Genomic DNA, 1,153,433 nt, shown 5'->3' on the forward strand with positions numbered 1-1,153,433 from the left:
TTTTACAGACGGTCGCACAAACGTTATGCGTACCAATCCGTCACTCACAATGTTCTCACCAAACACTTCACTAATCTGTCGAAGAATTTAAATAGCTTTCACACCTTTAGCACTTAAAAATTGTATTACAGCGTGCACTTCACAGTCGGCGGCAGTATCAATTGGCGACATCATTTTGAATGCTCGAAACCAGATGTAAACACGTCCGATTGTTGCCGAATTTCCGGCGCAGGCTTGCCAATAGATGCACATACACAGCACAAAGGTCGAAAATGACAATAGAAGCGCTGGAATGGTGAAATTTAAAAACGGTACTTACTTAAAAAAACATGCCTTGTATATAAACTTATGTATCACAAATTGACAATATATGAGTTAACTTCTTAGATGTATATATTACACTTTTCATCTCAAAATCACACCAAACCTACCAGGAGGTATGTAGGTATTTCGGATTGTCAAATAACTCATTGACATCGATAGCAAATTTGAGCAGCGACATGAGATGGGAGAAACTTAAAACACTATTTTTCTTCTAGTTAATTTTCCTTACAAAAAGTATCTCTGCCAGAAAACATTTACATATGTTCATCTTATAAACAGAACATTTACACATGTGACTAGGTGGTGCTGCAGTCATGACTTTTTGTCACACATACGTACACGGGCCTGTACAAAACGACGGTCTCCCGGACCTCTTGAGCGTTACTTCCATCGTAGACTTGGCCTAGAAGAAACTCCGGCCCGATGTACATTCCTCCTTCTACATGCTCACAGGCCACATCTGTAGACATGAGGTAGTGAATTGGTGACAGTAAAATAAACATGTACTGTACGTGTATATATTTGTGTATGTATATGTAGAATATATTGTTAAAGATTAACAATAAATCTCCTTTTCATTACTCTTTATTCGAAAATAGCCCATTTTCATACGGCTGAGCTCTTTGAAAATCGTCAATTTCCATACACGAAAAACAAATAGTTATCAGCTGACTTTTCCTGACATAAACATTAATTTCGCTACACAAACCATTGCCTGACATCAACAAAGTTACAACTTAAGTTCCTGGTTAGCTCAAAAGGAGTGATGAAGTAGTTTTTTAATCGATATAAAAAGTATCGTTCAATACTCGACACGAAAGTCCCATTTCGGGGCTCGATAGTGTATCCCATGCTCGTAATGACTAGTAGTGAAATATACTATTTAATAATTGGCGTTATTTGACTTATAACTTTGGCAAACATTAAGAACAAACTATGTTGGGGGATAAATGAAACTAGGCTGTTTTCCATTTGAAACTCACCTTCAACTTGTATATTGGAATAAAATTTCTACTTGATTATTTTTTTGTCCTAGGACGCTAGGCGCGGGTCTGAGATTGTTTTTCACATTACTTAAGGCTAGACCTAAGGTTGCGGAATTATCACTTAGATCAAATCCATTGGTGATTTGGCAGGATTAGAAACCTGGACTTCGGGAACCGAAGTCCCACGCCCTAACCCCTTGATAGTACTTGAATGTAATGCATAAAAATATCAATTCCTGTTTGATATTCATAATGAAAAAATATCATATTTATAGAGTCATTATTTTGTAAAAGATGGATTTTAATAAAATCCTAAGCAAATCCTGTAAATCAACTGGTTATATTTTAAATTGAAAGACTTTTTTATTCGGTGAAAATAACATAAATACCAAGATTTTGAAAAAATCATATCATGACAAACATAATTAAATAAGCAAAAGTGCACAGTATCCTCATAGATTTTTGTAGTTCTAGAAATAAACCAGTCAATGCTTGTGCAAAGTAGATTTACCGTAATGTATCGTCGGTTGTGTCGCGTTGGGGATTCTGAACGGAACGGTGGCAACTGTGATGGGGTAGTGCATGTGGAGATCGTCACCAGACTTCTCAAACTCTAAATTGACCTGAAAAACATGAATATGTCTTAAAAGAACAGTGAAATAAACATAGCAGAAAAATATACAAAATATACATACAACCATTTGGCTATCGATAATAAATCTTGGTGATGTCTTCAAATCCAGTAAAGATTTTTATACAACTATCGTTGACAATATTCTTATCTTCAATTGGTTTTTTATGTAGATATACCTGTATTTAATTTTTTAATTTTGATCATGAAAACCATTCAATAAAGAGTATTTTGATATTAAATTGGTTGAAAATGACCAATACCACACATATCTTCGAAGCAAATTACAGTAGTAACTTTTTAATAATTCAGAAAGTAATGTTCCAAAGCTGAAAGAACCTATAAGTTAGTATATGTCTGAGCCAAATCTCATTAAAATAAACTTAAAATAATCGTTAATTTTTTTCCTGCACCATTTAAATTCTATAATTTGTTTGTAAGAGGCCGGACAAAACACAGGTTCCTCTAGTCCCTGGACTATCTAACTTCGGTTTTCTGTCCAAAGTATCATCTGCTAGCGACCAATGACTATTAGTCATTGGGCTAGTCATCATTGGGATTAGTCATTGACTAATCCCATCTTGGTCCAAAATCGGCCCGGAATTAGACCGAACCAATAACCTTCATATTTGAAGGCGAGCACCATAACCACACAGTTACACATACAACTGCATCGAAAACATTCTTCAAATTAATTGTAAGTACTCATAGTCTTAACATTTTTAATTTACATCATTCAATAATATGTGAACAGATCACGGTTTACCTTGAGCACATAGTAAATCTGCATGAGCCGGCAGATGCCTACTAGTGACGGTGGCATGACAGGCACCACTAGACTCTGGGCTGAGTCCCACTTGTGCCTCGTGTTGGGCTTGACCGAGTCTCCTTTATACTCCAGGACGAGGTGTTGTAGTTCCTTGGTCACTCCCAGAACTCCTCTGTCTATGAAATACTCCACGTACTGGAATGTGTAAAAAGTAGATTAGCTCCTTAAATACAATACAATTTTAGAAATTAAACTTTTCATACAGTCAATTTGTACTTGTGTCTTCATTTTTCCTTCGATATCGTTTTCAACTAAACAAAAGTATATCTGAGTAAATTCAGTTTCAAAAAATGCGTCTTATTATTATTTACGGTTCCCAAAATAGTATAGGTTGGATGGAGCATCGACCATCAGAAGATTTTTATGAATCTGGACGACTATGAACTAGTCCAGATGTTAGACGAAACTTACCAACAAAGTTAAATGAGATGAGATGAGAAAGGAAGGGAATCTGCCATAAGGATTTGTGGTTAACAAGAAAGTAAGCAACAGAATCAGGTCGTTCAATATCGAAGTCAGGATACAAGCATTGTGTTATAATGTAGCAGGGAAGAGATTGAGTTTCGTAAATGTTTTCGTACGAATTGAAAAGATGATGAATGTTATACAGATGAACAATGGGTGCTGGAAGAGACAAATCAAGCAAGTAATATGTTCAGAGTAATGGTTTCTGATTTATATTGACCTTATCACCAAACGGTTGTTTTTAATCGAGCCACATGATTTTGTTTAATCTATGACTATATTTTTATTGTTAGGCTTAAAGTTGGTGAAGAATATAAATTAGCTCTGGTAACCTAATTGTTTTATCTTTATTTATTTATTCATAGTAGAAGGCATATGCATTCCTTTTCCACGAAATCACTGTAGCTATATTTAGAATCAAAATGGACATACGATGTTGTCTTAGTCACTAAGTGTGCTGATATAAATTACTGAGTTCTGTCAAAAAAAAAGCTAAATTTAAAAGCACATCTGCACTGTAGTATCTCATATTATATGGAACATAGCCTATTTATCAAAGTTTTAACGAATAAAGGAAAACACATTTTCACATTAGCACACTCTATAATGAATTCAACTATGATCTAAAGTAAACAATTGGTTAAAGCTAGTTTGACCAATGGGATGGATGTTTACTTCAGGATCCAGGAGTGTATTAGTAGTATCGTAGAAAAAAATACTCCCTTAGTAGTTTCCCATCTTTATGGAACAGATGAAGCCAATTTGATTGTTAGTTCTGTCTGGTGTACTGTAGATGTCGTGATTTGTTTACACTTTTTTCTTTTGTTTTTAGGGTTAGTTTCTTATTTTTTATGTCTAACTGTTTGGTTATATAGCTAGTGAACAAGTTATTGTTTATGATTAGATAGTTTTATTTGGTTAAATGAGGTTTTAAATGACTGAAATAACAAGAAACAAATGGTAACTACAGTACACCGGACAGAACTAAAAATTAAAATTGGCTTCTGCTGTTCCATAAGGATGGGAAATCTACTAAGGGAGTATTTTATATCTATGGTAGTATATAATTTTTACATTTATGAACTCATTTTTACATTTATCGTAATTTATTTAATATTTTACCTGTATTAACCTAACTTTGAGCCGCACCTCCTCTTCGCCCTGGTTGTCCACGTTGGCCCTCAGTTTTATCGACTCCCCACAACAATAAGCAGACCTCTCCAGCTGTGTCCGCAGCGTTACTGGACCCTTCTTACAGCACATGCAGCAGATGGTCTTCTTGTCTTGGCCGATTATTGGTTTCTGAACAAATATTTCAATTAAATACATGTACTCAACCATAAAACTATTCCTTGAATATTCCATGATTTTTCTTTTGTTGATCCATTTGTGAAAAAGCCGATGACACAAAAAACTACGCTTAAAGGGTTTAAAGTTGAGGCAACGAAAATGTGATTTTATTAAGAACTAGTGAGGTCATGTATATTGTTGAAGGGGATTTGATTTTCTACAACCCCAAGACTGGCATTTATTTTGTGGGCCAACAGTATAGGAGTTACCTTGTCAGAAAGAACCAAAGCAAGAGAAAAAATGTATTATTCCTAATTTACAAACTTATTATAGTAAATAACATGAAAACTATAAAATATTTTAAGAATTTATACAGTACAAAAAATGTTTTAAGTTTAATAAGCTTTCATTATGTACACAATAACCTGTCATGTACGCATGGTATCCGAGATTTAAGAAAAATTGACACTTTCAAGCACCCTCCCTAACGATTCAAGGAGCATTGGAAGGGCCATTTAGTATATTCCCCTCCCAACTATACTGTATTGGTATAGTAGTACAAGGTTAAAAAATCGGAAATGGTGTTCCGATTATTTCCCTCTATACCTTTTTTGATCATTGGTTGTCTGGACTACTAAAAAAGTCAGCTATGGTTTTGTAACCTATCCTCATTCATACGATCTGTTAGGAATGACATTTTGAAGATGTTGAGCCCCAACAGTATTTTATTCTGTATAAAGTTACCATTATAAATCTGTGGTAAGTAAATGGTATATTTAATCTTTCATTAGCACAATGTGGCCTTGCGACAAAGTAATACAAGTCATAACTTAAAATGATAAAATGATTCTTTTCGAAACAGTCTTAATCTTCAGATACCAAAACATTCAACCACCTTTTTTTAAAAAAAAACATCTTTATTATAACGGTATACTGCTTTTCAATGCATTGCCAACCCATCTAAAAATTGAGTCAAACCCTGTTATTTTTAAAAATCACTTCGAAAATTACTGGTGTCCAAGTGTTACTACCGTGTCCGTGATTTTATTGCTGATGGGTAGTCATGGGCATATGGTATGCTTGGTTCATGAATTGATTACATGTAAATATTGTTTATTTTAGTAGTTATTTTATAGTTTATAAGACAATCTATATTTTTTTAAATGTATATTGACTTAGCCAATGCATTAATGTAAATCTGGACAAATAAATGACTTATGACTTATGATCCAATCAAAAGCAAAGCTCACCAGGTACTGTTCGTCCATGCAGTCTATGTGAGGACCAATCACAGTGAAGTATTTCATACCCTGGGGAGGAGACGCGTACGGAATGTCCACTGTTACCTAAGAAACAACATGCTATGTTTGTAAATTGACTACTTTAAGTTAATAAGTTAATCAAACAATGCGCTGTAAAATTGTAATTACCATTTTTGGATCACGTGGTTCAAGGTACCTTAACTAAAGCTCCTGCAAATGTTAAATAATAACTATAATAACCATGACTTTGTGGTTCCTTCATTTGATCTACTGAGGGATAGACTTTCTTTGTACCCTTTTTTTTATTGTTTCCTATTAAAAGCATAGCTATAATACATTTGATATATTTGATAATACATTTGGATAATACATTATAATAACATTTGGAGACACATTTTTACTTTAAACGTCATACAGATTACATAAAAATTTATTCAATACATATTACCATCGTAGTTTATTTATTTTTACTGGAGAATAACGTACGTTAATCTCGCCATAAGGATACAGGTGAAAAACATTTTTAGTATTCTGCTATTAATTATTTTCCGTAAGTAGTTGAAGATAATGAGTGTATTTAAAAAATAATTAAGTAAATGTTTAAACAGATTCAGGTATTAGCACGTCATCAGAAATACAATTTTAAAATTATTTCCTACACATCCCATAGTTAACATTGGTTCATTTCTGTGAACCGGAAGTCTGAGAGCATGACTTATCTCTAACACAAATTTCTCTAAAGAGGATTTTAAAATAAGGCTAAGTTTATTCACCTATTTAAACACTACTTATATTCTAAATTGAAACCTGAGTTCCTTTTAAGAATCAACCTACTCTTTTAGGTGTTCCCAAGAGTTTACCTTAATGTAATATCTTATGAAGCCAGGTTTGCTCTCGAAAGAGCACGGTAGACTACTTTCGGGCAGTTGAAATCTGAAGGGAAACTGGTGCAATCCACGAGGCAAGATAGGGATATTTCCATCTGGTTTGTCTGCAAAAACATGGATCAGTTTCAAAAATCCTGAAATTGAGAAGCCCAATAAAAATGTTTTTAGACATGAATTTTACCCATAAAGGTTGAGTTGGGTGCTCGGTTTTACAGCGTCAAAACTGGGAAATCGACACAGTGATGTCTTGGGTTCAAATCCTGATGTCAAAATTAAAGGTTTTTATTAAATTAATTCTTTTTACTTTACCAGTTCAATACCATGCCTGGTCCGTTCCATGCACAGGAGTTTGAGGCCCATTCAGTGGCAAATGCATGTTGACGAGGATGTCAACAGTTTATAGAAAATTTAATTGGGTGATTATTTACACTAAATGTAAATACAGATATTTTGAATTTTTGTATAGGTAAACATCTTAATTTTTATGTTTTGGGATAGATAATCTTATCACTTTTAGATGAGAAAGTACCAAAAGTCTAGCACGAATAGTACACATCTTGTCTGATCTGTGCCTACGCCAAAACGTACATGCGGGGAAGAGAGAATCTTTAGTAATGGGCGAATATTTGAAGATTTGGATACAAATTTTGAAAGTAAAGCAGTTAACATGCAATTATCTGAGTGGTCTTTGCTCACTGAAAATCTAGGATCCATTGACTGAATTTGAGGTAATGGTTTGAAAATGCTATACTTTAGGATTTCTTGTTAAGAATATGCATGTGTTGTATTTTTTACTCCACAGGGTAGCATTTGAACAGTATAATTGTTTCATGTTTCATAACAGCTCAGGAATGTAAGTGGAAGTAGGGAGCCGTATATTGAAGGTTTGACGATTTAAAAAATCTTATACCGGCCATCATGCAAGAAGCTACGTGCAATCATAGACAAAAGAATTAAGTGCAATTAGTTTCCGCAGTGTAAGATAAGAATAAAGGTTATTAATTTGAATTTGTATTCTTCCATTATTCAAACTAGGCGTTATTATACGTTAAAAAAAGTGTCGATACAAAGGATAATTACTTATAAGTTATTTGAGATGGGGACGACACCTATGTGCGTATTTCAACCCAAATATGAAAGGATGAGGGTAGAATGGTGTGAGATTATCTGTGTAGCTTTGTCGCCGACTAAGATCAGCTGTTTCATTAGCCAGGATCATTTATTTAAAGCCCAATGACTATTTAAGTTCAATATACATAAGGGACACCTATTTAGTCAATATGGCGGTCCATGAAACATAATTATTCGACATGTATTGTTGGGATCGATATTAATGCTCTTGATTTAACGCATAAATAAACTGAATTAATTGTTTTTATAAAAACATAATTGATGAAATGAGATTATCATTAATATCATCCTCTATTGGAAAACCTGGTTAAAGCATCAAAAATTGGATTACTTGTTTCATATTTCCCCTCAGGGATTACTCGCATGGTTGTCGTAAATCAAATCATCGCAAAATATGTTTTTAATTAAGAAACATCTTTAAACAAATATATTTGATGTAACATTAATTTATTATTTTAATAAGATGGATATAATAGTATGTCTGTTCTTTACACATTACTATTTATTGGATAGCATTACCGTGCAACTGTAACACTGCTGTGCGTGTAACTGTAACTGGATTGGTGATATTTAAAAATAGACTACTTAACGCATTCATTCGTTAATATTTCCATATACTTATACTCCTATGTATTTATACTATAAAATCGCAATAAAATTTACATTCATCACTAGCGCAAAATCTCCGCCCTTAAGTGTTTCAATTTAAGTCTATATTTCGTTTACACATTAGTTCTTACAACTATTAACTTTCGGAAGAAACACTAATCATTGAGAAATAAATACCTATTAAATTTTGGGGACAATCAACGTCATCAAAAAGATTCCATAATTTATGGCAAGCTTTTCACTTAAGTCAGCTAGATTGAAAAATCTGAACTAAAATCACTAATTAACAGCACACTATCGTTGGCTTTTAACTTAATAAATTTTCATCTAAAAAATCAAGTACTAACTAAATAGACTATTTAAAAAGGTTTTCTGCATAATGGGTAATTTTAACTATGTGTAGCCACCTGGAAACCATGTTGTAAAATGTGCTAGATCAGACTCAAGGTAAAATGTCAATAGGCTTCGGATTTGCCGAACATCTGTCCATTTCAAAGTTAATTAAAGGCAGACAAATGTAAATGGCTGTACCTTTTCCCCAGATTATGGCCCGGTCGTCGATGAAGTACTGGTCGTCTCTCACGGTTCTTCTGTCTCCGCTCACAACCACCTTCCACTCCGCGTGTGCCTTGCCTCTCAAGACAACCCTTACAGCTGGAACAAAACAATGTGTTAGAGTCTTTCTGGATGAAAGCATCAAATATCTAAAACTAGACATTTGAAATGTGTTAAATATGCTATAATACCTCCTGCTATTTTATCCTACTTGTTATATCCTGTCATATCTTAGGAATGGGACAATGTTTTAAAATCTCATCCTACCTTTAGAACTGTTATTGTTGTTAACAGAACAATATTTTCTTATCCTTCAAATCCTCCTGACAATATCTATACTATTTTTGCTACATCACCGAAGCAGTTGGATGTTTTTACAGCGGTTTGTGATACCACCTGATGATTTCCACCTGCTATTTCCTGATACTTATTACCTGTTATTACCTTAATTAATATTCAACCCAGCACACTAGTACTCTCTGGTGAGGTGGTCCTGAACTTATTTCCTTTGCTCGAAATTTTTACATTCCATGGGAAGTCTATTCTGTGTATAGTCAATGCTTATACTAACTGATTCCTTACATTTTCTTTCATAAACTATAAAGGGCTAGAGGACAAGGAACTATTGTATATTGATTCCAGCTATACACAAGAGTCATACATCTATAAGTGAACATGTTTAGTTTGTTTCAAGAATAGTAATCAGGGTATAAAGACATTAACCACTTACATAATGGTCAATATCACGTCACCGTTTAGTGAGGTCTAATTATGCAACATAGTATTGATTTGTGTATGTATAATCTTCCATACAACGCACGTTCCAGTACAGTTGATACTAGTCAAACAGTGCTGTATCACGATTACGAGACCTGTGCATGATTGATGGTTCTTGTAGTTATAGCAAACATCAACACGTACAATTGTTATACTAATAAACTGGAATCAATTGTAATCAAATAAGGAATTAATTGAGTTTGATTAAACCATCATTGTCCTTTAGTATTTATTTTAAGGTTTAAAGCTATAACAACTGTTTTGTATGTGTGTTTATGTTATTCCTTATAAATCTAAGTAATATAAAATTGGATGAGCGGTGGCTGAGTAGTTAGCGTATACCACCACTAGTTAGCTATATGAAAATATAGTTTATTATTTTGTTAAAATAAAATATACACTGTACAATATCGGCCGAGAATATAAAACACAATATTATTATTGTGAATTAACAATTAAAATACCCCCGCCGCAGCAAACCTGCAGACTAAGCGGATTTCCATTTGACTGATTGGATTTACACTGAAATGTCTACTTAAAAATATAACACTTATTCCCAATTTAAATAGAATTAGTTTTACAAGTACTTAGGTTTGCTGCATCAGGGAGGGTAAAACAGTTTTTTTTTTTTTTTTTTGTAAAATGTTAATAGTTAGTAAGAAATAAAAACATTTTCCAAATTTGATCAAAACATGTTCATAAACAAGCAAACTACAACAGTTTACTTATTCTCCACGAGAATATAACATGGGAATTTTAAATTTACAATTTTTTGGAATTTTCTCCGTAACCATTAGGCACATAATACCGCTTCAATATACTAAATTATTTGTTTTTTTGAGCTCCACAAAATGGTTTGGAAAGAAATTGCTAAATTTTATGTTTTTTGGGTCAAAAATGGGAAAACCTATTTTTACCCCATAAAACCCCCCGTAAACCCCCGTTCCCATGGTCCGATCATGTTGGTTCGCGAACTCGTTCGAATAAACGCAGGTTTACACGTTTGTACAAAATTTTATCAAAATTGCATCATTTTTGCTCGAGTTATTGTGCTAATGGACACACACACACATATATATATATATATATATATAAATATATAAATTTAAATATATATATATATATGTATGTATGTATGAATTTGAACGGATGGTGTTTTTGGCCTCTAGGGACCACAAAACTAAAAAAATCGGTCCCGCGTCCAGGTCTTACCATGAGTACTACGGTAATAGCTTGTTCCCTATATGGGAAATTCACTATAAGGGGAATTAACCATAAAATGTTTCATGGTCTATGCATAGACATTTATAATAATTTAAACGAAATATGTATTGATCGGTTGTTAACTTTATATGCATTTTACTATGGTCTATAAACTGTTAAAAGTGATTCAGAAGAAAATATTTAGATATAAACTATCAAATTACTCTGACCTTGGTAGGTAGGGTGTATATCTGGTAAATATAAGATTCATAGATCTACAATAAAATTGTTTGGTTACCGACAACACTGGAAACATAGTACAAGGTTTAAAAAATGAATAACGAAATATTTTATGGTTAATACTCTTTTAGAACATATAAATTATGTAATTATATAATCATATATATATATATATATATATATATACATGCATTAAAAAATCTTATACAATCATAAAGACATTCACAAAGCACACTTCATGTTTACTATTTTGTTGTTTTTAAACTATTTGACATTCTAGAAATTATTAAAATATCAAACATAGAAGAAAAGGGTAGTTATTGCAGGGTAATACAAAATAAATATACAGGGTAATATAAAACACTGTTGAAGATTGTATCCTTAATGACAGTACAAATGTTTACCCTTTAACTTCTTAATATTTTTAGTAAGCTAAAATATAAAAGTCGTGCTGTCAAGTTGGCATTGCTTCCGGATTGCGGAGACTCGAAACATGAATATTCAGAAGGTAACACTTCATCCGACACTTCGTTCCCGTCAAGTTTCTGTCATGTCTTCATTTACATTCTAAGTTTGAAGAGTTTTCAGAATGCCATATTGACCAGCCTTTTTTCTTGTATTGGTGAGTCAACTTAAGATATTGAACTTGTTATATTTCCTACAGTTAGCTATAAAACGACAATTTTTACACTTATATTTAGACACAAAATATTTAATTTTTCCACCCCTTACTTTCCTGTACAGTGTTTCAATCCTCAAACATAGTACAGTAAGAATGTACATCCAATCGTAAGTCGTGAAACACGTGTAAACAAGTTGGCAGCACTGGTTGTACGTATTGCACCTACAACGTAATTTTAACTTTTTCAATAAGCCAAAATGTTTATAAAAATGTATTGTTATTTGTTTATTGATAAAAGTATGTATGATTAAATCAATCCTTTGCAAATAATAATACTTGTGAAAGCAATTATAATACAAATACACCGAGAGAGTTGATGGAAATAGTCAACGGTTTCATGTAACCATCCGGTAAATCAATAAAAAATATAGATAGATCTGTGAACTATCTTATTATTGATTTTTAAGCAGGACAGTTAAATAAAAATTTAACTGTTGGTAATATTGATATTGTAACGAGGAACTAATGATTAATTAGCTTACTAAGAAATTATTATCAGTTAGTTCTCTAGAATGCATCAACATGCTATTTACTTTACAAAAATAAGTACTAGTTAAACAGTTCCAATAAAAGACATTTTTTCTACTACCACTCATGCATTAATTTGTTTAAGAAGTAAACAAAAAAAATCTTATCGATGGACAACGTTACATTAGCACACATGTCAATGGCTCACCAACACAGTAGACGGAACAGTTGGTGGTTACAATAATTGGCACGAATTATTCTCTCTAATCCTCATAACCACTAAGCCCCAATGATATTCCGGATCCCCCGTATGTGTGTGTGTGTGTGTTTATCAGAATGGCTAAACAATTAGCATTTTTCATATATCTTTGTTGGAAATTCGACCGTAAGTAGTTTGTTTTCTCATTCCTAATAATCAGTTATTTCAATAATACATGAAATGTTGCGTTCGTTGACAATAACAAATAGAAAAAAAGCAGTTTTTACGATATAAAGGTTATCATAGTTTGCCATCGTTACATGTTAGCTTTACTAATCAATTTCCTCCATGTCTAGTTTAGAACTTAGATCCGGAAACTTTGATCTTTAGGGATATATAAAATAATTAGAAGAATATACAATTAAAAACTTTGTTCCTAAAGGAAACTTTCAAAATAAGATTTCTTAAGTTACGTAAAAATTTACCCGAACCTTTTTTACCTCCCGAACCGTAGTTTTGTATAAAAATAAGACAGTTTTGGCGATGTTCTGTCTGTGAAATACAGGTGAATGTTGACGGCCGTCTGATATGACCTGATTCCAAATCAAAAATCCGTCTCAATATTACATCAAAGAACCAGATATTGGTCCAGGTTTGAAAAGAAGGGTGAATCCAATCATAGGAATGAGCAGGTTGTATTTTTTACCACTTAATTGGATTTGACTACCTTTGACATAACCTTTAAAAAAGATAACATAAAAAAATCTTTTGTAATATATAATATTAATTAAAAATACTTAGAACAGATAGATTTTAAATACAAGAACCTTTATAAAAGTTAGATATGTAATTAAACCCGAATGTTTTTTGTTAAATAGATAAAGGATTGCAAATACATTTCAAGTAGCGAATGGCATTCTATACTCCTGGGACAAGAGTATTCTTTACCCAGAACTACAACTAACCACTAGCCAACTATTTTTAATTAATTAGTATTTCCTATTTTTATTTATGTTTAAGTCAACATGTTAAGAATTTAATAAAAATTCATAGATTAACAGTTTACACTTTGGTTTGTTATCTTGTGTTTGTCCAATATTCATTAAACACATCAAAAGCCACACAGGTTAAAAACCTGAAGCATAACAAATCGTATACTGAATAGACTTTCTCCTCTTTGTAGGGATGAACAATGCGTTGAAACCTGACTTAAAATAGTTATATTTTCTTTATTATTTAACAAACTAAACACAAGATTTAGTTTTAAAAATCAATACAACACCCAAGCCAATAATACAAACGGCCACTATTAGCCAAATGAGATCTTTCGGAGTAAAGTATTGCAGTCGTTACATCAGCGTTGTGAGAGCCTAGTGAAGCTAAGAGGAGAACTGTAAATCACCTCACGTGATTGAAGACCAATTTCGGTCATCCTTTCCTTCTCACAGGATGTTTTGGAAAGAAATGTGTCGGACTATACTTTATAACGTAATGAAGTGAAACAGAGCCCCTTAGTAGTAACACTGCTGCAAATTTTAACTAACAAAAGTTTTTCTTTTGACGTCTATAGATGCCTCAACTGAATCGATCAATAGCCGATATTGACAGATTCGTATTGAACTTTTAAAAATGAATCATGGGCAGGTTAAATACCTTTACAGCAACCAAGGTTTCGAACCTAAAGGTTCATTTTCAATCTGTCAACCAAATATGTCATGACTCATCTTCTGCCGGTTACACCCATCGAAGTATATTATGGTTACACCATGCAGCCGCTATCAGTATTACCAGAGAGCACATTACCATTTATAGTACAAGTTGGCAGAATTTTTTTATAAACAGTATAAAAACTCACCTGATTCAAAAGATTGGTCGCTGACTAAAACCCGTTTCACTAACTACAGGTATTTAACCTTTTCTTTGAAGAACTATGTGCTACATATAGGGAAAATTAATTCAGTTACAAATCAAAGTTGTATAGCTTAAAAGCAATGATTTAAAACAACGAAATCAAGCTTGCAATGCTGCTCGGGTACGTTTGCTGTAGAGAATGTGTTAATTACACAAAGCGTTCCATTGTGTAAAACATCAACAATAAGCTGCAGTCAGCTGTGTAAAGGTCGCTGCGCATCGACGTTGAACTCCCCGAGATTTTCCTTCAATACTTGATTATATTAATTTTAAGGATCCAATCATTCATCAATTTGTATAATATATAAACTGTTTAGCCTGAATTACACTCAATAGCCACTTAAGTAACAACTCGTTTAATTTTGTCTGTGCTAGATACTAGCGAGTTATTTTTATGTGCAATTCATTCAAGAGTTTCGAAACTTCTCATATCCTCACATCTGTCCACGTGGGCCTTAAAACTGTGCGTTGCATATCTGAAACCAGGCAATTGGTAATTGTTTGCAGAACAAGAACAAACTGTAAAGACGAATTTCAAGTAACCGCCTTGGTTTGTCTAAAACTAACCTAGACTTAGCCTTTTCATAATACGTGTTTTCAGATATTATCCGAACTAAGGAATCCCAAGTAGAGATTTAGGCCCCTAAGATTGTGTAACATTTCTGAATCTTAAGAAAATTCTTACATACCTATCTTTAAAGGTCAGATACCTATAAATTGTTGCGTAATGTTGTTAAATAAACGAAAGTGTAAAAATTTTCAACTGTATAGATTTGTGTGTATAGATTACTTGCAGAGGCTAGACTTATGCATGGATAACACCCTGAGTTATAATAACATTTGATAATTGGTTGCTTATGTTATTGAGATAACAAGTGGTATAAAGTGCTATTTAAATGTAAGTGTCTTTTTCAAAAATACTGTTAGGTACGATTCAAAGGCCCCAGGCATGTGTGAATGGGCAATGCAAGGTTAATATCAAAATCAGAACCAGAATAAATATATATATATATATATATATTATTTTTTTTAGATATAGGTGTCTTTTCTTGTTTGTTTAAGAAAGAAAGAAAGTTGTTCTTCTATTATTGCTTCTGATGCCTCATTCGATTAGCCTGGTCGAAATGTATTGTAACTGAAACATCCTCAAAAAGTGTTAAAGATGTTTTTGATCATATGTGTATTATATGTATACACGGAAAATACAAAAAGTTTTATTTTAGTTAAATGAGGTACTAAAATGAGGCAGAAGAAAATCATAATTAGTTTTGATTCTCCATTTAGTAGTATTTTCATAAATTCTACAACAAAAAACCTTTGAATTTCTGAATGTAGCTCATTAGATGTAGTGCAGTTTCAAATTAAAACATAAATGTATAGTAATAAACAAACAAAAAATTTTTTATAAACTATTTAAAATTTCACAATTTTTAAATGTAGCTAATATGCATTTAATTACACTCTCTTTCTTCTATTACCATGAAAACTTTGAAGGATCTACCCTTGAAAGGATGTTAAATAGATCTAGAAACTTACTTCCCCCAAATTCCGTCACCTGCCACATGTGATTCACCGGAAAGAAGCTATTCATCTTGATAGAGACCAGATGTTATCAATCATCTAAACAGTATATTCTCAGAATATATTCATCGTGTTTATTGATACTTCAAATATTACATCATAATTGTTTGGATAATGTAGTTACGAAAATACATGACTACAAGCTGCTATACCCGTGCTTTGCAACGGGGAGAAAATGTGATCTAGAGAGCTATTGAAGTTAGTAGTGCTGATGCGTGTTTTAAAATACAACAACTCTATGATTTAGTTTGAAAATATAAACTGATATAAAGTGTAAACCTATTTACTTTCAAACACCTACTTTTAATGTTAATATAGATCCAAAAAAATATGACAATACCTTAGTGTAGCAATAGCATCATTTGCTTTATATTGATGCTTCATGTTTGACCATAATCCTTCAATTTTGGTCAAGCCTTTTTACATGTAGCTTACAATATAAATTACAAATTGAAACTTTGAGCAATACTTTACAAAACGTATACAACCTTTCTTTAAAACCAAAAATAACCCTCCTAAAACTACATAAAGCATCACAAACAAATTTTTCGAGTAAATAAACAAACACCACTTCATTGTACTGACCAGCTGTTTCATTAACTAAATTGAATTAAATCATTTAATCTTTGGAAGCATGCCAGGCTAGCCCTTTGGAAATCAGCCTGTGGGGCAGAGCCCTTAGGAAATTTGTCCTTATCAATACCTTTCGGCAAATCTACACACTCCAAGCTTCATTTTGATGTGCCATATGCCTAAATTTTTATTTGGTAAATGGCCTTAACCGTTTACATAAAATTTGATTGTATCACTTTAATAATATAATAGATATGTTATCCAACGGAATTGAGTTTCTTCATCCTACCCGCCCTTACTGGGAAAGCTACTGTAACAGGAATTTAGGTTATACAGTAATACTTATTTAATGTTCAATATTTCTGGAAATAATGTATTACATTTATAAGGAATCACGCTGTTAGATAAGTGAATAAATCTTCATATTTTTTTTTATAGTGTCTGTTTATGTCTGTTTAAAGTAGAGTCATAATTTTTAAGATTTTTCACAGTTTTTTTCAACAACTAGAATTATCTATTCAATTATCTAGGAAAATGTAAATAAACGAAAACAAATTTAAATTTATTTTGATATATAGCGAGTAATCTAATAACTGCTGCATTAAAATAGGATAAATATTACATTGCATGTTAAATTGAGTATTTGTACTAACAAAACCAAAACGTATTGAACTAAGCACTTGTTTGTGATCAAATACAGATCTGATTGAATTATTTCTTTCTACGTAATACTGTCTACTGATCCATTCCATTGGGTGTTCAGCCGAACGTGATTTAACAAAGAATGTTGTATCACTAATTAATAAAAGGACTTTAAACGAATGCAAAAACATTGTCACCATTTTTTACGTTGTAATGATTTTGTTTGTGACTTTTTTCTTAATGTAAAACTGGTTTTAAATTAAATTTAAAAAAACATAAGTTTTATACCGTATGTAATAATTTGGTAGTGTTTGGAGAAAATAACATTTTGATTACGAATTATGAGTTGAATGGTCAACTATCACGTTTAATTATTTATTTTCCGTTATTATTACATAAATAGTCATATTTTGTAACTTAATGGGAGAGTTCATGAGAAACCGATTTTTTAAAATTATATTTTGATATTATTATTTGAATTATAAAATAAATTATATTTGTGGCTCTACATTAAATTCTATATATAAAAAACATCAAATATAAGAACGTACAATTTTTTACTCTCCTTGAAAAAAATAGTAAAAGTTAATTATGCATGGCGATTTTTTTCTTGAGTATTTTAGTAGTATCTATTTTACTTTATTACAATGTAAGTTTTACATTCACTGTAATTTATTAACCAAACATTTAAAATTTAAAGACATTTTCTCCACCTCCCTACTTAGATTCCATTGTTGTAAATTGGGGATTTTGGTGTCTTGGTTTTATGAATACTGTAGTTAAAAATCCATGTAAAAAATAGAAAAGTTCCTATGTTTTTAATAAACACTTTGCCGTAGTTATGTTTGAAGCGGCCAGTCAAAGGTTAGTACAGTACCTATTCAATATTCTGGGCGAAATTTTCTCATAAAATATTTCCGGAAACTAGAAGCACCTTGTCGTCAGAGTCAATGATTAAAGTAATGGGCATTGAAACCCTTCCTTTATAAACATCTGGCCTTTACAGTGTACTTATAAAACATTGAGTAATTTATAAATTATTATCACTGCAACACTAATATTTAGTCTTAAGTTAAATCAAAATACCACAAAATATAACACAGTACATCTTCCCACGATTTGCTTAAACTAAGATATTCCAGTCATAAATCAAAGTTCAGACTTGTCTTGAAGCGTTGTGTGCAACTTGAATAAGAAATAAAAGTAATAAATACATCTCAAGTTTGTTATGTGCCAGGTTCAACTGAAGACTTGGGTTATATGAGCAACACGATCCGTCCAACTTGTATATTGCTATATGTACCTCTATCAGTGTAATTTATAACTGTGTTTTTTTACGGGAGTAATTGTTATTAAGATTAGCTGTGAAGGAAAAGCCCACACTATGTCCTTGGTGCTATGAATCGCCTAACTGTAAGAAAGTCTGATTGATTAATAGTCCAATGACAAATTACATCTGGGTTTGGTAACGACTTTGCTTGGAATAGAATGTTTACGTATTACAATCAGAGTATTTACATCAATATTGGTACTGTATAACTTGTAAACGGTTTTACGTATTTCGACTTGCATAACATTTACACATTACCATTATAAATATCGCGGACAGCGCAACACTTATAAAAACCGTATGTTCCTTTTTCAGAATAATATTTTAGCCACATTGCACACAGCTAGTTTGCTTGTTTTACTCTTACTTGATATTGTAAAAACAATAAGCCATTATCACAAAGTCTCCACGTTTTCTCCTGTACAAAAGAGCATCTGTTTTGTTTGATCAGACAACACAAAAGCACGCTAAACGCTGATACAGGAACTTCAGACTAAGGACACTAGACAATGAAGGAAGGAGGAGAGGTAATTGATAAAACCGTGGAGGGGAGGTAGAGGTGGCACAGTTTAGTGGTAGTTTGTAACTAATTATTGGTCGTCGTTCGCCACCAACTAAATTGACTGTGATAGAAAATGACACCTACTCTCTCCCTCCAGCCTTCCAGTGCAAAATATAATTAAGTTACAATATATTTATACACAAGTTTTTATATATTTTAATTTAATGGGTAAGAGGTTGAATATTTTCAAAAACTTTGCATTAAAAGTCTCATTGTGTCGGTTGAATGTATTTATTAGTTTTACAAGCTTTGTAGATTTCTGTTTACTCGTTACAATTCTAAAAGGTTGACAGAGAATACGGTTTTAACCCAAATATTTTATAAACTATACCTTTGAACATCATAGCGATTTAATTTAATTGAAAACCCCAATATTTTTACCAATATGACAATGTTAAAAGTAACAATCTGCCCGTTACGTTTTATAAAACTCTTGTAGAATTATTATTGAAACATCCATGTGTTCAAACTTTAGGAGAAAACTAACTACTCTAGTAAATCACCATGGTTAGAAAAGGACAAAAATCCGCCCTTTTATTTTACGAACTGTTATTTTAAGATAAATATTATATGAGCAATGTGCTTAATTTGTATCGTAAAAAAATCACAATAATCATGAGTAGGGGTACTCTCAGAACAGAGAACTAATATTGATTTGTATAGAGCATTGCTTAAGTTAGGTCAAAACCACAATCCAAATAAAGTAGATTTCAAATTGGAGCAGAGAGCTAAATATGTCTAAAATATGAAAATTTACTAATTTGCTTATCAATAAAAATTATCAAATAAAGTCTTGCAAATTGAGTTTAAAGAAGTAATGTTGTTTTAAAATATACAGGCTACTTGTTCACACATATTTTAAATTACAAAAGATTTTACAAAAAAAATCAAACGTTAAGTAAACCATCAGGTGTACTTAAATAAAACTGAAACGCTTGATGTTTATGTGAAAATTAAAAAAATCCCAACATATTTTTAAGATCATTATGTTTTTAGCTGTACAAAGTCAACTTTAACCACGCAATTCATAAATGTTGAGTGACAAAAGACTGAAATTACCTCAAACCCATTTCAACCAACTAAACCAAGATTCGTCAGGACATACAATAAAGGAGTACAATCAACGTGTCTTAGCTTTAATCTAAGCTTTAGTTATTTCAACAGATAACATACACTTTGAAATTCGTTGTATATTTTACATGCATTTGAAAAAAGTTAAAAAATTAAATAGTTTCAACGAAACAGTCATTAATTGATAGGTATCACATTATTGACAAGATAAAACTATTTACGATGGTTCCTATTTATGAGGAAATTCATAATATAAAAATCCTCCACTCTGTATAAATTGTTACAAAAGTGTTTCAGTCAATAATTTACAACAAAAGGTTTCCCAGGGACTCGTTATCATATTTATGCAATTAGACTTGTAAATGTCCCCAACAGGTTTCACGGGGTGTTTAATTTCCAGTATATTTGAAAATTGTAAAACAATTATTATATTTATAATTAAGCTAGTTCATTACCGGTACTGGCTCTTTCGATTATGCACAATGTTACTTTACGTTTTTTATTGCTCTTTCAATTTTTTATTACTAAAATTACTTTATAATTTGGTTAAAATTTTATTTTTTAAGTCTGACTTCAAACCATTTTCGTATCATCAGCAGGTCCAGATCAATCATCAGATGGGTTGTTCTAGGGGTTTCGCCTGCCCTTTTAAGTAGTCAAGTACTAATAGAGCTCTTCTTGCCATCTGAATTTAAATGAAGTTCACAAGTATTCTAAATTTATCAAAAGGTCTCGCTTGAGCTACCATCTTGTGCTTGTCCATTGAGTTGAGATGTCCTATATTATTACTGATCTGTGTTTCCTTTCAGAATTTATTGTTTCTTGTTTTTACTTCTGACCCGTGTTTGGCTACTGTATTGTATCACGGTTCTCTGGGTGGATTTTTCGTCACTTTGGTTGGGTTTGTGTACTTCTCTTGTTGTGTTTTAGTAGGTATTTAGTCGTTTGGACGTAATCAGACCCTAGATCCAGTGTAACTAATTTTCCCCGTCCATCATGATGGATGATTCCCACTATATTCTATGTATAATAATAAAAGGCATCAAACCTCAAGCTAAATCAAATAAAATGTTTTTAATATAATCCTTCGAAAATGTGTTCATGACATTGCAGTATCTCAATTAATTTTAGTTAATATGTGTACCCCTTTTATTTATATATTTAATTGTGAATTAGATCTATAATTGAAAATGTCAAAATCACACTGACACATAACAACTAATTTTAACAGACTTGATTCTGGGAGTTCCTTAACTAGACACAGAACATAACATTTGTTCTTTCCGAGTTCTTTTCCTCTCCTAACTTAATGGAACAACTTTTATCCCCCGGCCTTATCGTGTTTCAACATCTTTATCCTCTACAAATCTAAACTTTTCTATTTCTGAAAGCTTACAACAATGTCGAAAGTGAGGGACTTTATCAATTGTCGTAAATAAATTTCCATGTAAGAGCATCGTTCGAGATTTTTATAAGCCTTTATTAAGTCATTAATTGAGAATCGTATGCTAATTATTAGAGTGTCTCAAAGTTTTACTTAAAACTCTTACACACGAAATATGTTTATTCGAGAATGAAAATCCTGTATTTCTAGCTTTACAGACCTATTGTCATCAACAATGACGTAATAGCAATTAAACGGATTTTATAAGTTTATTTTAAATTCCATGAAAATAAATAATATATGCAGACTGCTATTGTTTTATATGTAAATTAATATTTTGCTGCATTTTTCTATGTTATATTATATAATGTGAAACATGTCACCGTTATCTTCATAGCACGAAATCACAGTTCAACAGCATTAAGTTTAGTCATTATCGCTACAAAAATATTAGTAATTGCATAACGTCTTGGACCGAATCGGACACACGCAGCTACACTTAACTAGTTCAAGTATATGTTAACCAATCTTGTTTTACAAATTAATTCCCAGGATAGCAGCTTGAAATTCTTATAGTCTGCAGGTTTTATGGTACAAGAATTTGTATACTTGTCCCAGCTAAGGTTTTATAGTAAAACATTTCTCAACTCTATGGTCCTTTTGTTCTTGGTATACAAAAGATTTTTTTGTTATTGTTAGTTGAAATCTGTATTTATAAGTTTGTTCTTCTAACTGCATTTTGCTATGCAAATTATGTTAGGCTATAGAGAACAGACGCATTGAGATCTGGATAAAACGGAGTGATGTGATTATATTATATAGTATGTATCATTAGCCAACTGTATTGTAGTCAAATAAGAAGATTTCACAGAAACCCACCCAGTGAGACTGCGGTGATAGGGTCAAAGACCTCACTGCGGTGAAGTAGCATTGGACTCATGTATGTGATTGTGACGAAATAAACACGGAGCTAGGAAATTTGACTTGTATATTTGCAACCGTGAGTAATATATGAGGCAAGCAATATAGTAATAGATTATTATGGTAGTTGAAGTATTGATTTAAATTTGAATTACAGAAACTTCTTAAGAAATTGTACAATTTAACATATGCCTACGTGTGTTTTCATACTCCAGGTTATATTTTAGCTGGTCAATGATTATACATCCTTGCAAAACTAACATGTAAAATCTATTAAAATGCTATTAAAGCTATTATAACCTCTTATTGGTTCCTATCATCTACAAATTTGTACAGCTTGAACAAAATGACAGCTTTTAATAAAATATGTTTTAACATAATCTGGAATGAAGCAGACATTAAATACCCATGTGCAATACAGTGACATGTACTCAAGTATACAGTAACAAGATTTTACTTCTTGCCACATTTCCTCCTCAATGAAATTTATCGTATTTTTAACTTATTTAAATATTTTTATTTAATTTGTTATCGTAATTTGTGTGCCTGAAGTATACTGTGTTGTTATTTTCCTCCCCTTAATCAATTCTAGATTAGTTTGTAGCTGTCAAATACTCTCCTATATATACTTTCATAGTTTTATTGAGGTTTGTGGTTAATTTTTCAAGAATATTATAGTTAATTTTATTAACTCAATTCACTAGTCAGTTAATATACCGTATGATTTTAATCAATAACAACCCTAACGCTCATTTTGAAGTTATAACATGTTCCATCCGGAGAATGGATTTTGCCGCTCTTTGAAAAATTTGTATTGTAAGTTAACAATAATAATAAAATGCTAAGCTCCTACCGTACCAACACTTGTAAATCATTAGAAACAAAAAAAATTGCTTAAGGTATATATTAAAAGTAATAATTTAGTAACATGAATTTAAAGATATACAAACCATCTAATCTGATTATTTAAGTGGAATTAAGTAAATAACCGTTCTAAAAAGAAAACACTTGCCTAAAAACGATGATGAGAAGCTTTCTTATGATATGGAATCCCCCTAGAGGCATACATGCAGGAATGCGTTTTGTGGTAAAATCTTTAGGAAAATAATCCAGGCGTTTATTAACTACTTAGAAATATTTTAAACAGCTTGAGTGGTATTTATATCAAAGCTTGATCTTAACTTAAAAAAGTCGTGTTTAATCCTCATAAAAAGGTTTTATGCGAATTTTTATCAGATTACTCATCATAACATAAATTGAGTTTACATGACATTCCCTTGGTAAAATTACGTTCGAAACATTTGACTAAGTGGAACTTCACCAGATTTGAGAGTTGGATTTATAAATGAAATAATTCTAAATCAGAGTAATCACTTGCCATTTCATTAGTATGCAGATAGACGTATCGGTGTATGGTCCCTGCAATATTTGAACATTTTCATTTAATTTACTTATTTTTTTTCGATTTTTTACCAATTTCTATAGCCTACTACCTTCGGGGAATTTATAGTGGGGAAGTGGGAGTTTTCCATTTATGTAAAAACTAGCAGAGTAGCTTCGTACGGGGTTGGCATATAAGTATAAAATGCTTATTGCAGTTATACTCGAGCTTCAAAATTATCTTGTACTGGTGTAAAACGTGTCAAGTGGCATTGTTAATAGTAGTATAGGTTGTCGCCGCCGTTTTTTGGGGTGCGGGGTTTTTGGGCCAACTCCCCGCCCATGCCTAATTGCTAGTACATCTAACATTCCCCTTTCTAGTTGATATGTTGATATGTTGTAGTCTATATTTCTGTCTTATCTATATATATTAGTTGTATGAGTTGTTTAATATTTTCATTTCTTTGTCTTTTGGGATATACCTCTTAAACTTACTCTTGGGCCTATACAAGCCTATATAAATGTACAACTCTATATCTATATTGTATAATTTCAAATCCATCTCCAACACCCATTCACATGTATATTCTCAAAATCATCAACTTGACAGTGCGAGGTTTGTACGCGAACTCGGCCGTGCTCCCGGCTCATGGCGCGCCCCTGGCTCACGGGCAAGCTCCTGCTTCTTGCTCCTTGTCCCTAGTGGTAGCTCTTGATTGAGTCCTGGGTGGGAAACCTCCTGTTGAAGTAATTTCTTAATTAAAAAAAAAAATTATAAATTTCAAAATGTTTAAAGTTAAATTTTGTAAATTAAAAATGTTAAAGTTAAATTTTATAAATTAAAATGTCTAAAGTTAAATTTTATAAATTAAAATGTCTAAAGTTAAATTTTATAAATTAAAATTTTCTAAATTTATAATTTTATAAATGAAAATTTTCTAAATTTATAATTTTATAAAAATTTGGAAATTTCCCAAAAGTCTATATATAGAGGTGGCATCAGCCCGAGACCTCATTCCTAAACATGAAGCCGTCATGTCAACACTGCTCCGTGTCGCTCTCCACCAAAAGCAACCTGATTCGTCACTATAAGGTAATGCATCAAATGAATGTGAAACTGTGCAAGGTTTGTGATTTAATCTGTGATAATAACTTGGCTCTAAAATCGCATATATTACAAAGTCACAAGAGTTGTAATTTTTGTAAGAAAAATGTTGTTGGACATTTTAGAAGACATGTCAATTCTTGTAACAAATGTCCATACACAATGATTAAATTTGTTGGTGAATCAATTAGAGCTGAACTTGAAAATACTCTCAAGTCTTGTCCTCTGCCAATAAAATGGACTTTAGTAAGGAGAATTAAATTTATAAAATATTCAATGGATCAAAATGGAAAATTAGTTAATGAGAAAGAATGTATAGCAGATTTTAGAAGTCTTACTACCTTAACTATTGAGAAGAGAGATTTAAAGCCTCAAATTGAAAATGCACTTTTAAGGATTGATGCTTCCATACACAAATATCAAGCCCAAGGCAGTGGATGGATATATGACCATACTAAATATTGGCAGTTGCATGTTTACAAGTATAAGCCCCTAACTCCAAAGTCATATATCCCCACACCAAAAAGTATTCAATCAAAACATGCTGTTTTAAATATAAAGAATTCTGACAATAAATGCTTTCTTTGGTCAATTTTAGCAGCTTTATACCCAAGGAACTTTAATGAACATGCTGAAAGGGTCTCAAACTATACACCCTATGAAAATCAGTTGAATATGACAAACATAAAGTATCCTGTGAAAATATCTGATATAGATAAATTTGAAATACAAAATAATATAAGTGTTAATGTATTTGGAGTTGAAGGCCAGAAATGTGTATATCCATTAAGAACAACCAAACTGAATAGTAATACCCACATCGATTTATTGTTATTACAAGAAGGTCGTAAATCACATTACTGTTTAATTCGTGATTTTGATAAGTTAATGCTGCGGTCTACAAAATATGACCATAAGAAACATTTTTGCAAGTTGTGTTTGCAACATTTTTACACTAACGATATATTAGAACGCCACACAATATATTGTAAAAACTTTGATGCCCAACGAGTGGAAATGTCTAAACAAGATACATTACAATTTAAAAATTATAAATATCAACTTAAAGCCCCATATGTAATTTATGCAGATTTTGAATGTTTTATAAACTCAAACAACCATATTCCATCGGGATTTGCATTTGTCATAGTAAAAGATTCGAAAATTATTTCTGAAGAGTTATATAGTGGTGCAAATGTTATGGATGTGTTTTTCGAAAGGTTGTTTGAGACTTATGATTATATTAAAAATCAAATGGCAATATATATTCCTCTTCAAATGACTCCTGAGCAAGAGGTATCTTTCCAAAACTCAACACATTGTCATATTTGTGAAAAGCCCCTATATTTTGATAGGGTGAGAGATCATTGTCATTCATCTGGGCAATACCGTGGAGCTGCCCACAATGATTGTAATTTAAACTATAAAGTAACAAAGAAAATCCCAGTATTCTTCCATAACTTGAAAAATTACGATGGGCATTTAATAATGCAACACTTGGGAAAGTTTAATCGTAAATTAAATTGCATAGCTAAAGATATGGAAAAATATATATCATTCTCTGTAGATGATTTAGTATTTTTAGATTCATACAACTTTCTGTCCCTTCCATTATATAAATTGGCTTCCAATTTAAACACATTTAGATTCATACAAAATCCACTACTACAACGTAAAGGTGTATTTCCCTATGAATATATGACGGGACCAGATAAGTTTGCAGAGTCTCTACCCCCAATTGAGACATTTTATAGTACTCTAACTAAAGAACATATCTCTCCCAATGAATATGAACATGCTAAAAATGTATGGACACATTTTAATATAAATAATTTACAAGAATATCATGATTTATATCTTAAAACAGATGTATTGCTACTGGCTGATGTCTTTGAGACTTTTAGAGACCTGTGCTTAAAAGATTACAAACTTGACCCCGTACATATGTATTCACTTCCTGGACTTACATGGGAGGCCTGTCTTAGAATGACTGGTATAAAATTACAATTATTTCAAGATATTGACATGCATTTGTTCATAGAAAGTGCGATTAGAGGAGGAGTCAGTATGATTTCTACACGTTACGCTAAAGCAAATAATAGATATATGGGTGAACACTATGATCCCAATCAAGAGAGTGTCTATTTAATATATTTAGACTGTAACTCACTATACTCTACAGCAATGTGCGAGCCACTGCCTGTGGATGGATTCCGTTGGACTAATGAGATAGACTACAAATACAATCAAAATGATGAGTTTGGATACATTTTAGAAGTTGATTTAAAATATGATAAAAGCTTACATGATTTACATAATGACTATCCATTAGCACCTGAGAAAATGAATGGCAAATTAATACCAAATTTAAATGACAAAACTAAATATATTTTACATTATAAAGCATTACAAAAATATGAGGAATTGGGTTTGATTGTTACAAAATACCATAGAATTTTAAAATTTAGACAGTCTAAATGGCTTGCGCCCTATATTAATTTTAATATTGAAAAACGCAAATGTGCTAAAACTGATTTCGAAAAAGACTTTTACAAATTGTTAAATAATAGTCTCTTTGGTCGAACAATTATGAATCAACGAAAGTTTCGTGATATATATCTCAAGGATGAGTCACTATTAACAAAATATGTCACTAATCCAAGGTTTGACTGTAGCAAAAAGTTTGATAACAATTTACATGCTATACATTTAAATAAATTAGTTGTAAAGTTTAATAAACCAATATATTTGGGAATGACCATTTTGGATATTAGTAAAGTAATAATGTATGATTTCCATTATAATTATATGTCAAAATTTAAGAACAAAAGATTTCTTATGACAGATACAGATTCTTTAATGTATTCTATAGTTACAGAGGACTTTTATAAGGAAATAGAATGTGACTTGCACTATTTTGATACCTCTGGATATAGTAAAGACCATTTATTATACTCTGATAAAAATAAAAAAGTCACAGGCAAGTTTAAAGACGAATTAGATGGTCATATTATGTATGAATATTGTGGTTTAAGACCAAAGTTATATTCTTATATTCCTCTAAAATGGTTATATGAAGAAGACAAGCAAGTTTTAGAGGTGAAGAAAGCTAAAGGAGCTGATGGTGCTACAGTTAAACATCTCCTCAGACATCAACATTATTTGAACTGTCTTGCAACTGGGCAAGATTACTATGAGAATGTGACAAGAATTAAATCTACAAATCATCATCTTCAAACTTTGACCATGAATAAGAAAGTACTATCCTTTGACGATGACAAGAGGTTCATTCTGGAAGATGGCATCAATACCCTTGCGCTTGGTCATTATAAAATTGATGTTTAAAATGTGTAGATATATAATAAATACAAATGTTAAAAAAAATCTTTCATTTATTTACCCTTACCATCCTCTTGATAGAATTGGTCAAACATAAATCTATATTTGCCATTATTCTTTGACCTTTCCTTGTCTATCACGAAAAAGCCATATTTAGTTTTATCCCAACATTGATGACAGAGATTTTTAAATTGGTCAAATGAAAAGTCATTACCAACATGATTGTGATATACATGTTTTAAATTTAAATCATCTTGTTTGAATAATATTAGAAAATTTACATTATCACGTAAATGTTTGTGTACTTTGCTGTAAGATTGACACAAGTAAAAACAGTTAATATTTTTATGTCGACCCATTGAGAAAAATTGTGTAATATTTGGACTATTTATGTCATCAAATACAACAACTGACTGTGATTTTACATCATTTGGTGTGATTTCACAGTCAGTAAACGTGTGTAATTTCACTTCATCACACAAACTAAATATTTCAATTATTTTTTTATATTTTTCTTGTTCTAAAGATTTAGATATTAAATATAAGTTTGTAAATTTTAATCCTTCCTTTCTTACAATTAAATTGTAAATTACAACCGTCTTCCCACTTCCACTTGGACCGCAAATAACACATCGAATATTGGTAGGAAATAGACCCAACTTCTTTGGTATATTTTCCTTAGTATGTACTATTTTAAATTTGTGTTTTTGTTGAATAAAAGACATTTTTTATATAATAAAAATGGTAAAAAATGTTAATAAGAAAACATGTAAAAAGGGCAAAGGTTTATTCCTAAAGCCTTACAGGGGTCGAGGGTTATTGAATACTCTTATAAATAACCTTCCATTTCCACTTCACATACCAACATATCATTACTGTGGACCTGGGACGAATGTACGTGAGAATATAGCTAAAAATGTACCTCCAAAAAATAAACTAGACTCTTATTGTAAAGAGCATGACATATTCTACATGAATAATCCCGATACTGCTGCTCGGAACAAAGCAGACATGAGATTAGCAGACTTAGCTTGGACTAGAGTAACGGCCAAGGACGCAAGTCTTGCCGAAAGAGCTGCTGCTTATGCTGTGACAAATTTGATGAAGGCAAAAGCAAAGATGGGAATGGGATTAAAATTTAATAAAAAAGATGGACAACTACCAGCTGTTAGAGGCCGCAAAAGACGTGCCTCACTTCAGGGGGGTGTACCTAAAAAACGAGCTAAAAAATCTAACACCAAGAGTAAAAGAGTGCGGAATAGTTAATTTAGATAGCTCATCTGGCACACATTGGACAGCTTATCGTAAAAATAAAGATATTGTAATTTATTTTGACCCATTTGGAATCCAACCTCCAAAAGAAGTAATTAAATATTTTGAGGGATATAAAATATTCTATACAACTGATCAAATACAAGATTTAAATAGTTCTATTTGTGGAATTTTATGTTTATCATTCATAAAAAATATTTCTTTATAAAAATGGATTCATTTACTATAACATTTTCGGGTACAGAGCCAGAGCTAAAGTCAGTATTCTTTCCTCCCATAGAATTAAATGATGATTATGTAATTGGATTGGTAGATTTTCAAAGTTATAATTCCATATTTAATGTTAAAAAACCACTAAATACTTTAACATATTACAAAGTAGAGAAAATGACATTACCAAAAGGAGAGATCTCAGTTGATGATTTAAACCAGTTATTAAATGGAAAACTTAAAGTTATAGTAGATAAAAATGGAGAAGCATTAATTAATACTAAATCCAAACTTTTATTCAAAGGGCTTATTCCAAAATTAAATCAACTTAAAGGCAACAAATTAACCATTAGAGAAGGTGATGATGTTTTCTATTATGACCACAATGCTCCAGTTACAATAGAAATTTCTGAAGGAACATATGAGGTGGTTGAGCTTGCAAAGGAAATTCAAAAGCAAATCCCAGACTTTTTCCTTACAGCTAATAATAAAACTATGAAAGCGACATTACTTTCTAGCCACGTGTTTGATTTTACAAAACCATGTTTAGGGTCTATTTTATTAGGATTTAAAGGTGTTTCTACTCCTGGTGTTCAGTTTGAATCTACAAATAAAATAAACATTAATAATGTAAATGTGATTAGAGTAAAATGTAATATTGCAAACGGGTCCTATTTAAATGGAAACAAATCACACACCATACATAGCTTTTATCCAGAAGCTCCTCCTGGCTACAAAATTATTGAAGTTCCAAGAAATATTATATATTTTCCTGTAAATAAGAGAAGTTTAGATGTTGTCAGTATTACATTTGCCGATCAACATGACAAGGCAATTGACTTTAACGGAGAAGAAACTACAATTACTTGTCATATAAAAAAGATATGAGAATTTATAAAAATTTATCTATAAGTGTACAAAATGCTAGGTTCCTAAAATCAATAGGACTAAAGTTAAAATTTTCTATTAATAAAAATGGAAGATTTTCTAGACGTTACAGGGAAATCCCAATTCGACGATAGTGTGGTTAAAATTACAAATCACTCCTATGTTCCCCACAACACTTTAGCAATAAATAATTCTGATGAAATTCGAATATGTATTAATAATCAAGATTTGCTAACTCTCCCATGTAGGAGTTATCTGTATATTAAGGGAGAAATTGAAAATCATGATAAAGGTCATTTTATAAATAATGCATTTGCATTCTTATTTGATGAAATTAGATACGAAGTTGCAGGTAAAGAAATAGACATTGTAAGAAACCCAGGAATTTCTAGTCTTATGAAAATATTGAGCTCTTACAATAAAACAACTAAATTGACAAATGTAGCATTTGATTCTGACACGAATTTAAAAGAGTTCCATAAAGGTGGCAAGTTTAGTACATGTTTGCCATTAGAGCTGTTAATGGGTGTATTCGAGGATTTTAATAAGGTATTAGTAAATGTCAAACAAGAATTGGTGTTGAAAAGATCCAAAAATGATTTGAATTGTATATTAACAACCGCTAGTGCTCCAGCCAGTGGCACTGCTGATTTGATTCCTAAAATTACACTTAACTCAATTCAATGGGTGATGCCACATGTGATACCATCAGATGGAGAGAAGTTACAATTACAAAAGATGTTATTGCAAAATAAAAATTTGCAAATTGCATTTAGAAGCTTAGAGCTGCATGAACTTCCATCATATCCCAATACCACAAGACATACATGGTCAGTAAAGACATCTTCAAGTTTGGAGAAGCCTAGATATATTATATTCGGTTTCCAAACAGCTAGGGATAATAGTGCACGAAAAAGAACTGATGAATTTGATCACTGTAAATTAAAAAATCTCAAAGTATTTTTAAACTCTGAATATTATCCTTATAGTGATTTAAATCTCGACTTTGAAAATGGAGATGTCTCTAAAGCTTATGAGATGTTTATGAGGTTTAGAGAGACTTACTATAATACTATCCCAGATCCTATGATTAGTAGGGCTGAGTTTATGAAGAAATATCCACTAATTGTAATAGACTGTTCTAGACAGAACGAAACCGTGAAGGAAGGAATTGTTGATATTAAATTAGAGATTGAAACTGCAGAAAATGTGCCAGCAAATACATCTGCATATTGTTTGATAATACATGATAAAGTGTTTGAGTACAATCCTTTGTCAAATGAGATAAATAAAATGTAAATAAAAGATGAAAAACATTCAACAAGAATTGGTTGACTCTGCAAATCAAATACGAGAGAAATATAGAGCTTTAAAACGTGGCAAGTTTCTAGAGGCTGAAGAGAGGTTCCAAACATTCCAACCTTTAATAGAGCCATTACAAGAATTAAAGAAAATCACATCTATTGGCAAAACAGAGAGTCCTCGAATGGAGATACTCCCAATGACTCCATCTAGAATATCAATGATACCAAGATTACAACCATTACAGCAATCCACTCCACAGAAATTAGATTTTGGTCTTTTAGCATCAGACTATTTAGGAAATTACCTCAGTAAAAGTAGTATGACAGACACTACATATGGTATTAGACGAGAAGCAAATAAATTTTTTATTGGAAATAAGGAAGTTGATATTGCCAATGATGATGTTACAGTTGCAAATAAAACCTACAAGGGGACAAAAGGTTTGTGGCAGTTGTTAACTTTAAAAGAACCTGAGGATTATACTCAGGCTGATTTGCAAAATTATAAAGAGATTTTGGAAGCTACAAATGGACATTTAAAGAGTTACAAAGATGGTGCACCAATTTCAAGTAATAGACATACTAAATATCTTAATATAATTAAACCTCTTTTTAAATCTGTTGGTGAAGGTTTGAGACAAGTGACTGGTAATAAAATAGACTATATTTATTGGGATGATCCTAATGAGCTTATAGATAGGTTAAGACTTCTTTGGCTAAGTCGCCAAGCCGGTAACTCAGGAGTGGATAATGAAATAGATTCCATTATTGAGGAATTGAGAGAAAGTGGAATTATTTATTAAATAAAAATATGTTTATAGATAAATTTTATCGTTTATATAATCCATATAATAAGCCTGCAGAACCCAGGGCTAGTAATGAACCTACTTTAAATTTACAAGACGATAGTTGGAATTGTTTAAACCGTAAAATTGGTAATGTTAAAGATGGGGAGTTTGTAGATGATGTATCAACTTTGGGTCAGACATTAACTAGAAAAGGTGATGTATTTTTACAAGGTAAAACTAAATATGAGTTTTTAGAATCTAAGAATAAAAATTGGAATGCTAAAAAACAGAAAATTACTAATGTGGAAAAGGGTGAAAGTTTAGATGATGTGCCCACTTTACAACAGACTTTAATACGCAAAGATGGCAAATTTGTACAAGACAATAATAATTTTGAATTTTTAGAATCAGAAAATGGTGTTTGGAATGCTAAGAAACGGAAAATTACTAATGTGGAAAAGGGTGAAAGTTTAGATGATGTGCCCACTTTACAACAGACTTTAATACGAAAAGAAAATGGTAAATTTGTACAAGACGATAATAATTATGAATTTTTAGAATCAGAGAATGGTGTTTGGAATGCTAAGAAACAGAAACTTAGCAATTTGATAGAAGGTACAGATAGTAAAGATGCTGTGAATGTTTCACAAGTTCCAAAAATGGAAGCAGGCTATTGGAGTTTTTATAATAAAAGGTTAGTACGTGTTAAACCTGCCATTGATGAAACTGACTGTGTTATAAAAGAACAGACTATAACTTTTGATAAAAAAGAAAAATATTGGGATGCCAAAAAACAATTTATAAGGAATCTACCAGAGGGAGAACATTCGGATGATATTTGTCTAATGTCACAAGCTATGCATTACGATGGATCAAAATTTGTATATGGAGAAAAAATTTTTAATTTGATGGAATATAATCCTGATTTATTAGTTGCTGACCCCACATCTTTGAGTGGATTTAAGTATATAGATAATAGACCATATATACCAGAAAACTATGTATTTAAAAGAATGGAAGATAATCTATTGATTGGGGCTAATGGTGATGTATTTAGAGTTACAGGAAAGGATGATGTTATAAAAAATGAATGAAATTGCATACGAACTTCATAAGCCTGCAAGAAAGAATTTCATTAGAAGGTCTTTTAAAGTATTGGGTATAAACGAAACCATACAAATAGATTTAATTGATATGCAAAACTATGCTAGAGAGAATTCTGGCAATAAATATATTTTAACTTTAATAGATACATTTTCTAAAAAAGCTTATGCTGCTCCACTAAAGAATAAGACAGGGTTGGTGGTTACAGAAGCCATTAAAACCATTCTACCAAAGGGGGTTAAAAACATTCAATCCGACAATGGAAAAGAATTTTTTAATCAATATTTTAGCAAACTAATGAAAAAATTAAATATTAATCACTATCACACATTTTCTACAACTAAGGCTGCAATTGTGGAGAGGTTTCAGAGAACTTTAAAGAATTGGTTATATAGAGAATTTAGTGCTCAGGGGAGTTATAAATGGTTGGATTTACTTCCAAAGTTAATTCGAAAATATAATAATAAAGTGCATAGATCTATAGGTATGAAGCCTAACCAAGTGAATATTAAGAACAGTAAATATGTGCATGAGAGGTTGACTTCTAAAGTAGTGCAAGTTAAAAAGCCAAGATATAAGGTAGGTGATAGCGTGAGAATTTCCAAATATAAACATGTTTTTAGTAAAGGATATACCCCGAATTGGACAGGGGAGCTATTTACAATAGCAGAAGTAAAGAATACAAAGCCTGTGACTTATATCTTGAAAGATGAAAATGGTAATATAATCAGGGGAGGCTTCTATACAGAGGAATTGTTAAAGACCAAATATAAAGACATGTATTTGATAGAAAAGGTTATTAGGAGAAAAGGTGATTTATTATATGTCAAATGGCTTGGGTTCCCAAGTAGCCAGAATTCATGGATTTCCACTAAGGATGTCCAAGGGAGCGCGCCATAAGCTGGGAGCACGCACGAGTTCGCGTACAAACCTCGCACTGTCAAGTTGATGATTTTGAGAATATACATGTGAATGGGTGTTGGAGATGGATTTGAAATTATACAATATAGATATAGAGTTGTACATTTATATAGGCTTGTATAGGCCCAAGAGTAAGTTTAAGAGGTATATCCCAAAAGACAAAGAAATGAAAATATTAAACAACTCATACAACTAATATAATATATAGATAAGACAGAAATATAGACTACAACATATCAACATATCAACTAGAAAGGGGAATGTTAGATGTACTAGCAATTAGGCATGGGCGGGGAGTTGGCCCAAAAACCCCGCACCCCAAAAAACGGCGGCGACAACCTATACTACTGTTAATTCGTCCTTAATTCATTTTCATCCTAAAATTATGCTATGGTTTATTTGTGAAGTAATATAATGATTACGCAAGATTATTCAGTTAGGTTAATTGAGCAGTTCCTAAGGTTCCTAAGAATCGGATGAAAGTAATAGGTGGTCACTTGTTTTGTTTACAAGATGATTTTTCCTATTAAAACTGCCAGAATGTTTCTTTGTGCGTGTAAACTAGCTGTTCTGAATTATATTCAGTTTTAATCGACTACTTGATTCCCATACGTAGGTCGGGTCAGCAGCTAGTATTTATTACAAAAATGACCACTATTATTAAAGGAAAATATCTTCGAGTGTAAAATCAGCTTTTAAAGAGAAACATCAATACTACTGAAAATCTTTCTGTAAAAACAATGTTTGTCAATAGAATACGTCAAGAAAATTTTGTAAATCACATTAGGATTATCTGCTGGTTCGTTTGACGTGCGTACACTACTGGCGTTTGTTTAAGAGATAAACTCTCTAGCTCACACTAGTCACAATACGACTGTTGACTTAAAGCTAAACCTGTTCACATCATTTTAAAGTAAAAAAAAATGAAGGGGTGACGTTTGAAACTTTACCTAAGATTCAAACTGCTGTTTTTCGTTGTTTTGTTAACTAAATAACCAATGTTGATGGTAACTGAGGTGTTAAAGTTGTTCTTAAAGGAATACGACTTGGATGAATGGCTCAGACTGCATGAGTTTATTTCTTATTATTTTTTTTTTAGTTTTTTTGTGAAAATGTGCACTATTTTATATGCCTACTGAAATCCTATATTTTGAATTTAATTTTGCACATCTATAACTTTGACATTGAACCATCTTTTGAAGTTGTAACAGGTGATGCAAATTTTTTTTTTAGAAAGTATAACAAGACTTTATACAATTGCTGTATAATATATATAATTATTTTACATTGCATATTTTATACTCGAATCATGAGATTAAATCTGGCAAGATTATTGTAAAATGTTGTTTAGATGGTTAACAAACTAAAATAAACAAAATAAAAATGCAATCACCATAATAAGAGGGTCTGGTAAGACTAATATAAATATCCTTAGACATTTGATATAATAAATTACTCATTAAAGTTTTGGCCAACCAGAAAAAAAAACCCTGAATCCCTTCAACAACAATTATTTTGATTTGGTGTTATTAGTACAAAATGGGTTATGCCAATATTATAGTTATGTACTGAATTTAAATATAACGTCATTTGCTGAAGTATTAGCGATATTATGATGCTGTTTCGTTATGAGTTTATCAAATAAATATATAGTTATATATTAACTTGTCACCAAATCACGCTTGTACACTCGGAAAATATAAACTAGCAATATTCAATACTTCAGAAAATCAGTCACACCGTTTTTACCACTATTGTAAGTTTGATTGTAAAAATGTATGGATTAAGTTATGTTATTTCAAATTACACACTGAAATGAAATATACAAACGATAATATGTGTAGGCCTACTTAATTGATCTTTTTCGTACGTGAGATAATATTTTCAACTAATAAAGAAAGACCGTTGGACGTATATCTACAGGTGGTCTACCTTTCTCAATAATCTCCCGCAGTTTTATGTTTTTCTTTTCATTTGGCAAAGCTCATTTGGTAAATCAATGACCTAGTTTGGTAGCTTTGAGATACTTAATTTACTATTAGGGACTACTAAAATGTCACTCATACTAAGTGTGTATTTCATAAATAAATCATGGATAAAGGGTTGAAGCCTTTTGATAAAAATGTGTACTAGTTATAACTAAAAAGATGAAAAATATAAATTCCAAATTTTGCTGTAAAATTAACTGTGTTATATGTGTGATGTAATGTGCACATTCAAGAACCTATGATACAAGAATCATGTCTTATGTTACCAGCTGTGCCCACCTCACCTCACTCTAAATCCTCCATATTTCATTGGTTGACAGTTTTGTTCCCAGTTACACGTATTAATTTGAGTATTATACGATTTTATTCATCATCATACAAATTGCGCAACCGAAATAAATGTCCACATTTAACACGTTTGACTGATCATATATTTACATCATTAATTTAAAATGTAAAATTTCATCTTACGTACCAAATATCTGTCAACGCAATTTTGTTGCACATTATAATCCAATATCTTTAAATGTGTTATCAGAGGGTACTATTTTCACGGCCAAAGGTGTGTTAAAAAGTTAACACTACATGGCGAGAATATTATTGGATTATCATCATAAAAATAACAATGTATAGAACACTTTTATAACGTATGTATATGCTCTATTGTGTATCAAATTGAAATGGTTGAATAAAATAAAAGCTTAGAATGAAAATGGTTATTTAAATTAGTTTGGAATGCGTCCAACTCCTAAGATTACTGGAGTTTTACCGATAAAGGAGAGACAACGCTTAAGTTAGATTGAATATTCAGAGGTTCACAGCTTTCAAGTGTGTTAACACTGTATGCCGAGGAAATCCTGCTAGCCTAGTGGTGCAGATTACAGACTTCCTTCCTATCGGGTGCCACTTTAAACTTTAATAAAATTCACTGAAAAATGTTTTTAGTTTTTATCCAAATAAAAAACTCAATTATTATTTATAATGTTTAATCAGTCTATACGGCAGTGATGTTTTTAATGAAGAATTTTTAGGTCTTTCAAAAATCGACACATTTTCTACCTGACGAGTGATAAAGGATGAGGAACATTAAAAGGTTTCATTTCAACAAATAATTATAAATAGGTTCCTAAATAAATTTAAAAATAGGAAAATTTTTAAGATTTATTTAAAAGCTTGATTATTATTTTAAATTTAATTCTTGAAGCCCAAGACTCCAGCCAATAGGCTAACAAAACGATCAAGTTTCAATGCGATATTAATTATAAAAATTATTACAAAAATATACAGAGTGATCAACTCAAGGAGGCCACCATTGGGATATCGGAAACGGTAAGAATTAGAGAAAACTTTAAATGGGGGACATTCCTTTATTTTTTGTGGCAGTTAAAAATATGATCTTATTTCTTCGAAATTCAGCCGCCATTTTCCAAAATGGCGGCCAACTTTGAAATTTCTTATGGAACACCCTATATTTTATCATGTTTTCGAATAGAACAGGCAATTTAAAAACTTTTTTAATCTTGACATTTTTTCGATAAACCCACTCGTTTAGGAGTTACAGCCTATGGAAAAATGACTTCCGGTGTACATTTTACATCATGTAGCTCCTAAACAAGTAGGTTTATAGCGAAAATGCGAAGAGTAAATAAGTCAAAGAAGTCTTAATATTGCATCCACATTCCATAAAGACCATAAAATACACAGTTTTCCACTTTTCAAGTTTGCCGCCATTTTGGAAAATGGCCGCCATTTTTGAAATAATAGAATTAATAGTTTTAACGAATTTTATGGTCTTTTTGGAATGTGGATGCAATTTTAGGACTTATTTGACTCATTTACTTTTCGCATTTTCGCTATAAACCTACTTGTTTAGGAGCTACATGATGTAAAATGTACACCGGAAGTCATTTTTCCATAGGCTGTAACTCCTAAATGAGTGGGTTTATCGAAAAAATGTCTAGAATAAAAAAGTTTTTAAATTGCCTGTTCTATCCGAAAACATGATAAAATATAGGGTGTTCCATAAGAAATTTCAAAGTTGGCCGCCATTTTGGAAAATGGCGGCTGAATTTCGAAAAAATAAAATCATATTTTTAATTGCCACATAAAATAAAGGAATGTCCTCCATTTAAAGTTTTCTCTAATTCTTACCGTTTCCGATATCCCAATGGTGGCCTCCTTGAGTTGATCACCCTGTATACTAAGTACACAAAAATGTACCCTTATTAAAACGAGTATACTGAGCTGGTTTACACGTTATTTTAACATTAGAGATGTACATACTACATATACTACCTTAGTGTAACATGAACACTATAACATGTCCAGATCATGTAACGTGTCCAGGTATTGATCACAGAACTGCCAAACATTCTATTGTATCATCTTGTATTGGACATGTATGTGTATCACCCTAGTCTCTAGATACAATACAACCTCGAATGACATTTACAATGTGTGAGACCATGTAATGTGTCCAGGTATTGATCACAGAACTGCCAAACATTCTATTGTATCATCTTGTATTGGACATGTATGTGTATCACCCTAGTATCTAGATACAATACAACCTCAAATGACATGTACAATGTGTCAGATCATGTAATGGGTCCATGTTTTGCTAGATGAGTTATAGAGTAACTACATTGTATTTTTAATCGTTCAACTTAAATATTTGTGTTATGATTGTATGCAGCTTCAAACCTTTCACTTCAACCACCTTCTTGCGTTTTTCTTATTTACAGCCCTTTTTATTCCCATGTAGTACAAGAGTTACTTTGTGTCAAAATTCCTACAAGAAATAAAAATGTTGTATAGTTTAAGTTTGTACCGTTTAAAATTGTGGTGCCAATCATAATGTTCAGTCACAAATTTATTAAAAATTAGGTTTTGGAACAAAATGTTTTGTCTCCAAAACAACATTGTACGTTGAATAAAATTATGAATATTCCCAAGTTTAAACCAGCAGTCTTCTAAGCCGGTGTGAATATCCTTCCTAAAATCCCAGCCTGGTGGCTGATCAAGCTTTCTCTGATCCATATGAATATTCATCACTAGGGAACGCTCGGTTGATGAATATTGTACGTTGAAACACACACGTACATAATGTGATGTGATCGACACACATAGTTTAGTAGAAGCATACACTAACCAATACAAGTAGACTGCTCATCCCAATTTAATTTTAAAGCTCATTTTTAGTATCTAGTTCATGTTGGTGATGCTAGATACTAACTATCATGTTGTGTTGGAACAAAACATACTACCATCGCTAGTGTTGACGAAATTTTGTTTCTAATATTTTAGGGATAGTTTGATTATCTATTCTTTACTGTTTGGTTAAATAACTAGGGAAAGTGATATTGTTTACGATTAGATCGTTTATTTGGTTAAACGAGGTTTTAAATTACTGAAATAATAATAAACAAATTGAAAACATAAAAAGGCCTTTGCAGACACAACTAAAAATAAAAATCTTCTTCAGATGATCCATAATGATGCGAAATCTACTAAGGGAGCATGTTTTTTTCAATGGTAAAGGGTATCGCTTTGTCTACATAATTTCTAAACAAGAATTTATGTATTGCACTCACTCTTTTTTAAATATAGTTCCCTCCCAATTAGATGTACAATACTGTAAATGTTGAATCTAGGTTGTACTTAAATGGTGGTAAAATGGATTGTTGTTTAATAAACAGAAAAAAGAGGATAATTGATTGTAAAAACGTGTCTGCGTAACAGACAACCGCCCACTCAATTTAGTTAAATTTTATTAATCGATTTTATTGTCGAATGACTCAAGGTCTCGCACAAATGAATTCTTTATTAATTTTTAATTTCAGCTATTAGCAGGTTGTTACTCAAATGCAAACACTTTTCTTGTGTGATGGAACCTAACGTGCGATTAGCATGCAAGACTTATGTCTCCACACTTCGGTTCACATTCCAAATTATTTTTACTTATTTCTTAACAGTATGTTAAGAATGTATACTAACTATACATTTTTGTATGATAAAAAAAACTTACGAATGCACCACAAAGGACATTTGAGTGTAGGCTTACCTAGAAAAATAAAATACATATTCTACACATGTAATAATATTTAATACTTATTTTACATATAAATATTTTATAAATATTTTATTCAAACATCATGATTGCATGAGGGCATCATTTGAAATACTAGGCTCTGATGTGACAACGTAATACTGTACATGTTTCTGAGCTTGGCTGTACAATCCTGTAGTGACATCACTACAATCTGACTGTACCATTGTGTAACTGCCGATATGGCACAGCAAAGATTATAATTGATTGTCAATGCGGCAATAATTCATTGGATAGCTGGAATCTTGATAATTACAATTTTGAATTGCAATATTGTTTAGTTGTATTTTACTAATGAATAAATTAGTAGCACTTAGATTTTATGAATGTAGGATCAGAAGATTTAACATGCACCTCTAAGCAATTAGAATATACTGTGTGTATTTGGCTAGTATTAGTTTAAATTATATATTTTTTATTTGTATGCATTTGTAGCTATTCATATATTTTTTTAAAAGCAATGGGTAGAGGAAAGTTAATTAACTATATCACAGTACATACAAGCAAATCTTTCAATACAATCAAGGATTTCCTAAAAAATATTACAGTTTTAAACAGTTTAGCAACAAAATATTTGTACTTTCATGAGAGTAAAAGGGCGCTTTCTAAACCCAAGTTGTATGTGAATTTTTATATCAAAACGGTAAAGTAGTAAATGGATGCAAACTCGGTGAAAAGGTCATTGGCCTTCGTCATTGTTGATAGTGTTTCAAATGGTTTTATTATCTTTCCTTTCCCACTTATTTTCTGCCTTTTCCATTAAAACACTAAAGTAATACCGAGTTTTTATAAGCGAATTATTTTGTTCCCCGTTAAAACAAAGTTGAACAAGTTGATATCGTCTGTAACGAAGGATTGAATAACAAATACTCAATTGAGAAATCTACGAGTCAGAAAGAAAATGTGTTTCTTAGAACACATGCGATGAATTGTTCAGTAAATACTCAAACACCCCTGTTTTACTAGATTGTGCTCTTCAAAAGTATTATAGACATGTTATAATTGAGATTGTAACAGTAGTGATGTTTACCTCTACAACCGAAAGGTTCACACCTACATAATATTGCACTTAATGAACAGTTGACTTTGTAAAAGGTACATCGCGAGTGAGGATAGAATAAAAGCGGCCTTTTTTATGACGAAATCATACTTAGAAAGCAATAGTAAACTTATAAAAGAGATAGTTATTATGTAAGAGAAAGGTTTAGTTTATGAAAACTAAATGTGTAAAAAGAAGTATTTGAAAATAGAGTGAACATTTCCTATGCTTTTTGTGCACTACAACGTGCACACAGTATGCAAAGATAAACACGAGAAACCCCTGACTCCCCGCTTATCGCAGTAATTTGTTGTTCCGACTCTTCTTTTCAACAACTGACATTTGTTAAAGTAGATTACTTTGAAGGTGTACAAAGCTTGACCAAACCTTTTTAATGTCGATGAGCAGCTGTAAAAAAATTATGAAACTGAATAACAATCGATTAAAAAGTTAATATAACCCTCAGTCCTGTATAAGTATCTATAATATTAAAACGGAACAGTGTTTTTTTATTTCACGATTCTGAATCAACCACTTGACGGATTTTCATGATTTTTGTGTTGAAAGAAAGATAATTTTGAGAACTAGGGAATGTCGAAGCCATAATTTTAGTTTAGGGCCCCAGTTTTTTAGAAATTAAATTTTAATTTTTAAAAAGTCTAGCAGCCGACGCTAAGATTCTAAACTAGCTTTTGGCATAAAATAATTTGCTTAACATAGCAGCTGTAAACATTCAGCTTTTGTGTCACAAATTCAGCATTTGGATAAAAATGTAAAGACATACTTAGGGTTGACTTATTTATACTATATGTAATGCTAATCATTGATACGTTCAATTTTTCGGTAAGAGGATTACAATATAATTAAATATACATAGTAAAATACTAGGATGTTCAAATTATTTTTTAAAACAATCATTGTAATCTTCGATTTGTTTTAGAGCGATATAATTTGTTTTAACTAACAGCTGGTTAAATATAAACTATGGAACTATTAGGATATTTTATTTACTTTTATTTTGTCATTGATTATAGGAAATAAGTAAGATTAGTAGAGATAAATAGACCACAGTTTAAACCACAGTTTTAACCAAAATTAATTAAACCACAGTACAAATCGAGGCTCTGTACACAAGTCTTAATAAAAAAGGATAAATGCAAATTATTTTACTGCTCCACTTTTCAAGGAAAGATTTAAAAAATAACAGTGTTTACATGTATTAATTCTTAATGGTAGCTTTATGTTTACAATTAATGTTTGTGTTTGTCTGCTTTAACTTACACTTCTCAATTGATAATTACTCTTTCTACTGTAGGCTGCAATAAAATTTGTCTTTATACGTGTAAACTAGCTGTTCTGAATTATAGGCCTACACAGTTTTAACTGACTACTCCCGTACATAGGACGGGCTAACACCTCGTTCTTATTTAATTTTTTCTCAACCAATCTACTATAAATCTACTATAACCAATCTAGTAGTGGTACCTTTTACTATTAAGTAAGAATAGAACTAAACAACACCTATTAAAATTGACCAATTAACTTTTTTAATAAGGCAAACGATTATATTAATTAAATAAGACTTTTCTAGGTGACATCCGCCAGAAACAGAGAACCGTGGTTAGTTATTGTCTAAACAGGAGTAGAGTGCTTGGATTTTATACTCTTCTGCCACTTCTCAGCATTGTTATGTTTGCATTGTACCTATAGACCAAGATACAGATAAATTGTTTTACTCGTATACTGTATTTATCTCGCACTATTCACGAAAAAAATTTTGTTGCTTTTTTTCTTTGTTACATATTGGAGATAAAGTATTTTAAATGCATCAGGCGTCAATCCCTTTCTCCGTTTTTTTATTAAACGATAACACATGATTTCATTCTCAAAATTACGAATTCAAAATTAACTAAAATTGAAAACATGTGGCTTAAAGACAACTTTTAATAGTTAAAACCACTATCGTGGAAAGGACTACAAAAATCACTCTGGCTGTAAAAGGTATTTAAACCTTGATGTTATTTACTAAAAGTGATTTAGAGACTAAAAATATAAAAATATTGTAAAACCTTTTCTAATTTCATTGCATCCTAATTTAAATGTATTGGATGTTTGGTATGTTTTTCGTTTATAAAAACATATTGGTTGCTTTAATTTGGAAACTTTAGATATGGATTAGAATCAACAATATTTCTACCTTATATTTATAATATATTCCAAACATGATAAGTAAAAGTATGAATCTATTTGAAAAGAAATACTATACTTTTAAATTAATCTTATAATTAAGTAATATAATACTTATTACTGTAAACGCCATATTTCATCATTTTTCCCGTTTGATTTTACCTAACAATCCAACTATTTTGGGTTTCCAACATTAATGTTGTCGAAGTAATCTACCAGTCAAGTTGGTTTTTAATTTCCTGAGGATAGTGTGAAGCAGTGTTTAAAGGTTTAAAGTGGGATCAAATACTCTGTCATTAAACCTTTATTTAACAAACTAAACTAAATCGGATTTCCCTGTTTAATTAATTTGTGGCATTCAAATTGACTCTTCTAATTTAGTGTTTTAACTACATTTAAATACGTCATATCAAATTATTTAACTGTTTACTGTAATATATATTATTAGCAGTTGAATTTTGTAAGCTGACCATAGTCTGTTGAAACCCCCGTTTTGGCTTAGGTACCTTTATCGCTTTTAACTTAAATGACGTATCCAAATGTGTTGATGACGTAAATATTTGATCAAAAAATCCATACCGATTGATGTAATTCGGTTGATTCTCTGCAAATGATCGAAATATCCAGTAAAGTGTTGGAGGATATCATTTAATAACATCCGACCCTTTAACGCCCACACCCAGTCAGGCGAGGGTGGGACTGTGAATGGTTCACTTTAAACCTCAACATGACACGGCTATTATATTTGTCTCGTTTGCATTATTTACTACTGGAAAACCTTTCTTTTGGTAGAGATCAATTACCAATTATTGTTCCGTTTTATTTGAATATATAATTTGAATTGGCTTTACAAATGTTGTGTATTATCTAAGTTTTAATACTTCATGATTTAACTATGGATTCTTAAATAAAATGTTCAATCGCGTATATTTTATTTTACCACTTTGTAAGCAGAAATCTTATTTGCACCATGGTGAATATATTTAAGGGTAGGAGCTGTATTTTGTTTAAAATTGTATTAAAAAGCACCAGACTTGTTACTCATTGCCAATATTTTATTCCGTAGAGTTTAATTTGGTTCTATAGGACGAAGGTTCCACTCCAGTCCAAAATATTATACAAAACAATATATTTAACGCATAAAGCACACATAAAGTAACACATTAAGTTTTTAATAATTAGTAGCATCATTAAAATGCTGTAAGATTTTCAAACTATATTGATAAACCATTACAAGAACACATGTTTGCCTTTTAATGGGATTCACCTTTAAGTTCCAACTACTAACTTTAGATTCCAACTACTAAATTTCACCTCTAATCTTTTGTATCAATCAGAAAGTATTTGAACAATTCACGTTTAAAACATAATTATCGTTGAACGCACATTTTACGAGCAAAAGTGAAACACAAGAAGGAAAAGAAAGAAGTGGTAATACCAGCCCATTAATAACAAATTTGTGCGACAAACTTTACAATCTCTCTCACATATTTAACCAACCTTACTTCTCAACCAAACTTTAAACCAGGGAGTATTAATTTAAAAACTCTATTTAGAAGTAAGGTAACCTACTCAGCCTGTTTTTTCTTCAACCTGTTAGTTGCCCACCCATATGGGGTTAAGACAGTCCAGCCCTTGGATCCGTATTCGTAATTTTGGGCTAACTGCAAAGTGCGTTGTGATAGCTAGTTGAGTTTACACATATTTATTACATTTACCTGTTATATTAAATTTAAAGCTGCAAGCTACAAACGTTTATTAACTAGGCACTTTTAAAACAGGCTTAAAGCATATTACCATAGTCAAACACACTTTTAAAAAGCCGTTCACAGCTTGGTAAAAATTGTAAAACCTTAATAAACTGCCATGAAGAGAGTTAAAACTTAAATTACCACCTACATCTTCTAATGGTAATGGTAAGTAGGTTGTGCTGAAATGCTACCAAAAACATATTCCAATTTAAAAAATAAAATTTTACTTATTACTGAAACATAATTTAATCTCTAAAAACATTTTTTTTCCGAGAGTTAACCACCACATAAAGAATGTCTAATACCATAACATAAGAAAATGAAGGTTTAAAGCGAGAGAATAAGGAAGAGAACAATAGTCCAATAATGTTCATGTTCAACGTCAACAAATTCCCTGCTGTCACACATATGTTGGTGTTCATATTTTTCTCACAAGTATATTTCAGAGAAGTGTTATAAGAAAATTGTATAACTTGGCATTATGATTTTATTTTCCAATTGAATATTAACAATTTATTACTAAAATTTTAATAGGATAACATAATTATAAATGGTATACAACTTGTTTACACAATATACACTTCAAGTAAGAAATAAAAGTAAGAAAAATCTCACAAACCTTGTAGTGTACAGAGTTTCTCAAGAGACATACATCATGTGACAAAATGGATACGTCTAAGTTGTATATCGCGATGTATCGCGGTCACGGTTGTATGTAAATAACAACTGGAGACTGCTGTTATAATTTTCTAGGGTCGGGTTACCTTTAAAGCATTACAGTGTCCCTTATTTGTCATAGATTCGATAAGAAAAACTGCTTACTATTGATGAATAAGTTAATTATGAAACTTAAAGTATTAATATAAGCTTCAAAGAGTTCAAACAGTATTTTTTAAACGTGCTTTAGTTTTACAGTTTAAAGAGGGTATTTTGTTACAGGGTGTCTCAACTAAAATAAACCAATAGCTAACTTTTTTACTATGGGATATAGAGTTAACTTCTTATGGGGCACTGCCCTTTATTTTGCAACTTATATGGCCAATATGGCCGGACACTTTTGTATTTCTTATGGAAAACAATACAGGGTGTTCTACAAAAGTACTATTTTTGAATTTCATGGTTTGTAAGAGGTGAAGCTTCCCAAATTGGTAAGTTGGAAGTAGTATACAGAGGATTAAATAACCAAAACACACAAATTTGTGGCTACATGGAATCCAGGTTACAAAGTTCCTGTTAACTTTCGGCTTGTTTAGTCTAACAACTCAGAGAATGCCTTGAGGTCGGTTTAGTTCGCCTCAATGGCTGGCTGAGTGGTAAAGTATTCATTTTCATTTCAATTGAAAGCCTCACTGCTCTAGATTCAGTTAAGAAAATTTTTTATATATATATTTGCTAAACCATCTTCTTTTTTTCTTCCTAAATTATAAACGTGTCCGTATGCATTTTTCGCAAGTAAGTAAATTTTTCTGTTAGGTTTACAATATTAATTGTGATTATTGTGAGTGGTTGTTAAGACAGTAAATTTATTAATATATTTTAGAGCAAAATTGGGCTAATTTAAAGGTATTTTTTTGTTTTAATGTATTCTTAGAAAATTTTATGGTAATTCAGATTGCAATATTTATTTTTTTTATACAATTAAATATATCGATTGGAATGCAAAGAATTTACTGAATATTGATTTCCAGGCCCTTATTGTATTATGATTTGTTTTTTTCCTTTTTAAGTATTTTAGTGCAAGTATATTTGAATATATTATCTTTTGATTAGCAATAGCTTAAACCCGTTTCGGATTTGTGCTTACGTGTTGTGTTTTTGTACAATCTCACCATTGTAAGCGGCGTAAATGCTGATATATTCATTTATAGATATTGACATACAGATCAATTTTACTAACTCGTTGGCCAGCAGAATAGTTTCGATGACGCGTCAGCATTGCTAAACGTGTTCAATATACACTCTAATCTAAATTAATTGTTTCTGTTACTGGAAGGGTAACTAACTGTGTAAGTGGCAAATGAAAATTCACAAATTTTACGAATATAAAAAACAATTGCTATCTTTGAACTTATTTTATATTTTTACTTATGATTATCACGTATGTCTGGAAACTTAAAGGACCCTAAGCGCAGTAAAAATAATAATATCGTATCAATTTAAGTTTTGTGACAGATATTGTGTACATAATTATACCACAATACTGCATACTATTTTATTTGCAACAATAAACAAACTTATTTTCTTTTGTCAAAAATAATAAACAGTTTATACAGGTTGGTTGGTTATAAATATTTTCAGTAAAAAGTAAAAGTTCGTTTAATAATCTGAAATCAGGAACTGACGGAGATTTGAGGAATTAGAGCTTACTTTCCAACATAATACTTCCTTAATTTAAACTCTCTCTTTCCCCTGATAGGATCACTAGGTAAACCAATTTCATTCCAAAACTACTAAATCTGTGGTTTATTCGTGGAATTAATTTGTTATACAAACTTTTAGATTTTCTTAGGTTATTCTATTTGTATACGAAATTCAAAAAGTTGGGTTTTTATGTCAATGTCAAAATCTACTAGTTTAAATTTATATTTATAGTGTTTTATGGTAATAAAATGATTTATCTCTTCCCAGCGACGACCCTGACCCTTGATTCGGCAAGGTTTTTATTGAATGCGGTTTGAAGTGCATCTTGCGTTTGGCAGCTATACGCACACACGTATTTTGTACATTAAAAACCTCCAAGCTCAAAAAAGCTCCAAAAAGCTCAATGGGTTGTTGGCCTTTGCAAACAGATATGAAGAAAAAACTCCTCTTTTGAAATGACGTCACATTCACACCCTCCGTAGAGTCTACTGATAGAGTAATTACGACATCCTAGCTAGCTCTGTGATGCTAGGAACAATGCATGGGATTGTGTTCAATTGTTGATGAGATTATATAAAGCTGCCGAGTGTAGAATAATACCTTATCTCAAGTTTGCGAAATCATTGTGAAAGTTAATTATGAATTTGAGGATATTAAACTCCTAATTTGACTTATATTTTGCAGAGTGTGTTTAAATTTTTTTCTAATGAGGCTTAGGCAAACCGGAACATTAGCAAACTTTAGTCTCAATCTGTATTTTAGGTTTTGGAAAGTCCGAAACGTTCTATTAACTTTTGCCAATTTTCTGAAGCATAAACAACTTTGGTAATAAGCCTTCTGGACATTACGACGTACGCTGTTTACTGTTTTATGTAATGTGTTTTGTTATAAAGTTTAATTACTTAAACCATCTGTGCACACTAATGACCATTTCATCAACTTGGAAAACGTAATGAACGAAGCAATGTTTTGTGATGCGAATTAAAATTGTACCTGTAAATCAAAAACACGTTCGATTGTTTCGGCCAACAGTTACAAAAAAAGTTCTACTTTCCTTTGAGTTAGTATGAAAATCCAATAAAATTTAAATTTGTTTACAGGAAATTCCTGTTTTCTGGAAACGCTTTTTACAAGCGTGACAGAGATTTGGCCCGCTGATTTGGCAAAAACCCAGCTCTATATACACTTCAAAATTGAATAAACTGTTAGAAAAATGCGTGTCAGATTGCGCAGAGCTTAAAGTAGATCATTAAAATGATCTTTTAGCACGGCTACAAACCAAGTTTGAATGTTGGAAATTAACGTAATCATGAGTAAGTGTCAAAATTATAGCAAGGTTACTCTCTAAAAGTGTTCTCAGTATTTTACTCTTGTTGCCTCAACATTTTCCGTAAATTATATTTAAAACAACCTGTTAACTCTTAGTATATCTTACTAAAATTTTGATATTCAAACATTAAGGACAGGGCTTTGGTCTCAGAGAGCAAAGAATAGTTTCCTTAACCACTTAACGACTGTTACTAGTTTATGGTATTGCTAACATGCTTGTAAAAAAATATTAATTAATATTATAAATACATATTCATAAAATTATTATAGGTATATTATACGAATTATACGATACAGATGCTACTTTTAATGTTACTTTAAATTAATTAATTTTACATATGATACGAACCACCCCAATACCTAGTGAATTAACAGTTATTAAAGATTTAATAAGAAATTAATAATGATGAGTGATTTTTGATCAAAGGAATTATTGATCTAAATTGATTAGTTTTTTTAAATAAAATTCACGCAAAAAGTGTGTACAAATATGTAGACATGGAAGGAATATGAAAGCCGTATACCCAACTTCACCACATTCAAAACTCTACTCCGCGTAGTTGCTTGAACCGACTGGGACGTAATAGGGCTGGTTTATAGAATGATATTCTCTTGCATTGATTTTTGACCCATTACTTTCTTTTGTCGAAGAAACCCTGCCTAAAAATAGTAAAACCCAAACAGCAGTATCAGAGGTGCCATACCTAAAGCGTTGATTTTGAATTGTGTATTTCATAAATGAGTTTAAATTTATCCCATTGTCCAAAAAAGATCCATTTATTTAAATATAGGCAAGTAAAATAAGAATGTTTCAATGAATTAATTCCTAGCAAGCTGGAATAGGTTTTAATACCTTCATTTGGTCCCAAATAATTGTAATCCGAGTTCGTACCGTCCCATGACTTATACTATGTATAAAAACCTCATGGGACGGTACGAACTCGGATTACAATTATTTGGGACCAAATGAAGGTATTAAAACCTATTCCAGCTTGCTAGGAATTAATTCCTTGAAACATTCTTATTTTACTTGCCTATATTTTATACATAGCTTATACTATGGCAGCCTAAAATAAACTAGGTGTGCAATGCAGTAGTATGCTTGCAATATTGAGCGGAGCTAGCATATTAATCCAATACTTTTCTAAAGTCAATTTTACATCTGTTCCTCGCAAATGAGATTAAATACTTGCAGATCCAATGTCAATGGGATATTTGGTTCACTTAAATGGAATGTCTATTCGCAGTATTCTAAGTCAATTGTAAGTCTGGTTCACGCAAATGAATTGTGTACTTGCAGGAACCAAAGTTTATGTTTAATCTGGTTCTCATATATTAAATGTCTAATTACACAGTATATCCAATACACCAATGATACATTTGGTTCGGATAAATAAAATGCCTATTTGCAATATCCAAAGTCAATGATACGTCGGGTTCACGTAAACGAATTTTTTACTTGGAGTATCCAAACTCAATGGTGCATTTGGTTCATGTAAATGAATTGTCTACAGGATCCAAAGCAGTGGTTCATTTGATTCACATAAATGGAGTGTCTATTTGCAGTATCCAAAGTCAATGGTACGCCTGGTTTACGCCAATGGAATGTCTACTTGCAGTATCCAAACTCAATTGAATTGTATGTAGGCCTAGATTTGGTTCACATAAACGGAATGGCTATTTGGATTATTTAAAGTCAATGGTGCATCAGCCTTATTCCTCCGACCATAATTATTGGTATTTCATTTTGTAGTAAATTATACTCAATGATATTAATCCGATTGTTCTTCCCTTTTTCTCTGTACGGTATTTGTAATATGCTATTTAGATGATTCGTTGACTAACATATGTTGCGAGTTGCGACTCTTGTTTACCTTTTTATTGTTATCTCGCAAATAATGTCATGGCAACCAATTAACCCATAAGGCCCATGTTAAATTTCCAAAAGTTTGAATTCATGTAGAGAAAAGCCCTGTGGTCCGATTTGTACCATTTCAGATTTATACCTTCCCATGGTCAGTTACTATGATTGTGCTAAATTTGGTGCAGATCGCTTCAGCCGTTCAGGAGGAGTATTTGTAAAACAAAAGCAGGAGTGTAGTATAAGAGCTTCGCTCGCTTCGCTTCGCTCCGCTCAATAAAACTTGAGCACTTTTTCTGTTTTTTTGCTCGTAGCTTTAATATTGGTTTACTTTGATTTGAATTTATATAGTTCGACGAAAAATGAAAATAATACGTTTAATAGACAAATCATAAAGGATTATAAGTACAGTAGTCTAAAAAAGATTTTTTGCCCTAGGACGCTAGGCATGAGCCCGGGGTTGTTTTTCACATTACTTCAGGCTAGACCAAGGGGTTGTGGCATTATCACTTAGATAAAATCCATTCGTTATTTGGCGGGATTTTAACCCGGTACATCAGGGACTGAAGTCTCGGGCTCTAACCACTTGACCAGCTCACTCCCCAGTCTAAACAAGATTACTATAAATGAGAGTATAGATTTGGTGGTGAGTAAAATTCACAGCTAGTTTGTTTTAGTAAATAGGTACAATATCCAATACTTTTAGTTGGTGACAGCTTGATTACAATTTTACATTAAAACCCTGAACTAAACAATCAAGAGGACGTGTTATAATACATTTACTGAAATAAGAAATAAACAATATGAACTGGCCACTACATTATAAAACGCCGATTAGCCTATCACTACCAACTATCGTCAACTGAGACTAGTAAAAGGACCATAAAATACATACAACAAACTTTTAATGACATAGTAAACAATTTTACTACATAAACTGTGGCTTACTGATATATCAATAACATACAAATGTATGTTGGATAAGAACTTGTTGATTCAACAATATAACTGAACTGTAAAAGAACCAATTCTTAAAAAGACAGACCGAGTTGTTTCGTTTAAACTCGGTTGAATGCCCAGAGTAGATCCAATTATCAGCCTGGCCTTGCGCAGAATCCCCTCTTTGCCAACTGCTTTGTTAGGGATCATCACTTACTATGACAAAACAACCAGGATGTGTTTAATGGTGGTGCTTGTCTCTCCATTCCTTTTCTAAATTTGCGTAAAGTACATAATATTATGTTTAAGGAGAACTAACGTATGTTGGTCAATCGTCATCAGAAACATGTGTAATCACCATGCTTATAGGGATTTAAATTACTTATTACGGGTTTCTTTTCTTTCGTCACTCATCCTACACTCATCTCCATTCATACTTGACTTAAAATACCTATCTTCGTATGGTCACCATTTCAATTTTAAAGTATAAAACCGTATTAAAAGTATGACATATCAAGACATTAATATTATGAGTTTTCTGATTCGATTATTTGTCTAAATATATGTTTTTTTTTTCTTTTTTTTATAGGGAAACAATTTTGTTTGTACAGTGTTGATTTCACTTGAATACGTGCAGTTAAATGGTTGAAGATGAGTATTTTATTAATAAGTTAAACTTTTTATCATATGGTTTAAGCAATATTTATAGACATAGTTATAAGATAGTGTTTATAACATAAAATCATCTACACAACGTTGGCGTTTCATATTCAGAATTTTCCACCATCGAGTAAAATAGGATGTATACGTTTAAAATAATACTTTCGTTCTTGATTTAATAGTTATTTGCGCAACTAGTGACCAAAGTGACACTGTTTTAAGCGAGACAAAATTGTTTTATCGAGTTTAAGAAATAGACTTGTAACAAGAACTGTACTGTTGGGCCAACAGTTTTTGGTATGGAAACTAAAATTTATTACATGCGCAAACAGCGTGCAACATTGTTAGGATGTTCTATGACTGAGCTGCATTGTTAACGCAACGGGATAAAATATGTCACTGTCAACATAAAAACTCGGCAAAAGAAAAATGCTCTCCGTTGCAAATACTGTTTATCTTTTTCGTCAATAATTACTTCTTTTTTACACCTCTAGTAGAGGTGTATAGTCAATGATTATATGTTTTTAAATGTGTATTACCATAGGTTAGTTTTAAATAGAAACAACATATCCACTCAGATATTATAGATTTTCTATATAATATTATTATATAGTTTGCCAAGAATGCAATGATAGTCTAAGTATTACATCTTTAGGTTCTAGTATTTATTACATCACAGTTTGTCTAGGACCATGTGCTTGTGTGGTGTGTCTGTGGTAGATCGTGATATACCACACATTTAACACTCTGCGGCTTAGTCAATTTCGCTGTCAAGAATGCAGAACATTTACGTCAAACTAACCAAAATAGGCCTAACACCCTTAGGCCTAATAAGAAAATAAGAATACCCTAGGAATCATTTGTATAAGGATTTTTATCTTACCTATTATTTTTTAAATAAAATATAAACACAAATAAATGCAATGTTTCTAAAACATTATTTCTTAAATATTTTTTACCCCTAGGTATGTATATTAATGTAAAACACAGATCAAACTCTAAATAATAAATTCAGTTAATGAACTGAATTGAAAGAAACTTTGTTACCTCTAAATTTTAATGTTTCTAAATAACAAATCCTAATTGTACAATTCAATCAGAAAACAGAAACACAGTTATGGGGGTTATATTGTTTGTCAAATTTTCGTTTTATAAAATGAAATAAGTGATAAAACATAAAATTAAAATCCGTATTTTCGTTAAAATACTAACCAAGTAAATCTGTGATTAAATACAATTTTCCTTATCTTATTAGACTGTTAAAAGCTACGGATTTAAATCAGCTCAAAGTAGTTAATTAGTCAACGGATTTCCAAGACATTTATCTTCAAAATAGCTGTCAGTTTAGAATCTCCAGGGTGTCCCATCGTATCGGATATTTTCTTTAACACTTTTTAGTAAAGCTCCTGTCTTATAAGGACGCGTAAAGTACTTGTAGTACATGTTTTAAAAGTATGTTCGTCTTATACAAATATTAACTTAGCTGTAGGGAAATTCTCGGATGTACGAACAAAACTTAACATGAAGTATGGTTAAGAAAATATAATATTAGATGTCTAATGAATACAAATAAAATATCCACATTAATCACAAACTGTACCCTAAAAAGTATTTATTGAACAGTTTTACATTTAGGAAAGAAAATCCAAATTGCTTACATTAATTGCCATTATAATGGATAGAGATTGTTTTATTCAAAGAAGGTTTCAATTGCATCAGGTCCAGTAAGACTTTCATTTGGAATGCAAATGAATTATTAAACACTGAGCGCAGTCATTGTTGCAAACTTAACTGACCTCAAGACATTCTCTAAATGGTTAGTTAGACTAAAGTTATCAAAAACTTTGTATCATGCATTCCACCACAATATGGAAACAGATGTTTTGTTATTGTAAAATAATTCCGCCCCATCAACTTGTTAAGGTTTATTCCATAAAAACTTAAATATTTGAAAAAAGTACGTATTTCAGTACAGTGAAAATCATGTATTATACATATTAGTTATATAATTTAGGCCTATACGTAATTTTTCCAACTAGGGGTGCTTTGTTATTGATTTAAAATTCCGCATTTCTATTAAAATAATTTATTACAAAATGTTACAACAGAACAAATTATGTTTTACTTTACCAAATTATTCAAAAAATATAAACTTCAGTGGCTGTAAGAAGAAAAGAAGGTAGAGGAAGTAGATTCAAAGATTTGCTGTGATTTGTCTTTTACATATTGTATGCACATTCAATCGAAAATATACTTAAATCATCTACGCTATGTTTCATTTGTTATGTATTACCATTGACTATATATATAGTCAATGGTATTACTGTACGTTATTAATTAATTTTCAAATGTAAGAGCAATCTATTTATATTATGGGTTCCAATTTATTATTTTTAAATTAAATCGAATATAATTAATTAATATAGTTATGTAATTAGTTAACCCTATCAAATCACGTTTCGGCACAGATTTATTTACAAACTGTACACAAACCTAGTTGTGTGTCTGTGATTTTTACTAAGCGTTTTACAAACGTTTTAGATGTAAATTGCAATTTAAGAGCACTTAAAAAAAATCATTGTTTATGCATAAGATAATGATCAAACGAGCCTATTGATATTATTTATTCTAACTATTTTTTATCTGTACCTTAGCAAAATTCAACCAGTAATAATTTGATTTAACGTGTTCTAATGTATAGGTCTTTGTTGTAAAACACTATACTTAGAGTTATGTTTTAGGGGGGACGGAATCCAAAATATAGCATCGAGTCGAGGTAAAAGACACTGTCAAAGATAAAATATTCATCGTTCAGAGGAGGCTGCCTTTAGAAGTCTTTGCAAGGGCTCTTCAGTCACCACAGAAAGGCTGAGGCTGCATTTGTCTCCAATTGTAGTGTTCGATTTAAAATACTTTTTATCTGACCTTTTTTTAGCGAAAGACATAATTTTTCATTCTTACGATGAAATTTAAAGGTTAACAAATTTACTTGTATTCATTCCTATTTCATATCCTATGAATTCTTTTTTGTTTTAAATGTCCCGAACAATTTATGTCATGGAATGTAATTATTGCAGTGTTTTTTATTTCTCTTAAGATTTGGAAATTGTCCGTCACAAAAGTGGCACAAAAATTTACATTTTAGTTGGGAGATGAACTTTCTTATTTAAAATAAATTCACTATACAGGGGAAATAAATTGTTTGTAAGTAACATTTGACAGCAAAAAAGACACATTAATAATTTTTTTATAATAAGTCTATTCTACTTATAAGGCTACTAAAGGACATCGACGATTGATCATAAATCAAAGATAATAGTTGTTATTGATTCTTTGTCACTTTAAAAATTTCAACGGTTCCGTTGATTTTTAGGAGCTACCAAAAACAAAAAACACATTCTTAAATGGGGTGAAACTAATAATGTTGTCCTTGTAATTATATTTGACTACGTCTAATGTAGTATTTATTATTCACGTGGTTATTTATATGAACAATGTAGTTCAGAACAAAAACGCCTATAACTAACCATTAGATAATTATTGATTGGTAACGCTATTTTAAAAATGTTTAGACAAAATTAATTAAATATTTAATCAGATCAATACACAGTTAAGATGGGCAACAAACACAATCTCTCAGTTAGCAGTATCCTTCTGTGATTCAAACCCATGCAACAGCAAATGTCACACAAGCATATTCCCCCGCAGTGAGAATATCAGGTCATTGATCCCTACGCCCTAGTCTCACAGTATGGGACCCTGAGCATATGTTTGATATTTCATGAGAATAATTATTGCGAAACAACTTTTTTTTATTTTGCCTATCTTTAAATTGAGCTTATTTCTAAAATGATATAATGTAAAGAAAACTTTATGTTCATTATTGTATTGTTTGGATTTTTAAAAACCAACATGACCCAGTGTATTTGAGAAATTATATTTAAATATTTTAACTCGTCTATAAACAAAAACCCGGAACTATAAGAGGTAATTTATGGCGGGTTTTAACTACAGAAAATTGTCTAGGAACTAGGAACAGACTGTTAATGTGTTTAGACATTAAAAAACTTATACATTTTACGTTTGTAGACAAGCAGATATAGTCTTTAATTTAGTTTTTAATGGAACTACCTGTATTAAAACAATACTATCAACTTGCTTTAGACCCTTAGTAAAATTAAAATTAGTTCAATATTATATCAGTATTTTAATGACAAGTAGATATACAAAAAAACTTTTGTAAACAAGTTTTCGCCATAGTTTAAACTATACCTAATACCTTCATATTTCATGCAACATAAATACGAAACAATGTTTAGTTTATTTATTTTTTCATTGAAATATCGTTTACTTACTAAACTACGTTTAAAATATTTAAAAATTTACATATCCATATATTAGATAAAATTCTAGTTGTTCCAACAGGAACTTAACATTCCGTAAAACCCGTAGGGATGCATTTACAAGTCAAATCGCATAACTAAGATAACGAGTTCTGGAAAGCTTTTTGCTGTAAATTGTTTATTGAACCACTTTTCTTGAGTGTTTATAAAGATGAAATGGGCTTTTAATTTGAAATATTTTCTTTTCAAAGTGATAACTTTGTCAGTGTTCTCTTTTTAAATGTAAGTGCTTGAAAGAAAATGCACAGTTAAGACTAAACAATTTCTCTGTTACATCTTTACTCAAACGTCCTACTAAACTAATGTTTACGATTGTGTCACTTCTCCCTCCCCTACGTGGCTTTATAAATTATCTCTCCTCCTTCCTTTACCGTCTAGTGTGCTTAGACTGAAGTTCCCGTACCAGCATTTAACGCACTTTTGTGTTATCTGACCTCAAAATAAAACCGAAGCTCCTTTTTCACAAATTTTGCTGTGAACCAAATGGTCATCTTTCCTTACAATAAACCACAACCGTTATATGGGGTAAGGTTCAAGTAAAACGAGGTTTTGAGAACAAAAATAAGTGATCATGTCAACAAGTGTGTCCCTCTGTCAAATAGTTGTTTTAGAGTGTACACAATATGTTGACTGATGTACACAATTGATTGTGAATATAAAAGGGGGTTTCAGTACCTTATATAGCTCGTGTAAATAAAAACTTTGTAAGTCACGACAGTTAAATACGCCAAAACCCCTTCAGATATTTACAAAACTTCTAGTACATTACATAAGAATCATTTGACTAAATTTTATCAAAAACTATCTTTGTCACCATATACAGCGAAATAAAAGACACTAATTTTGTCACATTATACAAGTCTGCTGAGGAACTCTGTAGTGTTTAAACTTCTCGAAATGTATTGTTACTTGTAGTTCTTACTCCAAGTACAGTACAGTGCTATTATATTGTTTTGAGATACAACTTTAATATATTTAGTTGTTTATATGCCCCAACTATTGAAAAAGAGGATAACAGTCCAATACGCTAACATCAAGGGCAACTGTAACTCATTGTATATCAAGTGAAAATATCTCACAAGCATCCACTAGGTCCTGATGACGACTGGCGTTACCAGACGAAATCTATAGCTATTGCGACAAGTTTCATGTATAGATATTTCTGCGTGAAAATTATTACTTTAAATGCTTGATTTCCATTATGCTTGTGTTTGACAAACTAACTGATTTGGATTCCTTATGTAAATTAGGATTTTAACAGAGTATTACTATTTTCTGGAACAAATCAGTGTATTTAACTAATTTACTGATATTTTATTTACCTTGTGAGAACATAACGATGGAAATCTCAAACCTAAACATTTCAGTCTGATTCCGATGCTTAATGTAAGCATTTTCAAATTAATTGGAACGGTGTGACTTGAGGTCCTTAACACGGACTTTGTTGGAGGCAGCGACCTCAATTTCTTTTTTACTACCACTACAGGTATTCAGTTTATAAAATAATAACGCAGTATAAACGTATAAACAACGTATAAACGTACAAACAGTACGAATACACCACAACACAAACCTACGATATCCTTACCATGGAATCTGGGAGCCATCAGTTTGCCAATACATTCTAATATCTACGACTTCCTTATCATTACAAAATTGGTTTACAAAAACAAATGACAATAGTAACTGCAGCCCTATACGATTTGTCACCTTAAATTAATTTTCAGTAAGGCTAGAGTAAGACTTAGAAAATACGAATCAAAATGCTGACGGAAACAAACTACTGTTAGTTCCATCCTCTTGCATTCCATTAACCAATGACATTGCTGGGTAAAATACGAAAGTTCAGAAGGATACCAATGAATATAAAAACTAGTTTTTGTATTCATTGAGGATACTAAATGTACAATGTAAAATTAGAAGTTATTTAATAAAAAGCAAGCAATATAAAGATGCATTTCCATTACAAAATGAGTTTGTTAAATTAATACGCTCTCTGGTTTAAAGTTTGATTAAGAAGTAAGGTTGTTTAAAGATGCTAGAAAGATTGAAAAGTTTGTCGCGAAATTATGTTTGAAATGGTATTAATACTTGTCTCTCTTTTCTTTTCATGTTTTCCTTTCCTACATAAAATATAAGAATAATTTTGTAGGAAAACGCCATTTTGATCATTTAAATAAATTTCAGAATAGTGCGATAAATAAGTAACTTAATTAAGTTGCAGCGATTATTGTTTACAAATGGATCCGGAACAAATAGAAATACACACAAATATTTCAAATGCTTATGACAATGTTTTGATTTTATTTTCTATGCAGTATGTGATATACAAAACATTGACTCTTACAATTTTATCTACAAGATATGGGTGAAAATGTAGACTTGGAGTATAAGGTAAATATCTAGTGCAAACAATCCTTCTTTAAGCCCTAGGTACTTGTAGAAAAGTAGGGTAAGGTTGATTAATAATGAAAACGATCTGTCTCTCAAACAGAAGACAAAATTAGGTATATATATGCAAATACAAGTCTTGCTTTTAACATATATACGGCGAGACTTAAAAAAATTGTAGTATACAATTGGTCATTTTTGAAAAAAAAAACTTTAATATAACAAAAATTACAAAAATACTAAAAAAAGATATTTAAAATCATTTGTTTATATTTAAAATATTTAGTATTACTTAGATAATACACAAAGTTAGTAAAGTGAATTTACCAATCACTAGCCGCTATACCGCTTAAAAAGCTTTCACTTCAGAGCTTTACTCAGCATTATGTTTGTGTAATTTGAGTTCAGTAGTTTTTGAGCTTTGCTCAGGAACACACACACAGACAGACACTACCTCTTCTTTATAATAGTATAGATGGATAGATTAAAATAAATATCTACCAAACGAAAGGCATTCGAGTAGTAAAAAATCCAAACGAGACAAATATAATAGCTGTGTCATGTTGAGGTTTAAAGTGAACCATTCACAGCCCCACCCTCGCCTGACTGGGTGTGGGTGTTAAAGGGTAGGATGTTATTAAATGGTATCCTCCAACCCTTACTGGATATTTCGATCCTTTGCAGTGAATCATTTAATAAAATCAATTTGTTTGGTTTTCATACATCAAATAGCCACGTTATCAACATAATTGGCTGCGTTCAAGATAAAAGTGGGAAAAGTGCAACCAAAGGCACGAGTTTTTTTCATTAGACTAAGATCGGATTTTAGATAAAACATATTACACCAGCTTTACAGTAAAAGAATTTTTTACAAGTATTGAAACTTAGATAAAACCTAAAATTGGCAGAGTCAATTTGAATGCCAGGAATTAATTAATTCAGGGCAGATCCGATTTAGTGCGGTTTGTTCAATAAAGGTCTAATGACCCAGAGTATTTAAACCCACTTTTAATTAAACCTTTTGAATCGATTTACTTTCTCCGAGAAAATAGCAAACGGGTAGTCTTTGAAACACAACAGTGCTATGTTGTTTTATCATATACACAAATTTAGTTTCAAGGGAAAATAATTTAAATTCATTTACATCGTTTTTCTCAAATCAGATATCAACCCGTTACTAAGTTATTTAGTAGCTAGTGAGCTTTAAATTGATTGTCTAGACTTAGTCGTCATAATTAAGAGTGAATGAGTTGATTAAGAAATACTGTCAAAATCTGAGAAGGTAGGTTTTTTTAAATTGTAAGTTATAGCTGACAATTGAACTTGATAAGGTAAAGATATCGTCGATGTGTAACAAATAAATTAGAAATGCAATGATGAAATAAACTCTAATGTTTAAACTCTTTTAATACTTAAAGCAGATCCAATTTAAGGCCCTGTCTTTGCCAACTGCTTTGTTAGTGTGTACGGCTTAATGGCGACAAAAAAACTATTATTTGTTTAATAAAACTGTTTGTTCTATACATCCACTGCAGCTAAATAAATGGACAAATAAATAGTATTGAGTTTACAATTAATTGAAAAATAATATATTTGTATTACATAATTATAAGATAAATAAAAGTAGACTTATCAAATGGTTTGCTTTATAACTTCACTTACCATGTTAGTAATTAGTAACAAATATAATGTTCAAAATATGCTCATTTTTGTGCCTCTTGATTCTTTCGCAATTAAAGCCTTTTTTTGCTTTTTTTCAGATAAAGTATGCATCATGAGCTAATACACTAAACACTCTCAGACTTTAAAAGGTTTTAGGCGATATTAGAATTTTATGTTAAAATTAGGGCCTACAGTACAACTTTATCGTGAAACTGGTCAAATAAATATGTGAGTAAAAAATTATGTTTCATCGACATATTTGCTAACAGGTTATGCAGAACAGTGATTGAACCAAAGATAAAACATGTTCGTCAATATAGTTCTTTCTCCTTTTGTGGTGAACAACAACTATAAAAGTCATAGTTAATAAAATAGTAATGTCAGCTTTGTTAAAATGAGAAAATTTGTCTTATTTTCTAAAACATTAAAGGAGGTTTTGCCCAAAGATTATGAATCAACAACTTGACGGATTTCCATGATTCTCCTTTTGAAGAAAAGAAATTTTGAAATGAAGAAAATGACAGGGCAATCGCTGACATTTTGAGTTATTTTAGTGCAATATAATTAATTATATTGCATAATATTGATATTATAAGGCCTTACCTTAGCAATCCTATTTTATTGTTGACAGTTTGATTAGGTTAAACTTAACATTTTTCTTTACTTTAAAAGACCATAGCTGATTAAGTCGCTTAAAGAGTGTAATACAGTCTAAATTCTGTTTTCTTCCTTAACTTTTGATACTTTGAAAGATCAGCTGTTTAGACAAAGATACTTTCGGTAAACCGTCTCTGAAATATTTACTTTATATGTTTGCAAAATATTGATCGTTGGTGTTACGATTGTACTAAAATTAGTTTTTTTTTTTTTTTTTGGTAACTTAAATGATTTTCGTGTTCAGGGCATTTTCAACTATACCCAACGTTTGCGTGTAATCAAGTTTTTTTTATGTAAATATATTCTGTATTTATAATTTGAATTAATATACCGGGTGTCCCATAAAACTCCCTAATGGTTAATTTTTGAACGGTTGCATATATTCAAACGAACTTCATACACGCTACTAGGGTAATGTAATGTACTTTTTTGTGGTATTTTGAAATTCACCTCCACCCCCAAATAAAGGGTTGCTGGGGGTAACTTAAGATTTTTTAAAGGCAACCCCTATCAAGTAGCACATCTATTTAATGGGCTTAAGCTTTAAAAAAGAAAATATTAATGCCGCAAATCCGCTATTTTAGTAAAACCACATTAGATAGCGTTTTATGCGTAATAATAATGAACACATAAACGTTCGCCGTTAAATATATAATTGATGTTCGTATTAAGGTTTCATTATACATTTCCAAGAAACTTCCGATCACCGTGTTTCACCAGTTAATATTTAAATGAGCTTAGATCCAATTAATTTGTTTATGAAAGCTGTACAGATTTAACGTCTTTACAGGAAATATGTAATCAAACATTCTTTTAAAATGTAAAGGTTAATGCACTATGATACACTATACACTATACAGCCTTTACAGAGTAATTACACGTCTAGATGTTGTTTCAGATTTGACTAAATGTAGCTACAACAACTAAATGTAGCTACATCATCCGTTTTCACTTAAAAATAATTACTCTTAGTAGTATTCTTTGTTGCTTTATTATTATATGTTTTATTATTTGCACAGATTTGAAGCTGAAATGTAAAAATGAATATTTAAAGGGTCTCTATAAATTTATTTTGTTTTTATTCATTCTAAAACCTTGACCTTTCCATGGCCTTTTTTGTCGTGCATTAGGAGAACACCTATTATATGTTTGAGTAAATGATACTTTTGTTACTATTCATTCAAAAATAATTGAATGATAGAAAATACATAGATTACATCGAAAAACTAAAACGATAGAAAATCAGGTATATTTCTGTTTGGATACACTATAAACAACTTTTATGAAATAATTTTAAAGTTTTGAAAAAAAAGTCTTTACATTTATTACAGTATAAGCTCACTTTTAAAAACAAAATAAATCTTTATCCCAAAACAGTAAAACAATAAATGAATGCAAATTGGCAGAAAAAGCCATTGGCTTTTATCTTTGTTGATGATGTTTCAAATGGCTTTATCGTTCTTCCTTTCCCATTCATGTTTTAACATTTCCATAAAAACAACAAAACAAAAATGTTGAATTTTCTGAAGTGAACTGTTGTTTATTTTATTATGATTAGAGTTTTCTTCCAACAAACGCTTTGATTATTGTCGAGGATTTTTTTATTGTGCAAAGTATATATACTCTCGCTGATAAATTATTTTATTTACAGTCAATTGTATGTGATAAATTGTCAAGGAAGTATTTTAAACACATTCATATATTCTGTACAGAAGTATTCTAAACATGGTCTAATTATGATTTATCAATAAGAGTATGTTTAACTCTCGTTCCAAAAGGAACAAACAACAATGTTATATTGAACACGCAAAACATTGTGATTTGTACAGTAATTGGTGCTTAAAAGAGAAAAGATAAGACGATTGTAGGCAATGCATTAACATTTACAAATAATTAAACATGCTATTGCTACTACGTTCTCTTTAAGACACATGCCCAACTTACAGTAGTATGTTTAAGGTTCCAGCCTAGAACCAATTTCCACGTTAATTCAGTTAGGCCTAGTAGGTGTTCACAACATTATTTGAATAAAATCCGTTTGTGATTGGCAGGGTTTAAACTAGACCGAAGTACTAAATATACTACTAAGACCAGCTTGTTCCCTAACATGCATTAGTATACTTTTATGCATTATAATATACTAAAAATTGAACGTATTTAAGAAAAATAACGTTGTAGAAATTAAAAATAAAAACAATTCTAGACTGTACATAGAATAATAATTAAAAATCAAACGCTAAAAATCAAGCAACCATTTCATATATCATCTCTACAAATGCTATGCGCATACAGTGTGCAAAAGATATAACGTGAGGACGCTCTGACTCCCCTGTTATTGCGGCAATTTGTTGTTTCTTTTCTTCTCTTCAACAACTGACTTTTGTCAAAGTGGAATACTTTGATTGTAAAAAGTTTGACCAAACCTTTATGATGTTGATTGTTATGTATGCAGCTGTACAAATATAAATATAGATAGCTTGAATGTTTATGTAACTCATAATTCATACAGATAATCTAATATTACACTTTTTTATAACCAAACTAGTTTTACAAACATCCATCCGTATTGATAGAACCACACGTAAATTTATAAATAATACACTAGCTGTCGGAACGTCTTTTTATATAGTATAACAACATCATTACGTATATAGTATCATATATTATAACAATGTGTACAATTTAAATAAACATTTTTGAAGAGCTGAAGAGAAACATTAACAGGATAAAGAAATATTCAGGCCGTTTTATTGTGGAAAAACTCTGCATATACTGTACAAATGTCACTGGGCTACTTATTTTTATTCGTAATATACTTTTTAAATAATATCAACACTGATCATAAGTATCTGTATGCCAACTTCCATTGTGTACCATTCATTTTAAAATTTTCATTGACAACAAATAACTAAACAGACAAGATAAACAAATAATTAATAGACAGATAATTATTAAACATAAATAAAAATGAACTATTACTATGTAAATCGCTACATAACCTACTTACCCCTCTACTAATCTTAATTAGACCTTAATTACTTACCTGCTCCTTTTTAAATATATTTGAACTGATGTGATTGAAAAACGGCTAAATTTTGGGTGGAAATTCATTTTTGAGAATAGTTTGCTACAGATAAGTCAAAACCTTCTACTGAAATTTTCCATTACTAGGTGCGTGTTACAGCGTACAATATTTGACTACCGATCCTTCCCTGGGGATGAATATTCATTTGAATAGATGAAGCTTTATCATTCACTAAGACTGGATTCTAGAAACGGGTTCTTTAAGGCCTTTATCGTATCGTTAACAGCCTGAAAATCTAAAAAGTCATCATAAACTATATTCATTTCTAAATATTTGTGGCGGACACCTTGCCTTCATATTATATTGTATGAAATGAAAATAAAGAACAAGTCTTGTATCTGCAAACCAGAGTAGAGCATGTACATGTCCAACGTTATACAATATGTCACAAAAGGATGTTTGGCAGTTCTGTGAACAATACCTGGACACATTACATGGTCTCACACATTGTACATGTCATTTGAGGTTCTATTGTATCTACAGACTAGGGTGGTACATGTACATGTCCATCGTTAAACAAAATGTCACAAAAGGATGTTTGGCTGTTCTTTGAACAATACCTGGACACATTACATGGTCTCACACATTGTACATGTAATTTGAGGTTCTATTGTATCTAGATACTAGGATGGTACATGTCCAACGTTATACAAGATGTCACAAAAGAATGTTTGGCTGTTCTGTGAACAATACCTGGACATATTACATGGTATCACACATTGTACATGTAATTCAAGGTTCTATTGTATCTACAGACTAGGGTGTGAATGTCCAATACAAGATGTCACAATAGGATGTCTGGCAGTTCTGTGAACAATACCTAGACACGTTACATGGTCTCACACATTATAAATGTCATTTGATGTTCTATCGTATCTACAGACTAGGGTGGTACATGAGCCAACGTTATACAAGATGTCACAAAAGGATGCTTTGCAGCTCTGTAAAATGCATGTAAGCTACATGTATTTTTCTAACGTTAACCAATGTTGAAAATAATTTACTATACCTTTTTATACTTAGTATACACATTAATATAATATTAAAACTTGTACGTTTTTTGTGTAGCGGTAGAAGGATTGGTTCTTGGTGCGAAGGTGACACGGTCGATTTTTGAAAGACCTAAAAATCTTCATTAAAAACATCACTGCCGTATAGACTGATTAAAAATTATAAATAATAATTGAGCATATTATGATTATTGTTTTTTATTTGGATAAAAACTCAAAACATTTTTCAATGCATTTTATTAAAGTTTAAAGTAATTTATCACTCGTCAGGAAGGAAGTCTGTAATCTGCACCACTAAGCAAAGGCTAGCAGGATTTCCTCGGCATACAGTGTTAACACACTTGAAAGCTGTGAACCTCTGAATATTCAATCTAACTTAAGCGTTGTCTCTCCTTTATCGCTAAAACTCCAGTAATCTTAGGAGTTGGACGCATTTCAAACTCATTTAACTAACCATTTTCATTCCAAGCTTTTTTTATTCAACCACTTCAATTTGATACACATTAGAGTATATACACACGTTATAAAAGTGTTCTATAGATTGTTATTTTTATGATAATAATCCAAGAATATTGTCACCATGTAGTGTTCACTTTTTTGACACACCTATGGAAGTGAAACAAGTAGCCTCTGTTAAATAACATATATATATAATTATATTAATGATGCTTAAAAAAATTGCCTCGAGATATATTTAGAACGTATGATGTTATTTAAAATTTTAAATGAATGATGTAAATATATGAGCAGTCAGATGTGTTATGTGAACATTTATTTCTAATTAATGATAAATACTGGACTTGTTTCGTATGTATAAATGTTATGGGAAATGCAAAGTCTATTTTTTTTCTATTTAAATAAAAAACAATGTAAACTATAGTAATCTTCGGAGTTAGACACATTTTAAACTCATTTAAATACGTAATTTGTGTTAAGGTATTATACAAACAATTCAATTTGCTTAGCTATAGAGCATTTATACACAGCTGTGTCGTCCTTATGCAACTATTTTTGTGTGGATCTTTTCGTTATTATAAGCCAAATTATTCTTATAGTGTAGGTTTTTAATCCCACTATGGCCATAAAACACGTATTCTATGACTCCATATTTAATGATGTTGGAATTTAATGAGACTTGATAAAATAGTCTTGACAGATATTGGGTACGTAACTTTTTTAAAGTCTAAACTAACGATGAACATCAATGAGCCGCTAAATGTGTTATATGTGAATAACGTGATGTAAAAATGTATTCTTACATTTGTGTTTAAATGATAAGTAAAATACAATTACTATTGTTTTTATAGTCTTCTAAAATCGAAAAAATCCGACATACCTCTTTTATACTGAAGAATGAGAGAGGAATATTTATATCTTGTATTTATGATTATTCTAACAATTCCCTCGGATGGTACGTTGAGGTTCATTTAAGTTGACTTTATATTAAAACTTAAGGTTATGCAGAAGTGTTTTACAAAAAAATCCAAGCCGATAACAATTTAGTTCTAGCTGTATGGTGTAACTTATTATATATTTTTTCTTCTTAAAAATTGACATTTTACTATTGTAAAACATAGCAATGACCTTTGGGCTGTTATGAACAAAACCTAGTAAACTACCCAGCCACAGAATGTTACATGAGTAGTATAATACTAACTACTACATTCATACCACAATACCAACATGGTGCTAGTCTACATCAAGCTATGTCTTGCTAGTTGCCTACTACTTCTAAGGAGTTCTTGGTTGTCTTGATTTGCACACACTTTGCTTACAAACTGTACAGATTAGATAAATAGATAGATAAATCAGGAATCTGGCTAAAAGTTATTTCAATTTAATTTTTATCCGTGTCATTGATTATTATTATAAATTTAAATTTTATGATTGTATACAACAGGTAAAGTTTAAGGATAGTTTTTTTTATCAAAATTTGGAAGAGTTTCCAATTAATGGTGTAAATTCAAAGGCACATAGTTTGTTGTATGAAGTACACCCATTCTATGATAGGTTGGAATACAAATGTGTACGAGGATATTTTAAAATTCGAAATAACTTCTTACCCAATTAGTATTTTATTGTAATGAAAATGTTCTAAAAATATAATTTAAAAGAATGTACTGTAATGTTAAGAAATATTTACAAGTGAATGTAGGAACGAAACCAGTACTAAGTTTACTAGTTTACTGGCAATTAATAACACTGTAATAACTGTAAATAGCTATTATTCTTATCCTAAGAGAATATTTAGAAGTGTCGTAATATAGATTAAAAGTGAATAAAATGCAGCTTCTACAAAAAATAAAGCTAAAAGACTAGTATGAATTGTGAAACTACTGAAGAAGGAATAGAACATCATTATAAAGTTTTGCCTTATTTACCCCAGAACTTGCTGTAAGTGCTTTTATTGTTGTTACGATTGTTCTATCCTTACTTTGCGCTTTTCTCCTTTTGATATATAATTTTAAAACACTATTTAATAGCACATGACTATTATTAAGTAAAAAGAGTGTTTTAAGATTGATCAGTCATTATTTTAGTGAATTTCCCATATAGGGAATAAGCTATTGATAATCTTAGGATGTAAAAGTGATAAAAAGAAGCTTTCAACACGATCTTAAAAAATAAATATTATCACTTAAGAGTCTTTAAAGATTAGCCGTGCAAATCATAAAACAATTACAAAACTACATTGTTAATTTATAATCTTATAACATTTCTGATCTTGTAGTGAAGAAGTTGAAATACAGATCTAATTATATTATATTAGATCTAATTATAGATCTAAGTTGAATTCTCAACTTAGATATTCAAATTACAATCACTTTGTTATTTGAAAAAACTAAATTTTGTGATGATAAATAACTCTTCAGCAGCTGTTTGCAATTAATTTAAGATGGCCAACAGATACCAAATGCTCTTAAAATAATAGTATATTCCTTTTTCATTGGCTATAAAAAAATTTTAATTTTAAAAACCTAAGTAGTACATCAATGACAGTTTTAGGTTAAAAAGCAATTATTTGGCGATAACATCACTAGGAATTTTTTTTGTGATATAAGCTGCAAAAGAAATAAGGTCAAATAAACCAAGAAAAGTAATTAAAAAATAATTACTGCTATCAAAAATGAATTGAACTGACACACCTTAGTGTCTTAAATTTAAGATCAAGTATAGCGTGCTGTGAAAGGAGGCAAGAAGGGCATGCTGAAATAAGAAGTCGTATTATTCCAGTAAAAATCCAATATAATGAAATAAAATTTTAAAACTAACAATTGTTCTGCATGATATTGACCTTAGAAAATTAACAAATTGATATCTTCACTTAACCAAAATAAACATTACAATCATTACTAACCCCCCCCCCCCCTTTATTTTGCCCTCCCCTTTCTTTGATCGATCAAACCTTATATATAAAAATCCCCCTAAAACTTCTTGTCCTCTCCAAAGTCCATACTTTCCTACTTTACAACTCAAATATAGGCCTAATCATAAAACTTGAAAATATTGATGTGTAACATGGTGAAGGGTACTCATCACTTCACGGATGCTGTCTTCAATCCTTGGTGGAGCTTCAGTGAGATGATCTGAGCCGGAGACAGTCTACTGGTGAGAAGACGTCCATGGTTTGCAAACAGATAGTTCCCAGATGGTTGTTAGGCCCCCAAGAAGGTGATACTGGTCCAGGCTCCTCCAGACAACAGATAGGCGATGGTGTACTCTCCGACGATGTTTAACTCTGGGACTTGAACCCTAGGACATGTTCCAAATTCGTACTATGGATCCCTTCTTTAATATCTTTATTTTAGTATAGTTACACATACTATAATGCAAAGCTAATTTTCCCACAAATCGTTTCTAAAGTCTAGTTTCCCCAATAAATTTTAACATAGAATACTAAAAATTCTCATTTTGTTCTCATTGACAAACATTTGAAATAACCCCTTTAAATAAAATCATTCGTAAGTACAAAACATAAACTATTTTAACATATTACCTTTTACTGAATTTACATAATAGTAAAATTGACCACAAAGTAATTTTTAATCAGCTGTCTCAAACATGTGTCTAATACATCTTGATTCTTTAACGAATTACTAAATTTGTATACTGTGACATTTTAATAAAACACAAATAACCTCAATTAAACATATCCTTCTTCCATGTTGAAATAAATAACTGTTTAGACAAATCCTTAATAACTACCCCAAATTAAAACAATATTAAAATCCTGTCGGTTCAACTAGAACATGACTCTGAAACCAACCTAATTTTACCTTAAAAAAAAACAAATTTAATCGAAATATTCTCTCTGAACAGTTACTGATAGTTATAAAAATCATTTAGATTGACACAATGCTCTTTAAGTTTAATCCCTTTTAAGATACAAAGCTAAAACAATTTTTTAACACTCGTTGAAACCTGAGCCAAAAACACGTGGTGTTCAATCTTCATATCTATCAAAATTTAAGTAAAAATTATTAATTGGTTTACCCAAAAATGCTTAGCTATATATTTACAAATTTAAGTTGTACTGATTTTTCCTGTAATAACCTTAAACATAAATTGCTTAATTATTTGCATTACATACCTCCAAATCGAGGGAACAAGTTGACTGTCGGCCACGACTACGCAAAATGAGATTGAAACAACGTGGTTCTCTTCCAAGCTATGAATCATCGCTACCCTAAGCCTCGTCTCGAACACTTGCCACCAGACTGCGCGTTTGCAGTTATCAATGCTGGCATCGACTTGAACTAAGAAAACCGGTTTCTTCTAGTTTTCCAGGATTTGTATTAACATTCAATTCTATTTCCTTATAACATATGAAAATAAAATATAATTTCTGTCACAATCGTGACAAATCTCCCCTTTCAAACAAAAAATATTGTTTTGCAAATCAAAATAAAACGCATTTTTTTGTTTTCTCCATTTTTTTTTTCTAGGTGTCATAATCCACACCCTGAACCCTTCAAACAACACGGTTCGACGACCTATAATCACAGACGTTGAAAAGTGAACAAACCTTTCCGCATGCATTATGTCTTATCAAACATCTGACCCAACTATCAAGGTCGCGTCCTCCGCCGCGCGCTTATTTCAGGTTGCTTACATCTCCTCCCCTTTCATTACTCATCATTTTACTCAATTATTTGATACAATTGTCACACTTCATTTTCAGTTCATTTAAAACTTCATGTTAGTAGCCTGGATTACATTGCTAATCTTACTATCTCATAACATGAATTGATGAAATACCAATATACGCATTACTTCCTTCTCATAGGTCTCAAAATTTCTTATTAACTAACACATATTTATTTACAATATAATACAAGAAACATTACATTTGTTTAAAACACATCACTGCAAACACAACATTTTTAAATAGGCGCCTATTTTATATACATTGTTATTCAAACATCAACATAGCATAAGAAATGTTATAATGTTAATTACATACGCTTAATTCTACCTTTTTCTAATAATTTTCCAAATTTGCATAATTATAAATACTACACACACATATTGGTCTTCTTTACACTGTTATGAAGAAAGAAACCTGGCCAAGTAACTTCCTTCTTACAGACTGTGCGTGAAGAAGAGATAAGACCTTTGTTGCATCATTCACTCGCGTCCGAGCGATAAGCAAATATTCCAATCGTATTGTAGTAAAATTCAATTGCATAATTTTATATTTTAGATGTATCCTTTCTTTCACTTTTACTGATTGCTAAAGTTTACTATCGGATTTCAGTCTATTCTGCGTTCCTAACAATAATCTCGTCATGCTTCGCTCTAAAGTGTCAAGCTTCGCGTTCCATATCAATTAATTAATTGAGTCATTAATTCAGGCTTCGCTGATAACCTTCCACTTAGGCGTTCAATACCACGTTATTATTCAGGCTTCACAACAAATATTCACAGAAATCTAATAAGTTACTATGTACATATAATCATTTCTTATCTCATGTCCTCATAATTGCCCTACTTAATTATACCATCTTTAATTGATCAAGGTGCGCTCTTTGAATGATTTTTAAATCTGATACCTTTTGCAATAATACGGTTACAGGTGTCAAGAAATGGATAATCCTAAGCTTTTCGGACCATTTGTATGCAAGTTTTGCTTGGAACTTGGCTGCCTTGTTACTAATATGGTGTAGCCTTACATACACTTCGTCAAACAACTTAAATGGATGTTTACTCCCTTCTTTTACTAATCTCCGTTCCTTGGTTTTAGCATGAGCAAGCCTTAGATTTCTTATCGCAGTACTAAACTTGGCCTTTATTCCTCCCTTATCAGTTGCATCGCCGAGTAACTCCTTTACCTTCCACAATGTCGACAAACTACAATTTGGCTCAAAGTTGTACATAAGTTCAAACGCCGTGTGTTTGGTTACATCATTTACAGCAGTATTTATTGCTAACTGTACATAATGCAAATTACTATCCCAGCTGTCATGACAATCGTGATGTAGAGCTACCATGCTACCCTTTACAGTTTTTATGTAGCGCTCGCTCTTATTCGACTTTGCATTATACGCCACAATCCTGTGTAATTTCACACCATATTTGAAACAGAAATTCTTAAACTCATTTCCTCTAAAGTAAGCAGCATTATCACAAACAATCATCTCAGGTGTTCCTACATGTTTAAAAACCTGTGTTTCCAATGCCTTAACAATATTGCGTGTTTTTGCATCTCTTAATGGAACTAACCAGACATACTTAGTGAAATCATCTACTACCACTAACAACATACTATTGCCTATCTTACTCCTCGGGAAACTACCTGCAATGTCAATATACAGTTTATTCATAGGTTTTGAAGCTTGGTAATCTACTATTTCTCCATGATACGTACGCTGACATTGTTTAGACCTAGAGCATTCCTCACACTTTCTTACATAATTTCTTATGTCATCTAACATCCTTTCCCAGAAAAATATATGCTTTATCTTATTCGCTGTTTTAGAAATACCTAAATGACACCCTGTGCTAACGCTGTTGTGAAAATAATGTAATACCATATCTTTCATTACTTCCGGAACTACAATCCGACCTTTTACTTTATTCGGTGGTTTGAATAATAACACTCCCTGACTCATCGTGTATGGTGACACCTTATCACCATTCTGTATCTGGTCTATTATCTTTGAAAGGCTCTCATCTTTTCGTTGGTGCTCACGTATGTCAGTAAAGGCTGCTGGATACTCCGTTAAGTTATTAATTACATTACTAAGGCTGACTTCCTTATTCATTACACAACTCAGGTTATTTACCAACTCATTTATCTTATCATCTGACATCTCACTTTCGACTTCAATATTGGGATATCCCTCAAACATCCTAGACAAGCAATCCGCAATCTTATTATCCTTACCTTTAATGTGCTTTACTTTGAAAGGTAACCCCAATATTAACTCTGTCCAGCGTCCCAATTTACCTAACTTATTGTGGTGTGATAAAACCCAAGATAAACTTTGATTGTCCGTCTCTAAATAGAATGGCATAACTTCCAGGTAACTCCTAAACTTTTGAATTGATAGCACAACTGCTAATGCTTCCTTTTCGTAAACAGTAAGGTTTAGTTCCTGCTTTGTAAACTTCTTAGAGTAATAATGTACTGGAAATCTAACACCATCGATCTCTTGCAATAACACTGACGCCAAACCTACTTGGCTCGCATCTGTTTGCAGTATAAAGGGCATGTCATAGTTTGGTAATCTTAACACGGGAGGGTTACTGATTAATTCCTTCAACTTTTGAAAATTAGCTTCACATTCATTTGTCCATATAAACTTAGCATTTTTCTTTCGTAACTCATTCAACGGGGCACATAATATTGCATAATTTTCAATGAACCTCGAGTAAAAATTAATCATTCCAATAAACCTGCTTAGGTTTTTCACAGATGTCGGACTCTTATACTCCCTAATAGCGTTTGTCCTATCTGGGTCAACTTTCAATGTGTTGTGGGAAACCCGGTGTCCTAGGAAACTTATTTCCTCCGCAGCAAACAGCACCTTACTTGGATTAACAGTCAAATTAGCTTTTGATAACCTATTTACAACTTCCGTTAAATGTTCCATATGTTCCTCTGGATCTTTGGAGAAAACCACTATATCGTCAACAAACGATATTACAGACTTGAATTTTAAGTCTCCAAAGACTCTATCTAGATAACTTGACAATAACCCAGATCCAAGGTGTAGTCCATAGGGACAACGGCGGTATTGGTAAAGTGAGTAAGGAGTGGAGAACGCAGTTAGGTGCCTACTTTTAGGATCTAAGGGCACCTGATAGTACGAATTGTTTAAATCTAGCACAGTGTAAATTGAAGCTCCGCTAAGATAGTTAAATGACCCTTGTAATTCTCCTATAGGGTGCACGATAGGCTCAATCTTTGAATTCAGTTCTTTATAATTTGTCACCAACCTATGACCTTTCCCCTCCCCTTTACTAACTAGGAAACTAGGTGATGAATAGTTTGACAAACTTGGTTCAATAATACCTTGCTTTAATAACGAATCTGTTATGTCTCGCATGATTTTCATGTTTGGCGGGGAAACAGGATAGGGTCTTATCTTTACTGGAGTAGTGTCCTTTAACTTTATTTCACATTCAAAATCTAAAGCCTTTCCTATTTCATTTGTAAAAACCTGTGGATTGCGTTCTACTAAACTTTCAATTCGGTCCTTGAGATTTAACCGCCCAATCTTTAACTCTAAACCACCACAACTGACAGCTTTCACCTTGTTACTTTCGTTTACATTCAAATTGAAAATATTGTCCATATCAAATGAAAAATAACCTTTATTTTCTCTTAGATTTAAAACTAGTCCAGTTTTCTCCATGAACCTAACTCCTAATATTACATCCCAGGTTATTTTCTCGGCAATAAAAAACTGCACGGACCATGACTTATTTTGGATTTTTACTTTCACAATGCATTTACCTAATAAGTTTACGGTTTCACTTGTAGCTGTTACACAGTTAACCTTATCGTTAGACCTGCTTATCACTAGCCTTTTAGATTCCAGCTTATCATAAACATTCTTACTTATAATGTTTATGGAACTCCCCGAATCTAACAATGCACACTGTACCATATTGTTACTAAAATGTACATTTACTACTGGCAAGTTATGAATACCTCTTTTAGTTTTGAACCAACGCCTATTCTTAATCTTTCTCTCTAATTTCTTTACCTGACTTTTCTCATTCTTAACATGTTTCTTAACATCTAAATTACACAAACTGTTATTGAATGTTTTCTTAAATTTCTTTTTATTAAAGTCCCCTGTTTTATGGAAGGCACTCTTCCCTTTCACTAGTTTCCCTGATTGTTGGTCCCTGTAGGCCTACTCCCAACGTCATCCCTGTTTGACCCGCCACTTGTGTGACCTCCCCTAGTGTAACCACCCCTAATGTCCCTACCTCGTTTCCAACAATCCCTTATGAAATGACCGGGTTTAGAACAGTAGTGACATAATCGTGGTTCCATCTGATTACTCCCGCCTTCTCTTCCATTAGTTGTATTTACATTATTTACATAACCACGACCAGAATTATTACCGCCAAACTGATTCCTTCTCCCTCTTATCTGTTCCCTTTCCCAGTCATTATACTCAACATTCTTAATTACCATACACATTTTTTCCAAATCTTGTAAACTTTTAGGAAATTCCTGGAAAACTAATTTATTTCTGTCCCTCGGGTTTATTCCTACGATAATTACGTCAATCAGTTCACGTTCTGAGTAATCACATTTTAATAACTCCGCGTTATTCCTTACCTCACACACATACATGGCAAGAGGTTCGTCTGGACCCTGGGGTCTATGTACCAGGTCACGTTTTAGCTTCTCATATAAACCCTGTGGAATGAAGTACCTTAGTAGGGCACTATGCACAGAGCTTACATTTGACCTACATTGGATGTGCGTATTTATTCTACCCAACAATGGTTCGCTTACATGACTAGCTACAACCTCTAACACCTGTGAATCATTAAGTTTACCACACTTTTTCAACTTATTTACTACATTGAGTAACGCTAATAACTTATTGTGGTCCAAGCCATTAACATTAGAAGGGATTTCACGTATGATTTTTTCAAGTGGATTTGTTAGCTTTGTAAACAACTCAGAAGTAGAAGATGTATGCAACCTCTTATCAATACCCAAATTGCTTATCTCGACATTAGACCCAGAAACATTGTTTTCTGTTTGGTTCTTATCCAAATTACCCATCGCTTGCGCATTTTCTGGCTCAAAAACATCCTTACTATAATCTATACTATCCGACACGATACCATTCTCCTCAACTTCATGTGTTTCACTTAACTTTCTCAAACTAGCTTCAACTACGGTCTGGTCTAACCTATCTAAACCTTTACGCAGTGCCTTTTCCCACTGATTGGACTCATTGACCCATTCTGAAACCTGGCTTCGCGATTGATCTGGCAAACGAATATTCCCGTTTTCGAGCAAATTACCCAAACGTCGCCTCAAATGACTGACTCGCTCTTTCAACCTATGAATACCGACCGCCTCCTTAATCTCTTCAACACTCGCGAGTAATTCCCGAAATTCTTCAACCTTCTCTCGACAATTGTCTAGTTCTATTGTTACCCTTAACACTGTTAAATTTTCCCATTTCGTCGGTACATTATCCTTCAAAGCCTTCCTAAGTTGTTTTCTCAAGATAGTTACCGTATTATTTACAGTAACAGGGAAACCCCGCCATTGCAACTCGTACAACAGCTCATCTTTGTGGAGCAGATCAACATTGAAACCCATGATTTATTTACTTGACTCAAAACCTTTAAAATCTCTATTTCATCATGCTTCTCTCTCCGCCTCTCACAAACACGAACTTGATTAGCAGAGTGGCGCATCTGACACACCTTAGTGTCTTAAATTTAAGATCAAGTATAGCGTGCTGTGAAAGGAGGCAAGAAGGGCATGCTGAAATAAGAAGTCGTATTATTCCAGTAAAAATCCAATATAATGAAATAAAATTTTAAAACTAACAATTGTTCTGCATGATTAGAAAATTAACCTTAAAATAACCTTAGAAAATTAACAAATTGATATCTTCACTTAACCAAAATAAACATTACAATCATTACTAACCCCCCCCCCTTTATTTTGCCCTCCCCTTTCTTTGATCGATCAAACCTTATATATAAAAATCCCCCTAAAACTTCTTGTCCTCTCCAAAGTCCATACTTTCCTACTTTACAACTCAAATATAGGCCTAATCATAAAACTTGAAAATATTGATGTGTAACATGGTGAAGGGTACTCATCACTTCACGGATGCTGTCTTCAATCCTTGGTGGAGCTTCAGTGAGATGATCTGAGCCGGAGACAGTCTACTGGTGAGAAGACGTCCATGGTTTGCAAACAGATAGTTCCCAGATGGTTGTTAGGCCCCCAAGAAGGTGATACTGGTCCAGGCTCCTCCAGACAACAGATAGGCGATGGTGTACTCTCCGACGATGTTTAACTCTGGGACTTGAACCCTAGGACATGTTCCAAATTCGTACTATGGATCCCTTCTTTAATATCTTTATTTTAGTATAGTTACACATACTATAATGCAAAGCTAATTTTCCCACAAATCGTTTCTAAAGTCTAGTTTCCCCAATAAATTTTAACATAGAATACTAAAAATTCTCATTTTGTTCTCATTGACAAACATTTGAAATAACCCCTTTAAATAAAATCATTCGTAAGTACAAAACATAAACTATTTTAACATATTACCTTTTACTGAATTTACATAATAGTAAAATTGACCACAAAGTAATTTTTAATCAGCTGTCTCAAACATGTGTCTAATACATCTTGATTCTTTAACGAATTTCTAAATTTGTATACTGTGACATTTTAATAAAACACAAATAACCTCAATTAAACATATCCTTCTTCCATGTTGAAATAAATAACTGTTTAGACAAATCCTTAATAACTACCCCAAATTAAAACAATATTAAAATCCTGTCGGTTCAACTAGAACATGACTCTGAAACCAACCTAATTTTACCTTAAAAAAAACAAATTTAATCGAAATATTCTCTCTGAACAGTTACTGATAGTTATAAAAATCATTTAGATTGACACAATGCTCTTTAAGTTTAATCCCTTTTAAGATACAAAGCTAAAACAATTTTTTAACACTCGTTGAAACCTGAGCCAAAAACACGTGGTGTTCAATCTTCATATCTATCAAAATTTAAGTAAAAATTATTAATTGGTTTACCCAAAAATGCTTAGCTATATATTTACAAATTTAAGTTGTACTGATTTTTCCTGGAATAACCTTAAACATAAATTGCTTAATTATTTGCATTACATACCTCCAAATCGAGGGAACAAGTTGACTGTCGGCCACGACTACGCAAAATGAGATTGAAACAACGTGGTTCTCTTCCAAGCTATGAATCATCGCTACCCTAAGCCTCGTCTCGAACACTTGCCACCAGACTGCGCGTTTGCAGTTATCAATGCTGGCATCGACTTGAACTAAGAAAACCGGTTTCTTCTAGTTTTCCAGGATTTGTATTAACATTCAATTCTATTTCCTTATAACACATGAAAATAAAATATAATTTCTGTCACAATCGTGACAGAACTATGAATTAATAGTACATCGCAGTAGAATCTGCATGTGAACAAAGACAAAACAACAATGGTAAACTAAAATGTGATGCAATTATTAGTTACAGCTAGTATCGTGATCGACTTTTAATTAAATCGTTTAATACCGAAACCTATATTCGCAGCTGGGAGCAAAACTGTCAACAAATGAAATATGGAGGATTTAGAGTAAGGTGGAAACAAGATCTGAAACCTAAGACTTGATTCATGTTTCATAATATGTTCTTGAACCCGTAAAATATAACACATACATTGTACAAACATATTGTATTGTTCAACATACTACATGTACCATACATTACGTGAAACAATTAAAATACAGTTTTTAGAACTTCACATCCTTGAGAAAAGAAAGTATAAGATAAAATTGTATGATTTTTTTAACTAGACCTTTTTGCATAACTCATTATTTAATCATAATCAACGATTGAAGACACACTTCTGTAAGTTGTGTATACAATTGGCATAGTTATAATTATTGCATTATTTTGGATCCCAGAACCCTTAAAAATTAACAAATAGATTCCTGAAGTTAACCACGAGGAAATAAATGGTTGCATAAAAATTATGTATTCATCAAGAAAGTATCAAACTACATGTACTAAGTACGTTCTTTATAAATTAGTGGTATACAATTGGTATTCAAGCTATATATCTAGAATGCAAGCTATGTAGTTTCCATATACTGAATTTTTAAATGACATAGCTTATCTTCAATAACAACAAACTTTCAAAAGATGAAATATTATTATTATTATATAAATATTATTATAATATTATTAGTTTTCTCAGATTCTAAAATTCTAACTCTTCCATCGATCTACATTCTTGAAACCCTCATCTTTGTCAAACAAAATCTTTCCCTATTCACTGAGTCAGGAAACCCCCGTATTCACACATATTCACTCCAAAATTCTCACAATTTACCAACCTATAAACATATTACATCTTTTTTCAAAAAACACTGCCTTTACAATGGAATTAATTTGTATAACAGCCTCCCCCTTTCTTTAAAATTAGAATCAGACCACTCAAAATTCAAACGATGCATAAAACAACATTTGCTTAAAATCTCGTGTTATAGCATCCAGGAGTTCTTGAACCACAGGAATTGGACTGTTGTAAACCCTGGTGTGTTGAGTGAGATGATGTATATATAATTAGTATTAAATATTGTTGTAAATATCTTAATCTTATCATTAGCTTAAAACGAGAAGGAAAGCTGTATTATTTATGTTTGACTTAGCTAATGCAATGTATTATCTACTTAGCTCAATAAAATGATTTGATTTGATTTGATTTGATTATTTTGAATGTATAATACAAATTGCTTATCAAATTTTTATCAAGTAAAGACTTGTAGCAAAAGGTGGCAGTTGTGAGTAATTAATTACTTATGTTGGGCGAAAAAAATGTGATAATGGATAACTAAAGAGATGTTCTAAATGAAAGAACATCTAGGAGTTGGAGATATTGAGGCGTAGACCTCCTGTATATATACTTCCAGACAACTTGCTTTATTAGTTTAGTATAATATCTGGTGTGAAAAAAGAAAATATATATGTACATTTATATAGTATTTATACGTGTACAATTTGAAATTACTTTATTTTACTTACAAATATTTCAATAACAATCCATAAATATTAGTAACTATGGATTAATTGAGTTTCCTAATTGTCTAATGCTACTAATTAGGATTTAATATCTCACGAATGTGAAAGATATAATTCTATATTGCATAAAATTATAAACAGAATCGCGTAATTATATCGTCATAACTTCCGCTGATTGAATTATTTATAAGTTATTGAAATAACAAATTATCTTTTTTTAGGATGTAATTTAAATAACCGTTGACATTGATAAGACCTGCGGTTTATTTATATTCTTGATTGGCAAAACTGAATTAGGCTACCGATGAAAGCGTCATAGGAAATTGATATTAGTTTTACCTTACCTTGGTTTGTTTTTCTGGCGATTGCAGAATATTGGCTTAAGTAATTGAGTGAATATTGTTATTAGGTTGAAAATAGATTATAAATAGGTTATATTCGTCAAGTAAATCAAATATAAATTATTAAATTATTCTCTGTCCATTATAAGTTAGAGGTATGAAGTTTTGGCAGTCAATGTGTCCACTTGTATCAGCTGGCAATATGGCTTTCAAAGATTTTTGAAATTACACTTTTTGATAGTTTTTTTTTAGCTAGAACAAAATTTATCAACACTATCGTTATTAAATTAAAAATCGTGGTAAATGGATTAATTAAAAGTTAAGTTTCAATTCTCACATGAAGTGTTTGAATTCGGTGTCATAAATGTGTTACATTTCGGCTTAAAATCAACAAGCGTAGGGTGAGCCAGAGTTTATCTCTTAAACAAACGCCCGCAGTGTAGGGACGTCAAACAAACCAACGCAATTCTTATACAATTTAAAAAATTTTCTAGAAGTGTTTATTTAAATTTTATAAAATATCATCAGTAGAATTTATGTTTCTTTAAAAACTGATTTCGTTTGGTTTATTTCTATTCTGAACGAATTACTATTATTCTATGGTGTGGTTTTTTAGCTCTTGGCGTGTATATAGTCGATTAAACACATGTACGTATTTCTTTATGCTATAACAATTAAAATTACAATTGTAGAAGTATATTTGTGTTGTAGGTCAAATAAGGAAACGATTTATCAGACAAATAGTATTTTCTAGCTTTCAATTTTAGTTCATTATAAGGAGACACTCCCTAAAGTCAATTACCAATCCAGTAACAGAAACAATTAATTTAGAGCAGAATGCAAATCGAGCACGTTTAACTTAGTAATGCTGAAACGTCATCGAAACTGTTCTGCTGACCATTGAAATGTGATTCATGTTTAGCTCAATTTATATTTCTATCGATATTTACCAATTTACGTAATATCAGCATTTATGACAGAAAGGGTGGTAAAAAAACGCTAGTTAAATCATTCTTATTAAATAAATGGTGAACGATAAATTACATAACTCCTTATAGTTATTGAATGCAAAATTAATACTTAAAATCGTATTACAGAAGATGAATTCAAAACAAATTAAATGCAAATATTCAAATATTGAAGGGACTGGGAATCAATATTTGCGTCTATCTGCACACTAATGGAATACCAAGGGATTTCTCTGATTGCAGAATGATTTCTTTTATAAATCTCCACAATAGGTTGAATTTACACATAATCAATTGTTTCTAAAGTAATTCCACTAATTGAACATCATGATTGGACTCTTCCAAATGGCTGATGGATGTCACAAATACCTTTTACGCCACACTACATTATTTTGACGAACTTCCCAAGCAAGGATTTAGTCCAGAAAACAGCTGTTTGCCGCTAGCTTATTCAAATGGGGTTTCATTGCGTAATACTGTTCTGCAATGAGTTTTACCGGACACCAATCAGCTGATTATACTGTATTTGCGTGGCAATGATTGGTTATAAACAAAAACATAACCTCTAGAGGTTATGACTAGTGATTTTTAGTCCTTTTGGTGGAAATATATGAGGATTTGTACAGATTAAGTAGTATGGCGTAAACTATCGTACGTAACTCGTCCAAAATGTGTTTACCGGACTCGTATGGTAATCCTGTACTCGACTTCGTCTCGCACGGGAACGACCTCACTCGTCCGGTAAACACTTATTTTCAGGACTAGTAACGTAATATACTATTACCTACGACCGTTTTTTAAAGTAGCCATTTCAGTCCAGTTCTTAGAATTGAAAAGTTTCACTTTACAGCTGTTTACTTTCATATCCGCATAGTTTCATTTCATATCCGCATAGTTTTCTCATATCCACACAGGTAACGGACCAATGAGGTTCAAGTATTGAGAGAAAAGAATTAAAATTGTAATGCTTCGAACGTCAACTAATCAGCTGATCAGCTGATCAGTTGACCAATTTAATTGTTGATCCGACTTGTTCATGTTGATACTCGCGTATTCTTAATTAAGTTGGTGGAAGTCCAAAAATAAATGAAATATTTGCCGAATTGTACCTGATACAATATTATTTATGATAAGAATGCTGCTAGCAATGTAATATTTAACGAAGTTTAACAAACACGTAATTACAGGAAATCAGCTGATTATACAACAAGTCGTTGCATCACTTTCAGTGGCAATGACAATACACGAAAACATAACCTCTCTAAAAAGTTATCATTAGTGATTGTTAGTAATTAAATCCAGATTGATAGTAATTAAAAAACGGTCGTAGGTAAAGTAGTGTACGCAACTCGCGTTAATAGTCTTTACGACACTCGTAGAAGTTTTTAAGGCACTCGCCAAGGCTCGTGCCTTAAATTTTCTACTCGTGTCGTAAAGACTCACTTAACGCAATCGTTGCGTAAACTACTATTACCTACGACCGTTTTTTAAAGTAGCCATTTCAGTTCAATTCTTAGAATTGAAAAGTTTCACTTAACAGCTGTTTACTTTCATATCAGCAAAGTTTCATTTCATATCAGCATAGTTTTTCTCATATCAATACGGGTAACGGACCAATGAGGTTCAAGGATTGAGAGAAAAGAAGTACAATTGTAATACTTCGAACGTCAACTAATCAGCTGATCAGTTGACAATTTTAATTGTTGATCCGGCTTGTTCCTGTTGATACTCGCGTATTCTTAACCTAAGTTGGTGGAAGTTAAATGAAGGTTGATTTTAAAATATCAGTTAGTGAAAGTGATTTTGACGAGATAAAAATGAGAGCACAAACTGTTTGTGCTAATTTTTTGCCACCAAAATCAAAACAAAGGTACCATATGCAATTACATACCAGCAATTCATTAAAAGGACGAAACAAAATAAGGTTAAATTGATAAATGAAAATGTTCTTCTGGTTTATTTTGAAAACCTCTTAACCACTTTTTCACCCAACTCGTTGTTGACCACATATTCGATGCTGAGATCTAACTGTAAATTAACTGTTTCACTATATTATTCAGTTGTCCAAAAATATATGCAATATTTCCCTAATTGTACCTGATACAGTATTTATGGTAAGACTGCTGCTAGCAGAACCTATTGCCTGAAAAAGTAACGTATTATTTAACAAAGTTTTACAAACACGTAATTACATGAAATCAGCTGATTATTCAATAAGTCGTTGCATCACTTTCAGTGACAATGACAAAAAACGAAAACATAACCTCTCTAGGAAGTTATGAGTAGTGATTGTTAGTAATAAAAACCAGATGTTTAGTAATTAAAAAACGGTCGTAGGTAAAGTAGTGTACGCAACTCGCGTTAATAGTCTTTACGACACTCGTAGAGGTTTTCTACTCGTGCCGTTATGACTAACTTAACGCAATCGTTGCGTAAACTACTAATTACTGGTTTAAAGTCTTAATTTAAATGTGTAATTAATTTTGTATTGAATTTTTATATAAATGCTTGTTAGGTTATCTTGTTCCAGCTTCCTAATTCTTAAGGATTATAACAATTTTCGAAGTAGTTAATAAACATTTCATGAAGATTTATATTTCAAAGGGATCTCTAGAGAGATTGCTTCTCATATGATGGTCTCTCAAACTCATTCGAAAAATAATGATTCTTATATGCTGTGTAAATAATCAAGATGGGTACTAATTAAACGTATTTGCAGTCTTGTGAATGAATTAACATATAAAGTACTAAGTGTGAAAACATAGTTGAGAACAAAGTAAAGAAATAGTAATTTATAGAAAGTACTAAATGAAATCCATTCGTGAAACCATTTAATAAATCCATCTAAACCTGACGAAAGGAACTATACTCTTTTATTTACAAGATCTAAGTTCATTAAAATTCGACAATATTTTGATATAAATTTTTTATATTCAAATGGCTTTTTATTCTTTAGCACAAATGAAATACAAATAAACTCATCAATAATCAGCGCCTAACTTACGCGAAAAACATTACCTCAAGGCATTCTCTAAAAAGTTATACCAAAAAATTGAATGTTTATAAAATTTCCCATTGATTGGATTACATTGAGCCACAAAATATGGAAACGCTTGAAATGTGTTATGTATAGTTAACTCCTGCATACTTCTATTGCAATAACATGCATTCATGTCATATGTAACTTACCCTAACATGCATTCAAACCATTGTATAATATCGTTATAGAATTATTTGAGGTGAAATTTATATTTTACTGTCCCTAAAAACTGTTGCATCTTTTAGTAAATTGTGTGTATTGTTTTGTGTTTTTCAGTAAAACACAACCAATATTGTCAGGTCTACCCTGATATGGCTAAAACTCTCTGGTTTTTCGACTTTCAGAAATCTCTTTTATATGGTTCTGGTGACTTTCTTTAAAAAAAAAAAACTGTTTGGAAAATACTGTTAAAATATTTAATAGTTGTTGTTTAAGAAGTATCAAAAACAACATGTTGCTCAAAGAGATATTCATTATTCAGAAAAAAGTTACCTTTAGCAGTTCTCTAAAGAGCACTTCGGCTTGCCACTTGCATGCTGAGTCAGCGATTATGTCCAATAGCTTGACATCCTTTCAAGCCAACATTTTTCTAACAATTTTTTTGGGGTAGATAATATTTTTTGAATTTTTTTAGTATCGCAGAAGTTAAAAAATTAATTAAAAAGGGAAATGCAATTTTAAAAATTTTCTTCTTTAAATCGTGGATGCATCAGAACAATTTAACGGTAATAATCATGCTTTTGCTAGTATTTTTAATTTAATTGGTAAGCACGAGTTTGAGGTATTTTGCTTTACTTGCCAGGATCAATTGTAAATAATTAAAATTTGTCAGTAAAATATCTTATAACATAAACATTAAGTAAATGATTCATGTTCCTATGAAATTACTCACAAATATATATGAAATTAAATTATGGGAGAAATTTGACAGTTATAAACCAAAATAAGAATTAATTATGAATAGGAATAGAACATAACATACACTAGTTACTATAATAAAGTAATTAAATACTCAAATAATTTAACCATAGGCAAAGTTTCAATACATAGAGAATATGGCACTCGACAAATTCGTATTAATAAGTTTATATTATAGTACGTAAATATTTTACGTAAGCTTCATACAAGATATTTATATATATGTAAAAATCTAAACGTCTTATAAAAGTAAAGAACCGAGGAGTAAAAAAATTTAAAGAACACAACTACCATTTTATACTGAGTATGAAAAATGTGTGAGAAATTGCGTCAAGTTTTCATAAAATTGATGATTTAGGTTAATTAACAAGTTGGTCATTTCTAAATATTATGATTTGCCAAGTTGCATTCGAAATCCACCTGTTTCTTGAGAAAGGTTTTGAACTTAATTTTAAATTAGTGATTATACTAAGAGCTTCAATAATATAGGTTTTTTCTATTATAATTACTATATCAAAATTAGTTAAAAATATTATCTATTACTTCACAGGTCATATATACAACAGTCATACTTCGTAGAAACTGTTTTATTTCGTCACAGTCACATACATGAGTCCAATGCTATTCTCCCGCAGTGAGGTCTTTGACCCTATCCTACACCGCAGTCTCACTGGGTCTCTACCCTATGTAATCTTCTTAATTGACTACAATACAGTTGACTAATGATACTACCGTATACATTCAGTTATATATCAGATTTCGATATTTCTGTTTTAATCATACATTCTTATATTCAGGATATTTATGGTTAAATGGCACTCACATAGCACATGACATTGTCAAACTGTTTAACTATATATCATTATAAACTGTCTAGCCTCTTAACTATGAATTGTAAGTACTAAAAATAATATAATTAATTTATTAAAGTTAATCAAATTGCTGAACAATTTAGATTGGCAAAATAAAAGTTAGTTCATACTTATGCACAACGTTAACACTAAACAGGGACAAAAATGTCAACACTAAAATGACATTTGTAAAACAATTACATCATAATGAAGCCCATGTCATAATCCTCGTACTAATAAGGCTAGAATAAGGATTAAACATATAAATGCAGGGCTTTCCAAACCAAACAAGCTTAGTTATATATTCGCCTTCAATTTTACAGGGTAACTGAAAATGTAGAAGCAAAAGTACAAACAAACACTTGATATTTGTGTTACCTTGTCCGTCCATGTTTAAAACCTGTGTTCATTAATTAAATATTGTCATTACAGTAGACGAGCTTTCGAAGATGATGTTGTTTGTGATTTAATACACAGTGTTTGTTGTTTGCCAAGTTGAAACCGGAAAGATAAATAGTAAACAATATGACTCAAGAAGAAATAATATTTGTTGAATAGATAATACCCCTATTTGTCAAAAAATAGAAATCAGTATAAACTTCAATAAGCTTCTAAAAAACGGATGTTTAAAATGTACGAATATCATCTTTAGTTTGCTATCACGTTTTTTCTAAGGAAGATATGAAATTTCTACCATACAATTTCATGATCCAAGTTATTGTAGGCAAATCAAGGTCGTATAACATTTTAAATGTACACCAAAAATTTTTTTTTATTCCACTTATCATGCATTTCTTCTTAGCAGCATAATATGATCGTTCATAAGTCTCTTCTAGTGTCATTTACTTAGTTTTTTTGAGAGTAGATGTCTCATATTGCAAAAACAAACATTTGGTTATGGCGTAGAATAAATATTCACTATTTATATATATTACTTCATCTATGGTTATGGTGTATGTTTTATGTCTAGTATTACTTGAGTTAGTTGAAACCGACTGATTTGAGCAACCACGTTTACTGATTATAGGGGATCTTACATGTTGTCCCCATGAATACAGTCTCTTACCAATGCTATGATGTTATTCAATCTAACCAGGAAGAAATTTTTTTAATACTTTCAAATCGTACATCAACGTACCAATATATTTTTTATGAAAGCTTTGCTAACACAAATTGTATTTCACTATAGTGAAACACTAGTCTTTCTTTAACATAAACTTAAAGCTTTTGCATATGAAATATATTCATAAGATTTACAATAAATTATGCAAAGTTTCTAAATTGACTTAAAAAAACGAATAAAGTTTTGAGAATTATAAAAGGACACACAGAATTAGTTAATTAGTTTTATAAATGTATACTATTTTATGCAATATATATGAAACAACTCCAATTACTAAAATCTAAATAAGTATAAAAGACCCAAAATAAAATTATTTACAGATAGCTACACATTCTCTGCGACATGAGTTAATTGAGGATTCTAAAAATAGAAATGTTGGAATCCAATAAAGCTGGAGATAAGAACGACATTTTATTGGTTATAGATCTTCGACAAGTGTTGGTTCAGACTATTTCTTTTGTCCTCCTCTCTATCATTATCCTTTACTACAAATAAGTTTTACTATAAAGTATATTCTCAGGCAAGTTCACTTAGCTAAGCAATTGTTTAGTTCTTATTTTATTTAGTTTATTTTAGTGGGGTATTTTGCACATACCTGTTCTGTTCTACCAATAATTTTACGTAAATTATTTTTTATTATTTTTATTGAAAATTAGGAAACATATTCCCATCCCAGAAATTTGCAGACGATATGAATTTAAGCTACTATTTTTAATATGTATACTATTTGTATTTGTAGAAACAAAGCCCGTTAAACTACTCTGAAACATATTACATAGTATAACATTAATAGTATAACCTAATAATAATAATAATAGTATTATTAGAGTTGTAAATAGTACCAGTGTATGATTTTAAGGATTCCAAACAAAGTGTTTAAAATCGACTCAAATGTGATTCCGTTATGCTTCGTGACAATAGGCATGTAACCCTAAGAATAGAGTGTCTTAATTTCGTAATAAAGAGGTAAAATTATTAAAAGCTTCGGAATAAAATATTTCAGGTACCATATTATTTTAATGGCATACTATTTTTAACAAATTACCAGATAATTCCTTATTAATAACTATTCCAATGTTGTTACTTTTAAACGGACATTCATTTATGACTATTGATAAAACAATTGTCCATTTTCTACTGTAAGCTGTCAGATCTTGACGAGTTTAGATTTGTAGAGGATAAAGATGTTGAAACAAGATAGGACCCGGGTATAAAAGTTGTTCCATTAAGTTAGGAGAAGAAAAGAACTGGAAAAGAACAAATGTTATGTTCTGGGTCAAGTTTAGACTCCCAGAATCAAGTCAATTACAATTATTTTGTTAAATGTCAGTGTGGCTTGGACATCTTCTGTTTTAGATTTTAACTACAATTAAATATAGAAACAAGAGGATTGATAAGCTATTGCAAATTTATGACAATAATATAATATGTTTTAGAAGTGTTTGCGAATATAAATTTTACTTTGAATAACTTTTATGTTATTCTTCTTAATTGTGGCAGTTTAACACCATTTAGTTTTATATCCAAGGGATTATTGTAGATTAGTCGTTTCATTATCTGAAATATGATCCACCCTTAACTAATTCTTAAAACACATTAGGATGGGTACGCAGAACCAGCTAAGGTTCTAAAAAGCATTACAGAGGACGGTGTAATATGTATATGTAGCAATTCCTGAATGAAAACAATGAAAAATCCTGACTGGAAACTACTACTAGTGCAAACTAGGAAGACGAATTAAAGGTCATGTTAGAACAAGATGGTAGTTCAATATATAGATTTTTATTAGTTTACAACACAAGAGCCCTTTATTGTGAGACCAAATAGCATGCATTAGTCCGAACCTAATAACAACTCGTGTAAGGTGCCCTTTTAAAATTTACCATTACATTATGAGTGAAAAAAATTGAAATCCTAAAAGTAATAAAAAGAGCAATGTAACATAATGCATTTTTTATGCTCTATATTTGAAAATATGTTGAGTGAATAGTATTACCAAATCTTTGAATCGTGAAAAAATGTATGAATGAATTTGAAGTGTAAATGTTTTGTAAATACTCTAAAAGGATTATGGTAGAGAATTTGCTTCATTTTCTATCACAGTCAATTTAGTTGGTGGTCGAACGACGACCAATAATTAATCACAAACTACCACTAAACTGTGCCACCTCTTCCTCCCCTCCACGGTTTTATCAATTATCTCTCCTCCTTCCTTCATTGTCTAGTGTCCTTAGTCTGGAGTTCCTGTATCAGCGTTTAGCGTGCTTTTGTGTTGTCTGATCAAACAAAACAGATGCTCTTTTGTGAGATAAACTGAATATTTCAATATGTGTAAATTTTGGCAAATATTTCGGTTGCCTTTTTTCGCAATTATGAGGGAGAGAAAACAATAAAACTTTGCAAATGTACTCTGTTTATGAATTTCGTGCTTTTCGAATCCTTGCTCATTACCAAGCATAACTATACATTGCTCACTCTTCCAAATGCGTAAAATGATACGGTTATCTGTTACGCTAATCAAAAACCATACATTGGTCTACAAGTTGTGTTAATCTCAAAACATACGGTGAAGAAGAAAATACTCTTAGTTATGTCCAAGCTACACTGATCGCGATGCTTATAGCAATATAAAAGTTTGGTAGACCATTTTTCTCTCATGATGTAGAGACTTGATGTATGTCTACAGTTAAACCTTGCACATAAAAACCCTAACAACATGTACGTACTACTTTCATATCTCATTCGAAGTGCATATCTTGCTTCAAGACAACTTTGTATTTTGATATATGACTTGAAAACCTCAATTTCGAGGATGTCATCGTAAGAAATATAGTGGTATATCTCGTACTTTCAACTTCTAACATTCAACAAATAGTTTATTTAGTTATAAATTGTCTTTAACTTTGCTAGATTTTCGTATTTAATAGTACAATCTGCTATATTATTATTCAATATTTTTGTGTTTATAAAGTACAATCCATATAGGAAAAGTTATAACTTCATTGAAAAGGTTTTATACTAGTGCCAATATAAACTATGTGTCATAAGTTATTTGTCTTCCAACAACTTATTAAAATTGAAAGTAATTACAGCTTGTACATGGTGAGTTTTTTTAAACACAATCCGAATTACAAATACCGTAAAACACTTTTAACGACAAAATAAGCTCACATTTTGGTATCCCTGTATTCTTTACTTTGTACCGCAAGTAAAGTAAACCAAGTAAACCATTGATGATTGGTTAGAGTGATTTGCTCTTCTTAACCAAACAACAAATTATATCATATACTGTATTTTATCCTAAGTGCTCATTTAATTTACTTTGTTTTAAAATGATGAAAATTAAAATATTTACATAGTAGTACAACTTCATTGCCAATCAACAGCCATTCCAGTTACCTATGAGTTTTAGTGTAATTGGAAATTTTTAATGAATAAGACTCTTCAGCTTAGGGTTTTCACAAGCTAATAGCAAGCAAGCAGCTAACAAGCAAGTAGGTTTTTTACATTTAAAGTAAATCATAGGTTTTATGCCAAGAAAGGTTTTAAATCTTGATTTTTCAACCTTATTTCTAAGATTTTTTTAGGTCATTATGGTTCCAGTACCTAAAAGATAAACTATTCTAGAAACTAGATATGTCTAGAGAACTTAAATACCCTAAACATACAATACATACTCTATTTGAGTAAAAAAGAAACTGTGTTGTCTTATTTAGAAGAAATCAACAAAAACACTAAACCGTGTCTATCTATTATTTTAACAATGCATGCTAGCTGATCGGTAATGAAGGAAAGTTAACAGCAGTACCATCATGTACATTAGAAGTGTCTCACGGTAGTTGTAATTATTTGGGTTTCGTAAAAAAACACTCTTTAATTGATAATATATGTTAATGAAGTATATATAACTTTATTCATCATTGCCTCCAGGGTTGAATGTTTGACAATATAAAATAGGTACATAGGTTACATACCTTAATTGCGTCATCAATCATAATTTTTAGTCTGGGTGACTAGTTTCGAAACCAGGGTTTCATCGTCAAGCCTATTGTTTTATAAAATCATTCTCACAATGTCGTCGTCAATATACAACTACTCAACACATTCATAGCTCACACAAACACAGATACGACCCCTTTCTGGGCATTTTAGAAATACAGTATATATATACAAATGGATATACTTTGTAAGTACATTGTAAAGGCCAGATGTTTACACAAGAAGGGTATCAATGCCCGTTACCTTTAACATTTACTCTGGCGACGAGGTGCTTCCACTTCCAAGAAATATTTAATGAGCAAATTTCACCCAGAATATTAAACACCCACCTTCAACGCACTGCTTTAAACATAGCTATTAGCCTGTGTTTATGAAAATGTTTGAGAAGCTTTTACTGTAGAATGTGTGCGTTTTAGGAATTACTTAAACGAGGGAAATTCTGTAATTTACCATGTTGTGATATTTGTTGCGAAACGAATAAGGAGAAGGAGATGATTGTCTTTACTGTCTAGTCAATACAGTCTTGTGAAGGTAATTAATAATAAAATCTTTTTCCCCATAAATTATAGCATAAAACCTTTAAATTGATTTTACGAGGGGATTGACTATTTTTAAGACGGTTGCTGATAAGTGTAATACACCAGATAATTGTTTACAAACGAAAAAAACACTCACTTTGGTTCACGCTAATTATTACTTTTTTTACAAATAAAGCTCAGAATTCTTAAATTGTAACATGGTTTTGTAAAGAATAAATGTTAAGAACTATCAACACTCCTTGCTGTATGAGTAGTCGATTTTTTCACAAGTAAAAATCACATCTTTATTACTACGGTTCACTAATCGGTAGTTAACTTTAATTTAAATTTTGCTGTGTCAACTGCCTTAGCAGGTCATGGTTGTTATTTTTAAAATCACCGTCACTTTAAAATGAAATATTAATATTTTAATGTATGATATTGCCTTTTATTTTATTATGAGGACAGATTTTCAAATGCTAAAAGTGGGGACTCCATCCCCCACTCTACTTTAGTGAAGCCATGAAAATGTAATTTTTCTACTAGCCACAAGAGAACAATTCCTATTCATATCAGGGTAAATTAAATTAATAATAACTGAAATGCACAATTATGATTAGCCCGTTAATTAGTACTTCTTAAGTATTATCGTGACACGTAAATGAAGCAAAAAAAATAGTACAGTTTAATTTTTAACAGCGTAAAGCATGGTAGACAACACGTTATACTCTGTTTAAAATCCTTTTACTCATTAGTGATACAAACCCTTTGTTTAATCACGTTTGGCAGAATGTTCAATAGTGTGAATCGAAGCATGACCAAACTCAGGTGTGTTTTATACATGAAAAATATATTAATTGAAATATATTTCAGTGTCAATTTTAACGTACAAATCTACCATACAATATAAGATTTGTCATATTGTATTACAGAAAACAGTTACTACATAATCAAATAGCTATAGCAACATCACAAATCATTCAATTAACAATAACAATCACTCTTTTAGTATAGAACTGAAGGATGAAAAACTGCCTTGAAACAGCATGTAGGATCCAACACTGCCATGTATTAAAGCTTTAATAGTAAAATATTATAGTTACATCATTACCAAAACACGTAGTATGATGTAACCTTTGGAAGTGTCAATAAACATGATATATTCTGAGAATATCTATAGATGATTGATAGCATCCGGTCTCTATCAAGATGAATAGCTTCTTTTCCGGCGAATCACATATGGCAGGTGACGGAATTTGGGGGGAAGTAAGTGTTTCTCGATTTATTTACCACCATTTCAAGGGTAGATCCCCTTGACACATTTACCGAAATCCTTTTAGATTCTATGTTTAAACATTTACTTTAAACGTTGAAGATAGCTGTAAAACATTATTTTAATAGTATGAACTATTTCCAATCATATAGTTTTAAAGCGTATCATGAAAATGTCTTTGTTCCAAAACTGAGAAAGTTGAAGTAAATACTAAGCTAGTAATGCTAAGAGCTGCACTTGGAGATGGAAGAACTTTTTTCTGGGTTTGTAAGGCCACAGATAGCAAAAACCTATAACATTTTAAATTATGTTTGTACGCACTATCTTATTCAAACTTTTTTTAGAATTAATACATCCAGGGTTCATCTACTAACAATGAATGAACGAATGGATAAATTCATAAGGGCTTTATTGTTCCTTTAACATTCCCAGATAGTGCACAGGGCATCTGCCAAACAAAACACTCAATGCATTGTCCGGAAGGGCCATCGGCCAGGTTGGCAATACAATTTACATAAAACAACCACAACAAGTTTAAATATACTTTTAAAATTACTACAGCATAATCAAAATCTACTAACAAATATTCTTCCTCTAACCAAAAATCAAAAATAAATTTATCTTGAAGAATTTTTATTTTTTGAGTATTGGCACTTCTAAACAAATATAAGAAAATACTTACCACTCATTCTGTTCACATCTAAAAGACCGCAAATGTAGGCTATAGGAAGGATGTTATAATAGTGATCGATTTATATCAGTAACGTCAGACTAAAGTTTTTTTTTTTTTTTGGAGATACTAAATGCATTTTAAAAAGCCTTCGCTGTCTTAACTTGATCTTTGGGGTGTTTTTATCCATGCAAGAGACTATTTTAATTTTTTTAGTACCAATAGACAAAAATACACTTTGTCATCTTCAAACTGATGTTTATTTTACTAACATTTATACACAACAACTTGTACCTCTCAGTCGATTTAAGAGATGCAACTATATACTTAAAACCAATAAATGTAACCTAATTTTGGTGAAAATGGCTGCTTGGGGATTCCTGAATTTAAATCATTGACTATATATACCTACAGGTATATATAGGTAGTCAATGATTTAAATCAAACTGGTAAGATTATGTTGGGTTAGGTTTCGTTATGTTTTTTTATATATATTTTGCATGTTATTTATATCTCTAACTGACATCATTTCACAGGTTACTAGTCTCTTAACTTATAGGCAACTTTCGTTAATCGTTAATAAAAATTACATATAGTCCTTTTTAACAAATTATGTTTAGCCATGACAAACTATTCACTGATCTAGTGGCAGAGTGCGGGATTTGGTACCTGAGGTCCCGGGTTCATTCCCGCTAAACCACCAATGGAGTTTATCTAAGTGATAATACCGCAACCCCTAGTTCTAGCCTGAAGTAATGTAAAAAACGATCCCGGGCTCGTGCCTAGCGTCTTATGACAAATTAAATTGACAATCTATTACTCTTACTTTTCTTTTTAAATTCAGAAAAAAATGTTTATCATAGAAATTGATAATCTCATGAGTATTTAATGCCTAATATTTTGATGAAATCAATATTGAAGGGAAATAAGGCGTCATTCAATTGCGATGTGCAGCGACCTTTACACGAATCACTGAAGCTTTTAGTTGATTCTCTGCACAACGAACCTTGGTACTTGACACATCCTCTCCAGCAAACCTACCCGCATTTCAAGCATGATTTTAATGTTATTAAACTTTTTGTGATTAGAAAATTGTTACTATTTAGATTTTGTGCTCAATTAAATGTGTTGTTCTATAATGTAATGCAGCTTATAACTCTTGGATACTAAGTTAGACATCTCATTTGTATGGGCTTGCTGAAGTGGATTTTAATTTGTATCTCTTTCATCTTCTACATGGCACATCTACTATCTATAACTACAGAGTTCTACTGTAAAAACTCGGTAGTTTTCTTTTTACTTGTGTGTTCTCTAAACATAACCAATAGAAATTACAAATTTAGGAGAGATTTAGATCAGGATTGCACCAACAAGATTTTGAAGCAAGCACTCCACTAATCACTTATTTAATACATTCACCAATACAATTTTATGTTTAATCATAATAGAATTTTTTACTAAATGTGAAACATTTTATCTCGAATGTAATGTCAACGTTTTCTTAGACGTCTTGAATGTACTGTATAGTTTCTGCCATCTGTTTAATTTATAATCGCACTGAATTGATTTCACGTTTGTTGAATCGATCTTAATCAAACTCGAATAGGAGCTCACACAAACAGGACAGAAGACTAGAAAATAAGAAATAAAACTTAAGTGTTATACGATTGTTTTTTTTTTTTTTTTTTTTTTTTCTCAAACTATGGATACAGTTTTTACAACTATTACACCCAGCCCTGTATAGTGTGTATAATATTTTAAAATGTATATGATTGTTGAATTTTTGATGTTTTAGTTTCATTGTTTATTATGGTTGGTCTGTAGTGTGATAAACTGCAAAACCAAATCAGTGATGACATTTGCGTTTGTTGTGCCTCCATATATTGTTTTCGGTACAGTGTGTTCTTGTAGGACACCAGCTCACACTTTACTATACCTGATACGTTCTATACAGATGACTAAAGTCTAGGTAGACAGTTACGAAGTTAAAAAAAGCCACCAACCTCTTAAACACGTTTGTTCTTTGAGTGCGTGTTTTATATATCTTGAACTAGGCTGAAAGATCTGCATAAATTGGATGAATAATCTCAAAGTTTCACTTCATTACGTTACAAAGTATAGGTCGACACATTTCTTTCCAAAGCATCCTGTGAGAAGGAAAGTATGACCGAAATTGGTCTTAAATCACGTGACGTAATTTACAGTTCTCCTCTTGGCTTCACTAGGCTCTCACAACGCTGATGTAACGACTGCAATACTTTACTTTGAAAGATCTCGTTTGGCTAATAGTGGCCGTTTGTATTACAGTATTAGTTTTAGTTGAATAATTATATTTGAATAAAATCCTTTTTGTTATTACTGTAATATAATAATGCAAAGATAATCGAATAATTTAAGTATATTCTCAAGTAACTTTTTACTAATACAAAGTGAAAACATTTAATTGGTACCTTATTTTTTTAACTTTTAAACTATGATATTTGGCAAACATAATGCTACGAACTAAAGTACAAAATTACCTATATTAAACTAGGCTGTCGTATTTTAGATTGTATCCGGTTCAAGTATAAGCTACTCTTGTTACATGAGTCACCTCGAGTAGCACCTTTGAGTAGCACCGAGTAGACTCAAATATTAAGGCTACTCTTGTCTTAACACTAGAGCTCAACTGTGCAAAATGCCAACTGCAAAGTATTTCCAAGTGATGGCCAGTTATCAAAAAACATGCCTGTCCTGTGCATTTCATTTAACAAAAAATGCAGCAGTTTAACAGTTTTCAATTAAGTACGATTAAGTTTCATTAAGAACGAATACGAAAAAAGGCTGTTAAGCTTGTATAGTAATTTTATGAATAGTACTAAATGTGCACGTTATGGATGTGAAATAGTATATTTCATACCGATCGAGAGGCGCAAAACCCTTTGGGCACGTGGCACGAAAACTATTTTTCACCACACTATAACGTATAAAAAGTATACATAATTGACAAAATGTATACAATAAATGTACATTAATAGGCAGCACAACTGAAACTTATTTGAAGAAATATTAAAGAAATCAGCAGAAATAATAATAAATAGTTGTTGGAACAGATCAACCCATTTAGAAAATTTAAATACTAAAAACCGCTACATTTAAGATAGGTGTGAAGCATTGAGTAAATATTCTACAGGGATGGCCATGCTTTAGAATAAAAGTCATAACGGCTTTTAGCGATAGGATGGCGGCCAAAAGAGTTTTATACAATATCTTCACCGTACTTTTCTGGCTTCTCCCATCCCATCACGACAGGTAATTGAAGCTCTCTCTTTACCTTTTCAACACTCTACTTAAATATCCTGTTTTAAAACCAATCATTAAATCTCTATGATGGTTAACTATTACAGTTTGTCATCGTATTAAATTAAATGGCTTGCTTTACATCCTGTCTCAGCTATATATTGGCATGAAACCATCTTATACTGTAGATTATACGAACAGTAGGCCTATTTATGAATCGTTTAATATTAATGATATATAGTTTTTAATGGAGCTTGACATGATTGATTACCTGATTATGGTGCAATTTTTAGCATGAATTATGTTTAAATCATTGATCTGCCAAAATGTATCTTACATTTCAACAAAATTATTTAAACTTTCGTAAAACTAATAACAATAAAAATGTTAATACTTAAAATAAACTAATTATTTACAAACAAAACTGAACTTCTCTAATACTATTATTAGCTGATCCATTATGATAGTAATTATAAAATTATCCCCTAAAGCCACCTAATTTAAAATTTTTTAATGATGGGTACGTAACAGCACTTTTTTGCACTGTTTTGTCTAAATTCATTCACAAAATTAAGCAGTTTGAGGGGAAGTTCTCCAAATTTTTTTTTGCTTTGTCTAAATTTTGCAGGTGATTGACTGGGCAATCCCCATCTGTTAAGCTACTGTTTTAAAGTAGAATCAAGTTGTCCCTAAAGTCACCTAGTATAAATTTTGTGAACGAAGAATAATGTTGTATGGTTTGTATCTAACTAATTGGTTAAAAATCACCAATAAGTTTATCTACTGGTAACAAACCAGTACCTTCTTAAAAGAAAGTTCTCAAACACATGCGATATTTAGTCTAATATTTCACTCACCAAAGAATCTATAATTATTATTACCATAAGCAGGACCATGTTTATAAAAGCTTGAAGATCAAGGGCAGTTGAGTTCAGTTTCAAACCATATAAAGTCAACTGACCTTTTATGCATAGAACCAGCAACCATTTGATCACCTTTCAACCACCCAGTTACTCTTGAGGGTAACAAACTCACCTGAAAACAAAATAAATATTTCAATATTTACGTATGATTCTGATATTCACAACAATTATAATCCAGTAGTTGGTAACAGAGTGTTTATAGTACACTCCTGCAAATAATTATGAAGGCTCCTTGTTTAATTCTGAGTGGGATCATTATTGGCAGTGATGTTTTCGAGTTGCTTCAGTGGCTACCGGAGCTGTTATAGGCCCTCTTCAGCTTTTAAAAAAGGTACAGATTTTTAAAGGCGCTGCGTGCTGTTCAAAATATACTGTGTATTATTACATGTTAGCGACCTGGCTCAACTTCTGGTTGAGATAGGGTTGGTTAGTTATTGAAGGCTGCAGATGTAGGGAGTTGCTTTTGTTACACACAAAACCTGATATTGTATTTGAAAATCTCATTGGGAGTATTTGAATTGCTCAATAACCCATTTACATTATGTGTATTGATGGTCTTGTGACAACTTTTACTGTTAAGATGATATTTATTATTAATAACTGGAAAGATGATAGAACAAAACGACGCTATTAAACACATCCTGGTCGTTTTGTCGCAGTAAGCGGTTATCTTAACGATAATCTTAACAAAGCGGTTGGTTGAGACTAGGCTGATAATTGGACCTGCTTTGTTTATTCAACCGAATGTAAAGAAAACAATTCCAAAAAGGTTACTTTTTAAAATGTATTATTCGTTAATTAACATGTTAGTAGGGCCTTTTTTATCACAACAAGGCCAAGCCGCATTAATTAGGAATAATAATTAAGGTAGGATAGTTTCAGTTGGGTATTGGAAAGGTTTTTACCAAAAACGTATATAGTTTTTTTTTTTTTTTTTTACGAAACACATTTTATAAATAATTAACTGTATTCTGGTAATAATTACACAATTATTTGGACAGAGCATTTTTTTATGTTAGGTTTTTTACTATTTTATATCAGGGTTTCTGTTTCAAATAGCAAAGTAAAGGATTTTAATTTCAAAACAAGAGGATCATTTTATAACCCTAATCTTTTACGCTTACAACAAATTGTAGCCCCTACGTCGGGTTAGAGCTACGAACTCTAATCCTCAAACCTTCTTGATTTTAATCAATTCGTCACAATACATATATATATATTTTATGTATTACGGGTTTTCATTTAATATATACCACGTTTCGTTTAGTATACGAGTCGTAATTAAATACTACCAAGTGAATTAAGCATATAGACATTGTAACACATTATGATTGTATGAGAAGTTATAAATTAATGTTATTTATTCTTAGCATTTAAGCATAAAATAATTGTATACCAATAAATGAATAGTAGGGGATCCCTCATTCGAGAAACCTGGCCTGACACCAGAGTAAAAATATTCCACATTTTACATTTCGTGTAACTGTGTTTGATAATTATTATTATTAAGCAAAAACTTTTTAACATTACTCTATGGCCAAAATGCCGAACTTCCTATTGAAATCTAGAAATAAATTATTACTAAATATCTAGAAAACAAATTGTGTTTGAGAATGTATTCCTAAAAGAATCTTATAAGGAATTTCGTTTTAGATTTTACCTGATTTTGTGCTGCAAAGTAAAACACGTTACACCAACACGAGTAAAATACTAATACCAGCCCATTATTAACAAACTTTCCTACAAACTTTACAATCTCTCTTGCATCTTTAAATAACTTGATTATCCAAACTTTAAAGCATACCTATTAACCTAACGCGTCCGCTATGGAAAATAACGTGCTGGTAAATTGTATAATTTTGCCACGCAAAAATTGTGTTCAAAATTTTTTTAGGACGTTTGTTTTTTAACCAGGACTGAACATTATTATTTTGTGTACTTAAATTATAGCTTACAATATTCTTGGACAAATGGATAGTATGCTACGATAGCAGTTGATATAATGATTTACAATGCGTAAACTGTATTATTCTAGCAGATATATAAGTTCAAAAACATTGTTTGACTGAATTTGTAATGATTTTTGTACATAGCAACCTATTCATTTTTATGGTTGATGAGAGAATGATGAAACCTCCAGTTTGCTCCAGTTTTGCCGTGGGTTCAATTTCAGTGCTTCCACAAAAAAAATTAAGATTACACGTATGCTTAAGCCACTCCTATTGGGTTGACAAAAAATATAAAGTTGAATAATAGCACAAACCTCAAAAAGGTGTAGGGGGCAAATTATAAAAACAATTTTAAGTCTTAAAAGTGTCATAGTAAGAGTTTACAATTGCAAAGCCTCTTTCAAAAACATTATCAATAAAAGTAATCATAATAAATCGTAAGGCATAGCTGTTACTTCATATTTACTGTTTTGGTTAAAAGACTGCGTGGTTTTATATCCGCTGTAGAATAATTTACCAATTATTGGTTTATATACATATTACATAATAACCGTGTAAGCATTAACACTTTAGCTAGTGTAGTGTGTTACTTGTTTAAATATTTACGCAAGATAATGTAAGGGATATGGGTAAAAAAATTAAATTTTGTAATTTAGCAAGAATGTTATCATTAGCTGATGGGGTTTTAAGGTATTAAAAGTAACTTTGTTAAAATCGTTTTAATTGTTTATGGTTGAGTTTATATTTAACATTTACACTTCGTTTCATCTTAATATGTTAACCATTTCCCGTTGCCGTTGAGATTCTCTGTTATACGTTCTTTTTTAATGGGTCGTAACAATCTTTTTGCGTCAACTTAAATTGTCCTAAGGGTTGTTCCTGTTGTGTCTCTTAGTTCTAAAGGCGATATAGAAATCAAGCTATTGACTCAATATACAAAATGTTCAATATTAGGTTTAAGTAGATTCGTCATAATTAATTGTTAAGTTTTTAAAAATATATTTTCAAATTTACCATGATAGGTGCATTTACTCAAATGGTTGACCTGCCAGTCTTTTTTTTTTTCAAAAAATGTATTTAAAAGTGTTTGATTGTATGTACTTTACTAATATTACCAAATTACGCAGAACAATACCCGGTTGTGAACTATGGGAAAGGAACTTTTAGTAATTGGAATATTATTACAAAACCTTGAATAAACATGTAGGTATATCTTCAAGAAGAACTAACTGGTAATATTAGAATTAATATTAATTTGAAATAACAACTTCACCAATATTTCTGAATTTTTGATTTTCATAAAAATTTTCTGTAAAAATTTCAGAAATATTGGTGAAGTTATTTCAAAATAATATGTAGGTATAGTTTAACATTGTAGTATACATCTATAACCAAGCTATTTGAATTTCATATAGTCCTATTATTATGATTGATGTGTTTAGTTGATCTCCTTTTGTGCTATCAATCCCATTCCAGGATGTGTTTCTAGTTGCAAATCTGAGTTGAATAAACTCTGTTGTATCATTATGTCTCTCGGGGAACCCTCGAAGTTAAACATAATTTTTAAAGGTACCTACACATTTCAAGCTAAATGATGTTGTCTACTAGATTACGAAGAAATTAAGGTTCAAAACGAGAGGGTGGAGAGGAGAACGAACATTCCAATAATGTCCATGTTTAACGTCAAGAGATTCCCAGCTGTCAAACAGATGTTTGTGTTCATTGTTTTCTCTCATGTTCTTAAGAACTTTTTAAAACGTAAGCGTTATAACTTAAGTTGGAAACGTTAGTGCAAATCTATTTTTTTTTTATGGTAGTCACATGATTTGTGTAAAGATTTCACTATTCTTTCTCATTTAGTTTTATTTTAGGTATACTACATGTTTTTCGGTGGTACTGCAATGATTTGTTACAAAATTATATTGTTTCATTTGTCAAAAAAGAGGTATTAAGTTATTCACCTCTATGTAGTTGATGTGAAATGCTATAATGGACTGGGATGTAACTCTATGTGTGGCCAGCTAAAAGAAATTTAAAATACCGTATTGGTACAAACACCAAGCAGATACGTTAAATGTGGTTCGGTAAACTAGTTTTGTGCAATATATGCTATATCTGATTACTAATCAAGGATGGATTGGTAATTTTTTATCAATTTAGACAGTTCTCATCTATCGTTCGAACAATGGTGTGACCTAGAAACACTAAACATCTGACACAAAAAGTTAGTTCTACATTCCGAAATGATGCATAGGCACTTTGCCATGTTACTAAGATAATAACCATTTACCAAAACTTTTATACTTACGTTTATATGCGCCATAAATTAAGTTGTTCATGGTAAAATATTACTTTCAACAATCTACGCGGAAGGAGTGATTGGTGAAAAGTAAAACTTGATAAGTACGATTTAAAAAAATAATGACCAGAGAATGTGATTTTATAAATGAATAAGTCTTTTCTATTTTTATTTTGTAATTTAAACGATTTTTTTTTTAAGGTATATGCAGTCAAAAGATAAAAATTGTCCTTGTATGCAAAATATAATATTTTCAGGCCTTTCTTTACGAATTCCAAACAAAGATTGTGGTAAAATAAAATATATTTAACTTTGTTGACCACTCTTAACCGTTTTTATTCAAACCTGTAGGTATCAATGTATATTTAAATTCTATTGAATTCCATTTTGTAGCCTCTGAACTGCGTAGTATAGACTAAACTATTACGCACCTCGACTTTCAGTTATACGAAACAAATGTACAGTACTAGACTTCAAACACTATATTTGAACTGCAAGACGAGGTAAGTAATAGCTTAGTTTAAATCAACGCGTGAAAAACATTTATTGTTGTACTAAAGAACATATATAATTTTTAATGACTTTTTGGGTCGAATTAAAAATTTTTTTTAACTGGTTTAATTATTTGAAAAGAGGTATCGACCTGGGTATTATGCGAAAGGAAAGTGATCTATTTCGCGCTTGTAAAAGGCTTTGCCAGAAAACGGAAAGTTGTAAACAAATTTAAGTTTTATAACATTTTACTTATTTTAATTCGCAAGAAAAGTAGGTAGATCTTCGTGGTTAGTACATGCCAATAGTTCCGTATCAAACTTTGTTATTTTAATTCAAATACACTATTTTAATTCATATTGATTTGTTTAATTTAACATTGCTAATTTAATGTTTTTAATTTAATGTTTATTTAATTTTATATTGCTATATTAATTCATAATCGCTTTGTTTGTTAAATTTTGAAATTATAAAACAAGCATTAGTGTAAGCAGATGGTATAAGCAATAAAAGTTTATATTAAGTCACCATAGGACTATAAACAGCGAACGCTGTATTGTTCAGAAAGTTAAATGCCAAAGTTTTTATGATTCAGAAATTCGGCAAAAAGCAATTAAACCTTTGAACGTTTCATAAAATACAAGGTTGCTGACGTGTTTTTCTAACTCTCTTAAAAATCAAAGGATGGTTTACATTGATTAGACCTACTCCTGAATCTTACTGAATCTTTTAATTTAGTTAACAAAATGTACTCTAAAGGATTTTGCAAACTATTTTGAAAGCTTGTAATAACGTAAGCTCCCAAATTGTTCCATTATTTGCAGCTTTGTAGAATCTCATCTACAATTGAACAGAATCACAGCATCACAGAGCTAGCAAGGAGGTCGTAATCCTGCTATCAGTACGCAGGGTGTGAATGTGACGTCATTACAAAGGAGCTATTTAATCTGCATATCCCTTTATATTGTCTGATAACCATGGGACTTAGTTGGAGGTTAACAACACGAAAATTAAGAGATACAATCCTAACTGCATTAAATAAAAACCTTAATGTATTAGGATTCAGGGTTAGACGTTAGGAGGGATTATGGGTTCAATTCTAAAATAAGACTATCTTTTTCAGTATCCAAAAACGATACTGACAGATATTTAAAAAGGGACTTGTTAAAATACTGTTGCACGGTCTTAACTAGTGTGTGTAAATATTGCATAACGTTTTCCTTTCATAACAACATTATACAAATATACATGGATGTCATTACCTAAAGGGTACGGTAGATGATAAAGACAATTAATAAGTAAACTAACTTAAAAAACTACCAACTGAAAAGTACTTTGTAAAAATAGGATGGCATACTTCAATTGATTGTTAATATTACAATTTAATTGACATTGCAATAAGTAAAAAGAATGGCAATTATTACGAAGGTGTATTGAGTTGCTGATAAATAGGTAAAGTAGATTATGTTTAGAGACTGTAGAGAAAATGGAACAATGATATTCAGCATTCTTAAGTCGAGGGGGTTTCTGCCAATGTTTCCTTTGCTTTCAAATCTTGAATATCAAATATGGCAAAGACGTTCTCCTTTTATTCACATTTCTCAGATATTAAACAAAAATAACAAAAAGTACCAGTATTAAATAAGTAATGAATTAGCAGCATAATAATAATGGTTCGGAGAAAAATTGGCATTTTTATTTACATTTATTGACGTGTTTAATATACGATAAGTAACTATAAAACTAAAATTTTGGTTTTCATCTGATTTTCTTTTATTTAAGTTTTCGTGTTGCAAATATCAGTTATCAATCATTGAGATGAGTACAGGTGCGTATTTTAACCCAAATGAGTGTAGAATGGAGTGAGATGATCTGTGTAGTTTTGTTACTGACTAAGATCAGCAGTTTCGTAAGGCAGGATCATTTAAAGCCCAATGATCAGGAACAGCTGGGTCCAGTTTCAAATCATCAAAAAGCTACTGACGTTTCTCAGGATCAAACCAGAAACCTTTTGACTTTAAAGCCTATTGTACGAACCATTTTAATGTTTTTATGTGGTTTGAATACGTAATAAGGAAGCAATTTTTGTTTGATAAGATGGTTTGACTAATATATTTATATATATATACATTTTCAAACCTGATAAATATGTAAATCTTGCATCTTTCGTTATAACTTGATTTATTTTAACCTAGCTTGAACGAAAAAACCAATTTGCTTCTATCCTTTGAACGTTACATTGAACGTAAGATAAATCAGCCGCGGGAATGAACATTCTTTAGAATAGACTCCATAACAACTTACTTAGCGATCGGATAACAGCCAAAAGAGTTGTGTACAATCTCTTCTCCAAGCCTTACTGGTTCCTCCCATTCCATCACAGCAGGTAAATGAATCTCTTGGTTTTTATCTCAACACTCATCTATCTTATGTTTAAGTACCAAACATGTATCTTGTTTTAAAAATCAGAATAAAAAATAAACGCCAAGTTTCTGCTTTATTTGGTATGACAACTTTTTATAGATGGTTTCAGCAGTATTTATGAGTTATAAAATATTTTTTAGTCATAAATACTTACACCTTTAAAATAAGTTTTTTGTCTCTTTTCCATTCAAAAACATAAAACATTTTTAACAGAAATTAGGATTGCATTTTTAACCATTCACTAACTTTAATAGATAGACGAAAGGGATTCATTTTGTACAAAAGTTAAAACCCTACATTTACTTTTATCTATTGGAACTACACAGTGGTGACAACAAAGGTTCCACCTAAACACATGCATCATTGTTTATTATTATTTTATTTATCAAAGAATAAATAAGATTGATAGTGCTACCGTGGTCTATATATTCACCTAAAACAAGATTGGCATTTTATTAGTTGAATTAATAACTTATCAGCTATAATAATTTATAATTTATCCATCGGTTTTAGCTTATAATTTATCGGTTTATAATTATCGGTCTTATAATTTATAAGACGGTTTTAGCAGGTGTGTGAGTAGCAATTATCGTCTGTAAATCCAAAGGTTACATGTTTCGTCCAGAGTTCGGTCATATTCTACAGAAATGTTTAGGGGGCTATTGACGATTAATAATATTCTTTTTATTTATAACTATGTGAAACGGTAAATAGAAATCTTAATAAAACCTCACTTATGTAATTTCAATAGAAGTTTACGTAGGCCTACTTATTTGATTTTTATAAATATTTAAAATAAATGTTTAACACAGTACATGTTTAAATGGGAAAACAGTAAACAATGGTATGACAAATCAAACAAGCTAAAACATGTATAAAAATATTTTATTATAATCAGAAGAATCTCAAACCCCTTTGTATATTTTGTCGTGATGATTTCAATCGTATACGTTCCATCGTCAAACGACAATGAGCCAGCTGTTTGTTTAACATTACAACCCATTAACCATACGGCTGTCAGACTTCAAATGGATTCATCATTGATCATGCGAAACAATAAATTAACAGTTTTTCTCTCAGAAATTAAAACAGTTCACATTTAGCGTTGCCATGACTTGCATTCGTCTGTATTTAAGTTTTCTATGGAGAAATAGCTTTTACCTCGGTCGTGGGTCGAATCCCGTCTTATGGGTAATTTGCCTGTATTCGTTATCCTATTCAAAATATTTTGTTGTTTGGTTCAATTTAAAAATGATTTGTAATATTTTTGCAATATAGATTGCCAATTTATAAATGTATTTTCATTGACATTTCCAAAACATATTTGATTGTTTTTCAAGGAGCGAACCTAAGTGGCTAGTACCATAGATAAAACATACTCCCTGTATGTTTTATCTAAGTTAGTACCTAGAACCTAGGTTAGTACTTAGGTTATATTTCCATACGTGTATCTTAAAATAGATTTGACTTTTCTTTAGGATGTGAGTCGGTAAAAGTTTTAAAGATCAACCTGTACCCCAATTATTTCGTTTCGATTAAAGCTTTAGTTAAAATCGTTACAAAAACTAAAGATTATAAAATAATATGTATATTTATGTGCTATTGTCCCGTTATCTATTTTAAAATAATTAAATAATAACTCAAATCCACTCAAAAGTACTTTTTATCTAATATTAAGCGGACGGGTCCCTTACCAACATCTTTAAGCGAAGAAAGTTCAATATAAGGACTTTTTCATTTAACCATAACAAATAAATAAAATCACGTATAACGATTTGAGTTATCATCCAAATATGCCCTGAAAGTAACAGTAACAAGTGCTTGATTATTCCTTACTTAAATGTTGAATAGAAACTTGTGAGCAAATATTTGTACAGTGTTTCCTCATCATAAATAATAATATAAAAAGTGTAGGCCTACACTAAAAAAATACCGTTATGACTATTTAATCAACTTCATATTTACCTCCTGAGAGAGAAATGCTGCGCAAAAAATCAACAAAATCCAGAAAAGTGTTTATTTTTTACCTCAACATCAGATTTTCACAAAACTTATTTAACTAATTTGTAAACCCTTAAACGAACTAAACGAAACAGAGTTATTAAAAATACATTTGAAATATTCAATATGTTCATTATGTTTTAAATATTTAAAAACCCTGGAACTGGAATGCAGTTTAGTTTGAGCCCCTTATGAATAAAACATGAGTTAGAATGGAAGACATTGTACTGTCTCTGGCTTCAAACCATCAATAAAATACACACACAGTCTTTGATATAAAATTGATTTTTTTATCAAGCCTTGTAATTTTAAATTCAAGTATGCGAAATACATTGAATAGTCTTTATGTCACAACGACGCCTAAACAGTCACTTGGAAACAATAGTTTTCAGGTTTGACAGTGAATGTTGGTGACACATATTCAATAGCAGATTGTTGCTAAGGCCGGTAATTCAGACCATACCACAAAATATTGGGTTACGTAAACCTTATCGCTACGTTAACCTCACATCAGTTTATTGAATTGGAATTCAAGTAGAAGTTTTTGGGGATTTGTATTTCGTTTTGAAAAAAATCTTATCGGTTAAACTTTACAATAGCCTACTAAAAATATGAATTAACTTTGTATTTAAATGTGGATTGTAGTTGTCAATCCATCGATACTATTATAAAATTGAGCTTGTGTCTGTCCGTATGTCTGTCTACTCTCTGTCTGGACAACTGTCACGACTAAAATACCTGAAATGCAGCCAAGATTAAGCACAAAGATGATTGTACACGTATCTAGGGACGTCTTAGGTTTATTCACTTCCCTGAGTGCATCTCGGGCTACGCCCCTTAGACATCCAAAGTTTTGAGGTGAGGTTTTCAAAAGTAAATATTGATTGGTTGCCATGGAAGCATGAGAAAACTCAGAATTTTTACCTTTGTAATGACATTTCAATGTAACCAATCAGAACTGCCGAACGCTTATTTTGCCATTTCAGACAGCTGATCCAAACAAATCTATATATCTAATTCCGTAAGCCCAAAATTTTACAATGAAATTGTGAGCGAACCGGAGGGCGTAGAAAGCTGGGAGGGGTCTCATTTTTAAGGTCTGAGCATGACATTTTGGGGAAAATTATTCATTTTTCTTAATCTGCACCAAAATTTTGTGACGGAATAAAATAATTCACATTTAAATAACATGGGAATCTAGGTCATGTCTGCTTTGTTTACATGAAAACATGTGGTTTAACTTTATGTAAAGCATATGGTAATACGTAATATGCACTGTAATATGTATACTAACCCTTAAGAGAGGTTGAACATACCAATTGACTATATAAATTTAATTGCACGATTTGGAATGCCACCACACAAATTAGTTTTAAAAGTTGGTTCAATAGTGATGCTCATTAGAAATATGAAGCTAGGGTCGGTCTGGATTAGTTAATGGAGTACGATTGGTTGTGTTAGGTATTACTGGAAAAAGTGTTAAGTTAGTAGTAATTACTGGAGTAGGCAAAGGGAACATATTTTCCATGCCAAAAATAAAACTAATATCCACAGATCCTAATATGCCGTTTAAGTTTACAAGGGAAATTTTCACAAAAATTGGCATGTATTTGAAAAATTTATCTCCATGTATTTTATCTAAGTGAATTTGTCTATTCAAAGAAATTTATATACATTTATTTAATAGTCATGAAGATTATCATTGAAAATTGTCCTTAGTTGTATTATGATTAGAAAGTTTATATTATAAACACACCGCACGAAAAATCCTTTGTAATTTTTATTTTTAACAGAGCAGACCTCAAATGCATTATGCAGGTATGTAATAACTATTATACATATTATAATATAACTTACAATAATGTTAAACGATAATCAAAGTAGGGTAACCCATGGGACTAATAATTTGTACAAAATAATTACTACAGTATATACATAGGGGCTACTGCCCCTACAAGCCACTAGTTAAATATAATCCTATTTAATATTAAATGTGAAAGTATGGATGTTTGAGTGCAACTCTGAAGTTCCATCACGTGCTTAATATTTTGTATAAATCTGGTAGCTTTTTGATAATACATTTTATAAACTACTAGAATTTGAAATTTTTGTACTCATGCCAATATCATTTCACGAGATCTATTTCAACCACAATGTATGATGTATTCACAATAATCATGATTTGTAATTTCTTCGGTAGTTTCTCAAGTTATTTAATTTATCTCTTCTTTCCAACAAATAACCAAAGCAGAACAATACAATTTAATTAGTTAGTTCCACTTAAACCATTAGACTAAAGAGTCTTGTGGAACTGAGCCAAAAAGCCTGTTTGCGGGGTTTACAACAAATACACAGATATTCCTGAAGCAATTTTGTTGCCATGGAAACGTTTTTTCAGTGGGTGATGCGTCTTGCGCCTTGTCCAGAATTGGTCAGTGGAAAAAATGTAGATTCGTAAATTGTCTTCGTCCAGCTTAAAATATGTCTAACATTTTTATAACTTTTTATGTGATGAGCTACCATTAGTTATGGCTTGGTTATATTTATAATTCTGCATAAGGCTTTGCGATATTTGCTTCGTAAGGGGGTTAAGAAGAAGTCAATTAAAACAATTATTTTGTTAGTACATAAATTGAAAATCTAATCAGGCAAAGGGAAATTCGCTTAGTCTGCAAGTTTGATGCGGTGGGGATATTTATGATATTAACTTATCTTGTTTAAAGAGAAATCTTCAGATAAAATGAAAGCCCAATGGGAATTTTAATCGTACTGCAGATTTGAAGAGAAATGTTTCGGAAAAGGAATCCGTAAACTAATTATCAACTTGAAGATAATTAGGAATCCATACAACTTTGAAAAGAGTAATTATGTAAGGAAAATTGTGTCTCAAGATAACAACTTTGAATTTAAGTATTTAAAAGCCGTGGAGAATTTAAATTTTTATGTTTTATTAGATTATGTTTATGACGTTACACCAACTTTTGAGGCTATTTATAATCTTTCTATCGGTGAATTGCTCTGTTATCATTTAAAAGGGACTAGGGTTCCTTAAATATTTTTTAATCAAATTTTATTTCGAAAAGACGTTTAGTATTTGAAGTCTGCAGGTGGATCGGAACAAAAATTATCCCGGTGCTTAAATTTTTTCATGTTTGCATTTAATTTTGTTTTGAATTAGATTTAAATGCACTAAAATAATTATTTGAGAACACGGTTTACATTTAACTTATTGGTCAGCAAAAAAGAGTTTTTTTACCAGTTCTACGTAACTACATTTTAAACATGGTCAATTCATTCCACATTCAATTATTTATTTCTGTTTCTATATCGGCAATTAGTCTTAAAATCTATTTACTGATGACTATTTAAATATAGCTTACAAATTTTTATTCAGTTTATTCAGTTATCCAGAAGTTTTATTCATTTTACTCACTAGACTAGAGTCTCAATCCCATTGTCACTTATGCCTATAGTTACTTGCTTACTTGTTTTGACACATTAATTCACAAGTAATTAACTTATCAATTTAAAACAGCCTTTCAAAACAAAATCAATTAAGATATAACTAAACTTTGTCACAGTCAGAGAACAACAATAGTCAAGTGTAGTTAATACTTAATATAGTACATAATGTATTGTATTTTTGTCAACAGCGTCTTACTATTTGAAGGGGATACGATAAAATAAAGACTGAATAGATCAGTTGTAGAGAATTTTCAAAATGGTGTTAGGAATTTCGTTTGACGTCCCTACACTGCCGGCGTTTGTTTAAGGGATAAAATACTCTGGCTCGACCTGTACTTGTTGACTTCATGGTGAAACATTGCAAACAGTACTTTGGTATTATACCGATCACACCTAAATTGGTTACCCTTAGGTTAGGTTATCTTCCGGTTATCTTAACCGAACCTAGGTATGGTAACCTAACCCAATCTAGCTTTGATACCAAAGTACCCAAATTTTTATTTAGAAACTCAAAAGATTCAAAGATTGAAATTACGATTACATTTGTATACTAATTGAAGAATCTTGTATTATCATTGCAATCGATCTGTTTTCTAATTTTCGTACTTTATCTGCTAATCAATGCAATGAATCTGCAGTTATTATACTAAAATTAAAATATGAATTTTTTAACGTTTAAACTAAAAGCTAAATGTAATGAATAAATGTATTTTGTATAAAAAAAAAACATTATGAAATAAAACTGCTACATAAAACATTGTATGAGTTGTTTGCTACGGTGCAGAGATGAATGCAAAAGATAATGCACAAGTACTGTTATTGAAGAGATTTGTTGTGTTTCTATTTATTTTAAAAAAAAACTGCATTTGTTGAATTGGAATACTTTGATAGAGTGAAACACGGACAAATATTAATTAACAAATAAAATAGGTATTCCTTAAATTTTCAAAGGCTAAAAATACATATTACAATATTTAATTGTAGTTTATTTCATCATAGATATTAATTTTAGTTTAGGTTTAATTCTTCTTGTTGTTTAATGTACGAGTTTCAAACTTATCGTCGTATTTTATGCTTTAAAAATCAATTATAAATCTAAAGAATTACTTAAAAAATATTGTTGTTAAGTAATCCTTATACCAGTTAGTGACATGTTTGTTCAATAGTTTTATTAAACTAAAATAACCTTAAAATCTTTCATTGCGGGATATACATGCAGACAAGAAATTATATTAAATTTGGAGACTTATTATTTTTTTCCAAATTGTAATTTTTCTCAACTTATATCTTGAGACTCCAACCACAGACTATAGAGTAAACTGTTATGTTTTGTGTTTTATTTTCAAACGCAAACTTGAAACAACCGTTCATATTTTGTTGCCGTTGCTATATGGAACACTAGGCCTTATCTTTGATCTTAACTTTGAAAACAGTATTATTGTGGACCGTAATTTTTATGCAACGGGGTTTACTGTGACATTATACTATGTATAAACAAAAAGTATACAAAAAGCGGCGCTACTAAACACATGCTGGTTGTTTTGTTAAACGAGAATCCGTAACAAAGCAGTTGGTCGAGACTAAGCTGATGATTGGACCTGCTTTGAGCATTCCACTGAGTTTATACGTTACAATTTATTCATTTCATCATTGAGTATACATAGATTTCATAGTTCTATTGTTGATTGTGACAGCAAAGTTTTATTTCACCGTGTATATTAAACTCATTAGCATGCATTTTAGGACACAGTTATGAAATGTTTAGTTGAAAAGTGTAAATAATGTTTGCTCCCTGTAATCCAAGGATTGTTTCATTCTTGTATCCCTGTAGTTATTGTTTTAGTATTATGCAAAACTAAGGCTGCCAGTTTGTGGAATCGGTTGTTGAAACTGTTTTACTTATCAATATCAGTTAAAACCGGTTTTCACACCGCAACAAAGCTACAATCTGTTCTTAGTATTTTTATTACTTATAACTCATGCGCTTTTTTAACTACGTATTTAATACAGTTTTCATTGAATGTCATTATTTAAAATAAAAGGGAATAAGATAAAGAGCTCAATAATATGTAATCTTGTTTTGTCCTATCCTATTTCGTGTTTTTAAGCTGAATTCCTTAATCAAATATCAAAGTAAAGGGTTTAAATTTCTATGAAAAGAATATCATTTTACACACCAACCCTTTTACGCCCCCAACTAATCCAAGCAACAACGCGGGGGTGGAATTGTGAATGTGGTGAAGTTTAAACCTCAACATGAAACTGCTATTATATTCCTCCCAAGTGTACATATTTTTACTCAAACCTGTTTCTGGCCAACATTTTCTTTGAAGATATAAACTAAAAACAATTAAACATGTCCGAGTTTAAATTCATTTTTAATACTTGCTTTGAATCGTATATCAAAATTGGTTGAATTTAGTGTATTTTTCGTTTAATCCCATTAGTATTTGTAGCACTGTGACAGGATCGAGTCACCCAACACCCAAACATACAACACCTAATCTTATAATGTAACATATTATAATTTCATAAAAAGCTATTTATGATTGCTGTTGTAATTTTGTTCATTTGTAATTGTTGTAATAATTTGTTATTGTGTTTGTAATAATTGTTTATAATTAAAAAAATAAATGATATACCTCACAAGGGACAGCCAGCCAAAAGATCATCACGGACACAAAGTAAGCTATAATTAGTCTCTTAATTATGGTTATTATGTGGCAAAGAAATTTAACTTTGTACTAAGTTACCAAGTAGCACACATCCAGTTGAGAAAGAAATAGTAAATATTTGGATAAAACAGGCTTCAAGAATTTATCCGTTTAAAAAATATAAAAAGTGTTTATATGATAGTTTACATCAATTTCGCACTGCAGATTTTAAGCTCTTTAATAACGCAACTTCACTAGAAACTTTTAAATCTCTCTTGCATCATTAAATAACCTTCTTTTCAAACTTTATAACGGAGGGTATTAATTTTACGCGTCTTCATATGGGCAACACCTACATTACACTACGCAAACACAGCATTTAGCTCCCCAACCATATCTGACATTGTTGGCGTTCATACTTAAATTTGAACTTGCTTTATTCTAGGACCAATGGAAAGTCTGTACGAATGCCCATTGGTCTAATGATAACAAATTTGAGACTATCAGTTTTCGAGGCTATCTACTTACAGAATCATTATGTATTCTGTGTGAGTGAAATTGTAATTGTTTTAAGCCATTGTAACTTAAAATACTTAAAATCGTAGAACGGTGGTTTTTTAAGATGCTACACTATTTCTACGATGTCATGATTCTGAATTTTGGTGGCTCTACAATAGTTTTATAATTAGGCCTACAGTTCATTCTTGAGCTTAGAAGACATGTACTTTGCCTTACGTATATTTAGTTGTCAAAAATAAGTTTACAGTACGGATACCTTAAAAGATGATAAAAAGTATATAAAACATTACAAATATGAAAAATAAACCGAATACAAATCCATAAAAAATCTTTATAAGAGTTGACATATGTAAAAAAATTTAAGCATTATGAATATAAGTAATCATGATACACTTTTGTGTCTTCATATTTACTGTTTGTTTTTGGAGAAAGACTACGTAATTTTTACATTCCCATGGAATGATTTACGATTTGTCAAATCATAAATCATTAAACGTTTTCTTGGATGTTACCAACGCTATCATAATTAAATTGCTTAAACTTGTAAATGGTGTAAAGAATAAGGGGTTGAAGATAAATTTAAGTTTGTCATTTGAAAAGAATCACTTTGAGGTAATGATAAATTTTTAGAAAGTAACTTTGTTACAAATCTTGATAATTGTTTATGATTACGTTTATATTCAACACTTAAACTTCGTTCGTTAGTAAGGACAATTTTGTAGATCTACTTTATTAACCCTTTTGTAGTATATGTTAACCATTCGCCGTTAAGATTCTCTGTTTTTCTTTATTTCGTCTAACGGTTGTACGTCTGAATTTATGTATTTTGTCATACAATAAGTATCACTTCCACGAATCACAATAAATGTCAACCTTAAAAAAGAGGTAAAAAACCATTATTAAAGGGGTCCGCCGTTTTGTTACTAAAAAACAAGGTTCAAAACGAGAGGGTGGAGAGGAGAATGAACAATCCAATAATGTTCATGTTCAACGTCGACAAATTCCCTGCTGCCACACATATGTTGGTGTTCATTGTTTTCTACCCAGAATCTACGTAAATTAAAAAGTTAGCATTATAATGATATTTCCAAAGTTGGTACTGATAAAGATTTGTTATGAAAACAAACCCACTCATAAATTGTTTCATAGTGAAGGTTTTTTAGTGTCACCTTACTTCTAGATAAAACAATACGAATTAAAAATATTAAGGTGCTTCTTCATCGTACGTATAGTTAGGAATTTTCCCTAATTACAGTTTCCATCCTAAATCATTGCAGTTATTCTTGTAATGTGCTGGTGAGGTTAACATGCCGGGACGTTTTATTGCTATAACTTAAGAGTTTCTTTATAAAGTTAAGAAATGTCACTACAAACATAAAGTATATTCATAGTATATTTCATCACTAGAGCCTGAAAAGATTCTTTTCGAACCGAGCTTAAGTTTTACGACCGAGGCGAAGTCGAGGTCAGAAAACAAGCGAGGGTTAAAAAGACACTTTTTTGCCCGTGTGATGAACTATATTTTCGTCATATTACACCATTATTTGAACCAACTGTGTTACAAAACTAAAACAGTTTTCATTTAAAACCTCTCAAAACAACTTATAACTTGCTTTAAATTTAATTTGCTGAGGGAAAAAGCAGCTGTTTAGTAAGTTATTCAATCGTTTCGTTTTGTACATTGTACTATCGATATGTCGAAGTATTCACTATAAGGCGATAATCAACTACAATTGATTAAGCAATCGATACACAGTTTCAATAAATGCAATTGTTTTCAATCGAAATTTACAACTGAGAGTATATTTTTACTCCCTAGGGGCTAAAAAGGTACTAAACCTGCTACTTTATTTCGCATCCGTTTGAGGCTGTTTTTACTGAAATATGACGAAAAATCTTAAAATATCGTCCATCAAACTGGATACAGTAATAGTATCTTTAAGACAGTAGTGAAATAGTGTAACGGACTCTGGATCCAAGGCAGCGTAGTCGTGGGAACGCATCTCGGCGTTGTTACTTCGAATTATCGGTATTATCAAAACAGTTATTTTAGTATCACTCCTTGCTTTGGTTCTTACCACAAACAATAGAGTGACCACAGATAATAGAGTACATTAATCTATTGTCTGTGTTCATAAGGTTCACACAAGATATTGAAGCACATACGGACGAACAAAGTTCAGAAGACACCAAACTCTTAAGACATAAGGAAAGTTTTGATAAATACAGACACTTCTAATCTTTTATTTTAAACAACGTCATGAGGAGTTAATTTACTAACCTAGTAAAACACCAAACTCACTGAAAATAGTAGTGCAACATCCAAGAATGATGCATAGGCACTTTTTTTATTTATTTATTTTTTTTTTTTTTTTTTCATGATGGGTTAGCCTCTGGATCGAAAATTGCAATATAAAATGGTTTAGGTTACCTTTTGCGTCGAACGATCCTTGTGTAGTAATTGATAACTACAGCTGTTTCATGCCGCTGGGGCACATCTTCAGGTTGTAGAGCGTCAAGATAAAATAGCTGTCATCCGTGGATGATTTTGTCGAAATAAATATTACACAGAAAACACAAATAATGAAACATTTAAATACACGAATTTAACAAACTTGGCCAAGTGACAAACTGACAAACACGCAAGACAGGCGCCGGTGAATGTTGCGTCATGACTGCGGGCGTGTGTCCAAGCATCAGCTGTTACCCCCTCCCCCCTACTCCTTTATCAGGACCTGTTTTGTTTTGGTCTAGTTGAATGGCAGTATTGTAAATAATGTTTGATCTGAATGAAGTTTGTTCATTTAATAGATGGTCAGGGTGTTCTTTGGATGCCTTGTAAATTTCGAATTCCTCTATTGTGTCCATATATCTGCCTTTATTGCATAAATGCATAATTTCCAAATTATTATGTATATCTGTGTAGTTGTGGTTTGAGTTAATAATGTGGTTGGCAAATGCTGATTTGGAGTTCTTTTTGGGTAGATGTTCTTTAAATCTAGTAGCGAACGAGCGAGCAGTTTGGCCGATGTAGAAGCTCGGGCAATCGTTGCATTTGAGTTTGTAAATGCCGGTGTTATTCACTTTATCAGAAGGAGTTTTTTTCCTTTCTCTGAGCATGCAAGATAATTTGTTGGATGTTTTGTATGCAACTTGTACATCGTTCCTAGACATTTCTTTTCTCAAGGTGTTATTAAGTACTACTCCAAATTCAGCGGAGACGTATTTTTTGTTTCTGGGTTCTGGGATGTCTTTTATTTGATTCTTCTGTTTTCTAATGAGTTTATCAATGAGTGAGCTTTCGTACCCGTTGGAAACTGCAATGTATTTCAAAATGTTTATTTCTTTGTTGTAATTTTCTGGGGTGAGTGGTATGGATAACAGTCTATGGACGAAACTATTGTAAGCAGCTGTCTTGTGGTTGAAAGGATGGTGTGATGATGAGTGGATGGTCTGGTCGGTTGTTGTGGGTTTTCTGTATATTTTATATTCCAGGTTGTGGTCATCTCTTGTGATTGTTACATCTAAAAAATTAATTGACTTGTTGGCTTCGGTTTCGAGAGTGAATTTTAATTTATGGTGGACTTTATTTAGGTAATTTCCGAGTATCTTGATTTGCCTTTCATTACCATTAAATAAAATTAATGTGTCATCCACCGGAAGACATCCATAAACCCGGAAGATCCATAAACCCGACACACCCATCAGACCATTAGTTAATTTCAGACCATCACCAACTTATAAAATTGCTCAAAAACTCGATAAAATAATCAGAAAAGAGACCGCCTTAGACAATGACCACAGTGTTAAAAACACAGTTGATTTAGTCAATCAACTCTGTAAAATCAAAATAAAAAGTTCTTACACTTTAGCATCATTTGATGTGGTGAACTTATTCACAAATGTGCCCATCGATGAAACCATTGACATACTGGAATCTAATTTAGATAAAAACTCGTCCTTATCAACAGAAGCCAAACATGAGTTAGTTAATCTCACCAAAAGCGTACTTAAACAAAATTATTTCACGTTTGAAAATAAGTATTACACACAACATGAAGGCCTAGCAATGGGTTCTCCGCTGTCCAGCGTCCTTTCAGAACTGTTTCTAAATAATATTGAAAATAATTTTTATGGTCAAATTCCAACAAACAAAAGGAAAAAATAGTTCACACAGCCGATATGTGGATGACACATTAATTTTATTTAATGGTAATGAAAGGCAAATCAAGATACTCGGAAATTACCTAAATAAAGTCCACCATAAATTAAAATTCACTCTCGAAACCGAAGCCAACAAGTCAATTAATTTTTTAGATGTAACAATCACAAGAGATGACCACAACCTGGAATATAAAATATACAGAAAACCCACAACAACCGACCAGACCATCCACTCATCATCACACCATCCTTTCAACCACAAGACAGCTGCTTACAATAGTTTCGTCCATAGACTGTTATCCATACCACTCACCCCAGAAAATTACAACAAAGAAATAAACATTTTGAAATACATTGCAGTTTCCAACGGGTACGAAAGCTCACTCATTGATAAACTCATTAGAAAACAGAAGAATCAAATAAAAGACATCCCAGAACCCAGAAACAAAAAATACGTCTCCGCTGAATTTGGAGTAGTACTTAATAACACCTTGAGAAAAGAAATGTCTAGGAACGATGTACAAGTTGCATACAAAACATCCAACAAATTATCTTGCATGCTCAGAGAAAGGAAAAAAACTCCTTCTGATAAAGTGAATAACACCGGCATTTACAAACTCAAATGCAACGATTGCCCGAGCTTCTACATCGGCCAAACTGCTCGCTCGTTCGCTACTAGATTTAAAGAACATCTACCCAAAAAGAACTCCAAATCAGCATTTGCCAACCACATTATTAACTCAAACCACAACTACACAGATATACATAATAATTTGGAAATTATGCATTTATGCAATAAAGGCAGATATATGGACACAATAGAGGAATTCGAAATTTACAAGGCATCCAAAGAACACCCTGACCATCTATTAAATGAACAAACTTCATTCAGATCAAACATTATTTACAATACTGCCATTCAACTAGACCAAAACAAAACAGGTCCTGATAAAGGAGTAGGGGGGAGGGGGTAACAGCTGATGCTTGGACACACGCCCGCAGTCATGACGCAACATTCACCGGCGCCTGTCTTGCGTGTTTGTCAGTTTGTCACTTGGCCAAGTTTGTTAAATTCGTGTATTTAAATGTTTCATTATTTGTGTTTTCTGTGTAATATTTATTTCGACAAAATCATCCACGGATGACAGCTATTTTATCTTGACGCTCTACAACCTGAAGATGTGCCCCAGCGGCATGAAACAGCTGTAGTTATCAATTACTACACAAGGATCGTTCGACGCAAAAGGTAACCTAAACTTTTTTTATGTTACTAAAACAATAACCATTTACCAAAACTTTTATACTTACGTTTATATGCGCCGTAAATTAAGTTGTTCAGGTGCATACATTACTTTTTACAATAAGCACTATTGAAGAGGCGAGAGCACTATTAAGAGAAGAACTCAAATAATACTTATAAAAAATAAACGTTGTGTGTGATTTTATGAATAAGTGTTTTAACTTGTTTTTAATGTGTTTTTCGTGTGATTCGTACAAGTCCATGCAGTATTCAAAGCGCAAAATATAATATTAACATATAAATATAAATATAATACAGTATTGTAAAATTTTTCTTTATTATTTTAAATAATAATATTTTCAGAATAATTTCAGAATAATTAATTGAATACAAATTACTTGACTTTATTGGCTACCCTTAAAATTTTTTAAGTTATTGAAATTGCAGTTTTATAGTCATCGTAATTGGCTAATAAAATGTAGCTAATACCACTGCTTGCATTATTGGATTATAAAATACATATATAATTTTCTATTGACCTACTATATAGTATTGACAAAAGTGTTTTTGACCCGTTTATTCATTTTATAAGTGGTACCGAGCTGGGTTCTCGCCAAAGCATCGTGCCAAATCGCTGTCGTGCTTGCAAAAAAACGTTGCCGAAAACAGGAATTTCCTGTAAATAGATTTGAGTTTTATTGAGTTTTACTTTTTAGCGAATTTGTCAAATAGGGGAATAAGCTATGTCCGTGAGTCCTATTGTGAATCTCGACTCGGGGGCCGATTTAATTTTCGTTATGATGTCCCTAGAGTCAAAGATTCATCCGTTCAAATTCATATGATATATATGATATATACGTATACGTGTACATCGAGGTTTATTACGAGTTCACCAACCAGCATGATTGGACTATGGGAACAGGGAATTTTACCTTATAAGAGGGGTTTCGTAAGGGGTCTTTCGGGATATCTAATTTCCATGCCATTTTATTGAACTTATAAAATGTACATGGAAGCATTTTTGTACGCTTGATTATTAAGGAAAAGGGCTAGCTGTAAATTTTCTATTATTATGTTATCTTATTGGGAATAAGCAACTTTAGTAGTTTGCTTGCTTAGGTTGGCAAATTGGTTTATTACACATTCAACTATTCTATTTTAATGACAAATATACTTTACTATCATACCTGAGGCAGCGAACCTAAGTATTCGTTAAACCTAATTGAATCCACACGGGGAATAAATTTAACATTTTAACGAATTATTTTTTGTGAAAACCTAAGTAGGTAAATGACCATTCGCTTAGTCCGCAGGTTTGCTGCGAAAGAGGGAATCTCTACATATTTTATAAAGTATTTAATTCCCTGTGGTAGGCCACAACATTCGAGTTGTTGTGTGTTACGTAGAAGTATGATTTATTTCACATGTTAATACATTGCTTTGTTTATAACGTTTACCAAACTGACGAAATGACATTATTGTGCACAGATGGTGTAAGCAATTAAAGTGTATAACTAATTACCTCCGAATAAGACTATAAACCGGGAATGTTTGATGAACAGAATGTTTATTACCAAAGTGTTTTTATATTTCGAAGATTTGACAAAAGGCAATCGAACCATAGGAACATTCTAAAATGTACCTACCATTTTTGGAACTATGTTTGTTAATTTTCCTGTTTACAGCATAACAAACTATTACTTTGAACAAGTCTTTTAGTTTTATTCCTAAATCTGAATTCGTTTTATAAAGAATTTAAGTTTTTCATTGTGATTTTGCAAACCTGTGATAAGAGAAGTTCGCTCATCAGCTTTGTAGAACCTCATCAACAACTGAATAGAAGCAAAGTATTGCTCACAGCATCACACAGAGCTCTTAGCAAGGACTCTTAAACCACTAATAGTAAGTAGGTTTTCAATGTGTAACTCTAATTACTGTTTCATCTGAATACTTAAGAGTGACACTTATTTGTGCCTTTTTGTCTGCATAAGGTTTGATAACCCCATGTCCTTTTGGGGGGATATCAAAAGACATCTATTTTCTAACTATTAAACGTGAGGTGCAATTCAAACTAGGGTAAATTAAATTAAGAACTTTGCTAGATCATGGGTTACGGCCGTACATTTAGAAGAGATAACTGGTTCAATTCAAGTTTCACACTACGGTTCTTAAGTATTCAAACACGAAATTGATTAAATATTTTACTTAAAAACGAATGCTGCAAAGTTTGCAATGCATGTGCACACTTATTTAACTTACTGTAATTAGCTTAATTAAACTTATTAGGCAAATAAGTGGGAAAACACCGCCATTCTTTTACTAAGGAGTACTTAGAAGAATATAAATAGGGGATTATGTTGAGAGTGCTGAAAAGAAAATGGAACAATTGCATTCAGTTAGTCGAGAGGTTTTATTGCCGTTTCCTTTGTTTTTAAACCTTGAATATTAAAGAAGCCAAAGGTATTATCCGGTTGATCGCATGTCGAAAACTGTAAAACAAATGGTAACTAGTTAACCATAGACTAACTAGAGAACTAGTTAACATAGCAGTAACTAGTTAACTGCTGGTATGTGTAAGATACTTATTTATATAAAATGACTATTTGACTTTTATAGTCCCCACGCTAATGGCATTATTAAGTAGAGAGTATAGTATGTAACCATAGTAATAAGGCAAAACTTTTAAGGGAAAGCACACTATATGTTTTATGAATATGCTGGAAATCGAAGCAGCCCTTCCAACCTTAAAGTCCGACGCTAACGACTGGATAGCAACATAGTTAATTACTGATTATTTAGTACTACTTTATTTCATTTACATATTTCCTATACAATAAATATAATCAAACTAGTATTTTGTTTTTACATTATTATCTTTTTGTTCAAAGTCTCCCGCTAACAAACTTAATTATCAAACTACATTCAAAAACCGACAATCTATACTTATTTAATACGCAAGCAGGTTTTTTGTGACAATTACTCCTCCGAAACTACTGAACCGATTGGCATGTTTTTAGGGTCATTGGAAAGAGCGTAACGTGAAGTTGTGCAGGAAACCTTCTTTTTAGGGAAATAATTAGAGAGTGAGGCATGGGGACCCTTTAAAGTTTCGTATTTCTCCATAAGATTATTATGGGAAAAACATTGTTTTGAAACTACAGCTGTTGTCATAAATGCTGTTCTGCTATTTAATTTAATTTGTTTACAAAGAGAATTGTTTCTTGGTGCCATGTGGTCAATGAATTATACTTTTGCATATATTTTAATTGCTATACACTATATAAAATGATAGTACTGTAATACATTAAGAGATCCTAATTTAAATAATCAATAAGCAGGATTGAGCTTTTGCCTATATGTTTCCTGGTAAGTGTGTTGTAACTGTTTCTCATATTATATTATAGTATCTTATAAGTAAAACCGAATTATTCTTTTCTGCATTCTCACCCCGTAGCGAAGCACGGGCAGATCAACTAGTATGTTTTTAATATCTTATTATTTATGTGGGGTTTATAGAGTACTACAGATATACTTAAGCTTTGTAAAATTCATAAACTACTTTTAAAACTGTGTTTGATGATGATTTTAAAACACAACCGTCTGTGTTCAAAAACATTAATTTAAAAAATGAACTTTAAAGTTTCAGTAAGGAAACCCCTAAATAGAAAAATAAATTTAAAAATATATAAAAAATGTATTTTTAATGGTATATCTGTAAATAAAATATGAATATCAATATAAAACATTCGAATACCTAACACGTTAATTTTCAAAACATGTATGAATCTTTGAGAAAAATTCCCTGCGGGGATGATTATGCTTTATAATAGACTTCTTAACGACTTTTAGCGATAGGATGGCAGCCAAAAAGAGTTTCATACAATATCTTCTCCACACTTTTCTGGCTTCTCCCATCCTATCACGGCAGGTAAATGAAGCTCTTTCTTTTCCTCTCAACACCCTACTTGTATATGCTTTTCTTAAAAAATAATTCATGTTAATTCAATTATTATCAATTACCAATTATTTAAGATGGTCATGTATTCAAACTCAAATATAAGTGAAGGGTGAGTATAGAATTTTGTCAGATGGCTTTGTAGCTATGTGGTCAGGATCATTTATTTTAAAGCCAGTGATTAAAATCTTATAGTATAAGATAAAGCTTATTGACCATCATAGGTTATATATTTTGGATTAAAACATACTATGGTATAATTATAAATTATAAAAAAATAAATACCATAAGTATTATATAAATTTATAGTATATAAATTTCACACCTGCACCTGCAAGATTTAAATTTCTATAGATTGAATCTATTAACCATAATTTGGTTTTAAATTACCCATTAAAACATCAAATACGTAGTGACAACCTTTAGTATTGCTTCTTTTTATTTAAAGAACGTTAATTAGAAGAAATAATTTAAAGGGTTGTCATGTGGTTTTGTAAGGCTGTCAAGGGTGATCATTATATTTCATCTTTATAGTTTTATGTCAGGAATATCATAAGAATGGAATGCATAAACACACCTAAAACAATAAACAGTGTCTATAATTATGAATATTGGTTTTTTTCCTATTCATGAAACACATACGTGTTCGGTATTAATTTCCTATAATTGCAGCTTGCCATAAAGCTATAATTATTAAAAAAGAAAAAAGAAAAGCAATGGATACACCTAAACACATGCGATACTAATCTATGATTTCACTTACCAAATAATATAAGTATACGACTACTAGTATTCTCGCAGTTCAAAACTCACCTGAAAAAAATTAATTATTTTATTACAGAGGATAACATTCTTAACTAGTTCATGATATATTTAAATGTTACAATCTAATTGGGTTAGTAGCACATTTCTTCAAATCAATACAAAGATTGCCTAAACTATTCTAAATGTACCAAGTTCTCTATCGTTATTCCTTATTGGACAATCAACTAAATGAGTTTCCCAAAACATAAGTCGATGTGAGTCTGTAAAAATACTATGAAATGAACCAAAACTATTTGTTTCAATTAAAATGGTTACTTTGAAAACTAAGTTTGTCTTATGATAATCAAATTTCATTTAATTAGTAGTTTATTTTTTTCTTTCAATAAAAATTATACTATACTAGCTGAACCCGGCAGACGTTGTCTTGCCTTTGACTATTTATAATTTAAGTACCGTAACGTTTAATTGTCTTATTGTATATGAAGTGCTTATAACTAAATTAAAATACGTACGACAACTAATGAAACACATATAGTACAAAGAATAACCGATTATTGATTATTGCTCTTATATTAATGCTAGGTTATGCTAGCTTAATTATTAATGGTTATTTTCATTTATGGTTATTAATGACAGTATTTTCAAGATGATCTCGTTCGCATGGCTCAATCACGTCATGGTTGAAGTTCGTTCGCTACGCTCACTCACCTTTAGGCTTGAGCTCGTTCGCTGCGCTCACTTGCCTTCAGGTTAGCTCGTTCGCACGCTCGGATCGTGACGTCATTTGTTCGTGTTTAACTGTTCTAATATCCGTGGAATACTCGTATATCCTTAATATATTTTGCCGTGATAATTTCAATCGAATGTGTTCCATCTCTAAACAATAATGAGCCAGCTGTTTGTTTAACATTACAACCCATTAACCATACGGCTGTCAAGCTTAAAATGGATTCATCATTGATCATGCGAAACAAAAATTTCTCATGAATAAATTTACCCCATTTTCTCTCAAAAACTTAAATATTCCAAAAAATGCTTTTAACAGAAGATAAATCATTATTTGCATCTAGCGTTGTTATGGCTTGTGAATGGCTTATGATCAGGAACTATGAGGAGTTTCCGGATTATAAAAAAACACCTTAAGTAAACGCTAAAATATTTCCCCACCTTGACCATCAATCCATATCCACCACCTAATAGTGCAATTCCGTGGGAATAGTAAAGAAAATCCTGATTTAATGGCTTTTCCCACATATTTAATATTAGGCTTTCACAAAACGTATTTTCATAATGCTCTAAACCGTTAACTGACAATAATAAATATTATGGGGTATAACCTTCCCGTAGTAGAAAAATATACATTTATAAATAGTCAGAATGCTTAATCTGTTTTGAATATTTTAAAATCGGCCTGAAATTTTGATTCCGTTTAGATTAAGCCAAATATGAATGAAACATGAGGTAGAGTGGGAGGATTCTCTTGTCTCTTGTAGCTTTGTGACTGACTTAGAACAACTAATAAAATATTACGTTGAGTCTTTGATGTAAAACTTAGCAAGTTTATTATGCCTTATGAGAAAATTAAATGTTTTTTTGCAACCCATCTAAACCATCACTTGGCAACTACAGTTTTCACGTACAAAGGTAAAAGTTTATTTTTATAATATCAATATTATTTTTCGAAGTTATTATAATGAGGAAGTTTTGTATGGTAATCTGTATTTTATTTTACAAATTCAGTTTACTTTTCGAGAAACCATGAATTTGTATTGATTTCCGTCCAATAACCAACCTGAAACAACTTAAGTTAATTAATAATGATCCAATGTAATTACTAAGTAAATTAAATAATTACCGTTACTATTTAAATTATTATAATGTTGTAATCAATTCTTCGGATATGATGGATCTATCTTTTCGTTTTTGATGTGTGGATCTATAGCATAAAGTGGCCTCCAAACCATGGGGTCACTGAACAATCATACAGTAACAGCAATCGAGTATAGGCAGAACGTGAATCTCAGCCTAAACAACCAAAGTCTCATGCTACTTACTTCATAATCGCAACCCCTGATGTTGAAACAAATATGTTTAAGTCAACAATTTTGATAAACCATTTGCAGCATTGGTAACAGCATTATGTTGAACCTTTAAATTTTGAAGGATTTTTAAAATGTGTTGTGCAGAGGGTGTAATGGGAGAAAGAGTGATGTGGCGAAGAGTGACCTAACAGGGGGGGGAATGGGAGGGGGAGATGAAAATTTCACAAATGTTCATGTTCAACTACATTCCTTTGTCACACATCTGTCCATCAATATTTCTTTCCTAATTATTAATCTTTCCTAATTACGGTTCTTGTGTTTCTCCCAAACATCAGCAAGTATGGAGATTGTCCTCTTACCGAATGGTGTGTCTTCCTTAGCTATTTCAGTATCGTGTTTATCTTATCCTCATTGTGAGGTAAATTTTATTCTATAACTAATTTAGCACAAAAGGTAAATATAAACAACAACAAACAATAATAATCATAATCTAATTATAAATACCCTTTAAATAGACTATCATTTGTGTCCATGATGTGCATCAATTGCAGAACTATTCAAAAACAATATTCATAATATGCAGCCAATACCTGTATAGTACATTTTATTTCGCAATACATTCCCTAGAATTCTAGATTCCTAATATACGTTTCCACCGAAATAAAAAAGCATAATAATTATTACTAGTGGTCATCCAGTGGTCAAAACTTTACTAAAAATATGTAATGTACAGGCTTCTCTATTTTCACCCCACGCTGTAAATAAAACATGTGATTGTAATTTCTTCCATTTGTCTTGATTTTCTGTTTATATTTTGTTGTTATTTCGTCACCAGCATGGCAACCCATGAGGCCCATGTTAATGTTTTTTTTTTTTTTAATTTAAAAATCTATTTTTTTCTTATTTTTTAAATATTTGAATTTTTAAAGGGGTTCTGCAAATATACAGGAATATATCTTACCAACAGTACATAAGTAAAGTTTCCCTGCGATGCACACGAGCTGAAAAAATACGTTAGAGAAATATGCTTCCCTATAAATATATAGATATAAATGTTATTGATAAGCCGATCAAATTTACTACCATGTATTACCACTTTATGAAGTTCATAGGTGGTTCATAAACCGAAAAACACTAGATCTATAAACGGATGAAAAGGTCAAACGTTTCAAACAGGATCAAACCCACGTGTTGTGTAGGCATTTCTCCTGAATAGCGCACCAAATATCAAAGCATATCCTTGCACAAGCATGCAATATATCGACAATGTTTCGTTACGAACAGAAATTAGTTGTTACAGTTAGAAATAATCCAATTAAACGTAAGCTTTTGATGGCTTTTACTAGAAAATTTTACTTTTAGATAAGCATTATTTACATGTAAGTGTTACCATACGGATATAATATTATACACATTCTACACACGCATATACTGTAAAATAAGGCAGGTAAATATACAGGGCTATGCAAAAATATGGACCCAATTTCATGACTTTGTATCTCAAAAAGTATAAGTCGGATAGACAACAAATTTTACACCATTAAAAAGATCAAATTTTCAAGATTTTTTGCCCAAAGTTCAGTAAACGACCGAAAACGTTATCGCAACAGTAGGCAGCCATTTTTTTACCACCTGTTGTTATTAAGATGTCTATCATGCAACACAAGATTTTCTGTTTGACAGAGTTTACAAAGACCGAGTCTCCTATTACAGTGCAGTGGGCTTTTGGCATCCACCAACTAGAAAAAGCAAAACTTGTTGGTTTAGACAATTTCATGAAATTGGTGACACAACGGATGTCTAGTGTGTGGGATGAATTCGGCTATCGCGATGGTTGCCGTGCAGAAAAAGGGAGACACATTGAGCAAATGCTGATTACAATTTGTAATCAATGTAAATAAAACTTTGAAACTTTCTCTTCCTAACGGTGTAAAACATATTTGTTTCCGATTTATACTTGTCGAGATACAAAGTCTCTAAAATGGGTCCATATTTTTGAATAAGGTCTTATATTTAAATAATGTGTATTCTTTCAGTCTAAGATCGACATGATGATGTCCGGTGTGACGGACAAATACTATTCCACATTGTCGTTTATATGTATTTAACGTCTTGTTGATGTTTACACTATTAGCTTGGCTGTTTTAAGAAGTTTTAGAAAAATTATATTATCATATTATTATATTATAATATAATTATATCCACAAAAGAGTGACAGATACACACAGTTTTTAATTAAACTACAACCAACCCTTCATTGTAATTGAGAAACATCTCACTGTATTCACAATAGCATCGCTACCTCTATGGAATCTTTCCACACTGAGCTTGCTTCATTATTGCTGACTTCATTGTTAGAGATGATGTTTGTACTTCAATATAAGAATAGTAACGGTTTATTATTATTCTCAATTTTAACACTTACTTATTAAAAACATAACTAGAGAATTATAATCTTAAGTGAATATATGAAGATGCTAATAGGATTGTTTTTCAGCTTGTGACAAGTCAAAATTCTCGTAATACATAAACTTGTTTTAATTTTCTAAAATAACATCGAACATAACCATCTTTGGTCTCAGAATGTTTACTACTCATAACCCTTCATAGTCATTGATTACAAAATGTGGCATCCTAATATGGTAAATCCTAGTACTAGTTCAACAGTTTGTAATTATTTTATTCATAAGTGTTTTTTTTCTAACCGCACTTCCAGTTGCATCATTAAATCGTTGATTATTTGAATATACCCTTATTTAAAAATATACTTTAACTCTCTAATCTATAGCAACTCTAGTCAAATTCTACAAAAAGGTTTGTATTAGTAAGGACACAGCCCATGACATTTAAGCTTTGAAATAATTTACTGAAAACAATTATGTCCATAACCAATTAGGCCTACGTGTAATGTACGTGTGGTGTAGTTTATTTATTCATTTCGTGTATTAATTGAATTGGAAATTTTAAATTACGTTTTGACCTATCATTTCACGCAGTGCTATTAACAATTAAAATAATAGTTGTCGTATTTGTCCAATTAGTCCAATCATCAAACGTTCAACTGATGTTTGCTAATTTGCATTAATTTTACTCTCATGGTACATTCCCATTGTTTTGATTGTATTAGTATCCCTGTTGCAGAAGAAGCTCTAGCAATTAACCATTAATTGAATCATTTATTTGTCTTCTTAAAAAAAAAATAGAAATAGACATTTTAGACATAGGCATAACTTGTTTATGTTTATTCTTACAGCATAATACATTTTTCTTGGATAAATTCTCCGGATTAATTTGATTACAAAAATTACTTTTAATATCTGCTTTAGATCAATTTGGAAATCATCGGGAACCAATTACGTTTTTAACTTTTTATTGCAGATGGAATTTTTTAGATTCAGAGGTAAAGAAAGAATCTCATTTACCTGTTACAATGGGGTGCATGCATCCAGGAATGTGTCAGAGGTATTATATAAAACTCTTTTGGCTGAAATGTTATCTTGGCAATCCACTCGTCGTCTCATTTTGTATTTGGGTTTTAATACGTTAACGGAATTTTAAAACCATAAGAGTATTTCCCATCTAGGCTATACAGTATAAAGTTTTAGAATATTAGTTATTTTTTAATTCGATTAAAACTGCTAGATATACATTTACACTATTGATCTAATATTTAAATTTATTAATTATTAGATTTTTTATATTCGAGATTAGAAAAGTTAAAGTATTTGTTTTTTCTAGTGACAAATTGATTAGACGTAGTGTTAATACTAGCACTAGACTTATTTAATGTACTAACCTCTCGATCGTCTTAGAGTATGTAAAAATAATAATAATTTATTCTTACGCAAACAAATTATTTTGCGTTTACTTTTAATGCACTTGTATTGAAATAGTGAAACCTTTCGCTGCTTTACAAAGTTGTAGTACCTGGGCAAATTCAAGGAGTACAGCATTTAACGTTGTTAAGGAGCCCAGGTATTTGTTTGGAGCTAATCTTAAGTTCTATGTCCATCAAGTAAAAAATATGAAGATCATTTAGCCAAGAAGAACGTTCACGTTAATAGAGTTCCCTCTTTACGTAAATGCGTTCAATGGTGAATAGGGCGATACATAATTTGCAGTCCTAAGTGTGTCATTTATGATTTTGTTTGAATAGTTTTAAAGTAGGCTACTTTTGTTTCCAAAATCCTGAAATCTGCATGTAAAATATTAAGGATACTCTTAAGAACTGACACTAAGTACAGCAAATAATTTTGGTTCGCTATAAAATTACCACCGTTAAAATCTTCAGGAATTAAAGACTTCAGGAATAATTCAAGAAAATGTAACGTAGGTAATTGTGTAATCAATATAAAAACAGTAGATTTTTTTCAGTAATTGAGGAATAGATTAGTAGTAGAGTTTTTAACATTACAACCTTACCTTATTCCATTTTATACAAACACTTGTAATTAACTTCTAAAGTAACATTCATTGGGTTAAATCTGTATGTATATTATTATTTCTTTAATTGTACGTTTTTTATAAAAGCTGTAACCCATAAGAGTTTCAAATTTAAGTTTTAAAATGCATTTATTTGTATTTTTAATCAAAAATTGTAGTTACAGGTACTAGTAAGTTATATTTCAGTCCGTTGATTCGTACTTGATTTTTAATTTATCTAATTGCAATCATTGTTGAAAAATAATTTTAACAGTACATTAATTAATTTTCGAGCCCATTTAGAACCTTGTGTAATTAATTAATCATAATGAATACCTCTCATACACACTCACGAGCATAAACCACATCCCTCAGCTGTTTCCCAACCCCTGCAACGCTATTGGCTGATTCAATAATTAATTTATTATGCGGAAGGATTAATTTCCATGTGTAACTGCGTTCTCTAACAGAACGAAAACTGTTATGAATTGTTCTGCACAAATTGTGTATGTGATTTGGACTGTTTAGTCCATTGTTACAAAGTGAAATATATCTTGTTTTGGGTTGGTGGTTCATTGTTTTGTAACGAGAAATCTTTAAGATAAGCCTATTTTTTTAAGTTGATGAATTATTTGATAAATTAGTTTCAATTTTATAATAATTTTATTTAGTACATTTTGCTGATTATGATATACAACAATGAGTACTAAATATCTCGAAACTTCCTCCATTGTAGATAAAGAGTGTTATCTTTAAAGAAATATTCTCTCATGTTGTAGTTCAGGAGAAAAAAAATAGTTACAAGAAATGTATATTGCCAGTTTGTGTACTAATTTGTATTCGAAGGTCAACACAAGTTTTATGGTTTTTCAACAAATTAAACAGTATATTAAGTATTTTATCTCAAAATAAACGTATTAATAAACCATTAAAAAATTTGAAAAAATCTTTATAAAAAATACGCCTAATTCCGTTATGACAAGGTGTTGGCCATTTTTTAATAATTAACATTAAAATAAAATCAAATGAACTTCTAATAGGTATTCTCGAATGTGTTTATTGCACAATATAAAGCTGACGGTTATTCTTACCACCCTTTTTCCACGAACAAAGCTAGGAATTTTTTACCTTAACATAATTAAACTTAAACAAAGGCATGAGCTCAGGACTTAAAATAACCCCCACCCCCAAAGTAACTGCTTTGTATTCTTCGCTATGTTGATAGGAAGCTTGGGAGTAAACAATTGTAGTTATTTCCTCATTCTAAACAGTGACAAAAGTAAACACTAAAACAGTTTTCTTCTTTAAATATAAGTACCTGGGGACCGAGCTTTGCTAGGGGAAAATCATTAGTTTACTCTGAAAGCAGTCTTAGTATTGCAGATACATAAATCCATTCCCAAACTCCACATTGCTCACCTTTACTACTTCCTTCAGCACTCCCTACGTCGTGGACCCGTTTCTCTCCCTTCCCATTGCATGTTAGGATTGCAGATACATAAATGTAATTGCCAAAGACAGTTCCCACACTCTGCACTTCTAGCCTTACTACTTCCTTCACCACTTCCTACGAAGCGGACCTGTTTCCTCCCTTCCCCTTGCATTTAAAGATTGCAGATACCTTAATCTAATCGTCATAGCAGATCCCACACTCCGCACTGCTAACTTAGCCTTTACTACAATGTATCGAGTAAGCTTCAGTATAATCATTGCTCAATAGTAACAAGTGATGTTTTTGCTTTTGTACTGTATTTTGTAATTTCTAGTATACTGTGGGTAGATGCCTTTATGAACACATGTGTTACAACTATAAGTCTTTTGTTTACTTTTTCCTTGTTATTAAATTCAACCAACATGGTTACTTAGCATCCCATAAGACTAATGTTAAAAAAATGTGACTTTCAGTTTTATTTTTCAACGTAATTAGATTTTTGTTGGCAGTTCTAACTGCAGTAAACTCGTTTTTATGGCAGGAATAAACTATTTACAACATTTGAAGAAAATCGTCGGAACCGTTTTCGAGATCTTTGTGCAAGCAAGCAAGCATACAAGCAAACATTGCTCATATTAGAATATAGGATTTCATCATTACCTTTTGAGTAGGTAAATCTTGTGCAAAAAATCAACACAAATCGGATTGAGAGATTTTCTTTTCTCACATCAATATTGGAATTTCATAGTACCTATTTTCCTAATACGTTAATCTGGAACTGTTAATACGAAATATTATGAGGTACAAGCGTCAAATAGGACACAAAAGTAAGTATTATATCTTATCCAATGTTTAACCTATTTTTAATATTTTTTAAATCTCTCTCCTACTATAGCGATGCAGCTTAGTTTAAGGCAAGTATGAATTAAACATAAGGGTAGAATGGGAGGTCTGCGATGCTTTTTATAGCTTAGTTACTGACTTTCTGTAAAATTTGTCTAACCCATAACTTGGCAGTAACCCATTTTATGGTTAATGCTCGTGACATATTTTCCATGGATCCAAGGCATGTGATTCAGACAATACCTACAAGTTACTGAGTATCGTCAACTTTAATGCTAGGTTTGCCTTACAACGTTTAATAAGATTGGAATTTATATACAAATTCGACATGATTTTACATTTTGTTAATAATTATCATAATGTGTATACGCTTGGTTTTATAGGTAAATGCAATCTTAAGTAGATAAGTAATTGTTACTAAAATTTTGTTTGCTACGATGCATTGAAATCCTCTGTTCTAACGAGCATCGCCCTTTTACAGTGGTTTCAGCTGTTTAAAAATCTGTATTTAATAACTGGAAGTAGCTTAATGTAGGTTTGCCTTGAAAACTAATTTGGAGATCGATTTAGCTACAACTTCTTATGCTTTAATAACATGCCTTTTACTTCACTATTTTAAAACATTAGGCAGGGACTTATAGGTACATAAACTGAGTATAGTATATAGGTCATTGATAAACTAAAAACACAAAAATTTATGAAATTGTTAAAGTTGAAATGTTTTATATAATTTAAATGTTATAAGGTATTTTCAATGGAGATTTATTAATTCTTAAGCCGACTAGTACATCTCACACTGGTTCAGGTATTTTTTTTTAATTTAATTTCTCTGTTTATTTACACAAATAACTAAGCTGAACTGAAATTAATTAGTTCCATTAGTCCCACTTAAGTTATGAGGTAAACAAAAGTGTTTTGGAGCCAAGCCAGAAGGCCTGTTGGTTTTTACAACAAATATATATCCCGGTTGCTATTGTGTTGTCATGGAAACGCCTAAGAGAAGTTGCTTTTACAGCGGGTGATACGTCTTGTTGGTCAGTGGTAAAAATGTTGAGTCGTAAATTGTCATCTTCCGGTATAAAACATGTCCGAAGTTTTTATAACCGTATGAATGATACACCATTGGAAATAGTTGGCGATATTTATGTGTCTGTGTTTATGTGTATTTATCTGTATTAAGTGTATTTATGTGTAAAGGGTGGCCCATAACAAATCATTTTTACACAAATGTCAATAAGAGAATTTTCATTGTTGTATTAAACAACAACAAATGTAATGCCATTTAAGTAATCATGGATGGACATTACATCACCGTGCCTTTTGCATCGAATCCTATTTTAATTATAAATGACATTATAAGGCGCCCCAGAAAGTTTTCTCCTTCAATCAGCTGAAAGAGTCTTTGACAATACATCACATGTCATCCAGGGTTACCTTGATTGAGCTTCAGTGCTCAAATATTTAAAATGTATTTAAATTTAAAAGAACAACCAAGCCAGGAAAAGTGTACACCAGCTAAACTAACACACAAATAAAAGTTGTAATTTATTGGAATGTTAAAAAATGAATAAAAGTCTTTCGCTACTATTCTCCCTAAGTTTTAGGAACTATAACTATTCCGATGATGATTTTTAGGACACCTCAAGTTTACTAGAGCAAGATCGAAACTATGAACATGTTAGCCATTCTTCAAACATATACTTATATGAATGTGCTACTCCTACATAACATAGCATAATTCCCATGCTATGCTATACCCACTTACTAAATAGTCACAGCCCTGAACGAACTGCAACCAATATGTTGAAGCTAACAATTGTTCAAAACCTTTTAACCATTGGTTCTTTTGGCATTTCAAAACTTAAAATGTTCATACAGCTATAAAAGTGTTGAGCAGGATTAACTGTGAGGTTTTAAAAAGAGGGAGATGTGGTGATGAGTGACCTATTGGAAGGGAGAATAATGGGAGTGTTAGGGAGATGAACATTCCAACAATATTCATGTTCACTACATTCGCTCTGTCACACATTTTGTTCCATTTCACTCTTTCATCTACGTTTTCCTTAATTCATCTACAAAATTTCATAAATTTAAACTATTGTTTTTATATCATTCATTGTTTTGTATGTTACTCATTTACTGTTTTCTTTTCCTTATTCGGACCTTCTTGAGCAATAATCAATTTTAATTTACTAATCACCCGCCCGTTTGAAAGCTTCCAGCATCTACATTAACTGGCTTATATGCATAACCGGGTTTCTGAAGAACTAGTTTACCACTATTAAAAAAGAACACAAAATTAAATTAAATATTAATGGTTTATGATTTAGATTTAGATCATTCCTCTGTATTTCCGAAATACTATTAAAACGAATGGTAAATATATATATATATATATATATATATATATATATATATATTAAAATGTAAAAGTATCGTTTCGTCATATTGGCATAAGAATAATATTATACCGGTTAGACAGGGCAAAATTTGTCACCTTTGTAACATATTTTAAATATATTTTCTTGTAAATACAATATGTACGAAATAACTGTAGACCAAAATGAATAACGGTAGATATTTAATCATGTTTCATATACACTCACCAATATGTAATTCACTGATTAAACAGCGTTCATATGTGGTTCATATCCAGAAACACTAGAGCTATAAACTGTTGAAAAGATTGAAAAGGTCAAATGTCATTTGCAGGATCAAGTCTACGTGTGTAGGAAGTTTTCTCCTACGTTAAGTACTCTATATCAAATCATTTCTATTTTTACGAGGTATAGTTAGTGTTTTATAAACAGAATACAGTTTTCGTACAGTATTTAAACATCATTTGAATTCCCCCTGTCAAATATCTAAAAAAATAATAAGTATAACAGTTAAATACTTACATCAAACTCGATTGTTCATAAATAGCCCCAAGGGCTGGATGAATGTTTCTTTGGAATATAAATTGATCTTGCAACTGCATAACAATGCTACACAGTTTTTAATTAAACGACAATTCTTCATTGTAATTGAGAAACATCTCACTGTATTCACAATTTCATCGCTACCTCTATGGAATCTTTCCACATTGAGCTTGCTTCATTATTGCAGACTTCATTGTTAGAGATTAAATTTATTCTTCAATACAGAAATAATAAAGCTATGCATCGTGGTCAATTTTCACACTTGCTTCTTTAACACCAATTTTTTTGTAAATGTGTTTTTTCTTGCTCTATTTTGACTATAACATTTTTATTAAGGGTTTATAAGCTACATTTATTATATTGAAGGTAGTTTTAAGGCAAGCTTAGTTTTGACAATTTAAGCTTACAAACGTTTATATATTTCAGCAATGTAACAAATATATCCACTATTAGTCATATAATGTTGTTTATCCTGATACTTTAAACAGCTTACAATAATAGTTTACAAAAGCTATTTATTGTACTACATTACCTTACTATAGACTACTTACTGCATTACTTGTAAATTCTCATAATCCTAACTACACAATGTGAATTATTTTGTTAATATTTGCAATATTTCAGAATAAAGTTCATGATTATTCTACTGTTTATTCGCTTCGAAATTGACATGAATTTCCAAATAATAAACAATTATATGTAATTTTGATTGAAGGTGTATATTCAAGCAAAATATAATCAAGTTTTGTAATTTTTTAAGAGGTTGGCTTTTAACCATGCATTTTCCCGTCCACATAGACTAATTTAACTGCCCGTGCGTGGAACGTATACAGCAAAGCAAGGGGTGAGCCGGTACCGTACAAAGGTGAACTGTACCACAGAAAACATACTACTAGTAGTATCACTAAAATCTATAATTTCCATAACCTATTACGTACGTACAATTTAAGTGCACGATTTCTTGATTTCATTTATTTATTCAAAAATTTACTGAAAAATGTTAACATACCGTAATTAACCATCGTTTTCTATCAACAACTAATATAACGTACGATTTGTTGTATATTTGTTTAAATATATAGCTGTATAACAACTAACTGTTACTAACAACTTATTTGCATTAATTTTACAATCTTGGTACATTCCGATGATTTTCATTTTACTAGTATCACTATTGCTACTAGCCCCAATATCTAATAATTTTTCTATAATATCATGTCTTGTCGATTAAAGCATAAATAAACATTTATAACTTTTGTATTTATTTTTATGGCATATTAGATTCTTGAATGAACTCCCCAATAAGAGTATAAGGGGTTTTTTAAATATCCGCTTTAATTCAATTTGGAAATGATTAAATAGTTGAGAAGACAAGAATATAAACGTGTTTTCAGTATGCTTGGATTTTTTTTGCAGATAACACTTTTTTGGATTCAGAGGTGAAGAAAGAATCTCATTTACCTGTTATAATGGGGTGCTGGGATCCGGGTATGTTAGAGATATATAAAACTCTTTTAGCTGACATTCTATCTTCGCAATCCACTCGTCGTCTCATTTTGAATTTAAATTTTGTATTTGTAAGGTATTTCAACATACATAAAAGTTTTTAATGAATCAGTAAATCCTGTTTTAATCTTTCAGAGTTTTATCATTTCGTTAGATTATTGTAACATCAACTTTCATTTTCATATTTAAAAAAATAATTCTGAAAAAAATATGAACATATTGTTTAGGAGTATAAAGTTTAAATATCATGTTGTTCCATCACACATTTTAGCTGTCCATCTCAAAGACATCAGAGATAGGTGCAAGGTATTATTTAAGGTAATATTAGTAACTGTACTCAATGGAAATTAAAATATTTTAAAAATATTTTAAAATGTTGTTTTCTGAATAATCGTATATAAACGAAGAAGTACACAACTCATCATTGAACTACTATAATATTATTCGTTAAAAACTAGTAGCTCGCTAGGTCAATACTTTTTAAAAAGTCAATATTTTATCGACTAAAGTTTCTAACCACTAGCCCACATGGGGACTTTTTATTCTACCTTAAGTTGGGATATATATCTAAAATAATCATTTTCTGTATGATTAGAAAGTATATTTATAAAGTTTTAAGTTTTATATAAAGATCATATTTTAATATTTTGGAATGTTTACAATACTTATTCTCAAGTTTTTTTGCCATTAATGGGTTTGCGAAAGATAATTTCATCTGTCGGAATAATAATTTGAGAAACAACCTACCCACTGTTATATTTCATTTTTACTATAAATATTGACATTTTCTTCTTTGATTGTAAATTCAATATATGATATTAAGATTGTTTACAGCTTGAAATACTTGTAGTAGTTAAAAGCAAAACTCATAACTAGCATTCATCACAAAATAGTTATTTTATGTTTAGCTTATAAACTTAACTTTTAGCTGTCATGATTCTGTAATAGCTACTTACAAACGTTAGCCAAATAAAAGGTAATTATACATTTCAAGTGGAAACCATTGACTTGTTTGTTGTACAGTAAACTCAAGGAAATATTGTAAAAAGGGTGACCCGTATATTTTATAGTAACACCTAAGATTCCCTACTGTAAATTGAATTAATATTGCATGTTTATTTTAGATTTGTAGTTTCAATAGTTTCAACTCATGAAAAAAAATTAAAGCTGAAAAAAACATTTATTCGTTTTTCTAATCAAATTAGTTCCTTGCCATGGTGGTTACAGCCACTAATGGTGTCTTAACTCTTTTAATCCTAAACTTTATGATTCATCGCTTTTCAATCATACTTGAAAAAAGTTCAGCAAATTAAACAATTATAGACCCATTTTTATAACTTTTGGGATCAATCATATTATAATGGTACTCTGTCATACACTCACACACAAGCATAAACCACATCCAACACAGCTGTCCCAATCCCTGCAACGCTATTGGCTGATTCAATAATTCATTTATTATGCGGAAGGATTAATTTCCATGTGTAACTGCGTTCTCTAACAGAACGGAAACTGTTATGAATTGTTCTGCACAAATTGTGTATGTGATTTGGACTGTTTAGACCATTGTTACAGTAAATTATATCGTTGTTTCGCGTTGTAGGTTTAATATTTGATAGTGAAAAGTCTTTGTAATTATTTTATTTCCAAAAGGTTTCTTAATTATATTAATAAAATTACTAACATTCATCACTTACAGCACATAATAAGCATATATAAATATTAGTTTGTAACTTTCCTCGGATGATCAATTTTAATAGCAATTCAGTGTGCAATGTTTTCCACGAGCGTAATAATAGTTCAAATATTTTTTTATAACCTTATATTGAGAATTGTCAAACCCAACCTTCAGACATTGATGGGTTTCGAACCACCGAGTCATGATTTTATAATGTTGCGATTTACAATTAGTTATTGTTGATATTTTATCCAGACCTTCAAAGCAGACATCTAGAGTTTTAACCACTAGAGAAAACCATTTCCAAACATTAATTTGGTTTAAATGCACAACATCTTAAAATCAGAAACAATAATTCTACCTACTACTTTTTTTCTAAATGAAGTTTGTCAGATTTCACAATAATGCTGCACTGCAATCACAGTCAGTGTAATGATTGCATTTCGACCTGGCGAAGTTCCGGATTTCTTTGTAAGCAGAATTTTCGCAAACAATAGAATGAAGAGCTCTCACTCAGCCTGGCGGCAGTAACAAGCATCTCTCCTGGCGCGCATTATGTTGCCTAGTGAGCTCTTTGCTCCTTACTTGTGAACTATTGATTGTGTAACTGTTTTACAATAGAACAGTGACGATGTGTGTATAAGGGTCAAATGTATATGAGCATAAGCCACAAATGGTTTGTCTGCACTAAAATTATTTTTACTTAGATATTATAAAAAGTTTACCAATTTGAACCAGGAGCAGCAGTTTCATAAGTCCATCACTGGTCCTCGAGAAATTAGTAAGTTACGTTTCGTTGTAGCTAGATGGATTCTTAGGAACTTGTATATTCTGCAAAGGTGTACTTAAGGCAAGATACCAGAAACAACCAAAATGGTAAAGGTCATAAAGGAAATTATACATTTCGCTATTTTACGATTTTTTTAAATAAAAACACAAACCTTACCTAAAAATTTAGTTTTGTTTAATTTTATTGTGAATTTGTCTTATTTTCTTGTTACCTACTCAGTATAGTATCAAGATAGTGCCTTTACCTTATAATCCGATTTCTTATTATTTCAATGGCGATCCAAAAAGTGCCTTATAAAACACTGAGAAAATGTTTAAAGTGGTTTCATTCGCTGAATCTCATGGTAATTAGAGTGATCAAATCAATAAAGTTTAAGTTAGATTTCATTGTACCCTATTTATCGAGTGTTAAATCAACTCAAAGGTGGGGGTTTCAATTTGTAGACTTATCATCTTTCTAGATGTGTACCTATTTTTAATTCACGTTGCAACGCCTTTTGAAGCAACATTTCCAAACTACTTACTTGGAGGAAATAGTTTGTCTCTTAATTTTTTTCATTTAAAATTACATTTGTAAATCTTAAACTCCTATTATTTTTGTGAAAAATTATATCTAATTGTAAACATAGAAAAACTTGTATGAACTAAAAATCAATATTGGACTCATAACTGTGTATCATAATTTAATTCAAAGAGCTGTTTGGCCTCCCGATTACTATGTTATACTTAAAATGGTTTACAATACCTGTATAGTAATCCTTTGTGGAAAAATTATTACTATAAGCAGGTATTGTAAACCATTTGAAGTATAATTTATTTGTGACGCATGGGACTCTCTTACTTCGTCGTTATTTCACTGCCGTGTGTGGTGACTTTGACGTCATCATTTCCTGTCATGTAGAGCTCAGTGGTTACAATATAAGCTGCTTACAGTCACCCACCCACGGTACAATTCAGTACCACAACTTGCTATCTATCGACGTCTATATCACACAAGGGGCAGATCTTCAAAAACTCAAATCACAAAATATAAATTTCCTATATAGTCATTGTATATTTTGTACATTTCGGAACGTAGCTATCTTCTTTACAGTTTGAAAATTATGTCATGTTAGTATCCTAATTGAATTAAATAACCCCTGTTGAACTTGGCATTCATAATTTATTTGTTGCAGAACCACTTTATAACCCGCTGCAAATTCCATATTTTATCTACGGACGGGCAATCCCTGGAGCAATATCAAATGAACGACAGTGGTTTATTATTCCTGACACATTTTCAATAGTAGCTCCTTTTGTTGAACTTTCCTCGCTACCCTTTTCTTGAATGCACACTTTTTACTTCTTTCACTTTCATTGAACGTGAGGTCGTTGAGTATTTAATCTCAGCTTGTACTAAAATATTGATTTTTAATTTGGAAACGACTAACACAGTTGTAGCTCAGTTGTATCTGTTTTATTACAAAACTATCCACATTTTGTAAAAACTCCTTCGGCTAGCATTTACAACCTACACACTTTGACTATTGATACAATATTGACTTCAGTATCACGTTACAACTCAGTACGCGTGTATTTCAAGTGTTTTTTTTTATCACACTTAGAAGCCATTGTCTTTCATCCCGTTTACTATGACCACGTAACGTATTGACGTAAACGTGGTCTGAACATAATATTTTTTCGTATACCATGACAATTTGTTCAGAACATATATATTTTCCCCAAACTATAAAGTTTAGTCGTATTTTTAAACCTAAAACTTTTATTGTTCAAGATTTTAATTCCAATTAGAGCAGCTGGGTTTCATTTTCGAATCACCGACGTAATTTGTTATGTTAAAAGATAACAAAAATTACCCCAAATATTTTTTTGTATTAGGAATTATGACATTTTTCCCATATCTTATATGTCATCCGGTTCTTAGGCTAACAGGATTTTGCTGTACATTAAATCTGTAAACTCTACTAATATTTTTATTTTTCGTTTATACCTAAAAACTAAGACGGTTTTGCTACTTTCATTAAAACAGAAAATATAATATTATTGTATTTAGATTTGTTTTCATCTAGAACAATGTCTCAGAATATTAAGGAGAGTCCTAAACTCCCAGGTATCCCAATTTATCAGACTTTTAATAAATAGCCCTAATTAAAGACACAGCTGCTCTTAGTCAGTAAAAACGCTACGTTGATCCTCTTACTCAATTCTACAATTGCTGCATTCATGTTTAGCCTAAATGAAATATTTAGGTCCATCGCTTTCTCAAGCTATAAATAACTTTCACGTGCGGTAGGCATATCTTCCCTTGCAAACCTACCATACTCCAGTAAAAGTTATTTGCCCGATTTTTACTACACCTAATTGCATAACAGATTTAGTTTTTTATGTATAAATCAATTATAGCACCGTCACACTAGGATGTGTTGTTCAAACTATTTTGAACTATACTCCAGTAAAGAAATTTGGCCGAATCTTACTACACCTAATTGCATAAAAGATTTAGTTTTTTATGTATAAATCAATTATAGCGCCATTACACTAGGTTGTGTTGTTTTAACTATTTTGTTTTGTATGAGAATAGATTTACTATAAAATATTGATGTGGTAGTTCTGGTATAACAACTAAGATTGACTAAGGGTAATTTTTAACATCCAATGACTACGGACGCTTACAAACCTGTAGGTTTTGGATTAACAAAAGAAAACAACTCTGTCAATGACTCAATGCATAACAGAAAACGATGTTTATACAAACGATGTTTACAAAACTTTGACGCTTTGAGTGAAAATTGCTTAGCATTTTCTAGGAGAAAAACTTGTAAGGTTGCCAAACTCGCTTTTATCCTCCAAAACTATACTTAGCCTTCGGCAAAATAGCCTGATTATAACACACTAATGAAATTAAACTGAGAGCCTCTTGTGGTTTCAATTACTGAATTACATTAATGAAAATACTTTTTTGCTTGGTAACACAGTTTTTCCTATCAGCAAAATAGAGCTGTTACGGTACTTTCTATTTCCCATTTTCCAACGTAGATGTAGCCTACTATAACTACTTTATCGCCAAACTGAAATGGGTTGTTGCATCACAATCAGTGGCAATGAGAGGTTATAAACTAAACATAACCTCTGGGGACCTCTGGTCTCTTAAAAGTTATAGTATCTCTTATAAGTTATGAGTAGTGATTGTTAAGATTTAGTGTTTTGGCGCACAGTTTTTACTTTGGTGCACAACAGTATTCCAACCAAACAACACAAAACACTGTGCTTTTATTATGCACGTAATCCGTGTACGCTTGAAAATAGGTTGGCAACACTTAAAGATATTACGACTACGATCAGCTGGTGCAGCGTTTCCCATTTTGTTCAATGTTTGGATTTAACCTATCCTAAAATTGTGTTGTACAGTTTTTGAAAGACTAATTATTTATATTATTTATTTTATATTAACTTTAGGAAAAAATTAATGAGTAACACGAGTGCAAACTGCCTTCACCCACTAGTTACACAAATAACTTTTTTTATAGTTAAATGTTACGTAAAAAAACATCACGTTGTTATTTATTGTTATTTTTAAAATAGCTGTCATTAGATTTTTACTGTTAGTAGTTATTTCCGTATAAATAGTTATCTGTTTTAATAAAATATTGGTTAGGTTATATTTTATTCTATTTTTTCAATCTTAAAATATAAGCGCCGCAATTGTAAACACACTATATGAGCTAATAAGTATAAACAACAATAGAAGTTCTGGAACACAAAGTAACATGTTACTGACGTAACTGTTATTTGAAAACATGTTGACTCTGTAAGCTGTTGTTTACATCGTTGGTATTCCTTCGAAAAACAAAAGGAGAATTTATTTTACATCAGCAATAATCCTGTAAGTAAAAATACAATTTTATTATGGTTATGTAGAACGATTCATGCTATAATCAACAGCGATACTAATGCATTTTCTTACTGAATGTATTTGTATTTATTCATATATTTAAGTTGAAAGTTCATTTCTGATAAAATCTGTTTAAAATATCACAGTGATATCGCTCGCGTGTTCACCAAAGGTAGAACACTTTGAGTCATGTTTTTCGATATATGGATTGAGTTTTAAATCTAGTAGTTAGAATAATAATTCAGTAAAAAAATGAAACTGTAAATATTTTATTGTTTTTCATCAAAGAAAATAAAATGTAATTATGTTGTTTTTTTATCAAATTTAACATGCAAATAAGTTTTTCTTGAAACCTACAAATTCAAAATTTGTTTGAATACGACCAGGAATGACCTAGATATTTTTACATGGTTATCATTGAGTCGTGGTTTAATATTACTTAACACTACAATAACAGTAAAATCATAAATAGTTTACAACTTTTAGGTGCAAGCGATTTTGAACCCTGGTTTTATTTTGGGACGCCACAGTCCTTTTATATATAAGCCTACATATACTGTATTTAATTTTCCATCTAGTATTACTGTCGATGAATAAATTAACTACATGCGTTCACGATTAACCTATAATAAATTAGGATTGTCATTGTAGGATTTAAAGATCCTTTGCAAAAACACCAACAAAGAACAAACGTGTACTTTATCACTCTACATTCAAAGATCTCGCCATTTTATGTTGCTCTTCCTTCTAGAACCTGAAAAATTGCCCCTCTGTGTATTCCATTACTTTCTCGAGAAATACCGAAGGGCAGTTTGTCTTCTTGTCAAACTGAATCTAGAATATTGTGTAAATAATGGCCTTCGTTTACCTCAAATGCAAAGTTTATTTTAATTGTGTGTGTTTTCATCGTGCTTCTAATCGTACACAACTCATTTTATTCTTTGTGCTTTTCTGTTTTCCAACCGCTTCTATACTAATTTCACTAAAAATCGTGTTAAAATATTTTACAAATGTCAGTTGTTTTTTATACAAAAATTTGTTATACAATCTCTACGAAGATCCTTATGAGTCATTTGTGTAATATTATCCAAGAAAAAGTTTTTAGATCCAAACTTAGATAATTGTGGTGTATTACAATGGAAATCAAATTAAATCAAAATTCCATCATTCTCGAACGCTTCTCAGTGTAATATTGGTTTAAAAAATAACTCACGTCACTAAAACTAAATATTTACAAGTCATATCTAAACAAAACTGAGTACATAAACAAATATACAACAATTACAAGCCATATTTACAATTACTTTTAGCCTTTTTAAATCTAACACCAAAGGCTTTTGAACAGATAGGGGAGGTCATTTTAAATTGCTGGGCCAAAATAGGAGTACCCCTCCTCCCTATTTACAAATTAACTTTTGGAAAGTGGAGGAGGGTGTCCTGCCTAGTGCCCCGTCAAGCAATTGCTCCACGTGTCACAAGTCTCTCCATCAAGTATTTTGGTTCTCTCTGAGAAACATTTTGGTACAGTGAGAAAACCACACAACATAATTCATTATATAAGTTACTTTATGACTGAAATTGAATTGAAGAGTAAAACTGTAGGTCTTTTTGTATTTTAACTACTTACACAATACAAAATAAAAAGTCACGATAAAATTTTTTTTACTATGATGTACAATATAAGCAAAGATTCCGAATAACAACTTTACGTTCCATTATCAAAATGAAAATCTGCTGTTGTTCAGTTTCAGCACCGTTACATAATAACTTTTGCACAGTTCCCTTATGCATCAGTGGTGTTCTTAATCAAAGAAGAAATACCGGTATTCTACTAGTATGATGATTTTAGGAGTTTTCTTGGATTTTTGTAAGTCAGTATCATAAATATTCTTACTGATTGACCTTAAATGGAAATAGTAAAACACTTCCAGTAACGCTATATTGTCAACAGTATAAAGTTTATTTCGTTTAAAATAAACAATTTTTAAATTTTACATAAACAATTTAAACTGCAATTGCTCAAATAGAAATAAACTAAATTATCCCCACATGGGAGAACCCCTGCGTGGGAGATAGTATAACTAAAGGTCAATAGCATGACGTATTACAAATCGCGTATTAATATCGACAAAGTGATGTGCCTAAAGAGTTTCCCATTTTAAGGTTTATGAGATTGTGTGGTACTTACGTATTATACGGAGGCCACCCTTACACAACGCGCTGCGGCGGTTAGGTTTGGTCATCATGAAGCTTTTATGACTTGTCTGGTTCGATTCATAACGAAAGTAGGAAAGTCCTACAAACATATTTATAATAGACCAACCTAACCTAACCACCGCAGCGCGCTGTAAAATAAGTGGCCTCCGTATAATACGTAAGTACCGATTATGTTGAGTAAATCTTTATTTTTCAAACAGATATACGTAATAAGACATGGAGAGATACATTGGGAACAAGGTTCAAAAAAGAAAGTATATATTTGCTTTCTGCAGTATATGTAGTATACATATATACTGCAGTATATATATATATATATATACTATCTGCAATTGTCTTTATTTGCAAGCGTTAGAAATTAGTCAACGAGCGAAGAGGTAACATATACTGTAGCTCTTCCCAAGATAAGGAATGTATTTTATCATGTAAATATAATTAGTACAATGTCCTAACTCATAATCTACACAGTCTAAACTATAATAGATAGATACTTTAAATTTTGGGAATGTATTCCAAACTTTGTGTAGTAGCCGTATAAAGCACCGTATAAACTGACCCAAAAATAAACAGTTTTTTTCAACGACCTCAGGGCTCTGCCACATTATCCTTCAAAGACTCCATGTTATTTTTAGAGATTAGAGATTAAATCTGTGTTTTTTCTATGGATAAATATTTTACATCTACAATATTTTAATTTATTACAACTTAGGAAGACAGGTGTGGATATTATATCATATATTATATTATATATTATATATATATAGTAGATATTAATCTACTAATTTTAAATCCACAACGATAGTGTAAATGTCTTATTTATCTGTGACAGTTTCAGTAAACTATTATACTATACAGTAAAACATCGAAATTAGTAAAAATTCATTATATTTAAAGACTTAAGGCCTGCCTAATTTTTCTTTAGTTTTATTCCTAATAAACTATTAAATAAATTTATTGAAACCTATTTCCCTAATATGATCGAGGTTTCTCAAAAGAAGAAAAGATGAAACAACAATTATATTTACTTGGTCCGCTTTTTTGTTTTCTTTTAGACGGAAAAGGCACTTTATTTCCCGTCGCCTAAAGACATTGTCGTCATGACGTTGTTTGAAATAAATTCTGACAAGCAGTATTGCTGAGACTACTTCAGGATGTTAACATTCCGGGGATAAAAACCTTGCGTCCTCTTACTGTGTATTGGTACAGAATGTGAGCGTTGTCTTGTGATCAATGTACTTTTGTGTTTATTCATGTTTAGATATATTTAGAGCGTCTCTGTAATACTTAGGAAGTATGCAAAATGTATGTGTGCTTACATAGTCTTTGATCTAATTTATATTTGGTTACAAATAAGTCTTCAGGGTTAAGTCTTTCAGGGGTCTTAAGGTTTCAGGGTTAAAATATTATGTTTAGCACGTTACAGACTCAAAAGACGTGTGAGTCTGTGATTAACTTTTGTAAATGTGATTTACATTTTTTTAGAATCGTTCGGTTAATCCCCTCTTACAGGTTTTATGTGTAAAAATAAAAAAAATACCAAATCTGTAACGACGTAACTTTGAACAAAGTGAATCTTTTCATCTTAAATACAGTACTAGTAACCAAATCCACGCTACGCTAATACTTAACGTACAAACATGATATCAGTATTTTTGCACAGAATTCACTTTGTCAACAGAAGAATAAACTCGATACTCCCTCTTACGTGACTACAATGTTTATGAACTCTCTGACAGTCTTTTGCCCGTGGTTGTGGTTCACAAAATGATTCCTACAGCTTAGTTTATAGATCCGCATTACATTGACAGTCGCAATTTATTTTTTATTTACATTCATCTTCAAATTGTTTTGGGTGGCCCTCCCTTTATAGTTAGTAGCTCCAGTTAGAGTATATTATAGCCTAGATCCCATATGAATAGGAAAGGATCAAACTAAAAAAGGTCTTCATGTTGTTAGCCTCCGGATATCTGGTATAGTAAATAAATAATGGTTGAAATACCGTATACTGTCAAAAACATTCCTAGTAGTTTGTAGGCTACTGCAGTTTCGTTCCCAAGGGGAACTCCTTCAGGCTGTATAGGATATTAATAAATTAAAATCTATCGAAACCACATTAACACAAATCACCCGATTTTTTGAAATACTCATTACATCACAAAGGTTTAATATTCACAGGATATTTTGCAGAACTAGTTTATGCGGATTTTGTGAATCTGAAATAGGTGAACTTCTACTGGGCTGAAAATAAAATGAGTAGGTTTGCTATACATAGTACATATATATATAAGGTTTCATTAATCATGACGAAGCAAACATTCTGAACATCGTCAACCTTCACCACACTACAGAGTTTGGAGCAATGTTTCACAATGTAACCAGGAAGTAGGGGAGAATTAATTGTAGTGCGGAACTTAACGTGGCCTACCTCTACAAAGTGAGCATTACGTGTAAGTAGGCCTACGGTAAGTACTCGTAATAAAGTTTACCCTGGAAAGTATTAAATTATCTTAAATTCTAACACACAAACTTATTCTGCTGTTTAAATATTTTAATGTAACATGTACCTTAACTGTAACCCTTTAGGCATTTGAATTATTGTATTACTAGTTAAGTTTTTTCCAAGAAAACTTGTTTGTCATAGTATTATTTATTTATTTTTACGAAAGGATTAATATGAAAAAATCTATTTCTTTACTGACCTGTATTTTATTTGCGACCAAAAAATGTGAATGGACATCTATTTTTTTAGATTAAAAATTAGTCATTCATAAAATTTTCGAACGACATGTGATCTTTGAAACGTGTGCATTGTATTAAAATAATTTATTTTCCTTAAGGGTGGGTGGGTCTTGACTAATTTAATGCTAACCATTTGCATAGGAATCAACTAAATGCGTAAATGTTTTGTTAGAATTAAAGTTCTTCTACTTCTACCCTGTATGTTAAGTTTGGGAATTAGCTTTAGTTTTTCTTTGAAAGTCTAATTCTACTAATAAGTCTTTTTCCCTCTAGGCTAAAATTAGCCTTACGCTATCAATACCGTTTGACTCATCGTGTTTAATGGAATCTCTTATGTATATACTGACCAACAATTAAATAAAATAAGTATATAGATTCTATTGTAACGTTAATAAGGCTTAAGTATACTTTCTAAAACCATTCTATAAAAGCGTTTCGTGCTGATTCCGCCTATGAATTTATTCCGTATCAATATTCCACTTGGATATAAATATTTAGATATTGAAGTACTTAACGAAATATTTTCAGGTTTGTGATGTAGAAATCTTTTAACCACGATACTCGAAATTTCAGGATTTATAGGATTGCACAAAATTTTTTCATCCAGTAATCATAAAACAGTTCATAAAATAAATAATTATAAAACAACGTACAATGATTTATCATGTTACACAAATTATTTAATTGCTAAAGGATATTGACCTAGCTTAAATATGATGGAAGGTTGATAATTTCCGCCGTTTAAGCGGTCGTAGAAAGTATAAAACGCAGAAGCTGCTTTAGACACAACGATTTAATATTTTAGCGGAAAATATCGCCAGGAAATCCCTCGAGCGGTATCAAATAAACGAGGAAGGTTTATTGCCCTTGACACATTTTCAATATCAGCTCTTTACTCTGCTATGGCGCTATCCACCCACGGTGGTCCGGACATTCGTTCATTTAGGTAATCACTGGATGGTTGATAGCTCGATTTCAGTAATTTACCAAAGTTTTCAGCTACGCTTTCCGTTCATTTAGTCAAGTTGATAGCTGGATATAAATAAGTTGCCATTATTTTCTGCTATTTCATACCTGTAGCTCAATACAGGTAATTTATCATAGTTTTCATATATGCTACTTATAAATAATGACTGGACGTTTTATAAAGAGTTAACCAAAATGTTCTTTTACACTGGAATTTTTTAGATTAGATTACTGGCATGGGTGGAGAAAGAAATACCAGTTAATTATTCATACAAAATAATGAATGGGGAAATTATGTAAATGAATACAGTGTTTTGGTAATTTATTTAATCGGTTATGATTTTTCATATAAACTAAGTACTTATAATTCAAACAGACCTTTTCTTGATTTATACAATTAGCTTACAATTTTATTTGCCTACATATAATTTCTTATATGTTAAAATGGTCAATCGCTATAAAAATAGGTCTACGTATTATTCATCCAATCAAGTAAAAATTTATTTCTCTACTTTTAGTGTTAAACGTTAGATCAATTATTAAGCCCAATCAGTATATTTCATATAAAATACTAACAAAAATATCATACAAAAAACATACTAAGACAAGAAAAGTGGAGAAAAAACGAATCAATGTTGAAGGTTTTCATTTCAGTTTAGCACATGGCAAAATTAGCATTAAAAACTATACATTTTAACAATTAGGTATACATTGCACATTGAGTACCTGTTTTATTACTTAAAAGGTTCAAATGGTGTTTTAAGTAATTTTCTGAAACACTAAACGATTAATAACAGCCTTTTATACATTTACTAAAGTAATTTTGAGTAGTAATAAACTGCAATCATTGGAAAGTAACCACTTACTTTTTTCTTAGTTTACCGAGAGAAGAATTTTCTATTTTAGTTCTGATTGTATAACTTGTACCAGTTTGAAGTTTCAAATGTTAACAAGAGTTGTTAAAGCTCATTAAAAGTAATACTGAATTTCATGCATTGCCACCAAATGATTATAAAGGCTAACCATGAAATTTGACTATAAATCTGTTTTAGGACTTTGGTTTTAAATATCAATAATTGTTACATCTTTATGTCCTCATACAGCGTAAAATAAAAAATTGCGCTCAGCTATATTTACACGTAATTATAAACTGATTACTCAATTTTGTGTCACTTAGATACACTACCCAATCCTGCTTAGTTAGCTGATGGAGGTTTTTTTGTCCTTTGACGCTAGGCACGAGTCAGGGATTGTTTTTCACATTACTTCAGCCTAGACCTAAGGGTTAAGGCATTATCAATTAGATAAAAACTATTGGTCATTTGGAAGGATTTGAACCCGGGTCCTCAGGGACTGAAGTCCCTGGCTCTAACCACTATACCAGCTCGCTCCCCGGTTGAGCGAGAATAGAAACATTTATATCTATGCAATTAAATGTTCTGAATCCAATAATAAATTTTTACATCCATTAAATAGCAATATGTTAATGGAGATTAAAGAGTTTACACAATTTGAATTGAGTTTCTGAGACGTAAAATTGGTGACGTAATTTAAATCCCCAATGACAAGTTCTAGTGACAGGGTAAAGCCCTTCACCAGCAGACTTCTGGTCCTGACATGTCTGATAGAAATAACACCTCTCACTCTACAGACTAAGCCTCTTCTGGGCAATGTTGTTTGGTCCGCTTACACTACAGTAATGTTACTTCTTTGAAAAAATACCATCGCATTCAATTAGAATTTTTAATTGATTTAATTGAAACAAGACTACCATTTGGACCCGAGAAGCGTTAAATACTGCACAGTAAGTATGAAATCATACTAAAACTAATTTTAAAATTAAAAAGGGTAGGGACTTGAAAAAGTACTAATAAAATGTTTTATTTGAGTGGGTAAGTCCTTCAAGTAGAATAAAGGTAATTTTTATTGACTTTTTTGTATACCATGTACTTGTTTTGTTATGCTTTTGCCTGGATTTTGTATTGTTTGGGTTTTTTTACCGGATAGAAATTGTGTGCATTATCCTCTAATAAATCCATGCGATGGATTTACCGTCCGTAAACGCATCTTAATTAGTGTGTTAAGCTCTGAGCCAATATGTTGGATCATCTCTTGCCAAGCTACGCTGGAGATGAAACCCCCTCCGGAATCAGGTAAAGACGACATATTGCTCACCTAATAATTGTACAACATATAATCAGAAACACGTTTACAAAACAAAAGTATATTAAGTATGCTTTATTACTAGAGAGCAAACCATGCATTGTAAAAATTATTCCTCAAACAAGAGAGAAACATTTAAACTTCAGATATACCATCAACCAGTTATTGAGCATACAAAATATAAAACGATTTTCATTTTTAATAAATTACGAAGTCTACATGCAGAATTTAAAATCAACTTGTCAAGCCACTATAAATCTACGTATACGTGTACCAAAACAGATTTGAAGTTAACAAAAGGTCCAGCAGTCTCTGAATATGTTTTAGATGGATCAACGTAAGATATTAAATCTTTAAACACGTTATGTACCGATATAATATTTAAAAATACTCTACTACAGTTTATGTTTGAAAACAGTAAATACTTAGCTTAAAGGTGAAGAAATAACTGTACCACACCGTCTGTACCCCACGATAAAATGTTTTCAAAAAAAAGAGAAGACTATGTAAAATCGTTGAATGCGCAAAGCATTGCCTACATTATTCCGGCTACTACAACCATTAAAGATCCGTTACTTGCTTTATCTTCAGCTTACGTCTAAGTAAGCTGTGTTTGATAGGCTAGGGATAACAGACTCTCCTAATTGTCTCTTAAGTGTTTATTTACACATACGTACAATCTGGTGTACCAAAACAAGCCTTTGAACAAATTCTCAAGTGACTAAAAAATGCAGTGTATATATTTTTCGTCATACAAAACGGTCGTTTTTAATGCATGCGTTGCGAGTATAAAGTAGTTTTTTTTACTCCCTAGGGAGTAAAAAGCCTTTTTAGTCCATAGGGAGTAAGAAGCATTTTTATTCCCCAGGGATGAAAAATCAGCAGTTTTTAACTCAGTTGTACACTTTGATTGAATCAATCACAATATGTATTGAAATTATATATCTATTGATTTGGTCAATTTTGTAGCTTATCGTTATGTTGCAATATGACAAAAAATATAGTTCATCACACAGGCATAAATTGTCTTTTCAACCCTCATTGATTTGGATTTTCCTACCTCGGCTTCGCCTCGATCGTAAAACTTAGCTCGAGTCGCGAAAAGAATTACTTTACGCCCTAATGGAGAAATATACTATACAGGGTGGCTGAAAAGTAACTTGCACCCCGTCTGAACTTTTCAACTAATGTGTTTGCGGAAACCTTCTTAGTTTTGAGGGGCTACAATAATGATGGCTTATTTTGAAAATTTTGCCCGAAGGGGGTAGCAGGGGAGGGAGTAGCTCAAATTTTTTAAACGGCAAGTATAGTCGAGTATGGTATCATTTTTCAGGTCTTGACAAAACTAAACAATTAACATAAAGAAAACCAAAATCAGACTACTAATAACAAAATGGCTCCCTAAAACGTTTCAAATCAAAATAACCATGTGGTTGGCTGAAAATAAACTTGCTCCCCCCTTAACTTTTAAGCTAATTTAAGATATTTGAAATCAGTTTTTGGCAACCTGATTCAATATGAAAGGCTACAATAATTATGGTTGATTTTGAAAATTTTGCTCTCAGGGGTAGTGGGGGTGGGGGGTAGCTCAAAATATTCAAATAGGAAGTATGGTCGATTTTGGTATCATTTTACAGGACTTGACAAAACTAAGCAATTAACATGAAGAAAATAGAAATCGGAAAACTAATAACAACATGGCAGCTTAAAACGATTGAGACGATGGTCATTAAAAGTAATTTTTAACTTTTTTTAATGCCAAGTAAGTAAGTAATTTGTAATGCCATCGTAATCTGAGAAAATTAAAATATCGATACAGCATCATTGCCATGGTTTTTTGCGCGATTTGAACAATAATACTAGTTGTAGTAGCCTACTCAACTGTTTTATATTATAGTGAGTTATCAGAAACCGAGTAATTTCGTGCAAGATATTAATTTGTGAACAACATTCTCTCACCATTCTTCATTTAGTTTTCATTCATTTTCAGCTTTATAAACACACATATGCATGGATGTGCGTCGTTGTTCTATAGAACTGTAATGGTAATTATAGAGTGTTATTTTTTACCTATCGTGAACAACATTGACAAGTTGTTTGATAAATAGTTATTTCAGGAGTGCATGTACAGAACAAAAATGTTTCCTGTTATTTATATATGTCTATTTGTAATTTCACCTGTCGGTAGAATTTTTTATAAAAACGCATTTTCTAATGTTAAAAATAATAATCACTGATCCTACCATCCATATTTCAACATCTAATAGTGGTGTTATCTAACAACCAGGATTTGGGCCGTTCCCTTGCAAAATTACGTAAAAATTCCAAACACAATTAAAAAATAATTTCCACTCAACTTCTCGTTCCCGTCGTGTTATCCCTGTCTATTAATTGTTAGTTGTTGCACGCTATTCTGTGCGTTTTGACAATAAACTCTTACTCACATCTTAGTTTGAAGTTCTCGACCGTATCCAAGAGTACATGGCCCGCCAAAACTTCTCCCGCGTAGTACATCTCCCGCTCCAACCGGATGTCAAACTCCCGGATATAGTCCATGGTTACGTCCATGCAGACGACACACGACTGGTGGGACGGCGGGAGTGTTACCACTCAGCGGATCAAAATATCCCTCAAGTTAGCGTGAAAATCCCGATTCATCCCGCAACGTAGTATATAAAGTCCCACACTATCCCAATGTTTCAATTTGGGCTCATTGAGTAAAGTGATAACAGAAAGTGTTAACAGACTACAGATATACCATTAGCTAGTAGGGTTAATTGTGGTTAATAGTCCAAGTGTAAATGTGTGGGTAGAAGAGTCGTTATAGTGCTCGCCTTCAAATCTAAAGGTCGCCGGTTAGATTCCAAGCCAAATAATGCAATTTGTCTATAAGCTGTCAATTAATGATGCTATCTAAAAAAAGGTAGACTTTGGATGATAACTAGACCAGGGTTTGGACCGTTCCCTTAGAAAACTAAAAATTCAGTTTCGAACCATACCTAATCGTAACTACTTTGTCAAATGTACGCCACTTGATCAAGATTAGACTGTCAATGAACTCATATAAATGTAACTAAATTAGGTATTACTTTGTTACGCCAACCTTGTTGCCATAGTTTGCTGTGAGTTATGGAAGAGTTTTGCATAATATATATAACAAATGTGATGACATGAATGTAGGGCCTTCATAGATAAAATAGTAAAACTTACAATCTATTTAAACCCCCAATGTTGAGGACAATGTGCAAGAACTATTTTAGGCGCATATGCGCCATGGTATTCTAGAATGAAGAGTAAACTGATTCAATTTCCAATACATTTCCCGGTCCCAGGGCCATACATCAGCAATAACGTGAAAAATATGCAATTTTATTCTGTTGTTGAAAAGCTTCAGAGTTTCAGAAAATGGGATGCCATGCTACTCAGGGATGGTTTCCATCAATTCCCTGCTCTATTTATTTACATACATGTGATGAACGAATAATTTGGGGACTATAGTGGTACAGTACCACCTTCACAACCATACGACTCTCATCAATGTCTGTCAATCAATCAATTCTGTGCGAACGCATTACGACCTTTGTCAACTCCGATGAGATTATATATGACGTGGAATGTTACATACATTGTTTCATTGTTGATATGCGGTCCCAGTTCACAATAAAAGGGGAAAAGATTTAGTTTTCAAATTACGAACCTTGCGAATCTGTTAGCTTAAAATTGGCAGTCCGGAAATAGTAATAAGGAGCTTAGGAGTTTTAGCGCAGTTAGGTGGCTGATTTGTTTGGACCACACAACCTAAAAACACCTTATGCTCAAACTCAAACTAAACGAATTTTCTTCTAAAACCTTAAATAATCAGACTAAATTTAGGAAGACTGATGTTACTTTTTCTTTCTTCGGTCTGATAAAAAAGAGTTTCAACATTTTTTTTTACTGGTATTCTTCATAACAAACTAAGTCAAATAAAGATGTAACTAATAACCGAAACTACGATTCTTGAAACTCTATAGTAAACGTTTAAGGTGATTTACTTAGCATAAAATAATTTAAATAATAAAATACTGTACTGCACGTGAAATTAAAACACTTAAAGGTTAATGTTTTCAAACTAAACAATTTTATTTGACTTGTAATTTCTAGTTTTTAAAATATTTAGCTATTTTAAAAACTTTCTGTAACTTTGCAACTCTTGACGTATACATCTAAAACCCCAATTCTATCCCATCTTTTTGAATAAATTTCCCGAATGATGGATAAAATCCCTCTGTAGAACGGCGTTACAGCGCAGGACCGGCCACCCTCCTCCCACAACCCTAGGCGACAGGCGCCATTCACTCCCAGGTTATCCCGGAGTTTGACATTAATGGGACAGCGAGAATCAAATCAGCTGGGATTTATTGGGTTCGTTTCATTCACTCAGTGATTCTGCGATTTCCTTTATTGCCGATCGAAGGTGTTTTCAGGTCGATGGGTTGAGTTACGACCACTAGAGCTAAATCTAAACTCAAAAACTCTCAGGATAACTAATACTTTTCAAATTAATCGTGGAAGTAAAAAATTACATTTGTTTCATTATCAATTGAGATGGGGACGCCACTTATGTGCGTATTTTAACCCAATAATAATAGTGTAGGATGAGTGTTGAATGGAGTGTGATGCCTTGTGTAGCTGTGTTACTGACTAAGATCAACCGTTTCATTACAGGACCATTTTATTGAAAGCCCAAAAACCCAAGAACAACTGTATCACCCTTCGAACCATAAAAATACCCCCGCCGCAGCAAACCTGCAGACTAAGCGAATTTCCATTTGCCTGATTGGATTTACACTAAAATGTCTCCTTAAAAATATCACTCCCTATTTAAATAGCATTGGTTTAACGAGTACTTAGGTTTGCTGCAACAGGGAGAGTAAAAAGGTTTTTTTTTGTAAAATATTAATAGTTTAGTAATAAATGAATGCATTTTCAAAATTTTATCAAAATATGTTCATAAACAAGCAAACTACAACAGTTTATTTATTCTCCATAAGAATAACATAAGAATTTTAAATTTACAGTTTTTTGGAATTTTCTCCGTAACCATTAGGCGCATAATAACGCTTCAATATACTAAATTATTTGTTTTTTTAAGCTCTACAAATTGGTTAGGAAAGAAATTGCAAACTTTTGTGTTTTTAGGGTCAAAAATGGGAAAACCCAATTTTTACCCCATAAAACTCTCCATAGACCCCTGTTCCCATAGTCCGATTACGCTGATTCGCGAACTCGTTAAAATAAACTTAGGTTTACACGTTTGTACCAAATTTCATCAAAATCGGATCATTTTTGCTCGAGTTATCGCGCTAACAGACACATATATAAATATATATATAAATATATATGATTTTGAACGGATGGTGTTTTTGGTCTCTAGGGACCTCAAAATGAAAAAGTAAATCGGTCCCGGGTCCAGGTCTTACCATGAGTACTATGGTAATAGCTTGTTCCCTATATGGGAAATTCGCTAAAAGTGTGTTTTTGAGTAAAATATTGATAGCTTAGTACAAAATAAATAAATTTGCCAAGTTTGATCAAAATATATCCATAAAAAAGCAAACTACAACATTTGACAATATTCTCCATAAGAATAACATGGGAATTTTAAATTTACAATTTTTTTAATTTTCTCCGTTACTAACAATCGAACAAAAATACTTTTATATACTAAATTATTTGTTTTTTTAAGCTCTTTAAAAAGGTTTAAAGAGAAATCGGGAAATTTTGTGTTTTGAGGGTCAAAAGTGAGAAAAACCAATTTTTACCCCATAAAACCCCCCGTAAAGCCCCGTTCCCATGGTCCGATCGTGCTGGTTCGCGAACTCATTCAAGTTTATCCCGCTTTACACCTTTAAACCAAATTTCATCAAAATCGGACAAAAATTACTCAAGTTATCGCGTTCACGGACGTATATATATATATATATATATATATATATATATATATAAGTATATATATATATATACATATATAAAAATTTGAACGAATGGTGTTTTTGGCCTCTGGGGACATCAAAATGAAAAAGTAAATCGGTCCCAGGTCTAGGTCTTATCGTGCCACCTACGGTAATAGCTACTTCCTATAGGGAAATTCGCTAAAAGCTACACACTTTTTTCAGGAGCGATGACCTTTTGATTACTAGAAGAGCAAATACCTGTTAAAGTGTGGATGGAAACACATATAAATGGAGGTTTTAACTTTCTTTAAGAAAACTTTGTCAAATTTGGTTGTTTTCATCACGTCATTTATGTAAAATGCACCATAAAGAACCATGAGCTGAATTAAAACCAAAGCAATGATAACCTACATATTCTACTGTAGAAAAAATATTTTGATGATATAATACACAAGAGTCAGGTTTTCTTAAACAATTGCTTTAGAAAAGAAATAAAATTGAATATTTGTAATATTCAGTTTACAGCTTGGAAACCCTCTCCTTAATTGTTTGTACAAAATTAAATTGGAAATGTTATTAGCTTATGTTTGTCGGTTCCAACAAAATATTATACAAATTGGACAGCTTTTCACTGGTGTACAGTTCGGCCAAAAATTCTGTGCGCGCGGACTAGCCGAACAAAATCTTACGGGTACACCAGTTATTGTCAGTGTTGGGGCACAGACAATGGAAACCCAGACGTATCACTGCGCGATGCGTAGGGCCCCGTCACATCCTGCCTCTAGCGGAGAATCGGGGAAACACGTAGTCTCGCGCTCGCGCTCGCCTCGCCACTGCCAGTCGCCGGCATGGTCGGCGGTCGCTGGCTTGCAATTAATTGCAGCACTAGCAGTTCAACTCAACTCAACGCCAAATTCTCGTCTATCATTCCTCCTCCACAACTCGCGCGGTTCACCGATACCGTACTCCCTACGACTACCCGTGCATCCATCTGCCTGCGGACAGCATTTATTTTCATTGTGTGATTATTTTAATCACATTTGCGACGAAGTTTCGCAATAAATTATACATGGTGTTCAAAAAAGGTGGGGGACATATTTTACCTAGTGATTCCTTGTGTAAAAATAAAGAGAAAATCAAGAATAATTCTTTCCAAAATTGCTTCGTTACCCAATTATCCGCCATTTTGTATTTTTGACATACACTTTTTTTATATTTTAATGTTTTTTTACAGATTTTTATGAAACTTGGTATGCATGTTCAGGTAGAAAAGACCCGTGGTAGAAAAAAAGTTCATCTAGATTCAACCTACAATTTCAAAATGATGGCCATTAAAACATTTAAGCTTAAATTACTCAAAACTGGCTGGTTTTTTGAAAATATTCCAAGTACAAATTTAATTATCTATTATTTTAATTAGTATTATTTTAATTATCCTTTAGCATTTTTAATTATCTATCAAACCAAGTTCAAAAAGATAAAAAAAAAACTTCTGAAATATTCTAATCTTTAGTTGTAAAAGGGGCAAACCTGACTATTCTGCATATATTCTACCCCATTTCAGCAATAAAAGTTTCAGCAATAAATTTTATTCAGTCTGTAGTACTGTAATAGAGAGGAGCGAAGCGAAGCTCGTTGGAATCGGCTTCAATACAAACTTCCATAGACACAAAACAAAAACACAAATCACTCAAAATGGCTTAACTTATTTTAGCCAAACTTTCCAAGATGTTTCCACAAATAGGAATTCGGAAGATTTAAGACCAAACAATTTAAATTTTTGATAATCTATATAAATAAAATTACAGTTTTGTCTGTACGATCATTTTGTACGATCATTTTGCGTAGAATCATGCAGTGTTTGGTTAATTTTACGCTTCATAGCCTAAGAAAGCCGAAACGAGTCTTCTCAATTTCTGTCTGTCTGTCTGTTTGTCTGTCATTGTGTCATTCTGTATGGACTCCAAAATGTTAGTTTTTACTATGAAAAAGATAAAACATTAAGTGAAAGATTTTTTTTTAACAAGCCATCATGAATTTTTAAAGCTTTACGTTGTTAACGTATCAATTTTTTGTGGCCTTTGTATTTATTTACTTATTTATATATTTTCCAACGGAATCACACGAATTTCACAGTTGGATTACAAGTTGTGAATTGCTCAATATTACTAAATAGCCTATAAATAAAACGAATATCAAAAGTAACAATAATAAGAATACAGTACATGCAAATACTTGGACAAATAAAGAACTAAGAGTAACGAGAAGTAAATACACAAGTTGGTTGAATAACAATAATAATGAAAATATGTATACAATAAATGTCACATTGACCAATCTAGGAAATAATCTATCTATACTATCATATAAAAATCTAATGGTGTCTGTCTGTATGTGTATTACTAATAGGTGCAAAAACTACTGAACCAACTGGGCTTAAATTTTACAAAAATATAGCTATCATACCAAGAACCATTATAGGACTATTCACATTTCGACAAGAGCACCTTTGTTAATGAAAATTTCAACCGGAATAAAGTGTGCATGGTGAGGTTGGGGTAGTATTTTAACTACTTATAACAGTGTGGAATGTATTTTAAATTATAGGCCTACCTTGAGGCAATTTTTTTATTATTGGATACAAAATATAGACTAACAGATAGGGTGACATTTAATTGCGAAGCATTCGTTTTGTAAACATTGTAAACCGTCAGATATTGTATTTGCGAAGGTTTATATGTATTCCTATAAAGTAATAGCACAGACCACGGAAACCTATTACAGTATTATATTGCCTGTGGTAATAGTTTTGTCAGCATATCTGGAAAATGCACACTAAATATGCAAACCAACTCCTGTTCTGAATTTAAAGGTTGAAGGTTTCAACTTACTAAAAGATCCCCGTACATAGAACGGGCACACACCTAATGCCTGTATAATTTTAAAGAAACTCAACGTTTTTAAATTTTAACATTGGCCTTATAGGTTGCCATGATGGTTATAAAATAACGACGTATATGTAAACAAAACAAAGAATTATAGCATATGTTTAAAATCAAGTTAAAATATGACCTAAACACAGTACAAAGGATAAACATTCTGATGATAGGTTGACAGGTGATGACCACTGATCAATTTGGTACGGACAGTCGTAAGTTTACATTTACGTCGCCATTTGGTAACTACCACTGATGGAATAGGTGCATTTTATGCATTTTAGCATTAAATGCATTTTTGCATTTATGCATTTTCAAAATGAGGGGTCACTCAATACGGGTTGCTATTTGAAAACAATAAGTTACCCCTACCCCCGCCTACCCTGTTAGGGGGGTTAACAATATTTTTGATTTAAAAAAATTGAACCTTTGTTAACATTCAATGCCACAAACATAATATTTTAATCTATTTCGGTTTAAAAAATACAGTTCTATTTCAAGACTTTATTTACACACTTTATATGAATTTGAACGGTTGGTGATTTTTGACTCTAGGGACCTCAAAACGAAAAATAAATCGGTCCCAGGTCCAGGTGTTACGATAAGTACTACAATAATAGCTTATTCTATGTATGGGAAATTCGCTAAAACACAGCAATTTTGAAACAGGATCATATTTTTTAATGATTATTTTTCCTTAAATACATTATGACGTATTAAAACTTTATACCAAGTTTCATAAAGATATCTTAAATAGTTTTCGAGAAATATCTCATTAAAAGCACGTTCATTCAAATTTAAATAGAATCCCACGGCGCCACTCGAGGAGGAAACGCTTCGCGTCTTCCGCTACAGTGGCGCGGCAATACAGCCGCATCATGAAACAGCGCCTAGCGCAGATCCAGCTGACCGTCTGCATTAAAGTATTATATTGTCTGTGGTTGGGGGTAGGGATGTGTGAGTAGTAAAACAGTTGGCCGAACTGAAACAATACGGACGTGTATATGTGGGGATTTGCGAACGTTACCCTCTGGAGAGCTCAGTGGCAGTTTTATAGGACCTTGTCACGCGGGGGGGGGGGGGGGGTTGGTGGTTTTCACACACCTACAAGAAAAGAGGTAGGTTCAGGTGGCCTCCTGTGGAATGGACATCTTGGTAATTTAAAGCCGTTTTGTGACTTTTTAAAGCTATTTTACCATCTTATGTTCTATATCCTATGCGGTCTGCTACTCCTGAAAGATACCGTAACCTTCACCGTTTTGAAATTAGGGAAAGCCACTAGCCAGCATAGCTATAATACTCGGAAGGCCCAAGGCCTCGATCTGCCGCGGTGTAGGCTTAGCCACTCCATCAAAAGCTACCCTTGTTCAGCAATCAAAATCGCTGCCAAAAAGAGTGAGAGAGTTGGACAGTGCGAAGTTCAGGACAATCTGGTAAATAGAGCCCTCTACTCATTAGAGGAATTGTAAAGGAAGTGCCACTGAAAGTTAGTTGAAAACAGCACTCCAGTAGGTTAGGAGTTTTCCAGTAGGTTAGGCAATCAAATTGCCACAACACAATAAATAAATAGGTTGTTTTTGCAAGAAGTTGGTAAATATTAGTTTTAAATAATATGTAAATAGTATGTAATGTGCCTCTGACGCAATCTATCCGACATCGTCGGTCATGGGTTAAGGACACAAGTAAGTATCAAGTAAGTAAGTAATAAAACCCCTTACCCTCTTCAGTCCCTACTTTTACGAACATATTTTTTTATATAAGTAAGAATAAGAATAAGAATATTTATTTTCCTTTTGCCAAGTACATGCATTTGGAAGCGTCAGTTAAGTAAAGCAGAATGAGATCACTCTCACAAACTCTACAAATTCAAATAACATGCTTCTACAAAGCGTACTTTAACTACCACAAGTATTGAGGATGTTTAATCAATGGCTCTAGTTTTGCCAGCATTACTTAGTTTGATTTTTATTTAACCTGAATCGGTAGGCTACCCATTCTAATTTCGAGGAAGTTCAGCCGACTATACTGAAAATATTAGTTGTTAATATTGAAGTTAGCCTAATAATGAAATATATTTCAAACAAACTATTATGTAGAAAACTATAAGAAACCCCTATTAAACATCACAATTGAATTCGACTTCATAGTTTCATGATCAACTTGCGGCCAATCAAAAAAAGGAAGAATGCGTTCTTGAGCGCATGCGTGTGATTGTCTCGCTCTCTTTGACTCTCGGCTTTTTAAATATTATCATAGATTAAACATACTCCCTAGGGAGTATGTTTAAGGTAAATGCACCAGTAGCTGACAGTGCTCCAGAAGCTGACAGTTTGAGTTTCTTTACATTATAATGTGGTCTCTTAAAAATATTTACACATGATTGCATTGTTAGAAGAACATATGTTTATTCTTGATTTGTTTACAAAAAAATGAGTGAAATTTAGCCCATACTCGCTGAATGGTGGTGGTTTGAATGCGACCCTGTCTGTACACATCACATTTAGTCGATTCCCTTAATGAAATTGTTAAGAAGGTAAGTTTAGTTTTTTGTCATTTCGCTAAATTTCTTAAATAGTATTAATGAATAGGCATATTATTTTTATCAATTACACCTTTGTTGACAATTTCATGATAAAATTGGGGTGTTAGGGGTTTTGGATTCAAAATTATATCAATGTCAGGCTTTGGTACACAAAAGCCATACAAGTTCCACTAGCTGACAGGGGATATTTGCTACTTGCACAACATTGAATTGGTTTTACCCATCGAAATTTGCATGCTATTTATAATTTATGTGATCTCAACCGCACCTTAAAATGTAATTATAATGAAGAAATAAGACCCCATAACATACATTTTAATTTTTTAATTAATAAGCCAAATTATCTTAAAAAAATTTATATTTTTTAAATATATATATTGTTTTAATGTAAATATTTTTTGTTTTAAAATATGTAAAATACATTTTTTTAATAACGTTTTACATGATTTTATAATTTAATTATTAAGTTAGATTTTATTCGTCTTATAAATTATAAAACCCTTAGGTTTAGCAGCTAGTACATTTATAGTTCCAGTGTCAGCTACTGGGACAACTGACTGTCAGCTACTGGTACAAGCAATTTTTTCACTGTCAGCCACTGGAACACGTACAAAGGTTGAATTAAGTTTAAAAATGTTATAAAATACATTTAAAAACCCCTTTTTGTATGACAAATTTGAAAACTACACTAAATTTGGAATCACATAAAATCCGTAATATCTCTTTAGTTCCTATTTATTCAAAACCACAGATTATTAAGTGCGTATAGTTTCTTATACTGTCAGCTACTGGTGCGTTTACCTTAATCTATGATATTATTAAAATATATGAATCAATCAGATTAGTCTCTGCCTAACCTGTAAGGTGAAGTTTCAAGTTTGATTTTGATAATAAGAAGAGAGGTGTAGTCATGTAACTACTCAGAAATCACTGCGAGTATCAACGAATACAGAGTATTAATAGTTGACAACCCCGGCTTTAAATCGCGAAACCTTCCATTAGTTTATCATTTATAAATGGTACTTTAATTCAACCAAAGCTAAATCTGTTTTATGTACCTTGATAATTTAAAATTATTGATAAATAAATACACCTCTCTAGATTTAGGAGCAGAGACACCTAGTGGTGACTAGACGAACTGTTGCGCGGCTTAGTTAGAGTGACACATGTTAGTAGCGCTAGTGTAGTTGTGGAGCACAAGCACAGTACGTTGTCGATGTTTACGCGAAACGGCTCGTAGACTAATAAACTGACTTATTAATAAAATTACAGGAATTTTATACAGGTAATTGAATTTTACGTTTGAATATTACTTGGTATATTTTCTCCATAACATAAAAATCCTCCAATTCAATAGTTGAGCTCTAAATATTTAATAATGAATGAAATACAGTTACCTTAGTAAAACACTATTAATCCATTGTTTTTAATTTTATGTAAAAAAACCTGTAATATTATTTTATTAGTGGTGTTACCATTACTTTTGAACTAAACAAATAATTATATCTATCTATATCTATACTATTATATAAAAATCTAGTGGTCTATTATATTAAATCTACTTTACATTCTATTAAGTTGTTAACCGTTCTGATCACATGAAGCCTTGTGCCATTAATGAGGCCCTTGATGTGTTAATATTCCTCATCAATAAAACCACTGCCCCCTTTTATTAGTCTAATCTGTGTCTTGGAAATCCACTGACCTCTATATTTAAAAACTCAGTTGGATTTTCTAGATGGGTGTTTTCGCCTTCGTCTGTTTTCGAGGACCCACTCTTATTTCCCTTGGCATACTGACAATTAATTACCTAACTTGTCAAGTTCATGTGGTAATTCATTAATACTGTTAGTTTATAAAAAAAATTAGATAAAAGTTACTTGGCTTGGTGCTTTCATAACTGCAAACTCAAAATACACCCACAAGTAAAAAAGAATCAAGTTATTGGTTAAAAAATAAAACTATGTTTGTGTAACAACATTATCCACATGAAGTAGATGATTTGTTTGAATTGTCGATCAGCTGTTTCGTTTCTAATGAATTAATAATGTCAAAGAATTGTGATTTTAAATACATAAATTATTATAGTAAAGTTTTCTAAATATATGGTAACTTATTCTCAACTAAATTTTACTATTCCCAGCATTAAAATAAAGTAGTAAGATCCATTAGAAGTAAACTTTAAGGAACACAATCCCTGATTGAAATGTATTATACATTAACAGTCATAACAAACAGCAATTATTATGTAGTAGACTTTTCAAGTAACAAACATATGTTTCTGTAAATAAAAATTATCTCCCATGTTATCCTTATGGAGAAATACGAAACTTTAAAGGGCCCCAGGGCCTCACTCTCTAATTATTTACCTAAAAAGAAAGTTTCCTGCACAACTTCACGTTACGATCTTTCCAATGACACCAAAAACATGTCAATCGGTTCAGTAGTTTAGGAGGAGTAATTGTCACAAAAATCCTGCTTGCGTATTAAATAAGTACGAGAGGTCGTCCAGTGGTCGAAACTCGACCAAAAATATGTAATGTGCGGTGGTGGGGGGTGTTACGATCGAGAGAGTCTCGTTGGTCTACACTGACGGCCAGTCCCAACAACCATAACGATAGTAGTTCTTTAACATCGTTGCTCCCAAGTTCCAACTTATCGCTCATCTGTTATTTATTTATAAGCCAATCGTCGGTCTCAATTAACAACAGAGAGAGACGCGATTCTCGGCTTTTCAAACAATGAATCTGATCATTATACTCATCATAATAATGTAAGATATGAGTTAAGCACGGTTGTCATGTGCTAGCTACTCATAAATCCCTGCGAGTGTCGGTGGATATAGAGGACTCATAGCAAAATACAGCTACTTTAAAATCGCAAAATTGTTGTTTAATTTATAAATAGTAGTTTTTTTGTAACCAAAGCTAAGTTTATTTATTGTAGCTTAATAATTTTATATTATATATGGATAAATAAGCTATCATCGATGTAGCAACCTGTTTTAGAGACATCTAGCGGTAAATAGGCGAACTGCAGCGCACACTGGTTTACGTGGCATCTAGCGGTAAATAGGCGAACTGCAGCGCACACTGGTTTAAGCGGCATCTAGCGGTGAAGAGGCGAACTGTTGCGAATCTTTATGTACGTGACATTCCTTGTTATTTTAATTCACATTTTTTAAATTTCTTAGAAAACATATACATTTAAACCACCGAAACATGCTATTTTACATAATGTTTGTTTAGTGTATATTGTTACATTTTACAAGTCGATAAATATTGTGTAGGTATTTTAGTTGACGTTATGAAAGAGTTTGATTTCAGAATGATCTTGTTATTTTGTTAGATACTTTTTGAAACTGAGATAAGAGGCGTACAGCATTATTTTTCAAATCAGATTCTATGAACATTTTAAAATTTGATAATCAGTATGATGTAAATGTTTTACAAAATAAATATATAGCAATTAGTCCAAAAAGTAAATTTTGTAATTTTTATTTGTTATACATGTTACAGTCCTTGCCTAACAATCTAAAAATACCGGTTTGATCCTATGAAAAGTCAGTAGGTAGCTTTTTGGTGGTTTCAAATTGAACCTAGCTGTTCCTGATCATTGGTAAAACAGCTGATCTTGGCTAGTAACAAAGTTACGCATGGCATCTCAATATTACGAATATCTTACTAATATTATAAATTTCAAAGTTTGTGTGTTTGTTTGTTTGAAGTTCAATCACGCATAAACCACTGGATGGATTGGGCTGAAATTTGGCATAACGATAGCTCACATTCCCGATTAACTTACCCGATTAAGTTTTTGTTATTATTTTAATGTTATTATTAGTTTTTTAGAGGTTAACTGTAAGAAAGGACTATGTGGTCCTAAGTTCGTCTCAATAAAGAAGCATTTTCATTTCATTTAATTTCATTAACATACATGAAAAAAAAATCATCAACTAATGGTTAATACGCCTCAATAAAGAAGCATTTTCATTTCATTTAATTTCATTAACATAATGTTAATGACATTGAATGAAATGAAAATACTTCTTTATTGAGGCGAACTTAGGACCACATAGTCCTTTCTTACAGTTAACCTCTAAAAAACATAGGCATATTCTTATCTCAAAAATCCTTTCGGGCTCCACCCCAGTGGCTCTGTAGTTCCCCATAATTTTATGAGTATTCATATTTAAAGGGAATTAAAGAATTTAGTCAGTTGTTTCAACTAAAAAGTTGGTTCCATGATATGCAAAAGCATTCAAAAGCTATAAGATTTACCAACAGCTAATTTGAACTAAAGCAGCAACTAAAAATGTTTTTGGCCTCTAAGGACATCAAAATGAAGAAAAAGTAAATCGGCCCCTTGTTACCGTGCCACCTTCGGTAACTACTCTCTTATAGGGAAATTCATTATTCATTAAAAATTGTTGACTGTATTGTTCACCCTGCACTAGTGAGGAGAACATTGATAAATTCTCCATTTACTAATCTCAATCTCGGAGAGTAAATTTCGATATAGTATAGACGATTATTATAAGCCAATTACCGGGTAACAGACCCAGTTCTCGGCTTTTCAAAGAGTTTTATAGCATATAATATAATATATTTTAATAAAAATTAATAATCAGTATGCTACGGTCAAGTGGTATAGTCAAATCGCTACTCAAAAATCACTGCGAGTACCAACAGATACAGAGGGATTATAGTAAACTATCCATGGCTTTAAATCGCAAAACTGTACTTTAGTGTAAAACTAGTAATATTTTTCGTAACTAAAGCTAAGTGTTTCTATTGTAGCTTATTAATATTATATCATTAATGAATAAATAAACTATAATTCATGTAGAAACCTGTTTTAGCGACATCTAGCGGTAAATAGGCGAACTGCAGCGCACACTGGTTTACATGGCATCTAGCGGTGAATAGGTGAACTGTTGCGAACCATGCTGGTGACACCTAGTGGCGTTTATTCGAAATAGCATAAGTGAAATTTATTGATTACTAGTTGTAACCCGCGGGCTTTGCCCCGTTTAACTTCTTAATTTTCAAGATTATCTCGTTCGCATGGCTCAATCACGTCCTGGTTGAAGTTTGTTCGCTACGCTCACTCACCTTTAGGTTGGAGCTCGTTCGCTACGCTCACTCACCTTAGGTTGGAGCTCGTTCGCTGCGCTCACTTGCCTTCAGGTTAGCTCGTTCGCTACGCTAACTCGCCTCCAGGTTGAAGTTCGTTCGCTACGCTCACTCACCTTTTGGTTGCAAATTAGCTGTTGTCATACATGTCAAAGAAATAATAGTGCTGCACCCTGTTGGTAATCCTTGTAACTTTAATGCTATTGAACATCATAGAACATAACCAACTTGTTTAATTGAAACAGTTGTTAAGATTCAATAATTCCATTTCTCATAAGGTTAACATGGGAAACTCCAGAGCCACTGGGGCGGAGCCCGAAAGGATTTTTGAAATAAGAATATGCCTATATGTTAATGGGGAATGTGAGCTATCATCATGCCAAATTTCAGCCCAATCCGACCAGTATTTTTCGCATTCACTTGTCACAAACATACATCCAAACTTTCTCATTTATAATATTAGTAGGATTTTGTCACTGCCATCAAACTACTGGAAAGTACAACAAAGTAATAAATAACACTTTTAACCAAATATCATCCCGAAATTCGGATACACACAGGGTTAAAATAATATTTTATACTCCACCAAACATTTGGTGTGAACATTTTTAAAAATAATGACTAAATTACTGAACTAATTTTAATCGATATTTTCCTTATGTTGTAAAGCACCTTTTCTGACTTCAAATGGTTTTCTATTATAGATACAAAATTCTTATAAAAAACAGGTTAACCTTTTTCAACTATAACATGTTTGTTGTGCATTAAAATGTAATCATTAGCTATCTCTGAAAACGATACCATACTATTAAAATTACTAGCTTAAGTTCAGAAGCCATAAATATTTATCAATATGATTTAAAACAATGCTAATAGTTTTTTAAACCCCGAATGGTTATTTAAACCCTTATCAAACATAACTCTTCGAATAAGAAATTTTAATAATGCAAAATTCTTAAGAATAGAGTAGCTTAGTATTTACTGTATATATTTATGTTTGAGATAAAAATAATGTGGTAATGAGAAATATTGATGACTAGGTGAAACCCTTCGAAATTGACGGATAAGTGTAAGTCCTGAAATTGACGACCCTGCATGACCCCACGAGTATTTCTGAGAGCTCCATTCATACTTGGCTTAAAATACCTACTTTGTATGGTCGCCATTTCATAGAACAGTATTAACAGTATTAACATGTCTATAACTTACAATGCAGTCTTCAATTTGTCAAATAACTCTTATACTTACAGTATGCATTTAAACAGTCCGTTTTACCAAATTTTTGGGGACGTTGGTTTAACCGGAAAAACAGACTGGCAACGGTCCCGAGGTGTCCGGATACATACGAGGGAGTTTACTGAAAGCATGTTTTGTTTTAAGGGTTACTAGGCCTACAATTAATAAAAATTTTGTCAAGCTTGAGAGGGATGACAGTAGAATCTTGGTCATTCTTAGGTCAGTTAAGTTACTTGAGTTAGTTTTAAACTAATCTTGCTTAAAAGATATTTCACTTTATACAGGGATGGGTTTAAAACAATAATTACAACCAAACACTATCACGATAGTACAGGTCTAAGAACTGTAGTAAAGGAAAAGAGATCCAATTTTCATTCAAGACATAGGCTGCTGTCAGCAAAACAAAGAACTAACTTAGGCCTATGACAATGAATGGCACTAAATAGCAAGCGTGCACGTATTATCATTTAGAATAATGTTGCACACTCTATTTTGATTTCCGTTTTCTTACGTTCATGGCGTTTAACAAATTTAAAGTATAGATCAATCAATCAATGCATAAACTAACCTCAAAAATGGATAACATAAAACGGCTTGTTGGCCTTGTTCAATATTCTCTTCTCGTTCTCGTTCAGTTCAGAGTTGTTCTCCTCCTCCTCCTCCTGCCTGACTCCTCTCCTCTCTTCTCTACTCCAAACAAACCAGCCGTCTCTAGTAATAAGGCCGCGGCGAGCGAAATCTGGCAACGTCGCATCAGAGGCATAGTCTAGCGGGCTCCCGCCATTAGTTTGCACTGCTACACGGCGCATCACAGGTGATTAACCTGTTTGTTTTACCAAATTAGGGACACTATGGTATCTGTAGTGACAGTATATTATGCCTCATAAGTGTGTCGTGCCGGGGTGCAATAGTAACCACCCAAAATCATTAAAAACTGAGGGGTATACACAGTTATTTCACTTCCCTCTAGAAGGTCCGCGTCGAGATGAGTGGGTTCGCGCTATACATCGAGCTGACTGGACACCAACAAACTATTCCTACGTATGTGTGAAACATTTCCACAGTGATGATTTGATTACAGTTGAGAAATATAAAGACAAAGATGGAAAACTGTGTGAATATACCAGAGACAGACCTGTTTTAAGTAGCGATGCAGTTCCAAGGATATTTCCAAATCTACCCGGCTACCTCACCCGGATGAGTTAAAAAGGATAGAAGAAAATGATAAGGTAGCTAATTTCAACTTATTTTCTGAACTTCTCCCTGCTAAAATAAAGGAGACTGACTATAAATATTTCTCTAACGCAAGTTGTTGTATTATATATAAAATTGATATTTCTGACACATTTTTGGTGTTTTTAAACACCAAAAATTACTCATAGCATTAAAGTAAATAATAATCTAACAATAGAGGTTCACGTCAATGGTGGATTGATCCCCAATTCTAGTATTGTTAATAAGCAAACTGGTAGACCTATTTTGTACAATTCAACACTGAATAAATGGAGTCAATTTAACGAGTTGGTAAACTATGTAATAACGTTTAATGAAGCAAAACATGACAAAGATACTTTTATAGGAATTATTAATGATGCGTGTGAAAAGTTAATAGGAATTCTGGAAAGTAATGAAATTGAAAACAGTAAACCTAATGAAGGAAGCGGAAGTTTGATAAATAAATTGAAGTTTTTAAGGGACCAGATTGTGCTATTGTTTATGCACAAGCCTAAGTACAATTTAGACACAATACTAAGGGCTTATTTGATATATATGCAATCAGTTAAGTGTTACTCAGCTATTAGGCTAAATAATATACTTACTTTACCTCACCCCAGATTCTTACAAAAATTATCGTCATCTTTTAATGTTTCTCCAAAAACTGAAGAGGAAAGTAGTCATTTTTTGAAACAACTAGACAAAGAACTAGATGATAATGAAAAAATTGTTAGTGTTCAAATAGATGAAATACATGTAAAGGAAAGTATATATTATAAAAACGGCACTTTTCTGGGGGTAGCTAGTAATGACTCCAAAGAAACGGCAAAAACAATTGTAGCATTTTTAGTGAATTCTTGTTTTTCTGGCTTCAAAGAAACTGTAAGGTTAATTCCAGTAAAACAGTTGACCGGTAAATATTTAGCCGAGCAGGCAAAAAATGTTATTGAGCAAATTTTGGACTGTGGCCTTACAATCCTTTGTATGGTTACTGATAACAATAGGGTTAATAGAGTTATGTTTAGAGAGTTAACAAAAACTTCAGACAGTCCATATTATTTCCAGGTAAATGGTAACCCGCATAAAATATTTGTTCTGTATGATACTGTTCATATTTTTAAGTGTGTCAGAAATAACTGGTTGAACTTAAAGGACGTTGACAAAACATTTAAAATACCTTTTTGGGCAGATTTGCCACTATCAGAATCTAAAATTGTAAAAGAGTCAGATGACTATAATGAAGTTACAGAAGCAAAGTTTTCAGCCATAAGAGACCTGTACAAAGCTGAATCTTCTATGTTAATACGTTCAGCCCCTAATTTGACAAACAAAACTGTATTTCCATCTTCTTTTGAGAGACAGAAGGTCAATTTGGTTGTGAATATATTTAATGAAATGACCGTTTCAGCTTTAGAGAAGTGTGGTTCACATAACACTGCATATTTTGTAAAAGTTATTTTTACATGGTGGACAATTGTTAATATTAATCGCCCTTTAAGTTATATTATTAAGAGGAATCCTTTGAAAGAACCATTTTCTAGTGTAATAGATGGCAGGTTTATTTTTTTTGAAAACTTTTTGGCTTGGCTAGAACAATGGAAACAGTTGTCCTCTAATGGTTCAGGGTTTTTGACTGTAGATACATTTAACTCACTATACCATACCACTTATGTAATTAAGGAAATAATTACTTATATTCTAGTAGAAATCCAAGCTCCTTACTTTTTAACTGCCAAGCTTCAAACAGACTGTTTAGAGTCGAGATTCGGACAATATAGACAGTTAGCGGGGGGTAACTACAACATTTCAGTGAGACAGGTTATGGAAGCTGAACATAAAATAAGAATTAAAAGCTTACTGGGCCTCCTTTCTCCGTTAATGTTTGTGAATCTATAATTGTTACACAAAGTAAGTCTAGCTCTTATTCCAACCCTAAAAGCAAGACACAGATGAACCAAAGACTTATGAGTGTATTAGATGATAACTATTTGGATAATGTTGATTTTGACAAATCAGGCCTACTGTATGTGTGTGGCTATATTAGCTTCAAAATAACGACTAACATTCAATGTAAAAGTTGTATTTCACTGGTTGTAAGCCCAATTAACACAGATGATGTTTATTTTCAAACTATTAACCGGGGTGGTTTATCTGTCCCTAGTGATTTTGTGGTTTGCATAGGTAAACATGTACTAGGTATTATCATTGACTATATACAGTATACCTACAGAAGACATCCCATAGCCATAGTGGACCTGTCGCCAGCAATTTGTTGGCTAGGAGCGCTAGAACAGCGCTAGCTTGTGGTGCGATCTATCTGTAAAGGTTAGAAACAGTCTCGACGCATGCGCAGACGAGTAGATGAGTACTGTACTGAGCAGTCGACCGCTCAGCGCTCAGCTCCTCCTGCTACGATCAGACGATAGCTGTGAGGCCGTGAGGGGGCGGGAGAGTGGAGTAGTGGAGAGAGTATACATACAATGCGTCGCTGTCACTACAACAATATCCAGAATGAAAGTCAATGAGCTGAGCAAAAACTACTCTCGATCAGCTGTGGTGACACGTCACTCGCACTACACTATGTGAATGTCTTCTCACCGCGTGCCTTGGCCCTACTTTCGTTTCATAAAAATGAATTCGTGCGTTAATGGTGTTTGATGGTTTGACTAGACCCAGGTTTCATACTCTTTACATTATGTTGAGACGCACACGATATTGTTAAACAACACTATATAAACCTACTATTGGTACAATTTTTTATTTTTTTAATTTGTATTCGAAGCTTACAATTGATTGAAGTTTGTGTAATTTGTTATTATGTTACCAGCGACTAATTACTCCTTACTTTATTCAAGAAGTAATAAACCATGACTTTTTATAAGAAGTTTTTATCCTACCAACTATGTTAAATTTGTGTTGCTAGATATTTTACATGCATTTTCAGTAAAATGTAATGAATAAGCAATAACGAGGATTTAAGACTTGAAGTATTAAATAATATGGGCCCATTTTGACTACTTACACATTATGTAGGTATATATAGTCAATGGTATTATGCAGACGTTAATATCAGAAGAGTTCGAAGAAACATTTTTACTGAGCAGTGATCACAGACGTGATCTAGTAACTTTAGCCGAAATCGGCATTCTTAATGACAACAGTATTTTAGTAGACTTAAGTAAATCTTGTGAATGTGGGCGGGCTTATGCAAAATTAGCATCAGATGTGATTTTTAAAATGTCAAATGTGCTTCTAAGTAACTACACAAAAAGGAAAAATGACAAACTAAATGTAAAATCCAGTAAAAGGAAAGTCACAATATTATCTTACGTTACTTCATATTCCTGATAATCTCTTTTTGAATAAAATATGTTTAAAATAAACCTTTCTTTTTCATTCAAACCGGCTACAATCTCTCTAGGCCTATTTTTAAGATTATTTTCTTTAATAAACTCATTAAGTTCCAAAGTGGATCAGTTTTTATTACTATGTATAGCGCTTGTGCATAATATTCAGGGTTTGGAATTAAGTGGTGAATATACGTATATATAAACATGTAGCCTATTAATTAGTATTTCGTAATACTATGTGTAACATTGTAAGCACCATTTCATGCTAAAAATGAATCTATTTAACTGGTTCCATTTTGATAGCTTTTAATGTGAATAAGCCCAGTTTTGGCGAAACGTTGCACGTTTTACCGCTGGCGGCAATACCCGGAGTTGGACCAGGGTGGGGATGAGTCGCGGCGTTGCCACATCGAAGGCCGCGGCCTTACCAAACCAAACCAACTCCACTCCGCACGATTTTTATTTCAGCTGCAGTTTTTTAATACGGACAAAATGAGAGTTTAAAAATTTAAAAAAATTATTTTAGGCCTAAAACTAAAAAAATATATATAATTAATTTTTTAATTAAACTGTCATAACCTAACCTAAGTAACCAAACTTTCTGATAATGACAAAATTGAATGAACAGAGCTATTTCTTCTATTAGTAAACACTAATAGAAGAAATAGCTCTGTTCATAAAATAAAACTATAAATGCCTCAAATTAAATTTTATATTTTTTAATTATAAAATTAAACCGTCATAACCTAACCAAACTAACCAAACTTGCTGATAATGAAAAAATTTAATGAAGGTTTACTAATCGAAAAAATAGTTCTGTTCATAAAATAAAACTATAAATATCTCAAATTCAATTTTATAAGGTTTTAATTATAAAATTTAACTGTTATAACCTAACAAAACTAACCAAACTTGCTGATAAGTAATGCAAAAATCTCAGATAAAAAGTTTGTGCTCCCGATGGGTCTCGAGCTCGGAACCTTAGGCTTCGTAGCCCAGCACGCTATATACTAGACCCCCGAGGCCGACGGCTTCGAACCGTTTCATTGCGCTTGACAAAAGATTAGTATGAAATAAACAAATACCCCCGCCGCAGCAAACCTGCAGATTAAGCGAATTTCAACTTGTCTGATTACATTTTTAATAAAATATTTCCATAAATAAGACATATTTATTCACAATTTGGTAAAGCTGAACTTATACTACTTATGTTATATTGAACTTTTTTGCCTTATCTACCAAAATTAGACTATTTTAAGCACTTTTTACCATTGGCACTTTTGGGGGAAACGCCTATTTCACCCTGAAAATCACGTTTGAAAATCAAGAAAAATGCTAGAAATCAATGATTTTTGGGGCTTGAAAATTTTCTTTTTAACTTAGGGTGGGTTTTTTTAATTATCAGTCCATTTTAAACACTTTTTTGGCAAATGCCGTTTTTACCCAGGAAACCAGGTTTGAAAAATCGTAAAAAAATAGTAAAGTACCAAAAATTACCCCATTTTTACCCCAAATTCCAGCCCAAGTATTTAACCTCATTGCTCTGTGGAATTTTAACGTTATTTAGGGTAACTGGAGGACACGTGTCTACTTGTTGTAAAGGTTGTATGGGCAGATTCACTCGGTAATACATGAGATAATTATGTAATACTCTAAGATACGAAAAAACTATAACTACATCCACGAATATTTAGAAGTACCTGGGGACCGAGCTTTGCTCGGAGAAAATCATTAGTTCACTCTGAAAGCAGGCTTAGTATCGGAGATACATAAATCTGTTCCCAAACTCCACACGGCTCGCCTTTACAACGTCCTACACCATTTCCTACGTCATGGACCTGTTTCCCTCCATTCCCATAGCACTTTAAGATTGTAGATACCTTAATCTAATCGTTATTAACAGTTCCCACACTCCGGACAGCTCGCCTTGACTACTTCCTTCACCACTTCCAACGTAGCGGACCTGTTTTTCTCCCTTCCCATAGCATTTCAGAATTGCAGATACGTTAATCTAATCGTCATAAACAGTTCCCACACTCCATACTAATCGCCTTTACTACTTCCTTTACCACTTCCTACGTCGCAAACATGTTTCCCTCCCTTCCCATTGCATTTAAAGATTGCAGATACATTAATCTAATCGTCATAAACAGTTCCCACACTAAGGACAGCTCGCCTTGACTACTTCCTTCACCACATCCTACGTCGCGGACCTGTTTCCCTCCCTTCCCATAGCATTTTAGGATAGCCCATACCCTTATCTAATCGTCATAAACAGTTCCCACACTCCGGACAGCTCGCCTTGACTACTTCCTTCACCACTTCCTACGTCACGGACCTGTTTCCCTCCCTTCCCATAGCATTTTAGGATTGCAGATACCCTAATCTTATCGTCATAAACAGTCCCCACACTCCGGACTGCTCGCATTTACTACTTCCTTCATCACTTCCTACGTCACGGACCTGTTTCCCTCTATTCCCATAGCATTTTATGATTGCCTTTACTACTTCCTTCACTACTTCCTACGTCACGGACCTGTTTCCTTCCCTTCCCATAGCATTTTAGGATTGCAGATACCTTAATGTATTCGTCATAAACAGATCCTAGACTTCGCACTGCTACCCTTGACTACAATGTCTCGAGTAATCTTAAGTATAATCAATCTTTGGTATAATCTTTGCTCAATATTAACAAGTGATGTTTTTCCTTTTGTACTGTATTTGTAATTTGCTAGTATACTGTGGGTAGTTGGTTTATTATGAACACGTGCTACAACTTCAAGTCTTTTGTTTACCATTTCCTTGTTATTTAATTCAACCAACATGGTTACTTAGCAACCCATAAGACTAATGTTAAAAAAATGTGACTTTCAGTTTCGTTTTTCTACGTAATTAGATTTTTGTTGGCAGTTCTAACTGCATGAAACTTGTTTTTAGGCCAAAAATAAACTATTTACAAGATTTGAAGAAAATCGTCGGAGCCGTTTTCGAGATCTTTCTGCAAGCAAGCAAGCAAGCATACATACAAGCAAACATTGCTCGTATTAGAGTATAGGATAGTACCTGGGGACCGAGCTTTGCTCGGGGAAAATAATTAGTCCACTCTGAAAAAGCAGTCTTAGTACTGTATTGGAGACACATAGATCCATTCCCAAACTCCACACGGCTCGCCTTTACTACGTCCTACACCAATTCCTACGTCATGGACCTGTTTCCCTCCATTTCCATAGCACTTAGGATTGTAGATACCTTAATCTAATCGTTATTAACAGTTCCCACACTCCGGACAGCTCGTCTTTACTACGTCCTACACCATTTCCTACGTCATTGACCTTTTTCCCTCCCTTCCCATAGCATTTCAGAATTGCAGATACCTTAATCTAATCGTCATAAACAGTTTCCACACTACGGACAGCTCGCCTTGACTACTTCCTTCGCCACTTCCTACGTCGCGGACCTGTTTTCCTCCCTTCCCATAGCATTTTAGGATTATAGATACCTTAATCTAATCGTCATAAACAGTTCCCACACTCCGGACAGCTCGCCTTTGACTACATCCTTCACCACTTCCTACGTCGCGGACCTGTTTTCCTCCCTTCCCATAGCATTTTAGGATTGTAGAAACCTTAATCTAATCGTCATAAACAGTTCCCACACTCCGGACTACTCGCCTTGACTACTTCCTTCACCACTTCCTACGTCGCGGACCTGTTTTCCTCCCTTTCCATAGCATTTTTGGATTGCAAATACTTTAATCTAATCATCATAAACAGTTCCAAAATTCCGGCTACTCGCCTTGACTACTTCCTTCACCACTTCCTACGTCGCCGACCTGTTTTCCTCCCTTTCCATAGCATTTTTGGATTGCAAATACCTTAATCCAATCATCATAAACAGTTCCCACGCTCCAGACAGCTCACCTTGACTACTTCCTTCACCACTTCCTTCGTCACGGACCTGTTTCCCTCCCTTCCCATAGCATTTTAGGATTGCCCATACCCTTATCTAATCGTCATAAACAGTTCCCACGCTCCGGACTACTCGCCTTGACTACTTCCTTCACCACTTCCTACGTTGCGGACCTGTTTTCCTCCCTTCCCATAGCATTTTAGGATTGTAGAAACCTTAATCTAATAGTCATAAACAGTTCCCACACTCCGGACAGCTCGCCTTGACTACTTCCTTCACCACTTCCTACGTCACGGACCTGTTTCCCTCCCTTCCCATAGCATTTTAGGATTGCCCATACCTTTATCTAATCGTCATAAACAGTTCCCACACTCTGGACAGCTCGCCTTGACTACTTCCTTAACACCTTCCTACGTCGTGGACCTGTTTTCCTTCCTTCCCATAGCATTTTAGGATTGCAGATACCTTAATCTAATCGTCATAAACAGTTCTCACACTCCGGACAGCTCGCCTTGACTACTTCCTTCACCACTTCCTGTTTCCCTCCCTTCCCATAGCATTTTAGGATTGCAGATACCCTGATCTTATCGTAATAAACAGTCCCCACACTCCGGACTGCTCGCCTTGACTACTTCCTTAACACCTTCCTTCGTCACGGACCTGTTTCCCTCCCTTCCCATAGCATTTTAGGATTGCCCATACCCTTATCTAATCGTCATGAACAGTTCCCACGCTCCGGACTACTCGCCTTGACTACTTCCTTCACCACTTCCTACGTCACGGACCTGATTCCCTCCCTTTCCATAGCATTTTAGGATTGCCCATACCCTTATCTAATCGTCATAAACAGATCCCAGACTTCTCACTGCTACCCTTGACTACAATGTATCGAGTAATCTTCAGTATGATCTTTGCTAAATGATGTTTTTTTTGTACTGTATTTGTAATTTGCTAGTATACTGTGGGTAGTTGGCTTATTATGAACACATGCTACAACTTCAAGTCTTTTGTTTACTTTTTCCTTGTTATTTAATTCAGCCAACAAGGTTACCTAGCAACCCATAAGACTAATGTTAAAAAAATGTCATTTTCAGTTTCATTTTTCTACGTAATTAGATTTTTGTTGGCAGTTCTAACTGCAGTAAACTCGTTTTTAGGCCAGAATTAAACTATTTACAACATTTGAAGAAAATCGTCGGAACCGTTTTCGAGATCTTTGTGCAAGCAAGCATACATACATACATACAAGCAAACATTGCTCGTATTAGAGTATAGGATATTAAAAGTCATGTTTTAATATTCGTGACAACATCCGAAGTTGTTATGCTTGTGAGGAGGGATTCTTTTCGGTGCTGTGTGGTCACTGGTCGGTTCAGTAAAATATGTACGTGATAGATTATCACAATCTTGTATACAAACAGACACTATTCGATTGTAGGCAGGGTGATTCTTATTTCTTATGGAATGACTGGTTATACGGTCTGGGTCTAGTGAGGAGTGACTACTCAGCGTCAGCGAGTTTTAACAATTATTTGTTTATAAGCCAATCATCGGTCTCAGGTAAGAGACGGGTCTGACTTAGGGGAGGTACGATTGAGGAATTAGTTCAAAATTCCTCCGTGAACAGCGCTGTAGTAGAGAGCACTTTGGCAATGAAGGATTACTAATCGCAAAAATAGTTCTGTTCATAAAATAAAATTATAAATGCCTCAAATTCAATTTTATTATTTTTTAATTAAAAAATTAAACTATCATAACCTAACCGAACTAACCAAACTTGCTGATAATGAAATAATATAACAAAAGTTTAGTAATAGACAAAATAATTCTGTTTATTAAATAAAACTAGAAATTGCTAAATCAAAATTTTATAATGACTTAATAATAAAATTAAACTGTCATAATCGAACCAAACCAACCAAACTTGCTAATAATAAAAAAATCTTGGACAAAAAGTTAAAGCTTCCTGCGGGATTCGAACCCGGGACCTTCAGCATATCAACCCGGCACGCTAACCACTAGCCCACCGAGGCCGATGGATCCTGATCGTTTTGCTACGGTAATGGCGTTCCCTCAGCTAATAAGAAGCCCACAGCTGTCATCGTAGCCTCTTCTATACCTCCCCTGCTGAGTAAATACCGGTAAGGCCAGGCGCACACAGGCGATTTTGAGTTGCGCAACAGTTGCCCGACTAATCGGGGGACTGTTGCGCGACTCAAAATCGCCTGTGTGCGCCTGGCCTAAGAGACACGACTCTCCGACTCTTTTCTCACTGCCTGTCCCCACGGTCCCCACCTGTCACCTGTCACCAACTGTCAGCCACCACTAAACTAACCTAACCTTTCTTCAAGTTTCAAGTTTCAAAAGTTTCAAAACGAAAACGCCGAAAACTGATTATCGATATATTGTACATATTTACACAGAAGAGTTTTGTCGAAATAGATCAAAAGTTCCAATCCTATTTTAAATTTTACACTCCGTTTAAAATTTCAATGGAAAATGTTTGAATGGGTGGAACAAGACTTGCGTCATATAAGAGACGGTGAGCCTAAACGTCCTGAAAGTTTAATTGAGGTTAGTAATTTTTAATAACTTTTATTATGACAATCCTATCCATTATTTATTTATCCATTTCTTGATAACTAAAATCTCTCGTAAACATAAGTGTATGTAACTTATTTCATTATTATACAAGCTATCCAAAAAGTTGCAACAATGCCCGCTAAGTTGTCCAACTTGCTGCGCTCATGATGTGTTTTGACTTGTTAAAGAAGGCTAATTATTTACTATGGATTCCTCCAAACGAATTTTTAATTTTGATATCTTACTTTATAGTTTGCTACCTCCTGAATCCAATTATACCATTATTTTTCACAGCTAAAGAATATTTATTTTATTTCCATTCCAATGGCCAAAGACCATTACAAAAATGATTGTTAACGATTGTTATAATCTTAAATTAATTAATAAATATACAGTTTTATATTACTGAAGATGGTATTTGTTTACTTTAGGGACTTCTAACGAATTTTGAAACAAATGTTTTTTTCTCATTATTTGGCCTATTTTGAACACTTTTTACATTTGACACTTTTGGGGCAAACACTATTTCACCCTGAAAATCGCGTTTGAAAATCGCGAACATTTTTCTGCAATTGCCATTTTTACTTAGAAAATCAGGTTTTTCCCCCCTTGCCTTTCTTTAAATGTGTTTTTATTATTGTAGTAATAAGCAGATGTATATTTAAACTAACCTAAACTAACCTAACCTAACCTTGGTTTAACTAAAAATCCGCTATTTTTGGCATATTGCTAACCTAAGCATTGTTTAGGTAGGGTTGGGTTAGGTTAGGTAGGATTGGGTTAGGTTAGGTTAGGTTAGTTTAAATATAGTTAGGTTAGTATACGTAAGGTTAAGTTAGGTTAGGTTAGGTTTGGTTGGATTTAAAATATTAAGGTGATTTTAGGCTAATTGGTTTAAATAATAACTTAATAACTAGCCATACTTTACCTAACCTTAACTAACCTAACCTAACCTAACCTAACGTAACCTAACCTTTGTTTAACTAATAATCCGCTATTTTCGGCATATTGCTAACCTAAGCATTGGTTAGGTACGGTTGGGTTAGGTTAGGTTAAGTTAGGTTAGGTTAGGTTAGGTTGGGTTAGATTAGATAAAGTTAGATTGGATTATATTTAGTTCTGTAGGTCCTTAGTAATAGTAAAAACACATTAACAGTAAAAAAACTACGCAAATTTTTAGCACTTTTTGCAATTTTCAAACGCGATTTTCAGGGTGAAATAGGCGTTTGCCCCAAAAGTGCCAATTGTAAAAAGTGTTCAAAATAGGCCAAATAATGAGAAAAAAACATTTTTTTCAAAATTCGTTAGAAGCCCCTAAAGTAAACAAATACCCTGAAGGTATACTAAGTTATGTGAGATAAGTTAACTTAGGTACTGAAGATATCGCTGTTTTAAAATATGTCTAACTTTTGAATAGGTAAACAATTAGGCCTAACTTAGCAAGGATGACATCTACAAGAGAAATAAACTGAGGCTAATTGCATGTAACCTAAACTTAGTTCTTAATTAGGCATATCAGGTTGGTGGGTCGGGCTTCAAGCGAATTCGGGGCTGTTTTAAGAGTTTTTAAGTTAGATTAGATTAGAAAGGTAAAGTTTAGGTTATAATGAATCGAGATGTTGGTTTGCCAACCTTAAGACTGTGTTTGTATAAATAAAACCCTGAAAAAAACTTCAAAATACTATTCCAGTTTTTTGGCGTGTTTTAATGAAAACTGTCTTTGGTTAAGTACTGTAACATAAACGACTCAATTCATTATAACCTAAACCTATATTATTTTTTGTTACCGTACTGACAAAGTTGATGGGTCATAACAGTTGCTATAGCTCTTAATAAGTCATTCCATAAGTTCGACTCCGTAAAACGCATCTTGTATTCGAGAGAAATTAGGTAGGTAGTCATTTAGATCAGCGCAATCTGTTGGTGTCTCACATCAACTAAGACGAATTTAATTAAAACTGGCGACAACTTTAACATACAGATGGAATGTCTAGCTGTGGAATGTTTTAGGCCTACTTGCACTAAAGGTACAGGCTTCTCTATTTTCACCTCATGCTGTAAATAAAACATGTGATTGTAATTTCTTCCATTTGTTTTGATTTTCTGTTTATAAGTATTTCGTTGTTATTTTGTCCCTAGCATGGCAACCCATAAAGCCCATGTTATTTTTTTTTTATTTCAAATTCATTTTTTGTACTCATATTTGAGCCTAATTTAATTTTTAAAGGGATTCTGCACATCTACAGAAAAATATCTTTCTAACAGTATGCGTAGAGTTTCCCTTCGATGCACACAAGCTGAGAAAAAAGGTTTTAAAGAAACATGCTTGCCTATTAATGTATAGATAGATAAGCTAACCTGATAAGGAATAATTATATATTCCTTTGATATTGATATGTGCCACTGATTTCATAATACAAAATTTCTAAGTGCATTAAAGCATAGATTTTTGAACAAAAAAATGTAAATTGTTTCATAAATTCGTCATTTTGTTGAAACTATAAACACACTTACCAATTAGGCCTACCATGCAGTGGGGAATCTAAAATCACTAAATATTGCCAACATTTTGATTTTTTACAGATTCACTAAATGCTTAAAACACATGACCTTTTAAATACAATTTAAATATTAACATCTGTTTCATTAAAAGATAGTGTAAAATTATCCATCTGGTTATAATGTAAACAAATCTGTACCAGCAAAAAAGCTAAAGGTCTAAGTTGTAATAATTTTGTTATATGTCATTAAATTCATTTTTTGTTTCAGATGCCTAGTATGGTTCCTGAAGTCCCTGAAGTTTCTCTTTGTTTCACTGGTACACAAGAGAAAAATCAATCTGACCCATACCTACGTTCCAATGTTGAATATAGGACTACTGCAGTTCCTTCAGACCATCGTCATCAAAGACCCCCCCAAAATGAAATGCTCCTAAGAAATAAAAATGAATCTTATAACACTTGGAAAGCAAAAAATGCTCAGACTTTACATGACATCACTGGTGGCCTGGATCGACCCAATGATTCCAAATCTTCCGTAACAAAGAAGTCTGCAGGCTTAGTGAGAAAGCAAAACAGCGGAAATGGTATGTATTCTCCATCGACAACTTCTGCAAAAGGTTATTCTGATCAGGCCAGTAATAATGGTTCCAGTACTGAATATAGGCCTGGAGTTAATGATCATCTGCGAATGACAGCATTAAAACAGTTTGGAAATGAGCGTTCAGCAGAACATCACCTCGCAGATTACACGTCACATACGCTTCCTTTCCATCAGCACCAAGCTCAGCAGTCTATTGATAATGTCAGAAACCCATCAAGTCCATCTTCTATTTTGCGAAACCAGCATAGTTGTAAAGACAGAATTGTTGGCAACATACCTTATCCTTATCAAACTAGAGAAAATTGTAATCCTGGTTTTTGTGCTCCTAATTATTGTAACCCGCTTCAATGTTCCTGTGTAAAGTGTAATGGACCCCAAGTGAATCCTATGAATCACTGTGCAAGTGATCAGGTTCAGGAGACAAGAACTAATATGCAGTTTGTTGATCCTACAAAGGTGTTTCCTTTAGATCCAGGGCTAATCAACAATCATTTGAGTAGTTTGTTCCATTTAATAAACATTCAAAACGAACAAATCTCTATGTTGTGTCAAGAAATGAGCAGTCAGAAGTCGGCTACATCTGCCTTACATGATGATGTTAAGAAAATATTCACCACTGTGTCTACAAATAAACAAAGTAACTGTGAAAAATCTCCAACCAGGGAGAAGTCCTGCCGATGCTGTAACTGTGAGGATCAGGTTGTCACAAATAAAATGTCTGATGAGAAAGAAAGCGGTCAACTGAAGTGTAATGTTCAATCAAATAACGAACAACCACCTGCGACCTCTGATAAAATAGAAAAACGATCAGTAGGTGTTATGACAAGTTCTATAGACAATGTTAATAAAGATGTTTCATGTGAGAGAAACAAACCTCAAGGAGTTAAAGAAAAATTTCCCAAAGAAAAAGCACCCAAAGGAAAGGAGAACGTACAGAAAGCAAGCAAACAACAAAAACCCAGAGTGGTCAATTCTTCATCCAACAAGCAAACTAATCAAAAGGAAGAAAAGAGGAAATCTCACGAGTCTGTAAAGAAACGGTAAATATTGATCAGTTCAGTCAGTGATTTATTTAGGCTACCTTCTTTTTTATTATGATCAGACATGTTTTGGTGTTGGCCTATTGCTAGCCTAGTGTTACTGCCTTAGGCCTATCACTTTATCTTGTATCCAAATACTTAAGGGGGTCGGTTACAAAACTGTTTTTTAATTCTGTGCCAAACTTATTCAAATTAAATAGTGCTGTTACATTTTTGGTATAAGATAGTTTAAAGATGATTTGATATGAAACCTATTATGCTAAATAACTTCTTGATCAGCGTTGTACGTGTTATTAAATTTACGGAAAGTAAATTAAAGATACGTCTTATAACACTTAAAACATACATTTACCTACGCTTATACTGTTACTCACAAGACGGTAAAAATACAAAAGCTCCGGAAATCCGCTTTGACCACTTACCATCTTTTTTGTATATTTACCGTCTTGTGAGTAACAGTATAAGCGTAAATATATGTTTTAAGTGTTATAAGACGTATCTTTCATTTACTTTCCGTACCTATTATGCCTACCAGATTTTTAGGTAATTTATTGGTTCTATACAGTGTAGCTTATCTATTTTTACAGTGTGCTGCTTAAAACAGTGAGAGTAGTTTAGCTTACTAATAATAATTGTATTGGCTTTTCTCAAATTCAAAGCTCAATTCTCAAAGTCTTAAGTCACTCTCTTGGTGAATTATCATCAAACTCAGGGTATGTCGGGTTGGTAAAAAATTGGCTCGAAACAGTGATGAGTTTCTTTATATTGACAATTTTCTTTACATTTAGTTTTAGTTATTTATGAAATGTGATCGAACCCAACATTACAGTTGACATTTACGTAGTTACGTCCAAGCTGCTGACTCGCTCTTTGTCCTAAATTACATAACTAACTCCAAGTACGTTACATTGCCAATATCAAGTAAACAATTAAGCTCCTCTTATTAAAAAGCTGTTGATGTTATATTAATTTCCCTCCACTTTAATAAATCGTTATCAAGATTGTCAGTATAGTACGATGAATAGTCTAATAGGCATTATCACATGGTAGACTTTTAGCTACCATTGCTTATAGGTAAAATCCTCAAAAAATAAAAAAAAAATCCTCCTAAAGGTGAAAGTGTTACACTGTCGCTGAAAGACAAGGAGGGCTGTAGAAAGCCCAGCCTGCCCAACTGGTTTTTAAAAACATTTTTTAAATTTATTATCACAGCAAAGTTAGGGCCACGTGGCCCTACACTCTAAGTTTCTGCAGAAAATGCTATATAACAAGTTAGTAAAATTGTTTTTTTTTCAGAAAATATTTGTATAGAAAGTCGTCAACTTTATTTTCTGCAGAAAAATGTTCCGTTCTTCTAACAGTAACGCTACAAAAAGTCATGCATTACACAAACAAAATACATTGACGTCGTAGGACGTCAATATTCGGTGCACCGATTGTGAGAAAGAATGCTTAGAATAACCTTATTACCAAAGCGATTCAATGTAACAGTAGACGTTTTTGAAACGATTTGAGCGTTTTAAAACTTATTTATTTCCAAATATTCATTTAAACTATCACACAAGCGGTTCATTTACACACAACCTGAACCACGTAAGCCCGGAGAAAACTTTTGGATTTTTTAAAGTCTGTTGCGCAAAGTTTGAAAATGTTCTGCTTTAGGGGGGGGGGGGGGGGATTTAAATATATCCTGGAAAAGTAGGTAGTACTTCTTACAAACAAAATACACCAATTACTGTAAACTTTAAATTATTGTAATTACTTTATTTAGAAACAGCAAAAAGGATGAATCTAACGATAGCTGCCAGAGTGAAGATTCATTTTCATTGGATGAAGCAGCCATTGGAATGAGGACGGAGACTGAACCAGGTGATGTTTCTCCTGATGTTTCCATCCACGTTAACATGCCAGATTATTCTGCTTCCTCGGCCGAAAGGTAACATACTGCACTGTAATGAGTTGTTGACTGTAGCTTAAAAATCGCTAGGCCTACTGCTGACTTAAGACAATGGCTTACGATTTTGAATAGGTTTAAAATTCAAACTATTACATTAGACAAATTAGCTGCATTGCTGATTTCTATGCTCACTCCAAATCTAAAGAGTTGATACTGGTAGCACAAACCACAATACAGTAGAACCCCTCTTTGGGATATACAACCTTGTGTCCGACCTTCTACGTTTTACCTGATAGACGATAGCGCCAAGCGTGTTTTGTTAACCGAAAGGCAAAAAACGAAAAATGGGTGTTGCCGTAATCGTAGTAGACGAATACCGGTTTTGTAGAAACTGCAGGACATTCAAACTAGTTTTGCTGTGATCAGGAGATGATTGCCGATGTCGCCGATAGCACGAGATATGGTCACAGGTGCTGGCGTGATCACAGCAGATGAATACCGGTGTCACCGAGACGTTTGACATTTGACAGCTAGGTTCAAATTTAGCCTAAAATTGCATAGCCTATTATCTTTGACTATTGATAATACAGTATCTACTGAATGGCTTATTACTGAATATATTACTATACTCTGTTCCCCAAATTTAGGCAGTTTTTGGGGAAGAAATCTATCCCCTCCAATTGGCCCAACCTTTAAAACAATAGCTCAACAGTGAATTTTTAACAAACATTTATTCAACCCATCAATCAGCTGTGCAACATACATTGAAAAAAATGGGGTAGGGAAAATTTCCCTCAAACCACCTAAACTTTGTAAACGGAGGGAGTATAGCTATGTTCTATTTGTCAATGGGCATAGAAAGATTATGCATTGAATAAAATCACTATATGCTCTTATATTGGCACAATTTAGTATAGTAATTTTATAACTTGGAAAATGCAACAAAAATCCATTGAAAATATTGTTTTTTCCACCAGTGAGACTTCAGATAGTTTTGACAGTGAAGAAGAAGGACAAATTTCAGACGGAGAGTCTTCAGACCCTCAGATTGGATGGACATTTTACGACAGAGTTGTTGTAAGTGAATGTTTTATCTCTAAATTAATCAGTGCTTGTATTGTGTTTACAGAGTTCCTATATTTGATATAGGCCTATGTCTTGTGTACTGAGAGGTTTTCTGAAACAAATTATAAAGATGTTTAACAAGTTTTGAAAGAATAAGAATATGTATATTTATTGAAATAGTAATGTCAGATTGCTTCAAAAATGAATCAGCACAATTAGGTAAAGGTAGGGTACCTTTTCAGTTTGATCATAAATTAACTAAACCTATATTTAATCAAAGTTGAAAAATGAGCAAGCTCCCGCTCTCACTCCCTTCGGTCCTCTGTGTCACTCATCCTTTTTATGTTTTGTGGGGATTGTGACCAGGAAAATGGTGTGTATCAGTTCGCAAGTTGTGTATTCGTTTCAGTCTATTCTATGGAATAGACACTACTGTCCTTTGGAATAGGCCTAGTCACTTCTATTCTTTCAACATCATGATGAACTATACTGCTCAATTCTATGTTCACTAATGCTGTAGCCTACAGGGCTTATAAGAGATAGCCGTGCTATCAACCTTATTTAAAACATCATGTTTATTGTCATGCGGGTTGCACCAACTGAAAACTGCAATGCAATCCAATATACCAACACTCGTACAGAAGTTAAAGGACATTTGAGTTATTTCTGTGGCTTTTTGCTCATCTAAGATTGATGGTGTATTTTGACTGAATGGCTTAAAATTTTGACTTTGGTATAGTCAAAGTTATTGTAAAAAAAAGTAAAGAAGGGGTAAAAATTAAAGCAGCATTTCAATTGTCCTGATGTTTAGTGCGGCTAATTGCAAAAACTTCTAATTTAAATTCTTGGCTTTGACTGGTTGTTCTCCACAGTGAATGAAGAACGGAGGAAACTCTTTTTTCTTTTACATTACAAGATTTTTCTAAAATTTCAATTTTGGACATCATGACAATTTTTTTATTCTCTTGCTTTTTTTTTTAATTTTAGATATGTTGTTACCTTTTTCATTAGGCCCAGTTGGTTTTGGCCATTATGATATTGATAATAAAAGACAGTACGGAACATTATAAATTAATATTCGATCCAATCTATTATGATATTTTAGGGGCAAGTAAACAACATGTTAAAGAAATCATCAGGGGATCCTAGACAAGAATACACTCGTTCTCAAAGAAAGAATGAAGGAAATGTCCTTTACCAATGCAATGGAGATTACGAAACTGAGAATAATTGGTCTAAAAGGTAAGTGGTTAATGAGTACAATATAATCAATATAATATTAATTTCCGCAACGATTGCGTAAAGATAGTACTAACAACACGAGTAGAAATTTAAGGTACAGGCCTTGGCAAGTGCCTTAAAAACTTCTACGACAGTCATTAAGACTATTTACGCTAGTTACTTTCACTACTTTACCTACGAATGTTTTTTAATTACTAACAATCACTACTCATAACTTGTAAGTGAGGTTATGTTTTTATTTATAACCTCTCATTGCCACTGACAGTGATGCAATGAATCATTTGTATACCAAACACTAATTGCACCACTCATTAACAATTAACAATTAAATTGGTACTCAACAGCTGATTAGTTGAAGTTCAAAGTATTACAATTTTACTTCTGGTCCATTACTCGTTTTGTTAGAACAATGTAAGTAAACAATACTGTTAGTTTAAATGAATCTTTTCAATTCTAAGAACTGAACTGAAACGGCTAGTTTAAAAAACAGTCTTAGGAAAAACAACAACTTTAATTTTTAAATTTCTTTTTAAAAATTACATTTGGCACAAATGTAATGCCAAAAGTGGGTTATTTTCTATAGAATTTCCTATTGAACCACATCCTTAATTTGTTTATGCTGATATTTTTTATTTTATTTACCCGCTGCTCAGATATCTATATATTAATAGGCAAGCATGTTTCTTTAAAACCTTTTTTCTCAGCTCGTGTTCATCGTAGGGAAAATCTACGCATACCGTTAGAAAACTATTTTCCTGTAGGTGTGCAGAATCCCTTTATAAATTTAAATAGGCTCAAAGATAAGCACAAAAAATGAGTTTAAAAATTTGAAAATATTAACATGGATCTTATGCGTTGCCATGCTGGTAACGAAAATAACAACGAAATATAAACAGAAAACCAAAACAAATGGAAGAAACTCAAATCACATGTTTTATTTACAGTGTGGGGTGAAAATAGATAAGTGAGTACATTACGTATTTTTGGTCGAGTTTCGACCACTGGACGACCTCTCGTATTTTTTAAATTAACAATCAAATTAAAGATAAAATGCCTTAAGAACCTGGAGCGTGAGCTAAAGAAATCAACGTAAATTAAATAAAATTAATGACAATTATTAGAGTCAATTATAGTGACAATTATTTCTTTTGGGATTTTTAAAATTTTTGTTTTAGAGGTTGAAAAATATGACAGTTTAAGTCAATATATTTATGTAGTTTGACAAAATAATTACAATTAAAATTAAAAAGTAGATATCAAATCATATCTGCGGTTTCAATAGAAAAAATGGGATATTGTATTTTGCAACTTTTTATCTTAATAAAAGATGCTGTAATATGCTTCAACCCTTAACATTGCCGTTATGGACAGAAAATCCAAGAGGGTCGGCGGTCCTGCAGACTCTTAAATTATTGACCTACTATGAGAGGTAAGACCAAAGTTTTATACTCCATAACAAATTTGTAATGTTCAAGGGTGACTTTTGACGGCCCACCGTTAGAAGACAGTGACAACAATGGCTTACACATGCCTCGATACCATCAGTTCAGGACCAATCAAGACTACAGAGTGCCTGGTAAGTATTTAGTTTGACTTGGAGCACAACTGAATGTTGATTCTGTATCAACTGCTAAACACGAGGCTTTGTGTCTATTCCTGTATTTAGGGATGACTGAGATTTCCTTGATCTTAATACTTAATATTAGTAGTGCACCTTTTGTACCTTTCAAGGGAATAGTGATTAACTTCTGATCCCTTATAAAAAAGAATCATATTTAACCGTCATACGCAAGCATTTACACAAGGCATCTTCAAATTAATTTTAAAATGCAGTTTGACAATTGTTTTCCAGACTATGAAGTTATGTTTAATATTTTCAGTAGTAAGTCATAGAACTTTCTAAGACCATGTTTTAATGCATATTTATAATGTCTGTGGTAGTTGCTGGCGGCCAAGACCTGTTGGTGTGTGACTACGCCAACGGAGGCAACAACCTGTCCCTAGTCAATGGCAGCACCAACCTGTCATTCGCTACGTACAGATACTACCAGCGACACCAGCTGCTGCCCCCACCACCTACCACTGGTGAGTTTGTTCTAGTGCATCCTGTAATCATATTGTGTAACTCAGGAGTAGTAACTGCTGAGTAAATAGTTAACCCTTATAGACAATAGACAATAGACAAAGCTTTATTGTACATAACGCCTGATACAATAATTACAAAAGTAATTCCCAAGCTGGTACATGGTCAATTTATATCTAATTTATATCTAGGTTCCTTAATCTAATTATACCCTGACAAGAGTAAAAACTATTACAATTTATCTTTAAAAAACGTCTGAATTTTGTAATACGCTTTTTGGCTTAAAGTCTCTTTCAGTTTATATGTAAAATTTGATTTTGATAAAGTTCTGTATGAATTTGGTAAATGATTGTAGATTTTTAATCCCATGTAAAGAGGCCCAGTTTCAAATTTTGTGTGCGAATGTTTGGGATATTGAAAAGTTTTGTTATTATTTCTCACTTGATAGTTATGATTTATCTTATATTTTTCAAAAAAGAAAGGATTTGCATGAACATACTTTGCTATTTCAAATATATAAAGAGAAGGTAATGTTAAAATGGAATGTTTTTTGAAAAAAGGTTTACAGCTTTTTTTAGACTTCTGGTGAAAAATAGTTCTGAGAATTGACTTTTGGCAAGTGAACACTTTCTTGGCCTCTGCAGAGTTACCCCATAAGCCAGCAAAGAATGAACATACGCATGATATACTGTCAAGCAGACTTCTAGCGGCGTGACCTTGGATAGTACACTTAGTGAAAACCTTGTTGACCTTAATTTTTTATTTAGATGATGAATGTGATCAGACCAACTTAATTTTGAGTCTAAATTTAGACCTAAAAACTTAACAATTTTTGTATTACTGATTGTGGTGTCTGTAACTCTGTTTCTGAGTTTAAATTGAAGAATGTTAGTTTTACATTCATTTAATTTCAGGCCACGGCTCTCAAACCATTCATTGATTTGTTTAATTGTGCTGTCAAAGGTTAATTTAAGTTCACTTAATGTTTTTCTTTTTAAAAGAGCAGTTGTGTCATCGGCATACAAAGTGAAAGCACAGGAATTTGTGGAAAGGTAATTAGGCAAGTCATTAATAAATATAATAAATAATAAAGGCCCAAGTATGGAACCTTGGGGAACACCATATGTAACGCTGGCCCAGTTAGAATAATATTTTATTGATTTTTTTATTACTATTGTGCGCTGCTTTCGATTGAATAGGTCTCGTAATAATTCTAGTGCCATTCCCTCCAAGCCAATATTCTTCAATTTGATCAGCAGCAACCTGTGGTCCACACAGTCAAAAGCCCTGGATAAGTCACAGAAAACTCCTGCAGTCAACTGTGACTGATCCAGAGCTTCAAGGACACTACTAATATAAGTAAAAAGAGCATTATGTGTGCTTAGATTTCTTCTAAAACCAAACTGCTCTTGACACAGTTTTGAGTTACATTCCAGGTAATTTGCAATTCTAAGATGAATAATTTTTTCAAAAATTTTAGATACATTACTGAGTAAAGAAATTGGTCTGTATTTTTGACTATTATTATGTGTGCCTTTTTTTTTATTGGTCTGATTTCAGACAATTTTAGCAAGTCTGGAAATTCACCCTCACTAAATGATTGATTGATGAGTCTAGCTATAATATCAGAAATAATGTCAGCAGTCAATTTCAATAATTTAGTGGGAATCTCATCCCAACCACAAGAATTACTATTACTTAAACTTAAGATAGCATTTTTAACTTCAAATTTGTTGGTAAAAGCCAAAAACTGTAATTTATTTGTATTGTCTGATTCTAAAGAGTTTTGACTGATGTACTTGTTATTGATGAAAGAGACATTTGGCACATTTAATATTTCCTCTATGTTGGAAAATTGAACATTAAGATATTCTGCAATTTCTTTGGGTTCATTTATCACCCTATCCCCAACATCAATTTTAGTACTAGTCTCCGTTTTTACTTGAATGCCCAGTTCTTTTTTAACAACTCCCCACATAGCTTAACTCTTGTTACAAGATTTAATAATAAAATTACTATTATGCAATCTCTTAGCCTGCAAAACTACCTTTTTATAAACACAGAATAATCGGTAGTTCCAAGTTTTCTGGATGAATGAATGAATTTGTCATATTAACTTACTGCTTATTCCGGGGCCTTCATAATTGTAGTCAATAATTAACAAGTGATAAGATACAGTACGGGACCGAGGCCAGTCCGGATAACGGGTTTTCCGGTTAAACCGACGTCCCCAAAAACTCATTAAAACGGACTGTTTACTGTGATATTCGACTTAAATTTAGGAGAGCATTGTATTTAGACACGTGATCACTGGTCTCAAATCTTTCCCACAAGAACAGTCGTTTCAGTACTGCCCACTTCCTGCCGATCTAGTCCGGTTAAACCAATGTGCTGATAAAAATTGTCCGGTTAAACAGATGTCATTTCCGCCGAGTGTAGTCCGGTTAATCCGATGTCCGGTTAAAAGGTATCCAGATAAGAGAGAGTCTACTGTAGAACTAAACTTGACATGAATACTTAAAATTTCCAACTAATGTTTGTTAATAATAGCGAGATTATACAGGCTATTTAAAGTATACCATTAGCAATGTGGAAGTTGGGAGCGAGCAAGTCTAGTTGTTAGAGTGCAGGACTTCGGTCCTGGGTAAGTGATAATGCCGCACCCCTTAGCGTTTAGTCTGAAGTAAGCTAATATAGAAAACAATCCCAAGCCCGTGCCTAGCGTCCTAGGACAAAAAAGTAATATGGGAGTGCCCCTGAATGCCAGGTAAAATACATTGATATGTTCAGAGGCATTCCTATATATTGCTAAGAGTTTAGTGCGGATACTACTACATGAGCTTATTGCAAGGCATGCCAGTGTTAGAGGCCGACTGTTTGAATACAACCAGAAAAAGTCTGGAAAGTTCCCTTCTATTCAAAACGAAACTGAAGCGTGACTTAATAAATCAGGCATTCGATTCGGTGGATGAGTTCACTGCACACCGTTGGAGTTAAGGGCCACAGTATTATATTCCCCAGGGGTTATGAGTTAAATATTTTAAGGTTTTATGTATTGATTAATTTGTTTAAAGTTAAATTTAATATAAAGTGTAATTTTATAAAATAACCCCTATGTAATTATAAATAATAGAATCACACAATGTAAAAATGCTACACAATGTAAAAATTGTAAAGAGCAATAAATAAATAAATAGAATGACAGCCAAAAACTCCTTGGTAAGTTGTACAGGAAATTAGGTCTGGATTAATATGGCTAATAATAACATTATTAATGTGTGTTTCAAGTTTCAACCTTTGTCTTTTTTCAGACCCAATGTTCTTCAAACAACCAATGAAAAAGAAGAAAGAATCTAAGAAAAAGGAGAAGACGCCCCCGTCACAGAAGAGTCAAAAGATGAGAAATGGAAGACCACCCTCTAAGATTTTGGACGTGTCCGCATTGAAACACCAACCTAAGTTGTTCTAATCAGACCATACTCTTAGTTGAGGAGTAGCCTAAATCCCACAGTTGGCTTATACATAACAAGGTTATCAATAAAGGTATATATAGGAGTACAGCTAGCTAATTTGAGAAAATTATAAAGATTTGAAATTAGATGCTAAATAGTGCTTAGAGATCTTTAACATGTTCACTGCTAATTGCAGGTATATGATATTTTTTAATTCACAATTTATAGGATTCAATTTATTTAATTTATATTAGCAATCCATAGTGATATTATCATCGTAGAAGAAGTCTTCTACGATGATATTATCACTGTTATGTTGTGGGACTCTATAAGCAGCCTGGACTAGGCTTACTTATTTTCTCAGGTAAACGAGCTGAGATTAATCCCCTTACGAAAACCTTAACCATAGCTTATGCAACTGGTTATGAATTTATGTAAATGCCAGCTTTGCTTTAAATACCAAAAACTATTTATATGTAAAACCATTGAATATACACCTACTAGAGTAGACTAATGGAGGCTACGACTATGGTTACCTGAACACAGTAGCTTCAGCGGTCTGAACTACTCCCCCTCGTGTATGTCGGTAATGCAGTTTGGTTGATTTTTTTAAATATTACGTTCATTGTAGGCTGTAAAATGTCATTTTTCTAAATGAAATTTGTTGGTTTGATATTGTAACAAACGATATTGGTAATTTTGTTGTTTTATAATGCATTTTATTTTAAATACTAAATTATTAAAGGGTCCTCATAGGCGCACTGCACTACCGACCGACTACCGCGACCCAAACGTCAGCGGCCCAAACTACGTCACCAAATTCGGTAACAAATATTAGCTTTATCTGTCCCTTCTTATACATGTATACTCAATGGTAAAACTGTAAGATAAACTGTAATAGCCTATAACTGAAAATGTGCCTCTTAAAGTAAATGTTTTATAGTCACTGACACAATTGATTTTAATCTCATCAAAATGAGACATGGTTTCTTTGCTATTTGATCGGCTGTGATTCAGTATTCTATCATAGAACATGACTTTTTAGGTTTCACTCATATGACTGCAACTAATGTTTGCAAAATAAAACATTGATTTATTTATTTGTAAAGCTATATTTAGTTGCTTTAATACAGTACACATTGTGTTCTACTTCTATAAAATAATTCTAGGAGTACCTGTAAAAGTTTGTAATTTGCACATTTGTAAGTTTATATTTAAATAAATATTGTATTTTCAAGTTCATAAATTTTATTCCATGCTGCATCCAAACCTTAAAAATTACATGATATAATACTCGCTTACGATAGCTCCAAGACTCAGGATTTTCCAAATTTAAGATTTTTACCACCGACCGTTTTTTTAAGTAGCCGTTTCAGTTCAGTTCTTAGAATTTTCTCATAACAGCATTGTTTACTCACATAACAGCATAGTTTTACATAACAACACTGGTAATGGACCAATGGGGTTCCAAGTTTGAGAGAGAAGAAGTAAAATTGTAATGCTTCAAACTTCAACTAATCAGCTGTTTACCAATTTAATTGTTAACATTGGTGCAATTATAGTGATTGGTACAATGAGTCGTTGCATCACTGTCAGTGGCAATGAGATGTTAAAAACGAAAACATAACCTCTCTTAGAAGTTTTGAGTGTGGTAATTAGTAATTAAAAACCGGTCGTGGGTAAAGTAGTATACTCAATTCGCATAAATAGTGTTAACGACAGTCGAGAAGTTTTTTCCTAGCTATTCTATACATACACACCCAGGGCCGTATTTCCGTAATGCCCCCTCACATGATATTTTTGCTTGATAAATGAATTCACTAATAAGATGTTAGGGTGTTAGATTTTCCAAGATGTGAAAATTCTTCAATTTATTGTACTTTATTCTTCCGATAGCCGGAAATGTCTGAGAGTGCACAATATAAATGTTGATTTCACGGCAACTGCAAGGACCCTTACGATTTAATTGAAACCAATGTTAATGTTTTTGTTGCGATTGCAATAGCCATTCAAATAGATTTTTCCAAAGCAATTCTTGATTTTGGCCCTAGATGTGAAGGTCAAAACTTTTACCCAACCAGAAATAAAAAGTCTGTTTTCATTAATCAAATTATAAGTTTATTTGCCGATTGTATCATAGAAAACTAAGGATTGAGTTGAAGATCGTACCACATGTAATCCCTAAATCCCTAAATCCCCTAAGCTACAGCCAGCCGGAGAATCAGAATTGGGTGTGTTGCTAGCCTGGTGGTTTAGCGTCTTGGCCTTTGTTGCGGGAGGGACGTGTTCAATTCCCGGCCCATTTACAAAACTTAAATGGGTTTGGACTGCTTTCCCTTTAAAGTATTTAAGCTTACTTTAATAAAAATTCCACTGGCGTAGAGCACACAATAAAAAAATAGAGGGCCTTTCAGGAGGAAGCTGCTACTTTTGAAATTCACACCAGTATTGTATCTCTGTCTCACAAATTAACATTAAAAAACTCTTCACTTCAGTAGGTATTAAAAATCTAAAAAAAAAACACGTAAAATAATTATTTTTTGTAAAAAAATTATTTACTAAATGAGGTAGGTACTTAGAAATCTACAAAAACATGTCCCGTAACAATATCAAACTTAAAAATTAAAGATAAAACTGACAACTATGATTTATTTTATTAGTTATGACTATTGAACTATTAACTAACAGAGAAGGCATAGAATAAACAACATATTTTCAAATAAAATATCTTTTTTATTTACTTAACACATCTATATACAAAGAGAAAATAAATATAAACAAATTATTTACATTCCCAATGCAGCTATAATAGCCTATATCACAGAACAAAATTCTATTAATTACTAGATTTGTATACAGAATCTTTAAGTGGTGAAGTTATAAAGAGAAACTCTCACCGCAGCCGCACGTTCCCTTTATGTTGGGGTTGTTAAAGACAAACTCAGCTGACAGTTTGTCCTCCACATAATCCATCTCTGTGCCTAGAAGAGTCAGCTGTGCTTTCTTGTCAATGATTACACGAACACCTATAACATTGGCATTATCAACACATCAGAGAAATGATAAAGCTACAAAAAGTACAGGAAGGCCGTAAAACACACAAACACACATAGTATTTTGTCCATGGAGAACGATGTTGAACTCTGTGAACTCTCAGTGAACACTTTTTGTCTACACTTGACAAAGTCCCCCAGGGTAGGAAACATTGTGTGTGATCTATTGGCCTACCTTTACTTCTTGTAAGGTAAGCAAAGCAACAAGCTGGCTAGTTGTTGGTTACTAAAGGCCCGTTTAATCGCTCCAATTCATCTGTGCAAATCTTATTTGCACAAAACATCATATTTCGTAACCTTTAGATGGCAGATTGGTACAATCAATTGGATTGGAGCGACGTTGGAAGGTTGGAACGGGAAAAAACCATTTATACAATTTTGCTCAAACCTAACCTAAAACCAGTGTTCCGTTTATATTATACCACTTATCTATATATATAATTCTGTAAGACCAAATCTTTACCAGAAAATTTTGGACGTCTGGTAAGTCGCAGAAAAGTGGAAAATTAAAGGTCTTGACCCCAGGGACTCGGGAAAAATAGCAGAATTCCCATAAAGTTACCAGAAAACGGGATAAAACGTTATATATCCACCATAAGAAATGCATGGGGACTGAAAAGCGTCTGCATTCTATCAGCTGTTACTTATTTATTTGCAATGTTTACATTTATTCCGAAAGTCAATGTTGGTAAATAATGTTTCGAAATGAATTGTGTTTATTTTTTTTGTTTTCCGTTTTTATAATGAGTGAAGTAACTAGACAGGGTAGGGGAAGACCTGCAAGACGTGGAAGAGCATCCAGGAATTCAACAGACTTAAGAAATGCAAACGAGAACGTCATGTAGAACTAACTGTGAATAAAATCCAGAAGCTGTTTTACAACCTGTCTTTAGAAGAACGCTGGGAAATGAGTTGAGTGTTGTTTCTCACTATCTAAGTCCTCTTTAAAGCACTTGCATGCATTGTGGCACATTTCACTTCGCAGAGGAGGCCGCAAATGGACATTTCAACGCATGTTGCCACAATGGACATTCCACAACCACAAGTAAATGACGAACTAAAAGAACTGTTTTTACACGATTCGAACTTCATAAAAACATACAACAGTGCAATGGCTTTTGCGTCGCTTTCCGCTACACAAAAAGAGGTTCCGGGGTTCCGTTTCAAAATAATTAATAATAATTTTAACCTTTACATTTGGTTCTCAAAATGGAAACTATAACAGAATTTGTAAGATTACAAAACAAATATTCAATTTTAAACTAGAAAATATGTACAATGTTTGGCTGTATGATTTCAGCTCTGATTCGTCGTTCTCCGGGCTCAGGCCAAACCGTGTGGACGTTTCCATTTGTTAATGTGTTGTGTTATTGATTTAAAGATTATTTTCCAATTGTATTTTTCATTGACACATCAGAAGCAACTAATATACGACTCCAACGGAAGGAAAACCAAGATATAAAACAAGAAACACTGTTAATTTTAAGTAACATAAAACTGATAATTTTAAAAACATATTTCGAATATTTGTATTTTTATATATGGGTTTTTATTGTAGTTAGGGGCTATGGCCCCTACAGGCCACTAGTAATCTATATAACCTCTGTACGTTTATGTGCTAATAAACATGATTTGATTTGATTTTTATTTGACTTAGGCCCGGTTTCCCCAGCTCATTTACATACACATCTTACTATTGGTAAGATGTGGGACCCCTCTTTTACTCCATACATCTTGGGCCTTACCATGTCACTGATGGTAATAGCTTCTTCCCAGTAGGGGTAAATTTGCTAAAACTAGAATTATAATACCATTTTAGGTGTAAAAAAAAAACTTTTAAAAAGGGTCTATAGCTTGATTTAAATATTACAAAGGAACAGTCGAAAGACTTTGTAGAAAACAAACAATGTTCAGATAACCACCCTAGTTGTATCTTGTGAACATACTAGGCTACTTAAAATTGACTAATTAAAATCAAATTAGTGGCATTGTCAAATTTGTAGCTGTACTTACCATCTTGCATCACCTCTTCATCGAATTTCCCCTTTTCCTCAACGTAATCAAGAGTGTAGCTAAGTCCATTGCATCCCCTTTGTTGCACGCCCACTTTTAAGCCAATCTGGAAACAGTAAAACATGTACAATAAGTGGTGTAAAACGTAAAACATTCATCTCCTATCTATTGAAAAATAATCTAAAAAGAATGTGTACGTACACTTATCGATCTACCATGCTCTCTTGGTAGGGGAGATGACAACATAGACCACTTTACCGTTGATCAGCCCTAACTTCATTTTGTGTTGTTTATTTTAAATCTCGTTGACAAAAACTGTAAAAAGGTTAAAAAATTAGTACTGCCTTGTGATCCTTCTGCTCCAATAAGACTCTGCACCCGTAATGTGCGCACTCGTTAATAAGTGCTTACAACTTTTAGTACTTTCGTGTTAAAGGAAACATTTATTATTGATGATTTATTTTAGATATACCGGTAACATATGGATATTTTATTTTTTGATCCGATATATCGATATTAACGAATTGAAACATATCAGCTGACAACTTCGATATATAAATATCGTTCAGTATCAACAAATAATTTAAAAAATATTATATTTAAACGGAACTGTTCTAAACTAACTTTACCTAACTAACCAAACTTTCTGTCACATTTTCAAAATTCTGCTTGTTATTCCCCACATGCCTTTTCTGTTATCACACTGAATTTTGAAATGGTACATCAAGTCACAGAAAACATACTACTATAACCCAGAATGCCAACCGCATGGTAAAAAGCATTAAGCGTTTTGAGAGAGCTTTGCCTGTCAATTCGTAGGCAGCGCCACCAGCGTTGTGCTATGCTGAGTGCATGGCAACGCTGGTGGCGCTGCCTACGGATTGACAGGCAAAGCTCTCTCAAAACGCTTAATGCTTTTTACCATGCGGTTGGCATTCTGGGTTATAGTAGTATGTTTTCTGTGATCAAGTTTGGCTAGTTATGTTAGGTTGGTTTAGAACAGTTTAATTTCTAAATTTGTAATTTATATGCGTTTTATGATATTAAAACAGAAGTAATATGGATTGTAAAGAAAAAGAAAAATATTGATATATCGAAAAGAAATCATCGATAATTATGAATGTTCCCTTTAATAGGAGAGTAACCAACTTTTCATCAGTGTCTTAATGTTAATTATTATGTGACCATCCTAATGATAGTTTTCATCGTTCAAAATTTTAAGGGCAGCTTGAAGATGAAATGTCAACATCTAAATGTGTAGTCCATTCTTGGAGTAGGAGAACAAGGCCTTACAAGGTATTTTAACCTTTTGCAATCAGGTCTACCACACTAATAACGCTGGTAAACCAAAAGCTTTTCAACAGTTGACAGCTCTGAAATCTGCGACCTCCTAGTGTTAAATCTAGCCCAAAATCCTGTTTTGGCTACGAGTGTATCATTAATTTACCATTATAAATATATCTATAATTAATTCAATTATAAATCAATCACAAAAACATTACAGACTTTATTTGTCTCAAAAGTAAAACAATTTGCTATTGGTGTTTGGCCCCTGGTTTACACCAAAAGCTATTAACTTAACGAATAATTTTTGTGGTGGCAAATGGTATATAAAAAATGTCAATGGCAGTGAAACATGCAAAGAAAAAATAGGAAAATCTTAGTTTATAAGTGACAACAATTAAATATAGGAATTATTTGGCTACTCACAAACTGAGGTTTTCCTTGAAGAATCTCCTTTATCTTTGACACTGCAGCTGGCGTCTGAAACAGTGAACAGTGAAACTCAATTCATTTGGTTTTTAGTTGTTACACTATTTAAACTATTTAAACAGATTTCCTAAAAGGTAAGTTTTCATCAATGCAAACATTTTTCACCGAGTTTTTTATAGCAATGTTTAACTTAAGCCTCGGTCACACTCTGTTTAGCAGCCGCTACTAGCCACTGGTAACATTGCTAACAAACAGCCTAAAAATCAGCTTTGGTCTCATGAAAGAAAGAAAGTCGGCATGATTTGTCTAGAAATGAACTTTACAACAAAAGAAGTCAAAGAAGAGTGGTGTAGGGGCAGGTGACGTCTACAACCTAGCGGCTATTTACTGGCGGCTAGTGGTTATAATGTGAACCCTATAGATTCGCTGGCTGGCAATATTTACCAGCGGCTGGTTAGTAGCGGCTGCTCAACAGCCTCGTGTGACCGAGGCTTTACAGTACCTATCCAGCTAGATGTCCAGCTGAAGTCAATTATAATTTAAGTCCTGTAGTGCCTGTTAGAAATGAGTTCTTGAAATAACCATTAAGTAGGCCTATCATTTTAATGAGAGAATGACGCACAGTAGCCTAGAAAATGAAAATCACACAGAAGGCAGGGACAACTAGGTGGCCGACACCCATTAGAAAGATGGATGAACCGGCTGCATAATAAACAATATAGCAGTGTCAGTCTTCACCATTAAAAGGATGTTTTGATGTAGACATGGTTGTGTTAGGTCTTGCTCAAAGTGGTAGTGACCAGTAGGGTAGTGATGCTTGATTGCGAGATGTGTAAGCAATTGAAATGTTCCTTCTTGAGATTTTCCGCTTATCGATTGCTTCAATTACTTATCGAGAGGATTGTACAATCAAAATGTTTCTCTTAATTGTGGCATTCATTTAAGCCAAAGCATCTGTCTGCAACCTGTCCACATTTCATGAGTTGTTATGCGGAAGTTATTTCTTATTCTAGATTTCTTATGGAATAGTATTATGTACAACATATACTGCTGACATAATTGAATAAATACTTAAGTCACTCCGTAGCGGGGGAGCGAGCTGGCGTAGTGGTTAGAGCGCCCGAGGTCCCGGGTTCGATCCCTGCCAAGTCACCAATGGATTTTATCCAAGTGATAATGCCGCAATCCCTAGGTCTAGCCTGAAGTAATGTGAAAAACAATTCCAGGCTCGTGCCTAGGGTTCAAGGACAAAAAAAAAAAAATCACTCCGTAGTGTCAACAGCAATAGAAAATTATTTTTAAGTACCTACCTAATAAATGTTAACATAACACTACGAGAACTTTCAGTCTTGCTATAAACATTTTGATTCACGTAGCCCACAAACATTTAGGTAGGCTAGTTTATAAAATATATTGTGAATAGTTTTTATTGCTTAAGCCAAATTTATTGTGGTATGTCACTATTCCGTGGATAAAGAAAGTAATATCCATAAACTTTCCTCGTGTTTTAAGTAAGAAAGATCCCTCATTGGGGTACAATCCCCGGCAGATACAATAGAAATTAGATGCTTATTGCCAATGCCGTACTAAACAAAACAATTGCCGTGAACATCTTGTTAAAAGTGTCTCGGTAAGGACTTTTCGGATCTCTTTTAGAAGAATACGAGAGAAATTAGACCTATATGCTCATGCTGTGCTGAACCGAAACAATCACCACATTTCGTTAGGTTAAAAAAATTAAAACCTCTCGGTAAGAACCTCTCCCTAAGCAAAAATACAATTGAAATGCCTCGAGCGGTATAAACAATCAAAATGTTCTAAATTAACAAAAACCTAACCAAACTTACTGTATGATTTCATGAATCGGTTTCATAAGAGAAAAGGCATAACTTATGGGGAGGCCAGGCTGGGTTTATGTGGATTCGTGACTAAATTAAGTCCTTTGAAGGTAGGTTAGGTTAAGTAGGTATAAGGTTAAGTGTAGGTTATAGGCGATCGGGTTGTTTATTGATGTTAAAGATCCATATTGTTTTTTGCTTACTAGTCTCTAGGCATATTAGGAAAGTTAGCAGAAAGTTTAGGTACAGTCCTAATCATCACTTTTCTTTATGTTTTTTGGGTCGCTGAACACGAATATGAGGTTTGCTGACAGATATTTTGCCCGGAACATTGGTTATTTTGTGAAAAACCTTAAAATTTGGGCACATTTTTTGGTTTTTAGGGCAAATCTCGGTAAGTATGGGTTTTTGAGAAAATCCTGCTTTGTAAAATTAAAGATGACAAAATTTACTACAAGTTTCCTACATAATGTTTGTTTCTACGACGAACCGTTTCGCCACTAGAGCACACTAAAAAAGGCCAAAAGTACAAAAAATTAAAAACATTGCTAAATGCTGCCGTTTTACATTACGTTTCCATGGAAACAACACATGTTACGATAATTTTAACTATTTATTCATGATAACAAACTGAAACACACTTAAAAATACCCCCGCCGCAGCAAACCTGCAGACTAAGCGAATTTCCATTTCCCTGATTGGATTTACACTAAAATGTCTCCTTAGAAATATCACATTTATTCCCTATTTAAATAAAAGTTTAACGAGTACTTAGGTTTGCTGCAACAGGGAGGGTAAAAAGGTGTTTTTTGTAAAATGTAATAATTTAGTATAAAATGAATGCATTTTCCAAATTTGATCAAAATATGTTCATAAACAAGCAAACTACAACAGTTTACTTAGTCTCCATAAGAATAACATGGGCATTTTAAATTTACTGATTTTTGGAATTTTCTCCGTAACCATTAGGCGCATAACAACGCTCTAATATACTAAATTATTTGTTTTTTTAAGCTCTACAAAATGGTATAGAAAGAAATTGCTAAATTTTAAGTTTATAGTTCATCTTGGGCCCATAAAAAAAAATTGATGGAATGCCAACCTTCAACCCGAAGAGAGTGAATTACATGATCCTACCAACCAACCAATTCATGAGATTATTAACATTATAAAAAGAAAGATTGTCTCCATTTTCCACAATTTAATCCTAAAAGACGGGTATTTCTTTCAGGTGGAGTTTTGTGGTCAGAAGACACTCTAGTTAGTTTATTACCTAGTGAATTTCCCCTATAGGGAATGAGCTATTATCGTAGTACTCATGGTACGACCTGGACCCGGGACCGATTTACTTTATCGTTTTGAGGCCCCTAGAGACCAAAAACACCATCCGTTCAAATTCATATATGTGTCCGTTAGGGCGAGAACGCGAGCAAAAATCATCCGATTTTGATGAAAATTGGGACAAACGTGTAAACCTACGTCTATTCGAACGAGTTCGCGAACCAGCATGATCGGACTATGGGAACAGGGATTTAAGGGGGGTTTTATGGGGTAAAAATAGGTTTTTCCCATTTTTGACCCTAAAAACACAAAAGTTTACAATTTCTTTCCAAACCATTTTGTGGAGCTTATATATTGAAGCGTTATTATGTGCCTAATGGTTACGGAGAAAATTCTAAAAATCAGTAAATTTAAAATGCCCATGTTATTCTTATGGAGACTAAGTAAACTGTTGTAGTTTGCTTGTTTATGAACATATTTTGATCAAATTTGGAAAATGCATTAATTTCATACAAAATTATTACATTTTACAAAAAAAATCTTTTTACCCTCCCTGTTGCAGCAAACCTAAGTACTCGTTAAACTTTTATTTAAATAGGGAATAAATGTGATATTTCTAAGGAGACATTTTAGTGTAAATCCAATCAGGGAAATGAAAATTCGCTTAGTCTGCAGGTTTGCTGCGGCGGGGGTATTTTTAAGTGTGTTTCAGTTTGTTATCATGAATAAATAGTTAAAATTATCGTAACATGAGTTGTTTCCATGGAAACGTAATAAAAAACGGCAGCATTTAGCAGTGTTTTTAATTTATTGCACTTCTGGCCTTTTTAGTGTGCTCTAGTGACGAAACGGTTCGTCGTAGAAACAAACATTATGTAGGAAACTTGTAGTAAATTTTGTCATCTATAATTTTACAAAGCAGAATTTTCTCAAAAACCCATACTTACAGAGATTTGCCCGAAAAACTAAAAAAAGTGCCCAAATTTTAAGGTTTTCACAAAATAACCAATGTTCTGGGCAAAATATCTGTCAGCAAACCTCATATTCGTGTTCAGCGACCCAAAAAACATAAAGAAAAGTGATGATTAGGACTGTACCTAAACTTTCCGCTAACTGTCACTTATATTCCTAATATGCCTAGCCTATACAAGCAATTTTTAAATTGTCTTTTAATTGTCATTTAATCAACTAAGTATTCCAAAAAATTAAAAACAATATGGATGATGTAACATCAATAAACAACCCGATCACCCATAATTAACCTACACATTACTTTCTTAATCCAACCTAACTTCAAAACACTTATTAATGCAACCACGAACCTACACAAACCCCGACCTGCCTTCCCCACATGCCTAAATAAGATCATTCATTGTTTCAGTTTTAACGGAAGTAGATCTGTATTATAGGTACCGGTACTTCACTTCTTGTTCCTAGGTGTGCGATGTGCTCCGCACCTTAAGAAAGTATACCGTATATTTTTGCAATTTTGGCGATTTCCGTGCCTTTAAAACATAATTTAAAGGTATTATTTTATGGTTTAACCCATTGGAGACTTGGTTTTGTGTTCAATAGCATAGCCTTTAGAATCCATTAAAAAATGGCTAATTTGCAGTGTTTCAGTAAAAAATTCATAAAAAATTTACTTTTTAACTTAAATAGATAAAAGTTGTATGTAAATTAATTAAAATTAAATTTCCTATTGTAATAAATATGTTTCAAGTAAAAAAATAACAATAATTTTTTTTATCTTTTAAAATGAAAAAAAAAATAAAAAAATTATATATATTTTTCAAAAGCAATGTCAAAGAATTTATTATAAATATTTTTTTTAACTATTTCATGCTTTTATTTCCTTACTTTATTTAATTCCCTACATAAAATTTTTTTATTTGTAATTATATCTACAATAGTCTATGTTTTACAGCTATTTATGTAAAACACTGTCTACCCTCTCATCACCACTAGGCCTACGCCGCCCGATTCGCCGTCACTTTCACTTTAATTTTCCCACTAAAGGCTGTCAATCTCACTCGAGAATATGCGATCAAATTAGTTTGTTGGCTTCCATTTATAAAACATAATAATAAACCCGTAACTAAGTTATAATGACTTATCACCACTGAAAGTACGAACACAAACAAACACAAAGGTCTGAAAATCAAGAATGTAAACAATCACGTCACATCTGATGCACCATATTGTCAACCATACAAATGAAAATAACATCCCTTGTCAGTTTCTAATATTACAGAGAGAGTAAGAAAACAATTTTATTGTAAAACTGTAGACTTAAAACGAATAAAACAAATCAGCTGTTACGTAATGACAACTTTCAATGACGTAATATTTTTACACTTTTTGTTACTTGTTTTCTACTTATTACTTTTAGTTTATTCTTAAATAATCATTTTTTATTTAAACTATAACTCTTGAGAAACATTTCAATACATAAAACTTAGTAACTACGCAACAATTAATTAAAAAATCAATAATAATGCTATGTCGTCATCACGAGATAGTCTCGTGATGAGGCTTTTGGGCCAACATAACCCATCACGAGACAGTCTCGTGCAAAGTCTCCAATGGGTTAAGAGGATCGTAGGAATGGTGTATGAAGGTTTTGAAAAGTTAGAAGATAGGCTAAGTTCAGAAATAAGTTACTAAATTAAATTTCAAATAATATGAAGATTGGCTTGGTCCTATTACAGTTTCAGCTGTGTACTGTCCTCCAAGGCATGTTATAACTTACAATCAATTTGAACAGTATTTCAACACTCTTGGTAATAGATTTATTGCAGGGGGTGATTTTAATGCAAAGCATCAAGAATGGGGGTCACGTTTGGCTACACCCAGAGGCAGACAGCTTTTAAGATTAATGAATGACAATCAGTTCACCCATTTTTCAACTGGTGAACCTACCTACTGGCCCACTGATATGCGAAAAATCCCTGATCTGTTAGACTTTTTTATTTCAAAAGGTATTAACCAAAATTACACTGAAGTAAAATCTTGTCTTGACCTATCTTCTGACCATTCACCAGTTATGTTAAATTTAAGTACCGAAATATTTCACAAAGAACCAGGGGACGTATTTTTCAATAAATACACGGACTGGAATCAATTTTGAAATTTTATAAATCACAACTTAAATTTACACATACAGCTACGTAGTCCTGAAAATGTAGAAGCTGCTGTTGATCACTTTGTTGACTGTATTCAAAATTCTGCCAAAGAATCCACACCTCTACCTAATCATGAAAAATCAGAGAAAATAGGCCTAGGCTACCCAATTCATATCAAGAAAAAGATAGCAGAAAAGAGACGACTCAGAAGAATTTGGCAAAACTCAAGAAACCCAAATGATAAGACCAACTTTAACCGAGCAGCACGGAATTTGAAAAGATTACTGTACGACACAAAAAACCGATGGTTTGAAGAGTATACTCAATCTTTGTCGGCTACGGAAGCTACGGATTACTCGTTATGGAAAGTAACAAAAAGGCTGAAGCAACCCCAAATTTCAATCCCGCCAATTCGTAAACCGGATGGAAGCTGGGCTAAGAGTGACATAGAAAAATCTGAAGCTTTCGGGGATTACTTTTCCAATGTATTCAAGCCAAATGTAGGTGTGGTCAATAATGAAGAAGAAATAATAGAATTCTTGGACTCTCCACTTCAACTTGACTTTCCTCTGGAAAAATTCAGACCTACAGAAATTAAGGCAACCATTGACAAATCGCTAAATCCGAAAAAATCTCCTGGTTACGATTCTATCACTGGGAAAATGTTAAAAGAACTGCCAAGGAAAGGAATGATTTTTATTGCATTTCTCTTTAATTCTATATTGAGACTAGACCACATACCAACTCAATTTAAGAAAGCCCAATTAATTGTTATACCAAAACCAGGAAAACCTCCTCATGAAATCACTTCCTACAGACCTATAAGTCTCTTGCCTATAGTGTCCAAGTTGTTTGAGAAATTGTTCCTCAAAAGACTACAAGCTCTTTTTGAAGAAGACGACGTCATTCCAGGACACCAATTCGGGTTTAGACGGAGACATGGCACCGTGGAGCAGGTCCATAGGGTTGTTCATACAATTCGAAACTGTTTGGAAAACAAACAATTTTGTTCTGCTGCTTTCCTTGATGTCAGTCAGGCATTTGACAAAGTATGGCACTCTGGCTTACTATTCAAAATTAAGAAGTTACTACCCCATTCAGTTTTTCCTATTTTAAAATCATATCTTACCAACAGAACTTTCCAAATTAAACATCAAAATTACTTAACTGACCTTTACCCTATAGAATCAGGAATCCCCCAAGGAAGCGTGCTTGGACCATACTTGTATATTCTCTATACATCGGACCTACCAGAAAGTGTAAACACTATGGTTGCTACATTTGCGGATGACACGGCGATTTTATCTGTCCACGACAATCCAGCTCAAGCTACAGCAAATTTACAGCTAAACTTGGATGAAATTTCTCATTGGTTTAAAACATGGAGGTTCAAAATTAATGAAAATAAATCAGCACACATTACTTTTACCTTAAATCAGGCTATTGGAAGGCACATATCTGGACTAAAAGGCAACAACTAAATTTAAAAACAACTAAACTTAATTGGCTTCTTGGATCTAAATCAAAACTCAGTACACAAAATAAATTGTTGCTGTACAAAACAGTTTTAAAACCAATTTGGACTTATGGTATTCAGCTTTGGGGATCAGCAAGTACCTCAAACATTGAAATTATTCAACGTTACCAATCAAAATTGTTACGTAAAATTGTCAACGCTCCTTGGTTTGTTACCAACAGAACACTTCACAATGATCTTCAAATTCGAACAGTAAAAGAAGAAATTACAAAATATAGTGAAAAATACATTATAAAATTGGAAAATCATTCAATTCATCTTGCACTTAATTTATTGGACAATCACAACACCATTTACAGACTGAAGCGACATACGATATTGGACCTACCATTCAGATTCGGCTAAGTGTTATCAAAATTCTCTTTGTTTGCTAGTGTTGACGGTGGTCAATCACTAGCTCATGTTCTTCAAGTTATTTTTGTATTACTATTTACATCATTTGCTTATTGTTCAACTTGAACAGATTGTAAATTAAATAAAGTTAAAAAAAAAAAAAAAAATTTGCAATAAAAATTAAGGAAAGCATCAGACGTTTTGGTAATATTACAGTTAGATTTTTTAAGTGTCAACAAATGTAACTACTAGCTCGGTGTCATTTACTCATCTATTACTGTACTTGCATTGAACTTGAGAACAACATGTAGGCCTAGCCTGTGACCTAAGTTTTCAATGGGCTTCAAATCAATTCAGGATGAGTTTTAGTAAGTTAGGTCCAACTAATGATCTCTTCTCCTAAAAATAATTAGGCCTAAGTTAATAAACGCAAAAACTCACCAAAACAAGAGCTGCTCTTGGAGGAAATTTCCTTTTCACAGCTCTGACAGTGGCTGAAGCAGCTAACCTTCCAACTGTAGAAGCCATATTGTTTCTTCAGCTGAAAATGTCAAAACTTTCTTTGATTACGTATTAACTCTTGTCAATTGGCCAAGTATTAGGGCCTATTATATCAAATTTCACTTTTTAAGCTCAAACTTTTAACATTTTAATTTTAACCTCAACATTTTAAGGTGACGATGGTTGATCAATACAAGCATCATAGCAGAAGCTAGATAGATAGAAAGTACCCTAGGTTAAGCATTCTACCTAGTTTAGGTTATTTTATACCTATCATATGCCTCGTAGTCGTAATCTGCTGATTTCTCTGTTAGTTTTATAGTTTAGTTGTCATTTTTTTAGCAGGCAACGCTGCTTTTTTCCGAACTTGGCTGTCTGTGGTCTGTTCAAGCTTAAATCATCTGTTTTACTTTACTGTTTAACAGCTGATTTCTCCCTCCCCGAATCAATGCTTCTTGCCGAAAACACCCGAAGAGAAACTTCGGCTGAAATGACGTCAGGTTCGTGGGTTATCGTAACAGGTCTAGCAGTTATTATGCTCCCAGAATTCCTCAATAGTACATGTCCGCCATAAGTGTTGGGTGGCTGTATGTCGGTTGGGGAGCTGTTACCTTCGAGACCAATTACGGCCTCATGCAGCAATCTCCTCCAGAGATTAAGGAAAAGTTACTGAAGGCACTCGACAGGGAATACAATGTAAGGTTTGATAATGCTTATAAATCACACGGTTACAGGTTTTTAGGAATGAAATTGTGACTACGTAGAAACACTCGTGAGTGGCGTGTACGTGTTGTTTAAGGTGTTATATTTAGTGTTTAAACAACAAATATATGCCATTATTTGACCTAAAATCCCTACAAAAGTTACCTGCAATATCATGAGAGTAGTTGGTAATCAAGTTTTTCATCACCCAAACGGAGAAGTGTTAAAATTTGTGTATTTAAGGCTATTGTACGGAGCTGTAGAAAGTGCTGCCTACCCTTGGCCCACCTCGCAGCCTCTCATACGCGGCACTGCGCTTGCGCACTGGTCTTTGCAACAGTTCCGGTCGGGAGTCGACCCATGATACTTATATTGCCAAATTTTGTATTTTACATTTACTCCTCACCTAGCCTCCTTAACTCTTCATAATGATTAAAAATTTGCTCATAGTAATTTATTTTATTTAGATTATTTTCCTACTGGTTGTATTATAGTTATACCTAGCCAAATATTCTAATGAGAAATAGGCTTAGGCCTCGACTAATCTGTCCATAAACTTATAAATTGTAGCTAACATAAATCACCCGTATCCAACAGAACCACATAAGTTTAATTAAAGATATCTACTTAACTTAAGTTAATCAGAAATGCCTTACTTAACTTATAAGCTGGACTAGGCTATCCATATTTTTAACGAGAATTTAGGGCCCTAATTAATTGCCTAATAATGTGAACTTCAAGACAAATGTAGGCCTTGGCCTAGCCTAAATTACCTGTGCTTTTATTTATTCTGACTTTTTTATTTGACAAGGTTAAGTTACTGATAGGGCCTATGGTCTAAACCAGGTAAACTTAAGTTTAAAATGGTACCTAAAGTCCCTTTCCGCAAGTCTTCCGTAATAGTCCCACGCGGACCTAAGTTAACTTAAGTTACATTACTTAATAATAATCTTAAAAAGTTAGCAAAAAAATCCTAATTTTTAAGGATTTTTAGACACTAAGAAGTTTGTTGTAGTGCGTTAAACATGATCAAAAATAAAGTTAGTGAAGTAAGTTAACTTAACCTAAGCCCTAGACCCACTTAACTCATGTGTATAAGAAAATAAATCACAGGTTTCAGTTCTTAGGCTAGGCCTGCGTAACTTACTTACAGTTCACTTAGCTTAACTTAGGCCTATACTTTTTCGCAATGAAATATTGAGTTTTCATTTTGGGCTAATTAAAGCTTATTTTACGTCTAACTTAAAAATTGTAATAGATTTACTTAATGTAAGTTACTTAGGCTACTTATGTAGCCTATTGTCTGAGTTAAGATATTAAGTTAACTTACGCCTGCTGCATTTTCATAGGAGATTTCAAGTTTATTGAGCAGTGTACGTAAGTTAGGGCCTACGCTATTAAAGCAAACGGTCCAAACCCATAACTCAAGTTGTGTTTTGTGGATGTGGCCAAAATCAAACCTGTAAGTTACTTCTCACTGAAGTTCGAGGCGCCAAGTTAACCTTAAAAGCAACATATGTTTATGAAGTTAGAAGGGTCCTGTAACCCTCCAAGTGTCCATGGTAATGTTCTTAATGTCCGCCCATTTATTGCGCAATCGCAGGGTTTTATTAAGATGTATCTTAGAAACTTAAAAACACTCTAAAGTATACTGTTTTATATATAATTTTGTTTGAAAAACTATGGGCTTTAATGTAATATATAAAACATTACAAAAAATCAACAATTTTTGTGGGGTTAAAATTTCTCAAAAATCATAAAAGAAATTAAAAAAATGTATGTTTGTGCTCAATAAATTTATACAGTCCACTCTTGGTAATTCAAACACTTGATAATTCAAAACTTTCGATAATTCAAAATGCAGGCTCAGTCCCTAGAGAATCTCTCAATATTTCAAATTTTTACCATGCATTTTGATACACTCGGTATTTCAAAGTCCAAATAGAGGGAAGGTCAATTTGTAACACGCAGTAATTCGAAGTTTAGACGGCAAAACACTCTATAATTCGAAGTGATCTCTTCCTGTTATAACAGGAAACTATACAGTACAGTACATCCTGTTCCCATGGTAGGCTATTTGATGGACGTTTTGATGTTTGTTTAGTTAGAGCAGTAGTCTGAGTTAGTTCGCTGACTTGTTTTTCTAAGTTGGCAATCCGATCTCTAGATTGTGCGACATCTCCTTGAGCACAAACGTAGTTGTCGACAGCTGACAGTTCAGCTATTGGCGAAATATATAGCGCTAAAAACAGATTTATTTGCAACTACAGTAACTGAAAAATAAGCCGTTGATTGTTTAAAAGTGTAATAAAATACGGTGTATGATGTTTTATTGTAACGTGCTGTACCTTTGTATGTATTAAACAAATGAACTCTCTGTAATTCGAATGGTTTATTTTTCTCCCGATAAATCGAACTCTTGATAATTCAAAATTCTTGATAATTCAAATTTATATGCTTGGCCCACCAATTTCGAATTATCAAGAGTCTACTGTAATAATTTTAGGTCTACAAATATTTCAAAATAGCCACTTTGTTCTATATTTTAGGAGGATTCCAAAAATATAATAGGCTAATACAATAAGTAGATTTGCAAATAAATAAGTTATGGGTGAAAAACAGATTTCGTACATTTAGCGATAGCTAAGAATGCATAGCCTAACCATAGCTAGGAATCTGGCAGATCATTTACATCAATATCACTACATACTTCTTTAGGAGCATAAACCAGCCCTTCAAAATCACTTAACACGTTCACTGCGGGCGTATCCGAACGGATACGGGCCAAGCGCTGTCCAGGTGAGGCCGTAACCGATCGGATACGCTCGGCAATGCCTTTCGTATATCATCGTTTTTGCTCTAGCGTCGGTCGAAGTCAGACCTATTCCACGTTAGCGAGTAGTGGGTGATTTGCTTTTTGTTGTGTTGTAGGTTGGTGGTAAAATTTTCCCATAAAATCCCCGTCTGGCAAACTTAAAAATCAACTTGTTGTCCCGTCTTTCTCCCTCCAATTGGCAATACGATGGGACCGGCTACGTTCCAAGCAGTGCTGCTATCTGTGAGTGTTTAGCAAACTACGTCGACTCTTGTTATAAAACAGGACATCACCGCACGTTATTTGCGATTCGTCATACCGAAATATGAGAGCCAATCACCCGGCAATCGGGTTTGTTCGACGCTGCGGGCTGCGCCGCACTGGGGTTACGCCTGCCATTTGATGGCCCGCAGCGAACGTGTTAAATGTTCTTATAATGCACCACGTATATCACTACTTTTTATTTTTAACACTAAAACAATGATAAACGTAATAAAACACATCGGTCATTGGTGTGAGGTTAACCAAGTTGTTTACAAATACGCACGCCATCTGTCTGCTACAATATTTTCGTAACTAAAATGAAAAGAGTCTAGAAACAGACATCAGGAGAAAGCTTAGAATCTGCCGAAAACAACGATAGCCTACCAATCTCGATCCAGTTCAATCTGATTCAGTCAGTCCCAGAGCCTTCGCCGTAAACGATGTTTGTGTGTCGCTTAAGCGACGCATAACACCACGGTGGGTGTGTTGTGCGTCGATTACGCGACGCTTAACACTCGGAGGGTACTTTCCTGTTAAAGGGAACATTCATTATTATCGATACAGTATTTTTGTTTACCGATCCATTACATATTGACAACTGATCTTGTTTAGGCTAAAATAGTCTATTACCTAGATATGGATTAAGAAATGAAACTGTTCTAAGCTAACCTAACATAAACAACCAAACTCGCTGTACTATTTAAAAATTACTTTTGATAACAGAAAAGGCAAGTTGAACATGGAATGTTACACAGCAAGTTTGGTTAGTTAGGCCTATGTTAGGTTATTTCTTTAGAACAGTTTGATTTCATTATTGTTTGTTGATACTGAACAATATTTATCGTAGTTGTCAGCTGATATGTTTCAATTTGTTAATATCGATATATTGAGAAAAAAATCATCGATAATAATGAATGTTCCCTTTAACAGGAAAGTACCAGTTTATGATATGAAAGTAGCCTAAGTTAGGCTAGGCCAACTTACATTTAACTTTAATCATCATTACATTTTTCACTCTTGTAAAATTAAAGACCATTAATTTAATTTAAGTAAGTTAGGCCTAACTTTTTTTTGATCAGGGCTTAAGTTAAATAGGCACTAAGTTTAAAGGACACTAAGTTAGGCTAACATAGGCTACTAAAGTTTTAGCCTCCCAGTAAATCCCAAGTAAACAAAATGAAGTACAGTAGACTCCCTCTTATCCGGATACCTTTTAGCCGGACATCGGTTTAACCGGACTACACTCGGCGTAAATGGCATCTCTTTAACCGGACAATTTTTATCAGCACATTGGTTTAACTGGACTAGATCGGCAGGAAGTGGGTGCTACTGAAACGACTATTCTCGTGGGAAAGATTTGAGACCAGTGATCACAAGTCTAAACACAATGCTCTTTTAAATTTAAGTCGAATATCACAGTTAACGGTTGTAACAAGTTTTTGGGGACATCATTTTAACCAGAAAAACCGTTATCCGGACTGGCCTTGGTCCCGAGGAGTCCGGATAGGAGGCAGTCTATTGTAACTAACTTAAATTTTCAGTTGGTTAAAGGTGGAAATTAGGTGGTTAAAAGATTCCTGGATTTTTTATTCAAAATTTAGCTCCCTCCGGTGGCAAAAAGTGAGTAGGCCTAGCCTACAACTGTGGGTAAGGCCTCCTCTTATTTTGTTGGTAGGCTTAAAACCTATCTCCTTTTTTTACTAAGGCTAAGTTAACTTATCCACTTAAAACAATTTAATTAAAGGCACTTGGGTAAAATAAGTTAAATGTCTGCATTCGTAAATATCGTTAATTAAGCTAGAAAAATACAACTCTTGTACTCTCTAGACCTTCTAAAGTTTTTTTATTCCTGCTTTCACTTTGGCTAGCAACGCCCTAATTTTATCATCTTATTTCATTGTTCCCACTTCTTCAATTTACGTTTTCCGGCCAGCCCAAAGAAATCAGAGTTTTGTCACCAATGAAGCTAAACTGCGTTTAGCAGAGAACGTTTTGTTTACGTTATTCGTTGTTTTTAGTGAGATGTAAGTTAGTTGGGGATTCAATTTTGCTAGCCCGTTAAAGGTGTTACCGGTAATCCATCAGTGGCCATACCTACCATATGGCAACCCTATTTAAAAGCTTTCTAGGTTTTAAGTTACATTGTTTTATTACGATCATCATTACTGTCATCCTTAAATCTACAGCTGTGTAAAATAACTTAAGTTAAAGCTACTTATTTAAAATAATTAAATTGACAGTTGATTTCTGACCTTTGTCTTCACAACAGATAAACTTGGTAAGTTAAGAGGGTTGGGTTGGGTTGAAAGCACTCAACTTTTTAAATTTACTGTCAGTTATTATCACAGTAAGTTTAAACTTACGCTACTTTGACTGATTTTGAAATGTTCATCACCAGCCTTGAACCGATTCCTTTTCTAGACACTGACGCTGTGCAATTTATGCCTTTGCTATATCGTAACTAAGTTTTTCTGTTTTGAACCCGTTTTCAAAAACATTCATAACTTAAAAGTAACTATAAACTTAGAAGCATGTCGTTGAAAAATAGGCCTAAGCAGGCCTACCTAACTTCTAATTAAAAATAACCTAGATGATACTGGGAGATGAGCGTACACAGATAATAACTAGTCCATGAAAAATATGTTATATATATAACATATTTGACTCGATTGATTGATTGATTGATTGATTGTTATACTAGTGTACATGTTGCTCGAATTCGAGCAATTGCAAAGTATTACAGGAGTTATTTCAAAACGAATAACAGTCATATTTACAATGAGTTTAAAAGAGTCAACTCAAAGATTACCGGTGTGTAACACAGATCATATTTATCTTCGTTATTGATAAACCTAAAGCATTCCGGCCGATTTTCTCCTTCTCAATGTGCCTCGTTGTACAGGCAATACAGGTCATTGATAGAGGGCGAATTGAGAACGAAAAGTCGTTTTGGGGTAGTGTTAGGGAGCATTTGTAACCTAGTTGAGATTGTCCAGGGTCAGGTGCTGACTGTGATGAGTTAAGCCTATATTAAGCTATGGTTCCACAGGATGCGGAATCTCCGAAAAATCTAGAGGGGTGGTTCTACAGACTGCGAAAATAACGTTGCGGAGATTCAGTTCTGTCCAAACTAGCGACTAGTATGGATAGAAAGAGGAAAGCCCTTTTGGCTTTGATGCTATATGATGCCATTGATGATGATATTGTCGGTCTTTTATCTTTGTTAGCGTCAAGTCACAGTGATCGAAGTGACATATTTAAGAATCGAGACAGTGAAGGGGCCTATTTTTGCTATTTATTTAACAAAACTTAAGGCGTTTCAATCACAAGATCCCGTTTAACACTTGATACCCAGACATCTCAGGATAATTGTTCGTCAGGTCTACCATTTTCGACAGTTTATGTTAAATGTATTAGGCCTATAATAATTTTTTTTAACAGTAAGTTTGTTGAAAATCGGTGTTGCGATTATATGTGTTACTTTATAATCGTTTGTCTATAACTCTTTTTACAGCACAAGACATACGGTAATGAAACTGCACGGCCACAATATTTGATGGATCTTCTCCGCTGGCGGAATCCGCACTGCTACTGCTCTCAGACCAGTATGATTTCTCCGCCATGCGGAACGGAAATTTCGGGATGCGGAATCGCAAGTCAGTGGAACCGCATACATGGGAACTCCATTAAACCAGTGTCGTTTTAATTCCGCAGCGGAAAAAATCGCACCGCACGGCGGAGATTCCGCATCCTGTGGAACCAGGCCTTTACCATCGATGTATAATAACTCCCTTTTACGCGCCACTGTTCTGTAGCTGCGGTCGTTATCACGATTACGCCTCTTGTCTATGTTTCGTTGTCGTCGCGTCGGAGGCATTTAAAAAGAAAAACAACAAATAAACAAATTATAGCTAGACAAAACAACGATAAATGCACAAATTTAAGTTACAATCATGCTAACTCGATCCATCATAGCGACACAAAACAACGATAAATACACAAATTTAAGATACAACCATACTAACGCGATCCGTCTTGGGGGTTATGTTTACACAAACTCAAATAGTAAAAAATGTACTCAATGCGTTTCATTGAATTGAAAAATAAATAACAGCAATGAAATTATACAGCTGATCAAAATGTAAACAATTATGTTCTTCATAAGGATAACATGGGAACTTTCAAAGCCACTGGGGCAGAGCCCAAGGGGCTTTTTCAAAAATATAAGGCCAGTTTGCAAATCTACGCGACACGCTCTTTCCAATGAGACGTCAATGGATAAAATCGGTTTAGAAATGGCGGAGGAGTTCAACCCCTAAGTTTCATGTAGCGTATTAATTATATAGATAGGTATTTGGTAGTGATAGTAAAAAAATATGACAACACCTTGAAAATGAAAAAGATTTTCACATTGTCCTTCTTAAATAAATTGTAGGCCTACAGTAGACTCCCTCTCATCCGGACACCTTATAACCGGACGTCAGTTTAACCGGACTACCCTTCGTGGAACATTTTTTATCAGCACTTTGGTTTAGACGGACTAGATCGGCAGGAAGTGGGCGGTACTGAAACGACTGTTCTCACGGGAAAGATTTGAGACCAGTGATCACGTGTCTAAATATGTACAATGCTCTCCTAAATTTAAGTCAAATATCACAGTAAACGAAAACCCATTATCCGGACTGGCCTCGGTCCCGAGGAGTCCGCATAAGAGGAAGTCTACTGTACTACAAAGATTATAACTCATAACTAAAGTAAAAAAATGTAAAAACAATTTTATTTATTATTTTATGGTTGTTGTCACTGACTGGAAAAGGTTATCTTTTAAACACAAATCCTATAGTTGTAGTATTGTAAGATTGGATTGGATTTATTTGTGTATATATTATAGTTGTAAATGTCAAAGAACTCAGGATGTTAGAGAAATAATAATACTTGCATGGTCATTGTAAACTTACACTACAAGCACATCAACTACAGTTACAGCTGCACACCACACCAACACTTTGAGAGTGATGTCCAAAGGGTGACCGCGCAGATGTCTGTGATCCTAGTAGCAACCGCAGTCAACCGTGACAGCTACCGCTCTCATGCTAACTCTAGTAACTCCAACCGCACGGGAGCCCCGGCAGTTGAAAGAAAATCTACAACTGTTGGGGTTGATTGGAAGTGGGCGGTTGCATGTGACCGGTCCCATTTTCTCCTTAGTACTTTGAACAGCTGCAGTTCCCGTGCAATAGCAACCGCGGCGGCTACCGCCCTCATGTGTACAGGACCTAATTGATTGATCCCGTGACATCCCACTCATGGAGACAATGAGCATAGGATTGATGAGAGAACTACTATGGAATTATGAAATAGGATTAAACTTAATGCCAGCTCTATCAAAAATCTCACTGATTTAGTGTTTATAGCTCTGTAAACTTAGCAATAGTTTTTTTTTTCTTTTTGTTCTGTATTTTTGTGTATGGAAAGATATTGATTAACTCTGTTCATCTATTAATTTATATAAATTCAAGGTAAAACCAATTTGCAATGTTACCGTAGTATTATTTAAATTCAGGCTGAACAAATTTTTAGCTGGATGGGAAGAATTTCTTGATTTAACGAGGTGATTACAGATTCGCTATTGATCCCTGAAGTTTTACCTTTGGATTTTATAGAATATTACTACTAAACCAACATTTAAGGTGGCCTAACATAGTATTATTATGCTATAGCCTAATTTTGTTTGTGTCGCAATCAGGTTGTGGACATGGCCACAGTGCTGGAGATTGTGTCTCTGCTGGAGAGGACACCTATCACAAAAGAAGCACTCGAGGTCAGTTGTTAGACGAGTAATTCCCATTGAAAAGTTTGAAATTTGAGTGTAAAATACCTAATCAAGATTATTCCTAATATTCGCCATTAACTTGGTAGGTATACTGAAGTAGACACCAGTATGAGCTAGCTGTAGCCAGTTTTTGCTCTACCAGAATTTTGAAATCCCTTATAATTTCCTCAGCAAACTCTGTCAATGGCTCAATTCAATTACGTACTCGCTTTTATCCTAAAACTGGCAAAAACATAGCATTTTACATAGAAATGTAGGTCTATGGTCAATATTTGAGTTGTTTAATCCATTAGGTATAAATTGTTGAAGAATGTCTTGTTATTTTATGACATGATGATGTTCAATCTGTACATAAACAATTACATTTAAAGAAATGCAAAACTTGTTCACAAAACCGGTCTTAATACAAGGGTTATCCATGAATCAAGGTTTTTATTGAGCTCCCGTGGCCAACGTTGTTTTTGCATTATCCACTACTATTCTACCTGGATTCCACCCCTATGTGACATCAATTAGTCTAGTTATAGTAGTAGAAAGCGATGAAGGAGGAAAATCTATGCTCCTACATTAATTAGATATACATGTTATAAGGTGTCATCCGCTATTGGAAGTTTAACATCAGTTGACAAATTAAATGGAGCTAAGTGATTGCACATAGACAATTTGCATGAGAGGTAGAGCGAGTTTGGATCTGGTCGTTAAAAATCGCATGATGTTGACGGTATTCCACTCAGTTTAAGGCTGTCTGCGTTCATAAATTTTGTTTGAGGCAGTAACAAAAGTTAAGGATGTATTACACAGATTGGGGTGTAAACGAATTAAGGATTGTCTAACTAATAGGGATGTCACTTCCACGGTCATGTATAAACCCCATCACCCCCTAAGACATCGATTAGCAAGCAAAGCTGCTTACCTCATTCGTTATGCGAATTTGCGCAGCATTATGAAAATTCCCTTTAGCGTCTATGCACAATTTCTCCGTCTACAAACCTTTGAGAATACAAATTTATGAACTGGCTACGGATTTCAACCGGTATGACTCCCTTCCTGATGGAGACGAAATATGAATCATGGAACGTGATTCGTACTTGACAGGGGTGTCGATTTTTCCTCCATCGCTTTTGGCTACTGTGATAAATTGTCAAATGTAGTTGGAATATAAGTTCTTAGCAAAGATATCAACGTTGGTTTCAGATTTAAACTCGCTCTTGGCTGGAGATTTAAGTTTTTACTTTTGTGCATGACATAAGCTCAGAGGAGTTTCATTGAAAAAAAAAAAACAAGAAAACATGTCCGATGAACTACATTGCATTACTTGAATATTTTTCTAGCTGCTGTACCCATGCTTCGCAACGGGAAGATGTACATTTTTTACCATAATTTAATTCATAATTGACTAACATGGTACCGGTACTACAATACCTACTCATATTTTAACAAAATTAAACTAATTGCCACAATTTCCAAATCACTGGGCATAGTTTAAAAGTCTGTTGTACTAACAACTAGCCTACTATCAAAATGTTTATCAGTAGATCTATAGTCAGATAAAACAATTGAACTGGACATACAACAGACTCATCAAGTTGGTCAAAATTTAGTATTATGTTTCTAAGAAATATAAATTACCATTACCGTTAATTAACCAGCCATTACCGTTTTATTATGTATTGGCAGGCGCCACCTAAATTAAGATTATTTCCACAGATGTAACAAAATTAAACTTGTAGATTGCACAGGTAAATAAGCAGCATGGGCTTCTCAGACAGCCCACATTTAAGCTGGGAAGAAAGAGTGCTTGCTAGCTCTGAGATGGAGTAGTTCCACCCACCTCCCCCTGTGCCCATGATAGGGACCGAGTGACAAAATATTTCACAGATAGACAAAATATTTACAGACAAAATATATCGATATCCACCACCTATAACTTTTGGGTTAATCACAACTTCATTTTGTTATTGTTTGTGTGTTTTTTTAGACACTGTTCACACGAGCGACTTATCTAGCTGACTAGTCTGTAACTAGGTAAGCAGGACTAGGTAGCAGACCAAAGATCAAATGGAGCCGTTCACACGAGCGTAAAACGACGGCGATCGAGCTTGCTGTCGCAAACCATCGCCAGGCCCCGTTCCCTAGCCCAGTGTCGCGACTAATCGCGGCATAGCAGTACACGTAGCCAAATGGGAGCGTTCAATCGTCGCTCTGCACCTTGCATGTTTACCTTTGTTTTCTTTGTACGCCAGTGATAGTTCCGAGTGGATGTTGATATTTTTATTGAATCGGTGAAGCAACGCCCGTGTCCTCGGAACACTTGTCTTTGGGAATAGCATGATAAAATTAAGAAGACAATGCAAGGAAGGAAGTTTGTCGTGTTTTGTACTCAGACTTATTGATTTGATCGTTGTTGATTGAAAGAATATAAGCAATGTTCTAAATTTCATAATAGTAAGCATCGTTACTGTCCAAGACATCAATGCTACAAAAACATCTTTAACTTACGATCACTGCAAAAAACATCAAATATTGATAACAAAAACATTGACTTATCAAAAACTTTGTTTATCGATGCACATTCATTTACGTCGCGCTTGCAATCTAGTCGGTGGACTCGTCGCTCGTGTGAACTGGTGTGTCGCCGGGTCGCTAGGAATGCTAGTCAATGTCAGTCAGCTAGATGTGTCACTCGAGTGAACCCTGCATCTATCTGTTGTATTCCAAGCTTGTGTTTTTCCCAAAGGACTTTTTTCTTGTTTAAAGATAAGTTGGTAAAAATATTAGCCTAACTAAATATTTTACTTTGGAACCTTAAGTTTTGTGGTAGTTAGAAAACAAGACAAGGTGACTTGTTGTTGAGGTTTTGCAATAACATTAACTAAGGGTAATAAATTCAAAGCTACTTCAAATTGATATTTTTTATCAATTGCCACTTGTTTTTCTTAATGTTGTAAGGAAGTATTATTTTTACTTAACATTTTCAATATGTAAAGTAGTTCTTTGAATAAAATAAAATTCAAAAACAGCAAGGAAAATAATTCATTATGTTTTACTTCAGAAGGAGCCTAAATTTAAGCTGTAACTTATTGTACCGGTATTTCAAAAATGTAAACCTAAAAAACATTCCAAATTGTTCTATGTTAAATTACTTACTTGTAATATCATAATGTAACTAATTGTTATGTTTTCAGACTACAAGGTTGGGGAAATACATCAATGAGCTTCGTAGAAAAACAAAAAACGATGCTTTGGCCAAAAGAGCCAAAGATTTGGTGCGGAGATGGCGTGACATGATTCTGCCACAAGCGGAAACGACGCCTCAGCATAATGGGTCGGCAAGACTACCAGCCTCCTCCAACAGTAGTAGTAGACCTCCCAGTAGCTCCACCCAGCCAAGGCCAGGCGTTATATCACCAGCAGTGTCCATCCCCAGCACCACTACCAGTCCTGCCCTCTCACAACCTAGCCGGGGCGAAGCAGTGCCTAAAACACACGCATCCAACAAGCGTCTGCGAAAAGACACTTCTCCGAGTGAAAAACCTCCTGCCAAAATGCCTAGACTCAACGGTTCGGCGTTCAGGCCGGACATCGGGGAATGTAGTCGCGATTCTAGTGACCGAGCTTCGGACGGCTGTGAAATCATTTCTGTGGTGACGAAAACTAACGATCGACCGCTCAGCGATAAAAAGAAAGGTCGTAAAAAGGGTTCCAAAAACCACTTAGGGAAGGAAATTAGTCAAGCTTCTAGTGATGATATAGTTAAGGAAAAAATAGCTTCAATCGCAAGGACTCCTAGAGTGAAAACTACCCAGGAGTTACTCGCTGACCTCAAGTCAAAGACTGACGGAACGTTACTTGTGGAAAACCGACCAGAGAACTGTGTGCTGCCAGGTGGGGATGAGCTGACTCGGAATAAAACCGAGCACATCGCCAAGTTCCTCAGATCGCAATCCGAGGTAGTTAACGACGATTCCATAGATGTTATTAAACAAGAAGAACTGAGGCCTGGTACAGAGTCACTTCCTTCCCACTCAACTGTCGGTCCCGCACAATCCTCCCGTGCCTCTTCGACAGTGCCTCCGTCTCCCGCGCCTGAGGAGTCTATCGAGCGGACCGTTGAGGAGATTTTATCTAGGTTACCTCCGTTGGACCCGGAAGCTATCCAGTGGGACGAGTGCCAGAGTCCCCCCTCCTCTCCCCCTCCTCCGTGTTCGGTAACTGAAGCAGACGTTCTCAGACTACATACCGAACAAATAGAGTGTTTAAACGGTTGTGCAGACCATTCTGGCCTAAAAACTAGTAAAGGTGATGAAGGCTTTAGTGAATGGCACGAAGTTGTATCTAGAACGTCTTACAATGGCGAATTATTACATATACTGCCTTACTGTGTAATTGACTAATAAAATGTTGTTATTATGTGATCGTGTTCCACAAAATTTGTTGAAAAGTGTTGTTGATTGTGTGTTTAAGGAAGGGTGGGGAATTTTAAAGTGCATTGGTTTTTTTGTATATTATGACCGTAAGTTGTATATTGGCATATGAAGAAGCAACAAATTATCTTTGGAAATATTGGGCTGACTCATCTTAATTGAGTAATATTTGTTAAAAACTGGCCATCTACATCATTGAAATTACCTGTTTCTCTTAGTCCAACATCTATTTAAACAGTATTTTTAACAAAGAAATTCTTATGTATATTGAGTTTTATAGAAGGCCATTTGTTGTGTTTTGTTTTTATGGCATATGAAGACCTTTTGTTACCATTTGCCCTATTTGTATATTAATGGTTATTAATATCGAGTGTAAACAATATACTCTGTACATTTTAATTGTTAGTACCTAATGTTAATGTTTATCTACATTTACTTATGTAATTTATTAATTTATTTTTCCACTTTTCTTGTTGTTAAATCTGTTATAAGGTTATGATTGTATATGTTTTCTTTTTACACTTCGTTTTTCTATTTGAAGGTCTCAACAAGTTTCTATTTTTATTTCGACAAGGTGTCAACATATCCTAAACAATAGAGTACTTCTAAAAGGAGAAATAAATCATTACAGTATTACCATGTTAACATGCCTAAAAAACTCAATTTATCAAAGCTTATGCCTATATGTATTAATTTAGGAACTGTGTAAATAGAAGGATGGTGAACAACCTAGATTGATTTTTTTTCCAGTTATAGCATAACGAATATTGATTCTGTTACATATTGCATAATGCTACTAAAAGTCTCATATCAAATGTACTTTTTTATTTTTTTTTTTCAAAAATAATAATTAACCTTACTAATTTCAAATTTGATATTTGAGAGTTTAGATCTAATGTTATCGCATTTTGATTTTAAAATATAAAGACTAGCTTATGAAACAATTATTCTAAAACATGACTAGTTAACAACCGCAAAAATTTTTTACTTATCTTTCTTAACTGAATAACCTTACTTTTTTGGAAGATTTCACTAAATTAGTTTTCAGAACAGTGGTATTATAAATACCACCGCCATAGCAAACCTGCAGACTGAGCTAATTTCCGTTGATGTCAGATTGATTCCCTAATTAAATAGCATTTTAACAAGTACTTTGGTTTGCTGCTACAGGGAAGGTAATTAAATGTTATTAAGAGGGTTTTTTTTATTAAAATACTAATAGTTTAGTATGAAATAATTTGATCAAAATATGTTCATAAACAAGCAAACTACTTACTGTTTTGCTTATTCTCCATAAAATCACATTTGAATTTTCCATTGCTCCCCAATGTTCCATATACAAAATTATTTGTTTTTTAAGCTCTACCTGGTGGTTTAAATAAGAATATCATATTAAACTGTTTTTTCTTTGATTCATTTTTGCCCATTTGTACTGGGAAATGGGCCTTTCTGTTTAGACTCAGTTCCATGATTGCTTTTGTGTAAGACTTAAGTGAAATACACATTCCATTTATTTAGCTAAGCCTACAGCAAAACATCTCTGTAGAACATTTTTTTATTACTCAATACAGAGACTAGCTATTTTCAATAACAGCTGATATCAAAGAAATTAAGTAATTGTTTCCCCCGAAAGTGAAATGCTATCAGCTGATTTTCCCCTGTTCTCAATCAGTTCCCAATTTTTCAACTATACACACTGGTGTTTTTTTTTTTTTTTGTTTATTTCAATTATTTTTATTGTTGAAACCAGCTGGTTTTGTTGTTTAGCAATACAAATGATTACTTAACAATGATTACTGCACAATGAACATAACCTTAAAAATAAAATTCATATTGTTATCTAGGTTTGCTATAACCTAAGATTCCTATATTAATATTGTTAGTTCTAAATTATTAATTTTACCGAGGTCTGTAATTCTTTATGTATTTTTGGGCAATAAGGATTTGACTTTGGTAAAAGTCAATGAGAATATTAATTAACAAAAGCTCATAAGTTAGATGGTTGTATGACTAGTTTCAAAAATGTAGACCATTTCAATTGTATTGTTGAAATTTAGTAGTGTTTATTTTTTATATATAGCTGGACCTGGCAGTCTATTGTGTTTTATTTAATATCTCTAATTTGTGAGTCTATGACAAAAAATGACAACTTAAGTTGTATCAGGATCTTTTGGTGTTTTTTTAAATTTTTTTGGAATCTGGAAAAAAAATATTTTTTACAGCTTTGAAATCATGTTAATTAATTGTAAGTGAAGATGTTATCAACCAAAAAGTATATAAATCTTTGTAAAGCTCCATTGTTTCATATCAAATAGTAGAGCCAATGATAAGAATCACCATTATATGTCATATACCTTTATTAAAATCAATTATTTTATATTAAACCTTTATTTGTATTCTATAAAAAAGATTACCCTGTATTGGTTATTCCATGATTGGAAGACTATGATTTTTTGTAGGAAGCAATGTTGTGCTTATTAACATTTGGGAATATCTTACCTAAGTAAACCTTCCCAATAAGAAATACCCCCGCCGCAGCAAACCTGCAGACTAAGCGAATTTCAACTTGTCTGATTAAATTTTTACTAAAATATTTCCATAAATAAGACATATTTATTCCCAATTTAAATAACTTTAGATTTAACGAGGGCTTAGGTTTGCTGCTACAAGGAAGGTAAAAAGTGTTTTTGACCATACGTCAACAGTATAGGATGAAATAAATAAATTTGCCAAATGTTATTAATATATCCATAAACAAGTAAACTACAACAGTTTTCATTCTCCATAAGAAAAACATGGTAATTTTAAATTACACTATTTTTGAATTTTCTCTATGACCGTTAGGCATACAACAGCGCTTCAATATACCATATTACTTTTTTGTAAGCTCTACAAAACGGTTTAGAAAGAAATTGCAATTTTTTTTGTTTTTAGGGTCAAAAATTGGAAAACCCCAGTTTTACCCCATAAACCCCCATTCCCATGGTACGATTATGCTCGTTCGCAAACTCATTAGAATAAATGTAGGTTAACACGTTTGTACCAAATTTCATCAAAATCTGAATATCTTTGCTTGAGTTATCGCGCTAACGGACATATATATATATATATATATATATATATATATATATATATATATATGAATTTGAACGGATGGTGTTTTTGGCCTCTAGGGATCTCAAAACAAAATTAAATTGGCCCTGGATCCAGGTATTACCATGAGTACTACGGTAATAGCTTCCTATATGGGAAATTTGCTAAAAAGTCATTATTAGTATTAGGAAAGACCAATAACTAATTTTGTACCCTTGAAATGGATAAAACTCTATAGACACTAATAATATTACAGAAATTCAATTTATATCCATCGGAGTGATTAACTAATGTCTTTTTATTCAATTTGGCTCTAACAAAGTAATTTTAAGTGTGGTAAACAACAACTAAATTGAAGTATATTTTAATCTGCTTGCATCTTTGAATGTTAAATAAAGTCGAGCCTTACAAAATATGTATTAGCATACAATTAATTATGATGATTGTTTTAAAATAATGATGCCAAGCCTCCCCATGTTACAAACCAGCTTTTCTTTGACAGCTTCTACAGATTTCCAATAAGTTAGTTTAAAACTCCATAAAATATTACAAATTGTAATTTCATCATCATTACAAAAATTATTATTACGCTACCTACCTTTGCTATAAAAATATGCAATTGCAATACTGTATTTCAAACTCTTAAAATAATATAAATGTAAAAAATGTCTGAAATAAGCTGTGTTGGCATACAATTTTTCTGAGGGCTACTTTTCTAATATAATTAGGGTATTGTTCCAAAAAACTAAGGTTTGTAAAATCCAATTATTAAGTAAATTTTTATTTAAAGTAAATAGTTGTTATTTGTGTTACTTGTTGATATAATCTACTTTTGAATTGCTAGTTTTGTTCTGTAAATCATATCCTTATTTATGTGTTTTGGGATAAAAACTTGTCAGTTTTTTTTTCAAAATCTGATACAGTAATAATTTTATTGTGCTAATTACCTATTTACTTACTGTCCTTGATTGATGAAACACATACTTAAAAATTATCTTTTCTGACAGTGTTATAGTATAGAATTTGAATATCCACCCCCCCCCCCCCAAATTTATTTTATTTATAGCAAATAGATAAAATCTTAAATTTTTGTAATTTCTACAGTAGGCTACCATAATCATTGTGCAATTCATAAGAGACTGTAAAAATGTATACACAACAAAATATACTTATTCAATAACACGGTCATAATTTTTAAGAAGAAATTTAAAGATAAAATAAACTTGAAATAATATTAGCCATTGATGCCTTTATTCCAAAAATATCTAGTCAGTAAGTTTTTTTTAATAAATATGCAAGCAAAATTTAAGCTGCTTTATATAAAACTGAGCAGTGTACTAAGAGTTGTGTTTTTTAAAATAATTTTCTAATTGGTCCAGGGAGTTATTGTTTGAATGAGTGTGTGTGGCTTAACAAATTTCTAGCCTTAGAGTAAAATACTGTAAGATAAGTCAGTATTTATATGTGCCAAAATCTAAATTATGTTCACATAATTTTATTTTGTAATATTTACTTTGGCTTATTGTTTATGTCATATATTTTTTCTCCTATATAATCTTGGTATATAATTTTATAAAAGCATAGCACTTTGTGTATTCATATTTTTTCCTATAGGGGTCAGCCCCTTGATTGTACAGCAGTCAAAGCTTATCAGTCAATATTCTAGTCTTGTTACTTCTTCATATAGCCGCTCGACACAAGTATCCCTGTGCCTTCTTCTTCCTCTCTGAGCAAGTGGCCTTCCACTTTCCGTATTTGTTATCGACTTTGTTAGTCTTTCCAAAGAAACATTAAGTTTGTTTATTCAGAATTCCTGCAATAAACCCCTACTTCGATGGAAAGCCTTGTCCTAATTTTAAGCTTATTTCTTGTACAAAGTTTTAATTTAATAATCGTTGAGTCAGAGAGGCCATCTGCTTCATTTTGGTTTTACATTGCGTCAAAATAGTGTGAATTTTGAGGCATGTTATAGTGCTAACTACATTTGTACATATACATTGATAATATAATTATATTTTATGATTTGTTTCATTTTGTACTGTATATTATGAACCATTGGTCTCATGTAAGATCCATGCAGACGATAAAATTATTATATCAATTTTAACTGTTGCTTGATTTCTACCTAATAACATGTTGGTAATATGTGGTCAAGCCGAAAAACTGTTTTAAATTAAAATTTTTATCTCACACTCTTTTACAAAAGTGTGTTTTGTACTGTACTCCTGGTTGCAAGTAGGCAACATATTGTTAAAAAAAAATTAAAGAGGAAATCAAAAGTGCCAGTAGTTCATAGCAGAATTTATTTGTATTTGTATGTAATAGAATGAAGCTACGTAAGGCATATTATTCAAAATTATCTAAATAACTCCGAAAATTAGAAAATATATTTACTTTTGTCATGGACAGCCTAAATAATTTCAAAACTTCAATTGAGAAAATATGTTTGACTCTTGAAAACTATCAAAATCAAAACTTTGATTACTAAGGTTATTAATCAAGTCCATACCTTCTCATTAATGTAATGCATTAATGGTCTTTCAGCCTCTCATACGAATAAATAAGGTGTTATGTTTAAGATGATTTATCACTTAGGCATAATAGTACAGGTAAAACTCACCTAAGAAAACATAAAAATTAGTCCATTCATGAAACTTGCAGGAAATTTAGTAATTACCATTAGGTTTTGAAATCTGAAGAGTCCCTAGTGATTGTGGGGGTGGAAGTACCATTTTATGGGGGTTAAAGTTTATGGGGGTAGTGATTTTGAGAAAATTTTTATTTATGGGATCCAAGCAAGTGAGGTATTGTTTTCTATGTTTCTTAGGATGCACAATGGATAAATAACAAAATAAAAGCAATACAACCAACAGTTTATTAGAAAAAGACTAATTTTTTATGACAAACTAAATATGTCAAATTAATTAAGGTAAAATAATCCAGTTAATATCAATTATTACAAAACTGGACATGAGTCTGTGTCACATGTTAAAGTTGTGAGAAAAAATAACCAAGAAACTGGTAGTTTCACCTCTTTAACCACCACGTGTCATATTGTTCATCAGCTACTGATGCATCTTCACCATCCATGGAATGGTGAGGGTCTCTAACTCGTTCTTCTCCATCGTCGTCTTGACTTGACACTGACAGCTAAGTGAGTATGGGTAGTAGAAAAATATTTCCGTTGTGGTGGTGATCCTGCGACTTAGGGCGAAGATAATATATGAGACCAAGAATGTAAAACCGCTCGGACCCCAATTTTTAAGGACCTTGGTCGCCCGTAGTGACGTCATCAATATGTTGCTCGTAAGAGGGTGCTGGGTCGCTATGAATTGGTTATACTGTAATACCAAAACGCCTAAACCGATTTTAATAAAATTTGGCTTTCAAGTGCTTGAATACGATATATAATCCCAGTTTGTCAATGGTCGAGTTTGATTAGGTCATTTCAAAATGGCGGCCGTTAATCACTAAAATAATTAAAAATTGTTTAGTGTTTTGTTTTATCAACTCTCTCCAGAAATCTGCAGCAATCTTTCATTTTCCTTGCAATCATAGGTTGTGATGGAAATCTCTGTATTTCCTGGAATAGGCAAAATACCCCCACTGCAACAAACCTGCAGATTAAATGAGTTTCCATTTGCCTGATTTGATTTTCAATTAAATATATTTTAATTGAATTTAATTAATACCTAGGTTTGCTGCTACGGAGAGGATAATAAAGTGTGTTTTTTTTTATTGAAATATTAATAGCCAAGGTCAAAATAAATAAATTTGCCAAGTTTTATCAAAATATATCCTTAAACGAGCAAACTACAACAGTTTACTTATTCTCCATAAGAATAAAATGAGAATGATAAATTTACAATTTTGGAATTTTCTCAGTAGGTAACCAATATTTGTACAAAAACACTTCAATAAACAAAATTATTGGTTTTTAAGGTATTCAAAATCATCATGGTATCCACAATTGTTTAGAGAGAAATTGGAAAATTTTATGTGTAGAGGGTTAATCATGACAAAACCCAATTTTGACCCCATAAATCCCCCCAAAAACCCCGTTCCCATTTTCTGATCATGCTGGATTGCGAACTCGTTAAAATCAATCTAAAGATTTTTTGTACTTTTCTATATGATATAACATCAAACTTTAACAGCGTTAATGACTGTAGACGTGTACTTTTTTAAGTATGTTAGCACGATAACTCAAGCAAAAATGACCCAATGTTGACGAAATTTGGTAAAAACGTGTAAACCTAAGTTTACTCGAACGGGTTTTCGAACCAGCATGATCGAACCATGAGAACAGGGTTTTCTGGGGGATTTATGGGGTAAAAATTGGGTTTTCTCATGTTTCCCCCTCTAAACGTAAAATTTTCGAATTTCTCCCTAAGCCATTTTGAATACCATGATTGGATATTTTGCTAGTTATTGGTTATATTTTGATAAAACTTGGAAAATTCATTTATTTTAACCTATTCATATTTTAATTAAAAAAACACACTTTATTACCCTCCCCGTTGCAGCAAACCTAGTTAACACTAATTAAACTTTAGGTTATTAAAATAGATTTAATTTAAAATCAAATCAGGCAAATGGAAACTCACTTAATCTGCAGGTTTTGCTGCGGTGGGGGTATTTTGCCTATTCCATGAAATGTAGAAACGGCATCACAACCTGTCATTGCAAGGAAAATGAAAGATTGCTGCAGATTTCTGGAGAGAGTTAATAAAACAAAACACTAAACAATTTTTTTAATTATTTTAGTGATTAACGGCCGCCATTTTGAAATGGCCTAATCAAACTCGACCATTGACAAACTGGGATTAGATATCGTATTCAAGCACTTGTGTGCCAAATTTCATTAAAATCGGTTCAGGCATTTATTAATTTATAGCGACCCAGCATCCTCTTACGATCACCATATTGATGACGTCATTACGGGCGACCAAGGTCCTTAAAATTGGGGTCTGAGCGGTTTTTACATTCTTGGTCTTATATATTATCTTCACCATAAGTTGCAGGATGACCGCCAGAACTGAAATATTTTTGCTACCCATACTTAGCCATCCGTTATAAGTCAAGACGACGATGGAGAAGAACGAGTTAGAGACCCTCACCATTCCATGGATGATGAAGGTGCATCAGTAGCTGATGAACAATATGACTTGTGGTGGTTAAAGAGGCGAAACTACCAGTTTCTTGGTTAATTTTTCTCACAACTTTAACATATGACACAGACTCATAGTCATTTTTTTAATACAGTAATTGATATTAACTGGATTATTTTACCTTAATTAATTTGTCATATTTAGTTTTTCATTAAAAAATTAGTCTTTTTCTAATAAACTGTTGGTTGTATTGCTTTTATTTTGTTATTTTTCAATTCTGCATCCTAAGAAACATAGAAAACGACACCTCACTTGCTTGGATCCCAAAAATAAAAATTTTCTTAAAATCACTACCCCTATAAACTTAAACCCCCATAAAATGGTACTTCCACCCCCACAATCACTAGGGACTCTTCAGATTTCAAAACCTAATGGTTATTACTAAGTTTCCTGCAAGTTTCATGAATGGACTAATTTTTATGTTTTCTACTGGATTTTTAGTATAATTTTACCTGTACTATAAATATTTACTCTAATGCAATTTGGGTTAAAATTTATTGATTTTACAAAGATGGTAAAAATTACCCAGCTGGGCTTAAAATATGGGCCTTGTTATCCTACTTCCTACTTATAATAATCCTACTAATATTATAAGTGAGAAAGTTTGGATGTATGTATGGGTTTGTGACGAGTAAACGCGAAAAATACTGGTCGGATTGGGCTGAAATTTGGTGTGACTACAGCTCACATTCCCGATTAACATATACAGTAGACACATTCTTATATCAAAAATCCTTTCGGGTTCTTCCCATTGGCTCTAAGAGTTTCCTATGCAGTGGCTGATGTAGAACAATCACAAGGAGGGGGTGAAACAAGGGGTTCCGGGGTACCCCCTTGAAAAATTTGTGCAAACAAAGTCTCCTAAATGTCAGTTTTATACCATTTCTTTGTCCAAAGTTAGTGTGACAAATTATTTTAAGCAATGTGTATGCACTACTGTATTATACACAATGTGGGGCAGTTCGCCCCCCTTCTGGATCCGCCACTGTTCCTGTTAACCTTATGAGTATTCATATTTAAAAGGATTAAAAGAGTTTTGTCAGCTATTTCAACCACACTTGTTCTATGCCATTAAATTAATTATTTTGCATTTATGACAACATCCAATTTGAACCAACTTGCAACAAAAAGTTGTGAAAAATAAGAATTTAGATTTTTTTTAATTGTTTAGGGGCAGTGGTAGAACACTACCCAGACAGCACACTTTCTCCTCAGGACATCCCACGGATATTGCGACAGGATATGCAAGATATCCCATAGTGGTCCTATGGTCAACCTGGGATATCACAGGATATCCACAGGAATGCGTAATGTCCCCGCCCGGGGATGTCCTACGGATAAGCTCACACGCATATCCGTGGGACATCCGAGGTCATCCCAGGGTAGTCCTCAGGACATTCTCAGGACATATGGGACTACTATGGGATGTCCCTGGGATAAAGTGTGGTCTGGGCCTGAACATAAAAAACACAAAATAATATAGATTTAGTATGAAAAGCTTAATTATAAGTTTAGTAAATTGATCAAATAGTTAATAAACACAAATTTTGAAGAAAAAAATGAGAAAAAAGTTTTTGGCCCAGACGGGATTCGAACTTGGTACCTTCGCCTTATGAGCCTCTTACCTTACCTCCTGAGCTATCTGCGCTTGATGATTATGGGTGTTTTCAAGTGGTGAAAGAGTAGCCGACAGTTGCAATGGTCGCAATACTTAAAATATTTTTGATACTACAGTATAGGCTATATATGCTTCTGTTTATCTGTTTAGGCCTCAAGTAGTTGAATTGTTTTTCTAGTAGTTGGAGAGGATACTGGTATTTGAATATAGATTATTTAATCACCATTAGATTAGCACTGATATAATTGATTGTCATATGATTAAAATTAGTTTTTGGTTGTTTTATTAATTTAAAGTTAGAATTAAATTCACATTTCCCACAATTATGATAGAACTCTAGTTTTCCTGAACTCAGTGGTAGTAATATGTCAGTAAAGTAAAGTCAACCCTTGCTAGCCATAGTATTAACAAGACATATTTTCAATCTGGGAAACCTTAAACTTTTAAAATAAATTATAAAACCTCAACATCTTAATGCGTGGGAATCTTATTTTTAGAAAAAAAAACAGACCAAAATTATTTGTTAAATAATGAAGACGGCCCAATTATAAATTCGGAATTACTGAAAATAATTACATCAAGAACAACACTGTAACATATCCAAAATTCAAAAGATTAATTTTTCTTATATTATTTTTTATTTTTCCAATATCCTTTAAATCATCTGTTTTAACTTTGTTTAAAATTAATTTATTAAGTAAAAATATTTACTTTTTGTACTAGTGTAAACACAGCCTGAAGATGGAAACCAAGTTTCTGAAAGCACTAGTGAAAAAAAAACAAATTATTATATATTGGCCTTGTTGAACATTTAAACTTAGATATACATTTCATCAGTGGTAGTATTTTTTTTCTTCAGTTTGTTACCGGGACATTACGGGACATTACAGGATATCCAGTGGATTTTGTACATGTCCCGGGATGTCATGGGACATTCTGGGATATCCTATGGCATTCGTACATATCCCGGGACTTTACAGGATATCCTGAGGTTAACTTACAAATCCCGGGACATTACGGTATATTGTAGGATATCCTGTGGATTTCGTACTCGTCCCGGGATTTTGCGGGATATCCTGAGGATAGCGTACATATCCCGAGACATTCTCAGGACATATGGGACTACTATGGGATGTCCCTGGGATAAAGTGTGCTGTCTGGGTATTGCTATGGTAGATGGGCTATACTATAGTACCGTAAATTGAAAGAACCAAATTTGCTAACGTGTCCTCTTCCATTGCAAACACAACACACCAATTATAACTGCAATAAGCATTTTATACTTACGCCAACCCCATACGAAGAACGGGTTACTTGCTAGTATTGTTATAAAAAGTGCCAAGGTCTACCAAGAAGGTAGGTAGGGTGTAATGCAAAATTGATATTTTTTGCACAATTTACAGAAATTTCCATAATTTTGGTTGCATGTTCTTTCATTATGACAATTATCAATTTTTTTTACTCTAATAAATTGTTTGATGATAAGTCAATAATAAATCCTTTTTCTTAAAAAGGAATTAAACTTCAAGCAAGTTCTGTTTTGGTGATATTTTACCCAAAGTTCCCAGCCTAATGCCATTTTACAGGGGTAGTAAAATTATTTTTTTAATGTTTTATTTCTGAATTGGATAGGTAGGGATCAGGGAAGGAAATCATATTACTGTAACTGAGTTTTCTTTGACTCAGTGATGACTTATCTTTTTGAAGGGCTCCAAACCTCTGAATCTCTTCTAATAGGCATTATCAAATTCTAAAATCAAATTATTTGAGAGGACACTCACTATAACTCTAGTGTTTATTTTATAAGGCCAGATGATTTTTGATCAGCCAGGGCCACTAATTAAACCAACAAGTCCAATGATCAAGAACAGCTCAGCCCAGCTTCAACAGTAATGGGTTTTTTTACGGAGAGGGGAAATGTTTTTACGCATACATGTAGCCTGCCTGTAATGTAACACCCTGAATTTATCATACTTACTCACTAAATATCCCTCTTCTCTGTTTGGCACAGACCTGGGATTGTTTGTCACATCAAGCCAGGCCCCCCTAAGCACTCACCCAGTGCTCGCACCGTTTCTGGCATTCAGTTCGTCTTGACCTAGCCTGCATCCTATGATCAGACTCGATCTTCTTTCGCATGGAGAATACCGTGGGCACAATATGACACACACAGTCCCAAGTGCATTCATCCCCCATTTTCGTCGGTTATCATCATGACCATGCCCATCATCAGAGTGATACATACTACTGAGCCTCCAGGTGGCAGGCACCTTTCCCAATGCGGGGAGTGGAAGAAAGTATATAATGCTCCGCGTCATCGAGAATGCCCAGGCAGTAGGTGCAATAGGTGACAGGGCTTTGCCCGTCCTAAACTGGTACGACCCGGGAAAAGCAGGGACCTGAGTCTGAGAAACCGGGAGGAATCCAATCCACCTCTCCGTACCACCTACAAAAACAAAGGTTGGACCTGCTGAATCAGTTGCCTGGTCCAGTTTCCCCATGTCTCCTGTTCCCAGCTCTCCTGATGGGAGAGCCAGTCGTTGCGGGCTCTTCTCCGCTACCAAAAGCTAGACGAGGATAACTTCAGTGACCACCAGGACGGTGGGTCCAGACACTATGGTAGGTAGGTGGTACCATGAGTGCTTCCTGACTCTGCACCATCCTGTACCTCCTTATTGAGCGCGTCTGCCCACATTTCCGCTTTGTACATGAGTACAGACTTGATCACAGACATCAACAGCCATCTGCAACTGGACCTCTGACCTTGATCTGTCTCCACCAGTTCTGTTTACCATGAGACCCCAAATATACTTAGCTGTGGAACGATGGTTCGGACTTCGCAACGTCCTCTATCCTCAATAATATTTGGTTCGGATTCCACGACAAACTGTAGGTCCCTTGTGCCATTGGATGTGTGGGCTATTAATTAACAGCTGTGTCTAAGCATTCAGGGCCAGGGATAGTAAGCTACTATCCCCGGCCCTGTAAGCATTGACGGTCTAAGTAAGGAACATGTCGGCCTTAGTCAATAGTCGCCAACAAGATGACTACAAGTACAAGATCGCGCCACTCACCCTACACTCGTCTCCATTAAAATACCTTGGCTTTTATTATTAGTTCGACACTTGGCTTAATACCTTTGAATGGTCGCTATTATAAGACTAAAGCATGGATAAAATATACTCCTTGAGGAGTATGGTTTATCTATGATCTAGCTTTTCACTGCTATAGGCCTACACATTGTAATTTTGAAAATATTTGACATATATTTGAAGTTGACGATTTAGTAATGATGATAAATATAGAATAGGGAATTTTTATTGAGTAATAACTTATTTTATATTTATAATTGATAACATTACTTACTTACTGATAACATTTAACTTGATACTCTTATTTTATGACAGACATTAATATATTCATTGAAAGATTATTAATATTGACTCTTTGTACGATTCGACATTTTCCTACTCCCTGTAAAACTGGCATACCTAACCTACTCTATGGTACTTGTTTTGTCAACAACAACAGTTTCAACCATGAACCAACTGTCATCATTGGACTTTTATTCGGTTCCGGTGCTTCCTTCCTCATCGGCTGCGGCTCTTTCTTTACGCGTTTCTATTACACGGCCACGTTTATTTTAACAGAATGGGTAAGTAACTTAGATGCAATTATTAAGATAGTAGATGGGTTTTCACATATACGTAACTTGACATGTACACCGAACACGTTATTGTTTAGGCGAGTAGTTTTTATTATCTCATTTCAGTAGGTTATTTGCGATCGTTTCCACATGCGTTAGTCCATAGCCCAGGCTGTATAGGCTAGGCCTAGGTCCATCTAGGCCTAAAGATTCCTGATGGGTTGACACTTTTCACCTGCCAAGTAGGGTACTGAAAACGGCGGGTAGACTTTATAGTTTACACCCCACATTCGCTATTACTTATATATTAGGCTAACTAGGCCCCTACCAGTTGTTTATGAAATGAAACTAGGCTAATCTAGTCTAACCTAAAGCACAGGTCACACTAGGCTAGCATCCGTGGCGAATTGAGAGAAGCCGCGGTACTTGAGTATTAAACGGAGGCCACCATTACAAAACGCGCCGCGGCACTTATAGAGGGTTAAATTGTTATAGATGTTGTAGTAGAACTACAGTAGAACGTCGATTATCCGAATTAATTGGGGATTGGGGTTGTTCGGATAACTGATTTTTCGGATAATCGGTCAATGACGGGAAAAATACGGGGAACAGGAAATGACGTGAAGGGGATAGCGGCCGGCGGCGATTTGCCGATTTCGCGTCTGTGGATACTGTACAATAATATAAATTTGACTAATTAATTATAGAGATGTGCGAGTACTTGAGATTTCAAATTCGAGTCGAGTAGCCTACGGCCTTGAAACTCGAGCATATTTTTTAACTCGGCAGTTTCGAGTCGAGTTTGGTTTAAATTAGTAAAAAATCAATATTTGTTAAAATGTAACTTGTGTTTACGTGAAATACTGGATAATATTTACCACTGTAGATTCTACAGTAGGCCTAATACAAACATTTTTCATTGTAGAAATAAGCAAGAGGTAGTTGTCCTAACCTATTTTTTTAGCTGCTACAACAGAATAGGTCAACTCAAAGCAGTCGCCGGCGACTGACTAGTAACTGGCTATGAAAAACAATAGAAGGGTGGGAGGGGTTGTGCAATGACCTCGAAGTGAGCGGGCGTAACACTGAATGAAGTAGCAGGGGTTTGGGGGGAAGGGGGAGGGTCAGACCTTTGAGCTATATTTAGACTTTCACCACTTAGCAGCCGTGCGGTGGCGTAGCGCTACGGCCAGTCGTGATTGGCGCGCGATTTTTGCTTCTTTCTTCCTTTTGGTTAACCGACGTTTCGGATGACCGGGCTTCGGATAATCGACGTTCTACTGTATTCTAGTATTGTTGTGAGTCGAGCGTTATCAGATGAGTCATGTGTCTACTCGCAGAATCCCCTCCAAGTAGGCCAAGGTCAGGGTCGTTGACCGGAGCGCGCGCCATTACCTGTCATCGCCTGTCACTGTGTCTGGTCAGCTATATCAGTTATAAAATTAAACTATCATAGCCTAACCTAACCAACCAAACTTGCTGATAGTGAAAACATCGAATGAAGGTTTACTAATAATCAGTATTATCATAGCTAAGTTAAGAAACTGTAGGTTAGGTGGCCTCCGTTTAATACTCAAGTACCGAAGCCTCTACTGTCAGCTTAATGTGACCACAGAATTTGCAGCTTGCACTGTCAGCCGACGAGTAAGTTATTTGTCAGCGGCTGGCGAAGTCGGACTTGTTCAACTAGTAGCGAGGCAGCAGCGACTTAGAGGTAACGTGGTCACTTGCTGACGCCAGCCACCAGTGTAGTCTGGCCACCTCTAGAAGTGTGCCATCGGCAACCACAAGTAATTTTCGACTTTATTTTACACAAGCAATGGGTTATGAGCCACCCATGGTGACAAGAACTGAGCTTTAAACTAAGCGACTAAAAGTAACTTAGTAATTTGTAGCACCGAAATGACTGAGCTGAAGTTGTCGTGGAAATAGGTAATTTATTTCTTAAATTTATTCCAAAACTAAACTTGTGGGTGCTTGTACAGTAACTTTAGGTTGTTCCTTCAAAGATGTAGGTAGGGAACGTCAGAGAATCAGCTCATAGCCAAGAGAGTTGTTGCAAAACCTTATCTTTCTTACACATCCTTACAGTTTATAATCACTTAAGATGGTTATGAGGTGCCACGGGCGCTGATCACTAGCAGCTGGTGAGCAGCTTAGTGTGTCCCGCGCTTAACCTAACATGCTGTATGTGAGTAAATGTGGGGTGTAGGCTAAATTAAAGTGTAGGCCTAGAAAAAAACTTCTGATCTGAGTGGAACTAATGGTTAATTTCTGATTAACTTCATTTCTAATTGGTTGTGGTTCTATTGTAATCTCATATTGGTGTGAATCTGGCAATAACTTAGCAACAAGTAGTGCGCACGCTTGTATAAAACTATTGTTGGCCATTTCACGGAGAAAAAAAAAACTGGTCACGCATCGTAATACCTAAATAGTCATATAATGAAGCACATAATGTTCACGCACACGACAGTACAATAGTCGCAGTTAGTCTGGGCGTGCGGACCCTTGTGTATTAACCACGCCCAAGCCATCAAGACAGCGCTGAGGTGCTAAGCAACCCCAGAGCCTGGCCGTGTGGGCCAGATGTTTTTGGAAATGAGCAATACATTAAACACTCCCCTCTACACCCCCCGCCATAGCGTGGCCGCGCGCCCAGACTAGCTGCGACTACTTTAGGCTACAGTATCTAGGTCGTAGTCTAAGTCATATTTTATACCAGGAACGAATTTTGGTCCTACAAAATTGGCATAAAATGATAAACCAATTTCTCATGTTAAAATCTATTGCTTGCAGTTTTGCGGGACAATACGGCCGCGTAGCGTATTACCCATATATAATCACAAGATAAAGGACACTTTCACACACACAATAGTATCAAGATCATATAGGTACCAGGAACGAATGTGGTCATTCAAAAGGGGCACATTCTTCTTCTTTCACGTGATTATTTAAGCTTTGTCCCGCGTGATATTTTTTGTTCAATCTCAAATATGTGACTTATCATGTTTGAATAGTTGAATTATGTTTTGCTGCAGTAATTAAATCAATATGGGATAGTTTTTTTTTTCTCTAATATTAAATTTAAATAATCAAACTTCAATTATCTCTGTTGATATAGGCCATCTGGATATACGTTTGCAGTAACTTAATGTCAATTAGTTAATTGGCCAAGTAAACCCATGATATTAGTGGTAGGAACACCATAAATGATTATTAGATAAGGTATGTATGTAAGTTGGCTCTATGTTTAAAAGATTTTTTACAAGCCATTGTAACTTGCAGGTAAGCCCCGTGGTTTGCGCACTGCACGTAAACACGTGAACCACCGACGTGAACAACGGTGGGCAGACAAGGACTACAAGAAGGCTCACTTGGGCACGAGATGGAAGGCTAACCCCTTCGGTGGAGCTTCACACGCCAAGGGAATCGTTCTTGAGAAAGTGTAAGTGTTTTTTTTTTTGAGGTTTTGAAAAAGCAGTCATCTAGACACCTAGAATTCTTGGTCCACCCTTATTCATAAATATTGAGTGATTAATCTGAATTGCTTGTTATACGTACTGTATGTTAATATGTAAAAAAGCAATTATTAATCGGCTGATCACTGTACGATTGATAGCCCCCCTATCCTTGTGAGGTGGCTTCACAAGAGTTGTCTAAGCGCTTGTATTTTTGTAAAAAAACCAAGTGTTTACTGAAGTCCTCGTATCTCTGAGAACCGACTTGACCTAATTTCATTCTACAAAATCCGTTGCGTTGGAAACTGTTCCCCATGTTTTGTTGGAATGTTGGGGTTGCTTAGCAAATCTGTGTTTCACCTCTTGTGACTCAGAGTTCCTGGTGTTATGTTCCGTAAACATATCATATCTCATGTTATTTTTTTGTTTTCTCTCATCACTTTACGTAGCCTACTTTTGATAGTCTAAGTAAGAAGGGTTTTGGTTTTTGTTTATTCCATCAGTCCAAATAGTATGTTTAAATTTAAGTTTTGCAAATCGATGTCACATGTGGATGCTTAACATAGATATTATGTTGATCACAGAAATATCACAGGAACATTTGCACTAAATAAAGGGTCAACTTTGTTATGAATACACCAACTATAAACCTAGTTCAGGTTACCAAATTGTTTGAATTAAAATTGAAAACAAAAAAGTACTATTTTTAGTCGTTAAATGCCATTTAGGCCTATTGCTTCTTCGATTACAACATCGCATTTGTCTTCCAAGATCATGGTGACACTGTGCTTTTTTCAATTTAATAACACAGGTTTAACTTTGTTTTCAATTTCAATAAATTTGTAATTTTTCCCCAACAAGTGGTTCAGATTAGTGGGACTCTTGGTGAATAGACTGATGGTTACATCTTTAAAATCTCCATATTTAATAGTTATAAATTTTCCTAAACACACTCACATTTTGCTGATTAAGATGGTTACATTTTTCTTCATTTTACCTTGAAGGAGACTTTGTTTCATTTACTCTCACAAGTACACATAACTATAAATAAAAAATAACACATTTAACATAAAAATATAAGTTTGAATCAACAATTATACGATTTTACCTTTAATCAATCAACTATTATCAATCCTTTGTCATGATTTTAGTGGAGTTGAAGCCAAGCAGCCTAACTCCGCTATCCGTAAGTGTGTGCGAGTGCAGCTCATCAAGAACGGAAAGAAGATTACGGCATTCGTCCCCAGAGACGGTTGCCTGAACTACATCGAGGAAAACGACGAGGTCTTGGTTGCAGGATTCGGTCGTAAGGGTCACGCCGTCGGTGACATTCCCGGTAAGAGAGTGTACAAGTCTTGCATCATATTGTTTATAGGCTAACAATTGTCGCATGTCATATCAACTAAAATCATCATACTATGTGTTAAGCTAATTACAAAATTGCAACTGAAACAATGCTACAAAAATAACCAACAGTTTTGCTTAACTGATGTCCATCCCACATTTTAAACTTGTATTCCTGGTTTTTGAAATCCAAAGCTGATTAATTGCACTACACCCATATGGCTCTACCAAGGTTACAGAAAACAAAGTTTGGTCGGAGCAGCAGTTTTCAAACTTGGGTCATCACTCACTAGCTTGGTTTAAAGTAAACAAACTTGTAAAATTCTATAAAAATGTATCCATAAACAAGGTAACTATAACAGTTTACTCAGAGAATGAAGTGTACAAATTTAAAATGATTTCTAAAATACTTTTCCCAATTTAGTAGGGTATGACAGCTGTTTTACAATTAGGCAATTTTTGTAGTATCCTTTTCTCACATGACGTTTACAGTTTAAACTAAAACATTTTACATGTGTATGTTACAGGCGTCCGATTCAAGGTCGTGAAGGTGGCCAACGTATCTCTTCTGGCTCTGTACAAAGAAAAGAAGGAAAGACCAAGATCATAAGTTTTTGTTACTTTTTAAAATATGAACCAATAAAAAAAGTAAAATTTTATTTTTGTTCTTATTTAAACCCTGAATACCTGGGGACCGAGCCATGGCTCGGTGTTGTTTATTTCCATTTTAAAAGCAATATAAAGGAAACTCATGATTTAGTTATAACTAATTTTGGCTTTTAGCGAATTTCCCTATAGGGAAGTAGCTATTACCGTAGGTCTCATGGTAAGACTTAGGCCCAGGACCGATTTACTTTTTCATTTTAATGTCCCCAGAGGCCAAAAACACCATTCGTTCAAATTTTTATATATGTATATATATATATATATATATATATATATATGTGTCCGTGAACACGATAACTTGAGTAATTTTTATCAGATTTTGATGAAATTTGGTTTGAAGGTGTAAGGCGGGATAAACTTGAATGAGTTCGCGATCCAGCATGATCGGTCCATGGGAACAGGGTTTTATGGGGGGTTTTATGGGGTAAAAATTGGTTTTTCTCACTTTTTACCCTCAAAACACAAAATTTCCCAATTTTTCTCTAAACCTTCTTGAAGAGCTTAAAAAAACAAACAATTCAGTATATCAAAGTGTTTTTGTACGGTTATTGGTTACGGAGAAAACTAAAAAAATGGTAAATTTAAAATTCCCATGTTATTCTTATGGAGAATATTGTAAAATGTTGTAGTTTGCTTGTTTATGGATATATTTTGATCAAACTTGGCAAATTTATTTATTTTATAGTAAGCTATCAATATTTTACTAAAAACACACTACTTTATTAGTTTCCTTGTAGCAGCAAACCTAGGTACTCGTTAAACCTAATGTTATTTAAATAGATCAATTGAAAATCAATTCGGCCAAATGGAAATTCGCTTAGACGGCAGGTTTGCTGCGGCGGGGGTATTTTTTTAAGTTTCAGTGGAATTTCAATTAACTATGATGGGAATTTTAACCCGGCAATTTACAACACATTAATTTATTTTACAGTTGATAGTAAAAATGACTTGTTTGTCCTATCAGGATTCACACTTTCTGGAAAGTCAGGGAATTAATTTTGGCTTTAAGCTTAAAAATAATACTGCAATGACAAAAAAAACTAAAGTGGAGTCTGTCCACTCAAAAAATCATCAAAAACCATAAAAAAAACTGTATACCGTACTTGTATATTTTTATGCAATTCTGTGAGGTTAAATTTCTAAGCAATGTGTTCTCAGTTTTGGCATCAAATTACCAATTTGCTGTCAGACAGTCTGCTGCGTGAGGGAAACCAGACATTTATTTAACACTAGCAGAGTACCCGTCCATCGTACGGATGTGGCAAATAAGAATAATACTTATTGCAGTTATACTCGATCTTTCCTTTTGCAATGTGAGAAGACACGGTTTAAGAAAATTAGCTGCCTCAAATTTACGGTATGCTATAGTATTATACATCTACCATAGCCATAATGTTCTACCACTTCACCTACACAATAGAGAAAGATAGATTATTAAAAATTCACAAATTATTCATGAAATTAAAAACATAACCATACTGTAAACAATCCTACTTTGACAGTTCTCATTGCGTATCACAGTGTTTTGTTGCTGCTTAGTTCGAATTAGCTGATTTCATAAAAAAATTAAAAAATAATAGTGCTGCACCTTGTTGGTGTATCTTATAAATTTTTAATTGCATATCATAGAACCAACTAGTTGAAATAGCTGGTTAAATTCTTTAATTCACTTTAAATATGAACTAGTTGAACCCCGTCGAAATCGACGGTTAATCTTGAGGTTTTATGTAAATTCAGCTAACTGCGTTGGATAGAGTGAAGTCATTAAAATCTTAGTTATATGAAGGGAGGATAAGCAATAATAAGCATGACGATTGTGTTCCCTAAAAAACGTGATTGATGAATTCGTTTAACACAATATTTCCTACCTTTCTTTTTATCGGCTTTAGGTTGCCCAAAAGGTTTTTTAGGAGTCTTATAATTGTTTGTTCATGAGTTTGTTTCATACCAAAGCCACTTTCACTATATGGGAGAATGAGTTCATATAATTAGTCTATCATGTTACGGAAAGAGTCAATATTTATTACTAACCACTAATTCTATCTGCTTTAGGAAAATCATTCAGATTGTATCCGGATTTATAAGTAAATCTTCATCTTTTTTTTTTTTTTTGATAAAAATATCTAATTCTCCAGAAAGCAGTAACATTCTTACTTCGATCTCAGCAATTTTAAATCCTTCTCTTGCCACATCGACCCATGTATTTAATCATCCTGTTCTTACTTGATAATTCATTAACTTAGGGGTAGTTTTGCCTTGACCATATAGATCACATAAAGCTGTGCATGTATTTCGTGGATTGGAATGAACCATAATTGTAGGAAGTTTTATCACAAATCTTGAACATTTGCGGAACCAAATCCATAGCCTAGTCCAGCATTGGTAACAAATTATGCAAATGCGATGAGATGTGATGACACTGTTGTGTTTCCGAATGTTTTGTATGTAGTGAGGTTTAGATGCGTTGTTCAACCTAGCATGTGTACATCAAAGTAAAAACTGTGTACACATTTTTTTTAAATACCTGAATTGGCATTAGTTCACCTACTTTGCCAAAACCATAGACTCCGTAGTTAGTCTATTCCAAAACTTGAACACAGCTCTCATCCTCAACGTACTCATCTATGACACAATTTTCAATTTGATTATCAAAAACTGTTATACCAATAAATGAATCTCAGGTGTTCTTTCTTGAATTTAAAAATAAATGGTGATTGAAAGTAGGAAAAAAAGGCAAGTGCCAACCTTACAATATGTATAAGCTAACCCAATAAGGAATAGTTATATGTTCCTTTGAAATTGATAAGTCACACTTATTTCATAATTTAAAATTTTCTAAGAGCAATAAAGCATAGATTTTTGAACAAAACATTTCAAACGTATCATAAATTCATCATTTTGTTGAAACTAAAAAAAACTTGCCATGCAGTGGAGAATCCATTTAAAATCATAAATAATAATGTAAACATTTAATTTTGACAGTTTCAGTAGACCTTTGAATACAATTTTAATATTAACAGCTGGTTCATTAAAAGTAGTGTAAAATTATCCATATGGTCGGAATGTAAACAATATTGCAGAGTGAACTTTAAAGGCCTCTGGGGCAGAGCCCCAAGGAAATTTACATCGTTTCTCTTTTGAGGGCTCACCTACAGACCAATACCTTTCTTTAGACACCCCTACCAAGTTTCTACGCCCAGCCGTTCTCTCAAATTAGCTGTGACAAAAACCTCGTTTTCCTCCATAAGAATAACATGGGATGGGAATTTAAAGGCCACTGGGGCAGAGCCCCGAGGGAATTCTCCATGTTTCTCTTTTGATGGCTCATCTACAGACCAGGACCTTTCTTTAGACACCTCTACTGAGTTTCTACGCCCAGCCGTTCTCTTAAAATAGCTGTCACAAAGAAAAACAGTTTCAAATTAATATATAGATACTCATAAGGTTAACATGGGGAACTGCAGAGCCACTGGGGCGGAGCCCGAAAGGATTTTTGAGATAAGGATATACCTATATGTTAATCGGGAATGTGAGCTATCATCATGCCAAATTTCAGCCTAATCCGACCAGTATTTTTCACGTTTACTTGTCACAAACATACATACATCCATACATCCAAACTTTCTCGGAGATACCACGGATTATTAGTGCCTACATACCAAATTTCATGCAAATCGGATCACTGGTGTGGTCTGTAGCTCCTGTACACATCCGCACATACAGCAATACTTTTCCCATATACTATGGTATTATAGGAGGAGAAAGTAAAAATTAATAATAGTGCTGCACCCTGTTGGTTGAGCTTGTAACTTTTTAATGCTATCATAGAACCAACATGTTGAGCTGAAAAAATCCTTTAATTCCTTTTAAATATGAATATTCATAAGAATAACACGGAAATGTTGAACCCCTCTGTATAAGCTATGCCACATTTCAATTAAAAGCATTATAAGCTGTGCCACATTTCTACGATTATAAGTTATGAAAAAAATTCCATTTCCCCTTATAGCCTAAGCTATGCCACATTTTCACGATTATTCAAGTTGAAAAAATTCTCAATTATAAGCTATGCCATTATAAGGTATGACACCCAAACGGAGTCAAAGTTCTCCATTATTGCTTGAAGCAATGAAACCCTTACACTGTAGTCATAATAAAACATACTCTGTGGTTGGTTAGTCTATGGGTAAAGTAAACCAGCATGAACATGAATAATGGAGTGAAGTGAAGTGAAGGAGGTAGGGAGGGAAGTGAAACATGAATTTGATTCAATGTTGATGCTGAAAAATATTCCCAATACAGGTAGCTAGCAAGTTAAGAGCACCAGAGAGACTTTACCTGATTAATTAGAGGTAAGATAAATTTATTATTTTGGAAACAGATCATAAAAGCATAGACTTGTAAGCTATCAGCAGTCTAACATGCCAAACTGTACAGGTTTGCTGATTGTAACATAGATGTGTTGTGAACTATAATTTATTCTGGCCTTGAGGCTTTTGGTTGCAATATCAATACAATTTACACTTTTTAAAGCATAGTATGAGTACATGACACACATACATACTGAACTCTGGTTTTATATTAGGTATTTTAATGAGTGAGTAGTATCAGATAAAATTGCATGCCAGTGCTTGCAAATAATGGGTTTGTGTTTGTAAGTTAAAGATTTGCCAAGGCATTCCTAAAGTCATCTGGAGGTAAGCTGGAAAGTGTTTTTCACAACACTATGATGTTTTTAGCTGTTTTACATACGTTAGTTAATTGGTGGCTGAAAGTTACGATTTGCTGGCCATTCCAGCTGTCATCTTTGGGGACCGAGCAGGTTTTTACATCCCTAGGGCCACAAAATCAGCTGCTCGCTTACTTTCTTAAAACATGAATGCATATTAAATACACAATCAGTATCCATAGCATTGCAATAGAATTGTGTTATTGTCACCGCAGTCTAACAACTATTTATTATTATTTTTGCTGATTCCTCACGTTATTTCTTCACACAACCTTAAAGTTTTAGTTGTGCTGACTGTTGTACATTATTATTGTGATGAATAGTGGTAATAGGGTATAGTGTGGTGAAAAATTGCATTTGTACCACGGACCGAAATGTTTTTGCAGCTCTCGGTCGTTTTAAGTTCTCGGAACTTAAAAAACTATCTCGAGCCGGCAAAACCTCATTTTCGGCCCTAGGTACGAAATATACTATTAGGACAGGCATTATTGTGCATTTTTTTGTCACCCCTCATATCACTCTCCCTATGTTGCTCTGATTTGTATTTCTAGATTGTAAATCCTGCAATAACTGTCAAAGTAGTTTGTTTATAATGTACCTGCTTGCTGCTAAATGTATAACTGTTATCTTCTCAATTGTAAAATGCCTGAACTAATTTAAGTCTATATTGTAAACTGGGTTATGCCGTTAATAAACGAATTGAATTGAATCAGCAATTTTAAGTAACAAGTGTTAGTCAGCTTTAATGCACCTTGCATGTAGTAATTTAAAGAAGACTCACAGGCTAGAGCAAGGCCACACTAAAAAATACCCCCGCCGCAGCAAACCTGCAGACTAAGCGAATTTCCATTTGACTGATTGGATTTACACTGAAATGTCTACTTAAAAATATAACATTTATTCCCGATTTCAATAGAATTAGTTTAACAAGTACTTAGGTTTGCTGCATCAGGGAGAGTAAAACTGTTTTTTTGTGTAAAATGTTAATAGTTAGTAAGAAATAAAAACATTTTCCAAATTTGATCAAAATATGTTCATAAACAAGCAAACTACAACAGTTTATTTATTCTCCATGAGAATAACATGGGAATTTTAAATTTACAATTTTTTGGAATTTTCTCTGTAACCATTAGGCCCATAATAACGCTTCAATATACTAAATTATTTGTTTTTTTAAGCTCTACAAAATGGTTTGGAAAGAAATTGCTAAATTTTATGATTTTTGCGTCAAAAATGGGAAAAACCTATTTTTACCCCATAAAACCCCCCGTAAACCCCCGTTCCCATGATCCGATCATGCTGGATCGCGAACTCGTTCGAATAAACGTAGGTTTACACGTTTGTACCAAATTTCATCAAAATCGGATAATTTTTGCTCGAGTTATCGTGCTGACGGACACATATATATATATACTAGCTGACCCGGCGAACTTCGTATCGCCTAAGTTATAGGTTTCCCCTGACAGACCGATGGAAAGAAAGTACCGTTACGTTTAATTTTCAAGATGATCTCGTTCGCATCGCTCAATCACGTCCTGGTTGAAGTTCGTTCGCTACGCTCACTCACCTTTGGGTTGGAGCTCGTTCGCTACGCTCACACACCTTTAAGTTGGAGCTCGTTCGCTGCGCTCACTTGCTTTCAGGTTAGCTCGTTCGCTACGCTCACTTGCCTCCAGGTTGAAGTTCGTTCGCTACGCTCACTCACCTTTTGGTTGCAAATTAGCTGTTGTCATAAATGTAAAAGAAATAATAGTGCTGCACCCTGTTGGTAATCCTTGTAACTTTAATGCTATTGAACATCATAGAACAGAACCAACTTGTTTAATTGAAACAGCTGTTAAGATTCATTAATTCCATTTCTCATAAGGTTAACATGGGAAACTCCAGAGCCACTGGGGCGGAGCCCTTTTAAGAATTTCGAAACGGGAAATAGTTTACGTCCGATTCGCATACCTACAGAATTTACACACCAAATTTCATAACGATCGGTGAAGTCGTTCCGGAGGAGTTTGCAGACAAACACTGTGACACGAGAATTTTATATATTAGATATATAAATATATAAAAATATATATATATATATATATATATATATATATGAATTTGAACGGATGGTGTTTTTGGCCTCTAGGGACCTCAAAACGAAAAAAAAAATCGGTCCCGCGTCCAGGTCTTACCATGAGTACTACGGTAATAGCTTATTCCCTATATGGGAAATTCGCCAACAGGCCGTAATGCTCGTCAAGCATGACGTCACGATAGAAGACGGCAATGACGTAATTAAGGTTATATTTTTGTTTTCGGTGAAAAGACTAAAACAAGCAGCTGATCACAAACGGCAAACATTACGTCATTGCTAGAGCCATAGACTAACCTCAAGTAGACATCTCATCCCATTTTAAATTTTGATACTCGTTTTTTGTGTCCGTTGGCACTGGGCGTTAGTGTTGACGAAATTTTGTTTTTATTATTTTAGGGTTAATTTCATGATTTGTGGTTTACTGTTTGGTTATATAATTAGGGTACGAGCTATTGTTTATGATTAGATCATTTTATTTTGTTAAACGAGGTTTTAAATGACTGAAATAACTGGAAACAAATTTTAAACAAAAAATGACCTCTATTGTGCACTGGACATAACTAACAATAAAATTGGCTTCAGCTGTTCCATAAAGATGAGAAATCTACTAAGGGAGTATGTTTTAGCGAATTTCCCATATAGGGAATAAGCTATTACCGTAGTACTCATGGTAAGACCTGGACGCGGGACCGATTTTTTTTTCGTTTTGAGGTCCCTAGAGGCCAAAAACACCATCCGTTCAAATTCATATATATATATATATATATATATTTATATATTTATATATTTATATATATATATATATATATATGTGTCCGTCAGCACGATAACTCGAGCAAAAATGATCCGATTTTGATGAAATTTGGTACAAACGTGTAAACCTACGTTTATTCGAACGAGTTCGCGATCCAGCATGATCGGACCATGGGAACGGGTGTTTACGGGGGGTTTTATGGGGTAAAAATAGGTTTGTCCCATTTTTGACCCAAAAAACATAAAATTTAGCAATTTATTTCCAAACCATTTTGTAGAGCTTCAAAAAACAAATAATTTAGTATATTGAAGCGTTATTATGCGCCTAATGGTTACGGAGAAAATTCCAAAAAATTGTAAATTTAAAATTCCCATGTTATTTTTATGGAGAATGAGTAAACTGTTGTAGTTTGCTTGTTTATGAACATATTTTGATCAAATTTGGAAAATGTTTTTATTTCTTACTAACTATTAAAATTTTACAAAAAAAAAACAGTTTTACCCTCCCTGATGCAGCAAACCTAAGTACTTGTTAAACTAATTCTATTTAAATCGGGAATAAATGTTATATTTTTAAGTAGACATTTCAGTGTAAATCCAATCAGTCAAATGGAAATTCGCTTAGTCTGCAGGTTTGCTGCGGCGGGGGTATTTTTTTTTTATCTGGGCTAGAGCCTTGTTAAACATCAAGTGAGCTCTAGCATGAAATTGCAGTCCTGCTAGATGAATTATGAGGTTTATCAACAAAATATAATTTATCGCAATGAAAACTTTACAAAAAAGAGTATAACAATCAGAATTCAACCATTAATTTTAAACTAAAAAACATTTGGAATACCAGCTCCATCTTCAAATTCCCTCGCTGACCGCTATTTCTTTCTTGTTAATCTCAGAAACATACTTTTTGCCCTTAAAACTGCACAAATTGTTCTTGATTGTATCTAAATTACCAAACTGTATGGTTTTTTTTCCATTTTCTGATAATTTTTCAGCCATAACCCTTAAAAACATTTGGAATTCATTCCCGAAATTCCATCAACACTTGGGACAAGAGTCGTTGAACATGCATGTCGTTCTCAAGCTTTTGTATACTTTCTTTTTTCATCTAACTTGTTGATGAGGGATAGAGACATAAGATGGAGCATCAGTGTCAACGAACCGAACTTGAGTTTTATAGCCTATGATGCATGAATAGTTTACAAGTCATATATTTTTTGAAAGTGAGTTTGTGATTGACATAGTTATTTTTGTTTCTTATTAGATGGAGTATATTTATTGTGATTTAGCCATTGAAGTGGCAAAATACCTCACACCAAAGGATATATCTACATGCTGTAGAGTTTCACTCCACTGGCGAGAAGTTTTTGGCAGTAATGAGGTAACTGTGTAATTTTGTGTTGTAATTTCTTTAAAATTTGTGTTTTGCTTGACGCACAAAACACCCCTGCTGCAGCAAACCTGCTGAGTAAGTGAATTACCTGGCTGGATTTGAACTAAAATATCCCCTTTTAAAATTGTCACGTTTATTCGGAAAAATATAAAATAACTAAATTTGAAGTATATATGGACTACTCATTGGATCAAGAGGAACAATTCCTCAACAAGTTGAGAAATTTTGGAAGAAATTCAATTTGGAAAATCAAGTGTTATATTTAATATCTTTAACAGCCATAAAATCTTCTATTAATATTATAAGAAACCACCTATATAACAATTATCATAATTAGGTTTAAATAAACTTGCAAAATTTAATGTCATATTATTCTTTGTTCTACAGCAGACTACAATGTGTAGTAAGATTTCAATTTTTAAAATAAATTTGAATTTATATGAGTGAAAATTTAAAAACGTACGTTTTCATGTCCCTGGCCTTTTACTTCGTAGATACTGGATTTGTAGTTTATTATTATGTGTTTTAATATTTTTTGGGACGGGGGCAACATGTTACACACATTTATTTTGTTTTAAATAGGTTCTAGGTATTTTTTTCATATTTTTAAAGTCTCGAAATTCACGACCATGACGTGTCCTTAGGGTACATTTTCCAACTTTCACGCTGTTTTTAGACTATTTATTCATGCCGAAATATATAAAGCCATATTTTTATGTCATCAATGGTTATTAAACTTACAAAAAAGGAGCATATTATAATTTTATTGTCATTACAAACTGACTACCATGACAAAATAAGTCTGTCCCTCGATTTGGCGTCACGACCATTTGGGAAAAAATTTCAACTTTGGAGCCTGACAGTGGCAAGCCTGGCGTCGATGGAGTCAGTTGGTTTTAGAGACTAGTTTGGGGTGTATGTCAGGATTGTAGTGCCAGTCGTTTCAAGTTGAAAGGAGGAATTGCAAGATTAATAAAGGAAAGATTGTGTTTTTTGTAATTTTGGTGTGTCCATGACCGTACGTAGTCATTCAATGAAGTAGACATGGTGTTAATTTTTGTTTATAAGATATTTCAATTGCTAGATTAACCTAGAAGTCCACTTTGTATCCTCGAACATGAGGTGCAGGGCTACCGCCAGAACAGAGCCAAATAACACGTAATTTCACGACCATCGCGGGTTTTTTCACGACCAATCCAGCCTTATGGATTGTAGTGTGTTTGGTCGTGACAATAACTTTAATATAATTGTAAATTGAACAGTTTAGTTCAATTGAAACACATATTTTTATTATAACTAACAGGATAATTGAAGGATTGTTTAGAAAGATTTAGATTATTCCAGACAATTCACGACCGTACAGCTTGTCCCTGACCATCACGTTTATGATTTCTATCATAAAAATTTCAAAAATTAAAATATCGTCATATTTCAACGTTTTATACACAAAAGAAGCACACCTCTATACAAACATAACGATTTTTCGGGTCTCAGGTAAGTTTTTTCGGAGTTATACAAACTTAAAAAGATTTTATTGGCTTTTTTTCAATTTTTTGAGTTTTTTTTTTAGCGAATTTCCCTATAGGGAAGTAGCTATTACCGTAGGTCTCATGGTAAGACTTAGGCCCGGGACCGATTTACTTTTTCATTTTAATGTCCCCAGAGGCCAAAAACACCATTCGTTCAAATTTTTATATATGTATATAAGTAGATATATTCATGTCACTTCTGGGCCAAAAAAGGAGCCACTCAAAAATTAAATGAATTTTCCTATTTTTTTATACAATATGCTATATTTTTTACCCTTTTAGGTCAATTTCTAACATATTCATATTTTTCGAGAAAAAGTATATAATTTTGATGAAATTTTCATGAATATGTCTATATTTTACATAAAATTGACTACAAACTGAAATGTTTTTAAAAACAAGTAAAATTTTAAAATTTAATAAGTAGTTTTTATACAAATTTAACTAAAACAGTTTCTTTATCTTTGAATGTTATAATTTCAGTAATAATTAAGTTTAAATCTTTTTTATTTAATTCTTTAATTGTTTTTTCATCAAATATATTAATAAATCTATGAGGTAAATGAACTTTACATTTTTCTAATTCAACAATAATTGTTGGTCCATATTTATCTTTAACTTTTTCAAATTTTTCTATTTTATATTTTGTATTCAATTCTAAACTTTTTATTGGTTTATATTCTTTGAATTTACATTCTCCAATATTATTAATCTCTTCTAATAGATCCATTTATTACAAAAAATAATTATAGAAATTTTAAACAGTTAATAATTGAAATATATGAAAAGAATTTTAAATATCACACAACAGTTTGTTAGAACTGTTGTGTGATATTTAAAATTATATTTTTTTTAATAATATCTGATGTATCACTTATGTTATCAGAAAAACCATTATGTTGATATATTATGCATGGATCATTTAAAGTTGATAGATGTTTTAAGAATTTTAAAAAAATATTATCAAATTCTGGTTTTATATAAAAATTTAATTCTAAAAGTTTAAAAATCATTGGTAATAGTTTTTTAAATGATATATTTCTTTTTGTAAAACTGAAATATGCATTAAAAATTACTGTAATATTTCTTTTATCTTCAAAATTTAATTCAAAATCAATATTGAATATTTTGTTTAAGAATTGATAGTAAAATATCCAGTTTGTATAATTTCTTTGTTTTAAGAATAATTTTATATTTTTAGGTGTTATTTCAAAACTATTGTCTAAAATACATAACGTATAGATTTCATTGATTAATTGTTGTGTGCGATATGGTTGAAAATGATTAAATTCTCTTAAAATATTTATAAGATGTTTGTTTTTATTTTTTCGTTTATTAATCTTTTTTTCAAAAATAATTTTTTTACATATATTACATCCTATATAATTTTTAGTAATTGTAAAGTTATTAAAATTACGACATTTATAACATATATCCATTTATATATAAAATGTTTATATCTAAATGGAAGAACTTATTCAGTGTCATAAATGTAAGAAGAAAACTAAAAATATTAATCCAGAAATTGTTGAAATGAAGAATGGTTTGTTTAGAATTGCTACTAAATGTTCAATTTGTAAAACAAATAAAAGTAAAATAATTAAAAAGGAAATTAAACCAATAATAAAAAAGGAATTAAATAAAAAAGATCAAATAATTGAAGCTAAAGAAATTCATGCTCTAATAAGAAAAAAATTTCGAAAAAGAAAAATAGTTACATTAGGTATTGATGATTTATGGGCAGCTGATTTAATCATTATGAAAAATTATGAAAAAGAAAATGATGGTTATAAATACATGTTGAATGTTATTGATACATTTTCTAAATATGTTTGGTCAAAACCATTGAAGAAAAAAGATGGAAAACATGTATCTATAGCATTTGAACAAATAATTAAAGATTCAATAAAAATTGGCCATAAACCACCAAACTTATTACATACAGACAAAGGATTAGAATTTGTAAATAAAGAATTTAATGGAATTTTAAAGAAATATAATATTAAAATGTATCATACAGAAAATGAAGAAAAATCAAGTATTATTGAAAGATATAATAGGACTCAAAATGAAAAAATGAAAGTTTTATTTGAAATTAATAAAAATTTTAGATGGATTGATATTCTTAAAGAAATAGTTAAAGAATATAATAATTCATATCATTCAACAATTAAAATGAAACCAATTGAGGTAAATAAAGAAAATGAAAATGATTTATTAAATACAGTTTTTAAATATATCCCACCAAAAATAATTACAAAATCTAAATTTAAAATAAATGATAGAGTTAGAATAGGAAACAAAAAATCAACTTTTTCAAATAAATATAAAAACAATTGGTCAAGAGAAATATTTGTTGTTTCCAGAATTAATAATACAAATCCTGTTACATATAGTATTAAAGACTTGAATGATGAAGATATACTTGGTAGTTTTTATGATTATGAATTGAAGAAAACTAATTTGTAAAATTTTATACTATATAAATGGAGAAGGAATGTTCAAAGTGTAAACAATTAAAAAATATTAATAATTTTTATAAAAATAAAAAATATAAAGATGGATTACTTTCATATTGTAAAGAATGTGATTTAATTTATAGAAAAAAGTTATATGATAATATTATAGTAGAAGAAAAAAGTGAAAAAGTATGTTTGAATTGTAAGGAAACAAAAGATATGGAAAATTTTCATAAACATTATTATAGTAAAGATAAAAAATTTGCAATTTGTATTGAATGTGTTAGAAAAATGATGAGAGTCACAACCCATTGTGAATGTGGTAGAGATTTAAAATGGCTTAGTTATCTTCAAAAACATTTACAAACTAAAATTCATAATAAAAACATAAATAAATTAGAAAATTCATAAAAATAATATTAATTTTTGAAAGTAGTATTTAAAAAAATTACTGGTTTTAAAAAAGTTTAAGTTTTATTTAAAATACTTTATAATTTTTAAATTAACACATAAATATTTCTCTTAATATTTATATTTTACAACAATAATTTTTTCAAATAAAATTATTCTTAATAAATCGTGCACATTTTTCTTCTAATAAATGGAGCGTACAAATAAAAATATATTATGCCCTTATTGTAATAAGAATATATTATCTAAAAATTATAATAGACATTATAATTCAAAGAAACATTTTGAAAATAAAACTAAATATGAAACTGAAGTTAATAACTTAAAACTTTGGTGTAAACAAAATAAAATAGTTGATTATCAAAACGAAAATTTAGATCAATTAAAAGAATTAAAGAAGTCATATGATCCAACAAATTATTCACTATTTAACAGTGAAAAATTAAAAGAAATTGCTAACAAATTATCTGTTAGAAATGTTGACAATTTAAATAGAGATGAACTAATTAAAAGATTAAATAATATCAAACAAAATCCTAATAATCTAAAATATAGATCATTACAATTTATTCAAAATCTATCAATTAAAAATGGTATTAAAATAAAAGATAAAACTAGAAAAGAATTGATTGGATTATTAACTGATCATTTAAAAAATAAACCAATTCCAAAGGAAAATGTAATAAATATTCAGGAAGTGTCATCATTAAAAGGTTATTTTCAAGAGTATTATTTAACAAATTCAAATGATGATTTAGATATATCTGAATATTTAGAATCACAAAGAAATGAAATTGAAAAATTGATTGAAAAACAAGAATTTAAAAATAAAAGAGGTCAGTTATCATTATCTTGTGAATATGAAAGACAATTAGTAAATGGTGATAGTCAAAAAACCCAAATGTATTATCCTTTAAGAAGTTCAGATATATTAAACACTGATGAATTTATTGATGATCAATTTAAAAAATTAATATTAAGAGAAAATTTAAATCAACCATCAAAAGGATCTGGTTGGTCATTAAAAAGATGTTTAGATTTAAATTTAAAACTAAGTAAACATAATTCATTAAATGGTGGTTCATATGTTGAATTACCAATTGAAATAAAAAATAAAAAGTGTTGTATAAATTTCAAAAATAAAGATGAATATTGTTTTATTTATGCAATTAGATGTGCTATTGATAAATATGAAGATAAAAAGTTTGATCATCCACATAGAGTAAAACAATATAAAAATTACTTGAATGATGAAATTTTTAAAGAATTTGATTATCCAATGAGTTTAAAAGATATAAAATTATTTGAAAAAAGATCATTTGATTCTAAATATAATTATCCATCCATGTCAATTAATGTATACAGATTTGATGAAGATAAAAAGATTGTTCCATTACAAATATCTGAAAATTACAATGCGAGATTAGATATTGATCTATTGTATATAAAAAATGATAATAATTCACATTATGTTTTGATAACAGATTTAAGTAAATTTGTTTCTACTCAATTAACAAAAAGTAACAGACATAAGAAATTCATTTGTAGAAGATGTTTAACACATTTTTACAAAAACAAAGATTTAAGTGAACATTTAATAATTTGTAAATCTCTTGAACCTTGTCGACCAATTTTGCCATTTCCTGGTGAAACTGTTAAATTTGAAAATTATTGTAAAAAACTTGAACATCCTTTTGTAATTTATATGGATTTTGAAAGCATTCTGAAAAAGATTAATACTTGTGAAAATAATCCAAACAACTCATATACAAATAAAATTCAGAAACATATACCTTATGGATTCACAATTTATTTAGTTTCTAGAGTGACTAATAAAATATATAAACCAATTTGTTATAGAGCAAAAACAGATGAAGAGATGAAAAATGTACCAAATAAATTATTTGAATACTTAGATGAGATTTCAAAGTATATAGCTAAAAAATATAATTCGAAAAACAAAAAGCCTATGAGTTTAACTAAAAATGAAGAAATTGAATATCATAAAGCAAGTGTTTGTCATATTTGTGAAACTAGTGGTTTTGATAATGATACAAGACGAAAGGTAAGAGATCACTGTCATTTAACAGGAAAATTTAGAGGTGCAGCACATTCAAGTTGTAATTTAAATCTAAAATTTCCACAAAATATACCTGTGTTTTGTCATAATAGTTCAAACTATGATACACATTTGTTTATCAAAGAATTAGCTAAAAAATATGGTAAAATTGATTTAATAGCAAATACTGATGAAAAATATATAAATTATTCAGTAAATTCAGGATATGGTTATGAATTTGAAGATGATAAACCTAGAAAATTTGTAAAATTCTCATTTGTAGATACGTTTAGATTTATGGCCTCATCAATTGATAAGTTAGCTAAAAATCTGAAAGAATTTAAACACTTGACTAAATTTATAAAAAACATTGATATAATTGAAAAAGATGATGAAACATTTGAAATATTATCTTCTAAAGGTATATTTCCTTATGAGTTTATAGATGATATTGAAAAATTAAATTATGATAAAATATTAGATAAAGAACAGTTTTATAGTTCTTTAACTGATGAAAATATTAGTGATGATGATTATAAATACTATCTAAAAGTTTGGAATAAATTAAAAGTTAAAACATTAGGAAATTATTCTGATTTGTACAATATTCAAGATGTGATGTTATTAGCTGATATATTTGAAAATTTTAGATCAGTTTGTTTAAAGAACTATCAATTAGATCCTGCACATTATTTAACATCACCATCATTAGCATGGGACTCTATGTTAAAATTAACAAAAATAGAATTAGAATTGATAAGCGATTATGATATGTATTTGATGATTGAAAAAGGTATAAGAGGTGGAATTTCTCAATGTGTTACAAGGTATTGTAAAGCAAATAACAAATATACCAAAAATTATGATCCTAATAAACCTGAAAATTACATGTTATATGTAGATGCAAACAATTTATATGGATGGGCCTTAAGTCAAAAACTACCATATAAAGATATTAAATGGATGAATCCAAATGTATATACAACTGATGAATGGAAAGAAACTATATTAGAATTAGATGAAAATGCTGATTATGGTTATATTTTAGATGTTGATTTAGAATATCCAAAGGAATTACATGATAATCACAAGGATTTACCATTAGCTCCTGAACATTATAATAATAAGCTTTGTACTACATTATTTAATAAAAAAGACTATGTGGTTCATTCAAGAAACTTAAAATATTACTTAAAAAAAGGATTAAAACTAAAAAGAGTCAATAGAGTGATTGCATTTGATCAAGACAATTATATGAAAAAATATATTCAATTGAATACAAAATTAAGAGCTCAATCAAAGTCAGATTTTGAAAAAGACTTCTTCAAATTAATGAATAATTCCGTATTTGGTAAGACAATGGAAAATGTTAGAAATAGATGTGATATAAAATTAGGTAATGAAGAATATTCATTAAAACTAGCTAAAAAACCAAACTTTAAAACATTTAAGATATTTGATACCGATTGTATTGCTTCTCACATGATTAAAGAAAAAGTAAAATTTGATAAACCAATTTATATAGGATTTTCAGTTTTAGAATTATCAAAGCTATTGATGTATGAATTTTATTATGAAAAATTGAAGAAATTTGATCCAAATATAAAACTATTATATATGGACACTGATAGTTACTTTGTGGAATTAAAGAAAGATCCTTATAAAATTATTAAAGAAAATATAAATGATTTCGATACAAGTGATTATAAGAAAGATCATGAATGTTTTAATGAAAAGAATAAAAAAGTAATTGGAAAATTTAAAGATGAATTAAATGGTGAAATTTTAGAAGAATATTGTGGATTAAGATCAAAGCTATACAGTTATGAGTTTGATAAGAAAAATCCAGTTAAATGTAAAGGAATCAAGAAAAGTGTTGTAAATAAGTCAATTAATATGAATGATTTTAAGAAATGTTTGTTTGATGATGTGGAACAATATAGAGAGATGACATGTATTAGAAGTTTTAAACATGAATTATACACAGTGAGAATTAACAAATTAGCTTTAAGTAATAAAGATAATAAAAGATTTGTATGTGAAAATAGAGTAGATACATTACCTTGGGGACATAAAAATATTACTAAATGAGCGATCAACCACATGCATTAATTATACCAAAAGAAGTTTTAAATATAAATGATAACCAAATAATATATTTATATCCAAATATGACTTATGGTAAAATATTTTTATTTAGATATAAAAATTATAATATATATCAGAATAAAGAAGATAAAAATTTAAAACCATATAGAACTAAAATTAAAGAATTTATTAAAAAATATTTTTAATAAATGGAAATAATAATTATACCAAAAGAATTAATAAATAGTAAAAATGATCAAAAATTATATTTATATAAAACAAAAATATCAAATAAACATTTAGTTTATCTTTTTAAGTACAACCAATATTATGTTTATCACTTAACATTTAATTTTTGTATTATGCCATTTTTACATATAGTTTTAAAATACGTTAAAGATAGTTTTAAAGAAAATGATCAAAATATAATTAATATGTAATATTTATAGTTGAATTATTACAATTTATAGGTATATTACTTTTTTCCAATTTATTAAATTCTTTCTCTTTTATTAAGTTGTTTTATATCATTTTTAATAGAACTATATAATTTACATTTATCATTTTTATAATTTATTTCTTCAAACTCTATATTATTTAGTTTTAAAACTTTTATAAACTTATATTTTTAATTATTTAAACAAGTCACAATATTAGTGACTTGATTATTTCTTAATAAATTCTATAAAATCTATTAGTTTATTTAATAATTAAACCTTAAATAAACCTTTACAAACTTGTTTTTTTAATCAATTAATCTACTTCAAGATTTTTATGATATAAAAAACTTTAATAATTTTGATAAAATTCATATTTTTTAATAGTTTATTTAATAATTAAACCTTTATAAACTCATTTTTAATCATTTATTCACGCGTCGCGATTTTTGCGACGCGTCAAATATTTAATAAATTTCATAAATTTAATAATTTATTTGATAATTAAACCTTAAATAAACCTTTACAAACTTGTTTTTTTAATCAATTAATCTACTTCAAGATTTTTATGATATAAAAAACTTTAATAATTTTGATAAATTTCATATTTTTTAATAGTTTATTTAATAATTAAACCTTTATAAACTCATTTTTAATCATTTATTCACGCGTCGCGATTTTTGCGACGCGTCAAATATTTAATAAATTCCATAAATTTAATAATTTATTTGATAATTAAACCTTAAATAAACCTTTACAAACTTGTTTTTTTAATCAATTAATCTACTTCAAGATTTTTATGGTATAAAAAAACTTTAATAATTCTAATAAATTTCATATTTTTTAATAGTTTATTTAATAATTAAACCTTTATAAACTCATTTTTAATCATTTATGAACGCGTCGCGATTTTTGCGACGCGTCAAATATTTAATAAATTCCATAAATTTAATAATTTATTTGATAATTAAACCTTAAATAAACCTTTACAAACTTGTTTTTTTAATCAATTAAACTGGTTGCAATTTTAGTGACTTACATCTTAATAAATTCCATAAATTCAATAGTTTATTTGATAATTAAACCTTTATAAACTTATATTTTTAATCATTTAAATCTAATTTTATATAGAAGATTCTTTTTTTAATTTTAAATACACAATCGATCTTACATTTTCATTATTCAATAAATTTCCTTCATTATCTTGAATAGTAATTTTAATATTTTGAATTTTATTTATATTTTTTAAAGGAACATAATTAATTTCATTTGGCTTTTCACTAATCTTTAAACCATATTCAATATTTGGAAAGAAAGAATATAAAATTTCAGATTCTCTATGTAAATGTAAATGATCTTTATGATTTTCAATGCTAGGTTCAACTAAATTACAATGGATTTCAATAACATCAAAAGGTCTTAATTTTGGTAATTTTATTCCTTTTATTAATACATTTGGTTCAATCATTTCATCTTTTAACCCTAATAGATCAATTATGAAAGCTGTGACTATAATTTTAACAGGTGATTTTATTACAATAAAAGGACCATTGTTTTCTAATAAAAATTCATTTTCATTAAATTTATCATATTTATTTTTAAATTCTGTTAAACTTTTTGTAAATAATTTTTTTATGTCTTCTAAGGTGTAATATCCTTTCTTTATATTAAAATATTGATCAATTGTTTTGTTTTGATCAATAATACTAAAACCATATATATTTTTATAATCATTTGGTACATTTAATATAAAATTATCTGAATAAAATCCACAAAGACCAATACTATAATTTCCATCTAAATGAATTGGATGTTCTAATCTTAGTTCAATCTTTGAAGAATTGCCTATAATTTTAAATAATTTCATCTTATTTAAATGGAAAAATTTTTAAAGGAAAAAAATAAGATAAAATTTGATACATATGATGAAAAAATCAAGAATAATCAACCAATTAGATTGTTAATAATAGGATCAAGTGGTTCTGGTAAAACAACATTACTATTAAATTTTATCTATAAAAGATTGATACCATACACAAATTTATATATTTTTAGTAAATCATTAGAGCAGCCTGCATATATAAAACTACAACATAGATTTAAAAATATTGAAATGAACATTAACAAAAAAGTTGCAAATTTCTTTGGTTCATGTGAAGATATAATTTCATTAAATGATTGTAAACCAAATTCATTAATTGTTTTTGATGATTGTATTTTAGAAAATCAAGATAAAATAAAAGAGTATTTTGTAATGGGTAGACATAAAAACATATCATGTATTTATCTTTCACAATGTTATTCAAAAGTTGACATTAAATTAATAAAGAATAATTTAAATATGTTATGTATTTTTAAGCAAAATAATCATTATGTAAAACAAATTTTTGATCATTTTGTAGGTTCTGATATGTCATTTAATGAATTTAAGGATATTTGTAATGATTGTTGGAAAGAAAATTATGGATTTTTAACTATGAATTTGATATTAAAAACAAATGAAGGAAAATATATGAATAAGTTTTCTAATATAAAATTTTCTTCTAAATAAATGTGGTGTATGCTTGATTTAATTGTTGATAAAATATTTGTTATAATAATATTTGCCTTATCTTTAGTGTTTATTTTTTTTATTAAATTTACAGAAAATAAAAAATGATGTGTTTGTGTTTAATTTTAGATTTACTTATTATTTTTGTTTTATTTATATTAATCATTAGTGTAGTGTTGATTGTGCTTAATCGACATAGTTTATGTTTATGTTAACATGGTTTATGTTTATGTTAACATCATTTATGTTTATGTTAACATATTTTTTCTTTTAATAAATGGATAACATAACTGTTGACAAAGCTAAAAAGTTAGATGAAATTGAAAAAAAATTAATAAAAGAATTTAAAAATCAGATTAAAATTGATGAAAATTATGAACAAATTAAACAAAAAGCATATGAACCAATAACATCTGCAATTGGTAAAGTAGAAAATAAAATTGGTGATGTTTTAAATGAAAATAAAAATTTAATGGATTTAGTACCTATTGTTAATCAATTTGCAAACATATCAATACCACAATCTGAAGAAGAATTTATGTTACCTTCAAGTACTCCATTTAGACCAATAAGAGAACAAATTATTGAAGAAGAATCAACATTTATAGATCCAAATATTGTTTCACCTCAAATATTAAATAAAATCATTGGTCCAATTGCACAAAAATATTTACCTAGAGCAAAAGATGATAAATTTGGTTTGTATTGGGATAAACATAAAAAATCATTTATGATTGGTGATAAAATAACAGTAATTGATAATGATGATTTACTTGTTAATGGTAAAACATATACTGGCACTCAAGGTCTATGGAGATTATTGACATATAAAGACAAACCAGATGATAATTTATATAGTCAAGATGATTTAAATAATTACTCAAAAATTTTATGGGAAACAGATTCAATTTATAAAAATAATGATCCAAGTACTAGAAAACCAAAATCAAGTAAAGGTAATAAATATATGAATTTGATTAAATTTATTTGGGATTCTAAAGGAAATATTGAAGGATCTGGTATAAGAAAATATTCAGAAAATAAAATTGAATACAGATATATTGATGATTTAAACAAATTAGAAAGTATAATCAATTATATATATGCTCAAGAAAAAGCTGGAAATAATAACTTTATCAATGAAAAAAGGGCTATTAAAGATTTTATTTCAAACAAATTAGATGAATTAATTGAAAAACCTGATGGTATAAAATATTTAAAAAGAATATTACCAACTATAACATCACCAATTATAGGTTCAGGATTATTAAATGATTTTATAAATAATTTACCATTTGAATTGCATGTACCTGGTTTTCAATATCTAGGACCTGGAACTAAGCTACAAAAAAGATTAAAAAGAGGTGATCCTGGAATAAATGATTTAGATAAAGCTGCTAAAGAACATGATATATTTTATAGAGATCATAAAGATACAGAATCTAGAAATGATATTGCTGATAAAATATTACAAGATAAAGCATGGGATATAGCAACATCTAGTGATCATGATATAGGTGAAAGATTAGTTGCTTTACCAACATCAGGTGCTATGTGGTTAAAAAGAAAATTTGGAATGGGATTAGAAATAGGATTAAAATTTTAACCTATATAAATGGAGAAAGTTAAGGTAAATTTAACTGATTATCAAAAATCTAAAATTAAATCTGCTTTTAAGAAAAATAAAAATTTGACTATACAATTTGAAATAGATCAATTTAAAAATGGTAATGATGTATTATTATTAACTAAAAGACAATTGAATAAATTAGAAAAACATAAAAAATTAAATACTGGATTAAGACTTGAATTTTCTTACAATCAACTTAAACAAATAAAAGATGGTGGTTTATTAAATGAAATATTAAATGTTGCTGATTATATTCCTGGCATAAATAGTTTAACACCAAAAGTTAGAAGAGGAGCTAAAGTAGTAAAAGACAATGTTATTCCAAAATTTAGAGAATTTATAAATTGGTTAGATCAAGAATTAGCTAATGTAAAAGGATCTGGATTAGATGAAAAAACATTAAAATATGTTAAGAAAAAAATTTCAACCCATTGACTTTAGCTGATTTAGAAAAATTATGTCAAAATATTAAGAATTTTAGAGGTGTTTTTATGAGAGATATGCTTCCAAAAACTGTTAATAAATTTGAATGTGGTGTAGTCAATTTAGATTCTTTTTCTGGTAATGGAACTCATTGGATATGTTATTATAAAAAAGATAAAATTAAATATTACTTTGATTCTTATGGAAAAATTGTTAATAAACCTTTTAAGGAAATTGTTAAATATTTAGGAAAAGACAATATATTTTTTAATGATTCACAAATTCAAAATTATAATGATCCACCTATATGTGGTCATTTGTGTGTTTTTGTATTAAATGAGTTGAATAAAAATATAAGATTTGATAACATAATCAATAAATTAATTCTTAATAAATATGGATTCATTAAATATATTTGATCTATTTGGTAGACAGAAAAAAGATTTAATTGAAGTAAAAAATGATTATATTAATTCAAAATTAAATTCCATTTTTAATGATATTAATAAGGATTTAAAAAACCATATTAAGAAAACTAATAATTTGGTTAATGCTATTAGTCTATCCAAAAATTATTTAAGTATTAATTCTAGAAGGATTGTTAATGTAAAACCAAGCATTAACGACTATGATGTTGTCATAAAATCTGAGTTAAATGAAGTTTTAAATTCTATTATTAAGGTTGGTAATGATCATTCAAAAACTAAACAGGATTTAAATGAATTGGTTAATTCATTATTTAATCTAAAAATGTATGTTGAAGATTTAGAAAAACAACTTGAAGATAAACTTGCTGAAAAAATAAGATTAGTAACTGCTGGATTAGCACAAATATTAGAAGATAAACTTAATACAGAAAACCAAGAAGATCAATAATTTTTACTATATAAATGGAGTTTATTTACTGTCTTAAATGTAAACAAAAAACCAATTCTAAAGACATTCAAGCAATAAAATTAAAAAATAAAAATATGATTAAAGCAAAATGTTGTATATGTAATTCAAAGAAAAGTTGTTTTGCAAAAATTTCTTCCTAATAAATGGCAAACTATAACTCATTTGATCTTTTTATTATCAGAAACCAATTTATGTTGACCAATGAAGATTGGAATATTATTTCAGAAAAATATGAATTGAATGAAGATATGATCAGATTGTTTCAAAATAAACTAAATTGGGAAAAAATTGCACAATATCAAACATTAAGTATACAATTTATTGATGAGTTTATTAATTATCAACTTAATGCTTATATTAATTTGGTTTGTAAGTATCAAAATTTAGATGAAGATTTTATTGATAAATATAAAAATGATTTGGATTGGGAAATAGTGTTACAATATCAAAATATATCAGCAAAATTCATCATAGATCATGCTCTGAATATTGAACAGTTTAAAGAAAAAATGGATTATGACGAGATTGATTAAATTATTCCAAAAAGATTTATAAAACTATTCTTTATTACAAAAATTTTACTGGTTTTAAAAAACCTTTTTCTTTCCATATTTTTTTCATAAATTTCTCCTTAATAAATGGCTAATACTTATGAAATTGAAAGAGCTGAATATAAAAATTTTTATCCTTTATCTAAACTACATTTGAATGAACCAAACAAAAAAACTGAATTTAATATTGATTTTGGTGATGGATTTTGTTCATCTAAGTTTCAATTTTATATTTCAGGATCATTAAAAAAATCTGATGATAAAGACTATAGTGCTACAGATAATGTAAAGTTGATTAATAATTTTATACCATTCTTATTTTCAAAAATTGAAATTAGAAAACATAATAAATTAATTGAGGAAATTGAATATCCTGGACAATTGAGTACAATAAAAGGTACTGTTACTTATTCAAAAACAGAAGCAGTATCCAACATTTGTAATGGATTTCAATCAGATTTCAAAAAAACATTTGAAGCTGTGGGTAATCTATCACATTTTGGATTAGGTTTCTTTGAAAATGTTAATGTTCCAATATACAAAGGAGGATTCAATATATGTTTTGTTAGATCTGAAGATAATGATGCTATTTTTAGATGGAAAACTAAAAAAGTTGATGGAACTTTCGATGATACTACATTACCAGGTGCTGGAAAAGTAATTATTGATGACTTTTTTATTAGAGTTCCAATAATTGAGTATAAAACTACAAGTAAAATTCAATATATTAATGAAATAACTAAAAAAGAAAAAATACTATTTCACTTTAATCATTGGCAATGTATTGAACAAAAGACAATAACTGGAAAAACAGTTAGTTTTGATATAACAAATATTTATCGAAACATCTATAATCCAAAATTTATAATAATTAGTTTTCAAAAAGGTAGAACTAATGATCAATTATATGACACTTCAAAATTTGATAGTATGTATATTAAAAATATTAGAGTAAAATTAAATGGTCACTATTATCCTGATGAATTAATAAATCTAGATATAAATAATGGAAAATTTAGAATTGTATATCAAATGTATCAAGATTATAAAAAGGTTTATTATAACAATAGTGAAATGTATTATGATCCAACAGAATTCATTGAAAATAGACCATTGTATGTGATTGATACTACAAAAACTCCTGTTAATATTTCTGGTTCAAAGAATGATATTATTATAAATATGGATTTTGATTATGATATAACTGTTGCTAGTAAAACTAATTGCTATGTGGTTGTTGTGTCTGAAAGATTATTAGAGTATAATGTGATTAAAAATGATATAACTGAAATCAAATAAAATTATTATAAAACCACCATTTACTTACTACTTTTTGACATATTTTTCAAAATATTATTATATTTTATGAATAATGAGACTACTATTGTTAATTTAAAATTTGTTTCATAAAAAAATATTAATAAATAAAAAATTTTTATTTTCAAGGTCACAAGAAATAAATATTTTAAATTTTATTATTTAATAAATTTGTACTTACCTTATAGATATATCATACCAAATTTCATGAAAATATCTTTAAAAACAAAGAAGTTATTAAGGTTTTTAGTTTAAGGGTAGTTCACCCTAAATTGGAAAATTTTAGTAAAAACATTGATTTTAAACATAATTTTTCATAATTTTTAAGTTTTAGAATTATTCAATAATTTTTTACATTTTTATAAATAAAATACAAAATAAGGGATGAAACTACCCTTAACATAAGTCAAAAACATTCTTTAATATTCAATGAGTGTATGTTTCAAATTTGGTTAAGATTGGTTTAAAAACACTCAAGTTATAACATACAATATATTTCAAATAATTTCATTCGATACTAACAATCGAATAATAAGTTGAAACATTCGATATAAACAGTTAAATTACTGAATAGGAATTCAAAATAACTCACACAAACATAAACAAATAATATTTACTGAACATTTCAGATTTATCAAAGCGTGCATTCAATGCACGCTTTCGTTGAACATCATTTGGTTTGGCAAAAAAAAAAAAAAACTGTCAAATAAAACAGCACAGTCACTTAAATTTTTCTACACAAAATATTTACTGTACAATTCAGATTTATCAAAGCGTGCTTTAGAAGCACACTGTCCTTGAATGTCATATGGTTTGGCAAAAAACTATCAAACAAAGCAGCAATCACTTGACCTTGAAAATTCTGATTGTTTTATAAACAAGTTATGATTGCAAACAATAAAAATAGTCTATAAATAGTTCAATAAATCACTTTTACTTATTAAAATATTAGTTAAAAACACTTGAACAATCCAAATATGGTGATGAACACTTCAAACACATTTCACTTCACAACACGATAGTTTCACGATTTTCATAGTTAATCTTCTTTATACTTCATCTTCAATCAATAAATAATAAACTTTTACCATCAATAAACTCTTATTTTAAATATTTCTTCATAAAACAAAATGAGAATATACATAGAAAATCAGCCAGTCGACAGAGCCACACCCATTATGATAGCTAATGACGAGATTTTTGCTAACTTGACACTTTTTTTTGTTCAATCGGCTAGTTTCATTAGCTAACTATTTAACCATTGATTATACATTTTAAGCATTAATTTTAAAATACTTTTCGATTAGTTTAGATAAATCAAAATAATTATTTTTATCCACACTGCAATTTACTAACATTCAACTGGTTATTATTTTATTCAATCACTTATTTTCATAAAAAGATCGACCAAACAAATTAGGCCATAGACTAATATTCCTTCAATAAGATTATATTTACAACACAATTTGTTTTTGTTGATTTTTACATTATCTTTAATCATACAGAAATGTATAATATATGAAATAGCACTAATTTTTAACAAGCTTTTCATTGGTGACATTTATTTTTAATTTAAATCAATACTTATCTTCTTATCTTAAGATTATCATTTTTGATAACATTTCATGTTTAAGTTTAAAATTATTTAAAATGAAATATGGACTTGTAATACATCAAATATCATTAGAATTTTCTGATAAATTCAATACTTTTAATAAATTTTGAATAACTCAAATAGGAAAAATATTATTTACAAAAACAATAATTTAAATAAAATATTTAGAATATTTAAATAAAAAATTTTAAAATTTTACTTGTTTTTAAAAACATTTCAGTTTGTAGTCAATTTTATGTAAAATATAGACATATTCATGAAAATTTCATCAAAATTATATACTTTTTCTAGAAAAATATGAATATGTTAGAAATTGACCTAAAAGGGTAAAAAATATAGCATATTGTATAAAAAAATAGGAAAATTCATTTAATTTTTGAGTGGCTCCTTTTTTGGCCCAGAAGTGACATGAATATATCTACTTATATATATATATATAGGTATATATATAGATTTATATATATATATATGTGTCCGTGAACACGATAACTTGAGTAATTTTTATCCGATTTTGATGACATTTGGTTTGAAGGTGTAAGGCGGGATAAACTTGAATGAGTTCGCGATCCAGCATGATCGGACCACGGGAACAGGGTTTTATGGGGGGTTTTATGGGGTAAAAATGGGTTTTTCTCACTTTTTACCCTCAAAACACAAAATTTCCCAATTTTTCTCTAAACCTTCTTAAAGAGCTTAAAAAAACAAACAATTCAGCATATCAAAGTGTTTTTGTACGGTTATTGGTTACGGAGAAAACTAAAAAAATGGTAAATTTAAAATTCCCATGTTATTCTTATGGAGAATATTGTAAAATGTTGTAGTTTGCTTGTTTATGGATATATTTTGATCAAAGTTGGCAAATTTATTTATTTTATAGTAAGCTATCAATATTTTACTAAAAACACACTACTTTATTAGTTTCCTTGTAGCAGCAAACCTAGGTACTCGTTAAACCTAATAATGTTATTTAAATAGATCAATTGAAAATCAATTCGGACAAATGGAAATTCGCTTAGACGGCAGGTTTGCTGCGGCGGGGGTATTCTAGAAAGACCAAATATACCAAAAGCTCAGTGACCTTTTTATTGTATAATGGTCATAAAAGTAAATAAGTTTATAGCAAAACATGGTTATAAAAATGATATTAACTATTTTTAATATTCATTTAAACGTCCGTTATGGTCGTGACAGGATTTTGTGTTTTTCCACTAAAGATGCTCTTTTAAAAAGAAACTACCAAAGATATTGCGTTACCATGGACATTTTATGAAACTTCAAATGTTAATGAAATAAAAATAATAATAAAAGTTTTGAAAAAAGAGGAAAAGAATTTGCAAAGTGCTTTTACTGAAAACGTACGTTTTTAAATTTTCACTCATATATTTAAATAGGTAACATTAATTGTATTGAATACTACTTACAGACGTAACTAGGAAGGGGTTACACTAAGGGGCCAGGAATACTCCCCAGGTAACGGGGGGAATCTAGGGGCCCTCCCCTGGGAAAAGTTTTTAAAATTATACCTGCTAACTCATGTTTTAATCACATTTATAATCTGGCTATTTATAATCATATTAAACATATTTTTATTATAGAAATAAAATTATTGTTGTAAAAAAAATAATTTTTAAAGGATAGATGGGAGTTTAAAACACATAACCCCCTCCCCCCCTCCCGGATACGCCACTGAATACTTGGGTTTGTTTAGTGCTACAGGGAAGGTTTTTTAAAATTACGGAAAGTAAATAAAAGAAACGTCTTATAACACTTAAAACATATATTTACGCTTATACTGATACTCACAAGACGGTAAATATACAAAAAAGATGGTAAGTGGTGATCGATTTCGATTGGACACTCCAATCATCATCAGACCCAATAGGCGAATGACAAGAATCTTTTAAAATTAAAATGTCGATAGCTTCCTTAGCATGAAAATGAATGAACAAGTTTGCCAAATGCAATCATGATATCCACAAATGAGCAAAATAGGTACAACAGTTTATTTTGTTAAATATATTCCCTAACTGACTGTAAATAGTTATAACACAGATGATACTTTGTTGTTATTATGTAGAAATATAATACTTTACCTACAACCGTTTTTTAAAGTAGCCGTTTCAGTTCAATTCTTAGAATTGAAAAGTTTCACATTACAGCATTGTTTACTTTCATAACAGCATAGTTTTACTCATAACAACACGGTAACAGACCAATGAGGTTCAAGGATTGAGAGTTAAGTAAAATTGTAATGATTTTAACTTCAACTAATCAGCTGTTCAGGCCAATTTAATTGTTGAGTGGTACTTGCATCACTGTCAGTAGCAATAAGAGATACAAGTGAAAACATAACCTCTATTAGAAGTTATGAGTAGTGATATTTAGTAATTAAAATACTGACGTAGGTAAAGTAGTGTACGCAACTGGCGTAAATAGTGTTAACAACACTTTTTGAAGTTTTTAAGGCACTCGCCAAGGCTCGTACCTTAAATTTTCTCTTGTTGTTAACACTATCTTTACGCAGTCGTTGCGTAAACTACTATTTAGTGGTTGAGAATAAACAATGGTATGGTCAATTGAATATACTTTGCTAAAAAAAGGTAAGTTCACCTCAAATTGTAAATATTAATAAGCAAATTTTTAATTTAGACTTTTTTTTAGCTTTACAAAACAGTTTGGATACTACTATACTATTATATATATACTATACTACTTACTTACCCTACTAGGGCCATCTATAGAAGATTCATAATTTTTTTCAGATGTTGAATGTTTTTTTCAAACTGCCTTCTTGAACATGGGGTTAGATTTAAGATCCTGCAACAATGTGAAACCTAGTCAATCAGGAGGCAATCATAAAGCAATGTCTTGGTTTAATTAGCTACAATGTACAAAGGTGTTTTCTTGTGAGGTAAATAGAAATCAATTACTTGTTTTCGACAGGTTTGGCAGCGTCTGTGCGACTCTGAGATAGAGGAGTACCTGAGGACAACTCCGTGTGTAGTGGAGCCAATATTTCAACTCCCTCAACATATTGGCACTTCACTACCTCCTCTGAGTCAATGGAAAGCCGCCTTTCTACGAGAACAACACTTGTGGACAAACTGGCAAAACCGGAACTTCAAAACTGTGGAATATGATTTGGGAAATGAGAAGAATTCTACAGAGAAATTTGTAACAAATGATTTGATAATGAGGTTTCTTCCCAATTCAGTGGAACTGTGGGACGTAAGAGCGGATCGTCCAGTTCTAAAGGACACCATATCATTCAACAAAACAAGATGGTACACTCCTACGGTTTTAGAGAACGGGTTTGTTACCCTCAAGGGCTATTACAATAATAATGGTAATGATCGCTATTTTACAGAAATTTTCAAGGTTAATCAAAATGAACGCTCTGTAACCCTAAAATGGTATATTGAACGAAATGGCAAAGAATTGTCTCTCAGACCGGGGTGCAGCGAGGAATCAGTTAAGAAAAGATTTTGTTCCGTAAAAGAATTGAATATAGTTATTACTCCAGGGGGGAAGTGCATCGGATACCTCAGCTACCCCTCCTCCAATCCCTCGTACCCTGGTGGTATCATGCACTCATTTTGTGTGTGGGATTTAGAAAATGGAGTAGAACTCAGAAAAGAATCCCTATTCCTACCAGATTGTTTTTTGATAATTGAAGGATGTAAATCTAGTGCAAATCAATGTGAAGATGTGGTAGTCATTTTACCTTACCCATTTAGCACCCCTGATAGATCAGGGCTTGCTTTTGGTACTTTAGAATTTCAAGTTTATAATGCAAATAATCTTAAATTCTTTCCGTTTAAGAAAAGGTGTACTTATATTGATCAGGTGGCAGAATCAGAATATGAATCAGATTATGAATCAGAATATGAATCAGAATATGAACCAGATTCAGAAAAAAAATGTAGGGAAGATCGAACTTTTTGGGTTATAACTGATGGGTTTTTGGCCCTTTCGGACTGTGGCCGTGAAGGCCGTGAAGCCAAAGAGTTCATAAGAATTTTCAACTACCAAACTGGTCACGAGCTGTACAAGTTGGAAACAAATGATTATAACACAGCAATTGAGGTGATTGGGGATACATTCCTATTCACGAAAAATATATCTTTACCATCAAGCTACACTCCGGGAACAATATGCGACGATTTATTTTTTGCAGGAGATGAAAAAGATAAGTTGCTCTTGTGCTCGGTTTCGCCTTCTGGAAGAGTTTGTGAAGATGTATTGGGTAGTAGATATATAGAAGAATTCTATGTCGTTGGAAGGACAGGGTTTATACAGGTTTTATATATCAGTGGTGTTACTAAAGTTTGGAGAGTTGATAGATTTTTCAATTTTCAATTTTCCTTTCCTGATGAAGGAGTTAATGGAGCTTGCACTAAAGTAATTACAACAACAGGTCCTCCAAACACATTGGGGATCTCATACTATTGGTAGTACAACAGGGTCGACAAGTGTTAGTAGATGTTGCAGAACTGACTTCTATTGAGAGTCTAAGGACACTTAAACGTTTTTGAAATAAACAGCATGGATAGTGAATAATGCTACTGTTTACTTAACATAGTCAACAAAGACAGAGATTACAGTCCCCTCAAGTTTGAATTCATGTGAAAAAAGTTATAGAAATTACGCATTAATTCTACTGTCATGGGTACTACATTATTGTTATCTCTGTAACTTTGTTCTTCGTCTAGTCTTTCCTAAGATTCTTTGTTCTGATTATTTCTTATCCATATATCAAATCATTCAACTACCTATTGAAATAATAATCAACACTATAATTATGAGGTATAACCTATAGTCAATACAGTGTTCTAAATGCTTAGTAAATCAATGCTGTGCCAGGCAAAAACAAAAAGGTTTGCATTCTGCAGTATTTATGCACCAAATCATACTATATAATTTTATAAATGCATGTGAAAGTTTGTGTGTTTGTTTATTTGTTTGTTTGAAGTTCAATCAACATTAACGACTGGTCGGATTGGGTTGAAATCTGGTATGATGATGGTTCACATTCTTGATCTCAAAAATCCTTTCGGTCCCTGTCCCAGTTAGAGTTCCCCATGTTAACCCTATGAATATTCATATTTAAAAGGAATTAAAGAATTTTGTCAGCTGTTTCAACTACACAAGTTGGTTCTATGATACTTTTTGGTTGGTTCTATGATATTCTATAGCATTAAAAAGTTACAAGGCTTACCAACAGGGTGCAGCACTATATTATTTTTTTTGCATTTATGAACCAAAAGCTGTGATACACAATGAGAACTTTACTTTTTTTATTGTTTAGGTGCAGTGGAAGAACATTATGGCTATTGTAGATGTGCTATACTACAGTATAGGGTAAATTAAAAGAACAACATTTTCATAAACCGTGTCCTCTCCCATTGCAAACGCAAAGCACGAGTATAACTGCAATAAGCATTTTATACTTATACGCCAACCCCGTACGAAGGACGGGTACTCTGCTAGCAAAATATTCTTTTTTTTTAACTATTCTTACAACCTCATTTTGTATTTACAATTTATAATAACATTGTACATTTAAATTTGCAATTACATTTATAATTACTATTTATTAAATCCTAATAAACCATGTCATAAATATCAACCACCCGCAAATACAATTTTATTCACCTTCAACCTATAAAGGTAACAATATAAATACAATAATATTTTTTGAACAATATGGATTCATCTGATAACAGTGGTTTTATATGGTACTAGCTGGCCCAACAGACGTTGTCCTGTCCTAATGTGGTTTTATGTCAAATGTTAGTTCATTTTCAGAGCTCGTTCGCATCGCTTAATCACGTCCTGGTTGAAGTTCGTTTGCTACGCTTACTCACCTTTAGGTTGGAGCTCGTTCGCTACGCTCACCCACCTTCTGGTTGCAAATTATAGCTATTGTCATAAATAAAAAAAAAATAATAGTGCTTCACCCTGTTGGTAAACCTAACTGTTAATATATATTGAACATCACAGAATCAAATTGTTTAGTTGAACCAGCTGTTAAGATTCTTTAATTCCATTAAATATAAGTACTCATAAGGTTAACATGGGAACAGGCAAGGCCACACTAAAAAAAACAGGCCGTAATGCTCATCAAGCATGACGTCACGATTAAAAATTACGTCATTGCCGTCTTCTATAGTGACGTCATGCTTGACGAGCATTACGGCCTGTTTTTTTAGTGTGGCCTTGGATGATGGGAAACTCCAGAGCCACAGGGGCGGAGGCCTTTGGCAGATCTGCACCAAACTTCACCCAAACCTTCCCGAGGGTGTTTATAACAACTTCCCAAATTTTCATCATGATCGGATGGCCAGTTTGGTAACGCATAAAGGACAAACAAACAGACAAGCATACATTGGATTTTATATACAGGGTGAATTTTAAATGAGTTCCCTCCCTACTTTTTTCTGCATTTCTTAAGATATCATCTCCGGACCACGTCAGATCATTGTTGAGTAGTAAGTACTTCATTTTGACTTGGTATACATTTTTGGCCGCCATCTTGGATCCGCCAAATTGGATACAAAGTTTTTTTTTTCCAAATGTAAAGGTAGGGTTGTGACCCATTATTTCAAACCAAAATTTTACGCTGATTACAATGCCGCAATTATTTAAAAAAAATCTTGATCCGTTCTAAAGTTATGAGGACTTTTTATAACTTTATTTTTAGCGCATTTTAACATTGTGCATTTACAAACTAAGGCCATAATCTCAAAATAGTGCTAGATAAAGATAAGTATACACCACCATTCATTGCCGACATATTTTCACTTGGTTATGACGGATGTAGTTTTTTCAGCCGCCATCTTGGATCATTTTGAAATGTGATCAATTAATTTAAATATGAAGGTGGTGTTGTGACCCATCATTTTGAACTACTTTTTTATACTGGACTCAATGCTGCAATCCGTTTTTGGTTATCAAGCTGTCTTGATGAAATATTAAAATAGTCTTATTTAAAATTTCAATATTTCAAAAACCAAAGATGCAAATGAAAAACGGATTGCGGCATTGAGTTAAGGGAGTATGTTTTATCTATGGTAATATTTTACTTATATAATTGATACCAGTGTGCCTGTTGCTCAAAATCAAGCAATTTTTAAGTACTGGTATTATACAGGAGTTATAAAAAAAAAAACAGTCATCTTCTATGCGTGCTCAAAATTGAGCAATTGACAAGAGTACCGTTATTATACAGGCGTTATTTAAAACTGCAGTAATAACAGTCATAATTTTCAATTTCGATAAGTTTATAAGACTAAGCTTATGTAACTAATTGAAACACTCACGCTAATAATAACGGGTTGAAATAATGAACACTTGTTGTAAAAATATTTTATCATTTTTTAGAAGCCGGCCTTATTTTTTAGTGTTTTATACAAATGTGTCCCGACTTATAGCTGTTACCAGTAAACATTTAGTGCAAGTATTCGTTTGATCTGACATTAGGTAGGTTTTATTTACAAGTGCAAGTGTTTTGCGAGATGAGAAGGTAGATAAACTTATCGATGAAGTGGAGGCACGGCCCCCTCTTTATAATCTTTGAAAGAGTATTTCGACATTATATTACCGTAAAGAAAAAGTTATGGGAAGACGGAAGAAGTATGTGAAGCTGTGGTGGACAACTGGGGTACACTGCAAACAAAGGAAAGACGAATTAAGGTAAGCTTTGATTAGTAATGTTGTTTATTATCAAACACTATTTACAAAGCAAATTACAATAAATCCATTATAAACGTCCAAAACTTCTTCGTGTAACAATATGCTTTACTGTGTGTTGTAGGGTATTTATGATGGATATTATAAACAACTGTTGTAATTGAAATGAAATGAAATGAAACTAAATGAAGATGATTTGCCCATTTAAACAGGCAAAGTTAGGAATTCAAATCGGTCACAATCAGTTACATGCACAACTCCAAACCTTGTTAATATGAACATTGAAGTGTACAGTTTTTTCAATGTCAGAGTACTTTGTGTAGTTTTTTTGTCCTAGTCACAAACCCGGAATTGTTTTTCACATTACTTCAGGCTAGACCTAGGGGGCCTAGGGGCATTATCACATAGATAAAATCCATTGGTGATTTGGCGGGATGTGAACCCGGGACCTCTGGATCCGAAGTCCCGCGCTCTAACCACTAGACCAGCTCGCTCCCCCTCTAGTACTTTGTGTAGTAGAATGGAATTATTTCCATGAATTTGCAACGGCATTGTTGTCGGTATTATCTGGCTGGGAGATATAATGGTTCGCTGTAGCGTTGCCAGCAGCGCGGTTTCTACCTTGACGGTAATGGGGTAGCGGATTTTTATCCCCCTGGAATTTTACCCCCTGGGCAAACGTGACGTCACAAACCAGGGGGTAAAATTCCGGCCGCGAACTTTTGAGTTTCGCGACATCAGCTCGATGGATTAAACGCGGAATTAAACATATATTTTCACGGTTGTGAGTTTAATTAGAACACATCAAATTATAAAAACCTAGAATGTACGGCCCGGATTTTTACCCCCGGAATTTTACCCCCCGGAATTTTACCCCCTGGCCAGATATAAATTAGTGAGAATGATTAATTATCGTCATTCAGTTTTAATTTAATGGTAAACATTTTATTATTAAGTAGCCTATCTTAATTTATATGTAACATTAACTAATCGGACAGGGTTTTAATATAAATTTTGAGATTCGAGTGTCAGGATTCGATCTTTGAAGCCAACTGTTGGTTAATATGATCAAAATAAAACAGCGAATTCTGTTTACTTAGTTGAGGTTACAAAATAAATAAATAAAGATAGGCTACTAAATAATGAAATGTTTACAATTAATTAAAAACAGAAATAAGAAAATCAATCATTCAATTTCTAAAATCAGCCAGGGGGTAAAATTCCGGGGGGTAAAATTCTGGGGGGTGAATTCCGGCCCGTACATCTTCAGTTGCCTAAACGCTAGTTATATGGACAGGGGGTAAAATTCCGGTTTTTATCGCTAATCTAATTAATCACGCTCTAATAAATAAATAAATAAAGATAGGCTACTAAATAATGACATGTTTACAATTAATTAAAAACAGAAATAAGAAAATCAATCATTCAATTTCTAAAATCAGCCAGGGGGTAAAATTCCGGGGGGTAAAATTCTGGGGGGTAAAATTCCGGGGGTAAAATTCCGGGGGGTAAAATTCCGGGGGTAAAAATCCGGCCCGTACATCTTCAGTTGCCTAAACGCTAGTTATATGGACAGGGGGTAAAATTCCGGTTTTTATCGCTAATCTAATTAATCACGCTCTGACAAATTTCATTAGACTTCCAAATCCGCGGGGGTAAAATTCCGGCCGCGAACAAACTTTTGGCCACTCAGGTTACTACGTCATAGTGACGTCAGCTTTGCCCAGGGGGTAAAATTCCAGGGGGATAAAATTCCGGCGACCCACGGTAATTACTACCTTTACAGAAAAATAAAAACGTCATTTTCGGATTCAGCGTAAAATTTAGGTCATTATGGAAAACAAATCTCACTTTTGCGACTAGTCATGACGTCGGAATAATTACCCAATCTGAGACTGAAAGACAATATAGTTCATACGTTTCAATCAACCCATCTTACAATATAGATTTTGTATCAAACCAAGGCCCACTAGAAAAAACAGGCCATGCTGCAGCATGGGCAGCGCAACACCACGTCACAGTGGTGGATAGTTGTACTAAACTCTTACCATTAAAATTCAAAACCTTACAAACAGCCAGCTTGTTTTTTATTTGGGTCGCCGGAATTTTATCCCCCTGGAATTGTACCCCTGGTCAAAGCTGACGTCACTATGACGTAGTAACCTCAGCGCTCAAAAGTTTGTTCGCCATGGTGGAAGGAAAAAACATAGGTGTGCTATTCCCACATATTCTGACGTCACTCGGATTGCAAACAAAAGATCACCTAATTGTAACTGTCAAATTCGTATATGTATTTGTTTTGATTTGGTTGTTATTGTTTTTATTATTATAAAAACAATAACAATCCAATCAAAACAAATACATACTAATTTGACAGTTACAATCAGGTGATCTTTTGTTTGCAATCCGAGTGACGTCAGAATATGTGGGAATAGCACACCTATGTTTTTTCCTTCCACCATGTTTGTTCGCGGGCGGAATTTTACCCCCGCTGATTCGGAAGTCTAATGAAAATAGACAGAGCGTGATTAATTTGACTATCAAAACCGGAATTTTACCCCCTGTCCATATAACTAGCGTTTAGACAACTGAAGATGTACGGGCTGGATTTTTACCCCCGGAATTTTACCCCCTGGCCCGATTTATCAATTATTAAGAATGATTGATTTTCTTATTTCTGTTTTTATTTGATTGTAAACATTTTATTATTAAGTATCCTACCATTATTTATTTATTTTGTAATCTTAACTTAGTAAACATAATTCGCTGTTTTTTTTTTTATGTTCGGGTTCGGGATTTGCGTTTGTGGCCAACTGTTGGTTAATAAGTACGAGAGGTCGTCCAGTGGTCGAAACTCGACCAAAAATATGTAATGTACTCGCTTTTCTATTTTCACCCCACACTGTAAATAAAACATGTGATTGGAGTTTCTTCCATTTGTTTTGATTTTCTGTTTATATTTCGTTGTTATTTCGTCACCAGCATGGCAACGCATAAGATCCATGTTAATTTCTCAAATTTTTAAACTCATTTTTTGTGCTTATCTTTGAGCCTATTTAAATTTATATAGGGATTCTGCACACCTACAGGAAAATTGCTTTCTAACGGTATGCGCAGATTTACCCCACGATGCACACAAGCTGAGAAAAAAGGTTTTAAAGAAACATGCTTGCCTGTTAATATATAGATAGATAGATGTAAAATAAACTGAGCTGCTCATTTAAATAACAATAGGGTGAACATTTTTCTTAAACGATTTTATTGTACCACCGTGAAAAACAATGTATTTCGTTTCTGTTGTACAATTACACAAAACAAAAACATCGTTTTACCATCCTACTAATATTATAAATGAGAAAGTTTGGATGTATGGATGGATGTATGGATGTATGGATGGATGTATGTTTGTGACAAGTGAACGCGAAAAATACTGGTCGGATTGGGCTGAAATTTGGCATGATGATAGCTCACATTCCCGATTAACATATAGGCATATTCTTATTTCAAAAATCCTTTCGGGCTCCGCCCCAGTGGCTCTGGAGTTTCCCATGTTAACCTTATTATTTTTTTTAACTTTATTTTATTTTACAATCTGTTCAGTACAACTGTGAACAATTAGTAAAAGGCATAATATAAGTAAATGACTTGACCAAGAATCTCCCCAGTGAAAGATTTTGGAAAAATAAATAGTCATATCATATGTAACTAAAACTATGCAAATCGGTATGGGAGTTCAAGAACTTTCACAATTTTTAGTCTGTTGGGAAATTCACCATTGTCCAGCAAGTTAACGGTTAAATTGTTCTGGTGGGTTTCGAGTTTTTCTTGATATTTCTTGCTAATTCTCGTTATTTCTTCAATCACTGTAGGTATTTTTAAATCTCCATGGATTGTTTGATTCGAGACAAACCACGGAGCATCAACTATTCTTCGCAGCGCCTTTGACTGAAATCTTTGAATAATTGCTAAGTTGGATTTGCTTGCCGTTCCCCAAAGCTGTATTCCGTACGTCCAAATAGGTTTGATCATAACTTTGTAAAGTGTGAGTTTATTGGTCAATGAAAGCTTTGATTTTTTGCCTAGAAGCCAGTTGAGTTTACGAACCTTCAAGTCCATTTGTTGTCTTTTACACCAAATATGTGTTTTCCAGGTTAATCTTTTATCCATGTGGAAACTCGTACGTAAACTAGACTTGTTTTAGTAAAACCATACAATTTTGACTTTGAGGGGGGGTAGGGGGGAAAGCACCGGGGGATTTTTCGAGACTTTTGGGGAAATGTATATCTAGTTGGGTACTAACGATTGGTATATAGTTTTGCCTGTCTCTAATTTGTTTCGACACAAAACCTTTATTGACTGGGCTAAAACGATCGGGAATATAAACTTTGGATCAAACGATTTTGGAACATTTTTGAAGATGGTAGCAACAACGTGGTGGTGGTGGCAACAATGACTGCGTGATTGGATTGGATTGGATTGAACATTGAAGTGAAATGTCAGTGGAGTGAGTGTGAGTGTGAGCGTGTCATCGTCTCATGTCTGTCAGCAGAACTGGCCCGTCTGCTTGGCTACTGTCACTCCTCAATCTTTGTCCCGTTTGATCTTAGGTTATCAACATTTTAAAGCTTTGCGTTGGCTAATTTTTTTTTACAGAAACAGAATAAATCCAAATATCTAAAAATTGTTCTTTAAAACCCAAGATTACCAAAAAATGTTGCTAATGGTTAGGCCGATTGTGTTTGTTTGTTTTAGAGGTTAAGTCCAATCCCCTCTTTAAAATGGAAACCCTATTTTCTAAATATGTGCACATCACATTAGTTGTTGCTTTATACTGGTAAGTTGTATCATACATTTTGTAAGCTTACCGCCAATAATAATTGTTGTGCGTTAATTCAAGGAACTAGGCTAACTTAGCCTAGGCCTATATAAGTTATTAACTTATTTGCAAAAAAAAAATTCTTATGGGTAGGCCTTATACTAATCAACATTAAATACAATCTCCCTAACTTGTAATTTCCAATTTAAAATTAAGTTACATAATACTTTATTAAAATAACTTAAGTTAAGTACAAGGGCCGTTTTTCATATAGCTCAGAAGTTTGCAAATAGGCCTAACTTAGGCCTACAAATTTGTGAATGGCAAAATTTGTGAACAGAATGACCCTATTTGCTGCTTTGTAGCTGACAAGTAAACTTATGCTTCCCTGTGTTTTTTTTTAATTTAAATTTTTGAATCCCCCGCACGTGTGGTGTTTTTGACCACACGAAACATATCCGATGCTGACATTCATCGCCAGACGGTTGAAGTTTATAACCCTAATGCAAAAATAGTGGGGAAAGTGTGGAAATAGGCTCTAGGGAGTTTAAAAATGGCCGTGAAAATGTTCATTTTAGAAAGAATTGTGTTATTCGTCGGTAACCAGTTTTTCAGAGGACCAGAAGGGAAAACGGATTTCACGGGCGTTTGCACTCCATGATCCATTTCCGGAAACCCTCACTCATTGCATTAGGACCCCTGCATTAGGAATATGATTTACCTCGGGTGATGAATATCTGTTATTTGTTGATGAATATCTTCATCCGATATCTTTTATACGTATGCCTAATCAAAAAAACATATTCACTGACCTTATCTTGCATGCAGCGGGAGATGTGATGGTGTACAAAATTTTAAAACACACAGCGAAGTGTATTTTGTCAGCTACAGAAATGCAAATGGTGTCATTCTGTTCACAAATGATGCAAGTTAGTGGTGATGAGCCTCATCGCAGCCTACAAGAGAACCACAGATTTATATACTCAAAAACAGCCTTTACTTAAAAAACCATCCTGATATAAACAATTATATATTTTCCTATTTAAAAATTTTTTGTTTTTATAGGCTGATTGTTACTTAAGGCAACTTAATTATTTTGAAGAGGTGTTATCATGTTCTCAAAAAAAAAAACTAGCCCATTTAATTTAATTTATTTATAATTCTATTCGTCTAACCACTTTACTATGAGCTGTAATATGAGAACACCATTCAACTCTCATTGGGACAACAATTTACAACTGATAAAAACTAAATTGCTCAACTTTTACCTAAACTTTTATTGCGTAGTGTGCAAACAATTTTAGGATGCGTTTAAGGAGCTGTTGAACAATCTTTTGAGACTAAATAGGCATAGGCATATTACTAGGCTAATTATTCTTATTTTACAGGGTTGTATCAATCTTTACTGTATTCATAAACAAAGCCTTGTTGAGTGGAGACGATGTGAAGTTAGAAGCACCGATTTTTATAGCATGGTTCCAGTGTGTCGTCTCAGCACTGATATGTTTTATTTTGGCTCGAATATCAAAGCGTTTTCCACATCAGTTCAGTTTCCCATCAGGAAACCCCTTTGATCTAGATGTGGCACGACAGGTAAGATTGTATAGTCTGAGATGACATGGTACATGTTAAGCAGTAGCCTATTACTGTAGACTGTAACTTTATAAACGAAACAAACAATTTATAGCTTCAAAATATTGACAGGTAGGCCTACTAGTTTTAGTGTGAATGTAACTTAACTGTCATAAACATTGTACCAGTACGGTATTCACTAATATGTTTGTAAAACTATTAGTTATCAACATTAATGTTTAAGAAGAGCATTAATCATCATGCTCTTTTAATCATTGCTTAAATATAAAGTACTGGACAGGTTTATTTTAAGAAAGAGCAGCAATTTTTTATGATTTGTTCCTGTATTGTTAATTTTTATCTGTAAGCCCACCCTGTGCTCAATTTATAAAAAAATTAGGTCCTGGAACTGAACCTATTTAATGTTATTTGTACCTATTTATTCTAAAATTTTTATCTTTCTGAAAGAGAGGTTCCGGAAATCCGTTCCTCCGCTTTCCCCCACAGATCGAGCACTGAGCCTACCTAATGATTAAATACAATTATTATAAAAACATAGGCTATTTTATATTTTACATTCAATATCTCATTTTTTAAACATTAAACTTAGGCATAACTTTATTCCAACAAATGATTGTACCCTAATTATTGTGAACACCGACTTTAGTTGTAAAAATGTTTCAAAACATTGCATAGCTGGATTTTATTGATCCAGTTGGAAGGAATTCATTTTTGTAGTTGCTGGAATATGGATTTAATTTTATAACATAGGGCTAAATGGTTTGAATCTGCCTTGAATGTTTTAAGCTTTTATTAGACCACAAACCTTTGGTTGGTTTCAGGTGATTCCTCTATCTTTGTTGTTTGCTGGAATGATCTGCTTCAACAATCTCTGTCTCAAATATGTTGGAGTGGCATTTTACTACGTAGGAAGATCGTTAACAACAGTGTTCAATGTACTTTTTACGTATTTAGTTTTACGTAAGTAATAGAACAAAAAATATTTATGAAGTTAGTTATCCTGTAAAAAAGAAGTAAAATATGTACTGTAATTTAAAATAATCTTAGTAAGGCTATGGCTATCTTGGTACGGCTATGGCTATCTTGGTAAGGCTATGGCCACACTTGGTGACTTGTTTGCTGTGACAAAAAAAGTGCGTAAAAGTGCGTACCGGTAACATTAAATTAGGTAGTACATGAAGACGGACTCTCTAAGAGACTCGTGACCCCTGGCAACACAAAAACAAATGCGTCCGGGAGCGTGTTTTTGTTGCGGCAACCAATACGCTTCACATGTTATCTTACAGCACGACTACAACACTTGGTGACAAGTCGCTCCTTCAATCACTCAGTTCCTGCACTGTTTTCATGTATATTGTTCAATTTTGGTCTGGCAGTGGTAAAATATAGAAGATATGCATCTAAAATACAAAAGTTTTCATCAACGAAATAACCCCCATGTAGCACAGATAGTTGGGCCAACGTTGGTAAATTGTGGAGCCACACAGTTGGCCATGGGTAGAAATGTCACCTCTTTAAACTGTTTTCCAACGAACCATTGTCCAACAATGGCCCAACCATCCAAAAATACTGATAGCCAACTAACTATAACACAACTGATATCCAACCAACCGTTTTATTTCACACAAAATAATAAATATTTAGTATGAAAAGTATAATTATTAGTTGAGTGAATTGATTAAATAGTTCATTGAAACAAATTTTGAAAAAAAAAGCTAGAATAAAATTTTTGAGCCTAGACGGGTCTCGAACCCGGGTCCTTCGACTTATGAGCCTCTTTACCTTACCACTGAGCTATCTGTGATTGTTGATATAGGGAGTTTTCAAGTGGTGAAAGCGTAGCCGACAGTTGCAATGGTCGCAATACTTAAAACATTTTTGATACTACACAGTATAATATGATTCTGTTTATCATTTAAGGCATCATAAGTAGTTATTATTATATATATATATTTTTTTTTTTTTTTTTTTTTTTTTTTTTTTGGTGGATCTAGAGAGGATAGGTACTGGGTTTGAATAAAGATTATTTAATTACCGTTAGATTATTAATGCTATTATAATTTACTGTTATGTGATTAATTACTCTTTCCCCATAAATTGTTGCAAATAAGTTAAAGAATATTAATTAAAAATATTATATTTGCATTATTATAATTATGTTGTGAAAGCTAGATCCAGAGAATGAAAGTCGTGTAAACTCAACTATGGACCATCGTTGGTCCAACAAAAGTATCTTTTGTTGGTCCAACGGAGTGAAAAACGGTTGGCTTGATGTATGATACCCAGCAATGAATATTAATGTATTTCATTAACAATGAACCAATGTTGGTCCACAGTTGTAAATATTGGTTGGCCTAACTATGAGATATACAGTTGGACAACGGTTGGTTGGTTGTGGAAGCTCCAACCAACCATCGACCAACTGTCCCACAGTTGGCCAACGTTGGCCCAGCCATCTGTGCTACATGGGCCTTGTGTATATGAGATGTGCTTAAGGATTATGTAGGCCTACCATAGCCTATATTCTCTTCTGATGCAATTGAAATCCAAAACCTTGTGTATTATTCACAACGTCATGTTTCATCTTCAATGTAATTTGCTCCTCGAAGCTATGGTCATCCAAAAATACTACACACAATTTATAATTTGAAAATCATTTTATTAGGGTGTGATGTTAAACTATTTTTCAGGGAATTTATTCCATATCTCCAGTTCCTCTTCCTTCTTAGATATTTAATAAATAGCAACAGGAAGTATTAGACAATTGTGACGTTCGCAGTTGGTTTCAGGAACAAGATTTAACTGTACCATTTATTTTTCTTCCTTTTAATTCCAATTATAAAGCCATACCGTAAATCACTGAACCTCCAGCGACAAAGTTGTTAATTGTGGCTGTAGTCTAAAAGGTTTACATAAAGATTATTCAGTAATTTAGACTAGAGGTCGTCCAGTGGTCGAAAACTCAACCAAAATATGTAATGTACAGAATTCTCTATTTTCACCCCAATCTGTAAATAAAACATGTGATTAGAATTTCTTCCATTTGTTTTGATTTTCTGTTTATATTTTATCGTTATTTTGTCACCAGCATGGCAACCCGTAGGCCTAAGGCCCATGTTAATTTTTTTAAATTTCAAATTCATTTCTTGTGTTTATTTTAGAGACTATTTTAACTTATTAAGCGATTCTACACATCTACAGCAAAATACCTTTCTAACAGTATGCGTAGATTTTACCTGTGATGAACACGAGCTGAGAGAAAAGGTTTTAAAGAAACATGCTTGCCTATTAATATATAGACTAGAGGTCGTCCAGTGGTCGAAACTCGACCAAAGATTTGTAATGTACAGACTTCTCTATTTTCACCCCATACTGTAAATAAAACATGTGATTGGAGTTTCTTCAATTTGTTTTGATTTTCTGTTTATATTTTGTTGTTATTTCGTCACCAGCATAGAAACCCATAAAGCCCATGTTAATTTTTTTCAAATTTCAAATTCATTTTTTGTGCTTATTTCTGAGCCTATTTTAATTTTTAAAGGGATTCTGCACACCTACGGAAAAATATCTTTCTAACAGTATGCGAAGATTTTTCCTGCGATGCACATGAGCTGAGAAAAAAGGTTTTAAAGAAACATGCTTGCCTATTAATATATAGATAGATGGTATGTTTTATTGTGTGTTACTTCATATTATGATGATCATAAAATCCAAATAATTTTAGAACAAGTTTTTGCTAGAGAGATACCCACACACGTAAAAGATTAGCAAACAGTAGCAAAATGACTGGTTTGAGATGTATCTTAAAAGTTATTCACCCATCCTGCCAAATCCTTCCAGGGTGTCCAATCTCAACTGGTGGACCTCTTCTCACTATACCTTCACTATACCTGACTGAATGGGATTCAAGTAACCCATAATCTATGGCTCTTTATTATCCAACTGGAGAGGCAAGGTTGAAACTGGACCCAGCTGTTCCTGATTATTGGACTTAAATAAATTATCCTCTGGCTAATGAAACAGCTGATCATAGTCAGGAACAAAGCTACACGAATCATCACACTTCATTCTACACTCATCATTCACTCATAATTGGGTTAAAATACGCACCTGAGTTGCGTTCCATCTCAAATGGTATCAATATTAATATAACTTTTTAAACTGCTCAGCCATTAATTAGAGCCAACAGTGAGCTAAAACACTCAGAGAGTTAAATAAAATTCATTAGTACTATAGTAGAGATAGTTATACACCATGGTATAGGATAAACACAAAAACTTATGGAAAATCAATGAAATTTAAATTTATATTTAATGGTTTTTTTACAGATGAAAAGACTTCAATACGATGCATCGTATGCTGTATCATAATCGTTGCGGGGTTTTTAATGGGGGTAAATGAAGAAAATGGATCAGGTAATAAATTTTTATCTTTATATCCTACATCAGTGGTCTCCAACCTACGGCTCACGGGCAAAGGTCTACTGAGAATATATTTTTATTTAATAGCATAAAAACCGATTATCATCTCCTGCCATCTCAGAACCACTCTTATATCCTACATTTTTGGCAATACTGCAATTGTCACACACAATCAAGGCAACACTCGTGAGCCTCTCTTGCGTGTGGTCTCTGTGAAACCGTGATTGTCACTTGCGATCACAAAGTTTTCTTAAGCATCTCTCACAGTCTCGGTGATACCGTGATCATCTCTGGTGAACATGATTTCCTTACTGCGTTGAAATTGAACCAATGGAACGTTGTCAATAAATTGTGGCTTATTGGCTATTGGCGATCATTCTGAAATCCCTTGTCCATACAGAACTCAGATATAATTACTCTGTTTGAAAATGAGTATAAGACACTTCTTTACTTACCATGTTTTTTCTCGATAAATAAAAATTAGTTGTAAACATGTCTACTTAGTGATCAAACTATCCGAATAAAGATCTCCCAAGTTAAATGGAATTTTACATCAATCCTAAAGGTCAAATCACCATCGCATTGTAAGCCTAATTTAACTGACATGTAAATGACAACTGCTATATTCTTGGTAAAAAATATCTGTAGTTTTTAATCAAATTGATTGAAATCAAAATATATTTTATTTCAAAAGATTTACATTTTATACACAAAATTAAAACAATAAAGTTAGTATTAGGCGGTACACTTTTTGTGTTATTTTTTGTTAAATTTTCTTATCATCATTTGCAGTATTTATTTTTTTAGAGGGGACTCATGTTGCTACACTAATATATCTTTGGCCTAGTCCGCCTAACCTAAAAAAAATGTACATTGTGAGACCCCTGACCTTCTTACATGCATTGAAGTTGGAAACTGCAAGTATACCTCTTATTATATGCTCAAGACTGAAGTCTCTTTTGATTTGTGTGTTTATAACCTGTTGTCTATCATTCAGAATGCTCATACATGATTGAATCTGTTAGAATTAATTATAATTAAATTGGTTAGTAATTTTTCAAATCTTGACGTTATTGTTTCAGGCACTTTGTCAGTGATGGGAGTTCTATATGGTGTGCTGGCCTCATTATGCGTGGCCCTTTATTCTATAAATACCAAGAAAGTTTTACCAGTTGTAAACAATCACATATGGTTGTTGTCGTTCTACAATAATGTTTATTCATCTGTGATATTCATACCATTTATCATCATTTACAAAGAAGTCCCTGTAATTATTAGTTATGAGAAGTTGGATTCTTTGTATTTCTGGACCCTTATGGTGGTCGGTGGTTTATGTGGCCTAGCAATAGGATACGTTACTTCGTTACAAATAAAGGTAAGATCTCAGATTTATTCGGAGGTACCTTTATGATTTATACTTGATTTCATTCATTGGGCTATACAGGTCTGAAATGGGATATATTCATGCTACCGAACATTAGTGGAAACGCCATGTTCATTGTCAGGAGGTTTGGTCAACTTGCCTCGTGACCATTGTGAAGGTGCTAAAGAACATTTTACATCATTTCAATACAGCCATGCTTTTCTAAGATAAATTGGTATTTCATACTCAAATAGTCAAATATTAATAAAAAAGCATGGTAAAATAAATAAAACTAAAGGAGGGTTAAATAATAAATATAATAATAATAAATAAAACTAATCCCCTCTATATGGACTAGCTGCTGCCAGGTTTTCATTCGAAAATAACATAGTTCTGTGAGCCAGTCATAGATTGCACTAGTGTCTAAAATTCTATTTTTGCACTTATTCTTTGTTACCGAGATAATTGAGGGGGCACAACAGATGCTATAGCTTACAAAAAGTCATCCTATAAGTTTGAATTGGTTGAAACACCTGCATATTCGTCAGAAATGAGTGGTCAATCTGTCAGTGTGGTTCACGTCAACTGGTCATCTACAACCATTTTGATTTAAAATCTGGCGATAATTCTTACATGGTGATGGAATATCTAGTTCTATCAATATAGTCTATGGTTTACCAGTCCTGGCTGTAGGCCTACTGTATTACTTGTGTTTTCAGGTGACATCGCCATTGACCCACAACATATCAGGGACGGCCAAGGCATGCGCACAGACGGTGCTGGCTACCTACTGGTACGACGAGAGCAAGACTCGACTTTGGTGGGTGTCCAACATGGTGGTGCTAGCTGGCAGCGCAGCGTACACTCGAGTGCGGCAACAAGAAGTCGAAGAGAGGTTCCGCCGGAGGCTAGTGGTCTGAGAGAAGACTTTCTGAATTGCACGGTTTTTATTGCACAAATATTTGACAAGGTGGTCGTTATGTGAACATTTTGTTTAATGCTCACAAATGGGTGTATACTAAATGATTGATGAACAAATAATCCTGACTGATCAAAATAGTGATGCAGCTTAGAGGAGTGGTACAGTAGGATTAAATCCAAGTGGGACAGTCTTAATGTTCCTGCGACAATGTATGTATATTTATTGCCATATCACACAAAAATAGTGTGGTAATAAAACACATATTAGCTTCAGTTTACACAATTTTTTGCAAGGAGGGTTGGATAACATGAGATTGAAAATCAGACTCTCTGTATTATGAATTAAAAGAGAGTTTGCAACGAGTGTAAAGAGATGTTTCTTTTGCAATAAAATTGTTAACAACCAAACAATTAAAGACAACCAATTCAAAACTGTTTTAATCATTCCTTAGAATCAAACTACAGTAACAACATTTTGTTATTTTGATAACTATTGGAAGCATGCTAAGTAGAAATAGTCCAGACAACAAGCAAGGAGTGTGTTATTTCCAGCAATCTAAATCAGTCTTTGACACTTTGCATTTATCCAAGCCAAAGAATATGTTAAACCATGTCATTATGTAAATTTTAAATTTAAAATTAAGTAATATAAGTTTTAAACTGTAAAAACTTTTCGTTTTCTGTTGTTGAATTTGCCATTTTTAGAATACGTTGTGTTTTGTAATACAGATTTGGTGATATTTATTAAAAGTTAGCTCATATTCTTTTGTGATTTATTCCCTGTGTTTTTTTTTTTTTCAATTAATAATTTTAATATTTGTAAATATTAAATTGGTTTTATTTTGTAATAATATCAGATAAATAACACATGTTATTTTGTGAATTAGTGCGTAGTATCATTGACTAATATATATAGTCAATGATAGTATGGGCAATGCCACGATTATCTTGTAATGTGACTCAGTGTTGTTTGAAGCCTTAATCTCTCTTACACACGATCCTATTTGACTCTAGCTCTAGTATTTAGGAACGCTCGTGCTCGTGAATCAAATACTTTTTTTTCATGTTATACTCATTTTTGTTACAGGAAAGAAGTTGGGTGCATTATTCAGAAAACACAAAGAAGACAAAGTAGTTTACTCATTTGTAAATAACATTTTTTTCTATTACACGCTTTTTTTCTATTTTAATTAAGCTTAAGTCTTGTTACATCGAAATACCTGTGGTTATATAAGTCACTGTTATATGTGCAGAACCTACCACGTGCAGCACGGTACCAGAGTCAACATTAATTTATTTAGATATATAGTTCAAAATAAACTGTAAAATTTTAAATGTTTGTTTTCATCAATAATTACTTCAAAATCAATTTAAACAATTTTTTCCAGGGAAAATTTTACCTAGATTTTATAGAGAGTGAGGGGGTTTAAAAATTGTGAAAATCGTGTACGGTACGTAATATCATAGTTAAAACGTACTCTGGGCCCTTAGGTAATATTATAGATGAAGCATAATCCTTAGTAGATTTCTAATTCTTATGGATCAGCTGTGGACAATTTTATTATTAGTTCTGTCCGGTGTTTTGTTTCAATTTGTTTCTCGTTATTTCAGTAATTTAAACCCTCGTTTAACCAAATAAAACGATCTAATCATGAACAATAACACGTCCCCTAGTTATATAAACAAAAGTAGAGCACAAATTAAAAAATTGAACCTAAAATAAAATAAACAAAATTTTGTCGGCCCTAGCAATCAGTGTCACCGGACATGAACTAAATACGGAAAACGAGCTTCAAAATTTACCATGGGATGAGATGTGTACTTGTGTTGGTTAGTCTATGGTAATATGTGGACGTCTTATAAATTTAATATTGGCGTTAAACGTGATAAAGATTACATAAACAGAAGACTTAATCCAATTTCCCTATTCAAAATGTCGTTTTATTGCAGTTAAGGCAATTAATGATTCATATCATCAATAGAAAAAAAGTATGTTACCAAATTTAAAAAGAGTTGTTGTATCCATTTATTTATTTATTTATTACAACAGTTTCTCAATGAATACAATTTTGGCTAAAGCTAGATTTACAAGATGGCAGAGGTTGAAAGTTCTAAATCCATATATAAATCCCAAAGTACCCATGAACTTTTGAGAAAACTAAATGTCACGCCCCCATAAACCATATACTTAAAATGTTTGTTGAAACCTTGCGGAAAACTATCCATTATTTCTATTTCAAAAATTTCCCTTTAACGTCATAATTCCTTTCTAAAGGGAACTTTCCATATACGTAATGTTGAAAATACCTCAGCTGTACTTATTTGTATGATATGTTCTTTCAATTTATTACCTTATTAAAATCAGGTGTGATTATTTGTTTTTTTTTTACAGTATTTATTTTTTTTTTTTACAGTCATAAGCGATGACAGATTTCAGTCATCCAAAGGCACTGGACGTGAAAACAAACAAACATCAAAATTGATGAGTCCGTCCACAATAATTTAAGAACAATGAATTTATTTCTGGTGCAATGATGACATTATTCACAGAAGTGTTAACAAAATAAATAAGAAATTAACAATAACTAGCTGTTACCCACGGGCTCCACCCCATTTTACTACATTAGTATTAATAAAACTATTGATTGGTTAAGTTAAGATGAAATAAACAAAGCAGAATACAAACAAATAATAACAGCTGAGGTATTTTTAACATTAGGTAAATGGAAAGTTCCCTTTGGAAAGCAATTACGGCCTTATAGGGCAACTTATGAAATAATGGATAATTTTGAGCAAGGTTTCTCGTCATGGCGAACATTTTAAGTATATGGTTTATGGGGGTGTGACTTGTAGTTTTCTCAAAAGTTCATGGGTACTTTTGGCTTTATATATAGACTAGCTGTTGTACCCGTGCTTTGCAACGGGAAGAGGACACAAAATAGAAACATTTTAATCATTATCTCTTGCATATAATAGTTACAGATCCGCCAACGCTTTTAGAAACAAAATTCAACTTTTATAGCCTTAATAGAAACATTTAAGTTATGATTTAAACATTTAAATCTGGTAAGTAGTGGATACCACCATTTTGGTTTTGATTAATTTTAAATCTTGTAGATGCTGATATGAGAAAAACTGACCAAATCTTCAAGTAAAACTTGAACATGATTTACCAGATTTACCTTCATCTCCCTTAGTTACAAATCTTTTAATTTATTATTGACATTTTAAATTTCAATTTTGAAGTTGCAAAAATACTAATTATTAAATTTAAATATCTTTATATTAAACCATAGATAAAACATACGTTGCTTAGTCTATGATTAAACTCTTATTTATATTAATTCACAAATCCTTTCATCTTCAGTTTTTTCACTCACAATAAATCATTAGCAAAACTAAGTCAGCTGTTATAAACTTTAGAATTATTGCTGTGCCTTATCAATACAGTCTTTTGAAATATTAAAGAAACTATATCCATAGGTACTATAAAAAATTTCAAACAAATAATTTAGCATTAATGACAGCAGACAAAACTAATATGATTATCAAAGCATCAAGGACTAAAAAATGTAATAGCAAATACAGCATATGTTTCATTGCATCTCTGATTCTACTATACAAAAATATCAACAAACAACTTAATATACACACCAGTTCTTTTAATCAGTTCCATCGTCCATTGCCTTTACATTTTCACACTTACCATTAGGAAAACATAGTAACAGATATTTCATTGATTTTAGAAACAAAAGAACACTGTGTACTGCTTAGTTTTATGATATTTTCCTTGGTTTAATTTAATCAGTGGTGTGGCAAAACACAAACAATAAATTTATCAAATAAAGTAAAATTTGAACTGAAAGCTATGTTAAGATAAAATAAGAATATTTTGTATTACCGCACATATACAATAGATTTTAGAAAACAAAAATCAAAGACAATTTAGTTATTGATGGTATTCTTTAGTTTAATTTAAGCATAGGATTAGCAAAACACAATAACTTAATTTACCTAAATATACATATAAAAAACAATGTGATGTGCAAATTATAGTTAATCTAACACATGTGAAGCAGTTTGAATTTATTTAAAGTAGCCTCCAAATTCATACAAAACATCTATACATTGTAATTTTCATACTGTTTCCATGAAAACATATCAATAACATTATTTTCACTTAAGATTATTAACTTAAGACGCTTTAAAAAATCCAAAGCAGAGCCGGAGTTGATACAGCAACGGTTATAAAATCTTTTTTTTCTATATTCATTGACATAGTTTTAGAATAAATAATCCATGATAAAATGTTAGATCAAAATAAACCTACCTCATATTTATGGAAAATATTATGTCTTTGTATCAGCTGTCTGAAATTGTGAAATATGCAGTTTAGCAGTTCTTCTTGTTTATATTTAAATGTCAAAGCAAATGTAAACAAACATTGTTAGTGTTCTCATCACAGCCATGGAGACCAATCAATATTTACTTTTAAAATGTTCACCTAAGAACTTTTAAAGCCAAAGGGGCAAAGCCTACGGCCAGTATCGAAATGTGAATAGTCCTATAATGGCCCTTGGTATGGTAACTATATTTTTGTAAAATTTAAGCCCAGTTAGTTCAGTAGTTTTTGCACCTATTAGTAATACACATACAGAAGGACACCATTAGATTTTTATATAATAGTATAGATATAGATATAGATTACTGCATTCTGTTTTGTTTATTTCAGCTTAACTTAACCACTCAATAGTTTTATTAATCTATCTATCTATATATTAATAGGCAAACATGTTTCTTTAAAACCTTTTTTCTCAGCTCGTGTTCATCGTAGGGAAAATCTGCGCATACCGTTAGTAAACTATTTTCCTGTAGGTGTGCAGAATCCCTTTATAAATTTAAATAGGCTCAAAGATAAGCACAAAAAATGAGTTTATAAATTTGAAAATATTAACATGGATCTTATGCGTTACCATGCTGGTAACGAAATAACAACGAAATATAAACAGAAAACCAAAACAAATGGAAGAAACTCAAATCACATGTTTTATTTACAGTGTGGGGTGAAAATAGATAAGTGAGTACATTACGTATTTTTGGTCGAGTTTCGACCACTGGACGACCTCTCGTACTTATAAAGTCAAACGAGCTTCCGGTAACAGCTGGTAAGTAATTCATGCTAATTCAAACTATGAACTATAACTAAATAAATAAGTAACTGTACTATTTTACCAAGAATTATGTGGATGGACTGTTTTATGTCATAACTCAAACCAAGGCCCCACTAGAAAAAAACAGGCCATGCTGCAGCGCGGGTAGCGCAGCACTACGTCACAGTGGTGGATAGTACTAAACTCTTACCATTAAAATCTTACATACAGCCAGCTTGTTTATTTACCTAAAACATATGGGAATGGTGATGGCAATGAATTTATCAATGCAATCTATCCACTAGTGTGACGTCATGGATCCTGCAGCATGGCCTGCTTTTTCTAGTGGGGCCTTGCTCAAACTCAACTAACTTTATGTACCTTTTTCAAACATAGAATAACAAATAAACATATGATTAAAATTAACAGAAATTAACCCTTTACTTCCCATACTATCCTTTTGGATACATATTATTTCTCATTTTTTACCTCTCTGTAGGTAGAGATTTGACACTGAGCTATAATTCTAACTGGAGGTAGCACTGAATGTCAAAGATGCGTGTCGCCAGCCGCCATGTTTGCGTGAGGTGGGTGTCCATAAGAAGCCATGTTATTGCTATGACAAAAAAACTCACTGCTATACAACCTAGTTATAAGAAGCCATGTTATTGCTATGGTAAGAAAACTTACTGCTATACTGTAGGATTATTGTTACCAGCTGAGTTATGAAGTATGAATCATCTGCTATTTGGTTTGTTTAGATTATTTGTTTAGTTTTTGTAAATAAATAGTTTTTGGTTGAGTTTACTTAAAATGAGTTTTAATAATTAATTATTCTATATTGGCGACGAGAAAATGCCGAGGAAAACAGACCAGTCTCAGTATAGGAGTGTAATTGACTGTAGTAACATGTCTTGCATACAAGATAGAATGAGCAGATTTTCATTTAAAGAGTATAATAGTGAACAATTGTGGGAAGACTACATAGCTCGTTTTGAGTTGACCTGCAGAGTTAAGGGACTGGGTGGTGCTAACACAGAAGAACAAGCGGCTCGGCGAGATCTTCTATTGGCAAATATCGGAGAGGAGCACATCAGGGCACTGTCGGACCAGATGTATCCAAGGGCCTGGGAGGAGTGCACCTATGACGAAGTCAAAGAGGAAGCCAACCGGTTGTTCAAGCCTACAAGGACCCTTTTTGCAACAAGGTTTGAGTTCGAAAGAGCTATAAGAAAAGATGGTGAGACATTTATTTTGTTTTATAACAGATTGAAGTCTTTAGCTAGAAGTTGTAAATATGGAGATAGCTTAGATGAACGAGTACGAGATAGGTTTGCAGTAGGAAGCAACTGCCCAGAATTTGAAGTCGAAGTCAGACAAAGATGGCCCGAGGGAGTTAATAACCGAGGTGAGCGTGTTAAGTCAACAGTAGTACTAGAGTTAGCCCAATCTATGGAACGAGCGAGAGATGAAGTTTCCAAACATTCGTGTAAAAATGAGATTTTTAAAGTAAGTGACAGTAAGGAAAAGAGGAAACCAGAGGTACAGAAATCTACTGGCTTCAATAGGTGTTATAGATGTGGGTTTACACATGACCCTAGTGAAGATAGGTGTCCTGCTATTTCTGCTGTGTGCAAGAAATGTTCAAGGAGAGGCCACTTCGCAAGAATGTGCAAAAGTAAACATAATTTTTTCAAGAGAACAGATGGTAATTTGAGAAAAGTAGATGATTCTTGTGATCAAACTTACGATGATGAGTGTAGTTCTGATATTGATGTTAGCGGAACACAAATTAGGTCTCTCAAGAGTAAGGTTCCCAGAGCTACGATAGATGTAGAATTGAACGGGTATAATGTTAGAATGGAGTTTGATTCAGGAGCTCGGGTAAGTGCTATAAGTTTGTCTCTTTGGGATAAGATCAATTCAAGTGGCGAATCTCTAAAAAAGACGTCTGATGTAATCACTGGCTATGGGAAAAATAAGCTAGAAGTTATGGGTAAGGCTTTTGTGGACGTTACTTTACGTAATCGTACTAAGCGATTGCCAGTTATTGTATTACTAGAAGATGATGTTCCATTATTTGGGTTGCCGTGGAGTGTAGCTTTCAATCTTAGTTTGCCTAGGGAAGTTAGGGTTAGGCGTATTGATAATGGAAAGACAAATAGTAAAGAGACAGGCAAGAATGAAGAAAGTTGTAGAAAAGAGTTACAAAAAGAAGTTGTGACATTAACTCAGGAGTTTTCTGATATCTTTCGTGATGAGCTAGGAACGATATCTGACTCTAATGAAGTTATCCATCTAAAAAGTGGAACAAAACCTGTATCTTACGGGGCACGACGAGTTCCATTCCCCTTAAGGGAGGCAGTGGAGAGAGAATTACGGCGATTAGTACAGGAAGGAGTTTTGGAAGCAGTGGATCCTTCCGAAACACCGATAGAATGGAGTACCCCAACTGTCAACGTAGACAAGGGTGGAGGTAGAGTCAGAATCTGTGGCGATTTTCGTACAACCTTGAATCCAAACATAGTTCCGGAGAGACACCTCTTGCCGACCTTTGATGACTTGACTTCCAAATTAACTGATGGAAAGATATTTTCAGTGATAGATCTTCGAGACGCGTACTTGCAAATGAAAGTACACCCTGAGTCACAAAAGTATCTTACAATAGCAACTCATGTAGGCTACTTTCGCTACAAAAGGTTGCCTTTTGGTCTTTCCTCAAGTCCAGCAAAATTTCAAAGGTACATGGAAAGTTTACTAAAAGGACTTAATGTTGGAGTTCTACTTGATGATATAATCATTTCTAGTAAGGATACGACCACCCATATAACCACTCTTAGAGAAGTTTTGAGGCGGCTAGAATCAAGTGGAATTAGAGCAAAACTGTCAAAATGTAAGTTCTTTCAGAAGTCTGTAAAGTATTTAGGTCATACAATAGATGGGAATGGTATTCATCCCTCCGAAGACAAAGTTGAAACCATAAGACACGCACCAAGGCCAAGAAACGTGAAAGAATTACGAGCTTTTCTAGGGGCACTAAATTTTTATGAAAGGTACATACCTAATCTTCATGCGATCGCTTCGAGCTTGCATAAGCTGACTGGTACGAAGACTAAATGGAAATGGACTGACACCGAACAAACTACGTTCGACAAGTTGAAGAATATCCTGTCATTAGAGAAGACATTAGTCCCATACGACATATCAAAGCCGATCATTGTTGAATGTGATGCTAGTGAACAAGGGGTGGGTTCAGTGCTGTTACATTTGATGCCGGATGGAACGGAAAGGCCAGTCATGTACGCCTCGAGGACACTAACGGAAGCAGAAAAAAGGTATGCTACAGTTGACAAGGAAGCACTGGCGTTAGTTTTTGCCGTGAAGAAGTTTAGACAATACCTCAGTGGAAGACATTTCAAGGTGAGGACGGACCACAAGCCACTTGAAAGAATATTTGGAATGCATCGAGATCTTACCAAAGTAGTAAACAACCGCTTGGTTCGTTGGGCTTTGTATTTAATGGAGTATGATTTTGAGATCCAGTACATCAAGGGACAGGATAATTGTGTGGCTGATTTTTTGTCTCGGTTTTCACTCAAGACACAAGAAGTATTAGATCCAGATGAGAGAGAGATTCGAGCATTGGTTCAGGAGAAAATTTACGTAGTTTATCAAAATCATGAACTTGTAAGAGAGTATAAGAAAGACCCAAATATGAAGAAACTTATAGACTACCTGGAGCATGGGTGGCCAAAAGATACAGAAAGCTTGCCATCATCTATGAAACCATATTGGAATAAGAGAGAAGAGCTGACATTAGAAAACGGCATAATCATGCGATTAGGAAGAATTGTGGTGCCACAGATTTTGAGAGAAAATGTATTGAAAGAACTCCACAAAGGACATCCTGGAATAGAGGCCATGAGATCCCTATCAAGGTATTATGTTTGGTGGCCTAATCTGAATAAGGATGTTGAGGTTTATGTCCGTAGATGCCACCCTTGCCAGAGTAACCGATCATTTGACACAGAAGTGCCTCTATATCCTTGGAATGTGCCAAGTGATCCTTGGGAAAGAATTCATCTCGACTTCGCAGGTCCATTTGACAACCGATTCTGGTTAGTAGGAATCGATGCTTACTCAAAATGGGTTGAGATCGAAGTTATGGACCGTACGACAACTGCTGCTCTTGTAAATAGATTAAGGACTTGGTTTTCGAGGTATGGTACTCCTAAAAAAATTGTATCCGATAATGGCACCCCATTCACGTCCCATGAGTTTAAGACTTTTTGTAAGAACAATAACATATGTCATGTCACATCAGCGCCGTATCATCCAAAAACCAATGGTTTAGTGGAGAGGATTATCAGAACCTTCAAGAGTCGATATAGTGCTTGCAAACAAGAAGGTCTCAGTTCATCACTTGCACTTTTACAAGTGTTGCTTGCGTATCGAAACACCCCACAAAAGACCACAGGACAACCACCATCAGTCCTTTTCTATGGTAGAAGATTACCAACAGCTTTGGATAGGTGGAGGTGTAATAGCAGAGAGAGAATAGAAAATCAAGTGTGGCGACAGAAGTACTACCACGACTTAAAATCCAAACCAAAGGAGTTTTCTGCCAAACAAGAAGTGTGGGTTCAAAATGAAACGAAGAAGGGCTGGAGACCAGGAACAGTACAAGAAAGGACGGGAGAGCTGTCGTACACAGTTGTAGTTGGGGGAGATGTAAAGAGAAAACACGCTGACCAGCTGAGAGCAAGAGAAGGTGCAACTGATCCACCTCAATGGAAAATGCAAATGGAAACTGAAAATGATGATGTACATAGTTTCGGAAACTCAGCCTAAATTGGGTGGGGAGAAATGTAGGATTATTGTTACCAGCTGAGTTATGAAGTATGAATCATCTGCTATTTGGTTTGTTTACATTATTTGTTTAGTTTTTGTAAATAAATAGTTTTTGGTTGAGTTTACTTAAAATGAGTTTTAATAATTAATTATTCTATATATACCAACCTAACAAAATCAGCGACTCGCTTTTGACAGACTTCTGCCATGGCAGTGCTACCTCCAGTTATAATTTTAGCTCAGTGAGATTTGAGTCTATACCTCTATGCATTTTGTTTCTAGGCTTATTAGAAAGGGTTTTTAATTTTCCTAGTGTTGGCAAGCCTGCGAAAAGAAGAAAAATATCATTTCAAAGTGATGCAAACCAGGTTTTTGACACATCATGAAATTTAAGATTATAAGATTTTTTATGTTTATAATTAGTTACGAAGCTGGGAAAAATTATATTTCACTTCATTGCACCTTTAGCTACTGAAATATACATAGAATTATAGTTTTCTGTTACTTACTTTTTATATATTTGGTATAAAATAACTGAATCCAAATGGATACTATGGGAACACAGAGTATGCTGACAATATTTAAAGAGTCCTCTTGTGTTCCCATAGTATCCTTTTGGATACAGGTTATTTTTAATAATAGCTATGGTGTGTCGTCGGAATGGGCACACGGAAGGGACTAAGGCTAAATGTGTAATGACGTCATATCTCTAGTGGTTATTGTCTTCTCTTGAGGCGACACGATTACCGTAACGAAACGATGTTATTTCAGCGGCGTTCGTGGCATAGTTGGTAGCGTTTCGGATTGCTGTTCAGGAGGTCCGGGGTTCGAAACCCGCTGGCAACATTAACTTTTTGTCAACAAATTTTTCATATCAGCAAGTTTGGTTGGTTAGGTTAGGTTATGACAGTTTAATTTTATAATATTAAATTTTAAAATTAATTTTATAATTAATTAATTAAAAATTATAAGTAATCATTAATTAGATTTTTATCTTATATAGTTTTTATATTATCAGCAAGTCTGGTTGGTTAGGTTATGTTATGACAGTTTAATTTTAAAAATTAAAAATTTATTTTATAACTTTAAAACAATATTTTATAATTAAAAAGTTAATTTTATAACAAAAAAATTAAAAATTAAAAATTAATTTAAATTTTTTCAACTTAGCAGTCCTAGCGGCGAATGCTGACACTACAAGATATGTTAGCCTTAGTCCCTCCCGTGTGCCCCACCGGTGTGTCGTCTGTGTTCCTATAGTACCCATATGGATACTGTTTTTCTTTTGTATTTTCTTCGATATAAGTCTGTTTTTTTAGTCTGCACAATGATAAATATAGGCCTATAAGTGTTGGAATGCTTGTTTCAGTCCGATATTAGAAATCATAAAATATAATCATGATGTGTTTTACAGATAAATGACGATGAAGAAATTGACGAGTGGCTTATGATGCCATCTAGTGATATTGTAGTAAAGTTTTTTACATAATAAATCTATTTGTACTCATTCTAAATTAATTTGTTTTAATTGATGAACAAGTAACTTATTTTTCAATTTGATAAAACTTTTAAGAAACTTGTATCCATATGGACACTATGGGAGTGTCAAAGAAAAATTAAAATTATTAACGTATGAAAATTAGCGAACAATGGTACTTTAGGTTTCCATGGTATCCATATGGATACATATTTCTAACTTTTAATTCTATTAGGGAAATTTGAAAAAAAAAACACATTTTCAGCCTTAAAATACAAAAAAAAAAGAAAATTCACAATAAAATTTTTTGTTATTAAATTTCATAATTCCGGGAAGTAAAGGGTTAACAGGTGTTATGAAATAAACTGTTCTCACGATAGTAACAATTAAGAAATCATTCAATAATAATAAATAATGAACTGACAATAAATATAGAATGGGACCTAAGAACTACAATAAATAACAACAAAGTAGACTGGCTATTAATAATGGTAGGTAACAAAAAACAAGTAACAAGCAGTAATGGTGGTAACTTTACAACAATAAAATAAGACCAACAAAAATAGACTATGATAACAACTATAAACTGTGTAAAATAATAATAAGAGACACCAAAAGATTACAAAAGTATTATCAGCAATTTGTGGGAGTGTGTGTGTGTGGACATGGAAAGGACACTGTGTCAACACCATACACCATGCTAAAAAGCACCAACTTTCATGTGTGGCCCTTTAAAGGTACCACACCTATATAGCTTGCAGCGCACTTCACTGAGGTAACACCAGCCTCAAAACAAACAGAACTAAGGTTGTGCCCTTTAAAGGCACCTCTCAAACAAGCACTACACATCACACGTCCCCATAGGAAGGCAGGGAAATGCTTTTAAGATGTCCCCTCGAGTAAATATCAAATATCTTGAAGCGTCCCTCTTGAATGAGGAAGAAGAAAGCCCGAAGAAGTCAATGTAAGTCGAAGCCTCTCCACCCGCCCTCAGCAACCTGGACACCCCTTGATGGTTGGAGTAGTTTCTTGCTTGGAACCCTCTAGCGAATAAAGTTTTGGATCTGGTTCTTCTAGGGACAGAGAATTCTATACTATTCAGCAAATATGTGCAGTCGATGAGATCATCGCATTCACGAGTTTGAAGAGAAACTGCAAGTCGTAACATCTTCTCACACTGAGTTGTTGCAAATCATAGTATTTCTCCAGTGTGATATTAGGGACATCCTGAAAGTGGTACTCCAGTCGGAGACCAATCAGTCTAATAAATCTTCTTTGTATCTTATCAAGCATGTTGATGTGCAAAGACTGACACGGGGCGTACCAAAGTCTTGTAAAGAAATTTAAGTGTGAGAGTGTTCTTAAAGTCCTTTGTTGATTGAAAAATTAAGCTAAGAAGTGATGCCGAAGCTCTTTTTGCTATTTGGTTGATATGCTCAAATAGGGACTGAGGGTAGGGGTAGTTATGACGCCCAAATCTCTGAATCCATCAACCACTTTCAGAATGGCACCATTTGTGCTGTAACTTAGTTGTAAGGGGGTGCACTACAATTTCATCACACCATTTACTGATTTTATCCAGAAATGACTGGAGTCATAGTCATAGTTCTTTATTCATTTTTTTGTACATAGTTTGTACAGTAAATAGCGTCATATATAATACAATACTAAATCTAATTAAAATCTACTATTTACAATTTTCCAAGCAAAAATGAAAAGTAATAACAAAAGTATTTATATCTACAGTAGGTTATATCTGGGAAGTGGAAAATTCTTCTATGGAGTAAGGGGCCAGTTGTATCAAATATTCTTTCAGCAATTTCCTGAACTTATTTAAATTATTTTCTCTTCTTATGTTTTCTGGAATATATTTAAGAAAAGTATATCCTATGTAGGTTGGTTTCTTTTCAAAAACCTTTAATCTATGTGGCAGGATAACCTCATTTCTCTTTCTAGTATTATACGAATGAGCTGGGGACTTAAAATTGATAGTTGTACAATTCTTTGCAATGAGAGTAGCTTCAGTTTCAATAATATATTGCCCGTAAACAGTTAAATTATTTAGATTTTTGAAATGTTCTTTTGCTGATGCATCATACTCTAACGGGAGTATGTTTTATCTATGCTCTATCTTAAGCATGATCATGATTGTTCGTTTTTGCTGTTTTAATATTTTTTTCCAAATTTAACTTTTTTGTTGAACCATACAGCGCTCAGAACAATATATGAGAGTGAACATGGGCAAAATAAATATTGTTTAATGTTTTCAGATCACAGTAATAAGACATTTTAGATAATGCGTGAATTCCTTAATTAATTTTGACCAACATTTTATGAACATGTTCGTCCCAATTCAGATTTTGATCTACTGTCAGACCCAAAAAATGTATACTTTTTTCGTGTTCAATGTTATGGTTGAGTAGGTCCTGGGAGTCTGCTGAGCATGTTACCTTCGCAAATACAATTGATATCATCAGCAAAAAGAAGAAAATTGGATGATATTGCCTTGCTTATGTCATTTATGAAAATATCAAACAGCAGAGGACCCAGGTGAGACCCCCCTGAGGCACCCCTGACGGAACAGGGAACAGATAAGAGAAGCCTCCATCACACTTAACAATGAGTTCTCGATCACTCAAATAAATTCTTAGCCACAGCAGTAGAGATCCACATATTTCGTAGCCTTCCAACTTTGCTAAAAAGTAGGTGATGTATCAAAGGCTTTGCTGAAGTCAAGATATATGCAGTCTACTTGGGAAAACTAAATGCTGACATAATGTGATTTTGAAAGACTCTAGGAGGTTTGTAGAGGACAAACGACCGCGTAGAAAACCATGTTTTTTTGTTCAGGGACGATAAAACTGTTCAGTTTGAAGAGTAAATAATAATCCAGGACAAGACTTTCATATACCGGTACTTTAGCTAAGCATGGTTGAATGGCAATTGGCCTGTAACTCACATCGTTGATACTACCAGACTTGAACATGGGCACAACCTGCACAACATAACTTTGCTTTAGCGTGGAAGGAAAAATTCCCTCATCCTCATCAAGAAGTTTTTTAAAGTAGATTGTAAGGTGTGGGAATGGGGCAGGGACTTGGGCACAATGTTGAAGAATTGCGGGTGGAATCCCATCAGGTCCAGCCCTCTTGTTAGTGTCAAGACCCTAATTCTTTTGGACATCAATCGCCGAAAAAATGCAGCCATTGATGGTATATGGTCCAGACCAAAGTCGAAGATAGGCACGTTGACGTCCATGTCACCATAAACACCGATGAAAAATACTATACAAAGAGATTACATTTTCCGTCAGCTTCGGTAGCGTTTGCTGATTCGAAGACCATCTTGAGGGAAAAGTAGGAGAGCTCTTTAGGTTTTTCACATATGTGACCAAAATGACTTTACATTGTGAGGTATGCCTTCCTCTACTGTACTGAGGTAATTGGAGAAGCAGACTGGTTAAAACCTTGCAGTCCATTGATTATCGTAGAATACGTTATAGCAATGATTGTAGATACCAGTTACGTTTAAGTGATAGGCCTAAAAGGTGTGTTGTTTTATTTTCAGAGCTTGATAGTCGATATATATATTTTTGGTACTTACGTATTATACGGAGGCCACTTATTTTACAGCGCGCTGCGGCGGTTGGGTTAAGTTGGGTTATCATAAATATGTTTGTAGAACTTTCCTAGTTTCGTTATGAATCGAACTATACGAGATGAGTCATAAAAACTTATGATAACCCAACCTAACCTAACCGCCACAGCGAGCTGTATAAGGGTGGCCTCCGTATAATACGTAAGTACCATATTTTTTTTAAAATTTAACCATGATTGTTTTCAAAGGAATGTACAGCAAATTATATAATACAGTATATAAAATGATATTTGCAGGAAACGGGGATGATTTATCAGAACCATTGAGTATACACGTACTTCTACATTATTATACACTAGTGTACATGTTGCTCGAATTCGAGCAATTGCAAAGTATTACAGGAGTTATTTCAAAACGAATAACAGTCATATTTACAATGAGTTGAAAAGAGTCAACTCAAAGATTACCGGTGTGTAACTCAGACCATGTTTATCTTTGTAATTGATAAACCTAAAGCATTCCGGCCGGTTTTCTCCTTCTCAAAATGCCTCGCTGTACAGGCAACACAGGTCATTGATAGAGGGCCAATGGGGAACGAAAAGTCGTTTTGGGGTAGTGTTAGGGCGCATTTGTAACCTAATACTTGAGATTGTCCAGGGTCAGGTGCTGACTGTGATGAGTTAAGCCTCCTGTAGCTGCGGTCGTTATCACGACTACGCCTCCTGTCTATGTTTCGTTGTCGTCGCGTCAGAGGCATTTAAAAGAAAAAAAACAACAAATAAACAAATTATAGCTACACAAAACAACGATAAATGCACAAATGTAAGTTTCGATCATGCTAACGCGATCCGTCATAGTGACACAAAACAACGATAAATACACAAATTTAAGATACAACCATACTAACACGATCCGTCTTGGGGGTTATGTGTACACAAACTCAAATAGTAAATAAATGTAGTCAATGCGTTTTGTTGAATTGAAAAATAAATAACAACAGCTGATCAAAATTTAAACAATTATGTTCTCCATAAGGATAACATGGGAACTTTCAAAGCCACTGGGGCATAGCCCGAAGCGCTTTTTCAAAAATGTAAGGCCAGTTTGCAAATCTACGTGACACGCTCTTTCCAATGAGACGTCAATGGATAAAATCGGTTAAGAAATGGCGGAGGAGTTCAACCGACAAAGTTTCATGTAGCGTATTAATTATATAGAAGATGCATAAATGTAGCGGTACGTATATACTCAATGGTTGGAACTTTGACGACTTCGACTGCAGGAAACGAGTCAGCTGACAAGAAGAATCAGCTGGTGCCTTACTAACAGTAGTACTAACTAACTATTCTAGATATCTTCTGCTACTATACAACTGTTGTGTTGTGTTTGTGTAGCTTGCTGTGCAGTGTGCGTCTGTTTTTCATTTTCTTTCATCTTTGGCTTGGCGTCGATTAGTAATCAGTATTAATTAATTGTAAGCTAATAAGAGTTTATGTCAATTTTTTTCGTCCAACAAGACAACCTGGACAGACAGTATTGTGTTGTGATTGTGATTTATGATTTGATTTATGTTAGATCTTAGATCTAAGTATCCAAATGGGTCAATAAACTTTCAAACGAATGAAACGTCAAAGGGTTTTAGTCATAATTTTGCAAATCTAAAGTAACGGGAATATTATATCCATGCAAAACAAGACTTTTTAGGCCCACTATTAATTACATTTTGAAGTTTTGAACATTATGGAACCAAGTTCTTATGAAATTCAGGAGCTCAGGAGTAAATTTTTTGAGAAGCTAGAAAATGAGTACGGTAATACTAAAGGTTTGTACAATTACATTGGGCTGCACTTTACTTGACGTCCTACACTCATTCAATTGTTTTTTCGATTCGATATTTTCATTCGATTGTTTCATTCGATATATCGTTTGGTTAGTTTTGTTAGGTTAACCTTACCTAACTAACCAAACGATATATCGAATGAAGCAATCGATTAATCGATATATCGATCGATATTTTCATTCGAATGAGTGTAGGACGTCAAGTAAAGTGCAGCCTTAGGCCTACATTGATTTAATGTAGACCTAGGTTACTTTTTGTGATAGAAATCCTAGTAGGCTAAGTTAAGCACCAAGAGGACTAAGTTAATATTTAATCGCACGCTGATTAATATTTAAGACTTTGGCTAAACACTTGGCATAGGCTATGCCTATTGGTTTTTTAGCATTACCACACCTCATAATATAGCCTAATCATTTTACTATTTTAGGCCTAAACTTAAGCTTTCAAAGTTGTAAGTTAAGTTAGGCCTATAAGTTAGCTTTTTTGATTATTAGGCTGAGATCTTGAGATATTTCAATATTGGCTAAGTTAACTTAGGCAATATTTAGTTAACTTAGGCTAATTAAAACGGTACAAAAACAAGTGGTGTGAACCTGGCAATAATGTAACTCAGCAATAAGTTAACTTAAGTAGTATGCGCGCCTTCTAAAATCTAAGTTATTGCTGGCCGTTTTGCGGAAAAATACGACCAGCAATAGATTTTAGAAGGCGCGCACACTACTTATTGTAACATATTGATAATGTCACCAGATAGAGGACACTTAAACGGACACGACAGTATCAATATCATGTAACCTGGGGAGTAAGTTAGTGAAGAAAAGGGGGGACGTGAAAGTCAGCAATAAGTAGTGCGCTCACCTTATAAAAAGTATTGCTGGCCGTTTTACGGAAAAATAGCATATTACCGATAATGTCACCGTTAGCTGCCTGGTGGCAATAAATAGAACTTCTTAGTTATGTCCACAGAAGTGGTTGCTCACAATGGAGACAGAGTACCGGTATCATTTTATTATTTTGTAATATGATTTAATAAAAGAAGATAAAAGTTGTAGGGATTATAGTTCCTGACTACTATAGTTTATAATTACAGCTCTCAATATTTTAAATAAAATATTAGGCCTAGAGTAAATTTGAAATATAAACTAGCCAAAACTATAAATGGTCACTGTCCACAGAAGTGACTTGTCACATTCCGTGGACAGATATTTTTGGAAAATTATTTGAAATGTTAACATATATGGACTTGACAAATAGGTAAATATTGATGCTAGGTAAATAATAATTTTACACTTTAAATGATTAAAAAATCGTTATTATTTTTTATATGCAGGTGACAGTGTTTCTGTCCTTATCTGGAGAATGGCCCATTTAATCCGATAATATATGTTTCATATTCTTTTGGGAACTGTAGCCAAATAGGTATCTTTTTACAATTAGGATATATGGAACCATACAATACTTTTAACATTTATATTAACATATATAACAAGAGTTAGGGAGCTGCCTGTTAATTCAATCAGATTCTTACATTTAATGGTCTTAGGGTGCTAAAAAGAAAGATTTACAGGGGTTCTCCCTGAAAATTGTTGAAATTGAAGTGTTATTAAAATTTTAATTAGGGTATTTATATTTTTTAGATCCAAACAAATAATGATTCTTTATCAAATAACATACCTACCTATTGTTAGAGAAATGCAAAACCATAGTATTACGATGTCTATGTCTGTAAAACAACACCTTAAGTTGAAGATAATATGAATTTTTACCGTCTGCATTTTTTAGCATATTTCCATCCAGCTGACCTAGCACGAGTTAGCAACTCGGACCACTGGCTCAAGAGATTTCTCGTCCATCACGACATGGACATGAAAGATGCTCTTACTATGCTTTGGGAAACTTGTGATTGGAGGAGAGAGAACAAAGTGAATGGTAAGTTAAATAGATCCTTGTAGGCTATAAGCAAATTTGATTTAATTTAAATAAATATCCAAGATGTATAATGCAAATCTTGGTTTTTGAGTCCTCAGTCAAACATGAATCTATTTACAGTTTGTATTATGAGGTTTAAAATGATATTATGGTAGGTTAAATGATAGTTATTCAATTCAGTTCATATAACTTAAGAAGTATGTATGCTATGATTCTTTTTTACACCTACGTTTTTATCTCGTAACCATCATAGAAACTCATAAGGCTAATGTTGAAAATGGAAAAGTTTTGTTAGTTTTAGCGAATTTCCCATATAAGGAATAAGCTATTACCGTAGTACTCATGGTAAGACCTGGACCAGGGACCGATTTACTTGTTCGTTTTGAGGTCCCTAGAGGCCAAAAACACCATCCGTTCAAATTCATATATATATATATATATTGAGTGAGTCGGCTTAGTCGGTAGCGTCGTGGACTTCGGGCCCAAGGCAGTAGTGTCGTGGGTTCGGATCCTGGTCACTGCCGATAACATTTTATCAGTTTACAGTTCACCTTTGTACTGTACCGGCTCACTCCTTGCTTTGCTGTAAACGATCCACGCACGGGCGCTTAGTCTATGTGGACGGGCAAATGCAAGGTTAAAAGAGGCCGCCAACCTCTTTTTTTTAAAGAAAAAAAAGAAGAAAAAATATATTTATATATATATAATGTGTCCGTTAGCACGATAACTCGAGCAAAAATGATCCGATTTTGATGAAATTTGGTATAAACGTGTAAACCTACATTTATTCAAACGAGTTCGCGAACCAGCATGATCGGACTATGGGAACGGGGGTTTATGGGGTAAAAATAGGTTTTCCCATTTTTTACCCTAAAAACACAAAATTTCACAATTTCTTTCCAAACCATTTTGTAGAGCTTAAAAAAACAAATAATTTAGTATATTGAAGCGTTGTTGTGCGCCTAATGGTTACGGAGAAAATTCCTAAAAACTGTAAATTTAAAATTCCCCTGTTATTCTTATGGAGAATAAGTCAACTGTTGTAGTTTGCTTGCTTATGAACATATTTTGATAGAATTGAATATGTAAAATACATTCATTTCTTACCAAACTATTTACATTTTACAACAAAAAACACCTTTTTACCCTCCCTGTTGCAGCAAACCCAAGTACTCATTAAACTAATTCTATTTAAATAGGGAATAAATGTGATATTTTTCAGGAGGCATTTTAGTGTAAATCCAATCAGGCAAATGGAAATTTGCTTAGTCTGCAGGTTTGCTGCAGCGGGGGTATTAAATTGTACAGGCATTATAAAATTGAAATTTGTTTGTTAAATACAAGCTCACTGTTTGTCAAAATATCCCTGGTAAGTTTGGCTTCAATTTGTTCAGCCGTCATTATGATTTAATTACACAAATGGCATTTCAAATTCAATCAATTATCAATTATCAATTATTTAAGATGGGGACGCCACTATGTGCGTATTTTAACCCAAATATGAGTGAAGGATGAGTGTAGGATGAGTATTATACGATCTTGTAGTCTTGTTAGTGACTAAGGCTGACATGTTCCTTAAACACAGCTGTTAATTAATAGCCCATAGGTACAGCTAATGGCAACTAAGGGACCTACAGTTTATTGTGGAATCCGAACCACATTTTTTCCTCGTAATTAACGAATGGGTCTAATTATTAGAATAGTACTGCGGATAGTCGTAGTACTCACTGGTGCGGACGTTAATCCACACCAGGGAGCATCGCATCCACAGTGCATCCCTATAATTATCCACAATTCGTGACCTCCTAGTAGCTGGATTACAGGACGACGCCACCCGTCCCAGTCCAAAAACACCAATGGCGGATTTTATGAGAAAATTCCAAGAACACTTATTTTTTTGCATTTACAATTTCCAATAAAACAAAAAAAGTTTAAAGATAAAATACCCTAATAAACAGCGGAAAAATCACAATTTTGCATCAGGTATCAGGCTAGTCACAATGAGGACAGGCTGTGAAGATGCAATTTGATTTTTTGTATTTTTATTAGTATTGATCTTATTATAATTTTTTATTGTTCAGTAATTTACAAAATAAATGTGACAAATTTTGCCAAAGATATTAGAAAACTGCCATAAAAATAACATATAGAAGTTAACACAACCCTTAAAACCGTTCCCTATAGTTTTGTACACACTAAAACCGTGTGGCCGTGGGTGGTTTTGTCACCTGTATTTAAGATTAGTGTAATTATTATCAATTCTGTAACTTACTCTTTATTTTTCAGACATAAATGAAAACAATGTGAACAAGGAATATCTTGAAGAGGGAAGTTTATTTCTGAAGAATCGAGATAAAGATGGGAAAAGTTTGCTCATACTGAAGTGCAAAAAACATGTAAAAGGCACAAAAGACTTTGAGGAGCTAAAACGAATGGTCATTTACTGGTTTGAAAGAGCTGAAAGGTAAGTAGTATTAACACGTAAGTGTATTAATATAAGATCTAGTTTTTAACCTTATATTTTTGTGCTCTATCCTTTAGCTGTGGACCAGTTTTATAACTGAGTTGGCCCTTAGCTCAATAATTACTGTTTTGCAAAATAAAAGCTGTCATTGGGTCCCATGAAAAAGAAGGTAGACCTATTCTACAGGGTGTGTACGAAATTGTATCACTGTGTTGGATGGCTACTATATTGTTCCAACATTGTACATGTTGTATCCAATGTAAACATCTCTTGCACATTGGTTCTAATAGGCTCTCTCTCGAATGACACATTTTGAACATGGACACTCAGTGTACCTACCTATCTTCCTTAAAAGAATGCTAGCCCCTTCATGACTCCAGTTATCAACCTCATGAGAATAAAACCTGGAGCGGGCTGGAATGTAACGCCAACAACAAGCTATTTAACGCAAATGTTTTAAAATAATTTTACCAGCAAGACCAACCCACTTGATTCAAATAATGGCTGACGTGTTTTGCTATTGTTTTAGAAAAGACAGGGGTGAACAAATCACAGTGTTCTTCGACATGGCAGAGACTGGACTGAACAACATTGAGATGGAGTATATCAAATATCTAATAAGTTTATTCAAGCATTACTATCCAGACTTTTTGAACTACATCCTGATCTTTGAAATACCCTGGATACTAAACGGTAACTAGGCCTACTTAAGATTTAGATACTATATGTATTTAAGCGAATAAAGTGTGTGAATACAAAATAAAAGTTGAGTGTAACCCGAAACTCAATGTTAAAACTTGAATGTTTAAATATGATTTTCGGAGCTTGGTAGCCTATTGGTTTGTTTGTCATTGGTACAAAAGAGATAACTTAAATATATGATGTCACGTGAATTTAATATATGACAGGGTTTGTTGAACCTCCTATGTGTTTTCGTACGATCTATCTAAAAAAGTGGTACGGTATACAAAGGAGTCATTGTTGTGAATGATAATGAACAAGAACTCATTGCTTTGCGTTTTGTGGATACAGTAAAGTATAATAGTAAAGTAATTGTTGTTTATTGCGAAAATAACAAAACAAAATCTTCTCCATTGATTTCCAAACCACTATGTAGCTTTGGGAACACAAGTGGGAAAGTGGAACCAGTTTTGAACTTAACACAAAACATTCATATAAATGAAAAACGATTGAGCGTAACAATCTCCTGCCTGATTGTTGGATTAGCTTACAAAACATTTTTAACCATAGAGGGAAAGTAAGGGATCATGATAAGACCAAAACACTAAACAGACTGTAGTAGTAGTGTTTTAATTCATATGGAACCAACAGTGGAAATATATATTCATAAATCTCTTTGTATCCATATTATTTTATATTTTTATTGATTTCAGCCACTTTTAAAATCATAAAGGGTTGGTTACCGACAAAAGCTGTCCAGAAAATCAAATTTGTGTCTAAGAACACATTGAAAGATTATGTTGAAGCGGACCAGGCTCTTACATGTTGGGGTGGACTTGATGACTACACTTATAAATTCATACCTGAAGTTTTGGACACACCAACAGTACGACTGGATGAATACAAGAAAAAAGTAAGTTTTAAATGGTTATCGGCTTGTTTGATTTGATTCCTAAGTGTTAAGTTGTCTGAGGGTTATTCTTTTTTATTCCAGCCATTTTTGTACATACTGTAATACAAATTACATTACACAATCCAGGGCTGTCAAATTTTCCCATCCTAGTTGCCCCACTTTATAAAGAAAAAATAAAGAAATTTAATTAAATATTGTTTTTACTTTTAATGGATTTCAAGATTCTTTTAAGATTGTCTTATATCGTAAATCATAAGTATTGGAATTTTTAAGTGACAGCCTATAAACATTTTTACTTGTTAGAACTAGGAAGTAGGCTACTACGGTAAAGATAACCTGCAGAATCTTGGTATTTGGAAGATGATGGTGTTATTAAATTTTTGGAAATACTTGCTTTTTTTAATGAGCTTCAGCAAACCATCCTAAAGACACAGTTCAATTTTACTCTGTGTGGTTGCTGAAACAACTCTTTACTCAGATAATTATAGCTTGCCCTGAAGATAAATATGACTACAACATTATTTTGCTGATTCAACGAGGCTTTTCATCTTCCAAAGACCCAGATCTGATTTCTAATCATTTGATTTACTTTTTACTATAGCATGTTTATTGTCTTAAAACAGGTGTTTATTTGTTTACCTAACCCGCCATGTTAAACTTCCCTATCCCAAGCGTGATGTAGACAACTTCTTTACTTCAATAGTGAAGTAAAGTTTCATAAACTCACTCGGCGAGGTAATGAAACCCATTTAAATAACATTGAGTATTCAACTTAAAAAAATATACCTCCCTGGAGCCAACGACGTTCAATGCTAGAAATTAGCTGTGGACTTGAATTTTATTGTTATGCTTTAAAGTATTTTCCTAACCTAGCTTTTGTTTGTAAAAGAAACTGTTAGAAGATGAGTGAAATGGTTAATGAAAAATATTGTACGTAACTATTGTATGTAACGTAAATATATTGTCGGGTCAGGTAAAATCTTGTATGTTACACTTTACGCAAGAGCGTGTTTACATCACTTAGGTGAATTATGCAACTCGCTTCCGCTTGTTGCACAACCTGCGTGATGTAAAAACGCTCTTACTACACTTATAAGGTAAATAGCTATTCATTCTATTGGATTTTTATTTTTCCTAAAATAAATTTGATTTACTTAGTTTAAATGTTTTCTTAACTATAAGGAGGAGAATCAATGCTATTTGGTATAATTTTGATTTGAATAGACAACTTAACACTGCCAAAAACGATCAATTATCAACATATTATCCATGCTTTTGAATTGAGCACTTTTGAACGCTCAAGATAGCTAAGGCCCAGAGCAAGTATTAATGTAGGACATGTCATAACCTTTATCTATACAGTTTACCTAGAGTGTTTGTGTAAGATAATGATACAGAGTTCAGTTTTGTGCCGTTCCCTTGGGTAGAATCGTTGATTTACTCCTCATTTTTATTTACTCTTGTCAATTATGTTTGTTTTCAGGATAATGGTGTTGTTACTTAATAAACTCTGTGGCTTTTAAAAACAAAATGTTAAATGTCATGTAAACTGGAACTTAATGCTTATTGATGAATTTTGTTTTTAAAATGTGTGAAAGTAATAAAGTGCAGGTACAACCACTGAAATTATTTTTTGTTTGAGTAGATTTTTACTTCTAGATTTAATTAATTTTTTTTGATAAATATTTTATGGATGCATTTTATAAAAGTAGGATTGTTGTGTTTTTTTTACTTTTTATAGTGCCATTACTTTGATACAAATCCCTTTTCTCTGTTTATTTTATTTGACTTGACAGTCTTAATCAACGTATCGAAACAAAAAGTCTGTATTTTAATGTTATTTACTTATCATTTTCTTATTTTTTACTTAATTTTTAGAAAATTACCTCAGTTTAAATATTTGTGTTTAATATAAGTTTGTGAGCTTTACGTAGTACAATTTCCAGAAGAAAACCCTCAAATATAAGTTTTATTTTTAGGCCACTATGGGACATAAAACCATTTAAATCATATAAGAGTCAAGCAAAAAATTGAATCTAGAAATTGGAAAAAATTAATGGAAATAAAATTATTTTAGTTTTTGAATGTAGAAAAGGGATCAAAGACTTCAGATAATTCAAATTGTAATATCTCAAGTGCAATGAGTACGTATTCTACAACATAGTTAACTTATTGTTCCACTGCTTGTGATTAAATAACAAGTTATAATCCCTGTTTTGTAGAAACTCGGTTGTTGACCTTTTCCAAACTTGGCACTAGTCAGACTGTGACATTTTTCCGTTATAGAGGTCAAACCGTAGTGGCACATTTGCAATTAACAATTAAACTTGCAACTTTCTTGTAGACAATATTCTTCGTTTGCTGATTAAACTTTTGCTAAATTTACCTGAAAAATTTTAAAATATGATTTGGTTAATTTTTTATCCAAGTACACCAAACAAATCTCTAAACTGAGGTTTAACAAAAGTAAACAAAATTCATTTTAATAAACATTTTCTATTCATTTTAAGTTGGTACTTGCCAACTTGAAATCATTCTATTTAAATCGTTCATAAATGTAGACAAATATTTATAAATGTTAGCAAATCACTTGTTCTAACTCTCATTTGCAAGTAGATTTCAAAGATAGAAATAGTTTGAATTTGGACTGAACATTTGCTGAAGTAGTTAATGTAACGTATACTAGAAGTTGAAGATCGATAATTTGTTTAATTATTTTGTACCTAGTTTGAGTACTCTATGAAATATATTTTACTGCTTGTTCACTTTTCATTACACAGTAAATTAATAGTATAGGTAAGGTATTTCATACCTAGGGCCGAAAATGAGGTTTTGCCGGTTCGAGATAGTTTTTAAATCGATTCAGAGCTGCTAAACCATTTCGGTCTGTGGTACGAACGCTATTTTTCACCACACTATACCACTATTCACCACAATAATAATGCACACTAATAGTTAACACAACTACAACCTTAAGGTTATGTGAAGAAATAATTTGAGGAATCAGCAAAAATAATTAAAAATAGTTGCTAGGCAGTGGTGACAGTAAAACAATTCTTCCAATGCTATGGATACTGATTGTGTATTTAATATGCATTAATGTTTCAAGAAAGGGTGCGGGCAACTGATTTTTGGCCCTAGGGATGTAAAAACCTGCTTCGTCCGCAAATGACAATGACAGCTAGCATCTTAATAATAATATGTCAATAGAAGGCTAAGTTTAGTAAGGATGCAAGCAATAATAAAGTAAAAAAAATATATTAATCATTGTTAAACATAAATCAAACAGCCAAACAGCCAGTTGCGTCCTCATCTTAATTCTGATAAAAGTAATCCAGGGACTGCTTAAATTGTATCATTCGATAGGGTAGAACCCCGTTTCTCTGTAACGTTAAAAGAGGGTCTCCCCGTTACACTGTTAAAAGAGGTTGATCCTGTTTAAAATCCTCATCATGAAATCAAGGCAACACTAATTAAACAGGCCGTAATACTACTCAGGCATGAAATCATAGTAGGCGACGGTAATGATGTATTGTTTGCCGTTTGTGGTCAGCTGCTTGTTTTAATCTTTTCTTGGATAACAAAAACAAAACTAAAAATGCCTGAGGAGCATTACGGCCTGTTTAATTAGTGTTGCCTTGATGAAATATTTACAAGACTATCAACATGAATTGAACACAAAAGACATGGTCTAAATTAAGCCACAAAAAACTTTTCCTATTTATCTTAGTGTGTTCTGTGTTGACCCGTGAATCAAATTCATAAAATATTTTATGTTTTTCTCACATTTTATGTTTGAAAACATTCTTCCTGATGTTAATGAACCATTTATTTTTATCACGTGGTCAATTTGACGAAGACCTAGTATCCTCTTTCTACTTTGGACTATTTGAATGTTTTATGTTTAGGTTCATTTTGCAGATGGATCCCCCATGGTTGAAGTTGCTCCATTTTCAGACATTGATCCTGACAATCCACCAGCATCGAGTAAGTTTTATTTACTAAATTTATCTAGTACGTATGGAAATTAGTGAAACTTTGACTGATGGTCACTCTTTTTAACTGCCAATCTCTTTTGTCAAAAAAATTTCCATTTTGATATTGCAACCTACTCCTCTTTATTAATGGATTTCATAAATATAAATTTACTTAAAATAGATAATAAAATTCCAATAAAGTTATAATAAGATGTATTTAGGTTCTATAGCTTATATTACATCAATCTCATGGGGCTATGACAGTTAAATTATATTTTGGTCTCTAGGTTTTTATAGATGGGCTAAGTTTTAGATAGGCCTAACAATTTTGATAGCAATGATCTTAATCTACGGGTTGGTTCGTGCCGGGTATGAAATTCTGATAGACTAATTAACTTAATTTATACTAATGTAGGCTAAATAATATGAGATAATAATGAGAGTCAAAAATTTAGGCTATAAGTTCTTAGTTTGAAACAATCACTTGAATTTTGTCTATTCACAATGGTGTGTGTGATGGTGGTTGGAAATTAATGGTGATTTTTTAATGTCTATTGAATTTGATACTACCAGTTTTTGTTGAATACTTATCTTCTTTCTTGATTTCTCTTTATAGGCTAATCGATATTTCTATATGATCTGAATGTTAATTTTATAGACTTTTGAATGTTTAATCACTGGAGACTTGGCTCCCACATCCATTTCCAACTATTTCACCAAAAGCACATTTCTTCCTTTGTTTTAGCTTTTTTCCAAAAATGCTATTTCACACCTGGACACTGGACAGAACATAAGAAATATTTCCTACCTAGACACCATTTCATTTTAGGATATTATTTTTGAATATAGTTTTTCTTCTTCACTAATTTATATTTAATTAAATTTAAATATTTTTTTGAAAATACAGTAACTAAAGTCGAATTAAAAGTAAAAGAGTACTGGCAGCGGGCACTGCCGAATATAGCCGAAGTGGCTCGGGTGAACTCGCCGCTGTCCGTCCAATCAGGATCGAGCCCTTACGCGTGGGAGGGGTTAGACTGGCTACAGCATTGCCACGTTTCAGCAACACTTCCAACGTCATTTTCGTACCTTCAATACAAACAGACTCCGTAAAGTGTTATTGACCGAGGTGTTTTATTGTGAGTTTTTTTTAAATAAACAGTCATCCGGTATTTTTACTGTTGTTAGTTTATCAGTTGTCGTCTGTATAATGGCTGAAAACACTACCCCAGTTATAAAAAAACGAGGTAGACCACGTATTCGTGCGAAAAGTGTTCCATACACTAAAGTCGGGAAGCAAGGAGTTCCTCTTAGAAGTCAATCTCGGGAGATGGTGTGTAGAGTGAGAGATTATTTTCAACAAGAAAAAATTAACAAAGGACCAATACTACCAGTTGAACAAGTTATAAATAGAACTGCGGCAGCGTTACAGGTTTACAAGAACACGGTGGTAAAAGTGTGTAACGAGAAAAAACGAAATGAAGAGAATGGGACTAAGCTAAGAACTCCCAATAAAAAAGTAGCTAAAACAAAAAGAGTGACCGGGCTAGACGCATTCCAAAAAGATGCCATCCGCAGACATGTTTACGGCTATTTATCAAGGAAAGAGTATCCTACGGTGAAAAAACTTCACGTAACTCTTGCTGAGTCTGGTCTCTTTGCAGGAAGCAAGTCTTCTGTCGCCACTGTTTTAAAGAGGCTAGGGTTTAAATACAAAAAGTTTGGCAACCGTAAAGTTTTAATGGAGAGAAGTGACATAGTTGCCTGGAGATGCAAATTTCTTCGAGAAATAAAAAATGAAGATTTTGACAACATAATTTGGCTGGACGAAACTTGGGTGAACGCTGGCCACTGTCAAAAGAAAGGTTGGACTGACGACTCTGTTGAGGGAACTTTCCCTGCCCCTGTTGGAAAAGGAGGAAGAATTATACTTCTGCACGCAGGATGCTCTCATGGTTTCATTCCGAATTGTTTATTATTGTTCACTTCCAAGAAGACAAATGAATACCATGAAGAAATGAATCATGGTGTGTTTTTGCAGTGTTTTCAAGAACCATTAATACCAAACTTGAGTGGACCATCTATTATCGTCATGGACAATGCCAAGTACCACTCAAAAATAGTTGATAAACCTCCTAATTCTAACTCAAGAAAGGAGGAAATAATTGCGTGGCTAAGAAATCATGATATTTCTGTAACAAATGACATGTTGAAAGCAGAATTACTGGAGTTAGTGAAAATTAACAAACCTCCAACACGATATGAAGTTGATGAAATGGCAAAGGAGCATGGCCATCGAGTTCTTCGTTTGCCACCGTACCATTGTCATTTTAACCCAATCGAGTTGATTTGGGCTCAAATAAAAGGCTATGTTGCTACGAACAACAAAAAGTTCACAATTACAGAAGTAGACCACTTAACTAAAGAAGCCATAGAGAATGTTAAAGGGTCTGACTGGAAGAAAGTAGTAGATCATACGAAGAACGTAATATTAGAAGCTTGGACGAATGAGGGGTTGATGGAAAATGCTGTTGAGCAAATGATAATAAACATCAATGGAGAAGATGATAGCTCGAGTGAAGAAGAGATCTGGAACAGTGACAATGAAGTTGATGGAATTAGTGAAGAAGAGAATCGGAACAATGTAAATGAAGTAGATGGAATTAGTGAAGAAGACAATTGGAACAATTTAAATGAAGTAGATGGAACCGACAGTGACTTTAGTGATGTTCTCCCCTTATCACCGATTGAAGAAAGAGTAATAGGCTTTGAGGAATACTAAAGTATTTGTATTACTTATCAAGAATGTTTCCCATATAAACTTTGTTATATAATGTAAATAGATTTTGTTTCATCCATGTATTACTTTATAGGCTAACATTAAAATTATTGTTCCACCATTTAATGTATATATTAATTTATCTCCCTAGCTGTAGCTGCAATAATAATAATAATACAGATTTTAAATCATGGTTTTGATGATGAGGAATACATATGTAATTACATTGAGCTAATTAGACTTGATTTAAAGTAACCTCAATTATATTTGTTGTATTTAAAAATATATTTTTTTAAATATTATAATAGCTGATCTTAACCCTGCTACACAACAGGGAGAAGGAAAAAATAGTGCTTCACTATGGTTATAAACAGTATAAGTAGTAAAAATATTAATTGGTTAAGTTGATCTGAAATAAACCAAACAGAATACAGTAATACTGTACAAACAAATTATGAAACATAATTTTTATAAGGTAATAAGTTGAAGGAATAACATACAAATAAGTACAGCTGAGGTATTTTTAACTTAGGTATATGGAAATTTTCCTTTGGAAAGCAATTACGACCTTAAAGGGCAATTTATGAACTAATGGATAGTTTTGCGCAAGGTTTCTCGTCATGACGAACATATTAAGTATATGGTTTATGGGGGTGAGACTTGTAGTTTACTCAAAAGTTCATGGATACTTTGGGCTTTATATATGGATTTTACCTTATTGTCCCATATTAAATTGATAAATTAATAATGTAAAAAATTGTAATATCTGTCACATCTCGAAACTCTTTCACCTGAGTAGTATAGCTCTCCATGTTAAGAAAGAAGTAAATTAAGACATCATCATGTTACGATGAGCCGCACAGTGTAATGCGGTGCTAGAGAGGCGAGGCAGTCGCAGAGTACGCAGACTGAACAACTTGGCAACACTGTAACTCAGAGTAGCCGACTCGTCCCGAGCGAACCCGAACACAGCCGAAGCACTGCTGTCTCAAATACTCTTTTACTTTTAATTCTACTATAATAAATATTGAAAGTAATTTAGTTAAAATTCACATTTGAATACATTCATGTTATATCTCAATATTTTAACCGTAGGTTGGGCTGCGGTTTTTTTTACAATTTACAGTATATGTATATATATTATGAGGTAATGTTCACTTTTAGGTCTACTGTTTTAGTGTTCATAGAAATAATTAACCATAGTACCCTTATTTTAAATATTTAAAAAAATATTTTAATAGACATTGTAAATCAAATTAAACTAAGTACTGTAATGTGTTATTTACGTGCTCACTGTTTATTTATTTCCAAAATCATTGTAAATTTTCCAAACTGTAGCAACTAATATAGCGATTTCTGTTATTGCTCTAAACATTTAACTGGCATAGTGCTAATCCAAGAATATACAGGTTTTACTGTGAGATTGGTTTGTGCAGATCTAAATCAAGCTCATTCTTGCCAGAACATTACAGCTTTACCGAACATTACCTCGTTTTGAAACCTCTTTGTTGTTGGATTTAAACATTTCCGGTGTTTTTTGTTCTTTGCAAATATTTAGAGTACAAAATTGACTTTGCTTGCATATGAATGTTTGTTGGTGAAAGAACAAGTAATCATCCTACAAAACATTTAGTGTAGAAATAGAACAGTTTAGTTTGACAGAGGTTATTTGTTTATGTCATTGTTCTGCACATTTACAGTGAGTAAACTGCGAGTAAGTCCAGCAGACACTGTTGTCTTCAGCCAGGACGGGGCCGATCTGACAGGAACCGTCAACCTCATGAACATAAGTGACAAGACGTTAACATACAAGGTACAGTTCCAAAGCTAAAAGAATATTCATCTTTACCTAGAAAAGGGTCAATTAATTATTTTGTTGTGAAAAGTTTTAACACAAACATCTAACATCCACATGTTTTAAATATAACTACTGGTGGTTAGCCATCAATCTGCGGTTTGGTGAGGGATATATCCTACGTTACCTCAGCTTGGAGGTAAACCGTATAGTTTTAAAGACAATTATGAGTCAAATTTTAACAGATATGACTGAAGAAAGAGAAAAAACTAAATGAATATTTTGTAAAGAACATTTCTTAGACTTTCTAGTACGCATAACTAGAGTGTGAGGTAAATTTCAAACTTTCCCTCCAGATAAAGACTACCTCGCCAGACAAGTTCCGGGTGCGGCCGAGCGCTGGAGTGCTTCACCCTAGCAACTCCACCACGGTGTGTGTGGTGCTACAGCCCGGCCACGCGCCGTACTCTCTACTCAAGGACAAGTTCTTGGTCATGAGCTTCGTACTGGAGGAAGCGCTCACGTCTACAACGGAACTAGCGGAGCTCTGGAAGGTAGGATTGGTGAATTCAATTTAGACTGTTGAAATCAGTTTGGGAACACTGCAATTATCTGGACTTCGATTATCACCTCAAGGATAAAAATAAATAAATGAAGCCAGAAAAATATGTTTGCCAGTTTGCTCTTTTGAAGCTATTATATATTATATTTGACTGTGTGCCAATCGTGTCCATCATGCAGCAGGTATATTTTAGTGTCAGTGACGTCAAACAATGAGTCTTTTTCTTATATAATTTTTCATGAAAAATGTAACCATCCCAATTTATCTGAAGTTCTATTGTACTGAAGTTTTTGTTTCAAAAGCTAGTTTTAAAAGTTATGTCTATACAGGTTTGAAATTTTTTTGTGTTAAGATTATATAGACATTAATTCTGATAAAATAATACGTATAATTGTAGATTTATTTTTTACTCTTGTAGTATATAAATGTACATAGTAAAGCCTTTCCCATCTTATAAATTAATTTTATTGTTTTTTACTAATCCCATTCTTTTTAGTATTCCAACAACCATTCAGTCCTATCAGTGTTAGATTGTTGATCAACAACTGTATTAAGGAATATATTCTGCAATCAATGATTAACTTTATATTTCTGATAGGCTGCAGATACCAAGATTGTGGATCAGCACAGACTTCGCTGTGCTCTGAGTGGACAAACAACCTCTCCGGCGCAGAACGGAACCGTCTACTCGTCCTTGGCACACGGCCCGCCTGGCGATAACGAACAAAAAATAAACCAGCTCCTTATAGGGGTAGGTTTCGAGGTAACAATATTAGCTATGGGTGTGGTTACATGTTCTAAAGATTTAAAATTCTCCTACAGTGTTAGCTTTGTGGTCAGTAAACCACCTTTCTACAAGAGTTTCAAAGTAAATTTTACTTATCAGTTCTAGTGTTTAACTTTGAGAAAATTGGTAACTGTGTTGATGAAAGTTAATAGAGAGGACTTGGGTAATAGACAGCTTGGGTGGAAATTACAGAATTATATTGGATGATTTATCTTTGATCAAGTTTCCCATATAAGTTAAAGTTTTTACTGTAGGTCTCATGGTAAGACCTTGACCTGGGACTGATTTTTAGCGAATTTCCCTATAGGGAAGTAGCTATTACCGTAGGTGGCACGGTAAGACCTAGACTCGGGACCGATTTACTTTTTCATTTTGATGTCCCCAGAGGCCAAAAACACCATTCGTTCAAATTTTTATATATGTATATATATATATATATATATATAGACATATATATATATATACGTCCGTGAACGCGATAACTTGAGTAATTTTTGTCCGATTTTGATGAAATTTGGTTTAAAGGTGTAAAGCGGGATAAACTTGAATGAGTTCGCGAACCAGCACCATCGGACCATGGGAACGGGGCTTTACGGGGGGTTTTATGGGGTAAAAATTGGTTTTTCTCACTTTTGACCCTCAAAACACAAAATTTCCCGATTTCTCTTTAGACCTTATTAAAGAGCTTAAAAAAACAAATAATTTAGTATATAAAAGTATTTTTGTTCGATTATTAGTAACGGTGAAAATTAAAAAAATTGTAAATTTAAAATTCCCATGTTATTCTTATGGAAAATATTGTCAAATGTTGTAGTTTGCTTGTTTGTGGATATATTTTGATCAAACTTGGCAAATTTATTTATTTTGTACTAAGCTATCAATATTTTACTCAAAAACACACTTTATTAGTTTCCTTGTAGCAGCAAACCTAGGTACTCGTTAAACCTAATGTTATTAAAATATATTTAACTGAAAATCAATTCAGACAAATGGAAATTCGCTTAGTCGGCAGGTTTGCTGCGGCGGGGGTATTTTGTTTTTGTATCCCCAAAAGACAAAAACACCACCCATTCAAATTCATATACATAGCCTACAGGGTGTATACAAACTCCCTGGAAATATTATTTGTATTTATTTTATTCCCTTCCGTGTTTTGTTTCTGAAGAGGTTTCCCCAGCACAAATAGTGGGCATTGGAGTGAGGGCTCGTATATTGTTACTAAGCAGAGCCATAAAACTACCAGAATTTATCCGGGGGCCTAAAGACTGTGCCAAGTAAAGGGGGTTTGGGATGGAGGGGGGGCGAATGTAGGGAGAACTAATAGGTTTCTTAATGCCTAGGAACTTCAGAACTCTAGGGTTGATGAAACAGATCACAGGGCCCCTTTTCAAAGTTTTCAAAAGGTGATCAGGATAAAAGTGTAGCGTGAATATGCTCGGAAGTTATGTATATGCCCTAGTCAATTTTACGGACTAGTTTAGTTTGGGTGCAATAAGTTTCCTATTACTCAACCATGCTTCTCACCCTGAACGGCTTTGGTTTATTAAATTAGCCTTATGATATGACAAATTTGAAATCATCTGGGTAACCAAGTGGTTTTCAAATCTGAAGGTTGCTGGTTCCAATTCCATTAGTTCCAGATGCCATTTGTCATTGGGCTGTCAATCAATTAGGCCAACAAATGGTTGGCATTAGACAGTAACAAGACCAGAGTTTGGACCCCTTATAAAAACGTAAAAAATGCCAATGGTATAGAAACACAAATAAAAAATAAAAAGTAGATGTGGGCCCTCTCTCCTACACAAGGTGTTCAGTATTGGTTTTACGTATCACACAGATTTTTTGTCCAAAGTTCATTTTAAATTAGAGTAGAAGTGTGTTGATATACTGGATAGCTACATTTGTACTTTTTCACAAGTTATCTATCTAACATTTTGTTGACTGAGTGTAGCTGAATCACTTGACCCACTGCTACAACAAGCTAGAGGGAGATCTCCGAAGTCTGCACATGTTGACCATCCTATTGCTACTGGTTGTGGCGGGGGCACTCATGTACATCATATACAAGCTGCCGCAAGTCTCCGACACCCCGCCATCAACCTGCTACGCTCCCATACCTCCGCCTACGGACCAAGACGAACTGTGAAACATATACCAGCTGTAATTATATTTTTTATATTATTGTGATATCGTTAGAAATCGAAAAACTTTAATTCTCTAACTACGAGATGTTCAAAGAAGTATAGCAAAAAGAAAATTTTCTATTTTTAAAACACTCTTTAGTTTTATGTTTCTTGTGTCAGAGAGGACTCTTCCCATTAAAATAGATCTGTTTCCTCTCAAAAACTAACTTTAAATCAAACCTTGATATTTTAAGGTTAATCATTGCTAGTAAGTCTTCTTAAGAAGAACAGTGGTGAAATTTTATTATTAATTTATTGTTAATGTATACAAATTTGTTGATTATATAAATGACGTCTTTAAACTTTGTTTAAGCATATTGGTTTAGACCGCTTTCCCAAAAATCATCTAAAAATGGCAAGTGTGTAGGCAAGAAAAAAAAAATACAACTCCACCAGACTCAAAGAGGCACTTTCAAAGGAGTAAAACAAGATATTTTTTACTTTTCTGCCACCTCTTCATAATTAATTCATTGTCATTGGCCAACAGAGCCTTTTTATCTAATATAGGCCTACATACCAGAATTTCCGTCACAGTTCTGACTCGTCCCTTACACTGGATGACCCGGGTTTCGCCTCTTGTTGAGCCATTATAAAGGACTAGTCAGAGCTGGGACGGAAATTCTGGTATGTATACTATAATATATTCCTCAAGTAAAAAGTTAATTTGAATTCCAAAGTCCCACAAACCACCTTTGATAATGATGATATTTTATTTACAAACTCAAAAATTCTAAGAGTCTTGGTGGTATGGGAATCTCCAAAAGCCCTAGTTCGTGTTTGCTTTCAACCTGAATTTACTGTTTGAACACTTCTTTGTTAAAGAAATGAGGTCTTACATCCATCAGGAAGTCTGCAACCTTCACATTTTTATACTATTCATTTTTTACTTGAGATCTTGTACTTTTCTACTTTCTACCGACAAATTCAGTATTCAGTATTACATTGCTGTAAGTATACACCAGTATTCAATGTAATATATGAATCTCTAAATAATGGTGGGTAAATTTAATTGCATCACAGTTTGTCTTGTAAGGATTATTCAATAAAGCCTATTGCAATATAATTATTAAAATTACTAATGATCGTTATAAAAGCTAGTGGTTTCTATGTCTTTGCCAAAAGCAATTTTGAAATATGGTAGTGGTGAAACTCCCAATGCTCGGCTATTATAAAATTTAAAAAAATTTATTATCAAATAAATATTGAGTAGCCTACCTAGTTAAATATTTTATGACTCTGTAGAGATATAGTACAAAGTTTATCTGTAAAAATAAAAATAATAACATATTTATTGACCGTTGCTTTGTGTGGCTTTCAAATTCATACACGATTATTTAGAGATTTTAACGTATGTAAATGACTGTTTGAAATTTTTTTTTTATAAAATACCTCTATGATACACCTACCTGAGCATCTTCATAAATAGAAAGCTAGAATTATTTTGGGAACAACAAGAAGAAGTATTTACATAGTTAGGTCATTATATCAATAGTAGTATTATTGACGTAGATACCAGAGATCTATCAAGATAGTAGTAGTTTTTGTGAAGGACGGAACCGTTAGGTTTTCAGTGTTCAGTTAATGGTTTCTTGTTTTTTTTTGTTTTTTTCTCCAACGGTCACAAAAGCTGATTTCCTTTTAAATCCATTATAAACTAATATATTGATTTAAGTAGGATCGAACTAAACAGTAATTGTTTAGAAAGAATTTATAAAACTGGAGAATGGTTTGTAAAAACTGTTGTTACCAGAAAGGAATATTTGAAAACAGAAACTAAAAACCAACATAGTACTGGGTTCTATGTTAATGAACACTTCTTAAAATTTGGAATATTGCAATATTCTAGCAATTTTGTTACAAACAAATCTGTATATTTATAATATAAATTCCTAGTATGATTTGTGTTGTAACACTAGGCCTACTTCTAAGGCCTAAGGCCTAATATTTAGTGAATAGTGATGGATATAAGCTTTGGCAATACAATGTTACCATTATGATTCCTTACTATTTGTTATAGTTTTTTTCTAAAGCTCTCTTTCTAGATAAAACTTGTTAAGTTTGAAATTTTTGTTGTTGAAAGCAAGAGTGTTAAAAATAATAAAAAATAAATCAACGTTATTGCATATAGGTGTTGTATGCAAGTTAAAAAAAAACATTTATGTATACAAGCACAGGCAAGGGAAATACAAGTTGATAAGTTAATCTTGGCCCTTATAAAAACTGAGCGAAACGCTGCAGTTTGGAATCAAGGTAGGCTAAATAATGGAGAAGCCTCAAAACAACAGTCAATAATATTCCGAATTCCTATGTTTTCAAATTGAATTGTTTGTTGCCTGTAGGAGTTAGACAAAATGTCGTTTAAATTGATATTAGTTTTGACTTTAAACAATTTTCTCCAAAGGGGTTAAAATTTATGCTAACCACTGTCAAGTAAATAATACAACTCCTTCAAATTTAGAATAGGATATTTTGAGACTGTTTTGTGGCGAGACTGTTGTTTTTCATTTTTGTATTTCAATTAGTTTTAGTCTGAACGCTTTCTATATATCAACTTATTTTTTGTATATTAGTTTAAATGGTAATGGTATTTTTAGCATTACAGATTATGGTAACAGCACTAACACAAGACTGTTATTCTAGTTAACTAATGCACCAGTGTCCCAATAACACAAACTAATTGGAACCGGAACCTGTTTCCTTTTTGAATTACTAATTTGATTGGATTAGACTGAAATGCAGTAAGAGCATAAAAAGAAACTATCTATCTTTGTGATTAAATTGCCGTAGAATGCTCTCACGATCACAACACGGTGATCATTCCCTATTCTTTTGCGATCATGGCAACCACGTGATAATTTCCTGTAGCACCATAATTGCATTCAGTGATTGTGGAAATCTCTGTAATTGGTTTTTACACAGAGCTTCGAGTTCTTACAGGAAGCAGATTTTTCAAATTAGAACGTTTGTGTTAACGAAAATCGGAACATCGGGACCCTGGTGTTCTGTCGTTATTTACTGTACATAGTTAAAATTATTATTCCCTTACAATGAGTATTATTTAACTAGGTGCACGCTCATTCTTCCCGTGTGTGGACAAAACGAAGGTAGCCTAGTTAATACCTTCAAAAGTAGGATAAGCTGAGTCTACAAATTGAACATAATGTGTGTGTATTGATATTGAAAAAATGTGTCAGGGATTTTGTAGATTGAAAATGAATAGAGTAGTAGTGCTTGTTTGTTATTTAATTTTGTGGGAGATAACTTGCCAATTAGTAATGTCTGATTTGAATTTAACTAAGAGCTAAACAGATAAAGGGATGTAGTTTTTAACTGTGATATGGGTCAAACAGCTTTTCCTGCAATGTGTCTAAAATACAATTTTTCAACGATCTTATATAAAACATAACATTTGTTTGATTTGCGTTCAATATGTATGTTTCTACTTCATATCTTTCATAGACCACTAATGTATTTCAAATGAAAGCCAATGTGCTAGTAAGGAATTTTTTGAAAAGGAGTAGAGTTCAGCTAGTCTTCCTAAGAAAGTTAGGGTTCAGGGACTAATAGATACACAATAAAAGAACACAAAACATTAATATGTTGTTTTTTTTTCAAATAATCTGACTATAAAACTGAATCAAATTTAATTCCCTCTTCTATTGATTGTTTATACCCGCATACAGTATAACCTAATAGAGCAAATCCAAAACTCTGAAAATGCCAAAAATGCAAATTTACTAAATGAAATGTACCAAAATGTCATATTTGATGTAACATTAATTTAAACAGAATAACTGAGTAACAACAATGTTGACCGGAAACAATTTTTGTAGAAGTAAAAAATATTCGTTACTTTTAAAAAGTTTAATTCAATTCTTAATTTCAACAATGAAATGTAAATTTGAAGGAAAGATTTAATGGAATTCACAAGGTTTTGGCCTGTGTTGATCCACTTAGTTAAGTTTTTAACTATTTAGGACAGAAACAATCGGAGACTATAGATAAACCAAACATGATTTGAAAAAGCTTGATTCAACTAAAATATTGACATTGTTTTGAGTTGTGCTTACATATGAATGAATGAATGAATGAATGAATCCTTTTTATTTCATTACAGTACATCAGTTACAATGGTACAAACACAATTACTGAAATGTAATCCCCAAATGGGCTAATGCCTGTGGTTGGGGATTGAGTCCATCATCCGCACAATAAAACAATAAATTTAGGCTACTTTTAAAAAGGGAAAATAATATACATTGTACACATAATTTTGATTACAAGAAAAGATAAATAATAAAAAAAACTAGTTTACGAGGTAAATATATACAAAACGATTCAGTGTATGAAAAATTAATGCAGAGTTTATAACACATATGTTGATAACTTGAGCCGTTGTAGAAAATGGTTTAAACATTTTGTTACAAACACAGCTTACAATTTACAATTTCTTGTGTAAAAATATCCGTGGTAAACACTGAAAACCTGGATAAACACACAAAATAAATGTTTTTAACAAAAACTATTGTTCTTTGGATTTTTGTCAAATTTTATTCAAAACACGTAACTCTGGTGTAAATACATCAATAGATCTTTCTGTTTTATACCTGCCTTTTAGTATAGTTAAATTGTTTATAATCAGTTTATTATAAAGACAGTTTACTGTTTAGTATTATTTTTCATCAAAATGATGCTTGCGGCAGATTTTTCTAGCTGCCAATTTTGACATAAACTGAACATACAAGGGTCAAGTACATACATTTTCCTAGCTGAAGGAAAACTCTTTGCGGGTCCAGCGATCGGTAAATGTAGTACTCTAGCTGTATCATCCACAAAGCATTATTATTGGCCAGGTGCTGCCAATGACATGAATTTGCAAAGTAAAAAGCAATACATAGATATGCTAAACTAATTTTTAACTGGCATTTTTTTACTTGCCTTCCAGTAATTCCGCTCATACCAAAATCAGCAGCTAGGAAACCCGGCCTTTAGATAAGCTATATTTGAGACATTTTAATTTGTTTATCTACAATGTATTCTGCTCATTTAGTAATTTTGTTTGTAAGATATAAATTGATCAGTATTGCATTACTAATAATATTAGTATTATGCTATATTTAGAATAATAGCTATAGCATATTATGCTACATATCTTTGGAGAATACTACCCAAGTCATTTTCTGATGAGGTTTTTGTGTTGTAAAATGTCAAAATCCAAGAAGTTAACTGATATTTTAAAAATTAAATAGCTATGTTGTATATTTTTTTCTATCAATATAATTATTTGAGTTTTGTGAATTAGTTTTATTCTTGTTTTGTTGGTTACTAATGACTAAATTAAAATTATACACAATTACTAAAAGAATAAAATTGATTGTTCCTTGAAAAAAATATACCAGAATGAATTAAATTTGTGAATTAGTTACTCTAAGGAATGCAGTATGACAAAAAATGTCCTTAACTAAGTGGGCCAATAGTGTATTTTCAATCCTCGCTCAAATTAAAAACTTGAGCTTGTGTCAAAAAGAGATACTTTAGGTCCTAATGGTGTGATATGCTATATAGTTAGCCATTTAATCTGCAGCAATATATCCTTTTTATTCCTGTGAACAACTAATGTTTTGAAGATAAGAAGTGTATCAAGTTTTGGTGTAATATAGTAATACTCTAGCATTCAAATTCTAGAGATAAATGAAAATCATTGATGAATTTTTGTACACATAAAGAATAGATTTTTAAAATGTCTTTGTTTCAGTTTTGAAGACGATTATACTCCATCAAGATAACATAATGTACATGTGGTGTTGATACAAGAGTACTTTGATTCAGCCCTCCCGCTGATTTCAAGTTACTGCTTCAAAACATCATTTGCATGTCTTATATCTAACAGCTTTTACCATTTAGTTGCTTTTATCATGATCCAATGCAGGTTTTGAGGGTGTTTAACGGAAAGGTGGCTTTAATTACACACTAACCATCATTGTTACAGGGGTTGGCTTCAAAATGTTGCTGGAGGGTGACCTCAGTTGTTAGGTTACCAAATTGATTCTTCCAATAATAATAGAGTAATTTTGGATATCATTGAGGGGTTGCTTTTTTAGGGGCTTTGGATTGTGCCTTTTGTTAAAGATACATAAAATTACATGTTTCTGTTCTACTTGGCATAACCATTTCTAAGATGATCATTAATTTTTTGCCTTCAAATCTTGTTTTGATTAACGAAAACCTTGATTTTTTAATAAAAATCTATTAGGGATTTATTGGAAAATGGTAATGGTAGTTCATTTCCCCCTCTCTAAAAAAACATTGATTCAACATTTTTTATTTTTATAAAAATTTGTTAAAGTCCCGTGGTGTCCTTAGTCCATTCTGTAAATATATATCCCATCTTACTCAGGTAAAAACAAGCACTTTCTGTCCCAAAATTAGAATCAGAACATCTTTGATTGAGAAAATCGCTTTGATTTGAAATACCGCTACAGTATTTGATTTAAATTTGATGAGAAAATCAGAATGCCAAAGATGGTGGTTTGTTTATTTGTTTAGTTAGTTCTTCCCACTTACACAGTTCCAAGGTTTGAATACAATCAAATTTATAAGTTTGTATATTACAATCCGTAACCTATACAGCAGAATCATTTTAATGCACCAAACATGAATGTACAAAGTTAGCTTTTGTACAGTTTCTTAAACTGGTGCTAACATAGCTATAATTTATTAATGTTAGATTGATTGTAGAAGATGGGTTTTTATCATCTTTATTTCAATAATTAAGGTTAATCTTTGTTTTTTTAACAGCAAGTATATTTTACCAATTTTAAAATTAAAAAGTGGAAAACTGCAGACACGAATGGATGACTTTGGCACACTTCCTCTCCATTTACAGTTCAAGGAAGCTGCCTTATCTCCCAAGTGTGGTAAATGAAGATATAATTTAGATAAAATAGTCTGTTAAATTTTAAATTTGATCGCCAGAAATATGTTTAAATATTTTGTATTTTGTCTTTACTACAGTGTAGTGAAACTGTTATTTTTTAGTTATGTAATATAAATAAATAATGTTTGTTACATCTTGCAGTGAGTCTTTAATTTGTCAACACCTTATTATTTGTGTTTCCAATTGTTCACATTTAATGAAAGTGAATTATGTTGTAACTAGCTGACCTGTGCGAAGCATTCGCACTGTATCCACGAATCCCACTTAATTGAAGTATAGAACATACACTTAAAGCTGTGTAGTTGGTAGTCGTTAATTTAGGTATGAGTCCTTACTTTAAGAATAAATGTGGGTTTATATTGTAAAGAAAAAGAAAGGTTCCCTCTACTTTTATATATTTAAATATTATATTACCTATTATATTATAATATTATTATATTACCTATTATATTATAATAATATTATATTTGGATCGCCTTTTCAGGACGCAGTCATGTTATTAAAATATTTACATGTTTACAGGACTTCTTTGAACTGATGTTTGAAGTGATGTTATGGCCGAATACAGTTTTTGTGTTCATGGCTTTGTTCTTACACAGAAATAGTTTTCACTAAAAAAGCGCACCCTTGACAACACCACAAACAACTGAATATGTGTTTGACCGCAGTCACACAACTTCGCTATGATAGTGTAATTGCCCAAGTGAGCTACACCAATCTTTTGCTATGCTTGGTGTTTTGGTTTCTGATCAACTTAATAATAACATAACAATAATAATAGCGTTATTTTTAACGTGGATTCATGATGTGACGAACCTGAAGGGCGTAATGTTTTAAAAAATTCTAATAGATACAACAGATACCTTATGTTCCTTGGTACAGAACTGAATCCGAAATGAGATAATCTGTTTCCTGATAATAACAACTTTGTCACATCATAACCATTCATTTTTGTACAGTAGTAGGCATAAATGTTTTTGCACAAAATGGCTCGTGAATAAAATTGTTTGATATTGAGTTAATTGATTCCTATTTCATTGATAACCTTACATTGGAAATGATTAAATAAATAGATTGTTTCAAGAAACTCCTTTAATGTGAGTAAATTGTATATGTTTTCGATGTAGAGGAAGATGAAAGCTTTAAAATGACAGTTATTGGCAGTCGGTAGTTGACTCGTGTTCGTTGTGCGTGTTAAAATAGTCGCCTGAAATTTTTATTATTCTAGGATTGACAACGTAAGTTACGTAAACCTATTTTATACTGTTTAAAATGACACCCCAATTATGTTAGTACCAACAAAGTACTTAAGAAACTATTAATATACTAGCGACCATTCGCACTGAATGATAGCTATAGAGCAGAAAATAACCATTTTTTTCTGCTCTGTGATTGAAATCCTTCTCAAATCCCACTTATTGAAATACACAACATACACTTAGGACTAAGTTATGAGAGTCATCAGTGTACCTACTAAATAGAGCATCACTTACACCCTTCATCCATGCATCGCTAAACTCAATTTTTACAAAATTGTTACTTGCCCCATTCATCCACTCAACCTTTCAATTTTAAATTGTCACATTATTAGCTTGTTTATGGATGGAAACAAGCCATACATAAATTTAATAAAACTGGCCACCCAAGACTAAACTAAAACTATTTAATCCAAAGAATAACATAATAAAACATTCTCCCTTGGGAAAAAGTCTTATAAGACCTCATCAAAAGACATTTTGAAAGTGTTCAAAATAAAAATAAGGGAGTGGCTACTTGATAAGTAAGGCTTTTCTATATTTCATGATTCATTTACTGGTGGTTTTCATTCTAAGTTCTTCATACATTTTTTTAAACAAACTTCTTCAGAAAAAAAGTTTACATAGTTTTTTTTAGATTGTTTAGGTGAGTGGCAGATTAATTTATACAGTACCGTATTGGTATAAACATTTTGTAGTTTTTTGCCACTATAAAAGAACAAATAGTTACTCTCGCCATAGTGTAATAGTGTACACTCGCCTCCATTTGTCTCTGTCCTCAGCCTTTTCTTTGTCAATTAATAGATAGTTTAATACTTGGAAAATGAATTTAACTTCAAATATCCACTACTAAAAATTTTATAATTTTACCATTTTGATTAGTTTAATTTATATTAACAACAATTGTTGCAAGGCAATAATCAATCTAGTAATTTAATTTTTATAGACAGTCCAAAGAGAACATCTAGTGACATGGCGACTTTCCCACATAGGGAATCAGACATTTAGGTCTCAAGACCTAGACCACCACTGACAGATTTACTTTTTAATTTTGAGTGGATGTCACAGGCCAAAAACTCCATCCGTTCAAATTCAAGATATGTCCTTTAAGGGTGCGCTTTACCTCAGCTCGGGCTTCAGTAGCTATGTTTCACCATTGGACAGCGCTGCGAGAAGCGCTTGCAGACGTTTCCAAGATTACTGTTTTAGAATTAACAAATAATGATAGCTACGCACTCTAAACGGCTTATAGTAGTACAAAGACCAATCTATAGTTCTGCGTTTTTCAAATGTTCAAAAAACTTTTTTTTATAATTTAAGGCTAGTTGAAAAGACCCTTTTTTCTTGTACTACAACTCAAGTTTATAAGGTGCGTGTATTTAAAATAATTGAAATATAGAAACAAAGAACTATAGAAAATTTCATCCTCTTTAATATATGAGACTTTAACTTTGATTCTACCTTCAATGTAGCAGGTGAAAACAGAAATCTTGCAAACCCTTGCATTCGGTTGCGCCAGGGGATGCTTGACTGAGTAAAAAAGGTAAAAAAAATCATCTGAAAATGGAATTCGGTTTAAACTAGATAACTTTTTTGTGGAGCTTAAAAAAATAATTAATTCATTGAAGTGTTACACCTATGTAAATGTTCATAGGAGAAATAAAAAACGAAATTTAAAATCCCCGTATTATTCTTGGAGGATAAATGAACTGTTAAGTTTGCTTGTTTAGGGATGTATTTTGATCAAATCTGGTAAATTTGTTTATTTCATACCAAACTATTTCAATATATAAGTACTGTACCTTTATTTAATTACTTTCCCTGTAGCAGCAAACCTTTAATAAAAAAAATTAAAATCTTAATAAAATAGGTAAATATTATGTGACAATTTATTAAGGAATGAATATTTTAGTGATAATCCAATTGTGGCAGGGGTTGATAAATGATAAATGATTTATTTAGCCATTCAGTATTTACAAATATACAATAGGCATTGTCAAAAAAACAGCCAAAATACATACAGCCAGATACATGGTTTTGTTATTATAGTCCACTACAATCTTTTATGGAATGGACAGTATCAAATTTTTTCAGGCTCTGCTTGGTTATATAAGCAAATAAAGTATTACCTGATCATAGCTAAGCTATAATATATTTTTTTTAATGTTATTTTACTATGTGTGTACAAGTTCTAAGGTTTACTCGTGAGAAATAAGCAGTATCAGTAAAATTATTTGTTAAACTCATGCAACTAGTTATAGGGAAGCGAAATGATAGATCTATCTATATCAATCAATCATTTATATTTGTCTCGCTAGCTTGATACGCATGTTTTAAAACAGAAAATAACAAGAAATTCCTATCTCCATCTCCCATTGCGCAAGCTCCTCTGGTTGGCTGTTTTTACAGGGAAACACGACTGAGTGAGCCGCCATATTGGCATCTTCGTTCGATTTGTTCCCTCTCTCCTCTCTTCTGCAAGTGATCGCTACACCAACGCCCTCAAACGTCGGATTTTGAATTAAAGGTAATTCCAGTTTTGAGTGCACGGGAGTCGTTACAATTTGTGAAAATTGATTATTTAAAGTTAATTTCACCAAATACACTTACAACTCCTCAACAAAGAGGTAATTGTACAATATTCTGCCTTCTCAAGCCACCTATAGAAGGTAACAGCCCAGCTCGAGAGTGGTAGCCATTATGATGACAGCGCGGACGGTGCCAATTTCTTGAAATTTTCGCCTTTGATGCCCCCTGTATTCTGAAATTGTAAGTAGGAATTCTATTTATTCCCACCAGATAGCGTACTACTACACTAATTCTTTAATGTTTCCTGCTTCTTAGGCTACGGATATAATGACAAAACTATTAACTGAAGACATTTTATTTTTTATACCTTTTCCTCTGTTAAGATTAACTTTAAGTTAACTTAGTAAATTTGGGCCGAGATTGGGAATAATGTAAGATCGTTCCTGTTGAAGGTATTAGACAAAATAGTAGCAGCTATTTACAGTATATGTTTTGATCTTAATTAGGGGTAGAAGTAACTTGCATAGTTAACCTCGAATAGGTTTTTATTGACGTACCTAATTAAAAACTTCAGTTAGTTAATAGCCTAGACTAAGTTAACCCTGTACCTGACTCGAACTTACTTTTTCAATAATCAATATGCTTTGTTTTATGAAAACGTAGCCTTGTACAAAGCATGTTGTTATTAGGTGATTTAGAGCCTCTGTAGCCCCTAGGCTTAAAGTTTGAATAAGTAACTTAAGTGATTTAAAATTAATTAGGCTAGCTTACTAAGTTAAGTTTACAGTGGCAATATTTATTTATTTATTCATTTCGACGGAAATCGCCATTTTACAATACAATCATTGACAAGATTTACATGCAACAAGATGCTACTAGAATAGACTGCTACAAGAATAGACTACCTAGAAGACCTAAGTTACTTAACTTAGGTCTTCCAAACGAAAAGGTAGAGCATAAAAGATAAGGGTGTTAATGTTGGCCTACACCTAAAGCTGCGTTTCTACTAACTTAAGTTTTGCACTAGTTGCGGTAAGTAACTTAATTTAGCTGTTTTTTCTACAAAATAATGTGACACTATCGTCTAACTTACTAACTTAGTGGAGAGACAAGTCTTCCACTTAAGTTTGGTTTCCCGCGGAGTGTCGGTAAAGATCAAAGAAAGTTGACAACAAAAAAGTGGAAGACTAAGTTTACCGGTGGCTGGCTACGCTCATTAGGCTACGCAAGCAACTTGTGGAAAACATAGTGGACAAATGTTCCCCTTACATACATGTAGGCCTATGATTTACTTAAGTAAAATAAATAAGAACGGAAACTGAGATTTGTGAATGAATCTCCTGTTGCCCAAAAACGTAACTTAACTTAGTGTATGCCTAAGTTAACTGTTGGTTTTTTTAGACAGGTAAGTTAGGCATACAATGTAGGGCCCGTGGTTTTCCTGTAGTTTGTGTCAAATATTCAAAATCACTACTAGCCTAGGTCCTCAAGGTCATTCTCAGAAAGTGTTTTACACTCCCTTTGCACCTCAGCTAACAACCAGCGGATCAACGGCATCTTCTCGGAGATCAGCTATCATCATGTCATGTCACTGCCACTGTTCCTAGCCATCAACGAGGGTCTCACCCAATATCCTCGTGGACCTCAACTCAAGTTGGCTGGCTATTATGACACATGTAGCCATGGCATAGATTGCGTCTTCTTCGTCCGACATCCATGACACTAACTCACTGACTATTTTGTGCCAATTCTTTGGCAAAAATTTTTCGACTCTAACTTAAGTTAACTTAGTTGCTCTTTAATTACAGTAGACTCCCTCTTGTCCGAATACTGTAACGGTTTTCTGGTTAAACCGATGTCCCCAAAAACTTTTTAAAACTGTGTTGTTTACTGTGATATTCGACTTAAATTTAGGAGAGCATTGTATTTAGACGTAACTTACGTGATCACTGGTCTCAAATCTTTCCTACGAGAACAGTCGTTTCAGTACCACCCACTTCCTAATATTTGAGAGATTCGCCTATTGGGTCTGATGATGATTGGAGTGTCCAATCGAAATTGATCACCACTTAACTTACCATCTTTTTATACTAAGCTAACTTATTAATATTTTACTAAAAAACACTTTATTAGTTTCCTTGTAGCAGCAAGCCTAGGTACTCGTTAAACCTAATGTTAGGATATTTAAATAGATTTGATTCAAAACCAGTCAGACAAATGGAAATTCACTTAGTCGGCAGGTTTGCTGCAGCGGGGGTATTTTGTTTATTTACCGTCTTGTGAGTAACAGTATAAGCGTAAATATATGATTTAAGTGTTATAAGACGTCTCTTTTATTTACTTTCCGTATCCTATATTAAACATAGGCTTGGTCAAAATAGGTGCACTGCTTGTATAAATGAATTAACTTATTAAGCTTGTGTTGGTTATCGAACATCAGTGCCAGAGGGGCTGGTTCAATTTCTGGTTTTCCCGCAAATCATCTTTTGGATTTGGACCACTTGTCCTAAAACTGTTTGTTTAATATAAGTTAACTTATCTCCTATCTCCTTGTAAAATGCCAAGTTAGACAGTGATAACAAATTTAAAAAAGTATGTTTTGTCTAACTGCACGTAGGTAGCGTCCCTTACTTAGGCCTATAGGTGTACACCAAATTCAGCATAAACCTGTAGGCTAAAGGGGTAACAATTGATTTTGGGTTTGGATTGAAAGGAAGGGCCAAAATTTAATAGCTTTATTAGCCTAGATTTTTGTTTTTTTTTTAAATATAAGTTAGGTTGTCATGTTGACACCAAAAACAATAGGCCTAACAAAGCCACTGATGTACAACAAAATGATTACAGCTGTAAGATAACTTAAGTTAATTATTAAACTTAGTGTGAGTTGTAGAACAACAGTGCCAAGCAGAGAAATATGACAAACTGTAACACATTGTGTATGGTCAGCAACATTGTGATTTAGCACTGAAAACAGTCACACTCCTTTGTTGTTGCATAACTTAGGCTCCAAACAACATCCAAAGTAGCTTTTATTTGATGACGGTGGGCAGTCGAGAGTTTGTGCCTCCTCAAAATACTCTTGAATGGAGTAGTATGCCATGGGTTTGCAGGAGGAACTCCTTGATCTTTTCCTTAAATATTTTAATCTCTAGCGGTCTCAGCGGCAGCTTATTTAACATTGGCACTGCAACGGAAGTTATCTCTCGTCAGGGACAGTCTGTACCTATGGGGCTTTCGACAAGTCGAAATACCTCGATAGATTAAATTAAAAAAATTATTATTAAAAGTAAATTAAATTATTAAATTATTATTTATTAAAAGTTCGATAGATTAAATACCTGGATGAAAATGCTGGATTGTCTTTATGAATGTCTAGCAAACTACTAGTTCAACTAACTTAAAAGCTACTTATTTTGTTTTAGCACTCTCCAGAAGAACTTTTCATTGCATGCTAGAGACGTCTGTTGGAATGCAAGAGTAAATAATCTGTTATAGTTAATAACAAGTAAGTAGGCCAAGTCATTTTAAATTAGCACATGTACATTGGTAGATTAACATCAAAATATTTATTTTCATTACCGGTACAATAGCCTATCTTGCCATGGACACAATTTTGTTGTTTTTAGGCTAGTTTTGGTAAGTTAGGCTACAATATAACCCAATAATCTGGATTTACTTACAACTCATCTGGATATTCAATCAAAATATAGTTTTGGAGATAAAATGCCTAAAAAAATACAACTAGGCTATTAACGTTACCTATATAAATTTGGTTGGTGGGCATAACTTATTCCCATTAAAAACTGTAACGTATGGTCACTAAAGTCACAGACTAACAAATAGGCCTACAAGTAGACTTTTTCTTGTTTTTCAGGTACCGGTATAGATTTTGTCCGGTAAAACTGATAGCTAGTGTTGACAAAAATTTGTTTCTATCATTTTAGGGTTGATTTCATGATTTCTGCTTTACTATTTGGTTATATATCCATGGGACGAGTTAGTCTTTATGATTAGATAGTTTTATTTGGTTAAACGAGGTTTTTAACCCTCCCACGGTTCACTATTTTGACCCTCAGGGTTCACCAGTTTTTGGCGGTTTTGCGGACTTTAAAAGAAAAATTCATGTCATACATAAAAATCATAGTAACTATAACATATTATATATCATTTTACTCTAAATTAAATTATCTATAATAAAAAAAATAAATAAACCTATTTACCTTGGATTGGTTGAGTGTATCCTCTGTAGATGCAGAAAAATAAAAAAATCACTGACATAGTTTGCTCCCCCACAAATCACAACTGGTTGCAACCAATAAAAAATTCAAAATAGCCATTTTGTTCACAAGTTTATGAGGAAAAAGAAAATATATAGTTTTACACACTAAAATAAAAAAGTACACTGTCATATATACAAAAAAGAACACAACTACGCACAAGGAGCTTAGTCGGAGTCGGGGTCATCTGCAACCAGAGTTCTCTTCACCCCTCTTTTGGGCCTCCAATAATGTTGCAGTTGGTGGAAGCACTCCCTGTGGATGCCAGCATTGCAACCAGGGCACCAAAAGCTTGACCTTCCTCTACCACATGATACACACTTCAGTTCTTGTTTCCGTGGTAAGTGTTCAAGGCGGTGGGGATTGTCACCTCCAGGTCCAGGCTGCACAACTTGTTCATTTCCTGCATCTGCAAGAGACTCCAACACAGAAATATGAAACTCCCTCCTGCTCTTTGGTTTGTCACTGTTCAGCTTATATAATACATACGCATTGAACAGGGCAAGATCGATCAAGTTGAAGAATATCTTCTTCCAGTATTTGCTGGTTTGTCGGTTTATTGATAAGGCATACACACACTTATCACTCACATCCACTCCACCCATATTTTGATTGTAATTGTGGATGAGCAAGGGCTTCCTTCCAACTAACCCCTTCTTGCTTCTTACAATTCCGTCTTCAGCATGATAACCGGTTGAGATGACTAGGACTGGTTTCCGAGTTGTCTTTTGTCTGTAGCCGACCAATAACAATCTCCCCTTGCGAAAGTAAACAGTTTCCCTCTCACCAAGTTTAGTTTTCTTTACCGTTTTTGACAAAAATTTGGATTTCTTATTTATAGTACCAGTAATAAATGTACTACGTTCGAGCAAACGTTCAGCAAGCGGAATTTTAGTATAGAAATTATCCGTGTACAGATGGTGACCTTTGTCCAATAGGTTGCCTTTTGTCATCATCTCCATCACCACTCGTTCAGTGAACAGTTCATCAGAATTTTCAGGATCTGCAGGTAGGTAGTCTTTGCCACTATATATTTCAATATGTAATACATAGCTTGTATTACTGTCGCATGCTTCGAACTTTTTTATACCATACTGCTTATGCTTCTTATTGGGTAGGTATTGTATGAAAGCGCAGCGATTCTTCATACCTATAAGACTTTCGTCTATACAAACATCTTGCGAAGCAACAAAGTGTCTCTTGAATCTTGAATTTACATGGTCTAAGAGCCATCTCACTTTCAACCACGGATCATAGTTTGGGTTGTCTCTAGGAACATCTCGAGCTGAGGTCATGTGCAAAAAAGAACTTATCAGGGCAAAGCGGTTCACTGTCATTTGCTTGCCATAAAATGGACAGCATTGTGAGCTCCTTGTGTCCCAGTAGTGTCTGACATTATTTTTCACTGTTAGGCCCATGTTTATTAGAATTGCAAAGAATTTTTTCAATTCGATAACAGTGACATTTGTCCATTTTCTAAAACGTGATTTTGGGCTCAGGGTATCTCGCTTTGCAGCGATAACTCTTTCGGCATAAGAGTTAGTTTCTCTGGCTAACAATTGCCAAAAAGGAGCGGTCAAAAATAGGGAAAGGTAATCTAGTGGAGGACTATTTCTGGGAGGTAAGTCCTTAGGCCCTGTTTGCCTTGCTCTAAACTCAGTTCTTATGTCAATTTCTGGTTCGGGAGGGTAGACCCTAACCCATGGATCTCGAGTAACAATTTGAGGTTCTGGGGTAGGCCTACCTGGTTCATTTGTCGGTTGTTCAACAGTGAAATCTTCTACTTCTGAAGTGTCTAATTCACTTGTATGAGGGCTGTAAAAATCGTCACTACCACTCGAGAAATCTAAAAGGTCAGAGTCGGGTTCAATGTAGTCGAGAATATCGGCATCAAAATCACTGTCAATTCCGATTTCAGGATCATCTGGATCATCGTTGTCACTTACTTCGCTTAAAGCACGTCGAATGTCACTACTATCCATCTTAAAATAGTTAAAATGCACAATAATAAAATAGTCTGCACATCAGAAGCACCAAGAACAGATGTAAACAAACATAACCAACAGCGTATCGGCGTAAACAACAACAAAGACTTTTAACGTAGTCAAAGTTGTTTGCATAGAGCAAGGTGTCTAAAGACAGACATCGGCGGAAAGCTTGTAATTTGGAGAGTACAACGATACTATATAAGTTGAAGTTTAGCAAATTATAACGCCGATTAGACACTATTTTTAAAAGCTTGCCTACCGTCGATCGATCGACGGTGAACCGTCTACGGCCGCGAACTCGCGTCGATGCATCGACGGTAAACCGCGGGAGGGTTAATGACTGAAGTAACATGAAACTTGATCTCTACCATTGCCTCTACAGTGCACCGGACAGAACTAACAATAAAAATTGGCTTCAGCTGTTCCATAAGGATGAGAAATCTACTAAGGGACTAGTTTCATCTATGCTTAAGTTTTAATACTTAAATTCTTAATACAGTACTTAAGTTGAAATGGCAGCATAACTGTTTTAAAAGTACTGTAATTTGTAAAGTAGCCCTATAACTTATCTAGCCTACTGGATTCCAATGACTAATTATATTATACACAGCTTTATATCACAAGTTTTATAAAGGCCTACCTTATTTCCTGAACGCAACCATTTGGCCAGTCTCTCCTAACAAGGTTAAGGACTGTGTAAAGTAGTAAAGTTGACCTTTTAAACTGCAATGGTTTGAAAATTATATCAAGAAATGTCTTAAACTGTAATTTAATTGTAGTGCTTACTTTAACATTAATTATTTTGTCGCAGCGGCTGTCAAAATGTCTGAGTCGCAGACTATCAAATTGGAACAGTCTTCCCAGGAGGTGTCTGGGGAGACTATAACGGACATTCAGAACTATTTGAATACATTCAACAAAGAGATTGGCGGAGAAAGTGTGGTTCAGCAAGTTGGAGGTAAGATTTTAAAAATTGAACAATTTTAGGTCAATAATATCAACTAGGTCTCAGGCCTAATCATATTTAAGTAATAATCTTAATAGGTACTTATACCGTAAACAGTCACCTATTTTGGTATTGCTCTAGGCAGGGTACCCTAAGGGAAATAATCTAGATTGAAATGTGAATTTTGATGTTAAACCTTGAAAACAGAGATGAGCTGATTCTATTCCAATTCTTAATACCTAAACGTTTGATACTTTGGATTCCTGGTGAAATCAAGATCATCTACCGGGACCAGAGCAATGTAAGTTAATGATCACTTGCATCCATAATCACTATGAGAGTATGAACTTTAAATCAGAATTTTAAAGATTGCTGTCTTAAATTATTGAAACCCCAAGGAATAAAGATTGCTTGAATTGTTTTCAAAATCCTAAATTCAGTGCCGAAATTACCTTTGATGGGCGGATGGGCCTCTTGCACAGTAGTTTTTCTTAATAACTTCAACAATTACGCTTAGGCAAACAAAAAAAGTAAAAAAAACTTGAAAAAAACAAAAAAAAGGAATGGTTGTTTTACATCTCAACATATTTCGACCAAACAGCTTCCTTCTAGCATGGATCCCGTTTTTCTCAGATTGTTCATCTCAGAATTGTAGGCTGGAAACTATATCATAGCAAAAGATAAATGGAACTAAAAAAATAATAAAAAAATTGCTGCACTGCCGTTTTTGCCATTTTGTACATATTCATTATAGGCAAGCATACAGTGTTAACCGTTTAATGCTCCATGGCTACTGAAATTGCATAATAATTACAGCAGTAAATGGTACCCCTACCCCCCACGACAATAACTGTCATGCACTAAGTTGTCCTTTAAAAAAACGTTCCAGTTCCTGTTGGTCACCCTTTAGCAATCATGATGCATTCACCACAATGTCTTTGTTACTAAAATTTGTGATGGTTTACAATAATGTACTATCCTGATTATAGTTGCCATATGGTACCTACTGTGTAAAAAAGAGGAGATTTCAGCTGGCGGCCCCCACTGGCGCATAAAAAAATAACGAGCTAGCCAAATTTGATACATATTATAGTCAATAATCAAATATTGAAAGTGAAAGCGTACAGCCATTTCCTGGCTGCTTCAGACCAAACAGAGCCCTTCTCCTGGCCCCAAGTCTGTCACAGTCCAGAATAATGTACTTTGCAGTCTCTTTGAACTGGCTGCAAAGTCGACACTCCTGATTGTCAATGACGATTCCTACAGTGTAAAGGTGTTTCCTGAAATGGCCATGTCCAGTAATGACAGAAAGTACCTGTTTGACATGCCCTCTGCCCAGGTTAAGCAACCAGCAAGTGAAGAGGTATATTCTGAGACAGTTTTTTGCCAGGTCATTGTCAAGAATAATTACGCTAATGCTCTAGATCCCCCGGAGTTAAATTTTGAGCGTTGAAATCCGAAAAACCGGTTATGTGGCAACCCCAATCCTGATTATCTCCTGCATTAGCGAAACCACCATGATTGTCTGCTGGGATTGTGGACAGATTGTGAATATCTCCTACAGTCACGGAGACATCGCCCCCAAAGGGGAGGTAACTGCTCGGTGTTGGTATCGGCATTTTCAAGTAGGCCACAGACATGGACGACTGGGCATTGGGTCCCAGTGACATTCCTTTATCCAGGATGGAGGGGTGTTTAGCTCTAGGGGAGATGGAAGTGCATCATATTCTCTAACCTACCTGTGTCTGTGGTTCTTTGGGTTTCGGCCTGCTTGTTGTGTGCGACCAGCATTCAGTGTGGCAAATCCTCGACTTTGGAAGTAGCCTTTCCTGGAGGTGAAAACGGGCAAGTACCCGTAGCTCACGGGGACACTCAAGGGCAACGTAACTTTCCGCAGTGTGAGGGTAACGGTTTGTAGGCACTTATGCAAACCAATCCCTGTCTCTGAGCACGGACGGTATGGTTATCTTGAGTGTGGGGGGTTCTTCCCGGAACCTCAATTGAGTGAAGGGTGTCGCCACCTCTGGTGGATAGGTTCATCCGGGTGGGTCCCACTTCTATACCTGCCTCCTTTTGGGAAACCCTGATGGCCTGGCAGTGATGTTGGGTCTGACGGGCAGACGAAGTAGATCGGGTGCTGGGTCCGAGCCCGCCAGGGGTATCTGGGGATCTATCGCTCTGGTTATCTCTGGTTTCCCAGCAACTGGGTAAGGCCTCGATCGGGTAGTGGTGTAAATGGGAGGTTGCTGACGGTCCCCTTCCTTCTGGCTATGATGGCGGGTTCTGCCTGTCAGGGATTAGATAGGTCCCGAGTGTTGCTTGCACTAAATGCGTCGGGGCGCTCCATTATGGTCCTCTAGGGCTTGTACCTGGAGGAACCCAGGTGGAGTGACGCTTAAACAAGCAGCCGGAATCCCTGGTTAGGATTGAGGGGCAACCCTCTTTCCGAAGGGTCTGCTTCGGCAGCCGGCGAGCCTGATGACCTTAAGTCATCCGCCCATGATGTGCTAAAGGTTGATGCGTAAGCTTCGGCCTACATCATGGGGCCCGGGTATGTCCTCAAGGATAGGTACCGGGTACGCAGTCAGGGGGCTTCGGCTCTCATGACAAAGAAATAATAATAAATAATAATAGTCACGGAGACATCATTGTCATTAGCCTAGACATTTATACAGTTAGTTATGGGCTTAACGTAATGTCTACATGCTTTATCAGATTTTATCTCTATCTAATGTATGATTTTATCTATGAACTTTTAATCAAAAGATTTGACATGACAAAGTGTTAGGTTGATTGTTGAGGTATAGAGGCCTATGCTTTGTGTCACAGATGATATGACTGGAGACCAGGGTCCTGACGAAGGAGCTACCTACTTTGTTGACCAGGCAGGACACTACTACTACCAGACCCCAGGACCTGACGGACAACAAGTCATGACTGTAGTGTCAGGTGAGAAGTAAATGATTAAATTAGTAAGAATTAAATACTAGACTAATTAAATACTGAAGTTAGTAGTACTCAATATAAACTTTTTGTTTGTTAATAATTGATTGCTGTTTTAGTTATTGTTTGTTTTCTTACCTGAAAAAAGCAAGGATACGTTTGTTTTCTTAAACGTTCATCAAATATATTTTGTTTTGGTTGGATATTGAAAGATTTATAATTTATTTAACGTACGGTACATAAAGTACGTACATAAAGTACGGTACATAAAAGATCATTACTCGATTAAGATGTTTACATTTATTTAACATCAATAAAAAAGTAAACAAATCGAAACTCAATTCAATGTTTTCAAAAGAAATAAAAATAATAGTTTAGAAGTGATATAGCGAACTAAATCAAAATCGATATCATCGTATTTATCACGATATTACATTGCAGGTTATCTGCAGAACTGTATCCATGGTCTATCCTTTCCCTACACCAAGTCTGATGGCTGGTTGCTAACATTTTGCCTAATGTCTAACCAAGTTTTTTATGTTGGTGTCAGGTATTGCCAACCCCAACAGTGACGTTGGCGACGCAAATGAAACATCATTTGTGATTGAAGGGGTGCCAGAATCCATAACAGGAGATGTAGATGAAAATGTGAGTGAACATCAATTAAAAAAATATATTTTTTTTACGTAGCCTACAATGAATTAAATAGGCATTTTACATGCTGTGAATTATTCGCTAATACATTTCACTAATGCATCTTAAACTGATATTAGTTATCTTAAATTTGGGAAATAGAAAAGATTTGCATTTCATCATAGTCTGTATTTTACCATTTAAAGTGATTTCTGCGTCAAATAAAGGTTTTGAGTTTGTCCCAATACTGAACTTGCATAAATTCTTTTGATCCCATTTTTTAAATGAAACATTCATCAGTATTTCACTAAAAGTGTTATCTATGCTATGCACTTATGTTATCTATGTGTGGTTTACCAGCCATGAGAGAAAACGTATCTTAAATCTAGAACACATTAGTACATATTTTAGCTGATGGAAAACAGCGACCTATCATTTGTATAAGTTAATTAATTTTTGTTAAAGGCTGACAATTTATTACATTGTTTAGGCATAGAGAAGAGACTAATTTCTTGATTACAACCTTTGTATTGTACCTATGATCCACTTCCAGTCTCGTAACTGCTTCTCCGTCCTCAATTTTCTTCATAGATATCCCATATCCTATTGTATCCTCAACAATTTCAAAGTCTTTCAGTCCAACTCTCTTCTTGTCCCAAAACTTCACTAACGATGATGGTATTAAGGTGGTTGATGAGGGTGGCCAAATGATTGTGAGTGGAGCGGATGGTTTCCAAACTTTGAGGATCATGCCAACGGAGACCAATCCTGGCGAGGTGAGCTACGTATTGATAGTACAACAGCCTGACGACGAGAAAGACAAAGAGGACCAAGAGGATCCGGATTATACGGTTTACGACTTTAATGAAGCAGAGGATAATGAGCCGATTAGTGGAATGGTGAGTTGGATCATATTTGGGATTCTTGTTTTCCTCGTTCCTCCTCTAATCTGGTGTCCTTTCTAACGTCCATTACTAACCTTGGTCACTTCATTGGGATATTTGCATGTGTGTGTGATTGCCAAACTGATGTTTAGAATAAGTAGTTGATATGTCTTACAACTATTCCTGTCCTTTCATTGATTATATTAAAATCCTTGTTTACCAATTGGAAAATTATGAATATTAAGCTATAGCCTACATGTTGTTTAAACACTGTTGACTAACAAGCTGTTTTAATGAATTACAAGTTGATGTCTTTCCTTTGAAACTTGTGTCTTATTAACAAGACATCTAGCCAAAACAATAACTGAGTTGTTTTCCTACAACTCATTTCCTCAACCATGGTGTCCTATCCAATGTTTATTTTATCCTTGTCTACCCACAGTATTACCCACAGGATTATGACTGTTAGTTTAGTTTTATTCATCCTTGTCATCAATTTTAAATTTTCCTGTAATCGTAGAGGTTTTTGAATCTTTTCTTTTCCTATTTTTAGTTGTTATTCTTTTTCTTGTTCCTTGTAGTTGTCTATGCTGATGCTTTTTGTATCCTAAACTGGTTTCTCATATCTTTTATTATTATTTTCATCAACCTTTTTTTTAAATTGATCTTTTATTCAAAGAAGTAGGCCTACTTACCAGAATAAGTTTATTAGTTTTAGCGTCTTTTGAATTTGAAAACCTTTAGTGTCAAAATCAATGTTTTGATCTTCACTTGTGATTTACAATTTTAATTAGGGATGCGTAAGCCTGAGATTTTTGATCGATCCGAGCCCAAGCCCAGCTTTTGTAGAAAAGCCAGAATCTCAAGCCAAGCTTTTTCATTTGATGTTTTTTTTTACTCAATGAGTAAACTACAAGTATTGCCCCAAGCCTTACTAAATATATTTTTTCAGAACATAAAGAATGACAAAACAATAGCCTAATTTTAGAATTAATTTTTATTACCTCCCTTTATTAGGAAAAAATATAGGACATCTCGCACGGACACAGTAACATCACCACTGTCTTCTGCGATTGCAGCAAAATCTTTAATATCTCCCAGGATGAAGGAAATATAATCTTCGTCCTCTATAGTTGTGGCAAAATATTTATCGTCCCAATGGTCAAATAGGCTTTATAGTCGTCCCGCTATTGCGCTTTCGGATTGCGCCATCTTTGCAGACGTGTTCTACAATCGCAATAACGTTTTCAGGGTTGGTACGGTCAGGGAAAACCTGGAAAAGTCAGGAAATTTGGTTGGTCTGGAAAAGTCAGGGTATTATGAAAAAGTTCTGGAATTTCTCCTGAAAGACAACTTTTTTTACAGATATGGTACATTGTGCACCTAAACATGTTTTTATCAGGGTGATGACTAATGGCAAAAAGAACGACATAAGCACTGATATGCACATTTCTATATCGTTAATTATTTATCGGTATGGGGAAAGAATCGTTATATAAATAGTTTAAGAAACAAGTTTTGTAAATACAAAAGTCCCAAATGGGAGTGATTAAACAAGTTAAATATTAAATGTTTTTCTAATATTTCTTGATTTTGATTGGTTGATATCGACTTGCGGTATACCTGGAAAAAGTATAATATCAGTCTGGAAAACCTGGAAAAGTCAAGGAATTTTGTTTTCCAAATTTAGTACCAACCCTGGTTTTAAAAGCTTGGCTTGAGCTTGATTTTCTGTTTTAGTGCTTGATCTCTTGAGCTTGTAGGCCAGGCTTGGCTCAGTTTGTAAATCGAGTCGCTCGCACACCACTAATATTAATATATTTATATGTTTTGTTGTTGAAAGCTTTACACAACTTATGTATACCTATCTAATCTGATTCTAGAAAGAAAAAAAACAGTTACAGTTGAACCCCGGTTAATTGAAATAATGTGGGGAGAGCCGTTTCGGATATCCAATTTTTCGGATAACCCGTCATATATGCTAAAAATAGCCTAAGTGTGTATAGCCACGGTGTGTAGGAAAAATAAATTTAAAACAATGTCTATATAATACAGTGTTTTATTTCAGCTACAGAAATGTTACAATCGGTTAGAAAATACTCTAAACTATACAACTGAAGTTACTACAGCATATTACTTATATTTTAGCACTGTTATTTTATGGAACCGTTTCGGTTACCCTGAATTCTTTCAACCCGGGGTTCTACTGTATCATAAAAAAAATAATAAAATATGTTACTGTATTGTTTTAAATATGTTGGTTTAAACCTTTCTTTTCCTATTGCTAACTGAATGACATGTTGTGTTTCATAGGAATCAGGAGATGAGGATGATAAGACCAAAATAATAAAGCTTTTACCAAAGAAATCACAAACCGTCACCCAAGCCCACATGTGTAACTACTGCAATTACACCAGTCCAAAAAGGTATTGTATTTTAATCAACAAGATGTAGAAATTTTCATAACTTTATGATTATTAGTAAAAAACATTAGTAACAAAATAAATTATACTTTGTTCACAAAATTTAGGGGGATTGAAGGGAAGCGATTCCATCCCCTAAACCTCATCCTAATATTGAAACGACAGCTGATAGCTTACAAGTTTATTTGATATACACATTAAGCTAAAAAAGTTGTGGGGATCTCAGGAAATCTTACCCCTTAAACCACCTAAATTTTGTGGATGGACTAAATTAGTAATAAACATGGCTATTTCAAAGACATAGTTTTGCCATGTATTGGCACTTATCTACTTTAAATGGGTGGCATTTATTGTGATTTAACTACAGTGCATTACTAAAAGCATTACTAAAATAAAATCTTCCCTTATCAAAATTAAAATTTGAACTGTGTTCTATTGGAATTCAGGATATGTTACAGCAGGTCTAAACAGATGGTATAGCTTCTATAGTATTCTCAAGTCAGTGTTGACTAACCATACTGTTAGTTATGAGTTAGTTGTGATTGTGTGAAGTGCACCAGCTACACAGGTTTGTAACCAAACTGTCAGTCCCTTAATTATTTACTGGCTATTCATTTAATCAACAATAATAATTCATCTTCTCAACAAAACCTACTCTGTAAGAACGATTATTAGAATGGGAAAGAGTCCATCCTGACACAAACACTTTGCCTACCGACCTTCACACATTTCTGTATGAGGACTCTTGTGTGACGGGGTAGTGAATGTGGTAAAGTGTTTGTGTTTATTATGCCAGGATATAATTTCCATTCAGGTAAGATTGTAAGGATTGTAAGAGCACAAGGGAGGTAACTCCTTATCACTGACAGAATTTTTAAATACTTTGGAAAGAAAGTTGAAGACAGAAGATGTGTTAGAGACATCTTTGTACCCAGCTCAAACCTTTTTTACTTGGTTTAAAAGGTTGTCAGTGACTTAACATTATTTTAAAAATGTTGGTACATATAGTGTGTAGTATGTGTTGATTGAGCCAAAATGAACTCCTTACCATTTGCACAAACCTACAATTCTAAAAAAAATCTATTCAGTGTAACTCTGTAAAATATTACACAACTGTTAAGAATTCACCCAGTTCAATTCTTTTTCTATTTTATTTGCTGAAAATTAATTAGCTGTAGCTTTTTTTAATTAAACATTTTCAGTAGGAACTGTGTGTGGGGCAAAAATAAATAGATAACTGCCTGGACACTTAGTTGATTGATTTACAGGTACCTGTTGTCACGACATATGAAGTCTCACTCGGAGGAGCGTCCACACAAGTGCAGCGTTTGTGAGAGAGGTTTCAAGACACTGGCGTCGCTACAGAACCATGTCAACACTCACACAGGCACCAAGCCCCACCGTTGTAAATACTGTGAAAGCCAATTCACCACTTCAGGTACGGATACAATCAAGAGGTAACCTTACCTCTGTCTGGCCTATGCATGGAATTCTGCAAATATTTGTAAAACATACTATGGTCTTAATTCGTGCAGACGTATTATACTACTTAACATTTCTCATTGAATTAAAAATTGCATTTTTAAGAAAAATGTTACGATACTATCAATTTTTAATCGAGTTAATTTATAAACTTATATGATACAGTATTGATTGCTCAATGATTACTTGTTTGTTCTGCAGATCTCTATTAATTTTTGTTCAAGTTATTATGTGTATTAGAATATTCGCTTATGTGATGATTTATTGTGATAAAGAATTGACAATGAAAATTATTGCTTTTTGTCTTTTGACAAAGTTGATGCTTAACATAAAATTATCATACAAATTTTTTTGCAATAAGTAATCAAAGCAATTTCCTGAAGGAAATCATGAGAAACTAGGGGAAAACATAAGGGAAATAGCTGAAATCAATAATTGATCACTTTAAACCATATATGCTTTTGTTGACAGGAGAATTAGTGAGACATGTGAGATACAAACATACTCACGAGAAGCCTCACAAGTGCACCATCTGTGAGTACGCGAGTGTTGAACTTAGCAAGATGAGGAATCACATGAGATGTCACACGGGCGAGCGGCCTTACCAGGTAAGCCTATGTCAAAGTGATAAGTTTAAAAGAATATCATTTAGCCTGATGTTTTCAGTCTAATAATAAGAAATCAAAATTTTTTTACCAAAAGGACTTGCACCAAAAAGGATGCCTTAGTTGATCTGGCAGTTCGAAGATTGCCCATTTAAAAGAAGGACGTTTAGAACTTGAAAATTCACAAAAGTTTTAGAGACTTATTTCTCATTTATTTTGGCGGAGTAAGAATAACTGGTTGGAAGATGGGCATTCTAAATTAAAAAAGGCGTGTGTAAAGTTTATAGAGTCTAAATTTACAGAGCCACGGAAAACTGGAGATACTCGCAATTTTTATGCGACTGCAGAAATTGAATAATGTTATAATGCTTTCAAAGATAACTAAAATCTTGTACTAAATAATTAAAAGTCACAGATTATAACATAAATTAAGTTACTGATCTGTTGTCAATCAATAATATTGAATCTAGTGGATTCAATAGGACCTCAAGTGCAGTGGATCCACTAAATGAAATCAGATTTATTTCCACAATAATATACAAATAAAATAATAATTTTTTTCAAAAATAAAATACAAAGATATAAGTCTTCAGGCACTTACATAAAATAGTTCCTGAAATTTGAGGTAAAGTTAAATTAAAAAATTAATTTAAAAAGGTAGAATCTTAAGTACTAATTGAAATGTATTGCTTCAGCTAGCAATTATTAATCTAACGGAAATGAGTCTTCATGGACCTCAGTGGTCTGTGCGTAGACTCGAGTTGTTCAAATTAATCAACATGGCATTACGTTTAATGTTACAATTAGGCTAGTTAAATTAAATGTTTGTGTTACGTTTTAGGTACAATTAGTTGTATGTAATTGAACTAGAATCAATAGGATTGATTGTTAACAGGTCAGTAACCTTATTTATGTTATTTAATCAATCCTGGAGGCACATTATGAATATATCACCGAGTATGTAGAGTTGATGATTCCTTGATTCAACTGGGATTGAGGGTTTTGAGAAATTGAGAGTTAGAATCGGCCTTAGAAAAAAGGGAGTATTATTTCAGCCCAGCCATGTATACAACTAAAATGCTTATTTGTATACAACTATATCTAACTAACACATCAATGTGTTTTGACAGTGTCCACACTGCACGTACGCAAGTCCTGACACGTTTAAACTCAAGAGGCATCTCAGGATCCACACGGGGGAGAAGCCGTATGAGTGTGACATCTGCCACGCCCGCTTCACTCAGTCCAACAGCCTCAAAGCTCACAAACTCATCCATAGCGGTAACTAGACCAACATTCCCTTTCACTCCTGGCAAAAGTGAGAATAAGTAGAAAATTAGTTTAAATGTTGTTACTTGACGACCCTTTCCGTTAATTTACTACCAGTGTATAGTTTGTATGCAACAAAACACAATTAGTTTCAGTTATGTTGTGGTTCTAATCCCCAACCTAAAATAACCTAATCATAAACAGGGTTTAGAAATTTACGATATTTAAACTAGATAACTTCTTTCAACCTATTTAAACCTGAAAAAAAAACAAAAAAAAACATAGTGGCAGTGAATCTACGGATAAGTTACACTCCCATTAACATTAACATTATTAAACTTGTGAAGGCCTCAGGGAGAAAGCAAAGGGCTGAGGCTAGATTTTGATCCAATCCAGATAAGGTACATCTATGGAGTAATGCTTTAATTTAACAAGATTATTTTATCTTGACAAACAAACATTCTTTCAATAATATTGAGGAAAGGACTGGATACCCAACTAATTTATCAAAGAACAGAATTCCAGGTAGTTGATAGCACACAAAATCTTCAAAACACAATCAAGGAAGCCCTACTTTTCCATCTGATGGAGCTTCCTTAGAGAAGCGAAATACGAGTAGCATAGGCTCTAGTAATTGTGGTGTTAACATTTGTGTGCCATGAACTGCTTGCAACTCTTTTCTTAGCTAAGTTAGTGACATGGATTCATTCATTCTTTCTAAGCCAAGTGCTCTTTCCTCTAAAAACAAAATTTTAAAAATATAATCAAAGGCATGACTTGGTAATTAAAGTTGTGTAAATATTACAGCTGGAGACAAGCCAGTGTTCCATTGTGAGCTGTGCCCAGCTACATGTGGGAGAAAGACAGATCTCAGGATTCATGTGCAGAAGTTGCACACGTCTGACAAACCTCTGCGGTGCAAAAGGTGTGGCAAACAGTTCCCGGATAGGTACACCTACAAGGTATGGTACATACATACACGCTGTGAGTTATGCAACAACCTTTTGTTAAGTGTCGAAAAATAAATTGGTTGCCCTTAAACATTTTTTATGGAAACTTAAGTCCTTAAGAACACCATCAGTGAGATTTTTGCTTCATCCCCTAACCCTCAGAGATTTGTTGATTAGTGAACAGTAGGCCTATGTCCTAAATGTAGAGGCTCCTCTGTAAGAAGAAGTGCAGCCTGCATTTGAATGGATGGTTGCATTTTCATGTTGTAAGGTTTTGAATAACTTTTTGTACGAATATAATAGTGGCTTAAATACCTCTTAGAAGGAACAGAACTAAGAACTAGGAACTAGGTGGAGGTGAAAAAAGAATGTGCGAGTTATAGCAAATGCTCGTCCAGACCGTCAATCTGCCGCCTGTGATTTCATCCCACATTTACTTTTTAAATAATTGGCCATACGTTTGTGGTCTTTTTCTTACAGCAAAATCTTGAACTTCTTCCATTGTCATGGCAAAATCTGGAACATCTTCCTTGGTCACAGTAAAAAATTAAAATTAGAATATCTTTTGCATTAACAACTTAATGGTGAACATCTTCCCAGATTACAAAAAAATTTTGATTATCTTCTGTGGTCCTTAGGACATCTTTATCATCTACAGTTGTTGGAAAACCAAACATCATCTGCGATCGTTACAAAATCAACATTTTTCAATCGTTAAACGCGGAAATAAACGCTCGGCTCTGCTTAACTCGACCCAAGCTTGGCCCTATAATCTTTGTCGGTCCAAACGGATCCCTTGGGGCCAACTGTTCACGCGGCCAAACCCAGAAACATCTGGGACCTGTAAATCTCCATTAATAAAGGCTGGTTGACTACTGGGAAAACAAGGTTTTGCTGATCGTATTCTGTATATTAATTTGATTATCTATATGTAAGTTGTAGATTGCAGTTTTACTGACATGTTTCTCTCTGAACAGGTTCACAACAAATCACATGAAGGTGAGAAGTGTTGGAGGTGTGAGTTGTGTCCGTACGCTTCAGTATCTCAGAGACATCTAGACTCGCACATGTTGATACATACGGACCAGAAACCTTACCAGTGCGACAAGTGTGACCAGGTATGTCAACAAGTCAGTCTTATTCATTAATTAACCGATCATGAAACTGGTAACTGTAGTGTATTTTGATTACCTGAAAAAAGTCTGTAAACTGTATGTGGACCAAGAAACGTGGACCTGGCATTTTGTCGGTTCTTTTTATGTTGTTGCATCAAGTCAGAAAACTGTGTTGGTAGATAATTAAGATGATGCTTCTCACCCGCGGGAGATGATTAGGTACAGTGTTGACTTGATCGCAACATTAGCTTATGAATGTTGCCTTGATAGTTTTTCCAATGTTTGGTGGGACCGCCAATAAGTTATTGGAAGGTCTCAAAGTACTGATACCAACATTCATGGCAACTCTCGGTACTGGTAGTTTTTCCAAGACTATTCATAACACTTCCAAGAAACAGTTTCATGACATCCTTAACAACCACATGCACTTAATCACCAGCCTACTTCTCTCACTTAAACATTTACTCATTCATTGTATGACGTCTAACCAATAAATATGCCCACATAGTCATCACCCTCCAAAAAACAGAGATGTAAGTATTTTTTTATTTATCACCTCCTCCATTCATACTTTTATTGTTGTTTAAATGTACAAGTACATTTTTTGTTTTGTAAAACTTCTGCTTCTCTAATTCAGTCACTTTGGAAACATGTCTTCTAATATGCACCAACTTTTCTTTTTTGTGTGTCTTATGTGGCACAATCTAAATTAGGCCTATTGCAATTTATTAAATAAAATTCTTATATCTGACCTGAGATATACTTAACAACTAAGATTCTAAAAAAATATAAAAATTTTTGTTTCCCCTTTTACAGTTTAAGCAACTTAGTTAAAAAGTCTACCTATTAATAATTTAACGTAACTTGTTAAATCTTAGCCAATTTAAAATTTTACATTTTTATTTTCTTTCAAATTATATTGGCTACCTTGTAAAATTCAGTGCATATGAAAAATTGTGGATTTTATGATTTTATAATTTTATAGAATATAAAATCCTAATGTGTCAAGTAATGAAATGGTGCCTTTTCCAGAGTGGCTGTGAAATATCAGACAAGGTCCGTATCATTTTTTGATTTCTAGACTTTTAATTTAGATAGTAAATTACTTACCTTTTTAATAACTCTTCACAGTGGTTGACAAGCCTTCCTTTTCACTCACTCTCGACAACGAATCAGTGAACCAGGCTGTTTTGAACTAGGACTACATACAGTACTTTGTCTATGTCATCAAGACCGTAATCTGTGATTGAGGCAATTTTGTTATTGTTTGCCGTGGTTGCAGGGACATTTTATCTTTTCCCCGAAATAGAGGTAAATCTTGGTCATCTCCCCCCATCGTGCTTAAAAAAAATATATTTTTCAAAAAATTTTGGGACTCATACTTCTCTTGTAATTTTAATAACACCTCTGTCTCCCGAGACATATAGGCTACTGAATTGTGAGCGTAGAATTGAGAATTGAACAAAATGTTACTATTGAGTAATATTTTTTTATTTATGTTCTCTGAAACCTTTGGACTGTGATTTTCACAGGAAATAAGCTGAGATTTGGATTCTATCTATGCTATGGCCTCATGAAAACTGTTCAACATTGTTTTATGATGGTTTACAGTCGTTCCGCCAGAAGCAGTTGTTGAAGAGGCATCAGAACCTGTACCACAACCCCAACTACATCCCTCCGCCCCCCAGAGAGAAGACACACGAATGTCCCGAGTGTCAGAGGGCGTTCAGACACAAGGGCAACCTCATACGACACATGTCCGTGCATGACCCTGAGTCCTCAGCCCACGAGAAGGCGGTTGCCCTCAAGATAGGGCGGCAGAAAAAGATACAAATTATAGACGGCCAACAGGTTAGTGTGAAGAAGGTGTTAGTTACACTCTCCTTCAAGTGTGTCATTTTCAATGTTCAGTCAGAATACCTCAATAACAACACCCTCTTTAACAAGTGTCATTTTGAAGTACCCCCAATTTTATATTATCCTTAAACATGTTAGGCTATGTCAAACCTCGATAAGAAGTCAACCTTGATAAAAATTTTTATTTGATAATCCCCATGAGAGACTTGTTAGTTATCGAGGTTCTACTATAGAGCAAAAATTTATAAATGTATTATAAAGGTCGCTGGATCGATCCTGAGAAAAGTTAGTAGCTTTTTGATGGTTTTAAACTGGACCAAATTATTCCTTATCATTGGGTTTTAACACGTTCACTGCTACGGACGTTCCGGGGCCATGGCGCCAGGAGCTAGGAACGTTCCGGAACGTTGCCGTTTATTGCCATGAATCAGCCAGCTCGTCACAAGCGTCCTATATTTCTTTGCAGCTTGTGGGGACGTACTTTTCTTACAATAAAAAACATAGTTTCCCAAAATTACCACCAGGGTCGTTTAGAACAGGGCTTTGTCCCACCTCTTTCCTGCTAGAAAGCGACACTACTTTACCGACTGCAACCTAGGTAGTGATGCTATCTATCAGAATCACTTAGTACTATGTCTAAGGCCAGGTTTATTGCAAAACATTGCCATCCAGTATGACTACTGTTGTTTTTACTGTAATTCAGTGTATCGGCAGCAATGTTTAGGCTACGCAACGGCGAGCGTTAGTTCAGCTCCTGGCGCCGTCCCGGCATCTAGCGGTCAGCAGCGAACGTGTTAAGAGGGTTCTACCCAATCAATTCAAGATGGCAGCCAAGCATGCTAATGTTTCTAAACATGCTTCTACGATACAAGCTCTCAACACTCTAAAACCAATTGGTTTCCAATGATTGTGTGCTTTTTTGCTCTTAATTATTGTTTAACTATTATTTAGCAGCAAAATAACATGTGAAAAAGACTAATTTACGGATTTTCAAAATTATTATTTAAATACATAAAGAAACAATTACAAAGTTTCAGTCTATCCAAGGCATTGTTTGGATCTTTGTAAATATTTTACAGTTTATTTCACCCTCATAAATAATAAATTCCTAGTTAATGAAACAGCTGATCTTAGTTAGTAACAAAGCTACACAGATCATCTCACACCATTCTTCACACGTATTTGGGTTAAAATATGCACTTAGGTAGCGTCTCCATCTCAGTGATTGCATTCAAAAGTTATCATTTTAGAATTACTTAATATTTAAATATGGCTATAGTCTGGATATTGAGTGAGTAAGGTTGTACCAAAACATTTTTTTTGTGATGAGATCCATAAGTTTTTGGGACATAAAGATTCTCTATTATCTTGTACCGCAATTCAAAGTTATTTCTGTTCCTCTGCCATCATATCTGCTACGTTATCTAGGATGTCGTACGGTGATGGCTAGGTAGCTGAATGGTTACAGTGTTTGCTTGGAAATCAAAAGTGTTCCTGTTCAACTGCAACAGTCACTAGCTTTTTGATGGTTCTAAACTGGTCACAGCTTGATCTTTGGGCTTGTAATAGATGGTTAGGCTAGAGAAACAGCTGGTCTTAGTCAACATCAAAGCTACACAGAATGAACCATTCTATACTGAACTTTTAATCATATGCAGAGTAAATATACAGCATTGTGTGCCTGTCCTGTGATAGTCAGATAATTATACCTATGACGATACACTTGCCCAGGTCGAGGTGATGCCAGGGGAGGATGATGAAGACGAGGAGGATGAGATGGACGGATCCATGGTGTCTATGGAGGGAGCTGACGGTCAACAGTACGTTGTGTTGGAAGTTATACAACTTCAGGTAAACTGTCTTCCAACTATATTTTGTTACTATCAGTTTTTAAGTGCATTTTATAAAATGCCTTCAATAGAAAAAATTTGGAAGTTTGATTAAACTAACATCTAACCATGGTTATAGTGCTTGCCTCCAAATTTTAAGGTTGCCGGGTAGATTTAAATTGCATGTAACCCATTCAAAATTTTAAATTTAAAAAGCATGCCTGATTCTGGACCAACATGTCATTTGTCATTGTGCTATTCAACCCAAGTTACAGTCAATATTAGATAATAACTCTAATTATATGTACAAAAAATAACTGTACCGTGTAAAACTGTTATTAAGTATAGGAGTATTATAATTCTAAATTGGTTCATCTAAAATGTTTCGAATAGGCCTACACTAGTATGAGAAATAATTCTGAATGGTTGGCTTTTGTTTTTAAATAGGATTTATAGGCTTCATTAGAAAAGGTTAGTTTCCAATCTTACCAAGTTCCATCCATATTAACACCTTTACCAAATAATCAGCTGTTTTTTTTTTTCACTTAACAATAATAGGCTACTTATTTGTATTTCGCCAAACATGCATTAATTCAATATGACTCGTGTCAAAAGCTGACCAGATGTTTGATGACTTTTCAGGACAGCGATGGACAGGAGCAGGCGGTGGCAGTGATGGCTGGGGAAGGTATTGAGCAAGCTGTCGCAGCTTTACAGCAGCAGACAGGTCAGAACACGTCCGTTCTGGTACACAACAACCAGGTGTTGAATCAGCACATCACTTCTGACCACCATTGTGAGTATGAGAGTAGTCAATAAGTCACAGTTTTTGACAATCAACGGTTTTTCAGGGACCCTATAAAGGCTTTCAAGACTGTCATTTGTGCAAATTTCTAAATAATAACAAACAAAATTCTAAACATCTTTCTTGTCTCCCACAATTACGGAAAAGTCACCATCGTCTCTCCCGATCGAGGCACAGTGGAAATTTTTCATTGCACAGTCAAAAGAGAACTAGTTCTGTAATAATGATGATATTGTGATAGAAAAGGCTGCAGCTTGAGCTCGATTATGTGAAGTGGTGCTCTGTCACTCAAGCAATCTAGGCTCGGCTTGGCTCGACAATCGAGTGCGGTATCAGTCGTGTTAAATGTTTCTTGAATGTCTCTTCTCTAGGACCCTTGACTACAAGAATCTTCTTTCTAAGGCCCCGGCCACACGAGGCGGTTTAACCGCGCGAAGTTAAGCCGCGCGAAGTTAAGGGCTTCGACAACACATTGAATCAAATGAGAGTGGCCACACGAGGCGAAGTTTAGCCGCATGTGCGGTTGAGCCGCAACATGTCGTCCCCCGACCGCGCGAAGTTAAGCCGCGTTGGAGGGGATGACACACGTAGTCTTATGAGAGTGGCCACACGATACGGTTCGACCGCGCGGCAGCCGCGCTTATTGGAGATGTTCTTCGGACATTTCCAGTGGTTTTTGAGTTTGTTTTGTGTATTTTTTACCGGTTGTGTGGTGTTCAAACAATGTTTGAATTGATTGTTGATACATATGAACTCCGAACTATGGTTTCGCATGTGCTCGTAAAAGGTTTGGAACACAAAAGATTGTTTTTCCGCTATGAAGGGATGGACCTAATGATTTAAGTTAACGTTCCAGATCACCACACGCTTTTAATGCACAAACTAACATTTAAGTGTTTCACCCATGACTAAAAAGAGTGAACTGAACTATGTTTTAATAGAGTACTGATACTGGGAAAACCCAACAGGAAGCGGTTTATCCGCCCCGTGTGGCCAGGCACTTCGCGCGGCTTAACTTTGCGCGAAGATAAGCCGCGCGGCTTAAATTCGCCTCGTGTGGCCGGGGCCTAAGCTGTGCCCTAGTTATAGAGATTTATGAATCAACATTCTTTTACTACAACTAAAACTTTTAGAGCCTGACGTTCTAAACAATCAAAATCCTAGTGAAACAAGTGAATTTCTGCACTATATTGAGACAGGAGGACCTTGATAAGAAGGGCAGAAAACAGTTTTGTTATCGATGTGCATCTGGTTAAAAGTTGTGTTATCAACGTCATTCAGCTGTCAGGCATGTTAGCAAGGTTAATAAAACAACTGATGATATTTTTAATGAGATTTCAGAGAAACGTTTATGCCAACAAGTTAATTTTTAAAATTATATTTATTAGCAAAGTACTGTTAACATTGTGTAACAAAGTTTAGTTAAGGTTAGTGAATTGTGTACGTTTAGTTAAAAGCACTGGCGTTTTGCATTTTTGCGTAATGGAGCGAGGTGTTGTTACAGATGTATAATTGTTTTATATGGAATTGACAATGTTTCCTCTGAATTAATGCTCAGGTAACTGATCAATACAGTTGTGTCATCGAGGTTGAGTTCTCAAAATGACTTAGAGGTTTTGAATTACATTGTGATTTAAAAAAAAAATGGTGTTTTATCGAGGTTTTTTACTAGAAATAAAACCGTCATAGAGGTTAATTAAAAATGGTGAATATGAACGGTGCACTTGTAATCAAGGTTGTTGTGTTATTGAAGACCATGTAAGCGAGCGTCTACTGTATCAGTGAATCTGATGATGTTATTGTTACTAAAGTTGTTGGTAATGTTGAAATGTTTACCAACATGTAACTATTTTCTTTTATCTACATTTTTATATGCGTAATGTTGCAGCATCAGACAATGAGGAGGTGTTGCTTAGTCAGCCGAAAGCAGTTCCTCAACAAAACGACATGCAGAATTGTTTTGGATTTGATGAAGACGAAGAAGATGAACCTGAACATAAGACCAAACCAAACATTCATATTCTGCAAAGTGCCATTCATTGAAAGTAAGATTTATTTCAAATATTGCTAGATTATAAGTCCTTTTTTAAAATTTCTTTACAAGCGGGGGGCCACAAAATCTCAAGCTGGCTTACCTCAAGTTGTAATATTATTTTTCTTATGATATATTTTTAATATAGTTTAGTGTTGCTTAAATTCTGAGGTTATGCCAGTATTTTTAATATAGTTTAGTGTTGCTTAAATTCTGAGGTTATGCCAGTAAATCGACAGACAATTGTAGGAACCAACAATTACGTAAGTTAGGAACCAACTTTTGGCTTTAGTGTAGACTTTTTTAAACATGTTTAAAAAAACATAAGACATAGAAAAGTAAAATAATATTGAATTTTTAATTTTTTCAGGATTTTTGAAGAATGAAAAGCTGCCTCTGTGATCCTATTAGCAATAAGTTTAAACTTCTATACAGTTTTAAAAGAGGTTACATTACCTGTTCGTAATCTTGCAGTTACACATTAATAATAGAAAACATTTTTATTTATTTTGAATTAATTGGTTGTTTAAATCAATTTTTACTTTGAATCTGTTATCATTTTGCACTTGTGTTTGGTGAATGATTTTAACTGAGTGATTTAATATTTACTTCTTATACAAGTCGAATATTGCTTATTTGACATAAGATAAAAAAGTTGTATAATGTTTACTACGTTTTTGTTTGACCAAAATTAATTATAAGTGAGAGAATGTGTAAATCTTAACATTATTTGTATTCAATTCTGTCTAGTATTTTTACAAAAATATAGTTTTTGAATTGTTAATGCGTTTATTGGAAACTTCTTGTTTCTCTTATGAGAAATTGGTTTTATTTGTTAAACAACTTTGAAGACTGAAAGTCATCACTATTTGCATGCATGTTATGAGTTATTTATACTCTAAATATGTGCACTTTGAAATATTCTAATATAAAATATTGAAATGTGTTACACTTTTTGTTACATAACTTGTCAATCTTCTTCCACATTTTTGATTAATAAAAAAGTTGTTTAACTTTTTTGTAAAATAAACTTGTTTAGTTGTTGACATAGTTTTATTGGGTAAGTTAATTACTGTATGTATTTGGTAATTGGGAACTTATTTTCAAAATCATCCATCTTACCTGATCCAAAGAACTTGGTTGTGTACATTAGATTATTTTGAATTCTTTGCTATTTATGTAATTTTTCTCCAAAGACCTAAAAAGACTTTTTTTAATTGATTCCCACACATAAAATAGAGGATGCTATGAGTTTGTGCACTCGTTTTTATTTTGCTGCACTCCAGATTATCAACACCAAAACAGTTACAGGCAACAACAAGGCAAGGTTGTGTATTTGTGAAAATAAGTTGGCAACACTGGAGCTTGTGGACCAGCTGTCGTACTGATATGTTTTGACTACTACAAGGCCTAATATTTTATTCTTGTTGTAAGCCTTAAAACATAAATTGTGGCTCGAGGGGTTGTTATAATTTGATCAAATAAATGACAAACTAGGAACATTCTGTAAGCTAAAAGAAAACCAAATAAAACTATCTAATCATAGACAATAACTTGTCCACTAGCTTTATAACCAAACAGTGTGGCACAAATCCTAAGAAACTAACCCTAAAATAATAGAAACAAATTGTAAATAAAACACGACTCCAACATCACATTCGACAGCTGAAGCCAATTTCACTGTTAGTTCTGACCGATGCACTGTAGAAGTCAGGTTAGTTTACAATTTGTTACTTGTTATTTCAGGCATTTAAACCTTGTTTAACTAAACAAAACGGTCTAATCATAAACAACAACACGTCCCCGAATTATATAACCAAACAGTAAAGTACAAATCATTATATTAACCTTAGAATAATAGAAACAAAATGTTGTCGACACAAGCGATCAGTGTCGATGTACATGAACTAGGCATGTAAAACGAGCTTCAAAATTTACAATGGGATGAGAAGTCTTGTTTTATTTGGTCTATGATTCACTGTAAATTATTAGCAACGATAATATACACATTTTTGAGATGACAGATACTGAATGTTATAAGAGTGAAGGTATATCAATGTTTTATTGTATTTTATTATTTATTTACCTAAAGAACGTGTAATGCTTGTGTGTTATAAATTCACATATTTTATTTACAAACACTTTGGAGGCATGTCAACTTTTAGACTTCCTAAGCATCTTTAACCAAACACAATTTCAGCATTGTAATGCATTTTGACATGCTTTTTTTGTGATTTATTTGTAGATTTTTAAGTTCCACAGTCAACTTGCTTTGGTCGTGTTTTAGGAATGTATTTTTTTTATATACCTAATTTTACAACTTTAAATAATACATAGCTGTATAAGTATGTACCAACTTGCTTTTTTGTTACATAAATGTTTTCGATGTATATTCGTGAATCGATGTATTTATCAAATAACTTATGTAAATAATATGATAAATCGTTTTTCCTATGTAGATAAAAGTATTTATTCATGTTGTATGAAGAACCAACAATCTTGTTCTATGAACAGGACAAATTAGATTTTTTGCTTGTGTATCACAAGTGTCAAACTTTGTATATATTTTATTGTTACATATTATATCCCGTGTAGGTATTGTAAACAGATAATGTTAGTGACAATTAAAGTACAACTTTAAATACTTGTCTGCCTTTATTCAACTTTTCCCATTAAATGTCAACACAGTGTAGTTTTCTGATTTGTGGTCATGGGGCTCTGAAATTTAGCTATTCCCAAGTTTTCCACCTCATAACTTGTTGGATTTAATCAGGTATATTTACCCTAATTTACTTTTTTAGTACAGTATGCAGTATGCATTTTCATGTAACTGTTGTGCATTTCTTGCTTCTTATGTTTACAGACCTCATTGCAGTTTTTGTAAGGCAACTAATTCCGGTTTTGACCGTTTTTTCTGCGTTCTGCCTTTTCTCTTTGAGCTTTAAAAATTTAATGCAAGGCTAACTAGATAACCAATCTTCCACATGAATGACTAAAACGCCTGTAAGCTATATCTGAGGGTAAAGTTGAATGCTGATACACCTGGGCTTTTGGTTGACCATTGTTGTTAGTGTGATTGACTCTTAAGTGAGATGAAAGATTGAGTGGTCCAAGACCCCCTTTTACTCTGTGGCTGTCAAGTGCTGCCAAATGATCAAAACAAACTCAGCCGAACATGGTATTGCCTTGCCTCCCTCATTTCACTTTATGTTGCCAGAGTGGTAGGTGGTTTTGTTTTTCTTTTCTAACCATCAGTTTGCAAATTTTGTGCATACAAAATGTCAGAACCTACTATGACTGAAGTCAACATTGACAGGGTAGATTGATGGTGAAGAACTGGTCACCATCAGTAAAAGATAAAACAAGTTCCTAAATAAAAGCAACATCGTTGGATCTTGCCTGGTTGATGGGATGGATATACCAGCGTCTTTTCCGACGTCTCTTTGTCTTAGTCTAAATAACATGTAGGCCAAAACAACTGGATCAAGAAGCCCAGCCATCTCTCACTCACTACAAATCAACACTAGTGGTGTTGTGAGAAATTCCTAAGTTGGTAGCCCTGATAGCCCCAACAATGCCATGGCTGTTGCACAAACATGCGGCGCCCGCCGTTGAAGGCAGGGGCGTGTGGCGCCGCAGAATATAAAAGGGGCCTAAGGATCATGTGCACTGAGGGTCAAATCCCATCTTGCTCCAATCTGGTTGCATCTCATGAGTTCTGTGGCAGAGATTAATGGAAGAGGCTCACCCAAATTAAAGAGTGGAAACCTCTTTTAGAAGTTTACAGGATTGGTGAGTTCTTGAGGTGCACCTGTGATCAAACAATTTGCAGTTTTTTTTTATTTTATGCCTTAATGTGACAGTGTAGGTCCACCAAAACGTTTTCAAATTTGGCATTTCAATCTTCATAAGATGAGGGGAATCATAATAAAATAGGAATAAAAAATCGCTTAATTATAGGGAGTTTAAAGGGTTAAATTATATGCTAGTAAAAGAACAAGGTAGGACCCTATCTGCTAGGATGGGATTTATTGAAATATATTGATTTCCTTTTGAAAAGTAGATAATATTGCCAAGAACTGTCATAAAAGATAAACTTATCCTTATATATAATACGTGAAGGCGATTTCTACGAAACACTACTCCTCCGTTAATAATGGACGAATTTTTACAAACGACGGGTTAAAATAAAGTATCTTATATGTAGACGCCCCCTTTCAGCAATTCCGATAATAAAAATCCTCGGACTCTGCCCCACAGGCCATCAAAGTTGAAGTTTCTCCGATAAGATTAACATGGGGGAATCAAAATATTTAATTGGAAACTTTGTCCCCACTAATTTGAGAGAACGGCTGGGCGTAGAAACTTGGTAGAGGTGTCCAAAGAAAGGTCTTGGTCTGTAGATGAGTTATCAAAAGAAAAACTAAGCAAAATCCCTTAGGACTCTGCCCCAGAAGCCTTTAAAGATCCCTCCACAGAGTTGTTTACATTTTGGCCAAGTGAATAATAAGTGAATAATGAATAATCCAAACATAGAAACCCTTGCCTAAAATGGTATCCATCTTGACAAATTATTTGCACCTGCCTATATTACGAACTTTGGCGCACTGGGTTGGTAACATTATTGAAAATAACACGACATTTTGGCTGTAAAATATGGTACAAAGATAAAATACTATTTAAGCACCTATACTGTCATGACAGAAAGGTCATATTCCTTTTAAACTAGATCACATAATCCCTTATAACGTTGATTAACAATATGTAAACATCAATATATACGTAACAACCAATTTACAGTATTTTTGCTTTTTTGGAAATGTCCCATTGCTATGTGATTTGCATTATTTGTTGCCAATGAAGCTGAAGACCATATGAACTAGGAGTCCCCTAACAGTCAAGAATAAAAGCCAACTTCACTTCAAGTATTCCACTACACCTAACATTCCGTAGAGAGATTATATTGACAACTTTATGTTTTAGATAAGGCTGGGACAACTAACTGACATCCCACATATCAAGGAATTCCAGCTTTAACAGTAACCCCACAATCAATTTCTCAAAACTATGGCTATAGGGTTCATTCATTGGTACAATATGAACTGACGCGACGTGACGAAGGAAAAATCAAACTTACACTGTAATGGATATACCTTTCTTTGAAGTTAGAATATGAATATGTGCCCAAATAAAATTTTCTCTTGAAATAAAATCATTTTACACTGATGAAATCCCGGAAGTGTTTAACTACAAAAGATCCACCAATACGATTTTAATACTATTTAAAGGTTCTTCCAAAGGAAGAGATACCATATAACATACTAATAATAACTCCGATGACGTACGGTATGGGAAATATTTTTTTCCTACAGTTACCTAACAATGTACATGTTCTCTCACTGATTTGAGAAAGCAAAGTGGCCAATTCGCTCATCAGTGAGACAATGTTGACATTGTCTCACTCCAGATTTGCAGCGTGAAGGCACGAAATAGTGAGCGCGTAACATGCAGGCAACGTCGTATGCGCGCGAAATACGTTGGCAGCACTGGATGTAAATCAGCTGGTCAGCTGTTGTTGTACTGTTGTATTTGTCACTTCACATTAAATGTTATATTAAAAGTTCACTTCTGTGTAAAAATAGGTTATGTTTCTTCACAAATTTATTTGTTTTATGGTAACTGTAGGAAAAGTATAATGTGCAACTCGAGTTCAAAGTACAATTGCCTCACTCGAGAAACCATTCCTCACTCGCCTACGGCTCGTGAGTAAGGATTTCTCTCGAGTGAGTCAATTGCTCACTTTTCTCACTAGTTGCACAAATAACTAATTCATTGAATGATCAACCAAATTTGGCAATTAATATCATTATTGTTTTTACACTTATTACTCTTTAAACAATGCCAAATGCTCAAAATATGTATATTTCACCCAATTTATCGCAGTTAGATGAATTAACGTAAGCATTTAAAGTAACCGTCGATTTCGACAGGTTTCACCTAGTGATTCCCTAATATCTGTTAACTAGGTACGAATTGTTTCTGTCACATTCACTACTACATTTCATAAAAAAACGCTCGTAAAATTGACACAACTAAATGACTAATGATTTAAGAAGGCATTCAAACCTCTGAAGGAAATAATAGTATATAACGTTTTACTAGTCCTGAGTCCTGAAAAATATGTGTTTATCGGATGAGTGTGGTCGGTCTTGTGCGAGACGAAGTCGAGTGCACTTAATGCACTGTAAAATTGACCTTAAAATCAACGCACTATATCGGATATTAAACAGTCGCTAAAATAAACTTCAACACTAGGAGAATAAGTCTACTGGCATTATCCAATTCCAAAGTCAACGGCGACGTTTTAATCAATAACATATACAAACAATTATTGGCTAATCGTACTTACATTTTCCACTGACCTTCAAACAAGAGAAATCATATGTTTATCAAGGGAACATATTTTGGAAACATTTAATCTGTTTATTTGCTTCAGCGCGGGTTAGTTTTATGTTAGTATACTCGAATATTTTAATTTCAAAATTTTTAACGTAAGCAAGTATTATGGGTATTTCAGCGTATTTAAAATGTGAAGTCTTAGCGTTTTTTGTAATTTTATGTTGGTTCGATTTAAATGGCGTGCGCGGCTATCCTACCAGCTACAAAGAACCCAACCCTAACCAACCTGTTGAAATGACGACGACACCGAAAAAAGTTAAAGACACTTTTCAGTTAAATAAGCAAGTTATGCCAATCCCACAGAATGATACAAAGAAAACACAGACGTACAAGTCACAGGTTTCAAAACTGCTTAACGATGGCGCGGTAAGTAAGCCTTCACAATAGTAACCTAAGTAGACATTTATAAGCAGACAGTTTATTCAAGTATACAAAACTATGTCATAACTTCACTTTGGTTAGGTACTACCTACTTATAGTCCAGGACCTGACTAGGGTTCTGTGTGCATGTCGTGTATAGTGAATTTTACTTTTGCATTTCAATATAGGTGTCTTAGGAAGTGTTTTCCACTCGGGTGTCAAGTTCGCACCTGGTACGTTTTCGAGCTATGACGTCATCAAGATGGCGGCTCAGCAATTTTTGAATGCGTATATTTCGCGAACCGTTTAATGGATCAGGATGATTTATTTTTTGTTTGAAAGATATTTTTACACCCTATCTTTCTTGTATTTACACTTTTGTTGTAAACTTAATATTTATCTCACTATATTAAAAAACGTGTTTTTTATTATTATTATATTTATTGTTTTGCTTATAACTTCTTAACCGCTGATAAAATCAAATACCACCCATTGCAAAAGTTGCAGATGATTCTATACCCTTTCCAATGATACCAAACAATATGTGATTAGACCTAAAGATAAAGCAAAGAGATTGAATAAATCGTAAACGAACACTGAAAGTGGTGTACGTTCCGGGAAAGATTTAGTCCTGGACATGACTAGAATTCTGTGTGCATGTCGTGTATAGAGAATTTTGCTTTTGCATTTCAATATAGGTGTCTTAGGAAGTGTTTTCCACTCGGGTGTCAAGTTCGCACCTGGTACGTTTTCGAGCTATGACGTCATCAAAATGGCGGCCATTGATTTTTTTAAATCGTATATTTCGCAAACTATTTGTCGGATCGGAATGAATGTTTTTTTGTTTGAAAGATAATTTTAAATGCTACCTGTTTTACTTTTACACATTTGTTGTATGTTTAGTACATTCTTCGTAATTTTGCAAACACCTGTATTTTTAAATATTTTTGAGTTATTTTTGTTTGTAACGTTTTATTGATACAATTTATAAAAAACCACCGATGAAAAAAGTTGTAGAACATTTAAAAATCTTTACAAAAATACCAAATTCGATATGTTTTACTCAAAAGATTACGTCAAGAAACTAGATAAATCTCATAAAAACACCAATTTTGGCGCAAAAACGCCTATTAGTCCGGCATCTAGGGCAGTTCGCAAGTCTTATAAAGACAGTTTCGCCATTCAATGTTGATGTACGTGTCTAAATAAGTGTTTTCAACTCGGGTGTCACGTCTGCACCCACTGCAGTTTCCGGTTATGACGTCATTAAAATGGCGGAAAGGGCTATATTAAAAATAACGATATTTTACATACCATGTATTGGATCGGAATGAACTTTTTTTTGTTTGAAAGATAAGTTTACATGCTATCTATCTTACATTTGCACTTTTGTTTTATGTTTAGTACATTTTTCGTAATTTTGCAAAAACCTATATTTTTAAACATTTTTGTGTTATTTTTGTCGACAACGTTTTATTGATACAATATATCAGAAATAACTTAAAAACAAAGTTGTAGCACGTTAAAAGAGCTTTACAAAAATACCAAATTCGACATGCTTTACTCAAAAGATCACGTCAAGAAACTAGAAAATCGTACAAAACAACCTAATTTTGCGCAAAAACGCATATAAATCTCAATCCATGCAAATGGAAATTCGCTTAGTCGAAAGGATTGCTGCACCGGGGGTATTTATATAGTGGAAACATTCCTATGGACTAATTACATTGATTTGTTGTGCTTTTATTTGCATAAAAGAGGATAATGGTCTTATTTTAAGTAAAATAGCTGGTGAAATCGTAACATGTAGCAATTTTTAAGACATCATAACCGGAAACTGCAGTGGGTCCAGACGTGACACCCGAGTTAAAAACACTTCTTTAGACACATACATCAACATTGAATGGTAAAACTGTCTATATATGACTCGAACACAGCCATCGATGTCGGATTTATATGCGTTTTTGCGCAAAATTAGGTTGTTTTGTACGATTTTCTAGTTTCTTGACGTGATCTTTTGAGTAAAGCATATCGAATTTGGTATTTTTGTAAAGTTATTTTAACGTGCTACAACTTTGTCTATAAGTTATTTCTGATATATTGTATCAATAAAACGTTATCGACAAAAATAACACAAAAATGTTTAAAAATATAGGTTTTTGCAAAATTACGAAAAATGTACTAAACATAAAACAAAAGTGCAAATGTAAGAAAGATAGCATGTAAACTTATCTTTCAAACAAAAAAAGTTCATTCCGATCCAATACATGGTATGTAAAATATCGTTATTTTTAATATAGCCCTTTCCGCCATTTTAATGACGTCATAACCGGAAACTGCAGTGGGTGCAGACGTGACACCCGAGTTGAAAACACTTATTTAGACACGTACATCAACATTGAATGGCGAAACTGTCTTTATAAGACTTGCGAACTGCCCTAGATGCCGGACTAATAGGCGTTTTTGCGCCAAAATTGGTGTTTTTATGAGATTTATCTAGTTTCTTGACGTAATCTTTTGAGTAAAACATATCGAATTTGGTATTTTTGTAAAGATTTTTAAATGTTCTACAACTTTTTTCATTGGTGGTTTTTTATAAATTGTATCAATAAAACGTTACAAACAAAAATAACTCAAAAATATTTAAAAATACAGGTTTTTGCAAAATTACGAAGAATGTACTAAACATACAACAAATGTGTAAATGTAAAACAGGTAGCATTTAAAATTATCTTTCAAACAAAAAAACATTCATTCCGATCCGACAAATAGTTTGCGAAATATACGATTTAAAAAAAATCAATGGCCGCCATTTTGATGACGTCATAGCTCGAAAACGTACCAGGTGCGAACTTGACACCCGAGTGGAAAACACTTCCTAAGACACCTATATTGAAATGCAAAAGTAAAATTCACTATACACGACATGCACACAGAACCCTAGTCAGGTCCTGGACTATTAAACCCTGTTTAAGATTTGTATTTGTGGGTATTAAAAATCCATAACACGATTACAAACGCTAATCTTTACAGACCACAGGTCTTAGGTATTGGAAAGACAATTTATTTGTTTTTTCCAAGTACTGTATTTATTTACAAATTCAAATACTGTACACAAACTTATAGAGAACACTGTTTTTAACTTACTTAAAATGTGTAGATTGAATCACAGATTATAAGTATAGTAGATTTTTTGAATCCTTTCTTTCACTTATGCAACTAGGCATTTTCATTTTTTTTGGGGTCAGGTGGCACTAGATTTCTTTTGGTCGAACAAAAATGTCTGTGGTAAGACCTAAAGACCTATTTATTTTTAGGGAATTAGTGTAGCTGCTTCCCCATATACAGGGTGGCTGAAGAGTATTCTTGCACCCCTTTGACTTTTTAACCAGTTGAGATATTTAAAATCTGTTTGTGGAAACTTCTTCCTTATTTTGAGTATATTTGAAAATTTCCTTACTTGTAAGTTACACTACCATGTACAGTACAGGTATACAGTATGCAATCCACGATAGTATAATATTATGTTATGCTATATGCTAATAACTTAGATTCAAACTCAATGAAGAATTGTTTTATGTCTATAGACACACCGTTGTGATTCGTGAATTTAACACTTCATTCCCACCTCAAACATTTAGCCAGTTTTAGAGTAGGTAGTGTTTAATTTAATAAGGCAACCGATAGTATTGGTCTATAATAACGTTTTCATTCTTGAAAACTGCAAGGGCAAGACATTATTGAACTATCTAGGCCTAGCATCTTTTGTAAGCTTATACAGTAGTATGAACAATCATAGGAATTCAATTGTTACCCACTATGAGTGACTAATTCAAATACAGTATGCTTTCTTTGAGTAATGAACTGGCTAAGATGTACTATCTACGTCAATATCCAAACTCAATCAATACATTAGGCCTACTGTACTTGTATTATCGCTGCCTCCACATCTTCAGTTTTGTTGTGCTTTTTCAGTTTGAGCCAGTAACGTACAAAGTAAAGTTTGCCAATTCTGGCAGCAAATCAACCAAGCAGAACGAAGACGATGACGATGATGATGATGGCGGCGAATACGAGGGAGCTGTGGACTACGCGAGTTGCAAGAGGAAGGAGCAAGAAGAACCGCAAGATAAGAAATCTAGTAACTCGTCCTTCCACTTAACTTAGATTTTTGCTTGATACTGAAGTTAGATTACAGAAACAATTGTGAGACTTTCGCAATTTTTGTTTTGTTAGATGATTATTAAATTATTTGTTGTGTGTGCTTCCAATTCGGTTTTGTATGCCAACTTTAGAAGTTGGATGACAGTTTATATTTTGTTGACTAAAAATTACTGTTTTCCCAAAACGGTTTTGCAGGTTTACAAATGCTAGGCCTATGTGACGCATGTTTCAGACCGATTCCCTTTCCTAGCTTCCATCCTTATAATTTGCTACTTCTGCGTCTTTGCATTGTACAATGTTACACTAATTTGTAACAAAAGTGGTTATTTTTATAACAAACAAACAACAAACGTTATTAAACCCATTTGCTGATTTTAGTTTGGTTAGACTTTGTTAAAATAGATGTGTTGTTAATTTCGCAGCCAACGTAGTTGTACTTCAATTTGAGAGGTCCCTGAAACTTTGGAAGAAATGCGGGAATCTTCTACAAAACAACCTATTTAAATTATATCATTATTTTGTATACATAATGTATAATCATTTGAAATTATTCCATTTCAGTGCCTATTATGATCATTCGTGGTTTAGACGTCATGGCGATGGACCTCCCAGTTTCCGTAGAAAAAGAGTGCATGAAACCAAAGGAAGAGAAACCCAAAGTGTGCGGAGATAAGAAAGATGAGAAACGTAAAGACTTTGACAAACTAGGAGAATGCGGTCAAAATCATGAAGACTACTTTCAAAACCAACAGAAAGTATATAACAATGGTGTTCAGAGAGATGTAAACGAGTTTCCGAAAGACTCGAAGGAAAACAGCTGGGGAGAGTGGTCTCCCTGCAGTAAGTCCTGCGGGATTGGTGTGCAGTCCAGGAGCAGAGCTCATCCCTCGGGGTATCCTGAGCGGGATACACAGTTCAAGTCATGTCACCTTGCTGATTGTGCAGAACCTCGGGTGTACCCGTCCAACGTAGGGTCGCCGTCGTACAGGGACCTGGTGAGAAATTAAATTAGAGCACTTTACTGCAAAGAAATATTGTGATAAAGGATACAAATCAAAATTAATAAGGCTGAAGTCCTTATCTTCGTGAACGAAACGGAGTACCGTGCGGTACCGGAACAGTATATGACAATTATTCTGATTCCCCAACAAATATAGTAAAATTTGAAAATTGTAATTATCTTGAAATTAAACTTTGATTTACGAAGCAGACAATCAGCCTTTTTGTCATTTACACTAATTTAGTGAATCCCATATTGCACGGGAAAATCTTGAGTTGGATACGTAGCGTAAGTTTTTTTAGTTTTGAATAAATACACGTTTATAACATAAGAACTGTATCTCTAATGATCGACGATAATCTATAGATCTTTATAGAGCAGAGGGCGGGCTGAACTTTCAAAGCTTTTTATATGTATTTGTTGAATTAATAAGAACGCTTCCGCATCATACCGTGCATAGCCGAACTGTTCGCGGCAAATTGTTAGCTCTATCACCGTCGCTGTCAAAACGTATCGTTTGTAGGTTAAATTTTAATTAAATTTAATTTAACTATCATAACCTAACCAAACTAACCAAACTTGCTTATAATGAAAAATCGAATGAAGGTTTACTAATTTAAAAAAAAGTTCTGTTCATAAAATAAAATTACAAATGCCTAAAATTCAATTTTTTCATTATAAAATTTAACTATCATAACCTAACCAAACCAACCAAACTTGCTGATAATGAAAAAACCGAATAAAGGTTTCTTAATCGAAAAATAGTTCTGATCATAAAATTATAAATTCAAACAAAAGATGTACAGTTATGAAGTAATCGCATTCTAAGCGAAATCTTTGACAAAAAGTCAACGCCTCCGGCGGGATTCAGAATTCTCGATTCCCCACCCCTCCTCCGGTGACCACCACCCACAGGCCATAAATCAGGGGATTAACCCAAACAAAGATCTGGTTCGTTGTCCGTCTCCCGAGAGCAGTAGCTAGTACCATAGATTAAACTGGATTAAACATACACTCTAAGGGAGTATGTTTAATCTATGCTAGTACACACACAAGTGAAGGACATAAGAAACGTCCATAAAAAATCAAGGCATCTTTCGGTTAACTTTGTAATTTCAGGTCATAGTTTTGTAAATGGTATGCTTATTATAGTGTAGTACCACTTTTAGCGAATTTCCCATATAGGGAATAAGCTATTACCGTAGTACTCATGGTAAGACCTGGACCCGGGACCGATTTTTTTTCGTTTTGAGGTCCCTAGAGGCCAAAAACACCATCCGTTCAAATTCATATATATATATGTGTCCGTTAGCGCGATAACTCGAGCAAAAACGATCCGATTTTGATGAAATTTGGTACAAACGTGTAAACCTATGATTATTCGAACGAGTTCGCGAACCAGCATGATCGGACCATGGGAACGGGGGTTTATGGGGGTTTTATGGGGTAAAAATGGGTTTTTCCCACTTTTGACTCAAAAAACATAAAATTTTGCAATTTCTTTCCAAACTATTTTGTAGAGCTTAAAAAAACAAATAATTTAGTATATAAAGCGTTATAATGCACCTAATGGTTACGGAGAAAATTTCAAAAAATTGTAAATTTAAAATTCCCATGTTATTCTTATGGAGAATAAGTAAACTGTTGTAGTTTGCTTGTTTATTAACATTTTTTGCCCAAATTTAGAAAATGTTTTTATTTCTTACTAACTATTAACATTTTACATAAAAAACACTTTTACCTTCCCTGTTGCAGCAAACCTAAGTATGTGTTAAACTGATTCTATTTAAATAGGGAATAAATGTGATATTTTTAAGGAGACATTTTAGTGTAAATCCAATCAGGCAAATGGAAATTCGCTTAGTCTGCAGGTTTGCTGCGGCGAGGGTATTTACTCTATGTATAGATCTTATGATGTTGCGTCACACCTGTTGAAGCATAAACATTCATGACAACAACTACACTAATACCGACAGATCACGATATTGTGCTCGAATTCAATCACTATTTCCACTAGTTTCTATACTCACTTGTCGCGTCGCCCTGTTTCCATCCAGGACACCCGGTGTTTGGCAAAGGTGAGGGCCATATACTCACGTGCACCCTTGTTGGCAAGCGGCCTACCACAGTACTGGGTCACCTCGCAGTGTGCACCGTGTCCGTGTCGTGCTTAGCTGTGTCGCCGTGTCCGTGTTGAGCCGTGTACCCCGTGTCGTGAGATGCTGTGTTGCGCGTGTTCCTCCACCGGGGTCCAGTCCACCCTGGTCAAGTTATGCAGGAGGGTCGGCGTCTCCAGGAAGAGTTATCAGGTAGGTCAAGGTCGTTGATAAGGCTATTGGTGGTTTTATAAGTTAAAATGTAGTTGGATTAGGTCCATGCAAAGACAGGCTATGGTGTGTATTTCAAGAAGAAAGGGGTGTGTAAAGTGGGTAACGTAATAGCTTTGTTATGAGTTAGGACTTGATTACAGGACCGTTAATATAAGCCAAATGATCAAAGTCTATTAAAGCTACTTTTCCCCCATGATTGACCTGGCAACATGTAATCATAATACTGTAATCCAACTACTAGGAGGTCACGAAAAGTAGGCCTAGATATTTATTGGCATGCACTGTGGATGCGATGCTCCCTGGTGTGGATTGCGACTATCCGCAGTACTATCCTGATAATTAGACCAATTCGTTAATTACAAGGAGAAATGTGGTTCGGATTCCACTATAAACGGCTGGTCCCTTGGTTGCCATTAATAATAATCAATAATAATCACATCAGCACATTTAATAGGCTACGCATATGTATCCTTCGATTGACGTTGAAAATAAAATAAATTCAAATAGACAAGCCTATTGCTACATTGGTCAATGAATCGGAATATATTTTTAAATAGATTCTAGACTTGGAATATGTCAAATTTTTATCAACAAGTTTACTCCTGTTTTACAAGCACAACAATTTACATGAATACCGTAAAATACTCTATGGCGCATGCTCAAATTGCATACAAACTAACAGTAGACATACAGTATAGCAGTAGCAGGCTTGTACTTCCAGTATCTAACACTCAAGGACATAACAGTTGCCTTGTTAACCTCGCTTTCTGCCGCTAGCATGTATGCTTTGTATTTAGACCAATCACGATTTTACGATAATTATAGGAATTTCAAATTTATTTTTTTACTTTTTTTGGATTTACACAATAACAGTTTGTTGATACGAAAAATAATTAATAATCAAGAATAAATATAAATACCGTACAATTCTGTTTGTTGTTCAAATTTGGAATTTATTCAAGTAGCAACGACCAAAAGATTTATCACATATTATACTTTTTGCAATTCTGATATGGATACAATCATTAACTAATGATGGAATTGTATTTAAGACAACCTTAGCCAGTTTTAATTAAAATTTTAACAATTTCTTACATAAATTTAAAGGTTTGTCAAATTTTAAACTCATATAGTCAAAATAATAGTCAAGGTAATAGTTAGCATTTTACTAAGCCTTGAAGGCTTATAAATTAATGCTAACTATTAGCTTCGGCAAATCGCCCATCAACTTTAAAATTGCGAAATATATCGAGTACAGCTAATGTCTGTACATATTCTATAGTCTGTGCTAATTTCCTCAACTCCAGTGGATTCGTTTTTGTTCTAAGTTTTTGAACCAACGATTTTTTGATATTGAAATAGACATTGTATCTAGATATGAAATGTTTGCGAGATAAGCAAAAGTGTACGATCTCTCTACTAAAACTAAATATTACCCTATGTTAAAACGAGTCGTCTTCTTTTAAACCCTCCAGGATAGAAGGTACCGTATATAAAATGTAGAATGGTCCGTATGCTGAAAATTAGTAATCTCTAAATAATTAATACACAATATTTTAACAGTTTGGTACCTCAAAAGAACGCATAGAGGTGTAGACGAATGTAAGAAAACTTGTATCAATAACACCGTATTTAAAAAAAGTGTTCAAATATGATGAAAAAATTAACACAGTCGTTTGTCAAAATTTATAACAAAAAAATGGGAGAACAAATGGCGCCGCGAGCAACCAAATGCAAGGGTAGTCAGTACACCGAGTGTAGCCCCAAGCACCGGTCATACGCTACCTACTAACTACATACTTTACTCCACTACTCTACTCACATAGCGGCTTCGGGTTCGGTCCTCCCTTCTACAGAAAACATGTGCTTCTGAGCGGAGAGAGTATGTATGTATGCCGCCGCGACTACACAGCTTTCCGACGAGAACCAACCTACTATCTGCCCTCAAAAAAATTACACTATGTTAGTTAAAGGGTTGCAGTTTTTCAATTATATCAATATTAATATTGTCAACAAGTTGTTGTGCAGCGAAGCCATTTTAAATCACTATTACCGTATTTTTTTGTTTGTGAATTTAGTGTATGGGGCCCAAACAACCCAAATTGCTTATTTATTTTGTAGTATGATACTAGCTGTGTGCCCGTTCTACGCACGGGGATCTTATAGTAGTCAGTTGAAATCTTCTTATATTAAGATTAAGAACAGCAATTAGTTTGCACATTTGCAGATATGCTGGCAAAACTATTATATATAAACCTTCGCAAATACAGTATCTGACAGTAAGCCAAAATAAATGCTTCGCAATTAAATGTCACCCGGATCGTGTTGGTCCATATGTCCAATGATTAAACTAAAAAATGTTTTATAGATCCATGAAGCGTAGCCCTAAAGTAGGCCTATAATTGAAAGTTACTTTCCACATCGGTTAACTTAAACGTATTTAAAGTACTACCTCAACCTCACCATTTAACACTTTATTCCGGTTGACATTTTCAGTATCATAGGTGCTCTTGTCCATTCCGTGAAACACTGAGAAATAAGGACATTAATGCGTTACCAACATACAACAAAACAACACAATACAACAATCCAACAAAGGCCACGAACTATTGATACATAAACAATATAAAGGCGTAAACAATTCATGATGGTTTGCCCAACAAATGTTTTACTCAAATAGGTTATAATTTTCTTAGCATACCGGGTAAGCTAAGATTTGGAATCCAGACAGAAAAAGCAAAACTATACAGAGTTAAGACATCACTTAAATTGAATACGGACGGCTCTAATAAATAAGGTGCAACACCAACGATATCAAATTTGTAAACTACCGGTTCTAAGGGAAAGAACCAGTACCTACGTAAGAACCTACCTAAGAACTATAGTAAATTGGACCAATTAAATACATTAATATCTAGTCCCGAGGTTATTGATCTCTTGCTTTTGGATTTTCTCGTAAAAAGTTATAGCGTAAACTTATCGGTGTCAGTTTGAAAAAAAGCAACCTTACCCAAACAACTTTTTGTTATTTAATAGATTACGCATTCTCTAAACAATGATTAGTATATCTATTAACATTAGAAGGAAATGTGACGAAAATCACACAATGTTGGGGTTTTGGTCATTTGTAATTTTATTTTTTAAGTAGGTAGGCCATGTATTCTATGGAAAAGTACCGGTATTAAGGATCGTTGTCAAAAAGGTTGTTATGAATAAATATGTAGGCTTACGTACCCAAGATATGAGCTATGGGCCTATTGGCTGTATGGTCCAGCGATTGCATCACACGGTGAGTAGAAACAGAAAGTGACACATTGGAAAAGCGAGTTTAGCACTTCCTCTGTTAAACCTCAGTTACAATCACCCACTGCAGTTGTGATTTTTTACTTTAAACTTTACACAACCGCCATTGAAGCGCCGTCAATGAGTGGAAACCTTTTTTGTAAGCTATTGGCGACGATCATTTCAGTGTCACAGCCCTATACAACACTGATTCAAGGTCTTCTTCTTTCTGGTTGTCAAAACTCAAGAAACATTTTATACTCAAAGAATTTCTGGTTCCGATTTGGACGATGTCTAGTTATTTAATTTCATTTACGGTTACACTATTAGACTATATTATTGCACTTGCGATTAATTAAATCCGTTATGTAAGAAAAACGTTTTTAATCTCACTTGGTTGGGATTTGCTTTCAAAACGTGATTCGAAATAGTTGCGGTATTTGTGAACAACATTTGTAAACATGTCATTGACAGCTAGAAAAAATAATCTTGATCCGAACAGCTGTTCGTTATTTCATAGACGATTATGTGATAAAAATTGAACGGAAATTTGACAAAAATCGCACAAAACTGCATTTTTGAACGTCCGTAATTTTATTTACAAAGTAGTGAGGCTATATTTAAATCACTAAAGACACTCTCGCCAATCCAGTGAATACATTAAAATGACTTGGATCTTGATATGTACTCTGGTTTTCACGGAGAAGATTGCGTAAAATGCCATCTTGAGTGTTACAGACAAAGGGACAGACAGACAGACAGACAGACAGACAGACAGACAGAAATTGAGATAAGACTCGTTTCTGCTTCTTTAATGTATAAAACGTAAAAATAACCTAAACGTATACAATTCTGAGCAATGTACAGACAAAACTCTAATTTTATTTATATAGATGATATTCTTTTTGTAAAAAAAAAAACGTTTTTCATTAGCTCGCTTTCTTGTCCGGTACAAATTTTGTAATCAATTTTATACTAAGTTCCCGATGAGCTAGAGACTTGAAATTTGAAAAATAGCTCACAAGTGGATGACAATTCAGTATTATAGCATTTAATGTTCATATTTCCCTTGGGCTTCACCCCACTGGCTTCCAAATTTTTCATGTTTACATTTTGAAAGAATGTAAATATATCAATTAATTAAAGTCAGCTGTAAATACTTAAATTTGACAGTTCAAAAAGCAGAGGTTAAGAGGTACAGGTTCTGCTCCCAAGAGATTCTTTATTTATACAAATAAACATTTCAAAATAAAGATAATCAATCTGATTGCAGATATAAAGGTGTTTGTTAATAATGTTATTTGTTATTTATTTAGTATTCTATAAAGTAAACAATAAATTAAATATATTGATATATGTATAGTTAGTAGGTAGGCCATACATTCAATCTAATACATAATTATATGAAAAGAAACTCAAATAAACCTTAGATTTCCCACATGCCTCTGTCCTAATCTTATATAGATGCATGAAATAGGTTTAACATCCACACACATTTTTTACTTTGGGTATTACTCGCCCAAACTCACCCCCGACTTTGGTACGGGCATAATTGGAAGGTCTTGTTTTTTTTTAACAGTTGAAATCTAGTCTGGCTTTGTTAACATTGAAATTAGAGATCTATTATGTAATAATTTATAAATAAAAAACTTTTTTTAAAACAAAACGTTTTTAAATGCACTAAAAAGTAGAAAATAATTTATAAATTTGTGGAGAGTATAAATACTTGTAAGATTTAAAACGAAAAACGTGGGGTGCATGCAATTGATAATAATACATTAGTTCAATAGGTGAAGGTAATTGTAAATCATCTATTGCATGCACCCCACGTTTTTCGTTTTAAATCTTACAAGTATTTATACTCTCCACATATTTATAAATTATTTTCTACTTTTTAGTGCATTTAAAAACGTTTTGTTTTAAACATATTTTTTATTTATAAATTATTCATTTTATTTTTAAAACTCATCTAATTTTGCTCAATCAACAATTACGTGAATGATTCAATTTTCAATTTACCCTTGTCGATTTAATTTATTTATGAAGACGCAAACACCAACAAAACATCTATCGTAGCGAAATAGTTACGAACGATCAGAAGAAAGAGAGAACACGACTGACTGTCAACAATAGGAGTCAACAGTCTCTGTCGCGCATTTTCCTTCTCTGTCGCACTCATGCGATACAGATAGCGCTGTCTCTCTCTACCGCCACCGCCTTCTCGATCTGTCAGTCTAGCGCGCGCGTTCGTAGTGAAGTCATTGACAGTGATAGTGTCCTGTGATAATGTGCAATGGCGTACGTAGACGTAGTTTGGCGTGTGTTTACGAAGAAATATACTAAATTTCGGCTTGGATTATCTCACAGAGGAAGATCGGTGAGTAGAAATATCTGTTAATCTAGTTGGTTTTGTGGTTTGTTCGAAGGTAGTTTGTTTTGCAAGACATAGGCCTAGCTTTTTTAGTTAACATGTGTATTATTGAATCGTTTAAGTACTTGTTATTGTTTGAAGTAAACAGTCATATGTAACTGTATATTCTTCGTTTGAGTTGGCCGTGTTACTATGTTAGTGTTTTATAAGCTGGTAAAGCCTACTGTCTCAAAATTTAAGTCCTAACCACGTATGTATAGCCTAACCACGGTTTTGGATTCATTATCATTATCGTTCATGTTCAATATGCAGCAACAATAGTGGAGGAATACAATTTCAACAATAACATAACCTAAACTCGAGCGGTTTAGGCCTAGATTCTGTCACCAGTGATGTTTCGTTTCATCCGTGACAAAAATTATGTTCTACGATTAGTTGGTTAATTATATAAGTTGTACAATGTAGATTTGTCTTGGTTGTTGAGATATCAATGTTGGTATTAAATATACTGTGACAAAACTTTTATAAATTGCTTACCTTATAATTGATTTCCTAACAGGTAATCAGAGCGAGTGGTTTGGTAATCCGGCTTTTAAACTATTCCCCATGTTTTGTTTGTAATCAAAACAATAGCAATGACGTTTTAATGACTGTTATAAATGGTTTCAGTCTTGAGTACCTTGGGAACAATGATGAAGTATATTTAGGTCGGGGTTAAGTGTTATAGACATAATAATATATGACTTCTTTGATATATGGTTTGGTTACTGTTGAACAAGTTCAATCTCAAGCTATTCTCAATCGAATTTAAGGTTGCGATTAACGTAGAAATTTTATAGTACTTTAATAGTTACTTTTTTAGCGAATTTCCCCAGAGGGAAGTAGCTATTACCGTAGGTCTCATGGTAAGACTTAGGCCCGGGACCGATTTACTTTTTCATTTTGATGTCCCCAGAGGCCAAAAACACCATTCGTTCAAATTTTTATATATGTATATATATATATATATAGATATATATATATATATATATAGATTTATATATATATGTGTCCGTGAACACGATAACTTGAGTAATTTTTATCCGATTTTGATGAAATTTGGCTTGAAGGTGTAAGGCGGGATAAACTTGAATGAGTTCGCGATCCAGCATGATCGGACCATGGGAACAGGGTTTTATGGGGGGTTTTATGAGGTAAAAATTGGTTTTTCTCACTTTTGACCCTCAAAACACAAAATTTCCCAATTTTTCTCTAAACCTTCTTAAAGAGCTTAAAAAAACAAACAATTCAGTATGTCAAAGTGTTTTTGTACGGTTATTGGTTACGGAGAAAACTAAAAAATTGTAAATTTAAAATTCCCATGTTATTCTTATGGAGAATATTGTAAAATGTTGTAGTTTGCTTGTTTATGGATATCTTTTGTTCAAACTTGGCAAATATATTCATTTTCTACTAAGCAATAATTATTTTACTTAAAACACAAACTTTATCAGTTTCCCTGTAGCAGCAAACCTAGGTACTTGTTAAACCTAATGTTATTTAAATAGCTCGATTGAAAATCAATTCAGCCAAATGGAAATTCGCTTAGACGGCAGGTTTGCTGCGGCGGGGGTATTATAGTTACTTTCTTATTAAATGGCGACCGTACAAAGTAGGTATTTTAAGCCAAGTATGAATGGGGATGAGTGTAGGATGAGTGGCGCGATCTTGTAGTTTTGTTAGCGACCAAAGCCGACATTTATAGGATTTTATGCAGTCACTGGTTTGGTATTGATGTATTAGTGCATTGGCTTTTATTAAATCCACTCTTAGGTAGGCATAGGCTACGTATATAATAAACATTTTGAAACTGTTTTTCAATAGTTTATCATCAGCCACAAATAGTTACAGTAGTTATCTATGTTTATCTATAAAGATACTAAGAGTGAGACAGTTATGATAACTTTATCATAGCGGCGCGGATCTAAAGTTTTGGCGGTATTCATGTGGTTATTTCACCGTGGTGAGTCATTATTAAGCCATTCTGCACGATATTTCAAGTCTCCTGGTTGGCAGTTTTTCAACTCGTAGGAGGCCCCCGACTGTTTGACATCTCCTGTTTCTACGTGGGTTTTGAGAAGTTCGCACACCCAGGTTTACGATTGGAGACCGCGAGACGGCGGCGCCAAAATCTTTGCCTCCACAATCAGGCGACAACCGGCGTACTGTATTAGCTTTTTCTTACAAACGTTGAGTTTCTGCTCAATTGAATACCGACTAATCAAATAGTTAAAGGTGTGCACCAAATGGAGACTTTTGTTGGATGTTAATTATTTCCACGACTGTCGCTATTTTACACAATTAAGTTTGAACAGTATCAATCTAATTCTTTGCGAAAACACAAAATTGACCAGATGGAAAATATATGTTAAAAAGATCAAGTATGAGACAGCAAATTATTTCGTACGGTTGTAAAATAAGCTAAATACCATTGGGTTCGGAACTCATTGACTCCTTTGCGTCCTTTGCTTGCTCAACGTTGTAAATTACTGATTTGGTATAGGTTGCAAACTGCAGCTTCATTTAGATATTTTCAATATCTAAAGCATAGTAACATCTTGGTGTCCGGTCAAAGTCCCTTCAATAGTATAAAAAACTATATGTTTGGTCGAAATAGCTGTAAAGTTGTTTAAAAAGTCTCGGAGTAGAGAAACTTAGTTGACCTCCTCGTAAGAGTTGTTTTATCTATGGCAAAGCGTTCGCCAAGGATTTCCTTAAAACAAGAGAAACACTAAGTTTAGCCTAGATGAGAACCGATCCTCTACAGTATTATGGATTTTATCTTTTTTATTGAACAGTAGTAGACAGTTTTTAGGTTATATCATAGACAAAAGAAATACCATTAATGGTCTATTGTCTGTGGTTATATCTGTCCGTTTTGTTATTGAGTTGTTAGAACAGTACATGTTTTTACTAAATGAAACTATCAAACAATTTGCAACATCAAACTCAATTTTTTTGTCGACATCAGTACAAGCAGACTTCATAATTTACAGTGGGACGACCAGAAGTCTCCTAGATGTATCTTTGTGGTTGTAATAGCGCGACAGATAGACAGTCTGTCGCTCAGCCACCCCAACCGCCCAACCTGTCGCATTGTCGCTCACATCACAACTGTTGCGTTCGCCCAATCAAACGGCACTTGTCGCATGAGCTTCCTCTTGCGCCACAATTTGTTCCCAATGACGCCCATTCTTCACGTTTCCTGCTACCGTTACAAGCTACAGCATTGCATATACTGTGGATTAATGTGGAAATAGGGATGGTTTGGTCCAACATGTTCATTTTTCAGCCTTAACTACTTTCCATTGCGTAATTTTAAAGGGTTGCGGTCATTTATGCTATCAACCAATGTAAAAAAATACAGATTTGCATTAGTCATGTCAAACAAAATATATCTTTGCGTCTAAAATTAAAATAAAATAATTGTGCTACAATCAAACTAGATTATTGAATGACAAGATCAGCGGCACATTCACGGACACGTAGCAACTCTTGGTCAAGAGTAATTTTTTACTTGCCTTTTGAAGCGGACCAAATCCGACTCCAGCTGAAGGGGGGAGGAAGTAAATTGAAAAGTGTAATGCCGTTGTAATGGAAGTAAAGAATGACGTTGAGTGGGAGGCAATATTATATGTGAATTGTTAATTTAGTTAACTACTGTATAGGCCTAGGTATTCTGTGGTGAATTATTTATTGGCGCGTTATACATGGGAAGCTAAATTCGATCCGGTTCAGTACAATGGCTATTGACTAACATAAAACGTACATATTATAACTATATTACGTACAGTATTTAAATATACATACTAACTTATTTATATTCATTGCTGTACTGTAATTGAGCCATCAACACTAGTAACACTACCATGTCTTTGGAAGTCGGACTAAATCACAGTAATTTGCAGGTCTAATATTTTATCTTTCAAACATGTAAAACCACATTACAGTGAGTTGTCTTGTTGTCTATAAAGATTTAAATTTGGTATACTAATCCTCTTTTATTTTATTGATATATTTGGTTCGAGTCAGATGATTTTACTACTGACCTTTATTTGCCACTCAATTTCAGTTCACCATTTTGTTAATTGATTAACCCAACGGCTGGTTGTAAATCAAAGCGAAGATTGGTCTGATTCTGACGTGGTGACCCAGATAACTGATTAATCAGAATCGTTTCTTAATCAATCTCCTCAATAAAGATATTTTTTACAACCGTGACTATTAATTATTGCGATCCTACTTGGATTAACCCATCGTAGTGGCTTACATGCAACAAATCGTATTTATTTTTCCACGAAATTGGGACATGTAAACAGGGCACATAAACCGATTTGTAACATGGATTAGTTGTTGTTTAATAAACTGTAGAGCTCGATTGACTTAAGTCAACCTCCCATCCATATAAACCAATCGTAATTAAAATTGGACATTATTGGATGCTTAACATGACTTAGTTTGCGATAACTTCTACAATTGTGGATGTATATATTTCTTTATGGCAAATCAAAGGTAAAAAGACCGATTAACGGAGAATCAATAGACCTCTTTATTTTATTGGATTGAATCCTACGGAATTCGGTTAGGTGATGTTAGGTTACGTGAAATTAATCAATGTTGATTTAATCAAATTGATCAGATGTTATCCAAGTTTTAAAACGTCATCACAGCCTACATTTTTATAATAACTAAAAAATATTCACTGTAGTGATTAGTTAGATGTAGGTACGATTGGCCTGTAAAAAGGTATAAAATTACCACGGAGCTAAATCAACGCATTGATTTCCACTACCTAGATACCGGGTTAGGCCAGACACCATTGGCATTATATTAGTACTGTAAATTATTTTTCCTACAGTTACCTAACAATGCACATGTTCTCTCACTGATTTGAGAAAGCAAAGTGGCCAATTCGCTCATCAGTGAAAACATTGTCTCACTCTAATTACTTTGTCTCACTCCAGATTTGCAACGTGAAGGCACGAAATAGTGAGCGCGTAACCTGCAGGCAAAGTCGTATGCGCGCGAAATACGTTGGCAGCACTGGCTGTAAATCAGCTAGTCAGCTTGTTGTACTGTTGTATTTGTCACTTCACATTAAATGTTATATTAAAAGTTCACTTTTGTGTAAAAATAGGTTATGTTTCTTCACAAATTTATTTGTTTTATGGTAACTGTAGGAAAAGTATAATGTGCAACTCGAGTTCAAAGTACAATTGCCTCACTCGAGAAACCATTGTGAGTAAAGATTTCTCTCGAGTGAGTCAATTGCTCACTTTTCTCACTAGTTGCACAAATAACTTTGTACAGTATTACGACATTTATTTAAGTACATTTAGTGGTATCTTTGATAATTTTACCTGCGAAATGGTGGTACCTTTTAACCAGGTAATCCCTATATTACAAAAAGTCTTTGTACATTAATTGGTTTTTTATACCTTTCCAGTTGTGTTACATATTTGTGTAACACCAAAGACACAGCCTTTTGCAGTATATTTCACCAGCGATCCTTGTACCCGCTAATCAGCTGACTGAGGTAGGCTACAGTGTAGGTGTAGGAGCTAATTACACAATGATAGTAGGCGCAACGTCAACCAACAATAGGTTGTGTCATATGTATAAAAGATAGCGCTATAGTTTAGCTATAAAGATAGCGAAACTGAACCTATCCCCCAGCTGCTGTGTACGATCAGCTGATTGACCTATATGTACCCGCTAATCAGCTGACTGAGGTGCGTAGTGTAGGTGTAGGAGCTAATCACACAATGAGAGTAGGCTCCACGCCGACCAACAATGGGTTGTGTCATCCGCCCTACTACAAGGTTGGCGAAACTGAACCTATCCCCCAGCTGCTGTGTACGATCAGCTGACTGACCTATATGTACCCGGTGATCAGCTGACTGAGGAGTGATAATGCTCTCATAGCAAAGCTCGACTACCTAGTACATTCTACAGTAGATTGTGCTCTCACTATGTTAACCACATTAACACAATGACTAGCGGCGCAGATTCACACGCTGGTTTATTATGCGCGTGTTACACATTCGGTTTCACCGCGATGAACCTAACTGTTCACTGTTTGCTAATTAAACGCAGCTTCTTCAGTAGGTTTTTAAGCTTCCGCTGTATCCACGTATGTAGTTGTTCAAATGCCACCTGTGGCTGTGTTTGTCGGTTGGCTGAGATTTGTAGAAAGCTTCTTTAGATTATTTTCCTTTTCCCATTATGTTTTAGTTTCAAATCCCAATGAACCATTGCCATACTGTTTTCCTTGTAGTATATTGCTATGTAGACCTTCAGTTTTCTACAAAAATAATATTTTGTTCAAGAATTTAAAGCTTTAAAAATCCAACTATGAAATAGCAGTTGTTGTAACTTGGATTCAACCTTTTCCACAAGGATTAACTGAAATGGTAGTGTTCGAGAACTAAATCTTGACAGTGTAATAGGGACTTTATTACTGAGGCGTATGTTTTACCCAAAATTAATCAAAGGATGGGTAAAAATGATTTGTATAGCTATGTCCAGTAATAGCCTACAATGGAATTTGGTGTTTTTTTTGTTTTTTTTTAATAGGTATATTTACTAATGTTTTAATACAAATTCAGATTAATATTTTAAAATTGAAATAATTCAAACAAAAAAGTGTTTACATTGGTAATCATCAAGTATTTTGTGATATTGCTGAAAATTATTATTTCCATCGTTGTATTCTTATATTATAATTTTACAGTTACATAAAAAATCTGCTGCGGTCCATATTTTAAGTAATTCAACAAGTAAGTTGATTGATTTAAAGCCCTATATAATAATTACGTATGGCTATCTGTGACTACTTTCCCGTAGTACTGTTTTGTGAAGGACAGTTTCTGTTATGGGTCGAGCTTGTACGGATTGACTTCACTTTTCTTCTCAGTAACCACAACGAGACTGTTTTGTGGTGAATCCTTTCATCTGTTTAACTTTACTCCATTACGGTGTTTATGTTTGTGCAGAGTTCATTACATTACTAGGATTTCCCTTTCATTTATGTGAAACCGTAGATTCATCATATAATGGAATAACTCTCTTAACTATTGACCTCAGCTACTTTCGTAGGAATAGCTGTGTTTTGAATTTCAACTTTTGTGTTTTCTACTAATTGTTGTGTGGATTATTAAAAATAATTAATTTGTGAAGCATGTAAACACCCGGCATTGAACACATGGAGGCTGTACCCGTTTGTATACGGCTTTAATGAATGAAATGTTTAATATAACTATTGCTTGAATTAATGAACAACTGTAGTTATTTGAAGATTTTTTCAATCATCCCGCTAAAAAAACAATCCAGCTGAACTATTACATTCATTTGGACACAGTTGGATTTTTAGTTCAGCCATTTGGACATTAGGCGTGCCTCTGCCAAATTTTTTAGCTTATTTTAAATGACTTCATCGCGAACAAGTTAACTTTTTATCTCCAAATTGGGTCATTAAAGTTTTTGTTGCGAATGAATAAGGGTAACTAAATTTCAGAGCATGTTAAGGTTTAAACAATTTTAAATGTTGCGTCGTCTCGATTTTCGATTGACACCCAGTATTGCTATGAATAAAGCCGTATATATTCAGTCTGTTTAAAATGTAAGGCCAGTATCAAACTCATTTTAATAAGTGGCGGAAGTTGTGACCGTTATGGATGAGTTATGTGCTAGCCGAATATAAATAAGTGTTCGCTTATTAAGTTGTTTCATTACCTCCTAATCATGTGAACTCAGTTTTCCGCACCGATATTGCATTAACTCAACATAAACATGCGGAAATTACTCAATTACCGTAATCTTGTTACTCACCTAACTGTTGTTACTGTGTTACACAGAACATGCAGTTATTGTCCGACTCTATTACACGAGTACAATTAGAATACTATTCTCAAACTAAGAAACTATACGTCTAAATCACAATAAAAATGAGCGGTTTGATTCTTCGACAATTAATGTGAAACAATTTATTGAGGTTCCAACTTGGCAGGACCCATGAACTTTGGACAACATAGGTATAACCATAGATAAAACTAGCCCTGTGAAACCCATCATCATTGATAATTGAAACTTTTTAATGCATTTTCGAGGATCGTTTAATTTTTTAAACAGCCATAGACATTGAAGTTAATTTCACATCTATTCATATTCTTGTTCGTGTTTTGAATTACTATAATTTGCACTTGCAATTAACACACTGGCAATGATTACTTGAAGATTTTAATTGGATTTGAAGTAGTTAAGTATGTCTACACTGTTTGTAACAGGGACCTAGCTTTAACTATTATTTTAAGTATAATATTTTTAAACACTGTACCTACAAACTCATAAATGTTAAACTCTCTATGATACCAACACCTAACAAAAAAAAAAGAAACAGATTTTAAAAAAACCTCTAGATTTGTAATGTTAAACCTTTACGATTGCTTGACCAAAGGTTCAAGGCTTTTGCGGTTTGGAGTGTCAATCTAACACCCAGGTTCGACCGCGCAGAACCCATAAAAGTTTGCGAGACAGACAAAACAAAATGTGTTCGGTTCGCCATATAACCCGCACCTGCCGCCTACACCGTACAGACTACAGTGGGGTGTTGTTTGAAGATTTCACAGCTAAAACAAGAAAAAAGTAAGAAGTGCTTAAGAAGCGGTTACACTTTTATTTTATTTTTTGTATAATATATCACAGCAATACTTAATTTTTAATTGCTATTTTCATTCCGTCGCAAAATCCGTCGCTTCTACCATTTAAAGCTTCTACTAAGTTTGGGAGTTCTAACTATGTCAAGAATTTATCTTTTATTTAGATAACTAGTTAATTTGCAGTAATTCAAGTGGTCTATTTTTTGCATTGCAGAGCGTAGTCATAATAACATAGTTTATTTGAAATTATGTGTTGCACATAAAGTTTTCATATTATTACTCAATGTTAATTATCCCAAATATCAATATTAATTTATAAATTACAACATAATCTTGCAGCTAACAAATTCAGTCAGAGGATAAATTGGTTTATTAATATTTGTTGATTATTTCTCAATATCGGCTCTTTCAAGATTTCATGTGGAAAGAATCATAAAATTTTATCCGTAGGTACACAGTATTGGGCTACTTCCAAAGAAATGTATATTATGATTTTTACTGTAAAGAGATTTTATGTCCGTGCCTTGTCTCAGTCATCGATGTATAATAACTCCGTTGTAGAGTATTATACATGGATGGTCTCAGTTAAATCATTACCCTAATCTCTCTCTCAAACGTTGGTAAATTATTCTTGACAAATAACAACTTTTTTACCAGATAGAACAGAAATTTATATTCCTGTTAAAATTCCTATTAAGTGAAAACATTAAAATTCTTCTCTCGGAATGGTACAAATTTATATATAACAAGGCTTATGTTTGCGGTTGGTTTTTAAGTGACAAGTGTTTATTTTAACTTTTCCATGTGTTTTTATGGGAGACTACACACGATACTATTCCAAATGAATTGTAGGAATGAGTAAAAGCAAAATAAGACTTATCTACACGTATGATTGACAAACTGACAGAAAGAAAATAGACTTGTCTTCAGTTACATGGTACTTTCTCAACCTTAATCGTGCACTTTAATTGGTAACCATTACCTTTTCTAAGAATAAAATACTGTTTCCTTATTTTATTAGAAATCTAATCCTCAACCAAGACCAAGTGTGGCAATTTCCTAGGTTAGTTTTCTATTGTTTACTACTTCCTTTGCGATGTTCTTATGAAAACGTCACTTGCACGCACAGACTGCGGTGGGTCCATTTTATGGTTTCTCAAAACTTACACGCGTCGCTATAAAATCTTCCGACCACGGAGCAAGGCCGTGAAAATAGCTTGCCAAGCAAGGAGATTATCACAAGTATGAAACGTGTGGGTAAAATATCGAATAAATTTATTTTATAAGAGATTTGTCAATAATATGAGGTTTATTTGTGCGTATCTTTAAGTGTAGATACCCTGCGGTAAAGTTGAAATAGGCCTACTATTGAATTTTTTAGCCAAAGGATAGGTTTAGAGAAAAGTAGAGAGACTGACAGAGTGTATGCTGTAAAACTGTTTTATTTCTAATACACCAAACTTTTAATCGTATGTTAATCTTGCAGAACTCTTCTACAAGGAAGGACGACCTATTGTAAACAAAATCACCTTGTAGGCTATTTACCCATCAACTGTTGTAGTTGGTAGTGTAAAACACTGTAAAATAAAGTGAAATTTTGGTTGTTGCACACTTAAAAAGAATTGGATAAACATTTCTACTTCAGTATCCAAGTCAATGTTTTTTTTTTGTATCAGCCTATTTCTAAAATATATATTTCTAGACGTAGGATAACATAGGTGTACAAAATATTTCAACTAACTGTCCATCTATTATATTTCTTTATTAGTTTGTGCATCTTACCTACTGAAACTGTATGTAATTCTTCTCATTGAAATATCGTGATTGGAATGTGTAATAATCGCCGTTCAGCGCTTTTATGTGTATTTATCTGCTTTTATAAGTGAGTGTAATTCAATAATTTTTAACTTACTTTCCAGGTTTAGTTTACGCTGTAGTTTGTACCCACAGAGCAAAGAATAACTAAACTAAAAGAATCATTATTATCCTTTGCTCTGTGTTTGTACCCCCACAGTATTAAGTGCGCACACCATTTAGAGAGCATTTCAGAACATAGGGGAAACAGTTCACTTGCAATCAGAGATGTTCGATATCAATAGCCTTCTTACAATGTTTCTGCAGTATACAGGGTGATTGATATAAGTGTGCCAGCCGTTTTATTTGAAAACCATAAGAGATATTAAAAAAAGTTAAATGGTAAGTGCCTTGGACTTTTTATTAAAAAAAATTGTAGTAAAGTCGAAAAAATATTTTAGCCGCCATTTTGGCAATATGGCCGCCAACTTTGATTTTTCTTATTTAACACCCTGTATTTTATGATGTATTCCGGTAGAAAATGTAATTTTAAGACGATTTTATTCTTGTGATTTTTGTCATAAACCTAACCGTTTCAAAGATAATAATGGTTTAAGTTGTGAAATTTTGAATGGTTTTCGAATAAAACAGCTGTCAATGCTTACTTAGGCCTTTATCGAAACTCTTTCTCATGCAGAGATTTCAAAACTTTAACCATTATTATCTTTAAAACGGTTAGGTTTATGAAAAAAAATCACAAGAATAAAATCGTCTTAAAATTACATTTTCTACCAGAATACATCATTAAACTTAATACAGGGTGTTTTTTAAAGAAAAATCAAAGTTGGTGGCCATATTAGAAAAATGGCGGCTAAAATTATTTTTTTGACTTGACTAAAATTTTTTTAATAAAAAATCCAAGGCACTTACCATTTAACTTTTTTTGATATCTCTTATAGTTTTCGAATAAAACGGCTGGCACACTTATATCAATCACCCTGTATATTCCACTGAATCAAGACACGCGATGAAATGAATTGAACGTGTAAGGGAACCAATTTCTGTTTAAATAATACATTTTTACTGGTTTCCCTGAGATACTATACCGGGTGGATCCTTAGTTTTACAGTCGATTGCAGAATTTTCGTCTCTATTGTTCGATGGGCGAAGGACATGCATGATTCATACAATCCCACGATGTTCCATGTAGGACGACGCGGGTAGGCTTACTTAGGTCCGTGTCTGTGTGTGAGTGTGTAGGTAGTTTGGTAAATACAACTACGGAAAAAATATAAATACACACTATATTGGTGATTGGTGTAAGAGGGATCTTAAAATCTGCATTGAAACGACAATTGTACTTTTCCAAAATCTAGTAGTTAAGTTCTACTCCAGTTTTAAAATGTAGTTGGATAATATTTTTACTTATTTCAAATTCTATGATCCATGGCCTTGTTGATATTTCGAGAAAAAATGTTTTTCGATAGCTCACATGGAATCATTATGAATGTGTATGTGCAATCGTTACTAAAGAAACTGTGGTTAATATTCATTGTAATGTAGGTTTCCCCCTCTAGGCAGATAATTGATAGGTAAATACTTAGAATCGCACATAGCTATGGTGGCTATAGCCTGTGTACAAAGATAACAGTTCGTTGCAGTTTCTTGTAGTTAATATAGTTAGGAAACGTGGAAACTTCCAAATATGTACTTACTGTATTAGTTTAGCAAAACTGATTCTGCTAAGGTAAATACAATATTCTGTCTGGAATATTGATAGTTGAGGATAAAGGGTTCTTCACAAGAACAAAACTCGATATTGTCAGCTAGTGTTGAGTGCCAGTAGACGAAATAAGGTATATCTAAAGTAGCATTAGCATGTGAAATCAAGCAAAAAAGTAATAATTACAGTATAACCAAGTGGAGATCTTATCAAACTTGACAAGTCATTGTGAACTGTGATTGGAAGTTCAAGCAGTTTGTAATTGTACTAAAGAGGTATCTTGCTTTGAACCTTGATTTTTACACCCATATCTCTTAAGCTGTTGACCTAAGTATTTTCATTTTATAATATTTGTGCAAGTCTATGCACTACGTTTTTGTGTCTGGCTATTTACTGCGCGATTGTCAACTTAAATCTCTGTTCTCTTAAAACAGAAATGCATTGTTTATTTTAGTCGCAAGTCAAGGTAACTTAATTTAAGTAGGTTTTCGTTAACTTTGGTCACATATTTCTCATCTTGTTCTCTGTTTACATTATGAAGCTATGCAATGTTTAATATATTGCAGCCACTCTTAAAATCCTTTTAGTGGGAAACTGATGCTGTCGGTATTAAGGAAATAGATCTGCAAAACCAGATAGGATTATTAAAGAGCAAAGATTTGTTATAAGTTAGTAACCTTTTGTTATATATTACAGTACTTTACAAAGTTTTCTGATTTATCTTATAAATTAATTATTGACCTCGTAGCTTTTTCCACTCTCATTACCAGTTTGTGTTTGAGATATTTGTGGATGTTTACTTATATTAGTTCATCTCGTTTAAATCGGAGTCGCCAAGTCGGCGAGGGAGCCGTGGTAATCTAGCTAATGCGTGCACCATTAAACTGATGCTGTCTTTATTGACCATACATGTTATTTAGTTTAGAACCACTTAATATTTTATCCAACCCGCACTGTTACTAAACTCGAGATTTCCTGTCGTAAATGTGGTGTTTAGCTGATTGAAGAAACTGTGTTTCGGACGAGTTTTTAATATTTTTCGTTGATTGGGCATCATCTAGCAAGAATAGGACGCAACTGGGCATATTTTTAACATAATGTGAATGAAGACAAGTTAGTGTGTAAGAGAGTGTGCAAGATACGCGGCTAAGATGGCTTTTTCTGCTTCAGGGGGTACTACCCAGCAACCTGAATTTCAATTCAAGATGGCGGAATATATGGATTGAAATATAGTTCGGGATTGAACATACCTCTATTATAAAAGGTCTCAACATTCTAAAACTAATTTGTTTCCTATGTTTGTGTGCTTTTTGTGCTCTAAATATATCAGAGCTTGCAATGGATGGAAATTGTTAACTATTATTTAGTAGTTAAAATTACATGTGAAAGAGATTTACGGATTTTCAAAATGATTTTGTAAATACTAAAAAAATAATTATTACGAAGTTTCAGTTCATCCAGTGCATAGTTAATAGCTTTTCAAAAGTGATAATACCTTGTTTTAGTTAGTTCTGTAGATTGGGATAATTTTCCACTTATGAGCTTGCGTAATTGACAAACTTATGGGAGAAAGTATGTGTCAGAATGCTGATACCGTTTATTTTAGTTTGTTTCCATACTCAGCTTATACTCAAATGCACCTGAGCTACTATTCGACCCAATATATCAAATAATGTGTATTAAAATCGTTTAACTTTTTATTTCTTGCAATTTAAGACATACTTGCATTCTGTGTGATAAAGATTATGTGCAAATGTCTGATTTTGATGTTAAAAACTTCGCAAATCGTTCGATATATATGAATAAACACTTGTTTTGAGTGACCTGTTGGTAAAATGTGGCGTGCAGCTCTACGGTTGGAAAATTGGAAGATCTCAGGTAAAAACTGCTTCCAATTTTAGCCCGATTACGACACCTCAAAACGTATTGCAAGCTGTTAATCTTTACACCTGGTGGGTATTTTGGTACGTGTTTGGCTAGAAAGATTAACCACTCACATTTATCAGGAATTTCCTAACCGTACAGAGATAAGGAAATAATTTGTTCAATAAGTACCGATGGTATCGGGGTCGGCTTTAATTTATATGGTTGATGAAATACTTTGTATAACCATAAAGGCCTATTAAACATACAGTACTATCAATATATTTATATTTAGGATCAGTTTACAGCTTACAGTATGGTTCTGTCTGATGTAATGTTCGATACGTCTTCATCTTTACGATTTGCATATTGTTATGCACTGACTATTTTAACTAAATATAATGTTTTTCAAACAAATGCTTGTCATATCAAAGAGTTAAACGAACACTGTAGCCCACAATTGACCATTTTATCACAACAAATCAATATTAGCACACTCAATTCTCAATTACAAAAAAACATGGATCAGCGCTTCAGACATCGGTTGACATTTTCTTTGCGTCGTGCAAACCCTCCTTCTTCAGCGAACCCTGACAGCAGGAGTAGCAAGGGTAGCAAGAACTGACGCTTTTCATGCGCACACTCTTTCCTGAGAAATGCAATTATTGGCTTATCTTTAGTAAATTTTAACTTTACTACGTTAACTCAGAACGATGTATCAGAACTGTACCACCAAACAAACGGAAAAAACCCATTTACTTAATCTGTACCATTGAACCCGTTCTTCTATGTGCTTGCACCAAAGTCACATACCTTATGTGGATTTTGTTTTAGTACATAATTTCGGCTTGTACGCTTTTATAAAACACTGATAAACTACCCACTACCGCTTCGCCACATAGCGGATGGTAATGTTGCTGCTGAGTGTTTGATAATTAGCGTGCAAGCCAAAACAAATGTCACACAAAATATAGTGTTTGTGTGTATATGTGGTCTGTATATAGTCGACAATCATCTCTCGATGTGAAAATTGTACATAGAAAAATGCTGCTGAAGATGAGCCGTATTTAGGCTTGAAACATGTACAGCATAATTCAAGTATTAATAATTGACACCTACTGGCATACGTGATACGTAAGTAGATTATTATCTATAATAGCACAAAATACAGCTTGAAACCGCAGATGGACAATGTGTTTTGGCAACATATAGTGTGATTGTTTTTACTTTGGGTATTACTCACCCCCGACTTTGATACGGGTATAGTAGAAGGTATTTTTGTTTAGAACAGTTAAAATTCTAGTCTGGCTTTGAAAGTTGAAATCAGAGATATATTATGTAAAAACGTAGTTTTAAACGGCGGGCATTAGTTGCGCCAACTGACCTGAGTCAGGTAGTCGGTTGTTCCTGAATTGCGCCAACTAGTCGAGGAAGCCACCCGATACGTCGATTACCCCCGCCAAGTGGCGGCCCTCTTTGACTACAATTAAGTATGCTAGGTTAGGTTAGTTTAGGTTCGTTTAAGTTAGGTTAGGTTAGAATAGGTTAGGATAACACGTAACCAAGGAAATTCCTCCAAACTCACCCCAAACTGCCAGCAACTCACCCCTTCCTGGCTTGGGCTTGGCGCAACTCTTAAACACAATTAATGCACGACCTTTCAAACCCGTAAACATGATGTTTTAAAAACACCGCTCATGAGTGGATGACCCTGTATAGAGTTTCGTCTGCAGAGTTGAACCTCCTCTTATCTCAGCGAGTATTTAGTGCGTTACGTGGGCGTCACCTAGTGTAATCCATTAGACCACACCCTCCCCTCGCTCACCCCTCACCCCTAGGAGACAAACACGCAACCAAATCAACCCCTTCACCACCACCCTCCTGAATGTCTTGATTGATTCTGTGTTTACGCAAACAATTTCACTTGGAAAGTCTTACACGGGCAATCTTGGAGTTCCACGGCGCTTTGTTGATGTGTACATGTTACAAGTTTCTTCCCTTTGGGAAGTTTATGAAGAAGTTTGTAAGGGCGGTTGTGCTTTGATTCAATTTGGAGTTGTAAATAATTTAGGAAGTCTAGTTAATAATTGTTGACTGTATATTTGAGCATATTTATTGATGGTTATATATACACACGGTTTACCCACGATATTCAACATTTATTTGATCGGTAATCAATGTAAACGATGCTGTTTAACCGTAAAGTAAAGAAGGTCCAGCTTGTGATACCTTTAAAAAAATAACGCAGTGTTAGTTAAAACGAAACACGTATACCATTTCACAACTAACCAGGTATCAACTGTCAAATAGCTGACAAACATAAAGAATAAATTAAATCGGTGTTTTGTAAACAGCTCCAGTATAAGATGTTGATCAATAGATGTTGTACATGAAACACAACTTTTATTTATAATAAATAATAATGTTTATTTATTATTAATTATTAAAACGTTTTTATTAGCTCGCTTTCTTGTCCGGTACAAATTATTTTGAAATCAATTTTATATTAACTTCCCGATGAGCTAGAGACTTGAAACTTGAAACATAGCTCACAAATGGAAGACAATGCAATATTATATCATTTAATTTTCATATTTCCCTTGGACTACGCCCCATGGGCTTGTTTTTATTAAATCGCTTTCTTGCAAATTTTGATACTTCCCGATGAGCTAGAGTCTTGAAATTTGAAACATAGCTCATAAATGGATGACAATGCAATATTATATCATTTAATTTTCATATTTCCCTTGGACTACGCCCCATGGGCTTGTTTTTATTAGCTCGCTTTCCTGCAAATTTTGATATCAATTTTAAACGAAGTTCTCGATGAGCTAGAGACTTGAAACTTGAAACATAGCTCACAAATGGAAGACAATGCAATATTATATCATTTAATTTTCATATCTCCCTTGGGCTACGCCCCTTTGGCTTCCGAATTTTCCATGTTTACATTTTAAAAGAATTTAAACATATAAATTAATTTAAGTCAGCTGTAAATACTTAAATTTGACAGTTACAAGAGCAGAGGTTAAGAGGTACAGGTTCTGCTCCCGAGATATTCTAAAAACATAAAACAATCATTTCAAAGTAAAGATAAAACATCTGATTACAGATAATAAGGTTTTGGGTTTTGGTTATGTATTAAGAGGCTATAAAAAATAGATTTAACATATTTACACATTAAAGACTAAATACCCCCGCCGCAGCAAACCTGCAGACTAAGCGAATTTCCATTTGACTGATTGTATTTACACTGAAATGTCTACTTAAAAATATAACATTTATTCTTGATTTAAATAGAATTAGTTTAACAAGTACTTAGGTTTGCTGCATCAGGGAGGGTAAAACTGTTTTTTTTTTTTGTAAAATGTGAATAGTTAGTAAGAAATAAAAACATTTTCCAAATTTGATCAAAATATGTTCACAAACAAGCAAACTACAACAGTTTACTTATTCTCCATAAGAATAACATGGGAATTTTAAATTTAAAATTTTTTTGAATTTTCTCCGTAACCATTAGGCGCATAATAACGCTTCAATATACTAAATTATTTGTTTTTATAAGCTCTACAAAATGGTTTGGAAAGAAATTGCTAAATTTTATGTTTTTTAGGTCAAAAATGGGAAAAACCTATTTTTACCCCATAAAACCCCCCGTAAACCCCCGTTCCCATGGTCCGATCATGCTGGATCGCGAACTCGTTCGAATAAACGTACGTTTACACGTTTGTACCAAATTTCATCAAAATCGGATCATTTTTGCTCGAGTTATCGTGCTGACGGACACATATATATATATATATAAATATATATATATATATATATGAATTTGAACGGATGGTGTTTTTGGCCTCTAGGGACCTCAAAACGAAAAAAAAAATCGGTCCCGCGTCCAGGTCTTACCATGAGTACTACGGTAATAGCTTATTCCCTATATGGGAAATTCGCTAAAACTAGATAATAATTTATAGATAAAAATACTTTTTAAAAATGCCACGTTTTTAAACGCACTAAAAAGTATAAAATAATTTATTAAATGTTGAGAGAATAAATACTTGTAAGATTTAAAACGAAAAACGTGGGGTGCATGCAATAGATCATAATAGTTCAATAGGTGAAGTTAATTGTAAATCAGCAATTTTTAAATTATTTGTTGAATGACGACTTATTATTTGACCGTATTATAGCACTGTCTTGTCAACCTTCTGTCACAAAATGTATGTGGATCGTAGTTAATTTATCTTTGACCTATGAAGGTCTTTACGTTTCGTGCAATAAAGGTAGAAGTCTCTGGGCCGAGCTCATGCAAACACGGCGGCCCCAGCTGTAAACAGTTATCACCAGCTTCCTGAGGTCCTTATCACCAGCAATAAACCGTCATATCAGCCGCCTACACAACAACAAACACTCACTGTGATCTTTTGTTGTGGAATTGTATTATGTTGTACAGGCTCTTAATATAAGCATATCGATTCGTTCCATAATCTCAAAACGATCCTATAATGAATCAACTAATTAATAAATAAGAAATTATAATTACTGCTCTACACGCGCGTGCTTATCCTTGTCAAACGCCTGAATGTTACAAGACCTCGGAAGCGTAATACAACTGGTCATATTAGACGCAAATATTAGAAAATGTTAATTAATAAAGTTTATGAATTTTACAACTGTTCTGATGGATTATCAAACTTTTCACGCCACTGAACTTCTAAATTGTCAACGAGAATACTAAGAATCATATAAAAATGTATATACAACATTTTACGGGTCAAGGTATAAAAATCAAAAGGAATATTTTCCTTCAAAAGATGTGTACTGTAGATAGCCCTTGGATGTAATTTTCATTATTTATACCGTCGGAGTAAGATTTTGAGCTCAATAAAGAACAAGATTGAAATCATCACCCAATCATGCAGCCTTATTAATGTTTCCTACTCACGGAGGGACACGATGATCCGGAATAATCTTCACCCCATCTACTTCTTGAGTTATTTATCACAATGTAGTTTACAGCAGACAGCTGCTTCCTCGTGACGAGTGGCAACAATCAGCTGATAACAGGTCTGAACAGCTGATAATGTATACTATCAGCTGACTGGACTAGGATGAACCTCCCCTGTCCAATCTTGTACTAAATAAACTAAACAATTTAATGCCCTATGACAAGATTCGGCTAGCTTTCAATCTATGTATATTTTATCCTAATTATTCTATAATCCTATTTTAGGTGCCATGATCAAGGGAGGCTAATTATAAGCTTCTATTCTTTTCTCAGGATCGAATCGATCACCTTCTGATAATTGTATAAATACTCAGATACTCAGCTTATTTTTGCTACTCCGTTTTAATAGTAAAATGAACATGTTAGAAACTGTCCGTATCACATCCTTTTTTGATAACTTTAAACCGAACTTAATTTTTATTTGAAATCTGATCCATTGAACTGGTGGTACAGTCTGCCTCCGTACCGCAACCGGTAAATAGTAGGCATACTAAGTGTTAAATGTTTCGTACAATGTGTCGTGTTTTATGTGTATTTATTTAAATGTTTTTTTTTTTTTTGTTAGGGGCTACACAATGGATTTTAACGTTGAACTATCATAAAAAAATCAGCCTGGTCTTTCTACTGAAGTCACGTTAATTTCCTGGTCCATGGTTTTTACCAGAGCCACCAATTATCAAATCCCCAACTCGCTCTCTCCGCTTTGAGTTGTCCGGTAATTTAACACAATTAATTAAGAAGAATATGCGGCTTATTATTTTCACGGTGTGCTTAATGGATATGACTAAATGAGTACTCGAGTAATCGGTAAAACAGTTGATTACATACAGTCGAATACACTAAATAGAACACGTTCTTGATATATACTATAGAAGACCGCATATACCTTTTCTATGGAACGGTTTTCATGCGGCCTAGTTTTGTGGTATAGTGTTAAAACTCAAAAGCCCTCAAGAATAGTTCAATTCCGAATCATAGGTATTTTATATAGCCTTGGCAGTATCGACATCGAACCAATTCGTGTCATCCTCATGTCTCTAAACAGAGTTAAAATATCGGAACCTTTACCTTTTGTGTAGGTCGCGTACAGGACTACAAACTAATTAAAATATAATTTTGCATAAATTTTATAAAACAATGTCCCTAATTAAATTGAAACTAATATAATATAATACCTACGCCTTTTTAACAAAATGTTTTGTTTGATTTGTATTTTTGCTCTTTGAATGGTGGAATTTAGTACTTTGTTCATTTGTTACTCTGTAACTTGGTTTTAAAATAATTTATCTCAAAATGTTATACATTGGCTGTACACAATTATAATTTTAAAATTAATTTCAACAAGTTCGGAAGAAGACAAAATAATACGACATATTTTAAAGCATCCCTCCATATATTGCTGGTGAACTTTTGATTTGAACCGAGTTTGGCTGTAGACGACAGTTGGAAAACAAGGAACAGCTGATCAAATTGTAGACTCGGTTGTAAGGTGCATGCTGTGTACACGAGATAGCGCTATCAGAACTAACTGTAGTCCGGCCTTGACAGTGGCACGGTTACATGATCAAACTATAGACTTGTAGGCTCTCTGTCATGTACTAGGGTAAACTAACAAACTAGACCTATATTTCCTGTAGGTTGAAAACCAATGGAAACCATGTCTGAAACATGAACCAAAACTGTATTAGTAAAAACTAAAATCAGAATATTCACAACGCCAAACACAACCATATAAAGCTTTACAGAACAATACCAATAAAACAACTATTAACAATACTCATTACCAAAACTAAAACCACTATTCCCATCAAGAATCTATACCAGAACATAAACACCAATAATATATTATAACTAAATCGATACCAAAACAAACACCACAAACATCAATCACAACCATCCGCAACAGCAATACCAAAACATAAACCATAACCTTCAAGAACAACCAAAATAATTTAATTAAGCATATCGAAAACTAGCTCAAACCACAATAATCTACAAAACCAATACGAAGTTATAAATCACAATAGCTATACCAAAATATAGACCTCAACCCTCAAGAGCAACCTAAACCAAGCACGTCCTAAAAAGCACAAACCACAATCATCATCAACAATACCATCATCACAATACCAAAACAAAATCCCCTAACAAAATAACCAACCCCTATCATAAACCTCAAACTTAAAGAGGAACATTGCTAATTTTTTGTACCTTTTAACAATCCTTGATGATTGCCCCTAGAAAAGTTGGTCAAGTTAAGAACCCCATAATACCCATCATTACAAACCCATCGTTAAGTACCCATCATTAAAAACAATCAACAATGATAGTCAACCAAAATAAGTAAGTATGTAACATTGTAATATATCTAGGATAATAAATATCACAAACTAAACGCACCATAAACCTCTTCGGTAAGCCGGTGGCAGACGCGCGGCGCCCCGTTAAGTGATTGTGGGGACGACAAACGGAAGCTTCTGGTACAAATTAAACAAGGCTTTGTAATCGTCGGTTTCCTGGGCTTAACAAGTGAACGCATTGTTCGTTCAGCCGTAACGTTACATTGATGGCCAACGGATCAGCGGATCAGCAGTCAACGGTACGGTAGCTGCATGCGAATACCATGGACACAGCCCACAGCCTGAGAAAAATACGCCAAAAACTCAGCAATAAGAGATACGTTTTAGAATGGTTTTTGTTTTGGGTTATATTGTGTTTGAACACCCTACGATACGTGCTTTTAGGTGAAGATGAGTGAATGAATTGACATTGTTAGGATGATCAACTTTATTCAGAACCGTTTATTTTAGCTTTATTATCAAAGACTGGGCCCATTTCTACCCCATTCTTGTGGCTCCTGAGGTTTTACCTGTGATCCTTGGCCTAAAGGTATTCTCAGTTATAACGTGATTTGGAAATATCATCAGAAACCATTAATAGCAACAGTTTCTTTGATTGACCTAGAAAATACATTAGTATTAATGCAAATCTTCTTCTCCAGGCTTTAAGTAATTACGATCCTGAGATAGTTTTCATGAAATACGAAAATAGTTTTGTAAAAAATTTCCTTTGACTACCACACTGAATACTGTGAGATAAAAGTAAAACGTTAAGAATAATATCGTAACCAGAGTGGGGACTTTATCTTGTCTTTACCATTTTGCTTTGAAGTATCTAAAAGTCTTACTGTAAAGTAAATAGGCTTTTTTGTTGTTTTTTAAAGCTTGTGTCCATTAGACTGATTTGGACACGCTAAAAATACATTAGCAAAAATATCTGTGACCCTTACAATAAGGAAATGCGAAAATACATAGCACATTGGACAAATTGCCAATACAATTGACTATAAACTACTATCAGTCGTCAGTCAGTAATCAAGCTCTCTTTCAGGGTTAGCAAATACATTGTGGTATTTGCAATCATGTGGGTCGTAGATGAAGTTTATCTGTAAATATGGGGTTAATCCAGTAATCCGACCTGTGGATCCTGATCATAAACATTGACCACCTGCGAGACTGACCTTAGCAAACCAGGGATTTGATCAGGTACCGTACACCCACGATCAACACATCTGTGCATAGTTTTCGCGTTTTAAGAATAAATTTCCACATAATCTTCTATCTCCATCGCGAAAGAGACAGTCAAGAAATAAAACCACAATCAAAAGCAAGAGATGCAGAATTTTGAAAGTATTAAGAAAAAAAAATTAATAAAAGGTACTTTTTTAAGAGTCAAAATTGTTTGTGCGTTTTTTGTTGATTTAACGTAGTTTCTTTGGTCTTCGATCTTGAACAAATCAGCACGAAAATAATAACTTCTAAACCCTTTATTGTCACAGTAATATCTTTGTTTGGTCCAAGATTATATCAATTTATATTCTTTTTACTTTACTTTATTGACTATACATTTAATCGGATGAAGCTGTTTTGTTGTGAGAGTAAAATTTGTAGTCTTTACTTTTCTCGTGATTCCAAGCAGGGCTGGGTTTCAAGTGTATTTCTTTTCTATCCCGATAGGGATCTTACATACAGCCTTATGCCTCTGGCAAAAACTAACATACAGTCAGAGCAACAACATTAATGACACAGAAATTCACAGTTTCATCAAAGATTCAACAATAGATTAATTTTCAGTTTTATCATATCTAATGTGCGTACACTGACAAGACGTTTGTTTGGTCAATATGATTAAATTTGAAAAGTGAAGCAGGCATCACATCTATATTGAGCCGTATTTTCCAGGTTTCCTCAAACAGATTATAGTCGAATGAGCTGCTCACAGAGTGCGCTACTGTAACGGTTCTGTCTTCTTCCTTATTTTTCGATTTTTTAATGACTTACTTGACGTTAACGATTCTAAAATTACAGTGAATGGTCCTTTCAATTTGTCGTGGTTTAAAAATCAGTCCACACGTAAAGAATCAGTTGTTGCTATGTCCATTTTTACTGGGTAAAACTTTGACATCTGAATGAAATGTCTTCTACTCTCAATAGTAAAACATACGCACACCTCAGAACACATACGTGATGCGCACACAAACACACATGTAGGAGAAACCCTCACACTCCCAGCGAGATAATTAACCTAGTAATTAATACTTTTGTTTGCAGTTTCACCGGTCGCCGATTGTGCCCGAGTCCCGCGCTTCTGTCTGTGTATCTTCTTGTTTAATTTTATGTTTTCCTCAGCGCCAAACGCTGACTTTCTTTTTTACTAGTAAATAGTAAGATTGCCGCAAAATATCTAGTAATAGTGTGGTCTTAAAAGTGTAGATCAGTAGTCGCGCCATTGATATTTGATTACAAAAATACATAAAGCTTATATTCCAAGGACATTGCTGTTTTTCTCAAATGACGTATACATAATCGAGTTAAAATTTTATTTTTGTACGAATAGTGTTTTTGGCATCAAAATGAAAATGAGTAGATCGGTCCCGAATCTAGATCTTACCATGCCACCTACGGTAATAGTTACTACCCAATATGGGAATTCTCTAAAACTGTTTTTAGTTATGTTTATAGGTGCTGCAAACATCTATGGTTTAATGTTCATGTAACACGCGTAGGAAGATGCACTTTTTATATGACTTTTCTGAACCTGACCAATGTTATCCTACAAATAGAGTTGTTGTTCAGTAGGCGAGTAGACAATAGAACAAGCTGACCTTGACTTAAATGCCGTGATTCTACTACCTAATGACTATAGTTGATAGCAATTATACTAAATATTTCCCTCTATTTCTTTCCAGATCCAAGAATCGATTTGGAATTTTTTATATACTTTCCTATCGACAAGATTTGTTTACTATTAAATGATGTGAATTGACCTTGGGGAAAAATTGATTCTTCGATCAAATACCACAATATTAACACAGTGTTGCAGGTTCAAAACAATTATTGTAGATTGCGTGTGCGATTTGCGTGATGTAAATTATACGTGACAAACGCGGTCCTACGGTGACTCATTGCAGTTGCTACAAAGTGCATGTTTTAATATTTGTAGTGAACTGTTATTTGACAAAATCATCATTTTTGTGGTACTGTAGAAAATAAACGAAATTCGTTTGGAATAATGCAATGTGGATGTGTGTAGTTTACTACAAACATGTGTTACAATGTGTCCTGAAAAGTAGATAGGCCCTACATCTAGTTTAAAAAAATCCTATACTCTTTTATATGAGCAATGTTTGCTTGTATGCTTGCTTGCTTGCACAAAAATCTCCAAAACGGATTCGACGATATCCTTAAAATGTTGTAAATAATTAATTTTTGACCTAAAAACGTGTTTAATCCAGTTAAAACTGCCAACAAAAATCTAACTGCGTAAAAAATTAAATTAAAAGTCAAAAATTTTTTAACATTGGCCTTATGGGTTGCTAAGTAACCATGTTGGTTGAACAAAATAACAATGAAAAAGCAAACAAAAGACTTGTAAGTTGTAACATGTGTTCATAATAAGCCATCCACCCACACTGTACTAGCAAATTACAAAATACAATGCAAAAGGAAAAACAACACTGAAGATAACTCGATATAGGTGAAAATAGTTCCAAGTTCCGATCAAATACTGATTATATAACTTGGCTCTCTCCTACTAAAACTTAATCCCCAAAGTAATCACCTGTTTTAATTTCAACAAAATGTCAAAACAATGTTTATGCAAGTATAGGCTATTATAAACGACCGACCTTTCATCGACTGTAAAATGAATGAATGTCTTGAGGATTTCCAGGTTAAAATTTCCATCACAATAAATTGAGAATCCACTGAAACAAATAATAAATGGCAAAATTAGTTGTAAATAAACGTGAGTTTCCTTTATATTGCATTTACAATCGAATAAACTACACCGAGCCATGGCTCGGTCCCCAGATACTAAAGATAAAAATGTGAACATTAAACACCACATTATTGAACCAAGTTTGAACCATACCAGTATGTAACCAGCCGTCTTCTAGATGTGAATCTGTAACCAAAGTAACAAATTAAAGCTAGGGCCAAAATTTGTCATGTTAAATTTATTTAGTTAAAACATTTAACACAACCTTATTCATTAGTAACGGTGATAAGTGGTAACCTTGGAGCGACATTGTTGTCGTTGCTTAGCAACCTTAACCATAAACTGTCACGATTGAGTTATTAATTCCTCTTTATCAGTTACCTAATGCTTGTGGATTAACATTTTATTATTCTCAGAAATGTTATTTCCATATTAAATTTTATAATGTTTTTTATTGCATGAAATGAAATAAATATTTAATAAAATATTAATACTGACTGCGTCTCGCTCATGCGCAAAGCTCATGGTTCTCGAGTGCTTATTGAATTTGCTATAAGTTTTTCATGTTTCCCATCAACGAATCTACAATATTGTGAGGTATGTCTTATTTACCAACTAGGTAAACCAGTAGCAAACACGTTGAAGGCGGTTTACTAATGTAGTTTTAGACTAAAAGCTATTGACCAATTACTAACCGATTAAGACCCATCGTTATTTCATCACTGTCCATTAACGTTGGCAACAATGATTCCTTCAGCACTGGACAGTTTGCAACACTGGTGAAGGTAACGAGTGTCCGCGATAATATCTGTCACTTCACTGACATAGCGTGGGACATAACATACGTAACTTTATCATGCAAACTTACGTTTACCGCTCGCGGAGAAGGTAACTAAATACTAGAGTAGAAATTACATGGCATAATATGTGGAATAGCAATTGATGGTTTTGTACTCAAATAAAACAAAGCTTCTCGTATCAGGTGTTGTTGAATTTTAGTTTTCTATTTCACCGCCAATTTGTCATACTGTGGTGGTTTATAAGGCCATAAAAGATGCGTTTTATGATTAATTTTATGATAATCAACGTTGTGAGGAAGAAAATGCACTTTGCAGCAGTACAATCTGTGGCTATCGTACCTATGTCTAATTTTCACAGTAGGGCAACTACAGCCCCTTTGTTTGGGGCACCGAAGTATTTATAGCCACAAGTCTCAACAACTAAAATTTAGTATACTTTCAATATACCGTACGTCTGTGCGGGTTTCTAAACTTGTTGGAAACAAATTAACTATGATTCTTGATAAAATGGATGATTCTTGGTTTGGTTGTATAGTAAACAACCTTTTGAATATCAGTAATATAGGCCTTTACGTATCAAATCTTTCAAACTGATATAGTGGGAAACACAAAAATGACTTGTGCAACAGCTTTGGAAACCGAAGTATAAATGCTTTAATAAAAAGTGGCTCCTTTTGATATTACCTTTGCTTGTCCACCTCAAAGTCCTGTGTGAGAGTCTAGGGATGTCTCAACCAAAGCTCTTTTCTGTGGCGCTACAAACTGAACCACATAAAGTACACTCACTCATCACTAGGAGCGTAAGTACCAAAAAGACACTTTCGCTCCGAGTAATGAACAACTATTCTCATATAGTGGAAATAACCTTATAATCGTTACAAAATCCGACCACATAATATCAGGTTATACAAATTTGTCATAAATGGCTACATATCTGTTGTTTACAAACATTACTTAAATATAGTGTGATTAGCAGAGTTTTCATAATGTACTAATACAATTTTGAGGTTAGCGAACCGAAAAATTTACCATATGTATTTTTCCGTTCTCTATTTGAAGATAATGGAAAACGACGATTTTGCAGACGATTTAGAGAACTAAATAATACCCCCGCCGCAGCAAACCTGCCGACTAAGCGAATTTCCATTTGTCTGAATTTGTTTTTTAGTTAAATATATTTTAATAACATTACGTTTAACGAGTACCTAGGTTTGCTGCTACAAGGAAACTGAAAAAGTGTGTTTTTGAGTAAAATATTGATAGCTTAGTACAAAATAAATAAATTTGCCAAGTTTGATCAAAATATCATAAACAAGCAAACTACAACATTTGACAATATTCTCCATAAGAATAACATGGGAATTTTAAATTTACAATTTTTTTAATTTTCTCCGTTACTAATAATCGAACAAAAATACTTTTATATACTAAATTATTTGTTTTTTTAAGCTCTTTAAAAAGGTCTAAAGAGAAATCGGGAAATTTTGTGTTTTGAGGGTCAAAAGTGAGAAAAACCAATTTTTACCCCATAAAACCCCCCGTAAAGCCCCGTTCCCATGGTCCGATCGTGCTGGTTCGCGAACTCATTCAAGTTTATCCCGCTTTACACCTTTAAACCAAATTTTATCAAAATCGGACAAAAATTACTCAAGTTATCGCGTTCACGGACGTATATATATATATATATATATATATATATATATAAGTCTATATATATATATATATATAAATTTGAACGAATGGTGTTTTTGGCCTCTGGGGACATCAGAATGAAAAAGTAAATCGGTCCCGGGTCTAGGTCTTACCGTGCCACCTACGGTAATAGCTACTTCCCTATAGGGAAATTCGCTAAAACGGCTGTTTTCCGGACAAAAAATGTGATTTTCACAATTTTATGTATACTATGAATGCGCAGGTCTGCTGCCGCGGGTAGTATCAGCTGATCAGGTGATAAATCAAACTGGCCAAGTCCAATCCCCATCAGTCCATGTTGGGCGCTCTGTGTCCCAGTCCGCCAAGGCCTGGAGCTAAGTAGTTGATCCAATTCGTGAAGAACGGCAAACTTACTTTTACCAGGACAAGCTTAGGGTTTACACCAAACAACAGTTCATATTTTGGATAAATTATGTTTTAGCTTAACCATAGGTGTTAATGATTAGATTCTGGGTCCAGGTACAAAATTATGTTTTAGACAAATTACTAACTTCCTGTTCTTTGCATTAGTTTTTAATTATTTTACCTTTAAAACAAATTATAAGCATCATAACTATCATTGTTCCACAGATTATAAGAATATAATATTACTATTTAATCAAACGATTTTGAAACATACACTTCTGTGTGAATATAGTATCCTAAAGTCAGTTAAGACTGATATTTATAGGCTCAATAACGAAGTTGTGTTTTAAGGTTAATATGAACCACAGAGGCCTCATTAAGGGTTTCAGTGGTTGTATGCATATTGTCCACTGGTGTTTCTTTTCTGCTTTATATTTTACAATAAATATTTCATAGCACTACCACCTTTTTCACTAAAATGTTCTGTCGTAAGCATTATATGCAATAAAGTCATAGTAGTAATGTGGCCCTGCAAATGTCCATTCAAAAAGATCTTAAAAAGATTTTAAATTAGGAACGTATGATAGCAAAACATTTACGTACTTAAGAGAAAGAACCATTTCAACGGCTACTATTTTAGCTTAAATTTTAATTTTACCCCTATAGTGTAATTTTACCCCTGTGATAAGTAAAACACAAGTATCAGCAATGATTTTTGATGAAATCTTGTTCATTATAAAGATAATTGATCCTAAATATTCTACTGAAATCTAATATAATGTGTAGCAGTAAACCGATTTGACAGTTCAAAAATGAATCAGTCATTGATATTAAACACCTTTGAATCAACTCTTGACAAGTCCACAAGCTCCAATAGTCAAAGCTTGACTCAGCCTATAATCATGGACGACAGACTTTCATCATCAAGATGGGAACCTTTCTTCCCTAATCTCTGGGAACGCTCCCTTTCAACGCCATTACAGACAGTATGAGTCGATGACTTAACTAATTCTGCTCAGCGTGTCGTGAGAAAATATCAGAGATTGTCTCAAACCACGGATAGTGATCGGGAACAGCTGGTTTTGATTCCTGCTAACATCTGTGTTTTGAGTCTGCTTCTACAGCTCGCCGATATATTTTTGCTATTGAATCGTGAATTGTATATCTTGTTGAATTGTTATTCAATGGTGATTTTTGCAGTTGATGTAGTAGTGATTACTCACGAGTTAGGGTAATCACAAAAATAATGGTGATTTGTGGAGAAACACATATCACAAAAGGAAGTAAAATATATTGCAGGGAATAAAATGAGTATAGTTAAAATATTAGTTGTCAGCAACTTATACGCAAGTAATATTGTTTGTATCCCTTTATGAGATGTTTTATACGTATTCAATACTTAAGAATACTTCTGGAAATACTTTCAATATATAACACGAAATAACGTAATATTACGCAAAAAAAACGGGTGTTTAAGACGGCATCCATAGAGACATCGAAGTCAATTATAAATTAACGAAAATTTATGCAATTCAACTCTTAGATTGTAAACAATATATGGATATGCAGGTCGCTGAGTGTAGTCTATACTATTATAAAAAAGAGGTGGTTGCTGTATGTGTGTATGGGAAAAGTAAACTCGAAAAATACTGGTCGGATTGGGCTGAAATTTGGCATGATGATAGCTCACATTCCCGATTAACATATAGGCATATTCTTATTTCAGAAATCCTTTCGGGCTCCGCCCCAGTGGCTCTGGAGTTTCCCATGTTAACCTTATGAGAAATGGAATTATTGAATCTTAACAGCTGTTTCAATTAAACAAGTTGGTTCTGTTCTATGATGTTCAATAGCATTAAAGTTACAAGGATTACCAACAGGGTGCAGCACTATTATTTCTTTTACATTTATGACAACAGCTAATTTGCAACCAAAAGGTGAGTGAGCGTAGCGAACGAGCTCCAACCTAAAGGTGAGTGAGCGTAGCGAACAAACTTCAACCAGGACGTGATTGAGCCATGCGAACGAGATAATCTTGAAAATTAAGAAGTTAAACGGGGCAAAGCCCGCGGGTTACAGCTAGTATGTAATAAAGAGATTGGATTCCTCATTATTTGCACAAGTACAACACAAAACTGCCTGTGTCAAATAATATGAACTACTCGTATTATTTCACTTTTAACTCACTATAAGAGATAATTGGTCAACATTACTCACAGAGAAAAACATTACAGTACTTGTGTGCATAACTGTGGGTGATTGCTGTTTCAATTTCTTGAAATATAATTAGTGTCTTTTAAAGAAAGTTGACTTTTAGTGCGCGTTATGAATTTAAATATTAAAGAAAGACATCTTTTAGCAGATGACGACACTCTTTTGACTCTAGTGTAGACTGAAGGGCTGTACCGAAACTGCCACGACGTTTTATGATCATAATCCATACCGAAACTGCCACGCCAATTAGTGAGGATTATAAGGGTGTTTTTGAGAATGCTAGAAACACTGAAACTGCCACGGCGGATTCCTCAGGAAGGGGAGGTTGGTTTGGCAACGTGCAGGGAGAAACGGGAATGAGAATATCCCTCACTCATCACAGTGACGATTTTGAAACACAACACTTTACTTAGCTCATAACTTAGTTAAATGCTTTTCATGCCACTACTTAAAAGAGGCCATACTAACTTTGCAGTTATTTAAATCAAGTATCAATAGAAAAAGCCATTTAACTACCTATGAAGTCAGAAATAATTAAATAATATGTTCTAATGGATTAAGATTGCAATGGAATGTAAAATGTTTCTTTCTAAATGTATTATATGAATGCTCTTAACCCGTTATAGTGAATTGCTGGTATTAAAGAAATCGATAAACACATATTTTATCATTCGATTTGAAGTTTTCAGTTTATAAATATACCAAGGTATAGGTAGGCATCGTCAAAATTGCACAAGAAGAAACATAATCTAATACAAATAATAGCACAACAGGATACGTGTCCTGAAGTATAAATAAAACACAATTGTGTATATATTGATCATATTTGGCGATTTTATTGATTTCATCCTATACTATTAATATTTTGATTTTTTGGGCTGCGGTGGAGGTAATGTATTTAGAAATGAGCTGGGAATACTATGAAAACATGCTTTTCAGCAATGAGTTGGAAATACTGCGCGCACTGCGTTCCAATTGTCTTAGGAATTGGCGTCGAAGTATAAGATCCTTTGTGATGACTAGAATACACAGAATTAAGTTCGAGTCTTTTCAGTTTATTAAGTTTATACTGTACCAACCTCCATGGTCTGCAGAGGGGCGTTCTCGTGGAATCTCAGTGGAATGCCCTCCTATTAGCTTGATGTAATATTTTTCAAATTCGGTATTTCTCAACAGTTTTGTGCCATCCTTCAGAGAGTTAGTAGTAAGGTATGGTCTAGTCAATTAAGATCGAATAATGTGCAGGTTTACATTAATAATACCAGATAAAAACTTCATAATTGATAAGTATACATTTTAGATACGGTTGGTAAAAAATAAATCTTAATTAGCCTAGGCTACTTGTAGTGATAATTCAGGGTCACTTAATTCTGCCAACCTAGAAACCGGGAATAGCGCGTGAATTTTAACTATCAGGAAAAAGTCCATGAGTTGTAATTGAATTTAGTAAGAAATCGAGAAATAAAAATGGTAAAATATTTGCCGTAAAATCCACCCGAAAACCCAGAGTTTACACGTATTGCGCAATCGAAAAACGCCATTGCGAGAAACTACTGTAGAAATGACCACGGACATTGCCGCAATATCGATAAATCATCACACACTAAGCCGCAAGGGCAAGATGATCATTAATTTTTCTTCGATCGCGAAAAATGGTTACGGGTGTTAAAATAATCGCTGGAGATGAATGCTAATGTTGCCGCAATTGTGAAATCATCGCCGGTCATCATCATTGCTGTCGTAGTTTACCATCACAGTTATTTCTGCGGTGAATCGCTAGAAATTATCACGGATTTGGCCACGATCGTAACATACGATCACGGATGTTTGTTAAAGTTTCTTACGACGATTCTACATTTTTAGGCGTTTCCGTGATCGCAAGTAATAATCTCGGTCGTTTCTATGATCACAGAAAATTTTCACGGATGTTACGCCCGGTAGGAAATCAACACGAATTTGCTTCCCATTTTCTCATGTTTAATCAGAATGAAATGAGACTCGGTGTGTGTTTTTGCATATTTATTTAGTAATATACCTCAATTATAAATTTTGTTTATTCACATTTACAGGGCTGGGCAAAAGTATGGACATCACCAGTTAACCTTTTAATGGGTTACGTCAAGAAAACAAAACTCTGTACACGTCTCTATCTCACGCAAGTGAACTTTTTGTTGTATTCAAATTTTGTTCTTTAACCCAAAATGGGTTATTTTGGTGGCCACATCGAGTGACACCTCATATTAATAGGCCATTAGTCGAAGAAATATATATCGAAGAAAGAATATCGACAAAAGCTAGAGGTCCCTATCTAAACTCAACCCACTACAGTGACTGAAGAATGGTAAGCGTTAAAATCGTTTCAGTTACTGTTACTCGTTGTTATATATAATCTGTGAAGCATTTTGCGCGACATCCTCCCCGATTTTTTCTCTAGCAAACCCACTTACTAACACCACACTTTGTATAACAAAACTGTAGCCGTCTACTAACAACGCCGCACCCCTTCTCTTCGTTTCAAATATCTTATCCTCCATCGAAAGACTATCAACTAAGTATAACTAACACACCAACACCCTTACTACTAACTCTCTGAAGGATGGCACAAAACTGTTGAGAAATACCGAATTTGAAAAATATTACACGAGTCAAGCTAATAGGAGGGCATTCCACTGAGATTCCACGAGAACGCCCCTCTGCAGACCATGGAGGTTGGTACAGTATTTGTAGTTCTGCAACCTAGCGTCTTGGGCGAATAAAACTATTTTTGAATATTACAGTTTTACAGTATTATATTAGTATTTGATCACCTCTAGTGTAATTAAAAGCGTCGAACAGATCATATAAAATGCAGTGTTATATAAGTGGTAAATGAACATGAAACTTGTTCCTTAGTGGTAAATAATTATTCAGAATAATTATATTTCAGAATAATTATAAAGTAAATATATTCTCAAGAGACGGAATAAATACTTATAAAGTAAATACTCTAACAGTCGCAACACTAAAAACTTATATTAACATAAAAATAAATCCTAAAATATAAATACGAAAGGGCAAATCAATCACTTATTTTTCCAATCAACGTATTATTGTGAAAGAAATTAAAAGGTTAAGACAGAAATGGGAATTTTAAGTCTCCCGTTTCTCCCCGTCTACCTGAGGAATCCGCCGTGGCAGTTTCAGTGTTTCTAGCCCTCTCAAAAACACCCTTATAATCCTCACTAATTGGCGTGGCAGTTTCAGTATGGAGCATGGTCGTAAAACGTCGTGGCAGTTTCGGTGTCCCCGACTGAAGGAGAGCGTGCATTGTATTGCAAATACACAGTCCCTGCAAACAATTAGTCATATCTAACTGTCTTTATCTCCAATACACAACTCAAGGTTTCCTTGACGGGCGAAAACACATGCAATATTCAGTATTTATTGCAACCTCGAAGACAAACGGGCTTTCAAGCTCTGAAAGGACGTTCTAGAACACCTTTTTACGTCTAATTTGCTCACTTCAGCGTGGAAAATGACGTAATTGTGGTCCGTGAGTTTTCGGAGAAAAATAGTTTGCCATGTATCTATTTAATTAATACGCCACCACGAAATTTGTTGACTGAACTCCTCCGCCATTTCTAACCCGATTTTGACCATTCGTGTCTCATTGGAAGAACGTGACGCGTAGGTGTGCAACTGATACGTTGCCGTGGTCATGAGGAATATCACATCAAAAGTCGATTTTGCCTATATCCTATGAGAGTTGTTCACTTAAAAGATGTTTACACTATAGCTATCTCACATTCGTGATCATCAGCTGTAGGCTCTATTTATTTATCGTCCATACAGTGTTCAGATATTATTTTCAAACATTTTTGTACATAAAATACATGTGTAAATTCGACATAAGCGTAATTATAGAAAATCTGTATACAATATTTTATTGCTCAGTGTTGGCAATAGCTTTGATGAGCTAGAAAACAGCTGAGATTTGCTTAGTTATGCAAACAAACATAACCGCCAAAACAGATCGTGTTAGCGTGATTATGGTTTAAATTAGTTTATTTATTAATGTTTTTCTCTTGAAAATGTCTCCGACGCGACGCGACGGCAACGAAACATAGCCGGGCGGTGTCATCGTGAAAACAACCGCAACCAAATACAGTGACACGTAATAACACTAATAACACAGCACCGTCAGCATCTGAGCAATGAACTCGTTAAGAGGGTGAGTAAGTACTGTATTTCCATTAGTTACGTAAGCTTTTCGTTGAGTCTTTTAAACTCAGAACTCCTGTTTTACTGATACTTGTCAATTGCTCGATTTCGAGGGTCGCCGGATTTCTACCCCCGGATATTTACCCCCATGAAAAAACGCCTACGTCATTTTGACGTCACGAGGGGCGGGGCTTATACATGGTCGAGAAACAGCCCGCGACTGGAAATCTACCCCCGGATATCTACCCCCAGACATCTACCCCCGGACATCTACCCCCGGAAATCTACCCCCAGTGGTCAGCTCTGCCACGTATCGGCAAATATTCATTGTTGTAATTGATTTTATTAATTATTTTATGTAAATCAACGTCTCTTCGGTCAATCATTACCCTCTAATATCTAGTATTAAGCATGTGATATGTCATTGCCTTGTTTAACATGATCTATCTTCCTAATAAAATAAGTTGTAACAGCCCTTTTTCACCCGAACTACTTCACTGATATTTATGATTAAGGTCTAATTTTAAATCTTAAGATCCAGCTCAACGCAAAATGGTATTTAAAACCTTATGTTGATAAAGGGTTTCAAAAGTGTGACCCTTAAAGCATTTGATTCATTTCCAGACAGTGATTTAAATGGTTGACAAACTTTCACATACAGTAACAGCTAACACAGTACAGCTGTAGCGCATGCATGAGCGCGGATCGGAAGTGTTTTATCACAAAAGATTGACCAATACGATTTTAATACTATTTAAAGGTTCTTCCAAAAGAAGAGAAACCGGTTAACATTGTAATAATAACTCTTATGACGTACGGTATGGGAAATATTGTATTCATTGAATGATCAACCATATTTTGTAACTAACGCAATAGTCATTATTGCTTTTACACTTATTACTCATCAAAAAAGCCAAAGAGCTAAATGCTCAAAATTTGTATTACTTCAATCTATTTATCGCAGTTATATGAATTAGCATAAGCCTTGAAAGTAACCGTCAGTGTCGACGGGTTTAACCTAATTCTGTTCTGTATACTACCTTAAAATGCCTCATTTTAACATTTTACTGGCAGGAAACCTGCTTATTCACTTCCTATTTCCTATTCCTATGTCTTATTTTAGGTCTTTAAGAGAAAATACTTTAAAATCCTTTCTTAGTACGCATCTAAAATCTTAGAAACTAAATCTTTTTACTACTAGGTGATATGAAAAATTTACGATTATACAACTGACTTTTTATTGATCCTCTTTCTCAATTTAACAGTTTACAACTGAATTGTCTTATTTTAGGTATTTAAGAGAAAATACTTTAAATCCTTTCTTAGTACGCATTTAAATCTTAGAAACTGTTTTTTTTTTTTTTTTTACTAGGTGATATGAAAAATTTACCATTATACACCTGACTTTTATTGATCCTCTTTCTCAATTTAACAGTTTACAACTGAGTTTTGGTTTACTAAACAATTATTCCTACTAGGCCTACATTGAATAAACCGGAAGTTCACCACAGTTTATTCACTTTATCCTTTAAGAAATGTGTGTAAAAACAATGGTTCAGTACGATGTAACACTTGACCATGTGAAAAGTGCGCAATATTATATTATTTTCATAACTTTTTCATCTCCTGTTTACAGTTGCAGACCATCATTCATGTTTTCACAACCTAACTTAAAAATTGATCTGATGAGTACTCCTCACATTTCACTTTTAAACTGTTACTGTATAGAGTAAAAGTTGGTCAACCATTGGAAGCACCTTCTAGGAATAAATCAAAGGCTTGGGGGTCAACCTTTTGAAGCTATAATCGAAATATCCTTTTAATTACCATTTTGTGCTGCGCTAGATCTTAAGCTTTTAAATGACACCTCAATCGTAAAAATCAGTGAAGTATGTCGGGTTGAAAAGGACTGTTACAACTTATTGAATTATAAATATGGATAATGTTAAAACAGACATCGATATATCGCATGTTTACTACTGGATATAAGAAGGTAAAGCAATTTATAAAATCAATTATACAACACAATGAATATTGGCCGATACGCGGCAGAGCTTACCACGGGGGGTAGATTTCCGGGGGTAGATGTCCGGGGGTAGATGTCTGGGGGTAGATGTCCGGGGGTAGATTTCCAGTCGCGGGCTGTTTCTCGACCATGTATAAGCCCCGCCCCTCGTGACGTCAAAATGACGTAGGCGTTTTTTCATGGGGGTAAATATCCGGGGGTAGAAATCCGCTACCCCGATTTCGAGCAACAGGGGTGCGATCCACCTCAGCTCGGATTTCTCAGTACGATCATAGATAAAGGGAGTAGACAAGACACTCCTTTTATCTATAGTAGGATGTTGCTTAACTTCAATTTTCTTATACCATTGCATTGAACAGCGCCTTGAGCGCTTGCAAGCCTTTTGATCCTGGGTGATAACATTGTTATCCTTAAACCGTTTAGTAAACTAACTGCAGATTCTTGTTTTTAAGAATCTATTGCACTTATTCTCTTCAAATTATTTGGATGCGTTAAAACTTATGATAAAAACGTGTATTTTAACATTTTTACCAACCATTTAGGCCAACATTTTGAAAAAATATCCAAATTTTAAAAAGCGCCGGACCTACAATAGTATTTAATGAAAAATATGACACCAAGATCTTTTAAATCGGTTCAAAATTGGGGCTACTAACAGTAAGAACAAAAACCCTTGCATTTGCGCGCGCCAGACGGTTAGAGCGCAGCCTTAAAAAGAAACAAATTGTTTAGTGTTTTGCATTGAAGAATTCACATGCACTGTATATTAGGGGCCAACAATTTAAATACTAGGTAACTGATTTGTTTGTGAAAGCAATTGGCTAAAATATTAACATAATACAGTATACACATTAAAAACAAATATTTGTACGATTTTTTTTTACTAGGGTTTTCATCATTCATCAGTTAGATTCTATCGTATCAACTATGATGTTAAGGTCAAGCAGACATAAAATTACTGTACGTTTCTTTAACAGGTTTAAGCTTTGTAAATACATTTAATTCGGGTTTATATTAGGAATAATAGCTAAAGTAAAACTCATGCTATGACATTTTTTGGTATAACAATAACACACACTATAGAATTTAAGACTTTAAAATATCCCAACTATATAATAATTTCCCATCTATTTTTTGCCCAAAGTTAGGACACATATCCCGTATTCGGGATGGAAGATCGACAAGTAGTGGGATTACTTTCGTGGTCCGTGGGATGTGGCACAGATAATATAACCCCTTATTATCTGTGGATGTGGTCATGTGGATTGGCAATAAACACTTGATAGTCTCCAGTCACACGGGGTTTATGTGCTGTTTAATTTGGCCATTTTATGACTTGCGTAGTTTCGGGTCGTCAACACCGTACAAAACCCCGGCCCTGGACACGTGTGGCTTTTGTCTAAGTAAACCGTTTTTGAGAATATCTATAAGTAACAAGTTGGTATTTTGGTGAAGAATTATTATTTGCATAAATGACTACGATTATAATGTTAACCATTAAGATGTTGGAGGGTCTCGATAATCTTGAATTTCTTTCACTTAATTAAACCATTTTGCCATTTGATGGTGGATTTAATCTGGGGCTTAGTTGTTTATCGTTGGATTATAAACTTGTGTTTCTCTATGACAAAAGCTCGTCTTAAAAAAAATCACAATTCTAGGAGTTGGAAGGTCCATTCCTTTACAGCATGTAAAAGCAATGACGTAGAAAAAACACAATAAACCCCTAGTTCTTAACGTCGCTCATATTCCTGGTTGTTCGTACAAGAAAGGTCCTCGGCAAGATTGATGTCGACAGTTTGATGTGAGGATGCTAGACTAGGAAGTAATTACACACATTGTCAGTGGATCGTAAAACTGAGGAGTTGGTCGTCTGCACGGGTGGTCACTAGTCAGTGGCTAGCTTCAGCAATGGACGGGTCTCCAGGGTTGATCGTGTGCATGAAAACGTTGACAATCGGTGCTTCAACAAACTCACACAAAACTGACGTTGGGCAGCGAGAAATAAATACAATTTTTAAGACACTACATCTTACCAACACCATCTCAATAAACAACGGGTATTGCCACAGAAAAACTATTTAGACACTAGCAATGAACCAATAGGTGTTCTGTGATTGATTACCTACATTTTGGCGTGAATATTACATTTAAAATAGACAAGAAAATGAGGCTTGCCGACCTCCCCCCATATTGATAATTTGATAATAATAATATTTACCCTAGGCCTTAAAATTTTCGAGGTGAAACTTTGGGTGGGAAATGTCGAGTGATTTATGGGAAAAGTCAACAATTGTTTACAGTTTTTAAATACTTATTTTGCACTTTTTTGTCCTAGGACGCTAGGCACGAGCCCGGTATTGTTTTCCACATTACTTCAGGCTAGACCTAGGGGTTGCGGCACTATCACTTAGATAAAATCCATTGGTGATTTGGCGGGATTTGAACCCGGGACCTCAGGAGCCGAAGTCCTTCGCTCTAACCACTACACCGACTCGCTCCCCATTTTGTACTTTAATATAGCTGACACTATACAAAGTGGTTCTAAACTAAATAACATATTGTATGGTCAATATAGTGAGGATCTGGTTAATGGTCGAAGCATTAGCTAGATTAACACCGTCCCCAGCCGATAAACTGGGAATACACGCTCAATTTCTACAACTAAAACTAGGGATGGCAAATAATTGAATCTGTGCAGTAAAATATTGAACCATGCGATATGTTTGTATAATAATATTGTGCAATATGAATTTTCCATTCAACATTTCTATGATCTTTTCCGCAGAAGTCGTCATATAATTTCTCAATACTAACAGTATCATGTTTCACATTACCAGTAACTAATACAAACAATTAATAAATTATGATACATTAAGAAGTATTTACATATCACCATCATGTAGGACGCAGAAAAAGCATTAAGATTTTACAATGGCGCGAGAAGTCTACTTGCACTGTTCAAAGTCAGTGTAATTTTGATTTTCATCGAATACCAATCATACCTGTATTGATAGCCAGTGCATCAACCAAGCAATAACCTATCTTTGTACAATGATGAGAAACCAAATCAATTTTGTTGGGAAGCAGTAACCACATGCCGCAGACTGCATTATTGCAGTAGGTCAACAACCTGCGTAACCTAGGTCTGAAACAGGTCAAGGTCAGTGTACAAAGGTCTTTATCTTGAGTAAATGATGCTTGGAAGATTTGGATCACTATAGACCAGCTGGTGTATAACCTTGATAGTTGCGACATGGCGCCCGCCATTTGGACATCGCTGCGGTCTCATTTGTGGATAGTTTACTGAAAATTTAACATTTATTTCAAAGTTTTTGAACATTTTTTATTATCATTATTAGTTTTATCAGTACCTATAATTAAAACAGCAACGCCACCTATTGTAGATTCGTACTTTAAGATGGATAGTAATGCAAGATGAGTGTAGAATGAAGTGGCCAGCTTTGTTACTGACTAAGCCCAGCTGTTTCTGTAGCCATGATCATTTATTAAAAGCCCGAAGATTAAGGACAGCTTAGTCCATCATAAACTGGCATTCAAAAGAATCAATATAATAGGCTATATGACATAAATCGCCATTCTGTAAATATTTGTTTTATAGTAAAACAACTAGTGTACCTGTTGCTCGAGCAATTGCTAAGTATTATAGGTGTTATTTTAAAACGAATAACGGTCATAATGTCTGATGACTTTAAAAGATTCGACTCAAAGATTATGAAAATACTCAGGTAAATATATTTCATTTCAACTAATTTCAACCAAGTCAGTAGTTTGTAGCAAACTCCTCGTTCCCACCACCACCCCTGACTTAGGTCTGGGACTTATTTGGCAAGCCAATTCCCGGTGAAAATCTTCTTTCTTTTTAGGCTTCAGCCACTGTCAATCCTCGTCTAGACACATTATGTGTCCAAAAGCCTAACCGGATGACTCCCTTCCCCATACCGCCCTGAGCGATAGGGATCATTGAGATTCGCTCTAACCTTTCCTATACCCTTCATGGGCAAGTTTTCATTCCTTTTCTTTCTTAGTTTTTGTTGTTTCTTTTTTTAAATTTAAAAGCCTGTATGTATCCCTGGGTTTTCCTATTTCCCTAGCTACTTTTCTAAACGTCTCAATTGCTTCCTTGTCACTCATCATGTTTTATTTTCTCATCTCTAGACCTCTCTTATCCAAGAATTACTCCTGTGCCCTCCTATTTGTCTCCTGAAGTGAACAATTTATAAATACGTGACTCGTGGTTTTTTTCTCCACATCTACATACTTCCTCTTCCACCATGTGAAATCTCCACAAATTCGCCTTGAAATTCCCCATGTCCTGTGACAAACTGCATTTCATAATATGGCCAATCTCCCAATCTTGTTCCAGTCTCTTTATGATCTTAGGTATATATCCGAACGTTTACCTTTAAAACGTTAACATGAAACACTCTGCTCCCAACGCATTTGCCACTCATCTAATATCTCCTCTCTTCTGTTTCCGATGTAGTCCTACTAGCCTCCTTGTCTTCCAAAATCAGCAGCTTATGCAGCGATTATCTAACAGTCCTAAATTGAGGGAATCCACTATTGATGAAGTATTGTTTTTTACATAAATTCCCCGTTTTACATAAATCAATTATATGTGTCAGTTTGGGCAATCAACATCTAGCCTGCAACACTAAAAAACAGCAACTTTTACAATATACTTACAATAAGTATATTGTAAAAGTTGCTGTTTTTTAGTGTTGCAGGCTAGATGTTGATTGCCCAAACTGACACATATAATTGATTTTGAGATTTAGAAAATTATCAGCCCACATAGAAAATTTATATTGAAAATATATAAAAAAAAATATATTTGAAATATAAAGCTATATATTTGCTAATATATATTGTCAATATATTTTAAATATGCAAATTATGGGACCGAGTAATATATTCAGTTATATTTCATTTGTGGTATTTATATATAAATTATATATTTCAAATGTGTTTTTATAATATATTTTAAATATGGAAAAGGGCTAGTATATTAAAAATATATTTAATATAATGTATTTCAAATATATTAATAATATATAAAGGTTTTTAAACAGTGTTTGTGAGTCGCAAAAGCGACGCATAACACCACGGTGGTGTGTTATGAGTCGCTTTTACGACGCTTAACATTCGGCGGGTTGAACAAAACCAGGCCTATAATTTAGGACTACTTAGACAGCTCTTTTATGGACAAATGTTATGCTTTTAATTGAGAGAAGCTTTATCCAAATGTATTATCGTAGTATTTTAGGTTTACTAATTACACAGATTTGCTTCATTCGGGATGTAGGCCGGCCTGATATCGTTACTATAGTAGTAAAAATTCAGACTCGCGCACATATTTACAAAATAGGCTAGAATGCTGTTTGTAAAAATAGATTGAATAATTATTTTTTATTGGTAAATGTACCGTATATATTCTAATTTATAAACAGTTGATCCACTTACCGTAAAATCGTGCAACTAGGCCGTATCCAAATTACTAACACTCATGTTTTGAGGTTAGGTCCAAATTAGCACTCATTTTTATTGACTTGCCTAATAATTACACATATTTAAACACTAGACAATTTCACTTATACTCTTTCTTGTTTCTTCAGCAAACATTCTACAGATACGCATATTAGGCATATTGCCCTAAGCTAGAATCGTGCAACTAGGCCGTAACCTAAATGACTAACACTCATTTTTTGAGGTTAGGTCCAAATTAGCACTAATTTTTGTTGCCTGGCCTAATAATCACACACACATTTAAACACAAGACACTTTCATGCATACTCTTTCTTATTTCTCCAGCGAAAATCCTGTAGATACGCATATATCTGTTAAGTCCACAACATATAACCTACGGACGCAGTCCTACACTCACCTATCGCCGGCACAACACTGCTCAACTGAACATAATTAAAACAATATGGCCATATATATATGTGGAATATATTTATAATATAAATCTATTTTGTATTAGAAATGTAAATGTTAAAATATATTTTTAATATATTGAACAAATACATTTAAAATATAAATGTAAAACGTTGAATACTCTTAAACTATATTTAAAATATATTTAAATATTATATGAAATATATTTACAAAGATATATTATAAATATAACATAGAAATATACACTTTAAATATATTTTAATAAATATATTCAAAATGTATTATGAGAAATACGATTAATTTATAATAAACTTATATTCGATTTATATTTAAAATACATTATAATATATGTTCTAAAGTATAAAATTTATACATAATGCCAACTATTTTCTTTGTATATTTATACTATATTAGGAATATAGAATGGAATTATATATTTGTACAACTATATATATTAACTATATTTTGAGAAATTTGTATATATTGAAATATATTCTTAATATATTTTCATGAATAATTCTTTTATGTGGGAGGGACCTTCTCTCGTAGTATGGGTGAAGCGTTTAATGGTAATAATATAATAGGTTTCTGAACATCAAACTTGGATATATTATGTAAAGTATAGAGTTAACTTACACAATATCATCATGTACAGGGTAAGTTACTCTTTGTTCTGCGATAGTATTAATTAAATAAGATCAATTAGAAGGACACAACTAAAACGCGATTTATAAGAGTATCAAAGCGGAAAAGCGAAGCATTTCGTCTGGAGTTTTATTTTTTTTAGACCGAAATCAGCAAACGAGCTTTAACCATAGTCTAGTTCTGCCCCTGGCTACTCGAACCCATACTTAAGTGGTTTATCGGTGAATACCCACCTAGGCAGATATGGACCTGATTATAGCCCGCTTCGAGGTGTGAATTTGCGTTCTGAGCTACACTGACGATCAATCTTTGCTAAACTGGCTATCAACAATGGTTTCGGGGTTGTTTAGGAAATAATTTGATTGTGTGATTTGATTTGCTATCGATTTTAGTCAAGGTCTAGTAAACTTTACTCCGAAGACGGTCGAAAATGTTTTTTGGTGCAACATTAGGGTGCTTCACACTTAGACGTGTTTTTCCCACGGTTCAACGTCGTAGGGGCGAATGCCGGGCAAATGCGGACACGGAATATTGGGGACACATCATTAAAGAGGGCATAAGCGGACACTAGAGATTACTGCTACCTGACAAGGGGTTGACAGGTCTCTGCAAATATTTCAAGGGCGGAACATTGCGGACACATGTATCTACGATGGGGAAAAAGGTGCGAGAGTTTAAATCTTTATCTTTCTATTTATAGCTAGACTCTCCCTATACTATTATACGCGTTACGTTTGTGCTTACAATGTTTCTAAAAATTGCTCCAATGATTTCCAAAACTGGGACTAATAGCCTTCAACAAATGTTGTTACTCATTATGAATATTTTGTAGAGCTTTGATAATTAATTGTTAGCTTTGATTTTAAAGCTGTTGATAATTATATTTTTATTAGAGATCGCTCGCCAGATTGACATTTGGTTTTCTAACTTTATTAGTCCGGCCATGCTGGTTTTAGATCTCCTTTGAAAAAACGTAGATTTTTACACGTTCGTTTCAAATGTTGCCAAAATCGTATTTTTCTTACTTGAGTTATAGTGGTAATGGACGCATGTTCAAATATCTCTAAATTGCCATAGACAAATAGATTGCACATACATATTTGAACGAACTGTTTTGGCCTCTTGGGAGCTTAAAACAAAAAAATAAAATCTGTTTCGGTTCCGGGTCTAGGTCTTGCCATGAGACATATCGGTGCACTGATTTCGAGCACTCACTGAAGCGGCAGTAATAGGATCGCTAATCCTGTGGTGATTTCGAGCATGGAACCTCCAGGTATGGAAGGACAATGCATCTATCTGTTCATTGATGAAATGCCTTAACATCATATACAGGGTGTTTGTGAACTCTCTCGAAAAAATTCACAGGATTATTCCTTGGGTTAATACATGAATATTTTACATTATAAACATGGGTCGCCGGAGCCTCGTTTTCCGTCTGTCTGTCTGTATGTGTTTTTTATAAATAACCTTATAACTCGAGTTTGAATCGAGGTACAAACTTTAAATTTGACACACTTGTGTATTTTAACTTGCTACACAAACAAGCAAAATTTCATTTCGTTGACTATAGCCGTTTCAAAATGGCGGCCATCTAAAATCTTTGACCTCAAGTTACATGAAAACCACTAGAGTTACAAAAAAACACAAGAATAGCAAAATGTAGGAAATTTTATGCCAAATCAAATGACACATAGATCTTAAAGATCGGACAACAAACAGCTGAGTTATTAAATATTTTAATAATTAATAATTTCTTTACTGGCTTCTAATTGTTATTGTTTATCCATTAAAATCATCTGATACAGAGTACATTACGCAACCTTTTACCATCTAGTAAAAAAACTAAATGTTGTTGTTAGGGCAAACCAGCTGTTTTACATTGTTGTAACAATTTAGAAAGGATCAGATGATTTTAAAGAATAAACAATAACAATTAAAAGCCAGTAAAAAAATTATTAATTATTTAAAAAACTAATAACTCGAAAAATCATCTGATCATCATCTCAAAATCATCTGTCCAACCAGCTGTCTTACATTGTTGTAACAATTTAGAAAGATCAGATGATTTTAATGAATAAACAATAACAATTAGAAGCCAGTAAAGAAATTCCTACATTTTGTTATTCTTGTGTGTTTTTTTTTTTTTTTTTTTTTTTACTCTAGTGGTTTTCATGTAATTTGAGGTAAAAGATTTTAGATGGCCGCCATTTTGAAACGGCTATAGTCAACGAAATGAAATTTTGCATGTTTGTGTACCACGTTAAAATACACAAGTGTGTCAAATTTAAAGTTTGTACCTCGATTCAAACTCGAGTTATAAGGTTATTTATAAAAAACACATACAGACAGACAGACGGAAAACGAGGCTCCGGCGACCCATGTTTATAATGTAAAATATTCATGTATTAACCCAAGGAATAATACTGTGAATTTTTTCGAGAGAGTTCACAAACACCCTGTATCATTGGTTTTGGATCCTAGGTAGCCAAAATAGGTGTTCACAGTCTGAGTTAACAAAAACGTACTACTGTATTATAAAATTTTAGTAATATGGTTCAATTTTGTTTTTTAATTAAATTGTGCGTGTGAAACCATTTTAAGGCATTTATAAAGAACCAGCATTGTATCTGTTGCATACTGACCCCGTTGCAAGGCATGGGTAAAGTGGTTAGTTGTGTGTAATTTAAATGTCTAAATCAAAATTTATTCGAACGAGTTCGTGATAAGCATGATCTGACGATGGGACGGAGAATTATGGTAGTTTTAAAGGGTAAATTTGTGTTCCGTTTCCCTATTTCTCATTACACAATTTTCGAAAGTATTTTTGTACGGTTAAAATTTCAAATTATTAAAATTGAAAATTGATTCAAATAATTTAATTCATACGACAAAAAATCAAAACATCGTAAATCTAAAACTCTCAATTATTCTTTTGCAGAATAAGTTAACTGTTGTAGTTTGCTTGTTCTTGGATATATATTAGATCACATTGAAAAATTGGTTTATTTCATCCTAAGCTCTTATTATTTTACTAAAAAAGCCTCTAAGTTACCTTTCCCGTGTCAGAAAAGTACTAAGTACGCGTTAAACATAGTGGTATCTAAATAGAGAATAAATCGGACACGCTTAAGGAGATATTTAAGTGTGAATGGAATTAATATTGGTTTATTTAACAATGGTAAATGAAATCCAATGTAGATGAAATTTGCTTAGTACATACAGCTTAGCTGCGCCGGGGATTAAAAACCCCTTCTAAATATAAAAATAAGGAATAGCCTACATAATATTTACACACATATTGCATTTTTAGTAATGATTCACGCAAAGAAGGGATTCAAAGGTACATCACGCACGTTGTAAGGGACGCACCCGGAACGGCAGCGGTATGCAGCGTATGACTTTATTACAAGGTTTTCTGCGGCTTCATTTCCATCCAGCCAGCAAGCGAGAAACTCACCATCTTCGCAGATTAATTGGTGGAGAGATATGATGCGCTTTACCCACCACAGATATGGGCAGCCGCTTCTGCTGAGCTCTGGAGGACGACCAACTCGTGCGAGAGTTTCCACTCACGTTTCAACATGGGTAGTGCGTCGTCTCATCCAAACATGTTTGTTTTCATGAAATATTTACAAAGTGCCAAAACCGAAACGTACATACGACTGAACAGTGCGTTGCGCAGAGAAGAAGCAAAGCAAAAGTTTATCGATGTGAAACTAAAACAACTGAGGGACTCGCACATTAATTTGTTAACTTTTGTCATGTTTGTAGGCCACAAGGTCAGGAAATAAATGTGGTAGTTTGATTTGAATGTGTTTTCTCATCTTCCCCTATTTAATCATCCTTAAAGTTCTAGGAAGGCCAAAAGCTCGAAATCACCATAGGATTAGGGAATCCATTATTGCCGCTTCAGTGCAATGCTCGATTTCATCGCGTTTTGGGTTTTCGTGCTCGAAATCAGTGCGCCCAGACATATGTTTAGCGAATTTCTATTTGTGCTATTCCTATATGCCTATCCTGTTGTGCCGCATCACGGTAAACGATTATTCCCTATATACACAATCTAAACAATTTTTTATAACTTCCATACTGAACGATGCGTACACTGTGACGGTAAGAAGCAAACTGACATCTAATAGTTACCCAGGTAAACTCGCCCTGTACGTTTGCAAAACTCCAAACGAAAAATACCAGTAACACCCCTACTCTGGCATTCGCGCCCTGTGAATTGTACGTTTGCAAAATTCCAAACAGAAAAATACCAGTGAACTTAATCAATTTACTTAAAACTAAGTTTTTATAACTAACGTATTGATAATATTGTTTAGAAGTATATTTGATATGTTTCGCTTTAGTTCTACATGTATATTAGGTTTACAAATGTAAACTAATTTCTCTACCATTTTTAATGTTTATATAGCCTACATCGACCCCCAATATATTTGACATTATAAATATCACTTAAGTTTAATGTATTATTTATAAAAAGACCTATTGTTTGTATTTTAATTACTTATTGAAAGCTGGAATATAAGTTGAACATCATTCAATTATCGAGTTCTATAGGATTAGTTATAACAAGTAGATAGAGTGTTGTCCATTATCATTTGTCAATTATTCATTACAAATTATTGTCAATAAACATGCATCAAATAAAAATGCCAAATTTTGGATATATGTCGCGCTTTTTGAAGCTGGACAACATTAAAACTATACAAGGCTTAATGTTATAAAAGTTCTCATACCATATATCATAGTTTATAGGCTCATATTTGACATCGGGTTACCTTTGTCAATTGATTGCCAAGCCGATAGACACGTTGTACAGTTCTGACAGGCCTACAGGAATAGTTATTACACTACTAGCCTGGTAAGTGGTGTTTTACCGTGCAAGCACGACGGTTTGCGGATTTTCACAGGATTTTCGTGCGAGAACAGTGAAGCTTACCGGGCGAGTAACGTACGATACCTGACATCATACTACACAGAAACATTAGTACATTTTAAACTCAATAAACAATGTGTTTGTATATAACATAAATTATAATATTGTTATATTTCAGAAAATAAAATCGGCCGTTGCATTTTGCTGTTTATTTCATCATAATAAATAATTTCATAATAATCATTATTTTCATAATAAATAACAACATTTTTTGAAGGCTATTAGTTCCAGTTTTGGAAATCCTTGGAGCATTTTTTTAAAACATAGTAAGCACAAACGTAACGCGTATAATAGTATAGGGAGAGTCTAGCTATAAATAGAAAGATAAAGATTTAAACTGCCAAATACCCGTGGCCTTTCTCCCTCGCACCTTTTTCCCCATCGTAGATACATGTGTCCGCAATGTTCCGCCCTTGAAATATTTGCAGAGACCTGTCAACCCCTTGTCAGGTAGCAGTAATCTCTAGTGTCCGCTTTTGCCCTCTTTAATGATGTGTCCCCAATATTCCGTGTCCGCATTTGCCCGGACACCGTAGGGGCCTTGCCTCCACCCAACTCTTTCAATTCACCCTAATTGAGAATATCCTGAGGAAACTTAATCAGCTGTTTTTTTTACACTGTTTTCGCAAAGTAGGCAATCATCAAAAACTAATGAAGTTTGCTGTTTGTTTATTTGGAACGTAGGAGATTTCTTCCTTTACAATATCTTAACTCAATACACATAATGTGTTTTGCGAGTTATCTTGCATATACATTAACGTTTGTTATTGTAGTAGGGAGTAGGCAGGTATTCATTTAACTCTAAAGGGTGTTCAATGTGGATCCGTAAAACTTAACACATATATTACTTAAATTCCGTTGGAAAAGGTGAATTTTTTTTTTTTCAGATTTACAAAATTAGAATTTGTTTTACTTTAACTTTTTTTGATCAATCCAATACTGAAAACAACAATATTGAGTTTACCGCCTGGTTGAAGTATTCTCTCGTTTGTTCAGCCACAGATAATATAACCCCTACTAGTAGGGTTATATTATCTGTGGTTCAGCGCGCAAACAAGTGGTTCCCACATAGTGCGCAACCAGTCCAAGCAAGAATGCGCAATCTACTTAAGCTGGTACTCGACATATTCAATTTTACTAACCGCTTCCCTTGTTACACGCTTGTGCTTAGCAAACGTTAACAATATGTAATCTGTGTTTGTTATTGTTGTAGCTCATTGTTATTTAACGTTAACGGCAGCGGTTAAGATATGGTTAATGAAACAGCTTTCCATGTTCCTGTAAAATGCATTTTCTATACGTTTACAAAAGGTAAGTAAAATTCTTATCAGTTCTACTGAATGTGGAGGCATTTAGTTTGACGTTGAAGTAATCTTTTCATTTAATTTTAAAATTTCAAGCTTGTTTTAATGTGCATCTTAAGGTTTCATGATGGGGAAATTTCAATTCTTTAATAGCAATTAAATGTTTTGTCTTTTATTTGACGGTCTGTGCTTTACTCCATGGTTATAATACCACAGGAAAAGCAATATTCAAAATAGATTAGTCTACCATGTTCAAAAAACTCGATTTAATTACAAGAAACTAATAGTATAAATAAACAATAAAAAAACAATACAGTGTTAGGCAAAAGTCTGGAACCCCCCAGTTAACTTTTTAACGCGTTGTAGTAGGAAAACCAAACTCGGCACATATTTACGTGACCCCTCATTTTAAAGGGGTTATCACGTGATAGATGTTTACATTTGAAAATTTGGGGCTGCCCCCAAAAATACCCCATTTTGGGGGCTGGAGCAAAGTTGTAACTTTGATAAAAAATTGCAATTTCTTATGTTGTAAATATGTTCCGAGTTTGGTTTTCCTACTGCGACGCGTTAAAGAATTAACTGGGCGGTTCTAGACTTTTGCCTAACCCTGTATAATCTAACTGTACCCAGCTGTTCTAATCACTGGACTTTTCTGATCCTAGTCAATATCAAAGTTATTCATGTATCTTGCTCCTTTCTGCACTTACCTTTCATTTATATTTAACTTGGAATGTACACCCAGGAGCGAGTTGCTGTTTGTTCCTCATATACAAAAAACATCAGAAGTTACTTTTAATCACAACCTTTTCAGTGTTCACTTTCTTCTGCTACAAAACTGTCAGCAAATCATAAATATGTAAAAGTCACGGTCTGAATCACTAGTTGATTTTACAACAGTATAATCACTTATGACGGTAATCTGTATAAGAGCGCGTGCTTGCGAGCCGTTATCAAGTGATTATCATTGGTTTAGGCCTCCGAAGCTGTAAATGCCGCGATTTACAACATTTAATAGCTGTTAATTGGCCTAATTGTGGTCGTTGGGAGACCGGTAAGAATTCCAACGGTTTACACGGATAGTTTGTAATGGGTAGTCTTTATAACGTGTTTTGATTGTCTGTTATTGAAGTCTTAGGTGTAGAACTAAAATGTGTCTTAAACAGAAACTTGAGCTAGGCACAGATTAAAGAGTTTATACAGTTGCTGAGTTGCTCCTAATTATTTTGTGGTTGTGTTTTTACACTTTCTTGCAATAGATAAACCTTGTAATGATGAAGACTTTCAGTTTCAAGTTTGCAATTCTGTGCTTACAAAGAAACTAATGTCAATGTATGTACTTGATGTTGCTTAATTTTTCAAGTTTTCATTGTGTCTCGCAAACTTGCAAACTAATTTGGTACAGTGTTTCTAATTCGAGTGAAGTTTTCACTGCTTAATTTCTACATAAACATATGTACCCAAGTGTTAAATATTTTCTAGGCATTTCAGCGAGAACCTCGTACACAAAAATATGCTTATGATTCAGGTAGTTTTATATCATTTTTTGACGGTTTGCTTTCCGCTAATATTTCAAATACCCCCGCCGCAGCAAACCTGCGGATTAAGCGAATTTCCATTTGCCTGATCGGATTTTCACTAGCATGTCACCTTAAAAATATTACTTTTATCCTCTACTTAAATAGAATTAGTTTAATGAGTACTTAGGTTTACAGCAACAAGGGGAGAGCAAAAAGTGTTCTTTTTTGTAAAATGTTTATAGTTTAGAAATAAATAAATGCATCTTCCAAATTTGACCAAAATACGTTCATAAACAAGCAAACTACAACAGTTTACTTATTCTCCATAAGAATAGCGTGAATTTAATTTTTTTTTAATTTTCTCCGTAACTATTAGGCGCTTGATAACGCTTCAATGTACTAAATTATTTGGTTTTTAACGCTCTACAAAATGGTTTGGAAAGAAATTGCTAAAGGTTTGTTGGGACAAAAATAGGAAAAACCTACTTTTACCCAATGAAACCCCCATTCCCATAGTCCGATCACGCTGGTTCGCGAACTCGTTCGAATAATTGTAGGTTTAGACGTTTGTACCAAATTTCATCAAAATCAGATCATTTTTGCTCAAGTTATCGTGCTAACGGACACACGATTGGAATTAGGTTAACACTTGAAGATGTCATTATAGACGAAACATGTTGTGTAATTTTATTAAATAAAACAATATATATATATATGAATGGATGATGTTTTTGGCCTCTAGGGACCTCCAAACGAAAAAGTAAATCGGTCCCGGGTCCAGGTCTTACCATGAGTACTACGGTAATAGCTAATTCCCTATAGGGGAAATTCGCGAAAAGATCGGCCTTAATGACTACAGAACTTTAATGACAACATTACGATTTGGTGTCTTATTACCTCATAAATAGAGGAAACTTAAATAATTAGTTTTAATATGACAAAATATCTTATTACAGTAAACAAGTTTTCAACTGAAATTATTGTATGCGTGGAAGTAATGATTTCAACTTTTCCTGGATTATAAGACGGTATGCTGAAATAGTTGTAAACTAACCTCTTGATCGATTTCGACCACTAGTTAAGCTTAATTTATAATAGGTCCAGATACAACGGTTTCACAACCAAAACCCTTTAAACAAATTATTAATTATAAGTTGACGAGGTAGAGGTTAATTTTGATCGCTCAAGGTTGGCAACACTAATCAGCTGTTCATTGTTGTAATAGTTTCGCTGCTGTCCTAAATTGTTTCGTGACTGTGCATGATTCGCCAGTCGTCACTCGGCAATAAGTTTGGTAGGCCTATTCTCTTTTTTGTTTTCATTCATGTAAATGGCTTACATATTTCAAAGTGGAAGTGTTGTTCTAATTTTTACCAAGTTTATTAATTATAATTAGTCGTGTTTTAAATGTTTTAGTACAGTTCCATCATTACTGTCATAGGTGAGTTGACATACATTTAAGTTTGTTCAAGTTATCAAGTAGTTAATGTTTATTATAATGGTAGTTGTGTTTTATCGGTATATTTTATTACTATGAAAACATTTCGTTTTGCATTTTCATTGTAAAATATTTTTAACGGAGAAATTACCGATATTGTGATGGATAATGCATGTGATGGATATGTAATTCGTTAGTAGCAAATATTAAACCTAGGGTTTGACAAAAATTGAATCTGTATATTGTTGGTAAAGAAATTGACATTTGATTGATATTTATAGGCTAATCAAACAATTCAAACAATAGGATATTGATAGTTTATACTTCATGAAACAATCTCATGTATGTTTCTCTAATTCCCGAATCATTTGCTGTTTAATGGTCTGTTTGTACGTTTCATGATATTTATTGTGGTTTATATGGTTATATATATGGTTATTTTTAAGCCTCTCCCACGCAAATTTAGCACGAGAATAAGGTTTTTTTAATCATTACTACTTTTGTTAAGAGTAATTATGATACTCTCGTTCTCTGTTTTATTTTACGCATCCAAATTTTAGCGTTCTATGCAGCTACGTGTCGGGCCTATATGATATTCATGTATCCGCGATTGTAGGCCTATCGCTTGGTCGGTGTTGTTAGTAGTCGGTAGTTAGTAGTAGTAGACTCGTGAAGGTGTGAAGATTGCAATGATGTGTTCAGCCCAAGGCTAAGCAGCATCTGCCATCAGCTGGTGCACAGACTGATGGATGGATCACTGCAGAGATGTTGTAATGATGGCTTGTAAACGCTCCTGCAGTGTGATACCGTAGAGATTAGATCGGCAATAACCAACCGAGATGAAAAGAGGTTCGGAATTGTTATGGATTATCTATCGATCTATATATAATAGGCAAGCATGTTTCTTTAAAGTGTGTTATGTGTCGACGCATCGACAAATAACACTCGGAGGGTAAAACCTTTTTTTGTGTTTCGCAGAAAAAAATCCACGCATATTGTTAGAAAGATATTTCCCTGTAGATGTGCAAAATCCCTTTAAATTAAAATAGGCTCAACAATAAGCACGAAAATGAATCTGATATTTTTAAAATTAACATGGGTCTTATGGGTTTCCATGCTGGTGACGAAATAACAACGAAAATATAAACTGAAAATAAAAACATGAGAGAAACTCCAATCACATGTTTTATTTAGAGCGTGGGGTGGAAATAGAGAAGTCTGTACATTACGTATTTTTGGTCGAGTTTACCACTGGACGACCTCTAGTATTTAGATAACCTTTCTTCGTAAAATAAAAAAAATATTTTGATTTGTATGTTTTGAAAACTTTGAGGAGTTATTGGCATTTTATTACTTTAATCTGTTATATTATTCATTTGGAAAGCTAATTGCAGTAATTCATTCTCTAGATGTATTCAACATGTAACCAATAGGTTGGGATCAAGACCTGGATTATAAAGAAAGTGTTTTTTCGACATGTATGTTTGATTTGCAACAACAGACAACCATAATTAGGTGTACTAGTAGGAATGAAAGTGTATCATTGGCAGAGTTAGCTACACAAATAACATATCGACAGCTAATTTAGTTTTAAAATTGGCGAATCTTACAATTTTATTATATTGTTTAAATTTGATGAATTGTATAATTTATTAACAGGTACAATGTTTGTTTCAGCCTACATGCCTATGTGGTATTCAAAAATCCCCACAACTTAAGTCCATACCAATTGTTTTCTTTTGTTTAGAAAAGTAAACGAACCATATAGTTGAAATATCAATACTATGGTATTAGGAACAGCGGAACAGCAAACTACCGTTAGTTTCAATCTTCTTATACAGTCATTGCGTATTCTTTTATCTGCTCATATACTGTATTGTTTACATCACAATGAGCAATTCCGTATCTACACACAGGACTTGCTTTTTTGGTCTAGTTATTATTTAGGTCAGATCACAGATACGGAGCTACTTATACGTACTGCTCTTATTTTCCAACGGTTTCGATGATGGAAATAAGGAACTTTTATATTGCTACAATTTTATGTTTTGTCAAATAAAACTAGCTTTTAAATGAGATACAATTAAGTTGGAATGTGACCATACTTAAAAATTAAACACTTAAAATTATTAATCGTGGTGGCTTTCATTCCTTCACTTTTAAAATCTATTGCTAGTTTTAGAAATGTTGTTCTTCACACAATTTTTTTCCTGTAGGTTACTCAAGGCGTACTCAGTTACTCTTTGCATACTCTAACTTGTCATCCCCGTGTAGATGGTTAAATTTCATAATCAATTTAATAATTTGTTGGTGATCTTGATAATAATGCTACTACATAATTATCTAGGTTTGGTCCTTGTGATTAGTATCATTGTGGTTTGTAAATCTTTTAGTTCACTTTTGTGTTGTTTCGAGAGTATTTGTGTATAAAGAGTTGTGGCTCGAGGGACTTAGTTGAATTTATTAGTTTAGAATGCGTGAATAAATAAAACTTTAAAAAAATCCCCCGCCTTTCATATACTCTAGTACCTAGTTTTAACTCACAGTGGGTGCAAGGAAAAATATCATGGCAGAGTTTACGGCTCTCAATCCACTTCGCATTTAACATTTAATCCGTTAAGGTCACCGTTAAACAGTGTATGTCAAAGTTAAAACAATTATAAAACATACTCGCCCTATTTACTATATAAAGCTCAGGATGCCGAGGGATAAATCGTTAACCTTATCCGATCCTTTCACAAGTTAATGGCGCTACACCGCTAACAAAAACCATAGCTCTGCACACATTGCACAATGATCCGACAGTTACAGTGACATACAGGTGTGAATTGTGCAATATAATCAATCTTGAGCTATGTCAAGGAGAGGTATGTCCACTGGCAGCCGTATGTCGTATGTCAGCGCCGTCAATGTATCCACCATTATGTCATATTTACATAAACACCATCTCGATGGTTATCTAGAAGCCTCCAGCCAATAAGCTACTCCAGGATCGAGTTCAGATTGCATTTTGAGATAGCTACGTGGTGAATTGCATCAGTGTAACATTAGGTAACATATAATCAAAACCATACCATAGATTAAACATACTCCCTTATGACAATAGGTAGTAATCAGTTTCGGCACCTGTTTTGATTTAGGAATATCATTGAACAAACAGCTGGTCACATAGTTACATTGTTGTCATTTGTGCATTGTTGTTTAGCAATGAAATGAAGTAATTTAATACACAACATATTATTTTATGATTTTAAGCTAAATTCTTAATAACTCATTGTTCCCTTTACAAGGTTATACCACCCTGACAAGACATTGCTTTTAATTGAATAGTTTTATTATTTGGTTGAACTAGTTTTTAATAAAGTTAAATTTCAACCCTAGTTGTTGTTATATTGTTGATATTTTTATTTTGACATACATTTTCTTTAATTTTATTTGTTAACGTGATCTGGCATTTATAACTCTTTAGGCAAACATCTCTTTTGTATTGCTATCGTGAATTCTCTGATATATTTATCTGGTTGTTCTGAATTAGTCCAGAACTGTTTATAGTTTGTCCCAATGTTTGTTATTTTGGTTATGACACTCAAAACCTTTATTTTCACGTTATCGCTTAAATTTGTACATTTTATGTCTTTGATATTTTACAGTATCGTAAAATGGTGTAATCAGCGAGAGAGATATGAATTAAATGCTAAGTAACAAACAGTATACAACACATCTGTCTTAATTTAAAGTGTACGGAGTTAACCTTTAAATTGTTTATCTTCAACAGAGAAGATAAATCTTAAAGAGAGTATGTTTAATCTATGGTTTAAGCATTTCACCGTATGCCAAACAATTTGTATACACTTCTCAAATAATTTACATATCAATCTCACACCTGTGTTGTGTGTAAGCCATCCGTCTCGTTGTTTTATGAACCTTCTCTTTATCTAGTTGTAGAAAGTGACATTGTTTGCAAGATTTGCAGTGTGAGGTGTGGGGTGTGAGGTTGCTAGGACGGTGTGATGTCAGTTTTAGTTCTGGGAGCCAAACACAAGGTGAATAGCCAATTAATTCCACACACCGCGACGAGCACGTGAGAAAAGAAAGGAAGATAACATTTCTTCCATATTGAATTACCCAATTATGGTATGTTTTCATGCATAGGTTTGTTAATGTTTGCGGGTATTGTCATTAAATGTTGTCAACCGTTTTAATGGTGGTTAACGGTGTGTTTGGGAAGAGATTCCGGTAAAATACCCTCCAACTCTGCTTAATACCGGGAGTTTCAAAATGAATATCGGGGTTTTAACGTTTTATAACTTTAATTATAATAGACTTACCGCTATAAATTACACATTAAATGACAAGCAACTCAAAGATTTTTTAATAAAATCCTACAAAAGTCCAATGTGAGCACTATTCGGCACACGTCAAAACAATAGTTTACTATGACTAATGTATACATTGAAAACAGGGGTTTCACATTTTTTATTTGGAGGCAACTTTTGACTGCCTTTATTGAGTATTTTCAAGAAATGCATAACATTGCCTTTCCATTTGATGTGTCATACATAGCGGTAAGTTTAACTTTGATACTTACCGGTATTACAGATAATTCGAATCTATTTGGTTTCTATGTTTGATTCAGAGATGTGTTTCAAAATGGCTTAACTGTTGTGAGCCCCCCTTATTGTTACTTAATTCTTGCATTGTATCGGCTCACCTCTTGCTTTGCTTCATATTTTTTATGCGTATTCTTTGGTCGTATTTTGCTATCATAGACGTGTTAATTATGTTACAAAGTATTTATCTGCCTTGATGTTCTAACTTATCTAAATAATTCGTCTCGGTGAAACTAAGAACAGATTATAACAACGCTTATCTTCAGAGGGAGATTTCGGTAAGTTGTGCAAATTGACAGAATAAATTGTTTGTTGTGCCTCAATATTAATTCCTGTTCAACTCACTATCAGTATTGCTGTTGGATAGTTAAAACTGTTGGATAGTTAAAACTTGAACGAAGCAAAACTTTGAAATGCGAAAACATTTGAAGACCTCATGCTTCTTTTAAACAACATTATCGTTTTTCGTAGGCGAACAAAAAAAAAAAAAAAAAAAATACAAACATACTTTCACCACCTTGGGTTTTGTTTTAACTCGTGTTAAAAGATGTATACAAAGTCAACAGCTCTTTCTCAGACAGTACAGGTATGATAAATCGTGTCAACATCCAGGTTGACAAGTATCGATCTTAAGACTGATAATAGTTCATCGAGCAAATCATTATACAGCCTTTGTATTTAGTCTGTAAAACGTTAGCCGAAGTTGCGGACTAAAACCAAAATAAGGCTCATATTGTGGATTTGTGTATAATATTAATAATTTAGATTTTATAGTATTAAATATTTTGTGCAACAAATTATAAAATGGTTCATACTCATGATGTTTTAGTTATACTTCTTATTCTATTTGAATGCTGTATATCTTTTTAGTTTTTTTATTACAAGATAATTTTGACATATTACAGTATATTTGTTGAACTCTCCATCCAAATTATAAAATCAAAATAATCCTGGCCCAGGCAAGAGTATTTAATGTGAACTAATTTAAAGGATAGTTTATAACATGGGAGTTAATACGGCTAACGTATTCAAAATACTGTATCATTGTAAAATCGAGTAAATTGGTTTTTGCTTATAAAGGTATTAAATACATAACAATAATGTTTAAGAAAGTACCTAAAATATAGATTTTCTAATTTTACGGTATTATTATCCTTTAAATCAAAGTAATCCTTGAAAACCGATTATTTTTCCTACCAAAAGACCCTACTTAACAAATCATCGGTCCATAAACCAAGCTACGATTGTCCTGTTGTTCTCAAGCGTTCACGTAGTTCCAGCTTTCCCCTACTGCTGGCGCTAGTGTCTCCACCAATTCTTTTTCTTACAGTTTCACATTTTCTTTAGTTCGATATATAAAACAAAATCATTTTGTTACGTATCGTCGTTTTTTATGACGCAATTTTGAGGCTAGCACATCAAATAAAGTGTAATTCAAGTTTCGACTGTTTATGCTCGTAAATAGGCCACATACATTATTTGATGTGCTGTAATTTATCCGTATACAGTAATTTTTTCGTAACTGTATCGTCAACTTTTAATCAGTAATAAAACTACAAGCATTGTTTGGAATACGACATTAACCGTTTCAACAGTATGCTAGCTCAAATTAGACAAACTTACCAGGCATTAATTATTTTGGTCTAATAAAATATGTTTCAGTTTTACAAAATTGACACAACAGAGTAAAAACTAACTCTCACCATTATCTCGAAACCCCGTTGCGGTAAACCGTTTTAACATGTCATATATGGAACGTTGCATTATGGGTGTAAATGCGCGATTTACTTTGTGGCCACGCAGTGTGACTTTTCGTCACGCGCGGGTTTTTAAAACATCCCTTTTACTGTTTATTGCAAAACTTTGGCAGTTAACTGCATCACCATTTGCCTTTAGCGGGGTTAAAAGCTCGCCTTGGTGACTTCCGCTCCCCTACGGACTATTTGAAACGTTCACACTTTCCAGTGAATTTTCGTTATTAATATGTTGTTGCGGAATGAATTGGTCATCTTATCGTTCAGTAGCATGGTGGAAGGAAAAAACATAGATGTGCTATCAGAATATGACGGGAATAGCACACCTATGTTTTTCCTTCCACCATGGTTCAGTAGTCTATAAACTATTCTACACATGACATGCTTCCAAATAATTTTATTAAATTTATTTAATGAAACAGCTGGTCAATGCAATTATCTGGTGTTTGTTTATTTACTCGAAAAATATTTTTTTTATGTAGATTTAGGAGGGTTATGTTTGGTTTTAATTAAAGAAAGGTTGTATACGTTTTGTAAAGTATTGCTCAAAGTTTCATTTTGTAATTTATAATAGTAAACTACATAGTAGGCTTGACTAAAATTGAAGAATTATGGTAGAACATCTCATTTATGAAGCATCAATATCAAGTAATTGTTATTGCTACATTAAGGTATGTAGTCATATTCTTTTGGACCTATTGATTACGACTATCCACAGTACTATCCTGATAATTAGACCAATTCGTATATACCAAGGAAAAAATGTGGTTCAGATTCCACTATAAACTGTAGGTCCCTTAGTTGCCATTAGCTGTTTGGGCTAAAGGAATGTCGGCCTTTGTCACTAACAAGACTACAAGATCGCGCCACTCATCCTACACTCATCTCCATTCATACTTGACTTAAAATACCTACATTGTATGTTCGCCATTTCATAAGAAAGTATTAAAGTATTGACATTAAAATTAGGGTTTTGAAAATAAGTAGGTTTAAACTTTAAAATCTGATTAGTTTTCAAATTAAATCGTAGAGCTGGATTTTTAAACACACGTCAGCAGTACTTATACACACTTATACCTTTAAAATATAATGGCTGCCCTGGAAGTTTAAAACCCTTACTGTAAACGAACCTTAAAGGCAAACATGAAAGAAGGTACGTACAACAATTCATCCACAGAATCTCACAATCTCCAACCACACACATATGGCTATCCAGAAACAATCTATCAATAGACCACGCTTGTCAAGTGTCGTCCCATCGGACAATGCGAAAATGGAGAAAAAATGTCGCAACTAGGCTGCGATGTTCACGATCAGCTTTCACTGATGCGCGATCAGATCTGTAGATGCGCAGGGTATCCTATAAGGCGGGAAAGGCGGGGACACGCGCGGGTAAATCATAGGCGATGGTAAACAGTGATAATGTCTGACCATCGGACCACGGGCTATTTGTACCATTGTTGACCGTTGAGCGTCTCCGGAGCCTGCGTTGTTGCGTCATCGGGAATGTTGCTGGAATTGAATGGGAATGTTTGGGAAATCTCTGTTGGATAACGTGGACTGAAGTGGTACAGTATACTTACATACATTCTAACAAACTCCACCTCGTGTCGTAACCTACAACGAGATATTTGGGTGAATATGGATCAAATGGAGTTTTGTATGGTAGATCACGAGTTCACGAATTGTGGATATTTATAGAGATGCACTGTGGATGCGATACACCCCCGTGTGGATTAACTTCCGCACTAGTGAGTACTAGTAATATTCTGATAATTAGACCGATTCGTTAATACCAAGGAAGGAATGTGGTTAGGATTCCACTATAAACTAGGTCCCTTAGTTGCCAATAGCTGTTTGGGAATAGCTGTTAACAGCTGTGTCTAGGAATGTGTCGGCCTTAGTCACTAACAAGACTAAAAGATCGCGCCACTCATACTACACTCATCCTTCTCTCATATTTGGGTTAACATACGCACATAGAGGCGTCCCCATCTATTGATAATTGATATTCCCCATAATTGTTAATTGCTATTCAATAGCGAGACGAATGAAACCAGACATACAGAGGTGCGTAAAATTTGGTAGGAAACACTTTATTGTTACAGTATTCCCAAATATGTATTCGTTTTTGCAATCCAGAAAGAATTATTTGTGGGATTGTATATTTGCATGATGTATTTCTTTTAACAGTTTACCATAAAATGCAATTAATTTAAGGATTTTTGTCGTTACCTTTAAATATTCAGGAGATACACAAAATGTTCCATGTGGAGACAATGTGGACCTTGTGTCATTGTGTTTTGATTATTTGGGCTTTTATGACTGGTCTTGGATAGCGAGACATCTGTTCTTAGTCATATCTACTCCATTCTTTAACTCACCCTACTTTCATATTCCAATTATTTAGCCTACTTAGCAGTGTGTCCCTATCCTAATGTTTTGATACTGGTATGGATATTTTAGAGGGTGACGATTCTTTCTTGCAAATATATCACTACTATGGGGATAGGTCAAAATGGAATCTTTTGAAGTATTTCTCCCAAGTGTACGATATTTGAAATATATTTTATTTGTTGGATTCGAATTCCGAATTAGGTTAGTTTTGAGTACCAGTGTGATAAAAAATGGGTAACAATATTTAACAACTCGTAATCATCTGTTTTATACGAGAACAGTACCGATATGAACATTTTACTTAGAGATTGGGGTGAGCGATTTCAAAAATGGCCATAAATTGTAAACATATCATTGCCTGCGTATGTTGGTGGCCCCAATGAATACAGAGGTGGTCCTCAGTTACTGGTTATTAAAAAATTACAACGCACTTTCTAATCCGCATCTCCAAAACTGGCTCCCTCGCGTATTTGGGGAGCCACATTTGGACATTATAGTGACCTTTAACCTCTCCACCGTGCTATATGGATGGATAGGTGTTATTTATCGTCGAAATTCACTTTGGAAAGTAATTCTGCTGGGCTTAGCATACCAGTTTTGTTGATTTATTTTTCATTTGCGTTTTGTGATTTAACGTTTTTGTATGTAACAAAACATTATTAGTACTTTTATATATGTTTTAAATTGTGTGTGTAGAATTTGGCTGGGAGTAGATATGTTAACCACATACCTACACTGACATAATTTAGTATTTTAAAGCTTTTCCTCATTATACCTATTTTTAGTCAAACTATATTTTAGTGAACAATTAACTACACACGACCAATTTTCATTCAGTCGATTTTAAATTAGTTACATGGAAAACAATCTTTGCCAGATGATTTTGGGGAATTTCTTCAGAGGGCGTTTGATTATGGTACATAGACAAACCATCGACCTTGGAATTATACATCGATGCCTTGGATACAACATATTTATACTATTATACTACTGTAGATGATGTAGTTAACAAAAACACTGTTTTTGAGACGGTTTGGCATGGTACAAAAATTGCTGTACGAAACTCGGAATTGTGCGGTTAGTTTATCATATTTTTTGGCGACTCAAATTCAATACCTAAGTTATTTTAAATGAGAGTACGTTATTTAAAGAGATTTCGAAATACACTATCCAAGCCTGCTAGACAAACAAATTCGCTTTTAACCGTTTTATTTTTACTGTACCTTGAATACTTAGTAAAGAAGAGACCAAAAACATTTCCTGGTCTTACATTATTATCAAACGCAACTCATCATGAACATGTATAGACGTATCACGTACATTTAGTGACGTTTTCCACTTTTGAAATTGCAATAAATTGTTAAATTATATTTCTGACCTGCACACGTGGTGCGCCGTGAATTGTAGATGCAAAACGCAGTCAGTGCTGTGTTGCGGGCAGTAGCAGCGCCTTGTAGTAGTATGATTTATTATAAGCCCTACTTAGTTAGTGTAGAATTAGTATATCCTTTGCATGGTATGTGGTATCATTGACTATTGGATACTGAGTTATTAATATTCAATGGTATACCGTTGTATAGAAACCCGGATTAGTTTGGTTTTCTATGTTGTCTGAATTATTGAAGGTCCGGGTAGAATAAAATAAACTTAATTCGAAGAAATGCTTAAGTATCACTAAAGATTTACTGTATGCATAATATAATGTAGTTGTCTCAACGATTAAATGTGTAATTTGATAATTTTGTTTTAGGTAAGTGTTATTTGATGGAGTGATCTGAACAGTTCGAACGACTGAGTGGTATGTAAAAAATACTCTTAATTCGTATAGTAAATCTGTAATGAGTTAATCTATTAGTATCCAACGTGTAATCCACAGTTTATTTGTAAAAAAGTAATAACAAAACTTAAAACGTTCAATATTTGACAGTCTTGTTAATATTAAGCTTATAACAATCTAGTATGTTTTGAGTTTTGATATTGTTCTATACCCATTTGTTACCGAGGTTGTTTTTAGTGCCGAATGTATGCTGTTTTGTTTGCCATATTATCCTCATGGAGGATGAACTAGCTAATCTATACTGCTTGTGTCACGTCATACATCCATACTTTATTTCACGGTTGAAATGAATGTGTAAATTCCGTTTTGTTTGATTTTAAACCTATTCTTAATGTGCAAATTCCGTTTTTAACCTATTCGTATGAAAAAACAATAAAATATACTGGGAATCTGCTCATGCTCAGGTTTGCTGCAGATGAGGCATTTACATTTTACGTTTAACCTACACAAATGTTAACTTGTTTGTGTAATCTTAGTTCATTTATACTCACTTATTTAATTTTTAAAGGACTGCCCTAATCCAACCAAACTTATTCTTGTTTTTCTATATTTTACTTGGACTTGATTACACTTACATTAGAGACATATCTTTACATCATTTATTTTTACGAACACCTTTTTAATTTTCTATTTTCTATCGCCCTTGGGTGGGTTATGGTTTTGTAAAGCATCAGTCTGAACTACGGTCTGATCTGGTTACTATATTTTTTTTTACCATTTGTTTCGTCGTTTCCTATATTGTTATCAGAATGACAAAAGGTCACTGTGTCAAAGTAATACTCAAAATTGAACTATAGAACTCTCCAGATTCGATGGCGAGCATTAATCATTCACGTACTTGGACATTTTTACTCACTCTCATTTTCTTGCACTTATTCACTTGGAATCATACACTTTTCTACATTCTGCCCCCACCAACCGCAGGGGGCTCACGCTTGCGTGGGTTCGTGGCCTGGGCGACCACGCGGACCCTAGCTCTCCCAGAGGGGAGGTAATTGCCCGGTGTTGGAACCGGCACTTCAGGTAGACCACAAGCTATGGACGACTGGGCAAGCCAGCCTCTTTGGGTTGTACCCAAAGTGAGAGAACCCAGTGACATTCCCTCCATTCAGGGTGGTGGGGTGTTCAGCTCTGCTAGTGTTGATTAAGTTCATAGATCTTTCACCTGCCTGTAGCTTGTGGTTGTGACTGAGTCCTACCTGTCGTGTACGACTGACATTTTGTGAGGCATATCCTCGACTTTGGAAGTAGCCTCGTCCTGGGAGGTGAAATACCTAGCCCCCAGAGGGGAGGTAAATGCTCCGTGTTGGTATCGGCATTTTCAAGTTGGCCACAGACATGGTCGACTGGGCATCGGGTCCCAGTGACATTCCTTTATCCAGGATGGAGGGGTGTTTAGCTCTAGGAGAGATGGAAGTACATCATAATCTCTAACCTACCTGTGTCTGTGGTTCTTTGGGCTTCGGCCTGCTTGTTGTGTGCGACCAGCATTCAGTGGGCAAATCCTCGACTTTGGAAGTAACCTTTCCTGGAGGTGAAAACGGGCAAGTACCCGCAGCTCACGGGGACACTCAAGGGCAACGTAACTTTCCGCAGTGTGAGGGCAACGGTTTGTAGGTACTTATGCAAACCAATCCCTGTCTCTGAGCACGGACGGTATGGTTATCTTGAGTGTGGGGGGTTCTTCCCGGAACCTCAATTGAGTCAAGGGTGTCGCCACCTCTGGTGGATAGGTTCATCCGGGTGGGTCCCACTTCTATACCTGCCTCCTTTTGGGAAACCCTGATGGCCTGGCAGTGATGTTGGGTCTGACGGGCAAACGAAGTAGATCGGGTGCTGGGTCCGAGCCCGCCAGGGGTATCTGGGGATCTATCGCTCTGGTTATCTCTGGTTTCCCAGCAATGGGTAAGGCCTCGATCGGGCAGCGGTGTAAATGGGAGGTTGGGGTTCCCCCCGTCAGCGTGCTGATGGTCCCCTTCCTCCTGGCTATTGATGGCGGGTTCTGCCTGTCAGGGATTAGATAGGTCCCGAGTGTTGCTTGCACTAAATGCGTCGGGGCGCTCTACTCTGGACCTCTAGGTTCCGACCTAGTGGAACCCAGGTGGAGTGACGCTTAAACAAGCAGCCGGAATCCCTGGTTAGGATTGAGGGGCAACCCTCTTTCCGAAGGGTCTGCTTCGGCAGCCGGCGAGCCTGATGACCTTAAGTCATCCGCCCATGATGTGATAAAGGTTGATGCGTAAGCTTCGGCCTACATCATGGGGCCCGGGTATGTCCTGAAGGATAGGTACCGGGTAAGCAGTCAGGGGGCTTCGGCTCTCTTGACAACAAATAATAATAAAAATTCTGCCCCCACCCCCTTGGCTACGCCTCCACTGCGACGCCTGGACGTTCACCCGGTGGTCTTCGTATCGTCGTAACTGTCCGGTGGATTTACACGGTTACCGACTCTGTACGCGAACGTTTACGATACCGCACGTATTAACGTCGAATATTGAATCGCCCGGTATGCGCCGTGTGCTTGTGGCTGTAAATATCGTATTCATGAAGTGTCGCCGTGTCGGACGTGAAGTGGACGGTTTACTACCGCCGGTTATCGTCTAGGGTGATGTAATACAAATAGTTCTGGTGGTGAAGCGATTTTCGATGTGGGATTTTCTTGGTTTTTTTCCTCGAGTGCAGACTATCCTTTTAAGGGCGCGCTTTACCTGAGCTCGGAAATCTCAGCTCGGGCTTCAGTAGCTATGTTTCACCATTGGACAGCGCTGCGAGAAGCGCTTGCAAACGTTTCCAAGATTACTGTTTTAGAATTAACAAATAATGATGTCAGGGGTAAAGCGCGCCCTTAACTTGTTTGTCATAAACTAAACTAACCTTAACTAAACGCCGCCGATATTTAAGACGAGATTTAAAAAAATAGCTAACGTTGAAAACAGAAGCGTTAGGTCTATGTGTTAAGCCGTATTTTTCGTCGTTCTATACCATTCTTTAGGCTAAATGTGCTTATTTTTTCTTTGCTAAACAACATACCCTGATTATCAGGGAAACAAAATGTGAAAATTTACTGGGATTACTGGGTCTGACTATAAGTTTCTAACCTAGAACGAGATACAACCCAAGTTTATAGTTTACAAGGTTAACGCTAATCCTCGCATGCAACGCATCCGTTCATGCACGTTCTGTGCGTGTTTGTGCAGGATTTGCACGCTAAGCGCGTCTTCTCTTCGTGCCTGGCGAGCAGAACGGCGGAAATGGTAATTGTAACAAATTAAACTACGCAGAAATATGGCACTAACTGTCAGGTTATGGGAATGTGTTTATGGTTCGCGTGTGGCTAATGGGATGGTGGTTTAGTTATGTTCAATGAGAGTGAGAGTTAATTTAAGTATGCATGGGTAAAGAGGTTTTAATTTAATTAATTATGTCGTAGGGTAACCGTTATTTGTGTAATTGCTTAATGGTTAGGCGTGTGATAATGTAACGTATAGTTGATGTTTCAACAAAGTTTCTAGTGTGTATGATTTTGTATTGCATAAGAACTAACATAGCTGGGAGATCATAGATGTGTCGATCCAAGCGCCACTGCACCGACCTAAATTAACACCACCAGGGAAAACATGAGGTAATATGAACTCTTTGCGACTCTAGCATCGCTTCCATAAACTTTTACAGTATTTGAATCTTACATTTTAGCGAATTTCCCTATAGGGAAGTAGCTATTACCGTAGGTGGCAAGGTAAGACCTAGACCCGGGACCGATTTACTTTTTCATTTTGATGTCCCCAGAGGCCAAAAACACCATTCGTTCAAATTTTTATATATGTATATATATATATATATATAGACTTATATATATATATATATAGACTTATATATATATATACGTCCGTGAACGCAAAAACTTGAGTAATTTTTGTCCGATTTTGATGAAATTTCGTTTAAAGGTGTAAAGCCGGATAAACTTGAATGAGTTCGCGAACCAGCACGATCGGACCATGGGAACGGGGCTTTACGGGGGGTTTTATGGGGTAAAAATTGGTTTTTCTCACTTTTAACCCTCAAAACACAAAATTTCCCGATTTCTCTTTAGACCTTTTTAAAGAGCTTAAAAAAAAAACAAATAATTTAGTATATAAAAGTATTTTTGTTCGATTATTAGTAACGGAGAAAATTTAAAAAATTGTAAATTTAAAATTCCCATGTTATTCTTATGGAGAATATTGTCAAATGTTGTAGTTTGCTTGTTTATGGATATATTTTGATCAAACTTGGCAAATTTATTTATTTTGTACTAAGCTATCAATATTTTACTCAAAAACACAATTTATTAGTTTCCTTGTAGCAGCAAACCTAGGTACTCGTTAAACCTAATGTTATTAAAATATATTTAACTGAAAATCAATTCAGACAAATGGAATTTCGCTTAGTCGGCAGGTTTGCTGCGGCGGGGGTATTTATTTCTTAAGACCCCTCTTAGTTTGAGCCTCTTAGGCTATTTTAACTGGAATAGGAGTTAGCAAAAACTATATATGTTATTCATTTTACTAGAAAATTTGAATGGATATGAACTGCGTTTTTGATGGATTCGAGTCTAATATCAAAACTCTTTACCTAATACCATGGATTTTAAGCATATCCCCCTTCTAGGGATAAGATGATACCAATGACCAGGTTAGTTCCGTTTAACGATCACACATCGTTGGTTCCATCCACAAATATTAGAACATGGTACCATCACAACCCAAAAGATACTTAAGTTTTTAAAACAGAATTAGATGTCAAGTTGCACCATTGCCAACAAGATAAAGGAAATTAACCATGTAACATTCTATGGTTTTGAGATGTTAATACATTTTTAGATAAATATATTTCGGTCAAACTGTTTCTTGTTACATACTTATGTAAAAACATGACGTAACATACTTAGCATGAATCGCAAAATTACTCAAATTATTAAGACATGCGGGTACAGCTAGTGTTCTATATGACTAAAAAATAGCCATTATAGCTGGTCCTTTAGAGATGATTTAATTTTATGTCATGTTAGTACATGACTAGTTCTTTGGAATGGTCATTGACGATTTTTGTATGCCTAGTTTAACATTACAGCTTTAGGCCTTCATATTTTTAAAAGAAAACACATTTTTGCTAAGGAATTCTCTCCTCGCCATCACTGTCACGTGACCTGTCAGCTGTCTGCTCTGGCAGGTTGGCGGGAGTGTGGACGCCTCTTGTAGTAATCACTTTAGTAATTAATCTCATACAGGTCCGTCACACCGTCAGTCAGCGGGACATGCAGTAGATTGTTTCCTGGCCGCGGGCACCGGTTCGCGACCAAGTTGGACTCTGGTTGTGGAATATGTTGATTAGCTCTTTATCTTATTAAAATGTGTAATTGAAATCGAGAATGTCCTTCCCGGAATCATTGAGAACTTCAATTTTAAATTATTTGTAGAGGCGGTGTCATTTTTCGACCGTGTGAAATTGCTAGGAGGGATTCCAAATTTGAGCAGTCGCTAAATGTAGACTCTTTATTCCTATCAAACAACTTTTCTGCGATGTTCTAATGCATATCTATTATTTACAGAAGATACAGTAATCAATCTCGAAACGTCATGTTATCTTGTTTTGGTAGTTTAAATAAGTATTAAAATAAATATTCTTCATAAAAATAGCCTATATATTTTTTGATGGCGTAAGGAAGCAGAGATTCCCAATACATTGGATGTTTGACAAACTCTAAATTAATAGCTGTAAACTGTGAAACATTGAAGCTTAATATGTTCTATATGACTAAAAAGTAGCCTTTATAGCTGATCCATTAGAGATTATTTAATTTGGTGTAACAACTTTAGAAATACAGTAAGATTATTCTTTCTATAGCCTACAAAAATTCCTCGGTCAAAAAAATAGCTTTCAATTTTTTGAAAATTTGCAACAACAAATAAGTAAGTAAAAACCACTATATTCATATGCATTCTGTATATTTAATGTGCACTTATCTCGGTGGGTTGAAAACGAAGTTTTGATGGTGTTTTGACGATCAGCAATATATGTTGTTGATACGTGCTAGTTGCTTGTGTAGGTACAAACATTGTTCTCTGGTGGGATTCGCATTGTTTTATTGACGGTTGATTTTCGTTATGCATGATGAATAATGTTTTGTAAAAATCTGTTGACGCCAATTTAATTTTGTGGTACGTTTCGTTATGTGTAATTTTTGGAAGAAAGCGTTGTGAAACAATAAGTAGAGCGTCCAACCCTCGATATGACAGCCCGTCCAAACTTTGACACCCCCATATAGTGTTATCGCAAAGTTTCTCATATACGTGTGGTAATTTCCGTGATGCAGGGAGACGTCCGTGTTATGGCCCAGGTTGATGGTTGATGGTCTAAAATTGAGATGGAACGATTGTATACTAACTTTCTAGGTCTTCGCGCCACCTCTATATATTTACAAGAATTTTGGTGCAGGGGGTGTAAGCTTCATTGTTGTCATACTTTATGATATTCGGTATTAGACATAAAAGATGCAATGGTTTATAAAAAGTTACCATTCCAGTTTGGATTATAATTATACAACAGTACACTGGAGATGGATGAGCTGCAAAGGATAGTTTCATTTTTTTAATGGCTACAAACATTGACTATTATATACCGGAGTAGACGTCTCATGTATATGAACCAGCTCCGTTCAATTTTGTCTAATTAGAAAATATGTAGTGGAATAAGCCACTCACAGAATGAGAGTTAGTGGTAACATTCTTTTTCCTCTGATTTCTTTGTTCCACTAATAGTTTGTCTATACAAAATTCCTATAATTTGATCTTAATTATTGGGCTGATTGAATAATTGTGGTGTATACAACAAAACTCTGCAATTGGCAGCCGCTCACTGTTGGAAGATAAATTAAACTATGTTTCCCCCCATTGTCATTGATTTCAGCTAATTTTTTTTTATTGCTTGACGTACAACTACTGTACCTATCACAATCTATTTTTAGGCCATAGGTTCTTCCCCTCGATATTATAACGAAATGCTAATTCTCACATTTACTCCTTAAAAAGGGTATATATTTAAGGCACCAAAGTAAACAAACTTATTAAACCTGAAAAACAAATCTAAACGGGTTTAGAATGTTACAACAAGTTATATCCTAAACTTCCACTTTTTAAAGTGAATCCTACAAGTTATATTCGGTTTACGTTAGTGTATCAGCTGTCAGAGATTACACTTCGATCAGCTGATCATGCTAAACGTCAGCCATACGTTGACAATGGAATGTCACTCCAAACATAATCATATGGTACAGAATACAGATGTAGAGGTGTGGAAGGAAAGTGGCAATACTGTAGCGCGCTGTGTGAGGTCTGGACCAAGACAAGGTCACCATCTGATCGTAGGGCTAACTATTGTTTTTATAAAGCCGTTCTCACGACTAACTTTCACTGATCACCAATCACCGCCGATCGCTGACCCTATTGTCAATGTTTACTGTTCATCTCGCATCGGTCATAGAACGCGGTGGATCTGTTTGGAAGCAGTAGGGGTTTCTTTAACTGGGTGAATTTGTTTCAAATTATTTGTTAATCGAGTATTGTTTGGTAGTTTGGTTTATGAAGACCTCCTTGAGGAATTTGGCTGAAATGTTCTATGGCTGTAAGTTTTTGACTTATAAATAACAGTTGAATTTGGCTTCCACGGTGTTCTATGGCTGATGAGGCTGTAGCTGCTAAATGGGCCCATCTCAAAAACTGATGTTTTGAGAAGATTGCTGTTCAAGTTTAGAGGTTATGTTTGGCAATCGTCTAAAAATGCTTAAATGGTGTGGTGACATCAGCTGACTTAAAAGTCATACGAACCAAAAAAACTTAAATACACCATTCCAAGTGATCGAAGATTATATTAGAAGACATGAGGAAACAAAATAGCGAATCTCGTCAAAGGACCCATTTCGATTTAGGCCCCTATAGCAGCTACAGCATCCTATATTGACCTTTCATAATATAGCGGTTTATGAATCAAATGATTCTAGAAAAAAGGTGATCCTTCAATTTTACTTGGTTGAAAGGTTATTGTTAAAAAAATAATTATTTAAAGCAGCAGATGCTGTTTGATTGTTCTCCCTCTTCTTTTTAACTGGATACTACTTCATCAATGAGTTATCTATTTCACGGTATTTTTTGTTTTTAATTTAATGTTACTGTACTTTAAATTTGGAATGAGTAAAAAGAGGTGTCATGATGGTGTATTGAAATAATAACAGTTAAATCAGTTGGCTTATAAAGGTTGGCGTGTTGTTTATTTTGTTTTACAGAACAGTTTCCTTTTAATTTTGCTTCAACAATGGCGTAAGCTTTCCTGGTATCTTAGGCCTCGTTATTACACCGTTTTCAAAATAGTTCCCCAATTTTTAAATGATTTGATAAACAATTTTTTACCTTCATATTTTTAAGTACTTTATTATATAGAAAGAAATTTGACGTTTTCTTATAAAAACTTTAAATTCTATGTAAAATCTGTGAGATTAAATCTTTAAAATATATTTACAAAATGGTTTAATGCAGGGTTGTAAGAAAACACTACTGTACATGTAACAGAGATATCAATAATATAACGTAATACTAACAATTGAAAACGCCGAACTATTACTGTAAACATAACAGAACAGTAATTAAAATCAGAGAAAGTAAGGATCTTGACCTTTCCTTTTATTGTAACAATTAAGTGGTCTGCCAACAAATTTGCAACTCATTCATGTCGAACAATGAGACAACAATGAGTGAATTAGTCAAGTTCCGTACGTCACAACAATCAATGAAAGTCAAAGATTGACTCTTGTGAACAGCTGTCACTTTCTTGTCCTATGTAGATATGAAGTGGACTGAGTTAACAGAAGACTGCTTGACACCTTTCCATGTCAATCATGGGACTAAACCCACTCACTGTCATGTAATAGCTGTAGACAGTGTTTCCTGGTGAAACACGCAAGTTGATGGGGTAAATACAACAAATTAGGGGGAGTTTTGACAAAATTATGGGATTATTTAAATTAGTCAAAGGTAGTTTAATCCAGAATCAGAGGACTACTAGAGCCGGGCTTTCCCGTCGATCTCTATTATTATAGAGATCGATGGGCTTTCCTAGGCGCGGAAAGAGGAGCGCGGAGAGCGGAGTCCTCTTGTCTTAAGTAATTCAATGTTACTGTTTATTAAGCGGAGCGGAACGCCATGTTAATCGCTTTTCCACCCTCCTCTCTCCGCCCTCCGCGCTCCTCTTCCGCGTCTAGGAAAACCCGGCTTAAGATAAATTATTCGAAATTCATTTAAAATTATTGGATGAATAAGAATACATATAAGGTATATCTAAAATATGGACTGTGTACAAAAAGAGTTGAGAATATGTTAGAACCTTTGTGGAAAGCTATTAAAATAATATACAAACACAGAAGTTTTAAATTGACAAATTAAGATTGTGAAAAAGTAGTACAGTACAGTACAGTACTGTACTGTATATTTTAAGAACAGTGAAGACGATTGTATAACCTTTATTTTTTATAGTTTTTTTTTAACTGCTTTAATTATTATTTAAAATTTTGACAAATCAATAAATTTGTAATCAATCAATATTTTGAAATGCTTAATACCCTGATCAGCAAATACTAAACTTACTGTATTTAATCCCTCAAGCACATATGACTAAAATATAACACTTACTTTCGGACCAATATTCTCTTTATACTTCTTTAAAACACGTTATAAAACAGGGTAAATTGAGATGGATTTACATGTATTCATTGTTGTTCTATTATTATTTTCATACCGTTGAACTTGTTATAGGCTAAATCAATGAAATATAAAAAGCTTAAACCTTCATATGTTAACGACGATTATATTGATGTAAATAAAGAATTTTATACCTAAAGAAAACTATCATAATCTTGTACAAACCTACTTATCTAAATATCGTAGCGGTAGAAAATGATGGTTATCGTATATCTTCACTAGCTTCACCTCCACTCTAGGAACCGCTCTTCGTGTGTTCCTCGTGTCATGTGATTTGTCGATTTAGCATTGAATCAGCAAGGAAAGTGGACAGGAGAAAAGTCCAAGTAGACATTCTGGCTCAGGAATTGACCTTTTGCTAATGAGCGCTTTCTTCTACGGCGGAATTTACTTAAGTGATTCAGACAATGCAATTTATAAACGAAGGAGGGATTAGCATTCCTATCGGATTACGGTGGATTTTTTTCTGATAGAATTGAATTAAGGTGTGGCTTTTAGTGGGGGGAGTGCTAGAAGACAGAGGTTTTTCTGAACTAGAGATGTGTCGGTTAGTAAGTACCAATCACCTCGTCACAGAATTATCACAAAGCAAATTCCGTTGGTTACTGGCTGGATTTAAGCTAAAATCTCCAGGAAAGATGTCCCGTAGCATTTGGTTGATGTTACAACTACCAATTAGAGCTCTGATTTTATTCATATACTGTTGAACAAACCATTTAGGTAAATATCTCTACATTTTAGAAGACTTTGATCAAAAGGGAGTTTTTTATCCACCTTGATCTTGAATATAGTGTATTAAGTGACGATACTACTGTGGAGATTTTAAATGTTCTTTCATTGAACTCATTTTGAAGGCTGTGACAAACAACAGTAATTAACAGTTGTGGCACAAACGTATTGTCGCGTTATGCGAGGAGGTATGCCATGCCAGCCATCAAGCGTATGAATTTGTGTTTTTTTATATTTTGAATTAAATTTTAGTCTAGGACTAGATAACATAAATTCGTGTTCCCCACTTCCTCGATTGGTTGAAATAGTTTAGCTTTTTAAAGTGTTTGGAATAAAAGCTCAAACATATATAAATGCTCTTGTATATTTGGAAACCTAAATGAAAGTTAACTATAAACTAACTATCATTGACTATACACTTCTCCATATTCAAGGAGAGGTGCCAATGATACTATACAGTAATTTGATTGTTCTCAACTCACATAAAATGTCACCTTAAACAAAATATTCTAATATCTCTTACATGCATGTTCCTTGTTGTCATTGGATTCGAAATCGTCCGATGTAATAGTGCGGTAAAGTTTGCATGACTTGTCAACTTTGAAGTGAATAATGCATGTTGGAGATTTGAGATTTCACCGAATGTTGCATCCTAACTCTCAACCCGTGACTTACTGTGTGAACTGTAGAGATAGTGGGATACCTCGCCATCCCGTGTCAGAGTTCAGATGAAAGTCACCCAGTGTCAATACGTCACTAACGACCAACAATCATCACGCACAAATTGAAATTTATCCGCTTTAACCAACGATTCATATGCAAAGAGGCGCTGATGGGGCTCGGAACTGTTTGGGGATCACTTTCTACAATCTAATTACTTCCACAGTAATAGATTTTTATGTTTTAATTACATGATTGCCTCGACCTGTCCTCCGACCGCGTTGCCGATCTGGGTCGATGGTATGAGAAACAGTTTCATTTTACTTTCCGGTGCTACGAGAAAGTGTTGATTTAAAATTTAATAAGCTTAGTGAAATTTGCAAAACAACACGTTCTATGGAACCGGTTGTTTAAGGGATTGTTATAGGTTTAGGGATTGATAAGTGTTTGTGTGGACTTTGGATACTGAAGTAGGCATCACATCTGTATGGATCTAGTTGATCTAGTTACTCAAAGAAGACATAATTTTGTGAGCTTCCCTTAAAGTGTGACCCTGTACCTACTACTAATTATGTCGTACTCACTAATTTCTTTGTAGTTTATTTTAAGATTTTTAAAGGTTGCAATTGAACTTTCAAATGTGCTTCAGTATGTTTCATGTGATGCAATTCCGAAACGATTATAATATTGGTACGCTTTGCTTTAGTACAGGATTTAGTTAATTATTTCAAAATATTCCGGTGTAAATATTATCGTGAGCGATTTGTGAACAATGTGTTAATATTTTGAGGGCTCCACTCTTTCAGTCAACATTCTTAAATATTTACCACATTAAATTTACCCTAGTAAAATCCTTTATGTATGTGGCTGATAAGAGTTGTTCAATTGTATATTTCACTATACATGTTGTACATTTCTGGTTCGAGATTGTCTGTGATATACCATCACTGTGGTCGACACTTGCTTGTTCATTGAAGTGTATCGTAACGGTATTTCACTGTATTCTAGCTACAAAATAGATCAGTAGTCTATGGTGATGTGTGGGAAGTCTTTTTAAGAAAAACAAAAATAATAGTCCCACTCAATTACCTGCAGCCTATAATAAAGTACAATATTCCAGACTGGTCACTACACAAGTCCCCAGGTGTTGTGCTATCACATTATCACCAGTATGTGTATGTGTATGTGCTAGGAGGGAGGGTGGAGGTTGGATGCGCCGCGGCGCGCGTCTCGACAACACCCACGTCCCACAATCGATGCCGCCGCTCGCTGTCTCAGCTGACTGCGGTTTTAGGTTATTTTATACGTGGCGGGACCGCGGTAGTCTGTGCGTGACTGTGGATTGCAACAATACTAGTGAACCAGTGGCGGAGTGTAACAGTGGAACAGTGAAACTGTGTTATAGTGGGTAGCGATGGCCAGGATACTAAGGCGATTCAAGGTTTGTTCATGATAACTTATCAGCCGGTGTCCAGTGGTACATATTCTTGCTGTCATTGAAATATATACATTATTTGCATAGTGTTACTCTTCGTATAGAATATTTTGTATGTTGTCCACATACAGATACATTGTATATTCTTCGGATACCGGTACTGTGTTTTATATATTCTCCACGCACTCTGCACCTATAGATGTTTTGAATACTATCCACAGCATTTGTATCTCGTTTTCTTCTTGTCATAATGTATAACGGTCACCGAATATGTATGGCTGTATTTTCTAGCCATATTCGTGTTTTATGTTCTTATTCTATTTGTAGGTGTTTTGTATATTATACTCGACAATGTTTTGGTGTATGATTCCTGTCATTTTCGATAGTTAGATGTTAATGATATAGTACGGTAATTATTTACGTCCTTCCGAACTTTACAGAATTGACTAAACTAGAAGGTTTCGGATCATACCTGGATTGGAATGTATACATATTGTAGTGGAAAGTCTGGTTTGAATTGTCATTTTCTACACTAATTGTCTTTGTTTACAGCAAAAATCTATATAAAAACCAATTCAATAATTCAGTTGCAAAGTCTAGGACGTTTAACAGTTTGATACGTTTGTGATTTCATAATTTATATTGACACCTTAAGGTTTACGTACTGTTTATTTGTTTTGTCTCAATACAGTATAATCGTACGTATTACCATATATTAAGTAGGGAAAACCTATTCTCTTTAATCTATTTATTTATCTATCCATCTGTTTAACTGTATTCTCTTTAATCTGTGGTATCACTAAATGTCAATTCATTAATTTTTAGATTATCGAAAAAGTTTATTATTAATTATTCACTTTTAAACATGATTCATACTTTTTAAATGTGTTAAAACACTGGAATTGCAACAATGAAGTAAAATGGTGACTAGGCGCTGAAATACATTAAAGTATCCCTCCTGGGTATTTTAGCAGAAGCAAGCAAAGATTTCTCAAATAGACTCAAAACCACAGAACTCTCTAAGCCACTCTTTAACCCGTGATATAACTTACTAATTTTACTTACTACTTTTTGTGATGTATAAATGGCGAATTGACTAGTTAAAGAGTAAATGAAACTCAGGTGTAAACTAGGTTGGAATCAATAAACCCCACCTGGCAAGTCCACATTGTCGCGGCTAAAACAGGTCATAGAGACGACGTTGTTGTCATGTTGATCCTAGATTAAACATTTCATTCTTTCATAACATCAGTAAGTAATTTATTGAAAGTTAAGGTCAGGCATTATTGATATCTTTAACGATATTTTTTATTCTCTGAACTCGGATGGTGTAGAAATTGTAAAAAATTGTCTATAGTTGTTCTCGATAATAATCATTTCTCTGTAATAAACAAACAGTTTTTTTTTTACAAATTAAAAACGACCCCTAAACATAATTAAATTTCTGCAGTGCTTATATCTTATTGTTTTAAAACTCTCGCTTATTGACTTTGACTTGTGCAATAAATTAATATAGTATGTACTTTGATGGTTGGGATTAAATCAGACTTTTTCTATTGTACTGTATATAAAACTGGCTATGCTATAACTTTTGTACATCTTATCAATAACCATTAGTCTTTAAATCAATCAGTAGGCCTATGTATTACTTAGGCAATTTTGTTACAAAATGCATTATAGTAGTGATTTTAGGAGAATATTCAGGGATTGGGCCATGTGGCCCTAACTTCGTTTGGGTAGATGAAGAATTTCTCATTTCATTTCAATTTCAATTACGAAAATTACCCTTGCTATCATAGTGGCTATTACTTTACAAACGATCCAATTTTAGTGTCATAAGTGTGTATTAATATTGAAATAAAGTGTTAAATATGTGCTCATTTTCGAATAACAGGCAACAAACGTTTTCTTACCTCTCTAATAGCTGATAGGTAGTTCTTTTAACACCCAATCTGTGTCTCTGAGACAACTGTTGTAGAATTCTCCAACAATCCAAATCCACAAGTCTGGCACAGTTTAGCAGTTCTCTTGATTCTCAGATCCGCATTGTTCCAGTTACTGTGTCTCATCCCACAGGAAGGACAATTAAACAGTTTCCTGCCCCAAGCTCCTCTTTCATTAGTTTCAAGTGACAATGGTCCAAAACAGAGGTAATCAGTCAGGAATGTTACTTTCATTGTCAAATTAACACGTAGACTGCAATCAGTGTTGGAACGGTGTGAAAAGTTGAATATTTTACACCATTGGTCAATTCTTCAACAATTGATCAATTGGTCATACAAATTCATCTATGTTAAGCAGTTAACAAACAGTCCGGTTTCAGCTGTTTATTGTAAACCATTCCTCCATTTCAATCATTTAACATAGGCCTACACCATTTGTGTAACTATTCTCACGTTTTGAAGCGATAGTTTTGGTTACTAAAACTGGGTATTACAGTTTGTATAGATTCACTCTCTATCGTAAAGAAAGAAAACACATGAAGAGAGAAAACACAGATTTTGCATAAATACAGGTAATACAGATTTTGTTGTGAAATAAAAAATATTCTCGTACACGCGTAAGCTGTTTTGCACATTTAGATATTTTTTGTACTGGACAATAACAATAATATACCACACATAACTCAAACACAGTTTTGATCCAGTCTTGCCCTAACCGCGACACAACTTTAGAGTTGTACAGTACATCAAGTATTTTTTTTAAGAGGCTGTGTATAACAGAGCACAGTAGTTAGTGTTTACAAACAAGATTTCAAGTATGATTCAAGGCCGATAATTTATACACTAAACCCACTAACAACGATGGGTGGTAAAAGTTATTTGACCGTTCCCCTGAAAGGAATTAGCAGAAAGAACTAATTCATTACTACATTTACTAATTCATTCACAACACATTTCATATTACAACGAAACCAAACATTGTTTCCCCGTTGATTGTTTAACTAATCAAAACTTCATTAGTTGAAACCATGAACGCAAACAAAATGCAAAACGTTTTGCCTGATTACATTTGATATTCGCGGTGAGTCAGGCCTTAATATGTTGACAATTGGCGATCTGTACCCCTTTGCGGTCCCTCCCCCACAAAACTAATGTAGGCCAAACATGCAACGAGCCCTCATGCCTCATGTATCGACTAAACATTTTAATTAATGCGGAGCGTGTCGTCCGTTGAATAATTAGGCTCACAACGCCTCATAACAGTTTCTGCTCTAATTGTTGAACGGTGAATGATAATTGTTGTAGTTGTAAACGGAGGTATTAGTGGTTAGTTAATTGGGTACTTTATTGGTGGTTGTATTGAAGTCCTTCAAAGGCTTTATTGACAATCGTACCTATTTGTAAAACTACCCATACAATTACAACATTATTAAACATTACATATATATTTTTCCAGTTTTTAAGTTGAAGTAACATTTCGGAATGATACTTTCTTCTCTAAATTAGTCAAAAACTAAAACATTTTCAACAAAAATTAAAAGTGAAATCGGCAACAAACAAACAAAACGTACTTGCATGTGAAGGTAATGTATCTCAGATTTGGAAGATATGAAAACCAATAATGTTAGTTATTTCAAATTCCTGAAAGCCATTAAAAATAAAACTTGGAAAATCTCCAAATAGAAATTCACCCTTTACCAACAAATTCACTCTTTGCAACAATGCAAACAGCTGATTTATTTTCATTGAAATTTGTTTAAGACTTAATACTGTAAAATATCTGACCATATGACCTAGCTGGACTGCAAAGCTTGAGAAAACTGTTCTAGTTTCTGTGTAGTTGTGGTTAAGTTTGGTGGCTCTGAATATTTTATAGTTTAAATAAATGAATATGGGGAATTACGGTGTACATTGATTCAATGAGGTTGGTTTAATTATTAAGGATATTAGAACTGATAACAGAATGGATAATAAACATAGACAATTAATACGTCACTAGCGTGTTTACGGTTTAAGTTCCTTCAACATGTGACCAGTTCTTTTGTTCAAATGAATATTATTTTATTTTTGACTCAGCTGTTTAAAAAAAAAACTATATGTTGTTGTTTTTACTTTTCTTTGATTACACTTATTTAGCTAGCAATTGATGCAGTGAAATTGATACAAAGGATATCCGTGGAAGATTCGTCTAATTATGTTCTGAAACCAACGTTATAATCATGTGTACTGTGAATTTTATTAAATGTTTTCGTTTTATTTTAGGGAGTTTCTATTCAGACCTACTGGAAATTGTGTATAGTATGAGTAATTGTATTGTGGTGATATTGATTATGGAAGAGGCAGGTATGCGATGGAATTGGAATGTGATATCGTTGACTAGGCCTATACACTTCTCAATTGATAATTACTCTTTGTGCTGTAGGCTGCAATAAAATTTGTCTTTATACGTGTAGCTGTTCTGAATTATACACAGTTTTATCTGACTACTCTCGTACGTAGGACGGGCTAACACCTCGTCATTTATTAAAACAAAACGAATAATTATTGCTAACCTGCTTTTACGATCACCTCAAATCTACTTAAAATTCCCAATAGCGAAGAAAAAACGTTTAAAAGAATTTTTTCCACTTGTGTCGACCAACTCGAAGAGTAAACAGATGGCAATGAAGTTGGAGGAAAGTGTTGGCGTCAGTTAAAGCCAACAGTTGGTCAGTAGCCCAACAAGGCACCGCCGATGTGAACTATGGTTGGACAGGCACGTTAATTTGGCTGACTTACTGACTCACCCTGTATGCTAATATACTAATGGCCAGAGTGTGAAAATCACTGCTTAAATAACCGGGTATGAAAGTAATTTGGGGACGACGAACTGTCATTATGGTAGCGTCGAACCCTATTGTCTTCGCGTTGGATTTGCAGCTGTCGTTGGATGAATATGTTAGTGAAAATTACTAGCTGTAGTTTTGATGATACTGTGTTTCCCTTTATCTATTACCACTGGACTTTGTATAGTGCAGTTTTATCAAACGTCAAAGCTATAACGTATACACAATAACTTCGGATACTGCTGTTGTAGTTTGTCCAAACGAAAGCGGTCCGGGATAGGACCTAAAACAACATGGAATTATACGTTGAGTATGCAAAACAATAACAGTGCAACAGCTGATCTACGAGAACTTACAACGTGGTTTACCCGATCTGGCCACCTGGCTGGTACGTGTTAATATTTTCTTTTCAGGTTGAAAATTTGGGAGTACGGCAAATTGAAACGATTGAGGAAATTAAAGTTTTGTTCAGTGCAAACTAATTTATTTTTAACCGGTTGAAAATGTACTTTTTCAACACCCCCACTTGCTACTCCTCCACAGCAAATCATACCATTGTGCCGGAGGTGACTGATTTCTCGAAAGGGAAATCCGGCGACGTGAATTCTCACACATTTCACCGTCGGATCAGATATTCGCACTCGTAATTTGCACGTATGCAAACATGTATTGCTAGTCGATTAACAACCTCGCGCCCGCGGCCGCGCCAAATTTAATTGTAGGTTCGCGCCAAATTACAACAATCGATTATCTGGGTCGGCGGATATCGAGATCACGATCGATATTGTCGACAATTGATATCTTTATAAGCTGTGATTACAAGTCGGTCATCGCATCCAGATGACTGTGAGTTTTGGCAATAAACTAAGTAGCTTTGAAAGTTCTTGACACTCATGTAGTTGGACAACAGTGTATTATATGTTCGGATTTTATTTTCATTGCGTTGAAGAGAAAACGCTAATCAATAGCTGTGTTATCACAAAATATAGTACCTATTTCCATATCTATAGCGTGCAGTATCATACATACAATCCGTTAACTTAATTGGACAATAACAAGTGGTGTATCAACGAAAGAAGAGTATTTTGTTAACATCGTTGTTTTAATACTATCACCTCATATTCATATTTACTCGTGTATATTTAAATTTACCTCTTTTCTGTTATGTTGAAGTCAAAAACAAACGAAGTCAGTATGTTTGAGTATGTTCAACGAACATAACACGGGTTATAGTCCAAACTAAATAGCTACAAAGTATTTCAATGTTAAAGTGAGGCTATGTGAGCCATTATACAGGGTGTCCCGGAACTCTCTACCAATATTTTAGGGCATTGTTCCTGGGTAAGAAACATATCTAAATATCATATTTAAATTGTCCGGAAGTCCTTGCTTACTCAGATAGCCACCATTTTGTTTTTTTCACTTATTAATTTTTTTCTGAAGATTGGTTAAACATACGAAGTTGAAACTTTGCACAAACATTTATGACAACTAGACAAAGCTACAAAAAAATTATGACGATTTTTCAAATTCATAAAACAAAATGGCGGCTGTTTAAAATTTTGTTTCTTAAATTACTCGAAAACCGTTGATTTTACAAAAATTTTATAAGAATAACTCTTTTAAGGCAATTTTATTACAAATCGATCGACACCTTATTCTTTAAGATCGGACGAGTATTAACTGAGATATGGCAGTTTTAGTGATATGTGACCGCTTTCAGCATGCGCTGCAACTAATATCCGGAGGTCACGTATCACTAAAACTGCCATATCTCAGTTAATACTCGTCCGATCTTAAAGATTAAGGTGTCGATCGATTTGTAATAAAATTGCCTTAAAAAAGTTATTCTTGTAAAATCTTTGTAACATCAACGGTTTTCGAGTAATTTAAGAAACAAAATTTTAAACAGCCGCCATTTTGTTTTGTGATTTTGAAAAATCGTCATAATTTTTTTGTAGGTTTGTCTAGTTGTCATAAATGTTTGTGCAAAGTTTCAACTTCGTATGTTTAACCAATCTTCAGAAAAAAATTAATAAGTGAAAAAAACAAAATGGCGGCTATCTGAGTAAGTAAGGACTTCCGGACAATTTAAATATGATATTTAGATATGTTTCTTACCCAGGAACAATGCCCTAAAATATTGGTAGAGAGTTCCGGGACACCCTGTATAGTAATTCAAACGAGGTATGTTAACAACAACCACGGAGTACGTTGGGTTAGTGTGTGGGTTAAGGGTTTTTTATCAACGTACCTCTTCAAGATTATTAATAATAATAATTTATCAATTTATCCATGATCCATTTGTTCAATCATTGTACATACACGATATACTGTAGTTTAAATGTGAAATCAGGTTGAATGGTTTATTTACTTAGTTTTCTGTTTATAATTCTGTAAGGCATCAATCGACTTCTGCTAAGTATGATTTTCAATAAAATGTATCCCCCATTAGCTCAACATAGTGAGCAAAGTAATTTCCACTGAAATTGTGATTGTAGTAAACGTATTTAAAACTAATGTAGATTACCGTCAGATCCACCGATTCTCAATTAATTTATTCACCAGCTGTTCTCAATTGTCCAGCAAACATTCAATTTCACAGGACAACACACTACATAGTCCCAAACATTGCGTGATTGTGGCCGAACCGTGACCTAGGGTTCCCCTCTTATCGACCCCCCCCCCCCCGGCACAACAGCCCTCCAGAGATAATAAATAACAGCCTCTACAACGTACTCCATCCTCCCCTAGCACAACACGGGGGAAAGTTTGAAATGAAATGTTCAGGATCATCCGTTCGGAACTTCATCTCGTTTTTGTTAAGCCAAGTGAATTTTCCACAGTTATAGCGTAAGATAGATACACTAAAATGATAAATTACAACAACGAATAACTAAAACCAAATGATAAAAAAATTCCATGAAAAATGTCCAATTGCAGTATCCTAGGTCAATTTGAATGAATAGAAAACATCAACGCTCTCAAGCGTTATCGTGCATAAGTCCCTAAAGACATTTTCTTCTACTGAGAGAAGCAAACCCATCAGGATCTATGATGTTGTTTTATATATGTACAGTTACTATTAATTAGCGGAACGGAAACACAGTTAACACAGAACAACCATTAGTTTTGTGTATGTTATGAAATAACGCCTCTTCATCGTAGTAATCAAAGATTACATATTGGAGTAACAGTAACCCATTCAGTGGCCGAGACAACCCCGTTTTGCGCCCGTCAGTGCGCGGCCCGCGGCGCTTAGGAAGGCCAAAGCCATTGTACACCAGCGATGTGTACTCCTGAGGCAGTGTTCGAGGTTTGCACAAAGCATGATTAATTACATAACAGATAACGTCGGTCGTATTGTTCTTGTCTATTGATTGTTGACTTGGAGAATGTAAGGCTAATTTGATGGCTGTTGTTGGTGAGATGAGTTCGCCAGCTGTTGTTTATTATGGAATTACTCTAGTGTTTACTTTGCGGTAATTTATGTCAGATGATTTTGTTTTGTTGTTGTGGTCTTGTTGCTCTTGAAATGTTATTTCAGACACTAGCGAATTCTGTGAGTTGTTCACAGAACTGTATTGGTTGTAAAAAGTGGGTGACAACTGGTCTATATGGATGGTATGTTCAGTATCAGTATCCAATAGCATTGAATGTGATTGAATACATAACACTATAACACTCCATAAAAATAACATGGAAATTTTAAAATTACAATTTTTTTGAATTTTCTCTGTAACTTTTAAGCACACAATGACGCTTCAATATACTAAATTATTTGTTTTTTTAAGCCCTACAAAATGGTTTGGAAATGAATTGTAAAATTTAGTTTTTTAGGGTCAAAAATGGGAAAACCCCTATTTTTACTGGGTAAAACCCCTCATAAACCCCTTTTCTCATAGTCTGATCATGCTGTTTCGTGAACTCTTTTTTTTTAAGAGGTTGGCAGCCTTGCATTTTTGCCCGTCCACATAGACTAACTGCCCGTGCGTGGGATGGAACGTATCCAGCAAAGCAAGGGGTGAGCCGGTACAGGACAAAGGTGAACTGTACTGATAAAATGTTTTCGGCAGTGACCAGGATTCGAAACCACGACCGTGACGCTACCGACTGAGCCACCGACTCGCCAAAAGTTTACTCGTTCGAATAAACGTAGGTTTACACATTTACACAAAATTTCATCAAAATCAGATCATTTTTGCTCGAGTTATCGTGCTAACGGAGACACATTTAAATAATATATGTATGAATTTGAACGGATGGTGTTTTTGGCCTCTAGGGACCTCAAAACGAAAAATTAAATCGGTCCCGGGTCCAGGTCTTTCCATGAGTATTACGGTACTAGCTTTTTCCATATATGGGAAATACACTAAAAAGAAGTATATAAGATTGAAATAAAACAACATCATCTGAACTAACAAGAAAGTCGTATCAAGTTTCACAGCGAACCACCACAAATAGCTGAAGTGCAGGGATTGGTTACTTATTTCATTTGATTGAACTTCAGCCTCAAAATCCTACCAGGATCAGAGCATCAGGAGTAGTTGTAACGATCCTTCACGGAAAAGTGGTATTGGCTCAGTCTCACTTGCGTTGGTGCAGGATGAAAATATTGGAGATTGAAGTAGGAAATAATAGATTTCCCGTCAAGTAGCTGAGCTTCAAATTGGGCCGTAGAACGATTGGCACACATTTTTGGCCTTGTGAATCACATGGTCTGGCTAGTGATTGTCTTTTCCTAGCACTTCCTGGAGATTTGAAAAGTCTGCACGGATTGAGTGGTGTTGGATTGGAATTACTTTCCTCCTTGGAATTGGCATGAAGTAAGATCTTTCTTTTTAAATTGAATGGCACGGATTTAATGTGACCCTTTGAATTCCAAAGACATAGATTTTTCTTAGGCAACTAGCTGAAATAGCCATTTATTCTTTAAATATTTGAATTCCCCTTCAATATTTTAATAGACAACCTAATTCTGCTAATGTAAAGAAGAACTGAAATTTTTCAATAGAAATTCCTTTATTTCAATCATTATTTTGAAATGTAGATAGGTCTTATTGTTAACACATTATTTCATGATTTATAGAGAAGTTCAATTTAACTGTTTATAAAGGGGCGTTAAAAAAGTATGAAATCACCAACAAACTTAGGTTACTTAAATCATCTTTGTGAACGCTAAAAAATAAAGGTAGAAATTCAATTCTAATCTGTATATCTGTGTGTCCAATCCTTCAAATTGCAGAGAAGATAAATGACACAAGGGAGTAACAAAGACATACAACAGATCAACTCAACACGCTGGCGATCTAATCATTCGCATTATCGATCATTTACCGGTCTACCGCGTCAGACGTGTAACGGCACGTTTAGATCGTTCTGTCGATTAATCGAATAGTGTTATCGCATCGATCAGCTGATAATTGAAAGGATCAGCTGATAAGACGAGCGCTGACACCCGGTGAAACCAGAACTGATTGAGTGTTTGTACTTTCTCTTACCTGTTCATTAGTCTAGGAGGTCTTGAAGTTATTGATGTGCGTATGCAGCTGTATATTTCGATACAGTGTACACTTATATCGCATCCCTAGGCGATGGTTTCACCGGCGAATTCATCGTAAACGCTTGATGAAACGATAAGGTTATTGCGAAGGTTGGATTTCGCGTTTAAATCATTTAGGTTGGTAAAAGTGTGCATGATTTTCTTGAAAAGGTATTGTACATTAGACTCATTAGAGTATCGTAACGTACATGTATCTTTTTCATCAAAATCGAGCATAATCTATGCATATTTCCTACATTCAAAGATTAATTTATACGATACGAAAAGAGCTGGTGTGTATTTTAAGGCAATGATGAATGGTGGACGAGTTCAAATGAGTGAGATGATAGCTTTTTACTGTCTTTTCGCACCTGGCTCTTCAACCAGAACCATTTATCATGCACTAGGATGGATAAAGATAAATTTGTACTAAAAATAATTTAGGAAAACAGTGGACAGTTGTTTAGGTCATAGTGGTAAATTGTAGTTGTTATATGTACTATCAAAATAGAAAACGACCTAGTAATCTGCTTGGGACAGTTTTGATAGGTCTAAACCTTTTACAGGTTTTATTCACAGTCCGTGCACGTGGACTAAATTACAATCAAGCTTCGGTTCACTTTGCAACACAGGGGGTTCCTGAACCAGAAACATCGATTTCCGTTTCCATTTATTAAGGAAACGGATTAACTGTCCTTCAGTGCGAACAATATAAAGCGTTTGTAAAAAAATCCAAATAGTAGTCGTCAGCCAAACAAAGATTTAGCATAGAAATTCAAACTTTCTATAACAATCCATGTAAAGTTATTCAGAGTTTTGTTCAGTGTGCGATTAATGAAACGATGTACATAGCATGGTACTGCAAAAATTGTGTGCATTCAGTCCCATTATAGTTTGTATTGTACTTGTGTTATAAAATGTACGGAACAGTTATCAAATACGTTGCCTCTGTTAGCATCGATTGTAATTGACTATAGTGCAACAAGTCAGGTAAACAAGGTAATTAAATCGAATATTTTATGATACTCAAAACTGATAAATACCATCAAAGCACAATAAATTAATTGTTTAAAAACCTTTAACGGTTAAGGACCTTTTCTGCATTGTCAATTTTCAGGAGATGGAAAATGAGTTCTATAAGTAGAACCTTGATAACAAAGTGTCATTTTCCAATCCCCTTGAAATTATTTTACCCCTAATCACATGTTATTGTAAACCTCGATAAGAAGTCAAACTTGATAACAAGTCTTATTTTATAATACCTACGAGAGTCTAGTTATTAAGGTTCTACTGTATACATATTTTACTCTAAAACACTAAAAATACTTGTTTCACAACTTTCTTTACGAAGTTTAAACCAAAACTTCCCACCTCCTGATGGAGTTTTGTCTTGTAAATTACTCCCTAAAAGTAATCAAGAGACTGGAGGGCCAATTGAAAGAGAAGCACAACAATTGCCTGTTGATTGGTGCTGTAAGGGCTCCTTGGTGGTAGATTGGAACTGTTTTTGACGAGGGTCTTATCTTTCTTTAACCGTAAGTAAACACTATCAGCTGCTCGAGTTGATTACTTCTCCATCACACTTTTGTAAACACTTCTGTTTTTTATCTCTTATAGGCTTCACCGCCTATAAGATACCTCCACCGTACATATATGTTATGTGTCCGTTAGCACGATAACTCGAACGAAATTGATCAGATTTTGATGAAATTAGGTATAACTTGTGTAAACCTACGTTTATTCGAACGAGTTCGCGAACCAGCATGATCGGACCATGGGACGGGGGTTTATAGGGGGTTTAATGGGGGTAAAAATGAGTTTATAGGGGGTTTAATGGGGTAAAAATGAGCTTTTCCCATTTTTGACCCTAAAAACATAAAATTTTAGAATTTCTTCCCCAACCATTTTGTAGAGCTTAAAAAAAAGAAATAATTTAGTATATTGAAGCATTGTTGTATGCCTAGTGGTTACAGAGAAAATTAAAAAAAGTGTAAATTTAAAATTCCTATGTTATTCTTATGGAGAAAATGAAAACTGTTGTAGTTTACTTGTTTATGGATATATTTTGATAAATTGTGGCAAATTTATTTATTTCATCCTGCACTATTGACGGTTGGTCAAATGACACTTTTTACCTTCCCCGTAGCAGCAAACCTAAGCACTCGTTAAATCTAATGTTATTTAAATTGGGAATAAATATGTCTTATTTGTGGAAATATTTTAGTAAAAATGTAATCAGACAAGTTGAAATTCGCTTAGTCTGCAGGTTTGCTGCGGCGGGGGTATTACAGCTTTGTGATTGATTGATTGATTGATCGAGTTCAGTTGTTTCTTTAGACAGGACAATCTAAAAGGTTCAAGGCAGCAAAGACAGCAGAGCCCAGTTTCGAACAATCAAAAATCTATATATACTTTCAGATTGATCCGGTGAAATGGGTGCACTATGGTAATTCATCTGGGTAGCTGAGACCCATTTACTTAGTCGCCGAGTTGATTTTGAATTAAGTTTATGCACTTTAGACGATTTTCATACATATAGCAAAACTGTATGTTCGTTGTCTTCTGGATCGTCAAGTTGTTTTTAAATGTCGACGTTTTACAGTTATCCATAATCAGGGTGCAAATTCAGTAGTGAAGCAACTACAAAATCTGCTTGTTGACTGATATCCAAGACAGTTCAACGACTCGGTCTAACCTAGAAAACAATACCCATATTATGAGAACTACCGTATAGGCCCACAGTCCTCGTTTATAAAAGTGTTTAACGTTTTAACTCAAGTGAATATTTGTTAGCTGATTATTGAAATCGGTAGATAAGCAGGGACAACAACCGCACATTGTGCGAGTGTGTTGCTCCCTATTAGCTATAGTAGTGACAATACTAGCGTAGGCGGCGCTCGGCGCTATCCATGCATTGCGCCATATACAGCGCCGGCGACACTATCAACTACATTGCCGTTCAAACACATAACTTGGCTGCAACAGATAGGAGACATATCTGTTAAGTTACTAAATATTTATTTCCCATTTAAGGTACTACTATGATAGTAAACTTTCTAAATGTAGACGTCGAAAGGAAAGTTTATATCTCAAAAGGTTTTTAGGAATGGTAAATATTAGATATACCAGTTGGCGTGGTGTGTGCATACTAGAGCCAAATACTAATAATCAACGCACAGAAAAAGAAACCATTAGTGTACCATAACACCCTTAGCTTCTAGTAAACCCTTATGTAAAGACATGTAAAATGTATCAATTTTCAATTATTTATTGTGAAAGTGTCTTGCCTTTCATTCCGTCCTTGACCACCTTGTCCATCCGGGATGTTTAGTGTTTCTAGCGCCACAAGAATGATTTACGTTCCCAGTCACTACTCAGCCTAATACACACGTAACAGCCAATCCGGTTGTATCGTAAACCTATGAGGTTCTAACATTAATTAAACCTTCAAAGTAACAAAGTAACTGTTCCAAACAATCCATCTCGTTAATCCAGCAGTAAAAATCACACCCGGCTCACTTTCTCTGGAATGGATTCAGCTTTACTTTATATCGCCTTAAGACGAAAATAAACCCTAATTTTGAGAGGAAAGTGCCGTAAAGTGAGATGTTGTTAGCGGAGTGTTTGCCTTAGAATTTAGAAAATTAATTCAGTCGAATGATTTCGTATTTAAATTTTAGTTTCATCATTGTGTTCAAAGTAAAAGTTACCAATTAAAAATACAATTTATTAAATTATTTGCAACCACTTGATTTGAGTACTAGTGAGTACTACGACTATCCGCAGTATTATCCTGATAATTAGACCAATTCGTTAATACCAAGGCAAGAATTTGGTTCGGATTCCACTATAAACTGTAGGTCCCTATTGCCATTAGCTGTTTGGGCTATTAATTAAGAGTCTTCCGAAGTGGAAGCCATGTTGGATTTCTTCCCCATAAGAACAATGTTAACTTTGGGTCCAAATATCTCATCAGCAAATTGTCATATAATTATGGATAAGGAGTTAAATTTAAGGAATTGCGGTCCTCTAGAGATTGACGTTTTTTATTTCACAATTTTTAATTTTTATAATGAATAGTTGATTATTATTTAGCTTAAAATTAAGCTAATTATTGAAAGGAAATGAAAATGGATTTTCGAAATTCAAAAACCTCAGTCACGAGTCTATTATGTTAAAAATACAAATTTTAAATTTCAAAGCTATATCTTAACAAATAACGCCATTACGTGTCCACAAATGATGTAATGTTCTAACATTGTTCTTATGGGGAAGAAATCCAACATGGCTTCCACTACGGAAGACTCTTAACAGTTGTGTCTAAGGAATATGTCGGACTTAGTCCCTAACAAGACTAAAAGATCGCGCCACTCATACTACACTCATATTTTTGGGTCAAAATACGCACATAATGGCGTCCCTAACTTATAATAAGTGATAATTGATATTTGAAGGTTAAAATCAAATTAGAAATTATAAGTAATTCATCAAATAAGTCATTATTGTACTGAAATGCCCATACCGATACCAGCTACAAAATAGTGTTGTTTCCTAGGTCTTTCAAATGGTAAATCAATTATGTGTCAATTTGTACCGTAATGTTTGAATGGCTTAGTGACAAATTTCTATCTTCGAAGGGTAGATTTTACCATACAACTCTACACTACGGGATAACCAGACCACAAGCACTAATTTGCAAATTATATATCATTCTGCTTTGTAAACCCAAAGTTGATTTTCACCGGTCATGAAACATACCTTGTTCAACATCTTGTCTTGATAGTTTATGTTTTTGTTATGTTACGGAAAGTCATCTTGTGATAATGTACTGTGGGACAAAGTTTATCAATAATACTCCCAAGATTTAATAGGTCGAGATGCACGTTATACACCGTGTCCAAAAAAAAACTGAACAATTTTATTTACTTATAAAAAGTTCATTAACAATCACACGATAAACTAATTACATTTTAACTTACACAAATATTCCTAAGTTTTGTTTGATATCATTTGTGTTAATGATTTTCAACATGGTTGCCATTGTTGGCAAAAAGATAGACAATACGGCTGTCCAATTCAGCTCACACTCTATGGCGCATTTCGTCAGTAATGTTAAGGCTGCATTTATTCTTTGCCTCAATTCTCGGACATCGGAAACTTCTGTCTTATAAACTTATAATTTTGACAAATTTAACTCACATGCTGCACAGCAAACATACTTTCGAGGGTCGTGAAGAAATAATTGTTGCACGTTTTCGATCAATTAATTTTGTATTTTCGGCCTACCTATACCTTTAAAATGTTGTACGCTTCCAATTAACATAAATTTGTCATACCAGGCTCGAATGCTGTTCCGTGATGGAGGACGTCAACCATAGCGTCTTCTAAATGTTCTTTGCACTGCAATATCTGACTTACTTTGAATATACCACTCAACGCATTGTGCTTTCTCTCGTGCGTTCATGGTGCCTGCTTAATGACAGGGCAATGTTTTTAAATTTCAAGTTTCAAGCGACAACAATGAATCAGCTGATAGTTACAATTGATATTGAACAAAACTTCATGAGCTCAGTTATCATATGATCACCTTCAAAGTAGACTAGGTATGTCTGGACGTAACAATTTAAAATTGTTCAGTTTTTTTTTGGGACACGGTGTATATCAAAGTGCGTGCGTTTTTGTTGTTCCCTCGCGTTGAGAAGCGTCAGCTGTTGACAGCAATACAGTAATCTATTCTCCCCTGTGAGATACTCTCCTGATAAACATATCCTTTTTGATTTAAGACCAAGAAAATGGTCGGTAATACCCTTGCATGCGTGAACACCATATTTTTCGTGTAAGGAAATATCGTCTGTTTCCATCTTAAATACTGAATTACAGTACGGATTTGTGAATTCTCTGTCAGAAGCGAATATTTATGTTATTATGTCGCAAAGTTTCGAAAATTTTTAACAAAGTACTTGGTTGGTTGACTTAATGATGAAAGCAGGAATTAAAAAATGAGGGTTCCAATATTAATGAATCTAATACCTTTAAGGAAAAAATAAATCCAATACCATTTATGTATTAGGGTTTCACTGTAAGGTTCAGATGTCTCAACAGAATTTACACATTTGTGTGGTTAAGGTTTTTAGCAAATGTATTAGTATATTTCTTACTAAATGTTCGATTCATAGATACATATTTTTAAACATTTACAATTTGTTCGAAAATGTTACAATGACGATGAATTTAATAGATTTCGACCATTCTCACTGTTGACAGGGTCTGGAATTATGCTTTTCATGGTATAAGGGCAGATTTATAGAAAAGTTTGGGAAAACTAAACGTATTTAATTAAAATCTTAAGTGAACTGTTAATCCATAACCTAATCGTATTTAGAGTAAGATCATCTTCGCTGTCCCGACACACTCCTATACTTTCATCCAATTTCTTCCTCCAGAACGTGTCAGGTCGACGAGATAACTATACCTGTGTATACGGCCTTGGAGGTGCCGTGGTATGGAGTCTAATGACCAAATATCGGTCTACACTTGGCGTGGCAGCCCCCGGCAACTATTAGAGACAATAAATAAATCAGGCTAACCACGGTGACTATAACTCACACCAATATATCATAACAAGTGGTACAGAAGCTTCCAGCGGCATGGGGCGTGACAGGTGGAGAAACTTCACAGGCTCTGGAATAAAAGATATTTAGTCTCCGGTGTGGTCTGAAAAGCTAATTTATGTGCAGTATATTTCATAACCAGAGCCTATATTTTGAGATGTTTTTGCATTATACTTTTACGACGTCGATATACCAAGGTACATGAAGGCGAAAGTGTGTGAAGGAGAGTTTCGAGATAGTAAACGATTGTAACGTCTTGGATCGATTCGGAAACCTCCTGATTGCTAAGCGTGCTCTATCACCACTTCGTTTCGCAGACGACTCTTTGCACCATGAGCTCCAATTTATCCATTGAGGTGAAGCTAACACTAATTTTCAATGGCTGAAAAGACACTTTTTGGGATATCTAGAAGATATTGTGTCATAGAGTTATCTAGCAGAGGTTTAAACAGAAAGTTGTATGATAGGAGTAAGATCAGAATTTGCATAATGTACCGGTTTCGTCCCCTTACTAAAATACGTAAAAATGCTTTTTGGTTGAAAAACGACCGATTAAAAAGTCGTAGAATGAAATGATTGATTAGAACTCAACCGTCGCATTTAATCACACGTTATATTATTTGAGGTATGAAAGTTAAACATTTATAAGGGAGCGAATGGAAATTTGATCGTATCAGACGCACTTGCCAAGTAATAAAGTTGGTGAAAAGTGGATGGAATTCTAAAAACATAGAAATAGCGCCATCCTTGGAATACAAACTAACGCGTCGGAACTTGAGGAACTTATGGTATACGTGAGCGGGGTTTACATGACATTCTGTAATCCATATCTTGCTCTGTTTGGAGGTAGCTTAGATGCAAAGCTTTAAATAAATTCTTCGTTACAATTTTACGTGTTGGCACCATTGTGTATCAATAAATTATAATGACATAAAATTTATACAAATTATATACTTATAGCCAATACGTAATATTGTCATCATAAGGGTATTACATCTAACTACTTTACTAAAAGAACACATAATATAGTTTAAGTGTAGATTTGTCGGAAATGTTAAAAGAGGTATTTAACGGTATTTTTATAACCTTTTAAGTTTTACATAAAAAACAAGATGGATTCTTTGGATCGGGTGGGGTATGTTGGTAGTCCTAGAAAAACAATTTGTGCTGCACGAGTGGCAGAAAGCGCGCCAACCGCGTTAATTCCCGCCATTAATCAGGTTGCAATTAACGGATACATTATCCATTAACGGACGGTGGTCCACAATGTTGTCGGGCGTCAGTGACAAAGTAGACTGTACACTCCAACGTGGTTGAAAAAGTTAATAAATTTTGAAAATGATAATTTATTTAGTAGGTTAACGGCCTCTTATAAGCTTGAGTTTTTCCGGCTATTTGAACATGGACCCACTGATGCGTGTGTTTTTTGAACGTATCGACCAAAGTAAGGGACGAACGAAGTGAAAAATTAACTGAACTGATTATTTTGTAGACCAACTGTTAAGCCCCGGGACTACGTAACGATTAAATTTCAATTGTTAATCTTTCCATGGTAATATCTTTGGTAGGTTGAAAAAATCACAAGTTATATTTGTTTTTGTATATACAGTAATATCAGACACATAGGGAAGAAATTGTCTCCCTGCCACTTGATATGAAACAAGAATGAAGTAATACTAAATAGGTTTCAAATGTATTAACCTGTTTTACTGGCTCTGACTTTTTACTCAAGTACACAGTTTAGTTCAAAAATCTGTAAAAAGGCTCAGGCGGTTCGTTTTTTTTTACTGGAGTAGATTTTTTGTTACAGTATTAGCCTACTTATTTTGTTGGCTTTGGCAAATCTTACAAAACTGGGAATATCTGTTCCGGTTTCTGTTTACTACAATGATAAAAATAGATGTAGTATTTGCATCGATGGTTTTGTATTAATTTGATAAAAACTCGATTACATAATATGTTTACATATTTTGAAATTTGGTTTGATGGTTAGAACTTATCCATAACCGTTCAGTCATTGAGGAAATGTATTAAGTTCACTGACATTAGGGCTTGACTATTCAACCAAATGTTACGTTTGGATATGCTAGTATTGTGTAAGGTGTTCTAGGCGGCAGGTCGACAGGTGGCCTAGAAGTAGCGTGCAGTAGGCCTAGTGTGTAGGTTGTCGATGATTACACTGAGCCGGTCCTCCTACTCGATTCATTAGGCCCAAATATATTTGTAACCTGACTTCCTAGCCATCATTATCTACTGTCAATCATAGGTAGGCGCCCGCCAGCTTGGGTAATGTAGTCATTAGCCATCACAGATTGGTTATTAGTTCGGTATGTATCGTTTGGATATATTAGTAGGGAATACAGAAGTTTTAAAAAGTAGTTTATGGGCTTCAAGCAAATTGTAATGTAATTTGTTCTCACATTTAAATCGTTTCCTTGGTTTGATCGCAGATTTAAAAAATCTGTGGTTGGTTATGTTCCTTTTGTGGAGACGCTAAGTAGTTTTAAATATGCACTCTCTCACTAGCCTCACTACTATTTGAAGCGTGTTAATTTAAAAATTCAATGATTGTAATATGTCTACATTAGTTAATTTAAAATTTTTTCTATTTGGATTTAGGAAACGGTTTCAACATCTACTGTAGACCTACCGTAATGTTGAAAATGAATGTCAAAGTTTACTAAGTAATTTTGTAATTCAAACATTTTAATTGGGTGTTGAATTATTGTTGCTTTCTAACAAAAGGACTACTTTGGGTTGTAACAAACAAAACTACGGCGTGTACAATTTGTAAACAAACTTAAATTTCTTATGTTGAAAGAGTCCACTTACAAAATGCTTAGCTAGAGCTTTTACAGGGATATCATAAGAAAAAAATAAACGAACGAGGTTTATAAATGGTTGGGAAAGTCCCTAAAGTACATACCATTAGTTTCTCAGAGCAGGAAAGCACTAGCCCAGAAGCATTAATATTTAAAATGTTATTCCTCGCTTTCCATCCCCCTCGGAGCAAATCTTGGTCGAGGGAGAAAAGTTTTGCACAGATATCTGTAAAGATTTGTGACCATCCGCTAGGAGTAAAAGGTAGGAGTTGTGTGATGTTTTTCATGGTTTACCTTATGATACATATATGATAGGTAATTTCAATAGTTTGTAATCATGTTAAGTGTGTTTTGTTTGACTTAAGCCACAACTCTAACTTACTTAAAAGGACATTCAATATATTATAACGACTAGGTTAAAAAATTTTAACGTTACGCCTAGTTATCGACGTGAAATAATCATCGAAGAAAATTATATTTACTTTGATGGAAATAATGCGTATTTATGTAGAGGTAAATTTTAAGATGCAAATAGAATAAATTATGAAATGCCACGATACTAGTTAGCCCCTCTAGTACTGCAAAATAATAGACTTCTATGCTTATTGTAAAATCTGATGCTTTAAGCAAAAGCTTTGAACCTCGTTGCAAAGTCCGTGCAACAACAGCTTGCAGAATTTAAAGTCAAGACTGGTAAGATTCTCTGAAACTTTTATTGTGTGTGGATAATCTGAGTGGAAGTAGTGTGAACTTTGTGATTAAGTTCGTACATATCTTATAGTGTATGCCAGCTAATCTTTGGAACTAAAATGTTGCCAATACTTGCAGCTGTGTCATCACAACGCATCGTGTATCTATTCGATTTCTTGCATAACTTTTAAAACTGTTTACATTTTACTTTATTTACTTTGTTAACACAAGGCCATTAAAGCATCGCGAATCATTGTAACAGCAATCATTGTAAAACAACTGTCATGGCTGTTGGAACTGTCATGGCTGGTGGGCAGAACGAAGATATCTGTCCAGTCTGTAAAAATGCTGTTTTAGATGATGGTAAAGGAGTTTTTTGTGAATTTTTCTGCCGTAAATGGTATCATTCTGAATGTGTGCAAATAAGTTGCGAAGAGTACAATTATATGAGTTTATTAGGTAAGAAGTCCAAGTGGGCTTGTAGTGCATGTGAGGTTAGGTTTGAAAAAGTCATTGAGAAGGCTGAAGATGTTGAAGAAATTAAGTCAAGTATTGTGAATTTACTTAAAATTGTTAACAAAGTTGTATCTGATAATGCTTGCATCAACAACAAACTAGATTTAATATTGGATTCACATACAAAGCCGGTTGATCCTAATGTCAATATTGGCCTAGAAGCTAATATATCTAGTCAATTAGTTTTACCTGAGTCTTTCAACAAAGAGGAAGATCTTGCTGTACAAGTAACTGACTTTCCATTAACCTCTCAGGAGTGTATAAACATAGACCTAAACAACACCAAGTTATCTGATAGGCCTACAGTGAAGGCCAAGTCCTATGCTCAGGCTACACAAGGTGCTGGAGATAGGGCTACCGCGAAATCTGGTAATCAGGAGTGGAAATCCAAAGTGGCTAAACAATCCCGACCTAGCAATAGAAAGCAGTCCATCATTATTGGGAGTAAGTTAAACGATTCCAGTAATTCCCAATCTAAGGTTAGGGCGGTTGAGAGAAAAAGTTGGGTGTTCGTTTCTAGATTGGCCAGTGACACTAAACCTGATGAAATTACCTCATACCTCCAAGACAGTAACATAGCTGGTGAGTGTGTAAAATTAAATACTAAGTACGACTCGTACAGTTCTTTTAAAGTAGGAATATCTCCAGCGGAGATTACCAGAGTTCTCGATTCGTCCTTTTGGCCAGTTGGTGCCTTAGTTAAGGAGTTTGAGGTTAGGCCTAGACAAAACCGAGACTACGTGCCCTCTCGTACTTTTTTAGGGAAAAGGATGTGATCTGTCAGCCCAGTGCTGCTTGTAAAAATATCTTTAACTTTTGTACTGTAAATACTCAAAGCTTGAGAAACAAAATTCCTCTTTTGGAAGCTCTGTGCATGGAACAAAAAATTGACATTCTATGTATTCAAGAGCATTGGATGGTAAACGATGAAATAGACTATTATAGTAAAATTTCAAATCTCAACCTTGTATCCCATTTTTGTCGTTCACGCCCCTGGGGTGGCGTGGCATTGTTTGTGCGCAATGAACTTACCTGTATACCTTTGGACCTAAGTAACTTTTCTATTGAAGTGCAAGGTGAATTTGCAGCTGTAGCAATACATGAACTATCTCTTGTTGTTGTTACAATGTACAGGTCACCGAGTGGTAGTATTCTCACTTTCTTAAGACTTCTGAACCAATGTCTTTATTATCTCACCACTCTTGGTCTCTCTGTGGTTATTGGAACTGACCATAACATAGATTTACTAAAGCCTACAAGTGAGGCTCGTGATTTTTTAAACCTACTACGTAGTTTCAATATATATAGTAGTATTATTGAGCCAACAAGAGGTAAAGCATCTCTGGACACATTCTTAACCAACTTTGACTGCTGGAACTATCGTGCTTGGGTTAGCAGAGACCAGATTGCTGACCATCAACATGTCATCCTAAGTTTGTCTACTGGACCTAAATTTGACTTGAATGGGGAGGAACTGTTAGCTGGTAAACTTAGTTTTAAGGTTAGCTTTAGGTTACTCAGCCCATCAAATATTAAGGCATTTCACGATGTGTTGAAATCATATCAGAATTTATGGAATGAATCTCTGGCCTATCTTCCAGCTTGTATGTCATTTACATATTTTTTTGACAACATTAAGTATGCTTTTGACTCTTGTGTCCCACTCAAAACAAAGATAACTGATAGTAGGCCTACTCAAAACAATAAAATTAAGAAGTCTGGTAACTGGTACAATCCAGAGTTGTCTAAGTTGAGAGATCAAGTAATCCTAGTTAGCGATATTTCAAAAAGTAACCCTGCTCTCATACCTTATTTAAGGAGTTTGAGGACTGATTATAAAATAAAAGTAAAAGAGGCAAAACAAGCTTACCTTGCCTCATCTATCTCACAGGCACCTAATCCCTGTAAAGCAGCTTGGGATTTTATTAAGGGAACTAGGACTAAGTCAGCTCCTGTTAGTTGTGAATTTGCTAAAGCAGAGGATTTTAATGAATATTTCCTTAACTCTGTGGAGGAACTTGTAAACAGCTGTAGCACTGTAAATAATATTTCACAAGGGGCTAACCCCAATGTAGACAGTACTGGATGTAACCTGGAAAAGGTTCCTTTGGTTCCCTTCAACTTTTCTTGGAAGCCTGTTACTGCCCTTAACATAATTAAAATTGTTCACAGTTTCAAGCAATCTAAAAGTAAAGATTACTTTGATATGTCAACTGATCTGCTAAAAGGTTTTGTCCACTATGTTGCAAATCACCTTGCAAATGTGATCAATGCTTGTTTGAAAGAGGGAATTTTTCCTGATGCAATGAAAATATCCAGGGTAGTCCCAGTGTTTAAGAAAGGAGCCCATGACAATGTCAGTAGTTATAGGCCTATTGCTATTATCCCCATATTTGCCAAAGTGTTTGAAGCTGTTATGCTAGAACAGTTGTACGAGCACTTTGAGGACCATCGCCTGCTTGTGCCAGCTCAGTTTGGTTTTAGGAGGGGCAGGTCTACTGTCTCGGCAGTGGACTCCCTTCTCCAGACTGTGCTCAACTCACTTGAAAATAGATTAAATGTCTCAGTTTTGCTTTGTGACCTTTCACGAGCATTTGATTGTGTTTCACACAATATCCTAATCCTGAAGCTGGAAAGATATGGCGTACGCGGCGATGCACTCAAGGTGCTCAGGTCCTATCTTAGCAATAGACAACAGGTAGTATCTTGGAGAGGTAGAAACTCCTCTCTTTTGTCTGTGAATCATGGTGTTCCTCAAGGCTCCATTTTAGGCCCATTCCTGTTCCTTGTGTCTATTAATGACTTGTACTACCATGTGTCTGGTAGAGCCATATTTTATGCTGATGACACTACCCTGTTTGCCAAGGATCCCATCCTCAGTATTTCTAGATCTAAGGTTGAAAGCCTTCTTGTCATGGCCACCTCATGGTTCAATGATAACAAACTTGTTTTGAATGAGTCCAAAACCCAATCAATGACCTTCAGTCTGGACATGGCATGTGAAAAGACTGGACCTGTGAAGTTATTGGGCTTCACTCTGGACCCACACCTCACCTGGGGAGACCACATAGAGTTGGTGTGCGGTAGGCTGAGCAGGGTCATATTCCTGCTCAGAAGACTGAGTACTGACTTGTCTGGGGAATTCATTCGAGCCTCTTATTTTGCTTTTTTCCACTCCATCATTATTTACGGAACCAGGCTCTGGGGCCATTCTTCTGGTGTAAGTAAAATCCTAGTGTTGCAAAAGGAGGCTGTCAGGGTGCTGAGTGGAGCCCAGTACCTGGAACACTGCCGTCCTCTGTTCCAACAAAACCACATCATGACTGTATATAATGTATATATCTTTCAATGTCTTTTAGAAATTAAGGCAAATGAAGTGCACCTTTTGAGAAACAACCAAGTACACAACTATGCCACAAGAAATTGTTTAAATGTTTTTGCACATAGACACAGGCTGAGCAGAACAATTAAATGCTTCCCTGTTTCAGGTTACAGATTTTTCAACCACCTACCAGTAGCCATAAGGGACTTGCCTATTTCAAGGTTCAAGGCAGTAGTGAAGGACTGGTTGATAGAAAACCCTTTTTATGACCTCTCTGAATTTTATAAAGTAGGACTACCAGTTTTGTTATAGGTAATGCTCATGCACTGACTGCCTTGCATGGCTATTTTCTTGCCTGTTTTTTTTTTTTGCATGGTTTTGCATGGTTTTATTTCTCCTTATTATTATATTTATCTAACTGCATTTTATTTGTGAATCAAGAGACTATTTATTATTTACTTTGTATTGTATTGTATTGACTTAGCCTATTGCTTTGCTTAATGGCCAAATAAATCATTGAATCATTGAATCATTGAATCATTGAAGTGCTCTTTCGCTCAAAAATGCTATTGGTGCACACCAGCGAACACATAAGACCAAGATAAGACCAACACATAAGACCAGATTGGTCTTATGTGTTCGCTGGTGCACACACACATAAGCTCCTGCAGGCCAGTTCAAGTACTCTTGCTCTCCATTCCTAGACCTGCTCCTCTATTTGCAAGTCCTCCTTCGCTACATCGGCACATCGCTATTCGTTTTATCGATAGACAACCTTGCAATTATCGTATCGACCTTGACCAGAGTATAAGGAACCGCCAACACTTTCCCGCCAACTCGTCTGTCGTACTCCAGTAACATACTTAGTCGAGCAAAAACCCAGCGAAAGTCAACTCGCGCGGCCTCCCTTTGTGATCGGACATTCCACTTTTGGCTTCATTATCATTCTTGATTTTCCTTTTGCTTTTAACGTTCCCGGTAATCTTTCTTCCATCGCTATTTGGTGACAGATCACTACGCACCTTCGATACTACTTTCTTTCAGTCACCTTCGGTATGTCGCGTGATGGACGCGATTCCGAATAAGTTGCGATTGGAAAGGTGCATTCTCATGCGTATTGGTAATTGCTGCAATCTATGGAAAATCAGCGGTATTAGTTCCCCTAGTAATTGTGGAGAATAGTTGTTTTTAGTAAAAAAGTATCGCGATGTAGAAGTAGAAATGCGAGGTTGAGTTTGATTCCGAGGTAATTTAAAGTGCAGGGAGTTTTTGTTCATTAATGATTCAAATGATTAATGATTCCCTTTTTTGTTTTTGTAATGGTTGATTTGAAATGCAATCATCTTTACATAGAAATAAGTTGTATTTTGGATTGGCTCGGTTAAAAAGATTATTATTTAAGTTGGTTAACTTGGTGAATTTGACGTTAATTCAGTAATTGACAGTAGAATTCTCAGTCGATGGGTAAACTCTACTACAGGATGTGTATAGTTTTTCTAAAACTGGTTAAAGTGTGGTTAAGGTGTTCAATACCAAGCCAATACCTAAAAATAGTTGCATTGCTTTTAAAACATATCTAGGCTAAATAGTCACTTGGTGTTCAGCACTGACACCTGTCAATGTGACTAGTCTGCTTTGCAACACAAACGAAGTGAAGTTGTTCCAACTGGTAAAATGCACTTAAACCATTTGACCTTTTGGGTACAACCACAGACAATAGTGGATGTGGTACAACCGAATCACAAACAACACTTATCCAAACGCATCCTCCGCCCAAAGGTACGTCAAAGAGAAACACACGGAGACGCACACAGAAGATATTAATCCATCCGTGAGTAGAAATGACAGGGTTGCATCGAGAAAGTGGCATAACGCACGTTATGTAACGACGGCCTTGACATTGACTATTAATTGTTACACGCGTCAGGTCGAACTGCATTCAGTGGCGCAGTTGGGTGAAAGTACAACTGCGCTGACATTGATAGCAACTTGAGGTTGACTGTGACAGCTGTATAGTGAAGCGGGTTACTCAACCGGGGGTTTCTGTACTACTGGGATTTTCAATACAAAGTAGATGACATCGTAGATTGCTCGTGTTGGCATATGGAGTGGCTTGAGGTTGAGAAATACACGATTTCTTTTAATTAGGCATTCCTATACCCTACGAAATAATTTATATTTTTATTTGTGTGAAATGGCATTAATTGTTTTTAAATTTCTCTCCCAATGCATATGGAAAAAGTATTGTATTTCCAAGTTTGGTTGATACAGCATTGATTCTATGAAAGTACAGTAGTGAGAAAAATATGATTTTTGCTATGTTTCGGGGAAATGCCATTATTATGCTAGCAGGTTTATTAGTAGGCTTTGGGGAAATGATATTGATTTTTTTTGTATCTTTTGGGAAAGATCTGTAGTTCTTTTGGTAGTTTTTGGAGAAAGGGTTTGTATATTGACATCTTGAAAAATTTCATTGATGTTAAGTAAGTTTTAGAATGACGGTATTGCATTTGTATCAATAAAGAAATAAAACTCGTATGGATTTTTATAAGTTTTGAGAAAGAGGTGTTTTCAGGTTTTGGGAATATGTCCCCGGGATTTTCTAAAATCCACTTATCAACCCATTCGTCATACTTAATCTAGTAACTTAACACTAATAAAAAATATATCCCTAGGGTTTCTTTACGTTATTTCCCTGACGCTATGTTCTGAAACCATAGTAATGCATCCCACTAACAACCAAACCAATTAGGAAATAATTGATGTCGAGGAGAAAACTTTTAACGACTGTTTCATACAAGGGGTATCTTATTCTCAATGATCAGTTCGCCTCCTCGCCGTTTCAATTCCTTTAAGTAACAGACCACAAAATGTCCCCCACAAGGGGATGGTTCAGTTAATCGTTAGTGGTCGTATTACATCTCTCCCTTTCTTTAAAAAATCATAAGGAATACTTCGAGCAATTATGTGAAGTGGTATTGGATTATTGTATATTTGAGACGATTAACTCCACTTTTCAATTATATCTTCAGTTGGCTTTCAAATCATGAGTTCCTTATAAGGGAATACACTAAAGGAAATATAATGAATATAATTGAAGCAAATATAAAGAATCTTGGCTTTTGCCGTAGTACAATCATGGTAAGGTAGCCTATAGGTCCGGGACTTTGTAATTTTCGGTTTAGAGTACATGGAGTACATGGATGTAACGTGCCGTTGATTTAAATTTGTAAAAATAATATTAGGTTCGACAACTCTTCTATATCTTCTATAATTTTGATCAACCCCCTAATTAATATAACTTATGTTTCACTCAGTAATTTTTTTTTATATTTGAACCATATTAAATTAAGTTCATAAATAGACGTTAAGACAAATTCATATTTACATTAAACATTTTTAGTTTTTAACACGTTTTTCTAGACCTTGAAGTTACACGTCGGTGCAGTCGAGTCCTCTCTGCTATAACGGTTACAGTTCCTCATAGACGTTTACTTTCGCCCTCTACAACGGTTTATTGTCACTAAAACTTTATCACGTGTCGGATGGCAGTGCGACAATATAAATTTAACCTCACATTGCGTCACCTTCACGTTTTACCGCACGTTACCACCAACAGCTTAACACCTTAAAAAGGTCGGTAATCGCTTGGTTCCGCGTCCGGCCCTGGTATTAATAAACCGCCACTCGTTAAATTTTATGAAGAGTTCATTAAATTAACGCGCCGAAAACAGGAAACGTGGTTTAACACGTACGTGCCGAAATGGCGGCAACATAAAAAGAAATTGGCGGGAACACGTGTGAGCGAGCCCGCGCTTCGGAGTCGTAGTCGTAGTTTCAGAAGGTTTTTTACTAGGAAGCTTTATGGGAGCTTTTCCCGTGGTGGAAACATTGTATCGCATTTCAGCGGGTTTCAGTTAAAGTTTACTTTGTCAACTGATTTTTTAAAGGTTTAGTTGTGTGTGTGAAAATCAATTCACTTATGACTATTGATACGACTATTCAGTAAGTAATAGTCAATTATTTCACTTTTAATTTATCACATCAGGTTACTAACCAATCATAATCGTGATAATAGAGGATTTTAGCTGGCAATAAATGCACAACGAGTGTAAAATGCAGTGAATGATCTGTGTAGATTACTTATCCGTTAGTTCTTTAGACAGGATTATTTATAAAAATACAATAATAGAAGAAAGCTGGGTGCAATTAAATAAGGATATTTAGGATATAAGGATAATAAGGATACTACATACTACGATACAATAATCTACTTTTAAAGAATAACGATTGTGACAAAACAATAATTGTCATACGCAAACTCCTTCTATAGGTACGGAAATAACAAAGATAGGGTTTCCTAGGCGATTTTGATTGAGTTCTCCTCAATTAAGTTCTCCAAAGAAAATTTGTTGTTGTTAATTTTATTGTATTGGGGGGATAGTGTGGTTCACTTAAGATAAAAGTCATCCTACAAAAAACCCTATATCGTAAAAAATTGTTAAGTATGCCGGACAAAAAATAGGTGATACCGAGAAACCCATTACAGTATTTTATTAATTGTAAGAAGGAGATCGATTATTACTTTCAATGTTTCATCAATCCAATGCCAGTGATTAAGGTAAAATTCAAATATGAATAAAATTCCATAAAAAAATGTACAAGGTGACATCTTTGGCAAAGTCAATGCTATGTACTGTTCTACAGTACATATTAATTAATGTATTCAATTAACAGTTTTGTGTGTTATACCATAGACTAAGCAACATAAGGGAGTATGTTTTATCTATGGTTATACTTTATATTTTTTCGATAATGCAAACAGTCCTAGCACAGTAAAATGTATCATATATTTCGAATGAACACCTCACGGTAGTACGTTATGTCAGTGGTTGGGCGTCATCTTGATCTCATTAATGAGCTGATAAATGTACAATGGTCAACTATAATAAGGTTAATTGTGTTTATGGCAGTGCGGATATGGTAAACGAGCCAGTTTGAATGCTTACTTAAGATCAACGTAATGCCTTGAGATGTTGTAATCACAAACATTTATTCATAACAGGTAGTTGTGATGGATACATAGCAAGGATTTCATTCAAAAATCATACACATGGTAAAATGTAAAACTGTCAAAAACACTTCAAATCACACTAAACGAGGAGTAATTTGTTCTTGGATGGCACTCTCTGTAACATTTACATGTTAGAAGTCTAATGACTGTACTTTCTTAATTTTGTTTGTTTTGGTATAGTTTTTCCCTGAATAATTGTTGTTGGATAAATTTCATAGGTATCAATTAGGACCAGAGGCAAAAAATAACTTATGTTTATTGATAATTGTACTAGTGGCTTGTAGGGGCAATAGCCCCTATTATTCTAGTTAGTATTTTGTACAAATTATTAGTCTCATGGGTTATCCTCTACCTTGAATTATTGTTTAACATTTTTATTTGTTATAATATGTATGATAGTTAGTCATTACATAGCTGCATAAAGCATTTTGATGTCTGCTCTGTTTAAAATAAAAATTCTAAAGGACTGTTAATGCAGTGTGTTTATAATATAAACTTTCTAATCATAGTACAACTAAGGAACATGTTCAATAGTAATTTTCATGACTATTAATTAAATATATAAATGTCTTTGAATATATACAAATTCACTTCGAAAAAACACATAGAGGTAATGTCATCCTCCAAATTGTAAAATGCAAAATCACCCGGCTAAAAGTAACGTAAAGTTGACCACTGGGTAAACACTGTTTTTTTTTAATCGCCAACTTTTGTGAAGGTTTGGCCTTGCGCTTTATTTATAGTAACAGCGATTTTTTAAGAGAAAATTTAATCTCGGATTGGTTGATATTAGTTTTATTTTTGGCATGAAAAATATGTTCCCTTTGCCTACTCCAGTAATTCCTTCTAACTTTACACTATTTTCGGACATGGCTAACACAACCAATCGTACTTCATTAACTAATTTAGACCCTTAAAATTGGGAAAAAGTATATTTAAGCTTTATAATAGTATACACAGTAAAAAAACAATAACAATCAAATCAAAACAAATACATACTAATTTGACAGTTACAATCAGGGGCCCATTTCATAATAAAGTACAAACTAATATTATTAGTAAATCAGCTGATCGCCCAATGCAAATCTAATGGAAATTACAAGTTACAAGTTGTAACTTGTAACTTGTAGTTTATTATGAAATGGGCCCCAGGTGATCTTTTGTTTGCAATCCGAGTGACGTCAGAATATGACGGGAATAGCACACCTATGTTTTTTCCTTCCACCATGCACAGTACATTACAAATTACCATATGCTGTAAATAAAGTTAAACCACATGTTTTAAAGTAAACAAAGCAGACATGACTTAGATTCCCGTGCTATTTAAATGTGAATTAATTTATTCCGTAACAACCTTTTGGTGCATAATTAAGAAAAATGAATAGTTTTCCCTCAAAATTCACGTCAAGACCTTTATAATAAGACCCCTCCCATCCTTCTACGGCCATCCAGTCACTCACAATTTCTTTACAAAAATTTGACTTACGGAATTATATATATAGATTTATTCCACTGTATCTCCAGAGCATTCAATTTAATTTTGGTCTTTCTCAAGATAAATAGAGAACACGCAAAGTTGTCATTTGAGACTTGTTTAGGAATTTTGTTTTACAAAGTACGTTCACTGAAGCATGTGTTGATGTGTGTCTCATATTGGCTACGTTTATGTTACATGGATATCACCGTAATGATTCTTTGGCAAACTGTTAACAACAAAACGCTTTCTACATAAGCAGGGCTTTTTATTCTGTCCGAATTTTAAAAGTGTGTTCAGTTCATCCTTTGGAGGATGGGTATAATTCATTTACGTTGTTAGGTAAGTGCGTATTACTAAGTCTTCCCGTTTTACGTATTCACACACCATTTTCTGGTATTTCCCCATTATATACTTTTATCGGTGCCCAACCTAAATTTAATTCTTTAGTAGTGAAACTGATTGATATTCCTCAAAATATATCTCGAAACTGTGGCTCGTCGGGATGTTTTCTGATCAGTCCCACCTTATTTATCTTGTGTGGTGGTGCGTAAAATTAAATTTAAAAGGAGAGGAGGCCCCATAATAGACCGAGAGTTATAGGCGCCCCTCTGCGCCGCTAGTGCGGGGACAATAGAGCTGATAATTCAGTTTTTGATGCGAGCGCGGTGCCTCTGCTGTAAATTATACGTTTTGACACCGAGGTTTACCAATGTGTTGACTAGTGTCACATTATTGATATTTACGATTATTTTTCCGATTGTACTTCCCCGCATTGGTGTTTGCATTGTCCCCGACCCTGCCTAAACCCCTTTGAATGCTAAGTGTTCGAGGGGTTACCAGTTGAGTAGGATCAGTAATGTGTGTGGGATCAGTACTCTCGTACTTTTATGGCTTTTATGTGTTGCGGTTGTTATGGGAAACGCACAGGTTAAAGAGAGTAGGCCTCACCCTTGACTTTTTAAACTGAATTAGACTGTGGGAACAATGTAATGGTGGCTTTTATGTAATTTGGTTGTCGTAGAAACATTTTAATTTTGAGCTCGTTGTGTTGAGAAAAGATTTTCATGTTTTGACCTAAACCTAAACTTGTTATTCACTAGATGTAGAATTTAAAATACACGAGTAATAAAACAAATCATATGATTATCACTAACATACAGTTCGCATTTTTTATGTTTTTTTTTCTAGATTTTGTTGACTTAACTATTCATTTGTTGTATATGGACCAGCATTAGCCAGTTGCTTACGAAAAAATAGCATAGTTGAACCTCTCATAAAGTGCGCTACTATGTAAAGAAATAATTATTTTTATTTTTTGACTGCATGCTATATAAATGGATTAAATCATAAAATACCATATAGCTTTAAATAAATATTGACTTTTCAGATTTTCAACGGATAGAAAATGACGTAATATAACACTTTTAATAAGATATAATTCGTTCCACACTCGTATAATATTACACTCATGTTTGATATATCATTCGTCGAGTACTGGATGTAAACATTCTATATTGTATTACGTATAATATAGTGTAGTCGATGTCATAGTAAACTAATAAATTAAAATCATTCCTTAACAAGTCACTTATCCCGCCTCACACTACCAGCTGGTGACGCCCCATACATCATATTGTCACCAGTTCACAGATCACACGATCAGCCCAGATACTATCTATCAGGTATGCACGTTGTTACGTAGGTTTTCAACTACTTATCAGATCATATCAAGGCCTCCCCCACATGATCACTTACCATTATGTCCTTCATTGTGGCGCCACCCACCGCGATACCTGATAACAGCTGATTCAATAACCACTATCAAAATAAGTCCCGTCCTTGAACCCTGGCCGCCCTTTCACCCGCATGGACACCGGATTAATCGATTGTTTGATTAAGGAATGGAGTTGTGTTTGGATATATGCTTGTTTAATATGCTGAACCTTTGTGTTTCCAGAGTATTTTTTTTTGTTACGTAACCCCCATTAATTAGGGCCAATTTTGAATCTAAATACTGTGTGGTTAATCATTGGCTACCGGTACGTCATTCTGGCCTTTCAAATGAAAGAATTGGACACGCTGTCGAGGGAAAATAGTCCAATCCTTTAAAATTGTTGTCGATATGCAGGGAACAGAATCTCTGTCCCTCGTACCGAAGTCGGGATTATTCATGGCTTCATCCAGTCTACTTCAATGTGAAATAGTTTATAGACAATAATAGGCTTTTTACATACCTCAGTCAAATACTCCAAAAATGATATTGCTCAACAGCTTACATGTTTCGTTGTGAAGACAACATTATCAAAGCTTGCAACTCGTCAAAAACACATTTAAAACACGAACACGAACACAGAAAACATTAATACGAAACATGTAAGCTGTTGAGCAATATCATTTTTGGACTATTTGACTGAGGTATGTAAAAAACCTATTTTCGTCTTAACAATATAGTTCAGGGGCCGAAAAAATGAATTTTGAAATAGTTTATTCTTGGTTCTTAATTTTCTTTAACAAAACATTTTTTTACTAGGTTGAATAAAGAAGGATCGGAACATATCCAAGTGAATGGATAAAATAATGGAGTAATCTATATACTTAATTTATATTATTAGCCTCTAAATGTTAATTATTTTAGTTTTCATTGACAACTTTTCGAGAAAGATATAAAGTTACACAATGAACAAAAATACTAAGATTTTTGCGTAAAATGAGGCGTTAACCTTAGAAAGCTCTATTTTGTGTTTCGTTATGCAGGCGATTTCTCGTGTGCTATTTTTACAGCAAACGCGGCAGGTTTTACTTAAACACGCAAGTTTTGCCCAGAAGCTTTTTGACTCTTGCTCGCCTTCGAGTGGCCCTGAATTTACTCACGCATCACACAACAGCTGTTAATAGGAGCCCAAAAATAATTCAAAACTGCCAGAACTACTATATAACGGCTATGGGTTTTAATCCTGTTTCTTTCGTTAGACGACCATTAGCATCGTACCTAAAGGTTAATTTTTTCAAGCCATATTGACAAATAATCTACTGGTTACACGACTCTTCAGAAGACGACGAAAGGAAGAGAAAAGGGTGAAGAGAATTTTTTATCATCCGGTGTCCGACTTGAGAACAAACCTTTAGGCATGAAATCAGAGACCATTTTACGGGAAAAGTCGGATAATAGTAATAGGTGTTTCTACCTATTAATTGTTAAAATAAAAGTACAAAATGTACTTTATGTTTTTCAACATTGTAGTTGCATCAACATAAATATTATACAGGGCCGAAAGAGTGGTAGTTTATCGATGAAATAGTATATTACGTTACTAGTCCTGAAAATAAGTGGTTACCGGACGAGTGTGGTCGTTCCCGTGCGAGACGAAGTCGAGTACGGATTTACCATACGAGTCCGGTACACACATTTTGGACGAGTTACGTACGATAGTTTACGCCATACTACTAAATCCGTACAAATCTTTATATATATATCCACTAACTAAAGGACTAAAAATCCCTAGTCATAACCTCTAAGAGAGGTTATGTTTTTGTTTATATCCACTCACTGCCACCTAAATACAGTATAATCAGCTGATTGGTGTCCGGCAAAACTCATTGCAGTACAGTAGTACGCAATGAAACCCCATTTGAATAAGCAGGCGGCAAACGGCTGTTTTCTGGACTAAATCCTTGCGTGGGAAGTTCGTCAAAATAATGTAGTGTGGCGTAAACAATATTACTTGACAGTAGTGGCCCTAGTATTTTCGGGTATCCATTAAAATTTATCTTAGAAAAGTTATAATTACAACTGTTTTAACATGATATTTTTGTCTTACAACCACCTATCTTCATACATGATACCATTTGCCTCACCAGTTCCTCTTCTATAATCAGCTGAAGTCACTTGTCACTTGTAACAATGATATAACCAGAGCCTATTAAGTACGTCAGCTGACCAGAACCCATTTACTACCTGTCTCTGTGCGATGCTTTTAAACGGCTCAGGTTATTAATGAACCTTCCCTGTTCATGCGTTATGCTCTGACATGCGTTCATTACCACTACTTTATGTTCCCAGATATGCTTCATCTGTAATATCCTGTGTTTAGAGCTGGTAAATCATTCACTGCGTTATTAAAATTTGGTGACTGAGTTCCGAAACTGTTACAGGTTGTGGGATATTAATAGAATGTAATTTTTAATTAATTTTGTTAATTAAAAGATTACTGGTGCTGTCTATGATTTACTGTAGTTTGAATTTGTTAAATGTGTTCAGCTACGAGTTTTAATGTTACTACAAGACATTGCAATGTAAACTTTTTTTTCATTTAGCTTGTATTCTGTCACTTGTGCTATAAGTTTTTATTTTGTTCCTATTTCTGTGGAGTGTGTAGAAAATTAGATACCACAAGACCAGACCTATGATGAAATTAACTCTGGAAAGGTGAACCATTGACATTAACTATATGAACCAAACTACACATTATTATCACTCATATCCACCAAATTTATCCATTTACAGATCACTCTTGCTCACAATGGAAATGTAGGGCAATTTAGACATTTTGATAACATTCTGAAATGAGATTAGTGAAACTGTTTTATAAAATGTTCGTATAAGGTTGATTATACAGGGTGGGGCAATGAAAGCACCCCAATTTATAAGCTGTACAAACTCAGTAATATTCACCCTACATATATAAATAGCACATCAAAACACAGCTTATCTTTTGCCATTTTAACTTAACGAAGTCATTTTTCTATTTCTTGAGAACGAAATCCTGCAAGTGACGTCCTCGTCCTACTTGAAATTCCTTTAAAGGCACAACTCCATCAAATACTCCTCCAGCATTTCTTCAGGTTCACTTTAGTTTTTGGACGATTCTTAGCTTCAGTTCAAGCAAATCTGTGGGGCGACTTTGAAAAACCTCGAACTTCAAGTAGCTTACTAGAACAACCCCCCCCCTCCTCCCAAAAAAGTAGCCAACGTAAAGCTTTCAACAACAAAAGCTTCCTGGAAAATCCCTTTGGACTTTGAGTTACTGCGACTCGCACTCTTTCAACATTTGCTGGTATACAAAGAGTTTTGCGGCACCCACCGATTATTTTTTAGGTTTAAGCGTTTATCCTAAATAATTTTACCCAGTTCACCATTGTTTTCCAATCGGGAACAGCGCCAAGTTGACCAAGGATGGAATGTGGTCCAAATAATCTCTGGGTTTTTGCACAAGAATCACTATTTTTAAAATAGGTTTACACATCAAAATCTCAGTGTTAACAGCCTCAGGCATAATATTTACTAAAATGGCATAGTTTAATGGATGTTATAAGCACAGCTGATCATTCGTTGTTGCAACAATTAACATGTGACATCTAAAACAAATTATGGCGTTCTCATTGCCTCACCCTGTACATTGTTTATACGTACTAGTTTGGAAGATTGTACATGAACCATATCGTAGAAGGTATGTAAGATTCTTACTTGTTTTCCTAAAGTCCTCGCGGTCCTGTTTCATTCAAATTACACCCCATTACCACAACTTATCTTCCCACAAGATAAATCAAGCTCTGACCTACGATTCATCGCCTGGCAAAGCGTATCTAACTATTATTTTAAAAACGTCGTTTGTCAGTTTCTAGGCTGGACAAGCCGACCGTGAACTATTCTATCGGTTAAGAGTCTTCCTTAGTGGTAGCCATGTTGGATTTCTTCCCCATAAGAACAAAAATGTTAAACATTACATCATTTGTGGACACGTAACGGCGTCATTTGTTAAGATATAGCTTTGAAATTTATAATTTGTATTTTTAACATAATAGACTAGTGACTGAGGTTTTTGAATTTCGAAAATCCATTTTCATTTCCTTTTAATAATTAGCTTAATTTTAAGCTAATTAATAATCAATTATTCATTATAAAAATTAAAAATTGTGAAATAAAAAACGTCAATCTCTAGAGGACCGCAATTCCTTAAATTTAACTCCTTATCCATAATTATATGACAATTTGCTGATGAGATATTTGGACCCAAAGTTAACATTGTTCTTATGGGGAAGAAATCCAACATGGCTTCCACTAAGGAAGACTCTTAATCACCTCTTCATAATCTCGTTCCCAAAGTCTGGGCGGTTTTTCACTGTCGCTTTCTCCCTGTGAGTACGTTTGTGACTGCTATTGTGAAAAGTAGAAATTTTACCACTCCTTAATCATTAAAGACAATGCCATACTTTGTATAAGTATATAAACTATTACAAGCAATCAACTACCGGTATTTTTAAGAATGCATGTAAGGGAAAAGGCGCGTTTACACCAGAGTTGACAACTAAATGTTGACAATCAAAAGTTAACAACCAAAAGTTTTACAACTAAAAGTTTACAACTAAATGTTGCTCTTAACAAATTTGAGCAACTAGCGGAAAACTTGTTGCCAAAGAATTAACGCGACTTAGGTCTCAAGGATGTCGGATCTATTTCTGAGAATGACCAGTAGGGATTTTAAATATTTGATTTCATTAATCGGACATAAAGTCAAGAAACGTGACACAAACTACAGGCAAACCATCCCTTCCCAAGAAAAGCTAGCAGTTACACTACGGTTATTGGCTACTGGTGATTCGTCCTCAAGTCTCGGTTATTAGTTTAAAATCGTGCGTGGAGGGGGAATAGTTGTCCCCTAGTTTTCTACAAGTTGCTTGCGCAATGAGCGTAGCAAATAGTCTTCCAATTTTTGTTGTCAACTTTCTTTGATCTTTACTGACACTCCGCGGGAAACCAAAATTTATAGAAAACTTGTCTCTTCACTAGTGGACGCCAGAAAAGTCGCTGTATTTTGTAGAAAAATCAACCAATTGTCGCAGTTAGTGAAAACTTAGTGGAAGAATTTGGTGCAACACGGCTTAAAGTGAAGTATATGATCGAGCTTTCTTACTAAGATCAACTATATCTTCAGCCAAAATTATTTGTAAAAGTTCAATTTTTCAAGGACTCCTGGGTCCAGTTTCGAACCATTAAAATACTTTTTAGGGTCAAACCTTCTGATTATTAAGTGTACGAGATGACCTTTTAGCATTCTAACAACAATTAAGAGGATCTTTAGTGAGTAATTCATTTTAGTCCATAAGCTATAATATGCAATGTGTAAGATTATTTATCTTTCTTCCGTTTCACAGTCTGGAACTAGATACTTATGTAGGTGGTCGTGCATTAATTGCGCAAAAGAGTTCCTTAATTGCACTAAGCCCTCAAAGGGTTCCAAAAAAAGTTCCTTAGTTGCGCCAAGCCATAGGTAGGTAGGGGTGAGTAGCTGGCAGAAGGTATGACCGCATTAAATAATAACAAGACCAATCTCTTAAACAAAACTAAGACATACTAATACGTTAAAACAACAAAATAACCATATATCTTTTTAAAAATCGCCTCATTTGATTGATTACGCAGTTTATAATCCGTCCGTACTATTCCATCAATTGTTAACATTATAACCGCCGATCCAAGGCCACTTTGCAAACAAATTATAACAAATATGGAATAATACTAGAGAGGCCGATACTGTACTTGATAGGTCATGCATGTAGCGCCTACAGCTACCAATCCCTATGCTATGTTTTAATAATTTCCTATAGGAAGTATAGCTTAAACACTGCCCTTGAGTAGTTGAATAGTTTACGGTGTGTTAGATACAACATGGGCGAAACTAACAGGGCGGAGTCGTTTTGTAATTTTGTTTTATGCGTAGGTAAGATTTTAATCTTACCTACGCATAAAACAAAATTACAAAACGACTCCGTTAAAGACGACTTTTAAGTAGACAATTTAATTTTACGTTTAAAGCAAACAGTTAAACGTACACAGTAGTAATCGTTGAATATGATTAACAATCTTGCGTATTGTTTTCGGGTATCCCAAAATGGTAGTAAGATTGCTACACTCGTAATCGAACATGGAAGTAAGAGATAACTTTTAAATTCTGATTTTCGGATTCTGTATCACTTGTAGTTTGCACATACCAATCCTCAAATTACAGCAATTGCCAACCTGCATAAGAATGTTTTAAAATCAAAACATCAATTAGAATACAAAATTTGGATATGACAGGAATTAGTTTGTCAAAATAGAACCGCTTGGTGAGATTTTCGTTGATAGGATTATATTTAACAGTCTGATTTGTAGGTTCATTTGTTTCTATAACTCAATTTTGTACAGTAAAAAGAAATGTATATACACAATGTATAACTTCAAAACTTCTCTCATTGGTGAAACAGATTATTACATTTCGATATGTGTTTTGGGGTTTGAGTTCAAAGGACTGGGAGTCGGGTTTGATTTCCTAAATGATAACGCGGGCTTGATGGGTTTTGCCTGAAACTCTTAAAACCGTGGGAATCAGATCCTCACAACATTCGTCCGTTTTTTACTGTCAACATAAATGAATCAATTAAATCTAAGAAATAAAACAGGGAAAACAAGTGCTAATAGCGCTTTGTTTTCGTAGAACATAGTTATTGTGTTTAAAATGTGGATTTTATTATAAGTAATCGGTGAGATTTAAATCCTCATAACCTATGCCTCTGACTTTGATAACGAGTAAAGTATTTCCGCCATTAGTAGCGACTATACTAAATAGACACTCACACTCGATCTTTCGTTTTAAAGAAATCTATTTCAAGATACATTGGACGCAATGGTCTGATTGGTTCAACGAGCACATAATATAAATTTATTTATTAATATTTATTTTATGTGCTCGTTGGATTTGTTATATAAAAGTACATATATCATCCTACAATATGTCACGAAACATATCCCTATAGGTGTTTCATTACGATGTACATTGTCCGTTGTGATGATTTTGGTTAAATCGCAGAATAAGAAAGATACGTTGTCAATAAATGTTGTTTTCAAATTATTTGACGGTAGATCTCACACAGGGTAGACGTACGTACCATGTTTTAGTAATGCTGTTTATTTATTTGATTTTTATAGTACCGGTAACAATAATTAGTAGGCTAAAGAGATTTAATATTAATTAAATAAAAAAATAATGAATTGCCTTATCCAACAGTGCACAATATGTTCCCGTCATGTTAAGGTTTACGATACGGTAAAAATGTATGAAGAAGTTACAATTGCGATTGATTTCGACAAGTTCCACCGGTCATCATCAGCTACAGAGGAGAATTTGTTGCCGAATTTGTTGGTGAACACCTAAATATACTGCTGAATGACCTACCTTCCCCTCGTTAGATCCATGAGGAGGACAAATGTATGAGGAAGAACGTTGAATCTATTGGCTTGTATCCTCCCCACATCACACCACACCTCGTATAGAATCACAAAGCGTGAAAATTCCATCGGCCAGTTGTGGCGTTCTGATACACAGGCCCGGGGCGAATAACCTATCTGTGGTGGAGATATAGTGGGATAGCGGGTGCTGAGTAAACAATGATGGCAGTTGTGTTTATCGGGGCCCGGGGCCCTCGCGGAATAATTTAATAAAACGGGCCCCTGGGCCCCGACACGCTCCAGTGAGGCCCCACCTGACTAAATAAGTTTCCATGCTGGTGTGTGGGAGAGACGGTATAGTTTGTTTTGAGTGTCAGATAGTAGGAAAAGTCAGAAATTTGGTGCGAAACTGAGACTTAGCGGAGTTTGACCAATGGGCTTTTCATAAATGGTCGTGGCTAAACAGCTGATCTTAGTCAACAAGTTACACAACATGTACGATTCATTCTACACTAATTACACATTACATTCGTTTGGGTTGGAATACGCCCGTTAAGTATAATTCCCGTGTCAATTGGTCATACAATGGTAATAATGGTACAATATATATTACAAAATTGATTTGATTTACGAAGATTAGATTGACTGTAAATATTGAGATAAGACTCTTAATTATTTTACGATTTGTACTATACCCTTCGGATATATTTTAATCTTTCTAAACAATCAATAGTTATAGAGAATATATAGTTTTATTTGCTCAAAATAGTTTTTAAATTGACCAAAATAACAAGAATCAAGTAGTGAATAAACATATTCTGTAAATAAACTGGTCAAAACCAACCATAAGATTTTCAAATCTTGTCCGTTCTTTGGAAAATGACCACTTCCGTGGCAATCCAACGCTTTTGGACATTTGGTCGACAACAATGGTCGACATTTCAAAAGCGTTGCAGCAACCAAACTTAGTATAAAACACAATTAAACTTCCTATTTGAGTTAAACCTATTTTAGTTTAATTGTAATATACCACGAGGTGTGTCTAAAGACAATGATTATTATCCTTCTAATTCTTAAGACCAACAATGCATTTCAGTTTTTATAATACCTTTTAACAATCCAGAAGGATTACAGATTTATCCAACACAATTAAATTATGGAACCAGGGTGGCATTCACACTTATGCACCAACACGACTTCGCTCTCCTATTCCTATGTACATGTACACGCCTTCGACTTTTGCTTTCCACTAATCCAATGATCGTGATGGAAAGTGTTACCGTTGCATTGTAGTCGGTCGCGGCGTGCAAGTCACTCGATTCGCGCGCCGAAAGCCACTTAATCGCGGGGTTAATTGTGATATTAATGGCGGCGTTGATACCGGCGCATGCGTACAACAGCTGCCGCAGCGCGCATGCGAAGTCATCACCAATCAGCTGTTTGTGAAGTCACCGCCAGCTGATTCCGAGTTGTATGATCTATTGCTCGCACCGTACATGGCTCGGGTTATTAGGTACTTAATAAAGTGACTTCGAATGAAAGTTATCATTGTGCTCAGTGGTTGATTTAGTCACACCGGCTTGAAATCAAATCAATTAGGAAATAAAGTATTTTTGGGATTCCTTTGTTAAACTCAGTTATGATCCTTTATATTTTTCCTACAGTTACTATAAAGCATATAAATAATTAGTCTTTCAAACAGTAAATAAATCATTTTAGGTTAGGTTAAATCCAAGCGTTGAACGAAATGGGATTAGCTGCACCAGCTGACTGTAATCTTACTTTAAGTTTTGCCAACCTATTCCAAGCGCACACGGTTTACGTGCATAATAAAAGCATGCTGTTTGGTTTGAATACTGGTGTGTAGAAAAAAAAGAGTGCGGAAAAAAAGTGTGCAAAAGTAAGTAAATCAAGCAATTAGCAACTTTCTGTACTATAATCAGTGCAAGTAGGCCCACTTTGTCAGGTGGCTGTAGGAAAAATTAGTTGTGTATTTTCACTCCCTTTTAGAGCCAATCATGTCATGCTTAGACGGGAAAAGTAAAAAAAAAAAAAAAAAATTGTAAATTTTACTATAAGATAGAAACAAGACAACGATTAAATTAGATTTAAATTTCATCGTTTTGAGCCTATTCCCCGGGTTGTGTATATTATGTTTATTAAAACTTGTAGTTGTAAACACTTGTATCATGTAGCAATGCTTGTGGACAACCCATTCAGTCACTCGTCTATTCTCTTTATTTTATTGCGAAAATTACTGAAGGATGAGTGTTGTATGAATGAGATTATAATGTTGTTAATGACTAGAATAAAATCGTTCTAAAAATAGCCAGTACCATTTATTAAATTACCAACGCACGCAAGCAAAACAATGCAATGAAATCGGGGTCCAGTTATGAACCATAAAAAACTACTAAATTTGCTCAGGATCGCACCAGAAATCTTATGATTACTAGGCTATAGTGCGATATTCACTCAGGTACCCAGTAGTAAAAATAAAGAGTGTCGTCACACAAGTAAAACGATCTCAAAGGCAAACATCTGTCAACAGACCTACCAGTCATTTCCCCGGTAACCATGACCTACGCCATGACGGACAATACGTAACCCGAGGTATTTTCACTAATGAAAGTGGCCTCTGATACGGTCGACCGGACAGAGACCGGTACGGCACGTCTGTGCTCTTTCTCTCTCTCACTCTCTGCCATTGTGGACCGATCAGCTGATTGTTATCTACCGGAGAAATCCGACGATATTGGGAATTATTCTGGCAGTTCGTCTTGGAAAAGTCAGCGTTTGGATGATTCCTGACGTGACACAGCTGTCCCTGATCAATAAGCTCCTCAATATTTGGTCAAAGAAACTTTTTATTGATCGAGGTATTCCCCCTTGTTGAAATCATTAGAAAAAAAATACAAAATTTTTAAAGTTTTTAGGTGAACAATTCTTATGGTTTTTATTGGTTTCATTGTTATAGAGTAGTTAAAGAACTCATTAGAGAAAATTAAACCTTTATCTAAATACTATACAGTATTCTCATCGTATCGTTTATATTATAGTGAACCTAAGTTGTTTTAATGGTCTGATTGATAGAGTTTTCCATATATAATGTGTAATAGTAATAATGTCTGCTAGAGGGCACAGTTTGATGTTTTGAGTCATCATGAGATGGTTTCACATAATGTGACCAGCTCGCAATTCCTTATAGCCCGTGTTATCTTTCGCCGCCGTGGAGGAATCGTAACCACCATCGCAAGATGAGACAGGCGACTGGACAGGGTCAAGCCCTGCACACACCAGAGCGATACTCCGTGCGATACTGGAGCGGGCGCGATACTTTTTCTTGGAAATTCTCTTGCGATACCAGTGGTCCATGCGATACCATGGAGCCTTATGGAGCCGCACACACCAGAGCGAACCGCGATACGCGATACCGAGGCGAATGCGATACCGTAGCGATAGTATCGCGGTAACGCTGCATGCACTGTTTGCAGCGCTGTATCGCGGCGATACCAATGTGGCCAAACGATGAACTACTCAGTTTTGTCTTTTCTCTGTACGTGTAAAAACAACAACAACATGTCGTGTATCACCGAACATTTACTTGAAGTTGTTTATACATACCCGATGCACTATGATTTATATCACGTTTTAGCAACTAGAAATTTAAAATAGGGTTCGTCTTCATTATTTGTTATTAAACTACGTTTTTCTGAAGAATTTACAATAGAATTCCCAAACATTCAGACATCTTGGATTTATTAATTATTTTAACATTTAAACATGTGATTTGAATTATCAATAGTTTTTCCAGTGCCGCTGTCAATCCAATGTTGGGTGATTGCTGACAGAATAACGTATTTAATACTGGTTTGATGATGATTCAAATTACTATTTAATAGTTCATACAATATTGTATTAGCTATAGCACAGCATATTGTAGAGGTTTTGCTAGTCAGACTAGACGAACTAGAGATATGGTAGGTAATGGTAATGGTAATGGAGGTGGGTGGAATGCTAATTGATCCGTCAACTCATTGAAAAATATATCTACATACCAGTCTTACCTTAAAGTGATTGGGGAGCGAGCTGGCGTAGTGGTTAGAGCGCGGGACTTCAGTCCCTGAGGTCCCGGGTTCGATCCCCGCCAAGTCACCTATGGATTTTATCTAACTGGTAATGCCGCAACCCCTAGGTCTAGCCTGAAGTAATGTGAAAAACAATCCCAGGCTCGTGCCTAGTGTATACAAACACTAACTATAACACAACACTTTTGCAACTATAGAGTCTCACAACCACCGCACCCTCTGAGGTGTACTGGATTTCCCGCGCGTCCCTTTCCCGCTCTGGTGTGGAAGCACCTGTTTTCGCTGCGATATTATCGCCCAAGTATCGCAGATAAAATTCTAGGAATAGTATCGCGCGTGCCCAGCGATAAAGCATCGCTCCGGTGTGTACAGGGCTTCATTCTTGAATTCAGAAAATCGGGGAAATTGGCACGCAAAGAAACTAGTAGTCATAATCAGACTACATTCTTTTACATTTTCGTAAAAAAAGCTTTAAACCAGGATGATGTGACTAAGGTTTGAAATTGACGATTAAGCTGTACTATACGTAACAGGTTATTTTAGTCGAATATCAGGCTTAACACTCCATAGACGTAGCAACACATGGCTCACGCTGTATAGAATGGACGTCTGTAGCCTTGAATTGTCTACTCGATGTGTCTGCTACCGGGTTAATATTAGACCGTTTCCTCACTTACTTGCACAATCGCAGTGACGCAATGCTCTTGTATTACTGTATTACACATGTGTATTAAATTATTGCTCCTTCATCCGCTTGTAATGTCCTGTCAGTCACATGAGCTTTATGGCTTACCTTGGCTAAGTAAACAGTCAGGGAAACATGGACGTGTTAGGAAATGATGTATGGTCATATACAAATGGATAACTGTTAGTGTAAACGTGATTTAGGTTATTTGATTATGCAATAACAGCAATTTATTGTAATAGTAAAACCATGATTCATTTGATCAAGAAATCTATTTACTTTGTCATAATCGTGTAAGCGACTGTCTACTGTTTAACATGTTCTTCAACAATATGCTACTAGTAGCCGAATGGTTAAGAGTGCTCGCCTTCAAATCGGGTAGTTGCTGTTTTGATTACATATGATAACAACAAGACCACGTTTTGAACCAACTCCTTGCGAAAAGAGTAAGAATAACATTGTCGTTACAATTACGGATACAAACAAGAATAAATACATTATTTCCAAAATCAACAATATATGGGTTGGTATAGAGTCATTCCTGTATTCTTGACTTAACCTACATATTTGTGTACATAAATTCTATTGCTGAAGTACCCTAGATAAATTTTTGTAATTGTAACTAGTTTGTTTAGATCCAACTATAAGATTTTCACATGCACAGATAACTTAGAAGGAATAATAGACTTGGTCGCTCAGATGTTAGTAAAATTGCAGAACATTTAATGTCCATGGAAAAACATTTTCATTACGTTCAGTTACGGTCATCACTAGGGTGTACCATCGATATACAGGGTGTCTCAGACCACCCGGCCGGCTTGTATAGCTCCAATATGAAAGCAAATGGAAACCTAATTGCAACTGGAACCCCCTATTTTGACCCCAAGGAATTCAGCTAAATTATTTTCAATCCCAAAAAAGCACCCCAAAGGGCAGATTTTGGGGGGTGGGGGTGGTTTTTGGGAAATTTTCAAATGTAAAGGGGGGTCGTGTTATACCTCTTTTTAAAGGTCCTTTAGTCCTGAGTATTTTAGTGGAAAAAGATTTAAATTATCTTCATCCCTATTTACAGGGTGTTCAAAAACGTACAAAAAATAGACCTTTGAACTACTTTTCACTGTAAAGAGGTGGAATTTCGTGGGGGGTTCAAATTTTGATAACACTTTAATTAATAAATGAGCTTTCAAAAAACTCTGGTTTCAACCCTTTTGCTATCTTTTTACTTATGTTACGCATTTTCAAACTTTTTGAAGTTTCAAAAGCTGTTATCTTAAAAATTTCAAATGGCAACATGGGTTTCATTACAAACCACATTGTAGCCCTTAAAATATGCTATAACTTTTGTATTTAATGTTTTTTGGTATCTTCATGGTTAAAGAGATATAGCAAAATTAGTGTATTTTAATGTTTTATTAAATGGTATTCAAAGTGTTTGCTGTTGTAAATGTACACGTCTAGGTCTCAATTAAAACTAATTATGTTAAAAAATTAAAATACTACCCAGATTGTTAAACTTTGGAGGATTAATAAAGGAAAAAACACAACTGCAAATATTCTTAGTTATTTTACAATTACAAAGTTCTAATTGCTTTGAATGAATACTGTCTATAAATGCTACTGGTAAATAAAAAAAATCATCACGAAATCAATGAGCGTGTGCGTGAAACTGGTCACGTTTGATAAGATAAAACAAATTATAAGAAACTTACTGGATCTGTAAAAGAGGTGAATGCACCTGCGGTAGTAAAATAGCAATACAGTACCATAATAGTGGAGAAGAAGTACTACGTGCATAAACAGAGTTGGGGTTTGCATGGAACAAAATGGAAGGCAATTTAAGCATTTGTAGAAGTCCATCGGTATGTAGGCTGATTCAAACAAATTATTCATTCAAAGCACTATTAGAGCCATGAAATTGTAAAATAACTAAGAATATTTGCAATTGTGTTCTTTCCTTTATCAATCTTCCAAGATCAACAATCTGAGTACTATTTTATTTTTTTAGACAAGATTTTGTTTTAATTGAGACCTAGTGGTGTACATTTGCAACAGCAAACACTTTGAATACCATTTAATAAAACATTAAAATACACTAATTTCTTTATATCTCTTTAACCAATGAAGATACCAAAAAACATTAAATACAAAAGTTATAGCATATTTTAAGGGCTACAATGTGGTTTGTAATGAAACCCATGTTGCCATTTGAAATTTTTAAGATAACAGCTTTTGAAACTTCAAAAAGTTTGAAAATGCGTAACATAAGTAAAAAGATAGCAAAAGGGTTGAAACCAGAGTTTTTTGAAAGCTCATTTATTAATTAAAGTGTTATCAAAATTTGAACCCCCCACGAAATTCCACCTCTTTACAGTGAAAAGTAGTTCAAAGGTCTATTTTTTGTACGTTTTTGAACACCCTGTAAATAGGGATGAAGATAATTTAAATCTTTTTCCACTAAAATACTCAGGACTAAAGGACCTTTAAAAAGAGGTATAACACGACCCCCCTTTACATTTGAAAATTTCCCAAAAACCACCCCCACCCCCCAAAATCTGCCCTTTGGGGTGCTTTTTTGGGGTTGAAAATAATTTAGCTGAATTCCTTGGGGTCAAAATAGGGGGTTCCAGTTGCAATTAGGTTTCCATTTGCTTTCATATTGGAGCTATACAAGCCGGCCGGGTGGTCTGAGACACCCTGTATAACTACTACAGTAGTAGTTATATATCGATGGGGTGTACCGAGATGTTGGAAAGCTTATTGTAAGGGAAGAGCTTCAAAAATTGTCTTATAACCACTTTATCTTATGTTGATTAGCTACAACTTGTAAAAGAAATTCAAACCAAATTACAGATTACAGTTGAGCATATTTTGATATTTTTTGTACGATTGCATGCAACTAAACCGTGTGTCGTGTAAATTTAATAATTTCACCTCGCCAAATCGGCAAAGACTTAAACATTTCTTTGCGATAAAAACGCCGAATTTAATTCGTAACTACTCTACCGTGTAGAGATTGAAAGTGAATTCGTGTAGTTCATGTTTCGACCAGGAAAAGAAAGCGCTGCGTTCGGTAAAGTGTTTTGAAGAAGTCACATAAATAGTTCGATTCTCACGATCGAGATTGTGTAACTACTTGAGTAATTAGTTAAAGCTTTTAGTTAAACGTGGTCGAACTGGAACCTTTGTCGATCATGTGATATAACAGATTGTCCGAAGATGATACAGCCATCTTACTTTCTCCGAAATAGGAAGGGTCGGGTAAAGTTTTTTCTATTTTTATTATGCAGTGCACGTCCACTTTCACTACCATTTACACGTTCGATGTTTCGATATTAATAAATGATTTGAACATGATAATAGAGGCCTCATCGTAGGCAGTCGAAGGTCTTTTCACTTTCGGTTTAATCGGAGGTTTAGCCTAATCGTACGTAATTGAAGGTCTCCTCCTTCTGATCTTCACTTTTATTTGCTCCGATACTTGTCGCTAGTGAACATGTTGATTATTGATTTTACCAGTAAAATTTGCAGCTGTTGGTTAGTAGGCTGTTGGTGTATGGGTTTGGCCCTTTAAAGGTAGTTTGAGTGATGTTTGTTTAGATAAGTAGCGTAGAAGTAACCGTAAACCTGTAGAAGTTGAACTTGGTTACACAGGGGTTTCAAGGCTGTTCTGTGGGTTTTTTCTCTAAGTACAAAGGTTTTTACAGCATTTTAAGATTGAGATGACACGTTTTAGAGAGCGTCTTGTATGTGCTCGGTTTGCAAATCTTGTTTATGGAATTAGAATTAAATTAAAAGTATTCCATTACTTGTAAAAATGCACTTTAATCACTGTCGAATTCCTGGTTATATTTTAAGCCTATTTAAACCTCATTAATTGAAAAATAGTAGCTTGTCTTCTTAGTAAAAAAAAAAACAACTGAAAAATCTAATATGGTAAACCTCTCATCTAAGCTTAAAAATCCACTTTTGAGTCCACACTTACTGGAAACCACCCAAGAAGTATTTACCGTTCTCAATTACAGAAATTAAAGGTCGGCCGTATACATAAGGATAATGCGTCAGTTTTATTTATTTTACCAGCACCTATTACAGCATTATCATAGCTCGTAGCCCGGCCTGCAGCGAACACGAGGTGTGTGCGTGCTGCGGTGCTCCGGTGCTCCGGTGCAGTCAGAACTGATATTATCCTAATGACAGACTACAGACTAGGGGATCTCATGTGCAACTTTTGTTGCAGGTCACGCCGAGCGAGCGCAGCCAAGAGGCCCGGACCAAGGATCTAGAAGCCAGTTTCTCTCCCGAAGGAGCGTGGACTGCAGGACCAGAGTTTGCGAAAACACCGGACGAAGGGCTGAACAAGATCGACGACTTCAACCGAATCGGTTCCAACAAGTCGTTGAGCAGAAGTAAAAGAGTGAAGAGTTTTATTCAAAAGAAGTGTAAGGGTATTTCAAACAGTTTCGGGAATGGAGAAGCCGGGGAAACTCACGTCGCGGTGGCTCCCAGAAGCAAGAGTACTTCGAGAGCCAACTCCGATGTCTCCACCACATCTTGGTACGTAGCTAATGATTACCACTCGGATGAAGAGGTGTTGAACCACGTGACCGTGGTTAAAGTCGGAGTTGATGTGAGAGAAACACAGAATGTGTCTTCTGTGGCGGTCTGCGATGAACCTCAAGTGGTCAACGTGGTTGAAGACTCGGTTCAGACCACTGATAATGTTGATTCACGAAATGAAGGCGGGACGGATCATCACGACTCGGAGGAGATAAAAGGCGAAGAGTCGTTACAAGATAGTGATAATGAAACGTTTATTCTTGCTCAAGATTGTCCTGATGAGGAGGAAATCAGCAAATTGGATAAAGGCTGTTCAGAGGAAACCCTGGTAGACGAGAAGCCTCAGTTGGAGGAAGTAGAATCCCTTACACCACTGGTTTTTGAGGTAAGTAACTTCTTTTAAGGTATTCAATAGCATCGGGGTTGTACTTGTTATGATTCTGTGTCCTATAAATATGCATTCTAAATTTTATGGAGCCTTTTTGCAATCTGCAAATTCAAATCTTTTTATTTAAGATACCATCTTATGCAGGCACTTAAGTTAATTGTATATGACACCTTCCACCTCAAGATGTACATTTCGAAAAAAAAAACACAGGGAAATGAATTTCTGATGTTTGATATGCTTGGGAACATCAAGGGTCAGCCAAAGAAGACGGTCTATAATTAGCAATGCCGGAAATCTCCCCGGAAACAATGGAATCATAGCAGACAGCGATCACGTATTGATTAGTACAATAGAGATATTATTTGCGGGACTTTCACTTTCGCAACGTTTGTTTACATAATGGAGGAATGAGACAATCGCTCATGAGACAGAAGCGTGGCTGTTTTAGTTAAACTTGGCCTTGCTCTTACGCCACTTGAGGTGCAACGGCGTGGGTGAAAGTAAGGTGCGCCTGATCACCATCAGTCTCTGGTCTCTAGCGAACGTAACCTAGATATCCGGCTAATTTAGTGCGATTCCAAATACTTTTCTATTTGCGATTGATTTCTCGACCTCGGTCTATGATTGAATAGTTTGTCAAATAAATTGGCTCGTTGGGGTCAAACGTGAAAACTATTTCGAAATGGAACTTTTGGCGGTGGCTAAATTGGAAGGAGTTTGGCGCTACTAGTAGTTGGTGGCCCCCACGATGTTCTACTCAAACTTTGGTTACTTTTTTTCGATCACAAAGCAATTTTTCATGATTACACACTCTCTTCACCACCGCATTCCCTTTCTGTCCCACACTGGTGCCGAATAGGGTTGCCAACAAGGGAACAAGTAGGAAACTGGAATAGAGAAAACCAGTAAACTAATGAATAATCAGAATGCGTTAAATCGCACCGGCCTAAGTGGCACCGGCCGATAATTGGCGTTCGTATAAGGAAGGTGTTTGAAAGCCGAGGTGAAGATTTATACCTGTGGCGACCCAGAGAGAAGCGTTCAAAGAGTAAAAGTACAATAGAATCGGTCGGCAAAGGTTAATGGAATCGGGAAAAGGGAAAGATCGCGCTCGGTGTTGAATGGGTCTGATAATTACTGGTAACGGATGAAGACAACTTTGTCGCCTCGCGGTCTAGTGGTCTAGGCCTAGAGACGTCTAGTCGCGAATTTATAGACCAGATCTGGTCGACTAGACTCGGCCACTTAGCTGACATAACAAAACACTCTGGAGACGCCGCGCCGCGCAGGACGTTCACCTACTATAATCTAGGAGGATTAAACATTAAGGAGAGGGCACGCGAATATGAATACACGTGTTGCGGTGAAGCCAGCTTTAGCAGAACACTAGAGGGGCACGCGGAGCCGTAGAGTGGCAAAAAGCCTCGGCTACAACATGGGAGAGATAGGGAAAAACGCGACGCGCGCTGTTTCGAATTAAAATTGCCGCTAAACTAAAACACCTGTGTTATTCACCGATGGCATCCTTAAAGTAAATTAAATTTCCTATCGAACGGTGTCAATCACATATGATTACTATAATTAGGTTTTTGAAAAAAATATGATGTATCTACACAAATTAACAATTTATGCGTGTTCCTTAAGAGTTTCTCGAAATACAAAATATATATATTTACCTATATTTAAAAGTGGTATTTAGAAAAATAATTACAATAAAGTTTTATTTTAATTTTTCCAGTTTATAAAACAATCTTACTAATAATAGGTTAAAATGAAAATTTTAATTCGGGTGGTGAAATACATTTTAAATTTGCATTTTTCATAGTTTTCTCGATTTGTTAATACCATTTTTTACTAGTTTTAAGTCATTTATGTGCTAGCCAAGTGATTTTAAATAGCCAAAGTTAAGAAAAATTGCAAAGCCGCTCTAACTTTTTTTACACCAACAGCCGTTACAATTAAATTACAATCATAAAAAGTAAAACAATTTCTTGGCAATCAAATTCTTGATTTTTTTAAATATCATATTGAACTATATTTGATCTGTTTGCCTAAAGAAACTTCGAGTAAAAAGTGTACATGTTCAACAATCGTCGCGTCTTCTGACGCCAAAGTGCGTTTATCATTCTTTTAAAGGATTAAAACTTATTTTATTTCTCTTTAAGAAAATGTTCAAATACACATACAGTACTACTCATGATTTGAGTTTTAATTTATGAACAGTAAAATCTATTGGTGATATGGCGGGATTTGAACCCGGGACCCCATAAACCGGAGTCCCGCGCTCTGGTTAGAGTATTATAAATAATACACAATACAAGTATGGAAAAAATAAAAACAAGGACAACGAATTCTAAAATACAAGTCGTCCTTGTGTGAATTACTCCCCTTTGAACGTACTATTGGTAAATAAATATGACTTTCCTCTTAATAGGTTCCTAATATTACGGTTAGAATTTAACTTTTTAATTTTCGTAGCATGATGAAGTCTAATTTTTAAAAAGTCAATTGATATTTCTGTTACCAAATCTTCCAGTTAACGCATAACACGCAGTATGAGAGGGGGCGGGAGAGTAGCGCTGCCTCCCCCCCTCCCCAGTACGCTGGCTTCAACGAAACTACAGCGTGTCCTCTCCTTAATGTTTAATCCTCCTAGACTATAATATAGTAACGGCTGTGGGTCCTCCTACACCGGCGACATCTATCTTGTGGGACCCGCGTGAGATATTACACTATCACCTGCAAATCAGAGCTACAATTAAATCACACATGTCTGGAAATATTCAGTTATTTACATCTAGCAAAAATTCATCAATTTTTTGTCCTAGGACGCTGGGATTATTTTTCACATTACTTCAGGCTAGACCTAGGGGTTGCGGCATTATCACTTAGATAAAATCCATTGGTGACTTGGCGGGGATCGAACCCGGGACCTCAGGGACTGAAGTCCCGCGCTATAACCACTACGCCAGCTCGCTCCCGAAAAAAATCATCAATAACAATTTTTAATAAACCGAATATTACCAGACACAACGTTCAGGAATCCCTGAAAAACACGATTTTTTATTTAACACAAATCACTCCATCAAAATTAAACCAAATGAAAATTTTTATTTGTTCCTAAATAACGAAACGAACAAGATAAAGCTACCTTTAAGGTGGTTAGTATATCCCATCCTTTCTTGTAACAACTTTAAAAAAAGTGTTGGCTAACACAGTATCTTTTATTTATTAAGTAATAGACGTATTTTACCGTTGTATGATTTGTGTCATCCAGTTATGGAATGACTCTTAAAAAACACTTCGTATTTTCACTTAACCTTCGCCTTTGTGCCATCACATTGATGTCACATGAACTATCTGACAGATGTCGTTATTGTCGAGTTCTACTTCCCTTTGTGTAAAATTAACCATCTGTCACAGTTAAAATCTTGAATATCCAGAATTGAATGAACAGTAAACTCCAGAAGCATTGTAAACTGTGAACAAAACTGCGTACTTTTACAGTCCTAATTAAGCTGTATTTACATCGATATATAAAGCCCAAAGTACCCATGAACTTTTGAAAAAACTACAAGTCCATAAACCATAAACCATGTACTTAAAATGTTCGTCATGACGAGAAACCTTGCGCAAAACTATCCATTATTTCTAGATTGGCTTAAGGTTGTAATTCCTTTCAAAGGGAACTTTCCATAAACCTAATGTTAAAAATACCTCAGCTGTACTTATTTGTTTCTATTACTGTATTCTATTTTGTTTATTTCAGCTTAACTTCTTAACCAATCAATAATTTTATTAATAGCCTACTTATGAAGTCAAATGGGGTGAAGCCCGTGGGTAACAGCTAGTTGTTATAAAATGCAGTCAACTGGATGTCCGGATTATTGAGGTCCGGATTAATGATGAGTTTACTGTACTTGTACTTTGACCTTGTTCCCTACACACTGCCGCGAGGTTTGATGAAGACGTCGAACTGTACACTTCCACTTTCACTGTCGAAGTCAATCAGTAAATCTTGCCGAAGGACGAGGGTGTAGGCTCATTTCACCTGACAGCCGCTTTATAGGATTCTTTCAATGATCGTTACATGTAGATTGGCTTTGTAACCCGATACTATGTAGTTTGTCTTCGTCTCTTGATTTTATTTAGCTTAAATTACGACCGCGAGTTATTTGATTTATCGTTATTGTATAACTTTGTGTCACTACGTAGCTGCAACGCTTGTCAAGATATGTTCATGGTTAGATATGTAGAGGTAAAAAGTGATTTTGGGACGGATATCAGTAGTTTGTATCGTGGTTTGGCAAATATAATGGAGATGCGTTAGGATTGGTTATGATATTCCTGATGAGTTATAATATACACAAAGGTATGATAATGATTCAACTCAACTGCGTTTATATTCATTCTAAAACTGACCCATGGAAATGGCATGTCTACTGTACTTCGTAGCATGAAAAATCCTTATAACCCTTTAAGAACATTTGGTGGCAAGATTGACCTTTACTCTGAATTATGATTCCACAGATTAGTGTAAACAAAGTGTTTCGTGTTTCAATTTCTGTGTTTAGAGCCAATAAAAATATCAATGCACCTTTTGGTTGGTAAAGCGTTACAGTGTACATTGTACCATTTCTATGATTGTACCGTGCTGTAACCCCTACAGAGAGTAGCGTGACAACATGGTTACTTGACTGCAGATACATGGCTACCAGACAAGTATTACGTCCGTAACTAGGTCAGAAGTACAAATATCACGTGTTAACATGCTCTAACATCAAGACTTGTAAATATCATTCAAAACTGTTGACAAGGTAAAACATTTCAAATTTTTAAACAGTATTCGATCTATGAAAATTATGAAACATTTAAAAAATAAACCATTCAATTCGTACTATATGATCAGTGCAAGGAAGGCCACTTTGTCAGGAAAATAAATTTGTATGTCAGGAAATCATAAACACCGGGCATGAAATCGACTGATTTTTGCAGGTTCAAAAGCAATATACCTCTCAGGTTTTTGTTTCAATTTCAACCTAATCTTCGGATCTACCGTGACGTGCTCGTGAAGTTTCAGGTTGATCCACTGAGGCCACTGAGGTTGTTGTGGTGCTGGGTGCTGTAAGGCTTTGGTTCTCTTCAGCTTCAATCCAACGCTCACTCAACTTAACGACTGGCCATTCAAAGAAAGCAAAAGTGAAACCCAATTTGGCAATAGGCAACAATCCGCAATAATCGCAAGTAAGAAGCGCGACTTCCCGCGCTCCGGGCGGTCGGCGGTACTTTTGCCGCCATTTCTTTCACTTAGCGGGGGCGGAGCGCCGTACGTTACTGTGTACTGATAAATCTACTTCCACGGCTTTCACACAGCTCGTATCACCGTGAGACGATGTTTACGGCGACTGATAAAGCCTGACTCGAGACTCGTAAGTCTCTGACGTAGTAATTATACCGTTGACCAAATAATACAGAATACGCGTTACGTAAACACGATTACGGGGCGTAATTGGGGGCCGGAGTAATTGATTTTGCCAGATGTTTATTTGGGCGAGTCGTTGAGTGGTCGAGTTTTCGTGACGTTTATGTGAAACAATTAGTGAGGTCGTTGACCACTCTGAGATTTCATAACTGAATGACTTTTCACGGAGGCACAGGGTGGGATTCAATACCGAGACCACTTTTTCCAAACAAAAATTAGTGTTTACATTTGGATTGACAAATAGTTTAAGGTGAGATGTAAACCATTTGGTTATTACAAAATAGCGAAAAACAATTGGTAAATTAGGAAATGTATGTTTACCTCCATGTCCTACGTCCTACGACAAAAGGCAAAGATTTAATGCGTTGCACGAATGTTACTCAAAGGACATTTCACTTTGCTAGTAAACTACTATTTGACTTATTTTAATAAGCGCGCTGTTGGTGCCCCTCTAATCTGTGAAAAGAGTATTGGTGGTTTTTTAGAAACCCCTGTTATCCATTTGATTAAAACATTGGAAATATAAGAAATATTGGACGATACCTTTTAAATGTTGAACCATTATGTTTTGTTGAATGTTTTGTATTTATTTGTTCGTTTGTATGAGTCATCATCCAACGTCATCGTCTGAGAACATGTTACTACAAATCCGATTTGTTGCTACTCTCTTACCTCTGTTTCTTCAACATAGGGTGTAGAAATACATCTTTCTTCTCGACGGAACAACGGCTTATCGTAGCCTTTGCTAGGTGGCCTTGCCTTTTCAACTCCAATCCCCCGATGGCACCATTTCCTCCTCTACTCAACTTCTTTGCTTCACTATCATCATCTACTGTCGGCGTCTGAATGTTTTGTCATAACCCGAATTATTTGTAAACTCCAAGGTTACTTTAACTGCAGACTCTTAACGTCTTTGATGACACCTCTGTCTTCTCAATTACTTTCTGACTGTTAAGCAGGAAACCCACTAGTCCGACGCTCTCCGTCACGACACCTTCCGTAAATTCTCCGACACCTTCCGACGCCTTCCGCAATTTTAAGGCATTACCCCATTGGTCCGACGGGCTCCGACAGTAGGCCTCCGACGAGAAATACACCACCACTCCAACGGTGCTAGTTGTGATAGAGCATGTGATCACATACTGTTCACAAGCAGTACTTAGGGAGACAAGAGCAAATAATAAAAAGTCCATAACATTTATGACCATCTCTGTTAGTATGAGAGATTACAATGGTCAAGGACCTTCCTAGGCCCACCTTGATTATTCCGGTTACAATTACTTTACTACAGGGAAATTAGCAAAAATTACAATACAAAACATAAACAATAATACCCCCGCTGCAGCAAACCTGCCGACTAAGCAAATTTATATTTACCTGAATTGATTTTCAATTAAATGTATTTAATTAACATTAGGTTTTATGAGTACCTAGTCTTGCTGCTACAGGGAGGGTAAAAAGAGTGTGGTGTTTAGTAAAATATTAATAACTTAGTGTAAAAAAATTAACCAAGTTTGATCAAAATATATCCATCCGAAAGCAAACGGCAATATTTTACAATATTCTCCATAAAAATAACATGGGAATTTTAAAATAACAATTTTTTGAATTTTCTCCGTAACCAATAATTGTACAAAAACATCACACACTTGTGATCACATGTTCCATATCTGTTCCACATATTGTTATTACATACAAAGCTAGACAGTGACTAAAATCTAGGCCTTGGTGCACGCAGAGTGGAGAAATGACGGATCCGACATCCGACAAGAATGCCCCAGAGAGCAATGTTGTCGTGACGTGTCGGATCGGAAGGTGTCGTGTCTGACTAGTGGGTTACAGTCCATTTAAAATCATGCAAAGCAATTTTGTCGGAAGGTGTCGGAGCCTTGACGGAAGGTGACGTGTCGGAGAGTGTCGGACCAGTGGGTTTCCTGCTTTAGATGTTAGATCTGTATACTGTATCTTTCTTTTCAAACCCCAACTTTGATACTTCCTCTCCTCCTTCCCTCTTCTTCTTCAACATCAGACCCTAACTTCGTAGAAACACCTCTTTCTACAGACTCCAACTTACTAACCTTTTTGCAATCATAGATCTTTCTAACCATTATTCTTTCTACACCAACTCCAACCCCCAATTCAGATGTAGTCAGATGCTCTTTCCTTCCTTGTCAGCCTCCTTGACTGGACTGTCGCACAATGTTGTCACAATAACTTATCATTTAACAACTACACATAATCTCGGTCGTGCCACCTGGCGGAGCCTGCGGCCTCCTCGGTACTTCCACTGTCGTTTCCCGTCTTGCGCAACCCCATGACGGAAGTTATGACCGCTGAGGGAAGCCATGCGTCTGGAGCGCTTTCGCTGTCCACGACCTAGAGAAGGCTGACAGTCGCAGGTGGAGGTTTCCGCTGGTTAATTAGATTATGTTGGATCTCTGTAGACACCGACTGTGGAAGATAATGAAGGGATTCTTTGTTTCGCTTTAATTGTTCACCTTGTTAGCAAAAGCGGTTCACATTGTGTACTTTGGACTTTCTTCGGTGTGGTGGTGTATGAGAACGGATGAGGAATTGGCTATGTTGAAGTTTTTAAGGTCAGGGTTCGATGTAGGTGGTTCTAAACACAACAATTTTATGTCAAACATGGAAACATACCGCCTCATAGACTTACCGTCCATCTAAATCAGCAGAATACAATTTTATGTTAGATGAAAAATAGTAAGGAAACAATCTTTGAATCAATCATAAAAAATAAATCATAGTAAGCACAGAGAAATGCTTGGCCTATATCGACGTGAGTGAAGTGCGTGTTACGTTTTAGTAGGCCTAATAACTTTAAAACTTAAATAAACTTAAATTTTTTTCTGTTTCGAACCTCAAAACACTACTCTGGGTGCTCTTCATAGATATACATTTATATAATTAATCATAGGGTTTCCGCTTACAATCAACTTGGGACTGAAAAATCTTTGCCAATATGTATCCAAAAATAAAACACAAAGTCGGAACCTAAGTAGGTAGAAATAAATTACAGCATTGAATTTAAAAAATCAAGTATAATTTTTAAACAGGCCAATCTAAAACGACACACTAAAACCAAGGATTAAGATTACAACAGATCGTTTTTTATTCCCTCTCGAGTCAGTGTTATTATTGTCTGTTCTCGAGTGCACTCAAGACCTGATGATTAATTCCTCATATTTGTACACAGAGCTGCATCTGCCCGTTGTATAAATATGATCGTTTTAGTCGCTCATAGTTGTTTAGGGGAGCTCCCATCTAAGCCCCTGTGATTGATTACTCAAAACCTCCCTTCCCTCGACTACGAAATTCGAAGTGGTTGTGCATTAGAGATTGATGACACCCACGACAGAAGCTCTCAGGGCTGAATTTGTCAAAAGACCACCTGTTTTTATGTTGTTAGAAAAATTATAACCATCAGTATCCAATGATATAACAGTCAATGGTATAACACAGCTGTAAGACTTTGGTGTTAGCCTTTAAAGTAAACTATGCATAAGAGGGAAACATTTATTTTTGCATGTTGTAAAGAGGATGGTGCCCTCTTTTTACCTTGAATTTATGGACAGTTATATACCTCGGGCTTGTATGGAACTCAGGCAACGCACGAGGTGAGTCGGTTCAATACAAGAATAAGTCGTACTGCAAACATCAAGTCGTGACATCGGGGTGCACACCAACGACATCGCATGTATTTGTAGTTTTCACGTTACCGACTGAGCCGCTCACCTGTTCATTTTAATTCCCAAGGTAGACACAAGCCTAAGTAAGTACATCGGTAATAAATGTACATTCCCAAAGCGTGTATCCCAGATTTAAATAACGTCGAATATATTTCACCCGTAAGCACAATAAAAGGGCAAAACGTAAAAGGTGAACGACTCTTCTTGGGAACAATACTGTTTTACAATCCAGTGAAGCAACACATTCTAATCAGTACCATCTAGTGTACGGACTATCTAGCTATATAGACGAACGCACAGAATGGAGATAGGTCTATCGTTGATCCGTTCAGTCCAATCCCCTCTGCTATTTCACGCGTGTTATATTTTAATGGCCAAGCTCAGATTTGTCAGGAGTTTATTCAAAGATTGTGATTAAGATAGTCTTTCCTTGATGGTCACGGTTTTGAGAAAACAGATAGTTTCTTATTAACGTTAATGCTATGCTAAGTCATAAATATAAACTGATGTTGAAATATTTTCTTGACTACTATGATACGCTTATTGAAAAAAAGATTAGGGAATGGCATTACCACCTGGAAGTTTTTATGAATGAGTTTGTTTCATTCAAGTTTTATTTTGACAATTTTATTAACTTTCTTATACTACGTGAGTAGAATAAATCTCTAATGGTACTCTTGTTATAAAATTTCTACAGCGTTTGTTTTTTCAGATTCATTAAACTGTCAAGGTTCAGTTTTGTTATGTGTCTATTATCATTTTGTGGAATTAAGCAATATTTTAGTACGGTAAGAAGTAAACTCATCATAAGTAAAGACACTCCAAAAGCATTTTCCCCAACAAAAATTAAAATTGTTCCATATATGTAAGTCGTTATTTATGGTTATCAAACGGTTTATCAAACGGTTTATCAAACAAGGTTTTGACAACCAATTTCCGAGTCTTTATTAAATTTAAGTGGCATCCATATAGATAGTCCATAGTTGAACAAAGTAACATTTCCTATAAAACTCTAACGGAAAATGTCAACTAAAATACTGAGAACAAATCAACTTACCTCTTAGCGAAACGTTGCAACGATGCATATCGTACGCAGCGTAAAATAGTGTTTGCTGTCAGCGCTAATGCGCAATCGACTGATAATGCGTGTAAAATGGTCAATAGCGTCGGCGGCACCGCGTCAAATGGCGCCGTAAGCGACTCCTCCGGTCACACATTGATAACGCCAATTTTATGCCTCTTCCACTTTACGACCTTGTTGGGGAAATTGCAATGGCTCAATTGATCGCAGTTTCCTTGAGGTAGGTTAATTCATTGTCTGCAACGGTTGTGATTTTGTTTGTTTTCAGTTGTTGTAGTAATTTGTGTCACTGTGAGTATTAGATTAGTATACAGGGTGGCTGAAAAGTAACTTGCACCCCCCCCCCCCCTTAACTGTTCAACCATTTGAGATATTTGAAATCGGTTTGCGGCAACATATGAGGGGCTACAATAATTATGGTCAATTTTGAAAATTTTGCCCTTAGGGGTAGCGGGGGTAGGAGGTAGCTCAACATTTTCAAATGACAAGTATAGTCGAGTTTGGTATCATTTTACAGGTCTTGACGAAACATAAAAATTGACATAAAGAAAACCAAAATCGGCTCACTAATAACAAAATGGCACCCTAAATCGTTTCAAATCCAAATAACCATGAGGGTGGCAAAAAATTAACTTGCACCCTCATTAACTTTTTAACTATTTGAGATATTTGAAATCGGTTTGCGGCAACTTGTTTGGATATGAAGGGCGACAATAATTATGGTAAGTTTTGAAAATTTTGCCCTTAGGGGTAGCGGAAGTAGGGGATAGCTCAAAATTTTCAAATAGCAAGTATAGTCGAGTTAGGTATCATTTTGTAGGTCTTGACGAAACATAACAATTAACATAAAGGAAATAGAAATCGGACCATTAATAACAAAATGGCAGTTCAAAATTACTTTAAATAACCATTGTCTCAATAATTTTTAGCTGCCATTTTGTTATTACTGGTCCTATTTCTATTTTCTTTATGTTATTTGTTATGTTTCATCAAGACCTGTAAAATGATACCAAACTCGACTATACTTGCTGTTTAAAAATTTGGGCCCCATACCCCCGCTACCCCTAAGGGCAAAATTTTCAAAACTGACCATAATTATTGTAGCCATTCATTTCCAAACAAGTTGCCGCAAACCGATTTCAAATATCTCAAATAGTTAAAAAGTTAAAGAGGGTGTAAGTTAATTTTTAGGGCGCCATTTTGTTATTAGTAAGCCGATTTTGGTTTTCTTTATGTCAATTTTTATGTTTCGTCAAGACCTGTAAAATGATACCAATCTCGACTATACTTGTCATTTGAATATTTTGAGCTACCCCCTACCCCCGCTACCCCTAAGGGCAAAATTTTCAAAATTGACCATAATTATTGTAGCCCCTCATATCTAAGAAGGTTGCCGCAAACCGATTTCAAATATCTCAAATGGTTTAAAAGTTAATGGGGGGTGCAAGTTACTTTTCAGCCACCCTGTATACTGCAACAACGATGTATCGATAAAAACTTGTGACACAGAGAATTATGTAGCTTAACAGTGTAACAGTTTGCACGAATGATTATGAATATGTCTACAACTTATCGGCATTTTCACATCGTTCATCATGCACGGCTGCTATAAAGCAGGTAGTGGTGCCGACATGTGTACAGGGAGAAAGCTTCATTTGTCACTGAGCAAGGATGTTTGTAATATTTTGATCTTATCTGCAGCCAATGTATCAGAGAGAGAAGTATAAATCGTAACATCTGCCGACTCCGCGGTCGCAGCTATATACAATATACAGAGATAGCTGCTAGCTTTGGTGAAGCAAGTTTGGCTTTGGAAACGTTGTTGCTTACATTGGGAGCTCAGTTTGAATTCTCATATTTTGGGTGGATTTTTTTTCAGGTATCGTCGATAAAATGTATTTCCCTTGTGTTCCATGTAATGTTAATGTTTGAAACAGCAGAAAATCTGGTTAAGGTATATATTTTTCGTCAATGGACCTCCATGGGTTTTAAGCTAATGTAATTTATTTTTAAAATTTTAATTGGTTTGGATCAAAGACGTTTTGTTGTCAACTTGTCAATGGATAACGAAGGATATTGGTGTTCTTTTCTATTTCCCTCCATTGAATTACTTTTGGAATATCGTAGTTTTTCTTCATATAAAGCCGATTAAGTGACAAATAACAATCTTTGTCTTCATTTATATCAATAGGGAAACTCCTACTGAGTTTGTTTTAACAACTTGAGTTATTTGTGGCTTCTATCTGTATATACCATAGGCAATAAAGGGTGGAAAAAAAGTCTCGGGACGGTTAAATATTTCTACAAGTAATATGATAGAGCTTCAAAACTTAATAGGCTACACTCTACACAGTTACTGGACATTAAGATTATTTTAATACATTATTCCAAATTTATTGCTACCATTGTGATTTTTCTTATAAAATAGCAAAGTTACTTGCAACGCTTACACTTGATAAACTTTTGTCAACCTTGTTGACAAGCGAATGGGAGAAAGTATGTGTCTGATTTCAGGTACCCTTTATTTTCAATTGTGATTATTACGTGTCTTTGTACAGTATTGCGTTTTAAAGTATGGTTTTTTCTATAACTTGGCTAAATTTATTGTTTTTAGCGATCATGACATGTTATCATGGATGAACTAACATACTAGTAGGCATAGTATTACTAATTATATCAGTAGTTCATCATATACGATTTTACTCACTATCTTTTACGTCTAAATTTATTTTTTTTTTGGAGTAATTAGCACACAAAATATAAGTGTGTAAGAAACACCCTGTGCATCATGCTACATTCCTCTGTCTATAAGTAACATTCCATGTTGGCAGTCACTGTTGTGCTTCAGACACAATAGGAGAGGAATCCATTGATGAGTGTAGAGTGTGTAGAAGAGCCTCTCGTTTCAATGATATAACATAACTGGACACTGCAACCCGTTGTTGCTACTTTTAGTGTTGCTTCTTTTGTCCAAATGACCTACATTTTTACCTCAGGTCAAATGATTTAACTTGTTCAAAAGACTGAGTATCACTTAATAGTGTTGGCAATATGAGTTGGTTAATAGTTGATTTGCAAAATGGATCTCAACAAATCGTCCTATCTATGATTATGGACGTGTTGGTGCAATTAATTGTACAGGGACACACATAACCCATCTTAATTTGATTTATATGATAACGATGTAGACAATTACAACGCGTTATATAAACACATGTAATAATAGCGATCAGTGAAGTCCAGTCACATCCATCATTGCCTCCTATTGCGCCTGATGATGACAGGTATGAGTGTTTGAAATTGATCGTAATTGTGTTTACTTTACTGTAAACATTTGCAATGTAAGTGTGTAACGCAGAATGTCTTTTCGCATAACCGTGTTTTATCGATATGTATAAATATATAGAATAGTTTTGGAAACCGTAAACATTTTCAAGAAAATCTGGGCGCGAATATTTTTGACTACCGTAAAAATGAAAGGAGATTCAAAAACATCTAGCTACAAGTTTAATTTACGACAATGAGTCATTTTAATTTATAACAGCAAGTAGTCTTCGTCATATCTTATGAGAACGATTATTGTTTTTGATATGACGCTTTGAAATCAAACTCTGGATACACTTTTTCCATAATCTTGAAAATGCTTTGGTGTATATTGAATATTCTTTCGATTAAAAGGTATTATAGCTTTATTGGTTCATCACTTGGTTTTCTAAAGGAAATATTTTTTTACTTTCAATCTATGTAAACTTTTTATCTCCCTCAAAATGAAAATCAATTTAACCGCAACACACTTTCCAACTTTCAACTCGTTACTCACGTTGGGTGGCGCAACGCGAATCAACCGAATATCTCGCCTAATGTGGTTGACGGTTGATATTAGAGCGGAGTGGAGCGAGCTGGCACAAGGGCGCGATAGATCATACAATAGGCCACGTGAGATAATGCGGCCCACGCACACGGCCTTGACATTTGGCGGGTAATCACGTGGCGAGCTAACTTTGGCGGGAAAATTTAGTTCAGGTGGAAATTATACAAAAGGTCGGTTCAGTTTAGTTTGTGATTGTTTGCAATAACTAAGGCATTAAAGGGTTAAAGTTTTGACGTACAAAGAAGTTGTTAGTAAAGTTTTTAAAAAGTTATCACTGTACTTGTTATAGTTTGAACTTACGATTTTGTTGTTGGAAAAGGTTTGAAATTCTAACCTCTTTTAACTTAGAAGTTGATATTCAATATGGTCCTAGGATTTGTGCGTGGAACGTTTGAATGTTATAACCCTCCATGCCATTCAAATGTTCTACGCACAGGCCCGGTACAGCACACGCATGAAATGTACTCATGCATTTTAAGTGACAGTACATTTTTGAGAGTGAACCCACAAAATCACTCGCCCAAAATACATTTTTAGGGAGAAGCGGCTTATAAGAATCATAAGCCGCCAGATCGTCAACGATTCATTGTCGACACTGTTGTCATAAGCGGCTATGATTAAAGCCAGATTTTCCCATCCTGAAAGGCCGGGGGATTTACAAAAAAATTGGGAGTTAGTCCAGTTTTAGTGTTATATATTCAATGCTATCACTCAGTTGCGGATTAAATGATGCTAGTTATCTGTTAGCTGACATTTTAAGGAATTACACTAAAGGCCATTCCTGTAACTTGTTTTTTGTTCAACAATTTCCACATAAAATGCAGTTGGTAGTTTGTCGGACTACGAATTTATGGTGGATTATATGTTCGTTTGCATACCGGCCCGCATTTATTATATGAGTTACCTACTATGGTTTATTTTGGAGTGCCTAAAAAGAGCTCAAAAACCCTGTAAAAAAAAATCCTGTACGCCCGTTCATACTTCATACCAGTTCAGTCCTAATTTATACGTCACACTCTCAAACCCAAAGTTTACGTGAACTGTATAATGCAAGAGTTAAAGAGTCCCCCAACCTCCTACGATATATTTCTTTGCTTACAAGTTCCTTGACACACTATCAAGTGTATCTACCACCCGGGGTAGTGTACGGTGGACAATGGTGCAGCAAACGACGAGAGCACGAGACCGCTGCTAGGTGCAACAGACAACAGATGATTGTGATGCAACAGCCTGTCGTGATCCCTGAGTGACGCCTTGTTAACAACTCACACTCACCTCAGACCTCCGGGCTGTAGTCATAATCGCGAGTACTAGCCGAGATTACCGGTCTACGCCTGCAAATACAGATGGGTGCAAAAGTAGGGATAGCTGAGCAGCGAAATGGTCATTGCTTGCCTAGTCCAAAACAAAGTCAAATTCTGTATTCACTCATCACATCTAGTGCACAAAGTACAAAGACTGGAGTGTCGTCATAAACTAAACCTAAACTAAATCTAATAAAGTTAACAGAAATAAAATGCCTCTTTAATAACCAGGAAAGATTTTATGATTCAGCGTCTAGTAATCAAAAGGTCGTCGGTTTGATACTGAAAAAAACAAAGTTTATTGGTGGTTCCAATCCGGACAAAGATGTCCATGCTCATTGGATCTCAAATAGGCTTCAACGAACATTTGGGCTTTCAAATAGGCTAGCCCTAGTTTATGAAACAGCTGATCTTGGCTGCTAACAAATGCATAATCTAATTCATTCAATAACCAACCTTCACCTATCTCCGCCTCCAAAATACGGCCAAGATATTAAAAAAGTAAACTGAAGTTACGAAAGATAGTGGAAATACACCAGGCCTGAATTGTCGCTTTGCGAAACCTGCTCAAGAGTTCAACGAATGAGTTGAGATCCAATAATTAAGAAAATTAGCGAATTTCGAAGTTATATATCGAAGGGTTCAAAGAGATAGTTTCCGAGTGATGGAATATTTTTTCGTCATAGTTTTTCACATGTGTCTACTGCCAAAGGATAGTTATGATTCACGAGATTGTATCTGTGTTAGCGTGTGAGTATCTAGTCCGTATACAATGTATATATAGTTTTATAAACAAACAATCAAGAAAAACTAAAAATACATTGTTTATTGTATTATCCATTTGCCTCTCCGACCAACTTTGTAAATAATTTTATAGCCTAAATACCGCTATAAATCATATTACTCCCCTCATCATGACAGTCGTTTAGCGAAAGCGTGAATCTAAGTCAATACTTGCATATAAAATGGACATAATCTAAAGTAGATTATGTGGAAGCTCATTAGCCTTGGAGGGATGTGGGTTGAGAGCAAGTGGATAGGATCGTCATCAGCATAACCAGTTGTATGTGAGCGACAAACTAGTCTAGACCCTAGTGTATAACTCGGTTAACAAGGTAATGTGGATGTAAATATTGTATTTTTAAAATGTATTGTTTGAAATAAAAACTATAAAAATAATATCGAGTTTATTGAACGTTGCGCTATTATTATTCGAAATATCTTGTACAAGTTACAGGGGTGGACAATATTGCCATGGCAATATGGGCAACCCTAGTTTCCACCAGTAGGTCTATTATTTAGAAAGCTGTGTTCTGCCTATGCTTATATTACTGTTTATTTATGTTATTAATTAAGTTATTTATGTTCTGTTTATATTACTGTGGTCGTTGAACAATAAGCCGTCTTATAAATTTAACTTCGTTAAACAGTTGTGGTATCCGACGGAAATAAGTGATTCACATTCGCACACTCTGTCGGTGGATGAATTGAACTACGTCCATTTTGAATCAAAATCGGGTGACAACTTTAACATGAGGACTGATTGTCTAGTTCTATGAAGGTTTTAAAGGTTCTACGTAATAGTTGCTGAAATGTACATTACCCAATTTCACCCCCTAAAGACTTAGAACTATTAAATTACTATACAATATGTTTACGAAACGAATCCAATGATATCAGCGAAACTATTACAGCAACAAACAATAACAACAAATCTCAAACTGTGGCGAACCCATTACGGGAAAGTGTAATGAAACTTTTAATCGGTCGGCGGGGAAAGTGTGAACTGTGAACAATGAGTGTACATAGTTGTGGCACGGGAACGATACCGATTCACACAAGGTCACTAGGAGAGAGCACGGAGATTACATACAGGAAATCTACATCCAATAATTGGCTACTTGCCTGTGACCGATCGGCAAATTGATTTCGTGCTACACATATAGTGAGAACAGCTTAAGTGTTTTCTAAAGTGCATAAGCGAATTTCACTTTCCCTGATCCATATGCAAGTCGCACGAGTCGCATTTGGTTCTGTTGTGTTTCTAGAGTTTAATTTGTGGGGGTTTAGTAGTCGATTTGTGCTGGGTATAGCATGCCCATTGGTTAAACGAGTTTCATACGAAAACACTTAATAAAATCCTTTGGTGTTTGTATACAAAAAAATAATCAAATGAATTTAAATTATACTGGGTTGTATGGTTGTATTTAACTATGGATGAAAATGGAAAGCGTCTTCCTTTCTCCATATTAGAGTAGGTTGATGGTGATGAATAATGTACTCTGTAAAAAATATAAGTTATTGTAGCGTTTTCTAAAATATATGATCAATTATCAATTATTGAGATGGGACTCACCCTAGTCGCGTATATCAACCTAAATGTGAGTGGTAAAGGATGAGTGTAGAATGATTTCAGATGATCTGTGTAGCTTTGTTAATGACTAATATGAGCTTGTTTAAACAGTCATGATAATTCATTTTAAGCCCAATGATACGGAACAGCTGGGTCCAGTTTCGAACCATCAAAAAGCTACTGACGATATTCTCAGGATCGAACCGGCGATCTTTTAATTGTTGTTGGGCGAGCACTTTAAGCAGTCAGCTACCCTGCCAGCTATTTATCATTGAGACCAACTGTATAGTTATTGGTTGAAAGAATTTCCTGTAAAATTTCCTTCACCTTACATCACATATTTAAACCACCCCCTTATACAAATAGAAATACCCTTCCTTTAAGAAGCATTATCAATCGCACTAAATCGCACATTACTGTTATTACTAAGTCGTAAAAGTTTACGAATACATTACAATTCTCATTGAGACCCCCATCAAGACTTCCCCTCTTAAAATTATTGTTTCCGCCCACAGAATTAGACTCTCATCCTGCAGCCCCTGAGATGCGTTAGGTCAGGATAATGATCTTTATTGCCATTCATTCAAAAAAGCAGGAATGGGCCATTAGTGGGTGACCATATGCGGGTGACATAAAAGCGGTTGCGGCGATGGGTCTCCAGGGTGAAGTCTAGACAGTTTCAGCTGGTCGTCAGCTGTTTTTTACCTGGACCAGTCACGTGATTGTGTTCATTGTTGTCTGATCGTCTTCTAAAGTTTAATGGACCCTCCATATGTGTGTCCAATGTCATAACCTGAGCACGAGTTTAGGAACTGAACATACGTTATAGTTGAGATCGCAGTTGAATTGTTTTTGCAGACAGTTAATTTACAGTGGAAAATAATAATATTGATCAGGATAGGCCTACCGAATGTGGTAGTTCATGTTGTTCTGTAAACGGCCAAAGGTACAAAAACTCTATTTTATTGTCATTAAATAAAAACAATTTAAAGAAACATTGACTTTTAAATAGTGGATCGTTTTAAACTTTTAAAACCATCATAGTCTTTTACTAATGTTACAAACATATCATATAAAAACAATTAATCTATACAAATTATAGTTAATTTGTTTTAACACTATAATATACGTAACTTAAAAACCATATTACCAGTTGAACTTGTTAAACCACTATTACAGATTATTGTTCTGAATCTGCATAGTAGTTTAAAACTTCATATTTTCTAAAAGTTGTAAGTGATTTTCATCCAATCGATTACCATTAAACGAATAAGAAATACAATTTAACCGACAAAAGACGTTTTAATTTGTAGTTAGTTTGATCTTTGATTGCAAGCAGATTCTTTGAACCATAAAAAGTGTTTGCAATAACGTATCAATTTAAATTAGACAATTTATTCCATAAGAATACAAAACTTAGTTTTTTGTTTCTATCGTGTTTATGTTAATCACGCTAATTTTTCTGACGCGATAAATTCTGTTGGCAACCTGCCTCAATTGAACCTGAATTAATATTTGCGCTAATAAATATTAGTACAGTATTTAATTAACCCATAGACGATTTTATGACCAAGTTGAGGGCTGTGAAATACCCTCCTCATAATCACACAACCCATAAGCATGAGCATAAACCTTCTGTCTATTTAATTTTCAATTCCCATTGAATTTACTGAAGTTAAATTAGAAGAATTCGTCGTAATAACTTTAAAGTCTCATTAATCATGTTTCATTTAACACACAACTAGCCTCGACCGTTTCATGGTCTGGGCCAAGGTGTTGGTTGTTGACCCTGCAGCTCAGTATGGTAATTAACAACTTCATCAGACCGTGCATGATTGTACAGACAATGGTCAGTGTTGCAGCGTCACGCAGACATAGGCGGCTAGACGTCCAGACAAACATCAGACAGTGATTAGAGTTATAGTTGACCGAGGCGAAGATGAAGTGGTCTAGGGGGTTGTAGAATGCTTAGAGATAAAAGTTCTAGCTGACCGTGGCAAAGATGAAGTGGTTTAGGGGTGAAGAGTGCATATTAGAGTTGTGGTTAACCGAGGCAAGGATAAAGTGTTTAAGGGATGGAGAGTGCATGGAGATTAAAGTTATCGTTGACCGAGGCAAAGATGAAGTGATCTAAGAGGTGGAGAGTGCATGGAGATTAGAGTTCTAGTTGACCGAGTAGTATTTCATTGACTTGATCACCAGCTGCAGGGGTTTTTTAACTTTATCTGATTTTCCAGCTTCTGCTTGTAAGTCACTAACAGCTAAAATATTATATAACGATACAGGGTTTCTAGCTGCAATTCTGACTAGACATTCATTTTTTAATCACAATCCTGTACTTCAAAAACATTTGTCCATACTGCTGACTCTTCTTTGAACTATAGGACGAATACTAATCCCTACATTTTTGTTTGCATCTCCCACGGCCGTGATCTCCGCCCTTGACCGCCGGCCTCTGCTTTGTTAGAGTTATATTTCGCAGTTTTGTAAGTCTAATGAGTAGGTCTGGACTCTGACTCACTCCACTTAACCTTCGCTTTGAGGTAGGCCGGCAAATGCTGCACTTGTACTGTACCGCCACTTCACCAAGAATTGCAGATTTCAGTAAAACAAAGATGTGATTGATACTTTAACATTGAGGTGGTCAGTTCTTCGTAAGGTTAAGCACAAAATATTGATTTTACGTGAAAGGTGATTTCAACTCCGAGTTTTGTGTATTCATTCGTTAGTGCTGTGTATTAGGCCCGGCTGGTTTATTTATTACATTTTAAGGAAGAAGAGCTTGAGAATCAGAGCTCCATGGTGGGGTTTTGATCTGGTTCAGATTGTCCTAATCACCAACGGCTGTAGATATGGAAATACCATCGTCCAATCATGTGGTGTATATCTCGTAAAAAAACTCGTAGATACAACAAACTATCATATACGATTATTAAATGACAATCTGGAATACAAAGATGGGTATTTGTAGCAGGGGAGGAAAGTTTCACCCGCATAAAAAAAAAACTTATTCATTAACATCCTTATGATAATTTCTTTAGCGATGGTATTAAAATGTGCTACACGTACATAAAGTAAAATGTCTTAGTAATTAGGTGTAAAGAGAGAAGGCTTAATGTGTCTTCAGCAATGTGTGATGTTAGGTAGGTCTTGGTTAGTTGGTGTTTACCTTGTGCACTTCAACATCATACAGTTTTAACGTGTTTGAAAACGAATCGTTCAGAACCGTGCTATTTTCATGCTCTAAGCACCAATATATCGCTCAACCCGTTACAATTACTATCACTTTGAGCGTTTATAGATGTCGGTTAGTTCCGGCGTGGGAACACGGACGACAAATGTCGCGGGCGCCGTACAAGGAGATCTGTCGCATGTCGCAGCGTGAGCCACGCCGACCTCTGACCCAGACCCCGCGGCTCTACGTATCTCGGCCACCATCTGATCTCAACTATCAGTGTCCTCTTTGGAATATTGCAACGTCATCTGGCAAACCTTAGCCCTTACCAGACATAAGTCGTAACAATCCCTTGCGAGTGCTAAGGGTTGCACCTTGCTTTCTGCTTCCTTTCCATGAGAATATATCTACGTCAGCCGACAATCCTGAGTTGCTCACTCCAGACAGTTATTTGAACAAGCACGTGTAAGTACTTCGTATTTGGAATAACAGCTGGTCACCTAAAGGGGTGTAATGCTCATTTACTTAACAAGGTTACCATTTCGATCCTGAGAAAAGTCAGGAGCTTTTTGATGGTTCGTAGCCGGACCCAGCTGTCCTTCTCCGTTAGGCTCGTAATAAATAGTATTGGCAAAAAAACGCAGATTCTAACCAGTAAGAAAGTCATCATCTCATCCAGGATCTAGTATCTTTTAGTCATCTTCGCTTTTAAACACTCACTCTAGTCCGTCGTCATACAAATACTGTACTAACTACAACTCAACTCCTTTATCTTGCTTATTTATTTTGTAATTTGTTTTTGGAACTCCTAGAAATCGGATAATTTGAAACTTTATTTATGTAACTTCGTTTAAATTAGCGATACAATCGTGACCTTTGGAACATTAACTGATTTAAATTAGTTCCTCCAAATATCAAGGAATAACAAAAACGTGTACGTAATTATCAATTATCAATTATTTAAGATTGGGACGCCACTATGTGCGTATTTTAACCCAAATATGAGTGAAGGATGAGTGTAGGATGAGTGGCGCGATCTTGTAGTCTTGTTAGTGACTAAGGTCGACATGTTCCTTAGACACAGCTGTTAATTAATAGCCCATACAGCTAATGGCAACTAAGGGACCTACAGTTTATAGTGGAATCCGAACCACATTTTTCCTTGTAATTTACGAATTGGTCTAATTATCAGGATAGTACTGCGGATAGTCGTAGTACTCACTAGTGCGGACGTTAATCCACACCAGGGAGCATCAATACCACTTTGAAATTAGTTCGAGTATTGAAATAAACCTATCGAGACAGTCAATGTAACATGTTTAATAACCTAACATTGTTTATATATAATCTTGGTCTTTTATTAATTCGGTTTTATAACTTGGTTACATTTCTCCAACTCAAATGATTCTCAAGTATTACATCTAGGTTATTTGCTTAAGTATTTTGTATCTGGTTTAAACAGAACTTTCTTGCAACCATAGCCTTGTTGAAACACCTAAGAAGACTCGCAAGAAGTCATAACCGCCTCTCGACCGCGGCACTCGCCTTCAATCTGCTCGGAATGTATGACTAGGATATTCCAGCTAGTTTATAGATTCGGCTCGAATCATGACCTCCCCTACATGGCGAGATGACTGCGAGAGGTTTATGTTCACTAACGGTAAACGCAATAATTGTCAAGCGCTGGATTCTTAGACCATCTCCTGTGATGGCAAAAACATCACCCACTTTTACCATAAGATGAGGTTTGTTGGCTCTAAATAGGTGAATATTTTAACTAGTCATGTGTCTTTGAGCGTATGTTGTTCTAGATTAAAAAATATCTTGAGTCAAATCGGTTTGGAACTTCAGTTTTTTTAATTTATTTTTTGCAGTGGTATTTTTTACAGTTACAATTACTTTTTAAATGCAGAACACGAAGTGTTTTGAGTTTACTATGGCAGTTATCAGTAACTTTTAATAGTACATGTATGTACATTAGTTTGGTATTTGAATTGGATTGGATTAGATACGATTCGTAAGATTTCGGACCATAAAGGTGTACATTTGAAAGCCACGATGAGTTTTGACGGAATATGACAGATTTATTAGTAGCCTAAGATTCGTTTTGTTTTTGTCTGGGCCATTTATTGGAAGACTAATAATCAAGGACAGCTATACGCATATTTTTCTCAGCATCTTCTTGTTACAGCAAAATATCGTCGTCTCTCCCCCTAGTTTGTGAATTCTAGCTGACATCACATCTCGTTCACATGGTTGAGCACAAATTCGCATTATTAATAGCCGCCCTTTGGGTAGATTTACAGCTGCAGATTTATACAGGACGTGTTATTAGCCTACGCATGTCGTGGGTCCGAGGACCAATCGTCCGTAAAAGAGGCGGGAAGCGGGAAGCGCTCGCCGGAAAATTGGAGGGAACTGGAGTAATGGACTGATGACAGAGGGAGACGCAGTGATGGGATTACTACGTAAATCAGCTGTTTTGACGTGGACAGCCGCTCATTCATGTTGTTTGATAGAAAGTCTTCATCAAAACTGGTTGAGGAGGGTTGGTAGATAAAGTTTACTTGCAAAGAAAGTTAATAGTTTTTTTTGTTTGGTTATAGGTTGGATTTTTAAACTTAGTGAGACTGGTATGTTTTAAGGAAAAGAATATAGGTGTGTTGAAACTTAGGGTTTTATATATAGACGCATTGTTATACATAAATAACTGTGGATATTTGACTGTCGATATTTGATTTAGTTGGGAAAGCATTAAACGATTCATTTATCCCAGCTACAGAAAATAAATTAGGTCCCATTGTGATTGGTGAACTGTAAATGGTATTATTCCATGCATATTTAAAAGATTAAAAATATACTTCTCCCCTGACTATATCTACATAAATTAGAAAAAGATAGCGTTTTACATCAATGGATACAGTTCTGGACAGGCTAGAATTTTAGCAGCTAGCCGATATGTTTTTTTGGAAGAAGCTCTAACACTTTTTAGGATTCGTCCTAAACCATGAAAATTACACTTTGTACTTATGCAATTCAATATTTTAATAATAACGTAGGTGAGTATAGAAATAAAATGACCAAGAAGCTACACATTTTGTGTTTTATCGTCCTATAAATCTTACTCTCACTCCCACAGACGAACAAAAGCCAAATTATACTATCGTGCAGTAATAATTGCGTCTCATCGTCCAATCTACGGGACAACGGAGTCGGTCGACCGCGTCTAACCCAATCCTGGGAATTCCACCCCCAGAGGACAAAAAAGAATCAGCACCCTCAGACGAAATCGATCACCTCTTGATCTTGTCACAAAAATGGTTTCCATGTCGGCACACTTGTGAGTCCCCGCCGTGACCGGCGGGACGCGGGTGGCGAGGGTGGGCCCAACGGGATAACACCCCTGCAGGAAGGAACCTACCCTTGCACCGGGGATCTTAATTGCGGGTAACTCCATTGGCCACGGGCATTTATTGTAAGAGCTCTGTAAATAGCCCCTGGCGCTTCCTGGCATATGGTTCACGCTTTGAAGTGCAATCCATTTGCTATTCGCCATGCTCGTTGCCCGTAGTAGCCCCTCTGTTGAAGCTGTCCAGTGGGCTATTTATGTCGTTGGATATTTATAAAATGAATGCGTTTGCTCAAATTTTACTCCAAGTCCAAGTCCAAGTCTTGTCGACTGTGGCGACTTGCGCCACTTCTCTTGAAGTTCCTGCTTCCAATACAAAAGAAATTCGTTTCACTGGAGCTCTCCTTCTGTAGTTGTACAGTTGCCGTACATAATTAAACTTGGATATAAAGTTTGAAAAAAAAGAAAGAAGAAAAACCTTTAAATTGTCTGTAGAATAGTTTTACGGAATGTCCTTTAGTAAATTCTGTCAATGACTTTAATAGTTAAACATTCTTCTTCCCACATTTTGCTCATGTTTATAAGGTTAGCAGTCAAACGGTGAATTTTAATCGTACGCCGACTGGTAATTGTGAGCACTGTTATGAGGATATGTTGTTCAAACGTTTATTGCGGACATTTTCCACTGTTATGAGGATATGTTGTTCAAAAGTTTATTGCGGACATTTTCCATCACGAAAGTAAAAAACAATACACAACGTTTCGGGATCTGGAATCTGGGGTATGAGGATATGTTGTAGAGTAATTTATTTTTTTATAGAATATTACACAGATAGCAGTTAAATCTAAATAACGCAATCAACTCAAAAACCTAATGACGTAAATCGATTTCGTTGGTATTTTATTTACCCTTTATCGGAGTTTTAATCTTGCAGGTCTCTTCTAGCTTGAAAATATCACCGAATTAATTAATTATTTATTACAAATTACACATAATAATTGCAGTAAAAACAAACATGACGTGAAACCTAGTCATAAGTCGTTTACTAATCCCTTGTTGTTGCGTGAGCATATCATTTATTTACGTAACACCATCAGTCACAGTAAAGTAAATATTTGTGTCAAATACAGGTCAAAAGTGACGTAAGGTTCTGAGGAGATCTAAAACAAATATTCACTGAGTTGAAAACGATATCATTAAATATTTAAACAGCTACTAATAGGAAGACTAACGGTTAACTGATAAAAATACTCGTAACACGATATAGGGAATTATTCATAACTAAAAATACCCCCGCCGCAGCAAACCTGCAGACTAAGCGAATTTCCATTTGCCTGATTGGATTTAGACTAAAATGTCTCCTTAAAAATATCACATTTATTCCCTAGGCTATTTGAATAGAATCCGTTTAACACATACTTAGGTTTGCTGCAACAGGGAGGGTAAAAGTGTTTTTTTATGTAAAATGTTAATAGTTAGTAAGAAATAAAAACATTTTCCAAATTTGGGCAAAATATGTTAATAAACAAGCACACTACAACGGTTTACTTATTCTCCATAAGAATAACATGGGAATTTTAAATTAACAATTTTTTGGAATTTTCTCCGTAACCATTAGGCGCATTATAACGCTTCGATATACTAAATTATTTGTTTTTTTAAGCTCTACAAAATAGTTTGGAAAGAAATTTTAAAATTTTATGTTTTTTGTGTCAAAAATAGGAAAAACCCATTTTTACCCCATAAAACCCCCCGTAAACACCCGTTCCCATGGTCCGATCATGCTGGATCGCGAACTCGTTCGAATAAACGTAGGTTTACACGTTTGTACCAAATTTCATCAAAATCGGATCATTTTTGCTCGAGTTATCATGCTGATGGACATATATATATATATATATATATATATATATGAATTTGAACGGATGGTGTTTTTGGCCTCTAGGGACCTCAAAACGAAAAAAAAAATCGGTCCCGGGTCCAGGTCTTACCATGAGTACTACGGTAATAGCTTATTCCCTATATGGGAAATTCGCTAAAAAACGGATGGAAAATAAAAGATCTTATGGACGAAATGTTTTAATTCTGTTTTCATGTCTGAAAATACAAAAATGTTGGCAAATATATCTAAGGACATTGTTCATCGTAGCTAATTTACATGGATGGAATCAGTAATGGAATTCATAGTAAATGTTGTACCCAACTTAATGGTTTTGATGCGAAATGTTTTGCATAATACCAAAACATTATGCCTTTATGACATTTTGCACTCAACTTTTATAAAATTTAAAAGGTGGTATATATAAAACCACCTGGAAGAAGTAACGAATTTTGTAAAAGAACGAAATAAATCGTTTGCCCAAATAGACTAACTATCGGTGATTGTCTCTATAAAACCCCTCCTTCACTACAGGGGTTCTATCTTTTATGTTTCTTTTTATAGTCAGTAACCCCTTCTTTGTATTTACATTTTTTGAAAACGATTCTTAAGGGTTTATTCAAACAGTATAATGTGTGGCACTATAACCCTTCAATTGGACTCCGTTAAATCTAATTCCCAAGTGTTGTATAGGCTGTTCAAATTAAGATATTTCAAGTCGTTTTTAGAATCATTTAAGGAAAATAATTCAAAAGTTCTTGACACAATTGATTTCAAATCATTCTTCCAGTGTAATTGTAACCCTGTTCTTTCTGCAGTGAAGATTATCGAACAAAACCGACCCTATGTAATAAAGTACGGAGTTGACGTCTGTTTGTTTGCAGGGGAGATGGAATTTCTCTTAGAGGGTGCTCACAGCTCATGCCGCTCTTATACACTTCGCGATCGTGTCTTGTCTTCTTTGCTTTACACACCTTATCGCTATTGTTACAAATTGGATTACACAACCGTTAATTGAAACAACCTTAGATACACTAATATGAAGAAGACCTTTTATTACAATGGTAAAATGTAAACAGTTTTAGATGAAAATTACTTCAAATAAAACTCCAGAGTTAACTGTTTTTAAAATCGTTTTCTTTCTTGGATTCGTGGATTCGTCAACATTTTTATACACCATGAGAGTTATGTGAGAGTTATTTAGTTTTATTTTTCGCCGTGTTGCAGAGTTTGATCAAGTTGCGCGTACTCATGTTTGTGTCGATGTTTTGTTTATGTTGATGCAATGCTGCAACGGAACGAGTGAGCATTATGTGTCGTCAATTTAAGAAACCCAAGGAATCTAAACCGCCTCTCACGACGAAATCACAGCATGTCAATCGACCCAGAGTTGTCTGTTTGACACGACAATTGTATCACTCACAGTTTCATCAGACTCCATTCAACATTCAACTGAAATACCACCATTGCATTTACCTGCCCTGACCTAAAGGCCTTGCACAGATTAACCTTTGCGTTTCGGAAGGAAGAATGGATGACCTTTAGACGTTCTGAGACGACGCCATCTGGCCTGCTTCCATAGGAACTACGTCGGGAATATGGAGAAGTGGATAAATCATACTAGACTTGACAGCGGTAATTGGGTTAACTTGAAAGTGTGAATGTCTTGCAGACGTGTTAATCAGCAAACCAGTCTTAGTTTGATTTGTTGATGTACATGAAGTTATTAAGTAATTGTGTATCTTATACTGTTGGGAATTATGTAGCACAATACTTCCAATGATGAAGCTTCATTAATGAGCTTCGAGTTATATGCGAATCTAAACCCACTTCTCTGTACCTAACCTTACTGATTTAAATTCACATATTACATATATTAATTTAGCCTTTTACCTAGACATGACAGGTTGGTATACGAAAAAAATAGGGATTTTGCAGCAGGACAGTATGTTAGCAATTCTATTGAAAAGATAGTTGTTTATCATTAAATAAGCTACAACCTTAGCACGTAATAGGAATGTCAACAAACGTATAAAATTGAATCGTCTACTTCTCAGCAGGGTAATAAATTTGTCTACCACTTCGTAAGGAGTTATTTTATTTCGTCATTATAGCAATGAGTTAAATGACGTTGTATTTAATTCAATGTATAATTTACAAAGTGCGTTGGTGTAGGGTGGGTGTGGTGTACCCTTGGCATGCCTTCTTGTCCACAGGCAGTAGGAGTAAGTAAACTATGAGAAATTACCTATCAGATCTGCGACTGTCGAGGAATAAATGAGGGCAGATATATAAATCTGGACCTTGAACTTTGTCAGGGTCACACAGATGTTAGGCTACCCAAGCATCCGGGAGCAAAAATATCTGACAAACTTATGTGGGAGTCATCCAAAGTGTAATAGCTTTTGTTAGTACATAAATAATACTAACACTTGACTAATGGTCTCTAAATTTCGACTGAAATCGACCTGAATCGTCTTGGTTTTTTTTTACTTACATGCATAAATGCATCAACTATACTCTTGTACTCTTGGCAATAATATCGGAGTGCCCCTGAACACTAGGTAAAATACACAATGTTCAGGAGCACATATTGCCAAGGTAAGTAAGTTGAATTGTAAAAACTCTTTCGAACTAGTATATCTTAGACAATAGCTACAATATGACTGTATATGACACACAGGACAATGTGCACATATGGTATAGTTGATTAGCCATTTCATGGCTAATGGTTTTAGGTACTTACAAATTGATAATGGTTGTATTCCTTTATCAAGGAATATATATTGATGTTCCTCAATAAAGCTCCCCTTTCTAAAAATCCTTAATTGGCTTCATGAGGAATTCAACGGCTTAGAATATTTCTTTTCGTTTAAGACAAGATTGAAACATCAGCTGACAGTTAGTTTTAGCAATCATTTTAAATGTCCGTAAATATTCCAGGTTTTACTGTATATTATGTAATGATTACGGCTTTGTGCAGTTACGGACTGATATACAGCATCAAAGATTTCCAGAGTATTTTAAGATATGCTAATTATTTAAGGATTAGGTATTTTCCTTATGAAAGAGGCGAAAACCAATTCGAATCAGTTTGGAAAGATTTGTGATTGTAAATTCATAACATCTGTAATCCATGAACATAGTCTTCCTCGTAACTGTGTGAATTGAAAACGAAATGTGATTTTTTAAACCTTTCTATGTATACAACATACAACCGTGTGTCAACATAAAACCAATCTATAATCAATAGGTGAGACAGGTATGAGTAATTCAGGTTATCTCTCAGAGATAACCCAGTAATCCACTTGTATGGTGTAGTGTAATGGCTAATGTTCACAACAATTAAGGTTAACGTTTATCTTATCTGTGTAATATTTACCCCCTCATCCTGTACATCGCGATTGGTAGATAATGGTAGCAAGTAGTTGAATTACTGTGTTATGGTTCACCATTTAAAGTTTTCTGGCAATACCAGACTGGTCTTGTTTAGTTTTCAAGAAATTTATTTAATTACTACTAAATACCGATGATAAATGCTGATGATTCGTTTGTACTCTTGTGTACAATGTTTATGGTAGCAGAATTAATTTAAATGTTGAATCCACGTTTCGAGAATGTTCCCAGACCAATCTAAATCTGAGTTTCCCAACTCTCGGTTTCTCACGGCAGCGACACCCACCTATTAAATATCCATAAGCTACGGAGTGATTATTAAGTTGCGATTATGAACTCCTCACGTGATCAAGGTGACCTCTAATCCGATGGTTGATTGACATGCGTGTGTATGGGGAATGGCTCGGTAACTCTGTGGCTGCAGGAAATTCAAAATAATAATTACCATTAGTTGATTAGGGTTTGATGACTTTCGTAGCTTTACAATACTGTCATGTTTTGATTAAATTGTCGTATGACTTTCTGTGATGGGTTATGGCCAATTAGAAGACATTTCTTCTCTCCTGGAGACAAAAAAGTATAGTGTTTACTTAAATTTGAGAATCTAAAGCTTAATGTGAGCCGTAAACCAGCAAGTCATAGTTAGCGCAGCGGAGAGACAGTTAGAAGGTAGTGATAGTTGGCAAGATTTGTATCCAGGACTTCCAGGACAAAGGTTCTCTGCTGTAACCACCTGACTAGCCTCTTATGTTGGTACTATAAGCATTGATATACCATAATGGTTCATGGTATACATACAGTCAATGATATTAGTTTCAGTCTCGATACATTTTGTATCATTTAGAACATTTTGACACATCTCTTTTGTTTTTCTGGAATCCATAACAAAGGTGACACTTTGTATTTAATGATTACTTCAAAGCTACCTAAAACCCAATTCACTTTAATTTGCGTGAAGTTAAAAACTGTTCCAAAATGATAGTTACGAAGTATACAGCGTTTTTTTGAGATCAGCAGCCTCTTTCAAGTTTACATGTATTTGTTTATATATGGTTTCAAGATTTTGTGTGGATTGAATCAGACAAAAGACGGACCTGATATAGGAGAATTGTTTCCTTAAAACTTAGTAATTAAATTTGAGTATGGTTCGTTGTTCCATAATGATGAAGACGTCACGTCTTGCTAACCAATACGCAGGTACTTACCTGGTCGAATTAAACTTTCGTCACTGCAAAATAACTGTAAAGAAATTTCTCTAACACAACCTAGGAGATTTTTCACCTTAACTTAGATTTTGTGAAAACTGCGTGCACACATCTGAAATAATAGCGGTAACCTTTCCTGGCCCAATAGCGTCACCCTCTCTACCCTAACCCACTCACTAACCTCCACAACTCCCTGTACGAGTGTCGGATCCATGACACCATGTGGGAGGTCCTCCACTAAAGATAACACTTACCACCATAACCGCTTCCTCCTCGAACATGCTTTGTTCTCTCCCGGCACACAGGGTCTGATGTACCCTGTCGGAGACAATGAGGTTTGATTTCATCTCTGAGCTCCAGTTGAGACTCTCCAGTCTGAGGGAGGTAATTCATCTTGAGAATCTCCGGTGAGAGGCTGGAGTAGTCTCAGTAGCATTGAAGCAGTACCTCAACATAATCAGGCTAGCTGCTATATGGGACAGCAACTATCAAAATTTTAATCGTTTGTTGAAGTCATTTAAGACGGCAGATTTAGGCAAATTATAGTCTAACACACTGCTTACTAAAGCTATTTTTTAGCCAATTGTAATATTTAATACCTTTCAGTGAAATGGCCACCATACAAAGTAGGTATTTTAAGCCAAGTATGGAGATGAGTGTACAGTATGTGTGTGTTTATGTGGTCACCCAGAGTTGCGCGATCTTCAAAGGTTCACAAAGTAAGAGTGTAAAACCTCGCCTTTGGCCATTGGGAGATTAGGTGGTGGTGAATTATTAGCATTAGACTTTTTGGTTACCCCAGGCCTCTTTGCCGGTAGTTCTTATTAGTAGATTTGAATTTTGAACTTCTTTAATTTAGATTTTGGATTTTACACATATTTCAAAAATTTTCTCTTCTTGTAGGCCAAGACCGAGATAGAGCGACTGACGGACAAGTACTTCGGACCCTTGTACTCCAACTACCCTCGCACTCGCCCCGTGCTGGTCAGACAGGCCAGGGATCTGCTGGTGTGCAGCTACCATGGCAACACCGCCAGGTTTGAGGCGGAGTTTTGTCAACCTGCAGCGGCGTTGATGCAGGAGGTCATCCAGAGGTCGTTCATTGAGGTAAGACATTGTGTTTCTATACATTTAGAATATTTAGGTGTCTCCTCTCCACATGCAGGAGGTTAAGTCAGTCTGATGCAGGAGTTATCGACGACGATGTATCAAAGTATCATTTCATTATTTTTGTCTATGGTATTATTAATTTGACAACTATATCCAGAAAAATACTTTTTGCTGCATCATTAGAGTAAGATTTTTCAGCGCCTTAGATATCAGATACTATTTTGTTTTGCCACCATTATCTCTTTGAAAATTATTAGCCCGATCGACGACAGAATAAGTTTTTACTATTGATTGTAAATTACTGTATCTTATTCCTGGTTATTGAGTAATTGATTGAGTAGGATACTAAGTAATCCGTTCTTTTAGTAGGCAGGAAGATCTTCAGTAGACTGTTATTGAAATAAAGTCTAATTCGATATCTTATAGCAGTACAATACCATCCCTCAAAACTTTAGGGATTACAATCATGTCCTCTACGGCTATAGGTTTTGCTTGAACTGATCTAGTTTTATAAGTTTCTTTGATGTTCTTGTGTATCTTGATGTAGTATGTTCCCTACGATCGTTGTATTTTCACTTGATCAGCACGGGAGGTCATTCAAGGTCGTTACTTGAGATTTAGCCTATTAATTTCCAGCCAGGACTATAACTATATCCTGCAAGAATAATTCTCCTACACCAAAAGTAAATAATACAACATTTTGCCAAATTAATGTTAGTTAATCAACATTTCACCAAACCCATCTTTAGATTTTCCATCTAGTTACAAATCTTCCATCTCCAGAACACCAACGTCCACTCGACCCGAAGCTCCAACTCGAATTTATAGGGAGGTGAACGAACGACATTTCACAGTATCAAAGGAGACCCGACAATAGGATTGTAGGATTGTTGGACCGACAGGCGTACATACGACAAACAAATGGGACGGGAGGTATAAACAAGTCAAAAGACTAAATACCAAACCGGTACAGCGCCGAGTGGGGGTGGGGGTGGCCCAAACAAGCAATGTAGCGACGACACGACCGTAAATATGGTAAACCATACAGAAACATGTGTTCCTACCCAGGTGAACCATTCATTGTGGACCTGTGCGATCATAGATTTGAATGATGGTCGCTGAAGTTTGAATTGTTTGTTTGGTGAAATGTAGGAATGTTCGCCGTTATGGATTTTTGTTGAATTTCTTGTTTAGAAAATCTTATGCTTTTCATGCACAGTAATAACTGTGAGATTTCTCACTTGTTATATGGTCCGGACGATAAGATTGTAAATGCTGGACCAATTTACAACTAGATGTAAAACACATTAATTTTTTAACTGAAAAAAGGCACACAAGCTAATATTGTATTTATAATAAAAATAGCAAATTCAGTACAAGTTACTTTAGTTAACATTATTAACTAATGAACGTAATCTCAATTGCATTTATGTGCAGACTCTGGTCAAGTTTGATAATTAATTAGTAAAATAATAAACTGTACTTAATATATCCGTTCAATTACTATTGTATAACTCGTTTTACAGCGTTTTTAATTAATCATACGCTGTAAAATACAATTGTTCACCATCTATTATTTTCCAAACACCAATATTATTTTCTAAATAACTGTTTAATATAACACTTTTTTTCAAAATTTTATTTTAAAGTTTAAAACACGTTCATATAAAAAAACATACATACAGTTCTCCCGGGCATTGGCCAGGAGTACCTACTAACTATAGGAAAATTCACTAAAAGAAACATGTACTGTATTTATATTTGTATCACAAGTTATAGTTATCACTTATAGTTATGTAATGAAGCGAGTAATTTATATCATATTACTTATTACACTTTCACTTCTTTGATGCGATTTTATAACCGGAAACATGTACGACCAATATATACTCGATGATATATGGACTCTTACAAATTTAATATCTTAACAATACTTTCTAGTTGATTGTTTCTCGCTCCAATACAGTCTCAACAATAATTAGATTATTGTATCACAAAGTAAAATTTGGTTCGTAGCCCAAACCTATTATCGGGTTTAATTAAAGTCGGCACAGAAATTAAACGAACATTGTGTGTGAACTGGGAATCAAATTAAAAATCTAGTTTCGATTTCATTCCAAATGATATTTAGTTCCGGTACCCCACAGGGACTTCTGTGTAAACGTTGTTCTAGTTTGTATTAATTATGGCAATTGTACAATTTCTTTTTGACGAACTCATTATGTTGATCATTGTATAATCATACTCCCTTGTGTTGGTTAGTCTATGGTTGATAAAACCAATGGCAATTTGTATAACACATGTTACATTTAGGGTTGTTTGTATAATTAATTATCGATAAATATGCTGAAAACAACGTCAAAATAATAATATTACGTTTATAAAAATTTAACATGTATGATTAGACTGATTAGATGTGATGTATGTTTTGACGTTGGTTTAGGAGAGTACAAACTTTTATCGTACACAATTACAATTATTTTACTATGGTAAAAGTAATTTGGACACACCTTAAGTGACCAAATAACATAACATTCGAAATAGAGGTAAATATAGCAAAACTGGGTGATGATTTGCAATATATTTGTATCATGGAGATGCATTTAATAGATGGTGATTTTAATTCAAATTGATATTTTACACCCTTACGTTTTAATGCCAGTAGTAATGATATAATAAATTAGTTTACATTAACGTAAATATTGGTTTTCAAGATTGCATATTTATCACAAAATTAAATTACTCATCTTTATTATTTTCAATCTCATGTCTGCTGTTTTGCTTGTGGCAGATTTTGGTTTGCGTAAGAAAACCTTGTGGCCTCTTGGTTTTATTTATCAACTAATTAACTGATAACTCACATTTTCAGTGACAAAGATAAAGATAAGCCTCAAAAAGTACGTTTTAACACGAATGGGAGTCCTGTTTCACAACCACTCCAACCGCTCTCCCACTTGTCTATACATTGTTTGACAGACAATTCGTCATCGCCGCAGGACAGCTCGTATTACTCTATGTTTAATTCATCTCGAACCCCGACCAGGGCCAACCCGCCCCGGCGTGGCCGTCCCTCGGACATTATGGCAGATAAGTTCTCCGACGGATGAAGAAACTTCCTCCTCGCCGCTGCACAACAGCTCCCACTCCTGATTTACGCATCCTCTTGTCAAAACTGCAGCGCTCTCCTCTGGTAAATCTCCCACATTTCCATACGATGTGCTGCCACTAAACGGTCTTGTTAGCTTCGTCTAAAATAAGTTTAAAGACCTGCATAGATAAATTTTCTGTTTTGCACATTACGTTTGCAAAAAAACGTGGTTGCATAATTGTATACTATTTTTGTATATAGCTGTTGTAGCTAGGGGTTTGTTAGAAATGAAAACAGTTTAATTAACCTTTATTAGAGTTTGATATACTTATAAATCTATTTCTTTTTAGGTGTATCATGATAATTATAGTAGTTGAAGAGTTTTATTTAGGCTACTTATGTTAAAGAAGTATGTTCTAATTTAGTATACCTACCGGTATTAAAAAAAGTTAAGTTGGTATCCCTACTTCAAAGGAATAAAATATACATGCTACGTAGGTAGCTGAGAAAAGCAAGCAGGTTTTATCTAGTTTCATGGGGAATGGATCTCACAATCTGGAAGTCGATTTCCGCATGCCTTCTCATTTCCTTCCGACGTGTTTTAAGTAAATTTTCTATTTTAAACATTGAAATGGCGTGATGTACCATAAACAATTAAAATAACAAACATTTGGCTAAAAACACTTAAAAGTATAGGTTACAGTTACGGACTGAAAAATTGTAAAACTTCCAAACCAAATATCTGGTCAGAGGGTTAGTGACACGCTACATAGTTCTTAATTTGAATTGTCTATCTCTAAAAAACAAGCCAATAACAATCACCTACGACCTCACGCTCACTAGATCACACACATTAATCCTACCCGATCGCCATTATCTCATTTCCTTATTGGTTTCCAACTCTTTTATTTGTGGAAATAATTACGTTGCGTCGGAACACAATCATTTCAGGAAACGTTGATTATTCTGTCATCGCCGAATGGGTTTGGGTGGGGCCGGCCCCCGTGCAGTAATATACGGGGGCTGGCTATCACCTATCACGGAGTAACGGAAACCACCGACTCACGGTTTGGTAAAATGAGGTGGAATTGTGTATCGGTAATGTAGAAAATGTTAATTTACTTTTCCTTTTAGGGTGGTATCACACGGTGTAGTTGCATTGTGCAATGTGTGTTGGAAATAGAATTAGATTCAGGTTCAATTGGAACGTTAAATTGAGTTTTAGCAGTATCTCAGAAGTTGGTAAATGGGTGCTCTTGTTATTACTTGATTTGTGTCACTAAACTATCGACTTAATTTTTTATAAACTCTCTGATTAACTATTGTATTAAGAGAGCACAAAGAGAGCATTATTGACGTATCCCAATCATGCTTTACTTATCAATAAAAGTGGCTTATTTAACATTCATTTTCATAAACTTTCCTACACTGGATCTTTGAAAGCACTCTCCAAAAATAAAAAAATATAAGGGGCGAATGCCCAAAACATGATTGTCTTTTAGTTGCCATTGATCACTCTGCTGGAATATAAGCTTACAAATGACATATCAATCGTATGGATCGATTAATTATGACGGATGAAAAAGGGATATTACAGAGAAAACCTTCATTATGGTGCGTTTTAGCTTTTCAGGCAAGATCAACACGTTTGTAACGAATATGAAAAATATGTATAATTAATTATTATAGTCATTGTTTATTTTGTGTGTGTTACCTTTGGCATTTTTAACGCTTTTTCAAGGAAATTCGTTAGTCCTATGAGTACTTATAAATGCCAATATGAATCAGTATTAATCAATGAGCCGTATTAATAAAGAAGAGGTAAACCTTTTACTTGCGAAAATTCGAGGAAATCCTTCTATCTGTATTAATAAAAACTCAAGCAAATTACTTTACAAGGAAAAGGTAATCCATAGAAAGTTGAGGTTTTGCTCATGACTTAAGTAAATGGTTATTAATAAAACTGACCATTTACTTTTTCTTTGAAGTAAATCCTTCAAAAATGATGCATCTGATCAGTAGCAGATTATACGTTTAAGTAAAAGGTGTGTGGTGGTTTTACAGAGTGGTGCTAAATTTTAGCGAATTTCCTAAATAGGGAAAAAGCTATTCCGTAGGTCTCATGGTAAGACCTAGACTTATGACCCATTTACTTTTCCGTTTTCAGGTCCCCAGAGGCCAAAAACCTCCTCCGTTAAAATTCATATATATGTGTGCCCGTTAGCACGATAACTCGAGCAAAGGTGATCCGATTTTGATTAAATTTGGTGCAAACGTGTAAACCTACGTTTATTCTAAGGGATTCGCGAATCAGCATAATAGGATATGAAAACGGGGGTTTATGGGCGGTTTTATGGGGTAATTGGATTTTAAAATTTTTACCCTAAAAACATAGAATTTAAAAACTTCTTTCCAAGCCATTTTGTAGAGTTTAAAAAAACTAATAATTTAGTATATCGAAGCGATATTATGCGTCTAATGGCTACGGAGAAAATTCAAAAAAACTGTAAATTTAAAATTTCCATGTTATTTTAATGGAGAAATTTTAAACTGTTGTAGTTTTCTTGTTTATGAGCATTTTTTGATCAAATTTGCATTCATTTCATACTAAACTATTACATAAAAAAAACACCTTTTTACCCTCCCTGTAGCAGTTAACCTAAGTACTCAGTTAAACTAAAGCTATTTAAATAGGGAATGAATGTGATATTGGAGACATTTTAGTGTACATCCAATCAGGCAAATGGACATTTACTTAGTCTGCAGGTTTGCTGTGGCGGGAGTATTTTGTTTACCTCCTACTAAGCTATCAACATTTCAATAAAAATACACCTCAATACCTTCCTTGAATCAGCAAACCTAAGTACTCATTAAAATTAATATTATTTAAATAGGAAATAAATCTGACAATTTTCATGGAATATTTTAGAAGAAATCCAGCCAGGTAAAAGGAAATTTATTTAGTCTGCAGCTGCGGCGAGGGTTCCTGTGGTTATACAGTACTGCATGGTATCTACAAAGCATATATGATGATTTCTATAAACAAATTTATTATGTACCCGACTAACTATTATCATCAACCGAATGCTATGTCTAGAAAGGGGTTAAGATTATGGGGTCCCAAAATCCGGGGTAAAATTCCGGCCCACACACTCTAGATTTTATAATTTAGTTTTTTATGATTAAATTCAAAGCCGGATGCAAAACCATTACACGGAGTTGGCACACTTCTTAATAAAAAGAAGGATATGCTCAAAAGGAAAAGGTATGAAGCAAAAGCATTTGCTTCTAGTAAAAGGTAAAAGTAAAAGCATATCCTTCAAACCGTATTAATAATGATTACCTTTTACTTCCGAGCAAATCCTTCTGCTCGGAAGTAAATGGTTCTTTAGGAACATCACATGTTACACGTCTGATCCTGTCTATTTTTGTCTACTGATATCCCTCGAAGGCTTAGCTGTGCCAACTCCGTGTAATGGTTTTGCATCCGGCTTTGAATTTAATCATAAAAAACTAAATTATAAAATCTAGAGTGTGTGGGCCGGAATTTTACCCCGGATTTTGGGACCCCATAATCTTAACCCCTTTCTAGACATAGCATTCGGTTGATGATAATAGTTAGTCGGGTACATAATAAATTTGTTTATAGAAATCATCATATATGCTTTGTAGATACCATGCAGTACTGTATAACCACAGGAACCCTCGCCGCAGCTGCAGACTAAATAAATTTCCTTTTACCTGGCTGGATTTCTTCTAAAATATTCCATGAAAATTGTCAGATTTATTTCCTATTTAAATAATATTAATTTTAATGAGTACTTAGGTTTGCTGATTCAAGGAAGGTATTGAGGTGTATTTTTATTGAAATGTTGATAGCTTAGTAGGAGGTAAACAAAATACTCCCGCCACAGCAAACCTGCAGACTAAGTAAATGTCCATTTGCCTGATTGGATGTACACTAAAATGTCTCCAATATCACATTCATTCCCTATTTAAATAGCTTTAGTTTAACTGAGTACTTAGGTTAACTGCTACAGGGAGGGTAAAAAGGTGTTTTTTTTTATGTAATAGTTTAGTATGAAATGAATGCAAATTTGATCAAAAAATGCTCATAAACAAGAAAACTACAACAGTTTAAAATTTCTCCATTAAAATAACATGGAAATTTTAAATTTACAGTTTTTTTGAATTTTCTCCGTAGCCATTAGACGCATAATATCGCTTCGATATACTAAATTATTAGTTTTTTTAAACTCTACAAAATGGCTTGGAAAGAAGTTTTTAAATTCTATGTTTTTAGGGTAAAAATTTTAAAATCCAATTACCCCATAAAACCGCCCATAAACCCCCGTTTTCATATCCTATTATGCTGATTCGCGAATCCCTTAGAATAAACGTAGGTTTACACGTTTGCACCAAATTTAATCAAAATCGGATCACCTTTGCTCGAGTTATCGTGCTAACGGGCACACATATATATGAATTTTAACGGAGGAGGTTTTTGGCCTCTGGGGACCTGAAAACGGAAAAGTAAATGGGTCATAAGTCTAGGTCTTACCATGAGACCTACGGAATAGCTTTTTCCCTATTTAGGAAATTCGCTAAAATTTAGCACCACTCTGTAAAACCACCACACACCTTTTACTTAAACGTATAATCTGCTACTGATCAGATGCATCATTTTTGAAGGATTTACTTCAAAGAAAAAGTAAATGGTCAGTTTTATTAATAACCATTTACTTAAGTCATGAGCAAAACCTCAACTTTCTATGGATTACCTTTTCCTTGTAAAGTAAAAGGTTTTGCTTGAGTTTTTATTAATACAGATAGAAGGATTTCCTCGAATTTTCGCAAGTAAAAGGTTTACCTCTTCTTTATTAATACGGCTCGAATGACTCAGTTATCAGACACAATCTGTTGGATCACTGATTGCCTCAGTTTCGTGCGACAATCAGTGAATCAGTCCAGTCGCGTGGTAGACTTGACGACGATGCGACGTTTTCATTTGAGACCATTTACACGAACACGCATCGCCGCGACTTGACTGCGTCAAACATTTCAATAGGTCTCGTGCATCGTTTCAGGGAGGAAAGAAGAGAGCTAATACGAGTCCCTACACTCTACTGAATCTCATTGTGCAATTTTGTTCTATTTGAAAACAGACTCGTTTAATCATAAAAACCAACACAAGATTGACTTCGACTCTCTACTAGAATAATGAATCCGCAGTTAACTTTTGTGAAATGTTTAATGATACAGTAAAATTAACTGTTCCATAGACAATGTTAAAATACTAATTTAACGGCGGTTTGGTCGTTTTATTTAAAGTGAAATTAAAAACATATTAGTAACATCTTTTGCGCAATTCTTGATCGAAAGACGACAATCTCTGTAAAACCAGTTGGTTCTTAGTTTTGAACCCAAATAATACACCGCCGTAACAGCAAGCATTATTTTAAGCGAATCCCAGTTGTTTTTGACTCACATAATTTGCCTTAATTTAAATACTTTACATTAGTATAGCTCAATGAAGATTAAGTTTGCTGCTACGAGGATCAAACAAATATATATTTTAAATTAAAAACATACCGGCAAGAGAAATTCAAATTTATTAAAACATCTATATATTATAATCCTAAGTGAAATGGCTTGCCCCTTTTTCCCTTTAAAAATATAAATCGATTTCCAAATAAAATATTTGATATATTTTGCATTTTCAATAAACATGTAATAATGTTTTTCAAGTATAAACCAAGTTACTATCCGCTACAAAATTTATCCATTATACCAATCCACAATTTCAAGGTCACATTCAACAAACTCTCATATCAATATATCCCATATAAAAGCTATGCCCCTATAGATATTTACAGACCTCTCGAGTCTCTTGTTTGTATCGTAGTAAGTGGTGAACATTAGAGACTTACAGCCAAACGGAGGTCCACTGAAACAACAGTGTTGTCTTTTCTGTGCTTGGCCCTCTCAAAAACCACCCCACGTCCTGCGCTTCCTACGACCGGTATAATTAATTTAGGAGTGAAAAACTCTAGAACCTCAGCGGAACTGAAAACTGCGGATTATTAAGTAGGCTGTGAATGAGACTTACGTGAGGATGTTGTCAATGTCAAAAGTTAGGCTTGTTTGCGATTCAATTGAGTTCTCCCGGTTTCCGCTGGAAGTATTTTGGTGTTGGTGATTTTAAATACCAGTGGCATTCGGGAATTTATTGTAGTAGGACGGTTCAAATCAAATTCAAATTCCTACCTTAAATACTACGTAAATCCATTGTTAATTGTTCATTCAATTTCACAAGTTGGCCTTAATAAAATGTATTAGTAATTTGAATTTTTGTTGTAACTTTTAACCAAAAACCACAGTGGTTTCGGACCTATATCTCCCCATAGAGACTAACGTAATAGCACGAATAAGTACAGAAACATTATTAATCTCTAGTACTCTTTGATCTGTAATAGCTACTTTCATTTTAAGAAATTGCCTAAACTGTGAATGCTAAAGTTATCGGTTTGATTATACTGTATATTTTCGGGAATTGTTTCGGCAAAATTCTGTTTTACTCGTGTTTTGAAACAGAGTGAGGACGCTTAGACAATAACGTAGTTCTTTAAATATTCTTTAGCAACGATAAAAAAATAAAAATTTCTTTTGTTTAATTCAATCAGTTGTGTTGTAGGATAAAACTACTTTATTGAAATGTAAACACTCCGTTTGCACTAGTAACATTGTGGGTTTTCTTGTTGTTGCCATTAAATCGAATCGATTGCAAGTTTCAAAAACGCCAACTGGAAACATTCTACATCATTGGGATGTAGCCAGGATAATATAAGGGATTATATGGACCTTTATTTCTACTTGTTGAATGTCGCATGGCATACTTTAGTGTAACATTTTAGCAGTGCCGCAAACACCTATGAATTTTAGCCGGAACAAATACTAAAACAGAAACCGAATCTCTTTAAGAAATAATAATTTAAGCTTTAACCTAAATATAAGCTTATTATGACAATAATATAAACCCATTTCAATAGTACTGGAATTACAAGAACCCATAGAACTCCTTTTCCCACAGTTAGAGAAAATCTTCTCTGTGGTTTTTTGTTGTATAACACAGCTTCCCTAACATCCATGCAATTTCACTAAATGCATAGGTATTATCATCGCATAACAAACTAACGAATTTCCTTGCCTGGTACCCCTGCTTTTTAAGGTTCTTTTCAACTATCCTACTTTTGCTTTCGACTTTCATCGCCTTTGCCTCCGTTAATCACGCCTCTATTAATCACGCCTCTATTAATTCGCCGTTTTCTTCACAAAGATGTTTCAGATTGAAGTACAGACTTTATCCGTGAATTTACTTGTGTTGCCCAGAAAGTTAAGTACTGAATTATAAGTTTTACTATGATACCTCAATAGATAAGAGATTAGGCTGACAACTTTAACAATAAGCGACCCTTTGAAAATCAGTAACGTACTTAGTTTATCCGTAGATCTAGAAACTGGAAGTGTTGACGTGTCTTCTAAAATTAAAAATTCTTTCTTATCTAAATGTGTGTATTAAGTAATAACTATTAATATATAGATTATAATCTCGTAACTAAAACACATGGCATGTTTATAGTATCTGGTTTACAAACATGTAGTCTTAGATTATAGAAGATCTAAGAATATAGTTTGACTAGGCTCTAGCCCGAGGTTAGACCAGGCGTAGAGATTGCGGCATTATCTGAAATAAAATCATTTGGTGATTAACTGGATTTGAACCCGGAACTTTGGGGACCGAAGTCTCGTGCTCTACCACTAAACCAACTCACTACCCTACATAATAATAGCATTGGAAAATAGTGCATTTCACATTCCACTAGCACTTTTCACATCCAGATTGCAGAGATCTGCAAATTGAATTGCAACTGAGATGCAGATTGACATAATGCATTCAAGACTTTCGACGCAATTAAACAGACTGCAACCTCTGTGACAGAATGGACATCTGAGGCAGATTCACTTTCTTCTGGAGAAAGGAGAAGGAGGATCGTTATGAGGAAACGCCCCAAAATCGGCCGGCCGTCTCGGTAAACGAAAGTATTAGTTGTAATAAAACTATGGAGGCGGGTTTGAAGTGGCTGGTGGTGAGGCAACTACTGATTAGGGTGATTGAACCTGAAGAAGGAGGTCCTAGACGTAGGTGGAGTAGTTGGCTATATGTCCGTCTAGTACTTTTTGCTCATATACGCCGGCCTTTTTTCTTAAATAAAATATTGACCCCCGACTGTAATATCTTTAAAAAGACAAAATTGTGTTTAATAATTCGATAGACTAAATTATAAGGTAAACCATTAACTAATCCATTTGAAACGAACAAATGTATTTAACATATATTGTTAAATAATGTTGTAGTACTAGTATATATTTAATATTCATATATTGCACGTTTAGAATTATATATTTTCGAGATGTCGATGAGAGAATTTACTAAATTATTTCGTGGTAAAGTAGATTGGTCAGTAACAATGTTTGTAATCAAATATATTTTATTGATTATTATTGTATTGTAAGTATTATTGTAGAGAATGACCTGTACTGTATCCGAGTCACACAGTTTATTTGGTTTACACTAATCGATCGCAGTTGATTTATATGGATCGTATGGGCAAGTAGTGTAATGTACATAATTTACGGAAAGTAAATAAAAGAAACGTCTTATAACACTTAAAACATATATTTACGCTTATACTGTTACTCACAAGATGGTAAATATACAAAAAAGATGGTAAGTCTAACCACTTACCATCTTTTTTGTATATTTACCGTCTTGTGAGTAACAGTATAAGCGTAAATATATGTTTTAAGTGTTATGATACGTTTCTTTTATTTACTTTCCATAAATTTAATAACACGTACAATGCTGATCAAGAAGTTATGTACATAATGTACGGACGAACATAGTCTTATGCTGAATTTACGTATTTTCAACAATAGCCAAAACAAAACTGTGCATCGACCAAATCAATTTAAGTAGAATCCCTTTAATGTGTAACCGGTTGCATTCAAGATGCCCGAACACAGAGTCTTCAGGAAATAGACCTCATGACTCGAGGTTTATGAACCCAAACATTTCGGGCTCGAAATGACGTTCTCGTAAACAAAAAGTAAACTTACTTCAAATTCATTTTGACAACGTCTATAAGAATGAAATTGAGTTCAATCGTAAACGCGTCACAAGATACACGTAGGCAAAAACCACTGTGAAACCGTTCCAATCAAACAAATGTTCATGACCAGCACTTATCCGCTGAAAGAACATCAATGAATCAACACCGTGTGCGACCTGTCGGGTGTCGGGTAGGTTCAAGCAGCTATTGTGACAAAGAATGTGGACCACGTCAAGGCTAGGTCTACCTCGGGGGATCATGACTAATGAAAACCTCCAGAGGTGGTTGTCCTGCGGGGTAAGTGATGGAAGGTGACGCGAGTCACATGTGACATAACAGATCTTGTAACGGGTCTGAGTGATCCGATCTACATCGGAGTGTTTTGTTACAGATGTCCTGATGCGGCTTATTGATGTCTCGTCATAGAGAGACTCTCGATCGTGATTTGATAAAGGCTTAGTTTGAGAGTGTACCTTTGGCTTGTGTTCAGTTTGAAATACATTACAGAATGGTGAGAAAATAAAGTTTGAGTTTTTGAATAATATTTATTATGTTTTACGATTAAATACCATTAGTTTGAGCCGTCAACAAGATATCGTTTGTCTCATCAGTACAGAATGTATGAGACGTATTATTTTACAGATGCGTTAAAACGTACACTATTTTTCGATACAGCCGCATTGTTTCTGTGTCTGTAAAACCTCATATGAGGAAAAACTATATTTTCTGTTGGCTAAAACAAATGGCATACACATAGTTTGTAGTTAGATTTTCTGACGTTATATTTTACAGTAAACAATTTAAACGACCGATTTTCGTACTTTGTTGTGACCGGAACGAATGCAATTGGCAACGGTTCGGAGGAAGATAAGAGCAAAAATTCAACACGCGCAGCGTTTAGCTTCTTTAGCAATAAAACCGAAGATTGCGTTTACTAAACAAGGTTTGACTTGTTGCATAAAAAGTCCAAAACACAATTAGACACAAGGCTTGTAGTCTAATGAGGGCTTTACACTAGTCTTTGCTCGGACAACGTACGGTAGACGGCGCTGCACGACGCGACATGGACGAGGAATGTCTGTGACTCAAGTAATGTAGAAACAAGGTTCATGACCTCCATTGTTGTGTGCTCTACAGGTCCAGGCGAATCAAGACCACAGGACATTGGCTCGCTAAACGCTGAAGGATCATAGGGACGCGAAAAGGACATGTATACGGAATACTGTAGCGTTGAACTTTCTATTAAAAGAGTCAGTGTTGCAAAACACACGTAGAACAATTGTACAATGCTGCACAAATTGTAGAATGTTTGACAATTGATCTCAAAACATAAACAAGCAAAGATGGCAAAAGATAAACAAGGACAGAGGAAAAGAGATTAACAGCTTTTAAAGAAAATGAAATTACAGGATATCAGTTTTTCTGTATGAGAGGAATAGAATACAATTGAGTTGGAAGCCCTGAGGAAATCAAACAAATAAGAATCGCAGCTTTACAAAACAGATCAGAGGAACCGTATAAAGGTTTATAAGGGTTACAGGGTTAAAGATCCACAGATACTGTATAAGGGATATCGGAAGGCATCCAGGTTCCTAGGGTTTATAGGTAAACGAAGGAGCAGATTAAAGTATCCACAGGAATATAGGATATAAGAAGAAGGGTATCCAGGTTTCTAGGATTACAGGAAAACGAGGTAGCAGAATAGAATATCCACAGTAATACATTACAGCAGCATATCCGGATCACAAGAAGGAGAAGAGGAGGATAAAAGGTTCACAGGATCATTGGTCCTGGACCTCCTTCGTTGCCGCTAAATGGAGGTAATTGGTTTATCTTGTAGTTCAGAGTTATGTGTGGAGGCGCCCTTAGAGCTTCGATTGTAAGACACTCCAATAAATAGTCATTAGGTCGGTGCACTATATGGTGATAGAGGACTTTTATGTACTTAGAGGGCATTGGGGCTTAATTCCTATCAGATAATTGCCAAACAAAAACCTTATAACTTTAGCTTTAGTGTTCTGCTATATTATTTCGAGCTTTTCCGTACACAATTTATCCATGCGCTTTGGATAAACCTCCTTTATTATTCTTATGTCGTCTATTAGTATGGTATGTCCCAGTCATATACACGTTAGGTTTTTGATAGGAATTGCAGTAGTATTACCACGGTTATATTGGCCTTTACGTTATCAGTTCTTATTACCACTTCCAGTTTGGTTTAGTTTTATGTAAGGACTTTCATTTGAGCTATTGATCATAAACATCGGACGAGTTAGACTCGAGATACGAACCCCAACACAATATAAAATTAAAATTAATAGAATTCAGTTTTTATTAAAATATATATGCATGGAAATATATCGTTAGTACATGATTCTACATTTCATTACCTATCTATCGCCACCAATCATACAATTAATTGCTTCATTCAAAATCCCTCAAACCTTCCTATATTTACAAATGCCCCTACACTTTTTAGGGTAAGTTTATGAAAATACTTCAAATCATCGATAACGTACGTTCTATGAATGAATATGACAAATATTCCAGACGTTTATTGGTAATTTACCAAGTAAGCTTTACACTCATCTTGCTATTGATTTGCAAACTCAGTTTTGAAGTGTAAAGCCATCTGCGCTAAAGTAATGAGTTTGCTATAACTAAGTTTACGTGTCAGGTTACGTGTTTACATGTTTATTACACACTTAGCGCGAGTAACAGTGATTAATGTGTGAGAGTGAAGATCCTTCGACGCGAGATGAGCTGTAAATTTGTTATTGGCTAGCATGTCTTGTCATAAGTGGAAGGTTGGGAGTATAGGAGAACTTAGGTTGTTCACTACATGTCTGAAGGGTTGTTTCCAGTAGGCGTAAACTATTTTACAGCAATACAATTTTCCCATATCATTACGTAGTTATTACACGATTAAAACACGAACTCCTCTTGAGGAGGGAGCCGTTGTTTGGGATGCCTCATGATTTGGATAAACCACAGACAAGGGAAACAAAGTTTGTTTCCTAAGTCCTTTTGTTTCCTTAGTCAATGGATAAACCCAATATGCTACTTCCAGGATCGAATTGAAACTTTTTTTGTTGCCCTAAGATGCAGGAAATATCCTGTGAAAAGTAAGTAAAAGTGAATGTATTTTTCTTTAAAGATTGTGGAAAGATTTATTTCCAAGATGAAAAAACTGTTTTCACGACAGTTCTGGATCTGGATTCTGATCTCGTATGAGAGATGAACAAAATATGGAAATGCTAAGAATAACATAACTGGTATAACATAAAACATCACAGTATGACTACTCTTAAATGCCGCCAATTCTAATTTTTTCCCGCCAAAGTAGTGCAGAGATGAGAGGCAGTGACGGCCGGAAATCGTCATCAGCTACAGATGCCAGCTGATGAGATGAGGGTATGCTAATGTGCTTATTGGTAGTCAGAAGGCAGTGGATTGTGTGTTAGAATCATTCACACATTGCCGATACCAACGCAACTTGGTGTTTGTACCAACAGGCGGTGTATTACAAAGGCTTTTAGCATTGTCATCAAAGTATTGTTGAGTTCTTTCTTGCATGCTGTGCCAATGGTGTGTGGTTCTTAGGATACTTTGCTTTCACTAAGGTAATTCAAATTGCACACTGACTGACCTGTCCAATATTTTGACTGAGCGAAACCAGGTCAGCCACTGACTGATCTGTATTGGTTATAGACCATCAATAAGAAACCATCAAGTTACATCCAAGATTTAATGTTATTACATTACTCATGAATAAGCATAATTCTATCAACACTATTAGTGGTGTATTTACTCGCAATATCTTAAAGGTTACCAACTTCAAAAGATTCTTTTAACAATTATTTTTCTCATATCCGAATTCATGTCGTATCCGCAGCATTTTCTTCTTAACAAACTAGTTTTTTTTAAGTTTTTTTTTTAATAAGGGGAATAGTATATTTCATATTTAGTACTGCTACTGAAAATGAAGAATCAATTTCAGTACAAGATATAAACGATACTTTTATCAAGACAAAAAATACTCACATAAATAAAGAATAACAGACTTTTGTGAAATAATATTATTATGTTTCCTGAATAAAAAAAGCAAAAAATCTTTATATCAAATATAAACAAAAACGTTAAAGTTAGAAGTTCAAGGTTTTTGTGCAGTAAACACTTACAACAAGCTAAAAGACAGCTAGATTCGCTTTTGCTTATTCCTGAGCAACAGTAAAAAATCTGATTTCAATAATATAGATTGTAAACAAATAATAGTGTGCATAGTGGGCAAATGGAGAAGTGATTGGTATCAAGGTAAGGTAAATTTAAAGCAAGGGAAAATCAGGTGATCGTTGTTCCCTTGCCCTAAATTAGACCTTTGGTAGAAGCATCGCGTTACCCAATTACAGCTGTAACTGCAGTTCAGTATACTGCCATGTGCGGCGTGATGGTTTTACACATATACAACACCAGGTCCGCTACACAGTGCGGTGGGAATCAGACATCGCGTGCTTGAGACACCAGCTCGCCTACACACAACAATTTGTTATCATTCACATTGATTCATAGCCAACGATCAACTGAAACACTGTCCTACTTTGGAACCGATACCACATGTTCCATCACACTGCATAACATGTCTTTCGCGCGCCAGTTTCGTATCTTGATGACATAACTTTGTATAGATTTGTCCTATTACTTGCATGGAACGATACATTTTCTAGTACAGTAGTTTGTGGTGTCCAAAAATCAATGGTTGTATACTATCTATTGTTTCCTATAACTCGCTCAACAAATCAATTCATGACCATACATAGGATTTAAATGAAGGAAATAACCAACTGAAATAAGACACTTTATTAGGGCACAATTTAGTAGTTTTGGGAACGAGCTGGTCCACTGGTTGAAGAGGGACTTCAGTCCCTGAGGTCCCGGGTTCAAATCCCGCCAGATCATCAATGGATTTTTATCTAAGTGTTAATGACTAATATTGGTTTCATATTACCTGTCGTCAGATCCAAATTGTAACTTTCGTAGATGCTACATGTTTCGGCGAGCTGCCATTGTCAAGCATACAATCCAGGAATGTACATCACAAAATCCGTTTGCATGGCTTCGTTTTTGGTTTACACACATGACACTTAACACACGACACATAAATAAATAATACTTTTAATTGGGTAGGCCTATCACTGGTACAAAACGTTGCCGTTACACGTATGGTCTGTAGGTCGTGTAACAACCCAGGGCCTTGCGTCTTAGGACAAAAAAGTTTGACTGTGTAAGTTTGCTCGTTTTATCCCTTTCATGAGAATTATTAACCGCCAAGTTACTGGTGTTTCTATGAAGCTCCCAATATTCTCCCTAGCGCCGGGCCCGCCCCATCCCCAGGTACCACCCTCCGGAGATCACATGTCGCCGCCACTTACCCTTGATGACCGGCAAAAACCACTCGATATATCACTGAGACATGTTTACTTTTATAGTTCTGAGAAATTCTTTGGCGCGGCTATAGACTCACAGCTCTTTTTGTTGAAGACGTGTGGAAATAATATTTAAATGGAACACTACAATAATGGTATGTCTTTTTTTGAAAGGTTCTATGAACCTTTAAAGAACGGTTTTCATATAAACCAGTGAATACAGTATAGAATTACTGTAACGAAAGTACCACACAACTCTAAATAGTTTATTTTTATGATCACAATTTGGATCATTTGGAAAAAAGTGTAGTTTTAAATTGGGTCAAAACTTTAATTTGTTCTTGGTTTGTATGAATGTTTCATAACACAATAGTCTAACTTACATATTTCTTCGCCTATGTTATAACATTCAGTTTAAGTTCATCTATGCAGTAGTAAGCGTGTGTTTATATTTTTTTAATTATTGTAATTCCATATTTATGTTTCTACTTTACGAGAGTTAAATAAATAAAGGTAATACAACTATTATTGTTTTCCCCATGTCATTTACAAGCTTATTTTGACTTATAGCTTTGACTCAATAGTCAATGCTTATAGGTACGCTTTTATGATCACATTACTCTTAGATAACACCAACCTGTTCTACAATTACATTAATGTAGTTGATCAACCTCATCATTAACAAATGGCGAATGAGCCAGTAATTTTAATTTTCCAATGCGAGCAGTTCACCCCTTTCTTTGTCAAATATTGCGTCAATTGTCCTTTCCTTGGTTGTAGGGCGTTAGACACAAAAATTTAAAAGAATACACTATTAAAAGAATTTAGTTTTGAAATCGGGATATTAAGTACAGCAAATATAAAGTAATCCGAGCATTTTGCCCGATTTCCTATAGAAATATTGCAACTTTTTGCTACAATGTAAAGTAAATAAACCTAGATCTAGCTGTGGTGACTAAGACAGTTGAGATTACATCAGCAACAGCGTTGTGCACTGTGCTGGGTGCTTGGTAGATTTGGAGGGAAGCAAGGGGTACCAAGCCGTGCCATGCGTGCAGACGACACGCACGCACTGTGATACATTGCGAGGAGATCAGTGTGGCAGTGGACACGTGTTTTAGCGAATAGGGTAGTAGCTATTACTGTTGTCACCATAGCATGACCTAGGTCCAGGACCGGCGTAGTTTATCTTTTAATAATCTATGTGTTTTGTGTTATTCTCCATTGTTAAGTTATTTAGTAATTTTATTACTGTAAACACACGTGCTTTTAAATTGCTCGTCCCATCAAAACCTTACGTCAAACCTTTTCGTTGAACCACAGATTTTTAAATCTATGGTTGAATATATCAAGCAAAGCTTCGGGTTAGCCGGTGCAGCACAAGAAAGACTTGATACACTTTATAAGCTGCTCCTTGATGCAAACCCACGAAACCGCTGCAATGGTTTCATTGTCCGTCGTACTACGGAATGGGTCTCAAAACCCCAAGGGAAAAAATGTAAAAGGGTAACACCCAGTTACATACTGAAAAGTCAATTCTCAGACTACCTTCTCGGGAAATGCTTCATTGAAACAGTTGTAAGCAAATGGTTGTAAAAGAAACGAGGTGTTAGCCCGTCCTACGTACGGGAATTCAGTAGTCAGTTAAAACCGTGTACAATTCAGATCAGCTAGTTTACACATAAAGACAAAGTTTCTTGCAGTTTTAATGTGAAAAATCATCTTGTAAACAAATGTTGTGTGACCAAATATGTTTTTATTCCATCACAATATATACCTGATACGGCCTATACGATATACATTTTAAATCCTATAATTTTACAATAAAACAGCAATTCTGCAATTTTTACGATGTGAAAAGCGTTTAAGTGAGGCAGCCGATTCGCACAAACGCACACTGATTATAAGTAGCCTAGTCTAGTCACAGAATAGTAGTATGTTTTCTGTGCTACAGTAGAGAGAGTAATAGGGTAATATGTTTGATCTATGGTAATAGTCAATTGAGAAGTCTATAGACCTAGTCAACGATACTACCATACTACCTTCCATAGCATACCTGCCTCTTCATTAATTATTATCACCACAATACAACTACTATACACAATTTCCAGTAGGTCTGAATATAAACGACCTAAAATAAAACGATAATATCCAATAAAATTCACAGTACACATAATTTAACTTTGGTGTCCTAACATCAAAACTAATCGTCACACCTATCCTCAATTTCACTGCATTAATTGCTAAATAAATAAGTGTAAACAAATAAAAGTAAAAACAATAACAGTTTGTTTTGGACAGCTGTTTGGTTCAAATAACATTCATTTGAATAAAAACTGGTCACATGTATCTGTAATATAAAAAGTAAACACGCTAGTAAAGCTAATGATGTAATTGTCAATGTTTATTATCCATACCGTTATCAGTTCTATCCTTGATAATTACCCACCCTCATTGAATAAATGTACATCGTACTTTCCCATATTAGTTAATTTAAACTACAATATAATCATAGTTAAAATAAAAGAGATATTTTCACGTTTGGGGGCGCTGATATAGGCACCCCCAAACGTAACCACAACTGAACGATTTCACGGTTTCATAAAAGGATGGTTTGTCTAATTGCAGTATCCTAGGTCAATGTTGACGTTGTGTTCAATCTATGTCATCCATCTGTTTATCTTTGTATAAAACCCGGCTAAGGTTGAGGTGGTAATTTAAAATCGTGATTCCTGATTATTCTTGATCTTCTTTTTGTGACATCAATATTTGCGGGCCTAATACAAACAATGTTAAGCAGACAAACATAATTGTAAACAAAAAGCTACCATGAAGAATTAAAACATGTAAACATTGTTATTTTTCTAATCTTTCCTTGAAAAGTGGAGCAGTAAAATAATTTGCATTTATCCTTTTTTATTTCAGACTCGTGTAAGCCTCGATGTGTACTGTGGTTTAATTAATTTTGGTGTAAACTATTTTAAACTGTGGTCTAATTATCTTTACTAATCTTACTTATTTACTATAATCAATGACAAAATAAGAGTAAATAAAATTACCTCATAGTTCCATAGTTTATAATTTAATCAGCTGTTAGTTAAAACAAATTATATTGCTCTAAAACAAATCGAAGATTACAAAGATTGCTTTAAAAATAATTCGAACATCCTACTATGTATATTTAATTAATCTGTTATCCTCTTACAGAAGAATTAAACGTATCAATGATTAGCATTACACATAGTATAAATAAGTCAACCCTAAGTATGTCTTTACATTTTTATCCAAATGCCGAAATTGTGACACAAAAGCTGAATGTTTACAGCTGTTATGTTAAACAAATTATTTTATGCCAAAAGCTAGTTTAAAATCTTAGCGTCGGCTGCTAGACTTTTTAAAAATTAAAACACAATTTCTAAAAAACTGGGACCCTAAACTAAAATTATGGCTTCGACATTCCCTAGTTCTCAAAATTATCTTTCTTTCAACACAAAAATTATGAAAATCCGTCGAGTGGTTGATTCAGAATCGTGAAATAAAAAAACACACTTTCGTTTTAATATTATAGATTTTGAAGTGTATTTTAAATTATGTACTCTATTGGCAGAACTTTCTGTTCGATAGAAATTATTAAAGATGAGGAAGTTTGTAATTAGTAAATTAGGATATTTGGTACATACCATGTCATTTACAACTAGAGAAAAATACTGAATACTATTTTACATTAAAAGTATGTTGAGGTTTCTCGTATTGTGGGGAAAAATACTTAATATTTCGCCCCATTATTTAAACTTTTAAAAATAACCATATTACGTAAGGGTGGTGTAAGATTAATATGCAAAGTTCTATCAATGTATTTACACCGTGCGTTATAATAAGTTAGACATAAGGATAAGAATATTGCCTTTAGAGCCGATTATGCGTTTTACGATAATCTTCATTATGACTAGATGAAAGATTGGCTGGTCGTCATAACGTCATTAATTAAAATCATTCGTGGAAAAGATAAATTTACGATATCAACTCCGTATCCGGCAACCGAGACACTTACACGGGAACATGTCAACTAAGCAGAGGCAATTAAAGGCAACATAGTCGGCGACAGCTCATCTGATAGGCTCAAGTTGTGGGATCACTGTAAATTGAAAACTAACAAAGTTGCCACAGACAAAAGGATTTTATGTTTTTTCGATTGAAATACTCGTTGTCTTAGATTTAACTTCCTCCCTTACATGTTTGTTGTCGTTTTGGATCAGATAAAAGCAGTTAAAAGATATTTTTTAACGTAAAAATGCTAAGTGCGTTTACGAATTTTCCATAATTAATTTAATTTTACTTTAAAAATATTTACATAAATTATAAGGATATATTTTGTATCCTGCTCCCGTTTCCTCTGTTGAATCCGAAAAGGAAAATGTACCAAAATAAATTACCAAAAATACAATCCCTAGTAACCGGCCACTAAACAAATATAAAACATGCTTTATACTTTACCATAGGATGGAGGGTCTACTTGCACTGTTCAAAGTCAATGGCTCCACCTACGCCTCACTCTGTAGGTAAGACTTCAATGCAATATTGTGACCAATACCTTAAGCACAAATTGCCAAATTTATCCTTTAATTTACAGTTAACATCAGCGCTCATGAAGTCACCAACAAGAAGCGCCCATCAGAATAGGTGTCAGATTGTACCATAGCATGAACATCCTGCTTGACGTACCTAAAGACGATACGAATTAAATTTGTAACAATGAATAATGGACAGTTTATATTTACTGGACGGTTTCTTATGCAATATTTTACAATAATCACAAATTATTCAGGTCAAATATGCTAATTATAATGAACAACTCATTTTTCGTGGCTAGACTCCTGCAGGACTTGATACCTTAAGAATATGAGATTGGTATATGAGGAGCTTACTTGGTGCATCTTAAATCAATGCCAAGTCTTTATGCATTGGGAACTCTCTACTCTTTCAGAATAGACAGATTAAACAGGTCAATTCCAATGAAGTACTCAATTTCACCAATCCAAGGGTAACTTTTAATTCATACCTTCAACAAGAATATCCGATTTAGATTTAATTCCCAACTCCAATTAGCAAACCCCCACGTGTCCGCTGAATTCCTCGGAAGATTTATCTTTACGGAAGATCGCAATTAATTCTCGCAGGGTCAAAATACTAATTGCGGCGGAGAACTCAATTCCTCACCCGGATGGTTCAATAAAACATCCACAAACCCACAAGAGGGTCAGGCTTTCGCCCTAGGCCCTGTGTTTTGCGGCTGTCCTCGCATCGGACGGTGGGTCACGACTACAACGGTGCGTTTTCATTTCTGGGACTTGTCATAGATCAAGTTGGCAACACTGTATTAGTGTGTTTTGCTGCAGTTTCGAGGTGATTTATGGTACAAATCCTTTTGGTGATTTCATTAGGTCGTGTTAGTTTCGGTCGTACATTCTGTTACTGTTCGTAGATAGTTGACATCATGAGAAACCTTCCTAAAGCTCAGGTTCATAAAAGACTGACATATTGCAAGACTGACAAAAATTTCACTAGATAAGATGATGGAACGCATATGTTTATGTGACGAAGGATTAATTGGTATGAACGAAGTACCTTGGATAGCTTTGCTGCTTAAATGTTTTCTTATATTGTATCATTATTCCGATATATATTATAAGAATATGAATATCTGGATTAAGGGATTCTCGAGATCACCTAACCGAGGTTCCCGGTTGTATCCTGAAAAATAGTAGCAAATAATAGTTTGTAACACGTAACTACCTAATTTAGCGGAGTACCAGTTACTTTATCGCGTTCTTTCAAATTTCACCACTGTGTCAGCACACCCTTTCCTTTTGAGGAAGTGACGTGTAACATCCAAGAGTGAATGTCAAAAGAGTCAAAGTCCCCCGAAGCTGTTCGCCGCGTGTCGTCAAACCGTCCGTGTCAAATTGACTTTTCCCTGCGTCTGTGTCACGATACGCGTTCCCATGGAATAAAATTATAATCTCAAAACTTACCCTAGCCACATTTTCTAGTTTCGAATTATAAATTCTCTAGCCTCAGGGCAAGTTCTAGGTTTGTTATGTGACCGTCTTTTTCGCAATTGATGTTATTTTCCCGTTGGTATTACGCTTATGTTATTATGTAATCTATTGAGTATACACGTACACGAACACGGTTTTTGGCCCGACAGAAGTATCAATTTGACAAAGCTATCGACAAAAGTGACAAAAGTATGGATTCAAATCAAACCCATCCATTCCCCGAACAAAATCCCCATTATGAAGTTAAGATGTTAACGTTCAACTGAAATTTAATTTTTACATTTTGTATCGAAAAGTTCTTTATCACTCATCTACATATATTATTTCTTAATAAATCATATTTCAAAGGCCCAACCTTTGAAGGGTTCCTGAAAATTTACGTTAAAACTCAGAAAACAAAGAATATTTGGCTTAAGGAGCATTATCACTGCTTCACCATAAATATTATATCACCTCATCACCATACCGTACTAGGAGTGAACAGTGTGAGGATTACACAATGAAGATGAAAGCGACAGAAGAACAGATTGCTGGTATTCGTCACAGTGCTTGACGCAGACGCCGTGAAAATGTTACTAATCAGTGATGTACTTGGAGTCGTCACTTTGTGTCGGAAGTTGACGGATCTAAACGATGTGATTGATGGATACTGGGAGTAGTGGCACTAATAAAGGTAGAAATTTTCAAGAAGAAAATTTTTCGATAAAACTTTGTATGGTTAGTTGGTCTTATTTAGCTAGTCTCCAACATCACAGATCAAGTAATCAACTAAAAGTGACGAAAACATGTTAACACTACAGATAAATTTACGTATCCAACAAAATCGGAGGCTACCTGAATAATACACGTTGGATATTTTTTTCGTAGGATGCAGTGGTGTCGCGAAAGTGCTATATGCAAGATTTTCGTAAAAGTTACAATTTTTAAGCTACAGGGATAAACAAATTCTCTTTAGGGGTATTATAAATAAACATTAAAACGTGTATGAATAATTGCCAAGTAGGCCTAGCTGTATCAGTAGCCAAGTAGTTAGCGTACTCTTTCTAGGCTGATAGCCAATACTGTCACCTTCGGCTCAACTTTTCTTTAAACACATTTTTTTATTCCTAGTTTTAATTCCAAAAATTAATAAACAGTATAAATTTTTAATGTTTGCGTAGGTTTTTTGACATTATTAATCATTGCCGAATTGGTCGACCAATAATCTAAATAACCAATACTATCTTTTCATAATGTATTTTAGGTGTTTCCTTCTGGATTACCTGTCAATTTTACCAAACAAGAGGTTAAATTCCAGGTTGCCATCAAGGATTGATTTCTTCAGCAACCTGATATCGTTTACTGAATTGACTAATCTATCATCCTAAAAACTATTGTTACATGTTCATAAGGTTACTAGTTAAAATCAGATGTAGCATCTTCTCCAAAAAAAACTAACGCTGTTTTCAGATTCTTTCATTGAAACGTAAACATATTTACTACGTAAGTATTTGTGACCACGAACCACACCATCTTATTAACAAAATCGTACACTACGACTACACCATAAAGTACTCATCTTCAATTCCCTTATGAGATTCCACAGTATTAACAGTTGAAATCGTTATAAATCACTAGAAGCAGTTCTGCAGCACCCTCCTCTCACCGTACCATCCGCGTAGGAGGATGTGGACGCCCGGGTCACCGATTAACCTAGGTCCCCGCCATATGGGGAGTGCGGGAATGTGGGTCGGCCCCGGGATCCTCTACTCGCCTCCGCCCCTCGGGCTCCGGGCTCCGACTGCGGCTGAGGATCACGCGGAACCCATAACTACCAGGGATTACCATTTTGACACCTTCGATTAGCATTTGGTACGGTTTACATTCGGGAGGGATATGTTGTGAAATGTGGTCAAGATGTTTCGATTTAAAGTCAAATCGTGAAGATTAGGTATATTTTTTACCATCTAAAAGTAAACGCAATGTTGTAAAAACTAACAATAGTAAAGGTATGCTGAAATCTTGTTAAATATTTTCGACATGGTCCCATTGTACATTCTACGATATTAGTGTTCCATCAGTCATCTCCAGAAGATACAGTGCAATAGCCCACGCACGGTGTTTACAGATCACACAAAAATACAAACGAATATGTTAGGAGTTCTGTCTAATTAGGCCCGGTTTCCCCAACTCATTTAAACTTAGTTTTAAGTTAAACGGCGATTTAAACTTAGTTTAACTTTGATTTGCGTTTCCCCAAATTTAAACTAGGTATTAATCTAAGTTCGGAAGAGTTAATAGACATTTCCGAAGAAGTAGAAAATGAAGATTATGATACTTTAGTACCTAGAACAAGAGGGCAGACTAAAATAAGGGACAGAATTGACCATTTCAATAAATGGAATGAATCTGAATTTGACAACAACTTATAATAACTTGATAACATAACCTTAAACAGTGATGTTATTCTATAGCTGCATTCGCACTTTGCTGTCTGCTCTACTGAGTTGTAGCGTAGCGTTGAGGTGGTTGTAGGAAACACTAGCCCAAAGCCCACCGAAGATTCCTTACAAACTCACATTCAGGATTGCCAACCGCTCGAATTGCCGTTTATCTTAAACGAAGCCAGTAAAATGTTGGAGAAACCGAACACACATTTTAAACGGAGTTTAAAAATAAACTAGTTTATTATAAACGTAGTTTACACCATTTTGGGGAAACCGGGCCTAAGTGATATATAATTTATACAATTAAACTGAACATCTGTTACAAAAAAGCAATGGTTCCCATTATTCATTGAATTAGTATACGCGGTAGACATCATATTCCAGTTTTAGTCAAATTTTAAATAACGGGTAACTGTTTAATCGCGTTACCGGCAGAGTGTATGCCGAAAAAAATCATTTTCCATTTCAAACCAAAAATATTTAATACTGCAAAACTCAAAGCACAATCTGTTAAATGAACGATCTTTTTGTGCCCATCCAAAATCAAAGATATGAAATGCTCATTGAACCCTTTTGAACAATGCTCTATATAATTAATGATTTTATATCTACTTAATTTAAAGTCAATGATACAATTTATTAGAGAACATTAATTTCACACCACAGAGTATGACAAGCAAGTCCCATATGGCTGTGTGACAGTGAGTATGTACAGTACATTGTTGCTACACAGTACACAGTCAATGTTACTTTCACCACTTCACATCAAAGGTTGCCAGAGTAAGGTTACGGTCAAGACTGATGTTTGGTACAAGGCCAGTCAATCTCGCTCAGGATTATGCTTAATTCTACCTCTATACCAATCAACCCTAAAAAATTAATTTTTTTCTGTATCATTTGATTCCTTTCGGATTAAACGATATTAAATGTGTTGGTTGCCAGAGTAAGGTTACGGTCAAGACTGATGTATGGTACAAGGCCAGTCAATCTCGCTCAGGATAATGTGCTTCTACTGCTATACGAATCAATCCTTTAAAATTCATTCATTTCTGTAGGATTTGATTCCTTTCGTATCATGCAAATAGACTACGTTACGCCATCATCCTGGGATGTTGCAAGTAGACTTTTTGATTTTAAAATATAGATCTTATTCGCCCTAGTTTTACTTTCTGTTAGGTTTGAGTGCGCTGATGTTGACTCAGGCATTTTTGATGGTGCATTTTGTAGTATAATCCTTAAACTTGACTACTCGTGTTCATAGAGGACAATAATAATGTTTGTTTTTGAGGAAATTGGTTTTGAGGTTAATCAAATCACCAGAAATTAATAGTAAAAATCACAATACACTCTAAATAGAGCCACAATTTGTTTAGTTATCAGGTGATCCATATAAATACACGGAAGAATTGATGGAGTATGTGTGTGTTTATCTATGGCATTTTAGCAAAAATAAAAGAATGTGCGTTGGTATTGAAAATTTATATTTAAATGGTGTCTGAAGTTTCTGACTGTGTGCCGAAGTTTCATGTTTTTTTTTTATATTATGGCTTTACCCCCATAACAATTACATACATGTTCTTATTATAAGTGTATTGATAACAAACGGTTCTTATTGCTATAAACAAATTTGATGTTCAAGTTTGTCCAACATAATTGATTACTAGGGGATCTATATTTCATAAAAATCACCACTTGTAGATACAGATAAATCTTTTCTATGGTGAATAATATCAAAGAATTATATAAAAACCGTTGCGTTACGTACGGTTACACATACCGTTACGTATATTTTACCAGATCAAAAAGTAACCGAAGTAAAAACCATCTAGGTAACTCGAGCAAGGTTTTATTAAATGAAACATTAATTCCCGAATAGATGCAAGATTTCCCCAGCGATGCAAAAGAGGATAAAAGCCCAATTATGTTACGTTGGACCCCGAGGGCCTCGAAACTCGCCCGATATGTCATGTTTATCTGAACGGATACGACTGTTATTGCTGCTGGAATGGAATAGTCAGAAAATCGGCAGAGCATTTCTTGTTAATTTTCTGCCGTTACTTTTTATGCTATAAAGCTTACTTCTCCGGCCATTACTAACGTGCATTTTTTATATAAAATTACTAATTGGAAAGTTTTAATAGTTTTTAAATTTATTTTAACTATTTGTTTCCTACGGGCTTCACCCCGTTTGACTTAAGTATTAATAAAACTCTTGATTGGTTAAGAAACAGAATACAGTAATACAAACAAATACGTACAGCTGGGGTATTTTTATCATTAGGTATATGGAAAGTTCCCTTTAGAAAGGAATTACGACCTCAATGGGCAATTTATGAAATAATGGATAGTTTTGCGCAGGTTTCTCATCATAACGAACATTTTAAGTATATGGTTTTTGGGGGTGTGACTTGTAGTTTTCTCAAAAGTTCATGAGTACTTTGGGATTTATGTATGGGTTGGATGTGTATTAAATGTGTTATAACATTTTTGTTAATGTAGACTATTTTTTTTCTTGTAAAATTATGATTGACTTATTATATTATAGTTTATTTATAAGTTAGGTCTAAATATTGTTTTATTAATATTCAAACAATAATTGACTATCATTGATAACATTGCATCGTTTTTCAGGTAATTCATGGATCCAGTTTTGGTGTTAGAACTTAGTAAGTAATAATTTTATCAAGCCATTTCTCATAACAATTAATTTTATGGTCAGTTAAGCTTAAAATATTCAACATTGCAGCTCGCAATTTTCCTACACGCCGCCATGTGCACTAATAGCGAGTGTCCGTTGGTAAAAAAGGACGGCTTTGGATTAGGTGAAAGTATTTTCAAGCGTTTTTCCACTGTTCGTATCGTATAAATAACGTACTAAATGATGTAAAGAAAGTATTTAGTAGAGAAGAAACTAAACACGACCCCGTTGGTTGTTATAAGTAATAATATTATCGCACGTTTCCTTGAATTATTTTTTTGTAATTTGCTTTCAAAAATAATTAAGTAAATTTGCAAATAATGTGTATTATTAAATAAATACATCTCCAATGTTTAAAACAATTAAACCTACATTTTACAGCCAAGCATGACCGGGTTACCTTATATCATTCAATTAATAAATTCCACAATGCGACCTTCCATTTGATCCTATATTTCAATAGGCGTGAACACTCAAACAATAACTTTCCCCGGAGCAAATAAAACAATTTTTATTTTAACAATACGAAAATGCTAATACCAAGTGTTCTATTCACCCAGAGAAAGTCTCAATTGAAATACGATTGTCCGTATTGTGGATACGCCTCTCTGGGGAGTATCATTGCCTTATGTAACCGGGTCCGGGCCAACTGAGATATTTTGAATTTATTAGAGCTGCATGAACGCATGATAATCTCATAGCCAGAGGAGGTTTTGTTATGCAATGCATTCTTCGTACTGCACGTGAGATCGGATCAGGTTTTAGATGTGATTGAAACCTAAATTAATGTGTATTAAGTATAAGTGACTTAAGTAGTTCAAGTATAGTAGGCTTTTCGTCCTTTTGTAAAATGTAAAATTTTGATGGGTGCCTTAATCTTGGTAACGTCAGGAAGCACTAGACTATTTTTGGGTCGATTATAGGTTTGTGACATTTTGGTGATAATCCCAAAGATAAATTAGGCGTTTTTAGATATGTTTGTTTAGTTTAATGAAAAAAAAAAAACAAGTGGTAAACAATAAAACACACTTTACATAAACCGGACGGAAAAATAACAAACATTGTTTTATCAATTAAGGTGATTTATCTATTTATTTATTTTTCTGAAACATGTGATGGTTCATGCTTATATGACGTGTTGTATCATATACTACAGATCCTTTGATTCATGTACAGCTATTAAAAATATTTCAAAACATATCAAAATCAGTTTTTAAACAGACTGGATCCAAGACGCTATAAACCCCCTCCCCTCCACTATAAATATGCGATATTGCGATACATTACAGAAAATCAACCCAAAATTCAATTAACCAACAATTACAAAAATCGGCCAATTTTGAATTCCTGGAATTTAGTATAGGCCTACTGGTATACAGTACTTTCGAATTACCTTCACAAAACACATCCTGCAATCGTACGAGTGCGAAGTAGGCTAACCCATTGTGTGCAGTGGCTACTCAAAGTTTCATTTCCCTAATATATACGCCTACGACGGGTTAAAGTGTGACACTGCCACTAGCAGAGAAAGTGTCAACATCTTGGTCCTCTTAAGAGTCAAGTCAGGCGTCCATGTAGTGTATGTGGCGTGGCGGACCTCCTTACAGGAATCATCCTCCTTCTGCACTCGTATCTTCCATTAGATTCAAATCCCCTGACGTGTCCGTGCCTAGGTCAGTAGGTCTGCTGAATAGAGGATGGATTCTCAACATTCTCGTATAATATAGTTTTACTCAACTCAGTTATAAGTATAATGAGATTGTTATAAGTGACTTAAAAATGGTTGCAATTAGTTTGAAATGTAAATAAATTGATATGCCTTTATTGATCAAGCGTTTCTCAGTACAACTACTTTTCAGAACAACTCTCGTTATATAAGTAACAATAACTTAACTAACAAACAACTAATAGAAACAATAACAAAACAGTAAGGAGTAAATCTAAATTACAACTAATCATCAGTGTACAATTCTTTAATTTCGTCTCTTAAAGTTGGCAAAGCATATTTTTAGGCCGGAGGAGAGGTCGTTGTACAGCTTAAAGCCGAAGTACGAGAAGCTTCTTCATCTAAACCCAAGCCTCACTCTTGGAAAGTGAGGCTGGAGACTTCCATGGCGGGTACTGCGCTGAGAGACCTCCCGGAAAGAGAGCCTCTCAAGAAGGTACTGTGGCTCATGTATGACAAGAGCCTTGTGCACCATGCAGCCCGTCATGGTCCTGCAAAAAGTGTCTACTGTTGGCATCTCTGCTACAGCTCTGAATGGAGAGACATGTTCAAATCTGTTTTGCCCAAAAATGAAACGAATTGCAGAATTTTGCAGTTTTTGCATTTGGTGCATGTCTTCTCCAGGGATACTGTTTCCGCGCGCGTACAGATTGGCCAATGGTTAAAGGGTCGTTTCTAACATACAGATTGACCAAAGGTCCTAATGAGCAGGGACAAAAAATGGGGGAGGAGCTTACAGCAGCGATGTCCCGTGTGGGGGAGGAGCTTGTCCATTCAAGTCAAGTGTTTGTCAACAATTAGCAACAATAGCATATTCCTTCGCTCATACATTTCAACTTCTGAAAGTAATTTTAGTTTATTAGTTTTATTATTGTTTGTTGTGACCGTACTATTAAAATACACGCACATTGTAACTTATATAACTTTATTTTTACAACATAGATGTTTTTGTAATGTAATGTTTTTAAAAGTAACAATAACAAGTGTTTTCTATTTAATATTTATCAACAGCTGACTATATAGAATAAAGATTATGACACTCTCCCTCACTTATTGAGAAGAACATAACCTATTTTTGAACGATAAAGTCTCGTAACCAAGGTGGCTGTCGTCGTTGTCTTATTGGTCGTGGAGAGCGAACTGGAATGTTAACTTCTGTAGGGTGGTCTTGTTCTGGTTCAATATGGTCGGGTATTTGATCAGGATACGATGGAGTTTGGTTTGGAAGTCTTGGTACATCAAATGATTGCTTAGGTCCAAATGTTACCATCTTTTCTTTCATTACTAGAGTTGGTCTAAGCTGGTTAATGTGTCTCTTGATATTTCTTCCACTATCGAGTGTTACTATGTAATGTCTTTTTCCTAGCTTCTTCTTTATTACTCCAAACTGCCAAACTTGTCTGTTGTTAGTGTACATTTGAACTTGCACTCTCTCCCCCTCTTGAATCGATCTGACAGGTTTTAAAACAGGCTGGATATTTGATTTAGGGTGTTGATAAGGAAATATGGCATCCAGTCGAATCCTTAGTTTTCTATTGAGGTAGAGTTCAGCAGGGGTTTGGTTGCTAGCTAATGGAGTAGCTCTATAACGGAATAAGATTCTTCTCACTTTGTCTGCCAGGGTTCCAGGTTCTTCAGAAGCTGACTTTAATTTGTTCTTCAGGGTTTGTACGTTGCGTTCTGCAAGGCCATTCGTCGCTGGATGCCCAGGGGCGATGAACTTTTGGAATATGCCGTTGATCTTGCAGTAAGCTCTGAATTCTTCACTTGTAAATATTGTAGCATTATCAGAAACGCATTCTTTCGGATACCCATGTGTAGCAAATATCTTATTTAACAGATTGATTGTGTTTGAAGATGTGGGAGCTTCCTTCAACACTTCGATTTCAGCCCATTTGGATCTTGCGTCAATACAAACAAGAAAGTAGTGATTTTCATAAGGGCCGGCATAATCTATATGTATGCGGTCCCAGTTATTTTCAGGTAGGTTCCACGGATGTACTGACACTTTAGGTGGACTTGCTTTCACTAGGGCACAACTTTTACATCCTTTAACTAGTCTTTCGATTTCACCGTCAATTCCTGGCCAGTAAACATAGCGTCGAGCGAGTTGCTTCATTTTGGTTATTCCCAGATGAGTTTCATGAAGTTCACCGAGTATTTTGGAGCGTAAAGATGTTGGAATTACAATTCTGTCTTTGCGAAACAATATACCGTCAAGTAGGGTGTATTCTGAGTCAGTAGAATTGTTTTTCAGGGTTCGAACTATTCCATTAATTTCATGGTCTTTTGCGGTTTCTTCTTTGATTGTCTTTGAAGTTATTTCACGGTTGGATACTTGAAAAAGTGATTGAGAATAAAGCTGGTTCACTTCTTCCCCGATTTCTTGATCTGTTGAACTACTGCATGTTTTGACTGGAGATCTTGATAAACAATCTACATTTTGATTGCTACTTCCCTTCTTGAATCGAACGATGTAATCAAATCCGGAGAGGAATGAAGCGTATCGCAGCAGGCGAGCTGACGTCATCTGTGGTAGAGCTTTATTTTGGTGAAAAATCCTTGTCAATGGTTCATTGTCTGTAACTAGAATGAACTTCTTGCCAAGTAGGTAGTTGTAGAAATGGTTCACACCAAAGATTATCGCCAATGCCTCTCGATCAAGTTGACTATAGTTCATTTCACTCGGATTCAAAGAACGAGACGCGTATGCTATCGGACGTTCTACTCCTTCGATTTCATGACTTAGTACAGCTGCGACACCTGTAGGACTAGCATCAGTTGTCAGGATGAGGTTTAGGTTAGGGTCGAATGGAATTATCACTCTGTCACTGCAGAGTTCCGATTTGAGTTTTAGAAATGCAGATTCACAAGTAGCTGTCCACATCCATGGTTCTGATTTCTTCAGTAGACATCTGAGTGGAAATGTCATTGTAGAAAAATCTGGTACAAATCTTGAGTAGTATGTAACCAAACCCAAAAATCTTTTGAGTTCCTCGACATTGTGTGGACGTGGCATATCTTGTATCGCTTGAAGTTTGGATGGAGACTTGCTGATTTTGTTATGTTGAACAACATGACCAAGGTATTCCACTTTTTCAGTCATAAAAGTGCATTTATTTCTGTTTACATGCAAGTTGTAGTCGGACAGTCGTTGAAGACATGCTTGTAGGTTTTGAAGGCACTCATCGAATGTGTTTCCATGAACAATGATATCGTCAAAATAGGCTTCTGTTTTCTTTAGTCCCACGAGGATTTGAGATATGATCCGATTGAATTCGGCTGGAGCAGTTTTTATTCCAAAACTGAGTCTGTGGATCCTGTATGTACCTCTGTGTGTCGAAATAGTTTGAATTTGACTACTATCTTCATCAACTTGCAGGTGTAAATAAGCTTTAAATAAATCAAGCTTACAAAAGTACTTAGAGTTTCTCAGGCTGTTGAGCACGTCATCGATGCGACGTATTGGATGATTTGCTTGTACTAATCTGTCGTTAACCCCACACTTGTAGTCAACGCATAGGCGGATTCCGCCGTTAGGTTTGGGTATTACAACAAGAGGTGATCCCCAATCCGAAGTTGTGACTTTGGAAATTATTCCTTCAGCTTCAAGTGTATCTAGTTCCTTTTCAACTTGTTCTCGTAGTGCATATGGCACATCTCTTTCCCTCGTAAAGATCGGTTTTGCGCCTTCTCGAAGTTGCAGGGAGACTTTAAAGTTCGGAACGCATCCTACTTTTTCTTCAAAAATGGGAGCAAAATTACTTAAAATTTCGTTTATTGAATTTACACTGTGAATCGGAACGTGGTTTGAAGGTCTCTGAAACATTTCCTCATACACCTGTCGAAGCTCGATTTCTAACCCTCTAATCCACTGTCTACCTAACAAAGCGTCATGTCCTGCAGGTACGATGTATAGTTCACCATCTATCTGTTTACCATTGTAAGATACAGTAACAGATGCCTTCCCAACAGGTTTAATGATGAACGAAAGCAAACCTTGATTGATCCTTGGTTGATGCTTTGGTTCCTGTGTATGAACGAAAGCAAACATTAGAATTCTGTAGGGGAAGGCCAAGCTTGAGTTTCTTGAAATCACTTTCTGAAAGTAGGGAAAATTTTGCACCGGAATCGACTTCAAAACGTTGACGTTTGCCGTTTAATTCTACATCAATGAGGTATTTGTCGAGATCAGGAGTCATTTCAAAAAGGTCTACTACAGTACAATTCATGTTATGAATGCCGTATGTTGGGTCATGAAAAGGTTGATTGAACTGTTCACTATTAGTATCTGAATTTAAATACGGTTCAACTGAATCTACTTTTGAATTTTTGAGTAGTGATTGAATGCAAACTTTTGATACATGACCTTTCCTTTTGCAGTTATTACACGAGAGCGTCTTATAATCTACTCTACAGTTACTTGCCTTGTGACTATTTCTACCACATCGCAAACATACGTTTTCAATTCCCAAGGCCTTGAAGTCGATGTACCTTTTTCGGGAGACAGATCTAGACGATCTAGACTTGTAGTTTTCAGGTGAAGATCTGTTGTTTGAATTTAATCTTCTGTTTCCTGGCTCTTTCGAACGGTCTCTGGAAGTTCTGTAACTGCTGGAAATAACATTAGTAGATTCGGTAGAAGTAAAATTGTTAAAACTTGATGTCTGATTGGGTTTAGAAAGTTCTTTGCTGTCAAGTTTTGATGCCTCTAAAGCAATAGCCTTGTTGAGTATTTCGTCAAAACTAGAGAGATTTGATTGTAAAATCTGTTCTTTAAGCCAATCATCTCGAAGGCCACGGATGAACTGGGCTCGTAAAAATACATCAGAGATTGAATTTGTTTTCTCGCATTCACATTTAATTGTAAACTCACAATCGACCAAGTCTCGCTGAAGTGAGGCTACGAAATCTGATATTGATTGACCATTCTTTTGATAAATGTTCAAAAAGTAATGTTGAGAAACGACTACATTTTTCTTAGGAACAAGCAATTGAGTTAGAACTTTGACAAGATCATCGTAAGGTAAGTTTTTTATTGGTTTCTCTGGGCCTAGAAAAGCTGATAGGGCATTGTAATGTACTGACCCAATAGATACACATAAGAGTTGAGCAATACTTTCCTTTTGAGTCAGGCCTTTCAGAGTATAGTAATTTTCAAAACGTTCTAGATAATTAAAAAACTTTTCACGTCTAGGGTCGAAATTTTCAAATGGAGCAATATTTGTAAGACTTACTGATACCTCCGACTTCTCATGCCTTGTGAAATGTGAGAATAATTGTTGAAACTGTTCTTGTTGTTGCTGTTGAAAAACTTGTAGGAATTCCTTGAATTGGTTAGCATCCATTGTGGTTCAGTCAAATGTGATGAAAGTAGTGTAGGTTGAATGATTGAAACAGATTGAATAATAATTACAGATTATTTGAACGTGTAAAATGTCATTATTTCAATTTTTACTCGTCGCCAAAAAGTGTTGTGACCGTACTATTAAAATACACGCACATTGTAACTTATATAACTTTATTTTTACAACATAGATGTTTTTGTAATGTAATGTTTTTAAAAGTAACAATAACAAGTGTTTTCTATTTAATATTGATCAACAGCTGACTATATAGAATAAAGATTATGACATTGTTATTTTTGTATTATTTAAATAGTAAATAAATCTGACAGTTTTAAGGAAATATTACCTGGAGACCGAGTCATAACAACTGATGTTTTTCCAATTTTACTGTGTTCTGTATTTTGCTAGTATACTGTGGGTAGATGGCTTATTATGAACACATGTTACAACCAAACTTTTGTTTACATGTTACAAACATGTCTTTTGTTTACTTTTCCCTTGTTATTTTGTTTAACCCATGGTTACTTAGTAACCCATAAGCCCAATGTTAAACATTTTGAGCTTCAATAAAAATTTTTTTCGAAATTAGATTTTTGTTGGCAGTTAAACAACTGTTTAAGTGTATTATTGATATGTTTATTAAATAAATACACTTATTATATAATAATTTGCTCGTCGGATTTGAACGGATGATGTTTTGGCCACTGGAGACATCAAAAAGAAAAAGTTAAATGGTGTCAGACCCAAGTCTTACCATGAGACCTACCCGTGATAGCTTTATCGTACCCTAAATGGGAAATTCGCTCAAATGATACAATCTTTATAGGTAAATGTATATTTTGTACACCACATATCTTTTCGTACGTATACTTATTTTTTGTGGTATAATAGAATTACTATCTTTCTTGTTTTCTTTCGTTTTAAATTATTATCAATATACTTTTATGGTTTATACACTTCCATTGCGGAGGGTTTTAATGTACAAGTTGTGGGCGCATAAATAAGTATATATGAATTTTAAACGTCAAGTATTGTCCTTCAAAGTTTAAGTATGTATCTGGAAAACGTGGAATTACCCTTGAATTGTATTTTGATTTCGATTAATTGTAGTTTTTATATTTTTTATATATTTAAATAACTTATAATTTGTATATTTTTCCTGTAGGCCTAGTACGAAAATTCTGATTTATATTTTAGAGTTTGTACATATCTTTTCGTACCGGTATGTATAATTATTTTTTTGTGGTTAACTAATTGTTTTTCTTTTACATTTATATTATTACCAATATACGTTTGTAAATAGTTGAAAATGTATACGTAAATACTTATTGAAATTTTTATAAACATGGTTTGTGGTTGTATTGTTTAATTTGTAACAAATATATAACTTTGATAAATGCAGTGTAGAGTTATTATTGTCTTTTAACGGTAACTGAAAACGTAGCTGACTGAAAAAGTAATGACTGAATAAGTTATTAATAACATATTGTTATTTATGTGGTAATTTTAAGGCAAAATGTTATTTGTGGTTTACAGTATACTTTTTACTTTCAGTTTGGATCAATTTTGAATAAGTGATTAAATATTAATACTCTGCGGTAGAACATTTTCTTAGGGCTATTTTACTTACAATAAGCCTATATCTTTTTCCTTTTTTAACTTTTGTTGAATAAATACTACTCCCATAATGAATATTTCTAGATTAGTTTTGTGAACTAAAAACTGAACATTGTGTGCGGAATACTAAAGACAGAGATTCAAGTTAATTTTCAAACAAGGGACCTACACCTACAAACGAGAATGCGTATGCGTTGAATCTTGAAAGAAAACTCCAGGACTTTTAAATTGTAACATTATCTTAATTATCACTATAAGTAGGTCAAACAAATTAACAATTGTGTAACAAACTCAAAATACCAAAAGATGTACTTTGTGTACTTTACAAGAATTTGATAGTGAGTTTATCCGTATTTTATAACCTACTAGCTGTAACCCGCGGGCTTTGCCCCGTTTAACTTATTAATTTTCAAGATGATCTCGTTCGCATGGCTCAATCACGTCCTGGTTGAAGTTCGTTCGCTACGCTCACTCACATTTTGGTTGGAGCTCGTTCGCTACGCTCACTCACCTTTAGATTGGAGCTCGTTCGCTGTGCTCACTTGCCTTCAGGTTAGCTCGTTCGCTACGCTCACTTGCCTTCAGGTTAGCTCGTTCACTACGCTAACTCGCCTCCAGGTTGAAGTTCGTTCGCTATGCTCACTCACCTTTTGGTTGCAAATTAGCTGATGTCATAAATGTAAAAGAAATAATAGTGCTGCACCCTGTTGGTAATCCTTGTAACTTTAATGCTATTGAACATCATAGAACAGAACCAACTTGTTTAATTGAAACAGCTGTTAAGATTCATTAATTCCATTTCTCATAAGGTTAACATGGGAAACTCCAGAGCCACTGGGGTGGAGCCGATTGGACGGATCACGAAATTGATGGTGTATAAACCTATTTCATGAAATTCTACACGTATGTACCAAGTTTCGTGGCAATCGGTTCAGCGGTGTCCGAGTTTATCACTGCCAAATCCTTATATATAATTCTGTAAGACAAAATCTTTACCAGAAAATTTTGGACGTCTGGTAAGTCGCAGAAAAGTGGGAGGGGTCTTAAATTAAAGGTCTTGACCCCAGGGACTCGGGAAAAATAGTAGAGTTTCCATAAAGTTAACAGAAAACGTGATATAACGTAAAATGTTCTCCATAAGAATAGCATTAGAAGCCATTTTCTGCTAATTTTGTTTACTTCATACAGCTGATCGTGATTTATCATCAAGCCAGTACGCAATGTTAACATTTGGATTATACTTATATGCCAGTAAGTTCAGCAATGTACTATATAAAACCAGGGATAACGTTGCCTATAATAATTAAGACTTTTTAGTTACGTTATATGTTTAATCTATGGTTATATACTTTTGTTTAACAAGAAATATCCACATTGAATAAATAATTAACGAGCTACCTTAATAAACCAGTATTTATTCACAACCAATTATATGTTTGCTGCCTTTATAGTGTGACCTTGCTTTAGCAGAGTTAAATCTATGTGGTGATTCGAAATGATTTATTGAAAATAACATCAACAAAGACAAACAACAAACTGTTTTTTACACAAAAGATATGGCATATATACAGGGATATCTATTCTGACACATAGATAATTATTTCTTTGTTTGTTCAAATATTAGAATAATTTGTTTTATATTATTGAGCATTTTGGGGACTTATGTCCCTACACGCCACTAGTATATATATATATATATACACAAATATATATATATACAAACATCCTCTTTTATACTTATAGATTATTTGCCTTAGAATACCGCATTGTTTTATTTCAGCTGTAGTCACAAAGAAAAACAGTTTCAAATTAATATATAGATATAACACTTTATGTTTTACAAAATTAAATGCGTCTCTTGAGTTTGGCCACCTCTGTGACTGTTACGATTAGAAAGCGTTGACAAACACTTCATGTGAATAGACAAGCCCCTTCCCCCACACGGGACATCGCTGCTGTAAGCTCCTCCCTCATTTTTTGCCCCTGCTCATTAGGACCTTTGGTCAATCTGTATGTTAGAAACGACTCTTAAACCATTGGCCAATCTGTATGTGGCCCTGTTTCCATAAGCAGGGAGACAATATGTAAACACCGACAGGATTAGTAACTGCATGAGGTGCAGATTCTGGCAGCAGGCTTCTAAACCTGTACAACCCTCTCAGTCTTTCTAACGTGCGCTGCGAAGCATGTGTGTCATATAGAGTTCAATTCAAAAATATAGATGCAAATAAACATAAGATATCAAATCGAACCCCTCGTTAGAGACGGTTCGCGCGTGGCCGGCAGTATCAGCTGTTTAATAAGGGTGAGTGAAAGCCGGTGGCCTATGTATCAGCTGATAGCAGTAACGAGGAAAGCTGGTCACTTAACGACAATTACAATATCTGATGGCTGCTGTTATTGTGAACTTTGCATTCTCCGAGGTAATCTGTGAAGACACCGGAGATAAGGAGATAATTACCTTACGTAACCGACTGGACAAGGGTTAAACGTGTTACTTCGTGAGGTTACCTCCGGAATAAATCCTTCACGAGAATCATGGGGGTTTCTTAATACGATGGAATGTGTAGTGTGTACTGTTTCGTTTGCAATGAGAGGTTATGTTAAAATGTTTCTTCAATAGGATTTTCGAGTGGTGGCCTTTTTTATGTAGAAACTACTGAATTAGGGGTTTGAGCATGAAAGGCCAGTGCGTTTACACTAAAAAAAACATACTACCAAAACTCAACAAATCATTGCAACACAGTCTTAAACTGTATATTATTCACGCAATACATGGGACTAAATTTTCTCATTAAAGCACAATGATGACATTTCAATTGTTTTTAATCCTACGAATGGCTTTCGGAGACAGTTTTTTTTTATTCAAACAGTGATTTTATGAAAATAGAATAGTTACATATACACTTGTTACTAATTTTAGTTTAAAGACTGACGAACCTGTCAATGTTGTATATAGGCTAATTTAATTTTTATAAATAAATGAAATAATAAACTAATCAATGTAACAAATTTGAGAGATGTTTATCCCCTCAGAAAGCAATTGTGTCTTCAACACGCCCCCAACCGACAAGGGAGCAAAAAAGGAACAGCGAGGTTTTGGACCTGAACAGTTTTTAAAATAAGCTGTGGCAGTGCAGGTTGCAATTAACTCAAATTTCAAAATCTTTAAATTCATACCAATAACTGCCTAATTCGTTAACTTTGCCAGAAACTGGCCTATGTTGTCGGTATGCATGTTTTATTTCTATTTGCATATCTAAGTTTATATTAAAGTAATACAAAAAAAAAATCGTTTAGCAAATTTAGAATCTTTTCATTGTAAGATGTAGTTGTTTAACGAGTTCAACATAGACACAGATTTGGCTGCTCTTCGTTTGAACATTCCTGCCATTTATTGTACATGTTAAACGGCAGTACACTTAACTACAACATCGTGATCGGACGAGTCCAATGGCGTGAGTCTGGAGTGATAAACTTCAACGTATAACACTTTGTAAAATAATTTCAACGAAATCTAGGAAGTAATTTTGAAATGTAGGCCTATATGGAATTGCCTATAAAAGTAGGCCTTTCAACGCCATAGCTGAGGTTTTCGCGGCCCATGCTCATTATCTTATGTAAACTAACAGAGCGGCATTCCTGTTGTTTCGTACACTTGTAAATATGTGATAATGAGTTCAATTTAAAAACAAGTTCACGTTTTGCCAATTCAGGAAAGTAGTCTGACCCGTAGACAGACTATCGCGGCAGCCTCTTACATCCTCTATGGTTGTAGGTGGGTCGTTGGGAAAAGGTCGTCGAAGAAGGTTGTGAAAATGAAGGTTAAAAATTTGTAGACCCTAAAAACCCATAAGTTTTCAAGGTGTTGATTGCCATAGCTGGATCGCATGTGAAAAGATTTCCAGATTTTATTGGCTTGTTATTTCAAAATTTAAAATTTCTAATGATTCAATCAATTATTTCCCGACGTATTAATGGATAAAATAGTCAAGGTACTTGCATATTTTTGTATTTTGTCTTTTTTGGTCAAAGATGAATTAGTGGTTTTTGAGATATGTCCTAGTTAACAATGATTAAGTTTACCATCGTACGTTTGTTGAAGCTTGTGTTTTTGAGGAAACCTTTGCATAAACAATTTACAACAATAATTATTGAAAGTGTATCTTTTAATAAATCTAATGTATAATCTAAGTCTAACTGCCAATGACAATTATGCCTTATGTATATACGAAGAGTTGATTTTTAAAACCTTTGTTTGTGCAGTACAATTACATAGATATTCAAGTCTCGGACGACTTTAAACCCACGAACAAAAGAAGGTTCGATATCTTCTATAATGCTTTTAGTCAACAAAAGTAACTGAACCCATCCCTTTTTGGATTTGATGCAACTAAAAGCATTTCTCTTTAATGACTGCTGCACCAAGATACCATTTGATTGAACCACGGGCCATAATTAAGCAGGTAATCGTAAACTTAAGATCTGAGTGATGGTAAACTGCTCTCCTGGAGAGTATATTTAGTAGAAGTTGTCCTAGAATTAAAGAACGGCCAGCGTAGAAAGAAAAGCATGTTGTAGAGAAAATCTGGATTGTTGGGACATCTTTATTTTTAAGATTCTCTAGGAATTCGTTTATAAACACATTTGAACTTTGCTTATATTCTTCTTCAAATATATTCAACTATATTGTGTTAAAATGTGAAAAAGATACTGATAAAGCTCGGCGTAGCAGTAGCAGAAGACCTAAGAACGTGGCGGTAGAGGCTAGAACCAACTTGGCTTCTAATTACTAAGTATGCTATAGTATGGATATGCTATTGCAACAAAGTTTGAAACTCATCTCAGCTGACCACAGCCCAAATGAAGCTGTAGTCTCACGCCTACTCGGCTAACGGGAACCGCACGCGTGTGGGACGAGTTGCGTACCTTATCTCGACATCTGCCGTCGCAGGTTGCACAATTATCCTCACGCAGTCACCGACACTATACTGTGCAGCCCACAGCCAAAACACTGCTTTTTTCGCCTCCGTGCCTAATTTTATTACATGGTCCTCTCTGATGAGAGATTGGCACGGGTCCTGAGGTCAGCGGGAGTTGGAATGAAGACGTTCTAGGGGTTCACACGCACATGCGCTTCACTGTTGGAAAATTTGGATATGGGTTTTCCGATTGCTATAGATGGCTGATTGGTTGTATTGCTCGCAAAAAATGCAGTGGCCGGTACGATCTTGTGGGAAATCAGTGGTTTTTCGATATTTCGAAAGCGGACACAATTGTCCTTCAAAATCGGTTCTTGAATTAATGGTTCAGTGTAAAGAGATAAGTGTAAGACTGGGACGGGCGTCGTCGTCCTGTAATCCAGCTAGTAGGAGGTCACGAATTGTGGATATTTATAGGCATTAACTGTGGATGCGATGCTCCTTGGTGGATTAACGTCCGCACGAGTGAGTACTTCGACTATCCGCAGTACTATCCTGATAATTAGACCAATTCGTATATACCAAGGCAAAAATGTGGTTCGGATTCCACTATAAACTGTAAGTCTGTAGGTCTGTAGGTCTCTTAGTTGCCATTAGCTGCATGGGCTTTTAATTAATAGCTAAGGAATGTCGGAATTAGTCACTAACAAGACTACAAGATCGCGCCACTCATCTCCATTCATACTTGGCTTAAAATACCTACTTTGTATGGTCGCCATTTAATAAGAAAGTATTAAGGTATTTAAGTATTGGCTGATCTTAGTTATTATCAAAACCACTTATTATTTCACTCTATCTACAATGTAATTCTTGTACTGTACCGGTCGCCTATTGCTTTGCTCGATATGTTCCACGTATATGCTTGTTTGATGGCCAGGAGAGTGAGCTATGGGGGGTAGCGGATTTCTACCCCCGGATATTTACCCCCATGGAGGCGTTTTTTCATGGGGCCCCCATGAAAAAACGCCTACGTCATTTTGACGTCACGAGGGGCGGAGCCTATACACGGTCGAGAAACAGCCCGCGACTGGAAATTTACCCCCGATATATTATTAAATAATCAACATGTAATTGTTTGATTATAAAGTGATTTGCCATAGCACGGAAATCTACCCCCGGACATCTTACCCCAGAAATCCACCCCCGGACATTTACCCCCGGATATCTACCCCCAGACATTTACCCCCGATATCTACCCCCGGACATCTACCCCCGGATATCTACCCCCGGAAATCTACCCCCGGACATCTACCCCCAGATATCTACCCCCGGACATCTACCCCCAGACATCTACCCCCGGACATCTACCCCCGGACATCTACCCCCGGACATCTACCCCCGGAAATCAACGGCTCTTCGGTTAAGCATTGTCTTGTAATATCCAGTATTAAGCATGCGATATGTCATTGTCTTGTTTAACATTATCTATCTTCCTAATTCAATAAGCTGTAACAGTCCTTTTTTCACCCGACCTACTTCGCCGATTGTTACAATTGAGGTGTCATTTTAAAGCTTAAGATCTTGCGCAGAGCAAAATGTTAATTAAAAAGGATATTTCGATTAGGGCTTCAAAAGGTTGACCCCTAAGCCTTTGATTTATTCCTAGAAGGTGATTCCAATGGTTGACCAACTTTCACACTATACAGTAACAGTTATAAAGGTGAAATGTGAGCAGATTAATAATTAGTTCCATTTTTAAGTCAGGTTGAAAACCAGAATAGATCGTCTGCAACTGTAAACAAGAGATGGAACACTACCCCAAAACGACTTTTCGTTCTCAATTGACCCTCTATCAATAACCTGTGTTGCCTGTACAGCGAGGCATTTTGAGAAGGAGAAAACCGGCCGGATGAAGGCTTTAGGTTTATCAATAACGAAGATAAACATGGTTTTAGTTACACACCGGTAATCTTTGAGTTGACTCGTTTAAACTCATTGTAAATATTCATTGTTATTCATTTTGAAATAACTCCTTTAATACTTTGCAATTGCTTGAATTCGAGCAACATGTACACTAGTTACATATTATTGCACTTACGATTTATTTGATCCGTTTAGTTACGTGAGTCACAACGTTTTCATCATCTTACTTGGTTTTGGATTTTATTACAAAACATGATGGGAAATGGTTGCAGTATTTGTAAACTAAATGTAATAACAAATTTCCAGTGACAGCTAGAAAAAAATCATCTTTATCCAGCTTTACATCGTTCACAGCTGTTCGTTATTTCATTGATGTCGTATTCTCCAAACAAATTATTAGTATTTCATTAATTACTGGTAAACATTAGGAGTAGCCTAAACTTGACAAAAATGCAAAAAATTGGGGGCTTGAACCAAATTTATTTTAATTCATAAGTAGTGAGGCCATATTTTAATGGCTTAAGTTACTCGTGTCAATCCACCGAATCCAAAAAGACTATTTAAATCGAATCACGATCGATGCTATAGTTTTTGAGAAGAAGGCCACGTAAAATGCCTTCTGGGCCTTGACAGACAAGACAGAAATTGAGATAAAGACTTGTTTTGGCTTCTTTAATGTATGAAACGTAAAAATGACAAAAAAATATATAATTTTAAGCAATGTTCATACTAAACTCTAATTTCATTAAAATAAATTCGTAAAACCAAAAGAACCATGAGGTAAAAATACCTATCCCGAAATATCCAATTTTATTCTTTTACATTATTCTCCGTTATTTCATAACCAGCATTGACAACCAGAACCAATCATAAAATATGTTTATGTTTTATTTTTTATGATTAATTATTTGTGTAAACAACTAGACTTTTTAGCCAATGTAAAACTCCGGATAGTGTCTACGACATAGGGATTATGCTATTTCGTATTACTAGGAGGTAATTGATAGTGAAAAAATTATTAATTCATTAATCAACCTGTGGCAGGCTTTTTATCAACATTTAATTGCATTTTTACCACTAGTAATCAGAAAATAACCTCCTTCAGTGATATGTTTTAAATTTCACGATCTGCGCTCGTGCATGCGCCGTTAGCTATGAATGTATGTGAAAATTGGTTAACAATTTAAATCACTGTCTGAAAATAAATCAAATGCTTATGGGTTAAACTTTTGGGGCCCTTTATCAACATATCCTTTTTAATTACCATTTGCGTTTCACTGAATCTTAAGCTTAAAAATGACACCTAAATCAGTAACAGCTTAATGAATTGGGAAGATAGATGACATTAAACAAGACAACGACATATCACATATGCTTAATACTAGATATTAGAGGGTAATTATTAAACGAAGAGCCGTTGATTATTTTTATAAACCAATTACTAAAATCAACTACAACAATGAATATTGACCGATATGTAGTGTAGCACGGGGGGTAGATTTCCGGGGATCGGAAATAAATAATTCCGGGGTCGGACATATATGATTTGACCACTGGGGGTACATTTCTGGGGGTAGATATCCGGGGGTAGATGTCTGGGGGTAAATGTCCGGGGGTAGATGTCCGGGGGTAGATGTCTGGGGGTAGATTTCCGGGGGTGGATGTCTGGGGGTAGATTTCCGGGGGTAAAGTTCCGGTGTCAGGTTTATTAGCATTTTGATTAATTACAACTGTTAAGTAAACCGTGAAATGCGAGTTGATTGAATATACAATAATTTATCCATCCTAAAAGTTCGCGGCCGGAAATCTACCCCCATACATGTGACGTCAAAGTGACGTAGGCATTTTTTCATGGGGGTAAATATCCGGGGGTAGAAATCCGGCGACCCAGCTATGGCAAAGAGGTCGCCAACCGGCAAGAGTCCATTTGTATGTGGAGGAGTATTTGCCTTTGAAGTGCTGTATGAGCTGCAAGTTACTCATCCAAATCACAAATAAAATGGCTGATTGCGAATCCTCTTGATAATGCACTTCAGTCTATGTCACAATTGCCTAATGCTAGGCCTATAAGGACAGGCAGCCAGTAAATTGCAAACCTTTTTCCTAACGTCTACAAATGTGTCACCTTCATATTGTTGACCAAGGTTCTTACATCTTTTATGGAGATTGGAGACAGATTCTATTGAAATAAAAACCGCATATATATTGAAAATAAATCAACTCACACGACTGACATGTGTGAAATTGCCTTCATGATAGTATCTTTGACACAACCCTTGCTAATGGTTGATCCAGTGAGAGTTTCCACCTGGCTCACCACCTCATTAATACATCTACAGGCGACACCGACGCTTTTTGTCAGAGATAACACACTTTCTAGGTTACTAGAGTAAAAGTGGATTGATCTAGAGGGAGTTTGCGTGTCGAAGGTGCTTGAACGGCTCCAGATAGATAACGGAATTCATTTTCTTATTGGACTTTCACAACGTTCTTGAAATGATGGAGTACACCTCCTTGCCGTTTACACTGCTGTTTTAGGTAACATCTGCTTAAAATATAACAGTAAAACTACGTTGGTTTTAAAACTAAGTTTACATGATTAGGTACGGGATTTTATCATTAGTCAGCATTATTGTTCAAACATTGTGATTCATTTAACAGTTTAAAAATTAATATATTTCCTAATACGTATTTTCTTCACATTGATGAGTGCCTTATAAACGAATGATTTCCCCTAAAAGGTTTGAATCTATTTTCCGGTGTCGCTCATTTATTTTGACAGTTTACACTCTTCTCTACCTAATTAATCTGACTGATTTGTCAGTAATTTTTCTGTAGAACAAAAAAACATATTTTTCACTATTTGAAGTATGATATAACCTAGTATGTAATTAAAGGTTTTGATAAATATGGGAAATTGGTACTTTACGTGGGGTACGGACGAATTGAAAAATGTGTCGAAACGTGATATAAATTCTTCTCTTTAAGGCAATCTGAACTATTGATAAAATCATAATGGTGATATTTGGGATCGTTATCATGTTAGGGGTCAGTTGTTCGTCTTTAAGTCTTCAACGTACGAGTGGTCTCCACAAATTATCAGCACAATCTTCTCCCGTCAGGAAGTGCCGCGAAACTCTCCCTTTGGGCGAAGACACCGATAAACCTCAAGGCCGTGATAGAGACGTAAAATGTAATAGTGTTTATATATTTGCTGCTAGTCATAATAGTAGGTCGGCACAGCCCTTGAGGGAGGATAAAATGTATTTTTGTCCAATAATGATAGAGGTCGACGGTAATAAGATAATAAACTAGACTCGGCCAGCGTCGGACTAGCTAGTTATCCGTCGTTACTGGGATTTCGCTTTCACGGAACAACGAGAAGCTAGACCATTTAGACTCATCTGCGGGCTGAAGGTCAACAGACGTTTGCTTGTTGTGTAATATAAGTCGTTTACGGGAGTAAACAGTGGTGAGAAACGCATATTTGCTGTAGCGAGTGATTGTGTATTCCAGAATGGAGAAGTTTTAAGGGTCTGGAAATAAGGTAAAATCGGCAAGCTTTAAGGGATTTACAATTATATTGTCGTTGAAGAGGTTTTTGTTTATGTATTTTTATTTGTACTAATTTTTGTGTACACTTTTAATCATAGTTTTCATTTATTCTATTTATGACGTATTTCCGTTTTGTTTTAAATACAGGGTGTTTGAAAAAGAATCATCCGATTTTGAAAAATCATAACCACTCATCTATGAATCCGATTTGATCGAATAATATACTGTTAGAAAGAGGGCGTTCTCGAGTTTAGAGGAAAATATCCAAAAGTCCCATTTTAAAATTTTAACCCTACCAAAAACCCAAAATAGCGGACATCTTAAAACGAAAAAACACTTTTTTTAACGGTTATACATAGAAGGCGGTAAGAGACTCTAAGATTTGAAAGAATTTTCATGGTCAGGAATTTAATTTTCTACAAGACACTCTTGAGCGTCTTCCGAAAATCGCACCCCTTAACCCCCAAAAAACTCCCTACATTCAAAAATTGCCATTTATATTAAATTTTCTATTGTTTTCACAACTTGTTTCTACCTAAGTAAATTTTTATTGTAAGTTGCACAAATGCTGTGCATCTAAAGCGGGCCATATTAAGCACATGTAAATGGTTTGTAAAAAAAAACTGTATTGGTTACCGTTTTATATAAAATTAACCTGATGTCCATATGATTATTAGCTTTCAAATTATAAACCTACGAAATCGGATGATTCATTTTTAAACACCCTGTACTACACTCCTATGATTTTAAACATCAACTAGGAAAAGGCGATTCTCTGCAAAACATGGGACTAGTAAAAGTTGTGTTTTATTTCGACACGGACCATCGGGCATTGTCAGAGGAGGAGGTAGCAATTGGAAAACGGACCAAACACTATCGATCTATATAATCCACAGATGATTCGAAACTAAACCATCAAACAGTTCAGAAATAGATATGTAAACAAACTTAACATCAACAGAAATTAAAAAAAGCAATATCATTGACTATACCCAGTGTATAGTCAATTTTTAATAGCCGCAGGTATCGATTCATGTCCACAAACCCGCTAGAGTTTCCCACACGACTATCGAAGATCCACGTGGCAATAAATTGGTCAAAAACAATTACGTCGTTAAACCAATTGACAGTGTGATGAAAGGACCTCGCCTCGCAGTCGGGTGGATTCCTTCCCAGAAGTCTGGAGTTGTCATGGAGAACACGTCCTCTGGCAGAGATTCCCGAGAGGATGTGCGTGCGTCGTCCTCTTCTTTGTCCAGGTTGCGAGGACGGGCATATACAGGGGAGACTGATGGGACCGTTGATCTTTCGCGTCCGTACAATTGCTATGGGCTATGAGAACAGAGGTTGACTAAAATGATTAGATTTGGATTTTGTTCTAATTTTTCATTTCTTATCATATATCTGGAATGATTATTAATATTAAACCTACAGGCATCGTTTTTGGTAGTGTATTGAATTTGAAAAATATTGTTATCCGTTTCTCAATTTACTGCACTCATAAATTACGTAAAATGGCGGTGTTCGTTCGTTTTCTCACAAATTAATTTTACTTTTTTGTTGTAGTGAGCAAGTTCCTTTCACCTCTCTTGTCGGCCGTAAGCTGACATCGGCCATTTTACGGCTAAAAAAAAATAAACTAAAACTGGTTTTTTTGGGATTTTTTTAAATTTTAAAAATTGGTAGGCTATAATTTGAAGTTACAATATTGGTAGGCTTATTGATCTGCATAATAAATTAAACCTAGGGCATGGGAGTGGAGTCCTAAAATAACAGTCGAAAGGGTTAAATAATTTTGTAATAGAAAATTTCTTTAAATAGCGATTTTAAAGATGCCGGATCGATTCTAGGAGAAGTTTTAAGTGCTTTTTGAAGACTCTTCAATCATTCCCTGGTGTTCCTTCATGGCCTTGGAGTTTTTCAATAAATTCATTGTTTACTATCTTAAAACCTAAGAATATTCAAATGGGTCATTATGGTCATTGATTGCTCTCTTAAATTTGAATCAACTAGTTTTAATCAGTTAAAACGTGTGATTAGATTCTTACCATAACATTTTATTCGTTGCGCCTTTTGTAAGTTACCCAAATCACAAGTGTGGTATACCAGTGCTGTACTATATAGTATCGTATATAGTGGAGATAATGGAGGAAAATCTATCCACCAATATACACATAACATAATCTTATCACAATTAAATGAATACCACTTATCGCACAGCAATTTTAACTATCTAATTAGTGAAACTTCCTAAACAGTCCGAGAATGTAACTGTGAAACTCTTCGCGTACGGTAACGGTTGTTGGTTGTTGCCAAACATTAGGTCTAGTGTCTTTATCACCTGTTGAGCGTAGTTATCGCTGTGTTTATTAACTTGTTTATGGGCAATTTTGATAAAAGAAATGAAAGTTAAAATGTAAAGATAAGAGCTGAAACTTGTAAAATTACTAGAAAGCTGTCTGTAATTGCACCTAACTGGTGTTTTGGAGGTACTGTACAGCTAACACGCCTTACGGTCTAAGGAGAAATAGCTACATTATGTTTCTATTTACTTGACAATTATCGTGATAATTATATCAAAGTTCGAAAGCTTACTTATTTAATTTTTAGAGCTTACCTACTCAATAAATGGGTCACTATTTGAAAATCCATAGCGTGCTTCGAAATTGACAAAACATAATTTAGAGGTAAAGTAGAGATAAAAATACGAAGTTTCCCTCAAATTATAATGTTAACTAAATTTGCTAACTCTAATTCAAAAGGAATTTTTAGCAGTTTGCATTTCTCCAGCTTCTATGCCAAAGGATTATTTCTCACGTACTATCAGTATGGTGGGTGCTATGGTCATACTGGTACTTACTGAATACTCAACGATTGAAAACTATTTGACAATGTGTTTGAAAAGAGAATGAATCCAAAAAATCACTATTTCCCACTATCGTCCGTATATCAGACCTGAATGAAGAACTCTCTCTTTCTTATCCCATTTGACTTTTTTACTAAGCTTGCCCAAAATGAAGCACTTTCCCCCAGAGGATCGGGTTCACGATCTTCTTAAGAGGACTTTCTTAAAGTGACACCCTTGAAGAAGTTTGCAACTTTTTTTAACCCTTGGCCTATATCTAACCGTACTTCCTTCACCATCATCACCATAGTTCTTCCGTCATGGAGTGTGGTCCGTCGGAAGTAATAAATCCATTCCCGCCGGAAGCACAGCTGTTTCCAAGGTCAGAGGAGTTCGTCTGCTTTTCGCAAACACATGGCAGCAACCGTTACATTCGCTACCACGGTCAGCAAGGTGGAAGGTGGAAGTCTAGTCCAGTTCTGCCACTCTTCAGACCATTTCTGGCTGCTAATATAAAGTTCATTCTAAAACACTACTTGTTGTTGTACACTTGTATTGTTCCACTATTGAATCCATTGACTTTGGATGCTGGAAAACATTCCATCTATGGTAGTTGTTACTTGTTTTCCACTCTTCGGATAGTTTCTGGCTGCTAATAAGGCTTATTTGGAACACTTCTCGCTGGTTGTGTCTGTGGTTAGTTTTGCTAGTAGATTCTAACAATTGATTGTGGACACTGATTAAAATTTAAGTCATCTATGAGGACAAGTTGTATCCTTTTTTTAAACAAAGATTACATAGCTAAGGAGCCCCTAATATAATGTGATATTTAGTTGAGACCTGAAGTATTTTTTTCAGTTTCCCATACCTTAAAGTAAAGTGATGAACTCATATAAGAATTCACAAATTGTGCAATGATTTTTCAGTTTGTCATGATGACAATTTTCTGTTGTTTACGTCCTCAATCAAAGCTTTTTTGTGGAAAAATACTCTGCAAATAAATTTGGATTCAAAACGAAAGTGGATACAATATTTGATCATTTAATCCGAGCCACAAATCTTAAATCATAGAATTTGGTGATCTTATCCACTTTGGTCTTGGCATACAGGCTTATAACACTCTGTCAATGGATCAATTGAACTGATGTATTTATTTAAACTAATTTACTTTAATTGTTTGCTTTATACTAATAAAATGGAAATGAATATCATACTTAAAAATCAAAACAATAGAATAACAAAACTTAATTTATAAAATTGCCTACTGTCATAAAATGGCCATAAAAATGACAGTCAGATATGAACACTGTCCATAAAAAACACAGTACAAATATTAAACAGTTTATAAAACTTAAGTAAAAACATTGGTTTCAATACGTGATCCAAGAATTCATTTAGATCGCGCACATTGTCCCAAGTGCACATTGTTTGCTTTGAAAGCATAAGTTAACAATCTGTTGCCCGATATGAACACAAGACGATTTTTTATCAACTATGTAAATGTATCAACGTTGTCAAACACCGTAATCTAAGATCGTTAGCGTTTTATGAAGGTTGTTAGTTGTTGTCGAGCGGGTGGTCGTCGTTGCGTCAGCTCAACCTTTTATCTAAATATTCATAGATTTATGACTTCTATTTTCCCTTGTTAATCGGCGCCTATCACCAACCTCATTCATCTTGCATTTGTTGAATCAACCGTAAATAAGTTCTCCCTGACAGAAATGATGTTATAATTTAATCTAGTAAATCATGACCAGTTTGGAAGATTTATTCGTTCTTTATGTTTTCTTTGGCGTCATTAGATTAACGGTATCTTAATCGGTTAGTTGTTTTTTAGTGTAAACGGTGTATTATACTGTACATATTTTATTTGAAGTGTTTTTGAGTGTATTTAATTTCTTAGCTAACAGCTAAAAGATTATTTTTGTTAATCCATAGATAAGTTTTGTTTTCTTTTTGTTGTGTAAAACTACTCGTAGACGATTTACATGTAACTCATTCAAGAAACTCATATTGAACTAGAAACTCACCGGAATAAACTACCTAAATAGGACTTCTTTCTAACCTACACAAAAAAATGAACTTGTAACTTCATTAAGTGTGTACATGTAACTCATTAATTCCAACAGTGCACCTTAAAATCAGTCATATGTAAACATGTTTTGATGTTTGGAGGACGATTAATGTCAAGCTCTTTAGACAATGCAATTTGTAAATATTCAGCAGGTATACTTGTGAAGTTATTCAATCATGAGTGTCGTAATTGTCATATATTTTAACACAATACAAACATTTCTTATGTTAACTCACCCACACCCTTCGTTGTAATTTGGTTAATGTTTTATTTGTCATTTACGTAACGAATACCAAAATTTACAATAACTATTAATAAAAGTCATATCTGACGAAACATAATTTTTTATTATAATAATTTTGTCCTGACTGCCTTGTCCTGTCGGGCAATCAATGCCAATAGCTCAACTATACCAGTAGTACAGTAAAAATATGTTTTGACCCAAAAAAAATTAGCACAACCGGGGAATTTGCTACAGATGTTGGGTGTACCTTCCTTTTGAACATACTAAAAGTCCCCTAAAATTGAAGCTGTGCTACGGCCGCCATATTGGAAAATGGCGGCATATTTCTGTATTTTTCGCTATAGTGACTTTATTATTAGAGATACAGGAAAAAGCTAAATGTACAAAATGTAGGTCTTCTAAAAATACACATTTTTTGTATTTACTACATTTCTCTAAACCCAACGGTTTTTTAGTTATTTGTTATTAAGTATATTTATTTTTTTCTATTTATCAAAAATAGGTGAAACACATGGAAATTGACCGTTACTTTCAAGGATTATGATAATGTATCCTATTTAGTTAAATAGTGTGATACTATAAAATCAAAAAATTTAAGCTTATTTTATGAGTAAAACAACTCTGCCACAGCAAACCTGCAGACTCAGCAAATTTCCATTTGATTGGATTTTTTATTAAAAAATGTATATAAATAAAATTAGGTTCAACAGGTACCTAGGTTTGCTGCTACAGGTAGATTATTTTAGTGTTTGTTTTTTAAAGTAAAATATCAATACCTTACTATAAAATAACTAATTTGAAAATTTTCCAAGTTTGATCAAAATATATCTATAAACAAGCAAACTGCAACAGTTAACTAATTCATTAGAATAGCATCGGAGTTTTAAATTTACAATAAACAAATTTGAATATACAAATTTTGGTTGTGTTTACTAAAAAGATGGCGATTATTCGTCACGATTAGAATATTAACCAAATGGGTTTTCAAAAGGAGATGGAGCCTGTTATTTGAGTAATATTAATTCGTACCAAGCACAGAAAATATTGTATGCAGTAAGGTAATCTACCATATTTTGTAAAGTACGCAATAGTCATATTAATATTTTATCTTCATTTTTTACCCATGTAATAGTTAACATTTTAGTATTTTGATGGCACCACCACACTAACTAACTACACTTGACATCCCATTGTAAATTTGGAAGGGTGTTTTTTTGTGTCTAGTTCATGTTGGTGACTAAGTATGGTATAGTGAAACCCATCGCAATCGACGGTTACTTTCAAGGTTTATGACAATTATTCATCCCACTTAGTTGATATCAGAGTAGTGGTAGTGCCATCAAAATATTAAAATGTTAATTTATTAAATGGGCAAAAATTAGTATAAAATAATAATATGACTATTGCGTAGTTTACAAAATATGGTTGATTTCCTCACTGCATACAATATTTCTGATACTTGGTACGAGTTAATATTACAGTACTTAAATTACTTACTTCATCTCCTTTTGAAAACCCCTTCGGTTAGTATTCGAGTCGTGACAAATAATCGCCATATTTTTAGTAAACACAACCAAAATTTGTATATTTAAATTTGTAAATTGTAAATCTTAAGCTACCATGCTTTTATTATGAGTTAGTTAACTGTTGCAGTTTGTTTGTTTATAGATTTATTATGATCAAACTTGGAAAATTAATTATTTTATACTAAGTTATTGATATTTTACTAAAAAAACACACTATAATAACCTACCTGTAGCAGCAAACCTAGGTACCTGTTGAATCTTATTTTATTTAAATATAATTAATAAAACATCCAATCAAATGGAAATTTGCTGAGACTGCAGGTTTGCTGTGGCAGAGTTGTTTTACTCATAAAATAAGTTTAAATTTTTAGATTTTATAGTATCACACTATTTAACTAAATAGGATACATTATCATAATTCTTGAAAGTAACGGTCAATTTCCATGTGTTTCACCTATTTTTGATAAATAGAAAAAAATAAATATACTTAATAACAAATAACTAAAAAACCGTTGGGTTTAGAGAAATGTAGTAAATACAAAAAATGTGTATTTTTAGAAGACCTACATTTTGTACATTTAGCTTTTTCCTGTATCTCTAATAATAAAGTCACTATAGCGAAAAATACAGAAATATGCCGCCATTTTCCAATATGGCGGCCGTAGCACAGCTTCAATTTTAGGGGACTTTTAGTATGTTCAAAAGGAAGGTACACCCAACATCTGTAGCAAATTCCCCGGTTGTGCTAATTTTTTTTAGGTTTATGGAATTTTTCTCTTATTTTTACTGCACTACAGTGCTTTATACTCGGGAAATATGTTTTTTCATTAATCAATTTACGAAAATAGATGTAAAGAACAAATAAATAGTCAGGAGAAATAAAAATTGATTAAAATTCCCCATTGAGAGGATATAAGATATACTTTTTGCTACAAGATGCTCCAATTGAGTAACCTGAACCATTAACTAAGTAACAACACTACTGATTGTGATCATCAAATTAATCCTTGTTTACTCAATGCCAAATAAAAAGCGTTAATAGATTGGGTTACTTTATAGGTGAATAGATGAAGAAGTGTAGGTCAGTTATTAACTGTAATAAAACCAACGGGGCTGCGGCTCATCACCAGTTAATTCTGAAATGGCGTTACGTTAACTATACGTACTTGACGTTTTAGAATAATCTAGGTGATTACGTATTTTTTAAACTTGTCGGCTTCCTTCATGTAATAATTTACGTGCAATAAGGTTTAACTAGTCAGGTCATTAAGAGAATATTAATGAAAATTGTGGGAAATAGCATCTGTATAAAGTATGTTAATGGATTATAAAAATACATCCCATGATTGCCTTTTTTATCGTTTGCAAAATACGTTACATTTGAATTTATATCAACCATTAGTTATGACTTATGTTGTAATTTTTTTGTCAATCAGTTCTAGCAACATTCAATTGATTATTCCATCATCATTAATTCATTTTCGCTTCCTCACTATGTCAATGGTACATAATTTTCCGACGTAGTCCTGTAAACACAAACTCGATTTATCTTTCTTGACACAACACAACAACAAATTTGGCTTAGCTAAGATTCACTCCGACTGAGATCATGGTAATACCATTGAACTGTGTTTCTAGTGTCTTTGTACACAATTGTTTTGTTTTGTATTTTTATAACAAGTGGTTATTGATTTGATCATAGATAGTTTTCTCATCCTTATGGATCAGCTGAAGCCAGTTAGTTGTTAGTTCTGTCCGGTGCACTGTAGAGGTCGTGTTTTGTTTACAATTAATATAGTTTCTTGTTTTTTCAGTAATTTTAAACCTCGTTTAACCAATTAAAACTATCTAGTCATAAAGTATAACTCCTCCTCTAGTTATATAACCAAACAGTAAAGCACAAATCATGAAATTAGCCGTAAAATAATAGAAACAAACTTTCGTCCACACTAGCGACCAGTGTTCCCCATGAACACAAACATGACATCAAAGAGACACCAAGAGCTTCAAAATTTACAATTGGATGAAAAGTAGACTTGTGTTGGTTAGTCTATGATTTAATCAAAGATTGTTTACAAATCACAACTCGTTATTTTCGTGTTATGTGCTTTGTAGGTTTCGAGAAGCTGACATCACAATTCTTGTATTACAGAAAACACCTCGAAGCTGACGAAGCTGTCAATGATACCAACAAAATGCAATAATAGTTAAATAATAGTTTTGAATAGAAAATTTGAAACACTGATACACACTCGACGTACAATAATTAATTCTTAGAATGGATCCTTTAGCTCGCCTCAAGTGGTTGGATTAAATAAATTTAACAATGTTAATGTTTCGCTCGCCGAAATCTCCGACCGGAACTAGGGTCACTTACCCGGTAAGTAAAGGCAATTAAACATGTGGTGTGTGTGGTGGGGTGTTGCGATACGCCGCCACCGCAGCGCCACCGTCGCGTCGGCCGTTCTGTTATTCCACCGTCGTCTCTGCGCCGCGCTGGTCGTGTGTCGCGCCGTCATGTCTTGCCCCGAGTGTTTGTACGATTGGAACAATTGTTGCGGTTTCGGTGTCGCGAGTGTGGAACTTTAGTGGAGTCTGGTTTTGTCAAAGTTTTCCAATTTTGTGTTAGTTGACATCTTGTGCACGGAGTCTGCTATTTGGATTACCACATACAGGTAATGTTTTACTGGTTTTACTTGTTTGTTTGGTTGTTGGTCGGTGTGGTTGTTGCCGGGTTGACCTTGTAGGTTCGTCCACCTCGCCGCTCAGACAGATTAGGCTTTTTGTTTTTGGACGAAAATAGACTTAACCACAGGAATGAATGTTTTCTGCTCACTGTTCCACCTGTTGGTGTTATTTTCAAAGGTGTTTTTGGTGTTATTCTCAATCCAAGTCTCTTTAAAATATTCTTATCATATTTTTTGATACTTATTTACGACGACTCACCTTAAACGTAGAAATTTTCCAGAAAAGATTACCAATAATTGATAAAAAATTACGAATATTTTTGGTTCAGTTTCAGAGTGTTTACTCATGTTTTATGTGTTAAAAATAAACTCCGTAAATTGAAACAGGAAAATTGTTGCTTGTGTTAATTACAGTTGTTAAATATATAAAAAACATAAAATTTCATATATGAATCACATAGACTTAAAATTAGGTTTAATCTACAATTTAATAAAAGTTAATAAGACCAAGTACAGTTTTTTTTCTAATCTTATCGCGTAAACTGATTTGTGAAACTATATCATACAATTATAATGAAAACCAAAATAAGTTTCTACTCAATATAAAGTTTTTAGTTTCTATTAAAAACTAAAAAGAAACACAGTTGGGAATTGTAAATGTTTCGATCTTAAACTGCAATTGGCTTAAACAAACAAATTTTAACTCAATTTTGATTGATATTGTGTTCAGTAAATTATGTAAAATATGAAAATATTTAGATTTTAGAGTAATCTAGAATATTATTTTAAAATCATAAAAATCCAGATAGGGCTATTGATTATAACGTGAACAAAAATAGTTACTGTATTTAGTTGACTCTTATTATAGAAAATGCTGTTCCAAGCTTTCCGATAGTAATGGTTTTTTAGGTAGGCCTAGTCTTCAAACAAACTACCTATTTAACTTTTCATAAGATGGAATCTAATAAGTTTTGTGTAGTATTCTTGCTAGGGTCTAGGGAAAATGTCAAATAGAACTACTTTAATTCATATGTTCTCCAAAATTATGTAGCCTAACCTTTAAGTTAATATGGAATTAATTAATCCAAATCGGATGGTTTGATACGGACCTGGAAGCCTCGTAGGCTATTCTACTTATAAGCATAGATAAAAGGAGTATAGACATACTATATATAGTGTCTATACTCCTTTTATCTATGTTATAAGCACTTATTAAAATATGAGGCTCCTAATATTGCCACCAAAAAATCAAAAAAAATGTGACAGGGACAATTGGACCAGATTAGACAAACTCCCTTGTAGAAAGAAAACTATTTTAAGTTTTTTCGGTCATAGGCCATGGAGTCAGTTTTTTCCTGTTTATTTATCGTCATTTTACCCTACTTAAAAACCATAACGATAAAAATAAACCAAGTGTTTTACAACGTATGTAAATTCTAGTATTATTAATTTATCCACAAATAGTGCAATTTACACAGTAAAATGCATTCTAAATTTGGAGTGAGAAATTTAGTCTACATCAGTGCACTCAACCATGACCTGACATGAAACTCACATCTGAGGCTTAAGTTTTCACGAAGGTTTGAGAAGTCTACACCAGGTCTTCACTATAAGTATCCAATGGCAATGACCTCAGTTCAAAACTCGTGACACATTAGTTAGATAGTTGTCGTGTAAATAGATAATTGTTGTGTAAAATCATGCGAGTTTCAATTGATTGCTGTACACACCAAAACCGTGTCTGACACTCTCATCTTGTATGCGCCTCATATCACATCATACTGTATTCCTGTTATGTTTTGTCGCATACACGATTTTCACATTTGGTTTTGGTGTTAATTGACTCAAACGACTCCCCACAATATTAATGAAAACACAATAGGGTTTAAATTACATCTATTGGTAACAATCGTGTTATACATTGTGCCAAGCTTGCATAACCCTATAACCGTATGCTATGTTTGACAAATGACAAATGACAAATGACAAACTTTATTGCCTTTAAAACATGTTACATGCATGGCATCGTCCGGGAAGAATACAGTATAATAATAATTAACATTAGGCCTAGTATACATCCAAGATTTCTATTTAACATTCTATTGACTAGACCTATAAGTTGAAATATAGATTGGGTTGAGACAAATATTCTACAAACTCATTCACATCATATATACAAATATCTAACAATAAACTTTTTAAACATGTTTTAAAACATAAACACACAACACACACACACACACTTTTAAACATGTTTTATTCTGTACTGATAACTTCGATGACATTGTGTAGTTTTATCGCTATGTGGGATAATTTTTCATGGGTTGAAAAACCAATGCGTACTTTTTAGTGACCTGTTTCATCATTTGCATTAGGTTTTGATTTGTCAAATAAACGGTTGTTTATCATACAGGACTATGTAATATGCGGTGTAAATACCTCCCTATTAGTCTACACGTGTGGTACTGGCCGATGTGACATTGATGATGAGTCACTGACTCAATGGTGATATCACAGACAATGGCGGCTGCAGAAGCTGTGTAGAGTTTCATCACAACTTTAGACACGGTCAAGGCAATAGTGTCTTGTAGATAGGGAGGCGTGTGAATATCATCATGGATCAGTAGCTAAACAACACTATATACATAACTCAGCTATTTCCAGACTAGGAATTCCATCCCCATGTTAAGTTGTAGCCAGTTTTTTAAACCTAAATCGTCGTAGTTGATGAGCCACCGAGAGATTGTGCTAACCTAAATTACTGATTTCTGTCGAATACACAATCTTTTTTAACAGTTCAAACTAATGGATAACTTATTGTGAGCTGTAGCAACTGTTATGACCCTCAACTTGGCCAGCAACAAAAAATGAGGTAGAAAATAGTGTTTTCACTTGTAGAGTAGTCGCTAGCGCATTCTGTGCCTGGCTCACACAACTAAGTTCTCTTTTAACAAGAAATTGGCTACAGCTGGTCCATATAGATGGGACGTCTACTTCAGTATCCAATAGTCAATGCTAGAGAGGAATTCATCCCTCAAAACATTCCTAACGTACGAAATACATTAGCTGAGCCCATTAACATCACTAAAATAACATTGATCTTGATTTAGGATAATTTCCTAACAGTAATCAATCATTCCTTCTTCGACAACGTAACCGTCCATTCTTTGACGGTGCCGAGACCTGTTTTTGACAATAAATAATGTACCAGGATACATTGTAGGCACATTTTGAAACTAGAACTAGACTACTGAATAATTCTGTGTGCCTGGTAGGGTTCGGATGATAAATGGTAAGCTGTGAGCCTACAGGTTTGGGCCGCCCCCGACCCAATATAAAACTGTGTTTATAGTCACGTATAATAAGATCAGAACAAGGAATGCTGTGTAGGTTGGGTGAAATTTGTTATTTATTAGACGTTCTTGTTTGTAAATGTAACTGGGCTTACGCATAATGTAAGATTCTTATGCCCAAGTTAGATGATTATACTTTCTTTGAATTTTTTTAATTTACGCCCTAACGTATCACTGCATAATAAGTTCATAAATTTACTTTCACGTGAGGAAATTTTTGGTTACACATGTTAGGGAAGCACCAGATTTACATTATTTAACAGAGAAGATGAGGTTGGGTTTTGTTTTGTATTACCCTATTTCATAATTGGTTTATACAGTAAAACCAACTGTTGTCCACTGTTCCTGCTGATATCCTTACTTCACAAATACCTGGTACCTAACGATGAGTTTGAAGATAACCACTTCTATTTGAATAACCAGTCAATCATTAAGGACCTAACCAAACCGATCAGTCAATTAGCAAACAGTGTTAAATGATTCAAAAAGAATATACAGCTAATCGATCTGGGTCAGATTTATCATAGGGACATTAACACAAATCAACCAAAATCAGACCATTTTAATCAGACCAGATTAGATTAAATCACTAGTGTCAAATTACTAAAAGGTCATAAAGCAATCAATCTGAATCATATGATTCATGCTCCTTTGATAGAAACACATAATTCATAAAACGGGTGATTAGTATCTGATGATTTATAATAATGAATAAATCTCAGTCAGGCGATAAATCTAATACCTATAAATGTTAAACAAATCAACAGTCTGAAGAGTCGTAAGGACACTTACGCAAGTTAATTACTTCGAGGTGATTCATAAAGACAATAAAAGAAACAATCTGTTTTAGATGGTTTGTTAAGTCCTTAACACAAATCAATCTGCTATAGCTGATTAATAAAATCTTTGAACGAAACAAATCGTTCCAAGACTTGTTAAAATCAATAAATCAGTGATCAATGTCAAATGATTCATTAAGACTGTAAAACAAATTAATCTCTGTCAGGTGATTCATACCTGAGAGGTGGTTTATTAGTACAGTGCAATTAGCTTAAAAAAAGAGCAAACCGGGACATCCAAAAAAAAAGTTTCAAACCAGTGCCAAATTGTTGAATACACTTCCCTCAATATGTAAAAAAAAGTTACACTGATTTGAGTGTCGGGTTTGGGGGGGAGGGGGTGAAAATGGGGTGAAAATAGGACTTTTTTACTTTTTCACAAATACCTCAAAAATGGTGCGTTTTTCTTAAAACATAATCAATTACAAAAATAATCTACATTAAATTTCGAACAAAATGATACCATACAATACCTATCTACTATGAACGGTTCAGGTAATATTGAGGGGTAAATAGAATTTTTTTCTTAAAATTCTAAAAAAGTTGTTTTTTAAATGGAGGAAATCCATGGACACCCATAAAACAAGTTTCTAATGAGTGCCAAATTGTTCAATAAACCTCCCTTAATATGTATAAAAAAGTTACACGGATTTGAGTGTCGGATTTGGGAAGGAGGGTTAAAATAAAAGGGGGGGGGGAATGGGACTTTTTTTTTGCTATTTTACAAATACCTCAAAAATGGTGCGTTTTTCTTAAAACATAATCAATTACAAAAATAACTACATTAAATTTCGAACAAAATGATACCATACAATACCTATCTATTATGAACGGTTCAGGTAATATTGAGGGGTAAATAGAATTTTTTTCTTAAAATTCTAAAAAAGTTGTTTTTTAAATGGAGGAAATCCATGGACACCCATAAAACAAGTTTCTAATGAGTGCCAAATTGTTCAATAAACCTCCCTTAATATGTGTAAAAAAGTTACACGGATTTGAAAGTCGGATTTGGGATGGAGGGTTAAAATAAAAGGGGGGGAATGGGACTTTTTTTGCTATTTTACAAATATCTTGAAAACGGTGCGTTTTTCTCCAAATATAACAAATTACAAATATAATCTACATTAAATTTTGAACAAAATGATACCATACAATACCTATCTACCATGAACGTGTTGGGAGATATTGAGGGGTAAATGTGATTTTTCTTTTTAATTCTAAATAGTTGTTTTTTAAATGCAGGAAAACCATGGATACCCATAAAAAAGTTTTTGTTCTTTGCATTTTCTCTATTAACTTACTCGTTTATGAGCTACAGGATGCGGAATGTACACAACAAGCCTTTTTTCCATAAGTGTAACATGCTGTAACTCCTAAACGAGTAGCTTTTAAGAGAAAATGTCAAATTAAAATTGTTTTTAAATTGGATTTATATTCTAAAACAATCATAAACTACAGGGTGTTCCATAAGAAACAACAAATTTGTCGGCCATATTGGAAAATGGCGAACATATTTTTAAAATTGGGAACCATTCCAAATCATCTAAAAAAAGGGGAGTGTCCCATAAGAAGTCAACTGTATAACTCATGATAAAAAAGTTAGCTATTGGTTCACTTTAGGTGAGACATCCTGTATACAGGGAGTCCTGTAAGTAACCAGCCAAACCCCAGGAAATGGTTCTATGGGGGAAAATAAAAAGAAAATCAAGAATATTTTTTCCAAAATCGCTTCGTTAAATATTTGCCATTTTGTTTTTTTTCACAAAAACATTATTTCATCTCTGAATTTTTTAACCGATCATTAACAAACTTGGTATGTATGTTGAGATAAAATAGACCCACGTTAGAAAAAAATTATTTAATGCAATAAAAATTTTAAAATGGCGGCCATTTAATTTTTTTTTAAATTGAAATTGCTAGAAATGGCTAATTTTATGAAAAAATGTCTGTAACACTTTTATTTAGCTTTTAAAATAATAAAAAATAAATAAATATCACGATTTTTATTCGTAAAATGAGGCAACCCTGAATAGTGTAGCCTTGATCACAATAATTTTACAACTAAAAATCGTTGTAACTTCAGTTATTTTTTATTCGATCTTCTTGAGAATTCAAACGGTAGAAAGTTCACCGTGTTCCCGTATCTCAGAGGTAGGTTTGTCTTTTTTAGGTAGGTAAGTCATATTTAGTTATATTGTAGTTATATTTGTGTTAAAATGGAAAATAAAAAGTGTTACTTAACAAAATTTACAAAATTACTTATGAATAAAATTCCCAACCCCGTTTTCACACCCTCCTACCCAAGACCGGCACGCAAATCAGTGTAACTTTTTTACACATATTAAGGGAGGTTTATTGAACAATTTGGCACTTGTTAGAAACTTCTTTTATGGGTGTCCATGGGTTTCCTCCAGAGAAAACACAATTTTTTTAATATTAAGAAAAAATCACATTTACCCCTCAATATTACCTGAACCGTTCATAGTAGATAGGTATTGTATGGTATCATTATGTTCGAAATTTAATGTAGATTATTTTTGTAATTCATTATATTTTAAGAAAAACGCACCGTTTTCAAGATATTTGTAAAATAGCAAAAAAAGTCCCATTCCACCCCCCCTTTTATTTTAACCCTCCTTCCCAAATCCGACACTCAAATCCGTGTAACTTTTTTACACATATTAAGGGAGGTTTATTGAACAATTTGGCACTTGTTAGATACTTTTTTATGGTTGTCCATGGGTTTCCTTCAGATAAAAAACAACTTTTTTTTAGAATTTTAAGAAAACATTACATTTACCCCTCAATATTACCTGAACCGTTTATAGTAGATAGGTATTGTATGGTATCATTTTGTTCGAAATTTAATGTAGATTATTTTTATTTTTGTAATTCATTATATTTTAAGAAAAACCCACCGTTTTTGAGATATTTGTAAAATAGCAAAAAAAGTCCCATTCCCCCCCCCCTTTTATTTTAACCCTCCTTCCCAAATCCGACACTCAAATCCGTGTAACTTTTTTATACATATTAAGGGAGGTTTATTGAACATTTTGGCACTCATTAGAAACTTTTTTATGGGTGTCCATGGGTTTTCTCCATTTAAAAAACAACTTTTTTAGAATTTTAAGAAAAAATCACATTTACCCCTCAATATTACCTGAACCGTTCATAGTAGATAGGTATTGTATGGTATCATTTTGTTCGAAATTTAATGTAGATTATTTTTGTAATTGATTATGTATTAGGAAAAACGCACCGTTTTTGAGGTATTTGTGAAAAAGTAAAAAAAGTCCTATTTTCACCCCATTTTCACCCCCTCCCCCCAAACCCGACACTCAAATCAGTGTAACTTTTTTTTACATATTGAGGGAAGTGTACTCAACAATTTGGCACTGGTTTGAAACTTTTTTTTTGGATGTTCGGTTTAGGTCTAATTGCACCGTACTATATTGAGCTTCAGCAAATCAATAAATTTCAGAATACTACTAAAACACATAAAAACAAATCGAAACTATTTAAATTCTACTCTGATTTTCCTCCTTAAAAATCATAAAAAAACAAACAGATTCACGTCTAATAACACTTGTAATAATACATTTTACACTTACTATTGGGTCTGATGATGATTCGAGTGTCCAATCGAAATCACCACTTACCACCTTTTATATGTATTTACCAACGTATTTACCGTCTTGTGAGTCAACAGTATAAGTGTAAAAATATTACAAGTGTTATTAGACGTATATCTTTTTACCAGGTTATTTAATAACACGTACGATGCTGATCAAGAAGTTTTTCCTTAAAAAAATCATCAAACAAATTCTTCCGAAATTCGCTCACCGCATCGTGGAAGCGGTTAACTTTCTAAACAATTAATGAGGACCTCCATCGCGTACAATACGTGTGTTATTAAGTACCGTTGAATCTTTATTCAATGGTCGATGATTAGCGGCTGGTCGGACGAGGTCTGGTAGTGAGTCACTCGCTATGTTGCTGTTGGCTGCACACTTGACCGCCTTCCACTTCCATCTGGGGACCTGTCTGTCAGTCAGTCACACCGGTCACTCCTGGCCAGCGTTCATTCATCCAGCCACTCCAGCCACTCTGCACTGTACATATTAATTTGTATAGGATCGATGGTTTGGTTGGCATTTTTTTCACGCTGTAGCTGAGGGTGTTTCAAAGATTGTCCCTGTTATTTCGGGTGGGCATTAATTGCGCCAAGTGACGCTGAGTCAGGTAGTCGGGTGTGCATCAATACTCCAGGGAGCCACCCGATACGTTCAAGCCAAGTGGCGGCCGTTATTGACTGTATAATTGAGTTGGTTAGGTTAGGTTGGGTTAGGTTAGTTTAGGTTAGGTTAGTTTAGGTTAGGATAGGTTAGGTTAGGGTGACACGTAAACAAGGACATTCGTTCTACCGGCAGCTTACCTCTACCTGGCTTGGGTTTGGCGCAATTAAGGAACTCTTTCGCGCATTTAATGAACGTCCTTTATTTCATAAACTGGTCTTATTTAGGGAAGGGGAGTCCCAGCTCCTTTTTAAAGCAATTTTTCTAAATTGTTCACGTTTTTTTTTAGAAATGTCTGAAACCTTGTTTTGTTTAAAGCCGGTCTTTTATAAGATAACACCATTAATAAATTGATGGCCCAACGACGAATGATATATGGATTCAGAATCTACTTGGATCGGGCTAGCAACCTTCAAATTTGACCATAAGGGTAAGAGTTTCAGTTCATCAAGTAGTCTAGTTGTACCAATTAGACAAAGGCGAACATGGAGTTTACAAGATGACATTCCAATGATAAACTTGATACAAATCTGGCGAGCCGGCTTCGTAATTTTTGTAGTGCTAGACTTTGTTGAGTAGTAATCAAATTGATTTTATGCTACTTCAGCAAAAATGACAATATTTTTCCGTTTATTTAATTAAAATGGACTGGGAAGTGCAAGGCTTATTATAAAAGAGGGCAATTAACAGTTGTTTTATTGCAATTAAGTTAACATTTGATTATAATTCATTTGTAACTGATCAAGTTTTTAACTTCTTCTGCAGACTTTACTATCAAATTTAATTTTTAGTTTAATACAATCCTAAAATGGTAAATAGCAATATCCTTAATCAACTATCGTTCCAGTTTCTTGTTATTTCAATAACAACGAATAGCTTGCTATTATCCTGTTTTAATGTAATGTGCAAAACTGTACTGTAAACCATCTCAAGGCTGTTGGATTTATGAGTTGTTTGAACCAAAAGTATTTTATTATTATAAACTCAGCACTCTCTAATTATCTACAGGAAGTTTAATAATAAGTAATCTTGAGGTTATCGCTGTGTTTGAAATTCCTCACACCAATTAGACAGTTCAACGTTCGTTCTGAAGCATAAACCGATTTACATGACTGGTCGAGTTAATTAATCCTTCCGGAGATAACAAGAACATAAATTGCAAAGCAGGTAATTTAATTAGACGAAACTGTATAGCTTGAACTGTATACTTACAACTGCATTCAGCACAAACGTTTGATGGTGCAGTGGTTATGGGGTTTGCACTACGGTTGAAGTCAGAAAATGAGTTATTTCGTAGGTCTATGGCAATAGAATAACGCAGTAACATTTTTCTTTCCAAATCTATATTTATTCCTATTTATGCAGCCTTAATAAATGCTTATTATGTAATTTATCAATTTAAAATCTTTCCTAAGCTCCCAGAGAACAGCCTTAGTATATTCCATAATTCACCAAAGGCCTCCTCCTCTGGTATTCTAAGATATGGTTGGATTTTCAGTAGATTTCGAGGATTTCTCCTGTGGTATATATATATTTTTCAAATATATTTCCTTCTATCCTTCCCATTGTCCCAAGAAACTCCTCATATAATATTTTTTTATCGTAATATGTGTCTATAGTTTTCAGGGATTTTCCTCTACTTTTCATATAGTCCTCAAATACCTATTTCACCTTCTCATTCCCATGGTAAGATAGTCCAAGAACAAATCCACATAGTCCTTCATGCCTCATCACATAGTGTTCCCAATGTTCCCATCTTGCCGTTTTCTAAGAGTTGTCAAAGACATATTTTTCTTCCTTTTGTGTTTCATTATTCTTACACATTCCCATAGTCTTCAAGGACACCTACCTCTAGGATTACCTGATTACCGGCTTAGGCGCGATCGGTTTACACGTCGCCGCAAAAACAGCTTCCGCTTTAAGGCTAATGCGATTCATCCGCAAACCCGAGTCTAGTATAAATTTGCACTTGTAACAAACCCGTGAACCTGTCTTGAATTACCTCAACCTGACTAGAGCCGCTCGGTAACCCCGATACTTTAATAACCTGTGAAAACATTTACCCTAACTGCCTCACATCCTTCAAGATCCCTATTAAGTTAATTTTATTTTGATGTAGGTACTCGTGTGTTTGTCAAATAGTGTTTATATTTTATAATTTATGACCATGGTCCAAGCAAGACTGGTTGATCAGCCGTCGTTCATAGGAATAAATAAGTTATTACAATGAATTGTGGGAACGAAAAGTTGGGCTTACTTATTTCTTCGTCAACACGTGCGTGCTTGTATTTCTATTTTTACAACCATGACATTGGACGGAGTTAAAATTACACATATTCTCCTCAGTCCCCGTCCATCCGTCTTTGCTTATTCGTGTATTCCTAAAATAAATTTTGCCAACTTTCCTGACACGATATGAGAGTATTTCATAAGCAACAAAGTGTTGTGAATCCAATTGTCAAACCGAAAGGGGTAACACTTTAAGAGTGTAGTTAGTGTGCTCATCAAATCGAAGATTGCCAGTTGAATTCGATAAGGATTGATTCTGACTTGAGGTGTTTTTTTTTTCTTTTATTACCTATTAACTATTGATGATGTCTGGTCTGTTCAACATAAAGTGCAATGACACAAAGTAGTACGAGCAATGTCTCATTGAAAGGTCCTAATTTCAAATCGATGTCCAAATGAGTGGTGTTCTTCTAGTTCTTCTGACGTAACAACATCAAGAGCAAGGTCTGGACCGTTTCCTCGCCGGTCAACGAGCAATGTTTAGGAAGTAGCTTGTCCGTGACGCCAGGGGACGTAACACTCAATTTACGAACAAACGGTGCAAAATTCCCGGAGGGAAGGCGACAGAAATTAATTAGATTCGTGACACAACCGCGGAAAATGATCGCCAGAGGATAGACTGAACGGGGAAAGAGAAAGGTTCGGGAGCGACTTGGTGACGTCGCCGACTACACTTTATGACCTTAGAACAACTGGCAAGTAGTTCCCTCTATGGTAATGCGAACTCTTGTAAAGATACAAAGAAAATGCAGGACGGCATTCTTGGGCTTTCCTCCGATATGCGTCTTTGTGGCTCTTTTGTAAAGCGTTCTCGGAGATTCCTTTGCGTCGCCGCATACGCATGGCTTGGGCGTCGCTCATGCTGATAGCTTAGTACAATGGTGTCACAGAGTACCTCGGTGGCCTGGATGGATTTACGAGTGTCCTGGTGTAACATGTTTTTTAAGTGGTTATTCTTTCACTGACGAACACAACATACACGTGAAATGTACGCGTTCAGTATTTTTTTCTTTTGTATTCCAAGAAGACACTGAGTAATTTGACTTCAACTTGGAGATTACATTATATTCCTCATAAATTGTGGCCTCTGTGAGCGGGCGTCTCGCTTATGAGATCCAGCATGGTATGTACGATGCAAAAAAATGAACGGGCGTCCTCAAGTTCATTTTTTTTTGTATTTATCCAGTCACAAAAAATGGGCAAGCTATGTAGATCTTGTTGAGCTTATTACCTATGTTGAGTAGAATGACCAGCTAGAAATGCTACAGTACTTCGAACTAAATATCATAACGTTAACTCTATAACCGGTGCTAAGTCCATCTTCATTCATACAGTACCTTTAATAAATGGTTGCCATGAATGACTAGCATAATTTGCTTTCTAGTCAGTGTATACTAAGGGTTGGGCAAATTTACTCAAAATCAACTTTTATCCCTAATGTAGAATTTCACTCCATACCCCACAACCGCATCCACACTGTAAAGAAATTTCAACATTCACCTCCCACAAATTTATAATAGCAATAGATATTTTACACAAAAGTAGGTAACAATGAGAGTGTAATGACAGCAGTATCGGCGCCGCGGGTGTTATAATACCTGCCAAGTTGAGCAACGGTTGAAATGGAAAGTTCAAACCGACTTGCAACACTTGAATTAGTAGCGATCGCAACGCTTAGGATAATTGACAAGCTCTTGATTTGTTTACACGATTCGCGGTTATGGAGGATTGAGACACGCTGGCTTGCTGTAGCTTTGGCGTTGAAGTCGCACATCCATTGCTTGTATATCCATTGGTTTGGAAGATATTTTTACCGTTTTAGGGTGCTAAAAGAATCATTCGTCGCTATGGATAATACGGTAGATGTTTCCGTAGAGGGTTGTTTTCATATATCACATACAATTACAAAATACTAGTATTGTTGTCAAAGTGATTATTGTTTGTCATGCTCCAGTAAAAATTGCTGTTTTAAATACACGAAGTTCCACAACTATTTATAAAACAAAAATATTTAAACTTGTAAGGTTGAGGTAGAGGGTATACGTTGTTATTTATACCATGTTTTAGATAGGTAGTTATGTTAACAAAAAATACAAAGTACTGTATTGCGGAGACATTTTTCCTTAGTGTTTTGAGATGGCAAAGGATTTTTATTTATTATAATTAATTGTTTTCATCATACTGCTGCGTACATTTATTTTTAATGCGTTCGTTGCGGGTAAGAAGTTTTTTCATCCCTAGGCCAAACACCAATCTGGAGTCGAGATCCAGCTGAACATTTTCTATAGGTTTCATAAGTTTGAACTTTGTCTGTTGATTTTGATGAGGAATTTTAATTCATTTCTAATATTTGTTTTTCTTCAAAATAAATTTACACATGAATAAATTATTAGCTTTTGACCTCGATTCTAATTCTTAAGTCCCTTAGAGACGGTTTAATTTTGCCCTGCAACACAATGTTATAAAAATGGTTTCGCTTTAATATAACGTAACAATATTATTTTAATATTGATTTTTTGATTTTTTTATGGTTGGTGTTAAAACCGGTTAAAACGTATCCATGGGCTACGTCAGATAACAGAAAACACTAGTTTAAAACAATTTCCTTAGTAAAAAACATAAACATTTTTTTGCCGAGTTATCAAACTTGTAAACGTTTAGTCAGAAAGGCGAGAACTGTTATCAGTTGCTTTGTACTCTCCGGAAACAGCTGATAAGACTTATCAGTGAGTCAAGGTCACCTCAGGTCAGCTGGTCTTGGCCGACTTGTTGCTAGTTTTATTTATGACGGTTATTTCTAGTAGCTACAATCAGCTGTTGATGTATTCGACGCTATCAATCACAGAGCTTGATATCTTAATGAGTCTGAGTTTTGAAACAGCGGTTGATTGTAACCATAGACAATGTTGTAACTATGATGTCTACACGTGTTTGTAATTCAACCCCGTTGAGTGTTCCAAGTCTAAGGTTTGTGATTAAATGAGTATCGGTGGGGCTGTATTTAAATAGTTTGTATACATTGGTTAAATTAACTTTGGTGCAACTTTTTCAGTTCAATTTTTTATTCAAACTTCTTTACATTTTTATCCATCATTTGTTTTTTATATCTTCTATAAAACCTTAAGAAAAGTCCCTCTACTGAACAAATTTTCAATTAAATCTTGAAAGAGCAAAAAACAACATAAAAACAGTTTAAAACAGAATGTACTAAACACGGTAAAACAGAGGTTTCATCTTGGACAGAAAAGCCAGAGGAACAGATAAAGAGAAACAATAAGTGACAGCTACTCCTGGTAGATTCTGCCATCTCATACACTAGTGGAGACATTAGACAGTAGGCGAAGGTGAATCATGAGAGCTGGCTCAATGAGACATTAAGTAACAGTTCCAAATTTGGACCGGTGACTGCGAAAGTCAACATTCAAGACCTTGTGCCTAATATCGACTTCTAGGATTGAAGACCTTCCCTCTAGTAATGCTACTAATTATTGGTATCAAAACACTTCTAATGGACCACCCTTGACGACATTTCAGGAGAAGAAAATGTATAGAAAAAGTACATACTTTTTCTATACATTTTCTTCTCCTGAAACAGTATTGGGTAAAAACTATCCGCTATTGTGTACGAGATATATTGTTTCTTATTGAAATTGATTTTGTCGAAGATCATAAATAATTGTGAGCTTATTTGACATATAGTATTGTATTTCCCTTTTTTTGGCTGTAAATGATATATTTTAAAAGATTTTGTTAATTTAATCTTTCCAAATTTTTAGGTAATTGTTCAGGTAGTGTATGGCCATCGGATATGCAAGACCTACCTTTCCCCTATATCCAATACCTATGCAGTAAATATGCAAGTATAGAGATTAGTGTAGGTTGCCCCATCACTGATGTTTTAGTCAGTGTATTTTTCAAACGGATGATCAGCGTCAGATCAGCGTTTATTCTGCATTATCCCTGTTCCCATTTAAACGCAAGTTCAGCGCAAAAACTCAACATCTGCAATATATTCGCCATACAGTTGCACAACTCATTACATTGTTCTCGGTAGATAAAAATTGCTCGTTTTGATAACGTGGTACTGTACGCGATTTTTTTGTGTGTTTAACGTTTAACACACTATGACTGAAGTCCCTAGCAGAAATCAATCAGCATTGGAAAATAATCATGTTTTTTAGCTTATGTCAGAAACATTTCCTCTAAAGTGCAAAACTGTGTGGGTACAATGGTTTTAATTTTCCCTTTAGGCTACTATTGTTGCACTGTATATTCGAGTTGCAACAATTTATTTGCCGTTATTTTCACATTCAATTTTTTTTGTTAAAGTCAGATTATTGGGTAGTCTACTTTTGTATCAGTAATGTCTGACGTGCCACTTAAAAGAAACTTGGTCTGCGTTGAAAGGTGTCTATGAAGAGTAACTGGCTTCTTAACAAATACTTATTTAAAATAAGTATGTCACTTTTTGTTTTGCTCAACACATTATAAATTGTTCGAAATAACAATTTAGGAGAGTAACTCACGTTCCTTCCACAGAAAAATAGATTCAAAACGCTTCCCTCTGTTTCTATCACGAATCACTTCACCATTCCATTCCTTCCTTGTGTATGAATCAAACTAAATCACGTAATGTTAATGTTAATGTAATGTTAATTGATATCGTTAAAGACTGATCGTAAACATAAAATATACTGTTACACCCAGCAAAATAATTGAAACTATCAACAATATCAACATAAACTTAACAATTTGTAGCCACTATACAATGTGCGGACAGCCCATGAACTACCGTGCAGTTCTAGATGACGTTTATAGTTCGGTTCTAAACTTGGTCGTCCGAGCGTATTTCATTAGCGTATCTTGTTAGGAGCGTATTCGCGCGTATGGTCCGTAGCGTATATTTTATGGGGCCACTGACTGGCTCGGTCAAGGAACTCGTAAGATAAAGATTTTGTTGCGCCTATCATCAGGCTGTTGGAAGCTTATAAAGAATGCTTTGTCGAAAAGCCACTCCCGATGTTATAGTGGCATCAAATGAGAACACATGTTCTTTTTACCACATGTAAACAATTTTGCAATCTTTCATGTTTAAATATGGTCGAATTAAATAATCTTATTCTTATTCAGGTTACATTGTATATGTTCAATTGTGTTAAAACAAACATGTTTTAATAGATGTTTCAATGTTTGGTCCTTCGATCTGAACACACTATCAGGCTTTGTAAAGAACACTTAAAAATGCTTTTTAAAGAATCATAGTAATTAATTATAGGGGCATGACATGTTATGTTTACCATATCTACATGATGCAACCATAGTCGAGTTAAATTAATTGTTCTCGCGCATTCTTTCGTAAGCATTATAATCAACATGTTGTTAACTTTCAAATTTGGTCCTTTGAGCCGGATTATGTAAATAAAAGTGGTTGGGAAAAAAATAAAAAGAGGTTCATATAATTTACTGATTGAAATACATAAACTTTGACTAGACATTGCAACCCCATGTTAAAGATATCACCAGTTTTTAAATCAAAATCTACGTAGTTGATGTGAGCCACCGACACATTGTGCTGATCTAAATTACAAATTTCTGTCGAACACAACGACCTTTTTTTATGAAATGGTATTAAATTATACTACATTAGCAGATGTATCGCCCGCCGCTTTAAACTCTTCCTACTAATCATACCACTATGTTTGGTGCATGTAAATACGTAACCTTAATTAAATGGATTGTCTGGTTGTATTCTTTGTTTGTGTCGAGACTAGGACTACGCAACAGTTTCAAAGTTCAGCGCATAACCTCGACATGTAGATGCCGCAATATGGATCACTGATTACCAAGGTTTGGCGATAGTTGTTCGTAGAACAGTGTTAAGAATATTTTGATAATACTTATTTCGTAGAGTAAAAACAAGATTTACGTGACACGAGCAAAATTATTCTTTAACGTGAAAAATATATCACGCATAAGTTACCTCGATATTGTGCTATACCATAGCCTATCGTTTTTAAATGTTATTTTACATTAAATTTCAGACTTTGGCAAACATGTTCCTTATGAAGTTATAGTTTTTACATTAAAATTCAATTTTAACAACATTATTGAGATTATAAAATGTAGAACAAATTGTAAAGTTAACTCTATGCAAATTAGTTGGGTTGAGAAGCTCTTTAGTATGAAGTAGTAAATAATACTTTCATCTTCAATACGAAATCGAAATTGAATTACTCAGCGTTTCCACCCATTAACGATACAGGTTGGTGGAAGATAGTGCGAGTGAATGTAGTAAATCCCATGTAGCCAATAGTGGCGGATGAATGGGATTCTAAGTGGGCTGCGAGCCCTGTGTATCAGCCAAATATGCAAATACAGGCCTAGTGTTGAATAATTTATTGCCTAACGTCTGAGACACACCTTAGAAACCTGCCGAGGAATCAGGTCCTAGAAGAAAGAGCAGGGTAAGGTGTGTGTTGAACATATGGGCTGAACAAGTAGAATCACGTATTGCTCGTACATATTCATTTTATTCGTCGGTACAATTGTTTTTTTACCTCGAATGGCCAAAGTATTATTGGTCTCGCGTCGTAGTATCTGGGTATATAATTTCAACATATAGAATGCAGGCTTCCACTTTGAAAGTAGACTAGCGTATTTTGATCTCCGGAAGATGGCAACCGTTGAACTGGCGAAAACACTGACGTTTCGGGAGTGTTGCAACAATAATTTTTCGAGGCAAGCTTCAACCAAACATTTGATAAATATTTTTATCAGTTCAACATTACGATCATGGCCCAAAGACCAAGTATAAAATGCAATGCTAGGAAAACTGTTCAGGATTACTGCTAGATTTCGTGAGCAATTGTGCCAAGGAAAGTAGAAACAACCAACTCTACTTTTAGCTAACTCATCCAAACTTTTGGTTTACAGCGAATTCAATCCCAACCCCTATTCATTGCTATCCCACTTTTTGTGATATCTGAATTATTCAACCAACGAAAGGGTTAGTGGCCTTGCATCACCGATGTAAGCCCCGTCGGCTGCGATCAAGTGAAAACCATAAAAGCGAAAGACAAAAGTCGACTGTTTACGAGCTCGGTACACGACAACAATAGAGCAAAGCATTACCATAATGTTATTCATAGCAAGGGCGCCAGGACTGCCCCAAGCTGTGTTTGCGTGAGGATTTCATACTTGCTCGGATTTTGGATCGCTTTGATCCGACTAGGTTTTATTGCTTTTCGGGAAAATCGCATGTGTGCCACGTTAGTAGCGTCAACAATGAGTGGGGTTTGAAAATGAGCAGCTGACGTGTGTGAGTGTTTCGATAACTTCAAATGTGTTGGTTGAGAAAAGCAAAACCATCGTGTTAATTGTATCAAGCACAACGTTATTCAACAAACTTTGAAAGTTTACTCACTGAAGACGTTTTAAACAGGTTCTTAAGAGTGCAAAACCAATCTTTTCTACGATTCAAAAACTTGTGCTCTTTTTTCTCCGTCTACAAATATCTTCTTCTACCTTTTCTCTATTTAGAGTTCCAGAAAAACTAAAAGATCTCTAGACGGCAGATATAAGTGTTACATATTCAACAGCAGATGTTCCAGGAATCGGCGTCTCAGACAAGGTTGGATATCTCCCAACATCTCAAAATAGAATGTCAGCATCGGTTTGTTCTGTCAGATCAGAGACAGATCGAGGATCAACAGAGACTCGGTGGCGACGATCAAGACGTGTTTGGGTTCCTCCTGACATAGACAACACCATCCATCTCACCTCCGGGACATGGTGAACGTAAACAGAAGTCGTCGTCGTCGTGGATAATGGTTTTGAACCCTTCTACATCAATTAGAGTTGCAAATATTGTTGCATGTAAACTAAGGTGTACGAGGTAAAATGTTAACAAAGCACTTTTCCATGCTTGAAAATGTTAAAAGGTTTTTTTTTAGTTTAGAATCCCTCCAGCCATTCGCTATATTGTATTATGTGCGATGTAGGCTTGCACGATGGGCCTGTACTCCAAGGCTTAAACGTGACACTCTAAAGTTCAGTATAGGCTACTGATACAAACTACTGATCTAACTCACTTGCTTATTTGTCTATGCTTAAACGTATCACTGAAATATCTAGCCAAAAACACCAACGTGTGAGGCTTGCTCTGACAAAATTAAGGTCATATAGGTTTTTTAAATTTGTCTTGATAGCGCATATTTTTATTCAAAAATAATGTTCGCCTCAGGTGCTTTTACAATTTACCAACCTCATAATTAAAAGCAAATCAGCATATTAATCCTCTTCCGCTACTACACACACATTGACATATTTTGTAAACAGGATGAAAAACCTGCTCCGAAACATACACCGGATAAACGTGTTCTAATAAATCTTACCCAGTGAACTTCTGAGATGAACTGGTCCGCCTCTTCCTTGTCCGTTCGTTATGAAATAACTTCGTCATTTTGAAATTGTGTATTAAATTATTTATTGAGGCTTGGCAAGCTATGCGATTAATCATGGTCATGTACACATTAAATGTCACTGTTATGTGGATAAAATATGCTATCTTCCATTCACCTCACCAAGTAACTACTCTAGAGGTTATGCAAGAAAGTGTAATCCTAATCTAAACCAGACGTAAGAGAGAAGTTGTTTAATCCAGCACTGAATCTCCTGGATATGCGTGCTCGAAATTAAGCGAAATACAGTAGCACTTTGTAGGGCACAGATGAGCTCTAACTAAGTTAGATATTCGATTTTCGATTCAGTTTCAGTGGTCTTCTTCTATGCGGTAATTATCTTGCCAGATGGTCGAAGACCTCCCAAATGTATAGAACTATTGCATGAAGAAATGTATCTTTAGATAAATACTCGTGCAAGAGATACTATACCAATTTTTCGTAGTTCATAGAAGAGTAACACATATTTCTCTCAACATCCAAAAGACGTAAGTCATTAAATCTGAGTCACCCAGCAAATGCAAAGCGATACACCTCCAAACTATCCTGAATTAGTTTTTCACAAAGGCATAAACATGAGCCGGGCAACCCGTTGTTTGTTCTGTTTAGCATTATGAAACCGAGAGTAGTCCGGCGCCGAATCTGAATGCGGCGGAGGGAGGGGCTGCTATTTCCATACAATGACAGAGGAAGTGCTGTACGTGGCTACAGGCCCACTTCCCCGCGGGGCGAAGCCCGAGGACCGCCAGCCCGTGTGGGACGAGCACAGGTGGGCCAGTGACAAAAACCTGCAATTGGAATGCCTCGCGATTCTGGCTGGAGCACTGAGATCTTCGGTGGACGAAGAACCTCCAATACCGGGTCGTATTTACTTTGGGTTCGCTATCGTTTGTAAATGTGGTACGATTGCAAGGAAGGCCAGAAGTGTAAAAACAAATTTGGCTGATGTTTGTACTTAGGTCTGTAGATAGAGAAGCGCCAATGTCAGTTTTCCATCTGCGAGAAGATGTGGGCAGGGGTCAAAACTTGCATTGCCTTGCGATTCTGGTTGCTGTTTATAGCTCTTGTAGCGGTTTTCCACATGTTTTTGTTTCTATTCTAGTCCCTGATTCCCTGACCTGAAAGGATAGAATAAAGTAGACGTGCATCCATTGAAGAACTATTGGACCATTGTTATTACAAGTGAGACAACCAGGTTAAGCTATGCAGGTTGCATTATCGCTAATAAGGTGTTATCAATCCTGAAATGCAAGTAGGCCTACATTACAATAACCAGTATTAGTGTTTGCGATCAATCGGTAGAATTAGTTTCTCTTGACAATATAAAGATGTTTACGTAATAATGCAGTTTGATGCATAGCATAACATGGATTGCTCTTTATTTTACAGTTTTGTTTAAGTTTAAACATTCTTTTGTGATTTGTAAATCTGTTTTAATAAAGAAAAACTATTCTATCAATAATTGCACTGATCACCGTCGTCTGTGCACCAGGTGTTCCCATCACAACTCTGCCCGATAATTAACTCCTTCACCTGACTGCTGTCGTACTTACCATACAACCACAGGAGCTCCCATAAACCTGAGGAATCCGTAAAAGAAGTTGAGCAAGACGTTGGCGGTAAAAACTGACAGGTTTTTGTCAAGTTGAAGCCACGGGTAGCCAAGTGGTTGTAAAACACTCGTTTATGAAGATTACGCTTTAATCACGGTGTAACTAGAAGGCGCCAAGCTCTCAGGTTTAGTGTTTCTTCTCTTGTTAGATCTAAATCTGCTCCCGGCTTCACTCAACTCATTAGGTGTCTTCTTTCTCGTCTTTTGTTGTTTCGATAACGGGAGGTTTTTACCTCAACTTTCCCACACTGTCACAATCCCAGGTGCATTCCACTTTACGTGTACTTGTAAACTGGTTCTTTCAAAGATAGAATGTAAAGTTTTTTTTAATTCTTATGTAGCTTTGCTGCACATGGATCATTCGAACAAATGACTCCTAAGTGGTGTAAACCACTTAGATTCGTTCCATCTATACAACGGGTAAGTTGTGTGACTAATTGTGATTGTACGGATACTTGTGGTATTGAAGTCTTTTTGTTCAATAACTATAATGGTATGCAATATGATCGTATGTGTAGTTTTCCTTCTGTCCGCACTTCGATGAGTATTAAACGGCAAATTGAGAAAAGACTGTGGGCTATTTAGGTTTACTATATTTAGATTCCAAATCTAATCGACATTCACATACTGTATAACCATTTAATCAAGCCGCTCTTCTAATGATTCAACAGATTGTTCTTTGACTTTTCCATGAACTCCATTGGCTTATTTCATTCAATAACACCAACAGTCCCATTCTCCGCAGTACCGGATCTGCAGCTTGCAGGTTTAACCGCATATAATTAGTATGGATTATCCCCCACATTAACGAGCGGGTTCAAGGCAAGTTGTACTCCCGTGCTCGTTAGCTTATCTGTTTCAATTTATCACAAATGACATTGAGTACGGTTCTTGCCGTTCACTCTTATTGCAATCCCATACAGTCAATTTGTTTGAACTTCGTGTCTGGAACGTCTCCAGTTAATTGCAAGTAGCCGAACATGCAAGTAAGAATTAAACCGTCGTGACACTCGCTAATAGCTCGTTGACACGACTAGTATGTACACTTATACACTTGGATTTGATAGCTTTTTCCAATTTTAGCCAATGGATGTAAAGTTCTTGAAAGACCCGCATGCTTTGATTTATCGTCATGAGATACTTTGCACGATGCGGGTGTGCTTTTGACCCGTAACTAATAGCTTACAACGCTGAAATTAATTGATTTAAATTCGAGCTACTAAATGTTAGTAAGTCTTCTTGACTACGATCTGCTCTCTGACAAAGCGTAGAGCACAGGGTATAAACAACGTAAGGTTCGGATTTTATAGGTATAACGCAATCTAAGCTTCTTGAGAGTTAAATGAGCCTGCCCAAACGGCCACGCGAATGAACGGCACACATTCAAATATGAATTTATTCTACTGTCGAGTCAACATATGTCCTGAAGCGTGCATTTTGCCAATGCCATTTATATCGTTGCTGTTTAACCAGCTAATTTACAACTGTAATTTTGCATACTTGATTTTAATGGGAGCGCATGTTTTGTATTGCATAACTTTCGGTCGTTTTCGTGTTGTTGTTTCGTCATCTTCGAAGTTTATTATCATGTTTTTAATTGTGCCAGGGAGTTTGATGTGTTATGTTGTTGATGTGTTAGTGCTATGTAGTGTTTTATGTTTTATGTTTCAACCCTTCTGCACCTGCGTCGGCTTACTTGAAAGCGTTAACTATAAATTAATTTTGAATTTATACAGCTCTTGATACGCCAGAAATATGTGTACCTTGATATCTCAAACATTGGGTTTCCGCTTGTTTCGAGATAGAATACGCCCAGGCACCAATAAATACTTTTCCTACAGTTACCTAACAATGTACATGTTCTCTCACTGATTTGAGAAAGCAAAGTGGCCAATTCGCTCATCAGTGAGACAATGTTAACTAATTACTTTGTCTCACTCCAGATTTGCAACGTGAAGGCACGAAATAGTGAGCGCGTAACATGCAGGCAACGTCGTATGCGCGCGAAGTACGTTGGCAGCACTGGCTGTAAATCAGCTGGTCAGCTGTTGTACTGTTGTATTTGTCACTTCACATTAAATGTTATATTAAAAGTTCACTTCTGTGTAAAAATAGGTTATGTTTGAAGAAACATAAGACCAATTTATTTGTTTTATGGTAACTGTAGGAAAAGTATAATGTGCAACTCGAGTTCAAAGTACAATTGCCTCACTCGAGAAACCATTCCTCACTCGCCTACGGCTCGTGAGTAAGGATTTCTTTCGAGTGAGTCAATTGCTTACTTTTCTCACTAGTTGCACAAATAACTATTGACTGAAGCAAATAGTTGTAAATATAAGATAACGTAATGATTCCCCATAGACCATAGTGAATGCTGTAAATGCAATTATTAATGTATTGGTTACTATATGCTGTCCGTTGTATTGTTTAATGGATCAACCTAAAAATCAAGAATGAAATATTTTCCAAAATTGCTTCGTTAACCACATCCGCCATTTCGTACTTTTTACATAAATATTTTCATCTTTGAAATATTGCAACATATATTAATGAAACTGGGTATGTATGTTAAGGAAGAAGAATCCTATGTACGAAAAAAACTTGGTCGCATTTTAAATTGAAAATGGTAGAGATTAGAATTTTTTAAATTCACCAAAAAAGGGTCGATTTTATGAAAAGCAGTAATTCTATTTTGCATTTAAACTTGTTTATCAAACTAAACCAATTTAAAAATATAGATTAAAAATTGGTGAAATATAATAATTTTTGTTAATAATTAATAATTGCATTTACAGCATTCACTAGTCTATGTGGAATCATTACGTTATCTTATATTTACAACTATTTGCTTCAGTCAAAGTATTTATTGGTGCCTGGGCGTGTTCTATCTCGAAACAAGCGGAAACCCGATGTTTGAAATATCAAGGTACACACATTTCTGGCGTATCAAGAGTTGTATAGATTCAAAATTAATTTATAGTTAACGCTTTCAAGTAAGCCGACGCAGGTGCAGAAGGGTTGAAACATAAATCATAAATCATAAAACACTACATAGCACAAAACACATCAACAACATAACACTTTAAAAGACATGCGTTTTACCAGTAACCACAAAATAAAGACGGATACTGCGTCTTCCTGTATTTTCAGCTGCGACCATTTAATTCCCCAGACAGTTTGATCACAGCTGATCGCAGACGTGTTATCAGCTGTTATGTTCGCTGATGACCAGTTACGTCACCACACCCCTGTCATCTTGTCGGGGAAAGCCTCGCTCATGTGTCGGTCTCGCAGACCCTCCCCCGTCTCACTTTCCATACGAGGTTTCGCACAACTCGTCAGTGATAAACCTCTATGTGGTGTGGGTGAAAGGTTGGCGTCGAATGTGCACGAGACACGAGAATTTTGCCTCGGATATCGAAATCTGAAGAGATTGTGCGTTGAAATGTATCTAATTTTAAAATTAACTTTACCCACTAGTAATTGTCATAAATGTAAATGCTCGTAGTTTATTTTTTAAATTTAGTAATAAACTATCCGAAGCTAAGCAGATAACAAGTGAGTAGAATATTATACAATTACCTCATATCCGTGCCTCTTTTATCGTTGACTGAAAATAAGAACACACCACGTCATTATTTGGTGGAATATACGCTGTGTGTCCAATGTATCCTACCGTTCATGCCTACGGAAATATTATTGTTATACTGTAGATTCAAACTTAAAACCTTTGATATTTGGTAAAACAAAATAGCAAACTCCAACTAAAATATATACCAAGACAAACTCGTTCAGTATGATATATTTTATACCTTCATTCAGTATAAATTCTAAGTTTTTTCTAACAGCTCTATACAATTATTTTTCTTAGGAACGAAAAATACCAGAGTCAACCTGAGACGGTATCTTACAAAAATATGAAAAAGAGCTTGATTTATGTCTAATGGGGTGGTTTTTATTCTGTCGGCCTCTTTTTGATCGAGCCGAGGTATTCGTGTTGCGAATTCGACGAAGCCGATGCCCATAGCACTACGGAGGTGTCTATTCGGACATCGACCCGTGCCGAACAGGTTCCTCTCGTCGATCGTCGATCGCTTATGTCGATAGGTTGTATTAATCATGCCAAAACTCAGCCCCGCCTATGTGGCCGAAATTCTCAGCGCCGCAAACATCGGCTTAGTTTTCCCTCCGAACATTTTAGAATGAGACGATTAATGTAGTCATGCTTGTGTTGAGGAAATCCGTAGGAATCATAACACCTATCTCATACGTAAACGTGTTGTATATTTTGTTGTGTAATTATTCTTCAACTATTGAAAACTTCATTAAGTAGGAAAAGAGAAAAATACACTTGCGTATCTTATTACATCTACCCACGATCCTGTGACAGCTACATGTACAAGTTTGTCATATATCACACTCCTTCTAATTCAATTTGCTACAAATCCCTCAGCTGACGGAACTGCTAGGGTGGAGTTTCGTCAGCAGACGATGGTCATTGCCCACGCCTCCCACGTCTGACCTTGGTCAGTTATACTATCAAGGACAACCTGGGATATTCCTTCATTCGTGCTGGTATAGTCCACTGTGATATCAGTCATATCAGTGAAACAAACATTACACTAAAACACAGATTCAGGACCAATTCCGACGTTGTTGCCTTTATGATAACATCCACATCTTAAGGACCAATTTCAACGTGACCTCAATGAATCACCAGCAAATCTTACAAGACCATTGTTTGAAAGTTTCGCAAACTCTTTGTGAGTTAGACTATTATCCAAAGCTGTGGGATATCCTATGTAAAGCCCACTGCTGACACTAGTCACCATATTTGGCTCACAAAGTCTTTCGCAACATTAACGTCCTTGGCTGCCTAGACTCTCCGGTTCTAGCGATCCTTCATTCCGCAATACGTGGCTATTTTTAGCTCACCTTCACATGGTTAATTCATTGCTAATCGATTCTCTTGGAGATTCTTGTATGTTTACTATACATAAGTGGTTGGTAATATAAGCTCTTGTAGTGCATCAAGTTCTTCTTGTTGAGGACAATATGAAGCTATTCTTATTAGGTTAGAAGAAGTTAAGTTCGTGCAGTTATTTCTTATACTGGATTATCTCATTCCCCAAAGGATATGCTTTATCATTAATTTAATCACGAATTATGCAAACTAAATGTTTATTCGCAGGAATCTTCGGCCTTGTTTAACTGTGACCTTTTTTGACCTTGTTTGTGTTTGTGACCTTTGTTTACGTAAGCACACAACATTTGAAAAGTGAAATGTTGTCAATCGTTGTACTAAATCCAATAATTTTAGAAACATGATTTTACAAACTTACTCTCAAGGTATGCTAACCAATCCCCACTAGAAATCGTAAGCCCAATCTCATTCTACGTGTTATTCAGAAACAATCCACGATTTGTTATGAAAGTGTGCTAACCGTCAATTTGACTTTCGCCAGTAAGCACCGGACCGTTGTCTGTTTGGGGTGTAAGAGTTGTACGAGCTGCAGGATGCTGCAGGCGGGGGTTAAGTAGTCTTGGAGATCGTATCTGACCATTGTCCTACAAGTGGGCCACAGATAACACAGCAGCTACCGATGTCTCCCCCGTCGGCAGCAAACCTGTGGCATCATGATGCAAATGTGTACAAGGTACACGGTCGTTCAGGCTGAATAGGAAAGTCATCCTGAGAAGCCCAGTGGATCCTGAGGTTTCCCTTTTGTTTCGTTGAAATTCCTTTTGTATTTTGGTAGACTTGTGGCTACTAAAACTTTTTTTTGTATTTTTTTTACTAATTTATGTTCAAATAATATATTGAGTAAACCCCAATTTTGTAAGTTGGATTATTCGATATTAAACTATTCTTTGACATCACTATGCGACAAAACGTGTATACCCTTTATTTATTAGTCTGTGGATTCACGTCAGAGACATTTTGTAGCTCATTCCGTCTTGAATTGAAAGCGGTAACCCCTCAATTGTGTTTGATATGCTGGGGATCGAAGCCACCCCTCTTGCAGCGAAGTTCGATACACTAATAACTGGGCTAGCAAAACATCCACCTTCTATAGATTCTTTGCTCGTGAGTATTTCTGATATGAGCAATCTAATTCACTAACTTTAACCTAAGTTCACGACTCCATTTTACGAACCAATACTTTCAACCTGATGCGTATCCTCATCACTCCACACAGTGGTACTAATATTCCTGGTAGACCCATAAAAAGTAACATCTGTAGGCACGGCCACGGCTGGAGGTCCCGGTTGTGATTTACAGGGTGATGTGCTTCGCCGCTGCCCTCCGCCCCCAATAAATATAACATTCCACAAGCAACAATGAGCGAGTTGTTTATCGCTATAGTCTCCAATCGTGTTTACTAACCATACAGTAATTGTTGAATGGCTTCTACCTAATGAACCTACTGTATGGCACTTTAGTGCGGTTTTCGATGCTTTCAACTTTGTAACCCGATCGAAAATGACTAGTGTTGGTACACTACAAGAGCTGATATTACCAACCACCTATGTATAGCAAACATACAAGAGTCTCTAAGAGAATGATTTTAAAATGTACATGGTTAATGTTTTGTCAAGATCCAGTCCAGAAAGGAATTTCTACATTCCTTCGAAAGACAACCAGGAGACTGGGACGGGTGGCGTCGTCCTGTAATCCAGCTATTTAGGAGGTCACGAATAGTGGATATTTATAGGCATGCACTGTGGATGCGATACTCCCTGGTGTGGATTAACGTCTGCACGAGTGAGTACTACGACTATCCGCAGTACTATCCTGATAATTAGTCCAATTCGTATATACCAAGGAAAAATGTGGTTCGGATTCCACTATAAACTGTAGGTCCCTTAGTTGCCATTAGATGTATGGGCTATTAATTAACAGCTGTGTCTAAGGAATGTCGGCCTTAGTCACTAACAAGACTACAAGATCGCGCCACTCATCCTACACTCATCTCCATCCATACTTGGCTTAAAATACCTACTATGTGTGGTCGCCATTTCATTGAACAGTATTGAGGCCAAAGCCTCTACCTTTGGCTGATTAGCCGTTAGGATTCACCAAGTAAAGGTAAAGTAAAGGTTGACGGACGGAATCGATTGGTGAAGGTGCTACTAAAGGCCCAAGGGTCGATTTAGCATGATATTACTTTTCCCCCATAACTTGCTCCTCCATTAAAGGCCTACAAATGTAACCACACACACATTGATAGTGTGCGTTTACATAGAGATGCTATACATCATCCCCACACCCAGCGTGATAAACATCAGCATGTACTGGACTACTAACGGCCTGTGTAGTTGTAATTGCGGTTGCGCTGCGACAGTTGGTTGCTTGCGACAGAGACCCTGACCTTGCTTGCGTGACTGTAAAACCTAATTACTCCACTCGGGCCACCTAGGTTGTATTACACTATTACAATGCTGGTATTACAATGCTACATTTACCTAAATTGCGATATTACTGTGTAATCGCGCAATGACGAGTCGTCTGCATCATGGCGGGTGATGATACCATATTGCATTGTGGCTCTTGTAATTTAAAAGTTAATACAAGGGCTAAAGCCTTGAAATGTTCCGGGAAATGCGGGAAACCTTTCCATATTTCCTGTATTAATATATCTGATAGTGATTATAACAAGTTCAAAGACATTAGTGACTTCTCGCTTTGGTTTTGTGAAGGCTGTCGTTTGTGGTTAGACTTCATAAAGACATCGCCTACTGCTACAACTACAAACACAAACAAGGTTATTTATGATGATAGTTTGGCGCCTTCTGAGAAGCCTGTGTGTTGTGACTGTTTCGGATACATACAAATTTTGACAGACGAATTGTCTAACTTGTCTGAAAATTATAAAATATTATCTCAAAATGTATCATCTGTAGTACATCAGCAAGCTAAGTTTCATACTGTGTTGGACTCGCACACTGACATGTTGAGTGGTATTGCTCTATCGAAAGAATATGAAAATGACGATCTGGTACTGAACCAAGGTAAAATCAGCTATAGGAATGCTCTGGTAAGCAATGTAGACAAAGGACGTGAATTTCCAGACTCAGGTAGGCCTAGGCTATCCAACATCCCTTCTACGGTTAAGCTTTCAGTAGAGCTTTCCCAGAGTTCTGTAATGATTAATCGGCCTAGTGTTACCTCTGCTCATGAGGAAAAATCTAAAAGTACGGAGCTTTCAGAGACTAAAAGTAGTTCCCCCGACCTAGATGTTAACAGTACCGGTAATAAGCCAGGCTACAAAACAGTAACCTACAAAAACAGGAAGTTACAAAAAACTCAGGACAATAGTGTAAAATCTAATTCTCCAAACAGCTATGTACATAGGCCTACAGTGAGGAAGAAATCTGTTGCTAATGAAGTTAGTGATAAGCCCAAATCTGTTGCAGTCTTTGGTAAGAGAACGGCTGGTGAAGGAGTGATTAAGTTGGGAAGTGTAAATAGGCTGTACTGGATTTTTATCTCTCGACTAAAACCTGACATTAAGAAAGATGACGTTGATAGTTTCCTGTTGGCGAATGGTATATCTGGTCATTCCTGTGAAGATGTTGTGACTAGATTCTCGTCATATAAATCTTTTAAGATTGGAGTCAATGAGGAAGATAAGGCAACGCTGCTCGATCCTTTGTTTTGGGATGAGGGTATATTGGTGAAGGAGTATGTACCCAAAAAGCGCAACCTTACCAACAAGAATTTTTTGTCCGTGAAGTCAGGTTAGGTCCAAGTGATGCTAAATCTAACCTGTCGAGTGAACTGATCTGTGGAAATGTTGCCACAAAATTTATTCTGTTTAACTGGAATGTGCAGGGCATTGTGTCTAAATTGGACTATCTTGACGTGTTAAAAAGCGAGATTAATCCTCATATTTTGTGCCTGGTTGAGCACTGGCTCTCTACTGATGAACTAATATTACTTAAAATTCTCGGTTATTCTATTGCTGTAAGCTATTGCAGAAAATCTTCTAAACATGGTGGTTCTGTTATTCTTCTAAAGGACAGTATTGAAGGTAAGCCACTCCAAGTCATAAATGGCATGGCAGTTGATAAGGAATTTGAAGTTTGCGGAGTGTTTATTGCATGCTTCAATTTGGTAATCATTAACGTTTACCGAATCCCTGATCGTAGGAAAATGTCAGTAGATGCTTTTATAAATCGACTCTATGATGCTCTAAGCTGTGTATTTACGAAGTTCCCAACCTGTAATATTGTGCTAACTGGTGACTTTAATGTGGATCTTTGTGCAGAGGATTATGATACTACTGAATTCCTCAACTTATTAAGTATGTTTGCACTCAAACCTACTATTACTGATATTACTCGTCCCAGTAATAATTTACGTGGCGGTTCCTGTATTGACAATTTTATTACAAATATCCATGTGGATCGTTTCTCCGCTGCTGTTGTTCCAACCCTTGTGTCTGATCATTATGCGATTAGGATGAAGGCTACTGTGGACACTAGACCAATCACCACAGATGAACCTGCCCTTCCGCTGAAAAGAAGAAGGCCTATCACAGGTTTCGGATTTACTTACTTTATGTATCTACTTAGCACTTTTAATTGGCTTAGTTTGTATACAATTAGTGATCCTTCTGATTCTGTTGATTTTTTCCTCTCATCATTTGTAGCGATAGTTGATAAGGCTTATCCTTTAGTGCAAAATAAGGTTAAGTTGGGTAAAGCCAATGCACATGTTAACAAATGGTATACCACTGAGTTACACAATCTCAAAAGCTCATGCATTGAAATTTACAGTTCTCTAAAATTAAGTGGCTGTGCACATTTAAGAAATGAATACAATCGCCTTAGGCGCATGTATAAGTTTAAACTGCGAACAGCGAAGAGTGAATATTTTTCTAACATTGTAAATCAGTCTGCAAACAAACCAAAAGCCACTTGGTCTATTGTTAGCTCATTGACCTCTGTAAACACTAAGCCTAAAGCATTTTTAGGTAATAATTTGACATCTGAAGGTTTTAATAATTTCTTTATTGACAAAGTGAGTGATGTTGTCTCTAGTATTTCACCTAGTGTAAATAGTCATTTAGATTTTCTGACAAATGTTGACAAACCTTGCACACTGTTCAATTTTTCACCAATTAGTGTTGAGAATCTTTATTCTATTATTATGGGTATTAAGAATAGCCAATCACTAGATGTACATGGTTTGAATGCAATAATCATCAAACAGGCAGCTCGGTTCATATGTGAACCCTTAGCCTATGTTATTAATTTATGTATGCATGCTGGTGTTTTCCCAAGATCATTAAAATATGTGAAAGTAGTACCTGTATTTAAAAAAGGGAAAAAGGACAGTTATGAGAACTATAGGCCTATTAGTATTGTTAGTATTGTATCTAAGGTCTTTGAGATTGTTCTCAACAAACAAATCGTAGCCTATTTTGAATCAAATAAGATATTTTCTTCTTGTCAGTTTGGATTTAGAGCCAAACATAGTACAATTGAGGCAGTGCTGTCACTTGTTCAGATTAGTTCTGAGGGTCTAGAAAAAAAACAAAGTGTTGGTTGTAGATTGTTTGACCTCACCAAAGCGTTCGACACTGTGTCCCATTCCATACTCCTTAGTAAACTTTCCTTCTATGGTGTCCAAAACCCTAGCCTATCTCTCATTGAATCCTATCTTGGAGATAGACATCAGGCTGTAGTGGTTAATGGAATTATGTCTAGTGTTAAGTTAGTCGAGTACGGGGTGCCGCAGGGCTCTGTTCTGGGCCCGTCATTTTTTATTATTTATATTAACGACCTTCCCAATCAGGTTCATGATGGATTTGTACATCCTTATTTATTTGCAGATGATTTGGCCCTCTCTGTTATTGAAAAAAGTGCTGAATCCTTGAGAGGTAGACTAGATGACACCTCTAATACCATAAACGACTGGTGCTGTGCTAATAGTCTATGTCTCAATGATCAAAAGACTCTTGAAATTCTTTTTACTTCTAGCCGTCTCAATGCTGCTAAAGCAAACCCTGTTAAGTTTTTGGGAGTTCATCTTGAGCCTGGGTTGGGATGGGAAACTCACATTGACACTGTTGTTAACAGAATATGTAGAGGTATTTTTCTGCTTAGAGTTTTGAGTATGATTGTTTCCATTGATGCACTTGTAACTGTTTACCATGCTCACATATTTAGTCATTTATCCTATGGCACTATTCTCTGGGGTAACCACTCCTCCGTTGTTAAATTACTAATCCTGCAAAAGAGAGCTGTACGTATAATGTGTGGAACTAGGCCTAGAGCACACTGCAAGCCTTTGTTTGTTCAGTTAAAACTACTCACTCTTCCAGCTATTTATGTTTTGGACTGCTTAATTTATGTGAAAAAGAATGTCCACAATTTATTGTTATGTGAAAATCTACATAATTACTCTACTAGGCAAAAGAATCACATATTTATTAAGTACAATTATTATTCCAGGACCTTAAAAAGTTTTGAGGTAACTGCACTTAAGCTGTACAATGTTCTTCCTACTGCAATCAAAGACCTGCCACTAAACAAGTTTAAAGACAGGATTAAACACTTTTTGGTTAACAGCCCTATTTATAACACTTGTGAATTTTTTGATCTGGACTATTCATTATTGTAGACCATTGCTGACTGTGTAGCCATTTTATGTAAATGTACCTTGTAATTTATGCATGTATGTGATGCATGATGCAGACGTAATTTATTAATTTATTTATTTCTTGTATGCTACTTGACTTTTATTGATGTGTGCGTTTTTGCAACATTTTGTAATTATTTTTTTTTTTGTGACGAGACTGATAGCATGTAATTGTTGAATGGTCAATAAATTCTTGATTCTTGATTCTTGACAATTGGCGGTGTTAAATTTTTATTGGGAAGTTTTACCTTTTTGGGGTAAACGTCTGCTGTGTCTTTGTTCTGCTGAGGACTGGTGGTTTGATTGTGTACAATATGGGATTGCAGGGCCAGGATAGGATAGTTCAGGATTTAATGTTGTTGAACATTTACATTGTTCAAAGGGTAGTAACATTGACTATTGTATTAACAGTCCAAGGTAGTAGTTATAACATAGATAAAAGGAGTATCCTTTAATCTATGGTTATAAGAAAGAGGTTAAAGACTGTTGCAATAAACTAAATGAGACACACCACATATAGTAGAAGTTCTTTAAAACGTTTTCGAGTAAATTTTAGGTTATCGTTGACAAAATACTACCAAAAACATGAATTATTTCTTTCAACATTTAACCTTAGACTATGCCTTGAAGTTGACATCCAACTCCCAATGAAAGCTGTGACCAATTTTAGAATAAAATTATCGTGATTGACATGATTCTAGCCGAGTCTACTGCTACCAGTGATATTGGTTTCCGTCAACCAAGGTAACCAAAATGTTCAGCTTATTGTCAAGTATAGCATTTTGTATTTCACAACAATTATGTTAAATAACAAGGGACTGAGTATAATTTTAATAGTAACGTATTATCTATTAGGCCCATCTATTTATCTTCAGAAAAGAAAAATGTGGATATAGCTGGTCCATATAGATTAAATGCTTACATTAGTGGTTGAACATGATGTTTTCATACAACCGATAGAAACGAGAGAACTCCTTTTATTCTAAGTTGCAGAATATAGTTAAATTTCCCGCCTTGCGATGCTATTAATTCTTCCTTTTTCAACGTGATCACGAGTATTATTATTAAATCTACCAAATTATTTTGCTTAATAAGAGTACCCTCATGTTTCATTAGTTCACCATGGTTAGTTTTATAAGTTTCGTTCGATACACTTAATTAAATACAAAACGGTACACAAATTAACATTTAAATACCATGTAACTGTACTAGCTAGTGAGGTCGGCTCAGCTGTATATCTAATATGACTGTAACATGTGGTTTTACGACCACCATGAGTTATATTTACAGAATCGAGTGCATTTCATACCTTCTATAGCTGCAGTGAATACCTTTCACAATGATTTACCCCGTGGTTGGGTCCCGCTAGTGTTTATTACTTGTGTAAAAGCAAATTGAGAGTCGTTAAACTGGGGTGTTTAAAAAAATCAGGTGCCTGCAATTATCGTAAATTGTAAATTGAATTAACAATGTTGTTTTGTATCTCTATAGTTTGATTTAGTGGCTCATTAGTGTTTAGAAGGAATGGGTTTGCGATAATGTTTGTTTGATAAGGTAAATTACGAACTTGAACATTAATTACTCGATATGTAGACTTGTGTGTTGAGATGTAAACAGTTCAATATTACATAATTTACATACCAACGGAAAAAATGTATAACTGTCTTAAACATATTTTAGCTAATTTCCCATATGGGAATAAGCTATTACCGTAGTACTCATGGTGAGACCATGAGGTCGGACCATGGGAACGGGGGTTTATGGGGTAAAAATGGGGTTTTTCGATTTTTGACCATGAAAACAACAAATTTTGCAATTTCTTTGAAACCGTTTTGTAGAGCTTAAAAAAGAGAAATAATTTAGTATATTGAAGCGCTGTTGTATGCCTAACGGTCACAGAGAAAATTCAAAAATAGTGTAATTTAAAATTCCCATGTTATTCTTATGGGGAAAATGAAAATTGTTGTAGTTTACTTGTTTATGGATATATTTTATTATGTTTTATTATATATTGAAAAATTCTTTGAAAATTTATTTATTTCATCCTATACTATTGACGTATTGTCAAAAACACTTTTTACCTTTCCCGTAACAGCAAACCTAAGCACTCGTTGAATCGAATGTTATTTAAATAGGAAATAAATATGTCTTATTTATGGGAATATTTTAGTAAAAATGTAATCAGACAAGTTGAAATTCGCTTAGTCTGCAGGTTTGCTGCGGCGGGGGTATTTGAATAATAATGGTTTTTTTCATGAGATTCTTCAGTTTTTTTTTTGTTTTGGGTACTGTAAGGTCTATAAACTGTCCGTTCACGAACAAAACTTATAAATTTGGAATAACACGTCGTCTTTAACCCGATAACCGTCGATTTGGTTTTTTACGAATATTGGGGCATATCAAAGGAAATGGTTGCCTTACCCACCCTATGATTCTACATCCTTATTACTTAATTATTACTTTAAAAACAAATTATAAATCGTAAAGTGTATTATTCAGTTTCTTTTCTGTTGGTTACCAAATTCGTTCACCATGACAATTCTATGTATGAAATACACAAACATTTACTCAAATCGAAAGAATAACACATACAGCAATTTAATTATCCGCGTGAATCGCATTAGTAAGTCTACTTGATCCATTCAAGTCGACGGTAGCTGGCCAATGACATAATTTACGAGGCCAGTCGAGCGGCGTTTCGCAGACGTTTCGCCCACCGTCCTCAGGTTGAATCACCGGATGCCTCCGCACAACACCGGCTCACCCACGCCTGTTATGAAACTGTTCACTGTTCAGCACACTGCAGTGGAGACCTTGGGCGTGTATCCGCTACGACGTCGGTGATCTGTCGACGGCGACGACGATTGTACGCGACCGCTCGTCTGGAAAATCGAGTTGATTTCCAGTTTCATCAATCTTAGACAATGAGTGGTTAAGTAGAAGGCTAAATGTTTGATTCAAGTGGAAGATACTTGGGTGGTAATATTGGCTACATTCGCAGATGTCGTGTTTTTTTTTAGCTTCAATATCGTTACGATGCAGTGCGTTACATTTAGTTGTTAATTCATATTGAATCATGGATGTGATCAAATTAATTCAAATGGGTTGTTTATGTTGTCAATAACGTTTTGAATGCTGAAAATTAATGTATGATTTATGAACTTTGTCTGAGTTTACTTAGTAGAACGTCAAATCTTTCAAATAAAGGTAAACTCTACGTACTAACTACTAAGATATACTTATCTCTTCAATCAAATTAAAAACACAATTTGCACGATTATTCTCGCAACAGACCCAACAAACATGTCTAGATTACGACAATTGGAGGACCGAAGATTACACAAGTGGGTAGGACTAAACAAACTGCTTAGAACCGTACTCTTTGTTTACTGAAGTAGAGGCCCTAAATATGACCAGGGCAAATGTCCAGAATTTTATGTAAATGGGAATAGTTGAATGAGGACGACAAGGAGTGTGCTACGGTATTACCAATAACTTTAAAAACTAACTACAGCCTTAACATGGTAATTCGATATGTATACACCAACAGCAAAAATATGTTCTTGAATTTACGGTAAAATACACAACACATACTACATCATCCACTAAGTGGACTTACCCTAGATAAATTTGCATATATACATATCCAACGTGTTGTGCACTCGTGTTCACCGTGTTCACAACGTACGTGTTTACCCAACACCCCGCTTACTAATCGACCTCTGCTTGTACACGATTATAAATTTCACCCGATCCGTTTATTGATAATGTTGAATAATTGGAGGAAGTAAGGCCATCCTCATAATCGCTATGAGTAAGCTGCCTATAACTTTCCCGGTGTACAAACTATAGTTTAATTTTATGGAAATAAAACATGAGATTATCTCTTGAGTAATCACTTACCGTAAATTGATTCTGGAGATAAGATCTGAGTAATGAGAGAGTGAGATAAGGGAATCTCCGCATTCTCTGGGGACGGCGCGGCGGCGCTCAGTCGAGGGACAACTTTTACTGAGTAATGACTAAATTAACAGCGATTAAACTGCGGAAGTAACCTCAGCGTGGGACAAGCCGAAACGTGATGGAAGATCCGAGGTGCGATACAGCTGTTGAGGAGACTTTGGGGAGAAGTAATATTGATGGTTAGAGGTTGGGCTGAACGAGGTTTTATGGTGTGCTACGTATTACAAATTGCTAATTTTTACTGTTAACAGTGTGTTTGGGCAGGGGTTGAGTGTGGTGATGTATTTTTTTTTCAACGAAAAATAGAGTTTGTGATATTGCCCTTTACAAAACCTGTTGTGGGTTAATTGAACATGAGAATATTGAATTGTTCATGGTAAAACTTCAGTTTGTTTTGGGAACTAATTTAGGTTATCACATAATTTGTTCTGCACTCTAGTGTACCTTGTTTCAATTTAACTCTGTAGGGCCCAAGAGGCTTTGTCGGAGTAAATAAATAAAATGCTAATGCCTTTCATATCGTTTAAGATATTTCCAAATTTAGTCACTCACTGAGTTACAATGGGCGTTGAAAAAAATTGCCACAATATTTCCATGTTTTAATTATACGAATTATTTTATGGTGTCAACATACATAGATTAAAACCTCATGATTACAAGTAAATTGTTCATCCGCATGGATCTGCTAGAGACTGTGCAGAGATTTTCCCTGCCAATATTTTTTTTAAGTTAGTTGTGTATATTATTTATTTTGTTTCACAATCTTTAAACTATTTTTGGTATATTTAAAAAAATATGCTTCTCTCTGCTTGTTCTCTGCTACTAACACCCAAGAGTTGGCAATTTTAAATGTGCCCCTAAATCAGTAAAATCCCCTTTCGGTGACCTCAGAGTTACTGGACAAGCCGGAGAAGCCAGTGCAAGATAGATGCCTACCTTTAGCATCCACAATAAATAATCTACGACAATGTCTTTGGTGTAACCTAACTGCCTGTTTATCGCAGGTTTTGTTATTCACTAATCCCCTTTTAAGGTTTAGGTATATATAATTATTTACCTCTGATTCCTAACATAGCGCATCTGCACTGCCCAGTGTCCACCTCACACCGCCGCTGTCCCATCGCCTATCCGCCTGTTAGTTGTATTACTTTCACACGCCCTCACTATTTATTGGCGATAAATCCTACAAAGCTTGCGATTTATCGTGGAAAGTGCATGTTCGATAATCGCAGTCGTATAACATCGACTCACCGATAAGTTATCGCGGTTGTCCCATACAAGGGCATTGCTTCCACCTGAGTCTTGGTTTAATTTGCTCGGCCCATCCACCATTGTCTCGCTCCCATCTCTCACTGTCGCCTTTTCATTAATATTGATCAGTTTTTTGTGTTTATTTCTTACTTTTGTCGGGCCCTCTTTTTCATCTCGTGGGTATTGATTAGCGTAATAACTGAGCCTTTGTTTGCTGTGGTAATTGGAGCGCTATTGGTATCAGGGTTTTGTTTGCGGTTCGTTGTTTTTTATGTGGTTTGAATAAGGATTTTTTCGCCATCTCTCTTTATATTTACATGGGTTTAATTAACGTATGAATTGGGAGCTATTCAAGGTTGATTCGAATTGTTAATGCTGGGTATCTGAGTGCTTGTCTAGCAATTAAAAAAGGTCACTGACTCGATCTTGAGAAAAGTCAGAAACATTTTTGATGGTTCGAAACTTTACTTAGCCATCCTTAATTTATCATTGGGCTTCAAACAAATTGTCATAGCTGAAGAAAAATTTTGTCTTGGTCAATACAGAAAAGTGCTACAGAATGCAATTCACAAATTCAATATTTTAGTTTAAGTTATTGTACGGACAGCTGCGTCCATTACAGTTGGTAGTAAAACACAACTAGTTGCAGTAGACTCACACAGTGATTGTGAATACAGTACAATGAATTATTTTAAATAGTCTCTCTATATCTTTATTTTATCAAATCTGCAATTCATTATCATAAATGTGGATCAAGATATCAAGATGTGATCTATAAAAAAATCTATAGATGTGTTTCAAGATATATTTTGTTCTATTTTTAAAGAGGATGTCCTTCTGCTCTAAGTTTGTTCCTGGACTCCAGACGTTCTTTTCGTCACTCCGACCTTATCCACTTACACTCAATAAACTCAATATTCGTTAAGGCCAATTTTTTGTAGGAACAGTGGCCCAGTGAAAGTGCCTGTTGAGCCTATCAACCTATTATCGGCCTCGGCTTCGTCCACTTAGGCCACTCCCCTTAATTATGCAGCCGTGGCGTCAATTATCAAATCACGTTTTACTTTGTCTAACGCATCCTTAGAGAAAGCCGTTATGCAAGAGCGCGTATCTAAGGATGCATCTCATAATGGGTAACCACGGTACAGAGTCCATTGAAGTGGTCAGTGGATGAATCATGTGAAAACTCACGCCCTCTTTTGATCCCGGTTATGTAATTTAGTTGACAAAGGCTTTGTTGGAGACGATGGCAGAAAATGGAACATATTGACGGATGAAACATGATGTAGTGACAAAAATTAGACGTCCCTGGTGGGTATAGTGCTCTGATTTGGTTTATAAATGGTCTTGGTTAATATTCAGTCAAAAGTAAACTTCACTCTTCCCCGCCCTGTTGTGTAGCATAAATCTTAGCTAACCTTATTGTATGTCATTTATTTGACGCAGTTCTCAACTTGCCTCTAATAATTCACTCAGCCCTCAAATTCGCGTTCTTGTGTTTCGACGTCCGTCGTCAATGTCGTCCTTGTGGTATATGATGTAAGGGGTATTTTATCAGCCGATTGGATATTTGTTGTGGGGTTATTTTATGTGTACTAAACCTTGCCTGTGTTTATACAGGGTTTTTTCAACTCTTGTTGAGCGTGTTATTGTTGTTAATAATAATTAGGTTTCCACAAAGTACACAATAGCATAAAAATACCACTCCTGTTGTCAAATCAGAAATTCGAATGAAGCCCAAAAAAAAAAAAATATATATATATATATTTCGCCTTGTGGCATCCTCTGGTGATGGTTCACCCATCACATTGTTATTCCAGTGTCTTGTTGCCACTTCCGGTCCCGCAGCACCCGTCGCCCGCATCTCGAGGTCCACGACGTGGCTCCTGGCAGGAAGTCGTCTGTTCTCCCTCATCTGCTTCTTCCCCTCCGTGTGACACGTTATTGCATCTATCTCCATCTCAATCAAGTGTCATGTCTTAGTTAAACAATGTGTCTCGCTGTCGTCTCCGTTAAGAAGTTAGTCTGAAAAGATCAAAGTCTTTGGGTTCCTTTAGAGAAATCTTCCTGTTCTCCAAAATTTAGACAAACCTAGACAAATCTATGCAACTTTTACCACAGACTATAGAGGGTATAGTATATGCCTTTATTGTCATAATTAAGATGATTAGTGTGTACTGAAATATCTAGCTGAAAATAAGAAAAATTCTTTTAAAATTAATTCGAGACTGTGTAATGGTCCTTAGTAGTTTTATCGATATGGTATCCTATTTTAATCCATTTCCTATATTGAAGAAAATACGAAAGTGTATTTGCATTTATTCCGTCCTAAGGCAATGGATATATTTATGAGTTACAAGCCTTATCTTGAAACCCTAGTCAAGTCATGCGAGTTATGAATTCATAATGTTTTAAAGTGTCAATAAACTCACAGTAGAGAAAAATAATTTTATTTCTATCCTGTTCTAAGTTTACCTAGAAAAATCCTCATTGAAGCCTTGGGGTCGGTGTAGCTATTCTATGTAATTCATTTTCCCAAGGATTATGAGAGAGAGAACTATCATGGATTTGGCATGATATCTTATTTTCAGTAAGTATTTAGAACAATAAACTAGAGTAAATGATGAATAAACAATTAGTTTGTAACCTCCTACGACGTTGCACCTCCAAAAAGTAGCACAAGTGATTAACCCACGTCATGCAGTAGGTACAGCAGCCGTATCAAGAATAAAAATCGCCGTGTAACTTATTAAGGGGAAAGTCTAGCAGAATAATGGCGGCTAATGACACCGAACGGAAGACAACGGCTCGGTAGTGTATCGTGACTAGGATGCTCTCGTGGGTCATATATTTTACGCGGGTAATACGCGCATCTCCCGCCAAATTTGGCAGCGGCAGCGCCTAAGTGCGCCATTCGGTATTTCGCACACGACTTTGACCCGAATACTCATATATCGATATAAGTGGGCTGAACTGATATTTAAATGCCGCAAGTCTTCCGGATCTGTTACTTACAATGGGTTACGTTGTGGCTCCTAGTTGGAAACTGTTACTTTTCACTTTTCACTTTCACCGTATGTACGAAACGTACGAGTATGTTACTTTCCAACCTAATGCTTTCTAGATGTCCTAAAGTAAGAGGTTATCTGACACTTGCGATAGTGACTCGTGGTGATAGCTAGATCTAAGAATGTAGATTTTCACGTTAAATATTTAGACAAGCCAATTGACATTTCTTATGCTGTAATCGTAAACGGACAAATTGAGCCGTAAAGATGCGAAGCTGGAATCTGAGATAAGTTATCGTCCCAAATGTTACTCGAGAACCTGTTTAGCGTTACAAGTGGCGCACTGCCTGCATGTATTAGCTTGGGCGATTGCTTGATTACGATATATATGCTTGGTCTCTTGTTTGTGTAATATTCAGATTAGTTTCATCATGTGAAAAGTTGTAACAAGTGTAAACTACTTTGAAAGCATTTGTAAATGTTCTAGGGAATTTATTATTTGTAAGCTTTATTACATACGTAAATTCCATGTGAGAACATGATTTAGAACAAAACCATCTCTGGATGTAAATGATATACAGTACTTTGGATTATTTAAGCTACATTATCGTAACGGAAAGTGTACAAAAATTATGTAATTTTTGTAATTTAGGACTATTTTACGTAAAACAGCGTTGAAACGTGTTAAAATTAACAAATAACTTCGACCAGGATATAAATAAAATCTTCTAGCTATAACATTCTGCAATAAATTAGCTCCATATCTTGTAAAAAAAAGTTTTTCGAATATGCAGTACTAGCAGAGTACCAGTCCTTCGTACGGGGTTGGCAAATAAGTATAAACTGCTTATTGCAATTATACTCGATCTTTGCGTTTGCTTGCGAGAAGACAAGGTTTGATAAAATTGTCTTCATCAAATTTACGGTATGCTATAATAAATTTGACTATTAATACAACAACCACATCTACCATAGCCATAATGTTCTACCACTTCACCTATTGAGAGAGATAGATTATTAAAAATTCGCAAAATATCACAAATTATTCCTGAAATTAAAAACATAAACACAACTGTAAACAATCCTACATTGACAGTTCTCGTTGCGTGTCACAGTTTTTTGTTGTTGCTTAGTTCAAATTAGCTGTTTTCATAAATAATGAAAAAATAATGTGCTGCACCCTGTTGGTAAATCTTGTAAATTTTTAATGCTTTTGCATATCATAGAACCAACTCTTTTAATTGAAACAGCTGGCTAAATTCTTTAATTCCCTTTAAATATGAATACTCATAAGGTTAACATGGGGAACTGCAGAGCCACTGGGGCGGAGCCCGAAAAGATTTTTGAGCTAAGAATATGCCTATATGTTAATCGGGAATGTGAACTATCATGATGCCAAATTTCAGCCCAATCCGACCAGTATTTTTCGCGTTTACTTGTCACAAACATACATCCATACATCCAAACTTTCTCATTTATAATATCACTAGGGTCCCGTTTAACTTCTTAATTTTCAAGATTATCTCGTTCGCATGGCTCAATCACGTCCTGGTTGAAGTTTGTTCGCTACGCTCACTTACCTTTAGGTTGGAGCTCGTTCGCTACGCTAACTCGCCTCCAGGTTGAAGTTCGTTCGCTACGCTCACTCACCTTTTGGTTGCAAATTAGCTGTTGTCATAAATGTAAAAGAAATAATAGTGCTGCACCCTGTTGGTAATCCTTGTAACTTTAATGCTATTGAACATCATATAACAGAACCAACTTGTTTAATTGAAACAGCTGTTAAGATTCAATAATTCCATTTCTCATAAGGTTAACATGGGAAACTCCAGAGCCACTGGGGCGGAGCCCGAAAGGATTTTTGAAATAAGAATATGCCTATATGTTAATCGGTAATGTGAGCTATCATCATGCCAAATTTCAGCCCAATCCGACTAGTATTTTTCGCGTTCACTTGTCACAAACATACATCCATACATCCATCCATACATCCAAACTTTCTCATTTATCTTAGTAGGATCATATAATTTTAAGAATGGTAAATGAGTTGTCACTCGTGTAGTTATCACGACACTAAGCAACTCACACGCTAGGTTAATGAGAGTTATACATAGAATTGAATATACCGTACTAAAACGTCATGCAAGTTAATTTCTTTTGATTATAAGCATATTAGTGCAGATAATATGCACCAATCGTGTACGTACCAATACAAATACGAGAACTGTACACTTAAAACCTGACTTAACGGCTTCGAGTCTTCCACAACCCAAGATATTCCTAAAAGAATGTCATCTAACTTATTTTACATGCCTACGTGTTTACGTTACCGAGCACTTCCCTCCAGTTTTTGCCACAACTCCCGCCATCTGCGTCCCCCGGTCACCCGATACTTCTGTCGGCGCTCCCCAGGTGATGTCGCTCCTTGCTAACTACTCATTCAGTAACTCCTGCTACTTTCTTCTGTCTGATCGTTATCTTTTGTCCGCACATGGAGATGCGGTTGGATCGGAACGGTTACAAAGTCTTCCATGTCGTACGTTGGGAAACCGTATGTGAAGAGGACATAGTCCTAAAACAGCCTCAGTCCAGTAGGGTTACAGCTCACTGGACTGGAACATCACGAGAACGAACGTATGGTGAATGTGTAATGTTGAAATGGATTGAATATTCTTATATAGCTTTAAGAAATATTTTACTGAAACTGTGGTGAAATTTATTTTAGATTGTGGTAGATTTTGATTGTTTATAAAATTTCTTTTCCGGTTTAAAATGGAATTATCTTAGGGTAATTTGGATATGAGACCAAGTAAAACATAATTTTCGTGTTGAATACCTCGTTTGAACCTTTATTGAAATTCTGTACATTGTCTAATTTAATAATTTATCGTGGTAATTATCTGGATATAATGTCATAACCGTCACACTGCAACGGGATCCGGGTTTTTGGGTAGTTCTTTTTGTCTGTAAGGTAAAGAAAAGATCTGTACTTAACGATTTTAGTTGATTCTAAGGTTTAACATAGTCATGCATCGATAATAACTTCGGTAATAGTCAATTATTGTGTTTAACACAAACACCATTGTACAGTATACAGGATGTTTTACAAGCTAATCATTTTTATCAGTAAAACAAGATAAACATTTTGGGAGCTTTAAACATTTCTCTTCCATCTTCTATTTGTAGAGCTCCAGTGAAACTCAAAGATCTCCAGACGGCAGTTATCAATTAACATTCAACGGGAGTTATTCCAGGAATTTGCGCAAGCTAGAATAGCTGAAAAATTCTAGATTCAAAGTCTAAAACGATCGTTTCTCTCTCAGAAGTATAATCGTAACACACCTTCATCTTCGCCGGTGTGGTTTCAGTGGGCGGAATATGATACTCTCACAACCCCACAAGACAAATTGATCTGTGGTTAATCTCCGTTGCTCTTATTGGATTTATCTCCTTTCGGTTTCGTTTGTTTTATGATTTACATTTATATTGTGGCTCACCATGACTCGATGTTTATTTCATTGGGATTGTTTCGTTTAACCTTCGTCGTTTATTTGATGTTTATTTGTCTTCTCAGATTATATTCAGTAGATGCCTTTGTTGTATATTAAATAACTTTGGTCACGTTGGGTTGCATTACAAATTGTGTTGCAATGATATTCTAGTATTGTATATATTGCGTATACTTGGAAAATTATTACTAGATTGGTTGTGCAGGACGAAATGCAACACCCCTCTAGCCAGTATTCTTAAAAATACATCTTTTAACACGTTGGGTGCTGATGACGGGAATTCCCGCAATTGCTTAACATTGAAATAAATGCAACTTTTATGTTCAAACATGTCGACCGCACGAATAGTGTTAAGTGATATATTACAATTCACCATAAAACAGGTAAGACACACTAGAGCCCAATGTTATCATATCATTACTATTGTTTGAATTGCACTTACCTTTTTTTAGCTTAAAATCGTGCCTTTTTGGAATAGTTGGTCGTTTTGTCTTTCTGATGAAAATACGGAAAGGCATGTACCAACATTTCTGACGAATAGTACTATTTTATTTATCTGAGAACTGTCAAGTAACTCCGCCTTCTTCGTTAGTTTAAATCTATCTGTGAACTCAACCGTCCTCAACCACTAACATAAACTATCATATGACGAGGTAAGTTTGTCAACTACCAGGTTAACTATCAACTTTCCCTCAGTGGAAGTCTGACCAATTACTGTAAGTGAGGGCGGCTTGTGCCAGAGACGTTCCGTTCATACTTCTGCAATGTTTCTGTCATCTCTCCGTCCATTTCTGCGACTTTCATTGCAGATGCCTACGGAGTGTTTTGAACTTGGACTATATGTAGAGTCTTGAACTATATGTAGAGTCTTGAACTAGTCATTGAGACTTGAACTATATTTAAGTCGACTCAAGCTACGAAAATCAACAATCGACGGATTTTATTTACAGATACGATCTTTAAAGAGATGTTTTAAGGATTTAAGCAGACTGTCCAGAGTTCTTAACAGTTTGATATGTAAAGATGTACTAAAATAGCAGACGTTTTAAGAAGATTATGAACTTAAACAGTATTTACGTTGACTCCGTTTGTCTGGAAAAGCGTACATGAAAGAACCAACCGTTGGAACGGATTTACTGGATGAAGGTATTTTTTGTCGGAAAATTTGACTTTCGGACGAGGGTAGGTCCATAGCACATTCATATGACATAAACGTCTGGAGTACTTTTGTCAATCTCTTTTTACTTTCTCTATAACCTCAGAAAAATCTAATTTCTATTATTGACTCCTTGATGCGTTGAAAAGTTTTAAAACTCCGATAATGGCTTGAACGGTTGAATAATCAAAAGTTTGACTTCCATTTATACATATTTTTCTTCCATTAGAGAACAGTGAATCATAATATTTTTCTTTTGTCACGGGCGGAGGGGTTACTTGGTGTTCTTCAGCTCTCCCTTCTATTTCCTTAAGAGAAGGATAACACTTGAATTCAGTCGTAGTTTAATGGATTATCTAATTGTGTTGCTTTTCGCTCGTAGTCATTTAAGTTATTAATACCTATAACAATAGTAAATGTTGTTATTGCCGTTCAGCCGTTGATGTGTAGCTTTGTAAGATGACTACTAAAATAACGTAGCTCTTAAAATATCTTAAATATCTAACATCGAACATAAATTTAATATTACTATTAATCAGGTTTACATTATATTATGACATCCTTTAAAATGCCACTTTGTCTGTTGGGATGAAATAAATAAGGGTTGTTTCGAAAAAGGGAAGATGAACTGAAACCCTACGATGATTCCATTCTCTCTTTTAGTTCAGCCTTTGATGTCATTTCCTTACCTTTTCTCGTTTGCCAATGCGATTTCTATTCTCTTATTACACATAGCTGAGTGAATAAGGGGAAAAGTTCAATGTGTATGTCATTCTATTATTTATTAAAATATTGAATTCATTGTGGAAAATATAAAATTCCTAAATCTTACATAATATGTATTTAAGCTTCCACGGTCACTAACTCTAACAACACAGACTTAGTCGTCAGGGGTTTTACATGTAACATTCTTTCCCCCAATTTGTACAAAAATTACCTAAGACGTTATTTTTAATAACAAGTAGGATAAAGAAATATCTCGTAGCAAAAATAACTATAAAAAGCACTGGGTCCACGAAACACGACACCAATCAATATTAAAACATTATTTTTACTTTTGGCCAGTTCAACTGGTGTTTCACGTAATAATTTACAAAAAAACCTGAACAGCTGGTAAGAATGAACCAGTCCAGCCATAACTTGGATCGAGCAATCAGCTGTTAGCAGTTACCTCGTGTCTGAGTTGTCGACCAAACAAACCATTCATCCGTGAGGTTGGTAGGACTGAGTCACTGTTAACAGCTGTGTTATACACTGTGCAACCCTTATAAACTAGGGAAACTATGTTTGAAAACTAAAATAAATGGCGAAATAAAAATTATTGTTAGTAATGATTTCGTATAGGGAGGACGATCCTGAAATATTTTCCATCCTCAAGAGGCATCCTAAAACTCCTAAAAGCTTGTAATTGGTGTTAATGTTTTTCGTTTTATCAAAGACCACTAACTGTAGGCTTTTTGTATTTGTTTTTTTGTTAACCTTAACTGTCCTGATCTGTTTGACTGCAAGACAATCAAGTATGTTCCGGACATAAGCAATCCAAAAACGATTCTATAAAAGAATTGTGTTTCAATAAGAAAAAAAACAATAGGTGGACGAAACACTGTTCCAAGCTCTGGTTCGGACCAGCTGTTGTGCTTCTTCCAATGACTCTCTATAGATTTCTCTTAAAAAAGATTGAGCTTGTAATTTTATAGGAGCTCATCCACTAACCTTTTTACTACCAAACGTACCATTGAGTATGATATACTTCCTTCTGTAAGATATTGTATAAGTTGAGTGTGTTACCAGTGCATGATTTAGCCAGGATTCAGCGCAAATTTTGGTAATTTTATGTTGACAATTCCACAGGTAATAAAAACTGTCCAGTAATTTTATGTGCTTATAAAACCAAATCAGCGTTATGTTTTCAAACCTTAATTGGCTTTAAGAGTCTTTGGGTGCAGCTGTCTCGGAAATTAGGGCCTACGGTACAATTGTAAATCAAGGCTTAGGAAAATTAACTCATTTTGCAATAGCCTAATTTTATTTCGCCAATGTCAACGCCTCGTTCTGTAACATCATTTGATTAATTATATTTTGTTGAGGATTTGTAAAGGATTTTCTAACAAAACAATGCAGGTATAATTGCAGTTTTCTATTTGTTTTTGGTATAGTTAATGTATTGCAAAATTACAGCCACCCCCTTTTAAAATTGCACTTTTTTACTATCTTAACTAACGATATTTCTTTATTTCAGGTCAGTAGAAAGGAGTGAAAGAACGGGTTCGACCTGTAAGTAATATTAATAAGTTTGAAAATAATACGTTACTTGTAATTTATTTATAACGTAACTATTGAGTTTTACGTATAACTTTTTTTCAAATAATTTCCCTCCGGATAATAGTTTTGCGGAACAATAATTTTGCATAAAAGCAATAAAAGTAGAACGTTCAAGTTGTATGTCCTGATTTATTGTTTGATATTTAAGAATATAATTATACTAGAGTAGACACTAGACATCCCAGTGTCCTTATGGAATGTTAATGCCTATATTATATTACTATATTATAGTTGAGTGAACTCCCAAGGAACTACCAAGGAGTATGCTGTTTCCAAAATTGTGATCTTATTTTTTTCTGATATGATGATAGTTTATGTAGAATACAACTTATATAGTCTACAATAAGTTTTCCCCGGTTAAAATGCTGATGCCAACTACAGAGATCAGTGATTGGAAGAAGCACATAGGCTAAAACTAAAACTGGCTTCATATTACTTTAACATTGGATTGGAATGACTAGCCTACTAAGGGGTACTGTAATGGGTCAGTCTAATTACTTATGGTATGATTCAATGATTCAATGATTTATTTGGCCATTAAGCAAAAGCAATAGGCTAAGTCACTTACAATACAAAGTAAATGATAAATAGTCCATCTCTTGATTCACAAATAAATGCAAGTTAGATAAATATAATAATAAGGAAACAAATAAAACCATGCAAAACAAAACTGTAGCAAAACCATGCAAAAAAAAGGACAGGCAAGAAACAGACAAAAGTCATGCAAGGCAGTCAGTGCATGAGCATTACCTAAGTCCCTTATGGCTACTGGTAGATGGTTGAAAAATCTGTAACCTGAAAGAGGGAAGCATTTAATTGTTCTGCTCAGCCTGTGTCTATGCGCAAAAACATTTAAACAATTTCTTGTGGCATAGTTCTGTACTTGGTTGTTTCTCAAAAGGTGCACTTCATATGCCTTAATTTCTAAAAGACATTGAAAGATATATACATTGTTTACAGTCATGATGCGGTTTTGTTGGAACAGAGGACGGCAGTGTTCCGGGTACTGGGCTCCACTCAGCACCCTGACAGCCTCCTTTTGTAACACTAGAATTTTACTTACAACACTTTTTTACTCAATATTATTCCTGAAATATTGATTGGGTTGAAGTAGGCTAAATTACAGGTTTATTATTCACTCCTATATACATCAAGTGTGCCAGATGGAAGGATTTGCTCGTCAAGGTCACTTGTAGGTCAATGTCTGAAGACTTTCACTCTAATAATTCACCGAGGCGATCTTCTCGCTCATTGATTAAACTAATTACCCTTTTCTTCATCTGAAACCACCGGCCATTTATAACCTTTCAATTCCCAACAGCAGATAAATCCTGGTTTTACCTTCGGAATTTCATTGATTGTTAGTCTCTGAGAATTATTACTCCGTGTAATTCCTGATTGATTATTGTCCATCCATTTTGATTGTGAAGGTTACAATTGAGGCACTGATGTTGGCGTTCAATTTAAACAATCAATTAACATCTCTGAAGAATTTGTGGTGGAAAAAATCAATTAATCGTTAACAACTTTGATCTACAAAAATGTCTCCTCTGAGACGTACATTATTTATCGATTCTTTATTTGAGATACCAAAAGAGACAGTTTATTGCGTTTACGTTGCTGTAAATTGTATTTAAATATTACAGAAGTTGAATTGTCGTTAATTAACTATACATCCGTATGTTGTAGATCCTAATTATCGGTTACTGTCTTAACGTTTATTTCATCAGCAATTTAAAATGGAACCATTTATCTTTCAAAATATTTGTGGTAACAACAAACGGAAATGTTCGTGTATTCCTTTAACTTGTGTCAACCACAAGTAAATGTAAATCGAAGTAGTATTTTAAATATTACCCTTTTCCACTACTAATCACTTAATCGATCCAACGGACCAAACTAAATACTTATAGCCTATAGAATTGCATTTCTCATAATAATAAAACGACATAGTGTACGCGAATGCACTGAAAATTGACCTCTAAGGACAATTTCATCTCGTCTCTATTTCCCCAGGTACAAGAATTTTACACCCAGCTCTTTATCACTTCCTGGTCCAGATAGTCCAGATGAACTCTGGTGTTTACAGAAAGGCTCTGGGGTTTCTCAGCGATGTAATATCCGCGATCGTTGACCACTCCACGTGGACTCAGTCCAGATTTAGACCTCTTTCACACCTTCTACAGCTTCTGTTGGGCGTACAGATAACATCTCAGCGTGCAATAAACACTCTGTGGATTTACACGAGTGTTTAGATGCTGCGGAATTTTCTAGTTCTCTTCCGCGTGTCGTTTCTCTGTTAGCTTTATTTCGTTGACGAAACTTGTGATGTAACTTTTTTGACGTATTTTAACTGTTTAAAACACAAGGTGTAAAGACTTATTTATTTGAATTATTTAATATTTTTATTTTTCGCAATCGACTACAGCGCATATACTTGCAGATACCTTTAATTAAAAAAAATATTCAACTCAAGGAAATCCCATCTTAAATATCTGAATTGGTCGTAAAACTGTAAAACAACAATGCTTTTCCACAAAATCAAACGTAAAGATTAGTTAGTACGGTAATATCCCAACTAACGAATATGCAACCATAGTTCATCATAGAATCATTTTTGACTATAAAAATAAATTCTGTATGTTGACGAGTTTTCCGTTTTGTGATTGTGTAAATCTGTTTTGCACAATAGATGAATTTTGACTAGTGACTAAAGATGAATTTAATTTAGTAGTTATAGAATGTTAGAATATTTTATTATTAGGCGAAGAAGTTAAATTATGTTTAGGTTTAGGAGTAATCGACGAGTAAGGAGATACTATTGTAGCACATTATGTATTTTACTGACAATAAATTTCTTGTATCTTATATCTTCACTCTGTAAAATAATTGGCAGTACAGTGTCTTTAAGTCGTTGGATTTGTTAGTAATATTACTTTGAAAAAATATATATCGACTCCTTTATGACAACTATATTTTCTGAAACCCCTTTATTTGTGACTATATTTATGAATATAAAAATGTAAATGTCAAGTTAATTTTCCATCATCTGTAGGATATTGACTATACATCTCATAATCGTGAATGTATGCATTTTTATGGTTACTTGAACATCTCAAATCACTCATGACGGATCGTTCAACACTGAACCACATATCTTGTAAGATTCCTCAGCCTCTCTCGCTCTCTCGCTGCTCCACGTTCCTCGGCTGAGTCGTAAAGTCTTGCAAGTTTATGCGGCTCAGCACCATCCTGCTGCATAAGAAACAGAGCGGCTCGTCTCAGCGTGCTGAATCATTGATAGGACGACCTGCTGCATCTTTCTTGCTGCTCCGTTTTATGACTGGTGCCGGTCGTCAGTCGAGGCGAACACGTGTTCTGAAGTTTAAAAGTTGTAGAGTTTGTTTACAGGGAAAGAAGTTGTTTTTTCGCGCGAGCGAAGTGTGGTAAAACTAACTTTCTACACAAGCATGGAGGTCTTTTTAAATGGTGGTTTCTTGGTTGCAGTACCACTTAATTTTATGTACTAGAGATTGTCTAGATGGATTGGGTTATTGAAACACATGCTTAAGGTTCTCCCTTATATTCTTTAATTAAATGGATCAGCTAAAGTCAATTTTAGTGCAGGTTTCTCTCCGGGTTTCGTAGACTCCAGAACTGAAATTGCGCTAAGTGAGCGTTTACAAAGAAAGAAGTATATTTTTTTGCACAAAGGCGTGTAAAAAAATAAATTTCAACGTCAGCACATAGAATTCATGATTTTTTTTAACCGTAACTTGTTGGTTGGTAACAACTCAATTATAGAATAAAAATTTCAAAACTATAAAGTAACACAACTAGACTTTCAGCTGATTTTACAACTTTTACAAACCTAACTAATTCCTTTCACTAGATTGCCGGACACTGCATCTTCTTAACCCTAGAAGAAAGGTGTTGAGAAGAAAGTACGTTGTTTCTCCAAACTCCTTTCTTAGAACAGCATTGTAGTTTACCTAGCCTAACCTTAAAAACACATGTTACCTACCCTTGTTATTATGAAGAGACATTGTGTGTTTTTAGATACAAAGATGTGGATGACAGTTGTTAAATAGTTTTCAAACAATAAATTAATAATCTGATACACACGAAAGATTGAAAATTAATTGTTTCACTGCCAATTTAGTAAAAACAAGATGCTTGAGCAGGTAGAATGTCTGTTGAAAGAAACATTCCAACCAAGTGCAGTATTGTTCCATATACCACAGCGGCGACCAGTGTTGCAATCACCTGGTTGTTTGAAGGTAAACAAACAGCTGTTATCTAGTAGTGTATGTCGCCAGCTGATGTTGAGTGCGATCAACTTGAACAGCACTTACTTTTAGTTTAGGAAACACACTAAAACCTGACGTAAAAGTCAATTCGACCTCATGTTAAAACAGTGTACGCATTATTAGACTACTTCATGTTGAGGAAAACTCAAACAGTTTTGTGGTTGGACAGGGAAAGCAAAAAAAGATTGCATCAAATTGTCCCCAACCCATTTACCTGAGGTCACGTGATGCGATGAAAGTGGCGGCAAATGAACAGCTGATGATCAGCTGATGAGTCTAACAAGCTACTCATTCACTACTCACTTTGCTACCTACTCGCCGCTGTCGTCGTGAGTTACCGAGTAGTGAGTAGTGAGTACCTCCCTAGCAGGTTCAGATCGGAGAGTATGCTGTTGAGCATGTACCTCGGAGAAAATGCAATCCATCAGCAGTTTCTATCATAAATCCCTTTCTGAGGAAAGTGTCTAAGTGGGTCGATTGAAGTACCTACGTTGTAATGAGAATTATGTGTGATTGTAAATTAGTAGGGTTCACTGTGTATAGAAGATATTAAGTTGAATTGAGCTGGGTGAATTCTCAGATTAGTGTTGAAGAGAACTTTGACATGTTCATGTTTTCCCGTTCGCTATATTTATTTTTTAAAGGCCATTTAGGGTTTTCATGTAAAGGAACTGAAAACGTTGGCAAAGTTGACTCGTGGCTTTGTCAAATGTAAAGTGTTTTATATTTATTAATACTTTAATCTTTAAAAGTATAATTGAAATGCATTTAAAACTCTGACCCACTGTTATCTTCCAGTTTTATGTATACAAACCTAATTGGAAGCTCGTAAGTTAGTTTTTCACTTAACCAAATTTTTGTAGTACTCGTTTTTAAATCTGAAGAGTTCTGGTTCTATGCCAAACGGTGACGATTGCTGGAATTTGGCTCTCAATTAATTTACAATACTTAACGAATAACCTACATTAGGTAGTAACAAGTCTTGTGTTTAGACAGTATTCTTATAAAACAACGTATGAAAAGCTATTTGCGTAAACAACTCACAAAGTTAGGTACTAAAATCTTCATAATTACTCACCTCCACGTGCCTAGTCTGAATTTGTTTGTTATCTTTCCTTACTGTATAATGGACATCTTTTAATATCAGGTTTGCTTTTATTTACATTACACTTGCAATTTTCTTCTACGACAAATCGTCACATAGTCCATTGTTGGTTCTCTGGGGAGTGCGCAAACTGTCTTCATGTGTTTATGATGATGGATTTACACCGAAGACCGAAGACCACCTGCAAGGAACATAAACATTTGCGTTATAGGTAATCTAAATACATTACAAGCATCTGGCAGATCCTTGTAATTTATAGACGGTCTCGGGGGTGGGTTCTGACATTTCCCAGCCTGTCATAGATATATTAATAGCCCCCCTGTCACAGCAACCCTTTCATGAGGGATTCCGCCCTGAAATTAATCTTAAGTGACTAAACGAGATGATAGGATTGTGTAACGCCTTTGTTATTTCATTTTGCTCTCGTCTCTTTAATTAAAGGCTCAAATTCGTTGTATTAAACGTAACGCCTAACTTTTTATTTTATAAAGCACCGTGGTTTAACAGCTGATCTTAAAAGATATTTCACAGTTTTACCCTGCAGACTTTAAATCAAATTTTGTATTCGTTGCGTCATACCATTGATTAAATACACTCCCTTGTGTTAGTTGGTGTATAATATTATGTAATGCACACTTTGTAATTTTATGAAGAACTCTACTCTGTTTTACAGCTAATTTTAAAATACGCTCAAGCAATTTTATTCCGTGCCTCTTTAATCAAAGGATGTAATTCTTTGCATTATACTATAGATTGAATATACTTCCTTGTGTTAGTTACTCTATGATTATACGTAATGAATATTTTATAATTTTGTGAAGCTCTCTATTCTGTTTTCACTGCTAATCTAAAAATATGTGTAGGTAATTTTACCCCGTACATCTTAATTTAAAGGGTATAATTCGTTACATAGATTTAACAGTTGCTTAATTACATTGTGGCAAGTAACCTTAATTTTCCCCTACTTTCCCCCTTGCAGAAATTAAATAATACAAAGCTATATTCCTTGGTGATTCAGGATTGTGTGATTGATTTATCATCATAACAATAGACCTGGTCAATTTAGAATTGAAGATCTCGAAGGGTTATGTTTGAACAACTATTTAGAAACCCTTCCGCATGGAAACTAAATACGAAAAGCAACTATGATAATTACAAATTGGCTAATTTTTTACATGTAAATGAGTTATTGAATAGTTTTATCGTGAATAACCTTTCCTATGACGACTTAATCTATAGGTTCAACCTTTAACATAACCTAATCCCTATAATTATTGTTTATGCAACACTCATTTTTGTGGTGGACTATACTACCCAACAACTCTGGTTTCAAAATGTTGAATATTGATGTTCGTATACTTAATTCATGCTAATTAACCGATTGAAATTCAACAAGACTCGCTGTGGCCGGTACATAATTGACAAGCGAATGTTCGGTGAAATACGTTAAGCATAATCTTTTATTGATTTCGACACCGAAACGAGTAGAATTAATTGATATCCAGAGGTCAAAACTGTTTGCATTCAATGGCCGAGTCGTGAGAGGTATTTTGGGAACCTTTCTAATTAACTGTCATATTAACATCCTATTGTAAAACCCCGGATGGAAGCGTTGTTTTTATCACTTGGAGGCGTCCGAGATGATTATGAATATGGAAATATTCGCTTATTTTACCACATGAATATTTATAACCCAGGTAATTGTAGGCAATCAAGTGAAATTGTTAAATTAATTTACACTCTATACAGTAGCGTTCTTGACGCGGAGGTATTAATATTTATGGACTTGTAGATTGTGATTTATGACCTTGGGTGTATTAACCTTTCTCCGCGGAGCGTTCGCTACTGCTTCTGTACAGTGCGAAGTTGTGTGAAAGTAAACATCGTCATTGAGTTATGATATAGTAGCATATGCATGTAGGCCTCTTGGAAATAAAGTTATCTTAGCAAAATTAAATAGTTGGAACAAACGCGTAATAGTCACTAAAAGCCAATGTGTATTTGTTTCACATAATAAAGCTGCATTTGTCAGAAAAGTAAAAATATTATCTGATATCAGCTTACGCTTAAACGTATATTATTTATGTAATAACTGTATTATGTGTGTGTCTTATCGTCATTAAGAATATTTGTTGCGTTGGAAATGTTAAACCCTATTCTGGTTACACTCTTATATAACTTTTGTTAAATATCCTCGTTAATTAATAGTACAATGGAAAATATAATCTAGGTTTAAAATCCTGCCCACTTAAGATCGGCTTAGCAATATGGGATTATATACAGGAAAACGTAAAACTTAACAATAAGCGTTCCAAAGCTGTTTATTTGCGTCTTGCATGCCCAGCTGCTCCCCGCAGTGACGTCATTATTCAGCAACTGTGTCACGTGACTCAGCCAGCTGACTGCTGAGTGCTGATGCTGATTCCTAGACCACTAAAGTAGGTTTTCGCAGAAGGTTGCGCAGCGCGAGTGGCGTGATCGTATGTCATCAGCTGATTCCCAAGCGATCTCTTCGAATCTGACTATAACACTGCAAGCATATTCAGCCACATGTTATGTTTATGTTTACTAAAATATGTGGTAAAATAAAGGTTATGAAGCTACTTAATGTGTTGTATTTTTTGCGTATATTACGGTTTAAAATAATTTCTAAACATTGAATTGGACTTTCGTTTAAAGCGATTGTGAAATTTTATTTTCTTACTGAAAACTCTTTGACGTTTCATTATTGGTCTCATTATTGTCATTGCTTACCAATATTTATAGGCAACTCTTCACTCAGCGTTCCTTAATAATTACAAACCATTCAGGAATACTGCGGCCAAAAATAAAACAAAAATTTCATTTTAAGATAATCTAGCCTGATGTAAAACTTTAGTAAGCTATTATAACTTACCTTACCACAATTGTTGATAATTTGCCATTTTAGTGTCTTAACTAACAGTTCTTTCTCTTTTTCAGGTCAGTATCATGGAGTAAATTATGTTTAAAAACTGAATTAAACTGTAAGTAAATATTTAACCTACAAGAAAGGATTCACTATTCTAATTAAAAATCAATGTCTTTTGACTTTCAATTCTTGTTCCTTTCCCGAATTAAACAATGTTCAATAAAAAGGACAATTTGCAACAAAACACATCCGAATGTAGGTTTTTTTTTATCCCCGCATTAGCCAATTACAATCGCCAACTAGACAGTACGATGCGCACGTGCCACGCTCGGGGTAACAATTAGTGACTAAGTAGGGTTCGAAACTGACGATGGTGGTCCTCAAAACCACTTTCTCGTGAGTGTATGTTTATATAGAGTCAAATAATTCACAAATACGTATAATCTGAGCCAGGAAAGTAGGCAAACAGTGACTGAGGGCCAAACTTTCGCGAGTCTTGTCCCCAAACTCACTTTCCCGGTTGGAACTCCTTAAATCTTCATTTGTTTTACTCGTCAATATAATGTGTTTGTGTTTTAGTGCACGAGTTTTTTAGATTTTTGATACTTGTAGTTTTTGTACTACAATAAGGCCATGATTGTGGTTTTACAAATATTGTATGGTTGGTAAAAATAAAAATAATTTTGATTCATATTGGAGTGCACTACCAATGAATACACAAACTATAGTTACTATACACAAATACTATACACATACTAAAAACTATACACAAAATATAGTTTGTGTATTCATTGGCACGTACTCGATGAAAAAATCTATTGGTTCTGTGAGAGGAAACAACATGTAAAGTTTAACATCCGATATATCATGGATTAATTTTCTAAATACAAATACAATTTATCATTCCGTAAGTTTCGTCGATTTTATATATATTTGAACAAGCTGTTGAGTCAATAAATAATCGCTAGTAGATGCGATTTTGAAATTGATTGGTTTTAGTCAACCTAATAAAGGTTTTTTTTAACAAAACAAGCCAACATTTGTTTGTCATACAAGTTTCTAAATATTAGTTTGTATTTCTTTGTCATCCTTTTCTTTTTTAATATCTAAATCTATATTAGTAAATACAAAATTGTTATTACAGTACATTTGATTGCCTTTTTAATTTTGTAGATTATTCTTCAGCTTAGCTAAGTTATATTATATGTAGGATAGGCCTTAAGTTAATCTTTACCTGTTTTTAATTCGCTGGATTTCCTTCAAACCTCAAATATACGTACCTTTCCCATAATAAACCTCTTGAGATACAGTACTATACAACTCAAACTGTACAATTCACTAACGATTTATCAATTTTCCAAACTCACACGATCGCCCATGTTGAAATAGTTCTCCACGTGTCTAAGGAGTTGCATTTCCAGGAACCGAGTTCTAAATAATCCTAATTACCTGTGTACAGTTTGCCTTCGCTCGCTGCTTGCTCCCGTGTGCTCCCACTATCTCCGCGTTCCGATATCTCCGAACCCAAATCTGTCCCGCTATCTCCGAATTTTTGAGTGACCCTTATAATCCAGTCACTGACTGCGTTGTTAGCTGTCATTGCATCCACGGCTGCGAAGCCCCGTGGATGGAAGATTTGATGAAAATTTAACCCGTGGGTTAGGTTAGGTTAGGTCAGGTTAGGTTAGGTTAGGTTAGGTTAGGTTAAGTTAAGTTAAGTTAAGTTAGGTTAGGTTAGGTTTGGAAAGTCTAAAAGCAGGAAGTAACCGAGGATTATAGGGGTCACTCTGAAATTCGGAGATAGCGGTACACGGAGATATGGGGACGCGGAGATAGCGGGAGGTAACCCTTGCTCCTGGGCTCCGTTCTGGGAATATTGATGGTCCAATGCGCCGGATAATGTTGTCAAATTGGAACGCCGGATATAGCAGGATTGTTATTTGCACGCCATCCAAACATTGCTGGGGTCAAAAGTGTAACGTTCTCAAAATGCAAAAGTGATTGTCAGTTACGTGCTTCGATTAAAACTGTAGCTTACCTCATTCAAAAGTTGGCATTTTTATTTTTAAACTATATCTATAATCTTTAGTTTAAAAATCGTCAAATTTAAATATCATCCGAGATCTTGTGTGTCCGTAGACCCTATTACTATAGTCACACAGGTTGGCAGTAGAGGTTTCTTGAGATATAAGTTTTTAGGTAGAGATAATATTTTAACGTCCTATGCATATTTGGTTTTGTTTAAGTATTGAAATTTTGTCTTCCGTATATGATCAATCAATGGTGATTGCAAATGTCATGTAGTAATTTGTTATATTTGGATGGTATATCGACCGTAACGCCTTTTTACATCTGCCTTTATTTTGTTTCGTATTTTTGTTTAGTTAGTTATCTAGGTTGCCACAACATGTAATTAACTTGTGTACTTTAATCGTTTAAATGGCCAAAAAAATCAACAATATACCGATTGCAAAACACATTATATGAACTTTATTACTGCCCAGTTGTGCATACAAGCATACACATCAAGACCAAACGTTGTTTAAAAAGAATTTGCTGAGTATAGAGGTATTTAAATAGCGATCACATAAGACGGTCCATAAGATCACATTGGTCTTATGGGGTCGCTGTATTTAAAGCATGCACCAAAATGACTACATGACGAAAGCGCATGAACAAAAACACCAAGTGGTTTTTCAATGGGAAGCATTCAATATCATGTACGAAATAGATATCTATCGCTTTGGACGCTTTGGATTCGAATTTCAAGTTCAGTTTTCCAGAATCTTGAAGCGTCAATTTAATAATCCTTTAAATGCAATTTAAGGCTTTAAAAAAGTATGCGAATAACTCAGAAAATACAAAAGCAGTACCTCATCCAGTGGAGGTCGGTATCTAGGAGGATTAAACATTAATTTTAATCTTCCTAGGTCGGTATCCGACTCACACCGGAGCGGATGACTCACAGGGCCCGGATGGCTCTACGCTCATCCGCTCATCTACCGCGCTAACAGCTGACTGTCGTCTGCTAACCGCCGCAAATTGCCGCCAATAATGGGAGCAGGCGGCCAACCGCCACTCGGGCTGTCGAAACAGGTTAAACACATGTGTTAGCCATAGCTTACCTTCTACGGGCTCCGGGCTGGCCCGTTCTGACAAAATGGCAAGGTTGTACAGATCTTCTACACTTTCGCTAGAACTACAGTCCATTGTACTTGGGTTGGGGATCATAAAGTTCTGATTTACTTCACTCCTTCAATGTGCCTCTGGAAGATTCTAACTTTATAAAAATGGAAACCAAGCCACCGATGTATTTGACTAAGATATTTTAATTTTCGAAACTGTTTTGTTACTTAGGCCCCGAATACATTTTAAGAAGTTAATGATTATCGTACTGTTTTTATGGCAAGAAAAGAAGTATTTCTAGATTGCACAAGAAAGATATCTGAACATGTAAGTAAATACATCTTTTGGAAGTTGGAGTTTTTATGGCTTACTAAGTAATTTTACAATCAATGGTTTACTCAATCGTCAACTTTACCTTTTTCTGTTTTTCGTGTAATCTTACAATAAGTATCTCGTTTAGACCTGATACAAATTATTTCTCAAGAATTAAAATAATATATTACTTTTAATTCTGTGGTCGCTGTATAAAAAACTTTATACAAGATTTGTCAATGTTTGATCCAAGTTCAATGAATTCCAAATGGTAAAAGTAGCTATTAACTAGAGCTTAAAATACAACATAAATATAACACCTTGAAGGGGGAATAACGTAGAGATAGGAATCATTATCAAACCTTATAAGGTAGTCTCAAACGTTTTTCAAGTCCTCTCTATTTTCCACAGTTAATTTTACAGATATTGTATGGTTTTTATAACGTGAAAAGGATTACTGAACGCAGAAGAAACTTTAATGCTCGAAAGCTGTTTGTGATCCCTGCTGAAAATACTGTCAGACAAAAACCTTACACACTGCATACTCCAAACGTTGACACTTTTCCTGTTAAATGGTTAATACTTAAGGCAAATTGATTATCACTCATTCAGCCACATACACCATCAACGCAAATGGAAGCACTGTACAATCAAGCAGTAGAGTAATACTCCTGCAGCCACTTCCATTAGAAGATAGCGACTGTTTATGCAGTGATAATTACGAGAACACATGCGGGGTAACGGGTTCAATCCCAGCGTGTTCTCTTATCTTTACTTGCAGACGCTCTCGTTTCCGAACATTTTGCGGCGTTAATTCCAGCCAATCTGTTAATAATAATCGAGTCAATTTACATAAATCGTGCTCTCTCGATGTGAGGATAATGCTTTTAATTATCTCACCTGAAGTCTGTCGGCGAAGATTGTTTAGCCTAGAAACCCGCTTGGCGTGAAATGAATTGAATTTTACTTCCTATTGCACAACGTTTTGTTTCAGCGAAAGCGGGAATCGATTTTGGTTCCTAGATTATTTGTTGTAATGGAAATTTTCTTCCGCCATGCTACATTGTTTTTGCTAAGTGTGTTGCCAAAATCCTTTAAGGTTACTCAAATGTATTAGCAATTTCGTGAATTTAGTTATGATCACTCATAACTTATTTGCACGATATAGACAAATTAGACATATATTTACACGTGCTTATAACACGAAAACATTAGTGTTAATTATACATAATCAAACATTATTAGGCCTATACTGTATATTATAAATTGTATGATTGTATTCCAATTCTGAATGTGGACAATAAATGACATGGGTGGCAATTTGTCAACAGAAAAAAATTCTTTCTGACCAATGGAAACAAATAACAGTATTGACATATCTTGCCTGCAATAACACATTGGAAGATACATATTTTCCACCTTTATTCTGCCTCCTTTAATAATGCAGCTTTTTGTATTCCTCTTCAGACATATGAAAACACCCTCCAATAACCAAATACTCAATACAAGCCCAGCCTGATATTGTTTAGTCTAAGTTGAGCCGGCTGGACTCCCTAACTGCCTATTTCGGCTGGCAGCTGCTGGGGTTACCCGGACCATATTTTTGTAAACAAGGGTGCACCGTACCCCAGCGTGGCGCGCGCCGATTTCACCCAATATGCCAATTATAACCTATCGGTCCCGTTTATGCCTGACTGGAAAATTATAGAGGGGCTTCATTTGATTAGAGGCATATTTCGGCCGTGCCACCCGGCAACATGGGCGACGTTATTGAAATGGGCGGCGCCACGACATAGACTACGGCCTAGGAATAGATAGATTACATGGCGCAACGGGCCTTCAGCTTCGGAAGTAATTCTGATGGCAATTTCGTGAGGGCGTATTAAACGTTATGGGGATCGTAATTGATTTTTTGACTGCGTAAACATTGACCACCTGTTAGACATTTTGTAACTTCTCACAATAGTGATGCAAACTCGTTCATTTGGCGGTTTTGTAAGCTGAATGTATGTAAAGGTGAGACGACTTAGATGGACCTCTAATATCTGAAAAGGCTCATTACTGTGGTGTTTAATTTAATTTATTCAGAAATAATTTAGCAATCCTTACTATGTTATAAACGTTAGAGTTTTACTAGAAAAAAACCAAAAATGTACGTTGAAAAAGCACAAACAAATCTTTAACGAAGCCAAAATAACCAAAACACAATAAATACATAAAAATATTCAAAACCTGCAGATTTTAGGTTGCTGAAGAGTTACATCTGGACAGTTTTCGAATGTTTGCCGGCGATTTCCATTGTATGAAGGTTTCTCCGTGGTCCATTACCATTACGATATTGCTACTAAATGTCCAGCCCGTCCCTAGTGATCAGTGATCAGTGATCATTGTTCAGTGATCACTGATCAAATGATCATTGATCCTCAGTAATAAGAGGCGGTTACTTTCTGCGATCACAGCGAAAGTATCTGGTGAAACCCAGTAAGTTGGTCCTTTTTGTGTAATAGGTACCAATCAGATGTATATGTCATCTGTGTGTTGGCATAGTGGCTGATTTGCCAATAAATTGGCTAGTTATTAGGATTAACCTAGTACTGTAAGTAAAGTTCTTTTCATACTCTAAAATCTGAAATTTGTTCATGTAGAATTACGTTTACGTGCACTATGCCAACTAAATACTTATCTCCTATTTTATGGCTAAAGAGTATGAAATTTAATAACAGAAGAGTATTTTTAAAAGAACATGTTAACAAGTGTGGTTATTTTTCGTCTTATAGTTTTCAATTTAGTGTGACATATAGGAATAAATGCAAATAAATAGGCTCACATTAAACCGGATTCAGTATTAATATTAATCATAACCAGAACTTAAAGTTACAATAGCTTGTACATGAGAATGATAGATCTATAAGGGAGGTTGTTTAATCTACTATAGCTAAGCCAAGTACAAATTAGAGATGGCTGAGGGAAGGGTTTGATGTCTTATAGAGCTTATATAAAAGCCTCTTAATTGATGTGACTATCAGACACTAAAGCCTAGTGATCATTAATGTGGTACAACTCGTGTGGCAATATGTGTTTAATTTTGTTGTTTTATAGTTAACGCTTTTTAATTTTCTTGTGAAATAATCGTAACAAGTTTGATAGAAGGGCATCAACATCGATGCAATTTTTGTATAATAGTTATTAATATTAAATTGTTTTTACAGATGCTTAATTTTTCCCTACAGTTTTATTTTCAGGAGTGTTTAAAACCAAACTAACCGATTAAAACACAAAATATTTTGTTTCTGAAAGACATGCTTTTAGGCGAGGTGTTATTTATTTACCAAGATTATTGTGGGCTTCACTCAAAGATATTTTGTTTCGTGTTGAGTGCGTTTTATTTACCAATTCAAATACCTCACAATTAGAAATTCCAACGGCACAATACAAACTCCAAAATGAAACCGAGGAGTAATAAAATCAGTAGGCTACAATTCGAAAGTAGGACTCGAATGTGTTACCCGAAATCTTCCTTCCTGAATAATCCGGAAAACCAGACGGTTGTTCGGCGATAGAGTTTTATGATAGTCCCTTCTTCTGTAATCACCGAATCTCTCTCGAAGCCGGGATTAAGCCATTATAGATAGCTGTTCAGCTTTATAGCCTACGGTTGACTGGCTTTTATAAAGTTTTACACTTCCACAGCCGCGATCTTTGTTCTGTATTCACCAATTACGTTGGTTGGTCTGCATTTATCGCGAGGAAATAACCGGGCGCCTGATGAAGACGGAGGTGTAATTACGAAACGTCGGTTAATTAGTCTTAGTTGTAGGTTATAGGTGCTTGAGTTAATTCTAGGCTGTTTGATGTATGCGAATATAATTGTTAGTGATTAAAGAAGAAAGAATACGAGGATTAAAGAAGAAAGAATACGAGGATTTTTGTATAATACTGGGTGCAGGCTTTCGTAGGATGAAACAGTTATGTTTGTCAATCCATTTACTTTTTTTAATAAAAAGAAATTGAAAGAATTAGTTGTAATTTCAATAACTAATTGATGAATAAATGCAAATTTTAATCAGAAAACCAGAAGGAAATCTGGAATAAATGCTTGTAAGATGACTAAACGACAATTTTGATGGTAAAATGATTTTTCCTCCCGCCTATCTAATGGAATTAAAAGCATATGTGACTCTCGTATATATTTTCTTTAGTCAACACAGTAGAGCCTACAACGAAATAATACTAAAATATGGTTTATGTATCTGTATATAATTGATATATTACGTATCTGTACTTCAACCTTGCACGTTAAAAAGCCATGTCTTTACAACGAACTCTCCTCCTGTATGAACAATATTATTGCGTGTTCTCTTTTTCATTAATGATATATCTACCTCCTCGGAATAAGGTGTTTTATTGATGTCCAATTTTTGGAGTTTTAATCTTGAAATACGTCATGGAAAACAATATTGTAAGTTGTGACAACTTCAACCATACTTTTATCTTGCACATAGATAAACAGATGTTTATTTTTTATTTTTACACCAGCTGTTTCTCAAAAGTCAAAGCACACCTCACGTGTGGCCCCGGTGCCCACTCACTCTTGGGTTCGCCGACCTCGAATGCCAAATACACACGAGTTTATTTTCGGACAACTCATTATATCTTCTATTTCACGTGTTATTGTTTACTAAACCGGAAAATCACCTTTCACGAACCAAATTCCCAAAACCGCTCCGTTGACGTCTTCACGCACAAATTCGTCGTGAGATTGTTAGTGGTTTTATAAGTATGCGTGATTTCTATTTGGCTACAGCAGCACAGTTGGTCGGGAAAAGTCTACTGATTGCTTCATCATGTAATTAATACATACTGATTTAGATATTCACATAGTGACATTCTTTTTGGCGTACTGTCATCCTGATATCCTAACATCTTAATACGCTCATTTCTTGTCATCCTGGCACTCAAAAAACACAACAAAAATCTAAATTGCTGCAACTTTATATACTGACTGCCAGTATCCTGAAACCCTGGCAGATTTGTGTTAGATTGTAATTAAATATGTAGTAAAGTAAGCGGTAGTTTTTTTTAAAACACTTTTTGCATTAATATGACATTGATTATTTTAAACTGATTGACATTAAGACATTCTGACTTAATGGCACACTGGCATACTTCTAATCTAATGTGTTTACCTTAATATCACGATATCCTGAGTTATACAATTTTTGATAATATTGCATCTTCATAGTGAGGCTAAAGATGCCTAATATCCCGTTACTCTGACAGATTATAATCTTGTTCTTTCTATTATAACTACTACATGTGCTTACAACAACTACATGGGTCTGTGGCTCAGATCTAGTTTAAAGTTTACCTGGGTGCGCGAATTAAATTAAAATTTATTTGAATATATTACTGTGGTGGTTATAAATTAAAATCTCTCACACATTACAGGTAAATTCCTAATCACCTCTGCCACATAAAACACCCTCACATCAATTCACACGCCAAATACGCCAATAACTCTTCTAATTTCAAGGGTCCAACGCGTTTGGAAACCCACGTATCTGTTTCCAATGGTAATCAAAGCGATAAAATAAATTTCAGGCCAATAAGTTTCTTATCGGCCGTCTCGAAAAGTGATAAAAACTGAAGAAAGTCGCCACGCGTCCTTCACACAACGAGGACGTGGGACTTAGACCGCGGTGGCGAGAGCGTTGTGGATGTTAATACTAATCTACCCCCAGGCTAGTCAGCTGATACTGAAATCAGCTGATCCGCCCACCATTAATTTGATCAGCTGATTCGGGCGTAATATACACCCGGCTTGGGTGTCTTTTGAACTTATCGCGTTTTTGATAACGTCGCTATTAGGCGGCGGGAAATTATTCTGTTATAGATTGAATTCATCTTAAAAGGGAATGCTGTTCAAGCCACCAGTATAGTTATGTTTTTGAGTTCAATAGTTTGGAAAATGTGTGAATAGGTTGGGAACCTTGTGAATTATGACTTTTCTTAGATAAGCTAGCTGCTGTAGAAGCATCCAAATATATTTTCAACCAAACTTTGCTGTTAACTTTGCTGTGTAATTTCCTGAAAACAAGAATAATATCCAAGTGGCTATGAACACATCTACATCTAGATGTTTGTTTACACGTTTAACCAACGTTTTAACAAAAATGTTTACATGATTTTTTAGACAGTTTTCTCTGTAGTTAAATATGTAAATGCACAATGCATTACTTAAAAAAATCCAAACCCAGGTTCATTACTACTGTGTTCGGATCCTTTAAATTTTAAACACTAATCTCATCGTATTCAAAATGTATTAATAACACAAATTGACTGATTTCTTTCATGCAAAAGTTTATAGACGACATCGAGCAGATAAATCAAATTTTGACGATATAATGAGCCAATCTGGGTTACTCTGGTCCATGAAGCTCCAGGCTAACAAAACAATAGCTTGACCCCGGTGCTGGAAAGTATGAAAATATGGCATTGATCTGGATTATCAAAATCGTTTGAATGGGAAATGCTGCGTATAACGCCAGCCGCGGGCCCCGCTCTGTGAACTTTCTATACTTTATCGACTTTTTGCACCTGGTAGTTTACGGTTTTGCAGAAATTTTGCGATGACGCCACAGGAGGGTTTGATGCATCTCTTGGGCTACATCTTTGTAAATTGGTGGTTCTGAATTAATTGGCAGTTTTTCAACGTGTGGAATGATTTGCTACAGGCAAATCAGTTGGTGAGTGGAAAATGAGTGGAAAATACCAATATTTTTATTAATAAATTTATTTTGTTGAAGCAACGTGTTAGGTTACACTCTTGAGATACTTATATTGCTCTCAAGATCGCAAAAACATTCGAACATTTATCGAACCGTAGGAACAATGCGTCAACAGCTTTGGTGGTGGGTCATATTTAAACCACAGGGTATAACGAAAAGTCCTGGAAATCATAATTGCATCCCCTACTTCGTGCACTGGTTTTCTACGAGAATATAAACTATGATTGCGAAGACATCTAATAATATGTCATTTATAATACATCTATAATACATGCTTCAGAGAGAAATATATCCATGTACCTTGTGTGGAGAATAAAGTGATTTTCCTTTAGAATAAACTGTACCTGAAATGTAAAAGTGTGACAAAATGCATTACAAACCTGTCATTTAGTACTTTTTTTGTTCACCTAAATCAAACTAGTACTGTATTTACTTCTCACATAATACTCATCTCCTTTAAATGTATTTCATGTAGGAGATTAACATTTTAAAACAAACCATGACTCGACGTAGATTCATGAAACTTGCTGATTCAAGAAGAACTTGATTATACTTTAAGCTCTCCCCCGGCCTGAGAACTGTCCCAGGCTCGTCACATCAGCAGCACGCGAGCAATTCTCCTCCCTCAGGATGTGCGGGTGTGGCGGTGTCGCATCCGTCCGCGATAAAACATCGATACTCTACAGTTCTACACTCTACCTACAGGGGAGAAGTAGATTAGAGAATACACGCTTATTGCACTCAGTTTCTGACAGTTGCGCTCCTGTCGTCATGCACAAGGTTGTGCTTCGTAGGTGCACATCCAATACACTTGTCGCGAGTAACTCTACTAATAATAGGACCGTGTGAAGTAATGGGTTACAACTGTTGATTATTGGTTATGGTCAGTATGGTTGCTTTCAGGGCGGAACGAAATGTAATTGTAAAAATAACGGCGGATCAGTATGTGTAAACAAATACAATACAAAATCATAACATCTAGTTATATTAAAAGTGACTTAAAATCGTGCTACTGTGCATTTTTGTAATAAATATGGTATTTTTCTAAGATACAGTTCATATCACAACCGACGGTTATATCGGTTTATCCTAGAACGAATCTTTACATCTTTGTGGGTGTTTAAAGGCCTGTTTGGATAAAATATATGAATAAGCCTACTTGAATAGCGACAGCTCGTCTATTTAGCAATTAACAATAAGTGTTATACAGCCTACTTGAAGAATAGAATTTGGTCCTGTCGCTCTCTCCCTAAATGCAGCAAGGGTCAAACCACCCACCCACCAAAAAAACCACTCCCGAGTATCATGTTGACGAATTTCCATAGCTACAGGAACCTGTACTAGGTATACTACAAATTATTTTGTTCTCGACATGATTGAAATACGAATTGTATTCTCTGCCACACCTCACGTTTATAACGTTGAACCACGCCGATGCCACCACGTGGTGTATGTCAACAGATGGGAGGGGCCGATCTCCCCATTGTCTCTGTCCAGGATACTCCACCTGATCATAACCGATCTACTAACCGATTCTCTTTCATTAATCGTGCCTGATTCCCACGATTGCCCTTTCACTGCCGGCCTTGATAAGTCCGGTGATTTACCAGATATCCCGTTTTTGGATTTTCTAGCCGGAGTTTGACACGGTAATGGGATAGTTTTGTTTATCGCCCATCTCGAAATGTGCGGTCACCTTTCAAACTGTGAGAACGTCCGAAATAGTTTTGAAGGTGTGTGATTTTCAAATTTTCTGTGAGTTGGGGAGTCGGCGGCTCAGTTGGTTTGAAAACGCAGTGATGCTTCCCGGTTCTTTTACTCGGTCATGTCTTGGGCTCTAACTGTTCGCCCCTTGGTTTTCTTAACATGTTCCTCACACATGCTTATATTGGTCTGCTTATAGTGGATGGATAAATGAAAAGTTGTAAGTGATCGCCAATCCGTTTTAGAAAAGTTTGTTCATAGAACTAGTATACTGGCGATTTTTACAATAATTCATTACTCAAACCAAAGATTACATAATTATGCTATGCAAAAAAAGATAGTGTTTTGCGTAGCATATGTAATCTTTGCTCAAACGTAAAAATGCCACTGGATACATACACACGTGGCATTGCTGTTATGTATTTAATTAAAGCTTTCTTTCGCTCTTGCGAAATGTTAACGACCATAGCTGTAACCGTCGCATAACTGTATAAACAACTTTAATGGACAATTGTTGTAGTGTCAGTTATAAGTCCAAGGCTACAGACACCCGGTAACACTTGGACCACCCACTACTGACCACCTGTGTAAAGTTTATGGTCGGAAGCACTTTCATCGCCCAAGTTTTGTTCTTTTTATGGACTAGTTCATTTTATGAACATTATTTTTCTTGCACTTTAGTATCTACAGCATACCTCGAGAATTGTGGGTGATAGCTTTTACACTTTCCATTTCGTACCCTAAACCATCTTGCAACTTAAAACCATCAGAATGCACTTCCAAGCTGACCGCACTATGCAATACATCACTTGCGGAATCTTCCCATCTGGCGGGAGTGTACAATTATCTCCCTCAGATGGTGGTCATGTTACAAGATCTGTTAGTCTGCAGACTTACCACCCGGGAGTCTAGAGGCCAGGGGGGCGTAGTCCCTGACTGACGGGTGACGGGGCGCCCTGCCGAGGCAGAGGTCCAGGTTCGTTAGGGAACGTCAACTTTCGCGGGTTACGTGAGTGTAAAATAGTGGAGAACGTATCCCATTATATTATTACATAACTTTGTCTTTGTTTAGGCCTATTGTCAGCTGTACAAACCCTATTCCAAACCCCATGCGTTTTCGTGAAGAATGTGAGAATGATCATGTGAACAATCTTGTAAATTGAAACTAGTTGATTTGTCGAATTATCATTTCAGACATCGATGCAATTTGAGTTCGTAAAGCTTGAGTGAAGAATGGAGTGAGATCATATGTTTAGCTTTGCTACTGCCAATATCAGCTGTTTATCAAGCCAAAGCCAAGATAATTTAAGAGAACAACCAGTAAAAGCTATTGGTACTGTGATATGATGTTTCGTTAGATTCTGAATTATTGAACAAACTTATAATATCGATTGATAGCCTAAACCAACCGTGTAAGATTTTCTTCGACACCAGTCTCTTGAATGGTCGATTCCGTTCGGATATCCCGCGGCAGAAGCTGCTAGCCCGGTGTAGTGTTTTCTTCTTCACCGCGATCCGCAATTACCTGAGTTCCACGAAGAGTAACATTGACGTTTGAGACGAGGTTTATTTATCTACAAGATGGTTTATTCCGGCTGAACGCCGTTCATTCAAACTCGCACCTTGTGTCTTCTTTCATCGCGGGGGTTTTTTTTAAGGGAGAGGAGGGAAAATGTTTTTACGCACACAGGTAGCCAGCCTGTAGTGTGAGACTCCTGAATCCATCACAGACTACTCACAAAAAAACCCTCTACTCTGTTGGACACAGACCTGGAATTGTTTGTCACATTACTTCAAGTCAGGCCAACAGTGTGACCTAACCCCTCAGGGCTCTCACCGTTTTTGGCATTTAGATACTTCATCGCGGGTTAAAGCGATGGTTATCTGTGTAATAAAGTAATTTAATTTGATCAATCGACACTGAACTAATGCCGTTTATGGTTGTGATAGTTGATGAATGTGTGAAGTTTTAATGAAAGATGCTATAAATGATACCATCTCAAGACAGCTCTTTCCTAAACAACTTCTCTTGGTTCGCCTAGCCCAGTTTTTATTTGAGGTACTACATGCAGTAGTGATTAGAGTACTGTAATTACCTTTTCCAAAGGTTATCATTTGTTAGGTTTGTGTTCGTTTAACAGTGGGCCTAAATTTACTCGACATCGTTAGTAAGACGGGCTGTTACTTACGCATCAACAAAGATTCGTACTGTTTCCAGTGCACATTCACGCTGCTAATTCGCAATACACAATACATCAGTGTTCGCGATCAGCCCAACCCATTCAAGTTCCCACACAGCACTAGTATCTCGGAGCGATCAGCAGATACAGATGTCTCCATGTATAGCAGACAGTATGGGACAGACAGGAAGATTTACTAACTCTGTATACGGCGATGTTACAGAATGTGGTGAAACGTCAGTCAGCTCCACCAGAAACGGCGATATTTTCTCCGTGACTCATGAGTCGGTGTCTCGCATACAAGTGCTGTTAACTAATTGCTTCATAAAAACGGGGGAAAAGCGCCTAGCAAGTGGTCGGACCCCGGGCGAACTCCTAGCTTTCTTCGCCCATAGATTGCCGCTGTTCTCACGAACTGAGTGAGTTATTAGCTGGAAATAGACGGCTTAATAGCCATAAAACGTGGTTGTAAGTCAATAAGCTGGACGCGTGAGCATGGACGGGTTTTATGGGTGACGTTTTTGTAGACAGTTGATTGGTGGATACAAAATTGCAAGATGCAACGTCATTAGCGGTGGAAATAAATTGAACAGGTACAATGGGAATTTGAATTCTTCTAAAAATAATTTTCACTTGAAGGGTGGGAGTTATTCCGAGGCAAAATATTTGCTTTTGACACGGAAAATCGTGTGGTTCGTTAAGGTTCAAAACATGTTCAACAGATATTGGACATCAGGAATTTTAATAGTCCTGGAAAAAGTTTACAGTCTTTTCCATTACAATGCCACAAAACCATCACACCCTACTATATAGTTCTTCATAATATGCTAAAAATACACCTAATTTGATTAAATGATTTAAACAATTCTATTGTATAAAAAATAGGATACAAATATTTGGGAGATTCCTTGAAGAAAGAAAACATTTCATCCTCTTATAGAAGAATGTTCTTCTATTGCGGAAGAAATATTTCACAAATGACATTTTCCCTCTGAAGACACCCTTAAGAGAAACCCTATTAAATTTGTAGCACTGACATCTGCTCCTTTTAGATTCTCTCAAGAAGAAAGAACTGGACGAAACCACTTTTGGAAGAACGTAATACTAAAAGTAAACACGGATTTTTTGAGTAACACAAAAATCCTATCGTGTGAGCTCAAAAATGTTTTTCATTGCTTCAATCGCAAAATAACGTACGCCGAATACCTTGGTATAGACCAGTAGGAGAAGATGTCAAAAGCGCAGCAACGGAACCGGCAGAAGTTCGTGAGAGGGAGGATCGGTCTACCGTTCCGCATACATTATTCATCCTACATTGTTCTGGTGAAGTTTTTGATAAACCGCCACTACTTGGTGCAACTTTCCCGCATTACGTGCCTTCTGCCCAGTGTTACCCGGTTACCGGTTAATTGCCTGTTGACCTACGTAAGCTGCTGCTGAGTCAAGGTCACCACCTCACCACCCGGCAGGCGGTGTAAATTAACGATTGTTTCTGCACTGCAAACCAGATTTCACGTGTAATGCTGTAGAAAGTGTGCTTAATGTCACGATTCAATTGGACTGTATGTTGATTTCGAGCTTTCATTTCCTCCACACGATAAGCTATCTGCGATCTGCGGAATATAGTTTAATTGAACTAAATTACGTCGGGAGGTTTATCTGAAAATTTCAGAAGCTTTTTAGTGTAGTAGTGTAGCAGTAATGGATAATTGGTTACCAAAAAGTGTTACCGTACGTTTTAATTGTTACAAACTTATTCTACTTGTTGGCTGATTTTACAAGCCACAAAATAACAGAGGCTTGTCTTCAAAAAACACCTCCGAAAAATTTTATCAATAAACATGAAGTGACCATTCAACTATAACTAGTTATTTTACTAAGATAGTATTCAAAGCTACATAGATAATAATAAAGAGAACAATTCGGTAAACAATAGATGCATTATGAAGAAATGTTTAATTGAACTGTATTGACAATTGGTCAACTATCACTTAGTTTCGTATCTTAATAAGACGTTTCCAAAAACTCTAGATCACTCACGTTGGAACAAAATAAAAATTCATTTAACATCATTATTTAAAAAAAATCTCTTTTAGAATGCCGGTATTTCGTTTTTTATTAGTTTTAGTCGTCTTTTATTAGTTTAACAAACAACAGTCACAGTTTTAGGATTTGGACCAATTCATCAATCAGAAACTGTATCCTTTTCTCACTAGTTTCGATCCAAATCGAGGAAGCAAACGTTTTGCAACTCAGTGCTCCGCACACTTTTGAAAGGCAAGCGACAAAACCGCAACAATTGTTGACAAACACAGTTCGCCATTTGCAGTCAACAGCGACAGCGAGCCATCTGCTTGCGGCGGAGAAGATAACGAAAACGCTGAAGGGAAAAGTGGGTTTGTGGTATCCCACTGACTAGTAATTGGCAATTAGATTAACATCATCCAGTAGTATTGAATGGCTGGATCTAGGCCGAAGGAACTCCATGTCTGTCTTAGAAGGTTAGGTTTCACCTCGACAGTTTCCCCGTTTATCGTGAGTTACGTGAGAACAATTAAAGTAAATGTTAGCCTGGTCACAGGGTAGAGTTCAAACTGATAGGGAATTGTACTGCACTATAGAGTTGTTTCTTTTCTAAACTAAACGTTCTTTATAGGTAAAAAAATAACTCACTAAACCAAGACTAAAAATATTGAAAAACGTTTGTAAAACTTCTGCAGTTTATAAGGGTAGTAGGTCAGACATTCTCATGGTCAATTTGGTTCTTGTTCACATATTCTATTGCTTTATGTTCCTAAATATTATGATTGATTGATTATGTAAGTCATTTAGGTATGTGCTCAGTTACAGTGGTATAGGCTGTAAATATTAAATGTTATTAAAATATTATATTTGTTTGGCATTTGGGTATTTTATTCTTTGTTTTCTTTTAGAATGTCTATGGAAAACAAACATCAATCTACTGCGAAACAGTTGATTAAGTTACTTCATAAATAAACGCAAAACCTCGTAACACTCATTACCTTGGTCAAAGTCCTCCCTCCAAATGGACTATTCACTTCAGACGGAATGAATTGATTAGATAGCTCTCCTTGCCTTTTTGCACCCTTAAAGAGACCAATTATTAAAATTAATTCAAGAATGCCTTTCGAGTCTAGTCCGCATTTACATTTACAAGTCGGTAGCGTTTTTGCGCACTGCCAGTCGCTCCAATCAGAAGGGGCTTTCTCCTCAATATTCATGGTGTGCTCTCGCGCGCGTTAAAGACTTCAGTAAGAGTAATTTCAAGGGAATTGAAGAGGAGCGAACGCGTGACTCGCCGACAAACCGAATGTTGTCTCGAGTTTTCGACTTGTATGGAAGTCTTGACGAGTGTTTTTGCACCTGACAAATGAGTCCGACTACAGAAGTCAATTTACGGGATTGATTCTTGGAATGTTTTATTGAAATGCCTTCCGATGGATTGATGCCTCCGTGAATGATTCCCTTGGGAAAACTTGGTTTGTCGAAGATCCGGAGATTGTGAGAATGGCCATAAGGTGTTAGTGAGCATAAACTCATGTAATTTCAATATTCATAATTATTTAATAATAGGATTACTCATGTCCTATGACTACAGAGTTAATCAAGAAACTATTATGAGTTCATTTTTTCAAGTTCAATATATTTTCTTCCTGTAGATGTTTGCAGTCGTTGCTCAAACTTGTCCATCCCAAACTAACTGATTTACTGAGATAAAATACTGCTGAAAATATATACTTTCATTCTCTACATTGGGATTTCTGGATGTGGCAATTAAATTCGCGAATCCACTTTCCATACTCATAAATTCTATTTTGATCCCAATTTGGATGCCAATTTGCTTGGCGGATTCTTTGGAATTGGACAGCTGATCGAAAATAATTGATAACCAAATAAACTGTCTTCGATCCAGGTTTTATGAGGGCGGCATTTCACCAAGACCCATTTGTTTGTCAAGAAAGTGGCGTTCAATTAAATTAAACGGATTCATCTTAACAGATGGATTGAGTTCTGATTTTAGCGGCGGTCGAAACGTATTTTGGCCTTCATCGAGGTCACCCAACTGGATAGTCTAGTTCTTCACCGCAAAAAGGCGTCAACCTTTCTCAAACGTGCCATTCAAACTAATTTTAATATCCGCCATATTGCTACTCTGGTCTCTGGACACCACATTCCACTTTACCTACTTTGAAACAGATTGTTGGGTAGTATAATTTTATCGGGGAAGTGTGAAGTCGGAAATATCAATTTGGATAGATTTCTTACACAGACGTCGGTTTCTCAGCTTATGCAATTTGAAACACAAAAGCTACTATTTATCTCGTACTCGTACGAGTATATTTCCTTTTGGCACCTTCTGTGGCTGACTCCTTGCTTTCAGCTGCATTACCTCGCAAATACCAAACAGTATGCAGAACATTTAGACTGAGCCCTGCACCCTTGTAACACTACAATATTTCACCAAGAACTTTCTCGCATACGCCAATTCCCTAATGAGTATTGTCCAGTAATGTATATGACTGGCCGAGTATCAGATCGCCCTCGAGCAATCAGCTGAAACATATCCCAGATCGTATCCCGCCCCAGAGCACAATTATACAAGATCACCCGACTGCTCGTGGTAGCGGGCAGTGGTCAGTGGAACGGTCGGCCTCTTTCAACGCCCTACACTTAACGTATTTAAATTAGCTCTGCTCAAGTGCGCTATTTGTTTTCTGCTCTTTATCTCCTCTTTCATTCTCTCGACCTTAGTTTATGCGCTGGGTGGTTGGAGACCTCCTGGTATGTCTAGACGAGGAACGTTTGGTGTGTTGAGTTTTACAGTAGTTGTATATTTGCTTTATTTACTAATAGCACGTGATGCTATTTAAAAACTGAAAATAATGATGAAGATGATTGTTATACTTGTAATTACGAAGCTGTAACTGGCCTTTACAAGGATGCTAAGAGGATGGAAAGCATTGGCTTTCTCAATTCTTAATGGCTCAAAGACCGTTTTGCATCTGAAATTTAGTATAGTTGTTTTTTTATGATATCTCTCTGCGTAACTTAAGGTCATGCCATAAAGTTATAATAATTACTTCCAAGTGCTCCAAAAGATCTTCATATTGCGGCGCAAGTTAGTGTTGTTCATTAAATTCAGTAATGCACTACATAGAGTTTGTTGTTATAATTTGCCGTTATGCTGTTGCCATTGACTGACCGTGTTGTTGTTGTATTGCAGGTTGCGTGCGGAGTGTCCCCCCGCGGGTGGCCGCTATCCCTCGGTGTACGTGGCGTAGTCCTACACCTCGGCGAGCTGGACGCCTCCCTACTGCGGTCCCGGGACTGCTACCTCTGTGTCAGAGTACCTAACCACCAACCGCCTCAGGTGAGTCCACCAGCCACATACTGGTGAAGTTGATCTATTTTTCCATTATATTTCCATTATTGCATAATTTTTACCAATATTCATTTACCTAAGTACGAGAATAACATCCACCACTTGTCAAAAAGCGTCTTCAAAATTCTGCTTGACCACAAAGCATCACGATATGTGGCCTTTTCTAAAATGAAGGTTGAATGGAGCCTTAGGGTTTCATCTAGTCCCTCTACATTTCCACCACACCCGATGTTATTCTAACCTTTCGCTCACTAGCCATCCATCCAAAGACCATCCTTTGTTTTAATAATACTATTGTATTTTACGATGTGTATTTACATTCGGTGCTTTAACAACTGTATGGGTAGGAGTTAGACTGAACTTATTTGCTTAGCTTATGTGCTTAATTGCTTATGTGTCTCGACCTCTACCTCCACCTCCACCTTCCTTTACTTCTACCTCCATCTCCATCCCTATTTCTAACTCTACCTGCACCTCTACCTCTATTTCTACCACCACCTCCACCTCTACCTCCATCTTCATCCCTATTTCTATACCTCCACCTCCACCTCACATCTACTTAAACCACTACCTTCATTTCTACCTTCCGTTACCTCTACCTCCATCTCCATTCCTGTCTCTACCTCCACCTCCACTTCCACATCTAGCTACTCCATCTTCACTTGCCCCGACTTCAACCCTTCTATTCATCCAACCTAACCGTTGTCCTGTGTCACAGGTTGCGTTGGTCTGGTCCGGAGGGAGCGTCTCTCCCTCACCTCCTCCCTCGGCCCTCGCCATGATGACGGCCACGGAGGAGCTCCCCGAGCTGCTGCAGCACCTGGTAGTGTCTGTGGAGCGAGCCATCGAGCGTGTGCCTCTGGACGATCTACCGTTCCCTTGTCCCCAGTGCCATGAGTGTCTCAGTGATCAAGACAGCGTGTCCCACTGCCAGTGTCCCGTGGTCGCTGAGAAACGCGACAGCTGTATCCAGACCAGTCCGATGTACGAGCTGGACAACAGCATCCCCCATATAGACAGTGACGAAGAGCATGAAGATCCAGAGAGGCGGCTTAGCACAGGTGAGTGGGGTTCTACTGTGTCTTGTGTGTGTTTTGAAGCAGTGTTATAACTTTCCTGGTCAATGAATGGCCTAAAACGTACTCGTTACTACCAAATGTCAAGATATGTTAGATGCCATCATTTATTGATTCCTTTGACAAACTGGAGTGTTACGAAGATTTCGTACTGGGGGTTCCACAGCTGACTACAATGGTAATGAAAACTGGCTTAAGTGCCAATCACACATCCTAAACTTTCCCCAAATTATAAATGGCTTATGTCAAAACGAAAATTGCCACTTTGTTTACCACTTTATGCTTGGTAATAGCTAGAACAACTGGCAACAGTATAATAGCTTGTTTTGCTATAACCATTTTGTAAGAGCTATTTGAAACCTATCATTTATTCACGATTCTACCCAAGTGGCCTTAATCAAATTTCAAACCTTAACACCTTTAAGCCTTAAAGGTGTTGGTCAGTAGGATATCTTACATGTTATCTCACGCTGAATTCTTATTCAGATTAAATTTCACAAGCAAATTTACGTCTCTTTTCTTTGATTTTGAACTTGAACTCTTGTTGTTGCGTAAATCTGTATCTCCGTAGCCTGATAATAATATAGCTGAGGTAAAATAGTTCATTTTTTATAACTCTCACAAGTTGTACGTTTCCCACTAAAACAGCACTAAAATCATAGTTGTGTATCTTCTACTTTGTTTACTCAGTCCTCAGTTTCCCACACATAACCTGGGTAGTCATTTCCTTGAGCTATTCAGTCACTCAGTGCAGTCCGCGACATTCCTGCGTGTGTTCTCCAGGCGTGGCGACTCGCGTGTTCGCCGCTTCGCTCGACAAGACCCAGATAAGAGTTATCACCGCAATCTGCGACATGCGCCTCTGTCTGCCTTATCACTACTGATAACAGGACTTAGTCGCTCGTGTCGCACTGTGAGCAAACCAATGAGGCGTTCGCGGCTGTAGCGCTGCAGGTGATGTTTATACAGAGCTTGTAACGACCTGTACGCGTTGTACATAGAGTAGTAAAATAATGTACTCTCTGTTGTCTTTGCTTGAACAAATAACTTTGTGGAGTTTGGTGAAATTATTTAATTGTGAATAGACTCGTAAGGATTTTTTTGGTTGTTCATGCACGTTTTAATTAAATTGTTTTGCTATGCATTTTGTAAAACCCGATATTGACTTGCTGGTACTATTTGTATCAGTTGGTGTGTTTTGAAATGTTAACTTAGGAGGGAAGATTTCAGTAGAGACATTCGGAGGGAATTTCACATGATTTCTCAATGTTGGTTTTTATTTATTAATCTTTGTTTTTGATTCACCTATACAATTAATGGTCTTCATTTTGTAAACAAAAACTTGAACTACACTTCAGTGAGGGGTTTGGGGAAGTATTAGCCTTAAATTATTGTTTTAACAGCACCATTTCTCAGTTAAGCTAATCAATGTTCTAAAAACAGGGTTTATAGGTCGCCAAACTATGGCGATCTCTATATTAATTTTCTCAGAAGTTTTGTTGTGTATTTTGTAAGGGGCTCCAAAATAAACTAGGAACTCAACAAACATCCACAAATTGTACTTCGCTTGGAAAAAAAACTTGTATTGAAAACTAAAACTGAACAAAATAATAGTAGACCTCGAAATTTGTCAATTAAATTAGTCTAGACAACTAATATTGCAAAACTCGCTGTATCAAACCCGTTGATTTATCAAAGCCAAATCCGTATAATTTCGGCTCGCTATCCAACTAATCTATTACCCATTCGTATTCGGCCCCACGAGATCTCATTGATTATAGTTTATTCCTTTCCATTTCGCTCGGCCTAATAACTACTTTTATACCTCTAATGAGCCAATAACACTAATAACCAGACAACAGATAACGACTTTGCGACCTGACCTACAGGATTGATTCGCAAACCACTTTCTATTTCAAGAGGAAGAAACAATATTCTTTATATCGCTTTCAACTGGGCTATTAAAGATGTTCAAATTTCCCCCAACTTAATAGTGATAATATCCTGTTAGCGATGGGACCTCGCACGCACATCCCTTCTTCCCTTAGTTCCCACAACGTTTACTTTCGTCGGTTATGAAAATCGAAATCGTTGATAAATTGTGATAATTATGGGGGTAAATAGTGTAATTACCGTAGGAAATCGCTCAATTCAAAAGCTCTCATTGATTGAATTAAAATGTAAATATGTGATACTGTATCAATGATGTAAAATCGTAACTTGACTACTCTACCAATTTCTTCTAATCATTTTCCAATAACCGGTTATTCAGTTTTTTTGTAATTTTCCAATAAAAACCAATAAAATAACGGGAAAATAGAATTTTCTCACAAATAGCCCGAACGATTTTGATAAGATTTTAGTATGTAATAGTCCTTTAAATTTTAAACAAAGTAGTACAAATCCGATTTCCGTAATAATTACGGTTCCAAAGTTATTGTAACTTATGTTATTTTCCCATGAAAACCCAATAAAATAACGAAAACTTGGATTTTGGAAAAACCCGGTTTTGATTAAAATTACTGTAGTATGTTATGGCCCTTTAAATTTTGAACAAAATGGTACAAATCTCATTTCCATAAAAATTATGGTTCAAAAGTTATTGTAGCTTATGTTATTTTCTCATAAAATAAAATAAATCGGATTTTAGGAAAAAGCCGGTTTTGATTAAAATGTATGTGTAATGGTCCTTACAGTTCTAAAAATATAGTGAAACCCCCCATTTATGTTCAACAATTAGGATTCAAAGTTATTGCAACTTATGTGATTTTTTCCTATGAAATATCATATTTCCTCACATCACTTACCACTTACAACGGACAAGCTTGTGTCAGATTGCTGATACAGTTTATTTCAGATGATTTTAACTTGAGGTATATCACCAATTCCGGCAACTTCCAGCCAAGTCGTCCGGTCTGTTTGTTTTAGGCAAGCTTTACTCCTTGAGCTCTGTCCCAAATAAACGACGTACTCTAAAAAATATAAACTAATTTGCCGTCCGTCCGTAGTCTATGGTAAAAAAGCTGCAAGCCACGTGTTGACGTTACCCATGCCTACCATTACTATCAGCAAATACCAGTATAACGTCTGGTACCGTCCCGTCGATCGCAATGTCTGTTCCATTCTAGTGACTAACGGTGATATATGACCTAACATTGACTAATGCTAATCAAGTGGGCAAACGATGCGATACGCCCGAGGACTCGATGATTACTTCGGAATGTGCATCGAATCATCGCATCGCTGTCGGCGTCGCCGCCCACTGCTTGTTGGATAACACTGTTTACCGGTCTACTGCTTACACTTACACATGATCTGTCTGTGTCTCGTCAGTCGTTAACTGCTTCACGTATTCAGTCAGACGGTACGATTATTGATCGTGATCCGAGACAAGCTTGTCGGTATCCGTTGGGTCTTTTCAGGAATAAGGACACTTAAATAAACATTATATTAGTACTATTGATTGTTAGACCAATTCGGGGCAAAAGTGGGGTTCGGATTCCACTATAAACTGTAGGTCCCTTAGGGATTGGCTGTATTATTAATTAACTGTGTCTAAGGAATATGTCGGCGTTAGTCACTAACAAGACTACAAGGTCGCGCCACTAATCCTACACTCATCTCCATTCATACTTTGCATAAAATACCTACATTCGTATGGTCACCATTTCAAAGTAAAGTAAAGTATCAAAGTAACTAAACTAAACTAGCCTAATCTGACATAACTTTACCACCAGACAGTGGGGGCTTTCTTATTAAAAAGACTCTTTCCTTTTTAGGTCTGCCCCAATAAAACAAAAACAACATCGATATCGGCTCACAATTATCCCAATTAAAATGTTTAAGGCCCCTGGCTGGATATAATTACAAGTATTATGAAATAATTGACAAACGATTGTGTTACTAATTCAAAACAAAATCAATTGTAAGTCGAAAATTGAGAAGGCTTCAAAAGTTTAGGGGGTGTCGATATACCCTGTCCTTGCTTACACGGATTTATTAGGGGTGTAAATTTTACATACCAAGGAATACAATTGTTTACTTAGAATTTTATTTATTAAGAAAAATATCTATAGAATAAGCATTTCCAATGGTTGTCCATATGGACACTCATAGTAGTCTGTTTGATGATCCGTGGCAATCCTTATAAAGACCAATGACAACCCATATTCAATTCATTATTAATTATATAATTACTAATTAATTTTGCCATCTATTTCTGAAAAATGTTAGCAATTTCATTTCTTTTTGGCTCTATTCAAAGTAAACAAAATAATAAAATATGCTAAAACTAGTTTCATGATTCATCTTTATGGGTTACAAAATGTAATAGCAATTAATTCCCCTTATAGCAAATCATGAATTAATTTAATAAACGAGTTTAGAATGAAAAATCAATATTAGAGTGGTCTGCACATGTACAGGAGATGACTGTTCAATACCGTTCTACACCAGTGCCCTGCAGCTGTAGTGTGTAGCCAGGTGTCGAACCAGCTGTCTGTCTGTCTGGTATTGAACTTCATCTTTAACATTGACGCTGCATCTCCAACTATTACACCCAGTCATAATCACTACGAACAATGCCATAACACTCATCACAACCCGCTTTTCTCTGTCTAGCATTGAACTTCAACTTGAACATTCACGCTGCATCTCTAACAATTTTACACCCATTCATTGACTGGGACGGGTAATCGTCCTGTAGTCCAGCTACTAGGAGGTCACGAATTGTGGTTATTTATAGGCATGCACTGTGGATGCGATACTCCCTGGTGTGGATTAACGTCCGCACGAGTGAGTACTACGACTATCCGCAGTACTATCCTGATAGCATAGATAAAAGCTGATAGTTAGACCAATTCGTATATACCAAGGAAAATGTGGTTCGGATTCCACTATAAACTGTAGTTCCCTTAGTTGCCATTATGGGCTATTAATTAACAGCTGTGTCTAAGGAATGTCGGCCTTAGTCACTAACAAGACTACAAGATCGCGCCACTCATCCTACACTCATCTCCATTCATACATGGCTTAAAATACCTACTATGTATGGTCGACATTTCATTGATCAGTATTCATTGAACAGTATTCATAATCTCCACGAGCTAAGTCATAACACTTATCACAACCCGCTATTCTCTGTCTAGCATTGGACTTCAACTTGAACATCTGCAGCTCTATCAATTTTACACCCATTCATAATCACTACTAGCAATGCCATAACGCTTATCACAACACCACTTTGCTCTTAACTGCGATCGGAGAATTCCATTGAACCTGTTTTACGCCAACTATTGTCTAGCCACTTGCCGCTCCCAGAATGCCACATACAGCCAACACCCACTATCAGATTGGCTGGACTAGGTCAGTCAAAACTCGGTTTCGTTCCAGTCCAGTGAAAGCGTCCGTAAACGTCGTGTTGTCGATCCTCTGTGATTTATTCCGTGTGTCTCCGATACCATCACTCTCTCTGTCTTTGTTTTGTCCGAGGCGAATGTTACATTCGCTAATTGGCTGCTAGAGTTACAGGTGTCGCAGATTAGCTGGCCTATGAGCGGAAACGTGAGATAGGAGTTGAATTGATGACGAATACACCTGACGTAACTGTTTCCGGTTTGGTTTAGCCTTGTGTTAAACACGCGTGTAGTTGTTGGATCGAGGTGGTAAAAATGAATGGATATATTAGAAATGTAAAATTTGGTGTGCGAACTTAAGTTGCATAGTGCAGTGTCGTTCTTACAAAGAGTAATTCAAAATTTTGAAATACAAAAGAAATGTATTTTACAATACTCCTGTTGTCTCCAAGTATTCTCTGGTTTAATAATTTTACAACTTTACATATAAATATCTTAACCACGAACAATCAAGATCCGTTAAACTCTCGATAATACAACTAAGGCTACCTGATCCCACAATATTTTATGGTTCATTATCCTCCTTCAAAGTACGTAAATTTTAAACGAACGGCTTTAAAGTTAAAAGTCAAAGCCATATCTGAAAACAAATATTCCGACGTCATTCAATCCTCCAGTGAGAGAAAGAATTAAAATCATTTCTAACTGATCATGCAGAAAGCGATATCAAGCATATTGTTCTCAAACTCGATCATAAATACGGAGGCAATTCGCTATAAACACTAAAACACTCAGAAAAAAGCTTTTTCAAATGTATGATGTGATATTCTTAAATAATCAAATAAGTGATGAAGAACTAAGGTTGTAAGGTACCGTCGGTTGCTGACGTTGTTTTTTATAAATTAAGCCTAATCAATCATTTGAATTGCATCAAACCTACCAGTCATAACGATTATTTTCTTCGAAAAATTCTTTATAACACATTCACCTCAAGGTGAAGTATCGAATCAAATCTGTTCATCCCATCAAACCTATCAAATCATACCAATCACACTACACGCCTCCTCCAGACGGTTCTATCTCCTGTACAGTTACTCATCATGGCTAGAGTATAGCGTCCAGCGTCTAGCGTGTAGCGTGCTATCTGCAGACCAGCCATGTTGTGCAGATTACCATAACTGTAGCATCCATGCGCTTGCCGCTTGCTGCTTGCTAATTATATGTGGTAAGCGGTGTAAGGCAAGGTTGCGTGTTGTTGCCTAACGGTGCTGCTTTTATCATAGAACATCCCTCTCGGCCCATTCCACTGTATGCCGCAGTTCGTGTGCCTTGCTTGGTTTTAGATTTGGATTTTTTTTTAGGTTTTGCTTTTGTATATCTTTCTTGGTGACGAAGATATTTTGTCATGATGAGTTAGTTAATATATTTGTATTTCTTCTACGAAGGCGGGATGGTAAAGATAGGTTTTGTAAAGATATTACGGAAATATACGCAAACCTCTACCAGGATATTTCTTGTATAAATAGATTTTAATATTTTTTTTACTCAAACATCTCTTATAATAAGGTGTTTAACTAGCATCTCGTGGTTAAAGGAATTTCTTTTCTCTCACAATCGTGAATATCACGTTCAATGTCTATGGAATATTGGCATTTGTTCTTACTTGTGCCAACTAGTCATTTAAGTAATTAACGTACTGTCTCAGTTTGGAAATTCTTCCAAAACCACCGAAACAATTTTAGAAGATTTTGGTAGAGATAGAGTGGATACAGGGACTATTCATGTTAGGCAAATAAAAGTTACTCCTTAAAAATCGCCGATCAGAATAAATATATGTCATGTACAAACTCCCTTCCATAGACGAGTGCGTCCCAAGTTGTCGTTGAGGATTGTCCCGAGGACGAGCGACAGTCAAAGATGGCTTAAGGAGATGATCCTAGACTAATCACTCTAGCTAGGAAACCTTGAACTCAAAGTTATTATGTCGGTTTTGCTCGTTTTCTCACAAGTAATTTCCTGTGATGCAACTTGGGATGCAGTAAGCCGCGTCTGCAATCAGTAGGCCTACAGTTTGTGATGAGATCATTAACTGTTTACATACTTTTCGTTTCGTAATTCAAACAAATATTATGACTAGACCATTCAAGAGATTCTTGTTAACGATACAAGAAGACGATACAGCATTTGGAAAAAGAATCGGTTCAATATCAAATTTACAAATTTACAACCTTATCGAGCCTGATATAGTAAGTTTTGAAGATAGTGGTGTTCTATTTTGAACTCTCGTTGGTATGTTAATGATTTGCTTTCTGACGGACGTCGGAAAAAAAGTGTTTGCAAAGTTCCATGAAAAGTTACAACAAAATCAACAAACTGTGAAAGTTAAAACCAAATTGAGGAATGATCTCAATCACACCCTTATGTAATTTTTTTTTCAAAATAGTTTCGCCCTATACCTCTTTACAAATGGCTTTTCAATAGTTATTGTATTTTTTTGGGTAGTACTAACCTTTTGTTCCAAACCCAATTCAAATTCGCAAATGCCAAATAATACGCCGATTGTTCATCTGATGACCGTTTAATTTTGAAAATCGTTCAATTGTTTTCGCCGATTTCGTATTATGCACTTTTGACGCCTGCATAATACTGCAGTCTACAGTCATTGAACATCCCTGTTGTTCCCCTAACCAACGGGTTCACACCCTCTGCGCCAGTGGGGCGAAGGCCTGATGTTTATACCCGTGGGGCGGAGGCCCGATTGAAGCGGTGGGAGTGGGTGTCAGGAGGCGCCAATTGTTAGTGCACTTGATTAAATTGGTGGATAAAGAGGTAGTCGTCTAGCGCGCCGGGGGACAGAGTCGTTGAACTCTTGATGGACGTATTCAATCTCTAGGCATGTTGTCGTCCCTTTGTCCGTCGACCGTTACCCGTGTATTATCATTGCTAATACGGGTGGTCGGTGGTCTTCACAAGTGTCCACTTCCCACCTTGACCCTGACGTCTTTCTAGGAAGACATTCCTCCAGCTTCCATCCTAAACGTTCCTACAGGTTGGACTCGCTGAGTGATTGGAAGCCGGTTTGTGAATTGCTGACTATGATCGTTTTGTCTATGAAGTGGTCTCTCCACCAAATGCTATTACAAATTGACCCTGACTTCTTTCTAAGAATCCTTTAGCTTTCCATCCTTCAGGTTGAGGTTTCTAAGTAATTTAGTCTTGTGAATTTTGACTGGGTAAATATGTCTTGATAGTTTAGTCAATTTAGGAACTAAAAGACATTTTGACAAATTATAAATTCCATTCTAATCCTTGCAATATAATGCAATAATATAATGCAAATGACCTGAGTGATTTAATAATTTGTGAATTTTTTGAGCCTATCTTGTGTATTTTTGCTGGAAAACAACTCGAGTTAAATATGGCTTTTGATTAGTTTTTTTTTTTTTACTAAAATACTTAATTTCAAATTTACTTTTAACTTATTTATAGTACGTCATTTCTCCAGCTTCTAAAACACTTACCCGCAAATAAGGTTGGACCTCCCACAAATTAGTCTTACATTCAAATAGATTTTTGCCTCTTTCAAGTATGGTGTACAATGAGGATGGCAAATCTCATTTCTGCTTTGATTGAGTATTAAAAAAATACTATTGTTATAGTCTCACTATTTATATTTACCTCTAGTCTATTTTGAGGAGCCCCACCACAGCTTATCATTTTTCACAAATTAAGCTTTGCAAATTTTAATTAAACTCTCCTTCAGGTAGTTGTGGATTTATGGTGATAACAGATTAGGGAATGGTGGTGGCTTGAGAGAAGTGCCTATCTACGACAGGACCACGTGATATTGATTTTTGTGCTTTTCTCTATGAACTCATCTGGTATTGCGACTTAAAAAAATCCTTATCTTCCACAAGGATCCGATATATTAATAGGCAGACAGTACTTTGGCTGTTCCAACTAAATATAGTTTAACATTTTTAAATTTTTTCGATTTTTTTATTTTGTTTCATAAACTCTATCCCCCAACATTTTCCCTTGTTGTACTGTAGGTTCTTACACTTTATCATCAGAATAAATGTAGGCTCACTAGTTATAACATAGTTTTCCTTCGCCACTCCTCCCAATCGTGTATAGATTTAATCATATATAATATATATTCCTTATGTTTTCCCTTTCTCCGTCTAATCTTACACCTGTTGTGTGAACGTGAACCTAGATTTGTCATATTGCATTCGTTAACATTTTTCCAAACTTTTGTGCTTTTACGTCTTTGTCGTTCTAGTTCTACTTTTCCAGTTGTGAAACTACTCTTATCGATATTACAATATAGGTTTAATGATGTTATCCATCAAATGTTGATAGCGAGAGTATCTTCAAGAGAGTATTACTGTACCGGAGGTATGTGGTAAATCTTGACAAATGTGCCAAGAGCTTATGTTCATTCATTATCAACTGCGGAGAGATCTTTGGCTTAGTGAAGAAATTTGAGATTATACACTTGAAACATCTTCCTTACGAAATCATAAGAAAGTCTCATGTCCGTGTCACTTAAACTACTATGTTTATTGTCTGTAGAAAGCCAAATATATATTCTTTTTTATTTGATCGAGTAGTAAGCACAGGATAAACTTGTACCATTGACTATAAATGCTTGTACAGTTTGCTCCATCGAGTTTATTCAATAGTTGATTTTATTCTCATTTTAAAAAGCACTACACTATTGACTAAAATGCTGCATGCGGAATAATTATCTTAATGTCAATTGGCCACTTTTAATGGGGTATGTTTCACGCCTAGTATCAGTCGATTTTTTTGACATAAACTAATGTTTCTTTGAATTTCATTGTACATATTAACAGTGTATACGTTACTCTTTGGGTTTATACTATATGAGATCTAGTAGTCTGCAGATATAGCGTTATTTTTGGTGGTAACAACTATTTGAAAGTGAATAAATAACTCAAACATTACTGCTTTTTAAATTATTATTGGTTTATCCGCAAGATTTATAAATTCATATGAGTATGGTCGATCTTAAGTTAAACAAGGAGGTCATTTTTATACTGAAGACTCATATAAAAAGTTCGATGATAAACTAAAGATATACATTTTCTTATCACCTTTTTACATAAATTGGACGTCGAACACAACATTACTCGATATTAAACCGTAATTTAACCTAAGGAATCAAAAAGGTCTAAAAAAACAGTAAAACCCTATATACACTTTTTATTGCTTGTCATGTTCTACATACTAACACACTTAAAAGTTTTCATGACTGGAACAACAGATTTCGCCCCCTTCTTCGTTACATCCACCACGTGTATCACGCACAATCCCCCCCCCCTCTCTCTGCGGGTTCAAGGGGTTTATGATTGACAGCACTATTAGCACGATGTCGAGAGTTGCAATGCAATAGCATGATCGCGGGCAATGCTACCCTACTGCTATTGTGAGTGTTGTGACCCGACCACAATGTTACGCGATCTGAGAATGACTCATTGTCAACATATCAATCGCTGAGGATCAGATAGGCTGATTCAACAGCTTGAAACTTGTTGTAACTGAAGCGGTAGCGTCAAATGATTCTATTCGGGTAAATAAACCAAATATAGTTCAATTGTGCCAATTTTCGTGGGAAATGATTAGGAGTTTTGATTTATTTCCATTTCATTACTAGAAGTTCACTTTAGAGATTTAGCAGTGCCTGTATACCCTAAAGTATACAAACTATCTTAAAGAACAGATCCAGCCAGATTTCGTTTACCCCAAAGAGAACATAGCTGAACATAACCTATAACCTATAGCTGAACCTATTTATAAATCATGACCATATAGCACGATGTAAAAGCTCACTGCATTTTAATACTATTATAATCCACAAATTGTTATGCATGTAATTGATTGTAAAAATGGTGATTATGCCGTGAATAAATAAAAAAAAACTGAACGATCCCTAACTAAGTGTTCCACTGTTGTCCATCGTATGATCTATGATAGTTGATGGTAAGAATAAGAATATTTATGTTCCTTTTAACACCACAATGCATTTGGAACCTTCAATCTGCAACAGCAATGACAACAGACCAGCTACTACACAAATAAGGTTCAAAGTACATATAAATAAATAAGTAGGATCTTAAATGTAGCTTAAGAATACAAAAAGCAGCCCTTGCTGTCCGAATGATTGAAAATACCGTGTTTAAGAAATTTGCAAGTATTTTTATAAAGCTCCATCTGACGTTGGTTCAATTTAACAGTAAGTTGTTTTGTTCTAAAATCTGCTACAACGTGGAAAAAGCAAATGTTTTTATACAACATTTTCTTAAATCTTAAATGGCATTGTATCGCATAAAACGTGTTAAAATAAAATGGATTTCTCAAAATAAAAAATACCTCTTATTTAAACCTTTTTACAATTTCAATACATTTCTCATTCACAAAATCCCCACTTAATTCAATTAAAATCAATAAATCATATGTAGACTATTTTCAAATTAATCTTTTAAATTGATTTAAACCCTAGTCGCCAGTAAGCCTAAGTGTGCGCGAAGGAATTAAAACTAATTGGAACTGTTAATAATTTAGATTCAATGAAGCCGGCTTTCCCGCCAGCTCGTTCCCGCCTAATTGACAGCTAGTCCATATATTTAGACGTGTAATAAACACGTGCGAAGCTGCGAGGTGAGGTTAGGTTGAGATCAGCTGTTTGATCACGTGACGTGTCAGATGTTTACCGCCAGCTGTATAACAGCTGTTCCATTGTTGTCTTCACCTTGCTGTAATCAAGGACCCTACACTGTACACATTGCGTGTTATATGAGCCGCAAACTATTATGTGGTCGAGTGATTTGTCTCCTGTACCTGGCAAATAGAGAGATTAATTGGAAGGGCGCAACGGCCATATGTGCCAGTAGGAGTTGTACAGTGTCCGTTTATTAGACAAATACAGTTTGACCGAACTTGTAAGAAACATTAAAATTAGTGTACAGTAATATGTTCCATGTTTATATTTTGTTGTAAATAACGTTTATCCTAATTTTTAGTATAGAATATTCACGCATTTTTAATTTTTATGAAAAATCTGTTTGAATGGAAAGTTTTTTTAACCAACGTTTTGTTGATTTAACATAAACTTTTAACATTTAAATTGGAATCTGCAAAACGTATGCCGAATAAAAGTATCCAAAATATATTGTTAATAACTAATATTGTAATTTCCTGGGGGCTCATTTTGAGAAGTTCTCCCTCTATTTTTTTTTTCGATTTTAATAACAATTAATTGTATCGTTGTGTATACATTTAACTTAAATGATTTTCCGGTAAATTATATTTAAGGGGGCTCAAACTGTCCTGTGGTGTTTTTAACTACGGAAAACACTAGTTTTCATTGTTTATGAGAAATATTATGTTCACTATAAGGACTGGATACTATTTTTTAAATCTTTGTCTAGCGTCAAGATACCTAGAGTACTTTCATAGTCTCTAAAATAAGCTTAATCTTGATTTTTTACATAACTTCATGTTCATCATGATCTTGTATAGTATTTTTGAAGTCCCGTTCAACAATCCAGATCATCCCAGCTGGCTGTTGCAGAACAGCTGATTATGACACACCTGTACCTCTACAACAACGCAGCAATCATCTGTTGCGCACGCTCATGAGTAATTCATAAACAAATGTTGCTTTTTATGAGCTCTCGGTACCTTTGCAGGGGGTCGAGGTCTTGCGGTTAAAAGGTTTGTTGTGACTATAATAACTCACGACCCCCCTGCGCTGCACAGGATTATACAGTGTACTTTATAGTTGGAATATTTATACATGTAATTTGATTGGTTTGATTAGTTTCATTTCTGTGAGTCACGGTACATAAGTTGGTGTAACGGTTTCTAGTTTTGTAAGAGAAGTAATTTAAATTTGACAAGTATCTGTAATATCTTTGTAAACCTTTAACCTTTTCATTAAGGAACCCTCTAAAACTTAAGGGGAAACTTCACACGTACTATTTAACAAGTATACACGTGGATCGTCGGATCGATATCATGAGTTAGAAGAGTAATTTAAATCAATATCCTGCATGTAGATTGAATTACATCCTGGTTGGTCTGAAAATTTTATATAAAAATTTGGAACTTAGAATGTTTGCAGTAATCAGCTGCTTCCAAAACCACAATACTGAATTAGATGGTTGTAATAGCAGCTTTTTTTTCTAAATTGAAATATTATCCGTCAAACTTTACCTAAAGACATCAAAATGAGTCGAAAGATTTGGAATAATTTAAGTCACGAAACAACTGCAACTTCCCATCACGTGAGTTTAGCTCATGTAAATTGTGCTTTTATTTGAATTTCGATAAATTTTATGTTGTACATTCACAATCAAGTATTGAAATTAGGAGTTGTAACCATGTTCGATTACCGATAAGGTACAAATTGACCATCGATTTCGAGCAACATCTAGTTGTAACCAAGGCCTGTATCAGCTGACAAGCCTCAGCTCGTGTTAAATATTCATAAATGGGCCTCGCCTACAGCCGGTTATGTTTGTAATGAGGTTTTATTAAAATCAAGCTCCAGTTTACATTCTAATAGACTACCAGCATCAACCGCCCACGGTGTCCACCTGCATTCCGATCTAGTTGCATACAATTACCACTATACATTCCTATGTAGTATATACCTGAGTATTGTCTGTCGTATAGATTGTTTAAGTTGAAAACAGTCTACAACTCCTCAGAGTTAACGACTGGTCAGAGTTGTAGAGTTCACTTAACAATCAAAAGATCGCCTAGCTATTAGAACTAAACTTACAACGAAGTTCTCATCTTACATTCATATTTGAGTGAAAATACGCCTCCGTTGGACCCTAACTCATGAAATAGATTTGATTTAGCTGTTTCAAAACAAACTGTTATTGTTTTTACTTTTCTTTGTTTACACTTATTTATTTAGCAATAAATGCAGTGAAATTGAAATAGAGGATAGGTGTGACGATTTATGTGTACTGTGAATTTTATTGGATATTATCGTTTTATTTTAGGTCGTTTCTATTCAGACCTACTGGAAATGGTGTATAGTAGTTCTATTGTGGTGATAATAATTATTGAAGAGGCAGGTATGCTATGGAAGGTGGTATCGTTGACTAGGTCTATACACTTCTCAATTGACTATTACCACATAGAGGTGGCTGTGCTATTAATTACTCTCTCTACTGTAGGCTACTTATAATCAGTGTGCTTCTGTGTGAATCGGCTACAAATCTCACTTCAACGCTTTTCACATCGTAAAAATTGCAGAATTGCTGTTTTATTGTAAAATTATCGGATTTAAAATGCATATCGTATAGGCCTATGATGGAATAAAAACATATTTGGTCACACAACATTTGTTTACAAGATGATTTTTCACATTAAAACTGCAAGAAACTTTGTCTTAATATGTGTAAACTAGCTGATCTGAATTGTACACGCTTTTAACTGACTACTGAATTCCCGTACGTAGGACGGGCTAACACCTCGTTAGAGGTAAAATCTCAAATAGGCTGATGTTTGCTTAAAAACATAATCAGTTATAATATTTTCTGTGCGTACTAGCAATGCAATAATATTGCATACATATTGCAAATTGCTCAATCAGTCGTGGGTCTTTTTACTCTTGAACAAAATATATCTTTAAGTAACCATTCTACAATTCTAAACTTAAACTCCTTGACTGTCGTCATCTTACCATCCTCATGTGATTCAAAAAGTTGTCGTTCATCTTTCTCGTGATGTTCCAGTCCCGTGAGCTGAAACTACTGGACTGAGGCTGTTTTAGGACTTTGTAAAAATCATCTTTTAGGATGATTCAACATACTTCACTTCTCAATTTCAAAACCTACATAAAATCACTCCACTACTGACCCAGAAATGCAGAACTACTCCGGACCACCCTGCTTTCACAATAATGACTGGTGTAGCGTGTAACTCAAGTTTTGTCATATCAGCACCGTGGCGCAGCTTGACAATAGTATCTCGGTGTCTGGAATCATTCAATAACGTTATCCTCAGTCTGAGCCAGGCCTTAGGCCAGTGGGTATCGCCACATCACCGCAAATTACAGGGATCAGGCCGTGTGTGTTCAGGTGTTACGGAGTTAGGCCTCAGGCCTGCACGGCTGAATGCCAAGTGTGCTGAGTTCTGCGTTGAGGAGGTACTCAGTCAGGCATGGGGATTGATGGTTTATACGAGTTGGATTGTATGGGTGGTTAGTTAGCTTCTGGTCTAGATCGAGTCCAGTCTTAATATTATTAGTGTAAGTCAAAAAGTAGACTCTGTTTGATTTGTATATGTTTCAAAAGAGAAAACTGAGCCAAACACTCAATCATCATTAGGATTTTAACAATTGATCCTATAAAAATCCAATCATAGACAGTAACAAAACTACTAACCACAAAATATTACAGATTTACTATTTTACAGCAATATGATAAGCAATGATTTCCTCACTGCATCTAAGTGGGTGGTGTTTTTTGCCACTTCTAGTGCTGTGTGTTGTAGTCAAAGCTACTAACCACAAAATATTACATGATGTTAAAATGTGTAATTGACAGATATACTATTTTTACAGAAATATAAATAAGCAATGATTTCCTCACTACATCTAAGTGGGTTATGTTTTTATTTGCCACTTCTAGTGCTGTGTTTTTGTTTGTTTTGACAACTGTGTTTGTGTTCCAGTGAGGACCGAAGTGATTCTGCCGCCTCGCTGCATCGCCGAAGTCTCAGAGAAACTGCTCATGTCCGGTATATACCTGCCTGGTGAGTAAATTACATTTCCACCAATGAAAGTCCAATTGTAAAAGTTCACCGTTTAAGATCATATTGAACTGCAAGTATGTCAAGCTCCAGAATAATACGCTGTCACTAAACAGTATAACTCAGTGCATAACTACTTGAACCTCATAAGCAACTCTGTTATGGGAAGATTTATTTTTGTCAGGTTCTACCCATGATACCCTGCTCACATAAACTTGCAAAATACGCCTTTTTCAAACCATTGTCTATTTATCCACCAAGATCATATCTTCGGGAAATCTAAATAACACAAATATTCTTGGTACCTCCCAATACCACATGTCAACACAACAAACAGCGCCAGGGGACAAAGCAGGTTGCGTTCTAATTGTAGACTGCAGATAGGATGTGGGATGACCCCAGATGCTGATCATACTTGCAAATCGCGGGAACAAGGAACAGCGGAACAAGGGTTAGCCGGGAACAGTGGATCTGAGGTCACCTTAACATGTGCGCTCGCCAAACGTCGTGCCTCTCTGCTCTACTGTACTTACTCTCTGTCCTCGTTCGACCCAGTTGATCTTTTCTCAGGGTCAAACAGACTGAAAGAGAGTCTTTGTATTACACACGCTATTTACAGCTGTTTCATATGTACTGAAATAGGTTTAGCGTTTGCTTAAAGTTTGGCTTTTCACCTCTCTGAATAATAATTTTGAATATATTAATTGATTAAACCTTTCTATTTTTGAAAGTTTTACTTCCAAAACTATTTTGTATAGAAAAGTACAAGTTTATTACAAAGTAAACCGGTTCTGTTGCTTTATTAACAATACATAAACATTGAACACAAGTCGTAAGTTCCCTACTATTTTAGTTTCATATAAATTCAATACATTTGATTACTGCTGGTACATGCATCCTCGTACTACTCACAATGCTGACATCAGCCATTAAATATCAAAACATGTTCCGCCTTTTACTAGCAGACGTAAACGTTGCACTGGGATGCAATCAACCTCAACCCACAATATCTTCTGATAGTAAAAGTTATAATAAAGCCGAGAGAAAGTGGAAACGGAAAGTTGGCAAAAGTAAAAACAAACATTAGTGGTAACACAGGGAATGCGGTGGTCGAGATGCAGTCGAGACCTACATGCAGCCTTGGAGGCCAAGAGTAGGGAAATTAGCGGGAAAAGTGACGTTTAGCAACTAAAACCCCCGCGAATCTGCGGTGTCGTGAGACGAAAGTGGCAACGAAAGTAAGAGCGACGATTAGCTAACTCATCAGGTGCGATAGTAGAGCAACACAGGTGGGTGACCTGGCAATTGGAGACCTCAGACTTGTCGTGACTGCGTCATGGAATGTCTGGGAAAAGGGTTCTGTGTGGCAGGGGATTGCCCAACTCCGCGCAGTGGTCAAATTTAATCCGAGGAAAAGTTTTATGGCCCCCGAAGGGTTCAGCCCAACTCCGCGCGGTGGTCACTTTTAGTGTCAAGTCTAACTCCGCGCGGTGGCCACTCTTAATATCTACGGTAGTTGTTTTGGAAAAGTTTTTACCAAAACAAAGGCTACAGAACATTTGCATGGACGTGAGTTGAAGTTTCAAAAAGAGTGCTGCTGTTATTAAAATAATACCCCCGCCGCAGCAAAACTGCAGACTAAGCAAACTTCCATTTGCCTGATTGCATTACCAGTAAAATATATCTTTCATAATATACTATTTATTCCCTTTTTAAATAGCATTAGTTTAATGAGTGCACATAGGTTTGCTGCAAGAGGCAGGGTAATAAGTGTTTTTTTTTTTGTGAAATGACAATAGTTGTGTGTAAAATAAATGCATTTATTTCCAAATTTAATCAAAGTACGCTCCTTTCACAGGAAATTACAACGATTTACTTATTCTCCATAAGAATAACATGGGAATTATAAAATTAAAATTTGTTGGCATTTTTTCTGTAACCATTATGGCGCATAATAACACTTCGATATACTAAATTATTTGTCTTTAAGCTCTTCAAATTGCTTTCAAAAGAAATTGCAAAAATGTATGCTCTTGGGGTAAAAATTGGGAAAACTCGATTTTTCCATAAACTGCAGTTTCCATGGTCCGATCGTGCTGGTTCGTGAATTCGTTCAAATAAATGTTGGTTTGACGTTCATATAAATTTTAATCAAAATTGGATCATTTTTGCTCGAATTATCGTGCTAACGGACATATATATATATTTATATGAATTCGAAAGGATGGTGTTTTCGGCATTTGGAACATAAGAGCGAAAAATTAAATCAGTGGGTCCCAGGTCTTACCATAATACCTACGGTAATAACTTATTCCCTGTATGGGAAATTCGCTAAAACGTTGGTCTGGGTCTGGCTTCAATGAAAATCCTCTTCATAGACGTCAAATTCGCCATTTAATAAGACGTAAAAGAAATATTTTAGCTTATTGTACAAGCAAAATTATAGATTCACAACAGGAGGTGAAACTTAAAAACCACTATGTAAGAAGTTCAAAAAGTCCGTGCGAAGAGTGGATACGTATGAAAGTTTCTGAAATTCACAGTTCAAAATTATTTAATATGCTAATACATCTTATTAACGATTTCATGAGCTTTACGTTACACTTGTGTGCTGTGATCACGGATTTTACCTGTTTATACAGCAATATACTGCAAATTTGCTGTAATCTATTTTTTTGTAAACAAAATTAGCTCTGCATCTAAAAGTGGCTACAATGGACTTTTAAAAAAATAACAAAACTTAATAATCTCTTCCAATAACATTTAACAAAGGAAACATTTAAAAATTCTTTTTGTAATCAAATTTAAAGTATAAGTTTGTTTTTGGGGTGTGACAATAATGTGATTTAGTTTTCCTGGAAAATTAATAAGATATTACTTACCGGTACTGTGATTTTTAAAATATTTATAATTGTAAGTTACAATGTTTTACTAAGGTTAATATTGCTTCGCATTTTAAAGCTTATAATTATTGTTTATTTTAAATTTAAAATATTAATTTAAATTTATTAAGGTTTGAAATAAGTGTAACTTTTGTAAATTTGTAAATGATTTTACCAATACAATTTTAGTAGGCTAATAATTTGTATTTTATTTTTAGTCCAGATATTTAAATGGATTGTTCTTTTTTTGTTGTTTGTTTTGTAAATAATATACACGATGTTTATGTTAACGATGATTAATTTGATGCAAATCTGTGTTATAGGACTCTTATTAATGTTTGATCAAAACCACCAATTTTGGCTCACTTGCCTTGAACATTTTGTACGTAGAGTAATTAAATATAAAGTCAATTTTGAAGTCTGAAGTTTTATTAAAATTCATATACTGCTTTAAGTATTGATATATAATAATTTTGTATTGCAAGTCATAAAAAAATAGACGTTTGTCAGCCATTTTTTCCAATTTGAGGAGTGTAGCTAACTGTTGTATGAAACAGAGATTACAGCTAATTTGTTATAGCAATCTGCGGTTGTATACAAAACTAATATTGAACTTGGTACTAAAGTTCAGAGAGCTCAAAGCCCAGTAATATGAATGATTGACTATTGTAGAATTTGGAACGTATAAATTCACAGTCACTCTTTCTCACGGACTTTTTAAAACTCCTTATATTAGTGGTTTTTAAGCTTCATCTCCTGTTTTAGGTATATCTTATCCCTTTTCCTTTCCTATAAATGATAAACATAACATAACGTATAACACAATTTCAAAGTTCAAACACCAACTCTCAGCCGTCAGGGCTGTGAGAGCCAAAATTGACCACTGCGCGGAGTTGGACATGTGCTGCGCATCGATATATAACTACTACTGGATTGCTGGCTGAGCTCGCTAGCCCGAGCCGAAATCAGTGGTTGCGTTCTGCACTTGAAGGCGTCGGGTAGGGGCAAGAAAGGGGCAAGAAACCCGCACGGTGCTTGGGTTTTACATCGAACTGACGCTGTGATAGCATTTGTTTACCGTATTTTAACTATTGATTCACGAAAAATGTTCATCGGGGGATATTTTGACTCACTTATATAGTTATATTAAAAACCGAAAGTATATAAGTTAGTAATCAATTAATTGCTATACAGTACAACGTGTATTTACATTATTATAAAGTTGGGCGATAACATAGTATTTGTATTAAAAAAAATTGCTTTGATGGTTTGGGTTGGGGGTTTTATAAAAAGGTTGATAAATTAAACAATAAAAATACAGCAACACAGTTGTATAAAAACCATTTACTGTATTTGAATACAGTACCACACAGAAGTAGCCTACATTTCACGCATGATTAAAAAGTACTAATTTTGTTAGCTTTTGAGGAATATCAAATTTTGACAGTGCAATGGTTTACTCTTTAGCATGACTGTAGCAAATTATTTCAAAAAACAAATTTCCGATTAATTTTATCAGCTTAATTTCGTGTGTGTCCTCTGCAAAGTCAACGTTAAACATATAGGTGTAGCTACTTAAATTGCATTCGTCAGCTGTCAAAAGACTAACACATTCTTCACATGTTACTGTAGGTACCTAATATTTTTTCTAACAATAAAACCAGACATATAATATAATACATTATTCTTGTAGTATGATCCAGTTTCCGCAGATACCACTCTTTGAAAGTCAATTACATCGCTTTCTTCACAGTCATCAATATCGCAATTAACAATTGTCTTTGTCTCTGTATTTGTATGCCTTAGGACTGTAAAATAGACAGTGAGTGCAAATTCTTTAATTTTTTCTGAATACACGGTCCTGAATTTACTGGTGTTACTATTTTTCATAGAATGAGCAATTAAATCTAACGGAAATCCTGAAAACTTTTCCTCTGAAAACTGAAACCTCTATTAACCTATCAGGTGCTTTAAGTTTTTTTCTTAAACTCTACAATCATTTCACGCATGGATTTTATCCTAGCATCTCTTCTGTTTAGCCGCGGTAGAAGAATTTTGACCTTCCGTCTCAGAAAAGAGATAGCTCCTATCCATTATATTTGTCCATTTAAAAATACTTCCAATTCAACACCTGTTCTTTTATAAAGTATTAAGACTTTTTTTATATTCGAAGTGGGAATAATGGAACAAACAATCTTTCATACAACACAAGAAGCAACAGTCAAAGATTATTTAGATTGCCCAAAGTAAACAAATCAATATTTTGACAGTCTTATCAGTACAGTGGACCAAAATATTTCAAACAATTACCTCACGATATCAAAAGCAGTGCAAATTTAAAGTCATTTTCTATTCAAATAAAAAAGTGGTTAATTGAGACGCCAAATATAGATTTTTAAAATAGTGTTGTAACATAAAGATTTTTTTTATAAATCTTTGCAAATTTAACTTTTTTTATTGTAATTATTAAATCTGCATATCTTGTTTTAAATTGTCGATTTACATGATTTTATACTGCTTATATAGGATTCATTTTTTAACATATTTTTATTGTAAATATCTATTATTGTAATACTATTGTTATTTTGTTTAATTTAACAACTGTCATCAAGACGCCACAGAGAGCGGCAAGGTGTTTTTCATGTGTGGACTGGTCTGAAAGTTTATAGAATGTACTTTATATTGTTAATTTTTATTGATCATTGTCACATTAACTGGATGCTGTGGCAACGTAATTCCAAGTTTTTATTTCATTTGTATGTAATGTAATTATGGTGAAATAAATCATTATTTCATATTTCATTAGTTCATACATTGCTAATCAAACTACCACGTGACAGTGCTATCCGTCCACTAATAACTGGCAGGATGATTCATTCACAGGTGGTTTACTTTTGCTTCTTCATATATGACCTCGAATTGTAAAAAAAAACTATTATAGATTTGGCGGGGTTGCTAGTGGCGGAATAATTTTTTGGCGGGATAGTTCGTTGGCGGGAATAGCAGCGGGCGGCGGCGCGAGTTGCTGTTTTGCCCCTACCGGGCGCCTGCAACACCGCGATACGTCCCGCCACTCATACCTGTACGTGACCGAATTTCTCTACACAGCTCTTATGGACAGCGCGCAATCCAGTAGTAGTTATATATCGATGGTGCTGCGAGGGATCCGAAGTGACCACTGCGCGGAGTTGGACAGTCGGTTTTGACAGATTCCTGACCACTGCGCGGAGTTGGGATAAGCCCGTGTGGCACAGTGTATTTGTGAGTAGGCTCTGTTTAGTATGTTTGCTGCGATGGAGCGTCTCTACGATGAATGATGCTTGCTACAGGGCTTCTGTAAGAGTATATGTTAGAATCCATCATTATGACGAGGTCTGATTTTTGACATGACGTCACTTTGACTCTGTACAGCTGCGACAGAGCCTTTGTATGACAGTTCGTTTGACACAAGACATCTGTATGTCTTCGACAGGGCATCACTATAACATCGAAATTCTGCGAGGGTTCTGTCCGTGTTGTTCTGTTCTGGACGTAGTAATCAGCGACAGGGTTCTTGTGTGTCGACTATATACTAGATAGATAAAATAACAAACATTATGGTATGCAGGTTGAAAAATATTTGCAAACGCCGATCATTGTGGATATTGGAATTCACTAAACGTAACTTCACTGCGTCCCAATTCCCAAATGTACAGCTCGGCCAAAACTTCTGTGCGCGTGGACGGGTCGCTACTAGCCAAACTAAAACATACGGGCACCGGCTATTGGCAGTGCTGGGGGTAGTGGTGAGTGAGTAGCAAGACACAAATGTTTTCACAAAAGTACCCCCGCCAACCCCCTCGCCTAGACTCAACCAGATCTGGTCGCGCGCACGGAAACTTTGGCCGACCTGTACATCAGTTAATCTGTTCGAAAGCATAGAGTTTTGGAGATGCAGCAGGAAAGGTCACGGAATCAGAAGTATAAATCTTAACTGCATCATTCGTCGCGCATTCAAATCTGCGGAGGTTTTAAACCTCTTCGTGCGTCCTTAATTAACAATGTAGGCGTAAGGTCATGAAATTGAACTCAGAAGTTGAGCCCTTAAAATCATGGAATTCATGTCAGCTGCTTTGCCTCATGAGGAAGCGTCCCAAATTCAAGCAGTTACTGAAGTGATTTATTCTCTCTTTACATCCAAGTTTTTGCAATATTGTTAAATCATTTTGAAAATATAAGGTTTTTTCCTTAGGAAGTCGTGATGAAATATGAACCAAATAAATTATCTTAATACATAGTGATACTTATAAGTTCTCCGCTTCGGTTCGGCGGCCTCGGTCAGCTAGCGGTGCCGCAACGCCTTCATACCCGCTTGTGTTCTGGCCATTGAACAGACGTACGTAATTTGGATAATTTTTCCATCGCAATTAAAACGCGTCTTTATGCAACAAGAATCTAGAGTATAATATTTGAACGCAAACTAGAAACATGGTGGCTGTTCATACTTCATAGGTAGCATTTGTGATTTATCAAGGATAATTCGTCGTAAATAGTAGCATTGTGTGGAATTGTGTTGTGGAATATAATTAAGGTTGGTGAATTATAGTACTTTGTTCATTTACAAACTGTAGTCAAAGTGCTATCAGCTAGTGAAAGCTCATGATGATAGAAAAAGTTACTTGCCAAATTTTGTTTTATATAACAATCTTGAATATTTAACAATATGTAAGTTTTGGTATACGGTTCATAAGTATTTCAGTTCTAATTCAGTTAAGTGTGCAGTACTGTTCGCATACCTGGTTGCAATTATTATCAGTTTTTGATTAAATTAATTTAATTTGTGTTGCTCAATAAGTAATATGACAAACGTAGGGTTCAGACCATTTTCGTAGACTTTAAATGCGTATGCTACCAATGAGTGGATGCAACTACAATTTAGAACAAAAGCAATATGATTCACAGTAAATGCATAACTAAACACATTTAATAGTATGCATACCAGACTAAACTCGTAAAATGTATTTTTCCAGTATTGTCCTGTAATTTTAATAACACATTTTAAATCATTTACTCTTATTATTTCTCTTCAACTTATGTCAAAATTCTTTTACACGAAATCATACCCCCAACTACATAAGTGTTTTACTTTTACTCCACTACAAGCACGCCAGGCTCAAGTTATTTCTAGCCTTGCATTATGTTGCCCATAATGTGATCTATTAAATTTTCCCATGGTGAAACTGAAGACGGAAGCGAATCGAATCGTGATCAGATGCGATGATAGATCCATTCCCGAACGTGGTTGAAAGGTAGGGACGGTGATTTCTATTTGATGGTAGGCCTAGGATCTGTCCGCCTAGATTTGGGTTTTGATGTGAAGGCTCGACACCTGTTAGGTTCGGGAATGTTTTTGGAGAGAATGAAACTGCTAACCGCTGGTTGAGGTGTCAAAACAGGTCGTTAAACAAAATACGCCTTGATGTGGCACACACTTTCGGCGCAACCTGTTGGATACGCTAAACGTAGGTTCCGTACTAACGGTTATGGGTTATAAATATCTTGAGTTATTTGATAGGGGTGTTTAAAAATGCGATGTAGGCCTACCAAACAGCAAAAAGGAGAAGTAAGGTGGATTTTTATTAGAATTAATTATATCATGTAACTGTTTGAAAAATCTTTAGTAGGAGTGCTGAAAATCTTGGTTGAACAGTATAAACATTTCAGAAATGCTTTCACTTGACGTAAATATGTTGATTTTAACAATAGAATTATCACTTTAGCCTCGTTTTGTCGATGTATTGCGGCAGCCAAATTGGTGTATATTTATTTGTCAGTGACAATTCAATACAGGATTGTGTTCAAGGGTATATATAATAAAAATACAGTTAACTATTGCTGTCGTGATAACAAAAGTAATGAAATCGATAAGAAACTTTTTGAACACTAATGCAAAAGTATAGTTCTTCTGCCTTGGCGTAATTTATTTCCGGATTCCGGATGAGTACTATCAATGTAGTTTCTTATTAGAATATAATTTGTTTTAATGTATTTTGGAATGAGTTAAATGGGGAATGATTGCTAAAGCACACCTTGTCAAACAATAGTTTAGTAGTTGGTGGTAGATTTTATACCTGTGTTTCGCGGGTTACTCCGCTATCATCACACAAGGGCCATCTAGGTGTTGTCGGAGAAAGATAAATTTGATCACAGTTACACGTAAAGCAGAATTGTGAGTAAATCAAAAGAAAATGTTGTGCAACTTACACTTGTGGTTTTCTTCATTTTACCGTGCACAATCAAAATTGCTGATTCCTTTCTAAGTCTACTATTTAACACATCACTACGCAAACTCACAAGAACTTTCTGTTTCACCTGCTACAAATCTCTTCAAAATACCACACGTGTGTCAATTTCAGTATAAAATATGGACAGATACTTTCCCAAACTATTTATCAACTGGAGTTTCAGATAAATTAACCTTTCAGATTTAACGTGGCGAGATCGTGCGACTGGAACGTGCGATTCTAATGAGCTCGTCACTTGAGCAAAGCTCTTTCCCCAATCAGACCTCTTGGGGGTTCTCTGAGCAAAGCTCTTTCCCCAACCACATCTCTGTGGCGAATACTTCCACCATTCGACTAACCACCGAACGGAGAATTATAGGTCCACTTCGTCCGGTCCTCTCCTCCACCCTTTCCATTTTACGTCCATCAAGTACTTTATGCCTCGACATCCCGTAACCCAGATATCCATGGCTGTATCGATTTCTCGCTTTCAAAACTCACCCAAAACGGTCATACGTCATGTGATGGCGGGGCCTAACAAGGCAAGTTGCCTCGGCTCGATTAATTTACAGGTCCAACTGCTAATTGGTTGACTGGCCTGAGGTAACCAAACTAACTGATTGGGGAGATTTATCAAGGGGAAACTCAATTAGAAATTACTTGGTACACGATTGCTTCTTAGTCTTCAAGACTGGTAGCAATCTTTTCGAAACATTTTTCGGCAAACTAGCTTTAGTGCTCCTAAACAGTTTAATTGGCATTTTTTAAGTTTAACGTGACGCAACAATTGTACGTACTCTTCGAGGAATGGACGTGCCTTTACCATGTAGTTCAGATTGTTTAGCCCAATTAATTTTAGCAATGAGGTGTCCTCAATATGCAAATATTTATACTTCACATTAAAAACAAATTAACGAAATAATGACGAGCAAATGTTTTAAAAGTAGTCACAACATTGTAGCAAAATAACCTAACATTTATACGACGCCGACTCTACAATTAAGCGTATTTTAAGGCGGTGAGGAGTGAAAGATGAGTGTTAAATGAATAGGATAAGGAGCATTTATTTAGCCCAATGATCAAGGACGGCTAGCTACCGGACGAAAAATAAAAAAAACTATCCTTCGACATTTTTCGAGGATGAACCAGTATCTTTCAATTGGTATTTGGCCACTATATAGACTCGCAGCCGCAGCCTAAAATTGTATCGATTTCCCCTTTACCAAATTTACACAAACAACCAACATGTGTGGATGCAGAGGTGCCCAGTGGAATTTCCCACAACTACTGCCTTGGTCGTAGCTCTAGTGGCACCTGAGGGACATACTGATGCAAATGAGCCTCAGTCGAGATGAGACGGCCTTTTGTCCGTCAAATCTCGTCGTTAGGAGGGCATTCCGCCAAACAATGCCGTATTGTCGGTGAGTCATACGCAGTGCCATTCAGGTGCCGACATTCCGCCCGGCTCGGAGTGATAGGCCTACTTGTGTCCCAGAAAAGTAGTTCTCAGTTTGCGTTCTGTCCTGTGTTTTCGATACTGTTTTAATACATTACACCGAAAAATGAGTTTGAATTAAGTACGTTACTTATTTTATTTGGTATCCAACCACTGGATAGCAGAGTGGATTATAACTATTACTAATCAATACGTGATTACCTCTAATCCATATGTATATTGTGTACACTAATTGATTTTTCAATTTAATAATTACAAAGGGGGGAAGCGTAGGCTATATTAGACAGCTGTCCAAATCCTCCTTGTGTGGATAGCAGGCGATGTAACACATACCTCTTCGATGTACGAGTCTCTAACTACTAATTTTGGTAGTTTCATCTTTAGTACTTAAGAATGCTTTTTTTTAGTAGCACTTTTCATGCGCTCTTGGGTTGTAAATTAACGGTTTTTATTACGTGTCAAATATTAACTAGGAACACCCATTGCGTTTTCCTTTTTATCACAAGTTACGGAATCCGTCATTGATTCATAAAACCTACCTCAATTGAAATCTCAAACCTATATACTTTTGACTTTTAATCTAAACGACTCCAACAGCTTAAGAACTCACATTTCACACTGGAGTTGAAACCCCAGTAAGGTCAACTACTACTACCATTGACTATAGGTTCCTTGGCTAAAGGGTTCCTCTGTGTGTTGCAGGTGTCCACGACGTGGACGGCAGGTCTGTGGTGGTGTATGACGCCGCCGTGGTCAGAAGAGCAGCCTTGTCACATACAGATATTGCAAGGGTGGTCCTCTACTACAGCACACTTCCTGTCAGGTCAGTGACTAGAGGAGGATACACGCTTAAACCGTATTTCTTTTCCTGGGGCGCTCCGGAATTGTTTTTCACATTACTTCGGGCTAGACCTAGGGGTTACGGCATTATCACTTAAATTGGTGATTTGGCGGGTTTTGAACCCGGGGCCCCAGGAACCGGAGTCCCACTTTCTAACCACTATACCAGCTAGTCCCCTGCTTTAACTGTATTACCACTCATAGAAGTAGACATTACAATCTCACGTTTAAGTTGTATCCAGTTTTTAGAATAAATTAAAGTTACATTGGTATACATACAGAGTGTGTTGATGTCAGTTAATGATTTCTGTCCACGCCAAAGTTTTGACCAACCTACAACTTATTGTATATGTAGTAAAACTCATGTAATCCTTAAAAATGTCAAATCAGCGTGTACCCCGATGGCAAATGTTGTGGTCTTAGTGGTTCAAAACCCACCTTAGATTTAGATCCATTCATGAAAAAGGTACTAAGAGAAATATCTCTGTAATTTAGTTCTATCCCCGCAATAAACCCCGAGAATTATGTTTAAATAGATGGAACAGTGATTTTAACAGTTATAGGCTATGCACATTTATATTATTTTACCAAATTAACTTCTGTGCTATGACTAAGGAATTATTTCTGTACATTTAAGGTAGTCCTACTTGGGTGGTAAGTATTACAAACATCCTGTTTACATGGAAATCGAAGAACACATACCGTTAGTTCCCTTACAGAATGGTCAGTAATTGTTCTTTTGCGTCTTTCACTTGTGCGGTTTCGCCACATCCCGCATGCCACGCACATTACCACTAAAAGTTGTATGTACCGTTATTAATTTGTTCCTTCTTGTGGATAAATTATTCTGCATTAACTCTGTCTCAGGTTTCTCGTAACACACCATACTTGCATTAAAGTAGATTCATTGAACAAATTATCAATTTGTGCATTGTACTTTAACAAATATATTTCAATTTTTAATAAAAGAGTGGTGTGTTTTAAAATGGTAGAGCATAATGATAAAATTTGCTTTATTCGTAGCATATTTAGCAAATAAAATACCGATATATCTGGAGAAATCTTCAATAAAATTAGCAATGTGTATCTTCAAGTTATTACAACAACACTTACCACAGCTTCGCCTTCAGATGTGTAGTCATCAGATTGTAGACAACGTAGATGATTAAATCAGGTTCTATCTGTATAATGAATATGATTTTTATGGCAAATATGTATGATTATTGAATGCCATTTCACTCTTGTTGCTGACTTAATATAAATTCCCTCATACAGAATTACATTATACAGTTAAGAAAATCTCAACTAATTCGGAAAACAACATTTTAATTCCAAACGACTATCTTTCCTTGTGTTGTACACTTACGTACGTAAGTCAAATATATTGATTTCCACACATCCACGGCCCTATTAGCGCAGTGTTTTCCCACGGTGATGCGCAGTGCGGGAGTCTGCGCGTTTCACTGTCCAGTAAGGAGCCGGCGCGCCGTATTGATGCGTAGTGTCAGTGATGCATCAGACAACGTGGACTCTATTACCCACACTATTTGCTATACACTTTCTACCCGCGTCCGCTCACGGATCGGTCATTTGACCTCGCGTCAAAGTCAATGTCAATGATGTAGGTGTGAAATCGTCCACGTAATGCTATGCTTCACTCGCTATTTACCTATTTGCCACTTTCCATTTCTAAACAATCCCCGTCGGTTTCTCCCACACATTGTTTCTTATCTCTTATCGTCTGGTTGATGAAAGACCAATTGCTTATTTGTCAGGTCGCGGTGCTCTTCAGTGTTGCCGTGGTTGCTAAACCCGGCATTGTTTTGATACAATGATAAGATCGGTGCATTGTTCTAAGGACACTTGTCCAGATTGAATGCTCGCTGAATCTGTGCCAATGACATGTCCCGTCCATGGCTGTTTGGTCCGAGATACCAGCTCTGTGCTTGTTCACTCATAGTGGTTTGAACAACTATTTTTTTTCTGCAAAGATGTATGTAATTGGTGTGGTTATCGTACAATGATTACCGTTTAGGAAATGTATAGTTTTGCCAAGAAAGTAATTGGTGCAGACTGATTTTAAACCTTGTAGTCCAACCAAAATTTTAATTTAAAACTCCCAAACAAAACAGTCCACAGGAAATAAGCAATTATTAAGCTATACATTATACCGTATCAGTTTCGAAAGAATTCTGGTTTTGTTGGATTTATAATTATAAAACTAAAATTAATCATACAATTTTTATAGTGGCTAGTTGCGTTTGTTTTATGTTTTCAATTAAGACATTACTCAATACAGTTTTTATAGTGTTCTTTCAAAAAGATGTTCTCTCCTTTAAATGATTGTCGTATTGCTCTTTGTGGTAGGATATTACTAATATAAAGAAAGTTATCATTCTTCCTACACATGTGAACACTAAACTACGAGGTAACTTTTATTACTTTTATTATTATGTATATAATAGCTAATATACATTGTTGATTATGGAAACCTGTACCCGAGCCTCCAGGACCAAATCCCTTCGTTCTAACCAATAAATCAACCGCTTGAACAGTACAGTGGTACGCCTTAAGCAAACTACCACATAGTTGTATGAAATGACCAAACAAATCGATGTTGCATAACAACCTGTCTAGACATTTAAACTATTCAAAACCATAACTACCGACTTCCATTCAAGGTATGGACTACTTGTTGCCCCTGATTGTCTGTCTAGTTGTTATGCACAATTGGCTTTATGTAACAGCAGATGCATCGCTCACTGCTTGGTATTCCGGCGCCATCGCACTAATGAAGACGCTGGAAGTCGGGGCTAATTTCAGTTGAGAGTTGAAGCTCATTATCGTGTTTCTACTTGACTCTTTACACGTGTCGCCGTGTTTCAACGCTACTTGAGGGGCTGAACACGTCGGCGTGTGGTAACAATACGGTTAACACGGTTTGAAGTCTGAGAAATCCATGTGAACAAACTCATTGGTGATGCTTAGCGGTAAAATAGTGAAGGTCCACAGTATTTGTGAATGTTAACAACCTTAACGATAAACTCTATTAGAACTGTTTGTGTAATTAACAAAGTGTTAACGGATAAAAGGAGACTCGGTTTCATAAACTTGACGATAAATTGCGTATTCTAATTAGATTTTTGTAATGATTAATTTTGACATTCTTTGAGTAATTTCTGCCTCGACCCTCGTCCTATTCAGAGTTATTGGTTTTTAAAATAATATAATTCCTCAACGTTAGATACAGACACTGGCAGACGTTTCATTACCGTGTGAAAGTTATTGCCAGTTTAACAAAAAAAAACGACATAATTTAATTGAACCACTGACAAAGCGTTTTCCTTATTTTACTCTGGCCAATATTCTTTCCAAATTGGAAAGACGTCCTATGCGAACTAAAAGGGGGGAAAGTAACACTTTCAGTACAGTACAGTATCACACTCTATGCAGTATGCATATATGCTATCATAGAGTGCGGTAGTGTTCTAATAAAGTTATATTTTCCTTTACTAGAATGAGTTTAAGCTCAATCAACTTCTTTGTGTTTAAAGAAACACGTTTTTATAGCTGCACCATGTAGGTGGGTTTATTCAGTACTCAAATTCAATGTTACCACTAAATAAACATCTTGAACGAGCCAAGGCTTACAAACATCTGGGAAAGCATTAGTATTTTCAAACAAGCAGGTACTGTAGTAATGTTCAACTTGTTAAGGACATTTCGTAAAGTCTCGTTATATGTTTTGCAATCATAATTCAAAGTAGCCAGAGTTTTAAGCGTTCCTCGCCCGTGAAAGTAAAGGTTTCACCTGCAAAAAACTCGCCGCGACTACAAAGTCCAACTCAGTAATTCTTTATGGGTCGTTTTAAATCAAATCTCATTATTGAAGGCGGGAAAAAGTGAAAAGATTTCTCCAGTAACACAGGATGACTTTGGCGGTCGTCGAAACGAATTTATGATGGTACTAAATAATGCTGATTTTAACAGTCTTTTTGTTTAACTTCACGGTAAAAGTTAGTCTGAAATGTTTTGCATTAGTAGAAATGACTCGTGTGTTTCCCCAATTATAGTTGACATCTACTGTAAACAACATAGTCAACTGATACAGCACAAGAGTAGTAGTTTTTTTATCATTCGAAAACTCGTATTCGTGCCCTATTGATTTCCCTCCTCAGTAGTGCAATTACCCAAACGTTTGAACAAGGATTGAATGTTATAGTTTTTTTGCATAATCAAGAACAATTTGCACAATATTTGATCCTCGTGTTAACAGTTAGCGCAAATATAATTTGATCACCAGCAACGCTCTTGGCTTTTGCACAAGCGATGTAGTTGTACTAGCTGCATACATTGGATTTAAAACAATATTTTCCTTCGATGTACATACAGCTTCTTTAGAAGGGTTTTGCAAGATCAGCTCGATGAAAATGCTCAACTTTTGGAGCTGGCATTACGCAACGAAACTCTCTGTAGGTTTATGCTTTTCTCTGATTAGTTCTTCCTCATACTTGTATTTGCATGAGCTAGTTGTAGTAGCCTGCAGACATTGTTGATGGCTAGACCTCAATGTCTCTGACCGTGTTGGGACTTTATTAGCACTTTGATGACGGAGTTGCCGTGAAGGACTGCATTGATTGGTCGTAATTCTAAACAGGGAAGTCTAAACTGTGATCCGCCATTGCTTTGTTACATTTGTAACGTTGCGACCGTTGAAATAGAGAATCGTGATTTTTTTCTAGAGTAAAATGAGTTTTATGCATGCCTTCAAACTTTCAGATACTTGAAAATAACATTTCTTGGTTATTTGGATAAAGGAGTTCATCAATACTTAATTTTGAGAGTCTATTGTTTTATTTAGTACTAGCTGTAACCCGCGGGCTTTGCCCCGTTTAACTTCTTAATTTTCAAGATTATCTAGTTCGCATGGCTCAATCACGTCCTGGTTGAAGATTGTTCGCTACGCTCACTCACCTTTAGATTGGAGCTCGTTCGCTACGCTCACTCACCTTCAGGTTAGCTCGTTCGCTACGCTAACTCACCTCTAGGTTGAAGTTCGTTCGCTACGCTCACTCACCTTTTGGTTGCAAATTAGCTGTTGTCATAAATGTAAAAGAAATAATAGTGCTGCACCCTGTTGGTAATCCTTGTAACTTTAATGCTATTGAACATCATAGAACAGAACCAACTTGTTTAATTGAAACAGCTGTTAAGATTCAATAATTCCTTTCTCATAACGTTAACATGGGAAACTCCAGAGCCACTGGGGCGGAGCCCGAAAGGATTTTTGAAATAAGAATATGCCTATATGTTAATCGGGAATGTGAGCTATCATCATGCCAAATTTCAGCCCAATTCGACCAGTATTTTTCGCGTTCACTTGTCACAAACATCCAAACTTTCTCATTTATAATATTAGTAGGATAGGATTAGTAGGACTACCTGAGAACTATAGTTTGGTAGTAATGACTGCAAAAGGCAAATCTTCAAATTTGTCAATTATATATGGTTAAAATACTGTATGATATTTTTAGTATAAGTCAGACCATTTTGCTATTCTTAGTTATATATAGGCTCAAATCTATGAATACTTAAATCTACAGCTAGAAACCTCTAAATTAACTCACCTTATGTTTTTGTATTGGTAGGTTTATTGTTCGAGACATAAATTCGGTCTCTGCACACTCAAAAACAAGTTACTGAACCAACTTCTATCAATTGTATGTCCCGAGTTTTCATAATTCCTTTAATATTCATGATATTATGAATTTATATTGTCAAGGGGATCTAGATTCGTTTGTTTTCAAATTCTTCCCTATCTTTACATACAATGTGTTCTCCCAAAGACAACTCAAATCCAGCCAATTAGCCAGCATCCCAGCTGTTTGGTCACGTCACCCAGCCTCCTCAATCAGCTGATCTTGTTTGTTTGGCCGTGAAAGTGTCAGTGTCGTCTGCTAATGAATATCGCCACCCCAGCTTCAGTTTCCCTCCTGGTCGTGATCTCGGGTCACGTGTTCCCATCTCATCAGTCCGCCACTGTTTAGTCAAACAGTAACGTTCCGGTTCCCGCCGTTTTCGCGGGCCCCGCGGATTTCTCCTCGCCATTTCCGCCATCCCGGGGACTTCGACTCCCTAATGGCGATTCCTCGGCACGCACGACGTATTGCGTGTAAGTTTTCTATTCGTTAGATTCCGAAGCGATAACCGATAGGCTTTTCAGCGGATTTCTCCGTTGAAAGTAAAAATTCTCACATAGTTCCCGCCAATATTTTACCGATAATTGCGCGCGATCTTATCAGCGGTTATTTACAGTGGCTCGTGTCTATTGGGGAATTTACGATTGTATGCGGGGTTTCGTTTGCCAGTTAAAATTGGCAATGCAATATTTATATGTCTTAATTAGGCAAGAAGATTTAATTTCGAAAGCCCATTCAAGAGAGCTAAAATATAGGTAGAAAGCTCTCCATCCACACTTTTGACCAACGCTTTAAACTCGGAGAATTTAGAACCCAGCTGCTAAAATTACTAATGCTATTAGTTATTCCCAAATCATATTTTTAGTAAATTTTATAAACACAAACAACTCCTTTACACACAGTATTTTCTGATCTTAATTGAGGATCCTGCCTCATGAGGCAATGTCTAAGTAATCTTTAACCCGCTGCGTGTTGCTGTGACAGACAGATAGTAGATGTCATATATCCTTTTGCACTAACCAATAATTAACTTGGTAAAAGCATTAGTCAAAGTCATTGAAGAATAACACGAATTTGATCCCCAAAACCATTAAGCTACTTTGTAAGGTAACAGCTCTAAATCATCTCTAAAATACTACACAACTGGCGTGGACAATAACAAGAAATCCTTAAAGATTATACTATCTCAAATCCACTTCAATTTTATGCTTAGTAGTGTCTTCTAACCGTTCAACCGACTGAGCCATAATCATTTCTATTACCTCGGCAAATTGCAGGCAGCAAAAAGCCTCGTTTGCAGCGCCAAGGATCTTTATTGTCGACAAACCTTGAACCTGAGCCTGCGTTGCAGTAGAACTGTTCAACTGTTGTAGAGGATGATAAGTCTCGGATCGATTTCCCTTTCGTTCCGTCCATCAGACACGGTGGACAGACGACAGACGACAGGTGACGTAGTGGTCCTGACTGGTCGACGCACTGCATTGGATCACTCGCATGCACTAAACTGAACTACTGCTGTAACTGTCGTTGGGTCTCAGTGCACCTTTGGAAAATTTACTGCAAAGTAAACTACGGAGAAATTACGTTATAGGTTAGGGCAAAACTTTTACTATTATACTTGAAAACGTCTAATTCATCATTACTTTTAAGTTTTCTTTTTGGTTTTTTTTTACAAATTAGCCATATTTAATGAAGACATTTTTGTTTTAAAACGTTTATATTTGTCTAAAACTACGTTTATTCGAATTTACGACGAATTTACACTTTTTCCTTGATGAATATAACAATAATTAATGTTCAGTTACGGACATTTTTAAGGTGTTAGGATGGTGGTAGATAATTGTCAAAACTGGTTTAAACTATCCTTTAACGGCTAAATCCCTACCTAGCAATATAGTAGGCCATTTTTTCCCCATAATTTTGCATTTCTCTAGTGATTTAGTTTAATAAAAAATATTACACGAAAAATGATACCTCTGTTCATTTACTATATATGAATAATCAAGAATACACCTTATAAAGATAATGCATTTTCTGAATAAGAATGGCTTCAGTGACACAGCTTCTACAATGTTAACCTATTACACATGTGTCTCATTGGTCGCATAGTAACGATGGTTTATCCTCTAGCTCGCATAACTATGTATTTATCCACGAGAAAAACTTTAAATGGTTAAAACCTCACTAGTTGTCACGTTTTATGACCACGGAAGTTAATAAATGATTATATAAAACCCAAGGCCCTTTGTAAACACGTGTAACTGCAACCGTGCATAACTATTACAGTCGCTATAACCGTTACAATGTATTCGCCCACCAACATTGTAACTTCTTATCAATCGCCCAGAGGCCACTGCGACTAACACGGTCAGATAATTGAAACCGATGCAACCCAGATTCTAGAGATTGTGCGGAATTAAGTCATTACTCGCAATAATTTAGTGACGATATAATCTGCGCAGAATGCCGCACGTTGTATTACATTGCGATAACCGTTATCAATTATTTACTTTCGGTTTTTACCGCGAATTATCGTTATTACACGTACCTGCGGGCGGTGCGGGTGTAGTAAGGAGCAGGACACTGTAATTTATAACGAAATCTCATTTGTTTATGGGAAATTTTGACGGAGAAATTAATCAGTGTTGAAAGTCTGTTGTGCATGGGTTATGGTGGGTTGGTAAATTTCTGAAACAACGCATTGCACTTTTATTACGGTTCTTTCCCATCTTTCAAATGCTTGTTCACGCGTTCATTATCCGCAAGAGAGTATGACCATAAGTTTTAAAACCAGCCAGTAATGTAATAGTCGATAATACTGCAGTAAAGCAGTGTAATAGTTAAATCAATGTCTTTTGTCCTGAAATCCTTGCCAATAATATGACAAGTAATTACCCCTAACATATGACGATTCAAAATCTGTCACATCTCTTATCAGTACAGATTACATCTACATACGTATTTTATACATAATTTGCCTCCAGCATTGATTTATTTACATAACATCAGGTTACTAACCTGTCGTTAATCAATCCTATATTGTTTGACAAAATGGGACTGATTAACGACAGGTTAGTAACCTCATTTACGTATCTCAATCCAGGACTGTATGAATCTTATTATACTGTAGGCAAGCTTTTTTAGCCTATAGTACCTCCATTTAACAAATCAACTGTATGTTCCAGGCCTGACAGGACGTCCAATGGCCTCACATTGGTCTGTGTCAATCTCCAACCAGAGGGTGTCCACTTGTTGGATAAGGCGTTGGTCTTTATCACAGTAAGTATCATAATTATATTACTTGTATTTTTTTTTAATTCGACTAAATATATATTTTTTAAGAGCCTATAGCAATTAAACATTGATTGGTTCTTTAGGTTCGTAGTTTTTTTTGCATATGGTATTGGATATCACAGTTTAGATAATACATTCATGTCACAAGGAAACATCGATAAATCGACAAAATTTTCACACATTTTAAACGTAAAAACATGATCTTAATGCAATTTAAATTGTTTGATTAACATTCTTTTTACACCTGATTGTGATATTTATTCATCATACAGATTTTAACAAAAATGTTGATCTTCCAATGCCTAAATTCTTTCAAATAGCCTACAATTTAACTGCCCTCAACACGTTATATTTAGACACTTCCTCACAAATTGTACATAAGCATTATTATCACAGAAAACGTACTACTATAACCCAGAATGCCAACCGCATGGTAAAAAGCATTAAGCGTTTTGAGAGAGCTTTGCCTGTCAATCCGTAGGCAGCGCCACCAGCGTTGCCATGCAATAGCATAGCAACGCTGGTGGCGCTGCCTACGGATTGACAGGCAAAGCTCTCTCAAAACACTTAATGCTTTTTACCATGCGGTTGGCATTCTGGGTTATAGTAGTACGTTTTCTGTGATTATTATAAGCTATAATTTGTATGGTGAGTTTTACTATTATATTTTTTACCTTTTTTCAGAAAACACAGAGAGTAGCTCGACTCCTAGTTTCAAATCCGGACCAGCCACCGGGTCATTCTACACTACCCCTAAGCAAAACTCAGGTTGGTAACTTCGCTACTTTTCCTATTCTTGTCAAACCGCATAATGTAAAGCATAACGAAAGCCACTTAACAAATTGTGTGGCTTATTATATTAGTGCATGGGATTTTAGTACTTGAGCTAAAGAGTGGACTATTTTTTTACTTTTGTAGTTATGTTTATTTGTATGTGTTTCAGTGCCATTCCGTCAAGGACTCCTCCGACCTCCTCCACTTCCTGCCAGAGGACCAGACACCTTCCGAGTGTGGAGGAAGAACCACCCATGATCAACTGGAGTGGGTGGAATTCTTCAAGGTAAGATCCACATCTATCTTATTGATTGCATGAATGATTTTCTTGTGCATGGTGTTGTCAGTATTATTAGAAGGGGCGAATTTGAGTAAAACATTTTGTTAATTTCTACTCTTTAGTGAATATATTCTAGGTTTACTAAGTTTGTCCACGTTCATTTAGTTATGGTTTGAGTTAGAATCTAGTTATATCTCAAACAGTAAATCCAGGGGCAACACAGGACTATTACATTGACTAGGAAAAGATCTTTTTCTAAAGTTTAAAGAGGATCTCTTAAGAGGATCACCTACACGTTTTGATACGTAATTGTTGTGAAATGTTGTAATTGTTTAAAGATGCGTGACTTCTTTTAATCACCATGAATTCATTTGCGATTAGCAAAATAATGGTACATTATTGAAAACCGATAGAATTCACTCCGTCAGTTAACTCACGTATCAACTACAGTTATTCAGATATTTCAACCAACTTTCCTATGTAACTCAACCGTAAGTACAATTTAAAACTATTAAGGACTTTGCCGCCCAACCGCGCCAAGTGTATTGACTAGAAGGCACTTGACATTATCAACAATGGAAGTGGAAGGTTACACCACAACATTGTAGTGTCATCGACCGTACAGATAATCTCAGCTGTACCCAGAAGTCAAGTTCACCAGTTCACCAGTTCACTACCGGTTTATCACTAACTGTTTACCCGGTTTATTGTTTAGCGACCAGATACGCGAGTAAACACGTCGGGTTATACATAAAGACGGGTCTATTTAGATATAACGCGGCGATATTGAGAGTACTTAATATGCTGTACGGGAATTGCTGCACTTGGATTTTATAGTGTGGCCACGCCTGCTGCAGCTCTGGGCAGTTTAAAGAATTACGAAGTGTTCATAATTAAATTGGTTTCAAGCTTCGCATAATCTCGCGATCGTTTAACACGGATATAGTTAATAGTCGTCCTAGTTCTACCGGGATGTGTGCTTGGCTAACAGTATTTTATTAGTTTGCTCAATAACGTACATTGTAGGCTAATTTGAATTGAAGAGTTTTTTGTACAGTTAATGAGCTGTATTCTATACGTCGCAAGTTAAACTACGACTTGAAAAAAACTGTCTGCTTTTAGATTTTCGGGTTTCTTAAAAATAGTTGAGGATGAGGCTCGAGTAATGCTTTAACCAGTTATGTTGGTTTACTTTAGTAAAGCGTCAAGATTCCCCTTGCTATTTATTCCCTACTAGCATACACAACACTGAGATTATTTTAGCCAATTGGTTATCGATATCAATATCAGATTAACACTTTATGGCTGTGCCTTCTTCATACTAATCTGAATTTTGTTAAATTATTATTCGCAGATTTAAATACAGACTAATCTTGAATTAAACAAAGCCTCGTGACGCACTGCTGTATTACAATGCAGAAATAATCCGTATGCCGAAATTCGCCCATTTGCCAAGGCACGCGAGCGGGCAAGGGTCATATCAGTAGGTCAAAGCCCTCCACCGTCACTCAAACTACACCACTCGTACCGCTTTTGTTGTCGGCTCGATCATATGGTGCGATAACTATATTTTGGGTTGTGTAATCGTGCCTCTTGTCAACTATCGTATTTTAACCTGAAGTGGAAAATACGCTTGATGTATATGTTGTTGGTATGGAGGGAGATTGAATTGCTTCAACTACAGTCACCCGGTTCAGGTAAACTGTTTGGGATGTGGAATTACAAATTACGGTTTTACATGTACATAATGATTTTCGATACGTGAGCGAAGTAAAAGAAATACGGCAACGAATCTGCAATTAATTTCTCACTGGTTACCAAACCGTTCCAGACTCTGAGGAAATTCGCAATCACGAAGAAAGGGTCGAAAGGTCCGACGTCACGTGACGCGGTGACGTCACTCGGCGTCTACCACGTGACACGATGACGTCACGCAACGTAATCGGCAGCCCCGACCTTGTACACGGGCGGGAAAGTGATGAAAGTGTAGCAGAGGAGTAGAGCACCGACCGAACCGTTCTCACGCCATGGTAAACACCAGCCCACTTGGCCTACAAATGGCAAATGGCAGTCGTCACTACAACCGCCGCACCGCCTGAGAAAGTGAAATTATGCTGAAATGCTCACTCACTGAGCCATCGTTCGGCAAATTTTGACTCAACTGAGCTGGTGAATAGATGGGTAGCTGAGTGGTTACAGAAGGGACTTCACTTAGAGAGGATAGTCGGTTCAAATTGGAGACTGAGTAAATATTCATTAGTTGTCTGTAGCAATAGCTAGCTGTTGTTTGTCTTTGGACTATTAATAAATTATCAGTGATGTCCTTGGCTAAAGGAACAGCAAGCTTGATAAGAAACAAAGCTAAACAAAGCATCTCAATATTACTTATTTTAGGAAAAAATTCCCCCAGTTTCGATACCACATAAATTTTAATGTAGTAAAGGTACAGAATTTTTTAACGTAAAACTGATGGTAATATTGTTGGCATGAGCTGTAAACGACGTGACATCAAGTGTGCATTACATGTTTACATGTAGTTGATTATCTGTTGTTTACATGTACATGTTTTTAACTAGGACCATTGTTAGTTTTTTTTCTACTCAGAACATATGTTTTGCAGAGTAGCCAATTTTGTAATGTAAACAAGTTAACTGTTTTAATTGCATTGTGTCATACATCCCTCTTTTCCCCACAGGAGCTGGAGCCGTTTGTGAGCAGCTGTCAGGCTTGCGGACGGCGTCTGGTGGGTGTTATGTCGGACGTCCGTAGTGCCGTGGACGGCACGATGAGTCGTCGGCAGCTCAGCAGTCAGCACCGCACGATGAGCAGAGTGCTGCACGACAACGAGCTGCAGCGGCTCAGGAGAGACGGACAGACCACACTGGCAGCTCTGGAGGACCGCGCTCAGTGGCTGCCGGACAGCGAGGATGTTAGGTGAGGGGAAAAGTTCGTGGTGTAAATAATCTCTATGTTGTGCGGAACTGTAAACGTGAAAAGTTGTATTTGTACCAACAAACTCATGTTAGTTTTGTCAGAACGTCTTCATTCAGAGTCACGGTGTCATTGTTCAAGCAGTTTAAGAGGAATGATTAGCAAGAAATCACTAGGTCGTGTGAAGCTGCATTTGGCACAACACAATTTCTTTCTCGACTTCTCAAAGTAGTAGGCCTAGGCTGGCCTAACAGTTGGGCAGATAATCTATGTTTCGTTGCTGACGTTTCTCTAAAAGGGCAAGAATCACCTTTATTTGCTGGATCGCCGAGGGACTCCACTTACCTTTAGATGCCGAACTCAGGGACGCGCTTCCGTTGTATTTTGAGACGTCGCCATTTAAGTTAGCGTCTGAAACTCGGTAAAAACTTTATAAGCCTGATTATCAGAGACGACTCGTCTAAAAACTACCTCTTTTCTAGGCTGGGAGTTGAGCGAGCAGAAAGATTGTTCTCTGAGGTGGACCGAGCCGCCAAGCGACTCGATGAGTTGAGTGACAAACGCCGGGAGAAACTGCGGGAGTTGGTCAAGATGAGAGCACTTGAAGACGAGACATCACAGGTAAGTCTGTCACAGAACTGCATGCCAATTTGTGTTTGCAAATTTCCCACTTTATAGGGTAAATCTTAATGATGTGCAACTATTCAAATCACGTGGATTTCACCAACAAGAAAAAAAATTACTTTTGCGTCGATTCAGGTTCAAAATCTACCCCACATGACCAAGGAAGAATAATGTAATTAAGGAACCTACGACTTCTTGGAACGTGTATATATGTTTAGGTATGTTTTACAGTTACACGACAATAATATTATGAAGGGAAAATCCAAAATAATCTAACAATAGTACAGTAAAAGTAAATGTTATAAAAGTAATTTGTTTTGAATTTTGCCGTGTTTTTTAGTTTTACTGATCTATCTTTCTTACGTATTTTTCTGTGAGTGCCTATTAATAGTGTTTCATGCATGGTTTGCATTTTTCGAACCGGCTTTAATGTTTTTTGTTGACATGGGAAGATTTCCTTAATTTTTTTGTTTAAGTTAGTAGAACATGTATTTTTTACGAATCTGAAATGAAATTATTAATGACAGCGTCCTTTAATACGATCTGACTCAAACTTTTTCACAGTTTCTTTTGGCTGTCTGGTTCTTCATTACTTTAATAAAAAAACATCAACTCTAGTATTCGATTTTTAATTCCCCATCGTTCACCATCGCCAATATTGCCCCAGAATGGCCATCCGACCGGCTTGACGGCCAGATCGGGCCAGAAGTTGGCCAACACCGACCACTGCTGTCATCTTTATCTGTACCGGATGACAACATTGACAGCGCTGTATCTGTCATAACCTCTGCTACTAATTGTAGCCTTGTCACAGATTAGTTGACATCCCTTCAGATAGATGGTTCCCTCACTCAGCTCTCAAGTCTAAATTGGAAACAGAGAAATGTTTGTGTTCGCTTTTGTCTCGCCCATTCAAAACAGGAACCGGGTGACAGGACAAGTGAAACAACGCGACTCATGATATCGGGTGTTGTCTAAATATTTTTAGATTGAGTATCTGATTCGTAATCGTCTCTTTTAGTTTTATTCATAGTGTGCGATGGCGGGCATTTTAAGTATTTTTATTGCATGGATATTAAAAATAACGTGAGCGCCAAATAAATGATGTAACTGAAGCAAGGAACTGCCATGGTCGTGTTTATACTGTATACAAATCATTAATTAATTTACACGTTTCGCTCGTCAAAGATCGTAAAAAAATTCAACTAATCTTCTCACGGCAGCCATTAACTCACAAAACCAATTCTATAAAAGTCATTAAATGAGTAGTGGTAAAGTGGTGTAATTGTTATCTCTGCTAATGTACTTCTTTTCTTTAGACAAATTGTACAACAATAAATTTCAATGGGAAATGGGATACTTACCGATGTTCTATCTTTTACCGCTTTTACCATTTTCGAGATATCAGCGTTTTCACGCATAGCGCTCCCCGCCATGTTTGCCCCCTTCCCCCCACCTTATCGACCACTTTTGAAATAGGCGACATACGTAATTTTGATCACCACAGTCCATATTACAATAATCAGCAATAATATTGCGTACTACTTTCATGCATGCTCAAACCCCCTCAGCTCCTGGACTATAACTTACTAATTTTATACTATCCTGTACAACCTAACTGGATTACAAAAGCATAATTTGGCCGTTTGTAATTTTAAACTTAGTATCCAGCAGGTTAACAATATGAACTATTTATTGTCTCAAAGGTGACATTTCACATGATCAAATATTACTTATACAATTTAATAATCATAAATTCTATTTAAATAACAATATTTATCCATACGTTTTTTGTTCACATACATAATAAAGACAACACCCGAACGTACCCTACAATCTTAATAGATCACTCATTCGAACACAATGTCATAATGCGATTATGTTGTCAGACCACAACAGAGATAAAACTGAGGTGGCCGACTCTTTGAAAGCCGTTCAAACCGGCCCAGTGGGGACCAAAACATTATAATACACAAATCAACTCATGAATAACCGATTAGGCTTGTTGAGTCGTTTGTTTAGTGACATGCAACCCTGGTCTTTGGACAAGGGTTACAGGAAGGGAAGGAAGGGCCACCCAACAAGTCCTCCGCCCTTCTGGACCCCTCCAGGACTTCATTATAGGGCCACACGGTTAAATTTAGCTATAGTGGGGCCATGAACAGATATAATGTGGTAGAAAACGTGCCTATGGTTTTTACAATTCAGTGGCTTTAGGTAAATCAGTGGGTTGTGCAATTTTTAACCATGCATTTTTTTTCAAGAAGGTTTTTGTTTTTTGTTCAACATACAAAATGGTTCATACTTCGTTCTTAAAAAGATTGGGAAATCGTTAATCACGTATCCTACGTTTGAAAGTTAACTAGAAAAGACAAAAAATATTGTATTTCACAATAATTAAAAGAATTCCTATTTACTATCACGTAAAATATTTAGTATTTTGTCTAAAAAACACATTAACACGCTTATGTTCCTGGACCAAATTTTTCTCATAATCAGATGTGGATTAACAACTTTTTATCGGCATTGATTTAAAGTGGCAAACAGTTAAACCTACGAAATGTTTGTTTCCCAAACCAAAAATGCCTCACGAGACGTTAATCGAAGATCAAGTAGTGAACACCAAATACATCATTACTTCTGAAACTTGTTTAATCAATGTCTACTTCAAGAAGATTAATTAAGATGTAATCAAAACATCAATAAGACGTCATTCACATCGTTTCAGGACAAACATCCGACGCATTCCACAAGAAGAAAGCCTCGACCCAGTCAAACTTCTCTAATTGAATAGTTCAATCTTCTCCTCGCTGTCGGTCGTTTTGACATTTCACGCGGCTATTCTACTTGTTTATGACACTTTCTACATTTCCCGGCTATTCTACATAGGCTTCGACCTCTTTTGGGTCTTTCCTTACATCCTCTCACATGATTGATTGTCTTGTCTCGCCTTTTTAGGATGTTCCAGGTATAGTGTTCTCCTACGACGCTTGACTTCTTCGCCGTTGTGTTTATTGAACATCAAGACGTTTCTATGGTCACGATGCTCAATGTAATTGCCTTTTACAAATCATAGACTTGAGTAGTTTTCTACTTTCCAAATTTCTTTATGATTTTTGTAACATATCTACAACCTCCTTGACATCGAACGAAACCTCATGGATCATAGATTGATTACCCTAAAATGAAAACGAATGATGAGTATGCTGTATTTTTGTTACCTTAGTAATGCAGTTTGTGTTCTCTTCCAGCGTCCTTATGAGAAATTGGAAGGTTCTTTCATTTATCTGTGAATATTTGGATACATAATCAATTATAGTTTGTCACTAAGCTATTGTTTAACTTATTATGCTTCATCCCAGAAATCCAGCATTGAATGGAACAAAAAAGGTGTGGATCGGTAACTACCTTAAAGGTAACCAAGTAAAAAAATATAATTAGAGACTGGTAGTTATATCACTGGTCACTTATTTATGGTCAAATTCCATATTGTTCCAGTATTCGGCCCGATACAGGTGGAGTGGCCGGTAGATAATCGGCACGGCACCGCACTCTCAAGGACGTCCGGTTGTCTCTAATCAGCCGAGAGAGTGAGTCATTGCGCCAATTGTGCGAGAGAAGGTCTCAGTCTGCCCGCTGCCGGTCAATCGCTTTCTTCATTAACAAACTAGCTCGCGAATCTTGGCTGCGAATTGAATTGACCTCTTTCATCATATTACTTGCATTTTGACAGTAAATTTTTGACTAGCGAACTTTTGACCATATAAACATTTAACTGTTTGACAATTTTGCCACCCACCGCTATCTATCATGGGAGAAAGGATAAGTAATGTAATTCCATGAACTTAAATGCCGAACCATGGTGTGTCTACTCGTATCGTTCTGTTAGGAAAATATTGTGATCAGTACTCCATTATTAGCACTCAAAATAATTCTTTTTACATGATTACGAGCTAGATAACGATCACTTTGAATCCACTTCATATTATGAATTATCGATATTTTCTGAGTTCTGTTCAATTCTCAAGCAGTACCGAACCTACAGCTAGATGAAAATAGTTAATTGTCAAATTAAAAAAGACCGAAAACTCTTTGAGTTTTTTTCAGCCAATTAAATAAACCTACGTTACCGTATGACTTTTTAAACTTTGAACAGCCGTTGAAAAATACTTGATTTTTACAAATTCCTACAGCTGTTTTCGCCCAATTTCACCCGCAATCGCTTAGGTAAGAGTTGACTAAGCACGCGTACAGGAAATAGCGAAATAAGTCGGGAATAATTTCCAGCAGCACAATACAAAGACAGCAACATACCGCTAATTACAAGCTGTATAATCACACGTCTGCACGCACGTAGTAGTCGAACTCTACTGGCAGATTTCTCCTATCTCGGACTTTTCAATCCTCCCCATCAAGATAAATGATTTTCTGTCTGGGTGAAATGCATTGATTTCCTCGTGGCGTTTGCTTTTGTTTGTAGTGTACTTGTAGTTAATACTCCTCTGAAATTGTTTTTAAATACTTTAAAGTTGTATCTTTTTCCAAATTACCTTCTTCAAACACAGTTATAACCTTGATAGAGTAGATTTCCGGAAGCGTATTGTTAACAATGATTCTACATAAATTGGTGAGTCGGTGGCTCAGTTGGTAGCGTCACGGACTTCAGGCCCAAGTCTTTAAGCACGGTTTAACCTTGATAGAGTAGAATTCGGAAAGCACATTGTTAACAATGATTCTACATAAATTCAGAAAGGCAAAACTATATCTGTCAACGCATCTAATAGACAATTTTGATAAGATCTGTTTAGCTTTGTTACTAAGATATGTTTTACTCTAGGCGCGGCCATGTTTCTAATTTTAAGTTCTTTAGTTTAGTATATTCAACTTCATTGAACATGGTAGTTAATTTGCAACAAAACAAAATATAAGAAAAAAAGCTCGACACAACCAGTAGGTATAGGCAGCAAACGTTCTTTTAAACATCGAAGGACATCCTCGCATTACAAACCTCAGAACGTTTCTGGATTTGAATTATTCCGCCTGCAGACTTGATGTAAACTTGAGACTTTATAATCGAATTCTCCCAGGCGCCAACGACCTTGGCGAGAAGGAATGCCGTAGGTGTTTCCGGCGATTAAACCTAGACCTTCAGTCGAGCTGTAGTGTAGCTGTGCAAGCTAATGATTCATTCAGCAAATTGTGCTATAAATTCAATTACTGTACAACTCGGCAGTTCATTGATTCGGTGGAGAAACAATCTCGCGCACGTTTCCAGTTGTTTGAAATCAAACAGTTTAGATGATGTTAAAATTTTACGGATATTTTGAGTTGTTGGATTTTGAAATATGTCCGGCGAAGAGTTTTTTTTCTCAACGATTTGAGCGTGATAAGAGTTTAAAACTGTTTGCATATACACCGTGCTTGCTGTTCTGCTCCAGTGCTTTTAATCAAGTTCACACTGCTTTATTCGGTTTCTAGGGTCGTTCTAACTCACGTGCAATGCTAGTAAAGGGCAGTTATTCCCTGAGTGACTCATGGTCTGAATTGCAGTCTTGCAGTTCATTGAATTGATTGATGGGACCTGCCCCTTAGGAGTTGCATCAAATCGTCAGTATGAAACCAGTTTGGCCTCTCAAGGGAGTTGCATGTCACCTTTTGCAAAATGAAAACGCAAATATTACGTTTTCTGGAGGTTAAAGTCACTCATTATAACAATTTAAATGTTTCGTAAATAAAATTGTCACACCGTCTTAAAGTTAAAACTCTAACCAATTAGGAAATTCCACTCAGCACTTGCAGACATCTGTCTAGCTATCTAGTCGATAGCTATATTTTATCCCGACTATTCCAGCATTCCTTGTGGGTGGTGATAACGAGCGTACGTTCCTAGACCATAACTCCGTGCAGGGTGTGTACGGAACAGGTTTAAACGAAGCCTTGACTACGCGATCCTTTCCCCAGGGTGGCTGTCGCAATCTAAAGTCCGAACCTTTGCAACAGCTGTCGCTGTAAATGCTCTTCTAATTTATTGTGTAATAAACACAATGACGAGAGATAGAGGTATCGTCGGTGTGATCGAGTGGGCTGTGGGCTGGTCTCACGATCGTGGCATTTGCCTTGCGATGGATGTAGAGTGACCTGGGACCTGGGACCGGGGCACGGGTTGGGCAAGGTCCGTGGGACTGTGGGGACCGAGTTGGGTGTGGATGTGGAGTAATTGGCTGGCAAGGACAACTAACTAGGAAATAAAATCTTTGGGATAATTTACCTTCAATTATAGATAGGGGTTTAAATTGATCACAACCTTCGAGAGTAAATTCTAGGAGATTCTCTTCCCTACTTCTTTATGCTTCAAGACCCTAAACCACGGGGATTAATACCACCTTCTTTTTTCCTGTTTCCGCTGATTAAGAATCATAGTTCTAGTTCATGCATTGGATCACTCGATTTCAATGAGAATATTATCTTAAACAAAGACATGTGAAGTCTTTAACTCGTGGTACATTCTTGGAGTCGCAAGTTAAGCAAATATTAAATATTAAGCCTATCAACTTGGATTTTTGTATATGTGTGATGCCTTGTGTAGCAAATTAATCACTAGGACAATCTGATTCCTCAACCAAAATAATAATGTTAAGGCCAATTCAGTATCAATTAAAAATGCATAAACACCATTCTCCACTGTGCACTGACGATATTCTTGGCTTACAGTCAATCCAGTGATCAATCATTGATTGCCTTATATTAAATCATCATCATTTGGTTTTAAAATGTGTCGATCGCACTTGTTACCCCATTCATCACCATTACCATCCATTGAGTCCCATTAAAGCCTCTTCAGAGCAACACATTTAGGAAAGCTAATGAGCGTTTATTAAATCTTTGTTTCGAAAGCTCCTCATGAGAAGCACCGGTAGCGCTCACGCCACTGTCAAATTGGCCGACGGTGGGTGGCCGGAGCGGCCCCAATTATTATAATGTATTCCAACGGACGGATCAAGTTCAGAGGCTGCCGCCCCGACCCCTGAGGATTTTTGTAGGGCACTTGAGATGATTAAGATGAAATCCATCCTCCACTGATTACAATGAAAGTGAAATCGTAAGATGCTTCGTCATGCCAACTTAACCGGATGAGTGTCTCAAGCTTGTAGCAGGAGAGCTGTTAAAGTGATTCAGCTATCAAATGACGCTCAAGCTTTTAGGAATGAAAGTTCATCACTTTTCTAGAAATCTGTAACGTAACTCGCTTCTACACCATTCGCAAAAATGTTTATTAAAAGAAAATTGAGATTTTCGATGGTTTCGTACTCCAAATCATTTATTTTCTCCACAAGAATCCGTATTTTAACATCTATAGTAAATATTTCTGTGTCGTAACTTTTCTGTGTAATGACACTGATTGCGTAGTTTTGTACGAGCTAATAGGTTTTACGATTTAATCCAAGTGGCGGTATTTCAAGTGGGGTCTACGGACCAATCAGAATCGGTGAAACGTCACGATTCCGCCCAATGATAGTTCTATCACAGCGCCACTCTAGCTTCTGTTCTCACAGTCTAGTAAATGGGCCAGTTATGGTAATGCGGAGCCACTAAACGTTAGCGGTCACGCAAACAGCTTGGAAATCGATGACGACCTTGTCTTTACCGAGAATGTGGTAAAACTATGACAAATTCAGCTCACGTCAATAACTCGGACATGCGTTGAGGAAGCGCTTGTGGTGTTTGACGGGATTTAGATTTTTGATAAATATGTAAGTCAAGAAGTTTAGACCTATGGTTTGGATTGAATATTGTGAATAGTAAACTTAATAACCCAAACTCACAGTCCTGATTAGTAACTGAAAAATTCGGAAGAAGATTCCTCTTTTAGGAAGATTTCATCTTTATTTTTTAATGTGAAATCAAAGGATGACCACTCAAAACCCGTCAAAACCTCACCAAATTGATCGTTATTATCGGTAATTATCTGAAACACCAAGAATGCGCATCAATATAGTCAACATACACAACAATTACGAATTACTTAATTTACCTTCTAGTTTCCTTCAGCAAAACTTCAGATACAAATAGCAAACCAACGGTTTGCGATCACATGTGTTGAAGCCAACAACTACGCGGACAAGTGTTTCTTTTCAGCCCTGGTAGAAACAGTTAGTACATTGTCGACCCTGGTAATGAGAATGCTAATGCGACCGATCAGCATCGATGGCCTAATGAGGAGGTCGGAGGTCAGGTGACCGCTAACTCTATGGGTGGTCAACCTATCAACAGATCGTGCTGTCTCAACCGTAACAGTTTCATATTCCGAGCCATTTGCACTTTTCTGAGCCACTATGAGTACTATTTAAATAAAGAGGCACATTTTAGTAGCAGGGATAAACTCTCAGATTCAAGATGGGAAACAAAGGGGTTAATTAAAGATTTTTTTAATACGTATTATGGTGTTCCTGTATCAAAATTCTCCTGCGTAACAATCTTCTCTAAATCATAAAAGAATTAATAAGAATGAAGAAAGGTAGTTGAGGTTGTAGAAAGATCATCAGAAGAAGATATTTCAAACACAACTAGAGATTCAATTACCGAGTTAGAAATACAATATAAAGTGTGAGACTTCGAGTTTACACCAGCAACATCTCAAAGACTAGATAGTCAGCATCTTTCAACCACTCGCAAAGGATCTTCCGTTTTCAAAACAAATCCTCTAGTTCCTGATGTTTTCTTTGCTTTTATTTCCTACTCTTCCCCGGTCTTGCCTCTGTCCCCGTATCAGCATACACCCATTTCCGCATGCCTTGCAGAGCATGTTCAGCATTACCTAACCCGCCCGTACCCACACATCAGCCGTGTTGTGTACCTGTCCTCTGCGGCCACGACGTTTGTGAAAGCATCGTCTGCATCCAGTCATGTGAGCTTGGTCGTGACACATCTCATGTAACTAGTGAATTTCCCCTCAATTCTGTATTTCCAATGGAGTCCATTTTGGAGATACGTTTGAAAGCTGTCGGTGACGGTGATTTGCCCTTTTCATAATGATCGTATTTCATTGTCAATTACTTGTGCAAAATGAACGGCTCTACAATGCCGAAGGCAAGTACATACTTATTACGAGAGCACTTTATCAATTCTCTAATAGGTTTTCGGGCTGTCTTATCTAATGGAATAAGTCTAATTTCTACATCACAAACGATTAAAGAGAATCCTGTACTTACACGTTTAAAATAAACATTTTAAAATACCTACTCCAAGTAATTTATGTGGTATTGCTAGCTATAGCTGTGTACATGTAATCAATTTGCGGTATACTTTTATACAGTAAATCTTATAGTCACCCTACAACTTTCTCACTTTTCATCCTACGCGGCTAAGAGAACATATCTTCAGCCGAAGACCAGAAGTGAGATCGGCATCACATAGTTCTGCGGTGGCTTCATCTACTCGGCAACTATCTATCTATCGTAGGTGATAGTTGGCGGAATAGTTATACTTTACCGCCACAAATTACTTGATGGATCAGGTGCAGAAGTGATTGAGTGTAGAAATGCACTTTCGTTTCTGTTTCCTGTTGAGATAAATACTTTTGACTTTTACCAGTGGAGCTGTTCCTGGTAAGCCCCCAGGCTCGCGACATGCTGCGGTCAAGGTTTCATCGCCGCTAGCCTGTGCTTGACCTAAGCGACGTGCTTGCGACGAAATTGCCTATTTAGAGAACTTGAGCCAGACAACTAGATTTCTAACTGTTAAATTAAAAAACTTGTTTTTTTTCGAAATGGCTTAACTTTTCTAGAAATCACATTAATTTGCCTCATTTAACAATAGTAAAAGATTGCGCTGTAAAAAGAGTTAAAATGTTTTAATTAGAGGTTTTAATTTTGAACGAACATTTTGGATGGACATGCTGGAACCGGGCTTAGCTTGGAAAACTTTCATTTTTATCAGTAGTTAATGTTTTCTTTAAGTGCATCGTAACCTTACAAATACTTCTCATTTCTTACAGAAAATTATCACCACAAGGACAGAATCTTGAAATACACAGTAGCCTATATAAATCTTAACAACATCATCTTGATTAAGAAAAAATGACCAAACATTGCCATTATCACTTGTATGAATGGACAAACGAACGAAACAAGAACGAATTACTCCAGTTCTGTCCAGACCAGACCACATTAGACCAGATTATTGCATTACGATCAAATATTAAAAGTCCGATCAACAGATATAAATTGTTATAAAGGATACATGCAACCAGTATAACACCATTACACAGAATCCACTTCTACGGAGTGGCCGCACAATAGCCGGCACGACAAAGCATTGACATTAGAAGATGTGCCAACAGCGGCGCAAAGGTTACAAAACCTCGGACAATCGGTTCTGCGGTAACGAATGTGATATACCGACATTGTAGGACAATAGCGATATCTGGGTCATGAGTAGATCTACTACGTGGCGACCAGTTATAAACAATGTGCTAACCGGCGACTTTAATGAATGGATAGGCGAGAAGGCGCAACTCTAGGCGCCCGTCTCATTATCATAGTCTGGTACAAGGAGGTGCCATTAGGAGCATCCGGCACCTATCTGGGATCTCATCGGTCAGTCGGTCCACGAGCTCCTGACGGTAGTTCTAGGGATGTTGGGTAGAGGTCGTAGAGGTTGTAGTGGAAAGACAAGGGCGTTGTTCTCTTGTAGGAATTTTGCTTTCCAAAGAATGTATTTTTAACTCGTAATAGTACACTCAATAATAATAAGTAACTTGTAATAATACACTCAATCATCATTGTATGTTATCCTCGTCTTCATCCAAATGTTTTTTTGATCATTCAAGATTCCGATCAGCGCCTTCTCACTTTGATATCGTAAGCATTGAGCCCCATTAATAGAAGAGGAGAGGTTTCCGTGGCGGCTGTAGCAGAACTAAAACGTCAAGGTTATTGTTCTCTTATGTTTTACCCTGTATTTACTTATTAATAGTTTTAATTGCAAAGGGTGATCATGACATTTATTTTCATGTTCTCTTTTCGTTTTTGCATAAACGCCGCCTGAACATTCAAGAACTAAATCGGGCTAAAATTGTCTTACTAGATCATGCACTTCTCATCTTCTCATCATGCATGACACTTCTCATCATGTCTTCGTGAGGTTAAGAGGATTTTCGTTATGTTTCTATTATTCACGAAATCTAACATTACTAAATTTTAACTTTTTGAAAAGCTAGGTTTAATATTGATTCTCTCCTTCAAGCTAGTCATATAAATTTTCTAAAATTTAAATTTTTGTCCGCTCTTCACAATGTCTTTATGAGAACTCTTATAAGATTATGAACACTCAACTTTTGAAATACTAATACAATCCTTAAACTTGTTTATTTTTCATGGTATAGTGAAGTCTTTTTCACTTTACCTTTGAAAGTGAACGTTTTAGGTTCATCAGTATGACTAACACAGGTTATGTTTCCGACCCCGATATGTTGTGAATCAGGTTTCAATCGTTTGATAAGATCGGCGATATGTTCAAGTGACGGACATTTCAAAGGCTTCGTGGCCTCGGGCGTTGCTTTCCCTAGCAGCAACTGTAAACGTCTTATCTGACCGACTCTAACACTCGCCGACATCTTTCTAATTGAGGCTCGTTCAACAAATGTAGCTTGTTTCGCATGTTCGACTTGACATTTACCATGCGAGTCTGTAGTTGTGATAGTACAATGTGTAAGAGGCAACTACATGTGCTGTGTATTCTTTCACTTAGAACTCGGTCGTTCTGGAATTGAATTTGACGGGCATAGAATCGTGACATAAATTTGATAGTTGGCAAAAAGGTTATGGAATATTTTATGTCAATCATAAAATTATTTTCCTTCTTACTGAAGGATGTTAAGCAGTTATGCAACTACTTATGGAAATGGTTTGGTCGGAGGTGGTTTTTGTAGTGATTAGGTAATTTCTTTAATTGCATGCATTTACCCAATTTTTTATAATTTTGCAATCGTTAATGGCTGTCCAGCTGGTTACACTCGCATAAGTCGTATTTCGTATGAGCACATTTATGCGAACAAACATAACCATGATGCTCCTATAGGCTACACTGAACAGTAGACAAAATACCAGAGAAAATAATCAAATGTAAAACTTGAAAATTATTTGTATTGTTGTATTGGACATAAAATGACCTAAATGTAAAATCTGTGAAATATTTTTCAAAATGGGTAAAAATCGTGCGATGGTCTGATAACAACTTAAGATTACATTTAACTGGGTTGGCATTGAAACAGTTTTTTTTTCGAACATGTGGCAACACTGGACAATGGACATGACTTCGCACACTTCCGCTGTACACTTCACACATTACCCGCTGCTGCTGCCCCACATCCGTTAACCCCGTTATACCCCCTAATCCTCTTTTATCACACTATTCTTCAACTAATGAACGTGTTGACTAATTGATGTGCGAACGGCGTTATGACGACCATAGATGGCTAGCGCACGCGCACACACACACAACGCGCACACAGGCTCTGGGTCAACGGGTCATCTTCGCAGATTTATTGCCGATAAACTTTAAACATGCCAACTTTCTACTATGATGCCTGGCGGACCCGATAACAGGTGCAGACTCACGACCTTAGGAGTATTTTGAATGGAGCGGTTACACCCACATGTTGCATTTGGTCAAGTGCATGTCAAAAGGTTAATCACGTGAGAGCTATTTTTAAGGGAAAATTTTTTGGAGTTGTGATTTAAACTGGCAAAAAAGGTCATTTCTGCAACATTTAGTATTATGGAACTGGTTTCCATACCTTTGGAAATCTTGTTCTTGTAAAGAGAAAATACCAGTCCGGAGGTACCTGAACAGCCATGAGGTTAAGTTAAAATTACTGATTGTTTCTGCGATTTTTAAATTTACATAAAAACTATGCTTCCGGTTGAAAATGAACTGATACCCACATCACACTGTATCATAAACTCGTTTATGTTTTAAGACAATAAACAGCTATCGTCAACATTTATGTCATTATACAAAATCGTTAATATTCCATATAGTTTTCTCTGCATTAAAGTAGCTATAACCGTAGCCTGACCTATGTTCCAAGACCTAGAACTAGATCATGATCATGTGGTGTTTAAGAATTGGCCCTGATCAAAGAATCAGCTGGTCAGTAACAAAATAACTCAAAACTAGTAAACATGTTGCTCGAAATCGAGCAATTGCAAAGAAGTAAAGTAGTATTTAAAAACAAATAAAGGTCATCATAATTTCCGATGAGTTTAAGAGACTTTGAATTGGAAAATAAATAACAGCAATTAAATTATACAGCTGATCAAAATGTAAACAATTATGTTCTTCATAAGGATAACATGGGAACTTAAACAGCCACTGGGGCAAAGCCGAAGGGACTTTTTCAAAAATGTAAGGTCGGTTTGCAAATCTACGTGACACGCTCTTTCCAATGAGACGTCAATGGATAAAATCGGTTAAGAAATGGCGGAAGAGTTCAACTGACAAAGTTTCATGTAGCGTATTAATTATATAGATATGTCACTATTCTACACTCATCGTTCATTCATGTTAGGATAAATACATCCAGTCGTGTATCCGTCTTAATCGGTGACCAAAACCTTCTAGGTAAAAGGTGTGATCCAAAATCTATTCAGGAGGTTCGCAAATAAATTGAAACCTTCCATAAAAATCAATTTTCAACCAGCACGAAACACAATTTGTACCTAGGTACTTAATTGAGTTGAATCTTTGAGTTAAATTGAGTTGCCAATACAACTTATCCAAAAACACTTCTCCATTTCGTCAGCTGATATTTCGGCAGCGTCAGTTGGTGCCAGGACAGGAAGGACCGCTCCCCAGGAAGGAGGAAGCTAGTTTGGAGCCATTTAACGCACCATCGCCTACACATGCACACTACACCGCCACTATACACCATCACTATACAATACCCACTATACACTATACACTGTGTCGTTAGTGCGATTGTTTCATCACTGTGTATTCACCGTTCATCAAAACTAACCCTCGCCTGGACCGCGGAAATGGTAATGGTGCGGCCAATGGAACAAATGGCTTAACAGGTGTTAGGCGGTAATGGGCTTCATTGTACAGGGTGTTATGAGGTTCTGTTTTGTAAAGGTTGATTTTTATTTGATTTTGTTTCGTACAATGTTCAGCTAAGCTCAATAAAGGTCAAAAGGTGTACAAAGATTTCGCACATGGTTTTCAGTAAAGAAAAGACCTACAACACCTTACCTTTTTATCAGTTCTAGACAGTTGAAACTACGTTTAGGATAGGTTTCGATCAACAAACTCGCAAAGTTAGTGAAACTGAACGCCATTAGTGATTAGTTATGTTTGAACTGGGAAATTTAGGACAGAAGTCAAGTGCTTAAACACCAGACGTTCCACGCAATGAAAAGTGTACAATGTTCATTAGAAGTCCAAAAACTGTAAACCTTACTACGTTACTGTACATCTTCATTAAGTTGTTTTAGTCCAAGTGCCCTTAGCTGAATGCCTAAAACATTTCAAGTTTTTACTGTGAAATTAGAACCAAAAAAGAACTTGTAAACGCATTCTGTAAGGTAACAGACTTCTTAACATTGACAACGTTGCGTTGCCGGCCATAAAACATACCGTAAAAGTTTTTCATGTTTAAAAGGATGAGAAGTGATTGCAATATCCAAAAACGCAAAATCCTTTACAACATGTTCATGTAGGCTAGATAAAAGACCTACTTCTGTATAGTCATGTTAAAGAGATCAGCCTACATCCAGCCTTCTTCCTCTTACTGACTTACTTATTTCTTGTGTTTCTCTTCCTCTCCCCGTCCCGCAGTTCCCAGCCATACATCACTCCGCTCATTATCCTCCTCCTCGCCTCCCCTAATTGTTTACTGATGGTTGTCTGTTACCGCCGTAATTCATGCCTAATTTGATATGTTTCTTTGAGCACTGCCGCTGTGTTAGCTCAGCGTGTAATCTAGTAAAGAGTGGAAATTCCTTTGGGCTAGGTCGCGTTTTGATTGCTACCTCAGGGATTTGGTGTGAACTAGTCTCGTAGACGATATATCACTGTTGAATTTGCAACACATTTGGGCGCATTAGGTTATAGAAAGGCTATAGTGAGTGTATGATATACCCAGTGTAGTTTTGGTAACTGAGATTAAATTGAAGCTAAATTTACTGAGATAGCTTAGCAGTGCTTTCAAAGGATCGAACCGGAAATATGGCGCCATTTTTATTTGAGAAAGTTAAAGTATTAAAATTATATGAACAACAACAAATAAAGTTTAATTAATTCTTTACGGAAGAGCCAATTTCTATAACTTATGTAGAGTGGTTCAGAAATAGTTTTCGCTAAAAGAGGAAATGCAATAAAAATAAACATGTATTTTAACTTATTAAAACAGAACTAAAGTAAAATTCAATGACTTCACTAATCTACACTTAACCTATATAAATACATAATGATACGACTTGTAAATTTGCCATAATCGTTTGGCACTACTGTACCTCAAAGGTCTCGAGTACCTGTTTGACAATTTCAAACGCCAACGTAAAAATGGCGCAGACCTCGGTCTAGTTGAGACCCGTAGGTTTATCTCGCACATCTAGCTCTGTATAGTCGCGGGTTTATGTGTGACAGACGGTGATATCTGTGATAACAAGCGGTGGACGTCCTTGACGATGTGTGGGCGAGAGGGCCGCATAATGTGGCAGAGACGTGGGATTTTGTCCCCGTTACGGGATTTTTTACCCTATGTGGGATACAATTGAGTTTTGGTGAAGTATTCGATTATTTAAAATTATCGTTTAGAAGTTACCTAACACAATCATTTGACTTTATTGACTCTATCCATTGCAAAATTCATTGTTATAGTAGTAGACTGTTAAACGGTAAAAGATTATTTTTGTTCCAAACATATGTTTAAATTTAGGAGTTAAAAAAGTAAATCATGAACTAAGTAACAACTCCCTCGACACTATGTTTTGAAACAATAGAATCGGAAAGACATTTTATGCAAACACATTTAAGTTTGTGTATCAGGAAGTGTATTTTTTCAAGTGAAACGCCACCACTTCACTAATTGTCTTTATCTCAGTCCGCTTTCTTTCTTCGGTGATTCACACTTCTGTCCGGTCGACTGTGCCTATCGACCAGCTGATCGACAGCTAGATAGTCAGCGCCTTGTAGGGGTTGTTTAATTGTTCATTATGTCGACTAATGTGACTGAAGTGCGCGTGCCTTGTGTCCGAACCGTGCCTTTAAGTGACGAACTGCCGAGTGCTGATCCATTGATGGGAAGATAAGACGAACTGAATGGGACGAGTGGATAGAGTTAGAGGTTCGTGTTTGCTGTTTTCAAGATGTTTGGAGGGATTTGTAGAGGCTCAGTGTTCGGATTTACATTGATCGGATATGTAAAACAGGAGAATATACGATGCAGGAAGCTTAAGAGAGAGTGTGGAAGGAGGAGGTTTGTAGGAGTTTCCCAATAAACATTGGGATGTTTATGTTTGATAATGGACCACAGAAATAATGATCAAGCACTTAGATATATTAATTGGAGTATAATTTACAAAATATGGCTGTAAATTATTCAAACTATTAAAGGAGTATCGGAAAATATGCTCATAAGCCAATAGATAAATTCTGAACCAGTCGCACTCTTATCAACCGTTCACTACCTTAACTTGTACATTTCACTATGTAAAAATGAATACCTGTTTTAAGTGAAACATTTTATAACGGTGGTTTTATTTGTAACAAAAGATGCCAATTTATTTATTGGAATCGAACCAAGTTACTGTACCGAGAACCATGTTTAGCTCTTACGGACAGAACGAAATGATGTCTGTTTTCGAACCAAGACTTACAAAGCCATATTGTAGGTACCCAGGAAAAGAATCTGCATTAAGGAAATATATCTTAATTTTGTACCTACACTTGCATAAAAGAGTTAACTATCAGGAAGACGAGCTGTGCAAAGCCACAACGGCACTGCGCATGCCTAGTGCCAGGTGTAGTACGCATGCGCGCCCTAGTCCCCGTTCCCGCGCTTCTTCACGACTCCCGCCAGATTCCCCAGCTGACCCCCGCCCTCGCGTCGCGATCACTCGGCCTCCATCGAACGGCACAATTTATGGCCACAAATGTATTACAGGCTTGTCATTACTGTAGTTTATGCGCGAGAATCTCGGGAAATGAATTGTTTCCTTTAATTACGCGCATATGGTGCTCGGCCTACTAGGAACAAACAACTGTTACGTGTTGTTTATTGCTGGGTTAAGGTGTAACTGGACCAATTGATTTAGGGTGTGTTAGTTAATTGTGGAACGTGCTAACTGGGTGATGTACTAGAAACGTATAACAGAACTTGAAATGCTCATCTCTCGAGTAGTCTACATAATGTATGTGGCAATGTATGTGACAACATAAAAACTGATTCTTACACCAAACTCTCTTGAATGTATTATTTCCCTTTGAATAAAGTGTATACATCTTGATCAAAGACACAGCTCATGAAAATAAATCTGCAGAACAAGAAATCGCCAGTTAATGTAAAAGTTGTTTCTATATAAGACAACCGTCTCGCAATCAATTAGAATAACATGCAAACTGTGTTGAGAAATACTTTTGGAAAAGTCATGTGACTGCCACGATCCACCTTAGAATTACTCTAGTAAATTTAAAAAATTTGGGTTCGATTAAAAAATATATATACATTTTTATTGTTTATTTTGATCTTGCTAAAATATTTGTAAGCTCGTCGACGTCATACTGTCGTTTTATTGTGAGCAACAATACAGTATATTAATTTATTTTATAACTGTTGTCATTAATAAATTAATCACAGTGAAACTCAGAGCACTAACTTTATTTTACAGTAATAATTATTTTAAACACGATAATTCAGTGCTTAAGTTTTACTAAATAAAATTGTAAACCGCACAGTGTTTCCCTCAATATTCCAGTAACGATGTATTCATTGGGTGTCGCATTTAGGAAATAAATTTGGAATAAATTTAGTTCTATACCTATATTTTTAGCACCTTACACATATTTGTATGCAAAAACTGCACATTCGTAAATGACAATCTGTTTTACGCTGCTTTCACACTATACGATTCTCGTGTGGGTAATACTCGTATTTGTAGTCGACCATTGGAGCTAGACATAACAACTGTGTCGTTGGTTTAGTTAATATAGCACAGTTCGCTTCATTCATGGGTCGCGCCTGCAATCTGTCCAATGCAATATAGGTACTTGGTACTGCGGGTAGTCGCGGACGATTGCAACGGCGCCGCGCTCTCACACGGAGCTTTTAGCCAGTATATTTCATTTATAACAAACAAGTAAGTGTATTTAGTTTTTAGTTTGAAGTTTAACTATGGGCTCAAACTACTGTATTCAAAAATTGTTTAAATATACGCGTGCTTTGCAGGCAAGAAGTAAATGGTAAATGGTATGGGAAGTGTAAATGGTAATAATTTAACACTTATGTCCACGAACATTATCCTTGAACATTTAAAAGGCGAGTCTAATGCAGTATCAGGTGCTGCTGTATCATCTTTCCATAATATTTAACAAAGTGATTTGGAACTAACAAATGAAATTATTTTTGCCACCTATATCATTATTAATTAAAATTATGACGCAATAAATAAAGTTTTGATACTGGCTTAGGCCAGGCGTTTCTTTAGTTAGGACCACTTTTTTACTTTTTCAATACTTTAATTCTCAAGTTTAAATGGCGATCATACAAAGCACTTATTTTAAGCCAATGATCAAGGATATAGCTGAGTCGGTTGACTTTACTCAGGATCGAACTAGGGACGTTCAGATTGGGCGTCCCAACCACTCTATCAAGCTTTTTCATTCCAAATCTTGTAAATTTTAAGGACTTGATTCATTACTCTGCACTCCAGGTCTATACTCATGTTTGGTATTTTAGGTTGGAGAATGTAATAATGTTAGCAACTTTAAACTATGATTGTTAAATCAATAATTGATTGTTAGATCATATTTCCACCTCATCACATCTTTATTTATTTATTTATTTAGATTTTGCATTTGATCAAATAATGTTATGTTTGGACGCAACTACAGTCGACGCACAGGCTCGCTGCCCATGTCGGCTTATTCCTTTATAAACATTTACGCTATGTTAAACATAGATGTAATGCAAAGGTTAATTTGATTTTATTCTTTTAAATTCACTTATGATTTTTCTCCTTTAAATATTTATGTACAAATTATGTAAATACTTTGTTGTAATAAAGATATAATTCATTCATTCATTTATCCATTCCTTCATTTATTCATTAATTCATATGTAATGTTAAATATTCGTTTTTGTAAGCAAACGTTTAAACTAACGATAACAAATATTTATTAAAAAATACCATAATTTAAAGTTGGTAGAATAGTTTTTAATACAGCCACAATTCCTAGTTGTAGTTCCGAAAGAGTTAGAAGTAGGTGTTAGGAGGGTTTGATAGGCTTATCAGATTGCTACAGACAAAAAGAAACTGTTTGTTTAAATATATAATTGCCATTATCGTTGTCACCTGCATTATAACTTATCGTTGTTCTTTATGGACTGGCTAAAGTTAATCACCACCTCCAAAATTAGTTGACCCGTATAGCGTGGAGAAAGTATATTAACACTTTTAAATCAGCTTACAGCAAAACTATCTCTTTCCATTTGCGTGTGACTAATCTAGCACTGGCGTGGGACAGAGCCCGCCTTTCTCCTGTACCAATGAATATTTAAAACTATTCCGCGCCAAAATAGGAGACATTGTGTTTGCGCGGTAAAAGTGGCGGTAATGCTGTTACACAACAGGTGGTCTTACATTTTGGCGCGTGCGGCCCCGCGGCCGTGCGACTTCCGACATGCCCGGGTCGTATCGTAAAGGTTTATGCCTAAAGTCCACAAGTGGGTAAACTTTCTCTGGGTGCTTAGATTCCGGCGCAGTCATTGTTTGTTTCAGAGGGTGGTTTGGTAATCGGTTATGTTCAACATGTCTGACAAAATGAAGTTTGATTTTAGTTTGTTTGGATCATAGACATGTGGTTTGTTAGCCGGGTGGTTATCGGGTTATAAGGCCACATTTGAAAACGGAAGGCTGTTGGTTTGATTCCGAGTGAGATCGACTATGTATCCAAAAGCCTTTCCATTGGGCTATTGATTAATAATTTCGTCTAACAAAAAGTCATCTTCCTACAGAACCAAGAAGATCCACAAGCCCTTTTATATTGGATTATCAATTAATAGTTTCGTCGAACAAAAGGTCATCCTTACATAGAACGAAGACCAGGATTTTCTATTTAACAATACTCTCCCAAAAATTCCACTATTATAATATGAAAACTCCAACCTAAATAACAAATAATTAATATTTGTTTATAGTTCCGTCCATAATATGCCTATCCAACGTTTCTTTGTTTCTTGGTTCACGCTTTCAACATAACTGTTGTCACTCACGTTGTCCGTACTTGGTCTATACTCTCGCTTGCTATGTAAATACTTTATTTAACTTTTACTTGTTTTGTGTATTTGACTAGGAGTAATTTACCTCTGGTTTACTACTGGCGAATAAATTGAGTCAATTGCAACTCTCTTTGGCGAACTCCTAAAAAACTTCGGGGCGAAGTGTAAAGGCTCATATTATTAATCATAGGCAAATATGCATAAGGACTTTGATTCGGTTGGAGTACTTATATGCCGACATTGCCTCCTGTGCTAAGTGTGTGTGACCACCGTGTGTACAGACAGTGAGACAAGCAAGTTCTCGGCCACCGTGGTCGCTACAGGCCATTACCCCAGCCTACCAACACCGTTACAGTCTAATTGTATTGTGGTTCTATTTGGATAATTAGCTGCCCCCCCCCACCCCACCCCACCATTACTAGCAGGGACCAAAATATCGTGACCTGCCTTTACCTTCACCAGCACTTGATAGAGTCATCTGTGGACGTAATCGGGGTTTGGTTTTGTTACTTTTTTCGTTTGTGATCACGTAAAGGATGGATCAGATCAAACTAGGTACAACGCCAGTTTGTTACTTTATCTCTTTTTGGAGATGTTTGTCCATAGATTGTTCCGATTGTATTGTTTAGTTTTTTCTTATCAACCTATTTAAATAGTTTCCGTGTCAGATAGACATGTTGATAGGTATTTATAATTTTGGTCTAAAATTTATGAACAAATTCTCTGCTACAATAAAAAATTAGAAAGCTATCGAAGGTTTTGTTTGAAAAAAGGGATATATAATAGACATGATTAGCATAGAAACTTGGTTGTGTTTGGTGTTTAGGTACTTTTCAGTGTAACGTGAATAATTTCGCTTATGACATGTATCTTTACGTCTCATTCTAAAGACTGGCAACAATCCTTGTTAGCTCAAATAATCGATACTTTATAGCTAAAATGGTCGGTAGTTGATAATTTACTAAGTCAATAGTCAGTCAATAGTAAACTTACTATGTTTAACCATAGACTAAGGGAGTATGTTTTTATCTATGGTTTAATTATACAGCTGGTGTCCATGGTTTACTGTTAGAACTTTTTATTCTGTCAACATACGAGTCCTACTCTGTAGTAAATCAAGCAAATCTGCATAACACACTGTATTCTTGTAAAATGTAGTCGGTGATTGATATAGTCAGAAGTCAACAACACAGTAGTCAATAGTCGGTAGTCGCATCGCATCAAGGTCACATGAAAGCGAATGTCAATGGCGGCCGAGATGAAGGTCGCCGCAGCACGCGCGAAAGTATCAATCAGGTCGTCTCCTGTTTTGGTTTTCTATGCTCAATGTTTCTAACCTACATCGCTGTTGAGAAATTGCTGCAGTGTGCTAGTAGGTTAGCCACATCATCGATGCGGTTGCAATCTATCGTTTGAATGTATCGTTGGTGAAATAAGGTCAGATTGCTAATAATAGTAAAACTGTTTTATAATTTGTCATGTTTAATGTGTTTTAAACCATAAATATACAGGGTGTTGAAAATGTCTGGAACCAACATTATATCTGGTGAGTGGTTAAAGAAAAACAAATGATATTTTGTGTACGGATATACTATGGTTTTACCTATCTTTTGGTGCCTTATGAAAATTTTTACCACTTATAGGGAACGTCCTGTGGAGGATGCAGTAAAAAGTTTAAATGGAAGCCTATGGTAAATGATACATCATTTTAAAGGCCATTTTTTTCTGAGTAAGGAGCCACAAGTTTCATCTCAAAAGGACCACCCTAGCAAAAATGGCGACTGTTTGAAATTTAAATAACCACTTATAGGGAACGTTCTGTGGAGGATGCAGTAAAAAGTTCTCTTTGAAGCCTATGGTAAATGATACATCATTTTAAAGGCCATTTATCTCTGAGTAAGGAGCCACAAGTTTCATCTCAAAAGGACCACCCTAGCGAAAATGGCGACTGTTTGAAATTTAAAAATTCCGTTCCCTATAAGTGGTTTTTTAAATTTTAAACAGTCGCCATTTTTGCTAGGGTGGTCCTTTTGAGATGAAACTTGTGGCTCCTTACTCAGAAAAAAATGGCCTTTAAAATGATGTATCATTTACCATAGGCTTCAAAGAGAACTTTTTACTGCATCCTCCACAGGACGTTCCCTATAAGTGGTAAAAATTTTCATAAGGCACTAAAAGATAGGTAAAACCATAGTATATCCGTACACAAAATATCAGTTGTTTTTCTTTAACCACTCACGAGATATAATGTTGGTTCCAGACATTTTCAACACCCTGTATATAAGTCCGTAGTTTTTCATTCAATTGAGATAAATTTAAGTGTTTAAATAGTTCATAAATTGTTATAGCTAAAATTTGCATTATGTGGGCAACCAGAATTTTCAGGGAAAGTAGTTGAAACATCAGATTGTTTAGCTATAAAATACATTTTTTTCCACTTGATGAAGACAGATTTCATCACAAAGCAGTGAGTTCGAATTTACATCTTGCGCAGATCGGTAAGATTGGATAGAATTGCTGATTATTGCTGAACGTTTGGCAATAAAGGATTTCTATTTAGACATCACATCCACCAAAGAATAAATACTCTCATGAATCCATCATCCATGTTCATCAGCTGAAGTTTTTTTTATATAATTCAATCAGCTTAGAAACAAATATAATTTTTTTAAAACACAACGCTCTTTTGGTAAGCTACAGTCTTCTATTACGACCAAAGCATAAATCATGAAATCTACAATATAGAGAGAATCATTTACACCATCTCAATCATACGCTAAACACACTAAAGACATCTTTTGCAATAAGGTTCAGTGTCTCGCATTATTCAATAGCTGAGTAGCTGAGCTGATATAGTGCTTGACTGGTAATCAGGAGGTTACCGGTTCGATCCTGAGAAATGCCTGAAGAGTTCTTACTCTTTGGAAATACATTATTCTGTCCTTGATTTGATGAATGACTCATTTTCGCCTTAAAATACACACTTTGTCGTGTTGAATTTTATCATATCGTTGTCAATCCACTTGACAACCCAGTGTAACCCACGGTGGTCCGCGGTGTGTTTGTAGTGGTGGCCGGTGGCTGGTGGCCAGCTGATGTCAAGGTCAAGGTCACGTGACAGGTCAGTGACACCGCGGGTGGGCGAGTGAACCGGTCTGCGGTCACTGTTTACACTTTACACACAAAGTGCCGCCTCATTCACCGGACCGTCGTCCAGACTGGAAGCGTTCTTACACAGTTTCTTATTTATTTGCCGTTTATTACCATGGAACAAATACGTTGGTGGCGTCTTTTACCCTTAGAACTGCCCCGTCCCCAAGCATGTGGGAGTAACTTATCAAGTAAAGCAGGTAAGTAAAGTAAGATGAGGTCAAGAAGATTACCATAATAAATCGATCGGTTTTACAATCCGTCGTTAATGCCTTACCTACCGACTTGCCGACAGGTTGGGTTTATTATTTCATAGTTTTCAACAAATATTAAAAACAATATTTCTGTGTCATATACGTTAGGTGCGTATTTTTAGGTGGAATTAGTAGTAAATGTTTAATAGAATGAAGTCGAATTACTTGGTGATTTTTGTGGCTGTACAAGACTATGTGACTAACCAATCAGGATCTCGATTTAATATCCTAACGGTCGTTGTATTTGGCAGATTCTCCCCCGATAGTCGGCCCTTTATAAAAATCAAATTACTCTCCTCAAAATCAACCTTAAACTCTGTTTTGGATTTTGTGACTACCTGGGTCATCCAAAATCTACTCATTTACTAACTTCCTAAATCTTCAAGTTTTTAGAGAGCTCATCCATAATCAATATTTTAAATTATATCCAAATATGTATAAAGTTTCTCTTAAATGAAACCGCTCTTAGTGATTTTAAATAATAACATTTTACCCTCAACGACAGCACTGCTTACACAGTTGAAGCGTATACTGTTAATTTCGCCTATTACTTAACTTCACACAAAAACTACCCATAAATAGCACCTTTCAAACGACCAACAAACCTATTAACGAAATGCCCCCGTTTAAAACTGACACTAACTATTTTAATGGCTCTTAAACTAGTCGGTGGTTGCGTCATAAGTTATTATCTAAATTGAGATATCTATTAGATTTATCGTCTCTTGGATTAAGCGTTGTCAGTGGAGGGAATCTAATGTTTAATGGTGCTACAGCAACTAGTTGTGTAATTATAGTTGTTTAACACTTCTGTTATAACTGAGTGATTATAGAATACATTTATCATTGGTTCGGATTAGTGGGAACCAGAGACTACTTTATACTCTACAGTTTGTTTTCTAAACGTTGTTTCTATCCGGTCTCATTCGTGTCATCAATATGAGCACCTTTGAAACATGACGTGTACAAGCTGTTTCTTGTTAGTGATGTCCAACGTAATTGATTTAAGCCACTTACAGAGCCTTACAATCAATTAGTGCTGTTAACTATTGCACCTTTTAACTGGATCCAAAGCTTATAGAGATATGTAACATCTGTTGAAGACAACACATACTTTGAGCAAAACATTCAACTATGTTTCATTTGGCTACCTCAGTTATGTATACAAAGTCGAAATTGCGATTGTAAAGATATTTAAAGTTTAAAACTGTTGCAGTCCATGTTTTACATGTCACATCTTTATTTCTACTTCCAAAGTCAACAGTCACAGCCTAAATCAATAATTCTATTCGTAACAGATGTTTTAGCACTGTTTCTAGACTCACCTAACACTATAAACAATTAGAATGTTAACGCACTCGCTCGCACACGCTGCTATGCGTTAATTGGTGTTTTAATTATAACCGCTAGGTGATGGTAGATAGTACAACGAACGCCCTCCGTGTAAAACTAATTAACTTCTGTTTCGTCCGAGCTTAAACACTACTCGTGAGGAGAGTGTGTTGCTGAAGGTTTGTGGAATATTGATTCAAAATCTATTGAAATTTGGGAATTCGTTTTAGATTGCATTTAAAAGCTCCTTATTGGGCCACAAAGATTACGGTACGTCGACTGTTCAGGATTTTCATTGATGAAGCATGTAAAAGTTTTAAAATAACCAACTCCCTTGGATTTGTCATCCTTATTGGCTATCGTCTGTAACGTAAAACTGTGTATAACCAGCAACGCTTGATTTGTTACTAAGAGACCAACGTTACCACAAGGTTCAGTCCTTCCGTATCGAAATAAAGTACACAACGGTTTATTCCATTGTCTGTGACACAACCCTCGTCACTATTTAAGAACTGGATCAAAATGTTGAGACCTGAAAAGTAACAAATATTTTCTACCACAAAACAACCATGTCAAAATATACGTCAGTTTTCTGACATAGTTTATTTTCTGTTTCTTTAAGGGATGGTACATTTTAGCTTATGGATTGATTTAAATTTATACACTTTATTTTTAGCTAGATACATAGAGTTATTTATGTTATCAGTTAATATAACTAGCTGTTTCGAGATCATTGTGTCTGGTCCTGCTAACCAACTGCTCCTGCTGTCATCCAACACTTTTCCTTGACTAATCTTTCCACGCTGCAGAGCTAGCGACGTATAAATTTAATACAATGTACCCAAGGTCTTTAGCAAACTGTTCATTTTACTCTCTTCTTCGACTTGACTAACTCCTGGTTTGTCCTCAGGTGCTGTCATGGCTGAACCACAAAGGTGAGGACAGTCTGAAGCGACACGCAGAGCTCGCCAGCACTCTACCCGCCATCAAACAACAGGAACAGGACTTTGAGAAGTTCTACTTCATCTCCATGGTAAGTGCTGACCATCTAAAACACTCCTACTGTTTGATTGACAATCACAATGTGGTGGTGGATTGTATTTATATAGCTAGCTCTACTACAATATGTGATCAGCCAGTTGAGTCATTAATACTTATAGCCTACAAATGAATTCCAAGCATGTTACAAAGGAATTCAGGTCGATTGAGTTTCTTTGTCGACAATCAGTGGCGGGTGACGTATGAACGACACCGGATGATCGTTATATTGACGGATGAGTGAAGGTATGGATCCGGCAGCAGTATGTACGCGTAGGCTGACGAAAATGAAATCAGGGTAGGCCTCCTGCTAGAGAGTCGTAAACATGATTTGGATCCTGTTTGTCTATGTAGATAGCTGCAGTGTTTGATTGTTTAATATTAACTGAGCGCTACGGACCTAAAAGTACGGGGTGATACTAGTTTCATTCGTTGTTCTACTTTTTCTTCGGTAACTGTTAGGAAAAACAGTTTTTTAGAGGTGGTGTGTATTTCATATATGATTTCATATATTTTAAAATTGAAATATATGAAACGCAGACTGATCGAAATAACTTTTCAATTAGGCTACACTATTGATAGGCAAGAATATGTAGATATTCAAACTCACATTCAAACCTATACGTGTTACATTATAAACTTTTAAACAATCCATATAAAGGTCGATTCACACACATCAGTTACGGCACGTCACAGTAAAGTCACTTCAGGCACGTCACATTTATCAAAAATATTCTTTGATGGATTTTCTATTGCGCTATCTACACTCATCCGTTGCAGTCCCGTCAGTCACTCTGCTGGCATCCGTCAGTCAATTTCAGATTTCTTTCCAACGATACTTTTTGATTCTTCGGACGCCTGACGGAACTGTTTGAGGTTAGAAAATAGTGTTATTGTTGTTAAAATGGTTGCGTTTGTATTTTGAGTACTGTTTGTAACAATCAACAAGATGGACAATGATAATTTAATAGAATATAGGTTTAAAATTTAATTTTTTTGACTGTAAATTACTGTAAATATTAGAGACGGAAGACTGACTGAAACCAACTGACGGACAATTGACTGGGAAATTGCGGATGCAACTGCGACTGGACTGTAACTGGACTGCAACTGCACTGTAACGGAACTGTGACTGGACTGATGTGTGTGAATCGACCTTAATCCGCCATCTTGAATTGAAATTTTGGCTGCCGGGTGGAACCCACTTAAAATTTATGAGAAACAGCTGGTTCTTAAAACATTTCACTTGATCCTGATCGCAAGCCAGTGGCTGGTGAACAGCTGATCCTAAATGCAAGGCAGTGGCTAGTGCTGAAAAGCTGATCCTAAATGCAAGCCAGTGGTTGGTGAACAGCTGATCCTGATTGCAAGGCAGTGGATGGAGAACTCAGCTGATCCTTATTACAAGCCAGTGGCGGCTGCTGGAACGAAAGGTCACGTCGTGAGTGTTTATTTTATAGCTTCAACTCACAGATCCGCCAGTGAAACTGATTCATGAGCAATATTAATCGCCATCAAATCGGGGGAAGTACAATTTAATTATGGAAGATTAGACGCTTTCACCGCTCCATAGAGCCTCTCCCACTGCATGCTCGTGTGGCTAATGTGAACTTAACACTGTTGAACATGCTAGATCGCTCTGAATAATGACTGAAAACTATGATAAATATGGTAACAAATTCAATATTACTCTGCGGTAATTCAATTTAATTACAAAAAAGCTGCGGAGTTGTAAATGTCTATAAGTAAAGAAGGATAAAACTCTTCTAGAAGAATCACTCAATCCAAGATCCTGTTTAACTTAAATTAAATACACTTCAACCCCCTGTTTCCTTTTGGATGGTAATACATAAATAGGTCTATGGTTAACTTTAAAAACTTTGTTTGTTGACTAGGAAGTCCAAGGCAAAGTTTCTTTACGTTTTCAGATAGTAACATGCGATTTCATTGAAAGAGTTTCGTTTAAACAGTTCCGCAGATGTATTATTTAACTGAGTATTTACGCGTGTTCTGTTTCCACTTAAGAAGTAAAATTCCAATGAGAGAAAAGCCATTAAAACCCAAACTTGTTGAGGACAGCATCAATGAGAAAATTATGAAAACTCATAAAGCAGAAAAGTCATATTATGACAAAAAAGGTTTAAACCATGACGAGAATTTCAATGAAGGGCAGGAAGTATGGGTGCAAGATGTATTGAATAAAACATGGGATGAAGAAATAATAATGAAGAAAATTCAACAATCCAGATCTTTAAACAATAATAGTATAATTTTGTTAAACTTTTCTATTTTCCCCCCATAATCACCTGTAGCAATTTTAAGAGGACGTTCCAACCCGTTGAGGTTTTGCTATTAACAAACGTCGAAGGATCGGTAATCAACTAGATCGAACTGGATAAGGTACACTAACCATTCTGAGCATACGGTAAGCTACACAATTTAATCTCCGATATACAACCAAAGACACAATTATGGTGAACTATATGTCCAGAGCGGCGGTAGTTTCAAATCAGTAGCTCTTGGTAATGCGCATAATGACCTGTGTTTAGCGCTAGTGGCGTTGCCAACGGGGAAAGTCGAAGGTAAAGTTCAACGAAAGTACGATGATCCGGAATACTTTATGTTGCCGATTATTCGTGATATGTCTTCTCCGCCGGGCGCACGACGCATTCCAATAAACTGTTATGGAAAATAGAACTGGTTATCGTAACTTGTGAATGAAAACGTAACTATAGCACAGAAAATGAGCAAGAGTGCCCGAAAATGAGCAGTAGCTCTTGAATACTCTGTGACAAAGCAGTTTGTTGTAAAAACTTAAAATTTTAATATAAATGTTCATGAAAATTAACTGATTGCAATAAACTCTGACTGAAAATTAAACTTTGTTACAGTAATCTGTGCGGGAAAACGGAAATACTACATAAGCTATCCAAAAGAATTGTGATTGAAAACCTAGTAGTTTGAATGATGACTAGGTAAAATACATTATATTTTGAAAATGTTATTGGTGACAATAAAATATTGTTTTCTGTTTCATCCACTGCAACAAAAAGCGTAATTGCTGACAAACCAGGTTGGTTTGAAAATTGTCGAAAAGTAGCTATGCACAATTAAATGCAACGATAAATTCAACTGATGACGACTAACATGCAACTGGTTACAAAATTGAACCCTATAGTACCGGTCGGGCTGTGTAACAATGCTTAAAAATCAACTGTTCAAAACACATAAACAGAAAGTTTTATTGGTTGCAAAAAATATGATTCTTACAACCGTTTAGTAAACCTTAATGGAAATCGTAAACGCCGTGTATAAACTGGAAACGTAAAAGGCCGCAATGTACTGTTACCGAAAACACCTAAGGAATTGTAGTTTTCCGCCTTCAACTAATCTTCTTGGTAACAACACCTTGTGAAGTCCGTTATACGTAACAGCTACATTTAATTGGACAAATAAATTGCAATAATGCACAATGAGGTACTGATAAAAAGTAAAAGTAGAGAGTATACATACATGTGCAGCACAGCGCATATGATTATATCCCGTTTATACTTTGCGTGTATGGCCAACCTATTTACGCTATGCAGTAATGCAGTATGCCCTCTGCATTGCATACTTTATTGTGCACTTCAACCTGCTTGTTGGGTTTGTTAATTCTGTTAGGTAACATAACCGTTGAATATGTTAGACCACTTTATGTTTCCACTTAACTGGTTTCTGGTTTATTCGACCTATTGTCATGAATGTTGTAAATCGTTTATTTTATAACGTCGAATTTGAATATTTTCAATTTAAGTTTTATGTTGTATTACGGTATACGTGGAATAAATTTGTTTACACTCGTTTGCATACTTTATTTGTTTATGACAGTTGTTGTTATGTTCCATATATAAACTAATATTGTTAAATACATGGATTTAGAAAACTGCTACCACTAATGCGTGTTTTTTTTTTGTTTATTTTACATGATTGGATTTTAATTTTTTCAATTCCTATTATATATTGCATAATTGAGTTTCTTATTGTATTCCATTAATTTAAATTGTAAAAATATGCTGAAATCCGTAAATATACCTTTTTCTATAAAGTTAACTATAACCATAGAGGTGTACAGTCAATGGTACTATAGTACATTAAGTTTTAACATGGATTAAACTCCCTAAGGGAGTATGTTTAATCTATGGTTTTAACTTACAGTGAATTTATTTCGAACACACTTATTTGCACTTCATTACACTTATTCCCACGTTGCGTGTATTATTATATTCTATATAAAATATACACTAACTGAACATATTTTCTCATAGGCCTATACACCGCAGGTAAAGTTTTGTCATGCTATGAGGATTTAGAAATTTGTACGATATTACAATTAAATTAAACACACTTAGAGCGCAGAATTGTTCTAGATATTTATGAATTCACACTATTACTGAACTATATTGATCAAACCCTACAGTAGTACAACATCAGAAACTCATCCGTAACGCATAAACGCCTTCGGTTTAGAGATACCGCGCGGTGTACAGTACCGTGCAGCTAGTGTGCGCTTCAACAATTGAAGGCTGAACTGAACACTGGAGTGCCTTCAATAACTAAATCTCTAGACCCGCTATACATAGCTGTAGATGAATTGCGTTCTGTTTACATCAGGCGTACTGCACACACCACAAAACGTTAGAAGCAGTTTATATAAACCCTCGATATATATCAACTAACTTGATATTGTAAAATATATTGTAAATGACTTTGACGTAAATTTGGCACAAAGTTTAATAATGAATTGAGTTGTTGTTAACGGGTTGTTAAATAGTTTCAGTGCTCAACCTCAAAGCTGGAAGGTTTCTGGCTTGATTCCAAGCTGTTCGAATCTGGATCCAGTTTACATTCATTTGTCATTTGTATATCAATTCATTAATCAGTAATGCTTTCTACCAAAATCGACGACGTTAGATAGAAAAAAGAAAGTGTTTAAGCCATTTCCTTAGAAAAAGGTCAAAAAAAAAAATCAATGGCCTAAAAAATTACCAAAAATAATGAAAAGTAAAATTTGAGAATAAGGCCACTAACTAGTCAATGATAAGACTTAAGACTTTAGTAAATGGAAACAAAATGGTGAATGTTTACTGTACTGTGCTGCTATATAGCGGCCTGCTTTGCAACTAAGCCCTCGTTCCGGCTCCCAGCATACACAAGTACCAAGTACCATAGATTAAACATACTCCTTTAGGGAATGTGTTTAATCTATGCAAGTACCCTTTCGTATTTACACTAGTTATCACGTAATCCACCACAATTATCAGCTACTGCTACACTTTGAAGAATGTGCAAGTAGTCGTAGTGTTTGGACGATGGTTGTTATATCAGTTTAGAGTATAGGTTTTGGACAACTTGATTAATAATTCCAATTAGAGTGTCGAAACAAGCAACAATTGTACTATCTTCTTGAGTCTCAGTTTAATTCTACGTTTGAAAATACTCTCATAAATCAACCTAATTATTTTAATCATTTTTACAATAGGAGATTTTATCACATTGAGATTACGATGCTTGCAATGAGAAAATTACCTACTTAAGAGGATTCTGTAATTGTAAAAAAAGTTAGTTTCTTCATCGAAATTAAATTCTAAACGTCTACAACTGTCTTAAATGTCTTAAAATTAAAGTTATAACTTGTGGGTTGGTGTGTGATGGCTTCTATTGTTTTATTTCTTACTTTTATTATTGACTATATTGTATAATGTCATGTCATTATTATTTGAATCTTTTACTCAACACAATTTATAGTAGCCCGACAATCTATATGGATGGAGCAGACGTTGGGAAACCAAAAAGCGTTTTACAAAGTTCTAAGATATTTTGGAATAATCAACTTTTTATCATCGACTTTTATATCATCCAGTAATTTTCAAACAGATGTCTAGTACTAACATTAGTTTTTGACACATTTGATCGTTGACTAAAATTCGAACGGGTTCTCTCTTTCGAATACTTCCTTCACCTTCTAACGTTTTCCCATTGTCCCTCGCACGCCCAGCGCCTATGAAGGGTTGTACACAGGGGTGCCAGGACATTGGGTGGGCGTAGAGGATACAGGGTGTTCCGACATCTCACAAAGACACTTCCTGTGCCGAGCAATGAGGGCTCTTCACATGGTAATCGCTCGATCCTTATTCTCCTCACAGTCCAAACCGTTGTTCCAAGTTTCAGCTTACGCGTGCCTCCTTTACTTTGTGGGTTTTGTGTTTGCTTTCACTTTTGCCTAATTGACGGGTTGGTTATGGTGATAGAATGTGATAGTTTGTTGGTGAAGACTTGTTCGTAGAGATGATTAGAAGCAGAAGGAAACTTCTATTTAAAATACACATTTACTTATGCTCGTGTTAGTACCGGGATAGTTTTTTCCCCCTAGGACGCTAGGCACGAGCCTGGGATTGTTTTTCACATTACTTCAGATTAGATCTAAGGGTTGCGGCATTATCACTTAGATAAAATCCATTGGTGACTTGGTGGGGATCGAACCCGGGACCTCAGGGACTGAAGTCCCGCGCTCTAACCACTACGCCATCGCTCCCCGGGATAGTAACACAGCTAAAAATGTTTGTTTAGTAGTATACATGCAATAGGTGAGTTAAAAATATTACCGCGAATTGAAATATCTCTCAATTTCAAGCACCGCGTTTTAGATCCTGTTTACAATGATATCACTGTTGGTTGAACACATAATGTTGAACTTTTCGTCAGCTCGTTACGTTCAAGTTTACATCATAAGCAACTCATAAATCTGCTCTGATGAAGCCTACAAAACGTACCTCGCGTGATGTAAGCCGTAACGCCTTCGTAACTCTGGCGATGCGTAACGAAATATTAATAAGGGAGGACCATGCAATCAACGCCCTCTGAGAAAATATCAGATATTGGTAGAAGCTGAAACCACAGGTTTGCTTTCTTGTGGGGTTTACCGTGTACTGTTTTTGTTAGATAAAATATCCGTTTTAATCTAACTTGTTATTCAAGTTGCACGAATATTATAACAGAAATGTTGTGGATCATAAACATAAACATTATAATGTAACCGGACCAAATACTAATAACGTGTTAAATAATGTTTACTCTCAGGCCAGTGGCATAATTTGTTTTTGTTTATGATTCATACCGTTTCTGTCCTATCCGTGATAAGTTGTAATCATGTTATCGAACGGTTCTCCTGTAAACCAAATATTGATAAGGATTTAACTATTAACTACAGTAGAACCTCGATAACAAGTCACCCTTGAAATTATTTAGCCCTTAATCACATGTTATTGCAAATCTCGATAAGAAGTCAAATTTGATAACAAGTATTATTTTACATAATCTGTTTAAGAGTCTTATTATCAAGGTTCTATTGTAATAAAAACGTTATAAGTATTGGAATCAAGATGCAAATCGATTCGAACTCAAAGACATTCCGTGTAAAATTTATATGTCTGTTAACTGGTTAACGTATGCAACTAGTCAGTCAGTTAATAATAAATTGCATTATATGAAATGGTTATTGAACGGACTGAACGTAACATTGACAATTAATTACTGAAACTTAATTTATGAATTAATTCTAGACAGTTTTTCAACCGAGTAGCCAACCGTTTATCTTGGCGTAGTTTTGGAGTAATTTCTGTTACCAAACACATAACTGTCTCTCGGTCAATTATAATGAATGGTCTTTGGACCGGTTATGTTGGCTAACCTGTTTTTGATCAGTTTTAAACAGTTGGCTGCATTGCGCAACTTTCATTGAGCCCCGCGTGGGTCGTGATCTCTCTTTGCATCTTTCAACACGTTTCTGCACTTTTTGAAATTTATGAAACACAACCATGCGACGCCGGTCACGATTTCTGCGATAGAATGTATATCTTTGTGGTGCGAGTGGGAATTAATAATATGTTAATGAAGTGTTACTCTGGTATTATTGAGTCTTCAGATTATTAATTAAATTTGTGATCACATTAAGCGTGACACTTGCTGTCCTTAATCAGTACAATGAATGCGTATGTCTTAATAAGAAATTTTTTACCTATTGACATTATGTTAATATGTTATGGCATGTCGGCATGAGCAAATTAAATTGTACTAGAGGCAAAATATATTGAGCTGTATACCGTGGCTTACTTCTGAACCTAGTTGGACCAAAATAATGTATTTGTCATCCATACCTAAAATCAATGAAACTTAATTGTTTTACAGTTATTTGAACTGTTACTAATTTCCACATTTCTAAACATGTTGTGTAGAGTATACTTTTACTGTACAATTAATAAGTGATTAGAGCGCTCTTCTTCTTCTTCGTGACGTTCCAATCCAGAGAGCTGAAACCCTACTGGAATGAGGCTGTTTTAGGACTTTCAGGATTTTGGTCCCTGAGGTTCCGGGTTCATATCCAGCCAAATCACCAATGGATTTTATCTAAGTGATAACGCCGCAACCCCTAGGTCTAGCCTGAAGTAATGTGAAAAACAATCCCGGGCTCGTACCTAGCGTCCTACGACAAAAAGTACAAGTAATAACCTCTAGAATTTCTCTTCTTATGCGGGTTTTGCAAAAAAAGGATATTTTGCAAGTTTAAGTTTTTTTATGTAGTTTAGCGTTTTTATGTGAACCAGATTGTATGTTGTTTCATGTTTTCCAAACAATATCGTTACAATACCTTAATAAATTTGTTAAGTTCAGCATTGATTGATCGTCCCCTAGTGTATTTTTAGAACCACGTAAGAGTTGACCGAAGATATAAAATGTCTCCTTGAATAATACCTTGGTATCGAACAATCGACATTTCGTTATCGGAACCGTCAAAAAGTCGTATTCCGTTTATAGGCCTGTTGTTGAGTCAGCTAAAAGCAAAGCTCTTTAAGTCTCGTAACTTTTATTGACGATTGTGAACTGTTACTTTGAGATGAATGAGTCATCGGACTCGGGCGTGGTTTGTTTTCTTGATAAAGTAAAGCATTCGTTAAATGATCAGTTAATTAAATTATGTTGGTTCTTGGATAAGTTGAATTACCTTAACATTAACTAGTATGTGAGCCTATAAATAATAGAATAGCATAACAATGGTTCACTACATAAAAAAATTGAAAAGTTACGGAACAAAATATGTTGCACCAATCTTTTCGGCTATCTACCACCTGCTTGGCTTGTTCTTATTCCACTCAGCCAATGCCCACAACTATTACCTAAGTACTGGCAGGACAAAACAACTGCAAAGACAGTCAGGTCACACACATGTACCGTACATTGCACAACATGTAGGAAGTGCCAAAGTAGTTTTATCATTCAGGAGGAAGTTCAGAAGTGACAAGTTCTGGGAAGGAAGCCGGATGATCCAGGGACCGGATAAACGTTTGATAAGTAAACATTACGCAACGTGACGGTTCAATGCTCAGTGTTCAGTATTCACAGGTGTCTTTGAACACTGGAGGTGCAGCCTTGCTTTCTACCAATGATACATTGATGACTCGCTACAATTAAGTTCTCTTGTCTTCCTCGTAGAAAGTCGCTTGCTCGTCATTTTGGCGAACGCCCTTTTTACTCCGGAAACCAGATTATGTAAGCCGTCCTTGCGTTTATGGTTCTTGAAGAAAATGTTGGACAATATTGTTTTATAAGGTTGACTTTGCAGGGTGTTCGATTTAGTTAAGTTTAGTGGAACGGAAATCTTTGTGAGCTTTAAGTATACAAACTTACTTGCTCTTACTCCCATGGCCATGAATACCCTAGGGCCTAGGTGGTATTTGTCCTCACCAACAAGTTGCCTCCATCTCTCCCTGTTCTCTGAATCTTCATTCCTTGCTCTAAATTTTAGCAAATCTTTCTCAAGCTGTTCCTTCCATCGATTCTTGGATCTTCCTCGGGGTCTTTTTCCTGCTGGGTTTTGTCTCCAAACTTCTTTAATTAGTCTGCCATCTTCCCTCCTAAATAAATGAAACCACCTTCTTTTTTGTTTGTTGTCCATAATCAATGTCTCTGCTCCATAAAGCAGGATTGGTATACAAAGTATACAAACACATTTTAAAAACTTTGTTTAAGAGTATTACATCGTTCCAGTGTTGATATAAGGAGGTTATTGTTTCTTGTGAAGGATATTGATATTATTCAACACCTTAGCGCTGAAGTTTTGCGTAATATTCGGTCGAGGGGTTGACACTTTTATGACTGACGCTCCTCTGGATGTTTCTCAATCGGAACCCCTTCTTCTTAATTTCGTCAACTGATTTTTGTGATTTTTTTGTGTTGTTAAAATTCTGTTTACATCAAACTTTTTGTAAATGCAGGCAAGTAATCTGAATTGTATTTGTGAGTATATGTTTGTGTTTGTTATTTTTCATTGTATGACAAAATAGATAATCTATAGTTGGCTATAGATGGCTTGACTGGCGTGTACTACAATCTTACGTGTTCATTACAGAGTTGTAGACTTGTCAGTATTTGTAAAAGTTGGTTACGTTCTATTATCAGCTTCTTCTACTCTATATTATTGTCCTTCAGTCATTGCTATTACTGTATTGAAGGGGGGAGCAGTTGTCACGTGTGGTTTTTTGGAGGAGGCGGAGAGACAAAATCTGTAAATTGAGCTCCATCCAGCTGGCGGACTTCTTCAATCTGTCACCTGGCTGATGTTTTATTTCTGTTACTTTTCAATCTGGGGGATTCGAACTCGTAAAGAGACTTCCATGACATGTCTTCCTGAAAAAGAAACATTTCTTCTAACAACTTGGTTCTATAATCAATACTTGATCGCTTTCATCATTCATCAGCCCTTTATGACATTCACAATTTTGAAAATTACCATAATTTTGCAGGTAATCTCACCTCAAATTGATATTGGACAGTTTATTAGAAGCTATGAACTCTTTTAAAAAGTAAATAAGCAGTAAACGTTTTCTAAATGATCGACCCTTTGATTGCTTTACTCCTTATTTTACAATCAGAACTACTGTATAGGGGATTGTTAAATAGTTATTATGCTTACATAATAGATTTGAAACAGTTAAAATATTGAAAACTATATCTTACGTCATACACAATCATCACAAGACATTGAACTTTTACTTTGTTATTGTCATTGTCATAATAGAATGTTTTCAATATAAAATCTAAAGCAAACAGTGACGACCACTCAGCTTGTAAACAATCGTAACAACTCTTCCAAACAAAAATATCTCAGAAGCTTAGTTCAATTGTTCCCTCAAGTTTCGCGTAGGAGACTTTAACCGTTACACTCGGGCGTTGAGGCCCAAATTTGTCTTTCACAAACGCCTCTCAGTGGAGTATGACTCAGTCGAAAGTCTCTTGTTAACAAGGTCATGTCCTACAGTGAGTCAGACAAACTGTATTAGTTTGATCTAAACGTATGCAATGTTTCCCTAGATTCCGTACAATTGAATTTATGGTAATTTCACCTGGGTTCATCATAGGATTTCTTGGGCAACATATCCCCTAAGGTTTCGTATAATAATTGTTACGTATCGGGTTTGATATTGAGTAAAGGTAAGCTCTATATTTTTCTGGTTAGGAGACCAAGGGTCAATCCTACGTTGACTCAGTTTATTCACATTTTGTTAAATTTTAAGAGTTTTTGGTTTACTTAATATTACAATAAAACCTAATACACATCTAGGTTTATAGTAACGGGTAGGCCTATCTATGGTCAATGTTTCTTAACTAACGCTCAAATTATTACACAAATAATCAAAATTTGTATGGTGGGCTGGATTGGTTATCTATGTTCGGATCTTGACTTCTACGGGATGATTCTTATTTGGCATTGATTACTTCGTGGATGGCTTGCTCCAGGACTTTCCGTTGCCTGTTTTCTTCTTAAGCGTGAATATCAACTCTAACAAGAATGCTTCGTTAAAATCGTTTGAAAAATTTGTATCCACAATACAACCTGTCATGTATCTTCGCCGTTTACCAAAAGCTGTTGTGGAAACAAGTTACTAAACCTCATAAATAAATTGACTTTAAAAACAATACTCTGGTTGTATATGTGAATTATCGTTCATTGCGGTCCACCCTCTTGTCTCAAGCTCTGAATATCTGCCACCTCGTAAGAAGTAATCAACTATAGCGGTGTGGTGAGGTTATTGAATGTTACAGTAACGACCTGTACAAGGTGTCCATCACAGATGACAGTTACTGTGGTGTAAATCATTGTTATTTACTTAGCTCCATTGTCAACCAGATTGCTTATTATTCAAAGATCATTGACCGCTGACCAAGCATTACTTCAGAAGATTTACTGCATGTATTTCATCGGGAGTACTGCACCATGTACTCAGTATATAACTGCATGATACAATATTTTGTATTATTGTGAAATGAGGCATTCATTGTACATAAAGTATACCTACGTGAAAAATTTTCTTTTTCCCATGTAGGGGACTTAGTTATTATTACAACTTAGGGGAAATTCCTTAAAAAATATTAAATATTCCCTTCAGGTTCTAACGAGTAATTAAAATAAAAACCTCTTTTATTCACTTACTAAAAGAAACTGTATTCTTAGAAAATCATAACACCACTACTACTACTATGTTTTGTTTACAAATCAGAATAATAATTCAAACATATGAACATATGTTAGTTCCACACAGTACAGTAATTAATTAAACCAAAGTCTTTTAAATTGTGGGTATGAAACCAAAGTCTATTAAATTCAATTCGTAACACACTCCCCACCTTTGTAAATTGAGGAGTTCGACAACAATTTACAAACACTTAATTCATAAAATCAGTAAACTCACAATTCGTATAAAACCATTCGTAAGTTCATTCTTGTTATCACGGTCATGAGTCAAGGGACGGCTGTTCATAAGATAGTCACACAACACAGTGAGGCTCGTCCTAAGTTGTTCTTAAGAAGGTCCAATCAAAAGATACCCTTGGTATCAGCCACGTATCAACCACTCCCAATATCCTCCCCACCATGGTGCAGCGGGAGCATTAAATTTCCACTTTATTCGTTGAATACTGCATTCCTCTTCAATTTTGATCCAATCTAAATCATTGAATGCGTTGTCAAGTCCAACAAAATTCATCCCATTATCTGATTGTATAATCTTCGGTCTTCCTCTTCTTGATATGAAGCGTCTGAGCGCTTGTATTAGGGCAGACGTACTCAGAAAAGTCAGGATCTCTAGGTGTACATTAATATTATTTATCTCATCTTCGGGAACTTTCTCGATCGATTTAAGCTTAAGCCATGAATCAAACACAGAATCATAATCATCGTACTTACCAATAAGTTTCAGTATTTTGGTAGTACAACAAAGTCTCTTTTCTGCGACATATTTGTTGTCCTCTAGTACAGGCTGTCCTTCACTCCAAGGAAGTTTCACAACATATCTCCCAGAATCTTCTTGTTGGACAGTATTTTCAAAAAACTCAGCTACTTGACTATAATTTTCACTCTGAAGTTTTTTCGTACCAGGGTCCTTAATTCCTAAAAGTTCAGGTTCCCAAAAGTGAGAGAGATTAACTTGATTAGTAAGAGTCAATAACATCGAAGAAGTCATTCTAGTTTCACCGTCTGATTCAGATTCACCAACTAGTGTCCATCCTAGTTTTGTTTTCACAGCAGCCAAATCATTACCTACTTTTACATACTCCGATGTAATCAATTTAGGCCAACTGTCAGCTCCAAGAAGCAACTGTATATCACTTACTTCTTCTGAGGATTCACAAAAGTCCGACAAAATAACACCTTTTGATTTGAGATTTTCATATATTCTGACGTCTGACACTTTAGGTATGAATCCGCAGATACGAGGTGTGTCCAAAACTTTGAAATCCTCATTAAAACCATCAGATGTGGATTGAAGTTTTACAGAATAAACTCCATGAGACCTTAAATTTGTTTTCTGTCCCCCAAACAACTCTTGACTCGTTACAGTTTTACCTATTCTCTTCAGTTTTAAATCAGTCGCACAAGATTTCAAAATATAACTTTTTTGGCTTCCAGAGTCAATCAACGCACGAACTGTGTGTTCTTGGGTTCCCATGACGATTTTCACAAGAAGCGTGCTTAGGTAAACCACTGTTGATTTACTAGTACTCGACACTAATGCCTGACTTGTACTATCCTCAGAAATAGTTTTCTGTTCATCAGATTTTTCAGTTTCATTTAAGGAAAGGGTAGTTTTCTTTTGTAGATCTTCACACATAATCGGATAGTGTTTTCTTAAACAAGCTGCACACTTTACCATAGCTTTACAGGAATTACTCATGTGTCGACCTTTTAAACACTTGAAACAAGATCCTTTCTTCTTCAAAATATCTTTTCGTTCAAGAAGAGTCATATTCAAAGCTTTCACACAATCTTGAGATCTGTGGTTTTTATCACAAAACACACAATTCAATGAATAAGTACCTTCGTAGTCGATACAAGTGCCGCCGCCGAAGGCTGTTTCTCAAAAGGCTTTCGTTTGTTTTGCTTCTCAAAACCTTTATTTGTTTTGATAGAAGATCCCCGCGAAACTTGAGAGGAACTTGAGAGATTTTTTACATTGTGTTTGGCACTTGCAATTCCAAACCCTTCCAATGCCATAGATACTTTTTGTTCTCCCTCTACCTCGTTTTTAAGGAACGTCAACAGATTCTCCAGAACTTCTTTAGATGAACTTTCATGATTGTTATAGTTATGGTTCATTGTTCGCTGCCAAAGTTTGAGGACGTCTTCGGGCAGACTTGATGTTACCATTGGAAATAGCAGTGAGGCACAATGCTCTGAAGTCACTCCCAGTGCATTAAGATTCCTTAAGTGTGACTGGATCTTGTCGTAAAGAACCGACAAAGTTGGTTTTTCTTTACTTGTGACGTTCTGTATCGTTAGAGCCAACATTTGCCTCATGTAATACTCTTTCAAGAGATCGTCTCTTCCGAATCGACTCTTTAGAGCTTCAACAACTTCGTTGTACATTTCAGGCGTCGCAGGGTAGCTTTCAACCAAGTCACGGGCAGGCGATCCAACCGCAGTTGCCATTATAAGATACTGGATCTTATCTGCTGGGTCTACATTCTGGTCTTCGTCGATCTTCTTAAATTGAGACCAAAATGGGAGCCACTCACCTAGTTCCCCGTTAAACTCTTTTAGTTTCAGATAAGGTAGCTTGTATAAGCGTCCTGCTTTACCCGATCTTGAGCCTTTTTGCGTTGTTTCACGCCTTTCATCTTGATGTGAATTCATTTCATTAATTTTTAGATGTTCCACTTGCTTAGAAATAAGATGATATTGTACAATATATTCATTTTGCCCTTGAAGTTCTTCATCAATGTCTTCATCTCTCGCATCACCTTCTAATAATTTATCATATATTGATGAATTTAGGTCGTTGAGAGTGCAAAAATGATTATTTATTACTTCAAGCTGTGCTGATACTTGTATAAAATCAACTATTTCTTCCTTTAAAATATCTTCAAGTTTTTTAACTGTCACAGTAAATGTCCTTCGAATAGCCGATCTTGATTTCTTTAGTTTTGTTAGTTCAGCCATGTTTTCCAATTCACTGTTTCAGTAATCAAAACAATCAAAACAATTTTGTGTGTTCAATAAAACAGGGTCAAATTTACTCGTTATCACGTCCTGTCACGGTCGCCATATATTACAACTTAGGGGAAATTCCTTAAAAAATATTAAATATTCCCTTCAGGTTCTAACGAGTAATTAAAATAAAAACCTCTTTTATTCACTTACTAAAAGAAACTGTATTCTTAGAAAATCATAACATCACTACTACTACTATGTTTTGTTTACAAATCAGAATAATAATTCAAACATATGAACATATGTTAGTTCCACACAGTACAGTAATTAATTAAACCAAAGTCTTTTAAATTGTGGGTATGAAACCAAAGTCTATTAAATTCAATTCGTAACAGTTATAATGTTGTAATAGTAGTTGTATGCAAACCGTATAAGCATAACATAGATAAACGCTAATTTATAAAGGTTTTTTAATATTTGTTCACGATGTTGCACTTTCTGCATGTAGAAAACCCATCAATTACGCATTTTCTGAAATCGGAAAAAATTGGTGTTTAAGAACAAAGTGATGGCACTAAATTTGAGATAAATAGAATTGATAGTAATGCAATTAAGAATGTAAATTGCCACATTTTTTCAACAAAGAAATCCTAATTACTTATTGGTAATAAGTAAATGGTAGTACCACGTTGCCGATGCAAGATGCCGACGTTTCATAGGCCTTACAGTCTTCCATTTTCAGGGCAACGTAGACACTGTGCACACTTATGGAAAATAAATGTTCCCTTGAATTGAGGTATGTTATATTTTACAACTGACTAAGTAGACTGTATCGAACTGCGATTTTAAACCCCTATATCAAAATGCCTTGTATTTATACTAAGTTACTATGTTGGCCGTCAACGCACCACCCTCCTTCATCACGTAATTCTTCGCGTTACCCGCCACGCCGCACGTCGTCTCCCATTCTTGTTACACACTTCACCATGTTGTTTTGCACTTTCCTGTCGTTTAGATCTTCTCAGCTTCAACAGTTTCCGATCTCTGTACCCGGAGCATCACACGCCCATTCAACTGTCCACTGATATAACGGAGAATACCAACATGTAATATGATCTACCGATCAAGTTGCGTCACCTCATGATTAATATACAGCTAATGTAGAAAGTCTTCGGTGAGAGCGGTCCTATTCGTGTGTTTATCAAACTGTACAACTTGGCGATTCTACTTTCGATCTTGTTTCAAACGAACTTAGAACTCGCTTGAATGAATAATTAAAGTAGATGAATAATCCTACAGTTCCAATGTGGAAAAGGTGGTTTTTAAGTCCTTATTTCCTTTTCTTGAGTCCCTATTTCCTTTCTAATTCCCTAGTCTCTTTTCTTCTTGCATACAGTTGTAGCTCACATTTAAGTAACTAAATAATTGCACGGTGAAAATAATCCTTATTAAGGTTCTTTTTTTCTTGCTTACAAACAGATTAATCTCATATTTCGTTCCTTTGTGCGATAGGCTAACTGTAATACTTGGCTTCTTTTGTTTTTCCTGTATCAGGCTTTCGAAATTACTGTACTTCTTTTAGGTTTACCCTTTTCTTCTCAATCGCTTTTCTCAATTCAATCATGTACTGCATACTAAAAACACATATGCAGTACAACTCAACTGCAAATCTACTTCAGACCAGTCATATAGTTATAGCTAACATACCAAGGTCACAAAATGATCCATTGAACCTCATAACGCTCAAGCTCAAGACCTTCCCTCGACCCTGATCATAGGAAGGTGAGTTTGCCTTTGAACGTTCTCCTTGTGATAATTATACACTAAACTACGTTCACTCCATTGCCAAAATCACTCTTAACCCTACCTCTGGCTATAGTGTTTGATATGTCCATGTATGGAAGGTGTTTTACATAGTAAACATACGAGTATACTGCAATACGTTTTGCTGTAGTTTCCTTGTACTGGACTTTTTTTATCTATACGAGTGGTGGATTGGAATTTATTCCACACCGATTTAGTACATAACCGTTTACTTATGGACTTTATAGATCAACCACAGACTTCGGATTTCGAATACTAATATTGTAAAAGTTTTAGTGGCTTCCATTTTTTTCCGATTAATACCTACTCTTCTTTCGTAAATTTATCACGAACCAGCTAAAGTAAATCTTTGTCAGTTCTGCCGGTCTATATAGGGAAATTGTATACTGCTTGTTCGAAACTGATTTTGCTGAATAAATAATATTTTAAAACAACAGCTTAACCTCCGGTATCATAACCAATGAGTAAAGCAGAACACTAAAATCTATTCTAAAAATAGAAAATCTGTTGAAATTAACGCATTTTAAACGTCATCAACACACGAATTAGATTTTACAATATGGTGATCAGTGTACTTATGCTATTCTAAGTCAATGGTAAAAATTAAGAAATTATTAAATTAAGGTAGTTCACCGATACCTTTGCGGGTTCAATGGGAACTATATGTAAGACCCTACATGATAAGTAAACTAAATGCCTATAATTATACAGACCATTGTGTTATTGCTCGTAATAAAAGTGTTGAATTATTAAAGTAACATAAAAGTAAACATTATACAGGCACTTTCGTAATATTATTGGCGACTACGGCCCTGCTTCTCTCAGCTCTGTCCAGCTGTTAACAGATTTTTACGACCGCCACTGTATATGAGAGCCCGCTTTGAGGAGAAAGGAATGTAGGAAGACGTTTGGTCCCAAACTGGACGTAATTATGTCTGTGGCTCACTTGCTTCCGTAAACCAGCTATTAAGTGTTCCAAGAAGAAGTTTATTTTTAAAAGTTAAGAGACTTGTGATTTTAACTGTGATATCTGGGTTGCGTCTTCAACTAAATACGAGGTAGCAGATGTGCAAAAGATAATATAGACCTACTTGTGTTTATTATTTACTCGGTAGAAAACTGGAACTAGTGATCTTTAAAATATTTTAAAGGTAAAAAATATGTCCGTGGAATATCTTTTTTCTAAAACTTGATTACGTCATTCTGATATCATCAATCTCCTTGTGTTTAATAAAAACATAATTAAAAGCCCAATTTTTGGGTTGGATAGTTGTGTAGATGTCAACACAGAAGGCTAAAACACACAATAACAAATTGTAACTCGTAACCGATGATGTTTTATGAAGTTGACAAAACTCATAGCAATAATGTAAAGTATTATATTGATTTATCAGATCGTTTTTATTGTACCTTACGCTCTCATATTTGCTCGAATATCCTTCAAACCCAAAGATTGGTTGGTTTAACACAAACGTGTTTCCAAAAAGACCTCCTGATCGGCGCACAGGACGACCTTGCCGGGTCACAGTTCAGGGTCCCGGGAGGAGTCTGGAATCCGGACACGCCCTGGCTCTGGTGATAGCTTTAGAACTGATTGAAGGCCTGTAAGGTAGCCTGAATTTTATGTAAAACCTGATTATATACTGTAAAGAGGTACCGTATGGATTCTCCGACCAGGCTATTCACCGCAATGCACTTGCGTTAGTCTTTCGTAAAATAAAGTTTTGAATTTAAAAAATAAAGATGTCTCCTCTACTCAGCTTTACCCAAATAATTGAGCTTTGTACGAATACTGGACAAGTCATCATGAGAAGAAATCCAGGGGCAAACTAATTGTGTCCCTCAGAGTACAATTAATTATACTAAAGAATGCATGTTTATAGCAGCGTGCGCGTATACAGAGTAGTTCAGTTTTTCCTGAGCAAATTTCCTGGTTTCCATCGTTTACAAAGTGCAATTTCATCACTTATTTTGCGGCATTTTTGTATTTCTCAATTGTAATAACATTCTCTATACCGATCACATTATATCCGAGCACCGCTGCACACAATGAGCTCAATAGTTGCAGTAAAGTTCAAGGTCACATTGAGCCACTTGTATTTGTCAGTTGCGCCACTTCGCCGTCGGCTGAGCCACTGAGCCACTCGGCCGAGCCACTGAGCCACTGAGCCACTTGGAGTGTAGCAGTTAATTACAATGTTGCAGATCCCCTGAAGCATCGGCACCACCATTGGCAGAGGATGAAAATAACAGTGTAGAGGATTTGTGAAGTCGGATGCTTTAAAATAAAAAATATACCGTATCATCGGAATTAGAAGCACATGTTTTTCGTCCAAACCCGGTATGAATAAGGATTGCACTGAAGAATGTTTACTTTATTGACTCAAATATTTTTTTTAACTAACTGATTGAATATACATACTGTACTCTTATCTGTAGTGATCTTCCATTTATTTTGTTAGAATGTCGGTTCGATCCTAAGAAAAATCATTCAGAATGCAAAATGACCAAATGACCGGATGGGCGGATGATTCGTGCTAATATAACCCATTTCCGTTATTAATTTACAGTTTTAGTTAATCACAACACTGAAACGCTTTGATACATGGTCAGATACATGTACCTGCAAATAAAAATAGATATCAGATTTGTTACTAAAGCAGCTAATTCTTCATATTCCCAACACTAAAACGCACACGCAACGATCCAAAAACACCTCTCGTCACTTGCGTGAGTAAGTCTTACGAAAGAGTTGCCGTTAGATCTTACTTTGTACATGTTAACTGTGTCATTCTTATATAATGGACACAGTCCAGTGGCGGAATGCAGCGGTAAGGTCGACCGCGCACCGCCGCAGTCCAGCAGCGCATCGCCACACTCTAGTTCCGCGACCCAAGGCCACCCGGGTCTCTGGTGGCGACAGGCTGGGCTCTGGGAAGGTGTGGAGTCTGGGGGTCATGCGATCTGCGAGGAATGTTCAGTGAATATACCGAAAGAGCGGCGAGTGGAAAACTCGACCTTGAGCCAACTGATAGTATCGAAGCTGCAAAACTTAGAGAACTTACAAAGGTGGCACTTTAAATTACAATTATATGTGTTCAGTCCAGTCTTGTGTTTACAGTTCTAAAATACATATGGCCAACTTTGATATAGTTGGGTGGCTGAATGGAAACTGTGCTTCGTGCTTGCCTTCAAATCAAAAGGATACCAGATCGATCCTGAGGTAGGTCTGTAGAAGATTTTATGGTTCGAAACTGTATCCAATTGTCCATTATCGTAAGGCTTTTAATATAATTATGGCTGGAAACCCAGATTACCTGAGTCAGTAACAAAGCTATCATCTCATTTACAAAATTTATTTCCTCTCAACTTCGACCATCAAATACTCACCAAACCATGATGTGTCGACGTCGTACCCATTCTAAAACTAGGAGGCTGATATATAAATATTAATTTCCAACGGAATGTTTAGTAATTGCCGTTCTAAAAATGGAGTGACTCCAGGAGAAGGGCGGATCGCAAGGTTGGTAGTCAAGGTTGCAGGATGGTTAGGCGCATACCGGGTACCTACTGAGGGAAGGGACTAATTATCGCGCCCAATAATCCTCCGCGGCGTCCTGGGGCTGCCCTCGTTACATCACCTCTAGGGCTAATTATAACGGAATTCAAAAATACCCTTTTGATTGATTTACTCAATCCCGCGAAACGCGAAGAAACGAGAAAACCCGCTAGAATACCAAGGTAAATGATGATAGTCCAACTATATCAAGAATAGGGAAATAATTTCACACGTTACTTTCCTTTTAATTTGGAATCCCTTAGTTCAACGTTTTTAAATTGCGTTACAACTTTGAACAGGTGTCGTACACAAACCTGTTATTGTCCGAACATGCTTAAAGTGTTAAAGTGTATTTTTAAAGTGTATAACTGTGATAGATAACTATTTGAAAATTAAAATTAGGCCCAAGTTTTGCAGTTTAGTAACAAATCTAGTAACAGTAAAGAAGATCGTTATGGAGAGCACGAGCGATCCACATGCAATAATTTTGAGGTCTGATAGGTTCTATTGAAGTAGTATTGTGGGTTTTAATTATTAGTGTAACTTGTGTTGCAAAACAGATGATCGCGTTTAACATTGCATTCCAGCAGATTTTAACGACGATAATAATTCAAATACAGTACTGTCATGAAAGTAGAGTGACGGATAACAAATTAGATTAGTAGCATGGGATGGAGTAGTTAACCCCTGTAGATGTTGGCCATTGGTTTCAAGTAGATGTTAAAAATGGGTGACATGCCGGGACACTGATTCCGCCTCTTCATACAATACAAAAATATTGCCATATCTGTCAATTTTACTACCACTGTAGTTTCATCTATATCTCCTATTAATAGCTATTACCATTACACAGTTTACACAACCATTTCCAACACACCCGTTCCACGGTAAACCACAACTACTTACGCCTGCGTTCCATTAGACGTTAGCCCATTAAAAGTGTGGGTTTAACCCGTGTAGCCGTTTGTATATTTCTTTTTTGCGGGACAGTCCATGTGTGGGCAAAGTCCTTGGAGGTAAGGTGAACTGCTCTGTCAGTAGAGAACTAAAAACACTTCTTGGGCAATAAATGGATGCAGTTTGTTTTCAGGTTGACTTTTTTACATTCTCATACTATCTTTTTAGTTACAGCATTGTTTTTTTCTGAAGCTGTCAAAGTCACGAAATGGAAAAAGTCAATAACTGGTAATATTTCAATCCGTGCTGGTAAATTTACATTTTACCGCAGTCTTCAATCCATTCTTAAAAATTGGTTGATCCTTTTGACGTTTAATTTCTTATTTGGCGTAAAAATTCTTTAGGCGTCCTTAACAAGGCCTTCATGGTCCGAATTCGTCAACTGGGGTAGACGTATAAGGAGACCAGCTGGCCTCGCTGAGAGGGAAAGTCGCCAACAGCTGATTGCTCATTGTTGCAGGTACGGTCAGCTGATCCCATCGTCTGCTGGGATATCTGATCAGTACTGCATGTGAATGAGTTCATTACACTACTGCCATAACGTTAGTTAGGACGGAAGTCACTAATATTACGCGGGACTAAATTAATAGATTCCCTTTTGATATGCGTCATTTTATATAAGCTAATATTGTTAGAGGCTGTTTCTTCATGAATCAATCAATTGTATGCAAATGCTGGTTTATCTTTACTACCTTTTCAAGAACAATCTACGTATTATAATACACATCTAACAAATTAATTACAGAAACGCCTATTGTATTGGAGCAAAAACATGTTTACGGTATACAAATGTTAAGAGTGATTTATAATTTTGTATTACTATTCTGGTAAATGCACAACAGTTGGATGCGATATCTGGGCTACGGTTTGTCTTGTGGTTGGAGCGCGGGCCTTCAGTCTTGGAGGGCGAGGGTTCAGTTCTCGCCGACCACCAATGGGTTTAAGCTGCGTAATTGTCGTTTTAAGCTGCGTAATTTTGGTTTTGCTGAGGCCACATTAAGCTGCAAATCCACTCATATCAAGTAAAAACACAAACCTATCCAAATCAAGGAAAACTGTCTCTACTCTGTTTTCAATATATCCCTCCACGATATATTTATGAGATATTTACTTTGGCATGGTATGTTGAATCGAGGGATGAAACATAATTTTAACCTCTAATAAGGGTTTTTCTCGATTTGTCAATTTGTCAGTTTCCAGTGCCGTTTTAGGTCTTCCACGTTTTGTGGTGTAACTACACAATTCAATTTACTCAATTAGGTTTCAATAATCTTCCTTAGTCATCTCCAGATGTAACCACACCAGAAGAAATCTAATAAGTGGTATTTGCGATCTCACTTTCTCCGCGAGTATCTCTATGTTTACGTCGGTTTTTGCTCGTAAAATTGCAGTGATTAGAGTACAAACGACGAGGTTGCTTAACAGATGCTCCGACTCTGACGTGATTAAGTGAAACTGTGAACGGTCACTTACGGTCACTTACGGCTTGACCGTTGGCCAGTTAGTTCACTTGCTGGATGTTTCTATGTGAATTTTCTATGTCCCATTATAAAATATGTACTTACAAAGATTATTTCATTTAATAAATCGATAAAATTCGTTTATTTTTAACTTTCAGCGTATAATCAAAACACACGGATTTTGTGTCCGTGTACTCATAGAGCCACAGATATGAAAAATATTATAATTTTAAGTTGCAAACTTGATTTATAAATACCTACATAAGTTAACTAAAGGGCGGTTCACGAGCTCGGAAATTCTTCCTCGATGATCCCGGATAAGTGGCGACAAAGGAAGCAAACTCAAAGTTTATCTTACTTAATATAAATCTGTAATTTGACATCTCCAGCGAAGGAAGAAAAAGGTGTTCACTGTCGTATTGTCTAAAATTCCTGAATACCGGGCAATAGCTTTACCATCATCATTAGTATTGTTCTTAAACTGCATCAACCACTGAAGAAATGTATAAGCATCAGTTGTATTTATACATTTGTGTTAATTATTGACAAGATTTGCTCTGCGCATTTAATATTACCTCATATACGTACGATTCTACCCTGATATTACCAAAGCATACTGTAATCCGTCGCTGCCTACTACATTAGTTAATGTAAACAGAAGTGATAATCTGATTGTCGACTTCCCCATGGGACTCGGGCCGCTTTGAACAGAGCCTTCCTTCGTTATTATTGATGTCTTGTGAGACTTTTCGTGTCACCCCGGTTACTTATTCATAGGCTTAGGGTCAAAAACTGAAGTCGGGAGTGAGTTTAGTGGATTTGTAAATATTCAGAGCAAATAATGCTTAGAAGCATATTGGAGTTGAAAGGTTCATAGACTTTTTTTTAAACATTTGGACTGGTATAAAGTGCATATTACATTCAAATAATGATATTATTTTCATCCTAATAACTTTCACATTTTCCTATTTTTCTATTCATATTTTGAACAAGTTACTTAAACATTCTTAGTCTACGGTTAGTGTCGTTATTAAATATTTCTTGGATATTTCATCGTTATACTTACAACAAACATGGTACCGTATTTTCTCCAGCTCAAGGTTTGAGGACTGCATAACATAAAATATTTAGAGTTCTAGACTAAATTTCTTATGTTTTCTGTCCTGTCTTTTTCATCAATTGATTTGTTTTTATATTTCAATCAAGTTAATTGTGTGGCCAAGTGGTTTACATACAGCCAAATAATTTGTAGTTTGGTATTAACATTGATTAAAATATGTACGTGTTGGTTTAAGAAATTTAGAATTTAAATTATTTTTAAAGCATTAATTTTGTAAATTATTATGTTTATTCGGTGTTCGTAAAGCCATTGCGGAACCAATACGTTTTATTACCCGTATCTCGTTGATATAAAAATATGTCCTTGATTGCTAGGTTGTTTTCGTGTTTGTTTCGGAAATTAATAATCATATCCTAGTAATTGGCCGTCAAAACTTAATAAGGTACAGCAATCTAGTCTTGTATACAGTAAAATATTTCAATGTTCACACATTTTTTCGGGAAAACCACAAACACGTTTTTAGAGCCAAACTTCTTTGTGATTCCCTTCTAACCTCGGAGTACATTTAACAACCCAGAAGCGTAGCCCGGTCGTATCCAGGCTACTCCAGAAGCCACACGTCGCTCCGCGTATTCAGGTTAGGAGACAAAAAGCGACGTTTAACATGCTAACCATGGTCCTTCGAGCCGTTACAATCTACAGGCTGAGACAAACCTAGTCTCCCACACTTGTATGACCTACTGTACTGGCCTGTACACGAGGCGAACGTAGATGTAAAATACAGTAGTACAACTAGTTAATCGCTCCACTAGGAAAGTGGCGTACTTTGTGTAAATAAGTTGAATGTGAATGTACGGTGGGTTTCAAATACGTTGGGTTGTGTAGCGATCTGATAATGTAGTCATCATTTTAATTTATTACAACAATAAAAAATATTTGTTCTTGTTCAAACACGTCAAAGACTTTTAATTGAATACAGAGTTTTACACAATCGAAATTCAATTTTTCACTTAGTTTCCAACACTTAAATAATTGTTATGACATAATTATTCTATAATTTACAGTAAAATATATTACCCATAATACATTAGTCCAACTTATATAACTTCATCTTGTTTAATAACTTTGGAATATACCAAAGAAATCGGTTATTGGTTGCATCACAATACGTCTGACTCGATCGAACCATGTTCATTTTTTACTTAAACAATTTAAACATTGAAATGTGATTTTTACTGCTTTCCACTGTAACTATTACAGTACAAACTTTTAAGCATGCACGTCGTTTCTAGTTTCCCATTTTTTACATACTTGCATCGCACTAACCCTTTAATCTAATTCAAGGTGGAGCAGTCGCCAGAGGTATGTTTACTGTTGTGTGCTTGATGTGGTCATAACAATAACTCTAGTTTGATTGGTCACGTGACGAATCAGCTGTTTTGTCAGTCAGCTGGTCCCAAGTCAGCTGGACCGTTGGCCGCTCCACAATGCCTAATGCCCAGTAATGTCCAGTGCCGTTGCCTCCATATCGCTCACATGTCCCCGTCTCCGTTAACATAATCCAGACTACTTTGGAGTGGGAGAGTTCCCATCTGAGTTTGAGAAATCGGATTATCTCTGAAGAACTTGTATTTTGCTAATACAGTCCTGAGTTGTAACGAAAACCTGCAAAATTATAGAAAATACATCCTGTATCGTTCTGGAACTCCAGTATTGTTTTGGCTCCGTGTATCATAGATAAGAATAACCTGCAGTCCCAGCTACCGTCCTTGTACCTGTAAGAATTTCATTGGAATATTTGAGAACAAAAAGCCGGATACCAATACACTTTTTACCACCATGTTTACCACTTTCCTGTAAATATACACATAATTTTCATTGAAAAGTTTCAAACAGTTAGGTCGAGTTGCTTTTACGTAAACGTACAAATGTTTAGTTTGTGCAGGTGAAATGTGTTTCAATTTTGTTCAAAATTATTGATGGGAATTGAAAGCAATAAGCTGTTAATATGTATGCCATTGAGGGATGATTTTTTTCTCTAGTAAGTTAAATTGGTATTTGACACTTTTTCTACGTTTCGGATTCAACCAGGGATTATATAATTTGTAACACTATTTCAGTTGTATAAAAGGCGTTAAAGTAGTTCCAATAATACACTGCAACAGTTTCCCTTACACTCGGGAATCCATTGCATTTTTCACAGTAAATGAACAACTCGTGTTACAAATACCTACAATAAATGCTTAAAATACCCATTATATAACCCTTGCTATCTCGGTGCCAAGAGCGGAATACTTTGGAGATAGTGTTATCAGTTTTACAGCCATTTTGGTTGCACAGGACCAACCGAGTTATCTACCAAGGGCGCCAAAAGTTCCAAGGGGCCTGTGAACCAAGATAGGACCGGGGCTCCATCATTTTGTGGTTCCAATTTTACGTCCAGACTGAGTAATTAGTTGTATGAGTTACACCCTTATCAAGCCCAATTAGGGATTTAATTGCCTTAAATGGTTTCTTATTAGGTTACAGTTAGTTCTGATGTGATCGTTGGTTCTGTCAGATCAACTTTTGTTTGATTGGGGTGTATAATGTAAATTGTAAATTTAATAAACTTAGTTTATAGAAAGTCGTCGATATTCCGGGATCGATTGCATAGCTCTTTACGTAATGGAATGTCCATTACAAGAAAAAGTGTTGAACAGAGAACTCAGAGTTTAGAAAACTGGAAATTAATCGAGGGTGGTCACTGAAGCACTGTACACTTTGCAATAAACTGCGTAGTTCACAGTTGTTGAGAATTCCAACTTAGCTTTATGCAATTTTACTAACTTATATAACAGAAAACGTACATATCAAGTGATTGTCCGAATTAAGCAAAGTCCGTCCTATAGAGTCTGGATTAATGAGGGTTTACTTTAGTTAGGTCATTTATATCAAATATATTTATTTGATAAGTTATATAAATAACTTCTTTATCAGCATTGTTCGTGTTATTAAATTTACGGAAACTAACGGAAGACTACGGAAAGAAACGTCTTATAACACTTAAACATATATATACGCTTATACTGTTACTCACAAGACAGCAATCGAAATCGATCACCACTTACCATTTTTTTTTGTATATTTACCGTCTTGTAAGTAACAGTATAAGCGTAAATATTTGTTTTAAGTGTTATAACATGTTCCTTTTATTTACTTTTCGTAAGTTATATAACCAACTGTTATGAAAATGTACATAAATAAAGATGCAGAGACTTTTTAAAATTGCAGTTTAAAAGTTTGCATTAAATAAATCTTTAGTGATTTACATTTTGACAATACATATAATATAGTCAACAATGCATGACTTAGCTATGAGTCGCCTCATTCCATGTATTGAGTCGAGCACAAGTGTTTAGCGTATAATTATCACAATTACTGTAGCCAACCAGATAACTGCATGTTCAGCTTCAGTCTATACCTACGTGTGGATGTGATTAGTAACTGCGCATAAAGTTATGTAAAATGACTACGTATTTGATGCTTTCAAGATTTTATGTGAGTTTTTATATTTTATATACGACTTCTATGTTTATTTATAGGTAGGCTGTAAAAGAAGACACCTGTTATAAGAATTCAATTTCGAAACTTGGTTTCAGTTATATTGGGCCAGTAACAATAAAATCGGCCGAATGTATTATTCCCCTTTGTATAAGCCGGCTCAGTATATTGGCTTTTAGAACGGTGGAGGCGTTATATTGGACCTTTTGTGGAGAAAGGAATCTCATAAAGTTAGCAGATGTAGAGGAATTTTTATTAAAATTGAGTTTCTCTGTTTGAGTTTATTTTTGAACTGTCGATGCGTTTTGGATATCAAATATAAATGTGAAGTTCAGTACAGTTCTGTTATAAAATAAGTCATAGTTTCTACGTTACTTTTTGCCCTATATTGGTGTGTTTAAATTATTAAGTATGCGTCTTAAAAATGTATGAATCTATCATTAGCATACTTTTTTGTTAATGTGGTAAAGAATGATTTGCGAAATTCTGTGCTTACTATACAGTGCATTGCATTGCTTTTAAAATGCGGGGGAAATTATTGTGTCTAAATATGTACAAGTAAGCGATATCTTATAATTAATTAAATGGCATACAATATGCTATATCCAAAGGTTGTCAACGCTATAAATTTTCTTTAAATTGTGTATTATCATTGACTATACACAGAAATAGACTTCCCATGTAATGTAAAAATTTGAAGCCAAAAAAAGGTGCTGCAATCTGTTGAGATGGTCACCAACTAATGACAATATTCTGTGTTAAGTGATAAATCAATCAGCTGTTTGCTATGATACTGCATTGGTTTTAATTAATATTCAACCCAATACACTAGTAAACTCTGGTGAGATGGTCCTGAACTTCATCTATTTTCTTGGCTTCAAACTTTCATATCACATGGGAAGTCTATTTCTGTGTATAGTCAATGGTATTATATAAGATTATATTTCGTAATCGACGTTTGTGTGAACCTAATATAAATAAAATACGCTCTGTAAGGTTAAACAATAGATAAATTCTCAAACCTTCAAATCTCTTTTTCAAATACAGTATTGTGTTGTAGTTGTTTGATAATCTGCTTTAATAAACCTTCAAATCTCTTTTTCAAATACAGTATTGTGTTGTAGTTGTTTGATAATCTGCTTTAATAAACCAAATAAATTCTGTAGTTAACCCCTTGCTGTGCTATATAAAGGATTGTAATAATTAAAGCTATGCCAGTTTCTAGTTTTTCATGTATCTCAGTTAATCTTTAATATATTGTCTCAATACCTAATTGACATCACATAAAATTATGAACAAATCGTAAAACTTAGCACCTAAAGAACATGGTAAAGAAACAACTGCCGAATCGTAATCACAAATTAAACTATTAATTCCCCAAAAACTCGAGCATGAACGAAATCGTGCGTGAAGTAACGAAGTAACACATTAAAACACAACAATCGTCACTTTCATTGTTGCCGCGCGGGGGGAAGGGGGGAGGGGCGCGCTGGCGTCGCGCTAACAGCTGATCCGCCAGTCTCGCGCCGAACTCCGCGGTGTGAACATCATGTAGTGCTGTGGCGTGTGCCGTGTATCGTGATGGTGTTGGATCAGCTGGAAGAGGAGGACGTGTCATGTAGACTAGTGTCCGTACGTCTGTTAGAGCCACAGGTAGACCATGGCGAGGAGCCGTCGTCGTCGTCGCCCCGTCGAGAGAGGGAGCGCCAGCGGGCGTCGAGACGACGAGGAGCTATGCGGCGAGCGTCGTCCGTGCCTAGAGACCAAGTAAGGATATGTGGATAATAATACGACAAATACCAGAGGAGGCGGTAGTCATGTGTAGTTTTGAATTACAAAATTGAGAGTGGTTCTAAATTTATGTTTGAAACTACCGACGTATTTTCAAAGTTAAGATTAATATTGCGTGCTTAACTCTAAGGATACACGATGGTTAGTTTATTGGAAGACGTTGAATGTACACAACACTCGTAGAATACCAGAAGGAATTTTAAAGCTGCACTCATACATTTTCCTATGGAACAGCCTAAACTTTGGTATTTCAGAGTAAAATTGTAAAAAAATCTAAGAATAATAAGCAATAGGCCTACTATGTGGTCAGGTAATAAATAATTGTATAATAAACTAGGAAAAAATGTTCTTATATATTTTGCAGTATTACGTGTTGGCCTTTATAAAACAACTTTGAAAAACAGGATTACAAAACAATTATTGATCGGCTTTGGCCCATAACTGATGGCATAACCAACTCTATGGATGGTTAGTTTATTTGAAGAAGTTGAATGTACACTCATATAACAGAATGCATTTTAAAGCTCCACACAAACCCTGTTAAACAGCCGAAACTTTTGTATGTCAGAGTCAATAAAAAAAATCCAAGAAATAAAAAGTACCGGGAATAGGCCTACTAGAATAATTGTTTGGGTGGGTAATAATTGTATGAAAAAATTATAAAAAAAATCTTGTTAAATATTTTGCAATATTTACGTGTTGGCCTTTATAAAACAACTTAGAAAAAACAGGTTTACGAAACAATGGGCTTTGGTCCATAACAGATGGCATAACCAGCTACACACAAGGGAAATTAAGTTAAATCTCTTTCCGCAGTATTTATTTGAATAAACTCTCGAACCATAGAAGTTGTATTTTTAATAGAGCAAAATTTTTCGAGGCAAAAATCTTTCAAAATTGAATCTATATTCCATCTATATCAAGGTCCAGAGATCGGGTTGAATATCACAATGTTGTTACACTTCCACGGTTCATTAAAGTGTCAATAATTCATTCCACTTTGATAGTTGCGTCGTTGTGGGTCATGGTTACGCCTAGAGTCAAGCGATACGAGATAAACACTAATAAAGCTGTCTTACAATACTTGAGCTTGATCACTTTAGGAACCATGTGCTGTATTAGCTTTTACGAAACAATTTCGAATCTATATCATTTTCCGGTTTGAAATATGGTTATCTCAGCATTAGCTTAGACTTTGATAATATAAATGCAGTAATTTGTTTTGATAAGGTGCGCTTATTAAACCATCATTTCGAAACATATTTGAACAAAACATTAAAACTTAAAGAAAAAGAAAACATTGATGTAACAAATACAAAATGTGTGTATTTAGGAGTCATGGAATAGTTTAGGGTATAGGTTATTCCGTAATTTACTGTCAAATAACATACTGTACAACGAATATGAAATGTGTTAAGTCATTGAAATTAATATTTCTCCTTTTGGTTATTCTAATGCCACCGTTCTCTTGAGGGTTGGCGAGGGGAACCACCCTTAGAGTAAGTCTCAATGTCGTAACAGGAAGGATCTTAAGTTTAGGGTTCTGCTTCCCTCCTGTCACAGCCCTTTATAAAGGGGGGCGCTAACGACTAATTTTTCTGTCAAGTTGTTAAACCGTGTCTTTTGCGTAACTTTCGTTCCGCGATCAATGTTGACTAGTATAGTTGAACTGGTTACGTAATATGGTCGTGGTTAACTTCCACTAGATCCTTAAAGATATAGTTTTATGAATTAAATATTGACCAGATTATGTGATTGAACGTGCTTTAAAAGTTTTTTTTTTTTAACGGAGACACCCCACAAGATATTAATTAGATAAAGAATGATTTTAAATTAACTATTAATATTCTGAATGTGGCTTTACCATCTAAAGAACACTGAATATGGGTACTATTTAAATGAATTATTGAAATTATTAATACATTCAGTCCAAAGAACGTGTGCTTCGTTTGCCAAGTTTAAGTTCTATTTTTAATCAAATCGTCAGACGCAGGCGGCCCCCAAAATTGAGGCCATTGAGGGTCTTTACCCTCTCAGTAATTGACCTACAGTACCACGAAAATGGTATCAAATTTAAACTAAAAAATTAAATAATTACAAAGAGTATTTTATACAATGCAAGGAAAAAATGCATTGTAGTTATGTTTCAATGTATAATAGAAATGGACCGAAATCACGTCTACCCTGTGTCCCAGAAAAAATAAAATCATGCTAACTATTTACCATGTAGGCCTACGTAATACATTCTACCGTTATTTGCAGCGTTAAAAAATGCAGTTTGAGTAAGGAAACAGTAGTGGTCCGAAAACACTACCCTGTGGTACCCCAGAACCTTTGTATTCAATACAGAGGACGCACAGTACAGTTAGCCCTGATTCTTGTTTTATAGCATCGTTTAACCCAAATAGTCACACAGACTATTTCATCGACCTGGTGACATTTAGTACGTGTCTTCCTTCTGTCGTCAGACGGGATGTGTCGCACGTGATGGGTGACGGTAAATACAAAGTATCTGGATTATGAAAGACGCGCGTGTGTGGTATGCGAAATCTTTAGGTTTAGGACAAATGTGAAACCATCTGAAAGTTTACTGCTTTCGGCATTTTGTTTAATATAAATTTACAAAAGTGCATTTGAATAAGTTACCTATGTTACCTACAACGAGCTAACCACATTTTGAGGCAAGGTTGTCTTACACAGGTGTAAGCGTATATAAGAAATATTGTCTATGTAGCTTTTTCTATGCGAATGAAGGATGAGGAAGAATGAGGACACAAAGCATCAATATTCAATATAAATTAAATTAAATTAATTCTACACCAGAGTGCGTATTTTAAGGTACAGATGGGTGAAGGATAAAAGTCGAATGATTCTTCAACAAACAAAACCCAAAAAGTGGTATCAAACTAAATAAATTTTTAGAATTCTTTATTTCCCTTATTTTTGTTTTTGGGGGTTATTTTATGTTTTCCCTGGAGGTGCCTGATAAATCCTTGACATTTAGAATTTTTCACAATTTTTCTGTAATACCGGAAATGGTGTACGTTGAAACGGATTCGCGTTTACCCTGAGGGACTTGCAGGGTGGCTCATGGGTAACCTGACCTTCTAGGGGCGCTTCCCTAGGGGTCAGGGAGGGGGGTGACCAACCGATACTGTACACTAGATAACAGCCACGTGTTGGTGTGAGCTGATAGAGTGTCGGATAGGGGTTAATTGTTGTGAGAATGCACCGAGAGACAACCCTTCTGTTGTTAAACGTTATACTGTTGCTTGTGGCCTCACAGCTGTTGATGGATGAAGATACTTAATGCGATACAAGTGTTCATTTGTTGATCATTTTCCAAGATCGTTTTGCGAAATTTAAAACCATCTTAAGGAGAAGAAAATTGAATACAAAAATGTTTTTCGTTTCCTAAATGTTGTTAGCGGTCTCACCCACGCCTCTACTGTGTGTGGTGTGGCGCAGCTTCCTGACTACATTCCTGCTAATCAGAATCCTGACGTCACTCGCCTGACTAAAGCAGCGGTCACTTCAGTGTCGGCTTGTCTTCTTAGAACAACTTCCTGTGATAACGTCTCACACGACTGGGCGGAGCTTTGTGATGTTGTAGATCTCCTACAATACGCAATCTTTTCGTGATTGAATCATTAAAACAATTATATTAGGTATAGCTTTTAATTGTTAGGTAGTTTTAAATGTCGAAGATACCGTGTGTTTACAAACAGAAGGGGATTCAACACACTTGCTTGAGAAGTCCCTTGTGAAATTGTCAATGTCGACCACACCAGCAGTTCAACATCGCTTTGTCAACATACAAACACTTTAGACAAACTACTGAAATCAAGCATTTTAATTACTTCTCTGCATGTTGACATTTGCATACAATGTTTGCCCACAAACGTGCAAACAAAACGGAAACACGTGTTTACGTAGAAATCTGTCAATCGGTTAAGACACAGCTGTTTGTTGGGCCTACTTAAGTGAAAAACAAACGATTTCACGAACTCAACCGTATATATTCCAAGAATCTTATGTGTATGAACGTCAACCGATCAAGTTACTATTAAGTGTGCCATTCCGACTAAATGATTTGCATATTGCGCCACTTAGTGCATTGCTTTCCATTGGGTAATATTCTAAAGAAATGTTACATGTGTTCGTGGTATGGGGCTTATGATCGTATAAACAAATACAAAGGTATCCTACCCATCGTGTTGCAACTGTTTGTAACTTTTTTGTTGTATGTAATTTAACTACTTTGGAATTTACTATTGACATCTTGAGGTATTATCAACCATAACGAATTTCATGAGTGCAACCACTTAATGCAAACTTTAGCAATGCTAAAATTATTAACCACAATAACAGACTCCAGTATAAAAAATCACGCAAAAAGAACATTTCTCTCGCAAGAAGACAATTGCTGGTTCCTCCTGGACCGTTTCCAGAACTTCCTCCGCTACCTCTGCAGCTGAGGGCTCCGCCCCCTCAGGACCGTCATTACCCTTGACGTGACGACTCCAGGAAGTGCCCGTGGTCCGGGGTAACGGTCGAGAGATGCCCACGTCGCTTCTCGCCATTATCGGCATAGTTCTCCGAGTGCCGACCCCGAGCTATGAGGGAAAGTATTAATCAGTTTTTTGCCTTTACATGGGAGAATATTGTCCGTCACAACGTATAATTAAGTTTTGTTGCTGGTGTTTTGCCCTAGAGCATCATATGGGTTTCACTTGTCTCTGGGTGATCGGGGAAAGTACATTGATGAAGTGAAAAGGTTAGAATAGGAGGACTTACTAGAAAAAGTTAGCTAAAGCGTTTCAGATAAACTTTATTTGGGTCAGTATCCCAGAACGGATGTGTTTTCAACGGAACCTGTCAATAGAGTTTAGTTGCCAGACATTGCGCACTTCAAACTTAGTGGGTATGACTCAGTGGCCATGCTAAATTTGTTGGAGTTTGAGATTGAACATTCTAAATCTGGACTTTGACAGGTTACAGCTTAGCTGCTAAGCCACCGCAGACGCCTAGTAGCAAGTACGTCTACCACAAGAATCTTAAGTCGTATTTTCGAATATATCGAATCTAGCCTATGTAATTTATTTTTAACCATGTCTACGAAGCATGCCCTAAGGCTTGAGTAGGAAACGTCAAAACTTTTCCTCCTGTAATCACACAGTTTTGTCAAGGTAACAACAACAATTACGAACAATCTACTGTATTACCAAATTGTGGAATATTTCTGTAACAGCCCGACGACACTTATTATGACACTGAGTCTCATCTACCAAAATACAAAGAAAAGAGTTGTGCCACTCATTCTTAATATTAATTTGTAGTCTTATGTTTGTGATTCTATAATCAATATCCACTCATGCTGATCGCAATAAATCACAAGCCACTTCTCGGTCTACTCACACTCGCACCATCGACGATGAGAACACACCCTCTCAAAACACGTCATTTCTAATTCCATCCCAATCGATCGAACCTCTTGTGCTCTAGTGCTCGCCCTCACATCATTCTCGTATGTCCAGCTGTTGATCATGTTTACATAGGACCACTCCACTGGTCGTTAGGTGTTGACAATGTTCAAGAGCCTTGTGTGCATCGGTCACGCTGGACTGCTACAGTTTCACTACGCCCCATGTTGCACAAGCCAATCCTAGCTTTAATTGGCGGCAAGAGTGGCATGGTGCGTAAGTGTGCCAGGGAAATTGGCGAAACTTTGGCTACATGTCCACTTGCACCACGCGAGGTTGATGGATTGTATTGTCTATGTGGACGTGAGTCCATGCAGGGTCAGATTCTATCTTGTGTTGGTCGAAATTGCGATTTTTTTGTTGTGTGCCGAGCGTGCCGAGTTGAAGAACTTGGTTTACTTTCCCTTGCTCTACTAGGTTCAAGATAAGGGTAAGGATATGATGACGAAGCTTCTGGTTTGGAGGGGTTTAGGACATTTGAGTTCAAAAGTCACTAGTCCAAAACAACTGTTTGTAGTCGTAAAGTCAACTTATATGATCTTACCCAGAGTTAGATATTTATCACAATCGCCGTTAGATACAAAATAAATTTTAAACATGGCACTTTCACTTACGTTCCACTACAATAACATCTAGTTTCATACTCAAGTACAAACTCCTCGAAGTATTTGCCATCGGTTTGATGAGGCCAAATCCTGGTTATAGCAACAAAAACTGTTTGTAATGTCAATACAAATATTAAAGTGCGTCTACCGATGATATTCGTTTATGTTTGGGTGCATGATGGAGTAGTTGTAGTATTGTTTAATGAATTCGTTGGAAAACCTGAAATTAATTTGGAAAATCCTTTGTTTAATGAATTGACATGTTTACCAAACAAAATATATCTTAGAAACTGGTTTAAACTTTGTCAATTTGAAAGTTCCAATCTGATCACCTCTATTCCAACCACGGTGTGGCGCCGACTCTGTCGTAATTGGTGAAACACTCCACTGCGCTGCCGGTATTCCACACACGGCGGACGTTGACAAGCAGTCCTAGTTTCACTTTACCAGATGGAATCTGCACCATCCACGTGACTCCTTGTGGAAAAGTCTTGGATTCCTAGAGCATTGTACGGATCTGGGACAACTCTGCATTGCTAATTGTTGGGGAAAGAATGGGAGACGCCGCACCTCGTCTCCGGATTGGATTAGTCTTGCAGCTTCGCGACGGCCCGCGAGAATGTAGAATGGGTTGTGACCCAGTGTTGAAACAATCGAAATGTCGAAGTCTTCGGGGAAAGTATTGGTAGCCGCTATTAAACATTATTAGATTTTATTTTCTAAATAAAACCTGATTTGATTAATGTTTGTGAAAATGTTCTTCTACAATATGTAATGCAACATCAACGTCACTTGGTAAATTATTTTATATTACATTTTATTTTTATTTTTGACTTGTTACTACTTGATTAAACCTCCTAAGACAGCATCTTGATAATATCCTGTCTGAGCTGATGTTTTAAAAAATAAAACTTAGTGGATATTTTTACTGTAACTTACCGTAGTATTTTTCTCGTCGGTTAAATCAATGTAGATATAGAATATATACAACTTTCATGTTATCGTTACACTTTATTGAAAGAACATAATATAAAATTGGTTTCCCATAGTGCATTAATTGATGAATTAAAAGAATAATTTATAATCCAATGTTTTGAGCTCTTATAATACCGTTACACCTCTGAGAACCCATCTTTGTTTGCATTTCACTAAGTTTTAAGCGGTCTATGTAAATAAAAAATTAAGAACAATAAGAGTGTATCATCTTTTACTATCCAAAAATAAACTGTATCATGTAAAGTGAGTGTGATGTAAGTGGCTAATCCGACCACGTTACACAAGTTGCGAGTCCAGCCTCGCGATTGGCAACCTGCCAGACGATTGAAGCATCTCGGACATCTCTGAAACATTAACTAACGAGCGGGTAGAAAGTAATGCAAGGTTGGGTCCGGAAGTAGCGTTTAAACTCCCAACTGAAACTGGAACCAGCCTAGATGGCTTTCTTCGGCACAGAGGAATGTTTCCTGGTGCGGGGCGGAGTCCCTAGTCTTCCGCAGGGTAAGGCGTAATTGCTCCTGCAGGCGTCTTTACCAGTTTGATCCAAGAAAGTGCGAGTTTGATTAACTCTTCGCTTCCTGATGGTGAAAGTAAGCTGTGTGGTTTGTCTGCAGAATGCTGATTCGTCTGCGGTTTTGCCATTGTTGCGACGTGTGGTTGACTACCGTTTCTTAACGAGAATGCGCTGCAATGTGGAAGAGTTCCTGGACAATGTCTGGGATGTTACTGGTTAGAGTGGTTGAAACATTACTTGTTCATCGTTGAAATGATTGGAAAATACCGACATATCTACTGGTATCATCGTTATCACCCAATCTATCGTTGTGGGGTTTGTTAATGAAATTCTAAAGTTAGAATTCTTAATTTTTGGTGTAGCCAAAAATGCAAAATGTGTTTATTGTGGTGAATTGGAAAAAATATTGTGACCAATTATTTTTCTGTGAATTTAAGGTCTAGCAAGATTGACGTTAGCTGTATTGAGATCTTGAGCTAATGTAAAATTACACTTTATTTCTAACTGTACTCAATATGTGGCTACGGTACAGAATGAGTCAAATAATCCTTGTGAGCATATGACCTCCTTCCTGCCTATATCAGCCTATCAATTTGGTGTACTGACACCCTTGTAGGCCCATCACTTCCTAACTGTTCCTAAAATGGAGAAATATTTAATATTAACTGAATCGTAATGTGCCTAAGATCACAGGATTATTTTGGAAGCATCCAATAATTATGAATGATAACAGAAAACTTCCAAGAATCTTTGAAGACTTCATTGAAATTTACTCTTTCCGGACTTTCATGTCTTCTTTTAACGGAAATCTCCGCAAAGTATGTCATAAGCAATAAATTCTTTTTCGGTCGACACAGCACCAATTCACCTCATTAACAATAGAATGCTAATGCCATCGGCGGGCCGGAATGGCTAGGCAGTCAGTGAATGCTGATGATGCTGTCGCCATATTGAGCTGGTACATTCAACTTTGGAAGTAGCAATAGATTATGAGCTTAGCAAATCATCATTTAGCTCCAAATAATGGCCAGATGGTTTGTTACTATTCATGAAAGCGTGTGCAGAATGGGGACCGTTCAGCAGTAGGTGGCCTCGAAGAAAACATGTGTGGTGTACGACGAACATTGCACAGCAAACGTGGAGCATGATCCAAAGTTTATATTTCAGATCACAAGATCAAAAAATATTAGTTCACAAGATCCAAAGATCAGAAGATAAAAAACCTCAGTCATTACCGGATGTCAAAAAACAATTCTAAATGTCAATTTTACATAACCAATAATTCCTCGTGGAATTTGTCCAGAAGTATGAGCCCCGAAGATAAATTAAATTTCCTTAATGATCGATTCATATCGGCCAGTATATCGTCTAGTGCTTTGAACTAACTTATCGGTGTTTCTCTTCCTTCTCTACACGAGTTACATTTCTTGGTATCGTCAAAGATGTTTGTACTGCCGCCACGATAGATGTCGCCGTTGCCGACTATATTGTCATTTCTCTGACGCGGCATCGCCTGTATACTTCCGCCGCATTGTATCAAGTGTTCTCGGCCAAACCGGACAGAATGGAACACAATACAAGACTGATGACCTGTAGAGGTCTCGGGAAGGGCTCCGGAAGGAGAAATGAATATGATTTGAATAATTAAGAGACTGGTTTACATGTTTGATTTGAATGTCAGGGACTTGAGGGTATGTATATGATTCTTATACGTGACACTTAACTGCAAGTTATTGGTTTGTTAATATTTTACCACTTTCTTGTCCTTTACTTACGGTATTTAAGTATTTTATGCATGTGATATCTTCTTTGGTTTCCTTTGATTCTGGGAAGTTTCAAGAATTATTGCACTATCTAGATTTTGATGTACCTTCAAAATATTTAATCAATCAGCGCATTTGTAAATTTAAACATTCCGTTATTTCGTGGCTCCCACGACCTACTGCACATAGTGGCCCCAGGTTATGAAAAACCAATGTAAGGAGCCACTATATTTTAAGTCAAAAATAAGTCATGTGGCAATATCAGTTACTAGCAGAGTATCCGTCCTTCGTCAGGGGGTTGGAATATAAGTATAAAATGCTTATTGCAGTTATACTTAAGCTTTGCGATTGCAATGGGTGGAGGACACAGTTTGATAAAATTTGCTTTTTTAAATTTACAGTATTCTATAGTATTCTATGATTATGAGTGATAATGGTATGACGGATTGAATTTTACAGCATTAAGGTTGAATAATGGCACTGAAGATGTTTGTACTGGTACGTTCAGGTAAGTCCTAATTCGGTGTTACACATTTAAGAAGGAGTGGTTCCAAATATTTTCTTTGTTCCAAATTCAAGAGGCTATTTCAGACCCTCCTAAGACTATTTCAGACTCCTAACACATCTACAATAGCCATAATGTTCTACCATTTCACCAAACAATAGAGAAAAATAAATTATCAATTCGCAAAATATCACAAATTATTCATGAAATGAAAAACATAAACATAACTGTAAACAATCCTACTTTGACAGTTCTCATTGCGAATCACAGTTTTTTGTGGCTGCTTAGTTCAAATTAGCTGTTTTCATAAATGCAAAAAAAATATAGTGCTGCACCCTGTTGGTAAATCTTATAACTTTTTAATGCTTTTCCATATCATAGAACCAACTTTTTTAGTTGAAACAGCTGACTAAATTCTTTAATTCCCTTTAAATATGAATACTTATAAGGTTAACATGGGGAATTACAGAGCCACTGGGGCGGAGCCCGAAAGGATTTTTGAGATAAGAATATGCCTATATGTTAATCGGGAATGTAAGCTATCATCATGCCAAATTTCAGCCCAATCCGTCCAGTGGTTTATGCGTGATTGAACTTCAAACAAACAAACAAACAAACAAACACACAAACTTTCACATTTATAATATTAGTAAGAAGTAAGATATTCACTGACAGGGGAAACGGTACCAGCGAAGTATGTTCAAACGCACCTCAATCCATTACCCAATTAATTTCCACAGTTATTAATTGTTACTAAAATTAAAATCCTCCTACTAAAATAACCTTTTTTCAATACCGTACTAGTCCAAACCATTGTCCAACTAATTCATTAGTTGCTAACACTATCAGACTCCTTAGATTATTACCTTTTAAGCTCACCGGAGACCAGTTTGCGTACTCAATAACACGTTAAACGACCTATTCAAACAAACAGCTTTCTATTCATGTTTTAGCAGATGCGATCTTAGCGATATGTGAAATTAATTAGACTAATCACTGTGTACTATCTCAGTGATCTTGCCGAGATATCCGAGCCCCGACAACACCAGGTTATTAAGCTTTATGAACAGATTCATTGCATTCCTCCAGACTCGCGTGATATGCACCAGGCGGGCCTGCGGCGGTCACGATCCTTGCGTAACAGACCTGCCCCATAGCCCCAAAGTTTGGCAAGTTGTTTGTATATCTCTATCGGTACCCTTAGGAGGGTCTGAAATAGCCTACTGTGGAACCACTCCTTTCTTAAATGTGTAACACTGAAACAGGCCTTGCCGTAATACGTATCTTTTGTTAGGATATCTCCATCGGTATCATTGTCTGAAATAGACTCTTGAATTTGGAACCACTCCTTACACTGAAATAGGCCTTGCCGTAGTACGTATCTTTTGTTAGGATATCTCCATCGGTATCATTGTCTGAAATAGACTCTTGAATTTGGAACCACTCCTTACACTGAAATAGGCCTTGCCGTAGTACGTATCTTTTGTTAGGATATCTCCATCGGTATCCTTGTCTGAAATAGACTCTTGAATTTGGAACCACTCCTTTCTTAAATGTGTAACACTGAAATAGGCCTTGCCTTAGTACGTATCTTTTGTTAGGATATCTCCATCGGTATCCTTGTCTGAAATAGACTCTTGAATTTGGAACCACTCCTTTCTTAAATGTGTAACACTGAAATAGGCCTTGCCTTAGTACGTATCTTTTGTTAGGATATATCCATCGGTATCCTTGTCTGAAATAGACTCTTGAATTTGGAACCACTCCTTTCTTAAATGTGTAACACTGAAATAGGCCTTGCCTTAGTACGTATCTTTTGTTAGGATATCTCCATCGGTATCCTTGTCTGAAATAGACTCTTGAATTTGGAACCACTCCTTTCTTAAATTTGTAACTCTGAAATAGGCCTTACCTTTGTACGTTGGCGTGTCTTTAGTTATGATATCTCTATCGGTACCCTTAGGAGGGTCTGAAATAGCCTCTTGAATTTGGAACAAAGAAAATATTTGGAACCACTCCTTCTTAAACGTGTAACACCGAATTAGGATTAACCTGTACGTACCTGTACAAACATCTTCAGTGATCTTATTCAACCTCATCAATACTGTAAAATTCAATCTGTCGTACCATTATCACTCATAATCATCCTAATGTTGAGTCAACAAATCTCTAATCCTATCTTCCTTTCTGTCGGAGAAACCGTCGTCAAACTACACTTAATTTCCGCTACGCCATCATTGAGTTAGCTTCGTATGGCTTCAATGTCACCTGCCATTAGCTGAATGACAGATGGTAACGCTATAAACTGCCTCCGAGAGAAACTACTTGTGTCGCATTTGGTCAAAGGTGAAATTGAGACGTTTCGTTTAGTGATTGTTGCTACTCGGTTGGTTAGCGGTTGAATTTCTAAATCATACTCAAAATTTAGTGATAACCAAATTATTTTGAGACTCGAAACATCTTGAATTTCAATCACTATACTCTCTAGAGATGGAATGGCTTGTTGGAGATTTATCATGGGGGAATGTTTGTCTTTTGGCTAGGTTACTTAACAATTCAATGAAAATTGGGCGGTGCCCTTGTAAACTACCGCATGTAATGACTTCTGGTATTTTGATTGAAGAGCAGAACCTTTTCTTTGAATTTTCCAAAAAACGTAAGAATTCGCATTTGCTTGACATCAAAAACTCAGTAAGATGGGAAGTCTACCTGCGGTATTAAAAGCTATTTGGTTGCAATTTTATTTGTATTGTATTCAATAATTTCATTAAAAAACTGCATTTTAAACAGAAAATTAATGATAGGTAAGGTAAGAATAAAGTGAGATGATCTGTCCAGCTTTGTGACCTAGACAATCTGGTTTTGTTAAGAACAGCTAGATATCGATTTGAACCATCAAAAGTGTTGTAGATTTTCTCAGGGCCAGTATTGCGATATTCTGATTCGTAGTCGAGCACTAAAACCACTCGACTGTCCAGCTATGTTTATTTGCATTTACCGTGTAGCAACTGATCTGTCAAGCCAAGCCTAGATATTCCACTTGCAGTAGGACACAGGTGAGGTTGGCCTTATACAGAACTGTGACGCAACTCCACAACAGGAATGAGAGGTCGACCACATCTACCTGCATTTGCTTTTAACTCAGCACACGTGAAATGCATTTATATTCTTATCGGAGCAGAGTTAAATACGAGTGTAGTTCGTAGTCCGAGTTTCGTTCTTTTTACGTCGATTAAATGTGAAGAATCTTTTCAGTTTGCTAATTCGAATGATTTGACATTTTTTGACCAACCGTATTTGGTACAAGATTGATTTGATCAAAGCCACACCAAAAGTTTTGGAGTACGTTCCTCTAAAGACAGACGAGTGATGAATAAAACAGCCTTTGCTTGAGGTAACCTATTCTCAACAAATACTTTTGGAAAAAATAGCTATCTTCATAAATGAAATGCAACTGTTTGCTCGTAGCATAAGTAAATTCTTACAACTCAGGGGTAATTTAATTTCATAAGCCGTGACTACCTTGGAATCCAGTAACTATTTGCAGATATGCACACAACGGAATACGAAGTAATTGAGGAAAGCAAAATACCAGTTACGTGGAATGGTGCAGTTTAGAGTGTAACAACCGGAACACAGCCTCAGCGAGAGTGTAAGTGTAATACGATGCGACAGGGAAAGTGTCGATGCAGACAGGGATGCGCACGATTGCAGCCTTTGCTCATGTTTACGATTGAGGAACGAGCTGCAACCGGTTCACAGAAGTAACTGGTCCTTCAAAGAACGTTTCAAAGTAGCGCAACTGGTAACTGGTAATATTGACTCAAGTATTTTGTATCATTTGGCTAAGATTATCAATGTGAAATACTGCATAGTAATAATCTACGTTGATGAAAGTTTATACTATTTCTCAGGTTTTACTATGGACCAATCGAAATGTATAACCCTTATAATTACAGCCATTTTTCGACCGATTAAACAAATTTGTCTTTAGAGAAAAACAATTGTGGAAATACAGCTTACTATTATCGGAAATCAAATTTCCCTTTTATTAGACAAAATTAGTCGTAATTGGGAATGTATCAGTTTGACTGTGATAATAGGCAATTCACGTTAAACGTTTTTGAAACTGTTTTTCGTGCATGCAAGATGCGGAAAGTTCTTTGAAATAGCTCTGCAATCATTGTGGTTGCAAACGTTATTACATTGCAGTGTTGCAAGTCGTGACAATCTGAAAGTGTACGACGAGTAATCCTAGCGTTTTTTTGCAGATATTAAAATCCCTTCCTAAAGAAATTTCTAGGATCTTCACATCTAGTATCTTCAGAAGGATGCAATTTAGCATGCTCAATTTTGCGACTGGTTTGGTCGATTTGGTGACATTTTATCATAACACAGCACATGCTTAGTTACAGTTTTGGGAAGTGCTGAATTATAATGGTGTACCTCAAGGATCAATTCTTAGTCTGATTCATATTTCCAACCATCCACTCTGACCTCCAGGTCAACTATTCAACCAGCTGGTGAGCCCTCTTACACCTTGTGCCGAATGTCAAATGTAGGTCACTGATAACAAACGCGGGTAGTTGTAGATGTAGTGAAAGTGGTTGTCACCTGGAGTACTACACGGTACACTACCTGCAGCTGGCCCAACCGGGTCAGACTTCCTTTCGCTTTCAATACAATGCCAACGCTTTGTCTTTGGTAAATACGCGAGATGTGGTACAGTTTTGTTGCGTCACAGCCTCAAAGTTGTCATTCGGTAATTTTGTAATTGGAATTCATTTTAACGGTGATTTGCTTTCTTGTATCGACGATGAACTAGATTACCCATGAAGTCTTTCGTGTTCAGATTCAGGGCGTAGTTTCAAAGTAAATATATTTTCTGGTAGTTTTTGGTGGGGCTGTACCGAAACTGGGACATAACTACTGTTATTGAAAGTCGTGCTTGTTTCTGGCTAAAGAACGTGATCTTAGTCGCTAACAAAGCTATTGTGTTGTCAACTTAAAACTCATCCTTCATCCATCCTCGTAGGGTGTGTGTCTCAGCGTCGTATAAATATAATCTAATCCTTACGGAAGCTTATAATAATGAGTATTTTTACCTTTTTAACCGACTTCCCCACTACCAACAAAAGGAGGAGGTTCTCAATTTGTCTGTGGCGATGTTTTTTTTTTTTTTTCTATGTATGTTCACCAATTTCTCTGTGATTCTTTTACCGATCAGTGTGGTTCCACCACCAAAATAACCAGGAGAGTTTCTATTTGGTACCTTATATATTATGTTTAAGTATAATATTAGTTTCGGTGAAAAATTCTGAAAACCTTAAATATTCAACATTTATTTTGTTTACATTTGTGCAGATTGTTTACATTTGTGCAGGGAAGGCAATAAATAATAATAACATTCCTACAGCTGTTAGTTGAAACCATTTAAATGAAGCTACAGACAATTCTTCATGAAACAGTTGCTTCATATTGATCAATAAATTATTTCTTGCCATGGAGCCTAAATTAATTTCATTGAGAAAAATGCTTTTTGTTTTGGTTACTGTTGTATTAAGTCTGTTCTTCTAGTCATATGATTTATTTGTGTTTAAATATCTTTTGTTGACAGATGATTCTTGTAAACATGTTTTTGTAAACATTGGTTTAGTTTTGAAATAGAGTTTGTTGAAACAAGATGTGTGTAATATTCTTGGATTAGAAATAGAACAGTTACTATAGAAAATGTATTTTAACGTTTGACCTGATTTGTGTATACAGTAATTCTGTTTTTAGTATTGAATATTCTGACTTACAAAAACGTATATATGTTTCAGTGAATAGCTGTATGATATCGACAAATAAAGGTGTATTGTGAAAACCAAAGCATTCGTAAAACAGGTCTAAATATAAATTAAATGCAATTATTCCTTACACGACCTAAGAAGTGTGACAGTGCATAATCGTCAATTGTCTTAAAAGTGTTAAATATTTTAATTACTAAACATGCATTTGCAGATGTGGAATGTTTATTAATATTCTCTACCCAGTTACTATTATCATATCAGTACTATTATGCCTGCTTCGGAAAGTCCTAGGGGAAGATGATTTGCAATTTCGACTAGGCTATATCTTGATCAAACAAAACCCCCTACATGACTTACACCACTTTTAGCTGAACCAATCTTGTATATAATATTTTCTAAAGGTACTATACGTGTTAACGACCAATTTTCCACTTTTGAGAGATTGTTTAGTGCTGGTAGCTGAGAAATAACTTTCATATTGTTTCAAAAGGCTTGAGACGTTACTGTATTTCTTTTTATAATGTAGAAGTACACCGATTGCAGGAAACGATGATGTCTGACATTTCAATGTATCTAGAAAAGACAATTAGTTTTTCATCAGGCCTAATGTAATGGACAACTCTTTCTTTCATAAGGAATATCTAAAAATGTTTATTTTCATAACCAATGATTATGTAACCTCAACAGGTGACTCAAGCAGTTTTAAAATAATTATTGTTCTGTGGAACTTTTGATTGTTTCAAACAGTTTTGCTTATCAAAAAACCTAAAGTGATTGATATATAAAAAATTATAGTCACTAAAAATCATGAAATAATTTCTTTTTGTAAAAAAATACAATCGACTTCAAACGCTCTAAAAAGAATGAAATAATTTCAATAAAGTAAACTTTTGTATTAGGCAAGCTCACGTATTTCAAGTCGGCGCGGCTCAAACTGCAAATATGATTGAAATTAAATATTGTGTGTGTATTTTGAAAATCAATAATTGTAGCTGGATAACATAAATATATAAAAAACATACTGAACTGTTTTGTTTTATATTAAAGGAAATATTTTCTTGTATTTTATGTTTACTTCAGAATAAATGCATTATGAAAATAACACACACAAATGTTCTATATGAATAGGAAAATAATTTAGTTTGATAATATGATAGGGAAAAGAAGCTAGTTTAGTATTAAAACGTTACTTTTCAAAGTTAGAAACATTTAAATGCGTTATTATCTTTTTAAAGATACTCGTTAATACCACTATAATGCCGATCTCTGATTACGGTAATAAAATAACACTTAACGCATAACTATGAAAAACACATGCAGATTAACACCTTTAGTTATAGATAGTCACCTGCAATATGGACACCCTCTTATCAAACACTCCTTGGTCTTATCAGCCACTCATAGAGCCGCGCCGACTTAAAATACGTGAGCTTGCCTAATACAAAAGTTTACTTTATTGAAATTATTTCATTCTTTTTAGAGCGTTTGAAGTCGGTTGTATTTTTTTACAAAAAGAAATTATTGGTAGCCTAAGGTGGCTACCAAAAAGGTAAAAATACTCATAATAAATAGGTGTCTAGGCTAATATCTACAATTATAATAATGATTATTAAGTAAATAGAGGGATCTATCGATTCTCAACCTATTCAGTAATTGTATAAATAAACTATTACGATTGCAATCATGAATCGAAGAAAAATGTACAGATCTTGACTTTTTTTTTGTATCTACGCCAGTGGCATTTTTCGAATGAAGTCAAACACTTTTAAGGGAAAGCGGTCCAAACCCATCATAGTTTAGTGGACGTGCCGGGGATTGAACCCGTCCCTCCCGCACCGAAGTCCGAGACGCTAACCACTAGGCTAGCAACACAACCACTACAAGTTTGCAACTTTGTTCAGTATGCATTTAGACCTTATTATATATTATATTGCCTGTAGTGAAAAAAGAGTGGCATTATTGGAAATCCTCTTAAATTATCTGAACGAAAGTCATTTCCTTCCTTCACCCAAAGCTAGTTCTATATCCCTGTATCGCAGTAACGCTCGCCTCTAGACATCTGTGAACAGAGTACACTCAGGACGGTTCCATTGAGAAAACCCCATTCATTCCACCAGAGGTCAACCACCTGCCGTGGGGTCACTGATAAGAGTGACACGAGGGTGAAAGTCGTCAAGTGAAGTGTCAGCCCAGTTGCTCAACGGCGTCACGCCCCCCAGATCTGTAGGTTGCTACAGTCGCAGTTTGTTTGGTTTATGTTAACGCCCAGACCAGTTTCTCGCAAACGATCGCTTGCCAGTAATGCCACACTTTGCCCTTTAACGTGTTACAAAACCATGAATGAGATTGAGAGCGGCAGAGGTTATTGGCCTGAAAGGTCTAAGGGGTTTTAGAGAATTGGGCTATAATTGTCTTCATTTGCTCTCAAGTTCAATGGTTTTCAAAATCGCTTCCACACTTGGGTAGGTAAGGGTAAATACACGATGAGTCATGTGGTTGCAAAGATCTAAGTATCTTCCTATCATCTTATAGACTTGGAGGGTCCCTGGAGGATTTGAGCGGTCTGCACTACCTATTCTTGTAGTCCTTTTATAAAATTTTGGTGGTTTAAAGGGAAAGTTTTCTGGGTTCTCCCACCACTTTATTTCAGCTTATCAGCTGTTGGATTCCAAAGTTAGGATGAGGTGGAGAGGATGAAATAGCTTCTCCTCAAACCACCTACATTTTGTGACTGGAGTAGTTGCAGGTTTTTTCTCATGATTGTTCATAAATGAAGGAAGCTCTCATTCGTTTTGCTGCTAACTACTCTTTTAGCACATTTTATACTTTTAGCATCCATCTTCACACCAAATTCTCTTCCAGTTTTATTTGATTGAGACTTGAAGTTAAAAGTCTCAATCAAGAGAAATAGTTTAGTGTAAGAATGTTGGTTGACGTATTCGCCTCCTACTTCACAGTAAGGAACCGATTATGTTCAGACTGATCTCGAGACTCGGCATTTTACTACCGTTCCTCGCCCAAATTACCTCTTTTACAGCCTCTTTATCAACCACGTTCTGCTCCTGGTGACAATGAGGTGTAGGAAATAGCCCTGAGACCTAGTTTGGGGAAAGTAGGCTACGACAGACCCGGACAAAGGCCAGCAAGGTCGATGGACATTACTTAACAGTTTTCTTCCTGTCGAGGAATGTGACGTTCTCAGTTCATCGCTGTCACATTTTTGTCACATAATGCCTCTCAATTTGGCATCACATCATCATATCTGGTACATATCCATTGACGATATCTCAACTAATCAGTTCCCGCCACATCACATCACATGATGTCATCCCTAAGCAGCAGATCACATCACATCCACGAAGGATCACGATCACATGACGTGTTCGTGTCGGTGGCCGAGCTTGCGAGATTTACTCCACAGCCAACAATGAGAGCATTACGATAATGAGTTCGATTGATTGTATCGTTCCGGGATTGGAGGTTGGTGAAATTTATCGCTGTTTGTTCTAGGGGGGCGTTATGGCTTAATATCCTCGTTTTTGCAGTGGGGATTGGGTATTGTGTAAGAGATTTAACCACTCAGACTCGGAAAAAAACTGTATACAAACTTAGCAGAATAGAATAGTGTTAGCAAAATAGTTCTTAACATTTTTTTTAGGAATTCAAGAGACTGTAACAGATTTGATTGATTTGATGTGCTCTTTTGTTGAGTCTCCAAAATTGTTTGATATTGTTTGTACAATACATTAATTTTCTTTTTGTTTTTCAGGTGAGTTTGCTGGCAAATGGAGTCGTAAGTTTTAGAATAAGTAACTTCTTAGTTCGCATGTAAGCTAAATCCAATCAGATAAACAAATTGAAAACGATTTCTTTCGTTTATAACATCCACTTAACTTGTATAGTGTTAAGGAATCCACAAACCAGTTTCGCGTAAGACAACAATTTTCCTCGTAAATATAAGTCACACTTCTTACAACTAACTCCCAGTTAACCAAAGATGCAATGATCGGTGACTTGTTCTAATCTTTGGCTCTCTGCTCTGGACGCACGCTGAGGCCAAATCATTTGCCATGTTTTTATTTTGCTGTATAACCACGGTACGACGTTAATGCGTGACTAGTTTTAACATCCGCGATATCTAGGAGAAACTAGAAAGCTGTTTTTACTTTTATTCGGGAAACACTTTTAGCAACGGCACAGTAGCTACGTGTGATAATTGAAGCAACACATTCAATATCGTAACATTCCTCACGTGTAACGAGTCTTTGGTCAGTCAACGTGCAAAGTGTTGCAACTATCATTAAACACAAGGCCGTAATTACACTTCACAGAGTCGTGTAATGATGCTGTCTCTACTCTCACTTTCATTTCCTCCTGATTAAATACGCTTTAAAGATTCGAAGAAGTAAAGAACTGTTTGTAAACTTTCCAGCCTGTCTGGTTGGATGTTAACTTCCCGGTCGTTTGGGAAAATAGATGATTCGGCTATTTATTTGTCTATTCGGTACGTTAGGGATTTGTGACTAAAAATGCAGAATTGTTTCCAGTTGTTTTCACTATACGTGCTGCAGTGTAGATGACTGTTTTCCATGCGTTGCGGGGTTTTATAGTTGTTCTTTTTATTCGGGGGGTGAAAAAGAATTACATTTACTTTACTTTCAACTGAAATGGCGACCATACGAAGGTAGATATTTTAATAAATGGGATACAAAAAAATCTTCATTTAAATGAGCTTTACACATGATTTTTTTTTATGCAATCATGACAGCCAGCAAATTGTCCCAGCAGATGTTGAAAACGATTAACAATAATAACATGAAGGTTTACAACAATGTCACATATTTTGAAAAAATATTTATAATTTTGTCTTGTGGCTGATTTCGGTCCCATGTTTATTGTTGTGTACAATGAAAAGTCCCTTTAAGTTACATAAATACGTACAACTGAGAGGCTGCTTGTGTTTAAACCATAACATTTGTTATGTTTGACTGATCAAAGATTTAGTAGTCTGACTTGACGTTATCAATTTTATTTCTCGCCTCTGGCCTCTTATCTGGTGTTTGCCAACCCTCGGACTCAACTCAATTAATTTTTTAGTTAATATTTCTATTTATATCGATGACTTTAGAGTTAAAAAAAATTGTGGCTTGATTGTTTTACATAGACTAATTTAATTATTAAAAACTGTTTTGTTAGATTTCGTCATATTGACTTCACACAATTAATTGACTTCCTTTGTTGAGATTAAAGGATTTCAATTTTTTAACACCGCTTTTATGCCTTCTTTTTTCGTTTTTTAGGCTGAGAATAATCTAAGTGTGTCTAGTAAAGATTCTAAAGATTACTCCCTACTTATAATAAAACAAATGCCAAACACTTTGATTTAATTACGAAAACTAGAGCCACGAGACGTTGAACCTAGCCTATACAACGACAGGCCAATCTCCTTTATGCCGTTGTCAGGTTATTACAGCATTGTATCACATTGTATTGTTGTCGGTCAACATCGTGGCTTCTTCATTATCGTTCTTCATCACTGAAGATCGCGCTGTCGTAGTGATTGCTCTTATCTAATCTTCGCCGAAGCTTATCAACTCTGATGACGTCTTCGCTCGCTAATTAGCAATTGCTCTGTGATCATCTCCATTGACATTTGATGTACACGAAATCCGATTGGCTGTACATCAGTTCTAATAAAATGGAGGGAATTTTTATTGTGTGTTATTAAATTATATTAAATCTGGGTATCAGAGTAGTTAGTGATTGCCTAACAATGAGAAGTTCGTCGGACCGATCTTGAGAAGTCAGAAATTTGTTTTTACACAATACTGGAGGGTATTACTTCTTCTTCTTCGTGAAGTTTCATTCCAGTGAGCTGAAACCCTACTGGACTGAGGCTGTTTTAGGACTTTGTCCTGGCTGGCTGGCTGAGGGTATTATTCATTGGGCTATAAGTAAATGGTCTTGGCTTAGGGACCAGACCAATCTTGTCCAGTAAGATCTCCTCTTTGAGGTCTCTCATTTGGTTTGAATCTCGTAATAATTATAATGAAATCTACGACGATCAAAGTTATATTTTTGACTGTTATTTGAAGCTGGACGGTTTTACATGTTTTTTTTGTGTGGCAATCGGGACTCGACGTATTTTATGTTGCGCTTCTTATTTTGGATATTTGTTTCAAAATTTAATTTACGATTTAACTTTTTCTATCATAAATTGAATTGAATTGACTATCCTCCGAACTGAAGAGCAATGCGCTTCATACCACTTTACTTCCAAGTAAATGAATCAGATATTGAAATATCGTAGTAAAAATGTTTGTTGATGATTCTCGAATTCCAAAAAACACTTTCATCTCAATAGATAATTTTTGTGTGCAATTAATCCTGACGTTCGTTTACAAGTGAATTTGTTGAAAACTAATAATTTATTGGAGTCCAATTACATTATTGGAAACTCATCACAATTTCTTGTTATATCATAATTGCTAAGCCAGGTCACATTTTACGCACGTTTATCTAACTACACGTGTGTTATGTTTGGTAACCTAAATATTGAATTGCTTGATAAAACCTTGTCCTACTTTACATTCCGAAATGCAATTACATGGCACCTGGTGAATTTAAAACAGTATCTGGCTTTAACTTCTACACACGTTTTTTTTTATAGTGTATGGTTAAATAATAATAATAATCATTTTAAAATCGAAATGTCAGCTGACATTTTAAAATACACGAGTTTTACATTTCTGTCTTGTTTCTGAGGTTTATATCCCCAAAAATGTCCAGTCTAGCTATTCTGTTTTCCAATATGAATGAGGTGATCATATGAATATTTCTAAGCTTAGGTGAATTTGGGAACGCAGTTGCATTGTGATAAAAGATAACAAAATCAGTCCCATCTGGCATGGTACAACCCCAGCTGTCGAAACAGCTGCCATTTTGGGGTCTGGAGCCCCGTTTTCCAAAAATGAGGGATGAGAGGGTCGTTTGGGATTAGGGACCTATTAATTAGAATACGGATTTTGTATGGAGCAGCGCGTCGAATTTGGAGGGTAGAGTGAATAGGTGTGATAATTATTTCAGAGTGGCCGGAATAATGGTGTTAAATTTAATAAGTGGAAGAATTACATTGTCAATTTTGTCTCCAAGAACTGTAGTGCAGTAGTCACTCATAATACCTGATCTTGGAAGGAATTCGTTCCATTGCATAAGACGAGGGTGCGGATAGTCTATAAATTACTTGAAGTTAACAGCTTCTTTTACGACTTCATAACTTAACTTCAAGGATGAGAGAATCTACGTACGTACTCTGAAGTTGGCTCTTCTTGTACTCCATGTAGGATGAGCAATGTCCTTATTATAACCATGTACTTTGTTTAAACGGCTTCAAATTCATGAATTTCTTTTAAAGCACTTTCAAGAAGGAATACTAATGTTAGAACAATAAGTAATAAGTAAAGTAAGTGTTCACTACCTATTTCGAAAGTATTTTGTTGATTTAAACGTCAAAAGATGTCTAAAGCTGACATAATAAGCTCGTACCAAATCTTCACTCAACATCTACTTTATACTTAATTTTAGCAATCAAATCAAATAAAATCATTTATTTGCACATTGGATTTGTATTCAAAAATATCATGCATTGTCAATATTTACATAACTAAAACTAAAACATATAACATGAGTCTTAGACAACATAGTACCCTTGTATATACACATTAGAGGCTTAGAAATTCTGAGACAGAATAATAAGCATTTGAGCCTAGACAATGTTTTAAGTGTCTCTTGGGATCAATCAGTAATAAATCAAAAAGCAATAAATCAATCAGTTTACTAATACTACTGTATTGCCACTTGGCTCTAAGTGCAAATGTGGGATTATAGAGGGTACAGACTAATAATTAACATTTACCTGAATTTTATCCTCGTCCTTTTCATGTTATAAATATATTTTCCATAGCAACCATTGTATTCACAAAAATATCTAAATTAGCAGTATTTTTTGGTTCTTTAAAATTTCTTTCCTAAATTCTTGTAAAAATCAAATCATGTTCCCACGCACCATACCAATCTTCACTGCCAGAAGCAACACCACCAGGTATTTCTCTGATGACTCTCACTCCCGGGATGACCGTAAGGGCGTGGAAGCTCCTAAAGATCATTCCTGTGGGATTCCATCCTGGAATGTGGATAAGATAAAGCCCCCGCCGCCACCAAAGGTCAAGTTTCCAGATCATCTGATTCGCCCACCCTGTATTCCCGGGTCAGAGGAAGGAGGCTTCCAAACTTGTGTTCAAGGACACGAAGGATTCTACTGTGTCCCGTGCAGACCCAAGTACAAGTACCCTCCATTCTCAGAGAACATCGACTTTATACCCCCGATGATGCAAGAACCCCCCTGCTGGTGGAAGAAACACCCAGATTGTGACGAGGGAGAGAACAAGGTTTTGGAAGCGCTCACGAAAACCTGGAAATGCAACTACGAGTGAAGCGTTTTGTATTGATGTTGTGTTAACTTAATTTTGTGATATATATGTTGTTTTCGTTGCAGTATTCTAGTTTTCTTGGGTTAATGACAATGTTACTTCAGTTTACCTTCTATAAGTATTGGTAAAAATGTGTATTACCATTGACTAATTGGATACTGAAGTTGTATCAGTAGTCAAAGGTACCTCGATAATCGTAATGTAAAGTAATCTAAATGAACATGTAGGACATAACACACGGTTTATTGTGCTATGTACTAAAAGTACACACTAGCAACTTCTTTAAACTAATTTTATATTTAGCTAAGTGTATTTCGTACCTAATTATTGACGTTGTGATAAATCTGGGAGATACAAATATAGCATTCGTTTTCAATAATTATTTTGCGGATACAAATTACGTATGTATCTATATAATGTAGGGGTCTGCTGCTGTTTTAATATACGTATTAAAACAGCCCGTATCCCCCCCCCGTATTAAACGGTCATCTCTGAATTATCTGGTTCAACCCTTAAACCATTCAGTAGGCCTACGTTGCTCACCCTTGTTCAACTTCTGTCTTTCTAATCAGATTGTTATGTACCGCCGGGTGACAAATTGACAAATATATCCTGTACTGCCGCAGTGACTCGGGGGACACGTTTATAGCCCGGGTATAAACTTGTTAAGGGCCAGTGGCGCTAGGACGGCGACGCTGGAGGGTGATAGTAGTTATCAGAAGGGAGAGGCCGGCGTCTCGGCGCCGCCACCATGCCACCATATACCTAAAGGGATTTCAATAAAAAAAAACTTCCAAAACTGAGTTTGTAACTGGATGGATTCAGCGATAAACCATTATTCTTTACGTTATGATCAAAATAATTTGAAAAATAACATGTTTGTACTATGTTTATAAATTCAGCGGAACTTGAAAATTGTCATGCCACTTTTGCAAACTAATCACAAAACCACCAAACAATTATGCTTGACATTATTCATATATGGTATTATAAATTTGTTTTTATCGACGGTCATCTCTGAATTATCTGGTTCAACCCTTAAACCATTCAGTAGGCCTACGTTGCCCACCCTTGCTCGTCTGTCTTTCTAATCAGGCTGTTATGTAACGCCGGGTGACAAATTGACAAATATATCCTGATTACTGCCGCAGTGGCTCGGGGGACACGTTTATAGTCCGGGTATAAACTTGTTAAGGGCCAGTGGCGCTAGGACGGCGACGCTGGAGGGTGATAGTAGTTATCAGAAGGGAGAGGCCGGCGTCTCGGCGCCGCCACCAGGCCTTCTATTTATCTCCTAAAGGGATTTCGATTCCAAGAAAAATATCCTTCCAAAACTGAGTTTCTTTTCCCGTAGTGAGGTATTTAAAAATGTATGATTGTAAAATTGTATTTGGACTGTCAACCCACGTATAGAATTATTGTCATAATTATGATGAAATAGTTTTAAACGTGAGATAGGTATCCGAAACCTAAATTTAGTGTACTTTAATTCAAAACTTGAGATTTATCCATGTAGGATTTATATGCAAAATTTGAGATTTTTATATGATATATGGGATTTTCCCCAAAATGTTTGACGAGGTTTCTGACAGCATTTCAGAATATTTTGATATGGTATGTTACAAAATAAAACTTAGGATACAAAGTTTCGCGGGGAGTATAAGCAAATTAATTTCTTTAATTTTTTGTTCAGTACGATATCAGGTAGGCCCTACTACCTCAAGACTAGATATATTTGGAGGACAACAGGGGATTAAATGGATTTTACCCACACGTTGGAATGTCTTATCATGTTCTAACACCGGCGGCGCCTGTTATCAGAGGAAGGTTATACATCGGAGGACAGAGACAGATAACCAGATAACCAACCGACCGTGGTTTGTCATTGGGGCGTAACACAGTGGCTTCCTGTTAGAGAGTATATTGACTTGGTCGCGGAGGTGAAATGGCAGAACATTTACCTGCCAATCACAATAAACATAGTTAACGAAATCTCTGCTTTATGTCCGAGGGGGTTTTGTAAAGATGTTATATACAGTATTTCGTAGCCAGTTTATTTATTTTCAATCCAACCGTGACACATTTTCCAAATCAATTTGATGATAACAGCATTTAATGAGAAAAAATACACCACCCAGTTTAATTGCTTGGGGATTATAATTGGGGCAGTTCTCTAAAATCTTGATTCTTTACATATTCTTGACATGTCACCCTCCAAAGAAGAGCGAGGCCTGGAAACCCCTTGAGTCCTTATTCTGGAATCTACATGAGAGAAAATGTTAAAGATGAATTCTTTAAAAGACCAAACCTATTACAAATAACAACAGATCACTATTTACTGTAGGTCTTCTGCTTAGATAATTTCTTTCACATACTGGATCTCAAACCCCGCCAAAACACAAAGATTTCCCGCGCAATACAGCCGAGCGCATTTGTATGCAACCAGTTTCGGCAGCCTTGGCCGTGAGCGTCTTATCAGCTATGTATCTCTGCTGTCTCTTTGTCTGCTAACAACCGCGGCGATTCACAATGGTCCATCTCATCTCACACACACGGCCTACTTGCATCGCATCACGTGACAGTCACGGATATCTAGAGTAACATAGGGTGGGCGACGTGCGCCTTTGTAGACGCGATGACGTAGTGAAGTGCTGCCGAACGCTTCTGCACACGTTGTTAGTGATCTACCCGGGACTCTATATTTTAATTGGTCGAGAGCGTATTCATGATATTTGATACTTGGAGATTTCCCACTGGACTGCAACCTTAGTCGTCAAAATAGTGGTCATTTTTACTCTTCCTCAAAATTCTCTGCAAGTGAACAATGTTGTATGACCTCAACAATGTTGTGTGAGCAGAGTTGTATGACCTCTTCAATTCAATACTCCTTGTATTCGTGTGGATAACTCTTATTGTGTGTTATTGAGATTGGCATTGCTACGAGTGGGTTGACATTTCTCGCAGGCCCTATGTATTTCTCAACCCGTCAAAAACTCAAACGTTTCCCGCACAAAGAGCGAAGCATAAGTTTTGAATGGAACCACTTTCGACAAAAAATGGTTTGGCTAATTTCTAGGTGTCCAAAGAATCATTCGGTTATTGCTAACTACAGTAATTGGTTAATATGTTAATACTAGGGGGTTCTGCTGAAGTAATATTTACCTTTTTGTTTGTATACTGAAGTTGATGGAGACTTACAGGATGAAACGGTAGCTTACTGTAGAGTTTAAGCTACCATTTCAGCTTGGAAGGGTTGAAAGGCTGACATAAGAAAATCTCATGTATTGCCCACTAAGAAGTAAGCAATAACTGAATGATTCGTAATAATGGATGAGTAAGGACTCATCCTCGCTTTCCTAAAATCTATGACCTCTAAAGGTAAACGTCGCTTTACACGTCGACACATTCTCATATTGCAATGTCATAAATTGTCGATTTTCTTCATAATCAGCTTCTGCTGTTCGGAATTTGTGTTTTTATCTTGTTCTTTCACTTCCGTTGTAACTAGCATAATTCATTCTTGCGTGTTAAAAAGTGTTAAAAATGTTCTCTCAGTCTACTCTCATTTGTTGGGTTCTGTTTTCCTAGTTGTAAGCCATCACTCCTATTTGAATCGATTTGTTGGCACAGGACTTAGAGGCTGGTAAATCTTATTGCTTCGAGGAATGTAAATCAAATTAGCAAAACGAGCAATATTTTAAAACATTTTCCTGTTGGTACTCTACAATTTGTGAAGTACCCAAGTCTCAATACACTAAAACAAACCTAGATCAACAACCCCTGATTTGTCACAGACCTGTGCAGTCTGTATCGCACTGTCTATTTGATTCAAGGATGTGAATTCTTTGCTCCACACTCCCCATGGGTCTACTGGACCGCTGCCAGCGTCATATGTTATGTAAACTTTCACTCTCTGTGGGCGGGGAAGGGCGAACCATACAGACCAAGGCCGATCTACGGGAGTCGACCGAGAAAATCGACCGGTTTTTCAGCACAAACAAATCTTTCAAGTTCCGTTTCTCCGGCGAAATTTGTTGACCAGTGTTTCAAATCTGATCGTGGTCTAAGAAGAGATTTATACCAGGGATTTAAAAATTTCCCACACACCTAGGTCAAAAACGCTAATATAACTATTCTCAACCAAGTACGTTTGATACAACCTTAACAAATATATAGGCCTTAGGTTAGTTATTGTTTGTTTAGAACTGCCATGATATTGGTATTCCCAATCTTTACTTGTAAAGTTACTGGGGAAAGTAAAAGGCCTTCTAGGCGATGATTCATTGTAGGGTAATGATAAACTCGTTTGTTTTTGTTTGGATCAACTAACCTCCTGGAGGATTATATTGTTACCCGGTCGGACAACATCCTCCTTAGAGAGCATTAGGGAATATTGATGACGAGATTTGTACCTATGTGTTTTGAAACCTAGGATATTTCGTCATTGTTTGTGACCAATTTATCGAATTGTCGACTGTTGAATTTTATTTAAAAGCTTAAAACAGATTTAGCTTTGTTAAAAAAAAAATATGATTCCATCACCATACTGAGTAAGTTTCCAGAAATGGTATTTATTGAGAGATGAACGGGTCTTTTAGTAGTTTTGTCGTTGCATGTGTCTATTTTTAGACACTGATAGTTGATATGAATTAAAAGATACCTAGATACTACAGTCAGTTACCCCTACGGTTTTGCAGTGAAATATCTGTAAACATGAAAAAGGTATTTTACAACACACTGTATCAATTAAGTACATTCTTTTTGTTCTTTAACTGACTCCAACCATTTATAAAACATACTCTCTTCTACAATCATTGACCATATACAGTACACGTAATACAGTCCCAACTAGTCAATGCTACAATATAACAATTAAATTTACAAATGTCTAAATTACGTTAAAGACTTTCCATCTGCGTTTTGTCAATGTTTATTGTTGGAGTAGAGCCACGGTACTTGTGCTGGAGCACGGCACTTTGTTGGTAGGCTACTGTTAGTCTACCTATCCCATCTGCCTACCAGCTGCTCAATCGCTCCCTAACCACAGAACATAGGGTGTACACTCTCCACACCTATTGAGTAGCCTACAATTGAATACAAACATGTAATTTTTTGCGCCCGTTTTTCATGCTCGAATTTAACGTAGTCATCAAACTAATTTTTGCCTAATTTTTTTTACTGGCATTTTTAAATTGTTTTAAGGCCTTAGCATTATGACATGTTTGCACAATTAAAAAAATATATATGCATCTTTTAAGTAGCCTATATGAGCCGACTTTTGCTGCTTTGATATGTTTACTTTGCCCTTGTGTTTGGCAACCCCAACTATAAAACTTCCAAATTGCTCTTTCATTTGGGGGTCATAAGAGATCCCCTTTGGGGTTTACGATCCTTTGGCTCCAGTCTTACATAAAATCGCAAGAAGAATAGCAATTTGTTTTTATTCCTTTAGATAAGAAGTGACTAACAACAATTAAGTATAATGAAATATTCTAACATTAATATGAAATTGTTATTCTTTTAGTCTATGGTTGTAAAATTTTTTGGTACCTTGTTAAAAATGAGTATTTAAAGTAATGTTAAGCAAGCAGGAAACCCACTATAGCCAACTCTTACAAATCAACTGTACAAGTTACAGTTTAGAATATTTTATTGTAATTGTATTTTATTTTCCTATCAGAGTCAAATAATATTGTAAACATTTACCTGGGTAACTGGCTGAAAATTATTTTCACTTTTTAATCGGAAGGTTGCTTAGTTTGATTCTGAGGAGTCTGAAGGTTTTTGAGGGCTAGAAACTGGACCCGTATTATTAGGTTGGTCTTTTTCAAAGTTCAAATTGATTTTCCTTGATCAAATAGTTGTCTAAAGAACCAACCGATCTTGTTCTGTGACAAGCTGTCATCTCATTTATTCTACATTCAACACTCATCCTTTACTCATTCACCTTACATATACGCAAATAGGTTTGTTAATAAATCTAAAGTAATCTAATCTAGTACTAATACCTCAGCATTTGTAATAATTTGTTTCTTCTCACACGCTAAATATCTTTTTGTGTTCCAGCGTCACCTGGACAAGGGTGGAGACTTGTTGGAGGAGGCGTCCCAAGTTAGCGGACAAAGTGGCTCGTCAGGCCTCCGAGACCTCGCTCGCTCACTCAAGAACCATCTGAGGGGCTTCAGCGACCGACTCGAGGATACTAGAGAACGACTCGAGGACACCTCAAGATGCTTCTACCTCCTGGACAAGGTGAGCGAGATGTTCGGTCTTGAGCGAACTGGCAAGACTGTGACTAAAAGAAAGGCAAAGACTCTTTAGTCAATATAATTGGAATCAATGTAATGATAAATGAAAATGATTTTGCCAGGTTTTATTTTTGCAATGTTTGTCAATAAATTATGACAACCATCAAAGATTTAATTGAAGATCCTACCAAGCAAATGGAAATTTGCTGCTTCAATGTGAAAAATGAGAGTGGTTGTATTTCTTTGCAGTAAGCTGGATAACTTGTAAATTGATAGTCATGGTATTTCCCAAATCGTTATTTAGTACCACTCTGTAGCTTCTGTGAATCAGATTTTTAGCAGACTAAGTAAATGAGTTGAACCTAACATAATTCTTTGTTCAACTTTTAGGCGTACGAGTGGGCGCTAGAGGCTATGAAGTACATGTCTCGAGTAAAGCCAGAAGATGCCCAGAACCCAGAGCCAAGTGTAAAGCAGCTCAAACAGTACCTGATGGCCCATCCTCCCCTCGGCCCGGAGCATTTCACCGAGATGATGGGGTTGGCCAAGAAACTAAACAACGACAAATTGCTGGAGCAATGCAAGGTAACCCTTATGATATTGTTGGGTCTAGCTCTTTGAACTTAAATTTTGCAAAGCGAGAGTTACTAAACTAGATTTTAGCTCACATAACAGAGTTTTTTATGTGTATGAAAACCTCATATCCTCAGGATACAATTCTAGTGTCTAACATGGAGTACCAGAGCAGCACAACGCCAACACTGAACTTAAATTTTATTCCAGACACTTGTTTCATTTTGCCTTTTTCCGAGCACAATGACGGATGCAGAGGACATTTCTGCGTTGAAAAAACCCTGTTTTAAGCAGAAAGTTAATTAGTAAGGTGGAAATTATTATATTATGATGAGCGATTGATGTCGTCTCTGTGGAATGACTGGTACAATCATTTCATGAATGTCATTGTTAAAAAATCATGTCTTAGGTCCTTAAACAGGTGGTGATATTTACCAAATCCAGTCTTTCTTCTGTTGGCAGTGTAACACCATACTTTTTAGGTTTAGAAAACTTGCTGAGTAAAACTTGCCTAGCAAAATTACTACCACTCAATAAAATAGCATCATCCTCCTGAGAAGCCTTTTTGTCAACTAAAATCGCAGTTGCCACTTGTATTCTTATCACTACAATCTGCTCCGACACCTGTATCATGTACTAAGACTTAAACGATTAAAAAACAAGTCATTTGTTGTCTGAAGAATCTTATTGGTTCTTGTCCTCTTATTCAATAAAACTAAGTTAAAGCTTCTCTAAAATAAAATTGTATTTATTTCATTACTATTGCAGGTAGCCCAGTGCCGGTGTGAAGAGACCATCGACCAGATCAGATCCATCTTGGGTAGCGAGGCAGTAGCAACGTCATGGACCACCAGCACTCCCCTGCCCGGCAGACGACGCAGTCTACCCTCCCCCCAGTCCAACCACACTCCTGGACCTTCCTGTGCTTGTTGGGATCCTCCCACCACCTCCCCACCTCTGGACGACATCCGGGAGGAGTGCTTCTGTCGTCCCTCCCACCAGTTGCAGCGGTCCTGCACCTGGCAGTACCCGACGGAGAGTTACGACGATGAAGACAAACTAAGCTCATCAGCGGACAATACCACAGAGGGCAGCGAAACTGGGACCAAGAGGTGAGAAAGCTTGTGAATTAGTTAACACAGGTTAAATGATAAATTTAAAATTGTAAAAATTAAAATTACATGTTGTAGGCCTAATGGTAAGTTTATTTTCATAAACGTGTTGGCCCAGTAAAGCACAGAGGGTTATAAATTAATTTTACCAAGATTTAAATCTGCAGTCAGTTTTAGGGGATGTGGACTGTATAGGGGGTATAGTTGTATTTTGTAGAGCTAGTTGATCAGTGTTATTAAAGGGTCTTTTTAACAACTGTCAAATGCAAACCGTGCGATCAAAGTTGTACATTGTTAATTTTGTGTTTGCGTAGTGGTGAGGACCTAGAGGAGCATGTAGACGAGTGTGGCAAACTTGTGCCTCCGATACCTGTCAACAGTCATCTACATTGTGACCTGAGTCTGCAGATGGACAACATGCAGGGCGGCACTCAGACACTCAAAACCAAAAAGTGAGTAGAATATCAATCCTTTGTTGACTTTATACACAGAAGTGTAGTAAAAATTGTCATGGTTATAGTCTTTGACTATGGATCAAACACATGCCATGTGCACATTTTTATGTATGGCTATTGATCCCATTCACAAGAACTGATGTAGCCAATTTTAGAATCAAAATGTAGTTGAATCGAGCCACCAACATGGCTGGTGTAAATTATTGATTTCTGTTGATTACTCAAACCTTTAACCAAGCCAAACTGAAAAGACAATGTTTTGTAAACTGTAGTATATTTTAGAGTACTGTATATTCAATTGTTCAATTGTAAATTCATTGTTGTTTATGTTGAACAAAATAGTTTGATAAGTCTGTTATAACATACTTGAACAACACTGGCTGTGATGTTTTTCACTTTTGATTATATTTTTCTAACTGGTTTGGTGATTTAGGATTGTATTGTTTAAAATTGCTTACTTTGACAATTTTGTTTCAGAACCATGTTACTTATAATGAGAGAAATGATTCAGACTGAAAGAGACTACGTCAAATCCTTAGAATATGTTATTGAGGTAAGTCACAGTGTAATGATTGAATCAGTTATCGAATCTGAGTAGTCAATTTACACGTTTGTTACCAAGAGTTAAGAAATATAATTATACCTCTATAGGAGTACTTGCGGTAAAACGTTGAATTCACTATTACCAAAAGATAATTAAGATAATAGCTATTCAAGAAAACTATAAAAGTGACATTATCATGCTTTTAAAGATGAGGGGCGTATGCATTATCAATCAAATAATTATACTCCAATTATATTGCTAATATTTGATAAGTCAGTAGAATGACAGACTGTGGAAACAGGGCAAAATCCTTCACGTACTTCCCCTTCCGCTCTCCTTTCCCCCCTCGCCATCACGTAGCGTATAACAGCGCTTACGCAGTAGGAAGACCCGATGCGCTACAACTGCTGTACACATATGCTATGTGACCATCACCATTAATTAGGGCTCTTCCCTGCTCGATACTAGTACATTTCCGCCCCAACTAGAAGCTATATGCGTACGGTTGTCCAATAAGGTTTAAGTCTCTGTATCTTACTTCGCTGTGGTTGTACTAAATAAAACAAAGCAGTAAATATCCCTGGTAGTTTTTTTTATTTCATTAGTTTAGTAAATTAGTTATTTTAAAGTTATTAATTCAACTTAATCCTGATCACAGAATTACATTCCCGAGTTGGTGAGAGAAGACATTCCCCAAGCTTTAAGAGGCCAGCGTAACGTCATCTTTGGCAACATAGAGAAGATCTACGAGTTTCACAGTCAGTTCTTCTTGCAAGAGCTTGAACGATGTGAACAAACACCGCTTTCCATCGGACAGAGCTTTCTGAGACATGTGAGTACTACTTACTCAAAACAACCTTACCTATATAATTTATTCACATAAATTAAAAAAATATATTTTGTTGGAAATAACGGACATTACCAACAACAACAAAAAACTGACTTTTTAACTTTTAAGTGCGAGTCACATAGCTTCAAACATTAGTATGAAGTTACTGTATGACATACTACAGAATGAATACGCACACTTATTATAATGTTCTCTATTATTTTTTTTCTCCCCTCTGTACAGAAAATATGTCTGAGGTTTTCCTCCATTACATGTTTTGTAAAGTTTCCGCATGTACTGAGTATAAACTTTAATAAATATACTGTAATGGTTTTTACTGTTTCAAGTATATTATAAAGGTATGTATTTTGCGTGTGCTGTCATTGTTGTTTCAAACTAAAATCATATGAATGTTTTTCAGGAGAAGAAGTTTTACCTCTACGCTTTATACAACAAAAACAAACCAAAGTCAGATTCTTTGATGTCGGAATATGGCTCATCTTTCTTCAAGGTAAGCCAAGCCAATTTTTACATATCAATTTAATTTCTTTCTGCAAGGGAAAATTTTGGAGAGTGTCAAAATAAGAATCTTATATTTTAGTCATCCTATAAGTTTACTGTATAACTAATATGAAAATAGAGAAAAATTGAATGACCTCCAAACTTAACAATACTCTAATAGTCAATAGTTCTCACCGTTCTAAGTATTTTTACAGTTGTTCATTATGAACAAAGATTTTTTTTACGTTTCATAGTTCCTTTTTTCAGACACCTTGATTGTTTGAATCTATGTTGTAAGAGTCTCCAGGCTTCATTCAGTTCCCTAAAGGGTTGCTGAACTTACGATTCATTTAAGCGGTTTTTATTTTGTTTGAAAACTAGGAGTTAAAACATATTAATTGACTATTCGTTAAACATTTCTAGCTGATCTGAAGAGAGTTTTTATTTTCTCTGTATTGCATCGAGTTCTCTTCAATCCTTTAGATTTCCTCTCGGACCCTCAAAATCTTCAACATTGCTACTTATGTGAATGGTTTGCTCTGGATTGTACAACAGGGCAACGGTTTGCAGGGGAATGGTTTGCTCTGGGCAATTCACAGGTCTACAAGGATTTAACCAAAACTTGTTTACAAGATACACTTAGGTGGCAAAGCCATAATTTAACCATGGATCATTTTAAGTTTTGATCGTAGGGAAGGTCCAAATTAGAATAGCAATAAGCCTTTAAAGGTCTCTTAAGAACTTTTAACTCTATATCTGTTTGTTTTCCAGGCCAAGCAGCTAGAGCTGGGTGACAAGATGGACTTAGCCAGTTACTTGCTGAAGCCTGTGCAGAGGATGGGCAAGTACGCTCTGTTGCTGCAGCAGCTGATGAAGGCTTCTAGGCAAGATGTGGCGGACTTGCGAGACGCTGAGAAGATGGTTCGCTTCCAGCTGAGACACGGGAATGATCTTCTGGCCATGGACTCGCTCAGAGATTGTGACGTAAGTAGATTTTGTATGTGCTATGACTTCTTTGGATACTGAAGTAGATCTTTAGGTGGACCGATGTCTTTGGGTGTCAAGACTGCTTCGGAAGACAACCTCAACAAACAAACCCAACATATGGTCCAACAGAGCGAATTTGTAATTCAAGAACAAGCGTTTTCTCTCTTTTTTTACTGGGATAGTTGAACAAGGCCATTCAATTTGGTTCGATTAATTTTTCAACATGTATTGGATGGAAATAGAAATCAAGAACTTACATCAGTGCTCTCTGTCAGTGTCTCAAATCAACTATATCCATTTTGAGTCAATCTGATGACAAGTTTTACATGTTAAAGGAATGTCTAGTTCTATACTAAGTCAATTAAAGCTTCTATCTCACATGGAACTTATTCTATCCATCCCACTGTAACTAAATTTGAGATTGTGTTTGTGATTCAATATGATGAAATGAAAACAGTGCTTTATTGACAACAAAATACAAAATGATAGGCCTACTTGTAGTAGTCTACAACAACAATACTTGGAACGATGAAATTGTCTCTGGACATTTGTTTAAAAATACATAGTGCTCACGTATCCCATTGTATTGCATGAAATAGTCAACAGTTTCTTCTTGGCATGAGTATTCTGGGCTAGTACAAAACGTAGCCAGTCCTAGATATGCTGTTTTTAATCATCAACTAATTTCCTTGTTTGAAAAGTCTTGTTCTATAAGAATAATTTTATGTTTTGCTAAATTTCAGGTAAACGTAAAGGAACAGGGACGTCTCTTAAGGCAGAACGAATTCTTGGTTTGGCAAGGAGGTAAAGGCAAGAAGTGCCTGAGACAAGTTTTCTTATTTGAAGAGCTCATCCTCTTCAGCAAGGCTCGCAGATTCCCTGACAGAAAGGTAATGTGTACAATCACTCACTGATACGACAAAAAAAACTTGGCTTGTTTGGTTATAGGCCTACTGTAGTTTAAATAAGTCCATTGTACTTCCCGACATTTTTCCTGGACTAGAAAAAATATTAGCCTACAAATTCTCTTGTTACATGATATTCATAAGGGAATGCAGAAGTTGTTTAGGGGTTTTCGATAATATTGAATTTGGTAAATGTATGGTATTAACTAGCATTTAGATTTTTTTTTTACCTACCACACCAATTATGATAGCTTGAATTTTCGACTTCAAATTTTTGCCCTTCGTAATATTTATTTTTTAACCAAAGCTTTCATTTTAATGCAAAGCTAATCAACCTAACACCTATATGTTGGCTAAAATGACCACACCTTCAGTATTTTTTTATTATTTTTTTTTAAGAGGTTGGCGGCCTCTTTTAACTTTGCATTTGCCCGTCCACGTAGACTACAGATCTGTGCGTGGAACGTATCCAGCAAAGCAAGGGGTGAGCCGGTACAAAGGTACAAAGGTACAGTACAAAGGTGAATTGTACTGATAAAAGTTAGTGGCAGTGACCAGGATCCGAACCCACGACACTACTGCCTTGGGCCCGCAGTCCGCGACGCTACCGACTGAGCCACCGACTCACCAAATTATTTGCTAATCTTGATATTTTGTTTTCAGAACCTCGACATATACATATACAAAAACAGTATCAAAACGAGCGACATTGGGATGACAGCAAGAGTAGGAGAAAGCCCAACCAAATTTGAGATTTGGTTCAGAAAGAGAAAGCCCAATGACACATTTACCCTGCAGTCCGTGTCGGAGGATATCAAGCAGGCTTGGACTGAAGAGCTGTCCAATCTCCTGTGGAAACAGGCCGTAAGAAACAGAGGTGAGGGCAATTCTGTTTCAATTCTTGTGAAAATAAATGTGTTGTTTTAAAACTCAACTAAGTAAATGGTTTTAAAATTCAATGTAAAATTAATGTAGCTTGAAAATGTTGTTAAAACTTCAACCCCAACTGTACTATTCCTGACTTTTTCCACTGATTGAACTTAGTCAAAATTTTACTAGTTAGGGGCGTTAGAGCATACGTAGAATGATAACAAGTTGAGAAGTTGAGGGAATAGTTAGATAATATATGAACTAAGTACCGTAGGTCATTAAAACTAGACTAGTTATCATGTAACTTGCTTAAATCAATTGTGTTTTGGCATTGCTGTTGAAATAAATAATGAAGTTTAAGTGAATGTAGATTGCTCTAAAAAAATTTGGTTCCTTTATTTTTTAGATACTTCACCTTGACAATTAGTGTATATATGTTCTGCAATAAATACTCAGGATTAACGAACAGAGAACACAAAATAGAATATTTCATGAATTTGTCTACAACGGCAGCTTTAAAGTCAAATAAACAAATTCCAAACTCTGGCAAAGAATATAACTTACCTAGCTGCTTGGTTTTGTAGTTTCTTCTATCGTTAGTGGGTAAAATAGGAAATCAAACACATGGGTAGTGACTGAGAATTACCATACACAATAACAAACTTAAGTACCAGTACTATTATAGTACTGGTACTTAACATCTATAATAGATGTTTGGGAAGTAACCCAGTAAAATATTGCTTGAAACATGGATCCACCTGTTTATCTTCAGTTAAAGGTTACATGAATATAACTTGTTTGTTTTTAGAAATGCGCCTCCAGGAAATGTCTTCCATGGGGATTGGGAACAAGCCTTGCCTGGACATCAGGCCCAGTGCTGACCAAATCAGTGACAGGTCCATCAGCATTGCACAGCTCAGCAAAAGTAAGTCAAGTATATTAATCCTCTTACTAAGTTTCGGTTTCGAGATTCGATAGGCAAGTTTCCAGATTCAAAAGTTTCGAAATTGAAAATTTTGGCTCTTTTATTTTTGAAACTGCTGGAATTGTTTGTGTCATTATTATTGTTTATAACACTGTTTACATACAAGCTCGTAGCAAATAGAGCAAACATCTCCATGAACACTAATGAAACAAGTAAATTGTATTCTGAATTACAAAAGGCAATAAACACTGGAACAACTTACAATTCAGTTTCATATCAATATTTATTAGACACAAAGAAATTTGTATTGACCACTAATTATTGTTCTAATTAATCTAATGTCATATAATCTGATCATTTATTTAATATCAGGAATTCATGTTATTATGTCTGGATCGGGAGTTATCTCTTTCAGTTTTGATCACATAATCATAATAAAAATGTTATCATTACCTGTATTTTTAGGGTTACTAAAAAGTTTCGCGTTTGGGTTTTGAGATTCGAGATTCGATTTTTTAAGTTTCGGTTTTGGTTTTGAGATTCGAAATTTCTGGTTTTGACCGTCACTAGAAAGTATAAAGTATATTTTTGTCGCAGAACTCTTTTCATGCTTTAAGCATAACCTTAAGTATTATTTGTTGTAGTCGAGGGATCCAACCATTCTTAAAAATAATGAAATATATTCTAATAATCTATGAACATTTGTTTACCAACCGCTCTTTGTTTACAGCGGCTCCCCGGTTCCGCAACTCCATTGCGGTGATGCCAACTGAGACGGTGCGCAAACGTCCTCATTCCATCATCTCAGTGTCAAGCAGTAGCGGAGCGAGCAGCTCCAGCAGTAGCGAGCATCGTCTGCACCATAGCCAGTGCTCGAGTGCGGAGAGCGGCATCGTAAGTGACTGGCATACATCGACATCCGTCGCCAGTGATTCCACTTCCCCCTGGCCCGAGCAACAGTAGTGCCTTCGCCACCAAACATAAGTCTGCTTTAATTTAGGTATAAGGTGCTGATTCCGAATGTGTCTTTAGTTAAGAGGTGATTAATCAAAATATTGTACTAATTATTGTTCTCGTCGTTTATCGAGTTAAGTTAGATTCACGAAGGATTGTACAGAACTGCACCTCCTTTACTGCTTTACATACTGTACACGAATTGGACCAGTGTTAACTAATGGTTAATTGATACGGTCTTGGAGTCAGAAGAAGACCTTTCACCTGATTAAGTAAATCACGGGTCTTTTTGTGACTCATTGACAGTATTCTGTATCTTTTATACACCTCAGCTTTATTTCTGCTGATTCAGCACTGTCATAGTTCACTACAGTACCTAATATTAACTCGTCGACATATAGTCGAGACGTAAATTTATATTTTTTACATAGAGCGCTATTTTTAATATTATGCCCGAGTCATTTTCACACTGTGCACAAACTGTTAAAATCCTTTTAATGTAACAGACACGCTTCAAGAACCACATTGCATTAGTTTCTTCTAGTGTTTTAGTGTTTCTTCGACATAATTTATTTTCCAAACTACTAAAAGTTTTATACTTGTAAAGAATATTTTGCCTGGCAAAATTGTACAGAAATATTAGTCATAATCGTTTCATATTGTAAAATAACTGTATCAAATGTAAACCCTGTGTTACCATGATTTGTATGAATATTGATTTACAATAATTTAAATGAAAATGCTATGTACACATTCAGAGTAATTTATTTACTTTATAGTTTTTGAATAAAATTAAATTATTGTAATTAGAGATATCATGGCATTTTGTCTAGGCAGCGACCACTCCAGTTTTGAGATGGTAAAACAGCAAAAGCAAAAAAAAAGTATGATTAAATCATTCATAGCGGGTAAACAAATGAAGGATGATTATAAAGTTCGTTAAAGTATCATTTTGGCAACTAGTGACACAATGCCATATAATTTACAGTGAAGAATCCATGAACATATTTATGATTGTAATGAAATTCTCCTTCAGTTCAAGACTTTTCAAAACTGGATTGAAGTTGCCTAGAAGTTGTTGTTTGTCTACAGTCATTTTACAGTATTTTATATTAAGTTATGATCAAAATATATTTCATTATTGTAATATATAATGTAAGAAATATATTTTACTTTCTTTATGTTGAAATGTATATATAATTATTTCCCATGCCAGAAAATGGGTCCAAAGATTGGGCCTAGAATGGACTGATAAGAATAACAATTCTGTGTAAAGTATATTTAAATTAATTTCTATCAGTGTTACTTTTGTGTGAATTTTTATTAAATCTAGTTTAGTGAAATTAAATATAATTTCAGCCATAGTAATATGTTAACTATATATTGTATATTTAAAATCTAAAAAATTTACGGGGTTTTGTTTTTTAGAACCATAATTTAAATCACATTCATAAAAACAGATACCTGTGGAATATTTTACATCAATTTGAAATAGTGAATGTTTTTCTTTTTAGAAAACTAAATTTCTGTGTTGCTGTATTTTTCAAAATTGTGGTATAATAAAGATGTCATTTACATAAGAATAATTTTTAATTTAAATAAAATTCTTTTGTAAAATCGTTATTATATTTTTTTAATACCTTTTACCTTTTATAAAACATATAAATCAGGAAACATTCCTAAGGAATTGTAGGCATTAAACCACCAGGAAAATCTTCATCTCTAAAACGGTGTTTACACAAGGTCAGTAGGCAGGCAGGGTACCTGCCTCTAGTGTATTTCAAGTTACCTGAGGCAGGTAACCTGCCATCCAACTTGCTTTCTGTACAGTTCGGCCAAAACTTCTGTGCGCGTGGATGGGTCGCTACTAGCTGAACTAAAACATACGGCTATTGGCAGTGCTGGGGGTAGTCGTGAGTGAGTAGCAAGACAAAAATGTTTTCAGAAAAGTGCCCCCGCCACCCCCTCACCTAGACCCAACCAGATCTGGTCATGTGCACAGAAACTTTGGCCGAACTGTAAACGGGGCTTTAGGATTTACACTCAGACATCTTCATAGGTTAAATAACAAACACTCAACTTTGTGACAAAAGAGCTTATGAAGATTAATAGATCCACGGCCAAAGTGAACACTACACTATTCACTTACATTATATTACAACTACTGTAAACTGTAATATACTAATAACTAGTAACGTGCCCAGTGTGCCTTATGTTAAGTCCGCCACTGGGTAGATGTGTTATACTATAGCATACTGTAAATTAAAAGAACCAAATGTTCTTAAACCATGTCCTCTCTCATTGCAAACGCAAAGCAAGAGTATAACTGCAATAATAAGCATTTTATACTCTGCTAGTTCTTCAAAAGGATAACATGAGGTTTTTAAAAGCCACTGGGGCAGAGCCCAAGGGACTTATTCAAAAATTTAAGGCCAGTTTGCGAATCTATGTGACACGCTCTTTCCAATGAAACGTGAATGGTCAAAATCGATTAAGAAATGGCGAAAGAGTTCAAAGGACAAATTTCGTGTTGGCGTATTAATTATATACAGTAGAATATTTTCCTTACAATTAATTCTTGTATATTCTTAAAACGTAAAAAATACTGTTAAATTAACTATAGAAATAACTATAGAATTAACTTTTTACTGAACGGCCAACAATTTAAGGCAGAGACAATGAGTTAAGATATGTATTCATAATATTACTTTTTTACTAATTTGATGCTTATTGACACATTGATTTCAAACAATTGAGAAACAAAGAAATGTAGAAATGAAATGTGTAATATGTAGTACATTTCATTACTAGGACCAAGAGTGGCATTTTCCGGCGCACGCTCAAGTTTCACGGGTGACGAACACAGGAAAACCAAATTTCACAAGTGAGAGTCATTTTCACGTACGAGGCTAAGTCGAGGACAGGAATAATGGAGCAAGTGTCTGAAAATAGCTTTCGGTACGAGTTTTGAACGATGCAAAAATACACACATACAGAATAACATATCTCAATCATATTAAAAAAGAGTTTTTCACCACACTATGATGTTTTTGGCTGTATTACATACGTTAATTGGTGGCTGAAAGATACGTTTTGCTGGCCATGCCAGCTGTCATCGTAATTTGGGGACCGAGCAGGTTTTAACAGCCCGGGGCCGCAAAATCAGCTGTCCGCTTACTTACTTAAAACATGAATGCATTTTAAATACACAATCAAAATCCATAGTATTGCAATAGAATTGTGTTATTGTCACCATTGCCTAGCAACTATTTATTTTTATTTTTGCTGTTTCCTCAAATTATTTCTTTACACAACTTTAAAGTTGTAGTTGTGTTTACTATCAGTGTGCATTATTATAGTGGTGAATAGTAGTAATAGGGTATAGTGTGGTGAAAAATAGCGTTCGTACCACGGACCGAAATGGTTTTGCAGCTCTCGATCGATTTAAGTTCTCGACTTCGTCTCGAACTTAAAAACGAGCCGGCACTTATCTCGAGCCGGCAAAACCTCATTTTCGGCCCTAGGTACGAAATATACTATTACGCCACTTTTGATCATTGAAAATACACTTCACAACGTACATATATGGTTTCTTGATAGATTTTTTAGATAAATATATAAAAAATACATCTTATCTTAATTTAATTGACTTGACATTTTGTAATTTGTCCAATTTCTAAACTTTCTGTATTCCTCTTCTTGTCTTTCCCGTTATTTATCTGGTGGAAGGTGATTAGTTACCTCTGATGCTGTTTTCATCAAATCATCAGTTATGTTAGACTTTGAGCAATTTCAAACATAGACTATTCTAAAACACAGCAAAACAAACTAATGCCGGTTTCTGTAGGCTATACATTTAGATTGTGCAGCAATGAAAACAGATGATTTGAATCATTAAAATAAACCTAACAAAACACTAGCACGCGTAGTGGATAAATTGAGAGCAAGGGAAAATCAGTTTATGTTTTTTTATCAAAATTATAATAAAGTGTGAGTCTAAATACTGTACTTTTTCAACTTAATTACTATCTGGGATCTGCATCTGAAAGGTGTTTTTTAGTAAGCTGAACTAAAAACCACATTCTAGACTGCTTCACACCCTCCCCTTAATCGTCCCTATTTCCTAATGATCATCTTTGTTAAACTTGAAACACCTACAGTATGGATTTTACCACTGAAAAATCTAAAAAAAAGGAGTTAGGCCTAATTTACGATCAAAAAGTTTGCAACTCATACAAATGAGATTAATTTTTGCTAGTCCTCAATAGGCTATTGATCACTTTGGAGTAAACTGTCAAGATTATATGTCTATTTAATTTATTCGCTAAAACACCGCAAAACCATGTTGTTTAGGTTGTCATTTATGATGTTGTATAGGCCTACTATATCGTTAACATTTTGCTTGAACCATGTTTGAAGGCCTGATGGGGCTCATTCTAGATGCAGCACTATGTTGCTTCTGATTGAGTTATAACGAAACTAAACTTTGAATTTTTTTCTTACTCAAACATGGACTTCAATTGTAGTAAGAGTAGGCCTACAGCAAATGCAAGCTAAAAAGTGAGGGAATTGGGTCACACAAGCCACAAGCCCTAGCTTTGAGAAAATTCAACAAGATTAATAAAACCAGAGATTCAGGGGAAAGCCAGTCACAAATGGTGAAGTAAAATGTTCAAATATATATTTACAAACAAGATTCAATCAAGGTATTCCCGTTGATGATTGATGTTCCTGCAACAATTATCTGAGCTCCAGTAAGCTTTTCAAGCAAGTAGAAAGCTGCGATTTCTGAGTAAGTGACTCCACCAACAAAATATACAAGAAATGTTCTTGGCGCTACGTCGCATGGTCGCTCCATGGTTACTTTCGCATTAGGCACCATTTTGGCCACTTCTTCTGGCATGACTTCACGTTTTATAAGCATTTGAACAATTTGGCACACAAGTGGAATGTAGGCACCGTTAAAAACGTAGCTCATATCTTTTGGGTTTTTCAGATCATAATCATCTTTGGCAGGAGGGAAAAGTTTCATTTTTTGAGCGAGAGAGTAAAAGACACTTCTTCGGGTTGGGAGGGAGACTGCATGAACTACTTTGTTTGCAATGGCTCCACCAGTGACGTCATTTGAGATCAATGAGGTCTGTTGTGTCAGAAGGCCTAGTCTGTCTAGATTGTGAAAACTGCTCAGATGTTTGTAGCCATGAGCATGCAAATATTGGATTTTCAAACTATGGATTTCGTCTGCTGTTAGGCCGTCTTGGGTAACTGATTGTAAACACAAAAGTCTCAATGGACTAAGCTTGCCTCCTAGCTTCATTGCAATACAGTCCTCAATATAAGACATGTTTTCTTTTCTGCCACGGCCTTCAAGCATTCGTTGCTCTGCTGATTGAGTACTTTCAAATCTTGCTCCCATTTTCCCAATTATGCCTTCACACGCACTGATGTGGTAAACTAAACTACTTTTGAGCGCTAGTGCATTGGGAAGTTCCTGAGTTATGTTACGTTTAAGGTCTTTCAAATTCATACTGGCTGTTGGCTTGAACTCTTGTAAATTTTTGGCTATTTTACTTAAAAACCCAAATACGTCAGAAAAATGCTTGTGTTTTATCTGACCATAAATTTCCTCAGCGCTATTGAGTAATCGTCCAGTTGTTTTGTTTTTTTCGGTATCAAGATTAAAGTTTAAAACGCCACTTTTGATACCAAAAACTTCATCCAGTAGGCTTGTGTAAGTGCCCGGAGTCAAAAGCACACTAGGGTAATCTAAATCTCTATCAATAATAAGGAAACAAGAAATTTCCGACTTATCCTTTTCAGGCTGACCATATGTCTCATGTAAAATCCTCACCTGATGATCGATAATAGTAGAGTATTTACCTTGAACAAAAGTCATCGCTGGCTTTCCATAAAGCATTTGGAGACTCCAGATTGATCTTGCAACACTTGGTAGAAACAGCTGATCTTGATCTAAAAAGGTCTTTCTGTAAAAACTATCCAGCTGAAAGGACAGTATACTGGCATCAAACTGAATCATTTCCCACTGATAACTGTAGAGTGTCACGTGGCCCAACACACCTTCTTCTTCCATCAAACTTGATATTGAAATGAGTTTTTGTGGGATCAAGATTATGTGATAGCTAGGGTTATTGGTGCTCCTCAACCTAGCATTGATTTGGTCACAAATATGTTTAGCGGTTATGAGGTCCGATTGAACAAAGTAAACAACTTGACTGTTAGTTGTAGGTATGTCACTTGAGAAGTCAAGTTTGAATATTTTGTCCACTCCATGAAACCTAAAACAAAGGAAAAAAGTGTTATTTTCTTTGTTAATAAAGGACCAATGTTTTAAAGACTAATATTTATTCTGAGAGAGTGAAGTTCATGAAGATATGCTTGTTAATTAAGTAAAATTTGTTTATATGGACCCATTTTCCCACCACCTTACAAGTCATAATTTTGATAAGAAAGTTCACAGGGTTGAACCCTGTTAAACCCCCCCCCTGGGTTAAATTAAGTGACCAGAATTGATAATTAACTGAAAAAGAAGTGATTTTCCATCAACTGAAAAATATGTTTTCGCCACGGCTGATGCAGAATTCAACCATGTTTTTGTTACCGTTTTCAGTAACTTCTAGTTTAGTAGGATCCATTTTATTATTTTTTTGAATGTATTACTATAGACTCTCGTATTTGTTTAAATCAAATTAGGGGTTTCCTTTCTAATATTCAATTAATAAAGGTGTTTGTCTTTTTTAATATCTAGTAGATGTAGGTAATAGCATCGAACAAATTTTTAATACTTTGGATATTGCCTAACAATGGTTTACAAGAACTCTTCCCCCGATCACAGATCAACAGTCTATCCGGGGGAATAATTCCATGTAATATATTGTTCTATTATTGTACTGTTTAATTTTTGGAATAAATGTATTTTGATTTGATTTGATAAGAGTTGACCCAAAAAGAAAGGATCGAAACTACAGCGTATGTGCTACCAAGGGTCGTAGAAAAGTCAACTATGGCTAATTTTAAAGCTGGCATCTTAAAGTTTTTTTAAGTTCACTTCAATAGTTAAATCTGTGGGTCCATTGCTGTTAGCACTTTGAATTTTTAGGCCTACATAAAGGTGCAAAATGGAAGTGCAGTTGAAACCGCATAGGCCCTAGTGCATTGAATGGTTACATAGACAAAATCTATATTATTTATGTTGAAAATGCCTGCCTTAGTTATTTGTAATAGTCATAATACAGATGATATGAATGTTGTTTTTACTATCAGCTGTCTGTTTTGTTGTCCAATATTGTTCCTTGTCATGAAAACATTAATGAGAAATACATTTGATTATTTTATAGTTTAAATTCGTTTTTCGTCGTAATTTTACTTAGATTATCCCTAAACACCTCCACTTGGGAGAATAATTCAAGAATTTATATTTATACATCACCAGAAACAAGATTTCTAGCTGAAAATAACAGTGCAAAAAATTTTCCGGACTAACAAATATTGACGAAACTACAGTCGTGTAAAATTTTGTTTACTTTTGTAAATCTACTACCTAAGTTATCTATTTGTTACCGGTACTATATTTCCTCACCAAAACTTCATATAGGCTAACAGCTACCTATCAAAATTTTGTTTTTTCTAAGTGATTTAAAGTAAATATTAGACTCATTTTTAACCTGAAAACAACGGTGCCAAAGTTTTTCCGAAGAGACATATATTAACTGAACTATGGTTGTTTGAAGCTTTGATTTCTTTTGATTTATATTCTCATCAGCTTGCTCCATTACGGTGAACTAAAACCGAAATGAAAATATGAAAACTGATGAGGAGAAAAGAAGAGATAGGCTAGTAAGTAAGTTACCTAATGCAAAGGAATTAAAAGAACAAATGTTACAAATGATCAAAGGTATCTAACACACAACTGAGCAGGCCCACTGAAAATTGCAGACTAAAATATAGGTTTCACTGGTATCAGTAAGCGTAACGGAAAGGCAGATCAGGCTTTATCTGGATTTTTCACTGAGCTATAATTCTAACTGGGAGGTAGCACTGAATGTCAAAGATGCGTGTCGCCAGCCGCCATGTTTGCGTGAGTCTGGTGTCATAAGAAGCCATATTATTGCTATAACTATTATTATACTTGGCTTAAAATACCTACTTTGTATGGTCGCCATTTCAAAGAAAATTATTAAAGTATTAAAAGTATTCAAGTATGACAAAAATACTCACTGCTATACCAACCTAGTTATAAGAAGCCATGTCATTGCTATGATAAGAAAACTTACTGCTATACCAACCTAACAAAATCAGCGACACGCTTTTGACAGACTTCTGCCATGGCAGTGCTACCTCCAGTTATAATTTTAGCTCAGTGGGATTTTTGTCTGTTGAGTGTTTTGAAGTTAGGTTAGATTAGGAAGGTAGCTTAGGTTATATTGAACTGAGTGGACAACTTATATTAGGTACATCCAGGCTGTTTTGTGCTATGATAGTGGCTTGAACACAACAAATTAACACTTTAAAAAATGCTTGCATTTTTACGGTAATGGAAATGATTAACTTACCCCGACTTATTTTTTTGGGTGCACTTTACTTGACGTCCTACACTCATTCGAATGGAAATATCGATTAATCGATTGCTTCATTCGATATATCGTTTGGTTAGTTAGGTAAGGTTAACTAACCAAACGATATATCGCATGAAACAATCGAATGAAAATATCGAATCGAAAAAAACAATCGAATGAGTGTAGGACGTCAAGTAAAGTGCAGCCATTTATTTATTTGTTTACGGTTACACCATTTTTCAGATTTGACATGCTGATATTACAAATACAATATTGAAAAATTGAAAGTTAATTAACAAAAAGTAATAACGAATGCAAGTGAAATATTGAATGGTATGAAAGGAGCATAACCACTTGCCTAATTGACTTTCTTCAAGCAAATAAGTTAATGGAAAACATGTAACTTAGAGGTTGGGTTACCTAGGTACTCTAGTAATACCGGTACCGGTAATCTATTATTCCACCCAACCTGCACTAGGGTTCTAACAAGTACAGCTTCATAAGTACAGCACAAGACAAAAAAATAGTATCCATATCAACCATCGCAGAACTACACTAGCACAGACTAGCCCTCAATACTCAGGAAGCAAAATTTTCAATAAATTACCACAAGAAATAAGACTTTGTGAAGATCAAGCTAAATTCAAGAAAATGCTGAAGATGTTTCTATTAAATAAAGCCTATTATTCAGTAGAAGAATTCCTTGAAGAGTGAAGGCTGACAACTACCAATGACGACCACGGCTGAAAAGCTTCCAGTGGGATAAATACAAGTATGCAAGTAAGTAAGTAACTTAGGCTATACAAGTTTTCTATTGTACCTAAGTGTTATACAACTCCATGTTGAGTGTTTAGAATTATTTTGCTCAAAGTATAAGACAAATTGATTTATATTGTAAGGAGTGTCACAAGCTGATCTTACCTTAGCTGAGAAACTCCTATGATCCTTTCAAGTGGCTTGATCAATTTATGATCAATAATGAAGTCTTTTAAACCAGGAATTTTGTTCAACAATTCTCCCAATCGCTTTTGCGATATTCTATTAAGAGCACTTGCTCTAGTTTCCAGTGAACAATGCATTATTGTAGGTCTAGAGACTAAATAAGCATTGATGAAGTAGGCCTAAATGTAGAAATCTTATCAATTGTTTTCCCTACACTTCTGTTGGGACATTAAAAAAGACTTGCATTTCAAATAACTAGGCCTAGTAAAATTGTCAGTAACACTCATTACCGACTTTATAAATAAAAATATAATTAAGTTTAAATAACCTAAAAACTAAATGACAACTAACTGAACGCTGAACCGCTGAAAGTTTTGGTTATGTTTTGACACATTTACTTTAGTTTTAGTTACTCCATATGTGCATGAATCTCAATCGAATTATAGTAGAGGACTGTAAAGCTGTTAAAACTTTTTATGATTAAGCCATAGATTAAAGATACTCCCTTCCAGATTAAACAGACGAAATCACTTAATTATTATGAAGTACTGTTTGTTTTCTGTCAAACTTAAATTTAGCTTTCTTATTTTTTCTAGATATCCACGCTGGTGGAATATTTACTTGAGACGATGCTCAAGTAAGTATTCAAATGTTTTTTTTTTATTTTAAATAAGGAAATCGGTAAAAACCACGGCTGCATTTAACTCCAGGCCGCGGCCTGGTAGAATTTGCAACGTTGCAAGTGGTGTCCTCTAGAGCTAGACGTCCCATAAGATAACCTGGCAGACAGGCGAGACAGGTTACACCAGCTCATTAATTTGCGTATTATTAATTTAAATTTAAATTTAAGAACATAAATTTATTATAAGATCGAAAATAAAATATATTGAATTGAAAACCAAAATAATGTTTAAATTGAAAATCTATTTTTGTACATTAAATTGGAGTAAATATTTTCATAGCCCAGTAAACAAGCTTTTGTTTTCTTAAAAAATGCACAAATTACCATTAGCCGCCTAAAAAAAAACAGCTGTTAGAACCATACTTGCGATGTTGCCGATTCGAAGGTCGCGGCTTGTAGTTAAAGGTGGCCGTGTCAAAACCCATAATGTGTTATGGATGGTTTTATTATGAAATATTTATAATCACTAATTAATTAGAAACGTTTACCTTTTACCAAAAAGAATACCATGGTGGAAGGAAAATAAATAATACAATCAATAAGTCATTTATTACACCAGATCAACATATGCATGCATTAGCCAAGTCAATTTACTGTAATACTTAATTGAAACAGTACACTTAAAAGTTCCATTCTTGAAAATAAGCAATACCTGTTGTGATTTTTCTAGAGGGTGTTTAATTTATTCTAGTTTGGGATCGAGATTGTGCGTACAACCACGGCCACCTTTAACTACAGGCCGGGGCCTTCGAAGTGGCAACATCGCAAGTAGGGTTCTAACAGCTGTTTTTTTAGGCGGCTAATGATAATTTGGGTATTTACTCAGGGGAGGTATAGAAGAGGCTACGATGACAGCTGTGGGCTTCTTATTAGCTGAGGGAACGCCATTACCGTAACAAAACGATCATTAGTCATCGGCCTCGGTGGTCTAATGGTTAGCGTGCCGGGCTGATATGCTGAAGATCCCGGGTTCAATTCCCGCTCGTGGCATAAACTTTTTGTCCAAAATTTTTTTATTATCAGCAAGTTTGGTTGGTTTGGTTCGGTTATGACAGTTTAATTTTATTATTAAGTCATTATAAAATTTTAGTAGAGCAATTTCTAGTTTTATTTAATAAACAGAATTATTTTTTCTATTAATAAACTTTTGTTATATTATTTCATTATCAGCAAGTTTGGTTAGTTCGGTTAGGTTATGATAGTTTAATTTTATAATAAAAAAATAATAAAATTGAATTTGAGGCATTTATAATTTTATTTTATGAACAGAACTATTTTTGCGATTAGTAAACCTTCTTTGCCAAAGTACTCTCTACTATACAGCGCTGTCCACGGACGAATTTTGAACTAATGCCTCATTCGTACCTCCCCTAAGTCAGACCCGATAATTTGTGTATTTTTCAAGAAAACAAAAGCTTGTTAACTGGGCTATGAAAATATTGACTCCATTTTAATGTACAAAAAATAATTTCAATTTAAACATTGTTTTGGTTTCCAATTCTATATAATTTTATATTACATTTTATTTTATAGTATGGTTCTAACAGCTGTTTTTTTTTAGGCGGCTAATGGTAATTTGTGCATTTTTTAAGAAAACAAAAGCTTGTTTACTGGGCTATGAAAATATTTACTCCAATTTAATGTACAAAAATAGATTTTCAATTTAAACATTATTTTGGTTTTCAATTCAATATATTTTATTTTCGATCTTATAATAAATTTATGTTCTTAAATTTAAATTTAAATTAATAATACGCAAATTAATGAGCTGGTGTAACCTGTCTCGCCTGTCTGCCAGGTTATCTTATGGGACGTCTAGCTCTAGAGGACACCACTTGCAACGTTGCAAATTCTACCAGGCCGCGGCCTGGAGTTAAATGCAGCCGTGGTTTTTACCGATTTCCTTATTTAAAATATAAAAAAAACATTTGAATACTTACTTGAGCATCGTCTCAAGTAAATATTCCACCAGCGTGGATATCTAGAAATGTATGTTCATAAATTTAAATTTAAATGAATCATACGCGAATTAATGAGCTGGTGTCACCTGTCTGCCAGGTTCTCATGGGACGTCTAGCGCTTGACAACACCACTTGCAACATTGCCTTCAAAGTGGCAACATCGCAAGTAGGGTTGTAACAACCGGCCGCCTTCAACTCCAGGCCGCGACTTTCGAAGTGGCAACGTCGCAAGTGGTGTTGTAACAGCTGTTTTGTTTGGAAGCAGCTAATGGTATTTGTGTTTTTACGAAATATTGGTTACTGGACTATCACAATATTGACTCCGCTTAAAATGTACAGATATAGTTTTTTAATTCATATTGTTTCGGTTTTGAATTCTGTATGTTTTATTTTCTATATTTTAGTCAATTTAGGTTCATAAATATAAATTTAAATCAACAAAGTGAGAAATAATGAACTGATGTCACCTGTCTGCCATGTTATCTTATGGGACGTCTGTCACAATACAACTATCCACTAAGTCTTGTGACGTTGCCAATTCTACCAGGCCGAGGCCTGTAATTAAAGGCGGCCGTGGTTGTAACAGCCGTTTTTTGGAGGCAGCTAAATGAAATGAAATGAAATTATTTATTGTCGATAAAACTATGTACAAAGTTAATGACCGCCTTCTTTTGTAAAGTAAAGAGCATCCTGTTAGCATAAAAACTCTTGGCCCACAGTGAGGTACCATAGGACAAATAGCTATGAATGTGGCCATAATATATACAAATAAGGACATCAACTGAAACAGTGGACCTAAGTGCTCTTATCATAAATATGCCTTTTACAATCTTAGAAGCTACAAAATCTACATGTGAAAACCACTTCAAGTTTGACTGCAAGTGAAAACCCAAAAACATCAGGGTGTTTACATCATTACCATTACTGCTAAGACTAATAGTTAGGTCTTGAGTCTTATCAGCATTAAGACATAACTTGTTTGCATTACACCAGTCATTAATAACAGCAGATTTTGTATCCAATGTATCTGTAACGTCATTCAAAGAGTTACCCCGTACACACAAGGCCAAGTCATCAGCAAAAAGAAAGCTTTTTACAGATAAGTCATTAATATTACAAGGTAAGTCATTTATATACAGTATAAACAGGGTAGGGCCCAATATAGATAGCTAATGGTATTTGTGTACATATTTTACGAAAGCTTGGTTACTGAGTTATGAAAATATTGAACTCACTTTAAATGTACAAAAATAGATTTTTAATTTAAATATGGTTTTGGTTTTCAATTCTATATGTTTTATTTCAATATAATAAAACGTTGTTCGTAAATTTAAATTTAAATGAAAACTCTAATGAGCTGGTGTCATCTATCTGTCATGTTATCTTATGGGATGTTTGGCGCTAGACAACACCACTTGCAACGTTGCCAATTCTACCAGGCCGCGGCCTGTACAACCTTACAACTGAAATCTGGATTCAATTTCCTAAACATGTACATGTACCTAGGGGCAGAAAAAAGGCACGTAGCTATTCCTCTTTCCTGTTAGGAGTGGTAGGACCATTGTAGGACTGTTGTTATTTTCTGCTTCTCTTCTCCTGTAAAGTCCGTCTGCTTCTGCTCTAGCTTCGTGCTAGCTATCATATGCTTGGGGCCTTGCTTGGGTGAGGTGAACTTTATTTTGTTCTTAATTTTTTCGTTTATTTATGCTATCTCTGTAATCACTAATCAGTGTTGTCTAATCCATACGAATTGTTTGTTTGTAGTACAAAATTGGTGTAACATGGAATAATGATCAAACATTTGCTTGATCTGGACTTCATTAGTATTCAAATGAAATAGTGTGTATAGCAAATTTTTCAATTTCAAAGGGGTAAGTTTTTGCCTGTACATAGACTATGGTAATGGTTATCTTTATTGTTTGATTAGCTGACCTTTTACCCTTTAAGCCTCAGGATTTTTAATTGGTTTATTATTCTACAGTAATAATGTTTTATAACGCCCATCCCAGCATGAAATTAATAGTTATAAAATAGGGCTAGGCTAGGTTTTTGTTGTCTGGACACTCACAGTAACTTAGGTTAGATGTAGAGATACCTACACAGTGTAGGCCTACCTAGGCTTAGCAAATTTACTGATTCAGTTGAACTCGCACAGAAACCATGCATCATAAGGTTCCATCCGAACTGTTCACTCCTTATTTTAGGTAGGATTCTATCGCTTACTGTAGCTCTCTCTGTTAGACAGTCAAGATTAGCCTAACTAAGTATGTTTGGTGCTTAAACTGAAAACTTGTGTCAGTGAAGATGTTGCTTATGACCTACTCTGGTCTAGCCTATTTAACTCTCATCTATTTTAGGTCATGGAATACGGCTCTGGGGAATTCACCCTCTCATGTACATGCTTTCATATGACAAAAGAAGGCGCTTATATAGGCTAGTTATGGCTGGGCTACAATTTTCCCACAATAAATTTTTAGGGTCACAGAAGTCACCGAACGTCACATATTTTCCAACTAAGGTCACATAAAAATTTATATCTGGATGGGAAATACGAGCAAACTAGCAGGGAGGCTTCAGCTTTCCACAACCATATTCTGCGTCTTAATATTTAGTTAATATCATTCTATGGAAAATATCATTATGTTCGTTGTCACAATACGTACTGTATTGACTATTAATACAACTAGACATTCCGTACGCATCTTGAAGTTGTTGCTAGTTTAAAAAAATCATAATCGTCGTAGTTGATCTGAGCCACCGACAGATTGTGCTGATCTAAATTACAAATTTCTGTTGGACACAAACTTTTGTACTAAGTTAAACTAATGGAATGACGTACTGTGAGCTACACAGCTACTATCATGACCCATCAACATGGTCGGCAACAAAAAATAAATGAGAAAATTGAACTTAAGACACTGGCGCATTCTGTGACCGGGTCACATAACTAAGTTCTTTTTTGATCAAAAATTTGCGACAGCTGGTCCATAACTTATAGATTGGATGTCTACGTTCCAGTATCCAATAGTAACTTAAATGTTTGTAACACACAAGTATCGCTGGTTTGAATTAGTTGTCAAGTTTAAAAGATTTATGTTCAAAGATTTATTTTATATTTAAGAATTTAAGTACCGTAGGCCTACTAGTAGTTGCTATATTTCAATTTTCTTCTAAAACCAAATACCACACCGTACGCATTTTGAGGTCACAGATAATTATTTGATTATAATTATTTGAATCCATAGTTAATCAAATCAGTAATTGTCTTCTGAATGGTTTTGAATTGGCCTATCTAAGCGGTGTCTTCCATTTTGCGGTCAGTCCATTTACCGGTCAGTCCATTTACCGGTCAAGTGAGGAGGCTCTAGGGGGGGGAGGTTTTCCATTTTGCGGTCAGGTTTCAATTCCTAGAATACCTGACTATTTTAAATGAATAGGTTCCATGCACATAGAGCAGCAACAGTTCTTGATTGTTTGCAGATGTCGAGTTTTAGATCTTCACGAGAAGTTGTGGACGGAGCTACTTTTATATTAACAGACAGATTCTTCTCAAATCACAAATCATGTCTGATTATATTATAAATGGTCGTTTATTTCAACAAACTATTCTATATACAAACAAGTAGGCTATATACACATCAGTTAATTCCATCATATCACTTAATTAATACCCCCGCCGCAGCAAACCTGCAGACTTAGCGAATTTCCATTTGCCTCATTGGATTTACACTAAAATGTCTCCTTAAATATATCACATTTATTCCCTATTTAAATAGAATTAGTTTAACGAGTACTTAGGTTTGCTGCAACAGGGAGGGTAAAAAAGTGTTTTTAATGTAAAATGTTAATAGGTACTGTAGTTTAGTGAGAAATTAATGTATTTTCCAAATTTGAGCAAAATATGTTCATAAATAAGCAAACTACAACAGTTGACTTATTCTCCATAAGAATAACATGGGAATTTTAAAATTACAATTTTTTTTAAATTTTCTCCGTAACAATTAGGCGCATAATAATGCTTCAATATACTAAATTATTTGTTTTTTTAAGCTCTACAAAATGGTTTAAAAAGAAATTGTGAAATTTTGTGTTTTTAGGGTCAAAAATGGGAAAAACCTATTTTTACCCCATAAAACCCCCCATAAACCCCCGTTCCCATAGTCCGATCATGCTGGTTCGCGAACTCACTCATGTTTATCCCGCCTTACACCTTCAAACCAAATTTTATCAAAATCGGACAAAAATTACTCAAGTTATCGTGCGGATGGACACACATATATATATATATATTATATATATATATTATATATATATATATATATATATAATATATTAAGAAAACTGTAGTGATTAGGGCTACTATTTTGATATATAAATGCATTATTAAAAACTAAGTAGGCCTACCTAGGTACCCTTTTTTTTAATTCATTTTATTTAACAACTTATTATAACTTATTATTTATAAACAAATAAATAAATAATAAATAAAATGAATTAAAAAAGGGTACTTAGTTTTTAATATTGCATTTATATATATATATGCACCTGTTGCTCGAATTCGAGCAATTGCAAAGTATTAAAGGCATTATTTCAAAACGTTTAACAGTAAAAATTTCCGATGACATAAAAGAGTCAACTCAAATATAATGTAATCAATCACTCCACTCCAGTTATCGAAACTGAAAACAAACTCATTCTGAAAACGAACGTTCTTAAATGTATCATGTGTTTACTATGAAAAGCTGTAATTACAGTACCCAAATTATTTGTCTGTTTAGTAAACAAAATATTTTCTTCATAAGAAATACATTGGGGTTTTGATGGCCTGTGGGGCAAAGACCGAGGACTTTTATTACAGGAATTGGTGAAAGGGGGCATCTACACAAAAAATACTTAATTTTGACACATCGTTTGTAAAAAACCGACCTTTATTAACGAAGGAGTAGTGTATCGTAGAAATGGCCTTCACGTATTGTATATAGGTAAGGATTCCATATTAAACTCTCTGATGCTATTATGTATTTAGTTTCTTTTTCAGAACTTTTTTTTAAATTTTTTTAACAGAGGGCCAGGCTTACAATTCACCATGGGATTGCATCGCAGCTAGAACAGCTTATTGTGCACCCTCGTTCACAGGTCCTCATTCTCCGTCAAATCCCAGGTCCTTGGTGAACCGTGAGAGCCTTTTGACTATGGTAACCTGTTCTTCCCTTTGATCTCCCATCAATAGGCCAAGGGATCTCATACGCAGACCTTGTAGGGCTGGGCACATAAATATACCTTCACAGCTTTCACAAGGTCTCTGGCTGGGGCAAGCCGTAGCGAGATTTCCCTGAAAGGACTCAGCTCCTGAACTTGCTTGACCAGCCAATCCTTTGTGGCTGCGTTAGCACAGCCTCCACCTTTCTTCCTGGAGGCTTCATTAGAGTCAGCTTTGGGGGTACCACCCTTGCCCTGCTTTTTCCCAGCATCCTAGTTCCCGGAGGAACTGGCTTTGCAGGGAGCAGAGTTAGGGTGTTTGGCAGCCCACACCAGCCTCCTCTCACTTCTGGATAGCACCTTTTCGCCTTTGGCTAAAGCATCCGCTATCCTCCATCTTTGCAACTCGCCCCTGGAAAGTCGTTTTTCGTCCCTTTCCGGTTTCTGCGAGCTTGTCATCATTGTCAGATTTCAGTAGATCTTCCTCCTACATTTGGGTCAGATTTTCCACATTGTTCTCACGAATACCGGGTATCTAAGTCCACCTGCCCAGTGACCCGATTAGAGAGGTAAGGGGTGCGTACGACTGGGTTATCCCTGATTCCCAGAAGGCTCCGTTAAGACACTGAATATTAGGCCCCCAGTGCCACAAGACTCTTGGCACGGATCGCATTACACCTTAGTCTAGGGCCCCCCTCACTTGGTTCTGTAGGTGGACCAACACCCAGTGACAGAAGGTAGCTCTCCGCAGTGAGAGTTGGGGTTTAGGTTGTGGAGTTGTGGCCAATCTGCCGAACCAACCCCGCATGCGAGGTTTGGCCGGAACGGTGCGAAATTTTCTCCCACTCACTGAACCCCCATACCTTCCTTTTCAGAACTTGGTGTTTTAGCTTTGGGCGGATAAAATTATTCCGCACAAGTAGTTTCTGTGTGCAGGCCATCCAGTATTAATAGTGTACGGTTTTAATGGCATTCCATTTGTTTAAGGAATCGTTGTTTATAATGATGGCATAAACTTTATGTAAAATAGTTAATCAATTCAATTTTAAGTATTTTCCTTATTTTCAGATGCCTGTTATGAAGATATAAAAACCAGATCGAAATCCATCGTAAGCAGAGAATAAAAATAAGTTTCTGGTGCAACAGCCGTAAGTTAACTACATCAAGCCTATTAGACATTCAACAAATGCTATTCACCCATGACTTCCCTCTCTGAGTACTTCGAGACAGTTGATTTACAAGACGTCTTAACTTCTGAGGATATTACTGTGATAAACGATGTAACAAGTGGAGAAATAATTGACTTAGTAACACCTGATTTAACTGAAACTGAAAAATCAAACCAAAGTAATAATGTGAGAAATAACAGCTCTAGCGATTTAATCGTGGATAACACACAAGAATCAACTGACAATTATTGTAATGTTACTAGTGGTGCTATGTCTAATTCAGTAGCTCAGCAGAAAGCTGCAAGTTGTAGTTTGAACAACAGTGTTAACAGTCGCATCGGCCCATTCGCCGACTACAGACCAATCTGTGGTTGTGGAGTGGTTCAAGAGCTTACATCTCGAACTGAAGCAAGATTTTTGCTCAGTTTGTTGAATGATATGTCACAAATGAATCCTATTCAGAAAAGAATATTCAAGCAAAAGATTGTTGATTTGATTAGTGAAGTTGACTCGTTTGAGTTGACTGAGGATCGGTAAATTATAATTATTAAACAGTCATAGATACTGTGCCTTAAGCTATTTATTCAAGATATACTACTTGTTCTCGTGTTAACATGGAAGAAGTTGCTGATTTGTCTACTCTTCAAAATACAGAGGTTACAGATGAGGTTAAGGAATACATTCCCATTGTACGTAGGATGCGAAGTAGTCAATACCGGTATGTTGTAAGGAACTCAACTACCGTACCTCATAAGTTACCTTGTAATGGCAACCCTGGTGACAAGCGTAAAAAGGTAACTCTCTCTATGGAGGAAAAGTTAAGAGCTCTGCAAAGACTAGACGCTGGTGAGCCTTTAAGGATAATTGCTAAAGACCTAGGTGTAGGAAGAAGTACTGTGAGTGATTGGAAGAAACACAGACTAGAAATAGAAAGATGGTATGCTAATCAGACTGGGAATAGCTCTATTAAAGCGAGGAAAACCATGAGAAAAGGTAAACACGCTCGGGTAGAAAAGGCACTTTATCATTGGTTTGAATACAATAAAAGTAAAGGATTTCCAGTGTCTGGACAGTTGTTGCAGCAGAAAGCGCTTCACTTCAAAGAAAAAATCGATGGAGAGGAAGGAGAACAGTTCTCTGCGAGTGAAGGCTGGTTAGACAGATGGAAGAAACGATTCGGTATTGGACTACTAGTGAACGATAATGAAAATGAAAATGATTATTTTGTTGAAGAGTTGAGAAAAGACCTTGAATGTTCTAATTTGAAAGAAGAACAAATTTATTGCTGTGGTCAAACTTTGTTGAATTATAGATTGCTGCCACCAAACATTCTTGGGTCCAACAACAAAGTGACTGAGGAATATGATGTCAACGAAGAAACAATGATGTTGTTTGCATGCTGCAATGCTACAGGGGGCCACAAGTTGAGACTCACTTTTATTGTGAAATCAGATAAGTTCCAGGAATTTGAAACTGTAAAAGACAATGAACTACTGCCTTTTGGGTTTTTTCATCATAAAGAAGTTTGGTTGGATGACGATATTTTTAAAACATGGTTTCATAATGAATTTGTACCTGCTGTTGAGAAAGACCTGTTGTCAAAACAATTGGCAAGAAAAGCAGTTCTTTTGGTTACATATTACCCTGCATTCAGTTGTTTGAGTGAATTACATGATAAAGATATCAGAGTTATATTCATTCCTGTACATGCTGCTTCCTCTTGCCAACCAATGAACCAAGGTGTTTTTGAACTGTTAAAAAAAAAGTATTGGTGTCGACTCTTAAGATCAGTGATATCAACAAGAACCGATTGTGAAGACTGCATAACGACTGTGAGAAATGTTGAAATTATTGAAGCAATCCAATTTGCATCAGAAGCTTGGGAAGAAATTCCTACGGTATCTTTAATCCAATTGTGGGATCACTTGACCAACCAAAGAGAATACAAAGACTGGGCAGCTTGTGAGAGCCAAATCATCGATGTGGCAAATGACGAAAAAGAACTTGCCTCTTTATTGAAGAAAATTGTTGGCTCAGATGACATTAACATGGAGGATCTGAATGAGTGGTTGGTAAATGAAGATGAGGATGAAGTTGTTTGTGAGGATATTGTGGCAATGGTTCTAAAGGAGCCTCAACTCAATTTAGATCTTTCTGGAGACAACTCCATAAGCAATGAAGAACCTTCCACAGAAGCTATAGAAATTAAAACTGAACTTACTGTTGAGGGTGAAGACACTTGTGCTGGAAATACAGTTCCTCAAGTTGAACGTATTAGTCATTTTGAAGGCTTCAAGGCGATATCAAAGGCTTTGGATTATATTAACCAACAACAAGAAGCTACCCCAGAAGACATCACTTGGATGGTGAAATGGAGGGACAGTGCTGCCGGTAAAAGTTTACTGGAAGCTAGTCATAAGATGTCAGGGAAAAGACCAAAGCTTATTTAACATGGATTTTACAGTTAAGTATTTTAATGGCAGTTGACAAAAGTTAAGCTTCAACCTAAGTACAAATAACAGTTATTCCAATATTTAGGCTGCAGCTTTCAAATCAGCTTAACAAGGTCAATTCAATGGTTTAGCATTGGCATCATTAAATTAGGATAGGAATATAAACTTTGAAGGTTAATTTAAAGGTTCAAAAGTAGTACCTGTTAAACTCTAGTTAGGCTACAACGTCGCGACAACATTTTTTCTCACAACCTTGTGGATAGAGGTGGCCACACTAGGCAACAATTTTAACCTTTCAGTTGACTTTTTACCAGTACCTGGGGACTGAGCTTTGCCTGAGGGAATTCATTAGTATACTCTGAGAGCAATCTTTTGGTCAATGTCATTTTCCAAAACTTCTTTTGCAGTCTATTTGTAACCTGTTAAAACAGTAATAGGCTATTGTAGTTGACTTTGTTCAGGTAAACAGTAATTACCTATATTATTAATACAAACTGACCTTACATTTTTGAAAAAGTCCCTTGGGCTCTGTCCCAGTTGCTTTTTAAATTTACCATGTTATCCTTATGAAGAACGTAACCAACACACCCATTGATCTAAAAATTAAAAACAAGATACTGCATTTGATAAGTAGGCCTACAGTTAACTTTAGGCCTACAATAAGCCCTTTTGGAACTTATTGTTGAATCAAGGTAAAAAGGTGTGTAAAAATCAAATTATGTCTTAACTAACAACATTGTCAGAATGCAACACCTCACTATCTGAAATTTTTTATCGGTGTAGATCATATAAGTTAGAGGTTAATTTAATTTTGGTGCCATATATATTTGTTATATATTTCATAATACCTTTTAAGATACACAATGTAGGCAATTGGACTCCAAGACTGTTTTTTATATTTTTAAAACAGAAAACCCGGTTTGAGTTTTGTATTATTTTTGTTAAAACTTGTATTTATAACTGTTGAAAGTTGCCAATTACAAGGTTGTTACCATCCATCTCAATACAATTTCCCTGCAATTCCTTGTGTTAAGCTGCGGCCTAAACTCAACTGTGGATAAGGTTTCATGGTGTATTTTTACACCTTAATTAGTTGGTTTTTGATCTTAAGTCTTTACTTAGAAGGCTGTGGTATTACTGTCTATTATTATGTAAACCTGATCGTGTCTACTCCCTCACAATATCAAATAGGGTGTTACTGTGTTGTAAATAGTTAGGTTAAGAAGATTTACCATTATTTTATAATAAGTAAAGTACCACACAATTTATAAAATTTGTTTTTATGTAAATTGTAAAAAAAATATTTGAGTTTGTCCTTTTACTTTAAACCACGTGTACCTCAGATGTTTTATGTGTCTTTCTATTATGAATTAAAGTTTCATTTTTGTGGATTTGGTTTAATCATTTTACTTCATACTCTTATTATAGACTTAGTTTTGATAAAATATCTGTAAAACGAGCGCTAATAGTACTGAACTGTACAGTGTACATGTAGCCTATTATCCCAGTGTAAAATCTTAATCCTGTAATGATGTGTATTTTTTGTTGGTTACTTTTCGGTGCATTAATGTTCACTCTTACTTTAGGATAAATTTGACATTTGACAAATTGTGCTTTAAGTTACTTTGGTTTATCTTAAGGGCAAACAATAGTTTACAAAAACATTGTTGTATTCAGTTAAAATATTTTCAAAGATGGTAAAAAAACATGAAACATATAGTAAACACAAAAACACCCTTTAAAATAATATCTAACAGAATATTGACCTTTTTAAAATTAACAGTCCAGCCAAATCATAAGAATGATAAATCTATAAGCTATAAGGAAGTGTTCAATCTATGGCATTGCTGTAGTCACTACATAAGACTGATGGTACCCCAGGCCATTATAGAACCTTGAAGCACATGTTTCAACTTGAACAAAGAGAGAACCCACCCCCTAACCTCTTGAAGAGGGTTAGCCTCTTCTTAAGAATTTTCGATATTTCCTCCCTTTAGAATGGTAACACTCCAACGGTTTTATTACCGGTACTACATTAGTTTGTCATCAAACAAAACTAATAATGTTGAATCATCCAATCACTGAATATGGCTTTGCATTTTTGGAAAGGAAGGTTAAACACAAAACAAGTTTATTTAGAAAATAGATAATGCATTTATTGTGTTAAAAGAAATTGTTTACATGGTTTTATTTCTGTGAACAATAAGGCTTATGGTACCTCGTTAAGAAAGGCCTGCAATAAACTAAATCCAATTTTTAAACAATTAGTTTATACATTTTAGTAATCACTGATAACTCACTATTAATTAGGTTGATCTCACTTGTCAAGTTTTTCCTTTGTGCATCACATTTTTCATTTTCTTGCATTCTCTTGTTAAATTTTCATTTCATTGATTGTAATATTCTTAACCTTCATAGTAATTAATGTTTGACTTAAATGTAAAACTTCCTAAATCAATCCACATCTTAATGATAATACCAATTAAAGTTTGTGTTGTATTTTCATAATTTTATGTTTTTCTGACACAGAATTTGATTTTACATTTTTAATCTTACTATTACTTGTATATTTATTATTGATTTTACCAAGTAAGCAGTAAACATTTAGTAAAAGAAATTTTAAAACATTTATTTATGTGTAATTTTTATATACAAAATAAAATAATTGAATTAATTAATACATTAACTTATAATCTTTAAATTAGCAACATTTTCTGTGATTGCTAAAACAATTCCAGCCACAAAAAATAAATTAAGTTTAACTTCTACATCCAACAATGGTAACTTTGTTTGCTTCATGGTAACTTTGTGTAAACAATATTAACATCAACAACACTTAAACTTAATCAGCTGACCACAACAAAACTACAACATTTAACTTGAGACTCTTCAAGATTTGTACAGACACCAGCACAAAGAGAGGTACAAAGAACAGTGTCTATTGTGAACATCGGAGATAGTCAAGGTAGGGCCAGCCGTTGTCAAGAAACAGCTAAAGATCTGTGAGAAGGGCCCGGATTGTGCCAGCATCACTTCTTGCCACCTTAACAACAACAAAAGTGTTAACATTCTTGCCAACAAAACAAAAAAAGGCTGCAATCGGTGTACTTCTTGATGTGACATTAGTGTGTCACAGCAAGCTTGTTAAGGATTTCTGATCTACATGCCAATCAAAGTCATGTAAGTCATCAGGTTGCTTTACTATTGATAGTATGGGTGAAAACAGAAAATTTTTCAGGGAGCTAACCGATATGTTTTCCAAGGGTCAGAGGAAAAAGCCCCCACAATCATTTTTAATGCATCACAAGCTTTAAATCTTATGTTTGGATTGTTCAAATTATATAGATATATCTTAGAAAAAGGTGACAACATTATTATTCATTACAATTTTGGAGTAATCGAAACAATGTACAACATTTAAATGAGAATTAAAATGAAAAATATCGCTAATAAATCTTAAGTAATAGGTGGAAGTGGAAAATATATGTTCTCCATTAAAAAAGAGATTACAATCTATGCTCATCTCCTATTTTTTGAAAATGCAATCAATTTGGCTTACCTCTTTTAGTTGTTTTAAAATTGTGTTTCTATTCTATATACTGGCAATAGGCATCCTGCTAAGCGGAGCAATTCTCAACCATTATAACCATACATATAAAACATACTGAGATAACTAACAGTTAATAAATTGTAATACAAAATTTATTGTGGTTCCTGGTTAGTAAATAATTATAATATATTAATATTATTTGAGAAATGTTACCCAACAATTATTACCAAACCAACAATTATAGGTAATTTAGAATTCCTACCTCTGACTCAGTATTCTCATAAATTAACATTATCTTCTGTAGTCATTCATTGTCCAAGTTGTACGTAAATTCATTTGTTATAATGGTATATTATCCACAACTATAGGCGCAGACACTAATACATCAAATACCACTAAACTATAAATGGAAACTACTAAATAGCCTTCTCTACAAAGCTTACCTTTCTTTCCCCCTTTTTCTCCTCCTTTTGGTTTCTCTCCACCTCCTTTAGCCCCACCTCCACCTGCGGCCTTTTTCTGTAAATATATATTAAATGTATGGCTGGAAAGGTAAAAAATATTGAAAATTATTTTAAGTTCCAGTCATAATTTATCGTAATAGTATTGGTTGTTTTTTTTCACAACAAATATACATGTTTTTGATAAAGGGGTTATACAAAAATTTTGGTTTGAATAAATTTCTAACAGCATTTAGAAAGGGAATAACTGTTGTAGGAACTATATAACACAGGGCTTGTATTAAATATGCTCTGGTAACTTAAAAATCAGCTTTCATGGGAATGAGAGTCTTCTATAATTAATTGGTCAAATATGTTGTCCACTTTAATGGATTTGTTGGTTTTGTGGTTTTTTATTGACTTTAAACTGAATCAGGCATTCTATCACATGGACCGGCTGTGTCAATGACTTAAAAGAGTCAACTCAAAGATAATGTGGGCCTAATCAATCACTCCACTCCAGTTATCGAAATTGAAAACCAACTCACTCTGATAAAGAGTGCTCTTGTATGTGTGAATCATGTATTTACTATGAACAGCTGTAATTAATACAAATTATTCATATGTTTTTAGTAAACAAAATCTTTTCTTCATAAGAAATACATTGGGATTTTGATGACCTGTGGAACAAAGCCCAGGACTTGTTTTTATTACAGGAATTGGTGAAAGAGGGGGGTGGGGGTTATACACAAAAAATACCTTATTTTGACACATTGTTTGTAAAAATCCGTCCATTATTAATGGAGGAGCAGTGTTTCGTAAAAAATCGCCTTCACGTATTATGTATAGGGATAGTTCTGTGAGATAGTCATACATTGTGCTAGTGTAAATTCAATTTTCGTCCTTTTTCTTTGTTACCAATAGAAAATCGGGCATAACAGTTGCTGTAGCTTACAAGTAGCGTCCCATCAGTTTAACTTCATGAAAAAGCACTCATTTTCTACAGAAATTTGTGATTTACATCAGTGCAATCTGTCGGTGGATCTTGTCAACTACGGCCGTTTTGATGTAAAAACTGCTGGCTACAACCATGGGAATTTTTTTGGGGGGGGGGGGGTTCATCGGTTAAGTTCAGATTAAATTGTAACACCGTTCATAGTGTTTTTATAAGTTTACTCTTTTTTGACGCAATCTATCCAACTTTTGTTGGTCAAGGATGAAGGAGTCTAGTATTCAAGTATCGATAGTCGAAAGTTTTGTTCATGCCCTTATCATATTTTTAGAAGAGCCCATTAAAAGTGAAAATCTAAATAAAATAGTAATAAGGCCACTGAATAAAGAGTGGAGTGTACTTTTGTTGTTATTATGTAGCTTAAACCTTGTGCATAAGTTTTTCTTAGTTTTGACATAAGTGTACTCACCTCCTCCCCGGCAGCGGCTCCACCTCCTTTTCCTCCTAGAAACATTTTTGATTAGAACCAAAAACATAAGACGTTGAAAAGAAAAACATAACATTTTAAATCCATAAAATCATGACCATTTATCTATACTTATGTGTTATGAATGTAATTGTTATATTTGCTGATAAAACAGTCCAAATGATTATCTTACTGGCTGTCTTCTTTTAATGTTGTTGATATTTATTTTTGCCAAACACAATTAGTTAACAAATGGAATGATGAAAGCTTGCTAACATTGACTCTAGATACCTCTACTGAAAATAGAATTCTTATCCTATCGTAAAATATGGAGCCAGTTGATGTTTATTTCTTGTCAAGGTCTTTGTGAGACTTTTGTGTAAGCTAAAATTTTCCTTTTAGCGAATTTCCCATATAGGGAATAAGCTATTACCGTAGTACCCATGGTAAGACCTGGACCCGGGACCGATTTCATTTTTCATTTTGAGGTCCCTAGAGGCCAAAAACACCATCCGTTCAGATGCATATTTATGTGTGTGTGTCCGTTAGCGCGATAACTCGAGCAAAAATGATCCGATTTTGATGAAATTTGGTACAAACGTGTAAACCTACGTTTATTTAGAACCAGCATGATCGGGTTTGTATATAAAGAGACAACTAAATTTATCACCTATCAAATATTAAATCAGTTTGTATAAATTATATCATCAGTTGATGTTAATTTAATGCCAGCCAATATATTTGTTTTGTTGATTAACCAGTCAATTTATAGCCTACCTACTGTATTTTGATGATGCAGTCTTGGTACATTTGAGAGCCCAGTAAATTGGTATAATGTTGTTTGAACAAACATAAGGACAAAAAACCCATAATTTCCGCTAGTGGACAATTTGGGTACTTCTACCATAAAACTAATATTGATTTGATTGAGCGAAAGAGTTAAGTTTAAAAATCACCCTACTGCTATAGGATTGATGTTGGGCAACATGTATGTATTTTATGGATATGACAGGAATAAATCTGGATGTCATGCTATGCTGAACAATTGACTGGTAGTTCCGTGACAGAGAGAGATAGGAGAAGAGGGATATGTTTGAAACTTATTTGTTATCTACACATTCAGGAAACTGCTTTCTGTCAAATGAAAGTCACATTTAAAGCGCCTTCCATCAATATGATGCATATACTTCACTCCATATTGTCGTTTGGGGGCATTCAGTCAATTGAAGGGTATTGATTTTATAAACGTGGAAGGTGCTGAAGTAAAACCTTCGACTATTGATATAACTAGACATTCCATCCCCATGTTAAAGTTATTTTTTATTTTGTTTATAACCCGCAAATCTTTACCATCATGGATGTAGTTAAAGAGTGAGCTACCGACAGATTGCACATTGCACTGATTTCTGGTAAATATACGGACTGTTAAACTTTGAGGACTTATTGTAACCTACGTCACTTCAACAATCTCAGTATCAAATAATAATTTAGCAAATAGAGTGCGCACTCTGTGACTGGCTCACTCAACAATGTAGAACGAATTGTAACGAGTCACTTTTAAGAACGTTATACTGTGCACTATTCAACTCAATATTACAATACGCCTTGCCATGCTGGGGAGAAACTTTCAAAACCTTAAGAACAACACAAAACTTGTTTATACGTATAATTTTAAAACAACCTGAACAATTTCGTCTCCAGTCTACCAACAGTTGAAGATTTTGGCCATACAGCACCTTTTTCTTTTCAAAGTTCAGACTTTTTTTGTTTAAAGTGTACATAGAGTTAACGTCATGCCAAATACACATACATACATAACAAGAAGTTTTACCAATAATATGCTGAAACTATCCAAAGGAAATAAAGCTATTTTTCACCCCACTCTCGAATACTTAGGCCCAAAAATACTATTACCACTTCAAATAAAAAATACAGTGTGTCCAAAAAGTCCCGGGACGGTATGTTAATTGTGTTATATTATTGTAGTTTTTATATTGTAAATGGAATGTCTACTTCGGCATCCAACAGTCAAGGGTAAAACTTAAAAACTAAACCATGAATTGTTCACCTTTATGATCAATTGATTGTTTTAAGTTTGTACGTGTTTTTTTTTGTTTTTTACTACATCCTACGGTATGTGTTTAACTAATCTGGTACGATCCGTTGATCCGTAAACTATGATCAAACTCAGTTCTTTGATGTGACATAACCTAAACAATGTATGTGATAATCATGATGTGATTAGCAACAATCAGCTGATTCTCCATTGTTGTCCATTTTAAGCATGTGAAGGTTAACCGGATCGATGAAACAACTCTATAGATTTACACTTTGCAGCTGGACATAATGAATCGACCTTCAGTCGCATTTAAAACACCAACTATTGTCTTTGTTTGAAATGTGCGTTTCCTACATAAAGTCGGAACTTCATTCCATAGGCTAGACCAGTAAAGAGTTGAGTTTAACAATGTCTCAATTTTTATCATATTTATATAGTTATTTGATAGTTTTATATTATTTGTGTGGCTGATATTTTCTATATTTTTGTGTATTGAAGCCAATATTTTTCGATAAGATTTGATGATGCCTTATTGAAAAATAAATCCCCTACTAGTAATTGCACGTTTACGTTTTATGCTATTAATGAAAAGGAGTAGAGATCCCGTTTCACAGATTTGTTGTAACCAGTTACGGTATGAAAATGAACATACAGTAGTTTAGTTTAGCCATATAGAGTGTGCTGCTGTCAATAAATGATTTCTATCGTGTACAACGACTATTTAATCAAACCAAATAGAAATAAATAACACACTTTGTGAACGGCTTAATCAAATATATTAAATAATATATATATATATATATATATATTAAAATACAGCCTATTATTATTATATATTATGAATTACTATAACATATTATAACGTGTCCGTGAGCTGTTTAGTCACTAGTCATGGGCATATGTTGTGCTTTGTTCATTAATTGATTCATCAAATTAATGTAAACTAGGGGACCATATCAGCAATTGCTGCTTTTTAGTTACGTACGCTTATTGAAATTAAATACACACTTTTTACACATTTATTTAGTATCGGCCTTTCCCTATCATAATACACTTCAACAATGTATTAGGTACCATTCTAACTTAAAAAAAAAAAAAAAAAAAAAAAAAAACAGAACACTAAAATACAAAAAATACAGATACGCTATGTTTATATCAGCTGGTAAATTTAAAACAGCTAATAGAAACAGTGTAGCAGTAAACTGCCATTAGAACATGAATGTACCTTTGACGGCCTGTGGGGCAGGGGTATTTTTTGACACTTCTGGAATTTTTTTCCACCGTCATTGAACCTTAAGCTTTTTAAATGAGTCCTCAACATCCGTGCTACCTTTTTCCTAGCTCGAGATATTTCGTCGGAACCGATTCACTTACGGAATTATATATACAGATATTCTTCATTTCAGCAATTCAGCTATTTTCTATATTATAGGACGAATTGTATTTCTTATATGTATTCTGACTTAGTCAATGCATTAATGTAAATCTTGCCAAATAAATTACTTATGACTTTTTTACGGATTTAGTGACTTAGCATCCCTTTAGAATCCCTTGAGTAATTTGCGTTCTAGTTTTAGCGAATTTCCCATATAGGGAATAAACTATTTCCATTCATCTCAAATTTAGGTTTAAAATGAAGAGTTTTTACGTTTTCTTCATATTTTTTTAACTATAAAAAAATCACTGTGTTTCTACTAGAAATATAAATTGCATATTGTCAAGTGTGATTTTATTCTCTGAACTATATTTATTTGTTATGTTGTATCTAACCAAGACTAAACAATATTATACATATAATATATAAGTTATATTATATTTCATTATGTTATAAGTTATTTTTTACAATCATTAGAATAACTTTTGAATTGCTCACATATAGGAAAATGGGGTTTTAAGTATCTTTTATATGTATATTAACTAAACGTCCTTTATAGTTCTGACATTCTTTTTAATCAAATCATTTTAAACATTTCTTGTCAACATGTTTCGAGTTTGACTCGATTAAGATAATAAACCCAGAAAGTACTATTCTAAAGGTACATGTTTTTTTTTTATAAATTACTTACGTTCGTACATAAGCTTTACAACTTATAGCTTGGTAAATGTTAACGTAAACGTCTTCTGATAACGCATCGAGCAACACGTTATGATCGATGTTATTGATTCAATTTGAATGTCTCTAAATTAGTCTCAACCAAACTAAATGTTAAACATTTTAACGCTAGGAATTATTTTAAGTAAACCAGTAGAGAATTGCTTACTACATTTAAACTTTATATTTTTGAATATTTTGTTGAACATTTAAACTGCAATGTGTTACAGTTGTGTACACTAAATATTCCAATGATGATTTTATTTATTTACTTAAAGTAACAAATATTAATTAATATTTAGGCCTATCTGAATACCCATTAACTGAAATTTTGACAATAATCTACACATATACAAATCTAACATCAACACCTTTGAAATGACATATTCATCTACTAATTTCGTTAATTATTTTGTTAGTTTTCCACACTCGCACAGACTGTACTTGACATTGAGTGAGTTATTTTAGCACCGCTTACTCTTGGGCAATGTAAAGGTGCAAATTGTTGTATTTTTTAGCCCGGACGTTTATTTTCGTCCTGTAAATCTTTAGGCCAAGGCCCTAGACTTTTCTCGGCCTCGGCCTAGGCCTAAGGCCAGATCATGCAAACGACACATACGATACTTTACCTTTACCCTTGGCCATGATGTGATCGATAGAGAAGATGAACAGCTACTGCCAACGTTCAAAGCATAAATATCCCTTACCCTCCCCTCCCACAACCTGTAGTATCGGCCCAGTGTTACCAACAAAATATTTCATATTGATAAATCAGATAAGTTAGTATTATCTTTCTAGACTTCCGTTTAGTTTGATTTGTTGTTTTGGATTAACTTTATAGATTTAAATCTAGTAAACGTTTAATTTGAACACAGTTACTGTTTTAATGTACGATTCGATTTATAAAAATAAAACTGCTTAAAACTTGTACTAATGTTGATTTATATATTTTTTAATTAGTTATTGTCGTATAATATGCTTTCAAATGAAGGAACATTCATTATTTGTTTTTAATTTAAGTTTAATTTAAAATTCAATAATTAGGCCTAAGTACAAATTTCAAATAACTTGTCAATAAATATTTTATGAGATTATACAGCACTAGTAATTAATTGGTTTGAGCGGCTTAAAAATAAAATTTTTAGTAAAACTAACAATGTTGTAAAGAACAATATTCTGAGAAGGGTAAAAACACAACTCGATGTAAAAATCTTTATTTTTACTTTAACGTAAAAAGATATGTTAATTATCACAGTACAAATAATGCAACTTCTTATATAACCTACTCTTAAATATTTACACAACACTCCTTACATAAACAGATATAAAATTTATATAATGTAAGTTAAACTAAACATAGGTACTATCATCTATTACAAAACACACATGAATCAGACATTTGCGTCATCATACCAAACAATTGCGTCAGATCTTTCGTTGTTCATTGATGAGGATTCTAGCTGAAATTGCAGCTAATTTGGACTTCAAACAATTGAGCAATGACAGTTTACCTTGTTCTACAAAAGAACGAATCCAAACCCAAATGTAAGCTCCTATTCATTATTTTCGTATACAAATCTTCTTTTATAGGCCTACTACCGTATTGAATTGTCCTATATGTATGCCACTTATAACATTTAAAACTTATTTTAACTAAGTAGGCAAAATATCGACACGTAATAGTCTTTAAATATAAATACTTTTATTAAAAACACTTTCTGATTATAAAGCAAGATTATTTGGTTATCTAAGGAAAGGTTTTTGGTTCATACTATCCGTTACACACTAATAATGGTATTGTATAATGCCCTATTTAATTACGAAGAGATCATCGAGCATCTAAGAGAAACGGGAAACGACGAGATCTGGTCAAAGTCAAGATTCACGAGTTGAGCCTCTCAAAGGTTTAAGATTTATCCGAAGACAAGGCGTTTCGTCGTAACAAAATATTACTAGACTTTGAGATCTTGCCAAAAGATCAGGAGATTATGGTGCGTATCATTGAGTATGCCACTATAAAAACGAAGATCAGAATGTTACAAGACATTGGCAAACTATTAGAATCAGGAGATAATTAGGATTTGCCAAAAGACTCTGATACCTATTACAAAGGCAAGGAAGCATGAGCTGATAACAAAATAAATTGAGTATGAGACTTTTGCAATACACCCTGAGACTATAGCTTTTGCAAAATATCAGGGGACTATAACTTTGGCTAAATGTCAGGAGAGTGTGAGTTTTTAAGGCAAAATATCCGGAGACTTTAACTTTGGCTAAATATCAGGGTGGTATGAGTTTTTTTAGGCAAAATATTGGGGGACTATGAGACTTCTGCAATATATCAGGCAGGAGACAATGAGATTTTTTTAACATCAGTTGACTATGAGACTCTTGTTAAATTTCAGTTGACTATGAGACTCTAGCAAAGTATTGGGGGACTACGACGAGGAGCGGTAGGGCGCCTCTCCCGTGATACTGAAGGCAGCGATGAACACGTTGATGATTGTGATCAGAAACACTCCAACCACCACGTAGTTGTTGATCTGGTTGGCCTTCTCCAGCTTGGAATCACCCTTGAGATCGCAGCGACCCTTGAAGATAAGGGAGACTCCTACCGCCACCTTGAACAGAACAGGAGAGTTTACATACGACGATCATTAGAAAAAATAAACGTCATCAGCATTCTGACACATACTTTCTCCCATAAGCTTGTCTAAAACCTTTATCATGGGTAAGCGGTAAGAGTAAATATGATATTTTATAGTTAAAAATCACAAAAGTTGCAATAACTTTTGAAACGTAATTGTTACAGCAATGGGGTGTTGTACTATTTTTTTATCATTAGGACCAAACATATTAAGAACAGTCAAAAAGCTACTGAATTTTCTGTGTTTTAATTAACGCTGAAACACTATTAGATAAACTGCCACACAGCTGATTTACTTACATTATATCGCTGTTTTTGTGGTCATTATCTAACAAACACAATTCTCATCCCATTGTAATAATTTTTTAAGCTCTTTTTCGTGTCTATTTCATATCCGGTAACACTGATTACTAGTGTCGACGAAATTTTGTTTCTATTACTACGTTCTCCCCCTATACATAGTATATGGAGAAAGTATTGATTACGTCAAAATGTTCAAATTTGAGTTTTGAGTGGATATATTCGTTTTGGCCCCCCTGAACCCAAAAAAGGGATTTTCGAAGTTATGTCTCTGTGTGTGGATGTGTACAGAGCTACAGACCTCACCTGTAGTCCAATTTTGATGAAATTTTGTACGTATAGTAACTAATCCGTAGTATCTCTAGTCTTTTTTTTAATTTTTTCAAAATTTTTATTATTATTAGGAATTTCCCATAAAAACCATAAAATAACGGAAAAATCTGATTTTTATCTAAGATGACCGGGACGATTTTAATACAAATTTATTATGATATAGTCCTTTAAATTTCCAAAGTTATTGTAACTTATGTTATTTTCCCATAAAATAACAAAAAATTGGATTTTAGAAAAAAAACCGGGTTTGATTAAAATTAGTATGTTATGGTCCTTGTTTTCTAAACAAAATTACGCAACCCCCCATTGCTGTAACAATTATTGCTTAAAAGCTATTGCAAATTTTGTGATTTTCCCAAAAAAATATCATAGTTACTCCCACCGCCCATGATAAAGGTTGTTGACAAACTTATGAGAGAAAGTATGTGTCAGATTGCTGATGCCGTTAATTTTAGAGTTAATTTCACATTTATGCTCTACTGTTTGGTTGTATAGGGGATGAGTTATTGTTTATGATTAGATAGTTTTTGTTTGGTTAAACGAGGTTTCAAACGACTGAAGAAATAACAAGAAACAAATTGTATGCAAAACACGGTCTCTGCAGTGCACCGGATGGAACTAACAATAAAATTAGCTTCAGCGTTCCGTATGAGAAATTGGTATTCATTGGTAAAACGTATAATACTTGTTCTTTAATAGCACCTTTCAATGTAGACAATATTCAATAATATATGATTTTTTTTTGTATCACTAATTATGTTGTAGCAGCTATAAATAACTTGTTTTATAATCTTACGCTTGTGTCCTGTTCAAAGCTCGGGCAAAGAAAGCCACCAGTTTTCATCATTAGAAAGACAGCCTACCTGGGTGTGCTATTTACGACAAAACTAAGTTGAGCATGAGTTAGTAGCAAATGATATTACACACATCAGTAGACGAGATCTGATCATGGATGGACTGGTTCATTGACGAGGGTGGCTTTGAAGAACGCCTACGATATTGGGGAAGGACAATCGGTGTATTTTTTACCCTTGAGGCTAAAACTAGATTCCAATAGCAATATAGATACGTTGGTATACAGTTGTATTACCGACCTGAAACTGCGTTTGTTTTCTTTTTAACCGACTTCCCCACTACCAACAAAAGGAAAAGGTTCTCAATTTGTTTGTGGCGATGTTTTTTTTCTATGTATGTTCACCAATTTCTCTGTGATTCTTTTACCGATCAGTGTGGTTCCACCACCAAAATAACCAGGAGAGTTTCTATTTGGTACCTTATATATTATGTTTAAGTATAATATTTGTTTCGGTGAAAAATTCTGAAAACCTTAAATATTCAACATTAATTTTGTTTACATTTGTGCAGATTGTTTACATTTGTGCAGAGAAGGCAATTAATAATAATAACATTCCTACAGCTGTTAGTTGAAACCATTTAAATGAAGCTACAGACAATTCTTCTCATATTGATCAATAAACTATTTCTTGCCATGGAGCCTAAATGAATTACATTGAGAAAAGTGCATTTTGTTTTGGTTACTATAACAAATTTATTTTAACGTTTGACCTGATTTGTGTATACAGTAATTCTGTTTTTAGTATTCAATATTCTGACTTACAAAAACATATATGTTTCAGTGAATAGCTGTATGATGTTGACAAATAAAGGTGTACTGTGAAAACCAAAGCATTCGTAAAACAGGTCTAAATATAAATTAAATGCAATTATTCCTTACACGACCTAAGAAGTGTGACAGTGCATAATCGTCAATTAATTGTCTTAAAAATGTTAAATATTTTAATTACTAAACATGCATTTGCAGATGTGGAATGTTTATTGATATTCTCTACCCAGTTACTATATCATATCAATACTATTATGCCTGCTTCAGAAAGTCCTAGAGGAAGATGATTTGCAATTTCGACTAGGCTATATCTTGATCAAACAAAACCACCTACATGGCTTGCACCACTTTTAGCTGAACCAATCTTTCATATACATATTTCATTTGCAGATGTGGAATGTTTATTAATGTTCTCTACCCACTTACTATAACATATCAATACTATTATGCCTGCTTCGGAAAGTCCTAGAGGAAGATGATTTGCAATTTTGACTAGGCTATATCTTGAGCAAACAAAACCCCCTACATGACTTACACCACTTTTAGCTGAACCAATCTTTCATATAATATTTTCCAAAGGTACTATACGTGTTAACGACCAATTTTCCACTTTTGAGAGATTGTTTAGTGCTGGTAGCTGAGGAATAACTTTCATATTGTTCCAAAAGGCTTGAGACGTCACTGTATTTCTTTTTATAATGTAGAAGTACACCGATTGCAGGAAACGATGATGTCTGACATTTCAATGTATCTAGAAAAGACAATTAGTTTTTCATTAGGCCAAATGTAATGGACAACTCTTTCTTTCTTAAGGAATAGGCCTATCTAAAAATGTTTATTTTCATACCCATTGATTATGTAACCTGATCAGGTGACTCAAGCAGTTTTAAAATAATGATTGTTCTGTGGAACTTTTGATTGTTTCAAACAGTTTTGCTTATCAAAAAACCTCAAGTAATTAATATACTGTATAAAAAATTATACAGTCACTAAAAATCATGAAATAATTTATTTTTGTAAAAAAATACAACCGACTTCCAACGCTCTAAAAAGAATGAAATAATTTCAATAAAGTAAACTTTTGTATTAGGCAAGCTCACGTATTTCAAGTCGGCGCGGCTCAAACTGCAAATATGATTGAAATTAAATATTGTACGTATATTTTGAAAATCAATAAATTGTAGCTGGATAACATAAATATATAAAAAACATACTGAACTGTTTTGTTTATATATTAAAGGAAATATTTTCTTACAAGAGGTTCTACCCGCGAATTCACAGGTGAACAGAAGCCACCATTAAATTAATTTAATCAACTTTGACTTTATATTTCATTTAAAGGGCCCAAGTTCGAGAAATTGTCATCTGAAAGGGTGTTAAAAGCAGTGGAACCTTCATACCTTACGTCCTTAAATTGGGCGAGGTTGTACCTGAACACGCAGCTCTCTTTCACGACGTCTTTAATACTCTACTTTAATACTTTTCAATGAAATTGCGACCTGTTAAAGATCAGTGACAACCTCTTGGAACGAAGAACATACATGGTTTTTAATCCCATATTCATCGTGTTTCGAACACCTTTAATCACTCACTTGTATCAAACAGCTAGAAATAGCTTCACTGTCCATTCGCCGCACTTCTTTTAAGAACATAAAAGTAAATAATAAAATAATTAAACAAAAATGTAAACAAACAAACTAGATTTTGTCAATTCCATTGGCCAGCTGTTGTTCACTAAATTAATCGAATAATAACTTCCAAAACATGCAAGGCGTAGCCCTTTGGAAATCAGCCCATGGGGCAGAGCCCTTAGGGAGTTCGTCCATATCAATACTTTTCGGCAAATCTACACACTCTAAGCTTTATTTTGATGTGACATATGCCTATATTTTTATTTGGTAAATGGCCTTAACCGCTTACATAAAATTTGATTGTATCACTTTAATAGTATAATAGATATTTTATGTTTACTTCAGAATAATTAATCTATATGAATAGGAAAATAATTTAGTTTGATATTGTGATAGGGAAAAGAAGCTAGTTTAGTATTAAAACGTTACTTTTCCAAGTTAGAAACATTTAAATGTGTTATAATCCTTTTAAAGATGCTCGTTAATACCACTATAATGCCGATCTCTGATTACGGTAATAAAATAACACTTAACGCATAACTATGAAAAATACATGCAGATTAACACCTTTAGTTATAGATAGTCACCTGCAATATGGACACCCTTTTTCAATTTTGTATCAAAAATCATCATAGAGCCGCGCCGACTTAAAATACGTGAGCTTGCCTAATACAAAAGTTTACTTTATTGAAATTATTTCATTCTTTTTAGAGCGTTTGAAGTCGGTTGTATTTTTTTACAAAAATAAATTATTATAGCTGTAAAAAGAAAACAAAATATCTACATTGTGCATTATTAAAAAAAAAATGTATTACCATAGATAAAACATACGTATTACCACATAACAGGCTTTACAAAACCTGTCCATTCTGCCTTAATTGCATTTCAGAGGGATTCTATATCTATAATATCACCATGAAAACACTAATTATGAGATAGTGTTTAAATAAATTTAATTTAATACATTTAAATCCAAACAATTGGACGATAAGTGAGGGACGAGTAAGATGCCTTGTTACAGACTAAGACCATCTCTGGCTTACTTCATCATACGTATTTATTTATTGTACATGCAGTGATATTATTATACCATTTCATAACCTGAGTTAGCTGTTTTTGTATTGACAGACGCTCGGAAATGCAGGTAATTTTTTTTACTTTTTATTTATTTACTTCGGTTAGGACTATTAGCTACACGATGTAATATCACATTTAGCTACACGGGGACTACAACACAAAGGACTGCTAACAGATTCAAGAAATACGGAGTTTCAATAGCCTACAGGACTCAGAACACCATGAGTAAAATACTGCATCCAAAAATAGAAGATTGTAACAAATTTGACACTTCGGGCATCTATAAAATCAATTGTAACGATTGTGATAGCTTCTACATTGGACAGACTGTGAACTTCGTAAACCGCTACAAAAACCACATATCTGCGTGGAGGAACAACAAACCGGAAAGATCAAATGTCGCACAACACCTGTTACAAAATGGGCACTCACTAGGAAAAATGGAGGATAGTCTAGATATTTTAAAGAATTGTAAGAAAGGATATGTAATGAATGCTTGGGAAGAATTGTATATTTATAAGGAAAAATGTAAAGATAGAAATAAGTTGATTAATGAACAAATACATTTTGATTCCAGTTGTACTTAAAAAATGTATTGGCCGGTGCTTCCGGTAGCCAATAGGGTATAAGTAGGGACGCCATTCAAGATTCTTGTCATTCACCTATTGGGTCTGATGATGATTGGAGTGTCCAATCGAAATCGATCACCACTTACCATCGTTTTTGTATATTTACCGTCTTGTGAGTAACAGTATAAGCGTAAATATATGTTTTAAGTGTTATAAGACGTTTCTTTTATTTACTTTCCGTAAATTTAATAACACGTACAATGCTGATCAAGAAGTTATTTTATGACTATTAACTACCTATATTATTTATGAAAGTATGATATTTAGCGTGGCTGACCTTTCTAAGGATCGAACCAGCGACCTTCAGATTGAAAGGATGGAACTGTTAGCACTCATAAAAAACTAACCCAGACAATTATTAGTATTATGTTGAATATTCGGCGTCGGTATGACGATTGGTTCTAAAATATATAACGGCGTTCAATGCTGTCCTAATTTTGCTCGTAGGAAAACCACACGAACCACAGACAAGGGAACTTAGACAGGAAGAGGTTAGATATTCTAATATTGTCTTATCAGCTTGGCCTAACTGCAAACGTATTTCCATGTCCATGGCGTCAGCTGAATTATACAGGGTGTCCCGGAACTCTCTACCAATATTTTAGGGCATTGATCCTGGGTAAGAAACGTACCTAAATATCATATTTAAATTGTCCGAAAGTCCTTTGTTACTCACACAGCCGCCATTTTGTTTTTTCAGTTATTAATTTTTTTCTAAAGAATGGTTAAGGATACAAAATGGAAACTTTGCACAAACATTTATGCCAACTAGACAAAGCTACAAAAAAATTATGAAGATTTTTCAAATTCATAAAACAAAATGGCGGCCATTTAAAATTTTCTTTCTTCTAAGAATTTTCTTCTAAATAACTCAAAAACCATTGATTTTACAAAAACTTTAAGTGGCCGCCATTTTGTTTTATGAATTGAAAAAATCGTGATAATTTTTTGGTAGCTTTGTCTAGTTGTCATAAATGTTTGTGCAAAGTTTCCAATTCGTATGTTTAACCATTCTTTAGAAAAAAATTAATAACTGAAAAAACAAAATGGCGGCTGTGTGAGTAACTAAGGACTTCCGGACAGTTTAAATATGATATTTAGTTATGTTTCTTACCCAGGAGCAATGCCCTAAAATATTGGTAGAGAGTTCCGGGACACCATGTATAATTGAATTATATCTTCTCCTTGTCCACATAATAAAAACTCTTATTAACGATAAATAAAACGTAGGCTATACTTTGATTTGATGAAGTCACAAAAAATAAGCCAGTGAATCGCTTTAGATTTAAATTAAACTCGGAAATGTTCATCGTATTGCGACGAGAACGGCTGTTCACAACACATTCGTTGTAAATATTTTAATCCCTAATACAAAAAAATTAGCGTCATTCGCCTATTGGGTCTGATGATAATTGGAGTGTCCAATCGAAATCGATCACCACTTACCACCTTTTTTGTATTTACCGTCTTGTGAGTAACAGTACAAGCGTAAATATGTGTTTTAAGTGTTATAAGACGTTTCTTTATTTACTTTCCGTAAAAAATGAGCCAAGGAGATAAGCTGTGAATTTTCTATCTTTAGAACTGTTCGTTGTTTCACGTAATAAAATAGTCCCGATCCCGATCGGTAAAAATATTATTCAAATAACGTTATGTTTGAGCGAAATTCCCATATAGGGAATAAGCTATTACCGTAGGTCTCATAGTAAGATATAGATCTGGGACCGATTTACTTTTTTGTTTTGAGGTCCCATAAAAAACATCATAATTATAAGGATCATAACATATTAATTTTGACCAAAACCAGCTTTTCTCCAAGAATCCGATTTTTTTTTCATTTTATGGGGAATATAACAAAAGTTACAATAACTTTTGAACCGTAATTTTTACGGAAATTGGATTTTGTACAATTTTGTTCAGAATTTAAAGGTCTATAATACTTAATTTTTAAGAAAATCGTTCGGGTCATTTTCAAGAAAATCTTATCTTTTCGTTATTTTATGAGGTTTTATGGGGAAATCCCACCCCCATTAAAAATCTTAACTTCAAAAAATGAAAAAAACTTTCAAAATTTTAAGGACCATAAGATACTAAGTTGAATCAAAAACGGCCTTTTTAAAATCCTATTTTCTTTATTTTATGGGGGTCTTATGGGAAAATAACACAATTTACAAAAATTTTTACGGAAATTTGAGTCGTACCATTTTGATCAGAATTTAAAGAGCTACAACATACTGAATGTTTATCAAAATCGTCTAGGCCATTTTTGAGAAAATCCGATTTTTCCATTATTTTACGTGTTTTTATGGGACATTAATAAAAAATTCAAAAAAATTAAAAAAACGCCTAGAGATACCATGGATTAGAACCTACATACCAAATTTCATCGAAATCGGATCACAGGTGTAGTAGTCCTTAGCTCCGTACACATCCAGACACACACGCACACACAGACATCACTTCGAAAACCACTTTTTTGGGTCCATGGGGACCTAACACGGAGGATATACTCACTTAAAACTCAAACTCGAAAATTTTGACAAAAACAATACTTTATTCATATACTATGGTATAGGGGGAGGAAGTAAAAAGAAAACATTCGGATCAACTTCGAAGAAGAGAAGGTGCGGTAGACGATGGGGAGGGAAAAGTGTAATATTGGAATAAGCTGATAATTCGGTTTTATGTTTATTTTGTTATGTAATCCAATAATGTTATGTTTTGTTCTGTGATTTAATTTAGTTTAAGTTAGTTTTTGATTTTAAATGCTGTCGTAGTGACCAATCAACTCTCAAGGTCCAAGTTATATTTCTAAAAGTTCAATTTCGCGTAGGGAGATTTGTACCATTACAGATTTATACCTTCCCATAGTTGGTTACTATCGGTTACTAGGTTACTATGACTGTACTATCTTTGATGCGCGGATCACTTCAGCCGTTCAGGAGGAGTATATGTAAACAAAGGCAGGCGAGTATACGTAGTGTTAGAGCTCCGCTCAAAAACACTTTAATACATTCCCTACAGCAGTACTAAGTACTAAATACTTGTTAATCCTAAATGCTATTTCAATAGGGAATAAATCTGACAAGTTTATGAAAATATTTTAGTTCAAATACAAACAGGTAAACAAGAAACGGATTGGTCCGGTGGTTTTCTGCAGAGTGCGTCATTTTTAACTACGGCTACAACTAATAGGGTACAAGTTTTTTTAGGGTACTACAACTAATATTGTACGTTGTCTTAATTAAGTTACAATCTACATACTCAGTTTTTAGACAAACGTACTGAAAATATTTTGGTAGAGAACTCTAGCCAAATGTATGACTAGTTTTAGGATATTTTTGTGGCGTATGGGGTTTTCCTCGATCCTAAAAATCCTATTAAATATGCACGTCAGCCTCTTCAAAAAAATCTAAATGCACTCTTGCGTAAAAGTTTAATTGGCATAAAACATGTACGATATACTATATATTTACAAATACCTGCAATATAAGGCTGATCGAGATGAGGACGATGACCAAATAGTAGGTCTTGGAGTTGGAGCTGTACTCCAACACGAATCTCAGTTGATTAGCGTTGGCAGTCAGAAGGGCGATGTCCATCATCCCCTGGGCGACCGTCTTCTTGGCGGCGAAGGTGTTGGCCAGGGGCCGCTTCTTGGACGAGGGTTCCACGGCGACCGCCGGGTCTAGCTCGAGCGACGCTTCGTCCATCGCTCTCGGTCTGTCTGCAGACGCGCCACTACCACGACTGTCCGAGTGACCGGCTGTTTCCTTCCCGCCGATCAGCTGTTTCCTGGTAAATGTACCGACGCGTCACTGGGGTATTCCCTCTGACCCTCTCTCGACCGTTTCTCGTGTGTAAGGTTTAGGGTGATTCAAGCGTAGCTTTTCTCTCAAATATAGTTTCCTCATTGAAACTGGAATTAAAATCTTAATAAATTGTTTTTGCTATGATAGCAAGTAATTTCTTACTGATTAATCCAGTTTCGAAACAAAGAAATACATAGGCATATACAGGGTATTCCAAATGGTGGGGACATAATTGTAGTGATTCCTTGGGTCACAAAAGTAAAGTGATAAAAACAAGTAAACAATTGTTCTCAAAAGCGCGTGTCTATTATTATCCTAACATTAAAATATTCCAAATAGGGCTAAGTGTCGAACCTAACCTTACATTAACAGCATGGTTTTCATAATCAAGACATTAATAAGATGGAGTTTAAACTATATCAGCACCTCATCCCTTGAGGGGAATATTAGTGACAATTTTAATAGATTCATAACTTCCTTTAAAATCTATTTAAAGGCCAGTGGCCTTGAGGCAAAGTCGAAAGATGTTAAAGCCGCAATTCTAGTCAATGCAATGGGCGAAGATGCTATTGAACTCTTTTAAAGGTTCAGTATAGATGAAAAGGATAGAGAAGATTATGAAAAAGTGCTTGAAGCTTTTGAAGTTTATGTGAAACCTAAAAGTAACGTGGTAGTTGCATGGTTTGAATTCAACTGTAGAAACCAACAGCATGGGGAGACTTTTGACCATTTCTTAACATAATTGAAAAAAACTAACCAAGTTGTGTTATTTTGGGGACCTAACGGACAGCTTACTCAGAGACCGAATCATTTTGGGAATATCAGATAAATCACTACAAGAGAGAATTCTGCGGGAAGTGGACTTGACCCTAGACAAGACTGTTAAGTTATCCCGAGCTACCGAACTTGGAAGAAAACAAGCTGAAGAGCTGTTCTATTTGATTACTGAGGGTACACATAAAATCTATGGCTATTGGTATAGGTTAGGTATTTTGCAGCACCTTTAAAAGGAACTTAACTTTTTTTGTGACCTTGGTTCACCCTCCCCCCCCTTCCCCGTTTCAAATAATAAGTAAAGCTGATAATGAGATGTAATAAATAGCTTAGGGATGTTGCATTAGGAAAATAAAAATACAATAAAAAAGCTGTGTTTTTATTTGTTTAGAGATAGATGGATTAAGGTGATGTTCTACCAATTCTTAGGTATAGGGGTGGTTGGCGTACAGCGAGGGATCGGATGTGCAGTGCGGTTGAAGCGTCGCAGAATAGAGTCAGCAGACTTGGAGCTGTAGGGAGATCTGGTGGTCCTGTCAACATTCAAACAATCTTTCTTCATACATTGAACTGACTTGACAAAAGCTTTGACTAGGGCTCTAGATCAAAGGGCATCAAACTCCTCTAAAAATTGTGTTGTAGAGATATTAAATTTAAGATTTTGAAATTATCAACTATAATATTTCTTTATTGTGGGATAAGGTGTAAAACTCTTTTTTTATATGTCTAATTATAAATACTAGAGGTCGTCCAGTGGTCGAAAAATCAACCAAAAATATGTAATGAACAGACTTCTCTATTTTCACCCCACACTATGTGATTGGAATTTCTTCCATTTGTTTTGATTTTCTATTTAGATTTCCTTGTTATGTCGTCACCAGCATGGCAACCCATAAAGCCAGTGTTAATTTTTTTAATGTTAATTTCTTGAGCCTATTTTAATACATAAAGGGATTCTGCACATCTAAAGGAAAATATCTTTCTTACAGTGTGAGTAGATTTTCCCTGCGATGTACAATGCACACAAGCTGAGAAAAAAGGTTTTAAAGAAACATGCTTGCCTATTAACATATAGCCTCTAGATAACTTTTTTACTCATGTCTAATTATAAATATTATATGCTCCAATCAAAAATGTTTACAAAGAATCCAAAAATTATATTACATTTTTGATTCTAACACACTAAAGGGCCATTGTCCCTGAAGCGACTCTTGCGATAGTAGCTGAGCGACAGTAGCTGAGCGACAGTAGCTCAGCGATAGTAGCTAACCATGTCATTGTCCCTGAAGCGATTGTTCTAGAGCGATTTTGTTCATTTTGCTGACTTTTCGAGTGAATTGGTGCCATGAGTGCCATGACACCAGCTAATTTTAAAATGTTTTTTTACCTCACTTTCTTGTCCGGTACAAACTTTGCAATCAATAACTAACTTCCCGACGAGCTAGAGAATTGAAACTTGAAACATAGCTCACAAATGGATGACAATGCAATATCATATAATTTAATTTTCATATTCCCCTTGGGCTAAGCCCCATGGGCTTCCAAATATTCATGTTTACATTTTGGAAGAATGTAGGCCTAAATATATCAATTGAAGTCAGCTGTAAATACTAAAATTATTAGAAAATAATTATCAATACAAATAACTTTTAAAAATACCACATTTTTTAACACACTAAAAAGTAAAAATAATTTATAAATATGTGGAGAGAATAAATACTTGTAAGATTTAAAACGAAAAACGTGGGGAGCATGGAATAGATAATAATAGTTCAATAGGTGAAGATAATTCTAAATTAGCATGCCCCCCCCACGTTTTAAATCTTCAAGTATTTATTCAATACATTCTGTACTAACAGCTTTTCATCTTCTTCAGGGGTAGAAAGTAGCTTTGTATTCTTTGAAGACATTACGACCAAAACAAGTCTACACACAACACAAATCGCTCAGCAACTGCGACTCTTGACTCCCCTCAGAGCAGACCCGCTACAGTCGCTGTGTTCAGCCGCTAGCGGCTCCAGTCGCAGTCGCGTCAAGGACAATGGTCCCATTTGAAACAATACTAACCAGTGCTCAGCTACTATCCCTGAGCTACTATCGCTCAGCTACTATCGCAAGAGTCGCTTCAGAGACAATGCACCTTATGGAGCGTATAAAGCAAAGATGAGTGAAGGACGAGTGTAAGATGAGATGAATGAGATGAAGATGACAGCTTTGTTACTATATGGTCAGCTGGTTTTTGGCAATGAACCATTCATTTGTTAAAGCCCAATAATATAATACTGCAACCTCCTGCACCTTTACAAGGCGATCACTATCCACATTATTATATAGACAGGTCTGACACTTCCATTTGAATGACAAAATATTTTAAATCGTAGAAATAACTCAAGGTGTTTCTAAGACTTGACTATTAATAAAACTAGACATTTCATTCCCATGTTTAAAACTGTCACAATTTTTAAAATTAAAATCATGAATTAAAAAAAAAATGTGAGGCACCAGCAAGTTGTGCTGATCTAAATTAAAATTGTTTGTCGAATACTCAAATAATTTTACAAAGTCAAACTAATGGAATGGTGGATTGAGAGCCATAGTAACTGTAGCAACTGTAGAAGCCGCCAACTTGGTCAGCAATAAAAAATAAGGTAGAAAATAAAATTTGAGACACTCTAGGGCATTCTATGACTGGCTCACACAACTATGTTCTTTAAATAAAAAAATTGGCGACAGCTGATCTATAGATTGTCTACTTCAGTATCTTATAGTCAATGGATAAAGTCTCTAAGGAAATATTTAGGATCGAGGCAGATAAGGTAATATACAGCCTTTATTAAAACATACTGTTTTTGATGAACATGAACCTGGCTTACCTGTAAGAGTGAGAGATCTTAGACTTGGTCTTGTTTGGAGGAGACAGCTGCCTCAGCTGATGTTCCAACAGAGAGATGGACTGTTTCTGGTTCTTACATCGGCGTTCCCACACGTCTCTCTCAGACTGCAGCTCGTCCAGCCTCACTTGTAACATCAGGTAGCTGTGGGCGTCCGGGCTCTGAGGAACACATGACGGTTTACTCGATAGAGGATTTACATATTTAACCAGTCCTATTGAGGTACAAACTAACTTACTTAGTCCATTCATACTTAGCTTAAATACCTACCTTTGTATGGTTGCCATTTCAAATTAAATTATTAATGTATCAAACGCAAAAGTAAGTTATTTAGTATTCTACATGTAAAACTTTTATGTAGTTTTTTTTCTGTTTCCCATGTATTGTGACTATACAAAACCACATTTATTGTTCCCATACAGGTTTTTAATTGGGTAGCAGAGTCGTTTCATTATAGTGGTCACTTCAAATACTGGCACATTCAGAAAATAAACAAAACTATACAAAAATTGACAACTACACACAATTAATCTAGCTTGAACAATCATCCAGTAACTTCCAAGGCTAACATATACAATAAAAGCTTAACAGAAGTTTAAATTTTACTAAAAAGTTAAAATCTGAAAAAGTAATCCGTCGACTTTAAATGGTTCCAATAAAATGTAATCAATGGATAAAGTTATTTTGGTAGGTTAAATTTATTAAATTATAATTGATTGATAATAATTATTTATTTTATATTAGTAATATTTTTTCATCCAATTCAATACGGTATAAAAATAAAACTATTTCTCATAAAAAAGTTAATTATTTTGGGTTACCTACTGATTAAGCTTACAAAAGTCATATCTTATATTGCTCACCTTAAAGTTTGAGTTAAGCTTCTTGATATTGTGATTTATTATTTCAGCAGTGATTAGTTCATTTACATTCTGAAAAATAATAAAAAGGCAGTTATGAGGAAGTTAACAGAATGTCTGGCTACCCAAAGAGTAAGAGGAATCAGTGTGGTTTCTATTTTTCAATCAAGAAACAATACCTGACATCTGGTTTAAGTTTGTTTGAAGATGAGCTGTACTTAATTGATCTCCACAAAATTACAACCATCAGCTTGCAATTAAGGACATAGAGGATTCGTTTCTCTCGGCTTTTAAACAATCAAGAACAAAAATAAAATATGTACCTTGACCTCTTTCTGCTCCGTAAGTTTGTATTTTGACTCTTTCTGTTTAAAGTCCTGCCGCAAACTTCCAATGGAGAGCAGAACGTCATTGAGCTTAGACTTCAACGAGACTAATGTTTGACCCTTCTTCCCGATAGATTTTTTCAAATCCATTACTATTCTAGTTTTATGCTCAAAGTTTTCCTGAAGCTCCTTGTTCTCGATGATTAGTTTGTTGAGATCGATCGGATGGAGTCGTTCTCTCAGTTCAAGCCTCTGTTCTTCACGTGCAACCAGTCGATTGAACTCAATCTGGGTTGATTTTGTTTTTAGTTTCAGCTTTCTCAAGTCTCGATCACCATTTTGAAGTTCACTTTCCACAAATCTGTTAAGTGTTACAAATTTTAAATCTTAATTTTTAAAGTTTTTTTTAAGAACACTGTATGTTGTTAGATATTTTTAAGAGTTTGTGAGGGATGGATCAGAATGCTCATCTAAGAGAAAACTTTGGCAGCACGCAATAAGCTATACAACAACAAAAATATACAGAAAAATTAATTTTTGCTATGAGTATTTGCACTGGGTAGCCCTTATTCTCCATAATAAGCTATAGCTTGAAGCTCAGGTCTGAAATTTTGTAAGAACTGCCTATCAAACAGCAAAACTTGAATTTCTTCGTAGACCGAATTCTAGACTTAATTTTACATTATCAAACTAAAATTACCTTAGAAACTTATCATGAAATACCCGACCAGTTTTCTTATCCACGCTGTGTTTGACAAAGTTCTCAAAAGCTGTTTTGGTCTCTTCTATAAGAAGAATGTCAGATCTGATATTCTCTTCTTCAGTTTCAAGTAAAAATTTTGCAGATTGAAAGCGTTTGTATAGTTTGTCCATTGTGATTCTACTTTCATCTAATTCTCTGTCGACCATATCTATTTTGAACAAAGGACATATCCTGCAAAAATAAAAAATGAGAAATAATTAAAAAAATAAGAAAATATAATATAATGTTTTGATTTGAGATTAGACTGGTAGATTAGATGTTTGGATTTCACAGTGAATTTTAATTTGAGATTAGACAAACAAACAATTGGTTTTTGTTAGGTAAAATTAACTATACAGTGGTAACTTCCTAATAGTTCTTAGTTATACCATTGTGCTACTTGTCAACTAAGACTGAAAATGCTGTCAGTGACAGAGAAATATTCTAATGTGTTCTGTCTCTTGTGCCAGTTTGGACTCTTTCCCATTCAGGTAAGCCTGCTATCCTCACAAAAAATTGTTATTTGGGAAATAGTGTTTGCTGGACACACACAAAGCATGGACAGAATATTAGCCTGATTTAAGGTGAAACTCACAGAGTTTACCCATTCCATCAAATTCCACCAGATCTACTCAAGCTTACTGTTTTTAGGAGGGCCTCCCTCGCAAAGCTTTGCCACAGACAGGGTGAGCTCCTCATGTGTTGTAGGCTACATACCAGAAATGATAAAGATGCAGAATTCAAACCCTCAATCTCCTGTGCTATCTCCTGGCTTGAGAGATGACACTTCAGGCCGTTTGGCCACAATCAGACCTATATATCTAACGTAATAACAGCACTGATCAACCGAAAGCTAAAGCTTGGTTCTTAACTTGACTCCCAGGCTGAACCAAGTGTAGCTGTCAGCTGTTTCTCTTCTTTGAGGTTTATACTCACATAGACAGTTGTAAGAGTAAGTTTGGTTATGTTACACCTGGATATATCGAACTCTAGAGGAAAATTACCAATCTTCATATACCAACAACTCAGAACTTGGAGGAAAAATTCTTAAGCAAAGAAACAATCCAACCTGTAAGCACTGATGGAGGAGTGTGCAAGACTGTGGGACATGTGACCATGACGACTTGTAGTGCGGGAGGGAGTGGGGGAACGGCCACTGGCTGAGGTAGAATAAGAGCTGCGAGGGGTGTGAATGGAGAACAACCCACTCATGCGCAGGCTGGACGGCTGCTCTGAGAACTTGTCAACTCCTGCGACGTCAAGCAAGTTCAAATACAATCACAGAGACACATATAAATATAAATATAAACATAAATATAAATATATAAATAGCTGGGTATGGGTAGCTGAGTGGTGCTCTGTCTAGTAGAGTGGTAACTGTCTGTAGTGTGAGTGGTAGCTGTGTTTGGTGTGTGCCTGATGTTTTGTAATCAGGAGTTTGCCAATTCTATCCAGAGGAAAGCAGGGGGAGCCCAGGGGGGTCTGCATATATATTGGGATATTATTTTATATTTAAAATATAAATAAAAAATAAGAAGTAAAAAAATAAAGTTTGGATTTATTATGTTAAACATTTTCCTCAAAGAAGACTCCCAGGCCATAGTTGGTTTGATCACCTCTTCCCCCCTCCTATTCAACTGGCTGGATTTGCCGATGGAGAAAAGTTAAAGTAGCTTTTCGATGGTTTGAAACTGGGACCAGTCGTCCTTTTATCATTGGATTTATAATGCTGCTGGCTAAAGCAATAGCTGATCTTAGTGAGAAACAAAGCCACACAATGCATCTTTATTCATAGTTAGGTTGGAATATACCCAATCGTATCCCCATCATAATTGGTACCGTAAGGATTTAATCATTAAGTGTGGCGAGTGAGCAGGATGTAGACTGGTAACCATCCTCTCTCCATCATGATTTATGTTATTTTGAACAGTAATCTTAAAAAATTGTTGATTGATGTCTCTAAGATTGGGGAGGGGAAGTTTTATGTCCTTCTCACACTACAATCCACACAGCATGCTAATCAACAATAATAATATAGCCTACTTTACACACTACCTATACTGTCTGTCACACTGGAAGGAACATCTAGTTGTTTAGGATCCCTTCCTATAAAATATTCTAAAATATTTTTTTAATTCTCAACAATAAACTCACCTACCAACAATGTAGGACATCTCTTCCTTAAATATCTCTCAAAAATCTCAGCTTTCAAGGCAAAAGTGAAATTATTATTTTTTAATGATTCCACATCAGCTGCAAGATCTTGTAAATTTGAATACTCTGTAACATTTGGATTCATTACATTCTGACCAAAATATATTGGAAAACTATAACACAGTTTAGGATTATAAACATTATCGGTACTCGTAAAAAAGTGCAATTTCAATTAAAGCATTAGCTACGTTCCATTTCTGAAGATTTTTATTAAACTTATTTAGAGAACTGAGGCAATACTGAGATACTGGTAAGTAAAGGACTTTATAAAAAAAGTTTACTTAGATTATAAATACAATTTATAAGACGTACTGAAAATGTTTGTTAAAATAAAATAATAAATTTGACAAGCAACTGCTTCCTCTAACTTTTGCAGTTTGTGTGAACAAATTATTGTAGAACTGGAGTATTTGTGTTTTCAAGAGCAAGAGGAAAATGATCCTAGTGGCACATTTAGTGACAGAGATAAACCGGTTGAACAAAACCAGTTTTCACAAAGACTCAAGTTCTCTGCCTTCCAAAACTTATCCACAGTGTATTAAGCAAAAGACCTCACTAAAGATTACATCTCATTCTGGGGTGGTAAGAATATAGTAATATTTTCTTCCCACCATAAAACGAGCTGTAATCTTTCTTATTAGGTACCTATCTTTCTAGAACGAGAAGACACACTGTCTTCTCGTCCATCTGGAAGTTACATGAGCATAGCCTGGATTTGCTTGGATAAGTTTGACTTCTTCTACAATTGAGTCACACTTGCTGGGCCTGGTTGTGACAGAAGGATCTTATTGAGTGAAGGACTTCAGGAAGAACTATTTCCCAATACTAAACCCTTTGAGGTTGAATTTTTTACAATTTTTCGCCTAGTATAGTTTGCCATTAGAGCAGTCAGGAAAATGGCGCCCGGCGATCTACTTGCCATTCGACTGCAAAAATAAACGTTTTAATTTTTTTTTGCCATTTTCGAGCAGTCGGGAAAATGGCGGGCGACGACCTATACTCGCCATTCGACCGCAAAGGGTTAACAGGTGTCCTGTGTTCTGAGAGCAAGCATAAATTAAGGTCTTCAGTGCCATTGAATCTCTCTACTTGGCCATTCCCTCTATATAGTTATAAGCAGAAGAGTGGCATGATGGATGCAATACCATGAATTATTAGTAAGGAGTTTACCTTCGTCCTGAATGGATGCACGAAGATATACCGAAAATTGTAAAAAGTTCTTTCAGTTTCTCAACCAGTGTACTGGAAGTCATGATTGGGAAAAGAAAATATGGATACCGTGAATATTTGTCAACGATAGTTAATATATCCATACTTATTTTGTGTAGCACTTGGAATTGGGCCCTTTAAAGTCTAAGTTCAGGCACTCAAAAGGTGCTGTAGCTTTGATTAATGTGCCTTTTATATTTGCAAAAACCTTGACTTACATTTAGCACAAATTCAACATTATGGGCTGTACGACATAACTTCTTCCAGTGAAAAAGGTAAGAGTGCTCTTTGAAAATATCTTGCCCTAAGACAACATCGGCTCATAAGCCGTCTAGAACAGAGTTTAGTTTCTTATTATGTAGACCTTGAATTGAGAAATCATCAAAACTGTAGTAACAATATTATTGCTAACTTTTAATTTAATTTAGATATATTTGATATAGCCCAAGGTGAAAGTATACACACTGTTTAGGTAATAGAAAAATGTATTTTACCTTCGATATTTTTGTTGCGAGAATGCCTTGAAATCTGAGACGGAACTTCCATTATGAATTTTTGAATTTACAGATAAAAACACAAATTTAAACTCCTAATAGATAGCATATATTAAAACATAACCAACCAAATTAATTTTGTTATTGATGAAGGAAGCAAAGTTACCTTGGATACAGCTGTTTCTAAGGTAAACAAACTCTTTCAGCTGGAAAGTTGAACAAGAATAATGTATGGCCAATGTATAAAGTTAAATAAAAACCAATATGAGCAGAGAAAAATTTGTAGATCTCATTGATTAAGTAGTTTATTTAGATAGGTACCCATTATTTTAAAATGATCCAAATATAACCAAAGGCAAAAACAAAAAAACAAACGATGAAATCCCATGATAACATACAATTAATTATAATTTAATTGTTATACATATTAAACATATATATATATTGTACATGTACTATATTATTTGAGTAGAATAGGTATATCGCAGATGTATTAGCATAGCATTATCATGGATTGTACCGGTATGAGATTATCACAAATTTAATGTACCGGTACAGATCATGTCAATTTGGAGAGGTGAACAGGATTTGTATACATCCAAGAACCATTCCCCACCACATCGCTTTTATTTTGAACAGTTAGTTATTTTAACAATTAGTAGGATACCTCAGCCTCTAGATTAGTGTTTCTCTAACTGTTGATGGACAATTTTCCACATTCCTCCTTACATGCTATCCTAATTGAAACCACTCTATTACATTTTTCTTTCATTTTATTCTTCAAGTACCTATATATGGCTCTTATAAAAAATACGAAAAAGGTTTGGCTAAGCCACAACAAAGACAAAAGTTTCACACTTTTTAAATATAGCAAACAGTTTTATTTGTTTTCAGCAACTCTATGATGTGCTATTCCCCTCTGTTTACTGTTTATACTGTTTATACTGTTCGATGAAATGGCGACCATACATAGTAGGTATTTTAAGCCAAGTATGAATGGAGATGAGTGTAGGATGAGTGGCGCGATCTTGTAGTCTTGTTAGTGACTAAGGCCGACATTCCTTAGACACAGCTGTTAATTAATAGCCCATACAGCTAATGGCAACTAAGGGACCTACAGTTTATAGTGGAATCCGAACCACATTTTTCCTTGGTATATACGAATTGGTTTAATTATCAGGATAGTACTGCGGATAGTCGTAGTACTCACTAGTGCGGACGTTAATACACACCAGGGAGTATCACATCCACAATGCATGCCTATAAATATCCACAATTCTCTGGAGCTGCCATTGTTTCCTTGCCAAATTCTGTGGCGCTGCCCTTAAAACTTGAAGCATTCTCAAGGACACCTAGTCTGGAGTCTAGCCACATGGTACCGGAGTGATTTTGGTGAATGCTTATGCTTGTTCTATCACCTTGTGCCCAAGAGCATGTCACTGGTTTTAGTTACAGTAGTAGGTAGTAGCTGTAGTAGCTTGGTTCTAGGTTGAAGCTGGTTTAAGTTGGAAATTTTGAGACCTCTTTCCCTCACAAATAAGCAAGACTTTTCTTTTCCTATACTGGTACATTAATTATTCTATAATGGATTAACCAATTCCAGAATGCAGAATATGTGGGCGATCCAGAATAAAAATTGGAAGCAGCCCCAGCTAGGGGTCTGTAATATTTTAAAAATCTGCTTATAGATCAAAATTTTTTTTAAGTCTGCTGTCAGATGGGTTTGAATAAGCATCTGAATAAATCGCAAAGGTGTAATGTGCAATTGTGTAAATGTAATTATGTACTGTATGTGTAATTGTGGGTGAGGTTCATAATGTCCAAATTTCACAAACTCCAACGTCTAAAATATTAAATAAACAGTGTGTTTCATAACCTCCAAACTTCATAAACTCCAAAACTATAACTTTCAAATAAGCACAGTTTCACAATGTCCAAATTTCACAAACTCCAACTTTTAAATACCTATCAAATAAACAGAGCGGTTCATAACCTCCAAGTTTCATAAGCTCCAACCTCCAACGGTACAGTCTCTGCCGTAAGTCAATCGAATTGGCGGGATACCGAGGCGGACGGGCCGAATGAACCTCTCTGTTTTACACAAACATACATTCACTAAACCTGCTCTGCTACACTTATTTCTTAACATACAAATTTCAAATTGATATATTATTTTTCTGGAAAAACCAGTGCTCATTACTATGTAGCTAGTTTTTACCTTAACATATTTTTTATAATTTATTTAGGCAAATTAAAACAGATGATTGTTTTTTAACACCATAAAAAACATGAAAAATGTAGTAAGCGAGGAACTTTTTTATTTTTTGGTCAGGAAAAAAATTCCTGCGGCAAAGTTTTGGATCAAAGTATGAATTTTATTTTTTATTTGAAGCTTTTTTGTGATACGGAGCCTGCTTGTATAATTTTTAAGCGATTAAAAATAGGCATAAAATCGCTTGGCGCGGCATTGGCGCTAGGAGTTTGGCCGGCTCAGCATCAGTTTACGGGATATAGAAACTGAGTTTCTATAGGTCGACCATTAATTTACAGGCGTATGTTTGTGCATTTTAATGCTTACCGGTAGTCTATAGTTAAAAAAATTCTTTGATATAAATGCTTCCCCGATTGTAATTTCGGAAATTGTCTTCGTGAAATACGAAAAGGCATATAAAGATGTGGAGATAATTTAAGTTCTTGGTAAAACCCACTGAATTAGCGACCTGGCCCAGTTATTATTTCAACTTTTATTCTCCTTTCGTTAAGGTAAACTAAATTAGTGTAAATGCATCCCTTTGACTAAACTTTACCCTAGATTTGGTTCTGGTCAAAATAATATAAACAAAAATAGAAACTACTCTTATTCTAAGTTTATGTGGTGGAATTCCTGCTAAAAGTGCGATTGACTTTACATTCTATCGAAATAGGCCTATTTAAAACGTTCACCCCCGCATTTTAAGACACCAGGGCAATCCCTGACAGTCGTCGGTTTAAATTTAGAAAATGCATGCTTTCACACGGACAGCTGTACACATATATATACAAATATAACAATTTTAACGAATTGTGTTTTTGGCTCCTGGGGACATCAAAATCAAAAAGTAAATCGGTCCCGGACCTAGGTCTTACCATGCCACCGATGGTAATAGCTACTGTACTTTCTTATAGGGAAATTTGCTAAATAGAATCTAAAAACTTTACAAGGTACCTATCTAATAACTTGTTGAATTATTTACATTGAACACTATTTTTAAATAGAATATGCAATAATCGTTACAACAACAACAACTTCATACCTTAATATTTTATACGACAGTCAAAGACTCCACTGTTTGTGATTACGCATTTTTATTGGTAAATAAGAGGTATACAATGCTTTAGCTCTCCACTGAAAAGGCAATCCAAATATAAATTATCACCTTGTAAAAACTTGAACATTATTGAACTAGCCACATTAAGTTGCAAAGAGAAACGAGACTGCTGTGAGTAAAAAAGTGTAAATACTCGAGTATGAGCTTTTATTGAAACGTGACCTACAATATGATGTATAAGTTAAATCCTACTTATAAAAATGTATTTCTGCGTTTATGTATGTTAGTTTCTACCTTTTTATGTAGTTTAAACTCATCCTTTTAGTGGGTAGAATGAATAAAGTACAAGGTTTTCGGCACTTTTCTAACAAAGGGCTATTTTTACACATAACAAAAAAACAACTGATGTAATCATCATGAAATGTTAACAGCTATTAGAAAATATACTTATAAAACATATTTATATGTTTTAAAATTTTTCATCGGTGAAAAATCTCTTACGATATTTGTAATGTAATAATTGGAGGTTATGAACCACTCTGTTTATTTAATATTTTAAGCGTTGGAGTTTGTGAAATTTGGAGTTTATGAAACGCTCCCGTAATTGTTACAGTTATTATTTAGGATTTAAAATAGTTTTATTGTTATTTATAGGATCTGGGGCCCAATATGGTGCAAAAGAAAATCACTACCTATCATTTTTTTGTTTTGTTTTGGGCTATCAACATCTGAATCACAATAAATCACTTTTAGTTTTAAGTATGGAGAATCACGAATCAAGACAAAAATGAATGAGAATGTATGAGTTCTGTCTGTTCTGAGTAATACAAAAATTTTACACGCATCAGATATAAAATTTGTACAGGTAGCTGTGCTGTTATCACTATGATCACTCAGCAGTATATATGATAACATGATTAAGGGCACTTCACTGTCCTTCACTGAAAGACCCAATCCCAATACAGTTTGCGAGGGGGGGAGGGCCCTGATGTTCCTGATCATTGGGCTTTAAATAAAATGGTCCTGGCTAATGAAACAGCTGATCTTAGACAGTAACAAAGCTATATACAGTATTACAGTACACAGATCATCCAAAGCCCACTAGAAAAACAGGCCATGCTGCAGTGCGGGCAGTGCAACACTACGTTACAGTGGTGGATAGTAATAAACTCTTACCATTAAAATCTTACAAACGGCCAGTTTATTTACCTAAAACATATGGGATATGGCAATGAATTTTTCAAATGAATCTATCCACTATAGTATGACGTCATGGGTCCTGCAGCGTGGCCTATCTCACATCATCATTCTACTCTCATTATTTGGATTAAAATACGCAGGTGGTGTCCCCATATAAATCATTCATGATTAACACAGATTGATCCTGTTTCCTTGATTGATCCTGTTTCCTCGTGGCTATTCCAGGAATTGTAACTGTAGACACTCTATCGATAACACTACTATTCAAAGTTTGAACACTTCCGATTTTAGGGTCGACGGTCGTAGGGCTATTTTCTTGTTAATTTCAGATACATAGCCTACCTTACATGTTTATTTTTAAATTTGATGTAGAATAAAAAACAGGAGCATTATTGCGATGCTCCAGTGCTTAATTGGAATCTTATAAAAATATCCTTTACATAAGGTACATATTAAACTCTAGATGAATAAGGAAAACATACGCTCCTTACTTGGACCAGCTAGCGTAAGGAACTCAAATTTCATCTACAAGAATAACCCTATTGACAATGGCACAATAATAAGATTATATTGATTATTAACGCAGTGTTGAAAAAATACTTCACAGAATTTCATTGCAAAAAGTGCAAGGAGTGGTACTTGACTTGAGTATTAGTAGAGGTTCAATCTGTTCTATTTCCATCAGCTGATGGATGTAAAGTTTGAGTAGCAGAAGCAGACGACCAGACGTCTCTTTTTGAGTAGGATTTATGAGTTGGAACTTGGAATTTTGGTCTGGGGAGTTTTGTTGATGTGATGTATCGACGTAATGTCGTTAAATTGCTTGGACTATAGTCTTTAGATCCTTCTTCACGTACACAACATTGGTTTTTATAGTGGTTTTTATTTATTAACTCTTAAGTATTGCTTTTTTACCTTGCAAGTGGACTAGTCCTCGTGCTGTTCAGGTTAAATTCTTTTTGGAACTAGTGAATGTTGGAGACCAAAATGAAGTGGATTCCTTTCATTAGTTTTCGATTGGCATTTATTGTTGGCTACTTCTACTCTTGAATTATGTGATCTAAAGGAGTGTTAATTTATATGTTTAGTGTATAAGTTTAACATGAACATATAAACAACATGTTTGTTGTCATAAAATAGTGAGCCCAGTCTTGAAGTAGGCTAGGCCTACCTAGGCTAGTGAAACTTTAAGCTACTTTGACTCATTTCCTAAAATGTACTTAGCCTTTGTTGTACCATAAACTGTGTATTGTAAGGAAATATGACAATAATATCGTGCAAGATGATGTTTACTGGTGGAACTCACTCAAGAAAGAGAAGTATTAGCAATTCCCAGAAAAGGCATGGACCTTCGAATCAGGAAAGAGGAAGACCAGTTGCAGGATCATCAGCTTACCAAGAAGTATGACATAAATTATGTATTTCTAATAGAGTAAGATGTGATTACTTATATGCAAATTCCTCTAAGTTACAGGTATTAGCCTATGTGTAGAAGATGACAGAGGTAGGCCAAGGTGTAGACCTATGTCTGGCCATAGGCCTACGTAAAGCAAAACGTTCTAAAAGTTACCTAGCCTAAATTTGATGACAGATAGGGTACGGTAAGTTAACTTTCTACCAATTTTTTTGTTTAGCCTACATCTGAAAACATAAAAATGTAATAAAAAAAATCTAGGTAAATTAAACATAAGAATTAACAACCTAGTTGGTAAAAGTAGCTTAACTTATTGAAATCCAATCTACAAAATCTTAGGAACATATTTCATATTGGTACCTATATCACAAGCTAACTTACCATATCTTGCCAAATAAATTTGTACTTTCAATTTATTCAACCCTAACTTAGCGCAGACAAAAAAACCTTTAAGAAATCCCTTTAGAATATCGCGGGATCCCAAAGGATTTATTCTTTAACTTGCAAACTAAAAGTTAAATGCTACCATTGACTAAGACATAGTTAATGGTGACTAACTTAATGCTTAAATTCATTGTTTGAGTTGTCAGGCCTAGGCCTAAGCAGGCCTAGTTTTTTATGTCTTCACTGTTTCTTTAAAAAGTTTTAATTTTCTTCATTAATGTTGAGATAGTCTTAAGCAAATATGAAAATAACCACCATTAATCCCCTCTTGACCCTCTTAAACTTAACTTAGAGGCAAACCTATAAATAATAGGGGTAAGTTAAAAAATCTACAAAATTTGAAACTTTAAGTCCAGTCAGTAGGCTACCTATATTATTCTTGTTTCTTAGAATGCACTCTAGCCTTTGCTTTTGGTTGTTCACTATTTTACCTTGTAAATTAAAATAAGACAAAAAAATAGATTTTTTCTATTACAGGGTAGACAGCGTGATTGGCAGTCAGCTCGTCCCTCGTCCTCGTCAGGCAGCTCTGGCTACAGCTCCGCTTACCTTCGTACTCATCCCGAAGGTAATTCACTGAGCTGTATTACCTTAATAGGGGTTGCTGGGGCCTCAAAAGAACTTTCTTCTATTGAACAATGAATTTTGCTGATAGTAGCCTATTTTAAAGTTATACGGTACAATTTTCAAGCCGACCTTTTATCCTCACAATCGCCAAATGCGTCTGAAAAGATTGCACAAGCAAAAACCGCATCTTTGCCGCTATCATGGGTAACTATGGTGATGTCCCTGCAAACGTGGGAAATATTCTCGATTTCACCGCGATTGCAGGAGACGGTTATTTTTCATCGATGGCATGATGTTCACTATTTTGTCTGTGAATGTGAACGAGTTCACTGTGACCTCGAGTATGCTCACCATTGTGTTGTAACCAAGAACATTTTTTTTCTATTTCCGATTTGGCCTCGATTTAAGAAATCACTTAAAAACTAATTATCTAGGCTAATACAACAATTAAATAGGTATTTAAACAAGTCAAAGCCTACTTTCCTTAACAACCCTAACTTATGCAGGCCCACTTTTATAAACGGGCAGACTGGGCATATGCCCAGGGGCGCCGGTGGTTGGGGGGCGCCCAAGGGGCGCCCTGAACCACCGCCCGCACTAGGGAAAAAAGGGTTTTATCAGCCGGGATTTCAAAAATAAAATGGGTGATTTCAACTTGTAGTCAAGTGATTTTCCCTTATTGCAAAAGTAAATAAATACAACAAAATTAAAAATACTCGACTTTCAGGTTATACCTCGTGTAGTCAGGGAAAGGTAGGCAGCAGTGTGAACCGGGTGCACTCACTATACTATCAGAGGCTGGGAGGCCTGCATGGTGGAAGGAAAATACATAGGTGTGCTAATTCCCGTCGTATGCTGACGTCACTCAGATTGCAAACACCATTTTACCATTAAAAAATTGTAAAAACAATAACAATCAAATCAAAACAAATATATACTTATATGGCAATACATCAGCTGATTTTTTGTTTGCAATTTGGGTGACATCAGCAAATTACGGGAATAGCACGTAGGCCAGCTGTAGTTGTAGTCTACGGGCCTACGGTTGACTTGCACCTCCTCTCCCTCCCAGTCCCACCCCCATCCCCACAAGTCACAACTTAACTACCAACTACCGCGCTGCGCCAGTCCAGTCCAGTACACTTCTGTGCCCGTGGACGGGTTGCTACTAGCCGAACTAAAACATACGGGTGCCGGCTATTGGCATTGCTGGGGGTAGGAGTGCTCTCTAGGCCTGAGGGGTGAGTGAGTAGAAAGACACAAATGTTTTCACAAAAGTACCCCCGCCAACCCCATCGCCTAGACTCAACCAGATCTGGTCGCGCGCACAGAAACTTTGGCCGAACTGTACTCCTCAGTAGTAGTCAGTAGGTTGTGTTTGTGTTGTGCCTGCTGCACAGTCGTCAAATCAGTCACAACACAACCTAAACTGTGACAGTCACTAGTCAGTGTTGACACTCACACTGCAGTTAGTGAACCAGTAATATATAAATAGAGAAGTGTTGATACAAGTAAGTAGGCCTATAAACAGTGAAAAATGCATAAACCTAGTGGAGCCGAGAGCCGCAAGTGGTTGGCTCAAAGAAAACAAACTCAAGAAGCAGTTTTAAAGAAAGTTAAATGTATTAACCAGTATTTCCACTGATACGGAATTGAAAACTCCCTCTCGAAACATAGTAGAATCTCGTTCAATACGTGTGTGTAATGCAATGAACTGCACACTGTACTGTACAGTAATCAAATCACTGCGTAGTGCAATAAGCTGCTGGCGTAGGCCAAGAGGCATTCGCATGGCGACTACTGTCAAGTTCATTGCACTCACCCCAACCCCCAACCCACCTGCTGTGAATTTCGGCGAATATATATATATATATAAAGGGGGCGCTGCTTTTGGGTTTGCCCAGGGCGCCACTGACTCTTAACGCGGCCCTGAACTTATGTAATTTTGGACTGAGACCTGAAGGCCAACATTTTTAACGACCCAAATTAAATATCAATAATTCAACAATTAGAACTAAATGTAAAAAAATTCTTTTTGTTCCGTGCGCCCTGTCAGCTGTTGACTGTCAAGTTACACAAGGCAGAACTTTTTTAAACGGACTTGGAAAAATCTAATTATTTTCTACAGGCTTACGTGGTCCAAGTTATGTGTAAATGAACCATGTGTGTGATAGTTTTAGTGAATATTTGGAAATTAATAGGTTTTCTAATGCTCGCATTCGTTAGAAAACGCAGCTGCTGGTGTTATTACATTGAATCGCCTTGGTAATTCGGTTATTCTATTTGTTCTTCCTCACGATCTATGCACAAAATATTGATGTAACAGCATTTTTTATGTAATGTATGACGTTTTGTAGCGTTACTGTTTGCAGAATGGGGAATTTCTCTGCAGAAAATAAAGTTGTCGACTTTCTACAGAAATATTTTCTGAAAGAGAAAATTCTTACTAACTTGTTATGTAGCATTTTCTGCAGAAACTCACACAGGTTAAGTGTGAGAAAGGGCCATGTAGCCCTAACTTTGCCTGTAAAAATTAATGATTAAAAAAATTATAAAAAACAACCAGTTGGACAAGCTGGGCTGGGCTCCTAGTTTTTCCGTGACAATGTCGCCTGTGGTTCTGCTTTGGGGAGCCAAGCAATAACCTGGCATCACCCTATGGATTTCTTTTCTGCTCTGAGGAAAAAATCGACAGTTTATATTGGAAGGTTGAAATGTGTTACTTTACTTTATTAATTGTTGTTAATTTTTGTTTTGGTGTAGATGAGCCGGGACATCATGAATGCGGTCGCTACAGCCCTCGTCATCCACTACTGACAACAGCTTCTTCCTCTAACCACAGTTCTATTGGTGAGTTGTCACACAAAAATCAGTTCATTACTTCGCACACTAGACTAACTGAAATTACGATTTTGATTATGAATCCCACAACATTTTTTTTTTTTTAATTTCTGCCAGGAACTCCATAACCCCTACTTTGAACTTCAATGAGTCTGGCTACTCAGATTTAATTGATTGGAGTAGCCCAACACAAGTATGTGTTCCCCCTCTTCTTCAGAATGAACCGCACGAAATTTCATTATTGATTCAGATTGGATTAGTTCCAGATTGGGATATAAAAACATTTCCCTGACATTACCAAGCTGTTGAAAGCAGTGTTTCCATGCAGGATTGTTATCCCGATAACAAAATTTTCAGAAAATGAGCGGAATTGCAATGGGATGTGGGATAAAACAGGATTTTCGGCTATGACGTGTATTTTTATTTTTTCTACTTAATATTAGAGAAAAACTAACTCCAAATGATTAAACTACTACCAAATGTTTAAACAACTATTTAACGTCAAATTGTATTACTCGGGATTGAACATAAAAACATGCAGGATTAAACGGGATTTCTCAGATTATTTTTTTGATGTGGATACACTGGTTCAAAGCTCGAAGCTCATCGCCGAAGCATCACTCAAGGTGTGTGGGTCCCAATCAAGAGACAATTAAATCAGAACCAAACTAGAATCTAGATCACTCGCACACTCCCATTTCACAGGTCACAGATTAGGCTATATAGCCCAGAAACCAAGCACAAGGACAGAGTAAACAGGTAAAACAAAATATATAAAGAATAAGGCTAAACCAGAGAAAGTATCTAACATACAACATGTATGAAGAAGTAGGTTCTTCTTTAACTATTTTTGTTACTTTTATGATAAAATTATTCAAGAAACTGATAGAAAATAGAATTTATTGAGCATGACAAAAACATAAGTGTATGAATTATAAAAACCAGGAATGAACTGTTTGGTAACCATAGCAACTCATTTAAACAAAACCAAAGTTATACTTTTATAAAAAAAACAAATAATTGTCCAGCTGGCCTTCAACAGTATTGAAGCACTCACCACAGTACCCCCCTGCTAATGATTTAATTTAAGTAAATCATGATACTTGAAATCGTACAGGAAAGCGTACATGTCTCCCAGATTTTGTCTTAATCGCAGGTCTTAATTCGCTTTGAACTTGTCTTGGTATAATTAGGATCATCCATGCTTTGTGTCTTGCTTTGTGCTTGTGTGGATTTGTTGCTTTCTGTCCTATTTGGTGCATATCCATCGTTCTTGTATTCGGACCAAAAGTATGCCGGTTTGAGTCGATCCATGGATACCGTGACATTACAGCCTTTAATCACCACAACGGCAGTCTTGGTGGTTCTGCTGATAATAGGGTAAGGACCAGAGTATGGGGGTTCGAGAGCTCCCTTGGGGATGTCAGTCCGCACAAAGACATGTGTGCATGTAGCGAGGTCCTTAAAAACGAATGGCGTCTTCGCACCATGTCTAGTTCCACTGACTGGATGCAGGTTGTTGAAGTGCTGACGTAAGCTCTTTACGAAGTTTGGTGGATCCAATTGATGTCCATCTTGGCTGGGTGTCATAAACTCTCCAGGAAGTCGTAGAGGTTGACCGTAAACGAGTTCTGCAGAGGAAGCTTGCATATCTTCGCGCCACACAGCTCTGATCCCCATCAGTATCACTGGCAATACTTCGGTCCAACGATCTGTTGTGTGACACCTTATGGCTGCCTTGAGTTGTCGATGAAGGCGTTCAACGAGTCCATTGGCAGCAGAGTGATAGGCAGTCGTTCGCAGACGTGTTGATCCAGTTAACTGTGTTAGCTGCTGGAAAAGAGAGGATTCAAATTGTCGACCTTGATCTGTGGTTATGCGCAGTGGCGTTCCAAACCTTGAAATCCAGTTGGTGAATAATGCACGAGCTACAGTTTCAGCATCTATGTTCTCAAGTGGAACTGCTTCAGGCCAACGTGTAAATCTGTCAACACAAGTCAAACAATACCTGTAACCTTCCGAAACAGGTAATGGGCCAACTAGATCAATATGGATGTGTTCGAATCTAGAAGATGGTGGAACAAACGTACCAACTGGGGTTGAACTGTGACGTGTTATCTTTGACTTCTGGCAGGAGAGGCAGGAGCGAGCCATAGAACGACAGTCCGATTTCATTGAAGGCCAAACAAAACGTTGGCTAACCAGTTTTGTGGATGCCTTTATCCCGGGATGAGACAGGTTGTGCAAGCTGTAAAAAACATTTTTTCGAAATTGTTTTGTGACAAAAGGACGGGGGTTTGAAGTAGATACATCACAATAAAGTGAGATTTCCGTTCCTGGTAGCAGCACTTGCTTGAGCTTTAGGTTGGATTCTGTTTCTAAATAGTGTTGTAGTTCTTCATCCTGAGCTTGAGACTCTGCCAAAGCCTGGAAGTTTAAGGAGGCAGTGGCTTCTTCTATCCTAGAGAAGGTATCTGCAACTGCGTTATCTTGTCCAGAAACGTGGCGAATGTCAGTTGAGAACTGTCCAATATATTCCAAGTGACGGAACTGTCTTGGAGAACACTTATCAGGTTTTTGACGGAAAGCAAAGGTCAGAGGCTTGTGATCTGTAAAAATTATGAATTGTCTTCCTTCTAGCATATGTTTGAAATACTTAATGGCAAGATAAATTGCTGTTAGTTCTCTGTCATAAGTACTGTATTTCTGTTGAGTTAGACTTAACTTTTTGGAAAAGAAAGATAGTGGTTGCCAGTTTTGTCCTACCTTTTGTTGCAATACACTTCCTACAGCATAGTCTGATGAATCGCAGAAGATTGCAAGTGAGGCATTCGGTGCAGGGTGAGACAACATAACGGCTTCACTGAGGCTTTTTTTACAAGTTTCAAAAGCTCGTTCACTTTCTGTAGTCCAATTAATAGGCATATTACCTTTTAGATTGGCTTTCAGAAGTTCGTTTAGTGTGCTCTGCTGGGACGCTGAATGGGGTAGGAATCTACGATAAAAGTTTAGCATACCAGTGAATCTTCTTAATTCCTTTGCAGTCTTTGGTTTGGGGTAACAGTCAAGAGCTTTCACTTTTTCAGGTAAGGGTTTTATCCCTTCTCCGGAAACTTGATATCCGAGAAAACTAACCATGGGAACTCCTAGGTTGCACTTACTTGGGTTGACAAAGACTCCGAAAGAGGATAGGTGGTCAAACAATTGTCGTAAGTGAATGAGGTGTTGTTCTTCGGATTCTGAAGCTACGAGAATGTCATCAATGTAAGCGTAACAGAAGTCTAGGCCACTGAGTACACCACCAATGAAACGTTGAAAGGTTTGGGCAGCATTGCAAAGTCCAAAAGACATGAAAGGAAATTCGAAAAGACCAAAAGGTGTTGTTATAGCAGTCTTATGAACGTCATCAGGAGCTACAGGGATCTGATGGTAAGCACGAACAAGATCTATAGTAGAGAAAACTTTTTTACCATGCAAATTTAGAGAAAAGTCCTGAATGTGAGGAATAGGGTAGCGATCAGGAATGGTTCTGGCATTTAGGGCTCTGTAGTCTCCACATGGTCTCCATTCGTCTCCTTTTTTGGGAACCATATGAAGAGGGGATGACCAGCTGCTAGAAGAAGGTCTAGCTATACCTAACTGGACCATAACCTCAAATTCTTTTTTGGCTAACTTTAACTTGTCCGGGGCTAGACGACGGGGTTTGCTAAAGACTGGTGGTCCTGGGGTTGTCTGGATATGATGTTCTGTTTGGTGTTTGACAGGGACAGAAGGTTTACCTGCCGGTCGAATAAGGGACGCATATGATTGGAGGAGCTGCATGTAGACATTTGGTTGGTTTGCATTTATTGCTTTAATACCACTTACCAAATTGGAGCATGTTGCGCGACCAGTGGAAACGAGAGAGGTTACCTGATCAATCAAACACTGACGTCGAACATCCACTAATAAATCATAATGATGAAGAAAGTCAACTCCAATGATCGGTTTGGCAACATCAGCTATGATAAAACGCCACACAAATGCTCGGCGTAGGCCTAGGTCCAAAGATAAGGTATGCAACCCGTAAGTGGCAATTTCGGTGTTGTTTGCTGCGTATAGTGTATAGTCAGATTTTAGTATTTTACCTGAAAGCATTTTTCGTGGATAGACGCAAACATCTGCTCCAGTGTCAATGAGGAACTGTTGTTTTGTTACCTTGTCTGTGACGAAGAGGCGGCGAGATGTCTGTAGATCGGAGGAGTCGCTGGCCGCCATTAGAGACTCCCGAGATCGTTTCCCCAGTTGTTGGCTTGGAAACTGCAAGGCCTGGTGCACTTAGTTGCTGCATTACCGAATCGCTTGTGGTACCAGCAAACATCGTCTCTTGTCGTGCTCTTGGAGCGTGATCTTGATCGCCGAACCGGACTTGAACTCCATGTTGGACGACGATTTTGATTACTCCGCAGATCTTCTTTGATAGTTGAAATGTCGTGCTGAAGAGTGCTTACGATTTCGCCCATTTTAGATGTCATCAGGATTGTCAGTCGCTCCATCATTACTTCCATAGAGTTGGGACTGTTAGTAGGGACAGCTGCTTCTGTAACTTGATGACGCGGGCTAATTTCAAGCACGGCGTCAGCCAACTCGGCTAGTGCATCAAGCTCAGACGACTTTTGTGTTGCTAAAATGGCTTGAGTTGATGAAGGCAGACGACTCAACCACAGAGTTTTCAGCACAGTGTCAGGCACAACGGTACCAGCCAAAGCACGAAGATGTCTGAGGAACTGCGAGGGCTTTCGATCTCCCATTTCTTCATGTTCTAGGAGACGTCTGGTCTTCTGTTCCTGTGAAGAGCTTAGGCGTTGTATCAATTCTGTTTTCAGTTTTTCGTATTTTCCCTCGGTTGGTGGTCTTGTGAGGATGTCTCTCACTTCAGCAGCGTATTTAGCATCAAGGTTTCCAAAAACATAAAAGAATTTTGTTTCATCAGATGTGATCCGAGCCAAGGAGAATTGGGTCTCGACCTGCGCAAACCACAGCTCAGGATCTGCTGGCCAAAATTGTGGAATCTTCACAGTAATTCGTTCTAGTGAGTTACCTTCTTGAGAAGTAGACATTGTATTGCAATTTTGCTAAATTTTGGTAAAAAATGATCACGTCGGGGTCACCACTGAAGAAGTAGGTTCTTCTTTAACTATTTTTGTTACTTTTATGATAAAATTATTCAAGAAACTGATAGAAAATCTATATAATTAATACGCTACATGAAACTTTGTCGGTTGAACTCTTCCGCCATTTCTTTGCCGATTTTATTGACGTCTCATTGGAAAGAGCGTGTCGCGTAGATTTGCAAACTGGCCTTACATTTTTGAAAAAGTCCCTTGGGCTCTGCCCCAGTGGCTTTGAAAGTTTCCATGTTATCCTTATGAAGAACATAATTGTTTACATTTTGATCAGCTGTATAATTTAATTGCTGTTATTTATCTTTCAATTCACTGAAACGCATTGAGTACATTTATTTACTATTTCAGTTTGTGTAAACATAACCTCCAAGACGGATCGCGTTAGTATGGTTGTATCTTAAATTTGCGTATTTATCGTTGTTTTTTGTCGCTATGGCGGATCGTGTTAGCATGACTGTAACTTAAATTTGTGCATTTATCGTTGTTTTGTGTAGCTATAGTTTGTTTATTTGTTGTTTTTTTTTTCTTCTTTTAAATGCTTTCGACGTGACGACAACGAAACATAGACAGGAGGCGTAATCGTGATAACGACCGCAGCTACAGAACAGTGGAGCGGGACAGTCAGCACCTGACCCTGGACAATCTCAACTATTAGGTTACAAATGCGCTACCCCAAAACGACTTTTCGTTCTCAATTGGCCCTCTATCAATGACCTGTGTTGCCTGTACAGCGAGGCAATTTGAGAAAGAGAAAACCGGCCGGAATGCTTTAGGTTTATCAATAACGAAGATAAACATGGACAACCTTATATGGCTATAAGTCAGGAAATGTTTGTAGAAAACATTAAAAAGCAATACCAGGTTATGAAATATGATATAAATTTACAGGAAATGTTGATTACTGTTGTATACATCGTGAGTATCTCCATGAGTTACACACCGGTAATCTTTGAGTTGACTCTTTAAACTCATTGTAAATATGACTGTTATTCGTTTTGAAATAACTCCTGTAATACTTTGCAATTGCTCGAATTCGAGCAACATGTACACTAGTAGAATTTATTGAGCATGACAAAAACATAAGTGTATGAATTATAAAAACCAGGAATGAACTGTTTGGTAACCATAGCAACTCATTTAAACAAAACCAAAGTTATACTTTTATAAAAAAAACAAATAATTGTCCAGCTAGCCTTCAACAGTATTGAAGCACTCACCACAATGTAAATAATGTAAAAATATCAAACATGCCCTTATTGGTTAAATGGATGGGCGGAACTCAAAAAGTGCAGCTACCCTCCACTTGGTAAGTTTTTGGCCAATTGAAAGATGAACTCAGATTTCAAAAATGTATTTTTGATTTTCTCCTATGTACCAAATACATCTTTTCCGCAAACTATCAATTTTAATTTCTTAACTTGAATTTTTACACACCACCCTAATGTTTACCTAAAAGTGGCTTAAATATCTGGATTAGCCTATCGGTAATCCAATTAATTGCTGTGGCAACTAGTTTCAGCTTACTATGGATTGAATTGAATTGAATTGAAAATTTCTTTATTCATAATATACAGTGGTATACATCGAATGGCGTCATTATGCTAAATTACAGCTAACAAATTAATTTAATTACATTTCCTCCATAAGCCATAAGGTACCTATTTAAACCAAAAGTTGATCATAAACAACAAAAAGTATGGTTGTCAGAGTTCATCAAATTTATATAATGTTTTATTTGTCAAATGCAGTTTTAATTTTTTCTTAAAATTTTTTACATCTTTAACGTTTCTCAATTCCACAGGTAGCCGTAGTAAAAACTTAGCACCCGTATTTAATGTTTTTTTATTATAAAACTCTAGCCTGTGGAAATCAATGGCAATTTGATTTCTATTTCTTGTAAAATAGGAATGGCTGTCACCTAACCTGGGAACCAGATTGTTTATACTTAGTTTTTTAGCATAAAGTGCTGTGTGAAAAACATATAAACTGTAAACAGTCATTATGCCCAAATCTGTAAAATGCTGACGAACCGAATCACCAAAATTCATTCAAATTCATTATGATTCTTATCGCCCTTTTTTGAAGAATAAGAATTCTATCCAAATTTTGTTTTGTTGTACCTCCATAGATTTCAATGCCATAACTGATTGCTGATTTAATAAGAGAAAAATAAATTGTTTTTAATGTATTTACTGAACAAAAATTAGATATCCTATTTAAAGCATACAATCCAGAAGTGACTTTGTTAACTACATGATCTATGTGGAGATTCCATGATAAATTTTCATCCAATATTAAGCCTAAAAATTTGGTAGAAACAACTTTTTCCAAAGAATGGTTGTTTATTTTTATTACTGGATTTACTGAATTTTTACTTCTTCCTGCATTGAACATGATAAAATTGGTTTTACTTGTATTTAATAATAGTTTGTGATTATTCAAAAAGTTATGGATAGCCTACCCAATAAAGCTGAAGAAGAACTATGTTCCAAATTATTTATTGTATTACTACTAATTTTGAAACTTGCATCATCTGCATATAGACAAAGTGTTTTTGTTGAGCCATTTTGAAAAGAATGTGGAATATTTTTTAGATAGCACAGAAACAACAGTGGTCCAAGGATAGAACCTTGCGGGACCCCATGCTGAATCTGTGCTAGCGAAGAATGACTGGTGACTGTTTGATTATTAATGGTACTTTTTATTTCAACAAATTGTTTTCTATTAACCAAGTATGAGCTAATCCAATTTAAAGTATTACCATTGATTCCCAGGCCTTTAATTTTGTTTAAAAGAATTTTGTGCGAGACGCTATCAAAAGCTCTGCTCAGGTCCAAGAAAATACCTATTGTTTTCTCTCCTTTATCCACCGAGTCAATTACCGAATTAATGAAATCTATGCAAGCAGTAATAACTGATCGATTTGGTCTAAATCCATGTTGTTCCTTATCATGCAAACAATTGGTTTCTAGAAAATGTACTAATTGATTGTAGGCTGCTCTTTCAAAAATTTTAGAAAAGGTTGGTAATAATGATAATGGCCTGTAGTTGGCTAGATTTTGTGCATCTCCTTTTTTGAGGATCGGGATTACCTTTACAATTTTGAGTTTTGACGGAAAAATCCCACTAATAAAAGAGGAATTGATTAATTGGACTATTGGTTTTATTAGTTGATTGCTTGCTTTCTTTATCACTATCATTGGAACCTCACCATATCCAGTTGAAAGTTTATTTGTAAAAGAACTTAAAATTTTTTTAATTTCAATTTCTGTAACTGGTCTAAATTTAAAATTTTGATTTGTGAAATTATTGAAACAAGGCAGAGCATCATTGTTATTTTGACTATTTGGATCTAACTGTGGAATTATCAAACGTTCAACATAACTGGAGAAAAAGTCATTAAAATGTCTACAAATTTCCTGCGGATCTTCTAATGTATGGTCGTTATATACAATTTCAATGTTGCTACACTATTTTTTCTTACTACCAATCTCAGAGTTGAGGATCTGCTAGGTTGTTTTACTAACGTTTTTAGATTCTTCTATTTTATTTTTATAAAAATCTTTTTTTTATTTTTATTAAATTCTGTTTGTAATTTGTTCTTAAAGTTTTAATTCTGTTAAACATTTCTTGATCCTTAACAACTCTGGCTTCTGTACTTAACTCTACAATTTTTTATCTATCTTGTTTTAAATCAGGTGTTATCCAACTATCATTACAATTCCTGGACCGTTTTTTAACTTTAGGAAAAACTAAATTGAAATAATACATAAAAATGTCATGAAAAGTATCAAATTTTACAACAACACTAGCATTATATACACTAAACCAATTCTGTTTTTCCAATATCTTACCAAAAAATGACAAATTGCTTTCATTAAAAACTCTAGTTTCTCTTGTCACATATTTATTTTCGTGCTTAAATTTAGCTTTATTTAAGTATTCTCCAACAAAATGATCTACAGATACCATTAGCCCATTATGGTCCGATAATTGTGTGTCAATTCCCTCGACTCTAATTGAATGCTCATCAAAATTAGTCAAAACATTATCTAATGCAGATTCTGTAGTACAAGTTATTCGGGTAGGAAAATTAACTAAAAATCTCATATTGTACAATTGCAAAACATCATTGAGCTTTTGTCGGTTTGAGCCAAAACATTTATGTTAATGTCACTATCGTTCTTATGACAACTACTTATGACAACACTTATGTTCTTATGACAACTAATACAAATTTGAATCTCTTAACTAATACTCTTAAACAAAAACACAATTTTTCTATAAATATTGATACGCTAGAACTAGGAGATCGATATACTGCCATTAAAACAAAATTCAACCCAACCGTATTGTACTCAACAACACAGCATTCAAATTCTTTTTCTAAAATTATGTTTTGAATACAATTTAAGTTTACTTTTTTATACTTCATGCTATCCTTACTTAAAACCATGACACCACCTCCAACAGACAAGAACCCTTGAAAAGGAGGCATTTATACTGTAATCTTTTAAGTTGAACCTTTCTATTTCAGAATTTATAATTTTATGTTCATTTAAAACTATTATATCAGGGTTTAACTCATTAATTGTAATTTCTAGGGACTCTATTCGTGATGGCAGATGTTGAATATTTATGTGAAACAAATTTAATCCTAACCTATAATTTACTGTTGAATTAACATTACTCTGAATTAAATTAGTAAATTTACAGACATTGTGCAACCTTAAGTTATTTTTGTACACAAAAAGCATGTTTTTTTTTTCATTTGTTGAGCCAGACAAAGAATCAGGTTTTAATTTTGATGATGATGTCTCAGGTGACCGCATTAGGGAGACTTCACACACAGGTAACACATTATGGAGCCATCATCAGGCACCCAGACGTATACTGAAAAGAAAATTGACTTTTAATATAGTTTTAATTTTTAATCTTGTTATCTAAGATGTCACCCGTCTTCTTTTTTACCAGTTATGCTAGAAATGTGAAATGTTTTATGACAATAAAGTGATATTATTATTAAACTCCCGCCATCGTATTGCAAAAGCTCTAGTCATTCACGTTGTGTCTTAGTTTTATTTAAATATGTGTACGAAATATGACGACCTTCCGAAAAAATTTTCTGTCCTTGTAATGCCTGATGATGGCTCAATAGTGAGCTGAAACTAGTTGCCACAGCAACCAATTGGATTATCGATAACTTAATACAAGCATCTAAACTACTTATATAGTACTAGCAGAGTACCCGTCCTTCGTACGGGGTTGGCATAGAAGTATAAAATGCTTATTGCAGTTACGGGAGAGGACACGGTTTAAGGAAATTTGGTCTTTAAATTTATACGGTATCCTATAGTGTAGCACACATCTACCATAGCCCTAATGTTCTACAACTGCACCTAAACCATGGAAAAAGTAAGGTTCTCATTGTGTACCACAACTTTTTGTTGCAAGTTGGTTCAAATTAGCTGTTGTAATAAATGCAAAAAACATAATAGTGCTGCACCCTGTTGGTAAGCCTTACTTTTAATGCTATTTAATATCATAGAACCAACTTGTACAGTTGAAACGGCTGAAAAATTTCTTTTATTCCCTTAATATGAATACTCATAAGGCTAACATGAGAAAATCCAGAGCCAGAGCCACTGGGGCGGATTCTGAAAGTGTTTTTGAGGTAAGAATATGTCTATATATTAATCGGGAATGTCAGCTATCATCACACCAAATTTCAACCTTATCGGTTTAGTATTTACTTAAGTATGTATTTCTCACAAACATCCATCCATCCATCCATCAACCCATCCATACATCCATACATCCAAACTTTTTTACTTATAATATTAGTAAGTTAGATAAATCACACTTTGTTACCCTCCCTGCAGGCAGCAAACCTAGGTAATCGTTAAACCTAATGTTATTGAATTTGATTTAATTGAAAATAAAGTCACACTAATGAAATTTTGCTTAGGCTGCAGGTTTGCTGCGGTGGGGGTACTATGGAATTTATATTTATGTAGAAAGAAGACATTTGTGGTCGTAGAGATTAACTCTAATTTATATAAGATACTAAATAATCCGGTTGGTCACAATTAGTAGCGCCGGTCGCTTGTTATTTGAACAGCTACTGCAAACCAGCGCTACTATTCGTATTTGCTAGCAGCTATACCCGTGCCTTGCAACGGGGTCAGTATGCAAAAGAGACAATGTTGGTTCTTTGAAAATGCCAAATGGTATCACTCCTACCATTTAATTCAGAAACAAAATATAACTGTATAACTTAACTCGATAATAGTACGTTTTGGTTAACTAATACCGTTCATACTTATTTAGGCTACCTACGATACAAAACCAATGATAGATTTTAAGGTACAGTAATATAACGTGTTAAATGGTTTTCACTGTAAACAAAAAAACCATCACAACAGTTACAAACCGAAAAATAGGAAAAAATAGGAAAATATAAATAAACTCGCCTTTGGCTCGCTGGGGGCTCCGCCCCCAGGCCCCCTCTTTTGGTTGGGGGTAAATAGAAATGGGCCATGGCGCAAGACCTGCAATTGAGCCAAATTTCAGATCTTTAGCTAATCTAGAAGTGGGTAAAATATATTTAGACCGATGCACCTGTAGGAATAACATTGGGGGGATAATAATTTTCGTGGGGGAGGGAGTTATATTTGTAAAATGTCACTTTTCGAAAAGGGCGCAAGATCAACAATCATGCCAAATTTCAGATATCCAGTTAATCTAGAAATGGGTTAACGTGATTTAGACTTACGCACCTGTAAGAATAACATTAGGGGGGGGGGGTTGAAAATACGACGCCCCCAGGCCCCCTTTTTTGGTTGGGGGTAAATACAAATGGGTCATGGCGCAAGACCTACAATTGAGCAAAATTTCAGATCTTTAGTTAATCTAGAAGTGGGTAAAATTGATTTAGACCGATGCACCTGTAGGAATAATATTGGGGGGCCCCAAATTTTGACATTAAACCTAAGTTTTGGGGGTCAAGGAGTAGTAAAGTTACGAAAAAACACGTAATGTGTAAAATTTAAAGTTAGGCCTAAGTAAGGAGAATACAAAAAAATATTAATTTTTGCAAAAACAAATTATTTAAGTATGAAAAATGGCAAAAACCGGTAAAAATTTAAAGAAATTTACCAAATTTTGAAAGTAGGGCGCTTTTTGATGGTTAAGGAGTGCGATTTTCGGAAAACACCTAGCCTAGTAAGGGTTTGTAGAAAATTTGATTCCCGATCATGAAAATCCTTTTAAATCTTTTCTATATCTTACCGTTTTCGAGCTATAGGCGATTGAAAAAAAAGTGTTTTGTCTTTATAGAGGTCCGCCAGTTTGAATTTTTAGGGTGGTTAAAATTTGAAAATCGGACTTTTGCAAAATTCACCATAAACTTATGATCCCTTACTACAATAGTACTAAATTCCAAGTCTCTAGCACGTTTCTAAACGATTGATATGACCATACCAAAGTCATTATATTTAAATCTTGAATGGAGAATAAGAATAACATGGGGCTCTAAAAGTGGCAAAAAACCTTTAAATTTTAACATTAAACCTAAGTTTTGGGGGTTAAGGAGTAAGGATACAAAAAAACATTAAATAGGTAAAATTTAAAGTAAATTTGGGAGAATACTGCCAAATTACAAGTCTCTAGCACGATTCTAAACGATTCTGATGACCATAACAAAGTCTAATGACTTTATATCATTAATTGTAATTTCTAGGGACTCTATTCGTGATGGCAGATGTTGAATATTAATGTGAAACAAATTTAATCCTAACCTTTACTGTCGAATTAACATTACTCTGGATTAAATTAGTAAATTTACAGACATTGTGCAACCTTAAGTTATTTTTTGTGGCACAAAAAGCCACACAAAACAACAAAAAAATTAAATTAATTAATTAATTGAAATTAATTTAATAATTTCAATGTTATTCTCCATAATTACATAAACACATACATAATAACATTGGGCTCGTAGTTTTGGGGGTCAAGGAGTAAAGTTACGAAAAAAAATGTAATGAGTAAAATTTAAAGCAAAGTAAGGGAAAAACAATAATAATATTTGCAAAAATAAATTATTCAAGTAAAAAAAAATTGCGAAAAGAGGTAAAAATTTTATAGAAATTTACCAAATTTTGAAAGTAGGGCGTTTTTTGAAGCTGAAGGAGTGCGATTTTCGGGTAACGCATAAACAGGTTTTGTAGAAAATTTAATTCCTGTTCATGAAAAATCTTTCAAATCTTTTCTAGCTCTTACAGTTTTCGAACTATAGCCGATTGAAAAAAAAGTGTTTTGTCGTTTTCAGAGGTCCGCCATTTTGGATTTTTGGGTTTGTTAAAATTTAAAAATTGGACTTTTGCAAATTTCACCATTAACTTAGGATCCATTACTAGAATACTAACAAATTTCAAGTCTCTAGCACATTTCTAAACGATTCATTTGACCATACCAAAGTCATCAAATTTCAATCTTATTCTGCATAAGAATAATATGGGGCTCGTAAAAGTGGTAAAAACTTAAGTATTTTAAGTATTTTGGGTCAAGGAGTAAAGTTACGAAATAACATGTAATGTGTAAAATTTAAAGTAAAGTAAGGAGAACACAAAGCAATAATAATATTTGCAAAAAGGAATTGTTTAAGTATGGAAAAATAGCGAAAACCGGTAAAAATTTGAAAGAAATTTACGAAATTTTAAAATTAGGGCGTTTTTTGAAGCTTAAGGAGTGCGATTTTTGGAAAACGCTTGAAGGGTTTAGTAGAAAATTTAATTTCCTTTCGCTAAGATCCTTTCAAATCTTTTCTATCTCTTACTGTTTTCAAGCTATATCCGTTAGAAAAAAACTTGTTTTATCGTTTTCAGAGGTCCGCCATTTTGGATTTTTGGCGGGTTTAAAATTTGAAAATGGGATTTTTGCAAATTTCATCATTAATATAAGATCCCCTACTACAATAATACCATGTTTCAAGTCTCTAGCACGTTTCTAAACGGTTCAGATGAGCACACCAAAGTCTACCGTTTTCAATGTTATTCTCCATAAGAATAACATGGGGCTTGTAAAAGTGGTAAAAAACCTTTAAATTTTGACATTAAACCTAAGTTTTGGGGGTTAAGGAGTAAAGATACAAAAAAACATTAAATGAGTAAAATTTAAAGTAAATTAAGAGGAACACAGAGCACTAATAATATCTGCAAAAAAGAATTATTTAAGTATGAAAAAATAGCGAAAACCGTAAAAAGTTTCAAAGAAATTTACTAAATTTTGAAAGTAGGGCGTTTTTTGAAGGTTAAGGAGTGCGATTTCCGGAAAACGCCGTAAGGGTTTTGTAGAAAATTTAATTTCCTTTCGCTAAGATCCTTTCAAATCTATTCTAGCTCTTACCGTTTTCGAGCTACATCCGGTTGAAAAAAAAGTGTTTTTTCGTTTTCAGAGGTCCACCATTTTGAATTTTTGGGGGGGTTAAAATTTGAAAATGGGACTTTTGGGAATTCCACCGGTAATGTAGGATCCCATACTACAATACTACCAAATTTCAAGTCTCTAGCACGTTTCTAAGTGGTTCAGATGAGCATACTAAAGTCGGCATTTTTCAATGTTATTCTACATAAGAATAACATGGGGCTTGTAAAAGTTGTAAAAAACCTTTAAATTTTGACATTAAACCTAAGTTTTGGGGGTTAAGGAGTAAAGATACAAAAAAACATTAAATGAGTAAAATATAAAGTAAAGTAAGAAGAACAGAGAGCATTAATAATATCTGCAAAAAGAAATTATTTAAATATGAAAAAATAGCGAAAACCGTAAAAAATGTGAATGAAATTTACAAAACTTTGAAAGTAGGCCATTTTTTGAAGCTGAAGGAGTGCGATTTTTGGAAAACGCCTAAGAGGGTTTTGTAGAAAATTTCATTCCTGTTCCTGGATATACTTTCAAATCTTTTCTATCTCTTACCGTTTTCTAGCTATAGCCCTTTGAAAAAAACGTGTTTTGTCGTTTTCAGAGGTCCGCCATTTTGGATTTTCGGCGGGGTTAAAATTTTAAAATGGGACTTTTGCAAATTTCACCGGTAATGTAAGATCTCATACTACAATACTACGCAAATTTGAAGTCTCTAGCACGTTTCTAAGTGGTTCAGATGGGCACACGAAAGTCGGCTATTTTTAATGTTATTCCCCATAAGAATAACATGGGGGGGAAACCCTTAATTTCGGGGGGGTTAAAATTTAAAAATGTCACTTTTTGGAATTTTCCCGGGGCTTTGGGCACTAGACCTACAAAACACCGAAAATTTCAAGTCTCTAGCTCATCTAGAAGTGGTCTAGAATTTGTATCCCCCAGTGAGTTACACATGCGGCTGTATATAATTTAGACTCGCCTTTGGCTCGCTGGGGGCTCCGCCCCCAGGCCCCCTAGCTGTTAGTCGTCATTAGGAAATTTAGGAAGGGGTGAGAGGCCATCACCAAGAAGCCGGGGAAATTTCAAGCCCGTAGCACACCTAGAAGTGGTCTAGAAAACACTCTCCGCATCTCTAAATTCGTTGTGGGGATGTAATAGCGAAAATCGATATTGAAGTAATAACCATTTCACAAAATAATCGAGTAGATTGATAAGTAGAGAATAGTAAAGTATTATATTAAGTAAATAGTTCATCGTAAATATTTATGTATAAGTTTATGAAAATAGATGAAGTTATTTTTGTTTCCCTGTCAGATAGCCACAAACTGTATGGCATATCCAGTTCCGACACGGGGAGGCCAGGAAACGTAGGAACCATATTAATTTACAATTATTTATATTAACAGTTATAGTATTTCAAGTAAAAAGATGTTAGTAAATATTTATAAATTTATTAATGAAAATAGATCAAGTAATGTTTGTTTCCCTGTCGGTTAGCCATAAAAGCATTTTTACGAATATATTAGAAAGCCCTTTATACAAAAATTGTGGGTAAATTTGCGGTAAGTGAGTATGTTAGTATTTTTACAATTGAGTTTTTGGTCAAAGGAAGTAATAATATAAGGAGAGAAGGGTTCGTTATAGTTAAAATCGACATTAAAGTAATAACAATTTCAAGAATTGATTAGAGGAGATTGATAAGTTGATAATAGTAAAGCATAATATGAACACATTGAGAATTGTTGCTGTCAGTGAATTTTGAATCCCCTTGATGAAAGGATCCAACAGCAACGCAAGTAAACTCCATTATAACTGGGCAAAATCCGAAATCACGGAGAAACCCAAAAAAATTCCAGTAAAAGGAGAAGCTCTTACTCCACAAGTCTAGTCAATATGGTAGCAGAAATAAGAGCGAGAACCAAACTCAAAATCGACGAAATATTGTCAACCTATATGAGCGAGCATCTAACATGGGTAGTCAAATCAGAATGCAAAGATAAGAGCGAGAACCAAACCCTAATTTTGCTTTAGCGGAAAATACGTGCTGCATTACTGACATCAATCATTAGTCAATAAAAATACGGACAGCTAACCGACACTAATATGTAATCAACGTAGTGTATTGCTTATAACCTTTTGGTCATTACATTTCAATGCTATTCTCCATAAAAATAACATGGAGCTCGTAAAAACTTTCACATTTAGTCATTAAACCTAAGTTTTGGGAGTCAAGGAATAAAGTTACGAAAAAACATGTAAAGAGTAAAATGTAAAGTAAACTAAGAAGAATGCAAAGCATTAAGAATATTTGCAAAAATGTATTATTTAGGTATTAATAAATATGGAAAACCGTTAAAAGTTTGAAAGAAATTTACAAAAGCTCGATTTTGACATTAAACCTAAGTTTTGGGGGTTAAGGAGTAAAGATACAAAAAAACATTAAATGAGTGAAATATAAAGTAAAGTAAGGAAAATACAGAGCACTAATAATATCTGCAAAAAGAAATTATTTAAATATGAAAACATAGCGAAAACCGTAAAAAATGTGAATGAAATTTACAAAATTTTGAAAGTAGGCCGTTTTTTGAAGGTTAAGGAGTCCGATTTTTGGAAAACGCTTAAGGGGGTTTTGTATAAAATTTAATTCCTGTTCCTGGATATACTTTCAAATCTTTTCTATCTCTTGCCGTTTTCGAGCTACATCCGGTTGAAAAAAACGTGTTTTTTCGTTTTCAGAGGTCCGCCATTTTGGATTTTTGAGGGGGTTAAAATTTGAAAATGGGACTTTTGGAAATCCCACCGGTATTGTAAGATCTCATACTACAATACTACGCAGATTTGAAGTCTCTAGCACGTTTCTAAGTGGTTCAGATGAACAGACCAAAGTCGGCAATTTTCAATGCTATTTTCCATAAGAATAACATGGGGGGGAAATTCGAGATTACGGGGGGGTTAAAATGTAAAAATGTAACTTTTTGGAATTTTCCCGGGGGTTTGGGCACTAGACCTACAACCACCAAAAAATTTCAAGTCTCTAGCTCATTTAGAAGTGCTCTAGAATTAGTATCCCCCGTGAGTGAGTCAGTTACACAAAGGTACTTGATCACACGACGAGTGGAAGCTACCTCCAAGTTGATGTGCGCCTCGTATTTAAGTAGTAATGCCGAGTTGTACGGCACGACCCATCCGTCATGTACAGGAATCGATTTGTTTCTTGAAGTTATACTCCCCTCGTTACCATAATCACGTCGATATTTTACAAAGCCCCTCTCGTCTACATGGGTTGATTCACAGGGAGGTTTGGGGAAAAATTTAGAACAGCTGCCTTTGGCAGTGTCCCAGCAAGGGAAGTCGGTCCTGTGATCCGTACCACAAGGGCCGTGGATCATGTGCCGCAGAACCAACGCCCTTAATCGGCCTCCTGCCTCCTCCGGAGATGGAATGTCAGCGCGGATGAGGGAGTCTATGTCCGAAGCCTGCACTGGTCCATCGCCATCAATTTTAAACACGATGTGGGCATGTGGAAGGCCCCGCATCTGCATCTCGATGACGTGGACTATGTAGACAGACCGACCGAACATAGCTCCGCTGCGCAGATCGCGGAGGAGTTCCAGCAGTTTGATATAGAAAACTCTGCAGGCCGTGCTGGGATCACTGCGACCGCTATTTCGAGGACAGGCTTTTTTGTTCTCCTCCCAAGTCGCACTATAAGTGAATGTGAGAAAAAATGTGGGGAAGCCGAGACGTGAGACCAATGCCATAGCATTCTCATATCGAAGTTTCATGTATCTCGGCCCCCGGTAAACGAACTTGGGAGGTAAACCTTTCCAGCTTGTACCCCACCCTCCCCCTGAACGGTCTCGTCATTGTTAATGTCGTTGAGGACCTGACGTCCACCACGATTCGCCGCTTCAATCTCATCCAACGGCCCTATCCTCATGGCATTTTCAGCTGCCTTCGTCTGCGTGAACTTGATGTAGTTGAGCTTCTCGTCCTCGTATCTGGCATACATTTCGACCTGCCAAGCTTGAGACAGTCGGCCGAGGTGGGAGAAACGAGGCTCAGACAGCAGAAGGCAACGGGAATAATCATACTGGGACAATTTGTTGTTAAAATTGTCGCGGCGACCAATATGCCAGCCCAAAGTGCCTTGAGGATAGAGCAGAGGGTACTGGAATGGTTCCATGAGGGGACTGAAAAGGTTGATAGAAGTGGGTCGTCCGGATCCAACTTTCCATACGGATAGCTTGCGGGGCTCGTAAACTGTCTCGTCGGTGCTTATGACAGCGTGCACCTCAACGCCTGTTTGCCTGTCGCCTAGAACGGGACCATGGGTAGATCTACTTGTCACTTGGAAATCCAAGTGAGCGTTCACAGCTGGCTCACTACCCAAACGCCGATAGTGAGTGACGTATGGATTCTGCTGTGACAGGTATCGATTGATAGAGTCAACAACGTCACCGTCAAGTGATCTACCCAAGGCAATGTTCCGCCGTTCTTCACCGTCGTCGATGTAAAGACGGGACCGGTTCACAAACTGAACGTCCCCAGCCTTAGTGGTAAACTTTTGACCAGGGTCGGACAGATTGTAGACCTGGTGGTACATTCTCCCTTCGATTTTAAAGAAAGAGAGACCACTGGGGTGCCTGTACCCACCAGATACCTCTAAAGCACAGAACGCAAACAGGTCGTTGTAGGCACGAGCCCTATCGAGAAAACGCCGATCCGAATAGAAGGATTCATCAAGAGGACTTAAATCAAGGACGTTGTATGCCCCTTGTCCGCAACACCACTTCTTCCTACCCTTTTCCTCCTCAAAAAGTGGAGCGCCACAGTGCATACATTTAAAAATATCATTGTCCCAAAGACTAACTTTTTTAAGACTAAAAGCTGGAATATCATTCAACAGCTCCCCCTTCCAAGACCCCATTGGACCGTGATCAGAAATGCTTCGAGCAAGTGAAGCTGGCAAGTGACGAAGATCGGTAAATAGAGGATTTTTCAGACGGAAAATCTGCACTCTTCCAGAAGAAGCTCCGGGATGACGCAAGTCGTACTCTCGAACAGCCTTCCGGTGTATGTCAGGGTTATTTTGACTGTAACGGCCAACAGCAGCTCTGTTGACCTCAGGGTGGTTTTGGCTGTAACGGCCAACAGCCTCCCTGTTCACCTCAGGATGGTTCTGGGAGTACTGACTTTTTTTTTCTCTGATGTCATCAGAGTGCGTCTCTCTGTACTTCTTCTTTGCCGCTTGCACTTGCTCGTCATGCGTAGTGTCCAAAACTTTCGGACGCCCGCGTTTTACCTTTTTAGGTCTGCCAGGACCTTTTTTGCCATCCAATATGGGATCTGAAACCGTCGGGGATGGGGGAATAGGATTTGGATCAATAACCGCATGTTCGATCGGTTGGTTTGTACAGTCAATCGAAAATTTCAGTCTCATGATGCTGTACTCTCCACCGACGAACGCGGAATTTGCCAATAAAAGTGAGGCCAATGCAGTGAAACTCCCACATTGAAATAGCCTCGCTTTGTTGTTATCGGGGACAACATCTCTACGGCGGATATTATTCACGGCGTGGGAGTCAAAGAGATATAAGTGTTCTCGGTGACGCCAAAAGGCCACAGTCACTAATTGCCCCGTGAACAAAAACCCGCCGTCGAGGGAATCGGCGGACATAATATTTTCCAAGACAGATGACAAGGATTGAACGGCCTCATCCAAGCCATCCACACTAGTCGGATACAATCCGTTGTGCACGTACGAGATTTCCTCGACGGAAACGTGCTGGTCTTCAATATCGAAGCTCTTGGCAAGTTCCTCGGGGAACAAGTATCTGCTGACAACGTTGTACTCAAGGCGAGAATTCTTGTACAAGCGATCGCCGGCCATGAGTATTTCATCAACAGCATGAGTACTAAATCCCCCGCGGAACACTTGCCAAGCTAATGCACATGCCGCATTAGCAACACATTGAGAATTGTTGCTGTCAGTGAATTTTGAATCCCCTTGATGAAAGGATCCAACAGCAACGCAAGTAAACTCCATTATAACTGGGCTAAATCCGAAATCACGGAGAAACCCAAAAAAATTCAAGTAAAAGGAGAAGCTCTAACTCCACAAGTCTAGCCAAATATGGTAGCAGAAATAAGAGCGAGAACCAAACTCAAAATCGACGAAATATTGTCAACCTATATGAGCGAGCATCTAACAGGGGTAGTCAAATCAGAATGCAAAGATAAGAGCGAGAACCAAACCATAATTTTGCTTTAGCGGAAAATACGTGCTGCATTACTGACATCAATCATTAGTCAATAAAAATACGGACACTAATATTTAATCAACGTAGTGTATTGCTTATAACCTTTTGGTCATTACATTTCAATGCTATTCTCCATAAAAATAACATGGAGCTCGTAAAAACTTTCACATTTTGACATTAAACCTAAGTTTTGGGAGTCAAGGAATAAAGTTACGAAAAAACATGTAAAGAGTAAAATGTAAAGTAAACTAAGGAGAATGCAAAGCATTAATAATATTTGCAAAAATTTATTATTTAGGTATGAAAAAATATGGAAAACCGTTAAAAGTTTGAAAGAAATTTACCAAATTTTGAAAGTAGGGCGTTTTTTTAAGGTGAAGGTTAGCGATTTCCGGAAAACGCTTAAGAGTGTTTAGTAGAAAATTTAATTCCTGACCATGAAAATCCTTTCAAATCTTTTGTAGCTTTTAACGTTTTCGAGCTACAGCTGTTTAAAAAAAACGTGTTTTGTCCTTTTTAGATGTCCGCCATTTTGGATGGTTGGGGAGGTGAAAATTTGAAAATCTTTCTTTTGAATAATTCACCGTTGATTAAAGATCCCATACTACAATACTACGCAAATTTCAAGTCTCTAGCACGTTAATAAACGGTTCAGATGAGCATACCAAAGTCGGCCACTTTCGATGTTATTCTCCATAAGAATAACATGGGGCTCGTAAAAGTGGCAAAAAACCTTTAAATTTTGACATTTAACCTAAGTTTTGGGGGTTAAGGAGTAAAGTTACGAAAAAACGTTAAATTAGTAAAATTTAAAGTAAATGAAGGAAAACACAGAGCACTAATAATATGTGCAAAAATGAATTATTTAAATATGAAAAAGTACCGAAAACCGGTAAAAATTTAATAAAAATTTACCAAATTTTGAAAGTAGGGTGTTTTTTGAAGCTGAAGGAGTCCGATTTTCGGAAAACGCCTAAGAGGGTTTTGTAGAAAATGTAATTCCTGTTCCTGGATATACTTTCAAATCTTTTCTATCTCTTACCGTTTTCGAGCTACATCCGGTTGAAAAAAACGTGTTTTGTCGTTTTCAGAGGTCCGCCATTTTGGATTTTTGGGGGGGTTAAAATTTGAAAATGGGACTTTTGCGAATTTCACTGGTATTGTAAGACCTCTTACTACAATACTACGCAAATTTGAAGTCTCTAGCACGTTTCTAAGTTGTTCAGATGAGCTTACCAAAGTCGGCAATTTTCAATGCTATTTCCCATAAGAATAACATGGGGGGGAAATTCGAGATTACGGGGGGGTTAAAACTTAAAAATGTAACTTTTTGGAATTTTCCCGGGGGTTTGGGCACTAGACCTACAACCACCGAAAATTTCAAGTCTCTAGCTCATCTAGAAGTGGTCTAGAATTAGTATCCCCCGTGAGTGAGTCAGTTACACATCGGGCTGTATAGTTATTTAGATATGGAAAATAGGGTAATTTTCTACAACAATATTTTAGTGAAATTATAATCAGGAAAATGGAAATTCACTCAGTCTATAGACTTGCTGTGGCAGGGGGATTATATTGCTGTTTACTCAGAAATAAATAAAAAAAATAAACCTCATAAAACTCAGGATAATGGCCTGGCAATGGTTATAGAATCTTAATTATTCTTATATCCATGAATGATTTATTTTACAACGAATTATTCCCTGTAAAATATTATTACAGTATTTCACAAATATTAGTACAAACTCAGTATAATAGATCATAAACATAAACAAATGAAGTAACTGAAAGAATCATACACTAATGAAATTACATTAACATATGGTTTGACAGCTCCATTTAAGTGATGTTAAATAATGTTTACATTCGGGCTAGTGACATCATTATTAAATTTATAATCCTTACCCTCTCAGTTCTAATAATCGTGCAGTATTTAATATGTTTGAACCAGCTGTGTGGAATTGTGAAATCAAAATTCATTTGACAGTTAGTTCTGCTTGTTTACATTTTTAAACTTTGTAGGTTTGTTCTTTGTTACCATGGATACCATCAATCAATATTTACTTTTAAATCTCTCACCTCAAATTTTTGAATGCCCACGGGGCAGAGCCCTAGGACAATATCGAAGCGGGAATAGTTCTATATGTATCCTCGGAACTGTAGCTTCATTTGTGTGCAATTTGAGCCCAGTAGGTTCAGTAGTTTTTGAGATTAGCTCATACAAACACACAGACACCACCTCTTCCTTATAATAGTATAGATAGATAGATAGATAGCTTGGTAACCTGGAGGCTACCCATCTTGAAAAATGAAATGATGATTAAGTTTTGATTCAGAAGATAAGAATTTAAGTCAAGCATTGTGTCTGTATTAATAATCCATCTCAACAAAATGCTTTACACATCAATTTAATTTTTTTTTTTATAGGCTACATACTTGCCATAACATTTTTTTTTGTTTACAGAAGAAGAAGATGAGAGTCGTGGCAGAGCCATCACCAGGCGCAGGGGAGCTATTAAACACCAGAAGGTTCATCAAGTCAAGGGCCATCACTTTGTAGCCAAATTCTTCCGCCAGCCTACCTTCTGCACTTTTTGCAAAGACTTCTTATGGTACGGCTTAGCTTTAGTTGGTCTATTTTAACTCAAAAGGTTTGCAGAGCTTTTACCAAACTTATTAACCAGAGAACTATTACCTTCCTTGTTCTTTTGTGTTCTTTAATTTTTTGAAAATGTTGAATGTGATCACATTGTGCCTAAAACCAAAGAAATAAAACAAACTAAAAGTCGTAAGTTTTTGCTGTCTTTAAGACTACATGCATAGTTTTTAATCAGTTCATACTTTTGAAATATTTTCTAAGATAAAAAAATCTTAATGCAATGGTGGTTAGAATGATTGTTGGAGATGTCCTATATCCTATCCTATACTCTCCTACTAAAACCTTATTCCCGAAGTTTTAGGCAATTTTTAGCAAACTTTGGTTTAACAGTGAAATAAATATTTAACACTATTATATTAATTTTATGTAGGCTACCTAATTTAGAATTTAAACTGAAATGTTCAATCAGATGTTTTAATTCAAACTGTCAAAACAATGTTTATGCAAGTATAGATTAATATAAACGAACCGAGTGATTTTTACCATTGAATGTAAAATAAATTAATGTGTTGTGGATTGCCAGGTTAAAGTTTCCATCATAATAAATTGAAATTCCACTGAAACTTAAATTATAAAAGCCAAAATTAGTTGGGAATAAATCACGAGTTTCCTTTATTGCTCTTGCAATGGAAATAAACTATACCGAGCTATGGCTGGGTCCCGAGGTATTGTTCCTTAATCTGCCTTAGGCCACATTAAGACGAATGATACAATAATTGTCATACACTAAACTAACAAAGTAGCTATTATTGCATTGATGACAATTTCAACTGCTGATTTTGGCTCTCTAACATGTACACTTATTTTTTGAGTATGGTCAAGTTTTTTAACTTAAACAGTAATCATAGGCCTATACAGTAACGTTCAATGCAAGTATTGACGGTTTGACGGTTCTTTAGGTGTAGCCTAAGTAAAAAACTAAAAACTATCTAAGGTCTACCATTACATTTTATGGTAACTGTAGGGACGATTGAATGTACAAGAGTATCTTTGCTTCACTCGTACATTTATGCTGCACTTGCTTGCATAGGCTAAGCGTTTTATTGAGTGCACCAAAGTGCCTTTGTCACATTCTAATTTCATAGTCAACTGTTAAATTTATTGGTTCTTAAATAATTTAATACTCTTCATGTTCGAACAAGCTGTGAGACATTAGACATGGTGTCTACTCTCCGGGAAATTCGGGAAAACCGGGAAAACTCCGGGAATTTTATCTTACCTTGAAATGTCCTGGAAAACTCCAGGAATCCACCCAAACCTCCAGGAATCCACAGCCCGGTCATCGGAATCGTCGGTGTCGCCGAAACCGCAGGATATGCTCACGGTTATTGCCGCGATCGTGGGAGACGATTATCGGTGTCGCCGGCGAGATATGGTCACGGGTATTGCCGCGATCGCGGGAGACGATTATCGGTGTCGCCAAAACCGCAGGATATGCTCACGGTTATTGCCCCGATCGTGGGAGATGATTATCGGTGTTGCCGAAACCGCAGGATATGCTCACGGTTATTGCCGCGATCGTGGAGACGATTATCGGTGTCGCCGAAACCGCAGGATATGCTCACGGTTATTGCTGCGATCGCGGGAGACGATTATCGGTGTCGCCGAAACCGCAGGATATGCTCACGGTTATTGCCGCGATCGTGGGAGACGATTATCGGTGCGCCGGCGAGATATGGTCACGGGTATTTCCGCGATTGCGGGAGACGATTATCGGTGTCGCCGAAACCGCAGGATATGCTCACGGTTATTGCCGCGATCGTGGGAGACGATTATCGTTGTCGCCGAAATCGCAGGATATGCTCACGGTTATTGCCGCGATCGTGGGAGACGATTATCGGTGTCGCCGAAACCGCAGGATATGCTCACGGTTATTGCCGCGATCGTGGGAGACGATTATCGGTGTCGCCGAAACCGCAGGATATGCTCACGGTTATTGCCGCGATCGTGGGAGACGATTATCGGTGTCGCCGAAACCGCAGGATATGCTCACGGTTATTGCCGCGATCGTGGGAGAAGATTATCGGTGTCGCCGAAACCGCAGGATATGCTCACGGTTATTGCCGCGATCGTGGGAGACGATTATCGGTGTCGTTGAAATCATAAAATATGCGAACCTGTTTTGCCGCGATTGGTTGCCTGTGTTGACGAGACTGCAAGATATGCTCACCGGTATTCCCACGATCGCAGGAGATGATAGCTGGTGTCGCCTTACCTACTAGTTATACTGTTTTATTATGTTGTAAAAAATATTTTTCTTTGGAAAAGTTTTGTTTTAAATAATAATAATCATTAATAGTAATAATAAATTATTATTAGCGGGTTGCGATTAGTTGAACGGGTTCCGATAGTAGCTCTTAAAATTCAGGAATTTGTCTTGAATTCTCCTGGAAAACTCCTTGAATTTTTCAAATCAGGTTTAGTAGACACCATGTTAGAGTTTGAAGTCTCAAAAAGTATTTGTAAAGGCACTGTGTTAAATTTAACTAAAATTTTACAATTATTGTCTATACTTTAAAAATTTAAACACCTGTGGATTGATTATTTGGATTTGTATTAATGCACAATCATTGTTCTCAAAGGTTTTACCTAATTTTTTCATAATCACAAAAAACTAAAGTTGGGTATTTTTGCTACCTACTCTAAAAATGTAATCCTTAAGCTACTTTATTTTACATATTACTTCAACACTATAAATATTGACAATTCTTAAATGGTTTAGAGTTTTGACTTAAACCTTGCAGAAATTAAGGAGTTTTTTTCCAGGAATCTATTTATGTATACTTAAACACAGAGATAAGCACAGAGTGTGTAGTCTTATTGAACCTCTGGCTTGAATTTTAAATATACTGCATATTCAAAATATTTAGTAAAGTTTCAATAAAATAACCAGAATGCCTTTAAATGAATATGTGTGTGTTTGTTTAAAATTGCATTTTTCAGATAACGAATTGTCTAGATAATTCTTTTCTGCCTTCAGTGTGAATGAGGGTAATAACAATATTGGCAGTTCTTTCCACAGGCAGAAAGCCACAGACCACAAATAGATAATACTCAGAAATGATCATTTTATCTATTCTTCTACTATAGGAGTTGATAAATTCTTCTATTATAGGAGTTGCCGACATGACTTAGGTATTTAAGTAAAACAAATGTAATCTAGTCAACCATGATTGAATTATTTTGATTCATGTCATTTTATGTGCACTTGTGTGTTCTTTGAAATAGTTATCAGTCCAGTTTTTGTTTCTTTGGTTGCCGGTAATCGGTTATATTTGGTTTTAGATACAAAGGCCCTCCAAGAAGTAACAAACACTTTGCATTGTGACGCTTGGGGTGGTAATATCTATGCCATCAGAGCGTCTACACTCAGTGTGCATCCAACTACTGGAGCATGCATATCATATCTCTCGCACTTGGTCTGCAGTGGAGGGTTAAAATTAGCGCTGTCATTTCAAATCCCACTTGTTGTAATGTGTGCTCAGTGATAATTTTTTTTTTTTTAATGAAAACAAATTTATTGCCAGATTTTGTATGTGTACTGCAAAGGAGTGAAGTGGCTGAGTGAGACAGTTGTGCATCAACTTTAAACATATCGGAACAAATGTATCATTAGGACCGCAGTGTTGTTAGGCCTAGTTTAGTGACTGTTGAACTGGAAGGGAAGGTCAATGACGAAATCTGTGAAAATCAGTGTTTCACAAAACTGCCTGATAAACTTGGTCATCACAAATTTTGTGCCCAGTGGATGCCAAAGATCTTTACTGATGATCACAAAAAAACAGAGACTTGCTGCAGCTCTGGCATTCCTGGAAGACTATGGCAAAAGTGGAAACAAAGTTTTAAGCCAGTTTTAAAGTCAGGACTGCTCACTCAGTCTTCACTCATTACTCCTTAGCCAAAAAAATCCCAAACATGTCATTACATTTCAATTGGCTTGTGAATTTCAATTATTACAAACAAAAAATCAGATCACAGACTCTACCTCACAAATGGCGGGAAAGTGCAATGGGAGCACTAGTTTTAACACTCTATTGCAGACGAAGTACGAGAGATGTGATACTAACGATACCATAGTTGCGTACTGAGTGTAGGAACGCTTTGTTACTAAGTTATTTGTGATAGCACTGCTCCAATCAGCACCAATGTGAAACCCTATAGTTTGCTACAGTTTGGCTCAGTCAAACAGTTTTATGTATTTTTTTTTGTTTAAAAGAGGTTGGTGGCCTCTTTTAACCTTGTATTTGCCCGTCCACATAGACTAAGCGCCTGTGCGTGGATCGTTTACAGCAAAGCAAGGAGTGAGCCGGTACAGTACAAAGGTGAATTGTACTAATAAATTTTAGTGGCAGTGACCAGGATCCGAACCCACGACATCGCTGCCTTGGGCCCGAAGTCCGCGACGCTACCGACTGAGCCACCGACTCACATACATCACATACTCACATTTGGAGGATATCAGTAATTTACGTCAGCACACTCTTTCATTGGCTGTTTACAACAACTTTGTGTTTTTTTAACTGGCTATAGCATGTTCATAGATTAGATTAGATTTCAATGAAGCCAACAGACCGTAGGGTCAAGATGAGAACTATGAGTTTTGAATGGATGAGATGACAACTTTGTGACCGACCAACATCAGCTGGTACTTTATCCAGGATCATTAATTTAACTGATTAAAAGCCTGGTAATCAAGGACAGCTGGATCCAGTTTCAAACCATTAAACAGATTTAGACTTTTCTCAGGATTGAAGTGGCAACCTTCATCATATTACTAGGTGAGCACTCGGTGGGGCACACGGGAGGGACGAGTTATAAAATTAACTTTTTAATTATAAAATTAAACTGTCATAACCTAACCTAACCAACCAAACTTGCTGATAATATAAAAAATATAAAGATAAAAATTAAATGAATGTTTACTTATAATTTTTAATTATAAAATCAATTTTAAAATTTAGTATTATAAAATTGAACTGTCATAACCTAACCTAACCAACCAAACTTGCTGATAATACAAAAGAGAAATAAGATAAAAATCAAATAAAGCAAAATCTTCGACAAAAAGTTAAAGTCCCCAACGGGTTTCGAACTCGAGACCTCCTGAACACTAGTCCGATGCGCTATCAACTATGCCACGAACGCCACTGGAATCACATCGCCTCGTTACGGTAATCGTGTTGCCTCAAGAGAAGACATGAGCCACTAGAGATATGACATCACCTCACATTTAGCCATCGTCCCTCCCGTATGCCCATCCGGGTGAGCACTATATCCAATCAAATGACCAGCTGTTTTATAGTTATAGGTGGTACGTCGCCTTCATTGTCTTAAGTCGTCAATTTTATTAAAATCCATATTTTTAGTCCCTCGCATGTACTGTTACTAAAAAAGTCTTACCTTTGTCAATTACCTCAAAAGTTGGAACGGAACTGTTGTTATTGCCGTTTCCGCATTACAATGCCATCTTCAACCCAACACAATAATAGTCAACAACTTGCTCATATTGTGGCTATGTCAACCGGTTATGCATGTGGAACAGGTATGTTTGTTTTTGTAATGTATTGTTGTGTAAATATGCGTGCATGTTTTGTGTTTTAACTTCTACGACACTGCTGCTTCATCCGAGATCTGTGTGTGTCTGAGATGGGCATTATAATGTAAAAATGGCCTGAACAACAGTTATGTACTACTTTTGAGCTGGTTGACGAAGGTAAATCCTATTTTAGTCTGATTTATAACTAAGTACTGAAGATTTTTTACCTTATTGTCGGGGCCACATAAGTTTGCAGTTGAGGGAGGAGCCTATTTACCACATGGGTTTGAATGAACCAATGAGAACCGTGCGGTGCTGCCAAATCTAATAATACCAGCTGATTTGAAAATATTGCTTAGTATATTTTATTAATGCGATGTGGCAACGTTGCACTAGCCTTGTCTTGTGATTGGCTGCCACCAACTGCAAACTTACGTGGTCCCGACAATAGTCATGTAGTCGGTCAAACAATTTTTGCTTTGATTTTTTGTTTCAGGGGGTTTGGGAAGCAAGGCTACCAATGCCAATGTAAGTAAATAAAGTATGTGAGTAAGCAATAATGCCTCCAGTAAGCCTATTTAGTTATTCAGAACTAAGTTATACTGCATAAAGTAACCTACATAAGTTATAAAAACCAGCCTACATGTAGAAAGGGTCAACCCAGCAAAGTTTGTTTCAACAACTTATCTATCGTAGTACTCCATTTGAATGAATAATTTATTGAAACCCTTCCTAAAGGGCCGGACTAAACGCCGCCGACCGGTTGTTTCTTTTTTTAGTGCCAATAGCTTCATATGACTTTAAACTGTTGAGTCGTGTTCGTCATGGGTGTCATGGCCGGCCGCACATTTTTCTTTAATTTAATGTATCGGTGTGTGAAATTTACCACTTTCTTTCCAAACAATTTTGTAGAGCTTAAAAAAACAAATAATTTTGTATATTGAAGCATTAATTTGCGCCTAATGGTTACAGAGAAAATTCCAAAAAATTGTGAATTTAGAATTTTCATGTTATTCTTATGGAGAATAAGTAAACTGTTGTAGTTTGCTTGTTTATGAATATATTTTGATCAAATTTGGAAAATGCATTTATTTTCTACTAAACTATTAACATTTTACAATAAAAAAATCTTTTTGTAATCGTTAAACTAATTCTATTGAAATAGGGAATAAGTGTGACATTTTAAAGAGACATTTTAGTGTTAATCCAATCAGGCAAATGGAAATTTGCTTAGTCTGCAGGTTTGCTGCAGCGGGGGTATATTAACTTTTTTATATACCCAAGTCTCGAAAAAATCTCGATGAAAATAAAATTACATCTCGTAGAACAAGATTTTAAATTTCCCGAAAAATTTGTGACCCATCCATCCCTACTAACAATTTATCTGTGTTGCTAAGATATAAAATTTGTTCATTGTCTAGAAAAACAAAGCCGTCAGTGTCGTTCCTACACTGCAGTTTGAAGTTTTACAGGAAGCATAATAATAATTAATTATATACTTTGACTCAGCTAATTTTAGTTTTCCAAATAATCTATCTAGAAATCTTTGTAGTGTGACAGGGTTGGTACAGTCAGGGAAAACCTGAAAAACATGGAAAAGTCAGGGAATATTGTTGTCTGGAAAAGTCAGGAAAATGTCAGGGAATTATGAAAAAATTCTGGAATTTCTCCTGAAAGACTACCTTTTTACAGATATGCTACGTTTTGCTCTAAACCTAAACAGGGTGATGAGTATGTTTTATCTATGCGCATGACTAAGGGCAAAAAGAACTACAAGCACATTTTTATACTGATATTTAGTTATCAGTACGGGGGAGGAATCGATATTTATATATTTTGAAACAAGTTTTGTATTTGGGAGTGATTAAATATTTACATTTTTAAAATATTTCTTGATTTCGATTAGTTGATATCAACTTACGGTATATACCTGGAAAAAGTATAATATCAGTCTGGAAAACCTGAAAAAGTCAGGAAATTTTATTTACCAAATTTAGTACCAATCCTGGTGATAGAAACAGCAATGAAAATAAATTTGAGTAGGCTAATCAAAGATTTAGATAAAGTTGTAATTAAAACTCTTGTGTTTTAGTGTGCCAAACGGCAGTTCACAAGAAATGCCACGACAAGTTCCTCGCCAAGTGCCCAGGATCTGGGAGAGAATCTGCAAGCACAATCGTAAGTATGCATGCTCGGCTTACCGGGGTGCAATATCTTTGTTTACCTATTGAAGAAGGTTTAGATGCTCATACACAACAAATTGTTCACTATTAAACACAAAAATCTAAATTGTATTGGAACAAGTTTTTAGGGGATTCACACGAGAAAATATAGGGCCATTTCAAGATAATGGTGGTTGAGATACAAAATAACAGAGAGCTAGGAGGAATGTTTTAACACCCAGGTAAATGGATGCTTTCCAGAAAGAAAAGGCTCGGATGGGCAGGCTGTGCCTGGAGGCAGATTTAAAAATGCATATCGTATAGGCCTATAATCGGATGAAAGAAATAGGTGGTCACGTGATATTTGTTTACAAGATGATTTTCCCTATTAAAACTGCCAAAATGTTTCTTGATGCGTGTAAACTAGCTGTTCTGAATTATATTCAGTTTTAATCGACTACTTGATTCCCGTACGTAGGACGGGCAAACAGCTAGTATGAGTAAAGTTTGAATATGTGTTACTTCTATCTCAGAATCAGCACAAAGAAACACATTTATACTTTCGGTGTAACCAAATTCTGAGCACCAAATAATTTCTATACGAGTGGTATAGCCAGGAAAATTTATTTTACCATAATATGCGTACAAACTTTCAAAAATTTAACATTGGCCTTATAGAATGCCATTCCACCATTACAGTTGACGAATCATTATTTTATTTCATGAATCACAATCCTAAACATGATTTTATCATATGTTTATACTGACCGAAAGGAAATAACAATCAGAATCAGAATCATACCATTGAGCGTACTATACTACTAAAATGAATAACAAATTAGGACAATGTCAAGTAGTGAAATTAATGAGAGAACAAAACGTAATAGGCCTACTCTAAACTTAAACTCGTACATGTTTTTTTAGTTATTAGGTAGCAGATTTGAGATGGTTTATTTCGACTTAACTATTACAACATGTTGACATCATTCCCTATTGTAATACATCCACTAATAAACTTTTAACTACAAGGGAAGGTTGTTATAAATCTTTGGGCCAAAGTAGAAAAAACTTTTCCTTCCTATCTCCAAATTGACTTAATGGGAAGTGGAGGAGGGTGTGTTAGTGCTCCGGCGAGACTACAGGTTTGGATTCTGCATACAGCTTCGATTAATAGACTAACTGCATCCCATAAAGAGATGTGCTCCCGCCTAAGGAGTCTGTGGCCAAAACAAACTGCAGTTTTTTTGCAGCCTATTAAGTCCAGCCATCTTCTCGTTAATGCTATTGCTGTATGCAGGAAAGCAGTAATGCAGCATTAACTAGCACCAAAGACTAATTCAGCCGCTGCTTCCCACTCTATGGTTACTGACTTTTCTCAGAATCGATCTGGCAACCTTTTGATTGTTATTCACTATAACCACTCAACTACCCAGCCAGTTATGACAGTGGCACTTCATGTAAGCTATAACACTAGCACAGTACAGATTAACTGAATTACTTCTAGGAGAAGGATATTCAGCCCCACAACTAAATATTAATTTTGCACATCAAGAGCTGAAAGTGAGTCTAGGGATAACATTTTGATCAAATTGGGTTGAACACTTAAATAACTTACAATGAATAAAGCTTTTCACCTTCAAGAAGATAATGGATACTAGCAAGGCCACACTAAAAAAAAGGCCGTAATGCTCGTCAAGCATGACGTCACGATAGACGACGGGTGGACCGATGCCTCTAGGTGTCGAGTGCTTCGGCAAAAAACTCAAACAAACAAACAAACATTGACGTAGGTATTTATTTATTTATTTTCCAAGGAATGATTAAAACAAGCAGCTGATCACAAATGGCAAACATTACGTCATTGCCGTCTTCTATCGAGACATCACGCTTGACTAGCATTACGGCCTGTTTTCTATTTAGTTGTGGCACGCATATACAAACACAGCTGTTAAAAGAAATTTTTGAAATAATTCTAAATTCTACTTAAATTTGCTAAAATCTTTCATACATTCCTACACCTAGCTGTTAATTACTGTATACTAGGAACAAGGAGTCTCCTACACACTCAACAAGGAAAGGATCAAGAAAATAATACAACCAAAAGTACAATTTGTGTCTTGCGTTTCTCATTGAACAAACATATAAATGCAATAATTGGTGTGGTTGTGAAAAAGGCCATTTTAAACTTACACGTTTGTTTGTTCATAAACGTCTCAGAGATCATACTTTTGAAAAATAAGATAATTAAGTGCAGCATCTAGCTGTGTCATCTTTGGGAACTAATACACAAGTTGTACACATCGGCCTTGTCTCGTCTGTTCTTCTCAGCAGCTGCAAATTGTGGTCCCACCTGGCTGAACAGTGGGGTGAATTACAGAGTAATGAGAACAGTATCTGAGTATCTGACTTGCTACTAGCTACTACTACTCCCTGTATTCCGGTATTAGTAAGGCAATATTGAAAATCCTGTCTAAAGATAATTAATACATCTTGTACTACCTCCAACCTAAATCAGCCTTAGTTCTACCTGAAAGAGAAACCTTCACAGAGTGACCAATGGGCAAAATGTGGCCCATTCTAATGTATTTATATATTATTATGTTCTATTTTATTTTTTCTATTATATCAATATACTGGGGTGAGACAAGGGGACGCACTGTCTCTTCTTTTGTTCAACTTTGCTCTTGAAGACGCCTTGAAAGCAGTAAAATCTATTCAGTTGGGTGCTAATATTGAAGGAAAGATCGTACTGGCGTTTTCCGTTGATGTAGCCTTATTAGCTGAAAATAAAAATGACCTAAAAGTATTAGCAGAATCCTTCATAACGGAAGCAGGAAAGGTAGGGCTACAACTAAATGAAGATAAGACAAAGTTTATAAAAATAGGAAGGCAGGCAGAGCCTGTAAACTCAACACTGGCATGTTTGAGCCACAAATGCTCTATTACAGAAGAATTTAAAATATCTGGGTGTCTTAATAAACAGCCAGAATAAGATGGAGCAGTAAATACAAGCTAGATTGAATGCAGCTGATAGATGCTATTGGGGCTTATCGAAACTTTTGAAAAGCAGACTCCTGTCAAGAAACACCAAGATTCAAATATATCCGGCATTCAACATGTTTTTCTTTATGGATCAGAATTATGGACCCTCACAAAGAACATACAAAGAAAACTAATAACTTTTGAAAACAAAGTATTGAGGAGAATATGCTTTGGAAGATGGGATGCGGAGGATTAGAAAGAATAAAGAGTTAAGGGAACTTTATAGAAGACCTGATATTGTAGCTATAATTCGAAGTAGGAGAATCAGATTGCTTGAGCATGTTAGAAGGAGAGAAGATGATAACTGTTTAAGAAGAGTGTGGAGAGGAAAGCCAGAAGGAAGATGAACACTGTGGAGACCAAGATTGAGATGGGATGACCAAGTTGCTTGGAACCTCAGAAGTCTGGGAGCAGAGGTGGACGACGCAGAAGAAAGAGAAGGATGGAGGCACCTTGTTGGCGAGGCCAAAAATATTCTTGGATTTGCGTGGCCACAGGAGTAAGTAAGTAAAAGTATGTTCTATCGTATCTTGGAGAACAGGGATCGACTCAAACAAGTTCGTACGAGTTTTCAACAATAGAAGTAGGCCTATGAGTGGGAATTTGAGATGAAATGAAATGAAATGAAATGAAATGAAATGAAATGAAATATTTGAACAAACTTGAAATATTTGAAATATTTGAAATATTTGAAAACAAATGAATATTTGTTAAGCTGGTTATGCACCAATGTCGGCAGTTCCTACAAAGGTGCAACTAGAAATTGAAGAGTCATGTTGCTGCAGTTCTGGAACTCGTATAGTACACTATTGTACTTTGCAAGTATTACTCGGAGAATCAACTCTTTTATAGGAGGTGACAATTTCGGACACTACCGGTGACCAATGAGATGACCGTCATTGTAAGTTTTAAGTGTCCTACGTTCTATTACCACTGCATCTTCTCTGAGGTTGGTGATGATTTTGTTTTAGCGAATTTCCCTATAGGGAAGTAGCTATTACCGTAGGTCTCATGGTAAGACTTAGGCCCGGGACCGATTTACTTTTTCATTTTTGATGTCCCCAGAGGCCAAAAACACCAGTAATTAGGGCTACTATATTGATATATAAATGCATTATTAAAAACTAAGTACCCTAAATAAAATGAATTAAAAAAAGGGTACTTAGTTTTTAATAATGCATTTATATATACAGGGTGTCCCGGAACTCTCTACCAATATTTTAGGGCATTGCTCTTGGGTAAGAAACATAACTAAATATCATATTTAAACTGTTCGGAAGTGCTTAGTTACTCACACAGCCGCCATTTTGTTTTTTCAGTTATTAATTTTTTTCTAGAGAATGGTTCAACATACGAAATGGAAACTTTGCACAAACATTTATGACAACTAGACAAAGCTACCAAAAAATTATCACGATTTTTCAAATTCATAAAACAAAATGGCGGCCATTTAAAATTTTTGTAAAATCAATGGTTTTTGAGTTATTTAAGAAAGAAAATTTTATATGGCCGCCATTTTGTTCTATAAATTTGAAAAATCTTCATAATTTTTTTGTAGCGTTGTTTAGTTGTCATAAATGTTTGTGCAAAGTTTCCATTTCGTATGTTTAACCATTCTTTAGAAAAAAATTAATAACTGAAAAAAACAAAATGGCGGCTGTGTGAGTAACTAAGGACTTCCGGACAATTTAAATATGATATTTAGGTACGTTTCTTACCCAGGATCAATGCCCTAAAATATTGGTAGAGAGTTCTGGGACACCCTGTATATATATATATATATATGTGTGTGTGTGTCCGTGAACACGATAACTTGAGTAATTTTTATCCGATTTTGATGAAATTTGGTTTGAAGGTTTAAGGCAGGATAAACTTGAATGAGTTCGCGATCCAGCATGATCTGACTATGGGAACAGGGTTTTATGGGGGGTTTTATGGGGTAAAAATAGGTTTTTCTCATTTTTGACCCTCAAAACACAAAATTTCCCAATTTTTCTCTAAACCTTCTTAAAGAGCTTAAAAAAACAAACAATTCAGTATATCAAAGTGTTTTTGTACGGTTATTGGTTACGGAGAAAACAAAAAAAATTGTAAATTTAAAATTCCCATGTTATTCTTATGGAGAATATTGTAAAATGTTGTAGTTTAGTTTGCTTGTTTAGGGATATATTTTGATCAAACTTGGCAAATTTTTTTATTTTATAGTAAGCTATCAATATTTTACTAAAAACACACTTTATTAGTTTCCTTGTAGCAGCAAACCTAGGTACTCGTTAAACCTAATGTTATTTAAATAGATCAATTGAAAATCAATTCAGCCAAATGGAAATTCGCTTAGATGGCAGGTTTGCTGCGGCGGGGGTATTTTACTATTAAGTTACCTTTTTGTGTCGGTTGCCTGTTTGTCCTTCATTTTCTTTGGTTCTCTGATGCCCATTATGCTACCATCAGGTTCAGGTTTATAACCAACGTTTAACCATAGCGTTTATATATTAAAAAATAGTTTGTGGAACACTATTGTTTTTCACATCACCGCAGTGTGGCGCGGCAGCAGCTGACATGTGGGAAGCGTCCGGCCATGGGAGGTTTACTTTCACCACTAGTTCAAAAGGAGGTGTCAAGGCAGTGAATGAACTGGTGCTCTGGGATAGGTTTTACCAAATTGTACCTCTGTTAATACCGGTTTATACGGGGCTGCTACTTTGAAGTTGCCACATTTGTGGTATGCACATCGGTTAAAAATAGAACATCGAGAATAAAAAGCAACCAACATAGATAGGTAATCAATCATAACTATAAGTTTTACAATTAACTTATAAGTTATAAGTAAATTGGAAGTTCTTGAAACTGGGTAACAGTAAATTTTGTTTCATTGTTGGCAGTACTTGAGAGAGAGATTCAAGCTGGACGTGCCACACAGGTTCAGACCATACAACTTCATGTCACCTACATTCTGTGACCACTGCGGCTCACTCCTTTATGGACTTTTCCGACAGGGTCTTAAATGTGAAGGTAAGTTTATACACACTCAAGATTGAAATAGATTTTAACTATATTAGATCTTAGGAATGATGTGGTTCACAATTTTTCGGTCTTAGATTTTAATCTGGATCCAATTTTTATTTGTTTGGTTTAAAATTTGGTTTTACAGTTTGACAGTGGTTGCAAAAGGTAAATACTACAATGCAATTGTGAGAGGGATTGATATTTTGTTGCAGCAATCAAAGTTCTACCATAGTGTAGGACCAATTTCACACTACAGTAGAACCTCGATTATCCAGGGTAATTAGGGTGAGGAGATCACACGAATAACTGAAAACTACAGTTATCCAACATCGCATAAACTTGTAGTCATAAACCCATAAAAACACCTACTACTGTATAGGCCTAAATGCACATTAATGAGATGATTTGCATTCTACGCCATCAAAATGCAATTCGTATCGCCTAATCAAGATATTTTAAGTCATTAACCTTGGTTCAGTTATAAAACTGTAATGTTTAAATTTAAAATCACAGCTTACTCAAACTTTTACTCAAACAAAAATGTTACCAATATAGGAACACTCTTGCAACTAGCATTTTTAAACGTTTTTATTGGCTCGCTTTCTTGTCCGGTACAGCTAGAGATTTGAAACATAGCCCACAAATGGATGCCAATGCAATATTAAATCTTTTTATTTTCATATTTCCCTTGGGCTACGCCCCATGGGCTCATTTTTATTAGCTCGCTTTCTTATCCGGTAAAAATTTTGCAATCAATATTAAACCAACATCCTGATTAGCTAGAGACTTGAAACCTGTAACATAGCCCACAAATGGATGAGAATGCAATATGGTCTTCCAAAGTTTCAATGTTTACATTTTGGAAGAATGTAAATAGTCAAATATATCAAATTATTGAAGTCAGCTGTAAATACTTCCATTTGACAGTTCAAAGAGCAGAGGTTAAGAGGTACAGGTTTTGCTCCCGAGAGATTCTACATATAAAACAAATATAAAATATAAAATAGATTTAACATACTTACACATTAAAGACTAAAAAGTAAAAAATAATTTATAAATAATAACACTTAAAAAATGCCACATTTTTAAACGCACTAAAAAGTAGAAAATAATTTATAAATATATGGAGGTCGAATAAATACTTGTAAGATTTGAAACAAAAACGTGGAGTGGATGCAATAGATAAAACTACAAAACCAAAAGGCTAGGTTTGGTTAGGTTTTGTAATACAGTAGTTCAATAGGTGAAGGCAATTGTAAACTATCTATTGCATGCACCCCACGTTTTTCGTTTCAAATATTACAAGTATTTATTCTCTCAATATATTTATAAATGATTTTTTACTTTTTAGTGCGTTTTAATGTGGCATTTTTAAAAAGTGTTTTTATTTATAAATTATTTAAGACTAGAGCTAAGAGATATATAGCTACTGGGAAAGCAAGCTGTTCAATAGCAGCTGTGTAGTACAGCTGTTTCGTGAGATTTGAAAGAAAAAAGAGTGCCTACTAACTGTACTAAGAATGTTATTCTTAACACACCACTGTGTTGATATTGCATCTTCCATTGTACAGGATGTAGCCTAATGTAGGTTTTTGTTTGAACAATATTAATTCAGACTTATCAGGCTTATTGTCTCAGCCTACTGGCTCAGAGATGAATCTCTTGCCCCACACAAGTTCCTTTTATTACATAAGCTAGTTTATTGTTTAAAATTATACTAAAAAATCATTAACCGTTTTAAAATGGCAGCCATTTAAAATATTTGATGCCAAATTTCACAAAAACCGTTAACTTAACAAAAAATTGCAAGAAACAAAAAAGTTAGTAAATTTTATGTAGTTTTTAATGATGCCTCATTTGTTAAGAATGTATAAATAATGACAGAGAAATGTCTACTTTTCCAAATGCATGACCACTTTTCTCCATTTAAACAATGCTAAACAACGTAAAAGGAGTATTAGTCACCACATTAGGCTAATCGATTACTATTATTTTAATAGCCTATGTGTGCAAAATTCAAATTCGAGCAAAGTTAGTTTTTATTTTCTATTTTTTTTTTATTTAGTTAGAAACGACTCTGGTGATTGACTAAGTTATTGTTATGACACGTTTTACTTTGGTGATCATAGTCAATGCTGATACTTTCGTTTTACTTTGGTTCGTGAAACAAACGATTCTCGTTTTCTTAAAGCTTGTAAATAATTCCGCTATATTCTTATTTGTGCAATATTTTATTCAAAATACAATCACAACGCATATCTTGAGTGGCTGTGATGACCACTCTCTGAAGGTAACTTAATATACTTGTTAGCTTGTATATTGTGTACTGTAAATAATATTTAAAGCCAAAAAACTCAAAACAATAATTGTTTACGAACACGTTAGAATCTTGAAATATCTCATTCTAGGCTAGATTATCTAGACAAATTTAAGGTGTGATTAATTTGAGGAGACAAAACTATGACATGTCCACAAACTACTGTTATAACTCATATTGTCACCACACCAGCAATCAATGCCCTCCACCAAATTTGTTGCCATATTTAACGGCGAACCAAATAGGGACACATATTTCACTACGATATTATAATTAATTTGGTCTAATCCCCGAAATTACGTAATAATATAGGTAAGGAGGATTGAAACTTTTGTTTTTGACAAACATTAATATGCAGTCATGACACATATAAGCCATAAACGGTAATAATAATAAATAAGTACCTAATAATAAATGTCAGTAAATAAGTTAGGTGGTGAAATTACAATAACCGAAAGATTAGTTTAATCAGTTTATTCTTGAATCCTGAAAAATTTCAGCTGTAAATAAAATTCAACCAATTTTTGTTGAAAATTGAATAAATGAGAATTAGCCATTAAAAAGCTGAGTAAATGGAAAATGGATACATAACCTCTGTACAATTGGGACCAAAATAAATTTGACAGTAGCAATCTAAAATCCAAATTCTTCAGGAGCATTAATTAACTGATTGATGATTTTTAGACATTTTGTTGGAAGAAAACAAATATATGGCGCTTTTGTGTTAAATGTTTCTGCCCTCATTAAAGATTTGAATCTTGGCAGCCGAAGCTTGTTATTTTTCACGTCTGATGCCGTTTTCCCGGTTTGACTGTGTTGCTCTCTAGTGTGTTGAGAGCCGTTTGTTATCAGTAGTCGTGATTCTAGATCGCTTGTCCTTATCAGTGGTAAATACTTAGTGGTTCACTGTTCCGGTAAGTTATTGAGTGATTAGATGGTGCTATTAATATCTACATCGGCCAGCTGTTTTGTGACGTCCGTCCATAAATATTCAGATTGCTAGACTATGTACAAACATCAGATTTGGCAAAACATTTTATGTCTTACCTGTCAGCTTTTATACGAAGTGCCTGAAAAAATTTACACATTAAACTCATACTCTTGGATTGAAAGAATTGGAAATTATTTTTAACAGGAAGGTCAAAGAAAAGTCAATTAGTTTATGCACTTAGATTTGAAAGAATCCTTATACAAAACTGGTGATGTAAAACCAATTTAATTTTGTAAAAGTTTGTTTTTTACTTGTAATATTTTACAGAATTGATAATTATTTTATTTTGTTAAATTTTTAACGTTGATTTTATTTCCACTTTCGAAACAAACTAATACTGATTAATGTTTTAACTATTGTATTTCAGTGTATATCAAGTCCCAAGTGGACGAGGCTATGATTTGTATGATCAATACAAATGTCTTCTTGCTTCATTCGAAGGTCGTCAATTCATAATAAATAAATTCATTTAACACGCACACGTACACAAACATAAAAATGAACATTTAGTGTTAAAAACGAAGGGTAATACTAGAACGGTAACGGGACACGACGTGATCGACTTATGTCTAGACTATAAACGGGTGGGGGTTACGTTGTGTGGCGTTACCGTTCTAGTAATTACCCTTTGTTTTTAATCCTAAATGTTTGTCTTTATGTTCGTGTACGTGTGCGTGTTAAATATATTTATTTATTATGAATTGACAACCTTTGAATGAAGCAAGAAGACATCTGTACTGGCCCGACGATGACTCCTTTGTGAGTTGAAACCAGTTGCAATTTAGCAATACATTGATCACATAAATGCAGGTACACCAATTATTTAGTAAATACTAACCTTGGACTGCAGATTTTGAGTGATGGGTTTGACAAAAAAAAAAAACCCCCTTCGAACTGTTAAGGCCGATTTATTGGTAAGAGAGGTTCTGTAACCAATCTTCTATTTTACTCACAAAGGGAGTGTAACTCAACAAAATCAGCTGAAATCTCTACTTGACATGGGCTACAACCTAAGAATCAAATTCTCAACTATGACGCTTGTGCTTCAGGTTGACCAATGTTGTTGTTGTGCTAGATTGTAAGGTTGATTGGTCTACAGGTGTTGTCTCTAAGGTTAGGAGAAAGTAATGTAGATCGAGAGGGTACATTTTTTTACTCATCCCAAATGTGTGTATCCACCAACTACTTGGTTAATAAATAAATAAATACTTTAATGTCTTGACAATATACATTGTATCGACAGTACAATTAATTAATTTTTATTTTAGGTACTATTAAATTAAACTGTTAATAATTTCATTTTTAAAGTTTAGCATTTTTTTGCTGACAAGATTCTAAGTAAGAACATGACTTATTTGACTTATGAAACATTGACTATGTAAACCAGTGAATACTTCCTGAATTTAAAAAGCTCAAAACTTCAAGAGTTTTTATCAATTTGAACACCACTGGTGTCAAGAAAAATTAAATTTCTCTTACTTAGTTGGGCTTTCAGCTTGAAATAAGATGTTAAAAGTATGTAATTTCAGGGGACATTCAAGCCGTACTGTAAAATTTTTTGGTCCTTATTAATGTATTAAGTTAAATACTAAACATTTATATGTTGGTCATTTAAGAATTGTATTGAATGAATGAATGAATAAAGTGCATTATTGTAAAATAAACATTCCTCTCATAAACATAATCAAACACTTAATAAACAATGGTCTACGACCGTCTGTTTGGTTGGCACACCTGGAAATCACATTTATGAAAATGAAGTTGAAACAAAATACACTTAATAACATACACAAATTTACATACAATTTTACATCCATTTTATACAAAACTAAAAAAAACCTTTTTCATAATATTGTTACCATAACACTTATTTTATTTTTAAAATTATTAGGTTTTAAAAGGTTTAAACGCATAATGAAATCTATAAAAATTACAATGAATATTCAAGAAGACAGGCTGACAAGTTGTTTGACATACTTATTGTTTTGCTATAATTTATAATTCAACTTCCCACAAAATTATCAATGAGGTCATAATGTGACCTCTAAAATCCAAGTTAATTAATAGTAGGATTCAAGGACTACACACCCAAACGTTTGATGATAATGAGTCGTTGAGCCGATGTAGATATCAGTGGCCGACCTTGTGTCTAATTACACCTCACCTAGTAACCTGGTTGGACGTTTTGACTCTAGACTACTCTTGACCTTAGGTTCGATTGGGCATTACACAGTGGCCGGTCGCCAAGTGGGATATAATTAATCATTGTCGCAACCATCAAACCTCACGACAGTCTTGTATTGGTGTTACCCGGAGGTAAATCGCGAGTGACATGCCTATAAGGCACTTTGCCCCTGTGCGTCGCGGCCAGCCTCCGCCTCTCAAGATCACGTACAGCAACAGTTTTCTGGATGATGATTCGGACGAGGATAGTGGGAGTGAGACAGAAACAGAGTCGGAGTACTCAGAATGCTCATCCTCGTCTCGAGGTAAACCTAATGCGTTGTCGAGCAGTCGTTGACCTCAACGAACAAACGATTTGTTTTGATAACAAAGAAAATGAATCGGAGTTTTTTAATCATGACTATTTCACACGTCAGTCACACTTATTTTTCCCATTATAGACATTTCTTTTATATGTATGAAAATTGTCGAAATTTTGTGGCTATTTAAGATGTTTAACAAGCTACCAAAAAGTATGAGTGGCAAACCTTGGGGAATCATCCTTAAATTTGTATATCAAATTATTATTGGAAAGGTCTTATATACTTACTACACTTACATATTTACTACTACTATAGTATGATATACTTAAGATACTATAGATACTTGAGACTTTTCTAGATTACTTAAAAAGGTAAGTGGATCAAATAAAACAAAAATCCTTTTTTTTTTGTATGATTGACAGTAATATCATACAGTCCAGTTTCTGTATTTGAGTAATTTTTCTAAAATATTTGAGAAGGTCATAAATTTGAGATTGGTTAGTTATTTTGAAAGCAATAATCTATTTTATAACAAACAATTTGGATTCAGGAAAAATTTAAGCACAGGTTCTGCACTAACACAGTTTATAAATGATGGTTACCCAGGCTTTGGACGGGTCTCAGGCTACAGCTGGTGTTTTCTGTGACCTGTCCAAAGCTTTTGACTGTGTTGATCACTCAGTCCTTCAGCTCAAGCTGAGTGATTATGATAATAGGGGAAGTTGTCATCCTCTATTGAGTTCTTACCTTTCTAGTAGAAAACAAAGAACTGTAATAACACTGGATAAGATCAAGTACTATTCGCCATGGGAAAACCTATCGGCAGGTGTGCCCCAACGTTCAATCTTAGGTCCTCTATTCTTTATAATTTATATTAATGACCTCCCTAAAGCTATTGATCAGGAAGTAATTCTTTTTGCAGATGAGACAACAGCCTTCATAAAAAATAATAGTACTTCTGAAATGCTATCTTCTCTTGAAAATGTGGTTCATGACATGGAGGGATGGTTCTTGAACAATGGATTAAAACTTAATCTTGAAAAAAACGCAAGCAATAAAATTTTCTGTCAGAAACAATGGTAATAAAATTGAATCTAATAAATTGGCAACGTCTCATGAATTTCTAGGTGTTTATATAGACGAATCCCTGAAATGGGATGTACATCTGAATCAATTAAAAAGTAAACTTAGATCCATGTCAATTGTATTTCTGCACTCAAGGGATTGTGTTCCTAGCGAAACTCTGAAAATAGTTTATCATGCTTATGTAGAATCAGTATTGAGGTATGGTATAATCTTATGGGGTCAGGCTACCGGAGTCAAATCAATATTCAGGCTACAAAAACGCATTATCCGTATTATGACCAGCTCTCATCCACGTAGTTCATGCAAAAACCTTCTTAGAAATTTAAAAATCTACACCCTAACAGGACTTTACATTTTGGAATCACTAAACTACATTCATTCTGCTAAAAATGACCTCCCAGAATCAATTCATATCAACCATAGATATAATACTCGAAATGAAAACATTTTTAGATTTCCAAGGCACCGTTTGACCCTTTATGAAAAAAGTCCACTATATGCTGGGCTGAGGCTGTGCAATGTGCTGCCTGCAAACTCTAATTGTTAAATGAAAATAATTTTAAAGATAAAATAGGCGAACACTTAATTGACAGAGCCTTTTATTTAATTGCAGATTTTCACAATGCCCCTTTAGTTTAGAATAGTTTTATTATTAAATTTTGTTAATTTACATTATCTTCTTGATATCTATTTTATTTTTTATATTCTGATAATTTTAACTCTGACAATGCACCTATTCTGTATGTACCAACACATGTAAAGAATGATATGTGCAAATAAAATATGTCTATGTCTATGTATAATATCTTTGCTTTAACCCATTTGCATCGGATGACGTACCAGTACGTAAAGTCCGTGATGAACAGTATCACGGCTGATGTACAGTACTAGTACGTCAGCAATGAAATTTAAAAATTTGATTTTTACAAAAAATGTACCATAAACTTTTTCATCAAAATGTAATATTCCTTGAATGATTTGATAATTACGTAATACAGGCAGGTAACTATTTCTTTTTAGAAGTATGAAAATAGTGTAAATATATATCCTAAATAAATATAAATATACTAATAAAATGCATTATTATACATACATTAGCATTTTATTATTATTTTCAGCTATCAAATACTATTTTTTTCTTTTTATTGCTTCAGTGATACTGGTATTTTTGGTAAATAAATAAGACGATGCAAATGGGTTAAAAAAAGACTAGATTGGTTTTACTTTTTGTAGTTTTAGTGACCCACATTATTCTCTTAAGTATTCTTACCCCGTTGCAAAGCACAGGCAGAACAACTAGTAAATATAGTTATACATATATATAAACAAATATAATATATATGAATTTATAGGGTTTTTAGCCTCTGAGGACCTCAAAATGAAATTGGAATCAGTCCAGGGGCTAGGTTATAAGGAAAATTCGGTAAAAATTAATATCCATAAAAATTGTAACTGCTTCAAAGTAGAGTCAACATCAACTAAGTAGTGTAATATCTACTCAGGTGTGTATCATTAAAAACATATGGTACAGTTTGGCAGTAAACATTCATTTTACATTAGTGTTTTCTGTTGGATAGTCCTCTGAAATATTGTGTTTATGTATGATAACTTTATTCAACATAGGACTAGCTAGACATGGACATGTTAGTTTTCCCAATGTTAACATTAGCTGTGTTTCTACAATTGGTGACCGCAGAGTCTGAGAATAAGAAAGAAGATGTTCTTCAAAAATTCAAAGATAAGTTTCAAACGTTGTTCCCCAAGGATGGCTATGAGAAAACATCCAATGAGTTTAATACCTATTCAATATTGTTCAAAAAACCACCAGCAACTTATGTTTGTGGGTGCGCTTTAGGGTGGACTGCATCAATTAAGATTAATCATCTAGGGGATGTTTCTAATTCAGACAAAGAGGTAATCCTGGATAACATTAAATTGGACACTGTGCTTTTGAAACTTCCTAATTTCTACATCATGAAGAGAAAAAAAGGTCAAGTAAATTTTCATTGCTGTACTGATTGGACTGATGAAGAACCTAATTATTCTGTTAAAAATGTTGAAATCAAAATTAACATGAGAGCGTTCAAGTTTCAGATAGTAAAAAAGTCAGAAACAAAATTTAAATGCTATCTTTTCTGGAGTGAGCCAGAATGTAGTAAAGCCACTGAAATTCAGCAATCTACATTTGAGTTTGTGAAGAATGATGATTATCTGGAGATGAACGATGATTATCGGATGTGTTTTGAAAAGTTAGTAAACAAAATCTACAACTCAAAAAAGTTCCAGAACATTTTCAAAGAACTGTTCCAAGTAGCTACAAAGAAGTCTTGGTTAAGGTCTCTATGCCAATTTAAAGACAAACGCTGCAGCTGAGTAAACAGGTATGGAAACATTTAAAAAGGTTTATTAAACTTATTTTCAGCTGCATTCTTATTTGATTTATTGTCCTAAACACTATACTCTTAAAAAGCAAAGTCTCTCAAAATGCTTATCATGTGAAATAGTATTTGTAAAACACTCAACATTCCCACCATAAGGATTTAATGATTACCTAATAGTACTGAGCTAATATCAAAGGTAAATTTGTGTGATTGACGAGAAGCACAATGTCTTTCCTTAATTTTACACAGTTCAGTAAAAATTATATTGCATCAAAGGTCATATAAAAGTTTTGTTATAATCCATTAAACCACTGATTTGAAAATTATGTAAATATCTATAAAAACTAATAACGATACTAACATATGTGTCAAGGTCTTGTCTTGAATAGCTTCTACAACTCTCTTCAGAAACAAATATTGTAAGTTACATTGTTAATTTAGTACCGGGGGACCGAGCCATGCCTCGGTATAGTTTATTTCCATTGTATAAGCAATATAAAGGAAACTCATGTTTTATTTTGGCATTTATTATTTAAGTTTCAGTGGAATTTCAATTTATTATGATTGACATGTTATCCTGGCAATCCAACACATTATTTTAGTCATACACATTTCTTATGTTGTAAATAAATAAAACAAAATGTTAAAAATAAATAAAACAATTTTTTTTTCAAATTCAAATTCAAATTCTTTATTCACTCATAACATCTTACATAGTACAACGTACAAAGACAGGAGTGTCGTCAAAAATACAAATTTAAAAAAATACTATAACTAATTAATTCACACAACTCAAAATTATTACTACTGACATCAAGTAAAAGTTACCATCATAAAAAACAACAAATAAGATAAAATCCTGCTAAAATCAATGAAAGCCATCAGGTATGTATTCAAAGTGAATTTAGCTTACAAAATTAACCCAATTCTTGTCCGTTTAGAAAACATCAGAATAGAAATCTTCTATTTTATAATATGCCTTTTCAATTAATAACTCATGTACTGTTTCTAGGAGTATGTTTTTTGGATTGTTGGTGATTCTTTTTGGAAGTTTATTAAAAATTTTTATAGCCATGTATTTTGGTGTACGTTCAAAAAGAGTTAGTCTATGTATTGGGAATTGATATAAATGTTTCTGACGTGTGGAATAGTTATGTGTAAATTTAAACTCTTCAAAATTATCTATATTGTTAATTAATAGCTTAACCATTTCAAAAATGTACAAACTTGTGATGGTTAAAATCCCTAATCTTTTAAAATGAGGTTTAGAACTGTTTTTCTTTGATACTTTAACCATGGTACGTACAATTGATTTTTGTGCGTTAAGAAGTTTTTTTGTTTTGGGACTGGATCCCCAGAGTACTATACCATACCTTATTATAGAATCAATATAGGCACAATATACTAATTTACATACTTCCAGAGATGTTACATCAATTGTAACACTTATTGCATAGCGAAAAGAAAGTAATTTTTTTGTTAGATGTTGAATATGATCTCCCCAATTTAATTTTGAATCAATATGTATTCCTAATACTTTGTGTGAATCTGTCGGGATTAATAGGCTGCTATTTAATGAATTTGAAGAGTTTTTCCCCTTAAATTGCATAATTTGTGTTTTTGAATTATTTAACAGTAGTCCATTTTGAGAGAACCATTCCTCTAGTTCTTTTATTGATTTCTGAACAATGATTTCCAATTGATGTATTTTTGGGGCTTTTAATATAACATTTGTGTCATCTGCATACAAGAAGAGTTCGCCTGGTATATTACAGTCTATATCATTAATAAATATTAAGAATAGTGTTGGCCCCAGGATGGAACCTTGAGGAACACCGTACCTGATATTATTCCATCCGGACAAGAACCTGTGGCCATCCCTATAAACTACTGTGCGTTGCTTTCTATTTGATAGGTAGTTTGAGAGAAGTTGCAATACCTGACCAACAATCCCTACTTTCTTCAGTTTGCAAATAATTAGTTTGTGGTCAACACAGTCGAATGCCCTGGATAAGTCACAGAACACCCCAGCAGTACTCTGCCCCTCATCCAGCGCCTCAGAGACCATGTTGACAAATTTAGTTAATGCCTTTGTGGTTGATTTATTTTTCCTGAATCCAAATTGTGATTGTGAATATACATTGTTCTGTTCTAAGTAATTTGTCAAGCGGAAATTAATTGCTTTTTCAAAGATTTTTGCAAAGTTGCTTAAAATAGAAATTGGTCTGTAATTATTAAAATCTGTTCTTTTTCCTTTCTTAAAAATTGGTTTTACTTCTGATAGTTTAAGTTTATCTGGAAATTGACCTGACAAAAAACATTGGTTGACTATTAAGCTAATGACCGGGGCTATTAAGTGTTGGGACAGTTTAATTAACCTCGTTGGAGCCTCATCCCAACCAACAGAGCCAGAATTGCTTAGGCTCTGTATAATTTTGCCTATTTCTGAGCCCTGTGTTGGGCACAGGTCCATCAACACTGGAAATGACAAAGCTGATGGGGATTTGATGTCTATGAAAGACGGGGCCGGGACATTTAAAATATCAACTGTGTTTATAAAGTGATTGTTGAAGCAAGAGGCTATGACCCCTGGATCATCTAACAAACTACCCTCAACTTCTAATTGCACATCTACAAATTTGTCGTCTTTTTTTGTTTTAGTTTCGATTGTAGGAATTAATATTAAATCACAGGTTAATAGCAGCACAGGTGTCATTCAGCTACAGTAACATTATAATACAGCGTATTTAAGGCGTGTGATTTATTTCTTGTTACTAAACTAAATCTTTCTATAAGTAAAAGTAAAACTAGCATGAGCATACTCTCTAAAATACTCTTGTATGATGAATTAGCTGAAGACAGATAAGTCCGATTCAAGCGTATATTGTTTACTATAAAGATTATTGTAATATGTACAATGAACTTTAATACTAATTCAACTGAATACAGCTGTCCAAATTATGCTAACTATAATTGTAACTATAATAATGCATAATAATTGTAAAATCTTCCTTCAAATAAGAGTGAAACATTGAGTTGACGCCAGTGCGCTCAAACGTCACCAACACTAAACACTCATCAACACTTCTATTTTCACCTAGATATTGAGTAATCTTCAGTGTAATCTTTGCTCAATAGTAACAACTGATGTTTTTCCCTTTTTACTGTATTTTGTAATTTGCTAGTATAGCCTACTGTGTAATGGCTTGTTATAAACACAATGTTACATGTCTTTTGTTTACTTTTTCCTTGTTATTTTGTTCAACCAACATAGTTACTTGGCCTTGGCACCCATGAAATTTTACATTTTCAAATGAGTTGATGAGTTGTGTATCGAAATACAAATTTTTCTGAGGTAGTGCCTGTTGCCAATCATGTTTTAGGGCTATAAGTCTGTAATTCCAAAATTAAGTCAAAATCCTTCCGCTGGATTTTGAGATACACATTAAGCCAGACAGACAAACAGACATAGCTTGTATTAGGGTATAGGATTTGTAGTCAGACATGTTTAGTTCTTAAGACTTATCTGCTCCACATTTTGGGTAAAAACGTGGTTCTGCAACCAATATTTACAAATTTTAATAACAGTTTTAGGCGATGAGCTTAAAAAAGACGAGTTATAAGAATTATTTTAAGGGTAATAATATTTTTATAACGTGCCAAATTGACTCGCAGACACAAGAGTGATTACATGAAAAAGTTTCATGTGAATTGCTATTTAGGATTTTAAATCATTTATTTATGCGTTGTAGATAGACTTCTAAAACATAGAAATTAATCTCCTTTGAATTTCAAAAATACAATTTTTCTTTATCTAGAATATAAGGTATAAACAGCTCAAATTATTGATAACAACACCACTGTTATTCACAGTTTTCTTCGAGGTCCCATTACTGTTCTTCTCCATTGTAAAATTGTAATGCTTCGAACTTCAGCTAATCAGCTGTTTACCATATTTAATTGTTACGATTGGTGCTATTAGTGATTGGTACAATTAGTCGTTGCATCAACGTCAGTCGCAATGAGAGTTTATACACGAAAACATAACCTCTATAGAATTTTTGAGTAGGGTTTATTAGTAATTAAAAACCTGTCTTAGGTAAAGTAGTGTACGCAACTCCTGTAAATAGTGTTAACACTATCTTTATGTGATCAGTTGCGTAAACTACAATAACATGCCATAATACCCTTATGGAATTTATACTTAAAGCAAGGTAAGGCCGATTTAAAGAGAGTCAGGTATTACGGTGCAACGTACAACCTTTTATTTAAAGCACGTTTGGAAATTTACTGTAAAAAATGTCAATACAATTAATGTAGTTTAGGGAAAGACATTGTGCTTCTTGCCCATTCTCGCTCATTTAAAATGGCTAAAAAGTTGAAATCATAAAATTATATAATCCCAGGATTGGATTGAAGGCCTAGGATTGAGATACAAGGCCCTAAGTAAGATACAAAATTGTGATTTTTTTTCTTTCTTTACGTTGTAGAAGTGATCAAACATCAAATCTAAAGGGTTCAATTTAATGTTTTTCAGGAAAACCATATTGTCTAAAATAGAAATATACCACCCTGGATTAAAAAGTTCAATTGCTGCAGTCCATTGTAAAACGCACCCACAAGTATAAGATGGTGTTTTGTCTGTGTCTAATAATTTGTATTCGTTAAAACCAAAAGAACTTTTAATTTTTAGTATACCTTTAAAAAACTCGCCCTATGTTTCTTGCAACCACTTGAAGAACAGCTTTCTAATCTTCATACTCTGCGGTCACCAGTTAACATTGGGAAAACTAACATGTCCATGTCTAGCTCGTCCTATGTTGAATAAAGTTATCATACATGAACACAATATTTCAGAGGACTATCCAAAAGAAACCACTAATGTTAAATGAATGTTTACTACCTAACTGTACAATATGTATCTATATATTAATAATAGGCAAGCATGTTTCTTTGAATCCTTTTTTCTCAGCTCGTGTGCATTGTAGGGAAAATCTAGGCATACTGTTGGAAAGATATTTTCCTGCAGATGTGCAGAATCCCTTTAAAAATTAAAATAGGCTCAAAAATAAGAACAAAAAATGAATTAAAAAAAAAAAAATTACATGGATCTTATGGGTTTCCATGCTGGTGACAAAATAACAACGAAATATAAACTGAAAATAAAAACAAATGGAAGAAACTCCAATCACATGTTTTATTTACAGTGTGGGGTGAAAATAGAGAAGTCTGTACATTACATATTTTTGGTCAAGTTTCGACTACTGGACGAGCTCTAGTGTTTTTAATGCTACCCTCACACCTGTGTAACTATTACATCACTTAGTTGATCTTGACTCTACTTCGAAGCACAGTTAAAAATTGTATAGATGTTAATATTTATTTTCAATCTGATGCCTTGCCCAGGTTGCGAAATTTTGAAACAAAATTTGGCCTGTTGAGAGTCTGTAAGTGAACAAAAAACAATTAATTGTAATTGGTCTTGACAAGTGTCCAGGTATGGAAAGTTGACGATTTAGAAGCAGGAGGTGCGCGAAAGTCAATGTTGGGTGGACGCCAGGCCGAGAATAGCAAACTCTGACAGAAGCTCGTTGTTGTAGCAGGCTTTGTTGTTCCGAATAATAACAAATAATTCAAACTGATCTTTGTAGGCAACTCGTACACATGTACTGTGTCTTAACTACGATCAATAAAGGTATACCAGAACATGTACAAAATGTCTTATAACCCTAGTTTGGATACTACATCAGTTATTCCTCACTCATAATACGGGATAGAGATGGAACTATTTCACCGTTTTAATAATCTTTTTGATATATTATTGTATAAAACCACTTACCACTTGTACTTCAGTAGTATTGTTATCAGGTATTTGAACATCATTTTTATAATAAATACTGTGTCAATGTCAATCTCCTGGACGATATTAAAATATGAGGCTAGAAGAGGAGCACTAGGGTTACAAAAACAACTTATTGTTTCCAGCATTTAGGAGTAAAACTGATTTAAAAAGCAAAAAGTTCATTTTTTTTAATATTTGCTGAAATTGTCAATATAAAGTCAGTTTTGCCCAATAATAAGATAACCAATAGAAGAATTGCACATTTTTGGGAAACCACACACAAACATGGAATCTAAAACTGAGAAATACATGGTGAGGCAGGCCACATGTACACATACTTTTACGGGAGTAGGTCTTCACCTAGAAACAAAGGTCACAAGATCGAATCTCGAAATATCCTTACGTCAACCAATATCTCATTGTACATTTTTAGAAATGTTTTGCTTAAGAATAAGAATATGTTTATTGTCTTTCAGGCTACATAAGCATTGACAAAGTCAAATTTACAGCAGAAATGCCAAGTCTCTATACTACTTAGGCCTAAGGGTAACCACATATCATAGAAATATAAAATTCATAGGAACTTAGAACAACATTTTGGTGAAATCAAACCTAAATTATACCAATTAGTTTCAAAATGGCGCCCATTTTTGTGAAATTTTTGCGTATTAACGTAATAACCTGTATTTTCAATACCTCTAAATATATTTTCATTCTGATTGAAAATTCGTAATCTTGGTAAACACAGCTTTACAATGATGAAATGAAAAAATGAAATGAAAAATTCTTTTTTTTACCAGGCAAAGTTAGGGCCACATGGCCCTCTCTTACACTAACCTGAACCCCATGTTATCCAATAGTTTGCTCAGTGTAGCAACATACATCCAACCCTAAGACATTTATGATCAGGGGCGGACTGGCCCGCCGGCCCACCGGCCGGAGGGCCGATGCGCCTTCTCAACATTCCAATATTTGCGCCCTCGTTAAAGGAAAAATTCATAAAAATTTTTAAAAAATGAGACGAGATGTATTTTTTAGAAAGCAAGAGGAAAAACTTAGAGTAAAAGTTTCAGCAGTGAATAGCAAAACATAAAGTCGGGTGTGAGACCTGAATAGACACTGTCGACTCGACAAGCGAGAGCAAAGCAGCTCTTCTCTCTCGTACGTGTAGGCCTACTCCGAGTGGAAGGCACTTACTTTACTCTGTGGTCTGAGCTACTTAAAAACAGCTGTCCTCTTCCCGCGTCATTTTACGCCGATCCCGAAAAAAACTGCACTGCGACCACGAGTACTAGAAAAATGCCGGTATGGATCATAAACATAAACAAATTACGTTTTTGGCCCGAAAATAAACATTATTTAACATTGCTTAAATGGAACTGCCAAATGATATGTTCAATGCTCAGTATAGGATTCGGGCCAACAACGTCATTTGTTTATGTTTGTGATCCATACCGGTATTTTTCTAGTATTCGTGACTGCGACTACATCCGACATCGGTCGGTGTCACGATGTCGTCTGTGGTAAACAACTAGTGAAGATAGTTTAATATTATTCATATTTGTTATAATATTTAATTATTGCTCACACTATAACTATTTCACTTTAAGTCACATTTAATTTTATCAATATCAACTCAACTCTCTTGTAAAATGGCTTTTGCCGTGCATGTAATAAATAAATAAAGAGTGTGAGTTGCCAGTGTCAATTAAAATGTGACTCTCTTTAGTGAGTGTTTGATTTGTGTCTCTGTGTCGAAAGCTTCAATTTATTTGTATATTCTTTACCTACACAGGAAACATGAACGAAAGCAGTATTGTAGAATCACTACTTTTACAAAATTTAAATAGATTTAGTGACAGTGTATTTATTTGTTAACTTAACCATTACACAGTAAAGGTTAAACAGTAAACAGTATTTTAATATGTGGCTACAGCCTATTAATTAACTATTTCAATATGCACTATCGCACTAATTCTGTCAACTTTCCTATTTTACTTACAGATAGCCAGCCTAAAATACCTTCTTAGTTTTCTCTAGGCTATTTCGTTTGTAGAAATAGGTTAGGTAGGCCTACTTTAGGGTTACAGTTTTGACTTAATGTAATGCTCAAAAGTTTAAGTCAATAAATTGGTTTTGTTCACAGTGAAAGCATATTGTTTGTGTTAAAATAATTTCATAGAAATCTAAAATATATAACTTCTGTTATTTACAGTGCCAAAAAATGCAACAGTTGCAAGTTCATGCTGTAAACAGGAAGCAAATGATTTATATTGTATGCATGCAGCCAAGCCATGCAAGGGAAAACAAAGAAAATACACAAATATAATACGAAAGAACCTAAGAAAATCATTTGTATTTTTATTTTTGTTAGGATATTTACTGTCAGAATAGCACCAAGTCGTGTGGGTAAATAGTCTAAATTTTGTAAACCAAACATTAACCAATAGTGTCAGTTATCAGATTTCTGATTTTCCACTGTTAATGCCTCTAGATTGCCTAAAAATGAGAGATTACAGGTATAATTTTAAAAAAATGTCCCGGGCCCCCCCCCCTCTGTACAGGGGGGTGTTCCATACCCCCCAAACCCCCCGGTTGGCGCCTTCGGGCTGGTCAAGGTTTACGCCCTAATAGAGTACCCAGTCCGCCCCTGTTTATGATCTCGATATTATCCAATAGTTTGCTCAGTGTATCAACATACATCCAACCCTAACACATTTATGATCTCGATATTATCCAATAGTTTGCTCAGTGTAACAACATACATCCAACCCGATATTTGTGCTTCCCATCTTATCCAATAGTTTTCTCAGTGTAGCTACCTACAAATGTCGAATTTACAACATTTTACAACATTTAAAATTTATAATTATTTTAAACTCATCCACATGGACAATAAAATAATCCCTTGCCTTAAGTAAACTACTGTATGTGTCTGTCCTTGTAGTGAGTGAATACTATCTTGAGTATCTCAAAGCCAATAATAACTCCTGAGGCTGGATTTGAGAGTAATTCTTGTGCCAAGTTCCGGGTTAACTAACCAACATCATTTTGAGCTCAGCTCTACCATTAACTCCAAAACTAATACTTGCGTTTTGCTTGTTTAATTTTCTCATTGCTTTTCTGGCATTATTTCACATTTATAAAAAACCAAACTCTAATGATTTGACAAATTTTCTAGATCTAATTTATTTGTATAGAAAAATTGATAGGTTTAATTTTTGAACAATAGGGGTAAATAGTGTTGTCTGAAACAGTATTGACAATTGCCAAAACTGGTTTGTGCACTTTTGTCCAATGATGATGAGTTTGCAATTTAGACAGAAAGATCACTGTTTATTTTTTTTAACATTTTTAGATAAATGTTATTTCTTTTTTTTCCCTCTTTTGGTTCCACATGTTAAACATATTTTTTCCAAGTCTAACTTCAAACTTTAACATGATGAATGCTATAACATTAGGTCTATATTATGTCTGTCACTATCAGATTTAAAAAAATTGAAACAAATGTAGACAACTGAATATGATTTCATAAACAAAACATTTTCATAGTGTATCTACATTGATAAAATGCATACTATTTCTTAATATCATTCATCCATAGTTTGTTTAATCATATTATTGTTGTTAATATTGATTCCAATATGAGCACCTGAAGCCTTTGTTTGCTGCACATCACTGCTGGACTGTTTGACTGTAAAAATAGCAAACTGAGGTAGAAGGGATCCGAGCATTCTTGCCAACTTAGTGTCTGGTGTGCGGTCGCAGAGGCATGTGACAGTGCGTGTGTTGCGTCGTATCGTAGCATCATGTCTGTGATGTCGGGAGTGCTGTTACGGTCAAACACTCGTGGACTTGTAAATCTGTGGTCGGCAACAGAGAGATAACTCTGGTGATAAAGTGTTGTAGAAATGTTGGACTGAACTGAGGTTAGCTTATTTTAAGAGTGGACATTTTTTTAAGTATTAGCTATGCCGCTTTACTCAGATCATTATTACTATGGCAGTGGCCAGCCGCCACCGTACTATTTGTCTTCATCCCCCTACTCTTCCTCGTCCTCCAGAATTTCTTCTCCGTATTCGTTCCCGTACGTGTCTCCAATATCAGCTTTGCTGTCTGCGGGGATTGGAAGCAATCCGATGCCGAGAGGATTGCGATCATACTCTCCGATGTTATCTGCCATATCAGAGACGGGTTCGCCTCTCTTGTCCAGGAGGGAAATTGGGAACCGCAGTTCTCCGAACTACGGTAAAAACTACTACCGGCAGCGGCCTGTGGTGATTGACACGGACAATCTCGACCTGTCGAAAAGAAAGAGAGAAGACAACGGAGATGTCGAGTCCACTCCTGGTATGATATCAAGGTCAAAAACCATCGTTAGGATGCATACTAGGAAGTTAAAGGAAAACCCTGAACTAAAGAAGAAGAAGACCCAGGCTGAAATTTTGATGGAAAAGTATTTCATTAAAGAAAAGCCTGTTAAAAAAGAGGAAATTCCAAAAAGAAAAAGGATTTGGGAAGAACGAGAAGAAGAATTGAATAATACGCTAGCCCGTGGAGGAACCATAAAGAGGACTAATACAGTCCACAAAAGAATCTCGAGTCCAGCTCCTTTAGATGAACCTGAAACCCCAGTAATACCTGACGAAACACCTACTATTAGAAAAATGTCAATTGATAGTGAGTTACTAAAAGAAGAGGAAGCTTTACTGGATTCTATGATTCAAGAAGAGTTAGGTTTGAGCAACTTGAAGGAAATGAAAATCGATAATCAAAATAACGAAGTTGGAACTGATGGTTCTGTCCTGACAAGAAGAAAATCTAAAATTAAAAGAGATCAAATACCGTATGGAAGGAGAAAATCTTCAGTTGATGTGATTTTAGATGAAAATGGTGTTTTGGTTGGGAAAAGAAAATCACATGTGCGAAAGAAAAAGACCTCAAAAACTTTGCCGTTAGATGAATTAAACGCTTGTGACAGTCTTTCAGGTAGTGATTCTAGTAATATGGAGGTCAAAGACGACACTAAAGTGAAAAAGAGGAGATCAACAAAGAAGAAGAAACCTCCAAAGTTTAAAATAGACTCTTTATTGGTTGAAGAAAAATCAACTCCAAAAGCGTTAGCAAAGTTTCAGTATCAAGTAATTGTTGAAGAAAATAAAAGTAGTGACATAGGTTCTGTTAAGCTCAAAACTGTCAAACATATAAAAAAAGAAGACATTCCAAAGTATGAACAGCAACTGCTGTCAAAGGAAGAAGATAGTGTAAAAAGTGATACATTTACTAACCCTACTAACAAAGCAAGTGTTATTGCCAATGTAATTCTTACAAGCAATGTTTGTGATAATAAATGTGATACTTTAGACAAAATTCCAAGTGAAATAGATCCCCAAAAAGGCCAGATAGAAAAAAGTAAAGATGATTCTAAATCTAAAGTTGATAATTTTGTAAAAAAGACAGAAAAACTTGCTAAAGGGATTGCAGATAAAAATAAAGCTGATGACATAGCTTTAAAGAAACTGCCAATACTCGACCAAGTTATAAAACAAAAGATCGAAGATACTAAATCAGGATCTCAGCAATTTGTTGACAAAGAACTAACTGTTAGGGAAGAAGCTGAAAAGAAAATAAAAGGTTTGAAGTCACTAGTAGTTGACGATGCTAATGTAAAATCAGATAATGCCAAGATATTACCCAATAAAAATTTACAAAGTAAACCTCCTTCATCAGTACCCAAGACAGTAGCAAATAATACCAAACAAGACATCGCAAACACTGATAGTAAAGCAACTGAAAATAATGTTGTACCAGCCTCTCCAACTGATAATGGAGAGAACCTGAAGGATTCTGTACTTCCCAGCATTACTTTGACGCCCATCTCAAAAGAATATAAACCCAAAGACAATAAAGAAAATGTTAAAGCAGAATTAGAAGGCAAATTTATTACTAGTAAGCAAAAAAGCTTAACTCCTGATCTAGGAAGAAAACTTCCAATGAATGTTGCTCCCAAATCAGAGCCTGGTACTCCGATTATGACAAAAAAACTATTCTTAACAAAAAACAAAACTGAATCGGACCCAATCATTAATAAAGGCGACCAAGGAATGAAATCTGACATAACTCTTACATCAACCACACAAAGTGATAAAGCAGCAGACAAAGCTAAAAATCAAAACAAGAGTAAATCCAGTGATGTTTTAGGTGGTGATAAAAAAATTGAAACCAAATCTAAATCCCTCGAAGAAAATCTAAACCAACCACCCAGAAAAGAGGACGATAAAATCAAAATTGTGAAAAATGAAAAGGAACAAACACAACAAGGTGTAAAGACTGACAAAACAGTTCATGGCATTGCCAAAAAAGAAATGGCTGTACCTAAAATAGCTACGGATCCCCCAAACAAAGGACCCAGTAAGATAAAAGAAGATCCTGCATTAAACGTAAGAAAAACCGACAGCAGTATTGATAGTCAAGGAATAAGTAAAGAAAAGGTAGCTCAGCTCAACACTAAAAACAAAGCATTCTTAACTAGAAGTGATGCAGTAGAAACTCCTTTTTCATTGACCAAAAATAAAGAGGCCAAAGAAAAAACTGTGGAAAAAGAATTGGATTTTAATAGCAATAAAATTGTAAAATCTCCGACTGCAAATGAAAATTTATCTTTAGATGAAGTAAAAGTCTCTGAAAGAAAAGAAGGCAATAAAGTTTGCAACACATCTGCAACAGAAACAACCACTGGGGAAGAAGCACTAGTAAAACCATTAACAAACAATGAAAAACCTACTGACAAAAATATTATCTTGAACAAACATTTAGGAAAAGATAGTAACAATTCATTACCATGCCAAAATAAAACTATTAAACCTGAAATTGTCCTAAAAAATAATCTGAAAAAAATTGAAATGATTAAGAAGGATGAAAGTTGTAATAAAGGCAGTGATATTCTCACAAAGAAAACTGATGTAACAAATGATAAGGCCTTAGGAATCAATATTAAAGGAAAGATAGATTTAACCAAATGTGACAACACACCTCTGAACAAAGATGATCATTCTGCTGTAAAAACTAAAGCTGATATTCCTAAGACAGGAATGGATTCAAAAGGCTTAACTCCATCTACCTTAGATGACCGGAAAAATTTGAACAATGTTAAACAAACTGAAGACAACTCTACAGTTAGCCATATTAAGATAGAAAAGGATGCAAAACAAGATAAAACAACAATGCAAACTGAATCCAAACCATCTGAATCTAAGTTAAAATGTGAATCATTTAATCAAGCCAAACCACCAATGACTAAACCAAAGTCTCAAGAAAAACCTGAGATAACTGAGGTAAAAGGTAATCAAACAAACAAAGCTGATAAAAGCAAAGAAACGTCAGGTGAAGGGAAACATTTGAATGGAAATAATACTGAGAAAATTGCAGCTAGTAAATTGATCGAAGATGAAAATAAGACAATCAAAGTTAATAAAGATAAAAAGAAAAGAATCAAATCAGAATCAGATTTGTTAGATGATGAATGTTCAAATAAGTCTAATAGTTCATTAAAAGAATCAAGTGACATACCATGTGAAAAATCTCAATCAATGAAGGAAGGTGTGACAGACAAAAGCTCCAAGAAGAAAAAGAAAAGCAAAGACAAGGACAGCAGCAAGAAAAAGAAAAAGACCTTGTCAAAGGAAAATAAAGACAAACATTCAAAGAAAGATAAAGAAACGTTGAAAACTTCAGAAAATGTTAACATCAAAACTACAATAGAGTCAAAAACATCTTCAACAGAAACTGTTACAACAACCACTGTCACAAAAGAAGAAAAGGAAACAAGTTCACGAGAGTTGTCTAAACGTAGTACCCGTTTGTTGCATTTCATCAATAAATGTATGAGGCTAAGTGAAGACGACGACAATATCTTTATAGACTACAGTGACGAAGATATAAGCTCATCGTCATCATCCGAGTATTCTAGTGAGAGTGAATACACATCCGACAGTGAAGAAGACACACTGACTGATGATTCTTCCGATGGTATGTTTGGCTGTGTATCTTTTAATAGATTATTGTCATGGACCTTGTTAAGAGTCAGGATCGGCTAGTTTGTTGTGTGCTATCATTATTTGTGGGGGTTTATTTTTTAATTTATCAAACATAAATGGTTGAATAGTTATATGTTTTTTCATGTAGGTAAGAGCTTTAAAATACTTCATCGCTTGTAGCTTTCCCGTACATTACAAATCTCTATGATTTCATCGTGTTTTTTTTTCAAATGCTAATGTACAATCTTACATTCACAATACAAAATGTACTTTTTATTATTATTTTTTGCTTATGCTATTTAACAACCAGTTTTGGCAACTATATTTTATGTAAACTATTATTCTCGATTTTTCAATGTCTATGAACCCACCGTGGTATTGAAATCTACTAAATTTATCTATTTAAATATTGATTTAGTTGAAACTTACTGATGCGCTATGAATGATTATTTCTCACATTCTACCATTTGTAAAAGTTATATTAAGTAGTATTTTATTGGGCTACAGGTAACAGTGCTATTAAAAATATGAAATGGGGCTTAGAAAAGGCTATACATTTTTTAGGCTTATATTCACATTTACAAATTTAAATTTTTTCTGTGACACTGTACATCCAAGTCAATAAAGTTTATGATTATTTATTTTTCTGAAGATTCTCAATTGGGTGCACTGGATGAAACAGATAAACAAAATAATCGTCAGTAGTAATGTTAGGGGGAAATGATCCTAGGACATAACATCTGCTGATACCTGAATCAGCAAATTTTTAATTTTATGTGACTGTAACTGGAACCTCTGATTACTGGAAGAGCTTAACATTCCTAGAACACTCCCAAAAATACTTTTAGCACTTTTTTCCATAATCTCACTAGTTTTATTGCATAGAGTCGTTGATATTAAGTAAGGGTAAACTAGTTTTATACTATACAGGTCTTCTTTAATCTTCCCAAAGCCAAAATTATGACGAACATTTTAAGTTTATGGTTTATGGGAGTGTGACTTGTAGTTTTCTCAAAAGTTCATGGGTACTTTGGGCTTTATATATGGATTAAGAAAAACAAACAACTACACACTTACCACCAATTAAAGAAACAAACATTTAATATTGATTCACACCAACTTAACCAACCAGCCAAGAACTAGGGTGCTGATCTGACTTATATCAAAATTTGAACAATTTCACACTGAAATCGAAATTAGAACAGTTGCTCTTCAAAATAGTAAAATTAGCCAAAAATGGTATATCAAGTTCTAACTGTCATCGAGTAAACAAAATTAAAACAAGAAGATGATTTACAATTTGTCTATTTGATAAGCACCTCGAGACTACACAAAAATGAAATAAATAAAATTGTTGACAGGTACATTCAATTTCACCATATTTTGAAAGAAACCAAAGAGTCCAGTTTAATATTTATTTAGCATTAAAATATTTTCCTTTCGGATTTAATGTTCTGAATAGTGTTAATTATATTATTGTCATTTACTTGATTTGATAAAAAAATTATATAAAATCAATTTCTTTTAACTTTTTTTTAAAAGTAACAAAATTATGGATGTAATATCGCTTGATGAATGAAAGTGCTGGATTAGTGCACCGGTAGATTACCAACAGTCTACTGTACTTAGGTACATTTCCTACACATTTATAGTTGTAAGCATTATATGACCGTAATCTTGGCTGCTTTGGCTGTAAGATGGCTCTTCCCGAAAGAAAAGACAGTGTTTTTTATGGGTGCGTTACCTACTAGTTTGTAGGCCTACTTCAAAAATTGTGCATTTTAATTTTTGAAAACTTAATTTATGTTTTAAGCACAGCGGCCAACTTCAAAAATTTTAATTGTAAACCACATCATTCTTCTTAAGGTACTTTTTTGGTTCTATTTATAAAATCAAGTCATTTTCTGATTTTTTTTTCAGCTGTGTAATGTTTAGGTGTGTTAGAAAAGTACCGGGTGTTTCAAAATGAATAGCTGGGTTTTAACGATTAATAACTTTTATACTATTAAACCTACCACTATAAGATATGCATCAAATAAAAAAACAGCTCAAAGAGTTTATGCCTTCCAAAGACACATCATTTAACAAAATTGATCCAGCAGAACTGTAGATTTAATTGTACAAAGTTAAAAAGTAATCTCCAACTTTTTTTCACCACTAGAAATTCGGAGGTTCTTGACGTTTTTGCAAATAACTTTTAAATGGTGAGGAAATCGACCAAAGTAGAAGGTAATATTCCGAAAGAGAATAAAATTTCCTACAATCTACTACTATGCATTTCATGAAAATACTCAATAAATGTGGCCTAAATTTGGCTTAAAATAAAAAAGTGTGAAATCTAATGTTTGCTATGTTTATTGTCTATATTGAAGACGGGGATTTTTGGTACCTTTCTTGAGTATTTTCAAAAAATGCATCACAGTAGATTGTAGGCAATTTTATTCTCTTTCGGAATATTACCTTCCACTTTGGTCGATTTCCTCACCATTTAAAAGTTATTTGCAAAAACATCAAGCAACCTCCGAATTTCTAGTGATGAAAAAAGTTGGAGATTACTTTTTAACTTTGTACAATTAAATCTACAGTTCTGCTGGATCGATTTTGTTAAATAATGTGTCTTTGGAAGGCATAAACTCTTTGAGTTGCTTTTTCATATGATGCGTATTTTATGGTGGTAGGTTTAATAGTATAAAAGTTATAAAGCGTTAAAACCCAGCTATTCATTTTGAAACACCCGGTACTTTTTCTACTTATTTTTACCACTTACTTACTTTTACTTTTTTCGTAGCTGCTACTAAGGGCAAAATTATTTTTAAAACCCCTTTATTTCAGAGTCAAGATTAAAGTTAAGATATTTAAAAATAGTACCTGGGGACCGTGGCATAATTTATTACCATTGTACCCTATATCAAGTAATCTTCAGTGTAATCTTTGCTCAATAGTAACAACTGATGTGTTTCCCTTTGTACTGTTTTGTAATTTGCTAGTATACTGTGGATGAATTTTTGCAAACACATGTTACAAGTCTTTTGTTTGCTTTTCCTTGTTATTTTGTTCAACCATCATGGTTACTTAGCAACCCATACGGCCAATGTTAAACAATTTTGACTTACAATTTCATTTTTTACGTAATTAGAATTTTTGTTGGCGGTTTTAACTGCAGTCAACACGATTTTAGGCTAGTTATAAATTATTGACATCATTTAAAGGAAATCGTCAAAGCCGTTTACGAGAACTTTGGGCAGCAAACATTACTCATTTAAGAGTATAGGATATAGGATAATACATAGTTTTAATATTTAACATATTTAATAAATATGAAATTTGTTGGTTGGTGAAAAAAAATTCAATTTTGAGTACACAGAACAATATTGTATTTAATCGTAATTCAATCTTTTTTTCATGAAATTATATGTTAACCTTTGTTACATTGTTTTATCAAAATTTAACAGTACTTTGTACAATTTCAAAACCGGACTAATTTGTTCATGTTGAGGTTGAGTGAACGCTCGACAACGTTTACAATAGTTGCCAAAACTTTGGTCTGCTTTGTAGAGTGTGATGTCAACTGCCACCGCAAGTGTGAAAAGTTGATGCCGAATTTGTGTGGTGTTAACCAAAAACTTATCGTAGAGGCACTGTCTTCCTTGAGGAAGGGTAAGTACAATTTGCTGTCTTGATAAACTCTGTTCAGTTTTTTCTTTCAAATAATCTTATTTTTTAGAATTGAGTTGTTTAATTTAATATTACTGTTGTGCATGTTTTGAAAGTTAAAAAAATCGAATATGTTAATTTTTGTTTTATTAATTTATTTAATGTCTCGTGTATATTCTGAATTTTATGTTATTCAACTATTAGTTAATTTAATATATATATAAACCTTTTTCACAAATAATTATTGTTTTAGGGTTGTACAAACTGGTAGAGTTCAGTTTTTTTGGCTACAGTGGTAATTTTCATTCAACCCCAGTGTTGTATTTGATTTAAGATTATTTTAATTAATAATTTGTTAAAGTAAAGAGTGATTAAAAGTGAAAAGCCCCGTCCTTCACTATTTACTTTGAGACTATTTCTGGACAGAGGTAAGAATAGATGTGTGGTAATGGGCTGGATATAGCCTAGCAGGTGCCAAACTGCAAATCTTCACAGAAACTTAGTCCCTTAAATTATATTTTGTTTATAAATTCTGTTGCTAAATAAGCTATGTGTAGTGATGTAAACCCAGGTAATTTAAACTGCAGGTAATTCATGAATAAACTATGTCCATGCCTATATCTTGGGACTTTACCATTATCATAAACACCTGGGTGTATATGATTATTTAGCTACTTGCAACACACAAGTTTTAATTCAATATGTCCCCTTAAGTAACATTGGAATCTTTTGTATGGGCTACCCAAATTTCTAAAATTGTAGACTAACATAAACTGTATGCATATATGTTGATGATGTATGATAACAGAGAGTTAATTTTATAAAGGTTATTTTAACAACCAAACATTGTACTGTGTATCCAACACGTTTAAGTAAATATTATTTTGACAGTATTGACTTATATTTTTCTGGTACTATTAAGACATTATTTCTCAATAACGTATAAATCTTACTTTGCTAATAACTTTTTTTACTAACTTTAACCTCTCACAAAACGTATAATGTACGGTATTAAATAAAAATGTAGAATGGATTAAGTTGTCACAAATAGTAGAACTCCAATATGCAAACTTATAACAAAATTTAGATGAAAATAGTTTTTGTATTTGGTCTACGAGATTGGTTCATAAAATATAAAAAACAGGATATACTGTAGATAGCAATTGTAACGAGTTTCACTGCATCGTGGATAACAGTTTTTGGCGACATTCTGTGTACAATTAGATATGACGATCAATCACCCCACGTGATGCCGCGTCTCGCGTAATGATTTCCGAGTCCTGCGCCAACGTATAAAAGCTTCTGGCAACCAGCAGCTATTTATTTTCAACTGTTTTTCTATTTTGGGCCGCAATCATTCTCTCTTTTTCTCTTTGCGTTGTGAGATGGCGCACATGGTCACATTTCTTTTGTCCCCAGATCAAAATAAATCGGGAAGTGATTGCGTAGTTTCGGTTGGATTTGACCTCCAAATCGAATCTTGTTTTAGCTAGTATCTACGTTGGTTTCGTATTTTTGTAGATGTGTGGGGTGTATCAAATTATCCCTCTTGCCATAGTTCACGATGCAAACCAATAGATTGGCTAAATACTACATCAATTTTGTCATCGGAGGTTCAAGTGTTGTGTGTTAGTAATTTTTCTTTTACCAAGACTTAAGTTAATTGTCTTAATTTATTTGCAAGTAAGTAGTAGTTCTTGAAAGAAATAAGTATAAAAAATAAATATCTACTATGTATGTTCTCTGTTATTCCTCTTTTCTGTTGTTGTAATGTTAAAATCTAATTATTACTTTTGTAAGCGAATAAAAATTTATGTAAAAAAGTATTTTCAAAAACTAACATTCATCTTTTCAATTTTGTTGTTTAAGATTAACCAATCCACCTGTTATTTTTTTATATCATATTGAAATCAAATACTTATGTAAAGTCCCGGCCTAGTCCCGGTGAAAGCCCTTAACCACAATTTGTGTTAAGAATAACGATTTTGCAGGGATATCATATTTGAAATAGGTATTTTAATTGGTTTTGCTGAACGATTTAAAGGGCTGTTTGGTTTTGAATGGCAAAGGACTTACCTCAAAGATCACATTCATGGCTGTCCAATTAATAAAGTCATAATTTATCTAGCACTAGCCTAACTAAATGACTAGCTAAATAAAGATGAGACTGATGGACTAAAAATCTTTCATTTTAATAAATATAGTAAACAACTTTGAAAAACCTTTGTCTTCAGTTTTTGCAATGTGTAAATCTGGACAAGACAAAAGTGCTGAAACCACAACAATAAGTGGTCTATTGTCCCCTTTTTTGTACTACCCTACTCATTGTATGTTAAAAATCTGCTCATTAAGAATATTTACGATCAGTATCATTAATTGGCTCATTAACTCCAAAACGCTGTTTAATCGAGAAATATTGTCTGTTTTCATCATCCAACAGTTGCAACGTTGTCGTATTTTAGGTCTTTGACTCTTGTCACGTCTGGCAAAGACCCAGAGAACATTCTACTTGTCCTGGTAGAGGGAATATATTCACTCCATGTGTTCTGTTTTGTCAAGAGTGTTATTTTTGTCGATCATTTGACCATTTCCTACTAGGTTTGTTTAATGAGGTGTAAAAAATACTCTTTGATGCTTGGTTGTTTGGTTTGAATTTTTTTCCGTCACCAATTTTCTATGCAAATAGGTTTTACTAAGCTGTTGTATGTACTTAGTTTATTTATACAATTTGACGGTTTTTTAAACATTGAAAACATTTTTTTAAACAACTAATCACTGTAACTCTAACTTACGTTTAACTTTCAGTTGGTTCCAGGTAAAACTTTCAGGTCTTTATTATGAAGATTGTATTCTAATTTGGCTATCTTAGAGCAAAAATAACTTGCTACCCTGTTAGATTATCTTTTATCGATTAGGTTACTCCTCTGTATTCACATTTGTAATCCTAACATCAATAGATGTCTTTAACCTTGTAGATTGAGGTTATAATCATATTTTTATAAGTCACTCAGAAGTGTATTGGTTTTGGCAGACAGTTCCAAATACACTGGCACCTCTTTAACCAGCTCAAAGATCATGGCATTGTATCAAAACCAATGGTTTTTTTAAGTAAACCCATTTACTTTTAACTTTTTAAAAACACTCCAAGGTAACAAAGCATATTATTTTATCTAGTTAAAAATAAACAGTTCAGATTTCAAATTAATTTCTTTTCTAATGATAATTTTTTTTACAAATTCCATCCAGAAAATAAAATAACTATACGGTATAGAAAAATATAGAAAATAAATCATTTACCGCCTTACCGGTATAACATAAATTTTAGATGAGCTTTTATACTATAATTTCATATCATCAAAGATTATATTAGGTAATTTATTATACAGTTATAAACCTTGTCACCAGCGTAGAAATGAGACACCAACCTTTCTGACCACTGTTTCATACTGTCACACGGTTTGGCTATTACTCGTTTTGTGTTAGCTGTATTAATGTTTAAACATTTTATCCATAGTTTCAGAAAAATTATTATTGTCAAAAACTTTTATTCAGTTAAAACCAAAATAAGTTCATCCCAGTTTAGTCCATAACTGACTATTTCCTTGCCATACCTCCTTGAATTTTAGGTGGTTATAATTTCACATCACAACTAAAAATATGCTTTATCACAGTTTTCAGTTCTAACATGTATCAAAGACTCTCTGTCACCACTGGATGTGTATTGAGTGTTGGAACATTCTTGAAGACACTACTGCTCTTCACTATTGTAGACCTAAGGACCTGTTACTTTTTCCAATTCAATTTAGTCATCACACAAATTCATGGCTCAAATTCAGAAATGAAAAGGTGACATGTCAGTACAATTAGTATGATGCAAAAACTGTTCATTCAGGATCAATGCAATGTATACAAATATTTTCATTACAGATTACGCAAAAAGAGTCCCAATGTTTTTTTAATCTATTCAGAGTTAAGCTGTGCAAGGTATATATATTCTCTCCCATTTATCAAAATACAAACTGTTTGGCCTACTCTTTGCTCAGGTAAATTTTTGAACGAAAAAATAAATTCACCCCCTATGAAATATAGCACCTGAAGACGGTTAAGTCACTTTGCTGCTACCGCAACACACCCCCTTGGCTTCACCTTTCCATGCTAAAGCATTGCATTAATAACAAGCATTGACCTTGGTGCCATGGACACTTTGAACCAACAGCCAAACAATTCAGACAATGTACATATTGCTTTTTATTTGTATGTTGTCGCCTCAAGCATTTCTTGGTTTTCATGATTGGAAGGATATAGTTGTATCCTGTATCACTGTGGTCTGTGAGTCCATGATCCCAGCCTCTAAAAGTGTTTTAAAACATGGAACAACTCTGTGTGTGTCGTACTTGCTCCAATCCTTGTGCTACCTATCCATGGATCAAATATCTGATAGCATACAGGGGCGTTCACCGCCACAAGTTTCATTCATTACTAATCGCAATTAGTTCCTGATAAGCCTCATAACAAGGTATAAACAAGGTCATTAAGCTTATCAAAACTAGACACGGTTTTTTGGTGATTTGTAATTACAGTGCAGAAAATAGATTGTTCACTGGAGTCAACCTGTAACTTATGGGATTCACACAACTTTCATAGTTTCCTAATGACGAAAAATCCTTCAAAATAATTAGGGTCCGTTACTTTTACCTCTGTCAATAGTATGACGACTATAGTTCCAAGGCTCAGGTTGTCTCATTGTTAAATCTTCTGTTTTCTTGATGAATGTTCAACAATATTGTCATTAAAATAACCACGCACACATACAGTACAAAACCTTGCTGTCCAATCTATTTAAAATTTAATCCAATACTTATAAAAATATTTACTTTAAAAGGATCTAATTTTAAATGTTTAAACACAAAAATATCGACTGCCTCTTCAATTGTCAATAGATAGGCTGTTTATTTAGCCAAGAATAATAGTGTAATACAGTAAGCAGGGCTTAAAATAAAGCCTGATGGCCTAAGGCCAGAATAAGGTTAACAGATAGGCCGATGACCGGGGCTGCAACTTCCAAAGGTTACTATTAAAAGATTTAACGGTTGGGCAACCAATGGATGTTGAGAATTTTGTAATTGAGTTATTGCAGTAGAGAAGTTGTGTGCTTATAAAAACAAGAGCCATTATGATTTTAAATGTTACAGCTTTTATTTATGTATGGCAGTATATTGTTTGTTTATTTGCAAATTTTTAAATATTATAATTCCAAGATGTTTTGTATGAAAAAACACCAATAAGAGTACAGGAAATTGAGTTTGCCTTTATAATTCTCCTTGCCATTGTTAAAAATGTATACTATTTTTCAGGTAAACCCAAATTAAGGCTTCAGGCATAACAAACATGTTATAAAAATGTCCAACTATTCTAAAAGAAATGCTATTACTATAAATGTTGACAATTCTTTAATAATTTAAGATTAAAACAATTCGTTCAATAGTCTAAAATGGTTTCAGTCAACAAGACCTTCCTGGACTTTTTTTGCTTCAATATATGAGTACTTGTTGAATTTCTACTTGTTGTAGTCATCATAGCCTTACACTTGATCTCGTACAATGCAGGAAACAAAAGCTAAAATTTACTTAGAGTAGACACTCTCTTGAACGACATGGATTAAACACTTCTGTCTCAGTCAAAAATATATATTGGTACAGTATATCCATTCTGAATACTGGTTTAATACTGGTTGGATTAACCTTTTATCGAAATCTATAGACTTGGATTACTTTACTTGATCCTGTAATAATATAGAATAATGTCTGCGCTGGTAGTTGTATTAGCAGTTAAAAGTTACCATGGGAAAATAGTAAGGAAAAATAATCAAAGAGACGTTTTAGATCATCTGACCTAGGCTCTGTTATAAATAGATAATAAATAAAAAGGTCTTTATTTAGCAAGCCTTTACAGAAACAATTAAATTTTACGTAACAGACGAGTTGGTATACTGAAATAACAACAAGTCTCGTTATTTTCTGTTGATCACAAAATCCTTTCACAACTCTTAGAATGTTTGTAGTAAGCAATACCTATTTTACCTCATACATATTCCGAGTATGCAGGTTAGCCGCAGAAGTACTGAGTTATGCCAATAAGATATGAGTGTCATGATATTCTCAGCCGCACTGCCTAGGTTTTGGCGTGTGACTCCCTGGTATTCCGGACCTGGCAGGTTGTTGGCGTGGGCGTCCCTGCCAGAATAACATTGTCGAATAACGCCCTCTTTGTGCTAGTAAGCACTGAAGAAAGTTTCTGTCATTTAAATAACATAAATTAAAACGTGGAGGGCTTGTAAAACAAAAGAGTTTTTTTCGTCTACCTCTTTGTACAGTGTACAACCCCACAAACTTGTTATGATGTTGACTAGAAGGGTGCTCAATTTGGGAAATGCTGGAATTTGAGAAAAAGGGCTAAAAATGTAAACTTAGGCCTTACATAGTAAACCTTTATGTATTTCTCATATGCCACACATAACATCACAACATACCTCTTTTGTTCATGGATGTTTTTCTACATTTAAAACACCATAACATCGAATCTCACCAATACAACTAGTTAAAGAAAATACACAACTCAATTTTCTTGATGAAATTCAAAGCTATGTCAATGAGTGAAAGGCCATTTGACGTTGTTTAGCCTTGCCTTCTTGAATAAATTGCGTTTATTCTTTTACTATTTATAAAACCTGTTACATATGTCTATCCCTTGATGTTGCTTTATAATGTGCTTGTAGGAATATATTTTCAACTATTTGTATAAGCTGACCGACCCTGTAGGCCTGATGTTTATCGCTGTAAACATCGTAAGTTTACATTTTCCCAACAACATATGTGGCCCGACAGACTGTTGACAATTTACAAGACAACAGCGATTGTCTGTATCGTTGTGTCTTTGCCAAATTCTTACCACGAACGATGTGTCGTACTCCACTGACGCCGCTTTCAGTTCAGATAAATTTGATCTTGCGGTCACTTATTACATGGAAACAATCCATGGCGATGGAAATAACGGAGATGTTTTGGACCATTTACAATGCTGTAATTGACAGTGTCGGTGTGTTATCTGCGTTTGGCAAACTTTTATAACGTTTTAGTTAGATAGAATTGATAAGAGCCTATTTGTTTTTAAAACGTACTAAGCATATGAAGCTTAATAATTAATACTAGATATCAAAAATATGTAATGTGCAGACTCCTTTATTTTCACCCCACGCTGTAGGCCTAAATAAAACATATGATTGAAATTTCTTCAATTTGTTTTGATTTTCTGTTCATATTTAATTGTCATTTCTTCACCACCATGGCAACCCATAAGGTCCATGTTGATAAAAAAAAATGTAATCAATTTTTTTGCTTATTTTGAGCCTATTTTAAATGGATAAAGGGATTTTGTACATCTAAAGGAAAATATCTTTCTAACAGTATGCGTAGATTCTCCCTACGATGAACACGAACTGAGAAAAAAGGTTTTCAAGAAACATGCTTGCCTATTCCTCCAATTTCATTTTCAAGCCATTCTATTTATTCTTTTGTAGATATCTCAGCATCTTGTTCCACTTGCTTTACAGCTAGTGCTTTATTTTATTGTGCAACATGTGTTTCTAACGTCATTAAAAGAGTTTGAAACATTCTGCAAGTTATTCATAAGAGAGTTAGGCATTCCATTCATATTTTGCTAGTTTTAGAATAAAAATGATGATAGCTGAATTGATCATTCAACAGATTGTAGTGCTCTCAATTTCCTCATTTCTGTTGTATACACTATCATTTAAAAATTACCAAACTGTAAGGACAACTTGATGTCAATTTATTCTAACATTTTCTTCTTGAATAAATATTTAACAGCTGGTTCATATAAATGATAAGTCTATCAATTTGATTAGATATCCATGGGTATCTAATCAAATTTACTTTTGGATGCTGTAGTAGCGTCTATATCATAGACTAACCAACACAAGTAGACTTCTCATCACTTTGTAAATTTTGAAGCTTGTTTTTCATGTCTAGTTCATGTCCGGTGACGCTGATCGCTATTGTCGACGAAATATTGTTTCTATTATTTTAGGATTAATTTTATGATTTGTGCTTTACTCTTAGGTTATACAACTAGAGGTTAAGTTATTTTCTTGATTAGGTCGTTTTATTTGGTTAAATGAGGTTTTAAATGACTGAAATAACAAGAAACAAATTGTAAACCAAATTGTAAAAACTAAAAAGAATGGAGTAATTATAGATTATGTAGGCGTATAAAATAATTTTTTCGAGCGTAAGTTTTTTACTGAAATAATTTATGTGACTTACATATGATAATGATAGCTTACAATGAGTTTTTCTATCAGTTTGACTCGGTTAAAAAGTCTGCAGACTCAACAGAAATCAATAATTTACACGAGTTCGATCTGTCAGTAGCTCAAGGTTCAATTCAACTTCTTCCATTTTGATTTAAATACTGGCTAATGAGGATGGAATGTCTAGTTATATCAACACTCAGCAAATAGAATTGCAGGCAGAGTTTAATGTTGTCAAGACTTGTCATGTTGCGATGCATGAATATTAAAGCAGATTAGTTTCAGATTTGATATAATCCAGTAAATATTTTATTGGTACCGTGATAGCAATATGTTATAGAACAGCTTTTCTAAACAGACAAATTCACAAATTTGAATCTTTGTCATTATTGGATACAAGGCCTAATTATTACTCAGGGAAAATATTCTTGTGAATTTAAAATAGAGATGATTTAATGAGACATGAATATATGGATATTTTTTAAATCAAAACATTTAGCACGAAAAAGAAAATGTAAACACGAACCAATATAGACATAAACAGATATGCAATTATTTGAAATAATTAAGATTTTTAAAATTCTCATTGGTGTTAATATCTAAAAAGCTCAAAATATTTGAGTGTTTGTACTTATTATATGTTATTAAACTCTTGCATGGCTTGAAGATTTATGTTTGATCCTTCATGTTTGACTAACATGTGTCTTGTGTTGTAGCTCTAACATGCCTTAAGTCTGGACAACACTTCAGGTAAACCAATTTTTAATGACACAATTATATTAGAAGTTTTAAAAACTATTTTTGTGTAAGTAAGTAATAAATGTTATAGCTATAGTGTACGACAATGTATAAGACTTGTTCATACTCTTTCTATTGCTTTTTGCTGCTGATCGCCTGTATCAAGATATATGTGGCATAGTAATTTTAGAGTGAAATGTTTGGATTAGTAACATACTGCATTTCTTATTTGCCATAAGTTAAAGATTCTAATTCAGTCATTGGAAGAATTAAATGTTACGATTTTATCTTGTTTGGTCTACACATTAACTTTTTTTAAATATAATTTTCAAATTAATGGGTAATGTACTATTATTTGGCTCTCTAACCCTTTGTGAACTACAAGATTTGATGATACTGTAATCGTCTAAAGCCTTTGATGAACGTGGGCAAAAACCTTAATCCTGTGTTGTACTTAATTTTTTATATTAAAAAGTTATTTTAGGTTTTATTTAAAAGTATTATTCTATTATTAATGATTTAAAATATTCTCAGTTAAAAACAAAGTTTTCATTCATAAATAACACTACAAATATGTTGAATCGCTGTTAATAACTTTGCTTTCTACTATCTAAATGCATTCATTCTATGCTAGCACCAGCTCTTCAGCTGTCTTTTCACATGTTGCCGCTTAAAACTTACTTATGTATTTTTTATAAAAAACTGCTATTTTTCTGGACACTATCAATCATCTTATTTTGTTAATGTGATGAGGAAAACATTTACCTTCTCAGATAAACACCTGTTTAGGTATTCTTTTATTTAACCTTCCTAACAGTAATTGTGTTTCCGGTTAGGATCGTCCGAGTCCCGTGATCATGGCTCCCCTACACGTCGCCATAGCAATGCAGCTCTCAGCCTGGAGGAGGAGTCACACCGTCATGGTAGCGGGGCTACCGGAGCAGGCCGAGTCACTCCACCGGCCACCACCATACCAAAGTTCCGCAAATACACTATGGAGGACTTCCAGTTCCTCAAGGTGCTCGGAAAAGGCAGCTTTGGGAAAGTAAGTGTGAATGATGTGTCTTACATGTTTGTGTGAAAAGCTCTGTGCTAGGATTGTGATTGTTAGAGCAAAGGGATAAAAGCTAGCTTACCTTAAAAAAAACCAAGTATGTCATTGTATACACAGAAGACTCAGAGCACATACAATGTTTTTCCCCTGAAGGACTAGGATGGAAAACCTGCACTCAACACAAGAAATAAGCACAACTTCCTGCTAGATGCACACCACCTTAGCACTCAGTGCGAAAAGAATCCCTTGTACTAGGGTGCCGTCTCTTACTAGCTAACAAAGGACCGGAAAAGATTACCAGAGAGGAATCAGGAAGACAGCACTGTCAAATTTATGTTAAATGTCTACCGTGTTAATGTGTAAAAGTACCGTGTTGTAATGTTTTTAAGAAATTTGACGACATACAATGAATGAAATTTAACGTTATTGTTTTGAAAATGACTACATAGTAGTCGAAACTAGTTAACAGAAGGTCGTCTGAGGAATTGTTTACGTCAAGGTGTGTAACCTGTTATAACATCATTAACTTTTTCAATGATCGCAGCCAAATCTTAAAAATGATTGTCGTGAAGACAGGATCATTGTCTTTCGCAGTAAAAAAGAATCATCGTTGTCCTCCGCGATCGAGTGAAAGCATAAATTTCTTGATCCGGAAATCTTTGCAGATGTATTCTGTGATCGTGATGGTTTAAGCTTGACTCGACTCAGCCTATTTTATATCAAACACCTCATATTTTGTTAAAAATCCAATCTTTACCTTTTTTCATAATCCAAATGTGTTTCAGTACCAATTTATTTGGATATTTGGTGTTTGACCGTACAGTAGACTCTCGCTCATCCGGACTAATGTGGCGGACGTCCGGTCCGGATTACGAAAAATCCGGACTATCGAGAGTCGAGCAAATACACAGTACTGTATATAGCCGTTTTTTCAATTTAGTTCCAGGTCCACAGTAATGATAGCACGGGAATATGCACATCCTCCGGTAATAATCTTTACGGCCGAATTTTGTTCCAGGTCCACAGTAATAATAGCCCGGGCTTATGCAGTATGCACTTCCACCGGTAATAATTTTTACCACCGTGTTATCCGATTTTTTTCATTATTCGAGGTAGTCTCGGTCCCGTTTTGCTCAGATAATTGGACTTCTACTGTACTGTGCCGCTAAAAAAAATCGATCCGGACTACCGGGAGTCCGGACAAGGCCGATCCGGATGAGCGAGAGTCTACTGTAACTAGGTTAAGTCTTGACACAACACTAAACTCAATGTTTATGTGAATAATTATTGATTGACTTTGTCAAGTGTAAACTCTGATAATTTGTGGATTTGTTATTTTAATAAAGAACCAAGAAAATCAGACAGATCAAGTCTTCAAGATTTAGATCAAGAGCATTTTTTTAATTTGAAGCTACCCTATGATTGTTCTGCGAACACAGTTTATTGTTGTTTAGTTATTAGCCTTATAAGATTTGGTAAGATTATTATACCTAAGAAATCAATTTTAGAACATAGTAGCAGCCAGCGTCATTTCGTGACTTAAAGAACCGTGATATATTTGAATTAATTTACAATTTTCTATTTGTCATCATTATAATCACCAAATCCCTATTATTTGCATCGCGTGCCCTATTATTCCCCTTGTATGTGTGTGATCTTCTGCTCTTCGAAACATCTTATAAAAATTACAAATACTAATTAAACATACTATGAAAACACAAAATCTAACGTAAGTAGTTTTCTTCTTTACATTTTAAATTAATAACATAACAATATTTCACTTGAATTCACTCAACCACTATCTCAGGAAAATTAGTAAGTATTTCACTAAACAACTTGTTTGAAAATGTAAAAATTTATCATTGGCCTTTTACCCTTGCCAAGTAACTATGTTGGTTGAATAAAATAACTAGGAAAATGTAAACAAAACACTTGTAGCTTGTGTTTATAACAAGCTATCCACAGTATACTAATAAATAAATTATAATATAATAAATTACTAATGTTTAAAATATTAAATTACAAAATACAGTACAGCATACAACATGTGTGTGTTGTTGGTACATCATTTGGTTGTATCAATTGAGCAAAGACTACACTAAAGATTTGATTGTTTGTGGATGTTCTAAGTAATTGTATTTAAAAATTAGGGGAAGAATATGGTTGCAATTTTAGGAAAAGATAATTTTGGAGCCAACAAATCTATTGGTGGACCCTGAGGCCTATTGCAGGGAATGTGAATGTTACTGAAAAAAAAACTGATTTGGTAACTAAAAGTCTTAGCACTACACTGATGAGGAATTAATTGGCGGTAATAGATTTTATCATAACAATATTCCAAGTAAATCAACTACATCTGGGGGTTTAGTTGCCATAAAACTATCACAGTATGCTAAATCCCAATGAAAAAAGAGACAGGATCTCAATTTCTTTAGAAGTAGTAGCGCAAAAGTGAAAATCGTTGTGACAAGCAATTGAAACTAATATGATTTTGTTTATACTGTATGATATTTTTATCTGCTGTCATCGGTGAGTGTAAAAGTCGAACAATGGGTTTCAATGACTATAGGAGAGAAACATTATATTCAAGTAGCACTTAAACTTAGTAAAGATAAAAAGTGTATCTTTTTTAAAAAAACACTTTTTAAAATTGCATACTTTTACAGAGTACAACATTACAGAGTTGTTTCTTATTTCAACGATCAAATGTCTATGGTTTGTAATAAAAATGTTTTTCGTAAATTATAAAATGTGTTTGTGTACGATATTTTTTCAGCGATTAAACCCAATCAAACAATTCACCCAATTAACTGAGCAAGGCTTGGTCCCCCGGTACTAGATTACTGAACTTGATGCTGTTTTCTGGCAGGTATTGCTCGCAGAGCTTCGCGGCACTCAGTATTACTACGCTGTGAAGTGCCTCAAGAAAGACGTGGTGTTGGAAGATGATGATGTTGAGTGCACTTTGATTGAGCGCAAAGTCTTGGCATTGGGGACCAACCACCCTTACCTCTGCCATCTCTTCTGCACTTTCCAGACTGAGGTCAGGACCTTACTAAAGATCAGTTCAAGTTTAGGTGTTCAGTGTTTAGTTTATGAGTTGATTGATTTATATCAACTTTATAGGATGCTGATCCTTAACGCTAAATATAGTAAGACTCATTTATTGAAAAGTCCAATGATTAATGACAAGTGGGTCAAATTTTAATCCTTCAATTAAGAAATAGTATAGTGTAGTACAGGTCCATCCACTGTCAATTAAAAGTACGATTGAACCCTTTTGTTGTTTTTCTTAATAGGCCTAGTCCAGATGAATGTCACTTTTTATGTTTGTAAGAATAAAAGATGTTTTCTTGCACTATTAAAACCTGTACACTTCTACTGAAAATACTTATGAGAGTCGTTTTGATTGGACTTGAAGACTGGTCAAAACCTATCAGTTAAACGTATTTGATTCATACTATAGATTTAACGTCTATAGCATTATAGGAAGTTGCAGGTTTAGATGACCAATGTTCTAAAACAATCAATGTCCAGTTAGATCAATGTAAAAGGAGATTTTTAGTAGATCAATAACTTGTAGAGTTCAAAACACATCATTAGATCATTCCCATTTACCCATTGGGACTTATACCAGCTGGTTCAAGGGAAATAATAATGTTATTTTGTCCGTAGAGCTTATCGGATATCAAGCAGTTTGGTCCTAAAATTAATTAACACCAATGTTGAAATTCACCTTAGAGACAGTTTACCAAAACAAAGCCTCCCATTCTCAGAATCGAATCGGCAAGCTTCTGTTTAGTAAAAGTCAAAAGTGCATTATAACTACAAAGTAGCTGCATGTTTTCTTGTTTACTGTCAGAACATGTTTGGTATTCATGTTATAAATCCATATGATTTACAGTCGCACCTGTTCTTTGTCATGGAGTACCTCAACGGAGGTGATCTCATGTTCCATATCCAACAGCAAGGGAGGTTTGATGAAGGCAGAGCCAGATTTTATGCAGCAGAAATAGTTTCTGGTCTCAAGTTTCTACACAAGAAAGGAATCGTTTACAGGTAATAAACTTGAGGACCTTTGTTGTGTGGTGCTCAGCTTTGTCCTGATTCTAACAAGTCACCAGAACCTTGCGAACTTGTGTTACCTGTTGCGTAAGATCCAACAGCTCAGCATTGTATGGGTTATAAAACTAAGCACATTTTTTACACACCAGAGTATGTCTGGACATTTTACAATGTTTGAACCATACTTAGTGTTTGCAAAATATGGTGTTTTACTATTTCATGTTAGGCAGTACTCTGGCTGCGTCAGATCCAAAGTGTCAACCGTTCAACACGTACCAAGCAACCTTGAGAATAAATATGACATTTTAAGGACTTTTAAACGTTGACAATATACTTACAACTTTTCACTTTGACTGAGCAATGCCATTTCCAGAGACCTGAAGCTGGACAACATCCTGTTGGACTTTGATGGCCACGTGAGGATTGCAGACTTTGGCATGTGTAAGCTGCAAATATACCTGGACAGGACGGCCGACACGTTTTGTGGCACACCTGACTATATGGCACCTGAGGTACGGAAGTTTAGATTCTTAGTTTTTAAATTGTTATTAATCATATGGTGTAAAAACCAACAGTATGTAATTATAATTTGAAAAATTGACTCTTGACACCTTTGATCTTCCTCAAAAACGTTTTAAGAAGTTTATACAGGTATACGATATTGCTCAGGGGACTCAAAATGAATGCAGGATATCCAAAAAAGAATGCTATGATTTGAAATGGTCATTTCTTAGGGTCTGTCCAAGATAACTAATAAACTATATAAATGATTTAATTGGAGTTAAAATAGCTAAGTTTTGTTTTCCGATGTAAAGGGAGGAAATGTGGACCTTGACATGCGCAAAACAGGTACACAGTGGCAGGCCGCAGTTGTGACTCACACACCTGACGCCAGTCGCCAGTTAAGAGTTACGATACAGCACATCAGAAGCGTCACTGTGTTCTGTGGTTTGTGGAGTTTAAATTGATTGTCAGTTTGCAGCGTCAGTTTTGAGTTTTGTATTGAGGGCAAAATTCACCCGATGATAAATAAATTTGTTGCTGGTTTAACCAGTTTTGTGACACAGGAAGATTTTGGAAGTACATTTACCTGGCCAGCCAAAAACAAGTGATGACAAAGTCGATGAAATCTGACAAACCTGCATCAGAGGCCTGAAAAAATTGATTGCCCGACAAAGTCTGCAGTTAAACATACCTAAATCGACACTTTGTGATGTTCTTGTAAAATATTGAGACCTACCAATAATCACCCTAAGCATACAGATTTTGCCAGTTATATGCTCAATAATATTGAAGACAACCAGAACTTAAGGTACTCCTCAATTTGACTATTAAATCGCTTAATTATCTTCTATCGTCAATGGGTGTGTTAGTCTAGTGGTTAGCGTCTCTAACTTTGGTGCGGACGGGTTCGATTCCCGGCACACCCACAAAACATATTGGGTTTGGACCGCTTTCCCAAAAAGCGTTTGAATAACACGAACAGTCTCTGTTACATCACCTCTGAAAAAGGCCACTAGCGTAGACAATAATAAAAGTCCCCAAGCAACAGCTGTTTAAAATCCCAGCCTTCTCGTTCAGACCCTGCCCAGGGACTACAGTAACTCTAAACCTTTCAGCTCGACATAACATTCTCATTGTGATGTTTGTCACCAGATCTTGAAGGGACTGAAGTACAACCAGTGTGTGGACTGGTGGTCGTTTGGTATCCTGATGTATGAGATGTTGGTGGGAGAGAGTCCCTTCAGTGGGTGTGACGAGGATGACTTGTTCTGGTGTATCTGCAACCGTCAGCCGCACTACCCTCGCTTCATCACACTGGAGGCTAAGCGCATTCTAATGCAGGTTTGTGGCTTACTGTTATTGTCCTAGTATCGTTTATCAGTGATTGGGCAGTGTACAGCATATGATCGGTTTTACCAACATTAAAATCTCCAGTGTTTGCCTTCAAATTAGGAGCATCTCCTGTGTTTGTAGTAAAATCTTGATTATATCTTGCATAGTCAAGTCATTGAAACGTCATAAAATGTTGATTGCACTAATCTTGCAAACAGCTTTAAGATCACTATAATGTAGAGAGATTCCTGTCTTGAAATTATTGATTATGAAATACCACCAGTGAAATAAGAAATAAAGTTAAAAAAATTGTTAGGCCTATAGCTATAATACAGGGTGACACAAAGGAACCGGACGTTTTTTAAATAAGTAGTACGCAGTAGTTAAATGGAATAAAATGGTTTTAATACTGTACATAGTGAGGTAAACATTTGCCATTTGTTACAAAACAGTCATTTTTTGAAAATGACGTCATGCATATGGTGGCCATGTACTTCTCTACAAATGTTCATTCTGGTCTGAAAATCATCTGTAACTCCGGTCAGGAGGTCTTGCTCAATGCCATTGATATCTTCTGTGATTCCCAACTTCAAATCCTCTAGAGTGCGTGGTTAGTGAGTATAAAAACGATCCTTAAGAAACCCCGAAAGGAAGTAATCACTAAAGGACAAGTCAGGTGACCTTGGCGGCCACGGTATGTCACCAAAGAGAGAAATCACCTTGTTAGGAAACATTCATTCAATACAGCTCTCACTCTGGCGACGTTTTCGTGTGTTCTTGAAGTTCTAGAAGCCTGGTGGTTTCTTTCTTGTTAAATTTCCAGTTGTTCGGAACCCTGAAACCCACCATTTAGCGTATTTCGGCTTGAAACCGTTCCATGGCGTTCAATATTAAAATGTCGACTAAATTCCCACTGGGTTTTGACGATGGATTCACCATTTTGGACCGAAGTTTCGTATGCGAAAACGCGATGGTCTAGGGTCCACTAAGCCATTTCAACAAAAATGGCAAGCCTCACTGAAGGTAATGACATAACCTCAATCTTCCTACAACGTGCGACAACAATGGGACAGCTGTTTAAAAAACGTCCGGTTCCTTTGTGTCACCATGTATAAGACTTGTTTATTATTATTTCCATTTTTCATGCACCAATTACATTTTTTAAAAGGTCCAAACACTGTTCTTGCTACTACTGTATGTAAAATCAACTTGTTGTTATAAAGTATAATCATGGACAAAAAGAATTTAATTTAGACAGACAGCAGTGCTGCGGTTAGCATGCCAACCCCGTACGAAAGAACGGTACTCTGCTAGTTGTATATATAATTCAAAAATTGTTATGAATAATTATTCAATAAACCTTTTTAGCAAATTCAAATCCCTTTTAAAAAATTGTTGTGTATCTTAATGTGTAGTGTACAGGGTGTCTAGTAGTTTAAACCCAAATTGGCTAGTTAGATTTTTTCATTGCTGCATTATTATTTTCTTAATTTAAAAGTTAAAAACATCCCATTATCTTAAAAAGACTTAATATCATAAAGACAGGGGTTGGTGTAGTTTAACCAAATTATTTCAAACATTTGGTAAAATTATAAAAATAATTTATCGGTATCAAGAATTGAGAATAGATTTTTTCAGGTCTCAGTATCGAGAATTGATAAATTTTTGCATCAACACATCACTAATTGTTGAAAAAACTAGTCTGGAATTAGTCTTAAATTTAAAAATGGAAATAAACTAGACACCCTGAGTGTAATTTCTGACCAGAACTTGTTTGTTCATCAGTTGCTAGAGAAGGAGGCCAGCAAGAGACTAGGGTCTTGTGAGAACGGAGCTCTGGAGGTGATGGCTCATCCGTTCTTCAACGGCTTGGACTGGGATAGACTCGAGCGCAGGGAACTTGTGCCTCCCTTCAAGCCTAATGTTGTAAGTGCACCTTGATATATTGTGTGTCGATTCCATCTCAATTTTGACAGAAAATACTCTGTAATTGATTTCAGTAACATCATAATCATTAATTATCAATCATTGAGATGGGAATGCCAGCGAGGTGCGTATTTTGTATCTGTGTAGCTTTGTTTTATTAGCCAGGATCATTAATTTAAAGCCCAATAATCAGGGACACCTGTCTCCAGTTTCGAACCATCAAAAAGCTACTACTATGTAATGCCGTATCACATTGTGATCTGGCATTCCTCCTCTATGCTAACCTTAACGGTTTAGGAATATTTTATTAATGACCATTGACATTGTGCTCACATACGAGCAAAAGCATTCTCCTTTATTGTGAAAACTTACTCACCATTACCACTTTGGAATTCCCTTAATCATCAGAGTACAGGATATGTTGTAATTCATATTAAGCTAACTGGTGAACTGGTGATCAATTACCAGCCAAATCATAATTTTAACAAGTAATTCCTACCTTGTTTTCAGAAGCACCCATTGGACGTTCACTATTTTGACAAACACTTCACGGCCGAGCGAGCTTGTCTTACGCCGATCGATCCTTCCATTCTGCAATCGATGGATCAAACGCAGTTCCAAGGGTTCAGCTACACCAATCCCAATGTCACTGACTAGTCCAATTGATTGGTAAACAAACATGAACACTTACATACACACACATCACTACCTAGATGTCTAATGTAACAGTATAAAGTACCGTAGTCAAAAATGTTTAGTCAAGTTGTTTAGGTGTATCGGTATAGGAATGTCTTTTTAAGCTTAAAGTTGAAGGAGCAATCATTACCATTGTACTATCTTTAGTTCTGTTACTTTTAACTGTATAACATGGTGTGTTGAGTCGAAGAAGTTGGAAGGTTGAAGTCTTACGAAGGGTACCAAATGACTTCAGGGTTCTTGGAGATAATAACCAATTTACTTTGTTAATGGTTTAGGATTTAAAATCTTTGCTAGTCTGAAAAAAATGGTTGAATATCATTTGACACTGTCAATCTTATGTCTGGTGTTATTTTCTGTAAAGTTGTTGAAACTTGGATTTTGTTTGTACCTTAACTTGCCAATTAAGTATCTTTGAAAACCACATTTATTTATTTATCTGTGAAGAGTCAAAACTTTGCCTCGTTGATATTAACGTAGCATTACTTAAATGATACTCAATCTAGTCAGTTGAGCTGTAAAATCTTTTTAATTGTATATTTTAACTGTGGAAATTAACATTATTAATTGTTTGTGAAAATATAGCATTACCTCATACCTAGTCATCTATAATTTGTAATATTACTTAATGATCAAATTACATTTTATTTATTACTAGGAATTCTAGGTTTTAGAAAAGTAATGCTTGCATTAGACATGAGTTTATTATTTTTTTTTTTTTTATTAGTCATAAATTATTTATACCAGGTGGTTTTAAGCGTTGGAAATTTGAATGAAATATAAACTGGGATTTTGATTTTGTAGTATTTGTACTCACTAAAATTAGAATAATACATGTAAATTAACAAAAATAATAATGTGTATATAGCCATAGAGTAGAATAGTAATTTTTGTACGTTTATTTTTGTGGTTTGCTTATTAATATTTTTATAACCAGCTATGGTAAAATGTTGTCAAACGTGATTAAAAAACATTAACAGTTTTTTTTTTACTGTTTGCTTTTTCAGAAAGAGAAAAAGTTGTGAAACGGTTACAAAGATAATTTTACCCAGCAAGTCATACAACAAATATTGATTGTGATGCAATTTTGCTATATGGTTTTATGTAACATATGTGTCACAGTAATTAACGGATAGTCCTTTTCTGTTTAAACGCAAATAGTCAATGACACAACCCTTCCCCATTGCTCTTACCTCCTTCCGAAAGTTAAGGCATAGGTAACATTTGTTTTTCCAATGTTCGTAAAAAAAACTTCAACAGGAAAGGATTGTTTTGTTTCTCCTGCAAACTTAAATATGTTCTTCTGTGCATGTCTCACTCCGTGTTTTGTTAAAAAAAAGTATTAAGAGGTCTTAAAAAGTAAGATTTAGTAAACATTCAAATCAATTTGTTTGGTTTGACTAATGTGTATGATTAAAGAATTTACCATGTTGTAGGTTTTTAACAAAATGAGTTTTGATGGTCTCAGAATTTTAACAAACAACCAAATGTTATCTTAAACATCGATAAATGTTATATGCGGTTGTTTAGTTACACAACAATAGTTGTTTTAATGTTCCTTGATTTTAGTTGTATATACTGTAGTGTTATAGATTAACAATTGCATTAAAATGTGTACTTGCCTATTTTAGATATATTTTATATGTTTTAGTGTTTATTTTTTGATAGCTTGAAAATGTGTTGTTATGATAGATTAAGTTAAATAAATGATTTTGTTTTGCAATCTGAGGTGTTTATTACCTAAGTAATTATCTTGTACATATTTGACTTGAAGCACTTAAGTTTGAGATGAGCCCAGGGGCTGATCCTAATAATGATGTCAGTTAAAGTGAGGTTAAATAACATTATTTTATCTCAAAACAATTGCTTGCGTTTGTGTTGTGTGTATGAAGATCCTGGTCAATATCCATAAAGAAAGAAACTTGTGATAGTTTGATCACATATCCACACACATCATAATAAAGTAGAAAACCTCAGGATAAAATAAGACAAGTTTTATTCTTGACAAGAATGAATAAATTTACTTCTCATACTCTGACATTTACATACAGAAGTCATGACTATTTTCAATGATGGGGTATAAAAGTCCAGAGCATCAATGTGCTCATTAGGTCTGCAAAACCTTAATGATAGATTACTGCCTGTGCTGGAGGGGAGTCCTTGTTTTTTGTTAATCGTCAAAATGGAGACTTTCCAATTTAGGTAATTTTGCTGTCCCAACCAAAACCCTTTATACAAGTCCTTTTGGCCAATTTGTCATTCTCAACTAAGTTTCCTCATAAGTACATTATTTATGTCTCCAAACTATGACAAGACTGTGAAATCGTTGGTTAGCAAAAATTAGCAATTTGAAGAGAGAGTCAGTAGCTGTTCAGTAATTTTTTGTTAAAATTCTATTTTGCTTTTTGAATTGTTTAATGTTTATTACAAACAATTTCTACTAACCATCATGGGTGAATTTCACAGGCAACATGTTACCCAACGACAATCTGACTCCTTGCTCTGGAAAAACTGGAATGTCTGACAATCGTCGCTCTATAAACAAGCTGGTCTAGTGGCAGAGCGCAAGACTTTGGTCCCAGGTTCAAACCCTGCCAATCACTAATCGATTTCATCACTGGCCCAGCCTGGAGTAATTTGTACACCGGATCCGGGTTGGAGCCTAGCATCCTAGGATGTCAGTTTGGCAAAACAAAACACCTCATCATCCCAACACATCTACACTCAGCACTACGTCACAGGCCTCAGTTGAGGTAAGGTATTGAGTAAATGTCTGGCATTTTTTCCACTTTTATAGGCCCAGCAGTAGGTACCACTTTGGTATCTTTTGCAAAGAATGGTTTCAGGTCCAGGTTGATTTCTGGTCGAGGTTGATTCTCATATTCATGCTTTAGCTGTTCCAGCTCGTCCCTAAAAGAAATTGGGAAAAGTAAGGAAATATTTTACCCACCAAGTCTGAAACTAAAAAAATTATTCTTTCTCGTTTTGTAAAAAAAACCATTCTACTGACAGTTACAAGTAAGCATAAGTATTTTATACATTATGTTAATTTGCAAGATCAAAACTAATAGCTTACTTGCAGACATTCGAATAGCTAAAGTATAAATTATTAATAGTATCAGCAATTATTTTCTTGAATATTACTGTGAAATAAATAATTGTGTTTTAATGGACTATCCTAAATAAACATATTAGATTAACCCTGACATAAAAATTAAGTCTTCTAATCTGCTTTTCAGTTAAATTATTTCAAATAAAGACTCCTCAATGCAAATCAATAAAAATATATAATGTTACATGTATGGTAAAAAAATTATAAAAGTAATAATAAATTCCTTTAGAGGCTTGTATTGTTTTCTATTTTTTAGAAAACTGAAACTCACATACATTTTTTAATAATTGTGAAAAAATTGTATATAAGAACTCCACATTTAAATCACCTTTAGGAACAAATTCAATTCTACTCCGATGCATTTGACAAACCTGTTTCTGTAGAGCATGCAGCATGATCGCATTGTAAAGTAATACACAATTTCAACTCCACTGAGCAAACTGAACCCCAAGAAGAGACCAGCGATCCCTCCAAATGAAACTGAAATCAGCATTACAAAAAGGTTAGTGTTTAAAAAAATTAATTCACTTAAGAAGCCAAATATAGCGTATCTGTCACTGTTTTAGTAGCCATTTAGTTTTACATTTGTTTGATAGGTAACTCTGAAGTTTATAGTCAAGAAATTTAACATGTTAAAAAAATAAAATCTAGATCAATGCATGTTTAGGAGACCCATTAAAATAAACAGACAAGACAGCTTGGGTGGAGGATGGCTCGTGTATGATTTGAAGTCAAATAAGGGATTTTACTAATTAGATTGTCCTTACAGTTGTGCGAGTTCACCAAAAACTTTTTACATTTAAAAATGGTTTGAATGGTTTACTTTGTATCAGTGTCCATTTATTTTAGTAAAGAAAATGCAGGGCCCCTGGCCCGGTAGGCCTAGGCCCACAAGCGCAAGGGGATTTAGGTTTGTTGGGGGTGCAAAGAAGAGAAAAACTCCTCCACAAGGTTTGAGGGGGCGCAGTTATTCCTTTGGCCCATAGCGTGTCAAATGAGAACCGCGGGCCTGGTAAAGTTTTTGAATTTTGATTAAAAGGGGTGAAAGTTTTATGAACCAAAGCTCGAGCTGATCAAAGCTAATTTGTTGAACTAGTGTTGTGTTCGGTTGTTCAAATTGATAATCAAGGTTAATTCATTTTAAAACATGCAATAACAAGTTTAAAATACTCGCCCAGTAGGTCGACCCAGCCAAATAACACCTCCCGTTTGTAGCGAACCATCGGCCACGACACAAAACCTATCTCCAGGTTCTTTTCTTCTGGTCTGGAATACATTTTGGTATAAATACATTTTACATTTATATTTTAAGAATACATTTTATCACATTTGTAATAAAATAAATTGAAAAGTAGGCACAGTTGACAGTTGTTTTCAAATATTTGAAATGACAACTACTTTTGTTGCAGTATGTAAAAATGCAAAGCATTATAAGATCTAACTTTATAATCTCAAAAATATGCATCCTTTTGGATGGAGTGTGGCTTTGCCGATACTGCGTTGTTACTTTAAGTTTTAAAAGTAAATCTTATTATTATATCAAAATGGATTTTTATCTGAAGGGATTATTTTAAAGATTCTGAACCACCCACTTGACAAATTTTATTATTCTTCTTCTGAAAGGAAGTTTATTTCAAGAGGGGAAGTACATCCAGGTTTTACTTTTAAAGAGTTGAGTTTTAATTTTTTTCTAAAGGCTAGCAGCTGACGCTAACATTTTATGTTTTTTTCAGTGCATTATAATTTTGTTTTAAGCATACAGCAAGATTTGTAAAAATAAATTTTAATGAGCCACTTTTTATAAAATGTGCTGCTAACGAAATTCTACTTTCCCCCTAATTTCATCTTTGGGAAAGTTAGTAAAAAGTTCTAACTAGTTAGAAGTTATTAGTTAGTCCCGTAAAAAGTAATTTATAGAAGTTATTAGTAAGGCTAGTTAGAAAACTAACTGATAGAAAATAAAGATAGTTTTCGAAGAAGTTAGCTGTTTGTTGGGCAGTTGTTTTAAAGGATTTCATCAATTTCAAGGAACAAAGTTTTTTTTTTTTTTTTACCATAAAACTGTTAGAATTTGCCTCTATGCTGGAGAATTTATGTATGATGATGTTATTGTCCACATCTCTTGAAAAATGCTAATTAAATATGCAAACCAGCTCATTTGAACTAAATGCAGTTTTTAACTGAATCCTGCTTGATCCCTATTTACACATGGAAGGAGGGGGAGAGGATACTACGGGCCCAGAGCTAGAGTTCTTTTGTACAATGATACTTACGTCACATCATCTAGTTTATCCACTTCATAAACTGTATTCATGCATCCCAACTCACAAGAACAGCTCATCTGTGTTAGCTCATCTGAAATTTAATTTTTGTAGATTAAAATAAGTTTGACAAAGAAAATATTTAAATATTAGCGAAGTGTTTAGGGTATAAAATAATTATTTGTAGACCTACTAACGATGGATTTATTACATTACCGGTAACTAATAAGTAGGTACCCAAACAAAAGAATTACTTTCCTTAATACTGATACTTAAAATACAAATTTCAAATGTGTCTTTGTTTTTCTGTGTTGGCATTAAATATTGTCATATTTTACTAAGAACAGTACGCTGATTGGTAAAGACTAGGGACATTTAATTTGCACAACAGAAAGACAAATAAAATTCACCAACTTACCTGAATGTTTAGCCAAGCAACCCAATCCCTTCAGGTCACATCGAGGGAACTTTGCTAAAACAATATGTTCATCATCTTAAGTACACATTTTCAAATCCATAGTAAGAATATTAAGTAATAGTTTTAAAAGAGTATACAATTAATTATAAGTAACATTCTTAAAGAAAGGCACATTTTACATCAAAATAAGTATCTCACTCCAGTCCACTCTTACCTTGCAATATTAAAAAATTGATAATAATATCGGGATCATGATTTAATTTTGTCTAAAATGTTATTAAGTTGGTACGTTACTCACACAAACACAAACCACCTTTTCTTTACAATGTAGACAATGGTGTAGTAGTAGTGGGGCGGGGAATGCGTGGGAACAGCACTCCACTTTGCTATTTCCAAAGAATATTGGTAAGCGACCTTGGTGATCGTTCCCACACTGGAAAAACGACTACACCACTTGAACGTAGATATAACTAGAAAGAAAGCAAATACATGTACCCAGTTCAGGATAGAAGTACGGCAAACATTTGCAGAGAGCGAAAGCTTTCTTCATGCGACACTCCATCATGCAGCCTCCGTATGTGTAGTTGCCTCCGGTCAACAGTTTGATCTCCTGCGGGAAGACGCAATGACGCTGTTTGATGCTCAACTGCCGCACGTCCTCCATCGTGTAAGTATGTTTCACGGAGAAGAAGACAGAGTGGATCGTACGTTTCCACACGTGCTGCGGAACCATGTCAAGAGTTGGTACTTCATCCGCACTGTGGATGAACACCTGGAAATGTGTTGGATCGTTATTTTGTGCTGCAATGTTTAGTACAGTATGGTGTTTTGTCAGTCATTGTTGTGACTGATCCGGCTTTTACCTAAACACCTACTTTACCTGGCTTTTAACCCTAGAAAGGTATCGTCATACAGTATGACGCTAAGCATATCAATTTGTAAATTTGACGAAACGCCGGCCATTTTACTATACACAAAGGATATTAACAGGTAAGTTTGACGTATGCGTTCCATGAAACCGACTAGCAAGGACATAAAGAAACACACTACAACCCAACTAAAGCAGCCATCACAAGGCAAAAGACTGCTGAGAGCACTGCTGGAAGGAGGTTAGCGTCGGTTAAAGGGGTTGGGGGTGGGACGCTAAAAATAACTCGCCCTACGTCAAATTTACGTGCGATACCCATCTAGGATTAAATATATTTAACAATTTATTTTAACTTCAACATTTTGATTCAGTTAAATTCAAGTTGAGAATATATTCCACACATTATTTCTCTGTATTTTTTTCACAGTTTGAATAGTTAATTTAAAAAACGATGGATATTGAAAGAAACTTAACACAAATCAATGTTTTTTTTTCAACCTTCTCACAGACCTTCAATTTTGTCATTGTATCATACTTACATGAAATCTATGGCATTTTCACCTTTATGAGAAATTATAAGATCCTCTTCCGTCGCAAACCGAGAAATATTAGACTACACACATTATACTGGACCCACAACACTCAAACAAAACTAAGAACATCAGAGACATTGGTAGGTAGTGATTACAGTAACTACCAATTATAATCTGATCTCAGATACAGAGGGGAATGAGTGTTACTGTTTGTAGGGAATGTGTTAAGATTTAAGATTTTAACAACCAATGTGATTACGATAACAACTTACCCTGATATTGTTTTCTTCCACATTTGGCATGTTTAAAACCATCGACCATTTTGAATCTGTCTCATGGATCATCTGTGGTTTGAAGTCTTTAGCTTCAACTATCCTAAAAGTAGTTTGAAATCAAGTTTTAGACAGAATTGTAAACTTTAAAAGATAACAAGGATTTCTTATAAAAAAGCTTCTCCTTAAATAGTCTTGAAGATGTTATGTTTTTTATGGAGATTTATCAACTTAAAATCAAACAAAAATCCTTGGGAAACCTTCGTCAACTCAGCTAAATCTATAAAATGGATAAATTAGAATTGTTTACTGAAGTTTTTTAAACCTTAATATTTAACATAAGCTATACTTGTTGGAGGGTAAGGAAAAAATAGAGAGCTAAGATCAGTATTCACCGACCCAGATACTGTTGCAATGGTTCTAGGAAGAATGTTAAGTTTGTTAGGGCAAGTGGAAAGAAGAGAGAAAGGAACAAGACTGTATTAGTGTGAAGAGCCACACCTAGAGGTAAACGCCCTGAAATTGAGATTGACTGACCAAGTTTTGAAGGACGTCAGGACAATGGGTGCGAATGTCAACTTGGCAGAAGATAGAGAAGGGTGAAGGGTGGAAGAGGCTGGTACATGAGGCGAAGAATCTATTGAGATTTGTGGAGCCACGGCAGTAAAAGTAAAGTATACACACTCTTTGGCTCTACAATTTCAATTCCTAATTAATTAGATTCATACATTTATTGCAGATTATTTTCATAAAAAATGAAGATAATTGCATATTCAATATTTGGGTTCAACAAGTAAATGCCCTATAAATGTAAGAGTACAAACATTCTCACACAAAAATCTTTACAAACCCTTTTTAAATATTTTAAGTTACTAAAAAACAGCCAAGCACAAACCTCAGAGTGTCGGTGTTGCCTCTTGAAAACCGAGAGTTGAAAATGTAACAAAATCCAACTTCAGTGAGTATGTACTGGAACCCTTGGCAGCAATTGTACGCTTCTCCTTTCCATTCACAGTCAAAGATTACATCGGGGCAGTCGTTCACCACCTACGTTTTGTAAAATCTTCATATTAAACTGTCATTACTTAAGAGATTGCAATGTCACCTAGCTGAATACATCCAAGAATCCAAGAGTGTAGAATGGAATGGGATGGTTTGTGTAGCTTTACTGACAACAGCCTTTTGTTTTTTTAACCTGATGGTTATTGGAAGCCCAGGTATTAGAAAGTCCAGTTTTGGACCATCAAAAAGCAACTGACTTTTCTCAGGATAAAACCACTGACCTTTTGATTGCCAGACAAGCATTACTTACTCATGCACCTTTGTTGTAATAGTAGTTTACGCAACGATTGCGTAAAGATAGTGTTAACGACACAAGATTCGTGCCTTAAAAACTTCTACGAGTGTCGTTAACACTATTTACACAAGTTGGTACTCTACTTTTACCTAGGACTGTGTTTCAATTAAAAGTCACTACTAATAACTTCTAAGAGAGGTTATGTTTTTGTTTCAAATTACTGTAGAAGAATAGGCAAGATTTTTGTCTGTCGTGCTTTTAGGATTTGACAGGAGAAAATATTTGTATATTAGCTAGAACAGCATTTTTTTTTCTCTAGTCCAGGAACCAGGGGGGGCAAACGCCCCCCCCCCCCAAATGAGGCCCCTGTTTCCGCTCTTAGAATTAAATAGTTGCAAATTTTTTATGAGTTTTGCTTGTATACAAGAAACATTATACAGGGTGTTTTTTTTTTAACTTGCATCTTTATTTATGTAAAAACCGAAATAGATAGAAATATTCAGTTTGCGGGAATCATCTATTGACGTAGGGGGCACAATTTTTTTGAATTCAATGTTACATTCACATTCCCCCCTTCCCCCCTGCCCCCAACTTATTTTTTTTAAATAGCAAGGTACCCCTTGTGACATATCAAATGAAAGAGCATGAAAAAAGAAAATGTTTGATGAAAAAAATTGAAAATCGGTTCATAAACTTGTGAGATATTCCCCCCCTCCCCACTCGGAACTTAATTTTTTTTTTTATAGCAAGGTACCCCTTGTGACATATTAAATAAAAAAGCATGAAAAAAGAAAATGTTTGGTGAAAAAAATTGAAAATCGGCTTATGAATTTGTGAGATAATCCCCCCCCCTTTTCCCCTACCCATAACTTTTTTTTAAATAGCAAGATACCCCCCTTGTGACATATCAAATAAAAAATAAATTTCACCAAAAATTTTCTTTTTTCATGCTCTTTCATTTGATATGTCACAAGGGGTACCTTGCGATAAATAAAAAATTAAGTTCCGGGGAGGGGGGAGGGATATATCTCGCAAATTTATTTTCAATTTTTTTTCATCAAACATTTTCTTTTTTCATGCTCTTTTATTTGATATGTCACAAGGGGTACCTTGCTATTTAAAAAAATTAAGCTGTGCGAAGGGGGGGAAAGTGGGGGAATGTGAATGTAACGTTGAATTCCAAAAAATTGGGCCCCCTACGTCAATAGATGATTCCCGCAAACTGCATATTTCTATCAATTGCAGTTTTTACATAAATAAAGATGCAAGTTTAAAAAAAAACACCCTGTACAATTAAAATACAAATTTTACATTACCTGGTAAAGAACTTCTTCAAAGCTAGTCACAGGCAAATCGTAAGCGGAAGTGTTGTTAGTAAATTTGACGATGGTATCGAGGTCCGCTATGGTCAAGTGAGACATCGTTCTGATAAAGTCAAAGTACTTCTCTGAAATTTCTTGAGTAGACACATTACCCCAATTGCTAAAAGCAGGGAGTTTATGTTAATAATTTAAAATCCATACATTATTCAATCATTTATTTTTTTCTATTTTATCAGGGTTGTTCATGAAATTTCAAACGCAAAACTTCAAATTATTTTAAAATAATTTATTATTGGACACACACAGAGTAAGTATCAGCAAAAAACTAGCAAAATGCCAGATTTGAGTGGTGCAACACCCTAAGAATTTCCACCCAAGTAATCCACCGTTATGGTGAGACTTATCTTACTAAGCTCTGCCACATACCAGTGAAATCATGACAGTTAGTATTATTATAAGAAACACTGTGGACCAGCCTTTTTATAAGGCTTTTGCAGTTTTTGCTTTGTAAATTCATTGTATATATGTGCTGTGCCAAGTAAAAAAAATAAAATAAAGATCTAATTGAGACAGGACTCGATCCCTCAGTATATCCCTCAGATCGATCCCTCAGTGTCTATTGTCTATTGTCTATACAGTCTTCTGGCAGGAGAGGCGACATCTTAGATCGCTCAATTGATGAGATCTAATGGTCTAGCACACTAAGAAGACTAAGTCAGTCAAAAGCCCAAGCGTTCTAGTTCCAAAACAGAGAGAACTTCTTAACTTAACTCCCAGGTTCCAAAGCAGTCGAGTAAATAAGTTTCAGTGATAAAAACTTTTCTTTTGTGTTGTACCGTTTTTGGTCAACCGTATACGTCTATTTAATAGTAAGCACCCTAGACACCAATATATTCAAAAAAATTGAATTACCACTATCCCATTACTTAACTGAAAGCATGGGCGTCAATATATACTATAAGATCCCGCTTTAGCCACATTTTTTTGATTATGCAGTAAATCATCAGAGATGAATGGCGGCATTGTGAGGTTAACTACCACTTGAGGTACCAGTGGCCACAGCAGTACCTAAGTTTTTTTACATTTTGAACACGAATAAACACGTCAAATAAAAAAATAAAATTTAGGTGCAAAAATAGGTAAAATCAACAGTTTTATATATCTAAATCTTAAACATTTTCTGGGGGAGAAACCCACTTTTCACTGGGGGTTATACCGCTCCCCAGAGGCCCCTTGGCCCCCTTTATGGATAAGCTAGATGTACGCCGATAACTAAGAGCGAATCTTCTCTACACCATGCATTCTTACAACATTAATCAAGTGTAATACAATAAAAAGTATAAAAGTGGTCTGGCTAAAAATTATTAGTCTTATCAGTACTGCATCAGATTTAGTTAACCTTTTATTTTAAATTTTCATTATTTCAAACCAAACCAACCTCTGTATAAAGTTGTTGATGAGCGTCTCATTGGTTGGATCGTCTGGACACAGAGTGACAGTGGGGAAGGGCACTTCCCAGTTGTGAAAGTCTGTGTCAAGACCAGTGATGGTCGGGTTAGTCTGGAACTTCTCCCAGAGTGACACGATGATAATCAACGTCGTAATCGTCCCCACCGAGGTCAGCACAAACCACATGAACCTTTAGTAACAGTTATAGTCTGCTAATATTTCAAAGTGCCTGGATAGCAGAGGTTTTTCTGCTTTTGTACTAGGGAAACAAAAAGTATTAACAACGCTAGGAAAACAAGAAATATTTTTTGAATTGTAGCTTTGACTATTTAGTCAATGATTGTAGGTGAAACTACGTGTTAAACCAAGATAAGAGATCAGAGGAAGTAATATTTGAATGATATTATTTTATTAATATATTTTAATATTTTGAGGGGTTCACAATGATGGTCCAGAATTCATTTAAAGGTTCAATGGTGGTCTTTTAGCAAATAACTCTGGTCTATATTAGCTGGTTTTCACTAGCAACAAATCTAAAAGGAATCTCAAAAGTCTGATTTATTAACTCACACATTCTTTGAGAAAATGATGATTCAGCATCATTGAAGATATTAAGGTGTAGGTATTATTCCAAAAAATAATATAGTATGTGTATTGTGACAATGAAAATTATTCTTAAAAAATAATGTAAATGTTTTAAATTCAAGATTACTATTGGAAATGTACGGAAAAAATTGTAATCACTGCACATACTTTGTAGCACACGTCAACTATGATAATAAGGTTTAATAATTTACTATGTTTTTATTCCTCACCGTTCGCAGAAGGGTCTGTCCTTTTCTGCGATGTATCTGACTCCATGAAGTGTGCTTTTGTTGAAGAACTCCCCTGTCTGGTATTTCCAGCTGGTCTTCAGCAATCCCCAAGGCTCCTCTGTTTTCTGCCTTAATGGTCTTCGTTTCATATCTCCTAATGAGAACAAGGAAAAATGTGAACTAGATGTGCCTTTCTCTTTAGAATCTCTGTATCAATTTAGGAAATTGGATGGTCATAATGCTCACCCAATTTCAGAAAGTCGCTGGCTCAATGTGTAGAAAAACTTCAGAAACATTGTCGTGGTAGTTCAAAGCTAGACCCAGTTGTTTATGATCATTGGGCTCTTAATAAATTGTCGTGGCTGAGAAACAGCTGTTCTTAGTCAGTATAAAAACTAACATTCCAGCTCAGAATGTGAGTGAATTAGTTTAACTACAACAAATAATATAATTTTGTATTACACACACAAGTATGTCTGTTGCCGTCTCTATGAACTGAATGTTACACATTATTAGGCATATAATACTACGCAGGAGAAAAATTACTTTATTTATTTTTTCCATAAACTATTAGAAGAAAAACATATTTCAGATATTTTTTGTTTTAATTTTGTTATGATACAGGAAAACCTCAAGTGCTAGATTCAAATATTCTTTATTTTTGTGTAAAGCTCATCTATAATTCTGATACATCTATAAGGAATAACGTTTACTTCATTTAAGATATTTACCTCATTAATCACGTATTAAATATGCACTGTTTGTATTTTTTACATTTTTTACAGTTTCCTCATTTGAAGCCTTCAACTGCTGAGCTACTGCTTGTCTTACAGGTATGTGAAGATACGGTCGCCACTGTCATTCAGTCGCTCTTCGCTGTACAGTAGTTGAGTACAAGAGTTTTGACGGATTGTGTACTGTAGTACTGTACTGAGTTTGATCAAGTGTTTGTACAAATTTTACAGTATTTTCTTAAGCTACATAATTCAGTGGTGTTACTTAAAATATATCTTATTTTAATCTTGATTTTTTAATCTTAATCTTGTAGAAGTTAAGTCATGTAGCAGACTTGTTAGCTCTAACCTTACTTTTACAAAATGTCTTTAAATTTACAGATGTTTTCTCATTGGCGTGGATTGATGAAAAGAAAAATACATGCTACAGTATTATGAAATGAAGCTCTTAAACTCCCTCTTTAAAATTCAATTCAAGTAAAAATTCGCTTGAACTGAATGTTGGTCACGATTTTTTTAAATTTTTGGAATTTTGGAGCTATGCCTTTATTTTACTATTTTTATAGTTTCGTCACTTTAAAGACTTGTCGTTCATCCAAGTACCCATTTTAAGCTATGAATATGATATGAAAGAGAATGGACGTAGAATAGTGCATAATATTTGAAGCTTTGTTACTGAATACGATAATCTGTTTGGATAATTAATTCAAATCCCAATATCACAGATAACTAAGTCCAGTTTAGATCGATAAAATAAGTTGATGGCGTTTTGTGGATCGAATCGGTGACCTTTTGATTGAGGTGAGCACTAACCTACTTTGAGGCTGCAGACAAGAGAAGTTTTTTTGTGAATACATGTAACTTGGTAAACAGAATATACCTACGAAAGACGACTTTAAACTTGTGATTTAAGAAGCGTACTCACTTGTTTTGGTGTTATAAATTGGCGAGAACCAAATCACGTCACCAACCGCAACTACGACTGCCACTGATCACGACAGAAGGTAGCAAAGCATGTAATGCGCCCGTGTTGATCTTATCTACGAAATGATTGTCACATTTCACGCCAATCCTATCAATACAATCAACTTCGTGACAAAACTGTATCATAGACCACCGAAATGCGTTGTTTGCGATTTCATTTGCAAAAGTTACATTCTATTGGGTCATGTTGTTTCATTACAACCAAAAACGTCAAGTAACAAAATAATGTATGTAAAAAACATAAAGATCTAACACATAGAATAACATTTTCATTTCATTGCGCATCTAGGTAAAATTTCGTCTAGCAATGAGGTCGCAGGGTTTATCCTGAAAAATGTCAGTAGCTTTTTGATGGTGTAACACTGGATGGACCCAGCAGACAGTGATTATTGGGCTTTAAATCATTGGACGTTTAATAAACTAGTCCTGACCAAAGAACCCGCTGATCTTATAGCTGTCATCTCATTTGTACAACATCCATTTCCACTTTAAATGCACACTCTGATGGTTTCGTATGAATATAAAACATAAAGGTATCAGAAATTGTTGAAATAGGAAATATAATTTATTATTTGTATGAAACCTGCAAAGCATGGTGCTGAAAGAAGAGGAGTCTTGGGTGACAGCTGGGTAGCAGAGTGGTTATAGTCTCGTCTCTCAATCAGAAGGTCGCCGGTTCTATCCACTATCCTGAAAAAGGAGCGTTTTCTCGAAAGTTATTAACGAAGTGCCGTTGTCGCGTACATCGAAGTATGATGGTCGCATGGTTCGAAACTGGACTCAGCTGTTCCTGATCACTGGGCTTTAAATAAAATGATCCTGGCTAATGAAACAGCTGATCTTGGCCAGCAAAAAAGCTACACGGAACATCTCACTCCATTCTATACACTTCAATAGTCAATGCTTATACTCATATTTGGGTTTAATCAGGATAATTAAAAGTCTTATGTCAATATCAATGGTCTTGTCTGAAGAAACAGCTGATCTTGATCTTAGTCAGCAACAAAGCAACATTATCTCACTCCTCCTTCATTAATTTACTATTCAATGTTCATCATACTCAGCTTAGAGTACATCTCTGTCTTAGCGGAGTAATTAAGTATTTGAATAAGACTAACACCTTAAATTTCCACCGAGAACATATCACACAATTACCTAAAACAACCGAAAAGCCTAACTTTGAAAACCCAAAATATTCTACGCACCACGCACGCGTCTACCGGTCCGGTAGCCAAAGCCTCAAATATCAACCAAGGTTCAAAACGCGGCCGGAAGAGGAAACGATGTGTAAATGAAGTAGATTTATGATAAGATGCACCAACAAGACGAATGTAGGGGGGGGGGGGTTAATGAAATCATACAGAAGCAGAAGTGAAGGAGTTTGCACCGAAGTGTTTTGGGTGGGGGAGGGGGGAGGAGCTAAGTATAGCCGGACAGTCTTGTGCGGGGAAGTGCGCCGAGCTGACGTTTGACTTCTCAAACTTTCAGGTAACTTTTTTTGTTTTTTGTTAAGTATAGAGAAAAACCGCTTGTCATACTTTTTACAGAAGATATTTGTAATACCTTTCAAAATGTCGTTTCTGGAAAACCTCGATGGTATTGACTAATAAGTGTAGTGTTTTGAAACTTTCTTATATACTAAAAAAACTTTTGCAAAACTTATGACAGCTAGCTTGACCATACTAATGGACCGAATTACACGCGATTGGCACCGAATGAAAGATATTTTCGTGTAGATTTACAGAATCCCTTTATAAATTAAAATAGGCTCAAAAATAAGCACAAAAATGAATTTAAAATTTCATGGGTTTCATTATTATGGGGTTACCCATGTTGGTGATGAAATAACATTTATATATAAACAAAAATCAAAACAAATGGAAGAAATTCCAATCACATGTTTTATTTACAGCGTGGGGTGAAAATGGAGAAGTTTGCAAAATAATAATTTTGGCCGAGTTTTCGACTACGGGGCGAGCTCTCGTTTGTGTATAAATTATTTATCAAAATCAATCGAAAGAAATGTGAAACTTAGATGGGGGGGGGGGGTTGTGATATTAAAAAGAAATTTTAATACCTTTCAATATTGTTTCCGAAAAACCTCTATATATTTACTATTAAATGTAGTGCTTAAAAAACAAAAGTGTATTCAAATACTGTTATTAAGTTCAATTAAAACCAATTCAATTCTTAGGGAAGCTGTGATATTTAATATTCTATTCTATGAAAAGCAACTTCACACGATTGTGAGCAAACTGTATTAAAACTGTAAGAACTAGCTAATTGATGTCAACTCATAAAAGCCTTACAAAACGAGATAATAAGAAGGTTAATTTGGTAGTTTTTATTAATTTGTTTAGCGAAGTCTAAAATACAATATACTCAATGAGTTATATAGTTATTGTAGAGCACGACGGGATTTTACTTGTTCAGTAAACACAGCTATGGTGTCATTTAAACAATAAAGTAACAACATGTGCATTTCAATTGGGTGAAATACTTCGTTCATGTACGCAATCGTATTCATCACTAAAATTTAGGCTGTATAATATCAATCGTTGATGAATTAACTAAACCATTCAATTTAAAAGTGAATTTAAGACTCGGGAAACGTTACAATCCGTAATATTTTTAGGAAAGCAACTTCACTTGATTCCCGTCAAATAATTGTAGCCTATAACTGTAAGAACTTGTTAATTAAGCAGTTAGTTAATTACGACACGAAGTCCTTTCATAAAACTCCATGCAAATCGAGTAAAAGGAAATGCAATTTTATTGATTCTACATTGTTTGTCATTTTGGATTGTTTGTACATCGAAATATTGTTTATCACCGAAATGGGACTGTAATTTACTTATTTTAATTTTTGCCATTGCAATAACGTAAGGATCGTTTATCCTATATACTAGGGTTGCTTTCAGAGAGGTGAAAGCCAGTTGAGCGGAACAAACGTGATTTGATATTTACGTATAGTTTTGCTATGGTCAAAGGTCCAAATCCAAATGTTCTTTTCATTTGGTTTTTATGTAGTAATTTGCTAGAATCATTGACTTTATATAAAGTCAATGCTAGAATACTGTAGATGACCATAATGCAATCATTTTTGAAATCGTTTCCCTGTTAAACCAACTATTCCAAAAGATAAAAATAATATGGTGCAACACAAATAAACAACCCGATCACCTATCTATAACCTACACTATACCTTCCTAATCTAACCTTACTTCAAAACACTTAATGAAGTCACGAATACTCATAAACCCCGATCTACCTTCCCCACTTGCCTAAATTAGATCAGTGTTCAATCTGAGTTTTGATTAATAAGTGTAAAACTTACTGCACCATCGATGTAATTCAACATAATATAACCTGTGAGGTATTATCGGATTAAATATCGATTTCGATGTGGTTTGATATATCGCTTATTAAATCCTGATTTCTAACATTGGCTGTTTCTAATCAGCTGGCAACAGAAATAGGTTCCCAAGAAAGTAGTCACCGGTCCGTATCCCTCCGCTCCTTGTTTATGCTCCGCGCATTGAGAAATTAGTTCCGTATATTTTCTCAACTTTTAGTGAATTCCGCGCCTTAAAAAAATGTTTTAACGACATTCTCTTGTTTATTAAAATCATAGGAATGGTTTAAAAACGTTTAAAAGAAAATTCTAGAAAGTTCAGAAATACCTTATGATTCTCTTGTTTACAATTTAATTGTAAACAAAAAAACTGTCATGGCTAATTTAGCCCCATAAGCCTAATGTTAAATATTGGAAATTTTAAGTTCGTTTTAAATTGCATAAGCATTATCTAGTTGAAATTTGTATGTTTAAAAACCATCTCACTATTAGTCTAAGTTATTTTGTTAAGTTTGGCTGAAGTGAGTTCAGCCGTTATTGAGTGATGTTTCTCTATTTGTTGCATTGAAGTTGATCCCAAAGAGCTTCGCTCGCTTCGCTCGCTCCGCTCAATTAAAACGTAACAGGGTTACGATTTGACGGATTTTCATGATTTTTGTGTTGAAAGAAAGATAATTTTGAGAACTAGGGAATGTCGAAGCCATATTTTTTGTTTAGGGTTTCAGTTTTTTAGAATTTAAGTTTAAACTTTTCAAAAGTCTAGCAGCCGACGCTAACATTCTACTCTAGCATTTGGTATATTTGCTTAACGTAACAGCTGTAAACATTCAGCGTTTTCGAAACAAATTAAGTATTTTGATGAAAAATTAAATTTAATGACATACATAGAATTGACTTATTTATACTTAGTACAGTCAAGGAATGAGGTGTAGAGTGCGTGAGCAGGTAACTAAGCGATTCCTTCAGAAACTTGTTCAGGAGGCTTAGGGTGTTAACATACCAAAAGTCCTGACTCCTAGGTGGTGAGCCAGGGGGTGGAGGGGGGAAAAAGGGGTGGAGAAAGGTACGCATTTTGGGTTTTTTGATTATATCTCGAAAACTATCAACTTTTTGTATACTATAGTAAATTATGAAATTGAAGAAGATTAAATTTTCTACAAGAAAAGTATATAATGTGTTTATTTTGGTTCAACAGATTACGAGTTATCACTTATTTAATTGATATCTTATTAAAATCTTCTTCCATAAGAAATACATGTAAATTAGTATGCGAAATGGGGCGAATGCTATCCGCCCAAAGGAAATATAAATGATATGCTGGAAATCTTGACAAAATTTCCAGTAATTTGACACTTTAATCATTAAAATTGATCCAAAATTAAGGCGAGGGCGAGGTAACAAAATGTCGAGTTTTGGTGTTTTTTTATTGGAAATATAAAAAAAAACCTTAAATCATCCCATTTTTAAACGCTCACCCTCGCTTTAATTTTTGACAAAATTTAATGATTAAAGTGTCAAATTACTGGAAATTTTGTCAAGATTTCCAGAATATCAGTTATATTTCCTTTGGGCGGATAGGATTCGCCCCATTTCGCATACTAATTTACATGTATTTCTTATGGAAGGAGTATTTTAATAAGATATCAATTAAATAAGTTATAATTCGTAATCTGTTGAACCAAAATAAACACATTATATACTTTTCTTGTAGAAAATTTAATCTTCTTCAATTTTATAATTTACTATAGTATACAAAAAGTGGATAGTTTTCGAGATATAATCAAAAAACCCAAAATGCGTACCTTTTCCCCCCCTTTTTCCCCCCTCCACCCCCTGGCTCACCACCTAGGAGTCAGGACTTTTGGTATGTTAACACCCTAAGCCCCCTGAACAAGTTTCTGAAGGAATCGCTTAGTTACCTGCTCACGCACTCTACACCTACTTTTGGATCATTCATTGACTGGACTAACTATGTGTAATGCTATGATCATTGATACATTAATTTATTCGGTAAGAAGATGAGAGATTTTTAAAATATACATAGTAAAATACTAGATGTTCTTTTTTGTAGCAGTCTTTAAAATATTTAGTTTGTTTTAGTGCAATATAATTTGTTAACAGCTGGTTGAATAAAAAAATATGTTATAGAACTATGAGGTTAATCTATTTACTCTGTGATTTTGTCATTGATTATAGGAAAACAAGATTCTATAACCATTGCTGTATACGAATCAAAGCTCACGAATCTTCAAAAGAAAGATTATGAAAATTATTTTACTCCTAAACTTTTTGAGGAAAGGTTAGGAAAATAACAATGATTCCCGTACGTAGGACATAGGACATAGGACATAGGACATAGTTACTTAAATCTATGTATCTTTAAAATAAACATGTTGATTGACTTCGTGTTGCTGTTGATTAAACATAACTCACCCAGTATACTGTCATAACCATAAACATAAACATACTGTCCTTATCGATCAGCTAAAGACAATTTAAAGAAAGGAATGTTTATGTTCAGTTAGACCGGTTAGACTCAGATACTTTGATGTCTTCTATATTAATGTTTATTTACTTGATTAACTTTTAGATTATTACGATCAAATAGAAAACTATACATTACCCCTACCTTACGAAAACCTTACGATTCTCCCCCGTACTAATACTGTACTGTAATAGTATACCGCGCACCTGGACGGACTGTACAATTTGACATCATCAGAGGGAGAAATATGACGGCACAATCAACTCAAGCAATACCGGCACAGAACTCTATTCTCTGTGATACCAGATATGAAATTCACATAAAACAGATATCCCAAAAAGATTAGGGGGGTTGGCATTCAGCATACAAAGTTAGTGGTGCAATCAATGGAGCAATGATTTATTTATATTTGAATTCAAATGCATAGCTGATTTAGCTACGATCACCATTTTTGTTTCAATATTATCATGTATTTAATTTGTTTGTGGTTTCTAAAAGGTCTGAAGATAAATGCGATATTTTAAACTCTAAATGGATAATATTTTTCATGTGAGTTTTTCAGTTTGCCTGCTATCTTTTAATGAAGCGCTTATTGTGAATATTTTTTAAGCATTTTGTAGCAGAGCCTTGGAAAATGACATTTTAATTTAATAAAATTATCGTAAAGTTTTTCGTTTTACAGCCTTTGAATATTGATACTACGACTTAACTAGTTGCTTCTTGTTAACTAGCTAACATTCTATTTTCGTCCAACGCTTGGATTTAACCCAACCTAAAATATGTTGTTTAGAGTTTGGAATATTTAATCATTTATAAGCTTTATGGTAACTGCAAGAATAATACAATGTGTAACGCGAGCGCTAAGTGCCACTTCACGCACTAGTTACACAAATAACTATTTCGTTACCTTTGTTATATGTTTGTGAAATAATGGGAATTGCTGTACCTTTTTCTGAACTGAAACAAAAAAGACAAAGTAACAACAAAGAGATTGGAGGATCTTAAAAAAACTTGGAAGGAAGAATATCTGCTTCTGGTGTATAAAAAGAAGAGGCTTTGAGAAGGAGTCTTAGAGGGAAAAACTCCTTAAGATAAATAAGGGGCTTCTACTTAGAATATGTTCTGTACACATAAAGTAGGCTAAGTTCTACTAGGAGATCAAGAACAAACACCTGAGGAGATAATGATATTTCTATCTACAGAGAAAATACTCTTGCGGACAAAAGGAAAAGTACACTGACCTAAATATACAATATTTTGTCCTCCTCAGAAAATAAAATGACCATACCTTAAAATGGAAACATCTGGATTGAAGGAATCTTGTATAAAATTTCACTTTCCTTATAAATAATTTTAATAAATAAATGTTGTAAACCATATAGGGTAGTTAGTGTATTATCCTATTGTTTATCTCTGCACTATCTTAATACCCACTGGCTTGCTTGTGCGCCTGTAACCGTAACTTCACTATTTTAGTATCGTCACACATCAATAAATAATAATAATAATAATAAATAATAATAAATAATAATAATATGGTAATTTGGAGTTGACGTTTGAAAAGAAGTAATAATTAAATAAAAATAAACAATAAAAACAAAGATTTTCAACATACTTCAATATAAAATTACACATAAAAAAAAAAATAATAATAATTTTGTTGAAGACAATAAAGTGAGAAAGGAGTTAATATCGACAATAATTAGCCCAGTGTCTAGGGAAGAAGAGAGGAAGTATAACGCATGGAACGGTGGCTTTGGACAAAGATCCCTTCCTAATGGAGAATGAGGGCTGGGCTGCGTCCAGTGCTGATTGCTTTCTAACACTAGTTTATTAGAATATGAAGTCTTATAATCAAGTTAATTTTGTTTTTAAATTATGAGCTTATTATTTTGTTAGTAAACTGTGAGTTCGAAACAGTCGATCTTGAAATGCAGTTGAAAAATAGTTGATTTAAATGTTTGTGGTATTGTTACATTTTGTGTATTGATGGGCATCACATTAAAAGCTAGTTTCCTATCTTTACAAAAGCAAAAATGCATGATGATGTTTGATATATGGCTCAGCCGGTAGCGAGGTGGACTATGGGAACCCATGGGAACCAAGGCAGCGAGGTAGTTGGTTCGCGCCCATCAGTACAGTTTATTTTTAAACTGTACCCAAGCATTCCCTGCTTTTCTTTATAATTTCCGCACCCATTGTTTTTGTCCTAGGACGCTAGGCATGAGCCTGGGATTTTTTTTCACATTACTTCAGGCTGGACCTAGGGGTTGCGGCATTATCACTTAGATAAAATCCATTGGTGATTTGGCGGGATTTGAACCCAGCACCTCACGGACCGAAGTCCCGCGCTCTAACCAATACACCAGCTCGCTCCCCTCAATTTATTTCCGCACCCATTACTAGAGTAATCAACATTGTCATTATAATCTCTATTTTGATTGTCATTAATTATTTTTCCTATATATAACCCATTAGGCTAGTTTCTTCGAAACGAAAAAATGTCCCCCCCCTACCCCCAATTAGTGATTAACTATAATTATATCAACAAATTCGCATGCACTCCGTAACTATAATAACTGTTTTGGTTGTTAACTAAAAAGCGTTAATCTGCAAAAAGCACATTTTGAACAACCTAACTTTCGCATGTTAATCGTTGTAAAAGTCGTTAAGGCAGGTAGTTTGAAGGGTGGGTCGAGCAACAAGATAAGTCCTCTTGAGTTAACAGACTCAGCAGTTATCAATTTAAGGGGGAGGGTTGATATGACCCCCCCTCTTTATACCCCCCCCCCCCCCCCCCGTCTTGTGAAGAGCCCTGTGTAAGAGGTGTTGGTCATACCCCGGGTTTGAAGTGTCAAGAGGTTAAAGTTTCAACAGGGAAGTAGCTTTGTAATTAGAAATTTAAACCACAATATATATTTTTAATTAACAAAAATTCAAGGGTGTTCGGCATGAAGCGAGAACGGCTAAAAGATTTAAAGTGTATTGGCCGTTTATAATATTTTTTATTCCAACAACTTCAGCGCAATATTTTTCATTAGTTAGGAAATTAATCTCTTTTCTTCTTCCGAATCAATCTCCTTCTTTTCAATTCGTCGATATTTGTTTTATATGGACCTTTTCATTAATATTCTTTTTGATTTTTACAAATTCTCAATAGCTAAGTGTATGTTTAACACTATCATATTTTCTGTGCATTATTAGCTTTCTATAGCTTTACTACTTTTTGATACAGACTTTAGGAACTGAACAAGGAAATAAAATCAAAATCTGTTTGATTAAAAAAAACACTCAGCTTATTTGCAAAATTGTAAGTTGTAAAGGAACGAAGCTATTTAGTTTCATGTTGTGTTTACTTTATAAAAGGACAACTTACTGTATATCATAGCGTCTTCTCCATTTTACTGTCGTGGTATAAAGCATATTTGATGTCCTCAACAATCATAATATGAAAAAATAAAGTACTAAAATAACTTCAATAGTAGAACAAAGGTAGAACACTCAATGTGAGGATCATTCATTGACATTCCATTAAGGTAAACACTGATCACTTTTGTAGGTTAAACACTCTTGCAATATCCAAAGTCAATGTTACAGCTGGCCCTTGTAAGTGGGATATCTTCAACATCCATCGTCAATGGTGTTACATTGGCACATTTCCAGTTTGTTATTGTTATTCAACAATAACGATGTGGTGGCGGTGTTATTTGTTCGTTTTTTGCACGACTTCATAATCCAGAGCGCTATTTCGGTCGTCCGGGCCCGCCGCTCCAGCCACTCCTCCACACTGAAACAAAAACTCTAGAAAATCTTAAATTTAGTTTTTTATTTCAGGTGATAATTATTTTTGTTCCACTTATACACAACGAGGTTAAATAAATCCATGGGGTGGGGGAAATATGCTATACAGTTCAGAGGTTTATAGTTGACTCTGAATATTGCAGGCTTTCACTGTTAGTTGTTACCCCGTTTGACTTCACAACCATTAATAAAACTAAAACTATTGATTGGTTTAGTTAAGCTGAAATAAACAAAACAGAATACAGTAATTCAAACAATTAATCACATCTGTATTTAGTAAGGTAATTGAGAGGTATTTTGAACATTCGGTATATGGAAAGTTCCCTTCAGAAAGGAATTACGACCTTAAATGGTTTATGATATAATTGATAGTTTTGCGCAAGGTTTCTCGTCATGACGAACATTTTAAGTATATGGTTTATGGGAGTGTGACTTGTAGTTTTCTCAAACGTTCATGGGTTCTTTGGGCTTTATATATGGACTAGCTGTACCCACGGGCTTTGCCCCGTTTAACTTCATAAGTATTCGCATGGCTCATTAACGTCCTGGTTGAAGTACGTTCGCTACGCTCACTCACCTTTTGGTTGGAAATTAGCTGTTGTCATAAATAAAAAAAAATAATAGTGCTGCACCCTGTTGGTAATCCTTGTAACTTTGATGCTATTGAGCATCATAGAACAGAACCAACTTGTTTAATTGAAATAACTGTTAAGATTCATTAATTCCTTTTAAATGTGAAAAATCATAAGGTTAACATGGGGAACTACAGAGCCACTGGGGCGGAGCCCGAAAGGATTTTTGAGATAAGAATATGCTTTAATGTTAATCGGGAATGTGAGCTATCATCATGCCAAATTTCAGCCCAATCCGTCCAGTAGTTTATGCGTGATTGAGCAACACACACACACACAAACACACAGAAACTCACAAACTTTCAGATTTATAATATTAGTAAGATTGTAATAATGTCTAGTTCAATGTGATGTCAAAGTGTTTATACATATAATTTCAAACACTAAATTCTCATTGAAGGAGGGAAAGAACACATCACAAAGAGTCAAAGCTTGTCTTATTGTTATAGATCTTTACGAAACAAATACGCAACACGCATGGCTTGAATATTTACATTACATTAATCTATGATGTTTAGTAATTTCGTTCTGGTTAACGATAAAAAAATGTTTGATTTCTTTAGGTCATGGTAGATTTTCTATATACTACCATATAGTAATACTCAACAAAGGCATTGATTGATACTTCAAGTAGACTTATTATTATATTGTGAAATGTAAAGACTCTTTTCATGTGTTGAAGTTGGTAACGGTGGATTGAGCTGATATTGAGTAAACTACTGTATTTCCTTTGGTGAAATTACGTATGCTTATATTTCGGTTAAGACAGGCATTTGTTTATATAAACATGATGTACTATTTTGTTTGTGAGTTTATATAGCATTCAATAAATAGTAAAAGCCAAACTCACTCTATTTAAAACTACGCGGAGACATAGTCTACCTTAATATTGTCTTATACTGTTCGATAAGAATGATAGATCCATAAGGAGTGTGTTTGCTGGTTTGATCTATGCTTTCCCTTTTTGTTTGTTAACATAAACAATAGTAACAGAATACTATTTTGAGATTATCGTAATAGCTATTATTAAAAACTGTATAAATGAATAAATATTTACCGTCACCATGAGGTATATGATTCATAAACAACAATGTTAAGTCTTAGTTATGCTGATCATAACCTAACTTAAAATAGCTTTTATCACTTCGTTCTCTGTGAAAAATTAGTACAATTAATTAAAACACGTATGAAAATAACTAAACAGATTTTCAAGATATTGTAGCCTGGTTGTTTATACAAGAAAACATTAAAAAACCAATTGCTTTTATTGATAACAGTTACCAAGCTGGTAAATTTCCTTATTACCTTACAAAGAGTCGTTTTCAAAATTGACCACTTTAATGACCTAAGTCTTTGTTAATCTACACTTTTTATTCTCTTTACTTTGGGACCAATCCCGAACTTTAAACTCCTTTTAAACTTTCAGATAACAGATTTAATGAGTTTGGTGTGGCTTAGAAGTAGAGATCAATGTATGTAGACCCAAAGTTGTTTTACACTTAATTTCTAAAATTACATACTTAAGCTCGAACAAGACTTTTCCTTTCTAGTTACTAACATTTACAACACCAATTTTAGTACTAACATTTAAAAACACAATTTTAACAATGAATTGGCTATGGATAAGTCGAATTAAAACATAGCTAAACCGTAATCGTACTGCATTAACCACTATACTATTCTAATGTTTTGTAGTACATCGAGATTTTTAGACAATATTTCCATATTTTCCCAAGTATCTTTAAGTAGACTACGAATACAGAGTTTACATTATTTTATCAAGTTCTTTATCCTCCGAACTGTGCATAGGCAAAGTGCTTTTCATACTAGTATATTCATACAACTCGTATTTTCCATCTGTTTTAGTGTATTAACATCTTTTTTTCCTACAGTCACCCGACAAAGTTAGCTTCCTTGTACTGTACAGAAAGCTGCTAATTGCTGCATACTGTATTTATACTTTGCCGTACGGTTTATACTTTGCCGTACGGTTTATACTTTGCCGCACATCAGGATTCCAACGAAACAACACAAAACAGCGTGGTTCCATTATGCACGTAATCCGTGTACGCTTGGAAATAGGTTGGCAACACTTAAAGATAATTATACTATGAGCAGCTGATTGACTATTATAACTACGATTTAACCTGTCATTTCGTGTTTATAGTTTCGGTATTTCTGAACTTTCTGGACTTTTCTTTTAAACGTTTTTAAAACCTTCCTACGATCTTAATAAACAAGAAAATACCTTTTAAGCATTTTTTTTGGCGCGGGAACCACTTCAAATTACAAAAACATATGGAACTATATTCTCAAAACGCGGAACACATTTCTTGCCGAGGAAAAATAGCGGAGTGATATGGACCGCGGGTACTACTTTCTCTAGGGCACCATTTGTGTTGCCAGCTGAACCTAAAAACGTGTTGCATAGTGTTTGAAAGACTAATTATTTATATGCTTTATAGTGACTGTAGGAAAAATATAATGTGTAACACGAGTGAAAAAGGCCTTTGCTGCACTCGAGATCATTCCACACTCGCCTGCGGCTCGTGCGTAAACATTGCTCTCGTGTGCAGCAAAGTGCCACTTTCACCACTAGTTAAACAAATAACTATTTCACCACACTATGATGTTTTTAGCTGTTTTACATACGTTAATTGGTGGCTGAAAGTTACGTTTTGCTGGCCACGTCAGCTGTCATCGTCATTTGGGGACCGAGCAGGGTTTTACATCCATAGGGCCGCAAAATCAGCTGCCCACTTACTTTCTTAAAACATTTTTTTTTTTACTTTATTTAATTTACAATCTGTTCAAGTTGAACAATAAGCAAATGATATAAATAGTAATACAAAAATATAAACTATATAACTATATAAACTTGAAGAACATGAGCTATTGATTGACCACCGTCAACACTAGCTAACAAAGAGAATTTTGATAACACTTAGCCGAATCTGAATGGTAGGTCCAATATCGTATGTCGCTTCAGTCTGTAGATTTTTGATCGCTAAATTCTTAAAACATGAATGCATATTAAATACACAATCAGTATCCATAGCATTGCAATATAATTGTTTATTATCACAGTTGCCTGGCAACTATTTATTATTATTTTTGCTGATTCCTCAAATTATTTTTCACATAACCTTAAGGTTGTAGTTGTGTTGACTATCAGTGTGCATTATTATCGTGGTGAATAGTGGTAATAGGGTATAGTGTGGTGAAAAATAGCCTTGGTACCACGGACCGAAATGGTACCGGCAAAATCTCATTTTTGGCCCTAGGTACGAAATATACTATTCTCGCATTTATATAAACATTTTATCTCGTTTGACATCAAGATTTCCCTTATTCACATGAAAATTTAAACACACACTCATTATTTTAACTAATGAATTTGATCTACACAATTCTTCTCACCACCTTTTTGTCACCCCCAAAATCGCTCTCTATTATTTTCCTTTAGTAAAAATCACCTCTAAACGTTAGCTCGCTGCATGAGTTCTTATAACATTTCTATGGCACACGCTACCGCACCTTGTCTAGTTTGTAAGTGTGTAATCGCCAGTGTTGTGTTGTGATGTTAATGATATCATCTGGTCCAGACAGTCGTGTCTAGTGTCTGTAACGTGTTGCCAGTCGCCGGTCGAGGATATATATAAAGAGAGGGGAGTCCCATCGGGGGTATTTTTGGCAAAACTTGGTGACATCCAAGAGTAGTTCTGCGGGCGCCACAGTTTACATTGGATAAACATCAGACTCTGATTCACATTATTCAATTTTAGATTAGATTTTTCTCACGTTAACACAGCAGGGGGCATTTTGGCCAATAAGTGAATGAGCGTTAAAAAATATGACAGTTTGTGTCAATTACGAATCAGCTGGATCTTTTCTTAAGCCATGACCATTAAAATCTCAATGCTCAAGGACATCTGGGTCAAGATTTGAAAAGTCAAGCTTGAGTTCTGAATTTTCCCAAAATCGAACCGGCGACCTTGTGTTTACGAGGCGAGCATTATATCATTTCCTTTAAATCCAGCCAGATTTTCTTTAGATCAGGACGTTTACGAGACTATAGGATGAACATAGGGGAATGTGGGGGGGGGGTAACGACAAGCGACCACGTAAAACAGATCTTGGTCTTATGCCATGATTGCTTGTCACAACCATAAAAAGAGGGAGGGATTGACTACATTCTATTTGTGGAAAAATATGTAAAGGTAAAATGTGAAATTTAATTATGTGTACATAATTAGCCTACTCATCGTTGAGGCGACAAATGGATAGAATTCTTCACGAATCAAGTTGATAATTTTCTCCTATTTTGATTTGTACTTACCTTATTACATTAGCAATGATCTATTTATTTGAGTGAAGGGATTAAACCACAGGATATCTATTGTCTGTGATTAAACCCAATACAGCCTATTGGCCTCCAGGCTGGCCATGAAAACATCATATTGGTTTAGGAACAATGCCGGTACAGTAGGCCCATTGTGAGAAATTCAGAAAAATATATGATTTATACTATACACTATTATGAACCTTTTGCTAAATGTTATTGTGTTAAGATCAATTGAATACAATATTAATTGAGAAGAAGTATGATACACTTTATAGAGAGAACTGCCCTATCGTTAAACGCTTTGAACATGAACCTCAATTTAAACTCCATCCAAACACATTCAAATTTGTTGAAATTTGTGATGGAATGATTTAACTTGTTAAGATTAAAGATTGGCTTAGAGATCTTGACAAGAAAAAGATTAAATTGATACCATATGAAAAAGTATAACATTTTAACGCGGAGATTTCAATTTGGTTTAAGATTTTCATTCACAAAAATGTCTATTGTATTTGTAAATCGACTGTACACATAAACCTCATTAACTTGTTCTCGAACTGTACTGAGGTGTTTATACAATCCTCATCCAACTTGAACAACGCACTCTTTATGTTAACAGTACTCATTTGACTGCTTCTTACCATTATTTTCCAAATTTTCACCACTTAAAATCGCTACTTAGTTCCATTAGAGTGAGAAACGCCAGCTTTATGCGATAATAATTTCATTTTGCAAATACTTCGCTTTTTGCTTGTCGATTGAGACGAACTGTTTCTGAGAGTAGAAAATCCCGCTAAAAGTGTTTTAAGTAGCGCCGCTGAAATGAGAGTAATCGCGGTTGTGATCGAAGGTTATTGAGAGTGTTTGAGAGCGAGCGTTCACAACACTCGACGCTCAAACAAAGCACAAAGCAGTAATCGCTGCATTTAGTGTTGCCGTGTCGGGTGTCGATCGCTCTGTTTTACACAACCAAAACTGCAGCTCCGACTGTGAACATCCGCTGCAGGAAGTTGTCACGAAGATCGTTCGAAATGTGATATTGTCACAGTTCAAAAAGTAGCGTTTCTATGAGAATTGATGAGATTCTGTAAAATATGTACTTATTTAATCATTATAGCATTGGATGACGAATATTTCCATATAATGTGTATGGACCTCTGCTGCTAGTTTTTGTCACAACCAAATCAACAACTCATCGAGTTCAATCGCTTTTGGAGATCAATTTCGCTGTTGTCTTTTAAGCTACAAAGTTTGCGATAAGGTCAAACATTCCTCGTATCCCAAAATATAGTGGTAAAAAGTGATCCAAATTAATTCTAGGTTGAAAAAATACAAGTTAAATTATAAGATAAACGACGTATTCGAAGTTCTATATTTTACACCATTGTGTAATGCATTAATGTACTATAACATAACGCTCTACTCATAGATGCGGTGAATTCACGACCCTGCTGACTCCCTCCCAAAAAGAATTTCTTGGAAATGGCCTTAGTTTTTTAAGACAAGATGTGTTAGTTTACGAAAAGTCCTTTCAGCTTGGCAAGGTCAAATTGTCAACTGTTTATTGGTACTTAACAGAACGTAGATGGCTCAGTTGAAGTAGGTGATTCTGTTTCGTCAGCCACACCTTTAACGTGGGAATATAATGCCTACTGTTCAAAACACTTTGTATGTTTTATGGCATTTTCACTAACTTTCAATTAATTGTTTGTTTCAGATAATCACAACTTCCACGATGAACCAGTGAAAGTCCAACACAGATCTTACCTCCAGTGCCCAAACTGAAGAAGCACATTGGATACCGCCAGAAACTGAAGCTTTAGTGAATAAAACGAAGAAACTGAAATAAAACCCAGGAAGAATACCTATCATCAGAAAGTGTTTCTTAATGTGAATCAGCTACAGCGTGAATTCAAGTTAAAAAAGATAGGACTCGACTATCACACAATCAATTGGAATAATTGTATCAGTGAAGTGCGAAAAAGTGGAGAGTGTAATAGGTATATGAACTGACATTATTAAAATCTATGGTGTAAGGGTGAACTATTTATTTCTGTGAAATTACCACACTTGCAATGACTCTGGAATGTTCGCGTCGCTGAAGTTATCCAACCTGCGGGGACGTAAGGTAGAGGGAGGATCTGCTGGTCCTCCCCACTTGGACTTAACCGCCTCCACTGCCCCCGCCACCCCCGGCTCTCCTGCCTCCGCCAAGAAGCCTCCGATAGTCACCACCAACCGCCGGTCTCACAAATGTAAGTACATCATGCCAGACTTAACCGACGCCCTTCCGTTAGTACGCAGGCACGCCTAGGCTGCATGAGAACACTTCACGCATGCGTTCTTTTGATTAAAATATGGGCCTGGCAACAATTAATTAGGAAATAATGCAGTATGCAGTATATCACTTGCATCTTTAGATACTAACACATAGAACGATTTTTTTTTCAAACAATGAAAAATACACGTGTTGTGAAGCAATTTAATTTACGAGAGGTATTTAAAAACGAAATGATCAAATTGGTTTTGCGATTGAAACTTTTTTTAATTCTTCTTCTAAAGTCATAATATATAGGTAACCATAAACATGTACTACATGTTTTAAACTTGGTCCTTTATGTACCTATATTTGCTACAACGGACTGTCCGATTTTTATGCCAAATGCCAAGTGCAAGGATCAAGGATCCCCTTTTTAATGGGGTTTGAGCAAATATGTTTCTTTACTGTTAAGTTTTAATTATCCTGGATCCTTGTGCTATTAAAGGTATGATGTAATAATTTTTATCGCTGCTGCCCGTAATCTCGATGTATTTCCCACTAAGTTCGGATTCAGATGATTCTTTAGTAGAAGTGCCAGAAACTACTCTAAAATTGACAAACCTGTGGAGAATTTTTAACTCGGTTCTTTGCCAGAAAGTATTTGTTTTTATATAAAGCATGCTTGGTATCCTAAAGCTCTTGCCTCATGAAAATACTTGTGGGTCATCAAAATGTTTATGAAGTTTCTGACTACGCACCCTCACATTATGGAAGGTGGGTTTTAGAATGACTATTTTATTTTTCATAAGTCGACGTTTGCTCTGCTTGGGAATACGAACAATTGGACTGATACTCACTAATTAATTAAATTGCCTCGTGGCTTTTAGAAAGTTCTCATATAACTTCTATTGTTTTCTAGTTGGGCAAAGTTAGGTTTCAAACCACCATTACGATTATGTCAAAACTGAAAAGTCATTGGAGATAGATGGAATTTCAATCCTAACCTGTGTAAAGTACTCTAATTCACTATTACCAAACTTTTCATCCACCCTAAAAGTGACGAAGGGAGACAAACTCGTTAGGAACAAGTTAGGCATGAAAATTCAACATCCACCCAAAAACCGAAAATAACTAATTTAGTCCAAGACCATCAATCAGCAATAACCTCAGCCACGACGACGTCTACGATCTCTGCTCTACATGACAAATTACAGGACGACGTCACAAGGATGGTTGTACGATTGCAACGACCCGAGCAACTTCCTCTCCACATAACCATGCTATTGACTAGCAAACTGGCGATTCGCATGCGCAGACTGTAGTGGTAAATGCAATCACAACTACTAACAAGAGCCTGTCAACACTAACAGCTAAGCGATTGTTCCGGTCTGTTCCGATCACTGCGTTTCAACTCTCCACGCCTTCAGTTACGGTTCAGGGACAAAGAGGGTTTGTTATAGGTTGTACGTCTGTGTTGTTGGTGAACAAATATAGTTTGAATCACCGTATATCAGGGCATAAAATAACATGTCAGCATATTTTTTCAATGATCCACATTTTAAATGTATCGTAGTTAAAATATATATACATTTTAAGTGTTCTCGGCTTCCTTTAACTAAACAAGTTAAAGTCTCAACCCAAGAGGTTGAGAAGGGAGTCGAAGGGGGAGTTGCCTGTTAAAACGTTCTAGAATATGTAATTACGTGAAATGATATGGACTATCTATAATAAAATATAATCGGGAAATTCATTTAAAGATACGTATAAATGTGTGATTTTCACTTTGATTTATGCAAAAATATTGCAAGGGAGAACCCCTGGACTCCTCTATTTACTTTGAGGGGGTTGGAATACCCCCCACCAGTAAGTCCTGCGCCACTGTCGCCCAGTGGAAATCCCTTAAAACATGCTCTGTAATGTTTATGTACTAATGACTGTGGTGGCTATTGTGATTCGGGATTCCATTCCATATCCGATTTCTATGTTTAGGTCAACTTTTGGTTAATCTAGCTCGGTTATCTTATCTCTCGTATTTAGTTTTTCAATAGCATAAAAAACTAAGAATTGTTTTCATGGAATCGCTACGGACTTTGTTTATCACAGTTTTAATACACAACTTAAATTAGCATGAGCATTATTTCTGTCGTTAGTGACGGTCATGCGCCGCGCATTCGTCAATGAGCTATAACAACAAATACACTAACAAATAATTAACGAGAATATTGTTAACTGAAAATCTGTCGAAACACTCCCAAATACTATTTTAGTAGCCTATTACCCTTGGTCAGGATCCTATTACGAATTTTCTTTAGACCAAACAGGCAACCTTACGATTCAAAGGAGAAACCTACTTCAACGGAAAATACTAGTACTTGTTATACACGACTGTTAAGGTATAAGAGGTAACAATTAATAGATTACGATTGCATACACTCGCCTACACGAACAAACATAAAAACAACACACTTAACAAAACCCCTACGAACATTTCCCAAAGTCACTTCTTCTAGTTTGATGTGACATACTAAACATTAAACCTTTGGATTTCCAGCTTTGTTTTCTCTTCAGCCTTAAACCAAAAGCGTCCAACCTCCAACCTGAATACCAAACTTCACGTTACTGATTCCACTCTCAAAACCAGGAGCAACTAAGTATTCTACGTACGCACCACACTTGTAAAACATTCGAAGCCGTTCCAGTTTGTAACCTGTGTTCTGACGTTAGTCTAGGTGTATTCTTGGCTGACGGCGGAACAAATTCAGTAATTGTGCGTAAAGCGGACACAGCGCTGACGAATTTGAACAACCGCCAATGTGTAAAAGTAGTCAATTTATATACCGTAGATTCAAATCTCGCAGCAGAGGAAGTTGGAAGTTTGGCAACAAGGTAGGCTGAGCGCTGAGCAGTGTTTGGAAACAATCAGCTGGGTAAGTGACGTTTGGTGGAGCCTAGCCAAGTCACTGAGCCTAATTCCGTCCTGCTTCGATCATAAGTATCAGCTGGGCTTCCGTCGCAGACTGGCAGCAGAAACGCGTTGAATATAGAAACTGCTTTCCGAAATCATTGACGTAAACTGAGAAACACATTAAAGAGTTGTAAATATTTACTAAGTTTGCAATATACAAATTAAGAAGTTATTTTACAAAACGTTTAGGTTAGAGTTAAAAATTTAGGTAACTGGAAATTAATTGGAAGATATTTTAAAACAAATCGAATAATGTAGAAGGAATTAATTATTGCTAAGCCAATCTTGCCATCAATGGACCTACAGGATCGGGAGAAAGAATGCCAGATGCCAAACCAGACAGACACTGTGTTCAGCTGATCATAAATAAAACACATGTTAGCAATCTATGGCTGTTTGTATAACACAATAATTGTCATTAATATAAATCGTTCGTTAAACCATCATTTTGTATAATTAGGCTAGTATAGTTCTAAGATTTGTTTTTCCTAAGCATTTTAAATGAGTGAAGTGCATTTTAACAAAATACATTTTACAGTTAAAGCTTTTCGACAATTGAGAATGGGGTCAAGTTTTGCTTGTAAATTGCATAGATTTATAAAGCTTTTGGTTATTTCTATGTTTCAAAGGACACCGAGAAAGCCAAAACTAGTTTCATTTAGATTTCTGTCTGTCTGTCTGTTTAAGTGTCTGTTGGTGACACTTAAGTTTCTAATTTAAACACTCAATGAAATATAGAGCATAGATAAAAATTCAACTCTTTTCCTGTATTCACAGTCACTAGTCACAGTATTTTACAGTTAGAATGTTATGTTAATTCCTTGCTCCTCCCCACTACAACCACTTGCAACAATGTCGGGAGTAAAGAAGGGACACATGGCTACAGAGGTCACAATTGGCCCATTAATTGGTCCTCACTGATCACTGGCATTAAACAATCAATGGCACTTTTAACTTATAGTTCAGAGTATTCTTTACATTGGGAATTTATTAACTCTCTTCACGAACTTAAATGGTTTATTTTGCCTGGTTTAAATTAAATTTTAACCCTTGTAGAATATATTATTGATTGTCATTTGTGCTAATAACTATCTACCCAAAACATAAATGGTCTAATTAATTGTGGTGTCTTGGAAAAATATTTATTTGCCAACCAAAAATTGTCAACCTAAGAACAATGTGTGTCTGTCAATTAGCAAATTAAATGTTTGTTTGTTTCCATAATTTCATTCAACATCCAGGTGAAAGATCTTGTTGGATGTTTTGAATAGGGGTTTTTGTAGCTAAAAATTGATTGGTAAAAAGTGGTAAAAAGCCACTACCTTGGAAAAACACATGTTTGAAAAAAGCTCATTTAAGGGGGGGTCGTCCATCCCATGTTAATTTCTTCAAATTAGGGTACATTTTTCTAAAAATGTATTAGAGTTAGGGACCTAACTTTGATATTACTGAAAAGAGTGTTTGACGAGTAATTACAGCTGGTAACTTTTTAAAATACCAATCGGGTAATTATTTTTTTTAATCAGCTGTTTTTTTTAAATTTAAATATTTATTTATTTTAAATTTTTTTATATCCCAAACTATAAAAGATTATGTTCTTAAATTTTTTATCATTTTTAATCAGGTCTTTCTTTCTGCACTTTTTCCATTAATAATATTCTTATATATATGGTCTACAGTTTTAAAAATATTTATTAAACTTCTTAAATAATTATCAAAATCAATAAAAACAGCTTTTCTTAAAAGAATTTAAAAAAAATTACCCGATTGGTATTTTAAAAAGTTATCAGCTGTTACTCATTAACATACACTCTTTTCAGCAATATCAAAGTTAGATCCCCAACTCTAATACTTTTTTAGAAAAATGTACCTTAAGTTGAAGAAATTAACATGGGATAGTAGGCGGGACGACCTCCTTAAAGACATTTTCAAATTGACAAAAAAAAAATAAGAATGTTCTTAGATCTAATGTTTTATAAATTTCATTAGTTTAAATGAGTGTTTTCTTTTAAGGGAGTATTGATCGAGCCCTTTGTCCTGGCATTGGAGACAAAAGGTCAGAAGAAAAGCCAAAAATGCCCGCCAGAGTGGAAATTAGCCACAACAGGCAAGAAAACATTGAACTTCACAACAATACAAATCACAGTGTCGAGTGGGACACACAGTCTTATGGTATGTATGCAGAAACAATTTTAAAGTTTGCACATCAACAATATTTCTTAGGCAAACATGTATTAATTTTTTTGTCAAGAAATAGTTATTTTTGGTACGCTCAGTTTAAAAATTTATATGGTTTAAGGGGAAGGTTTCCTGTGTTCCCCCACAACATTTTTTAGATCAATCGATGTATCAGCTATCAGCCGTCAACTGTTATTTCAAAGTTAGAGGTGGAGGGGATAAAATCTACTCCCCTCAAACCGTCTAAATTTTGTGAATGAAGTATATAGTATGATTTTTCAAAGCTATGTTAAAACTCTTGGTGAGGTTAGACTTATTGGAGTGAAAATATAACCATACGATTGTTATCTTTTTGAGAATGTTCACAACGAAAGGGGCTTAAATGAGTAACAATCTGGAAGTCTAGCGTTTACCTCTTAATCCATAGTGGTAAGCTAAAGTTATATAAGCTATAATGCAACAAACCTTAACTTTGTGGCTATCTAATTTCCTTGGTTGTAAGATGTTGACGTACAAGAGTACAAATATCAGATAAAAGGAGCGCTAGATCTTGTTTATAGGTATGAGTTGTTATTGGGGTAAAAGTTGTGTTTGAGGTTTTTGGTAGTCACACACCTCATCTGTTGTATTAATAAATAAAGGCTGGGAAGATGATTAATTAGCTTGAGCATCTAGGAGTTATTTATGTAGTAATACTATTTACCTAACCCGCAATGTTAAACTTCCCTATCCCAATCTCGATGTATACAACTTTCTTACTTCTCGAGTGATGTAAAGTAGAAAAAAAACTCGGTGAGGTAATGAAACCCATCTAAATAACATTGAATGCTTAACTTAAAAAATATACCTCTATGGAGCCAACGACGTTCAACGCCAGAAATCAGCTGTGCGCTTGATTGTTATTGTTATGCTTTAAAGTATTTTCCTAACCTAGCTTTTGTTTGTAAAAGAACGTTACTCTTAGAAGATGAGTGAAATGGATAATGAAAAATATTGTACGTAGCCCCATGTATATTGTCGGGTCAGGTAAAATCTTGTACGTTACGCAAGAGCGTGTTTACATCACTTAGGTGAATGTTGTGCAACGAGCGTAAGCGAGTTTTTAGTTTGCGTGATGTAAAAACGCTCTTACTACACTTGTAATGTAAATAGCTATTACAGACCCGTCAGTTGATTTTCTCCCGTTACAATTCAAGGTGAAACAATTTAAAACTTACAAGCAAATAATACAATGACACATTTCAGTTTCTGTAACTATTTTAATTTTGTATTAGATTCATATACAAAAAAATTATTTTGGTTCAAGTTGGTTCATGTAGTTATTATTTAGATACATGATTAAACTATGAGAGAAAACCCAGACATTTTGTGGTAATGTATGTTTGTTTGATGCTGGTTTTTAGTAAGGACTTGCACAACAATCACAGTACATGAGGACGAATATCTGTCCTGACAACTTGAAAGTTATTACACATCAGGCCATTACTGAAATCACAAGTCCTTAACGGTCTTTCCCGCTCTTTAAGACAACATTTACTATTTATTCTAACAATTTTTATAAATGTTCCAGAGGAGGAACAGATGAGCAACGTGCAGGTGGTGAGGAGGGTGATGAACGTGTCGATAGAGCGAGACAGCAACGGGAGTCTCGGAATCACACTCCGGGGAGGAGCTCATCCTGACCCGGCACTCTCCCGACCTTTAACTATCACACAGGTCAAACCCGGGGGACCCGCAGACAGGTGACCGTGAAAATGGGGTTCATAAACTGATGGACACATTTAATATTTAATTGACAATGGAAGTACAGTAGATATCTCATCTATGAGCTTGACAAGTTAATTTTGAAAACGACATTAGTGAAATAGAGTAATCTAAAAGAATGTAGAATGTACTGTTACTCAAAATTTGACCATATTTGGAGCAATTTGTAACAGTGATTATATTTATATTTTTATTATTACTCTGACAAAAAAAACTGTCTAGTTGTGTTTGGATGTTTGGTTTTTTTTATTTTTCACTGCAGGGGTTCCATTTGTGCTATTTCCTCATATTTTTAGGTGAGAACCAAAGTGAAGATCTTTATATATAGAATTTTTTACTGGAGTTTTCCTAACATTAATCTAAGATTGTTGGTGTCATGGACTACACCAGTAAAACCCACATTAATTGGTAATAAATTATAAAGTTTCTCAATGCAGTGAAACTCAAGCATAGCTTGATCCTAAGGTATATTTGTAACTCAAATAAGAATAATTATGACTGTGGTATAAGTGAAATGGTTTTTGTAGTTTTGTAACAAAACTATGTTAAGGTGGTTTGTATTAAACAATTATTGATTTGAAAGATACTATATATTGCCAAAAGAACATGATTTTCATAGAGATCAAGGAAGAAGTAATAAAGTTTAACTAAGTTAGTTTAATACATTTTTAAATTTCATTTTTGAACGTATTTGCTGTGGAAATTTATATTTGTAATTTTGCAGATCAACACATTTTGAATCTGTCTTCGTAAAACTACATACAGTAGACCCCCTCTTATCCGAACTCCTAGGGACCGAGGCCAGTCCGGATAACGGGTTTTCCGGTTAAGCCGACGTCCCCAAAAACTCATTAAAATGGACCGTTTACAGTGATATTTGACTTAAATTTAGGAGAACATTGTACTTAGACATGTGATTACTGTTCTCAAATCTTTCCCACGAGAACAGTCATTTCAGTACCGGCCACTTCCTGCCGATCTAGTCCGATTAAACCAATGTGCTGATAAAATATGTCCGGTTAAACCGATGTCCGGTTAAAAGGTGTCCGGAAAAGAGGGAGTCTACTGTATATACATTTTTTTACCCAAATGTGCCTAATACTCGTTATGAAACTTCTATTTCAAAATATACCCAAAATTATCACATTTCAGTTTTATTATTGAGCTATAATTTGAAAATGTCTATTGCAGTGAAGGCTCTATTAAAGTAGGAGACAGACTGATCTCTGTGGATGGTCATACGCTAAGCTCCGTGTCATTGTCAGAGGCGCAAAACCGTCTCAGAGCAACTACAAGGTAAACACAATCGTTTGATACTCAGACTATTTGTGAACATATTTGATCAGATTTAAAATTCTATAAAACAAAGATAGATTCCCGGTTCTATATTAGTTTAGGTTCTATAGTTCGGCCGTTTAGAAAGGCACCTGCGCGCTAATGCTAACCAATTCTAGAGGAGGTCGCTTTTTAAGCGGTCGAACTATAGTTTGGAACTGTTTTAAGCATTACTTCAGGCTAGTCCTAGAGGGTTGTGGCATTATCACATAGATCAAATCCATTGGTGGGGAATGCATCCAGGACTTCAGGCTCTAAAGTCAATCACAGCTACGTTGGTGTACAATATGTGCCATAATTGAAAATACATGCAATTATTTGTGAAAAGCTATTAATGAAACAAGACTTAAAACAATAATTTATATTTTATATTCTCCAAGATCGTACAGGTACCGTATCACAATAGACATCATATTAAATTTCAGTATCTTAGAATATAAGTCATTTATTATCATTGAGTTTGACGCAACTAACTTTAAAACACAGTATTATTGTTAAAATTTACAAAATTTGTTTTGGATTGTTATATTATCTTTACAAGTAACCAATTACTTGGGTACACTACCTGAAATAGTAAAGAGTAAAACCAAAACTCAAAAATATTATGTGTTTCCAGTCCCATCAGCTTGCTGTGTGTGGAGTACGATGTGAATGTAATGAGTCACGTCCGGGCAGCACAGGGTCCGCTACTGGTGGAGATAGAAGGACCACACTGCCACAACTTGGGGATCGAACTAGTCAACACTCCGGACAACAATGCGGTTGTCATAGGCCACGTCAAGGCTGGCAGTATAGCTGAACGGTTGGTAGAAAGCTTAAGTAGAAGGGAGGTAAAGAGAAGATAACTGCTTGATGATTACATGTGCTGATTTTGGATACTATAAGTAGTGATTGAATATTGTAAAATCTGAATCATTATCTTGATGTTCATTGAATGTTTGACATGGTGTGAGGTTGGGGGTAAATTTTTCTTTTTGGTTACATTACCAAAGAACAAAGAGTATGCCGTTTAAAAATTGATTTTTTTTATGGTTTATAATTCAGTAAAACAAATTTTGATAAATGTCTGTTTTTTTGCCAATGTTATATCACTTTTCACCATATCATCCTGTAAATTAATAACATTGTTAGTGTCATTATTCCAAAATGGTTTTTTCCTAAAGGAGGGAGATGTCTTTTGAGGAGAAATCTCTAAAGCTGGGTTTTCCTAGAAGCGGAGGGGAATGCCATGTTAATCGCTTTTCCGTTCTCCTCCCTCCGCTCTCCGCGCTCCTCTTCCGCGTCTAGGAACACCCGGCTTTAAGGACGAGGACTTATTGATCAGAGAGTAATGTTTTTTTGTTTGGAATAGTTAGATGATTCTAGATTCAAGTTCCATAGTCTAATTTACTGTACCCACACAAATTCCTTGATAATTGTTGTGACTTTTCCAGTTGTGGTGCATTGCTACCAGGAGATCAGATTCTGGCAGTCAATGACATTTGTGTAGAAGACACTAAGATGACAGCTGAAGACGTTAATCAGCTGTTGTGGACTGGCAGTTCTTGTGTTCTACAAATACTGCCTTCCTCATCCTCGTCGTACAGAGGTGAAATTTTACCTTTTAAGTTAAGTATATAGTTTGTAGGATTGGGTAATCTCTTGTTTAATAAGTTTACCTGGCAATAAAATTGCTGGTTCTCTGATTACTTGAAACTCTGGACCCAGTTGACCTTTATATACATTTAATAAATGGTTTTAGCCATAGGCTACCAGCTTCCCATGGTTAGGATCAAACCTAACATCCCTCTTAGTTAACAGTTAACACTCATTGTTAACTCATCGTTGCCTCATATTGCACTGAGGCGCGTCTACGTCAAAATCTAACCCAATCAAGTCTATTTTCCTTTGAAAATGGTTCTGCTTGAGTTGGATAATCTTTTGGACATACATAGAGGTATCAGATACGTTTTGATTAGTTCATCATTATTCTATAGTCTGTTCATAAAATTTAGGCTGTTTGAGTGGAAGTTCCCCTCCACTTTTTTGCCTAATATATGAATCAGCGCCGACTGAGACTTTGGCAAACCTCAGTTGTAGGGTTATTATTTTAAAGGTAGGATCAAGTGGAGGGGAAAACCGCCTACATTTTGTAAATGGTATATCCTAAACGTGTCTTTCTAAGAAGCCAAATGTGCTAGATTCTACTACACCATCCAGTGTGTCCTCTTGTGCAGGAAATTATTAAGGACTCGTGTATTTGGAGGCTTAAGATCAAAAATGTAAATGTTTATGTTTTTTTTTCAGGTTATCCCCAACCTTTGTACAGCTGTCCGAGTCCAAGTCAGAGCTCAAAACATTCAAGAGATATCCATAATGTTGAAAATATAGCTTTATTAAGTAAGACCCCCTCACCAATCATGAAAAAATTGCAATTTTCCAATTCTTCACTTAATGAAACAGGTTAGTTACTTAACTTACATTGTTGTTTTGATAAATATTTAGCAATAAGATGATTATTACTAAAATATCACTTAAAATTACATACGGTGACTCCAAAATAAACTGGCACCTAAGTTAGATCTATTTCAATTTCATTTATAAGTGGTTGAAGTTCATTTTAAAAGCAGAAAGTTTAAACATTTTTAATTACTTTCAGAGGTTGAGGCGACTAGTGGAGGGGTTTACCAACGGAAGAACTTATCAATATCGTTAAACTGTGATGCTCAAAATAGGTTTGGTATTACTCTTGGACCTGACCCCAAGTTGGGGACCAACATTATTGCGATTGAGCCAAGAAGTCCAGCGGAAAGGTTAGTATTAGTAATGTATTTCTTACTAGTTTTGATAAAAAAATGTTAAACTCACATTTTGTTTATGAATTGGGAATGAAATTTAAAGACAAATCATGCAAGAAAGGTTTTAAAACATAACTTACAGTTCTGCGACTTTGAACTACAAGGGAATGAGTTTGTTTTAAATTATATCAAGATGTTTACACAAAATTAACCTAATTTTAATTGCTTCAGGTAAAATTAACTCTGCAGGTACTCTCTTATTATCATCACAAAACAAGTGGCGAAATACGTTTTACAATATTTTGTACTCATTATCTATTTAACATGTTCTCATTAACCCACCCCTCTGTATCTGAGGGCTGTGTATAGTTGGTAGCTAATGAGTTAAGCTTGATGGCAATTACTGATGAATGACCCTACCGGTATTATATTCATAGGTACTTTTAAAAAAAAGAGAAGTAGTTAACTTTATCTAATTAGCTCTTGATGGATTTCCAGTAGAAGAAACGCTTTTGTAAACGAGCAAAGGTATGAAGGAAAGTACTTAAAAACATAATCTTAATCTTGAATTCGAAGTTGACTTTCCACTTAATTTTTTTCTGTAAGTTAATTCATGGTTTGTAAAAGTTAAAACTAAATGTGAATTAATTAGTTTATAATCAATTACACAAATTCTGAACAACATAACATTCCTGCAACAAACTTATTTACAATGTATGAATGGAAAGGCTTCCATAGTCAAACTTAACCACAAAATATTAACTAAGTAAAATAAATAAATAAGGTCTTTATTCATGAGAGAATTTCAGTTACAAAACTGTTTTACAAATTGACTCAAGTCAGGACTTAAACTAAACCAAAATTCTTAACACTACGAAACCAAATAAGACTATAATTACAAATTCTTCAGGTTATTCTTAACATTTTTGTAAGACAGTGATTTTATTGTGCAAGGAAGTGCACTGATTTTAGTGTACTGAGCCGGCCCAAAGTAAATAAAACCCCTTTTATCAGCATAAAAAACAACCCTTGGTATGTGATGCAACAAGTCGTGTCTAGTTCTCTGCTCTCTTACGGCCGACCTTACTTTCAGTTTTTATATTGTCGTCTTTAGGGAAAACCCATCTCACATCGCCAGTAGCTTTAGGTGATGTTTGGCCTCATTATAAAATAGCCATCTTCAGATGATTACTCTTCAGGCAGTCCTACTTATCTGCAATATGTCATGGTTTTACTTCTTAGACCACGATGTCATAGCTATTATTTCAAAGTAATACTTAAAGTTGTGTTGCAGATGTGGCAGTCTACAGGTAGGGGACCGTGTTGTTGCTATCAACGGCAACTCACCCCCTCCACTCACCACACCTCAGACTCTCGAGTCCGTCATGCAGATGCCGTCCGTAACACTTACCACGGAATTCGCCATCGCACAAACCGTCATGCCTACTTCAGGAATCTTCACAGTCAAACTGGCGAATAACAAAGTCGCTGGTCTTGGAATCACCATATCAGGTAAGAGGAATTTAATACTGTATGGAAAAAATCTATTGCAAACTTATAAAAAATTGAATTTGATTTTGTTTTGGCAGCTGTTTTGTGAAGAAGAACATATATTAAGTGGTACAGGTGGTACCCATGGTGGTACCAGGTGGTACAGGTGGCCTGTATAAGGGCTTTTTTACTTACATTACTATAAGTAAAAAGTAACACTTTTGGTTTTTGATCCTTACTTATATGTCCTTCACTCCTTCCATAAGAGCAGATAGACAAAAATTTGTTAATTTTTAGTTGATACAATTATGAGGAAAGTGTGTCAGTTTCTGATACCATTTCTGTAAAATGTACAAATTGATAGTCATTTAAGGCATATGAAGATGTAATTTATTGGTACAGTATTATGAATTACTGTACAAACACCAAGATTTAACTTTTTAATTTATTCATCATTATTTGAATCCCTTTTGTTGTTATCATATACAACATATCAGTAGGTGTTATTTCATAACGGTTGTCCTGTTTGGAAGACAAACAGCTTTCTTTGATATCGTCTATCCTTACTCGTCAGATCATTCCTTCTTTTAGGTTGAGTCAACATCATAGGGAAAAAAATAAAAAGAATTTACTTCTAAGAGTTATTGCTGAGAAAAGAATTTCCGAAATTACAACTGAAAGTTTCAAGAGCTACATCATTACTTTCTGCAGGATGCAACCTCTACCGAGGCTCAATGACAATCTCTAACATCCGGCCAGGCTCGGTGGCTCATCGCTGCGGAACGCTGAGTCCCGGAGACAGGATCCTCTCCGTCAACAACCACAGCCTCGCAGATCTCAACCCTGACCAGGCGGTGGCAATACTACACTCCACTCAGGACATCGTCACTCTGGTGGTCAACAAGGGAACTGATGGTACAACTCTTAGGTCTATTTTGTGTGTTTATACACATTTGTTACCATCTAACATCGACCTTTTGTTACATAGCATCATGAATTGGTAGCCCAATGACAATAATTGCATCTTGGATCAGAACTCATGATAAGTTACCTTCACTTGTGATCGAACGTTTATAGTCGGGACCACGTAAGGTTCCAGTTGGTGGCAGCCAATCACAAGACAAGGCTAGTGCGACGTTGCCACATCGCCCGTTGACAACACAAATTAAAATATACTAAGCAATATTTTGAAATCAGCTGGTATTATGAGATTTGGCAACACCGCACGGTTCTCATTGGTTCATTCAAATCCATATGTTAAATAGGCTCCTCCCTCAACTGCAAACTTACGTGGTCCGGACAATAGATTAAAAAGGGGAGAACTAATACCACTTTGACCATAGACAAGACTCAGTTAATAATTGTGTGAATTTACTAAATCACGTAAATTATCAGACTTAGTTTGCAGAGACTACATTTTTAAAATATAGATTTCATGAAATAGATGTAAAGATAAAGACCTGTTTTAAAAAAAAATCCAATAAAGGATGAGTGTAGGTTGGCTTTGAATGAAATGTTTATTTGTCTAGCTCAAATGTTTGCTACAGATTACAGAGCAGCCACATAGAATACGTAAAAAAGGGAGTGTACAAAGAAAGATTTGCAAATTTTCATTTAATACAAAACATACATTGAATAGCAAAATTTAAGAGCTTGAAATCATCAAAGTATTAAAACAGGTTTGTTTAATACATTTTTCAAATCATTATAATAAGATGCATTTACCAAAGCCAGTATGCTGATGAGTCATTGCATTACAAAAACAAGTATTGTTATATTTTTGTAAAAACACCCTCTTTTTACTGTGAGACGGTTTTTGAATTTTTTGATTTTGTTTGTTAGAAACATTTCATGCCAAACAGATGATTTGTTCGTATGATAATTTTCTAGTTTAATCTGCTTTTTCCAATCACTATTTGTTGTAGATAAAAACGTGTTTAAATTCACTTCCTCTAAAAGTTTTGCTTGTAGGAACTTGTTTCTAATTTTCATGTATGTTTTGTAGACTACTCCCAGGAGAGTTACAGTTCCATTCACACGGTAGAGTTTTGCCGCAATGGAGGGCCTCTTGGTATCACCATTGCAGGCTCGGAAGATCCCGGTGAACCTATCATCATCTCAGCTCTTACCCCGGGGGGATTAGCCGAGCAGTCGCAAGCCTTACAGGTGTGTGGAATACTTTGGTGCTGCTGATCAAATGTTCTTAAACTCCAGAGAATCAAAGAATCTTTAGAAACGGAATACTCTTGATTCTCTCACTAGTTAGCAGGTGACAGATTAGCATATAGCTCCTTTATTTGTTTAACACATTTATTTGAAATATTTTTAAAAATCATCAAATTCAAAGCTTTTACTTGATATCTGAATATTCCTTCCAGATAGGAGATGAGTTATTGGCCATAGACAGCAGAAGTCTTGGGCAAGAGCCGTTGTCCACTGCTATATACCTACTGCAGAACTCCAACGATCGGGTCATACTCTGCGTTGGTAGGAAAACTCCCACTATTAATGGTAAATAGATCATTTTTTTAAATATATACGTATATTAAGTCTCATCTGCCCAGTCAACTTCAACACATTCTCTACTAAAAACATATAGGTAACATTGTATAGACTGCCAGTGATAAACATAATTCTGTACCATTAAGTTCAACTTGGAAATATCCAAATTTGATGCCAAATTATGATGTGTCAAAGTCACAATAATCTCTTTGAAAGTACAAATACTTTAAAACGACAAGGGCCATTTTGATATCAAAATAATTGTGACAGTTGTGCTGATGATAATTTGGTTAAATATCGTGAAAACGTGGTCATAATCATCTTGCAAAATGAACTAATTTATTTTCAAGCCCTCAGATTCAGTAACCAGGTAATGTTAAGCTGGCATGATATTGATGAGTGTGATAAGGAGTGACATGCAGCTTTGTTACTGATTCAAGATCAGCTTTTACTTGAGCCAGGACCATTATTGATTAGAAGTCCAAAGATCAAGGACAGCATCATTTTTCAACCATAAAAAGTTACTATTTTACACATCATTGTTGTTTACTTTTGCAGCCAATGTGGCGAGGGAGGACCTGATGGGTTACTCCAGTCCGGAGATTCCTTCGGTAGATTCCGCTGTGGAGTCTTGGGACAGTCTGCATGAGCAAAGTCCACCTTCTGTGCCTCACTACTACAAGTCAGGTAAAATTACTACTGATGAGTCACAATCAACATAACCAATCAGAGTTCTAAGATTTCAACAACCACTTGGTTTAAGTATAAAGAGTGTAATCAATCGGGTTTGTAAATCAGTGGTTGGCACAACGTTTTGTTAAATCATAACTTTATACTAGCATACTTTCAATTTTTTTGTCTGTGTTATAGTAATGTGCCATATATCTTTAGTTTGAATTTGAATAGTAGATGCACACACATAATAAGTGATTTGGATTAAGTTGATAGCTTTAACTATTTTAGCATTATTATGCAATATTAATAGACACAAATTAATTAATTTTGATTCTGTTACATTTGACTCATTGCATAAATTCCATTTAATGTATTTACAAAGAACATAAACTATAAAGGCTTCCTTGGTCAAAGTAGTCTTCCGATCTTGGTCGTCAGAAGTTGACTGTGTCGAGGAATTGGCAAAAGAAAAATCTGTATTTTTCTTCAGCCAGTGCCGAGGTTTTGGATGTATTTACAGCCAAAGACGAAGATTCAACTATATTTACATAAGGACCCCATTTAAAATTTTCTTGTTAAAAAAAACTATTGTAGACTTGATAGAACATTTAATCATTGACAAAATAATATTATAGTCATTAATTTATCTCTATCTTGGCATTGTAGTTTTACCATTGTAAATAGTGTTTAAATCACCCTTCTTTACCTATTGCACACATGATGGCAAAATACGCATTTTCCCACCCTGTTTAAGCTTTTTTCGCTAAAAATACTACTCGATGGTTTTAGAAAGCGCTACTGTTCGGAGGAAACAACCGCTCCAGTCTTGTGACAGTCCAATCCTGACATGTAATGCAGCCTGGACTTCCAATAACAAGGGTCTTCACAGCACCAACAGCCTTAACACTGTGCAATCTGGTAAGACATTTACTCCAGTCTACACTCATCTTGCATTCATCAGGCTTAAAACTTCACTTAGGTGGGTGATGGTGTTTCAAAAGTAATGATATGCAACTTGGGCCTTAAAGCATTATCCTGCCTGAAGAAACAGCTGTTAGTCAGCAGTAAAAAGTTTAACAAGGCATCTCACACCATTCTACTATCATACCTCACCCATATTTTGGTTAAACTGTGTCCCTGCATCATTACAGAGACACTCTTATGGTCTGTACTGAAAGATGAGTACAGAAAATTAAGAGCAACAACTATTTTTGGTGAAACATTAAAACGAGTAAAATACATAATTTAATTCATGGATTCACGTCACCTCATTATTTAAAACATTTAATTATTCTTACTTCATATTCACAGATGCAGACACATGCTCATCATTCAGACTGTCAGAGTCAGTCCTGAACGACTACACAGGTCAGCTGATGGTCCATCAAAAATTTGCCCCTCCCTCTCCCCCTTGCCCTCTGCAGGTCAACTACCAACATCGCAACAACACTCTTCCCAACCATCGGCGCAGCTCTAGTATTGGGTGAGTGTTATTCTTATGCCGGTTTATTTTTCATGATAGTAGTAGCTATTAGCTTTGACTATTAAGTTACTTCATAAAATAGCTAAAAAGATAATAGAAGTGAAACCTCCACCACATGTGGATAAGCTTGCCTCTCATAACCAATGGTGTTTGGTGGTTGCCATTGCGACAGACTGTGACACCAAGACAGCGATATCTTAGGTTTTGCATCTCAGTGCCACCAAAACTTATCAGTGCAGACAATCTTATAATGTACTAGTTCTCCGTTTGATATTTGTTATGTTTGCATTTGCAAGATGAATGAAAATGCAAGGTTAAACAAAGCCACAAACCTCTAAAAAAATTCTGTATTGTAAAATAGCTTGATGATAGGTTAAATAGCATTCTGTTGGTCCAGCCTATTATTAAACATTGTTTTGACCTTAGGTCATGTTCCACCTCTTTCTTTGAGTAGTCCTACCACATATCCCAAAACCTTTTTGTTAATCAACAGGGCCGGACTTAGGACTTCAGAGGCCCCGGGCGAATTTGCCGATGGGGCCCCCAGTATGATTATACGAGAACATATACGGTACACAATGTAACGCATTTACATGCACACTAATTTCAAATAGCTAATTTCAAGGTGAATTAATATGTAAACCTGTTGGAATGCTGTATTTTGCATAAACTAATTGTATGTAATATTTTAAGTCTGAAAATAGCTACAATGTACGGTGTTATTTTATGATTTGTTCTTGTTGTAATTATTGTATTTATAAAATTGTAATATACCTAGCAGGTACCTTACACATTTTTTGCAATACATTAAAATGTAATATCCTTTGCAACAAATAATGAAAACTATAGATAAAATAAAAATAAAATAACACGTACTTGTAAAAGGTTTAATTTAATTTATTTACTGTAATACACATTCTATTTGGTGCTTGAATGAAAACTCAAATGAAAAATAACTAACATTAATTAATGGAATAAGTTATATTTAAACACGTGATGTAAGTCAGAGATAATGCATAAACTTTTAAAGCTTTAATATATTTTATAACTTACTATAATTTTACTAACAAACCTTCACTGTACTAAGTTTATAAGATACAAGTCAAAACAATTTTAAAGTTTACTTTTTTATAGATTAATCATTATAAAGTTTAGAACATAGTTATTTTCCCTATAAATAAATGTCACTTCCTACTCTGATACGTTGGTCACGTTGGCATGGCAATTAAAACCTCCTGCTTTTCCTACATTTCTTGGCTGCACTAAAACTATAAAATCATAAACTATGACTTATGTTTATTTTCATAGTGGTTTTGGCATGGAATTCTCGTTTGTATAATATGTTAAAAGTCCTAGCATGAAAAGTACCATTAAGAACTTTTACGAGTTTGAGTTTTTTTCTTGACGAGTAAAATGTTACAATACAAGTCTAATAACCAATCACAAGCTAACCATTTATATGAGTGAACTGAAAGATGTTTAAATGTATTCAATATAAATTAATACAACACAAACATAACATTCAATACAACATTAATTTGTTCTTTGTAGTGTTTGCAGAATTAATAATAAAATACAACACAAATGTATGATAATGTCAACCAAAAACACACTGGGAGTGATTTAAATTGTTTTGGATTGGCGATAAGGCATTGTATGTATGTGTATGCGCGTGCGTGAGACATACAAGACTAGACAGGATCCCTTATCAGCTCATTATCATTAATTGTTGCAGCTGCTTGTTGAGCGCTTTTTTACGATTACAGTCGACAACGCTCGCCCGCTCCCAAATAATGTAATTTTTGTTAACATCAGACGACCCTAGTTGTCATAAAATGTCTATATAGATTTTTTATCCTACTGGCGCTGTATGATTTTGACTCTTTGATTTTGATTTTGATCGACTAAATTGAAGATCCGAATTTCGACGTATAACTTAATTACTATTTTATAAAACCTTTTAATTGAATGGGTAATATAATACTTCTGCCCCTTAAAATCGTGAATGGCATATACTTAGAGGTAAAAGAATAACATCTAATAAAACAGATTTTTCAAACAATGTTTTTATTTTTCAAAAGTATTAAATCTCAATTGAATCTCCATTTAACCCCAACACAATTGTACAAGTTACGTTCTACGTTAGGACAAGAGTTTTCATATTATTTATTGTATTTTTTGCCCCAAGCGAAGGGGCCCCCTTCAACTTGATCACCACGGCCGTAGGTTTGTGTGAACGGCTTCATTGAAACTCAAACTGGTCCGTCACAGCCTAGCAGCTATGCTCGTGTAAACTAGGTCTAAGCGCGGGGCCCAGTGCAACCCTGAGGAAAAGTCCCTTAGAGTCAAGAATTTTGGTCCTAGTAATACCTTAAAGTTCATCTAACAATAACCTTAAATATAAGATAACGACAATAAAGCTGTTAAAAAAGAAGATCATTCGGTAAGTGTCTGATTAATTTTCGAAGATATTAATAAAAACTACTGTGCAAGGGGCCCCTTCGGGGCCCCCCTAGGCCCGGGGGCCCCGGGCGCTCGCCCCGTCCGCCCCTAGGTAAGTTCGGCCCTGTTAATCAAAGATACATTAAAGAAAGTTGTTTTCCTTATGAATATGTAATATAATTTTTTTTTAAATAGGTCTACCTTGTGTATTTTAATTCTAAAAAATAGTATACATTTTAACTGAGACTCCTAGTCCTGTTGTACAGTATGATGCGATACCATGAGATACAAGCCAACGTCATGTCGTCACCAAGAAGATGCCGAAGAGGTTTTCATCTTCTCGAAGACGAAGCAGCCAACTTTCCTCTCTCTGAAGATTTGGAGGTTAACCATCCTGAAGTGACGTTTGACACTTTCTTTAAAAGAGTCACAGGACCAAACAGAGAAACGTCAGAGGAAAATGTGAAAAAAGATGGACACATATTTCAGGTATGTTGTTAATCTTAGTATATTTAATAGAACATTTTTTACACTAAAGCTCTATGCTACGATTTTTAACTGAAAAAAGAACATCTTAATATGACATTACTTTTACATCCACAGCTTTAGAATTTTTATTAGGCTTATTTTATAAGATTCCCTCTGTTTAATTTCTTTCAAGACTGTTATTGGAAATGAACATACCTATATAGTCACAATTTTTATCCAACCTAAACAGATTTTTCCATTGGTTAAAGCAAACAACTTAGCATTGATTTTATTCTTGTCTGTGTGTCAGTTTTTGATGTTTTTCTAGCGCTTTCATACTAATTCAGAAAACAAAAACCTCAATTCAGTGATTAAAAAAATTAAATAGTCTAAATAATTATGTGTCTAAATCATCACAGGTAACACTGTACAAAGATCCTGTGTATGAGGACTTTGGGTTCAGTGTGTCGGATGGCTTGTACGAGAGAGGAGTGTACATTAACAGGATCAGACGAGGAGGTCCAGCTGACTCCTGCAAGGTCCTTCAGCCTTACGACAGGATACTACAGGTACAATGCTTGCTGGGTGGTAAAGTAACAAGGGTTTCGTTTGTTTCAATTTTCAATACAAAAAGTTTTATTCTAATGCTATTAGCATAATACACAGAACGTTAAAATAAGGGTGGTAGTTAACTCGAATCTTTTACTAACTTGTTTGTCCACGATCCTAAAGTTCTTGTCTTTTGTTTAGACACAATGGCACGTACAGTTAATACAGTGATGATAGAATAACTGACAATGAAAGTTGCAATAATTAATATTTAGTTCATACTACCTATCTTAAAGAATTACTTACGGATCTTAACTTTTGTAATGGAAATGTCGAGTACTACAAAGATATCTTAATGTCAATTACATAGTTTGATGATCTTTCCTTCTTAGCCAGGAGCTATAACTCGTAGATCCTGCATCACTGCAAGGATTAAACTTCTTCACTGATGAGGGGTTTTGTATTGCGAAGGCATTTCCAAACGGCACCACTGCGGCGCGCTATCTAGTTTTAAAGTTCTCATTTAACTCAATACACTTCCAATGACACTAGTTGCAGGAGCAAGTAGTGTACCATTTAATGGAGGCTAAGATTAGCTATTCTACGAATATAAGCAAGTTCCCTGTCATACTAGCTTTTATATAGTTTGCTTCCAATTCAAGTCAATTTTTCAGCAACTAAGTATTGCATGTATTTGATCTTATTTAGCTGTTTACAATTGTTGATTATGTACTATAGTTGTTTACTATTGTTGATTACTATAATTGTTTACTGACTGTTTTTTCTAATTCTTAACTCTAATAGGTTTGTCGATAATTGACAGGTGAACGAGACCAAGACAGAAGATCTGGATTGCTGCCTCACAGTCCCACTAATCGCCTCAGCTGGTGACAAACTTCAACTGACAGTCAGCCGCGGCGGATATCACCACAGCAGCGAGTTGAAGGTAAAATGCAATGAATTAACTATATAGTTATCTATATACATTTACAAGACTAAAAATGTTCAGGGGAAGCATTCAGCTTGACCAATAATAGGAGCTATGTGACCTTAAAAGTATCAATATCATGACAAAATTTAATTTTTTTTTTATTTTTTTTTTTAACTTTATATCTTTGACTCCTTTATAGTCCAGTCAAATTAAACATAAAAAAGGGTCTTGCTTGCAAAAGGTCATGTAGTTCTAATTTTTTAGTATGTTGTTAGGACCTATACTACAAATAAGAAACCAAGTTTGCAGCTTCGAAAGACCTGTGCTACCGGCGTAGTAGCCAAAAATACGTAAAAATCAGACACTTTTTTCACTTTTTGCTAAATATCTTCTAAAGTATGCCTCTAACAGAAAATAATGCCTTATCCTGTCAAAACAGTATAAAATTTGCTAAAGTTTGAGACTATAACGACTCCAATACGTCCATTATCAATGAATCTACAACACTTTAAAAACGATAGAAATCTTCAAAAAAATTAATAAGCTTAGTCATGGTCTATTATTTTGTGTCATATTGTTATGACTCATCAAAAAAAAATCTATATGGAATTAAATGAAAGATAATTTAATTAGCTTTCATTTGAACCCCAGCAAGCACTTATAGACCCAATAGTTCATTCAAAAACAGCAGATAACATAGAACATGAAAAACGGATGTTAGAACCAGTGTGAAAATTATTTATCAATATCACAGTTTATTTTCCTGTTGCATGTAACCCAATCAGCTGTTAGTTGGTGACATTAATATAAACCAGCTGATCAGCTGGCCCCAGTGGACACATCTAGACCCAATGGTTCTTTCAAAAACGGCAGATAACATAGAATGTAAGAAGGGGATTTAGCAGAAATGAAAGTAAACTATTTAACGGATCTGGAGGTAGTGATAATTTATTAAATAAAAAGAATAATTATATTACATGAGACTGACAAAAACCCAAGTATATTAGAAAGTATTTAAAATTTTCGGACTTTCACCGGCCTTGGTTCGGGAAAATGTTCAAATGCTTCGTTGCCGATGTTGGCCGGGTCATCCGATGTACACTCAATTCTAAGATCCTTATCCTCATCATCTGAAGCATCGAGTTCCAGTCTGGGAGTATTTGAGCAGGATTTTCCACCACAAGCTTGGCAAAGGACGGAACATTTCAGCCCTGCTTTACGGCAGCTGCATCTTCCACTGCAACCCTTTTTGCACTTGCATGATATTTTGCGCAGGAGTATTTCGGGAGCAGGATCCATGGTAGACGTAATGGGGGTAAGTCCTTGATATTCGAGCTTCCATCCCCAATCAGTAGGATTTTTGTCAACACCCAACCATTTTTGAACTTGGTGGTAGCACTTGAGAGCGTGGTATCCTGCAGCATCCTCTGACGGTGGTAGACGGGCAAGGTTGATGTTGTTTAAAAAAACCCATCAGGTGGAGGATATTCACTTGTGTCATATACTTGAGACCGAATATCTTCTAATATTAATTCGGCCGCTGCCTTCACCACTCTTAACCGCTCTTGCTGAACATTACTATGTCTTGCCTCATACCAATGATCATACACAATTTTGTGTCCACTATCTTTAAAACAAACTACTGCACCCCTGTTGGATCCGGCCTCTGATATCACGATGTCATCACCGAAACGTTTCTTGAGACGAGATTTCACTGTTCTTACATCAGGGATGTAATTACCTATTATCAGTTTCAAAAGGCCATCTAATGAGAACTGGCATTCTTCGCTGTTTTCGAATATGTGTTTATAGATACATTCCATCACTTCTTCTACATTATTGGCCGGTCGATACCCTCTCTTCTGCCCACTTGTTCCTGGCAAGGAGAATAGATTTTTATAGCACATACTATGATATCTCGCTTTAGCAGCTACTAAGTCATCCTCATTAACAGAGAGGCGTAGTTCAATTTCCTTACCCCACTCATCCCTCGGCGTTGTGCTGCATCAAGCACTGTTTTCCTTGCACCCAATTGCTCAACTCTATGGACCAGATTTCTTCGTGAAAGTGGTAGTTTCTGTTGAAGCTTGATAAAGTCTTCAGTGATGTCTTCACCGCACAATAAATAAATACTGTGTAAGGTCGAACGGATACAACTTGATGCTCTAGTAGATACTGCTGTTTGTGGAATAGAATCCCCTCCTCTACGTCCTGTAGCTTCCACATTGCTCACAACAGTATATCTTTTTCTACATGCATCATGAATGGTGACTTCATGAAGCAGACGAAGAAAAGTTAAATTTTCCGTGCGTGAGGCCACGTTTTGCACTCGCGTCTATAAGTGCTCGAATACCACGTTGTTTAACAATTATGACAGGGTCTTTATCTAGAGCCCTAAGGCACACAAAACAAACGCTTGTAGGAATAGACATATCACATCAAATCATTTTTTTAAACCAAGCTCTGCTTCTAGCAAGATAAAAATAACACCATCACTAAAACTAAATAAACTTTAACAATTGAAATAATAAATAGTAACAGCTGATCAGCTGGTTTATATTAATGTCACCAACTAACAGCTGATTGGGTTACATGCAACAGAAGAATAAACTGTGATATTGATAAATAATTTTGTACTAGTTCTAACATCCGTTTTTCATGTTCTATGTTATCTGCTGTTTTTGAATGAACCATTATGTCTATAAGTGCTTGCTGTGGTACAAATGAAAGCTAATTAAATTATCTTTCATTTAATTTCATATAGATTTTTTTTCTATGAGTACTTTTAACAATATGACACAAAATAATAGACCATGACTAAACTTTTTAATTTTTTTGAAGATTTCTATCGTTTTTAAAGTGTTGTAGATTCATTGATAATGGACGTATTGGAGTCGTTATAGTCTCAAACCTTATAAAATTTTATACTGTTTTGACAGGATAAGGCATTATTTTCTGTTAGAGGCATACTTGAGAAGATATTCAGCAAAAAGTGAAAAAAGTGTCTGATTTTTACGGTTTTTTGGCTACTATGCTGGTAGCACAGGTCTTTCGAGGCTGCAAACTTGGTTTCTTATTTGTGGTATAGGTCCTAACAACATACTAAAAAACTAGAACTACATGACCTTTTGCACGCACGGGTGTTTAACTTGACTGGACTATTAGTACATTTGGTATTCCATTCCATAATGTATTTTTCATGTAGTAGTATGTAATTGATAACTATCCTATCCATACTTGTAACATACGCAAATTAAACATCAACGTTGATCACTCAATTCTCAATCTTCTGGTGAGGGCTGCGTCAAATCAGTATTTACACCATATATAAAACGAGACGCCCATTACATTATGTGTTATCCTCATTGGCAAAGCTGAGACTGATTTTAGTGATGACACCGGCTCCTTAAGCCTACGATTGAAGATCACCGCTTATGTTTAATCGTGCTCTTCGGAAGTTAGCTGTGTTGTTGAACAGGTGAAAAAAGTGGCTAACGACGGTAACGGTTTGAATGAACTGTAATAATCCATCTTTGAGAATCACTACAATTTAACTGAAACAGTAGCTTGCTCTGAAGATGAATTGCTGCAATGCATTTGTAATATATGCCAGTATTCACCAGTTCAAAATGCATCATAGTCATCTTCTAACATTCATTTAAACAATTTTTGGTAAATTTAAATTGATATTTTTACGATATTGTGATTTATCGCACATTAATCAACTGTTACTATTTCATAACGGAAAGAGTATGGTTAATGCAATGCTATAACTATTTTTTATTGTTTGTGTCTCAGGACCACCACATAACGTCGATACCTTGGATGGAGGAAGACGAGAGGGACCCTCAACTGTTACTTCCCGTCAAATCTCCCACCATCACCAAAACTCTCTAGTCATCTCGCTTTTACATAGCTCCGTGTTGTGTTGATTAACTTGTCAATATTGTGAATTGTAAATATAAAGTCAAAGTTCCTACAACTGCTCAAATGTAGAGGAGAAAACTATATTTTATTCAGTAACAGCTAGGTTAATGCGGCCTACCTCAATTATGTTGTTTTTGTGCCAAAACTAATACATTTTTAGTAAAAAAAAAACTTTGTGGTTATTTTATTTCGAACCTCTACTGTGTGAATATTTTTCTGGTTCAGAATTATGTATTTACACATTACTGCTATAGAGAGTGTGTTTCAAAATTAATGGCAAATAACGAGTAGATTGTGTGTTTCGTTGTCTCAAGCTATGTATAATTAATGATACAGTGACGATAACAATCAAGGGGAGAAGATCTAGTTAAAGGAATTAACTTGTTTTACAGCCAGAGTTGCTTGGCTGCTGCCTTTTTATTTCTTTATCAACTATAATATTATAATTATACATTGTAGATTTTCATTTACTTGGGGTTAGAGTATATTTATTAAAAATAATGTATTTTATACTTACATAGCAAATCAATAGTAATTATTATGCTCAAAAACTAACTTGCATAGATTTTGGTTAAATTCTTGTCATTATAAACGGAAGGAGGAATGTGCTGGGGTTTTCCCATCAAGGGATGTATACATTTGTTTACATTAAACAATAAAATCTTTCTCACATAATAACATTTACTACATATCTGAATCATGACCAGTTTTTTCAACCATTCAATGATGAGGTTGTCTCCCAAAGACAGTCTATGTTAGCTCTGCAAGGCAAACCTACCATCTAGTATTTTAACATAGACCAGGGGTGCCCACAAGGGGGGGCTGTGACGCAGACTGCGTCATTGAAATTCTTGGGGGGGGGGCTCAAAAAATTCAAATGGGGGGGGGGGGGGGGGTTGGCTAAAGCTATTTGCAACGTGACGACAATCCAACATATATTACAAAGTCGCCTGATAGAAAGTGGATTAATTAATGACAATAGTTATATTATTGAATTCAATTAGTTAAATAGGATTTTAGGATGGTTTAGGATTCGTGTAGAAAGTTATTATTCAAGATTAGCAAGACGTGAGATGTAAGAGGGAGCGCACGGGCTAGCTCAACTGCTGAGATAGATAAAGATAACGCGTGGTACAAACACGTCCAGCTACACCGCGACTTAGCACAGAACGCTTTGTAGACATAAAGCTCGTTAAAATACAATCAAGTAGCATAGGCTACAATACTTAACACTATTGTGTAGATACTCGATTACCTGAGTTAATTAGGGAGTTCAGCTGGGGAATGATGACGATATAATGCTTAGTAAACTGTGATTGAGTGATTAGTAACCATGGTAACTTTAACTTTAGTAAGACTGTGATTGGCTAATGAGTAGGCCTAAATATGAGGGGGAGTAATGAAAAATACGGTTAATCCAATATAGTATAAACACAGATGACAAACCAATTAAACAACCACCCATTAAACCCATTTAACACCGCTGTAAACAACCATTAACGTTACAATTTGCATTCTTATAAACGAAATTCAATATTGCACAATCATTATTATTGTGCAATAACATTATTATTGTTAATTTAAAATAATTTATCTTTGTTCAATTGTACAAACGGCAACGTTTAAAATTATAGCTAACTCAAACTCAACTAATAACTAACCAAACACTGCATTGCTATTAAATAACGTAAATATTATAGGAACCTTTAGAAAGTGTTATAAGGTACTGTTCATGATAGACAGATAGGCTACCAATAGGTGCTGTATCACAGCATAGGAATTGATAGATAAGTAATAAAAAAGGGTAAAATTATATTTAGAGATAATTAAAACACTCTTAAAAAAGAATGTAACGAGAACAATCTTGTTATTCTTTTTCTTTGTTCTTCTGTTATTTAATAGGTTTCTCTTCAATTCATACACAAATTCAACAAGTCGCCATATTTAGGCCTACTCATTAGCCAATCACAGTCTTACTAAAGTTAAAGTTACCATGGTTACTAATCACTCAATCACAGTTTACTAAGCATTATATCGTCATCATTCCCCAGCTGTTGTATCTGAAATCTGTTGTAACATAGCGCACAGCAGACAGAAGTGTAAAACGGAGCAGACGATTGTTGGCGCAACGCAAGCGTTGTTTCCATATTTTCATCAAAGGAGCTGTAATGTTTCTAAAGGGAGGGAGAGGGGATCGTTATGGTTATATCAAGAGAAAGACGCTGACAATTTCTTAAACAGAGGTTACGCACGCTATATGGATATTCTGTTCTAGCAATAAAAAATTCCTTGAATTGAGGTGACTTATAAAACTCTAATTTTATTTATATAGAAAGCTAAGTTTTCCAGTCCTGTAAAACACTGATTCGCACGGTCTTTTCCCCTTTTCCCAGTAATCAAAATTCAAGTACAACTTGATACACACAGAATCTCCGGTTCCCGACCTGGATGATGGCTAGTTATTTAATTTAATTTACAGTTACATATTAGTACCCGTGATAATCAAACCCGTTATGTAAGCCAAAGCCACACGGTTATTAATCTCACTTGGTTTTGGATTTGCTTAAAAACGTGATCGGAAATGGTTAGGGCCTACACAGTATTCGTAAACAACATTTATGTAAACACTAGCAGAGTACCCGTCCTTCATACGGAGTTGACATTTAAGTGTAAAATACTTACAGTATTGCAGTTATACTCTTAACTTAGCGTTTGCAATGGGGGAGGACACAGTTTGATAAAATTTGCTTCTTTAAATTTACGGTATACTATAGTATAGTATTACACAATACACATCTACCATAGCCATAATGTTCTACCACTTCACCTGATCAATAAAGAAAAATAAACTATTAACAATACTTTCTCCATATTCTATGGTATAGGAGGAGAAAGTAAAAATTCGCAAAATATCACAAATTATTCATGCAATTAAAAACATAAACATAACTGTAAACAATCCTACTTTGACAGTTTGTTTTCATTGCCAATCACAGTTTTTTATTGCTGCTTAGTTCAAATTAGCTGTTTTCATAAATGTAAAAAAAATAATAGGTCTGCACCCTGTTAGTAAATCTTATAACTTTTTAATACTTTATAATACTTATATATACTTAAATAGATATATACTTTAATAGAACCAACTTTTTTAGTAGAAACAGCTGACTGAATTCTTTAATTCCCTTTAAATATGGTTCACATAACTAGTCATAACTCATAAGGTTAACATGGGGAACTACAGAGCCACTGGGGCGGAGCCCAAAAGGATTTTTGAGATAAGAACATATAGTTAATTGAGCTATCATCATGCCAAATTTCAGCCCAATCCGTCCATTAGTTAATGCGTGATTGAACTTTAAACAAACACACAAACTTTCACATTTATAATATTAGTAAGATATATCAGTGACAGCAAGAAAAAGGAATCTTTATCAAAACAGCTGTTCGTAATTTCAAGACGTCTTCTCTTAACAGATGAGTAGTATTTCATAAATGACGTATGTAGTAAACATGGAGAAAATGAACTAGAAATTCACACAAAATTGGGATTTTTATCGTCCGTTATTTTATTTCCAAAATAGTGAGGCCATATTTTAATGGCTATAAGGACACTCTCCCCAATCCTGTAGATACAATTAAACCATTAGAATCATAATCGGTACTCTAGTTTTCTTTAGAGTAGGCTGCGTAAAATGCCTTCTGGGCCGTGACAGACTGACATAAATTGAGATAAGACATGTTTCAACTTCTTCTTAAAACGTAAAAATAACCCAAATATGTATAATTCTGAGCAATGTACAGACAAAACCATAACTTTATTTATATAGATTAACTGGGTTTGAATTTTAAATATCTAAAAAAATTATAAAACTTCTTTTATAGTTTTACAAATAGTGCTGGGCGGGGGAATAATGTTTCTCATTTGTTGTGTACATAATTTATGGTGGGGGGGGGGGCTGTTGCTCAATTGGGGGGGGGGGGGTGCGTCATGAGTCTAGGGGGGGATGGGCACCCCTGCATAGACTGATTTTTCTTCAGTACCGTCTTATGTAAAATGAACTATTTTTTCACCGATTGATCATTCAACTCTTGATCGCAAAACATATATGAGTACAAATTGGTCTTTGAAGGGATAAATACCTAAATGTAACTAAAAATATTTATTCAATAAATTAATAACGATGTACAGTCTTTGGCTTGGATATGGCAAAGTGAGCAGACAAGGTGGTCTAAGGTTGAGCGACGTTGAAAAGCCTCTTGTTGACCCAAGCTCCATACTCGGGTCCTCCGTTGTATCCGTAGTGTTCAGAGGCTAGTACTTCCTGCACAGAAACATTCATTATGTGACAGACTTTTGGAGAATTGCAAACTTGGAAAAACATTGTTCAACCCTTGGAAAGAAGATATTTGTAGGGATGAAAAAGATAGGAGGTCATCACATCACCCCATTGAAGTAGATACGTCTACCAACACATCTAGTGATATCTACAGGCTCCAGAACTATACAAGCATGAAACTAATCACATACAATAATTTAGATTAGCTGTCCAAGTTCAAAGGATTAAATAATTAAAAAACATTTAATTGGAGAGTGTTCTCCGTTCTTCTAGCTTCTATCTTGACTTCTTCTAGCTTGAGAGATCCATACTTTTTTCTAGATAGGTGAATGGTATCATAAGATAAATTTCTATCAAGTCAAAACAGTCTTTAAAAGTCTCTCTCAGTAGTTAAAAGCCATTGGTGCCTGAAGGAGACCCCTCCGACTCTAACCGTAAATCACCCACACCCCACCTCAAAGTATGTCATGCGCTAAAGAGTCATCGAAAGACATTGCTGTATGGTGACGGAACTGTATTTAGCTGTTCTTATTGGATAATGGAAGAAATCGCCAATGCTTGGGTAGATTCTTTTGGGTAGTGACTAATGACAAACTCTGTCTTATGAACAGAGTCTAAAGCCATCAATGCACAGATGAAACCTACTCTTTGTGGTTCAAGATCAAAGAGATGATAGTTAGCTGTCATCATTCATTAATCAAAACTGCTTGGTATTTAGCTACTGGTAAGAATACAGCAATGTTTGATAGAGGCATAGTCAGTGTTTAGCACAGAGTGAAAATACACTCTACAAATAGGTGCAATGTCATTTCAATTTCAATAGAAGAATCTTTTTTGACTCTGGCCCCAGATGCCATAGAGCTATTAACTGATACTAAACTAAAGGTCAACGTTAGATGGATCAGGGGTTGGGCCGTTCCCTTACAAAATGGTGTTACAAACACACAGACATACATTTCACTTTACTGCATGATTTACTTACTTTACAGCACTAGTATGGTAAATTAACAGACTAATGGGGTTCAAGGGTTGGGAGAAAAGAAGTAAAATTGTAATACTTCAAAGTCAACTTATCAGCTGGCAATTCAATAGTAGTTGTAGATCTTATATTTGTCTATTTTATTTGTATTCTTCCTCTTACCTTGCTGTAGTGCTGATCTTGATCCTGAGATCCCTTGTGCAGCAATGTGTATATCATGTTGATGGCTATCAGCAGCAGAGCCAGCTTGCCGACTCCAAAAGCCTTCAGAGCTATCAGCTTCAGCTTGAAGAGGAAGAGTGGAATCAGCTTAGCTTGAATCAGCAGAGGAATCAAGAGGAAAGGCAGGAACTTCTTCAGATACTTCTTGGCTTTCTTCAGCTTTGGCTTCTTTTTCTTGATTTTGATCCCATGTCCTCTCGATTCTGGAAATTATGTTGGTAACTTAGTTAAGTACAAACTCAAAATGATTCTTGCTTGTTCATTTTGGAGTAAAACTGAATAAAAGATAAAGACAAGAATGGCAAAGGTTCAATCCATGCCATTCAAATATTTTATTACTATTTGCAGTTCACAAGAATAAAAAAAGGTATTAGAATAAGAATAAAAAATGTCGTTCCAACATTGGAAATACCCATAAAAATGTCTAAATTCTAGACATTTGACATTTCCTATTTTTAAGAAACAGCAAAATTTCAAGAAGTTTGTTTTACCTAGGCTCAATTTTTTTTGTAATTGTAGAAGTCTTATAATTATATAAGATGTGTATGTTTAATTATGTAAGATGTACCTGTAGATAAATATATTTCATACAAAAATTTAGTTATCTCAATGAAGATAGGCCAATAGTTACACAAGTAACAAATAATTACTAGTGCACCTGTTGCTCGAATTCGAGCAAATTGCAAAGTATTACAGGCGTTATTTCAAAACGAATACCAGTCATAATTTCCGATGACTTAAAAGAGTCAACTCAAAGATAATGTAGTGCCGGTAATCAATCACTCCACTCCAGTTATTGAAACTAAAAACGAACTCACTCTGAACCCAAACGCTCTTGTGTGTATCATGTGTTTACTATTAACAGCTGTAAATAATACAAATTATTTGTCTGTTAAGTAAACAAAATATTTTCTTCATAAGAAATGCGTTGGAATTTGATGGCCTGTGGGGCAAAACTCGAGGACTTTTTTTACAGGAAAAATTTGTGAAAGTGGGCGTCTACACAAAAAATACTTAATTTTGACACATAATTTGTTAAAATACGTCCATTATTAACGGAGGTGTAGTGTTTCGTAGAACGTCTTCACGTATAATATTATAAGGATGTTTTAAAAATAAATTGTTGTATACTGTATGACATTTACCTGAATCATTTTCTGTTGAACTGATTTCATCCCCCGCTGATATATCAATAGCTGATTTGGTTGCAGAATCAATGATATGTGGCTCAACAGCTGATCTCGCTTCAAAGTGAACATTTGATTGTTGAACAGCTGATTTCAGAGGAGTGGCTATGTCCTGAGGCTTTTCTTTATCTTGCTCATCAGCATAACATAACCTCGATACCGCTATCAGGATCACTACTTTACTCACTAATGTAAACAGCCCCATCTGAGAACAAGAAATGAAAATAAATTATAAACATTGGTCAAACATATTTTTTATTCATTTATTTATTTATCATCTTTATGTTATTTCAGAATTAAGACAATGTTTTTTCACTATTGATGTGTTAGGTAGGCCTACTTAACCAAATCCAACAATATTTTTCTCCTATTGCTTGTTTACTAATGCAAATAATAAATCTAAAACTGTAAAATCTATAAGTATAAAAGAGGACGTTTGTATACATATATATATATATGTTTGGCAGTGATAAACTCAGACACCGCTGAACCGATTGCCACGAAACTTGGTACATACGTGTAGAGTTTTATGGAATAGGTTTATACACCATCAATTTCGTGATCCGTCCAATCGGCTCCGCCCCAGTGGCTCTGGAGTTTCCCATGTTAACCTATGTTATGAGAAATGGAATTAATGAATCTTAACAGCTGTTTCAATTAAACGTGATTGAGCCACGCGAACGAGATCATCTTGAAAATTAAGAAGTTAAACGGGGCAAAGCCCGCGGGTTACAGCTAGTTTACTCTAAAATAAGATAGAAACATTCCGTCAGCATGCATACGTAGTCAGCATACTCAAACGTAGCACACTTGAAACCCATATTCAAATATTATTACGATTTTTTAACAACAATATGAGAAGTCTACTTGCACTACTTAAAACCAATGTTACAATCCAAGCCTTATTTTACCACTAAAAATACTTTGCATTTAGTTAGCAACACAATAGTAGGCCCAGATGTTATAATTAAATATTGGAATTTCTCAATTGAAAAGTAAACTATAAACAAATCCAAGTATTTATAACCAATTCTGACTCAATGCATGACGGCCTACATCATCCATTAAGCCATTAAGTCTAATGGTGTAACATTATTTATGTAAGGGATGAATAAACTACAAAACTGGAGTTTGAAGTGTAAGTAGTCCACACAGCTGGGAATGTTATGTGGATCAGCTGATTCCATTGTTGCATTGAAAACTCTTTTAACAATGAGATTCTGGGAACCTGCATGACCTGATGTGTTTATCTGTTACGTTCCGGGAGACCGCGGTGACCACTGCGTTCTACAATTCACTTTTGGATACTTTTTGTAGAGGTAAACATTCCATCCATATGGACAAACTGTATACAATTTTAAATGAAAAGGGGCGTATATTTTTGAATAACCATTCACAATGTGCTTGTCTAAATTCACATTTTCTGCCTCAGTTTTTGTTAGGGAGATCGCTGATGTGGAAAGTGTTAGCTAACAATAGGCCTAAGTTATCCTTTCAATTTGACTTGAAAAGTTCAGTGTTCAACCGGCATCAGTACTTGGACATATTAAGCGTACTCGTGGCTAATTTAAACGAAGTCTTTTTTTCACATGGTTTTTACTAGTCAAAACGTAAATTAGGGATGGAATATGTCAAATTCTGTATATTGTCAACGGTTCTATTTTGGTTCTATGTTGAATATTAAACTGAGGAAGCGAAAAAAATAAGTTATTTTAATAGAACACACCTACTCCTCACAGATGCATAATCTTTTCTTTATGGGCCAACTTATGGACCTGACAGCTTATTAAGTCCAACGTTGTTCTTCGAAGTAACCATGAAAATCTACTCTAAATGCCACCCAAGCCGGTATGACAATCAATAGGTTTTTTATTAGTACTTTTGAAGTCAAACGGGGCGAAGCCCGCTAGTTACTACTAAATAGAACGATATCATAAATAATTATGTATACAGGTCCTACAAATTCAAAATCGGCACCCGATTACTATAAGTAGTCCAGAACTCTCTGTGAACCCGTATACATTTTATGTTCGTCCTAAAGAAACCCTACATTGGTACAACTCCGTGAGCGATGGGTAGTGAACTAGATACGGGCATACGGCAGCGTTATAGTTACAAAACACTGACATTACTATTTGGACCATCATTATAGATCTTGGACCATCATTTGGACTGCTTGCGGACAAAAATACCGGGACATAAGAGTCACGCATACCTGATGACCACCAATTAGCCTACTCACTTTTTAGTCAGCACCATAAACTTTAGTTAAAATTAGAACTTTTGAAATTATAACGTTAAAATTATGTCATGAAATTAAATGCGTTCTAATTGTATCTATGTATGGGAAATAAAAGGACAATGTTTTATCTACCTCCTTTCTCTATAACCTAACCCAACATTGCTTCAACTTAGTCGTAATTGCAAAAAAAAATAGCAAAAGGTTAAACAGGTTTAAACAGTGCTTGCCATTTTAATCCAAAAGTCACCGGTTCCTGAGAAAAGTCAGTAGGTAGCTTTTAGGTGGTGTGTATTGTATTGCCTTTCAACAAATTAACTGTTCCTGGCTAAAGTCAAAGGGACAACTGATTTTAGTCAATAACATATAGCCTACATAGATCTTCGTTGTGCATCACTTTAACATTTATTTTATACTGTACTAGGATAGACATACATATACTATCTACAGGTGTGTCTGTAGCAAATCTGTCATTCAAATAGAACATATAGATGAATAAGCCATTTAAGCCATTTACAGAGTAAGCAATTACAGTTCCTATTAGTTTTGTATACAATGATAGTTTATATAGGCCAGTCAATATCTACACGAAAAAAGGCAAACATCGCAAACGCGCATGTATCTACGATTTTTTTATATGTTGTTAGGTCCCTTAAGAGTAGTTTATACCAAAGTTTGCAACCCTGAAAACCCTGTGCTACTCCCATAATACTTGAAAAACTGTAAAATTCTGGCTCTTTTTTTGTTTTATTGAAAAAAACTAACTGAAGGAAGCGTTTATCAGGTATATGTGTCCTATACTTCTTTAAAGTTAACTAAATTTGCAACAATTGGAACCCAGTCTGAGCCCTTTAAGTCCATTTCTTGCGAATATACAGTTAGTTAGATATAGGACAATTTTTTCAAACATTGAAAGATTATCGGTAGGCTCATTTGCCAAGATGCGTACCGGCTGAAGTAATGGTCATAGAGAAAAGTCTTAAGGAAGCATTTTGTAGAGAATTTAATAAGCTTTAATTCAATTCCAAAGTTGTGTGTCAAGGCCTTACAGTTTCTCAAAAGTTTTAAAATATATATACTCCGCGCCAAAGCTAGTGGCGGCTGAGGGATTAGGACGGCCAGGTCGGTGAGCAGGTCCGACCTATGTAGTCCTACCTGGCCGTCCTAATCCCTCAGCCGCCACCAGCTTTGGCGCGGAGTATAAATATATTATATTTTGCATAAATGTTGTATTTTGGGTTGTGTTTCTTAAAAAGATTTGGAGTCTACCTTCAAGACATGCTTGGCATAAAAAAAACACATGAAGTCAGACGAGTATCGCACGTTCACAGGGGGATCCTTCACAAAACGTCGCTCTAAATAGTTCTGGTCTGGTATGTGGACTGATTCGACCATGGTTCACGTACTGATGAGGTCCATGAAAAGCCATGGTGGGCTAACTCATGGTCGGGGAATATCAAGCAGTGTGCTGGTGCGCTGGTCAAGGAATGGTTTCCATGCTCAACATTTGCGAGGAGGTGGAACGTTTCACTGAAACTACGACTCTAACATCAGAATAGCACGTTGATATGAGGGTATCCCAAATTGCAGAGACTGCAGACACCAAAAAAAATAAAGATCTGGTTCAACACCCACCCTCCATTCAGTCAGTGATCGCCTATTTTCCATCCACAGTGGTATCGTCAGAGGCCCTGATATCAACTGCCACTTAGCTTAAGAACTGGGAGCAGGAGGAGTGAAACAAATTGTTGGTTACAACTTTAATAAAGTGACTTTAAAACGAAAGGACAAAGTGAAGACCTTGACGTCAGGCACCACGTCTGTAAAAGTATTCAACAAGAGAGTTGATGTTGATCTCCTTACCATATTCCAGAGGGTCTGCGTCACAAAACAATCAGATGAACAATTTAAGCAGCATTTTGCGTATGAGCTAGCACCGTATCCACTGTCTTTATTCCCTGAAGAAGGAATGCGCAAGGGTACAAAATCTTCCTTCTATTCAGCATTTACATCGCTGCAATCAAAATTGCAACAAAATCACTCCTATCGTCCTAGATGAGGATGTGGACCACCCAACACCATTTGATGACCCAGCTCAACCTCCAGAAAACGTTATCCCTCCTCCCCCTCACCCCACCGCTGTCCAGACTGTATGAGACCTGGCCCTTCCAAACAGGCAGAATTCTAAACTCTCTTTGTGCTTGAACGTTATGTATACATTGTTTATTTTTCAGTTTATTTCCTAGTAATTGTTTGTCTTTTAGAAGCCATGTGTTACATCTATAAAATGTCAATTTCACATTCTTGCACTTTTTAAAGAAATAAATAATAACAGTAGTTAGTACCTACATTGATGACATCATTAACGCAAAGTCAATTTTTTTCTTATTTTCTTTTTTTTTGTCCACATACCAGACCAGAACTTATCAGAGTGACGTATTGTGAAGGATCCCCCTGTGAACGTGCAATACTCGTCTGACTTCATGTGCTTTTTTAGGCCAAGCATGTCTTGAAGGTAGACTACAAATCTTTTTAAGAAACACAACCCAAAATACAACATTTATGCAAAATATAATATTTTTATATTTTAAAACTTTTGTGAAACTGTAAGGCCTTGACACACAACTTTGGAATTGAATTAAAGCTTATTAAATTCTCTACAAAATGCTTCCTTAAGACTTTTCTCTATGACCATTACTTCAGCCGGTACGCATCTTGGCAAATGAGCCTACCGATAATCTTTCAATGTTTGAAAAAATTGTCCTATATTTAGCTAACTGTATCAGAAATGCAAGAAATGGACTTAAAGGGCTCAGACTAGGTTCCAATTGTTGCAAATTTAGTTAACTTTAAAAAAGTATCAGACACATATACCTGATAAACGCTTCCTTCAGTTAGTTTTTTTTTTTCAATAAAACAAAAAAAGAGCCAGAATTTTACAGTTTTTCATGTATTATGGGAGTAGCACAGGGTTTTCAGGGTTGCAAACTTGGGTATAAACTACTCTTAGGGGACCTAACAACATATTAAAAAATCGTAGATACATGCGCGTTTGCGATGTTGAATGCTGTTATTGACTGGCCTAATATGAGATATGCTACATTTTACGATACGAACCTTTAAATTTTGCCAAGTAAAAATTGGCTTATACATTAAAAAATCTATAACTAACATTTTACTCTTGGAAACTATGTTCAAATACCTTCAATATTAATATGGGGGTAAAATGTCTACACGCAGCTTAAATTACGCATCCAGGGGGTGTTACCAAAAAATTATTAAGACCAATAATTCAAATAAACAAAAACACTCAAACACAAATCGAAGAGAAAAAAATGCTAACCTGATCCATGCGGGTGGTATAGCTATAAGAGAGGAGTAACCTATAGAGTGACTAGTGCGCATGCGTATTGGTGTTGCCTACCTCAGTGCGTCTGCGCAGTCTCGTTGTCGTCTGGACAGAGCGCAGCTAACTACTGACCGGGTCCTGGCCGTGGCGTGCCACTTGGTCGATGTGATCCACTTAGGCCACGACTCAGCCGACTCCCCTTCCACTTCCACGGCTCTCACTTTTTGGATCCGTGAAAGTGATCCGTATTAATTTATTGGCAGACGACCATCCTTAGCTAAATAAAAGGTTCGGAAGTAGGTTGAATTAAAGGTTTTAATAATGCATGGAATGTGTGGGAATGTTGGCGGAATTTTGACGGTTTTTCCTGCTGACTTGGATTTTAGGATGTGGGTAGAAGTGGTTTTAGATCTTGTAATTAGGAGGTTAATGGTAATGGTAAATTTCTTCATAAATTTGAACAGAAATTTAATTTGTAAACATTGGTTTTTATACCATCTTTTAAATAACTATACAACCATAGTGATTCTGTTGGTTTAAAGGTTCTTCAAAAAATCACAATATACATTTTGGAAAACTGAATTTGAGTTTTTTTATTTTATAAATTTCTACTCGTACTTAAACTGGTGACTTGGTTTGTATGCTGGAATTTTTGTGTGCAAGTATTTTGCAATTAAATGTGTTTCGAAATGGCTGGCCGCTCACAATTTTGTAACGGATAAAAAAATTATATCATAGTTGAACACCACAGCTTGACTTGGATAATTAATTAAACTTAACATGATAAATTTTTGGTTTACCTAAATCACCATCTCAAAATGTATAGAATATTTTAATTACCCTCCGCCAAACGGCTAAAACATAGGGGGCAGGCTGGGCAGCTGCCCATAGCTAAGCCAGCCAGTGTTCATGAGTTTACAATTTTTAGTCTTTTTAATTTGGGAGTGACAAACAGCTATGAATAATTCAATAAGCCTATCAGTATCATAGACTCTAAATCTAAAATTCGATTATCCTTTCTCTTCACTTAGAACTTAAGTTATGATCCAACTAGAGAAGTGCGTGTACGAATGTCGATCGAAACAAATAAAATAAACTGGTTAAGCCCTGTGTGTTTTTATTTTGTGACTGATTATACTGATGGACTTTTAAATTTCGCTTTAAAGTCTTAGAGGTGTAATTAATTTTATAAGCTTCCATTAAGTAGTAGGCTTGGCTAGGCTAAGGATCGCAAATTAGCCGGTTTAACATGCTAAAGTTTTGTAGCTAGTTTTAGATTTAAAAATACCATATTTCCATTGCACTACCGACAGAGAAGAAACGGAAGGAAAAGAAAGAAGCGTGGTTTATAGGAAGTTCCCTAAATCATTTAGTTCTTTTAGTATAAGGTTTTCTTTAAGTAAAACAAGAAGTGTGCTTCAGCTTGGACATATTGGATAGCAAACCCAATACCTGAATTAATCTGGGCTTGTTTCAAAATTCTATATTGAGAAAAATGAATAAAATGTTTATTCTACAAGTATATGTACAAGGACATGTTAGTATACAACAACAAAACTAATTGAATAAAATGTTGCAAGAGCTTTCGCTTAAGAAGAACATTTCTTTTCTGTTTGAAAAATTATTAAGGAAAGTTTTCGTGATAATGAACATGGGTTTAGAATTTTTAATCTGATGACTGCACAATTTCCTTGGCGAACCTGTTAAAATTTTTCATTTGCGTTTGTTTTATCTCAGTATGAATCGAAAATAAATATATTTGTATTAGAAAAACTGCCAAAAGCACGACTGTTGAAGCACAGAAAATATACTACTATAACCCGTTGCTATGTTTTCTGTGGTTGAAGTCACGGAAGCTCAGACATAACTTGTAACGATTTCTCTGTTGATGGCACGTGAAGATTTCACGCAAATCGTACGCGAAATTAGACAAAATTGTTGTACACCACTTGAGGTTGAACTAGTTTACCTGAGCCTATGCTCGTTTATGCTTTGCCACAACTAAGGCAGAGATTAAAGGATGAATAATCCGCAAAAGAGGTAAAATGAATTTTTACTATTGAATCATTTGATGGACGCTTAGTGTAGTAATCGCGTAACCATCTATCCCAGCCAGCCAACCCCGAGTGCTGTGACTTTGCTTTACATACATAAATTAGAAATATTTTAGAACGAGCTCAATCTTCTCAATATGTGCAATATATTAACTGGTGATTCCTTAACAATAACCATAGATAAAACCTTGTGTTGGTTAGTCTATGATAAAACATACTCCCTTAGTAGATTTTTCATCCTTATGGAACAGCTGAAGACAATTTTATTGTTAGTTCATGTACGGTTTATGTAGAGGTCGTGTTTTGTTTACAATTTGTTTCCCGTTATTCAACCATTTAAAACCTCGTTTAACCAAATAATGCGATCTAATCATAAACAATAACTTGTCCCCTAGTTATATAACCAAACAGTAAAGCACAAATCAAGAAATTAACCCTAAAATAATGGAAACAAAGTTTCATCGACACTAGCGCCTTTGTGTCACGTACATGAACTAGACACGAAAAACGTGCTTCAAAATTTACAATGGAATGAGAAGTCTAAATAACTTATTTTTCACTTCGTGGCTACGGACTGTATTCAATTATACAGATTATTAAACAAACAAAAACTGGAAAAATGTATATTTATATGGTGTAAATGAATTGGTGTAAATGAATGGTGCTTGGTAAATTCATATTATGCATCAGAGTAATACGTTGTACTTTTTAGATAACTTAATGAGCTTAAATCTAAATTAAAATTTAGGTATGGATAGACAAACAACTGTTGAAAACATTAAAAAACATTGATCTAATTTCAGGAAAGGTAATCTGAAGGAGGACGAGCTTGCCATGCATCATCTTGTTTTTACAATTATTTCAAAGTTCATAAACTTGATGACATTTTTTCTTGTACTAAAAAGTTTAAGATCAACTTTGGATGGTTTTGTCAAGGGAAGTGAGAGCATTTTCATCCACCAGGAGAAATTCTTATTTTTTTTACAGTCGTTTTACAATTTAATGCTTTGAAACTTTTTACATGAAGTGTTCGGTTTTTTGGACGAGCTTTCAGTGGACAACGACGACGTTGGTTAACAGAATCAGCAACCCAATATCGTGTTTCTCCTTTTTCGTTTTAGATATTTTTAAACGCAACCTTTCTCAAAATCCCGTCATCTCAATAATTCAAGAAGTTTTTAATAATGTGTTTCTGAATAGGCATGAGATTGGGTTGCGCTAATGTTGATCATATTTCCATAGATATCAAACTTATAGCTAACAATAATGTAATAAGCTACTTATCATACAAATGTTACAAAATTGACAAGGGAATTTGTATTTATGATATGCTCGATGTTGATAAACAAACGTGCTAATGCGCTCGATATAATTAATCAATAAATTGTGAGTTGTTTTCCAATTTATTTTTTGACATAGCGTGTTTTGGCGGTCTAAAACCTTAAAACACAAACATAAATCTTCAAAAGCTATTAAATAATTAATTAACTATGATTTGGCTAATCCCCTGTTTCATCCTCCAGTGGTATGGCGTGTAGGCCTACCGGAAAGAGAATATCTTATTTCTGGGCCAGTTGTTTTGTGGAACGGGAAAAAGACTCAGCGTTTTCCCTGTTAGTGTAAATTGAATTGCACTAAAATCAACCAATTAAAGGATCTAATAATTAAGTAATTACCAACAACCCGTGTAACTATGGTTGGGTGGAGATTTACTACCTAAGTAAAGTGACTCCTAAAGTAAAGTACCTACTAAAAACAATAAAAGTGAATTAAAAAAAATATATATATGACCAAATCTGGCCGTTTGTAAAACCCATATATGGGAGGATGCTTGTAAATCATCCATGTCCATAATGTACATATGGTCTGTCTGTTTTAATACTTTAGTATCATCATTGACTTTGGATACAAATAATATCGTCATTAACTTTTAACGTTGAACATATAACACTATTCAATGTTTTTATTCTACTAGGGTACTAGAGGTACTTTTTTGGAGGTTTTTTGACAGGCTACGTTTGGGGCACGGATGCTGTATAGATATTTTTGAATAAAATCTTTGACTATAGATGTAACTAAAATTATATCAAACTCTGATATAGAATTATAAATAGAATTTTGACGGCAGCATAGGTTTGGCAAGGGGCTAATTCAACTATGTTGTATTGATATAAATGTAGGTACAAAAGATTGCTACTTCATTTATAAAATCCATATTAATAGTAAAATACACTTCAAACTACTCCCTGTTGTCTTGAGTTTATTTTTTTTATTTTTTTTTTTTTACTATAATTTTTTTATAGAACTTACAACGCGAAAATATCTTCGTAGCAATGTAGATTTGTGCAAACAATAATCATACAATATATGTAATAATAAACTGTATTTATTATGTTATAGAACAACTTATAGTGCAAATATTACGTGAAAAAAAAAACTATGGGTGATATGAAATTTCCAGGGAAACTATTTGTGTCAAGAGGACAGAGATAGATAAGCCCACACTTTGCAAAAACTAAGAACGCGATAAAAACTGTCTCCCTCACATCCAGCAAAAACTGAGCATATTTGATTACACCTCGTTAGACCGATATCTACGAAGCTGAGATTTTTCATAACAGTTTATTTCAGGAAGGGACTGAGAGTTGAAGAATGAGTCTAATCTCAGATTATTTAATAACTAGTTTATTATCCAATAATATTTCATTTTTGTCACTATGAAGACATTTCTTATAGATGAACACGATATTATACAGCCAAACGACGATATAACATTGTTAAAATAGTATATTTCGTACATAGGGCCAGTAGTATAATAGTAGTATTGTTGTGAAAATGGTGTTCGTACCACGGGCCAAAAATGGTTTTGCAGCTCTCGATCGTTTTAAGTTCTCGACTTCGTCTCGAACTTAAAAACTAGCTATCTCGAGCCGGCAAAATCTCATTTTCGGCCCTAGGTACGAACACCATTTTTCACCACTACTACTATTCACAATAATAATTAATGCACACTGATAGTTAACGAAGTTTTCACCACGCTATGATGTTTTTGGCTGTATTACATACGTTAATTGGTGGCTGAAAGTTACGTTTTGCTGGCCATGCCAGCTGTCATCGTAATTTGGGGACCGAGCAGGTTTTTACAGGCCGGGGCCGCAAAATCAGCTGTCCGCTTACTTACTTAAAACATGAATGCATTTTAAATACACAATCAAAACCCATAGCATTGCAATAGAATTGTGTTATTGTCACCGTTGCCTAGCAACTATTTATTTTTATTTTTGCTGATTCCTCAAATTATTTCTTCACATAACCTTAAAGTTGTAGTTGTGTTGACTATCAGTGTGCATTATTATAGTGGTGAATAGTGGTAATGCAATAGGGTATAGTGTGGTGAAAAATAGCGTTCGTACCACGGACCGAAATGGTTTTGCAGCTCTCGATCGATTTAAGTTCTCGACTTCGTCTCGAACTTAAAAACTATCTCGGGCCGGCAAAACCTAATTTTCGGCCCTTGGTACGAAATATACTATTAAGTTTATGTGAAGAAGTAATTTCAGGAATCAGCAAAAATAATAATAAACAGTTGCTAGGCAACGATGAAAATAAAACAATTCTATTGCAATGCTATGGATACTGTTTGTGTATTTAATATGTAAGCGGGCAGCTGATTTTGCCCTATGGATGTAAAAACCTGCTCGGTCCCCAATGACGATGACAGCTGGCATGGCCAGCAAAACGTAACTTTCAGCCTCTAATTAACATATGTAAAACAGCTAATAACATCATAGTGTGGTGAAAAAAAAATAACTTTATAGATTGCAAAAATGTCTGGTGTACTTTATAATACAGCACAACCATATAGAGAGTGAAAATGTTGAGCATACTGAACTAGATTAAACACACTCCCTCATTATATTATTTATCCATCCTTTTGGATTAGCTGTAGACTACTTTAAATTGTTTCTGTCCGGTGGACTAGTAGTTAAATAGTTTACAATTTATGTATTTTAATTTAATTTTTAAGACATCTAGGCTCTGCTTTGATAACTGACTTAGACGAGCTGTATTTTCTCCGAATTTATGTCTTATTATTTCAACAACGTAAGACTATGGCAACAGAACTTTGTAAAACTTTTATTGACTAAAATGTTCGTAGTCAGTTATGCGATCAAACATCACAACAGAGGACGAACTATTAAAATCTACCTTCTGAGAAGGAACACGTTTAGTCGACATTAAAACAATCAAACGTTACTCACATGAAAACAAGTTTTCAAATTTCACCATGGGTTTAGAAGTCCAATTGCACTTTTCAAAGCCAATGGTTTTAACAGTCATTCATAACTACTGAATGCTTTTCACGCAAAGCATGACGTCAACAAAGATACGCATGCCACTCTTTGTAAAATTACCGTTTACACTTACACTTTTCTTACAGTTGATTATTTTGGTCCTCATATCTTTGGCTTTAGAATGAGAAGTCACTGAGCTTAACAAACCTACTTTCTAAAGAAAGTGTTTGATCTATTCAGCAACCCACACACAACGGCGCTAATATACTACGGTCGGTCCTTTCCTAAATATAAATCAGTTACCTACAAGTTATTATAACTCTCTCGTGAGCTTAGCGTGTGATGATTCGTCCAATCGTCAATCGTCTAGCTAGAGTAGTCGTGTTAAGCTAATTAATTATCATCTTAGTAACATGCACGCTGCGCATTAATGCTCCGGCCAGAGAAATGCAACGTTGGTATTTTGTTCTTGTCATCCACTTTTCTTAATTGTTAAACAGGGAGAGCAAACAGTTGGCCAGCACAGTTTGCTGCATCTAACTATTTTCTATGACGACTGAGTATTCCAGTTGTAGCTAAACTATATTTTTTTGAGCGGAGCGAAGCGAAGTGAGCGAAGCTTTTACTAACACTCCTGCTTTTGTTTTACAAATACTCCTCCTGAACGGCTGACGCGATTTGCACGAAATTTAGCACAGTCATAGTAACCAACCATTGGAAGGTATAAATCTGAGATGGTAAAAATCGGACAACAGGGCTTTACCCTTCGTGAATTTAAACTTTTTGAAATTTAACATGGGTCTTGTAGGTTAATTGGTGGCCATGACACTATTAGTTTTTTTTTTTTTTTTTTTTTTTTTTTTTTTTTTTTTTTTTTTTTAGATTTTATTAACCGATCAGCATTTCATTGCTATACAGGTTAGGTATAATATAAGAAAGACAAACATAACATTATTAATTACATTAACATGGATAGAGGTCAGCTTAGCCCCTCAGGCACTTATTGTCACTGTTTTAGCGGGTCGGACTGTAAAGGCACTGTCCACCAATGAAACACAAATCAATGAAAACAAAAAAAAAAATGGTTATAATAAAACGTCTTGAGGCAATCTGGGTTTTAGTCGGAGTCTCTGGATTTCAGAAGGTTGGCCTGTGTTATAAAAACCAATGCTGCTGGTTAATGGAAGTTTTGGAAACAATTTTGATGTAACTTTCTTGATAAAGTCTTCTATAGGTTTTATCCCCAGTTCTATATAATAAATGTATTTGACGGGTTCGAATATACCAGGGACATTTTAGAATTATTCTTAAAACTTTATTTTGAAATGTTTGCAGTTTGCGAATTGAGCTTGATGAAGCAGTTCCCCATACTGGGCAGGCGTATAACAATAGTGGACGTAGAAGTGTTTTGTATAAAAGGGTTCCATTCTTCATAGACATACATGATTTTTTGTTGATTAAAGGAAACAATTTTGATAATCTGCCGTAAGCCAAATTTAATTTTTTATTAATACGAAATTTCCAATTTAGCTTTCGGTCGAAGTATACACCTAAATATTTTATTGCTTGGTCAGGAGGGTTCCATGCAATCTGTTCACCTAGAATTTCTAAATTTGGAGGATCTAACGGTTTTCGGAGGGTACAAATCTTCGCTTCACTCTTCGTCGGATTTATGGCTATTCTCCATTTTGTGAACCATTCCACCAAATCGTTTAAGGAAATTTGAATTTTATTGGCCACAACTTCGATGTCATGGTGTGTAGAGTAGAGTAGGGTGTCATCAGCAAACACGGCTTTTTGGACATGGTTTGACAATGGCAAATCAGAAGTGTAAATGTTATATAATAGAGGTGAAAGAATTGCACTATTAGTGATATACAAATAAAAAGGTAAATACAAGTCGCAACATATGTTAGTCAACGAATCGTCTAAAATAGTACATTACAAATATCGTACAGAGAAAAGGGAAGAACAATCGGATGAATATCATTGAAAATAATTTAGGATTTAGGATTCCTACTACAAATAGGATATCAAATAATTAGGGTCGCCGGAATTAGGCTGATGCACTATTGACTTTAGATACTCCAAATAGCCATTCCATTTATGTGAACCAAAGAAAGATAACATTGATTTTGGATACTCCAAGTATAGATTCCATTGACGTGAACCTAATTTTATTGCATATAAACCACGAAAACATATAATTGACGAACACAAAGCCTCCTACGTGTGTATTTTAAGCCAAACACAAAAATAATGCTAGATTATAATAAAGTTGAGTGAGATTATCTGTGTGACACTGTATCAGCTGGTTTTACCCTACACTGTATAAACAATGTCAAGACCAATTAAATTACAGCTGGGCCCAGTTTCGAACCATCAAAAGGTCAAAGGGACCTTTATCGTAACCTAACTTCATAGCCCGATACTTAATTAATACTATGTTTATTCTGATTGGTCCATGAGACTAAAAGCTAATAATATTGTTTAACCTTATTCTACAACATACAGTATGTTACGAGTATGTCAGTAGCTCTAGCGATCTACAAGGTTTATCTCCACATGACATGAGCCCGTCTATCATCAATTCTTGATCAGCTGATCGCCTAAGGCGGACTTTCTTTTCCCCAACATACCGCCCTCGTCTGACCTTAAACTCGATAACCTGTCACAAACATTATCATCACAAGGGACTGCTATAATCTACTTCCTGATTGCATGCTGCCAACATTCGGGGCTCTAGAAGTTTGAAATGTGGGTCACTAATATAACTTCTTTAACATAAAAATGGATTTTCGGGCAAAAACTTATTACTGTTAATTAAAAACTATTAGATTTTCTGAGTAGTTTATGTTGCAGGAAATCAATTAGATTACTATGAGAAAACCTCTTAATATTTTTAACGAATTTCCCATAGAGGGAATAAGCTATTACCGTAGTACTCATGGTAAGACCTGGACCCGGGACCGATTTACTTTATTCGTTTTGTGGTCCATAGAGGCCAAAAACACCATCCGTTCAAATTCATATATATGCACCTAATTGTTACAGAAAAATGAAATAAAAATTGTAAATTTAAAATTCGCATGTTGTTCTCATTAGCAAACTGTTGTAGTTTGCTTGTTTATGAAAGATCAAATTTGGAAAATGCATTTATTTATTACTAAACTATTTAACATTTTACAAAAAACACGTTTACCCTCTATGTTAAATCAAAACCACGATTACTAGAAATTCGTGATCAAAACTAAGTACTGTAGGCCTACTCGTTAAACTAATTCTATTAAAATATGGAATAAATGTGTTTTTTTAAGGAGACATTTTAGTGTAAATCCAATCAGGCAAATGGAAATTCGCTTAAAGTCTGAAGGTTTGCTGCGGCGGGGGTATTATTTATTTGTAACCAGACCCAGCTACCAACAACGACTTAAAATTTCGTACAGAATTGACTTTTGAGTGTTCACTTTTTATTTCAGTATGTGCAATAGCAGTGCAGTAGCAACAAGAGCTTTCAATACGGAGTAAAATCTAATATTTTATGAGTTTATTTTGATGAAAACGCCTAGTTGATCTACAGATTAGTTCGTTTTTCTATGGGTTAATTATACGTGCGCTTTACTGTTTAGCAATACTATACTAATAGAGGTAATCATTTATTTGCAAATAATAATCAATTGCATATTGAGTAAAATTAAAAAATTAAATAGTCAACACAAATGAAGAAATTTTAAAGTGTTAAGATATAAAAATAAATATTATTGTACTCGATATTTTACCCTAGGATTTTTATACCAAAGACAACTCGTTGTTCCGTGTTTATCAATTGAATGTAGTTCAACAATGCTTTTAGAATAAATGTGTAGTTATAAATCAAAACTCACCGTTTTGATTAGGGGTCTTCTATGAATAAGAATGAGAACTTGAACTAAATCATTCTTCAGGAGTGACTCGTATTTAATTGATTTTTGGATAGCACTCATGATTTATATATTCGCTGACCTATTAATTGGCAATATTTTATACCGAGCAATATGTCCTTGTTATCTGAAATAGAATTAGTGTACGATTATAGCTCCTCTGTTTATATCCTGTACATACACTTTATAACTCAAATTGTCTGTGCAAAATCTGAGGTATTCTGTTGCCATTTTGTACAAAAATAAAATCGCCCAGATCTACATTTTGGGAAATTTCGTGATAAGTAATTTAGGTTTACTGGGTTAATTGGGGCCTACTTTTTAACTCTAAAGATGTCTTTGTTCATTGGGCTTCTAACTAATCCGGCTATAGAATCAACTGATCTTAATCAGTATCCGTAACAAAGCTTCCATCTCATATGAACACTCATCACTCATCAAGAAACGCACCCCTGGTGTGACAGCGTCGTATTAATCTTATCTGACAATCATAAATTAATCGCCAAAATAAATTAAAATTGACGTTTTTTTAGACCCACTTATTACTACCATTGCTATTGCTTGTAGGGAATGTCTCCGACTTCCTAATTAAAAGTTAGTCATTTTCCAAGTCGTGCATGCCTTAGGAGCTGAATGTAACTCAAGTACTGCAGTGATAAAAGGTTTAATTACAAAGGGAAGCGGCCAATAAAAAGGCAGTTTCTGCATTTTTAAAATTTCTAAGAAGAATGGTTTCGATTGACATATATTTTTTAACATAAATAAGATGATGTAACACAAGTCATAAAGCTACGTGGAAAGAGAGAAAATTAAGAATCGAGAGAGAGGGGCCATTCAGACCAAAGATATCAACTAGAATAGAAAATGCTGGCTAATTGATTCAATCACAAGTGGCTAAAAGTTAAGTTTTTTTTAAAGACGTTTTGAAATAAACTGCGCAGTTTGGACGAACAAAACTGTGGTTATAGTTGCAAGTTTGGCATCATCGTTATTAATGTCACGAGTTCATTCCACGCTCACTACAATAGGTGATCAAATCAATACAACAAGGAAATCACGCAAACAAATTACTCAGTTTTAAGTAACAAATTTATAACAGTCTGATAATTGGTGGCTGTCCACAGCTGAGGTAATTTTGTTTACGAAACATAAAAGGCATGTATGATTCTTCATAAAACTTTTTTTCTCAGCTCGTGTGTATCGCAGGGAAAATCTACGCATACTGTTGGAAAGATATTTTCCTGTAGATATGGAGAATTCATTCATAAATTAAAATAGGCTCAAAAATAAGCACAAGTAAATAAAATTTCAAAAAAACCAACATGGACCTTATGGGTTTCCATGCTGGTGACAAAATAACAACGCAATATAAAGAGAAAATCAAAACAAATGGAAGATTTTTCAATCACATGTTTTATTTAAAGCGGTGAAAATTGAGAAATCAAGATATTTTTGGTCGAGTTTTCGACCATTGAACGACCTCTAGTCTATAGGCAACGATGTCTTTTTTAACCTTTTTTCTCACCTCGTGTGCATCGCAGAGAAAATATTATGCTTACTGTTAGAAAGCTATTTTCCTGTAGGTTTGCAGAATCCCTTTATAAATTAAAATAAGCTCAAAAATAAACACAAACATGAATTTAATTTTTTTTTATTAACATGGGACTTATGGGTTGCCATGCTGGTGACGAAATATAAACAGAAAATCAAAACAAATGGAAGAAATTCCAAACACATGTTTTATGTACAGCATGGGGTAAAAATATAAAAGTCTGTACTTAAGATATCTTTGGTCGAGTTTTCGACCATTGATTGTCTCTTTCCCCCCATAGTTAAGCTAAAAATAAATCAAACCCCCTTTAACCACTCAAGTTTATCCATCCATTCACTGCTGATCCGTCGCAGCTTTAGTTTTTTTTAGAATTAGAAATCTAGGTGAATATAACAAAAAAATCCAAATAAAAACCTATCCAGTTCGGCAGCCTTTATTTTTTAAGTGTCGAAAGTGAGCATTTGACGGGACTTTCGGCCGCATAATTAGTGGCACAAGAGGAGATTCAGGAACCAGTTTTCGCGCCAGCTAGGTTGACCACCTGTGCGTGACGTTGTGTGTGTGTGTGTGTGTGTGCGTGCGTGCGCGTGAGTGTGTCGGTGTGCCAGATCGTATACCGTCCGACTGACCCTTGATCCTGGTCAGGTCGCCGTTTAACAGGTCACATTTCGATTCTTGAGAACCAGTTTGAACCGTTTCCCGGAGACCGTTTCAGTTTAGAAATTGTGTCCTTTTTGATCCTGTGCTTTATGGCAAAGTTTCTCAGGATGGTTCTACTCAAGTTTTCAGTTAGGCAGCTTTTTTTTTACATCGAAAGATGGTAATCACTTGAAATCATAAATAAAAATTTACTTTTGTCAGTACATCGGATAATACATCCGAATAATCAAAAGGTCACCGGTTCGATCCTAAGAAAAGTGTGTAACTTTAAAACCATCAGATTATGATGAAATTTTGTACACATGTTTACTTTTATTCTAACAGTTAGCAAACTGACATGACCAGACTATGGGATTGGGGTTTTATGGGGTTAAAATAGGTTTTTCTAATTTTGACCCTCAAGATTATGAAATTATAATCATGGATAGATATAATTATGGATCATGGATTATACAATTTCCCAATTTCTTTCTTCGCCATTTTGTAGAATTAAAGAAATCAAATATAATCTTGATGCATTCTGAAGTTATTTTGTACAAATATATTGGTTGTGGTAAAAAATTCTAAAATTGTAAATTTAAAATTCTCTTGTTATTCTTATACTTTTTAATACTTTTAATACTTTCTTATGAAATGGCGACCGTTCTTAGATGGAGTATAAGCCAATTGTTGTAGTTTGCTTGTTTATGGGTATAATTAGATACAATTTGGAAAATTTAAGACTTATTTATTTTATACCAAGATATCATTTTAGTAAAAAACTCACTTTATCACCCTCCCGGTAGCAGCATACCTAAGTACTCTTTAAACCTAATACTATTTAAATAGGGAATCAATCTTACATGTTTATGGAAATAATTAAAAATACAATCAGGCAAATGGAAATTCGCTTATTCAGCAGGTTTGCTGCGGCAGGAGTATTTATTTACTTCCTCTCCCTGTATATACCCTGGAGATATGTAGTTTTTAGTTTGAGATTTGAGTGGAAATAATATATTTATACTACCCAAAGGGGATCTCGAGTCCCGCTAAACCCAAACAACTGGTTATTGAAGTGATTGGATGTGTACAGAGCGACAGACGTCACCTGTGGTCTGATTTTGATGACATTTGGTATGTTTTTTTACTAATCCATGATCACCAAGAGTTGTTTTCATTTTTTTGTAATCCAGATTTTTTATGGGATTTTCCAACAAAAAAGTCTTACTTTTACAAAAACCTCTCTCTGATTAAAACGGTACAATTGCAATTTTGCGGTTTCTCCCTAAAACCCCATAGATACCCCCTTCAGTCACCCAGAATAGGTAATTGTTTTAAATTTTGTGCTCATAAAATATTAATGGCAAGTTAATGGGTTAGGGTACAGTAGACTCCCTCTTATCCGGACCTACCTACACTGTTTAACCGGACTACACTCAGTGGAAATGACATCTTTGTAACCGGACAATTTTTATCAGCACATCGGTTCAACCGGACTAGACCAGCAGGAAGTGGGTGGTACTGAAACGACTGTTCTCTTGGGAATGATTTGAGACCGAGACCAGTGATCACGTGTCTTACAAAGCTCCCCTAAATTTAAGTCAAATACTGTACACAGTATGCAGGTACGTTTTAATGAGTTTTTGGGGACGTCGGTTTAACCGGAAAAACCGTTATCCAGACTGGCCTCGGTCCCGAGGAGTCCGGATAAGAAGGAGTCTACTGTATGTCAGTTTGCTGATTCTGTTCATATTTGAAGTAATATGGCATAAGAAAGCCAGAGCAAGTCTTATCTCAACTTAAGCTCAACTAAGTTGCCTAAGTCTGTACGTTTGTGTGTTAATCTGCATTTATGCTACTCATGATGGCAATTTACCCCAGGAAAACTAAAGCACCAATCAAGATTAAACTATTTTTCTTACTTTACTACATTTTAAAGAATAGACATATCTTTAAATTGCTCTCGCTTATTTGTAACATAATGAACTTCAAAACCCCAGTTTTGTGCAATATTGGATACATATTCTATACACTTTTACTACATAAACGATTATCAAGTACCAATTTTGTGATAAAAATGATTAGAACATAGTATCAGATGTAAGCAATGTTCAAATGCTCAAGATTCATAGGTCTCCATCATCAGCGCTTAAACCTTTGTCTCAATTATTAGCGCTTAATCCTCTGATTGTCTCAATTATTAGCGCTTAATACTCTGATTGACTCAATTATTAGCACTTAAACCCTTGATTGCATGATGAGTGCACTGCACAAATTACTCTTTGACTCAAGTCGAACACAGCTTGACCACACAGGACAATCAGAAGACGAGCTTACAGCTTTTGAGAATGATTGTGGAAAGTAATGTGGGCTTACTAACAACCATTAGAGATGAGTCTCTAACTATCTTTTTATTTTGTCCTGTCAAATGGGAAAAGGAAAATCAATAACCTTAGCCAGTGATTTTACACACTATTTACTAATAACAGAAATTATTTACAAATTTGAAAAAAAGTTCACTTTTTCCCTTTTTTAGTTTTTTTCAACAACTGAACATATCTTGTACTATCAAAACTTCCCAAATCTTCTTCTTGGATTTTAACTTTAGTTTTGGGTTTCCTTCTTTCCATCCTCTGTTTTGCTTCTGCCTCGCTCAGTGTGTTAAGGTCCAATGGTAGCTGTGAAGAAATGTATTTAATTAATTGACATCAACATAAATTGGCTCATACCATTGACTATTAATTGGATAGTGAAGTTCTTAATAGTCAAAGCTCACACCAAAGGAAACAAGTTATTCTTGATTTTCTCTGACCCGTAGAACCATTTCCCGCAGTTTGGCTGTTTACTTACACCCTGTACGGTATATAATTTTTAATGTTTTTGGGACATCCTATAATAATTTTTATCATTACCTATCATTATCAGAGATGGGGCCTAGCATATTTTAACCCAAATATGAGTGTAGAATAGAGTGAGATGGGGTCGCTGGAGTTTTATCCCCCTAGAATTTTACCCCCTGGGCAAAGCTGACGTCACTATGACATAGTAACCTGAACGCTCAAAAGTTTGTTCACAGGCGGAATTTTACCCCCGCAGATTTGGAAGTCTATTGTGTTGGAAAATAGACAGAGCGTGATTAATTAGATTAGCAATAAAAACCAGAATTTTACCCCCTGTCCATATAACTGGCGTTTAGACAACTGAAGATGTATGGGCCGGATTTTTACCCCTGGAATTTTACCCCCTGGCCGGATATAGAAATGATTAAGAATGATTGATTTTCCAATTTCTGTTTTTATTTAATTGTAAACATTTTATTATTAGGCCTTTTTTTGTAATCTCTTCTAAGTAAAGAGAATTTGCTGTTTAATTTTGATTGATGTTCGGGATTTGTGTTTGGGGCCAACTGTTGGTTAATAAGTATGTAACTGAGTACCGTAGCTTATTTAAACGATAATTGGGTGAACATTTTTTCGTAAAGAAACAATAAGGCATACAGTATTTTGTTATTGTTGCAATAAAAACAAAAAACATTGTTTATCACGGTTGTATAATAAATCGTTAAAGAAATCTTCGAATCAATTACCATTTTGATGTTTGTTTATACGTCATATTAAACAACAGTTAGCTTCCAAGATCAAATCCTGATACTCAAATCTCAAAATTAAAATTAAAAACCGGTTCGATTAGTTGATGTTACAAATAAACTAGTAGTACGCTTATTCTGCACGTAACAGGATGAGTGAACATGAGCGCAATAATGAAAGAGTTTACCCACACCTAGCACACTTACCGGTGTCACTGGTGTACACAATAATGTTATTTGTATGGGAAAATCGACCCATGAGTCGGGGCAAATAATGGTGAGTCGGTAACTCAAGTCGGTAGCGTCACGCGAACTTCGGGCCCAAGGCAGCGATGTCGTGAGTTCGGATCCTGGTCACTGCCACTAAATTTTATCAGTACAGTTCACCTTTGTACTGTACCGGCTCACCAATTGCTTTGCTGTAAACGATCCACGCACGGGCGAGGTTAAAAGAGGCTGGACCAACCTCTTAAAAAACCAAATCTCAGTCAACAACAATCCTAACTACTCGTCCATTAATTAACCAAAGTCATTGGTAATATACGTAACGTATTTCCTGTTTCCCTCTCTTCTCATAGCATTTTATTATTGCAGATACGTTAATATAACTGTCACAAAGAGTTCCCACACTCTGGACTGTTCACCTTGACTACTTCCTTTACCACTTCCTACGTCGTGGACCTGTTTCCCTCTCTTCTCGTAGCATTTTATTATTGCAGATACATTAATCTAACTGTCACAAAGGGTGCCCACACTCCGGACTCCTCGCCTCGACTACTCCCTTCACCACTTCCTACTTCGTGGACCTTTTTCCCTCCCTTCCCATAGCATTTTTAGAATTGCAGATACTGTACATTATTGTAATTATCATAAAGGGTTTCTACACTCCGGAATCCTCGCCTCAACTATTTCCTTCACCACTTCCTACGTCGTAGACCTGTTTCCCTCCCTTCCTAATAGCATTTTAGAATTTCAAATAGATTAATTTAACTTTCACAAAGGGTTCCCACACTCCGGACCGTTCACCTTGATTACATCCTTCACCACTTCCTACGTCGTGGACCTATTTCCCTCCCTTCCTACAGCATTTTAGAATTTCAAATAGATTAATTTAACTTTCACAAAGGGTTCCCACACTCCGGACTGCTCACCTTGACTACATCCTTCACCGCTTCCTACGTCGTGGACCTGTTTCCCTCCCTTCCCATAGCATTTTAGAATTGCAGTTACATTAATCTAACTATCACAAAGGGTTTTTACACTCCAGAATGCTCGCCTCGACTACTTCCATTACCACTTCCTACGTCGTGGACCTGTTTCCCTCCCTTCCTATAGCATTTTAGTATTGCAGGTATATTAATCTAACTGTCAAAAGGGTTTCTACACTCCGGACTGCTCGCCTCGACTACTTCCATTACCACTTCCTACATCGTGGACCTGTTTCCCTCCCTTCCTATAGCATTTTAGTATCGCAGGTATATTAATCTAACTGTCACAAAGGGTTTCTACACTCCGGACTTCTCGCCTTGACTACTTCCTTTACCGCTTCCTACGTCGTGGACCTGTTTCCTTCCCTTCCTATAGCATTTCATTATGGCAGATATATTAATCTAACTGCCACAAAGGGTTCCCACACTCCGGAATGCTCGCCTTGACTACTTCCTTCACTACTTCCTAAGTGTCGTGAACCTGTTTCCCTCCCTTCCCATAGCATTTTTAGAATTGCAGATACATTATTCTAATTGTCACAAAGGCTTCCGACACTCCGGACTGCTCACATTGACTACTTCCTTCACCACTTCCTACGTCGTGGACCTGTTTCCCTCCCTTCCTATAGCATTTTAGTATTGCAGGTATATTAATCTAACTGTCACAAAGGGTTTCTACTCTCCGGACTGCTCGCTTTGACTACTTCCATCACCGCTTCCTTCGTCGTGGACCTGTTTCCCTCCCTTCCCATAGCATTTTCGAATTGCAGTTACACTAATCTAACTGTCACAAAGGGTTTCTAAACTCCAGAATGCTCACCTCGACTACTTCCATTACCACTTCCAACGTCCTGGACCTGTTTCCCTCCCTTCCTATAGCATTTTAGTATTGCAGGTATATTAATCTAACTGTCACAAAGGGTTCTTACACTCCGGAATGCTCGCCTTGACTACTTCCTAAGTGTCGTGAACCTGTTTCCCTCCCTTCCCATAGCATTTTTAGAATTGCAGATACATTATTCTAATTGTCACAAAGGCTTCCGACACTCCGGACTGCTCACATTGACTACTTCCTTCATCACTTCCTACGTCGTGGACCTGTTTCCCTCCCTTCCTATAGCATTTTAGTATTGCAGGTATATTAATCTAACTGTCACAAAGGGTTTCTACTCTCCAGAATGCTCACCTCGACTACTTCCATCACCACTTCCATCGTCGTGGACCTGTTTCCCTCCCTTCCTATAGCATTTTAGTATTGCAGGTATATTAATCTAACTGTCACAAAGGGTTTCTACACTCCGGACTGCTCGCCTTGACTACTTCCATCACCGCTTCCTACGTCATGGACATGTTTCCCTCCCTTCCCATTGCATTTTAGAATTGCAGTTACACTAATCTAACTGCCACAAAGGGTTTCTACTTTCCATAGCATTTAAGTATTACAGATACGTTAATTTAACAGTCATAAAGGGTTTCCGTACTCCTTTCTTTTCACTGCTCACCTTTCCGTTTTATTTACTACTCTCTACGTCGGGGACCTGTTCCCCCCCCCCTTCACATAGCATTTTAGTATAAAAATATACCAACGTTTTTGAATATTTAATATTTAATGCCAACATTAAATTGAATAATGTATAAAGCTGCTTTGTTCTAAATACATACATACCTATATACTTTGAATTAAAAGGCGAAATTTTAATACTGAACATAAACGGTATATAACTGCCGACTAATATTGTTAAGTTCAATTTATTATTATGAAAGTTGTGAGATTTAATTAGCTTAAATAACATTATTCTGAAAGCTGTGAAATTATAATGATATATATTCATAGACGCCAAACTATTTACTCCATGAATGAAAGAGCTTAGAGTAAAAGTCGTTCTCTCTGTCTTAAGTAGACAACAAAATTGTTGGTCGCAAAACGTAAACAAATAAAAAGAAGAAGAAGGTAGCTCCTAATGTTATTCTTATGGGACAAATTTAAAAATGTTTTTTAAGTATTTTATAATTACTACTGAGCGGAATCGTCTAGAATTTTAATGGCGTCTTTACACTGGTGTCATAACTATTTGTGCAAAATTTGAACGCTATAAGTGCAACGGTTCTTGAGTTTTAGGTGCGAACACACACACACACACACACACATACTCCAGCGGACAACTTTTCTCCGACTCCGCTATACACGATACATAGATTCGTTCACTTCGTTCACTCATCTATTAAGATAGGCTACCTACTTAATAATAAAATGTTTACTATTAAATTAAAACTGAATGAAAATAATTAACTATTCTCACTAATTTATATATCTGGCCAGGGGGTAAAATTCCAGGGGTAAAAATCCAGGCCGTACATTTTAAGCTGACCTCATGAAGGGGGTAAAAGTCTGGGGGTAAAATTCCGGCCCGTACACTCTAGGTTTTTATAATTTGATGTGTTCTGATTAAATTCACAACTGTGAAAATATACGTTTAATTCCGGGTTTAATCCATCAAACTGATGTCGCAAAACTCAAATGTTTGTGGTCGGAATTTTACCCCCTGGTTTGTGACGTCATGTTTGCCCAGGAGGTAAAATTCCAGGGGGATAAAAATCCGCTACCTAACCCGTGAGATGATCTGTGTAGCTTTTTTCAGATCAGATCATTTCATTCACCATACAGTTATGGTAACAATCGTCAACATTAAAAAAATTTTAAAGAACCTATTGTACAACATTAATAATTTTATGGTAGGCTATAGAAAGAAGATTCTTGTTGTACCAGACAGCAAATATGTAAAAAAAAATACAATTTTAATTCACGGAACTTGCTTAGTGTTTGGTTAAAAGTATTAGGCCACTTAATATGTTAAAATAACATGAATGGAACAGTTATTACTTGTAATGACTCAAAATTCAATGTTTATAATTATAGTCCTTATTTTATTTTCAAACTCAATCTTGTTATATTTTCAATATTTATCCATGTCCATTTTTAATATTATTAAAACCATATTGTCTCAACATATATATAATTTACTATCAAAATTTATTCATTGGCTTATCCAAAATTATTATTCAAAAACAAATCCTCCAATCAGAACACCATCCATCTGGGTTCAAGATTATTAATAAAATACAACCATGTTTTTATTTATGTGAACCCCATAACTTGATATGATTTACAACAATGAAAAGGAGTGTGCAGTTTAGCTATTCAAGAAGAGCACATAGAAACTATATTAGTTGTGAAATAAATTATGAAAATATAAAGTAAAGTATTGGCAAAATATTCAAATTAAGTTAACCGAAGAAAGAAGAATTTAAGCCTTTAAACTAAGAAGAAAATTATTATTACAGAAGATTGGTGAGAACATTCCATTTATTAACTCAGACTAACTTATAGACTCCTCAAGCATCCATTTGGACCCTATTTACCTCCATTAATTAAAATCAAAATCCTTCCTATTTAATTTATGGTTTTTGAAAGATTATTAAATTTATAATTTACCATACTCATTGAAAATTTAAATTGGAAATCTTTTGATTCGGCCAGCACGAATCCCCACCCCTGAACAATTTTTTTTTGTAACCCTATATTAATCATTTAACTTATGTACCATTAAACCTCATGCTTTAAAACCTCTGTCCTCAAATTATTATTGTTTAAGATAAGATTAGAATATAAACCATATTAAGGGTTTATTTCAATGGCGCCCAACGTAATAGGCTTGAATCAAAAGATTTCATAATCGTATGTTGAGACAATCTAAAATAGGCTAATAAATACCAATAGGCTAATAGGCTACTTACGTATGTTAGGCCTACTCTTAAGAAGTTAGGTAGGATTAAGAATCCCGATTTCTCACAACTTATGTCCCACCAATATTAGGTACTAACTAAACGACTTGTAATTCTAAAAATAAATAGGCTACTATAAGGTAAAACAGATTTATTTCATGTCGTAAAGCTTAGGCCTAGCTCATTATTGTTATAACGATACCCAACTTGTCCTATAATATCCCTGTTCCCTTACACCGTCGTAAACAAAATGGCTAACAACGATAACGATAATCACTATAATTTGAGACAACCGAGACGTTATCCTGCATTATCATTTCAACAACACGAATCAGACGAATCGTCAAATCTGTCAACAGAAGAAATGGAAAACCTAACCTATGTAGAAGGCCAAGATGAATCTAACACCGGTTCGGGTTCGGAACGTTTCAATCCCAGTGGACCCAGTGTCGAAGATTTGAACCGGAACGAGAGCGACCAATCAGAATCAACGGACCGGGCCGAGATTATTGAAGTACACCAAAGACCCGCAGCCAATCAAAGCACACATTCACAGTCAGCTGATATTAGAACCACATCGACACACGGAATCATCCGAGGGTTAACGAAGACGCCCGAAGCAAGTTTCCAGCTGTTAGAGACCGAGTCTCCGACCATTGAAAACCGTCCCAATGACGTAATACCAACGTTCACACACGCAACTTCTCAACCGCCTGAAGTTAAAGCTACGCAAACTACTGAACAACCGGATTTGAACAAAATATTTAATTTTCTAGAACAGTTTAACACTAAACTTGATCAAACCAACACACAACTAAACCAAAAATTAGATCAGACCCGAATAGAGCTAAACCGTGAGATAAAATCATGTCAAAAAATTCTAACAGAACAAATAAATGACATTAGAACAACACAAAGTGAATTTCGCCAGGAATTAAATGTCCTAAAAGCTAACCAACAGTCCCAAAATCAAGAGAACAAAGAATTTCAATTTCAAATCACAAATCAAATTGACGAATCAAAAATAAATATCCAGACATTTGTAACTAATAACTTGGAACAACAAGAACAAAAGTTAGAACAAAATATGAAAGCATTAGTGCTACAAACAAAAACCGACAGTGAAAATATTGCTAAATATTATGCACAATCCATCCACAATGAAATTGTTCCTAAATTACACATACAAAATAATCTTATCCAAGAACAACAAAACGAAATTAAAACTATTACTGAAACTCTAAACAAATGTGAAAGTGAAGTACAGTCACTAAAACTGAAACATCATTCACCAATCCGGAACGACAATCCTATTCAAATCATATGTTCGGGATCTGACCCAATGGAAAGACAAATCCCTAAATTCAATGGAAGAACTATAAATCCAAATGAATATCTACAAAAACTTAAACGGTTCTATGCTAAAAGGATAGAAAGAAATCCTAATAACGACCCTGTTGAAATCCTGAAAGATCTTCTCGACATCAGTTTTGAAGGACCAGCGTCCAGATGGCTTCAACTGGTTAAGGCAGACATTAACAGTTGGGAAAGATTCTCCGAAGAATTCACCATGAAATACTGGAGCCGTGAAGTACAAAGAGGAGTACGTAGCAAGATTGAAGCCGAACATTACAAACCTAATGGAACGCTCAACAGAACTGAATATTTTACTGAGAGAGTCCTATTGCTACAGTCTATTACACCACAAATGACTGAAGAGGAAATAGTGATCCTGTTAAGCGAACGATTTGATCAACTCATCCAAGATAGCATTCAAGTACAGAACGTGACAACAATTCGAGCATTCGAAAGACTTCTGCAAAAAGAAGATATCCGAGATGGACCCAAAAGGAGCAAACCTGCGAACTACCATAATATGGATCACCGACCAAATAGTCCTACACATCGTAACAAGACTCCACCATATAGCTCTGATATTAACCATCGAGCCTATCAACCAAAAACATCATCTTATGCTATACGGACACCACACCAAGAACATCAAGAACCTAGAGAACACCAATATCAGCCATACAACCGTTTCAGACATGATCCTCGCAAAAACTACAATCAAAACCACAGACAGCATCCTTATACCAATACGCTCACTGATCAAAACCGATACCACCAAAGGCCTAATCAATACTATTACAATAACAGCAAACCATATCCTACAAATGAGCAAAAACAAGTATGTGCCATGATAAGTCAAGACAGTCCACATGACACAGCAACACAACAAAGATCTCCAACAAATTTCAACCCCTCATACACCAGCCAGGGAAACGACCCGCCGCTGTAGATGTAAGCCGAGGACCATCAACTACCAACATCATAACAACTAGCGATATCAACAGCAAATATCCTCGAAAATAATTCTTTAAATAACCCTAACAATTTTTCGATAAATAATATAATGTGTGATCAAGATTTTTTATTAAATGAACCCACTGAAAATAATAAATTTCCTGTATCCAAACCAGTTAAATGCCCTGAAATAGATATTAGAATCAATAATCTCCCAACAAAAGCATTAATCGATACTGGTTCTACAATAACATGTATTTCCGAACAATGTTTCAAAGAGAATCAAAAAATAATTCAACCATTTGAAGAACTTCCTTTGTCTAATACGACAATAACTACAGCTACTGGTGAAAAATCAAAACGTGTTGCAAGAATCATTTATGCCCCTGTAACCATTGAACATCAGACCATCTGGCTTCAATTTCTTATCATACCTAATTTAATTAAACCTGTGATATTTGGTATGGACACATTAACAGAACTCCGACTAAAGATAGATTCTAATAAAAATAAATTAAGTTTAACAATTAATGATACTGATATTAATCTAAAATGTGATATGAGTATTAAAATGGGACAAGTATGTCAAATAGATATAAGCAATTGCCAAAGGCCATATGATAACTACTATAACAATGAAGAAAACTATTTTACAATGTACAAAGAATATCACTTACCCAAGAAAGAACCACAGACCCACAATTACATGAAGACCTTCAAACCGATTTCCCCAATACTTGGACCATCAACATACCACATAAGTGATCTCTACAATGATAAATTATATGGACCCTATCATATATATCCTCCATGAAGAAATACATGGAACCGATCTACACACCACAACCGAAGATAGAAGATAAACTGTAATGTGTGCTTAACCCTATAAACATTGCTGTAAAAGGGAAGAATTTTAAATCATACCCACACAAGCAGTGAGTGAACAAGCCAATTTCTCCAGTTACCTCTGTCCCAATAGTTAAACTATAGTCATAATCACAAATTTAATGTATTTAGTTATAAGAGGTTATCATCAAGCAATCACAAACAACTATTCATTTAATGTACTCCATGGTACCTATAAGAATCATACATCTCTTATATGTCTCATGTTCATTTCATATTTCAACATTTGTTCATCACTCCATTCATTTATTATGTAAAAAAAAAAATTGTTTTAACCACTTAAATAAATTTTATGTTTTTAATGTTTGTAGAAGATAGGAGGGGATAGTAATCATTTTGCTATTTTAGAATTATTTTATTGTTATGTTCATTCCAACTGAAATTTGTTCTAGTTAAACCTTAATGTTAAGTTTGTTAGATTTTTGTTTCAACTCAATTTCATCTCAATATTTGTTATTTGCTGTATAAAGTTAAATATATTTTTCGTCATTTAGCGAAAATATGTCATTAAAAATTTAATTACATATTTTCTGAGGGGATATTGTAATGACTCAAAATTCAATGTTTATAATTATAGTCCTTATTTTATTTTCAAACTCAATCTTGTTATATTTTCAATATTTATCCATGTCCATTTTTAATATTATTAAAACCATATTGTCTCAACATATATATAATTTACTATCAAAATTTATTCATTGGCTTATCCAAAATTATTATTCAAAAACAAATCCTCCAATCAGAACACCATCCATCTGGGTTCAAGATTATTAATAAAATACAACCATGTTTTTATTTATGTGAACCCCATAACTTGATATGATTTACAACAATGAAAAGGAGTGTGCAGTTTAGCTATTCAAGAAGAGCACATAGAAACTATATTAGTTGTGAAATAAATTATGAAAATATAAAGTAAAGTATTGGCAAAATATTCAAATTAAGTTAACCGAAGAAAGAAGAATTTAAGCCTTTAAACTAAGAAGAAAATTATTATTACAGAAGATTGGTGAGAACATTCCATTTATTAACTCAGACTAACTTATAGACTCCTCAAGCATCCATTTGGACCCTATTTACCTCCATTAATTAAAATCAAAATCCTTCCTATTTAATTTATGGTTTTTGAAAGATTATTAAATTTATAATTTACCATACTCATTGAAAATTTAAATTGGAAATCTTTTGATTCGGCCAGCACGAATCCCCACCCCTGAACAATTTTTTTTTGTAACCCTATATTAATCATTTAACTTATGTACCATTAAACCTCATGCTTTAAAACCTCTGTCCTCAAATTATTATTGTTTAAGATAAGATTAGAATATAAACCATATTAAGGGTTTATTTCATACTAGGCCTATCTGTTCTCAAGCCTGTGAGATAACTGTGCCCCTCTTCACCTATATTGTAGGGGAATCTTTCTCTCCCTTGCGCGTCTGGGCCGGGTCCCAAGTATAAAAGCGGCCTTGTATGTTCTCCAAACTCTGGTACCAGAACAATATACTCACAGTTATAATTTGACGAGGTTCAGGGTAACGAATAACAATACTTGAACCATCGGGTAGGATCACTGTTGTCGGATACTGCAAGAGATACTTTGATCGATGAATTCTTGTTATTGCGGCTGAAGATGAGTTCAGACATCTTTTAATGACACTGGAAAACATGATTATTCTTCACCTGAAACATATTATTTTCTTTTTTTGTACACAATTTTTTGCTTAAAGAAAATTACTGTACCATAACTGATGAGAAACAGATCTACCAATTGGTTTTACTACGGTATTTTCTTTGTAACAGCAAACCTGTACCCTTACTCTAGTAAATTATGTTACCTACCTATTTTAGTAATTTTGGCAAACATTTAAATTGTCTTAACCGAGCCTTTTGGGAACCAGGGGTAACCCAGTCGTACGCACCCCTTACCTCTCTAATCGGGTCACTGGGGAGGTGGACCTAGATACCCGGTATTCGTAAGAACAATTTAGACAATCTGACCCAAAGGGAGGAGGAAGGTATACTGAAATCTGACGATGACGACAAGCTCCAAGAAACCGGAAAGGAACGAAAAACAACTTTCCAGGGGCGAGTTGCAAAGATGGAGGATAGCGGATGCTTTAGCCAAAGGCGAAAAGGTGCTATCCAGAAGTGAGAGGAGGCTGGTGTGGGATGCCAAGCACCCTAACTCTGCTCCCTGCAAAGCCAGTTCCTCTGGGAACTAGGATGCTGGGAAAAAGCAGGGCAAGGGTGGTACCCCCAAAGCTGACTCTAATGAAGCCTCCAGGAAGAAAGGTGGGGGCTGTGCTGACGCAGCCACAAAAGATTGGCTGGTCAAGCAAGTTCAGGAGCTGAGTCCTTTCAGGGAAATCTCGCTACAGCTTGCCTCAACCAGAGACCTTGTGAAAGCTGAGAAAGGTATTTATGTGCCCGGCCCTACAAGGTCTGCGTATGAGATCCCTCGAACGAAAAACGACTTTCCAGGGGTGAGTTGCAAAGACGGAGGATAGCGGATGCTTTAGCCAAAGGCAAAAAGGTGCTATCCAGAAGCGGGAGGAGGCTGGTGTGGGCTGCCAAGCACCCTAACTCTGCTCCCTGCAAAGCCAGTTCCTCCGAGAACTAGGATGCTGGGAAAAAGCAGGGCAAGGGTGTTACCCCCAAAGCTGACTCTAATGAAGCCTCCAGGAAGAAAGGTGGAGGCTGTGCTGACGCAGCCACAAAGGATTGGCTGGTAAAGCAAGTTCAGGAGCTGAGTCCTTTCAGGGAAATCTCGCTACAGCTTGCCCCAGCCAGAGACCTTGTGAAAGCTGTGAAGGTATATTTATGTGCCAAGGTCTGCGTATGAGATCCCTTGGCCTATTGATGGGAGATCAAAGGGAAGAACAGGTTACCATAGTCAAAAGGCTCTCACAGTTCACCAAGGACCTGGGATTTGACGGAGAATGAGGACCTGTGAACAAGGGTGCACAATAAGCTGTTCTAGCTGCGATGCAATCCTATGGTGACTTGTAAGCCTGGCCCTCTGTTATAAAAAAAAGGCTAGTTTTGACTTTTGAATATTTAATTCAAATGTTGGGTCAAGAAATTTCCAAACAGAACATGAAATAAGTTATCGGAAAGAAATAGGCATACAAGTAAGGTAGACTTCGGTATCTGTTGGCACAAACAACAGAATGAAATTATCGATTATTCAATTGTTTCATTCGATGGTTCGATATATCGTTTGGTTAGGTTAACCTTACCTAACTAACCAAACGATTATATCGATATATCAATCGGTATTTTCATTCGGTTGTTTGTGCTAACAGATAGGCCTACTGAAGTCTTTTAAGTAGCCTACCCCAAGTTAAGGAAAAGTTAGCAGTGACATTGCGGTTTGGATGCTAACAACAAAAATTTGCAGTAGGCTAACATTTGGTAATCACAAATTTTATTAACATTCTGGGAAGATCAAATAATGTTACCGATACTCGGTGGGTGGCAAAATATTTGTTAGATACAACACACGGGATTTGTGTTAATTACAAAACACGTTACTGTCAAATAAGACGCATTTTCTAAAAAGTTATCAACAAAATGTTATTAACTCAGGTGTAAATGCGGCTTAAGGTTAGGTCCAAAAGTAGCCTTTAGAATATCTAACCCAAACTATGCTATCCTAGCCCAACCTAACCTTTAACTTAATATTTTCCTCATGGAAAAAACTGAATAGCCTAACCTACTTTTCAAATTTAGAGTAAAATCACACATTTAAATACCTTAAAATGTGCGTTTTGATTTCCAAATATAATGACAAACAATAACCAATTTTATAAAACAAAAACAATTTTAATTGATTGAACGATTGAACATTGAAGGAGAAAGAAAAACAAAAACAATAATAACCAACTTAACTAGGCTGCCAAGGTTTTTTCTTCTAATTGCTGCAGGTGTACGCCTGGTTTTATTTCATGAGGCTCCACAGTACATTTTACTTGTCTTGTAGTGGTCTTGTAGCAGCAATAAGTTAACATAATACATATTTTTTCTTGCAGTTAAGCTGTGGTAAATATAAAATGGAGATGATTATGTTTCACAATTAAATAAATTATATTATATACACCGTTTACACAAACTTACGCACGGGCTTTATATGTTCTGTTTCACTGTTTGATACCTTATAACAAATGAATCAATAAGATTTGGTACATCAACACAGAGAGAACAGAATAACCACGACAAATAAAATATACTTTTTAAAGTAACTATCAGTTTTCTGCCTGTTTTATATCAAGGGGACGTCCCGAAAGGAGTTAGAAGGAATTAATTTTAAATGTAAGCATAGATTGATATGCACATCAAATGAATGGTATTTTTGTTGGTAAATACAATTTTCTATGTTTCCCAATATTAAACTCCACTTTATACATTCGAATCATGACCTGTATTTGTACCTGTGATTTGTATTGTAATAAAAGGTACTGTTTTAGAAAATGGTCAGAGCTTAAAAAGAATATTTATTTCCACGTATATTACGGTTGTTTTTTGTTAGTTTCAAGAGATCTTCTGGAAATGCAATATATTTTCCTTATTTTAACTTTTGATTTTTTGCACTTGATGGAATGCCTGAATAAACTATTTATGAGCATATGATTATCAGGTTCTTGAAGATTGTAGATGTTTAAGCTCGATGTACATTTCGGCACTGCCACAAGTGTAGCATATTCACTCTTCAGGAGCAGAATGTAATCAAATCACTTAAAAACCCTTTTCTATTTGTTTACATTATCGGTTGTCAGATGATTTATAGCGCGGGCGTGAAGCCCCCTGCAGACGGGGACAGTAGTGGCGTCCAGTAGACCTAGCCATTAATGGCTGCCAGTAATTGTCCGCCTACTGTCTACGTGTGATGAGGTACTGGAACTGGACGCTTCAACGGCCAGTAGCTACTGGCCGCCAGTAAAGACAAAATAGTTTGAGTTTCCGAAGTGCGCGCAATAACACGCGAGCACGTACGCGAACCGGAGGTGCTGTTGTGCCATTGTCTGTCTGCCACATTAAAAGTAATGCTGAAGATGGGAACGGGAGCTGAAATCTTGTACTTTGCATCTACTCCATGTGCTTTATTTATTTTATTTATTTACCAACGGCAATTAATGCACCAATTTACAAAGCAGTTTAACAGTTTAAGCTAGAACAGTGAATTTTGGTGTTTTATTATTATATATATATATATATATTTTAAAGAGGTTAGCGGCCTCTTTTAACCTTGCATTTGCCCGTCCACATAGACTACAGATCTGTGCGTGGAACGTATCCAGCAAAGCAAGGGGTGCAGTACAGTAGGGGTGAGCCGGTACAGTACAAAGGTGAACTGTACTGATAAAAGTTTGTGGCAGTGACCAGCTGGATCCGAACCCAATATCTGCCTTGGGCCCCGAAGTCCGCGACGCTACCAACTGAGCCACCGACTCACCAAATATTATACTAGGAACTAACAATACTGTAATAAACAATGAAAAGAATAACAATAATAGAAATAAAATGAGTAACAATAATAAATAATGAAATGAATAACAATATTAAAAAATTAAATGAACAACAATAATAATGATTTGAGATAACATACAACATGATCGATAACAGCACCAACGTTCCGATAGAGCGTCACGTTCCTCCGCTTAGACTCCTAACAGCCTCCAAATTGGAAGCGAAAAAGTCGACAGACGAACAGATCTCGTTCCCGGAGCGCATCAGACGTGGTATGGGACAGCGACGAAGCGTATACAGCTGGTCGAAGTCGAAGCATGGTCTAGCTCAAATAAGTGCGCTTAAGGGACCGCTGGGGGTTTTGAGCTTCTCCAAAAAAAATACCTCCTAACAAAAGTACGAGGCTGATATATTTTTGGAGCAAATAATTTAGATGGTGGTGGTTGGATACGGGGGAATATTTTGTGAAAGCACTCTTACGATATCACCAACATGTGATAATTTAGATGGTTGTATGCAAGAAAGAATAATACCATATAGTACCAAATCTGCTTAGAGATTGAATAAATAAGTTAGATTTGCAAATAAAGTCAGTATATGATATTGTCACTTCTTTCCCACTGCAGGACTGCACATCCAATAACTTGGAATCCCACAAGGAATATCAAATATCTTTTAAGTGGGGGTCCTATATTTCCCAAAAACAATAATTCTACGATATTACTTACCTTTGTCAATCTTTTGATACAGTTTGTGAATACTTCATTCGGTTTATAAAAAATGGTAGATGAATGGAGTAGTGTTAAAATGGTTTATTTACCGTATTCACAATAAGAAACATTTCCTATTTATTTATTTTTATTTTTAAACACCACCCCAAAAAGAGGTTTCAGGAGTTCAAATATAATATATCACCATATTATGGTGAGATAAAGATCTGCAATGTCATTGACTACAAATCACCTAAGAGTAGATAAGTAGATTTATAATCAATAGCCATTTTTATTATGCAATATACATACACTTGACGTACCCACAAAATTTCTCCTTGGTTTCCTCTACAACTATCTACAAGAGAAGATAGAAAATATTAAAAGAGAGAAGAGAGTAGTAGCAGTAGCACAGAAAACGTACTAGGCCTGCTGGTCTGGTAGTAGAGACGAAGACGAAACGAAACAGAGAGAGGAGAAGGAGAAGGAGAAGAGGAGAGGAGAGGAGAGTGGAGACTATCATGGCGATCAGAGAATAGTAGAGATAGTGTTTCCATTGAAAGTTTTTACTTGGTTCAGTTATGTCAATGTCAGAGGATGTGATGTGTAATTAATTTAAATTATTTGCTTGGCTCATCAGTTAAAAAAATATGTGTTCTTCAATATTGGATACGTTAAATATAATGGTAAGTGTGGACATCTATTACAAATTTGGAATTCCTAAGTGGAAAATATTCACTTAGCCAACCTAACTAATTTTCTAATTTGGAGGGCTAAGTTTATATTTTAGCTTTTAGAACATGTTCAGAGTTATTTAAATAATTTGTTATCTTTTAGAACTGTGTAAACTACCCTTACTTGATAATTAATAGGCCCAGGGCCTAGATATAGGTAAGTAGTAACTTAACTTTTGTCCATCCTAAAATTGGAATTGAATGCCCCAAAGCTAAGTTAGCAATGGCTATTATAAGTTATTAGGCTCTTAAGAGAGCAGTTGTTTGTTGTCTAAATCATTTCAAAAATGTTTATTTTGCACTTGTCCAGTCAATTCTAAGCTACGGGATAATCCTTTGGGGAAATAGTTACCACATCAATGATGTTCTTGTTGCCCAAAAAGAGATTATCAGAACTATATTCAACAAAGATCAAAATGAACATTGTAAACCATTATTTATTAACTTTAACGCTTTGACTGTGATAAACCTTTAAATTTAGCCTATAATGCATTGTTATCTATTTAAGTTGCATGAATCCTTTGGTCTAAGGGGTGATTTTCGTTGCTTTGACACTAGGGAAAGAGGAAACCTTGACATTCCTTTTACAAGACTGGAAAAGATGGGTAGAAAGTTGTGGAATAAACTATCGCCAGGAATAATTCAACTCCCTTACAATACATAGTTTTAAGAATGCAATTTATGAATGGCTTTTCAGAAACCCCCTGTATAAAGCCTGTGTCACACTTGGCTACTTACTAGCAGCTACCTAGTAGCAGCTACTGAAATAGCAGCTACTTTTCCTGTCACACTTATTTTGGTAGCGTCTATTCACTAGCTGCTACTACTAGTTTAGCTCAAGAGAGGTTATGTCCCAAAGACACGGATATTTTCTATACAGGTTCAAAAAATTAATCACATCTCCCCCACCCCACTTCGGATCACTCATGATTACTTCAGAAATTATTCAAAATGAACGAGAATAAACAAATCAGGCAGACAGCACGTGGTGCAAGTAGCCGCTAGTCTGCTATTGAAGCTGTCACACTGGGCGACAGTCGCTACTTGATAGCTGCTAGTTGGTCACGTGACTCACTAGCGCACTTTAGTAGCACGGAAAGTTGGACATGTTCAACTTTCCATGCTAGTAAAATTTCACTAGCGTGCTACTCTTAGTAGCTGCTACTGCCTATGTCACATTGGCTACTTAGTAGCTGCTATTTCGCTAGCTGCTAGTAAAGTAGCGTAGTGTGACACAGGCTTAAGATTGATGATTTTTATGCTTTACAACCAGTAACATAACCACATATAATTATCTAATTCCAGCCTTGAATCTCTTTTTCAGCCTGTCTATGATTATCTGTTTTTGTACCATTATTTATTTGCATGATGTGTAGGGGTATCCTAAGACCTTGTACACTAATTGTTTACTATTATTATTAGTTGACTGAACTTGACTTGTGCCTCTTCCAGCATGTATTTATATAATTTGACTGTGTCTCATGCATTTATATACTTAATGTCTATAGACGAATAAATATCATTTCATTTCATTTAATTTCATTGTGTTACCTATAGGCCTAATGTTATAGGTAAGTTACTGATACTAAGTAGGTCCAATATAAATAGGCTATGTCAATGTTAAGGGACCTTGTTCTTGAAATCTTGTTTGGTTCCAGTTTTTTCACCTGTATTTTCTTCTGTATTTTTTTTCTGTATTTTCTTGTAAAAATGGTGCACCTAAGTTATCCGTTAATAAATAAATAAATTCAACACTTCTGCTGACTTAGGCCTACTCGTCTAATTCTTTCTTATAATCTAGGCTTAATCTTGTTGTTGTTTTTTGGTTACGGTAAATCTCCTTTTCCATGCAGGTAAAGTAACTTAAGTTAAGGCCTTGGCAGAGATAGGCTACCGGTACCTAAGTTAAAAGTGACTTAAGTAGGCTATTTCGTTCAACTAGTCAAACTTAAGCATTGGCTAAGTTGTAGCCATAGTATTGATTGCCTAATTTTATTGAATTACTAAGCCAATTGATGTTCTTAATTTTTACAGGTCAAGGTGATTGGTTGACAAATATCTACAAATACTTTAGTTAGCCCAGGTGAAGAAAAAAGTGTAATTTTAAGTTAATGAAGTTTGCAATTGAAGCAAACCAGGACATGGTTGTGTACTATTCTACACTTTTGGATCGTATTAGGTGTACAGTGACATACATAATAGAAACTGAAACGGTGACATAAGTGCAAAGTGTGATGTTGCGTGATAGTGGGTTTCATGAGACGGCCAGTGAGCCTGGTGGGATAGATAATTCGGTAGTGATGTCCCCCATCATTCCTGTTCCTCCAGTCATGGCGGCTGATGTTAGCGGATCCGATAAAGATTCCAGGATTACAGGGTCATCATGCAGAGCACTCCGTAATGCAGTATCTGGTCTCAACCGACTGGACGATTTTGTTCTAGAAAAAATTGGTTCTGGTTTCTTCTCTGAAGTTTTTAAGGTAAGATGTTTCATTTTTGGTTCTCTATGTTTAGTAACTTAGATGATTATATTAACCTAAGCAAGATATGCAGTAACTTTAAACTCCAGTAGGGAATGTACAACATTGACCTCAGTCTAAACACACTTTCTCAAGTGTAAAATTGTCCACAAAATTTGTATAAGTTATAGGGAAGTTTTTAATGATAACTGGAAGTAATGATATCAGGCACACACAATAACAGAATAACTGAGGCCCAACTTAACTTAATATAGTCCCTTAGTTACTTGATAGTTGATACTTGGATTTATCCCACTGGAAGCGTATCTACACCGTGGTGGTCAATAGGAATTTGGATTATTATTCTTCAAGGAATTCTTTTACATTAGGCTACCTAGGTATATATTTTCTTCTCTACCAGGTAGATTTTAATTTTTTCTTCAGGCCATTTTGATCTTCATTTTTTAAATTTTGAGGTCAACTAATTGTAGGCCTAAATTTTGATGCATCTGTGATAGGGACTCCTTTTAACCAATGCTGTTCTTACTTGCTGTACATGTAGATCTCTGGCTCGTCTGGTGTTGTAGTTATGAATACTATATTGTTGTTAGTGAAATATTCTGGTTTGGCTTTAGCAGTACCTAACGGCACATTCAAGTTAATATAAACTGCTGGTAGGGTTAAAATGCCAAGTTCCTTGAAGATATCTCGACAGGAGTCTCAACCTCTCATTTTACAAATTGTTCTTAAGTTTACTGCTCGTTTTTGTAATACTGTATAAGAATTCTTTGTGCTTCAGTGCTGCCTCCCCATAGTAGGGGAGTTACCTATTATGCCATAGGCAATTACACCGGAATACAACCGAAGCACCAGGAAGCAACCGTTATAAATTTGCATCAGGATCTTTGTCAATAATGTTGTGGAGTCTACAAATAAGATGGCACACAACTATTATTTTGCTATACGGTAGTGTCTGTGACATGGTTTTCCCAGGATAAATTTTCAGATATGGTTATTCCTAGATATTTAGCTGACTTTTCTTTTACCTAGGTATTTGGTGAGTATCTCCCATTTTTAAAAGTGGTGAATAGTCCGGTTCTTTCCTAATTGTAAAATTGAATTAGACTGGTTTTTAAACTGTAAAGTGCCATTTTATTATTTGTGCTCCAGTTAACCATCTTATTAATTCCTTCATGAGTTTTCTTAATAACTGTCATACAGTCTTTTCCATAGGTAAGTTGTCCCACATCATCTGCGAACATCAATAGTTCCCTGTCTTGGATTTCTTCTGGCAAATCATTAATATAATAAAGAAGGAACAGCTCCGGTCCGAGATTTGATCCTTGCGGGACTCCTGTGTTGATACAGCCAAGACATTTTATTTAACCCTCCGAGTGTTCATAGTTTAGGCCTTAATGTCCGCCTATTTTTGGCGCATTTGCAAGGTTTTATTAAAACCGATCTGAGAAGCTTAAAACAATGTTAATTCTACTGTTCTATATACCATTTTGTTTGGAAAATCATGGTCTTCAATATTATAAATAAAACATAAGGAGCATTTGTTTCAAAAAAAATTTTTAGGTAAAAAAAAATATTTTGGAAAATTTTCAAAAAAAATTAAGTTTGCTCTCAATGAAATTGGATAAATTATAGGCCTATAAATATTTGAAAATAGCCACTTTGTTCTTAATTTTATGAGGATTACAAATATATAATAATATAAGAAAGTAGATTTGCAAATAAATAAGTTATGGGCAAAAAACAGATTTCAGTACATAGCGTTTAGCTAAGAATGCATAGCCTAACCATAGCTAGGAATCTGGCTGATAATTTACATCAATATCACTACCTTTACTTCTTCAGGATCATCAACCAGCCCTTCAAAATCACTTAAATCTTCTTATAATGCACCACGTATATCACTACTTTTGATTTTTAACACTAAAACAATGATAAACGTAATAAAACACATCAGTCATCGGTCCGAGGGTAACCTAGCTATTTACAAATACGCACGTCAGCTGTCTGCTACAATTACGATCGGCTCGGAAAACATACAGCGCTGAGACAGACCTCTGGAGAAAGCTTAGAATATAACGAGAAGAACGATACCTAACTCGATCCAGTTCAATCCGATTCAGTCAGTCATAGAGCCTTCGCCGTAAACGATGTTCGCGCAAAGTGTGTAGCGCGTCGATTTTTCGACGATGGACGCTCGGAGGGTTAAACGTCTGTATAACATTCGTCTCACTGGTGTTTCAAATATTCACAATTTAGTATATGTTTTTAAGAAATAACATTATCCAGTCCAGGGGATTTTTCCTACCAATTTTAATTATAGCTTGGTCGTAAGTATTTCATGATCCAGGCAATCAAACTCCTTGGTCATGTCATATAAAAGAAGGAGACAGTCCTAAGTTAATGTTTTCATAAATTTTTGTCATTAATTTAAATACCTACTGAGTCTATAGTTGACCTTTCTTTCCGCAAACCATATTGATTAATTCCTAAGTATGAGAACACAGGCCTAACAAAAGTTCCGGGTAGTTACATTTCAAATCAAAACAGGTACTGCAGGCTACTTAATTTAACCTGACTACTGTATCTCAGATTTTAATTAAATTTACTACCTACAGTAGACTCTTGATAATTCAAAATTCGTGGGCCAAGGTAAATTAGCCTAAATTCGAATTATCTTATCAGGAGTTTTGAACTCTCAAGAGGGTTGATTTATCGCCCGGGCAGGAAAATAAACTAAGTTACTTAGGCCGAAGTCAATAAGTGGAGAGAAAGCAGTGGGTATCTTCGCTCTCACAGATCCTCTTCAGTGGAATGCCTCCATTTCAACAACAACCTCCTATCAATTGTTCATAAGAGTGAAATATGTCTTTTTGGTGACTCACATCTCTCGCTGTCTCCAGACCAAGCGGACTTGAACTAAGACATGAGTGCCTTTATAGGCTGCACTTTAGATTATGCCCCACATTTACTCACATACAGTTAGACATAGGTTAGGTTAGTTTAGAACAGTTTCGGGCCATTCCATGTTAAATCAACTAGGTTCTCTGATAGATGTTAATGCATACTAGTAGTATTTTGAGTCCTGTATACAAATATGTTTAAAAAAAATCAGTTAACTTAGGCCTAATAGGCTATCCATTTTATTGTTTGCACGCAATTTTTTAAGTTTTTTTCAATACTCTAAATTCAACACTGAGTTCTTTTTCCGCTGAAAACGATAATAACGCGGAAAAACGACTAGCCTATAATGTGAAAAAATTACTATTACGCGGAAAAACTAACAAAATTACCAAAAAATTTTTTTTTACCAAAACACGTCATGTGGTTACTCAATATTAAGCAAATCACGAATATGCAAGAATTCTTTGGATCTGACATCAAATAAGCGATGACAATGTGATACTACCAGCAATAACCCCGAACTCACTAGGGGACAGGTGGGAATTCGGGGTTTTGGGTGGGGGAGACATCTAACGTGTTTTATTATCGATCAAAAAATTAGGCGGGGGAAAGGGTAATTTAAAGTGTTTAAGGGTAATTAACGGGAAATAATGGGTAATTAGTTGGGAGAATTAGTATGGGAAATTTGCTTGGAATTGGGAAAATTTTCAAAAACCAACACCTATTCATTGGTTGTTGTAGCACTGCCATGTTGCTTGTTACGTTACGATTGTTAGGTTGGTTAGGGTAGGTTAGGTTTGGTTAGGTTAGGTTATGCTTAGTATCATCCCTTTTACCTCAAGTAGAGAAAGTACACAAAATTTGTTTTTCAGGATTAATTTTGCCAACAGTGTCATTTGGAAGCTTCTGATTGACTATTGAAGGTTTACTAATCGAAAAATTAGTTCTGTTCATTAAATAAAATTATAAATGCCTCAAATTTAATTATATATTTTTTTAATCATGAAATTAAACAGTCATAACCTAACCAAACTTACCGTACTGATAATGAAAAATCGAATGAAGGTTTAATCGAAAAAATAGTTCTAATCATAAAATTAAAACTATAATGGCTCAAATTCAATTTTATAATGTTTTAATTATAAAATTTAAAGGTCATAACCTAACCAAACCAACCAAACTTGCTGATAATGAAAAAATCCTAGACAATAAGATAGTGCTATCGGAGGAATTCGAACCCGGTCCTCCCGTTTATCAGCTCAGCACTCTAATATTACTCAGTTCAATATACTAATTTGTTTTTTTAAGCTCTACAAAATGGTTTGGAAACAAATTACAAAATTTTATGTTTTTTGGGTTAAAATGGGAAAACCCCATTTTTACCCCGTAAACCCCAGTTCCCATAGTCCGATCATGCTGGTTTGCGAACTCGTTTGAATAAATGTAGGTTTACACGTTTATACCAAATTTCATCAAAATCGGATCATTTTTGCTTGAGTTATCGTGCTAACAGAAACATATAGCCTAGGCCTATATATATATATATAAATTTATATGAATTTGAACGGATGGTGTTTTTGGCCTCTAGGGACCTCAAAACGAAAAAGTAAATCGGTCCCGGGTCCAGGTCTTACCATGAGTACTACGGTAATAGCTTATTCCCTATATGGGAAATTCGCTAACAGATAAAAATGTTTATATAAAAAATAAAAAATGGTGGATATCTGGTTAACAAAGCGATTTTAGGAAACAAATTATTCTTGATTTTCTCTTTACTTTGACCTAAGGAATCACTAGGTAAAATATGTCCCCACATTTTTTGAACACCCTTTATAAGGTTTTTTGCTAGGGAGAGGAGGGAAAATACATAGGCCTACATAGGCTTATATAAGATTAATAAGTACCACAAATTTTCCAACATAGATTAGGATTTTTTATTTTTTTATAAACTTTTAAAACTTTCTATTTTTTTAGACACTCTATCATATTTACGACTTTTATTACCTACTAAAATTCACTGTATTTTCAAGAAGTGCATAACATTTTTAAAATAAATTTGATTTTAGAATGTCACACCATTTGAGGAACAATGTAAGTTTTGTAATCCTTTAATTTATACTAATAGGCCCTACTTTTTAAATTTTCTATCCAAAATAATATGGACGTGTTGCAGAAAGTCAACAGTCCCGGAAGGTCAAATAATTTATACCTGTGCCGCTAGGTCAAAAACTACAATGTTTGCAGTGTCTGTAGATAAAAAATCCCAGTAAGTCAAATAGTACAGTCCGAGCTAAAAACGTGGTCTTTGTTAAATCAATTGACTTATTGGGAATTTGACCTAATGCAACAGCAGTTTTAATATAACAAAATAAGATAAAATATAAGTTCAGTTTCGCTGAGTCAACAGTGCCGGAAGGTCAAAAGTATAATCTGTTAAAAACAACGATAGTCCTCTCGACGCATGACTTCAATAATTTCGTGTTTTGGTGTACTTAAAGTTGTACTAAAATTTTGAAAATTGGCACAGAGCTTCTTGGTTAGTCCTACTCGATGACTATTTTGTTGGAACTTTAAACTATTTACCGATCTAATTAATAAAAATTGATATGTATGGTGAAATAGTTTTAAATCGTGATTTCTAACATGAAAAAGTTAGCATGCGAGATTTTTGTTTGTTTTTGGGTTAGAGAGGTTTTGTCTGCGGCAAAGTTGTAGCCAAAAGTGTGATGCGTAAAATATATTTTTTACAATCAGTGGTTCAATAGATAACTTGGGTTGAAGAGGACGGCAAATTTAGCATTTCGCAACGCATGTAAAGAACTACATCGTACGATGCGACTGCTGAGTGGACTTTTAATTTACAGTTCTAAGAACAAGAAAAAGATGAATATACAGATCACCAGTACATTCATATTATTTATAAAACATCTTTCTGTATTACCAGCTTACATTTTTCACTTATAAGAATACATCATACTTTACAACACCACAATATTTACGTATCACCATAAATCTTTAACAAAATAAAACGTTTATATTTTTAAAATCTAAAGTAACTCAATATAATCTTTCTTTTTTGAAAAATATATTTAAAAAAAGGCGATGGTAAAATAACGACAGGCGAGTTTCGATCTGGGTGTTTCAGGTTTGAATCTAGGAGGATTTAACATTAATTAGGTAACATTAATGTTTAATCCTCCTAGGTTTGAACTGATTGAGAGGAATACATGAAACCGAAGGGGGGAGGTAGCAACAAGTGCACTAGTATTTACTAGTGTCCAATTACAATTTGATGGATTTAACCAAAACCATTTCTATTTCACTTATTTTCAGCTGTTAAATTTCAAACGATACGTTTTAGCGACATCATTAACGTTATCATCATCATCATCGTTTGAGTTTGGGTTTGCGGCAATGTATTTTTATTAATAAAACCTTTAATTAGATACCAAACTTGACCTCTGCTGCTATTAATTGACTGTATGCACTATTAATTAACAGCTGTGTCTAAGGATTATGTCGGCCTTAGTCACAAACAGGACTAATAGGTACAGGTTCTGTTCCCGAGAGATTCTAAAAAACAAATATTTCAAAGCAAAAATAAAACATCTGATTACACATAATAAGGTTTTGGTTATATGTATTAACAGGCTATATAAAATAGATTTAACATATTTACACATTAAAGACTAAATATTAGAAAATAATTTATTAAATAAATACTTTTTAAAAACGCCACGTTTTTAAACGCACAAAAAAGTTAGAAAATAATTTATAAATATGTGGAGAGAATAAATACTTGTAAGATTTAAAATTAAAAACGTGGAGTGTATGCAATAAATAATAATAGTTCAATATGTGATGATGATTTTAAATTAGCCTAGCTAACTTATTGGATGCGCACCACATTTTTTGTTTTAAATCTTAAAATATATATTCTATCTACATGTTTATAAATTATTTTGTACTTTTTTGTGCGTTTAAAAACGTGGTGATTTGAAAAAAGTATTTTTATTTATAAATTATTTTTTTAAGACTTGATTATTATACTTAGGCCTAGGGTACAATTGTACTTTCTCAAATGGTGTTTAATATACCTAATAACTGAAATATTGGATTTGAGGTAGATGTAAGCCTACAGAAATATTTAACTTTAGGTATACCTACAGTATTAACTAATACAAACTTAATTATAATAAATTAAGAATTACATTAAAAGAATGATTATATAAGAAGTACCTAGTGATTTACCCTAAAAAGTGTAATGTCTTGAAAACATTTATAGAGTACCGAACTTTAAATTCGGATTTCAAAAACGTTTGTGAGTAAAATTTATTTCTATAATGAAATCAATAAATTAAATTTGACTACAGCTGTATCAGAATTTGGTTTATGATGTTTGTTTTCTCTCCACAAATCATACTACATTTATCATCTGTGGAAGTTAGTGTGAAACACAGAGAGCAAAAAAGCCATCGGACAGGTTTAGTGTAAGGTTGACTGCGTCGGATCACTTTCACACATTGTATCATATTGTTCGTATGTAACAACTAACAACGGTAGCGTTTGGGGCAGGTGTAAGAGGCATTGCATCCTCAGATAATCTTAATTAGGCCTATTGCTTTCACCTGGTGTGTGTGAACTGCGGCACTTTCCCGTATTATTATAGTTGGTTAAAACAAGAGTGAAAGTAGCAGATTCTAGATGGAGATCAGGCTACGTTACGCTCCCCTCTCATTCATTCTCTCCAATAAATTGTTATGCTTCCTCGCTGCCTGGGCTTTCTCACTGCTTCTTAGCATTTTACCGCACTGTATAGCTATTCCGCTGGTTTCCCTCAATTAGCGCTTGTATGTGTATCGAGTTCTGTTTGAAAGTTCAGTCAATCAATATTCAGAATAATAATACATTTAATTGAGCAGCATGGGTCTTCTATTAATAATAAAAAAAATAATAATTTGTTAATTGAAGTCAACAAATAGGCTACATTTGATTACAAACGGCATAACAGATAGCATAACATTTGTGAAAAAAAAACAATACAAGTTATTATTTAGGCTACATTTTGTCAGGTTTTTTTTATATTATTATTATTTTTTTACACCAGTGCCTGAATTTTTTCCGTGATATTTCCTAGAATTTAGATATCCCAACAGTGGAACAGAATGGCCTACAATGACTGTTTTAGCTAATAGTTAAATATTAAATAGGTACTTTATAAACACAAGTAACAAGTTCATGGGTTGATTTTTTGAATTAGGCTATAATTTTTTACTAGATTTGTATGTACCGGTATGCTATTACCGAACTGCATTAAAAGACTCTTAAAATTAATTAATTCTATCAATTTAAAAATGCCTTTGTTTAAAAGGATGAAAAACAAAAGTACAAGGTTAGATTATGGTCAGGAAGTAAGGCCTATACTATTCTAAAAATCAATAAAGGCCAATTGATATTCGTAAATTGTATCTCAAAAACGCACTAATTCTTCCTGTTTGTCCCTGTTAGCGTAAAACTGAGTCTAACTGTTTAAAAAATATTTTATAAGCAAATGACTGCATTTACCCGACACTTTCACAAAATATCCAAAAGCAATAAAAGTTTTAACATGTTTTTTTTTCAATCATAATGACATATTGAACATCCATGTAAATATTTTTATTTTTATGTTATGTAATGTGGTGTACTCTTGAATCTGCCTTTGTCAGAAAAAAGTTATATAAAATTGACCAACGCATTATAGGCTAGATATATTTTAAGAAATTTAGATTTTCCTTTTAATTTAAAGGGAAATCTAAGATTCCACAACATTTAAAAATATAACACCAGATATATTGTATTTCAGACCAACCAACCTATTATACTCCGTTTAAATTATCGATTTCATCCCTAACTCTGTAACCAACCGGACACAATATATACATACTGAAAATTACTCTTAGGCCTATTTAGAGAATACAAAAAATATTTAAAAAATAACAAAGAGAAAAACAGTAATAGCTCTAAAATAAGCTAAGCAGCAAGCTGCAGACTAAGCAAATTTCCAATCGCCTGATATGGTTTTCACTTAAATATAGCCTATTTAAGTAACATTAGGTTTAATGAGTCCCTAGGTTTGCTGCTACAGGGAGGGTAAAAAGTGTGTTTTTTTTAGTCAAAAGCTTAGTATAAAGTAAATAAATTTGCCAAGTTTGATCAATATAATATATCCATAAAAGAGCAAACTACAACAGTTTACTTATTCTTTATAAGAATAAAATGGAAATTTTAAGTTTAAATATTGTCCTTTTTAATTTTCTGTGTAGCCAATAATTGTACAAAACACTTCAATAGGCTAGCCTATACTAAAATCTTTTGTTTTCTTAACCCTACAAAATGGTTTTGGAGAGAAATTGAGAAATGTTATGTTTTTAGTCTCAATAATAAGAAAACCAATGTTGATATTGATTGATGATTACTTTTTATTGACTAACCCCATATCAGGACGAAAGTACAGCGAACTAAAATAAAAACCGGTTATACAATGATTCCTCACAACTCACAAGTTAAATGGTTTATGGTTGTTCCAGGTTACACATAGAGTTACGGGTAAAGTTATGGTTCTAAAGATGAATCAACTCCGTTCAAACAGACATAACATGCTCAAAGAAGTTCAGCTGATGAAACAGCTGGATCACAAAAACATTTTAGGGTGAGTATTTCAACATTTTTAATACTTTGCCCGACTTTTAAATCTTTAACACCGTTTATGTCTCACAGACATGGTTGGGTAATCAGAATATTATTTATAAAATGTAATTATAGAATCAGTGTGCACGTCAACTTAGGCATGCATAGCAAAGTTAAAAGCAACATGCACTTCAAAAATCTTGTTACTTACAAACTGTGGCCGTTTAAATTATTTTAAATTAAAGTGCAAAACAATATAAAGAGGTTTAGGCTTAGGGGGTTGTTTAATTTGCACTTTTAATGGTAGGATGTAGAATAGACAATACAATTTTTTCTGGGCATGGAATGGATATGAAATTATAAGTTAGGTCATTAGAATAGTATTTTTCTCAAATGGTATTTTATTTTTATTGTTTGTGTGGTAAAAAAAAATTCTTACACTAGACTAATCTAGATTTTCAATGTAGGCCTAAATTAAAATTCCTTTCTTAAACGTGTCTCAGTACAAACTGTTTTTACCAAAAAATATTTACAAAAACGAAGAGAGACTGCAACCAAACATAAAAATAATTTTAATGTTCACATTATATGGACAACAAATTAGTGTTGAAGAATATTTTTAATTAGAAAGGTGTAATTTATCTTCAATAACAGTAACATTGTTTGAACGGTTGACAAACGAGGATCGGTGGATCCTAAGGCCTGTGGTGATCTTGACCTGGTTTGCCATATGGTCACCAGTATATGAATCACCTGGCGACCCTGCCTGTACCATCTGTACTACAGCCTTGCCTGGACAGAGGGCTTATTTGCATCAAATTATTGTTTCCTACAATTTAACCTCTTTCTAAATCTGCTTTGAGAGGAAAATAATACAACAGTTAGTCAAATATCATAAATCTTGTTAAGTTGGATGCTAGTATATTTTATCCTGGGTAAAAAATGTTTTACTGTTCCAATATTATTAAATGTTTGTTTTCTACATTTTAACCTCTTCCTAAATCGGGGTTTATTGGCTATTAATTTAATTTTTAGTCAAAATTGTCTAGTTAAGTTGGACTTTAGTAGTCATAATTTTATCTTGGGGTAAAGATTGATTTGCTGTTCCAAAATTATTATAATAACTATTGTAATAACCTCTTTCTAAATGGGGTTTTAATGGCAACCAAATAACCAGTTAGTGCCTTCCCCCAGTTTAATCCCTTCCTAAATGATGTTTTATTGGCAAATCATACCGTTAGTTAGGAACTTTCTTTGATAAGCTGGTCTTGTTTTGCTGTTCCAATATTATTAAAGGATCGTTTTTTACAATTTAACCTCTTATAAATTGAGTTTTATTAATGGGTTCGTAACATCTGGAAACTAATTTAACCTAGACAAAATCATATCAGTATTACCAATTTTATCATGAGTAAGGATTGTTTTACTGTTCCAATAACAATTGTTTTCTACAATTTAACCTACTAGGCCTGGATCTAATTAATATCTAAATTAGCTTTTATTGGTAAACAAAAAGACTGTTAGTCAAAATTGTTTTGGTAGGTATTTCGGATGTTAGTGTTCCCATCGGCGTCCATCTAACTTTTCCATAAGGGCTGGGAGACTGGAGGGTACAGAATAACTCCCCTAAAAAAGGGGGGTTCGTAGGTCCTCTCTTGAAAAATGTTGAAAATGTATGTACAAAATGGTTGTTTTTTACAAATTTAGTTACTAAATTTGCTTTGTGTAGGCCCTATTGTAAATTTGTTGTTTTTTGCATAGTTTAAACAATTTGTTTAAAACAATTTTAATCCAGGGCCTTATGTTGCCCATCGTGAACCATGGACCCCCATTTGTGTTCCTAATATTTTTTAGGGTTAAGAATGTTTTACTGTTCCAATATTATTAATTTTTTTTTCTTGTTGTTTACACTTTTTGCAAGTTGGCTTTTACTGGCAACTAATAGTACTGTTAGTCAAAATCGTCTTGATTAGTAAGATGTTTTTGTAAATTGGCTTTTATTGGCAACCAATATTACTGTTAGTCAAAATCGTCTTGACTAGTAAGATGTTAGTATTCCCACTCTTATCTTGGGTAGTATTCCCACTTTTATCTTGGGTAAAGATTGTTTTACTGTCCCAATATTGATTGTTTTTCACAATTTACCCTTTTTCTAAATTAGCTTTTATTGGTAAACAATAGGACTGATAGACGAAATTGTCTTGGTAATTCCTATGTTAGTATTATCACTTTTATCTCGAGCAAAGATTGTTTTACTGTTCTAATATTAACATAGTTGACTTTGGGTTTTGCAATCTGCTGTATTTCCCATGCTGTGTTTTATGGCACTGTTTTTACTGGATAAATGGTTTTAAATACTGGTACCTAAAAAAATAGCCTACTACAAAAAATAAATTTTTACATTGCTGTTAGCAATTTATCAAGTTGCAGTTGAACCTCAATAACATGGATTAAATTAGACTCATTGTCAAAGTCTTTACTGTCAAGGATCTAAATATTGTGGGGAATTTATAAAATGTTTTAGTTTCTCATTTTGTATGTAGTTGTGTGCAAACATGTAGGATACCGGTATATATAATGATCTTGCTTGGATGATTTCCTTACGGCTTATTACGTAACTGGTATGGATTTTCCCTAAACTGAAACTGTAATAACTAGTTTATCCTTTCAAATATTTGATATTAAACTTATTCCTATTTTACTATAGCCTAGTTTAAACTGAAACTATTTTCCAAATTTTATCAATTTAGGTGTTGCTGGTAGGCCCTACTATAAGCTTGACATATCTTATTTGTCAAAGTTGAAAGAATTTTAATTAAAAAAAAAGATTTAACTGTTTTAAAGTTTTATACCCCTAGAGGAATTGTTGGAAAATGCTTTGGTAATATGTTTTTACATGTTTGTTTATTCAGATTTATTTTATATTCATAATGCACAACATCAAAACTCAATAGTTTTCTTTTAAGTGTTCTTTGTTAATCCTCGTTAATTAATTCTAAAACTTTGCTCCCATGGTGGAGAAAGCTAAATGTATTTAGTGGTCTATGAGAAATCTTCACTATGCAAGACTGTAATGTTTTATGATGTCAATTTTGCAGGTTTATGGGGGTTTGTGTTCATGCAGGCCAGCTTCATGCACTTACGGAAGTAAGTATCATTGCGGTGTTGTTAATAATGGCTAAGCTACAAGTATTTTTGGAGGGAAACCTAGTGAAGCTATTACAAAAACATTAAAAATAAAACAGTGGACAGACAAACTTTATTAATACAGACTTTGCTTAATTTGCACAAACATTTCATAGTAGATAAGGTATATTTCTTACAGCAAAGTAATGAATGCACTAGGGATAACTACGTAGTTTTGTTGCATGTTTTACAGTGCTTTAGTAGTTTCCTGTTTTAAAACTATACAACTTGGACTGTTAATTAACCTGAGTAATTCTTAATAGAACATGACGAAGTCACTTCCTGAAACCAAATCAGGTTAAAAAATACTGAAATATTTCTAAGGATTACATACATTTAATTAATTAGTTAATTGTAAATAAACAACTGATTGTTCATTCAGTAACTAGTGGTAAACAAAAAAATATTTTACTTTTGCGTTGTGTCTTTCAATTGATACTTCAAATGTATTCTTTGCACGCAATGTTTTATTTCCAACAGTTGTTTCAGCATTGTGTGCCCAATTATGTAAGTTAATTGGCTACTGTACTGTCTATGCTAACTATGCAGTATTAGTTATTATAGACAAACTAATAATACTAAACATGTTTTCAATGTTTTTTTTTCAGTAACTTATTAAAACTGCAGCATTTTTTCTAGAGCTTTGAATAGTAAAATAATTTTAGTTAAGAGTATATTTTATTTTTATAAAAGACCAAGTTTTCCCAAATAAAATGGTTTTGTAGTCATGAGTTTTGATCTGTAATGTTATCTTCATTTTGTGTTTGGGATCAAACATTCAAAATATATTTTTTTTACGTTATCATTTAACTTATAACTTTTCTATTATTTTTATGTCATTTTTAAGGAATAGTTATGAAAGGGTTTTAACCTTCAAAAGTATATAAATAATCAAATATATCTTCCAACACTTTTTGGTATATGTAAACTCATACCAGTGACTAGTCAAAAGGCAAACACAGTACAACATGAACAAAATTTCAATAAAATACAAAAACATTTAACAATAAAAAAAGGCCTGTTCTAACAAAAGTTGACCGATCGCACAGGTAGCAACAGGGACAGACTCAGTTTTAGGTGAAACATCAGGCCAATCAGAGACTCCTTGCTTGAATGTAGAAAAAGTTCTAACAGTATAAGTGTAGATATATCAAAAAGTTTGGAAAATGTATTTTATTTTTATCATATCAGCATAATACTTTCAAAACGTAAATTACCAATACAAAATTAATTCCTCTTTTTCTCTTGAAGACATCAACTGGTAGTTTTGAGGATTGAGGATATGTAGCTTTGACAACATCTTTTGTATCAAACAAACAACTCAGAGATAACATCACTGGTTTATAAACATTAGTGGTAAACAGTCCAGGGATAGATCATTCTCAAGGTCAATGATAACTATGTCCATGTGAAGAGTCAGATGACAGTTTCATTTCCTTATACAGTGGCATTGACTTTTCACAGAATTAGGAAAAAAATATGTCTTATGTTTTTTTTATAATTATTGGAAAATGATTGTAGTTAGTGTAAATTACCGCCAGACAAAAACCAGCCAGTTCTTAACATTTATGAACTATCCTGCAAATACCAAAGGGTTGATGCTTTTTTTTTTATATTCAAATTTTATCAAGCTGCCAACTCTTTCAATTTGAAGCTTTTAAAATGCAGTGCTTTCTTAATTTTGTATGCATTTAAATGTGAGTGTTCAAATCAATTTTTTAGTATCGCTTGGTTAGATTATTTGGGTATAGGTGAAGCTAGTTCAAAGGTAACCATCAGAAGCGACAAAACACTCAAACTTTCAGTTTTGTTTGGTTCATTATGTAAGGAAAATCTCCGTAAGGATAACATAGATGTAATATCTGCATTAATACTTCAATAACTTGCAATCTGATTGGCATCAGATAAATTCAACATGGTAAATTGTTTCCTTTTTTTATATTGCTTAAAAACTGAACAAATGTTATTTAAAGTAATTAAGTATAACAAAAATTATGTTGGGGGTTAACCCCTCTTCTCTCCTCAAACATTTCCTTACATAGTCAGATTGGGCTGGTTTACAATTTCCTAAAATTAGATGTTAGTTTTGCCAATTCTTAACTTTTTATCAGAATCCTCTTGTCGCAAATACACACATAGATGCAACAACAATTTTAATCAACATTTTTTTGGCTTATGGAAAATGATAAATAACCAAGTTTCCAATCTCAGATACCACTATAAAGACTAACATTTTTTCTACAGAGAAATTTTATAACATGAAAATACAGATTATTCATAATACTACACATACCAGTGCTCACCACCAAACCAATACTCAGGCATAATGTTTAATTTTTTTAATTTCTTTTTATATTCAAATAATCAGTACATTTTGAAGTTCTGTTTGATTTGATTCTTGATATTTTGTTTTAGTTTATCAATGGAGGAAGCCTAGAACAGCTGATCCAAGCAAGGAACCTTGAGTTGACATTCATTGTGAGGATGCAGCTGGCTTTGGACATAGCCCGGGGAATGGAGTACCTTCATTCTCGCGACGTCTTCCATAGAGACCTTACATCCAAGGTAGGGTTGAAAAGATAAACGGTATTAGTTTAGAGGAAGAAATTTTTTGATAATGTAATGTATTTCTTTGTTGTGTTTCATTTCCTGTAGTCTGCTAATTTTAGAATGTACTAATTTTATATTATAATTATATGTAGCCCTGACATCCAGACAGTACCATATAAACAGGAACTAAAATAACTCTGCATGAGATAAAAGATTTGATTTTATGTTGATTTCAAAACATTACATGGTCTTTTTAATGTAATTATGTTTACTAAGTGTCATAATTGTTTGGTTATTTATTTTTTAAATAGAATTATCTACCAGGTAAAATCTTCTTTGGCTCCAATATACTTGATCGATCTTGGATTATTTGAAACTTCATCTTTAAGACTATGCACGGTAATAGTAAAATCTCCTGTTGATGCAAGGAAATTTAATAATTTTTTTAGTGGATTGGTAACTTATACTTTTTTTAATGAAATAATATTTCTACTAGGCCTATTTCTAATAATATAACGTTGCATATATTTTAACAAAAATGTCAGAAAAGTAACACTTATATCTGAGGTTTAAGGAGTGTTTCATAATTTTAAATAAGGGGATTTCCCCTAATCATTTGCAACTATTTGAGTTTTAATGAGGTTAAAAAATAAGGAAAAGAAATTATCTGCTATAGACCAACCATTCTAATGCATCTTATGACATTAGTGAACATTTCACTATTTCAGTCATGAGTATTTATTGCCATTGATCTGTTTGTTGCAGAAATAAGCAGTCAGTACTTGTTGCATGCAATTATATTAAAATTAACTCAGTTTACAATAGGCCTACTAACAAGTACAAATTGTTGTTTATTTAACAATGTCTTGTTCCTCATACATATGATTTTTTGTTGTAGAATGTACTGGTCAAGAAGGATGAAACAACAGGTGAAATGATGGCTGTGGTCGGGGACTTTGGGCTGGCTGCTAAAATTCCACGGTATTAAATTGTCTTTAACAAACTAGTTTTGTCATTTACAAAACAATTTATTCTCGTTTTCCTGACTCTCATGGGATGCATTTGGGCTGGATTAATAAATGTTGAATTACTGGAAATAGTAGTATTTAACCTATAAGTTTGGACAAGTAAACTTTTAAAACTGTATTATGTGCTCCTCGATTATTGGGTCTTTAAATTCATCAGTTGAGGCATTATTTTACAGAAGAACAATGTTTATCTAACACAAACAAAACTATTGTATTTAAGTAGCTATTTTAAATTTCAAGAACAGGTGTTTCTCGTAGGCCAGTATGTATTTAAGTGGTATGTATATTTTTAAATTCAGTTAGGCCTACCTGTATCGTTTGAATGATAAAAGTTGAATTGACAAAAATCAAAGCAGAGTAACATACTTATTCTACATAAAAATAACTAATTTTCACTGCAGAGAAAGTGGATTCAAACTGGACATCACCACCAGAAAGTTACTATCGAATCACAAATCAAACTCTAGTATTTTACGGATACCAGCAATTGACTCAAATGAAACCAAATGGTTAAATTGCCATGATATTAACACAAAACATTCTTTAAATGATCGTAAACGCTATACTACATATAATGTAAATTTATGCACTGACTTCTCTGGATCAAACCTGCAACTTGTGATTAGGTTAGGATTTGCCATCCAGCTATTAAGAACCTATAACCATGTTGCAGGTCGGGGTACAGACTGCCGACTGTTGGCTCCCCGTATTGGATGTCACCGGAGTGCCTCAAAGGTCAGTGGTATGACGAGAGCTCGGATGTGTTCAGCTACGGCATCATTCTGTGTGAGATCATCGCTAGAATCGAAGCCGACCCTGACTTCCTGCCTCGAACGGAAAACTTCGGTCTTGACTACCTCGCGTTTATCGAGCTTTGCACAGACCCTCCTCCTACACCACCGGACTTCCTCAAACTAGCCTTCAGCTGTTGCAAAGTGAGTAGATCTAACGTATAAGTAATTCTATATTAGTCCCTTTCCACGTTGTATTTTAGGCATTTTTCTTAATTGAAAGATATTAAATATTTTGCAAGGAATTTTTTTTTAGAAATAGAGTTTGTCTTAGAGCATGCATACCTGAGAAGATTACATTAGGAGCTAATAGATACACCAAGAAAGGTCACAAAACAACACTACACTTTAGAGAAGTCCTGTATTAGGTTGGAATATCAGTATTGTTTGATTACCAGCTTACCAAACAATTAGCAACTGTTAATATTCAATTCAATTTATTTATTTAATACAAACACAATGACAAAGGGCATTTTAACATTAAGCTACATAAGCCTAAAAGTCTTGTCCGTAGCATTTCTTGATTTTACTTAAGTGTCTTTTTAATGTATCACGTTGAGTCAGCCATTTATTAGTTTTCCCTTCCTTAGCAGTAACAAACTTGAACCAACAAACAAATATTGACAAAAAAGTCAATATTTTTTTTCTTATGTAGAAAACAGAACTAATTATGTATAAGGGATATTAAATAGGTGTTAAACAGTTGAGGTTGGGATACTCACATTATTTGTACATTGCTACATTATCAAACATGTTTTAGTATGATTTTTATCAAATTTTTATTTTCTGCATTATCTGACCTTAGGTTTTTCCGACCTTCCCAAGAAAGGATTATGTCAGTAATTATGCCTGTAATGAAAAACATACAAATCAATACAGCATTTTCTTTGATCTCTTCCAGTTTGAGCCGAAGAACCGGCCGACATTCACGCAGGTAGTGGCTCTGCTTCAACCCATGATAGAGGAGGCCAGTGCCTCCGCCAGGCCCCGTCCCCCCACCACTAGCATTGCAGCTCGTAGTGAGGAGTTTCTTCCTGGCGCAACACTCCCTCCCACCGCTTCTACTAGCCGCAAGTGTAAGTATCATGGGTAACTTGGACATAGGCTAATGTTGATAGTCATCCCCGTTTTGCTCACAGCCTAGTGGATCCAGTTTCCTAGATTTCCAACCCTCTTTAGTGTTTAAAGTAGAGGTGTGCGGATAGTGAAATTTCATTTCGGATCGGATTCGGATTGGATAGTTGAGGCTCGGTTCGGATCGGATCGGATATTGGGAGGTTCGGATTCGGATATTTTCGGATTCGGATAGTTCGGCGTTAACCTATAAAACAATGTAAAGCTGTGTAAATAAACTTAAATGACGATTTTGAATTATAGAATTTCAAATTAACCAAGTCCACAGTTTTCTCTCTCTTGAAAATCACAATTCACGACATTTATTTTCAAAAGTTGGTTGCTTGAATTAAGCACACTATAGCAGCCGAAATCTTCACACATCACCTTAGATCAGCAGAACTGATGTCAAACGTTTGGGCTTGTTTACTTGAGGTTATGTTTAATGTTGTTTCCTGGTTCTCACAAGACAAGGAGTTCGATCTCAAGTTTATTTTCACATTGTATTTCCTTACGTTTTTGGAACGGATTATTGGCCTTAAGTGGCATTTTGTGGGTTTGCCAAGTTTAGAAAACATCACTAATGCACTAAGCTGGGCTCTAGCTCACGATTTGATGTTGGGCAATTAGGCTTTATAACTCTGTAAAAGGTGTGTATCCCTGAATTTATAAATTGCATTCTACACTTATTCACTGCCAAACATAATTCAGTAGAACCCTGATTAACCGAGAATTACACTAGCCTACATAACTTCATTACCCCAAGTAAAATACCAAGATAATTTTTATAATTGTATTTGAATCGTATAATCTTAATTTGTTAAAAATGGATTGTATGTTCAACAATTAATTGCAGTCCATTGTTAAGCAGTATGGTCCCAAATTATTGTTTTTGATTTTGAAACATCACAGTTCATTTGACAAAATTATAGTTGAAGCAGCCCAATGTCAAGCCCGCTTGTGCAATAGTTTGTTTACAAGCTTTCTCCAGACCACTGGGGAGGGTCGGGTCTGATAAGCTGTCTATTGTTCACCCCCAAGAAGGTTCGACCCTCATTAGTGCCGCTTGGCTGTACTCAGTGGGGAACCCAATACCACAAATCAATCTTTTAAATGAATAAAAATATTTGGTAATAATTGTTTTTTATTAATGTTCACCTTGAAATTTTAATAAATTTGGTGTAAAATTTGACAAAAATCAGCCATTTTGACCGATTATTAATACAGTACCAAATACCAATAAAGTACATTCATTGGTAATCAAATAATAGGTCAAAATTTACCGATTTTCGGCAAGTTTCACCCCCTGCTGTGCGCTATGTCACAAAAGCTGATAACGACATGGGTGATTAGTAACCATGGCAACTTGTTGAATGCGTGATGAAGGGAAACCCAAGAAATAGAAGAACAAAGAGAAAGAATAATGACGTTATCTTTATACCCTTTTTACAATTTCTGTTATTGTTATCTTTATGTAAGATTTTATGATTTTGTTTTATAGGTTTATAAAATAATTCTTTTTAACTACGGGAATATCAATTTATAATTGATCAACGTGCTTCTCTTCTGAAACAGCAATACCGGATGCATGATAAAGGTCAATGACCTAAAATATCACGATTGTGCAATATTGTATTTTGATGTTGAAATTAAAATCACGACAAAAGTTTGTATATATCCATGGTCCCCATCGTTTAATCATTTAATATGTACACAATCAATGCTAAATAATCGTGGTTAGTTCTAACTTTATTTTTTATTATTCAAAGTTTCTACACAGTAAGACAATCCAAAGTCAAACCGGGCAACGAATACCCAAAAAACAACGTATCTTGTCCTGTGATTGGAATACCACTCGCCGGCCAGTCCTTTAGGTTTAGGGAAGTAGTGCAAGTCTATATATAGCTTCAAGGTCTTACCCACCCCTTCCCCCTCCGGTCCTACTTGACTCACTACCCGCGCTCCTTTCGAGGTCATTGCCCAACCCCTCCCACCCTTCTATTGTGTTGCCTTTCTATTGTTTCTATTCTGACTTTTTTTTCGGTAAACATTAATTTATTGTTTACGTAACATCACAGTAGTAGGCTAGATTTTTCTACTTTGAAACAGTACTGTAAAAAAAACTATTACGCAGCGCCCCTAGTATCAGGAGCGAGACAAGCACGAGTTGACTTTCATTTGACCATGGTAGTTCTTTTCTGCTTTATGTCTGTTCGTTCCAGATGGATCTAATCATAAAGCAAAACAGCCGATAACGACTAAACTAGTTATCGGTATTGCATCATACAGCTTCTTTGCCGTTTGCTGTTAGGTCGTTGGAAACGTATTGCTGTAATTTTGTCCTGGGAAACTAATGATGGTTATGTTTTTAGGAAAAAGCATTTAGCTTGGATTAAATAAATAAATATAGGATGGAGAGGATACAGCTAACTCACCTGATGAAAGGTTGCAGAGGAGTCAAAGAACACATAAAATCACACACATAATATACTTAATATTTCATATACTTAACATTTTGAATTCAAACTGTGTCATCCTATTTAAACTGTTGTTTTGTAACTACCATCTAGGCCTACTTCTGAAGAAGCCTCTGAAAGAGGCAAAATATTAAGTATATTATGTGTGTGATTTTATGTGTTCTTTGACTCGTCTGCAACCTTTCATCAGGTGAGTTAGCTGTGTCCTCTCCATCCTATATTTATTTATTTAATGATGGTTATGGAGATTTAGTTTTCTGTCCAAAACGTCAAAATATATTGTCTATCCGAAAAAGTCGGATATATAACATATAGTGTCGGATATCGAATTTGGGCTCGGTTCGGATACGGATATCCGAACCGAACCGAATCCGACCCGATTTTTCGGATATCCGCACACCTCTAGTTTAAAGTTGATAATCTGGAAAGCAACACATAATTTCCATTTTTTATTTTTATGTCCAATTTAATGGATAAACACTAATGATACTTTATGGCAACACTAAATGATATTCTGCTCGTATTGCTGCAAACTGTTATAGTCTGTATCTGAAACTGTGAAGTTGAAAATTACCTCACCAGAGGGAAACATTGGCTGGACTGACCTCACTAGTAAAATCTCTTTAATCACTGTATACACTATACACCACATAAAAGTGAAAGTAATGGATGTTTTAAAAAATTAAATTAATTTGTCATAAAAAAAAAGAATTGTTTCAGTGTTCACTTTCCTACTACTGGATATTGAAGATTTAAATAATCAAATAAACTGTTTCCTGTTCAATATGAAAAATCAAAGGATATTGAACCGGTGACACTTTATTTAATTATTTAAGAGTTGTGTATTACTTACATGTTAATATGTGTTAAATTTAAGTATTGAAACCAATTTTATATTTTCCATTTTCAACAATACGTTGCCTTTCAGTTTTTTATGATAGTTGTTAGCTACTGAAAATCTTGATATCTGTTTCAGTGATTCACCGCAGGTCATTGTCAGAAGATGTTGGTATGATCGTGTTTCCGCCGCACACAGCTCCCAGTGACAAGGCCAGGTGTCACTTTGTCACAGCTCGTCCGATGTTGAAACATGTCGGAGAGACGATGGCCAAGAACGACCCTCACTACAAGCCTTTCCCCTCCAAGGCCAACCCGTTTGCAACGCTCAGCCAATTCAAGGGTGTGAAAAAAATCCTCGCATCAACCAACTCAACCGACTTGTTTTCATCATGTTTTGAACTGCCCTCTCCCTCGCCCTTCCGAACCAAGCCGTTTGAGTTATCAGCAGGAAACAAACTAGAACCCAAAGCCCCTTTCGAAAGGGGGAAAATCTTCGAGGAAGAAGGTATACACGCGTTGAGGAGAGATTCTCAAGACCAGTCTTCCGTTTTAGTCGAACCCGTTGTTAAACCTTCACAAATAAAATCAAAGAAAAAGTTTGAAACGAGCGAAAAATCAAAAGAATTGAGTCCTTTTTCCCAAAGTTCCTTGGATGAGGATGTTTTGACTGTGAAGACTGCGGTTTTAGGTTGTGTAAATAAAATGGAATCGAGGTGCTGTGCAGTTTTAAAAAGTAAACCGCGATCTCTACCTTCATCTCCTACGTTCACTAGAAGAAACACGGGGTCAGTTGTTACCTCTGAACTTATTGCTCGACTAAATGTGAGAAGAAATCAAGTATTATCAAAATGTTCGGGGGAAGAAGAGGCATTACACAGAGTGGTCTGTGAAGCTGCTAGGAAGCGAGCATCCCTCTACAACCACCCTCTGTTCAAAGCACCCTCGAACACTCCTCCTTCAGATAGTAAAACATCCCCTACATCGCTGCAACACCCTTTAAGGTATTTATCAAGTAGTTTTTTTAGCCTTTTTGTTTTTTACTTCAAATTTAGAAGGTACACCCCAGGGCCTATTTAACGAAATGTGGGTACTGTGAGTGGTAATTTGAAATTATTAGTTAAGTATATTGATGGTCAGATCCGGATATCCGACTACCGGATAGAAGACTATCTATGTCCATATACAAGACTTAACTGTGTCTCTGTACACAAGACTAAAAAAAGTTTTATTTCAAGATTTTGAAAATTTTAGGGTCCACCAAAAATGAGGGATATTGCCTAGCCATATAATTTATAGACGTTGACATATTCTGTGTCATTCCCTAGCCATATAAGCTATGTTATTCTATATCTTAATACATTAACCTTTAAACATTACTAATTTAATTTAAGAAAGTTTGATTTAAATTAGATTTCTGTAAATATTACTTTTTTTAACCTTTATGACAGTACATATCTGGATCCAAATTTTTCAAGATCCGGATCCAGTACCGACATTTTATTGGATCCGCCCATCACTAGTTAAGTATTATATCATGAACATGCATTAATGATCCAAATTAACTAATCAAAATAGAATCACTAGACAAAAATCAAAACATTCAAATATTTCATTTAAAAAATTTCAAACTTGAGTTTTACTCATAAAAACAAATTAAGTCAATAAATCTTGACTCGATCACAGAAGACTGTGATGACGTTTCCGTGACAGTGAAATATGTCCAGGAGTTTGCCGTGATTGCGGAAGAATAAAAAATTACTAACTTGTTATAACTATTTTTCTTTATTTAAATTACATAATCATACCATGTTTCAGAGACTTGAAAATGTCCTATCGAAAATCCTCCTGCCAAAATACCTTCATCCTACCCTCTGCCAAAGAAGTATCTGTCTCCAACTCTTCAGCTATTTTTTAAAACCTTCAAAAAATTTCTCTACCATTGTCGTATCAATTTTTTAATACATTTGTGAAATTTGAGTCTTGTCTAAATTTTTTGTTACTTTGTGGCAAGCCTTAGTTCAGAACCTTTTGTTCAATTGTTAAGATTAAACTAACTTTGGTGTACATAATGGTTTTGTTATTTTTTTAATAACTTTATTTTAATTTTTTCTTTAGTGCGTTTTAGGACTGACAGTAGATAACTTGATTGATACGTAAAATGTCAGTAGATTCCAGAGATTTTCAGAGCATCGCTGGTCCATATTTAAAATATTTGTTTTAAATCCTAACTTACATAGGTACAATTTTTGACAGATTAACAGAAATAAATTTAGATACATAAAAAAACATGTTTTCACATTGATTTAAATTAAATTTTAGTCTCCATAAGCACAAAAGCAACATTCTACAAAGAGAAAGTAAATTATCAATTGGACATCAAAATTATTGGGAAGAAAACCTTGAAAAAACAGAGTTGAAACTGGTGTGTTGTGACAAGGTATTAATGACTTATCGAATTAGAAGAAAACACTACTTGCAAGTCAAGTGATATGAAGAATAATTGATACAGCATTAACACAAGAAATGAAATGAAACAAATTAAATAGCCTTCTTCTTTTTTAACAAGATATTTATATTTTCAAGAGTAAAAACACAATGCAGTATGCCTGCCTACTGTAAAACACACAGATTGTCTTTCTACAGTTCTGTAAATTGGTACAGTTTTGTCACCAACCCAATCACTTTGCACACTTTAATTGTTACTGGAGTACAGTATATTTTTGAACCAAGGATGTCACCTGCTTTATATTACCCTTACACAGAATTTATTTTGCTGGCGTTACTTATGTCTTAATATGTTTTACTTTTTGCTTCATCTTTGTCACACTGAAACAAATTTTTCTAGCATGGTTAGGTTTAGCGTAGATGAATATTTCAATATATGAATTAATGTACTACGACTATTTGTGTGTCATCCATTGTAATTGGCATTTGCCGTATGTACAAAACAAATAAATATATAAAAAATAATACATCCATTCCTACAGTATGTGACATGTTTACATAATTGCCGGTTTTATTCATCTGACCTAAATCTGGTCCTGTGAAAGTTAGTTAAGATAGAGTCCATTTTGTGGTAACTAAGTAGGCCTAGATGATTTAATGTACAGGAGAAGCTCGATAACAAGGGATTATTAAATAAGACTTGTCATCGAGGTGATTGTGATTAGGTGGTTTGAAAATGACACTAGTTTTCAAAGTTGTTTTTGAGGTTCCACTGTATTATGTCCTAGTATTATTGTTATTGGTTGCAGATCTTGTGCCTCAAGCAGTAACTTGGCGTGCCTCCCAGACCTTGTTTTCCCGTCCGTCTCAACCCCTGTGGTCCCTCTCCGGAGAAGAGGCTCTTGCGAGTCCGGGTTTTTCAGCAGTGTAGGAGAGGACTTTTGTCTTCCAGGTACTGTGTAATAAATTAAAGTTTCAATTCCTTAAAACATTTGACAGTGATTTGAAGGAATGGTAAATCCTCAATATTTCTTGCAGTGGTAGCAAAATTGAGAATTTTCAACTGCACAATCTTTGTAGACAGCTTATTCGACCGCTTTAATATCTATAAATTTCTGTCTTGAAATATTGGCAAAATTATTAGAATTCCACCAGAAAAACAGAAGTATAAATATATCCTTAATCTTTTTTAAGTCTTAAACATCCGTATTTTAAATCTTTGTCTAAAACTATTCAACTAACTTTTCAAAATTCTTTTGTAAAAATATTAATAAACCTTACTTACTTGTTGATCTTTATGCTCTTTTTTTTTAATGCTCTTTTTTTATTCATCTTAACTTGGACCAGAACCGGAATCTCATCCGATTAATCAGGCATTAGTTTGCCTGTTAGGATATTGTATCGCTACCATCACTTTCCTATGTGTACTACTTTATTTATCTCTGAGGTCCACCTCAATGCAAAGTAATTATGCCTGTAACCAGTTTCCATAAAAAAATGTCAAATATGACTGAAAACCAGTGAATTTTCTTTTGAGTAGAGATCTTCCACCATCTACCAAATACATATCGGTTACTTCCATAATGTATCCTCATAGTATTCTACAGGTGTAGGCATACATGTAATGGCATTTTAATAAAGTTTTAATAGTAAAATATGGCTCAAATCTGCCTTGCTGGTGGATATGGACTCCATCACAAAGAACGGGCGGGACTGTAAATCACAAGGATTTGTAAGATGAATACCAAATAAATGTTCTTACATTATAACATGCTGCTACATCGTAGTTATAAGGCTCACCTACTCAACATAAGCTTGTCTAGTTCAGAGCTTGCAGAGTTCTGAGAAAGGTAGCTTTTTGACGTTTCGAAACTACCCAGCTGCTGTTCCTAATCATTGGCCTGACTTAAAATAATCCTGGTTTATGAAACAGCTGATCTTAGTCAGTACGTAACAAAGCTACACAGATCATCTCACACCATTCTACACTCATCCTTCTCTCATAATTGGGTTAAAATACACACCTATGTGGCGTCCTCATCTGGACGATTGGTGATTAATTACACAAACAACAATTTTGCAGGTATAGATTTAGGTACGGCATCATCAGTGACACTTTCTTCTTCCTCTTCCCTTTTCCTGGACTCTGGTGCGACAGTGTCGTGCTCGCTGGATGACATTGCGACACCATTGCGAGGAGTGACACTGAGGTGTGACGCAGCCTGTCACAAGCGATCCTCCTCCATCTACACTGACAGTTCTGAGGACATCTCCTCACTAGGTGGCAGTGACCTGCCTAGCTGGGACGAGCGGGCTAACCAGGTAAGCTTGGGAAGAAAAATTAAGCAGCAAATCTGTCACAAATTTCTTGTACAAGTCGCTATTCAGCTGTACATTTGAAACTGTTGGTGAAACTATTTAGTTGTCTGCATTTGAGACTGGAAGTAACAAAAAAATTCAAACAATAGACAATTAAGACTGAATTATTTATAGATTGTAGGATATTACTCTTTGATAGATTTCATTGCATTGTTTTAAAAAATATTTATTTGAGTAAAACTTTAAAGTCCTCAGAGAAATAAGTGTTCATATTGATTGCATATTTTTCTGATAAAGTATTGACAAGTGGTAAATGAGTAAGTACTAAAAAAAATATACCTTAAACATAATGATTGTACTATTATAAAAAAGTTACAGAACAAAGTAGGGTTAAAATTTAAAATATTACATAAATTGCTAGAACTGAATTTAATAGGAGCGTGGAAAACCTATTGAGAGCCCTCTGATCATTATTGAGGTTGGGATCATGATATTGAGGTTGTTAGAATTCATCAGGAGACTTAGGGACCAGGGCTTATGACAGTAATAGGGTATATGGTTGGGGGGAGACAGTAATGGGTTTCTCATTGGGACTCAACAACGCTGTAGTTTTTGATACGGAAATGAAATAGAAGGTTCCTTATACAGGGTGTTTCACGAGAGGTGTCTCAAATTGATTAAGGAAAAACGGCTTAACGTACAAGGATGAAATTAAATTATTTCCCGCTAAATCGACCCCAAGGAATAACAAAAAAATATTTTTAACTTTTTCCCAATACAGGGTGTGCCAAAAACTGAGGGTCACTACTTCGAATTTTGGAATTTTCAAAGGTAAATATGTCATGTTATACATCATTTTAAAGGTATTTGATAGACAAACATTTTGGCAAAAACAGAAATTAAATATCTTTTTCCGTTTCAAAATGGCGGCAGTTTTTTTTTTAAATCTATATTTATTTAATACTTTGTGTTTCCTATACCAATGCATTTATCGCTTCTCCGGTTAGATTTTCTTACTCATTATGAAATTAGCTTTACTTTGATACGCTACAAGCAACGGTTATTTAAAATGATAAAAATTCAAAAAAAAAATTTATTTTTTTAAATTTGCGAATGCTCATTGTTCAAAATTTTTAAATAGCAACATATGTCAAGTGGCATATAATTTTATAGGTTTTTAAATTCTCAACAAATTTGTAATTTACACTTGCCTTGTATCTCTTTTAGTTTTTGTTAATTTTCCTATATCAAATGCATGTTGTTTGGGTTTAACACTAAAGGCTCCATTTCATTAAGTGTTAAACCACGTCAAACCCAAATAACATGATTCAACTAGTGACCCTCAGTTTTTGGCACACCCTGTATTGGGAAAAAGTTAAAAATATTTTTACGTTATTCCTTGGGGTCGATTTAGCGGGAAATAATTTTATTTCATCCTTGTACGTTAAGCCGTTTTTCCGTAATCAATTTGAGACACCTCTCGTGAAACACCCTGTATAAGTGTTTAGAAGGTTAACCAGATGGATGCGTCATTTGGAAATGCCAAGAAGTTATTCGCCAAATCACTCTGTTAGTTTATGCACAGTGTTCCCTCTCCCTCTGCATTTTCCTCCTTCCCCCTGCTCCTTCAATGAAACTTCTCTTACTGCAAACGGCTTAGGATCATCGAAAAGATGTGCACTCCTACAAGCAGGAGATAAGTAATAATTAAACACTTCAATTAATGTGATTTGTCCCCAGCCACCTCAACACATCAGCAAGATTGTCGAGTATTTTGAGAAGAAGCAAGGCTCCGTAGCGTCCACCAGCTCTAAGTGGGAGTCTGGTGATCTTCCGTCACCGAGCCTCACACACCACTATCAGTTGCGCGAGTACTACCACGCGCGACGGCAACACTCAGCACGACGCGGCGTTAACCACCGCCTTATGATATGCGAGGGCGCCGTGCGCTCCAAACTGCAGCTCTTCGATAAGAAATGAAAGCTTTAAATCTGTTTCACCACTAGTCGTTAATATTAAATTGTTAATCCAATTAGGTTCTTCCTCATTGTAAAGTGTCACATCAGCTGATATTTTATTTTTAGTTTTGTGTGTTTTATAAACATGTCCATCATTAATAGTTGTACATTTTTTTGATAAAATTAATCAAAATTTAGAAGATGTATTTACATAACATAATAAATGGGAACAAGCGATGAAATAAATTATCATAAAAGTCTAAAAAATCACTTGGAAAGACTCAAGGTCTACCTGTCTCTGACGCTCCTGGTAGAATAACTAACTGTGGAGAAGTATTGGCACAAGTTTTTGTATTACATGAGGAAATTAGTGCAAATGAAGATGGAGATGCTTGAACAAGAAGATTACAGAACAGAGATAGAAGAGGTGCACCTTGAAATAAGATAATTAATTGTTACAGCCTTTCGCCTTTCTTCACATCAACCATTATAACAGATGGAAACAAGTCTTCTTTGCCAGATGAAAACAATAATTGTTACTCAAATTATTGCAATTCTTATTCTTAAAGATAACGAATAAGATAGACAAATCTGCAAATTCAAAACACACAACAACTTACAACAAAATATCAGCTATGACATTAAGTATTCTGTTGATTTTTGTTCTATTTCATAATGCACTATAATTTCATGGGTCAGTATTTAGTTGGATCACACAATTAATTTGCTCTAGCACAACTCTTTATTTAACTATGCTCGTAAACCTTTACTAGTCACTTTGGAAGGTAATGCCATAAGCTGTGATTTCTTTTTGTTTGTCTGTGCTATAAATCTGTACAATTTTGTGTAAGGGTGACTCGTCAATTAATTATCTTTGGCGTTCCAAGTTCTCATGTAAAAATTAATTTGCCATTTTAATTGTTCACCATAGGTAAATAGGCTACTTCTTTCGCTAAAAGGATTTGACCTAAGTATTCTTAAAAAAATGTAAATGTCACTTTCATTTAATAATTACAAATACCATGATATTGTTTCAATCAAATTTAAAAGTCACAGTAAACTGTTTGAAGTTAAGAATAGTAATCTAAATTACAAAATGTTGCCTCCATATATTTTTATTTTCTTCCTAATGGTAAATTTTAGTTATAGGACACTGGTATTGAGCTTGGGTCCACATTGTTTTAGTTAGTATTTGTTAATTATAAATTTACCTATTTTTATATAATTTTATTGCAAGACAAATTATATTGAGCATTTTACTTTCTACTTTTGCACATTATTTATTTTGTTACTATGTTATATGTTAACTATTCTCTGTATATATTGATTTGTTGATTGTAAAGTATTATGACTTAGTATCCAAGGTTGAAGCAAGTTTTAAAACACATAGTCTCCTGTCAATTTTTTCTAGGTTTTTTAAAAGATAAAATAAAGAAAAGTTATTTAAAGATTTTTTTAAGAAAAGTGTCCGTAAAATTGTTTGTTACCTGTTATTTATCTAGAATGTATTTTATGCACTGAAATCCATCCCATGCATGTATCTCTTCCAATCGTATTGCTCAGGAATCGTTGTTAATATCAGCCTAAACTTACATAGAAGCAATCTTTAAGCTCAATTCACTTGGAAAGTATTTTTACTGTGGAAAGTAGAAAGAGTACCTGCCGTCCTAAACTTTTGTTTGTTTTTAAGTATTTCACTTTTGTTCAGTATGTCCCCAATCCGTCTTCCTGCAACACAAACATATGAAATATATTTTGTAAGATATTATTTTAGTGTATATATAATAATGTGTTGTTTCCAATGCTGGCTAGTATTTTTGTGTTTGAACCAAAAACTGTATCTAACATTGAGTTTGTGGTTTTACCAAATGGTATCGATTCTAACATAATTTAGTTTAATTAGTATTATACAACTTAATGTTATTTTACTGTTCTATTATTTGGAGCTTTAGGCAATTTTTAGTAGAGCCTCGCTAAATCAGAATGCCGAAATAGTTTTGCTCGATGAGTGTGAAGAATTGTTTGAGAACAATTAATTATTTTTCTATCCTTATAATAATGCAATTTTTTCAAAAAATTAATATTCGTTTGGTGCTGTAACTAACTAAAGGCCTAATACGAAATAATAAATTGTAACATAGCTTTTAGTTTGTTTAGCAGAAGTTCATTTTTAGGTTGGCAAATTGTTTGATTTATCTTGATTACAAACATCATACTTTGATTGTTTTTATTGACATTACACCATTGATTATAATTTTTTTATAAAAAGAATCATCGTACCCCTTGATTTATTACAAAGGATGTATTATGGTTTCCACAATTCTTGTATGTAAAAATAAACAATCTATTTACTCACATGACATGGTCCCTACTGTTTCAAATAATTTGTCAAGAAGAATTTTTAATTCATAGCTTTTTATCTGGATGTTAAACTATGCATTTTCTGATTTTGTGATGGCCTACTGGGTAGCTTATATGTTAAGGGTGGTTTGATAATGTTATTTTGTTTATATAGTTCCTGATTTATTCAAAGATTATACCAAATATAAAGTAACGGTTGTAAGAGGTATTGAGCACAATTCAATATACAGACTGCCTCGTGTAAATGGTGTACAGAGTTTAATAGTATTGTAATATTTTTCTAGACTTTGTATTATATTTTAATCTAGTCAGTCAGTAAATTTTGTTGTACAGTTGGTACTATCAAAAGATGCATTGCTAATCGCATTTAATGTGGAATTGAAATGGTTTTCTCATTATTAAATGAATAATTTATAAAATTAATCTGAATTGTAGTTTTATTTGTTTACCTTAATAATAGTAAGGAATATCAAGAATGACATCTGATAAAAAAGGAGACTTCAATACCATGGCTTATGGATCTTAAACAGAGCTCCAAGAACTGAATACAATTATAGGCCTTGTTTGTATTGTTTAAGTGGGTTCCACCAGCTGGCTTTTTACCAGGTGAACATAGGTAAAAAAAAACTCCTGGTATTATTTAAGTGTTTATCGAGTTGAAATAAACTGTAAAATTTTCACAAAGATCCAAACTATGCACTGGATGAACTGAAACTTTGTAATTGTTTCTTTGAGTATTTTACAAAATCACTTTGAAAATCCATAAATTAGTATTTTTACTTGCTATTTTAACTTCTAAAATAATAGGTAAAAATTATATTTGCTCCACACACTACAAGCTCTGATATGTTAAGAGCACACAATCATTTGAAGCAAATTAGTTTTCCTACAGTCACCCGACAAAGTTGGCTTCCTTTGCACTGATTATGGTACAGAAAGCTGCTAATTGCTGTTTTTACTTACTTTGTCGCATACCAGTATTCCAACCAAACAACACAAAACTGTGTGGTTTAATTATGCACTTAATCCGTGTAGTCTTGGAAATAAATTGGCAACACTTCAAGATACTGCTACTATGATCAGCTGATTGATACTAGATTTAACCTGTCATTTCGTGTTTATATTCTATTTTCGGTCATCCCTTGGTTTGAACATAACCTAAAGTGTAGTATTTGAAAGAATAATTTATAAGTGGGCTTAACATGTTTGAGAATAATGAACTCAGTGATTGTGAATATATGTGTACACCAGAAGAAATATGTAGCAGAAACTGCAAAACATGATTCATTAAATCTGTTTCCTGAATAATCAAGACAGAAGTATGAATGAGCATACAAACTTTTTTCTTCATGGTGCACGCAAGAAAGTTACAAAATTATTTTATTACTGACGTGTACTCTTGAAAATAAGTAACATCCAAAGTTTTTTACGACTATAATCAGCTGGGAAAGGTTTTCCCATTCCGCTCATCGCTTGGGTTTAACCTAACGTTTTGTATAGCGTTTGAAACACTTAATTATTTATATGCTTTATAGTGGCTGTAGGAAAAATATAATGTGTAACACAAGCGCAAATGCCCTTTGCTGCACTTGAGAAACATTCCGCACTCGCTGTGTGCGGCCACTTTGCTCACTAGTTACAAAAATAACTATTTAGAATGTTCTGTAGAGGCATGTTCAGGAACATTAGCATGTTTAGCCGCCATCTTTAATTGACCAGGTAGAACCCTCTTAGGTTTCAGTCTGGCTCTTTGCTTTAAAATAAAAATAGCATACAGGTTTCCCTCTAATAAATCCTCTTATTTCCAGTGCTAGATGTTCCTGAGCTAGTGTTTCTTATACTAACCCCCCACCCCAGTTGCAAGGACGTTAGCCTGCAAGTTAGTTATGGAGGTAGAAAAAATCTTGTGTGTTACAAGTACAAACGGTCTTTGCCGCTTTCGAAATGTATTGCTGCACAAAGCTAAAATGACGTACTTTACGCTCTTAATATACAAATAGCTATTTAAAAGGACATTAGAGCCTCCACGGGAACATGCCAAGTTAAAGCAAATCAGGGCAAATCTTTTCTACCCGACGAATGACCTGGACTTGCACAGTTCAAGCTGTGTCCCTGAAGCAAAACTGCTACAATTTGTTCGGGGTTGGGGATAATGTAAGTCTACAAAGAAAGTGAAACTCACAGAGCAAGCCAAGAATGTATGCTTGGTCCCACAAGTAGCATATTACAATGCTCTCTTCTTTCCTTAAGTTTCAGCAAACAGGTTAAAGACTGTCAGGACAGGGAGTAAAATAAAACCATTATACTTTGTCTGAATCCTATTTTAATTTGCACCAAGATAATATAACACTGTGACCGGTGTCATCACAGAATTCACATCTAAATTCTGCTCGTGTATCATAAATATTCACATTTAATATCTTAACATGTAACATATTAAAACTTACAAGTCCTTAAGAGAAAATAAATACAAAATTTTACATCTAAAACCAAGATGGATTCAATTTTTAATAAATTTGTACAATAATGACGTAAAAATCTTATGCTAAAAACAACGTAAAATAACAAATTCATAGAACTCAATTTCATACACATTCACTCCAAATTGGTGAACAATTTCACTACACTAGGGGACTGATGTAAACATCTATGGCATCATCATAATGTGAAGATTAAGGCGATAAAAAGTTGAACAATTTAATGTACTAATCCCAGAACAGCAATTATGACTGATAAGGTTAAAGAGCAAATGCCTTGTCAGATGTTCCAAAGGTAAAATTTTGGATGAGCAACATAAACATGATAATAACATTGGATGAATAAACACCCTGTAGGCTTAAACCTTATTTTATTAACCTGAGGTTTTTGAAAAATTACATTCACCCTGGTTGTTGCTTCGGAACTGATGGTGTAATTTTAAATCCATATTGGTCAATATTACATTTCCTACAAATTTACATTTAAAAATAAAAACATAAAAAATATAAATGAAATGACAAGTTTTTAACCTACAGATGTTTTTAAAATTAACTTTAAGATTATAACATTTTTCTGCTTTTAAAATTGGCTTTCAAACACATTTGTGTGTACATACAAGTTAAAAAGTTCAAAGCAGATAACAGAAATATTTCTTTGACTTTTTCCAATGAATAGATAAGTATCGTATTCATATACTCAAATAACTGGCTGGGTAGCTGAGTGGTTATAGTGCTCGCCTACTAATCGAAAGGTCACCGGTTCGATCCTGAGAAAAGTCAGTAGATTTTTGATGGTTCGAAACTGGACCCAGCTGTTCCTGATCATTGGGCTTTAAATAAATGATCCTGGCTAATGAAACAGCTGATCTTAGTCAGTAACAAAGCTACACAGATCATCTCACACCATTCTACACTCATCCTTCGCTCATATTTGGGTTAAAATACGCACCTAAGTGTCGTCCCCATCTTAATGATTGATAATGATTGATTGATTGATTGATTGATATTATAGTAAAAATTATTTAATTGTAATATAAAATGGTTCATCAATAGTAAATTGAAGAAATGTAGCCAAATGCTGATTGGCTACAGTTATATGTTTAACCATATTAACACCAAATTGTCAATTAAAAATAATTTCAGCAGCACAATTAATGTGTATACAATACAAATTTATAATTTAAATGATCTATTTAGTTACAAGACATACATCTTGCAGCCACGAGGTTAAAATAAACACTAATTAAATCTCTAAAACATTTTAGCTAAACTAAAGTAATTGAAAATGTTTATAATTAAAAAATAATTCACACATGAAGTTGTTTAATTCTAAAATGAAAATTTTACAGGTACAATAATAAGAACCACTGGTTGATTCATTTTTACGAATATTAACTAATTTTCCTAGTTTGGGAACACAGCAACATTTCTTTACTTGGAGATTCACATAACCAATCTGAAGTGAATATGAAACTTAATACTACAATACTAAAATCAAAATGCACATTTTCGTTTAACGTGTCACAACGACACCACATAAGTACGCTAATCTAAAATTGTCACTAAAAAGTAGAGATAACAAGAGGGAATATAGTACGAAAGGTTAACTCTATTTACAGCCTCGTAGAAAATAAAAATATCTGTACAATACTGAGGAACAAAAATCAATAAATATAAACTCTTTCACAAAGAAACAGAACCGGATATATAATATACAAAATATAATCACTTTCGTGCGATGAAATCACCAAATAAGAAAGGGTAGGACTCATAATGAACGAAACTATAGCTACCCTATGCTAATAATATAGTACAAAATTCAATAAAAATAAACTATCTCTACATCGATTGCGAAATATACAATAAAGCAAAGAAGCCTGTCGTTTAAAACTTCTACCTTAGAACTTCAGTCACAGAATGCTGCACACAGAGTGAAGGAAAGGTAATGTTCAGGTAATTAGGTTTGGGTAGAAACAGCGAAACAAAATGATCTTCCTTAAATTGAATACAAACATCACAAATCTAAGAAAGTGGTTTCTTTGTAGTAATTAGGCTTTTAATTTGAGAGAAATAAACATGTGTTCTTGATCAATAAATAAAACTACCAACCAAAAGTGATGCTAAGTGAAAACACAAGTTTAATGAAAGAACATTTTTTATGAAGAGACCTGAAAACAAAAAAAAAAAAGATTTTCCCATTACAAAATTGTTCAAGTTTTTTTTAGTAATTGAGAAGAAAACTCAATTATAACGATAATGTGGGTGATGATCTCCAAAACTTGACTTGAGTAACTAACACAAAGTGTAACAGTTGGAAATCAGGTGGAGTAACTGAAGTCCATAAGTTAAAGAATTAAAAAAAAATTTAGTCATTCAAGCGTTGTTATTCTCTAAATGGCTACAGCAGAAACAGGTAAGTTAAAAAAAAACTTTAAATTTTCATGTTATTCTTATGGAGAATAAGTTATCTGTTGTAGTTTGCTTGATTATTGTTATAGTTAAATACAATTTAGCAACATTTTCATTTCATACCAAGCAGCTAACATCTTTACTAAAAATACACACTTTATTACCTTAACTGTAGCAGCAAATCCAAGTACTCATTAAACTAACTGTTATTTAAATTAAGAATAAATCTGACAACTTAAAGGAAACTTTTGAGTGAAAATCCAATCAAGCAAATGGAAATTCCCGAAGTCTGCAGGTTTGCTGAAGTGGTTTTTTTTTAAATATTGATTAGTGTTACAATACTATTGTTAATTCTGTTTAGCTAGTAAGAACACAATTGAAAAAACGTATCAGACCTAAAACCTAAGACTTGTATTTTTATTTTAACTTTCAAATATGTAAGTGTCACAGTAGAATCTCGAATATCTGCCTTATACTGCCAGCATCAAGGTCGGATACACATGATCATCAAATTGATAAAACGTCTTTTTGAAAACTATTTGAGGCTTTTAAGTTTGTCTTTTACTAAAACTATTGGGATTTTATTATTTGAAAACTAACACTAAACCAAATTTGAAAAGTTAAAACCCCACTACTTTAACAGTCAAATGTAAGATAAAGTGATACTCTTCCACAAAGCCACAAGTCTTGTTTTAACCAACATAATTATTTGTGGATCCAGATTCAAGAACAATATTGATGAGTATTTACATTTACTTTGAAAGTTGCCTCTGTAAGTTTCAAACGACAATAAAGAGCAGAGGCAACTGCCAAGGTAAATATTGAATAACGAAGATACAAGAAATAGCAGAGAGATATAGTTATGAGGAGTTCATATAACTTGTGGTAGCATTGAACCAACAGTTAATAGCAGTTCCCTAAAGCCTGGAATGTCGGTTAACCGCGGTCGGATAGTCGAGACTCTACTGTCATTATATATAGTAAAACTAATCTAACATAGTACAACTGAAATCAAATCAAATTACTATAAAATTAAGCACGAGAAAAAATCAAGGAGGTAAAGTAACATTTCTATTAATGTTAATTCAAAAGCAAAACCTTGTTCTTTTTTCATTAACTTCATATAAAAGTTAAGCTACCTTTACAAACTGTTAAAATAAGTATTATTTTTAAAATCTATATATACTTCGTTATGACTGGGGTTGTGTAGCATAGCAATTACCTTAAACCTTTTCTGTATGAACAGCGGAGAACGGATGTATCCAGAAACATTTATAGTGACTACAAGTAACCAAAATAAGCCACACAAATAATCCATTTAGCGCAGTCTGTTCACCTCATCAAAACTGAAAAAAACAAACATGAAATTATAGTACAAAACAAAGATAATCATGCATAAATAAAGTAAAAAACTCAACCACTTTCATAAATGAGGGAAACTTGAAAAAAAGAGAAAAATCAAGAAACATGAAAACCAGGCTAGAAAATAGTTCTATATAATTAAACAATGAATTATTTTTTTTATCTGAAGGACTGCAAATAAATTGTTTACGCACCAAGTATCTTAAATCTACAACTACTAATTCCGTTGTATTGTACATTAGATTTTTATTGTTTGTGTCCAATTTGTAAAGTACTGTTACAGTACTGTTATTTGGTCATTTTTCAATAATAAAAAAACTACTTTCTCTATGATATTTACTTGCTGTAAAGTTGTTTTTTAAATCAATTATTTAAATATTTACAAAAAATAATTAAGTTCTATACATTAGTGTAAAGATATTATTTTTATAAACTGTGTAAAACAAAATCCAACACTCAACGATTTTGATGTTATACATATAACTGCAGTTATCTTAAAACCCAATAAGAGAATTTCACAGTCGTAAAGTTGGATGAGTTGAAGATGCTGATGAACGTTAGTAAAAGTTAAACTAAAAAAATAATAATGAACCAAAATTTTGATTCAAAAATTATCAAACAAACAAAAGTTGAAAATTTTTGTCTGAATAAAGTGTCTTGTGAAGGAAAGGAACCATCTGATCTAATAACTATATACATTCCATTGTCCGTTCACCAGATTCACGTAACCTCACTTAATCAACTCTATCAAACAATTAATAGTGAAATAAATAAATTGACAGGGATATAATACTTACATTGATATTACACACTATCTTATACAAAATATGTACAAAATTCACATGTATAACTTGCCAGTGTATACAGCTTATAGTTGCAATTACATTCACAACTACTAAGATACTAAAACATGTTCCCGAAGAGAACAGACCTAATACATATTCTAATGTTCAACATCAATTGCATAACAATTAATGCATGACTGGTTCCTGGTGTTTACTGAGTGGGAGACTGGTTTTGAGATGTTGGTGCTACATTGGACTGAGGGGTGGCAGTAGGTAGAGGAAAACCGGGCATTAAAAATGGACTGTAAGCGTAGGGATTGAACTGAGCTGGATTCAGGGGGTTTTGAGGGTTGAAACCGGTTGTGCCTGATTGTTGAGGCTCTGGCCTGTGAAAAGCTGAATACATCCTCGTAAAGTCGGCGTCAAAAGCAGATTGTGCGGACGGCTGGGCCATATTTTGCGCCGTAAAGGGATTGTTCGGCCTAGGAGCAGTGACCCCCGGAAAGCCTGTGCCTGACACAGCGGCAGAGAACGGATTTGAAGACATGAAATTGGCTGCATCAAATGACGGAAACTGAGGTAATCCTGCAGGTAAATCCTTGCCAGAAGCGTCTTTCCTCGGCTGGAAAAAATTTGCCGCAGGAAACCCTAATGGTGGTCGGGGAAAACCTGGGAAAAAATTACTAGTGGCTCCTTGGAACTGCTGCTGAAAGTCAGGCTTCAAACTAAAATCCACAGCAGAAGTGTATGTGTTTGCTTGAGGAGTGGGAGGAACTACAGTGGTCGTAGTCTGAACTGGATTTGATTTTGGTGTCTGACTAATAGGTTGGATGCTAACAGATGCGACAGGTTGATTATCTGATGAAGAGTTAGTTTGAGAGGAAGGATTTTCAGGCTTTGTATTTAAAGTCACAGAAGATGTCGAGGGTTTTTCTGTGATCTTTATAATTGACATGGATGGTTCTTTGTTCTCTTCAGATTTTCTGTCAGCCTCTGAAACCGGCGTCACAGTAAACGATGAGTGTGGTTTGACAAGATTAACAGAAGTTGAAGCCGGAAGTTTGACAGGTTGGATGGAAATTGAAGACGTAGAAGACAACACTGGAGGTGTTGAAGCCAACGATTTGCTACTAACTGGACTGATAGATAAAGAGCCACTTTTAAACGGCAAGGGATTAACTGAGACCTTAGGACTGGTATCTTTCTTCTTCTCTTTCTTATCAGTCATTCGTACAGTTTTATCACTCTTCAAGCCAATATGCTTATAATTTTGCAATGAAACAACCGGTTGTAAACTTGGTTCCATTTTAGCTCTCTCTTCAATGGATATTTTCTGCGAAGAATCTTTACTCAAAGATTGAGGGAGAATGGGTAATTTTGGTTCAGACTTTTCTTTATCTGTATTAGAATCCTTGTTGCCCTGACTTTCAGTCTTTTTGACGTTCTTTTCCTTTTTATTACTAGAATGGGGCGGTACTTTGATCGGTTTTATTTCAATCGGGCACTTTACCTCGTCGGTTACTGATGTCGGCGCAGGCGATGGTTGTGATTCCGAACTGCTTCCTGAGTGTTCACTTCCTCCACTTGCCTCACCCTGCTTGGACGACCCCTCCACAGGGGAGTCTTCTGTCGGTTTGGCAGGTTGAGGTTGTGTGGATTCCGTTTTCTTTGGACTCGGAGGTGGGATGGGTGTGACCGTCACTTGTTTCTGGTCCCGCAGGATATCAACTTGTGACGTGCTGGTGGAAGGTGTCTGGTTTCCGCCAATCTTTTTCTTGGTGACGGTTACCTAAATGAGACAAAAACAGTGAAGATTAATTTACAATCATAACCTGCTGTACAGTTAAAATATAGTGTCTTCTATTTAATTGGTGAGTAAAAGCTTGTACTCAAATAAGTGTTCAGTTTGTTCATGCTAAAGTTTTAAAAAAATTTATTTTGTTATTAGCAACAACACTCAAGTTGTTTCATAGGCCTATAGTCCGTGAACAATAATAGTTTTTAAGACCTACACTTAGATTACTGAAGACAAAAGGCAAAATCAATGGCGAAATATATCAAGGAATATGAACACCTGCAAGAACAAAGACTTCTAAAAAAAAAACTAAAATGAACATTGGACAGTTTCTAAGGCAGTTGAATAGACGGGTGATCTTTTATTAGATGCACCTCAAAGGGTTTAAAATATCTGTAACCCACCGTGACGGGGGGATGAGCAGATCCCTCGCCAAAGTAAGGCTTGGCGGTGGCGATGGGCTGCTTTTGAATCCCTCTGTTGTTGCCCAGCATGCGCATGAGAGGCTTGTTGGGGCCCCGGGGACCAGCAGCTCCGCCGCGAGGGATGATGGAGATGTTCGAGTTGTTTCTCAGTGGCAGCAGACTGGCTGGGGCTCGCTGCCTGGTTGGCTGAACAACCACTGGCACAACAAAAATGATTAATTATAAATATTTCAGGCCCCAATTAATTACTATTTTCTTAGATTATTTTAATCAATATGGGTTTACCTGCATATAGTTATCATTATTTGCTACTAGTTTTGATTCGTAGTTTGAGTTACAACTGATGGTTCAACCGGAGAACCATGATTGTGTAGGTAGTGCTCACCGTCAAAGTCTCTGGTTCCATTCCGAGCAAGATCGTTACTGGACTCAATACTATTTGCCATTGGGCTATCATGTCTGTGAGAATATTAATAATTTTTAGAAAGTAATATTTAACATACTGAATTACAAGTGGAAGTGAAACACCATGCCTTTAAAACCTAATCAAAGAAACCTTTTATCATTCTGCCCTATAAAAATAGACATATATCGTTTAAAAAAAAAATAATGATTTTAAACAATTGTTTGGAACAGGATTCTAGTTTTAAATATAGTTTTTTTTTTACAATATGTTGGTTTGGATTCGTTTTGAAGGCATACACGGGTTCCAAATGAATACTTCTTTATCACCATTTCAGATCCCGTAGGTGTTTGATTTGAGTTGAAGTAATTATTGTTTTTCCAATTCGAAGAAACTAATTTGGTTCCAGATGGTGGTTTTATTTTACTCACAATATCCTTTTGAAACCAGATTTTAGTTTTCAAATTTTAAATAACTAATTAAATTCATGATCATGTTTGATATGACTTCCATCAGAGCTTGAACACTTACTTTTCCTGACACCGTCAGGAGTTTCCTTGGTAGCGACGCCTTTCTTCTCTCCCTTGCCGCCGACCTTGAACGCTGTACGGATGGCGATGATCTTGCCGTTCTCCAACTGCATGTAGATACCCTTGGGTGACTTGAGCACCATCACCTTCTGTCCGGCCTTCAGCACGATGGACGACCGGTCAGGTGAGTTGGTGGGTATAACTACATCTGTTCCAACAGGTAAATCATCCTTAAGTAGTAGAAAGAAATTTGTCTAGCTTGGTCTAAAGATCTACAATTTGTGCTTTCTGATTTTGTTGTATTTAACGAAGAAACTGACATTGAATATGAACTTAAAAGTAATTCAAATAAACATTTTTTATTTCATTATTTATTATGTTACAGAAATATGTCCCATGTTATTATGTCCCATGAAAATAAAATGCAAGGCCATTTAGAGGTTTAACAGGTTCAAAATTTCCAGAATAAAACTTGTTGCTCTGAATAAACAAAACTAATTTATCCATACAAAACCACTAGTAAATTAAATACCCCTGCCGCAGCAAATCTGTAGACCAAGGGAATTTCCATTTACCTCATTGGATTTTCACTCAAATATTACCAGAACATTGTCAGATTTATAACATTAATGAGTACTTAGGTTTGCTGCCTCAGGGTGAAGTTTGATAGAAATAACAACTAAGATTTTTCAAGTATTACTAGTGAGACATTTGCATTCTCAATTTTCATACAAGAACTTTATAGGCAAAGTTTTCTATTCTTACTGAAGTGTTTTGAAAATTTACTGAAAACTTCATGACATTAGTAAGATGAACTAACTAAACTCAATCATTTTAAAAATATTTTCCTGATGTAACAAGAGTTATTTTTATTATTTATTTTCAAGTTAGCCTAATTAAAAATCACAAGAAGCTAGGAAGTTTTATAATATAATTCCATATTTTAATAAATTTGTTTTGATAACAAGAACACTTGTTGATATTACAAATATACAGTGCTCGATTTGTGGGGGAACGCGGTGGAAAGAAGTTCCAGTAGGCCTACCTCTCTTTCGTTAAGATAAAAATATTGGTACAAATCACATTAAATAGGTTACAATTCCGGAACATAATTTTTTACAAATCGAGCACTGAAAATGTATACTGTTTATGCCATTAGATGTAAATTTAACAAGTGTTTGCCCATACCTAGAGGTAGTGTCATTTCCTGGGCACTCATGCCCTGTTTCTGCCACACCTCTGCAGGTATCCACTGTCTGGGTCGGCCGCTGGTCGCATCTCTAATCAGCTGATTGTTGAGCTCTGCCTGCATCGGACGTACACTCGCCATCGGCTTCATCAGTGGGTTGCCTCTGAGGTGGGAAAATGTAAAATTAGTAATGTTATGACTTACAGATGCATCTATTGTTGTTCTGGTAGTTTACATGCGAACATAAACCTTGTTATGTTTGAATATGCTGTAATGTAGCACTAAATTTAAGACTGTGATCAACATCTTGGGAACTAATTTATGTTTTAGAATAGGGATGGACGAGATTGGATTTTTAGTTCGAGACGAGACGAGACGAGATTTTTTATTTCTCATAAAATTTCGAGACGAGTTCGAGACGGGATTTCCCTTCTCATACACAACGGGAAATGCACGTTCAAAATTTTTACCTGATTTTGTAACATTGTTAGATGACTGTTTAAATACAAAAATAATGATAATAGGCAAGAATATTTACAATATTTTACTAAAAAACATCAGCATAAAATTTTTTTATTAATCACGCCTAACTTATTAAAAATGCCTAGACGATTAGGAAACATAGTGATATCAGTTAGGATAGAGTTCAACTTATCCTAAAATAAAATAAATCATAAAATAAAAGCAATATTAATTTTTATAAAATAGTTACTTGTTTTGACTTTTTATAGTAATAAAACATTCCTCACACTGCTTACACTTAACAAAACTTCTCAAATGTTATTAAAGTAATATTATTAAAATAATTAAAGTAATATTTACATTAAAAGAATTTATTAAATAAAAACGCCTTCGCAAAGGAAACGCAACTACAACACACTCCTGTATTGCGGGTATTGCATTGACTTTCTGCAGGTGTTTTTATTTTTTTTTATTTTTTTATTTTTTATTCTCGTCTCGATAAAAATCTCGGCCAAAAAGAAATCTCGTCTTTGTGTAACGAGAATTAAAATTTCCCAAAAATTTTTCGAAATTTCGAGACTTGACCATCCCTATTTTAGAATAATTAAGGACTGACAATCAATTTTTAAGAAATCAAGACGAAGCACCTGTGCATGTGATTTTCACAAATTTGTATGTTATGTACAAATAAATAATCATTATCAATATCATTACATTTTATTGTGTACTTTTTAAGTGTTCTATTGACCTCCTGGGACTCTTTATTCAGGTGAGTTAGTTGTGTATCCTTCCTTTCTCCTCAATAATTATTACAAAGCCAAGTTGCTTTTTTCCCTTTAAAAACAGTTCTGGTAGTTTGTAAAACTTGTGAGCTTCTTCTATCCAAAAAAACATGGATGAACTTTCTTGGTTTACGATGAATACCCATGATGGTTATTAATTGGTTAGTATTTAATATCTCTTATTATTTTTATAACCTCTAGAAGAGGATACTTATTTTATATTATTCAAAGCAGATTTCCCAACCTACATTTCTCAGCTAAGCATATGAAGAAGCCCCTTGTTGGTGCGAAATACCAAGTTTATTATGTTGTAAACTTTCTTTGTGCTTACAACTACCTGGAACTACTGGTTAGTAATTGCAGTCCTAATTGTAGATATAATATTTGTAAAATGACTGTAAGTTGTTAATTTGAAACAAAATGAAAGAAATTTTTATTTGATTTGACTCTTAGTTCTTAAGTTAGTTAGTTGTTTATTAATTCCTTCTTCATTAATGTAGTATTCATAAGCCAAGGGGTTTTCCTCCAGAAACCTTACAGTACAAACTGCAATTAGTTCCTTCTTAATGTTCATATTTTAGGATAGGAATATAGAGGTTTTAATTTCCTAAATATTTTAAACAGTCAAAAAAATTGTCTTGTTAACTTTTAGGCTACTAAAAGTTAACAATTTGAAACTAGCACAATGAGTGTTTTTCCATGACACTCACCTCCCAACGCCCGAGGTGTTGCCAGGGTAGTAGCCGTATGTAGGTCTTGTGTTGTTGTTTGCTGCCTGTTTCTCAAGCTCGTAACTTCGTTTGGCCAGTCGTTTCTCCGCCTGAGACAGTTTCTTGTCTTTGCGATCGACAAGCAGTGATTCATGTTGGAATGGCTCCTGCAAGCACAAGTAACTTATATAAAGACAAAGTCATTTTGTTGGAAAATCAGTCAAGTAATTTATTTAACAGGCTAGGGTGGTTTGAAATTTGAATGAGATGAAACATTCTACTTTATTCAATGTATCCCCATGCTCATTAGCACTACACTATCTGTCACATGAGAATGATATGAAAAATGTACTTTTAAAACAATTTGAAACTATTTAACCATTATCTAAGTATACCTTCCTTCACAACCGTATGTGAGCTTTTTATCTTTTTATAGGTACTCCTCTAACCAAAATATATCTGAGAGTTTAATTTTTATTAATATGTTTTCAAAATCTACAAACATTGTTATATTAAAGTATCAAAATTAGGCTACTCACTTTGGACAAGAATTTGCTGTATCTTTCAAGCATTTTCTGCATGACAACATCAATATACTTGTCCTTCATATCGGAGAAATCCTTGGCATCAGAATCTTGTTCATTGTCCCAACAGAGGTTAGTCACTTCCTGCAAACATGAGAAAATCTTTTAGACTAATGTCAATCAATTAATACTTTCACTAAAGTAGATATGTTAAAACAAACAAATATGTTCGTAACAATTCTCTCCATGTCATTTGGTGTTATACTTGTATTTTTTCATTTCGGAGAGACACTTCATATGGCCTATTCTAGAAATCCAGTAAGACGTGCGACAAAGAAAGCAATGTAACAAGCATCACCTTGATAGAAAGATGGGCGTCAGGATTACATTCGTCCACCACTCTGTCAGCCATGCCTTGCTTGTTGATTTGCCGATCGTATATTTTTTTCTCCAAGCAGTTGTCTGTCACAAGGCGGTAAACAAAACACGGTTTTCTCTGACCATACCTAAAAAGAAACAAAAATTGATTATAAAACTGCAGCAGCACTAGCTCAACAAAGTTTTTGTGTTTTAAAGAATACAACTTTTAAACCATCAGTCATAATAATTTATGTACTATTCCATATTTTCCTGGTTTCCCAGTCACAGTCAGCTAAGAGCAACATTTCTTTATACAACAGAAAGATTTGAATGTCGATATCGTGGAGACTCACCTGTATACCCTACAGACAGCCTGAGTGTCGTGACAGGGGTTCCAGCTGGCATCAAGCACCACCACTCTGTTGGCTCCCACCAGGTTGATTCCCAGAGACCCAGCTCTTGTGGACACCAGGAACAGGTGGATGTTGGGATTTGAGTTGAACTCATTGATAAGCTTTTCTCTTTCCATTGCACCGGTGCTGCCGTCCAAACCTGTAAATCACCACAATCACTGAGTCAGTTCTTGTTCTAGGAACAGTTTTTTTTACCATTTACTACACAAAAAACTGGCCAAAGTGTCTTAAGGAAATTTTCCGAGTATTTTACAAAACTGCAACTGTAAACTTTCAGATCTTGATAGACACTATAACCACATATGCTCGGATTTATGCTCTGCATGCCCCTTTTTGTGAAATTTTACACAGGTAAAAAATTAAGAAATTCATATTGTGAACTCTTTAAGGGGCATTCACACACTAGAATTAATTGAGATGTACTTAATTGGGTTAAGGCTGAATTTGAAAAAAAATTAAATGTAATATCTTTAAGGCTGGGTATTATCAGTTGTTATAATTATTTACTAATGGTGTCAAGTAACAAGAGATAACTAAAACCACATGCTCCTGACATCTGCTGTTCGCTCCAGGCTCCTGTCGTCTGTTGATTGCTTCTAGTTCTGTTGAATGTGATTATCTGGCTTTAAAATATTTCAGACCTTTAGACCAATCCCGGATTAATTTACGTCCCTTGTATACCAGGTTAGCAGGCTTTTACTGTAACTGCGACAAGTCTAGAAACCTAACAAAAATATGTACTTAATGAATTCTTGTCAACACAAAATGCTATAACATCTATATGATGCTGCAATAACTTACGGTAATAGTTCCAGTTTCTAGCCCATCTCTCCTGCCTTCCTGGCAGTTCAGTTCTTTGCAAGAAGTCTTCTATCAGATTCAAGGTGAACAGAGACTGAGAGAACACAAGAACTCTGTCTCCCAGACTCATCGACTCCTCTAGGATGCAGAAGAACAGTGCAAACTTTGCCGAAGCTTCTATATTCCCAGGAATGTAGTCCTTCAACAACTCCGTTGCCTGTTGGGTAGAAGAATTATTTTAAAATTTATATTGCTAACCCAGACAACTTAATTAACAGGTAAACAACTTGATTTTTTTACTCGATACTTAACTAGTAAGACTGATGTTTTAGATTTAGACTGATAAATTTGGTATTTTTCAAAGTTGAACTATATCACCATGTTTCCTATGCAGAAGAGTTATTTTTAATAAGGTAGGCCTAATTAATATTTTTTATACTGACGTTTTTACTAATGTTTTTAATAAAAGATTTGAAATATTATTGTCTATTATTATTTTTGTATTTAACCAGTCATCTGTCATAAATCAGTAGGTATTTAAAAATGTTACAAAATCTGGTTAAAATGTCGAAAATGTGCATTTCCCGACATGTATGAGAAGGGAAATCTCGTCTCAAAATTTTATGAGAAATAAAAATCCCATCTTGTCATGTCTCGAACTAAAAATCCAATCTCATCCATCCCTACTTTTTTTTCCAAATCTTTGTTTTGTAGTTTAGAGGTAAAGAAAGGTCAGAACTAATTGTCACTCTGTTTATAACAAATTTGGGGTAAAATAGTAAAAACCCTTACCCAATCATACGGAATTCCGGCATCTTCCCCTCTTGAACTCTTTACAGTAGCGACTGCCGTTGCTGTTACATCGGCTGTTGGTTCTTTAACTTCCTTATCTCCTTCAGCCTTGGGTGATTTAATTTCCTCCTTTTCATTATGTTCTTTTTCTTTCCTTTCACTTCCATTATCCTCTTCTGACTTCAAAATTCCTGATTGATTAAATGACTTGTCATCAAGTTTTAACTGATTGTCTTTTGAAATTTCCGATTCTTTCTTCACAGCATTTCCTTCTTTGGTAACTTCTTCATTTTCTGTTTTAGATTCCAATGGTTTGTCGCCACATTTACTAGCAATATCATCCCACATTTTTTGATCCTCATTTATGTTGTAGTTGTTATAGTCGTTATTCATATTATTATGTGAAATGTTTCCAGAATTTTGACTCCCTGTTTGACTGTTAGTATTATTAGTGTGAAACTCTCCACCAGACATGAACAAATTGCTGCTTGTGGTGCTGGGGAAAGAATTTGGCCCTGCCTTAATATCTTGACTCTGATTGGGGTTTAAATTACTGGAAGATGTCACAGTACTGTTGCCAAATGCTCCAAAATTATTCTGGTTTGTAAAATTACTTGTCATTGATCCTTGATTCATATCGGGATTGACGCCTGCAGCTGATTGTGGATTTCTTATTCCCATCATTGGAGAAGGATTTCTCATCATGTTATTACCGAAAGGTGGATTTTGATTACTCATGCTTGACTGATTCATCATACCAATGTTGTTCATTTGATTTCCCATCACACCAGGGTAGTTCATCATTCCTGGTTGGTTGTACAAACCCATCATATTGTTTGAACTTCCCATTTGACTTGGATTAAATGATGGATTGTTTATCTGATTACCCATCATTCCAGTGTTTCCGCCCATGATATCATTGTTCGGATTCATCTGATTATTGGAATACATCCCATGTGGATTATTCATTCCCATGCTTTGAGAACCCATTATTGTTTGATTGCTCATTACATTAGAATTACCCATCCCAGGACCCAACATACTTGGATTACTCATAAATCCGGATTGACCCATTGGGTTTAAAGATGTTTGACTGTGATTCATTCCAAACATGTTCTGCTGGGAACTGTCCATTGATGTGGACATACTGTGCTGTTGACTTGTGTGCATTATCTGGTCAGTCATTCCACTTGGATGGTTCATCATCATTCCACTTTGATTTCCCTGAGCATTTTGTTGGCCAATGCTTAAATTATCATTTGGTCTCTTGTTAGTCATAAAGCTTTGAGACCCGCTCTGCGAACCCATCATGTTTTGATTGTTTAGCATAGACTGGAGATTACTCATTGGATTATTTGATATGGATTGGTTTCCAAACATCTGGTTATCTTGTTGAGCACTAGGCATGTTCTGTTGCGAGGTCATTGTAGATGATAAGGAACTCCCACTGGGCATACTTTGATCTTGGGCGCCCATCATGTTTGAATGGTGGTTAGACATCAAATTTTGGGAACTAGCTTGATCAAAACTAGACATATTCCCACTAGCAGAGATGTTTGGTTGACTATGCAACATGTTTTGATTTATCATATTGCTTTGAGAACTGCCTAAAAGAGGTTGGGCTGAAGTGTTGAACATCCCTTGCGTACTACCACCCATATTTTGTTGACTAAACATACTTTGATTGGATGTTGGGTTTCTAAACATAGAACCTCGAACAGTGTCCATTGCAGACTGACTACCCAGAAGCCCTTGTTGGTTTTGCATGTTGCCAACATTTTGCTGGCTTGATGTGACTGTTGAGCTAGGAGAATTTCTCAACATCGTTTGAGATAGATGATTGCCACCCATCATGTTTTGATTATCAAGACTAGAACCTCCCATGCCTTGCATTGATCCCAAGTTTGAAGAATCATGCTGGCTTGTTATGCTGCGAGTACTTGATGAGCTTGAGATCATGTTTGCCATCATATGTGAGCCCTGTAATGGAGGCATCATGTTGGGCTGGTTCTGCGACGTTACTGCAGTGGAGCTCACTTGTGTCTGAGGTATATTGCCAAGTTGACTCTGTTGGTTTTGAATTCCTCCCATTAGGTTTTGAGAAGTTCCCTGACTATTTCCCAGCATATCTCCTAGTAGGCTGGATGAATGGTGTTGAGGGTTCATAAGACTTTGAGAGTTCTGGGGAGGTTGTGAACTACTTTGATTGACAGAATTATTTTCACCTCCACCCAACAATCCTTGAGGTGCTTGTAAGGTTTGTTGAGAAGACATCATCAAGTTGTTTGCGATATTTTCTATTGCAGCTTGTTGTTGGCTCTCCATCGAGGATTGGTTAGAAGCATTGCTCATTAAGTTTACTTGAGAATTAGTCATTGTTTGCATACTTCCTGAAGATGCACTTTGATTGCTCATTCCAGATGATATAGGATTGTTTTGCGACATGCCGGGCAAGCCACTCATGGGCCCTTGAGAGGAAGGTACATTCATGTTGTTGTAACCTTGGGATCCCATAACTCCCATGCCTGTGATCTGGTTTACACCCATTCCTTGTGACTGATGATTCATTCCCAAGCTTGACTGTCCCATACCCATTCCTGACATACCATGAGAACTCATTCCCAAACTACTCTGTCCTATAGTGTTCATCCCGTGAGATCCACCTTGATTCATACCAAAGTTGTTCTGACTCATGGACATATTACTGCCAGACATACTATTCAGTCCCCCAGGCATGCCCATATTGTTCATGTTCATTCCACTCATATTGGAGTTCATACCCATCATTCCGTGGGAAGGATTGTTCATACCCATCCGTCCATGTTGCATAGGGTTCATACCACTCATTCCAGGTCGATTCACACCCAATCCGCTGTTATAACTTCGGTTTCCATGGTTGAATCCGTCCGCTCCCATCATTTCTTGATTGTAAAAGTTAGAGTTGTTTGCATCACCCTCGCTGAAGTTGGGGAACACCCCTGAACTGTTGGGATCATTGTTGAAGAACTGGTTGTTCCAATAATTACTTCCGCCAAATGTGGAATCTTGCTGAGACGGATAATAATTACTTCCGAACCCAGTGCCATACATGTTCTGGTTGTTGAAGCCTTGCTGATTGTGGAAGCCAGGATATGGAGGAGGCATGTTGTGAAAGTCACCTTGCTGTTGAGGGTTAAAGTTGGGATAGTTCTGGTTCATACCAGAGTACGCAGGAGGGAACTGATTATTGTTGCTGTTGTTGTAGGGGAAGTTTGGTCGGAATTGTGAGCTCTGCTGTTGGGAGAAAGGTTGTAGTGGCTTGGTATCTTGAGATTGCTGGGAGTGTGACAACATGGATGTTTGGTCCATGGGCTGCTGATTACTATTTGTAGTGTTGGGCATCACAGCTGCAACCATCGGACTTTTACCAGGTGGTTCAGTGTCTGCTCCTCCTCGCTGAAACAGGCAATAGAACAGATTAATCATCCATGAAATGCTGAGGTTAATACATAACGTATTCTAAAGTAAGGGTGAATATTTCTGAGATAATAATTAGCCACAAATTGAACTTCAGTATGAATGCCAATGAAATCTTGAAGGCCAAGACTCTAGTCCAAAATTCAACAACCAAATAATAATTCATACAAAATCGATTGTGAACACTCTTAAGGAAACACCACACTACAAAAAAGAAATGTATGCCATAAATTAAGTTGGGGTAAAAATATGACAAGTAAAATACAAGGATAGTTGCTTAAAACTACCAGTTAATTCCTGCAGCAAACCTATTTTTTAAGTTAATCAGTTTGACATTACGACGCTGATGAAGTTATGACATGGTAATCACCATTATCAATAGGTAATTAATATTATTGGATGGACCATTTAATACAGATTTAAACTATAGTTATGAAAACTAACCTTGCGCGGGTTAACTTTGCGTTCTCGTTTAGGTGAGGTACCCTTGGGGCTGCGGCCTCTACCCCGCTTGGTGGGGGCAACGGGGGCAATGGGACACCCTGGTGTGCCAGGGGTCATGGCGGGGGTTGCTAGTGCAGCTGCAGCCTCTTCCAGGTCCAAATCGACAGCCTCCGCATCCATATTCCGCTTCTTCAGAAAATGGTACAACACGTCTGGGTGGTTCCATATCTGCAAAATTCACATCACAATAATTTAGTTTTAAAATATTTGTAAGAAAAAGACATATCTTAATTGATGGACTGGAATTATTCACAAAAATATATAATAGTAGTTAACGCAACAATCCCGTAAAGATAGTGTTAATGACACGAGTAGAAAATTAATTTACGAGCCTTGGTATGTGCCTGAAAAACTTCTAGGAGTGTCGTTAACACTAATTACAAAAATTTTAAAAGTTAAAAGTGCTCTAAAACTAAAATTGATTATGTACAAGCAGTTGTCGTTATTTAAAGCAATTGTATAAATAATACAATCACTGAAGTTTCACCTATTACCCTGGTAATAGATTACTGAGAATTCACTAATTATTTTTGTAACATCGACTGAATTGTTAGAACAAATGAGTAAAATAACACTGAGTGTGTATTTATATTATCGGCAACCCGGCTTAAACGTAATTGACAAGGAAGTAACAGGTGACAAAAATAATAGTACCGGTATCATTTAACCCATTAGGGCAGTATTTCTCATACGTACTTTTTTTTCTGCATAGACTTTTTACCTATTCAACTGAGGAGAGAAACAAATGTAAAACTTAAGACAATTTACAAAAAAATGAATTTTAAGTTGTGTTTTTTATTTATTAACTATAATTTGTTTTTACTTTTTCCTATAGTAAAAACACAGATATGTTATTACAAAGAAATTATACATTTTTATTGAGTGATAAACAGTCTCCAAAACTCACCTTGCAACAAACTGCAAATGCTTTCAAAGGGTTTGGAACAGCCTTTGTGCGAACGACTTCATTCATAAATGTATCGTACAGCTTTCGTTGAAAGTTTGTCATCCTCACCAGAATAACATATTCCTCTTTCTGGGGCAACGCATTCGTCAAGACAGAGTGGCTTCGTCTGAAAATAGTAAATTGTTTTAGGTTAATAACAGAACCAGTTGACAATAATAATTTAATTAATGAAAACAATATAGTTGTTGCCAAATATTAATATTTTATCTCTAAAAACTAGGGATGGACGAGATTGGATTTTTAGTTCGAGACGAGACGAGACGAGATTTTTTATTTCTCATAAAATTTCGAGACGAGATCGAGACGAGATTTCTCTTCTCATACACAACAGGAAATGCACGTTCGAAATTTTTACCTGATTTTGTAACATTGTTAGATGACTGTTTAAATACTAAAATAATGATAATAGGCAAGAATATTTACAATCTTTCATTAAATAACATCAGCATAACATTTTTTTATTAATCTCGCCTAACTTATTAAAAATGCCTACGATTAGGAAACATGGTGATATCAGTTAGGATAGAGTTCAACTTATCCTAAAATAAAATAAATCATAAAATAAAAGCAATATTAATTTTTATAAAATAGTTACAGTCTAACCTTGATATAACGAACCTCGATACAACGAATTCCTTGATATAACGAATTTTTCTTAAATCCCCTAGAACTCTCCATAAGACACAATGTATATTTTACCTCTACATAACGAACAAACCATAACAACGACCTTGATTTAACGAATTTTTCGTGATTTCGGCTAAAATAAGACACCTCAATATAACAAATTTATCATTGTCAGAACCTCTACATTGCGAATTTAACCTCTGCATAACGAATTGTCTACGTCTTTCCCTCGATATAACAAATCCCCCACCCCATTGTTGTTTTTGAAAAATCTGTTTCTTTATCAAATGAAATGGAAAGGTGACGTCATCGCTTGCGCTAACATTCGTCTGCTCCGTTTTACGTGGTTTTACACATCTCTGTCTGCTTTCGCTGCGCGCGCTATGTTGCAACTGAGAACTGATTTCATTCACTGAGGACTGATGACGACGTAATGTTTAGTAAGCTGTGATTGGGCGATAAGTAACTATGGTGAATTATACAATTTTTGGATGAAGAGAAACCTAAGAAAGAATATAAAAACAAAACCAAAGAGAAAGAATAGCAACATCGTTATTTTAACATTCCTATTTCGAGTGTTTTTATTATCTTTAAGTTGGCTATGATTATACACTTTTATAATGTCTTGTCTAATAATTTACTGTATTGTTTTCAATACGATTTGTTTCAACTAGCAACGCCAATGCTAAGTTAATGATTATTATTAACATTCCTCTGTTGTGATAAATCAGTACTGTCCTGTAAGTAGCCTACCGGCCTATCACGAGCAGTAGCTTACAAAACTTTCTACTACTGTTTTGTTTTGTTCTTTACATGGTTTATGACTACGCAATACAGTGTTTGGCTAGGTTTTAGGAGGGTTAGAACAAGCTGTGATTTTAAACTTACAGTTTTTTAACCTGTACCAAGGTCAATGCCATTGTTATGATTGCGCAATATTCAAGATCCCTCCCTTTTATTGTGCCGGATAATTTAGGTTCTACTGTACAATGTAAACAAGTAAACACTGTACTGTAAAGTATTGTAGCCTATGCTACTTTAATTGGGTCAAAATTTGAATTGGGTACAATAACAGTCCCTTAGTAATAAAAAAATGTTGCTCACTTTACCTATTGCTAAAAACCTTTTATTTTGGAAGTTTAGGCCTTAATATTGCTGTATATACAGTTTATTTGTTAAATATTAAGAGGTTTTGGAACTAAACTGAGAAAATAGTGGCCAAAGTAACGACGGTCACACGTCCCCCGAACGAGTTTTACCATTAAAGAGACGAATTAAATACTTTTACCAATGAGAAAAGTGAATATAAAACATTTTATTATCATCTCTAATAACGAAAGATGGCTAATACGTGCATATTACGGATGAAATAATACTCATTAAACGCCAAACTGAGTTAAAAGTCGTGTCCCTAACATCAGCGGTAACGGCGGTAGTGAAGTCTGTTTCACATCGCACAGCGAGACTAGCGCGAGTAGCGGCGGAAATCGGCGTTAAAACAGAAGTGTCATGGCGATGAGCAGCAATAATGCTAGTAGTTTGTGCTCTCAAGATAATTTGGACTTGGAGGTAAGTAATTTTGTTAGTTGAAACTGTTATGTATAATTTATAAGTGTAACAACGGTACATGACTAATTGTCAATAAAATATAAATCACAATGCATCGTACTAGTTTAAGTTTTGCGTAATACGGCCCGGTTCCAAATGCCGACTTGCCTCTAGCGATAGCATCCGCCATTTTGAGGTTAGCAGACACGACGTATGAAATTGTAACGCCGGTCTGTGAATCGCCGGTCACGAATGATGCACAATTAAACGTGACATCCGATACATTTTGTGACCGCTGATTCATTTGATTGATATACGTTTTGATCTTGTTGGTGATTTATTTGTTGGTTTATTATTTTCGATTTTGACATGGAATATAATATAATGAATTAGTAAACAATGTTTTGATGAAAATAATGATGATGCAGGGTTGCCTCCAACCGGGAAAAAGACCAAATTATGCGTGAGTTTTCATTGCAACCAGCAAATTTCTAGAACTGCTTTCCACTTTTTTATCCAATCTAAATTGAGTCAGGACTATTTAGTTCTTGTTGCAGTTGTGAAATTAGTTGATATGGGTTTTTGAAAAATAATGATTTTATGTGTTTTAATTTTTATTAAAGATAGGGGAAGGGGTTTGCTTTAACTTATTACTTTTTTAGTTTTTTTTTTATTTACTCTCTACATTAGTTAGGTCTACATTAAGTAGGCCTGAGCCTATTTATTAAATTTATGATAAAGCCTTGATTTAATAGCTTAATGTTTGCATCTAAATTGAGTTAGGACTATTTAGTTCTTGTTGCAGTTGTGAAATTAGTTGATATGGGTTTTTGAAAAATCATGATTTTATGTGTTTTAATTTTTATTAAAGATAGGGGAAGGGGTTTGCTTTATTACTTTTTTAGTTTTTTTTTATTTACTCTCTACATTAGTTAGGTTTACATTAATTAGGCCTGAGCCTATTTATTAAATTTATGATAAAGCCTTGATTTAATAGCTTAATGTTTGCATCTAAATTGAGTTAGGACTATTTAGTACTTGTTGCAGTTGTGAAATTAGTTGATATGGGTTTTTGAAAAATAATGATTTTATGTGTTGTAATTTTTATTAAAGATAGGGGAAGGGGTTTGCTTTATTACTTTTTTAGTTTTTTTTATTTACTCTCTACATTAGTTAGGTCTACATTAATTAGGCCTGAGCCTATTTATTAAATTTATGATAAAGCCTTGATTTAATAGCTTAATGTTTGCATTCATGAAAAGTTAAACTTATAATCATAAATATAATTTGAGTTAAACGTTTTTTTTAATAATTTTAGATGGCTAAGATGGCTAAAAATATGTCATGGTGTAGAATTATTACAAGTATTTTTTACTAAAGATTCAGTTAGGCTTTTTTAATCCTATTGTCCTCTTGTAATGACATTAAGTAGGCCTTTGCTAGAAAACAAATTCTTTAATTTTCCAGACCATGGATGGAAGAGATGAAGATCTTCTGTTGAAAGAAAGATTGAAAAAAGATAGAGAAGAGGCTTTGGTCCGTAGAAAAAAAATTGAATTAGAAAAATCTGCAATACGAAAGAAAAAGAATGCAGAATTTCAAAGACGAAAATACGCGGAAATTAAAAGAAGACGTGTGTTGGAACATGACCGAGGTTTACTTTCTAGACCAATGACTTCTAGTACGCCTATAAATACTTCAAGTACTGCAGCTCCAGATAATTTAGAAGTAACTAAAACTGGTTCTACTAAAGCTGTGCAAACACCAAAGAAAATATGTACCACCAGTACCCCTCCAGATAATTTGAACTTGGTGAAGCCTAGTTGTTCACAAGTTAACGATAAAAGTAAAAGGCCAATTAAGCCTGCTACAGTAAAAAATTCGGTTAGTTCAAAACAGGCGATTAAAAAATCAAACAATAAACCCAGAACTAAGCTAAGTGAAAAGGCATTAGAGGAGAAACGTTTGAAAGAAAGGGAGAGGCAGAGAAAACATAGAGCAAAGCTTACCGAAGAACAACTGGAAAAAAAGAGAGAGTATGACAAGCAGTATAAATTGAAAAGAAAAGAGGCTGGTACCTGGAAGTTGAGAAAAGATATGAATGAAAGGGAAAAAAGAAGAGACAGAAAATTAGTTAGAGAAAGAGTAAAACGCTGCAGAGAAAGAAAAAAACTTCAGAATGGGCAAAATGAGGCTGTTATACAGTGTGATATCCAAAATGAATCCTTAAATAATATATCAAACAACAGTTTAAAGAGTCACAGTGCAAAAAAAAGAGAACTGAGGAAAAAATCGAAAAAAACCATTAAGGTTTATAGAGACCTACTTTCAACACAAAAACAGCTCGCATCTGCACAGAGAAAAGCAGAAAGATATAAGAAAAGATTTCAAAGATATAAAAACTCTGTGACCAAATCCCCATCCCCAACGAAAAAAATAACACAACTGGCAAATAACAGAAAAGTACCTACTCCAGTAAAAAGGCGGCTGGTTTATTTAGAAACAATCGAGGAAGGTTTAATTCAAAAGAAAAACACCCTTAAAAGCAAAGCAGAAATTAGTGAATTCAACGCCATGGTTTCAACGCCTTTACTAAGGAAAAGAAAACTAATAAATAAGGCCAAAAATCTAGTTGGAAGCTACAAAGCTTATAGGAGAATTGGAAAAACTAAGCAAGAGCATAAAAGAAGATTGCCTCGTAATACAATCTATTTAGTCAGAAGATTTTACTGCCAGGACATTAACAGTAAACAACTCCCTGGTAAAAAAGATTGCATTACAAGACGCAAAGTTAAAAAACAAAAAAGACTTCTACTAGATACAGCTAAAGGTTTACACAAAAAATTCAATGAAGAACATCCAAACAATAAAGTTTGTTACAGTACATTTTTAAAACTGAGGCCATTTTGGGTTGTATTCCCAAAATTGAACGATCTTGATACATGTGCATGTATAATTTGCAGCAATGTCATCCTTGTACATGAAAAATGTATTCAAACAAAGATTGTGACAAAATCATTAGATGAATTAGTTGAAGAGACAGTGTGTAACAAGAAATCCCTAGATTGCATGTCAGGTGTTTGCACGAGATGTGAGTCAAGCAGGATAAAGACTTCAAATATTGATCAATCTGAAGTAAATTACTTGCAGTGGAAACAGATTACAAAACCGATTTCTGACAAAAATCCTAAACTGATGAGGGTGAGTATCAAAGAGGAAGTTCAATGCACTGTTTCTGAACTAGCAATGAAGCTACAAGAACAGCTAGATCTTTACAAAGTACATTTATCTAAAATAACACACCAATACAATGCCATGGACACACTTAAGAAATCACTTAAAGAAAACGAGTGTTTGCTCCACATTGATTTCTCTGAAAACTATTTATGCAAGTCTTATAAAGAAATCCAAAGCTGCCACTTTGGAGGTTCAAAACAGCAACTGTCACTCCACACAGTAGTTATGTACTCCAAAAATAAATTGGAATCACTTTGTACCATAACCGACAACACTGATCACAAGGCACATGCTGTCTGGGCTCATCTTTTGCCATTGTTCGATAAAATAAACAAAAGCCCTGAAATTGACACTTTACATGTATTAAGTGATGGACCGTCATCACAATACAAAAATAGGTTCAATATATTTTTCATGTCTAGAATAAAGGAGTATGTACCAAATTTGAAATCCATGACATGGAATTTTTCCATTAGTGGGCACGGCAAAGGCTCTGCCGATGGAATCGGTGGAGTGGTGAAAAGAAGTGCAGATCTCATGGTGAAATGTGGCAATGATGTAACAGATGTAGACTCATTTATAAAGTGTGTAAGCAAAACTTGCAGTAAGGTAAATCTAATAAAGATTAAATCTACAGACATTGATGAGATGTATTTGAAAAGGCCTGAAAAGCTTCAGGCTGTTGTTGGCATTAGTCAGATTCAACAAGCTACATGGAAAGACGAACCATGCAAAATCTTTCTCAGAAGGCTTAGTTGCTTTACCTGTGCCTTCAACAAGGCTTGTAAGCATCATCCGCACAATCCTCCATACCACATCGTTGAAAGTCATTGTATCCTTTTACTTTATCACTAATTTATTTTGCTTTTCTTAACTAACTAACATTAGTTTGTAAGTTATTAAAAACACATATTTGCCAATAATAAATCAATTTATTTAACTTATAACCCATTATTTACAAAAGATTGTTGGAAGTGTGATTTAATGGAACTTGTGTTTCAAAAATTTAATGTAAATAAATTGATTGGGCAACAGGACAATTTAGGTCCACTTGTTTATAAATTGAAACTTGACTTTTAATTAAAAAGACAAAAATGTAAGAACATCAAACAACATTCTTTGTTAAGCAATGTATTTTTAATAAACAGGCATAATTTTAAGACCATCTTCCCAATAGATTATTAAAATACTTTTTCTTAGCCAAATTAACAGTACATGCACTTGAGACTAATGATCCCACGTTGGAAAACAATTTGGATGGCCCACAAGAAGACAATCTATTGGATACAACTAATGGTCCCAGCTTGGAAAACAATTTGGATGACCCACAAGAAGACAATTTATGTCGTACAAGACGCATTGATGTGGGAAGCTGGGTTTGTGTCATTTATGACAACGACTGGTATCCAGGTAACTAAAATTTAAACTCAATTTAAAAAATCAACAAATTTTTTACATTCTTTTTATAATTTTGTTTACATTAATCTTATAACAGTAGGCCAAAAATCATTCAAAAATTTAAATAATTCATTGCTTTTTGGTAAAAATTATTGTTTGCCCTAAATAATTTGAATTTTTTTTTTAATTTTAGGAGTTGTGGAGGAGAAGAAAGAAGGAGATATATTGGTGGTAGCGTTTATGTCCAAAAGTGGCAATAAATTCTTCTGGCCTACACCTGAAGACAAACAGGAAGTTACCATTGCTGGGTTAATGTGTGTGACCAAACCACCTTATCCAGTGTCACAACGCCATTACCAAATAGAAAAAAAAGAGATGGAGAAAATAAAGAAAATTTTTTCTAACGTTTAGTTGGAAGACTAACCTACTTGTATTAGTTTGAACTGTTATTATTAGCATATTCTTTTTTCATTATTTCAATCTTCTTTTGATGCCTATGGACATATTAAATATTAAGATAGTTGTTCTTTATGTCATAGTGTGAGATTCTGATTCATCTCTGTAACGGATGTCACACACATGTAACAGAGGTCATACACATGTAACGGAGGTCACACACATGTAACAGAATGTCACATTTTTAATTTATATTTTTAAAATACGTACAGTGTAAATATGTATAAATTGTTATATTTTTTCAATTTAGTTTGATTTTAAATTAGTACACAATGATTTTCATGACTATAAAATCGTATACACACATTATGAGGTTAAAAAACCTGTGTAAAACTCGTATTTGGAAAATAATTACATCTTTTCTAAGCTTTTATGAAGATATAGGTAAAACAAAAGAAACAGGGCTGTAATATATTTAACAACAGTATATTTGAGCAATAAAAAATAAAAAATACATTGGGTTTCCCATTTTTTTCATCATGTAATTAAGATTTATCTTAGTGTGACCTCTGTTACACAAAACGAGAATTTTCAGTATAAAACTATCTCTACCATTGACATATATATCTATTAGTGCTTTCTACGTATTTTGTGGTGTTCTATAGGTTACCAGTATTAAAAAGTGCAATTGTCATTAGAATAACTATTAATAAATATTTTTTGTAATCACTACTTAGAATCGTACTTTATTCAAATTTTGACCCAATTGTGTTTTAATGATGTCTAATCCCGACCTATATTGACCGACGCTGGTTCTGAACCTCGACTTAGCGAAATTCCTGCAAACATAACCTCTATATAACGAACCTCGTTTTAACGAAACCCTTGATATAACGAATATTCAGTTCGGTCCCTTCAGATTCGTTATACTGAGGTTGGACTGTACTTGTTTTGACTTTTTTTATAGTAATAAAATATTCCTCACACTGCTTACACTTAACAAAACTTCTCAAATGTTATTAAAGTAATATTATTAAAATAATGAAAGTAATATTTACATTAAAAGAATTAATTAAATAAGAACGCCTTCGAAAAGGAAACGCAACTACAACACGCTCCTGTATTGCGGGTATTGCATTGACTTTCTGCAGGCATTTTTAATTTTTTTTTTTTTTTTTTTATTCTCGTCTTGATAAAAATCTCGGCCAAAAAGTAATCTCGTCTCGTGTAACGAGATTGAAAATTTCCCGAAATTTCGAGACTTGACCATCCCTACTAAAAACCGAAGCTGCTTTATAAAAGATGCAGTATTGTAAATCATTGTGCTACTATTCAAATTTTATCTAACATTTATATTTATCTTTATTTGATTTTATACAATTTCATATATGGTGTCAAAAATTCAATGATCTTTACACTTCCCTCCTATCATCTTCACTACCCCATCATACCTCTGCACAAACCCCTCCAGTAGGGAATGTAACACATGAGCTCTGTATCTCATCAGTCTGATGTCCTGCGGAGTGCTGTCTATACACTGTCCGTTCTGTATCGGCCGCTCAAACATGTTGCTGAACTCCGTCTTGGTGCCGAGGTAGTTAGGCCGCACAAAGTCTACCATACACCTGTAAAAGTTACCAAGAAGATAAAGTATGAAAACAATGAAAAATCAAATGAAATATCTTTCCATGCTGTGACTATGTAAAATTTTCTGTAGATTGTTTGGGTATCCGAGTAGTTATAGTTCTTGCCTTCAAATCTGAAGATGCTGGTTTGATGCTGGTTTGATCCTAAGTGGATTTTGATTCAGGGTCCAGACGTCAATTTGTTATTGGGCTATCAATCAATGAATGCTATTCAACAAATGGTCAACAATAGATCAAGTCTAGGTTTGTTATAAATACCCACTGGTGTAAAAAGACAGAATAAAAATTTTGTTAGCAGCCTGGAAGCAGCTGCCAAGAAGATCTAGGTTTTTATGCATGTCTTGCCTTGAATGACTATCTATCATAATCGGGATAGATTTTAAATATATTGTACATATCTAGCAACATACACCAACATCGGTATAAAGTTATCTTTTTTAAAATTTTACTGATAAGTATCAATTAGTTTGATCGCCATGATCTTACATTAAAAATCAAAACGATAAAAGACAGCTAGGCCCTATTTTAAAGCATTAGTGTTTTTAAGGACTGAAATTGGCACAGCCTTTTGGCCAACTTTGGATATGTTACATTTACATGGTGTGTATAAGTTTATCCTCAAGCAGGAACCCTAGTTGTAGCAGCTGGATAGTTCAGTACTCACCTGACAATCAAAAGGTTGCCGTAACAGAAAAGTAGCAGGTTTTTGAAAAAATTTGAAACTCAATCCAGCTGTTTTTGATCATTAGACCTTTTATAAGTGGTCCTGACTAATTTTAATATTGATAAATACAAAGATTGAGTAAATACTCAAAAGAAATGTATGTGAGCTATCTTCATCTTCACAACTATACTGACCAGTACTCCAGCAGGTTATTCTGTAGAGGGTATCCAGTGAGGACGACTCTGCGCTTGCTGCGGATCTGCTTGAGAGCTTGGGAGATGGAAGCGTGGCTGTTCTTAATCCTGTGACCTTCATCACATATAACCAGGTCTGGGCCAGGCTTTACCAATGCTGCATGCATCTCTGTTGAACAAATAATAGGTGATGACAAACTATCCTTCCAATCTAATTATATTTATGACACGGCCATTAAGGTACTTGAGAGAGTCGGGAATGAATGGGGACAGCTGACTGATAGCAAGAACAAAGGAATGACGTCACAGCACCAACCAACCACGTTGACCGGCAGTCTAGACGCTACATCCATCCGGTCGTGACGCATCATCCTCACCGTTGTTACCATTTTTAGCCATTCACTTGTTAAAAATAAATTGTACTTTTTCGTTTCAATGTTCGTGTTTGTGTTCGTGTTCGTGACCATGTTCGTGTATGAACATAATATGAAATTGAACATACACGAACATGGTCACGTGTCGTCAATACACATATTATATTATATAGACCTTCTGATGAAGTGATTTTACATCCCCTGGACGCCTGAAGATGACTTTGTGAGAAGTTGAAACTAGTTGCGTCATAGCAGCAACATTTGGATTAAAAGAAGCAGGTATTTACACCAATTTTTAATAATAGGTGGTTGTCATTTAATTCAAAATAGAACTTTCATTCGACCACAGATAACTAACATAATTAAACCTTTAATAATAATATTATTATTATTTAAACATTATTAAACATGTTTTTGACATATCCAATAATGGATAATACATTCAAAATTCAAATTAAACAATGGGTCCTGTATAAGAATGTTCTTTTGAGGACAGATTTTACCTTCAAGGAGGTGTTTATTTTTCTCATCATCAATGTCATCGTCTGGATTAAGTTTTCGTTTTCTTTCTACTCTTCGCTTTCTCGCCTTTTGAAGACTTAGTTGACGGTACAGCTCATATCCAATAAGCAGCACTCCTCCCTCCTTAGCCCACTGTATCACAACCTAAAGACAGAAGTCAAGAATTAAAAGAATTGTCTGTGTAATTTTCATGACTTTACTTCAACGTGTCTTTAAACAGATGTCAATATTCAGGGTTGCCACCAGGCCAGAAACAGAAGAAATTCATGAGTAAAAAAAAATTCCAGGTAGTTCAGGTCATACTTTTATACTAAAATTTCCAACGTGTTTTGCGCCAACTCCCGCAATGCTGTTTTAGCGCTAACTAAAATTTATCGAATCTCTGTACAGACACCTGAAAAATAGATTCTTAAAACTGATAATTTCAATTTTACCAAATTTTCTGAAGGATTACTACACCAACAGGGGTCTTTTTGTACTTTCATATAGTATTTAATTTTGAAGTTTTAGGTTGTTTCTCAAATGACCTACAGAATATAGGCGGCATAATCACTAACATATCCCGCGGCCGTTTGGACATCATCATTGTATCACGCGGTCACAGAAACGTCATAGTCATCTCCCGTGGTCACGGAAATGTCATCGTCGTCTCCCGTGGTCACGGAAACATCATCGTCGTTTCCCACGGTCACGGATACGTCATTATCGTCATGCGCGATCGTGGCAAAATCACTAACAAATCCCACGGCAGTTTAGACACCATCATCGTCTCCCGCGGTCATGGAAACGTCATTATCATGCGCAACTGCGGCAATTTGAAAATTATCGGTAAAATACGAAATTCACGCATAACTAATTAAAAAAAATCACGCATAATTCCCGATTTTCCCGGTCGGTGGACACCCTGATATTTGAATGTTTTAAGTTGTGGTATTCAATAAAAATATGGTTAAAAGTATTTGTGATCTTTTATTATAAAAATAACTCCACAACAGCAATATAAAATTTTCTTTTACAGTAATTGATCACTCAAAGTGCAGAACTGCCTGTTATTACTGACAACCAGAAAGCGATGAAAATTGTAACTCACATACTGGCAGTAAACAAAGACAAAAACTACAGCCGTAGACTGCAGTCTAGTTTTTATTGTTCCAGGCCGGTCTTTTTTGTACCTTGTACATTGTTTATACGAAATATCGAGAGGAAACTCTTGTATACAAAAATATAGTTAGCAAATCACATACAGACTGTATAGCAAAACCTACTTTTGTATTGCAGTTTCAAGGTGATCAGTTACCTTTGCTCTAGCCACCATTGACTTCTGCATGTCGTTGAGAACAAACAACGGAAACGTGCGTGGTTGTACGTCGCCCTGTGCTGCGTACGGTGATGACGCTGGGTCTACAGGTAGCCACATGTTGAACTCTGACAGCCAGTTCTGCAGTGTGTTGATTGGCATGATGCACAACACTGTTTTTCCTTCGGTGTACCTCAGGAACACGTCACAGAAAGAGACCACCTGTGAGAAAACATTTGTTGTTTTGACATTTAATTGACTGTTTAGTTTTAAATGTTTCCCCTTTGATTGTTTTATTTTTTTCACAATGAAACATAAACAAAGAGGCATAAATAAAGATTAATTTTAATGGTCTGCCTTTTTGGAAGTTGTTTAGTGAGGGTAGATGCTTTTTAATCAGACATTACAAAATTCAGATATTTGTTTTAGGTAACACCGATTATGCTAGCACACTGAATTGAAGAATGCTTACAAATAAAAGTATACCAGACTCACTTAAAAACTAATACAGGCTCTGTAAATATACAATGAAACCCAACATTATTAGATTTTTAAATAATAGTTTCAAGTAGCTTAACTTCACAATTACCTGAAGTGTTTTCCCAAGACCCATTGAGTGAGCCAGAATGCATCCGAAGCCTGTTGAAGTCTTAAACCTCTCTAAGGACTCCACGACATTGTCAAACAGAAATCTCACACCACCAATCTAAAATCAAGGCAAACAAATTTTGCAAAGTGTATCGCTAACTTTCAAAATAAACAATAATCTCATAAAGGTTCTTTTTTATATTAAGAGTAAGATCATTAACAATTAATTAATTGTTACGTGCTTGCATGGATGCTAGATAATATTAAAGAAACGCCAAATCTATGCCATATGGGAAATGAAATAAAATAAATAAATAAGAGAAACAGGATACAGTAAAAAAATTCGACGTCTCTCTAAAGTCATTTTTGAAGCTTTTTGACTGACTTTTAAAAAGAATGTTTGAAAAAATACTGATGGTGAATTGGAATAGTTCTAGTAGTGGATGAAGCGAAGAAACATAAGCCTACATAAATATGGAGCTGGTTTCAGCTTGAAGCTTGAAGTCCTCACAATCCTTGATTGAGCATTATTCCTGGCAAGGGACTCATAATACCTTCGGTTGTAAACACATGGCTAATTAAAAGTCAGCCTTTACCTGGTGAGGTTTGATGATCCTCGCTATCTGAGGCGCAAGAAACACCTCAGGTTCGTTCTCAGGTCGCCCAACATTGATCAGCACCCTACCCTGGTCATCAGGTACGTTGTACAGGTCGTTTGTGTGCATCCCGGAGTTTGTGGGGTCTTCCTCCTCCTCCTCCTCTTCTTCTCCCCCCGAGATCAGAATACAATCGTCCTCATCACTCGAACTGCTCGATATCATCACCACGTCTGAAAATGTTTGGGGACATTTAAATGTACTCTGGCAATCACTTGGTGATAGAATTATTAGAAGCAAAACATACTGAATAAATGTAGTGAAATAAAGCTGAAAAATTACATCTTTATAAAAATTTTACTATGTAAAGTTTACTATGTATTACAACCATTCTAAATCAATTCAATTTCGATTTAACAATAATCATAAAACTAGTGTATGGTCAAATCTTGGAATTCCAAAAACACATAAGATTGGGTCCCGAATCAAATACAATGAAGATTTCTCTATGAAAATTGACTCACATTATGATTTACTTTATTTTAAACAAATCCTCAAAAACTTATAATAACTTATAACTGATTTTCAAAAGTGTTAAAAGCCTGAATAGCAGAAATGCCGCAACATCCGTGAGCATCTCTTGTGATCACAGTAATTCAAAATCATACACCAATCAAACATTTTTAAGATGAAACAGCAAAATTTTACAATCAACCAAGTCAAAACAACTCACCTTTGCCCTTCTCCTTTTTCATCTTCCCTCCGGTTTTCTTTATGATAGCTTTATCATCATCGACAGATGTTTTGCCGACCTTGCTGATAGTCAAGCCAGGTTTGACCGGAGCAATGGATACTGATGGAGTGAGACTGTGAGGCTTGTTGAGTAGTTTGTTAGCAAGTGCAGACGCTTTAGACGTTGCGCTTGTGTTGGCAGCACTCTTGGTACTCTTCAGTATCTCAAGGACCTACAAATCAAGGCGGAATGCTAAAAACAAGTGAATCTTCTTTGTTTGACTCTGTGTTTCAACCACTTAAGAGTCCTTGGAGGCTAGCAACCATCATGGATTTGTCTGCCGTGTTAATTTCAAACAGCCGCTGAAATGTTATTTATCATCCTTAAGTATATAAAAGTGATTATAATTTTAATATCTAGGGCACTATGAGATTAAAATTTTCTTTTTAGTTTTGTTGGCGGCCTCTTTAAACCTTGCATTTGCCCGTCCACATAGACCACAGATCTGTGTGTGGAACGTATCCAGCAAAGCAAGGGGGTGAGCCGATACAGTACAAAGGTGAACTGTACTGATAAAAGTTTTTGGCAGTGACCAGGATCCGAACCCACGACACTACTGCCTTGGGCCCGAAGTCCGCGACACTACCAACTGAGCCACCGACTCACCAAAACTTGTTTAATTTATTAACTTGTTTTAATTGTTTTATGAGCCAGCACAGCCAGACTCCAAGGACTCTTTGTTAAGAACTGATTTCATTACTGGGACCAGAAAAAATAGTGTTCTACAACAGATCTATTAGTTGAGAGTCTAGGGCTGTTGTACTGAATCGAGGGGTCTATACTAGTCTCAGTAGCTATGATGATACCCCAAAACCCTCTTTTAATAAAACCCTCTTTAAACAAACCCCAAAAAATAATTCTCATTGCAAATATAAACCAGCCATTAAAGTAATAACTTATAATATAAAATAGGTTTACGTCAATCCTGACGTAAACCTATTTTATATTGTCTCAAATCAATCCTGGAGACAATGCTGAATAAATAATAACTTACAAGTAAACATACTGTCTGCTCACCTTCTTGTTGACCACTTGCGGTGGGCCTGAGCCGGAGCTCAGTTTGACCAACACAGTGTTGGGTGAAGTGTTCTTGGGACTGGCAGAGGCAGTGGATGGTGAAGCCTTCAGCAGACTTGTACCACCGCCTTGCAGCAGGGAGATCACCCTGGTCTGTGTCTTGGTGTTCTGGCGGTTCAGGTTAATCTGTCTGTTCACCTGCAATACCAACACATGTTAGAGTATGAACTAGACATTCCATTTACATGTAAAAGCTGATAGTCAGTTTTAGAATGAAAATGAAAGTAGATTAATTGAGCCACTGACAGAGCGCGCTGAGGTCAATACCCACCCATTTCAAACAAGGACTTTTTTCCATAGATCAAGGAAACATAAGAATAATTTCCCGCTATCACCACAACCGTGTAATGGTTTTCCATGGTCGCAGCTCGCAGCAACACCCTTGATAATTTTCTACTATTGTGTGATACTCTTACCACAGATGACAATGTCAAAAGAGGACAAACTTAACAACGTTTATGAATGGATGCAAGACCATAGGCTATTCACAATTATTTAAAATGTCCAGTTACCATACAAAACTAATATGCAAACGCCACAATTTCCCAATCAAAAAAATTCTTGTACTTTTCTCGGTTTCCCAGTCAGCTGGACGCCCTGAGTATTGACTCTCGACTATTATAGCATACCATAAGCCTTCTAGTTTTGCCTTTTTTGCTCCTATACCATTTTAATATCAGCTTGATATTTATGTGTAGTAAAGGTCAATATTCAGACCACCCGTGCACAACGGTTTGGCCAAACAAGCGTTAAAAAACTACTTTTTATTGGATCCCATTTAATTTTTTTTTTTTGTGGATGGTGGGTTACTATTTTAAAATGTCACTTAAGACATTTTTATTTCAATGTTGGGATCATTAAAAGTACTAAATATGTGTCCGAAAAGTAATTTTAAAAACTAAAAACATCCAGGACATTTTACAAATTTTTTAAGTAGGGCGTTTTTTGAAGGTAAAAAAGTGTGATTTTCAAAAAAACACCTAAGAGTGTCTTTTAGAAAATTTAATTCCTTGACATGAAAATTCTTTAAAATCTTTTATAGCTCTTACCGTTTCTGAGCTATAGCAGTTTAAAAAAAAACATGTTTTTTCCAAAAAGGAGGATTTGAGGGAATTTTTCAGGGGGGTTGTAATTTTAAATGTAACTTTTAACTTTTAATTTGGGACCAAGACGGACCTCCACAAAAAATGTCAAATCCCTAGCTATTCTAGAAGTGAGTAAACATGTATATACCTGATCAGTGAATCAGTGAGTTACACAAGTGGCTGTATATCCCATTAAAGTATGAGCAAGGGTGGTCTGATTCACTCTGTACAGTACACTAAAATGATTCCGCAGAACCTTTCATAGTATGCTTATTGCTTATTCATTAAATTTATACATCATATTACAGTGTGAGCCTTATTGTGTTACACCAGCATTATTATGATAGGTTAGGTCAGTACACCCACCTCCCGTATGATTCTCTGCTGTTCTTGCACTCGTCTCAACCGCTCCATTTCCTGTCTTTGTGCATTCAATGTCGCCTCGTCTAGCTGTGTCTCGTCCATTACTTCTCGGATGTTCTTCCGCAGATTCATCAACTTCTTTTCCGCATCCTTCTTATCAATCCCACTCTGACTGTCATCTTCATTGCCTGACTCTGATCCAGACCCTTAAAAAACAATAAGATTGAAATTGCCTGTCTATACATAGATTTGTAATTTAAAAGCCTGGCTTCATTAATAAATCAACTATTGTATTTATTAATTCTTGAACATTAAATTTACTTATTGTGGTAAATCAATCAAATTCAATTGAAAAAATTAAAAATCTAGATTTATTACATTAAATAGCTAGAAGTATGAAATTTAAAAAAATACATAGTTGATGTATCAGAACAAATCGAACAACCAGTTTATAAACTTATGACCAAGTGCTGACGTTTCAGCCTGGTCATCTTCAAATTAATTCACCGGAACAAGTATGTGTCAAGCGCTACTACTCTTAATGAGGCTCAAACGTCAGCACTTCGTCATCAGTTTCAGACTATGATTAGGGGTCTCAATCCCGGGATCCCGAATCCCGGTTAGATTTTTTATACCTAGAAATCCCGGGATTAACGAGATTGCAAAACCTATGTTTATATTTATTTTTTGTGAATTTGAGGAGTCTTACTTACGGAAAATAAACCGGTACCTTATATTGTTTTATTGCTACTGTATCAGTCAAAATATCATTTTTACGATGCTACTCGTGATTCTTCCCATTTTATATTTTTATCTTTATATTTTGATTTATTTAGTTTCCATATAAGTGTGATGTGTAGGCTACATGCAAGTGCGGTTGCTCATAATTTTTTTAAATGTATTTATTATATTCTAGAGTGAATCAACATTTATACACTGTAAATTAGAAAGTCGGGCGATGAAAGTTCCATGTGGTAATATTTCTTTACTTAGAAAACGGAAAAATTGCGCAGTGTAACGTGTAACACTGGTAAGGCCAATTAAAATTTTTAAAACATTAAAAGACTCAACGAGGGGACTTCTTGCTCATTTAAAATGGCTAAAAAGTTAAAATCATAAACAATATAATCCCGGGATCGGCTGAGACGAATCCCGAAAATCCCGGGATTGGATTGAAGGCCGGGGATTGAGACCCCTATCCAGAAGACCTAGTTTGAAATGTTAGTGACTGTAGAAGCATTGATTGTTGTTAAACAACTGTATTGTCAATATAGCAATTATTTACATTAGTAAATAATTAGTAGATGATGTGGCACTTGTGGCCAAAAACGAAGAAGAACTAAAAATTATGGTCTCAAAACTCATAAACCACACTAAAAAAGTTGGCTTAAATATCAATGTAGACAAAACCAAGATAATGGAATGTGGAAGAGCTATCCAATTAAATAATAAAAATCATGTAGAAATAGAAGGACACAAATTTTATAAAGTAAACAATTTCTCTTACCTAGGAGTAATGCTGACGAATAATAATGAGGAAGACTCTGAAATTCAGCAAAGATTAAATGCAGCTCATAAAAGTTTATCGGCATGCCACAAATTGTTGAGTTCTCGCCTACTCTCACAGAAAACTAAAATCCGTATATACAAAACTATAATAAGACCAGTATTACTATATGGCTCAGAGAATTGGGTGATAAGCAAGAGAACTGAGAAACGACTTATAGTGTTCGAAAACAAGATTCTAAGGAAAATCTTTGGACCAACCTTTGAAAACGGAGAATGGAGAGTTAAGCACAACAGGGAGTTGAGAGAGTTGTACAGGGACCCAGATATTGTGGCTGAGGTGAGAAGTAGGAGATTGAGATGGGCAGGCCATGTGTTAAGAAAGGAAGAGGGATCCTTAGTGAGAAACGCCCTAAACAACAATCCTGAGGGTAGAAGGCCTCCTGGAAGGCCCAAGTTGAGGTGGAGAGATCAAGTGAGAAGAGATCTGAGAAGAATGGGAAGAAGAGAGGATGAAGCAATGGATCGTGCAGTCTGGAGGCAGTGTGTTGGCGAGGCAAAGTACCTCCTTGGGTACCAAGAGCCACGGCAGTAAGTAGTAAGTAAGTAAATAATTTATTTCATAGGTCTATATTGATTTTGATATGGACATTTTTTTTTTTAATCTATGTTAAACCTTTTATTTAACACACCTGATTCCTTCTTTTTCTTGGCAGCGCCATCTTCACCTTCCCCATCCCCATCGTCGCCTGTGGCCTTCCTTTTGGCACCCGATTCTTCGTCTCCCTCTTCAAATACTTCTTGCTTCACCACAATCATTTCCCTGTCTGGGTCCTCTTGTTCTTCTTCGTCCTGCTCAGTCTCTTCTTTGACTTTGCTGTCTGCTTCTTCATCATCAAATTGTCCTGCTTCAGTTGTATCTTCCTCAGGTTCATTGCTGTCTTCAAATTCACCTTCACACTGTTAAAATCAAGTTTTAAGTACATAATTAAAGTCAGTATTGAAACAACTAGGCCTAGTGCAATTTTAGAAAGTAACAGTAACAAAAAGAATGACTAAGTAATAAACTTAAAACTTTCTTTTACCCAAACGAAAGCAAAAGGAATTAGGTAAGACAAAAGAGGTGCTGAGAGAAAGATCCTTTAAGGCCAAACCAAAAATAAATGAATAAGATATGGCTCAATCTGAAAAACCGAAAAACCGGAATGAATTGTTTTCCAAAAGAACAACACTACCAGGCCTATTTTAGGAAAACTCCAATACAAGTTAACTAGAGTTATCATGTTAACTTTTTTGTTAGCCGTTTTAATATCGTTTTGCATAAGTTATATGAGTCAACTCAGAATGGAGTTTTGACTAGGTAACATACATCGTATGGTTCCCATTTAAATTTAAAGTATTGACAGAACATACTTTTTAATTGTTAAGTGGGCAGAGATAATCCGTGACAAAACTTACAATCTTTTTTAGTGTTTCAGGTATTTTATCATCTGGGATATCAAACTCTCCGGCATCTGAGAGTTCATCCATGTTTTCCGATTCTGCCATCAGCCTGCTGAGGGGCATGTCATCGTCATCATCATCGTCCGCTGTCGTCTGCACAGGGTCGTCTTCTTTTTTGCTGCTCCCCGCCTCGCTAAAGTCTACTGGTTTACCCTCCTGTGCACTATAGTCACCTTCCCCTTTGCTCACTTCGATGTTCACTACACTGCTAAAATTTTCACTAGTCGCTTCGTCTCTGTCTCTCCTGTTAGTGACTAAACTCAAAGGAGCGTCTTGCTCATCTTCATCCATTTCCTCACTAATGTCGCTTTCTTCACTGGAGTCCGAGAAGTTGGATTCTTTGTTGCCTTCCATCTCTCCCAAAAGATCTCCCCCACCTTCGTCTTCCCCTTTGTCCATACTACTCCGAGGCTTCATGGACAGGTCTAGTTCCACTGTGGGACTGTCAGCAGCTGGGGAAATGTTGTCTGCGATCGGTTGGTCTTGCTTTGGCAGGACTCTCTGAATAGTGACATCTCCAATTCTTGTTAGCAAGTATGGATCCATGTTGGCGATTTAAGCTATAAAATCTGAAAAAAAAGTATCAATTTTATAATGGCCTGTTTTGTAGATAATGTTTTTATGAGATATAAACAATGGACTAAATAACAGATTACATTTAATTATAGTGTCATGTCAGTTGATATCAAAATATAAATTATGTTACATTATTAGCTAAGCAAACAATAAAACAATCTAGGTCTATCAATGTAAATTTCTTCTGAAACAATTAACTTAGAACAAACTTAGAAAAAAGTTATTGCAAAGGAGAGTGACCATTATTGAGTTAAACTTTAGGTTTATGATTGAATCCAAGTATTAAATATTAATATCCTTAAGTTAAACCTCTAGAAGTAAAAGTTAATCTATCACTCTGAACTCAGTGGTGGAGGTTTATTTTTAGCCTACCGACAAGACATCTGTTAGTTTATCAAAATAAAATCTATTTTTCCAAAAATTAAGACATACGGTAGGCCTACTAAATAGGAAATAGCCTTGTGTTGACAAAAATTAGAGATTGTTAACAAGTAAGTTGAACTATGAATATTAAAGGTAGGCCTAATTTTTAAAAAAGTGAGTGACGGCACTTTTCAGATTTCTCCTTATAAAATTATATTTAATGTTAAAATCATGAAATCAATAAAAAAGGTTTTATATCGATTTTTATGAGCAGTCTCATGTAAAAAATATTAGTCTTAATGAGCACATTAGTATTAGTCTACATCATTGTTTCCCAGCCTGGGGTACCCTAGTGGTAGGCATGCAGAGGCCCCCTCCTACGGGCATAAGGAACCAAAATCGGGACTAGTCCCGACAGAATCGGGGTGTGGGCAACCCTGGTGGCGACATTTAAAGTAAAAGTATATTATAGGCTATGTGAGGGTTGTTTGGTCTAGTGTGTCAGCATTTAACTAGTTCACAGCCCATCGGTAACTATGTAGGTAGCCTAGCCTATAGTCAGAAAAAATATTGAAGGAGGATGAGATTATTTTAAAATGATAAAAGTTAAGTGACTGATTAAGTAGGCCTAGGTAATTGCACTGAAGTAAACTAAGGCTAATATGAATAAAATTATAACTCTCTTGCTCGGTGCTAAGTACCCTACTTGAATTAATGATTATTATTAAAATAAAATTATCATTGACTAACTAAGCCTATCACTTCTAAGTGATTGTAGGTATGGTCAATAATGTTTAAATTAAAGGGAATTTTTGTCCCATTATAGGAATAGGAGAGCTGAACTGGCAAACTAATTACAGTAATACTCCTTTGTAACGAGCTATTTTTCCAGGGGGGTAAGTTATTGTTTTATAACCGCGTACCTATTGTTAGGATCAGCAAGCGGCTAGGCAAAGCGAGCTAGCACCCTTTGACCCGGCTTATCAGTTACAATAAGTCTCGAGTATCCTGGAACTTCAGGACAAGCTGATCAGGGACATTCGAGGCCTATCCCCGCAGGTGATTTAGAATGCTATACCGAAGGTTCTAAGATTAAACAAGGGGGCACCGATGCAGCTGCACTTTGGAATAGAGAAGGCATTGGAGTTAGCCTTCCTGTGGGAGTGTACCCAACAGTTTTTAAAGCGAAGGTCACTGCTATCTTGGTTTGTACTTGAGAAAATCTTAACAAATAGATTAAAGACAAAACAATAATTAATCTACACTGATAGTCAAGCTACCTTAAAAGCACATACGAATTCAAATCAAAGCCCGTGTGGGATTGTCTAGATTCTGTGTGTGAATTGAGTAGGAGGAATGACCTAACGCTCTGCTGGGTGCCTAGACACTCAGGCATTGAAGGAAATGAAGCCGTTGATAGATTGGCAAATGCTGCCTCAGCGGCAACAATGATTGGTACACAACCTTTCTGTGGTAACTTATATGTGTGAAAGTGTGAGCACCTCTATTGGGTTATGGGCCAATGAAACACACATTGGGTGGAAACACCCCTCCTTAGGGTTAGCAAGCTTACTCTGTACACACCTTCTAAACGGGTTGCCTCTGACTTTTTAAGACGAAAAATCAAAATTAACAGTAGAACTGGTATCTGGCCATGGGCGATTCAGGAAATATTTACAAAGGTTGGGCTTGTTTGAAGGCAATCTGATCCGTAGTCTTGCAGTAGGTCAGAGGAGACAACCGATCACCTGCTCTTTGATTGTGAATAGCTCTCTGATGCTAGAAGGATTGCTCTTAGTAATTTGGTAAGAGGTAGATACCTGCCTGATGAGGAATTAATTGGAAGACTACTGTAGGCTACAGGCGTTCATCGGATGCCTGAATCTGTAAGGTTTATCAATAAAAGAACTTTCTGGGGTGCGCAATAATTCAACTTTTCGGATTAAGTTCTTCATGGTCTTGGCCTGCTCTGTTAGATTGAAGATAAGAAGATAAGGGACATTAAATCCACCTCAAATTTTGAGTTGTGGACAGAGAAGAGTGAAGTTCAGCTAGGAGATTGTGTGAGAGTAAGGAGAGAAAAAGGTGTGTGATGGGAGTGTGTCGAAGAGAGAAGCGTTTTAGAGTTGAGCTGGCTAGAGACCCGCTAGTGAGTGACTTTCATTATACTTCGGGCATTAGTGTCATAGATAATATCTTGATAATATTTATTCCCTGTTTTATTAGTAGACTAGAGTTCTAACCGTGCTGGTTTAAATCATAGCTTATGTTTTCAAGTGTCAGGCATAATCCTAAAATATATTCCTGATGGTTCTGGGCAAGCATCAAAGCTCACATAATATAGTTACTAGGCCTATATTATCTTTGATAATTATTATGGTGCCTTGTGTTTTAGCCAATTATTTTACTAAAACTCAAGAGGCCTGTCAAACCTAGCCTACAGGATTTGGCGTGTATAGTTGACTGCATGTGGCCAGTAGACTAGAAGTTAACTTTAATAGCCTACAAAATAGAAGCCCAGGTAATTAATATCACGTTGATGGTAGTAGTCTTTTACTGGTTTTCAGGAATATTATTATTTTATGATTTGAATTGAACTAGATCGCTTGTTTGTTAATCCGGCATGTTATCTTTGTAGCTTTGGATATTGTAGTAGCCTACAGGCTTTCAGATATTTGTTTAGTGTTTGGAAAGAAGTTAAATACACTGCTAATAAGTAGCTCAATAATTTAACACTGGTGCAACAGGCATTACTAGATATAGCGTGGTGTGAGTTGTCGGCCAAGTAGACCCCATCTAGTGATAACGTGCGTTAAGGTTATTATTGGCAAGTTATCGCATCACACACATTGTTTTAGGCACTCTGGGCTTAATTATTGGAGAGAACGACAAAGCCTGAGATGAAAAGTCAGCAACGAGCCCCTAGGAGAGCGGAGAATCGGCATAGGTCTGGTGGTGATTATTGCACGATTGTTTGGGGACTTATTTACATGCCCATGTAGGAGCCAGCCTTATACTGGTTAGAACCAGCTTTTGGCCTAGTGGTTTCCGTTGTCATAGACCCTGAAATTTTAGGCACCCAGCCATTGTAATGGCATTATTGTACAATGGCTTCTGCCGTGAATAAACGAATTGAATTGAATTGAATTGTAGACTGAGATCTATCCTTGGCAAACGTTTGCGACCGAGCACATAACATTATTTCCCGTGCAGAAAATATTTGTCACACCTTATCTAGTAGTGATCCATCCTCATTAGTTAATGGAATTTGAGTTCAACTATTCTACATATAAGTTCACCTAATCCTGAGGACTACAGTTATAAGAGGAAATTTGCTAAAATGGAGTTAGGCTATTTTTAACAAAATGGTGCTAATCTATGTTACTAACCTAACATCGGCAAACATTGTTTGGTTATTTTATTTTTCATGTTATGCTTTCCTATGTTGTTATTCTTTTTCTTTTTTTACGGAATGCATTGCTCCTATTAACATCCTAGATTATAATCAATTTTTCATTCCTTTTGCCTGTTTAAAAATAAATTCCAACTCAGGGCCTAGTAAGTAGGTATAGTTGTATTTTATTTCCTTTTTAAATATTGATAGGTATTTATTATATTTTGTTAAACTTATTTTTAAGTCATAAATGATAAAATAATGATACTTAAGGTTTCAGGAGGAATGTTTAGGCCTGGGTAACTTAGGCCCCTATATCAAAACAAAATTTTGTGTGGAATGGCATGAAGGGTAAGTTATATTTAAAAAATACCCTTTGATACCAGATAACTTACCATAAGTTAACTTAGGCTACATTAGGTAAAGACGGTAGGTAACCAAAGTAAAATTACGGGTAAACACTATTTACGGACGAATGTAAGTAGCCTAGATAGAATTAGGCTTAAGCTTTAGACAATAACAACAACAAATTTAAGTAAAATAGAGGAGGCTAGATTTAAGTAAAGCACAGAACAGGCTTAGTTACGCTACGGTACGTTTTTCCCTGAAACAACTCGAACTTCAAACATCCGAATCATTCAACCTATTGTTTGTAAATGTTTATAAAATAATTAGCCATCCAGAGCTTTTGTACTGCATTGATTTGTTACATTTAAGTTAGGCTAGTTAAAAATGGAGATGTCATGGAATAAAATAAATAGGCTTACACCTATGTTTTAGATTCCCTTACAGAAGACCTTCAGCAATTACAGTAGGCCTACGATATTCCTTAAAAAATTCTCAACGTCATCCAAACTGATAACTTAGGCCGAAGCTCAACAAGCCAAAAGTTACCAGCAAGTTACTTGGCCTAGCCTATAAAACTGAATCTAGGCCTAGGCCCAAGAACTCAAATGTTGAGAGGACAATGAAACATGGTCATAGCCTATATAATATGTCTGTTTATGATAGTAAGTGTCCTGTAAAAAAATTGTATTAGGTCTAGGCCTACCTAGGCTTTGTCTGAAGACAGTTCAACCTGGGCTGCTGGGCTTTGTTTCTATGACTTAAAACTTAATAAGAGGTCAGAGTCCTATTCTGGTTACAAGCAACATTAAGTTAAATCAGATATTAATAACAATAGGGAACAATGAATTATAAAACAAAATAAGTAAGTTTTGCTAGCCTTGAAGTTATTTGCTATCCATGCAGATTTTTAAGATCCAGGCCATTAGGCCTGAAGACAATAAGCCAACGCTAATTAATTAAAAGCTCGGTTTAGTGTGTACTAAAAGACGAGTTGCTGTAAACATAGATACCACATAAAATAAATGATGATAATATGGGTTTAATTCTCAATTACCTAAATACAAACCGCGCCCATTAGTTTAATGAAGAACTGCTTATTTATCTTTGTTTGTTGATCCTTTGATGGCTAGCGGCTTCACGATTTCGAGGTTATTTTAATGGGTCCTGCGGCTCATATTGAGCCTTTTTGTAACACCAACATCACAAAGAAACACTTATAGACATTATAGCTTAGTCCCTTCGATAATCTGAGGTGATTTTAACACAAATTAAACTTAATCTAACACTCGCGGAACATAATAACCAACAGAGATTGCCATCATCTTTCTGGACAATTTCTTCTTGCTTTGCTGCTGAGTTCGTGCTCATAAACAATCGTACCAACAGAATCAAAGATTTATGTCCTGTCAAAAAAATGTATCGGTTATCTTGTCTTATAATATTTAGTTTTTGGACCATCCGTATTCTTTGAATAAGACGTGAGACGTGACCAATTTTTAAAATGTGTAATTTAAGGTATTTAAGTCATTTAATTCAACTCCAATAACGTCTAATTGTATTGTACAGATTGTACTATAGCAAAAATTTGTAATCGAGTGTCAATGAGAGGTGGCCGTGGTCAATGCTGAGCTTTATTATGTCCTCGATATTCATCACTATTCACTGTGGTAGTGGATTTTCTTTTCCTTATTTCGATTTTATAACCATAGATAAAACATACTCATTGAGGAGTATGTTTTATCTATGGTAGGTATAACCATGGTATAACTTACGCTAGTGGTGGAATTTTTAAAAGGCTGGGGAAAAGTAAGTCAAAGTCCTGTGGATCCATAGATATATAATGTTATTATATATCTATGTGTGGATCCTGCTTTGGAATAACAGGAACAGGGGGTTAGTTTTTAGTAGTACTAGTACCCTTTTGAGGCAGACCATGCATCGATGCATCCTCAAACATTTTGAAAGTGCTATCATTGCATCTGCTCAAAAGCTATTCCGTGTCGTGAAAAAACCTATAAACAATGCACTCATCTGATGAGTGATGATGTGCTGCTAACTTGGATTAACATGTTTTTATATATTCATGTTATTACGTTTCTGTGCACAGCCAGAACTGGTCGGGTCTTGGTGAGGGGGTTGGCGGGGGTACTTTTGTGAAAAAGTTGTGTCTTGCTACTCAGCGTGTCTCACTCATCCTTACCCCCAGCTCTGCGAATAACTGGTACCCCTAGTATATATTAAATATAGACTAGGGGTACCTGAAATTTTTAGTTTTTTAAAAAAATTTAGTTCAGCTAGTAGCAACCCATCCGCGGGCACAGAAGTTTTTGCCGAATTGTACCTGTCTCAGTTAATGTATTTAAAGTTACCTCCTGAGGCAGATAACTTAATGATTTAACTGTCCAATCAACAATTAATTTATGTTCTAAAGTTGATTTTAAAATCTAGTTAATTTTGAAATTTCAGTTGATCATGTCAACTTCAGCTAATCTTCGCAGGAGACTAAAAATCCTTAACATCTTCAGCCAGTAATGACATCCTGTTTCGTCCCGGTTATGTGAGAGGAATAATCTGCACCAGCTCCTGACAAGGGAATCCCACCACTCCCACAACCTCCATAACAGGGACCAGCTCCACATACCTTATACTGCAGGCTGACCAAAACATAAAACTGTTTCCGGATTAGGGCTCTGAAGATGTTCAACGATCTCTCCCAAAGTTTTAAGACGTGTCACAGTCTGTTTTTTAAGAATCCGTCAAAGCCTGACTTGTCGATCGACCATTGTATTGTGTCGATGGTTATTTTGATGTGTTGGCCGAAGCATAGGCTCATCGTCATCTTGCTCAAATAACATTGTAAATAGTATCTTTAGTTTTGACACAGTCTATCCAGAAATTCTAGTCATTGGCATTGCAGGAGGTATTAATTGGTATTCACTGAGACCATAAATTTAAAGGTGGTCAATATTTTTTGAAGAGCAATAGTGTAAGTTTCGTCACAAAGTTGGGTAAAAAAAGTAATACTGTATCTGTTATATTATATTGTAGATATTATTTTAACAAAAAGTGCATACAAAATATCTAATTGTATAATCTTACAAAATATCCTACATATAACAGATTCATTCAGATTTGTTAAACGACAGATGCTAACTGCTAGAACCTTATGACAATATGCAATGAGTACTAACATAGACTAACCCATATCTATATTTTATCATAGACAAAAAGAATTAAATATAGACTGTCAGCTGTGCTACGGTTACCATAAGTTCTGCCGCACACTGCTGGGAGCGCCGTGTAGTTACATAGCGTGTACGCCGTAACTGAATGGCGCTCCCAGCGGTGTGCGCCAGAACCTATGGTAACCGCAGCTCAGCTGACTGTCTATATTTAATTCTTTTTGTCTATGGTTTTATCTATGATACTAATTTGTGCAAATAATCACCATGCTCTTAAGCTGCTTTAATGACTAAACAAAATTAAATTTGTTAAATATTAGATAAAAGTTGAAGATATTGAAGATATTATCTATTGTTCAGATATTTCACTGAGATTGTGTAAAGCAGACTCCCTCATGCCTAACGTTCAAATTAGTTTGGTTCAGAGATTGGATTAATTCGGTCAGCCATCTTTAATGATACACATAATAAACAAGTCACAACCTGTTCATCCAACACTGAATGATATGTATAAATGTTATTGCTGTAAAATATTAGTGTATTGTTCAGTATAGTCCTTTGATACATATAACTAGTGGCTAAAAAACATATAAATATGGACGGACACACATTTACATTAATCACAGCAATAAAAGGTTTTAAAATACAAAGATACAGGTACAGTAATGTAAAAATATGATATATCTAAAGGTAAAGGCACAGGCGAGCATTTCTCAGCAATAACACTTTTTTGTTATTTCTCAATAATTGGAAAAATGTTCTAATACAGCAACTAAGTTTTTAAATAAATAGGTCTATGCTTAAAAAATGTAAATTGATTTTTATTTCTATTCTACACTATCAAGACTTTTATAAACTCTTAATGATTGAAACTAATTTGTAAAAGCAATATAGATGTGTACTTTTGTTAAAATACAGAATTCAATTGAATAAATAAAACGCACAACACACTATTACTAGACTAAAATAAAACACTAAAGTACAACAGCTGAAAGCAACTGGAATGTCAAGATTTAAGGGAAAAATTTTCCCTTAAATATGTCAGATTTATTAGTTTTTTTAATGAAATTAGGTTTAATGTTTAATGAACAATTAGGTTTGCTGCTACAGGGGAGGTAATAAAGTGTGTTCTTAAAGAAATATTAATAAATTTGTTATGGAAATGAAATAAATTTGCCAAACTTGTTCAAATTACATACATAATCAAACAAAACGCAACAGTTTACTTGCTCTCCCTAAGATGAACATGGGAATTTTATATTTTAATTCTTTTAACCTTTCCCCAAAACCATTAAGCGTACAACAACGCTACATACCTCTGGGGACCTCAAAACAAAAAATTGAACGGTCCCGGGGCTAGGTCTTACCATGAGACCTAGGTAATAGCTTATCCCTTTAAGAGAAATTTGCTAAAAGACATTTTTGTCTATCACCTTATAAAATAGACAATAGATTTACAAAATAAGTATGCATATATTGTAGATTAGTAAGGCAAATTTGTTACAAAGGCATTTTACTATTAAATCTCACTACCTTAACTTGTTCTTAATATGTTTAAAATTAAGCTATAACAAGCAAGAAATGCTATACTTTCTTTTTTGTAGTTTGTGGCAGGAATTAGAAATGTTACGAAAACTAAAACCTCTCTACAACTATTTTAGCTCTCTTTTTTACAACCTCCCAAACTGAATAACTGATTGTATATCAATCAGTTAATTCACAGGTCAACAATTATGTAAAACAACCAATAAAACACCGACGATGAATGTCAAAAACAGATTGATTGGGCTGAGAGAGGCTGAACTTCCGTCAAAGTGGAAAATATGAATGTGACTCTCGGATTGGGTCCAGGGATTTGAGCCGTCGTCAAAATGCATCGGACATCTGTCTCCTGCAATGACATAAGAGCATAGAGAAATACAGAGACCGGGGGAATGCCACTTGTGCAGAAATAGGATAAGTGCACAAGTAGGATAAGTGCAAAAGTAGGATAAGTGCAAAAGTGGGATAAAACAAGAGATTGTGAACACAAAAGAATTCTTAAACACAAATAATATATATATTTTTTTAACTAAGGAGAATATTGACCTTTTACAGATTTTTTAATTATTGAATTAGTATAATAAAGTAGAGACCCTCTAAAATACGTTTTGATAGAACACCATATCATTATTACCTTACTTTGATTATTATTGCACATTCAAGATTCAAACAAATACTGTAAATATACAAAAACGTTTAAAAATACCAACAACAAAGCAGAACAGAGCACAAAGCAGAAAAAAGCACACAAAAGCATAACTCAATAAGCAAAGTAGAAGTTGACGTTGCCAATTATTTGGATGAATCAGACTGTACACTGAATACAACATCATTGTATTTTAATTTAATGCTGCTCAATGTAGTTTTTTTTTAGAATAATTATTACCTTGTCTTTCCTGATATAATTTATTTACAACCATCTAATGTATTTGAAGTATTAGCAATGCTCTCTTGGATTGTCTGAGAGAGTGAACAATTAAATTGCAAGAAACTAACAATGACTAACAAAACCAGTTCCCTCAGGAAAGAATTTTTAGGCAAGGTTAATGTTTTCAAGAGGTTGCTATCCTTGCACATTTAGTCTAGGCATATTAGGAAAGTTAGCAGAAAGTTTAGGTACAGTCCTAATCATCACTTTTCTTAATGTTTTTTGGGTCGCTGAACACGAATATGAGGTTTGCTGACAGATATTTTGCCCGGAACATTAGTTATTTTTTGAAAAACCTTAAAATTTGGGCACTTTTTTTGGTTTTTCGGGCAAATCTCGGTTAGTATGGGATTTTGAGAAAATCCTGCTTTGTAAAATTAAAGATGACAAAATTTACTACAAGTTTCATATGTAATGTTTGTTTCTACGACGAACCGTTTCGCCACTAGAGCACGCTAAAAAAGGCCAGAAGTACAACAAATTAAAAACATTGCTGCTGCCGTTTTACATTACGTTTCCATGGAAACAACCCATGTTACGATAATTTTAACTATTTATTCATGATAACAAACTGAAACACACTTAAAGATACCCCCGCCGCAGCAAACCTGCAGACTAAGCGAATTTCCATTTCCCTGATTGGATTTAAACTAAAATGTCTCCTTAGAAATAATACATTTATTCCCTATTTAAATAAACGTTTAACGAGTAGGTTTACTGCAACAGGAAGGGTAAAAAGGTGTTTTTTGTAAAATGTAATAATTTAGTATGAAATTAATGCATTTTCCAAATTTTATCAAAATATGTTCATAAACAAGCAAACAACAGTTTACTTAGTCTCCATAAGAATAACATGGGCATATTAAATTTACAGATTTTTGGAATTTTCTCCGTAACTCGAGAACTCAAGCAAAAACCATCCGATTTTGATGAAAATTGGGACAAAGGTGTAAACCTACGTCCATTCGAACGAGTTCGCGAACCAGCATAATCGGACAATAAGAACAGGGATTTATGGGGGGTTTTATGGGGTAAAAATTGGTTTTTAATATTTTTGACCCTATAAACTTAAAATTTAGCGATTTCTTTCCATACCATTTTGTAGAGCTTAAAAAAACAAAAAGTTTAATAAAAGGTTAAATTACCTGTGTCCGCCGGTCGATCCTGTAGAATCCTATTGTAGGATATGCATTTCGGCGACGTTAAATCGCCATCATCAGTCCTTAATATAAGAGCTTGGTCTTCCCCATTAGGTGCGTCTTAAGTCTTGCAGTAACGTCTTGCAGGTAATTTAACCTTTTATTAATTGTCAACCGATCCGGAACAACAACAAACAACATAAAACAAAAAGTTTAGTATATTAAAGCGTTGTTATGCGCCTAATGGTTACAGAGAAAATTCCAAAAATCTGTAAATTTAAAATGTCCATGTTATTCTTATGGAGACTAAGTAAACTGTTGTAGTTTGCTTGTTTATGAACATATTTTGATCAAATTTGGAAAATGCATTCATTTCATACTAAATTATTACCATTTTTCAAAAACACCTTTTTACCCTCCCTGTTGCAGCAAACCTAAGTACTCGTTAAACGTTTATTTAAATAGGGAATAAATGTATTATTTCTAAGGAGACATTTTAGTGTAAATACAATCAGGGAAATGGAAATTCGCTTAGTCTGCAGGTTTGCTGCGGCGGGGGTATCTTTAAGTGTGTTTCAGTTTGTTATCATGAATAAATAGTTAAAATTATCGTAACATGGGTTGTTTCCATGGAAACGTAATGTAAAACGGCAGCATTTAGCAATGTTTTTAATTTGTTGTACTTCTGGCCTTTTTTAGCGTGCTCTAGTGGCGAAACGGTTCGTCGTAGAAACAAACATTATATATGAAACTTGTAGTAAATTTTGTCATCTTTAATTTTACAAAGCAGGATTTTCTCAAAATCCCATACTAACCGAGATTTGCCCGAAAAACCAAAAAAAGTGCCAAAATTTTAAGGTTTTTCACAAAATAACCAATGTTCCGGGCAAAATATCTGTCAGCAAACTTCATATTCAAGTTCAGCGACCCAAAAAACATAAAGGAAAGTGATGATTAGGACTGTACCTAAACTTTCCTCTAACTGTCACTTATATTCCTAATATGCCTAGCCTAATTAGGAAATATGGTCTGAACTTAATGACCTCTTTCAAGTTAAATTCTTAGTGCCCTTCTGAATAGATAGAATCCAGTCAAATTGAGACAATCAATTTTACACACTAATAATGAGGAAGTAATTGATTGGTGGTATCAGAATAACACGATTCCTTGATATATGTTGGTTTACTAGTATTTTGACCAGGAAAAATAGTTCAAAGAATATTTCAACTGCTCGAGTCAGGGTAAAATAAAGATAGGACTAAGGTAAAAATTAATTGTATTTGAGTATAAAAGTATAAAAATAAAATTCACACTCAAGGCACAATAAAAGCTAGATTTATACAATTGGTGGGTAAAAACTATCTTTCTTACTTTATGTTAAGGACAATAATCATACAATTAATTGGTGGGTAAAAGCAATTTGTTCTTACTTTATGTCAAGGACAATATAAGGAATGATGGTTATGTTAGTGCATTTCTTAACTGATAATCTAATTCTAATTGAAGTGAAAAACATGGATATAACTCTCAGAGGACATCCATGGGTTGGATCCATCGTCAAAGTGCATTGGACACCTATCCCCTGTAATGTATTGAAGCGAATTAGCTTTTCTAAAGCTAATTTTCAAGAGTAAAGAATAACCTTTGGTTCAAAAATAAAATATAATTACTATATTTAATCGTTCAATTTCCGCTATTTTTTTAAGACTAAGCATGCACATGCAAATCAGAGCATCATACATCTCAATTCAACACATACCAAGGTACCATAAGTAACTAAACATTCTGTGCACTTTACAAAACAACAGTAGTGGTTGAACATGAACAATGTAAAGCTCTAATTAGTACAGAAACTGTATATTAAATATATTATCTTTAAACGTCTAAAATCTGTATTTCAATAATAATAATAATAATGTTTACAGCGTGGCCATGAGCTAGAGGTCTTTAGTAAGTTTTCTCTCAAATACAACCAGTTGAAGAGATGCCTTTATCTATTCACATAATTTGCGATATGCCTAGTTAAAGCAGCTTGATAAAAGGTGGCTTCATTAAAAAGGCAGTAGGCTACTTTGCTGAAAGTAAATTTTGAAGGTGTTTACTGTTTATTGATCCCTGAATGTTTGACAAACAAATTTAAAAACTAAATGTACTCTAAGCTACGAAATATTATGACTTCTAAGGGAGTTTGATTGCAACAAATATGTGATGTTGGTAATTATTTATTTTCAAATAAACACAAAAAAAGCGCAAATTCAAAATCAAACAAAGCGGCAAACTTACGTTCTCTCTCGTACTCCTGCATCTCGAGAGCGACGGCAGCGCCCTCGGTGTAGTTCCAGCTGGTCACGTCCTGTGAGAGGTCGCAGAAGGGTCCGATAGCCTGCGACATGAGCACTCTGTTCAGATCCGCCCGCTGGTACACCCAACATCGGTACTTGCTGAAGGCGTCCAGCTCGTCAAATGTGATCAAGTACGACTTGAGATTCTCCTTCCAATATCCAACACACTTCAGCTTGTAATCAGGGTCACCTGAAGACAAACAGCAAAGATAAACTGTGAATACTGAATACATTGTTTACCTTTCTAGAAAAAAGGCGTGTCTTTTAAATATCTCACTCAATTGTAAACAAAAGTCGGTCAACAAATTAGTATTCAAATTTACAAAAAGCTACAGTAACTAAAATTAAGCCTCTCAAAAATGAACATGAAAAAAAAAACTATTTTTGGAAATTGTACATTAGATTTTAAAATAAACAATTTTGTAACAATAATAGATTAATTCTTATTAAGTTTACCCATTAAACCTTAATAATATTATGCAAAAAAAAGTTGTAATAAAAAAGTATAGACTAGTCTTACTGTAAATATCTATAGGTCGTCCAAGGTGGTCCACTGATAGACAGTAGGTTTCATCAATTTTCATCTCTTTTTGGTCAGTGTCGCAGACAGAAAAGTCGGAAATGTTTTCTTTACAGTAGACATTTGGACGAGGTGACAGTGTCACTCCTCCAAGGATACGAGTTTCAAATGGGACGTCTCCTCGCTGAGTGAAGTTGAACTTGCCCGCAACAGGACATCTAACAGGCACTGGATCTTTACCTATATAAGTAGCATAAGATAGAAAATACCTCTCCATTGAAACTTTAATAATAACTTGGTGGATAAAATTACTTAAAGGCTGGGTCCAATAGTTTTTTATATGCATTTATTTTTATTTATGTCCCTGAGCTCTAGCTTTGTAGGGTAATACCAAAATAAACTATAAATTTGGACTTCAGTCCAAATTATCTAAAACCAGTATTACACTCTAAATGTTTTGACACTATGCTTGACACAGCTGATTTCTAGACAAATATTCAGTTTTGCTCTGCATTTTAACAACCATTGCATAAACTCACAGATTACTTTTGTAATTTATTCGTAAACTTTATTATATAACTTCATCTGGGCCAAAATTTAAGAACCAAGAGGCTTGAAATCTAGGTTAAGGGCAGAGATAAGATATAATAAATAATAACCAAACAAGTTAACCTTGATAACACTAAATAACTACTTGACTATTATATTGAGCTTGTGAGACATATTTACCAAGGAAGAGGTCGTATTTCCACTGCTCTTTGTTTTGGAATGCCACCCAGGAACATACAGTGTGAAAGTCGTCCGTGATGACTGCCACTCCCTTGCGATACCTGATGATATTGTGATGGCGTGGCACGAAGTCAAAACAGATGTAATCCTTTTGGCTGTAATTAAAATACATCATTAATTCAGTAACGATGTTAGAGATAATTAAATTGGTTAAGTTTCTCCGTTGGTAAACCTATTCAATGCTTTCAGTTTTTTCCATAGAAACTATTTACAGCTAGCCAAGTTTTTTTCTATATGATAAATAGGTTTACATACCTTATAATTACGACAAAAAGCTCAACTATTACAGAAGATTTTTTACATGTTTCGGCTTACATCCGCCATTGTCAAAACATTGCAGTTGGATAAAGAAATCCTTGTCATTGTTTACTAATATGCATAAACATACAGACACACATACACTAATGGGACGACGACACTTACGAAACGAATAAAACTTAATAGGCTTAGGCCTATTACTAAAATGCACAGGCAGTGAAGGTCAGGATGCAGAATGAACTAGTTTTGTTGTACATTGTCGGTCTTATCAGCTGTTTTTCTATTTGTAAGCTATTATCAAAAATGATGAAAAAATAATCTAAATATAAAAACCCCATTAACAATAACTGTAAAATATGAGGTAAAGCATTATTCGTCCATACAGCTATAGGTCATTGTTTGCATTGTGACTAAGACAGTGACGGGTAACTGAGAGGTGCAGGAAAGAGGAGGTGACAAACTGTCTCCTATGTGGTACATTATCAGCAGTCAAAGTAAATGCCTGAAGCCTGGCGCTTATTTAGACAGAGACAGTAAAAGGGGTTTGTTTCAATGTAACTGCTACAGTGTACAGTAATACCTCACAGAAATATAACTCTATTTCTTGGTACTTTATCGTCTTCAGTGAGGATCATATAGCACTGAAAGTCTGGTAGTTAAAGATCAAACACAGAATATCTCAAGCTGTGGCTAACTTTAGGCTCTCAAACCTAACATCTCTCGGTCAATAACTCCACTATTACTGTTAAAAATATACAAACTTTTCAATCACCATGTGGCTACACTTACCATCCATCTACAGTGAGCCGAGCCATCATGAAGCGTGTGTCTCGCTGTTCCCGACAGATGTAGATGGTCCGTCGGTAGCGGCCCTGATCCGGATACCATGTCTCTGTGATGTGAGTCTCGTTGATGACTACATCAGCGTCCAGATTAGCTGTGTTGATCCAGTTTCCAGAGAAGTTCTGAGGCAGACGACAACCAGCCTCTACTACTTCAGCTTTCACTGTAAAGGATACAGATTTTAGAACACTATCTACTATGTTGTTCGAAGGTTTATTGCAGACATTATCCATCACGATTGAAAAAAAACAATACACAACGTTTCGGGATCTGGATCTGATCCCGTCCTCAGGTGAAAAAACTTAACTAACACATTACAACTAACAATACACAAACGCCCAACTTAAGCTGGAATACACTTCAGGAGGTAGCAGTCAAAAATCATGATGAAAGCCATGATACAACTCATGCAAATAATAACCAATCACAAAACACTATAATCTATAAAAGGTGTAACGTATAAAGCTCACACAATGGAACACTAATAGCACCGTTCTCAATGACTCCACCAATGAGACTGTGCTAGCTTTTTTAAAAAGTCTAGAGAGAAATTGGGAAATTTTGTGTTTTGAGGGTCAAAAATTAGAAAAACCAATATTTACCCCGTAAAACCCCGTTCCCTTGGTCCTATCATGCTGGTTCGCAAACTCATTCAAGTTTATCCCGCCTTACACCTTTAAACCAAAATTTCATCAAAATCTGACAAAAATTACTCAAGTTATCGCGTTCACGGACGTATATATATATACATATATAAAAATTTAAACGAATGGTCTTTTTGGCCTCTGGGGACATCAAAATGAAAAAGTAAATCGGTCCCGGGCCTAGGTCTTACCGTGCCACTTACGGTAATAGCTACTTCCCTAAAGGGAAATTCACTAAAATCAATGATTTGCGAATTTTTGGGTACATCTATTAGCCCCTGGATTGTATGGTTTTTAAAACAATTCTTAACCAGCCACTTGACCTTCCTTAAAAGTATATACCAAAGTTGAAAGTTGACAATTACCTGGGTTGACATGCAGCCTCTCAGGACTCTTCTCCACAGTCTTCAGTGTGTTGCACTCGGCTGTAATGGAGACTCCAAGGTACAAGTCATCATCTCGGTTCTTCAGGAAACATCGGTACTTCTCCTCCTTACGTGACTCCTTGGTGTTTGCAACGGCAAAAAAATGATTCTTGTCCACAAACCAGTCTCCCAGACAGCTGTATTCAACCACTGTAAGTGATGGAATATTAACAAGACTGGTGCAGTAAACTTTACGTAGGCGCTGATAAAACGTAATTTGAAAAAGCTAAAAATAATAATCAACTAATTTGATAACCAATGATAAAACTTTGGCTTGATAAATCTTACAAAACTGTGTTAAAAATTGTTACGTGAAAAGACAAATGTTATAGAATTTTACGGATTTGGTTGCCCCTTAACATATAAAAGAAGATTCTAAAGAAATTTCCCATTTTAAATTAGTTATTAACTTCTCGTCAACTTTCAACTGAAATTGTGATCTACATATTTCCTTTCTACTGAAGCTTCAACAAAGTATAGTTTTATTTTCAGAGTAGTCTTGAATATTTAATTGAAATAACACCACAATTTAATTGGTAAAAGATATGTAAGTGAAATAACAATCTCAAACAACCATTGACCACTGCCTGATTAACTTACAATTACATCATATCACTTTATTTTCTTTAAAGTTATCATTTTTATTATTATTTATTTATGTTTTTATGCCAATAAAATTTTATGTAAAAGAACAGTCTTATTACAATCTTTTTTTTTTAAGGGAATGTCAAAACTTTGACCTTGTTATAAAATGTAACGTCAACTTTGTTGGAAAGTATCATTAACTGGTAGCACTAATTAATTTTGTCACTTAGATAGCTTTACTGTCTTCCAATTGATAAAAATCACGAAGCCTACTTTTTGGATCATTGTTCTTCTTTAAAAAATTCAAAACCCTCAAATTTACTAAATCCGACAGGATTCATTGGCCTTACTTACAGAAACATGTACCGTACATACTTAGCAGATTATCTACTTTACCTCCATCAAAGGTGCCAGTCATGCCAGGACATGCCTTGTATGTGATGTTGAACTTCTGGTTGGATATGAGGAACTGAGACCCAGCTTGTTGACAAGATCTAATCTGAGCTTCAGGGTGGTTACATTCTCCTGTGAAACGGAACCGGTTCTGCAAAGTAAAAGATTCTTAATTCACATTGTGTTTGAACTAATATGTGCATATTTCTTTATTTTCCTTGGCGAATCTTTAAGATTTCAAAAGAAAGAGACTAGTCATGCCTCTACTAGGTACTAAGGCCCTTATTCATTCTTTTAATACTAAATAAATGTTGGTAAGATTACAAAAACATTGCCATGTAGCAATCTTAAATTTAGAAAACGAAACAATTAATTCTAAGATTCACAACTTCCTATGGTTAAAACTGTAGTAGATAACTAATCTGACAGTTAATATTTTGCCTTTTTTCTAGGACACATTCTAAGAAACTAAGGCCTTTAGTCTCAGTGTAGACCTTCGGTAAAATTTGTCTGACAAAGTAAGGAACTGTTACTTTGAGGAGTTAAAAGATTAACGATCTATATATGTTAATATATTATATAATTAATTTCTACTTGTACTTTTTTTTCCAGTACGCCATAACTTCCTTAATTCTTCACCAATTCCCATAATGTTATTTTAAAGCTTTTATTACCCACTACACCGAAAAAATATACAAATCACTAATTTTTCTGTAGTTTTTTGTAAAAACAATCTATTATATCATTCTGCAAGTAGGCCTAATCTAAACTTGAAATGTTTATTTACGTTATTCGATCAGCTGAAACATGTTAATTTCAAAACAAACGAATATTTACTTATCAAAACCCGAGTGATTTGATTAGCAGGATATGAACCCAAGACCTTGAGGAACAAGTTCCGCACTCTAATAAGACCAGCTAGCTTGCTCTCCTTTTTTCTTTACCTAGTGGATGCAAAACATAAAATGAGATTGGAAGTAGTGTCCTTAAGATACCGTGATTTACTGCAGATTAAATTAAGCCACAAGCAGATCAAGGAAGCTATGTGCACGCTGTAACTAATTTAATTACAAGGATGTTTCCACACTAAGCGATTTGTTTTGACGGACTAGGCTATGTATGTAGTGTATGTACCATACCTGATAGGCAAACTGCCACACGCCCTCCAGACTTGAGCGGCAGTTTACAGGGACGTAGTTCTGAGAGAACATCGTAATCAGCTGCTGATCAGGGTTCAGGTTGGCGCACACGTTCTCAACAGTTGGTTGTTGTCCTCTCCTCAGATTCACACAACCAGCTAGAATCAACCAATTGTTAAAGAATAATTACAAACCCTTAAGTAAGGAAAAGCGGTAGGCCTACAAACAAATCAAACATTTTATGGATATAAGCATTTACATCGCACAAAAGTCTGAGACACTAACTACTAGACTACCAACACAACCAGCTACCGCTGGCATAATCACTACTGTCCTACAAATGTATACCTACTCAATAACAAATTAAATTGGTTAAGCAACATTTTCCAAGTAGAGAAGGCGACATTGATATGAATTTGTGTCCAGTGACGTTGTTATGTTTTACGAGAAAATGTCTAGATTTAATAGCTAACATAGGCCTACATAGCAAAATGTTTTTAAAGTTTTGAAACAGCCTACTTATTTTAATAGTTAAGTTTTATAGCCTAATCAAAATTAATAAACAGTTCAGTGATAAATATTGCCAAAATAAAATATTAATGACCCGAGCCTTACGAGACCTAACTCAGCTGCGACTTAAGACCGAACACCTGCTATCCCAGGCTATGGACTGGTTTTATGCTAGCCATCATAAATTCAATGAGGATAAAATTCAATCTCTGATTTGTAGCCCAAAACTGTGGAGGAGACCAGTGAAATTACTTGGCTTTTGGGTTGACACTAAATTTAAACCTGAAATTCCCACATTGAAAAGGTAGCCTATGTGTGAATTTTTCCCACATCACCTGTCTTTTAAGAAAACTTAAATCAGAAATAGCACTGCCTTATCTTATGACTGTATACCACACCCTCTTTCACAGGGGAGTGTTGCACGACGTCCAAGTGCCACGACGTCCAATAATATTTTTCCAGTGCCACGACGTCCAAAACATCATTTTTGAGTTGTTGCACGACGTCCAAGTGCCACGACGTCCAAAAGTACAGTAACTGCCAAAAATATAGTCTTTCTACAAGCTTTGGACGTCGTGGCACTTGGACGTCGTGAAACAGCGCACTGTAGGATTGTAAAGAAGTATCATTTGCACCACGTCCAAAGCCTCTGCCAGTTGCACGACGTCCAAGTGCCACGACGTCCAATCAATATTTGACTGTTGCACGACGTCCAAGTGCCACGACGTCCAAAGTCCCTGCACACTGTGAACACTGTTTGCCGACCTCAGTGCATACAGTTCGTATTGCAATTATTGAAGGCAACTAGGCCTAGTCAACTGTTTGAAAGTTGTCAACCGCTTCGTCTTCGATTAATGTTTAAATTATTCAATATTCAATGATTCTAATTGAACTAATTATTGTATTAGCTTAAATTTTTATATGTAAAATAAATACTATGTCACCGTAAAATGTAGTGATGCAGTATTTCTGTTGTTATGATTGCATAATTGATTTCTACAAAATAGAGCTATGTCATAGAAACGAAATAAATAAATGACTATACTATTCACTATATTGTATGATTAATACAATAAATTAATCACTAGCCCAAAAGTAAATATGGTAGGTTTAATGTGAGTAGTGGTAGAATTCTAAGTACTGCAGTAGAATAGAATTGTCATACTATATCACTTGGTAGCAAATTTACTCGTAAGATAAAATGTATGCACAGTTTTATAACAGCTGTAAGACTTCCCATTTAAGTACCGGTATCATTGAAATTGTATAACTTCCATTGAACAGAAATGAGATAAGTAGATATTGATACACAGATATATGAATTTTCATACACTTATAATATGACGAATTCAAAAAATGTTTATCCGTCAAATGTGCTAAATATTATGTAAACTATCACTTATCAACTTTTTAAGCTATAATGGTGTTACTACAATGGTTAAAAATGTTTCCTGTGAAACATGTATTTTTTAAACTAAAAGAAGGTTTTCTTTTAGTACAAACCTTGCTCTATTAGTGCATACGAAAAATAATTTCACTATTTTACGAGATCAATGTTTGACAACAAATGGTTGAAGCAGATATTCAGAGAGTGTCTCCAACTGATGCAGTAATAAATAGGGTGGTCTGCCGTTACACTTTAGACGCATAAATGAGCGAAGCATTATTTAAAGATTGTCAATGGCTAAAGCAGCTAACAACCTACAATATGTTCCCATTCAACAGATTCACTGTTTGCCCGATATTATTTAAGTTCTAAAGAATGACAAATTTATCTGATAGTTCATACTGTACCTTTGTAGTGAAACTGGCCATCCTGACTATTTGCTTGTACTTTGTAAATGGGCGTAGCAGGATGTACTCGTGCAATCAACATTTGTTCTACAATCGTCAGGTCAGTTAATTCGTTCGGGACACTTGACTCATCCATATTATTTAACGCCGTGAATTTAGTTGCATTTGAACGACAACGCGAACAAATCGGTGATTGGTTTGAAGCTGTTAGTTGTTGGCGATGACAGTAAGTGCAAGTGTAACATTTTTGTGCATCTAATTCATGTTGGAATTGATTAGCTAACTGCCTATCAATCTGGTTAGAGACAAAAATAGGGGGGTTAACTTACAAACGGTCCTGTAAGTCTAATTTTTTTATATGTTGTCTAGGATGGTAAGCAGTTGTTTAAAATGAAAAATGCACAATTCTCCACCCTCCGCGCCCGCCGCCATATTGAAAAATCGATAAAATCTGTACTTTCTAGAGATTTTCGCCTATATCTCCGTTTTGGTTCGTTTTAGCGAAATATATGTAATGACAATGTTGTAGACAATTGGATTTCCTATAAAATAAGTATAACAATTTGGTTCTAAGACTTATGGATACGAAAATATTTAAATTTTTGTACAATAAAACGTCAATTTCTTTGTTATTTTGACAAATCTCTATTAGTCCAAGCAAACTAAAAAAACTGACACAGGGAACGTTAAAAAATTGGAAGAAAACGTTTTATGGTTTTATTTTGTAGTGATGGGTCTGCAGAGTGACGCACTAAAAGTTGCCAAAAATCGGTCTACAGAAATTCTCCTAAAATCACGATAAAAATGGCGGCTTTTCTCAACATTGGACAAATTTGAAAAAAATATACCACATGAATATTTTATTCAAAATTTTGTGAGATATTGACTTGGGACGACCACCGAAGTTTATTGGGTGGTTAGTACTTTATTTACATAGGGAACTCATTTTTGGCCGCCATCTTGAATCCGCCATATTAGATATAAATAAAGAAAATCAAATGCAATGATAACGTTGTGACCCATCATTATAAACCAGATTTTCACGCTGATTTCAATGCCGAAATCCGTTTTTAAATATCTGTTTACATTTTTCACCAACCCGTGAGCCCAACATTTTTTAAATTATCAAAATTTTAAAAAACGGGATACCTACAATAACATTTAACGAAAAATATGACACCAAGATCTTTTAAATCGGTTCACAATTGGGGCTACAAACAGGAAGAACTAATATCCTTACATTTGCGCGCGCCAGACGGGGTAGAGCGCAGCCTTAAACAACTACTTACCATCCTAGACAACATATAACAAATTTAGACTTACCGGACCGTTTGTAAGTTAACATACCTCTTATTTACTGGACTAATATTACGACGTGGTCTTTGAGCCATGCTCAAAACAAATATAGCAAAACTGTTACTTCCATTGATAAACTAACTTTAACCTAGGATGAAAGTAAACATTGAAATGTAAACAAAACAGTTACAAACAATTAACATATGTTTATCTTATTTAAATAAAACAAGATAAACCCATATGTCATAAACCCAATATAATTTTTCTTTCAACTTACATTAAAATAACAAGCGAAATTGCGTGACCTGTAAAATAAAATCCAGAAGGAAATTTGCAAATATTTTTTACCAAAACATTGTGCTCAGTATTCTTTAGCTGTTGGCCAAATTTCATATCAATTGGTCAAGCCATTACATTCTGATGCTCTTACAAAGAAGTTACAAAGTGAGGGAAAGTGAGCTACGCTCGCTCCGCTCGCTTCGCTCAAAAACGTATTTTAGCCATAGCACAGAAAATATATAATACTATAATAGTAATCTATCTATCTATCTATACTATTATAAAGAAGAGGTGGTGTGTGTGTGTTTGTGTGTGTGTGTCTGTGTGTTTGTATGAGAGAATCTCAAAAAGTACTGAACCGACTGGGCTCAAATTGCACGCAAGTGAAGCTACAGCTCCGAGGATACATATTATTGAGCGGAGCGAGCGAAGCGAGCGAAGCTCTTTGGGATCAACTTCAATGCAACAAATAGAGAAACATCACTCAATAACGGCTGAACGGATTTCAGCCAAACTTAACAAAATTACTTAGACTAATAGTGAGATGGTTTTTAAACAAACAAATTTCAATTAGATAATGCTATTGCAATTTAAAACAAACTTAAAATTTCCAATTTTTAACATTAGGCTTATGGGACTAAAGTAGCCATATGACAGTTTTTTGTTTACAAGAAAAATGTAAACAAGAGAATCATAAGGTATTTCTGAACTTTCTAGACTTTTCTTTTAAACGTTTTTAAATCATTCCTGTGATCTTAATAAACAAGAAAATACCGTTAAAACATTTTTTAAGGCACGGAATTCACTACAAATTGCGAAAATAGACGGAACTACTTTCTCAATGCGCGGAGCATATCGCAGTGACTACTTACTCTTGGGCACCTTATTTGTGTTGCCAGCTGATTAGAAACAGTCAATGTTAGAAATAAGGATTTAATAAGCGATATATCGAACCGCATCGAAATCAATATTTAATCCGATAATACCTCACAGGTTATATTATGTTGAATTACATCGACGATACAGTAAGTTATTACACTTATTAATAAAACGCAGATTGAACAGTGAACACTGATCTAATTTAGGCATGTGGGGAAGGTAGGTCGGGGTTTATGAGTATTCGTGACTACATTAAGTGTTTTGAAGTAAGGTTAGATTAGGAAGGTAAAGTGTAGGTTATAAGTAGGTGATCGGGTTGTTTATTTGTGTTGCACCTTGCACCATATTATTTTTTTTATTTTTTGGAATAGTTGGTTAAACGGGGAAACGATTTCAAAAATGCTTGCATATTATGGTCTTAACAAACCATCTACAGTATTCTAGCATTGACTTTATATAAAGTCAATGATTCTAGCAAATTACTACATACAGACCAAAAGAAAAGAACATTTGGATTTGGACCTTTGACCATAGCAAAACTAACATATAATTTATGAAATGTGAAAAGTTGTATATCATTAAATACTATTCTTTAATAGCCAATTAATAATTTTTTGGCAAATCCTCATTTTAATGGCTCGGCTAAAAATGGAATCTGCATTTTGTAAAACAGTAATTTGGTAACAATTCATTAATTTCAAATGTTGATAACAGTAGCTTATCCTATATAAATACTGTTATTTGATTGCCAGGCCACGGATTTTTAATTAATTACCTGGGCTTATAGAAGTACACTTTTAACCACGGTATGGATAATTGTCTAGGGCTGTCCAATGGTTTTATTAAGGCCAGTATTAAAATGCTGTCTCTAAATCGTCCCAATAATGGTAGAAGACCTACATTCCAGTTACATTACAATCATATCCTCCATCAAGAATACTTGGTATTAACAATCATAAACTATTTCCAGCAAAGAAAGCTGAGTTTAACCGATTGCAATGGTTGAAATGAAGACCAATGTTTATGTTGCACAGTTGAATTTAAATGTCAAATTTCCCCTCCTGATGTTATACTTTAA

The 1,153,433-nt window shown here is 34.7% G+C and overlaps 26 protein-coding genes and 1 long non-coding RNA gene across 46 annotated transcripts in view; 15 read left to right on the forward strand and 12 right to left on the reverse strand.

Moving 5' to 3' along the window:
- Positions 1 to 315: 315 nt before the first annotated feature.
- On the reverse strand, positions 316 to 154,540 carry LOC128994722 (arrestin domain-containing protein 3-like). Its single transcript, XM_054419460.1, has 8 exons — positions 154,429 to 154,540; positions 8,946 to 9,068; positions 6,648 to 6,778; positions 5,776 to 5,871; positions 4,358 to 4,537; positions 2,708 to 2,905; positions 1,822 to 1,933; positions 316 to 784 (listed from the first exon to the last, which is right to left on the reverse strand). Exons 1-8 carry the CDS (start codon positions 154,538 to 154,540, stop codon positions 621 to 623), a joined length of 1,116 nt encoding a protein of 371 aa, XP_054275435.1. The 3' UTR covers positions 316 to 620.
- A 26,013-nt stretch (positions 154,541 to 180,553) lies between these two features.
- Positions 180,554 to 195,944, forward strand: LOC128995368 (uncharacterized). Its single transcript, XM_054420375.1, has 8 exons — positions 180,554 to 180,817; positions 183,596 to 184,968; positions 186,740 to 186,904; positions 187,843 to 187,942; positions 189,036 to 189,172; positions 190,648 to 190,748; positions 191,114 to 191,257; positions 194,567 to 195,944. The coding sequence occupies exons 1-8, from the start codon at positions 180,743 to 180,745 to the stop codon at positions 194,722 to 194,724; spliced, it is 2,253 nt and encodes a 750-aa protein (XP_054276350.1). The 5' UTR covers positions 180,554 to 180,742; the 3' UTR covers positions 194,725 to 195,944.
- Positions 195,945 to 197,419: 1,475 nt separating this feature from the next.
- LOC128994705 (iron-sulfur cluster assembly 1 homolog, mitochondrial-like) lies at positions 197,420 to 211,103 on the reverse strand. 3 transcript variants are annotated; one of them, XM_054419433.1, is made up of 5 exons: positions 210,969 to 211,103; positions 210,042 to 210,141; positions 201,484 to 201,537; positions 199,774 to 199,879; positions 197,420 to 197,733 (listed from the first exon to the last, which is right to left on the reverse strand). In XM_054419433.1, exons 2-5 carry the CDS (start codon positions 210,126 to 210,128, stop codon positions 197,585 to 197,587), a joined length of 396 nt encoding a protein of 131 aa, XP_054275408.1. In that variant the 5' UTR covers positions 210,129 to 210,141; positions 210,969 to 211,103; the 3' UTR covers positions 197,420 to 197,584. The 3 variants fall into 3 exon arrangements, with proteins under 3 accessions (XP_054275408.1, XP_054275410.1, XP_054275409.1); XM_054419435.1 differs by lacking the exon at positions 210,969 to 211,103 and adding an exon at positions 210,372 to 210,481; XM_054419434.1 differs by lacking the exon at positions 210,969 to 211,103 and having other exon boundaries at positions 210,042 to 210,363.
- Positions 210,652 to 224,530, forward strand: LOC128994704 (uncharacterized). Its single transcript, XM_054419432.1, has 3 exons — positions 210,652 to 210,797; positions 219,629 to 219,703; positions 222,901 to 224,530. Exons 1-3 carry the CDS (start codon positions 210,663 to 210,665, stop codon positions 224,107 to 224,109), a joined length of 1,419 nt encoding a protein of 472 aa, XP_054275407.1. The 5' UTR covers positions 210,652 to 210,662; the 3' UTR covers positions 224,110 to 224,530.
- A 13,016-nt stretch (positions 224,531 to 237,546) lies between these two features.
- LOC128994519 (40S ribosomal protein S23) lies at positions 237,547 to 243,131 on the forward strand. Its single transcript, XM_054419129.1, has 4 exons — positions 237,547 to 237,676; positions 240,956 to 241,115; positions 242,280 to 242,464; positions 243,000 to 243,131. The coding sequence occupies exons 1-4, from the start codon at positions 237,673 to 237,675 to the stop codon at positions 243,080 to 243,082; spliced, it is 432 nt and encodes a 143-aa protein (XP_054275104.1). The 5' UTR covers positions 237,547 to 237,672; the 3' UTR covers positions 243,083 to 243,131.
- A 39,168-nt stretch (positions 243,132 to 282,299) lies between these two features.
- Positions 282,300 to 291,618, forward strand: LOC128993844 (GDP-fucose transporter 1-like). The gene is made up of 6 exons (XM_054417898.1): positions 282,300 to 282,583; positions 283,954 to 284,158; positions 284,980 to 285,118; positions 288,487 to 288,573; positions 289,662 to 289,954; positions 290,662 to 291,618. Exons 1-6 carry the CDS (start codon positions 282,528 to 282,530, stop codon positions 290,860 to 290,862), a joined length of 981 nt encoding a protein of 326 aa, XP_054273873.1. The 5' UTR covers positions 282,300 to 282,527; the 3' UTR covers positions 290,863 to 291,618.
- A 5,250-nt stretch (positions 291,619 to 296,868) lies between these two features.
- LOC128994235 (uncharacterized protein K02A2.6-like) lies at positions 296,869 to 300,864 on the forward strand. Its single transcript, XM_054418638.1, has one exon. It carries the CDS (start codon positions 296,869 to 296,871, stop codon positions 300,862 to 300,864), a length of 3,996 nt encoding a protein of 1,331 aa, XP_054274613.1.
- A 6,464-nt stretch (positions 300,865 to 307,328) lies between these two features.
- Positions 307,329 to 329,444, forward strand: LOC128993843 (motile sperm domain-containing protein 2-like). The gene is made up of 10 exons (XM_054417897.1): positions 307,329 to 307,760; positions 309,561 to 309,707; positions 311,994 to 312,171; positions 312,701 to 312,864; positions 313,566 to 313,765; positions 317,674 to 317,752; positions 322,222 to 322,334; positions 322,673 to 322,870; positions 323,477 to 323,629; positions 325,617 to 329,444. Exons 1-10 carry the CDS (start codon positions 307,679 to 307,681, stop codon positions 325,809 to 325,811), a joined length of 1,509 nt encoding a protein of 502 aa, XP_054273872.1. The 5' UTR covers positions 307,329 to 307,678; the 3' UTR covers positions 325,812 to 329,444.
- Positions 329,445 to 336,524: 7,080 nt separating this feature from the next.
- On the forward strand, positions 336,525 to 365,252 carry LOC128993841 (transcriptional repressor CTCF-like). Of its 6 annotated transcripts, none has more exons than XM_054417891.1 (18): positions 336,525 to 336,810; positions 339,993 to 340,075; positions 343,647 to 343,793; positions 346,611 to 346,730; positions 347,275 to 347,372; positions 348,044 to 348,256; positions 350,555 to 350,667; positions 351,933 to 352,102; positions 352,618 to 352,754; positions 353,882 to 354,032; positions 354,828 to 354,982; positions 355,948 to 356,088; positions 357,118 to 357,141; positions 357,697 to 357,936; positions 359,674 to 359,793; positions 360,414 to 360,567; positions 362,465 to 362,621; positions 362,979 to 365,252. In XM_054417891.1, the coding sequence occupies exons 3-17, from the start codon at positions 343,658 to 343,660 to the stop codon at positions 362,617 to 362,619; spliced, it is 2,127 nt and encodes a 708-aa protein (XP_054273866.1). In that variant the 5' UTR covers positions 336,525 to 336,810; positions 339,993 to 340,075; positions 343,647 to 343,657; the 3' UTR covers positions 362,620 to 362,621; positions 362,979 to 365,252. The 6 variants fall into 6 exon arrangements, with proteins under 6 accessions (XP_054273866.1, XP_054273871.1, XP_054273869.1 ...); XM_054417893.1 differs by having other exon boundaries at positions 336,536 to 336,568; XM_054417892.1 differs by lacking the exon at positions 336,525 to 336,810 and adding an exon at positions 336,897 to 337,022.
- On the reverse strand, positions 341,015 to 342,829 carry LOC128994238 (piggyBac transposable element-derived protein 4-like). The gene has a single exon (XM_054418640.1). The coding sequence runs from the start codon at positions 342,827 to 342,829 to the stop codon at positions 341,015 to 341,017; it is 1,815 nt and encodes a 604-aa protein (XP_054274615.1).
- Positions 365,253 to 369,109: 3,857 nt separating the features above from the next.
- On the forward strand, positions 369,110 to 374,805 carry LOC128993845 (uncharacterized). The gene is made up of 3 exons (XM_054417900.1): positions 369,110 to 369,433; positions 373,403 to 373,568; positions 374,153 to 374,805. The coding sequence occupies exons 1-3, from the start codon at positions 369,173 to 369,175 to the stop codon at positions 374,596 to 374,598; spliced, it is 873 nt and encodes a 290-aa protein (XP_054273875.1). The 5' UTR covers positions 369,110 to 369,172; the 3' UTR covers positions 374,599 to 374,805.
- Positions 374,806 to 376,773: 1,968 nt separating this feature from the next.
- LOC128993840 (pleckstrin homology domain-containing family G member 4B-like) lies at positions 376,774 to 811,611 on the forward strand. Of its 3 annotated transcripts, none has more exons than XM_054417888.1 (25): positions 376,774 to 376,900; positions 507,251 to 507,955; positions 539,665 to 539,868; positions 672,569 to 672,715; positions 673,446 to 673,788; positions 689,880 to 689,960; positions 701,261 to 701,381; positions 710,283 to 710,376; positions 711,076 to 711,159; positions 711,335 to 711,451; positions 714,141 to 714,379; positions 714,859 to 714,997; positions 741,147 to 741,269; positions 801,205 to 801,390; positions 801,777 to 801,971; positions 802,728 to 803,071; positions 803,386 to 803,523; positions 804,004 to 804,079; positions 804,729 to 804,902; positions 805,321 to 805,410; positions 806,172 to 806,384; positions 807,131 to 807,277; positions 807,956 to 808,169; positions 808,971 to 809,087; positions 809,818 to 811,611. In XM_054417888.1, the coding sequence occupies exons 1-25, from the start codon at positions 376,811 to 376,813 to the stop codon at positions 810,048 to 810,050; spliced, it is 4,614 nt and encodes a 1,537-aa protein (XP_054273863.1). In that variant the 5' UTR covers positions 376,774 to 376,810; the 3' UTR covers positions 810,051 to 811,611. The 3 variants fall into 3 exon arrangements, with proteins under 3 accessions (XP_054273863.1, XP_054273864.1, XP_054273865.1); XM_054417889.1 differs by lacking the exon at positions 376,774 to 376,900 and adding an exon at positions 382,446 to 382,580; XM_054417890.1 differs by lacking the exon at positions 376,774 to 376,900 and adding an exon at positions 458,104 to 458,219.
- On the forward strand, positions 480,216 to 482,923 carry LOC128993846 (uncharacterized). Its single transcript, XM_054417901.1, has 2 exons — positions 480,216 to 480,646; positions 482,651 to 482,923. Exons 1-2 carry the CDS (start codon positions 480,289 to 480,291, stop codon positions 482,794 to 482,796), a joined length of 504 nt encoding a protein of 167 aa, XP_054273876.1. The 5' UTR covers positions 480,216 to 480,288; the 3' UTR covers positions 482,797 to 482,923.
- Positions 811,612 to 814,700: 3,089 nt separating the features above from the next.
- Positions 814,701 to 819,910, reverse strand: LOC128995970 (vacuolar protein sorting-associated protein 33B). The gene is made up of 2 exons (XM_054421065.1): positions 819,536 to 819,910; positions 814,701 to 816,337 (listed from the first exon to the last, which is right to left on the reverse strand). Exons 1-2 carry the CDS (start codon positions 819,691 to 819,693, stop codon positions 814,726 to 814,728), a joined length of 1,770 nt encoding a protein of 589 aa, XP_054277040.1. The 5' UTR covers positions 819,694 to 819,910; the 3' UTR covers positions 814,701 to 814,725.
- Positions 819,911 to 823,869: 3,959 nt separating this feature from the next.
- LOC128994554 (tigger transposable element-derived protein 2-like) lies at positions 823,870 to 832,411 on the forward strand. Its single transcript, XM_054419177.1, has 2 exons — positions 823,870 to 824,070; positions 828,467 to 832,411. The coding sequence occupies exon 2, from the start codon at positions 829,182 to 829,184 to the stop codon at positions 831,015 to 831,017; it is 1,836 nt and encodes a 611-aa protein (XP_054275152.1). The 5' UTR covers positions 823,870 to 824,070; positions 828,467 to 829,181; the 3' UTR covers positions 831,018 to 832,411.
- Positions 832,412 to 833,150: 739 nt separating this feature from the next.
- Positions 833,151 to 841,277, reverse strand: LOC128995997 (uncharacterized). 3 transcript variants are annotated; one of them, XR_008491004.1, is made up of 4 exons: positions 841,209 to 841,277; positions 836,432 to 836,466; positions 835,014 to 835,089; positions 833,151 to 834,063 (listed from the first exon to the last, which is right to left on the reverse strand). It is a non-coding gene; the product is annotated as an uncharacterized LOC128995997 (long non-coding RNA). The 3 variants fall into 3 exon arrangements; XR_008491005.1 differs by lacking the exon at positions 841,209 to 841,277 and adding an exon at positions 841,058 to 841,076; XR_008491006.1 differs by lacking the exon at positions 841,209 to 841,277 and adding an exon at positions 840,554 to 840,572.
- A 511-nt stretch (positions 841,278 to 841,788) lies between these two features.
- LOC128994898 (ninjurin-A-like) lies at positions 841,789 to 852,595 on the reverse strand. The gene is made up of 2 exons (XM_054419727.1): positions 852,303 to 852,595; positions 841,789 to 843,200 (listed from the first exon to the last, which is right to left on the reverse strand). Exons 1-2 carry the CDS (start codon positions 852,531 to 852,533, stop codon positions 843,018 to 843,020), a joined length of 414 nt encoding a protein of 137 aa, XP_054275702.1. The 5' UTR covers positions 852,534 to 852,595; the 3' UTR covers positions 841,789 to 843,017.
- Positions 852,596 to 853,764: 1,169 nt separating this feature from the next.
- Positions 853,765 to 867,206, reverse strand: LOC128994736 (coiled-coil domain-containing protein 113-like). 3 transcript variants are annotated; one of them, XM_054419483.1, is made up of 8 exons: positions 867,142 to 867,206; positions 860,380 to 860,505; positions 859,295 to 859,475; positions 858,184 to 858,417; positions 857,481 to 857,844; positions 857,161 to 857,229; positions 856,280 to 856,458; positions 853,765 to 853,939 (listed from the first exon to the last, which is right to left on the reverse strand). In XM_054419483.1, the coding sequence occupies exons 1-8, from the start codon at positions 867,173 to 867,175 to the stop codon at positions 853,822 to 853,824; spliced, it is 1,305 nt and encodes a 434-aa protein (XP_054275458.1). In that variant the 5' UTR covers positions 867,176 to 867,206; the 3' UTR covers positions 853,765 to 853,821. The 3 variants fall into 3 exon arrangements, with proteins under 3 accessions (XP_054275458.1, XP_054275457.1, XP_054275459.1); XM_054419482.1 differs by lacking the exon at positions 867,142 to 867,206 and adding an exon at positions 862,143 to 862,309; XM_054419484.1 differs by lacking the exon at positions 867,142 to 867,206 and adding an exon at positions 862,143 to 862,295 and having other exon boundaries at positions 860,384 to 860,505.
- A 291-nt stretch (positions 867,207 to 867,497) lies between these two features.
- LOC128995361 (putative protein kinase C delta type homolog) lies at positions 867,498 to 956,326 on the forward strand. 6 transcript variants are annotated; one of them, XM_054420364.1, is made up of 15 exons: positions 867,498 to 868,052; positions 868,986 to 869,076; positions 871,839 to 871,925; positions 895,226 to 895,373; positions 901,453 to 901,484; positions 903,049 to 903,134; positions 909,043 to 909,172; positions 935,861 to 935,962; positions 945,863 to 946,071; positions 948,950 to 949,123; positions 949,985 to 950,139; positions 950,519 to 950,657; positions 951,802 to 951,990; positions 953,767 to 953,907; positions 954,418 to 956,326. In XM_054420364.1, the coding sequence occupies exons 1-15, from the start codon at positions 867,912 to 867,914 to the stop codon at positions 954,562 to 954,564; spliced, it is 1,971 nt and encodes a 656-aa protein (XP_054276339.1). In that variant the 5' UTR covers positions 867,498 to 867,911; the 3' UTR covers positions 954,565 to 956,326. The 6 variants fall into 6 exon arrangements, with proteins under 6 accessions (XP_054276339.1, XP_054276340.1, XP_054276335.1 ...); XM_054420365.1 differs by having other exon boundaries at positions 895,229 to 895,373; XM_054420360.1 differs by lacking the exons at positions 867,498 to 868,052; positions 868,986 to 869,076; positions 871,839 to 871,925; ... (2 more) ...; positions 903,049 to 903,134; positions 909,043 to 909,172 and adding an exon at positions 928,035 to 932,297.
- Positions 956,327 to 957,222: 896 nt separating this feature from the next.
- Positions 957,223 to 967,099, reverse strand: LOC128994239 (sodium channel protein Nach-like). Its single transcript, XM_054418641.1, has 11 exons — positions 966,951 to 967,099; positions 966,125 to 966,325; positions 964,681 to 964,846; positions 962,963 to 963,114; positions 962,068 to 962,170; positions 960,890 to 961,166; positions 960,395 to 960,448; positions 959,989 to 960,070; positions 958,890 to 958,981; positions 958,087 to 958,195; positions 957,223 to 957,513 (listed from the first exon to the last, which is right to left on the reverse strand). The coding sequence occupies exons 1-11, from the start codon at positions 967,097 to 967,099 to the stop codon at positions 957,348 to 957,350; spliced, it is 1,551 nt and encodes a 516-aa protein (XP_054274616.1). The 3' UTR covers positions 957,223 to 957,347.
- Positions 967,100 to 985,113: 18,014 nt separating this feature from the next.
- Positions 985,114 to 1,011,171, forward strand: LOC128995980 (glutamate receptor-interacting protein 1-like). Its single transcript, XM_054421081.1, has 19 exons — positions 985,114 to 985,541; positions 990,525 to 990,683; positions 992,260 to 992,431; positions 993,645 to 993,749; positions 994,405 to 994,590; positions 995,222 to 995,376; positions 996,075 to 996,230; positions 996,427 to 996,580; positions 997,860 to 998,077; positions 998,768 to 998,971; positions 1,000,062 to 1,000,222; positions 1,000,435 to 1,000,567; positions 1,001,117 to 1,001,245; positions 1,002,023 to 1,002,151; positions 1,002,545 to 1,002,716; positions 1,005,425 to 1,005,647; positions 1,006,046 to 1,006,195; positions 1,006,999 to 1,007,121; positions 1,010,905 to 1,011,171. Exons 1-19 carry the CDS (start codon positions 985,373 to 985,375, stop codon positions 1,011,001 to 1,011,003), a joined length of 2,997 nt encoding a protein of 998 aa, XP_054277056.1. The 5' UTR covers positions 985,114 to 985,372; the 3' UTR covers positions 1,011,004 to 1,011,171.
- Positions 1,011,172 to 1,015,178: 4,007 nt separating this feature from the next.
- Positions 1,015,179 to 1,023,514, reverse strand: LOC128995913 (uncharacterized). Its single transcript, XM_054420961.1, has 4 exons — positions 1,023,422 to 1,023,514; positions 1,017,717 to 1,017,963; positions 1,016,512 to 1,016,774; positions 1,015,179 to 1,015,355 (listed from the first exon to the last, which is right to left on the reverse strand). The coding sequence occupies exons 2-4, from the start codon at positions 1,017,961 to 1,017,963 to the stop codon at positions 1,015,263 to 1,015,265; spliced, it is 603 nt and encodes a 200-aa protein (XP_054276936.1). The 5' UTR covers positions 1,023,422 to 1,023,514; the 3' UTR covers positions 1,015,179 to 1,015,262.
- Positions 1,023,515 to 1,038,266: 14,752 nt separating this feature from the next.
- On the reverse strand, positions 1,038,267 to 1,051,445 carry LOC128995982 (39S ribosomal protein L55, mitochondrial-like). Its single transcript, XM_054421083.1, has 3 exons — positions 1,051,355 to 1,051,445; positions 1,049,108 to 1,049,279; positions 1,038,267 to 1,038,484 (listed from the first exon to the last, which is right to left on the reverse strand). The coding sequence occupies exons 2-3, from the start codon at positions 1,049,264 to 1,049,266 to the stop codon at positions 1,038,323 to 1,038,325; spliced, it is 321 nt and encodes a 106-aa protein (XP_054277058.1). The 5' UTR covers positions 1,049,267 to 1,049,279; positions 1,051,355 to 1,051,445; the 3' UTR covers positions 1,038,267 to 1,038,322.
- Positions 1,051,446 to 1,054,294: 2,849 nt separating this feature from the next.
- Positions 1,054,295 to 1,088,050, forward strand: LOC128994472 (uncharacterized). Its single transcript, XM_054419049.1, has 12 exons — positions 1,054,295 to 1,054,461; positions 1,056,544 to 1,056,989; positions 1,066,460 to 1,066,581; positions 1,069,658 to 1,069,706; positions 1,072,161 to 1,072,310; positions 1,073,194 to 1,073,276; positions 1,073,997 to 1,074,258; positions 1,075,016 to 1,075,190; positions 1,078,681 to 1,079,545; positions 1,081,799 to 1,081,941; positions 1,083,073 to 1,083,311; positions 1,085,049 to 1,088,050. The coding sequence occupies exons 2-12, from the start codon at positions 1,056,744 to 1,056,746 to the stop codon at positions 1,085,286 to 1,085,288; spliced, it is 2,574 nt and encodes an 857-aa protein (XP_054275024.1). The 5' UTR covers positions 1,054,295 to 1,054,461; positions 1,056,544 to 1,056,743; the 3' UTR covers positions 1,085,289 to 1,088,050.
- A 1,883-nt stretch (positions 1,088,051 to 1,089,933) lies between these two features.
- LOC128993813 (uncharacterized) lies at positions 1,089,934 to 1,134,180 on the reverse strand. Its single transcript, XM_054417842.1, has 25 exons — positions 1,133,923 to 1,134,180; positions 1,128,143 to 1,128,756; positions 1,127,377 to 1,127,644; positions 1,125,182 to 1,125,384; positions 1,123,671 to 1,123,868; positions 1,122,594 to 1,122,825; positions 1,121,861 to 1,122,093; positions 1,121,266 to 1,121,382; positions 1,120,677 to 1,120,898; positions 1,119,361 to 1,119,523; positions 1,118,484 to 1,118,652; positions 1,117,431 to 1,117,604; positions 1,108,714 to 1,108,879; positions 1,107,747 to 1,107,974; positions 1,103,847 to 1,107,281; positions 1,103,055 to 1,103,271; positions 1,102,194 to 1,102,392; positions 1,101,839 to 1,101,986; positions 1,101,496 to 1,101,624; positions 1,100,957 to 1,101,123; positions 1,099,002 to 1,099,165; positions 1,097,815 to 1,098,021; positions 1,096,860 to 1,097,077; positions 1,096,171 to 1,096,449; positions 1,089,934 to 1,093,859 (listed from the first exon to the last, which is right to left on the reverse strand). The coding sequence occupies exons 2-25, from the start codon at positions 1,128,731 to 1,128,733 to the stop codon at positions 1,093,854 to 1,093,856; spliced, it is 8,133 nt and encodes a 2,710-aa protein (XP_054273817.1). The 5' UTR covers positions 1,128,734 to 1,128,756; positions 1,133,923 to 1,134,180; the 3' UTR covers positions 1,089,934 to 1,093,853.
- On the forward strand, positions 1,114,618 to 1,115,995 carry LOC128993814 (uncharacterized). The gene is made up of 3 exons (XM_054417843.1): positions 1,114,618 to 1,115,017; positions 1,115,398 to 1,115,595; positions 1,115,777 to 1,115,995. The coding sequence occupies exons 1-3, from the start codon at positions 1,114,639 to 1,114,641 to the stop codon at positions 1,115,992 to 1,115,994; spliced, it is 795 nt and encodes a 264-aa protein (XP_054273818.1). The 5' UTR covers positions 1,114,618 to 1,114,638; the 3' UTR covers position 1,115,995.
- A 3,447-nt stretch (positions 1,134,181 to 1,137,627) lies between the features above and the next one.
- Positions 1,137,628 to 1,153,433, reverse strand: part of LOC128995870 (uncharacterized) — a 24,291-nt gene continuing 8,485 nt past the window's right edge. Inside the window, exons 3-10 of one of the 2 annotated variants that reach the window (XM_054420896.1) lie at positions 1,147,598 to 1,147,755; positions 1,146,462 to 1,146,609; positions 1,145,421 to 1,145,630; positions 1,144,358 to 1,144,574; positions 1,143,251 to 1,143,405; positions 1,142,522 to 1,142,761; positions 1,141,943 to 1,142,191; positions 1,137,628 to 1,137,941 (exon numbers count right to left, since the gene is read on the reverse strand). In XM_054420896.1, coding sequence (XP_054276871.1) covers positions 1,137,775 to 1,137,941; positions 1,141,943 to 1,142,191; positions 1,142,522 to 1,142,761; positions 1,143,251 to 1,143,405; positions 1,144,358 to 1,144,574; positions 1,145,421 to 1,145,630; positions 1,146,462 to 1,146,609; positions 1,147,598 to 1,147,755 — 1,544 coding nt within the window. In that variant the 3' untranslated portion in view covers positions 1,137,628 to 1,137,774. Of the gene's footprint in view, positions 1,137,942 to 1,140,918; positions 1,141,242 to 1,141,942; positions 1,142,192 to 1,142,521; positions 1,142,762 to 1,143,250; positions 1,143,406 to 1,144,357; positions 1,144,575 to 1,145,420; positions 1,145,631 to 1,146,461; positions 1,146,610 to 1,147,597; positions 1,147,756 to 1,153,433 lie in introns of those variants that run through there. The other variant, XM_054420897.1, reaches the window with a different exon arrangement.

The sequence above is a fragment of the Macrosteles quadrilineatus genome, unplaced genomic scaffold (assembly GCF_028750875.1).
Source record: "Macrosteles quadrilineatus isolate MER2022 unplaced genomic scaffold, UCM_ALF_1.0 Scaffold_5__1_contigs__length_97177068, whole genome shotgun sequence".
Classification (NCBI taxonomy): Eukaryota; Metazoa; Arthropoda; class Insecta; order Hemiptera; family Cicadellidae; genus Macrosteles; species Macrosteles quadrilineatus.

What these genes read in the sequence shown, in the direction of transcription:
- LOC128994736 (XM_054419482.1), bottom strand. Translation starts at nt 862,194, where the DNA reads ATGGAAGTTCCGTCTCAGATTTCAAGGCATTCTCGCAACAAAAATATC. An exon ending in TCCTCCATCAGTGCTTACAG is followed by an intron (nt 858,418 to 859,294) that starts GTTGGATTGTTT and finishes TTATTTTTGCAG; the next exon opens with GATATGTCCTTTGTTCAAAA. An exon ending in CGGAGCAGAAAGAGGTCAAG is followed by an intron (nt 857,230 to 857,480) that starts GTACATATTTTA and finishes ATTATTTTTCAG; the next exon opens with AATGTAAATGAACTAATCAC.
- LOC128994235 (XM_054418638.1), top strand. Translation starts at nt 296,869, where the DNA reads ATGCCGAGGAAAACAGACCAGTCTCAGTATAGGAGTGTAATTGACTGT.
- LOC128994898 (XM_054419727.1), bottom strand. Translation starts at nt 852,533, where the DNA reads ATGGACGAAGCGTCGCTCGAGCTAGACCCGGCGGTCGCCGTGGAACCC. An exon ending in CGATCAGCCTTATATTGCAG is followed by an intron (nt 843,201 to 852,302) that starts GTATTTGTAAAT and finishes GTTCTGTTCAAG; the next exon opens with GTGGCGGTAGGAGTCTCCCT.
- LOC128993844 (XM_054417898.1), top strand. Translation starts at nt 282,528, where the DNA reads ATGGAAACCCTATTTTCTAAATATGTGCACATCACATTAGTTGTTGCT. An exon ending in AAATGAAGAAAATGGATCAG is followed by an intron (nt 288,574 to 289,661) that starts GTAATAAATTTT and finishes TTATTGTTTCAG; the next exon opens with GCACTTTGTCAGTGATGGGA. An exon ending in TTACTTCGTTACAAATAAAG is followed by an intron (nt 289,955 to 290,661) that starts GTAAGATCTCAG and finishes TTGTGTTTTCAG; the next exon opens with GTGACATCGCCATTGACCCA.
- LOC128993845 (XM_054417900.1), top strand. Translation starts at nt 369,173, where the DNA reads ATGGGTATTTCAGCGTATTTAAAATGTGAAGTCTTAGCGTTTTTTGTA. An exon ending in AACTGCTTAACGATGGCGCG is followed by an intron (nt 369,434 to 373,402) that starts GTAAGTAAGCCT and finishes GTGCTTTTTCAG; the next exon opens with TTTGAGCCAGTAACGTACAA. An exon ending in ACCGCAAGATAAGAAATCTA is followed by an intron (nt 373,569 to 374,152) that starts GTAACTCGTCCT and finishes ATTCCATTTCAG; the next exon opens with TGCCTATTATGATCATTCGT.
- LOC128994704 (XM_054419432.1), top strand. Translation starts at nt 210,663, where the DNA reads ATGTCCGCCATAAGTGTTGGGTGGCTGTATGTCGGTTGGGGAGCTGTT. An exon ending in CACTCGACAGGGAATACAAT is followed by an intron (nt 210,798 to 219,628) that starts GTAAGGTTTGAT and finishes TGTCGCAATCAG; the next exon opens with GTTGTGGACATGGCCACAGT. An exon ending in TCACAAAAGAAGCACTCGAG is followed by an intron (nt 219,704 to 222,900) that starts GTCAGTTGTTAG and finishes TTATGTTTTCAG; the next exon opens with ACTACAAGGTTGGGGAAATA.
- LOC128994472 (XM_054419049.1), top strand. Translation starts at nt 1,056,744, where the DNA reads ATGTTGCGTGATAGTGGGTTTCATGAGACGGCCAGTGAGCCTGGTGGG. An exon ending in TAGCCTTCAGCTGTTGCAAA is followed by an intron (nt 1,074,259 to 1,075,015) that starts GTGAGTAGATCT and finishes GATCTCTTCCAG; the next exon opens with TTTGAGCCGAAGAACCGGCC. An exon ending in CGCTTCTACTAGCCGCAAGT is followed by an intron (nt 1,075,191 to 1,078,680) that starts GTAAGTATCATG and finishes TATCTGTTTCAG; the next exon opens with TGATTCACCGCAGGTCATTG.
- LOC128995368 (XM_054420375.1), top strand. Translation starts at nt 180,743, where the DNA reads ATGTTTGAATGGGTGGAACAAGACTTGCGTCATATAAGAGACGGTGAG. An exon ending in CATTTTACGACAGAGTTGTT is followed by an intron (nt 187,943 to 189,035) that starts GTAAGTGAATGT and finishes ATGATATTTTAG; the next exon opens with GGGCAAGTAAACAACATGTT. An exon ending in GCCCCCACCACCTACCACTG is followed by an intron (nt 191,258 to 194,566) that starts GTGAGTTTGTTC and finishes GTCTTTTTTCAG; the next exon opens with ACCCAATGTTCTTCAAACAA.
- LOC128995980 (XM_054421081.1), top strand. Translation starts at nt 985,373, where the DNA reads ATGTTCGCGTCGCTGAAGTTATCCAACCTGCGGGGACGTAAGGTAGAG. An exon ending in CCCGGGGGACCCGCAGACAG is followed by an intron (nt 992,432 to 993,644) that starts GTGACCGTGAAA and finishes TGTCTATTGCAG; the next exon opens with TGAAGGCTCTATTAAAGTAG. An exon ending in CGTCTCAGAGCAACTACAAG is followed by an intron (nt 993,750 to 994,404) that starts GTAAACACAATC and finishes ATGTGTTTCCAG; the next exon opens with TCCCATCAGCTTGCTGTGTG.
- LOC128993813 (XM_054417842.1), bottom strand. Translation starts at nt 1,128,733, where the DNA reads ATGGATCCATACTTGCTAACAAGAATTGGAGATGTCACTATTCAGAGA. An exon ending in CATTTGCAGTTTGTTGCAAG is followed by an intron (nt 1,107,975 to 1,108,713) that starts GTGAGTTTTGGA and finishes TGAATTTTGCAG; the next exon opens with ATATGGAACCACCCAGACGT. An exon ending in GGAAATGACACTACCTCTAG is followed by an intron (nt 1,098,022 to 1,099,001) that starts GTATGGGCAAAC and finishes CTGTTGGAACAG; the next exon opens with ATGTAGTTATACCCACCAAC.
- LOC128994238 (XM_054418640.1), bottom strand. Translation starts at nt 342,829, where the DNA reads ATGGATAGTAGTGACATTCGACGTGCTTTAAGCGAAGTAAGTGACAAC.
- LOC128993814 (XM_054417843.1), top strand. Translation starts at nt 1,114,639, where the DNA reads ATGACATGGAATTTTTCCATTAGTGGGCACGGCAAAGGCTCTGCCGAT. An exon ending in CCACATCGTTGAAAGTCATT is followed by an intron (nt 1,115,018 to 1,115,397) that starts GTATCCTTTTAC and finishes CCAAATTAACAG; the next exon opens with TACATGCACTTGAGACTAAT. An exon ending in TGACAACGACTGGTATCCAG is followed by an intron (nt 1,115,596 to 1,115,776) that starts GTAACTAAAATT and finishes TTTTAATTTTAG; the next exon opens with GAGTTGTGGAGGAGAAGAAA.
- LOC128994705 (XM_054419433.1), bottom strand. Translation starts at nt 210,128, where the DNA reads ATGGCTTCTACAGTTGGAAGGTTAGCTGCTTCAGCCACTGTCAGAGCT. An exon ending in TTCAAGGAAAACCTCAGTTT is followed by an intron (nt 199,880 to 201,483) that starts GTGAGTAGCCAA and finishes TACTGTTTCCAG; the next exon opens with ATTGGCTTAAAAGTGGGCGT. An exon ending in TGAAGAGGTGATGCAAGATG is followed by an intron (nt 197,734 to 199,773) that starts GTAAGTACAGCT and finishes CCAATGTTATAG; the next exon opens with GTGTTCGTGTAATCATTGAC.
- LOC128994722 (XM_054419460.1), bottom strand. Translation starts at nt 154,540, where the DNA reads ATGGACTATATCCGGGAGTTTGACATCCGGTTGGAGCGGGAGATGTAC. An exon ending in GCATGGACGAACAGTACCTG is followed by an intron (nt 4,538 to 5,775) that starts GTGAGCTTTGCT and finishes ATATTTGTTCAG; the next exon opens with AAACCAATAATCGGCCAAGA. An exon ending in AGATTTACTATGTGCTCAAG is followed by an intron (nt 1,934 to 2,707) that starts GTAAACCGTGAT and finishes CATGTTTTTCAG; the next exon opens with GTCAATTTAGAGTTTGAGAA.
- LOC128995361 (XM_054420360.1), top strand. Translation starts at nt 928,241, where the DNA reads ATGCCGCTTTACTCAGATCATTATTACTATGGCAGTGGCCAGCCGCCA. An exon ending in ACTGTCTTCCTTGAGGAAGG is followed by an intron (nt 935,963 to 945,862) that starts GTAAGTACAATT and finishes GTTTCCGGTTAG; the next exon opens with GATCGTCCGAGTCCCGTGAT. An exon ending in GAAAAGGCAGCTTTGGGAAA is followed by an intron (nt 946,072 to 948,949) that starts GTAAGTGTGAAT and finishes GTTTTCTGGCAG; the next exon opens with GTATTGCTCGCAGAGCTTCG.
- LOC128995913 (XM_054420961.1), bottom strand. Translation starts at nt 1,017,963, where the DNA reads ATGGGGCTGTTTACATTAGTGAGTAAAGTAGTGATCCTGATAGCGGTA. An exon ending in TTCAACAGAAAATGATTCAG is followed by an intron (nt 1,016,775 to 1,017,716) that starts GTAAATGTCATA and finishes CATAATTTCCAG; the next exon opens with AATCGAGAGGACATGGGATC. An exon ending in AAGATCAGCACTACAGCAAG is followed by an intron (nt 1,015,356 to 1,016,511) that starts GTAAGAGGAAGA and finishes GTTTCTGTGCAG; the next exon opens with GAAGTACTAGCCTCTGAACA.
- LOC128994519 (XM_054419129.1), top strand. An exon ending in GGAATCGTTCTTGAGAAAGT is followed by an intron (nt 241,116 to 242,279) that starts GTAAGTGTTTTT and finishes TCATGATTTTAG; the next exon opens with TGGAGTTGAAGCCAAGCAGC. An exon ending in CGCCGTCGGTGACATTCCCG is followed by an intron (nt 242,465 to 242,999) that starts GTAAGAGAGTGT and finishes TGTATGTTACAG; the next exon opens with GCGTCCGATTCAAGGTCGTG.
- LOC128993840 (XM_054417888.1), top strand. Translation starts at nt 376,811, where the DNA reads ATGCTGTGTTGCGCGTGTTCCTCCACCGGGGTCCAGTCCACCCTGGTC. An exon ending in AGTGGGTGGAATTCTTCAAG is followed by an intron (nt 711,452 to 714,140) that starts GTAAGATCCACA and finishes TTTTCCCCACAG; the next exon opens with GAGCTGGAGCCGTTTGTGAG. An exon ending in AGCGAAACTGGGACCAAGAG is followed by an intron (nt 803,072 to 803,385) that starts GTGAGAAAGCTT and finishes GTGTTTGCGTAG; the next exon opens with TGGTGAGGACCTAGAGGAGC.
- LOC128993846 (XM_054417901.1), top strand. Translation starts at nt 480,289, where the DNA reads ATGTACAGGTCACCGAGTGGTAGTATTCTCACTTTCTTAAGACTTCTG. An exon ending in TGGGGAGGAACTGTTAGCTG is followed by an intron (nt 480,647 to 482,650) that starts GTAAACTTAGTT and finishes TCCCTGTTTCAG; the next exon opens with GTTACAGATTTTTCAACCAC.
- LOC128994554 (XM_054419177.1), top strand. Translation starts at nt 829,182, where the DNA reads ATGGAAGAAGTTGCTGATTTGTCTACTCTTCAAAATACAGAGGTTACA.
- LOC128993843 (XM_054417897.1), top strand. Translation starts at nt 307,679, where the DNA reads ATGGAACCAAGTTCTTATGAAATTCAGGAGCTCAGGAGTAAATTTTTT. An exon ending in TGGTTTGAAAGAGCTGAAAG is followed by an intron (nt 312,172 to 312,700) that starts GTAAGTAGTATT and finishes CTATTGTTTTAG; the next exon opens with AAAAGACAGGGGTGAACAAA. An exon ending in AACTAGCGGAGCTCTGGAAG is followed by an intron (nt 322,871 to 323,476) that starts GTAGGATTGGTG and finishes TATTTCTGATAG; the next exon opens with GCTGCAGATACCAAGATTGT.
- LOC128994239 (XM_054418641.1), bottom strand. Translation starts at nt 967,099, where the DNA reads ATGAAACGAAGACCATTAAGGCAGAAAACAGAGGAGCCTTGGGGATTG. An exon ending in GACAGACCCTTCTGCGAACG is followed by an intron (nt 966,326 to 966,950) that starts GTGAGGAATAAA and finishes CTGTTACTAAAG; the next exon opens with GTTCATGTGGTTTGTGCTGA. An exon ending in ATCAACAACTTTATACAGAG is followed by an intron (nt 964,847 to 966,124) that starts GTTGGTTTGGTT and finishes CCCTGCTTTTAG; the next exon opens with CAATTGGGGTAATGTGTCTA.
- LOC128995970 (XM_054421065.1), bottom strand. Translation starts at nt 819,693, where the DNA reads ATGCATTGTTCACTGGAAACTAGAGCAAGTGCTCTTAATAGAATATCG. An exon ending in ATAGGAGTTTCTCAGCTAAG is followed by an intron (nt 816,338 to 819,535) that starts GTAAGATCAGCT and finishes CCTTTGTTTTAG; the next exon opens with GTTTCATGGAGTGGACAAAA.
- LOC128993841 (XM_054417891.1), top strand. Translation starts at nt 343,658, where the DNA reads ATGTCTGAGTCGCAGACTATCAAATTGGAACAGTCTTCCCAGGAGGTG. An exon ending in AGTCATGACTGTAGTGTCAG is followed by an intron (nt 346,731 to 347,274) that starts GTGAGAAGTAAA and finishes TGTTGGTGTCAG; the next exon opens with GTATTGCCAACCCCAACAGT. An exon ending in AAGCCAATTCACCACTTCAG is followed by an intron (nt 352,103 to 352,617) that starts GTACGGATACAA and finishes TTTTGTTGACAG; the next exon opens with GAGAATTAGTGAGACATGTG.
- LOC128995982 (XM_054421083.1), bottom strand. Translation starts at nt 1,049,266, where the DNA reads ATGTTTTCCAGTGTCATTAAAAGATGTCTGAACTCATCTTCAGCCGCA. An exon ending in AACCTCGTCAAATTATAACT is followed by an intron (nt 1,038,485 to 1,049,107) that starts GTGAGTATATTG and finishes ATTTCTTCACAG; the next exon opens with CTACCATTGGACCTTAACAC.